Source organism: Callithrix jacchus, chromosome 4, assembly GCF_049354715.1.
Source record: "Callithrix jacchus isolate 240 chromosome 4, calJac240_pri, whole genome shotgun sequence".
Lineage (NCBI taxonomy): Eukaryota > Metazoa > Chordata > Mammalia > Primates > Cebidae > Callithrix > Callithrix jacchus.
Genome location: NC_133505.1, coordinates 171,626,997 through 172,780,429, shown reverse-complemented (window position 1 = coordinate 172,780,429; position 1,153,433 = coordinate 171,626,997). Strand labels below are relative to the sequence as shown.

Below are 1,153,433 nucleotides of genomic sequence, written 5' to 3'. Positions count from 1 at the left end.
CTGGAAAATACTGACTTAAGTAACCTGCTCACGACTATTGGTAGCCCAGTTACATCTCGTTTAAGTGAAATTACATTTGGTTTAAATGGAATGATGGTTCCTGATCACAGCACTGATCCTTTGGAGCACTGAATGAGAATGCATTTGGATTTATCTATAATGGTTTCCTCATCACAGACCTTGGCCCGGCGGGTGGGAGTGTCTCAGAATTTTCCTGCTACACAATCATTTTGTTAGCCCTTTTGTTTTTTTTTCTTTTTTATTGAGATGGGGGCCTCACTCACCAAGGCCAGAGTGCAGTGTTGTGATATTGGCTCACTGCAACCTTTGCCTCCCAGGCTCAAGTGATCCTCCCACCTCAGCCTCCCCAGTAGCTGGGACTACAGGTGTGTACCACAATGCCTGGCTAGTGTTTTGTATTGTCTGTAGAGGCAGGGTTTTGCCATGTTGCCCAGGCTTGTCTTGAACTCCTGGGCTCAAGCGATCCTTCTGCCTCATGCTTTCGCCATGTTGACCAGGCTGGTCTCAAACTCCTGCCTCAGACTCCCAAAGTGCTGGGATCACGGGCGGGAGGCGCCACTCCGGCTGTGAAAGGATCACGGGCAGGAGGCGCCACTCCGGCTGTGAAAGGATCACGGGCGGGAGGCGCCACTCCAGCTGTGAAAGGATCACGGGCGGGAGGCGCCACTCTGGCTTGCCCTTTCACTGATGGAGTTTTATATTCCGAGATGTTTCTTGGTTCACTTTCATCTGTTTGAAATTTTCTCTAACCTAACACTCTATTACTTGGAATGTAATTGGGTTTTCCTTTAGCTTTTTAAGCTACTTTGGTATATTTTAAAATTACTTTCTCCACATTTTTAAAATTTAGAATGGAAAAATTTATTGCACTATTTTTGGATCTTTAAAATATTATTTTAAATACCTTACGTAAGACCCTCTTTCATCATGTTATGCTAAGGGAAGATCCATCTGTTTTTTACCAGTCTCAGCTTCGGTAGCTAGTCTCTATCTGACACCATTGATCTCCAGTGGAAGGTTTTGGCAGAGATCAAGTCAATGCACCATAAATGTGAGCTGGGGAGAAGAAGTACTCAATGTAACAATCATGGAAAGTTGTATACTATGCACCCACCATCTAACTGCAATACACTGAGGTGCACATCGGCAATATACAGAGGTTTAAGTCCTCATCCTTGACAATCTGAAAGTTTAGCTGCAGACCTAAAGATATGAACGTAAAACATTTTTTAAAATTAAGTATTTCTTGCAGAACAAGATTATTTATAAATCAGATGAGAAAGATTCCTAAAGCAAAGAGGGTCTTTCCTCCTTGTGTCAGATGTGCTCCATCTCCCTGGTAACATGGAATTCTCCAGAAGGTAAATTCTATACTAAAACATATTTTAATCTATTATATGATTTTTTTTTTTTGAGATGGAGTTTCGCTCTTGTTACCCAGGCTGGAGTGCAATGGCGCGATCTCGGCTCACTGCAACCTCCACTTCCTGGGTTCAGGCAATTCTCCTGCCTCAGCCTCCCGAGTAGCTGGGATTACAGGCACGCGCCACCATGCCCAGCTAATTTTTTGTATTTTTAGTATAGACGGGGTTTCACCATGTTGACCAGGATGGTCTCGATCTCTTGACCTCGTGATCCACCCGCCTCGGCCTCCCAAAGTGCCGGGATTACAGGCGTGAGCCACTGCGCCCGGCCTATGATTTTTTTTTGAGACAGAGTTTCACTCTTGATGCCCAGGCTGTAGTGCAATGGTATGATCTCAGCTCACTGCAACCTCCACTTCTCCAGTTCAAGTGATTTCCTGCCTCAGCCTCCTGAGTAGCTGGGATTACAGGTGCCCACCACCACGCCCGGCTAAGTTTTGTATTTTCAGTAGAGAGGGGCTTTCGCCATGTTGACCAGGCTGGTCTCAAACTCCTGACCCCAGATGATCTGCTTGCCCTGGCCTCCCAGAGTGCTGGGATTATAGGTGTGAGCCACCATGCCTGGCTCTTAATCTATTTTAAATACAACTGTGCAAAGTCATACTCACAGTCTTTTCATACTAGATATATTAAGAAATTGCTATTCTACAAAATAGTATTAAAACTATTTCCCAGTAAAAGAAAGACACACGTCTAATCAATAGGAAAGAACCAGGCATAGTGTAAATGTAAAGAGTAAACAGCAGTCATCCCTGCCCTTTGAGAGTGTCAAGGAAGCAGAGGGTAGAGGTGAGAGAAAAGGGGACGTCATCTTTGAGGATCGAGAACAATTCCCTCAGGACTAGAAACTGACAAATTATATTACTCATGTCAACTGAAAATTAGCATTGCCCCTACCAAATAGGCATGTACTGACAGAACAGAGATAACTCTCCGGATCGCACCTGCCGGCGGGACATGGGCTGTGTCACTGCCTGAGCACTGGCACCATGTTTACAAAAGCTCTCTGGGCTCGACTGTAGGCACAGGTCAACGATGAGCACAGTTGCATAATTGGTGGATGAGGCAAATCCAAACTTTAACATTAGAAAGACACGCTGTAATAACGGCAAAGGAGAGGGCTCAAGAGTGAGGAGAGACATTTCAAAACCTCACATCGTCTACCCTAACTGTGTGCCTATGGGGGGCTCCATCCTCTAACCTTGAGCACACCAGGCACAGTCCCTGTGGTCTCATACAAAGTATGCTCAGTTTACCATCTAACGCTCGGCAAAGCCTCACAAGATAGGTATGTACTGTTACCACTGCAATGTCACAGAGAGGGGAGTTGAGGCTCAGCATGGATGTAGCCTGGTCGAAGACCAGCCTTCCTATTCCCCCAATACTGAACAGGTAGGTCCACAGTGTACCCAGGTGGACAGAGCCCAGTACCTGACCCGAGGTCACTCCCTAAGTGGGAGAGTTTGGACTCCAACCTCCATCATCTGGCCCCAAGCCCACTTTCCTGAGCTGGGAGTTGGCAAAGCAAGTCAGTAGTGGGCATCAGGTCAGAGGTCAGTGGTGGGTAGTGCCCACCCACCAGGTTGAAGGACTGTGGGGTACAAAGGGAGGTATGGGGAAGCAGTGGCCAGGAGCTGAGAAACCACATTCTGTCTTTAGAGCCATTTGAAATTAGGATGAGTTGAGATGGCAGCAACCAGCTCCCTCAAAACCGAAGGCTTTTTTCTCTACGAAGAATTTGAAAGCTGTGCCGGATCTGCTGGAATGTCCTCTTGCCTCTGCAGCAAGGGAGGTAGACGAGTGGCTCCTAGTTCCTCCGAGTCAGCCCTGGTCAGGTACAAGCCTTCCTCTCTAGAAACCACCCAGTCAACCGCGAGGATGCTTCCCGTGGAGCAACTTAACAGAATGCCCAACTGGGAGCATCCTGCAGATTCTCGCAGCAGAGGACTGGCTTTGTGGTCATTTGCAGGCAGAGGTGTCTCTCTCATTTAGTGACCAGTTCAGCCTCCGGCTATTAGCATTTGAATCGGGCAGCCGTGCTGTTTTGATTGAAAAGAGAGACCAAGCCTTTGTTGGTGCAATTCAAGGGCTGAAGTCATTTTCTAGCATCCTTTAATCAGCTTCAATAGTTGGGGAAATGGCAACATATAGGAAAAGTGTGTTCTGGCCACAGAAATGCAAATGCCACCCCTGGTCCTGAGGCTTTCCCATGGGAGCCTGGATCCTGCGTGTGGCAGCTCCCGGGGATCAGGTGGTCTCTCTTGGCCTGCCATCCTTTCCATCAGCATTTCATTGAATACCTGCAACATTGTCAGTTTGTTTGGATTAAACCAATCCAAGCAATTACAGAAACGCGGCAGGGCTGGCCCCACATGCTGGGGGTCTAAGTCTTCTTTTCCTTCAGCCAATCCGTATCTATTTCTCACACAGCAAAGGAGCCGACAGGTGCAAGGTGTACGGTGGGTCCCAGCATAGCATCCACATCACTTAGTGCTTCACCACTGTGACCGCAGGGTACCTTCCAGGTGGCACGGAGTTATCTGAAGTAGTTTACGGCATTTAATTTACATGATTAGGAAACATCCTATTTACTTTTGTAGCTAACAAAAATGACGAATTTTGAGTTTAAAAATATGGAAAAACACATTTTACCAAAAATCCTGTTCGCTTTTTTACCTTTAGGTTGCGTTGCATTTTCTTTTTTTAATTGTACTTTTTATTGAAATTTGACAAATAATAATTACACGTATTCATGGGGTACACGGGCATGTTTCCATACGTACATAACGATCAGTGCTCTCCGCTGCCGTAAGACGGGTTTAGTTGACGGTAATACATTGTATAGTTTCAAACAGCTAAACAGAGGCTACTGAGTGTCCTGACGCAAAGAAATGACACACGTTTGAGACGATGGATGCGCACTGCATTTTCTTCTTTATAAATTATATTTTGTAATTGACAAATTACAATCGTGCGTATTCATGGGGTCCGCAGCAGTGTTTTGATACATACAATGTGTAGTCATCAGTGCTCTATGCTGTGTACCATGACTGTCATTAATGCTAACGACAAACAGCTCAACAGAGGATACTGAATGTGTCCAACACAAGGAAGTGACAGATGTGTGAGATAATCTTTACGACTCAGCATGGTCCCTTCATGTCTTGCATTTTCTTACAGCATGTATATAGAGAAATGAAGATCTAGGCTTCTCAGACATGCAGATGACTTAGAAAAACCCTTTTGGAAAATGAATTGTCTTTGGAACAGTTGACATGTCTGCAGCCAAGTCCAGAGCTTACCCCAGTCTGTTTATTTTGCACACTGAGGGCTGAGCAGAAGGCTTGAAGCCCGTGGATGCCCCTCTCAGCACAGTGAGGGGCTTCAGCTCCTGGGCCAAATGGACAGTGGCTGGGCTGACCCTGAACCTCCTCACTGAGCAGCCGAAGACAGGGGCCTGCAAAGCTCCCGGAGGTCACTGCAAGCCTGCCAGGCCTGCCCAGTGAAGAGGTGCCAGGGCCCCTTGCCTTTGGAAGAGCCTGGCCTTGGGGGCCCCCTGCTAGGGAGGACGTGAGACGGCAGTCACTCTGAGAGGTTCAGAGATAGCAAACTGGGAAGGTCCTCGTTACTGTTGGGCCGACCAGGCTGGCTACCCACCAAAGCACTCCCGGCATGAAGGCCTATTTCAGAAAGCCTCCAAGCACAGCAGACCGCATTTCCCCCACTATTCCAGCTAAAATCTGTGCTTGCTTCCTTTCCCCACTCCACTTCCCCTCAAACAAGACAGGCAACTTCCCTTAACCAGGTCTGACCCACTCCCTTTACTTCCTCCTCCTCTTTTCTGCTTCTCCATCACTTCCTCCAGGAAGCCTTTCTGGATCTCTCACCTTCATTCACCAACTCCTGCAGAAACTGGGGCTGAAATTGCCTTCCATAAATTACATTCTTTAGCTGCTTGAGAACTAGAAGTGCCTCCGAGGCAGGTACCATTTCCTCTGATTACTGTGTCTCCTCCATAGGCCTGAGTACTTTCCCAAGGAAAGCAATTTGTCAGCAGCTGTTCCCAGGAGCTGATAAGAGACTGTGTGTTTGTTTCTGCCTTGGTGCTTGCTGTGCGGTGTGTACAGAGACAAATGGCCTGCAGGGCTGTGGGGCACCTGTCATGTCACGGCATGAGGGAGAATCAGCCCCGAACTGCTGCTCTGAGGCCTTTTGGGGACCTCACAGCTCTTCTCAAAGCCCCCAAGAGCTCTGCTGTCAGCTCAGCTGGGGAGCACCAGACATTCATTTACTGGCTCTCGAACCTGTAGCCTCAAAAGTGAACCAGCAAGGACAAGAATTACTGCATGTCTGTACAAAGCTGTCTTGAGAACCAAGTGAGAGTGTGCAGGGAAGCTGTCACTGCAGTGTTAGTAGAGAGACCTCCTTGTGGCTGTCACCAGAGGGCAATAATTCCCCCTGGGACAGGCCCCACCAGTAACCTGCACTCCCCTGGCCCCCCGGGCTGGACAAGGCCTGAAGGGAGTTGCCCGTGGGGCACACAGCCTCCTGGCCTCTGTCCCCACGATGTAGATGGGGGAGGGGAGGGGACGCTGTGCACCAAAGTTGAATCTTTTATTAGCCTTAAGAGAACTAGGCACTATTGAGCACCTCTGTGTTCCAGGCAAGCTGCGAACTTCTTCCTCAAAGTGATGTCACTTCACCTTTAGCCCTGTGAGTAATTAAGTGTTGTCACATATTGCAGACCAGAAAACTGAGGCTCAGAGAGGCTGAGGAGGCATGCTCACACTCACAGCCCACAAGCGGCAGAGAGGGTACCGAAACCCTAACCTGTTCTGGGAGGCATCCGCTGCCACCGTGGGTGCTCCTTCCGTTCCCAGCTTCTTGGGTTTAGACCCGTAAGATGCCAGGCTTTATTTTTAATTCTCTTCCAGAGTAGAGGGAAAATACAGTCTCTGTGGCTGTAGTAATGGGTGGGTTTTAGGGTGCTTCATCCACAATCTATACAAGGCACAGTGCCAGTGATGCCAGGGGGCCTTTGCTCACCCTCCTTCCCCCGAGATGAATCCCTGCCCGAGGATTCCAGCAAGAAAAAGCACTGAGGACATTAGAACAACAGGCACTGTGTATTCAAGGAGTGCCGAGTCCGACAGCTTCCTCCCGTGTTTGCTTTTCTCTGTTTGGTGCTACCCCGAGCCGAGCTGACTGAGGGGCAGTGGCTGGTTTGCACATGTGGCTGAAGAGGGCAGAGCCCAGGGTCCGGCCAGAGTCCTGTGGGTCAGGAGCAGCACAAGCGAGGCCTTGTCCTTCCTTAGATCTGGATTTGGGGCAGCGGGGACATGGGGTCAGGGAGATGGAATTGTGAGTCTGGGGTTTCCCGATCACGTAGCATTGGACTTCATAATCCGAGTTTCTGCGGATACAGAAAAGGCCTCAGTAGACAGTGGCTACCACGTAGGATTCAGAAAGGTCCAGTCCATTTGGATGGACCTGGATGCCCCACGATCTGCATCCAAGGGGGACGAACTCACAGAAGATCACCGGGGGTCTAACTGGTATTTCTTGGCAGTAAGGTAGTATTTTCCAAAATAGCAAAGAATGTTCTATAGAAATACACATTTTAATAATCATCACTAGTCCAACTTTAACACATTTTGTTTTAAAAATTAATTTTCGGCCGGGCGCGGTGGCTCAAGCCTGTAATCCCAGCACTTTGGGAGGCCGAGGCGGGTGGATCACAAGGTCAAGAGATCGAGACCATCCTGGTCAACATGGTGAAACCCCGTCTCTACTAAAAATACAAAAAATTAGCTGGGCACGGTGGCGCGTGCCTGTAATCCCAGGTACTCAGGAGGCTGAGGCAGGAGAATTGCCTGAACCCAGGAGGCGGAGGTTGTGGTGAGCCGAGATCGTGCCATTGCACTCCAGCCTGGGTAACGAGAGTGAAACTCCGTCTCAAAAAAAAAAAAAAAAAAAAAAATTAATTTTCATATTCTGACTGTAGTGAAAACAACAAATGTGAAAGTGACCTTTGCTTCCCAGAGCTGGAGTGCACATGCCAAACACACAGGCGGGTGCGGCCAGCCCAGGAGACTGGGACAGAAGCCTCCAGCACCACCTCCCCTCAACTTTTTTTTTTGAGATGGAATCTTGCTCTGTCACCCAGGCTGGAGTGCAGTGGCATGATCGTGGCTCATGGCAACCTCCACCTCCTGGGTTGTAGTGATTCTTCTCCCTCAGCCTCCTGAGTAGCTGGGATCACAGGCAGGCACTGCCATGCCCAGTCAATTTTTGTATTTTTAGTAGGGACGGGATTTCACCATGTTGGCCAGGCTGGTCTCAGACTCCTGACCTCAAGTAATCTGCCCACCTCGGCCTCCCAAAGTGCTAGGATTACAGGCATGAGCCACCATGCCCCGCCCCCTCGACTTCTTACAACTCAAGAGCCTGGCCAGGAAAACAGAGATTCTCCGTGGAAAACAAGAAGACGCCAAGTGGCCCTATGTGGCATGTGAGTACCACAAAACAAAAACGAAAGACAGAAATGAGGCTACTTGGGAAAGAAAACCCTCACACGCTACAGTTTTGAGAAGAGTTTAACAGGGGAAAGGTGGAAAGAACTGGGGCTAAGAAACGTGAACTCCAGATTTGGTCCGGCAGTTTCCATCTGCAGGCCTCAGCCAGCTGGGTACCACCTTCTGCAACCCTTTCTGGGTGCCCCTAGGGGAGCGGATGCCAGCTCTGGGCTCCCCCAGGCCTTTCAGGTCCCCATCGCATTTTCCTTCCCTGGTGGCACCGACCACGGCTGCTCACCTACTCTGTCTCCACCGCCCTCTGCCCTGGGAGGACCAAGGGCTGTGCTGCTCACCGCGGTATCACCTGCTTCTGGCTCGGGTTTTCTTCCTGAGATAAATCCCGCTCCTCCTCTTCTCACAGCGAGGCGGAGCCGCATGCTAGCATCTGCGGTCAGCACACCCGGCCTGCCGCACCCACTTCCCTGACAGCCTGCGCGCCTCGGCACACCCGGCCTGGGTCTTTTCCTTTGTGCAGTGGATACAGTGATACCTGCTTCTGGGCTTGCTGGATTACATTCAGTAGTGTGAGGAAGGTGCTTGACAGAACGCCTGGCCTGGTACGGGCTTTTGGAATGTTGAGTTCTTTGCATAAGGGAAGTTACATCCACTCAGGTAGCAGCTGTACGTAGTGTACTTATGACAGAGCACCTGTGCCAGGCACCTCACATTCGTGACCGATAACCCCTAGAGAAGGGGAGATGGAGGCCCAGGCCCCAGCAGGTCCTCGGCTGAGTTGGGCATCACACAGGCTTGGTACTGAAGCCCACGCTCCCTCTGTTACCACCATGGCTTCCCTGTGTTCCGGACGCTTACGTTAGACAGAAAATCACATGGAGCATCCAGTTTGAGGTTTGCAAACTTGTATTCAAGAAGTAGATGTCATTTGTCATCTAGTGCTGAAATGGACCCAAACCTGCGTAACTCGGTGCGCCTGCCTCCAGCTAGGGGGAGACCCAGCTGAGCCTGCCCTCTGCGCACAGGCAGAGCGAGCGTGTGGGACAGCCACGTTTAGCATAAGCTCACTTTGACAATGGGGCTCAGTCCTGTTAACACCTGCTTTTCTTTCTGGAGTTCTTTCCAGGTTAAGTGAAATGAACAGTTAATGTTTATTTATTTTTTAGACAGAGTCTCACTCTGTCGCCCAGAATGGAGTGCAGTGTGATCTCAGCTCACAGCAACCGCTGCCTCCCAGGTCCAAGTGATTCTCCTGCCTCAGCCTCCTGAGTAGCTGGGATGACAGGTGCCCGCCACCATACCTGGCTAATTTTTGTATTTTTAGTAGAGATGGGGTTTCACCATGTTAGCTAGGCTGGTCTTGACCTCCTGACCTCAAGTGATCCGTCCACTTCAGCCTCCCAAAGTGCTGGGATATTAACAGGCCTGAGCCGGCCAAGTTAATATTTAATTAAAGTATCTTGCATCCTAAAATGTACCTCTGATAGTCTCTTCTCATGAAGATGCAGCGCATGGCAGGTGATTTTTACAAAGCCCAGGAAAACTGGGTTTTGGAGAGGCCTGCAGAGCCCTCATGTTCACTGCTGGCCATGACCGGTGAGGGGTTGGAAGCTCCTCTCCATCCCAGGCAACGCTGACTTCTCTGCCTTCTGCAAATGGGATGGATGCTGTTCCTCTGGGCACGCTGGTGCAGCTCCAAAGCTGAAGGCAGAACTCTGCCTGAATTTTGTCCCAGAAATTGCGGCATAGTTCCTGTTTCCGGGATAGCCCCCAATTCTACCAATTTATGATGTTTCAATAGACATTAACGTTAAGCCAACCCATACAGCACATGTAAATGCATCAGGCACTAGTGTAGATTGTCATGCAAGCTGTGCGAGAGATGGTTTTTATCCTACCAGCACGCGCGCGCGCACACACACGCACACACACGCGCACACGCACGCGCACATGCACACACACGCGCGCACACACACGCACGCACACGCACACACACCTTTGTTAACAGTGATTTGTTTTCATTTATCTAATAATTGGTCTTGGTGTAGATTAGTGTTTCTTGCTAGAGGCAGAGGTTTTTTTCTTTAACCAGTATCTGTGGTCTCAAGACACCCTCTGACTGGGCGCAGTGGCTCACACCTGTAATCCCAGCACTTTGGAAGGCCAAGGCAGGAGGATCACCTGAGGTTGGGAGTTTGAGACCAGCCAGACCAACATGAGAAACCTCCCTCTCTACTTAAAGTACAAACAATTAGCCGGGCGTGGTGGTGCATGCCTGTAATCCCAGCTACTAGGGAGGCTGAGGCAGAAGAATCCCTTGAACTCAGAAGGCAGAGGTTGCAGTGAGCCAAGATTGCGCCAATGCACTCCAGTCTGGCCAACAAGAGTGAAACTCTGTCTCAAAAAGAAAAAATACATCCTTCAGAATAGAATTGTTGAGCATAAAATGCTAACCAAAATTGTATATGCTCTATTTCCAAAATCTCAAAGAATGTTTCCATGATTTCCCCAGTGGTCACAAGTTCCAGTTTGAGATAAAAATGGCCTTGTGGGCTGGGTGTGGTGGCTCATGCCTATAATCTCAGCACTTTGGGAGACTAAGGCAGGTGGATTATCTGAGGTCAGGAGTATGAGACCAGCCTGATCAACATGGAGAAACCCTGTGTCTACTAAAAATGCAAAATTAGCCAGATGTGGTGGCACATGCCCACAATCCCATCTACTCGGGAGGCTGAGGCAGGAGAATCCCTTAAATCTGGGAGGCGGAGGCTGCAATGAGCCAAGATCACACCATTGCACTCCAGCCTGGGCAACAAGACTAAAACTCCGTCTCAAAAAAAAAAAACAGCCTTGTGGAGTCACGTAATCAGGAAAGGAGGTAGGAATATTGGTTAATGCAAATGAAGCTCAGTGAAAAATGTACAAGTCTTCAGAGAGCCACCGAATACGGAATCTGCTGGCTGAGTTACAGTAGATCGGGGTGCTTAAGTTAAGACTCATAAAGTTGGGAGTAAACCCCTTAAGATATGTTGTCTACAATTATGTGTATGTGATTTTCTTGGAGAGAGGATCCCTGGTGTGTTTTTAAAAATTAGATTCTTCAGGAGATCTGTAGTCCAGCAAAGGTTGATGTCACAACGTTGAATGAAGTGGACAAACTATGCAGAACAAATGAATCACTATTAACATCCTTGTGAGCGTTTACACACAGAAAAAAAGAAAGACAATCTTGAAGAGAAGTCTCTCTCTTTTTGGGAACTGCAGGAGGGATGAACCAGCTTCTCCAGGATAACCGCAGCTCCCCTGTCCCTGGAACAAGAACCTGCTTCTCCAGGATAACTGCAGCTCCCCTGTCCCTGGAACAAGAACCTGCTTCTCCAGGATGACCGCAGCTCCCCTGTCCCTGGAACAACCTGCTTCTCCAGGATGACCGCAGCTCCCCTGTCCCTGGAACAAGAACCTGCTTCTCCAGGATAACTGCAGCTCCCCTGTCCCTGGAACAAGAACCTGCTTCTCCAGGATGACCGCAGCTCCCCTGTCCCTGGAACAAGAACCTGCTTCTCCAGGATGACCGCAGCTCCCCTGTCCCTGGAACAAGAACCTGCTTCTCCAGGATGACCGCAGCTCCCCTGTCCCTGGAACAAGAACCTGCTTCTCCAGGATAACTGCAGCTCCCCTGTCCCTGGAACAAGAACCTGCTTCTCCAGGATGACCGCAGCTCCCCTGTCCCTGGAACAAGAACCTGCTTCTCCAGGATGACCGCAGCTCCCCTGTCCCTGGAACAAGAACCTGCTTCTCCAGGATGACCGCAGCTCCCCTGTCACTGGAACAAGAACCTGCTTCTCCAGGATGACCGCAGCTCCCCTGTCCCTGGAACAAGAACCTGCTTCTCCAGGATGACCGCAGCTCCCCTGTCACTGGAACAAGAACCTGCTTCTCCAGGATGACCGCAGCTCCCCTGTCCCTGGAACAACCTGCTTCTCCAGGATGACCGCAGCTCCCCTGTCCCTGGAACAAGAACCTGCTTCTCCAGGATAACTGCAGCTCCCCTGTCCCTGGAACAAGAACCTGCTTCTCCAGGATGACCGCAGCTCCCCTGTCCCTGGAACAAGAACCTGCTTCTCCAGGATGACCGCAGCTCCCCTGTCCCTGGAACAAGAACCTGCTTCTCCAGGATGACCGCAGCTCCCCTGTCCCTGGAACAAGAACCTGCTTCTCCAGGATGACCGCAGCTCCCCTGTCCCTGGAACAAGAACCTGCTTCTCCAGGATGACCGCAGCTCCCCTGTCCCTGGAACAAGAACCTGCTTCTCCAGGATGACCGCAGCTCCCCTGTCCCTGGAACAAGAACCTGCTTCTCCAGGATGACCGCAGCTCCCCTGTCCCTGGAACAAGAACCTGCTTCTCCAGGATGACCGCAGCTCCCCTGTCCCTGGAACAAGAACCTGCTTCTCCAGGATGACCGCAGCTCCCCTGTCCCTGGAACAAGAACCTGCTTCTCCAGGATGACCGCAGCTCCCCTGTCCCTGGAACAAGAACCTGCTTCTCCAGGGAGGACCACAGCTCCCCTGTCCCTGGAACAAGCAGTTCTGACACTGTCTTGTGGATGGCTCCTGCCTTTTCTCTGCTCAGAGGGATGGAGGATGTGGGTTTCCCTGAGATCAAAGAACAGATTAGAGTGGGAGCAGTGGGGCTGGGTGTTGGCAGGACAGGAGGCTTGGCCAGAGTGGGACAAGAGGACGGGATTTCTGACTTGGAGCAGCGAGTGAGGGAGGCCACTGGGTTTCCAGGGCTTCAGAAGTAGACGGGCCGGCAGCCCAGACACGGAAATACGGAAATCCAGGGCTAAGGGCAGGACTTGAAGGGGCATGAATTGTTTCCTAATTCCCTGGTAAGACGTAGTGGGGGGTACATCCCCTGGCACTTGCCTTATAAACTTTGAAGGCGAAGTGCCACAGCCACTACCTTTTACCAGGGAATTAGTTTATGTATATGGAATATGTATGTGTGTATATGTAAAAGGAATATATATATATAAGGAATATATATGTGCATACACACACACACATATGTACATACATATATATTCCTTTTATTTATTTTAGTAGGTTAAGACAGCAAATCAATATGGATCAACTGTGTGGATTAAGAATTCAACTACAGTATCGTCACTAGCTGAAAGGGAAATGTTGAAGTTCTCCCAAAATAATGAAATGGCAGATTTCTTTCTCTTGAATTCAAAGTTACGATAAGCAATGATGGCATCCATCATTAATAAGTGTATAAATAAGTGTATATTAACACAGTACATCATTGATATTTTCATTATAAATGTGACTTTTCTTCATGTAGAAATTAAGAACCAATAGAAATGAGTCAGTAAAATCAGACTCACAATGAATTTGATAACAGAAGTTATCACACACAGAAAATGCAGTAAGTATATTAATATGGTTAAATAAATTTTAAAATGAAGTTCTAAATTGTAAATATTAGGAAACGATGAAAACGAATTAAGGATGCTTGAAAAAGAATGAAATGGAGCTTTTAGAAAGAAAAAATAAATGAAAGTAAATATTCAGTGAGTGGGTTGAACAATGGATTAGGCAAATCGGAAGATCGAATTGGTGAACTAGATAGAGCAAAAGAAACGATCTGAAATACAGCACTGTCAAACAAGGTGGTAAAACACACGAGAGGGGTTTAGAGAGAGAGAGGCAGAGTACGGAAGCCGAACGCTCTATCAGTTATGAGACTGTTATAGCAATAGGCCCAGAAAAGGCAAAATGAATACATCAAGCACATGAAAAGATCCCCACATATATAAACAAAATTTACAATAAAAAACAATCTCTTCAATACCTGATTCTGGGAGAACTAGATACAATTGGGTGGAAAAAAATAACACGAATCAATTCTATATGGAGTATAGATCTAAATGCTAAAAGTAAACTGGTAGAGCTCTCTCTCTCTTTCTCTCTCTTATTTCTTTTTTTGAGATGGAGTCTTACTCTGTCACCCAGGCTAGTGCAGTGGTGCAATCTCAGCTCACTGCAACCTCCACCTCCTGGTTCAAGTGATTCTCCTGCCTCAGCCTTCCCAGTAGCTGGGATTACAGGCACCTGCCACCACGCCCAGCTAAATTTTGTGTTTCTGTAGAGATGGGGTTTCATCGTGTTGGCCAGGCTGGTCTGGAACTCCTCCTGATCAGGTGATCTGCCCACCTTGGCTTCCCAAAGGGTAGAGCTTTTAAAATATAATATAGGAAATAACTTTACTCTGCTGAGATAGAGTTTATAAGCAGGGAACCACAATTATTTAGCATTAATAAAAATACTAATACATTAGATTACATTAAATTAAAACTACTTTTTGTCAAGAGATATCCCTGAATTAATTAGAAAGCAAGAGTAGGATAAAATAAATACAGCATTTATAACTGACAACTGGCTTGTATCCAAAATATGAAAGAACTCCTGCAAAGAAATAATGTGAAGAAACAACTTCATAGAGAAAAGCAAAGGAGATTTGAACAGGAAGTGCGGAAAGGGAGGCGACCAAATGGCCAATGAACCTGCAGACACGCTCGGCTGCTTCAGTTACCGGGAACGCGAACCGCAATCATATTATCATACTGATCGGAATGACTAAGATGAAAGAAGACGGACAATACCTGGTGCTTCAAGAGATGTGAGCAACCAGAATCCTTGAACACCGCGGTGTAAATTAGCATCACTGCTTTGGAAAGCCATTGGCATTATCTTCTAAGGTGGGGCACAAAAATGCCCAGGAACGCTGCAATTCCACCCTAGGCACATCGCTTACAGGCTTCCTGCGCAAAGAGACAGATAACATTCAGAGCAGCACTATTTATTACAGCCGCACACTGGAACCAATCCCGTGCCCATCAACAGAATGGATAAGTTATGGAAATTTCAGATAATAAAACTCTATACAGCAATGAAAGTGAAGGAATGGCCGTACTCAACCGATGACTCTCACAGACCTCGCAATCATAATGATGAATAGAATGACAGGGACCCAAAAGAATGCAACCTGTGATCTTAATGAAAGTTCAAATAGAAGCAAAATCAAGGGCCGGGCGCGGTGGCTCACGCCTATAATCCCAGCACTTTGGGAGGCCGAGACAGGTGGATCACGAGGTCAAGAGCTCGAGACCATCCTGGTCAACAAGGTGAAACCCCATCTCTACTAAAAATACAGAAATTAGCTGGGCATGGTGGTGCACGCCTGTAGTCCCAGCTAATCGGGAGGCTGAGGCAGGAGAATTGCTTGAACCCAGGAGGCGGAGGTTGCGGTGAGCCGAGATTGCGCCACTGCACTCCAGTCTGGGTAACAGGAGTGAAACTCTGTCTCAAAAAAAAAAAAAAGGCAAAATCAAACAATTGTCTTATGGATGTGTTAGCTTGTAAAGTAATACAGAAAAGCAAGGAAGTAACTATCATAATTTTCTGGAAAATGGTAACTTTTTCAACATTTTTTTGGAAAATTGGAAAAATGCTATTTAAAATCATTACATCCTTTTTTATACGCTTTACACTGGAAAATCTCTTAAAATCTGATCATATCGAGTATTGTCTAGGATGCAAAGCCAGGAGAACCCTTCCTCAACGTTAGTAAAATACAAAATTAGTGCAACCTCTTTGGAAAACAAGTCAGCATATTCTAAAAATACTGAAGGCAGACACTACCTAGAAATTTCCCATGTAGGCTTATACTCACCTACAGGAATTTTGCACATGAACATCAAAAGATTTAAGAATTTTCTCATGAATCTATAAGACAAAGGAAAATTTGGACACTGGCTAGTTTTTAATGACATTAAGGAGGCCTCGTTTGTTTTTTTTAGCTGTGATAATGGTATTATGGTTATGTTTAACCAAAAATAATCCTGGGTTTTAGGGATGCATACTGTATTGCTTCCTTTATGGAAGGAGCCCCTCGAAAATCATCTGGGGGTGGGGATGATCCAAGTGAGGAGACAGATGAAGCAATACTGTCCATGTGTTCATCACACTATTCTTTTTTTTTTTTTTTGAGACGGAGTTTTGCTCTCGTTACCCAGGCTGGAGTGCAATGGCGTGATCTCGGCTCACCGCAACCTCCGCCTCCTGGGTTCAGGCAATTCTCCCGCCTCAGTCCCCCTGAGTAGCTGGGATTACAGGCACGCACCATCGTGCCCAGCTAATTCTTTGTATTTATTTTAGTAGAGACGGGGTTTCACCGTGTTGACTAGGATGGTCTCGATCTCTTGACCTCGTGATCCACCCGTCTCGGCCTCCCAAAGTGCTGGGATTACAGGCTTGAGCCACTGCGCCCGGCCCTCATTACACTATTCTCTACCTGTCTGTTGAGCCCGTTCACTCACCCTCGGGTCCGGTCTGCATCCCCATGCCATTAGCAGGGAAGGCCAGTGCAGCAGACAGCCAGGAAGTCCAGACGGGGCAGAAATGAGGAGGTGAGGACCTTCCACGCAGGTGTGCTGACCGGTCCTGCCTCTGTTCCTTTGCTTCTCACTGTTTGGTTTAAACGGATCCATTAAACCGTGTGATTTGAGCTTTTTAATTTGGCTGGTGAGCTATTCTGTTTCGTGAGCCCTGTGACAGCTTTCCTGGGGTGAACTGGAAGCCTACCTTTGCATCAAGTTCACTTCCCAGGGGCCTGTCACAGCCCCGCTTTCAGTGACTGCGTCCTCAGTCACAGTGCCCTGCACACTCCCTTCTAGCATGGGAAGAGAACGGTGAGGTCAGTTACTCATCTGCCTTATCTCTCAAACTCCTCTAATGGCATATAAATGTTTTAAATTTTCAAATAACATGCCTCATACGTTACATATATGGCAGTCAGTTGAGGGGGGACCCATATAATGAAGCCATCACTCAGTGTGGAAAGAGGTGCCGTGGGGTGGGATGGGGGAGGATGGACATTAGTTTTGTATAAGGGAGATTGGATGAGTAGGCACTAGTGAGTAGTCGCTTAATGAAAGATTACTTTAATTTTATTAGGACTTGGGCTTCCCTGCACACTGTTGATCTCAGATAAAGACTTGGGTGGGCTGGGTGCGGTGGCTCAAGCCTGTAATCCCAGCACTTTGGGAGGCCGAGGCGGGTGGATCACGAGGTCAAGAGATAGAGACCATCCCAGTCAACATAGTGAAACCCCGTCTCTACCAAAAAAAAAAAAATTAGCTGGGCATGGTGGTGCGTGCCTGTAATCCCAGCTACTCGGGAGGCTGAGGCAGGAGAATTGCCTGAACCCAGGAGGCGGAGGCTGCGGTGAGCCGAGATCGCGCCATTGCACTCCAGCCTGGGTAACAAGAGCAAAACTCCGTCTCAAAAAAAAAGAGAAGGCCCCAAGTTTCCAGCTGTCCAGACGGGTTGTGGGGGTATTTCGTTCCCTGGTAACATGGGAAGAAGTCAAGCCGCCCATGCCTTGGTCTCTTCATCTCTAAGCGAGCCACCAGATCACCTGTGAGCAGGCTGCGAAGTCCGTGATGACTGGGATACTTTTCCTAATGCACTTGGAGCCCAGCCCCTTCCTGTTTTCCCTCCTCCTCCTGTGCCTTCCTTCAGGATCTGAGAGTTACATCCCCTGGGTTTACCTCCAGTGCTATTACCTGGCAATGACCAGTCAAGGCTCTAGATTCCCATGAAAGGAAATTCTGGCTCCTGGGTTTATGATCCTTATTTCTAAAGTAGGCCAGCGTGCGCTTTTTGGACAACCTTAAAAGCTCTGTAGGCTCACATTAGACCTGTGACTGGAAATGCAGGTGTGAGTCCTCTGTTGGCGAGCTCATCCAGCTCCGTGACTCCATACCCCCCCATCTCCTGCCAACTCCGGGATGTATCAGCAGCTCGGACCTCAACTCTGAGCACCAGGAAATCCCAAGGAAATCCCCCCAACGTGGACGTGTCTCTCAACCTTCCACATCAAACCTGTCCAGCAAATCTTGTGGGCCCTACCTTCGAAGTTTACCTAGAGTTCAACCCCTTCTCCCTGCCGACCTCACTGGGCCAATGAGCTGCCGTGTCTCACTCTGAGCGCTGCAGTGGCCCAGCTGCGTTTCCTACCTCCAGTCTCATCCCTGTCATTCTCAACACAGCAGCCAGAATAAGTCCCCTGGTGCCTCCCACCATTAGCCCCAGCTGCTCCCATGTGTGGCACGGATGTGTGCACAGACACACTCACCTCCACTCGGTCCTCTCCTTCCAGCCCTGCCTTGCTGTTTCTGGAACACACTAACTCAACTTTGGCTTCAGCCTCCTTGCTTCCCTAGACCTGGGCACCCCCACCAAGCGCTGTCCTCCCCCTTGCCTCATTCAAATGCCTCCCATTCAGGGAACCATTGCCTGGTCTTCCTCAGAACGGCTGTCTGGGCTCACTGGACCCTTTTGTAGCAAGCTCACCCCTAACTGAATATTCCACCTCTTCCCTTGTGCATTGCCTGGGGCCTCCCACTAGAAGGGAAGCTCCCTCAGGCCAGGGAGTTCTCTTTGCTCACTGCAGTTTCCTCACAGAGCCCTTCCTGCACGCACAAGGTGCTCAATGGATGTTGCGTGAACGAGCAAATCTGTTACCTGAAGGAGAAGAAATTCACAGAACAGCTGCAGAAGATGAACTGAACTGTAGAAACCAGGGGACCAAGGAGGAAGGGTTGCGGGTGTGACCTTCCTGACTCCGTGGCTCCCACCTGGGCTAATCTGCTCCGGTGACCGGGAGCTGGACCTAAAGGACTGTGCTTCCCAGAGGGGTGCCTTGGACCATGGCAGAAACTCTGGGAGGAAACTGTGCCCACAGGCTTCAGTCCTGGCACCTCCAGGTTTCCACGGGAGAGAGGCTGAAGTTCTGCCCTCCTTTGTTCTCTTGTGACATTTGTTGAGAGGTTACTTGATCTCTCTGTAGCTACCTGGGAGCACCCCGCTAGGACTGAGGAGTGGAAATGCAGTCTCAAACATCCTCTACTTTATGGGGACTTGGGAGGAGAAACCGGGCTGACCTTAGGAGACTTTAGGAAAAGCCGTCATTGTGAGGAAGGACGATGATGAAGCTGATGGAGCAGTGATGTACATACATAAGGAAGAAACTGAAATGTCAAATCACATGGGAATCTTCAATATTACATACTCCTGTGGGCTGAACTGTAAGGGCACTTGGAAAAATTAAAAAGTTAATCAGCTATGGGGGCGGAGCTAGGAGTCACTAAAAATTCAGTCATTTATTCTTCCATTCCATTGGCATGACTAAATGCCTACTGTGACACCTGCTGGGTTATTGGTATCGTAGGCAGGTATTTTTTAAAAAAGAAAAGGTTGCCACTTTTCCTCCTCCCCATCTGACCAGAAGACAAGAAAAAGACTTAAGAAAAGAAATAGCCTAAGTAGAATATAATCCTTTATCAATATGTTGAACTCCCAGAGAGATATATACATACATCACTGTTTCCAAAAGAACACAAAAAAATTTGTCAAACCTATTTATAGTGAAAGAACAAATGGAGAGGGAAGCCAAAATACATATAAATCATTTTCTTGGCCAGGCGTGATGGGTCATGCCTGCAATCCCAGCACTTTGGGAGGCCGAAGAGGGCGGATCACCTGAGGTTGGGAGTTCAAGACCATCCTGGCCAACGTGGAGAGACCCTATCTCTACTAAAAATACAAAACAATTAGCCAGGTGTGGTGTTGCATGCTTGTAATTTCATCTACTTGGGAGGCTGAAACAGGAGAATCGCTTGAACCTGGGAGGTGGAGGTTGTGGTGAGCCAAAATTGTGCCATTGCACTCCAGCCCGGGACACAAGAGCAAAACTCTGTCTCAAAGAAAGAAAGAAAGAAAGAAAGAGAGAATGAGAGAGAGAGAGAGAAAGAAAGAAAGAAAGAAAGAAAGAAAGAAAGAAAGAAAGAAAGAAAGAAAGAAAGAAAGAAAGAAAGAAAGAAAAATTTTCTTGCCTGGGTGTGGTGGTTCATGCCTGTAATCCCAGCACTTTGTGAGGTCGAGGGAGGAGGATCACTTGAGCCCAGTAGTTCAAGATGAGCCTGGGCAACATAGTTAGACCCTGTCTCTACAAAAAATAAAAAATTAGCCAGATATGTTGGCATGTACCTGTGGTCCCAGCAACTTGGGAGGCTGAGGCAGGAGGATCTCTTGAGTCCTGGAGGCTGAGGCTGCAGTGAGCTACTGCACTCCAGCCTCAGTAGCAGAGTGAGATGTGATCTCAAAAAGAAAGAAAGAAAGAAACAAACAAACAAAGGTTTTCTAGATTGGACATAGCTTTTGAGGCTAAGGATGATGGAAATGGCTGAGTGCTCATCATTCAGTGCACCTGCTCTGCCTTTCTCAGGAAGGTGTTCCCGGAAGCCCACGTTGAGAGTGAAGAAGATACTAGTAACCTCCCTCCTCTGCAAGTCTGTTAACTGAAGTACCTTCTTCTAAAGGACTCAGAAAAATATGTCTGTGTTCCTGTGCTAGGCGGGCAGTGAACGAATGTATTTTAGGGGGACCGTTCCTCACTTCAGGGTATAGCCGAAAACAACACCCAGAACTGATTTTTTAACTTTCACAAACCTTTGTATGGAGACAACATTCCTAGGTCATGAACTGTGAAAGAAACTTGAGCTAAAGATACGACGATTTTCACATTTTAAGGCCACGATTTACCCAATCTTTAGTCCTACACTCTAGCCAACCAGCCAAGTTAGGTTTCACTGTGTGTATTTCCTGTTGTAATAACAACATTCTCACATTTTTAGGTTTCAAGAGATCAGTTAGGTTTGATCATCTTAGCACGGTTTTGCTTTCCCACAAACATGAGAAATACATGAAAACATGGTGCTGTGCATTCAAACCTCTCCAGGCAGCACCGCACAAAGTTCCTACGCACCCCCTGCTTTCCTTTCACTGCCCCTCCTCTTAATCCCTCTAACACTCAGCGAAGGACTGTAGCCACAGCCGTGATACAGATTTCTATTTAAAGCCAGCTCCTGAAGTCAGCCGTGTTTGAATGTTATCCACTGAGCTGATAATCATACAATGAGTTAATCCGTGTCTTCCGACTCTTATTTTGGAATTACCATAGTCCACCAGCATAACCTGGAATTCTAGTTTCACACTAACTGCAACCTTGGGCAAACTTCTTCACCCCACTGATGTACATTTCCTTTCATCATAATTTTTTTTAAGGAGGGGGATCACAGTGCTGACTTCAGAGTTCTCTGGAAACTCAGGATCACGTGTTTACGCTGAAGCGTGGTTTGGCTTGTTTCTCTCTCTAGTTTCCAAACTTGTTCTAGTTCAGCATCTCAGCCTGGACTGGAAGTTATTTTCTGGGATTTCTGGGATTTTCTTCCCCCAGCTCCTATGACTGTCTTTCTGATTTTTTTTTTAGATTTCAAAAGTATTTAAAGTCAACCAGTCTCCCCACCACTTCCCTTTTCCAAACATACACACACTGGAGTGCAAGCACATTCACACAAACACACACACTCAAGTGAAAGCACGCACACTCACACACACTCAAGTGAAAGCATGCACACTCACACACTCAAGTGAAAGCACGCACACTCACACACACTCAAGTGAAAGCACGCACACTCACACACACTCAAGTAAAAGCATGCACACTCACACACACTCAAGTGAAAGCACGCACACACACACTCAAGTGAAAGCATGCACACTCACACACACTCAAGTGAAAGCACGCACACTCACACACTCAAGTGAAAGCACGCACACTCACACACACACTCAAGTGAAAGCATGCACACTCTCACACACACTCAAGTGAAAGCACGCACACTCACACACACTCAAGTGAAAGCACGCACACTCACTCACACACTCAAGTGAAAGCATGCACACTCACACACACTCAAGTGAAAGCACGCACACTCACACACACTCAAGTGAAAGCACGCACACTCACACTCAAGTGAAAGCACGCACACTCACACACACTCACACACACTCAAGTGAAAGCACGCACACTCACACACTCAAGTGAAAGCACGCACACTCACACACACTCAAGTGAAAGCACGCACTCTCACTCATACACTCGAGTGCAAACACACACATACCCATACACACGCTTCAATGCAAGCACACACACCCCACACACTCACATGCACTCATCCACACACACTCGAGTGTAAGCACACACACTCGAGTGCAATCACACCCCACACCCCCACACATACACTCGAGTGCAAGCACACACCCCAACACACGCACTCACATATACACACTAGAGTGCAAGCACACTCACACCCCCACACACTCACATATTCACACACTAGAGTGCAAGCACACCCCAGTCACACTCGAGTGCAAGCACTCACCCCCCACATGCACAGCCACACCCACACATACACTCGAGTGCAAGCACTCACCCCCCTACGCACTCACACTTGAGTGCAAGCACACACACACCCCCACACATTCGAGTGGAAGCACACACACTAGAGTGTAAGCACACAGCCCCCTGCACATACACTCGAGTGCAAGCACACACACCCTCCACACATGCACACGCACACACATACACACTCGAATGCAAGCACACTTACACCCACTCACACGTACTCATATACACTCGAGTGCAAGCACACTCACGCCCACATACACACATTCACGTGCAAGCACACACCCCCCCACATATACAGTAGAGTGCAAGCACACACCCACACACTCAGTCACACGCACACACTCGAGTGCAAGCACACTCACACCCACTCACACTCTCACATACGCATCCACACACTCTAGTGCAAGCACACCAGATTTCTTTCAGAAGCACTTGTATGAATATGGTGGGTGAAAGAGAAAAAAACTTGTTTCTACTTTTATTTCACCTAGGCTAGTGGAAATAACCTGTGTTTAATAAGACAAATCAGAAATGCAAATGCCACTCCACTTTTTTCCTTCCTCTGAGTTGCCTTGTCTGTACAAGAGGGGATACTACCTCCCTCCATACCTAAAATGTGTGCACAACTCCTTGCACATAGTAGGCGTCAGTGACGTCAGCTCCTTCCAGGGTTCCGGGGCTGAGACAGGTTGTCACCTTGGAGCTGTGAATGTGGTCGTAGAATGTGCTAATTCTAAATTCCAAATGGGCCTTTCTCCTCCGAGGTGAAGTCCCGCGGTGGGAACCGCTGATTCTGAATCTGTTCTCACAGGTGTGCTAAGTCCTTCTCCTTTGTCCCATTTTTACTATCAGTCTGGTACGATCTGTAGGGAGGGCAGCCCATAACTCCCGCCCCCTTGGGCAGCCTCAACCCAGGCTTCCCTCGGGCTCTGGGTCTCTCACCCTGGTCCTCCCCTCTCTCCCGCCACTGACAAGTCCTTCGGCAGATTTCAGCTCTTTTCTGCCCTTGTCTTCCGTTTTTTCCACTACCCTTCATCAGCCCTTTCAAAGTATTCTTATAATTCGATCACTGCTTTATTCGTATTATATTCGTTGCCGTTGCCTACCGTATGGATGGGGATTTCTGCAGGAACCGTCTAAAAGTGCTCCATTTCTAGAATGATTGCAAGTGTTCCCTAGAGTTCTTCCTGCCTGTTCCCTTGGAGGGATTGCAGTCCCGTCCATTTCTGCCCCGTTTGATCTCTCCTCGTCTGTGTTCCCACACCACAGACTCAGCGCTTGGGCTCACCTAACATTTCCTGCCAGGCTTCACCCCGCCTGCCGCCTGCCGTCACATCCCACTTGCTCTTACTAAACAGGCAACTGTGTCTTTCGAGTCTCTACTATCATTCACATTAGACTGCCTTTTGCTCAGTTTGTTGATCTCAAATTTGCTCCAAATTCGGACACTTTATAAGCCCCACAGGCTGTCCTTCCTCAGGTGCCCAGGGGCTCTGCGGGTCCTGCAGCTGCACTCCACCTTCCTGAGCGTCCCTTGTTTTTCAACAGGGAAAGCGGCCTCCCTCTGTCTCTGGGGCGAGCCCCGCCCCTCTCCTCTCCGCAGCGGTTTCTAGGGAGCTCCTGCTGGTTTCTCCCACTCCTGCTTCCTTGGGCAAGTGTCAAGCCCTAGTGCAGAGCTCAGAGCCTGCCTGCCCTGCGGATCCCTTCGAAGTAGCCGTCGCAGCACGTTCTTATCAGGGACATCGTGTCAACCTTTCCTGCTAAATGGTGATGATGAAGTTGGAGCTGGTCCAGCAGAGTATGTGTGTGTACGTCTACCTGCACTTATCTCCAACATTCTTTTCTGCCAGAGAATTTGCTGGGCCAAAATGGGATTTTCAAAATTAGTTGTAGCGGAGGAAGAAAGAAAATTTCCAGTAGTATGACATACATAGGTGTCTATATGAATGACATAATTGCATGGGGGCCCAGTCCTGATTACCGGAGTCACTGTCCGCCTGCAAGCACGTTCCTACCCCCTCGTCTTCGAGCTTCCCTTGGAATAGCTCACTTGTAGTAATTCTTAAGATCTCATTTAACACACAGTTTTCACAGGAAACCCTTCCTTTGCTTCCTCCAAAAACACCTACTTGGATCAATAAGCGAGTTATTACAGAAAGGCCTGTGGAGTTTTGGAGGCATCCTGCATTTTAGTCAATGTGAAGGATGGCTGTTTTGCTCCTGATTAAAATGCTCAGTGGCAATGCCCAGTGGCTTTGAGTACAGTGCTAATGCTTCTTAGATAGACGTGTTACTGCATTTCGATGTTGCCAATGCAACCACCCAGTGAAGACCTGCTGAGTCCCTGCCATGCGTCGAGGGCTGGTTTCACAGTGAATTGGGCAGGCCCCACACGTCTGTCTTCCCAACGTATCTGTGAAAGGGGCGTCCTTCCAGGGCCCCTGAGAGTGCAGCCCAGCAGGAGACATGCTGGGCAGTCACCCCCATATCAGAGAAGGAAGAAGGAGAAGAAAATATGGGGGAGACTCCCAGAAAGAGCCAAAAGAGAAGCGGGGGAGAGGGAATATTCATAAGACACAGAGGAGAAACAGCCTTGGGAAAAAATTAGCCACGGGCACCAGAAGTTGCAGAAAACTGTGGCCTCTGAGAAACAGAAACAGGACTTGAAGGAGCAAAAAGCCTGCTCCAGAAGGCAATGGAAGGGACACGGAGATGACAAGGGACAACCAGAAAACTGAGGCCACAACAGAGAAGTAAAAGCTGCATTGGAGGCAGTAAAAACCAAAAGTGACATGGAGGCAAATTGACAGAGTGGTGTGGAAAAAACATTTCACAAGCCGTTTAATATATGCAGAAAGATCTAAGAGCTGAAACAACTCGGTGGGGGAGGGGAGGAGGCGGGAGAATAGACAAGGGTCCTCAGATTTTGAAGTACGGATAAGCCCTGAGGTGGAAACAGTACATGCCCTCATACCAATCAGAACTGAAGAGACTTTAGTTGGAAAGGGCTTTCCCTATAGGCCAAGCAAAATCGGTAAAAGATTCCCACTGAAACATATCGACAAGAAACTTATCAACCACCAGGGATTGAAAAAATTAAGTATCCAGGCAGAAAAACTCAAGCTACCCTTCCCTACCGAGGAAGAGGTCAAAATGCAGCAGCCCACTGACTTCTCTGGAACCTTGAATTCCAAAGACACAGAGCTGAAGCGCTAGAGTTTTAAGGAGAAATGTTTGGGACTGTCACATTCGCAAACATTCAACCGGCCAGGTTGGTTTGTTTTTAATGTGTGAACTCCTGTCACTGAAACAACCACACATTGTCATATGTGACAAAGCCCACTGACTTTGACAAAATTGCATGGATGGGATCTGATTTTGAGATGCAGACTGGGCTATCAACTCTGCGTCAACCCCGCAGCCTCCCTGCAGTTCAGGGAGCACATCAGGGCGCCTTCTCCAAGTAGCAGGGAGGGGCCGGCTGTGCACAGGGTGGGCCCACTGTCCTGAGAGGAAGACTTTAAAACACCAAGTCTCTGTTCTTTCCCACAAAACCACAGCCACCCAAACAACCCGATGGCCTTTAAAAAATTTTCAGTGGTAAAGGGTCTAAAGAATTAATGTTATCCACCTTTCAAAGCAAAAACAAAAGACACTGGGGGTTTCTTTTAATAGGAGAGACAAATAAACCAACTGGTGGCAGAATTATTGGCCATGAGACACCGCTGTTATCGCTAATGCAGACGCTGTGAATGTTTGCATCAAGCCTGCTTATTCAGTGTGGGAGAAGGAGCTCATGGGAAGAACGAAATGAAAGAAAGTTGAGGAAAACACCCCAAACATGCACATTGCTTAGTGCTTGAGGTTAGCATTTGTGTACATATAGAAAGACACATCTGCAGCCAGCCCTCCACAGCCACAGCTTCCATATCTGTGGTTGGCTGAATTGATAGAAAACATTCCAAATCGCCTCCTCCAAATAATAAAACCATAAAAATCATGCAAATAAAAAACAACAGAGTATAACTACTATTTGCATAGCATTTACATTGTATTAGGTATTATAAGTAATCTAGAAGTGATTTCAAGTTCATGGAGAAAGTCCATAGGTTATATGCAAATATCACTCCAAGGGACCAGGGCACCCCTGGATTTTGACATCTTTGCCAATCCCCCATGGAAACTGAGGGTGACAGTATTACATATGCATGAAGACAGACACATATATAATATTTCTACAAGGAGCACACACATAATCAGAAAAGAAATCCATTTTTTCTTGCAGAAGAAGGGACTAGAGTGTGGGGCAAGAGTCACACGAGGCTGCCCTTGGCCCCTCCTCCTGAAGCCTGTTACAGCTTCATTGTTGCCTGCTCTTAAAGATAAAAGGCTTTGCTTTTTTGGAAGGGATTGAGCCGGGGAAAACTGCCTCTGGGAGTTGAGTGGGGCCTACGCGTGTTTTTTCTTATAAATGTTTCAAGCATGTTTTGGGGGGGGACAGTTGCATCCTGAGGCCCAGCCTTAAGGCTTTCTCTTGAAGGCTGGTCTTCCCAAGGAGAGCTAGACCTTGGAGCCAAGCAGCTGGCGGTGCCTTAGCCCCTCTTTCCTCCCAAGGAAGCGCGTTGTTATTAAGTGGGAATTCTTTATAGCCAGGCTGGAGGAAGTTTTTGGCTGTAAACTGTCATGCACTGCAGCCTTCGCTGAAAAGGCGGAGGGAGTGGGCCTGGTCCTGAGAACCGAGGAACGAAGATCAGAAAATCAGCCACAGAAAGCGGAGGAAAAGTAATCGTTAGAAAGTGAAGGCAGGTAACACTACACAACTTGTGGCTAAAGTCGGCGACTTCCAACCTCTGCCTCCCCCAACGTGTGTGGCTCAGTTCCTGGGCCAATTTCCTCGTCGATGCTGCGGACATTCTCTCTGGAGAGCAGAAATTTTATTGTGCATGTTAGAAATGGAATATTATTTCCCGAGGGAGTCTTACTCTTATTTGGCCGTGCCGCTCCTGTTCGGAACAGTTTTAGAGCGATCCGTTAAACCCTCCGGTCTTCCTTGGCGCTTTCCGACTGTGGGAACGCGGCCACAAGGCAGTCGGAGCTCACGTGAGGGATCCGGGATTCCTTCGCCCCGAAGCCGCAGGAGAGGTTTCGCTCTAGTGCCTGGGGTTCCGAGGCCCTCAACTGCCTGGGACCCACCCCCGTTCCTCCTCCACCTCCCCTCCACTTTTCCCTATCCTCAGGAGGCCTCGGGTCACGGTGACTACCTCTTAGAGTTTGATTCCCGGAGTAAGGAGAGTGACGTGCACCAAGCTCTCCCCGAAAGCTCAGGGCCCGACTGGCCGGTGAAGGCGCGTCAGGAGGGTCCGGCGTCAGGAGCAAATGAGGTCCTTTTGTGCCTCTTTCCAGAAGGAAACGTCCCCCTTTGAGTCAGCCACCTGGGAATTACCTTGCAGCCCAAACAAAAGACTCTAAGAAACGCGGACCGGGACCAGACGCCCCGGCTTCCGGAGTCGTCGGTGGCAGCCAGAGAGACGTGTGAAGGAGCTCTGTGCCCCGGGCGGCAGGCACCCTCCCCCAGGACTGGCTGCTGGGAGCCCTCCCCACACCGCAAGGCGGATGGACCCCTCGATCCCCGAGCGGGGATCCCTCCGGCGGCTTCACAAGCAATTCCGGACCCCGGAGCAAGCAGGGGGCAGGGAAACTCAGCGCGGGTCGAAGATACCAGGTCCGCGGGCACACTCGCGTGCTACGGCGCAAGGCTGCCCTTAACCCGCTGCCCCACCCTATGCACTGGCTTTCTCCAGAGGTGTGGGGGTGTAGTGCGCTCCAAGGAGACCGGGAAACTGAGGCTGCAACCCCAGGCCCTCGTCCAGCGAATGGGCGAGGTGTGCAGAAGCGCAAAGCCAGGCCCTAGACTGGGGAGCTTCGGCCTCCTTCCCCCTTCCTGGGCTCCCGTTTTAGGAGGATTGTTACTGTTTAAAGAGACCCCACTGAACTATTTCCTGCTCATTGTCACCTCTCCTTCGCTCTCCTCGCGGAAGTTCTCACCGAAAGGTAATAAAACCACCGCTGCCGACACCGCTTGGCGCTGCTGCCGGGCGGGGAAAGCGCCCTGAGCCCCGCCAGCCCGGTCCCACTCCCACCTTCTGCGGAAGCAACGACACAGCAGAAGCCATGCACACGCCTGGCACCCTCGGTGCACGCGCAGACTTCGGCATCAAGTCCGACGCTTCCTAGAAGGGGTCTTTTTGCTATTGCTTATTTCCGTCCATTTCCCTCTCTGCACGCGGAGCTTCCTTTTCCAGATGGTGAGAGCCGAGGGGACACCCGACGCCGGGGCGGCCTGATCCACGATCCTAGGTGTCCGCGACGCCGCCTGGAGCTCCGTGGCGAGGGACGTGTGGCGACTGGTGCACTGGAAACTGCCAGAATGAAGCGTTGAGGCGTCGGAGGCACGAGACCCGCACGACTGAGGCGAGTCGAGCGCCGCGCGTCCCAAAGTCCAGCAGAGTGCGATGGTCCCTGGGAGGGGAGGGAGGCGCGCGCGCCTCGAGCTGGGACAGATGAGGCCGCGCGGACGTTCCAGACTGGCGCGGCTGCGGGATCCCCGCGCGCTGAACAGCGAGGAGGACCCAGTGCGCGGGAGTCGGGGAGCATCTCCCGCGGCCGGGCAGCCCCCTCGCGGAGGTGCGCGTTGGGGTGGGCCGGGGCGTCCAGCTCCTCCTTCCTCCGGGGCCAGTCCTGCCGCTTTGATGGAGGTGCAAACATTTGGGGGAGGGCGGGGGTGTAGGGGCTGGGCCGGGGCTGGGCGGGCTGGGGCCCAGGATTTACAGGAAACAGGAGCGCGGGAGCCCATTGTTGGCCCGGGGCCTCCCAGACCCGCCCGGCCCGGTCTGATATGGCCGCTCTTGGCCAATGGGCGGCTGCCCAGCACTTCAAAGCGAGCGCGGCCCAATCCGCCGGGTCCCCCAGCGGCGCCGCCAAGGCTGTATTTATGGGGAGGGCACCGAATTTCGGTCCCCAGAGACCTACTCTAGTAGCGCCTTGGGGAGTTCAAGTGGAATAACCTCTTCCCACCCCTCTCCCCGGTCCCCTCCCCACCGAGTCTCGGTCCGCGCCCTCCTCCTGGGTCTGTGCCGGACCCCGGAGCCGTCGCAGGTCTCTGTCCGAGGGGCCCCTTTTCTCGGAAGGGCGGCGGCCGAAACGGGGGAAGGTGGCTCTCAGGTAGCGAATCTGGGCTTCGGGGACGGCGGGGACCAGGGGCGGACGGGAGGATGAGCTCCCCCGGCACCGAGAGCGCGGGGAAGAGCCTACAGTACCGAGTGGACCACCTGCTGAGCGCGGTGGAGAGCGAGCTGCAGGCGGGCAGCGAGAAGGGCGACCCCACGGAGCGCGAGCTGCGCGTAGGCCTGGAGGAGAGCGAGCTGTGGCTGCGCTTCAAGGAGCTCACCAACGAGATGATCGTGACCAAGAACGGCAGGTGGGTGCGCGCCCGGAGCCCGCGTGCGCCGCGCTCTCCAGCGCCCGGGCAGCCTGGGGACCTGGCAAGGTCCTGCAGATAGAACCCTTTTTCTTCTGGAGGAGGGCTTTGTGTTTGTTCCCGCTCTGGTCAACGCCCTCGAGTGGATTTCTACAAGCCTCTCTTCTGAGGCTTTCTCCGCGGAAGCTTGGGGAGGAGGAACGCGCACCCCAGGGTTTCGACCTTGGAGGCATCCCGGGACCCACGAGGCGCGCCCCGGCCCCTGCCTGTCCCCGCGGGATGTGGCCTCCGGCACTGAATCCCTTCGTCAGGTCCTCTCCGCCCCTGCCTCCCGAGACCGTGGAGATGGTGCGGCGGCCACCCGGACCTGGTAGGGCTCGAGGAAGGGGGAGCCTGGGAGTCACCCTTGGACATTCCCCAGGGGGCTTCTCTGTTCCCCGAAATAACAGAGGCCTCTGTGCCCAGCTTGACCTCCGGCCTACCCGGTCAGAGTCGGGGTCCTCCTGCGCCCGCCCCGTGTTTTCCAGGAGGATGTTCCCGGTGTTGAAGGTGAACGTGTCTGGGCTGGACCCCAACGCCATGTACTCCTTCCTGCTGGACTTTGTGGCGGCCGACAACCACCGCTGGAAGTACGTGAACGGGGAGTGGGTGCCCGGGGGCAAGCCCGAGCCGCAGGCGCCCAGCTGCGTCTACATCCACCCCGACTCGCCCAACTTTGGGGCCCACTGGATGAAGGCTCCGGTCTCCTTCAGCAAAGTCAAGCTCACCAACAAGCTCAACGGAGGGGGCCAGGTAGGTGTGCGGAGCCCGCCAGGCCTGGGACAAGCGGGGAGGGGCCGCGCTGCGCCTTCTGCCCGGGAGCTGTGGGAAGAGACCCTGCTTGGACTGGAGGTGACGTCTGCCCAGGAGAAGCTGCCACAGCCTTCTCTAATTACGCCTTTAGGGCTGTTTATACTAAGCTGATAACATCCACGAGCGGGAGCACTCCCCTTTGAAGGTCTAGAACTTCGGGGAACTTCTGTGTCTAGCCCTAAACTCTCCTAGGGGTGAAGAAAGTTATCAGCCTTGATGACAAAGTCGCATCTAAAGTTACACATGCTCCACAGTACTTACTGCGTGAAGTCTCAACAAACTTGTAAAGTCGTGCTTTTCTAAAAGACATTCTTTAGTAGGGGATTGTTCCTGGAAGACTCCAGGTTAGGCAAGTTGCAAACAAGCCCAGGCTTTAAAAAATGTCTATAGCCTTCTTGGAAGCCTTAGTACTTTATTTCACTAGGTGAAAGGATTTGTGATGAGCATTCATTGCTTTTAATGCTGTGTAGTATCTCACATCCCTTTTCCATACAGGCTGTGGGAGAAGCACCTATAAACCACGGAGAAGCCTCTGGCGGAGCCCCATTTCCCTCAACAGTAGAGGCACTTTCTTGGGAGCCAGAGGACTTTCTGCCTTCTGGAGAAATGGATGTTTTGCTGTTTTAACACAGGACTTTCAGTGCCACCAATCCTGTATCTGTCTCCCTCAGATCATGCTGAACTCCTTGCATAAGTACGAGCCTCGAATTCACATAGTGAGAGTTGGGGGTCCACAGCGCATGATCACCAGCCATTGCTTCCCCGAGACCCAGTTCATAGCGGTGACTGCTTATCAGAACGAGGAGGTGAGAAGGACAGAGGCGGGTGCTTTCCCGGTGTGCGGCTCCTCCGGGAGTGGGGAGAGGTGCCAACCGCACTGAGAGGAAGGCTTCCTGCCCTTTCAAATAATTTTCTGGGGTTTGAAATGGAGGCACAGGGGAGGGCTGTATAAAATAAGTCCCCACTGAAACATTCTCCCCTTGAATTCTCCATAAAAGTGTCTAAAACTGGAAATATCTGCTCAAAATGAAAAGATAGCATTCAGGTTAAATGGTGTGAGAATTTCTTGAGAACAATACTTGAGTGAGACAGCAGCTTGTCCTTACTTGGAAATCTTCCTCTAAGGGTGGGGGGCAACCCCTGAAATCTCTACAGTGTGAAGACTCAGCTAGGTACCAGCTACTGCAAAAGTGCCTGTCAGTCCATGCGTAAGCCCAACCCCAAAGCACTGAAAATTCAGGATGAGGTGGATGCATTGTTAGTGTGGACCACAAACCAGGACTATCAGATCACGCCTTCCTACGAAGCCCTGGCTTGCATTTTCAGCCATTTCTGATTTATATACGTGGAACATAGTGGCAGGTTAAATTTGTTGTGAATCCCGCTCAGAACATTGGCATTGAACATTTTTCATAAACGCACTACTGTTTACAGTTGCTCGGCTATTTCAGTTCCAAATAGAAAGCTGTGTGTGGAAGGAAGTCTGACTATATTTGAATATTTAAAAGTGGTACTGGTGCTTCTCACTTTCTTGGTGCCAAATTAAATCCACTGACTAATAGGCAATACACTAGTAAATGCAATTTCTTGTTTTTCAGATCACAGCTCTTAAAATTAAGTACAATCCATTTGCAAAAGCTTTCCTTGATGCAAAGGAAAGGTGAGACAATTCTAACTATAAATGCCCTTGGGCAAAGAAGTATGCAGAAAGATGAAATATTGCTGAACACTTTTCTGAATTTCCTCCTTTCTGACAATTCGATGCACTTTTTTTTTTTTTTTTTTTTGATAGAAGTGATCACAAAGAGATGATGGAGGAACCCGGAGACGGCCAGCAGCCTGGGTACTCCCAATGTACGGTTTGTTGCACTCCGTCATGTCATTCCGCGTCACTGGGACTAGACTTACCGCAAGCTGGGAGGTGGAGGTGGAGGAGACAAGGGGGCTTCTGGGTGCATCTGGGATGTAAGGTTGCCTTTCTTACATCCCAGTGCAAGGTCTTGGCCTTGTGATGTTGAAGCTGTGTTGCCCATCTAACCTCTGCTCTAATCGGGGCTGTGGATACTCTCCTGGGTGCTTTTGTTTTGCGCTGAGGCAGCTGCCACCATGCCTGGGGTGGATCACTGAGACCTAGCTGAGTGTTCAGACTCTCTCCTGTATCAGGCAATAGGAGAATCTAGCTCATTACATCCTCTGTGAGGCTTTCGTAAATGGTTGAAGAGCCATCTTTCCAGTGATGCATAGGAACGAAATTTTTCCTTAGCCCTTTGCTTCTAGGGATGACTCACTGGTTCCTGCTGGTTTTGGTGGCAACAGTGGCTCTGAGGATGGGAGAGCTGCCTTTAAGTCTAGCTCCCTGTAGGAGTTCAGGAGTCAGGATAGAGGATTACATAGCAGCATCTGTTGGGAGAAAGGGCTCTGTCTGACCCCTAATGGGTCCTCTCCTTCTGGGAAAGGGACTTGGAGATGTTAAACAATGGGCATGGTGCTGCTGGCTGGTCATGAGGCTGGTGAACGAGCAGGGCACACGCCTCCTCTCACAGGTGTTTATGTTTTTCATCATTTCCTAGGCTGATGGAACAAGCAGGAGGGTAATGACCTGAGTAGACTGAGCCAGTACTCTGGCCAGGACCGGCTGGGCGGTGAGGGCAAGTCCGCTGCCTTCCTTTCAGTGCCGCCTGGAGAATTGTTGGTAGTTTGGAAATTAAAGCCAGAGTAGTCATTACACTTGGGGTTGCTGAATCACATCAAGAAACCTTAAACAGTATAGAAGCGGTTGGCACAGTGGCTCATGCCTGTAATCCCAGCACTTTGGGAGGCCCAGTTGGATGAATCATCTGAGGTCAGGGAGTTCAAGACCAGCCTGACCAACACGGTGAAAGCCCATCTCTACTAAAAATACAAAAATTAGCCAGGTTTGATGGTGGGCACCTGTAATCCCTGCTGCACAGGAGGCTGAGGCGTAAAAATCACTTGAACCTGGTAAGTGGAGATCGCAATGAGCTGAGATTGCACAACTGCACTCAAGGCTAGGCAGTAGAGCAAGACTCTCCAAGGAAAAAAAAGGAATGGAGAAGAAATTGTAGTTTTAGAGGAAGGAAGGGCAGTCTTGGAAGCATCTTCTGATTCTCCTGGGGAGAGTGGGGGGAGCCTAAACCTGAAGAGCAGTAAACGACTCCACCTCCTTCACCCCCAGCTAGGAACGTAGCTCCTGAGTCTCTGTGGGTGGCAGCTCCTGAGTCTTAGAGGAGGAGAAGGGGAGGGCACCCTGTCTAAGCACCACCCCACCTCTCTTTCTGCCTCTGGTCACATTGTATTCATGCTCGGCAGAGGAAAGGTGACTTGCCTTGGTGAATATTAATCTCGAGAGTGATCTAGAGGATTCTCAGGAGGAAGCAGCTTGGGTTGCCTGAGGCCAGGTTCCTGGGTTTACTCAGGATTGAAAGCCTTGGGTTAAATGTGGTAAGAGAGGAGGAACTGATGGCCTCAGATGCCTTGTGAGGTGGACTGTGTTAGGGACTCCCGAGGGGAAGGTGGGAGATCCCTGGCCTCTGCTCTGCTCTCCGTGGTGATGGAGGGATTACTCAGCACTCTTTTCTCACAGCAGGGGGGTGGCTTCTTCCTGGAACCAGCACCCTGTGTCCACCTGCAAATCCTCATCCTCAGTTTGGAGGTGCCCTCTCCCTCCCCTCCACGCACGGCTGTGACAGGTACCCGGCCCTGAGGAGCCACCGGTCCTCGCCCTACCCCAGCCCCTACACTCATCGGAACAATTCTCCAAGTGAGTCTGAAGCGTCAATCTGCCAGAGGTTGGTGGGTGGCTGCAAGGACACTTGGGGAAAGGCATTTTGCAGGGTTCAGAATCTAAAAAAAAGATGGTTCCCTGGCACCCACACCCAAGCCCAGTTTTTTAGTGGTTCAAGAGAAGACCTTCAGTGTATGTCTCTGTGGCTGCCACTGCTGGGTCAGCCACAGAGACCCAGAGCAGAGGCCTGCATTCTCGCACGGGCCTTAGAGTTGGTGCTCCAGGTTTTGAAAATGATGAATTCCTGGGCCCCTCCATAGAACCACAGTTGATCCTTAGGAGCAGAGACCAGGTTTGCGTCTTCTGTGGCCGTCTCTGAAGTGACAGTGAAGCAGCCAGGCACAAGAATTCCTGACTAGACCAGTGATTCTCCAAGTAGGGTGCCCAGGCCAGAGCCTCAGCACCACGAGAGAGGGCGCATTTCCAGGCCCCACCCCAGACTGACAGGCAGCACTTCTCTGTGGGGCCCAGCAACATGTCTTTTAAAAAGCCCTCCGGGCAGTGCTGATGCTGCTCCAATGTTCCCAACCCTGGGATAGACCGTAAAGATCCCTGGGCCTCATTCTCTCTGTAACACTGTATATGTCTAGACTTAATTTTGTCTGGCTCCAAAAGAAGGAAAATCGCCAAAGAACACCATAAAACAATTAAGCAATTAAAGCTGATTTGAAATGAAAGGACCTTACTGGGTTAGGAAGTCACTGGGACTTCTTCAACCAGAGGCTAGACTCTGAGGCAGGAAGATCTTACTTCTAATTTTGCCTGAGGAGAAATGGTTTCTATCGCCCATTCTTAAGAAGCAATCACTGGAAAAAAGGCAGGTTAAAGTTATATTTGTTTTTAAAGATAAGCAATCACAAGTCAAGTAAGAATCATCGACTACAGGACATCTACTGATCTCATGACAAGGGGAAAAGCTTGGCTTTCCCAGGGTATGTTCTCAAATGTATACATTTGGCAGTAAGTCTTCGCCCCTGATAACCACTCATGCAGACTCATGGATTGTTTTCTGTGGTTGATATCCCATTACATCTTGTTTCAGTGGCAGTAGCTTCCGTTATTTTTGTGGTATTTCACTGTACTTTGTTGTTCTTGGAAGACATCATCTATAACTGCCCTTTCTTACCTTCCCTCTTAGCCTATTCTGACAATTCACCTGCATGTTTATCCATGCTGCAATCCCATGACAACTGGTCCAGCCTCGGAATGCCTGCCCATCCCAGCATGCTCCCCATGAGCCACAATGCCAGCCCCCCTACCAGCTCCAGGTAATGTATGTTCACAACCTGGTGCAAAGCATCCTGGGAGCTCTGCCTGTGACCTCACACTGTTTCCATTCCTATGGGCCCTTAGCCCTTACTCGCTTCTGTCCCTGTGGGTGGTTGGGTCTTTATTTAGAATTCTTTATTAGTAACTATGCCCAGGGATCACAGGTGACATGACTGCTGAGTTCCTGTGTGCGGTCTGTTCCCTGAGAGGCCTGGGCTCCTTTACAAGCGAGGTGTGGAATGGGAGCTGTGCTATCCCATCCCTGAATGAAACCAAGGTCTCCATCCTGGTTCTGCCACTTACAGGTTCATGTGACGGACAAGTCTCTTAGCTTCTCTGAGCCTTCGTTTCCTCACATCTAAAAGGAAGGTGGTAAAAAAATAACCCAGCCTCTGCCTGTCTCCCACAGGGTTGCTGAGGTCAGTTGGCAGAGCTTAAAGAGATATTTTCAGAACGTTTTCCAACAGGAGCTATTAAATTGAGGAAATAAATTTGTTGGCTTTTTTATGGATACAGGATCGAAGTCTTTAATGTATATGCTAGGTAACTGGTAAAGAGTGATGACGATTTTGTTAGTAATTTGCAAATTATGCAGAGGAATAATGGCTTATAAAATCAACCAGGCTAGTAAATATATTAATTTCTTCAGAGGATGTATATAAAAACCTAAAATATCAAAGCTAGAAGTCAACTCTCATTTTCCAGTGAGGAAGGAGGACCCAAGTGATTAAATGATTGGACCAGCTGTTGGCTCCCAGCATTGCAAGCCTGGACTTAAGTGATCTTGACCGAAGGCAATGCACTTCATTTTCTAGAATACTAAAATATGCCTGTGATCTTCATTCTTGTCTAGAAAACAGTTCCTTAATAATATGAGTTCAGTTGCCTGCAGTTCGAAACAGAGCAACAATGCATAAGCAAACAAAGCTCTCAGGAGCTCCAAGAGCATCGCCCCAGAAGCCTGCACCTGATCAGATGACCCACACTCTGCAAGCTGCTGACAGCAGCCCCACCCAAGGGTCTCAATGCAGCTCTTATTGGGCATCTTGGAGCCTGAAGCTTTCATCTGTAAAAGGGCACAATAATCTGCCTTGTGAACTCAGGCTAGTTAACAGTATGGCCATACAACATAAGGTCTCATTCTTCCTTTATAGAAAGACAAGAATATTCCCCAAAATAAAATCTTACCATAATTTAATACTATCCCCTTCATGTACTTAGAGTGGAGGGTCAATACTCATTTCCCGAGAAACACCGTCTCTAAAGCAGTCTCGGGCGAAGTCGAATTTGACACATCCAATTCAAGGCAGACCTGGGACTTGCTTCCTCATGTGACTGCCAGGTGCTGTTCTTGCTGCCCTGGACCATGCTAACTCACCTGTGTACAGAACAGGTGAAGTGCAGGGAGTTGTGTCTGTGCTGGCGTTACCCTAAGGAATACCTGCCACTGCTTAGTGTTTCAGGGGGGCTGGTCTTCATCGTGAGAATTACTGCAGTGGGGGGGGGTGCGCCGGATAAAAACATGGGTACTTAAGCCCATTGGCGATAACTTTTGATTGAGAATATCCGAAAAGTTTTATTCTGAATGAGAGTGCAAAAGTACTGGCCTGAGTCTTTTTTTTGAGATTGAGTTTCACTCTTGTTGCCCAGATTGGAGTGCAATGGTGCAATCTTGGCTCTCTGCCTCCTGGGTTCAAGCGATTCTCCTGCCTCAGTCTCCCAAGTAGCTGGGATTAGAGGCATGTGCTACCACATCCAGCTAATATTTAGTAGAGACAGGGAGAGGCAGCTTATTTTTCGTATTTAGTAGAGACGGGGTTTCACCACGTTGGTGGTCTCAAACCTCTGACCTCAGGTGATCCACCTGCCTGGGCCTCCCCAGTACTGGGATTACAGGCGTGAGCGACTGTGCCAGGCCTGTCTGAGTCTTTCTCAGTGAAACTTAACAGCGCTGTTCCGTGAGCTCTGAATATGTGGATAATCTTTTTGGTCAGCTTCCCAGTGATTTTGTTTCTTACTAAGAGATATGACAATAACTTCTATACATCACTGAATGTGCTTGTGAGTCACTTAGTAATTTGGAGAAAATGACCTGTTAGAAAGAAAAACACTGTCATACCAGGCATTCGCTCAGAACGAATGGGATTCCTGGTGTGGTGCCCCTCCTTGCCCGGCCGCAGCCTCTGCCCAGGCCCTGCTCACTGGGGTCTTTCTCTTGCAGTCAGTACCCCAGCCTGTGGTCCGTGAGCAACGGCGCCGTCACCCCGGGCTCCCAGGCAGCAGCCGTGTCCAACGGGCTGGGGACCCAGTTCTTCCGGGGCTCCCCCGCGCACTACGCACCCCTCACCCATCCGGTCCCGGTGCCCTCTTCCTCTGGATCCCCACTGTACGAAGGGGCGGCGGCGGCCACAGACATCGCGGACAGCCAGTACGACGCCGCCCAAGGCCGCCTCATAGCCTCATGGACACCTGTGTCGCCGCCTTCCATGTGAGGCAGCCAGGCCCAGGTCCTGGAGGATGCAGGGACTTTGTCGTGGCAGCCAGTGGTGACTGGAGTGACCTACTAGGTGCACAGTGGCAGTCTCGCGGATTAAGGAAGGAAATGCAGCCTCACTAACTTTCTTTTCAAAGCGGAGGAGGAGCACAGCCGCGCTGTTCCCAGAGCCCCAGCACCCGCTCACACCGGCAGCAGCGGTGCGGTCCCCAGTGGTGTACAGGTGAATCCACCGACGGCCAACCTGATTCACAGGCAAAAACCTTTGCCAGGGTCCAGAAACTCTTTTTGATTTGTTCTCATACGATGTATTGGCAACTCTGGCGCACCAGAATTTGTAAACTCCACCGGCCCTTCTTTAGTGAGATAAAAAGCACACTTTTAATCTTTTTCCTTGTTGCTTTCAAGTAGTTAGAGTTGACCTGTTAAGGACAGAATAAAATCATAGTTGAGGGCAGCAGGTTTTAGCTGAATTGGAAATTTGACTGCTCTGCCCGCTAGAATGTGTGTATTTTGAGCATATGTAGACAACTTCTTGTGTTGTTAAACTGTAACTGTTTCATATTTTTCTTTTGACAAAATAGCCAAAGACAATCAGCAGAAAGCATTTTCTGCAAAATAAAGGCAATATGCAAAACGTGATTGGTCCGGTTATTAGTCAACCCGCTCCGTTTGTGGGTATTCACTGTTTATTACAGCTGGTGGTAAAGACCTTATCCCCAAAACGCACTTTACTCTAATACAGACTTTAATACTGTATCTAGTTGGTTGCAAAACTGGAAGTGAAATTTTATAGACTTAGTGCTAATTGCCACAACAATTTAAAAGATGGTAAATACTTTCGAAGAGATTTGCTCAACACTGAATCTTGGGTGACGTGGATAAAGACGGAACCTAGAACTTACTGACGTCATCAGCATGAATGTGGGATGTCCACCCGATTCAAGCTCAAGTACCTACATGAACTAAACTGATACAAAGTTATCAATGTAAAGTGCAGTTACCATAGTACTTTGAAAAGAACTTTGGTAAATATCTTTCTGGCTGCGTTTTCTGAAAAGCGTTTTGCTTTAGTTCTGTTTAGAACTGCAGTGGTGCCAGATTGGGACAATTTCTCCATCTAGTGGCCGAATCCTTAATGTTGCCCCTACTTCCAGCTTAGCATTCCAAACCTTGTATTCCTTAGTGTTCCAAGTATACCTTGGCATTGCAAGTTATAGGTGGCCAGTTAGTTACGCAGGAGCGTGACAGCTGCATTATGAGTATACCAGCAACATGGACATTAATGGTGAAGTTAAAAGGCTCGGGTTGGAAACCGCCCACAGGCGTAGCCAAAGTTTTTCCCAAGTCAGTGTTGCCAACTTTACTGCTTGTCCTACTCTGACTCTTTCAGGCTCCACCTAACAGTTGTAGGACAAAGTGCTGTTTGTTTTTATCTTTGTTTTTGCTTTATTGAGTATAAACCCAGAACTGAAGTGTAACTAGCTGGCTTTTTAGCGTCATTTGTGGCTGCTTTCCAAGTGGGATGTGCTTGTTGTAAGTTATCATTAAAAGCTTTTCTTGGTTTTACTACAACTCATGTAGAAATACCCCTAAATCGGATTTATTGATGCATTTTGGGAAATTGTATTTTGAATAAACCCCAGTGTCCAGGTAGTGTTGGGAAATAGAACTAGTTGGAGCCATCTGGACTGTGGTTTCTAATTGCAAAGATGCTGGTTCTGCTGGAGGAGGGCTGGGGGACATTTGGGAAGGGGGAAGGGCAGGCAGTGCCACCTGTGATCCCCTCTGCACAGTCACCTCACTCAACACTTGTCCATCTCCACGACCCTGACTGCCTAGGTTTTGTATTCTCAGGGTCTTTTCCAGTGCTGGCCCCTTTGTGGACGTCAGTTGCAGGATCCAGCCCTACAGGGTCCTGTGAGCCCCTCTCTGCTAGCGTGGAGATAAGAAATTGTAGAAATAAAAGACATAAGACCCAGAGATAGAGAAAAGAGAGTCTGGGCCCAGGGGTCCACTGCTGACCAAAGCTTGGAGTCCAGCAGTGGCCCCGTGTCCGCACACTCTGACTTTTACTGAGTACAAAGCTGGGGAGAGGGTAGATAGGGCGTGGCACTGGCGGTCGGTTATAAGGTCAAGTACATCACGTGTCACATAGGCAGGGGCCCAAGGCTTTCTAGTAGCTGACATGAGGTAAGGAGCATAATGCGTCAGCGCTTTTCCATACTTGTCAAGAAAGACCAAAGACATTAAAATTTATATTATTTTTACTGATGGTCTCTTCTAAGAAAAAAGGAACCAGGTGCAGAAATGGAACACGAGAGTGGACATGGGATGTGACCACTGAAGCACAGTATCACAGAGAGACAGTTCAGCCCTGGGATGTCTGCTGGCCTCCCTGACAGGCATCAGGCCTACCAAAAGAGCTTGGAGGAGCAGAGTTTTCTCCTAACTCCTCCGGGGAAGGAGACATCTCGGCCATCTTGGATGCCTCCTTCCCTAGCTGGCTAAACTGGGTCGCTTTCCCAGCCCTGGCGCTGCCGCCCAGCCGAGGTGCCCTCCAGCAGCCCTTACATGGGCGTGACAGAGGGCTTAAAGCATCTTGCCTTAGGGTCATTCCTTTCACAATGTCACCCCAGGCTCACACTTTGAGTTCTGAAAGGCATTAGTGAAAGAACAATGATCACCTATGAATAAGATCACATATGAATAACTGCTATGGGTATATCTCTAGTTATTTTCTTCATTATTTCCATGGAAATAGGCTGAGGTTTCTGGCCTCCTACAGTCAGTGGTGTTAACAGTATGGAAATAAGAGGAAAAGGTGGTTAACCAAGCTTGGGAAGCTGAATTGTACCACCCCCAGGAACGCAGCCCCGCTGTGGGGGCTGCAGGGAGACTGAGTCACATGCCCCTTCCCTGGGACCTTAAGCTCTGGGGTTGGGAAAGACCATTTTCACACATGGAAGATAGACGACATCTTGAGAGTTTGAGTTTCTAACGGTGTCCCAGAGTTCGAATTCTAGGAATTAATATTTTGATAATTCAAACAGGGTGTTTCTGGTTATGCACTGTGGGCAGTGGAAGCTGTGTACTGGAAGGAGCCCAGAATTTGGTATAAAAGGCCTGCATTTTGGTGTTCATTTGCCTTACTTGCTGTGAGACCCTAGGAAGTTCTCTAGTCCAGAACTTCAATTTTCTGAACTGTAAAAATGGACGAAGAAAATGCTTAACCATTAGGCTGGTTATAATAAATAAAATAGACATCCCTCTTGGAAAGTAGGTCGAGTTAGGCATCACAGTTAAGATTCTGAGCCTGTAAGGCTCATTGTAAGCCTACCTCTGTTTATGAAGCCCTTATAATAAGATGCTACCGCACGTGAGAAACTCATGCCAAGCTCTCAGGCCACCTGCCCCGCTGGAATGCACACCCCTCATGCCTGCTGGGAAATTCCTATGAATTATCCTAATATTCAGATGGGTGCTGAACTACCCATGACCAAAAATACTCTTTAACATGGAATTATACAATCTAAGCACCATGCCTTTGGGGTTTCAGTGGAATTGACCAATATGTAAGCTGGGAGTGAGCTTGAAACCTGCAACTGTTTTGGTATCTGTGACCTGATCCTGCTTTCTATGTTTTAATCATTTTTGTGACCAGGTCTCGCTCTGTTGCTCAGGCTGGTGGGCAGTAGCCTGATCCTTGTTCACTGCATATTGGAGCTCCTGGGTTCAAGCGATTTCTCGCCTCAGCTTTCCAAGTAGCTGGGACTACAGGTGCATACCACCATGTCTGGTTAATTTTTTAAAGTATTTTTGATAGAGATGGGGCCATGCCATGTTGCTCAGGCTGGTCTCGAACTCATAGGCTCAAGTTACCCTACCATCTTGGCCTTCCAAAGTGCTTGGGATTGTATGTGTGAGCCACTGCTCCTGGCCTCTGATCCTTTTATTATATATGTTTTCCTCTGGGAAGAAACAGTAGTGGTACATAGGAATGATGCTTCATATATATATATATATATATATATATATATATATATATACACACATATTCTTTTTTTGAAACAGGGTCTCACTCCAGTCACCTACTCTGTAGTGCAGTGGCATGATCTTGGCTCATTGCAGCCTCCACTTCCCAGGCTTAAGCAATCCTTCCATCTCAGCCTCCAGAGTAGCTGAGACTACAGGTGCACACCACCAAGCCCAGCTAATTTTTATGTTTTTTGTAGAGACAGGGTTTCACCATATTGCCCCGGCTTGTCTTAATCTTATGAGTTCAAGCGATGCACCTGCCTCCACTTCCCAAAGCTGGGGTTACAGGTGCAAGCCACCTCACCCAGCCAAGAAAAATGAATTTTGAATCATGTATTTAAAGATGAATTTAGATGAATATATTCCCGGATAGGAATATGGGTAATATTTTACTGTCTTAATTATTGTAACTTTATAATCATTCTTAAATCCAAGGAGCGTAAGTTCTCTAAACTTTCTTTTTTTTTTTTTTGGTCAAATATTACATGACTCTTTTAGATTTGTTGCTGCATTTCCATATACATTTTATAATCAGTTTGATTATTTAAAAAACAAAACAGCCAAAGCCCTGGTATCCTACTGCCGTTTTGCTGGGGTCTGTACGAAATTTATAGACAGTTTTAGGTTCATGCCATGGTGACAGTATTGTGTCTTACAGCCCATAAACATGCACATCTCCGTTTATTTAAACCTTATTTAGTTTCCCTCAGTGGGGTTTTGTGGTTACCAGCACAGGGGCCTTACATGTCTTCTGAGACATGTTTCTTGAAACTTGGTTTTCTCTTGGTGTTATTATTAAAAATCTACTGTGGCAATTTCACTTTTCAGTTGTGAATAGGTAGAAATACAGTTTATTGGGGGTACAGCTCAGGAGTAGAGCATTTTGACTGCAGAAATACTGTTTATTTTCGTATATTGACCTTGTGTGCTGTGACCCTGAAAAACACTTATTCTAGTAGTTTTCGGGTTTTCTGTAGAAACACATAGACCACTTGTGAATTCTGAGAGTTCTGCGTATTTGCCAATCTGTTTTCCTTTTACGTAATGTTCTGGTTCTGTTAGGTGTTAAGACCTCTGCTAAGGTCTCAAGGAGAAGTGGTGACAGTAGATACTGGTCAGTGCCTTTTCCCAATCTTAGGAAAACAGAATATAATATGTCATAATTTCATAGGACATCTGCGGTTAGATCTAGGCTGAGGGCATTCCTTTCGGTTCCTACTTTTTCTGAGAATTATTATTACAAAGGCATGTTGAAGTTTATCAAATGCTGTTTCCACAACCACTAAGATGATATCGTCTGTTCTCTTTTATTCTGTTAACGTGGTGCATCATGTGAACTGGTTTCAAATGCTAACCCAACCTCGCGCAGCTTGGATAAACCCCACTTGGTCATCACGTGGTGCACTTCTTACGTACTACTGCACTTTGTTTGCTGATGTTTTCATGAGGATTTTGCTTCCTAAATTCCTGAGGGATGTAGATATGCCTTTTTTTGGTAGCATCATTGTCAATTTTTGTTTTTAAGGTGTGCTTCTCTCACAAACATGTTTTATAAAATTTACCAGTAAAGCCATCGGCCTTGGAGGGTTTTCTTTGGAGGGTTTTGTGTGTGTGTGTGAAATTTTTAAATTAATATTTTGATTTTCTAAATAGATACGAAACTATCTGGATTTTCTGTTTCTCCTGCAGTCACTTTTGGTAACTCATGTCTTTTAAAGAATTTGTTCATTAATCTAAGCTATTATATTTAGGAATATTAGATCTATAAAGTCTCATTATTTTTCATGTCTACAGGGACTCTGATGATGTTGCTTCTTGATTTCTACTCTTACAAATTTGAGCTTCCCTCTCATTGTTTTATCCATCCAGTTAGAGGTTTATCAATTTTAACGGATTTTCAAGGAACGATAATTTGCTTTTATTTTCTCCCTTTTATGTTTTCTATTTCATTGATTTCCCCTTTTATCTTTATTGTTTCTTTCCTCTGCTTTGGGTTGAATGTAGTATTCTTTTTCTAGATCATTTAGAAGGAAGCTCAAGTCATTGACTTCAAAATTCTTTTTTCCTAACAGAAATATTTAATATTATACGTTTTCCTCTTACCTCAGTGTTAGCTGCATACCACAAATTTTGGCATGTGTGTTTTTATCATTCAGCCTAAAATATTTCACAATTTTTCTGTGATTTCTCCTTTTACACATGCACTGTTTAGAAGACTGTTGCTAGTTTCTAAATATTTGTAAACATTTTACATATTTATTTTGTCGATTTAAAAAAATCTAATAAAGGACATTTATTTAAAAACCTACATCTAACATTATATTTAACTCTGAAACACTAAATGCTTTGCCCCTGTGGTCAGTAAAAAGACCAGGATGTCTGTTCTCACCACTTCCACTTCTATTAATCATTACACCGAAAATCTAGCTAGCGCATTCAAGTGAGGAGAAGAAATAAAACACATCCAGAATAAAAGGGAAGGAGTAAAACTCTATTCATGGATAACATGGCCTAATATATAGAAAATCATAAGGAATCCATACACATTAAAAACTGTTAGAACTAATGTATTCAGCAAGTAGTGCATTATGAGATCAAACTATAGAAATCTTTCTTTTCCTAGGCACCAGCAATGCACAATTTGAAAATGAAATCAAGGAAACAATTCCATTTGCAATAGCATTAAAAACAATAAAGATCAAGGAATACGGTTTTAAAAACAAGTGTAAAACTTGTCCTCCGAGGCTATAAAACATCTGTGAAGGAAATTAAAAAAGGCCTAAAAAAATGGGAAGACATTTAATGTTCATGGATTAGAAAATAATATTGTTAACAGGGCAATACTCCCTAAAGTGATCTAAAGATTCAATTCAATCCCCACAAAAATCCCAGCTGGCTCCTTCAAAAAAAAGGCATAAGCTGATTGTAAAATTCGTAGGAATATGCAAGGGGGCCAGAATAACCAAAGTATTCTTGAAAAAGTACAAAGTTGAAGGACTCACACTTCTCAATTCCACACCTTAGAACAAAGCTACAGTAATCAAGATGGTATCTTATTGAAGTAAGGCTATAACTATAAATCTATGGAACACATTTGAAAGTCTGGAGGTGAAACACATACTTTTATGACCAATTGATGTATAAAAATGGTGCCAAAGCATATGAATGGAGAGAAATCATTTTTTCAACAAATGGTACACAATATCCACATGCAAAATTATGGTGCTGGACCCCTTCCTTATAGCACACTCAAAAATTAACTAAAAATAGATTTTAGACCCAAATGTGGGAGCTAAAACCATGAAACTCTTAGAAGAAAACATAGGAGCAGTATTTATGCCCTCAGCATAGGCTTGACTGCAGTTGTGATCAGAGAATATGCTCAGAATTACTTCAAATATTTGATGCATACTGAGACTTTTTATGACCCGTCATATGATTGATCTTCATGAAAGTTTTATGTACACTTGAAAAGGACTTGTCTTCTACAGCTATTGAGAGGAGGGCTCTATACGTGCCAATTACTTCAAGTTGGACTGTGGTGTTGAAATCTTCCAAAGCAATAATGATTTTATGTAAGTTTGTTACATCAGTATTAAAATTTATAACTCTTATAATTAGTTTGCTTATTTCTCCTTTTAGTTCTATTTATATTTCGTCCTATGACTTTTGAAGTTGTTTAGGTACATATGTATTCTGCATGTTTTTGTCGTTTTGATAAATTGATTCTTTTAACTTTATAAACTGTGTTGCTGAATCTCTAGTAGTACTCCTTGTCCTGAAGTTTACTTTTTTTCTGATAGCAAAATAACCACACAACTTTCTTATGCATAATTTGTAAGATACATCTTTTTAAAGACCTTTTACTTTCAGACGAGTGTCTTAATAACTAAGTACATTTTTTTGTAAACAGCTTGAAGTTGAGCCTTTCTATTCTACCTGGTTGAGAATCACTGTCATTTACCTGGAGTGTCCAGTCCATTTATATAGTCCATGTTGTTATTGACATGGCACATTTTACGTCTTCTTTGCTGGGATATAATTTTATTTATCTCACTTGTTCTTTCTCCCAGTGTCTTTCCTTTTCTGTCTTTTTAAAAAATCGAACAAGTCAAATACATTTAAGTACGTCATTTTTTAGCTGTTACACGTACTTTCTGGTCATACCTCTTTGGGTTTTTATTTATTGGCTGCTCTGTGTTTCTAATATTTGTTTTTAAGTCATTATAGTCTACTTTCAAATAGAACTATACTACTTCATAAATGGCCTGTGGATCCTACAGCAGTATAGTTCTATTTATTCTTAACATGGTTTCTTGTGTCTTTCTGTCTTACAGTTTATATTTACATATAATATAAACACACACACATATATGCATGTGTGTGTATATATATCCTACAAAATTGTAATTATTTTTGGTTTAAACAATAAATGCATGATATAATATTATATCTACCCTTTATGGTAATTTTCTTTACCATCAGATCTGGGATTCCGTTTGAGAACTTTCTTTTAGTATTTCTTGTAGGATGGATTTGTCAGAGATAAATTCTCTTAGCCATTGTCCGGTGATTATCTTTATTTCTCTTTCAATTTTGAATAATATTCCCTTTGAGTGTAGAACTCTGTGTTTTGGTCATTCTCTTGTCTTCTGCCATCCAATGCTGCTGGTGAGAAGTCAGGCATCATTCATATCACTGCTGCCCCAGATACAATAGATACAGGGAAGTACATAGATCGTAGCTATCTTTTTCTATGATGGCTTTTAAGGTCTGTTATTTATCTTTTGGTTTTTAGCAGATTTACAAGATGTTGCTTGATTTATTTTTCTTCTAGTTATTCTACTCAGTGTTTGCTGAGGATTTTATATCGAGGATTAGCATTTTTCACCAATTTTGGAAAGCTCTCAGTCAGTCACTACCCCTTGATATGTCTCCCCTGCTGCATTACATCTCTCCTCTTCTTCTGGGACTCTCCCAATTCAAGTTAGAGTATTCCGTATATTTTCCCACAAATTCTGGATGCTCTTTATCATTCTCCTCTGCTCGTTTTACTGCATTTTAATACTTTTCTTTGCCTGTCTATATCAATTATTTTCTTGGCAGCGTCCGAGTTGCTCTTAAGTGCATCATGAATTATTACTGGCAACCTCGTTTCTGTCTCTGGCATTTCTAGTAGCTCCAACTTCTGGTGTTCGTGTGTGTGTGCTGAATGTTGCTGTTTCTTTACACACTATCTACTTTTTTCCACTAGATACCTTCGCATTTTTATCATTCCTGTTTTCAAGTCTCTGAGACCTTACAATTTCTGAGTCCCCTTCTTTTGCCTGTTTCCTATTTTACACGAGTCATGTTTCCTTGCTTTGTCATGTTTTATCATGTTTAATTTATGTTAAGTCATTTTGTAGAAAGGAATAGTAAGAGTAAAGTAGATGATACTTTCCTGCAGAGAGGGGTGAGCTGGATTCTGCCGGGCTACAGCAGGGTGGGTCCATCGCCCTGATCCACAGGTGAGTGGGGTCTGGGTTTGCTTGGCTCAGTTCACCCTATGCTGAAATACTTTGAGGGATGATTAGCAGAGCTGAGGATGTGAACACGGGCACAATTCCAGGCTCTGTCTGCGTTTCATTTCTGACCGTTGCCTGGCATCGTCTGGAGGCCTGGGAGGGGTTCCACTCAGGCTTCTACTCTGTCTCCTGTTTTCTGAGACTGGTTCTCTGCACCTGGGTGAGACTCGGCAGCGCTCCCGGGAATGCATCCTGTCTTTCATTCCCTACTCCCAGCTTTTTTTTTCTTTTTCTTTTTTGAGACAGTGTCTTACTCTGTTGCCCAGGCTGGAGTGCAGTGGCACGGTCTTGGCTCATTGCAACCATTGCAACCTCTGCCTCCCGGGTTCAAGAGATTCCCCTGCCTCAGCTTCCAGAGTAGCTGGGACTACAGGCGCATGCATGGCATGTGACTAAGCACACAGTGGCCCATGCCTGGCTAATTACTTGTATTTTAGTAGAGACAGGGTTTCACCATGTTGGCCAGGATGGTCTCCGTTTCCTGACCTCGTGATCCACCCTCCTCCCAAAGTGCTGGGATTACAGGCGTGAGCCCCTGCTCCCAGCTTTATCCCTCAGAGTTCAGTGAAGGGCTCCACAGAGGCCTGTGGGAAACACGGGGAGGCTGGGTGCAGCATTGCCGGTGACTCCAGCCACAGGACGCCAGCTGGTCACCCACCTCCCTGCAGATGCAAACGTGTCTGGTTTTCCCTGGCCTCCAACCGTTTCATTTTTGTCATTCTGCTGTGGATAAGAGTGTGCCTTTGATCTTCGCTGCTGTGAAGGGCTTGTCACTTTCTAGGGTTGGGTTCATTGATCTATCTTTATCCTCAGAAATCTGATGGCTGCTAAAAGCATTGTCATCTTGTAGCTTATATCTTTTCTTGGTAGTTTAAAATCAGTAGTTTTGAGCAACTTGATTTTTTATTAAAACCAGAAGAAAAAATCCTATGTGTTATTCCTCTATGAAATTCTATCCTGAGCTGGTTTCTTTTTCACTGCTTGTCTTTAAATGAAGTCAGTTTTTGTTTTTTTCCTGACTTGTGATTGTAAGAAGAAGACAAGGCCATGCTTTACACTGGCAGGAATCTCCCTTGTTCTCCAGCTGTCTGTGCACATGTATTTGTGCCTGTGCATCTCCTCTTGACATGGGGAGATGGACAGTGGCTCATGGTGCTGTGTCACCCCCACGTCTGTCTCTATGCACCCTTGTTCTTTCCAAGATGGTTCTTTTGTGTATGTCCTCATTTTAAATAGCACGTCTTGATTTTTAAAGTTCTGATAATCACTTTTTTCCCCTGAAACTTGGTAGCACATCTTCCTAAAACATTTAATGTAGCATGTGACTAAGCACACAGTGGCTCACACGCCAGCCTGGCTTTCCTGTGCTTTGCCGCCTGTGCAGCCTGAGTTTCCAGAGTTCCTCAGAGCCATCGCCCAGAGGCCACCAATGCTTATTCTCAGGGTTAACGTCGAATTCCAGGCTCACAGTTTCACTATCGGGTTTTTGCAAGTTGTCTGGACAGTGTCCTTTCACCATGGACAGGTGTCTCCGGGCCTGTCTTTAGCCGGGAGGGAAACCTTGCTGTCATAGAATGAGGATGTGCTCTGGACAGACGTATCAGGTAGGGTGGGCGGTTAGATGCACGCTGGTGTCTTTGGGCCTCATCTGTTCCCTCTGGGTACATGCGGGCAGGCACAGTCTGTGATGATACACAGAACATGAGCACCTAAAGACCTCTGGGATTTTTCAGTCACAAAAACCTGAGGGAGCTGCCATTTCTGCAGAGTGTGACATCCATGGTGTCTTCTGGCTGCATAGGAGCTGCTCACAGGAGCTGCCCTGGCCTGGGGCCACCACTGTGCTAAAGGGAAAGTGGTCAGCACGTCTGGGGAAAGCTTCCTCTGTCATGCGTGTCTCACTCTCTGTAAGAGGGCTCCCAAGTGTTTCTGTGGGTCCCACTCGATTAATAGCATTTTTAGTGATATGTCTTTTTCTAAATTGAAAAGCCGTTACAACTGTTCTCTCCTTCAGATGCAGACCCTGGATGATGTGGGTATGGGGAGAGGCGTCTGCTACAGCATATAAAAAATTACCCATCCCTCTGACAATTAGCACCTTGTCCCTGGTCAAGCCCACCCTACCTGGCCCTTCAGTCCTTGGAGAAGTCAGCTTGTATGGGATCGTCGGTTATGCTATAGTAGGTAGACAGTCAGGCATGAGCAGGGCAGGAGAGCTCCTCCCCCGCCCCCCACACACACACCAGGGATGTCAGGGGATGGTCAAGTCATTGTTAACTGTCTCTTTAAAATAATAATTGGTCATACCGGCACCAGGGAAAGGCCGTTTCCCAGTAGATAGAAAATACCTGAAGCCGGCGATCAGCAGCTTCCGATATCTCAGGAGTTGGGCGAGTGGGCTCAAGCATGCGCAGTAAGAGGCAACATGGAGTTTAGCAGGTATATGACCTTCCTCTAGGAACACTCGATTCATAAGGGGGGGGGGAAATGCCTCCAGTGCGCATGCGCACAGCTCCAGCGCGCGCACACTGTGTACCCGGCCTTCCCAGGAGCTGGCAGTCCACGGCTCCTGCGGACAGCCCACCCCAAGGGAAGAATCTGGAAAGAAGGTATGCAAGACCCCGAAGCATGCCAGCCTATAAAATCCCATGTCAAAGGTCAAATAGGGCACTTGATCTCTCAAGTCGCCCACTTGGTCCTCTTTCACGTGTACTTTACTTTCGTTCTTGCTCTAAATTATTGTAATAAATTTTCACTTCTGCTCTAAAACTTGCCTCAGTGGTCTCTCCCTCTGCCCTGTGCTCCTCGATTGAATTATTTCTTCCAAGGAGGCAAAAATCGAGGTTGCTGCAGACCCGTACAGATTCATCACCACTGACAATGAAGGATCAGTCCACTAAAAGGATAGAGCAATCCTAAATGTGTATGCACCAGAAAAACAGCTTCAATGAACACGAAGTAAAGCTGGAAAGAACTGAAAGGAAAAATAGAAAAATAGACAAAAACGGCTTGAAAGATAGTGACATGAAGTGTAGAGAGAGATTTCTCTAATGACCCTACTCACAAAATAATTTCTGGCAGGCCATATAGGGCTTTCAAAGAAGGGATCTGGGCCGCAGACAGGGACTGGTCCATGCCTGTTATGATTCAGGGTTCACAGCAGAAGGTGAGTGGGGGTGAGTGAGTGAAACTTCATCCGTATTTCCAGCTATTCACATTATCCAACACTCACATTACCGCCTGAGCTCTGCCTCCTGTCAGATTAACAGAGGCATTAGATTCTCAAGGAGCACAAACCCTATTGTGAACTGCCCTTGCTGGGAGCTAGGCTGTGCACTTCTTATGGGAATTTAACTAACGCCTGATGATCTGAGGTGGAGCTGAGGAGGTGAGTCTAGTGCTGCGGAGTGGCTGCGAATACAGATTAGCAGTGGCAGAGAGGTTTCCCTGCACAGAGACCATAATGAATCAACTGCAAGACTCATATCAAAACCCTACTGATGAGTGGCGAGTGACAATTAAGCTGCCTCTGGTGCAGGCTTTACAATGGCAAGTGAGCTGGTGCGCTTCAGTGGCACAGCTGCATGTGGTGCAGGCTTTACAATGGCAAGTGAGCTGGTGCGCTTCAGTGGCACAGCTGCATGTGGTGCAGGCTTTACAATGGCAAGTGAGCTGGTGCGCTTCAGTGGCACAGCTGCATGTGGTGCAGGCTTTACAATGGCAAGTGAGCTGGTGCGCTTCAGTGGCACAGCTGCATCTGGTGACAGGCTTTACAATGGCAAGTGAGCTGGTGCGCTTCAGTGGCACAGCTGCATGTGGTGCAGGCTTTACAATGGCAAGTGAGCTGGTGCGCTTCAGTGGCACAGCTGCATCTGGTGGCAGGCTTTAAGTCGGAATCTGACACCTATTTTAGTCCACGCATTGCTTGCCTGTTGCTTTATTTACTGCTTCTGTTCCTGCCTCTTTCCCACACTGCACACTTGTCTCAGTCACAGTTTTGGCAAGCCCACAAGCTAACCCTAGCCAAAATGACTAAAAAATAAATGTCGCTAGGGAGCGTCTTTGAAAAGGAAGAAAGACCCAATGATGAGACAGCAGAAGACTCTAAGACTGCCATCAAAAGAAAGTCGCACTTGAAAGCAAATGCCAAGAGTCCTACTTACATTACAGGTTCACTGCAACAGGTGATTCATGGTCTCCAAGCCTACTTTGTGTGCTATGTGGCAACCGGCTGTCCAGCAAAGCCATGAAACCTTCAAAACTGCTTCACCACATGGAGACAAAGCACCCTGCATTAAAAGACAAATCTTCCGAGTTTTCAAAAGAAGAAAATGTGAACGCGAAGAACAGAAGCAATTATTGAAGGCTGGCACTTCAGCAGATGTGTCTGTTCTGAGTGCATCATTCTTAGCGACTAACCTCATTGCTGAGGCTCAGAAGCCCTTTAGTGTTGGTGAAGAGCTGACCCTGCCTGCTGCTAAGGACATTTGTGGTGAACTTTTAGGAGAGGCTGCAGTTCAAAAGATGGGAGGTGGTCGTCTTTCGGCTAGCACCGTAACTCGACGAATTGATGAAATAGCAGAGGATATTGAGGCGCAATTGTTAGACAGAATTAATGAGTCACTGTGGCACACAATCCAGGTTGACGAGTCTACCGATGTTAACAGCAAGGCAACAATCCTTGTTTATATGTGATATATTTTTCAACAGGATGTGCATGAGGATATGTTATATGCTCTTCTGTTGCCAGTCAACACCACAGCTGTAGAACTACTCAAGTCTTTGAATGATTACGTATTGGGAAAGCCAAATTGGTCATTTTGTGTCAGTATAGGCATGGATGGAGTGGCTGCCTTGATTGGACGGCTTTCTGGTTTCACTACGCGGGGTCAAAGAGGTTGCTTCTGAATGTGAGTCTACACACTGTGTCAGCCACAGGGAAATGTTGGCTGGCCCAAAAACGTCACCTGGAATTAATAACACCTTGCATGATGTGATTACATCTATCGAGCACATTAAAGTACATGCTCTTAACTCACATCTGTTCATGCAGCTCTGAGTAGATGGACACAGGGCACGCACATCTTCTCATGCACAGAAGTGAGATGCTTCCTAAAGGCAGATTACTGGCCAGGGCTGTTGAATTAGACTCTTTGAGAATCCAGAGATTCTTTTTAGAAAAACAGTCATCACCAGCAGCACATTTCAGTGACACAGAATGGGTTGCTAAACTTGCTTACTTGTGCGACCTATTCAACTTGCTCAACAAACTCAATCTGCCACTCTGGGAGAACGGCAGCTCCGTTCAAGTCGGCAGATAAAGCGGCTGCATTCAAAGTCACACTGGAATTACAGGGTGACAAGAGAACACTGGGATTTCCAAGAAGTGTCAAACATCAGCAGAGGTTGTGAAAGAGACTGATCCAGGGCCTTCTTTCTCCCAGCTGACACACTATCACCTACCTCAGCTTTCAGAGGAGCTTGAGCAATACTTCCCAGCCACCGAAGAGCCCTGAACTGGGAAGGAATGGATCTGTGACCCTTCTGTAAGTAAGCCCGGTGAATCGGCTGGGGAGCTTGAGATGGGAATCACTTGAGATGGTAAATGACAGTGTCTTTAAAAATATGTTTGAGACAACTTCAAATCTCCATGTGTTCCGGATTAAAGTCAGAGTAGAAGATCCTGAGATCGCCACAAAACACCATAAAGCCTGCTTCCATGTCCAACAACCTGTCTTTGTGAAGCAGGGTTTTCTGCAGTGACAGTGACCAAAACGAGATTACAGAGCAGCCTGGACATAAGTGCCACACTTCAGGCATCACTGTCTCCCATCACCCTCAGATGGGACCGTCTAGGTGCAGGAAAACAAGCTTAGGGCTTCCACTGATTCTACATCACTGGTATACATCACCATTGTATCATTATTTCATTATATATTATGATGCAGTAATGATAGAAATAAAGCACACATTTCTGTACTCCCAACACTTTGGGAGGCCGAGACGGGCAGATCACTTGCGGTCAGGAGTTCAAGACCAGCCTGGCCAACATGATGAAACCTCATCTCTACTGAAAATACAAAAATTAGCCAGGAATGGTGGTGCACACCTGTAATCCCAGCTACTCAGGAGGCTGAGGCAGGAGAATCTCTTGAACCTGAGAGGTGGAAGTTGCAGAGAACAGAGATTGCACCACTGTGCTCCAGCCTGGGCAACAGAGGAAAATGCAATCTTAAAACAAATAAAAACAAATAAATAAATACAGTGCACAATAAATGTAATTCACTCGAATCATCGTGAAACCATCCTCTCCTCCCTGGTCTGTGGAAAATTTGTCTCCATGAAACCAGTTTCTGATGCCAAAATTGGTTGAAGACTGCTGTTCTAGAGTGTTCCTGACTATATGACATTCTTTTAGGCAATTTCTCTGACAACAAGCACATGAGATTTCTCTGGAAATATTCGGTCATGCTACTTTCCTGTTAAAGGTTTTGCTAACATTGTTTTTGTGGGTTTGTACTACAGAGATAGGAATGCACTGCCCCAGACACACAGTGAAGGCCTCCCTCCGGTATGAATCCAGGGAGTTGCCCTGGAGTGAGCACATGCTGGGCCTCAGTTGGTGGCTCTGGCTTCTCTGGGGGGTGCTTTTGCTTTGCTCCCTGACTGCAGGCAGTCTCCATCCACGGGGATTGCTGTGTGCTCTGCTCTTGGAGGCCAAGTGCTGGAAATGCACGCCATTCCTCACCTATGTGGGAGAAAGTGCTCACCAGGACAACACAGTGTTCAGACAGCACGGAGGAAAATTCCTCGGGTCTGAGTGATTGATGGAAGATGGAATGAGAAACAGGAGGTAGTGTGTATTCTAATTAAAAGGTCCATGTTTTTAAAGAAAGTGGCACATCTTAATAGCCTCTTGAGGATTTATTTTTGACATGGATAATTACCTACAGTTTGAGCCAGCTTATGTGCGATTCCTCTGTAGATCATCTCCTAGACTAACTCTGCTGCTGTTCATACGACTGGCCCTAACTTTAATTTCACGCTGGTGGAAAACAGTTCGAGAACTTGGCACATCCTCAAAGCCATATGCACACAACAATATTTTGTGAACTAAAATGCATAGGATATAAATATTGTTATTCAATATACTGAGATTAAAGAAAGGACAAGCAGATTATTTTAGTTAGAAATAACCTGATTTTGTCTTTTTCAAAAGAGCACAACTATGTTGAAAGTATTAAAAAGCAAGAAGTTGCATTAAAAAATCTTGCATTAAAAGCACTGTAAGCACTCATGACATTCCGAACATTTATCACCATCTTTAGTTTACTGTCCCACCACAAGTCAGTTTGTATGCTTAATTGTGTGCTTCCGTTTTTGGTTTTGAAACACTGTGTGTATGTAAGTTTTGCAAGAAATTTATTAGCATGGTGGCCTAAGTCTTAATGAGCTGTTTCATATACCAAGTTTCATTTCCGCATCAGCACTGTAATGGATAAGTACCTTAAATGTGCTCACATAAGTTCTGCTTTTTCAATTTTTTAAATTTTGAGATAGGATCTCCTTCTGTCCACTAAGCTGGAGTGCCGTGGTGAGATCATGGCTCACTGCAGCCTCGATCTCCTGGACTCAAGCAGCCCTCCTTCCTCACCCTCCTGAGTAGCTGGGGCTACAGGCGTGCATCACAATGTCCAGCTAATTTTTAAATTTTCATTTTGTAGCAACAGGGTTTCATCATGTTGCCCAAGCTAGTCTCAAACTCCTGAGCGCAAGTGATCCACCTTCCTTGGCCTCCCAAAGTGCTGGGATTCAGGTGTGAGCCACTGTCCCTGGCCAAGTTCCTGCCCTCATATCTATGCCTTGCTCCTATTTAGTTTAGTTTCTTCTCATAAAATGAATATTCTCCCCTCCTATTTCTCCTTACTAATTTATCTCTTGTATCTTTCCAAATTTTTCTGTTTCCATTCAATTCACCTTCATTTTCTATTTATATTATAGTTATAGGGTCTTAAGAAAAATCTTCTAGGACCTTGAGAAAGCATGATGATCAGAGCTAGCATCTAAAGGCTCACTCACTCTGTGCCAGGGGCTGTCCCTAGGAATGTGCTCCTCCTTTTTCTCTGCAGTAACCCATCGAGACAGGTGCTGTTACTATGTGCATTTTTACAGAGCAGAAACAGTGGGGCCTCTAGGAGACAGGATATTCCAGAATTCCAGATGAGAACTTCAGAAGACTAGGGCAGGAAGAGGAAAATCAACAGGTCGATTTTAAGCCATGAAATGTCTTCCCATAGCTGTTTTTCACAACAGCCTTGATGGGATAAGCGTTGGAAGCTCTACGTTCGTAGTCAGCCTGGAGCTTGAAGGTTTCAGATGCTTACATAACTAGCGGAATGTGGAAGGTAAAACCCAGGCGAGTCTGTTTCAAAAGTCCATGGTTGTTCCTGTATGTCACCCCCAGGATGTTCACTGTTAGTCACTGTCTAACGTGGCTTCTCACCACTAGTGTAACCAAATCAAAGTTACATTGTTGGGTTCATTTGTATTATTTTAACATCATTTCTAGACTATTCTTAAACAATACTACTCTTTAAAATGTGACAACATATGTTTCAGACAACATGACACCTGACTCAACTGCTCAAAACTTATCACACATCTAGGTTTAAAATGCTGTTCTGAAAAGATGTCATTTCTTCATCATCATAAATTAAATGTCATGGATAGCATATTTGAAAACAATTTCCAGTGGATGACATTGAACCTGACTGAAAAGATTTTAAGTATTCTGAAGATGTGATAGAATAATATTTCCTGGACACCTTTCCAACTTCTTGTAAGTGTAGCCACAGGATTTTGACCACGGGTTTCTCTGTGAGTGTCCAGCCCAGGGGGCCAGCACCAAAGGGGTGGCTCTGCTGCCCAGCGCTGGAGGTTGAGCTGTGTTCTGTTTATGAGATGTGAGGCCAGGGTCCCCAGCCGCTCACACAGTGCTTTCTGTCTGGCTAATTGAAAATTGGGTGGATATAAAATTCTCCCATCAGAACAAATCTGTGGCGGTGGCGTGAATATTTTGCCCCATGTCATGGTGACGTTTCGTAAACAGTTTGGATGGAACTTTCAGAAAGAAAGTGCAGCTGGTTAGTGGTCGTTAAGATGGGTTTTCCATATGTTTCCAGAGCACCTTTTAGGTCCCGTAACTTTTAGTCAGATGCACGTGGCAGTTTTACTTATTGCTCCGGGGTAGTGGGGTGGCCTTAGATCCAGCATGTCAAGGCGCGGAGGGTGAAATATGCATCCTGCTTATTGTGGCCCCGACGCTGAGCACATTCCCTGCTGATGAGGCAAGCAGGCACTGTATTTTCTCGCAGGCCTGGCTATTCATGAAGTTCATGGGTGTGACCTGAAGGCTCCTAAGGCAAATAGATGGCTCCATGGTTTGCCAGGGTAGCTATCCACAAGCAGATAGCGGTTCTCCTGTTCTGCCAGGAGATGCTTATTTTGGATGCTTTATCAGATTAAAGAAAAACCTTCCAAAAAACTGAATTGATGCAAAGTGAATGTAAAGATGTAGCGAGGGCAGATGCGGTAGGGGCAGGGAGGGCATGGAGAGTGGCTGCCGGACCGGCACCCGGCCGAAGCTTTTCCTCCGGCCTGAATTCTGTGAAAACGATGATAGTAAGCCCTAAAAATGCACACCACAGTAGAGATGCACTGCCTTCAGTAGTTCTCATATCTTGATGTATTTGGGAGAAGTCAGACAGCTTAATTTTTATGAATGTGGGTTGCAGGCATTGGTTGGGGTTGAACTTGCACTCACCTGAACTCAGAGTTGATAGTTTCCTGTGACAGGATGATTTCCGATGACATGTTTTCTAAGAATAAAGAGCAGTGGCGGCTGCAGACTTAATGACAGGACGCTCTCAGTGTAGTCGGATGGACGCACACTGGACTTCAATGACCAGACGCAAGGCCCTGCTGCTCTCTCTGCGCCCCGCCATCCTTGGCGGCCCACCTCTACCCACTCCTCACAGACCCTTCTGGTGCTGGTTCCTCCAAAAACCTCTGCATGACCTTGGGAAGTTACAGCCCCCACTACTACAACAGCACTTGATTTCCTTTTCCTCCTGTATGAAAACTTTTTTTTTAAAGTAACACCAGGATTAGACTGTTGACCTGTGTTTCTGACCTGCAAAAAGATTTGATTTCATCACACAGTGTTTTCAAAATAATTTGAATTTAAACCCCTTTCCCAGATAGGTCCCACCAATGCCTAGGAGTATCTTCCTGGTCATGAAAACACAGAAATTAAGACCTTTTTATATACAGTGTAATTTCTGGGGGAAAAAAATTCTTGTCTCACTTCAAACTGTGATCATTCTCCTCAGTTGAAAGTTCTGTTACCAGTTTCTCAGGTATGTTCCGTTTTAAGTGTTTTTTTAAAATTGCATATATATGGTTTTGCCTTTTCATCCAGTCTGAGAGACTTTCTTTGAAATATGAGATTAGTTCAACTGCATTTATTGGTGTGAAAGATAGTTTTAGTATTCATTTTATCGTGACTTTTACTTACAATTACTATTTTTATTGCTTATTTAAAACTTGTTTTCCACTAAACCAATCTCTGTTTTTATTGTTTTATGCATATAGGCTTAGTAGACTGGACATTTGTATTTTATTTAGGCAGTTACTTTTATTCCTATCCTTTTATACTTTATATTTTATCTCTTTACACTTAAACAACAATTTGGCCCAACAGAACTATTTATTGGTTGTGTGCTGAATTTTCTTTTCTCCTTGAGAATCTGTAGACATTGCTCAGCTGATGCATGGGAAGGAATGCTGCTAGAAATCATTCCAGGGCCGCTGGTATCTTTCTCTTACAGGTGACTTAGCCTGTTTTGTCTGGGTGTCAAAAAGTTTTTTTCTTTGCCATTGCTTCTCAGTAACTTCTCAGTAATGTGTGGATTGTTCTCTGTCAATTTTTTAATGGCCACACTGGACTTTTCCATCTGAAGAGCAAGCCTTTATTTCTTTAGCTTATTTATAACTTGTAGCTTATTTCTTTACAATTTACAGCCTGGTGTTCTGTTCTGTGATCTTCGTTCTCCCTTTGGGAATATCCATTCTACATCTGTTGGATCTTCTTGGCGTGTCAGTTGACTTCATCCTTTTTACCCTTAATTCTTTAAATGATTATTCTTTCTCACTTTGCTTGCTTTTCTTAATTGAGTTCTAAACTTCTCCTACTGTGTTTTTAGCAGTTTTCCTCCCACACACCACCCTCTTCTGAATTTCTGTCTGTATTGTGGATGAATGATAATAGTTTGAGCAGTCTCTTTGACCACGAATGGAAGCCATGTGGTCAGGTTGATGGGTGAGAAATACAGAAAGACCTGGGCCTCTGACACCATCATGGATCTTTCATACAAGCCTTGATCTGTCTCCTTCAAGACTTGTACATCAGAGAAAATCAAACTTCAATCTGTTTAATCTGCTGTACTTTGGGTTTTCCATTTTATCTAGTAATATATATATGTTTTTACCTGATATAGCATCATGCATTATAATTTATGTTCCTTATCTGTGGGCATTTATCTTATTTGTAATATCTTGCTGCAAAACATTCCTAAGAAAAGTAAAAGAAGATTTAGATACATGAAGAGATATATTGTTTATTAATTAGAAGACAATATTATTACGATGTCATTTCCCTTTAAATTGATCTAGAGATTCAAGTCTACTCCAATCAAATCCCAGCAGACCTTTTTGGACACATGTTAAGAAGCTAATTCTAAAACCCAACTAGAAATGCAAATGACCTATATAGCCAAAATGACACTGAAAAAGAATAAAGTTGGATATCTATGATTTCAAGACATATTTTATTCTTGTTATTATTATTTTGTTTGGGGATGGATTCTTGATGTGTTGCCCAGGCTGGAGTGCTGTCATGGCCCACTACAGTCTCAAACTCTGGGGCTCAGGTGATTCTCCTTCCTGTAGCTGAAACTACAGGCATGTACCACCATGACCAGCAATGGTATTTTAAAACTACATTAATCAAAACTGTGTGGTGTTGGCATAAAGATAGAAAAAGAGATCAACTAACTAGAAAGTGCAGAAATAGGCCCACATGCCTGTGATCTACTGATTTTTGACAAAGTGGCCAAAGCAACTCAAGAATAATCTCCCCAGCAAATGGATGTGGGACAATTGGATAGCCAAATGAAAAACAAACAGAATGACCCAAGACATAGACCCTTATCTCTCACCATTTAAAACATCAGCTGGTTTAACTGGTGAGAGGTAAGGCCAAAATGTTAAAGAAAAGCTATAAAACTTCTAGAAGAAAATCTCAGTGAATTTAGATTTGGCAAATGTATTTTTTAAAGGACCTCCAAGTCACAAGGTAAAAAGACCAAAAAAAAAAAAAATCGATAAACCTGACTTCCTTAAAATGAAAACTTTTGCTCTTTAAAACACACAGTTATGAACATAAAAAGGCAAGCCACAGACTAGGAGAAAATATTTGTAAAATATATATACAACAAAGGACTTGTACCTACACACAATATGTAGAGAATTCTCAGTACTAAATTTTAAGAAGACAATCAAGATATGGTAAAAGTTTTTAAAGTATTTCACAAGATAAGATGTACTAGATAACACGAAAATGAAAATATGCTCAACATAATTAATATGAAAATGCAAACTGAAACTATAATGAGAAACCACTAAACACTTACCATAATAGTGAAAATTAAAAAGACTAATCATCCTAAGTGTTGGCAAAGTGTGTAGCACCAGTCTCACATACTGGCAGTAGCAATGTAAAATTGTCCTTCTACTTTGGAAGAGGTTTGGTATTTTTCTAAAAACATTAAAGAGATATCTACCAAATGGCTCAGGCTTTCCATACCTAGATATTTACTCAAGAGAAATTTTGTTACACAGAAATATTGCCACGCAAATGTTAAAAGAGGCTTTGTTATAGCCACAACTGAAAATAGCCCAAATGTTTCTCAGCAGATGAATGGGTAAGTATCCTTTGGTATATCCACACAATAGAATACTGATCAGTAATAAAAAGAAGCAAATGATTGATACATGCCACTACATTGAAGACTCTCACAATAATTATGCTAAGTATAAGAAGCCAGACAATAAAAGTAGTGTATTATAATTATATAAAATGATATAAAAAACAAACTAAATTCAGTTTAAAAAAACCACATTTGCAGTCACTTGCAGGATGGGGTGTTGGGAGGGGGAGATGCATTGGGGGCACAAGAAAATGCTGGGTTTAATGCATGTGTTCATTTTACAGATTGTGACAACTTCACAGGAGCACACAAATTGTGCAATTTAAATATGTTCACTTTCTTCTACATTACACAACAATAAAACTTTTATTAAACATTTAAAATATATATAAAAGGAGTTTTCAGACATGCAGTGGAAGAGTTTGAGAGAGTGGTAAATAGGGTCAGATCAGGAAATGCATGGAACAATCAGAGATGAGGGTCTGGGTGGTGATGACTGGGATGGCCAAGTGGACTGTGGTGTGTGGAGGGGAGGAGGAGCTGTGATCATCTGCAGGACGGGTAGTCAGTTCACGCTGGGCCATTTGGGCACCTTGGCAGCTCTCCTTCTCTACAGAGGTTGGCATGCTCATCACTGGGCGCTGAAGCCTCCTCAGGGCATGATGTCTCAGGTAGGGGCAGGGGCTCTGGGAGAGTCATCTGTACCTGCGGGGTTGTGGGTGATGGGTTTGGCTACCTGGAGCAGGGGATGAGGATGTGGTCATGTGATGGTCACTTTGCATATGCACACACATTATTGTATGTATGCACACACGTACATGTCCATATATGTATGCCATATGCACATTCACAAATACACATATAAACTTACATATTTATATATGTATACACATATACAAACATACATATATGTGTTTATGTGCACATACATACAAACAGATACACATTTATATACATATACGTAGGTATACATAGTCATATATGTATGCACACATTTACATATCAATATATGGATACAAACACACATACATATTCATATATATGCACACATTTGTGTATTTATATATTTATACATGCACAATACATCTACTCATATACATACATATACACACATATAAATACACCATACATGTACACATACATTTATGTTCATTTATATATATACAGATATTCATATATGATACACATAGAATACACATATATGTACACACATACACATTTATATACACACAAACATGCAAGTATACATACGCAATATACATGAGTTCTAATAGACACATGCACATGTATACATAGACACATTTATATATGTATACATGCACGATATACATTGACATTCGTATACATATACACACAATTCACACACATACTATACATATTCACATGCATATGTTCACATATTTTTAAAATTCTTATTACAACCTTGTGAAGGGCTTCCTAACCTATTTTGCCAATGTGGAAAACATGTTTCACAGAATTTACTCACTAGAGATGTATAATTAATATTAATATGAACAGATAGTTAATATCCGTCATCCTGATCTCCCACTTCTGTAAGTCTAGAGCTTCCCTTCATAAGACATGGACGCAGATGTGCGTCTGAGTGTTCCGGCCACACAGGAGCTTAGCTCCTGAGCCTCCAGCAGTCCAGCTTGGTGCACCTCCTCAGGCGGACAGACCCTAGAGACCCATGAACGCCCCCTCCTGCAGGGCTCCTGGGGCTGAGAGTCCTGCCTGCTCCTTGGCTGCCCTGCCCCACGGCCTCCTTTCCCTTCAGACTTGGCCGGTGTCACGTCCCACTGCCTTCCTAGCCAGGACTCAGCTGCCCGACTTCCAGTTCTGGTGCCCCACAGTATCCCTTGGAATTTTTTGGAAAACCTTGCCAGTTCATGCCATGTCCTCTTCCTGCAACATTCTTCCTCCCACAGACAGTCCAAGGAGCTGTTTCATGAGGACATCATGCAAATAGACCTTTATATCTTATTTCTAGATGGTTTACCCTCCTTCATTCCTATTAGAATTGCACTAGACATGAAGTCATGAGAAGACTGACTTGATTCAGCTGTTTTAGGAAGGTGCCACTTTTCACACAGCTGTGACTCTGGCAAGACTTCTTCCCTAAGGGGAGGAGGTGGAAAATGGATGCAAGGAGCTAGAGAAACAACTGCAGTGTGGGTTCTGGAGGCCTACAGCGTGGATTCCCGAGGCCTGCAGCGTGGGTTCCCGAGGCCTGCAGCATGGATTCCTGAAACCTGCAGCGTGGGTTCCCAAAACCTGCAGCGTGGGTTCCCGAGGCCTGCAGCATGGGTTCCCAAAACCTGCAGCGTGGGTTCCCGAGGCCTGCAGCGTGGGTTCCCGAAACCTGCAGCATGGGTTCCCGAGGCCTGCAGCGTGGGTTCCCGAGGCCTGCAGCATGGATTCCTGAAACCTGCAGCGTGGGTTCCCGAAACCTGCAGCATGGGTTCCCGAGGCCTGCAGCGTGGGTTCCCGAGGCCTGCACCTTGAGCAAAGCACTGGAGGTGCTGAGCTCAGGGACAATAGGGGTCCGTGGCTTTTGGAATCCCCACTTGCCCCAGGAATCGCCCCTGGCTCCCCCAGACGCTCTCCGGCATGAAGCCGTCTGCACTTCTTACTGCAAATGTGCAAATGTCCCGCGGCCCGTGGGCAGTTATTTCTCTCCAGCCCCAGTCACTCCTGCTGTCACAGTGACCTAGAGGTATGGCTGCCATGGACGCAGCTGCAGCTCCCTGCTCTCCTGGGTAAAGTGACAGTGGCGGCCCCATCCCCATGGGAACTCTTTGTTCAGGATGCTCAGGAAGTGAAGCTCCCTCTGCCTGCCGTGGGGCTGGGCGTTCCACAGTCAGAAGTGTGCCACTGTGAGCAAGGAGCAAGATATGAGGCAGATGAGGAGTGGGGTGGTGTGGGGTGGGAAGAATGACACCAGGTCTGTCAGGAGCAAGAAGGGAGATGGAGGCCGGGTGCGGTGGCTCACGCCTGTAATCCCAGCACTTTGGGAGGCCGAGGTGGGTGGATCACGAGGTCGAGAGATTGAGACAAACCTGGTCAACATGGTGAAACCCCGTCTCTACTAAAAATACAAAAAATTAGCTGGGCATGGTGGCGCGTGCCTGTAATCCCAGCTACTCGGGAGGCTGAGGCAGGAGAATTGCCTGAACCCAGGAGGCGGAGGTTGCGGTGAGCCGAGATCGCGCCATTGCACTCCAGCCTGGGTAACAAGAGCGAAACTCCGCCTAAAAAAAAAAAAAAAAAAAAAAAGAAGGGAGATGGAGGCACCAGTCACCGGGACAGAGAACACAAGAGGAGAACACATTTGGGGCTGGAACCGGACCATTTTAGACGTGTGAAGCTGGACGTAGCTGTGCAATTTTCAAATGGATTTGTAAAGTAATCACCAAAGAGGTCTGAGCTGGATATACCCACTAGGGAATCAGTGGGACATAAATGGGCCATAACGTCAAAGAATGGGTGAATCTCTTAGGCAGAATCTAAGGCTGTGCAGAAAAGAGGGCTCCCCTGTGCAGATCAGAGAGAGGAAAGGAGCCAGCACAGGAGTGAGCGGGAAAGGCCATTGGAAGGGGAAAAACAGTTGATACACTGAGACAAGAGAAGAGAGAGGATGTCAGCAGGAGAGAGGGATCCACTGGGAGCAAAATGCTGTTCTCGGGGTGAGGACTGACGTGTGTGGCGCGAGTCAGAGAGAACCCGTGTGAAAGAAGACTGGGCTGGAGAAGACTCCACTTCCTCCCGTTTATTCTCATTCATCTGCAGATCGGCTGTTCCTAGCCATGGTCCTCCCTCACGGCGTTTTATTGCGTGTTCATTATCAACATCGAGAACCAGGAGGCCACATGCACCCGAGGCTGCCTGGCCCATCACCAGTGCCCGTCCTTTGGAGACCGAAAAGCAGTTCCTAACAGCCGGCCGGACACTGAGGTTATTCCTGGTCCATTTTCTCTAAAGGTAAGAGGCCTGGCAATTTCCTGGGCCCGGGTCCGCCACCGTTTCTCTGCTGTTGTTCTGGTTCAGTCCATATTCACCCATGGTGTGGAAGAGCTGCGTAGACTTCTGTCTTATGTCACACAGAGAGTGAAGCAAGAAGAAAATAACGGGCTCCATAGGAATGCAGAGAAACTGGAAATGTCTGGGGGAAAGACGATGCGCGGTTGCTAGGGACAGGCGACTGTTTTCAGTGTAAGCTGTGAGTCACCAGTGCTGACAAAATGTTCACGGTGGAGTGCAGAGCCCAAGGAGACCGTCGCTGCCATCCCTGAATGGGCAGATGGCGTCTCCCTGTAAAAGTGAGAACGGAGCTAGTCACGGAACACACAGGTGTTGGAGGATTTTACTTGTTTCTCTGCATTCTCTGCCTCGCTTGCCGTCCATCCCAGTGACAGAACGGCATCGTCGCAGGAATGTTCCCCTCTGCATGCATCCGGCAGTGAAGTAAAGAGTACCCGTGTGCAGCGAATGTAGGTACTGACACTGCCAAGGTTTTCAAAGCAGTAGGTCTGATCCTGGGAGCACAGCTGGGTTCCAGAGATTTGCAGACTCAGGAAATTGGTTCCAACCATTTTTATTGCCCTTTTGGTGTGTATTTTCCTTTTTTTTTTTTTTTTTTTTTGAGATGGAATTTCGCTCTTGTTACCCAGGCTGGAGTGCAATGGCTCGATCTCAGCTCACCACAACCTCCGCCTCCTGGGTTCAGGCAATTCTCCTGTCTCAGCCTCCCGAGTAGATGGAATTACAGGCACGCGCCACCATGCCCAGCTAATTTTTTGTATTTTTAGTAGAGACGGGGTTTCACCATGTTGACCAGATGGTCTCGATCTCTTGACCTCGTGATCCACCCGCCTCGGCCTCCCACAGTGCTGGGATTACAGGCTTCAGTCACCGCGCCCGGCCCCTTACCCTGATATTAACCACTCACATAACCATGCAATAGCCATCAAAATCTGGAAATTAACATTGGAAAAATACCATGGACCTTATTGAAAAATTAGAATAAGTTCTATTATACAGACTTTATTCAAATTTTTTCAGTCCGACAAAATATCTTATAGATCATTTCATATTAACACAGAAAGATCTACCAAATCTTTGGTGTACATATATGAATTTTACTAGCAGAATATTTTTCTAGAATTGGAAATTCTGGGCAAAAGGGTATACGCATATCAAATATAATAAAACTACAACACTGACGCTGAAAGAGGTTGTGCCGATTTACACAACCCACTTCAGCATACAGAATTCCTTCTACCCACACTCCCGTCAGCGCTACCTCTAGACATTCCCATTCCCACAGGTGAAAAATAACCGCTTTATTGAGATAATATTCACATACAACGCATTCACCCCCTTTACATGTGCAATTTGATGGTTTTCAGTATGTTCAAGGGTATGCAACCAGCACTGCTATCTAATGCCAGGATATTTCCGTCACTTCATATGCACTGGCAGTCACGACACACTCCGTCTTCCCTTAACCCCTGGAAACCACAAACCTGTCTTCTATGTTTACAGACTTGCCTCTTCTGGACATTTTAAATAAATGGAATTATACAGTGTGTGGTATTTTGTCATTGGCTTCTCTTAATGTAATGTTTTCAAATTCATCCAGTTGCAGTATGTATCAGTATTTCATTCCTTATTTTTCATTTCATTTAACTCTATGGATTTTATTTAACTGTATGGGTTTCATTTCACTGTATGGGTTTCATTTCACTGTATGGATTCCATGTTTTCTTTTCCCCTTCATCCTCCAGTGGACATTTTGGTCGTTTCTACTTTTTGGCTTTTTGGAATAATGCTGTTATAAACATTTGTGTACAAGTTTTTACATGGATATTTATTTTCATTTCTCTTGAATATATTCTTAAAGAAGAATTACTGGGTCATATAGTGACTGCATATTTAATGTTTTGAAGAACAGCAAAAATGCCTCCAAAGTTGCTGCATGATTTTACAATTTCTTCAGCAATGTATGAGAGTTCTAATTTATCTATAGCCTCACCAATAATTGTCACTGTCTTAAAAATGTTTTTAGCCATCCTAGTGGATGTGAAGTGGTATATCATTATGGTTGTGATTTACATTTCCTTATCGATTAAGTTTTCACGTGCTCACTGGCTGTTTCTATATTTTATTTGGAGAAATGCCTGTTCAAATCCTTTGCCAACTTAAAAAAATGGGCTGTTTTTTATTGTTGAGTGATTAGAGTTCTTCATATATTCTAGATACAAATCTCTTATGAAGTACATGAACTACAAATGTTTCCCTTATTTGGTAGTTTATCTTTCCATGTTTTTTGGTGATGTCTTTTCATACGTAGTGTTTCAAATTTTAATGAGGTACAATTTACTTTTTGTTGTTGTTGTTAGTGTGCTTTTAGTGTCATATCTAAGAAAACATTGTCCAACTCAAGGTCATGAAGACTTACTCCTATATTTTCTTCTGAGAGTTTTATACTTTTGCCTCTTTATGTTGATGTTAGATACAGTTTGGGTTGATTTTTGTGTGTTGGGTGAGGAAGATTCCAACTTCAGTGTTTTAGATGCTGATAACTCATTTTGACAGCATCATTTGTGGAAAAGATTATTTTTTCCCTATTTTATTGCCTTGGCATCCTTGTTAAAATTAATCAGGAAATGTATTCAATTTCACATAGTTTCCTCGACTTTTTACTCCCCTTCACAATTCACCTGATTTTGTGACTTTTCAGTCCATAGGTAGTTATCTTTGGCCAGTGGTTTAACTTCTTTTTTTTTTTTTTTTTTTTTTGAGACAGAGTCTTGTTCTGTCGCCAGGCACCAGGCTGGAGTGCAGTGGCGCAATCTCCGCTCACTGCAACCTCCGCCTCCCAGGTTCAAGCAATTCTCCTGCCTCAGCCTCCCAAGCAGCTGGGACTACAGATGCACACCACCACGCCCAGCTAATTTTTTATATTTTAGTAGAGATGGGGTTTCACTATGTTGGCCAGGATGGTCTTGATCTCTTGACCTCATGATCCACCTGCCTCGGCCTCCTAAAGTGCTGGGATTACAGGCGTGAGCCCCTGCGCCCGGCCTGGTTTAACTTCTAAACATGACAGGAAAATAGTTACACAGTCATAGGTAGGAACGTTTTCCCTCTCTGCTCCACAGAAGGTCCACACAATAACCTTCCCACAAATGCTTAGAGCCCCATTTTAAAAATAATTGTTAAAGTTTGGAAGCAGCCAAGAGAGTTGTCAATGTCTGGCCCATTGGACAGCTCCTTGGAAAAGACCCATTCAGATGACTTGTCTTTGTTTGCTGTGACACAGAGTGTGCTCAGTGGTGATAGCCTATCTTCAGAGAGTTTGTCAGAAACAATAAGTACAGTTTAACATCAGAGTTGTCTGAGATGGCAATCCCCATTTGGACGAAAAAGCCCAAGATGGGGATTTCTAACTTTGCTTTTGAACTTTGTCAGTCTTGATATTAGGCCTCAGCTGTGAATGGGCAGAACAGATCCAAAAAAAGCATAACAAAAGCTTTGAGAATGAAACTGAGATTAGAAACTCTGCCTGCAAGAAAACAAGACTAAACACTAAATTTGTGGTCAGAATCTAACTGGGCTGTCTATGAAAACAAAAGCATCAGTATCCTTCAGAGGATTATAATGGGACTCAGAATCAATACAATGTCTATTAAAAAATCCAAAAGTTTATACAAAGAATTAGAAAAAATGTGACTAATCTTCAAGTGAGAAAACAATAAACAAATGTCAACCCCAAGTTGTACAGATGTTGATATTATTAGACCAGGACTTTATAGCAACTGTTGTCACTATGCTTAACGAAGTAATGGTAAATATGATTGCAATAAACAGAATGATAGTTTATGTCACTATGCTTAATGAAGTAATGGTAAATATGATTGCAATAAACAGAATGATAGTAATGACTGCAGAGAAATATGAATTATTAAAAAGATAAAAACTTAGATCTGAGAAACAAATAAACCAAAGTTAGGAATATACTGGATGAGTTCAATAGCAGGATGGAGAGAACAGAATAAAGTGTCAGAGAACCTACAGGTAAATCAATAAAAATAATCCAATCTTAAGGACAAAGAGAAACATTATTGAATAAAATGACAAAATGCAGGAAACTGTAAGCAAATGTCAAAAGGTCTACAATATGTGTCACTGAAATTCTAGAGGATCAGGAAAACAGATTGGTGCAAAAAAAAAAAAATATTTGAAGAGGCCGGGCTTGGTGGCTCATGTCTATAATCCTAGCACTTTGGGAGGCTGAGGTGGGTGGATCACCTGAGGACATGAGTTCAAGACCAGCCTCACCAACATAGTGAAACCCTGTCTCTACTAAAAATAAAAAAAAAAATAGCCAGGCCTGGTGGTGGGAGCCTGTAATCCCAGCTACCTGGGAGGCTGAGGCATAAGAATCACTTGAACCCAGGAAGTGGTGGTTGTGGTGAGCCAAGACCTAGCCACTGCACTCCAGCCTAGGTGACAAGAGTGAGATTTTGTCTCACAAAATATATATACATATATATTTAAAGAAATAATGGCTAAAATTTTTCCCAATTTGGTGAAAGATATACTCAAATAAAACAGCTATAATGAAATTGTTGAAATCCGCATAGAAAGAAAAATTCCTTAAATCAGCTAGAGAAAAATGGCACATCCAGGGAGATAATAATTGGAATTATTACAATTACAGATGTCACATTAGGAACTGTGGAGACCAGAAGATAGTAGAACAACACATTTACTGAAAGCAAAGAACTGTAAATCCAGACTTCTCTATTGAGCAAAAATATCCCTCAGGGCCAGGCATGGTGGCTCATGCTTGTAATCCCAGCCCTTTGGGAGGCTGAGGAAGGTGGATCACTTGAGACTAGGAGTTGGAGACCAGTCTGGCTAACACAGCAAAACTCCATTTCTACTAAAAATGCAAAATACAAAAATAAAAAATGAGCCAGGTGTGTTGGTGCACACTTGTAATCCCAGCTACTTGGGAGGCTGAGACATGAGAATTGCCAGATCGATCCAAGACGGCTGCTCGCTAACATCTCGGGATTGCAGCTCCCAGTGAAAGCGCAGAGAACAAGAGGACGCCACACTTTCAGACAAATTTTTGTCGCTCACGGACCAGAAGATTCCCAGTGGAGGAGCCCCACAGGTCACCAGTGTGACTCTTGTGGTTGGCGCAGCGGTTTTGCCAGCACCTCGGTGCGGCAGCTCTTGGTACAGAGAAAACGGGATTGGTTCCCCTTCTGACCGACGTTTGGAGCTCCGGGAAGGCAGAGTCGCCTATTACCGGCTCAAGAAGGAAGCCAGACTGGAGATTCCCAGGCAGAAAAGCACCATCAGTCTTAACGCCGCTGTTTTGGCCGGCGCAGTGGGTTGCTCATATTTCTGCCCCGGGAATTAACAACTTGGACGTCCACTCAGAGACCTAATTTGAAAGTTGGTAATTACAAAGATGACAGGTGGATAAATTTACAATGATGGGAAGAAACCAGTGTAAAAAGGCTGAGAATACTCACAATCAGAATGCCTCTCCCTCTACAGAGGATCACAGTTCCTCATTAACAAGGGAACAAGGCTTGACGGAGAACGAGTGCATCCCATTAACAGAATCAGGCTTCAGAAGATGGATAATAAGAAACTTCTGTGAGTTAAAAGAACATGTTGTAGCCCAATGTAAAGAAACTAAGAACTTTGAAAAAAGGTTTGACGAAATCCTAATGAGAATAGACAATTTAGAGAGGAATATAAGTGAATTAATGGAACTGAAGAATACAATATGGGAACTCTGAGAAGTATGCACAGGTTTAAACACTCGAATTGATCAAGCAGAAGAAAGGATATCAGAGGTTGAAGACCAACTTAATGAAATAAAATGAGAAGACAAGATTAGAGAAAAAAGGATAAAAAGGAATGAGCAAAGTCTCCAAGAAATGTGGGACTGTGTGAAAAGACCTAATTTATGTTTGATAGGTGTACCTGAATGTGACAGAGAGAATGAATCCAAGCTGGAAAATATTCTTCAGGATATTCTTCAGGAAAATTTTCCTAACCTAGCAAAGCAGGACAATATTCAACCCCAGGTAATACAGAGAACACCACAAAGATATTCCTCAAGAAGAGCAACCCCAAGGCACATAATCGTTAGATTCACCAGGGTTGAAACGAAGGAGAAAATACTAAGGGCAGCCAGAGAGAAAGGTCAGGTTACCCACAAAGGGAAGCCTATCAGACTTACAGCAGATCTCTCAGCAGAAACTCTGCAAGCTAGAAGAGAGTGGGGGCCAATATTCAACATCCTTAAAGAACAGAACTTTCAGCCCAGAATTTCATATCCAGCCAAACTAAGCTTCACAACTGAAGGAAAAATAAAATCTTTTATGAACAAGCAAGTATTCAGAGATTTTATTACCACCAGGCCTGCTTTATTAGAGCATCAACATAAAGAAGAATTTACACCAATGAATGGATAAAATAGCCAGTTAACATCAAATGGCAGTAATCCTAAATTTAAATTGACTAAATTCCCCAATCAAAAGAAACAGCCAAAACCCAACTGTATGCTACATCCAGACCCATTTCACATGTAAGGATACACAAAGACTCAAAACAAAGGGATGGAGAAAGATTTACCAACCAAATAGAGAGCAAAAATAAATAAATAAAAAAAAAAAGCAGGAGTTGCAGTTCTCACATCTGATAAAATAGATTTTAAAGCAACAAAGATATAGTGGTAAAAGGATCAATGCAACAATAAGAGCTAATGATCCTAACACCCAGATACATAGAGACTTAGACTCCATGAGACAGAAAATTAATAAGGATATCCAGGACTTGAACTCAGATCTGGAACAAGTAAACTTAATAAATATTTATAGAGCTCTCCACTTTACATACACAAAATATACATTCTTGTCAATACCACATCACACCTACTCACAGGTTTAAATGAACTATTGATTGGCCACTATTAATACCCATTTTTTAGAATAAAGCAACATTTCTGTTCTCTCTCCCTCTTTTTCTTTCTCTTTCTTCCTCTCCTTCACTCCTTTTTTTCTTTCCTTCTCTCTCTCTCAAAAAAAAGACATTTCTATTAAACTGTAAACATGTGATTCAAGAAAACACTTTTAATGAAGCTAAGCAGATCATATAGGCTCTAAGTCCTAAGCCTCTGCGAAAGAACACTGGCACGAAGTCTGCAGTGATGTGATGTGACAAATATTATATGTGACACCAAGCAATGTTTTCTTGAGATAATGAGAAAAAGTCAAAGTTTAGCTAAGTCAACATTGATCCCAGGAGGTTTTAATGACCAATATATGCAGGAAATGTCCAAAAATAAAAAATAAAATAAAAAAAAAGAGAATTGCTTGAACCTGGGAAATGGAGGTTGCAGTGAACTGAGATTGCACCAGTTCACTCCAGCCTGGGCAACAGAATGAGACTCTTTCTCATTCTCTCTCTGTCTATATTCATATGTGTGTGTGTGTATATATATATATATCTTCTAAGCTTTGTCATATTACTTTCTTCATTATATATTACATACACACACACATAATAAATAAATTCAGGAATAAAGGCAATGTCAAGATATTCTCAGAAGAAAGAAACACAAGAAAACGTCTCCTGCAGACCCCTCTACAAGAAACGCAAAATGAAATTCTTCATGCTGCAGAAAAATGACACTTGAGAGAAACTTGGCTTTTCAGTAATAAAGAGATATCAACGATAAATAGCTGGGATAATGAATTTTTTCCCCTGAACTTCTCTCAAATACTTATGACTATTAAAAGCAAAAATTATAATATTGGCTGGTGGAGTTTTCAATGTGTGTGGACATAATCTAAGACATCTATAGCATACAGGTCAATGTGGGTGGCAGCGATAGAGGGTCCAATATGTCAGCAAGTTTTCTTTGTTGTACTTAAGTTTAAATTCCAGCCTGGGCAACAGAATGAGACTCTTTCTCATTCTCTCTCTCCCCCTCTCTCTCTCTCTCTCTATATATATATATATATAGAGAGAGAGAGAGAGGGGGAGAGAGAGACGCATATATATATATGTATATACATATATATAAAACTTCTAAACTTTATATTACTTTATTTATTTATTTATTTATTTGTTTTGAGACGGAGTTTCGCTCTTGTTACCCAGGCTGGAGTGCAATGGCGCAATCTCGGCTCACGGCAACCTCCGCCTCCTGGGTTCAGGCAATTCTCCTGCCTCAGCCTCCCGAGTAGCCGGGATTACAGGCATGCGCCACCATGCCCAGCTAATTTTTTGTATTTTCAGTAGAGACGGCGTTTCACCATGTTGACAAGGATGGTCTCGATCTGTTGACCTCGTGATCCACCCGCCTCAGCCTCCCAAAGTGCTGGGATTACAGGCTTGAGCCACCGTGCCCGGCCACTTTATTATATATATTACTTTATATATATATATATATATATATATATATACATATAATAAAGAAATTGAGACAAATAACTCTAAGTTAAATGTGAAAAACGAGGTATATATATTTTAACCCATAGAGCAAACACTAAAACATGCATAAGGATGTAGCTGAAAAGCCCAGAGATGAATTTAAATGAAATACTACAATGCAAATTATCCAAAAGAAGTAAGAAAAGGGGGACTCAAGAAACCAAAGCAGGGGGAACAAATGGAAAACAGATAATAAAATGGAAGTCTTGAACCAACCGTATTCACACTTACAGTAAACATTAATAGACTAAATAACCAAAAGCCAGAGATTGTTGAAATGCATGAAAAATAATAGCATGTTATAAGCTGACTACAGGAGACATGCTCTAGGCCAGGTGCAGTGGCTCATGCCTGTAATCACAGCACTTTGGGAGGCCAAGGCTGGTGGACCAATTGAAGTCGGGAGATTGAGACCAACCTGACCGAAATGGTGAAACCCATCTCTACTAAAAATAGAAAAATTAGCTGGGTATGGTGGCAGGTGCTTGTAATCCCAGCTACTTGGGAGGTTGAGGCAAAAGAATCACTTGAACCCCAGAGGTGGAGGTTGCAGTGAGCACCATTGCACTCCAGCCTGGGTGACAGGGTGAGACTTTGTCTCCAAAAACAAAAACAAAAACAACAAAAAAGAGAAAGAGACATGCTTTAAATATAAAGACAAAGGTAGGTTAAAAGAAACAGAACACAAAAGACATGCCATGAGCAAATGCCATGGATAAAAAGCCTGGAGCAACAAATGTAATATCAGAGCATTATTAGAGACATTTCACTGTTATAATCATAGACTGACAATTCACCAAGAAGATTTAGCAATTAATTTTGTAAAATACACAGGCCTAGCTACATACAGCAAAATGAACTAGGAAATACTGACAACCTCACAGTGATAGCTAAGAATTTATATTTGTATCTCTTTCTGTAATTGATAGAACAAACTGACAAAATATCATTAAAGACAGGGATGGGGCTGGGCGCGGTGGCTTATGCCTGTAATCCCAGCACTTTGGGAGGCTGAGGCGGGTGGATCACGAGGTCGAGAGATTGAGACCATCCTGGTCACCATTGTGAAACCCCGTCTCTACTAAAAGTACAAAAAATTAGCTGGGCATGGTGGCGTGTGCCTGTAATCCCAGCTACTCGGGAGGCTGAGGTAGGAGAATTGCCTGAGCCCAGGAGGCGGAGGTTGTGGTGAGCCGAGGTCGCGCCATTGCACTCCAGCCTGGGTAACAAGAGCGAAACTCCATCTCAAAAAAAAAAAAAGACAGGGATGACCACAACGACATGACCAGCCACTTTCATCTCGGTGATATTTACAAAACACTACATCCAGTGACTGCAGAATGCACATTATTTTCCAATGCACATAAGACATTTGCTGATAGACAAGATGCTGAACATAAGACAAGTCTTATCAAAAGCACTGAAGTCCTGCAAAGTATATTTTCCGAGCACGATGGGATTTACTTAGAAATTAGTAACAAGATATTTAGAAAAACCCTCTAAATATCTGGCAATTAAAGAACACACTTCTAAATAGTTCCTGGGCCAACAATTAAATCAAGGGGGAAATTAGTAGACATTTTGATGTGCATGACAACAAAAATACAACATATTAAAATTTGTGGGATGCAGCTGAATCAGCGTTTACACAGAAGCTTTGTCACTTTAAATGCTGATATGAGGAGTGTGAACTTCAGATCTGAGACTTGGAATTGGTAGTCATTTGCAGCCGGTGTCATGGATCGACAAATACTTCACAATGAGAAAAGCAGAAGCCAAACGTGCACCTCAAGAAACACTAGCTCTAAAGAGAGCGCAAAGATAGAAAGATCCGTACAGGAGGAGCAGGTGAGCGCAGGAAGTCCTATCAGCCTCTGACTTCATGCCACCAGCCAAGGAGGCAAACGGGGTGTTTTATCCTCAGGTATAAACCCAGCCACGAGCTTGTTAGCTGCAATGATCAAAAAGGCCACACGATGGCAAAACAGCACCAGCAAAGCTGCTCATTCCTTTTCGTTTTTAATTTCACTGTCAGTGCACCCTCCTCTGTGAGTGCACAGAATGCATCCGTTTATTAAAACCGCTTTCTGGTCCAACCAATATTTACTGAGCTGCTACATGCTAGGGACCGCGCTACTGCTGTGAACAAGATAGTTGCCTTCCCAGGACTGCAGTTGGGATATAGAAAAAAAAAAAAAAAAGAAAAGAAAAGCAAGTCAGAAGGGATAATTTCAGAGTGTGGTAAAGTGTTTGAGAAAAACAGGTGGAGAAGCAGAGACCTGAACCAGGACTTGGCACAACCACATGATCAGGACAAGAAGTGACTGCCCCCACACCTCACTCATAAGTGCAGTGGGACAAACTCCATGCACATGTGGAGCACCTAGGTTTAAACCCACATATATGGTTTCTGGTCAGCTTTCTGCACACTTCAGCAAACAACTTTTATTTTGCATATCTGTGATTCTAACATTCTTTCTTATGTATGAATCCAGTCTATCTATATATGTATCTACCTATCTATCTAGATATCCATCCACTTATCCATCCATCTCCATCTATATCCATCCATGTCCATCCATCCATCCATCAATCCATATCCATCCATCCATCCATCCATCCATCTCCATCCATCCATCCATGCATCTCCATCCATACATCCATGCATCCATAGCATCCATCCATCCATCCATCCATCCATCCATCCATCTCCATCCATGTCCATTCATCCATCCATATCCATCCATCCATCCATCCATATCTATCCATCCAGCCATATCTATCTATCCATCCATATACATCCATCCATCTCCATCTATATCCATCCATCCATCCATCCATGTCCATCCATATCTATCCATCCATCCATTCATCCACCTCTATCATCCATCCATCCATCCATCCATCCATCCATCCATATCCAGCCAGCCAGCCAGCCAGCCAGCCAGTCACCTAACCAGCCAGCTACCAGTTTGCTATCATTTATCTATTCTATATTAGGTAGAACACCACTTTTCCTCATTAGCTACCCAGTAACTTAGCTTCTGGGTCCTCATCCCAGCGGAGGACCTAACCCCACCTGTGTTTACTCCTGAACTGGATGATGAGCACCCTGCTATATTGTGTGCAGATTCTTTGAGGCAATCAAAATTCAGAGTTTATGGATAGGTAAATTGGAATAGGTGCAGTGACAGGGAAGTGGAGAAAAAGAAACTATATGTAATGAATTGCAGCTGAAGAAATTGGGCTGTTATCTGGAGAGAGAAAACTTCGGCGTTGTGGGGAGAGATCTGGGAGAGGTGAGAGCCTTGGTGTCCGGGGTGATGGTGCAGGGGCCAGGGAAGATCTCACAGGGCAGAGTTAAAGGAACCATGGGAAGGCAGCCTGGCTCCCCAACATCGGCAGCCAGGTAAAGGTCCACTGCCCTGCACGTGGGGCAGGGAGAGCCCACCGCCACCACTGCAGGGCCTAGAGCGGCACCAGCCGGGGATATTGGCGGCAGTGGGGAGGACAGTAGATCACTATTGAACCAGATAACGTTTTAGATTTCTTATGATTCTGAAATTCTCTGATTATTAAAAGAAATTGAGCAAGTCAGGAAAGGGTAGGAAGAAGAGTCAAGAAAAGAAACCAGACAAGCTGGCAAAGTTGGAGTGAGGCAAGAAAGTATGAAAGGGAGTCAGAAAGCCAAAGGCAGGAAGCTTGAGGGGTGCTTAGAGGTTCTTGGTGCTGTCAAGGTTGACAAACAGAAGACAGAGCAGTGCCTCAGCTATAGCAGTGGTCATGGGACCTCTGGGTTTCCACACGAAGGAGAGTTAGAGCCAGACTGCAAGGGCTGAAGAGAGAGAGGATGGTGCAGGGGTAGACAGGGGCCTGCTCTTCAAAAACTTGTGCATGTGCCAAAGGAACAAGATAAACCCAGATAATGAGCTGGCAGCAAGGTGTGAAGGTGTGTTTATCTGCTTATTTTGTTAGTTTATCTGCTTAGTTTGTTCATTTAAGTATTTTGCAAGCAGAGGGAATGCACTTAGCGAAGTAGCTTGTCAGGGAGATGTAAGTGCCCACTGGAGACGTGAGCAACATGGAAAGACTCAATCTCTCAAGGAAGAAGCTTGGGGATAGCATGGGATATTATGTCAACATCAGATCTTGGCAAAGCAAAGGCCTTGTCTGGTACCGTCACAGGCAAGATCAAGGGAATAGGCAGCTGAGAAGCGAGTGAAGAAGGGACTTGGACTTTGAAACAGAGCTGAGCCTGGATTGCAGCCCTGGCTCTACTTCTTCCAAGTGTGAGGTCTTGGACAAGTCACATAAGGAAAGGAATCTGTTTCTTGTTTGTCAGATAATCAGATGATTGCGGCCACTGATTGTTTGCTAAGTCCCAGCCCTACACCAAGTAAGTGCTTTTCATGGATCAGCTCATGAATTATTTTATTAACAACTCTGTGGAGCTGGTAAAAGGATTTCCCAAGGTCACAGAATAGATGCATGTCTGTTCCTCTAAACACCAGGTGGGATTCAGGGCCTCTTCAGTTGTTTGCCTCTCACAGTTGCAAAAATTAATAACAAATATTCAAAGTTGTTGTGATTCTTATAGTGGGCCTTCCATAATCTGACAAATATGCCTCTATTAATATAGCCCAGCATTTTCAATAATTATGCTTCATAGTAAACAACTGTTAAACTTTGAGGGCATTTAGTTGATTTTAAAAAATCTATGCAACGAGTTTCTTGTAAATCACTTAGAAAAGGAAGGAAATGGAATTATTCCTTTTTAATGTGTGTGATGCCCTCTCACATGATAAGCAGACTATGAATAAAGTGCCCTTAATAGAAGAGAGAATTTTACTACTGCTAACCTGAAACCTCACCCCATCCTCCACAAATCGGTTTTGTTTTCTTTCAGTCTTCTGACAATGCAATATCCTTCTTCTAAGATCATTCCCTGAGCCTTCATGCCCGTGTTTGAGAACCGACAGCACTTAGACGCTGCTTCTTTTTTTCCTTTTCATACTCAAAGCTGGGATCACTCTCTCTCTCTCTCACTGACCCTTCATTTTAGAAGCCTCTCTGATCCTGAGCAGTGCATACATTATCTCAGATACTGCAAAACCTTGAAGTTGGCCCAATTCTGGGTGATATACTTTGGATGTCCCCTCCAAATCTCATGTTGAGATGTAATCCTCAGTGTTGAAGGTAGGGCCTGGTGGGAGGTGTTTGGGTCACAGGAGTGGATTCCTCATGAATGGCTTGGTACTACCCTCCCAGCATGAGTGAGTTCTTCTGAGAGCTGGTTGTTTAGAAGCATGTGGCACCTCCCGCTCATCCTCTCTTTTGCTCCTCCTCCGGCCTTGTGAGACTTGTGCTCACACTTTGCCTTCCACATGATTAGAAGCTTCTCGGGGCTTCTCCAGAAGCCAAGCAGATATGAACACCATGCTTCCTATACAGACTACAGAATTGTGAGCCAATTAAACCTCTTTTCTCTATAAGTGACCAACTTCAGGCACTTCTTTATAGCAATATAAGAATGGGCTAACACAGAAAATTGGTACCAAGGAGTGGAATGTTGCTATGAAGATACCTGAAAATGTGGAAGCAACTTTGGAATTGGTTAATGGACAGAGGATGGAGGAGTTCGGAGGGCTCAGGAGAAGAGAGAAAGATGAGGTAAAGTTTGGGACTTCTTAGAAACTGGTTAAATGATTGTGAGAAAAATGCTGACAGTGATAATGACTTGGCTGTATCGTGTTCATGCCCGAGGGATTTGTGGAAGTTTGAACTTAAGAGTAATGACTTAGGGTATCTGGAGGAAGAAATTTCTAAGCAATAAAGTGTTCAACATGTGACCTGACTGCTTCTAACCTGGCTGCTTCTAACGGCCTAGCTCAGATGTGGGAGCAAAGAAATGACTTAAAGTTGCAAGTTATATTTAAAGGGGAAACAGAGTGCAAAAGTTTGGAAAATTTGCAGCCTGGCCACATGACAGAGAAAGAAAAAGCATTATCAGGAGAGGAATAAAAATCATTATCAGAAGAGGCTGTGGAGCAACTACTTGCTAGAAAGATTTGCATGTCTAAAAGGGAGCAAGGTGCTGACAGCCAAGACAATGGAGAAAAGGCCTCAAGGACATTTCAGAGTTCTTCTAGACAGCCCCACCTATCATAGGCCCAGAGGCCTAGGAGAAAAGAATGGTTCTGTGGGCCAAGCCTAGGACCCCAATGCTCTGCACAGCCATGGGACACTGGTCCCCACATCCTGACTGCTCTGGCTGCTGTTACAAAGGACACGAGTCTTAAGCCTTGGTGCTTCTATGTGGTGTTAAGCCTGAAGGCACATAGAATGCAACAGTGAAGAAGGCTTGGTAGCCTCCCCTTAGATTTCAGTGGAGGTATGGCAAAGTCTGGGTGCCCTGGCAGAAGTCTGCTGCAGGGGTGGAGCCCTTACAGAGAGCTTTTACTAGGGTCAAGGAGAAATGTGTGGTTGGAGACCACACACAGAGTCCCCACTAGGGCATTGTCTAATGGAGCTGTGGGAAAGGGGCTCTGTACTCCAGACCACAGTATGAGAGATCCATCAGCAGCTTGCACCCTGGACCTGGAAAAGCTGCAGGTACTCAACTCCAGCTTGTGAGAGCAACTGAGGGGCTGTGCCCTGCAAAGACACAGGGATGGAGCTACTCAAAGCCTTAGGAGACCATCTCTTGCACCTGTGTGCACTGGATGTGGGACATGGAGTTGAATGAGATTATTTTGGAGCTTTAATATTTAATAACTGCTGTCCTGCTGGGTTTTGGGCTTGTGTGGGGCCTGTAGCCCTTCTCTTTTGGCTGCTTTCTACCTTTTGGAACAGGACTATTTACCCAATTCTGGTATTCCCATTGTATCTCAGAAGTAAATAACTTCTTGTGATTTTATAGGCTCACAGGTGGAAGGAATTCATTTGGACTTGGAACTTTTGTGTTAAAGCTTGAATGAGTTAAGACTTTGGGGGACTATTGAGAAGAGATTACTTTGCAATGTGAGAAGGACATGAGATGATTTTACAATATGAGAAGGACCTGAGATTTGGGAGGTCAAGGGCAGAACAAATATAGTGTGGATGGTCCCTCCAAGTCTTATGTTGAGATGTAATCCCCAGTCTGGAGTCTGGTGGAAGGTGTTTGATGTTTCTCGTGACTGGTTTGGCTCTGTCCTCATGAGAGTGAGTGAGTTATCATGAGATCTAGTTGCTTAAAAGTGTGTGACACCTCCCCCTACCTGCTCTCTCTCTTGCTCCTGCTCTCATTATGTGAGATGTCTACTCCCCCTTTGCCTTCTGCTATGATTGTGAGGTTTCTGAGTCCCTCACTAGAACCCAGCAGATGCTGGCACCACACTTTCTGAAGCCTGCAGAAGCATAAGCCAATTAAACCTCTTTTCTTTCTAAATTACCCAGCTTCAGGTATTTCATTATAGCAATACAAGAATAGCTGAACACAGTGGGTTTCTAATCCTCTTTTGTGGATTTGCTTGTGTATCTTTCTGAATGACCTTGAGTATATTCTGTGGCTAATTAATGGTTTACCAGTTAGAACCACATTAATCTGTTTGATTATGCATGCAATGCACCTGCTGAAAAACCACATTTCAGGCTTTCAAATAGAGGGACTTACTTGTCTTACCTTTTCTCACAATGAACCACCCCTGTATGGGCTCTGGTGTTTCCTCCAGGATCTATAGCCTCTTTGAGGAATAGAAAATGAAGTAACAGTCAAGGAAAAAATGTGATGCATCTATTGTTTCAAAATATGCAATCAAAGCAAAAAGTACAAAACGCAACTTTCAGATCACTAAGGTCATTTGTGTTTCCATTGTCAAAGTGTTATAATAATTATTATTTTTTTTAAGATGAAGTCTCGCTCTGTTGCCAGACTGGAGTGCAGTGGCATGATCTTGGCTTACCGCAACCTCCACCTGCAGGGTTCAAGTGATTCTCTTGCCTCAGCTTCCTGAGTAGCTAGGACCACAGGCACCCACCACCATGCTCAGCCAATCTTTCTATTTTTAGTAGAGATGAAGTCTCACCATGTTGGGCAGAATGGTCTCAATCTCCTGCCTGCCTTGGCCTCCTCAAGTGCTGATCTGAGCCACTGCACCCAGCTATTACAACTATTTTTAAAAGTCACATTGTACTGCTTTTATAAATTCACTCAAACTTGTTTTGAGCCCCCAATATGTGTCAGTCACCAAGGATTAAATTATCAACAAAAATTAAAGAAAAATAAAAGTAGCTGGGCATGGCAGTCCATGCCTGTAATCTCAGCATTATAAAAGGCCAAGACAGGTGGCTCATTTGATGAAACGCTGCCTCTACAACAAATACAAAAATCAGCCAGGCATGGTGGCCCTCACCTGCAGTCCCAGATACTCAGGAGGCTGAGGTGGATGGATTACTCGAACCTGGGAGGCCGAGGTTGCAGTGAGCCAAGATTGCGCCACCACACTGCAGCCTGGCTGACAGAGTGAGACTGTGTCTCGGAAAAAGAAATGATGCATTTGTTCAGGAAGCTCACAAGCCAATGGGCAAGGCCAATTGCTAGTCAGATAATCTTTTAAAGAAAGCTCACCTTGTAACTGTGACAAGAACAGAGCAGAGGGCCCAGGTCAGTGGTAGCTCATCACAGTAAGTGTGGTTGACCACTCAGGGAACTGTCAAAGGAACTGAAATCTGATGAAAGCATAGCTGAGCCTTTGTTTTTCCGCTATATCTCAGTATAATTTTAGAACTCACGCCATGGATTCAGCTAATACATGCCATGACATCATTGACCACTGATCCTTTTAGAACCTTTGCACCTCACTTTGGGCTCGGTTTTCCTGATTTATTTCCTAATCATCTTTCTGCAGATTACTAGTAGCTGTCTTGAAGGAAGATAAATAAAACTCAGATTCAGCCAGTTTCTTCTATTTCCCTAAAATGACTAAATATCCCTACAGTTGTCAGCAGCACTTATCCCTACTATTGCACTTCTAGAATACCTTAGAACAACGCTACTGTCCTTTTATTTTAGAGTAATGTAAGCAACTTTATTTCTAATTACACAAATCACAGATCCCAACCCCCAGGGGATGGGCTGGTTTGGGTCTGTGGCCTGTCAGGAACAGGGCTGCACAGCAGGAGGTGAGTGGTGGGGCAGGTGAGCAAAGCTGAGCGTCACCTCCCGTCAGGCCAGTAGTGGCATTAGATTCTCATAGGAACACAAACCCTACCGTGAACTGGGCACGCAAGGGATCTAGCATGTTCCTCGTGAGAATCTAGATAAACGCAATGTGCTTGAACCATCCTAAACCGTCCCTCACACTCCTGATCTGTGGTAAAATTGTCTTTCATGAAACTGGTCCCTGGTGCCAAAAAGGTTGGGGACTGCTGACATAGATGATGCATATCTACGTCAGAGATATGCTTGGAGAAAATCCAAGCCTAACGGAAAATTGAAAAAAAAAAGAAATTAAAATCACTTCAAAACTTGTAACTTATTGTTAACATTCTAGTAAACTGTCTTTCCCAAATCTCTCTTTGCACAAGTACAGACACATCAATGTCAACTGCATCTCATTTTGTGGGGCAGCTTTCTGCATGGAGTTCTTGCCATCCCAATGCCATCAATGACCATCGTTCTCTCCATGGGTGTGTCGTTTCCCTGCAGGGATGTAACCCGCTGGCAGGTGGCTAGCCCCACACTGATGGACATGAATTGACTTCCAACCTTCCATTATTTCAAATAAAGCTAAGATTCTGATCTTCGGGCATACAACTTTGTTCTCTTGTTTGATTATCTCTTATGGGTAAATTATTAGATTCTTTTAACACTTAAACATGTGCAAAGAAGGCAATGGGTAGACCTCACTTCAATTCAGCCTAGTGAGACATTTCCACCCTCACTGCCTTCCGCAGCTGCCATCTATGATCCAGGGAGTACGTCCAGTGACACTGAGCCATTAGCAAGGGCTCCATTTCAGACGCTGAGAAGCACGAGACACATTCTCATCCCTTGAGAAGATTAAACATCGAGCGGCCCCAGGGCCTTCTTATTAGTTGGTAACTAGTTTTCTTGTTCCCACTCTCTTTCTATGTTGTAGCAAATAGGGAATTTTATTCAGAGGAATGTTAGCAGAAAAAGAGGGGTTCCGGGAAGATGAGGGCATCTGAGGTGGAGATACCTGGACATTGCAACAGGATGAGGAAGTCTCCGGCCCAGGAGTTCTGCAGGCTGCCAGGCCACGGATTCCCACACAGGGATGTGCCGGGTGGCTTCTTACAGGGCTCTAGGGATTCTGGATCTACCAGACCTATGGGAGATACTGTGTTGTCTCAGTCCCTGCAAGGAGTCAATTCCTAAGTGAAATGTCAGCGATCAGTTACTTTATGCCACCATTTTTCTTGCACCTCTCTCTGTCCACAGTGCTTAGGTGGATTATCTGCCACACCGAATGCAGCCCTGCTGGCTTCTGCTACTTTGAGACGGCGTGGCTTGGAGTTCCGCAGGAGCAGCTATCCGGAGCAGTCGCCAGAGGGAGCCCTGCTTACCTCAGAAGTCTCGGTTTATGCAGCGAGCAGCCTTAAGGTCCTGCAGAATTCATTCACCCGAGCAGGCAAATTCCCTGTTTTTTTCCAAAGTTTAACATAAAGACACCACATTATTATTACTTTCTAGTTGCAAAATTGAATTGGAAACTTCTATTTTTTAACTGTAGTAAAAATATTTGTTTTACAGAAAGGAGTTGCATACAAAATTTGGTTTTTCAATGTGTGATGTAGACTGCGTTTGCTGAATTGTACTCTGTCGAAGTGTGTGATGTGACTGTGTCTCTCAGATTCCCTAAAGTTTCAGGAGGAAGGTTTATCCAGTGTTTTCTAGTGGGATTGCATCACAGGTCTAGTGCTGACTCGGTGCAGACCTTGGTCAGAATAACTGGGGATATTTTTTGTTATGTTATTGGTTAAGAGCAGCCCCACAGCTGTTGTTATTTTATATTTAATAAATATAAAATATGGTTTCATATTTATAGACAACTGACCTTCTGGGGGTGACATGCGTGTTCTGCCTGTCTTCCGAATCTCTGCCTCTGCGGGGCAATTGGAGATCTCCACTGTACAGTGCAATGTCCTTGACGCAGAGGTGAGAGTAACACACGGTCTTCGGCACGACTGGAGGTTGGTGGATTGTAACGGTCAGATAAAGCCTCCAGGCTTGGCCCTATTTGTGTTGCTTCCAGTTTTGAGTAATTATGAATAATGTTGCCATAAACATGCATGCCCAGGTTTTTCAGTTAAAGATAAGTCTTTTATTTCTTTGGAGCAGATATGTAGAAATGAGATCCCTAAAAGTTGGGCTTTAAGTAAGCAAATATTCGCCTCCATAAGAAATCACCTGCCTTCAAGACAAGAAATAACCAAAATCAGAGCTGAACTGAAGGAGATTGGGATGTGAAAAAACCACTCAAAAGAACAATAAGTTAATACAACAGATAGATCACTAGCTATGTTAATAAAGAAGAAAAGAGAGATTTAAATAAACCACCAGAAACAACAAGAAGTATGTTACCACTGGCCTCACAGGGAACAAGTAACAGTCAGAGAATGTTATGAACACGTCTATGGTCATAAAATGAAAAGATGAAGAAGAAATAGATAAATTCCTGGACATACACACCCTCCCAAGACTGAACCAGGAAGAAACTGAATTCCTGAACAGACCGATAAGAAGGTCGGAAATTAATTGGTCCTAGAGAGCCTGCCAACCAAGAAAAGCACAGCACCAGACAGAGTCACAGCTGTAGTCTACCAGATGTACAAAAAAGAGCTGGTGCCATTCCTTGAGGAACTAGTCTAAAAAAACTGAGCAGGAGGGACTCATCCCTAACTCAGTCTATGAGGCCAGCGTTATCCTGATACCAAAACTTGGCAGAGACACAACAAAAAAAGAAAACTTTAGGCCAACATTTTTGATGAACATTAATGCAAAACGCCTCAACAAAATACTGGTAAACCAAACCCAGTAGCACATCAAAAAGTTTGTCCACCATGATCAAGTAGGCTTTATCCCCGGGGTGCAAGAGAGCAATGTTCAACATACGCAAATCAAGAAATGTGATTCATCGCATAACAGAACCAAAGACAAAAAACACGATTATCTCAATATATGCAGAAAAGGCTTACAATAAAATTCAACACCACTTCATGTTAAAAACTCTCAATAAACTATGTATTAAAGGAGCATACTTCAAAATAATAAGCGCCATCTATAACAAACCCACAACCAACATCATACTGAAAGGGCAAAAGCTGGAAGCACTCCCCTTGAAAACTGGCACAAGACAAGGATGCCTTTTCTCACCACTCCTATTCAACATAGTATTGGAAGTTCTGGCCGGGGCAATCAGGCGAGAGAAAGAAATAAAGAGTATTCAAATAGGAAGAGAGAAAGTCAAATTGTCTCTGTTTGCAGATGACATGTTTGTATATTTAAAAAACCCCCATCACCAACCATACACCAGTTTCTCAAACTAGACAGCCTGACTTCCTGTCCCCTCATCCTATTCTTTAGTCAGTTTTGTGGTTTCAAGCTTCAAAATATATCTTAAAACTCCCACTTTTCCCCAGATCCTCCGCTGCCACCTTCATCTATACCATCAGCCAGAAGCAGGCTCAGAGTAGCCCGAGTCAAGGAGCATCTTTGTCTACGATGGAGAGTGTAGAGATGTGTCCGCCTGAGACCCTGAGCCTCAGACAAGCTCTCTGAGGGACTGTGTTTACCAACCCTGGGGCGCACCTGCCTCCGCCATTCTTGTTATGTGAGATTATAAATGCCCTTTAAGTCTATTTCATACTTAATGACTATTTCATACTTTAAGTCATCTTGAGTCAAGTTGTTATTTTTGTTGCTTTGATTGTAGTTTTTTTCATTACTTAAAGCCAAAAGCTTCCTAACTGATAAAACACAGCTGGCCAGAAAGTAAATAGATACAATTTTAGATGAATAAAATCATGCTCCCATATTTATGGTATTGGCACTTAAAGTTAACTTGACAAAGAGGATTTTAAAAAATATACATATGTGTTCCTTTAAAAAATATCAACAGCCTTTGTGGATGAGATATCACATATATTGAAATGTACCAATACATATGCATAGTAGGTAAAACGTTAATATATTTTACTTTAATTGTGTTACAATTATGAAGTATTTTCCAATAACATTGTTTTGTTTGATTTTCCTACCCTATGAAGTAGACAGTGAAGTTTTGTTATTAAAATGACAATTTTCACTTACTTTTCAAACATTTGTTAAGGACCTCCCATGTGTCGAGCGCTGTGCTAGGTGCTGGGCCCAATGTTAAACAAGACGGTCTGAGCCCAGCACGGACAGAATTGCTTTAGAGCAAACGCAAGGCTGTCATTATAGAATGTGGGAGATGGAGCTAACGTCAGAGTGTGATGTTTTCTTAGACACAGAGCCTGAAAAAGGCCAGTCATACAAACTGTCTAGATGAGAGAAATCCAGACAGGAAACAGCATGTATGAAGAACTCTTCCGTTAAACAGAAAAAACAATGCTGCATATTCTAGAAACCAACTAAATGCCATATGAGTGAGTGGGGGAAAGAGTAGATTATGATGAGTTTAGAGAGATGAGGTAAGTAAAAACCTGTAAGACACGCAGGGAAAACCCGTAAGACACGCAGGGAAAACCCGTAAGACACGCAGGGAAAACCCGTAAGACACGCAGGGAAAACCCGTAAGACATGCAGGAAAAACCCATGACATGCAGGGAAAACCTATAAGACATGCAGGGTTGTAAAGGCCGTGATAAGAAATTTGAGCAATCATTGACTGGTCTTCAGGAAAGAAAACGAGGTTAACTGGGGGGGCCAAGACACAGTAGCAAGTATGGAAAGGCCTGTTGGGTGTCGGCATTCATCTCCACGGAAGATGAGAGGACCTGCTGGACAGCTGGAGACAGGACCACGAGGAGGACTGGGATTAATCAGTGCTTATTTTTTCCTGTTATGGAAGTAAAAGTGTTCATTTAAAAATTCAGAAAATTATGAGGAAAAAAAAATCATATAAATTTCTACTAAGTAGTCTTTTCTTACAGAATTTTAATGTGTATATGTCTTATGTTCGTAACTTTTAAGTTCAGGTTCCCATGTGGGCCACTTGCATTTATAGAGGCACAGCCTAGAAACCAGATATAACTTGAAAGGAAAGGAAATCCAGAGTCTAATAGCTTTTCTCCAAATACTCTAAAAGAGATCAAATTCATAGGCTGTGGCCAGATTGATCCCTCCCACAACACTTTGGAGTCTTACTTGCTAAATGCAGTCACTGTGCACTTGCTGGGTCCCCTGAAGTCACGTTAAACATTCAAACCATGTATTTCTGCCTGGCCTGGGCAGCCTCGAAGCTTCCAGATTCATCCATTTTCTCCTCTTTGAGAGGAGCCTAATGATGCCTAATGAGTTAATGTATGAATCGTGCTCAACAGCGGGGATTTAATACATGTTGTTCTATACCTGGTTTCCATTCAATCCTCTCGAAATGTTTCATGTCAAAAAAATACTTATTGTATGATACATTGACAAAAAAAAATGTAGGTCACAGCCCTTCAGGAACCTTCTAGTTAGGGAGAAAATTACACACAAGAGAGTCAGACAGCAAACCTTAAATGTTTCTGATCATCAAAGGAGGGTCAGGGTCATCGCTCGATTCATATAAGGTCCCGACATGGTGCTCTCCATTGCATTCTCTCTGGCTCCAGTGGGGCAGGGGGTGCATTGAAAAAGTCCAAGCACCTTCACCTGCAATTGAAGGCTGTACTGCTTTAAAAAGTATCCCTCAAAAATTCCTGTTCACCATGACCCTTAGAATAAGGCCTTATTTGAAACAGGGTTTTTGAGGTATAAGCAGTCAAGACACGCTGAGGTCATATTGGGTTAGGCTGGGTCCTGATCCAGTGACTGGTGTCCTCGTAAGAAGAGGGAGATGAGACGCAGACACAGAGAAGCACCCCGGGTGAAGACACAGAAACAGACTGGGAGGGCGCATTTGGCAATGGAGGCAGAGGGCGGAGAGACGCAGCCACACACCAGGAATGGCCGAGGATTTCCTGAAACACCAGAAGCTGGAAGAGGCAGGAAGTATCTTCCTCTGGAACCTTCAGAGAGAGCATGATGCTGCAGACACCTTGATTTTGAACTTCTGGCCTCTAGAGCAGTGAGACAACGCATTTCTCTTGTTCAAGCCATTCAGGTTGTGTTACTTTATTACAGTGGCCCTAGAAACAGGTACAGAGGTGTCGTTCTCTGCCAGAGTCCTGGCCATGCCTGCAGCGTTGTTACCCTGTCCTCCACAAGGACACATTGTCCCGGAGCAGGGGCAGCTCCAGGTACCTCTAGGCCTTCTTTGTGACACTTTTTACCCCTGGATGGAACTTCTCTTCCCATACTCTCTTCCACCCACACTTCTAGCTTTTGATTTACTCCCGAGTGCTACACAAAACCCAGGAAAAGGAATTAGGAGCAGCTTTGTAAAAGTCAAGACTCTCATTTTTGGCGGAAGTATATCTTTTGTGAGGAGGTTTTGTCCGGTTGCTGGAAGCCCTTTTTGATCCTGTTAACCGTAAATAGCCATGATGTTCTTTAGCGTTTAACCAACTGAGAGGGAACGGTCTATATAATCCTTTGATTTATTTATTCAAGCAGAAAAAAAAGATGCTCCATGTGAGACGTTTTATTGCTTTTTATGGACTTTGGAGTAGTGGGGGTCTTAGGAGGTGTTTGAATGCATGAGTTTTAACCTTTTTCCAAGTGTGGGCTAGTTTTAGTAACGTAATGCTATTTGGCAAGCTAGCCCATAACTCAGTGCGGAAAGCAATAGGTTGGCTGCGTACTGCTCTGTGGTGTGAATGGGGCTCAGCCGGACGGTTCCGTTCACCTCACCTGCTGTTACTCGTGGCTGCAAGATCACTCACGTATTCGCTGCTGCTTGAACGGCTGTAATTGCTGATGGCTGGCCAAACATTTTTCTTTTTCCACGCTGTCTCTCCAGCAGGGTAGCCATTCCTCTCACACGATGTCAGACTTCAGTTGCTTCTTAGTGAGCAGCTAAAGAGGGCTTAGGCGTGCGCTGGTCCACACTGTGTATTCTCCGCTCATCAAGCATCCTTCGCCCTGCTCACTGTTGTTTTGGTAGGAAGCAACCGGTGCAACAACCCCGAACCCAATTTTCATTCTAGCTGGTCTTGGAACCCAAACTGGGTTTTGTGAGATTGTCTAGTTTACTAAGCCAAAATTGCCTTGGCCCTTCCCTGTGTTGTAACCAATCCAGAATTGCTTTCCGAGGAAACCTTTGAATCTGTCTTTAGATACTGCCTCAGAACTCCTTCCTGGGAAAGAGAAATGCCTTCCTGGGAAAGAGAAATGTCACATTAATTGGACCCCAAATAGAATTTCATTTACTGAAACGTGGTTTCATTATTGCGCCTTAAATGGACAGTAAAGGGCACCATTTTCCATGCAAGCTTTTCTTACAATACATAAGCTGTGAAGTACATGGTGTATTATGCCATGAGAACCATCTCTGCGTTCTGGGGAAATGTATGTCAGGGCTCAGTTAAATTCATCTGTGCTTCTCTGGAACAACTGGTTTTTTAAAAAACATGTTTTTTGTTTGTTTGTTTGCATTGCCGATTGGGCAATGGATCGTTTTTCCTCTTTTCATTGGCTGGTTGCAAGTTCAGTGCCTAGTTTCCAAGTGTTCGGGAACGGGTGATACATATTTTGAGCACTAACTGCACTCCCACTCTATCTTATGTTTTCTCTCCTGTTGTCTGACACCCTTAAATTCCTGTCATTTCCAATGATATGCATATCCTGTCTTTGTCATTTTGTTCTTATAATTTCTTGTGCAATTTCTTAGACACGGTAAATGATTTATTGTACATGTTCATTGCCTAGTAAATGTTTCATGTCTTCAGCTTGCCGAGGGTGTTCTTTAAAAGTCACTTTGTGCCAGAGATGTTCTCCTCTTGCTTGGCTACCTAGAAATGTTTAACTGCTTGTCAAGTCTCGGTTCAAAGATGATGGATAACCTTCATGAAGCTTTTGTAACGCTAAGGAAGGCAGACACGTCCTTCTCCCACAGTCCCTGTTTTCGTTCTTCACCTCTCAGCCCAAATGCTTGACTCATAATCATTGCATAACAAATAGTGCAGTGACAGCAGCAGCAGCCCGTCTGTCTTGAGCAGTGGCTACCATCACGCTGGCTGTAGCAGAGAGGCACAGCCAGGGCTGCACACTCTGTGGAGCCAGCAGGAGCCAGAGACGAGTGGGAGCCCCACCCCTTCCAACTTGGTGGAGCAGGAACTCCCTGGGTACAGCTGCAGCTGTTCACATGCTGGCTGCAGACCTGAGCCTCTGGCTTCACAAATCATGCAGGAACCCCACCCACTGAGGCACAGCTGCAGCTGCTCGTGGGTCCAGCTCACGGAGCACTGAGAGCCAGCTCTCTTGGTAGGGGCAGTGTGAGCTGAGAACAGCCTGTCGGGCCAAGTGGGTGGGACGAGCCCAGTGGGTCTTGGCAAAACTCAGGCAAAGGTGCCACCAGCCACAGAGGCTTCTGGTCAGAAAAGCAACACCCTAGGCATTCCATAACCGTAGGCTGACCCATTGAGTGATCACAGCTTTTGCTGAATATAGTTTACACGTGATGTATTTCTCACATAACTGAGAGGTGTGAGTGTTCTTTTTCCACTACTAATGGCAGCTGTTGGCTTCTCGTCTGTCATTCCGCCACATCTTGTAGCAGCTCCATCTAGACTATCCCAGAGAAATTCCATACTCCGTCCGTATCTATATTGACACACAAAAAGTCAGGCCTTCCACCTAACCAAAATCCAACTGTGGTTGTATGTTATTTTCTGCATACCACTGAAATTGTGAGCCAAATGACCAAAAAAGCCTTTAAAATGTGTCTGTCGTAGTAGGAATTCATAATAAATGTTAATAAACAGCCTCTGGATTTCTGGTTCAATAAATTGCTCTTGGCTGTGTGGATGCTTTTGGTGCAATAAATTACTCAATAGCCAGGAGTGTCCCAGGGGTTTTACAGGTGCAGATGCTGAGGTTGTAGACTGTGTAACATTTGTTAAGCTAGTTATTTCCATACGGTACTGAAATATACTCAGGTTAAAATCTGTAAGCTGAGACCATTTGCATGCCTGCCACATTCAGCATTTTCTTGTGTTCTCATAAAATGCTGGTTTTCAAATATTAGAGGAGAAGAAATCCAGGAAATTGGAGAGGTTTACAAAACTTGGAAGCACATATGATTCTGGTTATTTCAGCTCCAGATGTTTTGCGTAGAAAAATTTGCAAGAAAAAGTGCTTGGTGATTGAGATGTTTAGCTTTTACAAACGTATGCATTTATAACTTTAATAAATATCCTCAGATTGACAGTACTTCATAGTACTACATAGATGCATTTAGAAATTGCTTAAGAATGCATATCTGGGCTGGGCGCGGTGGCTCAAGCCTGTAATCCCAGCACTTTGGGAGGCCGAGGCAGGTGGATCACGAGGTCAAGAGATCGAGACCATCCTGGTCAACATGGTGAAACCCCGTCTCTACTAAAAACAAAAAATTAGCTGGGCATGGTGGCGCGTGCCTGTAATCCCAGCTACTCAGGAAGCTGAGGCAGGAGAATTGCCTGAACCCAGGAGGCGGAGATTGCGGTGAGCCGAGATCGCGCCATTGCACTCCAGCCTGGGTAACAAGAGCGAAACTCCGTCTCAAAAAAAAAAAAAAGAATGCATATCTGAGATCACTTTCTAGGTAAAGAGGAAAAAACAAAGAAATGACTTATTTTTAAAATAATGGCATTGTTGAAATTTTTAGTTTGTGTCAAAATCCTAAAAATTTTGTAGATATCAGGCACTTCTAGAAAACTGAATGAAGCAGGCATGTAGATAGCCACTATTTTATAGTGAAAAATGTGGAAAAATTACAGAAGAGTTCTATTTTTTATGACATGGCAGAAAGAGAACCAGGAAAGGATTTGGGGACATGAGGATAGCCTGAGCTTGATCCCCGTTATTTGAGACTGGACAGAGTGGCCTGCCAGACCTCTCCCTTGCTGGAGAGCAGTGGTATGTTTTTGGCTCACTGCAACCTCCACTCCCTGGTTCAAGAGATTCTCCCGTCTCAGCCTCCAGAGTAGCTGGGACTACAGGCACCTGCCACCATTCCCGGTTAATTTTTTTTTTCATTTGTTCTTTCTTTTTTTTATTGTATTTTAGGTTTTGGGTACATGTGAAGAACATGCAAGATAGTTGCATAGGTACACACGTGGCAGTGTGATTTGCTGCCTCCCTCCCCTTCACCTATATCTGGCATTTCTCCCCATGCTATCTCTCCCCAACTCCCCACCCCCCGCTGTCCCTCCACTATTTCCCCCCAACGGACCCCAGTGTGTGATGCTCCCCTCCCTGTGTCCATGTGTTCTCATCGTTCAACACCCACCTATGAGTGAGAACATGCGGTGTTTGATTTTCTGTTCTTGTGTCAGTTTGCTGAGAATGATGGTTTCCAGGTTCATCCATGTCCCTACAAAGCATATGAACTCATCATTAATTTTTGTATTTTTAGTAGAGACGGGGTTTCACCTTGTTGGCCAGGCTGATCTCGAACTCCTGACCTCAGGTGATCCACCCGCCTCAGCCTCCCAAAGTGCTGGGATTACAGGCTTGAGCCACCACGCCCGGCTTCTGAGTTCATTTTTAATTCAAAGTTGAGTAGACATTTGCTCAGCCTTGGCACTGATACCAATGATTCTTGCTTAACAAAGGAATGTGCAAGAAGAGACTGAGGCCCTCCACAAGTCTTCAGGCATCTTGACGACAGTGACCCCCAGCACTCAGGCCGTGATTTCTGGGTCACTTAGACCCATGTCCAGAGCAGTTTCAGGACCCAAGGGGTACACCTTTTAGCCCCAGACAGCAGTTTTGTTCATGTTATGTGTCGGTTTGCTAAATGACGTAGCTCCTGAATGAAAGGAATCCACACTTGTTCGGGGGTTGAACATGTCACCAGGCTAACAGCAGAGAGTTCTCAATTTCTAGAAAAAGATATGGATAAAGATGAAAATTTAAAGTAACAATTTGGGAAACTCTTGGTCAGATTCCTTTCTGGGGACTTGTTTATGAACCCTGTCATTGATGGCTTTGTTTTTCTTTCTTCAGAAATAAAATAGAATTTAAAAACTATATCCAGACATCTGACTATGCCTTCCGTGATAATAACTCATCATGACATCACAGCGTTTCTGCTGGAGGGCAGCAGAGGCCTCCTGGCACCTCAGATGCAGTAGGACTCGTGACTGGAAATCTCCTCGGGGGGCTGTCCCCTGCCTCTGGAACCCGATGGTCTCCAGGGGCATCAGCTGAGCACCTGGGAGAATATGCTCCTCCACCTGTCCCTGGTTAGCCAAAAGCATCAATCCTGAATGGAGGACGGAAAGCAGCAGGAAAGAGGTGAGTATTGAATGAATGTGTGCTCACATCCCTTGATGGGGGTCCCAGAAAGGCATGCAAGAGACTCTTACAAACCATGTGACAAGCGTGAGGGCACCCTGCCCAGGTGACAGATGGCAGATGACCTCTGCTTAGGGTCAGCGAGAAATCTTTGATAATTGTTAAGTAGATGGAAGCTGATTAAGAAGCCTTACTGCAAGAAAGAGGCCAGTTGAAAAGGAATAAAGATGCTAGTTCTGTCACCATTTCTGCTCCTGACAACCCCTCTTGGGGCATGTGTTCTCGAGGTGCCCCTGGTGCCGCATCCCAGGACTGCATGAGTGGGAGCAGCAGGGCTGCACCAGGTGATGTGGGAAGAAGCCAGGCATTGGCTCTGCACAGCCACCTGACTGCTGGGTATGCACAGAAAAGGTGATTTCACAGGCAACAGCATTCAGGGGTGTGTGTGTGTGTGTGTGTGTGTGTGTGTGTGAAAGATAAAGTATAGACAAATCTACAAATGACATACTCCCAGATTCTACAGAAATATTTCAAAAATATTTTTAAAGTTTTGTGTTGTAGACAAACGCCATTTGAGTCAAGATCAAGAAAGTTTTTGGAAAGAACAAACTTAAAGAGACAATGGAGTAAAAATATAATGCCAGATTTTACAGTCTGCGATGAGCTCCCGAGGAAGGGTTACAGCAGCTGAAAGCAGCATCACAGACTTGCAGTGCGCGCTAGAGCAGGGAGGAGGCTGACACCGCGGGACGGCGAGTCCGGGCTGCAGAGGGCGCCCTTGGAAAGCCCGCGGGAATCCAGAGCAAGTGGAAAGAAAGATGTGGGCACAGAGAGAGGAAAACCAACTTGGCAAAGAAAACAAAATCACAGGAATTTGAGGGAGTCGTAAGAAGAGCTTCCCGAATGGAGAAGAAGTTGGATGTGCATTGAAAGGGCTCCCTCACGAAGATGGAGCAAAGCGGAAGCAAACTGTAGCGTGCTGGTGCATTTGGCGCTCCTCCCACGCTCTGGGAGACAGAGATAAACTCACTGATTTAGGGTGTAAATAATGTAACCAATAAGGATGATGATGTAGGCACACACATATACCCCTAAAGTGACTCCCTGCATGGAAAGATTTCAGCCTTCAAGAAACAGAGATTTTTAGCATCCCATACACTAGAAAGAAAAGTGCAATAAATACACAAACACATTGGAAAGCGCGCAAGAGCCATCCCTGGTGTGGATACCCTGTGGGCTGCTGCGCGTCGAGAGTCTCACAGTGAAGGAGCTCCTTGGGAGATGCCTGCGATGTGGGGTGTGGGCACTAAGCCAAAGAGGGAGGCAGGATGGAAAACCACGATCCTGTTGACTTGAAGGTGGTGGGCAAGACGGTTTTATGCTGGGATTGACTATGAAAAGAATGAGCCACATAAGAAACCAATGACAGTCTGAAGAAGTATCAATGAAGTTAGGTCAAATTCCAGTAGGATCAAACCATCCAATCCAGGAGACACATGTGGAAACAGAGAAAGCAGATAAGATTACTATACTCCACGCTAGTCAAAGGTGTCTGGTAAAAGCCCAAAGCACCACAACACATGCAAATGGAAAACGTGCTGTTTTTTTTCAGAACTGGGTGTGCCTGGAGAGTGGTACATCCACTGCTGGGACACCATCCGTTGGTTGCTTCATCTTCTGACTCTTTTTTCCTAGTCTTTGATTGTCCCCCAACACCTATCCCATTACTCTATTAAACATCAAGTAACTGGTGTGTACGTGTTCAGATATAACATTTTCCTTTATCTTCTAAGTTGTCAACCGTATGTTTTGATTCACATCAAATAAAAATGAGCTGAGAAGACAAACTGGTTCTTAGTGTGTCACTTTTTTCTTCATAGTGACATGGTTACTCGTATTTTTATGTTGATATTTCAGGAAGTTACTTTGATCTTAATGTTTAACAGTAAACAAAGAAAACAAAAATAAAAACCCTGAATATATTTTTTAACTGTATAATTTTAATATTTTGCTTTTATCTTTTTTGTTTACGCCTGTCGTTTGTAGGGCATTCTCTGTCTTTCAATAAGAGCGAATGGTTCTAATGAAACGGATCCCAAGTAAATTCTCCTTTGAGTCCAGCACATTGTTTAAGAAGTGTCTTTGGAAGAGCTGTGTAGGCCATACACTCTTTAAATAATCAAGATTGTGAAAGGCAAAGAAACACCAAGGCGGAGTTTCCAGTTAAAGGAGGCTGCAAAGACGAGACAGCCAAGCACAGCGTGAGATCCCGGGCTCAGTCTGGACCGGAAGCCTGCCTGTTGTCAGTTTCTCTGTACAGAGTTAGTGGGAACACCTGGCCACATTTGGAAGAGGTTTGTCAATTAGATTCCAGTATCTCTCAAGGTTAATTCTTGATTGTAATCATTGCCCTGTGGTTACATAAGATAATATACTTGCTTTCAGAAAATGCACACTGAAGTATTGATGGGTGAAAATGGCACTACATCTGTGGCATTACGTATGCAATTGTGGCAGGCAGAATTCTAAAGACAAAGGCAATCAAGGAAATGAAAGACTCAAACACATTATCTTAGGATTAAGGACGGCTATCTAAGCAAAGGGAGAGAAGAGACTGAAAAAAAAAAAGCATATATTCTGCACAATTCCCTAATTAAAAAATTAGAAAATTAGGTCAAATTATCAAATCAGAGCTATAAAAAATCATAAATTGCGGGGCCGAGCGCGGTGGCTCAAGCCTGTAATCCCAACACTTTGGGAGGCCGAGGCGGGTGTATCACGAGGTCAAAAGATCGAGACCATCCAGGTCAACATGGTGAAACCCCGTCTCTACTAAAGATACAAAAAATTAGCTGGGCACGGTGGCACATGCCTGTAATCCCAGCTACTCGGGAGGCTGAGGCAGGAGAACTGCCTGAACCTAGGAGGCGGAGGTTGTGGTGAGCCGAGATCGCGCCATTGCCCTCCAGCCTGGGTAACAAGAGCGAAACTCCGTCTCAAAAAAAAAAAAAAAAAATCATAAATTGCACCCTTGTGAAGTTTTACTAGTGATTCAAAAGGCACAGGTAATCACAAGACCCTGTTGAAGCAAGAATTTCCCATTGACATTTTTCAGGGGCCCTGCTGCAATATAAATCTATAAATCCTGTGCTTGCTTATTGTATGCAACCTAGGTAGACCAGAGACAGCCTGCTAATAGCATTTTATAGTTGAAGACGCTCCATTTTCTTTCCTCCAGTAAATATCATGAAGAAATCTGATTCATACATTTACTAAATTTGACCAGATGATTTCTTCAAAATTTTTTTTGTCTTTCGTGGGTCTCTGAGAGAGAGAATAGATTACAGAGCAGCAGCTAACCCCTTTCTTTCCAAAACCCCCAATATCCCTTGGTTTGTCTAGGAGCATATTGTTTTATATCTGTTTTCTTTGCATCTACCTGGTTAGCATTCATTTTTACCCTCAAAAGTGCTCCACTTCAGAAAAAATCTTGCCTGGTCTTTGTACTTATAATCAATCATAGGAGAAATTTTAAAAATGCATCAATACTAGATAGTTTTATGCAAATAGCTTCCAAAATGTAAGGAAAATTATTAGGCCCTCTGTACTATTCTAGAGAGTACTAGGCATGATGAAAAGCTTTCCAGTAGTTTGCTTGATAACGGGAATAGTCCTGAGGATATTGCAGTACAAGGATTGCGCAATAAAAATGAGCACAGATCAATCTAAGTTTATTAGCTTTTGTAGCATGACTGGACATCAGAAGCAACTGTTCAAATAAGAAAGACTCTCTGGTTCTGTCATTTGTGTCTGATTTTCCTCTTTGCTGGCTTCATCCCAGGGAAGACCCTGTATTACTCTGTTATCATGCTGTATAAAGAACTGCCCAAGACTGGGTAATTTATAAAGGAAAGAGGTTTAGTGGACTCACAGTTGTGCATGGCTGGGGAGGTTTCAGGAAGCTTAAAATCATGGTGGAAGGGGAAGCAAACATGTCCTTGTTTCCATGGTGGCAGGAGAGAAAACTGTGTAGAGCAAAGGGGAGAAAAGCCCCTTATAAAACCATCAGATGTGTGAGAACTCAGTCACTATCATGAGGTCAGCATGGGGGAACCACCCCCTGATCTATCTGATCACCTCCCACAGGGTTCCTCCCCCAACACGTGGGCATTACAATTCAAGATGATATGTGGGTGGGGCACAGAGCCAGACCTTATTAGGCACTTTTCATGAGTATGTCAGTTACCTAATACATAGTAGTAAGATACGTATTTATGCTGAAAACCATCCTTATCAATGTTGTTTCTCACGTTAATAACAAAACTTTAGTTTGAACCTTCTTTAGCCTGTTCATTGTTCATAATAAACATCTACTGGATGATAGGGACAAAGGAAAAGTGAACGACCCCTTTGAAATCTTGGTCAATCAAAAGTTTCAATAGCAGCAATTCTTATTAAAGCAAGACAGAAAGGTGAATTACAAGGAGCTTAGAAAAGGACTCGTTTCTGAGTAAAGACAGAGTTATATAAGCATATTCACATGACATTATCTACATTTAAATGTTTCGTTCATGCCTCTGTTATACCCACACTGCCTTTCATCACGGAAATTTTGTAGAAGACTCTCAGCTCTACTGCATTTCGAGCTGTCTGAGAAAAGACACCATGGTGCACTGCTTTTATCACCTAGAATGCCCTTCATATAGGGGCAGCCACATGTTTGTGCAACCATTGAATTAATTCATCTTGATGTTCTCCAATCTCTCCTGTCCCCAAAACTTTGATATTTAAAACTTTCTGCCATTTGACTCTTATTTCCTACAACATCTATATGAAGATCCTGATAAGAGCTCTAATTAGACCGTGTTGGGTTCTGCTTAACACAGTAACAGCTTCCAGGAAAGAATGCTTTCCTATTTAATAAGTACGGGAGGTCTGCTAAAATTATGGCATTAGCTAACAAACCAATTGGTATCTTTCTTGTCTTCACAATGCATGTCAGTGTTTGTAGGTTTGAAACATGTCTTCACCAGAATTTCTTAATGTTTTTGACCTATGGGCAGAAGTCAGGCAGTGGGGCAGCCACCATGACCATACCGTCTGGACCTCAGACATTCTATTCCGCTGGCTGCTCACACCACAGCCCTGAGACGCCCTTGGGATTCAGTGGGATCCCTGTTGTCTGGTGGTAGCCTTATTTCCCAGCGGCTCTAGGGCCCAGGTTTCTTCCTCCACTGGCTTTGTCAAAAGTGTGCCTTGACGTGTTTCTGCTCCTGTGCCTCCTGCTCCCCCCTAACACTTTCTCTTTGCTCTACCTCATGAGCTCTGCTACGTACCCTCTCCCTGCATTACGTCTGCTCCTGGCCACTCCGTTGTACATCTCCTACTTATATTCCCAGGGAAAGATTTCAGTGGGTGCCACTTTGGGTAATTCGGCCCTAGACCCCTGTGTAGAGGTCTGCCTTTGATTCCCAGCACCAATCCTTGGTTTGGTTGGTTTTGCGAGGGTTCCGGATTGGGTGGTAGGAAGCATGGGTTAGCAAACAGCTTCAGGTTCTGTTAGTGACACTGTCAATCACCAGTAGCTAGAGATGAGTTTCCTCTACAACCTGCCACCAAGCACACTGTTATAACTTAAAAAGCTAAGACTCAATTCTGCCCTACATGTATTCATTAGCTGTCAGACTCCAAAGCAGATAGACATTGCATTTTGTGGTCTCAGGGGAGTCCTGCTACACGTCCATGGGTACAAGTGGCAAGCCCAATAGCACTGATGCAAGACAGGTGGATGCCGAAGCTGGGGCTTAGCCTGAGACAGTGCTTGGCTTCACTCAGAAAAGAATTTAAGAGCAAGATGACAGTAAAAGAAAGTTTATCACAGCAACGGTGTACAGCAAAATGGCTGTTCCACAGAGCAGGGCTACCCCATAGGAAGAGAAGTGTTATTTCACAGACAGAGCAGGGCTACCCCATAGGCAGAGAAGGGTTATTTCACAGACAGAGTGGGGCTATCCCATAGGCAGAGCAGGGCTACCCCATAGGCAGAGAAGTGTTATTTCACAGACAGAGCAGGGCTACCCCATAGGCAGAGAAGGGTTATTTCACAGACAGAGTGGGGCTATCCCATAGGCAGAGCAGGGCTACCCCATAGGCAGAGAAGTGTTATTTCACAGACAGAGCAGGGCTATCCCATAGACAGAGCAGTGCTGCCCCATAGGAAGAGCAGGGCTACCCCATAGGCAGAGAAGTGTTATTTCACAGACAGAGCAGGGCTACCCCATAGGCAGAGAAGTGTTATTTCACAGACAGAGCAGGGCTACCCCATAGGCAGAGAAGTGTTATTTCACAGACAGAGCAGGGCTATCCCATAGACAGAGCAGGGCTACCCCATAGGCAGAGAAGGGTTATTTCACAGACAGTAAGGCTATCCCAAAGGCAGAGCATTTCGTTGTCCATTCACTTAGCAGGAGGATAACCCCAGAGTATGTGGGTACACGTGAGTGTGGATGTGTGGCAGGGCTACATCTCTTGAGTATTAGCTTCTCTGTTTCTATAGTCTTCTTCCTCTTTTATCTTTTGTTGGTACCTGATAAGAACCTCTAGCTGACATCAAACTGAAACCGAAGTTCCAAAGGCTCTTTAACCCAAATGTGAGTCGCAAAGACTCAGAACTGGCTGCTGAGCTGATTTTTGCCTCAAAGATTAAGTCATTCTGGGAGATCGATTCAAGATGGCCGACCACTAACAGCTCAGGATTGTAGCTCCCAGTGAAAGCTCAGAGAACGAGACGACGCCACATCTTTAGACGAATTTTCGTCACTCACCGATTAGCCGATTCCCAGTGGAGGAGCCCCACGGGTCGCCAGCGCGACTCTTGTGGCCGCCACAGCGGTTTTGCCGGCGTCTCGGCGCAGCAGCTCTTCATGCAGAGCCAACAGGACCGCTTCCCCTACTGACCAGAGTTTGGAGCTCCGGGAAGTCAGAGCTGCTTGTTGCGGACTCAAGAGGGAAGCCAGACCAGAGATTCCCGGGCAGAAGAGCACCATCAGTCTTACCACTGCTATTTAGGCTGCCACAGTGGGTGGCTCGGATCCCAGCACTGGGAATCAGTAAGTCGGACGTCAACTCAGAAAACTAATTAGAAAGGCGGTTCATCTATAATGAAGGGAAAAAAACAGCCTAAGAAGGCCGAGTATACTCAAAATCAGAACCCATCAGCAACGGAACAAGCCCTGATGGAAAAGGACTCATCAGCAACCGAACAAGCCCTGATGGAAAAGGACTCATCAGCAACCGAACAAGCCCTGATGGAAAAGGACTCATCAGTAACGGAACAAGCCCTGATGGAAAAGGACTGTGTTCCATTATCTGAAGTAGGCTTTAAAAGGTGGATGATAAGAAACTTCTGGGAGTTAAAGGAACTTGTTCTAACCCAATGTAAAGAAACTAAGAACTTGGAAAAAAGGTTCGATGAAATATTGAAAAGAACAGACAATATAGAGAGGAATACAAATGAACTTATGGAGTTGAAAAATACAACACGAGAACTGAGTGAAATATGTACAAGCTTAAACAGCCGAATGGATCAAGCAGAAGAAAGGGTATTAGAGGTCGAAGACCAACTTAATGAAACAAAACGACAAGACAAGAATAGAGAAAAAAGGATAAAAAGGAATGAGCAAAGTCTCCAAGGAATATGGGACTATGTGAAAAGACCTAATATACGCTTGATTGGTGTACCTGAATGTGACGGAGAGAATGAAGTCAAGCTGGAAAATACTCTCCAGGACATTATCCAGGAAAATTTTCCTAATTTAGCAAAGCAGGACACTATTCAACCCCAGGCAATACAGAGAACACCACAAAGATATTCCTCAAGAAGACCAACCCCAAGGCACATAATCGTTAGATTCACCAAGATCGAAACGAAGGAGAAAATATTAAGGGCAGCCAGAGAGAAAGATCAAGTTACCCATAAAGGTAAGCCTATTAGGCTTACAGCAGATCTCTCAACGGAAACCCTACAAGCTAGAAGAGAGTGGGGGCCAATATTCAATATACTTAATCAACAGAACTTTCAGCCCAGAATTTCATATCCTGCCAATTTAAGCTTTACATTTAAAGGAAAAATAAAATCTTTTAGGAACAAGCAAGTACTCAGAGATTTTATTACCACCAGGCCTGCTTTACAAGAACTTCTAAAAGAAGCAATATACACAGAAAGGAATAACCAGTATGATCCTTTCTAAAAATATACCAAAAAGTAAAGAGCATTAACATAAAGAAGAATTTTTATCAACGAAAGGACAAAATAGCCAGTTAATATCAAATGGCAGCAACCCTAAAGTTAAATCAACCAAATCTCCCAATCAAAAGATACAGACAAAATCCAACGGTATATCCAAAGATATACATAGACTCAAAATAAAGGGTTGGAAAAAAAAAAGTACCAACCAAATGGAGAGCAAAAATAAATAAATAAAAAGCAGGAGTTGCAATTTTCACATTTGACAAAATAGATTTCAAAGCTATAAGGATACAAGGGTAAAAGGATTAATGTAACAATAAGAGATCTTAACACCCAGATACATAAGACACATAGTGAGATTTAGATTCAAGGAGACAACAAATTGATAACGATATCCAGGATTTGAACTCAGAGCCAGAACAAATAAACACAATAGAGGTCTCCATTTTAAACACATAAAATATGCATTAACCACTTTAAACACTCAAAATATTGATCGGCCATTATTGAAACCCATTTTAGGAATGAAGTAATATTCCTTTTTCCCTCTTTTTCTTTTTTTCCCCTTCTTTTTCTCTTTTTCCCTAAAAAAAAAAAAAAAAAAAAAAAAACATTCAGATAAATGAAAGCTCAGAAAAATTTTCAACAGAAAAAAAAAAAAAAAAGATTAAGTCATTCTGATATGTTGGTGGGGGGAACCCAAACTACGAAAACAAGCCAGCAGCAACAACAAACAGACACAGGGCTGAGAAATGAGCCGCCGAGAGAAAGAGGGAGCTGTGTTCTTGACTACAGGATTTCTGTTCCCAACAACCAGAGAGTGGTTCAGTGGCCTTGGTGTGGGTGGCCCAACCCTACATCACCTGTGAGTCCTTGCCCTCCATAGATGGAACACTTAGAAGTAAGACCCTTGGGCAGAAGCTGGCACTTGGGCAGCTTGTGAGACGTGGGGGCCCAAAGTTCCATCCCCTGGCCAAGGTGGGATAGACAGAATTGGCTGAAAAATTTCCCATAGGCCGTGGCCACGGTGGACTCACTAATTTCGTTACCATAGTTTATTTCTAATACTTGAAGTTTAAGGTGCTTAAGGACGATTTGTACTGGGTAGAATAATTGGTGCCTATTTAGAGTGAGAGGAAGCAGGTAGGTCTCCCTTAGGCTTCTGGGCCAGGAAGGAGGTGAATGATACTAGGTACCCACATTTGATCAGTTCAACCAAAAAGCATCTACTAAGTGCCAGGCAGTGTGATTCCCTCAGGAAACATGAAGAAGAGGGTGGGAAGTGAGCAGTGGAAGAGAAGTCGCACCCTAAAAACAAGATATGCCAAAACTAAGGGCTTTATTCACTCCCTTAACCAGGGTCTTTCAAATGGTTTTAACCATGTTTTTAATTGACACCCAGTACATACATATAAATATAACACGAAAAGTATCTTTCTCCTCACTAAGGCTCTAAAGTGCAGATGGCTTTTATCAATAAGTTCTACTAAACTTTTAAGAAATAATTCCTGTTTTATATAAGTTATTTCCCTCCAAATATTTAAAAAAGACCAAAAACTGAACTCTTTTATGAGACAGGATCTCACTCTGTCACCTGATCTGGAGTGCAGTGGTACAATCAGAGGTCACTGCAGCCTCTACCTTCCAAGCTCAAGTGATCCTCCGATCTCTCAGCCTCCTGAGTAGCTGGGACAACAGGCACACACCACCATGCCTGGCTAATTTTTTTATTTTTTGTAGAGGCAGGGTTTCACTGTGTTACCCAGGCTGGTCTCAAACTCCTGGACTCAAGCAATTCACCTGCTTCTGGCTCCAAAAGTACTAAGATTACAGGCATGAGCCACCACACCCGGTCCCAATTTTCATTCTATAATTAGATTAGGCCAATCCACCCCAACATTTATAGGCACGGTTCATTTCGAACATAAATGTAAATACTTAAATAAGATATAGCTAAGAAAATCCAACATTGTGTATGATAAAGACACAGTAATTAAATAAGACTTATGAATGCAAGATGATACACAATTATAAATATATCAGCAGAATTTATTACGTCAACGAAGAGTAAAGTATAAAATGCAGGATTATCTGAATTGATGTAGAAAAAGTTCTTGATCAATTCAACACATATGTATAAAAAACTTGTTAAGTGGAAATATAAAGGAATTTCTTCATCTTGTTAAAGTTGTCTACTCTAAAAGTTATATTAAACATTATACAGATTAGGGGCATTTTAATATTTTCTCTGAAATTGTAAATGATGTAAAGATGCCTATCATCACTCCTACTAATTTTTTATGTAAGCTCGTGACCAATCCTATAAGGAAAAAGAATAAGCCAGAGATATAAGACCTGAAAGGAGATAAAACTGTTATTATTCGCAGATAATATAATCATCCATCCAGAAAAACTTCCAACTATTAGAAATAGTAAGAGAATTTAACAAAATTTGTAGATAAGAACAACTTAGGGCCGGGTGCGGTGGCTCACGCCTGTAATCCCAGCACTTTGGGAGGCCGAAGAGGGTGGATCACGAGGTCAAGAGATCGAGACCATCTTGGTCAACCTGGTGAAACCCCGTCTCTACTAAAAATACAAAAAATTGTATGGTGGCACGTGCCCGTAATCCCAGCTACTCAAGAGGCTGAGGCAGGAGAATTGCCTGAACCCAGGAGGCGGAGGTTGTGGTGAGCTGAGATCGCGCCATTGCACTCCAGCCTGGGTAACAAGAGCGAAACTCATTCTCAAAAACAAAAACAAACAAACAAAAAAACCAACTTAAGAAATCTGAATATCTTTTACACTGATAATATAGACTAGGAAATAAAATAAAATATTATTCCAAATATCAGTCAAAACTAGAGTTTTTAAGAATTGCTCATTAATTCATAGAAACTTTGTAGAAAAGAATTTTATTTATTTATTTTTTTAGCTGAGCACACAGGACTTTATTGATGGTACAAGACAAGGTGGGGCTCCCTAGGCCCCTCCCTCTTCAGGGAGTCTGCATGGAAACTGTGAGGAGGGGAGATTCTCAGTGTGGCAGGGGGACTGAGTGTGGCAGGGACTTTCCAGCAGTGAAGGCATCTCTCTTCCTCTCGTGCTTTCGCTGGGGCTGGTGGTCCGGGGGTCTTACTCCTTGGAGCCCTTGTAGGCCACGAGGTCCACCAGCCTGTTGCTGTAGCCAAATTCATTATCATACCAGGAAATGAGCTTGACAAAGTGGTTGTTGAGGGCAATGCCGCCCCCAGCATTGAAGGTGGAAGAGCGGGTGTCACTGTTGAAGTTGGTGAAGACAATCTGGTGCTCGATGTAGCCCAGGATGCCCTTGAAGGACCTCTCTGATGCCTGCTTCACCACCTTCTTGATGTCATCATATTTGGCAGGTTTTCCAGACGGCAGGTCAGGTTCATGACTGACACGTTGGCAGTGGGGACACAGCAGCCATGCCAGTGAGCTTCCTGTTCAGCTCAGGGGTGACCTTGCACACAGCCTTGGCAGCACCAACAGAGGCAGGGATGATGTTCTGGAGAGCCCTGCCACTGTCACACCACAGTTTCCCAGAGGGGTAATCCACAGTCTTCTGGGTGCATAGACTGTGGCCATGAGTCTTCCCATGATACCAAAGTTGTCACGGATGACCTTGGCCAGGGACACCAGGCAGTTGGGGGTGCAGGAGGCATTGCGGACCATCTTGAGGCTGTTATCATACTTCTCATGGTTCATGCCCATCACAAATATGGGGGCATCAGCATAGGGGCAGAGATGATGTTTTTTTGGCTCTTCCCTGCAAGTGAGTCCCAGCCTTCTCCATGGTGGTGAAGACACTGGTGGACTCCACGATGTTCTCAGTGTCAGCATCACCCCATTCGATTTTAAAGGGATCTCACTCCTGGAAGATGGTGATGGGTTTTCCATTGATGACAAGCTTTCCATTTTCAGCCTTGATGGTGCCATGGAATTTGCCATGGGTGAAATAATACTGAAACATGTAGACCATGTAGTTGAGGTCAATAAAGGGGTCATAATGGTGACAATATTTACCAGAGTTAAAAGTAGCCCTGCTGACCAGGCACCGGATACAAGGCTCCGACCTTCACCTTCACCATGGTATCTCAGGGATGTGGCTGGCAATGTGAGAGAAGATGCAGCTGTCTGTCAAATGGGAGGAGCTGAGAGCTGAAAAAAATAGTGTTAGTGAGTGACACAGAAAGTTCAATGGAGAGACAACCCATGATCTTGGATGGGACATGTTTGTATTATTAACATGCTGGCTTTCCCCAAATCGAAGTATGAATTCAAGATAGTTTCAATAAAAATTCCAGTTGAATTTTTTTTGAGAAAGGAAAATATGTTACCATAATATTTACATGAAAGTTTAAAGGTTCACATAAAAGTAAGTAAAATATGAAATAGGAGCACAAATAGATGAGACCTGCCCTACCAGCTTATGAAGACATATTACAGTGTTAAGATTTAAAAGAATTGAAGATCCAAGATGGCCGAATAGGAATAGCTCTGGAGTGCAGTTCCCAGCGAGAATGCAGAGGGTGAGTGATCACCGCATTTCCAAACGAGTTTTTACTGCCCACAGACCAGGAGATTCCCAGGTGGAAAACACCATGAGTCTCCAGCACAGCTGTTTCAGCTAGTGCAGCGGGTCTCTGCACAAAAACTCACACAAATCTGGGTGGTTGTTTCAACTGGTACCTGGAATGCCTGGGAGACAGAGTGGCCCATTCAACTGAAAAAAGGGGTGCTGAAACAGAGAGCTAGGAGATCTGGCTTGGCGGGTCCCACCCCCACAAAGACCAGCAATCTGAAATGCTCTGGATTGAGGGTTTCACAGCAAGCACAGCTGGACCTGGGATGTTCCAGCTCTGTGGGGGGGAAGGGCATCTGCCATTACCAAGACAGTCCACCACTACCAAGGCAGTATGCCATTATTGAGGCAGTTTGCCATTACCAAGGCAATCCGCCATTACCAAGACAGTCCACCATTACGGAGACAGTCTGCCATTACTGAGGCAGACCATCACTACTGAGGTAGTTCTATCTATACCTCTATAAACAAAACCTCAAGGAGGTTCGCACAGCAGCTGGGCAGAGCCCACGGCAGCTCGGCAATGCCTCTGCTGGCAGACTGTGACTAGGCTACCTCCTTGCTAGGCAGGGCACCTCTGAAAAAAGGGAGCAGCATGTCAGAAACTTATAAATAAAGCCCCACTTTCCCAGCAGGGCATCTGGTTAAAAAAGGCAGTTATGAGTTCCACTGCAGCAGACTTAAATGTACTGCCCAGGAGCTCTGAATGGAACAGTGGAGCTCACAGCTCAGCACTTGAGCTCCTATAAGGGACAGACTGTCTCCTCAAGCAGCTCCCTGACCCCCATATATCCAAAGAGACACCTCATAAAGGAGAGCTCAGGTTGACATCTGGTGGGTATCCTTCTGGGACAAAGATAACAGAAGAAGAAACTGGCAGCAACCCTTACTGTTCTGCAGCTGCCACAGGTGATTCCCAGGCAAGCAGGATCTGGAGTGGACCTCCAGCAGTCCTACAGCAGAGGGGCCTGACTTTTAGAAGGAAAACTAAAAAAACAGAAAGAAATGACTTTATCATCAACAAAAAGGATGTCCACTCAGAGACCCCATTTGAAAGTCACCAACTACAAAGACCACCGGTAGATAAATCCACAAAGATGGGAAGAAACCAGTGCAAAAAAGATGAAAACATCCCAAACCAGAAAACCTCTTCTTCTCCAAGGGATCACAACTCCTCACCAGGAAGGGAACAAGGCTGTATGGAGAATGAGTCTGATGAATTGACAGAAACAGGCCTCAGAATGTGGGTAATAACAAACTTCTCAAGCTAAAAGAACATGTTCTAATGCAATGCAAAGAAACTAAGAACCTTGAAAAAAGGTTTGATGAAATGCTAATGAGAATAAACAGCTTAGAGAAGAATATAAATGAATTGATGAAGCTGAAAAACACAACACAAGAACTTCGCAAAGCATACACAAGTTTCAATAGCCAAATCGACCAAACAGAAGAAAGGATATCAGAGATTGAAGATCAACTCAGTGAAATAAAATGAGAAGGCAAGATTAGAGAAAACATGTACAAAGAAATCAACAAAGCCTCCAAGAAATATGGGATTATGTGACAAGACCTAATCTTCATTTGATAGCTGTTCCTGAATGTGATGGAGAAAATGAATACAAGCTGGAAAACACTCTTCAGGATATTATCCAGGAGAACTTCCCCAACCTAGCAAGGCAGGACAATATTCAAGTCTAGGAAATCAGAGAACACCACAAAGATATTCCTCAAGAAGAGCAACCCCAAGGCACATAATCATCAGATTCACCAGGGTTTAAATGAAGCAAAAAATGCTAAGGGCAGCCAGAGAGAAAGGTCGGGTTACCCACAAAGGGAAGCCCATCAGACTCACAGTGGATCTCTCAGCAGAAACCCTACAAGCCAGAAGAGAGTGGGGGCCAATATTCAACATCCTTAAAGAAAAGAACTTTCAACCCAGAATTTCATATCCAGCCAAACTAAGCTTCATAAGCGAAAGAGAAATAAAATCCTTTACAAACAAGCAATTGCTCAGAGATTTCATCACTACCAGGCCTGCCTTACAAGAGCTCCTCAAAGAAGCAGTAAACATAGAAAGGAACAATCAGTACCAGCCATTCCAAAAATGTACCAAATGGTAAAGAGCCTAGACACAATGAAGAAACTGTGTCAACTAATGGGCAAAAGAACCAGCTAGCACACTTTGAGAGGCCTGACAAAAACAAGCAATGGGAAAGGGAAAGGATTCTCTATTTAATAAATAGTGCTGGGAGAACTGGCTAGCCATATGCAGAAAATCGAAACTAGACCCCTTCCTTATGCTTTACACAAAAATTAAGTCAAGATGGATTAAAGACTTAAATGTTAAACCCAAACCTATACAAACCCTATAAGAAAATCTAGGTAATACCTCTCAGGATATAGGGACAGACAAAGATCTAATGGTGAAAACATCAAAAGCATTAAAACATCTAATTAAACTAAAGAGCTTCTGCACAACAAAAGAAACTATCATCAGAGTGAACAGACAACCTACAGAATGGGAGAAATGTTTGCAATCTATCCATCTGACAAAAGTCTAATATCCAGAATCTACAGGAAGCTTAAACAAATTTATAAAAAAAAAAAAACAACGCCATTAAAAACTGGGCAAAGTACATGAACACACACTTCTCAAAAGAAGACAACAAACATATATAAAAAAAAGTTCAACATCACTGATCATTAGAGAAATGCAAATCAAAACCACAATGCAATACCGTCTCACACCAATCAGAATCGTGATTATTAAAAAGTCAAGAAACAGCAGATGCTGGGGAGGCTGTGGAGAAATAGGAACACTTTTACACTGTTGGCAGGAATATAAATTATTTCAACCACCGTGGAAGACAGTGTGGCGAGTCCAGCACCAGGCTGCACTGACATTGAAGCTAAAAGCTATTCCTTTTACTACCTTAAACTCTTATTTGAAACAGCATTAAACTGGATGTCATCATTTTCTTCATCTTTCCTCATCCTGTCTGCTCACACCTGGACCTATATGAGATGGCCAGTGCCCTCCCACGGTGAGCCAACAGACCCTACTGCAGTTCCGGGTGAATACGTTGGGATTAACATCTCCCTTGCTTCTTGGACTTCTCTGAATATGGTTCAAGAGCAGACTTACTTGGGTTTTTGCTCGGTGGATTATGCTAGAAATTCCTGAGAAATTTCAAAGTCTCTAAATTACAAAATCCTTCAGTTACAAGTGTTGTTAAGTAGTGGTATTCTGGTATGTTGATGGGAATGCTCAACTCAATGCCACACTTACTAAGTTGTATTCTTTTACACCATCATTTCTGCTTAGACCATGAGACTGCCAACGCTTGAGCTTTTACTTTTTGTTGCTATTGTTGGTTTTTCTTTTAATTCATTCTACACTTTTACTATCGGAGTTTTCTGTCTTGAATGAATGTGATGAGCAGACCATTATTTTTTTGAGGTCAGGAATTTGAGACCAGCCAGCCCAACACGGTGAAACCCCAACTCTAACAAAAACACAAAAATCAGCCAGGTGTGGTGGCGGGCACCTGTAATCTCAGTTACTCAGGAGGCTGAGATGAGAATCACTTGAGCCCAGAAGGCGGAGGCTGCTATGAGGCGAGATCACGCACTGCACTCCAGCCTGGACGATAGAGCAACTCCATCTCAAAAAAGAAAGAAAATTAATGGGAAATATGGCAAATATTGCTGTGTATACACTTTTGCTGACAGACATTTTCTGACAGAGCTTAAGTGATCATGTGCAGACGCGATTTGGAGGAGGAGCTTCTGGAATCTGTGGAGTTGTTTCTGTGAAAAGGTTTAAGTGAGTCAGAATTTCTAGAGCTCAAGAGGGAGCTGGAGGAATTAGAAACAGAAGGTGCATTCATCAGCTTTGCGATGATAACAGGGGGTCCTGGGTGACTACTCTGCACCCCGTGAGCCTAATAAATATCATTCAAATTAATGCCCTAAGAAGCGTTTGTGCTCCAGTTCCTTTTTCAGCCAGATATAACTCGGGAATGGATACATGTGAGAGAATTGAGGTCAGTATTTATTTAAAGGAATGCGGAAGGGAGGAAAGAGAGAGAGGCTGACTAAAACCAGAGACTTCAAAGAAATGAAGGTTTGATGGTGAGTGTCCTTTTGGGCTGAGAATGAAACGGGGCTGAATAAGTACAGAGAGGAGGTGAGGTTCAGGGTAAGCTCATAATCACCTGCTTTGTTTACAGGAGAGAAGACAAGGGGAGAAGCTGGGGAGATAATCATTTTATATCCAAGTTACAAATTAGTAAATATCAGTCAGATTCCAGAATAGAGTGAGCATCAGGGAATATGAGGAAATTGAAGGAGAGATTGAACGGTTTTAAACTGTCACTTAGAATATGGGCAAAATAATTTCCACAGGTGGAATATTCCATGCTTTAACCATCTGGAAAGGCTGAGGACATAAGGACTCAGCTTGGCCTGGTCAGCAATGTGGTTTTTCGCTCTTCCTTTTTCTGATTCTATTTTTGGAGACGTAGGATATGACACCCATATCCTAATTATGTTAAATTGCCAACAAAACATGAGAAATATCAGATTACAGTAAATGCTAGCATAAATGAGATTTTTTATTTTCAGAAAACATTTTTTATTTACGTCATAAATTGTACTTGTTTTGCTTTTTCCACCCAGTCATATACGAAAATACCACGAGTTTTCTTATGGAATTTTTCTGTTTGATTTACTTGCACACTGTAGTTCCAAAGAGGTGTCCTGTTTAATGAGCCTAACCGAGGTAATGATCGGTCTTCAAACTGCAAAACAAAAGACCTTGGCATGCAAGTAAAGATAATTGGTAAATCAATTGTCATCATGCCAGTAATCAATTGCTTTGTACTGCTTGGGCAGCTCTTCTGTGCAAAAATCTTCATCTTCCTTTAGGATAAAGAAATGTAAAACCGTAACAGAGTAGGTTCAGACATTTACAAAAATTAACGTTAATATCTTGAAAAATAAAAATATAACTGAAAGTACCATCAATTAGAACAATTCACACTTAATTCCTATATTTTCTGTTGGCATGGTTGTAGGTTGAGAATAACAGGACCAAAGACTCTGTAAAGGCCACATATTTCCTTGTTGAAAAAATTGTAGGAGATGAATTTGAATAAGAAGAAGCAAAGTTAGTTGATAACATTGGATGGAAGAGAGGGGAGCGTGTGGGAGTAGGCTGACTGTGAGATCCTTCCAGACTGGGCTCTGCCAATTGACGTCAGCCTGCCACGAGCCTCCCCCAGATTCTGCAGACCAGCTGGGCCGGCCAACTGTGCAGGCTGTGGAACTGGTGTTAAAATATTTGGATATGGCCATGAGAAGTGAATAGACTCTCGGAATCGCAGACTGTTTGCTGTGCTAGCAGAAGCCTTGGAGACTAAACTCCCATGAGAAAGGATGGTCTCCTGAATTCATTTTTCTCATTTATATAAGCCAGAAGAATTTATAATTGTAAATCAGATTTGAATTTAGTAATTAGATAAATGAGTTAACAGCTTTTGAAAATGAATCACTTTGTAAGTTCATATTTTAGGTCTCAAGAATATGACACTCAGTATATAAAGGAGAATCAGGAGAGTTTAAAACTGGGGATAACATTTGGAGACAGGGGAGCTCACAGCCTGGCCACCTAGACTCAAAGTCAGTTATTGATGGATCTGGCCAGTAGTTATTGGGCACTATCTGCGGGCCGGGACATGTCCTAGGCACTAGAACAAACTCAGTGCCACAAAAGAAAACAAATAGAACTCTTTGCACTCATGCGACTGACAGCCTAGAAGAGGAGACAGAAAATAAGAAAATAGACATAAATAAGTAAATCATTTAGTCTAAGATGGGAACAGTGTTTTTATCTTTTATTTTTAATTAATTAATTTATTTATTTATTTGAGATGGAGTTTCGCTCTTGTTACCCAGGCTGGAGTGCAATGGCGCGATCTCGGCTCACTGCAACCTCCTCCTCCTGGGTTCAGGCAATTCTCCTGCCTCAGCCTCCTGAGTAGCTGGGATTACAGGCACGTGCCACCATGCCCAGCTAATTTTTTGTATTTTTTTAGTAGAGACGGGGTTTCACCATGTTGACCAGGATGGTCTCGATCTCTTGACCTCGTGATCCACCCGCCTCGGGCCTCCCTAAGTGCTGGGAACAGTGTTTTTAAAAAGCAGAGCAAGAGTATTTGGAAGAGATGTTGGGGGCTGGGAGACAGGTGGCAATTTGAACAGAATGATACAGAGTATTGGTCTTTTTGGGAGATTGTTATTTGGGCAACCACTTGAAGAAGGTGAAGGACTGAGAAGAGCAGACATTTGAAGGAAGAGCTCTCCAGCAGGGGACAGCTGCTGCAAATGCCCCCGGGCTGAACCACACTCAGGGGGTTCAGCAGTGAAGCTCCAGTTGCTGTAGCAGGGAACCAGGGCAGAAAAGCTGGAGACAGGATGAGGGAGGAAAACCCATCAGGACCTGAGGCCATTGTAAAGCCTTAGCCTTTACTCAGAATAAAATGGAGAACAACCAGAGAGTTTTAAGCAGAGGAGCCAAAGGGAGGTGATCCGATTTACGTTTTGAAGGGTCTGGAGACTGGCGCAGCGGAGAAGAGAAAGAAGATCCAGACTCTGAATAAATTGCATCTCAAAGGTGGCAACTGGACAAGGTGAAAGAAAGAATGGGAGACGTGAGAGAAAAGAATGAGGTAAACACAACCTGATGTTTTTGGCCGAAGCTACTAGAGAGATGTTTCCTTCAGCAGAGATGGGGATTAAAGGACAATGCTGTCACCTACTGTGTGCTGAGCTCCGGGCCAGGGGCTAACTCCCTAAGTGTGAGCCAGGTCAGTATTTTTTCATCTCCAGGTCAGGACCAATTTAATTTTTACAAGTTAGGGATTCTTGACTAGAATTTTAAAAAAACAAATGGAATAATGTTGTGGATACTTTGGTTCTGCACCAAGACACCTGAAGTGCTGCTGCTGGCTCAGGGCTGCGCATTTCACTGGCTCCCGTCTGTGATCACAGTGAACCCGCTGTCTGGAGAAGGGGAAGTGCAGCCAGACAGTGCCTGGCTGATGTGGGTACGGGGTCTAACCTCTTGAGTTCAGTTTGGTAAGTATCAGAAGAATTAATCCAGTTCCGGGTCTCCCCAGACGATGGGCTGAGGCCTCAGCAATGAAAAAGCTTTGTCTTCTTCTAGAAACGAGGCAAATATCAAGGGCCAAATCCTAGTGAAACCATGATGACATGCCGAGCTTGCCAAGACAGTAGGGGCGATGCGTTGATGAAGAGGAGCAACAGGATCTAGAAAATGTCTTGGTCGGGCCTGTGGCCTGTGAAAACCAGGGAAGGGTCTGCTAGCTCAAATGTGTCTCCCCAGGTCACATTGCCCTGTGGTGCTGTGCAGAGTAGTAGGTGAGTTCTGAGTGAGGTGAGGGTTATTTCACACAACAAGGGGCACCGGAGGCTTTGAAATATCTCCATTTCACACCCAGATAGATAGTCACGTGGCCCAAAGAACAGAGGGATTTAATGTAAGTAGACTGTTGTTGGGTTCTGACATAATAAGGGAAGATAATGTAATTTGAATGTAGATTGTGAGACGTTCAATGGGTATGCTGTAAATCCTAGAGCAACCATAAACACACACACAGAGAGAGAGAGAGAGAGAGAGAGAGAGAGAGAGAGAGAGAGAGAGAAAGTATAGTTAACAAGCCAATAGGGAAAATAAAATGAAACTATTAACAAAATTCATTTCATCTGAAATGTACTGAGAGGAGACAGGGCAAATAGAAAATAGCACTTTGTTAAGTGGTCACTTTCAATCTCTCCATGTTGATAATTACATGAAGTAAAAATGGCCTAAATGCTATATTTGAATGTCAGAGACTGTCAGACCGGATACAAAAGCAAGATACAACTATAGGCTGTAAAAAGGAAGTTGGAATGGCTATCTGAATGACAGAGTAATGACAGTGGCTTATCGGGATAAGTCACATTACAAAAACGACATTGTACAATAAGGAAATGAGAAATTCATCAAGAGAACATGGTAATCTGAGATGTGTAAACAGGGGTACAAATAACAAAGGTACAAAATACATAAAGCAAGAACAGACAGAACCAGAAGTAAAAAAGAGAACCCACATCTGTAATTGGAAATTTCTACCTTTCTCCCTGAGTAATGAAATAAATATGAGTCAGGATGTAGAAGATTTGAACATTATTGTGCTAGTTTCCCATGGCTGCTGTAACAAATCACTAAATTCTTGGCCATTTGAAACAAAGCAAATTAGTTTCAAAGCTTGCCATTCTGGCGGGGATGTAGATAGTGGAGGAGGCTGCACATGTGTGGGGCAGAGAATATATGGGAACTCTCTGTACTTTCATTTCTATTTTTTCTGTGAAATTAAAACCGCCCTTAAAAATGAAGTGTTAAAAAATCAATTTTCTAAGAGATGATCAACAGGTTGGTAACTTCCGGGTGTTAGGGATGGTGGTGGATGTGAGAGGGTAGGAAGAAGGGGATGGATGTGACCATAAGGGGTAGCATAAAAAAGATCTTTGTGGTGATTCATGGAATAATTGTGTATCTTCTTTTTTTTTTTTCAAGACAGGGTTTTGCCCTTTCATCCAGGCCAGAGTGCAGTGGTAGGAGCATATTTCAGTGCATCCTCAAATTCCTGGATTTAAACCATCCTTCTGCTTCAGTGTCCAGGGTAGCTGGGACTTCCACAGGCACGTGCCATCATGCTCAGCTACTTTTAAATTTTTATTCATTTTTGTAGAGATGAGGTCTTGCTATGTTGCTTAGACTGGTCTCATAGTTCTGTATCTTGGTTGTGGTGGTGGTGATTTTGTGAATCTACACATGCAGTAAAATGACACAGAAATAAAACTATACACACACAGTGAACACATTGAAACAACGCCAGTTTCCTGGTTTTGCTATTGTACGGTATTATATGACATATTGTGTATTATATTGTATTATACAATTGCTACTGTGCGGTATTTTACAAGACATAACCCCTGGGGGAAGCTGGTGACATGTACCAGGGATCTCTTTGTACTATCTTTCCAATTTCCTTTGAATCTATAACAATTTCCAAATAAATGGTTTTTAAAAATTATTCTCTTGGATTTCTGGAGGTCAGAATTCTGAAATGAGTTTCACTAGGCTGAGACCAGGGTGTCAGCAGGACCACCTCCTTTGGAGGCTCTAGGGAGCATTCATTTCCTTCCCTGTTCCACTTTCTAAAGCTGCATTCTTTGCACTTCTTGGCTCAGGATCCCTTTCTCCGTCTTCAGGACCAGTAGGGTATCGTCTTCACATCTCTCTCGGCTGTCTTCACATACCTTTTCCTTCTCTTGGCAAATCTCTCTCTGGATGCCTCTTACAAGGATGCCTATGATTATATTTAGGGCCAGATAATCCAGGATAATCTCCTTATCTCAAAGTCTTTTTTTTTTTTTTTGAGACGGAGTTTCCCTCTTGTTACCCAGGCTGGAGTGCAATGGCGCGATCTCGGCTCACCGCAACCTCCGCCTCCTGGGTTCAGGCAATTCTCCTGCCTCAGCCTCCCGAGTAGCTGGGATTACAGGCACGCACCACCGTGCCCAGCTAATTTTTTGTAATTTTAGTAGAGACGGGGTTTCACCATGTTGACCAAGATGGTCTCGATCTGTTGACCTCGTGATCCACCCGCCTCGGCCTCCCAAAGTGCTGGGATTACAGGCGTGAGCCACCGCGCCCGGCCTATCTCAAAGTCTTTAATCAAGTCTTCAAAGTTCCTGATACTATGTCAGGCAACACTCATACGTTCCAGGGCTTAGGACCTGGATATGGTTCCGGGCTGTCATTCAGCCTGCTACGACTGTCACGCGACTTGCTGCAATGGACATTTATAACACACGCATCCCATGCGTCAGACAACACATTGTTTTCAAGTACAGATATTTGTCAGGATAGATTACATTCTGGGCTGTGAAGGAAGTCCTCTAAATAAACTTAAGAGGTTTGAAAGCATAAACATATTTTCTTCTTTCACATCTAGAAATCAGGCCAGATGCCTATGCCTGTAATCTCAGCACTTTGGGAGACCAAGGCGGGTAAATTAACTGAGGTCAAGAGTTTGAGACTAGTCTGACCAACATGATGAAACCCTGTCTCTACTAAAAATACAAAAATTGGCAGGGTGTCGTGGTGCATGCTTGTAATCCCAGTTACTTGGGAGGCTGAGATGAGAATCGCTTGAGCCCAGGAGGTGGAGACTACAGTGGGGTGAGATCACACCACCTGGGCACTCCAACCTGGGCAACAGAGTGACTCCATCTAAAAAAAAAAAACAGAAAATGAAAATTATGGGAAAATGTCTGTGTATAAACACAAAAAAAATTCCGTCTGATATCTTCCATATTATGTAATAAAATATACTAGAAATAGGCCGGGTGTGGTGGCTCATGCCTATAATCCCGGCACTTTGGGAGGCTGAGGCAGGTGGATCACCTGAGGTCAGGAGTTTGAGATCAGCCTGGCCAACATGCTGAAACCCCATCTCTTCTAAATAAACAAAAATTAGCCAGGTGTGGTGGCCCATGCCTGTGATGCCAGCTACTTGGGAGGCCGAGACAGGAGAATCTCTTGAACCCGAGAGGCAGAGGTTGCAGTGAGTGGAGATCACACCACCTGTGGGGGTCCGGCACGTTTGCCGGGGGGGCTTCCGACCAGCGGAGAGCCTCAGCCCCACTCAAATGTTCTCAGCCTGGAAGAGGGAGTGCGCGGAAGAAAAGATAGAGAGTGGGGTCTGGAGGACTGCCAGGCAATGCTGGAGCAGCAAGTGCCAAGACAGCAAGTTTATTTGTGCAAACTACAGGTTATATACCTTTCAGTGTTTAAGGAGTGACATACATTCTATTGTATCTTGAAATAATTTCAAGAACATAAATCACAAGAAAAGGGGTACAGAAAATATGACTCTTAATCATAGGGTGTACAGCAAAGGGACAATGAAGTTTGCAAAAGGGGGTCATAAATCTAAACATATGTTTATCTAAAATCAGTCAAACAAGTAAGATCGTTAACAAGGTACAGCTGGCCCTTTCCAAATTTCATTCTAACCTTGCCTATTCATATAGGATCATATGCAAACAATATGGTTGAGTTAGCAGAGGTAAACAAAGTCATAGAGTTATTGTGCAGAGAAGGAACTAGGAGGCACACAATGTCTGTCTCATTAGACCACAAGGCCTGAGCTCAGCCATCCTGTTGCAAATGTCAGAGGCAAAGATAGATGTTTATAAAATCAGTGCAACCAGACTTCCTCTTTTCCCCTGAGCTCAGCAGCCCCCAGGAGAGGAGAAACGTGTATGGGCTCAAGCTCAAGATGGCGGGAGTCCTGTCAAGGGCCCTTCACAGGAGCGATCCCCACAACCTCCTGCATTCCAGCCTGGGTGACAGAGTAAAAAAAAAAAAAAAACTAAAAATCCGTAACGGAAATATATAGAGAAAATCCTCAAATATTTTGATATAGACCAATTCTTTTAAAGAACTGTGAGTAAAAAAAGATATCATAAAAAAAATTGGAAAATGTTACTGCTGTCAAAACAAAAGTGCAGCCATCATTTGTGGCGTGTAGATGAATAGTGTTTAGAGAGTAGTTTTCTATCAACAAATGCCTATAAAAACGTCTCAAACCAACAATCTAAGCTTTTACTCTAGGAAATTAAGAAAGAAGAATAAAGTAAACCTCTTCAAGATGAAGGAAAAAATATTAAGAATAAAATAACAAATAAATGAAATAGAAAACAGAAAGCCAGTAAAGACATATTAATAAAATGTTATGTGTTATTTGAAAAAAATCAATACAATTAACAAACTCTAATTAGATTGATCAGAGTAAAACTGGGAAGACAAAATTGACCAATATGAGAGAGGGCCATCACTACAGATTCTGTCGACACTGAGAGGATAATAAGTGAATAGTATGGACCACTTTATTTCACAGAAATGAATATTTTAGTGTAGATGGAATAGACGTATTCATTAAATACATGAACTAGCAAACTTAAGAAGAAACGAATAACCCGAATAGCACTGTATCCATAAAGTATTTGAATTCTAATTAAAAATGTTCCACTGCCATGAGTGTACCTATGCAACTATCTTGCATGTTCTGCACATGTACCCCAAAACCTAAAATGCAATAAAAAATGTTCCAACAAACAAACAAATAAAACCCTCCAGGCCCAGATGGCTTCATTGGTCTATCTCTAAGTCCGTCATACACTTAGGGAAGAAATAGTGCCAACTGAACACACACCCTTTCGTGAAAAAAAGATGGAATACTTCCCAGCTCAACTTATGAGGTCCTGTGACCATAATATCAAAAGTAGATCAATATATCTCATGATTGGAGATGCAAATATCTATAACAAGATATTTAAAGAATAAATCCTGCTTAATATAAAAATAATACATCAAGAACATGTGGGTATAATTTAATAACAATAAGGGTAGATTGAACATTTGAAAACCAACCAATGTAATTTACCCTATCAACAGACCAAAAGGGAATCACCATAAGATCATCTCAATAGATACAGAAAAGACATTTGACAAAATTCAGCATTTATTTTTGATAAGTTCTTGGAAAACAAGCATATAAGTAAATGTTATCAATAAGATAAAGTAAACCATTAAAAAGCCTACAGCCAACATTGTATGTAGTGTCAAAAGACTGGATGCTTTCCCCTAAGATCTGAAACAAGGCGAGAATATTCACTTTTGTCACTTGTATTCAAGGTCATATTGGAGATCCTACACAATGCCGCAAGGCAAGGTAAAGAAATAAAATGCACACAGATTGAAAAGTCAAAATGAAAGTTGACTTTATCCATATACTATATGTGTCTACATAGGAAAATTCCTAAGAATCTATATCAAAGCTACCAAAACTGTTAAATGATTTTAGCAAGCTGCCAGGTCCATAATCAATACACAGAAATCACATATGTTTATGTACTAGCAATGCCTGATTGGAAATTAAAATTTAAATAACATCATTTACAAGATCATCAAAAACATGACATATCAGGGATAAATTTAACAAAATATATTGAAGAAGTCTATACAGTAACTAAAAAAAAACCAAACCAACATTACGGAAAATGATCAAAGACCAAATAAACGTAGAGAGATACCATACCCATGGGATAGAGAAATCAATCTATCGTGATATTTCCTCGGTCCAAGCTGACCTGTATCTTCAATGCAATCCCAATCAAAATCCCAGTGGGCATTTTTATAGAAATTGACAAGCTGATTTTCAACTGTACTTGCAAATGCAAAGGACCTAGAACATCCAAGACAGTTTTGAAAACTTATGACAAAGCTGAAGGAATCATGCTACTTAATTTCAGGGTTATTATGAGTAAACTGTGGCAAATGCATGTCATAGAATACTACCAGGGAGTAAGGAGGAACAGATCACATATTATTGTGTGATATAAGGCAAATAAGCCAAGTATGAAAGGTGGCATACTGTGTGATTCTGTTTTTGTGAAATTCTAGGAGAAGCGAAACTGTAGAGACAGAGATCAGAGTACTGGTTGCCCTGGCCCAGGTTTGTGGGGGTGGCACAGAATGAGAAGTGATACGAGGGAAACTTTTGAGGTAATACAATTCTACATCACGATAATACTCAATTCTACACTTAAACTGCTGAATTTCATCGCATATAAATGCAATTTTTTTATTTTAAAAAATAAAAAATGCAATGGTAAGAGAAGCGCCATTATTATTGAGAGTCTCTGCCTTATCAGTAACTATGATGTGGTGCTGTGTTTACAAGTGTGGTGTGGGTCTAAGAAACAAGGAGATGGAAGAAACCAAGGTCTTGCCTCACATCATGGCAGTGAACCCAATGAATGTCCCAATCAGCCACCCAAGGAAGATGTGTGCTTTCCACTTTAGGTTCTGCAATTCTAGAGGTTCTGGTTCTCAGAGGGCAAATGTTTCCATATTTCCATCTGGAGACACAAGAAGAGTCCCATTAGATTTCAAGCTATGGCTGTTGCTCAGTCAGCTCAGGATACTTGGGTCGAGAGACCCGCAGGCAAGGAAAATGTTGGCTTGGGCAATGGACTGACTTTCACATAGGGGAAGAAAGAGTATGTTTGTTGTTCAGGTGACCCACTAGTGGTCCTATGCTCAATTTTTAAATTGGAAAAAAAAAAAAAGAAAAGAATCTCAAACTTACAGAAAAGTTGCAACTAAGAAAATACAAAGGATTTCTTTTTTCAGTTGAATCTTTTGAGAGTAATTTGCCAAAATGATGTTCTATTGCCCACTAACACTTCAGTGTGTATTTGCTAAATATGAGGAAATTTTCCTATGTGACCACAAAGCAGCCATTAACACTAAGAAATGAAATGACAGTGCTATCTAATCTGCAGACCCCATTCAAGCTCCGCCAATGGAAGCTGTGCAGCTGTGTCAACATTGTTGGTGACCGTTTCAGCTTTCAGTGTGGTGGCATCTCAGTGGCACATCCAGAACCAACTGTGATAGCATCTCCAGCGTGCAGGGCAGGCATGGGCTGAGGGACTCTTGCCCAGGGGCATTCGCTCTCTGGCCTCTGGGAATCACTTGTTCATTTATACCTTCCAACCTTTTCCTCGCTTTTCCTCTTCCGGCTCTTCCAACACTGTATCACTAATCAGCTTCCTCTAGGGCTGAAATACTTAGTTTCTGTTTTCTGGACTGGATCCTGATACATAGACCACAGTGGGGGACAGAGCAAAGGCTTCACTGTGACTGCTGTGATACTCTTGAGGTCCTATAATGTCCATCCGGACCGAGACGAATATCTTCTTTGGCTCTGGGGTTCTCATCAGGTCGATTCATGAATATTCCAGTTCTCGTCTCTTGCCAGGTACATTAGGTGGAGCTGCACTTTCTCCCCACTTTGAAGTTAAGAATAACAAGGTGGCTTGCTTGGCTAAGAGTCACCTCAAGGAGGAAGTCTTGATAACCAGGGCGAAACTCCTCCCGTGGCTATGGTGGAAGCACATGTTCAGGGCAGCCCTCAGTTTGGATCTTAAAAGATCACAGTGAATAAAGACTTTCTACCCACAATGAACATGAAGCATGAGCAGAAGATTAATACTGTTTCCAGCCACTTAGCTGTGGGAGCTCCTTGTCACATTAGCATAACCAAGGCTAACCTGAGTCACGCACTAACAATGGACGTGAAATTTCCTAGGGATTGCTCATCTCCAGAGCAGCAGTGTTTGGGCTAGGCTGCAGAAGTCACTTACTCACATAAACTTGCTATTTCTGTAAAGCTGACACATACTTGCTTCCTGCCCTTCCAACTTGGCTCACTGGAGGTGGATTTTCTTTGGACCTGGAATTTGCATAGTGTTTGCATTTCTTGAAGACATAAAGAAGTTGGAGCTGTCGACACTGGGAACAGCAAGTGACCAGCTCCAAGGCTGTTGCTTCTCGCTGTGTCATCACGTCAGAGGGTGGTGTGAGAGAATCTTTTTATTTATAACATGAAATTCGAAACTTTCAGAGGTCTACCTCTTTCGTCTTCGCATTCCTGGTCTGCACACCGGCATCAGAAATCCTGAACATTTGAGACAACTTCAGGAGAGTGATTGATTTCACTGAAGCTGGAGGTTAGAGGCCTTCCATCGGACATTGCAGACACAGCTTTTCTCATCATTCAGAGAGATTTTGTTACTTATTTCAGGGGATTTTTAATTATTACGTTTTTCTAAATTCAGAATTTAGGAATGCATCATGCCATGAAATAAACAATGATCTATGATCCCAGGCTTCATTTAATTACACGTTTACTCTGGCTTTGTACAAATGACAAGTTTAACTTGTCAAGTCAGCAAACTGGCTCTAGTTAAAATCATTTATAAAGCACACAGAAGAGCACGCAGTCACGTTTAACACATCAAGCTCCTCCCTCCGGCAGGTTTCTGAGTACGGTGAACTATCTGGGACACTATTTCTCCTGTTTTTCATCTGGCTAACTCCTATGCAGATAAAATCTCCTTTCTCAGAGAACGTAACAACCCCACAGTCAATTTCCGTTCTCTTGTTGTAGTCTCTATTTTTCTTCTTAACCTTGCTTAACAAATTGGTAATGATATGCTTCATTTCACGGTTCTCTGTTGATGTCTGCTAGAGCCTAAGCACCGAGAGGATAAGGACCACGCTAGAAGAAGACAGCTCACCATCATATTGCATCATCTAGAACACTTCTTGGCACAAGATAATGGCCCAACCTATATTTTGCTGAGCGAGATAACTGGTTAATGAAAAGGCAGAACATACTCACCCCGTGCCTTTGCTCAGCACTTAGCCTTGCGGTACCAACTTGACGGCTGTGTGGCCTTGGATACATGACAGACCTCTCTGAGCCTAGGTGTCCTCATCTCTAAGATGCAAATAAAAAATAGTACCTCCATGTAATCAGCTTCATCCTTTCTCCCCGCTGCCCAGGATATGAATCCTGTTGGAGAGCAATGTCTCCTACTGGGAGGCTTGGCGGAAGGTGACCCGCCTCCCACTGGAAGGAAGCTCAACGTGACAAATCCACCTTCTCCCTGCAGCCCCAGCAGCTAAGACATGAGAGTGTGACTGATGCTCAACTAGTCGGATGCTCTTCCCGGGACACGGATCCCGAGGGAGTGTTACAAAGAGGAGAGGAGAGTTGGGAGGTCGTTGGTCATGGCTGGGGCAGCTCAGGTTGCGCAGGGTAGGCAGCAGGGGGTCCTACTCGGATGGCTCTTGGAGATGACTGTGAGCTGTGCCTTATTACCTAACCTCCATCTCCCCATTGCCTGAGGCTTGTCCTCTAACACCAGTTTTATAGCATACATGAGAGGCATCCAAAGCATTCAGTTTCTATGCATTAGCCCTTGGCTTCTGTGAGTAGCCACTAGTAACCCCAACTATATAAAATGTTTATGAAGATTAAATGGAATAATGCATTGCAAGAGCACTAGAACTTGGTGCTTGATAAATGCCCAAAGGGTGTTTGCTTTTGTGCTGTGCTCCTGTGCTTCTGCCTATTTGCCCTTTCTGGACATAAATAAATAAAGAGGACAATATTGTACATACTGTCTAATGCTGAATTATACAAATAAAATAAAATAATATGACTGAGACACAACAGGTTCTCTGTATAGCTTCAGAGCCATGATGAACATTCAATTATCTGTGTGTTCATTTAGTTAATGTGTCATTCAACAAGTATTTATAGGACACTGTCTATGTACGGCACCCTGTGCTAGACACTAGAAATACTCGCACTGAGCATCCTATGAAGTAAATCGAAAATTAAGACCAGAAAAAAGGATACAAAGAAAAAAAGTAAGACAAAAGTTTCAGGGAAGATCGAGGAAACAACAACCTACCTGTCTGGGGAGGGCCCTGTATTCCCACAGTGGGCTCTACCCACACCCACCCAGTGGCAACTGCCTCGTTGCTGTAGGACGTTCAGGCTGGGGAACAAAGCTCGGGACTGGGAAGAGTGTCTGGAGTCTGGTCCTGCATCACCACCACCTTGGGTCCCACGTCCTTCCCTCACATCTGTAGAATGTAACCACCTAACCCATTTCCCCACAGGGATTTGATGAGAAAAAATTCAGATAATAGATAATTACTTGAAAATGCTCAAGTTATTGAGAATTCTGTTAAGTCAGCCGCGATTATCATTGTCACTAATATCATAACTAGTGATTCACACTTCTGATGTTTAAAAATTTGACGTTTTTGTTTAGCTTCAAATTGCATAGTTCTAACGTTCTGAGTAAGAACTTTTCTGAAGAAAATGTTTCTTTCCTTTCTGAACAAAATTGAGTGGACACAAATCATACCTTGCCATTTTATGGTGGGTTTTAAGAATTTCTATTAAAAGCCTTTTCTTTTTGGAAAATCAAGGATGAAGGAGAATATGTTTAAGTTGTTTTCGGCCCTAACAAAAGTCAGATCCTTACAGATAGCCTCCAGTTCGAATTTCAGCATCTTGTTGAATCCCCATGAAAAAACCCCCAGTAGCTCTCCAAGTGTTACTGCCCAGGACTTCGGATTCTTGGTGCACTAGACGATGCCCTGTGTCTTAGACCTGGTTACCAAAACGATAATTCGCTGTGACACAACAGGATGCGCTAACTTTAGCTTCATCTAAAACAAACAGGAAATGCAATCGTAAAGGAGGAAAGAACCTTAAACATAACGGGGTCCAGCTGCTTCATTTTACAGATCAGGAAACCAAAGTCCAAAGAAAACAAGCAGCTCCTCCCAGTTCCAGTCACAGCAGACCCTCCTCTCCCATCTCCGCTTCAGTCCCCTCCCTCCCCGGCCTCTCCACACTGCTCACCTCCCTGACTTCTGCTCCTGTTACTTAGATTCCTTTCTTGCTCAGTGGAACCAAGTTGCACCACTGAAAATGCCTTGTGGAAAACACATAGGATTTTAGGGTTTATCACGCGTGAGTTCAGTTCAGTTCATTCCTTTCTTCCCTGTTCCTTTTATCTTTTGTTTTTTAATTTAATTTAATTTTTGAGACGGGGTCTCGCTCTGTCGCTCAGGCTGGAGTGCAGTGGTGTGATACCGGCTCACTGCAACCTCTGCCTCCCAGGTTTAAGTGATTCTCCTGTCTTGGCCTCCTGAGTAGCTAGGACTACAGGCACATGCCACCACGCCTGGCTAATTTTTGTATTTTTAGTAGGGATAGGGTTTCACCATATTGGTGAGGCTGGCCTCGAACTCCTGACTTTAGGTGATCCCTAAAGTGCTGGGATCAAAGACATAAGCCCCCGTGCCTGGCCCTCACCATTCCTTTTATAACAGGTGAGCACTAGTCTTTCTATTGCTACCACAGTGCCCCAAGTCCTTCTCATTTGAAAACATTGAATCCACTTCCCTGGTCTTTTGGGGGGCGGCTGGTGGGAAATGCATGCACCAGGACACATGATGGATCTGAGACTCGCCGGCTGTCCCCGTTGTACTCTGAGTTCTGCTGCTGACTTACGAGGGTAGAACACCTCTAGCATTAGAGATGGAAAACGACCTATTAGGCCCGTTGCTTAATTGGCCCTTACTTCTAAAACACTGCGAGGGATCTCATGTCTGTAGCTGTGTTAGAAAAACAGCTTCTACAGCCATCAACCTTCTTAAAGTAATTTAATCAAAAAGGAATATTATGCAGCAATCAGAAATGATGAGTTTGTGTCGTTTGTAGGGACATGGATGAATCTGGAGAACGTCATCCTCAGCAAACTGACACAAGAACAGACAATGAAACACCACATATTCTCACTCATAGGTGGGTGATGAAAAATGAGAACACAGGGACACAGAAAGGGGAGTACTAAACACTGGGGTCTATTGGGGGGAAAAGGGGAGGGCCAGTGGGAGGGGGAGGTGGGGAGGGATAGCCTGGGGAGAAATGCCAAATGTGGGTGAAGGGGAGAAGGAAAGAAAAGCACACTGCCATGTGTGTTCCTACACAACTGTCTTACATGCTCTGCTCATGTACCCCAAAACCTAAAATCCAATAAAAAATTAAAAAAAAAAAAAAACGAATTAGAAAAGGACTGCCTCAAATATGGCTGGTATCCAGCAGATGGGACACAAGTCCTTACTGGGGACCTAGATAAAGGAAGTTTTCCATGCAGCTCACCAGAAAAAAAAAAAGAATTTCTCTGCTAAACCCTGTATTGTCAGCACTTTTTTCAGTCTCTCTTTTTCCTTAGATACTAAGCTTGTTTCCAGACTGAACAGTCAGTTCTCCAGGCTCACCCAGGACAGTGTCCTCTGTCTGTACCTTAACATGTGATTGATGAAGCAAGAAAAATAACTTTGCTAAGTTTTCTGTTAAAGGTGTCATTACTGGGGAAAGAATACAGACAGACATTTATTTTATGAGGTTGTGACCAGGCTTTTGCACTTTTAGATATCTGTCTTAGAAATACACTTCCACGCAGGAGGTAGAAAGTTAGAAAGATTGCCATTCTCACCTTAATAATAAGAAGAACCCGGATAATCTACAGAATCATAACTTCGCTTGAGCGTATCGTCAAGCTGAGGGTTACCTTTTCGAGGTTTCTTAGTAATCCGGATTCCAAAGACTGACAAAGTGCTCCCAGGATAGGTGGAGTGTTTCCCTTTAGCAAAGCACAGGAGAAAGAGTCGTTGTACAAAAAGTGTAAGGAGGAATCACCAAAATTTCATCAAATTGTTAAAGCGTGGGCTAGTGGGTCCATTTGGAATGGCTGGGGGGTCCCTAGCACAAAAGGAGTTTGCACTCCCTTGCGAGCTCCTTTGCATGAATCCCACTGGGTGCTCAGAAGACAAGTTGGAGTAGGAGGCCAGTAAGAGCCCCCCTGGTGGTACAGATACACGTCAATTTCTGCCCCCCAACCTGAGTCCTGGCTGCCACTTGCTGGGCTTCACCTCTGACCTGTGGGGATTAGGGGTAGAAGAGGACCTTGATTCTTCTGCCCGGGCTATGAGGTGTAGAGGGGATTCCTCTAGAGCGGGAGAGACTGTCTGGGTTGGTGATGAACAATAAAACCCACACTGATTTGACTCACCCCTCCACTAAGGTATTCTCCATTTCCAAGTTTAAATAATGATCTCAGTCTCTTTCACACACTGTCCAGTATTTTGACATAAGAAAATTTTCAGCAAGAAGATTATAAAATACAAAATAGAGCAAGCTAGAAAGAAAACCCTGTAACTATTTTGCAAGAGATTAAAAAAAAAGCAATCAACAAAACTGGACTCATGGATAACCCAGAAGATGAAACTGTTATACACCCAAACTGGGATCTCTCCACCTGCTGCAGTAAAATCAGAGAGCCACACCGAGGTTTTGCAGAGGCAGAAAGGAAAGCATTTATCTGCAAGGCATCAGACAAGGAGGACAAGGTGGCTGATGCTCAAACTCCACCTTCCCCAGTGACTTGCAGGTTAGGGCTTTTAAAGGCACAGGTAAATTTCAGGAAGGCAGAAGCTGCAGGCAAAATTGTAAATTGTTACATGGAGGGTACACATGGGTTTTGGCCTTTGGAAAGGGCAAGATGTCTTGAAGTAGGGGCTTACGGGTCATGGGTAGGTCCAAATGTTTTCTGATTTGCAATTAGTTAAGAAAAGGAAGCTTTGTTTAAAAATTTGGGGTCACTCAGGAAAGAATCTCAGCTTTGGCTATGGGTGCAACTTTTTCCAGGTCCCTCAGGACAAAATGTAGAACAAGGAGCAGTGGTCAGAGTTCAGTCTTCAGTTCCCTCTTATCTGAGGTCTGTGCGCCAGCGGATCGCTTTGGTGGGGGTCCCCGCTGGGGATCTGGGTTTGTGAAAGACAACTCAGAGACATATATTAAGACGTTATCTTCAGTTTCTCTGGGAAACCAAACTTCTCTGGACTCTTACTTCCTTGACTATTGTTTCAGGCTGCCTTGCCTATCAAGTTACTTCCTTACTTCTCAGGCAGGGCTAGATACCTGGAATTTCGCATGAAGGAACTCAGGGTTTTCCTTTATTTTCATGCTTGGGGTCCCGCTAGATGACTTTAAGAGAACTATTTGTTAATGTGTTAAATGCTGTGTTGGAACAGACGGGTGGCATATATGACGTTTATACCAAATCATGGGTAAGGGTTGATTATTCAGCATATATTGCTGGAAAAATTCTTTACTCAAACAACTTTCAGAGGTCTATCTCACTAAGTGTATCAGAATTAATATAATCTGGATTAAAGAAATTAAGTATAAAAATTATCGATGTAAACCAGAAAAATAATGGCGTATTTTAAACTATTGGATAAATTTTAAACAGAAAACAATGAAGGAAATAACAAAACAAAGTATTTTTGATGTAACAACATAAAACGTACAACTTTTATTCTTCAAACATCATAAGTGATATGATAAGCAAGTAAATTGAGAAAATCTGCTGCGATGTGATGCAGTCTGGTGTCTTCAGGAGACTCAGCACAGAAGCCCTCACGTAAAGGTGTGAGAAAAGATATTCCATGTAAATGGACTCCACAGGCGAGCAGAAGTAGCTCTTCTTGTATCAGACAGACGAAACAAACTTTAAAGCAATAGCAGTTAAAAAAGACAAAGAACGACATTATATAATGATGAAAGGCCTACTCCAACAGGAAAGTATCACAGTTTTAAACTCCCAAATTTACAAAACAATTACTCCTAGACCTAAGAAATGAGATAGCAAGACAATAATAGCGGGGGACATCAGTACTCCACTAACCGCACTAGGCAGCTCATCAAGACAGGTCAACAAAGAAACAACAGACTTAAACTATACCCTGCAGAAAAAAGGACAACATATTTACAGAATATTCTACCCAAAAACTGCAGTATATACATTCTAATCAACCTCGCATGGAACCCCCTCCAAGACAGACTATACGATAGGCCCCAAAACAAGTGTCAGTACATTTAAGAAAACAAAAATTATAGGCCGGGCGCGGTGGCTCAAGCCTGTAATCCCAGCACTTTGGGAGGCCAAGGTGGGTGGATCGCGAGGTCAAGAGATCGAGACCATTCTGGTCAACATGGTGAAACCCCGTCTCTACTAAAAATACAAAAATTAGCTGGGCATGGTGGCACGTGCCTGTAATCCCAGCTACTCGGGAGGCTGAGGCAGGAGAATTGCCTGAACCTGGGAGGCAGAGGCTGCGGTGAGCTGAGATCGCGTCATTGCACTCCAGCCTGGGTAACAAGAGCGAAACTCTGTCTCAAAAAAAAAAAAAAAAAAGAAAAAGAAAATCAAAATTATATCAAGTACTCTGTCAGACCACAGTGTAATAAAATTGGAAATCAACTCCAAAAAAATCCCTCAAAATCATGCAAAATACATGAAAATTAAATAACGTGCTCCTGATGATGATTGGGTTTACAATGAAATAAAAATGGAAATTAAGAAATTATTTCAACTAAATGATAAATGTGACGTAGCCTATCAAAATCTCTGGAATTCGGCAAATGTGGTGCGAAGAGGAAAGTTCGTAGAATTAAATGCCCTCATCAAAAATTCTAAAAGAGCACGAATACACAATCTAAGATCACACCTCGTAGAATCAGAGAAACAAAATAAATCCAAAGACAAACCTAGCAGAAGAAAAGATATAGCAAAGATCAAGGCAGAACTAAATTAAATTAAAACAAGTAAAAAATACAAAAGATAAATGAAGCAAAAAGCTGGCTCCTTAAGAAGGTAAATAAAACTGAGAGACTATTTGCAAGATTAACCAGGAGGAGAGAAGATCCAAATCAGCTCAATTAGAAATGAAATGGGAGACATTAAACTGATAACAGAAATACAAAAGATGGTTCATGGCTACTATGAACACCTTTATGCCCATAAACCAGAAAACCTAGAGGAGATGGATGCATTCCTTGAAATATACACCCTCCTAGGTTAAGCCAGGAAGATTAGAAACTCAGTAGTAACAAGCAGCAAGTTGGAGACGGTAATTTTAAAAATTGCCAACAAAAAAAGAAAGTCCAGGACCAGATGGTTCACAGCTGAATTCTTTCAGACATTCAAAGAAGAATTGGTACCAATCCTATCAACACCATACCAAAAGATACAGAAAGAGGGAACGATTTCCTTCCTAAATCGTTCTATGAAATCAGTATCACCCTAATACCAAAACCAGGGAAGGACATGACGTAGGTCCTGGAGGGATCACATCTTCTTCATCTTCTGACTTCAGGCTTCGTTTCTCTGTGTAAATGCTGGATTGTTTACTTACTGCAGGCCTCTGTTTTAGGATTTAAGGAGAAGATCTAGATCTCGATGATCAGATATTGTATTTTATTTCCACATTTGTTAGAGTTGCCTGATTTTATAAAACTCCATCCTTTTTCGTTGAAATTTATTTTGTATTTTCCTTCAATAAAGAAATAACATTCTCAAGAGAAAGGTGGGATTTTAGAAGTGGAGACGGGACTCAGTTTGCTATAATCCACACCTTCAACTGTGATGTGACACACAGGAGCCCACAGCTTGTGAGTGACAGAGGGAATACGCCGTCCCGGGTCACCCCACTTAGCCACATCCTGTCTACCTGATACTCTTCTGCCTCTTTTCTGTGTGTCTGTGGGAAATAATTTGTTGCTATCTGAGAGCAATGCTCCCTGGGCTTTTTATCTCCTCCAAGGAGTGGCAGAAGAGCATTATTAGCCATCAGATATTGGATCAGAGAAGACAGCTAAACTACAAATTCTCAATTACTTAAAATCTTACACATCCGACTTGGTGTCTACATTGGCAAGATTAATAGGATAAGAGTTGAATCCGCACTTCTCGTCTTGTTACTCAGGCCTGCTTAAATTATCCACCTGTGAAAAACCACCCTGCACTCTGAGTTACTGCAGATGAAGTAACCAGCATCAAACACAGCCCGAGCATTTTATAGTAATTTGGAAAATGCATGAAACAACTTTTGCTCTGCCTTTCTGGTTCGCCTGAGAATGTCAGGAGGAATCACATGTGGCTTGTGGGATAATTCCTAGCAGAGGAGACATTTCATTTTAGGGGATAATTATCAATCTAAGTGTCTTAGCAGCTCACACAAAGCCCGGAGGTTTTCATTATACTTGTTTTCTATAGCAAATGTAGTGGGCTGAATATAGAAAACATTTTTACAAGACCTCTTAGTGTCCAAGCTCTTAATTTTCCATTCACACATGGAAAAATTTCAAAGAGAAGTGATGATGAGACTTAACTCCCATGCCCTCAGTATGGACGCCAATGAAATGCCTGCCTTCTACCTTTTCTCACCTAGGCCTTGTGATTAGAAACCGTCTCTACTGTGTGCCCACTGTCTGCTGAGATACAAGCTCTCTTTCTTTCACTGTAGACAATTTGGAGCATATAAAGATGTAGAAAGTAGAAAGCACACACACACACGCACACACACAATCTCCCTGTCCTGAAGCAATCACGACTAACACTGCTTGTGTTATAGGAAGTTGTTCTTTCTGGTGATAAGTTTGAGGGAGGAAGAGGAGGGATTCCTCGTGGCCGCCTCCTGATCCGGGGAAAGGAACAGAATTAGGGTCTTTGACTTTCTCACTGAAGCTTCAGTACCCGCATCTGTCTGGGGATGTCTGGGGACCCAGCCCGGAGGCTGCCAGGACCTATGTGCATCAGGAGCCTCCCAAAGAGACTGCCCTGGTGCTCAGATTACATGGCAGGAGGTGTGGGAAATGCTGAGGACATTGTCACGTGGGTAAATGCACCCCCTTACCTCTCCAGGACCACATTGTCTTGGTCTGATATAAAGACCCAAAAAGATGCTTCACTAAAACTGTCCTATTTAGGCTCACAAAACCTCTGCTTTACAAAGTGTATTACAAAGGGAAGAGAGGGTCTCCCTGCAACCAAAAACTCGGGCTCTTGGGCTCTCCGGAGCATTGGCGTTGTGGCTCCAGCACCCAGCCAAGCAAGACAGGGACGTGTGGTGTGGGCAGCACCCCCCTGAGGGCAAGAGATGGGGTGGAGTGGAGGCTGCGTGCTCCACGTGGTAGCCAACCTGAGCATGGCAGAGCAGGGATGGTGAGAAACGCCGTGCAGACATTCAGTCCTGCGCAAGAGTCCGGGCCGGTCAAACACTAGCTTAAATTTAGCGCATCTCAAATTTCACTGCAACTGGAACCCTGAGGAAGCTCCCGGAGATTACCTCTGCCTTGGGGGCGGTTCCTGGAAATCTGCAGGTGGAAAGTCCACACTCGGTGTGGCAGCCATCCAAGAACCGGCTTTAGGAACCAGAGCCCTACTCACAGTGTGGTCTTTACACCTGCAGCTCTGGGGAGGAGGCACTGTGGGGCCCGCGTCCCCTTTACAGGCCAGGGCACCTGTGGGTGACCAGGGGAAAGGCTCGCAGCTGCACTTACGGGGACAACTGCCCCGGGGTTTCTGGGAGCTCGCAGACTGCCTCCGGGCAGGACCAGCCCTGAGGTGGGATGCTGGTTCCACGCCTTCCCTGGAGCCAGGCCAGACCGAGTCTCCAGCTGCTCTCACATCTTGACTTCACTCTCTCCTGGCCTCTCCTGCTCCCCACACTCTGGCAGCTTCCCGTGGGAGCCCGTCCTCAGTTATGTAAGTGAGAAGCCTGGAAGGAGCCCGGCGTAAGAGCACAGCATCGCTGCGGCGCTGGTCACAAAGCAGAGCCTTGGACTCTGCGCAACGGGTCCCCAGTCTGTCTGTGCTGGGAGCGGGGCTGAGAGGCGGCCCATCAGCGCAGGTGTGTCAGCCAGGGCTGGAGAACACGCCCCCCTCCCCTCCCAGACCTCCGCTGTGTCCCACTGCCCCCCGGGACGAGAGCTCCTGTCCAACGAAGCAGAAGTACAAGCTTTCAAAAAAAAAAAAAAAAACAAAAACAAAAAGCTAAGCAGGCAGCCAGAGACTTGTGTGTGGAAAAGAAAGAGCGTTTTACAAATGAGGCATGGTCAGTGGAGAAAGCCTGCAGTCCCAGAGCTTTTGAAGTTTATAGGAACCTAAAAGGAAAGAAATAGTTGGTTCTAATTTGGGGGTGGGAAAACTTGAAATAAATAAATGTTTAACTAAATACCCACAAAATGCAACACGGTAATTTAACTCAGCCCATATATCTTTAACTGTATTTAATGTGGGCTGCGGCAAAGTTTGGATATGTGTGCTCTTTATTGGCTTGAGGCCTCTCCCCAAAGCTATAATAAAAGAGAAGGCTATGGAAGCAGGGGCAGACAGGCCAGCTTGGCCTCAGAGGGGACCCTGGGCTGGCAGAGCACGAAATGGGTAGACCCCTCGCCCTCCTCTGGGGCTCAAAGCTGGGAGGGGCCCCAAGCAAGGGGCAGACTCGAGTGCATGGCTGAGGGAGGGGCAGAAACAGGCCTCACACCAATGCTTTGCCCTCCACGGCCTTGCTATTTCATCTCTCCTAAAACCTGCATAGTGCCAAGTAGAAGGCACAGGACAGGGAAGCAGGATGAGGATGGGTTCCTCTGGCTGCCAGCTGACTGGTGGCTCCTTCTCTTTTATCAAAATCTGTTTCAATGTGTCCTGGAAGAGCCTGCAATGATTTTGTCCAAGCACTTCCAGTTGAAGTGCCCAGTACCATGCTGCCTGGCCTTAGGCTAACCCTTCCAGGAGCATGTCCTGACAGGCCCAAAGGCGTGTCACCTGACACATAACTTAGAGCCTGGCTTATTGACTCGGGCTCTTTACCGTCACTTATTTTCTTTTCAAAATGAGTCCATCAACTTGAGGTTAACTTTGGGAATATATAATTTGCCCACGTGGAAACATGCCCCACTGAAGTGTGCATTTGAATTAGTTTTGACAAAAGTCTACATCAGTGTAACCACACCATAATCCAGTTACAGAATATTTCCCTGGTCCCAGAAAATTCCATTGCAATCATCTCCCCACTTCAGGCAGGGATGGGTGTGCTTTTGGTGGTTGGAATGCTCTTCTCTAGCATTTTTGATACTGGAAACATATACTTTGGACTTTGTAGGGTCAGGCTTCTGTGGCAACACAGAATGTTTTTGAGATTCATCCATTGCTATGGACTGAATGTTTGTGTCTCCCCCAAATTCACAGCTTGAAGCCCAGCCCCCAAGGTGACGGAATTGATAAAGGCAGGAGGCAGAGAAATTCTAGGCAGACAGGAGTGGGTCTCCACTGAAACCCCATCTTCAACCCACAAAGCTTGATGCCCACAGCCCAAAGTGGGAACCTCTATTCCTGCTTGCCCACTCTCTTCCAACTGATTCTTTTGGGATAATGTCTTTTGCCAATCGAATGTTGCCTTTCCCAAAATGACCTATGACCAGCCCACTCCCCATCGTGTGCCTATAAAGACCCTAGACTCAGTCCGTACAGGAGAAGCAGCTTGACTGGAGAGAGGCAACTTGACTTCAAAGAAAGGCAACTTGACTTCACAGTAGAGATGGCTTGACTTCAGGGAAGAGCTAGCCTGACTTCAAGGGAAGATTACCTGCCTGTCCCATCCCCTCTCCAGCTCCCCTCTCTGCTTATAGCCATTTCCATCGCTAAATAAAATGCTCCACCTTCACCATCATTCAAGTGTCCACATGACCTCATTCTTCTTGGATGCTGGACAAGAGCTCAGGACTTACCAAGTACAGATACCCAAAAAAGGCTGTCGCACTGGCCCTTTGCCTTTGCTGGCAGAGGGCATGTGCCCCAGAGGATGACGCAAAGGGCCAACTGAGCTGATAATACAGTACCATCCATGGACAGCAGAGCTAAGAGAGCACTGTAACATGCCCTCAGGGGCTTTGGGGTCACAGGCACCTGCCCCCCCCCACCTGGGTGCCACTGCCTGGAGCTTGCTCCTGCTGGTGCACAGAGCAGCTGGCTAGGTCCTGCACTCACTTGTTCACATGCTCCTTCCCACAAGGGATTGAGCGCAGTGGGCTGAAACATTCACTCCCAATATGAGCCCAATGAAGGGGTAGAGAAAAATCCTGCATCAGTATTAGGAGGTGGAGGCTTTCGGAGGTAACTAGGTATTAGGGGTGAAATGTAAAAGGGGAGGAGTCACAAGGTCTCCTTCTCCTCTCCCTGTCCCTACCCCACTCCTTCCCTATCCCCCTCCCTCTCCCTATCTTTCCCCCTCTCTCTCTTTCTTTCTTTCTCTGCTCTTCACTCTGCAAGAAAATAAGAAGGTGGCTATCAGAAATCCAGGAAACAGCTCTTACCAGACATGGAATCTGCAAGCACCTTGATCTGGGACTTCCGGTTCCAGAACTGTGACAAATCAACTTGTGTTGTTTAAGGCCCCTGGTCTACAGTATTTCTATTACAGCAGCCTAAACTAAGATGTCCATAATGTCATGTTTATAAGCAATTTGTTCCTGATTGTGGGGGAAGCTGACTAGTGTTCTGCTGTATGCATGGGCCGCATCTCTTAATGGACACTTGGGCTGATTCTGGTTATGAAGGAAGCTGCTGTGAACATGTAACTGTTATGTGCTTTTATTTCTCCTGGGGAAACACCAAGGAGTGGAATTGCTGGGTCATAGGAGCATATGCTAGTCTCCTGTTCTCTGAAAAAGTTTATGGTAGGTTGGTGTTGTTATTTCCCCTAAATATTTGATAGACTTCATTAGAACTTTTAGGCCTGAAGTTTTCTTTGTGGGAAGGGTTTTTAAAATAGCTTTACTGAAAAATAATTTACATGTTGTGAAGCGTCCCCATCCTTAATGTACAGTCTCGTGAGTTTGGGGAAATGTGCACAGCATGGCAGCGCCCTCATGCCTCCCTGTGGTCACAACCCTCAGCAGGTTCCAGGCCACCACTTCTGTTGTGTTAGTTACACTTCTTGAACACTTCATACTAATATAGAAGACGTTCTCTATGTCTAGCTTCTTCCAGCAACTATGACTTTTTTTTTTTTTTTTGAGATGGAATTTTGCTCTTGTTACCCAGGCTGGAGTGCAATGGCACAATCTCGGCTCACCGCAACCTCCGCCTCCCGGGTTCAGGCAATTCTCCTGCCTCAGCCTCCCGAGTAGCTGGGACTACAGGCACACACCACCATGCCCAGCTAATTTTTTGTATTTTTAGTAGAGACGGGGTTTCACCATGTTGACCAGGATGGTCTTGATCTCTTGACCTCGTGATCCACCCACCTCGGCCTCCCAAAGTGCTGGGATTACAGGCTTGAGCCACTGAGCCCGGCCAACTATGATGTTTTTGAGATTCATTCATACTGTTGTGGTTATCACTATTATAAATATATATAGTATATAAATTCATATATAAATAAAATATGCAAATTACATACATAATTTATATATTTATATAAATACATATTATATATAAATTATATATAAATTTATGGACATATAAATTTGGAAATAAAATATATAAATATAATAAAAATATAAAGTGCATAAATACAAACATACATATATATAAAACTGTTTTATATATATATACCAAGTTAAGAGTCCATTGAATGGATTTACCATAGTCTGTTTATGTATTTAATAGCTGATGCACATTTGAATCATATTTTTTTGGGCTTTTATGAGTAATGCTGTTATTAACACACACATACAAGTCTATGTGCAGAGATATGTTTTAATTTCTCTAGAAGTGGAACTGCTGAGCTATGTAAGTAGTGTACGTTTAACTTTTAAATAAATTGGTAAACTGTTTTCCGAGGTGCCTGTATGGTTTTGCACAAGGTTCCAGTTGCTCAGTACCCTCATCAGTGTTTGGTATTGGGTCTTTTTGACTTTACTGTTCCAGTGAGTATGTACTGTTACTTCACGGCGTGTTTCCTTCGCACTGTCTGATCATCATGCTGAGCCTCTTTTGATGTGCATGTTAATCATTCAAATACCTTTTTTTGGATTCCATTGAAATCTTTTGCCCATTGTTAAGCAGAGTTGTTTGTCTTATTATTTAATTGTAAGAGTTCTTTCTACAATCTGGATATAGGTCAGTGTAAAAGTAATTGTTCGGTGAAACCACAATTACCTAATATGTCATTTGTTGAGTACTTTTCTACTCTGTCAGATTTGTGTTTTGCAAGTATTTTTTCAATATTTGGCTTGCATTTTACTTTCTTCACAGTGTTATATGATAAGCAAATGCTTAAAATTCTGATAAAGTTTAATTTTCCATTTTTTTTTTTTCTATGATTTGGTGTAAGTCTAAGAGTCCAAAGGCTGAAGAACCTGCAGCCTGCTGTTCCAGGGCAGGAGGAACGGAAGAAAGCAGCCAGCACGGGAGAAAGGTGAAGGCCAGAAGACCCAGCAAGCCAGCTTATCCCACCTTCTTCTGCCGCTTTGTTCTAGCTGCACTGGCAGCTGATTGGATGGTGCCCACCCACACTGAGGGTGGGTCTTCTTTTACCAGTCCACTGACTCAAATGTCAGTCTCTTCTGTCAACACCCTCACAGATACACCCAGAAAGAACACATTACCAGCCATCTAGGTACCCTTGATCCAGTCAAGTTGGCACCTAATATTAACCATTGCAATTTATAAATCATTAATTCTGTTCCATTGATCTACGTGTCTGTCCTTGTCCCAGTAGCACATTATCTTGTTTATTGTCGCTTTATCACGTGTCTTCAAATCAGGTATTACAAGTTTTTCAACTTGGTTCTTTTTTTTGAAAACTGCTTTCTTTCTCCAGGTCTCTTCCTTATTCACCTACACTTTAGAATACTGGGAGTTGGATTGGAAGTGTTTTAATCAATATAGGAGAATTAACATCTCAATGTTGAATTTACCAGTCCAAGAACATACATGTAGATGGAGGTATTCTTCGAGTCCTCTCAGAAATGGTCTGTAATTTTCAGTGTTCAAGTCTTGCACATATTTGCATGCTTTCTATGTGATCATGAATTTTAAAAAATTTCATTTGCCAACAAATGTTCATTGTTAGTATATAAAAATGCATTTGATTTCTTATAGTGACCAGATTGCAATAAATTCTTACAAGTTTTGTGGTTCCTTGGCATCCATTTTGAATGCAAGTTTAGCTTTCTCATCCAGAGGAAGGACTTGGTTAACCCTGGCACAATTTTCATTCTACACCACACTCGAATGGCTTAAGCCAGTGGCCAGAGCTGAGAACATAAAGGCATCTCCCCCGCCTAGTAGACTGGGTTCCCACTTTCCGGCTGCTTCCTGGAACAAACTAATCAGGCATTTGCTGGTAATCTTAAAGGGATATGCATTCTATTTCCTTGTATACACTGCTGGTTGCCACAGGCTTTTTTTCTATCTCTGCCTGGCCCTCCACTCCTTCCTGGCATGACCTAGGGATGGAGAACTGCCCTCTTGATCCATTACATCCTCCCTGCCCAGGATCTGTGGGTAAAAATCTTTGAACTCGGCCAGGCATGGTGGCTCAAGCCTGTAATCCCAGCACTTTGGGAGGCCGAGGCGGGTGGATCACAACGGCAAAAGATCGAGACCATCCTGGTCAACATGGTGAAACCCCGTCTCTACTAAAAATACAAAAAATTAGCTGGGCATGGTGGCGGGTGCCTGTAATCCCAGCTACTCAGGAGGCTGAGGCAGGAGAATTGCCTGAACCCAGGAGGCGGAGGTTGCGGTGAGCCGAGATCGCGCCACTGCACTCCAGCCTGGGTAACAAGAGCGAAACTCCGTCTCAAAAAAAAAAAAAAAAAAAAATCTTTGAACTTGTTTCTTACTGTGGTGGTGGATTGAGTTTGCACCTTCCATCTGAAGAAAGAAAAAGAACCCAGGTGGGGGGTTTCCCTGGACACCGGGAAGAACAGAGGTTAGGTTTTCAGCACCAGAGCAACTAGACACAAATCAGACAGGAGTCCAGGGGAGGCATAAACTGGACCCTTAAGAGGCATCAGTGGACTCTTAACTTGGGATATATTCCCATGTGAGGGATCCCGTTAGTCAAGGGCAGAACAGGTGGGCATTAGGATCTCCGTCAGGTAACAGTGCCATGTGAAAGGCACCCTGAAAACACTATGTCCAGTTCCCCTTTATTTCCCAGTAGGGCACAGTTTCCAGATACTCTGGAACCCCAATTTAGCTGGAGGCTCTCAAAATACAAGTAACCTACAGTTTTAATATTATCACTTATTAGGTCTAGAAGATTTTTTGGCAACATGGTCGAATTGAAGTATACAACCATGTTTTCTGAGAGTAAAGGGTTCTCTTTAAAAATACGTATGACTTTCATTTCTTTTACTTGCCTGAGTGCATTGGCTTGGGACCTCTCGTACAATGTCAAGTAGAAATGGTTGGAAAGAGCATTCTTGCTTTTACCCTGTCCCTAGGTAGAAAGCATTCAGGTTTTTCCCCATTAAGTATGCTGGTAGCTTCAGTTTAATACTTGTTTTTGAAAAAATAGATATCTTTTATCAAGTTGACAAAGTTTCCCTTTATTTCTAGTTTAATCATAATTGAATATTGGATTTGCCCAATGATTTCTCTGTATCTATTGAGATAATCACATGGTTTTTCTGTTTTATTTTATTAATGCAATTTAAATCAAACTTGCATTTCTGTTATAAACCGTATGTAGTCATGGGGTATTAGATTTTGGATGCTTTAACTTGCAAATTTTTTAAAAATTAATAAACTTTAGAGCAGTTTTACGTTCACAGAAAAATGGAGTGGATAATACAGAATTCCCATATACCCTCTTTCCCCACACATGCCCAGCCTTCCTCACTAGCACATGCTGTACATTTGTTACAATTTGTGAGCCTACGCTGACGCTGACGTTTCCATCACCCAAAGTCCACATCACCGTGAGGGTAGCTCATGGTGTTCTAGATTCTACTGGACGTGTACAATGTATAATGACGTGTATCCATTATTGTAGCGTCACACAGAATTGTTCCACATCCCTAACATTCCTCTGTGTTCTGCCTATTCATCCCTCCCTTCCCCCAAACACTGCTAACCACTCATCTTCTTACTGTCTCCGTACTTAGGCATTTCCTGGAATGTCATGTAGTTGGAGCCATATAGTATGCAACCTTTGTAGATTGGCTTCTTTCTTTTTTTTTTTTTTTTTTGAGACGGGGTTTCGCTCTTGTTACCCAGGCTGGAGTGCAATGGCGAGATCTCGGCTCACTGCAACCTCCGCCTCCTGGGTCCAGGCAATTCTCCTGCCTCAGCCTCCTGAGTAGCTGGGATTACAGGCACACGCCACCATGCCCAGCTAATTTTTGTATTTTTAGTAGAGACGGGGTTTCACCATGTTGACCAGGATGGTCTTGATCTGTTGACCTCATGATCCACCTGCCTCGGCCTCCCAAAGTGCTGGGATTACAGGCTTGAGCCACCGCGCCCGGCCTAGATTGGCTTCTTTCATTTAGTGGCAGGCATTTAAGAAGCTTCCTCCGTGTGTTGTCATGCTTGACAGCTCACTTCTTTATATAGTCTTCTATTGTACGGATTTTCCCTAGTTTAGTCATCTGTTCTCCCACTGAAGCACATCTTGGTTGCTTCCAAGTTTGGCATTATAAACAAGCCGCTATAAACATCGCTGAGCAGGTTTCTGTGTGGACGTAAGTTTTCAATCCGCTTGGGTAAATACTGAAGAGTAAAAATGCTGCATAGTATGGTAAGAGTGTGATCAGTTTGGAATGAAGCCGCCAGATTGTCTTCCAAATGCTGTATTTCCACCAGTGATGAATGTGAGTACCTGTTTCACATTCTTGACAGCATTTGGTTTTGGAGTTTGGCTATCTGACAGGGATGTAGCGGCAGCTCTGTTGTTTTCATTTGCAATTTCTTAATGACATATGATGTTGAACATCTTTTCATATGCTTATTTGCCATCTGTTTATCTTCTTTGGTGAGGTGTTAGTTCAGGTCTTTTGCCCATTTTTAACCAAGATGTTAGTTTTCTTATTGTTGAGTTTTAAGAGTTCTTTGTATATTTTGGATAAGTCTTTTATCAGATGTGTCTTTAGCAAATATTTCCTCTTAGTCCTTGATCTGTCTTCTCATTTTCTTGACATTGTCTTTGGCAGAGAAGAAGTTTTTAGTTTTACTGAAATAAAGTTTTTCAATGTTTTTTCATGGTTTGTGCCTTTGGTATTGTATCTAAAAAGTCATACCATATTCAAGGTCATCTAGGTTTTCTCCTATGTTCTCTTCTGGGAGTTTTATATTTTATCCTTTTTAAGTTCATAATCCATTTTGGGTTAATTTTTGTGAAGGTTGTAAGATCTGTGTCTTGAATCTTTTTTGTTTTGCATGTGAGTATCCAGTGGCTTCAAAACTCTTTGTGGAATGAATTATCTTTTCTCTGTTGCATTGCCTTTGCTCCTCTGTCAAAAACTAGCTGACTGTGTTTATGTGAGTCAACTTCTGGATGCTATTTTATTCTGTTGATCTAGTTTCTATTCTTTTACTAGTATTACACAGTCTTGATAACTATAACTTCATAGCAAGTCTTGCAGCCATATTGTTTCAATCCTATGACTTTGTTTTTCTCCTTCAATACTGAATTGGCCAATTTTGGTCTTTTGTCCCTCCATATAAAATTTAATATCAGTTTGTCAATATCCACAAAACAAGGTGCTGAGATATTTTTGAAAGAGAAAAAAGAAAGAAAGGAAGAAAAAGAAAGAAAAGAAAAGAGAAAGAAAGAAAGAAAAGAATGAAAGAGAGAAAGAAAGACGAAGAGAAAGAGGGAGAGAGACTGGAAATCTTGCTCTATTGCCCAGGCTAGAATGCAGTTTAAAAATGAGTATTAGAAACCTCTTTTATGCGAATGAATGTGCTTAATAATGGAGACAGGAAGGAATAAGAAAGGAAAATAACAAACAAGCAGCCAACCAATATTTCATTTAAACTTGTGAAATGATATGCAATTACTGAGGAGTAATTTACTCCCAATTATGTGGTCACTTTTAGAATAGGTGTGATATAATACTGAGAAAAATATATGTTTTGTGGATTTGGGGTGGAGAGTTCTGTAAATGTTTATTAAGTTTACTTGTTCTAGGTCTGAGTTCAAGTCCTGGATACCCTTGTTAATTTTCTGTCTCATTGATCTGTCTAATATTGACAATGTAGTGTTAAAATCTCCCACTATTATTGTGTGGGAGTCTAAGGCTCTTTGTAAGTCATTAAGAACTTGCCTTATGTATCTGGGTGCTCCTGTATTGGGTACGTATACATTTAGGATCGTTAGCTCTTCTTGTTGCATTGATCCTTTTACCATTATGTAATGTCCTTCTTTGTCTCTTTTGATCTTTGTTGCTTTAAAGTCTATTTTATCAGAGATGAGAATTGCAGCTCCTACTCTTTTTTTTTTCTCTCCATTTGGTTGGTTAATCTTACCCTTTTTTCTCTAACCTTGTCTTCTCATTTCATTAAGTTGGTCTTCGACCTCTGATATCCTCCTTTCTTCTGCTTGATCAATTCGACTGTTAAAACGTGCATACTTCACGAAGTTCTCGTATTGTATTTTTCAGCTCCATTAATTCACTTATATTCCTCTCTAAATTGTCTATTCTTGTTAGCATTTCGTCAAACCTTTTCTTAAGGTTCTTAGTTTCTTTGCATAGGGTTAGAACATGTTCTTTTAGCTCACAGAAGTTTCTTATTATTCACCTTCTGAAGCCTGATTCTGTCAATTCATCACACTCATTCTCCGTCAGGCCCTGTTCCATTGCTGATGAGGAGCTGCAATTCCCTGTAGGAGGAGAGACATTCTGATTTCCAGTGTTTTCAGTCTTTTTGCGCTGGTTTCTTACCATCTTTGTGGATTTATCCACCTGTCGTCTTTGTAATTGCTGACTTTCAGATTGGGTCTCTGAGTGGATGTCCAGCTTGGTTGATGATGATGTTTTTTCTGTTTCTTAGTTTTCCTTCGGGTGATGCCCCTCCCCCACTGAGCTGGACCTTCCCGGGTTCAGCGTGCTTGCTGTGAAACTCTCAATCCTCAGCACTTCCAACTGCTGTTTTTTTTTGTGGGGGAATTTCCTCTGTGGTGACCCACTGTGCTGGCTAACAGTGGTGTTGAGATTCGTGGTGCTTCTCTGCCTGGGAATCTCCCTGTCTGGCTCCCCGCTTCAGTCCCCTTTTCAATCAGCTGAATGGGCCACTCTGCCTTCCCAGAGCTCCAAACACCAACCAAAAGGGCCCCCAGTCCCATATACTCCACACTGAGAACTGCTGCACAAGGCTGCCCGGCAAAACAGCCGCACCGGTCAAAAGAGTCGTGCTGGCGACCCGTGGGGCTCCTCACTGGGAATCTCCTGGTCTGTGGGCAACAAAAATTCATCTGGAAGTCTGGCGTCCACTCACTCTCTGCACTTTCACTGGGAGCTACAATCCTGAGCTGCTGCTAAACAGCCATCTTGGATCTCTCTCTCGGTGCTGAGATTTTGATTGTGATTGAATTACATCTGTGGGTCAAGTTGGAAAGAAGTGATATCTCAACAACATTGAGTTTTTCTATTCATGAACATGGATTATCTCTCAATTTGTTTAGTTATTCTTTTATATATTTTATTATAGCTTTCTTTCTTTCTTTTCAATCTGCATGGCTTTTATTTTCTTGTCTTACTATATTAGCTAGGACTTCCAATACAATGTTGAAAAGCAGTGGTGAGAGGTGAATGTTTGCCTCATTTCTGATCTTAGTGGAATAGCTAAGCTTCTACCTCCTTACTATTAAGTATGATGTTAGCTGTAGGTTTTTTGTGCTCTTTACAACTTGAGAAAATTATCCTCTAGTCCTAGTTTTCTAAGTGTGTGTGTGTGTGTGTGTGTGGGTTTATCATGGATCTAATTTGTTAAACTTTATTGAGAATGTTTGCATCTACGTTTATCAGAGTTATTGACCTGAACTTTTCCTGTAATGTGGCTATCTGGTTTTGGTATTAGGATATTGCTGGCTTCATGGAGTAAGTTAAGAAGTATTCCCTCTGCTTCAATATCCTAGAAGAGCTCAGAGATAGTTAATAAAATTTCTTGCTTAAATGTTTGGTAGGGTTCATCAATGAACCCATATGGACTTGGTGCTTTCTATTTTGGAAGGTTATTAATTATCAATTCAATTTCCTTGACAGATATAGGCCTATTAAGATTGTCTATTTCTTCCTTTTGGCAGATTGTGCCTTTCGAGGAATTGGTTCATTTCATTGAGGTTATCAAATTTGTGGGCACATTATTGTTCAATAATATTTCTTTATTATACTTTTTTTTTGAGACAGAGTCTCTCTCTGTCACCAAGCCGAAGTACAGGGGCTCAATCTTGACTCATCACAACCTGCACCTCCCGAGGTCAATCAATTCTCCTGTCTCAGCCTCCTGAGTAGCTGGGATTACAGGCATGTACCACTATGCCTGGCTTTTTAAAAATTTTAGTAGAGATGGGGTTTCACCATGTTGGCCAGGCTGGCCTTGAACTCCTGACCTCAAGGGATCTGCCCTTCTTGGCCTCCCAAAATGCTGGGATTACAGGTGTGAGACACCACACCTGGCCTTATGATCTTTTTTTATTTTTTTACAATTTTATTTACTTGTATTTATTTTTATTTTTTGAGGTACAATTTTTTATTTTTTAATATATATTTTGTTGCGTTTTAGGTTTGGGGGTACATGTGAAGAACATGCAAGATTGTTGCATAGGTACATACAGGGCAATGTGGTTTTCTGCCTTCCTCCCCCTCCTCTCCCCTCCCCTCCCCTCCCCTCCCCTCCCCTCCCCTCCCCTCCCCTTCCTCTCTTCTTTCAAGATGGAGTCTCACTCTGTCACCCAGGCTGGAGCATAACAGCACAATCTAGACTTATGTTAATCTCTGTCTCCCTGGTTCAAGCAATCCTCCTGCCTCAGCCTCCAGAGTAGCTGGGATTACAGGTGCTTGCCACCATGCCTAGCTAATTGTATAGACAGAGTTTCACCATGTTGGCAAGTCTGGTCTCAAACTCCTGACCTCAAGTGATCCACCTGCCTTAGCCTCCCAAAGTGCTGGGATTACGGCATGAGTCACTGTGACCAGCCTCTCTCTTACTTTCTGATTTTGGTAATTTGTGTCTTTCCTTTCTTTTTTTTAGTTAATCTGACTAGAGACTTATCAATTTTATTGATCTTTTCAAAGAACTGGTTTTGGTTTTGATTTTCCCTATTGATTTTAAATTTCATTGGTTTCTGTCCTAATTTTTATTATTTCTTTTCTTATGCTTACTTTGGAATTAATTTGCTCTTTTTTTTTTCTTACTAGTTTCCTAAGTGGGAAATTTAGATGATTGACTTTAGATTTTTTTTCTAGTATATGACTTCAATGTTATAAAATTTCCCAGTAAGCTTTTGCTACATCCAAGATAAGTTGTATTTTCATTTTCATTTAGTTAAAAATATTTTTAAACTTCTCTTAAGTTTTCATCTTTAACCAATTTTAGGCTTGTGTTGTTTATTCTCCAAGTATGTGGGACTTTTTCAGCATTATTCTGTTATTGATTCTGGTTTAATTTCACCGTGGTCTGCTATTGATGTACCTCTCTGAAATTCAGGTTGGAACCTAATACCCAATGTGGTAGTATTGCCATGTAGGGCCTTTAGGAGGTGATCAGACCATGAAGGCTCTGCCCGCATGGATAGATTAGTGCTCTTATAAAAGGGCCTAAAGGGATGAGCTTACCCCTTTTGACTTTCACCCTTTTGCCATGAGAGGACACAGAATTTATCCCCTCTGGAGGACACAACAACAAAGTGCCATCTTGGAAGCAGAGAGCAGCTCTCATCAGATACCAAGATATCAAATCTGCTGATGCCTTCATCTTGAAATTTCTGATTTTTTTTTTGCAAATTACCCAGTCTCTGGTATTTTGTTATAGCTGCACAAACAGATCATAATACAGCCTGAGACAGCAAACATTGTATTTCTAGTTTTAAAAATTTGTTAAGGTGTGTTTTATGCCCTAGAATATGGTCTATCTTGGAGAATGTTCCATGTGAGCTTGAGAAGAATGTGTGATCTACTATTATTGGATAAAGTAGTCTTATAGATGTCAATTACGTCCAGTTGACTAATGGTGCTATTGAATTCAAATGTGTTTTTACTAATTTTCTACCTGCTTGACCTGTCCAATTCTGATAAACGGGTGTTGGAGAGGATTCATCTATTTCTTCTCACAGTTCTATCCCTTTATCTCATATTTGACGCTATGTTGCTAGGTGCATACACATTAACAACACTTATGTCTTCTTAAAGTATTGACCTTTTTGTTACAATGTAATGCTCCTCTATGACCCTGACAGCTCTCCTTTCTTAGAAGTCTGCTCTGTCTTAATGCAGCTGCTCTTGCTTTCTTTTGATTAATGTTAGCATAGTATATCTTCCTTCATCCCTTTACTTTTGACTTACAGGTTTGTCTATATTTAAAGTGGCTTTCTTGTAAACAACACATAAATGGTGCTTGTTCATTTTCTTTTCTGTTGGCTGTCGCTGCAGCAGAGTGGGAATTGTTTTTTGATTCACTTTGACAGGTGATTATTAGTGTAGTTGGATTATTATGTATAATTAGTTACTGTTTTTTATTTGTTGACCTTATTCTTTATTATTGTTTTTGTCTTCCACACTTTTTCTGCCTTTTGTGGCTTTAACTGATCATTTTATATAATTCTGTTTTCTCTTTTTTTTAGCATACCAGTTATATTTCTTTTTCAACTTTTATTTGTTGCCCCAGCATTTGAATTTACATTTACAACGAATCCATGTCCACTTTGAAATAACACTATACCACTTCATAAGCAGTGCAAACATTCTTTAATTATAATAATAAGATATTCCCAATTCCTTCCTCCCATTTTTTTGTATCATTCCTGTCATTTATTTCATTTATACCTAAGCAGTATATAACAATGAATTGGGATATATATACATACACACACACACACACTTTACACAAAAAGAATGAAGTATACATAAAGTATAAAGTGTGTATATGTGTGTATATATATGTATATCCCAAATCATTGTTGTATACTGCTTATGTATAAATGAAATACTTATTATTTTTAAAAGATGCTTTATACATGAGTGTATATGTATATATATATATCCCATTTCATTATTGCTATTATCATTTTGAACAAACTTTTGATGAATGAAGTATTTTAAAAAATCAGTTTTTAAATCATACTTTTATTTATTTTTTCTTTGATTCTTTTCCTTTCTTTATGTGGACACAAATTTCTGGGCTATATTATTTTCCTTCTCTCTGCAGAACTTGTTTTAAAAAACATTTCTTCCAAGGCAGGTCTATTATCTGGTAATCCCGTAATACCTGCCACATAAGACTCTAGTTCAGTAGTTGTTCAATTTCTTCAAATTGTGGGTTTTTATTTTTATTTATTTATTTATTTATTTTTGCCTTTTAGAATGTTTTCTAGTTTTTTGTTGACAGGTGAATATGATGTACCAGGTAAAAGGAACAATAGTCAATAGGCCTTTATTGATGAGGCGGTAAGGTATGGGGAGAGGGGAAGTATTCTATAGTCCTATGATTAGGCCTGTTTTTTTACTGAGCCTGTGCCATGGACATTAAGGTTCACCAGTGCTTCTTAGTAACCCCCCTTATGTGGAACAGAGTACTGGTGGGGGCAGAAGTTGTGTATGTGTCTTTCCCGTGGTAGGGCTGGCTCTGATAAAATGCCAGAAGGTTATGCTCTGATTAAATAGTTTCTCCTGAGGGCAGGCCTTTTTGAGAAAAGCAGAAGGCTCTGGTATATTACAAAAGGATTGCGTTTTCCCTCCACCTGCTTGGGGGGATTTTTCTCCAGTATTCACCGAGATAATCCGGTGGGATTCCTGAAGATAAAACTCACAGAAGTGTGAAGGCTCTCTGTGACTGGCTCCCCTGGAGTTCTGAACTCGCAAACTGCTCCACAATGAGCCTCCAGCACCTCATGAATGATACAGTTTTTCTTAGCAGCATTAGTTCCCATGAAGTTTCTGCTCCAGGAAGTTGTGATTTCGGTATGAGCTTGTCTATCTCTCCAAACTGGGAAGCAAATGGCCCTGCAACTTCGCTTCCCTTCTCTGAGGCACCTAAGAATTGTTGATTTTTCAGTGTGTTCGGTTCTTTATTGTTGGTAGCATTTCTAAGCTACTTGCACATCATACCGGAAACTGGAAATGTTTATTTATTATTTATTTATTTATTTATTTATTTTTTGAGACGGAGTTTCGTGCTTGTTACCCAGGCTGGAGTGCAATGGCGCGATCTCGGCTCACTGCAACATCTGCCTCCTGGGTTCAGGCAATTCTCCTGCCTCAGCCTCCTGAGTAGCTGGGATTACAGGCACGCGCCACCATGCCCAGATAATTTTTTGTATATTTTTTAGTAGAGACGGGGTTTCACATGTTGACCAGGATGGTCTCGATCTCCTGACCTCGTGATCCACCCGCCTCGGCCTCCCAAAGTGCTGGGATTACAGGCTTGAGCCACCGTGCCCGGCCTGTTTATTATTTTTAAGGGATTTTTCATCTATAGTCAAGAAGTATATGAGATACTTAGTATATGAGAGTGTGTATCAAAGTGAGAGAAAGCGAGTGAGTGCACACACTTGGTATTAGAAGTGCTCCTGTCTTTCCAGTTTTATACAAGAGCTATAAAAGAGTGGTATTATCTCTTTCTCAGTTGTCTGATAGAATCAATGATAAAGCCATTCAGAATCAGATTTTTCTTTGCAGAAAGATTTTAAATAATTAATTCAACTTAAATGATACAGATCTATTCAAATATTTTTTACCTCATCTAAAGTCAATTCTTTTTTTTTTGCTCAATTTTTAGTTTACTTATTTGAGAAACTGAAATTCTTACAAGTGGTCCCTTCATTTTTTTCTTTGTATCTGGAAATCATTCCTAACATGTCACGGAATCAATCTATTCGTGTAAACTTTGATTATTTATGTTCAAAGAATTTCTCTATTTTATAAAAATTGTCAAATTGGGTGGCATAGGGTTGTGTACAGTATGCCTTTGTTATCCTTTTAATGTCTGTAGAATATGTGGTGGTACTCCTTTTCATTTCTGATATTGATAATATCTTATTTTCCTTTTCTTTCATCAGTTTAGGAAAACATTTATCAATTTCTCATGATTTTGTTTCAAAGAACTAGTTTGGCTAAATTGACTTCCACTCCTGTTTGTACATTTTATAATCTCTAACAGTAGTCCTGGATTTATATTTTATATTGTCTGGCTTTAATATTGTCATTCCAGCTTTCTTATGCTTACTGTTTACATAGTGTATCTTTTTCTAACTCCAGTGTGTGTGTGTGTGTGTGTATTTAAATTTGAAGTGCATCTCTTGTAGAACACATACGATTAGGTCTTACTATTATATCCAGTCTGATTATCTCTGCCATTTGACTATTTAATTCATTTACATTTAATGCAAGAAGTAATATGGTTGGATTTAATCTGCCATTTTGCTGTTTGTTTTTGATCTGTCTCATTTAGATTTGGTTTTCTTGTTTGTGTGTGTGTGTGTTAAACATAATTTGTAATATAGAATCTTAATACATTCATTGAAAATTTTCTATATTTTTGTGTTATTATTTTGGTACTTTTTTAGGGTTTAAAAATATGCAATTTGCATAAATCAAATAGCCTCTGATTTAACACTGACCTTTCCTAGTAAAATACAGAAATTTTGTGCCAATATACTAGAATCCTTACTACCTCCTTTTTGTGCTAACATTATCATATATAAAGCCTCTAACTGTTTATAACCTCAACAATACAGTGGTTATCCGCTTTTTAAATATATCTATTTTTAAAGAAGCGAAGAGAAACACATGCCCATAAACACACACACAGTTCTTATCTTTTATATTTACTAAATAATTATCATCTAGTGTTTTTTTTTAGCCTGAATAATTTATTCTAGAGTTTGTTATATCCCTGGTATTATATTAGCAAATCCTCTCAGTTTTTATTTACTTAGAAATGTGTTTCTTTCGCCTTCATGTTTGATGGAGGGTTTCATTATATGTGCAGTTCCTAGCAGTCTGTGTTTTATTTCAACTCTTAGAGTGAGTTATCTCAGTGTCTTCCAGTCTCCCTCATTTCTGATGAGAAGTTAGTCATTGACTGTATTATTTTCACACTGTGCATGATAGGTTATTTACCCTTGCTAATTTTCTCTTTGACTTTTTCTTTTTTTTTTTTTGACTACCCTACATCCTCCTACAAATGGACCTTGAGAGCTTGTTTGGAGGTTCTAGCAGGGGAGCACAGCTATTCGTATACCCTTGACTGAAGAGCGGTCCTCCCCTATCGGGGATGGTCGTCCTCTTCGACTGAGCGCACAGCTTCGGGAGGGATGCACATGGAGCGGTGAGGGAGGAAGGGGACACCTGCCTAGCCAGCCAGATCAGCCGAATCCACCCTGGCGATCAATGGGGTGACAGATGTCGCAGCCAGATCGCTCTCACCTCTTGACTTTTTCTTTCAGCATTGTGACTGTGACACGTCTTTGTGGGCCTGTGTTTGCCCTACTTTGGATTTGGTGTGCTTCTTGGACGTGTGATTTAATTTTTTTTTCAAATCTAAGATATTTCTGGCTACTATATTTTCTAGTAACTTTTTTCTTTTGACCCTTTTGTATTTGTCTGATTTTTCTGGGAACACAATCACACCTATGTATGTTTGATTTTGTCCCAGAAATCCCTGGGACTTTATCCATTTATCTTCAGTCTTTTATGACTGTTATTCAGGTTAATAATTTCTAATGATTTTTCTTTAAATGCATCGATTTTTTCTGTCATTCCTAATGTGCTGTTTTAATTTTATTTCAGTTATTATTCCTGTCAGTCCTAGGATTTCTATTGTTAATAGTTTTCATTTCTATGCTGAGATTGTCTGTTACTTTGCTGATTTTACATTTTAATCCTGTGAATATGTTTATAATGTTTGCACTGAAGTTTTTCTCTGCTCTGTTCAACACATCATCAAAACCAGATATAGATAATATGTTCCATTGACTCTGAATTCTGTTTTGCTTTCCTGAAGGTTGTTGGGTTTTTTAAGTAGGCAATTAACTTACCTGGAATTGAACTGTGAAATACGTCCCCTATGCATTGTGCAGCCCCTGATATCTCTGTTAAGTTAGTTTTTAGCCTAGCTTCCTAGTTGTAAATTAGTCATGTGCAACAGAAACACATACTGTGTATGGTATTTTAAGGTTAAACAGTAACTAAATAGTATATAAATATTTAAGAATATGTGAGCATTTATTTTCTCTTATAACTTTTATTTTTATAATCACTTTAATCTTAATTGTATTATTCAGGGTTCTCTAGAAGGGCAGAACTAATAGGATATATGTATATGTAAGAGGGAATTTATTAAGAAGAATTGACTCGCATAATTATAGGGTAAAGTCCCACTATAGGCCATCTGCAAATTGGAGGAGCAAGGAAGCCAGTGTTGGCTCAGTCCAGGTCCCAAACCTCAAAAGTAGGGAAGCGACAGTGCAGCCTTCAGTCTGTGGCCAAAGGCCCAAGGGCCCCTGGCAGACCACTGGTGTCAGTCCAAGAGTCCAAAAGGTGAAGAACTTGGAGTCTGATGTTCGAGGGCAGGAAGCCTCCAGCGCGGAGGGGCAGGGGGAGAAGAAGGCTGGGAGCCTCAGCCAGTCTGCTTCATTCTAGCCACGCTGGCTTGAACAGATTGAGGGTGGGTCTGGCCCCTCCCAGTCCACTTATTCAAATGTTAATCGTCTTTGACAGCACCCCTGCAGCAGACATACTCAGGAACAATAGTTTGCATCCTTCAATCCAACTCAACGTTAATCATCACATTAATCAAGCCTAATTTTTAAAGAATGTATATTTTATTGTGTTTTAGGTTCTGGGGTACATGTGAAGAACATGCAGGATTGTTGCATAGGTACATACATGGCAATGTGGTTTGCTGCCTTCCTCCCCATCTCCTATATCTGGCATTTCTCCCCATGTTATCCCTCCCCAACTCCCCATCCGCCTGCTGTCCCTCCCCTAGATCCCCCCTACAGACCTCAGTGTGTGATGCTCCCCTCCCTGTGTCCATGGGTCCTCATTGTTCAACACCTAATTTTTAAATGAATACTTTAATAGTATCTAGATTAGAGAAGTAAAGTTTGTATTTATTGATGGTAGAAGAAGCTTTGCTAGCCTTTTTGTTTGTTTGCTTTCAAGTCCGGTGAATCTCCCCCAGTGTGGTAGTATAGTGTAAATACAACGATCATGATGAGAGTGGCTCTAAGAACTTAAGGCCAGATCTTTCACCAGCTTTCTTTGGACGTAGGATCTTTCACATGCTGTCATTAGCTCGGTAGCCAAATCAGTGGTGAAGCGCTAAAGTCAGGGAATGTTGTTTGCAGAGACGCACTGGGTAATACAGCAATGAAATCACCAAAACTCTGGCGGCATCTACGTATACAACATAGAGAATTAAGTATAAAAAGGCCAAACAGCATTCTCTGAAGGAAAGAGTTACTGAAGGAAAAGCCCAGCAGAAGCAGGCGTTGAATATTTTACAAATAAACATTGGCACGTTATGGAGCTTCTTATGAAGGAGCAGTTTATGTAGATAAGACTGAAACATCATATGCAACTACTGAGATGCTGGGGAAAGACTGCGTCAAGGATGACTGCTGGAAATGTGGGGGGAGTCTGAACCAAGCAAGGCAGCTCATGCCCCACTTTCCAATGACAACATCGTCCCATGTGTAGTGAAACTGGCCGATGCTGTGAAAATCCAGCAACAGAAAAAAAAATCGTTCTAAACAAGATTTTTCATTGCAACCTGACAACAGCACATGCAGTGCCAACATCGCAACTCTTCGGTACATGTGTGATTTGAACGTGAGGGTGACATGAAAGATGAATTCCCTTACTTCCTTTCCAGCAAATATAACTAGCTTTGAACTCTATTACATCCTTCACCATGTACAACAACAATGTGATTTGCAGTCTACATTTTGTGCTGGATGGCACAGCTGCCATGATAGGACGCCATGCTGGCGTAGTTAGGAAGTCAAAGGGTGCATCCTCTCCAAGTCAGCCAGCTTCTGATCTACGGGTCCAGTCAGCCTTATATGGGTGGCAGCTGCTGCGAGCTTGCGGCCCTATGGTCTGTTCTCAGTGCTGTGGCCACAGACACCCTTCAAAAGTACGAATCAAGTCATATCATTCCTCTGACCCACATACTCCATCCGATTCTGCATTTTCCTCAGAGTTAAAGGGTAATCAAAAACCCTTATAAAGGCTCATAGGCCCTATGTGATTTTTATTTGCTGTAATTCTTGGCTTTCTTACCCTCACGACTATTCTCTTTCTCTCTCTCTCTCTCTCTCTCTCTCTCTCTCTCTCTCTCTCTCTCTCTCTCTCTCACCTACTCACAGCCAGCTTGAGCCTATCACACCTTGGCCATAAGCCACATTTTTCGTCTCATTTCTCTTTAGCATTTCATCTGATTAAAGAGGTATATTGGGCATTAAGTTAGATGTCTGCTCTGAGTTCACCCCTTCAGAGATAATAAAAGCGAAGCCAAACCTTCCATTGGACCACTGCACAAAGCTGAGTTTCAGTTGGCTTTTGTCCCTCCAAGACTCTCTCCAATTTATAATTTATTATTTGAGATTGACATTTCTCTCCCAAACCTAAAAGGACTTCTATAGATGAAGTGGCTGATGAAGGATGAACTTGTTAAAGATGCATGGGGTAATATTTAAACAATACTTCTGGGTGGATGAAGAAGGAAGTGTTAGAGATGCATGGGGTAATATTTAAACAATACTTCTGGGTGGATGAAGAAGGAAGTGTTAGAGATGCATGGGGTAATATTTAAACAATACTTCTGGGTGGATGAAGAAGGAAGTGTTAGAGATGCATGGGGTAATGTTTAAATAATACTTCTGGGTAGATGAAGAAGGAAGTGTTAGAGATGCATGGGGTAATGTTTAAATAATACTTCTGGGTAGATGAAGAAGGAAGTGTTAGAGATGCACGGGGTAATGTTTAAACAATACTTCTGGGTGGATGAAGAAGGAAGTGTTAGAGATGCATGGGGTAATATTTAAACAATACTTCTGGGTGGATGAAGAAGGAAGTGTTAGAGATGCACGGGGTAATATTTAAACAATACTTCTGGGTAGATGAAGAAGGAAGTGTTAGAGATGCACGGGGTAATATTTAAATAATACTTCTGGGTGGATGAAGAAGGAAATGTTAGAGATGCACGGGGTAATATTTAAACAATACTTCTGGGTAGATGAAGAAGGAAGTGTTAGAGATGCATGGGGTAATATTTAAACAATACTTCTGGGTGGATGAGGAAGGAAGTGTTAGAGATGCATGGGGTAATGTTTAAATAATACTTCTGGGTGGATGCCTTTTAAAACAAATTGAAATTATCTGTATTTCCCACTTAAAGATTTCCACCTTCAACTGTTCCTTCTGATAAAACCGTCCATATCTAATCACATCCTTATGTTAATCAATAATTTCATCCTTTCCCAGACACTCAGATGGACCTCAGAAAACTTTTAATTTCATTTACCCTGATCTCAACGTACACGGCATTATCCTGATGAGTTTTAGTGCTGTATTTTAAACTCAAAAGACATTATTGATTTTGTACTATAATGTGAAAGTTCGCTTAGACTTACTTGTATATTTCTTTCTTTGCTCTTCCTTCCTTCCAGCATCTTTGCCTCTCATCTAAGGTGGAAATGTCGGGGGAAATGTGTACCAAACAAGGTAGCTCACGCCCACGCTCCAGTGATAACACAGTCCCATTGTTCAGAAGGTGTGAGTCCGTGGAGACCAGTCATTTCAGCCACTGTCTGAATGACAATGTCTCCCTTTCACTTCATTGCTGTCGGCCATTATTTCAGCACATTCTTTGACGATGTCCATCCTCTGCCTTCCTGTCCCAGTTTTTGAGAATTCATGTGTCAGTCTTTTCTTCTTTGAAGGTAGTCCCTTTCTTCATCTCTGCCTACTCTCTTTTTGTATGATGTGTTTAGGTCAGGATATCTTTTTATTTATCCTGCTAAAGATTCAGTGGGCTTTCTGAATCTGTGAGATGATTTTTCATCAGTTCTGGGAAATTATTAGCCATTATCTCTTCAATTGTTGCCTCTGCCCCATTTGATAATTTTAGTCTTTCTGGCATTTTTAGTAAGCCAATTTAGACATTTTGAATATCTCTTATGTTTTGTGATGTTTCCCATATTGGGTCACTATGTGTTCTAGTCTGGGTAGTTTCTCCGGCTGCACATTCTTGTTGAATAATTTCTCTTTTGCTGTGTCTGTGCATTGGTTTTAAACTTTGGACTCATCCACTGGCTTCTTACTTTTGATTATGGCACTTTTCAAACTGAAAATTGATTTTTGGTTCATTTTCAAATCAACATATTACTGTTAAAATTATTTATTTATTATTTTAGAGACAGGGTCTGGCTCTGTTGCCCAGGCTGGAGTGCAGTGGCACAATCATGGCTCACTGCAACCTTGAACTCCTGGGCTCAAGAGATCCTCCCACCTCACCCTCCTGAGGAGCTAGGACTACAGGCACATACCACCATGCCCAGCTAATTTTTAAGAAAAGTTTTTTTAGACACAGTGTTTGTTATGTTGCCTAGGCTAGTCTCAAATTCCTGCCTTCAAGTGAGCCTCCTTCTTCAGCCTCCCAGAGTGCTGGGATTACAGACGTCAGCCACTGTACCCAGCAGTGTATTACTTTTCATGTTGTTCAGTTCCTTGCCAAAATGTTTGCTGTGGTCTGAATGCACACGTCCTTCTCAAATTTATACGTTGAAATCCTAACCCCCAAAGTGATGATATTAAGTGATGGGGACTTTATGAGCTGATTATAATGGCATTAGTGCCCTTATAAAGAGGTTCAAGGGAGCAGCAAGACCTTGAACCTGCTGGTGCCTTGATCATAGACTTCTCAGCCTCCAGAACTGTGAGCAGCATCTGTTGTTTATAAATTACCAGGTCTAAAGCATTTCTTGTAGCTGCCCAAATGGACTTGGACACTGTTCAAGCTTAGCTTTCATTTCTTCAAGTCACTGCTGACTCCTCTATTTCACGATGCTCCTTAGGACATCCCGTTAGCTCCATCTTCAAATAGACTCAGAGTATGACATCAGCTTACCATTCCCACTGCTGCCCCCTTGCTCTGGGCAGACACCACGCCTCACTTGGATTCCTGCAGTAGCCTCCTCCTGGGTTTCCCTGCTTCCCTCCTGCCCTCCAGTCTGCTTTCCTCCCTGTGGTCAGAGACAAACGTTTATAATGCATGTCATACCATGTCATGCTTTTGCACCACAAAGGAATGGCTGACCTTCTGTTTCACCCAGAGTAAAATCCAAAATCCTTGCAAGCATCTGCAGGGTGTGCTCTTGCAGGCATGTGCCTGGCGTGCTGGCCTCTACTCCTTGCCCCCTTTGCCTCGGCTGCTCTGTCCTCCTTGCCATTTCTCCAACATGCTGGGCATGCTCTCACCATCAAGCCATCGCAGCAGCTCATCCCTCTGCCCAGAACATTCTTTGCACAGATGCCACATTTTGAACTCCTTCATCAGTTCCAGTTCTGCTGAATGCCTCGTCTCGATGTCCTACCCTCATGGCCCTAGTCTCCCATCATGCTTCTGTGTTTGCTTTTTCCCAAAGCCATAGGTCCTTCTGTAATTATAGATCCCATTTTTTCATTTATTGTCATTAATTATATGCTCCTCACCCAACAGAATGGTAGCTCCACACGTGCAGGAATTACTATTAATTTCTTTTGTGGGTGTATCTCCTAGTAGTACCTGAAGCACAGGAATCCACATATCTGTTTTTGTTTTTTTGACATAGAGTGTTGCTCTGTCACCCAGGCTGGAGTGCAGTGGCACAATCTCAGCTCACTGCAAACTCTTCTCAGGTTCAAGCAATTCTCCTGCTCATAGTAGCTGGGATTACAGGCATATACCACCATGCCTGGCTAATTTTTTTGTATTTTTAGTAGAGACGGGGTTTTACCATGTTTGCCAGGCTGGTCTCCAACTCCTGACTTCGGGTGACCCACCCACCTAGGCCTCCCAAAGAGCTGAGATTACAGGCGTCAGCCACTGTGCCCGGCCTACATATCTGCTGAATGAATAAATGCATTATTTAATTTGTTCGATCGTTTCCCTAAATGAAACTCCTTACAAAATTCACACACACAACAAATAGAACTGATGAAGATGAAGTGTGTATTTTTGACTGTGTTCCTTACGTTTTGCAGTGTTTTTCTTTGAGCGCTGGGATCCTGTGGAACACGGCTGGAAATCACCGGCCTGGCTGTACTTTAACTGTGAGTTATCGTTATAGGCTAACAACACCCATTGCAGCTGCCCGTGAAGTCTTGACACAATGCATCATGTATCAGGCTGAAATGAAAGATTCGGTAAATCCGCAAACCCTTCTGTTAACTTGATGCTTCATATGTGGACATCCATTTTTGCTTCCCTAGACCTCATCACTGGAGAAAGACAGGAGGAACAGGTGCGAGGAAAGCAGTGGGCCGGGGTCCTCAGCTGGGGGAACACTAGGTCCTAAAGACCCACAATACCCCTTTCTTCCCCTGGCATGGGCCCTGCATCTCCTGGTGTTTTTCTTGGTGGTCTGAGAGCCAACCTCGCCACCACAGATCTGCCCTGTCCAGGCCCCTCCAGTCCTGGCTCCCGTCAGCGGTTTCCCTCCAGCTGCTAATGTTGAGCTGCCAGCACCATCAGGCATGGAACACTGTAATGCCAGACGGTGTGGAAACTCTGGCCCAATTCCCTCTGCTACTCTTCATCACCTCTTTTGAGAAACTCAGGACAAGTTCCTCATTGGCTGAGGCAGAAGCACAATCCCAAAGCATCTGTTGTGGGTCCCATTGTGTCCTCTGAAAAGATGGGCACCTGTCAACGGGACCTTATTTATAATATAAGATCTCACAGATGTAATCAAGATGAAGCCATTTGGGCATGTCCCAATCCAATACAACTGATGTCCTCACAAGGAGAGGACAAGCGTCAGAGATGGAGACGCTCAGGAAGAAGGCAGCCTTGCAGCTGAGGCGGGGACTCATGATGAGCGGCAAGCCAAGGAACCCAGGACTGGGGACAGCTGGGCAGGACCTGGAACCAGAAGAAGCTGGAGCGACTCCACCCAGGGCCACAGAGAGAGCCTGGGCCCTGCTGATACCTTAATTTCAGATTTCCAGCCTTCAGACTGTCAGAGAAGCTATTTCTTTCGTTTTGAGCCTCCAGTTTTGTAGGACTTTGTTAGGGCAACCCTAGCAACCTGGCCCAGTGCCCACTCCCTGCCATGTGAGAATGCTGCTTCAGGCTGGAACCCCACCAGTCTCCTTCTACAGTGGCAATGCCACTCCCAAACCCTCCTTGAGGTACCCGGGCATTCTGCTGCCTCTACTTAGGCAAGAGCATTAATGTTGGGATACTCAGGCCCAATGACAAGTTCTCAAAGTGGAATCCACATTTACTTCTAGAAGGCCTGCCTTGTCCCCTGCAGAGTGACCCCAGCAACTCCAGACAAATCAGCACTCCGGGGGGCTCCCTGACAACCCGTTAGAACTATGCAAATGTTAATTATGGTTACCTGGTCACGGTCCTCCTGCCTCATTCACGTCACCTGAGACCTCACATTCAAAAGCAAATGGAATCTCACTGAAAGAGAAGTGATGAGGTCCTGCAGAAATAACTGATAGGGATAAAAATCTCAAAATTGACATCACATTAAAGGTTCTTCCTCACATTTTTAAACAATAATATATACAAAGAGAAGTAGAACAATCAAAAGACTTATGTCTTCTGGAAAAAGAAATAGGACACAATTTCACAGAACTGAATCTGACTGCTCATTTAGCAAAAGCATCAACCTCTGCCGCCATGAAATCTCTGGAATCTTATTGTCTCCGTCTTTCATCCAGAAAAACAAGCATTTAAAAAATTGGAAAATCTTTTCATGTTTTCTTTGCGTTCTTTTTCCTCCTTAGTCCTACCTTTCAATTAATAAAATTAAAATACACTATCTTCTGGAGTCACGGTATGGCTGAGGATATTCCTAACCAGCAGTGCACATATATTACAGCAGAGGCGGTGATCATGCCGTCAGTGTGAGTGACTGCAGCAGAGCCGAGCGCGGAGGTGCAGACGTCAGTGGAGCTGGAGCGGAGGCTTCCTAATGCACAAATCACATCTTCCGCGCCTGCGTTCCCTCCCTGCACACACCGAGGAGCCTGACAAAAACGACGCGCGCCGAGGAAGCCGAAGTATCTAGAAGGCACAGATACAGTCGAGAAAAATGACAGGCAGTACATGTTTTCTAGACTCATAATCTTTATACAGAATTATTGTATATACCGGGGGTGTGCTTACATTTGTGAGTGTGCCACACACGCGCGCGCGCACACGCACATGCTTGCACACAGGCACATACACGCGCGCACACACGCACATGCTTGCACACAGGCACATACACGCGCGCTCGCACACACGCACATACATGCACACAGGCACATACACGCGCGCGCACACACACGCACATGCATGCACACAGGCACATACACGCGCGCGCACACACACGCACATACATTCACACAGGCACATGCACACATGAGCGAGCGCGCACACACACGCGTATAAGCACACACACATGCACACACACACTGTGCGATCCTCCGGAAGGGGACGAAGAGAGCTTCTCTCTCGGAGAACCCACGCAGCACAACCTCCGTTGGGGTTTCCTCTCCTGGGGGCAGCGCTGCGCTGGACGCGGATGGTCACTGCTCTTCCCCGGAACCCTCCCCGCCTGCGCCCCGCTTGAGCCCCGCCCGCGCCCCGCCGGCTTCCCCGGCTCTCCGCTGGGGCACCCTCTTCTTGAGCGGCTGCCTTGCGTCTCTCCCCCAGGTGGACGTCTCGGAGTCCGCCTCCTGGGCTCGATGGTGGGCCAGTGGCTGACGCGCACCCCTGAGAGGCCCGGGCGGAGTTGGTCAACGGCAGGCTCCCACCCCATTCTGTCCTTGGCGAAAGTCAGAGGCGCGACTCACCCCCCACCCCCCCCCACCCCGTCAGGCCCGTCTCCTCCCCTCAAAACCGGACCTGGTCCTCCTCACCCCGCGTTCCTCCCCGCTGACATCGACGTCCATCTGTATCTCTATTTCGACAAATTTCCCAAGTGTTATCTTTTCACCCCCTTGGATGCAAAAAGTGAGCTAATAATTTTCTAGCAACATTCCTATGTTAGCCTCTAATTTTGTATAAAAAATCCTTTTGCAGTGGGACCTATGTTAACTTATTTATGTAATGTGTCGACTGTTAAAATGGAATCTTCCACTGAAATCCATCAATCAACATGGGAATACAGGACTTATGTTTATGGCACCGAATCTACTTTCGCTTCGCACCGTTATTACTACTCATATCAGAATATGGGTCTAGAAGTGAAATGATGGAGGTTATATTTGAAATCGTGTCTTAGGGCTAGATGTGTGCATGTCGATTTCTTCTTATTGCGCACCCCAAAATTGCCAGTACCATGTTCAGTATAAAATACATCATCTTGGCATCCATGGGTGACCCCAATGATGCGCACACATGAAGATGTAAATGTTTATTTTTGTCCTCAGGGCCCCTCCCTGTTCCTCCCCCTCCACCCCGCAGTGCCTTCCTGGCTCCTTCTTTGCTGGGGTGATGAATATTGGGGGGGCGCTGATTGACGTTTCTTAAAAACACATAAACTGCCTCTCCCGAATGGCAATCATTGACTTACTGACTCTTATGAATAAAGTTCACACAAATCCAGAGAGCTTGCCCTGCTACAGGAATGCAATGAGAACTAGACAAGGCGTGGAAGCCGACACTGCAGGGTAGCAATTGTAGGCGGGGGCTGCAGGCATTCAGGTGCCCCGTGGCAGCTCCCAGCCTGGGTCTGCAGCTCCGGAGCACTGCTGTTTTCACTGGCTCCTGAGAAAACCATGACGCCAGAGGTTTTGGACGCCAGAGCAGAAGGGTCTGGAATTAGAGCAGACGCAACCACTCTGCTTCTGCGCATCATATAAGTCCTTTGAAGATATGTGAGGAAATGCAGAACACAGGCTGGGAAGAGGAAATTAACATGATCATGAATAGATGGAAACTATCAGGCCACTCTCTTTGTAGCCACTTTGTTCTGAAGCGGTAGTGCTCGGCCCACCAGACATGTGGTCCAGGCTTTTAATTGAAGATCATGCCTTGAGATCTGTGAAGTTTTGATCTGCGCAGGCAGAGGCTGTCCCAAAGGTTTCAGGGAGACTCCCCCATCACAGGCAGGACAGCTTTGGAGACTTGGCTTCAGAGTAAGCAGATGATCAGTTTGCAGACCCTTCAAAGTTCCCCATAGATGACCCCTTGAATATATATGGCTGCTCACAAGAGGCGAAACATACTTTTCTGTGTCCAGCTTCCAGAGCTGGACGTCCCTCCCCAAAGATCCCTGCCCCAACAGCTTAGTCCCTGGACCCCCTTTGACTCTGCTCGGTTTCCACGCTCGGGTTGAGTCTCTGACCAAAATGAGGAAGGGGCTACACTGAGATTCCTTTGGGGGTTAAGCTGGCTTTTCACCTCCCATGGCTAACAAGGGCTATCCAGTGGCTTGGTTGTGGACAACTATTAATTAAAGACACCAGTGAGGATTTATCTTATTAGAAATCTGCATGCAAGTAGCCATTAGCATGCAGAAGCTTTGAGGATTTCTAGCGCTCCAGATCGCCTTCGCTGCTGACGTCTTTGCTCCTTGATTTGCATCCATAACTGGGGTTTTGTTTTGTGTCAGAGACAGCATAGGGGCAGGGCTGCTCAGAAGTCTGTGCCCACAACCCCCACCGGTACAACGTTTAATCAGCTTGTGTTGCAGCCGCTTGAAATGTCTGTCGGTTCCCTCTAACCAACCTATTTGCCTGCAAACCCCATTTTTTCCCCTTTATTGTCTGCAAAACCAACGACCCTACAAAACCATTTCCCCGGAACGGGAGGCCGGCTCTGCAGCGTGCAGAACCGCACCAGCCACAGCAAGCCCAGCTCTGGGCATTACTGCAATTTTCAAAATGGGAAAATAAAGTATTGGAAGTTTTTCTTGAAAAGGGGGAAAAGCTCTAGCCCCCTTCGTTTACCGCAGAGGGTGGGGGTGTCGTCCACGTGCCAGACGTGACGGCCTAACGGTTTGATTTATGAGTCTGATGATAAAAATCCCATTAGGCTCCTCTCATTGAGAAAAAGGAGCAGGAGAAAAAAAAAGCTGTGTGTGTCACTGAGCAGCATTGACGCAGGCGGCTCTGACGGCAGCAGCCGCGGGCGGGAGGGGGGGGGACAGGGGGGCCGAGAGGGGCGCGCGAGGGCCGGCAGCTCGGGCACAGGGTCCCCTCGCCGCCCCCGCGCCTCTGCAGCTCCCTTCCCCGCTGCCACCATCCCGAACCCCCACGCATCACTGCCCTCACCGTCGCCCCCGCGCTCCCCCTCAGGCCCCCAGCCCCCCCGCTACTGCAACCCTGCAATCCACTGTAGTGACGGGTGCCAGCCTGTGTGACCCCCCTGCCCCTGCCGGCCCCCTAGTCCTCCGAGGGGAGAGTGAAAGAGGGAGGGACCAGGGCGGGTGGGGGGCATTTCACCGGCCCCCAGGGAGGGGCTCACGGTCCTCCCCTCCCTCCCCTCCCTCCGAGGAAGGGGGTAGGGCTGGGGAGCCTGGGGGCCTGTGTTCCTATCTCCCTGCAGAGACCCCGGGGGAGTTGCCATCACAGGAGCCTTCAGTCACAATTTGCCTGCAGACACGGCCTGCAGCCCCTTGTCCAGCTATACCCACTGTTCACGGACTGAGAAGACGCTGGAGTCAGGATTCTTTTTCCATTTAAAAAGTCATCGGGACAGGAAAAAAGAGTAATGCGCTGTGCTCGGAGTGTGCATGTGTGATCCAGGGCCCCGTGCCCGCTTCCACGCGTGCTCCCCTGTGGACAGAGCCGGGCCTGAGTCTGGAGCTGTGGCCACTGCTCCCAGGCAGTGGGAGGACCTGGGCCCAGGGCCAGCCCCGAAGACCGTGCAGGGACAGATGCCACTGCTGGGCCCAGGCACAAAGGCTGCTGCTGGTATACAAGCAAAGCTAGCCAAGGACAGCACGGAGTATCTGGGGCTCGGGGCCAGTGGTTTTCTCACGCTCTGAGAACAGAATGACTGGCGAGGTTTATTCCTAAGTAGGCTAGAAAAGTAATTGTATAGATAGGCCTGATTCAGCCCTCCAGCCTTAAATTTTTACATAGCTACTCCTACCTCCACTTAGGGAGGCAGATGTACCATTCATAATGTCCCAGGGACATGGACTTTTTAACCCCCCCCCCCAGCAGAAGGCACTGCATGTCCCTGGAACTAAAAACAGGAATGTCTGATGCTTGTGCACCAGGATTCACAACAGCCGCAGCCAGTATTCACCGCAGCGAGAGGAGGGCCAGGCCGGTTGTCCCTCAGCCAATGAATGAATACACAAAAACTGGTGCATCCATGCAATGGAATATTAGCCTTAAGGAGGGGAACAGGCCGGGTGCAGTGGCTCACGCCTATAATCCCAGCACTTTGGGAGGCCGAGGCGGGTGGATCACGAGGTCAAGAGATCGAGACCATCCTGGTCAACATGGTGAAACCCTGTCTCTACTAAAAACACAAAAAATTAGCTGGGCATGGTGGCGCGTGCCTGTAATCCCAGCTACTCGGGAGGCTGAGGCAGGAGAATTGCCTGAACCCAGGAGGCGGAGGTTGCGGTGAGCCGAGATCGTGTCATTGCACTCCAGCCTGGGTAACAAGAGCGAAACTCCTCTCAAAAAAAAAAAAAAAAAAAAAAGGAGGGAAACATTGGCCCTTGCTACCACATGGACAAGAACACTGTGCTCCGTGAAAGGAGCCAGTCACAGAAGGACAAACCCTGCAGGATTCTGCTGACATGATGTCCCTGGAGTAGACAAAGGCATAGGACAGGAAGTAGAGTGGTGGCTGTACAGAGCTGGGGGGGGGTGTTGGGACTCACTGTCCAATAGGTAGGATATTGTTCTGTTGGGGGTGATGAAAAATGTTGGAACCAGATCTTGGTGCTGATGTCACAACATCCTGAACTTAATGAATGCCTCGGAATTGTATCCTTGAGGATGGCAAAAGTGGGAAATTTGTACATGTACATGTATACACACATACACACACACGTATATACAACCACAGCAAGACAAACAAACAAACATGAATGTCTGTTAGCACTGATACTTCAGCCAGGTTTCCTCTTCAAATTGTCTTCTAGGAACAGGGCCCCCAGCATGGTGTTAGCCCTCAGGCACCCCCAGCTTGAAATGGACACCCTGCCTCCTTAAAAATAAAGGGAAATAAGATACCAAAAGCTGCCAGGGTCCTCCTGCTCATTTGCATCTTTTAAAAAGATCGTTGTGTCTATTTGAGATTTGGGGGAGCAGACTACATTCTTCTATGAGTTGGCTCCTCCCTTCAGAGTGCCTCACCATGTGCACCCCCAACACAGAATGGATTTTGTGAAGAAAAGTAATTTCAGTGTTTTTGGTTACTGCCAACCTAAGTGTATTAGTTTTCTAACGCTGCTGTAACAAGTTACTACAAATGATCTTAACGGTCTACAGCTCAGAAGTCTAAACAGAAATGTAGGTGTGGGCTGGCTGGGGCTGTGTTACCCTGGAGGCTCTCGGAGAATCCCTGCCTGGCCCCTGCCTGCAGTCCTCTGCTCGGAGCCCTCCCTTCATCGTCAGAGCCAATCTCGTTCCCTCTGGTCTGAACCGCTGAGGAAGGAACACCTCTTTTCAGGAGTCCTGTGTTTAAATTGGGCAGGCTTGCCTGGATACTTTAGGCTGGCATCTCCATCTCAAGATCCATTCCCTCGATATTAGCAAGATCCCCTTTGCCGTGTCAGATGACATGGCCGCAGGCTGTGGGGGCTCGGACATGGACATCCTGGGTCCACCTTTCTGCCCTCCACACTAAGGAACCTGTTCCAGTTTATGATTTTATATTAAGGAATATTGCTTACGGGAACTCAGAGTCATTTAAGCCAGCTTGCTCACAAATATTAAGCGTAGAAATTACCCAAGGCTCTCTTGCAGTGACTTTTGCTTCTTGTTTTCAGTGGCTTTGACCCTACCCTAGAATCCTGGGGTGGTTGCTCTGCTATCTCCCTTTTCCCCTGATGAGCTTTGCTGGGTTTTGGTCCCTCCTGTCATGCTGGCAATACTCTTCCAATGAACTGGAACCTTGATTCAGGGTTCCTCTTTGCAGCTGAGGCCCTGAGGGGCATTCACAGGCTCCTGGGTGCAGCCTGCTGGGGGATGGGCAGAGCAGCTGCACCGGCAGGAGCTCATTGTTTCAGGATATTGGGGGCGGGACAGTCGGGCTTCCTGGGCCTTGGCTGGTACTCTCTTAGGAACTTTTACTCAGCAGGCCTTGGGCTTGCTTTACTGGGCTGTCACCTTGTTGAAATTCTTAATAACTTTTAAAAAAAAGGGTCCTGCATTTTGATTTTTCACTGGGCCCTGCAAATTACATGGCTCCGGGTGAATGAGATGTCCTACCCCACTGGGGGTCTCCGCAGCTGGGCTCTCCATCCAGCATCACTCAGCACCAGGAGCACTGCCCTGAGCACGCCTGAGCCTCGGCACAGTGGTTATTCCAGGTTCCTGCTGTGAACGCACCACTGGGGGTGAGGAGGATGGAGGCCCAGTGGCTCCTCTGCTCTAATTAGTCAGTAAGAAAGGCTCTGCTGCCGTAACCAGCGACCCCACAATACAGTGGCTCAATGACAAAGACATGGACTTTTCTCCTGTGTTACAGTCCTGGGTCCTGGGAGCCTGCAGTTTCCAAGGCTGCGTTGTCCTGGCTTACAGGCTACGAGGAGAGGGAGGAGGACACCACAGAAGACTGGGCTTGGGCAGGGGCACAGTGACTTCACTCCTCTTGCTCAAGCAAAGGTAACCCGTGCTGGCCACATCTAACTGCAGGGGAGCCTGGGAAATACATGGCCTGTCTTGGGCTCTAATTATTTGGACAGAGGGGAGGGTGTGTTTTGTGAACGATCTCCACCACACCAGCAGCTTCCCTAGCGGCTCCCTTCACTGCTCCTGCTCCCCGTCGTCCCCCATCCGGTGATCCCGTCACATTTCCACTGGCTTCGCCTCTCTAGAGTCCTCAGTCTCCTACTTTGAGTGCAGCCATAATTCAACAGTTTTTCAAAATGCATTTTCTCATTTTCTAGATTTTGGTGCCTGCAGGGTCCAGCCCTACAGGGTCCTGTGAGCCCCTCTCTGCTGGTGTGGAGGTGAGAAACTGTAGAAATAAAACACACAAGTCCCGGAGATAGAGAAAAGAGAGTCTGGGCCCAGGGGTTCATTGCCGACCAAAGTGGGGAGTCGGGCAGTGGCCCCGTGTCCACACACTCCACTTTTATTGAGTACAAAGCTGGGGACAGGGTAGGTAGGGCGTGGCGTCGGTGGTGGTGATAGGGTCAAGTACATCACGTGTCACATAGGCAGGGGCCCAAGGCTTTCCAGTAGCTGACATGAGGTAAGGAGCATAATGCCTCAGCGCTTTTCCATACTTGCCAAGAAAGGACAAAGACCTTAAAATTTACGTTACTATTACTAATCTCTTCTAAGAAAAAGAGGGACCAGGAGCAGAAGTGGAGCACGAGAGTGGACATGGGGCGTGACCACTGAAGCACAGCATGACATAGAGACAGTTAAGCCCCCGGATGTCAGCCGGTGTCCCTGACAGGCGTCAGGCCTACAGCAAGAGCTTGGAGGAGCGGAGTTTTCTCCTCACTCCCCTGAGGAAGGACATGTCTCAGCTATCTTGGACGCCTCCTTCCCTAGCTGGCTAAACAGCAGGCGCTTCCCCAGCCCTGGCACTGCCACACAGCCAAAGTGCCCCCCAGCAGCCCTTAAACAGGCCTGACAGAGGGCTTAGAGTATCTTGCCTTAGGGTCATTCCTTTCACCATGTCACCCCAGGTTCACGCGACCTGACCTGAAACGCATTAGTGAAAGAACTACGATCACATATGAATGACTAAGATCACTTATGAATAACTACTGTGGTTATATCTCTAGTTATTTTCTTCTTCATTATTTCTATGGAAATAGGCTGAGGCTTCTGACTCCTGCCTCGGCACTTATGGGGTCTCCCCGCCACAGGTGCAGGGCCGGGAGAGAGCCATGCATTCTCAGCTTACTGTCCTTCTAAAAACTTGCAAAGGTAATGTGGGATGGATTGCATGGCTGGGGAGAAGGGAAACTGCTGTCCCTTTGCAGAAGAGAGAGAAAATTGTCCCCTTCTTGTTTAAAACTCTTTGGTGACCACCCGCTGCCTTAGCATAATTCCAAGTCAATCCCAAGGCCCGTGTTACCTGGTCCTTTCCTTCCCTTCCCGCTTTGTCTACCTCACTGTCTTCCCTCAGTCTCCAGAAGGCTCTTTCTGTCCTGAGCAACCTCACACGCTGTTCCCTCCACCTACGTCCTCCTTCCCCTCCCCTCTCTCCTGGCTGCGGCTCACACTGTTTTGAGGCTTTACCAGATACGCCACTTCTAAGAAATCTTCTCCTACTATTTTCCATCTCAACCCCAAACACATAGGTTTATTGTGATGTATCGTTGCGTGGTGTAATTTTCCTTCCCAGCACATATTATGACGCGTAGTTATGTATTGACTTATGTATTATTCCCCTCGATCTGCCCCCGTCTTCCCAGCCCCCAGCCCCACAGTCCCTGGCAGGCACTGACTGGGCTGTCTGCTTGCAGCCTGTGCTCCGTACCCAGCACATGGGCCATGCTCAGGAAATGCTCTTTCTAGAACTCAACAATGAGAGGAAGGGATCCTAGGCCCTTAGGCTGAGCTGCACCAGGCAACAGGAGAGCACACACTTGTAGGTCTGAATTCAGATTCCCACTCTTTATTCCCAGTGATGGCTCCCGCGAAGCTGAGGCCTGGTCCTGGGAGCCGCTGCAGTAGCTGGTCACACCTCCGAGTTTCTTTCTGCTTCTTCGTTTTTTAACCCATGTACAGCATGTTCCCATTTTCTGTCATCTATGAACACTGCTAATTATATCCTTTCCTTTCACAATTACTTGCTGTTGAAATATTTTATTAGCTATGTTCAGAATGTATTTAAGATAATTGGATCTCAAGATATAAAAGACAATTATTAGATGCAAGCAATTTAAAAAAAATGACAGACTTAGCGACATTGAAATCAATTAAAGATGCTTATTGCAACCCTTCCTCGATTTGTATAGAATTTCCTCAGATACATGGTTATATAAGATTTTCCATCGTTGGTCTTTGTCCAAGCTGACCATGTGCCCATATATGCCACCATAAACCTCTTACTTACAGCACTCATTGTATACGTTTATGTTTTATTTTGCGATTGCCATGGTTACCAATAGAAGTCATTGAAAAAAATTTTTGGATCAAGGATCAAATTATAAGTGGGTTACACGCCGCGGCAGCGTGTTCTTTTACTTGTATGTTAGTCAACATCTTAGCATTTCTCTGTGGAAAATTCCAGATTTGCAAGAACATCCCTAATATTTAAATAAAGACTTCAGTGTGTTGAGAAATGTCTCAAATCTGAGAGAAGCAGCTCCGCAACTTTCAGTGCCACATTGTTTATTTTTCACATAAGAAGACCCTTGTGTTGCTTTGTCACAGATAGCACAGGGGAGGAGGAGCTGGAAGACCAGCACTGCATAAGAAACAGTGGCGAAGCACATTCCCAAACGGCTCCGACTCTCAGTACAGCTCACAAGTGTGTGCAGCCTACATACGTAAAACTAATTTATCCCCAAAGGGTACATAGTTGAACACGGGTTGTCCAATGTAACTTTGAGCAAAATTCTGCATTTTGTAATTTACAAGAGACTTTTTTTAAAGTTGGCATTTAGCTGGGTCTAGCAATTCTTTCACCTTTTATTTATTTATTTTTTTTGACAACTCTTTTGTCTGTTCCTCAAAGATGGTTGGTCTCTAACTGATCGGTGCTGTCTCTGTTACTGCTTATCAGTCACTCTTCTAAAGTCAAGATGTTCCCATACATGATAGCTCTTTTTTTTTTTTACAAATTGGCCCAAATCTGGAGTCACTAATGGGTAGCAAGAGTGAAATCTCACAAGAAAATGGAATAAGTTGAACAAAATACTTTAGACAAAATCAAAACATGTTGAGCATGACAAACACAATGTATTTGACTCCTGCCTGCAAACCGTCAGAAAATCATTTCATGCTAAGACAGATGAAAACTTAAGTGATAAACCAGAAGCCGCTTTGACTTCAATCCGCCTGACTTTGATTCTAGGTCTGTTGTGAGCTGGAGGCTGAGGGCAGGGAGGGTCGTGGACTTGCCGCAGGGTTTAGACAGCAAGATGACGGATCGCATTTCCGAGTTCTGCTGTCCCTTGTCCTTCCTAACAGATCCCTGCTTCTGCTGGGGAGCGGCGTGCTTGGGCCAGGTGACAGTCATGCTACCTTCTGCTCTTCTGGGCAAGGGTTGTCTGCGACACAGTCCGGGCCAGTGAGATGTGAGCCGTCTGCGGGAGGTTTGTGGAAAAGGTTTGATTTTTCCTGAGGAAAGGAACCAATGGCAGTTGATGTCGGCCTCTCCTCCCTCATCTTCATGCCTTGGACACAAAATGGCACCTGGATCTCCGCAGGGAATCTTGCCTATGAAGGGAACAGTGGGTGGAAGAGGGCTGGCTCTGGCCTTGCTGGGCTCTGACTGGCAACAGCAACCACGTCCTTTCAGAACGTGCTGCTCCTTGAGAACAAGAAGTTGGGGTGTCTGTTCTACGTCACATCTCTTACCACACCCAGGCACACACACGCACCCTGACTGCCATAATACAATGGGACAAAGCGTGCCCTGCCATAGGCTATTCTGATTATTTCTGAGGAGCTATCCAGCTTCCTCTCAAGGTGGAGGACAGAGGGTGAGCGCTTTCAGGAGGAGGTGGAGTGGAGCACTGCAGAGGGAGCATAGCCGGCCCGGCGGACCTCGGCCTGGGAAAAAACCCAGGTGGGATGTAGGGGCAGAGGACTGGGCATCAGTAAAGGAGAGAAGCGTGAGGAGCTGGCGTGCTGGGAGCTGCAGGTGTTTGTGTGGCTGGAGAAATAGGAGCCCCTCGCCAGAGCTGGAGGAGTGGGCAGGGGCCAGCTCCCTGGGCTCACCTGGGCTGCAGCTCTGTCTTGAAGGGAGTTGCTGATCCTATTTTTATTTCATACAGTTTTATAATGAAGGCGGGACAGAGGGAAAACTGTGGAAGGGGACGTGTCAGTTGGCCTCCATGGGCCTCAGTTGAAAATGGTAAGGGCTTAATGCCAGCCACTGGGAATAGAGAGAAGGACGGCTCTAGAGATGCCTGGCTGAGGACAGTGATGCAGCATCTGTCAAGGACTGGGGACAGGGGGAAGACACAGGCAGACTCCACCTTGGTGGCTTCCAGGTGGGGAAAGGGAGGGAAGCACAATGAGAACTCAGGGCCTGGCTGGGCTTGGAGATTGAGTTGGTCCTACAGCCCAGGGGCTGTGAGCAAAACACAGCTGAGGTCTTAAAACAAGAGGCCAGGCACCGCCTCACCCAGGGAACAGCAAGTTGGACTCAGCAGACTTGGCCATCCTCCTCCAGAAGACGAAGCCCTTTTAGAATCACAGCTTCAAAGTCCTTGAGGAAGGAAAATTTTATAAAGTACATATCAGCCATATTCATACATTCCCTCCCCTTTTCATGTGCATTCTTCTTTTTTCCCCTACAAAGGGGAGGATTCCTTTTTACTTCCTGGTCACTGAGTTAGACGTAGAATATGTTGGGAATAGACACACAAAATATCCTTTCTACCCTCTCCTTTCTTTCTCCCCTCTCCCTCCCTCCCTCCTCCTCCCTGCTTCCTCCCTCCCTCTCTCCTTCCCTCCCTCTCTCCTTCCCTCCCTCTTTCTTTCTCTCTTTCTCTTTCTTTCTTTTCTTTTCTTTCTTCTTCCTTTCTACCTTTCCTCTCACCTCCCTCCCTCTCTCCTTCCCTCCCTCTCTCCTTCCCTCCCTCTCTCCTTCCCTCCCTCTCTCCTTCCCTCTCTCTCTCCTTCCCTCCCTCTCTCCTTCCCTCCCTCTTTCTTTCTCTCTTTCTTTCTTTCTTTTCTTTCCTTCTTTTTTCTTCCTTTCTACCTTTCCTCTCACCTCCCTGCCTTCTTTCCTCACTCCCTTCCTTTCTTCCTTTTCAGGCTTTGTTGTTAGCCAACTACACTCAAAGTTTGAAATCTCGAGATTTTGAACTCAAAAATTACACTTAGAAATTCGAGATCTTCTGGAAGGGCAAAAAAAAAAAAAAAGAAAAAGAAAAAGAAAAAAGAAAAAAAAATCTAAATACTTTCCAGTGAATCAAATGTGGCTGGTCTCACGTCTCCTAGGTGGAAAACACGATCTTCAGAATGACTTTAGGGAGCTTTTTTCAAAGTTCCATTTTTAAATAATTTATTTCTTATTGTGGATCTTCAAAGAGGGGGAGTGAAATTCTTTTCCACTCTCTTAGTGCATTCACCACCAACCTAACATAGTTACATGAAGAATCAAAATGTTTTAGAAGCAGAAACAATCTTACAGATCAATGAGTTTAGCCCTTTCATTGTATAGACGTAGAAGATAAGATACAGAAAGGTGAAATAACACTTCTGGAATTAAACAGTGAGTTAACAGTGGTTCGGATAAAAATGAACAAAAAAAATCCGGGCTTCCTAAATTTCCGTTAAATTTTTTTGTCTTCTCACTATCTTAAAGGGAGATGTTTCAAGGACTACAGCCATATAGAGACATGGACAGATGATAGAGAGACAGGTAAATAGAACTTTGTGATTATGCCTATAAATGACACACACACTTGATTCCTAAAACAAACTCATTATGTAATTATGAAAATTATTATTTCCCCCCCATTTGACAGACAAGGAAACGGAGTCTTACTCGCATTAAATGACTTTCCCAAATTCACAGAACAAGAACATGTCAGAATTGAGAACAGAAACCACATCCTGTTCTAATAGTTATTTCATATATACCGATATAGATACGGATGTATAGAAATGAAGTCTTGCTCTATTGCCCAGGCTGGAGTACAGTGGTGCAATCTCCACTCACTGCAATCTCCATCTCCTGGGTTCAAGTGATTCTCCTGCCTCAGCCTCTCTAGTAGCTGGGATCACAGGAGCACACTACCACACCTGGCTAATTTTTGTATTTTCAGTACAGACATGGTCTCACCATGTTGGCCAGGCTGGTCTGGAACGCCTGACCTCAGGTGATCTGCCTGCCTCAGCCTCCCAAAGTATTGGGATTACACGCATGAGCCACTGCACCCAGCTTATTTCTATATATTTTATTACATAAAATGGTGGATACTAGATGGAAAATTTATATGTTTAGTTTAGTAGACCAGTGTTACACAAACCTGCTTTTGTATTCATTCTATACTGTCAAGTTCACCAGAGCCCAAGTTGTCTGAGAGTAAAGTAGGCCTTAGGTCCTAACTATTCCAGCTGGGAGAACCAAATTACTTCCTGAAAATGCATTAAATATTTTTAAATTAATGCACATTGGTATGGTCTGGCTCTGTGGTCCCAAATCTCATGTTGAACAGTAATCTTCAATGGTGGAGGAGGGCCTGGTGGGAGGTGATTGGATCATAGGGGAGACGTCCCCCTTGCTGTTCTGGTGATAGTTGAGTTCTCACAAGATCTGGCTTTGTAGAAGCATGTGGCACTTCCCCCTTTGCTCTCTCTCTCCTGCTCCACCATATGAAGATGGTGCTTCTTCCCCTTCAGCTTCTGCTGTGATTGTAAATTTCCTGAGGCCTCCCCAGCCATGCTTCCTGTTTGGCCTCTGGAACTGCGAGTCAATTAAACTTCTTTTTTGCATCAGTGGTCCAGTTTTGGGAAGTTCCATACAGCAATAGGAGAAAGGATTAATACCCAGATCTGTCACTCTTTGGAAGTTGTATTTATTGTTCTGTAAAAAAGAAAATGATTGGTAAATTGGAAACTGGTATAAACCTTTTGAAGAAGAATTTGACAATATCTAAGAAAACTGTTTGCAGTTACCTGTGCTCCAGCAAAGCCACCTCCAGGTCTATACCGTGAGGTTACACCTCTCATAGCATAAATATCTACATGTGCAAAGGAGCTCATTGCAGCATCATTTGCAGGGGCGAACTATTAGAAATTACCTAAATATAAATGTGCAAAGGAACTCATTGCAGTGTTAATTTTTATTTTTTTGCCACATGTGGCTGGTGGCTACCATATTGGACAGAGTATTATTTTTCATTGTAGAATATTGGAAATTAGCTAAATGTTCACGCACAGGATACTGGCTGAAAGAACTGTGGTACATACACGCTATGGAGTTCTACACAATTGTTGAAAAAAGGACAAGGATGATACTGACACTAATATGGAGTGACTTCTATGAGATGTTATTAGGTGAAAAGCTGCAAACTACAAAACAGCATATATGGTACGCTGAGTTGTATAAAGCAAAAACAGAAAATAAGAAAATAAATTTTCACCTGCTCACCTTTACAACAGGAAACAAAATTAAGATAAACCTGAATACAGTGAAATTTGCTTCCTACAGAGTCTGGGGGTGAAAGGGAGATGGAGGGGAAAGAATACAGAGGGAAGGACTCTTCTTCCTGTATTTCTTAAAGCGTAGTTTTGGCTTTTGAAGGAGTATTCAAAAAATATTCAAACAATACAATTAAATCAGTAAGAATGGAAAGAGAGACAAACCCTAAAGCTGGAAGGAAATTAAAACAAATGAACTCAGCCATGTTTTCAATGAAGGGCAATAAAAGGGAAATCAACTAGAAAGCACAAATACAAATAATGATGAACACAGAACTTGACTATAGATCCTCCAGATTCTGTGCTGAGTGCTGAGAAATTAGGGAGAGGAGTTGCGAACACATCCTGACTTTTATTTAGCAGTGTGTTTTGTTGTGGTGGCACAGGCAAGCAATGAGGAAACGATTTCAGATGCACTATAGGATTGAGCAAGTGAGTAAATACATTGACGTTTTTGGGAACCAGGGATTTTACTGTGATGAAAGGGACATAGTCAAATGAATGGCACCTAATTTCTAAAATAAGTACATGTATGTATATTGCACATGTATGTGTTTGTGCGTGTGTGCGTGCATGCCTATACGGGCACTTATTGCTTAGATCTGTCTCCTGCAAGGGTCAGGAAGAAAAGACACCCAGCAGTAATGAGCACACTTGGTACCTGTATCTTGGTCTCTAATTCCATTAAAAGAACTAGTATTCTTCTGAGCAATGGCTGAACCCAGGGCCTGGAACAAGGTAGGTACCAATGAGCCCAGAGCATCTGCATATGCCAGCAATTAAGGAAGTGTTTAGAAGTGATGGGGACATGCCATGAGGACACAGGAGCCAGCTTGAGGGAACTCTCATTGGTCTTTGAATGGATCAAACATGAGCATCAAAATAATATGTAAAAGAATAAATTATGAGCCACTCAAGATAGGAATTAATGAGTTCAAGATACTGGTGCTATGAATAAATAGATACGTGTGCTAGTCGGTGAGGCATAAGGAAGTGTTTTTGCCGTATGAGGGCTAATGTGGAGGAGGTACTGAGCTCAAACATCACCAAGGCAAGAGTAGACCAAGCAGGAGAGTCCCAGTGGGTGCTGAGTCAGGGAACTGAGTTGAGGAACACGATGCTCCTCTTGTCTGCTCAGCTGCCTGAAGGCTGCTTATTGGTTGTACCTCAAACAAAAAGGGTAATTATACAGTGGGAAAGTCAGATCATGCCTCAGTCAGAATTCACACCACCCATAGGACATAAGTGCTTCCAGGTATGAAATTCTGAAACAGACACCACCTCACCTTCGTAGCAGTCCAGCTGAGATGGCAGAACCATAACACATGCTGAGAAATGTTTTATTAAAAATAGGAGGAAGATACCAGGCATGGTGGCTCATGCGTATAACCCCAGCACTTTGGGAGCCTGAGGTGGGAGGATTGCTTGAGCTCAGGAGTTCGAGACCAGCCTGGGCAACATGGCAAAACCCCAGATCCACCAAAAAGTTAGAAAAAAATTAGCTGGGCATGGTGCTGTATGTCTATAGTCTCAGCCACTTGGCAGGCTGAGGTGTGAGTATCCTTGCGTCCTGCAGGTTGAAGATGCAGTGAGCTGAGATCGCATCACTGTACTCCAGTCTGAGTGACACAGTGAGACCCTGTCTCAAAAAAAAAAAAAAAGAGGAGGGTCTGTAGTCTTCAAAAATGTCTATGTCATAAAAGAAAGAAAAATTCCAGAAATCTGCCAGAATGCCAGAATAAAGGACTATAAGGAATATGGTGGATAAATGCCATCCTTGAGTCCTAACCTTATTCTATGTGGGACAGGAAGATGGAGAGAACATCATAAAAGACATGATTGCATCAATTGACAAAACTGGGATATGGGTGATAGATTAGATAAAAGACTGTAGTAATGATGGGAATTCAGTACTGTGTTACCAGTACTGCATTTATATAAGACATTCTCTTTAAGAAAGTACGTGTTGAAGCGTTTGGGGGGCAAGGGCCTAGAGACATGCTATTCACCTTTAGCTGCTTTAAAAAGCAAAGGATGAGGGTGCACCTGACACATCAAGTGGGGCAGGATGTTAACAAGAGGGGGACAGAGTGGCAGGTGTTATGGGTGTTTTTGGTATTATTCTTATTCTTACAATTTTCTGTAAATTTGGAATTATTTCCAAATAAAAGCATAAACATGTAGGTGATGGAATTTAAATAGATGAACATATATAGAATAACTAAGCTATGCCACTTATGGAAGAAGAAGAACAGATATGACATAATATTTCTGCCATTACATGGTTAGTTTAAAAATCCAAGCATAACGCACAGCTATAACGTCCTTCTCAAAAAAGCTAGTTCCGCTGGTGTGGTGGCTCAAGCCTGTAATCTCAGCACTTTGGGAGGCCAAGGTGGGTGGATCACGGGGTCAAGAGATTGAGACCATCCTGGTCAACATGGTGAAACCCCGTCTCTACTAAAGATCCAAAAAATTAGCTGGGCATGGTGGCGCGTGCCTGTAATCCCAGCTACTCGGGAGGCTGAGGCAGGAGAATTGCCTGAACCCAGGAGGCGGAGGTTACGGTGAGCCGAGATCGCGCCATTGCACTCCAGCCTGGGTAACAAGAGTGAAATTCCATCTCAAAAAAAAAAAAAAAAAAGCTACTTCAAGACCTACTACAAACTTTCTAAGCTATATTATTTGACCTCCTTTTCCTCGGTTGTTAACAGAGTGTTGGGAGCTGGAGAATTAGCCTTTTTAGATAATTTGATGTTCCTTGTACCTCTAAAAATCGATGATTAAATTCTGAGTACTTTTAGATGTAGCCCATTCACCACTTTAAGCAAGCTTCTTCCAGACTTCCTGTGTTTCCTGTACTTACTTTAAAGTAGTTTCCCACAAGTTAGACATTTTTTTATGTATAGAAATTATTGTGCTCAGCTGGTTAGTGTAATGCGGTGTCTTAGTCTGTTTTGTGCTGCTATAACAGAATACCTCAGACTGAGTAATTCCCAAAGCGCAGAAATGTATTTCTCATGGTTGTGGAGGCTGGGAAGTCCAAGGTCAAGCTGCCACCTCTGGTGAGGGCTTTCCTGCTCCTCATCACATGGCAGAAGGGGGCAGAAGGGATTAACTCTCTTCTGCAAGCCCTTTTTATAGTGCCCTTCATTTGTTCATGAAGGCAGAGCCTCAGGACCTGAAGTTCTCACTCGGCCCCACTTTCCAGCACTGTTGTGCTGGGGCTTGTTTCAAACATATGGGTTTGGGATGGCACATTCAGATCACAGCATGAGGGAAATGTCGGTTTGTCCAGTGGTAAGTGCTTATCAAGTCGTCTGTAAGCCACTTTGGTTTTGCTCATTTTTTCTGCACTATTCCTTGGAAGTGGACAGAATTAACACTCCATTTATCTGAAGGTCTGTCTTTTTCTCAGTATGAGAAGAACCTAAAAACGCCCTTCCAAGAGAAGGGAAGATGAAAAGGTCTGACTATGTGAAGCAGCTCTCACACTAAAGCTAAGCCCGTCCATACGTCGGAAGTGCTGAAGCCTTACTCAGGGCATTTTTGTTCTTAAAGAACTCCTTAAGGTCTTGGGGGGTCATTGTGGAAGCAGTAACACAGGGGTGAGGAAGCAAGGCCACTGATGGCCTAGTGGACACCTGGCATGGAGCAAATCAGGGAAGCATCCTCGGGGAACTGCACTGCTTTTCCTAGATCACATGGCAAGTTTATTACCCTTACCATAGTTTAGATGAGATTTGCCCTGTAATTTGATCAGTTACATCTTTGATATGGGCAGAGGTGGCCAGAGGAAAGGAAGAGTATTCTAGTGTTCACAAAGACTAATTGCCCACTGTAAAGTAACAAGGTGGCTTCTGGCTCCTACATCAGTGTCTCACGAGTCTTCATCTAAACTCCTTTGACACTGATCTGCTCAGGTTAAGTTGATGGCATGGAGTTTCCAGATGTGCAGTACAGGTGACAGATTATAAACTGCACTCATACCACCGAAGTGGTGCCCAGCTAAGAGGGCTGGCATGAAGCGGCTGTCTGCCTCCTTAACACCAACGACCTTGTAATCCTCAGCAAAGTCTAACTTATTTCAGCTCCTTCTGCAGAAGGCGGGCAATTACACATGCACTGTGGAAGTGTGGGCCTCCACATCCCCCCGACATGGCCGACTCTCCTCCTTTAGCTCCTTACCCCAGAACAGCCTCTTCTCGCTGTCCCTCCTGCCTCTGGTTCCACCTCCTTCTGATCCACTCAACTTTCTGACTCCAACCTGGCCGACAGCATCTTGTCTCTTTTGTAAAGCCCTTCAGGGTGCAGGCTCAACTCTTCAGAAGCTGAAGGCCCTTCATCATCTGTCCTCCCTCCAGCCTGGCACTGGCAGCCAAGCCACCCTGATGCCCAGCATTCCAACCATCCCCCTCACTCCTGCCTCTGAGCCTTGTACACCTGCCTCCACTGTGGAGCTTCCCCAGGGCTGGCAAACCCAGCTCGGGTGCAGCTCTCCCTGTGGTCCTCCCTCCCACCCTCTCTGGTGGCATGGTCTCCTGGGACTCCTGCCCTGGCTGCCTTCATCAGCGCCTTTGTCAGCACCTTGACACCTTGATGCTGTGCCTACCCCTCCCCTCTGCTCCTCAATGGGAGATCCCAGGACCTCATTCTGAAGCCCTAGAGCTCAGCAGTTATTACATGACAGAAAGGTTTGACACTGATTTGGGTTTTCCAAAGCTCCAGAAACAAGGGTGTTTCCTTGCTGATGAGAAGGGACGAGAATGCGCTGAACCAGGAGGGAAGGGAAGGAGCAGCAGTTTGAGAACACAGGTGAGCCCGGAGGTCCCCTTAGCTCCCCTGCGGCCAAGGGGGCGGGTGGGCCCGTAAGTGCCCATGGCAGGCTTGAGGCAGAAAAGAAAAGAAGACTAATGGAGACAGAGAGAAAAAAAAAGGTAGAAGGGAAAGAAGGGATAGAAGAAGAAAGTGAGAAAGGTAGAGAGATTGTCACTGCACTTCTCAGGAATCACCAGAGATGTGGCAGTTGTCTTGGGCAGACACACACACACACACACACACACACACACACACACACACACACACACTCTTAATGTGAGAGGTCACTATGGCAGAGAAATGGCTTTTGCCAGCCTCCAAGCTCAGTTTCCTCTATGTTCTGAGAGATGAATCCAGCGACTCCTGAATGTGTGGTGATAGGTAGAGAAAGTTTGATGAGATTACATGGTGTTTATGCAATTATAAGGAAAGGCAAAACTCCCTGCCATTAGGAAGCTGGCAGGGTATTGGGAAAGCAGACTGAACGAGGCAGGTAAGTCGACCACAGGCAATGCGTGCAGGAAGTAAAGCAAGGAAGGGCGGGAATCAGTGCCGGGAGAGGTGGTGTAGCCATGTGTGATGGGGTGGACTCTGGAGGCTTCTTGAAGAGGTGCAAGAGGAAAGAATGAGACAGAGGAAGAGACCCTGCCTTGCAGATATTCAGGACATCGGGCAGAGGAGTTTCTGGAGAGGATCAGCAGCTGCAAAGGCTCTGAGTGGAGAGGGTGCCTGGTGGGTTCTAGGAAGGCCCATGTGGCTGAGAATAGAATGAAGGAGGTGTAGGCAGAGTGCGAGCTGAGGGAGGTGGCAACAGCTATAATCCAGACAGGATGGGGGTGGGCTTGCCATTCACCAAGGTGGAAAAACTGTGGGAAGAGCGGGCTTGTGAAGGGGTAAAACCAAGGGCCAATGGATTGCCATGTTAGGTTTCAGACACCTTCTAGACACCCCAGTGGAGCTGGTAACTAGATACAGGAATCCAGAGTCAAGGGGAGGGGTCTGGGCTAAATATATAAGTGCAAGTGTCCTTAGTATTCAGATTTAAACCCATGAGGCTGAGTGAGATCACCAAGGGAGCAGGGAGAGATGGAAAATAAAAGGTCCACGGATGAGCCTTGGGACACTGCAACATGAAGACAGTGGGAGACAGGCCTTCAGCAAATGTGACAGGGGGAATGTCTGGAAAGGTAGGACACAAGTCAGCAGAGTGGAGCAAGTGTCTGGAAAGCCAAGCGAAGGTCGTGTCTTAAGGAGGCAGGAATGGGGGATTCTGTCCACCGCAGTGGGTAAGTCATGTAAGATGTCTTAAGAATGGGCCCTTGGGGAGAGAGATTGGGGCTGAATGGTGACCTCAGCGAAAGTGAGATATTGCAGGACAGCACAAGCAGAACTCTTAAGAAAGTGTTGTGGAAGGATTCAAGACCCAGAGAGAGGAGAAACGCCAGAGCCAGAGTCAGGACAGCTGCAGTTTGCTGTGAAGGACACAGAGGACCTGGGTGGAGATGGAGGGAGCAGGTGGAGTTAGAAAGTTATTTTTTTCCATGGAGAGATGACCTTAAGTGTTTGTGACGGTAAGGACCCAGGAGATGATTTGGTGGGGAGTGCCAGTGCAGTTGTGTGGGCCTTCCCTCTCATGGCACAAGGATTTGGGATCTAGCCCCCAGTGGCCTTTTTTGGGGCATAAGCACCAGAGGAGAAAGTCAAGACACCGGCATCTTCTTATCGCCCTTCTAGAACAGGCTGAACCACCAGGGGCTCTGCACAGGTGTCACCACACTCCCAGGCATGTCTGTTGTCACCTGGCCCAGAGCCTGGGTCCTTAGGTTCACTTCAGCGACCTCTGTGCGGTCTGCCCATGGAAGCTTTTGGGTGCATTTATGAAGCTGCTCCCTGTTCCTGGTGTGCCTCAGAACTCAGTCCTTTAATTTCCTCCCACCCAGGGTCTGGCACCGGCCTCACCATCCCGCCGCTCCCGCTGCAGCTCTTTCTGGCGAGTGCAAGCCCACGGATTCCCCACGAACCGGCTTCGGGTGGGAATCCGCGCAGCAGTTTCCTGCACGCACCCTCCCGCCGCGCCCTCCTTCCCGGCGCAGTGCGCCCCTGGGTGCTCGGGAAGGGAGGGCGCGCGGTCCTGGGCTGCCAGCGGTGCGCCGAGGGAGGTGACGGGCTTGGCTTCAAGCCCCGCTGTGAGCCACGTGGGCGGGCGCTCCCTGCTCTGTTGCTACGGTCCTTGCTGCTGGAGGCCCTGGTCCCTGTCTCCATCTGTACTCTTCTTGGTGTGGGGACCCAGCGCAGTTCCCTACGTTTTGCGTCCCAGCTTCGCAGGGACAGAAAAGACCTTTGGTGTGTGTTGCGGAGAGCAGGCCTTTGGCCTCTTAAGGGTGGTCGTTTGGGGTCCCCCCAGCGCGCCGAGGCGAGGGCGCCTGTCCCCAAGCGGAAGGAGCGCCCCTAGCGCCGGCGATGTCTCTGCGGTCCCGGTGGTCCCCGCGCGCGGGCATCCATCCATTCATTGCGACTCCCGGTGCGGCGGCCCTAGGTCTCCAACCGAATCTATGAATGGGAGGAGGAAAGATAACCAATGTCTGTTTCCACTCCCTGCTTCCCCGCACCCCAGCCTCCCTCCAGGCGGAGCGAGCCGGACTCTTAGTGACAAGGGGCGGGGGTCGGGCGGGCGCAGGGGTCTGCAGGGGCGTGCAAGAGGGGGCGCGAGTCTTGCTGGAGACTGCACTATTTATATACTCCGGTGCTCCAGGACAAAGAGGGCAGATCCGAGTCACCCCCTCCCCCAGCCCCAGCCCCTCCCCTGCCCCTACTCCCGGTGGCTTTGATTTCGTGACCACCCCCCGGGGGAGCGGCTGGCAGGTGCGGGGGTGGGAGCCGTCTCCGCGGGAGCAGCCGTGCCAAAGGTCCGGCTGCTGACGTCCGAGCGCCCGCTCCTGTCAATGAACGGCAGCGGCAGCCTGGGGACGGTTCTGGCAACGAGGCTACAGACGTCATCGCCTCCTGTTGGACGCGGGGGGGTGTCCGAGCAGCATCTCCGGCTTAAAGGGAAACTCTCTAAGTTCTGGGCAGCCGGGAGAGTCGTTCCTGAGAGCACATGCACCCGAAAATGTCAAGTGCACGCCGACACACACACTTGCACACACACACACACACACACACACACACACACGACACACATGTTCTGGAGAGAGAGGTCTGAGTCCGAAGTTGCTGCTGCTGCTGGGAGCTTGAGCGGAGATGGACCGGTCTTCATGGGCGTCCAGGGCGCCGGGCGCAGCTATCCCCGAGACCCCCAGACGGAAAGGAGGGAAGGAGGAAGCCCACACACTCGCCTTTTGCGAGATCTGCGCGCACCCCAGAGTGCCCGAAGCCTTTGGAACCTGCCTTCGGAGCGGAGCGCGCGAGCGTGGTGGACAGGTCCCGAACTTGGCCAGCGGGCTCTCTTGGCAACTTGCTTTGCGCAGTTCTCCGTTGAACCCTGGACCCGCCGTGCTCCCGGCGCCTTGCCCTTTTTTTCCCGTTTTCTTTCGCTCACTCTTTAAATTCATGAACCCGAAATGAAGCGGAAAGCAGATTTGCGCATCAGCATACTTTGGCGGGTAAGTTCAGTTCCTTTTACCTATTATTTAACTCTTGATAATCCAGACAAACAATTCCAGTCTTCGTGTGTGTGTATGTATGTGTGTGTACTTAGTAAAAACTTCCCGTCCTTTCCTTCCACCCTTTTTGGCAATAAGAAAACGTGTGTGCGCGTGTGGTGTGGTGTGTTTGTGGACATACTGTTTGGGGGAAAGGGTGAGGCGTGGAATCAGAAGAAACGGGAGTTTATAAAGCCCGAAGATTCAAGGGTTTGCAGAGGAGGGCAGAGAGACTGCAGCCCACCCCAGCGCGGACTCACAGCCTCGGGGCTCACGTTCGGCCCGAGGAGTTTGCGAGCTCCAAGTTCCCTGCGAGGGCTGCGCGCCAGCTGCAAACCGCAGCGGCTGCAGCGCCAGACCCGCAGGTGCCTCCCGAGCGGCCTGGAGAAGGGTGGTGTGTGCTCCGCAACTTCCTTCCTCCCGAGCCGGCCGCCCTTCTCCAGTTCGCAGTGGGGAGACGACCCCCTCCTCTTTTGATCCTGCCTCTGCCGCCACTCTCTTCTCTCCCCCCACCCCCGTCAGTCTCTTTTGCAAAAGCTCCTATGATGTCATAGGGGAGGCGGGGGTCCGGAGTCCCCAGCACCTGAAAGCGTCACTGGATTGCATTCTGCAGCATTTTTTTCTTCATCCCACCCAATTTTCCTTGCAACCCATTGAAAACGCATCCTCACCAAACACTGCGAACACTGCCCTCCCCCCAACCACAGCCCAGCAGAAGACACCGCTCCTCATAGCCAGATAGGGCCAGGAGTCCTCACAGCACCCCACCCCATCGGACCCCAAATGGGGAAGAAATCCGCTGAGGCACCCAGGGAGCCTCTCCTCTCTGCTTTGATCTCTCCTCCCCTCTCGGCTCACCCTTTTAGTTGAAGAAAAAGGAGGAAGGAGGAAGGAGAGAGAGTCGGAGGAGGGGGGAGAAGGAGACGGAGACGGAGAGGGAGAGAGAGAGAGAGAGAGAGAGGGAGATAGAGATGAGAGAGAGAGAGAGAGGAGAGAGAGAGAGAGAGAGAGAGAGAGAGAGAGAGAGAGAGAGAGAGAGAGAGAGAGAGAGAGACACGCAACAGCCGCAAACAGTCTCCTAGACGTAGGGCTACACTGATGGACCCGATTGTAGGATTTCTGCACTGAGTCCCTGCCCCTCTGCCATTCCTGCCATCCCAGGTCCCTTCCCCTCCTGAAGCAGCAGTCTCTTCCATCTCCCTCTCTGGTCTTTTCTCCCCACCCCTTTCCTCTGCACCTAACCTCCTCCCCTCCATCTAACCCCACCTTCACTCTCCTCTCCCAGCGGGGAGGGCTAGGGGGTGGGGAAAGAAAAACCCCCAAATCCCCAGCCCTGGGCAGAGATGTCGAAGAAACGCAAAGCCCTCGAGGGTGGAGGAGGTGGCGGAGAACCCCAGCTCCCAGAGGAGGAACCCACTGCCTGGTTTGGGGACAGCAGCGAGGAGCAAGGTAGGGGGCGGGGAGGGGGAGGAGAAAAAGGAACAGGAGCACATGCAGGAAGACGTTTGGGAGTTGAGATCCCTCCGCAGGAATGCCCTCACCAGGCTTCATCAGAGCTCCCCATAGCAAGACAACTTGAGTAGACTTTTCCCCTACAGATGGGATTTTACGTGTTTCTTCAGGATACGGGAGTGGGGTGGGAGACAGCCGATTAGATAATGCTGGAGACCCAGATCTGTGTGGACTTGAAGATGCGTGGGGAAGAAGGGAGGGTGGGGTGGGAAGGAACGGAAGAGGCCAGGAGATATTGATTGGGGACAGCTGACTCTTTATCCTCATGCCTGCCCGGCTGTCATGTGCATTGATGTGGACACACTGTGCTGTGGTTGTAGAGCCTGCAGTAATGTCTGCGTGCAGGACACCTGTGTCCAGGGGGCAAGGGTGCCGGCCAGACCCCCCTCGTGTTTGTTGCTGATGAGGGACAGCAGGGAGGGACATTTGCTTCTTCCATGCTTCTCCAGTCCAGGGATGCTCAGGGCTGCGTCATGTGCAATCTTCATCCCCTGCATGGCCAGGGCCCTGTGCCTCCCCCTGAAGTTGGAGGTGAGGTTTTTGAATCAAATGGGGTGATGTGCTGTGGTTTCAAGGGGAGTTGTGGTGGTGAAAGCATCTGGGTACTTCTTTGCCTATACTAATCCCAGTGAAAAACCGAAGATGGAAAATTTCCTATGGAAACACAAGTGATATTTGGATATCTGATTTCCACATAAAAGAAACCCAGACAGACACCTTTGATTTCACTTAAAGCTTTCTGGATTTGGTTAAAAGTAGGCCCCAATGAACCAGTCAAAATTTTTCTGGGCTGTAGTTAAAATGCAAAGGAAAAATGATGCAGATGGAGATGTTTTGTTGTTGGCTAAGCTGTGGAAACTTAGGTGAGCATGTGGGGGAGAATGTGGAAAATGAGGTGAGCATGTGGGGGAGAGTGTGGAAAATGAGGTGAGCATGTGGGGGAGAGTGTGGAAAATGAGGTGAGCATGTGGGGGAGAGTATGGAAAATGAGGTGAGCATGTGGGGGAGAGTGTGGAAAATTAGGTGAGCATGTGGGGGAGAGTCCGGCTCTGGATAGGTAGGCAGCTAGGTAGAGGGGTTGTTTACATGACTGATCTTTCCTGCAACCCAGCCCTGTGGCCTCCGTGGTGGCAGGGGCTGAGCCGGTCAGAGCGCCCAGAGAGATGGGCTTGGGCTCTTGTCTCCAAAATGGAGGCGATGGCTCTTCTCTTTTGACGTCACAAGAATCACCAAGTCACACAAGTCCTTCCACACAGAAAACACGAGTCTCTGTGTGCACTGGCAACCTTCGGCATGGCTTGCGTGCATTTCCAAACAAAGGACCTGTTCCTGCCATGCCCAGAAGGTGCATTTTGGTTACACTGAAAGGAGGTGAGACCAACACCACCGCTTACCTCAAAAGTGTGTATTTCAGCAACTGCAGGCTTTGACTTTCTTTGCTCAGTTATGATTTCAGGGCAAAGGGAGGGCATGTCTTAAGTTACTTTTACTGAAAAAATGGCATTTGGTAAGAAATTCAAGTACTGCAGGTCACTATTTGTATGGTTGGTATTTTTCCGTCTTTGGGGGGATAATTTGGTATCACCATGAGTGTCTGGCAAATTCACCAGCTCCACACACAGCATTTGGTTTTGACCTCGAGTTGCTCTGTAGAGGTATGTAGCCTTTTCTTTTGGTTAAGAACAGATGAAGTCTGTGGGAACCGAAACCATTAGTATGGTAAATAACAACCTTAATTTTTAAAGGCTATTTTAATAATTAATAAATTCATGACTGTCAGATATAAAAAAGAAATGAGAATTGTGTTTCAGCAAACATCTTTCATCTTTTCAGTGGAAATATTTGGTATTAGGATTAAAAAATATCTATGCTATGGAAGTCTGTACTTCCAGCAAGTAATTCCCACATTCCCCGGGTAATATGAGCCTACAGAGAATATTCTGCAAGTCAGAATAGTCAACAGTAAGTACCTACATCCATAGTACTCAGAGATTATCATAACTTCAAAATGATTTATTGTACACTTTTTTTTAGCATAAAAATGTCTAAAGATTTTATTTTATTCTTTGTATTTGGCAACTAAAATGCTACCTGGTAATTGAGAATATGTAACTGCAGAAACCATTAAGGGGTTAACACTCTACTACCATGGTGTTGGGAATATATTTCTTTTTTTGTTTGTTTTTTGTTTTTGAGACAGAGTCTCGCTCTGTCACCAGGTGCCAGGCTGGAGTGCAGTGGCGCAATCTCAGCTCACTGCAACCTCTGCCTCCCGGGTTCAAGCAATTCTCTTGCCTCAGCCTCCCGAGTAGCTGGGACTACAGATACTTGCCGCTACGCCCAGCTAATTTTTCTGTTTTAGTAGAGATGGGGTTTCACTTTGTTGGCCAGGATAGTCTCAATTTCGTGACTTCGTGATCCTCCTGCCTCGGCCTCCCAAGGTGTTGGGATTACAGGCGTGAGCCACCGCGCCTGCCTGGGAATATATTTCCTTGGGAAGTGGAAACCATGGCCCATGCCTGCAGTGGTGGGAGCACATCTGTGCCTTTCTGGTGAATGTCTGTGGTATATGGCTGTGTGAATTCACGTCTGTGCATGCTTTCACAGTGGGAAACCCGGGGGGCCACGTGGATGACAGTGTTTGAGTGACAGCTGTTCATGACACATAATCTCTTACCCATGATTAAGAAACTGCATTTTCTCTGCCTCTTGAACTCAGTGCTGTTGGTTTTTACCCCTTTGGGTCTCTAGGCCAACTTTGACCGTACACACACTGCAAAACAGAGAAACGTCTATACTTTGGTGTTGCTGACCTTGAACATCGGAGGGGTCATCTTTCAAGTTCCAACAACTTAGAAGGTTTCTGTGTTTGTTCATTTCAACCATTGAGAATATATTACAGCATGTATGAAATGAAGGCAACTGGAAATTGAGTTTCAGTGGTAGTCAATGATTTTACGATGGGCTGTTGGCAGGTTGGTTTGACCTGGCATTTTAAATAGCTGATAGGCATACAGGCTGCCTAGAGAGGAATGTGGTGGGAACTTTGAACCCGAGAACTAAAGTCCATCGGTCCTGTTCATGTCCTTCCCTGCCACCATCCATGCCAGGGTGCATGTGGTCTCCGGCCACGGCTGGGAAGTGCTCATTTCAGGTCCTGTGCTGATATTTCCTGGCTATTGTGCTGTGTGGCCCCTGTATTCTTAATAGTTTCTCTTTAGAAGATTCCTCACACTGTTGGACGTAGGATAGTAAGTGGGTCATTGTGTACACACTCGGATGGTTTTAGTTTTCTCCCTGACCTTGGTAGATCCAGCCTGTGTAATTTACCCAGGTAAATGGGAAGATGAAGTACATTCTCCTAGCTTAGATTGAATGTTTCTTTGGATGTCCACTGAAGTTATTTGACACATGTACACGTGTATGTGTGAGTGTGTCTGTAAAATCATGATTAGGATATGTTCCTCTTGTGGATAGCAGCTGGCTCTGTGTTCAATATGTGTGCAGTCTATACTGATGGAAGATATTTGCATAAAATGCTAAACTTATAACGTTTTTTCTTTATAACTTAAAGAAAGTTGGTGTGCAAATGGACCATGCAAATGACAATTTTTTTTTTTTTTTTTTTTTTTTTTTTTTTTTTTTTTTTAGTAGAGACGGGGTTTCACCATGTTGACCAGGATGGTCTCGATCTCTTGACCTCGTGATCCACCTTTGTTTCTGCTTTTCTTAATTGCTTTGAACTTGGACATACGAATGTGCTACAATGTTTGGTTAACTACAACTGAATGGATATGTGGAAAGCTATATGGGAGGAGTCTGATGAAAACACTTAATACTTGTGTTTATTGATCTTATAACTAATAAGACAGCGCTTCAGTTTTTAAAATTCTCTTCACATTATTTTTATATCAGTCTCTTTTCAAAGAATTATTATTTACTTAAAGAGTTTGGTTAATCACAAGATACCTTATTAGTGATCTACGCAGAAGAAGTAACACTAACTCTATTTTTCCACAGTTACACTCCAGTTAGAAACGTGTTCTCTTGGTACCTGCAGGTTCTCTGAAATCCGTCTCCATTCTGCCCTCTCGCCACCGTCACCCTAACTGGACTATCTTGCTTTGTCTTCTAGTTTTAACCTCCATGTCTTCTGAGATGGCTTTAGGTTGGGAAATTACATAAGTGGTATATTATTACATTACATTAATCTCATGAGTGTTTTAAAAGCAAGTAGTTTCTGTTTCTGGTGAAGTTAGTTAGGATCCTCCCCAGTTGAGTTTTCTGGGTTCTTGCCTTGGTAGTGTTTAAAGCCAAGCAAAGGAGAGCCTGTGGCACCGAATGAATCGAGGGGATATCTGGGCATGACCGACTTATGCGTTTTTTGAATTTCTTGAGCCATAGTGAAATAAGGGTCGCTTTGACGTTGTAAGATGAATCAATGACTGAGTGAACATACGGTTTTCAATAACTGCATGCCTCTACCTCTCTGAAATTACAGTAATGCCAGGATTTTGTAGCGTTCCTGTATTATTCATGGGTAGTTAGCTTTGGGAGGGCCTGAAACTGGGCATGAAAGTATCTCAATTTTATGCCTCTAAAACTAGTTAAAAGTGAATGTGTAGGTTGTTAACTGACCTACATCTACCTAACCCCCTACAATCAGCTGGATTGATCTTTCCAATACATTAATGTTTCTAATAGAATCGGTCAGATTGCCTATTTCTAAAATAGCCCACAAAATATCTCTTCAATGGGGATTTATATCACTGATACTGAAATATGGGCATGACCCTTGGAGGGGAAATCAATGTTAAGGACAGACGGTTACACAAGCACACATTTTTACAGATGTTTGATGGCAAAGGCGGTTATCGTTTAGACAGTTTTTAAAGTTCTTCTGTTAGTTTCTTTGGCTCCAAACCAGAAAGGCCATTACCATCCAGTGGGCCAAAGGAGGTAGAGGAGAGCGGGGACTTAGGGGAGGAAAGAAGTTCTAGAAGGAAGGCTGCCAGATGGAATAGAGGCCTCAGTCCTCCCTCGTCTTTGGGCCTGCCCCTGCTTTTTTGATTCAAGCTGGAAAGAAAATGACCCACATCTGAAAGACAAAGCCATCCCTGTGTGCTTGTCTCCTCCCCTCTGCTTGAATTAGATGGCCTTGGTGGTCCGATTTCTGTGACTTTGATTATGATTTGGGGAAGAAATGGACTCAAACTACAACTGCATTGCAATATAAATGATAACTCACAAGGAAACCAAATGAAAGGCAATTACTAACCTGAAAGCGTGGGGAGAAGAAGTTACCTAAAAACTGGATTCTTTGGGAGGCCAGTAACTGGGAGGATGCTCCCTTTTTAGAAGTGGCAGAAACTCTGAGCATGACAGGACAATACTGTGGAGCACCTTTTGATCTCCAGTGCAGCAGGGGACTCTGCTTTATGTTGTAAATGGCCTACATTTACCTACATTCATGTTGCTGTTTGCCAACTCTTGCTCCCCAACAAGCATGCACCTGCCCCTCCCCTCCAGGGGAAAACAATTGCAGATAAACAGAGATGAAAGTTATGTAACAATGCCACCTCCTGTCACTTCTGTGGCTACCTTGAATCATACAGATAGAACGTGCATTTCTTAGGTGTGCAGAAAGTATCTTCACCTGTTAGCAGAAGGAGCTTTTTTTTTTTTTTTGAAATGGAGACCTGCTCTGTTGCCAGGCTGCTGGAGTGCAGCGGCACAATCTTGGCTCACTGCAATCTCTGCCTCCCAGGTTCAGCCAATTTCCCTGTCTCAACCTCCCAAGTAGCTGGGACCACAGGCACACACCACCACGCCCAGCTAATTTTTTGTATTTTAGTAGAGACGGCATTTCACCAGGTTGGCCAGGATGGTCTCAATCTCCTGATCTTGTGATTCACCCACCTCGGCCTCCCGAAGTGCTGGGATTACAGGAGTGAGCCAGCGCGCCCGGCCAGAACTCTTAACGGAAAGAACTGCTCGACCATGACAGCAAACTTCTGAGAGCTCTTAGGCTTTTCCTTTCTTTCCTCGATGACTACAAGGTAGCAATCACAATGACCAATATCTTAATATTATACAGTGCATATCTCATATGGACACATGCATATATATTATACACATGGCAGCATAGTCAATGGCCATGAGAAGATATACAGTAAGTTCTCCTCCAACCCCAAATGTCACCTACATGCCTGGTTCTTGTGTAGCCAACCAGAAACTTTCTGCGCACATACAGGATGATATAGGTAACATCCCTTTCATATACAGACACAAGTATCGGGTTAAACTGTTCTCCTTGTACTTCACTTTATCTGCTTACCTGTATCTTGGAAATCGTTCAGCATGTATAAAACTACTTTTGTTTGTATAATATTCCGTGGTACACAATGTGCCGTAATTTATTTAACTAAACCCTACTGAATGGCATTCAAAATCCTAGTCTCTTACTTTTATAAATAAAGTGGTTTCTGTTGTTATTTTCCGAGACGGAATCTTACTCTGTCGCCCAGGATGGAGCGCAGTGGCACGATCTCGGCTCATTGCAACCTCTGCCTCCTGAGTTCAAGCGATTCTCCTACCTCAGCCTCCCAAGTAGCTGGGACTATAGTAAATACAGTTTTAACAAGCAACAACATGATACGTTTTGAACACATGTCTGCATTTATATGTTGGCAAATTCTTAGATGTGGCAGGTGAGTCAAAGAGATGGTAAGGATTTGAAGTCCATCAAGGGCTGTCTGCCCATACCTGCTGTAGTTTTCTTACGCAGTTTGAGCCGTCATCAGTACGGACACTACATTTTGAAAATCCCAAATTTGGGTATTTGGTAAATATAAGCAGATTCCTCAAAACAGTGGGATAGAGTATTTGAAATGTAGAAAGTTCCAGGTGTAGGGTGATTTACACCAAGGATGAATTTTAGGATTTGTGAGACACCTTTTCTTCTTCTGCTCTCCGCTCAAGGTGGGTGTCAGGATGAGCGGTGTTGCATTCTGCCCATCTCAGCAACGATACATAGGTGTAGGTTTGTGAATTTGCGTGGAATAAACATTGAGGAAATTTAGGCAATGATGGAGAATGAATTGTGTCGTTTAAAATGTGTATTATTTTAAAATAGGACGCTAATGTTCTTTCTGAGGACATTCATGAAAACTGCAATTGGTGTAAGTCTTACTCTTGAATTCTCACATAACCACAACGGTAACTCTGGGCGTTGTGACTTTTGCACATTTTATGTATTTAGAGATTCTTAAATTTCTCAGTCAGAATGTTGTCTCTCAAAGGGTGGGAGTGGTGAGGTCTTGACTCTGCCATTTACACCGTGTGGGAGCTGATAACCGCCGCCTCGTCCGCTGTTTCATCCCTGCCCCTAACAGCGTGCCTGACACCTAATGAGCACTCCAGAGCACTTGTGGAGTGAAATCATGAATGTCTCATAAGTGAGGCAACTCGAATTATCAAGTATCTTATTTAATAGAAACTATAATATTTCTCTTTGTAAATGGCTATAGGTAAGAAGAAATATTTGTATTGAGCTGTAAAAGCTTTTTATTCTTGAAAGAAAATCTGCTCTGAGATTAAGCATGACACAGCAGCACATATTTGTAAAAGTAGTTTTCCTTAAGACATAATTTTAAGGTGCCAATGCCTGGTATGAATGGGTGAAAGAGAAGTAGTAGAAACATATTCCCCTTCTGCCCCACACCTGAGACAGCTGGTGAGAAAGCCCATGTACTCCTTCCCTTGGTGCTAATGGGGAGTTGAACCCACACAAGCCTTGGCCAATGAACAAGAAGCCTTACCCTAGCTCCGCCCTGAATCACAGCAAGCCCCAAGCCTTTATCCTTTCTCTCAAGCCATTTTCAGACACACTTTTTTGGAGCCAGCCCTGCTCTGCGGGGAACGCCTCACTCGATGAGTAATAAACCATTTCATGTCCTCTTGGTGCGTATGTCATCAGAGTTGATATCTGGATGAAATTTTGAGTGGGAGATCCATCTCACTCTCATGGAGTGTCCATCACAAACATTTTGCTATATTTTCTTTTTCCCCTCCCCCCTCCTTGTCTTATTCTTCTCCGGCACACAAAATTATTATTATTCCTGCCAAAGCACTTCAAAGTTATTTATAAACATTTTGATAATCTAAATAGTTATATTTATTTTCTGAGGGCAAGACATTCCTGTACATGACCGCAATTCAACACCCAAACTGAGAATGCTTAGCATCGACACCACGTTATTATCTAGTGGGAGCACACAGTCAAATGTCCCCAGTAATAGTGTGGCTAGTTGCTCAATCCAGGATCCAGTCGGGAATCACATATGACATTGAGTTGTCTCTTGTTTTTTTAATCTAAAAAAAATTCCACGACATGGACATTTTTGAAGTATCCAGGCCACTTATCTTTCTGAAATCCCCAATTTGGATTCGTCTGATGTGTCGTGGTTATTTGACTCAGGTTAATTATATTGTACAAAGATACCACACAGGTAGCACTGTGCCATTCTCGATGCATCCCATTAGAAGGCACCTGATGTCATCAGGTCCTGTCTTGGTGACATTAAGTTTGATCACATGGTTAAGAATATTTCTGCCAGACTTATCCACTGCAAAGAGAAATAGTAATAAACTCTGATTATTCTTCCCTTATGCCATGGCAAAATATCTGCTTAAAGGTGCAAAATGTTGAAGCTAAAATTCTTAATTTAGTGTCAATTACATAAATTTGGATTTTTGTTTACATGTCAACATTTTTCTTTTAAATTGAGCTGTAATGTTTTTAGAAAGCTGAGCTAAACCAGGTTAGGTGAATCTTACGGGAAGAGCTCAATAGATTTTGACATAAATAAACACCGAAATAAAGAAGTAAGCCATTCCCAGCACTCCGGAAGGCTTCCTGTGCCCCTTGCCTCATCAGGTTTCTTCCCACAGGTAACCATGGTTCACTCTTCTGACTTCTGTCCTTTTCACCTCTGTCATCGCCAATTTGTTTCCAGCTCTGGGACTCTTCTACAGGAGTGAGAAGCACACCTTCTTTGTCTGGGTTCTTTGCTTCAGCCTTCAGTCCACGGAAATCAGCTTCGTTGTCACAGTAGCTCGCTCTTTTAAGTGCTAAGCAATATTTCTGCTATCCTGGGACATTTGGGTAGTTTCCACTTTGGGGCTAAAACAATAAAACTGCTAGGAAGCATTTTTGTACGTGCCTTTAGTGGACACAGACCCTCATTTATTTGAGGCACATACCCTGTAGACCACTGTTTATTTTTATCAGTTAATAATGTTCTTTATTAGTCATTGGAGCTCATCAGTGAAGGTGTTTGATTTTCTATAAATATATCTGAACATCACAAACCTTATATTAATAAAAAAATTCAGATGCTTTCATGGGAACTCTTCAAATCCACATATAGAATCTTAATAAATGAATTAGATTTTATCCATAATAGAAGTCTATGCTTAATTTTGACTCACAAATATTATCCCTCTCTACCATGGATGCTGAATTTAGTGCTTGTTCATTTAATAGTGCATTGTGCTTGCTTTGCGGACTCTGAAGGAGACAGAATGAGAAGAAAGATGGACTATCACCGAGTTAGATCGTCCTGAGGCACAGTTTGCTGGGAGTGTGGATTACTTTAGTTCTGTCTGAGAAAAGCTTACCAGCTTGAGGAATCTCTGCCTAGGAAAATCTGTAGGTTCAGCTCAAGAAGAGAAGGAATCTGCTGTCTTTCCCAGACTGTTTTCTCCTGCTGCTGTGATTTTGATTCCCAAACTTCTTTCTTTTTCTGCATTGATGTGGGCATAATGACATCCACTTGCTGGTCTTATCTGGGGCTAGCCTGGACTAGCTGTGAAGTAGAAAGGGACAAATGTAACTTTATGTCACCCTCTTGCCACAGAATAATAAATCTCTCTCTTTTCTTTTTTTTTTGGGACAGAGTTTCACTCTTGTTGCCCAGGCTGGAGGGCAATGGCACTATCTTGTTGCAACCTCTGCCTCCTGGGTTCCAGAGATTCTCCTGCCTCAGCCTCCCGAGTACCTGGGATTACAGGCATGTGCCACCATGCTTGGCTAATTTGTATTTTTAGTAGAGACAGGGTTTCTCCATGTTGGTCAGACTGGTCTTGAACTACCAACCTCAGGTGATTCACCCACTTCAGCCTCCCAAAGTACTTAGATTACAGGCGTGCGCTACTGTGCCCAGCCAATAAATCTCATTTTAAGAAACAGATTCTGTAACAAGATAGAGAAGCCAGGCTGGAGTGCAGTGGTGCAATCTTGGCTCACTGCAACCTCCACCTCCCGTGTTCAAGGGATTCTCTTGCCTTGGCATCCCTAGTAGCTGGGATTACAGGTGCACGCAGTCACCCCTGGCTAACTTTTGTATTTTTAGTAGAGATGGGGTTTCACCATATTCGCCAGGCTGGTCTCGAACTCCTGACCTCATGATCTGCCTGCCTCAGCTTCCCAAAGAGCTGGGATTACAGGTGTGAGCCACTGTGTCCAAACAGTCACTTAAAAGGAGTCTTTTTTAGCTTCATTATAATGTCAAAATGTATATGGAGAAGACAAATTTGTCATGCATGGCGTACAAGCAAAATCTGTAACTGACGACATGTTGATTTTATCCGTACCCCTCTGTGCTTAATACCAGGTTCTCTATTTGCCTACTTCCATTTTCGTTGTTCAGTCTTTGATTCTCAGATCTCTAAGATCATCGTTATTTGATGGTCTAAAATACAATGCAAAAGAATTACAACATGGAAGTGTAATGTTGTCAATTACAAGATTTCGTTAAATCCAAGAGAAGTGCTGGGAACAGCTCTACCCACATGCAGATTCGTTAAAAAACAAGTTAGACTTTGAACTGAAAAAGGAAAATCAATAACGGTTATCCTGTGTTTCTACTACCAGATATTTCCATTCCATTCTATTCGAGACTTCAGAAATGTGCCACGTACCTACTAAGCTAAGTGCTGGGTACACGGTGTCTCAAGAACAGGTGTAGCTTTGCTGGTCACAGTGAGGACGTTTTGTTGAACGCACAGAACAAAGTGCCATCTGATAACTTCTTATTTTGCTTACTTCGATTGTCTGCCTCTCCCCACGAGAACGTGTTCTCATTAAAGACAGAAACTTCTGTGCTTTCTCCCTGTGTACCTCTAGCAGTGGGACTAAAGCCTGCCAAACATTAAGTGCTCTTAAACTTTTCATTAAATGAATGTGCGACTGAATGATTGAGTAGAGATGAAGCCTCACTATGTTGCCCAGGCTGGTCTCGAACACTTGAGCTCAAGTAACTACCTACTTCTGTCTCCCAAAATGCTGGAATTACAGGCATGAGCCACTGCTCCTGGAATAAATTATCTTCTTAATGGAACTTTTCCCTTGACTAGGATGCACCAGATGCTTTACAGTAAACGGCTAAGGGGGATTTTGAGAAGAGCCCCCAGATACCCTGAATGCCCCTGGCTGTCAAGTCAGTCTCAGTTGCAAGTGGCAACAGGCAAAGAGAATAAACTTAAGTGAAAAGGGGTTTATCGGCAAGTTCTGGGGAGAGGCAACAGCAGAGGAGTGAACAGGAAAGCAGCCATCTCCAGGGGCTGGACCTGGGCTCCTTCTGCTGCCTCGGTTGTTCCCCCAGATAACAAGATGAAGGGCAGCCCAAGGGCCCACCCTCACAATCCCTGTGCATCCAGGAAAGAATACCTTGTTGTGATGGACCCAGCCAAAACATTCCAAAGGCAGACCCTCCCATTTTTATAGATAGGGCAGGTATATTCCTAGAAGAAAGTGCAAGATAAGACTGTACAGGCAGGCATGACAGCCACCCTCTGTTCTTCCCGCCAGGCCCCTCTCACTGAGTAAAGGTGGCACCATGGCTGTCTTTTCTGGCTGTTGGGAACTTGCTGATGTTTCCTTTATGTCTAGTAAAATTAAGTACAAATGTTCTCCTTCAGCAATAGAATCCGGCATACATTGGTCCCAGGGAAGGTACCAGTGGGATGTAAGATGGATGTGCAATGCTCTGTCAGCTGGTAAGGTCTTAATGTCTGATGTCTGTCTGGCTCTGCACCCTGTCGTTCAGCAAACTTGATACTTTTAATTCTTGCTTTTGGCGTCTCCTCTTCCAGAACTCCCATTCTCCACTCAGTATCACTTTGTGCAGGCCTTAAGCATCCTTGGAGGCCCTTGTGAATTTCTACCTTCTCCAGGAAGCATGGCCATCTCCACTCCTGGGCTCTGGGTAGTGTGCCAGGCACCGCTGCACCCCGTTATGCATGAGGACTGTTCCAATAATTTTAGATCCCTGTCTCCCCTTAGCCTGAAGAATTCCAGAGAAGAGATTTGTTTCATGCACATTCTTGCAGTCATTGGAGTCATTATTTGTGTAGAAGGTCCATGGCCATTTTCTGACAGAATAGAGACATACATGTGTGAAAGCTGCCACTTGTCAAAAATATATGGATGAAAGAGGGAGAAAGATGTAAAGAAATAAAACTCTACATTTAAGAAGCTCTCCACTAATAGTGATACCAGTATACAGTATGAGAAGGAAATTTCAAACTTGTAATTGATATTTTTAGCATTATTTAAGATGTATTTAATAATTGAATGGACTGATTCAAGTGGTGCTTTGTAGGTGATAGAAAATATAAGGATAAAACGGTCTTGCTTCAGACAATGACTGTTGTACAAAGTGGATAAAAGGCAAAATGCTTTAGTTTTGTTAAGAAATTCTGCCATGTTATTGAAGAAAGAAATTGCCCAAGTATCAATGAAGATGAATTGTGATTAAAAAAACCTCACATGCAAAGCCACGTTACTATATTCGTGAATGACGCTGCTGTGTGCAGTTACTTTACATCTGGGTATTCCTGTGAAGCCCTGACCTCGCCCCTTGTTTGGTTGGGCCAGTCCGGGGCCCACGCAGTGGTGCTTCTCATCTGTCTCTCTCTTCCCTGGGCCTTTTCAGTGGACCACAGCCGTCTTCAGACTGCCAGGAACGACTGAGTCTTTCTTCAGAATGTTTTTTTTTTTCCATGAAAAAGATTTTAATACATTCCTTAGTCAACTTCAATGAATTTCAACAAAACTCCCTTTTATTTTTCACTCACAAAACATATGCAGGGATCCTAAGAGACCGCAATTCCATCAACTTTTTTTTGAGATGGAGTTTTGCTCTTGTCACACAGGCTGGAGTGCAATGGTGCCTCGGCTCACTGCAGCCCCCACATCCTGGGTTCAAGCAATTCTTCTGTCTCAGCCTCCCAAGTAGCTGGGATTACAGGCATCTGCCACCATGCCTGGCTAGTTTTTATATTTTTAGTAGAGACGGGGTTTTGCTATGTTGACCAGGCTGGTCTCGAACTCCTGACCTCATGTGATCTGCCTGCCTTGGCCTCCCAAAGTACTGGGATTACAGGCATGAGCACCGTGCCTGGCCTCCATCACGTTTTGGATTGGGCTAAACCAGTGTTTTTTGAATTTTGTGGATAGCACCCTATTTGTGAGCCATGAAACCAATTTATTTTTAGTGAGTCCTAACTATATTTTTAAGCAGCTGAATGGAAAGGAAGGGAAGGGAAGGGAAAGGGAGAGGGGAAGGGAAGAAGAGAGGAGGAGAGAGGGCGGGAATGGAGGGGAGAGGAGAACAAGCTGGTATTGTGCAGGGACTTTGCCTGTGTGTGTGTGCGCGCGCATATGTGTGCATGTGCATGTGTTTGTGTGTGTGTGTGCGTGCGTGTGCATGTGTGTTTATGTGAGTGTGTGTGTGTATTTGGTCCTCTTGTCAAATACATTTTTCATTGTGAGTGGAAACTAATAAAATCCCTGGCTGAGATCGTATTTTACAGGTATCTTGGTCACAATAAATAGAGCACCAATACCAGAATTGTTCTAGCCTCTTGGCAAAAAATAATAAATTATTTAATTAATTGAAGCCCGTTGCCTTGGATGAAGGATTGCCCCTGAAAGGATTCTCAGCCACCTTTGTTCACTGAAAGGACACACACCCCCATCCCAGCTCCCAGAACCTCAGTGCCCCGGAGCTCCCTGGCATCACTGTCCCTGCTGGCTGACATTGTCCAAAGCTGGTCGTGTGCTCCTTGGCTCCCCAGCTGACTTGAACACATTTTAAGGGCTCAACCAAGTCTTTGGCTCAGTTATTCTTCTGGGAACAAATAGAGTAGGTGTTAAACAAATTTTAATTTTTTTCATGACAGAGACCGGGACACATCTTAGCCATAGATCATACCCCCTGGCAGGGTGGGATGTGAGAGCAGAGGAAGATGGACCAGGGCGAGGGAGAGCCATATGGGTGCCCCTGGGCATCAGAGAGCACGTGGAGCATCCAGGGGCAGAATCCCTGTCCACCTGTGCAGGTGGCCGCCCCGCCGGTACCGGGAGCTTTCCCTTCCCAGCAGCTCCATCCTGGCCAGCAGAACAGAATGTTCCCCACCTTCTACCATAGAGTGGAAGGTGCACTCTCTTTTCTAAAATCATTTTTATGATCCTAAAACTTCTCACATCTAATTCACAATCCTTATTCCAATGTGCTTGGGGAGTAATTATGTATTTTCTTTAAGTGAGATTCTTTCAGGCTTCCTTTGTTACAGAGCGTACCTTTTCCTTCACCCCCTCACACCCCAGGCGGCTGGACTGCAGCTTCTATTATGTATGCTGTGATTGCTGCTGTGTCAGGTATCACTTCTAATTCTATACTTCAACAGGTTTAAAGCTAAGTCCAAGTCAACGCCATGGGTACATACAGTTCTTTATTTTCCCTTTCGAGATTGTCAAGAATGAAATCTGAGTGGTCTAGATTTGATAGGCACAGAGGTAAAAATAAGAAAATAAATAAACACAAGCTCCGTGGCTGCCAAAATGCCAATTTTCAAAATGAATGCCAAGTTATCTTTGGAAATGGCTGGCATTGCTGTGGTTCTCAGCGCCACTTCCAATCCCAGGCCTGAAGATTTATACTTTCCTCTTCTCTTTGTGAAAATTAGAAGCAGTAAATTACTATTGTTTTGCATCTTTTTCTCCCATCTTTAGTAAAATACATATGTAGAACTCGGTTCTTGCTGTTGGCAGTCTGGGCCTGAGTTTGGACCAAGAGACAAAGAAATGAAAATGAAAACGTTCAGTCACACAGTAACGTTTCTGTGTGCAAAGAAGCAGAGAGTGGCAATGGGTAATGGGCACGAGTTTATTTTCCCAGCCCTGAAGGAATTTTCCGTCTTAGAGGAAGGTAAGAAGGTGTGGCATGAGCCCTTAAGGGAACTGCTGCGTGGGGGTCATCAGGGGTGTTGCAGAGGTTTCTGGAAGGCAGCGAATTATTTCTCCTAAGCTTGATTAAATTGAATAATGGATAGGCTTGAACTTCCAGCTTGAGGTTCTCACGAGTCAGCGAGGGGCCACCATCATGTTCAAGTACGTATTTAGCCATCCTAATACATTTCTGTGCCATTAAAAAAAAATGTAACAGTGATTTCTTTATAGCAACTTCTACTATTCAAAAGAGCCCACGGAAAATTTCTGTCTTTCTTTGTCTCTGTTGCCCAGGCAGCAGTGCAGTGGTGCTATCTCAGCTCACCGCAACCTCCGCCTCCCAGGTTCAAGCGATTCTCCAGCCTCAGCCTCCCGAGTAGCTGGGATTACAGGTGCCCGCCACCACGCCCAACTAATTTTTGTATTTCTAGTAGAGATGGGGTTTTGCCATGTTGGCCAGGCTGGTCTCGATCTCCTGATCTCAGGTGATCCTCCGCGGCTTCCCAAAGTGCTGGGATTACAGGCGTGAGCCACTGCACCCGGCTGAAAAAACTTTTTTCATTATCAAAATGATGGATTCCAATTCATGGTCTGATAATGCTTTCTCCGATGCACTATTTTTGTTGTGCATCTATTCATTTATTCTTAAATAAAAAATAAACGCAATTGGCAAAAATTCAAAAGACCAAAAGATACATAATAAGAAATAAATCTTTTGTATATTTCAGTAGTATTTCAAAGTTTTCTTCATATAGATATGACTCATTTCCACTATTTATTTTCAGCTATTTACCTTTTTATTGACCTTATAAATGGAGTCATTTCTTCTATTAAATCTTTTAAATAGTAGGGCTTTCTTTTTGTATATGATAACTGTTAATGGATTTTCAAAAAGCAGATGTTTAAATTGTGAAATGATGTCATAGAAACTTATAGAAAACTTACAAAAAAGTAAGAAAAGTTGCAAGTACAGTGGAAACTTTTTTTTCCGAACCATTACCCCGAATAATTTAGTATGCGTTTTCTACAAACGAAGACGTTCTCTCGCACTGACCTCTTTACAACTACCAAAATCAGGAAATGAACTGTGATACATTCTCCCACCTAACCACCGAATCCCACTCAGGCTTTGTCCGCTCTTGTGACATCTCTGGCGGCAGAAAGATCTGTTTCAGAGCCGCACGTGGCACTCTCCTCTTGTGCTTCCTCCATTCGGGTGCAACTTCGCCATCTTTCGTGTACTTCCATGATTGTATTTTTGAAGATTTTGAGCAAATTATTTTAACGTTTGTCTCTTAGTTTGAGTGTGCTTTGGTATATACTCACGATTAGATCAAAGTGGTGCCCTGTTGGGGGAAATATCATAAAAATGCTGCTGTGTTCGTTTGTCCTATTTTTTTAATTATACTTTAAGTTCTGGGGTACATGTGCTGAACGTGCAGGTTTGTTACGTAGGAATACATGTGCCAGGGTGGTTTGCTGCATCCATCACCTCATCATCTTCCTTAGGTATTTCTCCTGTTAGCCTTCTCAAATCCCCCACCCCCTGCTATCCCTCCCCTAACCCCCCACCCCCGACAGGCCCCAGTGTGTGATGCTCCCCTCCTTGTGTCCATGTGTTCTCATTATTCAACACCCACTTATGAGTGAGAGCATGCAGTGTTTGGTTATCTGTTCTTGTGTCAGTTTGTTGAAAATGATGGTTTCCAGCTTCATCCATGCTCCTGCAAAGGACATGAACTCATCCTTTTTTATGGCTGCATAGTATTCCATGGTATATATGTACCACCTTTTCTTTATCCAGTCTATCATTGATGGGCATTTGGGTTGTTTCCAAGTCTTTGCTATTGTGAACAGTGCTGCAATAAACGTAACGTGTGCATGTGTCTTTATAACAGAATGATTTATAATCCTTTGGGTACACACCCGGTAATGGGATTGTTGGTTTGATCACCACACTGTCTTCCACATGGTTGACATTTGTCTTATTACTGTCTTATTACTAACCAGGTGTTTACTTCGACCACCTGGTCACTTGCCTAAGGTAGTGTCTTCCAGCTGTGTCCACCATAAACGTCCGCTCTTCTTGGTGTTTGTTAAGGAGTTGGGGGGTACCTACTCTGAAATCATGTAAACATTTTTTTCTCCAAACTTCTTTAATTATTCAACTTGTTGATTTACATGAGTATGGACTTGTGGTTTCCTATTTTATCCAGTGGTTTATAACACATTATTTATTTTGTTTATTTTGAAGCTCAAATTGTTCCCGATTTGGGCAGTGGGAGTTCCTTCAGGGCAGCTTCAGTGTCTTTCCACGTATACATCTCTACAGGCTGGTGCAAAAGCAATTGTAGTTTTTGTCATTAAACCACAGTTTCTTTTGCACCAACCTAATATATTCAAAACCAGGAATTCATATCGTATCAACACCTTCATTTCAACCAATACTGGGCTAAGTCTAGTTTCTCCTTGTTAATATTTGTAACTCTCTTCTCTTACATGGCTATGGCTACAGCTGTGTCTTATTTGAACGATTGTCTGGGTGTAGCTGATCTCCCATAACTGCTGCTACCCCCTCCCCAGTGAGGTCACTGTCCCCACCCCATCCAGGCTGCGACACCTGGGCCACCACCCACCACTCTCTATCCTGTCAGGGGAAGAGGAAGAAGAGAAAGAGGAAGAAGAGGAAGAACACATTTAGATGCTACTTTGTAGCCTCCACCTTACTGACATCTGCTACTTATCTCTGTCCTTCCTATTATTTTTTCAGGTACTTCAGGTGGTTGTCTATAGTATGATTTGCAGAAGGATAATTTTACTTCCTTTTTCAAATGTTATACCTCGTATCTTTCTCACCGATGACATTGCCAAATGCTTCCAGAATGTCATCAAATGAGGACAATGATGAAGACTTTCTGGGGATGCTGCTTTCATTTTTCACTCATCACACGGCTGGCTTTGGGTAGATAAAGGGAGATTTCATCAGGGTGATGATTTTGAAGTGCGAACCTGGTGCCTCCAGAGCCCCACGTTCAAGCTTAAGCTGGGTTTCCTTTGACCACGGGGTGCAGGTTCGAGCCGCCAGCGTGGTCAGTGGGGCCCTGCAGGCTCTGCCTTCTCTGTCCTTGCCTCAGGTCTTTACTAATAACTTTCCTTTTAATCAAGAGTGGATGTTAAAGATAGAAATTTATCAAATGTCTTTTTAGCTCATAGATACAACTTTATGTGTTTTCCTTTTTGATCCATTAATCATCTTCAAAACACTTTAAAGCTCCTTTTTTACAGGGAAGCCTCAGGTTAGACACAACTGAGGTCTTCCATGTCACTTGCTCAGGGTAGGTCACCTACAGACTCACATGGACTCTCTCGCTCTCTCTGAGTCACGATGCCTCACCTGCTGAACGTCTTAGAGTTGCATGAATGATTTTGTTCCTTCTTAGCCAAAAGAAAATCAGTGTGTTGAAAATGTTTGGCCCATTTTCTAGAAATCCATGTGGGAAGAGACCCCCATTGTGACAGTGGGTGGTAGTGGTGGCTTCATGGTGGCATTGTTTTAAAATGGCACTAAGGCGAGCTGCTTGTGTTACAGCAAACGTGAGTGACACCATCCACCACAGGCGGATGGTTTGATGTCAGTACTGTGTAAAATACAATGACTGCGCTTCTTTCATGTCAACTGATTTTTGTGTAGGCACGCTGGTGAATCCTGCACAATCCTCCTGGCTAATATCACGCCTCTTGATGAGTCATCTTCTCCTTGTTTCTCTGTTACGCTCCTAAGAGCAGGTGTCTCCATCATTCCCTGATGCAGGAGGAGTGCTGCCACGGACCGACTCACCTAATACCCACCTTCCTGTGCCACTCCCCTATGTGTTTTGTATGACAATCAGTGTCTTTCCCCCACATTGTCTCCTAAGCGTGGACATCTTTCTGTGTAATGCTCTGCTGCTCAGCGTCGATGCCAGCGCTTCTCCACATGTGCTTAGTAGTAACAGAAGTGTGATGTCTTACAGGAGGCTTAGCAAAGCACAGTTTTGGAGAGTGGTATTGCGAAGCCCAAGAGGAGGCGGAGTTTGTGGTGAAAACAGCTGCCCATCTATTTGCACATCAAATAAAACATGGGAATCACTTCTCCCATGTATGAATTCAATGAATTCATGAAAGTTGATTATAGACTGGGAAAATAGTTTTAGAGCAATCATGGGGGTATCTCAAAAGCAGAGCTGACGCCCATGTCTCAGAATTAAAAGATAGACACATATTACCCAAGGAAAATGCCCGAGACACTTCTCTTTTTTTGCATCCTCTGCCTCTCATGTGTGGATGCAATTTCTTTATTCAAATCATCTTTTCCTTATACAGTATTTGTTTTTAAAATGCTTTTCGATAATTTAGGAAAAAAGCATTGATACCAGTGCCGTTCACATTTTCTGGCAGTTAAATATATATATTTACACACACACACACACACACACACACACATATATTTTGAGACAGAGTTTTGTGCTCTTGTTGCCCAGGCTGGAGTGCAGCAGCATGGTCTTGGCTCACTGCAACCTTTACCTCCCAGTTGCAAGTGATTCTCTTGCCTCAGCCTCCCAAGTAGCTGGGATTACAGGCATGTGCCACCACAGCCAGCTAATTTTTGTATTTTTGGTAGAGACAGGGTTTCAACATGATGGCCAGGCTGAACTTGAACTCCTGACCTCAGGTGATCCAGCCGCCTCGGCATCCCAGAGTGCTAGGATTACAGGTGTGAGCCACTGCGCCTGGCCAATAATTTTAATTTGTTTGTTTAGAGTCAAGATTCTCTTCGTCCCAAATATTGCAGGGCATGACACAAGCAAGGGGTGAGAAGGAAAGCCCAGGGCATGTCTAGGAGTCCGCTGGACGCTTCCACACACAGCAAGCACTTGGTACCTCGGGCCACTGTAGTTTCCTCTTCTCACTCATTTCCAGAAGCTTAGCAGTCAAATTTCTGTCTCTTCTTTAAAAACTTGTAGAGGATTTGATGGCAACCACTGCCCTCACTCCTGGGTTCATCTTGTCTTTCCTCCCTGTTTCTCCTTTGTGTAGATTTTTTTCATCTATTCATTTTGTATTTTATTTTCTCTTAGTTCATTGTGTGCATTTTTCTAAGCTGCCTGAAACCTCTCCTGGCATAAAATCAGCATAGAAAAACATGAATAACCCACAGTGAAACAAAAACATGCATTATTATTTGGGGACGTGGTTCACCTCCTTTACTTAATTCATGCACCGTCAGGCCAGGGACAATGATTGTTTATTCTCTTTGCATCTTGCTGTGAGTACAAGGCTTTGCAAAAATTGTACCAGGACACAATGGATGTCTGTTAAGTTGTAAAGAGTTGTTTCTGAGTCCGCGCAGCAAAGCAGTGGACTCTATGTTCACTGCGTGATGACAGAAAAAGCAAGTGTGCTCCCAACCCCGTTATTTTTTAAGCATCTTCCTTGGGCTGGGCTGTGAGGTCTGGAATACTGCGTGCCATCCCTCATGTCCAGGGCCCACAGTTGAGTAATGATCACAGACACAGAAGATGCAGCAGGCTACAGCAAGAAACATGGTCAGGATGCAAAATGCAACGGGAAAATGAGCAGGGGGTCACGTGAATTCACACAGGGCTGGAAAAGCCTCATCTCTGTATCTGAATGCTCTCTCTGTGAGGAGCATCGCAAACAAGGGAGCTACAGCTGTAAAAGTCACTGGCAGTGACCTGACTTCCCTAAGCTCCATTGTGAGCCCTGTGGAGAGGCCACTTTTCCACTTTCTGCTGGCATTGCATGTGTGCACCCCCCACCGCTTCCTCGACCACTTGGCTTTGGAGGAGGCATTATTGAAGTTCAGATGTGTCAGATGACAATCGCTTGGAAGGTAAGTCCAAACTTTGTAGTTCTCTGATCCTCTGGAAGATGTGTGTGGAGGTGTTTAGTGATGTTTTCCGATGACGGTGATTCCCCCTCTAAACCTGTGTATTAAATACAATGAAACAGGATTCACAATTCGCCCCAGGCAATACAGTTTACTGAATGTTTTACGTAGCTATGACCAAAACCCAGAAAAGGATCAGAAGCCTCCGCTGTAGCTGATTCCGGTTTACTCAGCAGCTCCTGGGCTCTCTTCAGTGCTGGCTGCTGCAATCAGGCAGAGCTACGGCTTCCATTGTGGAGTATTGTAGAGTTGGCTCTGCGTTAGTATTTATGATCAAACTCAGACTCATGCGGGCCCAGACACTTCTAAATGTAGACACAGTTTTTTAGTTGCAAGCATAAACCCAAAGCCACTATTAAATTTTATATTTCCCGAGTGACATAATGGCCAGGAGTATGTTGAGTGACAAAGAAATACAAGGGTAAGGCTTCCAGTGTTAGGGCAGGAGTGTGGTGCTGTAGGGTATGAGATCCCAGGTAAACATAAGGATCTGGATTGGAATGCAGTCTTGCCCTCATTTTGATAGAGCTGTGGTGCTTTTCACTCCAGCGTTCCTTTCAGCTCCATATTTCCCTGTTCAGAGCCCTGTTGTACGCCTGCCCCTGCCCCCAGTTTACACCTCAGACTCACCAAGAGCACAGTTCGCCTTGTGTCTGCCCCAGCAGCGTCTCCTCTGTATCGGGGGACGGCCACGCCATTCACGGTGCTACACTGCCGGGAAACTTGAGGCAGTGTTTTCTGGACAGTTGCGTAAGTCCCACCTCCCTGCCATCCCTCTCCTCTACGTCTTTCCTGCTGTTGTTGCCTTCATTCTAGTCCTCGTCATCTCTCCGTTGGATAACTCTGGTTTCCCCTTGTGGATTCACATGTTTAAAATACCATCTCTATATTGCTTCTTCTAAAATACATCACATCCACACTGTGCCCTTGTAAGGCACCTGGGTGGCCATCAGGGTTAAGTTCGGCCAAAGGTCCCTTTATTCGCCCCCATCCCCATCACCTGGCCATTTGTCACTCCAACCCAACTGCAGGTTTGATGCCTGTCTCTCCTGGCACCCTTCCTTCTCCTGTGTGTCTGCTGAGCCTCTCCCCGTCCTTCAACAAGCACGGTTGTGTCTTCTCTGCAAAGTGCTTCCTGATTTTCTCATGTTGGGTCTTGCCCCCATCTCTATAGCCCCTTATACACCTTTATTATGATTACTTGGGTCCATCTGTGTGCCCAGGAAAAAGTCAATGTTTAAGGAACATTTTAGCTGTTATTTCATGTACACATCTCTCCAGTAATTATGTATTTACATGGTCATCCCCTTCTAAATTGGGCTCTGCTGGATAACGGGGACCCTGACTTACCAAGTCTGATTCTTGTGTGCCTAGCATGATCCTGACACATAGCCAGTGTTCTGTCGATGATGATGGTGGGAGAGATCACAACCAATCGAATGGTAAATTCCACTAGCATCCTTAAGTAGAATTGGCTGGGCACTTTTTAAGTACTGATGTCCAGATTTCATCACCACATTTTAAAAGCAGTGTGGTAAAGCTGGCAATGATACAAAAGAGAATAGGAGAAACACAATTACAGTGATAAAAATATTAAGTCCCATGAAAAGTAAAAGGGTAGTTGAGTGTTCCTTAGCTCTGCACATCTCACTTTCGGTGTCTGTGAAATGAGGAGCTGGCAGCGGACCAAGTCTAAGTCCTCTTCTGGTTTGTAAGGAGCCTGATGCTAAGCTGCTGCTGGTTGGCTTAAGCCGGACAAGGGAGCAGGAGTTATTTGGGGTAAAACTTCACTAGTTGTTCCTTGTTGCCTTAAGGCTGATAGTGAAGAAGTGGTTTAAATTTTATAGGGAGGGTGTGTAGCTAAAATGAATAATTTCTTCTCAATAAAAGAGAGAAAATAATGAGATAGCTGATACAAGCCTTTGTATTTATAGATTTTAAACAAAGAATCACTGTTTTTGATTGCCTGGGTATCACCTGCCCAGAAGCCAAAGAGCTTTGACACTGCTGCTGACATATTGACTGATGGATTCTTGACCTTCCGTCCTTCCAACCTTGATAAGGAGCAGTGGCCCAGGGACTATGAGTCACAGTTCAGCAGGTGAGATGGCTGCCTGGCCCAAGCTGGGACAGAGGCCCAAGGAGGGACGGCTGCAGCTCAGAGGAGGAGATGGAGCATAGCCCGAGTGGTCCAGGAGGGTGTGCCAGCAGGGGATACTGCCTTCCAGCAAGAGGGGACTGACACTCCGAGACAAGAGAGGAAGGAGATGGGGCCCTTCTCAGGACAGGTGTGGCCACCCCCATGCTGCTGCCTTCTGTTGGTCACCTGCCCTCTCTGGGCCCCTTTCTTTATTAGTAAAATAGCTTGTCCACTTTTGAACACATGCTGGGTACTTTCTGAAAAACTCTTACCACAGTCTGCTGGGGGTAGATGTTGTCCTCCCATTTTAGATGAGGAAATTATGATCCAAAGATGTTAAACAACTCTAGGAGGCCACATGGCTGGTAGGAAGCACAGCAGGCATTCCCACCTGGGACTACCTGCCTCACGCTGCTTTAAAAATATCAGCTCATCTCCTGTACAGATGAGGACAGCAGCACCTACAGAGACGGCTGGAGAAGGGTTTTTGAGAACTGTGAAGCATTATTCAGATGTAAGGCAGTAGTAGATAAGACAGATTTATTTCACAGACAGATATTTTGAGTCTCCCTGGATGGGAGATTAAGAACATATTTGCTCTTTTCTTGTGAAAGTGTCCATGTGTGTATGTGACATGTATTAGGGTGTGGGGGGATCTAACACAAATCTTAATTAATGTCTTGAAAAATTTTTATTTCAAAGGGTGGAAAAGGTTGCATTCTTCATTGAACACATTAGTCGTATGTTATTCTGTCTTAACCTATGACAAATTTCCATCCTGGGTCGGTGTCCTCCCTTCGTTGCCCACAAACCACCTTTTACTGCAGGCTGTGTCCAGATAGAGGACTGAATCTTGGCTAAGAAGAAGATTGTGGATTTCCGGAAAGGAGAAGTCACTGGGGGTCTCTGGGTTTTGCTCCGAAGCGTGCATGTCTTCCCTAACAATCTTGGTTTGGTTCTGGGGCTCTGGAAAGCCTGAGACGACATCATACCATACAAACTCGGAAACTTCCACCAAGTCCTAGGCCTCGATTTGGAGGGGCAGTTTGAAGTTCTGCAGGTGACCTGTCACTGTGATGGCAGTTTTCCAAGCTTCCGGAGGGGCCTTGCAAACCAAATGAGGGGTAAGTGGAGGCTTGTTGGTTGTGGAGCCCTTGCTGACATCATGGGTAAAGCATTTTCATCTTGTGGGTAACCAGCAGTATCCCAGCCTCCCCCCATCCATGGCTATGAGGCCATTCACCACCTCGTGGTTAGGAAACGCTCTAAGGCGGGCTTAGTGTTCCCACACGATGGCGTTTCATCCTGGCTCCCTTCTGAAGTAGGACAGGACTGCAGAAAGCATTATCCCATTCTACAGAGAAGAAAGATTAATGACTTGCCTGAAGTCATCCAGCTTGTGATCTCAGCATGAGGACTTGAAGCCATCATGCTATGTGGTGACTTAATATTCGTTCTGGGGCACCGAAATTCAGAGGGTGTAGAGCTTTTAGGTGACAGCTTTTAAAGAGAGAACTAAGCTTTAGGGCTCTCAGCAACTGCATCCACAGCAAGGTCCCCAGCACCTTGCCCCCACCCTCCCTCCACAAGCCTGGCCTTGGACTGGAGATGGACAGGCCGGGATGGGGTCCGTGTCCCCATGCTCCTGGCCCACAGCTGGACATGGCCTGATGCAGCCCAGGTCTTCTGATGCCTTCTGCTGCACTTGCCAGCAATGCTTCTTCTCCTCTTCCTTCTGCCCTGCTCTGGGGGCCGGTGTACAGCTGCCTCCCTCATGCCCTGCCCATCCGTCTTCTCAGTCATGAGGACACTCACTCACATTGTCACTGGTGCTCCACTGTCTTCCCGCCCAGCTCCCAGCGTGAGGATTGGGTCTGTCTGCGCTCTGCCCACAGCTTCTCCACCTCCTCGATGCCTCTGGGCCGTTGGCAATTCTGGCGCCCTCACATCTGCATTTTCTTTCCATTTACTGGCTTGCGTCCCTCGCTGTATAGATCTGCATTAACTGCTGACTTCCTCGCAGAATCTCTGGACTCTGCAACCCTTTCTAGGTGTCCCCTGCCCTCCTCCTTTCAAGACAATGGGCCTGTCTCTGTCCTTGAAGTACTGAAATTTAATGACAACACGTCTAAGTGTAGCCTTCAGATCTTACCATATTTGGAATTCAGTGGGAAGACGTGGAGCCATCTGTGAATGTGCTGTGTTTCATCCTGTCTCTTTCCTCAGCCTGGAGTCCGGTGGATGAGGGTCTGATCCGGCCTCCACGTGCTTCTGCATGTATTCAAGCTTTCCACGTCTGTACCGGGTGTTCTTCGACAACCTCGTGCTGTGTTTAGCAAAATTCCTTTGTGAGAACTATCCTCGCCTTAATCTTTGTATGCTACTCAGCCTTCTCTGCTTTTGTATTTGAAGAATTCTGGTTTTCTCTACAACGGTCTTTATCGATTCTCACCCATTTCACCTGCTCTTGCTCCACAACCTCCTTACTGGCTTTTGAGGTACAGCAGCTCACTTTCTTCCTAGGTGGACTGTGTGGAATTGTGTCAAATCCCCATTTTAATTGTGGGTGGCTGTACCCTGGTCCTCTGTGTGGTGTGTGGTGTCTCTCTTTCATATCAGTGGCTAACCTTTGTGCTGGGTTGGCCCTTGCTGTGGCTGCTGCAGCGAACTGAAGATAAAGCGGGGCAGGGGAGCTGGAGGGAGTGGCCTCTGGGTGTTCCCTTCATTGATTTCAGTGGAACTGGGAGAGTTCAGGGTGTTTGGCACCTGGGCTTTCAAGCTGGCAGCTCTCCAGGCTGGCTTTCCTCGGTCACCGCTCCGCAGGTGAGGTCTCTCTGCCAGGAAGCAGGCACCTGGGAAGCAGGAAGGTGGGAGACAGGGCCCCCTGCAGACCCCACTCGGGAGGTCCCACCAAGCAGAAGAGCCTGGAGGTCAGGCTCAAATCTTCCCCCCCACTGCAGCTTTCATTCCTCCCTTCCTGATACTTTCTCCAAAAACAGAGGGTGTGGTTGGAACGTTATCCAGGGAAGCAATTTTTAAGCTGATTTCCAGAAATATTCCAAAGTTAGCCAGTCTCCTGAAATGAATGCAGGAACTAGGTCATGGCGTATCTCTGATTCAATCCATGTGTAATTGGTATACAATATTCGTCGCAGGGAGGGTAGTGGATAAATGGTTCACTATTTTTTATGGCCAAGCACCACGATTTTTCCTACATATTCACAAAAGCAACAGCGCAAGAAAGAAAAGCCAGGACTCCGCAATGACCTCTCTCCTTTCCTCCCCATTCACCCCCTGCCGCTTGCCTCCTCCGATCCCCACCCCATCCAGCTCAAAGAGGAAATCGCCTCTTGCTGCCAGTGTGGAAACCATTGCCTGGAAATGAGGCGCTGAATTTTTTAGGAATGGCCTCACCTTGGCTTCCACATCCACAGGACACATTGTCAACTTTTCACTCTAATACAGATGTACGATGTGTGCCAGGAACAGCCTGGGGCAGGAGTATTGAGCTTCAAACGCTGCTGTGTTCAGGAGGAAAGCAAGCCCCACTGCCACCCATCCATCACCCCGTCTCACTGCTGGTCCAGTTCTCAGCCTGGTCAGAGGGCCCCTGATGCTGAAGCTGTGTACTTTCTCCTTTTCCTTGAGCTGGCCCTCCAGCGCTGTGGCCTCCAGTTTTCCCAGGGCCACTGGAATATTGAAAGTGATAAGAGAAGCATCAGGAAAACAAAATTCTCCAGACATGGGTTGAGGGACATGACTTTCTTTTCTTTTCTTTTCTTTTTTGGGGGGACAGAGTTTTTGCTCTTTGTTGCCCAGGCTGGAGCGCAATGGCGTGATCTCAGCTCACTGCAACCTCTGCCTCCCAGGTTCAAGCGATTCTCTGACTTTCTTTTGAAATTGCAGGCCAAGTGGTAATTATCCGAACTGCTGGTTTTGTCTTTTCTTTTCCATTCGGGCCATTTTGTACTTTGCTCCTGGGTGCATGCATGTCCAGCCCTCCTGCCTGGTGGGCTCTGCTGTCCTTTGTGGGTGTCCGAGCCCAGGACATTGGAGCTCAGAAGGACCTGCTGGCAGACTGTGGCAGATTGTTCTCGGAGACGCTGGGTCTCTACTCATTAAACCAGTAGATCCAGTGTTTTGTCTCTCTTGCTGCGTGAGGGATCGTCTGTGTGAGTTCTCATTCTGGGAAGGATCAGAAATACATGTCTCAGTAGTTTTCTCTTGGAGTAGAAGCTGAGAAAGACCTTTAAGATCAGACTTGAGATCAAAATCACTGCCAGCTGTTGGGGAACCATCTCCCCTCAGCGCGCTTGCCCTCCAGCCCTGAGCCGTGGGGAACTGAAAGAAGGAGCTGGATTTTCAGCCAGTCTCCGGGGAGGCATGGACCTAATTCAGACTTCCCCGAACACAATTGTTCCAAACTGAGATAGAACAACTCTGTTTTAAAGGTGGTTCTGTTTAGTAGTATTATTCGGGTCTGAACATTGCTGCCCCCTTCCAAATCTTTTAAGCTCTTAGAGGCTGGGGGTTATTTCTTACGCATAGAACGTATTTTGTCTTCACAGTGCCCAAGCACCTTAAGTAATATGGAGGTTAGAGAGCAATGTGGTTGGTATTGCACAAAGTCGTTCCTGTGAAGAACTTAGCGCAGTGTCTGACAGAGGGTGAGTTCAGAACCCGTTAGCTGTAACTATTATTAATCATATATATCTTCTGCTTTGGGATTGCTTTTCTGTATTTTTTTAAGAGCTGTGGCCCAGGCTGGAGTGCAGTTGCACAATCCCAGCTTACTGTCGCCTCCAACTCTTGGGGTCAAGCAACCCTATCATCTCAGCCTCTCAAGTAGGTGGGACTACAGATCCGTGCCACCATGCCTGACTAATGTTTTAATTTTTGTAGACATAGAGTCTCAATATGTTGCCAGGGTGGTCTCAAACTTCTGGTCTCAAGTGTTCCCTCCACCTTGGCCTCCCAAAGTGCTGAGATTATAGGTGTGAGCCCACTGGGCTGGGCCCTGAGCTCTTTGAATAAGTCTGTTAAGTGGTTTTTAGGTAAACGTGTTAGGAAGAATTTCTCACCGCCACCCTCCTATCTGGCAGCCCTCTGAGTTCACTATTTGAGTAGCACAGGTCTCCCGCACCAACAGCCAGGACGTCATTTCTCTGGCTTTGCAAATGCTCCTCCTGTGTGGCAGGGCCAGCGGCTGTGGGGTGTGCTCCTGGCCCACCTCCAGGGCTGATTTTGACTTATCCATCAACACCTAGGGTGACCTCCTCCTTCAAATGCTCTGAAAGGGTGGTGGTGGAATTGTGACCCATGCAGTTAATGGCTCCTTCAGAAGGGTTTTATTCTAAAATACATCATTATTTATTTGCCTATAGCCAAGTCTTAAGATCCCACTTGCCCTCCAATTCTATGACGCAGTTAGGATTCCATACCATGGTAGACACATCTGCTCCTGTGCTCAGTGGACACAGAGAGTCAGAGACAAATCCGCAGGGCGCTGGCTCCTTGTATAAACAGTTACACTTTTAAACTGAGAACCACAGGAAAAGGTAGGCTCTGGTAAATCTTGTCACAAGTTTAACTAAAAAGACTTGAGTATTTCTCACATTTGCTCGAAGAATAACTTTCCTTGCTCACAGAAATTAAAGGAAAACCTGGATCCTGTGGATGAGTATTTTGCAAGGCCACCATGCTGAATGTCTGTATCAACGTGCTTTTCTGATGTGACTTTCATCATTCCTGTTCAGTCTTTAGAGATACTAGTAAATTAAACACAGTAAATTCTTGGAAGAATTAAGCTGTAAGAAACCACAAAACACCAAGTCACCTAATTAGGGTTTGAGAAAGGAGTCAATGGAACGGAGAGAAATTACCACTGGCATGATTCCTTCTCTTGAACTCTTCTAAAAAAAAAATACAAAAAATTAGCTGGGCACGGTGGCGCATGCCTGTAATCCCAGCTATTCGGGAGGCTGAGGCAGGAGAATTGCCTGAACCCAGGAGGCGGAGGTTGCGGTGAGCCGAGATTGCGCCATTGCACTCCAGCCTGGGTAACAAGAGTGAAACTCTGCCTCAAAAAAAAAAAAAGTGGAGAAATAAATCATAGTATTTGGGTTACTTCTCATGCTAAGAGGGTGCCCTGCCCTCCAGACTCCAGCTTTGCATAATGTAGATTAGTCACGAGTTAAGCAGAAACTGCTGAAAATAAGATACTACTATTATGACATGAATTTTGCCAATTCATATAAAACACTGTTTTATTAAAAAAAAAATCTAATAGTATCAGACGTTTTAAAGGTGAAAGTACCCTTGACAATTTTCCGTCTGTCTCCCAGTCTTCTGTTCAGGCAGTTTACAAAATGTGTCCATTTTACAGCTGTGAGAGTAGAGGCATCAGCGTCACCTGCAATGTGCATCTCCTGTGTAGCTTTAGACATTTTTATAGGAATCAAATGTGTATGTTTATGTTTCATGTTCTTTCACCTTGGTAGTTATGCTATGCTTTGAAAAGATAGCTGCAGGCATTGGCAGCTTGTAACTTTCCATTTGTCATAGAATCCTGCTTGCACTAACAGTTAACACGTTACCAGAATGTGGGTTCTTTAAATTCTCTGGTCTTGCATAGTTGTTTTTATCTTGTCGATAATTTCTAAAGTACAAAGAAATAACTTTCGTACTTACATTTAAAAGACTTCAGCATGTGTCCCATATGAAGACTTTCTAACGTGGATTAGTGTCTGGCTTTGTGCGTTTCCTTCATTGAAATCGTGGGTGTTGTAAGAAGATCACAGGTAGTGGGGACAGCGGAATGGAAACAGGTGGATGGTGGAGGTAGATGCTAAGCTCCCGTGTCGGGCTTTACATCGTGGCTCGACGGGAGGGGACAAAGGTTTGTGAGCAAGTAAGGGATCAGTCACTTTCACATTTCAGGAAGGCTTGTCTGGAAATTGTGGGAGAAACACTGAATACGGGGAGACTGTAGAGGAGACAGTTTGAAAGTTATTGCAAAGATCCGAGTGAGAGATAATGAGGCTTACATCGAAGCACTGGAGTGGAAAATAAAAGAGAAATGCCATTAAAATGAACTTTGCCTCCTCTTTCCTCCCTGTGCCTCCAACCCTACACTCAGAGCCTAACTCTGACCTTCAGGCGACCGGGCGAACACGGGGCTTTTAGCCCCAAGGTGAGTGCGAGGCCTCTCGGGCTCCCTCCTGCGCATGTGGAGCAGTGGCGGTGTGGAGGCCTTGATGGCATCTAAGGAGCTGTCACAGAAACGGCAACCGGTCTCAGAGTCCTTAGTGACCGGGTCCCACCCTGGGCAGTGAGGAGATCGTTATGAGTTGTAAGGCAGGCTGGAGTGGGCCAGGCTGGAGCTACGTTGAGTCTGTTGAATTTTTTGCTTATTGCTGTTCCTTTTCTGCAATAACAAAGCCTGTTGCTTTAGCTAATCCATCAACCCTTCTTCATGACTTTCTCCCATGCTTGTCTCTGCTCATGATCTTTGAAGAAAGAAATCCTGGCCTTTCCAGCCTCCCCTACACATGGAAGAGGCCATGGAGTGAACTAGAAAGCCTAGGCTGTGTGGAAGTTTCCAGAAAGCTGCTTGGCCTGCCTGCTGCTGTACCTGCCTTGCAACTGAGACACAGCCGGGATGAAGCTGGAGTCGGCATGGTTGGCGGAGAGGGAGGACGGGGTGACCCTGTGTCTTGGATGGCAATGCGCACAGCTGCCTCTGTCCCCCCTTGTTAATCTTAGCAAAACAAACCCTAACCCTGTCTTCGGCTCTGTCAGTTGGGTTTAGCGTTCCTAACTGATGGACTTTAGGAAGCTGAGGGCTGCCTACCAGTAGGGAGATGTTAAACTCTGAATGTCTGGAACCAACCGCGTGCCCACGTGAGTGTGTGTGATCTTTCAAACATGCACCAGTCACTGGCGGCCACCACATTATGTTTGGGTCTGACAACCTAATCTTAGCAATATCAGTATGTCACAAGAGTGGTAATGTCAGAAGCAAAAAATTGTTAAAAATTTCTTTCCATATAAAAATTTGCAAAATAATGTTTATAGCAGCTTTATTTATAATTACCCCAAACTGAAAACAACCAGATGACCTTGGATAGGTGAATGGATAAACAAACTTTGGTCATTCCGCACAGTGGAATATTAACCAGCATTACAAAGATATGAGCCGTCGTCAGGAAAAGACGGGAAGGGACCCCAAATGCACATGACTTAGTGAAAGAAGCAGTCTGAAAAGGCCGTGATTCCAGCTGGTCAGGCAGCTGCGCTTTCCATCCCCAGGCAGAGCTCTCTCTGCCCAGGCGGAGAGTTGAAGGGGTGTGGTTTCCTGCCTCTCCCAGATTTCTTAGTCTTTTCCCATTTCTTAAAAGAAGAAAAGTAAATGTTGAAATTTGCATTTCAGGAGCCATATTGAAGAATCAACACTAATAGAGTCTGCACGCTTTAGACCTGAGGCTGCAAGTGTGTGTGTGTGTGTGTGTGTGTGTGTGTGTGTAAAACTAAGAACGGTGTCATTTCCTGGTGTTTTTCCCACGGACCGTAATACAACATAAATTCCTGTTGCTGTTTCCACTCGTTACCAGCGTTCCAACACCTGATACTGGCAAAATCTAGCCAAGATAACATGTAATGTAAGCATGGTTTCCTTAGAGTTATGCTCTGTGAGAGATGTGGGCTCTACTGAAGTTGGGGAGTGAGGGTAGGCACAGGTGAAGGAACTGAACCCCTGGTGCGGTTTCTGGCAGAGGAGGTGAGGGCTGCTGGTGGCTGCCTGTCCGCTTGCCGGCTGAGAAGCGTTCTGGAGCCAGAATGCTAGCATTGAATCCCAGCTGGGCACATATTAGATGCACAGCCCGGGAAAGTCATTTACTGTCTCTGTGCCTCGTTACTTCACTTGAGGACTTGAGGAGAATAACAGCACCTATTTCAGCAGGCTATTGCGAGAAGGAGACGCATGTATTGGAAAGTACTTACCTCTCCTGGCATAGTAAATTCTTGATAAATGTCAACTATTTATTACACATGATTAGGGCAAGTGTATGGTAAATGCCAGCTGAAGAGTTTTGGCTAGGTTTTAGCTAGAACAGTGCCGGGCCCTTTGTAGGGCCCCCGTAAAAGCTTGTTGAATGAATAAATGGAGGAAGGACCATGTATTGAACGAGCCAGGTCACCACTTGCATGGAGAAGACGTGCAGCACCTGGGTTTGGAGAATTGAGGGCGGTGGGAGACAAGACTAGAAAATTAAACTAGAAGAAATGGCAGGCAGAGGACAGTGCTGGAGATCAGGGAGAGACTCTTTTAATGGGGGACTCAGTGTTAGGAGACCGAGTGAGAAAGGCGGGTTGGATGAGAGAAGACGACCTTGCACACGAGGATCCCGTTGGAAGCTGACCCTGCGCAGTGAGTGGTGAGGAGATGCTGGACGTAGCTCCGCCTCAGGACCAGTGCGGGGTGGGGGGTGGGGGCAAGGGGGTGGCAATTGACTGTTGGAAGGGAAATCAACCAAGGACCTGTGGCAATTCAGCTGAAGGATGCCGGACATGGAAAGGAGGGCCGTTAGCCAATAGACCAGAAAACACCCCAGGATGGGATCTCAGGTTAGGCAAAACAAAGCTTGACAGAGCAGATCAACCTGGATGGAAGTTCTGAGGCTCAGCGTGAACAGAAGCATGCACAGGTAACCCTCAGCAAGAAGACCGCAACAGTGTCGGAGATGTTTAATATACTCGCGCATGAGCATGTGTGTTGACTGCGATCTAACTTGTCACTTCACAGAACTGGCCAATCTACTGTGACTTTGTATCAGTTCAGAGGTAGTTTTGCAGATCCTCCCCAGTTGACATAGCTAGACTGTGGCTGATTTCAACCACAAGGAAGACCTCCGCGGCCTTTGCCAATCCCACAAACTGACTTCTAGAGCTTAAAGATGCCATAAATTGATATGATACATAAGAACCAAGATAACCCACATTTTTATCATTCCAAACCGCGTAGCAGAGAATAATGTCCGAAAAAATCAGGAACTTTCCAAAGAGGACACATATTCTTTACTAAATCAGGGTGAGAGATCAGATCTCCCGAGTTGTACCCCAGTTTTACATTAGTTTGTTGACTTTTCACATGACCTTTGTTTATGTGTAGCCCGGTTCATGTCCGGGGATTCAGCCAGCTCAGGACACACACATCCCCCAAGCACGTCTCTCCTTTTTTAGTGCTTTAGACTTCCAAGGCTCAGCCAAAGCTGCTGTAAGTTAAACTGCTCCTCCTAATCCCTGGGTACCTACTCCTGGCTGGCTGCTGTCCTCCTGACTAGAAGGCTGCCTCCTGCATCTGAGTGGATCTGGTCTGCACAGATATTGGAAGTGTTCCATGAATGGCCACCTGCAGAAAGCACTCTGTGTGCAAGAGAAGAAGGTTCGAAGGAGAGAGCTGGTGGGAGCAAAGCCTTTTGCGCTGGAGCTCTCGCCCGGTGTCCTTCCTAGGGAACAGGTGTATCACTCTCACACCTTACGTGGGGTTCCACAGAAGCAAGCTCATCAATCATTCTTTTGATAGGAATCAGAAGCTCTCAGTGTGCAAATAGAAAATGCTGGATGCTGCTCTAGACCATGTTACTGTGAGTGAATTGTGTTGGATAAAAAACTTATAGCTGTCAAGCCATAAAAGCCTGTTAGAACATTGAACAAAAGCATACTTTTGTGTATGCTGGAAGGATACAGAGTGTGGTGTTTTTGGACTTTCCCATTCAGGTCACAGGATACATTCCATTTTATAATAGACATTAAAATACGTAAAAGAAATAGGCGGTATTTTCAAAAAATCTGACTTCATCTTCTAAGGAAGAAAACCTAACAATGATAAGGCAGCCAGTTTAATCAGGACAAAGGAAAAGCAAGAGCCTGGACTAAACACGTGCAAACTCGCAACTATTTCTACAAGACGCCTCTTGCGTCAGAATTCTTGTCCCTCCTCATGTTTTAGATCTTACTATAATTACACAAAATTTGAGTTTTTGATTTTCTCATTTTTTTCCTTATGTCATTTTACTTCCGGTCAACAACAGAAGTAGCCGGAACGGCGTTGAACTCAAGAGACAACCTAAGATGATCACTTCATTCATCTTTGGATGAGTTATTTTTTCACCTTCTGACGAATTTCTGGACACTGATGAGAAAACATGGAAAAGCACTTTTTATGTACTATGCCTCCTAAATGTTTTTGAGACACCTCCTGATGCCACCTGTAGCTCATATGAATGCATGCCATGTTTATGATAGAAATAGACTTCTAAGGAGATCTCCTATGTGTTTAATTTCGAGTTGTTCTTCGTGTGGGAGATGATCAGCGGGATACCGCACTTCATAAGGTCTGCGGTGGTCTCCCCGGTCATCATCCGACGTGGTGCACCAGCATGTTTTGCTCTTGGAGCCGTGCCACTGACCCCTTACAGGGCATCTGCCACGGGCACCTCCTCCAGCCGGTGCACCGCGACTCAAGAGATCTGAAGAACCAGGGAATAGTTGTAATAACAAGTATCGTGAATTGCATCGTACCGTGTGCTAGGTGGGTTTAAGAGATAACTCATCTCAAATGGGTGAGTGCTACTGATACGGCTTATTTATGATGTTTAACTGATTTCATCTTGCCACGGAGTCTATATTCCCACTGATGGTGGAAGCAAAAATAACATTTTTCTTAAAGGCAACAATCTTTTCTGGATTGAAACTATCTCTTTTTGAAAAATTGAATTTCCGAATCCATCAACTCAAAACTCAGATTATTTACTAGGGCCATTTCCTCTTTGCTCCTTCTTTCAAAGTAAGTGTCTGGTGGCAAGACAGACGTGATGGCTTCCTGGAGTCGGGAGCAGGGACCACACGTCATCGAGGCTGTCATACTTTGTTGCATCTACTTGACTTCATTTAGTGGCCTAGCTGCTCTCACCTAGACTCTGGGCCAAGGCCTCAGTCCTCCCTGCACCCACTGCTGTGAGGCCAGCTTAGTCACGCCCCGGGGCATGGCCAAGGTGGAAGTCCCCTCTGCAGCTGGCTTTGTCCCCGCTTGGCATTCATGTAAGATTCAAGCAAGTCCCCCACCTGGCCCCTGGCTTAGACTGTTCACCCACAGCAATCTTGGCTCTGAGGTCACCTTATGTCTCACCTTGATGGTCCCTTGGTGGCCTTGGCTCTCAGCCATCCTCCTCAGCAGGTGCACTCGGGAACTTCCATTGCCTGAAACATGGGAGGGCATTCTGCCTGAAGCCACACTGTCCTTTCTCCTTTTACGTAGATCGTCACCTTGGTGCAGAGCACTCCATAAGGCCTCCTCCCAGAGCCTTCCCGTTAGGAAGCAGGTGCAAGCTCCTCTGCTCTCTGACTCAATTCTGCCTCCATCCCAGCTACACCCACCACTGACAGGTGGAACCCCCTCCCCAGGAAGGGAGAACCAAAACCCCTTCTCCTGGCGGGGTACTTCTCTCGTTCTTCATTGATAGAGCCTTATACTTTCTTCTCCTGATGCTGGGAACCTTTCCTACCCATCCTGAGGTCTCTCCACCTGCACTTGATAATAAAACTGTTGGTGCGGGTCTCAAGGTCTTATTTTGGTTTTTATTAAGTAGAAGATGCTTTTGCAATTTAGATATCTCTTGTCTATTAACACACACACACACACTATATATGTGTGTGTGTATATATATATGCTGCATATATATATATACACACACACATACTTATGTGTGTATATATATGTTGAAACTCGAGATAACTAAAGATGATAACTTTATTCATCTTTGGATGAGTTATTTTGAGTTTTATACACACACACACACACACACACACACACACACACACACACACAGTTCTTTGCATCAGAGAAGTCCATTGTCAAGATTCAGTCAAATTCTGATTTGGCAAAGTTTTCTCCTGTTCCCTATAATTTACATATAGTATTCTGAAAATAAAGTAGAAACTCATGCCTTTCCAGTCTGTTTGATAGGACATTACCTAATGCTACCCTTTCAGAAGGCCATACTTAATTGGTGAGATGGATGATTCTGGGGTAAGTGGTGTCTTGCTGTGTCAGGAAGCTATCAAAAACTAATACAATTGTGTGAAGAGAAGCCCCTTCCCTTTGGCCAAAAGTATGACAATTTCAACATCAAAAATAGTAGTGATTATAGCATATTAATGCACATCGAATGAATGAAAATACATGAGTCCATAATGAAACTCACAAAGCAAAATCTAGGGAAATACTTTTATACCACAACTTGAGATGGCTACTAAGTCAACCCATTACATTAAAAATTTGACACTAAAGGACAATCATGAGTTACCTTCTCTTTCCAATATGAACTGCATTTGGGATAATGCAATAGCAGAGTTGATGAGAGAAAGCTCTATTTTAAAAGAACAAAAAAGGTCATCAATAATATAGAATAAATGGTAGAATTAGGAAATCAACACTAGATGCATAGTTAATGCAGATCTGGACATTGTTGTAAAGGAGGAAAAGTAGCTGTACAATGGAAGAATCATATGTTCAAGATCTTAACCCACTGTCAACATTAGCATCAGCAATGGTGGGTCAACCGGCTTTGTGCACACAGCGTCACTTAAGATGTAGTCTAATCCCACATGTCTAATTTGAATTTATCAAACCTTTAGATCTGACTTTCAGCTTACAGGAAATATGGGAGATAGAGGATGAAACAAAATGACTCCACAAGAAAATACCCAGACACGCCCAGACAATGAAGTATAGTCTTTGTCAATAACCGCATGTCAATGTGGCAGATTAGAAGCAACCTAAAAAAGGCTACAAGGTACAATGAATGGCCCTTGACTGGGTCCCGAATACTTACGCCAGCTAAAGAGACTGGAGCAACTGAGTAAATTTGAACATGGACTAGGTATTAGATAAGATGAAGATTCATTGAAATGGGAACCTGGAGCTTATTAACTGAAAAAAAAGTGGTTATAAAATTATGTGTAAAAGGTAATTTTATTTTAGGTGTGCGTGTGTATATAGAGAGTAAATATATGAATTATATTCAATAATGTGTTTACTGTGTGAATTTCTGGATTGTAGAGACATGGTATTTTAATGATTAAATTTCTGCTCATGTGAGGATCACAGTAAGGCCTGAAGGATATATTTATTAGCTTTTAAATAGCCTTTAAATAAAACAGGTAGTTTTATATATTTATCATGTGCAATGTGATGTTTTGAAATATGTATACATTGTAGAATGGTTAAATCAAGCTAATTAACATATGCATATCCTTACAGAGTTGTCATTTTGTGGTGAGAACACTTAAAATCTACTCTCTTAGCATTTTAAAGAAGACAGTATATTCTTATTAACTGTAATCACCATGTTTTACAAGAGCTCTCTTTAGCTTATTCCTCCTGTCTAATCGGATCTTCCTAACCTATGACCAACGTAGGGGAGAGGCTGTGTGACACTGGTGTAGGCAATGATTTTGTTGTTGTTGTTGTTATGACCCCAAAAGCACAGGCAACAGAAGCAAAAACAATAAACGGGATTACATCAGACTAAACAGCATCCACACAGCAAAGGAAACAGTCAACTACACGGTATCTTTAAATGTGATAGCACATTATGGCGGCACAGCATTTTCACAGTTGCTAGAATGCAGTCACACACATTTCCCCACTTGGTTTAACTGTTTCTCTATGAAGTAGACAGAGCGACCATTATTGAACCTGTGTGTCATATGTATACAGAGAACTAGATGGCTTAGCGACTCTATTAGTTATCCATTGCTCCGTAGCAAATGTCTTAGTCTAGTCAGGCTGCTATAGTCAAACACTATAAACAAAAAAAATCAATTTCTCACAGTCCTGGAGGCTGGGAAGTCCAAGATCAAAGTGCTGGCCGGTCCTCTTCCTGGTTTGTAGATGGCACCTCCCCACTGTGTTTTCATGTGATGGAATGGGCAAACAAACTCAATGGATTTTATTTTATAAGGACACTAATCCCATTCATGAAGGCTACACCCTCATGACCTAATTACCCCCCAAAAGGTCCCACCTCTCAATACTATCACCCTGGAGTTTAGGATTTCAGCATAGAAATTGGAGTGGCGGGGACACAAAGATGTAGGCCATAGCAAGGACTTACCCCTAACTTTACTGACTTAAAAAAAACAAGCATATATTGTTTCTCACAGTTTCTGAGGGTTAGGAAGTCAGGAGTTGCTTAGCTGCGTGGCTGTGTCTCAGGGTCTCTCATGAGATTCCTATCCAGATGCTTGCTGTAGTTATATCACCTCAAGTTTTACTGGGACTGGAGGAACTGCTTCTAAGGTGGCTCATTGCACATGGCTATTGTCAGCAGGCCTGCTTCAGGTGGAGGCTGGCCCTCCTCAAAGCAGGTGGCCCAAGGAGCAAAGAAGCAACCAAGTCATAAGCTGCAGTGTCTTTGGAACCTGGTCTCAAAGTGACACCCTCTCACTTCCGCTTCATTCTGTTGGTCACGCAGACCAGCCCCCTTGTGCAATGTGGAAGGAGTGAACACCAGGAGGTAGGGGTCTGGCGCCAACATGAGTTGGCTCCCACGTTCAAGGTCATTGTCACACTCAGGGTTATGCCAGCTGGCAAAACTAGAAGAAATTGAAGCCCTGTCTTCTGAGCACAGACTGGAAGATTTTCACCTCACTCAGGTTTTTCATTAAAGGACCTTAGCCTCTTTAAATATAGAAGTTTTTTTTTTTTTCAAAATTTTTCTATGCAAAGTGACATATTTACTGCAGCATTTGTGCGACATCACTAAACACAGAGTTGGGAACCCAAACTCTTTCAAGCAAGTGTGTGAGCACAAGTGGGCCCAGCATTCCACGGGCAGTTTATTACTAGTTCATTGTAAGTACATTATAAGTTCTGCTATAATGGACAGAACTTATAATGTAATGTACGTATTTCTACATTAAAAACTGTAGAGCTTATGGGAAAATGGGGTTAGGGACACAACATTCAAAAACTTTATAGTATCAAAAAATAAAAGGTGAGCACACATGGTTATACATGTCAGCTGATTAAGAAATCCATAAACACTACAATAAAGACATCAGTGTGAAAAGATCACTTTGAGGAAGACCTGGAGTTTGCTTGTAGGGGTGAGTACCCCATGCCTGGGGGCCCACCATGCCCACCTCCCTGTCTGCAAGAGGAAGAGAACCAAAGAGTTCCCAAGAGAAAAAGAACAGAAGACTGAAGGAAAAATACAAAGTAGCTGAGATTCAGGAGGAGAAATTAAAGAGAAGGTGATAGGGTTTGGCTGTGTCCCCACCCAAATCTCATCTTGTATTGTAGTTCCTATAATCCCCATGTGTCCTGGGAGGGATTTGGTGGGAGGTAATTGAGTCATGGAGTTGGTTACCCTCATACTGCTCTCCCGATAGTGAGCGAGTTTTCACCAGATCTGATGATCTTAAGAGGGGCTTTTCCCCATTTTTGTTCAGCACTTCTCCTTGCTGCTGCCATGTGAAGAAGGAGGCATTTGCTTCCCCTTTCACCATGACTGTAAGTTTCCTGAGGCCTCCCCGGCCATGCTGAACTGTGAGTCAATTAAATCTATTTCCTTTATCAGTTACCCAGTCTTGGGTATGTCTTTATTAGCAGTGTAAGAACAGACTGATACGGAAGAGAAGACACAGAGCTGTGCAGCCAGGTTGATGGCAGGAAGGGTCGTCGCTGGTGTTGTTTTGAACTGTGGGGAGGAGTGTGTGATGGATAATTTTAGGTGTCATCTTGACTGGGTTAGGTGGTGCCCAGATCACTGGCAAATCACTATTTCTGGATGGGTCTGCAAGGACATTTCCAGAAGAGATTAACATTTGAATCTAAACACTGAGTAAAGAAGAACTTTCCTCACCAACATGGCAGGCATCACTTGACTCACTTAAGTCTCCAATAGAATGAAAGGGTGGAGGAAGGGTGAGTTCACTCTCTTTGTATCATCTCAGACATTCATCTTCTCTGGCCCTGAAACACCAGGTTCTCTACGTTCTCAGACCTTTGGACTCTGTACTTATGCCAGTGGCCTCCCAGGTTCTCAGGCCTTTTACCTCAGACTTAAGATTTTTATACCACTAGCTCTCTGGTTCTCAGGCCTTCGGACTCAGACTGAGTTACAGCATCAGTTCTCCAGTGTGTAGGCAAAACCCTAAAACCCGAGAGAGAGTAGTGATAGCAGGTATTGGTGGGTGTGGCTCCTTGTCCTGATGAAATGCATGTGTGTGAGATTTATCCTTCCTACAACATTTACCTGGCTTCTGAACAACAAAATGCTGCCTGAGCAAACCGACATTGACACGACACTCAAATTGTTCCCTGATTTAACAATCACAGTGGAACAAATCCTCATTTTCAGAAGAAGCGTTATAGCAGAATGGGCTGTAGTTACACCCTGGAAATTGGCAAACACCGTAAATCAGGCCTTTCCTCCTGGAAAGCCTTGTCACAAATACCTACCAGCACACTGCTGAGGTTAAAGCACTCTATGCAGGTTGGTATATAATAGTTCCTAATAAATGGTCAGAATTAGCAGTACTTTTCCCAAGAAGAAGTCCAGTGGGATTTGAATGGAATGAGCTGAAACTGGGAACAGAAAAGGCAAGGGCAGGTGAGTACCGTCCTGAGAGTGGGGGCAGAGTGGTGAGTCCAGGCAGGCACACACGGCAGGGCCCGCTGTCCACAGTGGGTGGCAGCCAGCACAGGTAGGCACACACTGAACACGTCTCCCTCGATGGCCTCCTTCCGTGGGTGCAAAGAGACACTAAAGATGATGTGTCACAAATTATCAACATTCTTAGTAACTATTTTCAAGGCAGAAACAAAACAGGGAATGATAAGCTTCAGGGAGACTATTTTGTGAAGGGGTGTGTGTGTGTACGTGTGTGTGTTTGTATGTACATATATACACACACAATATACACATATGTACACACACAACCTTCACAAATTAAATATGTATATTTAAAAATATATATATTTAAAATATATATAATATATATATATACTCATAAACTGACATCTTTAATCCCCCTTCTACCCCAGCACACATATGGTATACTACAGCGTGGCTGTTGGCAGCCCTAGCTGGAATATTCAATAAATGACGCAGTAGCAGACATTTACTGAACAGGGCTTTTATGAGAAAATCCCAAATATGCTTGCCAATCATGCATGAGGGTGAGTTGTGTCCAGGAGTCACTGCCCCGATGGCCTTGTGAGATGATGGCTATATGGAGAGGAGCCATGACTGAGGCCAGCTGCATCCCAAGTGGCTTCTGCACCTGGAGTGCCCAGGGAATACCTTGGTGCTGGCTGATATTTGGGTCTCCTCTTAAAGAAGGGGTGAAACGGCGGGAGACGGGGGATGGCCCTGAGGGTGAAAGGTGGTGCATTAGGCTATTCTTGCATTGCTATAAAGAGACACTTGAGACTAGGAAATATATACAGAAAAGAGGTTTAATGGACTCACAGTTCTGCATGCCATACGGGAAGCATGGTGTTGGCACCTGTTCAGTTTTTAGGGAGGCCTCAGGAAGCTTACAATCACGGCAAAAAGCACAGGAGGAGAAGGCACATCACATGGTAACACCAGGAGCAAGAGAGAGTGGGGGTGGGAAGTGTTACACAGTTTTAAATGACCAGATCTCCTGAGAACTCTATTTGGAAGACAGCGCTGAGCCATGAGGGACCCACTTCCATGATCCCAACATCCCCACCAGGCCCCACCTCTAACATTGCAGGTTAAAATTCAACATGAGGTTTGGGTGGAGATAAATATCCAAATGATGTCAGGTGGGCCAAGAGGCAGGGAGCATTTTCAAATGACTGGAGTCCGTCTGGTTTAGACAGAGAGTTCTGTCTCTTGAAGACAAGGCCTTAATAGCCACAGAAACAGATTTTTACTGATTTCAGAAAGACCCAAGTCAATTTTTTTTTCCTTCGGATATAGTATTAATGAATTATGAAGAGCTCCCATCTGCTAAGCCTCGTTCTAAGTGTTTTACTGGTATCATCTCATTTAATCCTTTCAACAACACTGTGGGGTGTGTAAATGTTACTATACCCATTTAAACGAGGAAACAGAACCTAGAAGCTTCAGTAATTTGCGTAAGGTCGGAGTATTGCATGTGAGATGTGGGCCCAAATACCGGACAGACTTCAGAGTCTGAGCTCTTAACCGTCTCTCTGTACCGAATAGCACTTCCTAGAAATCCCCTGCTGCGCTCTGTAGCAAGAAATGTTGAAGTGTGCGTGCAGCAGTCCTGAAGTTTATGGTGGGTTATGTTTCTTCTAAAGGCACTATGGAGATGAAATAATTTCAGTTCTACTGGTGTTTTTTATAGAAACATGGTTATTACAGCATAAAAAGTTGGAAAAATTTACCTTTATTTCCAGATTCCATCAGTGCTAAAGGCTGCTGAATTGTGCGTATTATTGGTTCATTTCCCACAACTAATCACATTTCACTTTATTCAAGACGTTTTAAAAATGGGACTGCCGGCTGAGGGTAGTAGGGGCAGGCAGGCACGGGCCCTGGAGAATTCACAGGCAGGCACAGGCCAGAAGGCTCCCGGGAAAGAGGAAGCACCCCCCAGAAAGGAGTATTCTGTGGGTTCCAGGCAGCCGAGGAAATGAGGCCGAGAGCGCCGCGCCTGCACGCCCACGTGCACCGACGCTGCCAGTGTGAACAGAAGCGGAGCGGGCGGAGCGCCAGGACGCACCGGAGATGAACGACAATGAAAGGCCGCGCCTGAGCCTGGCGGGAACTTTCCGAGAGGGCGTGTCCCAGAAGCAGGGCTGTTGTTTCCAGGAGGTTCCAGCTTCCAATATGAAACCACCTTCGTTGATGTTCTTAGATTTTACTTTATGCTCAGCCTGGTTGTTGGCAGGTAGCTGCCGGTGCCTGTGTGCGCCCTTGATTAGTTTCCACTGCATGTGTTTTAATACGGCGCTCCTTTTTCCACATTATTTGGGCTAAGTCTGTCTGCAAAGATTCAGTTTAATACAAATTCGAGTCTAGGTGCTATAGCCTGGAAGTGTGCTAAAGACACTACATCATATTGCTGAAAGAATCCTTATTCTGAATGCAAAGCAGACACCTCGTAAAAAATTCTGGGGTAATGAAAGAAGCAAGGCTCATGTGCTCAGTTTTGGGGATGCTCCAGTTTTGGGCCTAGTCGTTGCCATGCTGTGAGGTTTACCCGTTGCCCCCCTCACACAGATGTGGGATTGTGGCGAGCTAAGAGTCCTATCACCTCTTCTGCTGCCCAAGAATTTGGAGTGGGTGGTAACTGGAGAGATCAACGTGTTCAGCTACAAAGCAGGCTTCCATTGCTGGAGGGCGGGTCTCTTGGATTCTCCACAGAGATTTACGGCAGAAAGAAGAGCAAGGACTTTGGGAGGCTCCTGAGTAGCCACAAGGGTTCTGGAGTCAGGCAGCTTCAGGTCACAAAGCCAGTCCTGTGGGCTAGGAGTTGCGGAAGCGTAAAAAAGTGACTGCGCCTCCAGCAAGATCCTTTCCTTTCCTGCATCTCCTTCCGACCGATTTTCAGAGGACAGTGCAATCCGTGCCACGGGTCAAACACTATTCTAACAAACGACGTGCAGATACTGCTTATTTTGCAGGAATACAAATGCCAGAAGAAACCAAGTCATATTCACTTAAAGCAGGGTGACAGGTGCACCAGAATCTCAGAAATCACTAAAGAACTTATCCATGTAACCAAAAAAACACTGAAATAAAATTAAACTATTGAAACAAAATGTAAAAAAAAATTAAAAAGTCCAAAGAAATTTAAAGCAGTTCAGCCGTTTCATTTCTTTCTTTATAAAATTGTATCTAGAAATTTATTGCATATATATATGCAAACATTTTAACAAATGTTAACAACGTGAGGTTGCATAATGCTACTTACTGATTTACAGATATAAATACAAGTACATAGAGGCACACATGCAGGTGCCCCGGTCCTGCACAATTTCACCATCTGGACTTGCCATCTGAACTCAAGAACAAGAGGTTTTGGAGGGAAGGGGATACTTGTACACATGGACATATACATAGCTTTTGGGTTGTGGTTTGTCTTTCAAAAGGATATTATACGTGGTTCCTGCATCTTGGCTCAACCAAATAGCACTTCCTAGAAATCTTACTCGTCAACTGGTATATTCTAATTCATTCTTTGTGCTGGTTACGTAATATTGTGAGGTACAGAAGTGTAGCGACACCACATTTCATTCAGCCACTCTCCTACTGATGGGCACTTATGTTATTTCCAGGGTTTTGATGCTATGGACAGTGCTGCAGTACATATTGTGGCACATATGTCCAATTTACTATAGAGTTCACTTCTCCAAAGAGAATTGTATTTCTCATCTCCAAATAGAATTTTATTATCTCCAATTTCATTTAACCTGCCCTTCCACACACAGAGTCAGGTCATCAACCTGATTGTATGTAGGGTGTATGTGTGTGCGTGCATGTGCACGTGTGTGTATGTTGTATTTCTTTTGTTTTATTTCTGATGTTGTTTTGCTCGCTAGACTGTGAACACTTTAAATCTATTTCTTGAATCAGCACTTCACAAAGGCCAGGGCTTCTAGTGTTCTAGAAGACATCAGTCCAGGCCCCCTCACTGAAGGAAGCCCGGGTGGGTTTTCTGGGGTTCACATGGGGACCTGACCGGTATCCCAAGGATAAGGGCCCTGTTGTCCAGTGAGCACCGGGGCCCAGGTGCCCTCAGCTGAAACTCATCCAAGATTAGTAACATTCCAGCCAAATTCCAGTTTTATTGCATTATTTCATTTAAAATTGCATGTATAACATGGATAAGCTATAAACAGAACATTCGTTTTAATGAAAACAATGGGAGATATGAGTGGATGTTGCCTTATTCTAGTTGGAGACAACCATATTTACACAACTTGTTCGGAGATGCTCACAATGGTCACTAGACTCCACGCGACTGCTCCATGAAGCAGTGTTTGCTTCAGGTGACAGAGCCGCTCTGGTCGCCCACAAGCTGCTCTGCTGGTGACCTGGTTTCACAAGGTTGTTTACCTTGGGTTACTGCCGTGTTCACAGCTGTGCTTCGAGAATGCCAAAGTTCATTGCTCTGGTTGCAAAGATGTTTGGCTTGTTGGGAGATAAAATACAATATATTTAGACTTTAGACATTGACAGTCCAGCTTTTGACTTCTGAAGTCTTTGTAGAGAGAGAGGAAGAGGGAGAGATTGACAGAGGACCCTCCTGTGCTGTGGGGTCTGTGCTGATGTCTGGATTTCTAAAAAACATTTATTATCAGGCTTCATACAGAAGGAACTGGTTTGTAGAGCTCTGAATTTAGGCTTTGACAGGTAAGAATGTCTGAAATGAACAAGACCAGTTTGGTTAGCTTTTATTAGAAGGCCAGTTTGTATGTCCTTAATTGTATCCTGTTGATAGAACTGGATTGTGTGTGTGTGTGTGTGTGTGTGTGTGTTTTGTGTTTGTGATTTGCTCTTTTCAAAGGTTTTGTGCAACTGACAACAGCTCTTTCTCAGCCTGTTTTTCTCTGGGGGACAGAATGTTCACTGTTAATTTATTCTGTTGACTCGTCATTCATTCAACAAATATTTGTTTAGCCCTACTATGCGCCAAGCACTGTCTGGCCTGTAAAGATGTCAAGACATGTACCCACTCTTCCAATAAATATTTCTGTTGTTAGTTGTAAAAATATTCAGTGACATAAAAGTAAGAAAGGTTCTATTAAGAACAAGTTGCTTTTTAAAATATGTAAGTTTATTTTGGATACAATATGGGACTGAATTCCAATGCAAAGTTGTTTTAAGAGAATGTGAAAATCTCACCATTCACTGACTTAGGAGAAAAGTTACTCTGAGAATTAATAGAAGCTAAATAAAAGAAGAGAGTTAAAATCTGCATGTTTGGGGGGGAAAAGGAAACAAAAGTCTTATTTATTCTCAAGTAGGTGCCACCTGGACCCTTCCATATTCAGGATCAGACACGTGGCAATGGCGTGTGGAGCCTGCTGGAATAGCCCAGTGGGTTACAAGGCTCGGCTTTCCTCCAGCCCGCAAGGGGTGTCTAAGACCTCTGGGATGCTACGTATCATGCAAGCAGAACTGCCTCTTATGGGGCAAAACAATTGCCATGGTCACCCCTAAACTATATAGAGGAAGAACATTTTCTAAGTGCAAGCAAATGATCTTCCAGAGTTTGTCATGGTCACCGCTGAACTATACAGAGAAAGAACTTGATCTCAGTGCAAACCATCTTCCAAAGCTTGTACAAACAGGTTCCCAACAATATAAGCTGCACGTAGCCCTAAGCAAACCATCTCTCCAATCACAGCAAGGGTCTTATTCCATCTGCATGTTCCTTCCAAAGCACAAATGCCTTTCTCAGAAGGATCGATAGAAGATACCTGAGGAGAGTGGCAATGATTCACGCAATTGGGTTGAAAGGAAGGATATTGGGGAACAGTGAGGCTCCCCAGTCAGTCTCTAACCATTCTCCATCATCATTGACTGCCCTTCATTTGCCAACACGGTGAAATCTTGCCCCTACATTAAAATTTAAGAGGCATCATCTTCCTGGGCTGCAATCACCTCTCTCTTTCCTTTCTTTTCACAGGAAGATTCTCTTTGTGAATCCTTCCTAGTCCCACCACCCTGCCTGGCAGCTCCCCCAACACACAATGGACACAGCCCAGAGGACACAGCTGTCTCCTGGTGCCAGATCTGGTCGTCTAACACATGGGTGTGGCATTCGACCCTCATGACCATCTGTTCTTTCTTCTTCCTTCCCAAAGATCTTCCTTGGATTCCTTTCGTCCTGTTCTCTTTCTCCCTCTCTGCATTTATTATCTTGCTTGTTTTCTGCCCATCTTAAACGAGGGTGATATGCACATCCTTCCCTTTCTGTTACCTCTCACTTCACATTCTCTCCATGGTTCATCACATTCCTCCCTCTGGCTTTAGTAAAATGGATTTCACATCTCCAGCTCAAATGTCACCAGTTCTGCGTGAATGCATCAAAGGCTCGGTGCACAAGGACTGCTCAAAAGCCAACACACTGCCTCCTTTTTCTGACTTCTGCTCTTGCCCACTCCCTGACCCATCTGCTTCTTCTCCTCGTTAGTAAAGTTATCACCGTCATCCAACTTCGATGAGTTTAAAACCTGGAATCCATCCAGAGTTCTTCCTTACCTGCGTCATCTGTATCGAAATGACAATGGTCTTAGATTGTTTTGTGCTGCTGTAACAAAATACCATAGACTTGGTAATTTATCAACAATAGCAATTATTTGGCTCACAGTTCTGGAGGCTGGGAAGTCCAAGAGCGAGGGGCTGTATCTTGTGAGAACCTTCTTGCTGTGTCATGCCATGGTGGAAGGCATCACATAAGAGCCCAGATGAGACATCAAGGGGGCCAAATTCATCCTTTTTCTCAGGACCTTCTTCCAAAATCACTAACACACTCCTGACATAATGGCATTAATCCATTCACAGGGGCAGAGTGCTCAGGACCTCCTCACGTCTTAAAGATTCTACCTCTCAACACTATTGCATTGGAAATTAAGTTTCCAGCACATGAGCCCTACTTTTGCTCTCCCAGTGAAAGCTCTCTCACCCATATCCCCTCTCCTCCATTCCTGCTATCCCTGCCTTAATTTTAGTCCAGGATCATTTCTTGCCTGGATTTTGCCCACAGTCTCCCTTTTCCTTAGAAATCTATCCTCCTCTCTAAGGCCAAAATGTTTTTGAATTCCAGCTTGATCCTGTTTTTCCCCTTGTTAAGCCCTTTAGTGGCTTGCCACTTGCTATGACAAAGTCCTCGGTGCCCTGTCATCCAGCGCCATCTCCTGTGCACAGACTTCCAGTTCTTTGATTTTCTTATCTCTGTGCCTTTGCACATACACTTTCCTCCTTGGAATAACTTCATCCTGCTTCTATCTTCCATACACTACTTAGAGTCTTCTCAGTCTTCAAAGAACCCAAAGATGGCCTCTCTTACTCTCAAGGTTTTCCACAGTCCTCTCTTGCTGGTAGAGATTGCTGTGCCTTTTCCTGCGCAATCTCCTATGTATCTGGTGGGCCCTTTCCATACTGTATTACACTTACTGGTTTATACAAATCTGTACCCAGCACTAGACTGTGAACTTCTTGAGGGGAGGAGCTATGTCTGATAACTACGTTCTTTGTAACTTCATGGAAGCAGTGTCTAACACATAGGAATCTTTTCGAGCCCCACACTTGCTATTTTTTCGCGTGCTTGAATGTGTGTTCTTACATTAATAATGGAAATGATAGCACCGTTCCTGTCAACCTTACAGTTGACACTAAATGTGAGACTGAATGTGACAATGTGTGTGAAAATGTTTCTCAGACTTGACGTTTCTAACCCAAAGCAAGATATTAGTGGTAGTCTTGTTTTATCTGCCTTTCTGATTTTGAACAATAAATCATACTGGGAGCCCATCCAGGGCACTGCAGAGAGTGTGGGGTGGAACCAAAGCCGCAGATGAAGACTTCACTCACCTAAGCACTGGGTAAGTGTCCAGGAAAGCAGGAGACCGGGCAGAGTGTGCTTTCTCTGCCTTCAGTTAAGTCATCCTTCAGCGGCCGCTTGTTTATGGTAGTTTAGAAGTACCTGCAGTTAAGCAAGACATAATAAATGCAAAATTACTTCTTTAAATGGAGCTGAGGGAAATAAAGAAAGTTGGATCCAGAGAGTTCTTCTTTTTTCTCACTAGTTTGAAACTGAGGGTAGTATAGGCACATTGAAAGACGAAGCCAAAATTTCAGGCAAAATATCAAATTCAAACTCAAGGCCATGACTGTGGCATTTTGGTGCGGCTGAAGATCCCCGAGGAATAAGGTGACGACAAATCTCAAAAGAGGTGATTGAGGCCAGGCACGGTGGCTCACACCTGCAATCCCAGCACTTTGGGAGGCCGAGGTGGGCAGAACACTCGCGATAAGGAGCTCGAGATCAGCCTGGCCAACATGATGAAACATTGTCTCTACTAAAAATACAAAAAGAAAGATCAGCCAGGCATGGTGGTGAGCGCCTGTAATCTCAGCCACTCAGAGGCTGAGGCAGGAGAATCGCTTGAACGTGGAAGCACAGGTTGCAGCAAGCCAAGATGGCGCCACTGCCCTCCAGCCTGGGCATCGAAGCGAGACTTTGTCTCAAAAAAAAAAAAAGGAGGCGATTGATGTTTCAAAATGAAAAATTGCAAACTGGAGCTGTGCTTGTGTCCCAAAGTTTATGTTCACAAACCGCTCGTGCTGTGCTGTGCCTGTGGCTGGCCCCAGGGTTGCCCTCAAAGCCGCTCTCTTGGCTCTGACCTTCTCCTGCCCATAGTTGGAAGGTAGCCTGAGATGTCTCCCTGTATGCTTCCTTATTCTGGAATGTCGTGTTATATTTTTGTTGTGTATAAATGTTCTTTCTATACAAATGCTAGCCTAAACATCCTGTACTGGAAGATCTGTATATTCTATGAAATTTGGGCTGTAAAATCCCAGAAGCGTTCTGCTGACAATTCTTTCACCGGGGAGAGGTTCCTCGGGGGGTGTGCCTTAAATTATGTATATTTTAAAATGAATTTTCAGGTCTCTGCTTTTCATGTGAATTTGTATGAATGTTTATAAAAAATGAGAAGTGATGCTTATTTTTTCCCTAGAAGTAGGCATATATTTTTTAGGACATAATATAAAAGATTGACTGACTTGAGTTCCTTTGTCCTCCAGAGGTCTAGAATGAGAAACACTAGAATTCCCTGGTAATATCCAAATTGATTAATGAATGGATGCATGCTATGGTAGCTACCAGGCAAGGTGCTTAAACAGAGAAGTAGGGTTTGGTTTCTCCATCAAGCTTTTCTCAGCCAGCTCTCCTCCCTCTCTGGAGACTGTGATCTTTCACCTTCTCTTCCTGGCCTGGTGCCCGCTGACAATGCTGGGACTGTTGCAGGTCTTCTCATGTCTAGACACCCCGTAAAGCCACTTTTCCTTCCTTCTCTGCCCAACCACACAGGTAGAGGGGACTTTACTGTAAGACTTGCTGCCTCCGGAGTGCTCCCCGAAGAAAACTCCTAATATCCTCAGATCCTTAAACCTGGGGAGGGGTCTGTCATCTCCCCAGACCAGGACTCAGCACAGGGGAGAGGTCTCTTTCAGGAGGCAATGGCCACCTGGCTCTCTCTCTCTTCTTTGGTTCTGCCTCTGCCCTAGACCTGGGTGAACTCTAGTCTCCTAGGGGGGATTGTGGGAGGGGAATGCCTGGAGGTGGGCAACCCACCATCCACCTGCTCTTGCACCAATGTCCTGAGTCTTTAAAGACTAAGCCCCTTGAAAACTCAAAACCAGTTCTCCCTCAAAAAGTCCAGCTCAGGCCAGCCATGGTGGCTTACATGTAAAATCCCAGAACTTTGGGAGGCTGAGGCAGGTGTATCACTTGAGGCCAGGAGTTCGAGATCAACCTGGCCAACATGGTTAAACCCCATCTCCACTAAAAATACAAAAATCAGGCTGGTGTGGTGGCTCACACCTGTAATCACAGAACTTTAGGAAGCTGAGGAAGGTGGATCACTTGAGGTCAGGAGTTCGAGATCAGCTTGACCAACGTGGTGAAACCCCATCTCTACTAAAAATATGAACATTAGCGAGGCCTGGTGGCACATGCCTGTAATCCCAGCTACCTGGGAGGCTGAGGCAGAAGAATCACTTAAACTCAGGAGGCAGAGGTTGCAGTGAGATGAGATTGCACAATTGCACTTCAGCCTGCGCAAAGAAGGCGAGACTCTGTCTCAAAAAAAAAAAAAAAATCCAGCTCTCACACATCAAAACCTTTGGCTGTCCACACTACTATTCTGTTCCAACTTTTAACAACACAGATAAAAAAACTCAACAACATTAAAAAGCCTTATTAACCTCAAGACTTGACGTGGTGCCATTTCTAGGCTGGTATTTATCATGACTCTCCACCAAAGGCAGAGGGCAGGAAGACGTGAACTTAGGCTGAACGACGCTTGGAGAACTGCTTCACCGGGCGGTTTATGGTTCTCCGTGTGGGGCTGCATTTCCTGTGACCAGCACTAGCTTGATGCTTTCTGCTTTTGTGACTGTTCCCTTACACTTGCCAAGGCTGTGCTGTGCCGCCACTCCCCTGCCTCATGAGGGGACTCTGACCTTCCTGACATCTACCACCTGCCAGCGATGCCGCAGGGTGTGGGCTCCTGGTGGTCCAGCTCGCCCTCCGTTCTCTCTTGGTTCTCAACAACCTCCTGGAGGTTTTTGCTCTGGATGCAGGAGGAGTGCCCCCACACTGGACCACAGCCACGCTCTGAAAGGAGAAGTGACTGTTGGAGAAGCAGCTCCTAGGAGAGCTGGGTCTTTGTCTGTTTTATTTTGTTTCTTTACAATAGGGCCTTTTCATGTATGATCTTTTCCGCATAGACCCTTGCCTTCCCCCAGAGGTATGAGACAAGGAATGCAAATGTCAGCCATGACTCTTTAAGGTTGCAAGGAGCTAAAGCTGCACATAGAGAAACAGTTCTGAACCTTACACAGCTTGACTACTTCCACCTTCTTTCATGTCCACAGCTGCAGATAATAGGCACTCAATAAAATTTCATGACAAATCACAGAATTACTTCTGCCTGAAATCCTTTGTGGAATGAAGTGTGAGTGTAGGACACATGTGCAAACAAGCACAGACTCCAGGGCCTGTTCACTCTGGGGCAGCATGTAGCTCCTTTTCGTTTTTCAGTAAATATGTGTCGAATACCTACTATATGCCAGTTACTATTCTAGACAGATGCGGTGTCTATTCTTGTGAACAGACACTGAAGAGGTTCGTGAATAAATAGGATGTCAAATAATAATGAGCACAGCCGAGGAACAGAACGAGGCGCTCACGAGTGCCTGGTCCGAGCTGCGTCCCTAGCCAGGGTGGCAAAGAAGACCCCTGAGGTGGCGACGCTTGAGCAGAGACCTAAAGGATGGAAGGAGACCACAGTGAGAAAGTGAATGGAAGAGGAGATGGACCAATTATTTTCTACAACCAAGTCATATTGGAAATGTGCGAGGTCCTCATCTGATATTGCAGCGGCACAGGGGCACGGGATGGTTCCTAAAAGCATCGCCAATGCTCGGCGCCGTCTCCCTGTAGTTATGGGGCTGGCTGGTTCTCCCTGTGGTTGCCTCAGCTTCATCAGCACCATGGTGGCTTCCCACGTCCCAGGCTATGCCAGGCTGAAACTCCTCATCCTGCCAAGAGCCCCAGTGAGGTGCTTCCTGTGTGTCCGCGAGCCAGGAGCCCTTCCCATAGCTCCAGCCCTCGCAGCCTCGCCCTGTTATCATGGGCAATTAAAGTGCTTAGGAGTTTTCACTTGAAATGTTCTGAATGCAAGTAAGTTGCTTTACAAAAGAACAGAAATCTGTTTCTTTCTGCCAGTTGCTTCCACGCACAGCCAGCGCTTTCATCAGCGGCATTTGGGAAGGCGTGCACAGCACAGGCTTATTGGAATATTGATGAGAGCAGACCTTCAGCATCGTTGGAAGAAAACGAATCTTAAGGAAAACGTCTGACTTGTGAAACTCAAGGCGGCTCTGTGGACTGTGAACTCAGCAGGGAAACAACACATTGTTAATTTTCTCTCCTTATTTCTCCGTTTTCTTCTCTGATCCAGTTGGTCATGTCCATAGACCCAAAGATGGCACGCAGAGGAAGGAAATGCCAGTGTTTGCTTCCTGCCTGTGGGGCGGCCCCCACACCCTCTCTCTTCTCTTGGGCCACTCGTCCCTTTTCTTCATGAAGCCCCCTGCTGGTGTCCTTGGCAGCTCCATGGAAGTGAAGAGGGCTAGGAACTCTCTTCCTCCGGGTAAGCCTCTAGGCTTCCTGGTGAACATGGAGAATAAACCATTTTCTTCATTTAATCAGTGGCTCAGGGATCTGTGAACCTCCCCACCTGCCACCCTCATGCCTGGAGTGATGTGTGCCTGGTCATTAGGGAGCACACTCTTCCCACCTGGGCGACGGCAGCTCTGACCCAGCCTGGTGCTAGGTGACTGCCATCTGCAGGGCCCATGCCACTGGCTGGGTCAGATTTTCCTGCGTGAATGCAGCCATGCATGGGATGTTGCTTGGGGTGGTGAAGTTGGGTGTGTTTATTCAAATCTGGTCGGAATGGATCCTTCTAAGAAAACATGGTTTTGACTTCATGATTTCCCAGCAGCACCGAAAGCCCTGTACAGTGGGGGCTGCTAGCTGCAGGGGTTGGGAGGCGCCGCGGCATCCAGCCCCACACAGTGCTCACTCCAGTCCTGTGGGCAACCTGGCTCAACCTGAGTTGCCACAATGATTCTGATAGCCTTCGCAGCAACGTCGTATCATTCTATTCCAAGTACGGAATGTGTCCAGAACGCCAGGGCAAGAGAAATAATATTCCCTGCATAGGTATCCACTCTGCCTTCCTCAGAAGCAAAGAAACACATCTAAGGAGGGAAAAGGCTCGGCCCCGTGCATGATCCTTCTCCGTGTCCAGTCACTTCCCACACCATCCTCAAACTGAGCGCACTTGACGCCAGCGTGCTTTGCGAGCGTCTCATTTGAGTTCTTTCGTTTTCTACACCAACCACCTCATTCACAGTTTACTGAACGCCTTCCACTAGGCCATGGGTGAGGCTGTGGACTGAATTCATTTCTTGGTGAATGCTATTGTGTGCCTGGCCATGGGTCTGTCCTCCCAACAACGCTTATGTGGGAGGTCTCGCTTTTTTGTTTCGATTATTATACTTTAAGTTCTGGGGTACATGTGCAGAACGTGCAGGTTTGTTGCATAGTTATACATGAGCCGTGGTGCTTTGCTGCATCCATCACCCTGTCATCTACCTTAGGTATTTCTCCGAATGTGATTCCTCTTCTAGCCCCCCACCCCACGACAGGCCTCCCTGTGTGTGTGATGTTCCTCTCCCTGTGTCCATGTGTTCTCATTGTTCAACTCCCACTTATGAGTGAGAATATGTGGTGTCTGTTCTTGTGTTAGTTTCTGTTCTTGTGTTAGTTTCTGTTCTTGTGTTAGTTTGCTGAGAATGATGGTTTCCAGCTTCATCCACGTCCCTGCAAAGGACACATACTCCTCCTTTTTATGGCTGCATAGTACTCCATGGTGTATGTGTGCCAAATTTTCTTTATCCAGTCTATCAATGATGGGCATTTGGGTTGGTTCCAAGTCTTTGCTATTGTGAACAGTGCCGCAATAAACATACGTGTGCATGTGTCTTTATAATAGAATGATTTATAATCCTTTGGGTATATACCCAGTAATGGGATTGCTGGGTCAAATGGAATTTCTATTTCTAGGTCCTTGAGGAATAGCCACACTGTCTTCCACAATGGTTGAACTAATTTACACTCCCACCAGCAGTATAAAAGTGTTCCTATTTCTTCACATCCTTTCTAGCATCTGTTGTCTCCTTATTTTTTAACGATTGCCGTTCTCACTGGCATTAGGTGGTGTCTCATTGCGGTTTTGAGTTGCATTTCTCTAATATCAGTGATGATAAGCTTTCTTTCATATGTTTGTTGGCTGCATAAATGTCTCCTTTTGAGAAGTTTCTGTTCATATCCATTGCCCACTTTTCGTTGGGGTTCTTTGATTTTTTTTTTTTTGTAAATTTGTTGAAGTTCTCTGTAGACTCTGGTTATTAGCCCTTTGTTAGATGGGTAGATTGGAAAAATTTTCGCCCATTCTGTAGGTTACCTGTTCACCCTGACGACGGTTTCTTTTGCTGTGCCGAAGCTCTTTAGTTTAATTAGATGCCATTTGTCTGTTTTGGCTTTTGTTGCTTTGGTCATGAAGTCCTTGCCCATGCCTATGTCTTGAATGGTGTTGCCTAGGTTTTCTTCTAGGGTTTTTATGGCGTTAGGTCTTATGTTTCAATCTTTAAACCATCTTGAGTTAATTTTTGTATAAGGTATAAGGAAGGGGTCCAGTTTCAGCTTTCTGCATATGGTTGGACAGGTTTCCCAAAACCTTTTATTAAATAGAGAATCCTTTCCTCATTGCTTGCTTTTGTCAGGTTTGTCAAAGATCAGATGTTTGTAGACTTGTGGCGTTATTGTCGAGGGCTCTGTTCTGTTCCAGTGATCTATGTATCTGTTTTGGTACCAGTACCATGCTGTTTTGATTACCGTAACCAGGTAGTGTGATGCCTCCAGCTTTTTTTTCTTTCTCTTTTTCTTTTCTTCTTCTTCTTTTTTTTTTTTTTTTTTTTTTTGCTTAGGATTGTCTTGGCTATGCAGGCTCTTTTTTGGTTCCATATGAATTTTAAGGTGTTTTTTTCCCCCAATTCTGTGAAAAAAGTCAATGGTAGCTGGATGGGCAGTATGGCCATTTTCACAGTATTGATTCTTCCTGACCATGAGCATAGAATGTTTTTCCATCTGTTTGTGTCCTCTCTTATTTCTTTGAGCAGTGGTTTGTAGTTCTCCTTGAAGAGGTCCTTCACATCCCGTGTTAGTTGTATTCCTGTATTTTACTCTCTTTGTAGCAATTGTGAATGGAAGTGCACTCATGATTTGGCTCTCTCTTGATCTGTTATTAGTGTATAGGAGTGCTTGCGATTTTTGCACATTGATTTTATATCCTGAGACTTTGCTGAAGTTGCTTATCAGCTTAAGGAGATTTTGGACTGAGGCGATGGGGATGGGATCTTCTGAGTACACAATCACGTCGTCTGCAAATAGAGACAATTTGACTTCCTCTTTTCCTAATTGAACACCCTTTGTCTTTTTTCTTGCCTGATTACCATGGCCAGAACTTCCAGTACTAAGATGAATAGGAGTGATGAGAGAGGGAATTCTTGTCTTGTGCTGGTTTTCAAAGGGAATGCTTCCAGTTTTTTCCCATTCAGTATGATATTGGCTGTGGGTTTGTCATAAATAGCTCTTATTATTTTGAGATACATTCCATCAATACCTAGTTTATTGAGAGTTTTTAGCATAAAGAGCTATTGAATTTTGACAAAAGCCTTCTCTGCATCTATTGAGATAATCATGTGGTTTTTGTCTTTGGTTCTGATTATGTGATGGATTATGTTTTCTGATTTGTGTGTGTTGAACCAGCCTTGCATCCCAGGGATGAAGCCAACTTGATTGTGATGGATAAGCTTTTTGATATGCCGTTGGATTTGGTTTGCCAGTATTTGAGGGTTTTTGCATCTATGTTTATCAGGGATATTGGCCTGAAATTTTTTTTTTGGTTGTGTCTCTGCCAGGTTTTGGTATCAGGATGATGTTGGCTTCATAAAATGAGTTAGGGAGGAGTCCCTCTTCTTCTATTGTTTGGAGTAGTTTCAGAAGGAATGGTGCCAGCTCGTCTTTGTACCGCTGGTGAAACTGTCTGGTCCTGGACTTTTTTAGGTAGGCTACTGATTTCTGCCTCAGCTGCAGAACTTGGTATTGGTCTATTCAGAGATTTGACTTCTTCCTGGTTTAGTCTTGGGAGGGTGTAAATGTCTAGAAATTCATCCATTTCTTCTAGATTTTCTGGTTTATTTGCATAGAGGTGTTTATAGTATTCTCTGATGGTAGTTTGTATTTCTCTGGGGTCAGTGGTGATATCCCCTTTAGCATTTTTTATTTCATCTGTCTGAGTCTTCTCTGTTTTCTTCTTTATCAGTCTGACTAGTGGTCTATCTATTTTGTTGATCTTTTCAAAAAACCAATTCCTGGATTCATTGATTTTTTTGAAGGGTTTTTCATGTCTCCATATCCTTCAGTATTGCTCTGATCTTAGTTATTTCTTATCTTCTGCTAGCTTTTGAATTTGTTTGTTCTTGCTCCTCTAGTTCTTTTAATTGTGAGGTTAGGGTGTCAATTTTAGATCGTTCCTGCTTTCTCTTGTGGGCATTTAGTGCTATAAATTTTCCTCTACACAATGCTTTAAATGTGTCCCAGAGATTCTGGTACATTGTGTCTTCATTCTCATTGGTTTCAAATAACATCTTTATTTCTGCCTTCATTCATTATCTGTTCAGTAGTCATTCAGGAGCAGGTTGATCTTGTCTTAGAGATGAGGAGTCAGAAGCTCCAAGAGGCTGATTCACTCACCCAAGGACACACAGCTTCCAGGGGAAGAGCTCAGATGGAAACAAGACCCGTGTGGCTCTAATGTGCACCACGGTTTAATTCTTCATCTCTCATCCTAGCAAGACTGCACTGGAAACTTCTCAACCAGAAGGATCCTATCTCATTCTCATTCATTTCCCCGAGTTCTTTATGGGCACACACAGTGTAGTCGGAGCTAAGCAATTGCTTGTTGAGAAAAAATTGCCTTCTTCTCTGAGCTCCTCAAGCCCACCATAGTTCCCATCACTCAGGAGGCACTAAGTGATGTTTGCTGGGTTAAGAGGGGATGTGAGGGAGTCAGAGGTGCTCCAGACATCAGCCACCAGCAGCCAGGATGTTTGCACCACCAGGTTTCAGGGCTGAAAACAGCTTTGCCTTTTATTTCCTGTAGAGTGGATGCTTTTCAGGAGATAGCCCCCTTTTGCTCTGTCACGGCCTTTTGAGAACATGCTATTCTTAGATCCTTCCAGTCTCATAGCAAGGTTGGAGGACCAGCTCCAGTCAAGCATGAGGGGCAGAGCGGCTCACACCCCATGCCTGGTGGTTAAACAGGGGGTGCCTGAGCACTTGCTGGCCTGAGGGCTCCCTGGGATCCCGGAGTGGCACCAGCAGGTTGTGCAGAAGAAAACCACGTAGGACTGACTCTTCCCTTGGCCTCATGTGGGTTTCATAAACCCCCTTTCATTCTCGTCCTCCGGTCAATCTGCTCACAGTGTGAGTAAGAATGATTCTAATGCAGGGGAACTTTGAGATCTCATCTCCAACTCCAACAGGTACCTTTGAGGACGTCCATGCAGGACCCATATTTTCCCCCTTTTTACCTGCTTCTGAGTGTGATGAAGCTAGGGCTTTAACATACTTACTTTGAATGTGTAAAACACTTACTAAAAATGTGTAGTGCATACATAGCATATATGTGTAATTATACATAAATATTACATATAAATATTAAATGTGTTTAATTATATATAAATAGTACATATGAAATTACATACAAAAGAACATGATTTAAAAATATATATCATTCTCGACCAGATGTGTTGGCTCACCCCTGTAATCCCATCACTTTGGGAGGCCAGGGTGGGCAGAGCACTTGAGGTTAGGAGTTCGAGACCAGCCTGGCCAACATGGTGAAACTCTGTCTCTACTAAAAATATAAACATTAGCTGGGCATGGTGGTGTGCACCTGTATCTCAGGAGGCTTAGGCAGGAGATGCTTTGAACCTAAGAGGTGGACGTTGGAGTGAGCTGAGATGGCACCACTGCACTCCAACCTGGGCGGCAGAGCGAGACTCCTCTGTCTCAAAAAAAAAAAAAAAAGAAAAAAGAAAATGTACATTTATATATGTCATTGTTAATAATATTCATGAAAGAAAAATGAGAAAATACAGACGTAAAAGTAAGAGAAAATACAAGACTTCCCCAATTCTGCCCACAGACCAACACATAAAACACCTTTGTGAATATCCTGCGAACTTTCTGCTTAGTCATTTACACATTTATATTGTTTCCAAAACTAATGTTCAGTTGTTTAAAAAACAGCCTTTTAAAAATTTTACTTTATTGTTATTATTTTTCCATATAGAAAGCATAGTTTTATATAATCAGTTTGATATATAATTGTAAATACTTCATTTAACCAATCTGTTGTTAGCTTTTAGGCTGTTTCTAACAGCAGTGTAACTAATATCCTTATAGCTAAATCCTGATAGGAGTACTTCATGACTTTCTTAGAATGAATCCCCGGTAGTTTAGGGGCTAGCATGTGCTTTTTAATGAATATCAATATACTTCCTTAAGTTTGTTTCTATAGTTAGAAAACTCCCAGCAACCCCCTCCCACCCAGCCCAAGTCTTCTACATGCAACTGCAAAACCTGTAAAAGTGCAACATATTTCCATTAGAAAATGAAATCCTTTTTCATGTAAAGTACGACATCTTCATTGTAAAACAGGATTACCTTCAGTAGCTCTATGGCTTAAAGATCTTTGCAGTGACCCATGAAGTCATCCAAGGATAGCAGAGCTGAGCCTGTCTGACACGTCTTTGGTGCTGAGCATTGGGTGGGATTGGATGGAAAGTCTGATTTTTCTCAGGTTGAATGCTGTGCTCTAATTGCCAGTGGCTGGACGCCTGGCTTGTTTTTCTCTTCCTGCCATCCAGCGCAGGGACACATAGGGAGAGTGTGAACATAGGGTGTGTCCAATCTAATGGCTAGGGTTTCCAAATTAACTGTAAGCTCTTAAGTCTTTAAAGGTCAGTCGAACATTTTGTTCTCTTTTGTTTGACTTTTCCATTTGAAACAGAACTTTTGCCTGTGAGAATTTAGACATGGACACAAACACTATGGAAAAAGTCAAAACAGGAGAGTTTTCTCAACACCAAAGGACACATACATATTTAGTTCTAGATTAATGTGGCTAAAGGGTGTTTGTTGCCAGATAAGAAGGGATGGTTTACAGCTCCAAGTAAGGATGAATGGCTTCTTACGAGAACTCACTTTATCAGGGAACATCTCAGGTTGTGCCTTGGTTTGGGGCCTCACCTGCAGAAGAAATCTAAGATGGCACCATCAGCCACTGTTGCTCGTGTTATGTTCATCCCTCCTTGCCAGGGGTGCTCCAGGCAGAAAACAGCTGGAAAGCTGGGGTCCCAGAGAGAAACAAGTACACTGCACATTGTCTGTTGAATAAGATTTCTTAAATTTTATTTTAAGAAAATTAGAGATTGCCATACAGTTGTAAAAAAACAATACAGAGCCTCATGTGCCCTTCATCCGGTTTCCCCCAATGGTACATCTTGCATGACTACAGGCTGATATAACAATCAAGAAGTTGGCATTGATACAGTCCATCCACCATATTCAGATTTTCCAATTGTTGCTTGCATTCATTTGTGTGTATTTAGTTCTGTCTGGTTTTATCATGCATGAAGTTTGACCACCACTGGCAAAGTCAATATCCAACAGAATTCTCTCAGTAGTATCCAGCCTGCTGACCTCAAACAGCCGTAGCTGATGCCTTTATCTCCCATCATGACCCTCTGACAGCCACTAATCTGTTTTTTTAGTTCTCCATCTCAATAGTTTTGTTATTTCAAGAATGCTATTTAAATGATCATATACTATGTAGTCTTTTGAGATTGGGTTTCTTTACTCAGCAAAATTCTCTGGAGAGTAATCCAAGTTATGTGTTTTTTGCTGAGTACTATTTCATGGTGTGGACATACCAGTTTGTCTAGCCATTCACCCGTTGAAAGATATCTGGGTTATTTCCAGTGTTATTATTATCACAAGGAACACTGCTATGAATATTTGTGTACAGGTTTCTACATAAACATAAGCCTTTATTTCTCTGGCATAGCTGTTCAGGGGTGGAATTACTGGATTTTGGGATAAGTGCATAGTTTGTTTTGTAAGAAAATATTTTCCAGAGTGGCTGTACCATTTTACATTCCCACCAGCAATGTGCAAGCAATCTTGTTTCTCTGCACCTCACCAGCATTTGGTGTTATTGTTAGTGCTTTTTATTTTTTGTATTGTGACAGGGTTATTGTGATATCTCATTGAGGCTTTAATCGGCATTTTCTAATGGCTGATGGTGCTAAATGTCTTCTGATGTGCTTATTTGCCATCTCTGTGTCTTCTTCAGTGAAGTGACTGTTTGTCTTTGTCTCATTAGGTATTTCTGTTGAACTTTGAGAATTCTTTATAGGATGTAGATATAAGACCTTGATAGATATGGGATGGGCCAACATTTCCTCTCAGTCTGTAGCTTGCCTGTTCAGTTTCTTCAGAGGTTTTTGCACAGCACATGTTTTTAACTTTGATGGGGTCCAGCTTATCAATATTCTCTTTAATGGGTCATCCCTTTGGTGTCCAGTGTAAGAACTGTCCCTGGCCCTAGACCCCAAAGATCTTGTCCTATGCTTTCTTCTAAATGTTTTCTAATAACTTTTGTTTTACATTTAAGTTTGTGATCCATTTTGAGTTAATTTTTGTATAAAATGTGAGCGTTTGGTTGAGGTCCTTTTTGCATAAGGATGCTTGGATAGGACTTTTGTTTCAAGGGAATCTTTGCCCCTTTACTTCAGGATGCTAGCCCACCCCTGCCCCACCACTAGTATTCTCTGGTGCTCATAGTGCTATGGGAGACCCTCTATCCAACATGGAAACCGTGAATTGTACCACAGAGGGAGGTCCTCTATCCAACATGATAACCACGAATTATGCACACAGAGGGAGATATTCTATCTGTCATGAAACCATGAATTGTACACACAGAGGGAGATCTTCTATCTGACATGGAAACCATGAATTGTACACACAGAAGGAGATTTTCTATCTGACATGGAAATCATGAATTGTACCACAGAGGGAGATCTTCTATCTGACATGGAAATCATGAATTGTACCACAGAGGGAGATCTTCTATCTGACATGGAAACCATGAATTGTACACACAGAAGGAGATTTTCTATCTGACATGGAAATCATGAATTGTACCACAGAGGGAGATCTTCTATCTGACATGGAAATCATGAATTGTACCACAGAGGGAGATCTTCTATCTGACATGGAAACCATGAATTGTACACACAGAGGGAGATCTTCTATCTGACATGGAAACCATGAATTGTACCATAGAGGGAGATCTTCCATTCAACATAGAAACCACGAATTGTACCACAGAGGGAGATCTCTATCCAACATAACCACGAATTGTACCACAGAGGGAGATCTCTATCCAACATGATAACCACGAATTGTACCACAGAGGGAGATCTCTATCCAACATGATAACCACAAACTGTACCACAGAGGGAGATCTCTATCCAACATGATAACCACAAACTGTACCACAGAGGGAGATCTCTATCCAACATGATAACCACAAACTGTACCACAGAGGGAGATCTCTATCCAACATGATAACCACAAACTGTACCACAGAGGGAGATCTCTATCCAACATGATAACCACGAATTGTACCACAGAGGGAGATCTCTATCCAACATAACCATGAATTGTACCACAGAGGGAGATCTTCCATCCAACATAGAAACCACAAATTGTACCACAGAGGGGGATCTCTATCCAACATGATAACCACGAATTGTACCACAGAGGGAGATCTTCCATCCAACATAGAAACCACGAATTGTACCACAGAGGGAGATCTCTATCCAACATGATAACCACGAATTGTACCACAGAGGGAGATCTCTATCCAACATAACCATGAATTGTACCACAGAGGGAGATCTTCCATCCAACATAGAAACCACGAATTGTACCACAGAGGGGGATCTCTATCCAACATGATAACCATGAATTGTACCACAGAGGGAGATCTCTATCCAACATGGAAACAATAAGTTGTACACACAGACGGAGATCTCTATCCAATCTGGATGTTCATTATGGAATAGCATACATTGTATCTAGAACTACTTAAGGTTTTGTGGTGTTATTATTGTGCTGTTTTAGAGGTGAGGCCTTGCTATGTTGCCCAGGCTGGTCTTGAATTCCTAGCCTCAAGCAATCCTCCTGTCTTTGCTTCCCAAAGTGTTGGGATTACACGTGTGAGATGCTCTTATTCTTTCTTAAGCTCTAGTTTGAACTAAAAATCACTTCCAAGGGTAGACTACATTTTATATTTTCTCTGAAAAGTGAATTGGCACAAATTTCCAGTTAAATTTGTGCAATTAAAAAAAACAGTTAATTTTAAAGTGGTAATAATTATATACTAGGAATATAATCCCAAACTGTGTAACTGTTTCCTGAGTGTCTTCCCATGTTCACTAGGAAAATTTTGTAAAAGCATCCTAAACAGCAACAGATCCTCTTGTTAAGAAGGCTGCCAGGGCAAACACTCCTTATGAACGACTCACATGCTCTGACTGTTCCATCACCTCCACAGCCAGGAGCCTTCTCTGGCTGCCACCGAACTAAGGAGGGGGCACCGCTGCAGCCCAACCCATCTTGGCATTTCTCATAGCTCTGTCTTAAAAATATTTATGAGCAGACGTATCTACATATTGACGATGCTATCAATGGTACACATATCTCTCTAGCAGGACTCTGCCACCTGTCACGATGTGGTCACTGCTCCGAACATCTGGAATAGGCTTAGTTCTCTTTCTAGCAGACATGCACAGTTTTGTCTTAGGAAATTGTCTGTACTTTGAAAGTCTATTTTCCAGGGATAGTTATGCTCAGCATTGGTCAGTAACTATGTTGATAAAAGCAAGCCCTTTACTTTTGTGTAATACTTTTGTCTGACCACATAAAAAGACACATCAGTTTGTGACATCCTAATAAGGAGCAAAATCCATTTTTGTTTGCGTTGTTCATCTCTGCTCCCATCTCACAGAGATTTAGCAGCGCATCCTGGTTTCCTTTCTCCACCTTAGAGTGCTTTGTTACTAGCACTCTAGTACCCATTTCAGTGGGTTAGGGCGTTTTCTTATTTTGCTTTCTGGAAGGTATCTGCTTTGACCTACGTTAATCTCAGAGCTTGGAGGTAAAATCATTCTCTGTGTAGTCTTTGTGATTCGCTGGGATCCTCGCTTCACAAAATGAGATCATGGAGGGGAGGGAACCCCCGGAAGGCTTAGACTCTCTTTGCATGCAACTCTGACAGAGACCCTTTTGTTAGCCACTCAGTAGACTCAACCGAATGTTTTCCAGATTGAGAAAACATTTGTGAGCAGACCTATCTACATATGGACAGCGCGATCCTTTTCTTTCCGACTGTGACTCACGTGCGGAGCTCGTGGGAGTGGTCTGGGTTACTGGCCTTTACATTCTCATAACCTCCCACATACTTGTTCAGAATGCCACCCTGAGGAGTTTTGTCATTATTAAAAACTAGGGTCATTGTTTGACCAGTTGGAGAGCAAACAGATTGTCTAGCTTTTCTGAAAAAAGGAAATGAGTCACTTTACATACGAATATCTCGACTGCCAAAATAGTCAACAGCCCTTTGGTTATTGTTTTGCTTCTTAATTCTAAGATATGCAACCTCAGCCAAGTAGCACCAGGAAGAGCCGCCTGCCGCGCACCTCAGCTGTGCTTGGACCGCTGTCTGTGAGGAACCCACAGCAAGGGAGGGTCTGGCTTTGATGGGCGACGCTGTCCACCCATTAGACTCTGTGTGCAGCCGAGTGGTTGGGGTGGCCACAGGAGTCCTGCTGTCTTAAAGCACTCTGATGGCACTCAAGACCACACTTCCTCAGCGATATTGGAGAGTCGTGTTTTTTCTTTGTCTCAGCCGATGGTGATTCCATGCTTTCCGTTACACAGCCCCGAAACCGTGAGGCTATGTTTCACTCCTTTCTTTCTCTCACATGCAATATCTAATCTGTTCAGAAAATTCTACGGACCCAATAATCTTTGGGATATATCGAGAATCCTCTCACATCTCACTATTTCCATGGCTACCTAGCCTGATCCGTCCCACCGACCTCATGCGCCCAGCTTGCTCCTCTCAACCAGCCGACAGTTCTACCCTGCAGTCTAATCTCAGCAGTGGCAAGAGCGATCCACTCATGACATTAGTTGGGTTTCGCTCCTCAGCTCAGAGCTCGTCAGTGCTTCCTGTCTCTCTCAAAGGGAAGGCCAAAGTCTCAAGGGCCGAAAAGGCCCTGCGTGGTGTAGCCCTGCCTCTCTGCACCACGTCCTGCAATTCTTCCCTGGGCTCACTGTGATGGCAGAGGGTTTCCATGCACATCCTGGAATGCACCAAGCCCTCTGTCGTCGCAGGCCATCGCATAGGATCTTCCCTTTGCCTGGACCCGCCTCTTTCCAGGTATCACCGCCGCACCCCTTTCAATCTGTGCCGGAATGCTCCCCTTCTCCATGAGCTTAGCTGGCCCGGCCTGTGTAAATGTCAGCCTGTATCCCCAGTGCTCCTGCTCCCCCTTCTCCGGTTCTTTTATCCATAGCATATATCATCTTCTAACACAGCAAGTGATCTGAAAATTTATGACATGATCGTTTATTATCTGGCCTTACTCTCAGCCTCTAGAACGTGAGTTCCACAAGGGCAGGGATCATTGTCATTTTTGTTCCCTGATGTCCCTGCCTATGTGTTTGATAAATACTTCCTGAATAAATAAATAAATATTTCCTGAATAAATAAATAGACGTTAGCCAACAGGTTGTTTTCTCTGCTGCCTTCAAACTGGCCATGTAGGATGCACATTCCTCCTAAGTGAAGTCTGTTTCGATGCGGTCTACTGGCCGCTGAAGCCTAGTGACCCTGGCTTTGCACTTCCATTTGTTGGAGATAATACACAACACAGTCGGGAGTATGGCTGGTGCGGGGGAAATTCGTAATCCCACACTGCTTTGATACACAGACCGGAGGGTCGGCAGGGGGGTCATTCAGCCCTTCCATCCCTCAGCAAGCTCCCTCTGTTTCTGGGGCCTGGGTACACATCAGGAGGAGTCAAGGCCTTTGGAGCCGTGACAGAAATGAGTCTTTACAGTATTTTCACATTTTCATGAGCACTTCAAACAAGTTTTGGAGGAGATCACACAGAGATCAGAGAGGGTGGTATTTGTGTCATAAACATGAATGTGCCTAACTACTATGTATTGAGTATCCACTGTGGTCCAGGTGCAAGCAATGGAGATATAATGGTGAAGATAAAATCGCTAACCATGGAATATAGCGTAGTGTATTATTCAGAGTGGAGCAAGTAAATGAACTGACAATAATAGCATCTCAAGAAAAAATAGAAAGATCCAGGTAGAAAGATAGCAAGGAAGTATGGGCAGCAGAAAGAAGCAGTGAAAGTATCCCAATTTTCTTATCAGTTTCAAAAGAGAAGAGTTAAGTATGGCGCACTGCTGACTTTAATATTTGTCCTGAAATATATAGTAAGCTGGTAGGGGTGTGTGTGTGCCTGTGCGTGTATGTGTGTGAGCGTGTGTGTGTGTGTCTAAGCCCACACTTGGAAGATAAGCATCTTGATTGTCACTCAAAGTATTTATGCCACAGTGTAAGACCAATGGTCTCACTCTTAAAGATAACTGGATCCTTTTCACTGCAACATATTTCTTTCTCCAGATTAACAAAGTGCTACACATGTAGAAGATGATTGCTTCAAATTTTTGAAAGAAGGAATAAGGGCAAGAACTCCTGAGTGAAGATAGATAAAGTATAGTTTTGTAAAGTGGATAATACACTAAATGAAAGTCTTTGATCATGCTTCGTAGTTTTGATCAGGGTTCTGTAAAGGACCAGCAGAAAGTTTTTAGTAATTATGGGCCTTACAGTTTCCACTGTAAATACTCAGCTCTCCATTTTAAAGCAAAAGCAACCATAGAAATATGTATCCCAAAAAATTTGTAACCAGGTAAGTGGCTATTTTAATACAACTTTCTTAATAAAACAGGCAGCAAGGAAGCAGCAGTTTGCTGACTATTCTAGAGTACCGTAGGGATTTAGGGTGACTAGAATATGTCTAACGATATGAAATGGCATAAGCCATACCCTCAAAAAATCAGAGACTCTAAGGAACATGAAGGGGGGGTACCAGTGAGGTATCCTCATCAGCAGAATGACCTGAAAATGACCACGAAGGGCACGCTCTGCTCTGTCTGACTTCTACTGGAGCTCTATATTTGCTTTCATGTGCACAATAAAGTTTAGAGAAAGTTGGGAAGATCAGAATAAAGAGCAACTAAATAATTATAGCTCTTCAAACAGGATTGCAAAAGATAAGTTATAGTTTGCTTGGGTTGGCAAACCGCAGACAGCAGCTTCCCCCAGGCCACAGCCTGTTTCTGCACAGGCCACAAACTCAGAATGGTCTTTATATGCTCAAAGGGCTGTAAACAGAAGAAGAAAGGCAAGGAGAAGGAGGAGGAACAAGAGCAGGAAGCAGGATCCAGCAGAGACTTTGTGTTTTGCGTAAAGCCTAAACGATCCACTACTTGGCCTTAACAGAAAAAGTTTGCTGACCCTGGTCTAGAGAGTGGAAAGATTGGGATGATAGAAACATTGTCTGTGGTGTACCAAGGTCTTGCTATTAACTAAGCCACAAGGTTATCCCCAGGTGGAGGTGGGCTGGGGCAGCTCAGGCCTGAGTACGTATGCATATGTCATATAGTGCCTGCACACCTGGTCCCCACATGGTGGGCTCGTGAGGCCACACAGGGTGCCCTGCCCAAAGAGACAGTGCATCCATTCCTGTTTTTGGTGGGTACACATCATATCTGTAATGGGAAATGGTGGCAGGACAAGGACCTAGTGATGCACTTGCCATCTCAGAAGAATTCCGTGAAGTCCTCAGACCAGCTTAGCTCAATGATGAAGACAAATGGAAGAGAAAGATTTAATCATGACATAGGTAATATGGAAGATTCAGGAACTCCTTTATCTTCTCTGTGCTTATCCAAGAATAGAAAGAGCTTTTACACCCTGACAACGTGCTGAGTCTGTGGGTGCAAGCCCTACCCAGAAAAACGTGATTTGCATTTATGCTTTTGCCATTTGGTGAGAGCAGATTTCCTGTCATCTGCCATTACAAACAGTTCTCCACAGCTCACCACCAGGTCACAAACACATCCGCAAAGACTGAAAGTTTGTGTCATTTGCCAGTAGTAGTAACTTTGCAGGGGTCCACACTGACACCCTTGCGAGGAAGAGGGCTTCACCTACTCCTGCTCCAGAGGTGAAATCTGCACAGGAGGAACGAGGTCTGCTTGGGCATTTTTCTTGGAAATGTGTTTTTGATATCTGAAAACAGCCAAATTGGTTTCAAGAATGTAAACGAATGTACTTTATGTGCTGTTATAGGCACATATATAAAATGGCAGTATCAAATTCTGTTTTCAAAAGGCAGTAACTTCAGTAGAAAAATAAGTTTGTCTTCAAGCAATTCTGTGAAAATAGTTGGAAATCTCAGTGGAACTGTTGGCTGCTTAAGCAATTATTGTTTGCAAAGAAGGGTTTCTGGCACACCTTTACAACCGTGTAAGCACCAGCATTTAAATCTCAATTCCGTATAAATGACGTGGCGGTTTACAGTATATTCTGGTTTGAAAATGAGGCAAGTACAATGTTAACTTTCTTTAAAGTCTGAAAATCTGTATTTTATTTACATTACCCATATTTTCCGACAGTTTGATAATTTCAGAATATGCTTTGGAGAGGGAGGGCACCTATGAAAACTCTTTGTACTTTCCACTCAATTTTACTGTGAACTTGGCTCTTAAAAAATAGTCTATTAAAACAAAACAAAAACGCATCCCCGTTTGCTATAAGCTTCTAGAGAATTCTATAGACGGCGAGACCACTGTAGTCAAGAAATTCGAACAATTTCTGAATAAGGTATGAAATTTAACTCTATTTTTAAATCACCTGGAATTGTTGAGTTACAGAATTAGTTTCCCTCCCGGAATATTAAGAGGACTGATTTTAGCGGACGTCCCGTATTTATCAACCGCTTGTGACGCAGCAGTGGCTGGGCAGCAGGAGGAACACGGGGGTCCAGGGCCCTGCACTCGGGGCCTCAGCAAGAAAAGAGGGAGTCAGAGGTGATCAAGTGTCACTGGCTCAGAGAACCTGTGAGGGGCTCTAGGATGCAGAAGAGGAGTTGGCAGCTAAGCTGGGCCTGCAGGATGGGGTGAGCTTGACCCAGGGGCACCGGGGAAAGCCTGGCCTGGGGTGCTCCTGGGGTCCCGACTCACCACTCCCCAGCCCCCAGTGGACTCCGCTGCACAGAGCACCTGACTGCCTTTTTTCCTTCTTTTATTGTATTTCCTCTTTGGACCACTTTAGAGAGCTGAATAGTACACTCATCTGCCCTTGCAAAGGCCAACATCTTTTCCCTAAATTTGCCCTGTTTCTGACTTAGAAGTAAAGGATCCATTTGGGCACCCCTGAGGAGGGGGCATTTGCGGGGTGCCTGGAGTGCACAATTTTCCAACCATTCTCTCTCCCTGGGTCTTTCCCCTGCAGGATCCCACCCCTGTCCAGCTTAGGTCCCATGTGTGCTGGATGATGGAGGTGATGTGCACCTTCTAGTTGGGATTGAGTCCTAATTGCTCTAAGTCAGCTGTGGCCACACTGTCGGTGCAGTGAGTCCAGTGTGGGCCTGTGGCTCAGCCCTGGCCTTGGAGCAGTATGAGATGTCTGCTGGGGGCACCTAGGGAAGGGTTTTCTTTAAAATGCAAAGACGTTCGGGAGCAGTGAACCTCCCTCTTGCTCCCTGGGTCTGCATGTGGGTGGGAGTGAGTGCGGAGCTGGCCGTACCTGCTCCCTGTTGCCACCGTGGAAGGAAATCCAAGGGAATTTCCAAAAAGCTGACCTGGAGCTCTGACATTTTTGAGCTTCTGAGATAACCAATCCTGGAACTACCCAACTCCAACAGGTCTTAGGAGAAAGGTGGAATTCCAGCGATTTAAATCACTTTTCGTTGGGTATTCAGAAAACCCCACCAGCACAGGGCCTGGGCAAGGAAGAGCATGCTCCATATGGTGGAGAGGGAGGTGGCCCACGAGGGTGACCAGAGGGCGTGGTGTTTCATTTGCTCTAAAGACAATAAGGGGGCCCTTATCCCACAGAGCAAGTGTGACCGCCACATAAAAGAGATAGAATTGTTGGTCATTGCTGAAGACCAAAAGGAATCCATTTTTTGCTTTGTTTTCTTTATTTCTTTTTACAGTCTTTTGACCGGACCGTGCGGCAGCACAATCAATCAATAGATGAAATAAATAAAAGTTTAGTATGCATGCGGAGCCACTCCACGCGGGAGAAGGCGGCAGCGGAGATGAGCTGGGCTGTTCTCTTTGCGCCTCTGTGGTTAGATCTGGTGCTAGTGTTGTCCCGTAAGGCACAGCAGCAATGAGGGCTGACCTTCAGTTCTGGTCCCTGATCTGGGTTCTTACTGACCCAGTTACAGCCGAGAACAGCGTGTGGAATCAAACTTGGAATTAGGCCGTGAAGTTTCATGACGCTGACAGACATTTCACCTTTTGGTACTGGCAGGTTTCGCAGAAGCATGTTTGGATCAACAGATTGCAGATTAGGAACTGGCATGCGTTCTGACAAGCGCTGACAACGTTTTTAAAGAATATCGAAAATGGAATCATTACACACTCCGAAATTAATGTTCCCATAGCAATGTGAATGCGGCCACCTTGTGCCGGCGCAATTACTCGTTGATTGCAATTGTTTACGTCTAAATTTAAAGCGCAGTGTCTAGACCTAATGACATGGTTGCAGTTAGTATTTTAAGGAATACCTCCATATCAAAGTTTCTTTCCCTGGTGGATTCATAACACTTTAGACTCAGACTTGGGTTGTTTGAGAAGCATAACCAAAAATAAGAAGTAAAAGCAGTAAAAATTAAAATGCCAAAGTTGATCCCACGTTCAAACCCCGTAGTTGAAGTATCCTGAGTGATGTGTCAGAAAAAGCAGGGAAGTAGAAAAGCCTTAAGGTGTGCACATAGGTAGCCATGATTTTGTAGCAATTCTCTTGGCTCTTTGGAAAGCAGAAGCAGAGGACCCCAAATCAAGGTCAAATGACACAGCCTTGTGCGGTTCTGATTTTGTGTACAATGCCTAGGGGTGCTCACCGGGTCTACTGGGTCTTTGCTGGCTCTGCTGGCCACTAGAAACAGACAGCATGGAAGACAGTGATGCAGAGACCCAGCTCCACTTCTGGCCGGGGAGGAGCCTACACCGTTCCCCTGGTCTGTTTTGTTACTGCCTCTCTGATGTAGAGAGACTGTGGGCTGCATTGCGGCAGGTGACAGCAGGTGTAACAGCCTCCCCATCCACACACTGTGTAGCCCTCCATGATCTATAACTGTTCATTATAGCATTTGTGAGGACTATGTGGTCTGTATCAGGTTTTAAGATTTTATTTTATGTTTTGGTCTTATGTTCAAATTACTTCTGTTCAGTTTTTAAAAAATCATCACAATTTGAGGAAAGGGACCCTGTCACAGCTTCTGTCACCTTGTCCCCCAGCACCAGCCTTGAACTTGTCTAATCTCATATTTGGACAGGGCCAGTGAGCCAGGTTATCACAATTCTGGTTGTACACAAGCAGTTGGATGACACATTTTCCATTCATGGAAGAAAATTGGTTTGGACACACTCTAATTGCACGTTTGCAAGTTAGAGCTCCACGCATGCTATTTGTTGAAAGCCCCCTTTAGGTTAATTACAAAGTGCCTAAATGCTATTTGATGATTTTGGAAGCAAAATATGCATGGGACAGTGTTTCTGCGCCTTGAAACCAGCTGAGAGCATCCCATCTTGTACATTTCACTTTTGCTATAGAAACATCCTGTACCATATCTGTCACCCAAACAGACAGTTGTGAGAGGAATTAGGAGAGAATATGGGACCAGAATCCCCTTTCCAATGTTAAGTTTCTGGTCTTAAATGTACTTTAAGACACCCCACACTTCCGTCACTATCTCTTCCACACATCATGTGTGACATCTTCATTTATGAGATGGCAAAGTCACTGGAACACTGATAGAAGGAAACTGAAATGGGCGGATCTTCCTGCATTTTAGCAACCACTTGGTTTTGGAAAGGAGGACTTCCCCAGGATGCTTCCTGAATCTCATCCACTCTTGCCAGAGTGACCCATGCTCTCTGAGTTGGTGACAACATCTCTGGACACTTCTGTTGGTCACTCACCTTCACAGCTTCGTACAGCTGTGGCACGTTCCCCCAAGTGGTTGTGCCTTTGTTTTGGTGTCTGTTCTGCAGGTAGGAAAAGTCTCCATCGGATAATGTGAGGGGCAACTTGGCCGGTATTCATAAACCTTGTGAGGAGGAAGGATGTCGTCACAGGTGAACCCCTGGGATTATGTTTATGAAACGTGCTCACAACACCCAATAAACCTCGCTTTGGTACATTAACCCTATATGTCTTGGAGGGCGACTTTAAGATGTGGGTGTACCCAGGGAGAAATGTCCGCATGTCTTTTAAGTTAGTTTAGCTCATTGGTGACATCATAAGATCACCATCACCTAGGCAATGGAGCGTGTTGCTAAGGGAATGGCAAAGCTGTATGATAACACAGCTTCAAAATGCTGACAGTTGGAAATGCTCCCTTTTTTCTGTACTGCGAGCCAAAGGAGGTGTATACATAGGGGGTGGGTGTTTTGATTAAAATATTAGTATTTAAAGTTTGTTAATATAAACTGTTTGGAGACAAATGATTTGTGACACTTTTAAGATATTTAGAATACTGAAATTTTTGGAAAAACATGACCCGTTAGCTGCTTTAAAGAAACCTTTATGTCCTGGAACTTGTGCAGGCCTCATGAAGTCAGAGTTGTCATGAGAAAGATGCAAAATCTCTTTGCAAAACTGCAGGAACCATAGATCTGCTGGATGGCACATCTCCCACCTGTGTGACCTCGACTTTGAGGCACTGATGACTGGTTTATGCACACGTCCTTGCTGTGGTTCTTCTGGTCATCATTGCCCATCTCCTGAGAACTTCTGGTTCCACTACACAGGTTACTGAATCATGAGAGTCTCCGTTTAGGAAACTGTGACCCAAGCCACATGCCATGTCCTCCCATGTGTGTTTGTGTGTTCATACATGCATAGATGTGTGTGTGTGAAGTCGGGTTTGTATACGCCAGTCCTTCATACTTGGATTTAGGCAACCTTGGACTGAAAATATTTTTTAAAAATTAATAATACAACAATGAAGACAGTATGAATTTTAAAGTATGGTGTAATAACTATGTACACAGCATTTAAATTGTTAGGTGTTACAACTACCCTAGAGATGACTCAAAGTGCACAGGAGGATGTGTAGGCTGTGTGCAAAACCTACACCACAGTGTACCAGGGGCTTGACCAACTGAGGACTTTGGTACCTGTGGGAGGTCCTGGAACTCCCACAAACACTGAGGGATGAGTGTGTGTGTGTGTGCGTGTGTGTGTATACAAGTTGAGTGTCTCTTATTCAACATGCCTGGGACCAGAAATGTCTAGGATTTCAGATTTTTTTCAGATCTTAGAATATTCGCATGTATATAATGAGATGTCTTGAGGATGGGATCCAGGTCTAAACATGACATTTATTTACCTTTCATGTATATTTCATGCACATAGCCCAGGGTGGTTTTCTGTAATATTTTAGATGATCTTGCACACCCATCACTTGAGGTCAGGTGTGGAATTCTCCACTTGTGGCGTTGTAACAGTGCTCAAAATGTTTCCGATTTTAGAGCACTGGGGACTTTCCAATTCGAGATGTCCAACCTGTATACAGACGTGCACATATTTACACAGGTGATTCTTGTTACTCGTGCACATATTTACACAGGTGATTCTTGTTATTCGAGGTGTCCAACCTGTATACAGACGTGCACATATTTACACAGGTGATTCTTGTTATTCGAGATGTCCAACCTGTATACAGACGTGCACATATTTACACAGGTGATTCTTCCTGTATACAGACGTGCACATATTTACACAGGTGATTCTTGTTATTCGTGCACATATTTACACAGGTGATTCTTGTTATTCGTGCACATATTTACACAGGTGATTCTTGTTATTCGAGATGTCCAACCTGTATACAGACGTGCACATATTTACACAGGTGATTCTTGTTATTTGAGATGTCCAACCTGTATACAGACGTGCACATATTTACACAGGTGATTCTTGTTATTCGTGCACATATTTACACAGGTGATTGTTATTCGAGATGTCCAACCTGTATACAGACGTGCACATATTTACACAGGTGATTCTTGTTTACAGACGTGCACATATTTACACAGGTGATTCTTGTTATTCATGCACATATTTACACAGGTGATTCTTGTTATTCGAGGTGTCCAACCTGTATACAGACGTGCACATATTTACACAGGTGATTCTTGTTATTCGAGGTGTCCAACCTGTATACAGACGTGCACATATTTACACAGGTGATTCTTGTTATTCGAGGTGTCCAACCTGTATACAGACGTGCACATATTTACACAGGTGATTCTTGTTATTCGAGGTAGTTGTTTTGTAAAGTTGCCATGTACACTGAATTAGGCGATACTAAACAGTTGCTTGTACTGGGCATACAGGGTTACTTCCTGTCACCCTCTGCTCACATTTTTATCCGCTGAGTAATACATAGCCTTGTTTTTTGTGTGTTTCTATTTAAATGCATCTTATTTATCCTGTTGGTTCTCTCACATCAAAGTCACCACCAGCAGCCCTAATGCTCAAGTTTGAACACAGTTCCTTCAACATCTGCTTTCTCCATAAGGCACATCACAGCAGTCTCATGATTCGCGACACCAGACAGCACTTCAGCGCTATGCTTGGGGCCACTCAGGTAGAAAAATCCACCATGAAAGCCACGAAATGCACGAATGGTAGCACTGTGCAGACTGCAGAAAGGACACATTTACAGGACGGGCTGAAACAAGAAGGTGGTGTGTTGCCTTGTCCACTGTCAGCTGGAAACACTCCCGTTGAGACTTGGACTCCTTCCCTCTCTGCACACGCTCAGAAACAAGCACAGCACTCCGAGTGTTAACATGGGAGTCGTCGTGAGTAGATGCCTTCACAAACGTGAACCATAATGAGTGAGGTCGACTGAATGCCTGCGTGTGTATATATGTGTGTGTGTGAGTGCGTGTATGTGCATGTGTGTAGATAGATGATAGATGGATAGATGATAGAGAAATGATATAGACAGATGATATAGATAGATGAATAGACAGATATAGATGGAAAGAGAGATGTGTATATATGTATACACACTTCCCTCTCTATATGTTCTTCATGTCCACCTGATGATCTGGTAATGAATGGAAGGTGAAAGGCAGTTGTCTCCCAGAGAAAAACACACATTTCTTGGCCCTGGAAAGCTTCCTCCTGACAGCACCCTGGAAATGCGCCCTCTCCAGGGCCTTTTGGGCATTGACTCTGTGCTCCTCTGGTGCTCGTGTGCAGGTGCTTCAGTCCCTCTTGGGGGTAGGCCTGGAAGGCAAGCCAAGGGTCTTGAACACAGAGACACCTGGGAGAAATTCTTGGAACCTGGTGGGCCATCCATGTCCACTGAATGACTGAAATGCAGAAATGCTGATGTCAGGGAACGGAAGTGGGGCAAGTCCTCGTGTTGAAGGACGTGCTGCCTTTTTCAGTGGCTTATCCCTCTCTGTTTTAGTGGCTGCCCTGGGTACAGTGTGGATGGGAGTTAACTGGATTAGCGGTGAGGAGTTGCCCTTCAAGACTTGCCTGTATGACCAGATGAAAGTCGGGTTTCAAGTTCCTCATCACTAGAATGATATAGTTACATAATTGTTTGGGGGAATTCTGTGACTCTGATGTTCTTTATTTAAAATGCTTTTTAATTTTGCAATTTTGAGAAACTCCTTTGGAGTTTTGTAACGCCTTTGCGTGCCATTTTAGGAATGCGGCCCTTTGTGTAACTACTCGCAGAACAAGGCAGTAAATAGTTCTCATGATCTCTACTACTGGTATCAATAAAAAGCATCATTTTGGAGAGGTGGTTGTTGATACTCATGTTGATGTTTTGGATTTTTTTAAGTCATGATCATTGTTAAGTTGTATTATTAGGTTGGTGCAAAAGTAATGGCAAAAACCACAATTACTTTTGCACCAAACTAAAAACAGCACTGGGATTCTTGGAAATTCTTTCACAGCATCAGGATTAGTTATGCTGTTTTTTGTGTTGTTTTGTTTTTTTGTACCTGTGAAGTATGGATTGTTAGCTGCCACTTGGGAGCATGGGCTGTGTGCTGGGCACTCTATTAAATACTCACTACGGCAGTCCCAGTGCTTAGCATCCCATCCCCATTGTACCTCTGACGGTGTGTATCAGGATGTCAGCTGTTCAGATGCTGAAACCATGGCTCAGAATAGCTGCAATGAAGCGGAGCCACAATTCAAACCCAGGTGGGCTTCATTCCAAAGTCAACGTTCTTTCTCATTGGCTTTGCAAAGTACAACACTCTAAATACGCATCAGACTTTATTCACGTACTCTGGAAATTTTGTTTGCATTTTTAACTCCAGTTTAGTTATAGGATTTTATAGCATATTGAGAGTGACGTGGAAATGGAGAAATTGAGGAAATAAATTCATTTTACTAGGAGCTAAAGCTGTACCCCCTTTGTAGAACTAAATTAGACTTTAAAAAAATCTTGCTTTTAACACCCCGACGATGTTATTAAAAGCAACTTTCAGATATAGTTTTTATCCTGGCAGTATTGTTTTTAAACTGGCCCGGCACTATATATATGAGTTGCCTCGTGAATTTTCCAAACAGAAAGCACTGTACCTAGCAGATTTGTCAGCGATTTATTTAGATGCAGTTTGACTGTCTGATGAGCCATCACAACATTCCCATCTGTTCGTCAGGGAGGGAGGTGAAATGTAAACAGACCGAGGCACTGTTTTCCGATAGCCTGAGTTTTCTGGCCATCTTGTCCGCTTTGTCACCAGCGTCCTATTAAACCACTAAAGCCTCAGTGCTCTCTTGAGTCCTGCTTACCACTGGCCGGCCCCATCTCTACGTCTCCGCACCAGATATGATTGCTCTATGTCATCACGTTGCGTCATTCATGCCACGTGTTTATTGAGCATCTAGTTTATGCCAGGCACTATTCTAGGCATTGTGGATACAACAAAGGACAAATTAGAAAGTCCCTGAGCCTTGCATTCTAGAGGAGAAAAGAGAAAATAAACAAGATGCATCTGTTTTAAAAAATATATTGAGAGTGATGGGAGCAAGTGTTTGATGTGGGAACAAGCCTTACAGATACTTAGGGAGAGGGCACTGAGAAGGAAGGAAGGAAGGGAGGGAGGGCGGGCGGGAAGGCAAAGGAGCCCTTTGGAGAAGTTTGGGTTTGGTAGGACAGCAGGAAGTTGGGGGTGGTAAGAGAAAAGTGAGTGAGGGGAGCTTTGTCAAGATGAGCTTGGGATGAACACACAGAGGCCACGAAGGCTGCCTCATGCATTTGGCTCTGAGCTCGGTGAGAAGCCAGAAGAGACACTGTCCCCACCCGTGGGAAGCCTTTGTGCAGGGCCAGAGGAGCAGGTGAGAAGCTGCCTGGCTGTCCCGGCACCACCTGGGGAGGAACAAGTGCTTTCTGATGCTTCCACTTGGAAGCAACAGGGCGGCCAGTTACATCCCTCAAACCCGGCTATAAACGTCTTGTTACTGCCACTCCCAGCCACCTCTGTGACATACCAGGCCATTGCTCCAATTATTATCCTGCAGCCCTATAATATACAAAAATCCCAGAAGCCATTTTCTATTGTGTCTCCTGTTTGCTGTAAGCTACGGCGTCCATGTCCAACGGGCAGCAACTAACAAGGCGAGCAATATCAAAATGTGCTGCCACTTGATACAGTTTCTTATCTAAGTCCCTCCCATTTCCAGCTCCAGGCCTGCCCGCAGAGCACCCCAAACCCCAAGGTGGCTTCGCAGCCTCTCTCCATCCCTCCTCTCGGGGCCCTGGGGGCATGTACAGTCAGGCTCTTCCACATCCGCGTCCCAGTTCCTTTTCCCCGGACGGATGTGGCGCCTTCAATTCCTCTAAAACTGGATCAAACCAACTTTGACTTTTGTGTTCCATTTGTTTCAACATTCCACGAATTACCAAGTCACAGCTTTGTACAGAGCAGTGACTTTTTCCAGACCTTCATTGCCATTTTGGACACGCAAGCCCAAACCCACACTGTGTCCACTGGATCCACCCACAGTGCAGACAACCACTTTCTAAGGAAAAGCCGCGTTTCTAGGAGGCGGCGGCCCACTCCTGACGGGTCCCCAAGTGACACGCTGCAGCGGGGGGTGCAGGACGACCGCGGAGGAGAAATCAGGAGATCCACCACAGAGCAGCTTTCTGGATTCAGCCGTTCCAGGCCATGGATGACACACCGCCGAAGACTCCTCCTGGGGACTGACAGCGCAGACGCATCCCGTTCACGGACTGGGGACAGGACACGGTCTTGGCCGGAGCATCTCCGGCCTTCACTAGCCGTGCCTGGGTGTCACTGCACGCACCGGTGCGTTCCAGGCTCCCGGCCCCGTGCTGGGTGGAATGTGGGTTCTCTTTGGTGGGCTCTGCTGCTGTGAACGGAACCCACATTGAGAATGAGCAACTTGCAAGCAAAATCGAGGCCTCTGCGATTCCTTTATAACCCCTCTCTCTTTTCTCCATGTTTCTGCAACCCAACGGTAGCCCAAGACATTGGAGGCTGCCATTGTGGGTGTTGTTTATGGACTGCTTCCTTTGGGAGGCGCTTTCTCCCGTCCTTTCCGGATGTGTAGCGCCCTGCACGGCAGCCTCCCTGGCCCTCCCGGATGTGAGGCGCCCTGCATACCAGCCTCCCTGGCCCTCCCGGATGTGAGGCACCCCTGCACGGCAGCCTCCCTGGCCCTCCTGGATGTGAGGCACCCCTGCACGGCAGCCTCCCTGGCCCTCCCGGATGTGAGGCACCCCTGCACGGCAGCCTCCCTGGCCCTCCCGGATGTGAGGCACCCCGCACGGCAGCCTCCCTGGCCCTCCCGGATGTGAGGCACCCCTGCACGGCAGCCTCCCTGGCCCTCCCGGATGTGAGGTGCCCCGCATACCAGCCTCCCTCGCCCTCCCGGATGTGAGGCGCCCCGCACAGCAGCCTCCCTGGCCCTCCCGGATGTGAGGCACCCCTGCACAGCAGCCTCCCTGGCCCTCCCGGATGTCAGGCGCCCCGCACGGCAGCCTCCCTGGCCCTCCCGGATGTGAGGCACCCCTGCACAGCAGCCTCTCTGGCCCTCCCGGATGTGAGGTGCCCCGCATTCCAGCCTCCCTGGCCCTCCCGGATGTGAGGCGCCCCGCATACCAGCCTCCCTGGCCCTCCCGGATGTGAGGCACCCCGCACGGCAGCCTCCCTGGCCCTCCCGGATGTGTGGCGTCCTGCACAGCAGCCTCCCTGGCCGTCTGCGCACAGGGACAGAGCCCCACTGCTTCCTGTGGCCTCATTTCCATCCCCTCTGCTTCCTCCGAATAATTTCTGTGAAGGTTATTATTGGGGCTTCACAACTTAAGCTTACTTTTCAAAGTGTTCTTGCTCCTCCTCTCCCAAGCATTTGCTGAAATAAGAGGTTCCTCTGGGTTTCTGGAAACGTATTCCTCAGTTTCAGACGTGACTCCGGCACGACACCTGTGGAAAGTCACCCTCTGCTCTGGGTTTCCAGCGTTGTCCTAAGGCTTGAGGGGTGGTTTTGTGTTAGTTCCTTTGTTGGTTTAAGTAGCAATGACTGAAGCCTGGTCTCTCTGCAGAGCTGACTACCGTTTTCTCTCTGCCTCTGAACAAACTATTTTGCAGAGCCAGGGGTGCCCAGGCATGGCCTCAGGCCTCATCCCTGCTGCTCTGAGCACGGCCTCAGCCCCCCAACCCGTGCTGCTCTGGGCACGGCCTCAGCCCCCCCACCCGGGCTGCTCTGGACACGGCCTCAGCCCCCCAACCCGTGCTGCTCTGGGCACGGCCTCAGCCCCCCCACCCATGCTGCTCTGGACACGGCCTCAGCGCCCCCACCCGTGCTGCTCTGGACACGGCCTCAGCCCCCCCACCCGTGCTGCTCTGGACACATCCTCAGCACCCCCACCCGTGCTGCTCTGGACACGGCCTCAGCCCCCCCACCCGTGCTGCTCTGGACACGGCCTCAGCCCCCCCACCCGTGCTGCTCTGTACACGGCCTCAGCCCCCCCCACCCGGGCTGCTCCGGACACGGCCTCAGCCCCCCCACCCGTGCTGCTCTGGACACGGCCTCAGCCCCCCCACCCGTGTTGTTCTGGACACAGCCTCAGGCCCCCGACCCGTGCTGCTCTGGACACGGCCTCAGCCCCCCACCCGTGCTGCTCTGGACACGGCCTCAGGCCCCCGACCCGTGCTGCTCTGAGCACGGCCCCAGTCCCCCCACCCGTGCTGCTCTGGACACGGCCTCAGCTCCCCCACCTGTGCTGCTCTGGACTCAGCCTCAGGCCTCATCCCTGCTGCTCTGGACACGGCCTCAGCCCCCCCACCCGTGCTGCTCTGGACACGGCCTCAGCCCCCCCCACCTGTGCTGCTCTGGACTCAGCCTCAGGCCTCATCCCTGCTGCTCTGGACACGGCCTCAGCCCCCCCACCCGTGCTGCTCTGGACACGGCCTCAGCCCCCCCACCCGTGCTGCTCTGGACACGGCCTCAGCCCCCCCACCTGTGCTGCTCTGTACACAGCCTCAGCCCCCCCCACCCATGCTGCTCTGGACACGGCCTCAGCCCCCCCCACCCGGGCTGCTCCGGACACGGCCTCAGCCCCCCCACCCGTGCTGCTCCGGACACGGCCTCAGCCCCCCCACCCGTGCTGCTCTGGACACGGCCTCAGCCCCCCACCCCTGCTGCTCTGGACACGGCCTCAGGCCTCATCCCTGCTGCTCTGGGCGGTTCCACGGCCCTTTCTCCACCTCTGCAGGGAGGCCCCTCGAGGGTCTGAGGCATCTGCCCTTGCTGCGGGCTGCTTTGTTCCTCCTACTTGCGGGATCCCAGGACCCATGGTGTGGTGGCACTGAGGTCTGGGCAGCACAGGGACTCAGCTCCCTCCATGCCTCTTAGAGCTCCTGATCCTAAGGAAAAGGACCTGATCTTTATGCAGCATAAATGTTCTCTTTCCTGGGCACCTCTCCTGTCCCAGGCTCTCTCTGTTCCGTAGGTTCCTTTTCCTCCCCATGTGTGCATTCTCTGGCACCTGCCGGAGGACCCCTTCCCAGATGTTCCCTCCACCTCACCTTCCCGTTCTTTCCATTCTTTCACTTTGCTTTGCCCTGATCTGACTTTCTGAAGCCGTTATCTATCGTTTCATTATAAAAAGTCCAGCTTGGGACCCACCAAGTTAATTTCATGGCTGACTACTGGTTTGAGATCTAGAGTTTGAAAAACATTGCTCTACATGAACTTGAAGGCCAAGAGCATAACCCCCGTCATTCAAGTGGCTCCGGCACCATGCGTCCTAGGACAGGTCCCTACAGAAGGCAAGTGGTGGAGAAGGGAGAAGGGATCTCAGGATGTGAGTTCATAGAAGGCTGGGAAGAGTGTGACATGGTTTTATGCTGGCAAAGCCTAACAGAGAGCTTCCTCCTTTCCACTGTGCCCTTGGGGCAGTACTGGCCAAAGTACTTTATGACAAAAAATTGTCTTACATGACTTTAAGCTCCTCTGCAAGAGTCCACTGTTCCAAGATGACTGGCTTTGCCACCAGTCTCATATGGGGAAGGAAGGAAGAAAGGAAGGAAGGGAGGGAGGGAGGGAGGAAGGAAGGAAGGAAGGAAGGAGGGAAGGAGGGAAAGAAGGAGGGAGGGAGGGATGAGGGAGGGAGGGAAAGAAGGAGGGAGAGAGGGAGAGAGGGAGGAGGGAGGGAGGGAGAAAAAAAGAGGGAAGGAGGGAAGAAGAGAACAAAGGAGGGAGGGAGGAAAGAAGGAGGGAGGAAGGAAGGAGGAAAGGATCTTCCATTCATTTTTTTAAGGGAGGGAAGGAGGGAGAGAAAGAGGAAGGAAGGATGAAGGAAGGAAGGGAGGGAGGGAAGGAGAAAAGGGGAAGGTAAAAAGGAATAAGGGAGAAGAATTGTTTTATAAAATAACACATCTTTTCTGAATTACAAGTATCTGTACTATTACTTTCATTACTAGATCTGTGTGTAGGACTAGCTAAGGTATTACCCGTTCGTTTTGGAAACTCTGACATCCGGAAAACTCCATGTGCTGTCACTGGCTGTGTGCAGTCTTTCCAGCTCCAGGCCAAAAACCGTTCATATTTGGGTTTGATGAACCATTTAGCGCTCACAGGTGTTTAATAGTCTTTCCCACTCTTTGAGGCTGTTTTCTTTTTTTTCAATTAATAAAGTATCGTATGCTTACTGCAGAAAATTGGGGAAAAAAATAATTTTTTAAATTACCGTGTAAATGACTATTTAAAATATGTAAACATATGTGTTTTTAATCTTTCAATGCATATATGTGTATACATACGTGTTTTAGACTCTTAACAAGTATAACTGTGTTAGCAGCAAAAAGTGCTCGTTAGTGAAATTGATACAGACACGATTCTTGATTATTAAATAATATATGCAAAAGACAGGTTTTTAAGGGTTGAGTTGTTTTTAATTGCATGTGTGTAAACTTAGGCTAGGAATAACAATTTAATCATGTCTGCTAATTCAAGCAACCTCTACGTAGACTTTGTAGACATAGTATAAACAATTTTTATTTATTTATGATATTATCAAAGTTTATCTCTTCAACATTTGAAGTAAATTTCCTGAATTGGTTGAAATCAGGTTTTGGTATGAAAATACCATTACTTTTGTAAAATTGAGGAGATCACTTTATGTGGTTGAATGGCTTTGGCTCTGCCTCGCAGTTCTTCACAAACATCTGTATCTACGGTCATCGGGAGACTGGAGAGTGCCATGATGTCTCCTTGTATGCGGTCAGCAACATATTCTGTTACACAAAAGCCCATAGTGACTAAATCATGACAGACATGAAATATCTAAAAGTGATAAGAGAATTTAGGCAACTATGACACAAGAGCTAAAATAACAAAGAAAACTCAAATCCATTAATTAGGAGGCAAATTACTTTTGCTAGACATGATTCAGTAAAAGTCTTTGAAGCTAACCAATTTTCCGCTGCTGTGAAAAAGGAGAGTTGAACGTGACTCATACTGGGTTTGAGTCTTTCTGGGTAAGATTCCATGTTATGCATGAATGTAGTAAAAAGTGAAAACAAAGGCACGAAGTGAGATTGATGGAAATTGACACATTCTAACTTAGAGAAACGTAAAATATAAAAGGAATGCTTCTTCTCTCATGTTTCCCTTTGCTTGTTTAACAGTCTAAAGTGTAGGAGATCCTTGCCCTCCAAAGAAACCTGGTGCCTAGGAAAGTCTCCTTGGAAGGATTCGACCCAAATTAGGGGGAAAATCATAAAGAGAGAAAAAATACTGAGCAAGACTTTGTTTTGAAAAATTAAAGTTAGTGATTATATTTATAGTCTAAGAAATTAGGTATTACTTTCATGTATGAGTTGATTCTTAAGTTTCTTTTTACTCTTGCCTAATGGCCTCTCTTCACTGTTTATCGCAGAAATAGGATCAGCCATAGAGACTTCCTTGGCTCTTTCCCAGCGAAGGCCCATGGAGACCATGGAGGTCTCCGCGTCTCCCTTCCCATAAGGCAGATGTAGTGGCCTCGTCCCAACCCAGGCCAGCCCCTCCCCCGGTGCTTTGTCTTCTGGGTAAGATTCCATGTTATGCATGAATAACATGCTTTGTCTTCAAATTACCTTCCTCTTTACTATACCACCAATTACTCCCTTTAAACTTGGCCATTCCCTTCAGCGTTAAAAATGCTCTCCTGTCTTTCATCTTTGGTGTAACCACCCTCCTGCGACCTGTAATTCTCTCCAGTTGCTGCCCTGCTGCTCTGCGTGCCTTGAAGCCGGTGTTTCCATCCCCATTTCCTCAGCAGAGATTCTCTCCTTGGCCCATTGCAACCGGACTTCCACCTCTCCACTCCAATAAAACCATCCTTGTTACGGTCCCCAGTGGCCTCCTCCTTGCTGAATCCAGGGACCATTTCTCTGCCCTCTCCTTGACGCCCTCTTCTTTCTGCACAGGTGACTGCTTGCACCCTAAAGCACCCTCTTCCCTTGGCTCCTGGGACTTCTCATCCTCCTCTTTCCTCCTGGCTGTTCTGCATCTTCTCTGTTGCTAAATGTTGGAGGACTCAGACTTTGTTTGTATCTATACTTTCTCCCCAGGTGATCTCATCCAAAGCAATGACTTCAGTCACCATCTTTATGAAAACGATTCCCCAAATGTTACCTCCACCTTTTATCCTTCCAACTTCCAATGAGTAGCGGTCTATTACACGTCAGTTTCCTGGGCCTGTGCACATGGATGTCTTACTGAAACCTCAAACTAAACGCGTCCGAAGGGGAAGTCTTATTTGCCTTCCTCCAACTGTCTTTTGTCTCCCAGTGTCAATATGTGGCACGAACTCCAACCAGAACTCTGTCATTGTTGATCTCTCACTTCCCTGTACCCGTCACACTCAAACCCTGAAGAAGTTCTGTCAGCTTTACTTCCAAAACAAATCCTAAATGCATCTACTTCCCTCCATCTTCACTAGTACTAACCTAGTTCAGCTTCTAACCAAATGAACCTCCTTCCGTGTTCCACTACAGTGTCGTCAGGGCAGCCAGAGACAGTTTTTAAAAAACCGAAACCATATGAAACACCATCAAGTAATATTCTCCAATGAGCTCCCAATGCAGAGGAATAAAAATTCAAACTCCTTACAAAATTCTGTAAAAACTCAACCCCGCCTAACTTACCAACATCCTATTACTCTCCTTTATCATACCTCCATTTTACTTAGGAGGTAAAGCCACAGGGCTTGACCAAGAGTTAAATGTAGGTGGTAAGGAAAAGCCGTCAGGAGTGACTTCTGGGTTTCTCTCTTGCTCAGTTTGGTAGCGTCAGCAACAGGAATGCGGCTGCTGTACCAAATAGGCCACATATAAGTGGCTCACACGCAGCAGAAGTTATTTCTGGTTCACATAACAGTATAAAATGTGTGTTCCTGGTCTGCGCAGCTTTCCCTCGTGGATCCAGCCCCCTTTCTTCTGCAGCCTTGCCTTCTCCAGGGACTCACCGTTATCCGTGTCCAGACTGTGGAAGGATGAGGAGTGTGGAGAAGACACGTATGCCCTTCAGTCTTGGCCCAGAAACAATGCTGATACCTCCACCGGCATTCCACCGGTAAGAACAGTCCATGGGCCACACCTGGAATGGAAAGGATGGCGAGGAAAGGTGGCATTGCTGGTGGGTAGCCACTTCCTAGACCTTCCTTCTGTAGACAGGCGCATAAATTCCCGTGGTCAGAGAGCCAGCCCTGCCGCCGATAGCCATCCTTTGAAATAAGGAATGCTGAAGAGAGCTGGTTCTGTGAGGGAGTATCGGGAGCTCACAGCATATCAAGCCAGAGGAAAGAGAGAAAGTACTTCAGGGTGCACCATCTATGCACATGATGTCAAAAGCAACCCACCGATTGGGATAAAAAACAGTCAACTGATCATTTGACCTTGAATCCAAAAACACAAATCAAAGGAGAGCACTCACTGCTCAGCAGCTGGCTTACTGCTTGCTCATTTTAGCAACACATATATTATCCAGCTCATGAAGCACAGGTTCAAATCATGGCACGTGTTTGTAGATCCCTGAGAAACAAGGGCTGTGGCCAGAGGAGTGGACGTGCTGTCGTTATGAGGTGGGCTTTTCTGAACAGATTCCCAGAAGACCATGAGCTTGTGAGGCAGAAATGTGATCTGCCTGTTTGATCACTGGTCCTATGTGTAGATCGTACACACATATACAAAATCTACCTTGGTTTTTAATTCAGTTTGGAAATATTATTGATCACGTTTCCTACAGCTCACACAAATGAAGTAAGAACAAAGGTGATCAATAGTTAATAATGGGCTGGGACTGCTTGAAGAGCAACTTTGACAAGAGAATGAATAAGTATCTCTGGATCCTCTGACCTCAACCATACATATCAGATCAGCTAATGTCTGCTGGATGACAGGGCTGGGCTTAGTCATGGGGACAAAGAAAATGAGAAAAACAATTCCCGTCTGAAGAATCACACCATGTGGCAGAGAATAGCAACAAAAAGGTTCCCCTTAATGCACTCTAATAAGTGCGCAGGGCACCCTGGAAGGAGACAGGCAGCCCCGAGGCTTCCTGGGAGAGAGGAAACTGAGTCCTAAACTGAGTCCTAGAGGAGGAACTGATAGTGTCAAAGAGGGTGTCCAGTGAGGGGCGAGAGCCAAATGGAGACTCACTGTGCACGACAGCATGGTGCCGAGGGAGCGCAGGGCGTTTCGTAACAAGGCTGAGCGGCCAGGTGAGAGGCAGGGGAAGTGGAGGAGGCCACCTGAGACCCGGAGCCCTGAGGAGGACCTAGGCTTTGTTCTCTGTGCCACACAGACCACTGGCTGTTTTAAAACAGAGAGAATGGTCTTTGGTAATACTTTAGGTGAATAACTCTGGGAAGCGACTTGAAGACATAGCTTGTGTGGACCTGGGTGTAACAGGAGAGGAGCCTTTTTTTTGCAGTGTGGCATGGAGGTTCGTGTGTTCAGCTAGGATTGAGGGAACTCTGAGTTCCTGCCTGGCATCTAGGATTGAGGGAACCCTGAGTTCCTGCCTGGCATCTAGGATTGAGGGAACCCTGAGTCCCTGCCTGGCATCTAGGATTGAGGGAACCCTGAGCTCCTGCCTGGCAACCACCCAGGAGCTGGAGACGCCACAGAAGCAGGGCCAGGTCCTGATGGACAAGGGGCTTCCAAGTGGGTGAATGTTTCAGTGCAGAATCATCAAAGCCTGTTGGTGCAGAATTTGGTGGATGAGTCCACGTGGAGGCCGAGGCAGAGCGTACTGCTGTCAACGGTGCTCCGTGCTCCGTCCTGTGCAGCCCGGGCTCTCCCTCTCCTACTGTTGGCTGTGCACATGACCGTGGCCTAAACTGGGCCTCGAGCTCATTAAGAGAATGCCCAGGTCTGATATTAAACACAGATTTGCTCCTGGTTTCCGACAGGGGCCTGTGATCCACAGTCCAGTGAGCTCAGGGAACACGGTACAGTTTGCTGGGACAGTGGCGTCCAGTAACGGTGTGTGCAGAGTGTGTGGCTGGGTGTGAAGCCTGCAGTTCTCCTTTACAGATCAATTGTTAAATTTGGCCTCGAGCTGCAGCCTGAGAAGGGGGAACTAAACTGTGTCTCTGAGTCGTCCTGTAACCCTTTTTCTGTTATCAACCAATTATAACCAATACTCGAGGGGTTTGGAAGAAAGGTGTTCAACTGCAATCTCTCCTTTCTAACTAGGTGTATGTACACATAGGGGTTGGAGCCAAAGCAAGTGACAGGGAGACAGAGAGGAGACAGAAAGAGAGAGAGATGGAGACAGAGAGGAGACAGAAAGAGAGAGACAGAGAGGAGACAGAAAGAGAGAGACAGAGAGGAGACAGAAAGAGAGAGACAGGAGACAGAAAGAGAGAGAGATGGAGACAGAGAGGAGACAGAAAGAGAGAGAGATGGAGACAGAGAGGAGACAGAAAGAGAGAGAGATGGAGACAGAGAGGAGACAGAAAGAGAGAGACAGAGAGAGAGACGGAGACAGAAAGAGAGAGAGATGGAGACAGAAAGAGAGAGAGATGGAGACAGAGAGGAGACAGAAAGAGAGAGACAGAGAGGAGACAGAGAGAGACAGAGAGGGAGACAGAGACGGAGACAGAAAGAGAGAGATGGAGACAGAGAGGAGACAGAAAGAGAGAGAGATGGAGACAGAGAGGAGACAGAAAGAGAGAGACAGAGAGAGAGACGGAGACAGAAAGAGAGAGAGATGGAGACAGGAGACAGAAAGAGAGAGAGATGGAGACAGAGAGGAGACAGAAAGAGAGAGAGATGGAGACAGAGAGGAGACAGAAAGAGAGAGAGATGGTGACAGAGAGGAGACAGAAAGAGAGAGACAGAGAGGAGACAGAAAGAGAGAGACAGAGAGGGAGACAGAGAGGAGACAGAAAGAGAGAGAGATGGAGACAGAGAGGAGACAGAAAGAGAGAGACAGGAGACAGAAAGAGAGAGACAGAGAGGGAGACAGAGACGGAGACAGAAAGAGAGAGAGATGGAGACAGAAAGAGAGAGAGATGGAGACAGAAAGAGAGAGAGATGGAGACAGAAAGAGAGAGAGATGGAGACAGAGAGGAGACAGAAAGAGAGAGACAGAGAGGAGACAGAAAGAGAGAGACAGAGAGGGAGACAGAGACGGAGACAGAAAGAGAGAGAGATGGAGACAGAAAGAGAGAGAGATGGAGACAGAAAGAGAGAGAGATGGAGACAGAGAGGAGACAGAAAGAGAGAGACAGAGAGGGAGACAGAAAGAGAGAGAGATGGAGACAGAGAGGAGACAGAAAGAGAGAGAGATGGCGACAGAGAGGAGACAGAAAGAGAGAGACAGAGAGGGAGACAGAGAGGAGACAGAAAGAGAGACAGAGAGGGAGACAGAGAGGAGACAGAAAGAGAGAGACAGAGAGGAGACAGAGAGGAGACAGAAAGAGAGAGACAGAGAGGGAGACAGAGAGGAGACAGAAAGAGAGAGAGGAGACAGAGAGAGAGATGGAGACAGAGAGAGACAGAGAGGGTGACAGAGAGGAGACAGAAAGAGAGAGACAGAGAGGGAGACAGAGAGAGACAGAGAGGAGACAGAAAGAGAGAGACAGAGAGGGAGACAGAGAGGGAGACAGAGAGGAGACAGCGAGAGACAGGGAAACAGAGAAGGAGACAGAAAGAGAGAGAGATGGAGACAGAGACAGAATCGAAGACAGAGAGGGAGAAGGAGACAGAGACAGAGAGGGAGACAGAGATGGAGACAGTGACAGAGACAGAGACGAAGACAGTGACGGAGACAGAGATGGGGACAGAGACGGAGACAGTGACAGAGATGGAGACAGAGACGGAGACAGTGACAGAGACAGAGACAGAGACAGAGAGGGAGACAGAGACAGAGAGGGAGAGGGAGACAGAGACAGAGAGGGAGAGGGAGACAGAGACAGAGAGGGAGACAGAGACAGGGAGAGAGATGGAGACAGAGACAGAGAGGGAGACAGAGAGGGAGACAGAGACAGAGACAGGGAGAGAGACAGAGACAGAGATGGAGACAGACAGGAAGAGAGACAGAGACAGAGATGGTGATGGAGACAGAGACAGAGAGACATAGACAGAGAGGGACAAAGGAGAGAAAGAGAGACAATGTGTGCCCACAGGTCTGATGTCTTCTTCTTTTTTTTTGAGACAGAGTCTCTCTCTGTCACCAAGTCTGGAGTGCAGTGGGGCAATCTCAGCTCCCTGTGACCTCCATCTCCTGGGTTCAAGCTATTCTCCTACCTCAGCCTCTGGAGTAGCTGGGATTACTGGTGCCTGACACCATGCATGGCTAATTTTTGTATTTTTAGTAGAAGCAGGGTTTCTCCATGTTGGTTATGCTGGTCTCCAACTCCTGACCTCAAGTGATCTGCCCACCTTGACCTCCCAAAGTGCTGAGATTGCAGCCCTGAGCCACCACGCCAGGCCAGATGTTTTTATTTTTGAGTGATCTGACTGGAGAGGCCTCCACACCTCCCTGGCCCTCTCTTTCCGCCCCCATCACCCTCACAGGGCAAGGGGCAGGAAGGCCCACAACGTGTCCCAGAGGCTGCGGGGCACTGGCGAGCATGCGGGAGCCCAGCTTGCCTCCCCTGGTCTCGCGGCCTCCTTGGCTCCCAGCAGCAGGATCCATCAGGTTTCCCTGGCCAATCAGCCCTCCACGACGGATCTCCGAAGGGCCAATGAAAATCAGTGTATGGGGAGATTCAAACGGAAAAGGGAAAAAACAGGTTGCTGAGCAACCTAACTCCTAAGCAGAGGGAGATGCTATTTTTACACCAAGAAGGTGGCTGCATTTGATGCTGTAGCAACTCCCAGGAGGGCAGAGCTCTGCCTTAGCCAGGGTAGGAGCTCCTGACGGCCCAGGAATGAACCGCGGGACGCAGCACTGGGACAGCCCGGTGAGCGCGCATGGCTTCGGTCATGGTGCCAAGGCCCCAGGCACCACCCTTCAGGGCTCAGATTGAATGTGGCTTCTTTAGAAAGGATTCCACGTTCATTCATTCCTTCGGAGGCCTGTGCTGCTTCTGCAGAGCACTCACCTGAATATGTAATTATAAGCGTCTTTTTGTGAATTTTGCAAAGCATCCCTCTGCCCACTAGCCTGGAGGCCGAGGCAGGTAGGCACAGTGACAGGCTCCATTCCCCACGGTGTGTCCCAGCCCCCAGCTCATCCTCCGCCCAGTGGCTGTCAGTCAATACTTAGGGAACACATGAAAACAATGGCTGAGTATTAGTGTGATGGATCTGATCATTATTAAATGTCAACTCGAGTCACAGTGTGGAAAAGCGTGTTATGATCGCAGCAGTTTTTCTGTCAGTTGCTACGGGAAGTATCGTTGGACAGTGAAGTACCTAGGTTCCAGCAATTGCTGAGTGAGGATCATTCCCCAAATTAACCAGTATGTTTGCATTCCTACCACAAAAGTTGCTTGTCTCATTGTTATGCCAGAACCTCTTCTGGATGCTGGGGAATGATGCACAAATGAGCAAGGTCCCTGTCCCCACGGAATTCATGTCGCATCCCTGGGAAAGTCAAGTGAAGGCCGGAGGTGCCGGGAGGCCTTGATGTGGTCCCCGAAGGCCTTTTGATCAGATACCTTTTGAGAAGAGACCCAAAGAAGTGGGAGAGTGATCACACAGACATCTGCAGGAAGAAACTTCTGGAAACACAGAGACCTTGAGGCTACCATCGGGACAGCAGCATGTGGCTGTGTGAGGAAGGTGGTGGCTGGGGTGGAGCAGGGAGGAGGCAGCAGCCAGGTCCGGGGAGGCCCTGCAGAGACCCCAAGCCACATGGAAGCACAGAGAGGAATGGCCTGAGGCCTGAGTCCGGGCGTGGGCACCACCCAGTGTTTAGGGGTAGGGGAGCTTAGGATGGTCCCAGGGAAGAGAATGAGTGAGTCCAGAGGTGAGGTGCCCCCACGGTGTCGGATTCCCAGGAGGGAAGGGACAGCTGTGGCATACAGCTGAGGAGTGAGGATTGGATTTGACCACATGCTGATCTTGACAGGAGCTGTTTTGATGGTGGGATCACAGCAGGGGAGTGACGAGGAAGAGATCCTCAGTCTTCAGGTTTCTTGCTGTGCTCCATGCCCTGGAGTGGCCTGTTCATCTTGGAGTTCCAGTGTGAACTCTGAGACCTAAAGGGTGGTGCCTGGCACCTTGGCACCGTGGCCCGAGGCTGTGCTCCCTTGCCCAGCTATAGCAGGTGCTGCGTGGTGCCGTTCATTCCCAGGCAGTCAGGAGCTCCTATCCTGGCTAAGGCAGAGCTCTGCTGTCCTAGAAGTTGCTACAGAATCAACTGCAGCCACCTTCTCAGTGTAAAAACAGTGTGAACTTAGGTTATCACTGTGGGGGAGATGGACAGCAGCGGAGGGGGCTGCGCACAGCAGGAAGTAGACTGGACTCCCATTTCTAGCAGATGGCTAGAAATGGTAGAGCCTCCCCAGGGCAAGGTGGGAGGGGAGACAGAGGGGAGCCCTGGCCATGGTGTGGGAGGCGGCTTGTGCAGAGGCAGGGTGACAGGGACTAAGGGAGTGGCCGGCAGTGGACAGCATTTGGCGCTTGATGGTGGTAGAGCCAGCAGGTTCTACTCCAGGATGGGCATGAGGTGAGAGGCAAGAATTAAGAAAGACTTCAAGGTTTTAGCCTAAGCAGCTGGAGGAAAGTGCAGCATTTCTGCAAGTGAAGCCCTCCGGAAGCTATTCTGGGGATGTGCTATAAAGCCATTATCCTCTGTCTCACTGGGGGAGAAAGGCCACCCACAGGCACATCCTGAGCTCACCTACACTGTGTGCCATGATTCCTAAAGGACACGTCAGAACCCCAGGATAAACAGGTCACTCCAGGGCAGGAAGCAAAGCAAGAAGCCCAGAGGTGGGGTCTCGTCCTTGTCACTCCCCTGCTGTGATACCCCCAACAAAACAGCTCCTGTTGAGATCAGCACATGGTCAAATCCAATCCTGACTCCTCAGCAGTGGGCCACAGCTGTCCCTTCCCTTCCAGGGACTCCACTCCCTGGGGTGCGTAGAACTTGGGATGCTCTCATTCTCCTCCCTGAGGCCCTCCCTGTCTCCTCCACCCATAAACACTGGATAGTGCCCCTCCCAGACTCAGTCCTCAGGTCCTTTCTTCCCAATTCTTTTTCCCCATACGGCATCCCTCCCCAGGGGTCTCAGCCTCAAGTCTTCACAGACAATCCACACACAAGGGCCTCTTCAATGTCTGTGATCACTCAGAAACTCTCCTCTAAACTCTGCTTCTAAATCCCACTGCCAGGACCCTGGCCACATGGCCACTGTTTCCACCGAAGCACTTACAAACACTGCGGCTCACCTCCACACACCGCAGGTTCACCTCCAAACACAGCAGGTTCACCTCCAAACACTGCAGGTTCACCTCCAAACAAACACCGCAGGTTCACGTCCAAACACTGCAGTTAACCTCCAGACACCGCGGTTCACCTCCAAACACTGCGACTTACCTCCAAACACCACAGGTTCAGCTCCAAACACAGCAGGTTCACCTCCAAACACTGCGGCTTACCTCCAAACACCACAGGTTCACCTCCAAACACCACAGGTTCACCTCCAAACACTGCGGCTTACCTCCAAACACCGCAGGTTCACCTCCAAACACAGCAGGTTCACCTCCAAACAAACACCACAGGTTCACGTCCAAACATTGTGGTTCACCTCCAGACACTGCGGTTCACCTCCAAACACGGCAGGTTCACCTCTAAACACCACAGGTTCATGTCCAAACACAGCAGGTTCACCTCCAAACACTGTGGTTCACGTCCAAACACTGCAGGTTCACCTCCAAACAAACACCGCAGGTTCACCTCCAGACACCGCAGGTCACCTTCAGACACAGCAAGTTCACCTCCAGACACTGCAGGTTCACCTCCAGACACAGCAGGTTCACCTCCAAACAAACACAGCAGGTTCACCTCCAAACAAACACCGCAGGTTCACCTCCAGACACAGCAGGTTCACCTCCAGACACCGCGGCTCCCCTCCAGACACTGCAGGGTCACCTCCAGACACTGCGGCTCGCCTCCAGACACCGCGGCTCGCCTCCAGACGCCATGGGTTCACCTCAAGACACAGCAGGTTCACTTTCTCCAGGCAGTTTGTTTAGGGCTTTGACATCAGGAAGTTCCTTTTGCTTTTCCGTATTTCTTTCTGTTCTGCAACCATAAGAATTCCCCACATTTTTGCCCTACAGACTGCTGAGTGCCTCAACATGGCCATGAAATCTCTTGTTAGCTGTCTCCTCTATAAAGATTCTCATGCTTTTCCAGGCATTTAAAAATATTTACTGAGGCCAGGTGCAGTGGCTCACTGTAATCCCAGCACTTTGGGAGGCCAAGATGGGTGGATCACTTAAGGTTAGTAGTTCAAAACCAGCTTGGCCAACATGATGAAACCCCGTCTCTACTAAAAATACAAAGATTAGCTGCATGCTGTGGTGAGCGCCTGCAGTCCCAGCTGCTCTGGAGGCTGGGGCAGGAGAATCACTTGAACCCAGGAGGTGGAGGTTGCACTGAGCTGAGATCGTGCTGTTGCACTCTGGCCTAGGCCACAGAGTGAGACCCTGTCTCAAAAAAAAAAAAAAATTACTGAATATGTGTCACATGTAAAGCATTGTGCTAGGTGTTTCAGTTGCTAAAATGACAGTCATAGAGTCTGTCCTCAATATGTCACAGTTTAGTAGGACAAAGATCTGTCTTGCATTAGCTAGGACAAGGTGAAATGGCTGCTGCAGAGTCCTGACCAGGTCCCAGCACCAACCAGATGCAGTGCAGGTCTGGGAGGTGTTCGGGGGCCTGAGCTGTGCGCCGGGGGTTACCAAAGCCCAGGTCCTTCCCGTCCTGTTCTCACCACAGCCCAGGTGGGGTGTGGCCTTTGCCTCTGCAGTTGAAGCTGGGTCTCTACCGTATTGGGGCTCAGCTGGGGCAGTCAGATGGAGCTGGTAGGTGTGCAGGCCTGGGCATGGCACACATCATGCTTGCTTCTGTTCCTGTGGCAGGAACTTAGTGAGATCCCTGGGGGTGGGATTGTGCAATCTGGTTGTGTGTCCAGAAGCCAGGACGGGGGAGGATGGCTCTGGAGGACAAGTCACACTCTCCACCACTGACAGAACTGAGGAGCCTGGAATGAAAGTGCTGAGGACGCTGAGGCTCTCAGAGGCAGCATTCCAGGGACCCGTGGGAACGGGAGATTTTGGTAACTCAGGGGAGACATGAATGAGAGCAGGAACATGCAAGGGTGGGGTCGGGACTCGGGCTCCTGCAGCTGGGCAAGGCTGAGAGGACTGTGGCAATGGCCAGGACAGGGACGGGGAAAGGGAGACCTCCGTCTTGTGGAGTGAGGACTTTGTGAAGAGGGTGATTCATTTCCCAGGGCTGCTATGACAAAGGGCCACAGCAGGTGGCTTAAAGCATCAGAAACCTGTTCCCTCTCATTTGTGGAGGCCAGAAGCCGGCAATCAAGGTGTGTGTGGGCAGGGCTGCGTTCTCTCCAAAGCCCCCACGGAAGGTTCTTCCTCACCTCTCCCAGCTTCTGGTGCCATGGGCAGTCCTCCGCTTGGGGTTTCTCTGCCCACGTCTTTGCAGCGTGGCTGTCCTCTGCATCTGTGTCTGTATCTCCGTGGCCTTCTCCCCGTGCCCGTCTCCTCTTCTTATAAGGGCAGTTGTGCTGGATATATCTGAGTGGGGCCCCCCAGTGGAGTATGACCCCATCCTAACTTGATGACACCTGCAAAGACCCTATTTCCAAATTAAGTCGCATTCCCAGGGAACTGCAGTGAGGAGTTTAACATCTTTTGCAGGGACAAACGTAAACCCTCAACAAGAGGAGAGCGGACTTCAGGCGGGAAGGACGGTTGACAGGCAAACCTGTGTTCGCGGCTGAGGAGTTCAGACTGTGCTCCTTAGGCCACGGGCTCTCAGTTCTGACCGTTCATCAGAACTGCCTAACAAGCTTCTTAAGATGCAGACATCAGATTCCACCCAAACTTACGGAATTGGTCGTCCTAGGATGTGAAACCTTTAAAGCTCCGTGGGTTTCCGACACGTAGCCTGGGCTGAGAGCCACTGCTCTGGCTAGTGAGCGCCTCGGGAGAGGTTTTCATTTCTTGTGATACCAGTTTTAGGACAGCCTGCAGCTTTGAGCAAATACACCATAAATAACATTATGACAAAATATCATAGTACAATATAAATACATACTTATATGCATTTTCTAAGTTGCCATCGTAAAAGGTGACCCTTTGAGTTGAGCATAATCCTCAAGATGCTGGGGGACGACTGCTCATCCTGCTCCCTGTGCGTCCTCGGGGAATGCAGGACAGGCTCGTGGTCCTTCTCCTGGAGCCAGAACTGCTCTTGGCTCCCTGTTGAGTCTGTGGTCTGTTAAAACTCCTCCCACATCTTCTGCACATGGGGGGCTAATAAATCTAGGATTTCCCTCTCCACTACTTGCACAGTTGATTTTTCGGAGCCCGAACGCAGGCCTTGACATATCTCTCTGTTTAATTTCGTCCTGTGGTTTAGTCAAGTGTTCTGGCCTGTCTAGTCTGAGGCTGTCATTTTTCACGTCAGCGCCGTCTCATAAATTTGTCGTCTGCACATTTGATAAACACGTCTTTTCTGACTTCACCCAAATTGCTGAAAAACAAGCTAACCGTGTCGCAGGGAGAGACGTACGCTATTCCTCCACAGACGGCTCTCCTTTGGAAAGTACTCTTCGGGAGTGGAGTTCCTGAATCAGCTGTCACACTGAACAAATGCCCAGTCACGCCGTACTGCATTCTCAGAGCGCTCCTTCGACACGTCAGTCATCCGGGAAGTGCTGCGAAGGCACCATTAGTCCTTGAAGGATGTGACAGGAAGAGCAATGAGGGGAGGCAAGGTGAGCAGGACTGTGAACACATCACTGGGTCTGCACCAAGAGCACTCTGGCCACAGACAAAGAATCTTCATTGCCAACTCTGACCTGAAAGCAATGAAGTAACACATGAGTCACCTAAGCACCATGCGTTCGTTTCCAATAAATGAATTCAAAGCGCTAACATGGTACCATCTTGGAAGCAAAAAGCTAAAGTAAAAAAATGGCATTAATGTGGCTGTAATTCCAAACTCTACTTAAGTTCTGTAAAATACCCGGACTGTTCAGTCCCACTCACAAAACCTTGATTGAACCCCTGCTCTCTATTTAGCATGGTGCTGGGTACTTGAGAATATACCAATGTGTGGGCATATGGGAAAGGAAGGGCATTAGGAATGTGGGGTGGGGTGAGCAGAGCCCCACCTGCCCGGCTGTGCGGATGTATGAGGGACTCCCTCCTCCCAAGCAGACGCACCTGCTGCTTCAAGGCTGATGCTGCAGTTTACTGGCTGTGTTTCCTCCGTCAGGTTAGTTAGCTTCTCTGGGCCTCATTCTAGCCATTATGGCTGTCTTCAACTATATGAATATTCTAGTTAAATGTCGACGATCAATAGAGGCCTAACAAACAAAACCCTGAGAACAAAATGAGAAGCATGAAGACAGTCTAACTTAGGAGAGAGCCTAACGAATAATAGCCGTAAGGAGACTTACTTCCTGATTTTGATAACTGCGCCATGGTTATGCATTACTTCAGGAGACTGGGTGGAGGACACAGGGGAATGCTTTCTGCAATTTTTGCAACCCTTTTTAAATGTGTGACTATTTCAAAATGGAGTTAAAGAAATGCACGTGTCTATCCCACTCCGTAAGAGCTGAAATCCTAAGTGGGGAAACAGCAGGTGCAAACATGAGACCATCCCAGAAGAAGAGGAGGAGGTGCTGTGGTGCCCGCGCGGGCATGGGCAGAAAGGCTGCAGACAGTAGGAGCTGAGGGAGCCACAGACCTTCTAGAGCTCCCTTGTGAGATGCCTCGATTCCTTTCAAGGTCATAGTCAGCCTTCCCTTGGACAGAATGATTGCCCAAGACCCTTTTGACTTGATGGAGACCACAGCGCAATTCCCCTTTGGGAATTGGGGAGGGTGAGGCATGACACTTCCAGGCAAGAGGATGAGAGCATTGCCTCAGGGTGGGCTGGTGAGCAGCAAAGGTGATGATGGGTCAGGGCGAGCGAGGGAGACACAGACACTCACAGGAGACAGAGGAGCTGGGAACACAAACATGGAGCTCTGAGCCCTGCAGAAGGGAAGCCGCAGAAGGGAGAGCGCATACACCCATGCCTTGGGGTGGCACACCTCCAGCATGCCAGCTGCCATGACACCTTCTGGTAAGGACATATGGTCACAGGGCTCACACTCAGTGGCCAGGCTCGGCATTCCCTTGGCTTTTCTTGCCACTGAGGGCACTGGGCGTAGCAGCCCTGCTGTGGTCTTATGTGGAAGGTCGGTGGATTCTCTGTGGCCATCTCCACTTTGGTCGGAGAGTGCTGGGGAATGAAGAGGGGGAGTTGGCCTTCTCTGGAGAGGTCCTTCGTGGATTGCTGTCCATGACCTCCTCCCACATCCCTGGAACTCTCACCTCACTGAAAGCTGCTTAACAGATGTTTGGAAAGGCCCTTTGAAACGTCTCCAACACTGGACAGAAATTCCAGCCCTTTAAGGAACGCCATGGGTGACGCGATTGGAATGCACAGAGGACTCAAAATCCTCTCTGCGGGTTTCAGCCACGAGTCTCACAAAATGTGTAAGATCTTTCTGTTTTAAAAAGATGGTCTACTGGGAAGAAAATGCTAGTGAGGTTGTGGGAAAATTCGTCTGGTTTCTTGCAGAATTTGAGAGAGTGGAGACCAACCTGGGCAGGGATAATGAGAAAACCCAAGGCACTGCTCAGACCCGCCCCCGTGGGAACCACAGCAGGGGTTCTTTGTAAATTCTGGATATCAGCCCTTTGTCAGATGGGTAGACTGCAAAAATTTTTTCCCATTCTGTTGGTTGCCGATTCATTCTAGTTACTGTTTTTTTTGCCCTGCAGAAGCTGTGGAGTTTGATTAGGTCCGATTTGTCTATTTTGGCTTTTCTTGCCAATGCTTTTGGTGTTTTGTTCATGAAGTCCTTGCCTACTCCTATGTCCTGGATGGTTTTGCCTAGATTTTCTTCTAGGGTTTTTATGGTGTCAGGTCTTATGTTTAAGTCTTTAATCCATCTGGAATTAATTTTAGTGTAAGGTGTCAGGAAGGGGTCCAGTTTCTGCTTTCTGCACATGGCTAGCCAGTTTTCCCAACACCATTTGTTAAACAGGGAATCCTTTCCCCATTGCTTGTTTTTGTCAGGTTTATCAAAGATTGTATAGTTGTAGATATGTTGTGTTGCCTCCGGTGCCTCTGTTTTGTTCCATTGGTCTATATCTCTGTTTTGGTACCAGTACCATGCTGTTTTGATTACTGTAGCCTTGTAGTATAGTTTGAAATCCGGTAGTGTGATGCCCCCCGCTGTGTTCTTTTTGCTTAGAATTGACTTGGCTATGCGGGCTCTCTTTTCTGTTGTAAGAAGAGGGTGCCGACAAACCCAGCAGCTTCTAATGAGGCCCACGCACCCTCAGGAGGATAAAAATGGAGGGTTTAAGGCAGGAGTGAAAAACAGCAAAGCCCACCATCGTAGAGGGCAGTGGTTTATTGTTTGTCACTCTCTCTCCCGTGACTCTCCAGCTAACACTTTCCATCTGGAGAAAGGGAATGCTGTTGACGAAGGGTCGGGTCACCTTCCTGTCTTTCTCCTCGGTGGGGTCTTTCCAGTGATTGCTGCCATCAAGTGGGAAAGAGAAGCAGCAGGTTCTGTGCTGAGGAAAGTCTCCAGGTGATTTTATTTGCATGATGACAACACAGAGACCCTGGTTTCTGTCTAAATGACTCTAAATGACATTCAGCTAAAGTCACACAGGATGAGGGTGGAGTGAGGGAGGAGTCACTGAGAAATGAGTGAGGGGTGCAAAGGAGTGAGGGAGGGAGGAGGGAAGGAGGAGAGAGGGAGGAGTGAGGGAGGGAGGAGTGAGGGAGGGAGGAGTGAGGGAGGAGCGAGGGAGGAGGGAGGGAGGGAGGAGTGAGGGAGGAGCGAGGGAGGAGCGAGGGAGGGAGGAGTGAGGGAGGAGTGAGGGAAGAGTGAGGGAGGAGTGAGGGAGGAGTGAGGGAGGGAGGAGTGAGGGAGGGACGTAGGGATGAGGGAGGAGTGAGGGAGGGAGGAGTGAGGGAGGAGTGAGGGAGGGAGGAGTGAGGGAGGAGCGAGGGAGGAGTGAGGGAGGGAGGAGTGAGGGAGGGACGTAGGGATGAGGGAGGAGTGAGGGAGGGAGGAGTGAAGGAGGAGTGAATGAGGGAGGAGTGAGTGAGGCAGGGATGAGGGAAGGGTGAGGGAGGAGTGAGGGAGGAGAGAGGGAGGAGCGAGGGAGGAGTGAGGGAGGAGTGAGGGAGGAGTGAGGGAAGAGTGAGGGAGGAGAGAGGGAGGAGCGAGGGAGGAGTGAGGGAGGAGCGAGGGAGGGAGGAGTGAGGGAGGGAGGAGTGAGGGAGGAGTGAGGGAGGGAGGAGTGAGGGAGGGACGTAGGGATGAGGGAGAAGTGAGGGAGGGAGGAGTGAGGGAGGAGTGAGGGAGGGAGGAGTGAGGGAGGAGTGAGGGAGGGAGGAGTGAGGGAGGGATGTAGGGATGAGGGAGGAGTGAGGGAGGGAGGAGTGAAGGAGGAGTGAATGAGGGAGGAGTGAGTGAGGCAGGGATGAGGGAAGGGTGAGGGAGGAGTGAGGGAGGGAGGAGTGAGGAGCGAGCGGGGCATGAGGGAGGGAGGGAGGAGGAGTGGGGAGTGACGAAATAACTGACGCCGTCCTCAGCCTCTTGGGTTTCCTGCAGGAATCCTCCTGTGCTGCTTTAGTCTAGAGGATCCATAGAGCTTTGGAGCAGAGTCACAGTCCTGTCATGGAGGACACTTGAGGGGCAACAGAAGGAGTGTTTCTGAGCTCGTTATTTTTTGCTGCCAAGAATGGGAGAGGCTTAGGGAAGTGCTGGTTTATGCGCATTTTCTAATGTGTGCCTGGATGGGGTTAGCAGCTCTAAAATATCCCCTCAAGATGGCAGGATGCTTGCTGGGTTCCCTGAGTGCAGCTGCAAGCCTGGAGATGTCCCCCGTGAGCCCAATGGAGTGGCAGAGCCAATCGCTCCTCTCCTGTGGAAGCTGGCACCGTTTACCAAGAAGCCCGAGAACGTCCTCCTTAGGGACACGCTGCATGTGAGCGCAGATTGGGAAACACTAGCCACAGCGTGCTTCGTGGAAGCGACAGTTGGTGCGAACGACTCACGATCAGATAAAGCTTTCTCTCCTTCCTGCCGGCACCTGCAGTCCATGCCCCTCAGCAGGCAGCACCGCACCACGATTTACACCACAGAGCGTGCATGATATCAATCCAAAGAGGGCAAACGTGGTTCTTGGTGCAGCAGCAAAAGTATTAGATAGTACCATGGTTTCTGGGCCTCTAAAGCTCGATGCTTCCCAACAAAATGTTACTTCTTAGTTTTTAAGTTCTGTCTTAGGATTCTCTTGGGTGACCCGTAGGCAGCATTGACATTCAGTTCGTAAAAAACCCACAAAAAGTACGTAAGATCAGGAATTTTAAAAACGAAGGTGAACAGATGGCTGTGACTGCAGGGCTTCTGCCTGCTCGAGCTGGGCCATGCTCACAGCTGTGGATGTTTTAATTGTTTGTCTTTGGTCGAGGTTCCTTATATTTCCTGTCTGAGGACAGATGCCTCTCAAACTCAACTATGGAGTTCCTCTCGCTCTGGAACTCTAATTAAATGTGTGTTAGAACTTTCACTCTATCCTTAACTCTCGCCATGCCTTTCAAGGTTCGGCATTTCTTAGGCTCACTTGTTTATGGAGTGATTGCTCCGAGCCAGACAGTGTTTGAGGCACTTGGAAAACATCCGGTGCCTCTGGCAAATAGAAACATCTATTTGCCGAACAAAGCAAATATTTTAGAGCTGCTAACCCCATCCAGGCACACATTAGAAAATGCGCATAAACCAGCACTTCCCTAAAAATCCCGTCCTTGGTAGAAGTTACATCCCAGCAGAAGGCAGCAGGCAGCTGGAGAAGCAAGCACAGGTAAATTAAATGAAAGCTTGGGAGGTAATGAGCAGGCTAGGAAACTCGCGAAGGTAAAGCCAGGTGTAGGTTTGGGAATGCTGGGATGGAGGCGTGGAGGGCAAAGGTGGTCAAGGTAACCTCTCTGAGAAGGTGAGTTGGCGGCAAGTCTGTAAGGAGGTGTGTGAATTAGCCACATAAACAACTGGTGTCAGGCAGAGGGAAGAGCCAGTGAGAAGACCTTGGGAGGGAGCATCCCTACCTAGCAGGTCTCAGAAACAAGGAGGCCAGCATGGCTGAAGGGAAATCAATGAGGAGAGGAAATGGAAAAGGGTGAGGTGCAAAGAGGAGGCCGATCAGGTAGGGCCCAGTGGGCCACTGGAAGAACTGTCTTTCCCACTGATTGTTGAGAGAAGCAATGATGTCATTGGCATTTCAAAATGGTGGCTCTGGCTCCCATTACTGTAAAGAGCTGAATATAGGCATGGGAAATCCAATCAGGAGGTGATTGTTAATAATCAGAGTGAACTTTAATGCTGGCTTGTAAGATAAAGGTAAAAGTGAGACTAGTGAGAAACCATCAGACTCTGGATGTATCTTGAAGGTAGAACCAACATGATTTGATGATCTGGGACTCCGGGGATTTCAGTCCTGGAACTTCAGGACTCCAGGGCTCCAGGGTTGGATGTGAGTTCAGAATGCAAGAGTTTTTCCTGGTAACTCCAGGCATATTGGTCTTAGCCACTGGAAGTGTTATGGGAGGAGAAGGTCTGGGAATGCTGCTGACTCAGTGGGCCGCAGAGGCAACTCTGTTCCCAGTGAAGAACCTGGCTCACCTATGGCATCAATGTGAAGGAAAGGTTCAGGGAGAAGGTAAATGATGGAAACTTGTCAATCTGTGTATTCTGCATTATAAAATGACATGACTTCAGAAGTTGGGGATGGTGGAGAAGGACGAAACAGGGAATATTCAGAGGTGATATGGAGATTAGAGCCCAGAGATGAAGGGCAACTCAAGAATCTGGGGGTTCTTCTGGTGACTGATATAAACACAGATAAGGCAAAATGAGATTGTCCAGACAGAGTCAAGGCAAGTAGTGTTGGTGAGGCTGTGAGTGTGGGATAGAAATGGGTGGGATTGTAGGGCTCCTCCTTCACCCCTGATGATGGGAGTAGAAGCTTCATGGTCCTCTTTCAGTTCACTAATTCCTTCTTCAGCTGTGTCTAACCTGCTGTTTAACCCATTCATTTTTTATGTTTTTTTTTCAAATGATTTACTTCACTTATAAATCTCCCCAATCATTTAAAATAGTTCCTGTATCTTGCTCATGTTTTCATGTTTTTTCTTTATCCTCTTACTATAGGTAATTTATTTATTTATTTAAGGCTCCACTATATTCTATATCTGGTACTTCCATTTCCAAATTATTCCAGTGACAGCATCTCCTCTCTGTTGTTTTGACTTACTCTCACTCAAGATGGCATCTTGCTTCCCAGTGCAAGCTCATGCTCCGTGTGATTTTATCTGTGGAAGTTCCATGAGGTACTAGAGAATGATATGTTCCTCAGAGAGGACCGTCATTTGATTTTTTTCAGACACTTCTTGGTGCTACCAATCTGGCAAGACTTTAAAACAATGGTCTTGATTAGTTTGTGCTCATAGAATAAGTCTGAACCCCAAACCAAGCCAACATGTGATATCGATTCCCAGTGGGACATACTTTCCCTTCAAAAAAGCAAGGCTAAGAAGTTTCCATTTTGTTTCCTTCTGATTTCTTCTTTTTCAACTCTCACTGAGCATCATTTGGGTTCTGGCTTTTTGTGGAAGGCCGGTTCCTGCACTCACCTTGCACAGGCAGGCCCCAGGCTGTCTCTTGACTTCTGTGTGCTCAGCAAACCCATAGAAGCAGCAAGACTTTTGGCTGCTTCTGGCTCCAGGGCTTCAGGGCTTCAGGGCTTCAGGGTTCCAGGGCTCCAGGGCTCCAGGGCTCCAGGGTTCCAGGGCTCCAGGGTTCCAGGGCTCCAGGGCTTCAGGGCTCCAGGGCTCCAGGGTTCCAGGGCTCCAGGGTTCCAGAGCTCCAGGGCTCGAGGGATCCAGGGATCCAGGGTTCCAGGGTTCCAGGGCTTCAGGGCTCCAGGGCTCCAGGGCTTCAGGGCTTCAGGGTTCCAGGGCTCCAGGGTTCCAGAGCTCCAGGGCTCGAGGGCTCCAGGGTTCCAGGGCTCCAGGGCTCCAGGGTTCCAGGGCTCCAGGGCTCCAGGGTTCCAGGGCTCCAGGGCTCCAGGGTTCCAGGGCTCCAGGGCTCCAGGGTTCCAGGGATCCAGGGTTCCAGGGCTCCAGGGTTCCAGGGCTCCAGGGTTCCAGGGATCCAGGGTTCCAGGGCTCCAGGGTTCCAGGGCTCCAGGGCTCCAGGGCTCCAGGGCTCCAGGGCTCCAGGGCTCCAGGGCTCCAGGGCTCCAGGGTTCCAGGGCTCCAGGGTTCCAGAGCTCCAGGGCTCGAGGGCTCCAGGGTTCCAGGACTCCAGGGATCCAGGGATCCAGGGATCCAGGGCTTCTGGCTCCAGGACTTGAGGACTTCAGGATTCCATGGCTGCAGGACTCCAGGAATCCAGGGCTGCAGGGATCTAAGACTCCAGGGATTCAGGGTTCTAGGACTCTATGGATCCAGGCTCCAGGACTGCAGTGTTCCAAGGCTCCAGGGCCGCAGGTCTCCAAGACTCCAGGGTCCAGGGCTCTAGGACTACAGGGCTTTAGGACTCCAGGGCAGAAGGGCTCCAGGACTCCAGGGCAGCAGGACTCCAGGGCTCCAGGACTCCAGGGCAGCAGGGCTGTAGGACTCCATGGATCCAGGCTCCAGGGCCCCAGGTCTCCAAGACTCTAGGGCTCCAGGCCTCCAGGGATCCAGGGCTCCAGGGCTCCAGGGTTCCAGGGATCCAGGGCTCCAGGGTTCCAGGGCTCCAGGGCTCCAGGGTTCCAGGGCTCCAGGGTTCCAGGGTTCCAGGACTCCAGGGATCCAGGGATCCAGGGATCCAGGGCTTCTGGCTCCAGGACTTGAGGACTTCAGGATTCCATGGCTGCAGGACTCCAGGAATCCAGGGCTGCAGGGATCTAAGACTCCAGGGATTCAGGGTTCTAGGACTCTATGGATCCAGGCTCCAGGACTGCAGTGTTCCAAGGCTCCAGGGCTGCAGGTCTCCAAGACTCCAGGGTCCAGGGCTCTAGGACTACAGGGCTTTAGGACTCCAGGGCAGAAGGGCTCCAGGACTCCAGGGCTGCAGGACTCCAGGACTCCAGGGCTGCAGGACTCCAGGGCTCCAGGACTCCAGGGCTCCAGGACTCCAGGGCAGCAGGGCTGTAGGACTCCATGGATCCAGGCTCCAGGGCCCCAGGTCTCCAAGACTCTAGGGCTCCAGGGCTCCAGGGCTCCGGGGGATCCACATTCCACTTACAACATCCCCGATAAACTGAGCTATGCCCATAATAGGATTTCCAAAAAAACTTTACCTAACATTTTTAGTACGTTTTGTGGCAAGAGTTTTCATACTACAATGATTGCCAAAATATATGAAATTTTACGTATTTTTAGTTACCTTGGCATACTGTACAACTTGTGATAGACACTCAATTTTATTGAGATGAATACACACACAGACACCTAAAGTTATGTGAGATATAAAATCCCATATTTAAACTTACTTACCTGTAAAGTTCCTCTCTCTATTTTTAGCCAAAAGAGCAAAACAGGTTATTTTATTGAGACTTTCTGTCCTCCCTTCCAACACACATATGTGCACATGTATCTACACATACGCCCGATATGCAGCTCTAAAGGACTGCAGAACGTCATTGCTCATTTAGCAGTGCCCGTGTGTCAAAGGCAACCAATAAAAGCAGACAAGAGTGAAGGACGTGCTGGAACGGCCCAAGGGCTTTAGACAGCCAGGCCTTCCGTCTCCCACCCCTTCAGCCAGCACTGAGTGCAGCTGTTCTCAGTGAGGTCGGCAACTGTGTTCATCCGCAGGTCCCCTGCTCACAGCAGGTCGGGGAGCTTCACTTTGCGGCAGTTCCCACCTCATCCTCATCCACCTACAGGGTTTGGCTCTGTGTCCCCACCCAAATCTCATCTCGAATTGCAGTCCTCATGTGCCAGGGGAGGGACCCGGCGGGAGGTGATGGGATCATGGGGGCAGTTTCCCTGATGCTGTTATCGTGATAGTGAAGGAGTTCTCGTGAGATCTGACAGTTTTAAAGTGTGGGGCTTCTTCCTGGCTGTTTTCACTCTCTCGTGAGTGAAAGGTCCACTCGTGAAGAAGGTCCCTGCTCCCCCTCTGCCTTCCGCCATGAATGAGTTTCCTGAGGCCTCCGCAGCCGTGCAGAACTGTGAGTCTTCTTTATAAATTACCATCTCCAGTGGTCCTTCAGGGCAGTGTGACATGCACTCATACAACTACGTTTCCAATCGACTTTAAAAAGAGACACAACATGCATTTGGAGTCTTAGTAATTCTGTTTTTTTTAATCATTATACTTGAAGTTCTGGGGCACATGTGCAGAACGTGCAGGTTTGTTACACGGATATACACAGAACCGTGAAAGCCGCAAAACACCCCTGCAGTTCCCAGCTCCTGCTGGGCCTGCTTCCTTACTTGGTCTACACTGCCACCTGGTGGTGAACGGCGGCAGGGGCGTGCACACGAAGGCCCCACCGCAGTCTCCGCGGAATTCTGTAATTAAACCCACACGCGACGACACAGCCTTGCAATTACGCACACCGCCACCGTTCCCTTCTTCCCTCCCTCTGTGTTTATTTCCTTCCCCTGAATTATTCCTGTGTTGTGTCCAATTAGCCCTGAAGCCCTCACAGCTGAAGATGCTTATAATTTTCTTAAACAAAGCCTCCCTCATTGCAGTGTTCAATGAATCTGACCCATTATTGTGGTTGTTATCAAAAGGAGATCAATTACACTTGATTCGAGTTCATTTCTGTGTTCCTCTTTAAGGATCTGAAATGATTTTGACATAAGATTCACTTCAGTTGTATCAAGACTGAACAGTTTACATCAACTTTAAGTTTCTATGTTTGAGTCAAACAAACCCACGTGATTTAAATTGATTGAAACGATGTAGGGTTTTAAAAAATAGTATAATTGGGAATTTCAGGGAGGAGACAAGCTGTGGAAGGTGAGACAGTAAAAGACCCATGGCTTCTGATTTCAGCTCTGCCACTCGCTGGTTCTGGGACTTGGAGTGAGTCACTGAACCGTCTCTGTCCCAGACAGGGCCTTCTGCCGGCGCGCCTCCAGGACCTGCATTCCTGTGGTTCTTTAGTAACTAAGATGGGAGTCAAATCTGGGCCTCAAAAATTGGTGGAAGATGCTTTTTTCAGTCACAGTTTTGTGAAGTTTTGGGGAAGAAACACCGTTTTTAAAATGTGTGCCTTTAAGCTTTGCTGCCTTCCCGTCTCCCAGTCTGGCCTTTGCAGTCTCCCAGCAGACACCATGTGTGCCCCAAAGCATGATTCCTATTTCTTGAGACAGCAGTTCTTTCTGTCCCCAGTGCCTGTGCCGTTGGGACTGCGGGTGACCTCCTGTTTAAACACACCTCCCCCTTCTCCCCGCACGTCCCATCACTGTCCTCCATCAGCTTTGACATGTGTGCTGGGGTGGGGGGAGGGCGGCTCCATGAACACGGATGCCCTGGGTGCTCGTGGGCTTTCTCTCTGGGGTCTCCACACTTGCCTTCTCCTAGAGCCTCCCCTTAATAACCACCAAGCTGAGTCCCTGAGACCTTGGATCCGAGCTTATCTGAGCAAAGTGGTGGGGCGTGGCCTGTCATTTAGACCTGTGTCTCTTAAAGCATGAGTTCTGTATGGGCAGCTTAGCGTAGGTCAATGCTGAGTGTTCAGAACCGAAGCTGGGATTACTGGAATCAGACTCTCCTATGTCCCTCTCAGGCTCACAACATCTCAGTGGGGTGTGTGAGGGTCCCAGCAAGCCCACCTCCTAGCCAGGCCTCAGCCTCTCCTGCTGTTGCCCCCATATCCCACAGCAGGCCTTCCTGCCTAAATGCACATAAGTTTTCCAGAAACTGAAAATCCCCTCACCCTCCTTGGGTGGGGGGGAGTTCTTTTATTTTTGTTATTAATTTTTTTTTTGAGATGGAGTCTCGCTTTGTTGCCAAGGCCGAAGTTCAGTGGTGCCATCTCAGCTCACTGCAACCTCTGCCTTCCCCCACCCAGGTTCAAGCGATTCTCCTGCTTCAGCCTCCTGAGTAGCTGGGATCACAGGCAGGTATCACCACACTGGGCTAATTTTTGTATTCTTAGTAGAGATAGGTTTTGCCTTGTTGCCCAGGCTGGTCTTGAACCCCTGACCCCAGTGATCTGCCTACCTTGGTCTCCCAAAGTGTTGGGATTTTAGGTGTGAGCCACCACTGCATCTGGCAAATCTTTCCTTTTTATATTTTTGAGACAGAGTCTTGCTCTATCGCTCAGGCTGGAGTGCACTGGCGCCATCTTGGCTCACTGTAACCTCTGCTTCCCAGATTTAAGTAATTCTCCTGCCTCAGTCCCCTGAGTAGCTGGGATTACAGGTGCCCACCACCACGTCTGGCTAATATTTTTGTATTTTTAGTAGAGATGGGTTTCACCATGTTGGCCAAGCTGGTCTTGAATGCCTGACCTCAAGCAATCTGCCCGCCTCCGCCTCCCAAAATGCTGGGATTACAGGCGTGAGCCACTGTGCCTGGCGGGAATGCTTCTTTTAATTTCTCACTGTGATAGGTGAGTTTTCTTTTCTTCTGTGTTTTAGCTCCTGAGGTTGAGAACAGGGATGCAATAAACCAAAACACCAAAAAATTCTAAAGGTTCTGGAAACACACCGGGAAATTGTTTCGCAGCCATGATCAGAGTTTCCCAGGAGGGAGCCTTCTCCCCGCCCCCCCGCCCACCCCAGTGATCCTTTCAAGGATCACTTGTTAAGCAGCTAAACAAGCTTTTGGAAGATAGCTGTGCCATGAATGATGGGAGCCCAAGCATACTTCTGAACACACATTTGCTGATACTGTGTGAAAACGCTACCGTTCTTACATGCTTTTGAGGGTTGTCCTCAGCTTTCAGCAAAACACTGTTGAGGCTACAACTCATGGCCATGCTGAACCTAAATAAAAAATGCCGGTGGAAACTTAGCAGTAGAGCTCGCTCTCCTTGTTAAGGCAGTGGCGGGAATACTTGACCTATGCCTACCTGAGGTCTGGATTCTTTCAAATTAGACATCTCTAATAACTTACTTTTATGCTTGATTTTATAATACACAATGGTATTAATGATCAGTTTTCATTTATTCGTACAACATCAATATCATGCTATGGTAGACACTGACTTGGCACTAGGTTTAGGTTTAGGAAGGGACAGAAATCAGTCTGCCACATATTTCAGTTTATTTCACTGCCACTTAGATTAGTGATTCTTTTGGCCAAAGGGCTGATTCCAACGTGACTGGTGTCTGATGAAATTCGAGGAGGTGCTGGGTGGTGGCAGCTGCCATCAGTAATGTCATCAGGTAGCAGGTCATGTGACTTGCTCATTAAACCCTTCTCCCTGGTGGCACACTTCGCATAAGACACAAATAATGTCATGGGCAATATCTTTTCAAGTGACTTGTATTTTTGCGAGAGTAAAAGGAAAATTATGTATATATTTGTATGTGTGATGGAGGGGGCAGTTGAGTCGTCAAAGTGAGGAGAAATAATCCACTGACAGCTTCTTGGATTAGTGCAGTCATTATTTCCTTCACTTTGTGTGTTTAGTCAAATGCAATCTGGGAGAGGCTGACCTAAAGAAATCGCTTGTTGCTGTGTCCTCAGCTAGAAAACTACTTATAAGGGATGTAATTTGTGTATATTTAGAGAGCGTTTTACTGTCTTGCAGGATGGTGTTTAGATGTTACTTATTTAAACATTTCTGGTTTTGAAGGGCTGACATTTTGAAATTAGTTGAGCATTCCCATTACCATTAGGCAAAGCATCGCGTGGTATTCTGGTTTAGTAAAGAAGGTGGAATGCGTCAGACAAGCCTAGAACCCATCTCAATGTCTTACAGATTCTGAATATACAATCAGCATGAGCCTTTTCAAAGTCTGGTTTTGTTTACCATTTTTCTTTTTTGTTCACAAATGTGGCTGTGTGGTTTCAAGAACAAAAAGAAAGGCGTATGAAATGGCAAGAAGGCTTCTTCAACATCCAAAGCTCTTAGGAAATGACAAAACGATGAGTTAAGTGTAAAGCAATGAGAAACATACGGATTAAATTTCCCTTGAAATGCACATGGATTTAAAAATTAGGAGGGAAAAGTGCTTGGCAAAAAGGAATGCTTTGGGTTTTCCTGGGCCTAGAAGGTTTGATAAATGACTGTAGCATTTGCCAAATGTAACCAGCTGCCCCTGAGTCTGTGCCCAATGAAAAGTCCTCACATGGTATGATTTTATGACCGGAAACTAGTAACACTTAATATCAGAGAAAAATGGCATCACATGACACCAAAGGCCCTGGACAAGGTTGAGGCAGAAGAATGTGGGGATGGAGTAGATGAACATACGAAGGACTCTACACTTGCACAAATGTATAAGGGCTCATTTGGGTAGAAAAATGTATGGTCAGAAAAAAATAATCTCATTAAAAATGGGAGGTGTTCAGGGCAAAACGAGAAGACACTTCTCTGCATCCAGCACCTGGCCCAACACCATTGCATTTTGAATTTTGAAAACAAATACAACTTAATCATAAACAGGAACATATATCCACGTAGATTCAAACCCCACTCCTGGTACCAATTTTCTATTTGGATCCAATCAGACAAGAGAAACTACACAGTAATTTGAACAGGGCAAATTTGTACTGTGGCAATACCTATAAGAATCTAATTCAAATATATTATTTTTGGGCATGTAGGAAGTTAACTGGTATTGACTCTACACCTACTTCCAAAGGATTATTAGGAGGCCAAATGGCCCAAAGACACGGTCTGGCAGAGTGGTCAGGAGGACTGACCTGACTCATGCACCTGGGCTCACAGCCCCCAAGTCCCACACTGGCCTCCTCTTAAGAGGAAAAAGAAATTCTCCCCTGGAAATTTCTACAAATTACTCTCTTTCTGGAGCTTTATTTTCCAATAGGTAGTAATTTCTATTTCTTTCACTACTGGATTTTATGGGCTTCCTGGATCACAATGAAGACAAGTTTGATAGGCTATATTTCCCAACTTTACCGGGTTAAAGAGTTCCACCCCCAGAAATCATGTCCACCCAGAACCTATAAATGTGAGCTAATTTGGAAACCCAGTTGGCCCCTTCATATCTGTGATTTTCACATCCACTGATCCTACCAACCACAGATTGAAAAGATTACAAAATTTAAAAAAGTACAATGACGAAATATCATACAAATAAAATAGTAAGTATAACAACTGTTTTCCCAGCTTTTACATTAGCATAAGAATTAGGTATTATGAGTAATCTAGAGATAATTTAAAGTACAAGGGAGGATGTGTGTAGGTTATGCAAACACTGCAGCATTTTACATCAGCAGCTTGAGCATCCAAGGATATCTATGGCGGGTGGGGGGCGGGGTCCTGGAACCAATCCCCTGAAGATAGCAAGGGATGGCTGTAGGGGCTTTGCTCATGGAATTAAGTTAAATGAGATCATATCTGATTAGGGTAGGTCTAATCCAACAGGACAGGTGTCCTTAAAAGAAGGCCATGTGCAGACACAAAGGCCCAGAGAGAGGACGGTCATGGGACAACAGATGCAGAAGTTGGATATTGATGGGTTCTCTGGTGCCAGGTATTTTGCTGATCCCTCAAAGTTGCTCAAACTATAGAAAAGCTAAGATTTTGAAGGTCCGGCAGCTTGAACTCCATTAGCAAATTTGATAAAATTCACCATTTCAAATAAAATCCAATTAATCCATTTATGACCATTGTATGAATGCTATACCTTTAAATACCTGGTATAATAATTGTCCAAATGAGTGAAATTATAAACAATGCCATTTTCTGTCCTAATTTAACAGGTGCCTCTAAGCCTGTAAATGATGCTGGGAGACATTATATCCAGGTCAATTGCACCCCAACATTTCAGGCTGACATCTGTACAAGTGTCTGTTGCTGCTGTGACAAATCACTATGAACTTAGCTTCAAACAGTGTGAATTCATTATTTGAGCAGTTTTAGAGGTCAGAAATCTGAAATGGGTCTCACTGGGCTAAAATCAAGATGGCAGCAGGCCATGCTCCTTCTGGGGGTTCCAGGGAGACTCTCTTTTCTTGCCTTTTCCACTTCTTGAGGCTGCCTTCGTTCCCTGGCTCATGGCCCCTTCCTCCGTCTTCAAAGGGTGTCACCCCCACCCCCCCCACGTCTCCATTGCTACATCTCTCTTATCTCCCTTGACCTATGTGATCCCTCTTACAAGGGCCCACCTGGATAATTCAGGATCATCTCCCCATCTCAGGACTCTTCATCACACCGGCAAAGTTCCTATTACCCTACGAGCCATGATTCTGTCTCCCACAACATCCCTTTAAACAAGTTACTGTTTCTTCAAGATTTCTAAATATGTCACATCTACATTTCTTGTCCTTACCCTCGAGGCTTCTACAATATTTTAGGAACATCACTCTTAAGTGAGGATGATGCTGATTGGACAGTAGGGAAGTGATCGATGCTTCAAAGCTGATGCTTTCCTCGTTTTACTGACCCTGTAAATAGCAACATTAAAAATTATCCTTGTTAGTAGTTTTCTGGCAACTTAACTCTTCCTGTTAACACAGTTAAATAAATCTGACGACCATGCATGACTTCTCAAATCAGGTGACTTAGCGGGTAGAAATATTCAACAAAGACATAGAAATCCAAGCTACTGCTTCTTGATGTTAAGACTAGAGGCAGCTATGGTTTCGTTTCCAATCTGATTTTATAAAATGTGGCAGGATTTTTGGGTAGTAAACAGGGCAGTGGAGTCTGGTGGAGTGTGTCCTACTATAATTCGAGGTGTACTTTTGTTCTGCTAAAACTGTCTTTAAATGAAGTGGTATCTTCAGTTACCTGGCCCCATGATCACCAATCTGTTTATCTCTGGAAAGGAAAAACCTGTGTTTTTGAAAGACCTGTGTTTGAATCCCGGCTCCATCATTTATTCAGAATGTGATTTTAGAAAAATAACTTAGTCTCTCTGAACCTTTGTTTCTTTTTCATAAAATAGAATAATAATCTTGCCTTCCTCAGAAGGTTGTTTGGTGAAGAATGCTTTTATAATATAGAAAACATTCAGCTCAGGGATTGGCTGATAGAAACCTCTTAGAGAATGTTAGTTACTTTTATATTTAATTTTGTTACAATTTTTGTGAAAAGGTAGAGTAGGAGGGTTTTCATTTGGACACGTTAAAGGATTCTAATTTCAAATGTGATTAGTTTTTAAAGAATCACACTAAGATTAGATTTTTTTTAAAGTATCACATTATTTATAAATATGTGAGGTAAGCATATTAATGAGTGCAGTTGAACCATTTCACAATTACGCATATTTCAAAACACCATGCTGTACACATATGTAAAAACTGTGTATTTATGAGTATGTATACAATTTTTTGTCAATTAATCAGAGGGATGGGCCGGGCGCGGTGGCTCACGCCTGTAATCCCAGCACTTTGGGAGGCCGAGGCGGGTGGATCACGAGGTTAAGAGATCGAGACCATCCAGGTCGACATGGTGAAACCCCGTCTCTACTAAAGATACAAAAAATTAGCTGGGCATGGTGGCGCGTGCCTGTAATCCCAGCTACTCGGGAGGCTGGGGCAGGAGAATTGCCTGAACCCAGGAGGCGGAGGTTGCGGTGAGCCGAGATCGCGCCATTGCACTCCAGCCTGGGTAACAAGAGCGAAACTCCGTCTCAAAAAAAAAAAAAAAAAAAAAAAAAAAAAATCAGAAGGATATTTGGAAGTGAGAAGAGAATTTCAGGAGCAACTGAATGGTGCGGGCTGACCCGTGGTCGGTCTCCCATGAAGAATGGCCATCCTAGTGGAAAGCAGCAGTCATGAGAATGAGGAGGAGGCCAGCTGGAAACATGTTTTAAGTACAGTTGTTCTTGGAGAGAGAGGAAGGTGAGGAAGGGAAGGCTGGCGGGAACCTCAGAGGGCTAGGGTGTTCCAATGGATCGAATCCTACGTGGAATTTATAACAAGAGCGAAACCAGAAGAGGAAGAAATACATCATTTCTGAAAGGAGACTGAATGATGGGGCTTGTCAATGAGTCGTAAGCTTTGAGACCCACACGTATGCCAAAACAAGTATTCATTCTAAAGGCAGACAGTGCCTTCAGGGAGAAACCAAAGTAATAATTAAACCCTTTTTTGTTCAAACTAAAAACACCAGGCACGCTTGCTACAGAATCCAGGCTACTGGTGCTCTAAATGCAGACACTTCCAATACGAATTCTGAATCCACAGGATACGCCCGCATACAGCAGGCTGACACTCAGCGCGCACTACTAGGAAATTCTGTGGCTGCTGCGTTTCAGTCGGAATTTGTTTTCTTACGGTTGCTCCTCCCTTTGCTGGATCCAGGACTTCAGCTGGGTCTCGGAGCAAAGCTAACTCAAGCTGTGATTGCCGAACGGCCGGCAGACAGATCGCAGCTCTGAGTTCAGTCCCCGAACAGTTCTCGCCGGGAAGTTATGATGGTTTGCAGGCTTTCCGCTCCATGACGCACGGAGGTTTGGCAGCCACTCTTACAGCGAACGGCGAGGCTGCAGGTTTTTAACCGTTGAAGCTCCTAAATAAGTAATATTTCTTGCGGTGGTAACTTTGAACTGCGGGGAGAAAAGGAATCTAACAGAAAATATTGGGGAGTAATATCCTTACTTGTTTTGCTACCGGCACCCTCATTTCTGTGCTTTTTGGTTTCTACATGGGAATGGTCAGAATGAAGAGCCATCCAAAGACTCTTCTCCGCATTTTTGTTGATTTCTTCAGGTGCCAAGGAGTTGCACTGTTTGAGGCTTTAGTCTAGTTTATTATCCTGGGTTTCCTTTAATAAGCAGAGATTATCTGGTCTTCAAATTAGAATATCATGCTTCTTTATCTTTTTTTAAAAAAAAGCCAGCATCTGGATTAAGTAATGTTTAGATTTTCCTTTCTTTCCTTATTTGATAATATCTGATGAGTTAGTGGGTTTATCACAGGCTGGTATTGCTTTCTTTACTATTTTTTTGAGCTCACTGCTAACTATACCCGCTTCTTGCTGGCCTTGAACCCTCGGGAAATGCAGGCTGTTACTAAGACCCTAGAAGCCCCAGTGCATGTCCTGACACTTGTCATGGATCAGTCCCATAGTGAACGTGTGTGGTATTCATTAATTCACAAGCTCCGACACAATTTTCAAATGTGTAAGAGGCATTTTAAATTCTGACTGTGCTGCCAGATGCATAGACCTGCCTCATGTCATCCATAAAACCTTCTTTAAAAAACCACTTTATGTGACTCTGATGTGGTAGAAACAGTCATGGGCTTTTTATCAGGAATATTATGTCCTAATCCCTGCTCTGACCTTCACAGCTATTTTCCCATAAACAAGTCATTTAATTTCTCCAAAGTAAAACCCCACATTTAAAAACCAATAGAGGAAGAAGGTATGGCAATTATCAAACATCTGGTAGGTTTAAATGTCTCTGGGTTTAAAAAAACAGTAGAAGAAAACAGGTCTTATCAGAAATAAAAAATAAAAAATCACGGTGAATGTTTCGGTTCTAGCGATGACAGGTACAGAAAAGGACCTCAATGTGTACCCTCAGGAAGGTCTGAGAATCGGTGCTCGGGCCAGTTCTGGACTTCAATGCTTTCCTGAGTAAGAACTTGTAAAGTTAATGCTTTTGTCTTGTGCTAATCAAGAGATATTTAAAATTTAAATTCTTTGGGGGCTGATAAGATAATTCCCTCTGAAGTGCTTAAAATGTCCCTAATGACTATTAAATGCCCCTGTGTAAAGCTGAGCAGAAATAACTATTGCACACTTACTGTATACCAAGGGTCAGGTTAGTCTGGCAGAACCGGTCATGAAGATGACCGAGTATAACCAAGGTGGCATTTCCATGAGTTTCCATGGTGTTTCATAGGAGATCAGAGTTTTGATGCTCATGCTGTTGTCCATTTATGCCAACGATGAAAGATACAGAGTAGCCACCTCTCCTGATGTCGTCCTCTTAGCAGGAAAGGCACATGCACAAGTTTGTCCTAAACCAACTCTCTGGGGAGAATGGAAGGAGACAGATTTATTTACTAAAAGCTGGGTGAGGTCTGGACCCAAGACAGCTGTCCTCAGCACACACCAACAATCAAGCATTTCTAATGAACTGCATTCCCTCGCCTTTTTCTATTAGTCTTTGAAATTGTGCACATTTCTTTACTTCAAATAAATGTATTTTTCTGCTTTCTGTTCCTCTCTAGGAAACTGACTACTAGTTCCATATTAACTAGAACTAATAACTGGGTCCCTACTGACGCAGTGTCCTTTCTCAGATCAAGTTCCTTGTCTTTTTGAACTCTGGAGAATGAAGCAAATAAGGCTCTAAGTTGTCTTTGGGAATTTGATGCCCGCTACCCGAAGGAATAGTGACATTCCAGTGCAGACCCAGTGCGTCATACTGGAGATGGGACACATCGCTGACAACTTGATGGAAGTTTTTAGTGGGCTTGAAATATACTTTAATTATTCTCCCACTTCCCATTTTCAATTGTGAATAATTTGAACTGTGCAGACATCTGCAAAATAATATTGGAGGACACAGAAAACACGTGTTATTGACAGTTCCTCAATAAGCACCATTAATTGCGTAACACTAATTTTAAAAATGTTTTATAGTCATCTAATGATCATTTCTGATAATATTGCTTTAAACAAACCTAGTTATGTCATCCTTCTTATCTTTCAGGAGAAGAACTAAATTTGCAGAATAAATTTGTACCCAGTTAGGGTGTCTCACAAACTGAACCTTAGATGTGAAAATTAGCTGAAGGTGATTTAGCCTGCCTACTCTGGCTAAATATGTTTTTTAAAATGCAAAGCAAGTTCTCTTCCTTCCTGTGAGCAGCAGGTTACCAAGGAAAAGTCTGTTCATTTTTGTTTCCCCCCAGAACCCGGGTAGCTCCGTTAGTGATGGCTCCCAACTTTGAATCTGTCTCCACATTTGACAAACAGGGTTTGATGAAGGCAAAATGAGAAAAAGCGGTGCTGACCGGGAAACCTGAGACCTGCATGTGCGCCGGGATTAGTGCTACAGGTTTCGTCAGTTCTTCTCCCTTGTCTCCCAAGCAGTGATCGGCCCTGGCTGTGTTCATTTCCTGACTGCTTTGCCCATGATCCCATAATGCTTCATTTTCTCACCACATGTTGTTTGCTGGGACTTGGAGAACGAGCTTCAGCCTTTGTCCCTTAGAGAAGAGTGGCAATATTAGACATCTATATTCGTGTTGGGCTTTCCATTTATGGAAGAAGCAGCAGGGTTTTTTTCAGCATTTTAACACAGTCTTAACCCATGTACATACTTTAAATTCCTAAATGATTTTTTTAATCCAGTAGTAAACAAATAACTTATTTTCAGATATTTATGCATTTTCCTTCACAGTATGTGTTTCAGTGAGTTGGAGCAAAATAAAAATGGAATAGCCTAACTTATTTTTTTCATTCAAATTAAGAAGGGCATTTTTTTTGCATCTAAGTTTCACAATGCGTCCTTCACATTGCCTCTAGAAACGTATGCCTCAACAGCAAGTATCTTATGTCAAATTCAAATGCTTAGCTTAAACCCAAGCACTTTTTTTTAAGTTAAGAAAAAAATCCCTAAAAGCTATCTATAATACAAAGCTCAGTTTTTAAAATGAGATCAACAAGTGTTGCTCTGTCTTGCAGAGACAGTTGAACCAAAGCAACAGTTGCCTTTCAAACACTGAACTTAGAATAGGAAATTATAAGTTATTACTATTTTGCAAATGTTCAAATGAAAACAGAGAGCGAGGCTGATGGACCCTCTCACAGAGCATGTTCGCAGGGGAGCCAAGAACCCGGGAACTACCTCTCTGCACCGATGTCAGGGTTTTGCTCTGCTTCCCAGAAAGGTCCTAGTAGCGGTATTTTTGTTTTCGGATATGTTGAGAACTCGCCATTTAAGGAAGGGAACGCACTGGTGTTTAAGGGACAGAGATTTTAAACAGAGGAGATGATTTTCACATCATCTTTTCTAAGTATTGGATTCAAGCTGGAGACTCAAGCTTGAGGCTTGCAGGGGGACCTGGGGGACCCAAACATTCTGGCTTCCCCTGCAAAAAGGCTGAGGCCCAGGAGCAACCTGGCCAAAGAGGGGTTAGAAGTCTCCATTCTTCACGTGAGGGATGTGAACGTGTCCGCCTTCCACACTGGCGTTACCCTCAGCAAGCACAGCTCCTCCTTCAGAGCTGAAGCCTGGTGTCACCTGAGACACCTGGCTTCTGGAATCACCTGGATTCAATGCCGCAGAGTCCAGGTTTCACTGGGAATGTCCATGGCATGTAGCGTTCACCTGACTCAGTGTTGGGGGTGGTCACTGATCTCTTATTAGTGTTCTGTGGTCTCAGGAAACGGGCTTTTGTCCCACCAAAGGACTGCGTGGAGTGTTTGTGGCATTTCAATTGCACTCATCACTTTCCTAGTGAAATCTTCCATATCACATAAAATGCTTTTTGTTAAAGAAAACACAGCTCCCCTTGTCTTTTCGGGCAGAATTTGCTTCCTGTCCTTCTGCCCAACCTGAGCAATCGTGTTTGCCAAAGGAACAATTGCACTCACTGTGTTCAGTCAGGAGGGGCCCACCCCTGAAACTTGCACTGGGACATTTCCCCAAGCCCCCACCCCCGCTGCCACTGCCCTAGGGGAAGCCTGGCGTGCTGTCTAGAAGGAAGGGGATAGTGCCAAAGGGCATCCCAGGCACATCCTCTGGCCCTACCAGCATGTTCAGTGTGTGTCCCCACCACAACGCAACCCACCCCAGTGTGGCGGTGGGGGTATAAGCCTTCAGTCACTGGAGGGAGGAGTCTTCCTGCTACAAGGTTAATAAAGGCAGTACTTCTTGGTGGGGTTTCTCAGTACTGGCTTAAAAATGTTTTTGTGCTTTAATTTATTAAATGCGTGGGATGTAGACTCTTTCAAATAAAATGTGCATGTTACAAATACAGTAACACTGCCATGACTAAGAGGAAAGTGACACCAGCAGACACATGCACTAAGTTGTTTCACGAAGGCCTGCTCTACTGGCTCTGTGGCCACCCTCGGGGAACACCTTACAAACGCAAAAATGCATCCAGTTGAACACAGAGATTCATTCCCAAATGGGTACAAGGCAGTGCTTCTGGCACTCAGCACCTCCGCAGTGGTAGCCCGGCTGAATTTTCCAGATTTATTGGTCTCCAATGAAAAGCTTCACTGAGTCAGTCTGTCATTTTCTTTTTTAAATTTTGAGACGGAGTTTCGCTCTTGTTACCCAGGCTGGAGTGCAATGGCACGATCTCGGCTCACCGCAACCTCCGCCTCCTGGGTTCAGGCAATTCTCCTGCCTCAGCCTCCCGAGTAGCTAGGATTACAGGCACATGCCACCATGCCCAGCTAACTTTTTGTGTTTTTAGTAGAGACGGGGTTTCACCATGTTGACCAGGATGGTCTCGATCTCTTGACCTCCTGATCCACCCGCCTCGGCCTCCCAAAGTGCTGGGATTACAGGCATGAGCCACCGCGCCCGGCCCAGTCTGTCATTTTCTTGAAAACACCTTGATTTCCACCTTTGATCCTGTCTCCTCTTGCTCTTCCCCAGACATTCCTGTTTCTCCAGCCTGCACAGACACAGTATCCCCCCACCCCTAGGATCAAAGCCTACCCCCCTCCATTTGCTCCAGCCCACCCACAGTCATCACCCCTGGGGTTGGCACATGCTGCCCTGTGGTTCTGCCTCTGGGTGCTCTTCCTGGCGCTTACCTTGCCTGGGAAGTGCACGCAAACCCACCAGCTGCCAATGTCCCATAAACTTCACTTTGGCCAGACACCTCTTTTTAAAGCACTAGGGACCTCAAATTCAGTTTATCTTAAACTAGTCTTATTCTAAATAGTTCCCCAAAATGTCTCTCGCTGAATTTCTTCTCTAGATTATTGGTGCTACCTAATCAGCCATGTGAAGGACTAGAGCTCCCCGCCATGTAAAGCTCTCTGTTCTCCCCCTGTGTTCACCTCACCAGGTCACATCAGGAGCGCTGTCTCGCCAGGACTCATCCCCACCACTTCATTTCTTCATGTCCAAAACATCTGTAGCTTTTCTTGTTGTTTTTTTTTTTTTGTTCTAATTTAAAAAGGAAAGCAGACATTTTTTATTTGTATAAAGTTTTTTTTTTTTAAGATGGAGTTTCGCTCTTGTTGCCAGGCGGAAGTGCAATGGCGTGATCTTGGCTCATTGCAACCTCCACCTCCTGGGTTCAAGCGATTCTCCTGCCTCAGCCTCCTCAGTAACTGGGATTACAGGCATGCACCACCACTCCCAGACAATTTTGTATTTTAAGTAGAGTTGGGGTTTCTCCATATTGGTCAGGCTGGTCTCGAACTCCCAATCTCTGGTGATCCACCCACCTTGGCCTCCCAAACTGCTAGGATTACAAGCATCAGACACTGTGCCTGGCCTATATAAAGTTTTTATTCAGCACAGTTTTTGTGAGATCCATCCATCTTATATGAATAATTCATTCCTTTTTGTCTTTTATTGACACATAGTAATTGTACACATTTATGGAGAAGATGTGATTTTTTCAATACACGCATAATCTATCATTTCTTTGTGTATCATTTCAAATCTTCTGTTCTAGCTAGTTTGAAATATACAAGAAATTATTGTTAACTATTGTCACTCTACTCTACTACGGAACACTAGAACTTCTTTCTCTTGTCTAACTGTATGTGTGTGCCCATTAGTCAACTTCTCTTCATCTCCCCTGTCCACCGCCTTTCCCAGCCTCTGATGACAATCATTCTACTCTGTACCTCTATGAGGTCAACTTTTTTAGTTCCCACATGAGTGAGAACATGATATTTCGCTTTCTGTGCCTGGCTTGTTTCACTTCATATAATGACCTCCTGTTCCATCTATGTTGCTACAAATGGCAAGGTTTTGTTTTTTTATGGCTGAATAATATTCCATTGTGTTATAACACATTTTCTTTATCCATTTGTCCTCTCATAGACACTTACATTGATTCCAGATTCTGGCTATTGTGAGTGGTGCTACAATAAACACAGGGATGCAGGTATCCCTTTGATATACTAATTTCCTTTCCTTTGGATGAATACCCGGTAGCGGAATTGCTGGATGATGTGGCCATTCTATTTGTAGTCTTCTGTGGGGCTTTTCATATGGTTGTACTAATTTGCATTCCTAAGAGTGTATGAGAGTTCCCTTTTCTCTGCACCCTCATCAACATTTTTAATCTTTTGTCTGTTTGATAGTATCCGTTCTAACTGAAGTGAGACAATATCTTGTTGTGATTTGATTTGCTTTTCCCCAGTGATTAATGATCTTGAGCATTTTTTATATACTTGTTGGCCGTTCGTATGTCTTCTTTTGAGAAATGTTTATTCAGGTCCTTTGCCCACTTTTTAATGAAATTGCTTGTTTTTCTTGCTGTTAAGTTGTTTGAGTTCCTTGCATGTTCTAGATATTAGTCCCTGGTTAAATCAATAGTTTGCAAATATTTTCTCTCCCATTCCAAAGATTGCATCTTTTCACTCTGTTGATTTGTTCCTTGCTGTGTAGAACCTTTTTAGTTTCATATAGTCCTGTTTGTCTATTTTTGAAACCTTCGTCATAAAATGTTCACTAAACCAATGTCCTGAAGTGTTTTATCTGTTTTTTTCTGGTAGTTGCATGGTTTTTATTTTTAAGTTTACATTTTTAGTCCATTTTAAGTTGATCTCTATCTATGGTGAGAGGCAGGGGTTCAGTTTTATTCTTTTGTATATGGATATCCACTTTTCCCAGCATCATAAATTGAAGAAGTGTGTCCTTTCCCTGTTGTATGCTCTTGGTGCCTTTGTCAAAAATCAGTTGGCTGTAAAAAATGGATTTATTTCTGATTCTCTATGCTGTTTCATTGGTCTTTGTGTCTGTGTTTATACCAATACTACACTGTTCTGTATACTATAGCTTTGTAGTGTACTTTGAAGTAAGGTAGCATGATGCCTCCAACTTTGTTCTTTTTGTTCAGTATTACTTTGGCTAGTTATGGTCTTTTGTGATTCTGTATGAATTTAAGGATTGCTTTTTCCATTTCTGCAAAGAATGTTATTGGTAGTTTGATAGGGGATACATCAAATCTGTCAATTGCTTTGGATAGTATAGTCATTTTAACAACATTAATTCTTCCGATTTATAAGCATTGGGTGGCTTCCCATTTGTGTCCTCTTTGATTTCTTGCATCAGCGTTTTGTAGTTTTTGTTGTAGATGTCTTTTACCTTCTTGGTTAAGTTTGTTCCTAGGAAAGGCTTTGTTTGTTTGCTTGTTTGCTTTTGTAGGATTGTAAATGAGACTGCTTTCTTGATTTTTTTTCAGCTAGGTTGTAATTGGTGTGTTAAAATGCTACTAACTTTTGTATGTTGATTTTGTATTCTGCAACTTTACTAAATTTATCAGTTCTAAGAGTTTTTGGTGACTCTTTAGGCTTTTCTCTATATAAGATCATGTCATTAGCAAAGAATATTTGACTTCTTCTTTTCCAATTTGGATATCTTATTTATTTATTTTACCTGGTTGCTATGGCCAGAACTTCCAGCACTATGTTGAAGAAGAATGGTGATAGTGGGCATCCTTGCCTTGTTCCAGTTCTTAGAGAAAAGGCTTTCAGCTTTTCTCCATTCAGTCCATCCAGTATGATATTGGCTATGGCTTTGTCATACACAGCCTTTATTAGATCGAGGTATGTTCTTTCCATATGATGACCATATGGATTTTGTCCTTCATTCTGCTGATATGATGTGTCTCATTTATTGATTTGTGTATGTGGAACCATCTTTGCAGCCCTAGGATAAACTCCACTTGGCCATGATGTATAATCTTTTTGATGAATTGTTGTATTTGTTTTGCTAGTACTTTGTTGAGGGTGCATCTATGTTCATCAAGGACACTAGCCTGTAGTTTTCTTTGCTTTCTAAAAAGAAGTTATATCCTTGTCTGCTTTTTGTATCCGGGTAATGCTGGCTTCATGGAATTATTTAGGAATAATTTCTTTCCTTCATTTTTTGGGAATAGTTTGAGAAGAATTGGTCTTATTTGTTCTTTAGAAGTTTGATAGAATTCAGCAGTAAAGCCATCTGGTTCTGGGTTTTTCTTTGTTGGAAGACTTTTTATTACTGATTCAATCTTGTTAATTTTTATTGGTCTGTTTAGGTTTTTCTAGGTATTTCTGGTTCAATCTTCATAGGTTGTATGTGTCTAGGAATGTATCCATTTCCTCTAGGTTTTCCAATTAGATATCAAATAGTTGTTTATAATAGTCCCTAATCCTTTGCATTTCTGTGGTATCAGTAGTAAGGTCTTTTTTTCCTGATTTTATTTATTTGGGTCTTCTCTCTATTTTTCTTGCTTAGTCTAGCTAGTAGTTTATCCATTTTTTTTGTTTTGTTGATTTATCTTTAGTCTACTTTGCTTAGTTCTACCCTAGGTTGTTTCCTTGTACTAATTTTGTATTTGGTTTTTTCTTCCTTTTCCAGTTCTTTCAGGTGCATTGTTAGGCTGTTTATTTGAAATCTTTCTGCTTTTTTCATGTAAGCATTTATGACTATAAATTTTCCTTTTAGCACTCCTTTTGCTGTGTACCATAGGTTTGGAAATATTCTGTTTCTGTTTTCATTTGTTTCAGGACTTTAAAAAAGTTTTCCTCTTAATTTTCTTACTGACTAATGATTGTTAAGAAACATGTTTAATTTCCATGTATTTGTATAGTTTCTAATGTATTTCTCACTGTTGATTTCTGGTTTTGTTCCACTGCAGTCTGAGAAGATACTTAATATTATTTCAATTTTGAAAAATTTGTTGTGATTTATCTTACAGTGGAATATATGGTCTATCCCGGAGAATGTTTCATGTGCTGATAAGGAGAATGTGTATTTTGCAGCTGTTGAATGAAATGTTCTGTAAATGTCTGTTAGGTCTATGTATTCTATGGTGCAGATTAAGTTTGTTTCTGATCACGTGTTCTGTCAAGTGCTAAGAGCGAGATGTTGAAGTCCCTGATTATTGTACTGGGGTCTACCTCTCTCTTCGGCTGTAATAACGATGGCTTTATACATCAGAGTGCTCTGGTGTTGGATGCATATATATTCAAAATTGTTATATCCTCTTGCTGAATTGATTCTTTTATTGTTATATAAAGATCTTCTTTGTCTCGTTTATGTTTTTTATTTAGACTTTCAGTGTATTTTGCCTGATATGAGTTTTGCTACGCCAGCAAGCTTTCGGTTCCCATTTGTGTGGAATTATTTTTTTCCATCCCTCCACTTCAGTCTATGTGTGTCTTTACTGGTGAAGTGAGTTTCTTGTGGAAACTTATAGTTATCATGGGTTTGTTGTTGTTGTTGTTTTCCATTCAGTCTATATCTTTTAATTGGGGGATTTAAACCATTTACATTTATGATATTATTTGTAGGTGAGATCTTACTCCTGCACTTTCTTAATTATTTTCTGATTGTTTGTACATTCTTTGTTCATTTCTTCCTCCTTTATTATTTACCTTTATAATTTCATGGGGTTTTCTCAGTGATCATTTAACTCCTTTCTATTTCCCATTTATATTCCAGTGAGTTTTATATTTTTGTGTGTTTTCATGACGGTGTACTGCATCCTTTCTCTCCTAGATGTAGAGCTCCCTTGAATATTTCTTGTAGCACTAGTCTAATAATGCTGAATTCACCAGTTTTTGCTTGTCTGAGAAAGACTTTATTCCTTTTTTATTTTTGAAGAATACCTTTGGTGGGTATAGCATTCTTGGGTGGCAGGTTTCTTCTTTTAGCCCTTTGAATACATCATCTCATTTTTTTCTGGCCTGTTAGATTTCTGGTGAGAAATCTGCTATTATTCCAATGGAGATTCTCTTATATGTGAACTGACTGTTTTTCTTTTGTTGTTTTTAGAATTCTCTTTGTCTTTGATTTTTGATAGTTTAATCTATAATTTGTAGTGAATAGATGAAGGTTATAAATAGGACACTTTGCAACCTTAGTATAGATCATTTCTATTTTAAATGCAGCACATACTTGCACACTTGTCTTGCAAATTGATTTGTGGGTGAAGAGACTGTGGATGCCCTTATGCACCAGTGCATGACTGTGTATGGTCAACCCAATTATGCTTAACAAACTGAAGTAACAGAAATTCATTACTGAAAAACCAGAAGCGTAGTAAATAAAATCCTAATGATTCAGGACAACACCAACAGGTGCACTTAGAACAAGGTGACTCAAAAAACACTGAGTTAGAGCTTCAGATGCAGTCATACATATTTTAACTTTGATTTATACATCTTGATTTTAAGTAACCCTGAATTATCTCTAAAATGCATTTTAGTCACACACATATTTAAACTCTTACTGGTGAAGTGAATTTCTTGTGGAAACATATACTTGGTTCTTTTTTTTTTTTCCATTTAGCCAGTCTATATCTTTTAATTGGTGAATTCAAACCACTTACATTTATGGTGTTATTTGTAGGTGAGGACTTACTTCTGTGGTTTTTTAATTGTTTTCTGATTGTTTGTATATCCTTTCTTCATTTTTTCCTTCTTTAAACTCTAAAAATTCCTTGGAAAGATCTTTTTGATCTTAATCTAGTTGCAGATATTTGAGCTTCCTCTATTTGGATGTCTATGTCTCTTGCAGGACTTCATAATTTTTTATTTATTATTTCATTAAATAGGGTTTCTATTGCTTTGCTCACCTCTTCTTGTGGAACTCCCAAAATCTAAATATTTGATTGTTTTATGGTATCCCATATAGCACATAGACTTTTTTCTCTTTTGTATCCCCTTTTTTCTTGTCTGAGTTATTTTAAAAGACATGTCTTCAAGTTCAGAAAATATTTGTTTTGCTTGATATAGTCAATTGTTGAAGCTCTTGATTTTATGTATTATTTCCTTTATTGAATTCTTAAATTTCAGGATTTCTGTTTGGTTCCTTTGATGCTATCTATCTGTCTCTTTGTTGAATTTCTAATTGAGATCATGAATTACTTTTGGCTTCTTTGTTTATGTGTTGTTTTGTATCTCACTGAGTTTTTAAATATCATAATTTTGAATTCTTTTTTAGACATTTAATGGATTTCCTTTTCTTTGGGCTCTGTTACTGGAGAATTGTTACATTCCTTGGAAGTGTCACATTTCCTTGCTTTTCATGTTTCTCGTTTCCTTACATTGGTGTATTTGGATCTAGTTTAACAGTTGCTTCTTCCAACTTTATAAATTGGCTTTATAGAATAATACTTTCTTAACAAATGTATCTATAATGTGGATTGGGTAGAATGCTTTGTCTTTGATTCTGGATGAGCACAGTAGTCTTCTTGTGATTTCTTCAGTTGTATTCAGTGTTGGTGGTGTCTGTGAGTTTTTCAGTGGCTTAGGATGTAGTTGTTCGTGGAGACTGTGGTGAGACTTTGCTTGGGGAAGGAATACCAGGTGGGTCAATCTTTGGGCACAAGTAGTGGTGGTGGCAGGCTGTGTAGGATGGTCCTTGAGCCTCCACATGGTGGTTAAGTATATATTTGAAAGAGAACTAAGAATGTATAGCAAAAATATTTTAAAGAGTAAAGTCATGAACCTAAATGTCTTAGCTCCTACATAATCTTCACTAACATTTTAACTTACCTGGACCATGCTGTACAGATAGTATTATATGTCAATTTCTTTTCATTTTGGAAAAACAGGCATTTTTCTGTTACTGAAATTATTCATCAGATGTTTTTCATGGTCACATAATAGTCTGTCATAATTCGTTTAGCTATTTTCCTATTTGGGGACATTAATTTTTTTTTTTGCCTAGTACAAAATAATGTGCCATGAACAACTTTATCCTTAAATATTAAAATATATGTCCATATCTTAATCTTTTTGATGAGATTTGCCAAATAGCTTTCGAGGAAGGTGAAGATGGGTTCACTCCCACTAGCCACATATGATATTTCACATTTTACTCTGTGAAGCATTGTGTATTATCGCTTAAAATTCTTTGTTAATTTGCTATGTAGTAAAGCAAATTCTTTTATGCTTTGGTTTTCAACTAATGAGGTTGAACACTTACTATCCTGTTCACTGTATATTCTAGTTAATCTGTTAAGGCCTTTGCCCGTTCTGATGGAGAGAGGGTGGGATAGATCATGGTGTGTGATCTCTTGACCCTTGAACCCTCACGTTTTTCAGGGTTCTTTTAGAACCTTGTCTTCTAGTTTTTCCCAATTCTTTCTTGGCCTTTTAATTTTGCTTATAGCATATAACTGTTAAAAAGTTTTCCACATTTTTTCCTGATAAACTTGAAGAGCAATAATTCTCTAAGGTTTTTAAAGCAGGTGGTGACAATATTAGATTTTCTTTAATAAAGGATCTGGCTGGCTGCTGTTTAGCAAATGGGCCAGAAAACTGAAGCATAGATTTGCAGGACACAGTGAGCGGTGTCTTTAGTGGCAGCATGACAAGTGGGGTCCTTGTGCAGGGCACACAGCCAACCTACACTCCCATAGCCCAATTCCTTTCAGTCCTACCAGCCTTTGGATAATTGCATTTCCCCTGAGTCATATTCCCTTTGGCATGTTGTTTATGACTTAATGACACTCAATATTGCGAATACATCCATGCTTCACCTTGGTTACATCTTGATCTCTTATTTGGGGATTTTGTAGTCACCTATTCATGTACATTTCAAGAAAGTTTATCTTCTCTTCAGCATTTACGTTCACAAAAGTTTATTTTATTTCTGGATTCTGGAAGAACCTTTTTATAAACACATTATTTGCAGTATGTTTCTTATCTGTATTTTAAGAGCTGTTGTAGTATATCCGTGTCATATCATCTATATTCACTTTTTTGAATTGGTTGATAGTGAGGTATTGTATGACCAACTCCCATACAATTAAGTACTTGTGAAATATAAATAATAATTTAAAAATTAGCAGCCAAGGAACTCTTATAAAAGTTTTATAAAGAAAATGTGGGACAAAGGGAAGAAAGGAAATGAATGTACTACATTGTATCACCTTAGGTAGTGGGCATGTTTTGCTTCAAATTGGTCTCGGAGCTTCCTGCCAACATTAAAAGGTCGTTAATGCGCAGTTTTGTAGTTTATGTTGTCAAAAGGGGTTGAATGCTTCTTTCTAGTGACACGAAACCTGTTTTCTAGGCTTTTGCTCCAAAAATAATTTTTCACTTGAATCTCCTGTTCAGCACCCATCCTGATCAGGAAGCCTCTTCTCAGCAAACACGTAATACACAACAGCTCCCTCGTGACTCACAGGTTCTGTATTTGCAAATTCACCTTCTTGCTAAACTGTATTTGTAACTCCCAAATCAACACTGCCCTTGCTTTTGCTCATTTGTGAACCTAAGCAAAAACAGGCAAAGAAGTGAAAACTGTGAGTCCCCTGGCCTGAACTCCAACAGTCGCTGCTCTGCCTCCGTGATCCAGCTCATGCTGTAAATACAGGTCCTTCGCCCAGTGCATCTGCTGCCATGTTTTTCACGGTTTTGTGTTTTTATTGGGGGTTTCATTGTTTAAAGTGGCCACCAAGGTTTTGGTGTGTCCATCACCGGAGCAGTATACACTGAAACTATCTTGTAGCCTTTTATCACACCCTTTCCCCCGAGTCCCCAAAGTCCATTGTGTCATTCTTAAGCCTTTGCATCCTCATGGCTTAGGTCCCACTTAGCAGTGAGAACATGTGATGTTTGGTTTTCTATTCTTGAGTTACTTCACATAGAATAATGGTCTCCAAGCCCATCCAGGTTGCTGCAAATGCCATTAATTCATTCCTTTTTATGGCTGAGTAGTATTCCATCATATATATGTGTGTGTGTGCGCGTGTGTGTGTGTGTGTGATCTCACAGTTTCTTTAGCTATTCATTGATTGATGGTAAAGAACTTACTCATATAGGGGCCAGCCATGTTGGCTCACACCTGTAATCTCAGCACTTTGGGAGGCCAAGCTAGGTGAATCACAAAGTCAGGAGATCGAGACCAGCCGGAAACCCTGTCTCTACTAAAAATACAAAAAATTAGTCAGGTGTGGTGGCACACGCCTGTAGTCCCAGCTATTCGGGGAAGGCTAAGGCAGGAGAATTGCTTGAACCTGGGAGGCAGAGGTTGCAGTGAGCCAAGATCATGTGGCTTCACTCCAGTCTAGGCAACAGAGCAAGATTCTGTCTCAAAAAAAAAAAAAAAACCTTGTATAATCAAATACCACCTGTTGCCCCAAAATCCATGAAAATTAAAAAAAAGAACAGAAAAAGATAACACATATTGTGTAATATGTATTTTACCACAATAAAAACTTGGAGAAAAAGAATTTTTTAAAGAAAGCATCCTACAAATCCAAAAGGACTGCATTTGGAGAACTTCCAGGTAGCTGAGCACATGGTGGCTCCTGGTGGGTGACATGCCCAGAGAGGGCACGGAAGCACCACACACCTTCCCACATGCTTTGCCCTCTGCATCTCCATCTGCATCCGTTGTAATATCCTTTATAATAAACCAGTAAATGCAAAAAAATAAAAATAAATGAAGTGGCCCCCAGGGCGGGGGAGAGCGGGGAGTTGTTGGTCAGTGGGTCCAGGCTTTCCGATGATAACATTCTGAGGGTGGTGATGGATCATGTACGTCAAGCACAACACCAGTGTGAATGTACTTGATGGCAAATTTTTGTTGTGTATATTTTGCCAAAACTTTTATTTGAAAAAACCCGCCAAGCACAGTGTTGACCTGCTGTCTAGTGTGCTGTCCCTTACGGAAAAAATCCACATGGTAGAGGAGCTTCATCCTGGCATGAGTTTCAGTATTGATGAATCAGCATTCAATGGGAAATAAAGTGTATTTAAACAGAAACACACATAAAATAAAGTTTTGTTTTGACCAGTGAATGAAAATGTTGTGTCCAGAGACTCCCGGGAAGCTAATCTTGTATTTCCCCTAAGGTCAGTGGTTCAGGATTTGTGAATTCAGTGTTTGCAGTGAGTTTAAAGAACAGAATTACCCTGAACAAAGAACATCAACTGTCGTGTTTTTTGTTTGTTTGTTTGTTTTAACTAATAGAATGTTTACACTTCCCTGTACTTAAGAAGTGCTTTATTGAAAAGGAAGATTCTACCCTCAAAGAGTCTTTCTGGACTGAGAGCTGGAAATTTCCACCTCTAAACAAGCACTTCAGATGAGCTCAGCCTTCCAGGTCCAGGCGTACCCCCCGGGAAACAGGGATTTAAGTGGCCGCAAGGCGGAGGGTCTCCCTTGAAGGCCTACGCTGAAGGGAGTTGATGCTGAATTGAGTGTCTTCTAGGGCACCACATATGCCTTCAAAAATCAGCTGAGAACGTATTCCCCTTTGTGGGCAGTGTCTCAGGATTGCCTGAAGTCCGCGCTAATGAAGTGGCAACCTTTTTTGGTGTGACCTCATATGATGTGGACCTCCAGGGCAATCGTGAGAGACTGGGAGGAGGGATGGAGCGCTCACCGCCATGGACTGTTCTTGTCAAGGTGAAACCCTTGCTCCAACTCAGCGGTGAAGTCACAGTGGATTGAAGGCATCAGGTTTAAGCTCATTGTTCTCATAATCAAACTGCCGGAAAGCGCTCCCTCCCCGCTTGGTACTGCAGAGCAGAACGCCTCAGTTTCCTCAGTTCTCAAGTGCCTCCCCCGAGGGGCTGCTTTGTAGGGAGCATTCCCTCAAAACAGCAGGGGTGGCAGACCTGGGCTGAGGGATCCAGGAAAGCTGGAGGGGGCAGTTTCAGTAGATGATCCTGGAAGACCTCCTGGAAGTCTTTGTGTGTGTTTTTATAACTCCCCCCTAAAAATACCAGTGAATGAATGAATGAAATTAAAAATATGAAATATAAAATTTAATTAATTTATTTAAAATTAATAGCAACTACAAGTAAATAATAGTATTCATGGAGGTTTAAGAAATTCTGAGGAAAACGCTTAGAACTAGGATTACTCACCTGCTTCCCCTCTCCATTCCTATTTCCAAACAAGCAGTACAGATATGTTTGCATGTGTGCAAACAGTGCGGCTGGAAACAGAAGTTATCAGCGAAGCCTTGGCAATGCCAACCCCAGTTATTTTGTTTTTAATCATGCATATTGTGCTTGCTTTTCCAGGCTTTTCAGGGAGGCACCCTAAGATCCCACTCCAGTGATACAGACTTCCTCTGTTAGTAACTTGGCAAGAAGTCCTCACAATGCATTGCCCTAATCTGGTTTTGTTGCCCTGAAAAGCACAATCATTCTTTAAACACACACACACACACCTGTTGAAATCACATTGCAAAAACAAGAACTGGGCTCCAAATACACAAACAATCTCCTTTCAAAGTGCTTTGTTCTCAGGTCCCGCATAAGCCACCCCTCCTCCGCCATCTGGCCTTCTGCAACCTCAGAGGCTGCTGGTGTCCTCATCAGGGGGCAGCTTCCAGAATGGGGACCCATTACTACTGTGGGATTTGCACTTCTCTGCTCTTGGCATGCGCTCAGGAGAGAAAACAGTGGATGAAATATTGCACAAGAACTTATGAGAGGTATTCTCCTCTCTCTGACCCCACTGAAGAATCTGAGCATTGTGGAAGGAATAGAAACCTTGAGTGAAATGTTGGCTGGCAGGGGAGGTGGCTGAAAGGTCATGGTTTGCTCGAAGGAAGTCCCAGTCCTTCTGGGGTTCAGGTCCTGGTCAAAACTCTCCGGCCCACATGCGTACTCAGCCGACTGAGATGGTCCTAGGTTTCCTGGGATGTTAAGGCCAGCTCACCTGGGATTAAACTCAACTACTTCAGGGTGTTAAGTGTTCTCTTGGTGGGTAAGTGCTCGCTTAGCTCCTGGAAGGCTGTGAGCTAAAGGACAGGGTGAGGGACTTAATGAATCCCATCGTCATAATACTTGTGCATTAACTCTAGGAACCTGTTCTGCGTATCTCAGGTGACGGATCTGATCAATTTAGAGAATCTGAGGAGGAAACCTGTCGCTCTTTCAGCTGGGTAATTTATTTTGAATCGTGGGTGTGATTTTTAGATGGAAGGTCTAAAAAGTTTTTGAGTGCTGACAGAACTTGACGTTCACCGCATTCCAGAGTCGAATTCTTTACTTCACTGGAGGGTCTGTAGGTTCTTGGACAGGTACTGCTTCCAGCCTGGGCACCTGAAATGCTTAACAAGAAAGCAGAGAAAATGTATGAACGTAGCATAAAGTGTCACAAGAAACCTGTTTCTTTTGTAAATAAGACTGATTGTTTAAGGAAATTCAGTTGACTGAATTTCAGGGAGGGAGAACACGAACCGAAGACTTCGTGAATATGTAACTAACAACGTGTATAACAAAAAGAGTAAAAATTACCTGTAAGTAGATCTTAAAACTTAGGAGAAATTAGAGTTCCTAAGTGTGTGATTTTAATAAATTGCACATATATATTTACAGAATATAAATGGTTACAAGTAGTCTTTATCAATCACAAAGCCTTCATGGGCATCTAAAAAGTCACATGGACAAGAATTCCAGGCCAAGTGTAAAGCTTCATTCTCTTGGCTGCCAGAAAGAGAACCAGGACCCAGGAGTGAATGCTAAATGGAGACGGAGTCAGCTCGGTGCCAGGGAGAACCTTCTAGCAGAAGGGCTGGTAGTGCCACAGAGTCAGGCTGGGGGTGGTGCCACCCTGTGATGAAATGGTGATGCCATAGAGTCAGGCCGGGGGTGGTGCCACCCTGTGATGAAATGCTAATGCCATAGAGTCAGACCAGGGGTGGTGCCACCCTGTGATGAAATGGTGATGCCATAGAGTCAGGCAGGGGGTGGTGCCACCCTGTGATGAAATGCTAATGCCATAGAGTCAGGCCGGGGGTGGTGCCACCCTGTAATGAAATCGTAATGCCATAGAGTCAGGCTGGGCGTGGTGCCACCCTGTGATGAAAAGGTAATGCCATAGAGTCAGGCCGGGGGTGGTGTGACCCTGTGGTGAAATGGTGATGCCACAGAGTCAGACTGGGGGTGATGCCACCCTGTGATGAAATGGTAATGCCATAGAGTCAGGCCGGGGGTGGTGCGACCCTGTGGTGAAATGGTGATGCCACAGAGTCAGGCCGGGGATGGTGCCACCCTGTGATGAAAGCATTATCTGGATGAGGGCTTGAGTTCTTTCCCTGGTCCCAGCTGTGCACAGAAATACCTGGGAACCTGGAAACACGGATCTCCAGGCCCTTTCTTCAGAGATTTAGATTCATGGAGTCTAAGCGCCAGTCCTCCTCTCCAGCACCATTCCCACAGCACCCCAGCAGTCAGGGAGCACCTGCATGGGACGCCATCAGGCTCCTTCCTAGCCAGAGACTCGGAGGTGCCCAAGGCTGGGCATAGCAGAAGTGGGGTTTCCTGACGCTTCCTCAAGGCACAAAGTAGCTCGCCCATTGGACCCTCCCAGCCGCCTGGCTAAGAACCGCCTGATGTAACCTTACTCGTGTTTTCAGACTGTGAAGGCTCACCCGTGGGGAGCTCCGTATCCGTTTGCAGGTTTCAGGTGTTCATGGCCACCAGTTAAGGGATTCATTGCCAACCTTTATCCTTGGAACCGGGAAGCTTTGATTCCTGATTTCCAGGAGGTCTTCAGAAATTCTGGTTATTCTTGGTTTCTGTTCTGTCATGAGGAACGTGGATGTTAACCTCGGGTGCAACTGCGCCCTAAATACTTCCCACAGGAGCCAGCTGTCCCTTAGAGGAGGCGGCCTACGACTGTTGGGGGCAGAGGCGATCTCAGGCCGGGCAGATCCGCCTACACCCTGAAGCCCGGGCCACGTCTGGGCAGACCACGGCCCGTGGCCTAGCCATGGGCTGTTTTGACCCTGGCACCGGAGGCTGCCAGGTGATGCCCAGGAGGCAGCGCCCTGCCCCGAGTCCCCGCAGGCTGGTGCCCTCACCAGAGCCTGCTTCACCGTCCACGCCCGTTCATTCCTTCTGGGACCGGGTTTCCCTAGGGCAGCTGCTGTGGCCCCGCGGGGAAGGGTCTCCGCGGGTCTGTGGTCAGTCCTCAGCCTCTCCCAGGACTTGATTTACCTCCTTGGCCATTACCTACTGGATGTCCAGGGCTGGCCCGGCCCTCCTTCCCCATTCATTCATTCATTCATTCATTCATTCATTCATTCATTCGTTGGTTCTGTGTTCGGTCCTCTTCCTCCTTCCCAGCCTCTGAGCGGGGCCTCCCTCCCCAGGCCAGAGGCTGCTGCCTCACAAACCTCCCCACAGCCCTTGGGAGCCGTGGGCCCCTCTTCCGTGTGTTTCTGCGACGTTGTTCCTGACCCAGCCCCGTCGGGAGTGGGCACTGCCAAGGCCGCGGCCACCCTGCCCCACCTGCGCGCCCCGCTCTCCTCCAGCCGCTCTGCCCGGGCCGCCGCCCCTCCCGGACCCTGCGTCCCTCCTTGCTCGGCCCCGGGCGCTGGGGCTTCTGTGCGGCCGGCTCTGCCCACCCTCCCCAGAGACCGCTCGGGCCAAGCCCGCTCCCGCCAGCTCCCCGCTCGTTCCCCTCACCCCAAGCAAGAGTGGGCTGCGAGGCCAGAGCTGGGAATCCCCGGGCTCCCCCTGCGCCGCCGCCCCCGGGAGCTCAGTGGCCTGGGCGCTCCGTGCGCTCCCTGCCTGGCAGTGCGAGGCGCCCGGGGGTGGACACCAGGGGACGTCATGGGGACTCGCGGCAGAACCTGAGAACACCTTGCGGCTCAAAGCAGCAGTTTCCAAACGCACCTGCCTTTGGCTTTCCCTCCTTCCGGGCTCACTCCCCGCTCCTGGGGGACCGCCTGCCCGAGTCCCTCGGTCCCGTGCCAGGCGCCCTCTCCTGCCTCCTGCAGGCCCCTCTATCCACCGTCGCGGGGTGAAGGGACGACCCCCGGCTCCACCCAGACGTCCAGGCAGATGCTGCTCCGGGCTGCGCCCTCCACACGGGGGTCTCATAGCCCACCGACCTCCCCTTGCCGGCCTCTCCCCGCTACCCAGCCTGTTCGCCACCACGCCCTGTATAACGGCCTTCGCTCCCCACCAAAGCCTCCGCCTCCTCCGGTGCCCCCAGACTTCCCCCACAGCGGTGGCTCCCAGTACATCTACAACCCAAGAGCTGGCCCTGGCTGCCTTCCCGGGGCTTGGGTGCTTGCGTGGTTTCGGAGGGCAAGTAGGAAAGCAGTTTGGGTGCAGACATTTCACTATTTGAGTGAAAGCCCCAGTGCCCTATTCACAGACATTTACATTCTGAATGAATGCGGTGTCCCTAAAAGTTGCAGAAGGGCCACCAGAGCCACATCATTGGTTTGTTTCTGCTGAAACGTGGTTGATTGTAGAAGTTCAGATTTCATGTCATCGTGTGTTATGTTCTATCACCTGCTCATCAGCATAGTCATCAGCCTTGTGGTTTCCCTACAATCACTAATTCACTGTAAAATGAATTAGGGGCACAAGCTTGATTCCCTAGAGGTGAACACGATCTTGGAATGCCTGTAGGAACTCACTATAAAGTGGAAAATAATATCCTGAATGGAAATCGTGACTGGCTCTGATATAAATATGAATGAGAATCTGCACACTGGATGGTTTTGGACAAGCCGTTAAACGCAGGTGTGTTTTAATGGAAAATATAAATTTTTGAAACTAGGTTTTCTTGATGATGCATTAACTTCTGGTCCTTGAGGCTTTTCTGTCATCGAATCCTTTATGTAACTGGCATCCAAACACGGTGGCCTTTCAGACAAAGCAAATGAGTATTTCCAGAACAAACATAAAGTGATGTTTTCCAACGTGAAATGACTCGTTTTACATGGAAAGAAAAGCAACCGTGGGAACCTGAAAGGCACCGTTCACCAGCAGAGGCCTCGTCCTCCGCTGCAGGAGGAGGCACCGCTCCGGGACTGTGGAGAAGTTGATAAAAGCAGATTCCGGTTTCACCACTTACATCATGTTCAGGGAAGATGCAAAATGAGCGACGGGAAGAAATCTTCGTCACCTGGTTCTGTTGGATTTCACACACACAAATGCAAGCATGTGAAAAAGCAGGTATGACCATCGGTCGCACACCAGCAGATACTTGGTGAAGTCACAAAGGTGCAGGGAACAAACCAGCTCCCAGGAGGCAGAGTGCATTATCACACCTGTTTCCTGCAACTGCACACACGTGTCTCAGGAGCAGGCAGTTTTGAATGTAGTGAATGAGCCGTGAACTAGGACGGAGCCCAGAACAATGTTAGATCAAGACCAGCTCATGTGCACACAGAGAGGATTTGCCCAGAAGTCAGTGGCTGCCCCTGCATCCCACCCAGAGAGCAGGGCTCACCACACTGTGAACTAATGCCACCAAGAGCATGCAGCTCATCATCCCTCTCCGTGACAAAACAGGCAGTGTGCTCACAGAGTGCTTCTCCTCCTGACAGGCTGGCAGCGGGAGAGGCAGTCCTGGGACTCTGTTAAGTGGAAGATTTAAAAATTGTTCTCATGACACAGATCATGCCAGAAAGGACCACTTCTATGATTTCAAGTGATTTAGCCCAGTCAGTATCTTGAATGGCTTAAGCTTGCTAAGAATGAAACAACAAAAATGTTCACTTTGGGGGTCAATGCATGAGAAGTTTTTAAATAAGGCCAACCACCGGCATGAGATGGTTTCCTTACACACCAACATTGAGGACATATGATTGGGTGTATTTTGAAACTATGTCTGCATGCTGTCATGCCCTTTAGATGTACTTTGCAAAGTCAGATGAGGAATCAACTTGCCACTGTCTTCTACGTTAAACCATCCAACCTCAAGGACAGGAGCTGCTCATTAGCCGAGCACATGAAGACCTTCAGAGCCCTTGAAGAGAGCCTCCCAGCACCAGCTGGCCCCAGCAGAACTCAACTAGTGAGATGGGACTTTCTTCTTTAGTAGAAAAAAGAGAAAGAAAAAAGAAAGAGGGGAAAGGTCATTGTGAAAACTGGCATGGATTAAGCAGAATTATGTACTGGCTATCATTAAGCAGAAGGCAGGTTCTTGGGGAAATACTGCAGATGTTATCATTGCTTTTATTAATATCACTCTATTTTCTCCATTTCTATTATTTCTCTCTCTCTCTCTCTCTCTCTCTCTCTCTCTCTCTCTCTCTCTCTCTCTCTGTGTGTGTGTGTGTGTGTGTGTGTGTGTGTATTTTGCAGAGATCAGGTTTCACCACATTGCCCAGATTGGTCTTGAACTCTTGGCCTCAAGCAATCCTCCCACCTCAGCCTCCCAAAGTGCTGGAATTACAGGCATGAGCCCCTGTGCCCAGCGTATATTTTAAAAATATATACTTTGTTATTCTCGTTTTCAGAATCCATCCAGGACAGCCCTGACCCAAGGCTGCTGGTCACTTGCTTTGTCAATCTGGACTACCCCACCCTGCCATTTCTGCCTGTTATTATCACAACAATCTGCAAGCACCAACTCAGATCTCACTTCCTGCATGATGAAGCTCTCCCCTTCCTGAACCCCCAAAGTAATCTCTTCAGAGGACCTGCAAAAGCCCACCTTGTGTTGGCACCACTAAGGGATAACTAGATAGTCCAGTTTTACCAGGACTGGAAATACCCCTTGTTAGCCTTTGACCCCTCCCAAAGCCTGGCAGTGTCTAGCATGTAATATGTGCTCAGTTAATGTCTGGGATGGATGCCCATTTGTAAATATACGTAGATGGGTAACCGGGAATGTTAAGGAAAGTCCCAGGTATCTTTTTCAAGTGGGCAGAACTATTTGGGGAACACTCAGAATGACAGCTGGTAACTGATGGAATCGAGTCAATTAATTCCAAGTCAGTACATATGAAGCAGTTCAATTGCTTTTCTCTATATTGTGAGGGATCATGAATGCAAATTTGTCCAAACCCTGAATAACTCTTTAAGAATTTGATCGCTGACATGGCATTGCATGGCAAGCCCCTGTTTGAATGTGTGGTTGTGTTAATTATGTATATTAGGGTAGAGAGTTGTCCTAGGTGCAGGCAGAAAGTTTTCTTCAGCAGTGTATTTGCTCTTCCTTGAAACGACCTGTTCCCTTTCTTTCTCTTCCTGCACACGCAGGCAGAGTCTGTGCTCTCAAGCACAGTAAGACTGCGTGATCTGAACTCCCGTGGCTCAGGAAGATAAACCACGCAGATACTACTTCTGGTGTTTGCTTTTTTTTTTTAAATTTTTTATTGGATTTTAGGTTTTGGGGTACATGAGCAGAGCATGTAAGACAGTTGCATAGGTACACACATGGCAGTGTGCTTTTCTTTCCTTCTCCCCTTCACCCACATTTGGCATTTCTCCCCAGGCTATCCCTCCCCACCTCCCCCTCCCACTGGCCCTCCTTTTTTCCCCCCAATAGACCCCAGTGTTTAGTACTCCCCTTTCTGTGTCCATGTGTTCTCATTTTTCATCACCCACCTATGAGTGGGAATATGCGGTGTTTCATTTTCTGTTCTTGTGTCAGTTTGCTGAGGATGACGTTCTCCAGATTCATCCATGTCCCTACAAACGACACAAACTCATCATTTCTGATTGCTGCATAATATTCCATGGTGTTTGCTTTTAAGTTACCTCATGAGATGCCTGGATGCACTACAGAAAATTTAATGTCGCCAAATATTTTAAATCATATTTCAATCTAAAAAATAATCTTGATTCTTTAAAAAAAATTCAATTATTTAAAAGTAAATGATTGAAAGTAAGTAAATTAAGTGTTTGGAAAATCTTGAATCTGCTTCTTAAGGGAAGACTTTATAAAAAGAGCTGGACCTTTCGTCCCTGTATTAGGCTTGAAGTTTGAGCGCTGCCTTCCCGGCCAGCCACTTCCCAGAGTGGCCAGCAGAGGGCACCCAGCTGCCAGTGTCGCTCCTCGATCTCCTGCAAAACACAGCGCATCCCACTCTGAAATTGAGAACATGTCATATTCATAGGAAAGAGCATATAACTAAAGTTAGTTTGCTTTTATATGGTTTTGCCGCGTGTAAGGGGTGCACTGTACTACTCAGCTACTGATAATAAGACACTGTTGAAAGAATCCGTGGGGAACAAGAGGCTTAGCTTTCCCCTGATTTCTGTTCTACAAATGTGCTCCACAGGTTCTGAGAGTCCAAACCAACTTTCTGGGGCTTTGAAGGTCAAAACTCTTTGCATAAAAATGCCAAGACGTCACCTGCCTCTTTTGCTGTGATGGTATTTGCACGGATGGCGTAAGAGCACGTGGGGGCTGAAGACTTGGTGCCTTGCGAGAGTCCAGGCAGCAGCTGCACGGGGCTAGTGGCAGGCCTGGCCCTGCAGCCTGTTCTCACAGGGGTCCCGGAACAGTTTCACCCAGGAGAGTCCTAGGGTTAGCAGGACAAGGACCGATTTTGTTCAACTTTGATGCTTGTGCGTCTCTCTTCAGAATTCCGTGATTAAATGGGTCTGGGCTGTGTATAGAGCTGCAGAGGCTGGGAGACGAGCGCTTGTGCATCTTCCGAAGTGCAAGCTGAACCAGCCACTTTTTTCTCATGAAACATCATTTTTACTTGAAAGAACAACTGACAAACCGTAGTCATTCAGACTTGAAAAATCCCCACCCCATCTGGCCACCGCTAGCTTGACTTGCTGAGAAGCAGACCTGGGCCCTGGTTCTCACAGCCTCCCGGCTTCCTCTGGGCTCCCTGGCACTGAGATGGTGTGAAGTTGTTTCCTTGGCAGTAGAACTTAGAAGAAGAAACTGAATTGGGTTAGGCGGCAGTGGACTAAATGGGGCACGTTTTTCTCAAAATTGCAAAATGTTGAACCAGGAGACGCACATGTGCCGGGAACAGAAGAGAATGTGTTTCTCAGTGGAGAGAGAACCACTCCCAGGGGGCACCTGACCTGCCCTCCTCACTGCTAACATTTTGCCTGGCCATCGTAGGTACTTCGGCTGTAATCCCCAATTCCGACAACCTCAAAAGAGGGCCAGATGATACCACAGAAACAGAAGAAGGTGCATTTAAACACAGGTTAGACAACAGCTATGCTGTTTCATAGGCTTAGGCCTCATAAGTAATATTCCCTTAAAACACTGTACTACTAGTTCTGAACGTGTCTCTTTTTAACAAAATGTTTAAAGACATCTGTCATTACAATAGTAAAAACATTGATTAGGTGAAACTCATTGTTAGGAGCAATAACAGTACAATAATAAAAATAGAAAATACCGTGTATTAGAATTTCTAAGTTAAAATCAAAATGTTTCTCACGATCCATGACATGTGCATTGGTGGAAGTGTGGCCTGGGTAAAGGCGGTGGTGTTTGTGTTCCTCTCCCATCGCAGTGTGACAAATCATCACACATGGGCCCTGTCATCACCCTACAGTTCTGGAGGTCACAGGGCGGCAGCCCCTCTCACAGGCTGGTTCCTTCCCGAAGCTCTGGGTGAGAACCTTTCACGTCACAGATTCTCTCCTGCCCCTCCTTGCCCTCATCAGAGCACACTGGGCCACCTGGACAAGGCAGGCTGACCCTTTCTCCCCCAGCCCTATCTTGAAGTCACTGATTAGCACCAACCTTGATTCCCCCGGCCACCTGTTCCTCTGGAACAGCAAGGTGGACATCTTCGTGGGTTCCGGAAATTAGGGCCTGGATACCCTTTGGGGGCTGTCGTTCTGCCAACCTCGGCCTATATGGGCTTGAGGCTTCCAGGAGGGGCGTGTAGTGGAGCAGCACCCCCCTTCGTGCCAGGACTGTTCTGTGGGCTGATTTTCCTGCATGGTGTGTTTATTTCCCAAGCTTGAACCCAAGAACAAAATGAATCCAATCAATAGCATGTAGAAATTTAATCAGTGGCCAAGGATCTGCTCTCCAGAGCCACTTTGTTCAAAGGCTGCCTTCTCCAGAAGACCTTCCCTGTTGGAAATGGATGCTTGGTGCTGCAAAGAAAAATTAGCACTGAGACAAAGGATCTTTCAGCAACACAATTTTTACTTCCTGGACTGCAGGACAGGTACCCTCAGTAGCCATCAGGCCACGAAAGAACAATGAACAAAGCAAAACACACAGATTTATCCCTTATGCATTTGGGGTCGTCCTTACTGCTGTGTCTCATCTCCGCTGGCTGGAGCCAGACCTCACAATATAAACGGAAACCTGATTCGCTAACAGCTTAAAACTTTTCTAAACAGGTAAAAGCAATGGAGAGCTAGGACATGCCTGTGAGTACATCCAGCATAGAAATTTTGGTTAAAGTACAAGGACATAGAATATACCACGTGCCTGTAAGCAAGGCATATCTAACAGCTACATAGGATAGGACTTAACAAAGTTATTAGCACACTTATTCTTTAACAAGAAAGGAAACTTTAGAAAGGACCGTTTCTACTTCCCACATTCCCTAACAGCACAATGTACAGTGACAAGCCACTCCTCGCCTCCGCTGCATGCACAGGTGCTCCTGATGCCACCGCCCCGTGAAGCACACCCTCCAAGTCAGCCTCTGGTGACTGACTCCCCAAATGGAAGCTGCGTGGGGGACAGGGAGGGTGGCTTGTGTCTTTCACCATCCTGGTCCCAGTGCACAGAACGGTTCCCGCCACATAGGAGTCACTCAGTAAATGCCTATAGGACGAATGTGTCAGAGCAGGAATGGGCTGGTTCTGTGGTTGATTCTTCTGCATGGTGTGTTTATTTTATTTTATTTCCCAAACTTGAACCTGAGAAAAAAAAGAGTAAAATAGCTGGTGTATGGAAATGCAATCAGTGGCTCTAAGTAAAACTCAATGTGCCAATCTATGGCGGGACAGTGGGATAAATAAACAGAATTTTTTGCTAACTGGCACTGTACATCCCTTCTGAAAGGTCCCTGAGACAGTAACACGTGTGATCTGTGCTATTGAAATGCAAATTTCCATTGAATACAATAATGTGTAACCAAAAGATCCAGTGAGATGAAAGCAACATTTAGGTTCAGGTAAATTTGTTCAGGCTCAAAACCAATTCACATCTTAATGGTTCAGTTTTAAGTTAACTTTGTTCTTATCTCTTTGAGAACTACAAAAGTTCTCAAAACTTTTGCCAAAAACAAAAACCCAACCAACCCACAAGCAAAAAATCTGCGGACTTACGCTATAAAAGTTTGCTGGCTTCAAAGCAAGACCTTATCAGAAATGACGTCAGAGGCAGGCCTGTGTGTCTGCAGAATTCAGCTCATTAGCATGTGAGTGTTTTAAACTCTCATTTAGATGACGGCCCCCTGGCTGGCTCACCAGATCACATCCCCGCGCGTTCTGTACATGCTTCCGTGCTAACGTGTTCACAATCGTCCTACAGATCACTATCATGGGAGGCAGTGAGTTTTGCACACTCTGTGCCGTAGAGGTGTTGTGTCCTGTGTTAAAACAATGCAGAGAAATGTCCTTATTATGCATGTGTAGCTAATAAATCAGAAGCCATCAACTCTCAGTAACGTACGGCCAAGTTGTGTGAGCTTCATTCCAGCCACCGCATCAACTCTCAGTAACGTACGGCCAAGTTGTGTGAGCTTCATTCCAGCCACCGCATCAGCTTGCGGAATGGCTCTGCTCCTAGTCATCCTGATTCCTGTTGAGTGCTCTGCCTGCGAAGCTCCCGGTACCCATGGGCGCTTTTCTTCAGTTCCCTGCCCGAGTGCTGCCTTGCCTCTCTATACACGGCAGCTCCTCAGGGCTGGCTCAACCAGGTCCTAGGAGCTAAAGGGTAGCAGGTGAATTCAGCCTGTCTGGCTCTACCTGCTGTGACTAGGTGTGTATGGGAGAGGAGAGACATAATTTGTTACTCGGGAAAATGCAGTGAAAACAAGGGGCACTGGAGTTGGCAGTCTCCTGCCGTCTTCTGAAAGTAAACACGCCCTATTGTGGGTCTTGCAGGGGTCATCCCACCCTGAGGCCCGAGATTTCGGCCGCGGCGTTTCCCATCTGTACCTAGTTGGAAAACTTTCAGAAGTAGAGATACCACATATGGCACCAAAAAGAAATACTGAGGGCTTCGTGAGAGAAACTGCGTCCCTCAGATGAATAGAACAGCTTTTTCAGGCGTCCGGGTTTTCTTCCCGGGGAAAGGGGGAAAGGAAGGGACGTTAGCCCTGCTTCGCTCCCATGGGGTTTGCGGCTTTCACTTCTCATCCAGTTTTGCTTTTATTTGGTTTCCAAATTGTTCATTTCAATTGCTCATATTTCCTCCTTCCACAGACCGCTTAGAGGAAAAACAGCTCTCCTTTTTGGAATTCCTCGGAGGATTGTCTGGCCTTCCTTTTTGAATTGAAACTAGGTTCAGCAAAGGCTTAAGGACGGATGGTCCACGCTGTGATGAGAAGGGCCGAGGGGGTGCAAAGGAAACGGAAGGCCTGGAGAGCCGCTAATGCTAACTCCTTCTTGGTCCTGAACGGAGGCTCACACCTGCCTTCATACCACGTGGGCAGTTGTCAAGGCCCTCTAGGATTGCGTGTTTGCGCTTGGGAGGATTTCTCTTTTAAGCACGATGTCCTGGGTGAAACGGCTTTATTTACTCACCGTATGGCTGCGTTGCACCTGCTGCTTCCGACAGAGGGGGTGGAATGATAACCCCAGGCTTCTCTGGGAATGTGGTAGGCCTTCCTGGACCTGTAAAGCACGAGGTGTGGTCAGGGCCCCTATTCCACAGGGCACAGCCGTCCCCAGGCTGTAGGTGAAACCGTCATATCTAATTTCACATGTCTGATCTGCATGGGGGCATTAACAGCTCTTGACCTGCAAGGCACAAGGAATCTGCTTTCTGGTCAATCCCATCAGCATCACCAAAAAGATGAGAACGATTGACTGGAGGCTGTCACGCATTCTGTAAACTGCCCTAAAGGATCCACCCGCCCCCATGTTTCCTCCCCAAATTCAGGCACCTATTTTTCCTTCTTTATCCTCTCTTAAAATCACTGCATTATACAGACAAGGCAGTGGGCTTTTTATCATGGAGACATTCCTATTTAATTAATTAGTGACAGTTTGGAGGTCTCATACCTAGGCATCGGTCAGGTTTACAATCTTGTTAAACATACCAAAAGATAATATAATAAATCCTGTACATATTGTGCAGATGTTGGCAGATTTATGCACCAAAGGAAGCTGGATGTCAAATGGAACAATTTAATGCTTGTTTCATATGTGCAGTTGATTCCAGATAGCTCTAATCGTTTCCTTATGAGGTTTAACAGCACATAAATAATGTCCCACAGGCAAGCTTTATGTTTAATGGAGAAGCACCAGTCTCTTTGACCTGACTGTAGCTGTTTAAACATGTCTGCTAGATTCCAAGACTCATTAGCACTAGCACTGTTTCCCCACATAAGTGGGGTTTCCTCTCAATTCATTCTCATATTTGCTCAAATTTTACCTTCTTTTCCCCAGAGAATGTGGTTTGTGGAGTTCCCTTCTATGAGCTGCTCTCGTTTAGAATTGTGCGAACACAGCTGCTGTAACCTTGACCTTCACCATTTTGGTGTGAATTGTGGAAACGTATGTACGGATGCTATTTTTTTCCTTTCCGTTCAGTGAGATTGCCCTTTGCGATGATTTTTTTAAGTACACACGTTTGTCGCTGACCCCGCATCACATGAGATTTAAGTCTGTGACTCCCGCTGTCATCTGGAGTACACCGGAGCTTGGCAGACCAGATCCTGGAGCTGGGAAACCGCTCCTCACCACAAGCCCTGATCTCAGGAAGGAGCTTCACTTACAGCACACAGAGAGCTCACAGCCCATCGAGGAAACAGTCAGAACACTGTAAATCTGCAGAAGTTTTTATGTTCAAAATCGTACTATCTCTATAGTTTACATAGCTCTTAAATAAGCTCCCTCGACGCTAATAAGCATGACAGAGAATACTTCCACAAATATAAACCTGAGAATATACAGCAGTGTGTCAGAAAGTGTGTCCAAGGGTTAATGAGAATCACCTTCTGTGTTTCCTTTGAAAGGAGCGACTTGGTCACAGCACAGGCAGGCTAGGACCTATGAGTTGGTGTTTTGATCCGCTCCCAGGCAGAGCTTATGCTGAAGATTTAGCCCTCCTTCCTCTGCCCAGCGCTGCTGGTATCATCATGCTGTTATTTCCTTAATATAATTCTTTTCGACCTCCTTAAATTATGATTAAAGAGTAAAAATAAGCCTTGGGAAAAATGGTGAAAATAGAATAAAGTTTATTAGGTCAAAATGAATAAGGTTTAAAAACTGTATCTCTTCTGACTTGGGGTTTTAAAACATACTGAACTTTTAAGTTAACTTTTTCATGAAGAACTTAACATGCCGGAATTATGGTAACCCAACAGACATTTCCAAACTCAGGTTCAGTGAGAGGGTGTTAAGCACTGCCTGTTCATTTTTGAAAACAGAGAAAGTGACTTAGAACACCTTAGCTGCTCCCTGTTCAATTTCACCAACTATCAATTTGCATATTATGGAAACTGGAAGCCTTCGAGAAAAGCTTTCATGAGAAAGGCTTGCTGTGAGTGCGCTTACAGAACCTGAATGTGGACACGGAACAGGTCAGCTTTCCTCTGTCCTGGGTTCCGCTTCTCCTCTTTTCAGGATTCTGAGGCCCTCTGACCTTAACAGTGACCTTGATGAGAATGACTTCCAGCTCTACAGCCCAAACCACGGCCCCTGCAGTGCTCCGACCCCAGGGACAAATGGGCTTGTGTCCTCCTCCAGGGGTCTGATGGTTTTAGAAAACCGCACACGAAAATGAAAGTTGGCTTGGTCACCCTCTCCAAAGCACATACCACCTGCCAGGTGACCCACAGCACTCTCCCCTGGGGGGGGCAGCTCCAGATTGTTCCCTTCTCATCTGACGGTCCTCGTTCCAGAGCCTGTGCTGTGCCTGGAGGCCTGCCCACCACCTTGGGGTCAGAGCCGCCTCTGCTGGGGGCTGCCCCTGCTGCTCCAGGTGTGGACTTCAGGCTCTCCGCTCGCCTTGGTGCCATCTGCACAGGTCTCTTTAGGCACTGACTCTCTGAGCCTTTGCTCCTCAGATTAAAGCCTCCAGTGACGGCCCTGCCTTTCCTGGATAAGCTCATGCTTCCCTCTCTAGTGTTTGTTTATTTTCTCCACACCTGTCATGCCAACATCTCCCCTCTCTGCTGTGGTCTGAATGCATCCCCCAAATTCATGTTGAAACGCAATCCCCATTGTGGTGATAGTAAGAGGTGGGGCCTTGAGGGGGTGATGAAGGTGTGGGTTGGTGCTCTTGGAAAGGAGGCTTCAGGGAGCCTGTCTGTATCTTTGACCGTTGAGGACACAGCCAGCAGGCCCCATTTATGAAGAACAGGCCCTCAGCAGACACACAGGGGCTCTGATCTTGGACCTGCATGCTCCAGAGCTGTGAGCAATTCTACATTTCTGTTGTTTACAAATTACCCAGCCTAGGGTATTTTGTTGTCAGGGAGGTAATGAACTAAGCCACTCCCTCTTCCTGAAGGGAACTTGCCTCCTGCACATGGGGAGGCTGGTGCATCTCTGGGTGTATGTCTGCTCTGGAATGCCTTCTGTTGGGCTTCCGCTCTGTCCAGAACCCAGTCTACCTTTTCAGGGCCACCTTCTGGACCTCCAGAGGCATCTTCACACCCCACATTCTGTTGCTGTGCAGTCCTCTGCACTCACCCAGTCTGCGCTGGGACCTGGGTCCTGGCCTCCTCACCCTAGCTCAAGGGCACTTCCTCCTCAGGGGCTGGGCGCTGGCTGGCCCTGCGCTCTCTGGGCTGAGCACAGAGGGGCCTCACAGTTTGTGCCACGCCCTTCTTCACCTCTAAGGGTGGCTCACATTTGTGTGCCGGGTCTTCGTTTTCAAAGTTCTCTCCGATCTTCACGGCACCTTTCAGGTAGACAAAGCAGACGGTGTGATTCCAGTTTCACTGAGGAAGCATCAGGCCTCGGGGAAGTGGAATGAGCCATGTGAGGTTAGTCCAAGGCTAACTAAGGGTCAGGTGGGAGCCAGAGGAGGCGGATGCTCTTATTCCAGGTCAGTTTTAACTGCACGGTATAGTCTCTAACTCTGGAGGCGGGATCCTGCCTCTTCCACCACTAACTTGCTGTGTGACTTTCGGCAGATTACTTCACCTCTCTGTGCTGGGTGAGTTAGTGATGAGGATAAAAAAGAAATGATCTGGGCACAGTGCTTATGACAGTCCTTGGCCCATAATACATGCTGAATGTATTGCCGCAAACATCTCTAAAATGAACATGGAAAGCATCAACCGTCTCATGCTCCCTTCGAGGAGGAGGCCTGGATGAATTTCCAAAGTGAGCTTGCAGTCACTCTCTGTGACTCATTTTAACTCACTTGAAAAGTTACAGTCAGTGGGTGCTGGGCTGCTGCAGCATATTAGGGGGCTGGATTTAAATACGAATGCCTACGTTTCTTTAGCACATGCGAAGGTCTAACTGCCAAGCTCCTTAGAACAGTAATTACAGAATTGTTGAGGGACTCTAATGGGTACATTTGTGGCACTAAATGGCTTATTTAATGGCAGTCTTGCAGTTACATCACCAGCCTGGATGAAAATAGATCAACCTTGTTATCTCCAGCTCTGAACTACCTGGCTTTCGTCTGGTTGATTGATTGTGACAATCTTAACATTTTAAAAAATGTATAACATTTTCAGGTTTTTAATATGTCAAAGACAAGTCCATCAAGATTTTGTTTAGATTAAGCTCTCAGGTATATAGAATTTTAGGGGGAAGGACCATATTATATTACACAATTCACCTTGTTAAGGACATCTGTAAAACCTTTCTCCAACTTGTACATGTTTGTTTTTCCTTTTTGTTTTCTATCAGCGTTTTTTCTAAAGTAGCTCTGCGGAAGTGGAGAGTGTAGAGAAAAAGCAATATTACTTAGTCCAGGTTGAGCAAAAATCACAATAAAAATGGAAAACTCTGGGCATAATTTCTATCATACTCATAGTTGAGATAACTGAAGGCCCACTCTGCTCTGACCATTAAAATCTTAACCCGGAGAGGCTAGAAATCAGTCTTTGAGCGTGAAGTCACTCATTTATTCCAGAGCTGTCCTCTTCCTCTTGTGCAAGGCATAGGCAGCTTTCTCAGGCCAAGAAGCTCTGTCACAGTGGACTTCTTCCCCATGGGGTCTTTTTCCTCCACCCTAGCACCAGGAGGACCCTAATAAGTGCCCACCAACCAGAGTGATGACTTAAGGTTAGGGTTGTTTGGTACCCCTGGGATGGGAGACGCTGCCTCCACATCGAACATTTGTAACCGTTTAGAGAGCAAGCAGCCGTCACCTTCTCACGCGGCTGGAGCTAACATTAAGTGCCCACTGTTCAGAGCCAGCAAGGGTGCACATGCCTGGAGATGGTGAAGGAGGCGGCTGCGTGCTCCAGCCGGCCCCAACAGGGACAGCCACACCAAGAAGCCAGCAGGCAAGAACAACCCGCCCTGGCCAGCAATGGCCGCAGGGCCAATCTCCACAGGCCCTTTAGAGCTATCTGGGAACAGTGGGTCCTTGAACTTTGGTGTGGGGACGTGGTCACCCAGCGGGAGAAGGTGCTCTTGGGAGGGCCTGCCCTGTTCTCACTCTGCCCTGAATCAATGTATTGATTTTTCACTAGTGAGCTAGAAAAACAAGATTAAACTGGGTTTTGCAATGGTGGCACTCCAAAAGTAAATGGAAACTCAAAAGCAAATTGAAGAGATGGCCATTCGAAGTCCTTAAACTAAAGTAATTGACTTGTAATTGGCACCTACAGTTGGCAAAGTGCCATGCTGAGAGCTTGTCAACAAAGGTGAATAAAACCTGTTGGTTTTAAATTCAGTTAAAAATAACTGAATTTTGAATCTCCTATTAAGTGACAATGTAGACAGATAATTTCCTAAATAAATTCTAGAAGGGCCGTCTCCAAAATGGGGTGCTGAGCCTCCAGCCGTGTTCACGGACCGTCTCTGGGGAGTAGAAAGAAAATCTGAGACTATCTCTGAACAGTTATTTTTATATTACGCTTATATTTCTAGTTTTAGTGCATATTTTGTGTTGCATATAATATATTAGTTCGTTGATCCTTTACTTCCTCTTTTGCTAAAAAGCAGACAAAAAATAAGGGTGTGTTGAAATTCCTATATGAATAGAAATGGACAGCCAAGGCCATCATTTAGCTTGCTCTGTTCTACAATATGCTAGAACCGCAAGTGTGCACCTAGAAGACACACAGAGCTTCTCTGAGTCTTCCCACATTCGTCTCCTGCAGCTCTGCTAGCTTGGGAGATTGTGTCATTTGTGAGGTCAGCCAGTGCCTTCAAGTGCCCAGGCATGTACAACTGCTGTTTTTAAGCAGAAATCTGCTTTTTCTTATACGTTAATGACTAGAAGTGGTTGCCCAGGAAAGGGCAAGCAAGCAACATTTTAGAGAAAAATAAATCAGCTCTAGAATCAGCAAAAGACAATTCTTGCTAAGTAAAATGAAAAATTCATGACTTCGAATGCTCTTGTTGTTGAGAGGTAGTTTCTAAGCTCAAGACAAGGAAATCAGCTCCAATATGCCTGGGCTGATTGCAGGTACCTGTGCAAGGGAGATAAGGATGGAACTGGGGATGGAGATAGGAATGGAGACGAGGCTGGAGGTAGGGATGGGGATGGAGACAGAGATGCAGATGGGGGTGGAGATGAAAAGAATGGAGATGAGATTGGAGATGTGGATGGGGAGGAGATGCAGATGAGGATGAAGATAGAGATGGGGATGGAGATGGGCCTGGGTATCAGGAGGGAAATGGGGATGGCAGTTTGAGAATGCAGCCATTTAGAGAAATAGAGAGGGCCCTTCAACTAGGCTGAGGAACCTATTTCAGTTCCTACTGTGGACTTACGTAGAGAGCATTCTTTCATCTTTCAGAATTGCTTCTCCATAAGAATTGGGGACTGGAACTCTCCAGAAGCTGTAAAGATGCTGTGGTCAGTCAACCTATTAGGAATAGAGTTGGGGGGAGAAATCTAATTTACATTTTAATGTAAGTTTCTTTTTATCAATTTTTTAAACTTAAGCATCTTGACCACTTGTTTAAGGGAAAATTTGTAACTGTAGTCAATTTCTCATTAAAAGTTTGAGATAAATGTGATAGTTCTTAAGGAATATCTTTATAATGTCTTGTGCAGCTGTAGTGATTATAATTCTTTGAGCGCCTCTGCTGAAAGACGCTATTTAAAGCATAAAGTACTTTTGAATATTAACTCATGAATTCTATCAAAACCCTTGTGGGGAAGGTAGGTGGCAAAATGACTCATTTAAGGTCACATTAGTAAGTTAGTGATAGTTTGGAAAAAGCGTTTCTGAACTTTTTAGAAGTATTCCTTTCGCTGAACTAGTCCTGTCGAACCAGGAAGTGATTACTAAACCAGAAAATCCATGGGCAGCCACAAATGTCATGTTTTCATCCATTCCGTATACCAGTCAGGGTTCCTGATTGCAAATCATAGAAAGCAACTTAGAAGCAGAGAAGGAACTTATTGGAAGGACATCAGCTAGCTCCCAGTGTCACGGAATGTTCTGGAAACCAGGCCCACATAACGGACAAGGGCAGAGGGAGGCTGGCCTTCAGATCACAGGTAGTGCCAGTGTAGGCCTTGGAAACCCTGGTTGGAATGGAATAAGGAGACATTCTGCCTTTTGACATTTGCCATTTGCAAAGGAGGAGAGGAAGAAAAAGCTTCAGTGATTTGCCTGAGGTCTCCCAGGTAGGAGGTCACAGCTACAATTAGAGCTCAGGTCTTCTGAACCCTCCCGTCCAATGGAACAAAAATATTCCCTGAAGAAATACTTACCAAATTAAAGCACATTGTCTGGAAAGTAGGGGTTGCCCAGGGCTGGGGAAGGAGAAATGGGGAGTGTCTGAAGATAGGTAAGGAGTTTCTTTTGGAGCTGATGGCAATGTTTTGAAATTAGATAGCGGTTATGGTCACACAATCTTGAAAATATACTAAAAACCACTGAATTGTACATTTTAAAGGGTGAATTTTGTGGCTTGTAAATTACATCTCAATTAAAAAGTAGAAAAATATTATGTCGATAAAAAACCTGAATTTCTCTTACATAAAGAAAAACAAAGGTCAAAAGAGTCTTAGAAAACCCTAGTTTATATTCATTGTTTCCCAGCTACTTTCATTTTGCCCAAAAGGCATTCCATTAATATGGACTCTGGTAACTACAGGAAATGATGAATGGGACAGTATGATTTTTAAAGTGAAAAGCTGTTCCCCCAAAGGGTTTACGAGAGGTTATAAATTGTGGGAAGGGAAAGGAATTGTTTTATAATGTTACTCAAACCCTGCAATTACAGTAGGTCTAGATCCTTGGCTTGCCTTTCTAGCTCAAGGGCAGAAGGAAGTTTGTACGTTTCTGGTTCTCTAACTTCCTCTCCCTCCTGAGTTACTGGCAAGACACTGCTTTTAAAAACAGCAGTGGCCGGGCACGGTGACTCAAGCCTGTAATCCCAGCACTCTGGGAGGCCGAGGCGGGTGGATCACGAGGTCAAGAGATCGAGACCATCCTGGTCAACATGGTGAAATCCCATCTCTACTAAAAATACAAAAAATTAGCTGGGCATGGTGGCACATGCCTGTAATATCAGCTACTCAGGAGGCTGAGGCAGGAGAATTGCCTGAACCCAGGAGGCGGAGGTTGCGGTGAGCCGAGATCGCGCCATTGCACTCCAGACTGGGTAACAAGAAAAAAACAAAAAACAAAAAAAAAACCGGCAGTGATGTAAATCAGCAGATTACTTAGAGGAACTTAGGACTCCCTGAGTTAAACATCATTCGCAGTTAGTGAGGTGTAACCTAGATGAATCCATTTTTCCAAAAGAAATTCTGGCACCAAATGTTTACTTACATTTTTAAGCTAAAAACTGGGGGAAAAGATTAAATATAGAGACAACATAGTTTATTTTGCAGCAGGTGAAGGAATGTTTGAAAGCAGAGAAGAAAATTAATCAATAAAAAGGGAAAAAACATACAGAGGAAGAAAATAGATGATTTCAACTGTGCGGCCGTACATGGCTTTACCAATAAGACTGTCTCTGAATCACAGCTTGAAGTGTGTTATGTTCTTAGTAAGCATAGTCATCTGTTCTTCCTTATAGCGTTTCATTTCTCTGGGTCTCTAATTTCCTGATTTAGAGTTTGTATCACTTTTAAGCTTTGGGGGAATTCAGAGGTACCGTGGGAGGTGAGTTTTCACACCCCACTTCCCCTTCTGACCCCCCACTTTCTGCTCCAGGAGGACACTATGCCTTTGAGGGCCAAGCCAATCTGAACCTCCCATTTCTCAACTTGGGCCTGGATGTCACTGACCATAGAGGTCACTGCCCTGAGGCAGGATCCTCTCAGTGACCCGTCTGGAAGACAACCTGGTACACAGATTAGTGCTGGTGTGTGATTAATGATAAAGTTATCAATATTGTTAGAATTCATCAGACGTAGAAGGAGCACCATTGTTTAGAATAGAAGAGCTGCATGGCAGCTGGAGTATCCGCAGATAGTCCTGGAGGCTGAAGGGCTTGCCTCGTGGCGTTCGCAGCTCAGAAGGGCCCTTAAGAGGGACTGTGCCGCCATACCCAGGTCAGAGCTTTCAAAATGAATGTCGTGGGTGGTAGACTCTTGTCACTCGGAAGAGAGGTAAAAGGACCCTAAAATGTTTCAGAAAATAGTTATTGGTTGAATGAGACCTGTGTGTAGGGCTGTGACTTGGTAGGGTGAGACCTGGTGCAGCCTTGACAATCCATAGTCCCCTCCTGAGCTCTCACCAGTAACAGCAATCACAGCAGCTAAGCGCCCACCGCTCGCCTGCCTGTGCTATGGGGAAACACGGCTCCCACCGGCTCAGGCGCTTTGGACAGATGGAGAAAGCAGGGAAAGCATTTTAGATTGGGCGAAAGGTTTGAGCTCTGTGACAAGACTGATGTTTTCCCCGCTAGAAGGCCGTACTTCAGAAGACAAGTCCAGCCAGGAGACAGCAGCTTGTTCTGATGGGGAAAGAGCCCTGGGTGAGGCTCAACCTGAGCAAACTGCTAATACTGGGTGATTTTCTGACCCACAAAATGGTAATTTCTCATGGCTCAACTTACTCTGCCTGGTTCTGCCCTTCCTCGGTCCTGCTTGGCCCGGCCTGGAATTGGAAAACTCCCCCCTTCCTCCTGTGCACTGCTGCCCGTGCCAAGGCCGTGCTGAGCTGACAGCCCTGATCCAGGGGCTCCCTGTTCTCCAGGTGCATTGCTGGGAGCTCCAGTCTCAGTTCTGCAGGGCCCTCTCACACTGGCCCAGGAAATGGGGTGTAAGGAAGCTATCCCATCTGCGAAGTCCTCCCTGGAAGGGCTGTGAGATATTAGCCCCAATTCTACACGGAGGCTTCCCTGGGGCTCTGCAGGCATCCACGAGCTTAGACCAGCGGGGAGGAAGGAAGCTGATGGCACCAGAGCTGGTGAGCATGGGAGGCGCAGGCACTGCTGGCCTTGCCTTGGCCGCAGGCGCAGAAGGCCCTGGATGCCAGTGGTCTGAGGGAGACAGATCAGGATGTTAAGGAAAACTGTTGGACAGTGACCAGCGGAATGGGCTCAGGGCAGCCTGTGCTGGCTTATCTGCCGAAGCCCATTCTTATAAAGGAATATCCCAAGACATTTGGGTGAGAAAGTGAGGCAGGAGCAACGAAAAATAAATTTGTTTTAAAGGTTCGATTTTATTGTTGTTAAAATATCACAGATTACAGGTCTCTGGGGCTGGTGCTATGGGAGTTGCCCAACAGGACCCAGCCTTGTGATGACCTGCAGAGTTTCCGGCACATCCGAGGATGCTCCTTCCCCACCTCTCTCCGTGCTGTGTCCTTGATGACTGCTCTCTCTGCCTCCTTGCTGATTGACATCTGCAGCCCACATGTACTCCAAAAGGCTGCACTCTGTCTGAGTCAGCATCTGCCCACAGGCCTGGTCCCAGAGCTCCTAAGCCCTGGCTGGGCCTTTCCACCTGGAACCCTGTTCCTAACCATGCCCATACACTAAGCTGAAGGAAGCGAACTCCTCTCACTTCTGCAGGAGTTTGTAGCAACTGGTACTTATGGCTCCACGTGGGCTTCCCTTCCCTGCCAGCTGGCATGATGCCTGGCTACTCTTCACAACATCCCCTGTCGACTCTCCCTCTCGCTGTCTGGATGTGAGTCTCTGGATGGCAGCCACTCTCATTCACCTGGACTCGCTGTCTCCAGGACTGAGCCAAGACTGGCCGCCTGGTGCCGAGTAGGGGAGGGAGCCATCGTGCTGAGGCAGAGGGAGGCAAGTACGTGTTCTTGATCCTGTGTTTTGTGGAAAGAAATTGAGCAGGATTCCTCATCTGTGCCTTCCAAGCCCCTGCTGCTCTTCACACCCCGGACTTCAGAGCCCTGGACTCTGATCACCCCACCCCCTCCCAGGCAGGAAGGATGCAGAAGACAGGGCACCCGCTCAGCCAGCCGGCCGCTAGCCAGAATTGCTCCCACGCTGCACAGACTAAGGCGTGACAGTTTTCTCCTCTGCTGTGTAGAGTAGAAAGGGCTGTGACTGCCAGTTTGGAAAGCGTGGCTTCCAGTCCTGGCGATACGCTAGCAGTGACTGTTAGTCTACCCAACATCTAGAGAGTGCCACTGCAGTTCTGGGTCTGAGTGTCACCCAGGTACCTGGCCCCGGCTGGCTGAGGAGTCTGCAGGGCCGGTGTCCCACCTGGATAACTGGGGACGGCTCTGTGTGGTTCCGGGAATTGCCACACTTACACCTGAAGTCCCTAAGCTCCTCCCAGCTCACCCTCCGTGAGCCGCTCACAAGTGGGACAAAGCACTTACTCCTTTTCCATTCAGTCACTCCAGTGGCTCCACTGTCCTCTCTAGTTCCTCTCAAGGCTGGGCTTTAGGTATGTGCTGCTGTGGGCTGATTAGGTCTCCAAAGACTGTCTGCCAGGCAGACTGCAGTGAATGACCTGGTCTCGGCAGGAAGACACTGGAAGCTGGGGTCCCGGCTAGACCTTCTGGCTGATGGTGTTTCCACCACATGCCTTCAGCTCCTGGTTTGAGACCCACTTTCATCTCATGCCTGCGCCTTTCCTACAATAATACCTGATCTTTGCCAACTCTTACCTGGAATGAAAATCAGAATCGTCTTCCCTGCCATTGCTACTCCAGGCGTGTATGATGAAATGGGACAAGCACGTCTCTAGTCGGGAGGAACTGCTGCCCCAGCTGTGTTCAGACTGGTTGGCAGAGCAGCTGTTTCCTCCAGGCCATCGCCCCCTCTCGTGCCGAAGGAACTGCCTGATGGACAGTGGGGCACTGACTGCTCCTCCAGCCCGCAGCTGGCTGCCTGGAATGCCCTGGGCCATGCACAGGTGCGTTACTTCTTGCTGAATCCAGCACCTGGGAGAAGCTGTTTGCCTAAGGCCCTGGAAGGGTCCACTGTCTTCCATGCTAGCAAAAATCCTGTGCCTCCTCTGCATCCACTGCTTTCCCTGGGCACCTTCATATTTCCCACCCAGGGCATGAGATTAGCCTTCCCACCTCACTACACTGAGTACAGTAGGGACTCCGTGAAGATAAATGTGTTCACATTTGTATATTACAGTTTATCCAGGCTGGTGAATCATAACTGAGGCTGGACAAATCACCTCTCACTCCTTGTCAAGGACCTCTGAACCCCAAACAATAAGGAAAACCACCTCCTGTGTTTCTTTCAAAGATTGCTTGAATTTCATTGCTTAACGTCGTGAGAAGAGAAGCCATGGGGACATCCATCACTGTGATTTTATAAACTGAAAATTCCATAACCAAATAGGAGAATAGAGATGATACAGGACTGTACAAATCAGAACGAGCAGATTATCCGCACTGGTCATCATTGCTGATGACATTAGTTATTTTTCCAGCTCAGAACAGCATGCACAGGTGATGGGCACATGGTCCCCTCTCTCTGACATTAGACACGGACCAGGCAGGGCTGGGATTGCACCTTCTGAAAGAGTCCTTCCCAACCTCGGAATTGTGAATTTAAATTCTACAGGGAGGAGTTAAGCCAGAATATGTCAGGGGTGAAGACCGTGATTTCTCACCATAAAATGTCTCCAACACGTTCTGCCAGTTAAACTCTGTCAGCCCCAGAAAAGCCTCTTGAAATGTGAACTTCCCGCCTTCACCAGAATTAAGCTCATCGGTCACTGCCCATGACATTCTCAAATCTTTGTTTCCATTTCCTAGCTGGGCTCGTCCACACTGAGGCAACGGCTTTGATGAAGGGTAGATGGGAACTCTGACACCATGAGTTGTTTAGGGCCATGGAGAAGGCAGTGGGGCTCGGGCCGGGTTCCTGGGTGGCTGGGAAGTCAGGGGCCCCTTGGAGGCACAGGTGCCCTCTTGACAAACGTGCTTCCATTCTGTCTAAAATGAGGTCCCCACTCCGTGTGCTTCCAAATATCCTCAGGCCACAAACCAAAAAAAATTTTTTAAAAATCAGGATTCTAAGCCCAGCTCCATAAATAATTTACTTCATAACTCGGACAAAGTAGTTAACTTCTTGGAGTCAGCGTTTCCTCTTTGGTCAACTTAAGAGGTTGAATGAGAGCGGCTGTTCCGTTCCTTCTTCTAGAATGTTCCTTTCCGCCTCCCACCACCACTTACGTCCAGCCGAGGAAGTTGCTTTTGCCTGTGACAGGAACTATTTTCCATTTGGACGTTAAACATACATATATGTTATATGTAAAGTATTTACATGTATACATATATTCTAAACATTCCAGAGACTTTCCTAGGGGGTAACTTAAAGACACAGAGAAACGCATTCACTTTCTTCAGCTCCATGATGTCTCGTGGAGACATGATGTCTCCTTTCACGTTTCTTCCGACTTCCTGGTGACCCTGTCAGAGGTTTCTGTGTGTTTTTCGTTTGTGCTTGTTTTTAAGTAAAAGCACAAAAACAAACAAAACGACAGAACGTCTTGAGGAGTAGAAGGGGTCAGGAGGAGACTTGAGAAGCATAAAGAAAGGCCGAATATGAAATGTTTGTAAGTAGCCAAGAAAACAGCTTTAAAAGGTGGGGGTGGGGAGGAGTATTTTGATAAGAAAAAGATTCCTGCAATTTCTGGGAATACAGGAAGCTAAAAAGACATTTCAGTGTGAATTCTTATCCTGGGCAATGCTTTCTTACCAGAAGGGAGGGACGGCTCGGTGGAGAGAGAGAAATCTGTTTAAAAGTTATTTTAAGTAGATAAAATGTCATAGGGTTCCCAGTTATGATCACCGGCCACTGGGGCTTTTCGGAGAAACATGGAAGTGCTTTCGTATGACTCCTCAGGCTTAGAGGTGCTTATTGAGGTTTGGTGGAATCAGGGGTGTTAAAGCTCCAACCCCTTCAAATGGCTGGGGGTGAACACTGCAGCATCAGCCTTTGGATTTCGCTGGAATTACCATTCACATCAGTTTGACTCTGAGATAGCATGTGTTATTAGCACAAGAAACAGGGGAGAACTGAGGTTCAATTACCTCTCAGTCGTACTGCAGTACTGAAGCTTAGTTACCTCTCAATCGTACTGCAGTATTGAGTCTTAACTACCTCTGCATTTATTTGCTTGTAGGGGTGTTAGGTGCTCAGATTGTCCCTTCACAAAAGAGACAGAACATCTCCCCTTCACAATCCATGGGAGGACGAGACATAAAGACAACAGGACCTGGAGGCCCTGGTCCCACTTCCTGAGACTCAGCATTTCAGCATCTCCTGGGTAACCCCAGTGTGCACCTGCTCCTGCGGGGGCCAGAGGGCAGGCTGCTGCCCACTCCCGGGCACATGGCGAGCCCATGATCTAAAATCCCCCTCGGATCCTCAGAGGCTGGAAGGGACCAGAAAACCCGGCTTTGAATGTATTGTAGAGGACACTAGTGCATCACTGACTGAGCAGGGCTGTCACTATTTGGCTCGTTCCTCCAGTGTTTAGGTAGCACAGCTCCCACACGAAGGGAAGCGGTGGGAGGTAGCTGAGCGCCTGTTGGAGACAGTGCGGGGCAGAGGCACCTCTGCGAGGCCTCCCCTAGGCACTTAATGGAGAAAATGAGGCTAGCAGTCAGGCAAACCGATTCTTGTTTTCAGTGTAACTTGTCGAAAAGTTTTACTTTTCACCTCCAACCTTGAAACAGCATTTTTGACCCCAAAATTGCTCACCGGTATTGAAGCTACATGCAAGATGCTGCCTCTTGTTATCTTCATGTTGATACTCATTTGTTCAATAAGAGTTCCAGAATATTTGGGGGCTTATCTGGAATTTCAGTTTATTGCCACTGTGACAGACACAGGCCCTGAATTTAGCTCCGCCTGTGTGCGGTTGTCTGTGTTGCACATTTCTTCCCTGAGTGTGGGCACCTGCTAATGTGGTTCGGCTCATTTTTCTTCCGGCGCTGTGGCCTGGCAGCCCTGGTGTTAGGGGCAGGCCTTCTGTAAGGCTGCAACTGAGAGGTGGGGGAAAGTCAGCTGTGTCCAATAAGGGACACCTTTCATTTGCTAGAGAAACATCTCCATGGCAGATACCAGCAGGAGAGGACTCAGATCAGCCAGCAGAGGAAGCGCCGGGGAAAAGTAAGAGTCCAGAAACTTGAACGTAGGATCTCCCCGTTAGATGGGACTGGCATCTATGGAGGGTTCCGATCACTTCTGCTGGGATGGACTGCCATTTACGCTCGCACAGAGGCACCGAGTAGCAGCTGCTGCATGCATAGGTATCTGACTTCAGGCACCATGTGTCATACACCCGGTTCCTAATGGCAGCAACATGCTCCTCCCTGGGATGGGGGCCTCATCTTAGGACATCCTCGTGGAAGGGAGTCTGTAAATGCTTCTCAAGGCTGTGGTCAGAACCAATTAAGGTTGATTTCCCAGTATTGTTTCCATTAGAGATTGAATACAGAATATTTCAAGGTTCTAACTGTGTATCCCATGGCACAGTGCTCGCCTTGCAATGGGACTGCATGTCTGATGAGATCCTGAACCCCTTAATGGTTGCTGGGTACAAATGGAGGAAGATTCAGCACTGGGCATCTGAAAATCCAGCAGCTGTGCCTGGGGCAGCTCTGCCGGGGGGAGCAGTGACATCAGGGAGGCAGGGTGGCCCCGCGCGTGGGCTCTGGAATGGTGGACACCAACCTGAGGGCCTGCGGCCACCAAATGGACCCTGGGAGTGCCCCAGCAGCCCGGGAGTAAAGCTGGGGCCATTTCTTACCCTCCGTCTTCTCGTTCTGTACCTTTTCTCTTTTGGTGGGAACCCCAACACTTCATCTGCAGGGTACCCCTGACCAGCACCAGCCCAAGCAAAGTGGAATGCAGGCAGGATCTAAGATAGCTGCTATTTTTGACATGACTTTACTGGTTAACTCACTTGAGTTCATTAACCCTGCTGTGTTACCTGAAATTAGCCTTTGTTGTTGTTGTTGTTGTTGTTCTTCTTCTTCTTTTTTTTTTTTTTTATGGAGTTTCGCTCTTGTTACCCAGGCTGGAGTGCAATGGCATGATCTCGGCTCACTGCAACCTCTGCCTCCTGGGTTCAGGCAATTCTCCTGCCTCAGCCTCCTGAGTAGCTGGGATTACAGGCACGCACCACCATGCCCAGCTAATTTTTTGTATTTTTAGTAGAGACGGGGTTTCACCATGTTGACCAGGATGGGCTCGATCTCTTGACCTCGTGATCCACCCGCCTCGGCCTCCCAAAGTGCTGGGATTACAGGCATGAGCCACTGCACCAGGCCTGTTCTTCTTGTACACAGAAAGCTTTCTTCTTTGTTAAACAAATGCCAGGTGAGAACAAGTCAGGAGAGGCTTGAGGGCAGGGAGAGAACGGAACTCTGACGAGGTGTTGAGGATGAGGGCACAGGGCTTCCGCCACCTGCAGTGGACTCTGCTTCTGCTTGCCTGGGGAGGCTGGGGATGCTGGTGATGGCTGCTCATGTTTCAATTTGGGCTTCAGTGAGATCTCCTCAAAAAAGAACAGTTCTAAGATACCTGTGAGTGAATTTTCCAACTGCAGCTTATCCACCTCTGCAACCTTGTGAATTTTACCCCATTCCTCAGAGGTTGGATCTCTTCATAGATGGGAATACTAACATCCAGCGTTCCAAGTTAATGCACATGTATGAAAACACACGAATGAACACATCTCTAAGTGCAAGTGTCTATGTTTGCACACCTGTCTTATACATGTTATGTCTATGTCATTACGTAGGTTTCACTTTTTTAAACTTAACTTCGGTCCCAAGAACACTAGATAATACAGCCATTTTTCAGACCTGGCTTATTCTGAAATTGGCACTGGATAAGTTTCATCCATGGGACTTTGAGATTCTTCTCAGCAAGGAGTTTCCTGTTTTTTCTGTGTGTATTCCACACCTACTGCAGGTCTAGCCTGTAACAGCGGGTGTTCAGTACCTTCAGCAATAATGCACGCTTCCAAGTACGTTGTGACTAATGAAGAGCTATGCCTTAGAGCCAACCTTTTCCTCCAGCTAGAATTATTTGTCTCTTGTTATGGTTCCACATCCTGGGACTCATTTTGATCATTTTTCTTCTGCAAATGGGTAACCCAAAGAGCAGGCTCCTTACCTGAGTGTCCTTGAGGTGACATTTATGCCTCCCGTGCTTGTCTAGAACAGCAGTTACTGAAGAATCAGTTTTTCTTGCTGGATGGAACTGGAGACCATTTTTCTAAGTGAAGTAACTCAGGAATGGAAAACCAAACATGCATGTTCCCACTCAAATGTGGGAGCTAAGCCATGAGGATGCTAAGGCATGAGAATGACACAGTGGACTTTGGGGACTCAGGAAATTGCGGGAGGGGGATGAGGGACAAAAGGCTGCACATTTGTACAGCGTACACTGCTTGGGTGATGGCTGCACCATCAACAACTCAGAAATCGCCACAAAGAACTTACGCAACCGAACACCGCCTGTTCCCCAAAACCTACTGCAGTTAAGAAATGCATTCTAAAGAAAATAGATTTAAAGTCAGACATTGAAATCCGCAATGGTGTTCACTGGCACCATCCTCTCAACTTTTCACCACCACCGCTGCTCTGGGAGCCACTTGCGGTCTGAAGCCACGTGTTCCGTGGGTAGGGGTTTAGCTCGTTTTGCGGGAGGCTGAAGTGAGGGGCGAGGATCCTCGGTTCCTCTTGCTGGATTGGAGAGACCACCAAATTCCCGGGAATTACTGGGAGGAGTTCTTCTGGGGGAAGTTCGGGTGGAGCTTGGCGCTTCAGGTCCCCACACCGGCCTGAGCTGGACACTGGTGCCCCGCGTCACCCCCGCACCTCCCCCACGGGCCACCGGGAAGCGCCGGGGCGGCCGGGAACAAGGGGGGCCATCTGGGGGGACGTCAAGGGCTTTGACCGTTTCTTGTGTTTTTCCGGAGACCTGGCGGGTCCTGGGTCAGAACCGAGCTTGGCCTTTGCTTCACCCTAGGGCACGACTTGTGAAGCATCTAGACTGCGGCGGGTGCGGGCGCAGGAGCTCAGGGTCTCCCGGGTGGGCCCGGGGTCCCCCACCCCACCGGCGACCGCGTCCTGGGCAGGTGACAGCCGAGGCTGTGCAGCCGGTGCCAGCAGGCAAGTTTCTGGCCCTTAGCGTCCCCTCCGTGCCCCTCCCGGCGTCCCTGTGTCCCTACTTCTCCGTCCTGGCCTTTCCCCTGGGCTCAGCCTCCTGCGCCCACCCCGTGCCTCCCCTCTCCGTGACCAGCTCTGTCCTCTCCTCTGTGCCCTCAGTGCCACCTCCTGCCCCTCCATGTCCCCAGAACCCCCTCAGTCCCTCCTCCGCGTGCCCCCAGCCTCCCCCCGCCCGGCGTCCCCCTTCCAACTGCACATCTCCGTGACGTCGGCTCCGTTCCCCAAGTTGGATGACAGTTGCACCTGGGGACGCGTGCCCATTCCCACTGTGCCTGTGGCCCGCGGACACCCTGCCCAGACACATGGGGGTGCCCACCTTCCCCCCCCCCCCGCACCACCCCCGTGGTTCCAGCAGAACTGTGAGGACTGAGCCCTTGGCACATACATGGGGGCGTGGCGGGAGCCTGGGAGAGAGAGACCGGGACGGAGGGACACAGGGACAGAGGGATGTGGGGACAGAGGGACATGGGGACATGTAGACATGGGGACAGAGGGACACAGGGATGGAGGGATGCGGGGACAGAGGGGCACGGGGACAGAGGGATGTGGGTACAGAGGGACGTGGGGACAGAGGGATGTGGGGACACAAGGACATGAGAACAGAGGGATACAGGGATGTGGGGACAGAGTGACATGGAGACAGAGGGACGTGGGGACAGAGGGACACGGGGACACAAGGGACATGAGAACAGAGGGATGCAGGGACACAGAGACATGGGGACAGAGGGATGCGGGGACAGAGGGATGCAGGGCAGAGGGACATAGGGACAGAGGGACACAGAGACACAGAGGCATGGGGACAGAGGGATGTGGGGACCAGGGACACGGGGTCAGAGGGACATGGGGACAGAGGGACATAGGGACAGGGACACAGACACGGGGACAGAGGGATGCAGGGACAGAGGGACAAGGGGACAGAAGGACACTGGGACAGAGGGACACGGGGACAGAGGGGCATGGGGATATAAGGGACATGAGAGCAGAGGGATGCAGTGATGTGGGGACAGAGGGACATGGGGACAGAGGGATGCAGGGACAGAGGGACAGAGGGACACAGGGACACGAGGACAGAGGGATGCAGGGACACTGGAGTCTACAGAGGGACATTGAGACAGAGGAACATGGGGACACAGAGACACCGGGACAGACGGGCACGGGGACACAGAGACACGGGGACAGAGGGACGCAGGAACAGAGGGATACTGGGACAGAGGGGCACAGGGACACAGAGACTCGGGGACAGAGGGACACAGGAACAGAGGGACACCGGGACAGAGGGGCACGGGGACACAGAGACATGGGGACAGAGGGATGCAGGGACAGAGGGAGGCAGGGACAGAGGGATGCAGGAACAGAGGGACACTGGGACAGAGGGGCATGGGGGCACAGAGACCTGGGGACAGAAGGAGGCAGGGACAGAGGGACACAGGGACACAAAGACGAGAACAGAGGGACGCAGGGACAGAGGGACACATGAGGACAGAGTGACACGGAGACACCGAGATTCGGGGACAGAGGGATGCAGGGACAGAGGGGCACAGGGACACAGAGACACAGGGACAGAGGGATGTGGGGACAGAGAGACACTGGGACAGAGGGACACAGAGACACAAGGGACATGAGAACAGAGGGATGCAAAGATGTGGGGACACAGGGACACTGGGACAGAGGAACATGCGGACACACAGACACAGGGACAGAGGGACACACGAGGACAGAAGGACACAAAGACAGAGGGACATGGGGACAGAGGGACGTCAGAACAGAGGGACACCATGGCCATCCTGCCACTGCACTCAGTTATGGGCCCAGGTCACTTGGAGTCTACAGGGATGAAATGTATTGAGGAAAATTGAAGGCAAGAACATTGTGTCAACTCAGTGATCAAGAAATACAGTCCCACCAACAAGATTAGGAGAAAAACAGGAAGATCCAAGCTGAGGCCAGACAGGAGAGCTGCTCCGTGATCCTGGTGTGATAGAGAACTGGAGGGGAGGCTGCAGGCGCTGTCTCGGGGCTGGAGAAGACGTTTTGGAATGCTGCTTTTTCTTTTGAAACTATTATTAATCAAAATTATGACTGTAATATTGTAGGACTTTTGAGAAAAACAAAAAAAAAAGGAGTTTCTCATTATCATTAATTTGGGTGGAAGGCCTTATAACAAAACGGTGAAGCCGGGTAAGGAGTGATGGAACGAAAGCTGGGAGTGGCTGATGCTGCCTGGAAGGGTCGGCTGAGGATTCTCACGGGCTGTGGGCGGAGGCAGGTTCACGCTGGCTCTCTCGCGGCTGAAGGGCACAGGAGCCGTGGCCCAGGGCGGGCTCTGACCTCCTTGGGAGATGGGTAGCTGCAGTCTTGCTCTCTTCCTTTGGGCAGCTGGCTTTTGTTGGTGTTTGTTCTGTGGCCGTCCAGATGGCTGCAGGAGCCCAGCGGGAGCCTTTTGTAGAATCAGCACAAGGGCTGGGCTGGAGGACACTCAGGGTTCTGATTTCCTTCCTCAAATGTCAAGGAACCACAGCAGGGCTGGGCTGTTTTTCGGTGGTTCTAAATTGGGGTTTGGGGACCACACGGCTTGAGGCCCGCTAGCATGAGTGATGATGAGGCCCTCAGATCACGCCAACCTTTGTGGTGCTATTGAAAACCACTTTGCCGTGAGGAATGAAAAACACCCACTTGGCCCCCACAGGCCTTGGCTTCCTCATCCCGACACACCACTGGGCTTCTGTGCGAGGAAGATCGAGCAAGGCAGATCCCTGCTCACATCAGAAACGGGAGCTCACCTCCAACCCTTGAGCAAATACACCTCTTTCAAATACAATGCAACGGTGTTCAAAAGATTCAGTGGGTGTGAAGGAAATTAAAATTATTTTTTCCATAAGAAATACTCAATAGGTTGTCCTGGAAGAAAACCATGATGTGAAGCTGCCAAATTACTTTTTCCAAGAAACACCAAGATGGCACCAACTACCTTGGTGACGCTGCCACGTTAACAAAGGTCTGTGAGCCAGGTTGTCACCTGCAAACGCAAACGACAGCACATTCTTTGTTCCGAGGTGAAAATTGAAATAACATGACTTCTCTCATTGGGATCATGAATGTTTGCTAGATAAGATGAATAAGCATTAGAAAGTCAGGAGAGTCTGTGGTGAGGTCAACATAGGTTGCGGGTCAAGTCCATTTGTGGTGTATGAGTTACGTGGCAATCATATAATTGATGCCCAAAGCAAAACTCTAGTCCATGGTACCCCATCCAAAACTCATGACACATTTCCACATGCTTTCTGATTTTTGGGGAGGGAACTCTTTTTCTGCATTTTTGTTTTGTTTCATCTTTATCAAATTTAAATGTGATAATTTTTTGAAAACTGAATGGCTATTGAGAAGTTTGATCGAATACAAGTTTTAATGAATATAATCTATAATAGGTGAAGACAGCTGTGATTTACAAACACCTACTATGTGCCAGGCACTCTCTGCATGATGTCCCATGACACCTGCCTACACTCCCATGGAGGAGGCATTTGACTGAGTCACAGGACGTTAAATAGCTTTGTAAGGATCAGAGCATTTAAGCAGCAGAACCACAGATTTAACCCATGCATGTCTGAATTCAAAACCTTTGGGACTTTTAAACTCGGTGAACCTAAAAAAAAAACCTTTTTAGGTAGTGATAAGAAGTATGGCCCTCTGTGAATTAGGACATATTGGCCCTGAAGACCTTTCAGTGGGACAAGATGTGCAGGTGAGAGGCAGTGACGTGGGTATGATCCTGGCTTGGTGTAGGCCTAGGCTAATGTGTGTGTGTCTCAGTTTTAGCAAAAACATTTCATAAGTAAAAAAAAATTTTAAATAGAAAAAAGCTTATAGAATAAGAATATAAAAAATAAAATATTTTTGTACATCTGTACAGCCTATTTGTATTTTAAGCTAAGTGTTTGGACCCTTTTAGACAAGAGCCCAAAAGTTTTATATTATAAAATATTACAAGTTACAAATATTATGATTTATTATAAAGTTAAAAAATTAGTTTCATCCATGTCCCTGCAGAGGACATGAACTCATCCTTCTTTCTGGCTGCATAGTTTTCCATGGGGTATATGTGCCGCTTCATTCTCAGCAAGCTGACACAAGGACAGAAAACCAAACACCCCATGTTCTCCCTCATAAGTGGGTGTTGAACAATGAGAACACAGGGACACAGGGAGGGGAACATCAAACATTGGGGCCTGGCAGGGGTGGGGAGCTAGGGGAGGAATAGCAGGTGGTGGGGGGATTGGGGGAGATAGCATTAGGAGAAATACGTAATGTATGATGGGGCTTTGGATGCAGCAAACCACCACATTGCACGTGTGTACCTATATAACCTGCACCATCTGCACATGTACCCCAGAACTTAAAGTATATATTAAAAAAAAGGTACAGTAAGCGAAGTTTAGCTTTTATCATTGAAGAAAGAAATATTTCAAGTTTCTTGTAGTCTAAGTGTACGGTGTCTGTGAAGTCCACAGTAGTGCACAGCCCTGTCTGAGGCCTTTACCTTCGCTCGCCAGGTGCTCATGCCCAGAGCAACCTGCAGCCTGCGAGCCCCCATTTGTGATCAGTGCCCTTTTTTTTAAATCTTATACTCTATTTTTACTACACCTTTTCCATGTTTAGATACACACACACCATTGTGTCACCATTGCTTCCAGTATTTGGAACAGGAACCTGCTCTGCAGGTTTGCAGCCTCGGAGCAACGGGCTGCATGTCCAGCCCAGGTGTGCGGTGGGCTGTGTGTGCCACCCAGGTGTGTGGAGGTGCACTCTGTTATGTTCCCACAAGGATACAACCGCCTAAGGACACATTTCTCAGAACATGTCCCTGTTGCTAAGCAACTCATGGCTGCATTAAGTTTGTAGGTGTAAGATTAACGGGAAATGTGTTTGCCGAGTTCAGAAACTTCAAACTCGGAGCACTGTCAGACTTCAAGTTGCCCTTTGTGAGGTTATCTTGTTTCAGGGCTGACGATGCCACGACTCATCCTTCTCATCCTTCAGAACAGGAATGTAAACACTTCTGACACTTGCACCTCACTCAATTCAGTTAACTATGAATCTATCAAAAAATTATAGACAATAATTTGTGTCTATAATGGTGGCTCACACCTGTAATCCTAGCACTTTGGGAGGCCAAGGCAGGCAGATCACTTGAGGTCAGGAGGTCAACACCAGCCTGGCCAACATGGTAAAACCCCGTCACTACTAAAACTACAAAAATAACCACAACAAAAATCAGCCAGGGGCCTTGGTCCACGCCTGTAGTCCTAGCTACTCAGGAAGCTGAGGCAGGAGAATTGCTTAAATCCTGGAGGCAGAGGCTGCAGTGAGCCAAGATCACACCACTGCCCTCCAGACTGGACAATAGAGCAAGACTGTCTCAAAAAAAACAATAACTATTATAGACAAGTTGAACACAGGGGCATGGTTTCGACTTGCCTCCTACATTGAAATAATGACATCTCTTATATTCTTCTGCAGTGTCATAATTATCACTAATTAAAATATCAAATGCTTCATCATTTAAGTGATTTCATTGTCTCACTCTGTTGTCACCATCATGATTTTTAGTTTTTGTTCTGACAGGGGAAAGGGAAGGAAAGGTCATGGAGGGAAGCCGAGTGGGAGGGTTTTGAGGCTACTTCTACTCTAATTTCTCTTGCTTCAGAAGCTCGTTCCAAGAGAGTGTTCTGTACGAAGGCCACTGGTTCAACATCTCTTTACGCTGCAGGCTTAGGGTGTACTAGCGTCTGAGGAGTTACATAGTCCTATTACATTCCGCTTGTGGAGGGCCGAGCTTACGATGCTGCGTAGGATACATATTTGGTCTTAATCTGGTTAAGTGGATCAGCACTTAATGAATAGATTTTGGCCATGTTTGATCATTTCATGTTAAGCACTGATTATTAACTCCAAACAGAGCTGAAGGGTCTGAGGTGAAAATGCTGACAGCCCAATTCATTGGATTTATGTTCATGGAATGATATGATCAGGTGTATTGGTTCCAAATTATGATAGCTTGTCTTAAATTTATGTCCTCCAATCACCAGATATTAATATTTACCCCAATTTTAAGGCCACCGAATGTCACTGCAATGACTATTACAGCTAGTATAGAGATTTGGACGAAATGTAGTCAGCTATGAGAGAATGTTTCATGGGGAGGTCCTCTGAAGAAGTGGGGCTGGCAAATGAGGGGTACACCTGAGGTGCAGGAGTCTGTTCTTCAGTTTCCTTCATGGTAAGGTAGTTTTTGTGCATGTGAAGCGTTTTGGGAAGCCCTGCCCACCCGCAGGAGGCCCAGACGCTTCGGGGCCTGGGCTCATGCTGAGTACAGGCGTCTTCCCAGGATGTGTGAAGCCTCAGCGATTGTACCTGCTGACAAGCCCAAAGCTGGATATACCCGGAAGATTTAAAATTCACATTTAATTACAGATTAAATGACAAAACTCACTTAGTGGAATCATGAAGAGAGATCTAGAGCTCAGAAAGTATAGGGAGAAAGGAGAGGAAATAAATGATATTTCAGGTGAATTTCTGAAGTGGTCCTGCTGATCTGGAGGAGAAACTTACAAAGATTCCTATTCTTCTTTTCCTTAGGAATTAATACATGTTCACTACAGGAGATTTCTGAAATGTGAATAAACAAAAATGAAAATAAAAACCACCCTTAGCTCGACATCGGTGATACTCATCCTGTGAGAACCACTTGCTGTAGATCTGTGCTATTTATTCATTTGTATCTTTTTCAAAGAAAAATGGATTCAAATCACGTAGGCTCTTATAGCCTATTTTTTAGTGTATCAGAAACATTTCTCAAAGTCACTTTTAATGGTTACATTTGTAGTAACAGACACACCTTTTAGCAAATTTAATTTGTAGTATTCAAATATATTTTATTTTTTAAATTCTCTCCCAAATTTTATATTACTAACTTGTGTTTAAGAGTTTAACAAAAGATTTTGAAAAATAGTGCTCTTGTGTTACTGAATTCCATGTTAACCACTGGTTATTAAATACAGAGCTGAATGACATTTAACAATGTAGCGGTATGATTCTTTCAGTCCATCATTCATCCATGTTTTCATTTAAAGAATGGGCCAGGCTCAGTGGCTCACACCTGTAATCCCAGCACTTTGGGAGGCCAAGGTGGGTGGATCATGAGGTCAGGAGTTCAAGACCAGCTTGGCCAAGACGGGGAAACCCCATCTTTACTGAAAATACAAAAATTAGCTGGTAGTGGCGGGTGCCTGTAGTCCCAGCTACTCGGGAGGCTGAGGCAGAGAGTGGCTTAAACCCCGGAGGCAGAGGTTGCAGTGAGCAAAGACCGCTGCACTCTAACCTGGAGACCCACCGTGTAGCAGCCTCTGTTATAGGCACTGCGGCGGGTTGCAGATCCTGACCAGAACATGCTCACAGCAGGCAGGGTGGGCAGGGGGATACATGATGCAAAGTCAGTGAAACACAGCACACTAAGAGCCTTGGTGAAGGTTAAGGTCAAACACTGCGGAAGCACAGGGGAGGAGCAGCCGGCTGTGTCTGAAAGGGCCGGGCAACTCAGGGTTGGGGTCGCAGCAGTGGATGAGACCAGTGATGACCACTCTTCGGAGGTCTGAGGAGGCTGCCGGCACCCTGCAGTACGAGAGCTGTGATCGCCAACTGCCATCAGGCGGCAGGACCTGAGGACGAGTGTCTGAATCTCACAGAGGAAATGGGAATTTCAGAGAAAGGAGAAGTACTTAGGAGGTAGAAGTCATGAGTGTCGACTGCTGAAGTGTGGACAGAGAGAGCAGGAGTCAAAAATTATACCAAGGTGTGCAGACTGGGCTCAGGGTGCTGGAAATGCAGGTGGCGGAGCAGGTTCAGAGGTGAACTCGGTTTTGAAAACTGGTTTTGGAAATACTGAGTTTGAGACGCTTGCGGAATCCAACAGCCAGCGGGCTTGCAGGACTCCAGCCTGGACGGAGGCTTCATAAGCGCACAGAACAAAAGGTGCGTATGTTTAGCCACACTTCAAGCTTCATGTTCGATCCTTTACACTTCATAAACATTGGATTGATATGTTAGACCTATAAATAAACACATTAGGAAATCATTTCTAAAGAGTTAAGGTTAATTTGAAACCCAGCACCTGCTGAACATACTACAGCTCTGTTCTGTGGAACACTGAAGTACCCAGTTGAAGTAAGCAGGGTTTGATCCTCTCCTATCCACGCTTTGAAGGAAGGTTTCATCATTTGCTGTGGAATAAATTCGCAAGGACATTTCTCAGTCATCGTTGGAAGCCCTTCAGATTTCGGCATCCATGTGAAGCGTCATGAAAAATTTGCCTCTACCTGGGAGTCTGTGGAGGCTGTTCATAAAACAATGTTCTTGCTTGTATTTTAAGTATTTTTTTTTTTTTTTGAGACAGAGTTTCGCTCTTGTTACCCAGGCTGGAGTGCAATGGCGCGATCTCGGCCCACCGCAACCTCCGCCTCCTGGGTTCAGACAATTCTCCTGCCTCAGCCTCCTGAGTAGCTGGGATTACAGGCACGTGCCACTGTGCCCAGCTAAGTTTTTGTATTTTTAGTAGAGACGGGGTTTCACCGTGTTGACCAGGATGGTCTCGATCTCTTGACCTCGTGGTCTACCCATCTCGGCCTCCCAAAGTGCTGGGATTACAGGCGTGAGCCACCGCACCCAGCTGTATTTTAACTATTTGAAGTTCAGTCTCCCATGTCCCACAGGCAAACTGATTAGATAGGACTCTGTTCACATCTCCCATCCACGGGCAAACCACTAGTGGATTTGTGGGTTTCTTCATAACCAGCTTGCATTTTGATTTTAGTATTTGTGTGTGCTCAGCCTTCCCTTAGATTGAAGCATGTTTGAATTTAAGACCGACTCCCTTTACAGCTCCCCGCAGAGTCTCGTTTCATTTCCCCGTTGATACCAACCCAGTAGCACAAAGGAGAACAACCTAGGTAGACAGATTTGCAACCACTCGACATGGTTTTAAGTTTAGTGTCGCTATTCTTCTCTTTCCCGGCCTCCTTCATCACTGTCCCGTTTTACTTTTTACTGGGAAGAGAGTCAGTGGGGAAAGATGGTTGAATAAGGAGGAGGAGATGGAAAGGGATGAAGATGGGTGTCTGTGACACTGAGCCAGCAGATGAAAGCTTCCAGTAAACAAGAGGGACAGTGAGAGTGGGACATGTGTCCTTAACATCTGGGGCGGCGTCATCTCAACTGAGCTTTCTGTCTATACAGCGGGACTCGACATGCCCCACTCAGAGAGCAGGTGTGAGAGCTAAATGCCACCACATGGTGGTGTGACACCAGTCAGTGCCTTGCAAATGATCAACATCTGGGACATGTGGCTTCGAAGCATGAGGCAGGCAGTGTCAGATAGGCTTGTTCTCCCTTCCTCTTGCAAGTACTAACATTCTACCACATGTTAAAATCGGATGCGTAGGACCTTGTTTGCCACAAAATCCCTGTGAGATAAACAGCAGGGCATATGTTGTTTTACAGGTCAAAAAACTGGAATTCAGAGTTTGTTATTTTTCTAAAAACTCATTGACAGAGTCAAAGCTGCAATCCAGTTATCCTATTTCCAAAGGCAGGGTTTCACAATTCTGCTCCCCCTGCCACCCTGCTCGGCTCACATGAACATGACATGACAGGGACTGAGCTGGGCTCTGTTGCAAGGACCAGGCGTTCCTACATGCTTTGACTCAATCTACCATTTAACTACACCGAGGGTGTGGAAACATGTCAAGACACCCACAGTTGGGTGTCCACCACATTGCATGTCTGATGGTCAAATACCCAACCCACCCCAACCGTGTACTAGGTATTCTCTCAGCTTATCACACGGCAGGCATGTGTTTGTGGGGGGTCTCTCTGAACTGGACACCCTGAACCAACTCTTCTTCTGGGAGCTGTCCTCCCCGACCCTGCAGCCCTCCCCTTGCTGCAAGCCAGCTGCCATAGAAGCTAGGGGTGGACACTTGACCCTAGGGGGCCAATGAATGTTTTCTCCAGGATGTTCATTCCCAGGATAGCCCTCTTTTGTAGCAGAAGCTGTCAGATCGAGAGGTAGAGCTACTAGTAATCCTGATCCCTCTGCATGAAGGGCTCTGGGCTGCTAGGAGAAGAAAAATGTGACCAGCAAGCAGAGAGCAGCAGGAACAGGCGATGGAGAGGCACTGTGGGGGCTCTGAGTCCCTCATCCCAGTCACCGATGGTGCTGCCCTTCTTGAGCGTGGGCGTCGGCTCTTCCCTCTAGCTTTCTGGGCATCCTTTTTTCCCCTAACACCTGGTGATGTTGGGTTCCAACCCTTTCCACCTGGAATGATTCTAACTATGGCCCCATGGCTTCTCCCAGCCTCTCCTGCCCTTCAGTGCACTGCACCCACCATGCTCTTAGAGGCGCCCTTCCTGCCAGCAGTCCTCCACTGTCCCCCTTACGCCCAGTGCTTCCCCACATAGAGTGAAAAGCTCTATGGCCCCTTCCTTCCTGGAAGCCCTTTCCCAGGGCCATGAGATGCATCTGTCTCCTTCCTTCCACTGTCTGAGCCCCCAGGGAACTCTGTGGTATTGGCCTGTAGTCTCAGCTTTACCACTAGATTCTACTGCTTTCACTTTTTTGACTGCATTATGTGTGTTTATTTAGTAAACACTTAATGCAGTGCTTAATATTTGCCAGGCAATGTTGTAAGAACTTTCCAGATATTCAATCAGTTAACCCTCTTAACATTCCTAAGAAAACTGAAGCAGGGCCCCCATTCATATTGGCTGTAAGGGGAGGTACTGGGTTTCCATCCCAAGCAAATGCAGACCCTGCTCCAGAGCACGTGCTGCTAACTACTGCTCTGTGCTCTCTCTCTCAACAGACAGCAGGCTGCCTGAGCCCAGAGACTGCATCAGTCCCATGAAATAGAATCCCTCATGGGAACTGGCAGGGTGAGGATGTAAGGAGTGATCAATCAATAAACATTAACTGAATGTTTCTTTATCAGGAGCTGGTTATCACCTGGGGATGGACAGCTTTAGAAAACGTGACCTAGGAGTAGGGGCGGGAAGAGGACAGTGGCGCCACAGGCAACTCAGTTGCGGGGACTCAGGTTCCCCTGAACCATCCCTGCCACACCACAGACTACAGCTGCCCCCCAAATACAGCACAAAGGGGACCAGAGTGGGCTAGTGGAAGCAACTATTTAAAAAAGAGCAAAAGTACTTCCCATAGTCTAAGACCAAGGGAAATGGAACTTCTCTTTGGAAAGCCTCCATAGGACTTTCCTCTATGGGGGAAAAAGACCAGAAAAAAAGATGAGATGGCACAGCTAGGACCTCCGCACTTTCTTTTAGGCTCTCTCTTCTTCCCTGGATGTCCACTTTCACAGGCCCCCAGCAGTTCTACCCCTTCACCCGAGTTGAACCTTTGACAACGTCTGAGCCCCTGGGTGGATTCAGGGGAGGGAACTCAGGACTCACGATGTCTCCCTTCCACCCATCCTTGACCCCGTCCAGCACGGTCCACTTTGTCATCTCTTCTCTCTGGGACCTCTTTTTCTACACCACAGTGTCAGTGATGTGTTAATCAGGAATGAGACTGTTAATGCTTGACTTCTTCCAACCTGAAACCTGGATTTCCATGAAAATATTTCAAAACCCATTTAAAATGCCTTCCCCCCTCAAGAAGAAAAACACAGTGAACTCTGTGCACTGTAGCGGAACAGCAGAGAAGAATTGGGGTTTTTTGGCTGTTGTCAACCGATTGACTCACTCAGTTGACAGATATATAATGAGCACATTCAGTGTTTAAGGAGCTGGGCCCAGAGCACTGGTAGGCATGATGATGAAAGAGAGCCTCTCCTGCTTATCTATTTCTGCAAGTGACATTGACCCTCACAGTGTGTATTCCTCTGTTTGGACAGGCAATCGGAATTAAAATCATAGACATGTTTTAAACTCCACATCTCCCTTTTCTATCATACATGCACGTAGAGTCTATTTTCATTGTGTGACTCATTCATCTCTCTGGGACCAAGGATCATGTGCAGATAAATCAGTATTTGGTTTGTCAATTCCCTTCTGATGCCGGACTCTTGAGGTACAAGCAGAGGAACAGAACCGATGCACAGCTCGCCTGTGCAGATGCCACAGAGTGACATCTTGAGAACCCGGGGAATTAAAGGCCTTCGCTTTCTCTCTGCGGTAGTCTGGGCTATTGTTCATTCGACAGTCATCATTTTCCAGATGGAGCTGGCTCTTCTGTTTCCTCTTTTGATTATAGAAAATAGGAACACAAATTGAGGAATACGATTATACAAAGAGGTTTCTTACCAATTTTACATGTTGATTTCTACTTTATTGTACTTCTATGTCAAGGAGTTAGGAATCTTTAAAATGGTATTTAGTGAATCAGAATTTCAAGAATATTAAGTCATGGGGGAAATGGCCATGAAATAATTGATCAGAAGTAAATGATTCCTTGTCTTTAGCTGAGTGGAGAAAGAAAGAAAAAAACAATAATTTAGCTTTAGGATAAAAACTTTCCAGAAATGTATACAGCATTTGGGAGGCTTTCTTATTTCTTATTTCATGTGATGTTCATAACGACCCTGCATACAGCAAGGGGCTGGGGTTGTTTTTTTTCCATGTTCTGGGTGGTGGAAGGTGTGGAGTCTTGGAGTGACATGAGCAGCCGGGTGCTGAGGAAGCAGCACAGCACTGAGAAGCCGCATGGCACCGAGAACCCGCGTGGTGCTGCGTGGCGCCGTGAACCCTCAGAGAACTGAGAACCTGCGTGGCACCGAGAACCTGCAGAGCACTGAGAACCCACGTGGCACTGAGAACCCGCAGAGCACTGAGAAACCACGTGGTGCTGAGAACCCGCAGAGCACTGAGAACCCACGTGGCACTGAGAACCCACAGAGCACTGAGAACCCACGTGGCACTGAGAGCCTGCAGAGCACTGAGAAACCACGTGGTGCTGAGAACCTGCAGAGCACTGAGAACCCGCACGGCGCCAAGAACCTGGGGAGCCTCACATCTGTCCCATATCCAGAATGCTCCTGGCCCCATGTGTTTCCCAATTCAGAAACTGTTGGGTTTCTGAATGCTAATTAATATCCCATATATTTCATAACATCCTTGACATCTTTGTAACAAAGCAAATCTGTTTGCTACATCCGCCCTGCTCCAGAGATGGCAGTTGTTGTTGAGATAACAGGTGCTGAGAATCCCAGCAATGGCAAAGCCTATCAGTTTGATGAACTCCTTGCTTTCAAACTGTATTTGCCCAAAGAATCCTTTTTTTCATTAATAGCATAAGAAATATACTCTGGGAAAGGCAGGTCTGCACAGCATTGTGGCTCTAGTACGTGTCAGTGACCCATCTCAGTGAGTTTTATGCAAGGTTTTAAAGAGTTTGGATTTATCTTCCCTTAGGTCTTTGACTTTGGAATTAACTTTGCTGTTTTCCACTGAACCAATTAAAATTACATTTAATGCACTGTCATCTAAATACAAAATTCAAGAAAAACATCACCACTATGAGTGTGGACTGAACAGCGATGTCAGAGGTCAGGAATAAGCCCAGGACATAGGATTGTCAATGGTTTTCTTTCCTCTTTATGACCTGATTTGGAAAACTCATCACGTCACCTCCAGACCACAGTAGCAGGTGGTCACGTCTCCATGTGTCCATAACATGTTGGGTTCCCAGGAGTATCTCAGTAAATGCCCCTTCTGGGTTCATGTGTCTTTCTCCTCTGCCAGTCTACAGAACTGATTCAGACTTCCTCCATAATGTAAGGTTAGCAGGCTAAGATGACTTTTGTTTTGTTTTTAAACACCACCTGTTTAAAATTTCCAAATCATACTCTAGGGAGCAAGCACACCTAGTTTAAAGGCTCATCCAGGCCGAGGTCTAGAACGACTCTAAGCTGGTGCCAGAGATGTTCAAGCAACCAGCAGAATCCTGCAGAGAGCCTAACTGTCTGGGGACATGGCCCGAGGCATAAGGCTATGTTGTGAATTATGGACATGGATGTTATGGTTGGCCTATGAAGCTAAGTGCTCTGAGACTGTGTCCATGAAATGAATTAAGCAGGGTTAATGCCAGGCTTCCAGAACGTGGGTGACCCAGGAGGGAGCTGAATTCTGGTTTTCTCCTGCAGAGGAGAGGACACATTCGTGAAATACTCAGAAAGTTACCACACCCAGCAGATCAGCTTCTACTTTGGACATTTTCTTTGTGCAAAGATGAAAGTAGCCCAGTCAGGAGGACGAGACTCCAGACACCGAGGGCAGACCTAGGGTGGAGCTCTCTCCTTGCCTGCCAGAATGCAGTGTTCTTGAAACAGAGAGCTCACAGGGGATCAACACCAATTCACCTCTCCTGAACCACCTGCCTTGCCAAGTCTTAGTCTCAGAAATGTTGATGTGGAAATCCTCCTCTTTGGGGCTGCGGTGATGGATGACCCTTGGTCCCAGAGAGGAGCCTCCTGGAGGAAGGCCTGCCTGCCAAGCACTCTGCATGTTCCACCAGCATATTCCATCACATTGCACAGAGCGAATTTATCATACAAGGGAAGGTAGCCAAGTCTGGGCTTCAGGGTTTTCTGTTTTGGAGGCGTTTGTGGGCTTTCAGCTAACGTGGGAAATTCATCACATGGGTTGGGCATTGTGCTGCGGCTCCTGATGCCGCCTGTTCCAGGGATGATGCTAATATGCCTTCCATCGTGCCCTTCACTGGCTAGGAGGGCTGGGAACAACCACGCAGTGTGACTTTCTTTTCCTACAGATGTTAACGAGTGGACCCGAAGCATCATTTTTTACTCATTAGTTTGTTCACTAAGCACTCACCAGACTTTTTGGTACCAGGAGTGGAGTGAGGCCCTGCATTGGCCAATCAGAAAACTCATGGCCCCACCTCCAGGAGTTGGGAGGCTAGAGGCAAATGGGAGACTGAACCGTCCTTGCAGTGTAGGTATGGGGAGCACCAAGAAGCAGGTGTGCACAGGCCACTGGGGGTGTCCCAGAGGACACAGCACAGGGCTCAGAAGCATGCTGCATGCAGGGAAAGCAAAGGAGCAGTGAGAGGAGGATGCAAAGCCCGGCAAGGAAGGTCCTTGCTTTGAAATTTGGGGATTTGAACTTGACCCCAAAGGACAGTGACATGGTCAGGTTGCAGCAGGGAGGAGGACTGACTGGAGAGGGCAGGGACAGGGAACAACCAGAGCCAGGGCAGCCAGGGCTGCACCCAGCTTAGTCTGGGACTGCAGAGGATGAAGGGATGCACCAGTGTTTCTGCCTCTTCAAGGAAGAACAAGCTTAATTTTCTCACTAGCATCACAGGTCCTAGGGCCTCAGAGAACGTGGTTCTCTGCTACCTCAGCTGTGTACACCTACATTTCAGTCCTGGAGGAAATAATTCATAGGCTGAAATAATGTGTTTTGAAAGACTGTATGTGTTAAAACTGAGGACACTCTACTGACAGGAGTTATTTACCTCCCTAATGGTGTCCGACAGGGGCAGAATGTTTGATGTGGAATCCTCTGCTTATATTTACTGTCCACATTGTCAGTAACAAGTCAAACAATAATTAGCAGCAAAGACGTCCTTTACTTCACATGAAAGATAAATTCCAGCCTGCCATCTTCATACACAGCCTTCATCATTTTAAATTGAGAAGAGCGTTTTCAAAAGGATTCAACGTTACTTTCCATTTTGACCCATGCCTATGCCACAGTCAGTCAACTGACTTAAGTGATGGCTTCATGGTTTGATTGCCTGTGGCAAGTCAACATTTAAAGATCTCTGCTCTGCCGGGGAGTTCGAGTTGTGCAGAACAGCAAGTGCCGAAAAATGTAAGCTATGAGATGTCACATGGCTAATTCCTCACCTGCCACAGAGCATAATTCCAGCAGGAGAGAAAACAGGACAGAACCACAAGCTGGAAATGAGAGATCATCTCATTTAACCTTTTCCATTTTCTGGAGAAGACATGGAAAAGACCTCTCTAGAGCTGCCTAGTTAGGGCAGAATCAGGGCTGGGCCCAGGTCACCAGGCTCCCTGGCCACACTCCTCCTGAGACGTCACCCGCTGTCTGCGTGAATCGCTTTACTCCATGACTTGTTGAACCAGGAGAGCAGGGAACCAGTTCAGCAGATGGATGTGACTTCTGGGAGGAGGACCAGGACTGGCAACCCTAGTAATGACATAATTCATCACATTAAAGATCACATGCTCGCAGGCTGTGTCCACACTTGGCATTGACCCTCAGCAAATTATTCAGGGTGATCTGAAATGCATACTTTCTGAGGGGTTCCGCAGGACGCATGAGCTAGAAAGGGAACCGGGAACGGTCTCGTGGTGCAGCTCCGAAGGAAGGATGAGAAAGAGAAAACAGAGCAGAGCACATGAGGCTGCAGAAACTCCGCTGTGCACAGCGAGACCCTTGTGCCTTCACTGAAAGGCTTCACAAAGGGATTCTGAAATAGGAACCCTTTCCTTTTCATATTGTGTACTTCCTCTCTACCTTGCAAAATTCTCAGTTGTCCACACATTGGCACGCTGGATTTTGTGGCAGAAGAAAACAGATTGTAGCTTTATAGACACATATGGAAACAGCCACGAGGCATACCTGACCCCAAAAGCAGTCAGACTCCGGCCAAACCGGAAAAATTATCATCCTCGACTTCCAGAGCCCAAGGGTGGTGACCTTTCTGTTAGGTGAACCGTTGCAGCCAGCAAGCCAATTTCTTTGGCGTCTTCAGCTTAAATCTGCATTTCTAAGAGGACCTGTGGGAGTTAAAGCATGTTCCTTTCAAATGTTTCTAAAGCTCTAAATAAACAGGAGATTGATGTTGAACTTGTCCTTTTCTTCTCTCCAGTTTGAAATGGTCAACATTTCCATTAGCCACAACTCTCACTTAACCTCACACCGTCCTGGTCCCCAGGCTCTCAACCGTCCCTTGCTCACTTCAGCGGGAACCTGCCGTCCTCACTGCTTTCCTGCTGGAGCTCCGGCGTGATCCTGCTGTGCTGTGTGCTGTGGGGCGGGGCAGAAAGGACAAACTCGTGAGTGTTGCCTGGAGCCCTGTATCTATTTATTAAGGAGTTGACATCTTAGCTTCATAGAAATGAAAGTGATTGCCTTCTATTTCATGTCGTGAAGATCGGACAGAGAACCCTGATACCATCAACAGGCATTCTACCAGTATCTGAAAGGAAAAATATGCAGGCACGCCCACATCTGTCTATTTCACCTATGAATATGGTGGAGTATTTTTCTCTTTGAGAAAGAAAATCAAAAGCACAAGTTAAAAAATCAGTAGTCCACTTAAGGAATGTCCACTCAGCTCTCCGTCTCAGGTTTTCTCTCACATGTAGGCAGAGATATGATTTAAGTGCAAAATCATAGGCTGGCTGAAAAGAACTCTATGTGATGGAGATTCGGAACATACGTAGTATGACATTCCCACTGTTCAGTCTACGGCACCGCACAGGTGTGCTCACTGACGGCAAAGGATAAGGGTACCAGTTAAGGGCTTCGGTGTTAAAGAGTCCTGCTACCTCATGACCAACCCGACTTTCCAGTCTCCCAAAGGAAACCCCAATACCTGAAGTGGCCGATTGTGGTTCTCCAGGTGATTTGTCCTCAGTGCGTGAGGTCCTTGACATCTGTGCTCACACTGTTTAAAGAATGGTCTCTGGTTCCCTCGAGAGATTAGGGGGCAACTCACATTGGCTGCACTGAGGATGCCTGCATCGAGGTCTACAGAAGAGCCTGGGGGCTCAGCAGAGCCATGTGGCACGTCCAGGAAGTAGCTGAAGAAACGGAATAGGAGAGTCGGGGCACAGGAAGCCCTGGAGTAGCATCTCAGGGGTGAGGCCAGTTCACCAAATGGAAGAGGAGCCAGTGGCTCAGACACTGTGGAGACAGGGCGCAGTGTGGAACAAGTGAGGACGAGTAGCTTCAGACAAGGGCCACCAGGCTAGGAGGAGGCCGCATCCCATTCCTATCTGGCGGCAAAATCACCTACCCCGATAAAGCAGCCAGCCCTACAGGATGGAGAGCCAGGAGCCTCGGACAAACATGCCACATGAATAGACAGCGACACGTGGGCCCCATGTGCGGGTCATCCCGTTGGTGGTTTCTGTATTTACACATCCAAGATGAAGAGTCTGCCTTATACAAGAGTACAACCAGCAGTGGTGCAGCTGCGTCTGTCAGGTGGTTCAGAAAGCTGCCTGTTTCTACTCTAGCCTGGAACTCATGGATAGAGGACGAGGCCCAGAAAAAGATGCTGTTGGTCGTTAGATCATCATTTTTAAATGGTCAAGCAACAACAAGTCATTTTGCCAGGACTTTGACTACATAGCAGGGAATGAGGAAGGGGGTGCTTCTCATTTGCCTCTTAAAGGAGTCTGAGATACACAAGAGGATTGTTCATTAGAGGATGGAACCGGCTCACAGAGATGGCATCTTGTGTGCGCTCTGTAGGGTTCCCAGGAACGGGGCCAGAGCAACCACCCAGATCCATCAGCCCGCTCCTCCTGGAGCCTGGCCTCATCCGTCTGCTTTCCGGCCCCAAACTGAGTGGGAATAATACAGAAAGGCAGCACTTCTTTGACCCTTTTACCCCTGAGAGTTCATCCTGATGAATTAAAGACCAGCCAGTGAATGGGGGGACACGGAGGGGGCCCTGACACAGTGTCTATCTCAGGCCACGCAGGGCCCCTTCTCTCCCCTCTTGTCTTGCAAAACGTTTTAAATATTCCTGTATATAGAGTTGAAAGAGTCTGTGAGTCTGGGAAGTGGCTGGGGTAAGTAATGGCGATGGTGAGTGGGTCTGGAAACGGGGGATCTTGGCGCAGAAGGGGACATCTGGCCCGTGGCGTGGCTGGGAGAGGCCCCTTTGTCCTCCACTCGGGGCTTTCCCACTTTCAAATGTCACTGACTTTCATTTGGATTTTTTTTTTTAATTGTATTTTAGGTTTTGGGGTACATGTGAAGAACATGCAAGATAGTTGTATAGGTACACACATGGCAGTGTGATTTGCTGCCTTCCTCCCCTTCACCTATATCTGGCATTTCTCCCCCTGCTATCTCTCCCCAACTCCCCAACTCCCCCACTCCCCACCCCCCCACCCGTGTCCCTCCCCTATTCCCCCCAACAGACCCCAGTGTGTAGTGCTCCCCTCCCTGTGTCCATGTGTTCTCATTGTTCAACACCCGCCTATGAGTGAGAACATGCGGTATTTCATTTTCCGTTCTTGTGTCAGTTTGCTGAGAATGATGGTCTCCAGGTTCATCCATGTCCCTACAAGGACACGAACTCAGCGTTTTATGCTTCCTACCTGTGCCTTCTCTCGCCTCCCTCCGGGCTGCGACCCGAGGCCTCTCTGACCCCGCCAGGAAGGACCGCGCGACCCACTCCCTGCCACCCCTCCGCGCGCCCCACGTCCCTCCATGCTCCCCTCTGCGCGCCCCACGCCCTCCGCACGCTGGCGCGTGACTCCTTGCTGGGAGCCCCGGAGCTGCCGTGTCGCCGCCCACGCTGCTGTCAGTCTCCACCCGCACTTCGGGGCCGTCGCCCAGTCGCCTGCCGCTGCTCCCCGACCCCGCGCTCACCCTCACCCAGACACCCTCCCACCTGCAGCAGAGCGGGGACTTCAGCTCTTCCCCTTCGCGACCGCGCGCTCGGATCCTACCCGCCCCTGCGCCCACAGACCAAGGTCCCCGGTTTCCAAGGCCCCGGGTTTCCAAACCCCGGGCGCTCCTTGGCTGCTCAGAGGAAAGCAACCTGCAGCCCCTTCACCAGCACCCCTCTTCCTGGCCTACTTCCTGGGGTCCCTGCCAAACATTGGATTCCCTTCTAATCGCCGCGCCCCCCACGCCCGCCCACCGCCGCGTACAACAACGTGAACATTCTTCTTTTCTCAGCCAAGATAGGGCCAAAAGCAAAACAAAACGAATGAAAGCAAACGAATGCTTGAAACTGGAAAAATTATAATGTCACAATGGAATCTGAAGCACATTCCTGTAGCGGCTGTCAACATTTTAACGTGAATTTGGAATATTACAATTTGAGGACCTTTGAATATAAGATGAGTCATTGTTTTGATAAAATATTTTTCCTTGAATTTTCCTATCAATCTGCCCATCAGCCCACCCCCCAAACACACCTATTTCTATGATTTCTTAGTATTTAACTTTTTAAATTGATGTGTTCACTTAAAAGTGAAATAAAATTGAGGACTACATCTTGGTTAAGCATGGGGTTTTTTCCCTTTCATTCATTCGTTTTTTTCTTCAAAAGCATCCACCTTGCAATTTGTGCTGTCAGAAACGGTGGCTCCCTCATTAAGAAAAATAGAGGCCACCAGACTGGTTCCACCACAGGCACATTCAGATACCCTGAGAAGGCCCAGGTCAGCTGGGGTGGGGGAGATGGGGAGGGAGGCAGATGATGAGGCCGACTTCAAGCACACGGTGTTCTGCCTAAACAAAGCAGCTTCCAAGAGGAAGACGGAAGGTTCTGTGAATTCTGCTAAGGACGCCTGCATGTATGGAACGGTTTACAAGGGGCTTTGGGTAAACATCTCCTCCACAGACATCTTGTCAATGAAGCATGGCGGAGCATATGGCCAAAGAAGACTTTATGTGGTTGTCCTAAATTCCGTGTTTATTTTTAGCAATTCACGATAGGAACCTTCCTGAGATGCGTTGTTCACCCAGGCACTCAGACCTACTAAATTCCTACCTTGCTCCAGGCTGGGTTACATGCTGGACACATAAAGATGAACAAGACTCGTTTCTACCTGCAAGGAGCTTATCTAATACTGGGATGTACACATAAAAATGGTTTTCATTTTCTTCTCAAGTTTTTTCCTTCCCACCAGTGCCCTCCTGTATTTAGTGGTGGGTGTAATTTCAGCACAGGCTCATTGGGGACATTGAGACACAAACATAGAGCTAAATAATGTAAGCTGGGAGTTCCGGGGAACATTCTGGGCCAGAAATATACATTTGAGGGTCCTCAACACATAGGATCAAGTTGAAAACATGGGAGGAATTGAAACCACTCAGGAAGCATATATAGAAGGGCAAGAGCAAGAATGTAATTCCAGAGAATTTGTGTCTAAATGGTGAATTTAGGAAGGATGCCAGTTTATATTCAGAAACGACTTATGTGGTAAGACCAGAGGCATTATATAAATTATGTCCCTTGGTGCTACCAAGCGTTGGTTTCAAAGGCTGGAATTGTCAAGCTCAATCATTCCCTCTGTGTATGACTCAAGCAAGATTTAATCATCCGCAAGGTATCAGTATTATGCCAGACACCACAGTACCTGGATCATAAAACAAAGCCCTGACATCCGGGAACTTGTCATTTATTTGCCGAAATAAATCTAACCTGAAACAGAGAAAGTGTACGAGTTGCTGCGTATGGTGCATGATCACTAAAAGTGCTACGTGAGGCCCTGAAGAGAGAATGAAGTGGAAGCCTTGCAATCAGGAACGAATTTGTGAAGAAATTGAGGCAAACAGGTTCAGTTGGTAGAATTTGGATAGGGAGAGGGGATTTGAGGTATAACATATCGAAGCAAACGCTTTCGATGGGAAGTAAGGAGGCAGTGGTAGACATCAAAGACGACCACCTCGCAGACCCCACATGTGTGAAACGGAGCAGGTTGACCAGGAAGCTGGTGAAGAGTAAGCTTTAGGGCTGCACATTTTCCTTCGTAATTTGGGAACATTCTTCTTCAGGAGGGCTCCCATGATTGCGTAAGTCCAGGCCGCCCGCAGCCCGGCTCTATTCCACCCCTTCGTGGTAGCTCTTCCCAAGGCAAATTGTAGTTCCTGTGTTTGCATGCCTGCGTCTCTCTGGAGGCCGAGGGTTTCACTTCCTCATCTTAGTATCCACAGCAGGGAATGTATGGGAGTTCAGCTAATGGTTATTTCAGTCCAGTGATGGTGACAAAGGTGTGAAGTGTTGAGGAATGCCGGGGGATATTGGCGCAGCCTTGGATCGGGATCAGGCCCGATGCGTTAGGCATGGGAGGGCGCTTCCCAGCTGCTGAGTGTAGAGCGGAAGTCGTGTGGGAAGAAAGCGAACCTCACTGGAGTGTGCGAATGGATTAGAGGAAGAGGTACCAAAGGCAGGGAACAGGCTGAATGGCTGTTTATCAAAGCCGAGGAGAGGGGAGGAGATACTCAGTCCGAGCCTCGTCATCCTGTAGCCCCTGTCGCTATTTATGACTTTTGGACTCAGGTCAGGCAACTCTTTCTGTTCAGCATAGTTGTGGGTGGCTGTGCGAATCAGCTGCATCCATCCCTCCTCATTTCACGATGGAAGTTTCAAGACTTTACATCTTGCCTTTTGCGAACTCGTGACTGCCTGTTGTCTGCATGCCCGTCTCGCTTGCTGGTCCCTGAGCATCCACCTTTGGCATATAATGGGTTCCCTGTGTGGGCAGTGATTTTTTTTTTTTTTTTTTGAGACGGAGTTTCGCTCTTGTTACCCAGGCTGGAGTGCAATGGCGCGATCTCGGCTCACCACAACCTCCGCCTCCTGGGTTCAGGTAATTCTCCTGCCTCAGCCTCCCGAGTAGCTGGGATTACAGGCACGCGCCACGATGTCCAGCTAATTTTTTGTTTTTTTTAGTAGAGACGGGGTTTCACCATGTTGACCAGGATGGTCTCGATCTCTCGACCTCGTGATCCACCCGTCTCAGCCTCCCAAAGGGCTGGGATTACAGGCTTGAGCCACCGCGCCCGGCCAGCGGTGGTCTTATTCCACGCAATCATTGGTGGGATGCTGGAACCAACAACCTCTTTCTCTCCTGTACCTCTCTCTCAATCTGGACAGGCTTTCATTTTGATATTTAATAAGGAAAACATGAAAAGCTCAAAGCCTCAACCTTAGAACCCATTGTCCCTGTAGCACTACAAAAAAAATACTGAGAATTAACTAGAAACACGGTGTTGATTTAGTTTGAAAAGGGGTTTAAATGTGGTGTTGCTTCCATCTTTGAACTGAGATAATTAACATGTCCTAATAATTCAGCGAGTCCTTTATGGCAAGATAAAATGTTGATCTGTGGATTTTTTTTTTTTTTTTTGAGACGCAGTCTCACTGTGTCAACCAGGTTGGAGTGCAGTGGCACAATCTTGGCTGACTGCAACCTGTGCCTCCTGGGTTTAAGCGATTCTAGCACCTCAGCCTCCTGAGTAGCCGGAATAGGCGCACACCGCCATGCCTTGCTAATTTTTGTGTTTTTAGTAGAGATGGGGTTTAGCCATGTTGGGCAGGCTGGTCTCAAACTCCGGACCTCAAGTGATCTACCAGTCTCAGCCTCCCAAATTGCTGGGATTATAGGTGTGAGCCACCACACCTGGCCTTATCTGTGAATTCTTAAGCCAAGGCAGAGTTAACCAGTGCATGGGAAGAGAGGATGAGGCCTTTGAAATGCTGTTCATGGCAGTGGTGTGGATGTAGATGGGTCTCTACTATAAACACTACGTGAGCGAGTTCTCTGCAGATGGAGACATCTGGTTACAGGATTTCAGAGAACAATTCAGGAAGCACTGATGATCCAGAGCAGTTTATAAGATGTAAGCAGACCAGCTGACAGCTGCAAATAAATGCCTTCATAATCAGCCTTTTACCTGGGGTGGGACCTATAGCTCCAGGCCAGGAGCCAGGTGATGGAGATCCTAGGCCACCCTTTGTTTCGAGAGGAATTTCAACTCTCAGAGCACAGTGGCCTCCTTATTGCCATAAGAGCTATGGGGTCTCCTCTGTGCCCTCTCTGGCTGGATACTGCTGTCTAAATGGATATTTATTTATTTATTTATTTGAGACAGAATCTCACTCCGTTGCCCAGGCTGGAGTGCAGTGGCATGACCTCAGCTCACTGCAACCTCCACCTCCCAGGTTCAAGAAATTCTCCAGCCTCATCCTCCTGAGTAGCTGGGACTACTGGCACACGTTGCCACGCCAGGCTAAGTTTTTCCATTTTAGTAGAGACAGGGTTTCACCACGTTGCCCAGGCTGGTCTCGAACTCCTGAGCTCAGGCAATCTGCCTGCCTCAGCCTCCCAAAGTGCTAGGATTACAGGTGTGAGTCACCGTGCTTGGCCTCTAAATAGATTTTAAATGGTAATACAATCTTCAGACACAGAGAATCATTATTACTAACCACTTCCATGCCCTAAGGGTACCAAATGGGCTATGCATTGTAGTTGTACGTTGGACATTGATTGATGGTTTGACCATGGACAAGTTGCTTCACTTTTCTGAATTGTTATGCTAGACACCACATGTCCAGATCACAAATCTGAACCTTAAAGTTGCAGGGTGGGACTTTGGGTTTCCAAGGACCCTCAGGCTCTGTAGGTCTATCATTGCTGTACCCAGATTCTGGAAAGGCTCTGGCCTGGCTGACCACACTAGACGGCATTTCCTTTGGCACTTGGGCTAATGTACTGGGGCCAGAGGGTCGCTCACACCTCTGTGAAGCTGGCCACAGTTCCAGCCGATGCTCCTAACCCTCCAGCTGCCCTTCCTATCTGTGTACACGTCTCACACGGAGGCCTCTCCAGGACAGTGTAATAATTCCCAATTTCCTTACACCTTCGCAGGTGGGCAGTCCCAGAGCCCTGAGACGGAACAGAGCCCATTAGTAGAGTGAGCCTGGTCTCTGCCTTTCTCAGCCCCTGACAATCACCATGGAAAGAACATGGAAACTCTCTTTCCTCCTGCTCTTGTTCAGGGCTCAGCAGAATGACACCTCCTTGCTTGGGGAATTGCATGAGTGTGCTCACTTTTAGAAAATGTTCCTTAACCTACTTTTATGTAACTATTAATCCTCTGTTCTGAGCATATCAGCTCAGAAAGACGGTGCCGCGGGTCTCACTGTCAAACAAGGAGAGACTGAAATGTACTTCTGGGGAAATTTAAAATTCCAGGGCTCACACTATTTATCTTGAATATGTGCTCACAAGAAAGAAAACAGGAATTGCCTGACAGACGTCCCCGGGGACCTGCGGGCCCACGCTCTCCAGATGACCTGCTTTGCTGCAGAAAGCAGAGCAGTACTAAAAGCATGCTGTTTTGTATGGTTTCACACACAAAGAATTTCAGTGCGTCTTTTCCCCAGAGTTATGATGGTCTACGTGGTAAGAATGAGAATATCTGCCAAAGAGGGAGGATCAGGTGATCAGGCTCAGGTGAGTTTACTAAACTCATTTGTTATCAGTCTAAAAACAGTCACCATCAATTTCTGAAGATGGTTAAAGTTTAAGTAAACAGCGTCTACTTAAGAAGACTGTTGGAAACTGTTAAAATCTGGTGTGATCCGTGCACACAGAAGCTTGATGCATATTGACTGAATGACTGAACGAATTCGCAGTTGATGAAACAGTGCCCTGTGGCCTGAGATGCGATCTGTCCCATACAGTAGATGATCCAAAACAGAAAATGTATTTGCAGGCTCTCCCAGGGGAAGTCCCTGCATAGTGAAAGAACTTTTCTGTTACTTGCTTTTTAGGTGACGGGCAAAAAATAAGATGAAGTTAGGTGTCACCCAGAAACAGGACAAAAAAATGCACTTCAAAATTTGTTTTAAAAATTGTAAAAAAGAATAATGATCTTTAATCTCTGCTCCTCCATCAAAGAGGTAAAAGTTAATGAGGTGCATAGAGCTGCCCTCTTCCTCTGTCTGTTTTGTCATTCACTGCAGTTTTTCTTTCCCTGGTTTTCCTTCACTACGGAAGCCAGATTTGAGGTCTACATCAGAGGTGGGCTTTGCCGGCTGCCATGGGAATCCCAGCTCTGAAGTGTCGTTGCTGTGTCTGTGCTGCCAGAATTTAAATGGAAGTGGCTGGTGTTTCCATGAAGCCTGTTGTCTTCAGTTTTTATCATTAATAATCACATCTTCATTTGGATTAAATACCTCTTAATATTTGATTGGGGCTAAGCATAGTGACTCATGTTTATAATCCCAGCACTTTGGGAGGCCGAGATAGGCAGATCACTTGAGGTCAGGAGTTTCAGGCCAGCCTGGCCAACATGGTAAAACCCCATCTCTACAAAAAATACCAAGATTAGCTGGGCGTGGTGGCACGTGCCTGTAAACCCAGCTATTCAGGAGGCTGAGGAACGAGAATCACTTGAACCTGGGAGGTTGCAGTGAGCCGAGATCACAGCACTGCACTCCAGCCTGAGTAACAGAACAAGACTCTGCCTAAATGTGTGTGTGTGTGTGTGTGTGTGTTTGGTTTAAATTTAACTTCAATGATTAATATCACTAAAACATTATGTTTTCATGTGAAGATTTCCAAATTTTCCTATTAAATATGAGGCAGTTTTACTCTTGGTGGGAGAGTCAAGATTCTTCTCTCCCCAACCACACTCCTTCCGTTAGTCACCGTTTCCAGAGTTGAATGCTATTTTAAAACTTTGGACAATGGTTGCAGGTTCTGCAGACACAAGAATGTTTGAATTCTGTCTTTCTGTGGGGTCTGGGATGAGCCACATCCTGGCAGAAGCAGGACAGAGCGACTTAGCACTGGGACCCCATGACTGTTGCACAGAAGCAAACCTTCAGAGGGCCTTCTAGTTCCTACGTTTCTCCCCATAGTGCCTCTAGTATAGTTTTCATCTCTATTTTCTCTCAGAAGGACCCAATTTCATAAAACCTACCTTATTCATTTCTTATTAAAGCAGATAGTCAAATATAATTAGGAACTTTCGTGTGTAATTATAATTGGTCTTGGTGATATTATTTTTGAGAAATGTGATATTAGTAAGATCTGAAACATTAAAAGCTAACATGATTTGCCAACAAGTATCCTGTTTTATGAAATATATTCAAGTACGTTCTGAAGAGTAGCACACTGCAGCCCTTCATAAGCATTTCTTTAATTGAATGAAATAAAGGACAAAATTACCAACTTTATAAACTTTCAGCTTAGAATGTGACCTGAATTGACCAACTCTGTTGATCCATACAATCTGCCATATGCTCAGGATAATTATATTCTCTCAAAGTAGAGAAAACAAACAACAAAACTCATAATGAATGAGTCTAGCCTGGTCTTTTAAGCACATTTCTCTTCTCTGCTCAGAAACAAGAGACATTTAGTGTGTACATGTAAGATTTGCCTTCCATTGTTTTAAGACAAAGATTAGGAGTATATTATACATATAACAATTTTCATTTTTAAAACTGATTATAATGCTTTCATTGCTAAATTTTCAGGCTATAATATACTTAATATACTATACATAATATACATAATGTATTATATACATTGTATATATATATTGTATATGTATTATATAATATATTATACATTATATATTATGCATATATGAAGTATGTACTATAAGTAAGTACATACTTAATATAAGAAGTATGTACATAATTATATATATAATATATTCATACTTAATATAATATAATATACATACTTAATATACATAATATAATATACTTATGATCATATTAAAATTGTACTTGCCATCAAAAAGAATAATGGTCATAAATGGTTGTAAAGTATTGAATGAATAAGTTTTGAGGCAACAGTATTGTAATACTAAGTGGAGATAAACCTCATTGCTCCACTATTTGAAATGACGAGTCTGTCAACCCTAGTTCTGACTATGGTGAATTAAAGGAAAGTATTTACTCTGCCTTTTAGGAGGAACTGAAGCTTACCTTGGATGATAAGGGAAAGCATCTTACTATGAAAAAAATCCATGCTAATATATGTAGAATAAATGATAGCTTTAGAAAATAATCATTTTTTAACCTCCAAGTAAATAATAGATTTTACGAGAATTACCAATGGATTCTAGAACTATTGTTAATCGAAAATGACAAAGCCATACCTGTACAGTAGAGAGATGGAAGGGCCGCCGTTAGCCAGTTAACTGAGGTTAGCATCCCAGTAGTATGTCGTGGGAGACAGCATGGGGCCACAGGGAGACACTGTGGCGTGTCCTTGCTCAATATGTCATCTGAAGTCCATCACCTGGCTGTGACTAAGCCATCAAATCAAGGGTCACTCGCACCTGTTTGCTAGGATAGTCCTGTTTTGTGCCTGTTATTTGGGCACACTTATTGGTAAGACCTCTTTCACTCTCAAAATATTCCAGTGTGGATAAAGAGCAGTTATCCTATTTATTCCTAGCTTCCAGTGTACAGGAAATACAGGAGACGGAGAATAAGTGAAGTGGTACCATGAGGAAAGACCAACCAGTCAGTCCAGAAAGCGGAACATCCCACAGAATTGCCCGGCTTTCTTCCCGGCCTCAGTGTCATGAAAATGAGGGGTGAAGTGGGGCTGGGGCTGGTGCGAGGCTTTCTAGACTATATGAAACGCAAGGCGCACGGCAGTCAAAGTGCAGTGCGTGGACCTGGATTGGGTCTTGGTTTGGAATAACAAAAAATAAAAGCTTGAAGAATAGATCCATGGGAATCATTGAGGAGAGCTGATCATAGAAGACATTGGAGAATTATTATTATTTTGTGAAATGTAGGTGAAAGGAAGAAAATGTTATTTATTATTGACCTCTGTAGAGGTAGTTCCCTAACTGACGGCTACACATAACCATACTTATTTATATAACCGTATTCATTTATATATGTCCCCCGAATGTTACCCTGGGAAGGACAGTTATCTCTGTCTTGGCTCTGCTTTTTTTGGGGGGAAACCAAAATAAGACCCAGGTAAGAAATCAAATGACCAAGAAGATGTGAGGAAACGTCTTTTCCAAGTGACTGATCAATTGAGAAAAGATGTACAAATTCATTCTAGCTGCAGAATGTTCCTGTGTTGACTTCAGAGACTTTTCACAAGGAAAGGCTTCAGATGAACACTGAGAAAACAAAAGCCGTAACAAAACCAAACCATAGTGAAGATTATAAATGCAGTGCTTTTTTTTTTTTTGAGATGGAGTTTTACTCTTGTTACCCAGGCTGGAGTGCAATGGCGCGATCTTGCTCACCACAACCTCCGCCTCCTGGGTTCAGGCAATTCTCCTGCCTCAGCCTCCTGAGTAGCTGGGGTTACAGGTATGCACCACCATGCCCAGCTAATTTTTTGTATTTTTAGTAGAGATGGGGTTTCGCCATGCTGACCAGGATGGTCTCGATCTCTTGACCTCGTGATCCACCCGCCTCACCCTCCCAAAGTGCTGGGATTACAGGCTTCAGCCACAGCGCCCAGCCCATAAATACGGTTCTAATCCACAGGACAGTCTGTAGAGGTGTGGAGGGTGGAGAAGACTGTAAGCTGGTATTCTTTTTGACCTGATCTGTATACCCAGGTCACTGAAGGTAAGAACATCTTCAGGGGTAGGAGGGTGAGGAATCAATTAGACTCAGGCCACTGCACTAAGTTGAGAGCCTTGACTCTTTTTTTTTTTTTGAGACAGAGTTTTGCTCTTGTCACCCAGGCTGGAGTGCAATGGCAGGATCTTGGCTCACTGCAGCCTCCAGCTTCCAGGCTCAAGTGATTCTCCTGCCTCAGCCTCCCTAGCAGCTGGAATTACAGGTGCCCACCTCCACGCCTACCTATTTTTGTTGTTGTTGCATTATTAGCAGAGACAGGGTTACACCATGTCGGCCAGGCTGGTCTCGAACTCCTGACCTCAGGTGATCTGCCCCCTTCAGCCTCCAGAAGTGCTGGAACTGCAGGCGCGAGGCACCACGCCTTGACCCATTTTTAGACCAGTTGCAGGTGATGTGCCACGAAGACCTGTGTGTAGCCCCCATCCCTCAGGCCGGGCACTGGGGCAGTGGATGAGGGTCACAGCAGCAAAGTCACTGCTAGAAAGGAAAACAGGTGCAGACAGCGCAATGCCAGCTAACTAAACAGACAGGAAATGTTAGGGGATTTTCAGGAGGAAGAACACAGAAAAGCAAAAAGTAGAGAAGAGAGAAAGGGAAGGACAAAGGTGTTAGCAAGTTTCTCTCCAGAGGTGGTGCCTGTTCTAGTCTCTTCAGAGCCGCCTTCAGAAAAGTCAGCTCAGGTCCCTGGAGATGACAGGAGCCATCGCCAGCAAGAGTGGGGTAGGTAGATGCAGAAAATTAGCTCCCTTTTTGACATTAAAGTGACAGCTCTGTTTTGACAGAGCCATGAAATAAGCCCATGTCACATAAGGTTTTCTTTTATAATAGAGTATCTATATAATTTTAATTTTTCTATAATAGGATTGTGTGCAGCACAAAACAATCGGCACATTCATGTTTATTCATTAACAGTCCTGGGCTGTTTCTCAGCAGTACTGTAAGTTCCTAGTCAAGGAAGTTTTACTTATGCCCAACTATTTATAACATTCAACAATAAAGTCATCACTCCACTTAAGACCTGCCTTAAACGTGTGAGTGTGTCAAACAGACACCAATTCTCAGGGACTCTAATTGTTTCAAAACTATTGGGGCTTCTTTTTTTGTTAAAGGAAAGAAACTTCCCTTGAATGTGTGTGAGGGTGTGAGTGTGTGAGTGAGCTACATGTGTATGTGAGTGTATGTGTGTGAGTGAATATGTGTGTGTTTGTTGAGTGTGTGAGGGAGTGTGTGTATGAGTGACCTTGTGATTGTGTAATGAGCATGTGTGTGTATGTGTAATGACTGTGTGAGAGTGAGTGTGATAGTGTGTGTGAATGGGCATGTGAGTGTGAGGAAGTGCATGAGTGTGTGAATGAGTGTGAGCATGTGTGTGGGGAGTGTATATGTGTGAGGGTGCACATGTGTGAGGGAGTGCATGTGTGATAAGTGTGAGTGTGAGCATGTGTGATTGTGCGAGTGTGAGTGTGACTGAGGGAGTGTGTATGTGTGAGCATGTATGTGTGGGGGTTGTGTGTGAGCATATATGTGTGTGTGAGGGAGTGTGAATGTGATGTGTGAGAGTGTGGGGGTTGAGTGTGTGAGAGCATGTGTGAGGGTGTGTGAATGTGAGTGTGAGGGAGTGTATGAGTGTGACAAGTGTGTGTGTATGGGGGGTTGAGCATATGGATGTGTGTGAGCATATGTGAGTGTGAGGGAGTGTATGAGTGTGTGATGAGTGAGAGCATGTGTGAGTGTGGGGGTTGAGTGTATGAGTGAGCATATGTGTGTGTTTACGTGTGAGTATGAGTGTGATGAGCATTGTGAATGTGAATGAGTGTGCAAATGCCTGAGTAGAGCCACGTGGCCCAACAATAAGCAAGAGGCTGGAGCATGTATTCAAATGCCTTGAGTTGAAATCCTGTCTCTCTCTGCTTCCTACTAGTTTTGACACTAGACTGACATTAATTTTTGTGAAACTGGTTTAACGGCTATAAAATAAACATAAAACTTCTGTTTTACAGAAGTTTTGTGAAGCTTGAATGAGATAATTTGGGTGACATGCCAATCCAGCACCTGGGCCATCCTGTGTCTAACAGATGCAAGTAACTGTCATTTTGTGCCCATCTCCTTTTCCTCCGATGAATTTTGATGCCGAAACCTTGTAAGATGGTCTGTATTCATTTGGAATATCAGAGAACTACATGCAGAAGGAAAAGTGGCAATACCAGCCCCTGCGCGTTTATCTAAATGCCACCACTTGGCTGAGGCACTCCATAAGGTTGCAGTGACAGGGCTTTGCGTGAGCCCCAGTTGATGGTTTGCTCTCCTGTGAGTCTCTTGTCATGGAAAGCTGGGGGTGTGGAGAGCACTGGTTGTGTCGGGTGAGGTTGCAGGGAGATTTCAGGGAACCCACTGTCAGCCATGCAGCTGCACCCCACACCCCCGCCCCCACGTCTCAAGTGGCAGGGAGGGGACTCGCAGGGTCTCCCACTGTCTGGAATGTCCTTTACTTGGCAAAATAACATCTAATAAGAGCTTACATTGCGTATTTTTTTTTTTCTGATGACAGGATTTTGGAATCTGTAAATGGAATTTTATCTTTGTCATATTGAATTATCTCTTTTCTTATAAAGCCCAGGATTTCTTACAATTAAGATACAGAAAAGAATAAAAAGAATGGGACTGGGTAGAGAGAAGGCTTGTGGTAGTTTGGCTCATGCATTTAGTAGTAATTCTTAGCCTGAACTTCAGTGCCTCCAGTGATTAACTTCCATGTAAAGCCCGGTTCCAATGCTTGGCCCGAGGCAGCATTTGTGAGCATGTGTGTGCATTTGAATCTGCACACACATGCTCACACTCATTCACACACTCATACACTTCCTCACACACTCATATAGTCTGTTGTATGAAACGGTGTGAGGGCTTCATTCTGTCTTTTCATACATATTGTGCTATTTTTGAGCATTGGAATCTGCATTATGAAATGGACATCTAATTCTTAAGGGGACTGAAGGGAACAGAGAACAGTCAGCCCCTACCCTGCCACCACTGTGCCTACCAGGTTGTGGCTCCTGCCCCCTGGGTAGTGGTTCCTGCCCCCGGGGTTGTGAACCTGGATCAGCAGACGGGAAGGGCTGGGAGATGTTTCACTCAATGGGAGTCCCAGCAGAGAAAATAGAAGAGACACTTTAAGACCTCAGCAAACTGACACAAGAACAGAAAATGAAACACCACATATTCTCACTCATAGGTGGGTGATGAAAAATGAGAACACATGGACATAGAAAGGGGAGTACTAAACACTGGGGTCTATTGGGGGGAAAAGGGGAGGGCCAGTGGGAGGGGGAGGTGGGGAGGGATAGCCTGGGGAGAAATGCCAAATGTGGGTGAAGGGGAGAAGAAAAGCAAAGCACACTGCCATGTGTGTACCTACGCAACTGTCTTGCATGCTCTGCTCATGTACCCCAAAACCTATAATCCAATAAAAAATTTAAAAAAAAAAAGACCTCTAAATATGTATTTGTCAGTAAAATCTATTGACTGAGTGAATGCTGGATGCCACAACAATCACCAACAAATATTTTAACTGTGTTACATCAGATAGGAGTGCTGGGCATCCCACTGGAAATGGAGGGGCCTTTGGATGCTGGAGTCTGGAGTTGAGGAGACGCCTGGGCTGGAGACGTGACCTGGGTGTGGCAGTGTCGGGACCGCACAAGGCCTAACACTGGAGAAGGAAGAACACTGGGACCGAACTTGGTGGAATTTGGGGCAAGGAGAGGAATCCTGCAGTGGAGGCTGGGAAAGTGGAGGTGCCAGCCAAAGAGAGGGGCATCCTGGAGGCAAATGAAAGCTTCCGAAGGAGAGAGCGAGCCAGAGAGCCAAGTGCCTTGAGAGGAAGAGCACAGTGAGACCCGTGGTGACTTTCTGGTGGCGACAGAGCACCTGCACCGGGCCGCAGCGATGATGCTGACCAACTGTGTTCCTTCCTAGTTCCCTTAGAGAGAGCCACTCTGGCCCTCTGCAGTCTATGTCCTGCTCCGTCCAGAGGACGTCTTTAGTAATGGCCTTCTGCTTGACAGTGATTTATCTTAGGGATGAAAACCCAGACTGGTTGGTAGATGTTTGCTCAAGTTTCACATTTGCCTTTGGTGGATTAGAGCAAGTAGGGCAGGGGAGAATATTACAGGCCCGAGAAGCAGCAGGTGCGGGAATGCAGGTGCATGACTGGGGGCGGCTCCCTCTAGACACTGAAGAACCGCGTCAGTGGGCAGGAGTCACAACCCCGGGGGCAGGAACCACTACCCAGGGGGCAGGAGCCACAACCCGGCATGAGGTGGGGCTGTGTGAGGAGGGCCTGAGCCAGGCCCAGGTGATTGATTCCACCTGCCACAGCAGAACATCATCGTGGTTTCATAGCACGTGGGAGGAGGCTCACATGTGTGCTGCACAGAGCTGACTTTGGACCTCAAGGCAAGTAGACAGTAAGGATTATGTAGAGATTCAAGGAAGTCCCTAAAAATGTGTGTCATTGGAGTGTGATTAAAGACGTTCTTGAACTCCTGACCTCAGGTGATCCGCCCGCCTTGGCCTCCAAAGTGCTTGGATTACAGGCATGAGCCAGTGTGCCTGGCCAATTAGAGGTTCTTCTCACTTTGTCCCCACAAGCTAGCAAAGCCCAAGAAACACGTTTCCCAAATGGTGAGATGAACTAGGAAGGAACATCCTGCTGACCCAGCCAGAGACTCAGTTTGGCAGCTCCTGCCACTGCAAAGCTGAGGGTGCAGGACACGGAGCCGTGAGACACACCTGTCCTCATCCTTCTTAGTTAGAAACGAGCAGTGTCTTCTAAGTCATCAAAACACACCCAGAGATGTCACCACTGGTGTCTCAGAAACTGTGAACAGAAATCAGGGAGGTTGGAAAACACAGGGGAATTTACCGTGGAAAATAAACATTGAAATAAATTAGAGACCATGCGTGGCAGCGCCATTCACAAAAGCCAAGACATGGAAACAAGCCAAACATCCATATACAGGTGGATAAAGTTACAGCATATTTATACGCCATGGACTGTGATCCAGCCCTAAGAAGAAGGAAATTCTGCAATGTGTGGCAGCATGGGCGAGCCTGGAGGACAGAAAGACAGATGCTGCGTGATCTCCCTGGTGTGATGAATCGAAAACAGTCAGATGCATAGAATCAAAAAGTCTCAAGCTGTGCCCCACCTTGGCCTTCCAACGCTTCAGGAGGCCAAGCAGGGAAGACAGCTTGAGAACAGGAGTTTGAGACCAGCCTGGACAACACAGTGAGACCCCATCTCTGCAAAAATATTTTTTAAAAATTAGCTGGCCATGGTGGTATGCACCTGTAGTCCCAGCTACTTGGCAGGCTGAGGCAGGAGGATCTCTTGAGCTCGGGAGCTGGTTGCTGGGGTTAAGGGATGGGAGAAATAAGGAGTTGCTGATCAATGGCCATACAATTTCAGTAATGCAAGAGCAAGCTCCGCAGGCCTGCTGTGCAACTGTGCAGCTATAATCGACGGTAATGCGTGTGTTCGTGAAATGTGAAGAGGGTAGATCGCATGTTAAGTACTCCTGTCAACAAGAAAATAAAAACATTAGGAAAAAGTTGTAAATACTATCGGGATGCAAGATGTATAACAGGACACAGTGTACTCAATCCACACACCTTCCAGACAGGAACGGCCCCGTGTGGCTCTACGGGGAAGTGAGAAGAGCAGGATCCACGGCGAATGACAGCAAGAGCTCCCACGTGTAGAGATGGCCAATGGGGTCTCAACACCGCCCATTAGGAGACAGACATCCCTAGAGCCATCTCGTAAACCGTTCAGTGTCAGACTCAGCCATGTCTCTGGGCAACTTACCCCTGCCCTGTCCACTGCCGAGAAGATAAGAATTCACCCCTGCCACACACAGAATTTCTTATCATTTTTAATGGCAAAATGCTATGGAAGCTGCTTGCTGGCTTATTACAATTTTATATTGATCCAAACTTTCTTCAATATATAGGAACAATGTGAAAGGAGGCTTCCTCCCCAGACAAGTGTTCAAACAGAGCACGCCTGTTTTTAGGGCATGTTCCATGCAGTAGTCATCTGCATGGAATCTTTTCCAATGTGTATTTCCCTTCTCCCTCCTCTCTCCTGAACCTTGTGGAGCATCTAACTGGAAAAAATCCTATAAATATAATTATGAAGGGCCGGGCGCGGTGGCTCAAGCCTGTAATCCCAGCACTTTGGGAGGCTGAGGCGGGTGGATCATGAGGTCAAGAGATCGAGACCATCCTGGTCAACATGGTGAGACCCCGTCTCTACTAAAAATACAAAAAATTAGCTGGGCATGGGGGTGCGTGCCTGTAATCCCAGCTACTCCGGAGGCTGAGGCAGGAGAATTGCCTGAACCCAGGAGGCGGAGGTTGCGGTGAGCCGAGATGGTGCCATTGCACTCCAGCCTGGGTAACAAGAGCGAAACTCCATCTCAAAAAAAAAATGTTTATATATATAATTCTGAAAATAAATATTGTGCTTCCAACATTGGGTGAATATGATGCCATCCTTAGTTCTTCCAACATTAGGTGAATATGATGCCATCCTTAGTTCTTCCAACATTAGGTGAATATGATGCCATCCTTAGTTCTTCCAACATTGGGTGAATATGATGCCATCCTTAGTTCTTCCAACATTGGGTGAAGATGATGCCATCCTTAGTTCTTCCAACATTGGGTGAAGATGATGCCATCCTTAGTTCTTCCAACATTGGGTGAAGATGATGCCATCCTTAGTTCTTCCAACATTGGGTGAATATGATGCCATCCTTAGTTCTTCCAACATTGGGTGAATATGAGGCCATCCTTAGTTCTTCCAACATTGGGTGAATATGAGGCCATCCTTAGTTCTTCCAACATTGGGTGAATATGATGCCATCCTTAGTTCTTCCAACATTGGGTGAAGATGATGCCATCCTTAGTTCTTCCAACATTGGGTGAAGATGATGCCATCCTTAGTTCTTCCAACATTGGGTGAATATGAGGCCATCCTTAGTTCTTCCAACATTGGGTGAATATGAGGCCATCCTTAGTTCTTCCAACATTGGGTGAATATGAGGCCATCCTTAGTTCTTCCAACATTGGGTGAATATGAGGCCATCCTTAGTTCTTCCAACATTGGGTGAATATGATGCCATCCTTAGTTCTTCCAACATTAGGTGAATATGATGCCATCCTTAGTGCTTCCAACATTAGGTGAAGATGATGCCATCCTTAGTGCTTCCAACATTGGGTGAATATGATGCCATCCTTAGTTCTTCCCATTAAAGACATGTTTGGCCACAAAGTATTTTACTAGAAGTTAGAAAATCTCTAAGTATTTATAGAAATATGCAAGAATTACAGTTTAGTGATGTGGTAATAAATGTACCACCATAGCGACCCTGGCAATTAGTTTGCACATCTTCAGAGCGCGTCTTCCTCTCCCCGGCAGATTATACAATTTGAGACAGTTCCCCAAATGCGGCCTTTCTCTTTCTCTTCCTCTCCTGCCCTCTCCACACCACCCCATCTCTTTCTCTGGCCCAAACACACACAATTTGATTATCAGTTTAAATTACCAGTGTTGAATTATCAATATTATAGTGACCATGGGTAAAACATGTATTTTTTTCCACACATGCAATAAAAGTGACTGAGAACCTAACGGAGAAAAGTAAGATAAAGCATGTCATCGGCAAGTAATAAAAGAACCGAGTGCTAACCTTTTCATCGGTTAAAAGCAAAGGCCAACTCTAGCGGCCGCGCGGCGTTTGCTCTCCTGGGGGTTCATCCCGGTGTGGGAAAAAACATCCTTCTGGACATTGCTGGATTAACATATTCCAGACAACGATCTGTGCAGTTAGTATTCGCTCTTTTCTTACGTAATGCTTGTCTTCATTAACATGACATACCTTGATCAAATCACTAGTGTCCAGGAATCAAAATATATAAACTAATATAAACTTTTCCCTTGTGCATTCAGGCCCCCGGGAATAAACAAACTTATTCAGGTATAGGCTTCGCAACCGGTTTCAAGGCTAAATGTGAGTTAAAATTATGCTTGATGAATTGATCCAAGGTGCTCCCATATTAAAATACTTGCTAAGTTTGGTCATCTGTGGCAAATTCCTTGTGAAATTCTAATATGGTTGTACAAATCTGACTACAATTTTTATTTGCTGAAGGCTTATGAAACAGAATCTGTTGAACAAATAATATATTTTAAATTTAAATTTAAAAGAATCATTAACTTCTACCTGTCGTGATCAGCCAGCATTTGTCTGTGACATGGTACTCAGCACTGCCTCCACCCTGAACAGACCCTACAGTCTCAGCATCTGTGTCGGGGTCACTCCAGCACATTTGCCTCCAGCCCCCCACTTCCCCCAGGATGCTCTGCCCCTCCCTCGGCCTCCTTCCGGCTCAGCCAGAAGAGGAGCCTTGAGGCCACCACCAGCAGCTGTCCCAGCACTGCCTTTTCCGCTGCCTCTCTCCCTCCCTCTTCCCACCTCCCCTCCTGGGGATGGTGCCCTCAGTGGCCTGCCAGGTGTCCTGCTCGTCTCCGCTGAATACCTAAAGCATCGACCTTAGGCTTTCTCCCTCATTCAGACCTGCAAAGATGGCTGCATACAGAGTAGCAGTCGACATGATAGATTGTGGAATAAAAACCAGAACTTTTAAATATCCATCCTGCTTTCATTTGGATAAACTGACTTATTTCCTCTAGAATTAGCAATGGTTCTGAATCCTTTCTTCAGTGACGAGGACAGGATTCTTAGGTGAAATATCTCCTGAAAGCTAACGGAAGCTCAGGGAAGAGTACACCTGCTTGGGAAAGAAGACGGGTTATGTAATACTTGATCGGTCACCCAGACGAAGCATGAATCTAATTATATGCTCAAAATATAATTAAATTAGGTAGTGTAATTCTTTTTTCTCTTCAAAATACAACAAATATCTCTTTTTCTGATTATAAAAGTAACACGTGATCATTCAAAGAATGTCAGAAAAAAACTTAGAAAAATATTAAAATCACACTTTTAATAACTTTTGCCTGAAACCTCAGCACACAAAGGTAACATTTTATTCTGTACATAATATATGTAGGTATATGCTATATATGTTGCACGTGGCTACCAAAACATGAACAGGCATGTGGCTACCATACAGTTCTAACGTTTTCAGTTAGTATAGCAGGATTGGCTTTGCATCTTAGTAAGCAGAGATTGCATGATATAAATAAATACAGATTTACATAGATGTCTATAAATCACACCATCACTGAGGAACTTGAAGGTGGTCTCTAATTTATGCTATAATGCAGCAAACAAGTTATAGAAATTCTGGGTCAAGAGGTGCTGGAAGAGCTTTTAAAATATTTATTCCGATGGTTTCAGATCAGAAAATCGATTCTCAGATTATTTGAGCCCTGATCTCTAATGTTTCATCCTGAGTTTGCAGTGGAGTGGATGGGACACCATTAGCCACTCTTCTAATTGATAAACCTTCTCTCCAGATAGGACACCTGCAGATTGCTTGGCACACAGGATAAGTTCAGCCAGTTTGATTGAATGGATAAATTACTGAATAAGGAAAAAAGTTATGGTAAATGTAGTTAGATAGCTACCTTTGCTGCATGATCACTCCTACGAAGAAGCATTCTGTAAAACTCTAATTCTCTTTACCTCCTAATACTGTTACAGACAGCTATGCTTGTCTCTTATTTGGGGGATTTTTTTTACGGCTTCTGGCATAAAGGACAGATGGGGAAAAGGATGCCCCGTCCCTTACATCGTTTATTCATGTTTTCAGTAATTTCCGTACGTATTCTACATGCTCACCAGGCCAGAGCAGCCGGACAGGTTGCAACCATCAGTGTTAGCATCCAACTCCAGTTCCTCGTGCTGGAAAACATTATCTTTTCATTTCTTGCAAAGCATTCACTATTCATCACCGCTCGGAAATTTGTGGGACTTTTGTCTCTAGAAATTATCTTGTTTTCATATGGGTTGTTTTAATGGCTATTTATTAATAACTTAATGATCATAGCACTTCATATAATTTCTACATGGGAAATTTATTAAATTTTATCTCGCTTCTTTAAGAGAGAGCTTACGTTTTCTTCGTGTTTGTAATTTTTACGCCATCAGCTGTGAGGTCTTATTAACTAAATTGAATTTGAAAATATCCACTGAGAATAATTTGCTGCCAAATAATATATTTAATTACTCACTTATACATTCTAGAATGAAGCAAGGAAATGGTAAGAAACACTAATTTAAACTACAGAATAATTACTAATAGAGTTGCCGTTATTGTGATATGTGAAGATTTGAAATTAGTAACCTAGTTTTAATAAGATAATCATTAGTAAATATCAAAAAATATTCAAAAAGGAAAGATACCTATAAATGTCCAGTTTTCTAATCAAGTTTTTATGCCTCAGAGGTTCATCCATGTAGAGTTGCTTTAATATTCTTACTTCGGGACTAGAGAAGTTCCTCCGTCTTTTTCCTTCTGATAACAAGCACTCTGTTATCAGATTCATAGGACATCATGGAAATCAGGGAACAACAAACTGAAGTGCCATTTGGTGAGATTCATCAGCCTCATTAATGCAAAACAGCCCATGTCCATCTTTATTTTATAAAAGCTGCAGGAAGATGCCCTCCCAGTTTTCCCATAAACAGTCATGTAGAAAATCAGTCTTCTCCTTCTGTGAAGGAGAAATGCATCTTTATCCTTCACATATAAATTCAAATTATTTTGATACTAACCCATGTTAATGTTTACTTTATCTTCAAAATGAGTTAGTGATGTTTTGGAAAATAATGTTGGTGTGCTCACAAACTGAATTTGAGTTTGCTAATTAGTCTTTTCATGCAGCACTTACTGGGTTTAAGAGCATGACCGCCCCTGTGCTATGCAGGCCTCCCTCCACCTGGAGTCACCCCTCCTTGGAACTCCTGAGATACTCACAGGGTACATTGCCCAATTTAGAATGTATCAGGGACTGTTTCTCTTTGTGTGAAGTTGTCACTCCCCGCAGACATGCACTCTGTTAAACACTGACATTAGGTCTTAAATAACCTCTTTCCTCCATGCAGCAGACCCTCAATAAATTGGTTACATAGTTAAAACGTTATTCTGTAACACACCTTTCAGGTCAGTATTTTAGGAAGTCGCAGCTCACTGAGTATATTGTTGAATGACATTAATGAAGAATATGGTGACCACTAATTTAAAAGAGTTACTAAGGAGGTTTCAAACAAATCACGAAAGTGGTCATTAAAAATGAGAACACAGGGACACAGGGAGGGGGAGCTGGAGAGGGATAGCCTGGGGAGAAAGGCCAAATGTGGGTGAAGGGGAGAAAGGAAGCAAAACACACTGCCATGTGTGTACCTATGCAACTGTCTTGCATGTTCTGCACATGTACCCCCAAACCTAAAATGCAATAAAAAATTTAAAAAAAAAAACATTTTAACGAGAAACCCATTATTTTAAAGATACTTATCCTGCAGTCTATCACAGGCATTCGAACCTGTCTGCACATCAAAATCACCGTGTTGAAATACTGAATCTCAGTTGGGGTGTGTGAAAATACGATTAAGAATCCATTTCCAAAAGTTCCCAGGCAACGCTAACATGCAGCTGCATTTGGGAACCCACTGACCAGAAGTCTCATGTCAGCCTTAATTCTCTTTTATCCCCTTAATAAAAGAGAACTGTTTTTGGAAGATGCCTGAATTACTTTCACTTAGGACCAAGACTATTTTACAAGGTGGAGAAATTTGATAAAAGGCTATTATTTTTCATAGGGTAATGGATTTAGAGGCTGTTAAATTTTGATAATGCCAAGTGGTTAAGAATTTGGTTTAATACATAAAAGCATAGCAATAATGACAACAGTAATAGTATTTTCTTAGCACTGACACTTGTTTAGTTAAATCTAATTGTCTTTCTGAGGATATCTACGATGCTAATGAAGCCCTCTTTTGAGTTAGAATCTAAGTTTTATTTTATGAGCCAGATAAAACTATTGACTCAAAGAGCATGCAGATGTTAAAGTCTCTACTTTTTCAGAAATTCTGTCCCTCATCCAGAAAAGGAGTCGATGGGGGAAAATGAGAATAACTACTCGGATTTACTGAGTAGCAAGGACATGTGAAGCATTGGGGTAGGCATTTCAGGTAAATAACCTCTCTCCAATCTTCACAGCAACACCAGGAGGAGGCAATGACCGGAAACCTGTTTTCCAGGTCAGGAGACAGCGGTTATTCCAGGTGCACACCTTGTCCAGTGACCTGTTTCTTGTAAAATACAAAGCAGTGATGAAAGAGTTCATGTCTTAGAAACCCCCAGGAAGCTGAATTCTCCCACAGAGTTTTAATTCTCCAATCCATGATGATCTATTCTTCTTGTAGCACTAAGACCTTATTATGATAGAAGAGAACCTTTGACACTTTGTGGAATAAAGGACACCATTGGTTGTGGTCTTCTCTGAAAACCAACTCCCCAGGAGCTCTCTCAGTATTGAAAAGTCCCAGCCCCAACTCTGCCTTACCCTTTTGACCCTGTCCCTAAGGAACTGGACCAACTAAGTGATTCCATCCCCACAGTAGCCTCTACCCAGCTTCATCCATGCTTGAATATAGTTTCCCATGCAAACCCTATCACGGATGCCGCTGAATTCCATCTACCTTGTCTCAGTGTCTCTGGCTGTCCCGATACCCATAGCTTTCTCATCCTCTGACCAGTGAATGTGACCTCCATGGAAAAGGAGAAAACAAAAGCAAAGGTGGTCAGAGGTGCCGACTGTACATCAGAAGGGGGCTGTTTGGATAATTTTTGAGTGTGCATTTAAATAAGCAATTTGGCATTACTTTCTATTGTTTACGGTGAACTCCTCTTAAAATAGAAACAATATGCATAGTCTGTTCTTCTGCCTTCCTCCATATTCGAGTTTTGAAATTTAACATTCAAATTTCTCCAGTTGTCCTAAGGTTCCTTAGTAAAAAGGGCTAAAAATAGAAAAACAGAAGAAAAGACTTAGGAAGTTAAGTAGGAAGTCAAGGGCTAAGCTTAGTAAACAAGCAGGACGTTAGTCAGAAATGTGGAAAGGGGTGGGTACCAAGGAGGTGCTCATGGGAGGTGACGGCTGAGGGGAGGCTTGCTGACGTGGGTGGGTGCTACTCATCCAGCGAGTTAGAGGCAGACACCTTTTCACAGCTGCTTCTCACTTTGTTCTGGAACACTAGTCCCTTCATTTCTCAAACCGAGGTTGCTCCTGGCTTTCAAGCTACCTTGCACTAGGAACGTGGCAAGTCACGTGGCCTCACTTGTTCTGGTCTCCTCTTCTCTGGAATGAATGATGTTGGCATGGGTGGGCTCTATGCTGGCTCCTAGATCTTAGTGTTTGTCGCAGTTCTTGCCCAGTCCTAGTAACAGCTGGCGAGGGTTTGTAAAGCTCTCGTTCTGTGATACCTCAGCTCTGAGTGTGAGATTTCTCTAGGCTGATGAGAGTACAGGTGTTGACATTTTCATTCTGTGTTTCTGACTCGCTTTCTTTCAGAAGAAAACACTCTCTCTTCTGTGAACAACATCGACCACTTCTTTAATAAAAACAGAATCACCAAACAGATAAACATTCCCAGTCTCAAGGAGTGGCCTCTTTTTAAGTGTACTCATTTCTGTTTCTTAATTTTATTCATTCCTTCTATAGAGATGGTATAAATGGGTAAAAACATGACCCAGTACATGCTATGGTGGGAGATAAAAATCGAAAACACCTGGTCCTAACCTTTAAGACACTGTATCTTAGTGGAAGTGATCAGGCACACATGCCGAAAATGTGACTAAAATGCCGACTGTGATAGTCATTCGTATTATATTCTCCAGCAGCCCCCTGGCCGGGCACCTGGACAAGTGCAGTAATGCGCCCTCCTCTAACACTTCAGCAGCTCTGGTGAGGGGCTTCAGGCATAGCATCTACTCAGTAAACATGTGATAACTGAGTAAAATATTTTAAACACTATTTTAAATGGCTAAGTAGCCAAAAAATGTTACTGCCACCAAAGACCACATAATTCTACAGAGTATGTGAGTCATATACTCATGAATTTATAAGGCGAGGAAGTGTATGTAGAGCAACAGCGTGCACCACAAAGGAAGTGTTAGAAAGCTGCGGTCGTGTGAAAACGGCACACAAAATTCTGTATTTGTGCATAGGTTGCCTTTCTTCTTTCCTTCAAATTCAGCAGCGTTTTAAAAATCACACCATTCCCATACAAAAATTGAACTGATTGTACAATTTCCTGCTCCCCACATCCTGTACCTATTTTTTGACAATTGATGAAATTGTCAAAACCTTAGGACAACTGAAGGAATTTGAAAGTTAAATTTCAAAACTTGAACATGGTAGAAGGTGGAATGACAGACTACGCATCTTGTTTTGAAATCTGATTGTACAATTTCCTGCTCCCCACATCCTGTACCCATTAAGTCATGGTGCATCTGCAAGGGCTGGTCTGCAGGACGGGTAAGCACGTCCCTGGGCACACAGTAAGACGCAGTTCTTGATGTTCTTTGGAACAGGCGTCTTAGTTTTAGAATTAGTTTATGATTAATACTACGTTATACACGGACCCAGGGGAAATATGATGGATTGAGTTAGCAGAGTTCCAAGTTCCAGAGGAAATGTCAGGGGAGGGTTGGATAATTCAGTCCAGTGTTCATCTCTGGAGGTCAAATGAAAAATACTGAAACCACACTGATCTCTAACTCTGCATGTAGCACTCATACACATCAGAACTGCCATGGGCTCAGCCTATTTTTTAGGCACTTGGCAATACAGGTAATCAGATTTTCCATGCCTTAGCCCTGCTGTGGACTCTGACGAGGTTTGAGAGTGATTTATGGTGAAGATGGCCCAGTAAATGCCTGTGAATTGAAGTAAGGGAGGATGCTTGTCTACAGCAATGCCTCTGAGCAGACTTAAATCAGCAATTCTATTTCTCTGAAGCAACAAATCAAACTCATGAGAGGATGACAGTAAAATCCCAGAGGACAATTAACTTGTCAGCAGTTCACATGACTTGGTTCTTTTCAGAGCTACATGCTAACTTTGTGATTAGATTTTGAACTATGAAGAAACCTTTGATTTAAGGAATTCAAGGTGAAGGTATTTTAGCTTCCAGATCACATTTAGGCAGTAAACCAACTACCTTCATTCTCATATTCTTGGGGACTTTTCCCTTCTTTAGACTTTTTACCCTTACTCTCTGGGCCATTGGCTCATTTTCTGTGGCTGACGTCACAACCCAAACTGTTGTAACCTAAAACAATGTAAATTAATTATTTTACAGTTCTTTAAGTTAGAAGATCGACACAGACCTCACTGGGCTAAACTGAAGGTATCAGCAGGGGCAGTTTCTTTTGGAGGCTTCAGGGGAGAGTCCAACTCCACTTTTCCAGCTTCTTGAGGCCGTCTGCACTCCTGGGCTTGTGGCCCTGCACCATCTTCCAAGCCAGCCACAGCAGACTGAGTTCCTCTTACTCAGCATTACCCTGACCTCCTCTTCTGCAAACAAGCCTTCCTTTTTCTCCCTCTTCTGTCTCTACCTTTGTCTCTACCTGGGGCCCACCAAGCTCGTCCAGGGTAGCCTCCCGTCTCTAGATCCCTAAGTTAATCAATCACGTCTGCAACGTCTTTTTTTCCATGTGGGGTAGCATAGTCATAGGTTCCAGAGTTTTGGATGTGGACGTCTTCATTGGGCATCATTCTGCCCGACCACAAGCATGTTCCCTGCACCCACCTCATGTGTTAGTTGGTGTGTACTTTATTTTCCACCTGTAAACCCCCGATGGAGAACATGATTTCTTCTCTCTACATCTCTTTGCATTTCACCCGATTCACTTACCCTGATCCCGGTGTCTTAGTCTGTACAGTGTGGCCATAACAGAATACCTGAGACTGGGTATTTAATTTAAAAAAATAGAATTATTTAGGCCACAGTTCTGCAGGCTGGCAGGCTCAAGGGCATGGCCCTTGCTTCTGGCAAGGCTAGGGCTTTTTTGGTGCTACATCAAAACATGGTGGAACAGGTCAAAGGAGAAGTGGACAAAAGCAAAGAGAGGACCCAAGGGGCCTCCTGGCTCTGTAAAAAGCCACTGGCATGCGACTGTTCCATTCCATGGGGAACTGACTCAGTCTCACCAGAGAGAGCCTTCGCTACCGTGAGAACAGCACCGGGCCATTCATGATGGATCTGCATCCATGATTCCAACACCCCCACTAGGCCCCACCTCCCAGCGCCTCCAGCAGGGGGACCAATTTCATCATGGGCGTGGCAGGGACAAAGCAACCATATCCACACCATAGCACCAGTCTGGGGGCCGGATGCACCTAAAAAGGGAACAAAAAAGCCCAGAGTTTAACCATCCAGCAGTCAAATACCAAATAGATCCAAAAAGTTGGACGGTCACGAAGAACATGCTGAGTTGAAGGACACACAGAAGCACTGAGATGGTCAGACCTCAGGCATATTCAAGGCCAATAGCCGGCCCCATGGCAGGAAGATGAAGCTTTGCATAAACGTAAGCTCAGTCATTATTTATCATGTAAGGACTTGGTAATTGAAAAAGCGCAAAGACGGTCCAAACCTCCTATATGATGCTTCCTTGCAGGGTGAACTGTGGTAAACACTGGGGGATGGCGAAGAGGGGAGTCTGCCTTCCAGGCCTGTCAGTTGCTCTTAATTGTCCTGAGAACACATGGTCTTATAGAGCATTTGTTGGTCATCTGCATGGCTTTATTATTTCCACCTACCACTTTTATAAGTATTTTTTTCTCTATAAAACAGGCTTTTGGCCGGGCACGGTGGCTCACACCTGTAATCCCAGCACTTTGGGAGGCTGAGGTGGGTGGATCATGAGGTCAAGAGATCGAGACCATCCTGGTCAACATGGTAAAACCCGGTCTCTACTAAAAATACAAAAAATTAGTTGGGTATGGTAGCACGTGCCTGTAATCCCAGCTACTCAGGAGGCTGAGGCAGGAGAATTGCCTGAACCCAGGAGGCGGAGGTTGCGGTGAGCCGAGATCACGCCATTGCACTCCAGCCTGGGTAACAAGAGTGAAAACTCTGTCTCAGAAAAAAAAAAAAAAAAAAAAAAAAAAACAACAACAGGCTTTTATGTAACATTTAGAACACATAGCATTAAAATTAATCACATTAAAGATTTACTATCTGTTCCTTTATGATACATTTATTTTTATATGGTGTGAGGATAATTGTTATAATCTCTGTTAATTACTTTACGTACTGGCATTCACTAAACATGAAAATTTTCAACTGTTTGAAAGAAAATGACTGGCCTTTTGCATATTAAAGAGTATTCTATTTTATTCATTTTCACACCAAATGAGTAGGCAAAAAGCTTTTACTAGACATTTTTATTTATTAAATTTCAGTCCCCTTAGAAGAACTCAAGGTATTCCAAATTGTACCACTTAAATATACAAATGTAAATAATCTGAGAAGGGGCAAAAGAACTATAGAGGGGGAGAGTAGAGAAAAGAGAATAACATATTTAGACTTGAGGCAAGAACAGGTGTTTTGTCTTAAGACACCAGCGGGCACAGCACTCAACAGATGCTCTCTAAACATTAGTGGCCCAGTGGAGTGAATTGAAGAGTGGGTTGGCAGCGGTGAGTGGGAGAGCAGCAAATCCTCCTTCCCTCGCAAACCTGAGGAGGAGGAAGGGAAAAGCAGCTTCTGTGGCCACGTGGGAAGAAGAGTCAGGGACAGGTAGCCGGGGCTGTGGGGAGCCCCTGGGAGACAGGAACCACATCACAGCAGTCAAACAGGAATTCAGATCTGCCAGGGGCCCAGAACCCATCTGCTGGTTTGCCTAGATCAAAAATATATGCAGAAAATGCAAGCAAAAAATAAACGGAATCAACTCTGTAGCCACCACCCCCATGTTAAAAGTGACAGTTTATGACTTTTAAAAGCATTATTAAAATACCCTTGTTGGCAAGGGGATTAGTTGCAGCAGAGTATGGCCACTTTGCAGTGATAAATGAAAACCCCACATAGGGCTTGACGCAGAGTAGATCTAATAGGAAGCTGCTGAGGTGATGTGACTTTGGGGATGCAAGGAGGTCCCCTCTACTCAGAAGAAAATGACCTGTATTTATACACACGTGTGAGTGTGAACACACAGTCGTTCACGCAGTCATCTTCCATTATTTTAAACTAAACAGTGACTTCTTTTCCTGTTGAAGTAAAAAGACCCCTTGCATGTCACCTGGAAAAGAAGGAGGCCACTCAAGGTCTCCTTTGGGAAACTTTGTTATGCATAGGGAAAAAACAATTTGTGTCACTACCTCACACCATCAATTTCTAATAGATTAAATGTGGAAGGCAAGATTTTAAAACTCCAAAAAATAAGAGAATGTTTTTATGATTCTGGGAATGAAATAATATCTTAAGAATTAAAAGCATTACCCACAAAAGAAATTATAGTTAAACTTGACCATATTACAGTTAAGAACTTCTGCTCTTAAATAATAGCATTAAAAGGGTGAAATTGCAAGACACATATTGGGAAAAGACACTTGCAACAGCAATAACCAACAAGGGATTCACATCTTGAATATACAAAGGACTCTGAAAATCAATTTCTAAAAGTGACAATCTCATTGAAAAAAATGGGCAAAAATGTCATAGAGGAAAGAACTCCAGTGGTCAGTGGAAATATGAACAGATGTCCGACCCCCTTACAAACATAACTTTAAACTACCGTGATCAATTCAACAGTGGTGAGAATACAGATCATGGAAATCCTTACACATTATTTTTGGCAAAGTAAATTGGCCCAACGCTTTGGAGAACAATCAGGCATCGTGTATTCAGGAAAACAAAACACCTGGGTAGTCCAGGGCCACACTCCACTCCTGGGCGTGTTCATTAGAGAAACTCACATGCACCTGGGCACCAGGAACTGAGCTCAGGGAAGTCCAGAGTAGCTTTGAGACAGCCCGGAAGCCATTATGCAGAAAAACGGAATATTATACAGAAGTGAAAATGGCTGTACCTATGTACTATAGAACATGAATGAATCTTAGAAACAAAATACAGAAGAAAATAAGCATGTAGCAAAAGATTTGGCACAGTAGACTTTTTAATTTAAACCCCAAACCAGGCAAAACTAAACCATGTATCATTTCTGAGATAGATACATACGTATATGCTAAAACTGTTTTTTTTAAAGGAGGTAAGGATTAATCCAGAATTTCAGAGATGGAGGCCCTCTAGGGGGAGGAGGCAGGAGGTGGAGGCCCTCTAGGGGGAGGAGGCAGGAGTGGGCCAGCAGACACCATGGTGCTGGTAACCCTCCAGTTCTGGGCTTGATGACTAGCTCACGAATGGTCGTTTATGATTTTCATGATATACCTCTGTGCGTTAGACATAGATTCTCTTATATGTTTTAAATAGTCCATGATTCATAATTAAATGTCAATGCCCTGCGGGGGTAAGTCGCCAATCTTGTCTGTCCCTTTGGCTCCAGAGTAGTTTTGCTCAGCCGGCATTTTCCCCAGAAGAGGGTTTGATGGCCACAGGAGAGATGTTCATAGATTTAACAGGTTCACTGTTCGACCATCTTGCTTAGGATAACTCAGAATCAGTCTGTCTTTCCTAGAGACGGGCCGCATCTGACTGCAGAGATGAGCTTCCTTCCGTATTCACACGTGTGGGGTCATCAGCGTTTTTGCCGAGTGTCCTTGTCAGGGCTAGATCCTTGGAAAAGGGTTCCATAGGAAAACCGACCACAACCGAAGCAGAGAAGGATCACTCAGCTCGCCCCTCAGAGCCTTCAGCCCGCCACCCCCCATGCTCCCATGATCTTTGTCTGTTCTCCCTCAAAGCACCTCGAATAAACTTTCTAGAAATGAAGTGTTCTTGCCACCCAAATGCAACTTCAAATCCGTTTTCCATCCAGGTGACCTCTGCCCATCTCCTCTGCCCCGCCCCTGCCGATGCCAGCCCCACGCAGCAAAGCTGAGATTCAGCCAGGATGCTGTTCTCAGCAGACAAGTATGAAGTGCCAGGTATTCATCCTGGCTTTAATTATTCCGGTTGGACAGAGTGCACTGTTTCTGAAGATCACAGGGGAGCAAGGCCAGATTCTCGTCGCCCTCACTTCACGATTCCCTGCTGCTTCCTTTTCCAGTGAAGCGAAAGAGGGACATTACACAACAAATATGCATTTGTAATTTTGTTGCACCTGTCTGTGCACGGAGAGAAAAGCTTACTGGAAAGTAGGCAGGAGATTTCAGTCCTGAGGCTGATGTGGTCTCACTTAGGCAACTGTTTCACCCTCCCTGGGCCTCGGTTTCACCATCTCTGGAACAGAATGGAATTGGCCTCGCCACCCTCCTCTCTGCTCTGCGGCCCCTCACTGCGCTTCTCAGGGATCAGGGACCAGACCTCCTTGGTTTCTGTCAGGGCTGAATGCAGTTTCCAGGGGGAATGGAAAGAGAAAGAAGGGAGGAAGAGAAGGAGAGAGGAGAGGGTGGGAGGAGGTTCAGTCACAGCACTGTGTCCAACAGCGTAAAACCTGAGAAACTTGTGAACTTGAGAGAGTGTTCTGCAGATCTGAAGTGATGAATGGCATTACTGAGGTCACAGTCACTGTTAATGATTGGCATATGGTATCAGAAACAGCTCCCAGCTCTGTAAGGCATTGCAGTGAGACAAGGAACTTTTTCATGAATCATTCATTCGCCCTCTATGTTTCATTGCAGTGCTTTGATTTAATACATAGAAGCAAAAATGGCCAAGGATTGTATCAACTTCTGAACGTGTTGAATCTACTTGGACATTACTGTAACCCCCTAGGAGAAAAGGGAAGCAGAAACACTGATATTAATGCTCTTGGACTTTCTTACACTTGTAACCCTTTTTTATTTTAGAAAAGTTTAAATGTGTGTTATATATATGCATAATTAATAAGGAAAAGTAACCTGATCTATATAATTAACAACGGTCAATCTAAAAGTAAGTTTATTTAAATTAGTGTGACTTTCATAACTAAAAATATTTGTGAAGAGACCGTTCGGCTATTTTTCTCTCATCAAATGGGTTGTTTGAAAATAGTTAATAAATAAAAGCAGCTCAATACTATTGGTTACTTTCTCCTGTTTCTTCTTGAACATACCAATCGAATAGAATCACTTGAAGACTTTGGCAATGTTAAAGCTGATTAAATTTATTACTCAAGTTGAGTTTCATAAGAATATGAAACAATCCCTTTCTGGAAGTAAATACAGCTACTGGCCATTTTTTTCTCAATGAAAATTAAGTATAAGTTTTGAGCTCTAATACGAGTTACAAGTTGAATATCAACTGAATGTACGTTTTGCTACCTACAAGCTCTATAGGTATACTTTAATCAACAGCTATAAAGATAAACCAAAAAAGATGAATTACTTAAGCAAAATGGTTTGTTTTCCATTAGTGTCATCCTTTCTGTTAACTGGGGACAGGTCAATAAAACATGGGCCAGCAACACTAGGACTATTTTTCCCCAACATCCCCAAAATAAAATGTATTGTTCCATTAGGAAAATGTAAGCGGTGCATTATCTTTTCCTCAAGTGCTTAAGCATGATGTCCTGTGATGGATAGGTACGGCAGGCGGGCGGGGCGGGGAGCGGGGGTGGTGGGTGGAGAAAGGAAGCAGGCAGGCTGGTTTCCAGCTGATGACCTTTGAAAAGTTCATGACCAGCAAATACTCATCCTGCTGCCAAAATAAGGGATGATTTCAAAGCCACAGAGTTAAGCAGGTTGCTAAGGAAGTGTTATGGCGGAGGCTATTGTGCAGCCGAAGTGGTTGTTATGGCCACTCTGCATGCTAGAAAAATGTCAATTATTCTGAAGAGGTTGGCAATGCTGCCTGGCATCCGCTGTACAATGGTGATTATGGTATCACCGTTCCTGTTGCAGCAGCAAAGCCAGTCCCTGAAATGTTCTCTAGGGGTTTGCGTTTGTTTATTCCATTGACTATTTTCTCAATTGTGTTACCGGGATAAACTAGAAACCAGGCTTCCCCACGGTCAGCTGGAAGTACTTACATTGGACTGTTTGTGAAGAGGGCCGGTGGTGAGCACCCTCTCCGTCCTTGCCCAGGCCAGCAGCCTTTCACAGGACCCCTGGGTTCGTCCTGATGGTTCTCTTCCAAACCGTGATCTAGAAACATGCTCTGTGTCAAGTTGCTTGCCTTTCAAAGTTCTTAAAATCATTGTTCCTCTGTATCATGGTCTGAGTTAGTGCTTTCATGCTGGTGAGCTCTTTGGGATTCTTTTATAGGACTATGAAAGAAACAAAAAACTAAAAAAAAAAAAAAAAAGAGTAAAAAAGAGCTGTATTTCAGCCGCCCAGAATGAGGAACTGTAATTTTGTCACATTAGCTCTCACTCTGTTCAAGTAAAGAAAATAATCTTGGTAACATCAGAGATCGGATCCATCATCCCAGCACTTCCTCCGTCACCAGAAGTTATAACTATCAGCTAGCAAATTTGGTGGTTCTTTTCTAGGTCATTTATAGTGTATGTATTATATAATATATTCTTATATACTATATACATATATTTTTATATTTGTGTATAAATTATATAACAGAAATATTATATATGTAAATTATATAGTATATAATATATAAATATATTTTATCTACTATATACATACATAATATACATATATAATTTTTTTTATTTTTGTATAAATAATATATATACATATATGGGTAGTAAATATATATACATATTTTATATATTATCTATACCTATTTATTACATAGACATATATTCCAGAACAGTATTTAGTCCTTTTATATGTTTTTAAAATACACGTAAGAATACATATTTATTTCTACGTGTCCCTGCAATTGGTTTTCTCCTGTCAACATGATCTCGAAAAGTAATTTCTGTTATTGCAAATCTGTTCTTAAGGGTCTTGTTATTTAATAGTCATTTTCAGAATGGAATTAAAATGAAAAGAAGGCACAAGTGTTAAGATAATCACTTTCAAGTCACATTCACTTTATCTTCCCATTTTTTAGAAGTTCTTTCACTTTACATTGACTTTTTATTTTACTTTTTTTTCTCCTGTTTGGCTTTCAGAGGGAGCTGGTGTTTTAATGTGAAAGGCTTCTAATCACTGGGGCTTCTTAAAGAGGCTGGTGTCACACATAAGTGAATTTTTCAGACAATTGAAATGCCAGATCTTTTTTAAATTGAAGAGTTTTGATGGAAGTCTTTCTGAAATAATGTCTTAAAAGCATCTCAGCTTTAGAACAAAAAAGTTGAAATACTTGTTTGAATTATATGATAGTTGTAATTCAAAGTTACAATATATTTAAGATTTTTCAGGGTTCAGGGCTATTTTTCCCTATTGTAAATGAGACTATATGGTTTTGAGTTCTTATGTCTAGATTTTAGTTTTTCTGTCCATTTACTTATTATCACACTGATAGCCATTTTTTTTTTCCTTTCATCAGTGGTAGAGACTCAGGAAACTCCCTTTTTCCTATTTCTTAATAGGAAATTTCCTATTACATTTTATTATTTTTCATTTTAATTTTTAATAGAAAAAATTCTCTGGAAATGTTGACAATAAACTAATTAGCCCAAACTACTTTTATCAACAGTGAATTTGTTTAGTGCATAGACTTGAGTCGGGGCCTTTTTTGTCTTTAGTTTTTGTTCTTGGCTATATCTTGGTCAAAATAACTGAACCTGAAGATCTGGACTTTTCTGAAATTTGTTTTATGGAAAGAAAAATTAAGTATTTGTAAATTATATACTTTTAAGCTTATATTTTATTGGCATATATGGAAAAATAATGAAGCAATAAGGTTCAAGCTGACATGAGATACAGAGCAACATTTCAAATATAGCCTGCATAGCAAATTCATTGTTCAAGTGACTTTTGTAAAAATACAGAACAAGCCCTTTCTGGAAGTAAAATAGTTATTGGCCATATTTTCAGGAAAATTTTCTGTTGAACATTATTTCAGATGTAGAAAGATCTAAGAGGACTCATAATGTCAACATGCATTTCCCCAATAAATAAACAAGAGAAATTACACTGTCAAGAACAAGAAATGATTATTTCTTCTGCCAAAGTTGGAAGCAACCAGATACGGCTGTGCGTATTTTAAGATCGTCGTTTGTGCTGTTAGTGTAGAGATAAGTAGAAGCTCTTTAATTTGAATCTGAATAGAAAACGAAATTTCGGAGGGATCCTTGCTCTCACAGATCACTTTGCCAATCTATTTCTTAAAATAATTTAGTGGAAGGTAATGGTAAAAACGTGTTTGTTGAAAGAATCAATCATCCAAGGATCGTATTTTAAACACTCACTGGTAACTGATGTCTGCGAAAAGGATGCCAAGCCAGGAGTGTCTGTGCTTTGCAGGGAGTGGAGGTTGTTAGTCTATTTCCTAGTGCATACTTCCAAATGTTAAATTGTTGCTGCTTCTACAATATTCTGTCTTTCAGCTATTTCACTCTATCTCTTCCTTGCTCCCTAACCCCGGCTCCAAAATCAACAAGCATCAACTTTCCTCACTTCCCGCCTCTAAATTTGTATTCTTAGCTAGATTCAATTGGAAATAAAATAATAATTAAAATATACAATGATAAGAGTCATTGTCGTTGGACCATAGAGTTAGGAAGGGCCCCAGAGGTCATGCAGGCCTCGTTTTTGCAGATGAGGAGATAGCCAGAGTGGGCAGGTGGCCCTGGGAGCTGATGTTGTCCCCATGGCAATAGGGGCCCTGGCCCCAGGACAGGAGAAAAGGCCATGGCATGGAGGCCGTGGGATGCCACATGGAGAACACTGGAGGTGATGCCTAAAACAGGCCCTAGGAAACCACGGGGCTCGGAAGGAGGAGGGAGAGTGTCAGGATTTTTCCTTCAATTTTTTAGGACTTTACCATATAAGCCCTAATATTTTAGGGCTTTACTTGCTCACATAATAAAAATATAGCATTTAGCCTAACTGCTGAATTTAAAACCTGACATGCATCGCATTTCAACACTGAAAACAATCCCCAGGATGTTTGTATTTTGTCAATACGGTAGTTTCCTTGTCAGGCTTTCTTCAAAAACACAATGCTTTATTCCCTGTACTTGCCAGTGGGCCTAAAAACACTTTGTATTGTTTAAAAAGGTATTATCAGAGTTAAACTCTATTTTAGTTTCACGGAAATATGAATTTCTAAGGTGGATCTTTTAAAGAAGCTTTGCAAACATAGTTGAAGACATAGGGTAGAAAAAATCCTGAGGTTCAGGTGGGGCCGCAAGGAGGGTACGCGCTGATGAGGCTGCCAAGGGAAGACAGGCCCCCACCCCAGCCAGAGCCCCCGGTGCCCGTGGCCTTTCTGCCCTGTCTTCCCAGCACGCAGCTGGCTGTGCGTCACCCCATGTGGGCCAGGGTGGCTTGTCTGCCCCACAGGCAAGCTGGTCTTCATCCAAAATGTCGCCGTGGTCAGTTCTTGTGTTGGCAGAGGTGAGATGGCCCCTGAACTTCCCAATCCTGCCATCCAGCTTCCAACCTAAAGCCTGAGTGACTTGAAGACATAGCAAGGCTTTTAATTTTTTCTTTTGGTTTTGCTTGCTTTTTTTTTTTCTTTCTTTTAAAACTGGAGATTTGAAAGAGGTGAAATAAGGATTTTGGAGTGGATTTCTCTGGCCATTTTTGCAAATGTGTCATTTGCCTGGAGGATTGTTGAGGTACGCGCTTTGAGGAAGGAAGTGTGATTTTCCGTGTCGTTCCCGGGCTTTTTCTCTTTGGGTTTTGCCTCCAGGTGAGAACCCGGGTGTCGGGCACGTGAGCTCTGGGTGATTCTGGCTGCACTGGAGTAGTGTGGACATCTCTAGGGCTCATGTGAGCAGGAGACCTGAGCTGGAAGGGCGTTTCGCAGGACAATGTCTCTGTGTGCTCCAGAGGCTGATACCCTGTGTCATCAGGTGGAGTCCCACCAGAACTTGTCTCTGAGATCCCAGGATTCTGCAAAATGAAACAAAATGAAGTCGGTTCAGCTTTCACTTTCTAAAAGCCTCTGTAATTCCATAGCGCCCAAGGTATGGTAGGTTCTCTGCATCTCTTTGTGATTTAATAAACAGAGGCAGAGATTTTGGTGTCCTGTCTTTCAGCCATTGGTTGCTCAAGGCACAATACATAAAAATACGAGCAAAACCTGGGCCCTGCCCGCCAAGCCTCATTCTATAATCCAGTCCTGCAATGGCAGTAATTCACTGTGGGCAAAGAGAAGTGGAGCTCTGTCCCAGGGAATGGTGGCTGGGAGCCAGCGGGACAAGAGGGGTCCCAGACAAGACCCCATTTGCAGAATGAATGGGGGGTCATGGCTGGGTGGAGGCATGATGTGCTCACGTGCCCCAGGCGTAGCTGGGGACAGGCCAGTGAGGCCTCTTCTCCTGTAGGTGAAGCCTTGACATCAAATGTTCAAGAATGAAATGACACAGCTGTGTTCTAGAGACCTCACTGGGTTAGAGACCAGCTTGAAGGTTAATACCCATTTTTAGAGCAGAGATGATGAGGCCTGCGCCTTGCAGATGACTCTCCCTGGAGGATGGAGGTGTTCATGAGTCACTCCGAAGGCAGAATGGAGGGCTGCGGGATGGTGCAAAGGAAGGCAAGTGGCAGTCTGGGGTGGCCCTGTGTTTCTAGGGTGGAATTCCAGGGCATGTCTCCAAGCTCTTACAGTTTACGTAACTTCTTGAAATAAGACATGACCGGTTATATATAAAGGAGTATATATGCAGAGAATATTCTGGAAGGTTACAAAGAAACATGTTTTCTTTATGAAGAGGATATGGAGGTTGGAAGTCAGTAGGGAGATTTGTAGATTCCATTTAACACCTTTCTGCTTGACCGATTTCTTTTTTAAATAAAAAGATGTTATTCTACAATTCCTAAGCTTCAGAGTACTGGGAAATACGACATCATTCGATTGGATGCTTGATTCACTGTAAGAGAAACTTCATGGACCCTTAGGCATTCCTGAGAAGAGATGACCTAACTCCTTTTTTTTTTTTTTTTTTTTTTTGCCGTTTTGCATTAGATTGGCTTTTGTTTGTTTGTTTTCATTTAGTGATATTTGCATTTCTGTACTTAGGACTAGGGATGGAAGCTAGGTCCTGCCAGGACTCTACTTAGACCAGAGCTTCCGTTTTCATGAGGTGTTCGGACACCTGGCTTGAGATGTTAACACTTTCGTTTTCAGGAATTACATTATAAGAATTATTTATCTAATAGATAAATAATCTATTAGAAATCAATTATCTAATAGATTAAGGGTGGTATTTATAACTATAAGAACTGGCTGGGCGGTGGCTCACACCTGTAATCCCAGCACTTTGGGAGGCCGAGGCGGGTAGATCACAAGGTCAACAGATCGAGACCATCCTGGTCAACATGGTGAAACCCCGTCTCTACTAAAAATACAAAAAATTAGCTGGGCATGGTGGCGCGTGCCTGTAATCCCAGCTACTCAGGAGGCTGAGGCAGGAGAATTGCCTGAACCCAGGAGGCGGAGGTCGCGGTGAGCCGAGATCATGCCATTGCACTCCAGCCTGGGTAACAAGAGCAAAACTCCATCTCAAAAAAAAGAGAACTTACGTCTAAGAGTATCTTCCAATTCTTTAGATGTTGTAGTGTATCATTTATTGTATTTGTATTGTACACAGAAATACACTAAGGCTAACTTGCCGGGTAAGTGGGTAGCTTAGTTCCCAGTGCCCTCTCTCTGCTGTATTCCGTGACGTAAAATGCTTAATAATTTTAGTTTAGATGCCAGACACTGTGCCTTTGTTCACGGGCAATTTTTCTAATGTTTTTCACTTCTATCTGCATGTCATTTCCATGATTTTGTGCTTTCCAAGATTTTCATAGGGTAGGAGAAGACTATTAGCAATTAAACTTCCGTTTAATTTTACTTCCATGCTTGGCAGACTATAGGCTGTGTGCAGCCAGAAGGCTGCATACATTCTTTCCTTGGGCAGACAAAGAGGAAGTGATTCTAGCAATACGCATCACTGTTTAAATTAACCAATACAAATGGCCCCGAGAGCTATACCCCACTTTCCACTATTTTTTGAAACAGGTTATAATTTCAATAGACTATCTACTGTAAAGTTTGTGTTATTACTGTCATTGTTTTAAGCAAATTGCTGGCTACCGGATACCACAGTGTCACTATAAAGCTGTACTGTCCAACCCAGCAGCCACCAGCTGTATGTGGTTATTTAAGTTTAACGTAATTAAAATCAGATGATATGAAAGATTTAGTTCCTCAGCTGTTCCAGCCAGGCAGCAAGTACTCAATAGCTCTGTGTGGCTAATGACCACTCTTCTGTACTGCACCATACTAGAACATTCCATCCCCGCAGGAAGTTCAGTTGGACCGCGTTGGTCTAGAATATGCATATTTCATAAACAGAGTTGAAATGGAAAAGCTTCAGAAACACTGTGCAAAGTGTAATAAGAGAAAAGATGTAGTTTCATGTATGTTCTCTGTAGAATAAAATATAGTATAGTCACAAACATGTCCCGTTTAGAAGGTACACACACGTTTTACCATGTGCACTTTAAAGTGTAAATAACCAACTTTGGAGCTTGATGCTCTGGGCCATTTTGCTTGGCTTTCTTTTAGACAAACAGAGGAAAGTTAGAGAATAACACAGATGATTAGGGTCACCAAGTTCCTCTGATTTTATACTGTGAGATCTGACTCAAACTGAGGGGCAGTGCTGCTTTGGGCAGAGTTACAAAGTTAATTGCCCTCAACTGACATCCAGGGAAAAGTGATTGGAGAGGCCAATCTTGATTTCCCACCCTTCTTCCTCGTACTCTTTGAATTTCCAACCTTAGATTATCATCGGTTTTTTAAAAAGTATATGACACATTAAGCTTCAAAGGTGCTTAGAAATACTGTGTGATAGGATTCTTCCTGCAGGTGTTCAAATGCTAATAAAAATATTAGGTAATTTTTGAATTCCCTATAAATGAGAAAAATTCTAAGGACCACTTATTTTAAGTGAAGGATGCTTAAAATAAATTACTATCTTACATCTTATACAAAAAGTACTCAAAATAGACTAAAGGCCTAAACATAAAATCTAAAACTGTAACACTCTTGGAACAAAACCTATGCAAATATCTTCAGGACCTCAAAACCTATGTGAATATCTTCAGCACCTCAAAACCTATGTGAATATCTTCAGGACCTCAAAACCTATGTGAATATCTTCAGGACCTTAAAACCTATGCGAATATCTTCAGGACCTTAAAACCTATATGAATATCCTCAGGACCTCAAAACCTATGGGAATATCTTCAGGACGTCAAAACCTATGTGAATATCCTCAGGACCTCAAAACCTATGTGAATATCCTCAGGACCTCAAAACCTATGCGAATATCTTCAGGACCTCAAAACCTATGCGAATATCTTCAGGACCTCAAAACCTATGCGAATATCTTCAGGACCTCAAAACCTATGCGAATATCTTCAGGACCTCAATACCTATGCGAATATCTTCAGGACCTCAAAACCTATGGGAATATCTTCAGGACCTCAAAACCTATGTGAATATCTTCAGGACCTCAAAACCTATGTGAATATCTTCAGGACCTCAAAACCTATGTGAATATCTTCAGGACCACAAAACCTATGGGAATATCTTCAGGACCTCAAAACCTATGTGAATATCTTCAGGACCTTAAAACCTATATGAATATCTTCAGGACCTCAAAACCGACGTGAATATCTTCAGGACCTCATATTGCACAATGGTTTCTTAGATATGACACTTAAAGCACAAGCAACAAGAGAAAAAAGAATAAACTGGATTTCACCAAAGTTAGAAACCAAGGATGCTCTCAAGAAAGTGGAAAGGCAGCCCACAGGACGGGAGAAAGTACTTGCAAATCATATATCTGATATGGGTCTAGTGTACAAAATATGTAAAGGACTTTTACAAGTCAACAGTGAAAAGGCAAAGAACCCAATTTTAAAATGTGTGAAAGATCTGAATAGACATTTCTCTAAAGAAGATATACAAATGGCCAAAAAATGCTCAACATCATTAGTGTTTAGGGAAATACAAATCAGAACCACAATTAGATCCCACTCTACCGCCACTAGGATGGTTGAACACACACACACACACACACACACACGATGACAAGACGTGCTGGCAAAGACATGAAGAAATTAGAACCCTCATGCATTGCAGTGAGAATGTAAAAATGGTGCAGCCACTTTGTAAAACAGTTTTGCAATTCCTCAAAAAATGAAACATAGAGAGAATAGAGTATATGACCCAGCAATTCTGCTACCAGATATATCCACACAGACAGGAGGATTTGTATGTTAATAGCAGCATTACTGATAATAGCCCAAGGTGGAAAACAGTCAAAATGTCTATCAAATAATGAGTGGATAAACAAAACATACCCATACAATGGGATACTATTCCACCATAAAGAGGAATGAAATTCTGATACATGCCGCAGCGTGGATGACTCTGAAGAACACTACGCTCAGAGACGGAAGCCCGTCAAAGAGGCCCCATAGTGTCTGATTCTATATATATAAAGTGTCTGGAACAGGCAACACAGAGACAGAAAGGAGGCTGGTGGTTGCCAGGGACAGGGTGCAGGAGGGAGGGAGAGTGTCTGCTGATGGGTCTGGAGTTTCCCTTGGGGGTTATGAAAATGTTCTTGAATTAGACAGTGGTGATGATTGTGCGACCTTGTGAAGATTCTAAAACCCCTGAATTGTGTACTTTTAAAGAATGTATTTTATGTTATATGTATTAATTCTCAATGAAATATTTTTAAAAATAAGTATATATTTACATAAACATAACTCTTGGTTGCTCTCTTAAATCCCCTGTTCTAATAATAAGTAATGTTTTTCAGTGCCACCTGACTTAGTCTTTTAGGGAACTTAAGGCAAAGCAAAAAACCAAAAATCTAATTAAAACAAGTGTCCGAGTAAAAGGATAGTAGCAAAATCCTAAAGCCCATTTTTTAACGTAGAAGCACAAGAAAGCATCTCTGTTCATTTTAGCTAAAGGTATAAATGAGAAGTGAAGCATGTTATTTGTGAGCCAGAAAATCAGAAACTTGAAAGACTCAAGTAGGTAGCATCTCTTTTAGTCACAATCTTATGTGGTATAATCTTCAAATGGCTATATATAAAAAAGCTCTGTAGCACATAGGATTTTCGTACTCCAAAGTTTTAATAAATGGAATTGTTCTAAGTACAGGGCAAACTACTAAACACATGTATTACAATTTGCTTGTCACTGTCCTTGCATTTTTATTTAAATCTCTATGAAGTGCTGCTTCTCTCAGGAAGGAGAGATTGAATCACTGCTGAGCCTCCAGGTCTGCTGACTTCCTTTCCCGGCTCATAAAAAACCAAGCTCCAAACACACAGCCTGAACATGTGTTTTCCACATAACTAATAAACAATAAAAGCAGGGGCTTTAAAAACAAAAGAACCTGACCAGTTTGCAAAAGCAAAGCTATCCCATGGAGGATTTACCTTGATTTGCAAAAGCCTTCAGATTATCTGATGGGGTTTCAGTTCATTGTCTAAATTTTGTGTGGATGTTTTCAATTAGGCACTAAACCTTGGCTTCTGGGACAAATTAACAGTGAGGAGAAGACGTTTCACACTTTAAAATAAATAGAATTGGCTGGGCATGGTGGCTCACGCCTGTAATCCCAGCATTTTGGGAGGCCAAGGTGGGAGGATCACGAGGTCGGGAGATCAAGACCATCCTAGTCAACATGGTGAAACCCCATCTCTATTAAAAATATAAAAATTAGCTGGGCATGGCGGTGCGTGCCTATAATCCCAGCTACTCAGGAGGCTGAGGCAGGAGAATCATTTGAAACTGGGAGATGGATGTTGCAGTGAGCCGAGATCATATCACTGCACTCCAGCCTGGTGACAGAGCTAGACTCCATCTCAAAAAACAATAATAAATAAATAAATAGAATTATTATTAGGGGTTTACAAGCAATTTGTAACTAGATGAGATAATCATATAAAAGTTTAACTCTTTCTTGATTGAAAACTTCCTCTTTCTAGCCTAAAATCTTCAAGTAAATGTGAGCAAATGCCCTATGGTACACAGAACATGCAGAAGCAGCTAGAAATAAACCTATCCTCGTGGTTCTGATCATCACCTGCACGTTACTGCTTCCCCACACCAACAGTCACTTGATATTTTCCCAGCGTGTTCTTGTGGAGCAGGAGCTGAGGGGATAGGACGAATGAGCTGAGAATAGTTAGGAACAAGAGACCATTGCTGTGCTATTCTCTACCTGTTTGTATTTCACTGACTCTGTCCTTAAAAATATTTTCTCAGGGTTTTAGAAGACATGTTTTAGAAAATGAAAAGCACTAGCTGTTTTAGAAGCTAGAAATGAAAAGTTGTCAACCAGTTGCTCCACTGTTTAGTAATTGCAATGAAATATGACAACGAAGTCTGTATCTAAACTTTTATAGATTTTCCAAATAGGGAGAATAATCATTGAGTATTGCCCCATCTATGCTGTTTGATTTTTGCAAACAGATTTTTAACAGTAGGATATATTAAAAGCCAGTGTGACTTTCTAAATGGGTTAATAATAATATCTCTCATTCTGGAGTGCATATGAGGAAAGCACTAATATTATCCTTATTGTCCTGATGTAAAACTGAGACTCAAGATGTTGAGTAACACACCCAAGAGCAATAGCTAGGTATCAGAGCATGGATTCAGGCCCCAGGTCTGCCCAGGCAGAGCCAAGAGCCTCATCCCTCTGCTGCACTGCTGTTACCAGGAGTGGACCTTGGGATCCTCCCGGTGCTCTCCCTATCATCTATACTGAACTGAATTTTGTGATGTAAAGCAGTGTTTATATTGAACCTGCTACTCGTTCCACCTCTTCCCAGCTCAGGGATCTTAAACCTGTTTCTTCATGTGTGAAGTGTGAAATAATAAAATGGAGATAATAATAACTTAAACCTTATGATTGTTGTTAAGATTAAATGAATTACTCCAAGTGTGTTGCTTAGAACACACCTGGAACACAGCAAGCATTCAATACGAGGTAGCAATTCTATGTATGAAAAGCTTTCTATGCTGGTTGTTCACAGGCTAAATAAGAATGCCCAAAATTTAAATACTTGTGCTTTTCAACATATTGTGTCTAATACCAAGCTGCATCAGCATGACCAGATGCTGCTGTCTAAGACTTTAGGATTGGATCGGACAGACGTGATGGAAACATATGAAAGGACACGTGACATAAAATATATAGACAGAATCTCAAGGCTGTGCCTGGTGGCTTACACCTGGAATCCTAGCACTTTGAGAGGCAGAGGCAGGTGGATCACCTGAAGTCAGAAGTTCGAGACCAGCCTGGCCAACACGGCAAAGCTGCATCTCTACTAAAACTATAAAAATTAGCTGGGCATTGTGGTGGGTGCCTTTCATCTCAGCTACTTGGCAGGCTGAGGCACAAGAATTGCTTGAACCTAGGAGGGTTAGGGCCGAAACTGTGCCACTGCACTCCAGCCTGGGTGTCAGAGTAAGACTTCTTCTGGAAAACAACAAACAAACAAACAAAACCAGAATCTCAAACATAGAAGGAATGTCATGGAGTGGGGAGATGTCAGGAAAAACACCATGGTGATGTCTTCAGGGAGAGAGCGAGGTGAGCAGGGGCACTACAGAGGGCTGATGGAAAAGTTACATGATACAGATGAGGGCAGCCATAGCCACACAGACACAGACACCAGACGCAGGATGTGCATTCCCACTTCCTCTGTCGGAAATGGTGGAAATGCTCCAGCTGCAGTCTTACGTGCAGACGTACTCACATGGGTCAGTGAATCACACAATTCCGCCCCAGTAATGTATTCACCTGTGGCCAATTCTGGCATAAATAATTTCCTTTTTCCTTGTTCCAGAGCTATTTGAAAGTTGTTGAGTGAGAGGGGTTTTGTCTTTTTTTCTTCCTCCTTATTCTCTGTCTCTATGTGTGTGTGTGCACATGTGTTTGGAGAATTTAAGTCCTTGAATGTGTGAAGCAGAAGGGACAGGCACCTGCTGTTTGGGTAGAACCACATGGAACACCATCTCAGAGATGGGTTAGAAAGAGCCAAATATATGTCACAGAGAAAAGTGAGCAATTGTTTGTTAGCAATAAAGGTTTTCAGTCTGTAGTAACATAAGAAAAAAAAAGACAAAATTTTTATAGAGCTATATTTATTTGATTGGCTCATTACATATTCGTGTTACAATTCACTTCATTTGTAGTGATCTATTTTATATATAATTGTATAATGTGATTGTAAAATATAATTACAGAATAGGTGTACCACATTAAACATTGGCAACCTTGTCTCCTCCGCCTCTGCTGCCCACTACCATCTTGGTTTTTTTTTTTTTTTTTTTAATGTTCTGAAATCTCAAGATCTGGTGACCACTGACATATAGTAAGTTGTAATGAGCCTTTAAAAGGGTATTACTTAGAAAGACCATCCTGGGTGTTACTGAGATGCTAGGGGTTTGATCTATGTCCTCCTTCTTGCTGCACAAAAAGCCAATCACTCAGACAACATGTATTGCCAGGAAAGAAAGCTTTAATCAGGTGCTTCAGGCCAGGAGATGGGAGATCAGTCTCAAATCCATCTCAAACCAACTAAAATCAAGGATTTATATAGCAGGGAAGAAATGCAGGAAATCCAGAATTAAGGAGGGGTAGGGAAGAGAAGTTTGTCAACAGGAAGCAGGTGGTTCGATAGGCAATCATGACTGATAAGTGGTCTGGCATCTCACTGTCCAGATGTGGCAGTCTGGTGAGTTTCAGGTCATTGATACTCTCTGGGAGGACTGACAGTTGGTTTTCTGGGAAAGAAACTCATATAAGATGATGGTAACTTTCTTGAGTTTTAAGTAAGACCGAGGGAGTAAATTTCTGATGTTTATTCAAAAGAAACCATAAACATTAGTTCTGTGGGACAATAGGGCCAGTTTCACAAGCATTTCCATGAAGAATAATTATAGAGAATATCCCTTACTAGTTACATAGTTACTTCTTACAGAATGTAGTTCCAGCTGTACACAGGGATATATTTTCTAAACATTAATATTATTTTACATCTCACTGTTCTTTGAAAAGTGATATTTCTTTCATCACTATATTAATGAAAGCATATATAATACTCATTTAAATTAATTATTTGTATCAAAACACTAAGCATTTTGTATTTTATGAGTTTTACTAGAACCGTAATTATAATAATTGAGCCTACTTTTTTCATTTATTTTTACAATATTTGTTTGTGATGTGATGTCTTAACTTCACGTTGACCATTCTAAATTTAAAGAAAAAGCCAGGCTTCTCTATCAAGCAAAAATGAAGGAAATTTGAAAAACATCCTTGCAAAGATGTGATGGGCCCAGCAGACATCTTGTGGGTGACCAGTGTGGAAGGGCTGCTGGGCTGAGGTTCAGGAAGGAAAGAAAACCCTGTGTCAACTGAGCATGGACTGAGTCACTTTCAATATTCCCAAGGTGCACGCCGGTTTATTTTGTGCCTGAATTTCTATGACATTTTAATTCTCTATCAGAGGTAGGATTGTAGGATATTTAGCCTTATTTTGTTGTAGGAATTTCTCCTTAGCGTTCTTGCCACACAGCCAGGAAAGATTAGGCTTGCAGACACTTTGAAGGGTTAGAAAAATGGAATTTATTGGGCAAAAAGGAAAGAAAAGGGAAACAGTGACTCTTAACAAAGCAAGAGTCCTGCTAGCGGGTTTCCCCGCCTTAGATTGAGTCCCAGGCTGCCACCCAGGAATACAAGAGGCCGGGCTCCTCCCCGCTGCAAAAGGCGAGAACTTCCCAAGGCTCCACCCCGTTCTCCCAGTGTGTAAGCCGATGGAAGTTCTCTGGGGCCTCTTTAGACTTGGCTAATTCCGTTTCATATTTCATATTGCCTTCTTGCATTTTAGTCCTGTCTTCTAGCTTGAATGTAGCTTTTTTTAAAAGAAGACCAGAAGAAGCTTTGAAGCAGTTGGAGCTGATATAAATTTCAAGCCCACAACTCAATCCCTTCCCTGCCACCACCAGCTGTGGGGCTGGGGACAAGTCACTGAATTTCTATGAACTCGATTTTCTCATCTTTAAAATAAAAATAATAGTGCCTACATCAAAGGATGAAATGAGAGGACCTCAGAAAAGCACCAGCTACAATGGAGGAGTGCAGCCAGTGTTAGCCCTCAATCTTCCTCCACTCTAGCAAGCAGGAGCTCTATGTTTTATTCTTTTGAATGCATCAGCAAAATGCTGAGCACACACAAGTCATTCATTCACCCATTCAACAAATAATTACTGAAAACCTCTTACCTGGTGTTATGATAAAAGCACACAGAAGGAAATAAGAAAATCTGGCCCAATCCGTAAAACATCTTTATAAACTAGGAAAGTGTGTTAGCTTGGCCAACCTTGATTTTTCTCTTCTTGAATTATGGCAGCTGAACTGAGTAATAACTGCCTGTAGAAAGAAGAGAGTGAGGCAGGAAGAGAAGAAAGAGGGGATAGAGGTAGAGGGAGGAGGAAAGCAAACAATGCCAAGGTCACAGCAGATGCTTGGTGCCAAGGTCAAGGTCAGAGCAGATGCTTTATGCCAAGGTCATAGTGGATGCTTTATGCCAAGGTCAGAGTGGATGCTTGGTGCCAAGGTCAAGGTCAGAGTGGATGCTTGGTGCCAAGGTCAAGGTCAGAGCAGATGCTTTATGCCAAGGTCATAGTGGATGCTTTATGCCAAGGTCAGAGTGGATGCTTGGTGCCAAGGTCAAGGTCAGAGCAGAGGTTTTATGCCAAGGTCAGAGCAGATGTTTTATGCCAAGGTCAGAGCAGATGCCTTCTGTTAGCATGAATCCTAAAACAACACAACCACTTCTAATCTAGGATGTGACTGAGGGGTAAAAAAAAAAAGTTAATTTGTACAAGACTGCACATTTTCAAGTATTTCACAATTCAAAATTAAGGAAAAAATTAAAATTCATTTTCCTGAAGAGAGTAGCTACCAGGGTATAAATAAATTCCCTTTGGAAATTCAGGGCAGAATCCTGGATGAGAACAAAGTGATGTCTGCGATGGGCCCTACTCACGGCGGGCCTGTGCTAAGAGAGGCACCTGGCACGTGGCAACACACACAGCGTCATCTGTGGTCGTCATCATCATCATTATAAGGAGCTGCTTTGGTATCATGACCGGCTGGGATATACAAGGTATCATTTTGCCGTTTAATATACAAAAATATGTGGAAAAGACACTAACGTTGTAAGTGGCCTGTTGGTATGTAATATGCCTCTTCCCAGAAATGAAGCTCGACTTATAAAAAAAATATTCGTAAGATGCTTGGAACTTGACAGTGAAAAGTGAATGAAAAATGACTACCACAAAAGCAAGGAAGCTGGGCATGGCTGCTCGCGCCTGCAATCCCAGTGCTCTGGGAGGCCAAGGCAGGAAGATTCCTTGAGGCTAGGAATTTGAGGCCAGCCTAGGCAATGTAGTGAGACTCTGTCTGTACAAAAGGAAAATTGAAAAATCAGCTGGGCATGGTGGTGCACACCTATAGTCCTAGCTACTCAGGAGGCTGAGATGGGAGGATTGCTTCAGCCCAGGAATTTGAAGTTAGAATGAGCTATGATTGCACCACCGACCTCCAGCCTGGCCAATAGACTGAGGCGCTGTCTCTAAAAATAAATTAAAATTAAACAATTTAAAAAGCAGAGAAATAAATTAAAATCCTGTGTGGCCAGTAGCAGATCTAGCAGAAGATTCAGAAGCTGAACAATGCTGATAAACATCTGAGGGTAGAAATGCAACAGCCACGGATGTTTAGTCATCAATGTTGGCACTGGTTGAGCTGCCAATTCCATCTTTGGGAAAAATTGGCTTGGAGAGGAGTTTTAAGTGGCCTCCACTGTGTGAGGAGTCACATGTTTGGTTTTTCAGTGGCTGCAGGAAATGACCCAGGGAGCAGGCAGGAGAGGTTGGCCAGCCTTCAAATCACTTTCAATTCTAGGCTGTCAGATAGTGTAGGAATAATCATTTAAATCTCAGCTTCACTGTAATCAGGATGAAAAACCTTTGTGGCAGTGTACTTTTGCTGTATCCACTCTACAGGGTAAAAGGAAAACATGAAACAATTTGCTCTCGTTTGCAAAGAAAATAATTATTTCTGGAGAAGAGTCATGGCATTAGATTCTATCCATTTTATTGTAGAACCAGATTTGACTTTATGTGCAAAGTTTTAAAACCGATACTGACACTGGTTCACTACATTGATTTTAACCAATACATGCAACTGAGTTCAAAGTAATTGTATGTGGAATGAAGTGGAAAAGAAACAAAAAATAACACCACTTACTAGACAAGTTTTAGAGCTCACTCTTCGGCCCATTTCAAACATGATTTGTTAAAAGTAATGAGAAAAGTATGACAGAAAAAGAAGTAGGTCCACCATGTAGCCTGGGGCCCAAATGCCTGGGCCTCCCTGTAAACTACTTTGGGTGGGGTTTTCCACATTTTCACTGATGAGGTTGGATTAGCTCACCTTTAGGGAAACTCCTTTCAGATGCTGCTGTGTCATAATCTATCCTATGGGTGAAGAAATATCATTGGTTGGAAGTTGTCCTCAGAAATCTGCCATTGAGATTATTCACTGCAGTGTGTTAAGCCTTAATATTTCTTTCTTCACGTGGAAAGTGGGCTTGCACCTTGGAGCCATGGTGCAGAGTTGAAAGAGACAAACTGTGGGCTCTGTGTGTTCTCAGAGAGCCTGTTCTTCTTCTCCATCAAAGAGCAAAGCAAATCAGGCGGCCCACCTTGATGGATGCCAGACTGCTGACTTGGCCCCGTGAAAGGCAGCTCCTCCCCTGGACTGCTTCCACCTCAACGCCATGGGAGCTCCACTAGAGATTCAGAATGTTCTCCCTATGCTGTCCCTGGACTTGTACTTGCCCTGTGTCACTGAGCTTATCTCTGTTAGATTGTGGCTTAGAACACTTATAAAACCCATCTGAGGTTATTAAAAATACTTTCTGAAGGGTATATAAAACGCTTCATCCCATCTTTTTAAAATGTATTTTTGGACCTCTTCCAGAAAAGATTCCTCCCTATTATCTCAAAAGAACTCTTCAGAGTAGCGGATCTCATAGCTCCTGGGACCCCTGCTGTGGGCACAGAGCAGGACCACTTCCTGACTGTGAGATGTGGGCACTGGACCCTCTGACATCATCAGCATTGGGCTGACAGTGTGGCCTCAAACTGCCTTGTCTCCTCAGATGCCTACATTTACCAATAATTCAACATATGTGATATGTTTTCATTTTTCTATAAGCAAATGCATGCTTTTCAACACTTTACAACATGGTGAGGAGAAGACTTGGACTTTCAAAGCAAAAATGAACATCCTTATCTGTAAGCCATTTCAGTGGAGACTGTGCACACCAGATTTTGCAACAATGTTGGGAATGGAAGAACTTTTTAGAGATAGCCTCCTTAAATCCCGGGGTTTTTTTCTTTTGTTGTTTTCAAGGTGGAGTCTTGCTCTGTCACCCAGGCTGGCGTGCAGTGGCACAATCTTGGCTCACTGTAACCTCTGCCTCCCGGTTTGAAGCAATTCTTCTGCCTAAGCCTCCTGAGTAGCTGGGATTACAGGCATGCACCACCACACTGGCAAATTTTTGTATTTTTAGTAGAGTCAGGGTTTCACCATGTTGGCCAGGCTGCTCTCAAACTCCTGACCTCGTGATCCACCTGCCTCGGTCTTCCGGAGTGCCGGGATTACAGGTGTGAGCCGCTGCACCTGGCCTGGTAGTTTTTAATTGAAAAATTGAGTCAGGAAAACCTAAAGCCTAATTTTAAGTTTTAATTTCAAGAAAAAGTCAAGATAATTCAGCATCGATCATAACCTTCCACTCACTGTTCTTAATGACAGTTCTGGTGAAGACAGTTCTGGTTCAACAAATAAATGATACATATGGATACTTCAATTTCCTGTCACTTTACAGATTTTTGTCTCTGGAGACCTCAAGTAAGCTTGAAATGTTGCTAGTGCATACTATAAAAAATTAGAAACCAAACACAATATAATGTTTCCAGGAATAAAAACCAACATTGTAAAGTTGTCAATTCTAAATTATGTCATCATTCTAATAAGCATGAAAATTATTTTTGATTGGACAGGGTGACTCCAAAGGTTATATGGCAAAATAAATAAGTTGAAAATTGCCCTACTAGACATTATAAAACATCTTATAAAACCTCAGTAAATGAAACAGAATTACAAAGACAGATGATAGACATATAAATCAATTCAACAGATGAGAAAGTCCAGAAACAGATCAAATAGATCCAAATGCACAAAAGAAGTCCATATATTTGATTTTTTTTTTGAGACAGAGTCTCCCCCTGTCACCAGACTGGAGTGCAGTGGCACAGTATTGGCTCACGGCAACCTCCACCTCCCGAATTCAAGCAATTCTCCTGCCTAGTAGCTGGGATTACAGGTGCCAGCCACCATGTCAGGCTAATTTTTTGTACTTTTAGTAGAGACTGGTTTCACCACGTTAGCCAGGATGGTCTCGATCTCCTGACTTCATTATCCACCCGCTTCAGTCTCCCAAAGTGCTGGGATTACAGGCGTGAGCCAGAAGTTTATATATTTGAATGGACTAGTCAATAAATGCATTTTTGGTGTCATATAGAAAAGTGGATCAGTAGCTTATGCTGTACCCCAGGACACATTTCAAATGAATAATACATTTAAATGGAAATAAAGAAACCATAAAGATAACTAGAAAAAAAAAGTGAGAATACTTTTATAAACTCAACATAGAAATGGCCTTTCTAAGTATATTTCAAAATTCAGAAGACATAAAATGTATGTTTAAGATATATTTGACTAAAAACAATATTCTTCAGAGCCAACACATGATAAACAAAATTAAAGGCAACACCTGAAGTGAAAAAAAAAAAAGCAACTTGTACCGTACCTCCTGGAAACCAACAAGAAAAAGATTAGCATTCTAGGCTGGGCATGTGGCTTACCTGTAATCCCAGCACTTTGGGAGGCCGAAGTGGGCAGATCACGAGGTCAGAAGTTCAAGGCCAGCCTGACCAACATGATGAAACCCCATCTCTACTAAAAATACAAAAATTAACTGGGCATGGTGGCAGGTGCCTGTAATCCCAGCCACTGAGGAGGCTGAGGCAGGAGAATCACTTGAACCCGGGAGGTAGAGGTTGCTGTGAGCTTAGATCTTGCTACTGCACTCCGAATTAGCAACCTAATGAAAAAAGCAGGGAGGACAAAGAACATGGATATTTGGTTCACAAAAAAAGAAATAACAGTGAATCATCATAATAATAAATCGAAATAGAATCATCATCATAATAAAAAGAAACATATGGAATATACTCGTTCTCCCTCACAGAGATGTCATTTTTCATATAAGACTGGAAAAATTTCAAATATTTGATGACACATTCTGCTTGTGGGATATTAAGAAACCAGGCCCATTTTATACATTGTTGATGGAGAACAGTTTGACAATACCCATGAAAACAGGAAAGATTTGAATATCTTAAACAACTTGCCACATGTGCACATTCAGCGTGCTATTGTCTGCAATAGCAAAGACCGATGGTCCATCAGCATGGAACCAGATCTGTGAAACTGGCTGTCCACACAGTTACAAAAAGAATGAAGTCTGCATATAGAATCCAAAAGCTCTCAAAGACACAATATTAAAAGAAAAATACAAAGATTCTCAACAGTGTTATAATAGTTCAAGATATGTATTCATATGTCTTTGTACATTAATAAAAATCTAGAAGAATCTAGAAAGAAAATTGTGGTTAGCTTTTTTTTTTTGTTTTCTGAGATGGAGTCTCGCTCTGTTGCCAGGCTAGAGTGCATTGGCATGGTCTTGGCTCAATGCAACCTCAGCCTCCTGGGTTCAAGCAATTCTTCTGCCTCAACCTCCTGAGTAGCTGGGATTACAGGTGCCCGCTACCACAGCTGGCTCATTTTTGTATTTTTAGTAGAGATGATGTTTCATCATATTGGCCAGGCTGGTCTGGAACTCCTGACCTTGTGATCTGTCCACCTTGGCCTCCCAAAGTGCTGGGATTACAGGTGTGAGCCACCGTGCCTGGCTGTGATTAGGTATTTTAGGGTAGTGGGTAATAACAATGAATGGTAAACATAGATGGGGGAAGACTATTCATATATGACTTTTTATAACTTTTTTTTTTATTGCGTTTTAGGTTTTGGGGTACATATGCAGAGCATGCAATACAGTTGCATAGGTACACACATGGCAGTGTGTTTTGTTTGCTTTCTCCCCTTCACCCACATTTGGCATTTCTCCCCAGGCTATCCCTCCCCACCACCCCTCCCACTAGACCTCCCCTTTTCCCCCCAATAGACCCCAGTGTTTAGTACTTCCCTCTCTGTGTCCATGTGTTCTCATTTTTCATCACCCGCCTATGAGTGAGAATATGCAGTGTTTCATTTTCTGTTCTTGTGTCAGTTTGCTGAGAATGGTGTTCTCCAGATTCATCCATGTCCCTACAAATGACACGAACTCATCATTTCTGATTGCTGCATAATATTCCATGGTGTATATGTGCCACATTTTCCCAATCCAGTCTATCATCAATGGGCATTTGGGTTGATTCCAGGTCTTTGCTATTGTAAACAGTGCTGCAATGAACATTTGCGTGCATGTGTCCTTATAGTAGAACGATTTATAGTCCTTTGGATATATACCCAGTAATGGGATTGCTGGGTCAAATGGAATTTCTATTTCTAAGGCCTTGAGGAATCGCCACACTATCTTCCACAATGTTTGGACTAATTTACACTCCCACCAACAGTGTAAAAGTGTTCCTTTTTCTCCACATCCTCTCCAGCATCTGTTGTCTCCAGATTTTTTAATGATCGCCATTCTAACTGGCGTGAGATGGTATCTCAATGTGGTTTTGATTTGCATCTCTCTGATGACCAGTGATGATGAGCATTTTTTCATATGATTGTTGGCCTCATATATGTCTTCTTTCGTAAAGTATCTGTTCATATCCTTTGCCCACTTTTGAATGGGCTTGTTTGTTTTTTTCCTGTAAATCTGTTTGAGTTCTTTGTAAATTCTGGATATCAGCCCTTTGTCTGATGGGTAAACTGCAAAAATTTTTTCCCATTCTGTTGGTTGCCGATTCACTCTAGAGACTGTTTCTTTTGCTGTGCAGAAGCTGTGGAGTTTCATTATGTCCCATTTGTCTATTTTGACTTTTGTTGCCAATGCTTTTGGTGTTTTGTTCATGAAGTCCTTGCCTACTCCTATGTCCTGGATGGTTTTGCCTAGATTTTCTTCTAGGGTTTTTATGGTGCCAGGTCTTATGTTTAAGTCTTTAATCCATCTGGAGTTAATTTTGGTGTAAGGTGTCAGGAAGGGGTCCAGTTTCTGCTTTCTGCACATGGCTAGCCAGTTTTCCCAGCACCATTTGTTGAACAGGGAATCCTTTCCCCATTGCTTGTTTTTGTCAGGTTTATCAAAGATTGTATGGTTGTAGATATGTTGTGTTGCCTCTGATGCCTCTGTTCTGTTCCATTGGTCTATATCTCTGTTTTGGTATCAGTACCATGCTGTTTTGATTACTGTAGCCTTGTAGTATAGTTTGAAATCCAGTAGTGTGATGCCCCCCGCTGTGTTCTTTTTGCTTAGAATTGACTTGGCTATGCGGGCTCTCTTTTGGTTCCATATGAAGTTCATGGTGGTTTTTTCCAGTTCTGTGAAGAAAGTCAATGGTAGCTTGATGAGTATAGCATTGATTCTGTAAATTACTTTGAGCAGTATAGCCATTTTTACGATATTAATTCTTCCTAACCATGAACATGGAATGTTTCTCCATCTGTTTGTGTCCTCTCTGATTTCGCTGAACAGTGGTTTGTAGTTTTCCTTGAAGAGGTCCCTTACGTTCCTTGTGAGTTGTATTCCAAGGTATTTTATTCTTTTTGTAGCAATTGTGAATGGCAGTTCGTTCTTGATTTGGCTTTCTTTAAGTCTGTTATTGGTGTAGAGGAATGCTTGTGATTTTTGCACATTGATTTTATATCCTGAGACTTTGCTGAAGTTGCTTATCAGTTTCAGGAGTTTTTGGGCTGAGGCGATGGGGTCTTCTAGGTATACTATCATGTCGTCTGCAAATAGAGACAATTTGGCTTCCACCTTTCCTATTTGAATACCCTTTATTTCTTTTTCTTGCCTGATTGCTCTGGCTAGAACTTCCAGTACTATATTGAATAGGAGTGGTGAAAGAGGGCATCCTTGTCTAGTGCCAGATTTCAAAGGGAATGCTTCCAGTTTTTGCCCATTAAGTATGATATTGGCTGTTGATTTGTCATAAATAGCTTTTATTACTTTGAGATACGTTCCATCGATACTGAGTTTATTGAGGGTTTTAGCATAAAGGACTGTTGAATTTTGTCAAATGCCTTCTCTGCATCAACTGAAATAATCATGTGGTTTTTGTTTTTGGTTCTGTTTATGTGGTGAATTACATTTATAGACTTGCGTATGTTGAACCAGCCTTGCATCCCCAGGATGAATCCTACTTGATCATGATGAATAAGTTTTTTGATTTGCTGTTGCAGTCGGCTTGCCAATATTTTATTGAAGATTTTTGCATCTATGTTCATCATGGATATTGGCCTGAAGTTTTCTTTTCTTGTTGGGTCTCTGCCGGGTTTTGGTATCAGGATGATATTGGTCTCATAGAATGATTTGGGAAGGATTCCTTCTTTTTGGATTATTTGGAATAGTTTCAGAAGAAATGGTACCAGCTCCTCTTTGTGTGTCTGGTAGAATTCAGCTGTGAACCCGTCTGGACCTGGGCTTTTTTTGTGTGGTAGGCTCTTAATTGCTGCCTCGACTTCTGCCCTTGTTATTGGTCTATTCATAGTTTCAGCTTCCTCCTGGTTTAGGCTTGGGAGGACACAGGAGTCCAGGAATTTATCCATTTCTTCCAGGTTTACTAGTTTATGTGTATAGAGTTGTTTGTAATATTCTCTGATGATGGTTTGAATTTCTGTGGAATCTGTGGTGACTTCCCCTTTATCATTTTTTATTGCATCTCTTTGGTTGTTCTCTCTTTTTTTTTTAATCAATCTGGCTAGTGGTCTGTCTATTTTGTTGATCTTTTCAAAAAACCAGCTCTTGGATTTATTGATTTTTTTGAAGGGTTTTTTGTGACTCAATCTCCTTCAGTTCAGCTCTGATCTTAGTTATTTCTTGTCTTCTGCTGGGTTTTGAGTTTTTTTGATCTTGCTGCTCTTTCAATTTTGACGATAGGGTGTCAATTTTGGATCTCTCCATTCTTCTCATATGACTTTTTATAACTTTAAAAAAATTTGTGAACAATGTGAAGGCATAGGCTTCTCGAAAGCTAAGTATTTTTTAAAATAGGAAATTAATAGGAGAAAAGTCTTTCTAGAAACCTCCATCTTCCCAAAAGGACTTTGCCAGTCGTTTTCTTAACACAGTTTAAAAATAATGTGTCTAATATTTCTAGCATTATTTTTTTGTCAAATAACTTTTATTATCAAATAATTTTTGTCAAGTAATTTTGAAAATGAATCTTTGGTGTTTCCCAGGGCCTCGTTTGCTGGTATTATCTGAGCCGTTTGGATTACATTCAGTACGGGTTTTCTTTAGGATGCTGAGCCAGGCTCTAAGAGTCCTGAAGGAATCCATGTGTCTCCCTGCGGTCCTGCCACCAAACAGCAGCTCACACATTGGACAATCGGCCTTCCAGGAGGGAGGAAGAGGTAGAGGGAGAATTGCAGGGAAGTAGGTGCCGGACACCTCAATACACATTTTCCTCCTTTCTGTCCCATGCTTTCTTCAGAACTACCCACCGAGTCCTGTCAGGAGCTGTGCAACTCTGGATCAGGGGACTGGATTCTCTGCTGTGACCTGCAAGGGCTGTCCCCAGCCACACAGCAGCCTCTGCCTCCTGCCTCTTTTCCAAACCAGCTGCCCGCGCTTTCCCTGTCCATTTCCTTCAAACAGCTCTCAGCATAATTCTCTCCCTTTGCAGTCTTGCAACAATTCCAACCCTCCTGTTCCTTGGTTTAAATCACTGTTGATCAGCCATTCCTGCAAATTACTAGGTACAGAACAGCTTTGAAGCTTATTTGATAATAAAGACTAGAATTTTGTGCTGTATTTTCAGGAAAAGAGTGATTCTAATAGCAACATGTTTAAGTGAAGACAGAATGACAGCGATAGGGAGAAACTTTCTCTGCAGGTGCTCGCACTGCGGGGTCATTTCAAATACCTTCTTACCCCAGGGCAACTGTGTATTTTACAAACCTTACAAGCAACTTCCATTGAGCTCTTTAACACTGATAACGTGCGAGGGTTATTTTACAATATGGTGAGAGTCAGGAACCTATTAACATGAAATAATAATGCCACTAGGTGATTTCATTAAAAGTTCTGTTTCTCATGAGAATTCAGACCACTTTCAGCAAAGAACAGACAGAGTGAAGCCTTTGATTCTCCTCCAGTCACAGGCCATCCTGGGGCTGCAGGGTGCCAATCCCACCCTGTTTCCTGAGTGGATAACACAAGTCCATCTTCAGAGAAGATGTGTCAGAGAAGCTTAACGGTGTGCCTCTCTCCATAAAACCATTTTAATGCCTGAGGTGTTTTTCAGTTTTAAATGTAAACTTTCATTATTAAAACAAAAACCTATTTTTATAATATCTCATAATAAAATTAAAGATATAGGCTACTGGGAGAAGCTTATTTATTGAGTCCAAGAAGTCCTAATTCTGGATTGATTAAATGATTGATATAAGATGTATGTTCAGATGGAAGTGAAATATCTCTGTTTTTGATCCCAAAAGGATCATCAGCTAAGTGTGTCAGATGCCTTATCTAATTAATTCCTAAAACAGCATAATCAATAAGGGACTATTAGTATCATCATTTTACAGATGAGAGAACTGAGGCTTCGGGAGGCGAAGTGACTTTCCCAGATTCACATGGTAAATGGAGTAGAGTTGTAGCTCTCTGAATCCAAAAATCCCTTTCTTAACCAATTAAGTTATATAACTGTTTTATATTCATAAATATATACATTTATTCTTCTATGATATACATATATATATATATATATATATATATAGAGAGAGAGAGAGAGAGAGAGAGAGAAGCTTGTGGTTGTCTATACCCCTAGAACTATTATACCATTATACTAAAATGTAAATCTATGTTTTTCAAAAAGTACTTCTAAAGCAGTATTTGTCTCCAATAGCACGTTGCTGAAATGCTGTAGTGAGTGTAGTGTTAGTATTTGTAATTGTAGTTAGTATTAATAGTATTTGTTTAGAAATACCGTTCTTCATTCTTTCATGCCAGGGGAATGATCTGTTGTAGTTTGGTTTTTGGGAAGATGTTTCCAACTCTGTATTTCAAAAACATTAGAGGTTCTGTTCCACAGTCACTCAGTAAGCACCTACTGTGTGCGCCAGGGTATAAATGGAGCAAGCCCTGGTGTCTTCAGGAGCTCAGTGTGCAGTAGAAGGAAAGATAAGTTCGTAAACACTCAAAGGACGACAATTCTTTAGGTATTGAATGAAAACACCTGCTGCAGGTGATCATGTGCATCAGGTAATCACACAGCACATGCTCTCTGTGGCTTGTTTTCTCTTTGAGCAGTACTGCACTAGCGCGTAAATCACATGCCCTCTGAACAGTCCCGGGCTTTTCATGGTTTTTCATGAGCAGAGAGAGGCCTAACGAATAGCGTGTGTAAATGTTTGGCAAAGGACTGCCAATTAAAACTATGTCTCTTACTAGTTTGACATGTTTGAGTTTTACTAATTCAAGAAAATGAAGTAAATGATTGTAGAAGAATTATTGTCTGTTTCCTTATTTCTAGTTAGTTGTTACTATGCTCATTCCAATATGGTAAAAAATGTGTGTAACCATGAGCATTTCTAAGTATAACAACATTGTAGACGCCAAGAAATTCTTTACTTCTGTGAATTAAATGAGGTTGTGTCACTTAAAGGATGTTATCCAAAATTTTCAGCCTATAATAAATTATTGAAAGTCATTTAGTTTAAATTTAAGCAAGTTAGCATCTGTGGTGGGAAAAAACTCTAAAAACTAAAATTAAAATTATGTCTATTTTTAAAGTAAAACCTGAGCATTCTTACATTTCTATTTAAAATAAAATTAAAATTCTGACTTAGGGAAAAAAGGGAAGGCTAGTCACATAAAGCTTCTGTAACACGAAATGGAGGTCTTCCCTTAGAGTCAGTGCCCTCTCATCTGGCCCTCTCCTTGGGTTCTGCAGGGGCTCAGATGGCTGATGCAGTCTAAAAGTGGACCCCCCGCCACATACATACAAGGACCATTGTGATGAGTGCTCCATCTGCCATGGGCTCCCCAGGCACTGCTCTTGAGAGCACATTATTTAATTTGCTAAAGACTCCACGCTAGATGACATTGACTTTTAAGTTGCATTTCTAATGGCTAAACTGTTTCGGTTACCCACAGTCTGGGTAGTTTCAGGTGTCATTCAAAAATATTTGATTGATAATAAATTGAAATGCTACCAAAATTTCTCTTAAATGCTCACAACAAGACTCAGTAAAGTATGAATTTCATCTTAAAGACAGTTGACAGCTACGCACAGATACAGGCACACATTGTAAAATGTGTATGTGTAGATACAGCATAAATGGGCATGGAATTCTCTAATGTGATAGAATTTTAGTAATGAGTTTCCCACCAGAATGAAAGAAAAGCATCAAAGGACTAGTCTCTCCAGGTAATACTTAGTGGCATCTCTTAATAGGTGACTCTCTTATTTCCATGTTGATATTGAATAATGCTAATGTGTCAGGCTCTGCACAGCATTTCCTTCTTCACAGGCTCCCTTAGGGCTTCTAATCTAAGAAATGAATACATGAGCATTTTGTAAACTTCTGCAATATGATATACTGAGTTTTTTGAGAGGCGTAATGATGAATACCTCATGTGCAATGTTTGGCAAAGGGACTGCCAATTAAAACTGTGTCTCTTACCAGTTTGACATGTTTGGGTTTTACTAACTTAAGAAAATGAAGTAAATGATTGTAGAAGAATTATTGTATAATTCATAACATAACATATGTTATGACATATAACAAATTATCTCAAACATAACAAATTATCCCAAAATCTAGATGTTTAAAGTGGGGCCCAATTCGTATCTTGCAGTGTCTGGGCCAGGAGCCCAGGTGCAGCACAGCTGGGCCTGTGGTCCTGGGATCCTCAGGAGACCAGTTCACTCACCTTGATGCAGAACAGGCAAGCCCCAAATTTGGGGCTTAGCCTGAGAGGGTCCTTGGCTTCACCAAGGAAGGAACTCAAGGGCAAGCCAGTGGTGTTAGACAGCAATATTTTATTGGCTGATGCTGCTTTTTGCAGAGCAGGGCTAACTCACAGACAGTACACCCACATTCAGCAGAGTATGGGCTACAGGCAACTGTATTTATACATACTTTTACCCACTTTCAATTACATGTAAATTAAGGGGCAGGTGCATGCAAATTGAGGGGTGAGTTATTATAACTTTCTAGGAAAGGGATGGTAAATTCCGAGTCACTGCCATGGCATTTGTCCATCATCACAGCGCTGGTGGGACTGTCTATGCTGATGAGAGATGAGGGCAGCTGGGGATCACTTTCATCAGCATCTGCTGGTGTTGGCCGGTTTCTTCACTTTGTCCCGTCTGGATCAAATCCTGCTTTAGTCAGCAGGGTTGTGACCAGAAAAGAAGTCCTGTCAGTCTCCGACCTCCACGTGGTTGCCTTGCCCTCTCTATTGGGCAGCTCCCAATCAGGTCACTGCTTCATGAAGACCCATAGTCTTCATGGCCTCATCTCGAAGGGGTGTGCCTTCACTTTTGCTGCCCTCAGTTCCAGCTCACACCTACAGGGAGAGATCACACAGGTGTGCATTCCCGGAGGCAGGGATCAGAGAAGCCGCTGGAGACACTGCCTGCCACACTGAATCTGGAGGTGCAAAAGCAGAGAAGATGAAGGTTTTATGAAGATTTAAGAGTGCCTCATGGACTCCAAAGGCGAAGTGTGACTGGGCCTGCAGAAAACACTGAAGGCCAGTGGGAAAGGTGCTTGGTATATTGTGACTCTGGGTCTGTGAAATGTGACATCAGTGAACATCTGATGCGCTCGCAGGTGAAGACAGCACCCACTGGGGCCATGGCTCCCCTCTTTTCCCCCCCAGGAGAGAGCACAGCTCATGTCCTGCCCCTGAGCTCCTGCCGTGTTTTTCTCTGAGCCTCTGAGAGGTTTGGTGAAGGCACACTTGGAGCCATATTTTCCTACGATAGCACTAAAGGTGGGTCATCTCAGCACCCAGCTCCTGCTGACAGCAGCTGAGGTCAGTAACAGACTTGTGGTGTATCCTGAGCACAGGCACTGCAGTGGGCCCTGCAGGTGGGAACATGAACCCTGCATGCCAGTGCCTCTGTGTCTCCCTGCTCCTCACAGCACATTCTGGGCAGGGTCAGACTTAGGGAAAATTGTGGGAAAATTTGAATCGCAGAGATGAGTCAAAAGAATGAGTCTGAAATGGAACTGACCAACAAAAGCAGAGACAAAAGTACCTGCATCAGAAAAGGAAAAGTCCCTGTGACAGTCAAAGAGCTTCACTCAGAAGTTGATGAAAATGTGCAGGTTGTACTTTGAACTTCCTGTGTGTCCCATTAAAAGCTCATGCGGTCTCAATGGGACTCACGAGTTGATTGAAACCACCCTGCTCCCCAGGTATGGAAATGAATTTGCCGTTGAGAAGTCTGAGGTCCAGGCTTAGTGTCAGCATGGTTATCTGAGGCGGGGGATCCCAGGGGTGTTGGGCAGCCCAGCTGACCTGACCTCACCAGCAGCCAAGGGGGTCAGACACCCAGCAACTGAAGTCCAGCCTCCTTCTCCCTTAGCTGGCACTTTTGAGAGAGTCCATGGAAATTCCCAGGACTGGAAATCTTTTTCACTTTTCACCTGCCAATGTCTGACCACTTTGTTTGGAATCCCTTTGATTTTTCATATGAAACTCAGCTAATTCTTTCTAAATCCTTCAAGTCCATTCACTGGTCTCTGGGTAAACTAGGGGACTCCCTTCCTGCTCTGGCATCTCTGTGTGCATTTTGCACTCCAATCAAACAGAGGCTTGCTCACTTCTTCACTTCTGCCCTGTTCCCATCTCCACGCCATCCTCCATACCTTCCTGAGTCTTCAACCCCCAGCTCATATCTGCAGGCATCACATAACCCCCATTCAGCCACCCCTAGAGAAGCTTAAATAGGCAAGTGAGGACCAGTAACTCTACATCTGAGATTCTCCACCTAACACAATCCATGAGGTGTGTTGTCTACCTCTTTATCACAAAAGTTATGTGAGAGAAGAGTTACTCAACGTAATCAAGAACTACGAGTGGCTAACAAACACTAAGGAAAGAATGAGAAAGATTTTGATTTGGAAACATGAGCCATTTCAGAATCAATAGCTGATATTTTTGTTTGCCTATTTTGTATCAGAAATGATAAATGCTGGCCGGGCACAGTGGCTCACACCTGTAATCCCAGCACTTTGGGAGGTCAAGGCAGGTGGATCACAAGGTCAAGAGATCGAGACCATCCTGATCAACAAGGTGAAACCCTGTCTCTACTAAAAATACAAAAATTAGCTGGGCATGGTGGTGTGCACCTGTAATCCCAGCTACTCAGGACACTGAGGCAGGAGAATTGCCTGAACCCAGGAGGCGGAGGTTGCGGTGAGCCGAGATACTGCCATTGCACTCCAGCCTGGATAACAACAGCGAAACTCCATCTCAAAAAAAAAAAAAAAGATAAATGCTGAAAAGCAGGAATTTAGAAGATAGATGAAGTAGTTTTTCATATACTAATAAAAGTTTAAATCATTATATTTGGGGGCGGCCAGAATTAATCTGTAAGTGTATCAACATGGAGGTGCATTAAGAGGTACATCCAATAGAAAGATATCTGAGGCCGCACCAATATTTTAGGAGCACTTACAGTTACCTACTTTGGATTTATCATTCATTACTCACTTTATTGCAGAAACAGCTCATAGATGATGGTGGTGATGGTGATGGTGATAATGGTGTTGATGGTGATGACAGTGATGGTTGATGATGGTGATGGTGATAATGGTGATGATGGTGTTGATCATGCCAGGTGGTGATGGTGATGGTGATAATGGGGGTGGTGATGGTGGTGATGGTGATAGTGATAATGGAGGTGGTGATGGTGGTGATGGTGATGGTGATAATGGTGTTGATGGTGTTGATGACAGTGATGTGATGGTGGTGACGGTGAAGCTGAAGATGAAGATGGTGATGGTGATAATGAGGGTGGTGATGGTGATGGTAGTGATGGTGGTATTGATGGTGATAATGGGGGTGGTGATAGTGGTGATGGTGATGGTGGGGTTGGTGATAGTTAATGGTGGTGGTTATGATGGTGATAGCTATGTCTTTATTTAAGTACTTTGCATGTACCAAAATCTCTTCTCATGTGTATTAACTCTAACATGCATGAATTCATTTAATCCTCTATTCTAAAAGAGATGAGCGATTAGAAAATTAAATTAGTAGCAATTTGACAAGGTTAGAATCATTATTATTCTCATTTTACATATAGGGAAACTGAAACAGGTGGCAAACATTAGAAATTCAACCCCGTAGTCTCCAGATGGTCCCACAGGGTTGTGTAATTCTAGTTTGTGTTTATGGTGCCTCTTCACTGGAGGGTGAAGTCACACACACACACACACACACACAAACACAACCTTCTTTCTAAAATTTGGCACTGATTTAAACACTAAGCGCCTTGAAACTTCACGCACTGTGTGCCTTTGTCTTCGCCTGATTTTCTGCTGTGAGGGGTATTCTCGCCTTTCCAGATGACTGCCCCTCATCCTTGCCTTTGTGGAACTGCTGGGAGCTGTGTTGCTGGGAACAGTTTGCTTCTGCAGCCCACATATTTAACTACTTCCTTTGGCACAGAGAATAAAACATAAATATTTCTATCATGTCCTTGACATTAAAATAACAGTGGTGTTAGCAGAAACAGGGACTCTGAAGTACATTGGCAGGAAAATATTTGAAAGGGGGAAAATGCAACCTTACGGTTCCAAGCTAAGGAGAGTGCACTTGTGCGTTTATGTTATGCTCCTGGAAACCACGAACAGAGTAAAAGCACAGCACCCAGACTGAAACGCTTCCTCCTTCCTAAAGCCTTAGGTAAATTAGCACTTCATATTTTCTAAAGGTTGTTTGCGTTTATATTCAGGGAAAGAGCCATCTCTGAACACTTCTTCCGTGCTCCAAGTACCTCACCAACATAAATCATCAAAAAGAAATTGACAATGAAATGCTAATGGATTTTTAGCACCAAAACATTCATATTTAAGAAAGAAGACTCAGGATTTTTTTTCCTGGGCTGTCTGACGTGCGTTCTCTACCCTGGTGTGTAAGTCTGTTTCTCTGCCATGTTCTACTGCGAGCAGGAATGTTCCCTAGAAGGTGGTGGATCATGTAGGGCTTCCCCACGAAACTCTTACCTGGAAGGTCAGTGAGCAGCAGGCAGGACGATTGGCTGCGGGACCAAGAGTCTGGAATTTCCCTGCCACAGGTTAACTTCTTTAGAGATTTGTCCTCCACCCTCTGCCATGGAAAACGCTGAGGCCCATGAGCTCTGTGCTCATCAGGATGGAGAGATCGGAAGAAAAACAAGAAAGGAACCAACCTAGGCAGCAGTTGCTAAAAACTTTCAAACCCCCTCCTCCTTCCCTCCATCTGCCTGTGGGCTTCTGCTCCGCGGCTGGGCCTGCAGAATTCCCTCCCACACTAGGCGACCACATCCTCTGGGGTTCTACCCACCTACTGGCTCATTCTCTTTCTGCCTTCAGGAGTGGATGGCTCCATCTTTCTTCTCTTTGATGCTGTGAATTTATTCACACATTCCATTAAAAACACACACGAGGGGCTGGGCGCGGTGGCTCAAGCCTGTAATCCCAGCACTTTGGGAGGCCGAGGCGGGTGGATCACGAGGTCAACAGATCAAGACCATCCTGGTCAACATGGTGAAACCCCGTCTCTACTAAAAATATAAAAAATTAGCTGGGCATGGTGGCGCGTGCCTGTAATCCCAGCTACTCAGGAGGCTGTGAGGCAGGAGAATTGCCTGAACCCAGGAGGCGGAGGTTGCGGTGAGCCGAGATTGTGCCATTGCACTCCAGCCTGGGTAACAAGAGCGAAACTCCGTCTCAAAAAAAACACACACACACACACTATCATTTTCAGCACAGACTTTGGCCAAGTTGTCCGGGTCCTGAGTTCAAGTATCAGCTCCTCCATTAACTAGCATTGTGATGTTATCTCAGTTTCTTCATCTATAGAATGGGGATAATAACAGTGTCTGATTCACAGTGTCATTGTGAGGATTAACTCAATGTAAACAAGGCATTTTGAACATGACTCCATACACAGTGTACCCCGTACCAGTGTTTCCAAAGCTTGGGAGCTGGTGGAGACTAATCTATGTATATAGACTGACATCTTCACTTGGAAGCCTGTGTTTCCTCTATAACTTAAAAATCACATTAATTTAAAAGTTTTAATTATTGAGATTAATTTAATTAATTATATACAAATTCAAATTAAACTTTTTTTATTTTAAAAGAAAGGATAAGGAAATATATAAAAGTATCAACCACTTTCTCTGGTCATATTTTTAGACTTTTCTTATTTATACTTTTATTATAAATGTTCTAAGTTTTATTTAATGAAGATAGAACATAGTCTCATCAGAGAAAAAAATATAAAATATCTAAAACAAGATGTATAATCAGGTCATAAAAAACTTTTTGCATTTATTTAAAACCACTATATTTTTTAAAAAGCACTTTTGAAAGAAAAATTATGACAAGCAATATATTAACATCCCAAAATCATGCAGGTTTTCCAAGAGTTCACAGTGTTGCAGATATGTCAAAAACTTGCAATTTTCTATAACTTATTAGTTCTATATATATCTTCGTATTTGGAAAGATGGCAATCAAATATATGGATAATTTGCCGAGCTCCCAAATCTTCTTACATCAGCCAGAAGCAAAATGGAAGTGCTCCACTTGCAGACCCAGGACTCAGCATGGTGACCTGACCACCCTTGGCACCCATGGCTACTTCGAGGCTCTCTGCTGCTTTACACCTGACCTGCTCTTGCCTGCATGTGCACAGAAGCACCTGGGGACCATGAGCTGAACACCTCTGCTCACCACTATGGCTCTGAGTCTGACACTCAAGACACACCCTTGCTACTGAATGGATATTTGCTTCTCTGGGAAAAGCCCTCCTCCAGCCACATTGTTTGAGAGAGAAAGGTCCTTCATGTCTGACCTATGTGAATCGTTGTTGATGTAAAAATGTAAACCATATGGCAAAGACCTTGACCACCTGTTCAATGCTATTCCCAGGATTCTGTGTAATACCTGGCACAAAATAATCTTTGACAGAATCTTGAATGAATCAATAAATATACCCAACATAAGTGTCGACACCGGCTCCACCTTGACCCACATCCAGTGGGTCAAGTGTAATAGTACTTATAAAAATGAGCACATTGTCTTTGGTATGTTTTTGGTGCTACGTATATCTTTTTGGTCATCATGCTTTTCATTTACTAAGCTAGAAAAGCTTCAGGGACACAGCTGTGTTTGTACCTTTCAGGTCCTTCCTTTCTCTGGCTCCTGGGATGCTTATCTAAGTTGCAGATTCCTGCATTCTACCCAGACTTCACTGTGGCAGGGCCCAACAAAATACACGCATACATGTGTCCATTCACATATGTCAGCATGCTAAATGTATGGCTCATCATTTCAGACATGCAGAAAGATGCAAAGAATAGTATAATAAATGTCCATGTAACTCCCATCCAGCTTAAGATATAAAAAAGGAGCAAGACATTCGAGAGTTACACACAGCCCTATCCTGTATTCCTGCCTAATCTCACCACTATCCTTCAGCACCACGAGTAATCCTGCCTGATTTGATGTTTATCCTTCTCTTGCATGTTTGAACATTTTTACAACATATGAACGTATAGCTAAACAATACTTGGTAATTTTTTGCAAATTTAGAAGTATATATCCTTAGGAGGATTGCATGTCATAAGATAAAACCTCAGAGTTGTGAAAATCTTTTTTTTTTTTTTTTTTTTTTGAGACAGAGTGTGGCTCTTGTTACCCAGGCTGGAGTGCAATGGCACAATCTCAGCTCACCGCAACCTCCACCTCCTCGGTTCAGGCAATTCTCCTGCCTCAGCCTCCTGAGTAGCTGGGATTACAGGCACACGCCACCATGCCCAGCTATTTTTTTGTATTTTTAGTAGAGAAGGGGTTTCACCATGTTGACCAGGATGGTCTCAATCTCTTGACCTCGTGATCCACCCGCCTCAGCCTCCCAAAGTGCTGGGATTACAGGCGTGAGCCACTGCGGCCAGCTGTGAAAATCTTTAAAAAGGAACAGAGAAAGGTGCGATCAAGATCAGTTGTAGTTAATAAGCCCAGTTTGAGTTTTGACATTATCTGACTAAATTTTATATTACAGACATTAATGATAAACTAGTGCTTTACTGAAAATGAAATGAGTTTTCTAATCAAACTGGGTCATGAATTTATTTTTTTCAGTCAAGAAGATGGTAAAGATATTATTTTTAATTCATTCTGAAAGCATATTAGTTAAGTATCAGAACTGATAGTTTCCTAATAGAGCTGTTGAAGGGCTTATTAAGTAAAAGCTGAAAGACCTGACTTTTGTACCGTGAAATCCAATACAACTAAAGGTTAAAAAACAACATCCTGGATAAATATCTGTGATGTGTGGGGGCAAGGATCAATATATATGGCAGATAATACGAGTAGCTAACAATAACTAAGGATGGTGGGTAAATGTGTGCGGAAATGCCAGACACCTCTCACACAGGCGCGGCAATGTGAGCTTTCCACAACTCTGAGCCCCACACGTCACAAAATTATTTTACTGAAGTCATAATTTATAAAAATGCTTAAATTCGCTAGTATCTAAGTAAAAGCAAATTAAAATACCAACTGCTATTATTTTAATCCTGTTAAGACTAACAAATGGGGCCGGGCACGGTGGCTCAGGCCTGTAATCCCAGCACTTTGGGAGATTGAGGCGGGTGGATCACGAGGTCAAGAGATCGAGACCATTCTGGTCAACGTGGTGAAACCCCGTCTCTACTAAAAATACAAAAAAAAAAAAAAATTAGCTGGGCATGGTGGCGCGTGCCTGTAATCCCAGCTACTCAGGAAACTGAGGCAGGAGAATTGCCTAAAAAAACCCAGGTGGCGGAGGTTGCGGTGAGCCAAGATCGCGCCATTGCACTCCAGCCTGGGTAACAAGAGTGAAACTCCGTCTCAAAAAAGAAAAAAAAAAAAAGACTAACAAACGTTATTTTGAAAATAAAATCGAGTGCTGGAGAGGTTGCAAGGAAAGACACATTCTGAAAAATTACTAATGGTATTGCACACAAAACATTTGTGCCCTTTAGGGATTTTCAGGATTTTTAAAAAATGTTTTAAAGGAGATATGGTATGTCTACTCTGTGTCACGTAACACCCCAGGGTTCTGAGTCAGCACTTTGCAATCAAACATATCAAAACAGTACTTCTGTGAACTACATGAGTGCGTACCATAAACAAGATAATGACTCCCCAGTGAATTTTCAGCTCAAACTTAAGAAAAATAAATTTTCCTTCAAGTTAATGAAAAAGTGTTACTTCTCTGGGCCTTTTATTTTTTAAGTGTGTATAAGCCACTTATCTCAAAGAGATATTAATATCAGTATTATTTATATCACCAACAATATAAACAAATACAAAATGAGAATTAAATATGAAAAGTCTTATGCAAATAATGATGGGTCAACTCAGGGTAATACTAGCAAGACTAATATTAAAAAAGGAAATTATTAAGTGTCTGTTCGTATCCTTCACCCACTTTTGAATGGGCTTGTTTTTTTCTTGTAAATCTGTTTTAGTTCTTTGTAAATTGTGGATATTTGTCCTTTATCAGATGGGTAGACTACAAAAATTTTTTCCCGTTCTGTTGGTTGCCGATTTACTCTAATGACTGTTTCTTTTGCCGTGCAGAAGCTGTGGAGTTTGATTAGGTCCCACTTGTCTATTTTGGCTTTTGTTGCCAATGCTTTTGGTGTTTTGGTCATGAAGTCCTTGCCTACTCCTATGTCCTGGATGGTTTTGCCTAGATTTTCTTCTAGGGTTTTTATGGTGCCAGGTCTTATGTTTAAGTCTTTAATCCATCTGGAGTTAATTTTAATGTAAGGTGTCAGGAAGGGGTCCAGTTTCTGCTTTCTGCACATGGCTAGCCAGTTTTCCCAACACCATTTATTAAACAGGGACTCCTTTCCCCATTGCTTGTTTTTTTCAGGTTTGTCAAAGATTGGATGGGTGTAGATATGTTGTGTTGCTTCCAAGGCCTCTGTTCTGTTCCATTGGTCTATATCTCTGTTTTGGTACCAGTATCATGCTGTTTTGATTACTGTAGCCTTGTAGTATAGTTTGAAGTCCGATAGTGTGATGCCTCCCACTTTGTTCTTTTTGCTTAGAATTGACTTGGCTATGCGGGCTCTTTTTTGGTTCCATATGAAGTTTTTTTCCAGTTCTGTGAAGAAGGTCATGGTGATTCCTCAAGGACCTAGAAATAGAAATTCCATTTGACCCAGCAATCCCATTACTGGGTATATATCCAAAGGATTATAAATCGTTCTACTATGAGGACACATGCCCACGAATGTTCATTGCAGCACTGTTTACAACAGCAAATGCCCATCGATGATAGACTGGACAGGGAAAATGTGGCACATATACACCATGGAATATTATGTAGCTATCAAAAATGATGAGTTCGTGTCCTTTGAAGGGACATGGATGAACCTGGAAACCATCATTCTCAGCAAACTGACACAAGAACAGAAAATCAAACACCGCATGTTCTCACTCAGACAGGTGTTGAACAATGAGAACACATGGACACAGGGAGGGGAGCACTACACACTGGGGTCTGTTAGGGGGAATAGGGGAGGGACAGTGGGGGGTGGGGAGTTGGGGAGAGACAGCATGGGGAGAAAAGCCAGATATAGGTGAAGAGGAGGAAGGCAGCAAATCACACTGCCACATGTGTACCTATGCAACTATCTTGCATGTTCTTCACATGTACCCCAAAACCTAAAATGCAATAAAAAATAAATAAATAAAAATAAAAGGAAATTATGCACAAATACATAAAAATGTGCAAATCTGGTACAGTCTTTGCTACGTGTTCCTATTTATCATGGAGTTAAAAATAAGGTGTTTGCTCCATAAGAATTAGACAAATTTAAAATTTCTTTTCTGTAGACAATAGTACTTTTAAAAATGATGAAATTGTTTCGGAAATATGTCATTAATCTAGCATCTTAAAGTATTTCTCCCATTTTCCCAGAGTAATTTTAAGATTGTTGTAAAAATTATTCCTTTTAAATAGATTACCAGTAAATCCCAATTTTACAGGAGAAGTATCCTGGGAAGTGATCAGTCACTCCCTGAAGTCACAGTCACTCTCAGGTTAAGTCCTCCTCACAGATCCATTTGCCTGTGTGCGGATAAACACAGGGGGTCCAGCTTGTTCCGCTTGTCCATGTCCCACATGGCATATTCTTTTAAGTAAAAATAAAGTGGCGTGATCACATGGTCCATTTGCCTGTGTGCGGATAAACACAGGGGGTCCAGCTTGTTCCGCTTGTCCATGTCCCACATGGCATATTCTTTTAAGTAAAAATAAAGTGGCGTGATCACATGGAGCCTCCGACTTTTAATCTATAAAATGAAGATAGGACCACTTATTAATGTTCTCATTATAGAATAAATAGGAAGCCGGAACATGTTGCTTTGACTCCTGACTACAGGAATCTGTGTCAGGACGTGAATCGCTCACTGTGTTATCTGTCAGGGGAAGAGGGGGAAACAGACAGACAATCTAGGGTCTGCTCTGTGTACACCTTTGTGCTACATACATCATTACATTGGTCCATTTTATGGATTGAGAAACTGAGGCTCAAACACCAAGTAAGATGATGACTCATCTCTTGTGGATGCTATTATTCAGTGATTCTACAGACGGAGATGAAAGTGGAGGTAGCCTTTGTATGATAAGGCAGGCCTAAGAAATACTTTCAACAGTGCAAACATCAAAAACCAGTGACATCCAAATAAAGACTAGTTCAGTTATTAGTATTGTACAAATGTTAATTTCTCAATTTTGATAAATGTACCATGGTTATGTAAGACATTAACAGAAGAGTCGAGAAGGTGATGGGCATATGTGAACACTAAGCACTATTTTTGCAACTCTGCTGTACATCTAAAATTATTCCCCAAAAGAAAGGTTTTTGAAAGTGACATATCTGGGAACATTTATGTAATAATTCCACTGGAGTACAAGGGGGGCTTCCTCCCTAAGGCCTAGGATAGTAATTAGCACATTGTGAGTACACAATCAATGCTTATAAAATGAATGAGTGATTCCACTAGCAATGAATGCTAGCTAAGACACAGGGCAGGGTGGGGGTGCTATGGGCCACTCTTGCCTGGGAAGAGTCTATCAGGCTCTGAGACAATCTGCAGGCACCAGTGCTTTTTCTTCTTCCCTATGAGAAGACCAGGGGACATCAGAAGCATCAGTTGAACAAGCGCTGCAAGTGCTGGGTGCTCAGAGCAAATGTCCTAATTTCTCCTTGGGCAATGCAAGCGGGCAGTCTTGCATTTACTCTCTGTTTTCCGTGTGGATCCGGGAAAAAGAATCCCTTCCTCAGCAGTGGGATGCAGTGTGTTTCAGGGGGTGGAAGAGCACAGACAAGAGGCTCAGGCAGTGATGGAAGCGGGGTAGCTGGGACTCCTTATCTACAGGACAGGACCTTCCTTGAGAACTGTCGTGCTCACCTGATTACAAGCCAGTGACTGGAGATTTAAGTTGCACCTGCTGGAGTCATTGTCACTAGATGCACAATCGATTTGATTTCTCATGAGGTTGTTTAAAAATACAGTCGGTGACCACAGCCCACCTGCCGGGCTCTTGTCTCTGTGTGAGGTCCCTTCTCACTTTGCTAATGGGGGAGTGAGGGTTTGGCTTCAGGTGTCCTGGGTGGGACTTGCAATGACTCCACCCATGGATACTTTGCTCAGCTTTGTGCTTCATTTTTTCAGCCGTGAAATGGGATACACAGCAGTGACCCATTTGTACGACTGTTGATGTAATCATTAAGAAACATGACATATGCAAAGGATGGGAAAGAGAGAGAGCACTTGACGGACGTTGGCTGTTGCACGAGGGCTGCAAGGGAGCCGTTTCAATTCTGACTCAGGAGGAGGCACAGTGGCACTCAGAAGTCAGCACAGATTTTGAAGGCGGCATGCGGATTAGCTTAATGTAGGCTTTGCCGCATAGTTCTCTGAGCCTCAGTTTTACCTTCTCTAAAACTGAAATGAATGACACCAGTAACGGAGGTGTGATAATTAAATGCGATGATGCATATAGAGTAGTTACACATTTGATAAACAGCAGTGACTGATGATCGTCATGACCTGCACCAAAACACATGTGGCTTCGTTTAAATCCTGCTGTTCTTTCACACCTAGCTGCCAACATCTAATTGCATTATGCATTTTACTGTCTCAATATGTCATCTTTGCAAATGAAATATCAGAAAAAGAAATACAATTTTTAGGGAAAATTCCTTTACCTATTGTTTGTGATCTTGTAAATTTAGGTCAGCCTTTGCAGATTCTTTTTTAGAAAGTAAATCATTAAAGATATGAATAAATCTTGCTATTTGCCCACAGTCAATCTCATTTATTTCCCTACTTCTCCGTAAGAGCCACTAGTCTGAATTTAGTAGCTTTCATTCGCATGAATATTTTAAAATTTTACTATATATGTAAATATCCCTGCAGTATGCTGTGCACATTTTTAAATGCTGTAAAATGGCATGTCTTTAATAAATGTCATTCATTTATTAAAGCTGGGCAGACAGGTATGCTCATAGCTTTGCCACTGACAGTCACTACTGAGATTAACTGTATAATTTAACTTCTGCCCGCGGTTTTGGATGATCCGGATCTTTGTCAGCATTTGACTTGCTGGACTTTAAAATTTAAATCTATCTAATAAATGTGCAATGCTACCATATTTTTGTTTTAACCAGCCAAACATAATTGTAATAATAATAAGACCAATAAAACTGGATTAATAATTCTTTTTTTCAGGCAATTCTTTTCAAACATACATATATGTTTGCCAGTTTTTATCAATTATGAGGCATAAGTAATACAATGTGTATATATTTAAGATATACAAAATAATATTTTGGTATACATTTGATTGCCGCAGTCAAGCTAATTAACAAACATATCCAGTGCCCCATCTAGTTCCCTTTTTGTATGTATGTGGTGAGAACATCTAAGATCTGCTTACTCTCTTAGCAAATTTCAAGTGTACAAAACACTATTACTAATATTAGTCAACACGCTGTACACTAGACCTCCAGAAAGTTCCATTAACAATAGTAATACCAATAATCATTGGTATTATTGATATTATGATTATTGTAATTATTACTACAATTATTGTTGGTTGGTTAAAACAAAATTCATCCAGCGTGACTGAAACTTTGTCCACTTTGACCAACATCTCCCCATCTTCCCCTCCTCCAGCCCCTAGCAAAAAACCATTCTACTCTCTGCTTCTATGAGACTGACTTTTCAAGATTCTACACTCTCTGCTTCTATGAGATTGCCTTTTTAAGATTCTATGTGAAAGTGAGACCAGGCTGTATTTGTCTTTCTGTGCCAAGCTTATTTCACTTACATAATACCCTCCAGGTTCACTAAATTGTCACAAATGACAGGATTTCCTTTTTTAAGGCTGAATAATATTCCACCATATATATGTATGTACATACATATAAGTGAATATATATATTTTTTCTTTATCCATTTATCTGTCAGTTGACTCTTTCTTGGGTCATATTACTGTGATATCATATTACTGTGACTCATGCTACAATAGGCATGGGAGTGCAGCCATCTCTTCAAGATGCTGATTTAATGTCCTTTGGATATGTATACCCAACAGTAGGATTGCCAGGTCATATGGAAATTCCATTTTTATCCTTTTAAGGAACTTCCATATTGTTTTTTCATAATGGCTGTATCAAAATACATTCCCACCAGCAGTAGACAAGTGTTCTCTTTTTCCACATTCTTGCCAATACTTGCTAATTTTGTCTTTTATAAATATTAATGGGTGAGATGATATCTCATTGTGGTTTTAATTTTCATTTCCCTGATGATTAGAGATGTTAAGCATTATTTCATATACCATTGGCCATTGTCTGTATCTTTTCACAAATGTCTATTCAGGTTCCTTGCCCATTTTAAGGAGGTTATGTGTTTTCTCGCCATTAAGCTTAGTTCCTTACATGTTGTGGATATTAACCCTTAATAGGATGTATGGTTTGCGATTATTTTCTCCCATTCCATAGGTTGCTCCCTTTGCTACACAGAGGCTTTTTCATTTCATGTAATCCATTTGTTTATTTTTTTGTTTCGTTGCCTGTGCTTTTGGGGCCATATGAAAAAAAAATTATAGCCCGAACCAATTTCAAAAGCTTTTTCTCTATGTTTTCTTATAGCAGTTTCACAGCTTCAGATCTTACATTTAAGTCTTTCCTCCAGTTTAAGTTGATTTTTGTATATGGTGTGAGATAAGGGTGCAATTTTATTCTTCTGCCTGTGGACATCCAGCTTTTTTGGGATATTCAGCTTTTCTGACGCCATTTATTGAAGACACTGTCCTTTCCCCCATTGTATGTTCTTGGCCCCTTTGTTGAAGACCAACTAATTATAAAAGGGTGGATTTATTTGTGGGCTGTATACTCTGTTCCATCTGTTTATATGCCTGCTCTTATGCCAGTACCATACTTTTTTGATTACATAGTTTTGTAGAATACTTTAAAATTAAGTAGCATGGAGTCTCCAGCTTTGTTCTGCTTGATCTAGGTTGCTCTGGCTATTCAGGGCCATGTGGTTCTATGTGAATTTTAGGATTTTTTTTTCTATTTCTGTATAAAATGCCATTGGAATTTAATAAGATTGCACTGAATGTGTAGATAGCCTTGACTAATATGGATATTTTAACAATATTAGTTCTTCCCGTCTTTGAACACAGGATATCTTTCCATTTATTTGTATTCTCTTCCATTTCTTTTATCAATGTTCTATAGTTTTCACTGCATGGATCTTTCACCTCCCTGATTAAATATAAATCTAAATATTTTATGCAATTGTAAATGAAAGTGTTTACATTTATTTTTTGGATAATTTGTTGTTAGTGTATAGAAGCGGGACTGATTTTTTTTAGGTTATTTTGTGTCTGCAACTTTACTGAAGCTGTTTATTAGCTCTAAATGTGTCATATATGCAGTCTTTAGGGTTTTCTGTATAAACAATCAAGTTATTTGTAGAAAGAGACAATTTTACTTCTTTTCGTTCAATTTGAAGGCATTTTATTCCTTTTTCTTGCCTAATTGATCTGGCTAGGACTTCTAGTACTGTATTGAATAGAAGGGGCAAGAGTGGACATCCTTGTCTTGTTTGTGATCTTAGAGGAAAATCTTTCTTCTTTTCACCATTAGGTGTGATATTAGCTGTGGGTTTATTTTGTTGAGGTCCATTTCTTCTATACCAATTTCTTGAGGGCTTTTATCACGAAGACTCTGTTTTCATGTTGAATTTTCTGATGTTAGTTTTTGTCGAATGCTTTTTCTGCATCTGTTGAGATGACCATGTGTTTACTATCATCCATTCTGTTAATGTAATATATCACCTTTATGGATTTGCACATGTTGAATTCCTTGGAAATTCCTTGCCTTCCTAGAGTGAATCCCACTTGATCATGGGTGAACGATCCCTTAATGTGCTACTCATTTTGGTTTCCGAGTATCTTGTCAAGGATTTTTGCACCTACGTTCGTCAGGGACATCGGCCTGTAGTGTCCTTGTCTGACTCTGGTATCAAAATAACGTTGGCTTCATAAAATGAGTTTGGAAGTGTTCCTTCATCTTTGCTTCTTCAGAAGAGTTTGAGAAGGCTTGGCGTTAATTCTTTAAATGTTTGGCAGAAGTCTCCCATGAAGCAATCAGTCCTGGGCTTTTCTTGGTTGGGAGAGTTTTGTTATTGATTGTACCTCCTTACTCACTGTTCTTTTCAGATTCATTTCTATTTCTTCATGATTCAGCCTTGATAGGTTGTACGCTTCTAGAAACCGACCTGTTGTTTCAGCTTATGCCATTTATTGACATATAATTGTTCACAGTGGTCTCTTATGACCCTTTGTAGTTCTGTGGTTTTGGATATAATGTCTCCTCGTTCATTTATAATTTTGCTTGAGTTTCTCTCTTTTTTTTAGTCTAGCTAAAGGTTTGTCAGTTTTGCTTAATCTTTCAAAAGCTAACTCTTGGATCCACTGATGTTTCTACTGCTTTTCTAGTCTCAAAGTCATTCATTTCTTCCCTGATCTTTATTATTTCCTTCCATTTGCTAACTTTGGGCTGAGTTTGCTCTTTTTTAGTTCCTCGAAGTGTGACATGAGGTTGTTTATTTGAGGTATTTATTTTACTTAACATGGGCATTTATGACAAATTCCCTCTTAGGAATGTTCCTGCTGCATCTCACAAGCTAGGTTAAGTTGTGCTAACATTTTTGTCTTCAGATTTTTAAAATATTTCCTTTTGATTTCTTTTTTGATCCATTGGTCGAAGAGCCTGGGGCTGGAACTTAGGAGGCCAGCCTTGAGCCAGGGTTCAGTGATGTGGGCCTGGCTCTGGGGTCCACAGTGACGTTGCTGCTCACTTCACTCTCCTTCTCCCAGAAGGAGAATCTTTGTTGACACTGAGCTTGGGAGATTTCAGGTGAAAGTGTTCTTCCTACCCTCTTTAATGCATTTCTACTTATTTCTGTGCTTCATGGAAGTGCTATATTTCTCACCTGGATTCTTTAGCAATTATGAAGGCATTTTTGCACATCGATGGTTGTGCAAATGGATGTATCTGCGAGGGGACTGGGGACTCCTATTCTGCCGTGTTACTGACGTCATGATGTGACTTTTCGCCAGTTTCCTTAGATTTGCTCATATGTCTGCAGCCATTACTTCTGCCACCTACTTCTTTCTGAGAGTACCTTCCATGTATCTAAAGAACATCCTGCAAGTATGATTTAGGAACTGCAAATTCACTTAGCCCTTGTCTTACTCTAATAGTCATTACTTTGTCTTACTCTTGAATACTAGAGTAAAAAAGACTATGTTAATGCTCATTTTTCCTCAGAACTTGGAAGGTGTTATTCTGAGCTGTGAAGATTCCCTGTGGGCCCAGATTCCATTCCTTTATAGGTCAAATCTCTTTCTTTTCCAGTTAGTTCTGAATTTTCTCCTTGCCTTTGGTGATTTATAATTTCACTCACAAGGAATCTGTGATGGTTGGTTTTATGTGTCAAATTGACTGGGCCGGGTCAAGAGATGCCCAGATATTTGGTCCAATAAGAGTCTGCCTGTTTTCGTGAGGGTGATTTTGGAAGGGATTTAAATAGAATGAGTACAGCGGATTGTCCTCCATGTGGGTGGGCCTCATCCAATCTGATGAAGGCCTGAACAGAATAAGAAACTGATCCTCCCCAAGTGAGACAGAGTTCCCCTGCCTGATGGCCGTTGAGCTTGGACATTGGCTTTTCCTGGGTGTACAGCAGCTTCCAGCCCTCGGATTCAAACAGGGCATCATTTCTATAGACCTTGGAATTGCCACTCTCCATAATCAGTGAACCCAGTCCTCATAATACCTGTCTCCCTACCTACCTACCCGCCACCTGTCTACCTATGTATCTACCAACCCACCTATCTACCTACCTACAAACTCACCTATCTGTCTACTTATCTATCTTCCTACATACCTACCCATCTACCTACCTACCTACCCACCACCTATCTACCTATGTATCTACCTACCCACCTATCTACCTACCTATGAACTCACCTATCTATCTACTTATCTATCTTCCTACATACCTACCTACCTATCTCCCTACCTACCCACCCATCACCTATCTACCTATGTATCTACTAACCCACCTATCTACCTATGTATCTAATAGCCTACCTACCTACCTACTTACCTACCTACCTATTTACCTACTTATCTATTTACCAACCTACCTACTTCTCTACCTATCTATCCACCTACATATCTACCTACTTACCTTCCAACTGACCTATCTTTCTACATATCTACCTACCTCCCTCCCAGCCAATCTATCTCCCTACCTATCTACCTATCTACCTACCTACCTACCTACTTACCTATCTATCTACTTATCTATTTACCAACCTACCTATGTATCCACTTATCTACCTACCTACTTACCTATCTACCTACCTACCTTCCAACTGACCTATCTTTCTACATATCTACCTACCCACCTTCCAGTCAATCTACCTCCCTACCTCCCTACCTACCTCCCTACCTCCCTACCTACCTACCTACCTACTTACCTATCTATCTACTTATCTATTTACCAACCTACCTACATATCCACTTATCTACCTACCTACTTACCTATCTACCTACCTACCTTCCAACTGACCTATCTATCTTCCTACATACCTATCTACCTACCTCCCAATCAACCTATCTACCTATCTACCTCCCGACTTATCTACCTATCTACCTACCTACCTGTCTACCTCCCTATCTACCTACCTACCTACCTACCTACCTACTTAGCTATCTACCTACTTACCTATTTACCAACCTACCCACTTATCTACCTATCTATCTGCCTACCTACTTAGCTATCTACCTACTTATCTATCTACCAACCTACCTACATATCTACCTACCTACCAACTACCTGTCTACCTACCTACCTGTTATCTATCTATCTATCTGCCTGCCTATCTACCTATCTATCTATCTGCCTGCCTGCCTACCTACCTATTATTTATCTATCTGCCTGCCTACCTACCTATTATCTATGTATCTATCTGCCTGCCTACCTACCTATCTATCTATCTGCCTGCCTACCTACCCACCTACCTACCTATCTGTCTACTCTCTTATTGGTTGTGTTTCTGTGGATGATCCTAATACAGAATCCACATGAACACAATTACACTGTTTAGAGCTTTTGTGTTTTACCAGCTTAAGGGTTCTTATCTTTCACCAATCTTTAAAATCCTCTGTCACTGGCTGTGTGAAAACAGCATCTCTGTCATTCTCCTTATTCTCTCCTTCTGGTGCTCCCATTAAGAACATGCTGGATGCTCTCCTTCTGTGTCCCATGTGTCTTAACTTTGGTGTTTTCTAGTTCCTTACCCTAAGGCCACGCCCTGGAGACTCCTCAGTCCCACCTTCCCATTCACTAATTCTCTCTCATTAATTTTATCCAATATGCTATTTATTTCATTTTGTATTTTTAGTAACCATATTTTTATTTCTAGAAGCTGTTATTTGGTTCTTTTTCACATCTGCCTGTTCTTTTCTTTTAAAGTTTTTTTAAATGATTGTGTTGAATCCTTTTTCTAAGAATTTCAAATATACCTATAGATGTTTTGCTTGTTCTAGCTTCTGAAATTTGGGGAGTGCTAATCTTCATTCTGTTGTAAGTCCAGGGTCTCTCCTGTGTATCTTCCCCTTCTGTGCCATCATTTTCACTCTGACATCTTTTTCTGTGGGAAGCACATGTGTGGCTTGAAGAGAGAAGGCAATGTCCTTCTCTGAGGCGGCCCACCATGTGTGGGTTCTTACACCATAAAGATACCGTGTAAGTTTGGAATTCAGATCCATGTTAGGTATGAGAATTGTGTTTTCATCAAGGCTTTTTCTTTAACCAAGAGACCAGGAGAGAGGTGGCCCTTTGCAGTTTCTGTCTCCCAGCAGATGGGTCCTTCTACTTTTGTTTCTCCTGGGGAATGGAGCCGTTGTGGAATCCTCATTCCAGGCAGCTGCTCAGCTCCTTGTCCTCGTCCTGCACACACATGAGGCCCTAACACCATTTCTATAAGCAGACATTTTTAGTTGGCCTGAGGGTAGGGATGTCGCATGTTGGATCCTAGACTGTTACTGGAGGTACTGATACTGATCAAAAGGCCCAGTTTTTTTTTTCTTCCTAGACCAGAGTGTCACTTTATGGCGTCCCTATACAATAACTTTATAGCTGGAGCTTTCCTGACCTCAGTGGAAGGCTGGTGCAGGAAGAAGAGATTGTGAGGTGTGTTAAGTAATGAGAAAGTAGCATTATGTCTTTTGAGACAAGAGAACAGTTTAATTTTCTCCTGTCAAACAACGGGGTGTTTTAATAATCCCAGCCTTTTAAAGCCTCAGACTTCTAAGTTCCGTTACATCTTTGACATGATTTCTCTTTGCGATTCCACCCACTCTTATGAGAATAATAACATGCTAATGCTCTATTCTTCTCCTGTGCTTTTTATTCAGAGAACTCCAAGCACTTTACAGACACTGCCACTTATCCTTACAACACCTTTGCACACTGTGGTAGCTACTTTGTTAGTAGAAAAGTCTCTTTCATGGAAAATGGAGACCAAGCAGCTCCAGCGTGGCAGCACCGAGAGCAGTATCAGATCACAGGACAAATGACGGGTTTCACAGGGCAGCAGGAGCTAGGAAAGGGCCTTTCCCCCTTATCCCAGCACAAGTGGGCTGTTCCTAATCTAAACGCTATAGAAGAAAATAAACCCTGCTGCAGATCTTCTTCAGGGAATACCTTGAACACAATAGGTCCACTTTTGATTATTTGCCGTATCTCAGATCTGGGTGGAGCATGGCTGGGGAGGTTCCCCGCAGGCTGAGGACAAGATTACTAGGATCTTCATAGCCAGAAGCTGCTGGGAAGCTAATGGAGCCACAGTGCCGACTGGAAATGCACTGGGCATGTAAACACACACCGTTTCTGGAACAGTGCAGGCTCCGCTGGCAATGAGCAGCTTCGGAATTCGGAGCAGGTGGTAGTTACTCATCCGGATGGGCAGCTGGCATCCCAGAGAACTGCCACTGGGAACCGGGGGCCTGAGAGCCAGGCTACGGTCCGGGTCCTGGGAAAGAAACCGGCACGTGAAAGGGAGCCCTGGCTCGCCGAGGCCAGCTGTGGTTGGCGGCCGGTGGACCGATGGCACTCACCAGGATGGGGCTGAGGAGCTCCTGGGAGGTCCTGACGGGGAAGAGCTGGAGTCAGAACCGAGACAGGGCTGGTCTGCCAGTAGAGACTCCAGAGCTTCTGTGGGGAGATTTTGGAAGGGAGGGTGGGGCCACAGAGGGAATAACATTGTTTGCTTTCTGAGTTCCAACCACGTTGCCTCTTCTGGAAATTTGCAAAGTGTGAAGAGTGTAACTTCAGCAATGAGCCCGCTCACGTTACTGACATGGTTACAGGGGGACTGGCCCGCTCAGTCAATGGGGTGGACGTGAGGGGCTGGATTCTGCGTGGCGGCTGGTGAAGCTCCCGTCTAGCTTGTGTCTCTCCCTTGGGGTCGCCCAGCTGTGACTGTGTGCCGCCACAACTCTTAGACGGCTTAGAGGAAGGAGAAGGTTTGCGTCCATGTGGTGCTCACTGATGATTCTAGAGGTCAGCACATCTGTGAGGCTGAGCCATCTGTCCTGAGGGTCCGCCCCACATCCAGGGCGGGTCAGCTTCCAGGCCTGATTTCTTCCTACACTGTCAGAATCCTGAAAGAGAGGTGGTAAAATAGGTGAAAGACAGCCAGGCTATCATTTTGAGTTCACTTAAATAATAAAAAACCTATGTGGTAAAGCATTGAAACGAGGCCTGAAGTAATAAAAGGGAGAGGCAGATGGATCTTGTGAGAAAGCCAGGTTTGGGTCCCTTCGCTTCAGCCGAGCAAAGGAGTCTCCCTTCTGCTTCCCGGGTCGTGGCAAAAAAGAAAACAGTCTGAATTAATTCCAATGAAAGGGCACCTATCTAATGGCAAATCCAGAGATAGGGCTGGGCACATGTGTAATTTTCTCGTAAAAGAATACTAATATTCTCTGCCAAATGTAAATTTAGAGAAGTTAATTTTGTGAGTTTCACAAAAAGGGACTGAAGAACATGGGCATGTCCTTATTTGCAGTCTTACCCAAAATGTCGAGGCCATTTCATTTGCCTGCTTCTTACCTTGATTCTTGTTGCCAGTTGAAAGGTAATATGAAATATTGAGCTCTCTGCGGACCTAACTGAACATGGGGACAGTCACCAACTCTTCAGAAGCACTCACCAAGTCCTAGGCATCTTTCTGAGTGTTTTAACACCTCAACTCATAGACCTCATGTCTCCCTCCTGCAAATGAGAATCCAGAGGCACAGAAAGTGTTCACAGTCCAGCCCGTGGCCACATTTAAAACAATGGCAGAGCCAGGATTCCAGCCTGGAAACTGTGGCCTCAGAGGTTGACTGCGTAGCGGTTCTGCTGTATTTTCTGGATCAGTCAAGTGCAGCTAGCTGCCCCTTCCTCACGCCTCTTCTCTTGCTATTCTGCTGCAGCGGCAGATGCACCTCTCACTCCTCCAAGGAGCCAGGCAGAGACCCGCCTCGGGCCTTTCTCCTGGGTGCTTCTGCCTGGAACTCTCAGGAGACACACGACCTCCTCCTCGCTTCCTTTAGGTTCAGTTCTGCTCTTCCCCACTGAGGCCTCCCTGAACCTTCCTGTGGAGCTCCGACTCCCTTCCCTACACGCATTTCTCGACAGCACTTTACCCAGAAAGGGCACAGTGTGTTTGACGTGGCTCCTGATTCCTTGTCTCTAATTTTTGCCCGTTATGTCTTCTGCTGAGTCTCCAGGAGCCACCACGAGGCCGCAGGGACAGGGAGTTCCACAACTCTGGGATGCGGCAGGGTTCCATGGCCTGGTGTGAGGTGACCCTTCTGCACAATTTGCATCTTTTTTTTGTTTTTTTTAGATAGAATCTCACTCGATCGCCCAGGCTGGAGTGCAGTGGCATGATCTCAGCTCACTGCAACCTCCACCTCCCAGGTTCAAGCGATTCCCCTACCTCTGCCTCCTGAGTAGCTGGAATTACTGGTGTGAGCCATTATGCCCAGCTAATTTTTTGTATTTTTAGTAGAAGCCAGGTTTCACCATGTTGGTCAGGCTGGTCTTAAACTCCTCAAGTGATCCGTCCAACTCTGCCTCCCGAAGTTCTGGGATTACAGGCGTGAGCCACCGCACCTGGCCTTGTCACCTTTTAAATGGCACATACTCTTGCATTTGTGTATGTCTGCTACAGTTCAGCATAACAGAGAAAATGCTCTGAGATAGGGAAGTGATTCATTTGCAATGTGAAATTGAGAATAAGGAATCATTTCAGAAAAAACATGGCTTTTACATTCAGCCTGTTAGAAAAAAGTAAACTCTCAGTAGAAACTACAGAGGAAACACTGAGAAGGAACCGTTTTCACTTAGCTCTGTTTTCACGCAGCCTCACACTCCCTACCATTCATGCCCACTCCTCTGTTTTTGGTCGCCTTTTTTGGGGAAGGGGGTCATCTTTTTATATATTCATATACATATATATCTCCGGGAACTATGTCTCCTGTATATCTATCTTGAAAAACATATATCTTGCAAAAGATATACAGGTGACATAGTTCCCAGAGATATATATGTATATGAATATACGAAAGTCTTCGCTTGTAGTCAAAAGATAGCTTGGCTGGCTGCATAGACAATTTTTCAATCGAAAACAATACTGAGTGCTCCATTCTCTTCCAGTTGCAATGTTATCTGAAAGTCTGAAGCTAGTCTGGTTTTGCCCTTTAAACTAATCTGGGTTGGATTTCTTTTCTGCCTAGTAATCCATAGGCACTGTAGGTAATATTTGGTAACAAATAGATACAAGGACTTTCAAAGTTTGCTCTTTTATACTTTTTAAAAGGCTTTTCTTCAGATTAATCACTATTGTAGGCCTCCCCAAGCATGCGGCTTCATAGTATCTATAAAGATGTAGGAAGGCAGTGATTCCCATTAATGCAGTAACCCACCAGAACTGTGGGTCACTATGGTTGCGGCCCGGGGTCACCCATCCAAGTGCCCAAATCGGGTGAGTTTTGGGTTGCTGCCCCCAAGTGGTAGGAGCAGGTAATGCTTTATTATTATTATTATTTTCTTATCCTTAGTATCTCCCAGCATAATCCTTTTAAAAATAGATGTCTGGGAGGCCGAGGCAGGTGGATCACGAGGTCAAGAGATCGAGACCATCCTGGTCAACATGGTGAAACCCCGTCTCTACTAAAAATACAAAAAATTAGCTGGGCGTGGTGGCGCGTGCCTGTAATCCCAGCTACTCAGGGGGCTGAGGCAGGAGAATTGCCTGAACCCAGGAGGCGGAGGTTGCGGTGAGCTGAGATCGCGCCATTGCACTCCAGCCTGGGTAACAAGAGCGAAACTCCGTCGCAGAAAAAAAGAAAAAAAAACAAAAAAAAACAGATGTTTAACTCTCCACATCTAAGAACATTGCTCCAAGTAATTTATCCAAATATTTTATTCAATTTTTTAATCTCTTTATATATGTAAGTTAGAGAATAAAATTGGGCAGAAAAGAATTAAAACTCTATTATATTTTGGGGGGTTTTCCTTTTGAAAAGGGATGATATTCAATTTCACTGGAAACAATCCAGTTTTCCTGCAATTTTTTTTTTTTTTTTGAGGTAGAAGCTCGCTCTGTCACCCAGGTGGGAGTGCGGTAGCGTGATCATGGCTCACTGCAGCCTCAACCTCCTGGGCTCAGGAGATCCTCCTGCCTCAGCCTCCCAAGTAGCTTGGACCACAGGAACATGTCACCCCTCCAGGATGACTTTTTGTTGCATTTTGTTACGGGGTCTTACCGTGTTGCCTAGGCTGGTCTTGAGCTCCTGGCCTCAAGCGATCCTTCTGCGGTGGCCTCCTATTTCTTCCTAGTTTCATTCTAAGTGACAATCTTTATTCTTTTAATTGAGTGTATATAACTCTTACATAATGTAAATGAGTAAAGCCAAGTCTCAAAAACTGAGAAGTCAGAGGTCATCTCGAGCCCCAGAGACAAGTCCTGTTTGGCCCAGAAAGTGGTTGAAATTGTATTTAGAGACATCTGTGCCTTTGGGTCTGGTCATAATACCCCTGAGGCTGAGGCCGCCTTTGCTGGTGTCTTATACCAGAAAATTCTGCATTTTTGTGGATCTTATCTACATTTTGAATGGCTTAAAAAATGCATTTTTGCCTAAAACATGTCATTATTCTGACATCCTTCTTTTCTACCCTCCCGATTCTCCTGATGATTTCTGCAGTCATTCTCATATTTCCATCTTGCGGGGTAGTTTTTTGCACGGTGATAATTGGGAAGTTGGAACTGCAAACAGATTCCTTTTCTTCAAACCATCACATTTTTCAAAATGTGTATTATTTCTGGCAAGCTCCAAATGGAAGCAGGAAAGCCAGTCTTTGACTTGGATCAATGCCAGGCCCCAGCGCGTCCCTGCCGAAGGGAGAGGAGAACTGCGCGGCATGAACCCACTTCAATGAGCGCCCTCACTCCAGCACTATGGCAGAGATGTGTGCATTTCTCGTTTTGCGTCAGAAGCTGCTCTGAAGGTGCAGAGAAAAGCAGCTGTGTGAGTTAGAGTCCGACGTTACCCAAGGGTGGCAGATCAGGGGTCCTTCCTGCTCTGGAGGGGCTGTCAGAGACACATTTCACTTCTGGGAGGACATCCGAGAACGTTATGCTCGAGTAGAATTCCTGCTGGCTGCCCACCATCAGGATTCTAGCATCGTCTGAAAGGGTGTGTGTGTCGGGGGCGGGTGGCTATTGCTTAGACTGTTGGATTTTTTCCTAGTTTTCTGCTAAAGACCAAGGCCCACTTGGCTTTCTTAAGGAAAAAGAAAAACAACTATTTAAAGTCCTTTCTCTTTTTCCTGTCCGCCAACTTTTGCAAACTTCCAAAGCAGCCTTAGATTTTTACCTATTTCAGCAGCGTAAGATGAAAAGCAGCTAGACAAAGTAAAATGTCTTCTTTGTTCTTCGGAAACACAATTGTTCAAGTTATGTTTCTTTAAGTAAATGAATATACTAGGATGTTTTCCTTGCAATGTATCAAGAGATGGGACAAGAAGGCCAATGACTTAGTCATCTTTAAATCACTTTTGATCTCCTGGCCACTTTCCGTCTATCTACTCCCTCCGAATTTTCATAGGCATCTTGAATTCTGGAGAGCACTGGTGGCTTCAACCTTAGGGGGAGAACCAGTGAGCTGGTGCACTCCCTGGGGCCTCTCCTGGTCTCTATGTCATCTGGGGGGAGATTTTCTTTTAGTGATTCCCTCCTTGACTCTGAACACTGTTGGGAGAGAGAAAAAGGAAGGAACAGGTATCCAGCCTTCTCTTTGGAAAAGCCCTGGGCTCTTGGAAAGCCTCCCGTCCCTCAGCCAGCAGCTTCCACCCCTGCAGGGCGTGGTGGCTGGATTGGTCTCATAGGCTCTGAACACTGGACTCTTGCATCAGCTCCTGAGCAAGAAGTGTGATCCCAAGTGAAGGGAAGTCTGGCTCCCATCTTTCTATGCCTGATTCTGAGGGGGCAATTGGTGTGGATTCTCAAGGAGTCGCCTCCGCCTTGAGTCACTAAGCATGTGGTCGGTGCTGTCCAAAGCCAGCCTTTGACCGTCCCATGGTGCTGTCTCCCGTGTGGTCATTGCAGCTGAGTAAACAGGCCATGGGGAACCCAGCCCACGCGCAGAGTCTGGGCGGAGGGAGCAGCCTGGGTGCAGGGCAGGCGAGCCCCTGTGTGCTTGGCCCCGGAGAACCCTCCACGAGGGAAGGTGGACACGGGGCCTTCTGTGGCGGCCTGGCTGGGCCCATCCATCTCCCTTCGCGCTGTTTTCTGTTTGTTGGTTTGGGACACTTCTGGGCTTCTCTGCCATCTTTAGTTTGGTCATGAGTGAAGTGGAGAATTTTCCCAAAGGAAGGGCTGTTTTTGTTTTCCTGTGGTCAGCTACTGCCCTCGTAAAAGGCTGAACTGAGGGTTCGATTCTGCGTGGGAGAACCGCAGAGGACGGCCTGTGTTCCGGGGCCCTCAGATGGCCGGGAGGGCCAGGTCTGCTCCAGGAAGCCGGTTCTCAGTGCTGGGTGGGGTCCAACCACAGGACACCCTCCCTGCTCGACAAAGGGACAGACAAGGGTGCGGGCCCAGGGCCACTGGAAGGCGGTGCCCGTCAGCAGGTGTGGCCCATCGCAGCTCTCCTCTCCTGACCCCCGCGCTGGGCACCCGTGCCCATCTCACCGCGTTCTGCTGACAGAGCTTGAATTCTATCACCCTGGTGGTCATTTATTTTGCTTACTTATAAAACCAGCTATGCTTATTAATGTAAAATTGTAAAGCTATTTGTATAACTGTTGAGGATTATTCTTGTCCCCAGGAAAATACTTCTTTGTTTTTTGAATATTTCCTGGGTATGTATTTTTCCCATCATTACTGCCTTCCCATTTCTGTAAAGCATTTCTCAATTCATTTATTTGCTTGCTTTAGAGAATGGAGAACTGCTGGCTTTTCCCTTGGTCCCTCCAAGAGCTGGGATGTTGCAGAAACAGAATTCTGGTGAGATCAGCTCTTGCTCCCCGAAACCCCTTAACTCTCCAGCATAACTACTAACTCCTGGACTCTGCCTTTCCCTGTCTTGCCTGTGCACAGGAATTCAACATATTGTGTTCTTGTCTCTATTATATCATATTCTCTTAGTAATGCGCATAGGCCTCTGAAGATCACCGACTGTGCCAATTGAACTCTGTTTCCGTCCCTCATTGCGCCAAACGGACAGAATCCTTCAAAGCCACGGAGCTCAGAGTGGGCTCCTTCACCTGGTACATAAAGAAACTCTACATTGAAAGTTTGCAGAGGATAAGCCAGGCGCGGTAGCTCATGCCTATAATCCCAACACTTTGGGAGGCTGAGGCAGACAGATCACCTGAGGTCAGGAGTTCGAGACCAGACTGACCAACATGGAGAAACCCCTTATCTACTAAAAATACAAAATGACCTGGGTGTGGTGGTGCATGCCTGTGGTCTTAGCTATTCGAGAGACTGAGGCAGGAGACTCACTTGAACCCGGGAGGCCGAGCTTGTGGCGAGTCGAGATCAGATGACTGCACTCCAGCCTGGGTGACAGATTGAGACTCTGTCTCAAAAAAGAAAGGAAAGAAAGAAAGAGAGAGAGAGAGAAAAAGAAAGAGAGAGAGAGAGAAAGAAAGAAAGGAGGGAGGGAGGGAAGAAGGAAGGAAGGAGGGAGGGAGGGAGAGAGGGAGGGAAAGAAAGAAAGAAAGAAAGAAAGAAAGAAAGAAAGAAAGAAAGAAAGAAAGAAAGAAAGAGAGAAAGAGAGAAAGAGAGAAAGAAAATAGTAGGTTTGCCAAGGATGGTGTGGAGCTGGGGGGACAGTTGGGTAAGTCTTGTGCTTTCCAGGAGCAGACAGATGCGTCTTTACAGGCAGAAACAGAAGCACGGGGAGAAGGGAAAGGGAGGCAAAGGTGACTTACAGGTCGAGACTGCGAGAGAGGAATAAGTCGAAATGATTGATTTTTCTGGAAAGTACATAAGGCAACTTTTTGAAGCATGAGCATCGGGAGATAACCAGGAACTTCTAGGTTCAGCACATCCAACTCCTCACCTCCAACTCCACCCGTGGAATAGCGCTCCGCTCCTCCCCAGTTCTGAGCCACACTTACTGCCAGGAACGCATGGCTAAAACGTGACCCACTGAAATGGGGAAAGTTCCCTTATCCCGCTTGCAAGGTGTGCGATGGGGTGTGGCTTGCTTCTGAGGTACCCTGCTGCTCATACCCCCAGGGGGAGCATGCAGGCAGCAGTTTGTGGGGGCATGTTTGGGATCCAGCCCCATGGCAGCGTCTAGGGTTGAGTTTACAGCTTCTGAAGCCCTAGAGGGTGTTTTACTGGGAGCTGTTTCTGTTTTGCCATCTGCAGTGGCTCATGTCAGTCAGCTCCATTAGACCCTCTGCCTTATTGCAAGGACAGAGGGCTTTTTGTATCCTGGATTCTTGCTTAGCGTACCAGAAAAATTGGATCACACGTGGGCTTGGGAAATGAGGGTAAGGTATTATTGAGTGGTGGAGGTAGCTCTCAGCAGACGGATGGGAACTAGAAGGGGGCTGGAGTGGGAAGGTGGTCTTCCCCTGGAGTCAGACCACTCTCAGCTAAATTCCCTTGGCATTCACATCTTTCTGAAAACAGAAATGCCTGTCCTTACCTAGGTCCATGGGCACAGGCCAGAAGGTGGAGCCTTTGCCAGGGACCCGCCTTTCTCTACCCAGCACTTCACACCCCCTCCCACATCACCACTACGCCTCTCTCCTCATTCCTGGATGGGGAACCTGCCTCTGCTGTAGTGAGGAAGCGCATGGTGCTGCTGTAGACGGTCAGGAGTCTCCTGACTCCCCAGCATTCACCTCTTGACCACTTCCTGCAATGTTCAGGCTGTAGTTCCTTCTACCTTATTACGTCATATAAGTAAACCTCATTGGATTCCAGCCATTTCTGAGAAAATGAGGAACTTTGGGCAAACTTCCATTAATTATTCTTATAAGCATATCTTAGAAGAATTATAAGGACCTGGTAGTCCTGATGAAAGAAACTTCAAAATTACACTTGGCATATTCAAAGTCTAAGTGACCGGACGTAGCCCACAAGGATATCAAAAGTGAGCTGTAATAATTCGGAGGTGGTGAAGCCAGGAGGGCAGCCTGATTGCAGCTAGCCTTTTCAGGAGGGTCCAGCCACCACCTGTGTGGTGGAAATAGAGGCGAAAACTTAATTCTGCACTTGCATAGCTCTTCTAATTTTCTCAACACACTTTCGAATCCGTGACCCTCTTCTTAGTCTCAAAAGGGCCCTAAAGAGAGCAGGAAGGATTTGCTGACCTCATGTTACAGGCAAAATTCTGGGACCCTAGGAGACTTCTACCGTCTTGACCAAATCTATCATCTGTGGTTCTATGAGTTTAAACAAACTTTCCAATTTTTCCCAGTAAGTAAAGGGCAAAGATGCCAGGCATAAAACCTGTCCAGTGCGCACCCTGTCTGTGCACACGGATAGGGGTAGTTTCTATGTGGTGGTTCACTGACTAATATTCAGTCCCCTCATCTTAATTTTGGTGGATCCCGTGAGCACACTGAAGATGTAGAGTAGCCCTGCTTCTGGAAGCGCTTACGTAACGCGTGACGCACGCTTCTCAGTGAAATCAGCGTTTTATTCTCTCAGCATCTCTCCGAGGAATTTTTATTATCTGAATAAAATTTGTCGACTGACCCCCCAGGGGAAATTTTTTAAAAATAACCCAACCTTTATCTTATTCCTTGCTCGTTCCCACACCTCTCAAATTGGCTTTGAAATGTTTAACTATCCAATTCGAGGCAACTAGTCAGAAGCAGAACTTGTGTCGTAAACAGAGCTAAAAACGAGATAGTTAAAATTCATTTCCTACCTTACTTCCCTGGAGAAGGCTGGGGTTTATTCATCTCCCTGCTGATTCTAAAGTACAGAACTGAAGTATAGAATTGGTAGCAGCGGCGGCAAAACATGCTCTATTTTGAGCACAGTGAGATGCAGAATTCACACTGCCCGGCAGAAGCTGGGGAGCATGGCAGACACGAGTCGGAATTCCAGCTTTACTACGGCCTGCCTGTGCTGTCAGGAGCAAATCCCACTCCCGGCTGTGACACGCGGGGTCTCATGTGAACGAGGATGAGAAAACCTCACTATTTTTTTGCAGCACAGTCACGTTGTAAATAGAAAGGACTCGGAGATCTTTCTATATTTATGGCAAGCACTCTTCCCAGTCAACTGAGAAAATAAAGGACGGAGGAAGCAAAGAGGAGACTGGCCAAGGGAGAGACAGCAAATCACCGCGATTGTCCAGAGCAAAGCTCAGGAATTTGGTTTTGCTCCAGGTGAGAGTTCCGCGGCTTTGCCTGTCTGGGAGGCTCCCGGCCTCAGGCCTCCATGTGAGTGCCGCTGCGAGGCTGTGGCCACGGTTCTCGGTGAAATGATCAGCTGTGTGTCTATCTCATGCCACAACTAGATTGTGAGTCAGTGGAGATTGGCAGGCGAGGCCTAGGCATTCCCTGAGTTCCGTGAGTCTCAGGCTGCTGGCGTGGTGTGTTCACATTTTGCTTACATTGAATGAAGTGGGATTTCTGTTATATTCAATCCAAACAAAAACCTACTTCAAATTAAAATATATAGATATATCAAGATATATAAGATATCATAGATATATAAGATAGATATCTATGATATATCTAAGATATAATGCATCTATGTTTAAATTATATATATATATACACACATATATATGTGCATACACATTTTACTTAAGGATTTATACAATCCGTAGGATCTCATGTCATTTTACCTGAGAAGGTGAAGCGTTCACTCTGGTGTTTTGGCAGGCTCCATAGAAGTAATGCTCCAGACCTCACATACACTTAGGTGGCTTTACCAGACTTCACAAGTACCGTAGCCCCCATCCCCCACCTTACCCACGGTTTCACCTTCCGTGGCTTCAGTTACCCCTGGTCGCCTATGGTCCGAATATATTAAGGTATTTGGAGAGACCTAGAGAACACATTCCATAACTTTTATGGCAGGCTGTTGTTATAATTGTCCTAATTTGTTATGAGTTATTGCTGTTAATCTCTTATCGTGCCTAATTTATAAATTAAACTTGATCATAGGCAAGTATGTCTAGGAAAAAACACAGCATATGCAGGATCTGTTACTTTCCATGGGTTCAGGCCTCTGTGGAGTGTCTTGGCACATATCCCCCATGGAGAAGGATCTTTTCTTACCTGGTATTGTTCTAGTGTGAATATGAGTCTGAAGTAACCCTCTAAAACTTGGGCTGTCGTTGTAAACACGGGGAGCAGTACTCAGTTAAAGGAGGCTGCCTCCTGTGCTCCACAGGTAATGGGGAAGGCAGCCAAGAAAACGCATCCTATTCGCTTTCTATCACAGCACCGGACACGCTTTGCACATAGATTTCCATGAAGTTTATTTAATATTAAGATGAGACTAATCAGGTAGAATTACCTGACATAATTACATAAATAATTCTGTACCACTTGAAAAATTGGGGAAAAGTACGTTTTTGAATAAATATACAAATTTGTGGCTAAGTGTCCATTTAAGAAATTACCTTGGAATCCTTAGCTTTTGAAAACAGTGTAATTCCATGAAATGTATAACTTCTGCACCAATGATGTGTAGCTAGATATGGCAAGGCGATAATAAGTAGTTCTCAGAGGAAAAATTTAGCAACTCTAGGAACTTATCTGTCTTAGCTTCTCTTAATTTCCATATCAGTACACTTTTTGTTCGACTATATATTTTTATGTCATTTAAAACATTACAATCAGTTAATTAAAAGATGGCATGAGACAGGTGGTATTTGCACAGGTAGGGAATCTACACGTGGAGACTGAGCGCTTCCTGGGTTCAGAGGCATAAAGATCTCTCTCGAATGGGAATGAGTGTCCAGGGAGAAATCCGTGAATACCCTTTTTGTCCTGTTTATTTTTCCCACAAAGGAACGGTTTACCAGAAAAAGCATCTGGATTCAATTGCCTTTTCATTCACCATAGACCACTGATGGGATCTGGAGCCGCTTACAGACTCACAGTCTATAAGTGGCACTTGAGTATGGACAGGAAATAAGAATGACAAAAAGTGTTCCCTCCACGGTTCTTAGGAAATCCTCCTGGGTCTTTATTCATACCTCAAAATATCCATTTACCTTGAAGCAAATAAGAAGCAATACAGACTTTGTAAGTTAAGAAGTGATGAATTGGATTGGGGATGGATCATTCCTCACCAAATACCCAAATCCAATCTCTTTTGAAGTGTACTTTCACAGCTCAAGGTTCAGAGGAAGGGATAAAGGCATTAAATAGTAAACACGTCACACTGGAAGTGGCTCACAGCCAGGTCAAGAGAACTCTGTGCCACACCTGTGGCCTGGTTTTATTCCCCACACTGCGAGAAAACACATGTTGTCTTTGAATGGCTCAATTTGAATTTGTAAGTTCCTCTTCATACTGAGTTGATCTTTTTCTCCACCTAACTCTTTTTTATAGATATATAATTTATAATTTATTTATTTTTTTATTGTACTTTAGGTTCTGGGGCACACGTGCAGATCTTGCAGGATTGTTGCATAGGTACACACACGCCATGGTGGTTTGCTGTCTCCATCCTCCTGCCACCTACATCAGGCAGTTCTCCCAGTGTTATCCCTCCCCAACCTCCCTGCCCCCTGCTGCCCCTCCCTTACCCCCCATCCCCCAACAGACCCCAGTGTGTGACCTTCACCTCTTTGTGCCCATGTGTTCTCATTGTTCAACACCCACCTATGAGTGAGAACATGCAGTGTTTGGTTTTCTGTTCTTGTGTCAGTTTGCTGAGAATGACAGTTTCCAGATTTATCCATGTCCCTACATAGGACCTGAACTCATCCTTTTTTATGGTTGCATAGTATTCTACGTCCACCTAACTCTTTAACCCTAAAAATGGTCCAGTGTTTTACTGTTCCGTGTGACATTCTTAATGTCTGACACTATTTACACATAACTTTCTATACGTCCTCAAGATTCTTTCTTATTTAAAGTGACTTCCAAATCCATGAATATGGCAGAACCCCTCTTGGACACAGTCAACGTGTCCTCCTTAGACCCTCACGACCTCTGAGTTGAGAACGATACCCCATATATGGCCTGGCCAGAGCCACACAGAGTGGAGAGCACCTTCCATTTCTGGAGACTGGTCTGTCTATTCATCCTCAACTTGTCTGAGAGAACCCTCCTCCCAGTAATCTCATCACCTTGGCTCCTGCCAGACCGAAACACCTAAAATGCCTGGCCATGCCTTCTTGCATAAGAATAAGTGCTTATCGGGTGTCATTCCCGGAGGCTTCTCAGGGTAGTAGATTGATGGGTGCGAATTTCAGCCAACAGGTGTTCACATGTCAGCCAGAAGTTTAAAAATACCTACCTCAAGGGACGCTTGATGATGTAAGATTTGATCTTAGGAGAATTTCAGACAGGGTTTTCTTGGTCTCAATTTTTATTCTTCAGGTTTTCAAGCGGGACAGCCATGCACAGTTGCCAGCTGTACTCTGTGTAAGAGGCAAATAGGGCTGACGTGCAGCCCGTTCCTCTCTCAGCAAACCCTGTGCTGGCCTGGAGTTGCTTCTGCTTTTCCCTAACTTGTACATCAGCGCTTTTATAAACTATCAGTGACCCTGATCACAGGACGTGCTACAATTCAGAAAAGTATAGATAACCCCCCAAAATACCTCAAAGTAAGACATGACCATTAAAACAAATAAACAGTATGGAAATGCTTAGAACAAAATACAGGAACGTGCTCTCTCCCCCGTCTCACACACACCCACTTCCAAGTCTCTTATTTCTGCTGTTTCAGAAATTGACTCTCTCTTTCCTGTGTAATACCTCACTATTTTGTGATAATTACTTCGTCTCTTTAGACATTGTCTACTGAGTGCCTGTCACACAACAGGGAATCAAATTCTCATGGCAGTCCCTCCCCATCCTCACGCTTCGCACACCCCTGTGGACTCCGTGTGCAGTGGTCATGATTATTGGCTAAAGCTGTGACATTTGTAATTTGGTCCCTGCAAATATTTCTCAAGCCTGAGCCAAATAGTGTACTTGGATTCCATTTTTCTCTCTTGTACAACATGTCTTTTCCCTGCAATTAATATTAGTCTCGTTTCTTCATGTGCTGAGTTTTTTAGTTATACCTAATTTTTTCCACATGGTCTCACAGATCTGTCCAAGAACTGACAATAGAATTTCCAACTGTATTCCAAATATGTTTTAAAGTTTGGAATCAGCTCCAGGACCTTTCACCTGGAGCATCTCTCCCACCACCTGCCCAAGCTACACACTTCTGTGCTGGGACCCCCTGTCAGTCTCCTTTTGGAAAGTTCCTTTGCTGCATCCAGTATCTCACACTTCCCCTTTGTTGAGACTAGATTGAAAATGTATGCCGTGATGACATTTTCAGTGAGTGCAGAATTCCAGGTGAGAATCATGTTTCATTTGGATTCTTGTCATTTTGTAACACTGTGTCCTAGTGCCCAACAATGCTGTTGAGAAATAGAAGGCCATTCTCCTTCCCCTTCCTTCCTGCTGGCTGCTTCCCCTCTCTGGGCACTCTTGGGTTCTGTGCTGGATCACTGCTGATAATGAGCTTCACAGGGGCATTCCTTGGCCAGTTTCCTTCCATCCATTGCCCCAGTGTGTGCGATGCCACTGAACATGAGACTCCTGGACTTTAGCCCTAGGTGATTTTCCTGTGTTACTTCTTTAATAATTTCTTTTCCTTGGTTGCTTTTTTTCTGCACTGAATTCATCCTCTAATTTTCTTATTGTTTTTTTCTGTCCTTTTGCTGTTTTTGTTCTATTTTCTGGGGAATTTCTTCAATTTTATTCTTCCAACTACTGGTTTTTACAATTTGTAGTATTCCATTTTCAATTTCCAAAACCCCTATATTGTTCTTCACTTCCTTCTTTTATAACATTCTTTTTTTTTTTTAACCATCAATGCAATATCCTTTCTTTTCCCTCTGAGAATGCTATAGTTCTAAGAACTTATTTTCCTCCCTATGTGGTCTCTTTCCGAGTTTCCTTTTGCTGTGTATTATTTTAGCCTCAGTCATTCTTGTTGCAAGCTTTCCTTGGTTATCTCGTTATCCTTAGCCATTCTTTCCTAAGTAAGAGCAAGACACTAAAATGCAGATGGAAGCTCTGGTGAGGGGTGGAGGGCCGTTGGCACATGTTGCCTGTTGAGCTTGCTGTAGGGCGATCGCATGAGGGGATGGTTCCCTACACTTCAATAGCTGCAGGGGTTTTCTTTGGTACAGTTCTGCTTCTCCAGAAAATGCTCTCCTATGTCTGGTCTGGGGGAAAAGATGGGGGTTTGGCTGCATGCCCACAGCATGCATGCTAGGAACAGAAGAAGGGGCGGTGGGGGCAGTCCGTGGGGGAGAGGAGCACTTCACAGTCCGATAGCTTCACACACTCTCATTGTGTCCTGTTCTATCAGACCCTCATGCCTTCACTACACACAGTGCTTCTGAGTCCAGAGTCCCTCTGGTTTAGTTTCTTCAAGGCATAAACACTTTCTTTCTTCTGGGGATTTGGGACAGTGTGTTATAAACAAAATTTATTTTCATCTATTTATGATAATGCATTTTTTCAAGGATTTTCTTTTAGTGCTCGCTCTAGCGGCACACTTACTAAAATTGGAACTACACAAAGAAGATTAACAAGGACCCTGTGCAAGGGTGACATGCAAATTCATGAAGTGTGACACATTTTTAAAAATAACTTGAAATGGACCACTATGCAACTCCTAAAAGAAAACGTAGGAAACATCATCGTGACATTGAATTTGGGAATGATTTCTTGGATATGATGTCAAAAGCACAGGCAACAAAAGAAAGCTGAGAAGGTGGATTTTATCAAAATTAAAAGCTTTTGTGCATCAAAGACACAATCGACAGAGTGAGAAGGTAACCCACAGAATGGGAGAAAATATTTACAAGTCATATAACTGATAAGGGATTATTATCCAGGTGATGTAAGGAATTCCTACAACTCAGCAACCACAAAAAATCCCAGACATCCTAATTCAGAATGAGCAAAGGACTTGAGCAGACGTTTCTCCAGAGAAGATATACAGATGGCCAGCAAGCACATGAGTAGGCACTCGGCATCCACAGTCATTACCACTCCCCACCCATGAGGGTGGCTGTGATGGAAAAAAGCCAATAAATAAAAGTCAGACAATGATGAGAGTTGGTGAGGACGTGGAGAACTGGAAAAACTGGAACCCTTGTGCGTCGCTGGTGGGAATATGAAGCAGTGCAACCATTGCAGTCAACAGTTGCCAATTCCTCAAAATACTAAACATAGAATTACTGAATCATCCAGCAATTCCACTTCTGCATACATACTCAAAAGAAGCCAGGTGTGGTGGCTCATGCCTGCAATCCCAGCACTTTGGAAGGCTGAGGTGGGCAGATCCCAAAGTCAGGAGTTCAAGATCAGCCTGGCCAACATGGTGAAACCACATCTCTACAAAAAAATACAAAAAGTAGCTGAGTGCGGTGGTGGGTGCCTATAATCCTAGCTACTTGGGAGGCTGAGGCAGGAGAATTGTTAGAACCCAGGAGGTGGAGGTTGCAGTGAGCCAAGATTGTGCCATTGCACTCCAGTCTGGGCAACAGGGCAAGACTCCATCTCAAAAAAAAAGAAGGCAGGGATTCTTTTTTTTTTTTTTTTAGGAAATAAAAGGAGTGAAGGAGAGGAAGAATGTATATTTTGTATATCTAAAGTGGAGAGCTCTATTAATATTTATTAAGTTTACTTGTTCCAGATCTGAGTTCAAGTCCTGGATATCCTTATTAATTTTCTGTCTCGTTGAGTCTAAATCTCTTTATGAGTCTTATGCATCTGGGTGTTAGGATCATTAGCTCTCATTGTTGCATTGATCCTTTTACCACTATATCTTTGTTGCTTTGAAATCTATTTTATCAGATGCGAGAATCGCAACTCCTGCTTTTTATTTATTTATTTATTTATTTATTTTTGCTCTCCATTTGGTTGGTAAATCTTTCTCCATCCCTTTGTTTTGAGTCTTTGTGTATCTTTGGATGTGAAATGGGCCTGGATGCAGCATACCGTTAGGTTTTGGCTGTATCTTTTGATCGGGGGATTTAGTTGATTTAAATTTAGGGTTACTGCCATTTGATGTTAACTGGCTGTTTTATCCATTCGTTGATGTAAATTCTTCTTTATGTTGATGCTCTTTACTTTTTGGTATATTTTTAGAAAGGCTAATACTGGCTGTTCCTTTCTATGTATAATGTTTCTTTCAGAAGCTCTTGTAAAGCAGGCCTGGTGGTAATAAAATATCTGAGTACTTGCTTGTTCATAAAAGATTTTATTTTTCCTTCAATTGTGAAGCTTAGTTTGGCAGGATATGAAATTCTGGGCTGAAAGTTCTGTTCCTTAAGGATGTTGAATATCGGCCCCCACTCTCTCTGGCTTGTAGAGTTTCTGCTGAGAGATCTGCTGTAAGTCTAATAGGCTTCCCTTTGTGGGTAACCTGACCTTTCTCTCTGGCTGCCCTTAGTATTTTCTCCTTTGTTTCAACCCTGGTGAATCTAACGATTATGTGCCTTGGGGTTGCTCTTCTTGAGGAATATCTTTGTGGTGTTCTCTGTATTACCTGGGGTTGAATATTATCCTGCGTTGCTAGATTCAGAAAGTTTTCCTGAATAATATCTTGAAGAGTATTTTCCAGCTTGGATTCATTCCCTTCAAGACATTCAGGTACACCTATCAAACGTAAATTAGGCCTTTTCACATAGTCCCATATTTCTTGGAGACTTTGCTCATTCCTTTTTATCCTTTTTTCTCTATTCTTGTCTTCTCATTTTACTTCATTAAGTAGGTCTTCAACCTCTGATAGCCTTTCTTCTGCTTGATCAATTCGGCTATTCAAACTTGTGCATATTTCGCTAAGTTTTTGTGTTGTGTTTTTCAGCTCCATTAGTTCATTTATATTCCTTTCTATATTGTCTATTCTTGTTAGCAGGGATTCAAAATAATATTTGTATCCATTTTTTTTTTTTTGAGATGAAGTATCCCTCTGTTGCCCAGGCTGAAGTGCAGTGGTGCAATCTTGGCTCACTGCAACCTCCACCTCCCAGGTTCAAGCAATTCTGTCCCAGCCTCCCAAGTAGCTGAGATTACAGCTGCACACCACCTTGCTTGGCTCATTTTTGTAGTAGAGACAGGGTTTCACATATTGGTCAGGCTGGTCTCAAACTCCTGACCTCAGGTAATCCACCTGCTTTTGCCTCCCAAAGTGCCGGGATTACAGGCGTGAGCCCCTGCGCCCAGCCTGTACCCATTTTTATAGCATCCTTATCACAATCGCCCAAAGGTAGAAGCAAGTCAAGTGTCCCTCAGTGGAGGAGTGGATGAACAGATTATAGTGCCCCCACACAATGAAATATTACTAAGCCTTAAAAAGGAAGACAATTCTGACACACGCTACAACGTGGATAAACCTTGACAACATTGTGCTAAGTGAAATAAACAGGTCACAAAAAACAAACACTGTGCGATTTCACTTACACGAGGTACCTAGAGAAGTTAATTGCATAGAAACAGAAAGTTGCATAGTGGTTTTCAGGAAATTGGTGTTTAATGGGGACACGGTTTCCATTTCCTAAGATGAAAAGTGTTCTGGGATGGTGGTGACGGCTGAGCAATATGAAGGTACTTAACGCCACAGAACCGAGCACTTTAAAACGGTTACGATGATGAAATTTATATATCCTCTTACCATGATTTTAAAAGTAATTTTCCTTAAAAATCAAGAATAGTCATTAAAAAAAGAAAGATTTTGGCTGACAGACATTTCATTCCATTCAGATGCTCAGAGCCACCCTGAGTTCCCCCTCTTCCTTGCTTTTCTTTATGGCAGAATTCTCCTGATCCATACCTATGACCCCTTTTTCCTGAATGCAGGGGAAAGTAAAGGTCTCCATTCTTCTTCAGGGCTTCGCGCTCTTAATCCTTCATCCAAATGTTGTCTTCGGTCTGCTCTTCTCAAATGGGCTCATTTCTCCAGATTCCACTGGAGCTGCTCCCAAGTCACCGATGATGCTGATCTTCAATTCCAATCTGTCTTTCTCAGAACTAGTTCTTTAAAGTGTGCTTACAACAAATGATCCCATGGCCCTGCCTTCCCATTAGGAGAGAAGGTGTGCAGTCAGCGTCCTTCACGCTGCTCCCGCTTCTTGGGAGGCCCAGGCGGCTTGTTTTAATCCTGAAGTGTCCCTGCTGTGTGCATGAGCACATGAGAAAAGAAGAGTGAAAGATGCTATATAAAGGAATCATATTGTGAGTTTCATAAGCAAATCAATTATGAGTCCATAATTTGTGAATTTTGTGGAGACTCGGAACCCAGGCCTCTGTATCTCAGCACCCGGAAGGCCTCCCACTACAGGATCAGAGAACCCTGTAGCTGGGGGTTGGGTTCGAGCCCCGGCACCTGGGCATCATCTGGTCTGCAAGGCAGAACCTGCTCTTAGCCTTGGCAGCGTCCTGAGGTCTTTCTGTCAGAACAGCTTCATTCTAATTGTTTATCCTCAGCATGTACGGGGTACTTCAGTGCAGGAGCTGGAGGGGCTGCTTCCGTGGGCAAGTCTCCTGCATTTACTATTACAGGGAGCTCCCAGGCAGGGTATAGATAAGAAGAGGAACTCTGACTGTCTGGTAGGACAGAATAAAGCTGAGGAGAAAGTAATATACAACAGTAACTTGTGTGATGCCACAGGAGAGGACTCACAGATGGGAAATTAGGGTCTAACCCGTGCCTTCTGACCATGGTGCCTCGAAGAGGAACCTTCCCCCACTGCGGAGTGATTGAGGGTCCTCTGCTTTCTATGCAGCAGGTGACATGCCATCTTCTTTCCGGTACTAACCCACCTGATCCGTCGTCCATACCTCAGGCCCCTCACACACTGAGAGTCTGTGTGTGTACATGTGTGTTCATGTGTGTGCATGTGTACATGCATGTGCATCGGTGTGTGTCTCTCTTCACCTCTCCCTCCTCCTTTTCCCCTTCATTCCCTTGGAATCTATTACTTCCCTACAGGTTCCTTCAGGGGAACATGGTCTTTTTGCTGACCCAAAACACAGCATTCCTGGAATCTGCTGAATGGTCGATTTGGGGAAAATAAAAAATCTAAATACAACATTGGCTCGAATTTATACGATGCTCAGCTGATGCACACACCACTTCTGTTGGCTGATTTTTGAGTGTGTGGGCAGCATATGGTTCTAGGACTAATGTTTTTATCTTACTGTTAAACATTTTTAAATCCTAGTTTTCATCTGTATAAAAATATGATTGCTTATCCCAGAACTGTGTGTCACCTGTGTGTCCCTAAGCCTTGCCAGCTGCTGAGTGTGAATGAGGGTGCAAGCCCGTCTGGCACACAGCCCACGTGAGCATGAGCAGCCTGCTGCACCTGCTCACTGAGCCCTGCTGCACCTCAGCCTTCCTCAGGGGTCCACAGGCGGCCCTCCCTGCAGGCTGAGCCAACACTCCACCCTTGTGGCCTTGGGCTCCTGCCCAGGCACTCCTGCCCTGCCCTGTGAGCCCAGAGCTCTTGGTTCACATGGGGTCTATCTGCTCCTTGGGCTTTGTGGAGAGGAAGGGGAGCAACCCACTGAGGGGGGTTCTCCTTGCCCTGGGCTGGGGTAGGCGGTGCCTTCCAGTGCTGCAACCCCAGAGCAAGCATCGCTCCCAGGTTCAACACATACTTCTGTCACTGTGGGTTGGGACCTGGCCACAACCGGCCACCGCTTTGTCCACAGAACAAAGTGGTGGCCAGTTGAGACTCTGGGGCTGCAGCCACTGGCCACATAGACTCCTGTTTCTTTAGGGCATGGATTCACGGCGTTTTAGCCCTTTTGCGATTTGGTTCCTGTCTCCCCAACTGAAACTCACTCCTTGGCACCTCCAGGCTCTACCCCTGGGACACCCCTGTGGAAGGGCTGTGAACGGGGCTGCTGTGTCTGGATTTGAGTAGGGGGCCCTCTCCCCTGGCTGCCACAGCCCTGCCCCTGGGGTTGCCACACCACCTACCAGCCTTGAATTGATTTTGATCTGCAGCTGAGTTTCCATCTCTGTCTACTCCTCTTATTTTGGAAAGAAAGGTTGGCTTTGGTGTTTTAGCTTCAAAAATCATTTGAATGTATTGAAATGTGACAGAAATGTACATGATCAGACTCACAGGACTGGAAGCCTGGAGGTTAGAAATGACAAACCCACAACTCCCCTCCCTGGCTCTCCCCAGAGAGGGCAGGAATGGCTAAGGCACGGCACCCCCTCTACAGGCTTCCAGCGGGTCAGGGGTGGCCCTCAATCGGAAATCCTTACTGGCCATGCATAGCTTGGTTCTGTGCACAAGGCATGCATGCTGAGCTGCCCAGTGGTAGCCAGGAGTTTCCAAATGCCATATGCATTAGGGGCCCCCTGGCATTTGGCTGGTTTTGGTTTTTGTTTCCACACAACTCTAATTACTCAGAGTGTTGTGAGGATAATAGTTTCATGGACGCTTTGGTGTATTAGAGCTTATACAAGTGTTCTCCCTCTACCTGGACGGCTTATGTATCAATCACACTTCAGTAAGGCAGGCTTGAAGTGTTTTGTAAGGCATGGCATGTGTTTCAATCCAAAATGCTTATGACATATCAAAAATCTTCCTCAGCAATAAAGCATTCAAATAGCTATACATAGGATTTAGAAATTATTTATAATTGATTGTCATATGATCTTTCATTTCAAACTTCTGTGACCTCAGCTTTCTTCTGTTACTTATGTACCAGTGTAAAAATAGAAATACAGAGTCCATCCTGATGACAATGCCTTCTGCACCCCGAACCACACCATCTGTCTGTCAGGGTGCCAGAATGCCCAACATGAAGGGCCAATGGGAGCCCCAGGCACTTACCTCTGTGAATTACCCATCCAAGATGAAGTTTTCCGAAGAGCCCCGCTCCCAGCTGTAAGGGTGTATTTAGTAGAACTTACTGCTAACGCCATATCCCTGTTGTTCTCTCCAGCCAGCCGCCTTCCCTTCAGGCTTAAAGGTGGGAGCAAAGGACCCGCTTTGCTGGCTTTGAGGAGTGGGACAGACCCCCGGGCGCAGATGAGCGATGACCCAGCAGAAGGCACCCTGGACCCCTGCAGTGCGCCAGGTAAAAAGGAACCCCGCTCTGCCATTCAACCTCCCCGGGGAATAGTCTGCCCCTCCATGGCATTCCCTCATGCCTCTTAGCTGGGACCTCGCTGGCAAAGCGGTTGAGAAAATTGCCTGTGATGAGGAAAGACACGGGTATTTTTGATGTTAGATCAGAGCCCAGGAATATAGACATGGTTTTAAGCGATTTTTCTAAGCACTTTGTATGTTTTTTCCTTTTTTTTTTGAAGTTAAGTTGGGTATTTTCCTGATTAATACAGCAGCCAACGTAGTAATTCAACATCGCAATGAAGAATAAACACCCTTACAAGGAAGGACACTTTCAATAAGAAAATAATTTACATTATTTTTATCTGATGACTTTTATTGCTAAACAAAGACCGCAGCAAAAAGTTCCTGATTTATTAAAAAAAGTTATAAAATGGGATTACTGAAACTTTGAAAGCAAAGTTTCTAAAACACAAAAGGAAAAGTGCTTTTCCCTGTTTCTAAGGTGGAGAAAGTGATGGCTCTCTTTAAAAGTGATCGGTTTGCATATTTAGGTGTTTCCATAACAGGAAAACGTTGTAGTATCTTAGTTGCCTGTTTTTATATGTTCCCAAAAACCAAAAGGATTTTGCCCTCGGCCAGTGGAGGACTCTGTTTGGCTGAGAGCACTGCACAAGGGCGTGAGGCGGGTTCAGTCTTCTGCAAATACGATTTAGCTCTTGCTCTGTGTTGTCCTGCTAATCAATTCGGACCAAGACAGAGTCCTCGTGTCCAGGGGCTCATATTCTACTTGAGGAAGAAGCACTCAGGAAGCAAACACCTGCTGTAGCTTCAGAGGGTGGTCAGTGCTGCGTAGACCTTGAGCGGGAGTGGCGTCTCTCAGGGTGGCAGTGCTGGCAGAAACAGGAGCCTGCATGTGAAGATTGGAGTGAGCGTCCAGCGGAGAGGGCAGCAGGCGTCCAGGCGCGCTGAGGCAGGTCTGAGTTGTTGTGTTCAGGGCTGAGCAAAACGCTGCAATGGCCTGAATGCAGCCAGTAAGGATGGAGCAGAGATGAGGCGGCCACAGGGATTGGAAGGGGCCTGGTCATACAGTCCTTGGAGGTCAAAGGTCTTCATCTTCCAGTGCTGGGTAAACTTTGGAAAATTTGAGGCAAAAGAGTGAAACGATGTAACAAGTAGTTTTCAAAGACCAGTCTCCTGTGAAAGGAACCTGCCAGACTGGAGGCAGAGAGGGCATGAAGGAAGGAGCCAGGGTGGCAGCTGGCAGAGGGAGATCCGTGGGCTGGGGGTAAAGAGTGGGGTGTGCCAGGTGGATTGGACGGGTAGGACGCATTCCCGGGTTTGTTTCATTTTGCTTTGTGTTTTTTCCTGTGCCTATTCTGATGGGGAGCAGTAGGGACCATGCAGGCTTGCGGGCGGAAGCACCGAGAACCGTGTTTGGAACAGATGAGAGCGCAGAGCCTGATAACGATGCGTCCAAAGCCCCTGAGCCGGCGTGAAATCCACGGTTGTGGTGCTGAGGGCACTGGCAGGAGCCCACGATGCAGATGTGGGTCCCGGGAGGGTGCGCGGCCTGTCAGCGGGTCCTCCTGGAGATCGCCTTGCGGGGCAGCATCAGCAAGCGGGCACAGTGAGGCTGAGAGTAGGGCGAGGCCCGGTGTGGCGGGCAGAAACCAAGCCAGGGAGCCTCTCCAGGAGCCAGTGAGCAGCTCTGAGAAGCGCGGGAAGGATGGCAGGTGGGGCAGGTGGAGTCCCCGGTGACCTGGTGGGCGGTGCAGCGTGGCCCGCGGGGGGGGGGGGGGGGGCGCATGACAGCCCAGATCAAAAGGCACAAAATGATCAAGTTTGAAACAGGAAAGATGGCTTTGCTTACCTGATTGTTTTTGCATTTCTTTTTGTGTTTAATTTCTCACGCTTCTCATACATCCACGAAAAGAGAGAGTTCCTGTGCAGTGAAACCTGTTCACAAAACCTAAGCGACAGATTTTATTTATTTATTTATTTGCTGTTGGTGAATCTGATTTCTTTTTATTTTAATGGTGAGCACATTGGTGTATCTGCAAGTGTGATGAGAAGAACTGAAACGTCTCTACAGAGTCTCAGTGGCTACAGATGGGATCATGCGTGTGAACTCTGTGTAAACTCGGAAGACTCCATAGCAAAAAAAAAAAACAATGGAAACAAGGCTGCAGCAGCATCTTGGCCCCTGTTATTCCTGCTGCACGTTTTTGCTGTGGTTGTCTCAGCTGTGTGTATCCTACCTTACTGGGGTGGGCCCCAGTGCTTCCGGTTGGGTTTGTAATTTGCTTGGGTGTCCCACGTGCTCCTCCTTCACTTCCTTCCTTATCCCCAAGTTCCTCTCTCTTTGAAGGAGCCCCAGCGGATCCCTCTAGAGCTGCTGCCATTGTGTGAGTCTGATCATCTGGCTGTGGGTATTGTTCAAGGACCGTAGCCAACAACACCCACAGTTTTTGCTGGCCTGGAGCCTGAGAGCTCGAGCCAGTTCCCAAGTGTATACAGAGTTTCTCTGTTAGGATACAACATGCTGCTGTACGTGGCGTGGCTGCAGCTGAGTTTACTCCCTCCTTGGTGAACGAGTGTGAATATGTTTAGGCGTGTGTACGGCAGCCTTGAAAAATGTGTGGGAAAAGAAAATGCTAGTAGCTGCCCTTTCCGTGACTCGGCTACTCCTGTAGCTTATCCTTCCATCCATTCATCATTGTGACCTGAGAAGTGGCCTCTCCATGATGGTACCAGCCCCTGGTGGAGACTCTGGAAGGATTTGAGAACAAGGGGAGGTGGCTGCTGGCCCTGGCTGTCCCATAGCTGATTACACGGGGGACAGACGGGATAGAGGCAGGAAGATGGGAGGACCCATGGAGGGTCAGGTGATGGCTTAGTGCTTTTGGCCTAAGGCCAAGATTTCCAGAGCAAAGAGCAAGTCACAGTGCAATCTTTGGAGCAAATCTGCAATTTAGACAGCTTCTGAACATTCAAATGTGTAGGTTCTTCCCTGTGTTCTTAAAAGACGGCCTCAGATCACTCTCCATGTTCCTTTAGCTGCACTTCTAAAATAATGTTTTGAACTCAGTTATGAGGTTTTGAGCTTATCTACCGTCTCTGGGGTACATAACCTTTCTTCAGGATGAGTGAAGGAGGAAAACGCATTAGCAGAAAGTGTGAGTGACAAAAGGAGCTCAGTGGTGTCTTATCTCTGAGTTCTTTTTATGGCTTTATTCACAAAACCCTTTTACACCTCTAAAATGCAGTGAAATGAGATGCATGTTTTCTCCCACTCCCTATGTGAAATGGACAGGGAGAAGCTAAAGCTAAGATTTCTAGGCCCTGAGAAGGCCCTTCTTGAGAAGGGAACAGGACCACTGTCCTGGACCCCACTCCGAGTGCAGCACAGGTGCCTGCAACATCTGAGGTACACTAATAGACTTACAAAGTTGTGTCATTAAAATAATTATTTACAAGGTTGCAAACAAACCTATGAACCCGGCCTTTGCAACACAACTCCATCCTCACCTGTCCAAAGGCAGTTGTTCTTTGAGAGAAACGTGCATACTTTACCTCTAAGAGATGCTGAATCGTTTTTATGAAAATGGACTTCAAATTGCATGGGCAAGTGGAAGAGCAGGGGGATCCCACCACGTCTGGGTCACAGGAGCTCACTGTAGTGGGACACCACCCATCTGCTCAGGGTCAGTATTCAGTATTCAACCTTTCCCGAAGCAGGTTCTGGTTCCCAGAGTCACCTCAGGTGTCAGGAACATCAGAGCCTCACTCACATGGTCCTAGAGCAGATTAGATCATGAGAGAGCATCCTCGCAGTGCACCGTGGGAACTGCAGGATCTTCACCTCTTCTGAAGGATGAGGTTGTCACACTTCAGGCTGCTCCTCCTCCAGGCTATGAGGGATGCGGCCCAGCCCACATGTGAAAGATCAGAATCGAGCCCTAAGGGTCAGCCATGAGGGCCTCTCTCAGATGAGACGCCCATTGGTGTCAGCACCTGGGGAACAAGATCTGGCTCCCTTGTAAGGTACAGCGGTCAGTGTCAGAAGGAAATGGAGAAGAGGCAGGACGTTTTCACAAAATCACATTTTACAAATGTCCTTGTTCTCTGCTTTTTGCAGTTTTCTTTTGTAGTTCTTTGCAGCTGGAGCTGATCCTTCTTGAGGCAGACCCTTTGCTGTCCCAGGGCATGTTCTGAATTCCCCCACGATGAGGCAACTCCACCCTTCGGAGGTTCAAACATGGTTTTACCACTTACGGGAAATGTAATTACAGTGTTGCATAGCTGACCTGGCCCTGCCTGCCTCCTGGCCACATCTTCCTGCCCTCCCCGCTTATACTTTGGCTCCAGGTCCAGGACCAGACTGGGTGTTGTTCCCCAACCTGTCCTCTTCACTGTCTCACTGGAGTGGCCCTCTGCCTGTTGATGGTCTCTTCCTTTGCTTCTGTAGCCATCATTCTTCAAGACTCATCTCAAGTCTATGAGGCCTTCCCAAGCCCTACTCCAGACACACTCACCACATACACACATGCACACCTACACACACACATGCACATACATGCAAGCACACACAAACATACACAAGCACACACATGCGAGCACACACATGTGAACATATACACATGCGCGCGCACACATGCAAACATACACACATGTACACACATACACATGCAAATGTACACATATGCACACACATGCACACATGCACACACACACGAAAAGCAGACCATCCCCCGCTTTTTGACACCAAGTATCTGGTTCTCACTTCTCTTGCTGCTCTGCAAGTATTTGTCTCCCTCCTCTTCCAGATTGTGGCTTTTTTGATGACAGAAACAATATTATTCACTTCTGTATCCTCAGCACCTAGCACAATGTCAGAACATGTTAGAAATTCAATAAAACAGTTTTTGTTAAATCACAGAAAATGGCCCAGTCCAAGTATATGCTGCTGAGTGGCTAGCATGTGCAGCGTTCTCTTGAAACAACGGTGGCAGTGACAAATTGTGTTACTGTTTTTTTGTTCTGCACACAATCAGAAGACAAAGGAAATATGCTTGTGTAATGCACATAGCCACCCAAGACCGTCAGATGGTTTCTGTCACTTGTCACCTGCTCAGGTCACTCTTTCGCAGGTTTCCTATTTACCCAGGAATTTGCTCTCAGGCATCTGAAGTCAGAGTCTTGTTTTAACAAAATAATTTTGTCTATAGAACAATCAGACACTTCACAGCTGATATGCTTGCTCTATATATGCCAGGCCTTTAACTAAGTTACTGTAAGCTACTAGGCACAAGAAAGTTCAACATTATAAATGCGATCTCTGTCATTTTCCTTCTGTTGCAGCACTGATGCAATGCGGGTATCACAGGTGTGCAGGTATCAGACACAGTTGAATATCCAACAGTTTCCCAACCACTGGAGCCAACCAATCTGCATCAATAAACACTTCAAATGGCTTACTTTTGCTTGTTGGTACCTATAAAATCACCAGCATGATAACTCCGTCCCAGATCTGAGACAAAAAGCCACATAAATGTTAAGCATCAACTTCTTCTCTGGAGAACCTCCTAGCAATGCAAAAAATCAAGTACATTGTATGATTGCAATGCTATTCAGAAATCAAAGGTGTCCTGGTGGTGCAATACTTCCTAGCAAATCTTCAGTTCAAATGTGACTCTCTCTCTCTCCAAGCCCCAAATTACACAATGTATTAGGGGATAAATGGCATTTCAATTTTCTTTCCCCCGGAACTCTCTTATTTTATGTAACGTTACATCAAAAACGGTACAACAAACGTGTGCACAGCATTGGTGCTACTCTCAGGAGCCTCCAAGTGACAAGATCATTTTTGAAAAAAGATTTATTGAGAGATCATTCACATACCATGTAATTTGCCCATGTAAAATGTGCAGTTTGTTTTGACATGTTCATGGATATATGCAACCATCACCACAGTCCATTCAAAACTTTTTCATTACTTTGAAAAGAAACCCCGTGCCCTTTACCTCTCAGTCCTATCTGTGCTCCTCCCCCTGCCCCATCCCCATCCTTTCATCCCTACACAACCATCTTCTGTCTTTATAGATTTTCCTCTCCTGGACTTTCATATGAATGGGCTCATCCAGTACGTGGTCTCTTGTGACTGGTTTCTTACACTGAGCATAATGTTTTCAAGATTGGCCCACATTGCAGTGTGTATTAGTACTTCATTTTGTCTATCCGTTCATCCCTTGATGGACATTTGGGTTATTTCTACCTTTAGGTATTATAAATACGCTGCTATAAACATTTGTGTACCAATTTTTTATTTCATTAATTTTTCTCTAATTTTTAATTTTCTCGATTTCATTGATTTCCATTCTAACCTATGATTTCTTTCTTTTTCCTTGAGTTAGGTTTCATTTGCCCTTCTTTCTTCCTGTGTCTTAAGGTGAAAAGTTAGGTTACTGATTTGAGATCTGTCTTCTTTACTAATACCGTATTTACAGCTTTACCTATTTCCCTTGAAGGACTGTTTCCGCTGCGTCCCATATGTTTTGGTACGTCATGTCTTCATTTTTATGTATCTCAAAGTATTTTCTGATTTTCATTTTGATTTTTGACCCATTGGTTGTTTAAAAGCATGTTGTTTGATTTCCACATATTTGTGATTTCCCAAATTTCTCCACTAATACTTTCTAATTTTATTCCATTGTTGCTGGAGAAAATATCTTGTACTATTTTGATCCTTTTAAATGTATTGGGGTTATTTATGGAGTAGTGTATAGTCCATCCTGGAGAATGCTCCCAGTGCTCCTGAGAAGGATGTGTACTCTGTTACTGGTTGGGGTGTTCTACAGAGATCCGTTAAGTCTAATTTGTTTACAGTGTTATTCAAGTCTTCTATTTCCTTGTTGATCTGATCTTCTGTCTCATTTTTCTACTCATTATTGAAATTGAAGTATTGAAACCCACATATTGTTGAATTTTTTGTTTCTCCTTTCACGTTCATTAGGGTCTGTTTCACATATTTTGGTGCTCTGTTGTTAGATGCATATCTTTGTAAGTGTCAAATATCCCTGTTGAATTGACTCTTTTATCATCATAAAATGCCCCATCTTTATTCCTAGTAATAGTTTTTGTATTAAAGTATATTTTGTCCAGTCATTTCAACTTCCCTGTGGTTAATATTTACTGTGATATATCTTTTTCATCCTGTTACCTTAAATCTATTTGTAAAGTCTATCTCTTGTGTACAACACATAGTTAGATCATGTTTTTAATTCAGTCTGACAATCTCTGCCTTTTGATAAATTGCTAACCCATTTACTTTTAATGTAACTATTAACATAGTTGAATTTGTTTGCCATTTTACGTTTGGCTTTCTATATATCTCATGTCTTTTTATCCTTCTATTTTTCCTTTACTACTTCCTTTAAAATTGAGTGAATATTTTATTTTTTATTTTGTTGTTGTTTGGTTGGTTGGCTTTTTTGAGGCAGAGTCTCACTCTGTCACCCCTGCTGGAGTGCAGTGGCATGATCTCAATTCACTGCAACCTCTGCCTCCTGGGTTTAAACAATTCCCCTGCCTCAGCCTCCTGAGTAGCTGGGATTACAAGCACGTGCCACCATACCTGGCTAATTTTCATATTTTTATGAGAGATGGGGTTTCAACTTGTTGTCCAGGCTGGTCTCAAACTCCTGACCTCGGGTGATCCACCTGCCTCAGTCTCCCAAAGTGCTGGGATTACGGGCCTGATCCACCACACCTGGCCAAGCATTGAATGGATATTTTCTAATGTAGCATTTTAATTTCATTAATGATTTGTTCACTCTGTTTTTTGTCTGCTTTCAAACCCCTGCTCTTCCCACTATGTTAGGCACTTCTCACATGTATGATTACAAGTGGTGCTCCTTACGTAAGGCTCTGGCTTGGGTTGCCTCTTTTCTTTTTATGTGTTAGCCTTTATTAGGGTTATTTGTTTCAGTTTTCATATTTTACAACTAGGAAAAGGATTAGAATTTAAGGCTTGCCATACTATTTCTGTAGACAGAGAAGATTGCTAACCAGAGTCGAGGAGGCCCTGCTTTTCCTGCAACTGCCTCAACTCAAGCAGCCTTGAGCAACTAGGATTATTACTGAGTAATCTCCCTATTGTTCATGGGAGACGTTTATAGCATTTAAAATTCGGGAAACATGGCTAGTTTATTTGTTTTAATAATAAGAAGATGAGAAGTTGAAGAGAAAGGAGGCATTCGCTTCATGGTATTGATTTCATACATCCGAAGCCTGAGGAATAAAATAATTTCCTGAGGTGCTCATTCTAAGGGTTGGCAGGAACCAATACTCAGTACTGCCAGAGGGATGGAGACTGCGTCACATGAATATATCAGGGGTGCTTTTTCGTCTTTCCTCCTGTAGTTGCAATTAATTTTAAAAATTATAGTTAAATATACGTAATATAAAATTCACCATTTTTCCTATATTTAAATGCACAGTTACGTGGTATTAAGTACTTCATATTGTGTGTGACTGTCACCATCATCCATCTCCAGAGCTTTTGCATTTTCCCAAACTGAAACTTAAATACTTCCCAATTGCCCCCTCCCCCAGCCCTTGAAAACCTCCATTCTGCTTTCTGTCTTAATGAATTTGACTACTCTAGGAACCTCATATAAATAAAATTGTGTAGTGTTTTTCTATCTGTAACTGGCTTATTTCATTTAACAGAAGGTCTTCATGTTTCATACATGCTGTGGTGTGTGTTCACATGAACTCAAATTACAGTCTTGCCTTTCCTTTCAGCCTGAAAAACTCCTGTCAGTATTTCTCATAAGACAGGTCATCTAGCACCAAATGGAATGTTTTTTCAATCTGGAGAGGTATCTGTTTTGCCTTTAGTTTTTCATTAAGCTTTGCTAGATATAAGGATGTTAACAGCTTTCTCTTTCAGCACGTTGAATATGTCATCCCACATGGCTTTCTTGCCTCCATTGCTTCTGCTGGGAAGTCAGCTGTTCCTTTTCGTGATGCATCATTTTTCTCCTGCTGCTTTTAAGATGTTTCCTTGTCTTTGACTTTAAGCATTTTTCTATGGTGTGTCTTCTTCTGGTTCTCTCTGAGTTTATTCTACTTGTGGTTCATTAAGCTTCCTGATGGTTACCATTTTTCAATACATTTGGGAATTTTCAGCCATTATTTGTTTGAGTATTTTTTTTCTCATTTCTCTATTTCTGGTATTTCTATGATGTGTATTTGGGTATGCTTGCTGGCGTCTGACTTTTCTCTGAGGCTCTGTTTATTTTTCTTTATTCTATTCTTCTCTGTGTTCTTCAGTGTCCATCATCTCTATCAATCAACTTTGAACAATCTTTTCTCTGCCAGTTCATATTTACTGATGAGTCCTTCTACTGAACTTTTAATTTTAGTTACTGTACTTTGTACTTGCATAATTTCCTCTTGGCTCTTTTCATAATTTATCTTTCTTTGTGGATATTCTCTACTTGATGTAACACTGCCTTTCTTCATTTCTTTTTTTTTTTTTTTTTTTTTTTGAGACGGAGTTTCGCTCTTGTTTCCCAGGCTGGAGGGCAATGGCGCGATCTCGGCTCACCGCAACCTCCGCCTCCTGGGTTCAGGCAATTCTCCTGCCTCAGCCTCCTGAGTAGCTGGGATTACAGGCACGCGCCACCATGCCCAGCTAATTTTTTGTATCTTTAGTAGAGACGGGGTTTCACCATATTGACCTGGATGGTCTCGATCTCTTGACCTCGTGATCCACCCACCTCGGCCTCCCAAAGTGCTGGGATTATAGGTTGAGCCACTGCGCCCGGCCTCTTCACTTCTTTAATCATGGTTTTGTTTAGTTGTACGAACATATTTACAACAACTAGTTTGAACTCTGTTAAATCTGACATCTGGCCGTTCTCACACGAAATATTCCGTTGCCTTTTTGGTGTTTGCCTTTTTCTCCCCAGTCTATGGGTCATATTTTCCTGTTTCCTTATATATCTTATAATTGTTCACTTGAGATATTGGAAATAGGAAAAACCGAGTATTTCAGACAGAGTAGCTCCCCATTTCTTTTGTTAGACGCCACCCAGTAGATGCCTAAAACTTCAGATTGTACCAAACCCTACCTATACTATGTTCTTTAAATCTGATAGCAGAGAGGGCTACTAAGAGACTAATGGACAAGTAGCGTCCATGGATATGCTGGACAAAGGGACGATTCACATCCTGGGCAGGGCAGAGCAGGACAGTTCAGGATTTCATCACACCACTCAGAGTGGTGTGAGATTTAAAACTTATGAACCATTTATTCCTGGAATTTTTCATTCAGTATTTTCAGATGAGGTTGATCGTAGGTAAACGAAACCGTGAAAAGGAAAACGTGGGATTAAAAAAGGACCACTGTAGTATGTTGTAGCGACTCTGGCTGCTGGTCTTCTTGTCCCCAGGGCTGGTTATTGCCATTTGTTGATTCACTTAGTTGCTGGCTGAATTATTTTCGTGACATCCATCTTCCTCTCCCTGGCCCACACGGTGTTTTGCCTTTGATGTTGCTGCGTGAGACGCATGGCTTTGAGTGTGGCCAGTCACCCTGGGCTGACAACAGTACTTGTGGGACTCTCTTCCTCTCTTTCCTTGACTTCGCACAGAGGTTAAACCCCACTAACTGCCTTGCTAGCTGATTGCTCCGGTGTTTCCAACAGTGCCCTGGGGCATCAATTGCTTTACAAACATCAAATTCTGGCTCCGTGGAAGAAATCGTTTCTAAGGTCAATGTTCGATATTTTTTCTGACTTCAGGAGGACTCATGCCAGCTGTCTCATTCCCCGACTCTCCCTTAAAGGCTCATGAGCCTGCCATCCAGCCTGTCTTTACGGTAAATGCACAAATCTGTGCCCAGTTGCCTTTCACCATGCTCCCAGGTTTATACCTCTCTAGGCTGGGTTGCACATGAAGTCAGTTCCTCTGCAAAGATATAGGAGCTCTCTGTTTTGCAGCCTGCATCTCTCCCCACCGCCAATTTTTTAACCACACTCGTCTGGTACTTAGCCTCAGCAACAGGTGGCAGGGCATGGGGGGTTAGGGGACAAGATGAGAAGCCCTGAGGTCCTGCCCCACCCAGGAGGAACATTCTCCAGCTGGGTGCTGGGGAAGGCTCTATATTCTTAGCTGCAGTCTTTGACTGGGAGTCCCCATCTGCCCGAGTTGGAAGGGAGGAAAAGAGGTGCATTCTTAGCTCAAATACCGCAGACTCTTACTATTCCTACCAGATTTTGATAGATTGTCTCAGAAAGAGGTTTTGTCATTTGCTGTTTGCTCCTAGGACCATTTCCAGAGGCTGGGTTTTTGGTTTTTTGGTATTTTTCACCAGGCTCACTGGGGAACAGCTTCAAGGAGCTCCTTCCTCTGCAGTGCCTGAAGTTGGTCTCTAAATCACTCACTGTTATTGGTATGCATATTGTCTTAGGGAAAAGAAATCTCATGTCTCTATACAGAAAATTGTTTACTTCAGGGGGAAATATGTTACAGAAACGTGGCTGCTAAATAAATGTGATTTTCCATTGACTTCATTTTCGCATAAGAGATGTATTCCTGGGGTGGGAGACAGTGGAAATCCCACAGTGGTGTGAATTGAAGGCAGACAGGAGGAAGCTGGCTCCGTGTTTCTACCCTGCTTTCAGGGAGTTAACGTTCCTGATGAGTTGGTTTTGTTTTTTGTTTTTCTTTCATTTGGGAGCCTGATTTTGTTCTAATTTTGCATTTTCTCTTTACCATCAACATTCTCTTCTAATGTATCCTCTGTCCCAGATAATGTAAAAATAAAAAAGCTACTGGCTGAATATATTGACACATGGGACCTTACAGCTGGACAGGAATTTGAGAGAGCGTGGCGCGTGATCTCTGCCTTCTTTATACATGAGGCACAAGAGGCCACTGAGGTAAGCAGCTCAGCTGGGGTAGCAGAAAGATGGAGTCCCGGTCTCCCGACCCTGCCTGCTGCTCTCCTGCCCCACCTGTGGCTGTGCTAAGACCCTTTGGGACTCAGAGTTGAGGAGGAGTGAATGCATTGCAGGAATCTATGCCATGTTTGTGCATCTGACCCCTGCTCTGCCCCATGGCAAATGGTTCCTCCTCTTCTCACTGTTGCTGGCTGCGCCCGCCCCACTTCAGTTACAACAGTGCTAACTGAGGCAGGCTGCCCTCTCTCACAGTCAGTGCCTGTGGCCACTGCAGTTAAACGAGGTGCATAATGGCCTGAGAATTGTTTAATTATAAGGCTGAGAATGATGTTAAACAAAATAGAAGGCTTCTCTATGTCTTTGATTTTGTAAGTTTCTCTCTGCATTTAATTAACTTATGATGAGAGATACATGTGCACGGCCCCCAAAGAAAGGCAGCTTGGTGTGGAACCAAAGCTAAATTATGTTACACTTACTATCTCTTGAATTATGTATTAGCTAACATTTTTGCACATAAGTGTTGAGTGGTTTTGTGAGACGTTTCAACTTGCCCCCATTAAAAGTAAAATATTGACTTCAAACTAGATATTATGAAATCTAGAATAAATTTTATAAAAAGAAAATAAGTTGATTTCTTATCATTGCGTATTAACTGGATAAAAACTTCTAAAAGCCCGGGCACGGTGGCTCATACCTATAATCCTAGCACTTTGGGAGGCCAAGGCGGGTGGATCACAAGGTCAAAAGATCAAGACCATCCTGGTCAACATGGTGAAACCCCGTCTCTACTAAAAATACAAAAAATTAGCTGGGTATGGTGGCGTGTGCCTGAGTCCCAGCTACTCAGGAGGCTGAGGCAGGAGAATTGCTTGAACCCAGGAGGCAGAGGTTGCGGTGAGCCGAGATCGCGCCATTGCACTCCAGCCTGGGTAACAAGAGGGAAACTCCGTCTCAAAAAGAAAAAAAAAAAAAAACTTCTAAAAATGTGTATGGGCACTTATGGGAATACCAGGAATTATCTGGAGTCTGAGAACAGCTTCAGGAAGGCCGTGTGAATGAGTTAGCTTTTTACCTTTTTTGCCTGAAGTGAATTGGCCCCAGAAAACAAATGAACTCCAAGATAAATGTAATTGGTGCCAAGATATGGGAAGCACGGTGCTGCCCGTTCAGATTGGGAACCTGGTTCAAGCAAATCAGGTTCTCAACAGCAGTTGCTGAACGGCCCTTCAACAATAGTTGTAGGTTTTTAAATAACAGTGTAGGAAGCACCATGATGATAACTGGGAGAATTATGCTTGTCTGCTATTCATGTATTTTTAAATTCAGTGCATTTTTTTCTTTTTGAGACAGAGTCTCACTCTGTCACCAATGCTGGAGTGCAATGGCGTGATCTCAGCTCACTGCATCCTCCACCTCCCCGGTTCAAGCAATTCTCCTGCCTCAGCCTCCCCAGTAACTAGAACTACAGGCATCTATGACCATTCCTGGCTAATTTTTGTATTTTTAGCAGAGATGGGGTTTCACCATGTTGGCCAGGCTGGTCTGGAACTCCTGACCTCAGTTGATCCACCCACTTCGGCCTCCCAAAGTGCTGGGATTACTGGCATGGGCCATCATGCCCGGCCTCACTGCACTTTTAAATGTCTCACTCAACTAATGATTTCACATCCTGTTCATCCAAAACAATACGGATGAGCATCTGATCTAAACATTGTACAGCTGTCCAGAGTGAAACCCACATCACTAAATCCAGTAAATGGATTCATCGATTCAATGTTTCAAGCAAATTGTGGGACATCATGCTTTTTTAAAATTAAAATATGACACCTAGAACTGACATATCTCTTAAGCTGTTAATGGTTATCTAGACTGATTCTATCCTCTCTTTGATGTTAAAAAATAAGGGAGAGACAGTTTCCTGCAAAATCTAAAAATGATGGAGGATTATCTGGAGCACAGCCACTGTGGATTTAGTCAGACCTCGGAAATAAAGCGCAGTATTCCACTTCTCCTGGTTCATTAGACAATACTTTCCCTCCATGTAGGAGTGTTTATTCCATTAGGAAAGGAGGGAAAGGCAGATACAATAGGATTTAAAATGCATACGTCATTTCTGAATACACATTTTCTCCCTACACACAAAGTCTGCTGTCTAAGGTTAGCAGGGCACGTGTGTGTCGAGCGTGCATTACTGCTGAGGAATGTGTTCTGACGGAGGGTTTGAGGAGAGACTCTTCTGCTATACTTCACCAGCAGGCTTTAGCTGCAGGACAGGCGCGAAGACCAGCGGGAGAGAGGGGGCCTGGAAATCTGTGACCGTGGGAGACAAATGGGCCGAATGTGGACAGACAGACTCCTAGGCTGGAGCCCCAGAGGCTGAGAGTCCAACACTGCTGGAGCAAGCAAGTCCCGAGAATGCCCAAATGATCGCAACACAGGGCAGGCCGAGGGGCCCAGGCGTGATGCTGAAGACATGGGGAAGCCAGGGCTCTTCCTGCCGCTCACACCCGTCTCAGCAGAGCTGCTGGTCTGAGCACAGTGAGAAAGTAGCTAGCACGATCCCGGCCGCAGGCTCCTTTGTAATCTCACCACGGAGGCTAGGACTTATCAGCGCACCACTGAGGGGTGGACAGAGCAGAGAGGCTGAGCCAGGTATAAGCTCACGCCTTCCTGTGGCGTCCCCATCCTCCCTGTCATGCTGCATGGCCTCCCTGTACTCACTGGTCCAGGAACGACGTCTGTATTTGAGGATTAACACTGTGACTAATTAGATACTTTAAAAAATCAAATCTTTTAACTCGAAATGACAAAGAGATAGGGGGCCTACTCAAGAGATGATTCATTGCAAGGACTTCAAGGGATGACATAAGCTGCCTGCTTATCGGTTCATTCGGTGCATATCCAGAAAGTGTCAGGGGTCTAATACAGTTCATCAGTTCGGCAAGGGTGTGCTGGGTGCTTGGTTAAAAGCATAGGATGGAATGGTTAGCAGGACCAGCAGTTCTGCCACTCAGAGCTTATTATCGGATAGGGACACAGGACATGTAGCCAGGCTGCCTCAGGGCTGAGTGGTGCGTGCTGAGCTGGGAGGTAGAAGCGAAGGCATGGCCACCTCGAAGGAACAGGCTTGGAGGCTCCAAGGTCTCCTGAGGACATCTGCCCTGAGGCACCAGCAGGAGTTGGTCAGTGAACTAGTCAGGAGAAACAAACCATGGTGTGTGCATGCGTGTGTGTGTGTGCATGTGTGTGCGCGTGTGTGCATGTGTGTGTGCGTGTGCGTGTATGGGCACATGTATAGTCAAGAGTCAATGATGACGCATCTGAGAAATGTGTTCTCAGGTGGTTTGGTTGTCTGAGAGTGTCACGGAGTGCTTTCACGTGGCTAGATGGTACAGCCCACTGCACACGAGGCTCTGTGGGATGCCCTATTGCTGTTAGGTCACAAACACGCATGGCATGTGGCTTTCCTGGATCTGAAGGCAACAGGGATATGGAAATATCGAAAAGGTACAGTAAAAATATGGTATTATAATCTTCTGAGGGCACTGTTGTCTGTGTGGCTCATCAGTGACTCAAATGAGGTTATGTGACGCATGGCTCTGTGTGTGTGTGTGTGTGTCTGTGTGTGTGTGTGCATGTAGAGAAAGAGAGAGAGAGAGAAGCAACAGAGCATTATTATAAGGAATTGGCTTATGTGACCATAGGCACTGCAGTCAGCGAGCTGGAGAGCCAGGAGAGCTGGTGGTGTAGGTTCCAGTCCAAGACTGGAGGCTTGAGAAGCAGGAGAGTAGCGGCCACCGCTAGGGAGGACAAACACTTTACTCCATCTACACAGTCAAACGTCAGTCTCTCCAGAAGCACCGTCACGTACATACCCAGAATGAAGTCTGACAAAATACCTGGGCATCCCATGGCCCAGCCAAGTCAACACATGAAATTAACCTTCATGCCAGATAGAAATGGCATGTGAGTGGAACAGAAACACCTGGGAAGAGTGTGTGCAAATGCCTTAGAGGCAAGAAGTACCACACATTCAAAGGACTGAGAGCATTCTGTGCACTGGGGAGTTTGCCGTGTAGGAGAGGAGGATGGAGGCCCCATGAGCATCCTATCGACATCCCATCAACACACCATCAAGTGTGGACCTGCCTCCAAGATCAGAGAGGTTCGTTGCAGGGTTTTGAGCAAAGGAAGGGCATGACTAGAGGCCAGTCTGCTTAAGAAAGGAAAAGGAATTGGAGGCGAGTCAGGTTGAAGGCAGGAAGGCCAGATGTCAGTCAGGGAGAGTCATGGAATCTATCAAAACATCTGCCTTAAGAATCTGAAACAAATGTACCAGAAGAAAGGTGATGAGCAGCCCAGAGCTGAAGGTTATTTCTTTTTCATTGAATGGAAACCATGGAGAGGATAGGAGACTATGGGGTGAGTGCAAAGCTTATTGGGAAATTAGTAACGGTTCCTGCGGAGTTGACTGAGTGGAGCTCAGGCTGAAAGGAATTCACAGTGAAGTGGATGGAGGTGGCATGTGGAAGAAGAATCATGAGCTATGGCACAAGACGCCACTGGATTAAAATCCTACTTCTCCCTATTCTCTATGTGACCAGAGAGAACGACAGAGCCTTACCTGATGAGACACTCAATGTTCTAGAGTTAATGAACCCAGCAAGTAAATCATGAAGTGCACTAAAAATGTCTGCTTAAAAAAATAAATGGCGAAATTAGGTATCTTACTTATTTGGGAAAGCTACGAGTGACTCACGGAGCTGAATGCTCACATTGTGTTCACATGGTGGCCGAAATGGACATCGCACCAGGGCATGAGCATTCTATGAGTCTGTATCTTTGTGTATTAAGCACGTACCGTGGGTTGGGTGGTTTAGAGATTGTCTTGGTTCACTCTGTTGCTATGAAAGGAATACCTGAGGCTGGGTAGGAGGTTTATTTGGTTCATGGTTCTGCAGGCCGTACCAGAAGCATGGCACCAGCATCTGCTTCTGGTGAGGCCTCAGGAAGCTTCCACTCATGGCGGAAGCGGAAGGGGAATTGGTGTGTCACACAGTGAGAGAGGGAGAAAGAGGGAAGTAGAGGAAGGTTCCAGGTTCCTTTTAACAATCAGGTTTTGCATGAACCAAACAGAATGAGAACTCACTTATCACTACAGGGTCAGCACCAAGTTATTCATGTAGGATCTGCTCCCATTAGGCCTCACCTTCAACACTGGGGGTCACATTTCCTCATGAGATGTCGGGGAACAAACATCCGAACCGTATCAGGGACATTTCTTCATTTAACCTCATTTTGCCCTGGGAACCAAATGGCTGACGTATTTTGCATTCTCTAGGGGATTTATAAAAAGCACTCACACAAAAATGTTGGAAACAAAAGAACATTTAACCCTTGAAACAACACTGCGTCAGTGTTGTTTAATCCACTTTAAAGGTACTGAAACTGAACTATCGCTGAACCCCACAGGGGTTCTGTGGCTTGACCAAAGTCACACGGCTACAACAGGCAAAGCCTATATTGTAACTGGACCTGCGCCGGACTCGGGCAAAGCCTATATTGTAACTGGACCTGTGCAGGACTCAGGCAACGCCTATGTCGTAACTGGACCTGCGCCGGACTCAGGCAAAGCCTATATCGTAACTGGACCTATACTGAACTCAGGCAAAGCCTATATTGTAACTGGACCTGCGCCGGACTCAGGCAACGCCTATATCGTAACTGGACCTGCGCCGGACCCAGGCAACGCGTATATCGTAACTGGACCTGCGCCGGACCCAGGCAAAGCCGATATCGTAACTGGACCTGCGCCGGACCCAGGCAAAGCCTATATCGTAACTGGACCTGCGCCGGACTCAGGCAAAGCCTATGTCGTAACTGGACCTGCGCCGGACCCAGGCAACGCCTATGTCGTAACTGGACCTGCGCCGGACCCAGGCAAAGCCGATATCGTAACCGGACCTGCGCCGGACCCAGGCAACGCCTATGTCGTAACCGGACCTGCGCCGGACCCAGGCAACGCCTATGTCGTAACTGGACCTGCGCCGGACCCAGGCAAAGCCGATATCGTAACCGGACCTGCGCCGGACCCAGGCAACGCCTATGTCGTAACCGGACCTGCGCCGGACCCAGGCAACGCCTATGTCGTAACCGGACCTGCGCCGGACCCAGGCAACGCCTATGTCGTAACCGGACCTGCGCCGGACCCAGGCAAAGCCGATGTCGTAACTGGACCTGCGCCGGACCCAGGCAAAGCCGATGTCGTAACTGGACCTGCGCCGGACCCAGGCAAAGCCTATATCGTAACTGGACCTGCGCCGGACTCAGGCAAAGCCTATATCGTAACTGGACCTGCGCCAGACTCAGGCAAAGCCGATATCGTAACTGGACCTGCGCCGAACTCAGGCAAAGCCTATATCGTAACTGGACCTATACTGAACTCAGGCAAAGCCTATATCGTAACTGGACCTGCGCCGAACTCAGGCAAAGCCGATATCGTAACTGGACCTATACTGAACTCAGGCAAAGCCTAGGTCTGAGACATGTATGCCAAGTTAATTCTACATGAATTCCATTTATACCCTACATAAGCCACGCCGGTGGAGGGCATTGCTTTCCTTTCTGCTTCTGTTTTTCACTTGACACATCACTTAAAATTTCTAAAAAAAATTTTTTATTTATATGATTGGAAATAAAAACAATATAACCAGGGATACTGTGAGAAGACTCATTTCTACCCTGCCACCTTTCACCATAGTTCCAGCTGTACACACTCACACACACAGTTACACACACACAGACACACACTCATATAGTCACACACACAGTCACACTCACACTATCATAGGGAGGAAGAGGAAAGAGGGCCACTTTTTGGATGGCTTTTTAGAGTCTCTTTATGCAACACATGTAAGTGTGACTATATATTGTTCTTCTCTTTGCCTGCATGAAAGGTAGCATGACATAATCACTGTTCTTTCCCTTGCTTTATGCCACTGCTAGTGTGTCCTGGAGATCTTCTAGACCAGTACGTAGATCAGTACGTGTCCATTCTGCTGCCCACCACCCCAATGGCTGTGAATCAGAACACGATGCCTGAGCACAATGTCATGAAGCCCCGCTGGGCCCACGGGGATTGCCCGTAGCTGGGCCTTCCTACTTTCGCTCCAGGTCCGGGGAACCTCCCTGAGTTGCCCGCCACGTTAGCTGAGGCTTCGTCAGTTATACCACTTAACCATTCCGGTACCAGTCCGATATTAGAAGGGGTGGAGATGAACCTTCGGATTTGAAATTAGGTTCAAGTGAATTCCTCAGTTTGCATTTTTGCTCTCTTGGCTTTTTTCAAAGACATGTAATCCAATTCTCTTTAGATTTCTCAAAGTACATCATTATAGGAGGAGGAAGAGATAGAAGCTGGACCTAATTCCTTGAATTCTCACTTTTGCCACAGGAAAATATGTATCTCTACATGGTACCTGTGGCGTGTTTTTTGTGACTCAGGTGAGAAAACAGCACGTGGTCCCTCCATTTGGGGTGTGCACGTGCTGGCGTCAGGGAGGGGCTGGGGGCATGAGCCGTGATGTCACACAGTTCAGCCGGCCTGATTCACAGCTGAGCTTTGCCACTTACCACTGTGAGCAGAGCACAACACTAGCCTCTGGGTGCTCAAGCTTCCAGTCCCCACCTCACCAGGCTGTTTGATGATTAAATGTGTGAATGTCTGGGAAGCACTCAGTCATGTCTGACAAAGAGTAAGCGCCGCGTACTGTTTGTTTAAAAAGTAAGAGCCTCTCTCGGAGCCTCTGCATCTAAGGCTGTGCACCGGGATGTGCAGCCAGTAGCGAGACTCCATAGCATTGGGTGAGAGGAAGTGAGTCAAACAGAGCAGAACGCATAAGGCTTGACACGTTATGCAAACGTTCCTCGGTCTTCATGCTGCCTGCTTGTAGAAAGGACCGTTTTTCAGCCACTCCTCTGGTAACACTATCCAAATGCTGAGAGTCAGCCTTGAAAATCAGCTTGCTAATGGAGCCCGTGGAAGAGGCCGGTTGGTTAAATCATATTTAAAGTTTGTCTCTCTAGACGGGGTAATAGTTCGGAGCTGAAACCTTTTATCTCATGGTGTCCTCAATGTTGTGATTCTGCAGTTCTTACCAGCCTGCCATACGGCGTGGTGACCCTTTACCTTCATTTTAAGGACCGTCTGCAGCTTCCTTCCCTTGGATAACATTGATTCCTTCATTAAGAAACCTTCCCAAGTAATGTGGATATGAAACTTTCTCACGTGGATCTGAAACTCCCAGTGCCTCTGGGCGCTGTGCTGCCAGCGGCTGTGGTGGTGACGCGGCTGGCATGACGCAGGCAGAGGGGCCCTTCCTGCCAGAGCACAGTGGGGGTGTAGGCGGCCGCGTGGGCGACGGAAAGGAAGGCGAGGGAGATGGGAAGCAGCCATCTCTCAGTTGTTTTTCATGTGCTGAAACTTATCAGACTTTCCCATGTCTCTCCCCAGCTCTTCTGCAGAACAATCTGAACAGAACACATTTGAAAAGTAATTTAAAAGAACTATTGTTTTAGCTAGTATAATTCACGTCACTCTCCTTAACTTCAAACTATTGTACATCTTCCCAACCATTCCCGAAGCGTGCATAATAGCATTTAATGGAGAAGGTGGCTCTGCAGCTCACACGCTTAGGTAAGAGCCAGGGCCCCAGATGAGCTGCAGACGTGCCGGCACGTGATGCCCCTCATGCCCATGAGGGCCAACCGGCTAATGCGGTGGTCACACAGCTGCTCGTGTTTGTGCTCTCAACCAAATGGCTCGTGGCTGTTGCACTCTCTGAGGGTTTTATAAAATGCACTTACCAAAAAATGTTGGAAACAAAAGAACCCATGCAGACATAATTCATGATTTGATTGAAAACATTGCTCTTTTGCTTCCTGCAAATGCATATGACCTTGTGGTTCTTTGTTTTGGAAGGGGTGCTCTGCTTTCCTTCTGCGTGATTTTAAACATTACCCCTGCAAGGTTTCAGTGCTCACCCTAGGTTTCAACTCAAAACTCAGAAACTCGTCTCTGGGAGTGCAGGTGGCCACGGCTTCTGCCAGAGCCACAGCGACAGGGTGTTACACCTGAAGGCGGAAAGGAAAAGAGACGCCCAACAACAAGGAGTGCAGCAAAGAGAAGGGGGATGCCGAAGCAGAAGGTGTGTAGGGAGAGTCGGATACACAGGGAAATCCGATCGGGAAGGGCTTGCCAGGCACCCACAGTTTCCCAGCACAAAAGACCCAAGACTCTGAAGGTTGAGACTCTGAGTGCATCATATCTCAGGACCCACGCTTTGGAGTGTAGCAAGAGCTGTCATGGATGCACCTCATTGCTAAAGACACAGCCCGTGTGTGTGTGTGTGTGATGTGTGTGTCTTCACGCACATTTAAGATTGGGAAGAATGATTGAAAGGCTACCGCAATGATTTCCAAGCCATCCCCCAGTGAGCGCTATTCACACTGAAGGGTGGCAGTCTCTTTCCCCATTCACCAACACAATCAGGCTCAAGGACAGAGTTTCTTCACTTTAAAGAATATTCTTTTATTATTAATTATTTTCTTAATGGTTTCTGTTACCACTTGTCTATACAAAGCTGGTATAACGCTGAATCAGTCATGTCATATGGTAAATTCTACTTTTAAATTTTGTATATCAAAATGTAAAAGTGTTCATAAAACACATTGTGACCTTGGGTGCTTTGCCCACATAATGCATGTGAGAGCATTCCTCCCCCACGCATCCTCCAAGGACATGGATATATTTTGCCAGCATACAGCTGGGCTCACCCCCAGGCCAGGCATCAGGGGTGGTCCTCCGTGGAGCTTCTTTTCTCATAATGAGGACGTGCATCTTCCGTGGTTGGGTACACAGGTGAAAGAGGAGTGTGGGCTGTGGTGGAGAAGCTGCCGGGAACAGCCACAATACATACATTTCCTCCAAGCAAAGGCGGGGATGCCTGTCTCTGAATCGATGTAGAAGAACAGGCAGACTTTACGTATTTAATTTCAGTCGCAGTTAACAGTGTGTCTGATTTTCTCTTGGTTTGCTTTGGAATCATCAATTGAAGTGTGTAGAAGAAGCATTCAGAAGAAGCCTGACCACCAAACACAGACACAGAATAAAGCCCGGAGCAGAAGGATGCGTGTAGTAGCTTTTGCATTTGACGCTTCTTCCCAGGCCACCATTCTGATCTCATTGCTTTTTTTTTGAGACGGAGTTTCGCTCTTGTTACCCAGGCTGAAGTGCAATGGCACGATCTCAGCTCACCGCAACCTCCACCTCCCAGGTTCAGGCAATTCTCCTGCCTCAGTCTCCCGAGTAGCTGGGATTACAGGCACGCGCCACCATGCCCAGCTAATTTTTTGTATTTTTAGTAGAGATGGGGTTTCACCATGTTGACCAAGATGGTCTCAATCTCTTGACCTCGTCCACCCACCTCAGCCTCCCAAAGTGCTGGGATTACAGGCGTGAGCCACCGCACCCGGCCTCTGATCTCTTTTATGGTGCAGAAGAAATGGTTCTTTTTTGGTGAATTTTCCAAAGTCTAAGTTAATAGGCATCCATGAGTCTGTTGCTAGAAGACTTAAACAGAAGTGGGATTGTTTACTAGATTCTTACCAGTTCTGATGAGTCAGGTATTCCTAAAATTAAATCCCTGTTGAAGAGGAAGATTGACTCTCCTAGAAGTCTCAAAGGTATCTATGGATTCTGAAGAGCAAGCTAGTATGTATCACATAGAGATTTTTTTTAGTCTATTTCATATACTAGTAGGTACGTTTATAAAAACTAATTTCAGAAATGACAGACATATTGCTTGGGGCTAACAAAGGCGTTCTATTTCTAGATGGCCATACATCTGACTTTAAGGAAGTCAAGTCAACATCTCACGTCCACTTCCTGGTTTTCACAATTATTTTATTGGTTCAGTGTTATCCAAAATACTGAACCCACACATGACAGAAGAGATTTTGAAAGAAGTTTAAAATTATTAAACACTGTATGAAACTGTTACTGTAATTTTTATAAAAAATATGCTCTGTTAAAAGTCAAACTGCATGCATTCATTAGATGCATATAACCTTGGAATGTGGCCTGTGGGGAAATATCACAAAAATACCCAAATACAGGCTCTTGAAATTTCTCCTTCTCACACCATTGGAAGACCTAGTACAGGAAGCACAGTAAGGTGAGAGCCAGCTCACTGCCTGGGCCACTGTGTGCTGACTGAAAAATAATGGCTGGTATTGCCCGTGTCTACAGTGAAGCGCCAGTGCAACTCACATAGCAGTGAGGGCAGCTTCGACCATGGCTTGCCAAACAGGAAAGGAGCCACCCAGGAGATGGCCACTTCAATGTGAGACCTGAAGTGTTACTTTGGAGAAATCAGTTCATTTACTTATTCTATTAACAAATAGTTGTTGATCTCCAGGAGCATGGCTGGGATGGTGCCCATCCACAGTAGACACAAACATTTTTTGGGACAATTATTGACTGCGTGTCCACATGGACCAGGCAGCCCTGTGTTCTGGGGTACAGTAGTGAGCCAAATACAAGTATCTCTACCCTCAGGGATCTTAGCCAGAGGAGGCCCAGGAAGTAAATAATTACATATAGAGCTCGTCAGGGGCTGGTAAGCATTACAGAGAAGGAGGCAGGGGAGGAAATAGGAAGGGGAGAGAGGAGAGAAACTTGTACTTTTAAATAGTGTGGTCTTGGAAGGCCTTGCTGCAAACATGAGTTTTGAGAAAAATGTGAAGGAGGTGGAGAATTTGGGACTCTAGACAGAAAGCCTTCCAGACAGAGGAACAGCAGGTGTTCAGGCCCCAAGCAACAGTACCTGGTATAGCTGAGGAATAGCAAGGACGTGGTGTGACCAGAACACAGAGGGCTAGGATGCTGCCTGGGGGTTCCCAGGATACCGGTCATGGAAGTCCTGGAGAGGTGTGGGAAAGAGTAAGCAACAGAAGCATAACAGAAGACTCGATGAGTGACATTTTCAATCAATGACGTCCAAAGATGCCATCTTCGGTTCACTGCCCTGTCCCGCCGCACTCTCCAGTCTTCCTGCGCGAGGCTCAGCCTGGCAGCCCAGAGGCCTCCAGGAGACCGTGGCTTGTGTTACAAGCCTACTCCACACAATCAGGGAGGTTTATGATATGCTTTGGGGAACATGCCTTTTAAAGAGTTGTAATCAAATGTAGCACTTAATATTCAGTTATCTGGAACAAAAATGACCTCACCAAGATCTCAAATTAAACACATCTCAGAGGGACCCCTGTCTCTCCCACGCTCACAGCATATGTAAACAAACGTGATTGCAAAACTAGCTTATTGATGTCTTAGTCGTGTGTGTGTGTGTACATCTGTGTATGTGTCTGCATGCACACTTTTTCTTGTTCACATAAGTCCTTTCTGATTTCCTGTCCTGGAATTCTCCTTGGCTGGGCAGTTTCCTAGAAGTCCCTTCTCTGATGCCACCTGATGTTCTGGATAGTGGTCTTTTTGCCCGTGCTGCTATTCAATGCCTCCTTGCACTCCTCGTTGGAGAGCTGTGTCAGGCCTCGGTAAGTTAATCCCTTTCAGAGAATTTGAGTTATTCTCCCCGTCTTCAGTCTTCCTTCCTTCCTGCCATTCACTCATTCAACAAATAATTCTGTGAATGTGCACCATGTGCTAGGAGCTGTGCTGAATGTGGAAGGTGCTCCAAAGGCCTGGCCTCTGCCTACGCGCACTTTTACATTCCAGTGGGGGGCCACACAATGAACAGGCAATTTTCGCACAAGTGCAGTGACATGATGGAGGGAAGTTTAGGTGTCTGTGCAGGCAAATGAGAGGGATACCTAACCCGGACCTGAAGGTGCAGGCGCAGTGTGCTGGAAGGGGTCATGTAGGTGCCGATGATCAGCTGGATTCCTGATCTTTGTCACTGATGATCTTCACGTTCCCCGTGGATGGTACAGATGGTCTGTAGATGCTTCAGTCCATTCATGCTGCTATAACAAGGTGCCTTGGACGTGGGGAGTTATAAACAACAGACATTCATTTTTCACAGTTCTGGTTGCTGGGAAGTGTGAGATCAAGGAGCTGGCAGATTTGGTGTCTGGTGAGGGCTGGCTTTCCGGTTCACAGACAGCCGTCCTTTCACGGTGTCCTCACATGGCAGAGGGGCAGAGGGGGCCCCTGGCATCTCTTTATGAAGGCACTAATCCCATTGACGAGGACTCCAACTTTATGATCTCATCATCTCCCAAAAGCCCTACCTCCTGATACCATCATATATAGGGTTAGTATTTTAAGATATAAATTTCGGGCTGGACACAGTGGCTCATGCCTGTAATCCCAGCACTTTGGGAAGTTGAGGTGGGTGGATTGCTTGAACTCAGGAGTTTGAGACCAACTAGGACAAGTCCCCATCCTTACAAAAATTATAAAAAATTAGCTGGGTGTGGTGGTGCATGCCTGTGGTCCCAGCTACCTGGGAGGCTGAGGTAGGAGGATCACCTAAGCCCTGTGGACAAGGCTGCAGTGAGCCGTGATTGCTGCCACTGCACTCCAGCCTGGGTGACAGAGTGAGACCCTGTCTTTAAAAAAAATTTTAAAATATAAATATATATATTTTTATATATTTATATTTTATATATAATATATTTTATTATCTATTATTAAATAATTAATAATAAATGTAATTTATTTTATTTATATAAATAAATATATTTTATTTATATTTATTATATTATATTATTATATATTATAATTATAATATATATAATTATAATATATATAATTATATATAATATATTAAAATATATCTATAATATATATAAATATAATATAATATTATATATATTTATATATAATATATTTCATATATATTTATAAAAATATTTATATTTGGGTTGGGGAATACAAATTTTCAGTCTATAACAAGAGATACATTTGGCTACTTTTATAGATTGGTGAGAAATCAACAGGTTAAAACCAGAACAAGGACAACTTGGAATTCATGATAGCTACAGGAAATATGGTTTACAAAATTTCACCTGCTGTTCTGGGAGGTATCCTACCCTCCTTTGATGAATACATAATTTCAGAAAAATTAAACTCATTTATTATTAGTACAGATGGCCCTGCCACCATCAGACTGGTTTCAGATCTCAGCGACCCTCTCCTAGCTTGTCACTTCCTCTAGCAGCCACAGCTCACTTGTTAGCAGAACTAGCAGAAATTTGTAAAACCGACCCAGTAGGGTTCAGCGCCTGAGACCCACAGGCAAGAGCTGATTTTGAGTAAACAGCCAATGGATTTCAAAACACTTCATCACCAATACAGGCTTGGGCCACAATTTGCCTTTTTTAGAAAAAGGAAAAAAATGTAAAATAAATGTAGATTCCTTGATGGCATCAAAGAAATGGCAGCCTTGTGCTAGACCAGCAGCATCTGTATCCCCTGGGAACTTGCTGGAAATACAGGTTTTCAGCACCCCTCCAGATCTACTGAATAGAAACTCGAAGGAGGGGGAAGCCTCTTTTTAAGAAGTTCTCCAGATGATTTTGAACCATTGCTTTAATGGAAAAGGCATACAGACCCCCCCACACACAGACACACACACACACACAGACACCCCACACACAGACACACACACACACCCCACACACAGACACACACACACACACACACACACACAAAACACATTTTTCCAAGACGATGATTGAGGTTAGTGTTGATGCCTAAAACATGTAATTTTGAAATTTTCTTTTCAAAGTGTCTGTTTTTCTATAGCCATATGAAACTAAGTAATAGGAAACTGGCTTTTTAAGTTCCTTCTTTTTGTACAGCAAACGGCTTTGTTGATCATCTGGAAAAGCGATTTAATCAGATAGATGCTGATACCTACCCCACAGGCATCCTGGATGAGGTGAGCTAGCTCCCTGCAGCACTCTGCAAACACAGGCACTCCATCATACAGGAGATTCAAAGGTTGGTCTATACTGCGATGGGATGGAGAGTCCCCTACACATATTTTCTAGGGGGTCTTTATATGCAATTTGTGAAGTAACTTGAGAGTCTTTGAAGTTATGGATGCCTTAGCAATGTAAAGATATTAGCACATAAAAGCATTTTCTTCTAGTTGGCCACCCTAAAACATATCGAGGAAGTAGATGAATAGAGGCAGAAAGTAATGAGCAATTTTGTTTGTTTAGACAGAGTCTCACTCTGTCTCCCAGGCTGGAGTGCAGTGGCACAATCTCAGCTCACTGCAAACTCCACCTTCAGGGTTCAAGCGATTCTCGTGCCTCAGCCTCCTAAATAGCTGGAATTACAGGTGCCCGCCACCACGCCTGGCTAATTTTTGTATTTTTAGTAGAGATGGGGTTTCACCATGTTGGCCGGGCTGGTCTCAAACTCTTGACCTCAAGTGATCCACCTGCCTCAACCTCCCAAAGTGCTGGGATTACCCACCACACAGATGTAAGCTACCACACCTGGCCGATAATGAGTATTTTTTAAAGGAAGCATTTTTGTGTATACATGGTACATAGTGATAGAAATTGTCCAAGATTCCATCTTTATTTTAAAATTGTCTGCAGATTATGACTCAAGTTCAAGTTCAATTTATGTAAACAAGACTCCATGTATCTTTTGTTCTCACTGAACGTGAGAGGTGCCTACCTGCAGAGAAAGTACCTCCAATTGTAGCCGGAAGTTCGCCTTCTGGCCGAATGGAGAACATGTCGTTTCTGCCCTTGTTTCCATGGTGGAGGTTGCTCCTGCTGAATGGTGATCTTCTTGCTTTCGTGGCAGCAACTCACGTGAACTGTAGAACCTGCAACATACCAAATTCCCCCTTAAATCTTTTTGCGATATTACTCCCCAAATCTTAGGAAATTTCATGATGATGATTTCTTTCACAACCTCCCAATTAGTTGTAAATGGCTTCAGAGACACAGCGGAGACCAAGACCTGTGGCTGTTTTCTTTTTCCATCTCAGTTGCAATGGTGTACCTAAAAATACCCAGTGGCACCCACATGGGCATTCCACAGTACCCACTATGGGGACCCAACAGTACCCAACAGTTCCCACCATGGGTACCCCATAGCACCAAACAGTATCTACCATGGGTGCCTCACAATACCCAGCAGCACCCCCCATGGGCACCCCAAATACTCCACACTACCCACCGTGGGCATCCCAGGGGACTCAGCAGCACCCACCCTGGGCGCGCCACAGTAGGCAGCGGTGCCATGGGGACATACGGCAACCATGGTGACCGTAATACAAAGACTATTCCAGAAATTCCAGTTTTCATCCTTTTCTCCCCACATTCCTAAATTGGACCCAGGAAATCTTGTGGCCCTTTGTTTTAAAAGGGGAGAGAAAGATGTCACCGCTACGGATAAGACTTAAACCGTTTCTTTAGGTCATCAAAACTTAAAAATCAGCAACTTCACGGCTCATCTTTGTATATTTTTCCAGAGTGTAAGAGATCAGCCTTTGACCTGAAGGGACTGTAAAAGGCTTCCTGGCGTTCCTGTGCTGTGACAGCATGGGGCCATGTCCCTTTGCCCATAGCCTCTCCAGAGGGCCCATCAGGAGGAGGGGGCAGTGCCACAGATTCTCACGGTCTGGGAGCCAGGGGCCTGGTGAGAATCCAGACTTCCCCTTTCCAGGCTGTCTTTCCAGTCCAGAAACCTCCTCTGGGCTTGGCAGGAAGGTCGGAAGGACGTTCTTTCCAACTTCTCGGTATCCACTTTGAGACCCTACTGTTTTTCTGCCAGTATCCCTTGCAGCATACAGAACATTAAGGAAATAATCTGATTATCTGGGTTTAAACCAACATTTATCTGCCAGCACTAGTTCTTAAATAGAGCTACATTTGTCACTCTTTCCTAACCACTTTACCTGACATGCAGATGAGGACTGTCCCACCTGCCCGATGAGGTTGTCCTGAATATAAACTGAGATGATCCGTGGAGCACCCCTTATCCTGGACACTCAGTGCTGCAGTTACCTAAACTGACCACCTGCTGAGTACTTTCAATGTCTGTCATGCGCAATATGTTTGCAAAATATCCTTAGGAGAAGTCAGATCCTCCACACGAATTCATTCAACAGGATTATTTTTCTAGACAACCTCCCATCTCCTTTAATCTAATAATGCATTCCTTAACATACATGAATCAGAAGAGTCTGGCTGTTTCTAGTCTCTTTCCAGAAGCAAACAGACCAGAGATCCTTGCTGGATGACAGTTGATTTGGTGGCTGTTGCCAGGATAGAATTTCCGACTCATGTTAAAAAGAATGTGCATGCTCATTTATCATTCAAAAAGATTTTTTTTTCTTTTTTGGTAAGAGCGAATGCAGAAAACCTGTTAGCACAAAGAGAGAAAGAAAGGGAGATGCTGGGTGTGGGTGGATGCGGGTTGTGATCCAGCACAGGGAGAGGCTTGAGAAGAACACTGCCAGCTACTCGGGCTGGGGCCCGGGCGGCCTTCTAAGTGGAAGGAGGGAAAGTGTTTCCAAGAAACAGGGAGTGGGGTAACGACTTGATTTTAAAATCCAATGCAGGTGTTATGAGGATTTGTGCCTTCACACTTTTAGTTTCAAATTTAAAAAGAAATATCAAAATGTTATCGCTTCTTAAAAGGATTTTTTTTTTAAATATATGGAAAAGGAGGTCTGAGTACAAACGTGGTGGCTTCATAACAGGGGAAGAATCATAGGGAATGTAGTAGCCAGGGCTATCCAGAGAAACAACCAGAAGGAAAGATACACACACGCGCGCACACACATGTGCAAACACACAGAGACACACACAGAAACACACACATACACACAGACACACACAAATACACATACACATACACAGACATAGACATACACACACAGACACAGAAACACGCAAATACAAATACAGACACACAGACATAGGCAAACACACATACACGGGTATCCAAACACACACAGACATACACAGAAAGCACACATAAGCACACATAAACACATGGATATACACGCACACAAACACACACAAAGATGTACAGAAACACACATACACAGACATTCACAGACACAGACACACATATACACAGACACACATGGATAATACACAAAGACACACACAGAAACATATGCACACAGAGACATACACATACACGGACACACATATATACACATAGAGACACATGCATGGATTACAAGCACATACATACACACAGACATAAACACATGCACAGACTGACACATGGACACACATACTTGCACACACAGAGACACACACACATATACAAACACACTCACTGATATACAAACACACACACATAGATATACAAACACACATATACCACACATATAGAAACACACACACAAACACATACAATACACAAATACACATAAACACACATGGGTATACAAACACACAAACACACAGATATACAAACACACACATGGACATACAATACACACATGAACAAAGCCACACATACACAAATACACACATATGCACAGTTTTCTCTCCTGAGGTGCAGGTCTGCAAGACCTCTCGTGGGTGCCAAAGTTTGTGATGCTCCAGTCCCTGATATAAAATGATGTGGTGTTTGCATATAACTTATGCATATCCTCCTATATCCTTTAAACCATCATTATAATTACTTATAATACCTAATATGATGTAAACACTAAGTAAATACTGTATTTTTTAGGAAATGATGACAAAAAACAGTCTTTACGTGTTCAATACAGACATTTGATTTCTAACTATTTTAATCCAGCATGGCTGGTTGAATGCAGAGATGTGGAATCCATGGATGTGGAGGGCTGACTGGATTCACTATATACATCTAAAGAGAGTGCTTTTAAGGAACTGGCTCTCACAATCCTGTGGACACGCAGCGCAGGCCGGAGGCCCAAGAAGAGCCAATGTTGCAGCTTCAGTCTGAAAGCTGTCAGGAAGCAGATTTCTTCTTCCTTAGAGGACCTCAGCCTTTTTCTCTCAAAGTCATCCACTGATTGGATGAGGCCCACCCACACTGTGGAAGGTCTGCTTTCCTGGAAGTTACCTGATCTAATGTTAATCTCATCTACCAAATGCCTTCACAGCAACGTCTAGACTGGGAGTTGACCAAGCAACAGGCCATGTGGCCCAGCCAAGTTGGTATAAAATTAACCATCACAGGAAGGAAGGAAGTGAATCATTCAATCAAGATTTTGTGCTTTTTCTTGGAAAGTCCTTATCAGAATAATTTCTTTTTCTGGGAATGAGCGAGGATCCATCGTCCTGCTGGAGGAGTTGGCCGTTGAGGCCCCAGCCATGCAGCGAGTCTGTGCAGTCCTTCATTCCACGCAATCCTGGGGGGTTGCAAGTCTATGCTGACAGGCAGGAAGGGAGGAGGCACTCGCTAGTCCCACGGCACTCCGCCCTCCCAGAGCAAGTCAGGGCACACTCAGGTTGATTCCGTACCTTTGCTATTATGAATAGTCCTGCCATGAGGATACAAGTTTAGGTATCTTTTTGATAGAATGATGTCGGTTGGGTATACACCCCGTAACTAGATCAAATATTAGTTCTGTTTTGGTTCTTTGGGAAATGTATTACCTTTTATTTTCCATTCCAGAATATACGCTTCACAGGAGCAAGAGGTTTTGCCTTTTTTTGGCTGGTTTGCAGATCCCAAGCACACAGAATCCTGGTGCACAGTAGACACTAAATGTTTGTTGAATAAATGAATGATTTTCCAAGCATGGCATGAGGCTTGGCATTTAGGTCACCCCTAAATCCCTCACCGCAACATTTCTGTTGTGTTTCTCTTGGCTTTATGTGATCTGGGAAGAGCAGGAGTTCTTTTCCATTTTCAAATCTTCTCTGGAGGCTTCCACACACATTCCATGACAGTATCTGTACATCTATTTTAAATGATCTTACTTTAAATATAGAACACAAATCTTCTATGAAAAATTTGAATTTAATATTTTAAGGCCTTTTTTCTCTTTCTCAATACCAAGAATACACTTAGAGAAAAATATACTTCATTTTTATCAAATAAAAATAAACCCTTTTCTGTAGACTCCTGCATGTATAAACACTGTGAATGGCTTGTTAGCGTGTAGTCCAATGTTATTCACATTTTCCAAGGATGAAATGTAGAATTTTATGGTTTGGTCTTTCTGTTTAGCACATGTTCTCCAAAACAAAAACAAACCAACCAACCAGATACTTAAATCTCAGGCTGGGAAAAAGTATATCAGATTTACCTATCTTCAGAAAAACAATCTCACATTGCAAACGTAGCCAGACTTGTGGGGCAGGCATAGGCATAGGCAAAACCGTTGATTTTCTAGTATCCAATTATCTTGATGTCTTCACCACCTTCTCATCCCTAAGATGACTTATTCTGAAAATTCAAGCTTGGAAATGTTGATTCCTCCAGAAGAGACGGTCTTGGTTGCAGTGGCTTGGCGTGTGCTGTGGGCACCTGGATGGAGAAGACAGTTTCAGAGAGGAGGGTGGAGTCTAAGCGTGAACAGGAAAGAGACACTCAGAAAACAACCACCACCACAAAAACTTCTAGCTTTAAGAACTGGGCATGGGAGGCACGCACAAAGCAGGAAGAGTTTCTAACTGGAAGTTGATGCCACAAGTCAGTGTTACAACTTTCAGAGGCTACTGTGTACCCATTCTACCTCTGTGCCCGTGTTTGGGAAAGTAATCCAAATTCAGACATTTCGAGCTGCTAGCAGCTTTTCTCCTTCTTCTGTGATCAGCCCGTTGGCCTGGCCAGTCCCTTAGGAATCGTGAGTTAGGTGAAAAGATCATTTGTGATAAACACAAGCCGTTTTATGTTTTCTCATTTTACAGCCCCCATAAAAACAGCAGGTCCCAGTCCATTCGCTGGCTTTTGCTCTAAGCCAGGCAGTGGTCTCATGGTTCCTGTGCACGTCAGTCTGAATCCCCGCAGCTACTTCTGCTGCTCTCCCCGCTGGACATCAGTAGGAAGCTCAGAACAGAAAGTAACTTCCAAGGGCAGCTGGGATGTGGTGGATCTAGAATTTAAGGCCAGTTCTGTTCTGACTGCAGGAACCATGCTTTTTTCTTCTTTTCCCGCTGAGTGCCTGCTGCAGGCCAGTGACCACTGGCGGCATTTCCATATACACAATCTTAGTCATCCTCATGGCAACATGAAGGGGAGACGTGGCTACTGTTTCCATGCGTCTATTTTAAAGATGGAAAGTGAAGCTCAGCGAAAGTCTATATTTTGTCCAGGGAAATTGTGGAATGGGAAAGGGGTAAAGGAAAGATTTGAACCTGGGCAATGTGTCTCGAGAACAAAGGCTCTGCTCTTTGTTTCTGTGTGTCTCTGACCGGCTTGGGTTTTTCCACCCTGGGAAACATTTTATGAAACATGATCATATCTACGGACACAGGAACACCATTTAAAAATTTAAAATTAGAGATCTTTCAAGTCACATTCTTTTACAGCAATCCAAAACTAAGCTAAGATTGTAATGTGGATGAGAATATTTTTTATTATTTGGAAATTCATAAACATACTTGTATATAACCCACGGATCAAAGAGAATATTAAAACTGAAATTTAAAACCATCTAGAAACAAATGAAAAAGGAATATTTTATTTTAAAATCTTTGGAATCCCCAAAAACTCAACTCAGGGAAGAAATATGTATTGGCAGAAGTGTCTTCATCACTAAAGAAGAAAGACTGAAATAAGGGAACTGAATACACACAATAAAAATTTAAAAACAAACATGAAAGTGTGAAGAGAGAATATATGGCTAAACATAACATGAAAAATAAGAGAAAGTACAAATAAATACTGATATTCTGAAACCAGAAGCGGCTGAAGAGGCCTGAATTACAGAGCTGCAGGAAGGCCTGGGGATCACCGTGCCCAGGTGCAGGTGGCAGCGGCTCAGGCTCTGTCCTGGAAACCTGGGTGCTAACCTTTGCCTTTCCAGATCCGATAGAGAAGCTACGACAGTCTGATACATCCAAATCTGCTGTGACATGAAGGAAAACAATGAAAATCTTGTGTGGTTTTGCTACAGACTCCTGGAAGAGCCTGTATCCTGAATACCATGTGGCTTTTGTAAATCGAATCCTACGCGGGCGCTGGAGGGGTTAATCATTCACGGGAATCTGTAGTATATCTAGTTCTAAGGGGCACATCCCTTTCTCCTTCTTCAATCTAGTTTATCTGTTGAAAAGTTGAAAATGTTCACTAATTTTATTTTCTTCAGTTATACTATGCTTAGCGACTGCTTTCTGGGTCAGTTCACCTAGACGTGACAGGTCTGAGATTTAAGTGATTAGTTAGGTTGAACTGATAGGAGTGCTGTGGGCCCAGCGTTACCTTATTTAATTCACAGCAAAGATGTGGAGGGGAGTATTAACTTACAACCAATAAGGACTGGCCACTGCAGTCAACCACAATGAACTGATGGATTACAGATTGTTCCTAACTTACGGTGGTTCAGCTTGGAGGTTTTTTGAGTTTGTGATGGTGTGAAAATGATAGGCATTCAGTAGAAACCATTCTTTGAGTATCTATCTGTATTAATCTGTTTTCACGCTGCTGATAAAGATGTACCTGAGACTGGACAAATTACAAAAGAAAGAGGTTTAATGGACTCATGGCTCTCCATGTGGCTGGGGAGGCCTCACAATTATGGCAGAAGGTAAAAGGCATGTCTCACATGGTGGCAGACAAGAGAAGTGTGAGAGCCAACCAAAGAGGTTGCCCCTTATCAAACCAATAGAGCTCATGAGACTTAGTCACTACCATGAGAACAGTATGGGGGAAATGGCCTCCATGATTCAATTATCTCCCACTGGCTTCTCCCACAACGCAAGAGAATTATGGGAGCTATCATTCAAGATGAGATCTGGGTGGGGACACAGCCAAACCATATTACCATCCAACCATTGTTTTTCACTTTCAGGATGGTATTCAATAAGTGACATGAGATATTGAACACTTTATTATAAAATAGGCTTTGTGGTTTTGCCCGACTGTAGTTACTGAGCACATGAGCACGTTTAAGGCAGGCTAGGCTAAGCCCTGATACTTGTTAGGTCAGCTATACTAAGTGCATTTCGACTTAGGATATTTTCAGCTTAGGATAGGTCTGTTCTAAATTGAGGAGCATCTGTATTTTGAAAGGTTTTGGTTAAACTTAGAGAGATTGCCTGATACCATTGACCAATAAGACATATACGAGAAATGCATGCCTTTATGTGATTAATGAGTTTCTGATAAACTGTGGAAATCTTTACTATCAATGAAATCAAGTTCTAAATAAAGGAACAATCTTCAGTGTTTATGGGAGTATCTTAGCAAGTCACAGATTTACCTCCTGGTATTGATCTCTCTTCTGAAAACTTGTTTATATGAGATTTACTTAAATCAGATTTCAAAAACATGAGATCAGACTTCACCAGTATTTTACAGTTACTGAAGTAATATAGTTTGACCAAAAACAGATGGGATAGATTTTCATGGCATATATTACTAACTCCACTACAAAATAAAGATATTTAATGTGTAAACTTGCTTTTAGTTGGGGAGAGCATTTAACTAATGACCTGTAAAATGATCTCATTTTAATAAACACAGAAATCTGTGAATACTGAATGTAAACATCCTGCCTTAGAGAATAAGCATGCACGCACACACACACACACACACACACTATATATATGTATACACACACGTATATGATATAAAGCACACTATGTGTGTATATTTACGTGTGTGATATCAAAAGCCCTACTTTGTTTACAGCTGCTTTTCATCAGTTTTATAATTCATGTGTATGAAATCTATAAAACGAGCCTAAATCCTAGCTGTTACAGCTTCCTCTAAGGGCTTCTAAGAGTAGTGATGGAAGCAAATTAATTGGGTCCTTGGAATGCAGTCGTGCTGGACACAGTCGTGGAGAGATATACCCAGCAGCCAACAGGAAGGCGGCAGCACAAGCAGCTCGCTCCCTCTTCCTGGGTGGATGCCAATCCTGATACAGGTTGTAATATAGTTTATTACAAACTATATTATTTTCAACATTGATATTTTGAAAACCTAAGACATCAGTCTCTTCATCAGTACAGTCTGATCGGAAAGATGGGTCAGATAACCCTAGGCTGTAGACTTATAAAGTGTCATTTGTCAGACTTTAAAAATTAGAGAGAAGGGAGTGAAATGTGATGAATAGGGATGCCTTGCAGCTGTAAGATAATATGGTCAGCACTTCCTGCACACTGTGAGACTCTACCCTGGTCACTCATCTAAGGGCTTCTTTTTCCACTTAAGTTCTAAATTTGTTTGAATGCCTTTATACCGATTTCATTCTTTACTGAAAGTATGTATAATGCTAATAGGTTGGGATATTTTAAGATCCCAGGAACCTTAAACCCTCTTTACCACTCCTAACTAGACCAATTTCCCCGTAAACAATGCCACTGCTTCTGGGTGACTCAAGCTAACTAGACCAATTTCCTCATAAACAATGCCACTGCTTCTGGGTGACTCCAGAAGCAAGGAAAAAGCATTTATAGGAAGTATTCATATTTAAATTAAGGTGATTATATTATGATTTGTTTGTCAATTACATAAGATTATCAGATTAAAATTACGGCAATTTTTAGCTTGGTTTTAGTTGTTCAATTCTGTGGTTTTAATCCAACAAGAAAATTGTTTAGCATGCACGTGTAAATCTTGCCTAAACTTTTAGGCTCAAACGGGTTGAATCCAAGTTAATGATGTTCCATTATGTTTCTCAGTGTACCTGTGGGAAGGCCTTTATGTTAAAGATGGAAAAAAGCAGCAGCAGCTCAATGGTAACTATGATATAATTGCCTGAAAGCCACCCTCTATTTCCTGTATTTTGCTCAAATGCATTTCTTTGTGACTCTCGTTAAGAGGAGGATTAGGGCTATGTCAGTCTGCCTGCAATAAAACAAGCTAGGTCCTTGCATCAAGATGCTCACATAAGAACCAGAAAGCAGCTCTCAGTGGTTATGGGAAGGAAGGGTTATACCAAATCGACAGGGAATGTGCAAATCATTTACCCAGGAGGAAGCTTTCTCTCTTTCTTTCCCCAGGAGCCCACAACCATCAGTGTGTGGCTGGATTATTTCTTCTGGCTCCCTGCCAGGTGTGCAACTTCTTGCACATGCAACCTCCCAGGTGCCCCTTCTGGCCAGTTCAACCACTAGTGCACATACCTAGGCTGGGCCCAGTTGGGTCCATACATGATCAGTATGACATAGCAAGCAAAACCAACAAATACTTTAATGTCACTTGGCCCTGGTGTATTCTTTTTTAAATCTGAATTTTGCCTCGTGACTTTAGTGGTGTCTTTCAGCCTGAGGTTGTCTAGGCTCAGCAGATAAATTATATATAATAAGTAGAAAGTAAAATTGAGATTTATTATGGATGTTTCAAATCAGGAAAGTACAGGACAGGACAAGCACAATACTCCTGGGTAGAGATCTCTGGAAACTTCTAATGGAAATCTCTGTTGAAACAGGTGTGTCAGAGGGAGGAGAAAAGTGAGATTTCATGCCTCCAGTAAGTCACAGTAGTCTAGTTGGATACCTGGAATCAAGTGAAGGATAATGATTTGAATTCAGGAGACTTCCGCGGGTTAGCTAACATGCTGTACTCATAGCCTGTACTTGGAAACAATAAAACCCTTATCAAATGTGACTGAAATGTATTTTCCACCATCAGGAAAACTGTGCAGGTGCCAAGGAGCTCCAGAGCAGAGGAGGAGATCCTCCCTTGCGGACCTTGCCTTGTTGATGATGGCAGTATTAGTACAGGATATAAACACGAGATTATTAAACCCCAATTTCTGAGCCAAATAAAATGCATATGGCCACAGGATTATGGAAGATATGCTGCTCATCTAAACCTCCCCTTCCTTCAGCTCCCAGTCTGAGTTACCTCCGGCGTCTCTGGCTCACTAATCAGTCCTATAGAAACACAGCTGAGAAAACAAGGTCGCTCATCTTTTGGCTTCTGTGAATTACTTTCCTCATAAGGGTTCATTTCAAAAGATTTAATATACAAAGTTCTACCTACATCTCCCAACTGGCTGCTCTTCCAAGTGCCGGGTAGGCTCTGTGCCAGCAACCAGGCCTAATTCAGTCTAGGCCGGAGCCTTCTGTAACCTACAGCCCCAGTCCTTGAGGATACTCCTGGGCACGATTCAGTCTAGGTCGGAGTCTTCTGTAACCTACGGCCCCAGTCCTTGATGCTTCAGCAGCTGAGGAGGCTTGATCACTGCATCAAACTTTCTCTCTCCTTTCTCTGTTCTGCACTTGAATAAGAGAAGCTCAGGGACAAAGCATTGCTTTCTCCTCTTTAAAACCTGTGCGGAAGTCAAGGACTGACATCAGAACAATTCACCCATGTGAATGAACCCTGTCTAGCTTTGTGCCCCAAAATGCCAGTTCAATTCCAGTCTAGACTAGAACAAACTCATAGTGTTCACTTGGACCTCAGGCCATGCCTTGGATTCTTTTCTTTTCCTCTTCTTTCTTTCTCTTTCTTCCTTTCTTTCCTTCTTTCTTTCTTTTCATTTCTTTCCTTCTCTCTCCCTTGCTTCCTTTCTTCCTTTTTCTTTCCTTCCTTTTTTCTTCCTTTCCCTCCCCCTTTCGTTCCTTCCTTCCTTTTTTTCTCTTCTCTTCTTTCTCTTTTTTCTTTTTCCTTTCTTCCTTTCGCTTTCTCCCTCCCTCCCTTCCTATGTCCCTTCCTCCATTTCCCCTCCGTCCTTCCCTCCCTTCCTCCCTCCCTTCCTTACTTCCTCTCTCTCTCTCTCTCTCTCTCTTTGTAAAGAGAAAGGAATCAGTTCTCCGATTCTTTGGAGACATTTTGATCCTTACTCCTGAGACAAATCTGGAAGAGACAACAATATTTCCTTCTGTAACGACATCAAACCCTTTGTATACATGTCAAGACCTATTATAAACATTGGGTTATCAAAATTTAACATGTTTTCAAGAAAAAGATTCCAGAGTAACGGATGAAGAACTACTTATTTCAAGCAATATGAACAATACACAGTTCAAACATCACATTGCTTGTGTGGGCACTGAGGTAGTACCATGGTGAGACAAACTCAGTGCTAGATTTGGCAACCCTTACAAGACCTGTGTACACATTTGTATGAAAAGTCCCCATAGGAGTCAGGGCATACCATCTTTTATAATTTCAGCCCCCAGCCAGCCCTCCTTTTTTCGGTAAGGAGACAGAGTCTTGCTCTGTCACCCATGTTGGAGTGCAGTGGCGCAATCTCGGCTCACTGCAACCTCTTCCTCCTGGGTTCAAGTGATCCTCTTTCCTCAGCCTCCCGAGTAGCTGAGATTACAGTCATCTGCCACCATGCCCAGCTAATTTTTTGTATTTTAGTGGAGACTGGGTTTCACCAATTTGCCCAGGCTGGTATCAAACTCCTAACCTTGTGATCTGCCTGCCTCAGCCTCCCAAAGTGCTGGGATTACAAGCATGAGCCACTGCACCTGCCTGGCCAAACCTTTTTATCCAGAATGTCCCTCTATGTCCACTCTCTACTGCTTTCAACTGGACTTTAGTTTTCTTAAATAAGTATTTTGTTTCTTTTAGGCTTATTATTCTTATTGAGATGTAATTCTCTCACACTGCTTTTATTTAATTCTTAAAACACCGTCTCAAGCACAATTGATATATTTGACTTGCAAAAATTTGGTGAAAGTGTTATTTAAACAGAACTCATGGCTGTGTTCTAACTTGTTTCTGTTTCTGAGAACTGAAAACTCTTTCAGCACTCTACAAATGCCAGTGGATTTCTACGGTGACTTGATATTTTTTAATGGCAACATCTTTGAAATCTACTTCTGTGTCATAACACCTCAGTGTTACATAAGAGAGTTAATATTCTCATGGTTATCACAAGAACTTAGTATAGATTATATAACCTTAGCAATACCTTTTTAACACCAGAATCTTCATAGCCAGACACTCACAGCCATTATACAGAGCTTGTTTTCAGGAGATAATCAATGTCTTTCTTTTGATTAGTGAAAATCTCCACTTGGATCTTACATTAATCAAGAAACACATGTTTCTCTCATTGAAAAGAAACTTTTTTAAAAAGAAAAAAAGAAACACACATAACCCCTTTCTCAGACTGGATTAAGAATAAATTCAAATATTAAAATATTAATATTTTAACCATTTGCATATCAAAATATTCTAATTAGAAACTAATTTTAATTAAAAATTGAAAGTTAGAAACTAATTATAATTAAAAAAATAACTATTCTGATGTTTATTAAATAAATAATAATGTAACCTATACTGCTTTTTACTGCTTTATAACATAAAGTGATAATACAATTGCAATTTGTTTTACTGTTAATTAGTTTGAAATAATAAAAACAATCAGGGAGTGAGGGATAAAGACTACAAATCAGGTTCTGTGTACACTGCTTGAGTGATGGGTGTACCAAAGTCTCGTAAGTCCCCACTATAGAACTTACCCATGCAAAAAAATACCACCTGTTCCCCAAAAACATATAGAAATAAAACATTAAAAAAACAATTTAACGGAAACTGAAGATCTAGGAATATTAATGGGAGCTAAAGGAGTTGTTTTTATCCCTTGGTCTGTTTTCAAGGTTGTCCCCCGTAAAGTACTGACTTTAATAATATTTCTTAAACTAGAATTATAATGGCCTTTGATTTCAGGTTTCACTATAGCAACGCCATAAGGTCTGAACAAACGTGCTAACATCAGTAGTTGTGGAAATTTGTAATCAGCTGGCGTTCAGGTGACAGCAATTATTGAGTGCCTGTTGTGTGCTGGTCTTCATTAAAGGTATGAACAGTAGGAGAGGCCAGGCTGTTTAAAATGGAACTGTCAATGGAAATTACATGTGCATTAACTTTCTTAACAAGATACTTAACCCAATATGTTGATATGTGCAGATAAAATACATAAGTTCCAGGAGTCTAGACAGCAAAGCTATGATGAATTAGGAACAAGAAAAGTTGAAGGAAACTTCCTGGAAATACAAACTAAAATCAAGTAGTGAGGGATTGTGGGGTAGGAGGTCGGGAGGATGTGAGTGAATGCCTGGAAGCGAACTCCATTTTAATGACACCAGGTAGGAAACAAAGTATCCCATTAACATGGAGATAGTTTGTGTGTTATGACAATCACACCTGAATGATATTTACCCTGATTTACTAGCTATTAAATGGAAACAGTCTGACAGGTAAAACCCACGTGATTTTATTGGACTTGAACAGACACTTGCTTATGATTTATTTTGCTGTGCCTTTTAAATGCTAGAAAAGTTAAAATCACGGTAAAGAGAACATGCATTTTGGTAGACATCTGTATAAGTTGATGAGTTTAACATTTTGTTTTCTTTGCTTTTATATGTTCATAAAGAAAGGTTATTATCATTTAAAAAGGAAAGACATTTTTCAAGAATCAATGATGTGAAATTTACAACAGTGAGCACTAATATCCACGGTTGTAAGTAAAATCAGTTAAGACACAGAACTGCATGTTTACTAAAAAGTTCATAAAATTAACCATGTTAGTTACAAGCCTAACTTATGTTATTAAAAATGGATGCATGATTAAATTATCATGAAGAAATTTCATACTTTTTGGGGAAAATCCCCATTTAAAAATGTCTTAGGCTCTACCTAGACTCACGTTTTTAAGAACATAAAATCCAAATTAAGTGACAATCAGGCAGGTATTATTTCCTCTATAAATAAACGTCAGGCATAGATACTAAAAGTAATATAGAATTAACTTGATTTAAAAAGAACAACACGTAGAAGAGTGTCTGGAGAATTTACATATAGTTATGGTTGTATAGGTCCACTAATTTAAAGTTGCATTAGCAATACAAAACCCTTGATCATCTTCCTTGTTAAAAAGCAGAGACAAATGTTTTATATTATTTTTAAATGTTGAACTAGTAGTAATGGTCATCATTATTTTGGCACCATTACTGGTGTTAACTACCTTCTTAATATTATTTTACATAAGTTTTTTTTTTTTTTCTTTGCAACATTTGCAAACTCTGTGCTTGGTATTTCCTCAGCTGAAAGTATAGAAACTTGTTTATTTTACCGATAGCACTGCAACCTTGTGAATTTCTGCCGGCCATCGCTCTTCCTCTACTCCTGATAATGACAGTATGCTTAAATTGCCCTGTAGTCTAATAACACTGTGCCATGTAACTATATTGCAGCCTTTATGGGAACTCTCAGAATACAGTGTTCCCTCAATTATGGGCCGGTGCGTTTATTCACAAAAGGTTTGGAGTAACAAAAAAGTAGTGTCACAGCCTTCTCCTCTTTCTGATGTATTAGTAAAGAAACTCAAAGAGAAGGAAAGGAATCCGCAAGCAGCGCGTTCTCCGGCGGGTGCCGCAGCACCTGAGCACAGGTGAGTGACGGAGCCTGCGTGTCTGCGCCTTTGTCATTAAAGTCTTCAACTAAGCAAAGTTCTTGAAGATAAGAAAGTGGCTGAATGCCTCTGAGACTTACAAACGCGGACACCAGTATGAAGGAGGGAGACCATGTATCCACATTTCACAGCTAATCAGTAAACCCCTCCTCAACTTGTTCCTTTCCCGTTGTCATGTTTTGTGATTTTAATTTGTCCAGGAAAACGTCCCTTCCAGCAAGCACTTGGAGAAAAGAAGTACGAAAGGTAAACAGGAGGTTGATTGTGGGAAAGGGTGAATGAGAATTGTAAAGGTTGCCTCCGGATTTAACAAGGACTCCCGGGACAAATATTTGGTGTTCCCTACCCTGTCTCCTGCGCCCGCAAGGGGGGTAATAGACAAGTTAAATGTATATTTTCTTGGAACTGAAAAAAATCGCTTTAATAACTTCAAAATGCAAATAAGGAAACTTAAATGACAAGGAGAAACACTTTTGCGTGTAAAGGAAGGAACAATAAACACTTAAGGAGGAACGTGTCTTTCCTAAATGTCCGGGCAGCCCCCAGAGCCTTCCTGCCTGGTCCAGGCGCGTCGGTTCAAACTCCAGACTCGCAGCACAGTAAGCGGAGTGGAATCTGCGCGGCCGGAGAAGCGTCAAGCTGGGAGGCTGTCGGCAGGCTGGCTCAATCATTCTGCTTTTTTCTTTGCCGAAAAAAATTCAAAAACAAGGGCAGCGCCCCTAAGGTAAGAGTCATCACAATCATTTTCTTCTTCTACGAATGCAGGGATTCTGACCCAGTGAGTGCCAAGGCTGATGCCTGTTACACGCGACACTCAGGATCTGTCCGGGAATTGCGGAGACTTCTGTGGACTTTACTTGGGGAGGGGAGCCCCAGCATGTCCCTCGCATGCCAACTGCTCAGCTTGTGCAAATACAAAAGTGTTATTTTCCACTGTGGGGAGTTGGGATGGGAGTCGGGCAAAGAATTGACTAGTGAGGAATCTGGAGCGCGCTTCAGAATAAAAATACATGTGAAACTGGATAGAGAGAAGAAAACGTGTAAAGCGAGAAACGGCCCCAGGACCCAGTGCAGAGCGGGAGCCCAGGGCCCTGGGCCAGCCCAGTTGCTGCACCATAGCATATGCCTCGCGCTTGGGTGACCGCTTTGTCCTTCGTGAAAGCTGGGCTTTGCCGCGTGTGCTCCCCTCCGGGGAGAATAACCTCGTCCTGGGAGTCAGGACAGCCCGTGCCACCGTGGGACAGCAAACCCACCGCCTCTCCTCCGACCCAGCGCGCAGTGGTGGCCCCACCCCGCGTGCCTGCCAGAACGCGGACACCTGCGCATCTGTGCGCCCTTGTGCTCCAACCTCCCCAAACTTCTGGCAACTCCTAGTTCTGAGCGCCCATTGGGCAGCTCATTTCCCTTCAGTGGCAACTGCTTGGATTCGTGACCATCGGGTGGGGGTGTCCAAGAAAGCTGCAGATGGCAAGGCAGCCTCAGGGTTTGGGGTCAATGATCTCATGGTCTTGCTCATTTTGGCCACAGTTTGCTCTTTCCGTTCTCTAACCCCAGCTAGTGCAAACTGGACTTGTGCAGACGAAGTTCGTTTTAAAGTGACTATCCGAGAGAGAGTCCTGGGGAGGAACCGTATTTCAAACCCTAGTTTATGGGAGTTCATGTAAACTCCGACCAAAGGTCCTAGTTGGAACTCTCCCTCGGGAGCTCCGACTGAGCACAGCAGGGCTGGAGCTGCTGGCCGGCCACCAGGAGCATTAACTGGCTGGGGCAACCGGCAGGCCAACGTGGCTCGCCCAGCAGCGCACAGCTGGAGCCGCTGCGGGACTCAGGATTTAGAATCCCGAACACTGGACCCAGATGTGACTGGGTCAGGAGGAGACTCAGCGGTTGCTCTGCCCGTCCTCTCGGGTCCGGGATGCAGGCGGCGCGCCGAGGGCCACGCGGGTGCCGGAGCCTGGCGCAGGGGCCGAGTCCCGCGGGGTGCGCTACGTGGGCGCGGGAGGCGGCGGCGTGGGGAGCGCCTGCTCCGCCAGTGGGCGTCTTCTGCCGCCGCCGCCTCCACCGCCTCCACGGGCAGCGGCACTGCGGCGCTTTTCTCCGTTGGTTTCCGGCCGCCGCCGAGGCTCAGCAGCCCGAGCGCTCACAGACCACGCCACGCCTCGCTTGCAGGGAGGGTCTCCGCCGCCCCTCGCTCCGGCTCCGGAGGGCGCCGATTGTGCGCGCCTGCGGATAGCCGGGAGCCGTCGCCTGGGCCTGGCCCCCGGCCCCGGCTCCTTCCGCAGCCCAAGCCGAGCACAATGTGAAGACTGGACTGGGAGAATCCAGACGACCGGAGAGAAGGACCAGGCTGCGGCTCGGGCGGCCGGTGGCGGTGGGCAGGTCCTGCGGGGGCGGAGCCCACCAAGCCCCGGCCCGCTGCGCCCCGCCCGCCCGCGAGCTAGCGGCCTGCCCTCTCCGCGGCCCGGGGAGGAACCATGGCCAGCCCGGAGGAACGTCTCGCTCCCCGCCCCCAGGGTTCCCCGCCAACGGCCGGGGACCAGCCGGGCTGCGGCCCGGGCAAACTCCGCCCGGAACCCAGGCGCAGAGCGGCCGGCGGGGGGAGCGCGGCGGGCTCGGGCCCGGCCCCCGAGTGGCCTGGCCGCGGCCGGGCAGAGCGCGCCGCGCCCCCACGCCCGCCCCACTCCTCCGCAGGCCGCGCCAGCCCCGCGGGGGGCCCCGGCGCCCTCTCAGCGCGCGGCGGCGGCTGCGGCTGGGTCGCGGCCCGCGCTCCCTTGGCGCTCGCCTTCTCCTCCCGGGTCCCCTCCTCCTCTCCATCTTCCTTTTACTTCTGGCCGCCGCCCCCCCCGCCGCCCCCCTCTTTTCTCCCCTCCTCAGCTGCCTTTCACCTCCCCGTGCGTCTCCCAGGAAGGGAGGGCGCAGCGGCGGCGGCGGCGGCGGCGGCGGCGGCGGCGGCGGGAGGAGGCGGCGATGCTGGCGGAGGAGGAGGAGGAGGACAAGAGGCAGCTCCCTTGAGCGTCCCCAGCAGCAGTAGTCACCGCGGCGGCGGTGGCAGCGGCGGCGGGCGGCGGCGGCTCTTCCTCTCGCTTGCGCTCCAGGGCTTGCTGCTCCCAGCCCGCGCCGGTCCCCGGCCGCCGCCGCCCCTGCTCCTCCTCGGCCCGGCCGCCAGCCGCGCGGGCTCCCCCGGTTTCCCCGGCGCTGGCCCAGGCGGCGGCGGCCAAACTCCGCGGCGTCCCCTGGGCGCCGGCTTCGCCCTAGCCGCCGCGGCCGCGCTGCTTTTCGGCTCCGACATGGAAGATGGACCTTCTAATAATGCGAGCTGCTTCCGAAGGCTGACCGAGTGCTTCCTGAGCCCCAGTAAGTGGCCTGCTCCCCGTTACCCGGAGGTGGGGCGTCTCCTCGTCCCTGGGGGCGGGCTGGGGGCTTGAGCGGCTGGGTTGGGAGCGGGTGGCGAGTGGGGTGCCGGTGTCCGGGCGTGGAGCCCCCAGCGGGATTTTCTGGAGGGGCAGGAGCCAGTGCCCCTGGCGTAGCGCGTGAGCCTTTGGCCGTGCGGGGACACCGGGGTTTCCCAGGCTCCGCGTGCACGCGGGGGAAGGGCGGCCCAGGAGGGCGGCGGGAGCTGGGCGTTTCGAGCGGGACCTGCCGCCTGCTTCCCTGCCCCTCGTGCCGTTTCTGACCACGCTCCTCCAGCGCGTATTTATACTCTCAACTTTGTGACCACTTAGCCAGGTTCCTCCCTCTTGAGCCTGTGGCCATTTGGCTGGAGCAGACGCGCTTCCTTCCACTTGGGGGTCCAGCCCACCCGGTCCCTGTAGCTGGGGTGAGGGAGGCCGGGGCCTCGGAACGCTGCGCTTCCAACCGTGAAGGCACCGCCGTTCTCCGGGACTCGGAGTGGGCGCGCCCGGCCTCCCACCCCGCACGGTGACCGTCGTCCTCCATAGCATGGAGTGGCGGGGTGGAGACCGGTGCACCTCCACCCAGGGGACGCACCCCCACCCCAGGCCGCGTCCTGTTGGTCCTGGGGCGTCTCTGGGGTCTGGGCTGGTAGAGAAAAGGGAAAGACAATGGGGCACTAGGGTGGAAGAGAAAGGCGCTGCCGCCTCCGACCCGCAGGATGCGCCCCCGGGCCCATTATGGCGTGGCCGCCACTCGCCACCCGCGGGCGCGGGACTGAGAGCGCGCTGGGGTATAGGTGGCAGAAGGCCTGTCACGCGGGTGAGGGACAAGATTGAGCAGAAAAGTCAAGGCAGGGTTTCGCTAGAAGGACAGGCAGGCAGGAGACAGTGAGGAAAGTGGAGGCGCCCGGTGCGCAGAGGAGGGGGCGTCGCGGGTGGAGGGCGAGCAGGGTGAGGACCGGAAGACCACGGCGGGACCGGGTGGGAGCTCCTCCTGGTCCGGGAGGTCGCGCCTAGGTCCCCCGGGCAACTCCGGCGTCAGCCGAGCCGGGCGCGGCTCTTCGCGGCCCACAGCTGGGCTCCGGAGCCGCCGTCCCCCGCGTGCGCACCCGAGCCTTTGTCTGCGCCTCGCTCAGGAGCCGCGTTTCCGCGGCGCCTTCTCAGGGCACATGCCCTTCCAGGATTGCTGTTTCGGTTTCCCGCTCCCAACTGCTGCTCACTCCCAGGTCTGGGCCGACCAGCATCTCCAGGGCACCTGAGGTTGAGCCCCTCCCTGCGGCCGGAGCTGATCGGGCTCACTGCCTGCCCGGGCATCTTTGGGGTGCAGCCCCCGGGCTGGCAAGCGTGTCCGCGCCGGGATCGGCCATTCCTTGTAACCCCGCTTCCCTAGCAGGGGGCAGTCCACGGCGAAAGCGGCGTGGTCAGTGGCCTCTCGCACACTCGCGCGGTCTCCGGTCGGGAGTCGCTGCTTGCACTTAATTGGCTGGCAGGGTCCTGGTCTGGTGCTCCCAGCTGACCCCCAAGTCCTCCCCCAGGTGTCTGCTACCCACCCTATTGCAGTCTAGACCCCAGCTGCAGTCTAGGTGGGAAAGGGGTCTGGGGATGGGTGTCTGTGGACAGAGCATGTAGCCTTCTCTGTTGGCCAGAGATGTGGTCAGTAGAAGCACTTTCCTTACTGAAGTGGACCCTCATGGCGATGCATTGAGGATGGTACCGAGAGTATGGGGCGCCACCAGCTCTCCTGGGGTGTTGGGGTCAGCCTGTAGGCCTGGTGTAGGACTGAGGTTCTGCCCGGTCCCCTAAGTGGAGAGCTTGTGAATTCTTTTTTGAAAAAATAAACATATTAACTTTTCTTAGTTGGCTGTTGACTTGGGTTGGAAGGTTGAAGTCTGCTCTACCTTGCGGTGACAAGCTATCCTGGCGGGGGGGTGGGGGGGGCAGGGGGCGGGGAGGGGCGGGTGCGACTGAGATACAGGACTGTAGGCTTCTGGGGAAAGCCCGTGGTCCTGAGATGCTGGAGCTTCTGTTGGAGCTGCTGGCGACTGTGTTCAGGGCTGTGCTGGATGCTGTGGAGGGGAACAGAGATTTGTGGCTCTGGGTAGAGGGCTTAGTCCTCCCAGGGGATTCCTAGCAGGTTGTCCCTTTAGAAAGACAGAATCCCCAGAGAGAAGGGTCTACTCTGCAGAAAGGCCCGGCAAGGAGAAGTGGGCACATCAGAGAAACCACACCTGTCAGGGGACACTCAAGAGTGGTCCCCTCACCTCTTGCTCCACACCCTGCCCTGCCCAGAGCAAAAGGTTAGGGTAGTCTCATTTGGGACACGACTAAGGCAGTAAATGAGAAGATACTTTTAAACAAAATCCATTATCAGACTCACTTCACTCCAGCTTGGGAAAGGGAGAGACTGATTCTTAAAGGAGAGTAGCCAGTTTCTGCTCTGACTTGCTTCGTTTCTGTCTGTTGCTGCCTGACAAGCCACTGGTCTGAATTGCTAAGATACCAAAGCTGGACAGATTTTTGTGATATTTGCCATTTACAAAATCAGCCTTCTGAAAAATAATTTCTAGATTCTGTAAAAATGCCCAAACACAGACAGCTGTGTCTAATTGTTGAGTGTTATCATTTTTTTTCTTTCAGTTTGATCTCTTGGTCTGATATGCAGGTTGACATGTAAGGGCTGCTGTGTCTAGTTATGGTTTGGTGAATGTTGGTTTTATTTTTGTTACCGTCCAAAGCAAATCAGGTATAGAAGGTATGATATGCCAGCTTTGCTCCTGTCCATTGTAGCTCTGCGTTTTTCGCTCTTCACACCAACTGACTGGTTGGCTCACTCATGCACCAAACAACACTTAGTAAGAGCTACTGCCAGGAGCCAGGCCCCAGAGACAGAAAAAAAGAAACCAGGAAGCTGCTGTGGGAGGTGTTCGCCAACCAGTGAGAGAGATGGAGCCCCCTAGAAGCAGGTTTGACGTTAATGCCAGGGGTCAGTGGCCACCATGCCCAATGCCTTTACTCTGTCCTTATCAGGCCATTCCTGACATCACCTCATGTCCTGCCATGTGCCTCTGGTTGCTGACCTCTGGGCTCTTCCACAGGTACCCAGCTTCACACTTCACTGTGGTGAAAGTTGCCGCTGGAGTAGGAAACGGTCTTGTGGCTGGAGAGCCTGGCACTTGCTCGTGCCGTGCAGAGCCGAGAAGCTACTGGACAGACCAATGTGAGTGGCATTTGGTCTTCTGGAAAAGACAACTTAGGTTGTCTGCACTGGTGGTCAGTGTGGCTGCTCTAATGTCACGAGGGTGCAGAGATCAGGAGCTCTGAGGCATGCCCGCCTGTGGAAAGGAGGATAGTCAGGAGCTACAAATCTGCCCCCAGCTCTCTCTGATGTCTGTGTTTTCCCGGTTAGCTACTCATTTGACACAAAGAGATAGAGACAAAGGAAAACCCCGGTTGGTCCAGGAGGATAACATGGAAGTGAGGAAAATAAGATGGGAAAAAGTTATGAATGCAGACTGCAGGTATCTTCAGACTACAATTGATTGTGTATTTCCCAAATATTCAAAACAGGAGATGTGTATATTCCCAGGAATTGGGGAGTTTAAATGTGCTCCACACTCCTCAGTGACACTCTTACTGTTCCTTGAGACGTAAGATACTGTGTGGCCGCCGCTTGAACAAACTGAGATAAATATGATCTCTTTTAAGAGCAGATGCATTTAACACACACAAACTACACTAGACTTTGCCTTGAGCTTCTCTTTGTGGGCTCAGGGAGAGGAGGTTGCAGAAGAATGCCAGACCAACACTCAGCAGTAGAAATGGGTCTAAACCAGCCAATGGGCCAACTCATAGATACTTGTTGAGTAGCTCCTGAGTGTAAATTGTTTGAGGGAGATTAAAGTAGCGGTAACAGGTCCCTCAAAGGACTTGGAATATAGCCGTGGATAACCAGCAAAGCAAGGCTCTGACTTCTCCCTGCAGAGCCAGGGTGCTGACCTGAGTGTCTCAGCCCTCAGCCGTCCGTGGAAGGGTGACCTATTTTTTTGGTTGGAAAATCAGAAAGAACTTAAGGCCAAAGGGCAGAGCTGTTGAAACTGATGGGATTCTTTGGGTTATTAATATTTACTTTCATGAAATTCCACTTTTAATTTTGAGAAGCCTGCATGGACAAAGATAATTCCTAAAAAAGCAAATGGAAGGCAGTAGAAACGTTGGAAGACGGTGTTGTGTGCCAGTATATTCATCTTAGATAATTTCCGCACATGAAACTCCTTTCACTCCGCTAGGAAAAAAAATTCAGTGCAGTATTCAAGCAAATATGAGGATTTTGTTTACTGTAAAGCAGGTTAAACACAGTGGGGTGCACATTTCACCAACGAATACATTGTTAATTTTTGTTTGTTTCAAAACAGCTGATGCAATCTGAGAGAAAAAATAATTTCATGTAAAATGAATATTTTCCCTTAAAAGGAAAATTCTTAGTTGTAATTCAAAACATTTTAATTTCCTTTTAAAATGTAAATTAGGCTCCTCCAGCTGATCTTTTTTCTAAGTCTGTCTAAAGGAAAACTCCACGGGGACAGAAGAGCTGCTGATTGCCGAGGAGAGCAGAAGGTATCTAGTAGTCTTGTTTTCTCTGTGGCGCTCACGGCTTTCTGAAATGATCTTGCTCACTTCTTGGCTTATCTGTTTATTGCCTGCCTTCCCTCATTGGAAGGGAAGGTCCGTGAGAGCCTGAGGACGGTGTCTCTTGTGGTTGTTTCCCTGAGACTGTTAGCAGTGGATGACACACAGGGAGGGCACTCAGATACCTGCGTTGGAAATTCAAGGATGAAAGCCCAAACAAATCTAAACAGAACGAAACATGGTGCCTGTCTTCAAGACACCGAGAAATCCATAAGCGCTCGTTGAAAGTTCCTTTGTATGAGCCTCTGTTCCAGGGACTCAGGATTCCAAGGTGTATGAGACAAAATCAGTTATTTCGAGGAGCACGGAGCTCGCGGGAGAGATGGATGAGTTCACAGACACGTGTGCCATCCACAGATGGGCTGCAGAGCGCTCTGCAGCTAGTAAGAATCAGACATCCTCTGACTGAGAGGTCCTGGAAAGGTTTCACAAGGTGGGAAGAGGCAGTGCCTTAGCCTTTCAAGAAGACTGGGAAGGGAACTTCTAAGGTGACAGGGTGGAAAACAGCCTGGGAAAGGGGCTGGGTTGGGGACCCGAGTGGTAAGACAGGAGAGGGGATTCTTTAGGCTAAGCTAAGGATACTTTGCAATGAACCCTCAGAGGACTCTATAGAAACAACCATGGAAGGCAGGTAGGAGGAATGTCATCTCTGCTAGAGCTGGGTTTCTGTGTGACTGGAGGGAGAGGGCTGGTCTCGGTGGCAGAGTCCTCAGAGGTGAGAAGAGGTGGGAGCCAGACCAGAGACTGGCCATGTACATGACTGGTGGGGAGTGATACAAGCAGGAGGCACAGGTGATAGTCACAGGGCTGGTGGCTGGTTGGATAAGGCAGGAGATACCTGACTCGTCAGTTTCTGGATTGGAAAGGTAGGGGTGTGTGTGTGTGTGTGTGTGTGTGTGTGTGGTGGGGGTGGGGTGGGAGTAGTTCCATGCCTAGAGGAAAGAGACATCAGAATGGGAAGTATGACAATTGAGCACCTACTGTGTGTTAAACAGCCTCTTTGGTATAGGGATTGTCTCTGCTTGTGTGGTGCCGCACTCTGGCGGTGTAGACGAGAACCAGGAGGGCAAACAAACAAAACATCACAAAACAAAGCTGCACAGTGGTTACACACAGAGTGGCCTGCATAGTGTGTGGCTCCCTGCCTTGGTCTGGCCAGGTCTTTCTGCACGAGAGCCTTAGAAATGGCCTCTGAATGACAAGGTGTCCTCAGTCATGCCGTTACGGGGGGAAAAGCACCCGGGCAGACTCATGAGGCAGAGGAGCGGGGTGAGGGCCGTGCTGCTGGGGCTGAGCCCACCAGACAGTGGCACGGAATGAAATGCCAGAGGCAGATGGGCCGTATAAAGGCTTTATCAGTCGGGAAAATCTGTGGTTTACTCTGAGTGAAAGCAGAGGCTTTTGGGAGGTTTTGAGCAGGTGGGTGATCCATGGTTTATGATCTCAGAAGCTCATTCTGGCTGCAGTTTGGTGAATGAATCAAGAGGGTTGTTGTGGATACAGGGAGTCATGGAGGCTGCTGTCATAGCCAAGACACAAAGCAATGGTGACTTGGATCACGGCAACGACAGTAGAAGCAAAATGCTGCGACGGTTCAGGAGGTGTTTGGATGCAGCGTGTGAGACTGGCAGGTGGGTTGGATGTGGGGAGCTCAGGGAGGGAGAGGAATCAAGAATCCATGCCTGCGTTTTTGGCTGGAAAGATTGGGTGAACGGTGGGCTGTTCACAGGGATTGGTATGGGAATCCTGGAGGAGGAGCACGTGGGGTGGGCGTGGAATCAGGCGTGGCGTTTGGCGGTGTTCAGTCTGAGATGCGGATGCTCGGAAGGCAGTCGGATAAACAAAGCCTGGGAGGATTCCTCCAAAGGATGGATCAAGCCCACAGCATAGAAACTGTAGGCACAGCATCTAATATCATGGGATTACATGTCCCCAGGGACAGTATATAGATGCCTCAGTGACATTTGGTTCTGAGGGAAATACAGAGTTGGTTAATGAACCATTGCTGGGTGCAGCGTAAGTACCTGGCTGAAGTTTGACACCTGAACGGATGGCCCTATAGAATTCTGTGCTATGAACCGGATTAGAAAGCGAGATTTGGACTCTGCAACACCAAGGTAGAACTTGAAGCCACAGGCGTGAATGGAGACCAGAAGTGAATAGTGGGAGTGAGCAGAAGGCAGGGGATAGGACCCATGAAGACAGAGCCATGGGGTACCCTGGCGAGGAGTGAGCCAGAGCGATCCTGAGATGGAGAGTAGCACGCCCCGGAGTTCAGAAGCGGAGCCTCAAGAGGGAAGGAGCCAGATGCCCCAGAGAGCAGGTGAGTTCCAGCAGCCAGGAAGTCGGCATGGCCTGGGTCGGGAGGTTGGGGTGGAGTAGCAGAGATAATGCCTGATGCCAGTGTGGTGAGGATGGCAGATGGGGCTGTTTGAATCTCAGCTGTGGGCAGGTAGACACGGCTTTTCCTGCATGGAGAATTGACTTGGGAATATTGGTTTGCCGAAGAAAAGGACCTTGAAGAAACAAGAAGCAGGGTGGAAACACCATCAGGAGGACAGGATGAGTTGGATGTGCGGGACCTGAGAAGGATTCTGGCGCGAGAAGGAAACCTCTTCCTCAGAGCGGGAGCCTTGGGAGGAACTAGTGTGGGGGCTTGTGGGCTGCTGTGTTTTTCGGTAGAGGGGGGTGGAAAATGCACAGTGCTCTCCCCAGCTCCTGACTCCCATTTCTCCCGATTGGATGGCACTTTGGCTACCTGAGCGTGAGCTGGGGAGGCAGGGGCAGGGTGAGGAGAGCGGGAGGCCAGCTGCCAGGGGATGGCCCAGCCCTGCTGACATTGGAACTGGAGGCTAGAAACTGGACAGTGAGGAGGATGACAGGAGTGACTGGGAACTTTTTGGGAGAGTGATGCCATTAGATTAACAGCTGAGGAAGACATGCATTAGTGGTGTGCGGAGGGGTCGGAGTAAGAGCTGGCGGAGTAAATGTTCATACGTGCTGCATTTCAAACATACCCCGAACACGAGGTGCGCACATTTCAGATACGCATCTGGATGCAGGTTGACCGGCAGAGTCCAGTTGGAGTGATACCTTGAGGGTGGAAGAGTATTTGGTATGTGGAGCTGAGCAAGGGCAAGGTTCCAGAGAGGAGAGAGCGCCTGGACAGAGGTGCCAGGCTCAAGACGCGCAGCCGGAAGTCAGGGCCCGGGGAGTAGGACGATCTCATGGCTGGGGGGGCTTCGTGCAAAGGAGAAGTGGGTGGAGAAAGCTGGCATGGTACATCAGGTCTTTCTTACACACTGAGTCCAGCTTTGCATAGGGGAAGGTGTGGGGAGGGCCAGAGGGCACGGTGTGGGGAGGGCCAGAGGGCACAGTGTGGGGAGGTACCACAACAGGCAGATATTTATGGCATGTTTCCTGCTCATTGCTTCTCATTGGCATCACTGGCATTAGAAACCCAAGACAGAGCTGTGCCTTGCTTTCCAGGGGTTGCTGGCTCATGAGGGAACCAGACCTGATGAGGGGCGTTCTGGGGGGCCACTGGTAGAGGCGCGTGGTGGGGAAAGCTGTGCCTGGGTGGAGTCCAAGTTCCTTCTGTGCTCCTGGGGAGCTCTCAGGCCCTCAGCTGTCTGGCCTTTCCATTCCACTCTCTCTCCACTTCCCGGAGTGTGATTTCATGTGCGGCTAGTGCTTCTGTGTCACGGTGATCCCCTGACGAGGAGTCTTTCCTCTTGCTTGTGGCGGGTACCCCGGAACCCCTTTTCCCAGCATCTTCCCAGGCTTGGTCGTCGTGTGCTCATCTGTGCTTCCATCGTTCCTGGTGCTCATGTTTGTCTGCTTTCATGTTTGTCTCCCGTGAGTCAGTGTGTTCTTTGTGGTGGGAAGGGTGTTTCATTCATTTTCCTGACCTCAGTGCCTAGCACATTGCCAAGCAAAATAAGTTGAAGGAATCAATAATTAGCGAAGGTGCTTAAGTGAGGGAATAGGATTGAAACGGTCCCTTAAAAATAGTAATTTTCCTAAAGGGAAATACATAATTAAATAAATGATGTGATTGTAAAACGTTGCTGGCATGACTGGAAACTTCACTTTTGCTTCATTTATGGTGTTTTCAGGGAATCCAAATACACTACTTGGCATCAGTGGCCAGGCTTCTGAGCCACTGTGAACACAGCGTGTTCATATGCCCGAGCGGCTGGGCCGTGGCTTGGTGTGGAGCAGCCACCACAGGTGACGTAAACGAGGGAGATAAGTGTTTAGAGTGTTCTAGATGCCTCAGCTGCATTTCCTGGGGCAGTGATAAAAAGCTTTCTACTTCGATGAAAACATTTTCTACATAGCAAAGAGAAAGTGTTGCTTATGAAGGGCTGGTGTGTTTGAATATGATGAATTATTAATCAAAATACAGGAGTATTTGGCCTTTTAAAAGTTGGTAAGTACTGTGTACGAAGCAGTTTTGCATAAAGAGCAGTTCACTCTGTTGGAGAAAAACAGACTAACAGGTGACTGCGGAGTTGTGGTCCAGGGAGGGGTGGAGGCTGGTGCAGAATGAGAAAAAGCAACATGATTGTGTAGAGAATTCCAGTTGTAGTTATTTGTATGGGATGTAATTTGTGTTTTGGTGTTATAGTTTTAGCAGCTTCTGAAATAAACATCTAACATGATACCCAAAAGGGCTTGAAGGCTTGGCGAGGGGGCTCTTGCCTGTAATCCTAGCACTTTGGAGGCTGAGGTGGGAGCCTGGCTTCAGCCCAGAAGTTCTAGGTCAGCCTGAGCAACACAGTGAGACCTTGTTTCTAAAATGAAAATCCAAAATAGCCCAGGAGGTCAAGGCTGCAGTGAGCCATGATCACACCACTGCACTCTAGCCTGGGCAACCAAGGGAGACCCTGCCTCAAAAGACAAAATGAAACAAGAACAAAAAAGAGCTTGGTTCCTATGGCTTCGTGGGTGTGATGATTCTCTATGATACTGGGGTCTCAGGGTTACATACATTTCAAATTTTCTTGGTGTCCCAGGACCAGAGGTTGTCTAATCAGTTATCATGACTTTCTAGGACTATACTCTGCTTCTCATAATTAAACATCGCATCTTTTAAAGGCAGATTAAAGACCTACTTATAAAACCTCAGGAATTAAGAGAATTGATACTGGCATGTGGCTAGGTAGACAATGCACCAGAACAGAAAAGTGTTAAAACAAACCCAGACATGTCATGGAATCGAAGGGGTTAGAAAAGTGTCATTTCATGTAGGAAAAGCAAAGATAGACTGCTGAATAAATGATTTGGGAACACTTAGAAAAACAGAAAAGTAGATCATTCCATGGAGTGCATCTCCAGGATGAATTCGAAATGGAATATATATGTGTGTGTGTCTGTGTGTGTTTGTGTGTACCTGTGTGTGTTTGTGTGTGTGTATGTGTGTATTTATTTAATACATATTTAAGTATATATATTTAAATGTAAAAAGAGGAAAGTATAAAAAGAAAAAAAAAATGAGCAAATTCTTTTCTAGCCTTGGAGTGGGGAGACCCTTTCAATAGTACTCAAAATACAGAAGTAAAGAAAAGATTGATAAGTTAATCCACATTAAAAAAACAAAATTAAATGCCTTGGCATTGCCCCAGATCCTGTAAGCCAGGTCTTGGCATGTTCCTGTCGAGGCCCTGGTGCCTCTCCTGCCTCTCCATGTCCCGCAGCATGCCAGAAGCTCCAACACCATGTTAAGAACTCCCTGGAGTTTTTGAATTTTGGTCCTAGAGAAAACACTTAACGCTCCTATCATAGCAGAGTGCTAATCTTCTTAATATATAAAGAGTTCCTAGACATGATTAAGAAGAGAGGTCTTAGAAATGACTAAGAAGAAGAATAACCTAATAAAAATAATCGAAGGATGTGAACAAGACAAATCACAGTAAAAGGGAAGTAAATGGCACTTTAAAAACATGAAGAGTTGCTCAGCCTTACGATATGAGAAATGCAATTGAAAATAACACGGTGGCAGCCTTTTTACCTGTGAGATCTGCAGATATTCACAACTTTCATAACACACTGTTGGCAAGTCCATGAGGCGGCAGCCCCTTCTGTACTTTCCTGGTGGACGTATCAAGTGGTGGAGCTACTGAGGAAGGCAGTTTGGCAGTATCTGTCAATATTAAAAATGCATGCACCCATTGAGTCAGTAATTCTTCTGCATATTTATCACTCAGACATACACACCGGCAAATGACTTAACAAGATATGAACGTGGTGCAGTGTTGTTTGAAATAGAACATTGGAAACTGCCTAAAGGTCTATCTACCAGTAGGGCCCTGGTGAAATAACATTTGCAACGGTGAAAATGAATGTCCGTTAGAGCTTCCAGATACACTGTCATGTGAAAAAAGCAAGGTGTAAACAACACACACACACACACACACACACACACATACACACACACACACATGCTCGGATACACACATTTTTTGTGTTAGAAAGGATGATAAAAGCATTTACTTGCATTTGTAATTGCATGAAGAAACTGGAAAGAAACACAAGAAACTGTTGATGTAACACTTGCTGGGAGTGAAGGGAGGTGAGGGGAGGAGGGATCCCGGAGGATGGAAAATCAGGATTGTGGTGAGACATTTCCGTGTTACCCCATTTTATACGTTTTGATTTTTGAATAGCATAACTTACTTCCCATTCAGAAATTAAATTTCAGACATAGCGAGAAGGTACTGCGGTGGCACTGACTTCATGGTGAATTGCTTCACTTGTTGATGTGTTCGTTTAGGGGTCATGTTTTTATGGTCTTCCTGCTGGGATCATGGTTTCATTTGTCAGCCCCCAAAGTGTGATTGATCTCTGTCTTCCTCTGGCCTCCCACTTACTTCTCCTCCACGAGATCCCAGAATGTCAAACAATGAATATTAAAAAAGTCGGACGCATCAGTACTCCCGGTGGGTATCTTATCAACCCCTTTCTGACGTCATGCGCAGATTTGAGCATGGAAAACGACTATTCCGTTTTAATACAATTTTTGACTGATGCAGTCGACGGTTTCATACTAAAGATGTGAACTGTTGTTTAAACCACAGGAGAGCTGCCCAGCCAGTTTCATCTTGTAGAAATCACTACTTTTTAGCAAGAAACCGGATGCCTTGTTGTGAAAACATGAGCTTTAGATACTAGTGCGTCCCCAGTGAGTGCAAATACAGCCTCGAGTGGTGTCACCATTCAATGACCCCACTGAAGGGGACCCAGCAGTTTCTTAGAGTTATTCTATTGTGACAGTGATTTTTTTTTTTTTTTTTGGAGACAGAGTTTCGCTCTTGTTACCCAGGCTGGAGTGCAATGGCGCGATCTCGGCTCACCGCAACCTCCGCCTCCTGGGTTCAGGCAATTCTCCTGCCTCAGCCTCCTGAGTAGCTGGGATTACAGGCACACGCCACCATGCCCAGCTAATTTTTGTATTTTTAGTAGAGACGGGGTTTCACCATGTTGACAAGGATGGTCTCTATCTCTTGACCTCGTGACCCACCCGCCTCGGCCTCCCAAAGTGCTGGGATTACAGGCTTGAGCCACCTCGCCTGGCCCTGTGACAGTGATTTGATGGTTTCACCAGACAGCAGGGGCAGTGGGCACTCCCACAGCTGTTCCTCAGCAGGCTGGCAGTGCAGAGTGGGAGCCACTCCTTACCAGGCCTATGGGTCTAGGCTGATCAGAACTCTGCCCTGCGAGAGCTTTCTGCCAAGGTCAAGAGGGACAAAGCCTTCCCTCTGCCTAGGCCTTCATGGGGACACTGGAGTTATTTAGATCCCCCGTTTGCCCTCCGCCCTGGTTTTCTTTGGGGTTTGAGCTCATACCGTGGCTGGGAGTGTCTCAGCGGGTCTCTTTGCCGGCCCCTCGCTGACTCTTCCTTTGGTTTAGGTATCACCCTGCTTATTTTCCTGTGTTCTGCTTCTAATGTTGACAGCTTTCTTTGTCTTATCACTTAATATTATTTCCTTCTAGTCCACTCCTTAGTTTTGTTTTGGCTGCTACTTCCTTACAAGTTCCTGGATTTTATGAGAACCCTTTCCTGACCTTTAAACCTCGGTCTTCGCCTCTCCTTGCAAGCTTCTCCTTGGAGCTGCAAGCTCCTCGTGAGGTCTCTGCAGGTCACCCCTGGGGACACCCAAGTCTCTGAAAGGCACAGGCCCTAGTTCTCTTTCTGCAAGGCACCCCTTTCTCACTGTAGACTGTTCTGGGGAAAACCCTGGTGGCGATTGCTCTCTGTTTCTTGGCGTGGCTCCTGGGATGGGGATGAGGATGGGGTTCAGTGGGGAGAAGGTGGCTGCACGTTCTTTCTGACTGTGCGTGCAGAGTTTCGGCACCTTCTGTGTTGTGTAAACTGTTCTGTTCCTTTTGCGAGGGCCATCATTAGGAGATCTATCCATTTTATTTTCTGTGTGTTTTTTGAAATGTCTTTGTTTTGTATTGGTTCATTTTTAAATGTATTCCAGCAAAATGTTTGTGATTTAAAATTGTTATGACTTCTTGTATCTGGGTTGTGGTCTGGTGGAAAGTTCCTCGTATGGTGGATAGAATAAGGCATTCAGTACCAGGTTTTGGAGTGACCTAAGCATTTTCTAAATGCCGTTATTATTAGATGGAGATCAGCTTCAGAGAGGGCATGTGCGTAGCTTTAAGGAGATGTAGTTCACCCTTGCTGTTTTATTCCTTTTTTAAAATCAATATTCTGCTGGTCTTTGTCAGTATTTTTCTTGTGCTTTTGGCTTCTCAGTAAGAAACACTGGATGGTCTGAGGCGTTAAGAAATGTGTGTGCCTGTATTTGTTAAACACCAAGGAGCAATATAGCTAGAGTCCTTGATCACAAGCATGGTGTTAGAGTGAGACAAACCTGTCTCGCAGTGTTTCTTTTGCTACAGTTGTTAAGATTCTGGTGAAGATTAAATGAGATAATATATAGCAAGTGTTTGCAGTAGTGCCTTGAGGACAAGTGCCAAGACACACAACCATTGTTTCCTGGGGTTCTGAGACAGTCTTTTCCGAAAAGGCAGCCTCGGCAAGTGACGTCCGAGGGGGCGCCGGTCGGGAAAGGAAGAGAAAGGCTGCTGAAAGCATCCATTTGGCAGGCAAAGGTGTTTCTTTGTAGTTACAGGAAGTTCAGCTTCTGGAAACGCCGATGTCAGGAAATGGCTGGAGTCCTCAAGCAGTTCCACTTTCTTGGCAAGAAATTAAAGGAAAATGTGTTGCAAATAAAAGGGAAGAACTTTTGGAAAAAGAACTAAAAACAAAAAAAATAGGGATTGTCATTAGAATGCTTCTTCCATTTAGGGGAAGTGATTTTTTGAAAGACTGTTGTAGTTCCTTTCCCCATTTATGGGGCTTCTGCACCTTCAAAAGAACTGACCTCTACGCGCTCCTGCCTCTGAGCGTTTCGTGTTCGCTCAGTCCTGTTTAAAAGTGGAACATTGCTGTTGGGTCTCTGCTGCTGGGGTTGACTGGGAAGGCTCTGCAGCTGGCGGCTCTGGGGGCAGCGTGGCCTCAGGTGAGCCTTGAGCCTGTCCAGGATGCCGTTCTTCTCTGCTGTGGACACCGAAGCTCGTATTTTCTTTGTATGGTTTTCCTCTGTAACTGGTTATCTGTGTACTCTAGACTTTTGTAGATTTTTGGTCTATATTCTTAACTCCGTGTGTGGACTTAGTCCTATACATGCATTACATTTTTCTTTCATAATTTAATTTACTCTAACTTGAAGAAAAGTGAGAATGTGCCCGTCAGAAGCAATGATCTCCTTAAGGGTGAATTTTGGGAGTGCTACATCTCAAATGCCTTTACAAAATCTTCTACGTCTGGTTTGCCTTTATCTGAAACAAAGCTATCAATACATTGTATAATTTTAATTTAAAATCCTGCAAATAAGGCGGGGCACAGTGGCTGGCCCCTGTAATCTCAGTACTTTGGGAGGCCAAGGCGGGTGGATCACGAGGTCAGGAGTTCGAGACCAGCCTGGCCAACATGGTGAAACCACACCTCTACTAAAATACAAAAATTAAGTGGGTGTGGTGGTGCGTGCCTATAATCTCAGCTACTCAGGACACTGAGGCAGGAGAATCACTTGAACCTGGGAGGTGGAGTTTTCAGTGAGCCGAGTTTGTGCCATTGCACTGCAGCCTGGGTGATAGAGTGATACTCCGTCTCAAAATAAATAAACAAATAAATAAAATAAAATTCTGCAGATAATTTGAGGAATTACACCTTCATAGTAGTGATATTTCTGGAATTATTTAATACTATAGGATGGGCATATGTGCTCTTAAAAATGACTGGTGGGTTTCCATCTCTCAGTTAGTAATATTTCATAGACATTCAAGGGAATTTCAGATAGGCCTCCCTTATGCAGCTCCTTCTGGTCCCTGAACTATGTATGAAGCAGTGGGGTAGGAGGTGGGTTTTGATACCACTGTTGACTCCTGCCAACCTGTCTTTCTCTGACGTCATGAGCTTGAGGTTTGTATCCATCTCAAATGACTAGCAGCACCCTGCAGGAATTGCTGAGCGTGTGCTGAATGAAGGGGTCACGAGAAGCAGTAGTGGGTGCTTGGAGATGTGTGTTTTGGAGCAAGATTTGGTTTCAGATTGCAGCTTTGTATAATTTCTCAGCACTCTAATTTTCTTTTCTTCTTTCTTTCTTTTTCTTTTTTTTTTTTTGGAGACAGAGAATCACTCTATCACCAGGCTGGAGTGCAACCTCCACTTCATGGGTTCGAGTGACTCTCCTGTCTCAGCCTCCCGAGCAGCTGGGATTACAGGCACCTGCCCCCACACCCAGCTATTTTTTTTTTTCCTATTTTTGGCACAGACGGGAGTTTCACCATCTTGGTTAGGCTGGTCTTAAACTCCTGAGCTTGTAATCTGCTCTCCTTGACCTCCCAAAGTGCAGGGATTACAGGTGTGAGCCACTGCGCCTGGCCAAAATCTTGGCTAATTTTTTATCTGTAAAATGGATGGACAACAAATGTTGGTTTATTGAATAGCTTATTAAATACCTTTTCCTCCACAGAAGAAATTGCAGACTTGCTCTACAACTGTGTTGGGAGCAGAAGCCTCTGGCGCCGGGTACCACATCCTCCCAGCCTGCTTCCGGTTTCTGCCACAGTGGGTGGTGGCCTGTCATACTACTGTGGGATTTTCTTGAACTGCCAAATGGGGACATTTATAATCAGTTTTGATTTCAAGTATGATAGGCTACACCTAGTTTTTTTTTTTTTTTAACATAAAAAGAGATAAGAAAATGCAGAGCCTCTTCCAGAAATCCTTCAAATGTTGCTTTTGATTTTTAAAAGGGGCTGTGACTTCATAACAAGGTCTATAAATGAACGTCCTTGTGCTCCGGGGTGGGGACGGAGCTGCAGTGAGGCCTTTGCCCTCTCGTTCCTGGTGCCGCCATGGAGCTGTTCCCCAGTCTGCGCCAGGCTGGCCCATTTTCCTGAGAAGGCTCAACCATGCTCCTATTTTAGGCTTTGACCTGCTGCTCGGCTCGCTGGGTTATTCTGCCTCCCTTATACTTGTTTCCTACCTTATATAAGGGCATTGTCCTCAAATGCAGGACCATGTACAACTATTTGTAGTCATGTTTAGCAGTTGTTTGGGTGGATATTAGTAATTGGCTAAAGGAAGTAAACTTTTTTTTTTTTTTTTTTTTTGAGACAGAGTCTCACTCTGTTGCCCAGGTTGAAGTGCAGTAGTGCAATCTCGGGTCACTGCAACCTCTGCCTCCTAGGTTCAAGTGATTCTCCTGCCTCGGCCTCCCAAGTAGCTGGGATTACAGATGCACACCACCATGCCTGGCTAATTTTTGTGTTTTTAGTAGAGGTGGGGGTTTCATCATATTGGTGAGGCTAGTCTTGAACTCCTGACCTTAGGTGATCTGCTCGCCTCGGCCTCCCGAAGTGCTGGGATGACAGGCGTGAGACATTGTGCCCAGCCAGGAAGTAATCTTTTAAGGAGATTTCAGTCAACAACTGTATGGGTTTTGCCAGATTTAAGCGTGCTTGCCTGTCTGTAAACTCACCCTAAGGACCTGCCTCTGATTCCATTGGCTCTCTGAATTACTCAGTTTCCCTTGAAGAAAGGTGTCTGTGAACTCCAGTTTCCTGTTTGGGTTTTCTTGCCGGCAAAGCCTGAGAAAAGGACAGGTGGTTCATTTGAGAGGTGATTGCAGCAGACAGGAGTGGGGAGTGAAGCTAGGGGTCAAGGACAAGGAGGGAGAACTGGTAGAAGGCGAGTTATCGCTTAGTTCCAGCAGACCCCGCACAGGAGGACAAAAGGCAGCCACGCTATAGCTGCGCACTCCCAGACGCTTCTGTCAGAGGTCGAGGGGACTCTACTGGCCCTGCCAGGGGCACTGGATGAAAGCAGCAAGGCTCAGATGTGCTCCCGAAGAAGGATCCGCCACTGTAGGGGAGTCTGAACTCATTGGGCACAGGCCAGCACCACTGTGGCAGAAATCAGAGGCAGGCTGGGGGGATGTGGTACCCAGCGCCAGAGGCTTCTGCTCCTAACACAATTAGGTGACGTTTATGTTCTTTGTTCCACTTTCCATGTCTGAGGTGTATGTTTTTTTAAAAAGCACTCGTTAATTTTTTTTAAGTTCCCAGATTTCCTTGAGATCAATGAGAATCCAGACAGTCGCACTTGCTCATGATCATCCATGCTTCTGAGCTGCCGGGACAGAAGTGAGCAGGTGCCAGGGAGATGGTAGGGCCAACGAAGCCTGAGACATGTGCCATCTGGCCTTCCACAGAGGGAGGCTAACCCTGTTGTGACACAGTCATTTCATGCAGGGGTTTTCATAGAATATGCTGTTTTTAAGTGTCTGTGTTCGTGAAGGACATGCGGTGTGAAGTTTCAGTGTCTGTGTATGTTGAGAGTGCCACCTGGAAGACAGGTGATCAAGAATTGGAATTTCAAGAGATCTCACAGCATTTGGAGCCTCCCTTCACCTTCTCTGGGTGACAGATACGTCTACAATTCCTGCCTGTTGCCCTTACCCCTGGCCATTGTATATGTGAAGAAAGGTGCTGATGGTTTCTCCCAGGCTGCTTCCTGTGGGCATACGTACTTCCAAGAGGATGCATGGGCAAAGATCCCTTGAAAGAAATCAATTTCTGCATTCCCAAGCTTCACAGAGACTCTTAACAATGAATTTTTCTGAGGATGGCCGCCTGACAATGGTCGGCCAGTTGTACTTTTCAGCTTTCTTTAAAAATGTATATTTTAATTGACTAGTAATGGCATATGTTTATGAAGTACAGTGTGATATTTTGATGTATGCATACATAGATGTATGCATTGATATTTTGATGTACATTTGTATGCATACATCAAATCAGGCAAATGAACATACCCATCGCCTCACCTACTTACTGTTTTTTTGGATGAGAATATGTAACACTCTATTCTTCCAACAATTCCAACAATTTCTAAATGTATAAGATATCATTATTAACCATACTAACCGTGCTGTGTAATAGCTAGCTAAAACTTAGTCCTCCTTTCTGACAGAAACTTCGTATGCCTTGACCAACATCTGTCTTTTTCCCCACCCCTGCCTGTCCCAGCCTCTGGAAACCACCATTCTGTTCTCTACATCGATGAATTTTAAAAGTTCCAAATATAAGTGAGGTCGTTCAGTATTTGTCTTTCTATGCCTGGCTTATTTCACTTACCTGTTTTCATGACTGACTTTCTCCCATTTCCAAAAGAAGAAAGGCATACTCTTTGTTCTTCAGAGTTTTACTATGTATGGCTCATTGCCCCAGCATGTAAGTCTGTGGGGTACTAAATGATGGGACAGCCTTAGAAGGCTCTGTTCCTTGGGCAGAGTTCAGGAAGGGCAAAGTAAGGACAGCATGTCTGAATGTGGGAGACTCTTTATTTCACTAAGTCAGCAAACCCATAAGCAAGGCTTAAGGTCTCCATCCATCCACATACTCATCTATCCATCCATCCACCCATCTATCCACTCCTCCACCCACCCATCTCTCCATCTACCTACACATCTATCTATCTGTCCATCCATCCACTCACTCATCTTTTCATCCATCCACCTACCTGTCTATTCATCTGTCTGTCCACCCATCTCTACATTTATCCATCCACCCATCCATCCGTCCACCCACCCACTCACCTGTCTATCCATCCACCCACGGACCTATGCATCCACCCGCCGACCTATGCATCCACCCATCTATCTTAGAACTATAATTCAGAAGTGAGAAATGTCACAGGAATGCAAGTTAGATGATGTATTTCAATTATGAAATATCCTTTTCAGACAGAAATCAGGTCTCATTGAGCAGTGTGACTTGCCACTGGAGAATGGCTTTCCGGGAAGGTTGTTCGGTGGGTAGACTCTGTGGACAGAGTGAACTATTCCTCAGCTCCAAGTTTTGACAAAAGTACATACAAGGCATATTTGCCATAAAAAAAAAATGTGAGAACATACATCATTCACAACGATTTAAACTTGTGATATGATTTTTATATGCCAGCTTAAAAACGTGTGATGGGGTGTGTGTTCTTTGGCAAGTATGCCGCAGGAGAGTGAGTGAATGCGAAGTGTGCCTTAGAGCTGAATTACCACACTGGATGTGAGTGAATTACCCGGGCTGGATGGCCTTCGCCCACCTGAGAGTGCCTGAAAGCATAAAGGCCGTACTGGTATAGCCAACAGACATAAAGATTGCAAACACTTTAACCTGAGATTTGACTTATAAGTCTCCTCAGCAAGATCAGAGATTCCAGGGGCTGGTCTTTCAACTTCCAACCAGTTTGTACCATGGTTGTAACCAGAATGATTACGTGGGACTGTGTACGCCTCAGTGCTTTGCAGAGCACTGCCCATGTAAAATCTCTGCAGTTGATTCTCTTTCCTTTATTTTAATTCCATGTTAATGTGGCTGTGTCCCTCTTACGCAGTTTGAGTCCTTTGTTGAGTGCCTCATGTGTGTCGATACGGAGGTGCACAGATCGACGTCCATGACCTCAGGGAGCTTATGCCTCCTGGCCGAGGGTGACCTGAACAAATGTATCATGCTAGACACATATGCACGGGAAGCCACACTCATCCGGGGCATCTAGGAACATCTCCCCAAGGAACAGACAGAGGAGAGGAAAAGACTGTGTTAGCCCCTGTGGATGTGGGGCTGTGGGGGAGAAGGTGTTTCTGGCGGAGGGGCAGCTTGTGCAGAGACCTGAAGGGTAGGGGAATTCTTTAATCCAGGCATAGCTCTCCAGCATCATGGTGCTCTGCCTTCCCAGAGTCAAAGCAGTAAGTTATATCCCCCCACCCCCCAGAAATGAGCACATTAAACACACATGTGTTCTTGATCCCACAGCCTGAATGGGCAGCAAAGAAAACCAGATTCCAACAAGCCATGCCCCTGCCACTCCAGGCTGATGCTGGAGCTTCCCTGGGAGGCACAGTTGAGACAACCTCAACACCGCTTCCCAGAGACAAGACCGTGTTCAGTTTTGAAGACTGCTTTCTATTCCCTATCTTCTTCGGCTCTGAAGAGGAATCCTAAGCAAAGCGAGGCTCAGACACAGACTTGAGTCAGCACACGGTGGGCGCAGCGAGGGAGGAGCCAGGCTGCTTTGCCCTGGCTGTGCTCAGGGTCTCAGTGGAGGGCCTGCCACCACGGCGCCCTGAGTAAATATTTGCCAAGTGGCAGCGCCTGCTCTGACTGTGGGTTATCATGGGTGAGGTACCACTTCTGCCTCTGAGAGCCAGCATTGCTGCCAGATTACTGAAGTGTAACTTTTGAAGCACCTGCTTTTAGTGATTTATGTTAGTTCAGACATCAACCATTAAAACGTGAGATGCCTTATCTTCTCAGATACAGTCTTGTGCATCTGATATTTTACCTTTTATCTTTATGAGCATCAATTATTCTTTCACAATATGGAAATGTATTTTAAAGGACTCTTGAGGATAACAGTTCTATTTGCTGTCATACTTAGTTAATTACCTCATATTTCTAGATATTTTTATTTATTTATTTTTGAAGACTGAGTTTCGCTTTTGTTACCGGTCCAATCTCGGCTCACTGCAACCCCTGCCTCCTGGCTAGCTGGGATTACAGGCACGCGCCACCGTGCCCAGCTAATTTTTTGCATTTTTAGTAGAGACGGGGTTTCACCATGTTGACCAGGATGGTCTCGATCTCTTGACCTCGTGATTCACCTGCCTCAGCCTCCCAAAGTGCTGGGATTACAGGTGTGAGCCACCGCGCCCGGCCGATATTTGTATTTATCTTTCCAAAGATAAAGAAAAGATTTAAAAAAATCTTTCTTAACATTTTTCTTTTTTCTCTGTGGATCCCGGGCATCAGTCACCCCTTACTGGCCCCCACGTGCCTGCTCAGTAAGCCTGGCTGTCCTCCCTACTCAGTCTCTTGGGTCCATCCGTCTCCTGTGGTCAGGTGAAGGAGACAGCCACGTGGCTGTGATGAGCTCGCCTTGAAGATGGGAAAGACCTGCAGAGCTGGCCGCGGCTGAGAGCTGAGGTCCCCGATTTAAGACAGCTCTTCTGACTGCATGGCCAAGAGTGACATCAGACAAGTGATATTTGTTTTGTGTGCAGCTGTTCTGAATATTTACTGCTAGGTGTTGGCTGAGGACAAAGTAGGAGCCACAGCAAAGTGATCATACTTCTTATTAATAGATGAATGATCTTATTCTTGGCCAGTTAAACCATTTTAACAAGTAATTTTATAAACAAATGTATAAACCACTATTTACATAATCTGTGTTTTATTTAAATTTGTGTCTTCTAGCAACAACATTGCATAGTTTATCAGACTTCATTTTAAATAATTTGATGTCCAGATGGATATACGCTGTGGTTTCAGCATTTCTGAACGGGGAGGCTGAGAAGGGAGGAGGTGGAGGAACACTGCAGCAGTTAGTAACGGCCAGTGGTCTGTAACAGCGTGTACTAACAGGTTATTCCATTAGAGCGCTTTTTAATTTTTATGTTCACTTTCTTCGAGCTAAAATGTTAACTGTTTTCTGTCCCATTTTGGAGTTACCCAAGTAAGCTGATTTAAATTTTGCAACCTTGCTGATAAAGTAACATGAAATTTTTACTTTTAAACCTTTACAGACCAAGAATATACCTGTTTAGTATTATCTGTTTGCTGAGTAAATAATGTATTGTGATAGGTGATTTGAAAGTATTATAAAAATTTTAACATCAAGTATCTAATAATACAGAAACAGAAAGGCAGGCAATTTTCACAGAATTTAAGAAAATAGATAAATAAAAACCATTGGAATCTTTGGATTTGAAAGCCTTTCAGCCGTTAAAAATTTCATGTTAACGACGTCTGCATTTCCTGTACCTTAATGGGAAGGAGTTACATGCATGTAAGTTAAAGAAATTTAGTCGGCCGGGCGTGGTGGCTCAAGCCTATAATCCCAGCAGTTTGGGAGGCCGAGGCGGGTGGATCACGAGGTCAGGAGATCGAGACCATCCTGGTCAACAAGGTGAAAGCCCGTCTCTACTAAAAATACAAAAATTAGCTGGGCATGGTGGTGCGCGTCTGTAATCCCAGCTACTCAGGAGGCTGAGGCAGGAGAATTGCTTGAACCCAGGAGGGGGAGGTTGCAGCGAGCTAAGATCGTGCCATTTTACTCCAGTCTGGGTAACAACAGTGAAACTCCATCTCAAAAAAAAGAAAAAAAATAGAACTTTAGTCGATTGAATGTTATATCTTGCCTTAGCCTTCTGAGTAGTCAGGACCACAGGTGTGCACTGCCACACCTGGCTAATTTTTACAATTCTTTATAGAAGACGAGGTTTCTCTATGTTGCCTAGACTGGTCAAGAACTCCTGGGCTCAAGTGATCCTTTCTCCTTGGCCTCCCAAAGTGTTGCGATTACAGGGGTGACCCACTGCATCTGGCCATAGATTGTTTTTCATGTCTTTCTCCATTTTTTTTTGAGACAGAATATTGCTCTGTCACCCAGGCTGGAGTACAATGGCACGATCTCAGCTCACTGCAACCTCCACCTCCCAGGTTCAAGCAGTTCTTTTGCCTCAGCCTCTCAAGTAGCTGGGATTATAGGCACCTACCATGACTCCTGGCTAATTTTTTGTATTTTTAGTAGAGACGGGGTTTCACCATGTTGGCCAGGCTGGTCTTGAACTCCTGACTTCAGGTGATCCACCTGCCTTGGCCTCCCAAAGTGCTGGGATTACAGGCATGAGCCATTGTGCCCAGCCCTCTCTTCATTTTTTATGTTGATTTTTTGCAGTTGAGAATTGTAATAGGTATGGCTTTCTGTAAAAATAAAGCTAGTCTCTGGTTTTAAATTGTGCACATGGAGGTAAAGATGAAAAGTTATAACAGAAAGCTGAAAAACGCCTAGGTCTTTGAGTGTGATGTAATGAATGTGAGGCTTGCAGTCAATTGACTGGAGTTTGAATATTGAATAGTTGGAATTTGGTTACTCCTTGCATTGGTTCTGGACTCCTAGGCAAATTGTTTAACTTCTGAATGTTTTCCCTAATCTGTAAAATGGTACTAATTTTACTATTACAAAGCCAGCTAGCCTCCTTCCCTCCCTCCTCCCTCCCCTTCCCTCCCCCTACCCTCTCTTCTCTTCCCCCTTCCCCCTTCCCCTTTCCCCCTTCCTCCTTCCGCCTTCCCCCTTCCCCTTTCCCCTTTCCCCCTTCCTTCCTTCCTTCCTTCCTTCCTTCCTTCCTTCCTTCCTTCCTTCCTTCCTTCCTTCCTTCCTTCCTTCCTTCCTTCCTTCCTTCCCGCCTACCTCTCTTCCTTCTTTCCTTTCTTCGTTCCTTCCTTCCCGCCTATCTCTCTTCCTCCCTTCCTCCCTTCCTCCCTTCCTCCCTCCCTCCCCCCCCATTCCTTCTTCCTTCCTGTTTGGATGAAGATGAAATAATGAATGTGAAAGCACTTTGTAAACTATAAAAATCAGCACAAATATGATGCATTGTTAGGGCATCATCACAGAATCTGGAGAACACCGAATGTAAAAGTTAGTAATCCTCATAGTTATATAATGTTCGAGTGGTCATTGTGTGTTCTAGGTTCTTAAAGGCTCTGCTTTTCCCTTAGTATAGTAGTTAATGTGCTATTGTTTGAATATTCTATTTTAGATTGCTAGGTAGGCAACTAAATACATACCTTATTATGCAATGTGGGTGCTGTGTGGGCGGCTTAACCTTGGGATGACAAACTTAACTTTTACCAGTTTTGATTAGTATGTATTTTAATGATGAAGTTTAAGGCTTCATGGCATATCCTTTTTAAAAATGTTATTTTCTTTGCATTTATCTGTGTAGTGATGTGGCAATGTAAAATATGAAGTTTAAATGTTCCAGCTCAAATATCAGTGTAAGTTAGATGGTCTGAACACAGGAATACGTATTACATGCATCCTTTCGGAACACAACACAATGGCAAGAATTGGCATAAGAAAATTAGATCATTTTTCTTTTAAAGCTCTGCGTGCTTTGATATAAAATGACTCCTTCCGCCCTCCCTCTCTGTCTCTTTCCTTCCGCCCTCCCTCTCTGTCTCTTTCCTTCCGCCCTCCCTCTCTGTCTCTTTCCTTCCGCCCTCCCTCTCTGTCTCTTTCCTTCCGCCCTCCCTCACTGTCTCTTTCCTTCCGCCCTCCCTCTCTGTCTCTTTCCTTCCGCCCTCCCTCTCTGTCTCTTTCCTTCCGCCTTGCCCCCACCTTTGTTAACCTCATTTGTAGTTGCCTTTTATTTGCATTTAGTTTTGACTCTTACTGTGCTTAAAAGTTATCTGAATTATAAAGTGAAAATAAAAGGGAAGGTGAATGCGTTGCACAGTAAACAGAAGGGGTTAAAATACTTTTTTCTTTTTTGGTGGGGTGTGGGGGCAGTGGTAGGAGGTAAGAAGCTTTCCAGTGGGGCATTTCACAAAGGCATAACCGTTAAGTCTGATTGGATATCATTTTGAGTTGGCCCCTTTCACCCGGCATAGAGAAATTCTGACCCATTTAAAAAGAGATGTTACTGACAGTATCTGCTAACAGCAGGCGAGACTGGCTGGGGGAAAGGAGGAGATGGGAAATTGAATAAAAACCTATGGGAAATGGGATTGTGGTGAATGAAAGCCACAAAGCGTTTTCTCATACCAAGAGGTAAAGACAAGGCACATGTTGAGAAATTATCTTTGGCTCTGGAGAAGATGAAGCCAGATTTTGCCTCCTGCTTTGGCATCCTGCCTTTATCGTAAATATCATTCCACAGAGAATTCCATGATAGCTCCGTAAAGGCTTGAGTACGAATCTGGGAAGACTCGCCCCTCCTGTGCCAGGGACACTTGGGTTCTGGGCCAGTGACTCTGTCCTGGCTTTTCTTTTTCCAACCCTTGATTGAAAAGAAGCTTGTGCTGTTGATGCAAAGACTTTTCCCACCGAAAATGATGCCTGCAAGCAAAATGGGGTTCTGTTTTTGTGACCCTGTCATGCTGCCGGACACACAGGATGTTCTCCCACATTTATTTAATGAATTCTGACTGCACGTATAGTCCTTCTTTTTTCCCACACCAAAGGTGAGAAATTTCCTAAAGTCTTGTGTATGTTACCCATCCGCCGTGAAGCTCAGTTTTACGAAGTGGAACACACTGTACCCTGTCATTCAGCCAGGTGCAATGTTTGAACGCTAAGGAGGCCTACACAGGGCCTGGGTGGGGCAGTCACTTTTATGGCAGGGGATGTGTGTGGTGACAGAATGAGGGCCACATTCCTGAAGCCACATCTTAGTATGGTATAGGCGGAGGTGGTTGTTTTGACTGTTTTTTTTTTTTTTCTTCAGCCTTGATTTGTGATTCTTTGCCATTCTGCCGAGCAAGCTGATTAAGTGTGTCAGTCCTGGGGTCACCCTAGCTAGCTTCAAATCCTGGTCCCATCTCTACAGTCTGTGAGAAGTTATTTTCATTACTTCTTTTTGCCTCAGTTCGCCTATAACATGGAATGAAAATAATAGTGCCTTGTTCATGGAGCTGTCCAGAGGATTAAATGAATTAAATAATAGGTGTGCAGGACAGGGGGCTGATAGATGTCAGCTGCTGTTTCATTTCCATGATTATTTCATCTACAGTCTGTTAACTTGCACATGAATCATCTCAGGTGTGGTCAATGGCAGTCTTGTTAGAGACGCAGGCTGTTGATATCCCTTTATTTTACAGATATTAAAACTGGCTTTGAGGTGGTGAGTGATGATGGGTGGTAGGGCCTGGGCAGAACCTTTCTACAGCAGATCGAGAAACGCCTGACCCAGGCATGCACAGGGCATCTAAAGGAGGCTCATTCCTGCACCTCCAACTAGCATTTCACAAATGTGTCCACGCGGATGCATACGCAGTCTCTCTAGCTTTTGCAAAATAATAGCACATGTCCTTTTCTGAATCGTAAGTATTGCATTTACGGTGGGAACCGGAGGGGAACAGACAGCAGCTGTTCTTGGGGATGCAGTCCGTGCCTCAGCCTGTGGAACGTCTGGAATGTGAGGTTTCCTGTAAGGACTGGTTCTGCCTGCATTCTTCCTGGTGAAGACTTTTGGAAAAGCTGTAAATTGTAATAAAATGAGAGTGCTTCTTTTAAATGATTGATTAATTCTCAAAATCCTACATCAGTAGAAAGACTATGCATTTCATAAATGTGACTTGGCAAGTCATATTTCTATATTTCTACTTCAAATTTTCTCCTAGGAAAATTGTTGTAACTTTGTTTTGAAGAGCGTGTGTGTGTGTGTGTGTGTGTGTGTGTATGGGAGGTGTGATTTCCTTTTCGCATAGCCAGTGAACTAGCAGTGTGTTTGCTAATGGGATAAAGTGTGCGTTGGGGTGAGCATGTGAGGTCTACTTCCCAGGGTTTATCCTAATCCAAGAATAAGAAGTATTGGGTTCTTTCCATAATATGCATCCTATATCTTAGGCAGACAAGAGGGGAACCATGTAAATGTAAGTGTCTGTCTACAGACAGAATTATGTACTTGACATTGGTATGAAAATAAAGAACAAGAGCTAAGGGATTTCCTAGAGGTCATGGGAATGGTTCCCATTACAGTAAATTGCTTACATAATGATAACACGTAGCTTGTGATATTTGCAGTTATTTTAAATGTCATTCTTGGAAATACTGCAAACAGGCGTCTTACTGTAATGCTGTAGTCCATAACATTTTCCTACTAAGAGAATGGAATCTTCTATCAAATAAGAACAAGCTATGCCTACCTCTTTAGTTTTTGTTAATAGTTTTTCCTTAAATGGTTATTAAAGCTACCTTTATTCTTGTGTGTCCCAAATTGTGTATCTTACCAAAACCAAGGATAATGCTGTGTTCACCATGATCTTTTGATTTGGATAGACCTATTCATTTATTTGCATGTACATGATACTGTCTTAACATATTAGAAACCTCTGAATAAATTTTACAAAATTCATAGCTAAGGAAATGCTTAGATTTGCAACAAATCTCTTTGGAATAAATCAAAAGTAGATACATTCTGAAGTACCCACCTGTGTACTTAGATAGTATAATTTCAGATCTGCTCTGATGGTTATACACTCTCTCTCTCTCCCCGCCACCCCGAACTTGACTTGCACCATGAGGACAAATTCCATCTCTGACATTTTGCCTATGCCAAAATGTATCCAGTCATAGAAAATGAAAAATAATAACCACTACCCCACCAATGAGATAACAAATAATATTCCTTTTTGGGGTATTACCCTTTTCTGATGCCTTTTATAAATCCAGTCTCCATGTTAGACACATACCTTTAATGCTACTTTATTTTGGGATCACACTTGCCTGTTAAATCTCTCAGAGTGAATCCAAACATTTTTCCATGGAGAATACTGCCCCTACCTAAAGGAAGCCCTTTGGCTGCCTCTCAGTCGTGGTGATGTGACTGCTTCTAGGAGTGTGAGTTGCCCATGGCATTTTAGTAAAGGAACATCCCCTCTACCTCCCGTCTGAATTATTGATCAAAGCAGATGGGTCTGTATTTAACTGGCAGTGTGGAGGAGGAGGAGTCCAACCGCTTTCCAGGCAAAGTAGAGCAATGATTGCCATCCAAATGCTTAAATGAAGACAGGTCAGGGACCCAGGGCCCCACCTGGGTCATGTCTCATGGAAGCAGGCAGTGTGAACTATGGGTTCTGGGGACGTCGGAATGAGAATGTGTCTATAGAAAGCTTGTCGTTTGTTATGAAGGACTGACAGTTGGGGACCCGCACGTTTTCTTAGGAGTACTGGTCTGTTTTTTCCAGAACAATTGGTTGCTTTCTGTGGACACTGAGTTTTGTAAATTAGCATTTCGAATTTTCACCTGGTCAGTAGGTTTACAGTCAAACATATGGCTTATCCCTAGCCCGTGTGTCACTTTTGTGGCGTATGTTTTGTGTTACCTCCTTTCCTGCTTCTATTAGACATCCCTACCTTTTGTTTTCTTTTTCTTTTTCATTTCGGTTTAATGCGTGCTATCCTTGTCTCACTGCTCTTTATGTATATTTTAAAACTTTCTTGAATGTTCTCTGGACCAAGGCAAGATAAGTAATCTTCATGGATTTATTATTGGATACAATCCTGAGTGTGTTATCCGTGTATTACCGAAGGGGAACCAGCAGTTTCGTGACCACACAGCTAATAAAGTTGCAAGACTGAGGTGCAGCTTTGGGTTCTCCTAGAAAGCCCAAGCTCACGCTCCCAGCTGTGCCCTGTTCTGTCTCAGGAAACTAACATATACAATCCACACACTCCACAACAACTCATGACACTCCACGCACACGTGGGCTTCAGTGGGCACTGCTGCAGATGCAGGCTTTCCACAGACCTCACAGATCCACTACTGGAGGCACATGGCATGAAATTATCCTAAAACACATTCGGGCCGTGCCCCAGAGGCAGTGAAACAGAAGCTCTGAGGGAGGGACTTGGAGTCTGCGAGTCACTGAGAGATGATTCGAGGTGATTCTGTCGCACTCTTGACTTTCACTTGGGAGATTACACACTTTGGAAAAAGAACTGTTTTTCTGATAGTACTTTTTTTTTTTTTTTTTTTTTGAGACAGTCTTGCTCTGTTGCCAGGAGCCAGGCTGGAGTGCAGTGGCGCAATCTCAGCTCACTGCAACCCCCACCTCCCGGTTTCAAGCAATTATCCTGCCTCAGCCTCCCGAGTAGCTGGGACCACAGGCGTGCATCACCACGCCCAGCTGATTTTTGTATTTTTTAGTAGAGTTGGTCTTGATCTCTTGGCCTCATAATCTGCCCACCTCAGCCTCCCAAAGTGCTGGGAAGGACTTTCTTAAATAGCAGACCCTGTGAGTCTGTTTACATTTGAATTTAATTTATAAGAACTCAGGTTGTATATATCACTTCAAAACTATTAAGGAAAAACAGGATTTAAAAAAAAATAAAAGTATTCTCGAGACCAGTCTGGCCAACATGGTGAAACCTCATTTCTACAAAAATGCAAAAAATAAATTAGCCTAGCATGGTGGTGCATACCTGTAGTCCCAGCTGCTCAGGAGGCTGAGGCATGAGAATTGCCTGAACTGGGGAGTTGGAGGTTACAGTGAGCTGAGATTGTGCCCCTGCACTCCAGCCTGGGTGACCAAAGTGAGACTTTGTCTCAAAAAAATACAATACAATACAATAGAAAAGTAAAGGCATTCTAAACTGTTCCTGTTCTCGAATACTTCTCTAGATGATCTTTCCCTGTTTCCTTTGAAGATGTAAATACTGGGTTTTGAAATGTTATTTGATTTCATTTTTTCCCTCAATTATTCCGTCTTCTTCCTGTCTTCCAAGGGGTTTTTTCAGGTTTTTTCTAGTCTGTAATATCTGTAGCTATAAGGAAGTTAATGTAAAGGTAAAGATATTAGGATATCCTTACTAGAGATCCCGCCATTGCACTTAAACCTTTGATTTAGTGTTGTCACTAGGTACTGGGTGTCACCTTACCTCCTGGTCCAGCGGGGGTGGGGCAGCTCGCACGTTTCTCTGTCACTCGTGACGGCCTTGCAGCCTTGCACATGGAAGATGCAGAGGCTCCTGCAGCCGCTCACAGCACCTTTGGGAGCATGGAGAGGCCACTTCTGAGCCACATTTCAGGGACATTAACTGAACGGGTGTGCCAACCTGTGCCTCCTTAGTATTGATTCTTGAATCTCTCCTTGATGCCTCTCCTTGAAGCTTTAAAAATGTAAAGTCTGCGTAGTATCTTGGTTTTGATGCAGAGAAGTGAGTCTGCATCTTACAAATGTCTAAACCAAAGGCATTTGCTCCATTCTGCAGTTAAAATCCGACCAAAATCAAAAGCTGGTTGTTTTTTTTTGATGCAGTGACTTTTCTTTCTTCTCGGAAGTATGATATGCTGTTTCCAGAAGTTGTGAAGAATCCTCCAGCATATTGAGTTGCTGAAAAATACACAGGTGATGGTGATGCTTTAATTGTGCCCCCTCTGGGGGGGGGGGTGCCTTGCGAATTTCATCTAGAACTGGGATCCCATCTTGGCAAATATGAGTAGATCCTGGGTATGCAGCTCTAAAAGGCAAATGATCTCCCACAGATGTCAGTAGGAATGTCCTGTAGCTGGTGTTCCCTGAGAAGTTCACGTGCCTGAAGGAGCACTCATTCCACACTTGTGACAAAAGGTATTGGATTCCACCGGTCTGTTGTGATTTGGTTTCTCCATGGCCACATCACCCCACGGGGCTGTTTCATTTGGGCAGAAATTCTCTGACCAAGATTTACCAATTTGTGGATCAAAGTCAGTCTTTTTTTGTTGTTGTTAGATTATTTGGAATTGAAGAGATTGTGATAAGTCCTATTCTCACAGCTGTTTGCCGCCTGGTAAGATTCAGAACACAGCTCTGTTTTTTCAGGTTTCTCATTCTCAAAACAGTGCCTTTCACAACAATTCCCTGAAGTTTAAGATGTTGGTAGAGATTACAACCTAAAGAAACTTCTCAGTGGAGAGAGCAGGTGTCACTGTCTGTCCCAGGGGCATTCTGGATTATTTGACGTTTGCCTCACAGTCATACCTGAGCTTTCTTAACAGCGTGAAACTCAGACTGGAATTTAATTTCCTATGATTCAAGATCAACATGGGTTTTGTAGGTTTCTCCTTGTGCTGGCATTCATTCCCTGTAATCTCAGACTCAGTATCTTTTGTTTTGAGACAGAGTCTCACTGTGTCACCCAGGCTGGAGTGCAGTGGTGCAGTCTTAGCTCACTGCAGCTTCCACATCCCGAGTTGTCTCCTGCCTCAGCCTCTTAAGTAGTTGAGATTACAGGCATGTGCCACCAAGCCTGGCTAATGTTTCGTATTTAGTAGAGATAGGGTTTCACCATGTTGGTCAGGCTGTTCTCGAAGTTGCAGCCTCAGGTGATCCACCCACCTTGGCCTCCCAAAGTGCTGGGATTACGGGTATGAGCCACTACTCCTGGCCCAGACTCAGTATCTTAAAAAAAAAATTGTTTCATTTATATGAATGTCACCTTGAGTAGTAGACACTATATTTTGGTGGTCATTTATATTCCATTTCTGTGTGTGTAAGGGAGTTTCTGTTAAATTTAAGTTTTGTATGAGGTGGAATATCTGCTGGGGTCTGTAACATACTGCAGAGGGTTGGCAGCCCTGTCTCTCTACCCTTTACTCTTGGTTATTACTGAGAGTTCTGATTTATTTGTATGATGTTATTATTTATCCATTTATTCTGTAACAATAAATTCAATCATGTAACAAAAACATAGAGACTAAGCCATACAAATAATGACACACTAATTTTACTAAGTCAGTAGTAATGAAGGTAACACAGCTTCCATTTTTGGAGGAAATCACTGATTACGGGTTACTTTTGTCGAAACTGCCTCACTTAGAAAATGTGAAGGGGATGGATATTTTGATGCCCTGTCTTTATTCTCAGAGTAGATGTTAAGGATGATGTGAATGTTTATTTGGACATAGCAACTTTAGTTATTTTTCTTTCAAAATGTTTTATTTTGCAATGTATGCATATAACAATTCTCACAGAGAGATTAAAATCAGTATCATATCATTTGCCGTTGTTACCATTCCTGTTCTTTAAAGATTATGGATTGAATCCTAGACCAAAGTGATCATCTTAACAATATATGAAATCAAATAAGAGTAATCTATGTCGGCCGGGCGCGGTGGCTCAGGCCTGTAATCCCAGCACTTTGGGAGGCCAAGGCGGGTGGATCACGAGGTCAAGAGATCGAGACCATCCTGGTCAACATGGTGAAACCCCGTCTCTACTAAAAATACAAAAATTTAGCTGGGCATGGTGGCATGTGCCTGTAATCCCAGCTACTCAGGAGGCTGAGGCAGGAGAATTGCCTGAACCCAGGAGGCGGAGGTTGCGGTGAACTGAGATAGCATCATTGCACTCCAGCCTGGGTAACAAGAGCAAAACTCTGTCTCAAAAAAAAAAAGAATAATCTATGTCTTCTGAATTGTCATGAACAGAGAGCAGTGCAAAATGCCAAATGGTTGAGTTGAAATTAGACCTTTCTTCATTTTATCGAAAGAAAACAGCTGACCTTATACACAACTGCACAGTAATTCCAGTTGTTTTTGGCACCTGACATTTAGTGTAGTGTTGAAACGAAACGGACTACACTGGGCTGAGTTGTGGGAGAGCCAGGTAGAGCTTTGGCCTTAGAGGAAGCGAGCACTCCGTCCAGCCGATTCGGGAGCTTCCTCTTTTGTTCAGTCTTCCGTATTTCCTTTATTCTCCACCTTTCCTACTCAGAAGGCTGTGAGTAAGACAGAAGGTCTTGGACCTTTGATCTTTGTCCAGGCTGCCGTCATCAAGCTTCTGTGAGGTGACTTTACTTTCCTCCATTGGTATCTAAACAACAGGATGCAAGTATACATAGCTTTAAGAATTTACAGGACCAATATTTTTCTTTTCCAAATATACCCTGTGTCCTACCAGCATAAGCCATGGTGGTCAGAATAAAGGTACTAAGTGTACAATGCTGAGTAGGTCTGAGATGAGCCTTGTCTCTACCCGAGACAAGTTTGTATGACTCCATCAAGTCTCTCGACTTTTAAATGGTATGGGATTTCTAAAACCTTTTTTTGACATAATCATAGTTTTTAAAATACATTCAGATCCATGTTGAAATAGTCATGCTTGAATTCTCTGCTTTTATATTGAAGTGATGAAGCTTTCAAGAAATTTGAAGTGTTTCAGGTGATAAGTGTTTCTATAAACTTTATTTATTTATTTTCTTTGAGACAGGGTCTCACTCTGTCACCCAGGCTGGAGTGCAGTGGTGCGATCTTGGTTCACTGTAATCTTTGCTTCCTGGACTCAAGTGATCGACCACCCTGAGCCTCCTGAGTAGCTGGGATTACAGGTGTGTGCTAACACGCCCAGCTAATTTTTTTTGTTTTTTGTAGAGATGAGGTTTTGTCATGTTGCTCAGGCTGGTCTCAAACTCTGGAGCTCAGTACAGGTCACCTGCCTCAGTTTCCCAAAGTGCTGGGATTATAGGCAAGAGCCACCATGCCTGGCCCCCATATGATTTATTTTCATTGTGGATTATATTTTTCTGTTGACAATGGTGTTTAATTGAAACCACAATGAAATTAGCAGAGTAAAAATAATTTAATATGATATCAATTTATTCTTGTTGTTTTTTAATTGAAAGCAGTTGCTGCTCCTCAGCTGATTAAAATTCTCTACTGTCCTTTAATTAAAAAAACAAAAATTCATAACTCAAAGTAGGCTAATTGAAAGTAGTTTTTAATGCTGGGTGTAGTGGCTCATTCCTGTAATCCCAGCACTCTGGGAGGCTGAGGCAGAGAGATCACTTGAGCCCATGAGTTCAAGACCGGCTTGGGAAATATGGCAAAACCTTGTCTCTACAAAAAAATATAAAAAATTAGCCTGTCATGGTGGCATGCACCTCTCACCCTAGCTACTTGGGAGGCTGGGGTGGGAGGTTGGCTTGAGCCCAGCAAGCGGGGATTGCAGTGAGCTGAGATTGCACCACTGCACTCCTGCACTCCAGCATGGGTGACAAAGTGAGGCCTTGTTTAAAAAAAAAAAAAGTTTTTCTTTATTCTTTACTTGAACAGTTTATAAACTTATTAAATCTAATTAATAAAACAGGAGTTTACATTTGAAAATGTCATTCAGATGGCTTGTTTTCTGGCTGTATAAATGCAGTATGATGATATTAAAAAGCTGCAGGTGAGGTGAAACTTTTTTTTAAATTGTACTTTAGGTTGTGAAACTGTGTTTTATGGAACCTTAGCTGTAGGCTGTTAAAGTCATACCTTGGATTGGTACACAATTTTCTGGAATTTTCCTTCCCTAATTCTATTTCGCTTGGGTATGTAAGAAGGACAAAGAATGCAGTAATGAATATTAGTCCTGTTCCTCTGAGTTCGCTGCTGCTAAACTTCATGTGGGGATTTTCTTCTCACAACTACACAGCTAAACTTTTCCAGCACTTAGGAACTCTTCAAAAGTTTCTCTTCAACTCTTAGTCATTACATCCTCCCACGCCATCTGCCCACTCACTCATCAAAAATCCTGAAATAGTGTGAAGTCATTTATCTCTGTATTAAAAAAAAAACATAAAAATCATGATATTAAGGATTCTGACAACTGTGACAAAGTCTGCGCTTTTAAATGCGTGGATCTCTTGCCCTCAGATAATTAAATGGTCCTTTCAATATCCAAATTTTTAAAAAACCCAGCATTTTGAATATTCAGGCATTATAATTCATTTTCTAATGAAAAAATGCAATAGCAAAATCTCAATTATCTATAAACCTGGAGGTTTAGATTAGTGATTTTCACTTGAAATACCACGCTTTAAAAATTAACCATTTTGGGTTGAAATCTTTAAAATTTTGTTTAAGAATTATGTAGGCTGGGTGCAGTGGCTCGACCTTTAATCCTAGCACTTTGGGAGGCTGAGGCTGGCGGATCACCTGAGGTCGGGGGTTCCTGACTGGCCTGACCAACATGGAGAAACCCGGTCTCTACTAACAATACAAAAAGTTAGCTGGGTGTGGTGGTGCATACCTGTAATCCCAGCTACTCAGGAGGCTGAGGCAGGAGAATAGCTTGAACCTGGGAGCGGAGGTTGTAGTGAGCCGAGATCATGCCATTGGGCTCCAGCCTGGGCAACAAGAGCAAAAGTCCATCTTGCCAACAAGAACAACAACAACAGCAGAAAAAATAATGCGTGCCTCTGTGACTTCCAAATCAGAGCAAGTTAATATCAGGTATTGTTTTTCTTATGAAAATAACAGGGCCAGGTGCAGTGGCTTGTGCCTGTAATCCCAGCACTTTGGGAAGTTGAGGCAAGAGGATCACTTGAGACCAGCCTGGATATCGAGATTCCCATCTCTACAAAGACATTAAGAAAGGAAAATATTCGCCAGGTGTGGTGGCCTGTGCCGGCAGCCCCAGCTACTCAGGAGGCTCCGGCTGGAGGGTATCTCGAGACTGGGAGTTTGAGGCTGCAGTGAGCTACGAGTGTGTCACTGCACTCTAGCCTGGGCAGCAGAGCAAGACTCTGTCTCTGGAAAAAAACATAAAATAACGGAAAAAAAAGCAATAACACATGAGCGTATGCTTACTCTGTTTTAGGCACTGTGCTAAGCTTTTTGCCTCCATCATTTTATTTACGATTTAGTACCTCCCTGTGAGATGGTAATAATTATTATCTCCATTGAATATTTAAGAAAATACATTTCAGAGAAATTAAATAGGTTGGCCTGCGTGCACAGTTTATTTTGAAATCCAGGCAGGCCGATCCTAGGGTGGTACTGTGCCTTCTTCTGTTAATTTCCGATGGTTGAAGTTTATGACGTCTCTTAAATTCTGATCGTTTAAGGTTATTCTGTTCGCAGGCATTTTCGTTTGTCATACTGATGTACCTTGGCATCGGTGTATATCGCAGGTAGGCAAGCCATCACAGTTATGTGTAAAGGAAGAATAAATTGCTTTCAAATGTAAGGCATTGCTAGTAAATGGCTTTAGCTTTGTGGATTGGACTGGCTGATAGGTAATGAGGCTTCTCAGATTTCATTCAGATGACTTCTGGGTTCAGAGTCTTGCTCTGATTGGTACAGTTGCCTGTTGCAGGGTTCTAGAAATAGGGGGTGTGCCGGAAATAAAGATATGTAGTGACATGCCATTTAACACCTCAAATACAGACAGGTCCTTGGCTAGAAGATGAAAATGAAAATCCCTGCCATTTGTAAACTGGGTCTTCCGAGTGGTGTTTGATTACTTGGCTCTGTCAGTGGCTGGAGCTGCCACTCCCCTTTTCCAGGCTGTTCCTCCCTCTTCCCCCAAGTCACCGTGGCTTCGGTGCAGCCTGGCATCCACAGAGCTTGGTTTCTGTATCCTTCTCCATTCGATAGTGTGGAATTTGCATCTTCTGTGGTTCCTGTGATAGCCCGAGGCAGCTTTTGGACATTTAGGCCCATCTAGCGTCATCTTTATTTAGTTCCCACTTGCTTTCTAAGAATTAGTCATATGGCATGATGACTGTTGAACATTATGCTTGAACGAGAATTATGTATTAATAGAAACAAAATTAAAACAAACTATGTCATTAATAGAGTATGCATTTAAAAAACATCAGGTATCGTTTTTCTGATGGAAATAACAGGGCCACGTGTGGTAGCTCATGCCTGTATGTTACATACAGATTTTGTTACATTGTGAGACCTTCAACAAATAGCTAATGTTTTTTGTGTTTATTTAAAAAATACATATAAAAACAATAAAGCATCCATATACCTTGAATTTTAAAGAAAGCCGCAAATAAAAGTGCTAGGTGCACTTAAGGCACTCGGGTAGGTTTTGAACCAACGGGAAGTGACCTGGACTTCCAGTGCTGCCTGTCAGAAAGGACAGATGTAGAGACGGGAAAGAGGTCAGCTGCACATCGTTTTCTCCTGCCTCTAATCTGCTGCTCTTCCAGGGGCAGTCTGGATCAACATCTGAAGTGTTGCTTCTCTTCTAAAGTTCTAAGCATCTAAACTAAGCCTGTGTCATAAACCTGCAGGCCTAGAAGGACCCAGAAGGGCTACTGATGGTCAGATAGGATCCTCTGGAATGGCCCTCTGTGTTTGTCAGCTGTCCCTGTCCACCCTATCCCTTGCTCCTTCAACACCCCTGTCCCCACGCTGCTTTCCCCTTCTCACGCCTGTGGGTAGGAATGAAAGTGAGCTGCGCCGCAGAAGGAAATTGTGCCTTTTAGCTGCTCTCTGAATCCTTAATGGCGAGAAAGTCTTCTTCCCTAGCGCATTGATAGTTTCAGCTGTGGTATTTTAGGTAAGCTGTCAAAGACTGGAGAAGAGATTTCTGTCATGAAGAAAAGTAGCCCTTTAAAAAAACTGTGTATCCCAAATATCTTCTCTCTTTGTTAGGTCATTGAGAGTCTGCTATTTAAATAGTTATTTCCTGTTATTTATTAACTCAGAAAATTTTCTAGATGATTCTATTTGGCAAGATTTATTTAAAAGTTTTTTTTTGAAGTTAACATCAATAATCTGCATATTTTCTACCATGGGGGTGTTTGTGTTGAAACATAAGAGAATGGACGTACTCAATGAATGGAAATCTTAACATCTAATCCAAAAAGTAAAACATCTGGAATGAACACTTTCATGAAAACATTCATTTTTGACTTTTGTGTGGTTTCCTGAGTGTGATTCCCGGCTCTAAGAGGCTTTCTTATGTGAGGGAGAGAACTAGGAATTTACTCTTAGCGGCATGTGACGGACCTGGCGGCACCCTCCTTCCTGGATAACTGTCCTTCATCCTCGGGACCCTTCTTTTTTTTTTTTTTTTTTTTTTTTGAGGCACAGTTTCGCTCTTGTTACCCAGGCTGGAGTGCAATGGCGCGATCTCGGCTCACCGCAACCTCCGCCTCCTGGGTTCAGGCAATTCTCCTGCCTCAGCCTCCTGAGTAGCTGGGATTACAGGCATGCACCACCATGCCCAGCTAATTTTTTGTATTTTTAGTAGAGACGAGGTTTCACCATGTTGACCAGGATGGTCTTGATCTCTTGACCTCGTGATCCACCCGCCTCGGCCTCCCAAAGTGCTGAGGTTTTGTCCTTTGCTGCTCCCTGTCATCCTCTCGACCTCTAGAGGTTGGGAGGTTGCAAGGCTCAGGCCTCTGACCTCTCTCTCTCAACTCACAAATGTATCTGCAAACTTTACTTTCCCGCTGAACTCAAGGAATCTCATATGAAGCTGTGTGTTCAGTGTTTTCATGGGAAGTTAGTGTGTTAGTCCATTTTCATGCTGCTGCTGATGTTATACCTGATACTAGGTAGTTTATAAAGAAAAAGAGGTTTAATGGACTCACAGTTCCTCCTGGAGAGGCCTCATGATCATTGTGGAAGGCCAAAGGCACTTACATGGCAGCAAGAGAGAATGTGTGCAGGGAATCTTCCCCTTACAAAACCGTAAGATCTCACGAGACTTATTCACTATCGTGAGAACAGCACAGGAAAGTCCCACCCTCATGATTCAGCTGCCTCTCACCAGTTGCCTCCCCTGACAGGTGGGAATTGTGGGAGCTTCAGTCCAAGGTAAGACTTGGGTGGGGACACAGCCAAACCGTATCAGTCAGGTATCTTAGACTTGTTCAAAACCAAACCTTAAACTTCTACCCTCAATGTGTTTCTTCTTTTATCTCTGAAAATGACATTGCTGTTCTAACATTTGCTCGGGTCCAAGTCTTTGAGGTCATTGTTGATTCCACTCTGGGTCTCGCACCCCACCAGGCAGCAAATCTTGTGGACTCCAGCTTCACCCACTTTTTGCCACCTGTGCTGCTCTGCCCGGAGCCCATGCCTGGGCCAGTGAGATGGCCTCTTTTGGCCTCCCGGCCTTGGCCTTGCTCCTTGCTGGTCTCCTTCCACACAGCAGCAGGAGTGAGCTTTGTGCAGGGCCAGTCGGCTCTCTCACTTCTGTGGTCCCGTCATCTCGTCTCAGACTGGGTCAAATCCAGGGTTCTCCCCATCGCCCTGAAGAAGGCTGGCTTCCTCCGCCTCTTGGCCATCTCTCAGGTGCTCTCGCTCGTGCGCTCTCTCTCCTCTCTCTCTCTCATGGGTCAAGTGCATTGTTTTCTGTGCGCTTTGAGCTCACCAAACACACTTGGTGCCTTGTGCTAACTGAACCCTCTGTGCAGTAAACTCTTCCTTCAGATACGTGGGGTTCGGGCCCTCCTGCGTTCAGGACTCTGCTGGGGTGTCTCCCTACCAACGGGTTCCCCAGACTAACTCGTGAAGTGGCATCCCCTGCCTGTACCACCTGCTCTGTACCTTGATTTTACTGACCTTTATTTTTCTTCAAAGCACTTTTGATCGTGTGATGTTTGCTGTGTTACTTTCTGGACTCCCTGTCTATCAGCATGTTGAAGGCAAGACCTGGTTTGCTTTGCTCACTGTTGTGCTTCCAGTGCCTGCAGCAGTGTCTGGAAGAGTCGTCGATGAAGGTTTCCCAGTGAGTGAATGAAGAGTCTGCTGCCTTCGGGGATTCATTTATACAGGATTAGGGCTTAAAGCTCCTGCAGTGGGAATCAGTCTCAGCGACTTAGGGGATGGAATTTGGAACTGGAATTAGTATGTTAGAGTGTGAAGTTTCAGGAGGGCTTAGGAGAGAGGAAAAGAAACGGAGAAATGCTGCAAGAGACCATAAGAGCTGATCAGTTGCATGAAAAGTTCTGTCTCTTGAGATTAAAGTCTTCAGTGCTTGACTTACTGGCATGATTGACAATTGAATGTCCACATCAATCTGGAAAATAAAGAATGTACCAAGAGAAAAGTGTTTTGAATCAGGACGTGACCTGAAGCAAGAAGTGTTTTAGGAAGATTGCTATGTGGGGTTTGAGTGTGGAGGGACCCAGATGCTGGAGAGTGTGCCAGGGCCAGCCCGGGGCAGCCTGCTGAGGCCACGAGGCCTGGGCCAGAGGAGGAACAGTTCTTCGGGGGACTCTAGTCAGAGGTGGATGAATATGACTCAAAGAATGATCTGATACGGTGGGAAGGAAGAAGGGGATGTTAAGGAGAGTCCAAGACTGTGAACCACGTTGAATGAGTGGCAGAAATAGAGCTTGCGGAAGAGGTCTTGGTCTTGCGGAGAGAGTGTAATACATTGACTTTTCCTGTTGTCCTGTTTCGGTTTGGGGAGAGAGCAGAGAATCCTCCTAGAGATGTGTGGGAGGCAACCAGAGGAGTATGCAGGCTGCTGGGGAAGGGGGGTCAGTCCAGAAAGGAGACAGAGTTTACGGATGTTAAGAATGTAAATTAGAGAGAAAAGCCCAGGGCCATGGTCAGGACTGGGGTCAGGAAAAGAGAACGCTTTTAAAAGGAGCACATGGTAGGGGGCGAATGTCCACTTATGAGGAAGGCGGGGAGGGAAAGCCCACCATCAGATTCCACAACTGAGAGGCCACTGGCGACCCCAGCCAGTGCGAGCATTGAAGCCTGCAGAGTCTAAGCTACAAGCGCTGCTTTCCTTAAGTTTAAATTATAGGAATAATTTTGTGTTGTTTTTTAACAGTTTATTCTTTAAATGTGCTTCCCTCGATGGCATTTTGAGAGTGTTTAGGTTTCTCAGGTTATTTTCTCTCTCTTTCTCTCCATCTCTCATCAATTCCTATGTCATAGGTTAAAAGGTTGTATGAGGCTGTTCTTGCATTGCTATAAAGATGCACCCAAGGCTGGATGGATGTGGTGGTTCACACCTATAATCCGAGCACTTTGGGAAGCCAAGGCAGGTGGATCACTTGAGGGCAGGGATTTGAGACCAGCCTGGGCAACGTGGCGAAACCCTGTGTCTACTAAAAATGCAAAAATTAGCCAAGCATGGTGGCAGGTGCCTGTAATCCCAGCTACTCAGGAGGCTGAGGCAGGAGAATCACTTGAACCTAGAAGGCTAGAGATTGCAGTGAGCTGAGATCATGCCACTGCACTCCAGCCCGGGTGACTCTGTCTCAAAAAAATAAAGAAATACCCGAGACTGTGTGATTTATAAAGAAAAGAGGTTTAATTGGCTCATGATTCTGCAGGCTGTACAGGATGCATGATGCTGGCATCTGCTCAACTTCTGGGAAGGCCTCAGGAAACTTACAATCATGGCAGAAGGTGCATCACCCATAAGAGCAGGAATAAGGGTGGGGTAGGTGCCACACACTCACAAGATGACCAGATCTCACGAGAACTCACTGTCATGAAGACAGCCCGAGTCATGAGGGATCTACTCCCTTGGTCAAACACCTCCCATGGAGCCCTACTTCCAGTGTTGAGGATTACAGTTCAGTATGAGATTTCCAAACTCTATGAAAGGCAGAGCACAAGATCGTGTCTCTTGGCATCTAAGTTGATTATAAAAGAAGTTTCTTTCTTTACAGGGTTTTTCTTTCCAGCATGAACTCTTATATAGGATATGTTTTCTGATGGCCCCACTGTGTGTGTGTGTGCGTGTGTGTCTACATACACAGTCACCCACTATATAAGGATGTTTTGGTCAACAACAGACCCACATATACGATGGTGGTCACGTAAGGTTATAATACCATGTTTTTACTGTCCTATGTGTGGCTATGTTTAGATCCACCAATCCTTGCCTTTTTGTTACAGCTGTCTACAATATTCAGTACATAGGTTTGAGGCCTGGAAGCAGTAGGCTGTACCATAGAGCCTAGGTGTGTAGTGGGCTGGACCATTAGGTTTGTGTAACTCTACTCTGTGACATTCACACAACAATGAAACCAACTAGCAACACATTTCTCACATTTCCATTAAGTGACACACACGTGCACATGCACACACACACACAGAGACAAATACCAAGAAAGTGTGTGTCTTAAAGTCAATTGCCTTAAAGTCAATCAAGAAACCTCCTGAGGCTCAGGTAATTGAGGGGGCCGGCAAGTGTGGAAGCGGGTGAAGAGGGTGTGCAGCGCGAGTGTGAATTTCTGCAGAGCAGCAGCTGGAGCCTCAGCCAGTGTTTCTGTGTTTCAGTCTTGAGGAGAATTTCTTCTTCTTGGCAAAATCTCAGTGTTTGCTCCAAAGGCCGGCAGCTGATTGGATGACACATTATGGAGGGTAATCCGCTTTGCTCAGAGTCCACTGATTTAAATATTAATCACATTATAATAATACCTTTAAGCACCATTGAGACTGATGTTTGACCAAACATGGTCCAGCCTCACTGGCTGGTGGAGTTAACTATCACAGTGAGAAAGCGGTGGCTGTGATGGCAAGTGAGGGAGAAGCTTCTGTATCAAGGATTTGGGTCTTTATGTCAATCCTGTGTTTCTTTTCTTTTTTTTTTTTGAGATGGAGTCTCGCTCTGTCTCCCAGGCTAGAGTGCAGTAGTGCTATCTCGGCTCACTGCAATCTCTGCCTCTCAGTTTCAAGTGATTCTCCTGCCTCAGCCTCCAAAGTAGCTGGGACTACAGCTGCGGGCCTCCATGTCCAATTAATTTTTGTGTTTTCAGTAGAGGCGGGGGTTCACCATGTTGACCATGCTGGTCTCAAACTCCTGACCTTGTGATTGCACACCTTGGCCTCCCAAAGTGCTGGGTTTACAGACGTGAGCCAATCCTGTTTCTTTACTGACAATTCCGATCATATGCAGCTTGTGAAAGATCGTGTTTTGAAGGGGAAAAGGGCTTTTCAATTCCAGAAAGAATAGGTTTGACTTCCTAAATTTTATATTGTAAGTATTATAGGCAATGCTTTAAATAGTTTAAGAAGCTTAGCTTTTTTTTTTTTGAAAGCTTAATTTGTTTCGCTATGTGAGGCTTTACTAAACATAATTCCATTTTTTAGTTCTATAAATGTTTTGAATGCATCTTTAAAATATACTGAACTTAATGTATCCCTTTACAGTGTAATTTTCATCACTAGCAGATGAAATTTGATCAGGGTCATGTACATTTTCTTTTCTCAAATACTCAGGACAAGACATACAGAATTCACATTAGAATAAAGACTTAAAGTGTGAGCCGCTCTCCTTTTCTCTGCCCTTTTTTGTCGAGAGATAGATACAGCTTCTCTGCCCTTTTAATCTGTTCTAGAACCAAAAGTAGAGTCCAGAAGAGTTCTGGGCTTTTCCATGAGCCCTGCCACCATGTGAAGTATTGGCCTGCCTTCCTTGTCCTTCCTCATCCTCCTTTGGCCACCCCATCCCGTCTCTTACTGACACCTTTGCTCTCTTCCCTTGGCCTCCAGAGGCTCTGCACAGTGCTTCACCATTTCGTTCCACAGTGACCTGACTGCAGACCCTCTGGGATGCTTTGTAGCATCAGTAAGTGCAAGGCTGGTGGGAAATTGCTCAGCTTCGACATGTCTCAAGATAATTCACTCAGGTACTTACGAGAAGCATCTCTTTCCGTGTGTGTCCCCATCATCACCTTCTCATGTGCAGTGCAGATACTGCCTGGGTGGGGCAGGGAGAGACACAAAAGAAAAACAAAAACTGCTTTATTTGATGTTACCTTCCTGTGAACATAAGACTGGTTCTGGGAATTACAAAATGTGTCGTGGCCCAGAAGTGGGTGACGTGGTAGGTTTTTTTTATTAGCTGGAGGACAGGAAAATAATACAGTTGATGGAGGGGAGTGAAGGCAGATGAATAGGGAAAGAGTGAAATGTCTCCATTGCTGTAGGCTGAGACCTTTAAGCTTAGTACAGGCTCTCTAAGAGTCAGTTATTAGAAGTTAAAACTGACTGGGCCCTGTTAAATCTGTCATCTCATCCATTCTAATGCTTATACTGCCCGATCGATCATGTGGCGAGTATGGATGGCAGTGGGTGGCAGCAGCTGGTCCATGGTGCTCTATGTGAATGAGGGCCCAGGGTTGTCTGATTCCTGAGATTACACCCCGATCCCTACACCATACTACACGCTTTTCTCATATGAACGGGAGACTAGCCTGTGGCCAGGCCCAGCCCCCTAGGGCCCTTTTAGCACCTATGGAACATTGATTTCATATCCTCTCAACACATTTCATCACTCCTGTTTCATCGGTGACTTCACAGTTTTAGCTGCGACTCTCTGTGAACATGGCTTCTCACCAGAGGAGGGGATGCTGTACACATCGCCCCTCTCGGGAAACGGGGAGGGGACTGGGGCGAGCAGGAGAGTCGGAGCTGACTTTGTTGCTCGTCAGTACCAACTACCCCCTTGTTGGAGGCCTGAAACATTTTTTGTGCAGGGCCCCTTCTTTGAGGTCCTGTGTAAGCCCTGCTCCTGGCTGGTGACCATTGTTTCCTTAATGTCTTGGTTTCTCTGGAAGGTGGGCGGGCCATGTCTGTGAACTGCGGCCTGGAGAAGAGGAAGACTGGTGGAAATGGTGGACACGACACATGGTGGACGCATGGTGGACGCATGGCCACCTCTGGAAATTCCTGAATGCCTCTTCCATGCTTGTTGAGTGTGCTGGTTTGGGGTGTGATACAGCATCAGGCTGTTAGTCTTTAGACCTAGGAATTGCTGTCAGACAGTGAATTTTCCCCATTTCTTTACCACCTGTATAGCCTACAAGTTCAGTTTTTGTTATATTAATACAGAGTAAAAAGAAAAAAATCCCATTACTACACAGTTATGTTGGACTGGGTATTTCTTATGTACCAATTTTTACCAGTGTAGCAAATATACATTTAAACAACACACATAAAAATGCATGCACATATTAAATATGTATCTATGTAGTTTAATGAATTCTTTTTGCTGTCAGAGAAGCAGTGTCACTAGATTCTTCTCTTCTTATTTTATTGGACAGTTTTTCTAACTTTTAGAGATGGAGTCTTGCTGTGTTGCCCAGGCTGGTTTTGAACTCCTGGCCTTAAATCATCCTCCTGCCTCAGCCTTTCGAGTAGCTGGGGTGACAGGAGTGAGCCTCTGTGCCCGGCTTACCTGCCATTTAATTAATTTGTATAATCTGCTTGGGGGAAAAGAAGCCTTAATCTGTGTGCAATCATTTCACTGTTGACGCTTGACTTTACCACTGAGAGCTGTTAGAATAAATATGTGTCCTGAAAGCTGAAGGTCAGTTGGGTTTATTCTGCTCTTATGATTGATTTTCTGTGTGATAACCTTTATCTTTGTCACTCCAGTGCTTTAGTCACATCTGCATGCTGGGACTAACCCACTGGGACTTCCCTACTCTTGGCACCACAAGTCCCATGTGTTGGGAAACTCCTTAGTCCCGAGTGGGCAGACTGGGACCAGTGTTCACCCTAATAGCAGTCTTTCCAACAAGCACCTCCCCAACAAGGTCCTGATGACTTCCACCTCCCCTGCTTTAATGCTGACTGATAATTAAGGCTTACTTTAAATTGTTCATATTGTCCAGCTACTTGACAGGCTGGGGCAGGAGAATCGCTTGGACCTGGGAAGTCAGGCTGTGGTGAGCCAAGATCATGCCTCTGCACTCCAGCCTGGGTGACAGAGTGAGACTCTGTCTCAAAAATTTAAAAAAAAAAGAAAAAGTTTACCTTGAACTTAAGGATGTGACACTGAGGTAGATGTTGCAATTCCTAAAGCTGTTCCTCTTCCTGATTTTTAGGTATTGCTTACCTGGGTATGTGGCCTTTGTAAGGGTCATTTGCCTCATGGGTCAGGTGACAGGAAGTAAGTCTTCATTTACTAAGAATGAATGGACTCCGGCTTTTTTGTGCTTACTGTTGTCCCAGAGCTTCTCCTGGTGTTTACATTTAAGGTTGTTAAAGGTAACCACATGGGAGAGAGCACTGTGCATTTGCAGAGACGTCAATCATTCCTTTCATTACTGAGAGTATTTCTAGTATTAAGACATATTTTCTTGAAGTTTTTCCCCCATAGCGTTGATTCTGGACATCTAATAAAGAAATAGCATTGACTCATTCTGCATGCATTCAAGAGAAGTCTGCCAGTGTAATTAAACAATATATATTAATTTTCAGTAAAATACACCAAGAACTTCTCTGTGCTCAAATTTTTGCTCAGAGTTTTGAATGTTTTGTGAAAACTGGTGGTGCACAGTGTCAAGTGTGCCTCTCTGTTGATTAGAGATCAGTTCTAATTTTCAACTATGTGGGTAGGAAACTAGTGTATTTTGAGTTGCTGGGCTCAGGAAAAAGTGATTATATTAAGTCATCTATGAATGCAATATTTCATTTGTGCTAGCAGGAAGCTAGTCTTTGAAAGTCAGTGGCTGTATAATAATTTGCTCATAGGATATTAATTTGGCATCCAAGCCAAGGGCGTTAACATGATATTGGCTTCTCCATATGCATTGCCTGTATGTTATTTAATCTGACTAACGCAAGCTTTAGAAAAATTCATAAAAGATCACCCTTCCTTTAGGCCTTAAGAAAATGTTTTTCTAAAGGAGTGACAGCTACTTGAAGGAGAACATGGAATCTTTTAAAAAAGTGTTTTACTACTGGCTGCCAAGGAGCAGCTAGCTACTTCATGAAATCATGCAAAGGCTGCTAAAGACCGTCCCTGGGGACTCACACTGTTTCCTGGCTAAATACGGTTAGGGAAGTCTCCCCCCGTCGTCACGAAGGGAGCTCTTATTTTCAGAATCATTTTATTGCTGGGTTCCTGGTAGGATTCTGGTGTGAAAGGAGATACGCTGGCAGCTAGTGCTCACGTTTCATTAGATTGGGTCCAAGAGGGAGACAGCAACACAGCTGATGTAGAAAATGCCTTCTGTGCAATTAGGAAGGAAAACAGGAATTAGCTTGAAACAACTCACCGGGAAGTCAGTACTTGCAAACTGTAAATTGGGCATAAAACTGAGAGAAGAAAATTCAAGTTTGTGGTTAAAAGATCAGGGCTTTAAAATTTCGAATGTGAATCAATACAAACAGATCTGGCTTTATGTGCCTCCATTCTGGTCTTCAGGGTGTGGATTCATGCATTCCCCTGCAGTGCTGCAAGCCCAGTGAGAACACGAAGTTAGATCATAAGAACCAGAAAATGAAAGTGACCACAGGCAGGGCTGACGTGGTGTGGGCTCATAGTGGATGCTGTGTGACGGCTGAGAGAAGCGGCAGTGGTGGGAAAAGACATGAATTTCACAAAAATAAACTTAGTAGTAACAGAGGAAAATTTAATCTCAACTGACCAAATCACTTATTATTGTGAATAAATGGTTGCTTTATAAAAAGGGCTTTTAACATAAAACTTTCTTTAAATATTTTGATATGTCATTTTTAAAAGGACCTCAGACTCACAGGTCTAATGATTTATCGTTTAAAAAGTTTTTTCTTTGAAAAAATCCAACAAAGTAAAAATATCCCATTGCTTCATTGCTTTCCTTATCATCTCTGCCTTTTGCTTCTGTTTGTCACACACAGAAAAATGTAGACTTATTTTCCTCACTTTGGTATTAGAAATATTTGTCATAGTTTGTTAAGAGTATCTGAATAAAATGTGTTTCTATAAAACTGACAGATTTAAAATGATGGGATGCACAGAATTGTTGTGACTCTGTAAACTTATCAATGCAATTTATCTCAAAATAATGAATGGAATAACTTACTTTACATGTATGTCTTTTCTTTCTTTTTTTCTCTGAGATGGAGTCTTGCTCTGTCAGCTAGGCTAGAATATAGTGGTACCATCTCAGCTCACTGCAACCTCCGCCTCCTGGGTTCAAGTGATTCTCCTGCCTCAGCCTCCTGAGTAACTGGGATTACAGTCATCCGCCACCACACTTTGCTAATTTTTGTATTTTTAGTAGAGACGGGGTTTCGCCATGTTGGCCCGGCTGATCTCCAACTCCTGACCTTGTGATCCACCTGCCTTGGCCTCCCAAAGTGCTGGGATTACAGGCATGAGCCTTCATGCCTGGCTCATTTTACATGTATATCTATAAATTCTGCCCAATGGGTTTAACACTTCGCTTGGATTTCTGATTATAAATATATGTATATATTTGCAGTGAATGACTCCTACACTCAGCATGCTTTACTTCTATTTGATTATGAGAGCCAGTGAGCCTGTCTGAGGATTTTAAAATGTTTTCTTCATTTTGTGCCATTTAATCAGCCATTCAGATTTTTTTCCGAGTGACTACTATGTGCCAGGATTTCTGCTAGCTGCTGGAACTACAACAGTGAACAAAATAAAAATAGACCTGAGTCCTGAGAGGAGACCAGGAGAACATGGAATCCATGCTTGCTGTGTTGGGGAAAGTCCTTGCTGGAATCAGTCATTAAAGTGAGATTTAGAATGGGTAAGAGTTAACCAGGCTGGGATGGAGGTGACGTGGCAGAAGGGTAGACATTCTAGAAAGGAAGGAAGTGGCGTGTGAGGACAGACATGAGACGCATGCACGGCGCGTTCCTGGAGCTGGACATGAATACCTGCGTGCTTGCAGTTATCCTAGGAAGGTGAGCAATTGGAGGCGAAGTGAAAGAGGACTTGGGGGTCAGATTCTTGGAGGCTTTATAAGCCATATTAACTGTTTTGACTTTATCCAAAAATGATGAGGATTTGACTAAAGTTTTTTAAGGATTGGAGCATGGGGAATAATATTAAATTCACATTTTACAAGGATCACTTTGGCTGTTATGAAGAGTGGTTTTGAAGGACAAAACCGAAGAAGGCAGAGAATAGTCCGTAGAGTGGTGGAATAAACCGGCACAGTGCTTGGGAGCTAGTAACTGACAAAAGGTGAAAGGAAGTGGAAATGTTGGCGAGATGTCTGAGCCGCATAATGAGCACAACTTGGTGCTTAATGGTGGATGCAGCAGAGGCGGGAGCAGGGCCAGAGTCTGAGGATGACCTCCAGTTTTGAGCGCGGGCAGGTGGGTGGATGATACATAACCGTCAGTGAGAAGGGGAACGGAGGAGGAAGGGCTGCTTTGAGGAGGAAGATGTTGAGTTCAGTTTTGGGCCAATTGATTTCGAAGTACTTTCTGGACAGATAAGAGACAGCAAGTTGGAATTAGCAGTTAATGTTGGAGTCTCGAGCTGGAGAGGGAAATAAGGGCTGGAGTATAGTTGTTAATTAAAGTATTACTCTGTTTTTAAGTTTTATATTGCTGTTCAGAAGAGGAATTCAGGGCTACATATTGACAATAACTTAGATAATTTCACACTTCGTTTTGAAAAATAATGTTTTATATTATTTTATTATTATTTTGAGACAGGGTCTTGCTCTGTCACCCCAGCTGGAATACAGTGGTACAATCTTGGCTCACTGCAGCCTTGACCTCCTGGGCTCAAGCAATCCCCCCACCTTATCCTCCCAAGTAGCTGGGACTACAGGTGCGTACCACCACACCTGGCTAATTTTTATATTTTTGTAGAGATGGAGTTTTGCCATGCTGCCCAGGCTGGTCTCAAACTGAGCTCAAGCAATATGCCCACCTGAGCCTCTCAAAGTGCTGGAATTACAGGGAGCCACCATGCCTGGTCAAATAATAATGTTTTATAACTTATGAAATTCTGTGGCTTCCTCTGTGTCCCCCAAATAGGCAACTTCTTGATTATAATAAAGTGTTTGGTCCATTGAATACTGGATAATGGAATGTGATACATTTAAAAAACCTGAATACATGCAAAAGAGTATAGAAATACTATTTTAAAGGCAATTTCTATCAGAAAATTAACATAACCTTTTGTTTTATCACATAATACAAGGATAGAATCAATTAGTAAGGGACATGTTTGCTGGTTTAAAGTATGCCTCTGTGAAGGAAAATTGGCAAATATAAAAAAGAAACTGTCCTCTAGAAATTATTTTCTGTTCAGGGTTTTAAATACTTGATATGTCAAATTTGAATGTATTTTCATCTATAAACATAGTTTCTGACTGCACATGTAATAAAGGACTCACTAATGTTTCTTATGTTATTTATGAATCACATTTTTGAATTTATGCCCTTTTAGTTAAAGCAGTCAGATTTTGGTTTTTGATGTGTTTATACCTAGATATGTTTATTGTTACTCAAGAAAGATATGTGGTGAGGCGAGACTGTCTTGCTGGAAAAGATATGTGGTGCGTTATTGTAGTATTGCTTCTTGAAGTATACTTCAATTTGCATTTATCTTAATATGACACAAAAATATGGCCGGGCACAGTGACTCAGGCCAGTAATCCTAACACCTTGGGAGGCTGAGGCAAGTGGATCAGCTGAGGTCAGGAGTTTGAGACCAGCCTGGCCAACATGGTAAAATCCCGTTTCTACTAAAAGTACAAAAATTAGCTGGGCGTGTTGGAGGGTGCCTCTAATCCCTGCTCCTTGAAAGGCTGAGTTAGGAGAATCGCTTGAACCCAGGAGGCAGAGGTTGTGGTAAGCTGAGATTGTGCCACTGCACTCCAGCCCAGGCCATAGAGTGAGACTTTGTCTTAATAGGAATCAAAATTCATGTTTATTTCTCACATCATTTTCTAATGTTATAAAAGTGGGTGGGATTAAGGAGAAGAACGTACCTGATGTTTGCTTCCATTTTGTTGGGTTGGGGAAGGGAATGAAAGAGGAGATCCTCCCTTAGGGTTGCCATAGTTGGGAGTGATAGGAGAATAACAAACGTTTTCCATCAAAACTTTCTTTCTCTTCTTCTCTGAGCAGTATAAATCTCATTTGGTCTAGATAACATTTATGATAGGCAATTTAGCATGGATGGGCTTTTGTAGATATTTGTTGTTAATAATTATTGCTCACTATACAGTGATTTTTAAAAAAACCCTAAGTGAAATTTGAGTTGGTCTTTTGCCTGTAGGTAACATATGTGTTTGAGCACGAGGGAGATGAGGATGTGTGAAGTGTCTAAGGGAATCAATGAAAGGTCCAATGCTGGCAGCCAGCGAAGCTGTTTGCAGTTATTACTGATGACATGAGTTTCTGTTTGGTTTTGAGACGGAGTTTTTTGCTCTTGTTACCCAGGCTGGAGTGCAATGGCGCGATCTCGGCTCACCGCAACCTCCGCCTCCTGGGTTCAGGCAATTCTCCTGCCTCAGCCTCCCGAGTAGGTGGGATTACAGGCACGCGCCACCATGTACAGCTAATTTTTTGTATTTTTAGTAGAGATGGGGTTTCACCATGTTGACCAGGATGGTCTCGATTGCTTGACCTCGTGATCCACCTGCCTCGGCCTCCCAAAGTGCTGGGATTACAGGCTTGAGCCACCGCACCCGGCCAACAGTATGATTTTCAAATGGAATTTGGTAAATCGCTTCACTGGCTGGAAAAGAGACTTGGTTCTGAATGGAGAACATCAAACCTAAACAGTGCATTATCTTTGTTATACTTACGGTTGTATGCAATAAACGGAACTTGTTTAAGCCAAACATTGTGGCAAACTTTCTTACAGAAATTTGTGTTTGTGTATATGGGGGATTTTCCCTGTGTACTTTTAAGGAAATGAAAATGTGTAATGGCTACTCCAGTGATGCTGATAGGCTAGCAGATGATTGATTGCTCAGAGGTTCAGTTGCGAGAGAGAGAATTCTCTAAACAGTATAATTACTGTTTATTCACACTCCATTCAACTTTCCCTGCCGGTTCTGGGGATAGCCTCAGATCTCCTGCCACTTTGGAAGGCACATGGTGTGGGCCTGGTACGTGGTTGTATCTGCTCATCCACGTCTGGGAATACCATGGCAAGGCTCATCAGAGCCCTTCCTCCGGACTGGGAGGAGGGCACCCGGAGAAGCAGTTCTCATGTTTCACTGTGGTTGGTAAGTAGCGGAGGATGTGTTTTCAGTCATGGAAAGAAGTCAGCATATCCGTCAGGACAGGTGAGGTTCTAATGCAGTAATGCGTGCTGCGAGATTCTCAGTGGCCTCGTACGACACTCACGTTTTTCCTTTTCATACACAGTTTGCCACAGGTCCAGGTGACTCTTTCATGGGTCAGTAAATTACCTTTTTGTTTTTGCTTGTCAGTATGAATTGGGCTTTTGTTTCTAGCAGGCAAAAGGGTCTTTTGAAAAACAAACATACTGGAATTGTATTCAGTGGAAAGGAACACTGTTTTAAGAGAGAGACAAGCAGAAGCAAGGGCTGGGAATAGCTTTAGGACTTGCTTTTACACCGATGTAGGCCCTCACTGTCCCGTTGGAAGGCTCTTCAGCTAGACTAGTAGTGCTCCTTATTTCATAGAGCTGAGGTCAGGTGATTTGCAGAGAACTCAGGCCACTTGCTAAAGGTCACGTGGAAATTTAAGGATAGGGACTTAAATCGGAAAAAGATCTTCTGATTCCTTGTGCAGTGATCTTTCTATTGTTTTATGTTTTCTCATAAATAAAGGTGGAACTTACACAGAAAAGTTTTGAGGGCCACTTCTTCATAAGGCATGTAAAGGGGAGAGGAGAGGTGTCCATGAGGTTGGCCACCGCAGTGGGTTCATTGCCTACAAACTGGGCATTGTATTACAAAGTTTTGCAAGTTATTATTTATGGGAGCAGAAGCAATACTTGCCTTAAAATAACTTCATAGGATAATAATATGGGTCCTGGGAGAGACACTGGGGCATCATCTCATCATGCAGCACAGGGTCACGTGGGTCATTCCCCTTCTATGCTCTGTAAACTCAGCTGAGGACCGAAGACTTGGGTGTGATTGGGTGACATTGGCATTAATGGGGATTTTAGGGCCCACTCAAACATCTGATCTGGATTCTGGATTGTAACAGATACATAGGTGAGGTAGAGCTAGCTAAAGTTTATGCATTGAAAATGTGCTGTATTTTATCCTTATAAATTGAATGAATCTCCACAATGTTATCTAACTCATTTGGAGACACATTTCAGATACATGAAACTCTTCTCATGCTGCAGCTGCCCAGCGTCAGTCTCTGAAACTTGTTGTCTTGGTATTTAAATACAGTTATGTGTCGCTTAACAATAGGGATGCCTTCTGAGAAATGCATCACTAGGTGACGTTGTCATCATGTGAATATCACTGGGTGCACTTAACGAACCTAGGTGGTACAGCCCGCCGCGCACCCAGGCAGTGTGGCCTACTGCTCCTGAGCTACCATCCTGTGCAGCATGTGACTACTGAATATTGCAGGCAGCTGTAACCCAGTGGTAAATATTCGTGTATGCCAAATATATCTGAACATTAAAACAGCTAACGTGTTGTGCTTTACCAGTAAGAAGCCTACCACATCACCAGTCAATACACATTTTTAAGCTTTGTTATAATATTATGGGACCATCTCATATATCTTTGGTCCCTTGTTGTCCAAAACCACGCTATGCATGGCTGTAACTGCAGCAAAAACTTTGCTATCCAAATTAACTCAAGGCGTTGGGTGTATAATACATGCTCTTTGTGCAGAGGGTACGGGTACATCATTAACACCATCATGTCCTGCAGTCAGTGGATTTCCTTAAGGTCAAGGTGTTCTTTTTTAAAGTGAAATAAATATTTTGAAAGCACCTTTTTTTTTTTATTTGGAGATGGAGTCTTGCTGTCTCCAGGCTGGAGTGCAGTGACACGATCTCAGCTCACTGCAGTCTCCGCCTCCTGGGTTCAAGCGATTCTCCTGCCTAAGCCTCCCAAATAGCTGGGATTACACTCAGCTAATTTTTGTATTTTTAGTAGAGATGTGATTTCACCATGTTGGCCAGGATGGTCTCAATCTCCTGACCTCGTGATCCACTTGCCTTGGCCTCCCAAATAGTTGGGATTACAGGCATGAGCCACCGCGCCCGAGCTTGAAAGCATTTTTAACAAAACGATTTCCAAGTGGGAAGCAAGAAGATGGATAAAACATGAGAATAATTTTGACAAGGTAACAACAATAAGTATATTCAGATAAATGTATATATTATATTCGAATGTAAGGAGCCCTCAGTTGCAGCATGATCCTATTAAATTACAGACATGATCATGTTGACCCTCTGGGCTCCCACCACTCTTAGGATTAGCAGCAGAGCAGAAACGTCCTTAACACCCTGACTCAGCCTGTTCCCGCACCTAAACCCCTGCACACACTGCATGCGCTCCACGGTCCAGCCACACCAAGCCGTAGATGCTTTTCCTCATACCTGACTTACTGTTTTATCTGTTGATCTTTTTTACATTTTTTTTGCCTACCCTAAGCCTGTCTCCTACTTGCTGTACCTGGTACACTTACTTACCTTCTCTTAAGAGATGTTTCTCTGTTCCCACTGTAGTCATTAGTGATGTGGTATTTCTGGTTTGCAAGTTTATGATCTGAGTTGCTTTGATCAATAGCAGGTGGAAGGAAGTGAGGTGTGTTACTGACTCGTGGAAGTCTTTAATAGGCGATGCACGCTTTCCCACGCTCCCATCCCCTGCTGCAGTAGCCATTGCTTTTCCATGTGGTGTTTGGTCTTGCATTCTGGAGTGAGGACAGGGTAGAGGAAGGAGACTCCTCAGAGCCTCATGGACATGGACAGTGAGTGAAAAACAGATCCTGTGCGCTGTGAGTTACTAAGTTCCTGGGATGGTTTTTTACTTCCGCAGCACTTGCCCCTGACTGGCCGGCACACGCCCCCGTGACGAGCTGCTCTTTCCCCAGTGTTATTGTAATTCTTGGTAGCATTTTTGAGAACTTACTGTGCCCCAGACTGTGTGCCTGGTGCTTTATTTCACTTTTTGCTCACTCGTGATGTTAATAATTTGCTCAAGGTCAGACTGTGTGACTCCTCATGACTGCGTTCTCCCCAGCTCCCTTGGCTGCCTTACTCAACAAACGTCCCCACGCACCTGCTGCGTACCCAGCTCTGTACTAGGTCTGGGGATCAAAAGATGAATCAGAAATAATTCATGTCCATGAGAAAATAAGAATATAATAGGGAGAAAGAGAAATTGAAGCAAGTACATACAACGACATGTCAATAAAGGTTATACAGCATGGTGGGCGCTATAAAGATTTAGAATCAAAACCCGTCTCTTTCAAAACCTGTCTCAAGTATGTGGTCTTGGACAAGTGTCTCTCTCCCCACTCTCCAACCTTTCTGACTTCTGTTTCAAAAATGGGGAACATTCTAACTTTTATAAGATGTCGATGGCCACCTGCCTCAAAACAGTCATGGCGTTGCATGAGCCCAAGCATTTGAAGCGCTAGGCACTCAACAGCCTGCAACAAATGACAGTTTGTGACAGATCTTCACAGAAGCTTCTGTGTTGCTTCAGGAAGATCCACTGAGAGCACAAAGGAAGGAGCCAGAAACTTGCTTGAGGGAAAAGACACAGAAAAGTAATATGGAGGAGGTGGCGTTTGACTGGAGTTCTTAAACAAAAGTAATTTTGCTCTGACCAGAGGACAGGGGAAATACATTCCAGGGTAAGGGAAATAGCATGAACAAACTGTGAACCATTAGGCAACTACAGGAAACTTATTTTTAGAAAAATGCAAAGCACAGTGGGACCAATGATGGGAATGTGCTGTGCGGGTACCACGGGCAGCCCCAGCTGCCTCAATGTTACTGCACAGGCCATTCAGAGTGAATGGAAGGGTCATCTGTGCTGTGGCTTTTTTATGGGGGGAGGATGGAGTCTTGCTCTGTTGCCAGGCTGGAGTGCAGTGGCGCGATCTCAGCTCACTTCAACTTCGGCCTCCCTGGTTCAAGCGATTCTCCTGCTTCAGCTTCCCAAGTAGCTGGGATTACAGGCATGAGCCACCATGCCCAGCTAATTTTTGTATTTTTAGTAGAGATAGGGTTTCTTTATGTTGGCCAGGATGGTCTCGAACTCCTGACCTCATGATCTGCCTGCCTCCGCCTCCCAAAGTGCAGGGATTATAGGTGTGAGCCACCATACCTAGCCTATTTTTTTTTCTTTCTTTTAATATGGGTTCCAAAATCATGGAAGCAATGCCAAGGATTGGCGGGAGTCACGGATGAAGGAAAGGAAGCCAGCTGGTGGCCTGCTGCAGAGAGAGATGATGAAGGCTTAGAGGCAGAGGAGATGGAGAAAGGACAGGCGTGAGCAAAATGAAGCAATGAAATTTGATAAGACATATTCCCAGGGTACAATTTAAAGAGCGAGGCTAAGATGGGGGTTCAGGAGAGCTACCATACTTCCAATTTGGTGACTGGAGAGATGTTTGTAATAGAGCTTGAGAATAGAAGAAGTTATTTATTTATTTTTTTGTTTTTTAACTGTTAAGTTTTCTGTATAGGAATTATTCAGTTTAAAAATCTCAAACCATGTAGAAAATCTTCAAAGTAAGCGGAGAAATTCCACTACCCAAATATGATCCTTTTAGCTTTTCTCCTCTGCGTTGAAACCCACATGTATGTGTGACGATCGTCTCAACAGGATGGCACCGTTAGCAGCTTTCTTTCGTATTTAGTAACAAAGCACAAGCAACCCTCCAGCTTTCCACTGAAGTACCTGAGACAAAGATCTGCTTTATGCATTAGCGTAAAAGGATAAGTAGTTTCCCATTCCATTTAGGACGTTTCTGGTTAGTTCTTCATATTTACTCTTACAAGTAACGTTATCCAGGATGCTCTCATGTAGCTCTCTGCATACTTTTCACAGCATAGAAACACATTTTTTTTTTCAGAGAGAGTAAGTGCAGTCTTGAGCATGTAGCTTCTCAGGTAGCTAGTGAACACTCACATGGGTATGCCAGCTAGTCAGCTGGACCAGGAGTGGCTGATGCCAGCTAGCCAGCTCGACCAGGAGTGGCTGATGCCAGCTAGCCAGCTGGACCAGGCGTGGCTGATGCCAGCTAGTCACCTGGACCAGGAGTGACTGATGCCAGCTAGCCAGCTGGACCAGGAGTGGCTGATGCCAGCTAGCCAGCTGGACCAGGAGTGGCTGATGCCAGCTAGTCACCTGGACCAGGAGTGGCCGATGCCAGCTAGTCAGCTGGACCAGGAGTGGCCGATGCCAGCTAGTCAGCTGGACCAGGCGTGGCCGATGCCGGCTAGTCACCTGGACCAGGAGTGGCCGATGCCGGCTTGTCAGCTGGACCAGGAGTGGCCGATGCCGGCTAGCCAGCTGGACCAGGAGTGGCCGATGCCGGCTAGCCTGCTGGACCCGGAGTGGCCGATGCCGGCTTGTCAGCTGGACCCGGAGTGGCCGATGCCAACTAGTCACCTGGACCAGGAGTGGCCGATGCCAACTAGTCACCTGGACCAGGAGTGGCCGATGCCAGCTAGTCACCTGGACCAGGAGTGGCCGATGCCAGCTAGTCACCTGGACCAGGAGTGGCTGATGCCGGCTAACCAGCTGGACCAGGAGTGGCCGATGCCGGCTTGTTAGCTGGACCAGGAGTGGCTGATGCCGGCTAGCCAGCTGGACCAGGAGTGGCCGATGCCGGCTAGCCAGCTGGACCAGGAGTGGCCGATGCCAGCTAGTCACCTGGACCAGGAGTGGCTGATGCCAGCTAGCCTGCTGGACCAGGAGTGGCCGATGCCAGCTAGCCTGCTGGACCCAGAGTGGCCGATGCCGGCTTGTCAGCTGGACCCGGAGTGGCCGATGCCGGCTAGCCAGCTGGACCAGGAGTGGCTGATGCCAACTAGTCACCTGGACCAGGAGTGGCCGATGCCGGCTAGCCAGCTGGACCAGGAGTGGCCGATGCCAGCTAGTCACCTGGACCATGAGTGGCTGATGCCAGCTAGCCAGCTGGACCAGGAGTGGCCAATGCCGGCTAGCCTGCTGGACCAGGAGTGGCTGATGTCAGCTTGTCACCTGGACCAGAAGGATGAATTGGAGCTGAGTATTTGTAAGATATCAAAATGTGAATCGTACTTGAAACTATCATCAACGATTCATTTATTGAAAGTATTTATGGGGGAATCTACTGTTTGCCAGGTGCCCTGTTATCCTTGGGATACAATGGTCCCTAATCTCTCAGAGTTTACAAAATGAGTTGTTAGAAGTGTCCCATGAATACAAAGGCTATTCAGAGACTTTACTGCAACCCATGAAGACAATTAAATGAACATAAAAAAATCTACTGATACAAGTTTACTGATAAAATGCATTTACTAGTAATGATTACAGATGAGAAGAAATGGGTGCTAGGGTGGAACCTAAGTTTTAGACGTGGTGGCAGAGAAAGGCCTCCCTATTTCTTTGTTATATATTTTTCTTGGCTAAATATTTTCTTTATGTATGTGTCTTGATTGTTACACTTTCTCTATGTCCCAGAAAGAGCATGCTTTGTAAGCTTTGGTGGAATGAAGCAGAAATAGTTCCAGTTTGGATGATCACTCCCCTGGTTTTAATTCTTGTTTCAGCAAATTGAGGATGAGTATTCACTTGTTGCTTATTCTGCCTTTTATTCATCTATTCATCCACTCCCTAGTGGATAAATATTTAAGTTAGTGCCAATTTGTTGTTGTTCTCGAAAATAGCAACTTCAGAAATAATAGATACCTCATTGAACTTGCCCCTTTCTCTACATTTCCAATACCATTAGGGGTCAGTGAACTCACAACTGTCCTGAAGGTGCTCTACGAACAGGACATAGAGCGTGGGCCCCTCGCTAGAGTCCTCACTGGGACACTGTCCCCTCCCAGATTCTCTACCAGGGCCCGTCATCTGGATCACTTAGGAGAGATTTAAAGGGTACCTCAGGAAATAACAATATATCTTTAGAACCCAGTGCTTGCTGGAACACTTTCCTCTGTTACTCAAAAGCCTTTCATTATGGCCATTTCCTATGTTTTCACTTCGGTGCCCTTCAGCTGTAAAGTGAGTTGTTAGAAGTGTCGTTTTTGCTGCTAAGTGTTATTTCTCTGATTCTATGTTTCACTGTTAACTGCTTACTAACATGTGCATTACAGTTGCCGTGACCTTATATTGCTAAAGGACAATGCTAAAATAAGATACAGCACCAGTGGGTTTTTAAGGAGTTGCTATCGGAAAGAACTGTAGACACCTCCTGCAGGGAGGGGTTCCTCTACATGGCTGGATGGCAGAATCATACGGAGGAACTTCAAGGCCCCTATCCTGTCCTTATTCATGCAGAGTCGTTGGACAATATATTTTCTAAAAGAGGCCTGAGTCTTGCCAAAGTTGGTTTCAGATATATTTGAAAAGGAGAAGTACCATTGGTCACTATTTTTTTGTTCTTTTTAAAATAAAATTTATTTTTACTTCTTATCTTCCTTCTAAAATTCAACCTAATTTTGCTTTCATATGGTGGGGGGGGAAGAACTTCTGATGTTACAGGAAGAAAATGTAATCCAAACTAGTTTACATTTTACGTAGTCTGTCTAGCATATAACAATAATGATTGCCAGCAGTTACATGAAGAAAATCTCATCCAAACTGGGTTAGATTTTATGTAGTCTGTCTAGCATATGACAGTAATGATTGCAAACAGGACAGAATGGGCTGAACTGTTGGGGTGGTAGATGAGGCTCTTCAGTTATAGGACTCTTTACTTTTAGGGACTTTGAAAGAGGAGGCTATCTACTTACAAACTCTCATCAAGTCGGTAGGCATGAGGGACCCTCCTGAGCCTCACACCTGTACAAGATATGACTTAGAACCACTGGATTTTTGCAGGGCTTGATCTTTTTATTATATGGGTGCCCTATTTAAGGACAAGAATACAAAAGTACCTTACTTTTTCAAATTTCACAAAAACATGATAATGTGAACTCATCGCCAAGGTCATTCCCAGGACCTTGGAAGGGGCCTGCCTACATGTTGGGCCCTGAAACTTAGCTTCATGGTATATCTGCCTATTCTCCTTCTGCAAAATATTGTTCCCACTCAGTTTCTACAGTGATTGAAGTTGCGCATGTGGAAGGGCACTCTGGTGCTACATTTCTTTCTCTAGAATTGAAGTTCCCCTGGGGAGACTGAAACAAGACAAGTGGATTATTCCTCAAGGCCCATGCTCACAGGTTGGTAGCTGCCTCCTAGGGCACTTGGTTAAGAAAGAGGCTTGAGAAAGACTGGGGTGGGCCAAGGCGGGATTAGAGCTAGGATGAGAGGAGGGAGACGGTGGAGATGCAGGGGGGCTTGTTTCCTCTGCCATTGGTTACCTCTGCCTGACGTTACAGCGTGCCTTCCTTGACTGATTCAGGACCTCACTTTCTGCCATCACTGTCCAAGCCCATGGAGAACGCTGAGGCTGGGGCTAGTGAAAGAGAAACAGACGGTGGGACTGGGAAGAAAAGGGCTAAACAAAGACTCTGACCCAAGGACAAACGTCTTATTAACCCGTTTTGCTCAGTATATCCTGGCCTTAGTGTCTGTTTTAAAACATGCTGGTTACAGAAAGGAATTCCCCCTCCTTGGCATTCTGTCATCTGGTAGAGAACAATAATGATTACCAACAGGACAGAGTGGGCTGAAATGTTGCCGTGGTAGATGAGGCTCTTTCGTTATGGGACCCTTTATTTTTAGGGGCTAAGAAAGGAGGCCATATAATCATAAACTATAATTAATTAGATAAGCATGAGGGACCCTAATGATTCTTTGATGTACCTAAGAGCAAATAAATGAAAACGTCAGAAGGCAGAAGAGAGCCTCCCTGACTAATCTATGTCAATTTTGAGGTAGTTACACAACCTCAAAGTAGTTATCTGTTAGCAAGTTCCTAACATGAAAACTTCAGACGAGGAAATCTTGAAAATAATTACCCTTGTGAAAGGAATTTAAAGGACAGGGCAATTGGATCTTAGAAGCCTGGGAGTCTACCAATTCTTTTATCTCTCTACCTCACAGTGCTGCTGTAAGTATTACCTATGACAGTGCCACTAAGCCACATAAAATACTGCATAGTACACAGCAGGCACTCAATAGATGTTAGCAAATTGTGTGTATTATAAAACTGTTTATAAAACAACATAACTGTTATCATAGCTAGAGAAAAATACTGCAATCATATTGTATTATTCCATTTTCACCCTGCTGATAAAGACATACCTGAGACTGGGAAGAAAAAGAGGTTTAACTGGACTTTCAGTCCCATGTGCTGGGGGGGGCTCAGGATCATGGCGGGAGAAAAAAGGCACTTCTTCCGTGGCGGTGACAAGAGAGAGAATGAGGGAGAAACAAAAGTGGGAACACCGATAAACCCATCAGACCTCATGAGACTTTACCACGAAAATAGCACAGAAAAGACTGGCTCCCATGATTCAATTACCTCCCACTGGGTTCCTACCACAACACATGGAAATTCTGGGAGACATAATTCAAGTCGAAATTTGGGTGGGGACACAGCCAAACCATATAACATCTTTAAACCTTTGAGCACTGGACTTAGCTAATCTTGTTTCCAACATTAGATGTGTTTAAAGAATTCAGTGCTCCAGCCGGGCACGGTGCCTCACGCCTGTAATCCCAGCACTTTGGGAGGCTGAGGCAGGTGGATCACGAGGTCAAGAGATCGAGACCATCCTGGTCAACATGGTGAAACCCCGTCTCTACTAAAAATACAAAAAATTAGCTGGGCACGGTGGCGCGTGCCTGTAATCCCAGCTACTCAGGAGGCTGAGGCAGGAGAATTGCCTGAACCCAGGAGGTGGAGATTGTGGTGAGCTGAGATCACGCCATTGCACTCCAGCCTGGGTAACAAGAGCAAAACTCCATCTCAAAAAAAAAAGAAGTCAGTGCTTATTTGTGAGGCAGGAATGGAGGGACGAGAGCAGGAGCAATTTTTGAAAACACCCGTTTGACTTTACTTGATAGAATCATGTGAGAGTAGTTAAAAGGAGTTTAGTGGGTCCTCCCGGTCCTGCTGAGGGCAATTACTTTGTGTCCTTGATAAAGCAGTCCTCAAGGCCATTATAGAGCACAAACTGTGGGAGTGAAAGGCTGATGAGGAAAGCCGCAGATGTAAATCTGCTGGTGGGGAGATCAGTGAGACGCAGAGAGAAATACCAAGTGAGGAAGTTAATGCCGGGATGCTGCTGGGTGAAAGGGAGAGAGGACAAGGCTTAGCTGCGCAGCAGTGAGCCTGGAAGAAGTATTTGCTGCCCTGTGCATGGAAGGGCACATCAGAACACTGACATGCGCCTGTGTGTATATGCACGCGTGCACACACACACACACACACACACACACACACACACGGTTTGGTTTCTTGGACAGAAAGAAGCAAGCATCTTCGAAAGGCAACCCACTTTCTCACTGGGTTCAGTTGGACCCTGAGCTGCAAACCTGACTTTACAGAGAACTCATTCACTTCATTTTCCTGGACAGTCGTCCTTCAGAGCCCTGCAGTGGCCGGCCATTCTCCCTCTCCTGGGTGGTGAGCGTCTTGGAAGGGCTGCAGGCTGTCTTGGTAGTGTGTCCCCAGCATGCAGCCCTGAAAAACACGAGTCTTCCTTCTGTGGTCCGTGGGCTCCCCGGAGGGGGAGTGAAGGTGGTTATAAAGTGTCAGATTCTCATTTGGGGTGGGAAGTGTTGATTTGACAGAGATGAAAGCCTTTGGCTGGGGAGGGGTGCGTGAGGTGCTGTGTGGTGACGATTCCCGGGTCGGACTGTGATGTCAGCGGCGCCCGAGGGAACAGCTTGCGCTCAGCTTTCAGCAGTTGGAATCTCTTGGGAGGGCAGTTGGCCAATCCTGGGCCTGAGAGTCTGGCCATGGGAGACCCCATCAGCCTGTTACCTTTGCCTCCAGGTAGAAAGAAAGTAATCTAAGGATTTGTGCAAGTCTGCATTCCTAGGCGAGTTTGTGTAACTGATGCCAAACCGGGGAGGAAGGCTGTGGAAGAGGCCGTGGAGGCCGCTCATCAGCCCTGGGCTGTTGACCAGAGACGCAGCCCTGTTCCTGCCTGTGCCCCCGCAGTTGACGGTTAACTTGTATGGCAACATTATATGGTGAGGAGGGTGCTTGCTTGTTCACACGACAGTAGCCAACATATTTATTAAGTTCTTACTGTTACCAGGTGTTCTTAGAGTTGCTCATTCGGGGCTGCATGCTGGGGACACAGTGCCAAGACAGCCTGTTACCAGCGATTCTGCTAAGCCTGTTAAATGCCCTGAGGTTCTCTAAGAAGTTTTATGATACTAAAATGTAACTGAGGACAATATTGTCCTAGTTGACATGGGGTAAGTGACAGAAACAGTGACTCCAGGGGTTCCTCTGACTTTTCGTTACTCCAAGAAGTCAGAAGAGAGACTGGTGAGAAAATGAAAACTAAAACGGAACTTGATCAGAAGGAAGCTTGGAAAGGGTAGTACTGAAGAAGAGAAAACTGAGCAGGCACTGTGCACTTGTGTAACAGAGAAAGAGTCATCCTTATTGCAAGGGCCTGTGTTTCACTGAGCAAGGGCTGAGCATAAAGATCTGCTTGCCTTCTACAGGTAGAGGCTTCCGTTTTGTGACGGCGTCTTTGTGTTTGCTTGTTTCAGTATGCTTTTGTTTTCAGCAGAGCATTTACTATTTGCCAGAAATGCTGGCAGTCACAGTAATGGACGAGTTGGTGTACAATTCATTATGATTGCTCGTTTCCTTTAAAATTCCTTCACAGTTGTCTTATGGCAATTCTGAAATTACCAGTGGGAGAAGTATTAGTGTATAGGAGAGTGTCTAGATTAGCGTTAAGGCTGATCTGGAAGTACCGATGGTAGGACTGCTTCTCCCCTCTTCTGAAGGGCCGGGGAGGCAGTTGGCGTAGGGTGGAAAAGACAAAGGAGAGCATTCCATGGAGAGAACTGGACGTGCACAGGGAGCCAGAGGTCCTGACCTGGTCCCTTTGTCTTACAGAAGGCAAGGTCCATAGCCACCCTCCTAGCAGTGGGCAACAGCAGGCCCTCTAGGTCCCAGTTCAGAGCTATTAGTTTAAAATTTTCCTAATTTATTTGAAAATTTATAAGAATAATGGATTTTTTCTTTGAAAATTAATTTGTGATTCTGTTAAGCCCACTGTATGAGCTTAATAGGAGAACCCAAGGAGCCAGTTATGAACGACCATGTTCCAGATGGCATATTAAGGATTTTATGTGCATGATCCTTATCAGTCTTCATGATAATCCTTATAAGATTGAGACTATTACTGTCACTGTTTTATGGATCTGAACCTTAGGATAGATAAGTCCATTGCCCAAGGTCACACAGTAGGGGCCACACCATTTGTACTGTGATTATAAAGGAAGGTATTATATGGAACAACTTCTGTACAAATTTTAAAGACGGTTTTGCTGGAAATGCTTTTCCTTTCCTCTTCTCTTTTCGAAAGAAATCTTGACGATAAATTGCTCGTGCGTTGCGTGTTTCTGTCTTTTAAGATCTCCTGGTATTGTTGGAGCTTTCTCTCTCTAAGATCTCTTTATAAGAAGAACAGAAACTAAACGGTATTAGTAAAGTGTACGTCCAAACTTTGCAACAATAAATTCCACCATTCTCAGATACGCTGAAGTAACTGCTAAAATGTACGTTGGTATTGTAAAACCTAATCAGCAAACTGATAGGTCTGGGGTTTTTTTCCTCAACAACAAAGTCAGCGGAAAAGAAGTCTTTTGAAATCAGAGTTGTGAGTGGTTTGTTGGCTTGACTGACGGCATTGAGTGCCTCAGGTGAGCAGAGACCAAAATGTCACCTATGCTCGTGGAGTTCTTGTTGCTGTGAGTGTTTCCTTCATAAGGATGTAAGTTCTCCTCCACTCTTACACGTGGGTCACACACAGCCGACCTCAGGTCGCCCTTCCTTTTTTTTTTTTTCCATTTTACCAGTGTCATAGTCTTTTTTTCTGTTACCTTCTATTATATATAAGTGGGATTTAAGGGTCTATGAAAGGCACAACAAAAACTCTAAGTAAACCTAGTATCATTCAGCTTTTTCTCTTGTCTGCTGTAGTTCGATGTTGCTAAGATCTTGTCCACAGCTACTGAGCTATCTGGAAAAGAATTAACTGGCATATGGAAAGTAGTCATTCCGTTTCTAAAGTGGATTTTTTCTGTCCTATAAAATGCACGTAAGTCTTTGTTTATATGCTACATTTGGACATAGTTGAGGGGGTATTTCCTTTTATCGGTCACATTTAATATCATACATAAGTCACCTTAACATGTATCAACCCAGATAGCCTTAAAGGGAGAAAACATGTTTGTGACCAAAATCTGAGTTTTACACAGGAAAATGCTTGGTGCAAATACAGCCAAAGACTCATTGGCTTCCTTTTCTACATGATTTGAGAACTGAGAAAACTTTGACTCGCTCTCCATTAAAGCCTGATTTGGCTTTTAGTACTCCATATTAGAAGAAAGTGACCGTAAAAAATCTTAATCCACAGTATAATTTTCTTAATTCATGGTCTACATGTGTGGGTTTATCATATATTTGTTTATGTAACAGATATCAGGTGTCTACTGTGTGCCAAGAGCTTTTTTAGGAATTGGGAATGTAACAGTGAATGAACAGATTAAAATAAAAATCCCTTTCCTCCAGGGTACTGTACTAAGGGGAAGAGGGGTAAGGCAGAAATACACAACTCAGGAAAATGTGCAGTGTGTGTGATTGGTGATAAGTGCCGTGGAGAAAAACAAAGCAATGAAGGGCAGTTGCCATTTTAATTAACATAGGCAGTGAAGGCTGCGCTAAAAGGGGGAAAACTGAGCAAAAATTTAGAGCAGGCGAGACATGCAGACAGGCAGCTGGTAACAAGTTTCAAGCAGAAGGAAAAAGGAGCAATTGCAAAAACATGGCCTCAGAATGTGGCTGGCATGTTTGGAGACACTGCAAGGAGGTCCTGTCGGTGGAGGAGACAAAGGTCTCCTAGGTTATTCAGGGCCGCATGAAGGATTTTGTCTTCTCTCTAAGATAGGAAGCCACTGAAGAGTTTATTTATTTATTCACTTGCACATTGTTTTGAGACAGGGTCTCAGTCTGTTGCTCAGGCTAAGTACAGTAGTGCAATCATGGCTCACTGCAGCCTTGACCTCCTGGGCTCAAGCAGTCCTCCCACTGGAGCCTCCCAAGTAGCTGGGACTACAAGTGTGTGCCACCACATCCAGCTAATTTTTAAAATTTTTGTGTAGATAAAGGGTCTTACTGTGTTGCACAGCATAGTCTGGAACTGCTGGACTCAGGTGATCCTCTAAGCCACCGGAGGTGCTGGGACCAGGTGTAAGTCACTGTACCTGATCTGTTGAAGAGTTTTAAGCAGAAAAGTGACCTGATTTTACTTCCTAAGATCACTGTGGCTGCTGTGTTGAGAACTGACTGTAGGAGAAAAACGGCAGACACAGGGAGATGAGTTAGGAGGCCAGTGGCCAACCCAGCTGAGGGCTGGTGGTGGTGGGGCCGTGGCGGAAACAGTAGACTGGATGAGAAATGAAAGGATTGTGGATGCTTTTTCAGGGTACAGCCAACAAGATTTCCTGGTGAATTAGCTATGAGGTAGGAGAGAAAGATGCCAGTGGTGGCATCAAGGTTTCAGCCTTGATGAAAGAATGAAGTATCAGGTTTTGGAAGAAAATCAGGTGTTTGGTTTTGGCCATTACTGTGGTCTGAATGTCCTCCTCCACCCCCCAGATTCGTCTGTTGAACATAATCACCAAGATGGATGGTATTAGAATGTGGGGCCTTTGGGAGGTGATCAGGTCCTGAGGGCTCACCCCTAATAAGAGGCCCCAAAGAACTGCTTCCCCATGTAGCATGTGAGGTTACACAGAAGGGGTCGTCTATGAGGAAGAGCCTTAACCAGACACTGAGTCTGCCGGTGCTTTGACCTTGGACTTCCAGCCATCAAAACTGTGAAAAATAAGTTTCTCTTGTTCTTAGCTTACCCAGTGTAAGGTGTTTTGTTGCAGCAGCCTGAATGGACCAAGACAGACGCATTAGTTAGAGATACTGAGTAGGTTTTTGGCTTTATTATGACAGAAGTCTGGATGTAAGTTAATTAAAATAAGGACTGATTTTCATTTGAGACCCTGATAATGGAACATGGGCAAGCATTTCATGGGTACGTCACATGTTCAAATTTTATTCATTTAAATGGACTAGAACAATAAAATGATAACAATTTGATTTTGGTTGTTCTACAGGCCGGTCTTCATTAACTCTGCAGATTTCCATCTCTGTGATAATTGAGCCAGTTTTCTTAACTCTGTAATGTAGCCAAAGGCTTCCAGCCATCTTTTCTGTAGCAGTGATGTTGCCCAGCTTTGGTGGAGAGGCAGATTAGGTTGACTCCCATGAGAGGACTAATCCAGAGATAAGCAGGCTAGTAAAGGACAGACTGAGGCTAGGGCAGGCGCGCTGCAGGGCTGGTCCCTAAGGTTGCTGGCTAGCACATAAGGAAGCCGTTTTCATATGGCTGGACCTGGGCCTTAGACCCAGTGATGGCTGGGGGTTTTCAGAACCAGACTCACTTTGTTCAAATTCCAGCTTCGCCAATCACTAGACACATGATGTTGACAAAGTTTCTTCTCTGAACTTCAGTTTCTTCACCTAACTCATGATTGGGGATAATCCTAACTCATGATCAGATCTTGTTCACCACACCAAACTTACCTCCTGCCATCCTTTTAAGTATACCTGTTTTTAACAGTATGCACGTGAGTATGTGGTTCTTTGGCTTGGCACAAATAACCATTGTGTTGCATGTCCTTTCTATTTTCCGTGATGGTAAATTTGCTCACCAGGTTCAGATGGAATCTGCCAGATGTCTGTACCATAAAGGTATCTTTTCTCTTTTGTGATGAGTAATGCATGGAATGATATTTTGAGATCTTGTGAATATAATATTTCTCAATATCCTATCATTCAGTGGTTTTACTATTCATTGATGATCTTTGCCTGCATTATTGCTTTGGGGCTTACAAAATGATGATTTTTAAATAATGTCTATTCCTTCTATATTTAAAACTTGAACTCTTCTGGCAAAAAGAAGTTCCCTCACTCTGCTCCCACTTTTTTGTTCTGCTTCACTTTGGGTATCATTAAGGACTCATGGATTCCTTGTCTGTTCAGTATTATAATACATTACCATTTCTATTCTTTTTTCTTTTATATTTAATACGTTATAGTCTGTTGCTGTATTTGTTATTTCTGATCCTCAAACTACCAGATTTGGCCAGCGTGAGTTCTTTCAAACATTTTCATGTGTGTTTCTTAGCCTCAGAAACACTTGCTCTCTTGGCACAACATTTCTCATACTTACATGATTCTATTTCAGACCTGGAATCAGCCACTTCCCTAGAGAACTCTGGTTCTGTTCAGTGCAAAATGGTATTTAATAGCTAAGACCTGAGCACTAGATGTGCTCATTGCAACTTGGGTGTTATTCCTTCTAGGCCCTTACAGTGGATAGCGCTGGGAAATGTACATTTAAATGATGAGTTTATAATGCAATCTCCAGTTTAAATCCAGTACCATAGAGTTCTTCCTAATTTTTGTAAAACTATATTATACAAAGTAATTGGCATAGAAAGCAATTATTAGAAAGCTTCTACATTGCAGGTTGGTATGATAAGAATGCTGTCATATGGTACAGGTTTTAATATTGGTTATTTAGCTCGCTTAGAATAATTTATTTTGTGCGCTATGCTTGAACAAGGAATCTGAGCAAAGTTTTCAGTATTCGGAATTTTGACTCGCCTCTGCATCCTTAACATATTCAGAACAACGTATATACTTCATAATATTAGTAAGTCTCCTTACAAGCTGAGTAGTTTAGAACATCATCATTTTAAAATACCTTAGCAAGTCATAATAAAATGTCGTTGTTACAAAACATAAAGGTTTATAGAAAGGCTTTAAATAAATTGAAATGTGACTAATGTAATGTCTCAGTATTAGCTGCAGATTTTGCTGATGGAATAATCAATATATGCATTTTTCATTGATGTTTCCTTTCTTTTATGTTTATTGTAGCAACCCATATTTAGGCTAGTTTTGATCATATCAGAATACTGACTCATGCCATCAACTTTCTTAGCTAGGACATTTTGAACCTTTTTTTAAAAAAATTATACTCCAACTTCTTGGATACATGTGCAGAATGTGCAGGTTTGTTACATAGGTATATATGTGCCCTGGTGGTTTGCTGCACCCATCAACCTGTCATCTACATTAGGTATTTCTCCTAACGCTATCCCTCCCAAATACCTTTACCCCTCAACAGGCCCCAGTGTGTGATGTTCCCCTCCCTGTGTCCTTCTGTTGTCACTGCTCAACTCCCAGTTAAGAGTGAGAACATGTAGTGTTTGGTTTTCTGTTTTTGTGTCACTTTTCTGAGAATGATGGTTTCCAGCTTCATCCATGTCCCTGCAAAGGACATGAACTCATCCTATTTTATGGCTGCGTAATATTCCATGGTGTATATGGGCCACATTTTCTTTATCCAGTCTATCACTGATGGACATTTGGGTTGGTTCTAAGTCTTTGCTATTGTGAACAGTGCTGTAGTAAACATACAAGTGAATGTGTCTTTATAGTAGAATGATTTATAATCCTTTGGGTACATACCCAGTAATGGGATTACTGGGTCAAATGGAATTTCTATTTCTAGGTCCTTGAGGAATCGCCACACTGTCTACCACAATGGTTGAACTAATTTACACTCCCACCAACAGTGTAAAAGTGTTCCTATTTCTCCACATCCTCTCCAGCATCTGTCGTTTCCTGACTTTTTAAAGGTCGCCATTCTAACTGATGTGAGGTGGTGTCTCAATGTGGTTTTGATTCGCATTTCTCTAATGACCAGTGACGATGAGCTTCTGTTTTCATGCTTGTTGGCTGCCTAAATGTCTTCTTTTGAGAAATGTTGGTTCATATCCTTCACCCACTTTTTGATGTGGTTGTTTTTTTTTTCTTGTAAATTTGTTTAAGTTCTTTGTAGATTTTAGATATTAGCTTCTTGTCAGATGGATATATTGCAAAACTGTTCTCCCATTCTGTAGTTTGCCTGTTCACTCTGATGATGGTTTCCTTTGCTGTGCAGAAGCTCTTTAGTTTAATTAGGTCCCATTTGTCAATTTTGGCTTTTTCTTTTGCCACTATTTCTGGTGTTTTAGTCATAAAGTCTTTGCCCATGCCTATGTCCTGAATGGTATTGCCTAGGTTTTTTTCTAGGGTTCTTATGGTTTTAGGTTTTATATTTAAGTCTTTAATCCATCTCGAGTTAATTTTTGTGTAAGGTGTAAGGAAGGGGTCCAGTTTCAGTTTTCTGCATATGGATAGCCAGTTTTCCTAACACCATTTATTAAATTAGGGAATCCTTTCCCCATTGCTTGTTTTGTCAGGTTTGCAAAGATCAGATGGTTGTAGATCTGTGGCATTATTTCTGAGGCCTCTGTTCTGTTTCATTGGTCTATATCTCTGTTTTGGTAACAGTACTATGCTGTTTTGGTTACTGTAGCCTTGTAGTATAGATTGAAGTCAGGTATCCTGATGCATCCAGCTTAGCACATTTTGAACTTCTCAGTTTATCATAAAAATGTAAGGATTTGAATTAAAACCAGTGTTACAGGAAGTGTTACTTTTCTGTCTATTTGTGTTTTAAAATGGATATTTATTCTTTCTGGGATGGACATATAATAGAGCCTTTAAATAAAAAGCACTGTTGAATGAATTGGTCAGCTTTATGGATTCTTAGGTTTCTTTCTTCTTGTAAGCAGCATAAAACCCCATTTGAGGCAACGTTAGGTAGACTATATCCTTAATTTATATTGGGCTAAAATACATTCAACAGCTTCTTTAACTTTTATTTTTAAAGATGAAGAAAAAAAAGGATGTTTAGAAGAGTTGTTTGAGCTCTTTATTTTGGGTGTCCCAAGTAGGAGGTGAACTGGACATTGCCTTTTGGCCAAGACTGCAGAGCAGGGCGGGACCAGATGAGTAATGCTCGTGGAGGTTCAAATCTCTGGTGACCCATTCCATACAGCTGTGCTTCTTTTTATTGGGAAACTTGGGTTTGGGATGGGAGATGGCAGCCAGGCCTGACAGATTTGACAGCAGCAGAGCAGAGTACAGCAAAGCAAACAAAGCAGTCAACAAACTTCTATATGGACACCAACTATACAGTCAGGCTAACTTTATTCCAAGTGCAAACCTGAAAGCTCATTCCAGTTCTGTCTTCAGGGAATAACAGAGGCACAGTGAAAATACTTGTCAGAGAAAATGCTTGAAATCCATGTGGCTACTTTTTTTTTTTTTTTTTTTGCTGTGAAAGAAAAGCCCCCTTTGTGCTGGCTATTAAGACTTACAGATATGGTGGCAACACAATTCTTTTTTCTCCATGTTATTAAATTTTCAATGAATTACACATGATCTTCTGATTTCCTGTCTTTCGCACTACCCTCTGCTCCTCCTTTTTTTCCCAATAAAAATACCTCTTTTCTTGCTTTGCTTTTCTTGTAATCCAAATGACTAATATAATACAATGAGAAAGTATCTGGGCAAAGCAACTCTGTCTCATTTTCTAATTTATTTTGATTTAAATATTTTGTTAGCTGAGGGGAAATTACATACAAATATATGATGTCACCATGGTTGTTGTAATTAAGTGCCTAAACTTTATTTAAAAAAAATATTTCTTTGACTTAAGCCATTTTTAATGTCTACTCAAAACAGATTGTAAATTTAACATTACTCAAATTAAAAAGGAGGCTACAGTTTTGCACCTGGCGCATAATCAGCACTCAAAAGGTGTTTGCTGGGTTAAAAATAAAAGCATAGGCCGGGCACGGTGGCTCACGCCTGTAATCTCAGCACTTTGGGAGGCCGAGGCGGGTGGATCACGAGGTCAAGAGATCGAGCCCATCCTGGTCAACATGGTGAAACCCCGTCTCTACTAAAAATACAAAAAATTAGCTGGGCGTTGTGGCGCGTGCCTGTAATCCCAGCTACTCAGGAGGCTGAGGCAGGAGAATTGCCTGAACCCAGGGGGCGGAGGTTGCGGTGAGCCGAGATCATGCCATTGCACTCCAGCCTGGGTAACAAGAGCGAAACTCCGTCTCAAAAAAAATAAAATAAAATAAAATAAAATAAAATAAAATAAAATAAAAGCATATACTCTTTATGTTTGCTATGAATTTGCATTATGGTTTAATTTGATTCAGTATGTATTTCTACTCTTGTGACTGCAAGTGGGACTCCAGAAGCAGACGCCTGGGTTTTAATTGAGCTTTGCCACAGCCTAGCTGTGTGACCAGATGCTTAACCTCTCTCTGCTTCACTTTCATCTTCTGTAAAATGGAGGGAATAATAATTCTTACCTTATAAAATTTTTGTGGAAAACATGAATACCCAATGAGTATTAGCTCCGATTTATGATTTATGACTACTTTCTTGTAAATCATAAACCTGCTCTCTATATTCTATCTCTGAACCTCTTCTAGTTTTTATAAACACTATTGAAATGTATTTTCCAGTAATTTTCCTCAATCTCAGATGTGTACAACTGAAAATCCAAATTCTTCAAGTGACATTCAGAAGTATCTATTGTCCTGTATACTTTTTATGTTTGTCATAAAAACTGAAATAATAAAGTATGCATACTTAAACTTAACAATTTACCTTCTGAAGTATTTTTCTTAACACTGTAAACCTTTTCTTTAAATGAAATTTATACCTAAAGGTAGAGTTTTAAATATATCTGAATTTTTCTTTCTTCTTTTTTTTTTTTAGCAGCTGGTTGGTTAGACTTGTTTACAATCTATTCCCTTGCTCTAACTTGTTACTTAACCTGCAGTTCATACCATATCGCAGATAAGTTCTTTAGCTTGGAATATAGAAAATGTCAGTCTGTGACATTTTTTCAAATTTATAATTTTCCCCAGACATCCATTTGCCTTTCTCCCCTTTCTCCAGCAAGGCCTCTTTTCTTCTATTAAAAAACAAACAGTCTCTATGGCAGGGACTGTTATGTGTCTGAGGATACATGGAATTAATTTAAAACGTGAATAAAGGAGTACCTATGTACTCACAAACCAGCCTGAGAAAATATTAACTTATTTTCAAAGTTTAAAGAAAGGTTCTAGTGTTCATTTTCATTTTCGATGGTCTTTATTTTACTTAAAGCTAAGGTAAATAATAAGTAAAACATTTTTCTTAAGTTTTAACCAATGCATTTTAAATATAAAGTAATAAAACTTGAAAAGAACAACTAAAATTGGGGAAATTTCATATTTATTCCACATGTATGTGGAGGTCCTGCATGCCGAGTGCCATAGTGAACATAGAGCGGGTGACATGGGACCTTATTCAGCTGATATTCATTGTCATTTCAAGTCCTTCTACTCAATTAACCTTTTCCCTGTACCTCGCCTGTACACAGAATGGGAAGCTATCTAAAGGCCTGTGATATTTTGCACGCTCTGTATGTTTGCAATTGATGAAAGTTTTAGTTTTTGGACTTCAGCAGTTTGTGCAGACAGGTGCAAGTGAGTTTGTATATGTTGGCAGTTTATTAATCTGTGTTAAATATGTTACGTTTCTGACCATGGCTGATTTGGAAAGAACTGGTTTCTTAATGCTTTCATTGGGTGGTAGAATATTCAACATGGTGAAACCCCGTCTCTACTTAAAATACAAAAAATTAGTTGGGCACAGTGGTGCATGCCTGTAATCCCAGCTACTCAGGAGGCTGAGGCAGGAGAATTGCCTGAACCCAGGAGGCGGAGGTTGCGGTGAGCCGAGATCGCGCCATTGCACTCCAGCCTGGGTAACAAGAGCGAAACTCCGTCTCAAAAAGAAAAAAAAAAGAAAAACAAAGATACTTAAAGAGACTTTTATGAATATTTGTTTTCAATATTTGTTGAGTACTTCCTGTGTATTAGGGCGATGCTAGAGTCTTAACATTCATTACCTCATTTGACATTTAAAAGAACTGCATAGTGTAGATGGGGAAATTGTCCATAGAGCGGTTATATTTGTAAGTTGTGGATTAGAGATTCAAGCTCACATCTGTTTGCTCCTAGAACCCATGTTTTCTTTACTGTACTAGTATTTCAGATGTGGATTTTATGAACTATAACATATTATTTTCTTAAAATGGGAGAATAATATAGGTTTGTTCCCCCCTTTTAATGGAATATATCTGAAAGTACTGACTTGATAGCAGGGGACATAGTAAAATCATAAAACCCACCCCCAAGATAATTGTTTTCTAATATTAACATGGGGAAGGAGAAAATTCTCACCCAGGGACAATTTTAAGAATAACTTAGTTTGAAAGGTATAGACATATAGTTATAAATACTTAAATTTTTTAGAGTGGTATTTACCAGCATTATAAATTACCTTAAGAACAGAAGATACCTTTCTTATCGATGATAAGAAAAATATAAAGGCTAATACGAGTTAAAATAAAATAGTATCATCTAGATTTATAGGCGTGGTAACAAAAGCAAAATGTAAAGCAAGCATTGTAGTGAATCTGGGTTTCGGTTGCTGGATCTCCGAGCCCTCCGTACCAATGACAGTCATCTGTCAGCAATGTTTTCTGAATGTTTCTGTGTGCAGGGATCTTTATGAGGTGTTTAACCTCATTTAACCTCATGGTTTACAGCTTGAATTTTAAAAGGCCACAAATAATGGTTGTTCTTTCCTGGAAGACATAGGAAAATTATGTGTTGCATTGTTTTTTCGAACAATAATTTCCTACCGTCTTTATACCTTAGTTCTTCTATCGTATCAATCAGGTAAATAGGAAAAAAATAATTCATATCTGACATTTAGAGAAATCCTCCAAATACTGGGTGGGTCTGGAATTTGCCAATTGCTAGGTTTCTTCTACTTTTCACTTAATGAAACATGCAATAATTAAATTTTCTATCGGTCGTACTAGTGTTAGTAAGATGAAACAGTAAATTAAGTGAGAAATTGCTTTGTCTGTTCAGGGAATACACGCTAAAATTTTACAGCAAAAAATAACTTACCCCCGTCTAGGACTCAAGACCTAAGGAAATGACTCATTTTGTTTTCCTTAAATTGCTGCTGTGGATGAGACCCATATTAAATTTCAATTTGAGGGCTGGGTTTTGGGATGTAACTTTCTCCTAGAATTATTCTAATTGCTTTCTGCCCTATATACTTCCAAAAAGTTTATGTTCCTCCCGTCTTTACTTCATTCTTTCATTCCTCCACCTGCATCTTCTAGGGATTGACCTGCTCCACAGATATTTACGGTCTTCTCTGTTCCACATGCACGTGATAGGACGAGAGCAAATAGGACAAAATCCCTGCCCTCCAGAAACTCAGCTTCTATTCGCCCTTCTGCTCTTTCCTTTCCCACTTCCCCTCCTCTCATCCTTTAGAGTTGCTCGCCTTCCACGGTGGCTGGCATGGTAGTATTGGAATTCCATTCCTCAGAACTTGAATGGACCCCAACAGTGTGTGAGGAGCTGATTCCAAAGGGGCTGCCACTTGAAGTCTTGCATGCTGATTCTCTGCCCTCAGATTTTACAACAAAGTCCCCCAAGATTGTCTTTTGTCATTAGCTCAGCATTGTTTTTTTCCAGGGCAAATATAAAAGACCTATGTAAGAAACACTGCTGCAGATAACATTACCGAGTTCTAGATGCTGTCTTCCTCTCAAGGTTCTTTTTGTTTTTTAATTATACTTCTGGGGTACATGTGCAGAACGTGCAGGTTTGTTACATGGGTATACACGTGCCATGGTGATATGCTGCACCTATCAACCCGTCATCTACATTAGGTATTTCTCAAATTTTAAATAAAGGAAGCAAATTGGTATTTCAACCTCTGAAGTCAACCGATATTCTTAAGAAAAGCCACTTAAAATATTAAGAATCATGTATTTTGGTGACTTTCTAGACCTTACTTGCAGTTTTCCTAGTAAACTACAGTATGGTAGTGTGGTGTAGAATATGATTTCTATGTAGCTTCAGGGGTTTAAACTATCATTTGATCCTGGTGGATATTATTAACATTTTAAATTAGAGGTTTGCTTTCCTTGTTTTAGGCCTTTTAATTTATAGTATCGGTTTTCTTCTGGGACATAACTATTTGCCACACCTGGTCAGATCTCCGAGGAAACGGTGAAATGGGAAAGGGAATATTGAAGAGTTATGGGTTTCATATTTTGGGCAAAGGGGAGGGAGGACATTTTAACATTTGGCATCTGAATAAGAATTAATTTTAAAACTAGTTTGGGCCAGATGCGTGGCTAATGCCTATAATCCCAGCACTTTGGGAGGCTGAGGCAGGTGGATCATGAGGTCAGGAGTTCAAGACCAGACTGGCTAACAAGGTGAAACCCTGTATCTATTAAAAAAATACAAAAATTAGCTGGGCATGGTGGCTAGTGCCTGTAAGCCCAGCTACTTGGGAGGCTGAGGCAGGAGAATTGCTTGAACTAGGACCAGGGAGGTGGAGGTTGCAGTGAGCTGAGATTGCGCCACTGCACTCCAGCCTGGGCTATAGAACGAAACTCCATCTCAAAAAAAAAATCCCACAAAAACTAGTTTTATTTGTGCAGTAATTTAATAGAAGCATGTACTGTCTCATTCTTCTTCTGCAATATTATCTGATTCTCATTACATTATTAACCTGAAGGAGGAGGTTGAGGCACAGAATATAATTTTTAAAAGTTTACTTGAGCCAGGGTGAGGGCAGCAGCCTGGAAGACAGACCTGGGTAATACTGGATATGAGTTTTGTTCAGCCTTTGTTAGAAGCAGGTTTTCCAAAGCAAGAACAGGGACAGGGAGTGGGCTGATTCAGCTGTTTGTCAGGAATTCTCCGTGGTTAGAGAAATAAGATTGATTAGTAATTGACTGTACGTTGGTGAATTGTGGGGTATGGGCTATGGTGTCCAGTGTGTAGCCTTCCCGGGTTAACTGCTGGTGGCAGCAGTCGGTCTAGAGTCCACATAGCAAGCGGCTTCAAGAGCTGATTACTTAGCTCATGGGGGGAAGTAGGATGTGACTTCTGCCTCATTCTCATGCCTCTGTGGGGCTGATAGTTTATAGCAGGCTCGTATGCCTCAGATACAGTTTCTTTTCTTACTATGTTTTATGATTAAGTTCCTTTATTAGTTTCTGATGGCTGCTCTAACAAATGCCACAAACTTAGTGGCTTAAAACAACAGAAGTGCATTCTCTCATCATTCCGGAGCAGTCTGGAATCAGGGCACTGGCAGGGCTGCACGCCCTCCAGAAGCTCGAAGGGAGAGTCCAGGCATTCCTTGGCTTGTGGCAGCATCATTCCATTCTCTGCCTCTATTTTCACATCCCCTTCTCCTCTGTGCACTTCTCTCTCAAAAATTCCTCTTAAAAGGATATACATGATTGCATATAGGGCCCCTCAGATTATCAAGGATCATTTCCTTAAAGTCAATGGACTGTAATTGCTAATCATACCTACTAAATATCTTCATGGCAACCCCTTGATGAGTGTTTGAATGAGTAACTGGGAATATTAGACTAGTCAAGTTCCCACATAAAACCGGTCATCACCCCCGTAAACTTGGCACTCATGTACTTCTCCTTAAACTGTGACTAATCTCCAAATAAAGGCAACTACAGAGTCATACTTCCATGGGACATGATGCAGCTATCTTTCTTACAACCAAAAATGTGTTAACCCTTTCCCGAGAGGATGCAGAAGTTCCTGGTTGGTGATCACTACTTTCCTTAACATCCTGAAACTTATATACTATGATGTAAAGTTAACTGTTATTTATACATCTTATGTTAGATGATAAGGGATAAGAGCAGGAAGAATGCAAAGATAATTGCTTAAAAATTTATACACCCACATACTCATAACAAAATGAGAAATATTCATAACCATTACAGCCCTTGTTTCTGAAACTGACTGCCTGGTCCTAACTGGTATGTGTAGCTACTTTTTCTGTTACTCAGTCTGTATTCCCTTTGCCCTCTGGGAGCACCACAGCCTGCTGGTCAGGGTTGTTTGCCTGTAGGGTGATTTCTGAGGGGCCTGGGTCATTAACAGTCCTGCCTGAATGGGGTTGTTGGTTTTCCATTGACTTCAGTCACAGGGCATGGTGGCAGATGCCCTAAGGGGTATTCTGCATTCCAGACATACTCTTCCTAACCTCCTTTGTGTAACTGAAAAGCAACCAAGTGTCCAGGTGGTTGATTAGGACAAGGGGCCAAACCAAAAGAAATAAGTAAGCCTTTGTTCACTTCCTGGAACAGTATAAGCAAGAGGCACAAAATGGTGCTGACTCCTCAGAGGTGCTGGCCGCACCTTCAGAATGGCAGCGGGTGAGAGTCAGGTGGATCCGCTCAGATGAGGGGTACCTTTCACTGCTGGGAAGTCCCAAACAAAAGGCTCCTGCTTCTTTATGAGCCTTTGGCTGGGGGAAGGGCTAGGTATGGGAAAGTACTGAATCACAGGGGAGAAAAGTACCTCCTCTGGGCCCCAAGTAAAAAGGCTGCTGAATGTAGGTGCCTGGACAAGGAAGGAAGGTGTGTGTATGAGCACGGCTGGCCCAGGGGTCAGGGAAGCGTGAGTCCTCAACTGCAACTCCTTCTGGAAAACTGCAGGGCACTGACTGTGCATGGTGGGCTCAGCTTTTCTCCATGAGGGCTGCCAGGCACAACTTTGTAACTGCTTATATTGGACCTGAAAGATCACACAGAGGATTTGGGCCTGGAACCAGACTACGCGATAGTAGCGGCTCCACTTCCTCTTGGCGGTGAGGACCAGTCACCCCAGCCAGTACTTTGCCTATTGGTTTAGAGGTGTGAGGAGCCCAAATGGCTGGGTGGCAGTCTCACCTTCCAGTTCAGTAGAGCCATTGTGTCTTCTGGTAGAAACATTCCTCCCTTTGAAGCTAAGGACCAGCAGAGCCTAAGGTTGTGGGAACAGGAAGTGAACATTTTAGTGGTAAATCACCAGGAATAATATTAAGGGGTGTCATTCCTATTCCTCCCTATCCTTGATTCCTGGACCCATGAATCCTGGCTGTGGGAGAAACAGTATCATATATTAGATACCAGTTTAGGACGTAAACAGTCTCCCACAGGACATTGCCCCAGCCCTGCAAGATAACTCACCTACCTGCTACTGAGACTTCAAATACCATTCTTCTTTTCTGTCAAACCAGCTGCTTCAGGAAATGGTGACGTGGTTTGAACAGTGAATTCCATGATCGTGGGTCCATTGTCATACCTCGTTTGCTGTGAAGTAAGTGCCTTGATTAGAAGGAATGCTGTGTAGAATAGCTTGAATAGTTTGAAGTGGTATCATTTCAGGCCTACTTGGATAATACAGGGTAGACGCCTCCTCTCCAGATACTTAACTATATTCTCATCTTTCGCCATAAGGCAATATTCTACAGGTTCCAGGGACTTGATGTGGGTATCTTTTGGGAAGCCATTTTTGGCCTCCTAGACTGTCTGTTTTACTTGTAAACTTTGGAGAAGCAGTAAGACAGAAGAGATGGTAGAGAATACACATTAAACCGTATCTGTAGGCGCATTAATTTGTTTTGAAACATAGCTCAGGTACACGTTTGCTATGTGAAGTCTGGCAAGTGACCTCACTTCTTACTCCTCTTACCTCTTCTGTAAAGTCAGGACAGTAAGAATAATTTATCTGGATTATTTTGAAGATCAAATGACTTAGTACATGGAAAATGATGAGTATAATGCCTGGCACACAGTAGGCACACAGTAGGCATTCAGTAGGCACACAGTTGGCACACAGTAGGCACTCAGGTAGGCACACAGTAGGCACTCAGGCACACAGTAGGCATTCAGTAGGCACACAGAAGGCACACAGTAGGCACTCAGTAGGCACACAGTAGGCACTCAGCAAATTCAGACTAATCCTGTCCCAAGCAGCTGGCTCAGAAAAGCTTTGCATCGATCATGCCACTGTGGAGGCTGGTACTTGGTGGTTCACACATATGGATGTATTTTGCTTGTATTTACAAAAATGTTGTTAATTTGCCACACAAGTTACTGGTAAGATACACAGGAAAACATACTTGTGTGTATTTGGGGGAGAAGTCTGGTGGGAATGAGACTTCTCAATATATATTTTTTATATAGTTTTAATCTTTGAATGTGTAACAATTTGAAAAGGACAGCTAAATGAAGAACTTCAGGAGATGAAAGTTCATAAATAGAGGGCCATCTATACTTGTCATGACTGAAAAACAAGCCAATAAAAATCCCCAGAGAGTAAAAGTGTTTTGGTTTTTTATCTGTTTCAGTGACTCTGGAATCCGTGTTATTTCTTTTGGTATATAGTTATTTTTTTCCTTTGAGTTGAGTGTAATTTTTATATTCAGTATTTTTTCTGAGCAATCTTCCACTTAAATTTCACTGGTTGTTTTCATTTTGCATTTAAACATAGGTAGATGTATTTTATTTAGACTTGATCATTAGATCATTTGATGTGAGCAACTGTACCTTGGAAACATGTACTCAATTTGAAATAGTCCTTTGTTATTAAATTGACACGGAAACCGTATGCTTGTCATGATTGAAAACATAGCCTTCTGTATACTTATGCTCTCACTGTAGTTTTTATTTTTCCATTGTTTGTGTTTTCTTACTCCTGCATTAACTATAAATTAATGCTTTTGTTACAGTTCACTCACTGACTTTTGATTATTGAGCCCTGTATTTCCACATACCTCATCAAGCTCCATAGTGACTACTCAAAACAGCCTACATAGAGAAATGTACTGTTATGATGCATATCTGCCTTCATATATTAGCACTTTACTTCTGTACACAGCTATATATTTTTGAAAACAAAAACAAGAACAAAAAGTTTGTTTAAGCTTCATAAACGCCCTGGAAAATAGATGGGTCAGGCATAACTAGTGTTGTTTATCTTCATCTGTTCTTATTGTCTATCTGCTTATGGAAAAGGCAGGGACCATGTTTTTGTCATGCTTAGATTTCTAAAATCCAGCATGTTTTGGGTGTTCAAAAATAGTTACTGAATGTACAAATAAGCATATGGTTGGATAAAGAGATAAGGAAAATCACTAAAATCACATTTGGTGGCAAGTTTATGTGGAAAGTCAATGAAATAAAGCTAGAAACCCTGTTGTTAGACTTCGAGTCCATATGCTCCCCTCAGAACAACTGACTCTGCTTTACATATGAGATCAGTTTAGGGCTGCTCACATCCTTTGTGCCAAACAGAACATATTAGTCCCCAGCCCAGTAAGATTTAGCACTTTTGTCTGCCAGAATAAAGCAAAATTCTCAAACTTTAAAAGCCTCAGAAACACATGATGAGAAATTGTTTTGTTCTGTTTATCATACTTTTAAGCAAAATGCTTATGCTTATTGGTCTTAGTGAGTTCGGGTTGCTTCAACAAGTACCTCAGACTGGCTGACTTTTAAACCTTTATTTCTCACAGTTCCAGGGGCTGGGAAGGCAGAGATCATGGTGCTGGCTGTTGTAGTTCCTGGGGAGTGCCCTCTCCCTGGTTGTCAGATGGCTGCCTTCTTGCAAGAGAAATGTTTTGAGAGACAGATCCTCTCTCATTTCTTATAAGGCCACTAATCTCTCTGAGCTTTTGTGAGGGTACTGACCCCGTCAAGGAGGGCTCCACCCTCATGACCTAATTGCCTCCCAAGGACCCCGCCTCCAAATACCACTGTACTGGGGATCAGGGCTTCAGCATATGAACTTTTTGGGAAACATTCTGTCCATGGCACCATTCTTCTGCTCTTCTTTGCATTCCTGTCTTCTCATGCTGTCATCTCTGGAAATTCCAGACCACTTACTTGCTTGCTTAATTTCTTCTCATTAAGGCTCAGCTTAGGTGTCATTTCCAGAAAACATACCTGACCCATTCTTCCCATGACTCTCTCCTGACCCCAAGTATTGGGTTCATTTATTCAAACATTCATTAATTTAAATATTTATTGAGCCACCTACTGTTGACCAGGTGCTATTCTAGATGCTTGTGATGCATCAGTGAACAAAACAGAAGAGCCCTGTCTTTGTGAATTAATATATTTGAGTAAAAGAAATAGCCAATAAATAAAAGTAAATTATGTAGGATGTTTGAAAGGTTAGAGTGCCACAGGCAAAATGATGTAGAACAGAGTGAGGAGGAGGATCAGAAGTTGGGACAGTGGGATCTGGGAGACAACAATATTAAATACCATGTAGCTCTCATTTGAGACAGAGACATTTTGAACAATAGCTTGCAGGAGTTGTGATGTAGACACCTGAAGAAAGAAGATTATTCCAGGCAAAGGCACAAGCCAGGAAGAAGGCCAGGATGTGGATGCCTATCTAGTTTGTTCAAGGTCAAAGAGGTCATGAGGAACAGGCCTGTGTAAGGACTTTGACTTTATCATGTGAGATGATGGGATGTTGGAGGGTTTTGAGCAGAGCAGCAACTTGATCTACCTTATGTTTTGACAGGGTGCTATATTGAGACCAGACTATAGATGCATGCAAGTTAACCAGTTAGAAAGCTATTGCAGTTAGCCAGATAAAGGATGATAGTGGCTTGAATTGAGAGTGTTGACTCTTGGGAAGTTGACACATGATTAGGTTTTGGATGAATTTTGAAGTTTGCAAAAACAGGACTGCTTAATGGTATGGATGTGAGGTATGTGAAGACTTGAATCCTCCCTGTGATGCTCCCTAATTTTGTGAATGTAACTGGTCACCTAGTCTTGTCAGTATATCATTTAGTTATCATTTTATTCTACTACTGTTTCTCAACTGCTGCAGTAGCTGACTAATGGGCATTCCTAGCTTCAATCAGTTCTTTCTATGGGAGTAAAGAGCATTCTAAAATACAAATCTGCTTATATCATTCTCAAGATTAAATCCTGCAAGTTTTCATCCACCTACAAATAAAAGTCTGAAGTCCTTAGCATGGCATGCAGTATCTTTATACTGCTTTTGCTTACCCTGAGCACCTCTTCTTCACCTCTTTCACATGCCTTTTATCATCCATAACTTTTGAATTTCCTAAAAGGTTGATGCTTCATGCCTTCTTGAGACAGTATGTGCTGTTCCTTCTGTCTTGGATGCCCTTCCCATCTTGTCTGTTAGTGGATTACAAGGCTAAATTTGGATGTCTGTTTGTCTCTGAGAAACTTCTCTGACTTTAGTGTCTCACCTAGTCTGTTGCTTTTCTTCTTTTTCCTATAGACCTCATGTACGGTTCTCCTTATCCCATTGTTTTGTAGCTGTTTGTGGTTCTTTTTCCTATAGACCTCATGTACGGTTCTCCTTATCCCATTGTTTTGTAGCTGTTTGTGGTCTGTCTTCACTTAAAGGAAGCAGCAGTGGTTTTATTTGACCATTATTTAGCAGAGGTCCAGTACATACATCATGGAATTTTGGGTAGTTGAGACACTAAGAAAGAAATGGTTAGAAATAAATTGGAGAGACTGACTTTATATTATGCCATGTAAGGAAAAAAACAGAAAAAGAGTTTGGCAGCCAAAAAGGGCAAATGCATTTAGTAGCAAAGAGTTGAGGTGTAGGTATGGGTTTTAGCGAGGTCTTGAGGACCACAGGAATGGGGAGAGTAGAGAGAGATGGAGGTTGTTTGGGGTCAGATGGCGGAGGTGCTTCTGTACTCTGTTTTGCATCTTTGTTTTGGAACAGTGAGGGCATGATCCAATTTTTAAAAATAAAAATCTGAAACAGACTGTTGTTCTTTCGGTTAAAGTGGACTTTGCCCGTATCATGTTGTTTCATTCCGTTGTAGCGTTTACAAAAGGGAATCTATAACAGTCAGCAGTAATTCCGGATTCTTGCAGGGAGGGTAGGTTCCAGGGGGAGGAGTGAGAAGTTTTCCCTTACAAAGTCTTGACTTACTCTGTCATTAAAAAATAAAATACAGACAAAATAAAAGAAAATAAAAATACAAAAGCTCTTGACAGTGCAACGATCGGGAGAAGAAAAGCTGCTGTCTGTTGAACTAAAAGAGATGCTGGACTTCCGGTGTCGCTGAGCACCCAGGCGATTCGGCCCGCAACTGGGACCCACGTCTTTACCGGAAGTCCGTCGGGATGGAATGAAGGGAACTTCCTGTTGTACCGAGCTCAAGGTTGCGGCTCACCTGACGGGCGCTCCTGGTTCCTGTCTTCAGCCAGGGTGAGGAGAGGCCCGTGGAGACGGCGCAGAGATGCCCCGCTGCAAGGAACGGCGGGGCCAATGTTTAGAGAGTTTCCCGGGTTTCTCTGTTTTTCTGTATCTTTTGTTGCGTCCTGTAGCTGCTGGACTCGGATCTTGGGCCTCCCCACCTGTAGGAAGTTTCCCACCAGTCCCAGGAAGCCCAAGCTGGAATCAGGCAGGCGGCGTTTCCGGGTGGGCATGACGTCACCGGAAGTGCCTGTGACCAGTGGTCGCGTACCACTTTAGCTGGAGATGCTGGGTGCTGAGGGTCTCTCTAGTCCAGTGTTGAAGTGGATAGCAGGGGGCCCACGAGTGAGGAGCTCCTAGTGAGGGGACCTGGGGCAGATGTGTGCCTCAAGTAGACTCCAGAATCGTGAGTGTAAAGCCCGTTGGCAGCTCCTTGGCTTGGCACCCAGAAATGGGGGTCGCCTCTGCCCTTAGGGGCGTGGGGCCTTTACAGCCTGTTCAGCAGCTGCCTGGTCTCCAGCTCCCTGCTGTGCTGAAGCCCTAGAAGCCCTAGCTGAGTTTCTTGAGCATGGAGTGTTGAATGCTGCTCCTGAAAGGTCTTGGAATGCCAGCAGCGCATAGCGCTGGTCACAGACTTTTGGGCACAAGGATCAGTCCCCATCTCCCAGGATAGTACTTCTGAGAGTAAAGTACTGTGAAGAAAGATTTATCAGGAGGCCTGAAACCAGAAAGGTGAGTTGGTGAGAAGACTGTGCACTGGCGCATGGGGCTATTCAGTTAGAGCATCTTTTGGCTGCAAGTAAGAGAAACCCTGCTTCAGATTACTTAAACAATAAGGAAAATTTGCATCATAAAACAAGAGGCTCAGAGAAAGGGCAACTCCAGGACTGCTGGATTCAGTTACTCACATCCTCCAGGTCCGCATCTTGACCCTTCCCACTTTGCTAATGGACTTTGTTTTGATGGTGGCAAGATCAGCTCTTTGGCTGTAGGCCTGGTATGCACATTGGAAGAGGAGTGGACTTTTCTGTGCGGGAGTTAAATTAACGATTTTCAGGAAAAGTGTATTTCCATGACTGATTTAGTGGATCAGGATTTATGCTGAGCTGGAGATGGTGACCTTCCCTGAGAGGGGAAGATGATGGTCCTCTGAACAAAGGCAATAGCAGTGGAAGGAAGAAGGCTTGAAGGAAGCAGAAACACTGTGAAGGTACTATGGACAGAAGTCAGTGATTTGCCTTTAGGGATTGAAGAAGAGGGTGGGTTGGAGGATGACTAGGATATTTACTTGAGGTGATTAAGAGGAGGATGATGTCACTTTAAAGAGATGGGATATGAAAGAGGGAGGAGAAGAGGGAGAAGATTCATGTAGGTTAAGGGATAGCCATGCTGAGAATTATCTGTTAGTTACTTGATTTTTTTGTTTTGTTTTTGTTTAGAAGCTAATGGTATAGATATAGAAGTCATCCACAGAGATGTTACAGTTGAAGAGATGGGGGTAGAGAAGACTTTGAAGGAAAAGAATGTAGAATGAGGATAGAAGAGAGAAAATCCCCACATGTAACAGGTGAGTGGAGGACACTAAGCCAGCAAAAGAAATTTAGAAGGGACATTCAGATAGACAGGAAGCAAACTAGTACTCTGTAGCTCTGTTTTGATCTGCCAATTCATTAAAATTATCGATTGATGAAAACTTTGTTTTATTTACACCTTGACTCTTTTTGATGCCAACATTCAGTCAAGCCCTACAGTACCGTTGACAGGGTTTCAGTGCATCAAGAAGTTTACAGTGTTTTATACTGGATGGGTTAGTTCTAATGGCTTTGGAGGACTCTGTGATGTTCTAGCTGGCTGAGTTTTTTCTTTATTTTTCATAGGGTGGTTGGTCTGTTTAATTACATATTTGCTTTAAGCAAATTGAATATTGGCTAAATGACCTGCTTTGCTATATGATGTAGGAGAAATGTCTCAAAAACTAAGGGATTGGTTAATAATATCTGATACTACTGAGACCAAGGGAGATGAAGAGTGAGATAAAGATAGTTAGCAATTTGGAAAGCTGGTTTAACCAAAAAATGATTTGAGTGCAGTTATGGGGAATGATATCACTGGATGATTAATAAGGCATGAATTAGAATTAAGGACATTAAAGTAAGCACTGGACTACTCTTTCGACTTTGATGGTGAGATAAAAATAGAAGGTGTGTTGGGTTTACCAGGTGCGAAGGATGTTTTGTTGTTGTTGATCATGTTTCAGGATTGGTGGACGTGTGAGTATCTTAGAAATCCATTAAAAGGTGATGAGGAGCATTTGAAGACATGAGACGTGAAGGGGAAATAACTGAGTGAGGAAGGAAAAGAAGGAATCGAGAAAAATGAGAGCCAGCTGAGTTAAGAGAGAAGCTAGAAGGTGGGCAGAGGTTCAGAGAAACACTGGAGAGGAAAAGGAAAGGATCTCCTCAGTAGCAAAAAGGCTGGGTCATACATCATGCTGCGTCTGGATGCTTAGGAGTAATGGAACAGTCTTGGTGGGATCAGTATAGGGAACCATCTAGGAGACAGAAAAGAACTGGCACGACTGCATTTTTCTCTAACCCATTAGAAAAGGAGGGCACAAAACTCGAATGATTGGGTTTACCTAGTGTTGGGTGGGACAAAGCAGAGTTCTGTGGTGCTTGCTGAGGTGTTATTGCAACAATTGCCAAAGGTTTTGAAACCCAATAAGGAGGCAAAGTGAATCCAAATGGCAGAGAAACAAAACAAACAGGGACCACAGTGTGCTGTTGAGCGTAATACCTCACTCAAAAGAATGAAAGGAAGAATGAAGTATAAGGATAGGATGGTGTCCTCAGAGAGGGGAATTCCATCACAGGAGAGAGTGGACAGTTTTTCTACTTATTCCTGGTTTATAATGGCACGACCTCTAATCCACATAGAGGAGTCTCAAGCTGCAAATTAATCATATCCTATTTTAACTAGTAAACTTGAGGGAACAATGAACAATTTTAATGTAATATCAGAAATCTATTGTTTTATTAGCTGTAAAACCAGGATGACAGTTCATGAGGTGTATTAGCTTGAGATAGTTGTAAACCAGGTTATAAATGTACTCTCATTTTTAATAGAGAGCTTTTTAATGTACAGTTTGAGCTGAGACTGATAAGTAAAACTCTTACTTTATTATTCAGAATGTAAGTGTTGATTACATTGACAAGATCAGTTTTTAAATAGCAGGTGTGACGTTTCTCTGAATAATTAAAAGTTATTTTAAAATGATTCTTAAGTCAGCCTTCATCCCGGGGATGCAAGGATGGTTCAACATACGCAAGTTTATAAACATAATACACCACATAAACAGAACCAAAGACAAAAACCACATGATTATCTCAACAGATGCAGAGAAGGCCTTAGACAAAATTCAACAGCCCTTTATGCTAAAAACTCTCAATAAACTAGGTATCAACAGAACATATCTCAAAATAATGAAAGCTATTCATGACAAACCCACAGCCAATATCATACTGAATGGGCAAAACTGGAAGCATTCCCTTTGAAATCTGGCACTAGACAATATAGTATTGGAAATTCTAGCTAGAGCTAGAGCAGTCAGGTAAGAAAAAGAAATAAAGGATATTGAATTAGGAAAGGAGGAAGTCAAATTGTCTCTATTTGCAGACGACATGATTGTGTATTTTGAAGACCCCATTGTCTCAGCCCAGAATCTCCTTAAACTGATAAGTAATTTCAGCAAAGTCTTAGGATACAAAATCAATGTGCAGAAATCACTAGAATTCCTATACACCAATAACAGACTTAAAGAGAGCCAAATCAAGAACGAACTACCATTCACAATTGCTCCAAAGAGAATAAAATACCTCGGGATACAACTAACAAAGAATGTAAAGGACCTCTGCAAGGAGAACTAACAAGCCACCGCTCAAGGAAGTAAGAGAGGACACAAACATATTCCATGCTCATAGTTAGGAAGAATCAACATTGTGAAAATGGCCATACTTCCCAAAGTAATTTATAGATTCAATGCTGTCCCCATCAAGCTACCTATGACCATCTTCACAGAATTGGAATAAACCACCTTAAACTTCATATGGAACCAAAATATAGCCTGCATAGCCAAGACAATTCTAAGCAAAAAGAACAAAGCTGGAGGCATCACACTACCTGACTTCAAACAATACTACAAGGCTACAGTAATCAAAACAGTATGGTACTGATACCAAAACAGAGACATAGACTAATGGAACAGGACTGAGGACTCGGTGGCAATGCTACACATCTAAAACCATCTGATCTTTGACAAACCTGGCAAAAACAAGCAATGGGGAAAGGATTCCTTGTTTAATAAATGGTGTTGGGAAAACTGGCTAGCCATGTGCAGAAAGCAGAAACTGGACCCCTTCCTGACACCTTACACTAAAATTAACTCCAGGTGGATTAAAGACTTAAACGTAAGACTTAACACCTTAAAAACCCTAGAACAAAACCTAGGCAAAACCATTCAGAACATCAGCATGGACAAGGACTTCATGACTAAAACACCAAAAGCATTGGCAACAAACGCCAAAATAGACAAATGGGATCTAATTAAACTCCACAGCTTCTGCACAGCAAAGGAAACAATCATTAGAGTGAACCGGCAGCCAACAGAATGGGAAAAAATTTTTGCAGTCTACCCATCTGACAAAGGGCTAATATCCAGAATCTACAAAAAACTAAAAGAAATTTACAAGAAAAAAACAAACCATTCAAAAATGGCCAAAGGATATGAACAGATACTTTTCAAAAGAAGACATTTATAAGGCAAACAAACATATGAAAAAATGCTCATCATCCCTGATCATTAGAGAAATGCAAATCAAAACCACATTGAGTTACCATCTATGCCAGTTAGAATGTCAATCATTAAAAAATCTGGAGACAACAGATGCTGGAGAGGATGTGGAGAAATAGGAACACTTTTACACTGCTGGTGGGAGTGTAAATTAGTTCAACCATTGTGGAAGACAGTGTGGCAATTCCTCAAGGATCTAGAAATAGAAATTTCATTTGACCCAGCAATCCCATTACTGGGTATATATCCAAAGGATTATAAATCATTCTATCATAAAGACACATGCTTTATAGTATGTTCATTGTGGCACTGTTTACGATAGCAAAGACCTAGAACCATCCCAAATGCCCATCGATAATAGACTGGGCAAGGAAAATGTGGCACATATACACCATGAATACTATGCAGCCATAAAAAGTGATGAGTTTGTGTCCTTTGTAGTGACATGGATGAATCTGGAAACCATCATTCTCAGCAAACTGACACCAGAGGAGAAAATCAAACACCACATGTTCTCACTCAGTCACACCACTGAAGCCAGGGCTGAAGGATGCAAAGAGGGTTTGTTGAACAATGAGAACACCTGGACACAGGGAGGGGAGCATCACACACTGGAGTCTGTTCGGGGGGCATAGGGGAGGGACAGCAGCGGGTAGGGTGGTTGGGGAGGGATAACATGGGGAGAAATATCAGATATAGGTGATGGGGGGAATGGAGGCAGCAAACCACATTGCCATGTATGTACCTATGCAACAATCCTGCATGATCTGCACATGTACCCCAGAACCTAAAGTGCAATAATATGTATATAATAATAATAAATAATAAATAATCATTTATAATATAATATAATTATATAATAATATTAAATAAATAATTATAATATAATTATATAATATAATAAATATATGTATACATATATACATGATTTTTAAGTCAAGGATAGGCTTTTTTGAAAATTAATTTTGAGGTGAAATAGTTTCTGTGAGACAGTTTCTGTCTTTAGCAAACTCTCTTTGCATCCTTCAGCCCTGGCTTCAGTGGTGTGACTGAGCTCCACTCGCCTGAGTGGGTGGGACTTTCTCCTCTTTCTCGAGATTACAGTTGCAAATGTTGACCCACATGTGAAAGCAGTTAACCTATTTCCAATCCCCAAACACCATTTTTAGTAGTGTTAATATAAGAGGTACACAAACATTTTCTAAAAAATTGCTTTTTTTTTTGACTCTTCTAAATATAATGTAACAGAATCACTGTTCTGGCACTACAACTTTGACGTTTATTTGCATAAGTAGGAGGGGAAGTGCTTCTCATATACAGCTAGAATACCCCTTTAAAAATCTCACTTTCTCTTAAATTTGAGTTTGAAGGCAGAAGCTTTCATTATTATTAATGCAATATGTTGGATAGTTTGTTTTGTTAATAAGTTGCTAAAACCTGCTTAGCTCCTAACTTTAACCTACAGTCTCACAATTACACACACCTTCCTTCCTCCAGGGTTCACACAGTAATGGCTGAAGTGCCAGGCACTATAAGCTGATAAGATAAGAAGCACATGGCGCATTGCCATAAGCCAGGGGTCCCTACTGGGCCGGCTGACGCACGCAGTCTTCCCCTGATGTCAGAGGGCTGAGAAGTTAACACCTTGGCTCTTTTCCCAAATTTTGTGCCAGAGCAGGGGAAAGACTCTTTGTTTGAAAAGGCAGCTATTGAGGTATTTTTTTTTATTGCTTTTCTTGATTGTAGGCCAGATTCCTGTCTGTTTAAATGTTTTAGTTTTATTTCTGAATTGTTTGGCAGAAATAATGTTTGCTAGCAAAAATACGTTTAATTCATTATACATGATGCTTTATGATCAGTTTGTTGCCACGTAGAAGGCTTTGAATTTGGCATTTTTTGGTGAAAAAATAAGCATGGCAAATTTGATGAAAGGGATGGTTCAATAGGTCTCACACAACCTGTTAAGCGCTCACCAGTATTTGGATAGTGAACGCTGTCTTAATAAACTTATGAGGAGGGGGAAAGCTAAATGTAGACTGGGGTCATATTAGTAATATTTAATGCCTGACAAGCTGTTTATCTCAATTACTTATTGGCATTGGTACTGAAATTTGAAAAATGTTAGATTCATCAGCTGGAACTGTTCCAGACTGGTAGTAATCTGCTGATGCATATGCCAAACTCTCTCTACTGATAAAAATCCAGACACCAGAACATGCTCTACCACCGAATTGTCATCATAGTGAAAAGTCTGAGCAGCACATCATTCTATAAAATGTTGTTAAACTATTTTAAGGGCTCCTTATGAAATCTGAAAGAATGAAGATAACTACAATCCTGTCATTTTATGGCTGCCCTCTTAGAAAGGGCAGCTCGAGGTGCCTGTGTCAGGATGAAAGATCTGAAAATCTAAATAGCCTAGCATATGATACATAGAATTTTTAGACATTAATTACGAGATGAGCTGAGATTATTGATATATACCAAGTTTTGCATTATCATCTAAAGTTGAAAGTTTAACATGCACACTAGTTGAACACTGTGAGAATTGTGGATTACAGTTAGCACTCTACAGAATGGTGAGACACGCTGGAAGTAAAGCTGAGGGGGACTGTTTTTTATTTTGTTTTGTTTTGAGACGGGGTCTCATTTTGTCAGCCAGGCTGGAGTGTAGTGGTATGATCATGGCTCATTGCCGCAGTCTCACTCTCCCTGGGCTCAAGTGATTCTCTGACCTCAGCCTCCAGGGTTTCACTGTGTTGCTCAGACTGGTCTCAAACTCCTGAGGCTCAAACATGCCTCCAGTCTTGGCCTCCCAAAGTGCTGGGACTCTAGGAGTGAGCCACAGCACCCAGCTGAGTGACTATTTAATGTTTACATTTTTGTCATTCAAGGAAGCAAAAATAAAGTGTTTTGGGAATTTAGAAATGCCACTCAATTGTTAAAATGACATTTTTGAATTGAAGTATTTTACAGAAACCACTTTTATAGCCATGCCATATTGTATCTTTTAATGAATGTTTTGTTCACTAGGTATAAACTAATTTTCTTATACTTAAGTGGTAATAATAGCTGACATTTTTTGACTTTTTTTAAAGCAATTTTCATAAATGAGGTATAGATATTATTATCTTTATTTTCCAAATGAGGACATTGAGGCATAGAAATGTTAAGTGACTTACTTCAGTAAATTTTTAATTTCAGTACATGGTAGCGCTAAGAGAACCTTGGCAGTTGTCTTTGGTGATTAGAATTTTATGTTTTAAATTAAATGCTGCCATAGAGATCAGAATAATAATGCCATCTTTCTTCAGCTGCTAAACTTGTTCTCATTAAAGGATTAAGTATTAGGGAAGGAAATTAGAGATTTGGAGATAGTAGGTGACATCCATGAAACTTTCAAGAAAGCAGATGTGCCATGTTTAAATCTTTCTCTGTTATAAAGATAAGCAGCACAGTTCTTCCGTGCTTCACTCCTCTGTGCAGTAAGTTCATGTTAGTAGGGTGTCCTGCTTAGATGCTTATATTTCTACTCATAGCGTTTCTTAGTCACTAGGGACAATTTGGCTCCTAAATGTTAAGAAAGAATTAGCAGCTGTTATAGTGGATGGACAAGATGTTTGACAGCAGCGTGGCAAGCTGGGGGCTGTGTAATGAATGATGTGAAGTAGAACAGCTATAGTGTGAGCAAGTGAATAGAAACTTTTGAAGTATTTCCAGTACAGCTTCAAAATAAATACAGGCCGGTCAGCTGGTACTCAACACTTAGGAATGGGGATTTCTTTTTATAAGCAAAATCGGTTTGCCCAGAGGTAAAGTGTAATGCTTCCAAAGGGTGTCACAATGTGTTAAAATGGCTAAGGTCACAAATTTGAGAACTATATCTTCAAGAATAAAATCTGAGGAGAACTGTGTTAGGAACTCTGGCGTCTCTCACTCAGATAACATTATCCATAGTTGTGATACTGACTTTCAAGCATGGTGAAGCCTCAGTGGTGTGCAATTTCTTGTTCCAGTCTCTTGGCAGGACTTGAAGTCCTAGGTTTCCCAACAGAATTTCATGGTGTGTTCTTCTTCAGTATTTTCATATTTATGAGCAAAGATCTAGTAAAATAAATAATGAAATCAATTTTTTTATGAGCTAAGCAAGGCAGAAGACAGATGTGGTTCCCAAAGACTCAGGTTGCTGTTCTGCTAACAAACAGCCTGAGTCATGATTTATATTGCTTTTTGTCCTGGTGGATTCAGTGTCATATAAGTGTCTTAGACGGAATCAGGATAAGAAATTACTAGAAGTAACGAAAACACCTCAGTAAGATGATGGTTTATTCATCTATTCATTTGATTCTGAAGCATTTGTTGAATGCTTACGGTGTGAAAACAAAGTTGATTCTCATTAGTTTGAATTCTGTATTTGCAGATTTGCTTACTCACTAAAATTGATGTAACCCCGGTACTCACAGTGCTGTTACTGTCATTTGTTTACAAGTCCATGTACAGAGTGAGGTTATATATTGATTGGTTGATGAAAATGTCACCACAGGCTTATAGGGACCTAACCTGGTATTTCCACTAGGAGCAAGCATGGGTCAAGTATTTGTTAATTCATAGTTTTTGTGGACTTCATAAAACATAATGCTACTAATAATAGTCAACTGTAATTACTGTTGCTGAGGATAAGAAGATGAATAAGATGTAGCTTCTACTTCAAGGACTGGAAAAGGACTTTCTATCAATGCCTAAGAAATTGATGTATGTCTTATATAGCATAGATTTTCTGGTAGACTCTGTTGTGTTAAGATTCCAGTTTATCATTAAAGAAAATCAAGTTATTTCCTCTTTTAAAATTAAGTTGTGTTTGAGAAGATTGGTTTTGATTTTGAAAACAGCATTCAGCTTAAAAGAAATATGCTGGTTCTTGATATTAGCAAAGCAAAATCATGTGAATTGTAAAATTCAAGCGTATATATTTTGAAAGTTTGTGATAAAATATCACTATTGGCCCTGTATTCAGTCATACTAAGGGAATATCCATTTATCATGATTGTTTCTCCTAGTGGCTTGAACTCAAATTTAACCATCAGGAACACTGTAGTGCTACATTTGCTTGATTTAGATATCAGATTGATAGTTTTTGTTTTAGCATGCTTATTATTTTTGACACAGTATTTGTTCTGTCATTAAAAGATTCATTCTGCCTTTAAAACAATTTTAGAAATAAGTGTAAGGTTTTCAGAAAGGAGAGTATTAGTTTGTTATGGCTGCCATTAGAATACTAGTCATACTGGATTAAGGATTCACCCTATGGGCCTCATTTTACCTTAATCATCTTCTTAAAGGCCCTGTCTCCACATACAGTCACATGCTGAGGCACGGGGGGTTAGGATTTCAACATAGGAATTTTGAAGGAAAACAATTTAGTCTGTAACAAAGAAGAATGTACATTTTAGTTTCTGTCCTAACTTTTCTTGGCTTTCCATTGATTAAAACAGGTAATTTTTGTGTAGCTTACATTGGACAGTTTCTCCTGCTTAATTTTTTCCTCTGCAGAAAACAAACATTTTTGGCACTTCCAATTTTTTTCTTTTTCTCTTAACAGCAAAGAACATATGTGGGTTTATGCAGCTTTATCAGTTCTGCATTTCCTTCAACAACTTTTATTGATAGATCTAAACACACAGAGAACAGAAACCAGAATGAGAGTAGGGAGTAACATTTGCTGTAAAGCTTTCTTCCTTGATTAAAAAACAAATTTTTGGAGGAGATTTTGGAAGAGCGGATGAGTTTTAACAAGACAAGAGAAACATTTCCTATAAAGAGACAGGAAGCAAGCAGTTTGAATGAGGGGAAGACTGTCTCTTTCACAGGCTATGAAGGCAAATAGAAATAATTGTAATACAAATTTGAATATAAGAATTTTGAGAAGACACAAACATTCAGACCCACAGTAGTCACTTAAACAATGGTGATATCAAGGTCAGTTTTAAGGAAAGGTTGGAATCTGTTCCTTGAATAGCGACACAGTCTTACAACACACTTGCAAAAAAAAGAAAGAGTAATAAATTCACTTCTTCATGTGGAACCCAGGACAAATGATGGCAGCTATATGGGCTGTTTCTACTGTGACTTTTAATAGTCTAAATTAGGGACAATATAGATTATTTCCTTGAATAAGGAGAAAGAAGGCCCCTACAGCAGTGCTGTTCAACAGAAACAAAACAGGTGGTAAAGATGACAGATGCACGTTAAAATTTTCTAGTAGCCACCTAAAAAATGTAAGTGAAATTAATTTAACAATAAAACTGACTTAACTAAATTTATTCCAGAATATTAGATTTTTTGCTTCTGATTATTATAGAATTATTTAATGAAATGTTTTACATTCTTACATTTGTTCTGTTGTCTTTGAAATCCAGTTGTATTTTACGCTCACAGCCCATCTCACTTTGGAGTAGCGACTTTTCAAGTCTCCAGCAGCTACTTGTCACTAACGGCTATTCTGTTGAGCAAGCATAGCCGTATAAACTTGGTGAGTTTCCGGAACAGTGTCTTTTTAGTTTTCTTGCCAATAACATTTTCAACAGTAAAATTAGCATGAATTTCTTTTTCCTTCTTCACAATTTCTTGGCTAGATTTATTCTTACTGCAGATCGTAGCAAGATATCAGATGGGTAGACTGCAAAAATTTTTTCCCATTCTGTTGGTTGCCGATTCACTCTAGTGACTGTTTCTTTTGCTGTGCAGAAACTGTGGAGTTTGATTAGGTCCCATTTGTCTATTTTGGCTTTTGTTGCCAATGCTTTTGCTGTTTTGTTCATGAAGTCCTTGCCTACTCCTATGTCCTGGATGGTTTTGCCTAGATTTTCTTCTAGGGTTTTTATGGTGCCAGGTCTTATGTTTAAGTCTTTAATCCATCTGGAGTTAATTTTAGTGTAAGGTGTCAGGAAGGGGTCCAGTTTCTGCTTTCTGCACATAGCTAGCCAGTTTTCCCAACACCATTTATTAAACAAGGAATCCTTTCCCCATTGCTTGTTTTTGTCAGGTTTATCAAAGATTGTATGGTTGTAGATATGTTGTGTTGCCTCTGTTTTGTTCCATTGGTCTATGTCTCTGTTTTGGTACCAGTACCATGCTGTTTTGATTACTGTAGCCTTGTGGTATAGTTTGAAATCCGGTAGTGTGATGCCCCCCGTTGTGTTCTTTTTGCTTAGAATTGACTTGGCTATGTGGGCTCTCTTTTGGTTCCATATGAAGTTCATGGTGGTCTTTTCCAGTTATGTGAAGAAAGTCAATGGTAGCTTGATGGGGATAGCATTGATTCTGTAAATTACTTTGGGCAGTATAGCCATTTTAACAATATTAATTCTTCCTAACTATGAACATGGAATGTTTCTCCATCTGTTTGTGCCCTCTCTTATTTCGTTTAGCAGTGTTTTGTAGTTTTCTTTGAAGAGGTCCCTTACGTTCCTTGTGAGTTGTATTCCTGGGTATTTTATTCTTTTTGTAGCAATTGTGAATGGCAGTTTGTTCTTGATTTGGCTCTCTTTAAGTCTGTTATTGATGTATAGAAATGCTTGTGATTTTTGCACATTGATTGTATATCCTGAGACTTTGCTGAAGTTGCTTATCAGTTTCAGGAGTTTTTGGGCTGAGGCGATGGGGTCTTCTAGGTATACTATCATGTCGTCTGCAAATAGAGACAATTTGGCTTCCACCTTTCCTATTTGAATACCCTTTATTTCTTTTTCTTGCCTGATTGCTGTGGCTAGAACTTCCAGTACTATATTGAATAGGAGTGGTGAAAGAGGGCATCCTTGTCTAGTGCTGGATTTCAAAGGGAATGCTTCCAGTTTTTGCCCGTTCAGTATGATATTGGCTGCTGGTTTGTCGTAAATAGCTTTTATTACTTTGAGATACGTTCCACCAATACCGAGTTTATTGAGGGTTTTTAATATAAAGGGCTGTTGAATTTTGTCAAATGCCTTCTCTGCGTCAATTGAGATAATCATGTGGTTTTTGTTTTTGGTTATGTTTATGGTGGTGAATTACGTTTATAGACTTGCATATGTTGAACCAGCCTTGCATCCCTGCGATGAATCCTACTTGATCATGATGGATAAGTTTTTTGATGTGCTGTTGCAATCGGCTTGCCAGTATTTTATTGAAGATTTTTGCGTCTATGTTCATCATGGATATTGGCCTGAAGTTTTCTTTTCTTGTTGGGTCTCTGCCAGGTTTTGGTAACAGGATGATGTTGGTATCATAAAATGATTTGGGAAGGATTCCCTCTTTTTGGATTATTTAGAATAGTTTCAGAAGGAATGGTACCAGCTCCTCCTTGTGTGTCTGGTAGAATTAGGCTGTGAACCCATCTGGACCTGGACTTTTTTTGTGTGGTAGGCTCTTAATTGCTGCCTTGACTTCTGACATTGTTATTGGTCTATTCATAGTTTCAGCTTCCTCCTGGTTTAGGCTTGGGAGGACAGAGGTGTCCAGGAATTTATCCATTTCTTCCAGGTTTACTAGTTTATGTGCATAGAGTTGTTTGTAATATTCTCTGATGATGGTTTGAATTTCTGTGGAATCTGTGGTGATTTCCCCTTTATCGTTTTTTGTTGCATCTATTTGGTTGTTCTATCTTTTCTTTTTTGTCAGTCTGGCTAGTGGTCTGTCTATTTTGTTGATCTTTCCAAAAAGCAGCTCTTGGATTTATTGATTGTTTGAAGGGTTTTTCATGTTGCTATCTCCTTCAGTTCTTCTCTGATCTTAGTTATTTCTTGTCTTCTGCTGGGTTTTGAGTTTTTTTGATCTTGCTCCTCTAGCTCTTTCAATTTTGATGATAGGGTGTCAATTTGCATCTCTGCACTCTTCTCATATGGGCACTTATTGCTATATATTTTCCTCTAGAGACTGCTTTAAATGTGTCCCAGAGATTCTGGTATGTTGTGTCTTCATTCTCGTTGGTTTCAAAGAACTTCTTTATTTCTGCCTTCATTTCATTGTTTATCCAGTCAACATTCAAGAGCCAGTTGTTCAGTTTCCATGAAGCTGTGCGATTCTGGGTTGGTTTCTGAATTCTGAGTTCTAACTTGATTGCACTATGGTCTGAGAGGCTGTTTGTTATGATTTCAGTTGTTTTGCATTTGTTGAGCAGTGCTTTACTTCCAATTATGTGGTCAATTTTAGAGTAGGTGTGATGTGGTGCTAAGAAGAATGTGTATTCTGTGGATTTGGGGTGGAGAGTTCTGTAAATGTCTATCAGGTTTGCTTGTTCCAGGTCGGAGTTCAAGCCCTGGATATCCTTGTTAATTTTCTGTCTGGTTGATCTGTCTAATATTGACAGTGGAGTGTTAAAGTCTCTCACTATTATTGTGTGGGAGTCTAAGTCTCTTTGTAAGTCATTAAGAACTTGCCTTATGTATCTGGGTGCTCCTGTATTGGGTCCATATATATTTAGGATCGTTAGCTCTTCTTGTTGTATCAATTCTTTTACCATTACATAATGTCCTTCTTTGTCTCTTTTGATCTTTGTTGCTTTAAAGTCTATTTTATCAGAGATGAGAATTGCAACTCCTGCTTTTTTTTGCTCTCCATTTGCTTGGTAAATCTTTCTTCATTCCTTTATTTTGAGCCTTTGTGTATCCTTGCATGTGAGATGGGTTTCCTTGATACAGTACACTGATGGGTTTTGGTTTTTTATCCAATTTGCCGGTCTGTGTCTTTTGATTGGTGCATTTAGCCCATTTACATTTAGGGTTAATATTGTTATGTGTAAATTTGATACTGCCATTTTGATGCTAGCTGGCTGTTTTGCCCTTTAGTTGATGAAGATTCTTTATTTTGTTGATGCTCTTTAGCATTTAGTGTGTTTTTGGAATGGCTGGTACTGGTTGTTCCTTTCTATGTGTAGTGCCTCTTTCAGGAGCTCTTGTAAAGCAGGCCTGGTGGTGACAAAAATCTCTGAATACTTGCTTCTTGGCAAAGGATTTTATTTTTCCTTCACTTATGAAGCTCAATTTGGCTGGATATGTAATTCTGGGTTGAAGGTTTTTTTCTTTAAGGATATTGAATATTGGCCCCCACTCTCTTCTTGCTTGTAGTGTTTCTGCCGAGAGATCTGCTGTGAGTCTGATGGGCTTCCCTTTGTGGGTGACCCAACCTTTCTCTCTGGCTGCCCTTAGTATTTTCTCCTTCATTTCAACCCTGATGAATCTGATGATTATGTGCCTCGGGGTTGCTCTTCTTGCAGAGTATCTTCCTGGTGTTCTCTGTATTTCCTGGATTTGAGTGTTGACCTGCCTTGCTAGGTTGGGGAAATTTTCCTGGATAATATCCTGAAGAGTATTTTCCAGCTTGAATTCATTCTCTTTGTCTCCTTCTGGTACACCTATCAAACGTAGGTTAGGTCTCTTCACATAGTCCCACATTTCTTGGAGACTTTGTTTATTCCTTTTTGCATTTTTTTCTCTAATCTTGGTTTCTCATTTTATTTCATTGAGTTGATCTTAGACTTCTGATATTCTTTCTTCTGCTTGGTCAATTCGGCTGTTGAAACTTGTGCATGCTTCACGAAGTTCTCGTGTTGTGTTTTTCAGCTCCTTAATTCATTCATATTCCTCTCTAAGTTATCCGTTCTTCTTATCATTTCCTCGAATCTTTTTTCAAATCTTTTTCAAGGTTCTTAGTTTCTTTGCATTGATTTAGAACATGTTCTTTTAGCTCGCAGAACTTTCTCATTATCCACCTTCTGAAATCTAATTCCATCATTTAGTCACAGGCATTCTCCGTCCAGCTTTGTTCCCTTGCTGGTGAGGAGTTTTGGTCCTTTGTAGGAGGCGAGGTGTTCTGTTTTCGGGTGTTTTTCTCCTTTTTCCACTGGTTTCTTCCCATCTTTGTGGATTTATCCACCTGTCCTCTGAGTCGTTGCTGACTTTTCGATTGGGTCTCTGAGTGGACGCCCAGATTGTTGATGATGAGGTATTTCTGTTACTTGGTTTTTCTTCTATCACTCTAGCACCTCTGCTGTATGACTGCTGAGGTCCACTCCAGGCCATGCTTGTCAGTTTCTTCTTATGCTATCTTTGTCCCAGAATGATGCCTACCTAATGTCAGTCTGATCGGTATTTTTTGATGTGACTCTGGATATACAGGGGTCAGGGAGCTGCTTGAGGAGATGGTCTGTACTTTATAGGAGCTCAAGTGCTGAGCTGTGAGCTCCGTTGTTCATTCAGGCCTATAAGGCTGCTATGTTTATGTCTGCTGCAGCAGAACTCTTAAAACCCCTTTTTTTTCCTGAGATGCTTTGTCTTGGGGAGTTGGGGCTTTCTTCATGAGTGTCCGTTGCACTATCCTGCCCAGCTAGGAGGCAGTCTAGTCAGTATTTGCCTGCCGAGGCTCCACCCTGCTGATGTGGGGTCCGCCCTGTTGCTGCGGGCTCTGCCCTGCTGCCACAGGCTCCACCCTACGGCAGAGTCTCTCTGGTATGGTGGGTTGCCTTGGCAACGGCAGGCTGCATCAGCAATGGGAGTGTATCTCAGTAGAGGCGGATTGCCTCGGTAATGGCAGACGCTGCTCCCCCATTGAGCTGCACCGTCCTGGGTTCAGCTGTGCCCGCAGTGAAACTCTCCACCTGGAGCATTTTGAATTGCCATTTTGTTTGTCCCTGTGGGGGTGAAACCCACCGAGCCTGCTCACCTGGCTCCCTGCCTCAGAGTGTCTTTCTTTTTTTTTTTAAGTTGAACGGATTGCTCTCTCCCAGGTGTTTCAGTTGCCCACTGTTAGGGCTCCAGGATTTGTGTGATTTCCTGTGCAGCGAGCCACTGCGCTGGCTCAAATGCCACTTCCCAGGGATCTCCTGGTCTGGCTCACTGTCCAAGTCCCGTTTAATCAGATGGATATGCCAATCTGCCCTCCCAAATCTCAGATTGCCAGTTTAGCAGGGCAACTGGACCAGTGTGTTTTATGCGGAGTGTTGCGAAGTACCGCTGTGCTGTGGCACCGGCTGAAGCAGCCGCAACAGCCAAAATGGCTGCGCTTGCATCCCGTGTCTCTCCTACACCTGGGAATTTCCCTGTTCTGTGGGCAACAAAGATCCATCTGGAAATGTGGCTTTGACTCACCCTCTGTGGGTTCACTGAGAGCTGCGATCCTGAGTTGTTCTTACCACACCATCTTGAATCCTAGTTTTCTATTCTTGTCTTACTGCATCAGCTAACAGTTGTAGCTCTCATTTGGCTACTTTATGTATGGAATGTCTTTTCTATCCTCTCACTTTCTGCCTATTACCTATTTTTGTCTTTGTATCTAAATTGAATCTATTATAGGCAACATATAGTTGATTCATTTTAAAAAAATCCATGCTGCCAATTTTTGTTTTTTTAACTGGAGATTTTAATCTACTTACATTTGAAATAATCAGTAAGGATGGAGTTACTTGGCCATTTTGTTTGGTTTTATATGTTTATGTCTTTTTTCTATTTCCTCCTAATGCCTTTGTGTGTTTGTGTGTGTTTTGAGCATATTGTTTTAGTTAGTTTCGTATTTCCTTTTAGTTTTTTTTTATATGAATATTCTGGGGTTTACAATTGACCTTACAACACATTATTTTGAATTACTATTAACTTAACATTAATAGTACAGATAATCCCTGAGTCACAGTGGTTTTACTGATTATATTTTTACTTTATAGCAGGGCAAAAGTGATACACATTCAGAATGCTTCTTGACTTATGACCTGCCTATGTTTGGATAAACCCATTGTTAAGTTGAACATTTTATAAATTGAAAAAATAATTCCAGTTTATGATAGTTTCAACTTTAAGTGGGTTTATTGGCATGTAACCCCATTGTAAATTGAGGAGCATCTGTATACAGAAACTCTGATTCTATACAACTTTATTCTTCCTCTTTAATTTTGTTGCTATAAATCACATTTTTATACCTGTGCTCAGTAGCAGAGACTGAAAATTTTTGTTGTGTGCATTTGGTTTGTAAATCACATAGGGATAAAAAGAGAAGTTACAAACAAAATACAGTAATACTGGCTTTCATAGTTGCCTATGTAGTTTTTTTTGAATCAATATTCTTTATAGTTTAATAGTGCTTTGAGTTACTGTGGTTCTTTCTTTTCTACATGAAGGACTCACTTCAGTGTTTCTTGGAGGACAGGTCAGTTGGTGACAAAGTTCCTCACCATTTGTTTATCTGCGAATTTCTTAATTTCTACCTTTATTTAAAGGGTAGTTTTGTTGGATATAGAATTCTTGGTTGCTGTTTATGTTTGCTTTGAACACTGTAAATATGTAATTCTGTTGCCTTTGGCCTACATGATTTCTTCTCAGCAATCAGCTGTTAATCTAAATCTCATTGAGGCTCCCTTTTATGTAGTGAATTACTGCTGCCTTCAAAGTTCTGTTTTTGTTTTTGTATTTCGGCAGTTTGATTATAACATGTTTTGTTGGTGATCTCTTTGCATTTATCCTCCTTGGAGCTCATCAAGCTTCTAGGATGTGTAGATTAATGTCTTTTTTTTGGGTCATTATTTTTTCAAATAATCTCTCTACTCTTTTCTTGTTTTCCTCTTCTTCTGGGACTCCTGTTATGCATATTTGGTATGCTTAATGGTATTCCAGTTCTTTTGTATTAGCTAAGACTTGTAGCTCTCTTTTGGTTACTATATGTTTAGAATATATTTTTTCATCCTCTCAATTTCAACCTATTACCTATTTTTGTCTTAGTATCTAAATTGGGTTTTCGGTAGAAAACATATACTTGAGATATATGCCATAGTTCTCTTAGGCCCTGTTTATTTTTCTTTTTCTTTTCTTTTTTTTTTTTTTTTTTTTTTTTGAGATGGAGTTTCGCTTTTGTTACCCAGGCTGGAGTGCAGTGGCATGATCTTGGCTCACCGCAACCTGTGCCTCCGGGGTTCCAGCAATTCTCCTGCCTCACCCTCCTGAATAGCTGGGACTACAGGTGCTCGCCACCATGCCCAGCTAATTTTTTGTATTTTTAGTAGAGACGGTGTTTCACTTTGTTGACCAGGAGGGTATTGATCTCTTGACCTCATGATCCACCCGCCTCGGCCTCCCAAAGTGCTGGGATTATAGGCGTGAGCCACTGCACCTGGCCTTTATTTTTCTTTATTCTTTTTTCTTTCTGCTTGTCCAGCTGTATAGACTCAGAGTATTTACTTTCTGCTTGCCCATCTGGATAGTTTCAGTGTACTTAACTTCAAGTTCAAAGGTTAGGGATTTGTCACCAGAATATCTGTCCTTTAAGAAATGTTGAAGTGAATCTTCTACCTGCTTATATCTGCTGTTGAAATTATTTAGTGAGGTTTTTAGTTCAATTATTGTTCTATTCAGCACCAGAATTTCTGTTTGATTACTTTTATAATTTCTGTGTCTTTATTGATATTCCCAATTTTTGAGGCAATAATCCCTTGGTTTCTTTTAAATCCTTGCCTATGGTTTCCTTTAGCTCTGTAATGATGTTTAAGACAACTGATTAAAGTCTTTAGTATGTTCCATATGTGCTTCTGCCAGGATAGTTTGTTCATTTTTTTTGTTCAGGTTAATTGCCTGTACCATCTTCTTTGCATGCTTCATAGATTTTTGTTGCAACTTGACATTTTGAATATTATAGCTCCATTAAACAGATTTTCCTCCTCTTTATTATTTTTGTTTCTTACTGTGGGTTGTAGTAGTTTAATTGTTTAGTGACTTTCTAATCCATTTTTGTTGACTGTTTCATAAACTACTTTTCTAAATCACATTCTTTGTTCTGTGTGTTATCTGAACTCTCTGCTACTTCAAATTTGTTTAGTTGGTATGTTGCTAGAGATTTTAATGAATATTTAGAGCCAAAAAAGGAAGGAATAAAAATAAAATAAAATAAATCTGTCTATCTCTGCGTATTGGCTCTGGGTTGGAGAAGTCCTTCAGTGCTTAATTAAGCTTTTCACAGCTCTGCCTTAGCCTCCACCCCCTGCTCTCACTGAGGCTAAACATCAGCTGGAGGTAAGAATTAGAGAGGTTAGTATTTTCTCAGGTCTTTCTTTAGCATGTATCCTTACCTGGACATGCATGTTGCTTTCTGAATTCTCTGGTATATGCCAAAGCTTTCAATGCCTTACTTTCCCTCAAAGAATATCTCTCTCAAGCTCTTCTTTGTAGTGTTTCAGTATGTCTATTGTTTGCTTTTGCTGCAGTCTTTTGCCCTCAGGAGAAGTTTTTATCAGGGTCACTTTCCATGTAGCCACCTTTCTTCCTGAGAATGTTCTGAGTTAGGTGAAGCAAAGTCATATACTTAATGTCAGACAGATCAAAATGGAAGACCAGACTCTTTGAGAACAAGATCTCTGTTCGCTCTGAAATTAGAGACTGAGTTTCCACGCTGGGAATGTGGACTGCTGTCTTCAAGACTACTGCTGAACCAGGGCGTTGGAGTAGGGAAAAGGGTGATGAGAATGCTGCAGAGCTCTTCTACTGTTTTTAAGTTGCCTGTTTCTGGATTCAGTATTTTCCTGGTTGCTATAAACATTGGAACATTTTCCAGTTATCTGACAAAGTTGATTTTGTCAGCTTTGCTTGGTTTTTAGTGTTTTTGTGGAGGGATAGGCCCCTTGAACTCACTGCATTGTCAGTTTTTTTAAGGTTATTCTAAATGCTTTCTGAAAGTGACCTGAGTTGATTTCAACTTGTTCTTTTAGGCTTGAATGTATTGCAGTGACAATTATAGTGCTCCCACCCAGGCATTCCAGAGATTATCTAAGAGATGCAAGCATTTCATTATTTAAAAAACATCTTTAGTTCTGTCCTAAATATTTTCTCTGTGAAATCTTTTGTACCAGAAAGTTTATACTAATCTACCAGTGTGTTGTAGTATTAGAGTCAAGACATTTCTTGATCATCAGTAACATTATGGAACTCAGCATGCCATTTGAAAGCCACCAATGGACTCAAGAAGGGCCAGGCCAGGTAGGATTTGACTGTGACAGTTCTCCTGTCCTCAAGGATTTTTAGGTCTAGTAGACAAGAGAGCTGTCTCCCTGCTAACCTGCCGTAGTATGGTCAGTACATGGCAGTAGTGGAGCAGTACAGTGTCAAGGAAACTTGGAGAACAGAATTGTGACTCAGAGTGTGTCATAGGTGAGAAGAAAGTGGTGGCATTAGGGAATGTAGAGGCTAAAGAAAATAATCAAACATATCTTGAAGAATTGTTAGTTGCTGTTTTTAATGGTTAGGACTTTCTTTTGATATTCTCTAAATTTTTATTGTCTTAAGTTGTAGTTTAAAGAATATTCACTTGAAAATTATCTTGAGAAGAGTTAATACTAATGTCTGTGTTTTAATGTAAAATAGTTGGAAAATTGAGACCTTTTGTGTTGACTTAAGTCTAATTCATTACTTTTCTTCAGGCATATAGGTTTAATAACAGGCTATATTCTATTTTATATATAATATAAATTATACCCTTTAAATATAAATTTGGTTTATATCTTTTGAACTATCTTAACATTACAATTGTCTTAATTATTAAAAGAATACATAGCTGTAGTATATCTAGTAAACTAACAATTGTCATGCTGGTCTAGTTTTTTTAGTTCTGTTCCCAAGGAACATGCTTTTGAGAGGTAATACTTGCTTTTCCAGACAGTAGCCTCAAGAAGATATATTATGTCAGTGTTTTTTATTTTATTTTTTAATGCAACTAGATTAGGAAATAGATTTTTGGCAGTCTTTTTATCTGATATAATTAAATTACATTATACTTAAATCATTTAAATTTTTAACATTGGAATTTTGAAACACTGTAGAGAAACATTGAAAAGTAATAAAAGTGACTTCATACATGATTTGTAAAATCCAATTTTAATACTTCATAAAACTTTGTATGTTGGGGAAGAGATTTTTTGGGGTTAAATATAGACTTGAAGTTAATATGATAAATCTTCTGTGAGTTGATATTGGTGATTATTGACCTAGTTTCATCCATCAGTTATTGGCACAATGTTTTAGAGGAATTAAGATCTTACTATTCATAAGTATCAAAAGCCCTCAGCATTGTAAGTCACAGACATTTTAGCCTTACTTCTCCTAAATGCACCTATTGGTTTTTATTTTGATTTTCTACTGAGTTTGCTTGCTCTGTTCCTGCAAACTGGGAAGGCACTGAAATGTGTAGGCACCCTACAGAACGGAGGGGCAGTGTCTTAATGTATTTGCAGACAGGTTCAAAGCTTTCAGTTATTTGGATGAAGACTTGTTGAACAACAGAGAAGGTCAAACTTTGGAGAGAGAGGATAAAGAAATTTTTTTTTTCAAAATTATAGTCTTGAATATATTCTTTTCATATATGATATAGTTTAGATTTTTAAAAATGACCCTTCTGGAAATCAAGAACAGGGTTTTTTTTTCATTTATTTTACTGAAAGAAGCATTGCATATATTTTTTCCTTCCATGGTAATATGAATTTCTTCCTCTCTCTCTGCTTTAAGAGATACTGTAAATAGCAGTTTGTGTAGCAATGTAAATGCACTTTTAGTATTTTTTCTCAAACTACATTTCTCTGATTTACTTTTCAGGGACTGACTAGTTAACTTTTATTAGAACTATTTTTTTTGCCCAGAAATATTAGTTGTTATTATTATTTTTGAGACAGGATCTCACTCTGTCACCCAGGCTAATTATGCCAGTGAAGTGGCATAAACATGGCTCACTGTTGTCTCGACCCCTTCCCCAGACTCAAGTGATTCTCCTACCTCAGCCTCCTGAGTAGCCGGATCCACGGGTGTACTTTCTTTTATTTTCATTTCTTGCTGTGTTGCCCAGATTGGTCTTGAACTCCTGTGCCCAAGTGATCCTTTTGCCTTGGCCTCCCTGAGTATTGGGATTGTAGGAATGAGCCACCACACCTGACCAATATTAATTATTTTGGAAATACATTTTTTTCTGAAGTTTAAATTTAATGATTTAAAAAATGTTTCTCTCATTTCTCTACCAGAATTTGATAAATAATGGTAACAGTTTGACAACTATTAAAAATAATAATGCTAAAATTTGATAGATCTGTAGTTCTTTAGATTTTGTAAAAATATGATGTTTTTGTGAATAAACTAGTAAGTGAATGTTGACAATATACAACAATTTTGGTTATTTCAATTTACAATTACGACTTCTTAAAACACTCAAAACACATTAATTTATTAGGCCAGAAAAAAATGTAATGCAACTCCTTTACAGCAACAGATGTGATGTTTTTGTTATTATTTCCATTTTCTCATGGTGTATTTCTGATTCTTTTGGCTTACATGATTTTAATCAAGTTTTGCATTGAACTGTATACTTATTGTATTACTCTCTTCTCACACTACTGTACAGAACTACCTGAGACTAGGTAATTTATGAAGAAAAGAGGTTTATTTGACTCACAGTTCTGGAGGTTGTATGAGAAGCATGGCTGGTTGGCTTCAGGAAACTTACAGTCATGGTGGAAAGTGAAAGGGAAGCAAACACGTCTTCACGTAGCGGCAGGAGAAAGAGTGAAGGAGGTAGCGCTACACACTTTTAAACAACCAGATCTCATGAGAACTCAATCACAAGAGAGCATTATGGGGATGGTGCTGAATACCACTGCCATAATCCAGTCACCTCTCACCAGCCCTCACCTCTAACACTTGGGGTCACAATTTAACATGAGATTTGGGTGGGGACACAGAGCCAAATCATATCACTTATTTATATAATAATTAGCTTATTGATTTTTAAATTAGGAGTTATTAAAAGACATACATGTTTATTCCTTCATCAGATATTTGCTGAGTATTTATTCCAGCCCCACTTGTAGGCTGGAAATAGATCTGTGAAGAAAACAAACAAAACTGGTGTGTTAATAATATATCAACGGAAAGCAAGCAAGTAGGGAAGAGGCTTTTTTTTTTGAGGGGGCTAATTGGTGATTTCAGTAAAGGTGGCCAGGGGACATCGCTGAGTAAATGATAATTGAGTCATTTGGGATCTCAAGGATGTAAAGGAGTGGGCCGTTGGGACATCTGGGGCAAGAGTTTCCTACGTGAAAGAACTCAAATGCAGATACTCTGAGGCAGTGTTGTTGGTGTCTGACTAAGGTGGCTGGAGTGTAGTGAGCAAGAGGGACAGTGGATAAGTGAAGGTCAGGAAGTGCCACATAGTGTACAGCAGCCTTGAAGGGCATTTGGGAAACTGGCTATTTATTTCCCTGAGGGATGTGGGAAGTAATTGTAAGACTGAGCTAAAGGGTGACATGATCTGAGTGATATTTTCACACGATCATTCTGTTGCTGTGTAGAGAACAGAATGAAGGTAGGACCGGGGGTAGCAAGACAATCATTAAGGATTCAGAAGACTACTGAAATAGTGTAGTTAAGTGAGAATGTGCCTAGAACCTGGTCAGCAGCAATGAAGGTATTGAGTGATTGGATTCTAGATTTAGAGCCAGCCAGACTTAGGGGTAAGAGAGGTAAGTCATACATGACATGAGAGATTTTGACCTGAGCCATTGAGAGAATGGAGTTTTCATTTACAAAGAGGATGGAGACTGTAAAGGAGAGTGTTTGGGAAAGTTTTACTTTAGAAATGCATACATTAAACAACTTTAGGTAGAGTGGCATATTATGAAAGTGTATTATCAATTAATTTGCTTGAATTTGCTGTAGCTGTATAGTAAACATTGAACTCAGGTATCTAAATCTTTTCTTCCTCTTTGCTTTTCATTTTCAAAATTGTTTTGGCTATTCTAGGTCTTTTGAATAGATATGCATTTTTAGATGATATTCTCAATTTCCACAATAAAGCTAACAGGGATTGCATTGAATCAATAGATCCATTTGGGGAGAATAAACATTCTAACAACATTGAGTCTTCTAATCCATGTACCTGGCATAGGTCTTCATTTAAGTGTTCTTTAATTTGCATTTGCAGTATTTTTGGTTTTTGGTGAGTATTTCTTACCTGAAATGCATAGGATGAGAAGTGTTTCAGATTTTGGTTGTACCTTTTTTTTTTGAATATTTGCATTATATTTACGGACTGAGCGTCCTTAATCTGAAAATTCATAATTTGAAGTGTTCCTTCCAGTGAGCATTTTCTTAATGCCTCACATTGGTTCTCAAAAAGTTTCATATTTTGGAGAATTTCAGATTTCCGATTTTTGAATCAGGGATATTCAACATATACTAGTTTTACATTTCTTTTGTTAAAGTTATTTGTACATATTTGATTTTTTTGAGATTGCTGTTTTGAAGTTTGATTTTATTTTATAACTATAGAGAAATAATAGATTTTTGTGTATTTGCATACTGAGACTTTGCTAAATATGTGCTTATTCTAGTAGTTTTCATAGATTCTTTAGGATTTTCTACCTACAAGATTATATATGTTTGTTTGTGAAAAAAGACAGCTTTACTTTTTTTATTCTAACTGGTGTGTTTTTGTTTTTTCTATCTTAGAGGTTTTTTTTACGTTATTTTACTGGTGAGAATGTTAAGTGCAGTGTTGAATAGAAGTGGTGAGAACAGATATCTTTGCCTTGTTCCTGGCCTTAGGAGGAAAGCATTCCATTTTTCATCATAAAGTTTGATGTTTGCTGTATATTTTTCATAAGATGGCTTTTACCTGGTCGAGGAATTTCCTTTCTACTTATACTTTGTTGAGAGTTTGTATCATGAATGGATGGTGTATTTTGTATTTTTTTCCTGTCTCTATTTAGAGGATCATAGGCTTTTAAAAATCCTTTATTAATTAACATGGTTATGTTAATTGTTATCAGGTATTAAACAAACCTTGCATTCCTAGGATAAGCTCTTCTTGGTCATGGTACATACTCCTTTCTTTATGTTACTGCATTTAATTTGCAAAATTTTGTTATGATTTTTGCTTTATGTTCATGAGCAATATTGGTCTTTGGTATCAGGATAAAACTGACCTTGTGACACTAATGGAAAATATTCCCTCTAGTTTTTGAAAGACTGTGTGTGGGACTGGTACTATTTACTTCTTAAATATTTGAGTTAATTCAGTGGTGAAACCATGTGCTTTTTAAAAAACACTGATTTTCAATAATCTTGACTTTCATAGTTATCCTCCTTGGGTATTTTCTATGTACTTGCTGTGTCTGCTAATTGGTATTCACATCTTTTAACAATCTATTCTCACTCAATCTCATATTTTAATATATTTTAAAACTTTGTCATCTGCTTATCATTTAGAATCTATTGCTATTTTAAAATTTAAGCAAATTCAAAATGCTTTTTTAAAAAGAATATTATTGCACCAGTTGAAGCAATGTAAAATGCTTAGGTTGCGAAGCTCTGTTGTATGCTCTTACCTCTGGGCTGTGTTTTCCTCATTGTGCTGTCTCATAACTGAGTGCTTATTATACTCTTCTGCATCTGCTTTTCAGGGAAGCCTGGGTTGGATGCTTGTTACAGTCTGCTGGGAATGTTACAGGAGACAGTTATAACTTCTTGGTAATGAACACACGGCTTGGTGTGTTCACTCAAAATTGTGGACTTGTTTCCTTAAGAGGTATTGTGTTTCTATCACTCCTCCTTTTGGAGCCAGTATGCAGTTTGCGAAAGCATAGATGTTCTCCCTGGGCTTGTGCTTACACTAAACAAAGTACTTTTTACAACTTGACAACTGTCAGCAGTAATAGTTTTTGCTTAATTGGTTAAGGGTGACATAGTTTGGAAAATATGTTTCTCTTTACTTAACTGGATTAATAGTAAAACTAATTCAATTTGTGAAGGTTTATTAGTTTTCTGTTGTCTCATAACAAAACACAACTTTAGTGACTTAAAACAGTTCCCATTTATTGGCTCACAGTTCTGTAGACCTTTTGTAAGTATTTTATTTGCTCAGATTATCACAAGACTGAAATAAAAGTGTTGGCCATACTTAGTTCTCATCTGGAGGCTCTGGGGAAAGCTCCATTTCCTAACTGATTCCTGTCATTGGCAGAATTTAGTTCCTTGTGGTTGTAGGACCAAGGGTTCCAGTTTCTTACTGGCTGTTAGGTTGAGGTCTCTTTAGCTCCTAGGTGTTGACTTGCATTTCTTAGCATATGGCTCTCCATCTTCAAGCCAGCAATGAGTCTTCAAATCTTTCTTATGCTTTGAATCACAAACTTCTGCCACCAACAGGAGAAAACCATCTGCTCTTAAAGGACTCCTTCGGTTATGCCAGGCCCAGTTGAATAATCTTCCTTTTGTAGGGCCAACCTGCAGTATAGCATGTCCTATCATATTGTGGAAGTAAAATACATCCTCCCGGTCCTGGAGATCATGCAGAGTATGTATACCAGGAAAGAGTCTTGGGGCTGTATTAGTTTGTTTTCACGCTGCTGATAACGACATACCTAAGACTGGGAGACAAAGATCTGAGACTGGGAAGACAAAGAGGCTTGATGGACTCACAGTTTCACATGTCAGGGGAGGCCTCACGATCATAGAGGAAGGCAAAAGGTACTTCTGACATGATGGCACAAGGGAGAATGAGAGAGAGGTGAAAGTGGAAATCCTTTATAAAACCATCACATCTTATAAGACATACTCACTACCATGAGAACAGTATGGGGGAAACTGCCACCAAGATTCTGTTATCTCCCACCAGATCCTTCCCACAAGACATGGGAATTATGGGAGCTACAATTCAAGATGAGATTTGGGTGGGGACACAGAGCCAAACCATATCAGGGACTGTCTTATAATTCTGCCTACCACAAAAGGTTTTTCTGTGTGGTTTTGACTTAATGATTTGAATAAAGAAGGATTTATTAAAGGGCTTACTGTATAATCTTGTTGAAAAATATTCTCATACATGTTTCAAATTGTTCTACAATAACTTAAAAATATTTCTAATGAGACAATATATAATTTTATTTTATGATTTAAACCAATAATGTAAGACAAAGATGAGAATTCACTTTTTCTTTGCTACATAGGATACAGTTTACTATTCTTGGGAAATCTAATCCATTTGTAAATTTTGAGCTGTTATCGAAATGGATAACTTCCAAGTATATCCCTGTTGGCCCCTATTTTCTTCTTTTCAGTTGCACATTTTTGTTTTCTACCTCTTATTAGAATTCACCATATAGATGTCCTATAGACAACTACATTTAAAGAGATCCCAAACCAAAACAATTTTCTTTTCTATGAATCCTTCACGTGTTTTAGCATCACTGCCTGGTCAGTTACCTAAACTAGAAACCTTGGAGTCACCTTTGACATGTCCCACTGCTTCATTGTCTATAATTTGTCAGCAGTTTCTGTTGGCTAGACTTAGCCGGGATTAAAGAGAATTTTAAAACCCCATCAGTTAGGCATATTTGTTACATACTGCATATCAAGATATGCCTGATTCATAGTAGTCACTCAATAAACATTTATTGAGTAAAAAGAATCTTAACACATAAAATTAATCACTTCTGCTATACTTTGTGTTTCTGTTAATTGTACCCTTATCGACCTGGCGACATGGTTATCCATCTAACTATTAATCTGTATTTGTCTTCAGTTTTTGAGTCCCCTTATTCATCCTAAAATACAGTATAATGCCTGACCCATAGTTAGACTTCATAGTATTTTTAAGTGAGTTACGTTGCACTGGGAAAGTATAAATAGTAATATTCTTTTATAGAGGAAGTCTGAAAACTAACATTCTTGGGTGAATTGATAATCAAACATTTATAAGAAGGTATATTTTCTAGCAAAGAAAGAAAAAAACATGACAGCTCATTTTGAGAAAACCTATATATTCTTTGATTTTTCTTTGTTTCAAATCTGTATATGAAATATCATGATTTTTGAAAAACTTATTTTGATAAGTGGAAAGGAATAGTTTATAGAAATGCCTAACATGTGGCATTCACTTTTAGGGTATAATTTTTAAAGTCTTTAAAGAAATGATAATACTCGTTTTAAACAATATTTTACTAGGATATCACGTGACCATAAGAAATTGTAGTTGTTAGTCTTCTTGACTTCTTTACATCCCGGTTGAAATTGTGATCATGAAGGTTATTAATTACAAATGTGTATATAAGTTCCTTTCTTTGGTTTCTCTTTTTTCCATTTTTTGTTTTCTCACCAGATTAAATTATACTACCAGAAACCAATTTTCTTCTCTTTCTTTTCTAACATAGTTTAATCTTTCCAGAAACAGTGGATACTACTATAAGATTTATTTCTGTGGGAGTATTTATCAGAATTTTTTTTTCCCCAAGACGGAGTTTTGCCCTGTCATCCAGGCTGGAACGCAGTGGCACGATCTTGACGCACTGCAACCTCTGTCTCCCAGGTTCAAGTGATTCTCCTGCCTCAGCCTCCTGAGCAGCTGGAATTACAGGCACATGCCACCACATCCGGCTAATTTTTGCATTTTTAGTAGAGACAGTTTTGCCATGTTGACCACGCTGGTCTCCAACTCCTTACCTCAGGTGATCCACTAGCCTCGGCCTCCCAAAGTGCTGGGATTACAGGCGTGAGCCACCTTGCCTGTCCCAGAGTTTTTTTGTTTTAACATTTAGCAAGTGCTTCACTGAAAATCTCCGTAGACAGTCATAGATTTTCAATTCTTGTGATTGTACATGTGGAAAGTGATTCTAGACTCCCAGGCAAGGTTGTACTTACCGTTTGTCACTGATCTGTTTGTCCACAGGCTCATTGTATGCATTGTGGCTGAGGTGTAGAATGTATATACTTAGCATTAGGCTTATTTGAATTTCATGGCTATTGTCCAGCACTTGAGAATTCACTTTCACTTTCAGGTGACAGAGTTGGGTCTTAGTCATTTGGTTAATGTTATCATATAATGTCATAACATATATGTTACCTTCAAAGTTAGTGACTATTGTTCCCTTTAATCCAAATTAGCTATCACATCTCAAGAACCATTTGAACTATGTCACAATACAAAGAAGGGAACTGTGTTTATCCCAGCTGTCTTCAAGGCAGAAGCCTCGGACTTCCTTGTATTACTTTCACCAAACCCTTGTCCCCTTATTCTTTTCCTGTTTTTACCCCTGTTTTGATTCATTGACTGTTTTGTGCAAGCTGAGCTCTCAAGTTTGAGTATTCACCTTAAACTGGTCTTAACCGTGAGCACTCTGTGGAGCGTTGTTTTATGCAGCTCACCTTGAACAATGCAGGGATTAGAGGTTCTGACCCCTTAGCTCCGTCCTGCATATAACTTTTCACTCCCTACAAACTTAACTACAAAAAGCTGAATGTTGACCAGAAAAGCCTTATCGATAACATAGGTTGACTAACACATATACTCTTTACATATATTTTATGCATTTATGACTTACCTAATTTATTTCTTAAAAATTTTCAGATTGGCCGGGCGCGGTGGCTCACGCCTGTAATCCCAGCACTTTGGGAGACGGAGACGGGCGGATCACGAGGTCAAGAGATCGAGACCATTGTGGTCAACCTGGTGAAACCCCGTCTCTACTAAAAATACAAAAAATAGCCAGGCATGGTGGCACGTGCCTGTGTTCCCAGCTAGTAGGGAAGCTGAGGAGGAAAAATCACTTGAACCCAGGAGATGGAGGTTGCAGTCAGCCGAGATTGCGCCACTGCACTCCAGCCCGGTGACAGAGCAAGACTCTGTCTCAAAAAAAAATTTTTTTTTTTCAATATTTCTAGGCTGTGCAGTTTGTCTACAAGTTTTTTTTCAAATTGTTGAAAATCTCCAATTTTTTTCCAGTATAATTATTTAAAAAATCTGCATATAGGATGAGTGCAGTTCAAACCTGTGTTGTTCAAGTGTCAACTGTACTTGCATTTGACTCTGGCTTGTTCCCTGTAGCGAATTGGCTGGATCCATCCTTGGAAGCTCTCACATTAAACTGCCTTGGTGTCTTTGAGGTTAGTGTTTGGGTACACATTCTAGTTAATATGATGGCTAGCTACACAATTTCTGGATTTGATACTTCTCAATTTAAGCATCATGTTTGTATCTAGACCATTAACTATTCTGAGATACACCTAGATGAAATATTTTTAAATATAGGTAAATAGAGATTTTATCATTGTAGCATGGTGTTTTCTAATAGAAGGACATTTCTCTCACAATCTTTGTCTCATAATATTTCTTGATCTAATGGTGCTAGTATTTTGATGAAGGTAGATGATATTGAATTAACTGTCACCAGTCACTTAGTGTGTGCTCAGATGTTTGCATCGGTTGTAACCCTATGGAGTAGGTACTATCACTGGGCCCATCTTTTCTTTATGAGGCATAGAGGGCTAAGTGACTTTAAAATTATTTATTAAATTTTTTTGTGAGTACATAGTAGGGTTGTGTGTGTGTATGTGTGTGTGTACGGGGGTACATGAGATATTTTGATATAGGCATGCAAGGTGAAATAAGCACATCATGGAGAATGGGGTAACCATCCCCTCAAGCTTTTGTCCTTTGAGTTGCGAATACTCCAGTTCCACTGTTTATTTTAAAATGTACAGGTAGGTTATTATTGACTACAGTCACCGTATTGTGCTATCAAACCTGGGTCTTACTCATTTGTTCATTGCTTTAGTACCCATTAACCATCTTCACCTCCTCCCAGCCCCCCGCTACCCTTCCTAGCCTGTCTGGTAATCATCCTTTTACTCATTATGTCCATGAGTTCAATTGTTAATTTTTAGGTCCCACAAATAAATGAGAACATGTGATGTTTGTCTTTCTGTGCCTGGCTTATTTTATCTAACATAATGATCTCCAGTTCTATCCACGTTGTTGCAAAAGACAGGACCTACTTCCTTTTTATAGCTGAATAGTACTCCATTGTGTGTGTGTGTGTGTGTGTGTGTGTGTGTGTGTGTGTGTGTTTCCTTTATCCATTCATCTGTTGATGGATACTCAGGTTGCTTCCAAATCTTAGCTATTATTGTAAACAGTGCTGCACAGACATAGAAGTGCAGATATCTCTTTGATATACTGATTTCCTTTCTTTTGGGTATAAACCCAGCAGTAGGATTGCTGGATCATATGGTAGCTCAATTTTTAGTTTTTTGAGGAACCTCCAAGTTGTTCTCCATAGTGGTTGAACTAATTTACATTCCCACCACAGTGTACAAACATTCCCTTTTCTCCATATCCTCACTGGCATTTGCTATTGCTTGTCTTTCCATGTTTAGTGCTTCCTTCAGGAGCTCTTGTAAGGCAGGCCTGGTGGTGATGAAATCTCTCAGCAGTTGCTTGTCCATAAAGGATTTTATTTCTCCTTCTCTTATGAAGCTTTTTTGGCAGGATATGAAATTCTGCATTGAAAACTGTTTTCTTTAAGGATGTTGAATATTGGTCCCTACTCTCTTCTGCCTTGTAGGGTTTCTGCAGAGAGATCTGCTCTGAGTCTGATGGGCTTCCCTTTGTGTGTAACCCGACCTGTCTCTCTGGCCGCCCTTAGCATTTTCTCCTTCATTTCAACCCAGTGAATCTGACGATTATGTGTCTTGGGGTTGCTCTTCTCAATGAATATCTTTGTGGTGTTCTCTGTATTTCCTGGATTTGAATGTTGGCCTGCCTTGCTAGGTTGGGGAAGTTCTCCTGGATGATATCCTGAGGAGTGTTTTCCAAATTGGTTTCATTCTCCCCGTCATTTTCAGGTACACGGATCAAATGTAGATTAGGTCTTTTCATATAATCCCATATTTTGTGGAGGCTTTGTTCATTTCTTTTTCACTCTTTTTTTCTCTCCTCTTATCTTCCTGCTTTATTTCATTGAGTTGATCTTCAATTTCTGATGTACTTTCTTCTGCTTCATCAATTTGGCTATTGAAACTTGAGGTGTTCTGGTTTTTGGTGATTTCAGCCTTTTGCTTGGTTTCTTCCCATCTTTGTGGATTTATCTAAGTTTGGTCTTTGATGCTGGTGACGTTTGGATGCGGTCTCTGAATGGACATCCTTTCTGTTGATGTTGAAACTACTACTTTCTATTTGTTAGTTTTCCTTCTAACAGTCAGGTCCCTGTGCTGCAGTTCTGCTGGAGTTTGCTGGAGTCCACTCTAGACCCTGCTTGCCTGGAAATCACCCGTGGTGGCTGCAGAACAGCAAAGATTGCTGCTTGTTTCTTCCTGTGGTAGCTTCATGCTAGAAGGGTACCTGCTGGATGCCAGCCAGCATTCTCCTGTATGAGGTGTTTCCCAGTCAGGATACATAGAGGTCAGGGAGCCACTTGAGGAGGCAATCTGCCCCTTATCAGAGCTCGAGTGCTGTGCTAGGAGATCCCTTGTTCCCTTCAGAGCTGCCAGGAAGGGACATTTCCTGAACCCAAAACCACCCCTTTCCCAGGTGCTCTGTCCCAGGAAGGAAGGTGCTTTATTTACAAGTCCCTGGTGGGCTGCTGCCTTCTTTCAGAGATGCTCTGCCCTGCAAGAAGGGAGTCTGGTAAGTCAGCCTGCAGAGGCCTTGATGAGCTGCCGTGGGCTCTGCCCAGTTGCTGTGTAAATTTCCCAGCGACTTTGTTTACAGGCTTGGCTAAAACCCTACCCCAGCCTCAGCAATGGAATACGCCCCTCCCTGCACTGAGATCAAATGTCTCAGGTCCAGCTCAGACTGCTGTCCTAGCTGCGAGAATTTCAAGCCAGTGGATCTTAGCTTGCTGGTCTTTGTGAGGGTGGGACCTGCTGAGCCAGATCCCTTGGCTCCCTGCCTTCAATCTCCTTTTTCAGGGGAATGAGTGGTTCTGTCTCGCTGGTGTTCCAGGTGCCGCTGGGGTGTGAGGATAAAACAAAATAAAGCTGCTGCAGCTAAAACAGCCACCCACTTTTGTGCTGGAAACTGGGGGTGCTGGTGTTGTAGGCACTGAGGGAATCTTCTGGTGTTCGGGTTGTGAAGACCGTGGGAAAAACACAGTATGTGAACCAGAGTGCCAGAATATTGGGAAAAGTCCCTAGTGGCTTCTCTTGGCTTAGACAGGGAGTACTCTGGCCCCTGTGCTTTCCTGGTGAGGTGATGCTCCACCCTGCTTCCGCTCGCCTTCCTTGGGCTGCATCCACTGTCTAATCAGTACCAATGAGATGGACCTGGTACCTCACTTGGAAATGTGAAGATCACTTGCCTACTGCCTCTCTCTTGCTGGGAACTGCGGATTGGAGCTGTTCCTATTTGGCCATCTTGCTGTCTTTTGAATATAAGCCATTTTAATTGGGGTGGGATGACACCTCATTGTAGTTTTGATTTGCATTTCTGGATGATCAGTAATTTCGAGCATCTTTTCATATGCCTGTTTACCATTTGTTTGTCTTCTTTTGAGAAATGTCTGTTTAAACCTTTTGGCCTTTGTTTGATTGGATTATTATATATTTTTTCCTATAGAGTTGTTTGAACTCCTTATATGTTCTGGTCATTCATCTCTCATCAGAGGAGTAGTTTGCAAGTATTTTCTCCCATTCCGTGGGTTGTCTCTTCACTTTGTTGATTGTGTTCTTTACTGGGCAGAAGCTTTTGAACTTGATGCGATTCCATTTGTCCATGTTTACTTTGGTTGCCTATGCTTATGGGGTATTGCTCAAGAAATTTAAGTGACTTTCTTAAGAAAAATAGCCTATGTTTGAGCCTCTGGTGACTCAGAACCCCCAGTCTTCCACTGAGTTACTGTAGAGCTGGAACTGTGTTGATGCTAAAGGGATGGGAGCACTGAATCCTTTATATGGCATAACCTGTGCCTAAATGTTTGTCTGCATTTGAGACTTCACTGTGGAGATTGGGTATATTTTGGTGGGTTTAAGCTTACTCTTAAGAATTCTATGAAAAAATGTTTTTCAGGCTAGGTATGGTGGCTCACACCTGTAATCCCAGCACTTTGGGAGGTGTAGGTAGGTGGGTAGATAGCTTGAGGTCAGGAGTTCTAGACTAGCCTAGCCAACATCGGGAAACCTCGTCTCTACTAAACATACAAAAATTAGCCAGGCATGGTGGCAGATGCCTATAATCCCAGCTACTCAAGAGGCTGAGCTGGGAGTATCACTTGAACCCAGGAGGCGGAGGTTGCACTGAGCTGAGATCCTACCATTGCACTCTAGCCTGGGTGACAAGAGCCAGACTTCATTTCACTCACAGAAATGAAGTGAGTGAATCATTCAATGATGAGGTTGAATCATTCAACCTAATCATTTCACCTTTAGGTTATCACTTGGAGCAGCTCAAGTTTGTGGTTGACATTCTCAGTTAAAAGAACCTTTCGTTTTTGTCCTTAGGAGAGAAAGCAAGTAATTAATTTCACTTTGGTTTAGAAAAACAGCAGTATGGAATTTATCTTTTGATAAATGCAAATTATGAATGTTGGAAAAAAATGCCTTCTCTGCAGCTAAGGCACCCCTTGGGCTGTTAATCATGTGAAATAGGTAATCAGTTATGTAAGTCAGAATGCTGGCAGTATATTAAACCAAGGTTCATTAAATGACTGCTTTCTATGTCATAGGCCAGTTGTCTTTCAGTGGGAATGTACTTGGATGGAAAGAAATTATTTAGTCGATATATTTGGGGACAAGGATCGTATAAGGCATTTGTTTTTAGTTTACTTCCTGTGTTTCCTTCTTGGTTAAAAAGAATGGTATCGGGCTGGGCGTGGTGGCTCAAGCCTGTAATCCCAGCACTTTGGGAGGCCGAGGCGGGTGGATCACAAGGTCAAGAGATCGAGACCATCCTGGTCAACATGGTGAAACCCCGTGTCTACTAAAAATACAAAAAATTAGCTGGGCATGGTGGCGCGTGCCTGTAATCCCAGCTACTCGGGAGGCTGAGGCAGGAGAATTGCCTGGACCCAGGAGGCAGAGGTTGCGGTGAGCCGAGATTGCGCCATTGCACTCCAGCCTGGGTAACAAGAGCGAAACTCCGCCTCAAAAAAAAAAAAAAAGAATGGTATCAGTATTGGTCTGGGGAGTTAACCAAAATCTAAAGCAACATCTCATCTCTTTGTTTCTAACAAAACTTTAAAGTTATTTTAATGATAGTGAAAACTGATGACATCTGTCACCTAGATAATCTCCATTCATTTCATGTAAAAGACTTTGCCTTTAAGAAAAAAGGCCCCTCCCCCAATAAAAAAGAAATTTAGAGCCAATCTATCTCTTCTTTAGTAAATGTTTAGAAGGAACTGCTATGTAAATTATGCTCATAAACTTTTATGTAAAGGGTGACATGTTACATACTAAACTCTTTAGATGAAAAAAGGAAAGTGAAGATGGAAGTAAGAGAAAGAAAAGAATCTCATCTAGGCTTGGGCAGGAATGGGAAGTTAGGAAGACACAGCAGGCTATGAGTGCGAGGGGGCGGCTCTTGCTCAGGTGCTTGTAGGATTTGGGATTCCCGGTGAGTCCGTCTGTGATCTTGTGAACTGGCAGTTTCAGCAAACAAACCTGTACCACTCCCTTGTTATTATTCTGTGAAATCATACAAGACAAAGCATTACTAATTGATTAATTCAACCGATGGTCGTCTCTGTTTGGGATCCTCACGATTACCCCTAAATTCGGTGGTTTGCCGGAAGTACTCACAGGACTGGACATGTAGTTGTACTCAAGGCTACACTTGATTAGAGCTGAAGGATACAAAGCACAGTCTGCAAATCCAGAACTGGCACAGGCTTCCGAGGACACCTTAATTCCTCCAGCAGTGGGTGAAATCCAGGAGAGACCTGGCACAGGCTTCCGAGGACACCTTAATTCCTCCAGCAGTGGGTGAAATCCAGGAGAGACCTGGCACAGGCTTCCGAGGACACCTTAATTCCTCCAGCAGTGGGTGAAATCCAGAAGAGACCTGGCACAGGCTTCCCAGGACACCTTAATTCTTCCAGCAGTGGGTGAAATCCAGGAGAGACCTGGCACAGGCTTCCGAGGACACCTTAATTCCTCCAGCAGTGGGTGAAATCCAGAAGAGACCTGGCACAGGCTTCCCAGGACACCTTAATTCTTCCAGCAGTGGGTGAAATCCAGGAGAGACCTGGCACAGGCTTCCCAGGACACCTTAATTCCTCCAGCAGTGGGTGAAATCCAGGAGAGACCTGGCACAGGCTTCCCAGGACACCTTAATTCCTCCAGCAGTGGGTGAAATCCAGGAGAGACCTGGCACAGGCTTCCCAGGACACCTTAATTCCTCCAGCCTTGACTTTTGACAATGTGTGTCTAGTGTTGTCTACCAGGGAAGCATATTATAGACTCAATACCCAGTCTTTTTACTGGGGGTTGGTCATATAGGACCCTATGCCTGGCATGTTCTAAACTTTCAGACTCCGGAAGGAATGCAGGTGTTCAGCATGAACCCATATTGTTTGTACAAACAGTCTAGGCACAGTGGCCTGGCCTTCAGTTAACTGTTGACTGGGGAGCACCCCCAGAGCCAAAGTCCTTGATGCCAGCCAAGGGCTGACCTTGCAAGCAGCCTTTCTAAGGAGAGCACTGTGAGGTCTGCTGCATTAATCCTTTTTCCACCCAGAGCCAGCACCGTGCTATGTGGAGAATGAGACAGGTCATGGAGTTTATAGTCTAGTTGAAGATGCTGACGTCTAATTAAAGTTCCTACTAATAAGTAGGAGATTTCAGCTTGTGACGCATGTCTTGAAGTGTAAGAGCAGGGTACAGTGAGATCATAGTGCAGCAGTGTAGTGAGAGGAGAGCGTGTGGTTGCTGAGGGTGGCTCCAGTGAACCTGCCTTGCAGTTGGCTAAATGTCTCACTCAGCCGCAAGAGTAGAGGGCATTGAGGGCAGATAGCAACAAAGATCGTGAATGAGGAGGGGAAAAGAAGCTCTTGGCGTGCTGGAGGAATGAAATGGGGAAGAATGGGGCTAAGAGGCGTCATTGCACTGACCTTTCCCTTTCCATCCTACAATTGTACTGGTATTTCCCTTTCCATCTTTCCATCCTACAATTGCACTGGTCTTTCCCTTTCCATCCTACAATTGCACTGGTCTTTCCCTTTCCATCCTACAATTGCACTGGTCTTTCCCTTTCCATTCTACAATTGCACTGGTCTTTCCCTTTCCATCCTACAATTAGACTGATTTTCAGCACTAGTTTGGGACTCCAGGGGGCTTGTGCTGCAAAGATCTCTTTCCACCTGTTTATCAAAGCCTGAGATTGGCAGTCAGATTTTTAGATTTATAATTTGAAGTAAATGTGTAAAATGTAATTCCAAATTGGAGGTAGCCCTGACCAATAACACTCCTGTTAAAATGTAATAAGCTGAGACAGGAGGAAGTGTGAAGAAACACAAGGCAGTTTGGCCTTAAGAGCTGACATCTTGCACTTCTTTTTTCCCTCCAACCTTAATTTTTGCTTCTGTGGCCAGCAAAAAACTACAACATATTTAACTTCTTTGTGCTTCTTTTTTGTGTTATATAATTCATTTGTTCAGTAAATGTTTTGAACGTTGATTTACTGTGTGTCACATACTTTATTCTCTGAGGCTTAACTGGGCTAGTATGTGTAGCGTGTGTAACATAGTATCTTATATCCAGAGAGCATTCAAGGTAGGCCAGCTGTTATTCACAAATGCTATTAGCTGTTTTATCTTTTTGGTAGGGAAGGCGGTGAAGCTGTTGGAGTGTAGATGCAAGAGAGGGAAATACAGAGAACGAGGTGTCGAAAGTTGAAGGTTGGGATTCTGAAAGCAAACTTACATGATTTTAAAGTCATTCATCTGCTGATCTTCATTTGCTTTTGGACAAATTAAGGGAAAGTTTTACATAGATGCATATGCATACAACCTAGAACAATTGTGTGCAGGTTGGGAGAACACACACAAGTTACCAAGAGCATTGCCATCGAGCAGTATGGCAGTACCGCCCTGCTTATGTGATACAAGATACTTTTGTTTTAACTTGACAGATTCTGTTAAGGTGCTAAAGTTATTTATACAAAAATATATATTAAGAAAATTTACTACTTGCAGTATATGTTTGGAATTATCTTTTGAAATTGGTAAGAATTTTTAGTGTAAATGCATATACATACTTATCTCTTGGTGCTTGGAAAATATGAAACCATGCCACGCTGTGGGAGGTCTGTGAAGTTCCTGGATTTTCCTTTCACTAAACATTTCGGTTGTGGGACGATGTCCTCTCTGCTCATGAAGCCCGTTGGTGTCACAGAAGCCTTGTTTCCTCAGGATTCTGCCTGAAGTTCAGTTGTTATCTGACTTCCTCAATGATTAATTCTAGTTTTGCCCCCTGGGTTTGTAGATGGAAAAAAACAAGAAATGAATAAACCAAAAATATCATACCTGTTTTACTTAGTAACATTCAGATTAAACAGCAATGACCATCAAGAATCTTGTGTTCTTCAAACTAAACATTTGTACTCATTCACCCACTCATGTGACGTGCACTTCAGCCCCCTCATAGTTCAAGCTGTTCCTTGATAACTGAACTGTTATAGTTCAGTAATTAATAGCATGAAAGGGTGGTATTTTCCCCCAAATTATCTTACAGCAACACTGACACTTTAAGAAGCTGAAAGTGTTTTACTTATTGTTCGTTTCTCTACTAAACACAGAAGAAATTACAAAATTGAGATTATATGATAAAGGATTATTGGCTATGTATTCCTTCGAATATTTTTTTAAAATAAGGTTTTTTTCTAACCTATCTGAGTTTAGTTACTTGACATACTGGAAATTTAATTTATTTTCCCTTTTCTGTGATAGGGGAAGGATAGAGGGCTTGATAAGATATTTAATGGGGGAGGAAAGAATTCTTTTAGAACAAGAAGATGTGTTTTAGCGTATGTAAAAGCACTGTGATATGGAATTGTAGGAACCAGAAGTCAGGTTTCCTGGGGCAGAGGTATAATGGGAGAGGAGGAAGGGTATACTGGACACTTGCCATATGCTTCTGACTGGTTTTTAAAATTATTGCAGATACAAAATTTGGCTTTTCTCCACAATTAAGATGGTAGAATTAATACCGAAAGAAATGCTTTTTCCTAATTCTTACAGTAGAGCCTTTATTACCTATGATTACTAATTTAACATTATTTCTTAGAATGAGTAAACAGCAATTTTTAGATTTTGATTTGAAAGTAACTTTTAAAATAAATAATTTCTATGAATATTAAGGTGGTAAAACTTCAGAAATAATAAAGGCTTTAGCTTTTTATTAGGATAATGCTTTGTTTTAAAGACACGTTTGAGGATATATTAGAAATGAACCTACATTTGCATCTAGTTGGTGATATAATCACAGAGAGATGAATATTTCAAGTGACGTTAAAACAGTGTGTCCAGGCGCGGTGGTGGCTCACGTCTGTAAGCCCACCACTTTGGGAGAACGAAGCAGGCAGATCATGAGGTCCAGAGATTGAGACCAGCATGGCTAACATGGCAAAACCCCGTCTCTACTAAAAATACAAAAAATTAGCCGGTCATGGTGACAGGTCCTGTAGTCCCAGCTACTTGAGAAGCTGAGGCAGGAGAATTGCTTGAACTCAGGAGGCGGAGGTTGCAGTGAGCCAAGATTGCACCACTGCACTCTAGCCTGGGCTGCAGAGTGAGACTCCATTTCAAAAAAAAAAAAAGAAAAAGAAAAAGAAAAAACTGTAATAATGTGTATATTTGTAGTGGTATAGATCTTAAAGGATAAAGAAACTCACCTGATATATTTATTGTGTGATAGAACGATGAATGATGATATAATTTAGTTCCATTTTCCCGAAACTAAAATACTACTGTTTATTGAAAGGAACCAGAGATCCTGAGGAGAAATGTCTGAATCTACATCTGGGGCAGAAAGTGAACAAAAGGAACCTAAGATATCTCATCCTAGAAGACAGGATGGAAACTGTTGAGACGTATAGGTTCTTGTCAGAATGGCTGAACTCGCTTAAAGTGACTCTTCTGACTGGCTGCAAGATGGGACAGTGTGAGCACCAGTTAAGGATAATAGTTACAATGGAAGAAACAGAACAAATTTATTTATTCAAATATGTGATCTAGTAGTAATACTGTTATTTTTTAGTTGTTTACCCGTGGGAGAGTGTTACCGTATCCACTCATTATTTTGAACACTGGTGAACAAGGGGAACAAATGAAGCATTTCTCTTGTTTGGTCTGGATGAACTGTCCCACTGGGCAACCCCACAGTGGATGAAGTTAAGTTTCTTCTCACAGTATTTCAGCTAATACATGATGAAGGCAGGATAGAATGAGGAAAGTCACCATTGTCAAGCCCCACTGAATTAATCACTCAAGAGCCGCTGCTGCCGCTGACATCATAAAAAGGAGAGAGAGGGGAGGCCGAGGCGGGTGGATCACGAGGTCAAGAGATCGAGACCATCCTGGTCAACATGGTGAAACCCCGTCTCTACTAAAAATACGAAAAATTAGCTGGGCATGGTGGCGCGTGCCTGTAATCCCAGCTACTCGGGAGGCTGAGGCAGGAGAATTGCCTGAACCTAGGAGGTGGAGGTTGCGGTGAGCCGAGATCGCGCCATTACACTCCAGCCTGGGTAACAAGAGTGAACCTCCGTCTCCAAAAAAAAAAAAAAAAAAAAAGTAGAGAGAGCTAGATGATGTGAGCTTCTGACAGAAGTACGCAAAAGCACTGAGCAAATTGCCTCGACCTTCACATGGAATCTACTCTCTTCAGGCCTTGAGATCTAATGTCAGTTTGCAGGAAATGCAGAGAGGAGAAGATCATGCTGACCCCCATGACCCCCACAGGGATAAAGTCACAAAAATCCCGATCAAAGTCAACCACAGGACTAAAACCTAATTTATTCAAAAGTAAGTTAGAATGCGGGAAAGTAAGAGATGGAGGGGAATATTACAGGACCAAAGATACCTGAATATAATTTTAAAAATGAAATACCAAACTACTGCAACATGTTGAATTTACTTATGTCCTAGTTCAGACCAACAACCCTTAAAAAAATAAAATAAAAATAATAGAGATTTAGAGCTTGGGTATTTTTTGATAGAATTAAAAATAATAGGGCCAAGTGTGGTGAGTTATGCCTGTAATCCCATCACTTTGGGAGGCCGGGGCGGGTGGATCACGAGGTCAGGAGTTCAAGACCAGCTTGTCTAAGATGGTGAAACCCCACCTCTATTAAAAATACAAAAAAATAGCCAGGCGTTGTGACAGCCACCTGTAATCCCAGCTACTTGGAAGGCTGAGGCAGAGAATTGCTTGAACCCGGGAGGTGGAGGTTGCAGTGAGCCGAGATCATTTCACTGCACTACAGCCTGGACAACAGAGTAAGACTCTCTCAAAATAATAATAATAATAATTTATGTTTAGGCATGATAGTAGCATTTGTGCTTAGAATAGTTTTACCTTTTAGAGATACATGTTGAAATGTATGAATATATTAAAGTAATTTCTGGAATTTGCTTCAAAATTATATGAGGGGAGAATAGGGGGTAGAGATGGAGAATATTGACTGTGAATTCATAGTTGTTGAAGCTGGCTGTTGAGTACACAGGGCTGTTATATTTTTTGCGTGGTTTGATAAAAGTTTTAAATGTATATTTATACATATGTGTACATGTACAGAATCTTCATCTGAAAAAGAAAGTTGAATTTGTGGCTTGCAGAAAGCAAAAGCCAAAAGGGTAGCATAATAACATGTTACATTATCAGAAGCGTGTAAGATTTCCATATAGACAGAAGAAAAGTAGCCTCAATACTACTATATTTTAAAAAAGATATAAAAAATGCATCCTTGTTGGTGTTATTTTGTTACTGATATTTTGCATTAGTATTTATGGAAACTCAAAGGTGCCAATCCTTTTCATTACTGCTCTATGGTTCAGTGTCAAAATGTTGAAGTAGAGCTATAGTTATGGCTTTTATGTATTTCTTTAAAAGAGATACTCAGCAAGAAAACGAAGTTATTTCTTATCCAGCCCTCAGGTTGCTGGCTGAATTGTTAACCACAGAAGCAATTATTTTTACTAAAATATTTATCAGTCTATTATACCGTTTGTTGTATGTCTTCAGGTCAATGTTAAATCTAACCACTGCATGTACCACTCTGCTTTTCAGTTTGGTTTTGTTTAGATTGTAAGTCTTCGTGACATTTTCAGTGGGCACTTGCAAATTGCATTGTGAAAATTAATGAAATTCATCGGCTTTTCCTAACTTACCCATATCATTTAGTCTATCAATACCCGTGTGCTTCTCTTCTGTCGCTCATTACTTTTAACCAGCCCCTGCTCATTAGTACTCCTGCCAGATGTTGAAAAATGAAATAAAGATGAAAGTCAGTTTAATTAGTTTCATCTGTTTGCACTGCGACAAAATGTGACATAGATGAAAGGATGTAGTTTATTAGCAGAAATGATATATGTGAAAATACACTCATCCAAATATGCACAATTACCCTGGAATAGTTATCTGTATTAGTCTATGTGATTTACTGGTGGCAAATTTTAAATCATAGCCTATTCCAAGCATTTTCTGTTCTTATCCTAAATTTAGCTGTTTCTTCATGGAGTCTTGGTTCCTTTTATTGTGGACGACTGATATTAGAAACCAAGCTCTAGTGCCACATGTATGCAGTTGCACTGGGGCTTCTAGGCCCTCTCAGCTAACACAGCAACGTGAGACTTGTGTGTATTAACTAGATATACACATCTACCAGTATTCTTATATGTAACTATTTTTAATATTCCTATGTGTGACTATTTTTACTTGTATTGTCATACATGAGTTCACTGATCTCTCCAACTCGAATTCATTACCACGTGGATCATTCTGAACTCTTCCTTGTTTCAAGCCTGGAACATCCCACTCTACCACTGAGAAATCTTGTTTCCACCATCTACCACGTATGTGCGTAACTGGCCACTGTTCACCTGCACCCTCCTGGGGTAACAACTTTGCCAACTAGAGTATGGTGCTTATGTACAGTTTATTTTGCATTTAAGACCCCACTTAGTTTCAAAGTTATGCACATTAGCACCTTGTCCTCTGCCACCCCCTTGAAGGAGGTTGTTTCATACATGTGTAGTACATTTAGATTCTTTTGTTGCATTATGCTTTGCATCCCGAGAGCCCCTGACCTTGTAAGTGATTTTTTAAAATTTACATACATGATAGTTTATTCTTTGTGCTATAAAGTTCTACAGATATTTGGCAAATGCATAGTGTCATATATTCATCATTATAGTGTCTTACAGAATAGTTTCATCATCCTAAAAGGTCCCCTGTACTTTACACATTCATAGTTTGTCCTTTCCCCTTGCACTCTTGGCAGTCACTGATCTTTTACTGCCTCCACAGCTTATGCCTTTTCTCCAATGTTATATAGTTAGAATTACATAATATGTGTCCTTGTTAGACTGGCTTTTTTTCTCATAGTAACATACATTTAAGACTCATTCATGTTACTTCATGGCTTGTTAGCGCATATCTTTTTAGTGTGAAATATTTAGTTGTGTGGATGTATTACAGTTTGTTTATCCATTTGTGTATTGAAGGACATCTTGCTTCCAGATTTGGGTAATTATTAGTAAGGCTGCCAAAAACATTCAGATGCAGGTTTTTGTGTGGACACAAGTCTTCATATTTATTGGGTAAATGCTTACTAGTGTGATTTTTGGGTCATACAGAAAGACTATATTTAGCTTTGTAAGAAACTGCCAAACAGTCTTTCAAAGTCACTGTAGCATTTTGCATCCTTACCAGGATTAAATGAGAATTTTTGTTGCCTTGCATCCATGCCAACAATTGGTACTGTCAGTTTTTTAAAAAAATTTCAGCCATTCTAATAGGTGTGCAGTAGAATCTCATTTTTGTTTTAACTTTAGTTCCAGACTAACAAATGATCATCTTTTAAAATATTTATTGCCATATCTATATTTTCTTTCCGGAAGTGACTGTTCAAATCTTTGGGCTCATTTTTCAGTTGGGTTGATTATTTTCTTATTGTTGAGTTTAAAGAGTTTCTTGGTTTTGGATACATGTCTTTGATACGTAATTTGGCAAATATGACTTGCACAGTAATGTGTTGAGATGAAATGAGATGACTAGGAGGAATGAGTCAGTTATTACTTTATTTTTTAGCCTCAGTTTCTGAGAAAATGGAGAATAATAGTAACATAACAAGGAAAACCAAGAATTAAAATCTCTTTGGGAAGAAGTATGAAGGCGATAACTCATGTACTTTTGACTTAGGATGGTGCTTGAGGTGATGGGAAGACAGCTAGACTGGAAAATTTGTTAAGATACTTGATTTAGGTTTTGGTGTCATCATTATCGATGTTGAAGAGAAAGCAGAATTGAAGAGCAATTAGAAGGTTAGGACAAGAATTCTGTAGCTGTGTGTCATAAAAATGATAAGAGAAAATATTAAGAAGGAATCAAGTATTGAACATGGAGGACATAAAGTGAGTATGAAATTGGCTTTAGCTGTCTTCTCAAACATCAAGTATGCTATCAGTTTACTGTAGTATCCTACGCCTTTTGTTTCTAGGGACTATAATTTGCTGCCTCAGGAGAACACTTGCTTTATTGAGTCAATTATCTTTAGCATTTTGTAGAATTTCTTACACTGAATTTGACACCACTGGGGCTCTTCTGCATGGTGAATGTAGCCAGGGGTCTCATTTTCCTTTATCTTCTACAACTCTGTGTGAGTGTGTGTGTGTTTAAATTGACTAAGTACAAATTTCACTGAAAGAAGTCATTTTCCTTTTCAGTTATAGCATTCTGTTGCAGAATTCTAACAGTTGTGACTTCAGTTCCCTGCAGAATTAATTAACACATATGGATTCTCTGCTTGTCTGTTTGGGAAAACGTACAGCTTTCTTTCTGGAGTCACAGAGATGTGCTTCCTTCTTTTCTTTCTCAGAGTGCAGTTTTTCATTGCTTTTTTTTTTTTAACCTAACAGTCTCTAAAAAGGGTAATTTATTCAAATAATTCATAGAAAAGATATAGCAATAAAAATAATTACCATCACTGAAGGATAATAATTCAACGCCTGTTTGTGTTTGGATTAGTGAAATGGCATACCAACACAAAGCACCAAACTGAAAACATATACTTTATATGTGAGGTATGAAAACACATGGAAGTACTTCGTTTGAAAATCTTATGTATATTCAGTACTTATCATTAGACTATGAAAAGCATTTCAGTGACGCTGACTACACACACACAATATTAGTGAGCAAATGTCAAGATTATTCGGAACTGAACATTAGTTTTGCTACAGGGTTTAATGCCTTTGAGGAAAAGCAGGGATTTGTGTTGTAAGGCAATGAAAGATGAGAATTTATTTATTAAACATTATTTTAGCACGTATAATGTTCTAGTGCTACATTTTCCTGTTTACTACTCTTGCTAGAGTTTCACCTGCTTTGACCACTAAATCTATGGTAACTATATACCAAAAATTAGGTACTCTGTAGGCCTTAATGTACAGCATTGGATCGTGGCATTGATTTGTATATAACTGGGAAGAAATACATAGAAAACAGCTATGTAGCATGATGTAATATCTGTAGTTTAAAGTTGCTAAACTTCTTTATTGTGGTCACACACACACACACACACACATGAAAAATTCTGTTTTAACCATTTTAAATTCTGTTTTGAGCATACAGTTCAATGGCATTAAGTATCTTCATAATGTTGGGCAATATTCGCCTGTCTGGTTCCGAAACTTTGCTGTGATTCCCAGTGGAAACTCTACCCATTAAGCAGTAACTTCCCCTTCCCACTCTTTCCAACCCTCTCTCCATTAGATTAGAGGTCATTGGGTCTTAGCATAACATGTTTTTATACTGTAACTTTCATCTATATGAAGATGTTGTATAGGTGAATTTTATTCTTTTCAATTCTTTTACAGGCTTGACCGATGAAAAAGTGAAGGCATATCTTTCTCTTCACCCCCAGGTATTAGATGAATTTGTATCTGAAAGTGTTAGTGCAGAGACAGTAGAGAAATGGCTGAAGAGGAAGAACAACAAATCAGAAGGTAAGATCTCATTTTAAACAAACTTTTTCTCTCTTACGGCAAAAGACCAAGCATTTAATGTATTCTAGAGAGCGAGATATAAAGTAGACAAAAATTAACATTTTAATTCTATCAGACTTATTCCGTTTCAAAAGGTAAAGTAAGTTAAAGAAGAAATAAATACAAAAGAAAGATTCTTATCTAATTAAAAACAAAAACAGCAAATCTTGAGAATTCAGTTGATTTAGTTATAGCCACATTGAAAAATGAAAAAGTCAGTATTATGCTTGATTTTATTTAAGGATTATTTTTAGAGATTAGAAAAACACTATAAAATAATTTAAAAATGTTATTACATTTCAAAGATAAACATTACATTTTACCAAAAGACGTCTTTTACAAAAATAAATCCTTTACAAAAAGAAGCCAATATAAAAACGATTTTTGTGTCGGGAAAGCGCCGTGGACCTGGCGTTTGCCTTCCATTCATTCTTAGACTGCAGATTTTACTGAAAGCTTTTGCTTTATCCAAATGCTCATGAAATGAGAAAATGAGTGGAGAACCACAGTTTTAACTGTTGAGATCCTGGCATTTGAAGCACATGATGGTTTACATTTTGTGCGAAGTAGCTTTCTACAGTAGCAGTCCTTGGTGTGTTGTTCTGTTAGACTCCAAAGCACCTTTCTTTAATGCGGAGACTGCTTCAGAAGCGCTTATATTCAGAATAAAGGACTGGCGGCCAAAGGGGATGTAAAACCGAATACATTATTTCCCAAATTGAATGTATTTGATTTTTTGATTTGAATACTGTAGTTTAATTTTTATTTTCTTTCAAATGGATTTATATTTGGCTAAACTTGACTTATTTCTGTGAATATTGTTTTTATTGCGGCAATTTTATATGATTTTAACTGTGTACCTTTTTAACAAAATTGTACTTTAAGCTCTGGGATACACGTGCAGAACGTGCAGGTTTGTTGTATAACTTTTATATTAAAAACACAAAAAGATTATTTTGGGGGAAATTTTATTCATGTCCAAAGATGTTATCTTAAAGTTCTAAAATGTCTAATAATAGTGAATAAAAATGTATCATTATTATTAAAATCTTACGGTATTAGAAGTATAGGTAATCTTCCTCACTAGTTTTTAAAGTTTCAGAAATTTTATTTTTTATAGTGTTAAAAATTTTTAAATGAGGGTTTTTGTGCTGAAATATGAAATAATTTTTAAAGTAAATGTATATGAATGTGTTTGTATATGTATGCCTGTAAGTGTGGATTGAGACGCTGGGGAAGAGAGAAGTAATAAATCAGAAACAAGCATTTTCTTCTCAATCTTGGCATTTAATATCAAGTCTAACCTTAAAAATAGCTTGACATAGCATAATTTAGTTTTTATAAACCTCAAACATTTGAAAAGAGTTACATTGTTTGACACTTTGAAAAGTGTGGCTGAGCATTGCTTGAGCACTTCATAAATAGAGCTGCAAATCTCAGTTTGCTACATAGAGAGGGATAACATAGTGTATGAACATATGATCTTTGTGGGATATGAAATTGAATACAGGTCTTAGAACATGAAAACTTTTACCTATTGTTGTAGTGCCACCATGAAAACTAACTCTTGATTTTTTATAAACATGTCAATGTGTCATTTCCTATCTCCCAAATCTTTGTTTTCTGTATTAATCAAATAATACTTTATTGAACACATGTACAGAAGACTTAAACAATTATTAAGACTAGCAATGTAGAACTGAAATCCTGCTCAATTATTCTCCTTTCCACTTTACTTTTTAAAATTTTTTCTTATAAGGAGGTGCTTTTTATTTTATCTTGCAGAGGGCTAGGGACTGTGGAAAGAAGCTGAGTGAGGTGTGACTTGGAGCTTACCATCTAGTTGTGGGAATAGACATAGAAACACAGAGCAGAGTGCACCAGTAGTAAGCAGGGATACAAGCAGTGGAAGTACATAAAAATGAACCTTCAGTGCTACAGAACCTTCAATATGCAGCCTAGGAAGACCCCCTTCAGCCCATCTTCTGAATGTGTTTACCGAAAGAATATATCTCCTCATATATTGCTTCACGTTCAGTGGAATTCTGTAGCATGGCCCTTGACCATATAGAAACTGGACTTCTTTTCCTCCTCCTTTCCTTCCTTCTTTCCTTTCTTCCTGTTACTTTAAAAAATATTCTGTTCCCTGGGCACGGTGGCTCATGCCTGTAATCCCCGCACTTCGGGAGGTCAGGAGTGTGAGTGGTGAAACTCTGTCTCTACTAAAAATAGAAAAATTAGCTAGGCATGGTGGCTCATGCCTGTAATCCCAGCTACTTGGAGGCTGAGGCGGGTAAATCACTTGAACCCGGGAGGTGGAGGTTGCAGTGAGCAGAGATTGTGCTATTGCAGTCCATCCTTGGCAACAGAGAGAGACTCTGTCTCAAAAAAAAAAAAAAAAAAAAAAAAAAAGTCCGGTTCTCAACTGTCCCTTATTCTCCTTCTGTGTTGCCTCACTGAAAACTTTTGAGGAAGAACATTTTTGTGGAGAGGATTTTTCAGGGATTGTTCTCATTTCCATGAGTTGAACCAGGAACAGAAACTGTGACAGATAGAACATAATTATAGAATAGCTTGTTAAAAATGAGACCGGCCTATCTCAATTCTTTCATATGTGTCATTTAGGAAAAAAAGTGAAGTAAAACTGTGTAACACACTACACTGTATCCTATAAATATGTACAATTATTGTAAGTCAAAAATGATAATAAAACTGTAAGCAGTGTGAACGCCAACCATATATGATTTGAGGATTGTAGTAGGATTTTTATTTTGCTTTATACTGATTTATATTTAGCTAAACTTGCAAAGGGAAGCTAAAGGATTATCTAGGATCAAACATCTGAATCTAGAAAGACTCATGAGACACTGTGAGACCAGTTTGAAGGCATGAACTGTGTGCATCATAGGAATTTTTTATTCCTCACATTTTTGAATGAATGAATGAATAAATTAGGTCAGGTTAAATACTAAACCTCCAAGTGAAACAGCATGATGGCCGCTACATTTGCTTCTCATACTATGGGGACACAGAGCTATTTTTGTGCTTCTGTCACTCATAATCATTTAGTAGCCTCTTGAGGGAAGATATTATACAATACTTATGTATGTACGTATGTATGCATGTGTTGAGACAGAGTATTGCTCTGTCGCCCTGGCTGGAAGTGCCATGGTGTGCTCTCAGCTCACTGCAACCTCCACTTCGCAGGTTCAAGTGATTCTCCTGCCTTAGCCCCCAGAGTAGCTGGGATTACAGATGTGCACCACCATGCCTGACTATTCTTCATATTTTTTATTAGAGACAGGTTTCAGGTTGGCCAGGCTGGTCTCCGACTCCTGACGTCAAGCGATCTGCCCACCTCTGCCTCCCAGGTGCTGGGATTGCAGGCATGCAGCACTGCACCTGGCCAATACGTATTTTTAAATCCCACAGGTACCCTCTGTTTTCATTCATTCAGCAAACTGTGTGTCACATTCTGTTTAGGTACTGGGATTATTAAATTGTTAAAGCGTTCTCAGTCTAAAAATAGAAGGAAGGAGTTGTAATTTACTCCTTTCTTCTAGTTAGTCTGGCAGTGGGTTTAAGTGTAGTCAAAACTTGTAGCTTCCCTGTCAGGGAAGTCTTACAGAGAAAGGGGGTGATTACAGCGACTTTCTGTCTATTTTGCTTTGACAAATAGAGAGAAGGAAGTTTTGGGAAATGTATAGCGTGAGAAGTCCTCATAAATTTACATTTCAAAAGTCTTTTATTCTGTTATTTTCAGTTTAATTTTATTGCTTTCATAGCGTTTTCATTTCAGATACCTAAAATTCTATCTATAGTTGAGAGGAAAATTGCCGTTTAAAGATTGATCTCTGAACCTAATTTCCAAACCGCCATTATTTCAGTCTTTATATGGAAATTAGAGATTGCATTTATTTCTTTTATAACCCATTGTATTTATTTAGGGAATATATAAAAACTTCCTCAGAAAGCATTAAGGCCGATACATCTTCAATAAAATATAACTTCTAAGCAGAGTTTTAAACACGTTTCATCAAACAACTGTAACTTCATTTTGAAAAAATTTAGGGGAAAAAAAAACTTATCTAGGTCATTTATTGTACCACTAAATGTTATATTTTTATGCAAAATAAAGTTGACAGTAAATTTGGCCCAGCTGGCACCCATCAAGACTCAGATTACTAAATGATTTAACATGTATATGTCTATATTTATACAGAGTATTAATATATTATTCAATAAACATTAGGATACAATGAAGGTTCATTCTTTTGCATTTCTTATAAGAATATTCTAAAATGGAAAACAATTTTCCATCACTAATGCCATTGCCATATTTCAGTTATATATAGGAAGAGTCATAACTTACCTGACAACCAGCATTGTCTCCTCTTGCTCCAAATAAGAAGCAGAAGTTACCATGACTCTATTTGGCATCTTTTGGTGCTAGGATAATATTTAAAACAAGTGGATTAATTTCTTAACAATGTCAAATATAATTGTAACATTAATTTCTTAAAGGCAAGTTACTTAATATTCCAGAGGGTGATTGATGAACCCACAATCATTTAAAAATTGTAAATAGGATGCCACCTTTTGTGGTCAGTAATTTTTATTACTATAATTGTATCTAAAATATTAAATAGTAGACCATATCACTATCATTGTACCTATATATTCAAATAATTAATAATGAAAATATTTATGTTGCCTGCTACCTTAAATTTTTTTCAATAAATGAAGTTTTTTTTACCCTCAAATAATCGAGTTATTATGTTTCTCTTTTCAGTGATTCTAGAAGTGGGATTTAATTTTTATATGAATAAAGCTGTTATTTTATTCTTAGAATGAGTAGGATTTAAATTATTCCCACTAAACCTTCTATTTGATAGCCTAAAATTCAGATTAAATTGCATTTGTATGGTTTAATATGTAACAGATGGTTTCTTTGCTAGTATATATAAGGTAGAAGGATATTAAATTAGTGGGACATAAATTACTTTGCCAAAACAGGCAGTGTTAGAAGGTTTAATAAGTGGGTTACTAGTAAATAATATATTAACTCTTAGTGTATTTTCATGATAAAAAGCCACATTTTTGAAATGGTTTACGTAGAACCTAATTTTGGACACTTTTCTCTTTTTCCTTCAGTTTCTTTGTCTCAAATATTGAAATTACATTCTCACATGGAATTTTTATATATTTTATTTATATTTTTTGGTAATAGAAACCAGAAAATGTGTTGAATGCCTTGATCTGAATTATAAATAAACATGAGTCCACCATCTGGTAACTAAAAAGGAGATAAAGTTGATATGAATTCATCTATAAAGGGTTATCTGGCATATTCCATTATTTCTGTTTGTTGTATGTTCGAATTACCATAAAGATGGATCTTTGGTATTTCCATATTTTAAAATTTTTAATTATTATGAATACATAGTAATTATACATATTTATGCAGTACAGGTGATATTTGATATAAGATTCCAATGTAATAATCAAATTTGTGTAATTGAGGTATCCACAACTACAGACATTTATAATTTCTTTGTGTTGAAAATATCCTGAATCTGCTATTCAAGTTTAATGATTGGTCCCCTTTTTGTTCTACCAAACTCTAGATCTTATTCCTTCTATCTAACTGTATTTTTGTACCTGTTAACCAACCCCTCTTAACGATTCCTTCTCACTGGTGTTCCCAACCTCTGGTAACTTCCAATCCACTCTCTTCCTTCATGAGACCTCTTTTATAGCCTCTCACATATGAGGAAGAACATGCAATTTTTGTCTCTCTGTGCTTGACTTATTTCACTTAACATAATGAACACTAGTTCCATCCACATTGCTGCAAATTATAGGATTGTATTTTTTATAGCTGAATAATATTTGGTTGTGTATACATATCACATTTTCTTTATCCATTCATTCATTGATGGGCACTAGATTGATTACATATTTTGGCTACTGGGAATAGTGTGGCAATAAACATGGGAGGACAGATCTCTCTTTGATATACTGATTTATTTAATTGGGATGTATACTCAACACTGCCACTGCATTTTATGGTAGTTCTGTTTTTAGTTTTCTGAGGAACCTCCATACTGTTTTCCATAATGGCTGTAGTAATTTACCTTCCTACCAACAGTGTATGAGCATTCCCCTCTCTTCACTAGCATTTGTTGTTTTCTGTATCTTTTTTGGTAATAGTCATTTTAACTGAGGTAAGATATCTTATTGTGGTTTTGATTTGCATTTCCTGATGATTAGTGATACTAAGCATTTTTTCATATACCTGTTGAGTATTTATATGTCTTTCTTTTGAGAAATACCTATTCAGGTCTTTTACTAATTTTTTGCTCAGATTTTTTTAAACTATTGATCTGTTTGAGTTCCTTATATATTAATGTTAGTAATTTTTGTCAGTTGAATAGTTAGCAGATATTTTCTCCTATTCTGTGGGTTATCGCTTCATGTTGTTGATTGTTTGCTTTGCAGACGTTTTTTCCTTGAGGTAATCACATGTCAATTTTTGCTTTGGTTGCCTGTGCTTTTGAGGTATTACTGAAAACAAAATCTGTGTCCAGACCAATGTTCTGTTGCATTTCTCCAATTTTTTTTCCCAGTAGTTTCATAGTTTTAGATCTTACAATTAAGTGTTTAATTCATTTTGATTGATGTATAAGGTGAGATATAGGGGTGTAGTTTCTCATTCTTCTGCATACGGATATCCAGTTTTCCAAACTCCAGAAGAGACTGTTCTTTCCTCATTTTATGTTCTTTGTTCCCTTGTCAAAAATGAGTTGACTAAAAAATAGGGATTTATTTTTGCAATCTCTGTTCTGTTCTCTTCGTCTGTCTGTTTGTTTTTATGCCAGTACCATGCTGTTTTGGTTACTATAGATTTATAGTATAATTTGAAGTCAGGTAATGTGATGTCACCAGCTTTGTTCCTTTTGCTCAGAATTGCTTTGACTATTATGGGTCTTTTGTAGTTTCCATATGAATTTTAAGATTGTTTTGTCTATTTCTGTGAACAATGTTATTGGTATTTTGAGAGAAATTGCATTGAATCTATAGATTGCTGTGGGTATTACGAACATTTTACCGAACATGATTCTTCCATTCCATGAGCATAAGTCCATGTTTTTTGTTTTCAGTTTGTTTCATCAACATTTTATAGCTTTCATTGTAAGTATCTTTCACTTCTTCGCTTATGTTTATTACTAGGAAAATAAATCATTATATAAAAAAGATACCTGAACTTGTATGCTTATCGCAGCACTCTTCACAATAGCAGAAATATGTAGCCAACCTAAGTGCTTATCAACAGATGATTGGACAAAGAACACACAAACACTCCATAGAATACTACTCAGGGATCTGAGGCAGGGAGCCAGTTGATCAGGCTCGGTCCCACTCCCACAAAAAAACAACAATCTGAAATGCTCTGGAATAAGAGGTGCACGGCAAGCACAGCTGAAGCTGGGATGGTCTAGCTATGTGGGGGATGGGCGTCCGCTATTACTGAGGCAGTCCACCACGATGGAGGTAGTCTGCCATTGCTGAGGCAGGCCACCAGTACAGAGAAAGTCTGCCATTACAGAGGTGGGCTGCCATTTCTGAGGCAGTTCTAACTATACCTATATAAACAGGACTGCAGGGAAGTTCACATGGCAGCTGGGTAGAGCCCATAGCAGCTCAGCAAAGCCTCTGCAGGCAGACTGTTACTAGGCTGCCTCCTCGCTGGGCAAGGCAACCCTGAAAAAAGGTAGCAGCATGACAGAAACTTATAAATAAAGCCCTAACTCCCCGGGACAGAGCACCTGGCGGGGGTAAAAAAGCAGCAGACTTAAATTTACCTGCCCAGCAGATCTGAATGAACAATGGAGCTCACAGCTCACCACTTGAGCTCCTGTAAAGGACAGACTGTCTCCTCAAGCAGCCCCCTGACCCCCGTATATCCAAAGAGTCACCTCATAAAGGAGAGCTCAGATTGACATCTGTCAGTTATCCTTCTGGGACAAAGATAGCAGAAGAAGAAACTGGCAGCAACTCTTACTGTTCTGCAGCCACTGCAGGTGATCCCCAGGCAAACAGGGCCTGGAGTGGATCCCAGCAATCCTACAACAGAGGGGCCTGACTGTTAGAAGGAAAACTAAGAAACAGAAGGAAATAACTTCATCATCAACAAACTGGACATCCACTCAGAGACCCAATCTGAAAGTCAACAACCACAAAGATGACAGGTGGATAAATCCACAAAGATGGGAAAAAACCAGCGCAAAAAGGACGAAAACACCCGAAACCAGAAGGCCTCACCTCCTACGAGGGATCACAACTCCTCATCAGCAAGAGAACAAGGCTGGATGGAAAATGACTGTGATGAATTGACAGAATCAGGCTTCAGAAGGTGGGTAATAAGAAACTTCTGTGAGTTAAAAGAACATGTTCTAACCCAATGCAAAGAAACTAAGAACCTTGAAAAAAGATATGACAAAATGCTAATGAGAATAAACAACTTAGAGATGAATATAAGTGAATTGATGGAGCTGAAAAACGCAACATGAGAACTTTGTGAAGCATACACAAGTTTCAACAGCCGAATTGACCAAGCAGTAGAAAGGATATCAGAGGTCGAATATCAATTCAATGAGATTAAACGAGAAGGCAAGATTAGAGAAAAAAAGGGTAAAAAGAAATTAACAAAGTCTCCAAGAAATATGGGACTATGTGAAAAGACCTAGTTTACATTTGATAGGTGTACCTGTATGTGATGAAAAGAATGAATCCAAGCTGGAAAATACTCTTCAGGATATTATCCAGGAAAACTTCCCCAACCTAGCAAGGTAGGCCAATATTCAAGTCCAGGAAATACAGAGAACACCATAAAGATGTTCCTCAAGAAGAGCAACCCCAAGGCATATAATCGTCAGATTCACCAGGGTTGAAATGAAGGAGAAAATGCTAAGGGCAGCCAGAGAGGGAGGTCCTGTTACCCACAAAGGGAAGCCCATCAGACTCACAGCAAATCTCTCAGCAGAAATCCTACAAACCAGAAGAGAGTAGGGGTCAATATTCAACATCCCTAAAGAAAAGAACTTTCAACCCAGAATTTCATATCCCGTCACACTAAGCTTCATAAGTGAAGGAGAAATAAAATCCTTTATGAACAAGCAAGAACTCAGAGATTTCATCACCACCAGGACTGCTTTACAAGAGGTCCTGAAAGAAGCACTAAACATAGAAAGGAACAACCAGTACCAGCCACTGCAAAAACATACCAAATGGTAAAGAGCATCGACACAATGAAGAAACTACATCAACTAACGGGCAAAACAGCCAGCTAGCATCAAAATGGCAGGATCATATTCACAGATAACAATATTACCCCTAAACGTAAATGGGCTAAATGCCCCAGTGAAAAGACACAAACTGACAATTTGGATAAAAAGCCAAAACCCATCAGTGTGCTGTATCCAGGAAACCCATCTCACATGCAAGGATACACAATGGCTCAAAATAAAGGGATGGAGGAAGATTTACCAAGCCAATGGAGAGAAAAACAAACAGGAGTTGCAATTCTTGTCTCTGATAAAATAGACTAAACCAACAAAGATCAAAACAGACAAAGAAGGACATTACATAATGGTAAAGGATCAATGCAACAAGAAGAGCTAATGATCCTAAACATATATGGACCCAATACAGGAGCACCCAGATACATAAGGCAAGTTCTTAATGACTTACAAAGAGACTTAGACTCCCACACAATAATAGTGGGAGACTTTAACACTCCACTGTCAATATTAGACAGATCAACAAGACAGAAAATTAACAAGAATATCCAGGACTTGAACTCAGACCTGGATCAAGCAAACCTAATAGACATTTACAGAACTCTCCACCCCAAATCCACAGAATATACATTCTTCTCAGCACCACATCACACCTACTCTAAAAATTGACCACATAATTGGAAGTAAATCACTCATCAGCAAATGCAAAAGAACTGAAATTGTAACAAACAGTCTCTCAGACCACAGTGCAATCAAGTTAGAACTCAGAATTCAGAATCTAACTCAGAACCGCACAGCTTCATGGAAACTGAACAATTGGCTCTTGAATGTTGACTGGATAAACAATGAAATGAAGGCAGAAATAAAGAAGTTCTTCAAAACCAACGAGAACGAAGACACAAGATACCAGAATCTCTGGTACTCATTTAAAGCAGTCTCTAGAAGAAAATATATAGCAATAAATGCCCACATGAGAAGCAAGGAAAGATCTAAAATTGACACCCTATCATCAAAATTGAAAGAGCTAGAGGAACAAGATAAAAAAAAAAAAACCCAAAACCTAGCAGAAGACAAGAAACAACTAAGATCAGAGCAGAACTGAAGGAGATAGAGACACAAAAAACCCTTCAAAAAATTAATAAATCCAGGAGCTGGTTTTTTGAAGAGATCAACAAAGCAGACAGACCACTAGCCAGATTAATAAAAAAGAAAAAAGAGAAGAATCAAATAGATACAATAAAAAACTCTAAAGGGATATCACCACAGATTCCACAGAAATACAAACCAGAGAATACTATAAACAACTCTATGCACATAAACTAGTAAACCTGGAAGAAATGGATAAATTCTTGGGCATTTGCATCATCCCAAGCCTAAACCAGGAAGAAGTTGAAACCTGAATAGACTATTAACAAGGTTTGAAGTTGAGGCAGCGATTAAGAGCCTACCACCCAAAAAAAGACCAGGTCCAGGTGGGTTCACAGCCAAATTCTACCAGACATACAGAGAGGAGCTGGTGCCATTCCTTCTGAAACTACTCTAAACAATCCAAAAAGAGGCAGTCCTTCCCAAATCATTTTATGAGACCAACATCATCTGAAACCAAAACCCAGCAGAGACTCAGCAAGAAAAGAAAACTTCAGGTCAATATCCATGATGAACATAGATGCAGAAATCTTCAATAAAATACTGGCAAACCCATTGCAACAGCACATCAAAAAGCTTATCCATCATGATCAAGTAGGCTTGATCCCAAGGATGCAAGGCTGGTTCAACATATGCAAGTCTATATACATGTAATTCACCACATAAACAGAACCAAAGACAAAAGTCACATGATTATCTCAATTGATGCAGAGAAGGCCTTTGACAAAATTCAACAGTGCTTTATGCTAAAAATTCTCAATAAACTAGGTATTGATGGAACATATCTCAAAATAATAAAAGCTATTTACGACAAACCAATGGCCAATATCATACTGAATGGGCAAAAACTGGAAGCATTCCCTTTGAAATCTGGCACTAGACAAGGTTGCCCTCTCTCACTACTCCTATTCAATACAGTATTGGAAGTTCTAGCCAGAGCAATCAGGCAAGAAGAAGAAATAAAGGGTATTCAAATCGGAAAGGAAGAAGTCAAATTGTCTCTATTTGCAGATGACATGATTGTATATTTAGAAGACCCCATCATCTCAGCCCAAAATCTCCTGAAACTGATAAGCAACTTCAGCAAAGTCTCAGGATACAAAATCAATATGCAAAAATCACAAGCATTCCTATACACCAATAACAGACTTAAAGAGAGCCAAATCAAGAATGAACTGCCATTCACAATTGCTACAAAGAGAATAAAATACCTAGGAATACAACTCACAAGGAACGTAAAGGTCCTCTTCAAGGAGAACTACAAACCACTTCTCTAGGAAATGAGAGAGGACACAAACAGATGGAGAAACATTCCATGCTCATAGTTAGGAAGAATCAGTATCATGAAAATGGCCACATAGCCCAAAGTAATTTACAGATTTAAAGCTATCCCCATCAAGCTACCAATGACCTTCTTCAGAGAACTGGAAAAAACCATCTTAAACTTCATACAAGAGAGCCCGTGTAGCCACGTCATTCTAAGCAAAAAGAACAAAGCTGGAGGCATCACAGTACCAGACTTCAAACTATACTACAAGGCTGCAGTAATCAAAACAGCATTGTACTGGTACCAAAACATAATTACAGACCAATGGAACAGAATAGAGGCCTTGGAGGCAATGCCACATGTATATAACCATCTGATCTTTGATGAACCTGACAAAAACAAGCAATGGGGAAAGTATTCCCTGTTTAATAAATGGTGTTGGGAAAACTGGCTAGCCATGTGCAGAAAGCAGAAACTGGTCCCCTTCCTGACACCTTACACTAAAATTAACTCCAGATGGATTAAAGACTTAAACATAAGACCCAACACCTTAAAAACCCTAGAAGAAAATCTAGGCAAAACCATTCAGGGCATAGGCATAGGCAAGGACTTCATGACTAAAACACCAAAAGCATTGGCAACAAAAGCCAAAATAGACAAATGGGACCTAACGAAACTCCACAGCTTCTGCACGGCAAAAGAAACAGTCATTACAGTGAATTGGCAACCAACCGAATGGGAAAAAAATGTTTGCAATCTATCCATCTGACAAAGGGCTGATATCCAGAATCTACAAAGAACTAAAACAGATTTACAAGAAAAAAAAAACCAAGCCCATTGAAAACTGGGCAAAGGATATGAACAGATGCTTTACAAAAGAAGACATACATGAGGCCAACAAACATGAAACAATGCTCATCACTGGTCATTAGAGAGATGCAAATCTAAACCACATTGAGATACCACCTCATACCAGTTAGAATGGCGATCATTAAAAAAGCTGGAGACAACAGATGCTGGAGAGGATGTGGAGAAATACTACAGATTATCATATGTTGATTTTGTGTCCTTCAGCTTTACTGAATTCATATATCAGTTTGAATAGTTTGTTTTTTTGGTAAGGTCTTTATGTTTTTTGAAATAAAGGATTGGGTCATCTGAAACCAGCACAGTTTGACTTCTTCCTTGCCAGTTAGATACGCTTTCTTTCTTTCTCTTGTGTAATTACTCTGGCTAGGACTTTCTGTACTATGCTGAATAAGTCGTGAAAGCAGGCATCCTTGTCTGGTTAGATATTACAGGAAAGGCTTTCAGTTTTTCCCCATTCATTGTGATGCTAGCTGTGGGTTTGTTGTATATGGCCTTTATTGTTTTGAGATATGTTTCTTCTATACCCAGTTTGCTTTTATTGTAAAGGAATGTTGAATTTTATTGAATGCTTTTTCAGCATCTATTGAAATGATATGCCTTTTGTCTGATTCTATTAATGTGATATATCATATGTACTGATTTGCATATGTTGAACCATATTTACATGTTTTGGTATGAATTCCACTTAATTAAGATGAATGCATTTTTAATGTATTATTGAATTTGATTTTGCAGTATTTTGTTGAGTATTTTTGTATTTATGTTCATTAGTGACACTGGCCTGTACTTTTCTTTTGTGTGTTGTGTTTTTGTCTGGTTCTGGTATCAGGATAATGCTGACTTCATAAAATGAGTTTGAAATACTTTGAGTAGAATGGGGGTTTGATCTTATTTAAGTGTTCTGTGAAATTCATCAGTGAAACCCTCAGGTCCTGGCTTTTTTTTTTTTCTAGAAGACTACTATTGTGTCTATCTTGTTACTTGTTACTTGTCTGTTCAGGTTTTCTATTTCTTCCTGGTCATGTCAGTTTGTATGTGTCTAGGAATTTGTTTCTTCTCAGCTTTCCATCTTATTTGTACATTTTTGCTTATTGCAGTCTCTAATGATCCTTTACATTTCTGTGGTATCTGTTAAAATGTCTCCTTTGTCGTATCTGGTTTTGTTTGGATCCTTTCTCTTTTTTCTTAGTCTATGAGCATACCACCATGAAATTGCCTATTTTCATGGTTTATTCTTTCTGAGAGTATTTAGCCAGGTTAGGGAAATGGCTTGTGCCTTTTAACCAAGGACCCATAGCAGTTCAACCAATTTATTTGGATTTTGATAATTTTATAGATTAAGTCATATTATCACAATATTAGAGATTATGAAACTATTTTAAATAAATGTAACAGCTTTGTTGCAGACTAGATTGATTTTTGAAGTGATTTTTAAAAATAAACACCTGTGAAATATAAGTGGCAAAATGATTTCTCAGTTAAAAAGAATATACTTCTTAAAAGCTTTCTGAAGATTTAACAATCATCTAAATTATTTGACCTAAGATTTAATAATTATTTCTAGAAGCATCTAATTGAGAGGGTTGTACCTGGAATGTGCCAGAATTCTTTATTTTCTGGCTAGCCATTAAGTGTGTCAATGAGCGAGTGTTATATTGAGTAGCCTCTATGAGTGTATATTTGGAGAACAAGGAATATAATAGTCCATCTGTATGACAGTGGTCCCTTACGACTGTAGTGCCATATCTTTCCTGTGCCTTTTCTATGTTTAGATATATTTAGACACAGAAATACTTACTGTTGTATTATAGCTACCTACAGTGTTCAGTACAGTCACATGCTGTACAGATTTGGAGCCTGGGAGTAATAAGCTATACCTTATAGCATAGGTGTAGTAGGCTATACCACCTAGGTTTGTGCAAGTCACTCTATGATGTTCTCACAACAGTGAAATCACAACAATGTATTTCTCAGACTATCTCACCATTAAGTGATATGTTACTGTATAAACTTGCTTCTCTGAAGATCACTTTCATATAGGGGAAGTCAGATAATAAACACATAATCAAATAATAAGGTTATTTTAATATTATGTGACTGTGTATTTGAAAAAATCCAGTATAATGTTTAGCAAGTACAAATTTTAAAATAAATTAAATTTACTTGAGATTAAATAATCCACATTGTTTCTTTCCAGCCATTCAGACTGGGCTAAGGTACTGAGTCTATGCTCTCTATCTGCTGTGTCCTGAATAATTTGTGTGTCACTGGAGTAATATTTATTGTGCTCCTGCCCTTGAGAAACTTGTCATTTTGTAATGAAAGAATATATGAAACCTTTGGAGAGCAGGGACTGAGGTTTGTAATCAAGTGTTGAAGGGGATGGTGTAGATGTATACAGACAGGACTGTGAGACTTGAGGTCATTAAGAGGCACAATTGGGAAGGTGTTTTCTTGGAGGTGCTAAGGTAGACCACTGATCATAAACGTGTGATCCCCAGGCCAGTAACATGAACATCACCCGCGAACTAGTGAGAAATGCCATGGGTCAGGTCTCACCTCAGACTGGCTGAATCAGAAACTTTGGTGGAGGAGCCTGGAAACGTGTGTTTTGGCTAGTTCCCCAGGTAAATCTGATGGTTGCTGGTATGGGAACTACTGCTGCAGGCATCGGGGGCACATGGGACAATAAATGTGCTGTCGCGGGCTGGGGAGCAACATGAGCAAAGGCAGGAAAGCAGAGCTCCTGTGCTTGACTTCTACCAGAGCCCGGAGAGGGAGGAGTTGGCACAAACAACTCTGAGTAGAAGCCGGTTTCACAGACAACAGAGGTCAGTTTAAAGCCAGTCAGCTAGCATGACAGTTCAGTTCAAACAACAGTTTGGATACAATGATAATGCTCAGTTACTCCTTTTTTAAAAAAGTTTTTGGGTTTTTAAGTTGTTGTTATTCATTTGTGTACCAGCAATTTTTGTGTGCTGTGCTATGAGGTAGTTTCGTTACAGACTATAAATATTGAAATTATTTTTCTTATTTTAAGAATGTAAGATTGTTAAAATTTTTGTCTTTTAATTCTCATTTCATATATTACCCTGTTGGTGTTCTACATTGATTGTAATAGGAAAAGTAGAAACGGCATAAACATTGATAATTGGTATTTAATTGATAGCTTAAATAAAGTATGGTGAATTACGGAACTACATATAATGATTTCCTGCAAGACAATGATCAACACATAAATGCTAATAAAATATATTATTGTGGTTGTTTTGGATGTGGGATGTATAGGTATATTTATATTGCTAATGTAAACACTGTTTTCTTCAATAAGAAAGAAATAGGAAAAGTATTTTAAAGGCATCTGAAAATTTTTTTGTTATGGAGGTTTTGCCCCAACTTCTGTTTTTGTGCAAAGGATAATGAACATTTAATCTACATCTATGAATCCTCTATTATTGGCAATTTCCTTTTATTCCCTCAATAATATTAAGTCATTTCTCTTGTCACACAGGAAGTTGATGGCTGAATTGGAATACAGAAAAGCACACAGCTCAGTTTTGTTCTCATTAGGTTTACAAATCAATTTATTTTCCTTAAATTTACCAAATATCTAGTATGTGCTTAACGCTTGCTAAGCATTAGATATAAATGCAGCTGTAGTGGAGCTTTTAATCTAAATGGGGCAAAAATAGTAAGCAACTAATTAGACCATAATTATTGAAATCAGTTATATAAGTGCTAAAAGGAAAGGGCAGTGTACCATGAGTGCATATAGTTAGAGTACATGATCTCCTCTCGGGGTTTGGAAGAGGTTCCTAAGACAGTAGAATTTAGGCTAAGACACAAAGTATGACTGGAGTTGGCTAAATAGAAGGGAGAGGGAGGAAGTGATGGAAAGGCTCCCATGTGGAGGAGGAGGGTGGAGAAGTGCTCAGGGACTGTCATGCAAGGCCTTTTGGGATGTGTATGAGGATTTAGGACTTCATGCTGCAAGCAATGTGAAGTTATTGAAAGGTTTGGAGGAGATTTGATAATACATATTTTGAATGAATTTTCATAGTATTGTTCACTCCATTGAAAATATCAGTGGAATGAAATTTCAGTCATCTTGGTTGATATATGCCTCTCCAAAACATCAGCACACTCGTTTGATGGTTTGTTCTGTCAGTATCAACTGATGACTTAGCACATATCTTAATGCAGTGGCTCAACTTATTAAAATTGAAGCAAAGCCTTTATATATCTATATTTGTGGAGCATCGGGGAATAAAGTTTTGCTGGAAACTTTTTTTACATTTTTAACTTTTACTTTAGGTTGGGGTATATGTGCAGGTTTTCTACATGGGTAGAAATCAGATCTACATGATGCTGAAGTTTGACAGTTGACCCCATCCCCCAGGTAGTGAGCGTAGTACTCAGTAGGTAGTTTTTCTGTTCATGTCATTTGCCCACTTTTTAATGTGGCTGTTTGTTTTTTGCCTGTTGGTTTGTTTAAATTCCTTATAGATTCTGGATATTAGATCTTTTTTTGATACATAGTTTGTGAATATTTTCTCCCATTTTCTTGGTGGTGGTTTCAGGGCTCTCTAGAGGGACAGAACTAATAGGATGTGTGTCTAAACCATCACAGGTTTACCCCTTGTCAACTTGAATCCATACACATTTCCTGAGATCATGCACAGTCTTCAAATAAAGACAATAATAAGGTCATGATTATGCGTAACATAGTGCAGCTATCCTTTATACAACAGGCAGCGCACCAATCCCCAACCCAACTACTATTACACAAAGCTAGCAATACTTAAATGCCGACATGAAGTCAGTAAATCTTATGTCACATGATAAAAGGAAATAAAGAATTTTCTTAGTACAAGTGTATACCTGCACCAACCTGTTTTTAACAAAAGAGGAGGAAATACTCATGATAGTTACAGTCCTTGTTTCTGCAGCTGGTCACGTGGTCTTGGCTGGCATTGATAACTGTCTTCTTCTACTGCCCATTCTGTATTTCCTTTGCCTTCAGCAAGCACCTCAGCAGGTAGTGTTTTGTTTGTTTGTTTTTGTTTTTGTTTTTCCCTGGTGGAGTGACCCAAATCTTTATTCCTGAAGAGTCTGGACCATTTGTAGTCCTGCCTGGATTGGGCTATTGTGGTTTTCCATTGACTTTAATCACAGAGCATGGTACTACTAAGAGATGTCCTAATGGATCTCCTGTATTCCCTGCATACTCTTCCTTACCTGTTGTGGAGTAGTAGACCGATTTCATCTTGATAGTCTGGGTCAATCACTGTAGCCAACATTGTAATTCCCTTCTTAGCCTGTTGACTTAAAGGTAGGAGGGGCCCAAAGTGTCCAGGTGGCAATCTTAACTTCCAGTTTAATGGAATCGTCGTTGTGTCTCCTGGTGTCAGTGTTTCTTCTGGAACTAAGGCCTCTAGCCCAGCAGAATGTAATGTTGCAAGAACAGGAAGCAGAATTTTTGCTGGTGGATCACTAGGGATGATGGTGAGTAGTGCCGCTTCCACTTCCACCCCTTGATTCCTGGACCCAGGAATCCTGGCTATGGGAGAAACAGTACCATATACTGGATACTAATTCAGAGCATACACAGCCTTCTGGAGAATTTTGCCCAAGCCCTGCAAAGCATTGTCACTTAGTTGGCATTGTAGTTTTGACTTCAAGAGGCTATTCCACACGCCTGTAATCCCAGCACTTTGGGAGGCCGAGGCGGGTAGATCATGAGGTCAGGAGATCGAGACCATCTTGGTCAACATGATGAGACCCCGTCTCTACTAAAGATACAAAAAAAATTAGCTGGGCATGGTGGTGCGTGCCTGTAATCCCAGCTACTCGGGAGGCTGAGGCAGGAGAATTGCCTGAACCCAGGAGGCGGAGGTTGCGGTGAGCCAAGATTGCGCCATTGCACTCCAGCCTGGGTCACAAGAGTGAAACTCTGTCTCAAAAAAAAAAAAAAAAAGAGGCTATTCCACCATTCTGTCTGTCAGTCTAGCTGCTTCGGGATGATGGGGAACATGGTAAGACCATGAATTCCATGAACATGAGTTTACTGCTGCACTTCTTTAGCCATAAAGTGAGTGCCTTGGTCAGAGGCAATGCTGTGTGGAATACCATGACTGTGGATAGGCATTCCATGAATCCATGGATAGTAATCTTGGCAGAAGCACTGCATGCAGGATAGGCAAATACATATCCAAAGTAGGTGTCTATTCTGTTGAGGACAGATGTCTGCCCTTTCCATGATGTAAGAGGTCCAATATAAACATCTTGCCGCCAGGTAGCTGGCTGATCACTCAGAAGAATGGTGCCATATTGAGGGCTCAGTGTTGGTCTCTGCTGCTGGAAAATTGGGCATTCAGCAGTGTCCATGGCTAGGTCAGCCTTGGTGAGTGGAAGTCCATGTTGCTGAGCCCATGCATAACCTCCATCCCTGCCACCATGTCCACTTTGTTCATGCGCCCATTGGGTGGTGACAGGGGTGGCTGGGGAAAGAGGCTGATGGTGTCCACAGAACAGGTCATCCTATCCACTTGATTACTAAACTCCTCCTCTGCTGAGGTCACTCATTGGTAAGCACTCACATTGTATACCAGTATCTTTACAGTTTTTGATCACTCAGAGAGATCCATCCACATACCTCTTCTCCAAATTTCTTTGTCATCAGTTTTTGAATCATGCTTCTTCCAAGTCCCTGACCATCCAGCAAAACCATTGGTTACAGCCCATGAATCAGTATATAATCACACATCTGGCCATTTCTCCTTCCATGCAAAATGCACAATGAGATGCACTGCTCAAAGAAGTTCTGTCCCCTGGGAAGATTTCCCTTCACTGCTTTCCTTCAGGGATGTCCTAGAAAAGGGCTGTAGTGCTGCAGCTGTCCACCTTCATGTGGTGCCTGCATATCGTGCAGAACCATCTGTGAACCAGGACCTAGTCTTCTCGTCCTCTGTCAACTGATCATAGGGAACTCCCCATGTGGCTATTGGTGCAGGCTCGGGAAGAGAAGGCAATTGGCAGGAGTAGAGATCATGGGCATTTGAGTCACTTCCTCCTGTAACTTACTTGTGCCTTCAGGATCTGCTGGAGCCTGATCATGTATACACCACTTCCGTTTGATGATGGAATGCCACTGTGTGTGACTTACTTCATGGCTAGATGGATCAGAAAACACCCAGTTCATCACGATAGGTAGTTCAGGTCGCATGGTGATTTGATGACCCATAGTCAAACATTGAGTTTCCACCAAAACCCAGCACCAGGCCAATAGCTGTCTCTCAAATGGAGAGCAGTTATCTGCAGGAGATGGCAGGGCCTTGCTCAAAAATCTTAGAAGCCTCCTCTGTGATTCGCCTATGGAGGCCTGCCAGACTCCAAACAGCATATTTATCTGCCACTGATGCTTTAAGCGCCATTGTATCTGCTGAGTCACCAGTTGGCAGAGCAGCTCGCACAGCAGCCTAGACCTGTTGAGGAGCCTTCTCCTGTTCTGGACCCCACTGGCAGCCTTTTGGATCACTCAGTAAGCTGGCCAGAGTAACACACCCAAATGAGGAATGTGTTGGCTCCAAAATTGAAAATGGCCCACTAGGCATTGTGCCTCTTTCTTGGTTGTAGGAGGGGCCAAATGCAGCAACTTATTCTTTACCTTAGAAGCAATATCTCAACAGGTCCCACATCACTGGACCCCTAGAAATTTTACTGAGGTAGAAAGCCCCTGAATTTTAGTCAGCTTTATTTCCCATCCTCTGGCACAGAAATGTCTCACCAATAAGTCTAGTGTGCTTGCTACTTCTTGCTCACTGGATCTAATCAGCATAATGTCATCAGTGAGGTGGACCAGCATGATACCTTATGGAAGCAAGAGGTGATCAAGATCTCTCTTAATAAGATTATGACATAAAGCCAGAGAGTTGATATACTCCTGAGGTAGGACAGTAAAGGTATATTGCTGGCTTTGCCAGCTGAAGGCAAATTGCTTCTGGTTGACGTTATGGACAGGAATGGAGAAAAAGGCATTTGCCACGTCATTGGCTGCATCCCAGGTTCCAGGAGATGTGTTAATTTACTCAATCAATGAAACCACATCTGGTACAGCAGCTGTAATTGGAGTCGCCACTTGGTTAAGCTTATGGTAATCCACTGTCATTCTCCAAGATCCATCTGACTTCTGCACAGGCCACATGGGAAAGTTGAATGGGGATGTGGTGGGAATCACCACCCCTCATCTTTCAAGTCCTTGATGGTGGAACTAATCTCTGCAGTCCCTCCAGGGATGTGATACTATTTTTGATTTACTATTTTTCTGGGCAGAGGCAGCTCAAATGGTTTCCATTTGGTCTTTATCACCATAATGGCCCTCACCCTCCTAGTCAGGGAGTCAATGTGAGGGCTCTGCCAGCTGCTAAGTACATCTATGCCAATTAGGCCTTCTGGCACTGAGGCAATGACCACAGGATGAGTCCAAGTCCCTGGACCTAGTAGACCCAGTTAAAGTAGGGGCTTATGGAGGTCAGGTAATTAATGAAGTTTCAGCTCAGTCTCAGATCAGATCCAAGCTGAAACTCCATTAATTACCTGACCTCCATAAGCCCCTACTCTAACTGGAGAACCACAACGACATTCTGGATCCCTTGGAATCAACATCAGCTCAGAGCCAGTGTCCAGTAGTCCCCGAAATGTCTGATCATTTCCCTTTCCCTAATGCACAGTTACCCTGGTAAATGGCCACAGGTCTCCTTGGGGAAGGATGGAAGAGTCACTGCATACATTGTCAGTAATGTAGTGAGGTCCTTTTCAAGGAGACCTGGCCTCCCCTTCATTCAAGGGGTTCTGGGCCTGTAAACTGGCTAAAGTATGGATATTGATTTAGGGGCTGTGATTCTCTGTTTTTATAATTCAAATTAGTCTTTTGTCCATTTGACCTAGAAGTTTTCTCCTCATATAAATTAAGTGGAATGCAGTAGGCTTCCTATCAATTTCACTTCTTGGAACACCACGATTAATTAGCCAATGCCAGTGCTGTACATAAGTAAGAATATTCTGATTGCTGTTTTCTCTCTGCTGTCTATTATGGTATGTACGCCTACCTTGCCTTTGACTGTTGAGTGCTGCCACGTGGCCCCTGCCACCTCATAATCCAATTATTCCCATTGTATTTAAATTTTGTAGTTGAGTGACTGTGGTTCCCATTGCTAGATTGGACATACAGAGAAGAGCAATTACAGATCTCTTCAAAGATGCAGGTGCTGCCCTTACAAATCTGTTTCACAAGGCATTGGTCAAAGGTATATCTTCTGGACTCTCCCAGGAGGGAGTGAATAGGTCTAAAGCGATTAAGCCACTACACCATCCCAATCTCCCTAAGCTTTTGGATCCCTTTCTTTACCTTAACCCAAGGGTGATCAGGCATTTTCAGTTTGCTCATAGTGGGCCATCTTTAATCCATATTTCAGCTAACCAAACAAACTATTAGAACCTGTTTTTAACTCCCCGAGTTGCAACATTAAAAGCAGAGTCCCTGTTTAGTGGGCCCAAATAAATAAATTCAGCCTGATTTAATTCTATGCTCCTTCCACCATTGTCCATTTCCATACTTGTTCTCCAGAATTGTTTATATAAATTAGAGAACTCAAACAGTTCTTTTCGAGTATATCACACCTCCTCATGGGTCACACTCTTAAGTTCACCACTAGGGGCTCACTGTGACTTTCGTTTTAGGTCTAGAAGCAAACAGAGGTTTTGGGGGTGGCTCCGAGGAGAATCAACATCATTTTGCCTGGCAACTGCCTCAGGGGAGGCCATTACTGTTGCCTCAGGCACCACAGGATTTATCTCCTCAGACAAAAGTGGGAAGGCAGCATGGGTCCAGGAGGGGATGTTGCTGCTACTGGGAATGGGGAAGCTGTTCTTTCTAGCAAAAAAAGTTCATCAGAGTTTACAAACTCAGTGTCCCCAGCTTCATCAGGGTCCTCCCACATGTCCCCATTCCAAGTTACAGGGTTTCATTCTTTACCAATCAATGCCCTCACTTTAATAATAGACACCTGGCAAGGCTGTTCGCACACTTTTCATTGCAGGTCAGCCACTCGCTGATAAGAGTTTGTATCTGTTTTTCCACAATTTCAGCTCTTTTTCTATAGGAGATAAGACTCTGACTCAGGGCGATCTTAGCAGATTTGAGGCTCAGTATCTGCTTCTGAAGCTGGGAGGCAGAATCCCTGAGTTCATTATTTTCTTTCATCACTTTGTCCAATGAACTGTAGGAGCAGCCGGCCTAAAGTGGCTCCCAACTTCGCTGGACAAAGTGGTGAAAAGAAATGATGAACTATATATATATGATATATACACATACACACACGCACACACACACATTGTATACACATATATGATACACACACACACTATATATGTGATATATACACACACACATTATATATATGATATATACACACTCATTATATATATATGATATACACACACATATATATATGATATACACACACATATATATGATATATACACACACATTATATGATATATACACACACATATATATGATATATACACACACATTATATATATGATATATACACACACATTATATATATGATATATACACACATTATATATATATGATATATACATAACACATTATATATATGATATACACACACACATATATATGATATATACACACACACATATATATGATATATACACACACATATATATATGATACACACACATATATATGATATACACACACATTATATATATGATATATACACACACATATATATGATACACACATATATATGATATATACACACACACATTATATATATATGATATACACACACATATATATGATACACACACATTTTATATATATATGATATATATACACACACATATATATGATATATACACACATTATATATATGATATACACACATTATATATATGATATATACACACACATATATATGATATACACACATTATATATATGATATATACACACATTATATATATGATATATATACACACACATATATATGATATATATACACACATTATACATATATATGATATACACACATTATATATATGATATACACACACATATATACATATATGATATACACACATATTATATATGATATACACACATTATATATATATGATATATACACACACATATGATATACACATTATATATATGATACACACACATTATATATATATGATATATACACACACACATATATATGATATATACACACACACATTTTATATATATATATGGTATACACACATTATATATATGATATATACACACACATTATATATATGATATATACACACATATATGTTATATACACACACATTATATATATGATATATACACACACTATATATATGATATACACACACAGACATTATATATATATGATATATACACACACGCACACACATATATATATGATATATACACACACATATATATGATATATACACACATATATATATGATATATACACACACATATATGATATATGCACACACATTATATATGTATATATGGACAGATGTATATATATTTTGCTAAGTCTGATGTTCAGAGGAGTATTTTCTAGGGTTCTTATAGGATATTTATAGATTAGGTCCTATATTTAAGTCTTTAATCTTTCTTGAGTTTATTTATATATATGTATATATATGTGTCCTATATTTAAGTCTTTAATCTCTCAAGTTAATTTTTATTATATATATATGTCCTATATTTAAGTCTTTAATCTCTCTTGAGTTTTATATATAATATATATATTACATTTGTATATATATATTACATTTATATATATATATATATATATATATATATATATATTTGGTCAACTTAGTTGAAGATCAGATCGCTATAGGTATGTGGCTTTATTTCAGGCTTTTCTGTTCTATCCGTTGCTCTGTGTGTCTGTTTTTGTATCAACCCTATGCTCTTTTGGATACTGTAGCTTTGTTGGGTAGTGTAATGACTCCAGCCATGTTTTTTTTGCTTAGGATTGTTTTGGCAATTTGAGTTTTTATGTGGTTCCATATGAATTTTAGAGTAGTTTCTTCTAATTCTGTGAAAAATTATGTTTGTAGTTTGATAAAAATAGCATTGAATCTGTAGATTGTTTTGGGTGATAAGGCCATTTTAATGATATTGATTCTTTCAATTTCTAAGCATAGAATATTTTTCCATTTTTTTCTGTTATGTAATCATTTCTTTCAGTGTCTTGTCATTCTCTTTTTGGAGATCTTTCACTTCCTTAGTTAGATGTATTTCTAGGTATTTTAATTTTTATGGCTATTGTAAATGGGATTGTATTCTTGATTTGGCTCTCAGTTTGAACACTGTTGGTATATAGAAATGCTAGTGATTTTTATACTGTTATTTTTTATCTTGAAATTTTATTGATGCTGTTTATCAGTTCTAGAAGCCTTTTGGTAAATTCTTCAGGGTTTTCTAGTTTATAGAATTACATCATCAGTGATGAGAGAGAATTTGACTTCTTTTCCTATTTTGGTGCCTGTTATGATTCTTTCTCTTGCCTGATTGCTCTGGCTAGGTCATCCAGTACTATGCTGAATAAGAATGATAGGAGTGAACATTCTTGTCTTGTTTCAGTTATTAAACTAGAAACAAAAGCTTCAGCTTTTGCCTGTTTGGCTGATGTTGGCTGTGGATTTGTTATAGATGGCTCTTGTTTTTTTGAGGTACGTTCTTCCAATGCCTAGCTTTTTGAGGGCTTTTGTGATGAAGGGATGTTGGATTTTATTGAAACTTTTCTGTATGTTGTTTCGAGATATAATTTAAAAAAGACCTTTTAATGTGGTGAATCATGTTTATTGATTTATATGTTGAGCCAACTTTGCATCCCAGGAATAAAGCCTACTTGAATGTGATGAATTAGCTTTGTGATGTGATGCTGGATTTCGGTTGCTAGTATTTTGTTGAGGGTTTTTTTTATTTATGTTTATTGGGGATATTGGACTGTAGTTTCGTTTTCTCATTGTGTCTTTTCCAGATTTTGCTAGCAGGGAGATGTAGTCTGTAGATGAGTTAAAGAGCAGTCCCTCCTCCTTGTTTTGTTAGGATTGGTATCAGCTCCTATTTGTACATCTGTTAGAATTTGGCTGTGTATGCACATACACAGGAGCTTTTTCATGGTTGGTAGGCTTTTTGTTATTACTGATTCAATTGCAGAACTCATTGTTGGTCTGTTCATGGCCAAATGCGGAAGAAACCCAAGTATCCCTGAACAGAAGAATGGATAAACAAACTGGGGTATAGTCATACAATAAAATATTATTCAGCCTAACAGAGGAAGTAAGTTCTGAGGACATTATGCCAAGTGACATAAGCTAGTTACAAACAGACGAATATTATGTGATTCCACTTACGTGAGGTACCTAGCGTAGTCAGAGCCAGAGAGCACCAGGTGTAGCCACGTCCATGAATCACCTTGGCTAGATCATCTGGATAACTTGCTGCAGTTTCTGTATCAGCACTTTCTGCTTCATATTGTACTTTTATGTTGTGGAGATGGCATCTTTCCTTAAACTTCATGAACTAACCTCTACTAGCTGCAAACTTTGCTTTTGCATCTTCCTCACCTCTCTCAGCCTTCATAGAATTGAAGAGAATTAGAGCCTTGTTCTGGATTAGGCTTTGACATAAGGGACCATTGTGGCTGATTTGATCTTCTATCTTAGACCACTAAAGCTTTCTCCTATCAGCAATAAAGCTGTTTCTCTTGTATCACTCATGTGTTCACTGGAGTAGAAAATTTAATTTCCTTGAAGAGCTTTTCCTTTGCATTAACAGTGTAGCTACTGGTTCAGGAGGCCGAGCTTCAGTCCTGTCCCAGCTTATGACATGCCTTTCTCACTAAGCTAAATTATTTCTTGCTTTTGATTTAAAGTTAAATTATTTCTTGCTTTTGATTTAGAGACATGTGGCTCTTCCTTTTGCTTGGACACTTTGAGGTCATTGTAGGGTTGTTAGTTGGTCTAATTTAAGTTTTGTTGGGTCTTAAGTTAGGGAATAGGGAAGCTCAAGGAGAGGGAAAGAGATGGGGGAACAGCCAGTTGGTGGAGGAGTCAAAACACATACAATATTTATCAATTAAGTTTACCACCTCATGGTCTGTAGCTCTCCAATCAACAGCAATAATATCATCAACGATCACTGATTACAGATCACTGTAACAGATATAATGATGAAAAAGTATTTTGAATGTTGTGAAAATTACGAAAATGTGACACACAGGCACCAAGTGAGCATGTGCTGTTGGAAAAATGGTGCTGATAGACTTGCTTGCTGCCAGGTTGCTATAAACTTTCAATTTGTAAAAAACATAGTATCTGTGAAGCACAATAAAGCAAAGCACAATAAAGAAATGAAGTACGCCTCTCCTAGGACTTTTCCCAGAGCCTGAAGGGGGCTCCTGCTGTGGGAGGGTTTGGAGAAAGCTTCCCTTTCCTACTAGTCTATTTCTGGGGACATAATTGTCCAATGCACCCAATATACTGATGACTCTTGGAGAACAAGGGGGTGTCCATGAATGCATGGACGTGTGCAATCTTATTTCCTAATTCCTGACCAACTAGTAACTCAGTAAATGTTGAATATATGAATTCAGTAATCAACTTACAAACTCACTTAAAGGGCCATTGAGGACTTCAAAAGAGACATTTCTCTTGTTTCACTGTTTGACCTATAACTAGCTCTGGGCCTAGAAGTTAGGAAGTTCTTAGTGTTTGATCTGAAACATCTGTGGGTTCTGCTCTCCTAGATCCTCTGTCAGTCACTTAGGTGCCCAAGGTAGCAGCGATCCTCATGCCCATCCCTCCCCTTCATCTCCCTACCCTTGTTCCAGGTCTCTAGCATGAAGAAGTTCCAAGTCTCCACCTCAGATGTTATATATATTATTAATGTCAAGAGCATTTTCCATGGTTGATAAAATGGCTTATTTGATAGGATTGAGATTCTTTTTAAAAGTAGAGGGTGGTACATGACATTGTTTTATTTCTCATATCTTGGAAGTTAAAACAATTTTGAGATCACATTGGGGCTGTTTATTAGGAATTTTATGATAGAACATACTTCAAACTATTCTTCCCTTCCCATGAGAAACTAAAGGAATTCTGTGTAAGTCAAGAAGTATCTAATTACTCTTTAGAAGGAACTTGATAGTGATATCATTCAGCATTGACATTGGTTTTGGGGATATTGTGATTGTCACTTCAAACAGATTTTAAAACTTGAAAAGGAAGCTTGGTGCTCATATGTTTTCGGTCTGGATTAAAGAGAAATAAAAGCAAAGGGAAGACCACTGAGTTACTTTCCACTTACTTGATTTTATGAAATAGACTTTCAAAACTGTAGAGCCCCAATACAGAATGTAGGTGAGCATTTTGAAAAAGGTAACCATCAGATAAGACTTCATATTTCTTCCCAACCCTGTTCATCACCAGCCAATGGTTAGAACATTAAAAAGAAAACCAGAAAAAGTTGAGCCACATAATTTTCCACCCTTCAACTTAAAGGTGTACAAATACGTATATTGAACAACAGTCACACGTGTTACCATTGGCACCTCAGGAGTTTTCAGAAATCACTTTCATAGCTTGAAAGAAAGCTAAGGGATGAGTTTGTATGTTTTCTTCATCTATCTGGAAATATTTTTAGCATGAAGCCAAATACATGTTCCACAAAGCAAGGCAAATAACAGTTAAACGAATTGAGCAGCAGGGAGGAGTTGGCTTCCAGCCACAGGTAGGAATAGATGTCAGTACAAGGTAGGACCTCAATCTTTCCTCTGCTCAGTCTTCTCAGTCTTCTTCTGACCTGTTCCCCCACCCCCTATTCTTCTCCATCTCCATGAGATTTCTCAGTTATTATCCTGGATGAGACAGACATTTTGATATTTGTTTGTTTAAATAAGTAATGCCATTGGTATTAGAAGTTGTAATTTTAATAACTCTTAAGATTCTCACTCTTTCAGATTTTGGCTCAGTGATAGCTGAATTTATTCAAAACCCATAGTCCATGGATCTGTTTATTCTTCCTCTTGGGGGTAGTTGATCAGCTGTATGTTGTAAGTGTGAACTTTCAGTATTAGATATTGAAAACTTTCATTGAAGTTGAGGATCAGTTTCTTCTATCAAATGCAAAAATACTTGCTCCCTTTTCTTTTTTTTTTTTTCAATTTTTTTTTTTTTTTTTTTTTTTGCCAATCAGTTTGAGCTTATGAGGTTAGCCTTGAACTGATGATCTCACCTTCGCGAGCGCCATGACCTCCGGCGGGAGCCACTTTGGACCCCACTTGCTCCCTTTTCTAGCTTGTTCTTAAATGCCACTGATGTCAATATGCAAATGTTCTAACTCTATAAATCCAACTAAAATGTTAGTTTCATGATAAATTACAGAAATTTACTAACATCGTCTCACCATTATCTTTTTTTTATTCAAAACCCTTTCCGTTCTGATAAGTACATTGGTTTCCCTTTGCACTGATACGCATTTCCATTTCGTGACCCCAGTGGATACCTGAAACCACAGATATTACCAAACACTGTTGCCATCCATTGGAACTTGTTTCTGCACATGTCTTCCAGCCTCACATGTTAATGCCTTTTTCATCTTAGTGAAACACTTATCTTGTCCTGCATCTGTAACTTTTGTAGTTTGAGCTCGGATAGAAAAATGAGTACAGATTTATTGTTCCTTCTTCACAGTTTCATGGACAGAAGATTTGTTCTTACTGCTGATTTTAGCAACGCCAGCAGACATTTTTGCTTTCCTTATTAAGTTGAGAACTTTCACCATTTCACTTAAAGGAAGTTCTTTGATGTGAATCTATAAAAACAGAGACAAGAGAGCGTCTTTTTAATGTGCGCATATCTTTGAGAATATTGTGACTCGAAATTAAGGAGGGTACTTAGAGAGGAAGCATATATAGTCTTATAATGTTGGTTTTGAAGGAGGGGAGATAGGGAATGGTATATGGAAGGTGACATTTTTGTTGTTTTTATTTTTAACATGGGCATATTAAGAGACTGTATGCTACTTCAATAGAGAGGGGAAAATTGTTGGTGGAAGAAGAAGAGATTGCTGGAGGCATGGCTTTGACCAGGTAAGAGAACAAGATACAGGACTAAGTGAAGGGGCTGGCCTTAGATAGGAGGAAACTATTTGAAGTATTATTTGAAAATGTTCTGTTACCTAAGGCAGGATGAGATAAATTATTAAAGCCAAGAAAATTGTATTCTAGCAGCTTTTTGTTTTTTATTTACAATTTCATCTGATTCCTTTGGAGTAAATTGCTCCCATCCATAAATCAGAGAATTTTCTGATAGGTCAGTTTTATCTTGTTAAGTATTTTTAAGCATAAATAGAAATAAATAAATAACAAATAAACATAAAAAAATAAATTTATTAAGGTTCCCCTTTTAAATCCAATGATCCAGTCTTAAATATAAAAAAAAAAACTATACATAAATTTTATTTTATGACCAAATAATTATAATATTAAACAGAAGTATATTTTCTGTTTTTATATAGGTGCAAGAAATTTGGGAATTTTTACATAACTATTGGATGTTAATGATGTTACATGGATTGCAACTGGTATAAATAAATATAGCAAATAAAAGCACTATAGAAGTATTGAGAACATAGTTAACCTCTGAAGACTAGCATATTTATATCCTAAACCATGAGCTTATAACCTTACAAACATTTTAGAAACATTAGAATGCAAAGTTCACATTTCATGGACTGTCAAAGCATTAACTAGCTTCTGAAAAATACAGTGTTCACTCCTAAGAGAATATAAATTATTCAGGTAACATCTTAGAGTTGCTATGAAAATAGTTTTGATCTGCATGTGCTCTGAAAAAGGTGTCTAGGAGTCCAGAGGTCAGTGAACTATACATTGAGAATTGCTGCTGTGTAGTAAATATGAATAGTTTGGATAAAAGGTTGGATTTCTAACTAAAGCTAAAAGAAGAAAACAGGAAATCCTCTCCCAAAAGGCAATTGTTAAGTGGAACAAATGGACAAATACAGCCATTTTAGAGCTCTGGACCTCTTTCAAAGGCATACAACAATCCAAGAATCATTCATACTGCAGTAAAAACTGTGGGCATTGTGCTGTTATGGCTTGGAGTACTTCCAGTACCCTCTGACTCTAGTCAGTTGGTATAGAGGTTCTGACAGCTTCTCTTTTGTAGTTGCAGAGACTCACTCAACTTGGAGTTGTGAGCAATAACCTCATCCCCCATCAATGGCATTTTGGGGGCCAGCAACTAGGGGAGGGCTGGCCAGGCTCTATTATCCTGAGATTTCATTCAAGATTGGGGTAAACCTGTTTCTGGCTGAGGATATGCACATGTGCAGTGGAGACTGGACAAGGTCCCCATCTCTTCACAGCTCCCACTGGTCAGCCCTTGGAAAGAGTCCTAGTGGAATGTAAAACCAAGCAGACCTGAAACAGGCTTAGTAATTAAACATCTTCCCACAACAAACACTGGATTCCACATCACTGTGCTGGTGAATTTTATTAAATATTAAAAAATAATAACGCCAATCCATCACAGACTCTTCCAGAAAATAGAGAAGGAGGAAACACTTTTCAACTTCTTCTATGAGTCTTATATTAACCTGATATCAAAGCCAACTAAGATATCACAAGAAGAGTATAGATAAATGTTGTTCATGAACATAAATGCAGTAATCCTTTAAAAATTAGCAAACCAAATTTAGTAACATGTAAAAAAGATGATACAGTATGGCCAAGTGGCATTTATATCAAAAATACAAAGTTGGTTTACTATTACTAAGTCAATTAATGTAATAGCATATAGTAGTAAAAGTACAACATAAAAATTTATGATAAAAATTCTCAGCAAAATAGAAGGATACTTGTTAACTTGAGCAATAAGGCAAAAGCAAAAAGGATCCAGATTTGATAGGAAGAACTAAAACTGTCTTATGTTGTTTTATGAATGGCAGCATCTTTTATGTAGAACATTCAAAATGCTTCACAAAAAATTACTAAAACTAATGAATAAATATAGCAATATCTCAGGATACATGGTCAGTGTACAAAAATAAATAATATTTCTCTATAAAAATGAATAATCTGAAAGAAATTAAAATTCACAGTAGTATCAAAAAATAAAATACTTAGGAAGACATTTAGCAGAAGTGCAGAATTTGCAAACTGAAGACTATGAAACATTATGGAAAGAAATAATAGAAAATCTAAATGAATGAGGACAGATTTACTGTTTATGAATTTGAAGATTCAGTATTGTCTGGATAACAATTCTTCCCAAATTGATCTATAAATTCAATGAAGTTCGTATAAAAATTCTTACAAGTCTTTTTATAGAAATAGAGTAACTGATTGTAAAATGCATACAGAAATGCAAGGGACCTAGAAGAGTCATAATAATATTTTAAAATGAATTTATTATGAAGGATTTGCATTACATGATTCAAAAATTACTGTACAAATGCTGTATGTCAGTTTATTTGGTACCGTGCAAAGATAGGCATACAAATCAATGAAAGAGAATTGAGAGTCCAGAAATAAATCTGTCCATGGTCAACTCATTTTCAACAAAGATGCCAAACAACTGATTTTTGGAAAGGATAGTTGGTAGGGAACAATTATATATTTACACATGTAAACAACAACTGCAAATACTGTATACACTTCTGTCATATTGTAAGCTACATTAACTTAATATGAATCATATGCCTTCCTGTAAGAGCTAAATTCTAAAATTTATTGGAAAAACGTATGATCTTTGGTGGGGCAAATTTCGTATATGTGACACCAAAAGCACAATCCATAAAATTAAAAAAAAAAAACAGTAAATTGTAGTTCACTAAGAACTTGTATCCAGAATATAGAAAGAATTCTTAAACGAAATAATAAGACAACCCATTTTTTTTAAAAAGTCAATAGATCTGAAAATAAATGATCCAAAGAAGATATATAAATGGCCAATAAATGATGCTTAATCTTATTTGTTGTTATGGAAGTGCAATGAAATACTGTTCTGCACTCATTAAAATAAGTATAATGACACAGACAATAACTAATGTTGGTGAGCATGTGGTGACATGGTAATCATTATACATTACTTTTGGGAAAGTAAAATGGTACAGGTACTTCAGAAAAGTTTGTCAATTTCTTCAAAGGTTATACTTAACATACAGCTGATCAGTTTTCCTCTTGAGAATCTACCTAAGGGAGAGGAAAACATGCCCACATCAAGAAATGTGTATGAATCTTGTAGGTGCAAATTGGGAACAGTTCAAATGTCTGTCAACTGGTGAGTACATAAGGTTGTTACATTCATATAATGGGATACTATTGGCAACTCCCATCAGACTAATAATGGATTTCTCAGCAGAAGAGCAAAGTAATAGGCCAAGGGAAGGCAGGATGAAATATTCAAAGGGCTGATTTTTTTTTAAAACCTGCTGTCTAAGGCTACTATAGTCAGCAAAATTATCCTTCACAAATGAAGCAGAAATAACATCTTTTGGTCATCCCTAGGCCAGCCCTACAAGAAATTCTCAAGGAAGTCCTAAACTAGAGGCACAGATGATATTTACTATTATAAAAACATATGAAAGTATAAAACTCACTAGTAAAGCAAACACAGAAAGAAAAAGGACTCAAATGGAACCACTACAGAAAACCACCAGACCACAATGACAAATAATGAGAGAAAAGAAAGGAACAAAGAATATATAAACAACCAGAAAACAACAATGTGATAATAACAACTTCACATAGCAATAATAACCTTGAATGTGAATAGATTAAATTCTCTACTGAAAAGATATAAACTGGCTGAATGGAAAAGAAAAAGAAAAAAGAAAAAACACACCACTACCCAACTATATGCTGCCTGCAAGAAATGCACTTTACCTGTAAACACACATAGAGACTGAAACTAAAGTGATGGGAAAAGATATTCTGATTCAAATAGAAACCAAAAGCTAGCAGGAGTAGCTATACTTAACATCAGATAAAACAGACTTTAAATAAGAAACAGTAAAGAAAGACAAATAAGATTATATAGGATGATGATATAGAGGATATATATATATATATATATATATATATATATATATATTTCATCAAGAGGATATATATATAACTCTAAATATTTGTGCACCCAACACTGGAGCACCCAGATTCATAAAGCTAATAGTACAAGGTCTAAAGAGAGAAATACACTATAGTAAAATAAGAGTGGTGAATTTCAACATCCCCCTGTCAGCAGTCAGCATTAGAGAGATCCTCTAGGAAGAAAATCACCAAGTAAACTTTGTATTTAAACTGCTCTTTAGATCAGCTGGACCTAAGATTTACAGAGCATTTTATCTGACAACTTAAGAATACACATTCTTCTCATCAGCAAATGGAGCATGCTTTAGGATATACCGCATGGTAGACCACAAAACAATTCTCAGGAAGTTAAAAGAATTTGAAATCAAGTATCTTCTCAGACTAAATAAAACTAGAAATCAATAAAAAAAGAAAGTCTAGAAACTATACAAATGCATGGAAATTAAACAACATACTCCTGAGTAACCACTGGGAAAATGAAGAAATTAATATGAAAATCAAAACATTTTTTGAAACATGAAAATGGAAACATAACACACCGAAATCTGTGGTACACACCAAAAGCAGTACTAACAGGGAACATCTAGCCACAGACACCTACATCAAAATAGTAGGCGGAGTTCAGATAAGCAATCTAATGATATACTGGAAGGCAAGAAAAACTAGAAAAGCAAGAATAAACTAAACCAAGAATTGGCAGAAGGAAAAAAATAAATATCACCACAGACCTAAGTGAAAGATTTAAAAACTGTAAGATTAAAAATAAAAGGATCAATAAAACAAAACATTGGTTTTTGAAAAAGTTAAAAAAAAAATGATAAACCATTAGGTAGAGTAACGAAGAGAGAAGACCCAAACAAACAAAATCAGAAATGAAAATGGAGACATTACAACTGATACCACAGAAATGCAACATATCATCAGAGACTATTATGCACAACTGTGCACTAACAAGCTGAAAAACCAAGAGGAAATGGATAAATTCCTGGGCACATGCATTCAACCAAGATTGAATCATAAAGAAATAGAAAACTTGAACAGACCAATAACTAGTAGCAAAATTTAATTAGAAATAAAATGTTTCCCAATAAAGAAAAGCTCAGGACCCAATGGATTCACTGTTTAATTCTGCCAAACATAATGAACTGATACCAGTCCTCCTCACACTGTTCCAAGAAATTGAAGAGGAAGGAATTCTCCCCAACTCATTCTACAAGGGTATCCCCTGATACCCAAACAAGCCAAGGACAGAAGAAAACTACAGGCCAGTATCTCTGATAAACATTGCTGCAAAAATCCTCAGCAAAATACTAGCCAACTAAATTTAACAGCACATCAAAAAGATGATACACTACAATCAAGTGGAATTTATACTGGGGAAGCAAGGATGGTTTAATATACGCAAACCAATACACATGATACATCCCATCAGTTGAATGAAGGACAAAAACCATATGATCATCTCATTTGATTAAATTCAGCAAATTAGGTATAGAAGGAGTGTATTTCAAAATAATAAACACCATTTATGCCGAACTCACAGCTAACATCATACTGAATGTGGGAAAGCTGAAAGCATTTTATCTAAAATCTGGAACAAGACAAGGCTGCCCACTTCACCACTCCTATTCAACATACCACTGAATGTCTTAGCTAGAGAGCATCCATCAAGAGAAAGAAATAAAAGGCATCCAAATTGGAAAAGAGAAAGTCACATTATCCTTCTTTGCAGATGACATGCTCTTTGTTTCAGAAAAACCAAAAGACACCATCAGGAAACTTGTAGGGCTGATAAGCAAATACAGTGTAGTTGCAGGGCACAAAATCAACAAAAAAGTCAGCAGTGTTTTATACACCAATAACGAAATATCAGAAAAGGAAATCAAGAAGGCAATCCCATTTACAATAGTTGTAAAAAATTAAATGTAATACCTCAGAATAAATTTAACCAAGGAGGTGGAAGGTGTCTGTTAGGAAAACTACCAAGCAATGAAAGGAAAGAACTGAAGAGGACACAAACAAGTGGAAAGATATTCCATGCTCATGGATCCAAATAATTAATGCAATTAAAATGAGCAAATAATTAATATAATTAAAACGAGTTGTCCAAAGCAATATACATATTCAATGCAATCCTTATCGAAATACCAGTGCTATTTCACCCCCCATCCACAAAAAAATCCTAAAATTTGTATGGAATCAAAAAATAGCCAAAGCAGTTCTGAGCAAAAAGAACAACACTAGAGGAATCACACTACTGCCTTTACATTAAATTACAAGGCTATTGTAATCCAGACAGCATGATATTGGTATAAAAACAGACAAATTGAACAATGGAACTGAATAAAGTACCCCAAAATAAAGCCAACTGATTTTCGACAAAGGTTCCAAGAACATATGTTGGAGAAAGGACAACCCTCTTCAATACATGGTGCTGGGAAAATTGGATATCCATATGCAGAAGAATAAAGTAGCCAGAAGAAAGGAGTTGAAATATTACAAACACATAGAAATGATAAATACTCAAGCTTATGGATACCCCAAGTACCTTAACTTGATTATGACACATTCTATGCATGTAAAAAATGCTTACATGTACCTCATGAATATTGAAAATAATATGTACCAATAAAAGAAAACAATAAAAACAAAAAGGAGTGAAGTGTGAATATCTGCTTCGATCTGGATGAACCCGAGTACATTTTTTCTAAGTGGAAGAAACCAGATGTAGTTGACTATATATTATGTGATTCTATTTATATGAAATGCCTGGGAAAAAATCAGTCTGTGAAGATGGTAAGCACATCGCTGATTGCTGAGCCCTCGGTGGGGGCAGGGATTTAATGTAAATGGTTATGAGGGAACTTTCTTTGGAGAGAATGGAAGTGTTTAAAACTGGACTATTATGATAGTCTCACAACTGCATAAACATACGAACAGTGAATTTTGTATACTTACAGTTGGTGAACTTTATGGTATGTAAATTAACCATCAGTAAAGCTGTTGATGACAAAATGCAATAAGGTATCACCGCGTACCTCTGGCTATAGCTAAAATTGAACACAGTTGCTACACCAAGGGTTTTCAAGGATGTGGAGGCCCTGGACTTTTCAAACATTGATTGAGGGAATGTAAAATGCTATCACCACTTTGGAGACTAGCTGACAGTTTCTTTTTTTTCTTTTTTTTTTTTTTTGAGACGGAGTTTCGCTCTTGTTACCCAGGCTGGAGTGCAGTGGCGCGATCTCAGCTCAGTGCAACCTCCGCCTCCTGGGTTCAGGCAATTCTCCTGCCTCAGCCTCCCGAGTAGCTGGGATTACAGGCACGCGCCACTGTGCCCAGCTAATTTTTTATATTTTTAGTAGACACGGGGTTTCACCATGTTGACCAGGATGGTCCCGATCTCTTGACCTCGTGATCCACCCGCCTCGGCCTCCCAAAGTGCAGGGATTACAGGCGTGAGCCACCGCGCCAGGCCGCTGACAGTTTCTTAAAAGTTACGTAGACACTGAGCATATGAGCCATCCATTCCTCTCTGAGGTACTTATTGAAGAAAAATGAAAGCCCATGTTGCAAAAAAACTCACACAGGAATAAAACTAGAAATAACCAGGTCCACCAAGAGGTGAATGGATAAACTGTGGTATAGTCATGCTATGGAATACCGCTCTTCAATACAAGGAACAAAGTACTGATACAGGCGCCGGTGCGGATGAATCTCAAACCAGTTACGCTGAGTGAAGGAAACCAGACAAGAAGAGGGCTGTACTATGTTATTCTATTTATACAAAACTCTAGGCAATGCAGTGTGATACACAGTGACAGAAAACAGATCAGCGGTTGCCTGGGGCGGGAGTTGGCAGGGATTATAATGGATCTGCGGAAACTCTGGGATGATTGACATATTTCAGTTGCTGCAGCGATTTCACTTGTATGTGAATTTTGCAACCATTTAATTTAAATATGTGCATGTTATTTTGTCAAGTTTACATTAATAAAACTTTCTTGAAAATATAAGCAATGGCCTTTTAAAATACTACTTTTTAGTTTCAGAAAAGTCTCTTTCTTCCGGGCTTCAGGTAGAAATATTCCTTAAAATGTATCTACATAAGTTGAAATTCAAGTGGTTTGTTTTAATATATGTGCTTTCTTGAGGTGGTTTATTTGAACTCTAAAGAAAACATTGTTTCATAGATGACATTTTGTATATAGCCTCAGAATTTGTTGATGAGACTTTTAAATATTTGTAGGATTTTCAAAGCCTTTTTTTTAAGAGACTTAAAAACCTAAAATACTTGTATTACCTGGAAGTCCCCAAAACAATAGGACCCATTAGTAGAACTTGATAGTTCCCAAAAAGTGTGTAGTTAAGTGTTTAGTTGAAAAATGAAGTGGAAAGGAAAAAGAAAAAGGGGAGCTCAAAATCATTCAGCTCTCATTATGTAATTTTTGAGCCATTCAAGTTAGTAATGCGGATGTGGACAAATCTGGCAGGAGATAGGCTGAAACTCTGATGAACATAGAACTTCTTGAAGAAAGTTGCTGGACTCAGGCTTGGTGTAGTTGGACACTGGGGTGTCTGTCTTCCAGGTGGATCATCATAGGGATCTTGTGACTGGTGCATATAAGGGAAAAAGGAGCATTAATTTACAAGTACTGTGCTAGCTTATTTAATCCTCACAACAGAACTAAGGAGTGGGAAGTCAGGGAAGTTTGTCCTTTGGTTTCTAAAGCCCTTCTTCCTTGTACTGTGCTACCGTATAGTCAGTCGACTCCAAACTGAACTCTAGCCTGCCTTGACTGCCGGAACAAAGTGAGTAGGACCTCTTATTCTCTGAATGACTTCCATCTAAACTGAGAGCCTTGTTAGTGTTACTGCTTGCACATGTCTGAGCCCTAACCACGCATGTTGGGATCTAGGTCAAACTTTTAACTCCAGCATGAAACAGAAGTACAGGGTAGGGAAACAGAGAAAAAAATTTAGTTGTGAGGCTACAGGATGGCAGGTAGTTTCAGCCAGCCAAACTCTTTCCAGGATAACCAAATGGTGCTTTTCAATACAATAAATTCAAAACCTCTATTACTGAAGTGGTGAAGACTGCAGATACCTCCTGAGCTGATGATTAGAAGAAAAATGGAGAGGCTGAACTTTAGGACAAAGACATTCAGAGAATGCAATGGAAAGTAGGGCTAAGAGAGAAATCTTCGATGACTATAGCAGTATTTCAAGTGTGCTAGAATGAACCAGAGTAACCAATGGGTTACTTATAGCTGGTGAGAGTAAAAATACTCTACAAATAAAAAGGGCTGTGAATACATGGAATCATTTTATAACTCTTTTGAATGACAAATAAGGCACATGGCCTTATTTTAGCTTAAAATACTTGAAATCAAGTGTCAAGGCAAAGCCTATGTGTGCCAGAAGTTTTTGTGAGATCGCATACCTTTCAATCAAAGATACATTCTCAAGAACAATTTTTCTTTTCACCGTTTCAGACGTGGCACTGTTAACTTGGAAATAATATGTTGGATGTGCCCACAAATGCTTATTTACCATTCATCTGTACTGATTTTCTATTATACATTATGTAAAGTCTCCTCTATAGAAAAGTAACCTTGTTACTTTTTTCTTTTAGGAAAATATTCAACATTTTTAAAGTAGGGAGAATATTGAATATATACATGCCAAAATAGTTATGGCAACATTGCTTACAGAGACAGAATGCTGAAATCAACCTAAATGTCCACCTAAAGGGAAATGTTGAATTTATTGTGATATGTTTATTTTCTGAATGTTATACATGTATTCAAAAAATTCCGTTGGAACTTTATGGTCTAGAGGAAAGTCTGTGAAGTTCGAAGTTTGTCTTAGTCTTTAGTATAAGATTACAGTACAATGCCATTTTAGTGGGGGCAAAACAACAAAAGTACCTACATTGTTATGTTAATGTGAGAATGGAAAAAAGTGGGAAAAGACATTTCCCTGGCAGGAATACTGGCTGGAAATGCTTAGCCTGAGTGGAGGGAGTGTAGAGTTAGAAAATAAAATTGAAAAATGAGAGTAGTAATATTATTTCCTTTTTTCACTACATATTTGGTATTGTTTTATTGTTTGTATCTTTATGCATTTTACTTTAGAATATTTAAAGAATTGTATGCTTTTTTCTTAGATTTCAGAATTTAAAATGCTTTGTGTCTTGACCAGCTTTTGAAAGCAACCAGTTTGTAGCCTGATCATCGTGAAATCAAACTAGAATTCATGTGATCCTTCTGAGATTATATATAAGATTTTTAAATGTATATTCATTTCTCTGAAAGAAGGTCTATGGCTTTGCCTCAAAGGAATTTAGACTCCAAAATAGTTATGGGTCATTTGTAGCTAAAATAAGATAACAGGCATATTTAAATGTAACAAGTTTTAATATGTTGGAGACCATCAACCGATTAACGTTGTGCTATCAGTTCCACTAGTTTTTACGCAGAAATCAGACAAAGCTTATAGTGACCTAGCTGCATATTTATTTAAACTTCTTTTAAAAGTCTCATATTTGTAACGTTTTGGCTCTCATCATTTTATCTGAAAGTTGAATCAGTGTATATTTAATCACAAAATAGTATACCGTGGTTGGCTTATTGTATGTTTGGATGTTTCTTGTTATGAGAAATGTGAGTAGTTATGTGATTTAACTTTGAAAGAAAAAATTTTGTAAATACATTTGAGCCATTTTAAACTAGAGTCTTTTGAATTTGTAAGGCAGTGTATTTTTTATTATTTGTTGGCTTTATTATGCAATGTTTCATAATTTATAACATTTAAAAGTATATTTTTACTAATAAAACACTTATATTTGTGTTTGGTTATAGGTAATAGAAAACAATGGAAGGTAGAAAGAAACATATTAGGTGACTTACAAAATTATTAGAAGGACTCAAGGGATCATATCTTGGCAGAGCTATGAAGAGAAGCTTTCAGGCTCCAGAATCTGTGACTGGTAGAGTTGCTCCCTGGCTACAGGAAGCCTAGGGGACAGGAATCTAGTGGCTATGGATCCACACTGTCTCTATACTGACACTCCCCAGGAAAGTGGGAACTTCAGGCCCTGCCTTTCTTCCCACCTCACTCAGTTCTGAATTCAGAACTCACTTTAGTAATAGTATGTGGTAAGGTGCTATGAAATCCGAAAATTTAGTTTTCAGCTGTCCAGCCTAAGCAGAACCAAAGGGAGCTCCCAGAGAGGTTGGAATTTATGTTGAGCCAATTATGATATCTGCCACCATATTTCTTTTAATCTATTTAATGCATTGGGTTTCCACATAAAATCTTATATGGAAATAAAACCCTGTCCAATTGAGAACAAAAATTCAAAAATCAGCTTCAAAATTTAAATCACAGTGTTCAGTACCAAAAACTTTAGATTTTCTGGTAATAAATGAATGACTGTCTCAAAGCACATTGACTTGAAGCCCTAAGAAGCTGCTGTTATAGCTACAACTTTGCTGGAGACGCATAGTGAGTTTCAGAGACCTCAGCATATTGGGCCAGGATCATACTAGAGATGAAGAACGTTCAATCATTTATCTCAGTTAAATGATGCTGTAATTTACTTTTAAACCATTCTGGATATTTAATGCTATCATTCTTTGGCTAGTTTTCAATAGTTTTAAAAGAAAGACATCATAATATTGAGCTCTAATACATTTTACTTTAACCACGTGACCTCTTGTCTCTGTTTAGTGGTTGTCTTCCCAAATTTTCCAGAAAATGATATTCTTAAAAAATTCTTCCTCCTTAAGCTGTAACTGTTCGACCCATCTCTACTTGGTGTAGGATTCTAGAAATATTCCCTGTCATCAGTTCTTTCACAGTTTTCAGAGAGCCACATGTAGTAATGCTTTTGAATTATACAGCCTTTTCTGCAAATAAATGTTCAGTTCACTTTTGTAATTGGTTATACTTAACAGGTGCTAAAAAAAGAATTTTTTGACAATAATTTTGGCTTTCTTTGTGGAAGTACAGTAGCAAGATTGACTTGGACATGCAAAATAACATAATTTTATTTAACTAATCTTATTCTGCTTTTGGTTTATATTTCCCACTGTTAGAGGAAAATCATCTTATCCATAAAGGTCTTTCAGTTACTTTTTTGTCTTGCAGTAATTTCATTTCTTTTTGGATAGTTGGTCTTTTAGATACTTAGTCTTAGGTAAATATCTGAAACTAGGATTTCAGAAAATGCCAAACTGTTGTCCAGAGTGGTTGGTCTAAGAGTTCCAGTCTTTAATGGCTTCTTTCTAACTTTTCTTCATTCCAGTGAACAGGTGGATGTATTGGGAAACTTAGGGAACCTCACAGTAGTGATGAAAAGGAACCTTTGGCCTTTCAAAATTGATTCTCTGGGTTCTTATTGAATGTAGTGCCAAGTTTCCAAGGCTTGTTATTTCTTGATGGGCAGAGACCTGTGGCTGTCCTTGCGCAGCAGGCCTCTGCATGGACTCCTGTTGTTCCTGCTGCCCCTTAGAGTTTTGCTTGCAACTCCCTACTGCCAGAATAGCTCCATCCATTCCCTGTGTAGATTGCTTTGGTTTCCTTGCCTTCCAGCCCCCTGCATTCTTCCATGTGGACGTTGATGCTGTGCAGAAAAATTTGAGGTGGTTTTAAGGGAAATGAATAATATTAGTCACATTGTGAAATTCATAGTAAATATGGAGGAATAACCTTGAGGTTGTTTGTGGCTGTGAAAAGAATGGAGGGGATGAAGGACATGTTCACATCTCCCCTCTGCTGCCCTCAGCTAGTGTTGACGTGTGGGTCCAGAAGGACACCCTGGACAAGATGCGACCTCGAATGGAAAGCCAAGCCAAGAATGGAAGAAAGAAATCATGGGGTTTGCTTCACACTGAGTTAAAGCCTGAGGAGAAGACATACTTTCATTGTTTCTTCATTTAGTCAGCTTTCTTGAAGTTTAATTTATATACGATAAAATTCTGAGAAAAGAGAGACCAGTGGGCTTATTGCTCTTGAGAGGATGTCTCAGACAGATTGGAAGTTGAGCTGAGTTTTGAAGGACTTAGTATTTGGAAAGAAGGGTCACTTCTGTGGCAGGAGTACGGCAGGCTGTTCTCAGCGTCTCAATGTCTGATGCAGGCCGATTGCTCTGCTTGAAGTGTTGCTGCTAGGTCACTGCTTTGTTTATTTTAGCTCAGCTTCTCCAGTACACTGCTGCAGCCACCCTTTTTAATACTCTAGGCTGCTCCCTATTCTCTTCCCCCATTGCCTTGCAATTCTCCCAACACAACGTTTCCAACTTGCTGTATGATATAGTTACTTATCAAGTTTATTGAAAGTCACCTGTGTTTAGAATACAGCTTCATGAAGACAAGGATTGTTCTCTCTTTTTTATTCTCCAAGATATTGTAAGCATAAGGAACTCTGATAGGCACTTAGTAGGTGTTCAGTAAATATTTGTTTGAATATATAAAGATTTTGGGTGAGGAGTGAGCAAAACATATTTGAGAGTCTAGTGAAACCAGCCTCATCGAAGTGAAAAGAGTTTTATGTATTGTAGCTTCCAGTTGGACAAATAGAGCAAAGGAATTTATTATTTGTATGGATGTTTTTAAATAAGGTTTTATTTTGAATAACAATATTAATTAAATGATGTCAAAGTAATATCCTCGTAGCATTTTGCTGCATTAAAAAAGTGCTCTCCTGAGTGTTTTTAGTTTTACCTGGTAAAAATGGCTTAATCAATAGGGAAATTAGCTATCTTGCATATTAAAAATGTCCCTAAGTAAGGCAGGCTTCAAGGTTGGCTGATTAATTTGGCAGGAAATGTCTCTGAAGACTCATTTCTCATTTATTTCCCCTCTCTCCTTTTCTCCTTCTCGTCCTTTTCTCTCTCCCCTTCCCCGCTACCACCCTCCCTCTCATTCCTTCCCTTCCTGTCTCCCCTCTGTCTTTCTTGCTGGGTTGTTGATTTCAGGTTGATGACCCTTGGGATTTCAGGGTGGCTGCCACCACCTGCTAGGGCCAAAAAGCTTTCTTGTTTGTGGTTCTCTCAAAACCACGAAATTTAAGTCATTTACTTAAATTTCGTGGTTTTGAGAGAACCACAAACAAGATTGAGACATTTATTCAGTGTCTGTCATGTAGTAGACTTTTGGTAAATACTTATGGATGAATTGTTAAGATTGCATAATTGTTAGAAATGGCTGGGGGGGGGGGCTGAATAGGCTGCTTCACCTCCCACGATATGGATGTCTGTAAAAAAGATGAGTAGTTTATGAATGTTCATGGAAGTATATCTATATCGCCCATAAAGAGAAGGTAGATGTGTTCTGCTTAGAAATACTAGAATAACTACGAAGTCTGAAAGGCAGATTGAGATAGGTAGTATTGAAGGATAGAGGTGCAGTGAAGTCAGTCTCCATAGAACCAGTTTGTGACTTAGATTTCTTTTTTCATCTTTTTTCATTCGTTCATGAATGAACATGGAAAGCAGGCTGCTTATTCACGGAAGATTTAGTAAAAATGGTACTATATTAAACCTTAAGGAGATGATCAATCAATTAAAAAAGTAGAAATTGTTCAAAATGCATCCTCTGGAACTTTGTATCTAGTTCATATGAAAATCACAATTTTGAATTTGGAATGCAGTTTTTAATATTAATTTCTAATATAGGCATTAAGTGATCACCTTTCTTTATTCTGAATTTCTTCTTTGTTAATATTGACAGGCACACACGCATGCTCACACACACACACAGAATACTACTGTGTATCTTGTGTGTACTATACAGAAACATACACACATACACCACATTTTCTTTATTCACTCATTGACTGATGGACATTTGGGTTGGTTCCATATTTTTGCAACTGCAAATTGTGTTGCTGTAAATATGCATATGCACGTGTCTTCTATCTATAATGACTTCTTCTCTGTGTAGATCCCCAGGAATGGGATTGCTGGATCACGTGGTAGATCGTTAATTCCTTTAATTCTTTAAGGAATCTCCACACTGTTTTCTCTAGTGGCTGTACCAGTTTAAATTCCCACCAAACCTAAGGATGTTCCCTTTTCACCACATTCACTCCAACATCTATTATTTCTTGATCTTTTTGATTATGGCCATTCTTGCAGGAGTAGGGTGGCATTTCATTGTGGTTTTGATTTGTATTTCCCTGGCCATTAGTGGTGTTGAGCATTTTTTCATATGTTTGTGGGCCATTTGTTAATCTTGTTTTGAGAATTGTCTATTCATGTACTTAGCCCATTTTTTGATGGGATTTCTTTCCTTGCTGATTTGAGTTCCTTGCAAATTGTGATATTAGTTCTTTGTCAGATGTATAGATTGTAAAGATATTCTCCCACTCTGTGTTGTCTGTTTACTCTGCTGATTATTTCTTTTGCTGTGCAGAAGCTTATGAGTTTAATTAAGTCCCATCTATCTCTGCTTTGTGGCAGTTTTGCTTTTGGGTTCTTGGTCATGAAGTTTTTGCCTAATCTAGTGTCTAGAAGGCTTTTTCCCATGTTTCTTCTAGAATTTTTATGCTTTTAGGTCTGAGGTTTAAGTCTTCAATCGATCTCGAGTTGATTTTTGTGTAAGGTGAGAGATGAGGATCCAGTTTCATCCTTCTACAGGGGCTTGCCAATTATCCCAGCATCGTTTGTAGAATAGGGTGTTCTTTCCCCACTTTATGTTTTTGTTTGCTTTGTCAAAAATCAGTTGACAGTAAGTATTTGGCTTTATTTCTTGGTTCTTTATTCTGTTTGCATTAGTCCGTATGCCTATTTTTATACCAGTACCATGCCATTTTGGTGACTTTGGCCTTATAGTATAGTTTGAAGTTGGGTAATGTGATGCCTCCAGGTTTGTTCTTTTTGCTTAGCCTATCTTTGGCTCTGTGGGCTCTTATTTGGTTCCCTGTGAATTTTAGGATTTTTTTCTAGTTGTGTGAAGGATGATGGTGGTATTTTGATGGGAAGTGCACTGAATTTGTAGATTACTTTTGGCCGTCTGGTCATTTTCATAGTGTTGATACTACTCATCCGTGAGCACGGGATATGTTTCCATTTGTTTGTATTGTCTATGATTTCTTTCAGCAGTGTTTTGTAGTTTTCCTTGTAGTGGTCTTTCACCTTCTTGGTTAAGTATATTCCTAAGTATTTTATTTTCTTGCAGCCATTGTAAAAGGAGTTGAGTTCTTAATTTGATTCTCAGCCTGGTCCCTGTTGGTGTATAGCATGGCTACTGATTTGTGTACATTAGTTTTGTATCCTGAAACTTTGCTGAATTCATTTACCAGTTTTAGGAGCTTTGAGGATGCCTCTTTAGGGTTTTCCAAGTATGTGATCATGTCATCAGCAAACAATGACAATTAGACTCCTTCTTTACCAGTTTAGATGCCCTTTCTTCTTTCTCTTGTTTGCTTGCTCTGGCTAGGACTTCCAGTACTATGTTGAATTGAACTGCTGAAAGTGGGCATCCTTGTATTGTTCCAGTTCTCAGAGGGAATGCTTTTAGCTTTTCCATTCAGTGTAATGTTGGCTGTGGGCTTTTATTATCTTAAGGTATGTCCCTTTATGCCAATTTTGCTGGGGGTTTTAATCATAATGGGATGCTGGATTTTGTCAAATGGTTTTTCTGCGTCTATTGAGTTGATAATGTGATTTTTGTTTTTGATTCTGTTTATGTGGTGTATCACATTTATTGACTTGTGAATTTTAAACCATCCCTCCATCCCTGTTATGAAACCCACTTGATCATGATGGATTATCTTTTTAATATGCTCTTGGATTTGGTTAGCTAAGACTTTTGCATCTACATTCATCAGGGATATTGGTCTATAGTTTTCTTTTTTTGGTTATGTTTCTTCTTGGGTTTGATATCAGGATAATACTGGCTTCATAGAATGACTGAGGGAGGATTCCCTCTTTCTCTATCTTGTGGAATAGTGGCAATAGGATGGTATCAGTTCTTCTTTGAAAATCTGTTAGAATTCAGCTGTGAATCCATCTGGTCCTGGACTCTTTTTTTTTTTTTTTTTTTTGAGACGGAGTTTCGCTCTCGTTACCCAGGCTGGAGTGCAATGGCGCGATCTCAGCTCACCGCAACCTCTGCCCCCTGGGTTCAGGCAATTCTCCTGCCTCAGCCTCCTGAGTAGCTGGGATTACAGGCACGCGCCACCGTGCCCAGCTAATTTTTTGTAATTTTTAGTAGAGACGGGGTTTCGCCATGTTGACCAGGATGGTCTCGATCTGTTGACCTCGTGATCCACCCGCCTCGGCCTCCCAACGTGCTGGGATTACAGGCTTGAGCCACCGTGCCCGGCCTGGACTCTTTTTTTTGGTAACTTTTTAATGCCATTTCAGTCTCACTGCTTTTTATTTGTCTGTTCAGAGTTTCTATTTCTTCCTGGTTTAATCTTGGAGGGTTGCATATTTCCAGGAATTTATCCATCTCCTCTAGGTTTTCTAGTTCATACACATAAAGCTGTTCATAGTAGCCTTCAATAATCTTTGGTATTTGTGTGGCATTGGTTGTAGTGGCTCCCATTTCATTTCTAATTGAGCTTATTTGGATCTTCTCTCTTCTTGTGTTGGTTAATCTTCCTAATGTTCTATCATTTTATTTATCTTTTTAAAGAACTGTCTTTTTGTTTCATTCATCTTTTGTATTTGTTGGTTTTTCTTTGTTTCAGTTTCATGTAGTTCTGCTCTGATCTTGCTTATTTATTTTCTTCTGCTGGGTTTGGATTTGTTTTGTTCTTGTTTCTCTAGGTCCTTGAGGTGTGACCTAAGATTGGTTATCTGTGCTCTTTCAGGCGTTTTGATGTAGGCATTTAATGCTATAAACTTTTCTCTTAGAACCACTTTTGCTGCATCCTTGAGGTTTTGAGAGGTTATGTCATCCTTATAGTGTAGTTTAAACCCAATAATCATTCATGAGCAGGTTATTTAGCTTCTCTGTATTTGTCTAGTTATGAGGCTCCACTTTGGAATTGATTTCCAATTTTATTCCACTGTGGTCTGAGAGAGTACTTGCTATAATTTTGATTTTCTTAAGTTTGTTGAGATTTGTTTGGTGACCTATATTATGGTCTATCTTTGAGACTGTTTCACGTGCTGATGAATGGAATGTATATTCTGCAGTTGCTGCATAGAATGTTATGTAAATATCTGTTAAGTTCATTTGTTGTAGGGTATAGTCCATTGTTTCTTTGTTAACTTTCTGTCTTGATGACCTGTTCAGTGCTGTCAGTGGAGTATTAAAGTTCTCCACTATTATTGTGTTGCTCTCTATCTCACTTCATAGGTCTAGTAGTAATTCTTTTATAAATTTGTGAGCTCCAGTGTTTGGTGCATATATATTTACGATTGTGATATTTTTCTTTTGGACTAGTTTTTTTTTCATTATATAATGTCCCTCTTTGTGTTTCTTAACTGCTGTTGTTTAAAGTTTGTTTTGTCTGATATAAGAATAGCTGGCCAGGCACGGTGACTCACACCTGTAACATCAGCACTTTGGGAGGCTGAGGCAGGTGGATCACAAGGTCATGAATTCAAAACCAGTCTGGCCAAGATGGTAAAACCCTGTCTCTAATAACAATACAAAAATTAGCTGGGTGTGGTGATGGGCACCTGTAATCCCAGGTACTCAGGAGGCTGAGGCAGAGAATTGCTTGAACCTGGGAGGCAGAGGTTACAGTGAGCCAAGATCTCACCACTGCACTCCAGCCTGAGTGACACGGTAAGACTCCGTTTTTTTTTTTTTTTTTTAAAGATCTAACTCCTGCTATTTGCTTTCGGTGTCGATTTGCATGTAATATCCTTTTCTGCTCCTTTACTTTAAGTCTATGTGAGTTTTTGTGTGTCAATTGAGTCTCTTGAAGACAGCAAATACTTGTTTGGTGAATTTATTTTTTGTTTTTTTTGAAGATGGGGACTTGCTCTGTTCCCCAGACTGGAGTCTAGTGGTGCCATCTTAGCTCACTGAAGCCTTTACTTCCCACGTTCAAGCAATTCTTGGGTGCCTTGACCTCTCAAGTAGCTGGCATTACAGGTATGTGCCACCACGCCCAGCTAATTTTTATATTTTGAGTAGAGATGGGGCTTCCCCACATAAGCCAAGCTGGTCTTAAACTCCTGGCCTCAAATGATCTACCCACCTCAGCATCCCAAAGTGGCATGAGCCACCACATCCAGCCTTGGTTGGTGAATTCTTATCCTTTCAGCATTCTGTATCTTTTAAGTCGGGCATTTAGGCCATTTGCATTCAATGTTAGTATTGAGATATGAGGCACTATTGTATTTGCCCTGTTATTTGTTGCCTGAATACCTTGGGGTATTTTCATTGTGTTGTTGTTTTATAGGTCCTGTGAGAATTAGGCTTTAGAGAGATTCTGTTTTGGTGTATTTTGAGGATTTGTTTCAAGATTTAGAGCTGCTTTTATTAACAGCAGTTCTCAGAGTGCTGGTTTGGTGAATTCTCTTGGCGTTTGTTTTTCTGAAAAAAATCTATATCTTTTCTTCATTTACGAAGCTTAGTTTTGCTGGATACAAAATTCTTGGCTGATAATTGTTTTGCATAAGGCTGCTAAAAATAGTATCCTGGGGAGGACTCAAGATGGCGCTGTGAGAACAACCCAGGATTGGAGTTCTCGTTGTGTCCGTGGAGAGGTGAGTCTGAGCTGCATTTGCAGACTGATCTTTGTTGCCCACGAAACGGGGAAATTCCCAAGTGAAGAGGAGACGCGGGACGCCAGGAAGATATTCCGCCTGGCGAAGCCGGCAGCCGGGGTGGCAGCGGCCGGCCCTACCCAGCGCTCCCCACAGGGCGTGCTTGTCCGGGTGCCCCGTTGAACTGGCAACCAGAGACGTGAGAGGGCGGGACTTGAGACTGAGCTAGACTTGGACAGTGGGCCAGCCCAGGGGATTGCCGGGACAGAGCGTTAGGGTTGGCCCAGTGGGACGAACAAAACCGCGATTTCAAATAAGCCCCGTGCAGACGGCCCGAGACGCTCTGAGGGGGAGGGGCGGCCACCATTACCGAGGCAACCCACCCCAACTGAGATACACGCCCATTGCTGACGCAGCCAGCCGATGCCGAGGCAACCCGTTCCTACTGAGATACACGCCCACTGCTGACACAGCCTGCCATTGCCGAGGCAACCCGCTACAACAGAGAGACTCCGCCGCAGGGCGTGGCGGAGAACAGCAGAACAGCAGAGCCAGGGCGAGCGTCACAACAGCAGGGCGGAGCCTCGGCAGGCAAACAGTGGCTAGTCTGCGTCCTAGCTGGGCAGGACCTCAACGGAGATCCAAAAATAAAGCCCAAACCCCTCAACACAGAGCATTTGAGAAAAAAAGGGTTTTTTTAATGAGCTCTGTTGCAGCAGTATCAAACATAGCAGCCTAACAGCCCTGAATGAACAACAGAGCTCACAGCCCAGCAATTAAGCCCCTATAAAGTACAAACTGTCTCCTCAAGCAGCTCCCTGACCCCTCTATATCCAAAGGACTGACATTAGGCAGGCATCATCCTGGGACAAAGATAGCAGAAAAAGAAACTGGTAGCATCCCTCGCTGTGCCACAGCTGCTAGAGGTGCACCCCAGACAAGCAGGGTCTGGAGCGGACCTCAGCAGTCGTACAGCGAAGGGGCTAGACTGGTAGAAGGAAAACCAAGCAACAGAAATACTTCATCATCAACATTCAGGGTGTCCACTCAGAGACCCAATTAAAAGTCAGCAACCACGCAGACGACCAGTGGACAAATCCACAAAGATGGGAAGAAACCAGTGCAAAAAGGAGGAAAACACCCGAAACCAGAACACCTCGCCTCCTAGAAAGGACCAAAACTCCTCACCAGCAAGGGAACAAAACTGGACGGAGAATGACTGCGACGAAATGACGGAATTAGACTTCAGAAGATGGATAATGAGAAACTTTTGTGAGCTAAAAGATCATGTATTAAATCAATGCAAAGAAACTAAGAACCTTGAAAAAAGATTTGAAAAAAGATTCGAGGAAATGATAACAAGAATGGATAACTTAGAGAGGAATATGAATGAATTAAAGGAGCTGAAAAACACAATACGAGAACTTCATGAAGCATGCACAAGTTTCAATAGCCGAATTGACCAAGCAGAAGAAAGAATATCTGAAGTCGAAGACCAACTCAATGAAATAAAATGAGAAACCAAGATCAGAGAAAAAAGCGCAAAAAGGAATGAACAAAGTCTCCAAGAAATGTGGGACTATGTGAAAAGACCTAACCTACGTTTGATAGGTGTACCAGAAGGGGACGAAGAGAATGAATCCCAGCTGGAAAATACTCTTCAGGACATCATCCAGGAAAATTTCCCCCACCTAGCAAGACAGGCCAACACTCAATTGCTGGAAATTCAGAGAACACCACAAAGATATTCCGCAGGAAGAGCAACCCCAAGGCACATAATCGTCAGATTCAATAGGGTTGAAATAAAGGAGAGAATACTAAGGGCAGCCAGAGAGAAAGGTCGGGTCACCCACAAAGGGAAGCCCATCAGACTCACAGCAGATCTCTCGGCAGAAACTCTACAAGCCAGAAGAGAGTGGGGGACAATATTCAACATTCTTAAAGAAAAGAACGTTCAACCCAGAATTTCATATCCAGCCAAACTGAGCTTCAGAAGTGAAGGAAAAATAAAATCCTTTGCGAACAAGCAAGTACTCAGAGATTTTGTCACCACCAGGCCTGCTTTACAAGAGCTCCTAAAAGAGGCACTACACATAGAAAGGAACAACCAGTACCAGCCATTCCAAAATCACACTGAATGCTAAAGAACATCAACATAATGAAGAATCTACAACAACTAACAGGCAAAACAGCCACTTAGCATCAAAATGGCAGTATCAAATTCACACATAACAATATTAACCCTAAATGTAAATGAACTAAATGCACCAATCAAAAGACACAGACTGACAAATTGGATAAAAATCCAAAACCCATCAGTGTGCTGTATCCAGGAAACCCATCTCACATGCAAGGATACACAAAGGCTCAAAATAAAGGGATGGAGGAAGATTTACCAAGCAAATGGAAAGAAAAAAAAAGCAGGAGATGCAATTCTCATCTCCGATAAAATAGACTTTAAAGCAACAAAGATCAAAAGAGACAAAGAAGGCCATTACATAATGGTAAAAGGATCGATACAACAAGAAGAGCTAACGATCCTAAACATATATGGACCCAATGCAGGAGCACCCAGATACATAAGGCAAGTTCTTAAGGACTTACAAAAGGACTTAGACTCCCACACAATAATAGTGGGAGACTTTAACACTACACTGTCAATACTAGACAGATCAACAAGACAGAAAATCAACAAGGATATCCAGGGCTTGAACTCAGACCTGGAGCAAGCAAACCTGATAGACATTTACAGAACTCTCCACCCCAAATCCACAGAATACACATTCTTCTCAGCACCACATCACACCTACTCTAAAATTGACCACATAATTGGAAGTAAAGCACTGCTCAACAAATGCAAAACAACTGAAATCATAACAAACAGCCTCTCAGACCATAGTGCAATCAAGTTAGAACTCAGAATTCAGAAACAGACCCAGAACCACACAGCTTCATGGAAACTGAACAACTGGCTCTTAAATGTTGACTGGGTAAACAATGAAATGAAGGCAGAAATAAAGAAGTTCTTCAAAACCAATGAGAACGAAGACACAACGTGCCAGAACCTCTGGGACACATTTAAAGCAGTCTCTAGAGGAAAGTATATAGCAATAAGTGCCCATATGAGGAGAATGGAGAGATCCAAAATTGACACCCTATCGTCAAAATTGAAAGAGCTAGAGGAGCAAGATCAAAAAAACTAAAACCCAGCAGAAGACAAGAAATAACTAAGATCAGAGCTGAACTGAAGGAGATAGAGACACGAAAAACCCTTCAAAAAATCAATAAATCCAAGAGCTGGTTTTTTGAAAAGATCAACAAAATAGACAGACCACTAGCCAGATTGATTAAAAAGAAAAGAGAGAACAACCAAATAGATGCAATAAAAAATGATAAAGGGGAAATCACCACAGATTCCACAGAAATTCAAACCATCATCAGAGAATATTACAAACAACTCTATGCGCATAAACTAGTAAACCTGGAAGAAATGGATAAATTCCTGGATTCCTGTGTCCTCCCAAGCCTAAACCAGGAGGAAGCTGAAACTATGAATAGACCAATAACAAGGTCTGAAGTTGAGGCAGCAATTAAGAGCCTACCACACAAAAAAAGCCCAGGTCCAGACGGGTTCACAGCCGAATTCTACCAGACACACAAGGAAGAGCTGGTACCATTTCTTCTAAAACTATTTCAAACAATCCAAAAAGAGGGAATCCTTCCCAAATCATTTTATGAGACCAACATTATTCTGATACCAAAACCCGGCAGAGACCCAACAAGAAAAGAAAGCTTCAGGCCAATATCCATGATGAACATAGATGCAAAAATCTTCAATAAAATATTGGCAAGCCGACAGCAACAGCAAATCAAAAAACTTATTCATCATGATCAAGTAGGATTCATCCCGGGTATGCAAGGCTGGTTCAACATATGCAAGTCTATCAACGTAATTCACCACATAAACAGAACCAAAAACAAAAACCACATGATTATCTCAATTGACGCAGAGAAGGCATTCGACAAAATTCAACAGCCCTTTATGCTAAAAACCCTCAATAAACTCGTTATCGATGGAACGTATCTCAAAGTAATAAAAGCTATTTATGACAAACCAACAGCCAATATCATACTGAATGGGCAAAAACTGGAAGCATTCCCTTTGAAATCTGGCACTAGACAAGGATGCCCTCTTTCACCACTCCTATTCAATATAGTACTGGAAGTTCTAGCCAGAGCAATCAGGCAAGAAAAAGAAATAAAGGGTATTCAAATAGGAAAGGTGGAAGCCAAATTGTCTCTATTTGCAGACGATATGATAGTATACCTTAAAGACCCCATCGTCTCAGCCCAAAAACTCCTGAAACTGATAAGCAACTTCAGCAAAGTCTCAGGATATAAAATCAGTGTGCAAAAATCACAAGCATTCCTATACACCAGTAACAGACTTAAAGAGAGCCAAATCAAGAATGAACTGCCATTCGCAATTGCTACAAAGAGAATAAAATACCTTGGAATACAACTCACAAGGAACGTAAGGGACTTCTTCAAGGAAAACTACAAACCACTGCTCAACGAAATAAGAGAGGACACAAACAGATGGAGAAACATTCCATGTTCATGGTTAGGAAGAATTAATATCGTGAAAATGGCTATACTGCCCAAAGTAATTTACAGAATCAATGCTATACCCATCAAGCTACCATTGACTTTCTTCACAGAACTGGAAAAAACCACCATGAACTTCATATGGAACCAAAAGAGAGCCCGCATAGCCAAGTCAATTCTAAGCAAACAGAACACAGCGGGGGGCATCACACTACCGGATTTCAAACTATACTACAAGGCTACAGTAATCAAAACAGCATGGTACTGGTACCAAAACAGAGACATAGACCAATGGAACAAAACAGAGGCACCGGAGGTAACACAACATATCTACAACCATACAATCTTTGATAAACCTGACAAAAACAAGCAATGGGGAAAGGATTCCCTGTTTAACAAATGGTGTTGGGAAAACTGGCTAGCCATGTGCAGAAAGCAGAAACTGGACCCCTTCCTGACACCTTACACTAAAATTAACTCCAGATGGATTAAAGACTTAAACATAAGACCTGGCACCATAAAAACCCTAGAAGAAAATCTAGGCAAAACTATCCAGGACATAGGAGTAGGCAAGGACTTCATGAACAAAACACCAAAAGCATTGGCAACAAAAGCCAAAATAGACAAATGGGACCTAATGAAACTCTACAGCTTCTGCACGGCAAAAGAAACAGTCACTAGAGTGGATCGGCAACCAACAGAATGGGAAAAAATTTTCGCAGTTTACCCATCTGACAAAGGGCTGATATCCAGAATCGACAAAGAACTCAAACAGATTTACAGGAAAAAAACAAACAAGCCCATTCAAAAGTGGGCAAAGGATATGAACAGATACTTTACGAAAGAAGACATATATGAGGCCAACAATCATATGAAAAAATGCTCATCGTCACTGGTCATCAGAGAGATGCAAATCAAAACCACATTGAGATACCATCTCACGCCAGTTAGAATGGCGATCATTAAAAAATCTGGAGACAACAGATGCTGGAGAGGATGTGGAGAAAAAGGAACACTTTTACACTGTTGGTGGGAGTGTAAATTAGTTCAACCATTGTGGAAGACAGTGTGGCGATTCCTCAAGGCCTTAGAAATAGAAATTCCATTTGACCCAGCAATCCCATTACTGGGTATATATCCAAAGGACTATAAATCATTCTACTATAAGGACACATGTACACGAATGTTCATTGCAGCACTGTTTACAATAGCAAAGACCTGGAATCAACCCAAATGCCCATTGATAATAGACTGGATTGGAAAAATGTGGCACATATACACCATGGAATATTATGCAGCAATCAGAAATGATGAGTTCGTGTCGTTTGTAGGGACATGGATGAATCTGGAGAACGTCATCCTCAGCAAAGTGAGACAAGAACAGAAAATGAAACACCGCTTATTCTCACTCATAGGCGGGTGATGAAAAATGAGAACACATGGACACAGAAAGGGGAGTACTAAACACTGGGGTCTATTGGGGGGAAAAGGGGAGGGCCAGTGGGAGGGGGAGGTGGGGAGGGATAGCCTGGGGAGAAATGCCAAATGTGGGTGAAGGGGAGAAGAAAAGCTAAGCACACTGCCATGTGTGTACCTACACAACTGTCTTGCATGCTCTGCTCATGTACCCCAAAACCTAAAATCCAATAAAAAATTAAAAAAAAAAATAAATGTTACCTATATTTGTGAATGTCATTTTTACTATAATAATGGTAGTGATGCTTTGGCATATCTTTTGGTAAAATAGCAAGAATAATAAAATTTATCTCTTAAAAAAAAAAAAATAGTATCCTAATCCCTTCTAGCCTGTAGGGTTTCTGCTGATAAGTCTGCTGTTAGTGTGACAGGTGTTCTTTATAGGTTGCCTGCTGCTTTTGTCTCACAGTTCTTATGATTCTTTCCTTCATCTTGACTGTAGATAACCTGACGACTGTGTGCCTGGGCGATGATCTTTTTGTGATGAATGTCTCAGGTGTTCTTTGAGCTTCTTGTGTTTGGATGTCTATATGTCTAGCAAGGCTGCGGACATTTTCCTCAATTGTTCCCTCAAATATGTTTTCCAAATTTTTAGATTTCTTTTCTTTCTCGGGGACACCAGTTATTCTTAGGTTTGGTTGTTTAACATAATTTTAAACTTCTTGGAGGCTTTGTTCATTTTTTAATTTCTTTTTTCTTTGCCTTTGTTAGATTGGGTTAATTTTAAAGCCTTGTCTTTGAGCTCTGAAGTTTTTCTATTTGTTAAATTCTGTTGCTGAGACTTTCCAGTGCATTTCACAGTTCTCTAAGTGTCTCCTTCATTTTCAAAAGCTGTGATTGTTTTTTGTTTATGCTATTTCACTGGGGATTTTTCCATTGATACCCTGTGTTACTATTTTTTTTTTATTTCTTTAAGTTGGATTTCACCTTTCTCTGGTGCCTCCTTGATTAGCTTAATAGTCGACCTTCTGAATTCTTTTTCTGGCAATTCAAAGATTTTGTCTTGGTTTAGATCCATTGCTGGTGAGCTGGTGTGATCTTTTAGGGGTGTTAAAGAGCCTTGTTTGGTCATTTTACCAGAATTGTTTTGCTGGTTCCTTCTCATTTGAGTGGACTGTGTCAGAGGGAAGGTCTGGGACTCAAGAGCTACTGTTCAGATTCTTTTGTCCCATGGGGTGCTCCCCTGATGTGGTGTTCTTTCCCTTACCTTGGGATGGGGCCTCCTGAGAGCTGAACTGCAACAATAGTTGTTTGTCTTCTGGATCTAGCCATGTAGCAGAGCTACTGGGCTCCAAATTGTCACTGGGGAGAGACTGCAGAGAGTCCTGTAAAGTGATCCATCTGCAGGTTTCTCAGCTGTGGATACCAGCACCTGCACTGATGGAGTGAAGTGGACTCTGTGAGGTCCTTGCTTGTGTTTTTGTTTCGTGCACTGGTTTTGTGTTGGTTGTCCTCCAGCCAGGAGGTGGCACTGTCAAGAGTGCATCAGCTGAGGTTGTATAGGGAGAACACAAGCTTGCCCTACGATTGCCCTTGGGTGAGTATTCAGGTTTCTCCTGTGGTAGGCAGGAAGGGCTTTGTCTTTGGCTACCAGGGCAGGTAGAGAAAGACCATCAGGTGGAGGCAGGGTTAGACATGTCTGATCTCAGGCTTTCCTTGGGCAGGGCTTGCTGTGACTGCTGTGGGGAATGGGGGTGTGGTTCCTAGACCAATGGAGTTAAGTTCTCAGGGGGTCTCTGCTATCACATACAGGTCAGCAGAAAAGTGGGGTAAAGCCAGCAGCACAGAACTCACCAGCTCCCATGCAGCCCATAGTCCAAAAGGCTGGCCTCATACCCACCGTGCCCTCCTCACAGCATGGAGTTTACTTCCAGACAGCTGGTGAGCAGGGCTGAGAACTTACCCCAGGGTACAACCTCCCATCTGAGAAAGCAATTCCTCAGCTGTCCCTGAGCCTGCAGCCACAATCCATCTCCTGCAAAGGGTCTGTGGATTCTCTAGGCTTTCCTTTGGTAGTTCTTGAAGCAAAAGTTCACAATGTGGGTTTCCACGGGCTGCTCTGTCCATGAGAGTGGGAGTTGCAAGTTAGGCTTGCCTCCTGTCCACCATTTTCACAGATTTTGATTAAATGATTTAGAAAACATTCAAAATTAACTTTTCACCGTGAAAGCTACACTATTATGTACTTGCTGTGAATGGTGTACTTACTATGAAATCCCCTTATGGAATTTTTTCCCCATAGACTATTCTTGCTAAGGCGTTTATAAAGTATTAAAATGAGGTTTGGATCCAAGATCCTTTATCTTTCTCTAAAAATTAAATTTCTCTTTAACTAGCATAAACATTTATTTTCTGAAATTATTACATCTCTTTGTTTCCTTATTTATTCATCCCGCTAGAATGCAAGCTTATTGCAATCAGAGATAAGTCCCTGGCACACAGTGGTTCATCAGTAAATATTTGTTGAATAAACATGTGTTTCTAAAAACCCTATGCTGCATAAAAATTACTGTTCTCTGGAACTTTTTTTTTATTTTAGCCAATTTGTTCCTCATTGGTGACTCAAAATTTGATATTCATGGCAGTTTTCTTCTTTTTCATTTTTCTCTAGCATTTTATTTCAAAGAGAGCTTCATTGCTGATCTGAGTGAAATGCTGCCTGGCATTTCAGCTGTGAGTGTGTGCTGGAAATGTACAGGGAAGGGAGCATTAGACACCATGGCTTCTTAATCTGGAATTCCTATGCAATCTGCAAGGAGCCATGAACTGCAGAGGGGCAATATTCCCTCTGTGTTACCTTGAAAATGGGATTTGTGGTGGGGGAGGGAGGCTCTTTTTCAGTAACAATTTATATTGTTAACTTATTTCACTTTGCACTTGGAAGGGGGCAGAAGTTGGGCACCTTGCCCAAGGTAATGACTGCAGGTCTGGACTTCAAACCGTAGTCCATGCTCTAAACCAGTGGTTCCCAACCTTTTGGCACCAGGGAGGTTTCATGGAAGACAGTTGTTCCACGGACTGCTTGGAGGGGGTAGTTTCAGGATGATTCAAGCATATCACATTCATTGCTCATTTTATGTATACTATTATTATGCTGTAATATATAATGAAGTAATAACTAAAATCACCATGCTGTAGAATAATTGGAAGCCCTGAGCTTGTTTTCCTGCACCTAGACAGTTTCATCTGAGGGTGATGGGAGACAGTGACACCTGAAATGTGTCACTTATGTCCAGGCTGCTCTGTAATTTTGTTTTGGTCACTATCACTGCAGAAAACCCTGCTTGACAAAGATAGGATGTTGCACATGGAAGCAGGCTTTTCCGTGCCTTTGTGGCGATCTCAGGATCTTCTACTGTGACTTCAATCCGGAACACATGGAGATTTGAAGTTGTCTCAAACATATTTTTAAAGACACTGTCATTTACCATCTCAAGTGATTCCCATCTCAAGCTCCCCAGCCAATTCACCGGGCTTACTTACAGAAGGGTCACAGATCCATTCCTTCCCAGTTCAGGGCTCTTCGGTGGCTGGGAAGTATTGCTCAAGCTCCTCTGAAAGCCGAGGTAGGTGATCGTGTGTCAGCTGGGAGAAGGAAGGCCCTGGCTCAGTCTCTTTCACAACCTCTGCTGATGTTTGACACTTCTCGGAAATCCCAGTGTTCACTTGTCACCCCGTAATTCCAGTGTGACTTTGAATGCAGCCGCTTTATCTGCCGACTTGAACAGAGCGGTCGTTCTCCCTGAAGTGAGAGATTGAGTTCACTGAGGAAGTTAAATAGGTTGCACAAGTAAGCAAGTTTTGCAGCCTATTCTGTGTCACTGAAATGTGCTGTCAATGGTGACTCTTTTTCTAAAAGGTATCTCCGGAGTGGTCCTCTTAACTCAAAAACTCTGGTCCACAATCTACCTTTAGAAAGTGTTTCACATCTGTGTATAAGAAGATGCGTGTGCTCTGCATCCATCTCCTCACAGGGCTGTTCAAACAGATGGACATTAAAGGCGTGTACTTTAATATGGTCTATAATTTGAATCACATTCTGTAAAACATTGTTAAGTCCACATGGCATTTTTCAGCCATGTTCCTTTGGCTTTTTCTCTATGGATGACAGAGTGCATAGACGCACATTCAGAAGCTACCTAAGGAGCTCCAAGTGGTACAGTCAGTTACCACGCGGTACTTATACGCAGAAGTGATCTGTTTGACCTGAGTAGTGAAACCAGTCCTGGCAGCTGCTTTGTCCATGTGTATACTGACACAAAATGACCAATTTGGTTTTTCTGATATGTAATCGTTCGTAGACTAGAATAGTTCTGCAGCTGTGGTTTTGGTCGGTAATGAAAGCGCACATAACATATCCTCATGTGCATCCCCTGAAAAACAGATCCACATAAACAAGCATTGTTGCCTTGCCGTCCACATTGGTAGACTCGTCAACCTGGATTGTGTGTGCCCCGGTGGCTCATTAATCCTCTTTTACAATTGTGTCTCAGTGTCCTCTGCTGTGTCATCAATTCATCGAGTTACGGTGCTAGCTGAAAGACGACCACCTCCCACCTTTTGAACTGCAGCCTCTCTTAAAAGTTCACCACAAATGTCCTTAGCAGCAGGCAGGGTCAGCTCTTCATTAACACTAAAGGGCTTCTGAGCTTCAGCAATGAGGTTAGTCGCTAAGAATGATGCACTCAGAACAGACACGTTTGCTGAAGTGCCAGCCTTCAATAATTGTCCGTGTCACTGCTGTACACTTTTCTTTTTCTTTTGAAAACTCCAAAGGCTTGTCTTTTAATGCAGGGTGCATGGGCTCCACGTGGCAATGCAGTTTTGAAGGAAGGTTTCATGGCTTCCTTGGATAGCTAGTTGCCACATATACAAAGTGAACTTGGAGAATGTGAATTGCTTGTTGCAGTGAATCCATAATTTAAGTAGGACTTGGTGTTTTTTTTCAAATGCAGCTTTCATTTTGTTGGCAGTCTTAGAATCTTCTGCTTTCTCATGATTGGGGGTTTTCCCCCTTTTCAGAGAAGCTCTACTGTTGTATTTGTTTTTTACTCATTTTGGCTAGGGTTAGCTTGTGGGCTTACCAAAACTGTGACTGAGACAACTGCGTAGTGTGGGAAAGAGGTGCAGATGGAAGTGACAAACGAAACAATAGGCAGGCCACATGTGGACTAAATGCGTGTCAGATTCTGACTTAAAGCCTGCCACCAGCAGTAGCTGTGCAGTTGAAGTAAATCAGCTCACTTGCCACTGGATGTAGCTTGTCACTTGCCACTCACTGAGAGAGTTTTGATATGAGTCTGCAAGCAGTTAATTTACTGTGGTCTCTGTGCAGGGAAACCTGTCTGCTAATGATAATCTGTATTTGCGGCCACTGCCCAGCGCTAGCACCACCACCTCCGCTCCGGCTCAGGTTATCAGTCATTAGTTAGATTTTCATAAGAAGCGCACAACCCAGACCCCTAGCAAGTGCAGTCCACAATAAAGTTCGTGCTCCATGAGAATCTAATGCTGCTTCTGATCTGATAGAAGGCAGAGCTCAGGTAGTAATGCCAGTGATGGAGACCGGTTGTAAATACAGATGAAGCTGCGCTCACTTGCCACTGCTCACCTCCTGCTGGGTGGCCCAGTTCCTAACAGGGATGGCCCAAGGGTTGGGGACTCCTGTACTAAGCCACTATCTATCATATGTGTTCCTGCAATGCAACCCTACTGGAAAAGAGAAAGTAGTTGCTGTCTTCAACATGCTTAAATTTTTCTTGGGCAAGAGATTTCAACTAAATGAAAATTCCAACTATTAAGAAATAGGAGGCCAGGCACAGTGGCTCATGCCTGTAATCCCAGCACTTTGGGAAGCTGAGGTGGGCAGATCATTTGAAGTCAGGAGTTCAAGACCAGCCTGACCAACATGGTAAAACCCCGTATCTATTAAAAATACAAAAAAAGGCCAGGCGCAATGGCTCAAGCCTGTAATCCCAGCACTTTGGGAGGCCGAGGCGGGTGGATCACGAGGTCAACAGATCGAGACCATCCTGGTCAACATGGTGAAACCCCGTCTCTACTAAAAATACAAAAAATTAGCTGGGCATGGTGGCATGTGCCTGTAATCCCAGCTACTCAGGAGGCTGAGGCAGGAGAATTGCCTGAACCCAGGAGGCGGAGGTTGTGGTGAGCCGAGATCGCGCCATTGCACTCCAGCCTGGGTAACAAGAGCGAAACTCCATCTCAAAAAAAAAAAAAAAAAAAAAAAATAGCTGGGCGTGGTGGCACATGCCTGTAGTCCCAGCTACTCTGGATGTGGCGAGGCAGGAGAATTGTTTGAATCCAGGAGACAGAAGTTGCAGTGAATCGAGATTGTGCTACTGCATTCCAGCCTGGGAGACAAGAGTGAGACTCTGTTTCAAAAAGAAAAAAAAAAAAAGGAAGGAAAGAGGGAGGAAAGGGCAATGTTCCCTTACACAAGGAATCCCACTGTGTTTATTAATTTTCTCAGTTAAGTAGAGGACTATAGTTCTTAAATATGCTAGACTTAACATTTATTTAACTAAAATTGAGAGTTAAGTTGAAGAAATTAGCTCCTAAGGAGAAAAGCCAGAAATCAGCTATAGGTAATCTTTTTTTTTTTTTTTTTTTAATTTTTATTGCATTTTAGGTTTTGGGGTACATGTGCAGAACATGCAAGACAGTTGCATAGGTACACACATGGCAGTGTGTTTTGCTTCCTTTCTCCCCTTCACCCACATTTGGCATTTCTCCCCAGGCTATCCCTCCCCAGCTCCCCCTCCCACTGGCCCTCCCCTTTTCCCCCCAATAGACTCCAGTGCTTAGTACTCCCCTCCCTGTGTCCATGTGTTCTCATTTTTCATCACCCACCTATGAGTGAGAATATGCGGTATTTCATTTTCTGTTCTTGTGTCAGTTTGCTGAGAATGATGTTCTCCAGATTCATCGATGTCCCTACAAATGACACGAACTCATCATTTCTGATTGCTGCATAATATTCCATGGTGTATATGTGCCACATTTTCCCAATCCAGTCTATCATTGATGGGCATTTGGTTTGATTCCAGGTCTTTGCTATTGTAAACAGTGCTGCAGTGAACATTCGTGTGCATGTGTCCTTATAGTAGAATGATTTATAGTCCTTTGGATATATACCCAGTAATGGGATTGCTGGGTCAAATGGAATTTCTATTTCTAAGGCCTTGAGGAATCGCCACACTGTCTTCCACAATGGTTGAACTAATTTACACTCCCACCAACAGTGTAAAAGTGTTCCTTTTTCTCCACATCCTCTCCAGCATCTGTTGCCTCCAGATTGTTTAATGATTGCCATTCTAACTGGCATGAGATGGTATCTCAATGTGGTTTTGATTTGCATCTCTCTGATGACCAGTGACGATGAGCATTTTTTCATATGATTGTTGGCCTCATATATGTCTTCTTTCGTAAAGTGTCTGTTCATATCCTTTGCCCAATTTTGAATGGGCTTGTTTGTTTTTTTCCTGTAAATCTGTTTGAGTTCTTTGTAAATTCTGGATATCGGCCCTTTGTCAGATGGGTAAACTGCAAAAATTTTTTCCCATTCTGTTGGTTGCCGATTCACTCTAGTGACTGTTTCTTTTGCTGTGCAGAAGCTGTGGAGTTTGATTAGGTCCCATTTGTCTATTTTGGCTTTTGTTGCCAATGCTTTTGGTGTTTTGTTCATGAAGTCCTTGCCTACTCCTATGTCCTGGATAGTTTTGCCTAGATTTCCTTCTAGGGTTTTTATGGTGCCAGGTCTTATGTTTAAGTCTTTAATCCATCTGGAGTTAATTTTAGTGTAAGGTGTCAGGAAGGGGTCCAGTTTCTGCTTTCTGCACATGGCTAGCCAGTTTTCCCAACACCATTTGTTAAACATGGAATCCTTTCCCCATTGCTTGTTTTTGTCAGGTTTATCAAAGATTGTATGGTTGTAGATATGTTGTGTTGCCTCCAATGCCTCTGTTTTGTTCCATTGGTCTATGTCTCTGTTTTGGTACCAGTACCATGCTGTTTTGATTACTGTAGCCTTGTAGTATAGTTTGAAATCCGGTAGTGTGATGCCCCCCGCTGTGTTCTTTTTGCTTAGAATTGACTTGGCTATGCGGGCTCTCTTTTGGTTCCATATGAAGTTCATGATGGTTTTTTCCAGTTCTGTGAAGAAAGTCAATGGTAGCTTGATGGGTATAGCATTGATTCTGTAAATTACTTTGGGCAGTATAGCCATTTTCACGATATTAATTCTTCCTAACCATGAACATGGAATGTTTCTCCATCTGTTTGTGTCCTCTCTTATTTCATTGAGCAGTGGTTTGTAGTTCTCCTTGAAGAGGTTCCTTACATTCCTTGTTAGTTGTATTCCTAGGTATTTTATTCTTTTTGTAGTAATTGTGAATGGCAGTTCATTCTTGATTTGGCTCTCTTTAAGTCTGCTATTGGTGTATAGGAATGCTTGTGATTTTTGCACACTGATTTTATATCCTGAGACTTTGCTGAAGTTGCTTATCAGTTTCAGGAGTTTTTGGGCTGAGGCGATGGGGTCTTCTAGGTATACTATCATGTCGTCTGCAAATAGAGACAATTTGGCTTCCACCTTTCCTATTTGAATACCCTTTATTTCTTTTTCTTGCCTGATTGCTGTGGCTAGAACTTCCAGTACTATATTGAATAGGAGTGGTGACAGAGGGCATCCTTGTCTAGTGCCGGATTTCAAAGGGAATGCTTCCTTCCAGTTTTTGCCCATTCAGTATGATATTGGCTGTTGGTTTGTCATAAATAGCTTTTATTACTTTGAGATACGTTCCATCAATACTGAGTTTATTGAGGGTTTTTAGCATAAAGGGCTGTTGAATTTTGTCGAATGCCTTCTCTGCGTCAATTGAGATAATCATGTGGTTTTTGTTTTTGGTTCTGTTTATATGGTGAATTACGTTTATAGACTTGCGTATGTTGAACCACCCTTGCATCCCCGGGATGAATCCTACTTGATCATGATGGTAAGTTTTTTGATTTGTTGTTGCAGTCAGCTTGCCAATATTTTATTGAAGATTTTTGCGTCTATGTTCATGATGGATATTGGCCTGAAGTTTTCTTTTCTTGTTGGGTCTCTGCCGGGTTTTGGTATCAGGATGATATTGGTCTCATAAAATGATTTGGGAAGGATTCCCTCTTTTTGGATTATTTGAAATAGTTTCAGAAGGAATGGTACCAGCTCCTCTTTGTGTGTCTGGTAGAATTAGGCTGTGAACCCATCTGGACCTGGACTTTTTTTGTGTGGTAGGCTCTTAATTGCTGCCTCGACTTCTGACCTTGTTATTGGTCTATTCATAGTTTCAGCTTTCTCCTGGTTTAGGCTTGGGAGGACACAGGAATCCAGGAATTTATCCATTTCTTCCAGGTTTACTAGTTTATGCGCATAGAGTTGTTTGTAATATTCTCTGATGATGGTTTGAATTTCTGTGGAATCTGTGGTGATTTCCCCTTTATCATTTTTTATTGCATCTATTTGGTTGTTCTCTCTTTTCTTTTTAATCAATCTGGTTAGTGGTTTGTCTATTTTGTTGATCTTTTCAAAAAACCAGCTCTTGAATTTATTGATTTTTTGGAGGGTTTTTCGTGTCTCTATCTCTTTCAGTTCAGCTCTGATCTTAGTTATTTCTTGTCTTCTGCTGAGTTTTGAGCTTTTTTGATCTTGCTCCTCTAGCTCTTTCAATTTTGACGATAGGGTGTCAATTTTGGATCTCTCCATTCTTCTCATATGGGCACTTATTGCTATATGTTTTCCTCTAGAGACTGCTTTAAATGTGTCCCAGAGATTCTGGCATGTTGCGTCTTTGTTCTCATTGGTTTCGAAGAACTTCTTTATTTCTGCCTTCATTTCATTGTTTACCCAGTCAACATTCAAGAGCCAGTTGTTCAGTTTCTATGAAGCTGTGCGGTTCTGGGTCTGTTTCTGAATTCTGAGTTCTAACTTGATTGCACTATGGTCTGAGAGGCTGTTTGTTATGATTTCCATTCTTTTGCATTTGCTGAGGAGTGCTTTACTTCCAATTATGTGGTCAATTTTAGAGTAGGTGTGATGTGGTGCTGAGAAGAATGTATATTCTGTGGATTTGGGGTGGAGAGTTCTGTAAATGTCTATCAGGTTTGCTTGCTCCATGTCTGAGTTCAAGCCCTGGATATCCTTGTTGATTTTCTGTCTGGTTGATCTGTCTAATATTGACAGTGGGGTGTTAACGTCTCCCACTATTATTGTGTGGGGGTCTAAATCTCTTTGTAAGTCATTAAGAACTTGCCTTATATATCTGGGTGCTCCTGTATTGGGTCCATATATGTTAAGGATCGTTAGCTCTTCTTGTTGTATCGATCGTTTTACCATTACATAATGTCCTTCTTTGTCTCTTTTGATCTTTGTTGCTTTAAAGTCTATTTTATCAGAGACGAGAATTGCAACTCCTGCTTTTTTTTGCTCTCCATTTGCTTGGTAAATCTTCCTTTATACCTTTATTTTGAGCCTTTGTGTATCCTTGCATGTGAGATGGGTTTCCTGGATACAGCACAATGATGGGTTTTGGATTTTTATCCAATTTGCCAGTCTGTGTCTTTTGATTGGTGCATTTAGTCCATTTACATTTAGGGTTAATATTGTTATGTGTAAATTTGATACTGCCATTTTGATGCTAGCTGGCTGTTTTGTCCGTTAGTTGTTGTAGATTCTTCATTATGTTGATGTTCTTTAGCATTTAGTGTGATTTTGGAATGGCTGGTACTGGTTGTTCCTTTCTATGTGTAGTGCCTCTTTCAGGAGCTCTTGTAAAGCAGGCCTGGTGGTGACAAAATCTCTGAGTACTTGCTTCTTCACAAAGGATTTTATTTTTCCTTCACTTCTGAAGCTCAGTTTGGCTGGATATGAAATTCCGAGTTGAAAGTTCTTTTATTTAAGGATGTTGAATATCGGCCCCCACTCTCTTCTGGCTTGTAGAGTTTCTGCCGAGAGATCTGCTGTGAGTCTGATGGGCTTCCCTTTGTGGGTGACCCGACCTTTCTCTCTTGCTGCCCTTAGTATTTTCTCCTTTATTTCAGCCTTGTTGAATCTGACGATTATGTGCCTTGGGGTTGCTCTTCTTGCGGAATATCTCTGTGGTGTTCTCTGTATTTCCTGCATTTGAGTGTTGGCCTGTCTTGCTAGGTGGGGGAAATTTTCCTGGATAATGTGCTGAAGAGTATTTTCCAGCTTGGATTCATTCTCTTCGTCCCCTTCTGGTACACCTATCAAACATAGGTTAGGTCTCTTCACATAGCCCCACATTTCCTGGAGACTTTGTTCATTCCTTTTTGTGCTTTTTTCTCTGATCTTGGTTTCTCGTTTTATTTCATTGAGTTGATCTTTGACTTCTGATATTCTTTCTTCTACTTGGTCGATTAGGCTGTTGAAACTTGTGCATGCTTCGCCAAGTTCTTGTATTTTGTTTTTCAGCTCCTTTAATTCATTCATATTCCTCTCTAAGGTATCCATTCTTGTTATAATTTCCTCGAATCTTTTTTCTAATCTTTTTTTAAGGTTCTTATTTTCTTTGCATTGATTTAAAACATGTTCTTTTAGCTCACAAATGTTTCTCATTATCCACCTTCTGAAGTCTAATTCTGTCGTTTCATCACAGTCATTCTCCATCCAGCTTTGTTCCCTTGCTGGTGAGGAGTTTTGGTCCTTTCTAGGAGGCAAGGTGTTCTGGTTTTGGGTGTTTTCCTCCTTTTTGTGCTGGTTTCTTCCCATCTTTGTGGATTTATCCACTTGTCGTCTGTGTCGTTGCTGACTTTTCGATTGGGTCTCTGAGTGGACGCCCAGATTTTTGATGATGAAGTATTTCTGTTACTTGGTTTTCCTTCTACCAGTCTAGCCCCTCTGCTATATGACTGCTGAGGTCCAATCCAGTCCCAGCTTGTCTGGGGTGCACCTATAGCAGCTGCAGAACAGTGAGGGATGCTACCAGTTTGTTTTTCTGCTATCTTTGTTTCAGAATGATGCCTGCCAAATGTCAGTCTTCTGGATATAGAGGGGTCAGGGAGCTGCTTGAGGAGACAGTCTGTACTTTATAGGAGCTCAAGTGCTGAGCTGTGAGCTCTGTTGTTCATTCAGGGCTGTTAGGCTGCTATGTTTAATTCTGCTGCAACAGAACTCATAAAAAAAACCTTTTTTTCTCGCATGCTGTGTCTCGAGGTGGGTTGGAGCTTTCTTTGTGAGTGTCCGTTGTGCTGTCCTGCCCAGCTAGGAGGCAGTCTAGTCACTATTTGCCTGCCGAGGCTCCGTTCTGCTGGTGTGAGGTTCGCCCTGTTGCTGCAGGCTCTGCCCTTCTGCTGTGGTCTCTGCCCTGCTGCCACGGGCTACACCATGCGGCGGAATCTCTCTGTTGTAGGGGGTTGCCTTAGCAACAGCAGGCTGCATCTGCAATGGGCGTGTACCTCAGTAGGGATGGATTGCCTCGGTAATGGCGGATGACCCTCCCCCATGGAGCTGCATTGTTTTGGGTTCAGCTGTGCCCTAAGGGAACCTCTCCACCGGGAGCGTTTGGAATCTCCGTTTTGTTTGTCCCACTGCGCTACCCCAAACGCTGTTTCCCTGGAATCTCCTGGGCTGGCTCACTGTCCAAGTCCCATTCAGTCTCAAGTTCAGCCCTCTCAAGTCTCAGATTACCAGTTCAACAGGGCACCCGGACCAGTGCGCTTTGTGTGGAGCGCTGTGTAGCACTGCTGCGCTACAGCGCCGGCTGCCGGCCGCACCGGCTGCCGGCTGCACTAGCCAAAACCTCTGCCTGGTGTCCCGCGTCTCTTTTATACCTGGGAATTTCCCCATTCTGTGGGCAACAAAGATCCATGTGGAAATGTGGCCCTGACTCACCCTCTCTGTGCATTCACCGAGAGCTTCAATCCTGGGTTGTTCTCACTGCACCATCTTGAGTCCTGTAGGTAATCTTTTTCTTTCAAATACTTTAAATTGCCCATAAAGCAAAAACTTGTTGATTGTGTAAACACATGTAATATGATTTCTTACACACACTCAGTTTTGAGAAGTACTAACTAAGCAAGACTAGGAGAAAAAGCCAAGGAAACACTGATGTACAGTCGTCTGGAAATTCACACTGTTCTTGAACTAACTTTCAGATCTGTAGTGAGGACTAGCACAGGGTAAAAATTCCGTAATGTCATAGCTAGATGATGCCATGCAGTCCTAGTCTTAAACCTGTTCACACATTGCTCCTTTTCATTGTATACCTTTTAATTATTTGACTTTTTCAAATATGCTCATTAAATGTTTTAGATAAAAACTTAAAAAAATTAAAAGCACATATGCATAGTAACTTTAGAATCTGTAAATACATTTGTTGTAATGATTAAACTCAATGTCCCATCTTTAGAGAGGCTTAGGAGAGGATTCGCAGTTGAAGAGTAAATGAAACGTTTCTATAGTGCCAGAATTTTTCTTCTTCAATGTAGAAGATAAATCTTTTTTATAACATTGTTACATATGTTACATTCTTGGAGGTCAGATGCTATACTTTAACCATTGTGCAGCAATGATAAAATATATGAGCAAGTGTGTATTAATACAGTAATACAAAAAATAGTTTACTGTCTGTTTGAATACCTACTGTCCTATAGCATTGAGTTTGGTATTTTTAAAAATAGTGACCCCCAACCTTTTTGGAACCAGAGCACCGGGGACCAGTTTTATGGAAGATGATTTTTCCTTGAACTGGGGGCAGTAGATTCTAATACAACGTAACTCTCTCCCATGCACAGTTCAGGATAGCGTTGTGCTGCTGTGGAAGGCTAATGCCGCACTGGTCTGACAGGAAGCAGAGCTTAGGCGGTAATGCTCCCTTGCCAGCCACTCGCCTCCTGCTGCTGTGCAGCCTAGTGCCTAACAGGCCACAAACCAGTAATGGTCTGCAGTCTGGGAGATGGGAACCCCTTAAAAACTGAGTTTCCGATGTGAGTGGATCACCAGAGGTCAGGAGTTCAAGAGCAGCCTGGCTAACATGGTGAAACTCTGTCTCTACTAAAAACAAAATAATTGGTCTGGCATGGTGGTGGGCTCCTGTAGTCCCAGCTCCTTGGGAGGCTGAGGCAAGAGAATCACTTGAACTCAGGAGGTGGAGGGTATAATGAGCCAAGATCACACCACTGCAGTCCAGCCTGGGCAACAGAGGGAGACTCCATAGTAAAAAACAAGCAAAAAATACTCAGTTTCCTCTCCAAAGTATCACTGTTTAAAAAGACCCTCAAGTAAAGTCAGTGTTTTGCCCGTGTTGAAATCTAGTTATTTTAAGTTCTGAAGCATTTTAGGGGCATCATAGAAGGAAAATGTTTGAAAGACAAACTGAGTGCATAACAGAGAGAGCAAGTATGTGCATGTGTGTGTGCATGCCTGTGTGTGTGCGTGCCTGCGTGTGTGCGTGCATGTGTGTGTGTGTGTGTGCATGCATGTGTGCATGCATGGTAGGCATGATTGCACATGCTGGGAACATACTCTGTTCAGCGACCAGTTTGGATGATACTGGTTGATATGTGATTTGGGACTAGACGTGGTGTCATCTGAGGAAATGAGTGATAAGCTGTAAGTCTGAGAAAGATGAGAGAAAACTGGAATCATCGGGACTCAGTGGTTTCTCTAAGATGGATATTGAAGAAGAAAGGAGAATTACAACCTTGCCTGAAGTCGTGGGACGGCGATGTGGGCATATTTTTGGCTGTGTCAGGTTGAAGTTAGGCTGTGCTTTGGAGTGACACTGAGTACATTCCATTTTTGGTACGTTAAGTTCGTTCTGATGGTGACAGACAACAGGGTTTGATTGCTTAGAAAGACACAGGAACTGAAATGACAGTGCTTACAGATCTAGAATTTATTACAGGAAAAAGATACAATATACAACAGCACTAAATTGAAGGCTGCCTCCAGGAAGGAGTCGGTCGATGCCAGGCTGAGCTCCAGTAGCCCCTCCTCTGTTGGGGATACACACTTTCTCACAAGTCAGAATCATGACCTGTGTGTGCAACACTCAGAACCAGTGGACCAAGAGGGGCTATCTGCCAGCTGGTTTACACCAGATATTTGGTCACACAGACATTTTCTTGCCTGTAGCCAGCCCCATTGGGAGAGCCTTCCAGGGATTCTCACCTAGACCCTGTGCAAACCACCCCAGTCTCACTTTACCAATCAGCAATGCTGACAAGCTGGCATAAACACCCCCCAACTCCTCAGACACCAGGAACAAAGCAGCACTATTATTGGTGGGTGTGTTTTATGCCCTGACCAGAGTGCCATGCAGGTACATTTCTTACTTCACCAGAACAGCTCACACCAGCCCCGGGTCTGCTGGAATTAGCCTTTGAAACATGAGTGTTAAGGGTCATTTGGGATATTCATGTGGGTTGTATTGTGTAGAATACTGCAAGTGTTAGAAACCCATTGTGTGCATGTGTAGTTGAATATACCACAGTGTAGCCATTCTTGCAGGCATATCATACCCATTTTAGAACCTCTAGAATGGTAATCTGGTGGTGGTGTTTCATTTTCCCTGTGAAATTAGTGTATACTTCTTAACTTGTAATTTGTTAGTTCAACCTTTACAGTTTAAAAAAATAAAATTCATCAATTTCGTAAGAGGTAGCATTGCAAAAAACCTTTTAAGTTTATTGAAAGCAAATGACATGTTTTGTATTTTAAAACTTACTCAGTCTCTAACTGTGTTTCCCCTTCCTTCTCTGTCCCCAGATGAATCGGCTCCTAAGGAAGTCAGCAGGGTAAGTAATGTGAATATTATTTCTACTACTGCAATATAGGAAATGAATCTTTTCTGTGTATTTTAAGTACTCTAACACATTAAAGTATTAGGAAAATAATGGCAAAAACTGAGTTCCGTCTGCAAAGTATCACTCATTAATATGGAATAAAGTCAGTAGAGAGGTTGCAAATAGTGGCGTCAAGACTGAATACATCACACAGGTGGGTTTTGTTTGGTCTGCACCTGCTTATGGGGTTTTCTGGATCAGTTGCTGACATTTAGAAATTGAGAGACTGTATGTAAAGATTGGATTTCTGGCTTCTCTTGAACCAGAAGGTAACACCAACACAGCACTCTCACAGGGCAGCAGTCTTCTCGGTGGGGAGTGGAAGCCACCTTCAGATGCAGGAGCCTCTCCAGTCAGCCCTGGTCCTCCACGCAGCTGGCTTGACTCATGTCCACTACCTGCCCAACCTTTGCCTTTGAGTTCATGCCCTTTCTATTCGGGAGAACAAAAGCTGACAACTCATGTGTTGAAAGCATGATATTGCTTAGAACTTTTAGATATCTCAAAGGTACTGTTTTCATGTCCTAGAGAAGTAATTAGTGTTATCTTTAAGAGTCTTAGGAAGCTTAAAAACTGAAAGCATTTAGCATACTGTGTTTATGCTATAAAAATAAGTGATTACATTTGAAAAAAGTGTCTTAGTTTTTTGCATTATGCAGATAAAGATCTTCAGATTAAATACTGAAAATAGTAAAGTTTGTAACTTTGAAAACAGTAAGTTTGACTTGAACTTAATGCAACCTTACATATCACTTTTTATGGTGAGATCTAAACTGAAAAACTGTTAGAATCACACATGCAGATATATTCCTTCATTTTTGATCATCTGAAGAAAGAAGTCTCTAAAATGACCTGGGCCAGTGCTAGGGAGTAGGGGAGTTGGAGATAGGGGGAGGGCAGAAATCCTTCTGTCCACAGCAGTGTAGGAGACTCTTGAGGTTTCTGTGAGTCTCAGGGTTTCACTGGGTGCCTTTGCTGTTAATTTCACATTTGCGGAACTCACAATTTTGGTCTGGATGCCCAAAAGGGACCAGGAAGTGATAGAAGAGTGAACCTAGAATTTTTGGCAGCTGCTAGGAACAGCAGAAAATGCTAAAAAGTGACAGTTGAGGAGAAGATAGGTACTTTGAAAAGTGAACTTTGGCAGAGTCCTAAAATATTACATATGTTGCCAAAGCTGCCACGTGTTCAGACAGTGTCATTGACAGTACCACATACAGAAGGCTGTTAGAAAAAAATGACGAAACTGTATGTAGTGGGGTTGGTTTTTTTTTTTTTTTTTTTTTTGCTATTATTTATAAGATTCTCTTACATTATGCCAAATTTGGAGAAAAGAATATTTCTAATTGAGAAATACTAAAGGTATAACCTGACACCCTAGAAACGGTATCAGTGTCCAAGAGCTCTATAAAGTTCTATTGAAAAAATGTACCCCATATCTTGATCAATGCTTATTTGACTAATACTCAGAGTTCCTTTATGAAGTAGATTTAGAAATTCCTGGGACAGCCTTTGGAAGATGGTGACTGGCTACAGGGCTTCTGTTCTAACACATCCCTGACAGAAAGCAGGCTCTTCAGTTCCACTAACGGCAATGGTTATACTCTCAGGCAGTTCTGTTTTGTTTTTGCTTTCTTTCTCCCTTCTCTTTTTTCATATACTTTTTAAAAAAATTCAGACAGAGTCTCCCTTTATCATCCAGGCTTTCAGGTACAGTTTCAGCTCACTTTAGCCTTGACTTCCTGGGTTCAGATGATCCTCCCACCTCTGCCTCCTAAATAGCTGGGACTACAGGCCTTTGCCACCATGCCAGGCTAATTTTTTGTATTTTTTTTTTCCTTTGTTAAATAGAGACAGGGTTTCTCCATGTTGCCAAAGCTGGTGTCGAGCTCCTGGGCTCAGGTGATCCTCCTGCCTCAGCCTCCCAAAGTGCTGGGATTATAGGTTTGAGCTACTGAGCCCAGGCTTGGCAGTTCTAATTATTATGAAGTACTTTCTCATTTAGAACCAAGCAGCCTCCCAGAATGGCCATTCCCCAGTATTTGTTTTGACTTTGATTTCATATGCAAACTCTTTGAGTACCAGGATGATGCTATTTCTTTTCCAGTAAAACATCTTTCTTTCTAAACTGTATTTTCCAGATGCCTCCTTAAGATGTGGGTCGACATTCTTTGGACAGCCCATACATTATTAATACATATTTAAAACACTGCGACCTTAAAATAACACCACAGACTGATTGTGTCGTGACCCCGGTCGGTAAAAGGAGGTGTGACGGATACCTGTCTTAGTGTGAAACTATGTATCTGTCAATACAGTCTCAACTGAGAATTAGTTTTTTTAAACTACGTTGCATTTTTGGTTATTGAGCTTTGAAGAAACTATCATTATTTTTTCAGGAAGTCAAGTCAGACTGGTGGGTCTTATGTTGCTTCCCTTCCCTTTTCCCCATTTTCCCTTTCTCTCTTTGTCTCCCTGTCTTCTTACTCATTATTCAATGACCAATATTTTTGAGCACTTGTGTTCCAGGCATTGTTCTAAGGTGCTGTGGATACAATGGGGAGCAAAATAGACAGTATTCAGGTTCTTATAGCATAGAGGGGAGTGGTGGTAACAGCTCAGAAAATTTATATGACGTGTATATGTGTGTTTGTGTGTGTTCACACCTGTCAGGCAGTGATAAATGCATGGAAGAATAAAGCAGAATAAAGGGCTGGAGAGTGATGGCAGGTTCGGAGGAGGCTTATTGGCTTGTGGCACATCTGCAGTGGTCAGGAGAGGTTAACTTCTTCTGGGAAATTTGAGCAGGAATTAGAAGGGAATGAGAGAATCAGCAGAAGGAGGAGATGGCAACTGCAGAGGCCCTGATGTAGGCCGTTTGACTGGAGCAGAGGGAGTCATGGGAGACTAATAAGCAATGAGGTTGGAATGGAATTGGGAGTATACACACTAAGAGTGGAAACAGATAGACCCAGGGCAGTCTGGGAGTGTGATGGGAGGGTGGTGTCTAGGGTTAGGGTTGTAAGACAGGTAGACCCAGGGCAGTCTGGGAGTGTGATGGGAGGGTGGTGTCTAGGGTTAGGGTTGTAAGACAGGTAGACCCAGGGCAGTCTGGGAGTGTGATGGGGAGGGTGGTGTCTAGGGTTAGGGTTGTAAGACAGGTAGACCCAGGGCAGTCTGGGAGTGTGATGGGAGGGTGGTGTCTAGGGTTAGGGTTGTAATGGTGAACTATGATCAGAGGTTGGGTGTTTAAGAAGAAAGAGCACACAGGCTTTGTTTATGGGTTTGTAAACCAAAATGTATCCGAGACCTGTCTCAGTCAACTTAGAAGTTTATTTTGACAAGGTTAAGGTCATGCCCATGACACAAACTCAGGAGGTTCTAATATGTGTCCAAAATAGTTGGGCTACAGCTTGATTTTATGCATTTTAGGGAGACATAAGGCATCAGTCAGTACATGTCCCTTGGTTTTATATGAAAAGGTGGGACAACTGGAAGCATGGGGTTGGGTAGCATCCAGGTCACAGGTGGATTCAAATATTTTCTGATGGGCAATTGGTTGGAATCAGTAGGAAGTAACATCTGGCTTAAGGTGAGGCTTTTGGACACCAAGGTTTTATCATGCAAATGAAGCCTCCAAGTCGCAGGTTACAGAGCTCTTAGACTTAAAAATGCGCCAGACTCTTCGACTTTCCTGGGTCAGAGAAAAGATCTGGAAAGGGAAGGGGCTTCTCTGCAGAATATAGATTTTCCCCACAAGAGACAGTTTTGCAGAGCCATTGCAAAATATGTCAAAGAAATATATTCGCGGTAAAATACGTCAGTTTCTTTCGGGGCCTGCTATCTGTCTTGTGACAGCGCTACACGAGATCAGGCTGGAGTTTGGTGTCTTATAGCTACAAAAAGTCTGTGTCATCAGTCTTAAAATCTGTTTAGTGTTAATGCAGTTCGGCTGTGCCTGAGTTTCAAAGGGAGGAGTTTATAATGAGGCATGTCCAACCTCCTGCCCCCCATCACTGCCTATGCTGGATTTTCAGGTCTGCTTTGCAATGCCCTTGGCTGAGAGGAGGGTCTTTCAGTCAGCTGAGGAACTTACAGTTTTATTTTGGTTTATAGTGTATATGGTGAGTTAGACGAGAGGCATCAGTAATGATTTCCAACCTTTTGGTCTGAGCACTTGGTAGAATAAGATTTCTCTTTACTGTTACTGAGACTATAGGAGGAATGGGGTTGAGACTAGGAAAGTAGTAGGTTTAGGGAATCAGATACGGAATTGGAGATTTTCAGAAAACAAGGGCATATATGGTCCAATTAAAAGGAAAGTTCGTAGGTAGAGATACACATTTGGGAGTTTCTGGTGTATAAATGATGTTAAGGCCGTGGGAGAAGGTGACATTTCTTAGAGAGTTGTCTGTGGAGAAGAGCCAAGAACCGAGCACTAAACTGTGGACACTCCGCTGTCGAGCGGCTGAGAAGACGGGGAAACTTCAGCACAGAAGAGGAAGGAGGAGAGATCAGCGGCGCCAGAGGAGACCAAAAAGTTTCTATGTCAACAGATTTTGTTACAGAATTTTAACCGTAGGACTATACGTTTATTTTACCTTCATTCCATCTTATTTTGATCCGTCTCAGCCTATTGAGATGAGTCTCAGTCTTATTTCTGTTATCTAACATCGTATTTATTTCTCTCTGTTTTGAAACCTCAAATTTGAGTGTTTTTTTCCAAGGTGTTTTCCTGTGCCCCCTTTACAATAATTGTCATCTAGGAAATGCTGAGCGTGGAAATGTCACCTCTGAGAATAATGTGAGATCGTGTCAGATGCTTGGTTGAAACCAGTGTATCTTAAGCTACTATATTTTTCTAATCAGACATTGCCATTTAGTTAACAAATGTTAGGTGAGTCCCAGTTCATCGAGGCTCCTAAGATACATCAAGGACAGACCAGACAGAAATGCCTGTGCTCGTGGCATTTACATAGTGTGGGGTAGAGTCAGTAAACAACAAATAGCACATGCCCTGTGCCCAGTGGCAATGAGTACTATGGAGGCAGAAGAGTGAGAGGCGGGTTAGGTGACGTGGGGCCAGGCAGGCTCACTGGGGACACATTTGAGGAAAGACCTAAGGGAAGTGAAGGAGTGACCCATGCTGAGAACTGCGTAGAAGCTTTCCAGGAAGATGGTACAGGAAATGCAAAGACCCCAAGGCAGGAGTGTGCTTGGCACATCGCCGGAGGCACAGCAAGGTGGCCATCTTGGCTAGACCTGAGTAAGTGAAGGAAGGAGCCGTGGTCAGAGACAGTGCTGCTGGGGAGACTTGAGGGATACCGTATCAGTCGTATCTACTGGTCATTTGTTCCCATCTAGTCCACAGTATTAATCCTTTGTTGTGTTATTACTGTTACTCTTTTTAAGTGGTTTCAGCTCATAAGTCAAAAAGATTTCTGACAAGAACAGGAAGATTAAAGTGTCAGAATTGTAGGAGTAGTTGGCTGCTGACTTGCTAGAAAATGCGAAATCTCAGCCACATCTAGAAATCTTTGGTGTAGACTTTGCCCCCCACATACCTTAGTATTTTTCATTACAGTCTTGTATTTAATGTTTTCAAGGAGAAATCTGAGACCATTCTGATTCTTCTTAGTAAACATTGCTTTTTTTCTGAATATATTTGTGTTTCATTCGCTCTTTGAATTTGTTATTTTCACTAGGTCATGTAGATGCTTTAATTTTGAGTTATTTAACCTGGTATGCGGTGAGCTTTCTCCATCATTTTAAAAGGCATTTTTGGCTCAGGGTATCATGCTACTTGTTCTTGGTGCATCGCTTCTTTCCCATTTATTTTTTTCTCTTCAAGATCACCAGAAGTTTCCATGTCTTTCTCCTTCCCTGATTCTTTTACTGCACATTCTAGAACCTCTCAGATTTATTCTCCATGTCATTGACTTGAGCTTCTTTTCTCTACTGTTTCTCATTCTGCTTGAATTCATAATGACTCTTTTAAAATTAAAGGTTACTTCGATATTCTGGGTGTTCCTTCTTCATTTTAATGTCATTATTCTATTGATAATCTCTTGTTAATTATTTAATTTTTGTGATAGTGCAAAATAGAGGCTTTCCTAGTATTCATCTTGCACGTTTTCCTTCTCCAGCAACATTCCAAATCTGTTGCTCTCCTCTGTATTCTAGTATAATACCAACACTTTGGATATTTTTGGTAGTTTTTTTCTTACTTTTGTCGTATGTGTTGAGAAGTCATTTACTGATTTTTTTTAAATAAATGTATTTATTCTTGAATAATGTTAGCTCTGTTCTTCATTAATAGATTATTCCTATCTCTGTTTACTATTCATGTACATGTCCTTAGAATCCTCCTGTTTATTGTGTTAAAGGGCTAGATAATGAGTTTCAGTGGCACCAGTTCAGTCTGCAGTGACTGAAGGGAACCCCGAGGAAACTGGAGTTGAGGACATCCTCACAGCGGGGAGTTGACCACAGTGATTTTTCTCTAGTTTGATTGAAACAAATTGCTCTACTGGAATCCAGATTTCATTATCTTGTCTTCATTTTAGCTTGGCCTGGTAAACAGTATGACTGTATCCATTCTGTTTAGTGTTTCTCTATGCCAGGTTTTAAAAGAAATGCTCAATTCAGTTAGTGAATCATTAAATTTCTCTGGATTTCTATTCAGTGTATTTCTAAATACAGGGCACTGCGGCAGACGTAAGCATGAACTCATATCCAACTTTCAGCATATTAAATGGGATCTTGTGTTGTTACTTTCTTCAGAATATTTTATATGCTTATTTATTTTATTAGTATACTTTACGTTCTGAGATACATGTGCAGAATGTGCAGGTTTGTAAACACATGCCATGGTGGTTTGTTGCACCCATCATGGGTGCAAACCCATCATCTACATTAGGTATTTCTCCTAATGCTATACCTCCCCTAGCCACCCACCTCCCAACAGGCATCAGTGTGTGATGTTCCCCTTCCTGTGTCCATGTGTCCTCATTGTGCAACTCCGACTTATGAATGAGAACATGCAGTGTTTGGTTTTCTGTTTCTGTATCAGTTTGCTGAGAATGATGGTTTCCAGCTTCATCCATGTCCCTGCAAAGGACATGAACTCATCATTTTTTATGGCTGCATAGTATTCCACAGTGTATATGTGCCACATTTTCTTTATCCAGTCTATCATTGATGGACATTTGGGTTGGTTCCAAGTCTTTGCTATTGTGAACATTGCTGTAATAAACATACATGTGCATGTCTTTATGGTAGAATGATTTATAATCCTTTGGGTACATACCCAGTAATGAGATTGCTGGGTCAAATGATATATCTGGTTCTAGATCCTTGAGGCATCACCATACTGTCTTCTACAATGGTTGAACTAATTTACACTCCAATAAACAGTGTAAAAGCATTCCTATTTCTCCACATCCTCTCCAGCATCTGTTGTTTTCTGATTTTTTAATCATCACCATTCTAACTGGTATGGGATGGTGTCTCATTGTGGTTTTGATTTGCATTTCTCTAATGACCAGTGATGATGAGCTTTTTTTCATGTGTTTGTTGCCTGCATACATGTCATCTTTTGAGACGTGCTGTTCATATCTTTTGCCCAGTTTTTGATGGAGTTGTTTGTTTTTTTCTTGTAAATTTGTTTCTTTTTAGACTCTGGATATTAGCCCTTTGTCACATGGATAGATTGCAAAAATGTTCTCCCATTCTTCAGTTTGCCTGTTCACTATGATGATAATTTCTTTTGCTGTGCAGAAGCTCTTTAGAGTTTAATTAGGTCCTGTTTGTCAATTTTGGCTTTGTTGCCATTGCTTTTGGTGTTTTAGTCATGAAGTCTTTGCCCATGCCTATGTCCTGAATGGTACTGCTTATGTTTTCTTGTAGGGTTTTTATGGTTTTAAGTCCTATGTTTAAGTCTTTAATCCATCTTGAGTTAATTTTTGTATAAGGTGTAAAAAAGGGGTCTAGTTTCAGTTTTCTGCATATGGCTACTGAGTTTTCTCAACACCATTTATTAAATAGGAAATCCTTTCCCTACTGCTTGTTTTATGTTGAAGATCAGATGGTGTAGGTATGCAGTCTTGTTTCTGAGGCCTCTGTTCTGTTCCATTGGTCTATCTATATATTTGTTTTGGTACCAGTATCATGATGTTTTGGTTACCGTAGCCTTGTAGTATAGTCTAAAGTCAGGTAGCTGCTGCTTCAGCTTTGTTCTTTTTGCCTCGGAGTGTCTTGGCTATATGGGATCTTTTTTGTTTTCATATGAAATGTAAAGTAGTTTTTTTCTAATTTTGTGAAGAAAATCAATGGTAGCTTGATGGGGATAGCATTGAATCTATACATTAATTCGGGCAGTGGGGCCTTTTTACAATATTGATTCTTCCTATTTATGAGCATGAAATGTTTTTCCATTTGTTTCTGTCCTCTTTTGTTTCCTTGAGCCATGGTTGGTACTTCTCCTTGAATCAGTCAAGAGAAAGAAATAAAGTGTATTCAAACAGGAAGAGAGGAAGTCAAATTGTCTCTGTTTGCAGACAATATGATTATGTATTTAGAAAATGCCATCATCTCAGCCCAAAACCTCCTTAGTAAGCAACTTAAGCAAAGTCTGTAACAGAATCAATGTGCAAAAATCACAAGCATTTCTATAATAACAGACAAACAGCCAAATCATGAGTGAACTCCCATTGCTACAAAGAGAATAAAATACCTGAGAATCCAACTTTCAAGCGATGTGAAGGACCCAGAATATTTTTTATGGACTTGATGCAGCAGTATCATTTTCTTGGGAAGGAGAAATTTTTGTTAGATTCTTAGGGTTGTTTTGAACGTGTGGCTTCGGTGGTATTATGTCCAGCCAAATTATCTTGACTTTTATGGCATGTATCAGCCATAGTCGCCAAGTTTCATCACTAATTCAGCTTTCTTCTTGTTTTTACTTTGTTTCATATGTGAAGGGGGAGATTTTCGTAGGATATCAACTTTAAAATCTTTATTTTTCCTGGTGTAGACTGTCTTTTCTTCATATTTATAAAATTTCTGTTACTGCATTTAAGAAACTTCTGAATTATCTGTTAATACTTATGACCATATATGCTACAGATTAATTTTATGTTATGTTATCATCTGTTTTGTTTCAGGAGAGAGTATTCTCAGGAGGGCAGGAAAGGCTAGGTTAGGGCAAAAATGTGAAAAAGTCCTTTCTTTCATGGACTTTGAGAATGGAAGGGGATTGCCAATGCTAGTGAGTTCCAGGGCACAGTGAGAGGAATTGGTCAGCAGCGGGAGTGGGAAGGTGGGCCGGCTTGGCAGATGTGTGGAGTAGCAGGGGCTGAGGTCCAGTGATGCAGGTGCATTTGTAGGGCTTAATTTTCATATTATTTCATGGAAGCTCGAAAAAGTAGTAGCCTGAAAACACTTAGAACCTCACTCACTCTGTTATTCTGTCTCTTGCTTTTTTCTCTTTTTCTCCATCTCAATGTCTGGTATTTATTTAAACTTTTTCCTTGTAGAGTCTAGTTTTATTTGGTTGAAGTCATCCTTCTCTGTATAGTAATGTCATTAAAAAGTTAGAGTGTTAAATATGTGTCTTGAATACTTACAAACACTAACAGTGGAATTAGAGCCTCATTTAGCCTAACAAGTTGAGTAAAATGGATTATTTTTCTTGTTTCTGACTTTTATTTTGGGATCAAGGGTATATGCGCAGGTTTGTTATGTGGGTAAATTGCATATCACAGTTTACCCATGTAAATTGTGGGGGTCAGTGCACAGATTATTTCATCATCCAGGTAATAAGCATTAATAATCAATGATAGTTTTTCAAATTTTTCTTCAAAATGTTTTAACTACAGATTTGAACTGGAAGACAAATGCTAAGTTTACACAGAAGGAAGAAAGTTTATACTGAGGCGAACATCTTTAAGGAATATTTTGGTGATTTCACACAGGGATCTCTCCCTGCTATTCAGATATCTTGTTAATTTGTATTACGTATATTACTTCTTCTTTGTAATTTAACTGTGTGTGTGTGTGTGTGTGTGTGTGTGTGTGTGTGTGTTTTGCTTAAAATATTTTATAGTGTTGGGCCACGTGGGACTGGATGGTAGAAGTTCCTTAATTGGCATCTGTTCTTACAGTGCAGCTTAAGAATCTCGTGGGTGCAGCATACCTGGGCAGGGAGATGCTTTGTTGCCTCAGCTCTTTCAAATGTATCACCTCTCAGAAAGTGAGAGAACTCCATACAGACATTCCCCCAAACAGAGGATTAACAAAATCAGCTGTATCATGTGACTTCTAATGAAACTTTGGCAACATCTGACTAGTTGTGATCATAATTACGCTCTACAGCTAATCAGTCGCTGAATATAGAATTCAGAATTTTCAGGGTTTCTGTGTTGATCTGCTCATTACCTTAATTGAGTGAATGACTTGAAAATTAAGAGTATCTGAACCTTGTGGAAATCATTAAACCAGTGACCAGATAATTATTATGCAAACATATATTATTCCGTGAATAGAATTTTCTTAAAGTAGATTGCAATAATGGTAGAGAAGACACTCCTGGTACATGGTTGCGAAAGCCATTATTTCTTTAGTGATTATTTATGTTATTTTATCTTTTTCTATTAAAGATGAGCTTTCTTTGCTGATTAGCTGTAGTGCTTTTCTTAGCTTGAAAATACAGGCGTGCTGAGATTACATGGCAGGTGTTTTAAATTTTTCCTCTCCTGACCTTGTCCCCGTCATTCTTAATTATAGCATCCCCTCTATTTTTGAGAAGACTGAGGTTATGTGATATGAGCCCCTGTTGTTTTGTTATTTTGTATATCAAAATGTCTCTCTGTTGACTCTCTTATTTCTGTATTTGGGGTTGAGAGTCACACTGTAATTTATGTTTCGGAGACTACTTCCAACCCCGTGCTTGGATCTGCCCTTCTCGACTTTGTCTACAGCTACTTTTACTCAGTTAAAATCGTTTCTACTTGCATTTTCAAGAGATCAGAACTCTGTCTTTAAGATATATTGAAACTACTATAATCAAGTCAATTATATCAATTTCGAATGTTTATTTTCAGTGTCTTCTTCACATGCATATATATACTTGGTAATAATTACAATGCATATACTGTTTTGATTTCTGTTTTTTATTATGCTATAAGTGTTTCATGATTTTATGCAATCTAGAATTACCTTTAGTGACTAAAAATGCCCCATTGAGTTTCTGTGTGATAATTTTTTTACTTTTTTATTGGTAGATCTTTAGATTGTTTTTTTCATAGACTACTTAAATTTATGTATATAGTAGTTTTATTCTTTTTTTTTTTTTTTTTTTGAGACGAGTTTTGCTCGTTACCCAGGCTGGAGTGCAATGGCGCGATCTTGGCTCACCGCAACCTCCACCTCCTGGTTTCAGGCAATTCTCCTGCCTCAGCCTCCTGAGTAGCTGGGATTACAGGCATGTGCCACCATGCCCAGCTAATTAGTAGTTTTATTCTTGTGAAATATTTCCTAAGGAACAATACCTAGGACCCAAGGTTACTAGGTCAAAGGATGTGACTGGTTTATGTTTAACACAGCTGCTAAGTTGGTTTAACTAAATTACTGCTACAGTTGAGTGTTTCATTGTAGTCCCATTTAAATAACAATTATATATCTGTTCATGTATAAATGGTATGAGGCTGTTTTAATGTTTTTATTTAAAGCAAATACACATACTTCTATATGTTATTATTTGTATTTCCTTTTGTGAGAATGCATCTCTATTTTTTCTGTGTGTTACACATTCAGAAGAACTTCTCTGGTATTAATGTAAATGACACTTAGATTTGAATTCCTGCTTTGCCATTCTAATCTGAAAGACCTTTTGATAAATGGCTTTTTAAAGCCAAATATAAAATGGGGATAAAGTCTACCAAACCTGACATAGCCAGAATAGGATTAAAATGTATGTCCTTATAATTATTTATTAGAAAACCCAAAATATACTTAAAAAGCAGAGGGGATGAATTAAAATAAGATATGAGAATAAATTAAAGGAGCAGAGTGTAAAATATAGACTTCATTAATAATGCAAAAGATAATTCTTTAAAAAGATCAATTCCATAAATAGATTGCCAAAGACAATCTATTTAAGAAATAAGAAATATAGGCATTAGGAATGAGAAAGGGAATATAAATATGAACACCAGGGAGATTATTAATAATTAAATAGAGAATACTGAATACTATATATTAATATAATTGCAAATTTGTATGAAATGGCCAATTTTGAGGAAATAACAAATTATCAAAATTGACTGAAGAAGAGTTAAGAAACCTGAATATACTACTATATTGAAAAAACTGGAAAATTAGTAGAAGGCCACCTAAAATGACATGAGGCCCAAAAGCTTTGCTGAATAATTTCACAAAACACTAAAGAGCAGAAAATTTCTACATTATATGAAGTGTGTATTTTAAAAGCTAGGGAAACAACTCATCTCAAAAGAGAATACTATTTTTGACACAAAAAGTAGAGCATTAAACAAAAGAGAAAAAAGCATTAAGAGACTATTAACCAGTTTTATTAGTGCAAACATAAGTTCGGAAATTCTAAGTAAGTGAATTCAGTGGTGCTTTGAAAGAATAATCTTTCGTGGTCAAAGAGGATTGGCAAGTAGAAGGCTAGCATAACAAGTCTAGCAAGAGATGAGACCAGGCTGCTGGTAACGGAGGTGGGGGAAATGCCTGGGTTTCATAGATAGGATGCTGTGTTTATTTTGAAGGGAGGCCTAACAAGAACTATTGATTAATCCAGATGTGTGATATTAAAAAAAGGGGAAGAAAGGAGGCATCAGGGTTTTGCCTGAGCCCGTGGAAGGGGAGCTTGCCATTCCCTCGGTGGGAGGCCTGCAGGACGGACAGGTCAGGGTGTGTGTTCAGGAGGTGCTTCCTTTCAGACAATCAGTTTTGAATGTCCTAAGTTGGAGCTGTCTAATAGATTTCTAAATGGGAGATATTAAGTAATAAGTTATACATATGACACTGGGGTTTAGGTAAATGTTCTGGGTTAGAGATACAAATTTGAGATCATTAGTAATATGGATTATTTAAGACCCATCCACGTATAGATGGTATCTAAAGTCACAAGGCCAGATGAGGTCACTTGACAAGTGGTTGTTGCTCAACCCTGGAACCTGACATTTAGAAGGCTGAGACTTCTGAGGGCGATAGAACTAGGAAGACTGAAAGCAGCTGTCCAAGAGGTGGAGAGAGAACCAGGGGCATATGTTTCTTTTAAATAAGGTATTATTTAAAATAAAATAGAACAATCAGCTATGTCAAATGCTGCTGGAACGTCAAGGGAAAGGAAGACTGAGGGTTGACTTTTAGTTTGGCAGTTTGGGGTCCTTGGTGATCTCAGTAAAAGGTGTTTTCTTGGAGCAACTGGAGTTTGTGAGAGAAGAGAAATTGTAGGTGGCAACAGATGTAATTACTTTATGGAGTTTTACCTTAAGAGACAGGAAAGAAATGGGTGGGAAATATATAGAAAAGCTATAAAGAGGTGACAAATGCGGTTTTGTTTTAGTTTTTTTCTCTTAAAATATGAGATAAATGCCAGCATGTTTATATATTTATGGAAATGATACAGTAGAGACAGTTTGATGCTGTGGGACTGAGAGAGGAGGATGGCCTAAACAGTCTTTAAGTTCTGAGAGAAGCTCCGTCAGCCTCCCAGAGCCTCCCCAAGCCTCCCCAAGCCTCCCCAAGCCTCCCCAAGCCTCCCCAAGCCTCCCCATTGCAGCTCTGCCTGTTCCTTCACAACTAATTACCATTTACTCCCTTTCCAGTTCTTTTCTTTCTATATCATTTAAAAAGAGGTTTTCTAATTGATGACCAGGGAAACAAGCATAACCAAACACAACAGAGGAAGAACTAGAAAGAAAGCAGTTTGTAACAGGTAATACTTTCCTACGAATGAGTAGAAAATCTGGCTTTCAATTTGTAATCAGGTGAAGCGTAAACCAAGGTTGATTTACTTATTCTCTAAGGGAAGGATACCAATCAGTCTTTTTCAGGACAAAGTTTTTAATACTGGATTTTATAAAAATGCAAATAAGTTTACATATCTGATTTACAACAATAATTCAGTCAGTTTCAAAGACATGATATTACGATGTGGTTCGCTGTTCAGAAAGTGCAGGTGCCCATACAGAAGGCTGGACTGGAATAGACCCAAGTTAGAGCGACCTGGAGTCATTTCCTGTGACCTGTTACTGTGGTTTGTATATGGCTTGTTCGGCCCTACCAAGGCTCCTGGTGAAACTCCACTCCTCTTGCTTCCTCTCTGGTCATGTGGTAGCTGCACACACTGGTTCCCCTTTGCTTCCTCCAGGAATGGAGGCAGTCTGAAGCCCTCATCAGCATATCTGTGAGCCAAATGGACCTTTTATATTTCTAAATTACTTAGCCTCCGGTATTCCTTTGTAGCAGCAAACATGGACTCAAAATCAATGCCCTCACTCACTGCAGCTGATGCCACAGGGCTAGAGTGATGTGTCCCCAGGGCAGAAGTGAAAGTGCCCGGTGGAGGAGTGGGTAGAAAGCCTGACTGTTTACATCTCCCTCCAGAGAATTCTCTCAAATCTGGCTTTGGCTAGTGGTGGGCTTTGAATTGTTCAAAATGATACTTAAATACCTGGAGTGCAGGCAAATACCCTGTCTTGCTGATTGTCAACACAGGACTTAGAAGCCAGAGGAACCAGTTGACAGATACTGTTCCACTAAGGTGAAATGATATTCTGACATTCTGAATTTTGAAAATTAAAGAGCCCAATAAGAATTTCTCACCCAGACGGAAAATCACTCATTCTTGGTGAAGAAGAGCCCATAGGATGACTGTAGGAAAAGTCCGTATTCACCTTAGGACACGAATTGAAGTATCTCCAGGCATTCAAATTCGTGTTCTGTGAGAACCAGAGAGAAAAATTCTTAGCATATATTATGGATCGATTGTTTTAGGCTAAATTTCTTCTCAGGAGCTTTGCTGCTCCTTATTAACCACAGCCATGGCAACCTCAGAAACCATGTGAGCATCCCTCCTAAGCACGTTGGCTTCCTGAGCATATTAGTGTGAAACCCTTCTCTAATTGAATACAATATTCTGCTATATGGAAGTAGTTCATATTGACCACTTAAATACTAGGAAATGTTTGCTAAAGACAGTTTTGCATAAGATTATGCAAAACCCATAATCTTAACAATAGATTACAAACATAAACCATTTGTCCCGATTCCATAACAATAAAGTGATGCAGATGATATATAGAAGACACATTTCCTATTCCTCATTATGCTAGTAGGTAAGGAGTCATCTTATCCAAAAAATGATATCAAATGATTATGACAAAAATGTTAAAAGTGGGAACTAAACGCATTCCTCTTTCACAAGACTTTAAATTATCACCTGTTTTGCCACACCGTCCTTGGCAGCCACAAACCAATGCTAGACTATAGATTTTGAAAACTGGTGTAACAGAGGATCTATTTTAGGCCCATTAAGATGGTGGTCCTAGTCCGTAAATTCAAGGGCTGTTTAAAGGTTGTTTGCAGGCCGGGCGCGGTGGCTCAAGCCTGTAATCCCAGCACTTTGGGAGGCCGAGGCGGGTAGATCACGAGGTCAATAGTTGGAGACCATCCTGGTCAACATGGTGAAACCCCATCTCTACTAAAAATACAAAAAAAAAAGAATTAGCTGGGCATGGTGGCGTGTGCCTGTAATCCCAGCTACTCAGGAGGCTGAGGCAGGAGAATTGCCTGAACCCAGGAGGCGGAGGTTGCGGTGAGCCGAGACTGCGCCATTGCACTCCAGCCTGGGTAACGAGAGTGAAACTCCGTCTCAAAAAAAAAAAAAAGGTTGTTTGGAGAGCATTTCTTCATTGCGTAAAACAGAATATAATAATGATCCAGTAATGTAGTAGATATGCATAAAATCTATATACTGTACTGTAGCCTGTAAAGTGTATATATGCATTATGTCTAAAAATGCAATGTGCATTCACTAATTAAAAATAGTGACCGGGCATGGTGGCTCATGCCTGTCATCCCAGTGCTTTGGGAGGCCGAGGCAGGGGGATTGCAAGGTCAGGAGTTCCAGATCAGCCTGGCCAACATAGTGAAACCCTGTCTCTACTAAAAATAGAAAAAATTAGCCAGGCACAGTGGCAGACACCTGCAATCCCAGCTACTCGGGAGGCTGAGGCAGGAGAATCGCATGAACCTGGGAGACAGAGGTTGCAGTGAGCCGAGGCTATGTCACTGCACTCCAGCCTGAGCAACAGAGTGAGATTCCTCTGTCCCCTTGACCCCCCCAAAAATAATAATGTATGGCTTTATTGCTAAGAAATGTTAATGATTATCTGAGGCTTTGGCAAGTTATAATCTCTTAGCTGGAGGAGATTCTCGCCTAAATGTGTATGCCTTCCGATGTATTAGCATTTTGGTTGCTGAAGGTTGGGGTGGCTGTGGCAGTTTCTTAAAATAAGGCAAAAATAAAATATGCTACATCAGTGGACTCTTCCTTTCATAGAAGATTTCTCTGCAGCACGCGATGCAGTTTGAAAGCATTTTGCCCGCAGTAGAATTTAATGCAATATTTGGGTGCATCCTTTCAAACACCGCCTCTGCTTTATCAACTAGGTTTATGGAATATTCTAAATCCTTTGTTGTCATGTCAACATTGTTCATAGCATCTTCACCAGGCACGGATTCCATCTCAAGAAACCATTTTCTTAGCTCTTCTGCAAGAGGCAACTCATCTGTTCAAGTTTTATCGTGAGATTGCAGCAATTCAGTCACATCTTCCAAGTTCCACCTCTGATTCTGGTACTGTTGCTGGTTCTGCCACATCCACAGGTCTTGAATGCCCAAAATCACCCATGAGGCTTTGAACCAACATCCTCCAAACTCCTGTTAACATCGACATTTCGACAACTTCCCATGAATCACGAATGTTCTCAATAGCATCTGCAAAGATGAATTCTTTCTGGAATTTTAGATTTACTTTGCCCAGATCCATTAGAAGAATCACTGTCTATGGCAGCTATTAGGTTTACAAATTTATTTCTTAAATAATATGACTCGAAAGTCAAAATTACTCCTTGATCCATGGGCTGCAGTACGGAGGTTTTGTTAGCAGGCACGAAAACCTGGATCTCCTTATGCCTCTCCATCAGAGCTCTTGGGTGATCGGGTGCATTGTCAATGAGTAGTAATATTTGATTTGAGATGGAGTCTTGCTCTGTCACCCAGGCTGGAGTGCAGTGGCGTGATCTCAGCTCACTGCAACTTCTGCCTCCTGGGTTCAAGCGATTCTTCTGCCTCAGCCTCTCAGGAGCTGGGTTTATAGGTGCGCCAGCATGCCTGGCTAATTTTTGTATTTTTAGTGAAGATGAGGTTTTTCCATATTGGCCACACTGGTCTCAAACTTCCAACCTCAGGTGATTTACCCCCTCGGTCTTCCAAAGTTCTGGAATTGCAGGCACGAGCCACTGCATGTGGCCAAGTAGTAATATTTTGAAAGGAATCTTTTTTTCGAGCAGTAGTGTTCAACAGTGGGCTTGATTTTTGTTCAGTAAATTATGCCAAACACAGTTGTGATGTCCTTGTGGCTTTGTAGTGCCAGTTCTAGAAGACAGGCAGAGTCAGATTAGTATAATTTTTATTGGCCCTAGAATTTTTGCAGGGGTCAGTGAGCCTCAGTTTCAACTTAAAGTCATCAGCTGCATTTGTCTCTAATGAGGGAGTCAGCCTGTTCTTTGAAACTTTGAAGCCGGACACTGACTTCTTTTCTCTGGATGTGAGGGTCCCAGATGACGTCTCACTGTTGTAAGAATGTTTTGTCTTCGTTTCCCATCCGCCATTTAGGATAGCCGCTTTCGTCCATTATCTCGACTAGGTACTTTGGATAACTTGCTGCAGCTTCTCCATCCGCACGTACTGCTTCACATTTCACTTCTATGTTATAAAGATGGCTTCTTTCTTTAAACCTCACGAAGTAACCTCTACTAGCTTCAGACTTTCCTTCCGTAGCTTCCTCACGTCTCTCAGCTTTCTAATTGAAGAGAGTTCGGGCTCTGGATTAGGCTTTGCTGTAAGGGAATGTTGTAGTTGGTTCGATCTTCTCTCCAGACTTGAATCTTTCTCCATATTGGCAATAAGTCTCTTTCTCCTTCTTATTCATGTGTTCATTAGATTAGCACGTTTAATTTCTTTCAGGAACTCATGCTTTGCATTCACAACTTGGCTAACGGGAGCGAGACCTAGCTTTTGGTTTGTCTTGGCTTTTGACATGTCTTCTCACAAGCCTTATTTCTACTTTTTGATTTAAAATGCGAGACATGTGACCCTTTCACTTGAACACTTGAAGATCATTGTAGAGTTATTAATTGGTTTGTGTAATTTCAATATTGTTTTGTCTCAGGATTAGTGAGGTTCAAGGAGAGGAAGGGAGTTGGGAGAATAGTTACAGATAATTAAATATCACTAACTGTAGCTCACCTTAACCGGTATAATAATAATGAAAAAGTTTTGAAATATAGTGAGAATTACAAAATGTGACGTGGAGACATGAAGTGAACACAGGCTATTGGCAGAGTTGTGCTGATAGACGTGTTTGATGCAGGGTTGCTGTGCACCTTCCCTTTGTAAAACATGCAATATCTACAAAGAGCAGTAGAGCAAAGCACAATCCAAATGAGGTGTGCCTGCGCTGACATTCAGAAGTACATCTGCTGGGGAAAGCACTTAAACTACGTCTTTCATTTTCTTAATTTTCTCATGATTCAGCTGCCTTTGAAAGCTTAATCCTTTTCTACTAGCAGAAAAAAGTGCTGTATCAGTCAGTGATTTAATACTATTTTATCTCATGGATCACTTTTCCCTAAACTTGTTAGTGTGAAAAGCCCTTTTCATCCCGTAGACCTTTTTGTCCTAAATGAGATTCATTAATTTATAAAAAGCTCTTTGATGCCAGGTGTGGTGGTTCATGCTTACAGTCCCAGCACTTTGGGAGGCCGAGGCAGGTGGATCACAAGGTTAGGAGTTCGAGATTAGCCTCTCCAATATGCTGAAACCCCATTTCTACTAAAAAATACAAAATTGCCCAGGCGTGGTGGCACATGCCTGTAGTTCCAGCTACTCGGGAGGTTAAGGCAGGAGAATCGCTTGAACCCAGGAGGCGGAGGTTGCAGTGAGCTGAGATTATGCCATTGTACTCCACCCTGGGCAACAGAGTGAGACTCCATCTTAAAAAAAAATGCCCTTTGAAAATTATACTGTTCTTCTGGAATACTAGTTTTTATTATATCTGTTTTATTGAATTGAGCGGATAATGTATTTTCAAATTAGTGCATTGATTTGCAGAATCCCTGCCTATGTGCTTTCCACTTTAACCTGAATTCATTGTCCAGGGACAGTCCTGATAATCAGCCATGATTGTTTTGGCCTCCTGCCCTGCTTGCCTCTCTGCTACTCTCTCTTTTCCTACTTCCTCCTGCAGTTTCCTTCATCTGTGCTAGCATTCTTTAAGATGCATTCTCTCAACTCCTGAATTATGCTGCTCCTAAATCATACCTGATATGATTTGGCTCTGTGTCCCCACCCAAATCTCACCTTGAACCGTAATCATCACCGTGTATCAAGGACTTGACCAGGTGGAGATAATTGAATCACGGGGCGATCTCCCCCTGTTCTCATGATAGTGAAGGAGTTCTCTCGAGTTGATGGTTTTGTAAGGGGCTTCCTTCTTTGCTCAGCATTCATTCTCTCTCCTGCCGCTCTGTGATGTGGTGCCTTCCACCATGATTATTAGTGTCCTGGGGAAGTCAATTAAACCTCTTTTCTTTATACATTACCCAGTCTTGGATATGTCTTCATAGCAGCATGAGAAGGAACTAATACAGTACCTTCCTTGCTCTCCCATAATGCTTTGAAACAGCTCTGTGGCACTTCTTCTGTGCTCAGTTAAACTGTAGAACAAGTGAAGGTGGCTGCTTTTTCTCTTTTCCCCATAGTACTGGAATGAGCTCAGGGTGACTGTCTACTGTTCCTTTATTTACTGGTTAGGATTTTCAAACTTTTTAAAGGAAGCATTTGCAAAAGATGAGCGGCCTCCTTTGTGTTAACCCTGAGCTCTTCCACCCATGCCTGCATAGCTTGTAGATTTCCTTCATGGGTTGTTACAGTTGCTCATTGTAGAGTAGTCTTTCAGCCTGTGCTATTTGTGTGATATAGATCACCTTTATTTTTAACTTCTTTTTCTTTAAAATGCCTAAATCATTTTGATAACTATTCTTAAGAATATAAAGCATGATACAAAAAAGGTTTGGCACCTTCTTGTAAAGTTAAACATACATTTATCTTGCAACCCAGGAATTTTACCCTGATATTTGCCAAAGATAGTTGAAAACCTGTGTTCACAAAAATACTTCCATAAGAATGTTCATAGCAGGCTTTATTCATAATAGCTCAAAATTGGAAACATAAGCATCCCAAATGTGCAACAATAATATGACAGATAAACAAGTTTGTAGTACGTTAATACAGCAGAACGCTCCCAGTAATGGAAAGGAACACGCTACTGGAACATACAGCACCATGGCTGAATTGCCCCGACATCCTGCTGAGCCAATGTAGCAGGTTCAAAAGAGTTCATATTGTCTGACTCCATTTTACAAATAATTTCAGAAGCTGGCAAAACTAATCTATGGTGGGAAAAAGTCAAAAAAGAGTGGCTGCCTTGGGGACAGGGATTAATTAGAAAGGGCTGTGGGAGGGACTTTATGAAGAGATGAAATGTTCTGTCTTGTTAGGATGTATGTTACAAGGATTTATATACTTGTCAAAATGTAATGAATTGTACATTTAAGATTTGTATATTTCAGTGTTTGTAAATTTTACCTAAAAAACTCGAAACTATTAACATGTAGTTAATACATTTACTCTTTGAAGTGGTATGGCTTAGCAGTTCTGAAACTACCTGTGTGTATCCTAGTCTTGAAAGATATATAAGAATGGTAAGGATAGTGACAGCCAGATTCCACATGTTAAGTGAGCTAATTACATAGATGGATATAGGGAACACTGGAATGTACGCTGTAGTGTTTGGTTGGAACCAGAGGTATCAGAATGAGTCATGGTTTTCCTTCTCTCCTTATATATGTATATGTAAGTAGACAAATGCATGCAGAGTGACAACATAAGCTTATATATGTATTTATGTGTGTGTTTGTGTGTGTATTTATATGTAACCTTCTTTTATATACACACATATATATGTATATTTTATGCATTAAAAGCATTGGCAGCAGTGTGATATAGCTCCAACTCTTGGATTTTAAATACCATTCTCTACTAAAAGGAACTGAGATTTCTTTGAATTAGAAATGGCTGATTCAAGGGCCAGCGAAGTATGTGACAAAAAGGTAAGAAAGTGTTGAAGGAATCATTAGGACATGTCAAAAGGATACAGGAGCTATCTTGAAGAGGTTTCTCCTGGCCAAATATGGGACAATTTGAGCATCAAGTTAAATGACAATAATAGGGGATCGTAGCCTGTTGTGTAAAATAAGTCTTTGATTCCATGTTCATATGGAAGAAGTCAGGGAGGGAGGCAGGCAGGCAGGCTCACTGTTCTTTGGATGATGGCTTTCTAGCTTCATCACTTTATTGTATTGCTGACAAAGACTTCAAAATTTGATACTTTTGAAGAATACTTGATACTTCAAAGAAAACTTGATACTACAAGGACAGTCTGAGGAACTGTTGTACATTGAAAGATACTAAAGAAACATGACGTGACTCCTAAGTACCATACGTGATCCGGGATCTGAACTTAGATGGGTGGGGGATAATGATCCTTTACATATGTGATCTGGGATCTGAACTTAGATGGGTGGGGCATAATGATCCTTTGCATATGTGATCTGTGATCTGAACTTAGATGGGTAGGGCATAATGATCCTTTACATATGTGATCTGGGATCTGAACTTAGATGGGTGGGGGGATAATGATCCTTTACATATGTGATCTGGGATCTGAACTTAGATGGGTGGGGGGATAAGGATCCTTTACATATGTGATCTGGGATCTGAACTTAGATGGGTGGGGGGATAAGGATCCTTACATATGTGATCTGGGATCTGAACTTAGATGGGTGGGGGGATAATGATCCTTTACATATGTGATCTGGGATCTGAACTTAGATGGGTGGGGGGATAATCATCCTTTACATATGTGATCTGGGATCTGAACTTAGATGGGTGGGGCATAATGATCCTTTGCATATGTGATCTGGGATCTGAACTTAGATGGGTGGGGGGATAAGGATCCTTACATATGTGATCTGGGATCTGAACTTAGATGGGTGGGGGGATAATGATCCTTTACATATGTGATCTGGGATCTGAACTTAGATGGGTGGGGGGATAATGATCCTTTACATATGTGATCTGGGATCTGAACTTAGATGGGTAGGGCATAATGATCCTTTACATATGTGATCTGGGATCTGAACTTAGATGGGAGGGGGGATAATGATCCTTTACATATGTGATCTGGGATCTGAACTTAGATGGGTGGGGCATAATGATCCTTTGCATATGTGATCTGGGATCTGAACTTAGATGGGTGGGGGGATAATGATCCTTTACATATGTGATCTGGGATCTGAACTTAGATGGGTGGGGTATAATGATCCTTTGCATATGTGATCTGGGATCTGAACTTAGATGGGTAGGGCATAATGATCCTTTACATATGTAATCTGGGATCTGAACTTAGATGGGTGGGGCATAATGATCCTTTGCATATGTGATCTGGGATCTGAACTTAGATGGGTAGGGCATAATGATCCTTTGCATATGTGATCTGGGATCTGAACTTAGATGGGTGGGGGGATAAGGATCCTTACATATGTGATCTGGGATCTGAACTTAGATGGGTGGGGGGATAATGATCCTTTACATATGTGATCTGGGATCTGAACTTAGATGGGTGGGGGGATAAGGATCCTTACATATGTGATCTGGGATCTGAACTTGGGTGGGGGGATAATGATCCTTTACATATGTGATCTGGGATCTGAACTTAGATGGGTGGGGGGATAAGGATCCTTACATATGTGATCTGGGATCTGAACTTGGGTGGGGGGATAAGGATCCTTACATATGTGATCTGGGATCTGAACTTAGATGGGTGGGGGGATAAGGATCCTTACATATGTGATCTGGGATCTGAACTTAGATGGGTGGGGCATAATAATCCTTTATAGGACATTTTTGGGACAACAGATGAACTGAGAATGTGGTTTTTAAAATTAACTAATACTGTTGTAGAAATGTTCAGTTTTCTGATCATGATAACTGTATTTAACTTGTAAAATAAAGTTCTTTTACTTGGGAAATGCACACTGAAGTGTTTAAGAATAAAGGGGAATACCAACTTGCTCTTAATATTAAAACATTTATTTCACGTGTGTGTCTGTGTGTGCATGTGTGTGTGTATGTGTCTCTGTGTGTGTACAGAAAGATTGATAGACAAAATTTACTGATAGAATGCTAAGTCAAATAAGACAAACCAAATTATTGGTAAATCTTGGTGTCCTAGTTTAGCTGCTTTCATAAAAATCCCCTAGGCCAGATGGCTTAATAAACATCAGAAAGTACAATTCTGGAAGCTGTGAAGTTCAAGATCAAGATGATGTCAGATTTGGGGTCTGCTGAGGACCGTCTTCCTGATAATATGCAGCCGTCTTCTTTCAGTGTCCTCACAGGGTGGGAGTGCTCAGTCCTTAATCCCAGCCATGAGGGCTCTGACTCCTGAAGCTCCCACCTCCTGATCACACCACACTGGGGTTAAGATTTCAGCAAAGGAATTTTAGGGGGAGACAGAGATATAGTCTATAGCTTTGGGTAAAAGATGTACAGGTGTTTCTTGTACTATTCTTGGAGTTTTCTGTAAAATCAAAATTATGTCAAAATAAAACATTATAAAAAATAGAGAAAAGAAACAAAGAATATAAATATAAAGAATGATGAGAAGATATTATTCCAATATTGAAGTTTATATTAGAAACTGAGGAGCTCCTTTTTATGCCGTTAAATATTTATCCAATTTAACATTTGTCTCATTATGCCTTCCTGTTCATTGCTGCCCTTCAAGATGTGTTGACGCCACCTCATAGAATCACAAACTCTTGGGACTAACAGGGGTCAGAGCTCCCATGTGATTAATGAATTGCCTCTAAATTCTTTTGGCCAAGTGGCTGTCTAATGTATGTTTACATAACAAATTCATTTTAGCAAGCATGGGAACATTTGTTCTCCCGATTAAACCAGCTTTTACTTTCTTTCTGAACCAACGATTAACACTGATTTGTTTATTGCCATTTTATTTTGTAAAATATTATTTCCTCCTATGCAAGAGACTGGTTTTCCTCTGGTTCCAAAACCGTGTTCCAAATGCCCTGAGGCACCACAGCAGATATACAAGGGTAATTCAGGATATATTAAACTTGCATGGGAAACACAGTGACATTTGTTGGACAGAACCTGATGTAGTTCAGTTTCAAGGTTGCCTTAATATAATTCAGTTTTAATATTAGGTCACTATGGTTCTTTCCTTAAGGTCATATCTTTGTGAAGCTGTGTTTTTAGTGGTTGCTCAAATAAAACACAGGTACTGGATGAAGTCAGCATGGAACAGAGTATGAGGATGGTGGTGTCCAATTTGATTTGGGAAATTGTGTAGCTGGTAACTTACTCTCCTTTGGAATTTTAATGCATCTTGAATTATGAATGCTGCAGTGACACCCAGTATAAGCTTGTTGTAGGTTCTCTTAGAAAAAGCAGGGAAATGACTTTATGAAATTAAAAATGCTGTAAAAATACAAGTTCTTAACATCTTTATTAGTATGCTTATTATAATTGTTATTAGTCAACCCATAGAATTCATGTTTATCCAGTCGAACAGAAGTTGATTCCTTAGTACGCTTTCTTTATCGTGGGATTTCCGTAAGAGTGTCAGTAGCATGTGGCTTGACATTCACATAATTTGTCTTCTCAGCTTTGCCTTTCATAACAGTCTTGATGAACAGCACAATGACCACAAGGCTAATGACCAAATAACAATTTTGCTTATTCTTGTACATCTTCATGTGATTTTATATTTTACAGTATATTACACTTTGAGTGATTTTTTAACTATGTAGCTAGACCCTTAATATTTGAAAGTTAATATGTCAATACAGAATAGTAATTATAGTCGAAACATTTTGCTGTTATAATATTTACGCAGTTATAATGAGCAACGAAAGGAAACAGGATGTGATGTGCTAACATATTCTATTAGATTAAATATTAGAATTTGAATCTTCTTTAATATAAATGAAAAAATTTTAAAACCTAGGTCATAGCTTATCTTAAAAAGTTAGTGTTGGAAAGGGAAGGTATTTTATAGACGGTATAATTCAGCCTTCTTATTACACAAATGAGAAAACGAAAGCCCAGCGACGTGAAATAAAATCTCATGGTAAACTGTCCCCATCCCAGAATGTCTTCTTGTTCTCACTTGTTTGTAACAACCCATTTCCTGTCCAAAAGAGATGAAGGACAGCTGGCTATTGATCTCAGTAGTGCACACAGGTCATTATTAAAGAGCCTGTTCTCAGAATTGTGTGGTAAGAGGAAGGAGTCAGTCGTGTATCATTTGTGTAGGGACTGAATGACAGAAAACTCATCTTCAACTAACTAATACTCCTTTCTTCCACATGAAGAATGAAGAATTCAGAGAATGTATTGGTTTGTTTAAAGAAATACCTAGTGATTTTTACACATGAAGGCTTTGGCATAGCTGGATCTCCGGGTTCAAAGTCTGTCGTTATGACTTAGGTCTCTTACTATCTTTTGGCTCAGCTTTCTTTCAGGCTGGCTTCATTCTCAAAGAAGCACTTTTTAAGGACTATTCTGTAAAGAAAACACATAACTAGTGGTTGGAATAAGTGGTAAGGAAGAGAGGGTATGATAGAGTAGAATATTTTATCTGGAGTTTTCAGAACTTGAAATAGCTCAAATAGGATCTGGTTCCAGATAATAAAGAAAATAACGTAAGTTTCGGTGACCTCAAACGTTGCTGTCATATTCTAGAGTCATTAGAATTTTAACTGGTCATGATTTTTATGTAAATTCTGTAATCATGTGAATATCTATCAACAGGTACCTATGTAAGAACAGGACTTAGACAAAAATCTGGGGCTAGAAAATAATGGAGAAGTTTTGGCTGTTAAGATTACATTTTAGCAATAGAAAGTAAAAAAATTGAGTTGGAGACCAGTGACTTACCATGGTCAAGGGTGCAAAAAGCAAGTAGGATCCACAAGGCTAGAGGGAGGCGGCAGCAGCCCTCAGGAATGTTAGGCACCACCCAGGAAGGCAGCACACACCTAAGAGAGCCTCTTCTACAACCGAGACTCTCAGTGCCTGGGAGAAGAGCAGGGAGTGGCTACATAGGTAAAAGCCTAGTAGCAGCAGTTAGTAGTTTTTGAAGTTTGAAATGCAGCCTAAGAATTGCTTGACAGGTTTCTGTTTTGCTGCTTTGGGCCCTAGTAATTGATTTATCCTGTCCACTTTACTTGGGAAGCTCTTCCCTCAGACTTCTCCAAGTCTCACTTCTTCCGCCTGTTCCTACGTGAGGATCCTTCAGTTGCAGGTTCTGTCTGCTGCTAAGTGTGTCTGTCCCAAACTGCACTCACCAGAGGGTGTGTTTCAGAACCCATTGTGGCTCATTTTTGAGACAAACTTTGAGCTAAAACTTCATTGATCATCTGATCTCCAAGATCCCCTTTGATTAATACACCTCAGTGGAGTCTGGGTCTCTTAATAAATAGTGCTGCATTCCAGCCTGGGCAACAGAGCTGGACCCTGTCTCAATCATAATAATACATAATTCATATCAGGGTAGAGCTAATTTCCAGTGGTCCTCCAAGTCTAGTAATTCTGCCTCCCCCATAATATCCTGTTACCCAGGCAAATGACTGCAGACCTCTTTGGGAAAGGTAGGCAGAAGAGCTACGCTATAAATTGTTGGCAGCGTAGCAAGAGTCTTCTTCAAGGGGACCTTGCTTCCTTTTTCCTTGTTTAAGGAGTTCTGGGCCTGTGAATTGGCTCATGTCTGGGAATTCAATGATGTATTCTGACTTTCTCTTTTGGTCATCAAGTAAGGTTTTTGTTCATTTAAGCCACAACTTTCTGTTTAGACAAATGAAAAAAATATTCCAGTAAGTTGCCCTGTTCAGTTCTAGGGACACTGTTGTCTTTGTTTTGTGTTACTATACCAGAAAACCACAGATTAGGAAATTTATAAATAAAATAAATTTATTTCTTACAGCTCTGGAGACAGAGAAGTCCAAGGTCCAGGTGCCTGCATCTGGCAAGGACCTTCCTGCTGCATCATCCCATGGCAGAAGGTGGAAGGGCAAGAGGTCAAGCTTTAGAGAGAGAGGAAGGTGGCCAAACTCATCCTTCTATTCAGAAACCCACTACTGAGATAACTAATCCACTCTCCCAGTAACGATATTAATCTGTTTTTGAAGACAAGGCCATCATGACCTGATCACCTCTTAAGGTCCCACCTCTCAGTACTGTTATATTGGGGATTAAGTCTTTAACACAAACTTTGGAAGATACATTTAAACCACAGCATTTCACCCCTGGCCACCAAAATTCATGTCCTTTTAACATGCAGTACCCATTTAGTTACACCGTAGTGGCCTCAGAGTTCTTCACTTGTACAGCATCAGCCCGAGTCTCATCTAAGTCAGGTGTGAGTGAGACTCGTGGAACAATTCCTCCTGAAACAAACCCCTCCGGCTTTGAGCCCGTGAAACCAAAATGAGTTATCTCCTTCCAAAATTCAATGCTAGAACAGGCGTAGGATTGATAGTCCCGTTCCAAAAGGTAGAAATAGACAAGAAAAGGGGTAACTGGTCCCAAGTAAGTACGAAACTCATCAGAGAAGGCAACAGTAGGTTTTAAAGCTGGAGCGTAGTCTTCTTTGACTCCATTTCTTCCACTCTGTGCACACTGGAGTGGACGTTAGGCTCCCCAAGGCCTTGGGTATCCTTGCCCCTGTGACTTTGTTGGAGCCAGCCCACACTTCGGCTCTCACAGGCTGGCGTCTCATGCCTGAGCTTCTCCAGAGTTGTGGAGTTGCACTGGTAACTCTCCATTTTGGAGTCTCTGAGATGGCCTTGTTCCCATGGCTCTGTTAGGTATTGGCCTAGTAGGGGCCCTCTGTGGTGGCTCCACTGCTACAACAAGTTTGCCCTGGGCCCCAGGCTGTCCATTACATCCTTTGAAATCTAGGTAGAGTCTGCTGTGGCCCCATAGCTCATGCAGTCTGCAAGTTTGCAGTCAGTACCATGTGAATACCACTATGACTTACTGTTTGTGCTATCTGGAGGTGTGGCAGGAGCTGCACTTTAACTCACTAGAGCGGTGGCTGGGGCTCACATTGTACAGAAGTGCAGGGAGCAGAATCCTAAGTTCCCTGGGCAGGAAAAGCTGAGATTGCACAGACACCTTTCTGGAAACCTTGCCCTCAGAGCCCTGCTCTAGGCCTGTGATGGGAGGCATGGCCTCCAGGATCTCTGAAGGAGCTTTAGAGTCTTTATCCCACTGTCTTGATGAATAGCACCTGCTACTTTCTGTCTCTACTTAGCTCTTTAGAAAATGGTCAGTTGCCCACAAACCCTTGTTTTTTTCTGCTAAACATGCCTTTTCACACTTAATACTGACAGGCTGCAAATTTTCCAAAGTTTTCCATTCTGCTGCCCTTTTAATTATAAATGCCACCTTCAGTTTCTCTCTACTCACATCTTAGTATATGCAGTTAAGAGTAGCCATGCAGGTCTTTCATTATTTTGCTTAGAAATTTCTGCCACCAGATACTTGAGTTCATTGCTCTTAAGTTCTGCTTTCGATAAGCCCTGGGGCATGGCTACAAATCAGCCAAGTTCTTTGTGACTTCATGAGTACGGCTTTTACTCCGGTTGCCAGTATCTTGCTCATTTCCACCCGAGAGCTCATCAGAATGGCCTTTCTTGTGCGTTTCTACCAGCATTCTGATTGTGACCACTTAAGTAATTCCTAAGGAGGTCAAAGCCCTCCCTGCACCTGTTGTCTTTTTCTAAGCCCTCACCAGAATTTCCCTTAATGCCTCCTTTATAGCACACTGGGCTTACAGCCATTTCCTCCCCGTTCTTCTAGTCTCTACTCACTTCCCAGCTCCAAAGCTGCTGCCACATTTTTAGGTATTTGATATAGCCACAGCCCTAATTCTTGGAACAAGTTTTCTGTTGTAGTGAATTTTGTGATGCTGTAACAGAATATCTGAAACTAGGTAATTTATAAAGAAAATAAATTAATTTCCTACAGTCTGGAGGCTAGGAAGTCCTGGGTTGAGGGGCCTTCTTGCCGTGTCATCCCATGGCAGAAAGCAGAGGAGCAAGAGAAAATGTACAAAAGAGAGAAAGGAAAGGGACCAAAGTCATCTTTTATCAGGACCCCGCTCCCATGATAACGAATTCGCTTCCCCAGTGACAGCGTTATTCCACTCATGAGGGCTCTGCCTTTCAAAGGTCCCACCGCTGAACACTGTTGCACTGAGGATTCAGCTTCCAAAACATGGACTTTGGAGGAAACATTCAAACCATAGCCACTGTGGTCAAGTAGCCATGGTGAACATTTCTGTGCTCAAGCTCCTCTGCAGCTTTCGTTCTGTTGGATGTGCTGACAGTACCCACCTTGTCTCTGGATGCTAAGTGCTCTCACTTGTTCTCTGCCGCACTAATATCCCATCTTCTGGGTGAATTCAAGGAACCCACCCAGATGGCAGCAGTTCCCACATTAGTTCCTGGCCCACAGCAGAGCCAGGTATATATTCTCAGATGCCAGGGATCCCCCTTTAAAGGTATTTCTCATGGCCTTGGTGAAGGGGGCATTTGGCAAACAGGTCTCCCAGCATCAGGCAAATCCAGCATTCCTATCTTGCTAAGCCTTTGAGGGAAGTTCTGATGTTTCAACTTCATTGAGCTTCATCCACTTTTGGAACAGATTTCACCCAACCCAGCACTGACACACTGAACCCAAGTTGGTGCTCTCATGCGAAAACCTGCCTTATTGACCTACTGATTCTCTTCCAACTAGAACGGGAGCTCATTGAAGACAATGGATGTCATGGTTCTTTCCACTGTTGACTAGAAGAGAGCCTACTATAGTGCATTGTCAGGACGGTCAGTGGTGTTTGTTGAATCAGGGACTGGTTGGTTCCTTATGTGTTTGTTCAACAGATATTTATTGAGTATAGTGCTCAAGAATAACAGCAAGCAATAGATCTTTAGAAGTGGAAGTTATCTGAATGATTACGAAGCAGAAAGATGGCCAGTGTTGTGACAGCAAAGGTAGAGGGAGTGGGGGTGTGAGATGAAGTGTGGAGGTACACAGTAACCATGCTTTGCAGCGTGTAGGGGGTTACTGTGTGAGGAGTTTTTGTCTGGTATTCCAAGTGCAGTAGGAAACCCCAGGAGTGTTTTAAGCCAGGGAGTGACAGAATTTTATATTTCAAGTTTACAGTGCCTGTTGTTTGGAGAATAGGTTTAGTAAGACAAATTTGGGAGCAGGGAGATTAGTTGGAGGACTGTTTTTTGTTCCTTTAGTGAAGACAGTGTAGCTTGAACTAGGGCAGGGTGGGGATTGACATCTCCTTGTCCACCTGCCGTTGTCACTAGTGCCATGCTGAAGCCTTGTGCTGTGGACATGCTGTGGGGCTGCTGCTGTGGGACAGTGGCTGCAGTGCAAGCCTCTCCCTCTTGTTATGGTGGCAGGGTTGAAAGCAGACCAAGGTAGAGCCGTATAGCTGGAAAGGAGTGGAAGGTTAGGGTTAGAGTGGCAGACAGGGCGCTTGTTCCACCCAGTGCAGTGACTGCAGCAGACTTTTCTAGCATCTTACAGAGCACACTCAGCAAGCGCTCGAATGATATTATTTTTACTAATCAAGTTGCCTAATATATATAAAACGTAAGAAACAAAGTTAAAATGTGCACCCCTTGCTATTTTAATATTAATAGGCTGCATAGATACAGTCTATGTATAATTCTAAATAAGAAGTTGGCTGGGTGCAGTGGCTCATGCCTGTAATCCCAGCACTTTGAGCAGCTGAGGCAGAGGGATCACTTGAGCTCAGGAGTTCAAGACCAGCCTGGGCAACATGGTGAAAGCCCATCACTACAAAAAAATACAAAAATTAGCCAGGCATGGTGTTGGTGGTATGTACCTATAGTCCCAGCTACTTGGGAGGCAAAGGTGAGAGGATGGCTTGAGCCCAGAAGGGGCTCAAGGAGGTTGCAGTCAGCTGAGATAGTACCATTGCACTCCAGCTTGGGTGACAGAGACAAACCGTGTCTCAAAATAAATAAATAGTCATAGCAATTTTAATTTTCAATCTACTTGTTTTATAAGATGGATTATAATATTTAAATCATGCTCTATGAAAGTATAATGAACAGTTTAGTATATGAAGTTACATATATTAATAGTATGTTTTACAGACTAAGGAATTTTTATTGTATTTTATTTAAACGATGTTTTTTATTTTTAATCCAAAGTACCAAGATACGAATATGCAGGGAGTGGTATATGAGCTAAACAGCTACATAGAACAACGGTTGGACACAGGAGGGGACAACCAGCTACTCCTCTATGAACTGAGCAGCATCATAAAAATAGGTAAGAAACATTTTGTGTTCCTCTTAGAAAACTTGGGCCAAGATTCTTTTACAAAAAGCAGCAAAGAGTAATTTACTATACTAAGAGGCAGATGAAAGTCGCTTATATTTACTTCTATTTCTGGAGAAATTTGAAGCGAAAATATTTTATTATGAAATTACCAGAGTGAGTCAAACCTAAAAATTTCTCAATTATCTAATCCCAAATATCTGCATGATATACACATGTAATATACTATTCTTTCTAATTAACACCTAGTTTCCTTTGGAAAGTATAGTTTTATTGAATTAAATCACATCTTTATAAGAGATATTAATTTTAAAGAGATAATAAGCATTTTAAATGTATTTGGGTAAACGACAATTTTGTTACATAGACCATGTAAGAAATGTTCTATGTTCTGAATAGAATGGGTAAAGTTATATCAAAAAAGTACTATTTTAGAAGGAAGCACTTATTTTTAGGACATGATTTTTCAGAAGGATACCCACTATGACAATTGTATGTTTTTTAAATTTGAAAATCAAAATGTTGATGATACCAACCGTAATGATTACGTTTATTATTTTATTTAACTGTATGCTATGCACTTGTGTATGCATATTATATGCATTAACTGACTTACTTTTATTATGGCCTCATGAAGTTGTCTTTGTTATTGCCACCATTTTACTGATGAGAATGCTGTAGAGCAGAGGGGTTAAACATCTTGCCCAAAGTCACACAGGTAAAAAGCAGTTAAGTAGGGGTTTAAATTCAGGCAGTCCCTCTAAGACTTATGGTATTAACTGCTTTGGCTGCCTTCAGATGACCCTGAAGCAATCTTAGGTAAGTTAAATGATGTTTGCTTCAGCGACAGTTACAGATGAATACGTCAGCTTTTTTGCTTGATGCTTATTTTGGTTATTTAATATTATAAATATCACTTGTGGTATTTTAAAGACTTTAAAACTTAAATACAATTTTCAAAATTTGAAAATATTCATCAATAATTCTGAATATTTAAAGTCCAAGGAATATGTTACTACATAGTACATTGACTGCTGTATGCGTTTAGGGATGTCATATCTTAAATTTTGTCTTCTCTGATGAAAAGTATAGGAGGTATTTTAATAATGCTGTTGAGTAAAGCTATAAATGGTTTTGTTTCGTTTACCGCATGACCACTGATTCTGCTAACAAGTCAGCTTGAAAGACGTCTGCCTGTCACCGTAGAGAATGCACACGTTAGATTCTCCCACTGAGCTCAGTTTCTTCCTTTTCTTATTACTTTGGCAGCCACAAAAGCTGATGGATTTGCACTGTATTTCCTTGGAGAGTGCAATAATGTAAGTATCTAAATTTAGAATTTGGTGCTCTAGATAAGAAAATATCATAAGCTCTTTTTTTAAAAAAAGTCACAAACAACAGACATTTCATGATTAATTACTTTTAATTTAAATTGACTTTGTATTTTGTTTCTATATTTGATGATTACCAGTCAAGAATTTTACTGACATGGCAACATTTAAGCATAAAATCATGTGTGTGCGTGCGTGCGTGCGTGTGTGTGTGTGTGTGTGTTTCTTTAGCTTTGGTTTGTGGCACCCTACATTATAAATGACATTTTAGATTTAGTGTTTTGTATAAAAGTGATTCAGCACCGTGAGCTGGGATGTTGTGGAGGAGTCCCTGTGCCCTCCCTACACATGATCTACAGTAGAATAAAATGAGAACAAAAAGCTTAACATTTCTCTGGGTGAGTTTTAAAGTTTTTGCAGAAGACTGAAAGTTCTAGGGTGTAGTCCTAGGGCTCTGAGTCTATGTCCCTAGGCTGCCTTACTGTAGTAGGCTCAGGCCAGTCAAGGCATGGGGATTCTCAGCTGTGGCTGTTCCAGTCTTCTGCCAGCATGCCAGATTCTGTGTTTCTGGTCTGACTTACCTAGAGCACAGTCCACCATAAAATGCAACATGTACAGGCATTTCCAAACTATTTCAGGATGTTCAGTTACTGACATTTGATTTTTGATACAGTATTAATTCTCAGCAAACTAACACAAGAACAGAAAACCAAACACTGCCTATTCTCACTCATAAGTGGGAGCTGAGCAACGAGAATACATGGACACAGGGAGGGGAGCATCACACACTGAGGCCTGTCTGGCGTGGGGAGCTAGGGGAGGGATAGCATTAGGAGAAATACCTAATGTAGATGACAGGTTGACAGGTGCAGCAAACCACCATGGCACATGTATACCTATGTAACCTGCATGTTCTGTACAGGTACCCCAGAACTTAAAATATAATAAAAATAAAAGATACCATATGCATATTTTAGCATACTGAGCCAATAATACTAATAAAATTTTAATGTAGAAATTCCTTCATGACTTTATTTGGAAGATTTTTACTTTGCATTTCTTATGTATTAGGCATTAGTATTTGAGATTTGGAGTGTATTTTTGCAATATGCTACCTGTATTCTTGAATAATTAAGATATATGTTATTTACATTATATACAATGTTACTAGGAATAGAGACAAAAGTATTCTGAGATTCTTGATAAGACTCTTAAAACAGTTTTGCAAAGTGTGTAAATAGTTACACAAATGTTTATTGGCTGATTTCATTAACTTATAGCTTATTAATTTCCATGGCCATTGTTTTCCCTTGTATTGTAATAACTTATGCTTGTTACTTCACAAAACTAATGACTGATTTAGGGCAGGGAACTTTTTGCATTTATTCTTGTATTTCCCAAGCCCCACTCCTAGTGCCTTTCATATAAGCAGTCAGGTAACAGTATTTGTTAATTTGAATCACTCAGATATTACTACCACTTTATTTCAGACAATGGTAGTATTCTAAAATGGCTAAGCGACTAAAATAACAAATATATATTTTTTCTGTGCATTAAAAATTATTTTTTAAATGTTGAAGTTTTTATTAAAAGTTAATAATTTCTTTGAGAAAAAAATTCTACAGTTCGCCATTATTTTTTAATTGGCCGATAGGTGTGGAATGCAGTGTATTGTGGTCCACGTCCCATTACTCCTCCTGGGTCGCCACCGGCAGCCACTAGTGTGGCCATGCAGCTGTGCTCACATCCAGCCCCTTACCCTCAGATCTCTAGTTCATATCGAGGATGGACATGTGGCCCATGAGGGCCCCAGCAGATTATTTGCCAAAACCTGTATCTTGGACTTAACAATTACAGCCATTCACCTGAGCAAAAGTGGTAACAACCTTGAAGTTGAGGCTGCCTCTACAGGATGCTCCTCCTGCCCCATGGAAAGAGAGTAGAGAGAGCTGCTGGGCAGAGACCAAGAGGTGCAGGCACCAGGCACCCTGTGGGCTATAGTGGATGGGAGCACAAACGCTGACTTCGCAGGGCTTGGATTTAGGTTCCAAAATCCACATTTTTAATCACTTGGCTTTTCAACTAATTTTTTTTTTTGCTTTATTTGCAGACTTTATACATTGACCTCAGTGAAGTAGTTTCCTCTTAGATTCAGCAAAAAGCTTTTCTATCTACAATATTTAAATTGTAATTTTATGTATATTAATTTGAATTATTTCATCTTAACTCACTTTTTACTTTAGTAACTTAAAGGACTTGGTACAATATCCTGTGAGTTTTAGTCTGGCTTCTTATTCTAAACTCCTAAGGTCAGTCCATTTACTCTGCATGCTTCTCTCTAGGGTTACTGATTCTCTGTTCTTTCTTTCCTGCATCTCAGGGACTGAGTCTGTCTTCTTCACATCCCTATGAACAGCAGAGTACATAGCAAAATTATAGCTGTCTCTGAGCTTCCCAAGTCAGATCCCACTGTATTTTGCTTTCTCAATGTTATATACTTCTTCATGGAACATAACTGAGCCTGTGATTATATGTTTGTCTTTGATTTGAGTGACTCTTCGTTTATCTGGCTTTCTTGCTAGAATGTAAGTTTCATGAAGGCAGATACTTTATCTGCCTGGGAGGATAATTCTTGGGGATAATTACTGTGTTTTGCTCACTCTATTTTTCCCTTTATGTATTCCACCTTCATAGCTAAGCCCTTATTATTTTCTTAAGCCCGGGATTTCTGTGGGTAGGAAGGAGACATGGCCTGAGAAGTGTTTCTTTCGATGTATTTATATGATTGCTACGTTCTTTGTCCTTTGTTTCTTCTTGTATCTCAAGTCATCCATTTGGGATCATTTTTTTCCCATCTGAAATAGAACCTCTTGAATTTCCCTTCGTGAGTTTGCAGATGGAAGGCTCGCCCGGTTGTGTTTGTTTGAATTTGTCTTTCTTTCACCCACTTTCTGGAAATGTATCTTTGGTAGTTAGAGAGTTCAGCTCTCTGAATATTGACTAAAATAAAGATATTGTTTTTTAATTTATTTTGGTTTCTATTTTAGTATTTTATTTCCTGTACATAGTTTCAAGCTTGTCTTTTATTTTTTGAAATCTTCCTCTATGTTCCTTTGAATTTCCAGTTTCCTGGGTTTTGTTTCCTTTGACTCTGACCGATGGTGACTACTTTGCTCATGTGTTCTATGGTTTTCTCTTTATTTTTCCTTCCTCTCTCTCTCTTTTCTCTCTCTGTCACTGTGAATTTATTCTTCCTTAGGCCCCTTAAATGGATACTCTCAAGGCTTGTTTGAAGTGCCTTTCCAGTTCCCTTTCAGGAGATAGATTTGCATTTGTTTCTGCTAGTCCCTTGAGGTGCTGATTATCTGGTTGAGTTTTTTTTTCAGACTACAAAATAGTATGGATTCAAGAGTCATATCCAAATGCACAATTATGACTTCTCAGAGGAGATTTTTATTTTCCCTCCAATACTAATTTCAAAATAATTTGGTTTCCTTGCAGCTTCTTTGCTGGGTTAAGTGTATTTGTCCTTCGACCTGGGATGAATGCTTGGCCTGTGGCCAGTCCTGGCCCTCTAACGCAGTCTCTATTTAGACTTCCCTCACAAAAAGGCCCAGCTTTTCTCTCTTGTCATCTCCTACTCTTCATGTGGCTTTCCTGGGAGAAGACTAATCTATTCAGTCCTTAGTTAATATCCTCAAGAGATAGCTGGCTTTGGGATCTGGTTACATCCCACGCTTCCTTTATTTACTTCCTTTTAGATTTCTGTGGATTCCTTCCATTCTTCTCAGCCCAGCAAAGCAATATAAAAGATGGGTAAAATATATTTTATGCAGCTTTTAAATAAATTTGGAATTGTTTTTGTAAAAGTGCCAGTCAAATGATTTAATCTGCTCTATTCATTGCAATGGAAGATATGATTCTAAAATGTAACTAACCATATTAAATAAAACATCTCTTGCATGCATAAGCAGATACATGTATATATTTTTGTATTTCATCTTTTGCACATGAAAGGTAGCAAAGTATACATAATTATCAATCTTTTAAAAATGTGTCCTGATAGCAAAAAAAGTCTTTCTTAAGTAACGTAATTTCACAACAAAAATTATATACTTTAGTGACAAAACCATAATAAAACTCAAATAGAGAAAATTTTTTGCCCATATCAACAAATACTAAAGGTTAAAAAAAGAAGGTATTATACAGTTTTTACATTTATTAAAGTACTAATTTCTTCTCAGCCAGTAGAAATAATTAAATTTCTGAAATTGACATAATGAGAAATATAACTTAAATAGCATTTAAATATGTCAGAAGTTCCAGTAGAATTTAAAAATGCACATTCATATAACCAGAGAGGAAAAAATCTTCTATGTGTTTTCTTCACATTGAACATTTAGTGGAAGATAAAAACAAACTAAATACTAAAAAGCACTAAAATTAAAGTATAAAATATTACTGTGGAAATCATTATGTGATTGTAACAAAATTACTTGTAAAGAAGGTCCAACTGTTAAGAAAAGAAACGAAATCAGGTTAAAAAAAGCGAACTGTCTTTTATTATGGTGCATCGAAGTTTCTGAAGCAAAATGAAGAAAAGGAACAGAATTGAAGTGGTGTTTTGCTTATTGAGAGATCACAAAAACAACTTAGAAGAGGTTGTCAATATCATTATTATTTATTTGAATAATATACATATTAAACTCAGTATATTAGGTTAGGATCTACCAACTTGTGGTTACTTTTCTTCTTTGGGCTAGACCCTATTTTAATGTATTTAACTTCTATTTAAGAATTCTTCATGGGATTTCTATAATGGCTAAAAACAAAGGAGACTGGAGGGCTCAGAGGAAGACAGGGAGATGAGGAAAAGTTTGAAACATCTGAGAGACTGGTTGAAAGGTTGTGACCAAAATGCCGATAGTGATATGGACAGTGAAGTTCAGGCTGAGGGGGTCTTAGACGGAGAGGAAGCCTGGCTGCTCCTAGCCATGCACAGTCATATGTGTTCACGAAGAGAGGGTCTGAAATGGGAACTTACGTTTAAAAGGGAAGCAGAGCCTAAAAGTTTGAAATATTTGTAGCCTGACCATGTGATAAAAAAGAAAAACCTATTTTCTGTGGAGAGATTTGAGGCATCAGCTGCAGAAATTTGCATAACAGGAGCCAGATGTTAATCATCGAGACAATAGGGAAAATGTCTCCAGGACATTTCAGAGATCTTCACCCCAGCCCCTTCCATTACAAGTTCAAAGCCTAGGAAAAACGGTTTCATGGACCAAACCCAAGGCCATGCTGCTCCATACATGGCACCCTGTGTCCCAGTCACTTCAGCTCTAGCTGTGGTACACAGAAAGCAAGAGTTTGGGAGCTCTGACCTAGATTTCAGAGGTTGTATGGAAATACCTGGATATCCAGGCAGAAGTCTGCTGCAGTAGCAGAGCCCTCATGGAGAACCTCTGCCTTGGCCCTCCCCCCCTCCCCCACAGAATCCCCACTGGGGTACTGTCTGGTGGAGTTGTGAGAAGAGGCACACTGTCCTCCAGACCCTAAAATCCACCAACAGCTTGCACCATGTGCCTGAATAAGCTGCCGGCACTCAGTGCCAGCCTGTGAAAGCAGCCATAGAGGCTGTACCCTGCAGAGCCACAGGGGCAAAGCTGTGGCTCTGGACTTGGGAGTGCACCCCTTGCATCAGCATGAACTGGATATGAAACATGGAGTCAAAGGAGATTGTTTTGGAGCCTTAATATTTCATGACTGCCCTACTGTGTTCTGAACTTGTTCAGGGCCTGTAGCCCTTTTGTTTTGGACAGTTTCTTTCTTTTATAATGGGAGCATTTATCCAATGCCTGTACCCCCATTATATCTTGGAAGTAACTAACTTGTTTTTGATTTTACAGGCTCATAGATGGAAGCCTTGCGTTGTCTCAGATGAGACTTTAGACTTGGACTTTTTTTCTTTTTTGAGACAGATTCTTGCTCTGTCATCCAGGCTGGCATGCAGTAGTGTGATCTTGGCTCACTGCAGCCTCCACCTCCTGAGTTCAAGTGAGTCTTCTGCCTCGGCCTCCTGAGTAGCTGGGACTACAGGTGCATACCACCATGTCCAGCTAGTTTTCTTTCTGTATTTTTAGTAGAGATGAGGTATGGCCATGTTGGTCAGGCTTGTCTCAAACTCCTCACCTCAAGTGATCTACCTGCCTCAGCCTCCCAAAGTACTGGGATTACAAGCATGGACCACTGTGCCTGGCCGTGACTTGGACTTTCGAGTTAATGCTGTAGTGAATTAAGACTTTGAGGGACTGTGGGGAAGACCCGATTGGTCTTGAAATGTGAGAAGAACATGATATTTGGGAGGGGCCGGGGGCAGAATGATATGGTTTGATTCTGTTTCCACACCAGAGTCTCATGTTGAATTATAATTGCCACATATCAGGGGAGTGACCTGGTGGGAGGTGATTGATCTTGCTTTTCTTGTGATAGTGAATGTGTTCTCATGAGGTGTGATGGTTTAAAAAGTATGTGGCACTTCACCTCCTTGCACTCATTCTCCTGCCATCATGTGAAGAAGTTCCTTGCTTCCCCTTTGCCTCCCGCCATGACTGTAAGTTTGAGGCCTCTCAGTCATGCTTCCTGTTAAGCCTGTAGAACTGTGAGTCAATGAAACCTCTTTTCTTCATAAACTACCCAGTCTAAGGTAGTTCTTTATAGCAGTGTGAAAACAGACTAATACAGAGACAAACCAATCATGACAGTGACAAAAACAGAGAAACATAATTATATATGTTTAATAATATAAAAGCAGGTAAAACAGTAGATATAACAAAAATGAGAAATTGTGAGGGATTACTTTTACTAACAAATCTGAAAACCTAGATAAAAATGAAGCTTTCAAGGAAAATATAAACTACCCTATTAAATGCAAATGATAATAGAAAACTTATTAGTCCTGTAGCCAAGGAGCAAATTGAAGACACTGTTAAAATATTACCTTTCTGCAAACCAGTAGCCCATTGATTCATCTAACTTTTTGAGCACCAGTCATCACCAGGCACCATGGAGATGACTGTAACCCTGGGAGACACTGATACACCCCACAGCCTGGGATCCTGTGTCTACATTGTCTATTTGCTACTGGGGAAGCCCTTTAAGAAGGGGGATTTCTGTACTCATTGCACTTTTTGAGAACATGGGAAAAAGGAAAAATTCCCAGTAAGTAGTTTAGCATTGAATTGATTTTGGTTCTGGAGTTAGGTTGTGTGAGTTCTGTTTCACCCCTTAATGATTGTGTAATTAATGATGGTGTGACTTGGCAAAATTCTTAAACTTTCTATCCCTTAATTTACCATTTACCCTCCATTAGTTAAGTGTTACACAATAAATACTGTTTGTTTAACAAACCATTTAAAAACATCTGCTAAATACCAAAAAACTGTGCTAACTTGCTGAGCATACAGAAATAAAAATAAAATTATTTCTCACATAAAAAAATGTACAACCGATGGGGAAGATAGAGAAATCAACCACTAGTTACAGTACATGACTGTTATGTGCTAACAGAGAGGAGCTCAACTGATGTAATCATGAATTTGATGGGGCTGCAGTACATAGAAACAGATCGAATGATGAGACAGTATTTGAGTGGGAATTTAAAGGCCTCTCACTTGGAATATCTTTTGGGCAGAAGCAGCAATTTATGAGAAATCTGGAATGATCAAAGGAAACAGTGTATTTTGTATCCTGGCCCATAGCAATGTCTGCCATAGACAAAGTGCTCTTGAGAAGTTTTCTGGGAAAAAATAATTTTTTCATGATTGAATTTTTGCTTAATTCAACTTTTATCATTTTTACAGCTATACTTAGTCACATATGTAACATACTTGATAAGATTATCCTTAAGTTTTTCTACTGTTATCTGTAAGTGTTTGTGAAAGCTGAAAACCTTTGTACTTTATACCTTAAAAAATTTAAATCAAAAGTATATTTATAGTTTTATATATAGGTTATTATTAAAATAACCTCTCCATAATTTATAGGTTTGATAAATTAGCTTAGTTAAGAAGTTTTTCTTATTTTTATTTATAAACGTGAGCAACTAGATGACTATAGAAGTCCTAGATTTATGGGATATTATAGCTAAAAAAGCCAGTTCAAAATTTTTAATATTTTTTATTTTAGTGATGAGGTAACCAAGGTTCTCATATGGGTAATGACTGTCTGAGTTCACACCGCTGTCAAAAACTAAAGTCCAGGCTCTCATTCCAAAGTCACTGTGCTTTCTATAAAGAGCAGCGATGCGCTCTCCACCCTAATCCGGTACCTCTTTTAAGAGCATAGCTTCGCCCGCCCCTTTGTTACTTGATTTTTATTATCCACAAACTGGGAAGAACACATTTCAGTTTTGTTACTTGGGATACAATTAGGAAAAATGGAAGAGCAGAAGAATCTTAAGTTTTACCTTCAGTATGTATACGTCGAACGTTCACCTGAAATATTGCATTCTTCATATTCAGAGCTGGTAGTTTACAGTAATTGTTTGCCTTTTTCAAGTGCACAGTGAAGTTCAGCAGATTTATGTTTAAGAATTATGCAAACAAAGTCAGTCATCCACATATCAAGTTCCAGGTAACTGTGGGAGCTATTTATATAGATCTGAATTTGTTTACCATCCAGTGCCATCTAGTGTCTTGTAAGGATAATAGCCTATTGGTAAACCTAAATACTCTCTTCCTTTTTAAAAAGTGTTTCTAAAATTTAACTGTTTGTGAGTTGAAGTCTTAACATTGAAAGGACGTCTCGTGAGTAAAGTGACCTTCGGATTGTGTGTGGAATGAAAGGTGAAAGCAAGTGTTAATCAAGTGAAGTAAACATCTATTTGGTTGATGTCGATGAATTGGATTTTTCTATTTCATTAAAAGATGGTGCTTTATAAATCATGTTCATCTATTCTCTTGTTCATTTTCCACCAAATCTACTTATTTCCTAAAGTTTACATTTATATAATTTGAATGTTTTTTAATTTTTTTATGAAACCAACCAATTGATTATGACTTGTGCTCCCAATCTTTTCTAGTTTAAATTACCTCACTTGAAGGCCCGGTGTGGTGCCTCGCTCCTGTAATCTCAGCACTTCGGGAGGCTGAGGTGGGTGGATCACAAGGTCAGGAGATCGAGACCATCCTGGCCAATGTGTGAAACCCTGTCTGTACTAAAAATACAAAAATTAGCTGGGTGTGGTGGCGCATGCCTGTAGTGCCAGCTACTCAGGAGGCTGAGGCAGAAGAATCACTTGAACCCGGGAGATGGAGGTTTCAGTGAGCCAAGATCACTCCACTGCACTGTACCCTGGCAACAGAGTGAGGCTCCCTCTCAGGGAAAAAAAAAAGAAAAGAAAAGAAATATATATAAAAATTTTCTGTTACCACAAAAATATCAGCTACTTCATAATAAGTTTCTTAGAAAATTTTAAAAGCTGATTTCCTCCCCTGGGACTTCTTGGCCTCTGATAGGATTATTTTCTGCTCTTCGGAAAATCTCATCCATGCTAGTTGAGAGGTGGTGGGACTACTGGTTACCATCACCTCTAGAACTCTCAACTACTGAAGAACTGTAGCAGCCTTTTGTCAAGTTGATGTCCCAAAGGCAGTTACTTTCTTCTCTGGAAGGGACAGAGGTGGTTAATGTTTGAAACTTTCAATCTTTTCCTTGTTTTGTCAGTTGTAGTTTTTATCTCCAGACTCTTTAAAAAAAAAAGCTTGTCCTTATATATTTATACAATAGAGGAGAAGGAGCTGATCTTAGAGACTCAGTTCAACAGGGGATATTATAGATAAATTCGATATTGTAAATATATGTATAAGAGGCTTAATACTTCCTAAAATAATGCCTGATATTTTCATTCATGTAGTGAGCATATGGTTTTTTATCTTATTAATCTGAATATTCCAGTTAAATCTCTAAGTCAAAAATTATATTGATAGATTTTGAAAAATTAAGTCCTTATTTTCTGTGTAATGTCTTTAGAACTTATTTATCTCAATCATTTATTAATGATTTATTAATGTATTCATGTAATTACTTCACCAATGAGAAATGCAAAGTATATATCTTGGATTTTTTTTTGAAGCAGGGTCTTGCACTGTCACCCAGGCTGGAATACAGTCGCACAATCTTAGTTCACTGTAACCTCAAACTCCTTGGTTCAAGTGATCCTCCCACTTCAGCCTCCCAAGTAGCTAGTGTTACAGGCATGCACCACCTCACCCAGCTAATTCTTTAAATTTTTTATAGAGATGGGGTCTCACTGTGTTGCCCAGGCTGATCTTGAACTCCTAGTCTCAAGCCGTCCTCCTGACACAGCCTCCCAAAGCCCTGGGATTATAAGCATGAGTCACTGCCTCCAGGCCAAAGTGTGTAGCTTATAAAGTAAATCATGATTTTTTTTTTGAAATACAACTAAGTCAGGACTTGCCTGGCCAAATCACAAAGTGGATTGTAAACTTTTCATAGTAGTTAAAACAGTGTGGTACACAAGTAAACCCAGTGATACGGAGTTGGGAGTTCAGAAACAGACCTAAGTATATTTGAGGGTGAAGTGTGTGAAGGTGGCGGTTCAATTAGTGGGAAAATGATAATTAGTCAGTACATGACCTTCTACTCGACAGTATCTGTGGAATAAAGGGAGTTTGAATCAACTTTTCTCTATCCCTGAATATGTGTAAAATTCAAGCTCTATATAGAGGTTCGTTACTGACCTTTTGTATTTGTGACAGGTAGCTACCTATCAATGCATTCAACCACAAAAATCATTTAAAAAGTGCTTCAAACCAGTGACTGATCCTCAATTAGAAATGAAGGTTAAAAAGGGAGCTTTTGCAGGTCAATTGTTTGGGGGCAAACAAAACAAAACAACAGAGGAGGGACCCCCAATACAAAGGAGAGGAAGTGCAGCCCTGAAAACGTCAGCAGCGTGTGTCTTTTTAGCTTAGTCATCGTTCTCCCTTCTGCTGGCGGTTTTGGCCCTAATACCTCAATGTATTCAATGTGTTGTTTGTACTTATTGTCAGCTGGCACTGGAAACATTTCGGTTTGATTAATAGGAACAAAAATCATCAGCTAATTTGGAAGACAAGTATAGTTTCCACTGTAAAGCATTATTCAGTTATTTTAACTACATGGAGAAGTTTTTCATATTCTAGCAAGTAGTTGAAAGACTTCTAAGCCTTTTATTTTCAGCAAGTTAATAGAAGAGCTTTCCGTAGACTCTTGGGCAAAGTATTTGCTTACCTATTTCTTGTGTATCATATGCAACCTACACAGAAGCAATACATGTTTTATAATATTAAATATATGATCATCTAATGCTGTAGGAATGTGTAAGATAGTCTATCATTATTGGATTGTGAAACTATATATAACTTGAACATGTAATTAAATTCAGCCTTAAAGGGCCTATGGCTAAGTCATTAAAAAAAAAAAGATATGTGTTTTATATTTTCAAACAAACAAATGCAGTTAAACACTGTGACTCCCTCCACACGCTGCCATAAAAAGTAGAGCGCTAAGGCCGGGCGCGGTGGCTCACGCCTGTAATCCCAGCATTTTAGGAGGCTGAGGTAGGTGGATCACAAAGTTAAGAGATCGAGACCATCCTGGTCAACATGGTGAATGTTGACCATCTCTACTAAAAATACAAAAATTAGCTGGGCATGGTGGCATGTGCCTGTAATCCCAGCAACTCGGGAGGCTGAGGCAGGAGAATTGCCTGAACCCAGGAGGCGGAGGTTGTGGTGAGCCGAGATTGCACCATTGCACTCCAGCCTGGGTAACAAGACCGAAACTCCGTCTCAAAAAAAAATAGAGAGCTACTGTTCGAAGCTTGCTCCAGAGTTCACCTTCTGTTTTTAACATGGCATATTCTTCTTTAAGAGTTACCTGAACCCCACTCAGTTCAGTTTATGTTCATTTCCTGCAGTTCTGTCTTCGGTAGAGAAAAGGGACAGTTACTTTCTTATAGTTTAAGAAAATCACTGTCAATTCTAATTTTTCTTCATGCTAGATATACCACGTTTAAAATTTTTTGCTCCCATTTGTCTCTTCTTCTTGTTCTTGAATTTCTTTTCTACTCTTTGTGTCTTAAGAAAGGGTGACAAGCTGCATTGAATTAGGACAATGATGGATACTGAATCTAATGACAGTCTTACTCTATGCCATGTGTATATTGGTGCCCAACATAATTATAGTAACTACAAGGTAGTTTTTGTGGCCTTTAAAAAAATAGCTAAGTTCAAACTGTCATTCATCATATATGTATTTTTTAATCTGTAAGTGTATACTTTGTATTTAAATAAAATATTAAGCTTATTTTTTAAAGAATTACTTAAATATATTTTTCACATGCATTAAGTTGTACTTAATAGCAAGTACAACTTAATTACAACCTATGTAGATATACTTGGAAATGCAAGTATTTTGAACTTAGCTTCTAATCATTTATAATTGTTATTTGTTTAAAGCACCCAGGTTTAAAGCAAAGATTTGCATTCTTCTTTCTTCCTCATTGTTCATTAAACCAAGTTTATGCATTTCATTAAGTCAAGTTTATGGAGTTCATTCTCTTTTGATTTTAAGATGTTTAAAGAAAGAGTTCTCTAATTTTACAAAGCTTAAATAATGTATCTGTCTCATCCTTAGAACTACCTTAGTAATAACAAGTATTATAGAAAGGCGCTTAGGTTAAGAGGGCTACCTGGTGCTTAGTACTTCAAATTGTCTTCATCCTTTGTTATAATAATCCAACATAGCATAAAAATAATGTGAGGTCTGTGGGAAATTGACCCAAATCTTAATATTTTAAAATTTTGTAGATAGTCATAATACAATTATATCAAAATATTGCCCCCAATTTCTACATGATTTAAGTAGCAATTCTTATTTAGTAGAAAATAATTTAAAAATTTGTTTGGATTTCATCCAAATAACTGCTTCTACTGTTTAAAAAAAAATAGTTTCAGGACTTTGCCCTCTCACCAGTGATTTGAAAAGGAAAGATCACTCAGACTTGTCAAGATTTGTGCTCAGAGAAGAGCAAAGTTTTCATCTAGAGTATTCTGAATCTGCAGTTTTATAAACTAGCCAATTGAAGCAATGTGAGTGAGTCTTATAAAGAGAAGGTTCTAAGAAGGGAAGATTTCTAATGAAAATGAAAAATATAACTGAATGACTTGACTTACGGGTACTGATTCTATCTTCAGGTAACACGCGTCAAGTCTATAGGGAGGTTAGAGCCTTTGTGGTCTGATAGAATCCTGATCTCAATGACAGGATGCATTTTTTTCTCATTTCACTATTTTCTATGTATCAACATAGGAGCTATTGGAAGAATGTTTCTGTGCTGTGTTTTTTGTGAACTGGAAATATGAGATAGTTTCACTTTCGATAATCTGGTTTGATCACGGCAAAGCACCTTTCCTCATTTTATGACTCTTATTTTAATTGGCTCACAGATTTACTATGACTATTGAGTGAGATTAGCATGTGTCTTTTTGTACCATGCACATGTACAGGAAAGTCTGTAAAACATCTTTTGTTCTCCCTAGAGCCTGTGCATATTCACACCACCTGGGATAAAGGAAGGAAAACCCCGCCTCATCCCTGCTGGGCCCATCACCCAGGGCACCACCATCTCTGCTTATGTGGCCAAGTCCAGGAAAACACTGCTAGTAGAAGACATCCTTGGGGTAAGTGGCTTTTTGACTCTTTGCAATATTTTTAACCTAAAGTATTTAATTAAGAAAGATGGCATATCATTTTGATGTTTTAACTTAAATCGTTTCATTTTAAAAAGCATTAAAGCTGGTTAGAGATCAATATATTAATGTGAAAGTTAATGGTTTGTACTCAGAAAATTCCTTTTACCCACTAAGAACTAGATTTGAATGGTTCTTATTTCAACACATGCCAGTTCAGTTAAATATAAAAATACTGTCTATATTTATATAAAATAAACTAAATGATTACTGTTGTATGTTGCATATTTTGCTAGGATGGGTATGAATGAGTTAGCTATTGCTATACGACAAACTACCTCAGATTTTAGTGGTATCATACAGTAGCCACATGTTGTCTCTTAGGAATCTAAGGACGGGGTCATTCTGCTGATCTGGACTGCTGTCTGTTGTGCTTGCCCAAGCGTCTGAGGTCAGCTGGCCACCAGTTAGGTGCTGGCTGGCCTCTTATGGCCTCTGCTTTCCATGTGTCTCTCACCCAATTCCAGTAAAGCCATGCTGCATGTTTTTGTGATGGTAGTAGGAGTCCGAGAGAAGTAGTGGGAACATACAAGAGAGTTTTCAAGCCTCTGCTTCCATCAGATTCACTGCCCTCCCATTAGCCAAAGCAAATCACATGGACAGGCCAAGAATCAGTACTGATCACTAACAAAGGACATAGATACAGAGAAACAAGACAAAGCGGAGCCCTCAGTCTAGTCTTCCACAGTACATGTGGACATTTTAATGAAATTTTACTACATGGAGTCTAGACTTTAAAGGTAACAAGGCAAACAAGTACATAGGTGCAAAAAATTGCTCTAAGTGATAATAGGAGTCATGAAACCCGGGTTTTAATTTTGTTTTTTCCACCATTATATGTATGACCTTGAATAAATTGGGTAGCTAGAGGAAGGAAGGAAGATATGGAAGGAGAGAAGAAAAAGAAGGAAGGAAGGGAGAAAAGAAGAGAAGGAAGGCTCCATAATATATAAGTTCTCCTTTGAAAATGTTCTGTTGTGTATGTAAGCTTTCAAAAGATCTGTAAATTACAAATACAGAGTTATACTATGTCATGAAGTTCTAATTCATGCCTGATAGCTTCCTACAGACAGTAGAAATTGAATAAGTAGAATTGGTACTTTTGATACTAATTTATTCAATTTCCCTGTACTTCTTTTGAGTAAATTTGCTAAGCTAGAAAATTATTTAAATCAGTGAACCAATTTTATTTCTTATGATAAATAATTGATCATTATTAGGTGATTTGAATAGTTAATGTGGGTCTTTGAGATTCAATTAGAACAACTGTTATTAACTCACACTTGTGTTATTCTAGGCTTAAAAATAGAAAAAAGCTTATATATAATTTTCTTCACATAGTATTTACATTTGGAGTAATTTTCTCTGTGGCGTTGTACCTGTAAACACCCTAAGACTGTTCTGGCACACAGAAGATGATGAATAAATGTCAGCATTTATGATTATTTTTATTATCATATGGAATTAACAGTCATTCATTCATTACATTTATACTTCATAGGGATAAAGAAATATTAAAGCAGGGTCTGGGCACAAGTTCCATGAAAATGTAAGCATTTTCTTACATAAGATTTATGGTGGCTCTCATCATTTGGTTTTTCTTTGAAAAGTACTGCTTATTATTGATTACAAGTATCCTGGCAATTTCTGATAGAAATAGGAATTATAACTTAATGATCATTTCACTGAATTTGTATCTTTTTCTCTTTTTGTTTTTCAGGATGAACGATTTCCACGAGGTACTGGACTGGAATCAGGGACTCGCATCCAGTCTGTTCTTTGCTTACCAATTGTCACTGCAATTGGTGACTTGATTGGTATTCTTGAGCTGTATCGGCACTGGGGCAAAGAAGCCTTCTGTCTTAGTCACCAGGAGGTGAGGCCTTTAAATGCTGCTTGTTAGAATTTGTAGTCCTACCTAGCTCATTGAAGGTGCTTGTTAGTATTGCTAAGTAATACTAAACTGAAAATATGTGAATGAATATTTAAAATCACAGTTTGCTTAACAGTGTTTTGATACTAATAATGGTGATTTAAAAACCTGTTTCTGTTTAGAGAGGAAACTGGTTACATTAGGAATATGGTCCTTCTGTTAAGTTAAGGATAAGAATCCAGGTTGGGTGCGGCGGCTTATGCCTGTAATCACAACACTTCGGGAGCTGAGGTGGGCAGACCATGAGGTCAAGAGATCGGGACCATCCTGACCAACATGCGGAAACCCCATCTCTACTAAAAATGCAAAAATTAGCTGCGCATGGAGGCACATGCCTGTTAGTCCCAGGTGCTTGGGAGGCTGAGGCCAGAGAATTGCTGGAACCCAGGAGGCAGAGGTTATAGTGAGCTGAGATCACACAACTGCACTTTAGTCTGGGCGACAGAGCGAGACTCTGTCTCAAAAAAAAAAAAACAAGAAAACACACACACACACACACATACACACACACACAAAACAAACAAAAAACAATCCATTATAACGATAAAAGGTATGCCATACTCTTAGTCATAGAAAGTAGTAGAATGACTTTGGAGAATTTTCACCCTCTGGTTAAGTCTTCTTTAAAATGTCTTTTTCTTAGCTCGTGTCCTGAAAAAAAGTTTCTAGTGTCAAATACATTTAGAAAACCATGAGTTCCATTCACTATTCACTGAATTGGCTCATTAATACTAAAACCAAATATTAAAATATTTATCACATCCAATATGAACCAATTCCCTTCAGTGACCTAATTCCTGTCCACTTGCCTGAATGACCGCATCCCCTGCTACTCCAGCTGTCCCTCACTCACTTCAGCCACACTGGGTCCCTGGGCAAGGCTGACCTACTCCAGCTGTCCCTCACTCACTTCAGCCACACTGGGTCCCTGGGCAAGGCTGACCTACTCCAGCTGTCCCTCACTCACTTCAGCCACGCTGGGTCCCTGGGCAAGGCTGACCTACTCCAGCTGTCCCTCACTCACTTCAGCCACGCTGGGTCCCTGGGCAAGGCTGACCTACTCCAGCTGTCCCTCACTCACTCCAGACACACTGGGTCCCTGGGCAAGGCTGACCTACTCCAGCTGTCCCTCACTCACTTCAGCCACGCTGGGTCCCTGGGCAAGGCTGACCTACTCCAGCTGTCCCTCACTCACTCCAGACACACTGGGTCCTTGGGCAAAGCTGACCTACTCCAGCTGTCCCTCACTCACTTCAGCCACGCTGGGTCCCTGGGCAAGGCTGACCTACTCCAGCTGTCCCTCACTCACTCCAGACACACTGGGTCCTTGGGCAAGGCTGACCTACTCCAGCTGACTCTCACTCACCAGCCATGCTGGGTCCCTGGGCAAGGCTGGCAGTCCTTTGGATTTTTTTTCTCTCCACTTATCATCGTCATGGCCACATCTTTCGGGAATTTCTTCAAATGTTGCCTTTTCTACAAGGCCCTCCCTGAACGCTTCAAGTACTTTTGAATGGCTCCTATCCAGTATGTCTTTCTCTCTTCCTGCTGCTTTTTCTCTGTGGCACCTGTCTCCATCTACTATATTATGGGCTACACTTATTTTCTTTCTTGTCTTTCTCCCTGAAGTACAAAGAAAGCTACTCCATTTCTGTTCTTTACTACAGTATCTCCAGCCCCTAGAATAGTGCCTGGTACATAATAGGCCTCATGAATATTGGCTGAATGAATGAATAATAAGAGAAGTAGAATAGCTAGTAATTTTGAGCAACTCATTAGCTAGTGTGCATGTACATACCTATGTATGTGTGTATATATATGATTTTTACATTTTAAAAATATTTCATTTAAAGTGGTCATTAGATTTCTTTTTGATAGTATTTTTGTTGAGCTGAAAAATAATGATTATGTTTAAATCATTGGGCTATAGCTCTCATAAAAATCAGTTTGTTTTCCATTTTACCCAAATTAAGATGAACAAGAGAACATTAAAGTCAATTAAAAAGAAGAGGAAAATATAAAAGAAAAACCTTGTAAATAACTGGTGCTTTGTGTTTGGCAAAATGTTCAAAACTCAGTGATCTCAGAAAATTCTTCCTATGCATGTATGCCACAGTCCTTTGTTGAGATGACTGATAAAAGCTTGTTATATATTATAATGTATTGTTATTTATAGGTATGTGTTTCTAATTTTTTTAGGTTGCAACAGCGAACCTTGCCTGGGCTTCAGTAGCAATACATCAGGTGCAGGTGAGTCTTTGGAATGTTTTTGCAGGGGCTTCCTAAGAGAGAAGAGTTTTTCAAAGTGTAGCATTGTGGTTTGCCACGTATGTACCTATGCAAAAATCTTGCATGTTCTTCACATGTACCCCAAAACCTAAAACGCAATAAAATGTATATTAAAAAATTAAAAAAATAATAAACTGTAGCATTGAAGACTGAAGTAGACGTTAAGTTACCTAAAGCCTTATTTTGGGATGTTAGAATATTCCATTGTTTCTAGAAATTTTAATTTAACCATTTATATCTGCTTAATCCCACCTTATTTTGCAATTATATGTGTGTGTATTCAGATGCATATATATCTATCTATAAAATACACACATACACAATTTATGCAATAAATGGCGTATGTCCTGCTATAGTATTTTCTACTGAAAACCTAGGAGCAATCTCTTACTGGAGTTGCACTGATATATTTATGAGTCTATTTCCTAAATTAAATTTTTCTTAAGTAGTCTGTGAAACATTCTAACTTTAAGATATCTGGTTCTCTTGAAGGTATTATTTAAAAATCACCAACTACTTAGAGTTTTACAGGTGGTTAGACTTTAAAGTTCGAGAACGCAGTAGCAATATGACCTTGGTTTGCATTTTCTCCCTCTCTCTTTCCAATTTTTGGTGGTGGTTTTATTTTTCTACTTCTGTTTCAGCAAACTGAGGTTGATAAGGGAGGAACTGTATGCAAGGAAGGAATTCCAAGCTGTAGGATAAAGGAGTAGAAAAGTACCAAGTACAGGTGGAATATGTGCTCCACTACCGTTTTTAAAAGGACAGTGTAAAGCAGTTGTAAAGAGGGACTTGAGTAGACTACCTGGACCTGAGTGCTGCTTCTGCCCCTTATTAGGTCTGCAGCCTCAGGATGTTCTTCACATCCCTATGCCTCCAGTGTGAAATACAAATTCCAGACCTGTGGTGTTTTGTGGTGACTGAGGCAATGAATATAAAGTACTTAGAACAACGTTTAGCACATTTAAGTATTCAGTAAATAGTAACGGTTGTTGGTATCATTATTACATTATAAGGCAGTGATTGTGTTAGGCCTTCTTTCAATAAATAAAGTAAACAGTCTTCTGGAAGTTTAATTTTTGAATAAGGAGAATTCTTTTATAATTGTAGCTTTTGTTTTACATGGCAGGTATGCAGAGGCCTTGCCAAACAGACTGAATTGAATGATTTTCTACTCGATGTATCAAAGTAAGTGTTGATTTCTGGTTACGTGGTAGTTCTTAGTGATCAGTGGTTTAAATTAAGTGCAGCCCGTGGCAGAAATATGCTAGGGTCTATTGCAGCTGATAACTGAAGACCCGTCTTTACAGGTAGTCTGGGAAGTGTGGATGATCATATTATGGACTGTAGAGTCGTATTCCCATTTACGTTCACTCTAAAGTGAAGGGTTGCAGATACACATGTGATGATCTTAATTTTCAGTTTGATATTTATTGTCTAAATAGACTCTCTTAGAACATGTTAAAGACGCTAAATATTTCTATTTTTGCAGGAGAGTAATGGCTACAGTAGGACTCTTTTTTCCACAAAAAGTCCTATTTGGTTTGTCTAACAATGTCAGTAAATTAAACATTATTAATATTATTATTTAAATGTTCCATATATAGTATCTCAGTTAGCATTTCTGAGAAAATGTTCCATTTCCCTGGTTTGACCTAGAAAAACTCTTTGACTGGTAATGGAAGTACTTATATAATAGGCATTTATCAGATCACAGGTTTTTATTGGTTTTATTTATGACAGGGGACATCTTCTATATATTTGACCCGTATAATTAATCACTGAAATCTAAAATATGCCCCAGGATGTGGCAACTTCAGGGTCATGTCCTACAAGCTTACTAAAGGAGTATTGTACTTTGTCCCGCTGTGGCCCCCAGCAGTGACTATGGCACGTTATGTCTCATATCACTGTATATGCACTTAACAATTGACTCGTCAGTAATTACTGTTGATCCTCATCAATTAGTTTGAAGTTACTAGTTTATGTTTCAAGCATTTTTTTGAAATAATACAATTAAAGAAGTATAGGACTGAGAAAGCTCCCCTTGGTTACCTCAGCCAACTAGGTAAAGCGTTACCTAGACTTTAGAGTCTGTCTTAAGAGTTCTTCTTTACGTTTTCTGTATGTTACAGGCATATTGATTTTTCTTTTTTCAGGTTTACATTTTAGTATATGTACTATTTGTCTCTGAAACATTTACTTGCTGTTCGTAATAATGAATGTATATTCATATAAAGTCACTAGATCCATAACATTACTTGTAATCTGACATTTCTGCTCAAATGATTTATGTTACTTTCTTAGTACACTTAAACTAAATATTAACTTTCTCCAGTTTTTCAGTGATAATTTATATTTAACTATTGAGATTTAGCACATTTAAATAGTTTTATTTTAGATCAGAGTTATTAATGAAAATATTAAATATGGTGGATGCAATTTTATTTCTGCATATGTTTTAAATGCAATAAACTTTCTCTCTACACTGATATCTATCAGTAAAATAAATACTGATTGCATTCTCTGGAATTAGAATTCTCATGCTAAGGTCAATGATAAAGTTTTATTTGTCTTTTTAAAATAATATTACCGTACTGATTTTAAAAATATTTTTTATATATCTTTATGGTTTTTATTTGAATATAGACAAAATCAGGAAATGTATTTAAAGTTTAATATGTAGTGTGATCTAATAAAGTTGCTTACAGGATTTATTTTTCTTTTTTTTCAGAACATATTTTGATAACATAGTTGCAATAGATTCTCTACTTGAACACATAATGGTAGGTTGTTTTTGTTCTGAATATGATTTTATTTAACCCTTAGACACATGGTGCTAATATGTGACAGAACATTTAAACTTACTGCTCCACAGGCATTTTTAAGTATTATGCAAATGTGGTGCTTAGGAATTCACCTTGATCTCTTTGTCACTTTTGTTCACTTTGGGGGAGTAGTTTGAGTAACATTTTTAAAAATCTCCGAACTTTTCTTTATTAATGGAGAGCTGTACTTAGAAAAGACATTGGTTTCTTTTTATGTTCTTCAAATCACCTCTTATATATGGGATATGTTAGGAATTCTCAACTGATTCTATTTACTGATCTCCAAGTTCATTCTACTTAGTTCTCGTCTTAATTGTTCTTATCTCCTAGATGTTCTCAGGCATTTGTGAGCCAAAAGGTGAATGGTATCGAGTTACAGGCATATTTCCCTATGCTACTCTCTTAGGTCTCTAGTGAGACTTCATTCAGAAGTGACTCTAGTTGTCAAAATGTGTGGGTGTATGTCATGGATGCCCAGGCTTTCTTGGTACTATTTGTGCCCTATTAAGTACTTTAATAGATATTATTTCTTCTCCTCATTTTTCTGGTCCATCTCAAAATACAGTACTCCTCTGCAGTAAGGAGTGCTCTCATCTAGAGATTTTATGATGCATACTGATAGATTTTTTATTTGACGTAATAAAAGACAAGTATGAAGTGTGCTATGTGCAGTGTCTTGTAGAGACAGAAAGTTTACTAAGGGTAATTAGAGAAAAACACAAGTTCTTAACTTCAGCACACTCGTTATGTGATAAATTATTTCTATGGTTTTATTTAGATAAAAATAGAATAATTATACATTTAAATAACTTTTATTATGAAACAACTGAAGGAATTTATAAAGCAATGAATAGCTTTAAGAAAAATATAAAGTTATAATGTAGACTGTCACTGAGCTTATAATAGGGGTACAAGAAGCAATTATTGATTGTTCCTTGTATTATTAATATTTTTAAAAACAGCTCTATTGAAATGTAATTTACATACTATACAGTTCATACATTTAAAGTGTTCAGTGGTTTTTAGTATATTCATGGATATGTGCAACTATTATCAGTCAATTTTAGAACACTTTCATTACTTCATAAAGTAACTTGATACCCTTTTAGCTATCACTTCCTTATTCCTCTATTTCCCCTTGCCTCACCAGCCCTAAGCAACCATTGTCTGCTTTCTTTCTCCATGGGTTTACAAATTCTGGGTGTTTTATACAAAAAGAATCACACAATATGTGGCCTTTAATGCCTGGCTTCTTTCACCTAGCATAATATTTTCAAAGTTCATACGTATTATGCATATGTCAGTTCCTCATTTCTTTTTATGACCAAGTAATATTCCATTTTATGGATATATATTCCACATTTTAAAAAGCCATTTATCTGCTGGTAGACATTTGAGTTGTTTCCACATTTTAGCTCTTGTAAATAGTGCTGCTGTGAACACTCCTCTACAAGTTTTTGTTTGAATGCCTGTTTTCCAATGTTCAGGGTATATTCTTAGGAGTGGAATTGCTGGGTAATGTAGTAGTTCTACGTTTAACTTTTTGAGGAACTGCCAAACTTTCCATGGCAGTTGCACCACTTTTCATTCCCAACAGCTGTGTACAAGAGTTCTGATTTCTCCACATCTTCACCAACACTTGTTATTATCTGACTTTTTCATTATAGTGGGTATAAACTGCTAGCTTAGTGTGTTGATTAGTATTTCTCTAGTGACTAATGATGCAGAGCATCTTTTCATGTGCTTATTGGCCATGTGTATATTGTCTTAGGAGAGATATCTATTTAGAGCCATTGACCATGTTTTAATGGAATTGTTTGTATTTTTATTATTAACTTGTTAAGAGTTCTTCATATATTCTAGATGTAACTTTGTCTGATAATTGCTTTGCTAATATTTTCTCCCATTTTGATAGGTTGTCTTTTCACTTTCTTGATATTTTTTTGAGGTACAAATGATTTTAATTTTGATGAAATCCAATTTAGCTATTTTTTTTTCTTTTGCTCTTTATGCTTTTTGTTTTATATCTGAGCCAAATCAGAGACCATAGGAATTTACTTAGATACTTTTGTCTAAGAGTTTTATGGATTTTTAACTCTTCTATTTAGATCTTTTATCTGTTTTGAGTTAGTTTTTGTATATGCTGTTTGGCAAAGGTCCAGTTTCATTCCTTTTCATGCAGCGATTAAGTTTTTTCCCAGCACATCAGTTGAACGTAAAATATGGTTCTGTATCTGAATTCTCAGTGCTCTTCTGTTGCTCTGTATGTCTTTGGTAATGCCAGTACACTTCGTTGATTACTGTGGTTTTATAGTAAGTTTTGAAATTAGGAAGTGTGAGTTCCCCAACTTTTCAAGATTCTTTTAGCTCTTCTGGGTACCTAACAAATACATTTAAATTTTAGAAGTAGCAAGTCAATTTCTACAAAGAAATCAGGTGGGATGTTTATAGGAATTATGTTGAATCTGTACAGGAATTTGAAATTATTGCCATCTTAACAACTGGAAGACAATTAAGTCTTCTAATATATGAACATTTTTCCATTTATCTAGATCTTAATTTTTTTCAACAATGTTTTATGATTTTTGAGAATAAGTATTGCTTTCATTTTGGCCATTTATTACTAAGTATATTTTTAATGCTATTATAAATGGACTTTGTTTTCTTAATTTTAATTTTTGATTTATACTGCAAATATGTAGAAACAGCATTGGTTTTTATACATTGATTATGTATCCTGCAAGCTTGATGAACTCATATATTAGTTCCAATAGTTTCTTAGTGAATTACACATACACACATATATATATAGATATATATATACACATATGCATATGCATACACACACATGTATACACACACATACACACACACACACACACACACACACACACACACATATATATGATCCTGTCTTCTATAATCAGAGATAATTTTACTCCCTACTTTCCAACCCAGATGCGTTTTATTTCTTTTTCTGGCATGACTGCCCTGGCGGGAACCTACAGCACAATACTGAAAAGAAGTCTAAGTGTGGACATTCTTATCTTGTTCCTGATATCAAGGGAGAAACATTTAGTCTTTTGCCGTTAAGTATAATGCTATTTGTGGGTATTTCATAGATGGCCTTTATCAGGTTGAGGAAATTCCCTTTTGTTCCTAGTTTTTAAAGTGTTTTTATCATGCAAATGTGCTACATTTTGTCAAATAATTTTTGTGCATCAGTGTAGATCATCATATGGTTTTTATTTTTAATTCTATTGATAGTGTCTATTACATCCATTGAATGTTGGATGTTAAACTACCCTTGCATTCCTGTGATGATTTTCCGTTCATTATGGTGTATAGTTTATATTGGAATTGCTTTAAATTTATAGAAAACTTGAATTGAGATCTTCAGCATATGGCATCTTCCTATCCAAAGGCAGTTTCTTATTTCTAGTTTTTTTAAAATAACTCTCCATTCAAAAGTGGGCAAAAGATATGAACAGACACTTTTCAAAAGAAGATGTTTATGAGGCCAACAAACATATGAAAAAATGCTCATCATCACTGGTCATTAGAGAGTTATAAATCAAAAACACATCGAGATACCATCTCACGCCAGTTAGAATGGCGATCATTAAAAAATCTGGAGACAACAGATGCTGAAGAGGATGTGGAGAAATAGGAACACTTTTACACTGTTGGTGGGAGCGTTAATTAGTTCAACCATTGTGGAAGACAGTGTGATGATTTCTTAAGGATCTAGAAATAGAAATTCCATTTGACCCAGCAATTCCATTACTGGGTATATACCCAAAGAATTATAAATCATTCTATTATAAAGACACATGCACACATATATTCATTGCAGCACTGTTTACAATAGCAGAGACCTGGAACCACCCCAAATGCCCATTAATGATAGACCAGACAAAGAAAATGTGGCATATATACACCATGGAATACTATGCAGACATAAAAAAGGATGAGTTCATGTCCTTTTTAGGGATGTGGATGAATCTGCAAACGATTCTCAGCGAACTGATGCAAGAGCAGAAAACCAAACACTGCATATTCTTAGTCATAAGTGGGTGTTGGACAATGAGAACACATGGGCACAGAGAGAGGAACATCACACACAGGGGTATGTTGACAGTCGGGAACTAGGGGAGGGACAGCTGGGGGTGGGGAGGTTGGAGAGGGATGATGTTGTGAGAAATGCCTGATGTAGGTGATGGGGGAATGGAGACAGCAAACCACCATGGCATGTATGTACCTATGCAACAATCCTGCAAGATCTGCACATGTACCCCAGAACTTAAAGTATAATTTTAAAAAAATCTCTCTTGACTGAATGTATTGAGCATGGGTCCCCCATAGTTAACTTATTGTTCCAGTTTATAATGTTTAGTTTTCAAGATAAACAGTGATTTATAATTCACAATAGTAGTGGTTCTATTGGTTCTTTTTTTCCAGTTTTTATAATACTTATTTGTTTGTTAATGTATTAGCTAGAACCTAACGAACACTGTTGAATGGAAGCAACAGATATCAAAAAGAGGACATATTTAGTTTCCTTGATGTATGTACCTCTCACATTTCATTGTTAAATATATTTGTCGTGAGTCCACAGCAGATATAATTTATCAATTTTAAAACATTTCCTTCTATTCCTAATTTTCTGTGAGTTTGCATCTGATTTTGGTGTTGGATATTATCACATTTTTGTAAGCTATTTAAAAATGGTTAGAGTAGACAATTATACTGTTACTCAGTGTTGAATGACTCTTAACGTTTTTGATATAAAGGCTATTTAAGAGTAATGTTTTCTTTATTCCTGAATTGGTCGTTAATATTTATTTCCAAGTTTTGCATCTATTTTCGTATATCAGATTGCTCAATGGTTCTTTTTGTTTCTCCTTGGGTAGTATTGGTATTGGGTTATGCTACACTTAGAAAATTAGCTAAGAAACATTCCATGCTTTTCTACGCACTGAAGTGGTTTAAATTATATATGTATTATTTGTTCCCTTAATGTTTGATATAAATAAAACACATTAGGGTCTTAGAAGGAGAACTCTGATTTTCTTTACAGTTTCTTCCATGACATTGGATCCTTCAAGTTTTCATTCACCCTTTTCTGCTATAATGTTTCTTGGGAATCTGTCATATTCCTGTAATACTTAGTAGCTGGAGTTATCAAATGATGAGCAAAACCCTTCACAGTCTCTGTCCTCATTGAGCTTGTATTCTGTTGGAGACAGACATGAGCCAAATGTCAACAGAAATGTGAAACTGCAGCCAGAGCCAGGCCTGCGAAGGAGCAGAACAGTGCTCTGAAAGTTCGTGGGATCTAACGTAGCTGGGGAGGCCATGGCAAGCGTTCCGATCCTGTGACCTTGGTCTAGTGGATGTGTGGAAGTTACACAGGCAAAGAGGGAAGAGGGTGTACTTTAGGGGATGGGGGACAGTGTGCTCCTGCGTAGAAAGGCCCGAGAAGGGCCAAGTCACTCAGAAGCTTGGAGGGAGTTTTGAATTAAGGCTTGTAAACTAGAGATGCAACATCAGATTTGTGTTTTGAAAAGATAACCCTAGATTAGAGGAAACATGGCTAGACTTTTTAGAGGAACTTTTTCATAATACAGAAGATTTATTATTTCCAGACAAGCAAATCTGGGTAATTCTTAAATTCCCAGGTGATCAGTTCATCTAGGTCACTGCCTCTCAGTGGGGCAGTGCTGACTTTTGGGCAGAGCAGTTTCCCCTGGCACAGTGCTGTCCTGAGCACTGCAGATACGCAGCATCTCTGGCTTGTGAGAACTCATAACCAACACACATACCTGCACTTACTTCCAGGTGCCCTGGGGCCAGGTGGCTCAGCTGCTGGGTGGGAATCAATGAGTTAGACTTTCAAATAGATTTTTATAAGTTTGTAGGTACTTTACATTTCCTTTCATATCTGAAAACATCAACTACTTAACTCAAATTAGGTTGGGATAATAAAAGGGAGGATTTACTGGCTCAGACTGCTGAAAAGACGACGAATGTTCAGGCTTATATGATTAGTGGCCATGGGGGATCAGATCATCTTTTCAGGAGTGTGTCTTTCTCTGTTTCTCAGTTCAGCTTACTTTGAGGAGTTCTTATTCTCAGGCAGTTTCCCTTTACATGATGACAGCAATAGCCCTGACAGCTGTCATCTTATGTTTACAATGAAGTCTTAGATCAATCAATGATCAGTGTTTATACCATATCACCCACTTAACCAACAAGATAATAAATGAAGCACAGTTGTTTCCTCATTTTTTTTTACTTTTCTTACCTACTACCCTTACAAAGTTTTAGATATATAAGTATTTTTATATATTACATGTTTTTAAAATTAATTTTATGGTCTATAATTTCTTAGATTTCATTTACTAACAAGTGTTACAGTTTCAGTACGGTGTTAATGATTTCTTTGCTCTTCAGTTTTTCTTGGACCCCGTGTCTTCCCATGTGTTCTTGAATTTATTTATCTATTTCTTTATTTTTGCTTGAGCCCATTTCCCTTTCTGAAATAGTTCAAAATAGTACATTTCTGAGTACTTTACAGTTCTGAAATATCTTTATTTTGCCTTTCTGCTAGTTTGACTTGGTAAAGAAATTTAGGCTTAAAATAAGTTTTCCTTAGAAATTTGAAGACATATTTTAACTGAATTTTAAGTCTATTGTTGCTACAAGGAATACTGATTATAAATTGTTCTGTTATAAAGACATGTGCTCACGTATACTCATTGTGGCACTGTTTGCAGTAGCAAGGACTTGGAACCAACCCAAATGCCCACCAATGATAGATTGGATAAAGAAAATGTGGCACATATACACCATGAAATACTTTGCAGCCACAAAAATGTATGAGTTCATGTCCTTTGCAGGGACATGCATGAAGCTGGAAACCATCATTCTTAGCAAATGGACACAAGAACAGAAAACCAAATACGGCATGTTCTCACTCATAGGCGGGAGTTGAGCAATGAGAACACATGGACACAGGGAGGGGAGCATCACACACTGGGGCCTGTTGCAGGGTGGGGGAGCTGGCGAAGGGATAGCAGGGGGTAGGGGGATTGGGGAGGGATAACATTAGGAGAAATACCTAATGTAGATGACAGGGGAGATGCAGCAAATCACCCTGGCATGTGTATAATTGTGTAACAATCCTGCACATGTACACCAGAACTTAAAGTGTAAAAAATATATATATTGTTCCACTTATAGGTAAACCTATGTGTATGCCTGTGTGTGTGTGTGTGTGTGTGTGTGTGTGTGTGTGTGTGTAGGGGAGTAGGGGTGGCTTTTAGATTGACTTTCTGATGCTTGGAGTTTATAAATATTTCTAAAATATATCTAGATATTTTTAACTCCTTTTCAGCATCTGAGGGTCATTTCAAAGTTAATGCTTAATATCTGGGGAGAGTGAAAAGGTGAACATATGTTTGGAAATGCTCATCCTAAAACAGAAGCCTATTTTTCTTTGTTTTAGACAGGGTCTGGCTCTGTCATCCTAGCTGGAGTGCAGTGGCACAATCTCTGCTCATTATAACCTCTGCCTCCCTGGCTCAAGCCATCCTCCCACCTCAGCCTTCCAAAAAGTAGCTGGGACTACAGGTGCATGCCACCATGCACAGCTAATTTTCGTGTTTTTAGTAGAGACGGGATTTTGCCATGTTGCCCAGGCTGATTTCACATTTCTGAGCTCAAGCAATCCAAGGGCCTTGGCCTCCCAAAGCGCTGGGATTACAGTGTGAACCCCTGCGCCCGGCCACAGAAGCCTTCTTACTGTCTATAATTGTTTCTCAGTTGATTTTCTTCTTTTTTCGACATATGAAATAACATTATCCTCAAACAAACTTATCTCTTCAAATAGGTACGCTTCACATATCTATTTCTTGCCTATTGGCATGCTGATGATGCTGATTAAATACCTTTGTCTTCTTAACGTTAGTATCTTAATGTAGTGATTCTGTTATTTTACTATTTGGTATAATATGGACTGTTGTTTTGAGGAAAACATTATTAGGTTTTCTGTGTATTCTTTTATTCCACTTTACTAAACTTTTTATCATGAATGATTGCTGAGTGGCATCACATGCTTTTTGTTTTGTTTTCTTTTTGAGATGGGCTCTTGCTCTGTTATCCAGGCTGGAGTATGGTGGCTCAGTTATGGCTCACTTCAGCCTCTGCCTTGTGGGCTCAAGGAATCATCCCACCTCAGCCTTCTGAGTAGCTGCAACTTAGATGCATGCCACCATGCCCAAATAATTTTTGTATTTTTTTGTAGAGACATGGTCTCACCATGTTGCCCAGGCTGGGCTCAAACTCCTGGGCTCAAGAGATCTGCCAACTTCAGTTCTCTCAAAGTGCTGGGGTTACAGGCATGAGCCACCACACGCAGGCTCATCACATGCTTTTATTTACAGCCATGAAGATAATCTTGCAGATTTTTCTTCTTCATCCTATTGCTCTTATGAATTATGGTAATAGACTTTATACTACTGGATGGTTCAGAATAAAGTCTGTTTTTCATATTGTTATATTTGTTTGCTTACTGTTAAATTTGATTTGGTAAGATTTTTATTTATAACTTCTGTTTCTAAAGTAAATCTGTGATTTTCTTTTTTATAGTTTCTTTGTTAGTGTTCAGTGTCAGTGACGCAGCATACATTGTAAAAACAACTGGAAAAAATTGTTCTTTTCTGATTTAGGCCAGTAGAAATTGTATGGGAATTTGTTGAAGATTTTTAAAGAACGCATATTTGAAGCCATTTGAGGCTGGTCCCTTTTTTGGTAATATTCTTGGTTAGTTTTTGAATTATCTTTATGATTCTGGTTTGATTTATGTTTTTCAACTCCTTCTGAGCTTATTTTCTGAAACACTGTCCGTTTGATCCAGATTTTAATCAAATATCAACACATTTATGCCAAAGTATTTATTAAGCAACTGACATTACCCTGAACACTACAGATACAAATTTCACTGAAAATAATTTAATCTTGAATAATGAAGGATCATTCTTGTTACTTAATAATTTAAGATCTCATTTGTTTGTGAAACAGATGAATGATTCTTCTGTATTTGCCAACGACTTAGCACCATCACCCTTGGCCTGCCAGTGTGTCATTCATTCTTCCTCTAATATTTATTGAGAGTTTGGGGTTATGGATATCTTACATGTTCTAAGCCAGGGGTTGGCAAACTGTTTTTGTAAAGGGCCACGTAGTAAATTGTTGAGCTTCGTGGGCCATACGCTCTTGCAGCTACTCAGCTTTGCTGTGTAGCAGCCATAAAAAGTACAGAAATCAATGAACATGGCTATTTCCCAATAAAAATGTCATTTACATTAACAGGTAGGGGCCGGGTTTGGACCACACAGTTTAGCTGGCCGTAATTCACCCTTGTTCTGGGCGTTTGGAATAGTGTAGGAAAAGAGAAGCAGGTTCTGCTGTTGATACAGTTCACAGGCTAAGGAGGTGGGAAGTAACCTAGAAACCCTGTTACTTGTACTTGGCAGTATACTCAGTCCCTGTGGAGTGGGCACAGCCAATATTTGCTGGGTGTATGAATACAATTCTGTAGTAGCAGTGAGCACAACATGTTATAGTGGGATGAAGACAGGTACCTTTGTGATGGCTGTTTTACTCTAAGGATGAATTTTTTTTCTCAAAGGAAGAACTTCAGGGCTATGACTTGGATAGTTGAAGTTACCAGAATTCTCAATATAGGTAAATACTGTATTCATGACACAGTTGTAGCCTCAACCAGCTCAGGACAGTAGGATATGTTAGGCATTGAAGAAATATTTGTTGAAGGAAATGGAAGAACAAATGAGTGATGAAATGAATACATGGTTTTCCATTTAGAAATGGAAAAGATATTTGTTGTAAAAGCATAGGCCATGGGAACAGCTAGTATTAGGTCAAATACAGAATCTACAATTTACTATTCATGTAATAATAGGGCAAGTTAAGTTACTTCTCAGTGCCTCAATTTTCCTAATATGTAAAATGGGGATAAAAATTTTCCTGAGTTAACATTGTTATTGTGAGGAACAGGCAAATCAATTCATATAAATTGTACAAATGTGTCTGACACACAGTAAACAATAATCAGTACAGATTTTTATTACACAGTACATCAAATAAAATTCAGCTAATGCAAATATAAAAACCATGTATCTCCTTAGAGGTTACATTCCATAGTTTTTACAACTGATAGAAACACCAGCTAATCAGAATGAGTGATGATCATAGTGCTGACAGAGGCTCAGATCCAGGCACCAGGGGAGGCCTGAAAGGCTCTGGAAGAGGAGTTAGGATGGCGGAAGAGCCCTCTCGGGAAGTTTAGCCAGCAGCTGCTTAACAACTCAAATGGAAGTGTCAGTTGGTAACAGAATACACAGCTGATATGCATCCATACTGCTGTGCTGGAGGGATGCATATCAGCTGTGTATGCTCTTGGTATCTGCTAGTATTAACACATAACAGTGATTTTTATATCATATATATGTTGTATTCATATACTTGTATGTTTATTTACATAAAATGCTAATACCATCCAGTGGGACTATAGGACAGCTGAAATTAATATTTATTTTATGATGAAGTTTACCTGTAAGTTCTTTGAATTTCTCTTTGGCTTACTCTTATTTTGTCATTTGTCTTTAGATATATGCAAAAAACCTGGTGAATGCCGATCGTTGTGCACTTTTCCAGGTAGACCATAAGAACAAGGAGTTGTATTCAGACCTTTTTGATATTGGAGAGGAAAAGGAAGGAAAACCTGTCTTCAAGAAGACCAAAGAGATAAGGTACAGCTAGAAGTAGAATGTCCTATCCTCTTATGATAGATGTGCAGGTGTTCTGTTACCCATTTTTCTGTGCCTATTCACAGGTATGCTGACAATACTTGTCATACTGTGATATCATTCCCACCAGGACCCGCCTCCTGAAGGTAGTACTTCTGGGAATGACATTGCAGTCAGTGCCAGCGAAACAGCGCCTAGGAAGCTTTAGCGTCACTCCTGGAAATGCCGTCTTCCGGAGGCGGTCCTTTTGGAAATCATGTTGGAAAAACTTTCTAGTGCTCCCAGGTAGGTAAAGGTACACTCCACCTGGAATCTGCAGGTTTTCCCATGTCCCAGAGAAAAGGTGTGCTTATCCAATTTGGCCCCTACCTCTTCCCAGCCTATGTCCTGACAGTCCAGTCAGTAGTAGAAATGGATCTGGTATATTTGATGACTTAAATACACTCTGTAACTGACCACTTGTTTTAATCAATCACGTAGCACACTTGTGTTGCATCTTGAAACTAAAGTCTTTGTTTTTTTAAGTGGCAGCCATTGTCACTTAAATGAACAGAATGGAGTTTATTTTGCTGATGGAGGCATGGGGGCTCGCTCATATCACACCTGGAAACCTACAAAAGGAGCACTCTGACAAAACGTTTCAGAATCAAGCTTAACATTCAAAAGTTGAGAAAATCATTTTAGACATTTGCATTTCTTTTGCTTTATGTGTCTTGTTTAACTGCTTTTCTGTATAACACCATAAAGTTCTCTGGTAATGACAACATTTCAGTAAAACACTGTGTCTTCTTAATTAAGGATTGCTATATATTTGGGCAGTCTATCATAAAAGGAAACTAATGTCAAGGAAATTCAACGTGTGCCCCTCCGTGGGGTCCTGCCACTCTCTGCCTCTCAGCACTTCCTGTATATTCCATATTCATGTAACTCTGATTTATGGGCACTGTATTGCTACTTGGGCTTTAAACATTTTTTGTCTATTTGTTGTTGGATATTCTGTTGTTCTTGTTGCTAGATCTCAGTGTGGCAGTCTGGATATAGTCATTTAGATAAGCCATTTCTCTTGCTGAAGATTTGAGTGTTCCCTAACACTGCTGGTATTGATTTAATTTTGAAAATAAAGCCTGTATTTATAAGCATAAGAAAAACACAAGAGAGTGTGATTTGCTGTAACTCTCAGATGACTGCTTAATGGCAGCCATTTACATAAGGATTGCTTCTTAATTATGGTCTTTCACTGACCATAGTTAGCAAACCGCAGAGAGCATGAACAAAAGTTATAGTTCAGACTACTCTCAGACCAGCACAAACAAGCATAAATCATGAAATGGATTCTGCTACTCTTTGCTTGTGGCAGTCTGATTGATTATGTCTATGTTGTTCAAAGCACAAGAAAACCAGGAAAAAAGGCAACCATGAGTTTTATGCAGTGTTTGGTTCACTCTTTGGTGTTTTAAGTAGATTCTCTTTTGTATGAATTATATTTTGAGTGTTTCTGATGGTCCTCAGAGGTGAAGCTTTATTTCATTAATGATTATTTCCTATAATGTTGATAATGTAATATGGAAATTACTTTTGAACTATGGAAAATGTAGATATTGTGACTTATAGGCATCTTTCTTAATTAAGGAAATTTTGAAATGAGTGCATGTGTAATGATAGTATAGTAATGAGAAAAATATAAGTATGCAATTATTTGTACAAAGGAAAATTACTGATATTAGATATAAAACAGATAATGCTTGTATTTTGATTGTTTTAAATGTTAACAAATTAGGTAAAAATGCTAGAAGTCGTACATTGTGTTATTTCTGTATAGTACTTACACTGCAAACACCATTAAATTCAGTTCTGTATAATATCTCAAGCTCAGGCGTAACCTGTGAGTTTGGTAATATATGTGAAAGAAAGCACAGTGGTAGAGACCAGCATTCTAGTTTTCATTGTGCCACTGGTATCTGATGAATGTTGGCAAATTACTGGAGCCATGTAGGCCTTCGTTCACACTTCATTGAGAATCCACTAAAAAAAATTATGTTTAAGTATCTTGTCAATTATAAGGTACTTTGCAAACAGGAAGGATTATTATTGGTCAGAGCAGGAGGACACTAGTTGATTGTTTGATCTCAATTTGTGAATTAATATTTTAAGGTTCTTGAGTGATTACTCTGTAATGCTTTTCTGCTTTATTTTTACATATTTTATAAGGTGATTTGCAGTATGTAAATGTAGAATTAATACATGCATTTAAGTAAAACAATGCTTTTAATTAAATATAGATAACAATGGAATATTTTAAATTATTCTAAAGCATCCATATTTTAATTAGCATGTCCTTCTGTTTTTACATATGCAGATTTTCAATAGAGAAAGGAATTGCTGGCCAAGTAGCAAGAACAGGGGAAGTCCTGAACATTCCAGATGCCTATGCAGACCCACGCTTTAACAGGTAAGGAATTGCTGATGCCCCCATTGGTTTCTTCTGTAATGTCCCACTCAGCTGCTCCCTCTTCCCTGGAGGTGGAGTTCTCCATGTCCCAATTCAGTTCTTTCCTCCTAAGTTTTCTTCCTTGAACCAACTCTGCTATCACTAGCCAGTATGTTCAGATATTTATAAAATGATGGATTCTAATCCACTGATGTATAATGATATCTAGATACAGGAGTTTAGAATGTTATAAAAACAACTGATAGGCAGAAGTTTTAATATATAGAGCTACTGTGGGATTTTTGTATTATAGTGTCATGATTTTGTCATGAACATATTCTCCATCAAATCACGTGCTCAAAGGCCACAACACGTAGTAAGAAATATGCACACTTTTGAGATGAGTAGGTCACGGTTTGAGTCACGGTTTTGTCATGTATTAGCTCTTAACTGACCTAGCATAAGTTACTTAATCCCTCTGAGCCTCAGTTTCCTTATCATTAAGATGAGTATAATAATGCCAGTTTTGTTGCTGTTGTTTTAAGATCACAGATAATTTTCGTAAAGGATCTGGAAAATTTACCTGACCCAAAGTAACTAAAGAAGCTGCATGTTTTATTGGATGTTATTAAAGATGGATATTAGGATAGCTTATAAAGATTTTTTGTTTTGTTTTGACTTTCTTTGGAGAGCTGCAAACCCAATTATATAATTTGATTTTAATAAACCTCTAGAAATGGAAAGTCTCAGGATTGCTGCTATGACTGTTAGAGAGTAATATTTATAGTAGTTTGACAGCAGTGTTTAGTTAATTCCAACACGTTGTTTCCTTTCAAAGACAACATAAGCAATAGGCAGTTTATTCAGGTATTTGATCAATTGATGTCAAATATACACAACTCATATAAAAGTACAGCAATATTCTAGTAATATATACTGTCAATAAATTAAGGGTATACTGAAAGCTTATGTTTTCTAAAAATCCAAAGACATCATTTAGTACTTAAAATTTTTAAATATTTGCATATCCTTATGTCTAATCTTTATGTAAAAATGTATGAGTCAGACTATTAAAAAATGAAAATGCAAGCAACTGATTCAGAGAAAATATCTGTAAAACATATATCTGACAAAATACATCTAATATATGAAAACTCTTCCAACATAACAATGAGAAGATAACCCAATGTAATAAAAAGGGCAGATAATTTTAACAGATGCCCCACAAAAGGAGATATACAACTGATCACTAAACACAAGAAAAATGTTTGAAGTGAGGGGAATATAAATGTAATTGACATGAGACCTCACTGTACACCAGCTTGAATGGCTGTGACTTTAAAACATTGGCCAGGATGTGGAGAAACGAGTATCCTCATATGTTGCTGGTAGGAATATATTGTGGTACAACTGCTTGGGAAAACAAGTTTGCAGTTTCTTGAAAAGTTAAACATACACTTACTGTACAGTCCACTGATCAGCTCCACTTCTAGATATTACTACAAGAAGAGTGAAAACATGGTGCTACAGGACTTGTATGCAGATCTTCAAAGCAGCATTATTCATAATTGCCAAAAACCGCCTATTAACACATAATACTGTCCCTTATTTAGTGAATGAATAAACAAAATATGATATGTCTATTCAATAGAGATACAACTCAGCAATAAAAAGGACTTAACCACTAATACATGCAACAACGTGGATGAATCTCAAAAACCATTATGCTAAATGAGAAAAGCCAGGCACTGAAGACTCACATGTAACTACCTACCCATTAGCTCTATCACTGTTTCTATGGAACTTACCCTGTCCTGTTTTCAAAAAACTTTCATAATGTATGCAAATCTAACTTATATAATTTGATTTTAATGAACCTCTAGAAATGGAAAGCCTTAGGGTTGATACTGTGACTGTTGAGAGTAATATTTACAGTGGTTTGACAGCAGTGTTTAGTAGATATTGTGATTCATCATAATAGGAGTCAGCAAACTTTTTCTATTAAGGATCAAATGGTGAGTATTTTTGCCGTTACAGACGCCAAGGTCCTTGTCACAAGTCCATAGCTCAGCCTTGTATGGTGATGGCAGAATCAGACAATCTATGAATGAATGGTGTGACTGTGTTCTAATACAACTTTATAAAACAAGAGAGGGCTGATTTGGCCCCTGGGTGCAATTTGCTGCCCACTGCTCTAAGCTTTTAAAGTAGAAACTCTATAAGTTGGTTTAGCAAGTGATGTCTCTCATGAACATGACCAACTTCAAAGGATCATGTTATTTTACCAAATTTAATTGTATTTCTCCTCTGAATTCACTTTTTTAAATCTGTTTACTTAGTAAACAGACTGCTGGATATTTCAGATGAGAAGCTGAAAGCCACTTAGAGACTGCCCTAGAAAACTCTGTTGGAAACAAAAGAACAAATGGGTTAGAATATTTTTGCAAAGGTTTTAATAAAGCACTTTGAAATGTTACTGTCCCTGAATTTGGAAGCTAAAAGTGCCATTACAGTCGTATATAATAGAAGCATATAAATTGCAAAGACTGAGGGGAGATTTATGATTGACTGTGTCGTTTGTTACTTCTGCCTTTGTTTGTTTTTGGTTATTTTTGGTTTTGTCGCCCCCTACAGAGAAGTAGACTTGTACACAGGCTACACCACGCGGAACATCCTGTGCATGCCCATCGTCAGCCGAGGAAGCGTGATAGGTGTCGTGCAAATGGTCAACAAAATAAGCGGCAGTGCCTTCTCTAAAACAGATGAAAACAACTTTAAAATGTTTGCCGTCTTTTGTGCTTTAGCCTTACACTGTGCGAATGTAAGTAGTATTTATTAAGTACCATTTCTTTTCTACTCAATATTAATTTGAAACCTTTTTCATAAAGCAGCTTAAGGGGACTTTTTTTTAAATTTTATATTTCCTTTACAAACCAGGAAAAGTGAGTGATTGTACGTGTTTTTAAAAATGCCATAAATTGTCCTGGAAGGAAGAAGAACAATCTCCTAATAGTTTGCATTTATTTCAAGATGAGAATTTGTTAAGAAGAAAAATGAAGTCGGGGGGTGGGGCAAGATGGCCTAATAGGAACAGCTCCGGTCTGCAGCTCCCAGCGAGATCAATGCAGAAGGCAGGTGATTTCTGCATTTCCAACTGAGGTATCTGGCTCATCTCACTGGGACTGGTTAGACAGGGGGTGCAGCCCACAGAGAGCAAACCGAAGCAGGGTGGGGCATCACCTCACATGGGAAGTGCAAGGGTAGGGGAACTCCCTCCCCTAGCCAAGGGAAGCTGTGAGGGATTGTACTGTGAAGAACAGTGCATTCCAGCCTACATGCTGTGCTTTTCCCACCATCTTCTCAACCCACAGACCAGGAGATTCCCTCAGGTACCTACAGCACCAGGGCCAGGGTTTCAAGCATAAAACTGGGCAGCCCTTTGGGCAGACACTGAGCTAGATGCAGGAGGTTTTTTTTCCATACTCCAGTGGCACCTGGAACACCAGCGAGACAGAACCACTCACTCCCCTGAAAAGGGGGCCGAAGCCAGGGAGCCAAGTTGTCTAGCTCAGCAGATCTAACCCCCATGGAGCCCAGGAAGCTAAGATCCACTGGCCTGAAATTTTCACTGCCAGCACAGCAGTCTGAAGTTGATCTGAGACACTTGAGCTTGGTGTGGGGAGGGGCGTCTGCCATCACTGAGGCTTGAGTAGGCAATTTTCCCCTCACAGTGTAAACAAAGATGCAGGAAAGTTAGGACTGGGCAGAGCCCACCACCATGCTAGAATGCCTCTCTAGATTCCTCGTTTCTGGGCAGGGTATCTCTGAAAGAAAGGCAGCAGCCTCAGTCAGGGGCTTTTAGATCAAAATCCCATCCCCTGGGACAGAGCGCCTGGGGGAAGGGGCGGCTGTGTGTGCAGCTTCAGCAGACTTAAACATTTCCGCCTGCTGGCTCTCAAGAGAACAGCACAGCACCAGGGCTCAGCTAAGAGACAGACTGCCTCCTCAAATGGGTCGCTGACCCCTGTGCCTCCAGACTGGGAGAAACTTCCCAGCAAGGTTTGACAGACACCTCATATAGGAGCGCTCCAGGTGGCATCTGGCAGACCCCCCTCTGGGATAAAGCTTCCAGAGGAAGGAACAGGCAGCAGTGGTTGCTGTTCTGCAGCCTTTGTTGTTGATACCGAGGCAGATAGGGTCTGGAGTGGACCTCCAGCAAACTCCAGCAGACCTGTAGCAGAAGGGCCTATTAATTAACAGAAAGGAATACCATCAACATCAACGAAAAGGGCATTATCCACACAAAAACCCCATCTAAAGGTCACCAACATCAAATACCAAAGGTATATACATCCACAAAGATGGGGAAAGACCAGTGTAAAAAGGCTGAAAATTCCAAAAACCAGAATACCTCTTCTCCTCCAAAGGATCACAACTCCTTGCCACAAATGGAACAAAACTGGACAGAGAATGAGTTTGACGAATTGACAGAAGTAGTTGTCAAAAGGTAGGTCATAACAAACTCGTCTGAGCTAAAGAAGCATATTCTAACCCAATGCAAGGAAGCTAAGAACCTTGAAGAAAGGTTAGAGGAATTGCAAACAAGAATAACCCATTTAGAGAAGAACATAAATGACCTGATGGAGGTGAAAAACACAGTTCAAGAACTTCAAGCAGCTTACACAAGTATCAATAGCCGAATTAGTCAAGGGAAGACAGAATACCAGAGATTGAAGATCAACTTAATGAAATAAGACTTGAAAACAGGATTAGAGAAAAAGGAATGAAAAGGAATGAACAAAGCCACCAAAAAATGTGGGACTATGTGAAAAGAACAAACCTACGTCTGATTGGTATACTTCAAAGTGACAGGGAGAATGGAACCAAGTTGGAAAACACTCTTCAGGATATTATCCAGGAGAACTTCCCCAACTTAGTAAGACAGGCCAACCTTCAAATTCAGGAAATACAGAGAACACCACAAAGATACTCCTTGAGAAGAGCAAAAAATGATAAGGGCAACCAGAGAGAAAGGTCAGGTTACCCACAAAGGGAAGCCCATCAGACTAATAGCAGATCTCTCTGCAGTAACCCTGTTAAAAGCCAGAGGAGAGTGGGGGCCAGTATTCAGCATTCTTAAAGAAAAGAATTTTCAACCCAGAATTTCATATCTGGCCAAAATAAGCTTCATAAGCGAAGGAGAAATAAAATCTTTTACAGACCAGCAAATGCTGAGAGATTTTGTCACCACCAGGCCTGTCTTACAAGAGCTTCTGAAGGAAGCTCTAAATATGGAAAGGAAAACTGGTACCAGCCACTGGAAAAACATACCAAATTGTAAAGACCATTGACACTATGAAAAACCACATCAACTAATGGGCAAAATAACCAGCTAGCATCATAATGACAGGATCCAATTCACACATAATAATATTAATCTTAAAGGCAAATGGGCTAAATGAAGCTTCAATTAAAAGACACAGACTAGCAAATTTGATAAAGAGTCAAGATCCATCAGTGTGCTCTATTTGGTAGACTCATGGACCCATGTCACATGCAAAGACACACATAGGTTCAAAATAAAGGGATGGAGGAATATTTACCAAGCAAATGGAAAGAAAAAAAAAAAGCAGTGGTTGCAATCCTAGTCTGTGATGTGATAAAACAGACATTAAACCAACAAAATTCAAAAAAACACAAAGAAGGGCATTACATAATGGTAAAGGGATCAATGCAACAAGAAGAGCTAACTATCCTAAATATATTTGCACCCAATATAGGAGCACCCAAATTCATAAAGCAAGTATTTAAAGATCTACAAAGAGAATTAGATTCCCATATAATAATAGTGGGAGACTTTAACACCCCACTGTAATATTAGACAGATCAATGAGACAGAAAATTAACAAGCATATTCAGGACTTGAACTCAGCTCTAGACCAAGTGGACCTAATAGACAGCTACAGAACTCTCCACCCCAAATCAACAGAATGTACATTATTCTCAGCACCACATCACACATTTCTCAAATTGACCACATCATTCTAAGTAAAACACTCCTTAGCAAATGCAAAAGAATGGAAATCATAACAGAGTCTCTCAGACCACAGTGCAATCAAATTAGAACTCAGAATTTAAAAACTCACTCAAAACTACACAACTATATGGAAAGCAACCTACTCCTATATGCCTACTGGGCAAATAAATTAAGGCAGAAATAAATAAGTTCCTTGAAACCAGTGAGAACAAAGACACAATGTACCAGAATCTCTGGGACACAGCTAAAACATTGTTTAGAGAGAAATTTGTAGCATTAAATGCCCACAGGAGAAAGTGGAAAATATCTAAAATCAACACCCTAACATCACAATTAAAAGAACTAGAGAAGCAAGAGGAAAGAAATTCAGAAGCTAGTAGAAGACAAGAAATAACTAAGATCAGAGCAGAACTGAAGGAGATAGCTACATGAAAAACCCTTCAAAAAAAAAATCAGTGAATCCAGGAGCTGATTTTTTGAAATGATTAGCAAAATAGATCACTAGTCAGACTGATAGAGAAGAAAAGAGAGAAGAATCAAATACACACAATAAAAAATGGTAAAGGGGATATCACCACCGATCCCAGAGAAATACCAACTACCATCAAAGAATACTCTAAACACATCTATGCAAATAAGCTAGGAAATCTAGGATAAATCCCCAGAGGCATACACCATCCAAGAGTAAACCAGGAAGAATTTGAATCCCTGAATAGACCAATAACAAGTTCTGAAATTGAGGCAGTAATTAGTAATCTACCAACTAAAAAAAGCCCAGGACCAGAGGGATTCACGGCTGAATTCTACCAGAGGTAGGTACAAAGAAGAACTGGTCCCATTCCTAATGAAACTATTCCAACCAATAGTAAAAGAGGGTCTCATCCCTAACTCATTTTTTGAGGCCAGCATCATCCTGATACCAAAACCTGGCAGAGGCACAACAATAACAAAAATTTTAGGCTAATATTTCTAATGCACTTTGATGCAAAAATCCTCAATAAAATACTGGCAAATTGAATCCAACAGCACATCAAAAAGCTTATCCACCACGATCAAGTCAGCTTCGTTCCTGGGATGCAAGGATGGTTCAACATTGCAAGTCAATAAATGTAATCTATCATATAAACAGAACCAATGACAATATCACTTGATTATCTCAATAGATGCAGAAAAGGCCTTTGATAACATTCAGCACCCCTTCATGCTAAAAACTCTCAATAAACTAGGTATTGATGGCCTGTATCTCAAAGTCATAAGACCTATTTAGGATAAACCCACAACCAATATAATACTAATGGGCAACAGCTGGACGCATTCCCTTTGAAAACTGGCTCAAGACAAGGATGCCCTCTCTCACCACTCCTATTCAACGTATTATTGGAAGTTCTGACCAGGGCAATCAGGCAAGAGAAAGAAATAAAACGTATTCAAATGGGAAGAGAGGAAGTCAAATTTTCTCTGTTTGCAGAGGACATTATTGTATATTTAGAAAACCCCATCATCTCAACTTCACATCTCTTCAGGGTGATAAGCAACTTCTGCAAAGTCTCACGATACAAAAGTAATGTGCAAAAATCACAAGCATTCCTGTACACCAATAATAGACAAACAGCCAAATCATGAGTGAACTCCCACTCACAATTGCTACAAAGAGAATAAAATACCCAGGAATACAACTTACAAGGGATGTGAAGTACCTTTTCAAGAACTGCAAACCACTGCTCAAGGAAATAAGAGAGGACACAAACAAATGTAGAAACATTCCATGGTCATGGATATGAAGAATCAATATTGTGAAAATGGCCATACTGCCCAAAGTAATTTATAGATTCAGTGCTATCCCCATGAAGCTACCACTGACCTTCTTCACAGAATTAGAGAACACGACTTTAAATTTCATATGGAACCAAGAACGATCCTGTAGAGTCAAGATAATCCTAAGCAAAGAGAACAAAGCTGAAGACATTGTGCTACCTGACTTCAAACTATACTACAAGGCTACAGTAACCAAAACAGAATGGTACTGGTATCAAAACAGATATATAGACCAATGGAACAAAACAGAGGACTCAGAAATAATGCTACACATCTAAACACTCTGATCTTTGACAAACCTAACAAAAACAAGCAAGGGGGAAAGGATTCCCTTTTTAATAAATAGTATTTGGAAAACAGACTAGCCATATGCAGAAAGCTGAAACTGGACCCCTTCCTTACACCTTATATAAAAATTAACTCAAGATGGATTAAAGACAAGACCTACAACTGTAAAAACTCTAGAAGAAAACCTAGGCAATACCATTCAGGACATAAACATGGACAAAGACTTCATGACCAAAACACTAAAAGCAATTGCAACAATGGTCAAAATTGACAAATGGGATCTAATCAAACTAAAGAGCTTTTGCACAGCAAAAGAAACTATCATCAGATTGAACAGGCAACCTACAGAATGAGAGAAAAATTTTGCAATCTATCCATCTGACAAAGGGCTGATATAAAGAATCTACAAAGAACTTAAACAAGAAAAAAACACCATCAAAGAGTGGGCAAAGGGTATGAACAGACACTTCTCAAAAGAAGACATTTATGCGACCAAGAAACATTTTAGAGAAAGCTCATTATCACTGGTTATTAGAAAAATGCAAATCAAAATCACAGTGAGATATCATCTCACGCCAGTTAGAATGGCGATCATTAAAAAGTCAGGAAAATACAGATGCTGGAGGAATGTGGAGAAATAGGAACACTTTTACACTGTTTATGGGAGTGTAAATTAGTTCAACCATTGTGGAAGACAGTGGGGCAATTCCTCAGGTTCTAGAACCACAAATAGCATTTGACCTAGCAATCCCATTTCTGGGTATATACCCAAAGGATTATAAATCATTATGCTATAAAAACATGCACACATATATTTACTACAGCACTATTCACAATAGCAAAGACTTGGAACTAACCCAAATGCCCATCATAGATAGACTGGATAAAGAAAATGTGGCACCTATACACCAAGGAATACTTTGCAGCCATAAAAATATATGAGTTCATGTCCTTTGCAGGGACATGGATGAAGCTGGAAACCATCATTCTCAGCAAACTGACACAGGAACAGAAAACCAAACACTGCATATTCTCACCCATAAGTGGAAGATAAACAATGAGAACACATGGACACAGGGAGGAGGAGAACATCACACACAGGGGCATGTAGGGAGATGGGCGGCTAGGGGAGGGATAGCCTTAGGAAAAATATCTAATCTAGATGATGGGTTGATGGATGCAGCAAACAACCATGGCCTATGTAACAAACCTGCACGTTCTGCACATATATCCCATGACTTAAAGTATAATAACAAAGAAAGGAAAATGAAGTTAATGTAAAGGTAAAATGTCAAAGCATTAGGCTTATATTTAATGATACCTACTGAAATAAATAAAGAAGATGCTACCTAAACCTTGACTGTTTGTCAAATGCACTGCATTTGAGATCCCACGCAAAAATACAGTCATAGCTCATGTTTTGACACCTACTAGGAGAGTTCTGTTTGTGACAAAAATTGAGGCACCAGGTTTTCCATGTCAGATGCATTCTAGGTGTTAACTCGTTAGTCCTCATGAAAAGTTGTATCATGTTCACTGAAGAGTTAAATCAAGTTCAATGTGGATTGTGAAGCCTCACTTTAAAATTGTGGAATTCACTGTCTTTCTTTTCCATTATTATATTTTAAATGAATTGAACATTTAGTATTCTGTAAACTCTAGTAATCCTTTAATGATATTACTAGAATTTTGAGGTTTGAGAAGATTTTAGTATGGTAACCTTTTCATACAGCTTAATCAACATAAATGGGAGTTGCCCCCTTAATCCATTAGAGAAATTGCTTTTTTGCGAGTAGGACAGGATTCCATAGGAGGAACCATGTAACTGATAGGAACAGCTGAGGCATAACTAGGGGCAAACATTGTGAAAACTTACATTCTGATGACTGAGGGTAACTTTTAAATTCAGTTTGTGCTATTTAGTAAGAGTACTTGTCCTCTCCTCTCACGCTCCTGGGGCCCTTTTGGAGAACAGTTACTGTCACACAGATCCTCAGAAACAAACTAGGAATGCTGTCCAACACTTTTGCTTCAGACATTTTTAGTATCTGTGTATCTCATAAATAACGTTGACAGCTTATGCTTGTCTTATTTAAAGTCACAAAGATTGTAATTTCTAGTTTATTCTGAGTATTAACTGTTTCATCATTTTTAAATGGAGCCAATGGAACTTAAGTACTATAGAAGCTTGATACATATTATAATATATTAAAAAACACCATAGCAAGGTCTTAGGATGGGAAAAGTTACCATTATGTTTCCTCCCTGAATATGTATTTGTTATCCAACAAAAGTTGAATATAGTTTATTTCTTAATTACTCTAAGATAGTTTTCTAAAAATGGATAATGTGTTAAAAATTCATTTTGGATTATGGTGGTATTATATATTATTAGTATGTATGTGATCAAAATGATAGCTATTATAACATTTTGATAAATATCAAAAAATAGCAAAAATATTATTGAAAACTTTTTTCTTAGATACCTGTGGCTTATGTAGTTAATAATAGTTATTATTAATAATAATAACTTCATGAATTTTTCTTATTGTTAGAATGAAACTAGGTTTAGCATAATTTTTTTGTACTTTTGATTCTGAAATAATTTCAGACAAAAGCAAAAGTGGCAAAAACAACGCAAAGTGTTCTTTTATACTTTTATCCGCATTTCCCAAATGTTAATATATTTGCGATTTTGGCTTTGATACACTTTGTCTCTTTCTCTCTTACATAGAGGCTGTCTTTCTCAGATCTGTATGAGAGCATGTTTCAGACACAACGTCTCCTAACTCCTAAATGGTTCAGTTTGTATTTTCTAAAAACAAGGGCATTATCTTGTTTTCCACTGCATAATTTAAAAATCAAGAAATTAACACTGGTACTGTATTAACTTGCTAGGGTTACTGTATAAACGTCACAGACCGGGTGGCTTAAGCAACAGCAGATGATTTTTTCGCCGTTTTGGAGGCTGAAGGTCTGTTTCTCCTGGAGCCTCTTTCCGTGGTTGGCAGATGCCCGCCTTCTCACTGTGTCCTCACGTGGTTTCTGCTGTCTCAGTGTACATGCCTGTGTCCTAGGCTCTTCTTAGGAAAACACTAGTCAGATTAGGACCCACACTTGAAATCTCCCTGTACCTTAGTTACCTCTTTAAAGGCCCTATTTCTAAATACAGCCGCATAGTAAGGTACTCGGGGTTAGGCTTTCATACATGAATTTTAATGGGGCCACGATCTAACCTACCGCAAGTGCTGTACTGTGACCTACTCTGCAGGCCTCTCTAGTCTCCTTTCATCTGGAACTATTCCTTGCTGCTGTCTGTCATGACCTGAGTGTTTTTAGAGTGTGTACACCTGTTGTTTTGCAGGATATTTCTTAATTTGGAGCTGTCTGGTGTTTCCTCATGATTATATTAAGGTCATAGTTGTGGCATGAGTTTGAGTGTGGATGTGTCCTCGGTGTGTTGTTAGCAGGCATGTGCTTCATCACGGGGCCTGTCAACCTTCTGCACTTGGAAGGTCATGTCTGCAGGTTTCTCCCTGGGAACTTTTCCAGCCACTTTCTCACTGACTTCTTTAAAAGAGAGTTCATCCATACACTTTTACGTCCATTCACTCTGTGTCTCTTTCTCTCTCAGATGCCTGTTGATACCTCCAGTCTAATGCCTCAGAATGCCTTTTAGCCATCTCATTTTCATCTTCGGGCCTTTTTTTTCTTTGACAGTGAGAAATTTGGCACTCACTATTCAGCATCAATCTTATTCCAACTTGTCCCTCTTATTTTTAAGGAAGCTGTAAGAATTGCTTCCATTAATAAAGTTTTATTATCACAGTTTCTCTCAATTCTGCCTGAGCTAATATGCAAAAAAGTACTGATAATTCTGACACCAGTAAATATTTTAATGAGCTATCAGTTGAGAATTTACTGAAGTTCACCTTTAATATTTCAGGAAAGTTTCAGAAACCTTTGTTAGCCCTCATTTACCTTTATTAATACCAATATTTTATATTGCCCCTTTGTGTTACAGCAGTTTGATAGCAGGACTTTCAAAATGGGATGTGGGAAAAAGTCATTTTTACTAAGAATATGGGTGTAAGTTAAGAATATGGAAATTGATCATCTGAATATCTATTCATTTGTCCCTGTATCTTTTGAAATATTGTTGTGTACTTCCAAGAATACATAAATTAAGAACTAGACCAGCAGGTTCTAATGCTTTTCTAAGTCACTAATTGTGGTATCATAATATCTGGATTCAATCACAAACCACACAGAAGAAAAAAAAACACCTCTGAAAGGTTGTGAATAAGTTAATAGGCATTCCATTTTTACATTGATTAGCTAATTATTTGGGCAAAATTGGTAAAATAACTGGTATTAGTTGATACTGGAAATGACTGTAACTTTTCTCAACACTTCTGACACCATCACAACAATGCTGTCCTCCAGCAGTGACGGGTAGGATGTGCAGCAGCAGTCCTGTTGAGGTGAATCGTCATCTCACTGGACCAAAGCTGGTTACCTTTCTTTTTTCCTTCTTGAGACAGAGTTTCACTCTTTATCACCCAGGCTGGTATGTAATGGTGCCATCTCAGCTCACTGCAACCTCTGCCTCCCAGGTTCAAGCAATTCCTTTACCTCTACCTCCCAAGTAACTGGGATTATAGGTATACACTCCCTAACTTTTGTATGTTTAATAGAGATGGGGTTTCACCACGTTGGCCACCTGTTCTCGAACTCCTGACCTTAGGTGATCTACCCACCTCGGCCTCCCAAAGTGCTGGGATTACAGATGTGAGCTACTTCACCCACCCACAGCTGGTTACCTTTAAGATACACGTTGAAAATGTATGCAGTACAGCTGTAAGCCCTCTGTGGAATTTGTTACCATTTTTTAATTGTAGTATATCTTTCTCCTTACTAACACTTATAAAAAATATATTATTTTTGAAGGTTTTTCCAATTTGAAAAGAATAGGAGATTTGAGTCCACAGCTTCACAGTGACTCCCTCCCCTTGCTTCTCCCTGGCCTTTCAGTCATATGAAGACTGGTAGCTGTGTTTATTTCAAAACTTTGTTCCAATTCAGAAAGACCAGCTCACATGTCTTCTTTCAATTGATATTTTTTGCCTTGATAAAGCATCCGTCTAAATAAAAAAAAAAGAAAAGAAAATAGCTTCAAATTTATGCTAGTTTCAATAAGATAGCATCTGATTTCTTAATAGTGAGATCCCTAGAACCTTACCTACTTGAAGAGGTTGGTACCTTGCACTACCGCTAATGGACCGAGACCTAAATTCTGGTCATCACTCTGGCCCTGACATGCTTGCTGTTCTTGAGCAATTTTGCTTTCATGTTTTGAGCATGTTTTCCCCAAGCATCATAGAAAGATTAGGAAAAGCACCCAATATTATGTGTTGTCACAAACACCCAATCACATCTGTGGATTCCCTACCTTTCCCTGTGTGTTATACTTTCTAGAGAGCATACCTTAATAATGATGAAGATCATGAATATGAAAAATCTTTGTGCAGCATGAAGTGCTTTTTAATTGTTGACCATTACTGTCATTTTAATTGTGTTGATCTTTGGGAAATTCAAAATATTTCTGCTCTTGAACACATTATTATGTCCTTAATAGAAGCATGTCTTGGACATGAAAATTGCTTCTGACAGTGAAGATGATAATGTAATGGCATATTTTATTGTGGTCTTCTTTGATTCTGAGCCTATCTAGGAAGCAGGGCATATAGGCCATATTAACACTAATTATGTCTTTATTATTATTTATTTCATCTTTTGAAATACTTGATTCCATTCCTTTTATTGAATTAAAGGGGAATGTTTCTGATTGGCAACATCTTCATTTATTGAGCTAACATGTACTTGGAAGTACTATCAACAGAAAACATCTTTTAAATCTGAGTCAATGAATTTACTCATATATACTATGATTTTAAAGAAGCAATATACTATGCCTCAGAAAAGCTAACAGGACAGTATGTCAGTTACATATTTTGCCTAGAAAAGTAAATCTTCTAAATCAGATTAGCTCTGTACATTTTGGTTAGAAAGACATTTAACAGGAAAGTGGCATGAAAAAAATTTACTACTAAAATGAAACCAGTTGGTTGGGAACAAATTTGTTAAGTGGTTCAACCTTTATTCATTCCAGAATTCAGCTGCCAAGTATTGCGTATCTTTCTCATACTAGATGGTGGATATAAAGATGATTATGATAAGAACAACTCTTATTTGCTATAAGGCTTTATTTTGTGACAGGCGTTGTTCTAGACACTTTACATATGAAATCTCTCACAACAATCCCGTGAGTGTGGTTGTTGTCTCAATGTTTTAGAAGAAAAAAATGGATGTATACAGTTTAAATAATTCCCCAACGGACACATAGCGAGTATGTGATAGAGCCAGGGTTTGGATGCATGCAGACTGGTCCCTGTGCTTGCTAAGTATATTGCTGTCTCTCTGACATTGTTTTTCCTAAGGTTGCTGATAGGGAAGACAAATATATAAGTGTTTTTGCATGTCATATATAAAATACGGATTAGGTAGTACTTAGTAGGGCTTATTAGGGTTCTCCAGAGAAACAACCAACAGGGTACATATACAGATGAATAGACACATGAGACGGGGTTTAGGAGGGAAATTGGTTCACATGATTATGGAAGCTAAGAAGTCACACAATAGGCCATCTGCAAGCTGGAGAACCAGGAAAGCCAGTAGCATGGCTCAGTCCAAGTCTGAAAGACTCACAACTAGGGAAGCCGATGGTGTAACCCTGAGTCTGAGGCCAAAGGCTTGAGAAGCTGGGTTGCAGCTGGTGCAAGTTCAACTCCAAAGTCCAGAGAACCTGGAGATCTGATGTTCAAGGACAGGGTAGGTGTCCCAGCTTTAGAACAGAAGGAGAATTTGCCTTTCCTCTGCCTTTCTGTTCTATCTGGGTCCTCAAACAGTTGCATGGTGCCCTACCACATTGGGTCAGGGCAGATCTTCCCTACTCAGTGCACTGATTCCGATGCTAGTCTCCCAGAAACATCCTCATTGAAACACCAAGAAACCTTGCTATCCGGGCATCCTCCAACCCAGTCAATTTGACACTTAGAATTAACCATCACAGATGGTAAGCTGAATTTTGTCAGAAATGAGGAGGAAAAGTTCAGAAAAGACGTATCTTCATAGATAAAGTAGTATAGATGGTAGCACAAAGATAGGGTTAATAAAAGAGTTTGGGATAGATTAAGAAAAAAGTTTAACACTTGGGGCATACTTACAAGGAGAATTATGTAAATTAAATATGTAATCATAGATGATGAACTGGCTGTTGCTTAAGAGTATTGTATATTCCCAACAAAAGTTTTCTAAGAAATATCAAAACTACATCTAATAGCAATGCATTGAGTCACAAAGTTATCTCCTAAAATTCAACCATCTCCTGTTAGAAGTGACATGATCACACACACACACACACACACACACACACACACACACCCTTTTCCCCATCTTGAATTTGAATACTCTTAGATACTAATGAATAACAATTCTTAAACTGAATTTTTGGGGTTACATGAAAATAAAAGTTCAATACTTCTCCAAGTCTCCAGGTTTATAGATAACTAATTTCAGCTGAATTCAATCTTTTTTCCTTCTTTTGGTTGTAATGCTACAAAATTTGAAACTGACATGCATATTTATTCATTCCATCCGTAAGCATTATCACTGTTAGATGCTACGTACAGATTAAGAATTGAGGAAACTGAATCCTAGGTGGTTTCATGTCCTATGTTTATATGTATATTTTAAATATTTCTTGACATTGAATACAGGACAATTTTCCAGTTTTTTAATTAACCTTAAAGGCATCATTTCCAAAAGCGCCAGCTCTGCAATATATGCAGCTCCACTTCAGCTATGACACTAGCACTCCACCCTTCCAGATCATTCTTTCCGTACGTTTGAGTTCTCAACGTGTGCATCGTATCTTTCAAAACTTAAAATCAAGCAGACGTGCATTTTACAACCTGCTCCATCACTTTCCAGCATTCTGACCTTGGGCAAGTTAGCTTATGTGTTCTTGAGCCTTAGTTTCCACAGGATTATCCTTAGGACAAAATGAGATACGTGAATGCATTCTTAGTACAATACATAGTCCGTGGTAGATATTCCATGTTACGTCATTTGGTTTCACACTATTTAGTCATTATATTTTATGGAATATAATTGCAGACAATTTTATAAAATTTCAGTTCATTGTTAAATATATAGCTGGTTTGTTGTTTCCACAGGCTAAGTTGCTTTTCATTAAAATTTGATTTGCTTCATTTATTTACTGGAAAATAGCAAGGAAGAGCTTATAGAGGACCTTTAATGTCTGCCCTAAGATGGAACTTCTAAGCTTACAGAGGAAGAGAAATCTGTGTTCCCACTTTAGGACACCAGTAGTTTTCCATACAATGAGGTGCATTTGGGGCACACAGCTGGAGAGTCATTTATCTAATGCCCCTGCTTTCTCCTGAATTCAGCTGTCTCTTATTTCATAGGAACATAACACACACAAATGTTTTTTACAAATTTTTTCCCAGCGGTTGCAAATCCATTGCAACACATTAGAGAAAACTATTGTCACCTTTGCCATCCTCCACACGAAAGGACTCTCTTTGGTGCCGTAGACAGTAGGTGCTTGGGCCTGTCTTTAAGATGGTGTTTTAAATACTTCTACCCACAATTAGGTCAATGACTCTACCGAAAAAGAAACAGAAAAAAATCTTTGTGGATTTGTTTGTTTGTTTTGTTTTGTTTTTTGCATTTTGCTACCGTGGTTTCCGTAGACTAGAATAGTTGTTCAAGTATAATAACTCACATATTGAATGCTGTATTTTTGCAACAGTATATTTTTAATCTCTCAGTAAGTGTTTTTCATTAACTCAGTTTGTAGAGGGTACTAATATCTATTCATCTTTTTCTTCTTAGATCATTTTCATGTCATTTACTTGTTTACCTACTCAGATTTATCTCAGATCATCTCCCTTGTGGGAGACGCTCCTGCTGAGATACATGTCATGTTCTCCATGTGCCCCAGGCTTTCAGTGTTCTGGGTCCAGGTTTTTGTTTCTGTTAAGTTTTTAGCTTGCAATTCCAGCAATATGTTAGTATAAATTTGGAAACTACAACTACATATGGTTGAAGCTTGATTTCCATATTCTCAGTGGATGGAGACTATTTTCTACCCATAGCCCCAAGTAGGGACCAGGCTTCTCTTAGTCTTTATGGAGTTGTCAGTTCAGCTCCTCTCCTCATGCAGCCACAGGCAAGTCTCATGCTGCATGAGCTTCCCTTCAAGTCCCGAAGCCACAGGCCACACCCTTTGATGGGTCTGTTATTTCTGTAGTCTGCTGCAGCACTATTCTATGCTGTGAAATAAACAGCACAACATTAGAATAGTTGTACGTATTTTGGGAGTATACATGATAATTTGATACCCGTAACTGTGTTAATCATATCAGCGTGACTGAAATATCCATCACCTCAGATACTTGTATTTTCTTTGTTTTGGGACCATTATGAATCTTCTAGCTATTTTGAAATATACAATAAATTATTATTAACTGTAATTTTCCTAGTGCACTATCAAACACTAGAATTGATTCCTTTTATCTGACATTATACACAATGAAACATTATTCAGCCATAAAAAGAAATGAAATCTTGTAACTTCCAGCAACAAGGATGAAACTGAAGGTCATTAGGTCAGATAAAATTACCCAGACACAAAAAGGCCAGTGTCACATGTCTGACTCACTTGTGGAAACTAAAAACGTGGATCTCATGGCAGTGTGGAGTAGAATGGTGGTTACAGGTATCTTATTCAGTGTTGCCCACATGTATGTGGAGTATGTGTTTGATTGTAGGACTTGCTTAGAGAATCAATTTAATTTGACTAATGATATCATTTAATGCTATTGGCAAACATATAGAAAAGATGTAGTTTAATACATATTTTGTCAATTTGGTTTTAAATGTAAATTAAATAGGAGAAAAGAGTGTATAATTTCTAACAGTAGGATAATTGTTATATCTCAAACGTTCCCAAAGTTAAACTACTTGTGTCTTAAAGAATACCTGTGCCAGGTGGTGTGCCGGTAAGTGTTTTACAGCAACCTCTCTGAAAACAGAACGGTACTGATTTGTGTGTTTCCCGGCTTTTCTGGTGTATATTCCCCCAATGTGGACAATTTCAAGCTGCTCACAAGCCATAATGAATGCAGAGTTCGGAAGAAATATGCATAATTGGCTCTTGCAAGCCAGTTAAGTGCGCCAGTGCCACAACAGAAAAGTAGACTCTCTTCTTGACACCAAAATCAAACAAAAGAGTCAAATGGCATGGCAACACAGTGCTGATATCCATCTTAAGATAAGGTTGCTGTTAGCATTGAGAACTTCGCAGTGACAGGCCAGCGTTTGTTCTTAGCCCTTACCGGTGTTACCCCATTAAACCTTACATTCTTTCATGGCTAAGTACTATAGCATCCTTAGTCTACAGATGAGACCCTGGGGAATGGTGAATTAAGTACTTTGCCTAAATGTATACAATTAGTCAATGGTGGACCAGAGATTCGGCACAAAGAAATGATCCCAGACTTCAGATGTCTAAGAGCTGCCTGACCCTGAGTGACTCTGGGTTCACTGTGAACACTGATTACAACAGTAGAGTGTCTCGTAGACACAGTCATTTCTAAGTGTAATGAGGGTTCTGTGTAAATGGCCCCCAAGAAAAACATTCTGAATAATCACTAATTAAATATTTTTGTATGCCGGTTGAGTAGGGATGCTATTTTATAACATGTGAATGGATGTATGTTTAACATATGGTAGATGTGTTCTGACAGTCCTGTTTTCCAGGTTGTCTTTATCCTTTTGTCTTTTGAGCGCATGTAGCTTTTCAGTATCCTCGTGCCTACAACTAATAGGCCAGCAAAATAAATTTCAGTTTTAGATAATTAGCAGTTCTTTCTCCTAGAATTCTGTTGTACTTGGATAGTGACTCTCAGATTTGCAGTGTTACAGGCAAATAATTTATGCAAAATGAGCTTTGAAAGATGACATACTTTTCTACCTTTATCAGTAACTTGTAATAGGATGAATATGGTAAAATCATTTGCTAATCATCCTACATTATACTATTTTCTCCTATTCATATAAAAGGTCATTTAGCAATTGGGAAGTAAATATCTATGAATTTTCCAAAATGAATTATTTTTTGCTGTGATTTTAAATAATTTTATCTTGTGATTAGTGTTATTTACCTATACTGATTACAAAAATAATAAAAAATAAATGAATAAAAATTTAAATGTAATGTTTACATATTTATAATATATTGACATTAAAAATTATAAATATTATAAATAATATAACTAATTTTAGATCATAAACTTATAAAATGACAATAAAAGGGGTAGGAGTCTTGTGAGACTGACATGAAATGATGCATGCAAAGCACTTAGCATACGGCCTGGCACACGTGCTCAATAGGATTCACGACTGTAGTAGCAGTTACTTTACTGCCTCGTATGGTTACTCTTACTAGCAGCTGTACTGCAGAATTTCACTGAATTACAGGTAATGCAAATTACAGTGAATATTGAGTAAATCCTGTCGATGGTTTACCTTCCTACCAGAATCTATGCGGTCATCTCTAAAGTGGAAAGCAAGTTGTATGAGGAAAATGTGAAAACTTGGATATTGATGTTTTTGGGTAAATGTTATTAAAGAAATTTTTTTTGTTGATTATTAGAGCTTTCAGAAAGGAAAGTTCATGCACAAGAAGGTTATGACTTGTCTAGGAAGCAGAGTCTTCTCTGACAGAGTGGGCCTTGTGCAGCAAGGAAAAGGTGACAGCAGTGTCCAGCCTACACTTCTAAATCTTATCTACGCTCTTTCTCAACTTTATTAGCAGGGAGGATTATTTTATCAATTGGCCAAAAGATAAATAAATAACCAATTGCTGAATAGACTATCCTTTCTTTATGGTCTCACCTTTGCAACCTTGCTGAAAATCAGCTAACCGTGTGTGTGGTCCTATTTCTGTATCTAGTTTCACTGATCTGTTTGTGTCCCTTGATGCCACTACCACACTGTTTTAGTTACTGTAACTTTATAATAAGTACTGGATTTAGGCACTATAATTTCTTCACCTTCATTCTTTGTTTTCAGAGTTGTTTTAGCTACTCTAGGTCCTTTGAATTTCCATATGAATTATAGAATCAGCTTTTAATTTCCTATAGAAAAGCCTTCTAGGATTTTGATTGGGTTGATATTTGAGAAGTTCAGTTCAAAGGGTGGTGTGAAATCTCTAACTGTAATTGTGGATTTATCGATCTGTCTCTTTTGCTTGCACTTCTGTCACTGTTTGCTTCATGTATACCAAAACTATCTTATTAGGTGCGTAGGACTTAGGGTGTTATCTCCTTGTAATGGCCTCACCCTTTTGTTACTCAAAATGATTTTCTTTATTCCTGATAATAGTTTTGTTCTGAAATCTACCTTGCCTGTCATTACTAATAAAGCCATTGTAACTTTTTTTTGACTGGTATTAAATAGTATAGCTTTTCCATCATTTAAATTTTTCCCTATGTCTTTATAGTTCAAGTAGAAATCTTATGAGTAGTATGTAGTTGACCCATACTTTTCATTCAGTCTGACAGTCCTTAACTTCTAATCATGATGCTTAGACCATTCACATTTAGTTTAGATGTAAATCTACCATCTTGCTATTTGTTTTTCTATGTATTTAATCTGTTATTTATTCCCCCTTTCCCTCTACCTTTAAAATAGAATTTTTAATGATTTTGTTTTATGAAGCAGGTTTTAACTGATGCAGATCTTCTCCACAAATAGTTTTCATTGATTCTGAAACCATTTAGATAATATATAAAAATGCAGCTGATTAGTTTGCAGGGTCAACTGATTGACATCAAGAAAAATGTAAATATATTTGAATTTCAACCAAGCAGTTAGTCATGAGGAAACAAAAATATAAGTGTAATTTTTAAGAACAGCCAAAACAATCTTTTTTTTTTTTTTTTTTTTTTGAGAGAGAGTCTCACTCTGTCGCCCTGTCACCCAGGCTGACGTGCAGTGGTGCAGTCTCGGCTCATTGCAACCTCCACCTCCTGCCTCCCCAGTTCAAATGATTCTTGTGCCTCAGCCTCCTAAGTAGCTAGGATTACAAGTGTGTGCCACCATGTCTGGCTATTTTTTTTGTACTTTTAGTAGAGACAGGGTTTAGCTATGTTGGCCAGGCTGGTCTTGCACCCTGCCTCTGCTTCCCAAAGTGCTGGGATTACAGGTGTTAGCTACCACCAATAAAACCTTAATTCCATTTTGAATCAACATACTTCCTAAGTAATACTTTTCTCAAATAGTATAACTGAAAATCTAAATAGTGAAATAAACTGAACCATCCCTTAAATCACTATTTCCAAAGGTGTTAAAGCAGTTGATGATTAATAACATTTAATGATAGTACTTTTATTTAGAAATATGTAATTTTTTAGTAAGAACAAAGACTTACTTGGTAAGTAAAATATTTAAAAATATACCCACTTAATTTTAATGTTTTAAATTTCTATTTATAATGTAAATAATACATTAATGCTGTTTGTGTGCATATAATTACTAACTGTATATTCATTCATTGGGTTTGCATTTCCACAATTTGTTTACTGATAAGATTTTCATGATCAAACATGAGAGGACTTTGAGATCACCAACAATGAAGCTAAATATTTAAAAATGATGACATAAAGAAAATATCTTCGCTCTTGACCCATTTTGCACCATTCCTTTTTTTTCGACTGTTGCTGCCAGGCTGGAGTGCAGTGGTGCAATCTCAGCTCACTGCAACCTCCACCTCCCAGGTTCAAGCGATTCTCCTGTCTCAGCCTCCCAAGTAGCTGAGATTACAGGCATGCACCACCACACCTAGCTGATTTTTGTATTTTTAGTAGAGATAGGTTTTTGCCATGTTGGCCTGGCTGGTCTTGAACTCCTGACCTTAGATAAGCCACCCACCTTTGCCTCCCAAAGTGCTGGGATTATAGGGGTGAGCCACTGTGCCTGGCTTTCATTCATATTTTTATGTGGACTGGATAGTCCTACCTATAGCTGGTGAGCTATCCTGTAGAAAATGTTATTTTAAAAATGCAAAATGTTGAGAAAGGTACTCTAGCTTACCACCATGGTTTCGGTATTAATTTGCTTTAGACAATTCCTAATTAATCCCACCTATTTAATAATTCACAAGTATAAATACTGACCCATTCCTTTGGCTCCACTGCATGTTTTTATTTTATCTCACTTATAATTTATAATTATATGTAAAACATTTACACACAGATACAGATACACAAGATTTCAACTTAATAGGATGGTGAAATGTACCTATCCATTTTGATTAATGTCATTACCAATTTATATACTTTATGGGCACAGTCTGTGACGAATGCAAACTTGTGTTACTCATTTGAATGTATTGCTGTAACACCAATAACACCCCAAATTCAGTCTTGTTAAGAATAGTAAAAATACGCAGTCAAGATAAAAACCAGAGAGGGAAATGATGAAAAGCGTCCAAGGAAATTGAATTTGATGTGCAGGTGAAACATAGTAAAATTTTTTGTTTTAACAGATTGAGAAGTACCTGAGATCTTATACTGATATTTAAAGTACTAATATCATTTTCTGATTATAAAATGAATGTGTTTAATTTTTGTTATTTAAAAATTTAGAATTCTAGAGCATTTTAAAGAAGACAAATGCCAAGTAATCTCATTAACCAGAGATAATGTCTGATAAAAACTTTTAAAGCATTGACAGCATTTTTTAAAAGCTGTTTACTTTGAATCTGTAGTCACGTATGCATAGCCCAGTGCATATGGAAATATGGATAATAAAAAACAGTTCCACCTTGGTTTTCATTTTAGTTCTGATTCTTTAAAACCAAATTCTGAACTTCAGTGACAACACAATTTAAACATTCTTTTAATCTGGGGGATTTTTGGGGATTTGCTTTCTAGATGTATCATAGAATTCGTCACTCAGAGTGCATTTACCGGGTAACGATGGAAAAGCTGTCCTACCACAGCATTTGTACTGCAGAAGAGTGGCAAGGCCTCATGCAATTCACCCTTCCTGTGCGTCTCTGCAAAGAAATTGAATTGTAAGTATGTTGCTTCGTCAGTTTCTTCGGGAACCATTTTTAATTGAATTGAACCATGAAGCAGGTTATAGAATTAGAGTCACAGTTATTATACACATATTACATGCGGGGTTCCATGCGTTGCCATTTTCTCCCTGTGAAGTGATTTGATATTGTGATAGCATTTGGAAATAAAGGCCAGATCTCACTATCTTAAAAAAGAAAATCGGCATTCAGTTTTGAAATGAGTTAACCTAAACCTTAGCATTTCTCATTAGTCTCTTGCATACTTTATACCATGTAGTATTTAACATTCAAAATGGCATTTAACATAAGATACCAGAAAGTCCTCACTTCCGTATAAATTTAAATTTCCAAATTAAATTCAAGAATGTTGTCATAATTTGACCTTCATACTTTATTATTTAATCCTATGTTAATATATTCCAGTTACTAGAGGGTGGGGCCTGTGATAACTTTATGTTCACTGTAAGTGTAAGCGGACACTGTCTACATAGGCAAGCTTCAGAAGTGACTTAGGTCTGATATTTGCCTTACAATTAAAATTATAGTATATCTTATGCCATACTGTTTATTCAAGTCTAATCTTGGCAACTAAATTAGCAAATGAAAAATAGGTTGTAACTTCGGTGTTTATAATAGTGAAATTATTATCAGTTAAAATAGGAGATGGAACAATTCCAGAAGGCTTTCCCCTTTTCTATGACTGTGTATGTATCTAATATTTGTAATATACCTTTTAGTACTTTTAATTTTTCTCATAACAAATGAAGCATCATTTTTAAACAGATTAATCGAAAATGAATCAATACCTCAAATATTGGACTAGATTTATAAGGGATTATGTGGAATTTCTTCCTGGAAATCTTCAGTACTGGAGAGATGTGGCTGAGAAGGCAGGAAAAGGCATGGCTGAGCTCCTGGTGTCTCTTTAGCTCCTTGGGACAAAAAGTGAAATTATTTTCTTTAGTTATTATGTTTATTCTAATTATATTTAGTGATAAACTGCCCTTTTAAAATTTCAGATTCCACTTTGACATTGGTCCTTTCGAAAACATGTGGCCTGGAATCTTTGTCTATATGGTTCATCGGTCCTGTGGGACATCCTGGTATGAATGCCTTTAAAATTTCCTTTTTGAAATTTTGGGTGACAGAACCTCTTCTTCCTTCAACGTAGATGCCTCACCACCAGCGTCTTTGTTTATAATCATTTAAAAATATTACATATATGCATTCCTTTTTTTCTAAATATTCAAATAAAAAAGGGCTGAAATTATTGTACAAATATGCAGCCTTTTCAGATTCTCTGTAGGGGCTATTGTGTTATCTAGCAATGTGGTTGTAGCCTGGTTAGCAAATCTAAAAAGCTTTCATAAAAACAGAGGCTGGAATTGCTTTGCCTATGTAACTGAAAGAGACAGGGGTTACTACTAACCAGAATTATACACTTTTAGAAACCAGGTTTAGAATACCACATGTAAATTTAGCATCAGCTTTCAACTTCACATCATATGTCTATTAGAATAGATCAAAAGTAATGTGTCTCCTTATTAGAAGTGCAGTACTTTGTCAGTGATTTGATTATGGCACCATTTTATTGCAAATCTTTCCTCACTCACCTTGGCCTATCAGAGAGGCGTTTCCTGACTTTATATCTGATCCTTTACAGTGTAAACACACAGTGTTCAAATGCAAGAATAGTTTTCTTTTGCTCTTTTTTACTCATTTGGGAATTAAATGTCTTATAGAGCCTCTTAGTTTCTCTAGAACTACATTGGCATTCTTCTTGCAGCCTGTGTCTTTTCTAGCTGTGACGTTTTATAAATTAGTGTTTCAAAAGGATGCTCATAGCATACTTAACTCCAGTTAATTCTCAGAATGCAGTTGAGAGTTTGACCAGTTGGAATTCTTAAAATGCCATGCCTTATACTCCAAAGACGTTTGAAAATTTTCAGTGGAGAAAAACACAGGTTATATGTTAAGTTTTTATGAATTCTAAACTTCCCTGACTTAAGCTGTCTCACATCTATTTTGAGAGTTTGTATGGTCTTAAGTACATAATATAAAAATATATAAAGTATAACATTTGTAAAAATATACATTCTATTATGTTATATACTGTGTCAGTATTTGGTTATGGTCATTAGATACTTCATTTGAGAGTATAATAATACTTAATACTTTGGAATTACTTTGAAAGTGTAGTCACTCTAGAAAAGTCTCATGATATTTGCCGTTTGTAAGTCTGAATATTCCTTTTGGAAAATCTTAGCTCAAAATACCCTTTAGCAAGATGGTGCTATGTTGTCTTTTGAGCACTGTGGGGTGTCGGAAATGAACATAAAACTAAGGAAGATCATGAGGGCTGGTGACAGGTGACTATGTGCCAATACTGGTATTTTCTCGCTGAGGGGACAGTTACTACATCAGAACAGATACTATCAAAGAGTCTTTATTCTCTCCTTCTTTGCTGGAGAAATGGAAAGGAAATGGTGATTGAGTTTTCAGTGCTCATGGACTCAGTCAGCCTGGAAATCTTTAGAGTTGCACAAATATAAGGATACAGACATATGTGTACCTGAACTAGAGGGTTCTCCTACAACATAGTGATTCGCTACCGGTTTCAGTCATAACAATTTCTTTTCCATGCAGCTTTGAGCTTGAAAAGTTGTGTCGTTTTATTATGTCTGTGAAGAAGAACTACCGGCGAGTTCCCTATCACAACTGGAAGCATGCGGTCACTGTCGCGCACTGCATGTACGCCATACTTCAGAACAACCACACGCTTTTCACAGACCTCGAGGTGGGTGTGCACTCTTTACCACTGCTCCTCGTAACCTCCGTGGACTGAATACTGCCTATCAGGAGCACATTGTTGACATGGATTTGTGACCTGTTATTCCAAGAAAATGTTTGTTTCAATAAATCAATAGCAGGCCATTTTTAGATTCCAGTATCCAAACATTTAGCATACTATTTTGTATAAGAAATGTAGATAAAAGAAATTTTAACTTCACCAAAATATCCCCCAAGGAAACACTAATTTTGTAGTCTCTCTTCTCTATTAAAGCTTAAATGTTCTGAAGGGATATAAACAGTGAATTTTATTCATTGCTTACATGCCCTGGAAAATGTAGACTCATCCTGCCAATTTCAGAACTTAGAGTATTAAATACAGTGAAGACGTAAGTGGTTTTGGTCTCCTCTAGCATGAGGAAGCAAAGGGTCCGAAATGTTTAATTAATTTACATGACTGTAAATACCCAGAGTTAGTGACATTTTCAAAGCTTTCAGAACCTCAGAGTTAGAGCTGGAGATGGCCGCTTCCTTTCACCATTCACAGTCAAATTCCCTTACTTGAAAGCCAGGCTAAGTGCTTAGACTCCTGGCCACAAAGGTTGCTGATTCCACATCTGAACAATCCTGACCTTGAAGGATATTCCTCCCTCTGACCACGTGGGGCCTGGTAGTGTCTACTCACACCTTAGATGGAGTCCTCCCTTCTCTCCTTTGTAAAACTGGTATAATGTTTTACGTGACGTACGACTGTGCAGAGAAAGGAGCTGTCATCTTTGTGATAAATAAATTGTGCTTTTCTCAGATTCACATTTAAACTAGAATCCAGTACTTGTGAAGGTCCATCCTATTCTTTTTCCATCCTACTGGAACAAATTCACGGTCTGAGTAGAAAACTAGAAAGGTGCATTCTAGGAAAATCAAAAACAAAATAAAATGTAGCATTTTGAAGAAAGAATAAAAAATTATCCTCCAGTTGTTTTTCTTTTTTAAATCTTTAGTTCAAGTGGAGTTTAGCCTAATCAGTCAGTTATTTATTTATTTATTTGGACAGGAAGAATTTAAACTGTCTTTATTGACAAGTACCATGATCGTTTAAGTAGAAAATCCCATGAATTTTTAACCAAAAAAGATTTTTCTATCAAAAAGCTATAGAACTAATGAATTTATCAAGGTTGCAGAATACAAGATTAATATACAAAAATCAGTTCTACATATTAGCAATCAACTGTGAGAAATAGATTTTTTTTTTTTGGTAGTGACAGGGTTTCTCCACATTGCCCAAGCTGGTCTTGATCTCCTAGCCTCAAGCAATTTGTCCACCTCAACCTCCCAAAGTGCTGATATTATAGGTGCAAGCCACCAAGCGTGGCCTATTTTTTGTTGTTGTTGTTGTTATTTTTGTAGAGTCAGGGTCTCTCCATGTTTCCCAGGCTGATCTCAATTTCCTAGGCTCAAGTGATCCACCTGCCTTGGCCTCCCAAAGTGCTGGAATTACATGTGTAATTCCATGTGAGCCACTGCACCCAGTTCAAGAAATTGAATTTTTAAAATTACTATTACAATATAACAAAATATGAAATAAAGACAAACTTGACCAAAAACGGTATAAGATTCATACAATATAAGCATTGCGAAGAGAAACTACTAACAAAAAGAAAGTTTTACCATGTTTGTATATCAGAAGACTTTGTATTGTTAACATGCCAATTTTCCCGAAAACTGATCTGCAGGTTCAATTCAACCCTAGTCAGAAATCTCATATATATATATATATATATATTTTACAAATTGACAGGCTTGCTCTAAAATTCATATGGACATACAAAGTACATAGAATAGCAAAACAACTTTTTTTTTTTTTTTGACATGGAGTCTTGCTCTTGTTGCCCAGGCTGGAGTGCAGCGGCAAAATCTCGGCTCACTGCAACCTCCGCCTCCCAGGTTCAAGCGATTCTTCTGCCTCAGCCTCCTGAGTAGCTGGTATCACAGGCACACGCCACTACGCCCAGCTAACTTTTGTATTTTCAGTAAAGACTGTGCTTCACCATCTTGGCCAGACTGGTCTTGAACTCCATTATTTATAACTTCCCCCCAAAAGATCCAATTGAAATCTTTTCTTTTTTCATATTTGTCTAAACAATGTTTTTTTCTATTGAAATCCGTGTATTGAGACTTTCAGCATTTTCTCCATTCTGTTCCTTTTAAGAAAGCAATTTCATTGTCTTGTTTTGCCATTTTGCCATACCCTGTGAGTTTAAGAATTATAGAAATTATACTTTCAAATACCATTAGAATTTATATTAAAAAAAATTGAAAATTTGAAGATAAGTGAGAAAAACTGTTGATACATGTTGACTCTCATTTAAGTTCCTAAGTCATTTCTGGAATTATATCATTACATTTTCCCAAAACCTCAGATCGTTTTGGCTGAAAAATAATCCCCAAATAACATACGCAAATATTTAAAACGTATTTTATAAAGAGGAAATTTAATCTCTAACAGAACCATTAGAAGTTATCATTTGATCTTTTTAAAGGGAAATGCTTAAGAAGGGTAATTCTTTATACATTATTTTCAGATGTATGGTTCTGGCACACCTTTAATAAAATAACTGAAAGTTATTTCAATTTTAAAAATGAGTTTAAAAACTGGAAAGATGATAACTTTTATGTATTATGCAAGATTATAAAACCTTGAGATTTCTTAGCAGGTACATGATGATAACACAGCAGCGTAAATATGGAAACCACCCCAAAACAAAATGATACTAACCACACAAGTAATTCAGTTATCTTAAGAATGCCAGGCAACTGTGATTGCTAACATGATGTTTCATGGGGTTAGGGGATACTGGTGAGATTTCCCTTCCAATTATGTTATGGGAAAAACCGGTTCGGCCTTATCAGGATAAAGAAGAAGCAGACATATCACTAAAAATGCACCTGTGAGAAGCTCTGCTGACTCCCATAGCAGCACTCCCATCTGTCAGCGTCTGCCCTCAGCAGGCTCTGCTAGCACACCTCCCTTAAATCATCATGCTCCTCTCCAGAGCTGACCCTTCTCTTTATCATCTCTGTCACCTCCACCTCTTTGAGAACTGCCTTCAATGCTTCCCACTCTTCTCTTTTCCTCCATTATCATGCTCTCACCCCTCTTCTCTGGATCATTGCCAACTACATGTAAGCATGCATTTTTGACTTCCGTCTCAGAGTATGCTCTGATCTGCTGCTCTGCTCAGCTCCCTCCCTGTTTCTTAGCTCTTCTTTGCAGAAACCCCATGGAAGTGTTAACCTACTGGCTCTTTCAAAATCCTCTCCTCGCATTCTGTCTGAAAATGACTCTGAGCTAGCTTCTGACCTTAACACCCCAGAAAGCACCCTGCTCCAGGTCACCAGTGACCTGCATGTTGTGAGGTCCAAGGGTCAGTACTCAGTGACTTCACTTGAATCCCGGGACACTCGGCTCTTGGTTTTTCTGCGGATGCACTGGCTGTTCCTCCCTTGGGTTTTTTGTTGTTGTTGTTTCTTATTCCTTCTTTTTCCTCAAGTATTAAAGGTGGAATACTTGAGAGCTTAGACCTTGACCCTTTTCTGTCCTCAAACTATGACCTTGGTGAGCTCAGCCAATCACGTGGCCTTAAATGCCACATGAGCACTGACAGTTTCATTTCTCCAGCCAAGGGCTATCTCTAGACCTTGAGGTTTCAACAGCTTCTACCTGACAAATCAAAATCTCCACTTGTCAAATCTCCACTTGCCCTTCGAGTAGACTTCTCACCCAGTCTGAATATGAACTCCTGACCTCTCTCCTCAAACCCGTTCCACCTACAGTTCTCCCATATCAGTTGATGGTAATCATTACAGCTTCTAAGGCCAAAAAAATTGAGGTTATATCTGACCCCTCCTTACCTCCTTCTTCCTCACACCCTGACAGTCAAAAACTCCTGTTGGTTCTGCCTCCAAATTGCATCCAGACTTTAACCACCCCTTAGGAGCCTTCATCGTTGTTATCCCGGTCGAAAGTTGTAGTCCATTTTGTCTCAGTTACTTTAGAAACCTCCTCAGCGATCTCTCATCCTTCTGGAGTTTGTCTTCAACACACAGTTGCCAGAATAATCTTCTAAACATATAAGCAAGATGATAACACTGCTCTTCCAAAACCCTGTACCAATATTTCCCCAGTCACTGAGAATGTAAGGCCGATGTGATGACTGCCTTCCCCAACTCTGCCCCGCTGGCCGCCGCCCTAACCCTCCAAGTCTCAGGGCACACTCGTCTTCAAGTGTATGTTCTCACTGCTCCCGGGCCCGGTGTGGTCCTCTCCCACACTCACCTCTCCTCTCCTTCCTCTCTCTCACCTCTCCGCTCACCTCTCCTTCCTCTCTCTCAGGCCTTTGCTCACACCTGGCCTTTCATGAGGCCTGCCTGCCTGCTTTATTTCATAACCAACCTGACTCCCTCTAATTCCCTTTAGCCTGCTCTGCCTTTTTCCTATATGTTTGCCTTTTTTACATGTGATACATGATTTACCTGTCATATTTATTGTTTATAATAGCAATGGCATTGTTAGAATTTAACACCGAATAGATTTTGTGGAAACTGGCTTTTCTTTCTTTGTGCAGATTTGCTTTATCTGTAATTCTTTGGAACATCTGTTTTTATACCACCTTTAATTTGATACCTCCTGCACCTTTTCCTAGAGTTAAGAGAAAAACTCAAAAATAATTTGACTGTCAGCTTCATAAGCAGAGAAACAAAGAAAGGGGCTACAAATAAGTTAGATTATCTGGAATTTCAAATATCTCTACGGGTGTTTGCTGTATTAATGCCAGAAAGTAATGTGACATGAACGTGAGCTGTCAGTGTGCTCGTTTGTTTCTGTGTTTTGAATGTCTTTGCATCATATTATGTTTTAAAGCGCAAAGGACTGCTGATTGCGTGTCTGTGTCATGACCTGGACCACAGGGGTTATAGTAACAGCTACCTGCAGAAGTTCGACCACCCTCTGGCAGCTCTCTACTCCACCTCCACCATGGAGCAGCACCACTTCTCCCAGACGGTGTCCATCCTCCAGGTGAGTCCCCTTGCACCATCTCCCGCTTTGTCTGAAGGGCTGCCTAAGCGATAGTTACACTTCGTAGGTGGAAAAGGAAGATCGGTATGGCTTCCTCAAAACCAACAGCTACATTTTGTAGTAGGACCTTATAGTTATAGTCACAATTAAATAATAGTGTTTTTTGCATAAAGAATTCTTTACAAAGATTTTTTAATATATGTATTTCACAATCACATTTGTTTTTAAAATACTATATCAATAAGCACATGGAATCCTAAAGCAATACTTATTTTACATAGTTAAAATCAATTAATTTTATAGATTAACGTATTCTTGAACCAGAACGTATTAAACAGTAAAGCTTTGAAGTTAGGGAAATTTAAGGTTTTAGGTACATCGTATGTAACCGTCTTATTTTTTTTTACATTTTCTGTTTTTCTACTTTGTTGCTTTTGCGATGTCTTGGTAATTGGTATAGACAATCCCAGATAGCACTTCAATATGACATATATGCTCCTTCTTTCTTAAACGGTTTTTCTCAAACTCACCTTTAAAAGGGAGCTGTTACATCATAATGATTTGATTCCTATCACAAACAATTTTTGAAAAGATCATCTGTGTGCGGCTTAAGATAGTGGACCCTGTTTGTTCCCTTCACCGTCAGCGTCTCTAAGTAGGAAGAGAAATTACTGTTACATCTTCTGATGATATGTCTAGGGGAAAGGGTTTTGAGTTTGCAGGATGTCCCCTCAAAATGCCAACAGTGACTCTACCAGTAATTGGCCACAGGCAAGTTGCAAAGCAGGAAGACTTTGCCACTTGGTGCAGTTTTTCTCTGTTGGACGGGCTGGGCCTCCTCTAGATGCCAGGATTTTTTTCTCCCCTCAGTTTCCCAAAGGCTTCTATTAGTGCCTCCTCATTTAACTGTCCATATGATGGGCAGTGCTACACGCTCAGTTCTTTTTAAAACTCGGAAGCTTACCTGTCCAGGTCTCCTTTACTCAGGCCTACGCAGGTCAATGATCACCTTGCTCTGTTGTGCATGCTCTTCTAATTACCTGCTGGGTAAAAGTGAACAGTATTTTAGATATGGAGCGAGTCACTTTCAAGCCGTCCCCAGTAGGTAGCAGATGTTCAGCTTGCTCATGGGCCAGCTCAGTCCTGAGAGCAACATGTAGTCACCATTTCTGTCATTTGCTCCATAGCAGCTTTTTAAACAACATGTGTTTGGATAGCTAGATATATACATGCATAAAACAGGCATACATAGAAATTTAAACAGGATAAAATGTGTGTGTGTCTATGTATGTGTACATGTTTATACATATGTGTAAAACATGCTTTTTGTAAGCAGATGGACATTCTAAAACTTCATGACAGCTTATACCTACTTTGACCTCACTCATCATTTGAGACTATTTGCTTGCATAAGAAGAATGCCAGAAACAACATCAGGATGACTTCACTTAGAAATAATTAGGAGTCACTGAATTAGCATCCCATGTTCTAAATGAATTTGTACGTTTGACAGTACGACATTGCTAGCAGTTTAATCACAACTGAATTTTAATAGCCAATATAGAGTTTCTTTTGAAAGCCTATTTTAAATATAATAGGATTAGTTTTGAAGTAGGCCAGAATTGCAAACTTTAGTGCCACTGAGTAGAATAAAAAATAAACCTTGTAATATGGCAGTCACATGAAGGCAGGTGGAATGGGGAAGCTCCAGGTCCACCTAAGTCCTAAGAAGACTTGGCCCAGTTGCTACCATCAAAAATGGATGTTTAGGGTGATTTGCCTCCATTTTGGCAAACCCTCAGCAAGGTGGAGATTGCAGATTATGTAATGCAGTGTTCCTAAAAATGATCAGAACTAATAACAAGAACTCATGGCAATAAGTTGAGACAGGTAAGCTGTTGGCATTTAAAAAGTTGCAGGAGAACAGATTTAGATATTAGAGCTGGTATTTCAGTCATTGGTGAGATAGTAATAGCAAATTCGTTCTTCTGCTTAGAGAAGATAAGGTACCAGGTACATTGCAAAAATCGAAGCTGGGACTAAGAACTAGGGATTGCCATAAATTCAGATGCAAAGCACTACCAGTTTGAAAAAACAAATGTATATATTTGATTGACAAAAACCCTTCCATTTGAGCTCTGCCCAGGGAGAAATAATATCGGGGTCATAAACAGACAGCCCCATCTACATGGACAGAAATATTCAGAAGAGTATCTTCCTTCTCTGAAAATGTCTGTACTCTTGGCTGATTTTGCAGTTATCCCCATGATACTTCTCTGAGTGTTTTTTCAGATTCATCTAACTGGTCCCTAAAATTCAATTTAATAACAAACATATTTATTGAGCACCCTCTATTTGCCAACACCTGTTTTAGGCACTGGAAGTATAGTTATAAACAGAACAAACAGAAATCCTTGTCCTCTGGAACTCACAGTCTAGAGTGAGGAAGGCCTGAGTCCCCTGACTTCTGCCCTTACGTTGTTCTCATTGGCCCACCACCTGGCCCACCTGTGGCTGTATCTGACAGTGGTACCCTGAGGACTCTGAGACCCGTGTGATCCTGCCTAGTGCTCAGTCGGACTTCTGCCCAAGCGCTTGGACTCTGTATTCCACATGGCCTGAATTGTGCTTGGTATAAACTTGCGTAGGTGCCTTCTGTATTTTATGTCTCTGTGGTGGCAACCTCATTGACCCAGGAATGCAGGCTGATGACCTTAGAGTCATCACTTTCCCCTTCTTTAGCCATATCTTCCCATTCTTCATCCCATTACCATCAAGTCCTGCCGATTTTATATTTCATCAGAAGACACCTACAAGCTTGACTAATTAAGATGATATCCTTGTGTAACAGTTAAAAACTCCAACTTCCAGTCGTTAAAATAAGACAGAACAATATGTACTTTCATGATATGAATACCTGATACTTCTGTTTATCCCAAAAGATTTTTCCCATTGCTTTCTCGATCTGCATTGCTAAAGACGTGATCGTAAGCATGGCACTGTCCACCCTCTGGCCACAGAGCCAGATACAACATAAGCAACTTTGTATGTCATGGTTGGAAATAGTTCCCTGTCCGGCATCCTCATAGGTGTGTGTTGCATATGGGGCTGCTTATTGTAGTTTGCCAACTTGAGGACCAGCTTTCAGTATGGCTGCCAGTGGCATCTATTGGATAAGCAGGGCATTCAGAAGAGTACTGCCAGCTAACATGGTGACAATGGCAAGCAAGGAGAATAATATAGTAGACTTTAAAAGCTAACCTTCAGGCTAGCTCTCTCCCCTATTACACACACACACATACACACATCCACACACGTATGTTACTCATGGTAGAAAAGCAGGAAGTGCGTATTTGCTCACAGCTTGCCTTAACCTTGGTTGCAGTGGTAGGGACGCAGTAGGTAGTCCCTTGTTGAGTGGGCAGTGGGAAGAGATTAAGTCATGGAGTAAGGGTAAGTATAAGAGCATCTGCAGAGAAGGTCAATCTCCGTTCTCATCTTTCTCTGAGCTTCCCATGGTGTGTAAATGCTGGGCATCTGGATTGTGTTCACGGCATTTGGGGCCCATCACTGTATAGATGGTGGACATTTAGCAGAGAGGAAAGTCTCACTGGAGTCTCTAGTAAATGGTTATCTTGCCCCTCTGACCTCTACAGCCTCCAAGGCATCACGCGCCGTCCCTACCTGACATCCCGGTTTCAGCCTTCATTGTATTTTGTCTGTCTTTTCGCCTTTCCCACCTTATCCATCACTGTTTCTCCAAGTGCTTGTCTCTCAAATCACTCCTCCAAATATATGCCTGGATGTTTTTCTCCTATTTAAAAGCCATTAGTGGCTCCCCGGGGCGTCAGGAGTAAATTTCCTGGTTTCTCAGTTGATACGCAAGTCTTTTATGAGAGGCCTCTGTCTGTTCCAGGACCATAGTATTTACTCTGCTTCTATAGTTTGAGATCGTGTCGTAACTCTGTACCACTGGCCAGCTTTCCTCCACACGTGCTTCCCCCACACCCTTTCTGTGGCCTCCCACTCAGGTATGGCCTCATCCAGTAAAATTCTTTTAAGTGCCTCCCCACAACGCTGGGGTGCATCACTGCCCCTTGTACACAGCGCAGAGCGCCCAGGAATACATATATCTTAGTGGTTGGTTGTTTTTTTTTAACATTGTATTGAAATTTTCTGTTTGTGAGTTAGGCTTCCCACCTCTTCTGAATTAGAAGCTGACAAGGAGAGTCATTGCCCCTTGCAGACTCACAGGCCCACCTCTGGGGCTGTTGATACGGGCACAGGGGGAAATGTGAAGGTAGAGCATGGGGAGAAGGGCAGAGTGGGCGGAACCTGCACTAGGAGACCTGAAACTGGAGCTTTATGTAAGGAAAGTGAGTAGCTATGTCCGGTGGGGCAGAGAGCTGAGACGCCGAGCTCGGGAAGGCAAATGTAACGCCTTCAAGTGAGGAGATTGTTAATGGGAACAGTGACATCCAAGAAAGTAGGTTAGCTTCGTTTTCTTGCCTAAAAACTGACTAGCTTACAATTAGTAACTGTGATAGAACCACTATTGCTGGAATAATAAATCAGTTTATTCTGTTTACTCATGAGATATTAATGATTATTTTGAATATTGAAACTATACTTTTTTCTTTCTTTTGCCTTCTGTGAGTACCCTATTTTGACTTTGAAAATAGCCAGAATTTTAGAAAATAGACCAATTAGGAAAGATTATTCTCATTATTAAGACTATTTTTTAAAATTCCACTAATTTTAAATTATCTGTTGCTTTTGAAATATGGTCATATATCTGAAAATTATCTATTTATACCCACACCTTGGGATCCCATGGCTTTTTACTAGTTTGTATAGCAGTATGATTTCTGTGACTCAGCTAGAGGGTTCTTCCAATTAGTCTGCACTACGTAGAATTTACTGTTATGTATTACAATTACAGCAAAATTATTGTACCTATATTCAACACTACCCGTGCTACTAATCTAAGATATATGACATAGCGGCTAGTTTAAATCTGTCCTTTTCTACAGATATGTTCCGAATGGAAGAGGTATTTGGCTGTCAGGTGCTTTTCTAGGCATATATTTGTTTGTTCATCTCTCTTTCCCATAATTCTGACTGTGGAAGTTACACTGGTAGATTTCATCATCATCACCATCACCATCACCATCATCATTGTTATAACAGTCATCATTTTATCATGTATTGGGTGCTTACAGTGAACCCGAAACTTAAGTATTTTGCACATATTTTAATACAGCTTATTTTTATTATATCCCCATAAGATAGGTATCATTATTTTCATTTTACAAAGGAGAGTAATATGTGTTAAAGAGTTTAAGTAATCTATTTGTCACATAACTAATACAGAATGACATTAAAAACTAGAATTATTTGACCACAAAATCTGCGCTCATAATTACCATAGTTGCATCATTGACTTATTTTCCTGAAGCACCTAAATGATTCAGCCCATACCTCTGGCTTTCTGTAGCAGTGCTTGACACAGTGGGGCAGGATTGCTGTAGATCAAGGCTTGGACTGGTTGTCATGCAGGCAGAGAAATTTGAGCTTCAGGGTCTTTCCGTAAGAATCTCCTTTATAGGGCCTGGCATCCTAGGACTTTTTGAGGCATTATTTATGATTAATAATAATATGTTTCAAACTGTCTGAGGAAGACTGTCAGTCTGCCTTCCTGCCTTGGTTCTGGCCTACCTCCAGTCTACATTGTTGCTAGAATGAAAGCTCTGAAACACAAATCTCATCATATCGCCACCTAACTTAAAATTGTCAGCAGCTCATAAATACCTTCCCGATCATATTTCAGTTCCATAATCAAGCCATTCAAAAACTATTTGAGGTTATTACTCCCTATTTCCCTATTCAATTTGCTTAGCTGTATGGACTTCCTATAGTTCCTACCAAATATCACTATATCTGTGATCTCAGCTGCTCCATGTCACATGCTGCTCCTCCTACCTCTACTCGTCTTTCGGAATTCACATCCTCACCAAGGAAAAGCCTTACATGTAAATAAAAGACTTCTTCCATAGTAATGTGTTTAGCTCAGTCATAGGGAGCATTCCACTCTATTTTAATTACGTGCTTTTATGCCCAGATGTCTCCCACTAAACTGTCAACTCCTTAAAAAATGAAACTTATACTGTTTGGGACTTTGATATAGTAATTACCAAACTACTCATGTCCTTACACAAAATGGAGCACTGCAGATTAAATACCTGCCCAGAAAAGGAAGACATACTGTATGTTCTTCATTGTGGTGGGAAAGACAGCTGTGGCAAGAAAGCAGTGGCTTCTTAATGCCCCAGCAGTGGACAGAATACTTAGAGCCTTTAGGATCCCCATGATTAAGGGCTGGAAGGGATTTTGATGATCATCTATTTAGGGGAGTCCCTGGGTCATCTTTAAGCATTGGCACCAATTTCCACATTGTTTCCATTCTCTAACATCAGCTCTCAGCCACAGCATTTACAACCAGAGCCTACCTGTGTGCTTTCACAGAGATGAGAATTACATGCTGTTCACCCCTATTAAGTTTTAAAAACATTCCTGGGTATAAAAAGTTTACTATTCCATGCTTGATGCATGCAAAATGGAATCAGCTAGCTTGAATTAACATAGACTTCAAACTACTTAACTATAATAAAATTATCAATTGTTGTATACAAGTATTACATTGTATTATAAGGCTTTATTATGTGTTCACAAATGTGAGATTGGAGGTTTAAAGAAGATACTGTTTGTCTACTGTGCTTCATTGCTTTATCTCCCTGCCTTATTTTCTTTAGTTTGGGTGGCAGCAAATGCTAGATTCTCTTAAAGAAAAGGGAGACATTTATTTTTTGTTTATGCATTCATTCCCTTTACTTTTGTAAAATATTGAAGGAGACAGCAAATGAGTTATGCCTTTTTATTATAAAAACCCTCTACTGAGCTTTTTCACCTAGTTTCCTTTAATACTGAAAAGTAATGACTCTGAAATAGCATAAATTATTTCAAACAAATCTTAGTTTTGGGTCAGTCGACACTTTTGGGAGTCTGATAAACACATGAGCTTACAGATGACACACTCAGTGTATTATATAGAACTACAGTGAGCTTATAACTCTTTTGTTCCCAACAGAATTTATAGAGCCTAGGCTAAGGAGGCCTTATTTTAGAAATTTTTTAAAAATTTCAACAGCAGACTCAAGTTTTTATGTACTGTGATTTAACAGGTTATGGTGGTAATTATTGGTGATAAAGAGAGTAGAGCATGGAAATACAAAGCATCAAAATGGATCAGCTGTGATTCCCTTCACATGACCTGCAGAAAGCAGATATGTACATGAGCACCAGCCAGGCGTACTGAAACATGAAGTGGGAAATGCAGGTCACAGGCATTAAGTGTTGGTGCAGAGGCGATGGTCACATCAGAGGAAAGCAGATACCACAGCATGAATCAGAGTAAAGATTTCCTTCTTCTGACTTTGTACAGCAAAAACGAGGAGAGTTGAGGTTGGATGATAATTGGGTTCAGCCAGCAGCCCAAAGCTTGACTCCCCTCCTGTTGTCCCCATCGGTCACTAACCAGCCTGTGCTTGAACAGCTCAACTCATAGCGTCTCATGCACAGTCCATGTGGGAACTCTGAACTAAAGTGAAGGCGTGTGTTTGAAAGTGCTTTATAAGCTGTAGAACTTCCTACAATCGTAAGGCCTTACTACGGTTATTGCCAGGAAAATAACTAGAACTGAGTCCATTTGTTGCATTTATCATATGATAATTCAAATACTTCTAAGACTTTAAGAGCAAATAATATAGGACTATTCTAGTAATTGAATACAAATGGTTCGTGTACAGTTTCATTTAAGAATATGAAGAGACATTGTCTTGGTGAGATGGCTAACTTTGTAAAGAAATACACTTCAATCATTTTAAGTTTTTACTGCATTTTAAGCCAATAAATGTATATTAAGAAAAGTGAAATTAATTAAAAATCAACTTAGAGTAGTACTTTATTGACTAATAATGAAATAATATCAAGTGATTGATGAATCTACAAATTGAATGCATCTTAATTATCTCAAACTTTTCAGTTTTAACAAAAGCTTTTTTTTCTCAATTACAAATCAAAACCTTAAAATCTCCAGAGGAAGAAATCATTGTAAATTTTTTAAAAGATTAATACACAGAAGAATATTCTGAGGCAATAGAATTCAGATTACCAATGTTCTGGTCTTGTTTCGGGTAATGATCTGCCATTTCCACCTCCCTTGAGAATAGAAGATGATCCTAGAGTTGTTGTACCTTCAGTAATTTGTGTTTTATGGAAAGGATTTTTGCCCTTAGAGTTTTTGATGTGTTTGAATACACATTATATTGAGGTTGTAGGACACTTTCTAGTAGGATACAGAGAAGTATATTACTATTCATTAGGCATGCTTTGATATGCTACATCCTGAAGTGGACAAAGATACAGCTGGCTTTTTAAGCCCATTACGGTTCTAGTATAATACAAAAATTACTGAAGTTTTTAATTAGCTTAAGAGGAAAAGTCTTTAACTTAAATATTTTACATTTTCAAGTTGTTTATTAGAAATATGCAAGAACTAGGTATATTTAAATCACTGCGGTTTTTGTGGTAGGAAATGGCGTGACTGTAGTTGAAACAGCTGCTTTAAATGGTAACTTCATTGTTTCTGGAGCCAAAATATATTTTGTTAGTCATTTCAAACTATTCTTTTGTTTCCCCCAGACCTTGCATTAGGGTGCCAAATGTCATTGACCGACTATATTGTTTCAAATAACTGAAAATGTCATAAGATTAGAGCTTGTGCTTGTTATTGGTGGTTTTTTTATTTGTATTTTTTCCATAGTTGGAAGGGCACAATATCTTCTCCACCCTGAGCTCCAGTGAATATGAGCAGGTGCTTGAGATCATCCGCAAAGCCATCATTGCCACAGACCTTGCTTTATACTTTGGAAACAGGAAACAGTTGGAGGAGATGTACCAGACCGGATCGCTAAACCTTAATAATCAATCACATAGGTAAAAATAATTTTAAAAAGCTTAGAAGCTCAGAAAGTGTTATCTGGAATAAATTGATACTTAAGAAATATAATGTGGCATAAGTTTATGTTTGAAAAAAGAAATGTAAAAGCTTTACATGTTTTTCATTTTATGTACATCTTGTTTATATTTACTTTAGACATTTTGTTGTTTGACAGAGTTGCTGACAATGTCTAGAGAAGATAATTAAAATACAGATTGGAAGTTAAACTAGTCACACAGGGACTGGCACCTTGAAAAGGAAAGGCTGGCGTGATGTTTTCGCAAGAGGTCCCTTCTTGCTTTAATCACCATTCAGGGTCTGGCCGTTAGCCTCAGCAACTCAAGAGCAAATGAAATTGCATTCCTGTTTCAGAGTCCAATCCTATTAAGCAAGCTAATGTGATTGATGTAGAAACTGGACTCCCCTTTCATTGATCTGCAAATGTACGATGCAGTCACAAGGATCAGAATGTTGGCATCCCATGGCATCAGAATCATTTAGGAAGCCAAGTTGCAATAAAAAGTTTATTTGGTGAACATGGAATTAGAACAAGGAGGATTAGATAAATTATGTGTCCTAATGGAATCAAGCTAAATTAGTCTGATGCCCTTTTGTTTCTGAGGATGAGTGTCTTGCCTAGTAGATTCAGAAATATGTCAGGTATGTTCATTATGAACCTGTTCACCCATCTGTATATGAGATCTAAGTTCATTGGCTAACCTGCCATCATCTCCCCATGACAGTTTGTAGTGGCAACACTAGCTTTTATTGCTGTGGCTTTCCTGTTCCTGTTTGCATGTCTGACCAACTTCATCTTAAGTGAGGACATCTTTCTCTCTAGGCCAGCGAGCACTTCTCTACTGCTTCCATGCCAGTCTTGCTGAATTTGGATTTACACTTTTTGTCCAGGTGTTCTGTATATCTCCTCTGTGATTCATTAAGTAGTGATCCTACATTTGTTCTCTGGGACAGCCTGTTTTAAAGTTCTTAGAAGCAATTCACTATTCACTCAGGTACACCAAACGCAAAATATTAGTTTTACAAATGACTATAGATATCTAATAAAGTTTACCTCTTCAAGAATAAATACTATGTGTATAATGATATTGATGCCTTTAGATAAAAAGCAGTTCTTTATGATTGAACTTACTTTCAAACTGGACACCAGATTTTGTAGAGCTTGAAACTGTTACAATTTAGGGAATGTTATTTAAGAAAACAATACATGCTTTTACCACTGTATCTTTGTTGCTTTGAAATCTATTTTATCAAATGTGAGAATTGCAAGGATCAATGCAATAATAAGAGATCTTAATACCCAGATACATAAGACCCATAATGAGATTTAGACTCAACGAGACGGAAAATTAATAAGGATATCCAGGACTTCAACTCAGATCCGGAACAAGTAAACTCAATAAATATTTATAGAGTTCTCCATTTTAAATACACAAAATATTGATCAGCCATTATTAATACCCATTTTTAGAATGAAGCAATATTCCTGTTCTCTCTCCCTCTTTTTCTTCCTCTTTCTTCCTCTCCTTCTCTCCTTTTACTTTTCAACATCCTAGTTCCTCACCTCTACTCAATACATTCCTCTGAACACCTGATTCCTTGCGATTCTCCCGTCCCACTGAAACCTCCAATCCATTTTAAAAAAAAAGAAAACAATACAAAGAAATCTTATCTTCACACATAGCAGTCTGACGTCATTGCCAGGGCCTCTCCCAGGACCATACAGAGGGTTGGAATCAGGGAAAAGCCACGGAACGTCCACTAGGATGTTCTAGCATATCCTTCTTTTCCCTCAGCCCAAGTGAGAAGTGTGGTCTATAGTCTTTATGTCTCCAGTAGGTTGTGTGTAGTCCTTGTTCCAAGACCCACAGCAGAGGTGCTTGTTCAGTATTTTTTTATGTCAATTCTAAGATCAGGGAAATACAGCCTTAAGGAAATATTCCTTGGTTTCCTGAAACCCATGTGCTTTCTTTTTCTTTGGCGGGGTGGGGGTTTATAAGTAAGAATCAGATAACTAGTATCTGGTTTCTCGACTATATTCTTTTCAGCAGAATGATTACAATAATTAGTATAAAATAGAAAATTTAAGCATTTACTTGAAAATAACATCACTTTTGGTACTCATGTACATATGTGTATGGTACATACTGTATAATTATGCATGTTTAATTTTTTATACATGATAATGAAAAGCAATTTAAACAAACATGCATTGGAACATGTGTTGGAAGGTAAAGCATTTTTAATAATTCAAATAATGTAGAGGTATAAAGAAAAAGTAATATATTATTCTGCATTCCAGTATCAACTCTCTGTTTCCTGTAATGTCATCTTATGCATTTTTCTGTGATTTTTTCAAAGGTAGGGGTGTGTGTGTGTGTGATACAGTATATTCAGGCATAACTCAGAGATACTCTAAAAGAAACTTTATAATAAAGGAAGTCACAGAACCTTTTTGGTTTCCCAGTGCATACAAAAGTTATACCATAGAGCCCATTAATTATGTAATAACATTAGGTCTAAAAAATGTATACCTTAATGTAAAAATACTTTATTGTTTAAAATGCTAATGATCATCTAAGACTTCGGCAAATCATAATCTTTTTACTGGTGGAGGGTCTTGCCTCAACATGAATGGGCTCCTGATGGTGGTTGCAAATTATAGGACGGGAGAGATGCATGTGGTGATTTCTTTTCTTCTTTTTAAAAGATGGGGTCTCATTCAGTCTGTCAGTGAGGCTGGAGTGCAGTGGCATGATCATAGCTCACTGCAGCCTTGAACTCCTGAGCTCCAGGGATCCTCCCACCTCAGCCTCCTGAGTAGCTGAACTATAGGCATATACCACTACATCCAGCTAAATTTTTTCATTTCTTATTTTAGAGATAGGGTATTGCTGTGCTGCCCAGGCTGGTCTCAAACTCCTGACCTTAAGCAGTCCTCCCACTTCAGCCTCCTGAATAATTAGGATTATAGGAAAGAGCCACTATGCCCAGCCTGGATGTGGCAATTTCTTAAAATAAGACAGCAGTGAAGTTTATCACATCAATGGACTCTTTCTTTCACGGAAAATATCTCTGCAGCTTACGGCACTCTTTGGTAGCATTTCACCTGCAGTAGACCTTCTTTCAACACTAGAGTCATTCTCAAAGACTTTATCAAGAAAGTTTATGGAATATTCTAAATCCTTTGCTGTCATTTCAACCGTGTTCCTAGCATCTTCACCAGAAGTAGATTTCATCTCAAGAAGCTTTCTTGGCTCATCCGTAAGAAGCAGCACCTCATCCGTTCAAGTTTGATGATTCCATCAGTCATCATTTTCAGGCTCCACTAGTTTCTACCACATCTTCCTCCATGGAAGTCTTGAAGCTTTGACTACCTCCTATGAATCATGAATGTTCTCAATGGAATCTTGAATGGTGAATCTTTCCCAGAAGGTTTTAATTTACCTTTCCCACATTCATTAGAGAAATCACTGTCTATAACGCTGCATTCTTATAAGACATATTTCTTAGATAATAGGACTTGAAAGTCAGAATTACACCTTGATCCATTAGCTACAGAACGGATGTTGTCTCCTTGTACATGTCCATCACAGCGCTTGGGGTTCATTGTCAGTGCGCAGTAACAGTTTGAATGGAACCTTTCCTTCTGAGCAGGAGGTTTCTATGCTAGGCTTAAAATATTCAGTACATCTGAATGCTCTAAACAAATGTGCTGTCATTGAGGCTTTGTTGTTCCATTTATAGAGCACAGACAGAATCTATTTAGCATAATTCTTATGGGTCCTAGAATTTGCAAAATGGTAAATGATCATTGGCTTTTCCCTGATGTCACCAGCTGCATTAGCCCCTGACAGGAGAGTGAGCTCATCCTTTGAAGCTTTAGCGCTAGACATTGACTTCTCCTCTCTAGATATACAAGTCCTAGATGTCTCAAATAGACGTTCTGTCTGTATAGACAATCTGTTACTTAGCTAAGCCCCCTTCATCCGTTACCTTAGCTAGATCTTCTCGATAACCTGCTGCAGCTTTTACATCAGCACTTGCTGCCTCAGCCTGCACTTTTGTACCTTGCTTTAACCCTCTCGAACCAATCTCTGCTTCTTTCAAACTTTCCTTCTGCAGCCTTTTCACGTCTCTCAGGCTTCATAGAATTGGAGAGTTAGGGCCTTGCTCTGTATTAGCTTTTGGCTTAAGGAAATGTTGTGGCTGCTTTATCTTCTATTCAGATTGCTAACACTTGCTTCATGTCATCAAGAATACTTAACCGTTCTTGTGTTCACTGGAGTAGCACTTTTAATTCCCTTGAAGAACTTTTCTTTGCATTCACAACCTGGCTGTTTGGCCCAAGAGTCCTTGCCTCCAGCCCATCTCAGCTTTGGATGTGCCTTACTAAGTTTAGTCACTTCTAGCTTTTGATTTAAAGTGAGGGACTTGTGACTTTCTGTCACTTGAACAGTTAGAGGACATTATAGAAGTTATTAATTGGTGTAATTTCAATATTATTGCTTTTAGGGAACAGGGATGTTCAAAGACAGGGAGGGAGAAGGGGGAACAGCCAGTTGGTGGAGCAGTCTGAATACACACATTTATCAATTAAGTTTACCATCATATATAGGTGTGATTCATGGTACCCACAAATAATTACAATGGTAACATCAAAGATCGCTAGTTATAGATCACCATAATGGATATAATAAAATAATGAGAACGTTTGAAATATTTTGAAAATTACCAAAATGTGACATAGAGACTCAAAGTGAGCACTTGCTGTTGGAAAAATGACGCCGATATCCTTGCTGTACAGAGCGTTGCCACAAAACTTCAATTTCTAAAAAAAACAAAAACACAGTATTTGTGAAGCACAGTCAGCAAAATGCAGTAAAACAATGTATGCCTCGAACATATACTGCCAACAATTTATACATATATTAAATTCTCAGAAAAGGCTGTAGAAATTCACACTCCTTCTAACATGAAGGTGAAAACCCCTACTCATTATATATACCATTCTCTAACCACTCACTATATTGAAGATCTTTTAGTGTTTGTTTCTTACTTATTATTCTGACTTCTCTGTATTTTTCTATTAATAAATTTTGCTTATTTTTTGTTGAATTGTTTACTTTTTTATATATCAGTTTTCATTCCATATTTTTGTAAAGGATATTAAAATTTTCTTTTATGCTTAAAGATATTTCTTTAGGTGACTTTCAAAAAACTTATTCAGATTTTCTTTTGAATACAAAAAAATTAGTTTCAGGAGGACAAATTTTTGATCTTTTAAAAAAACCAAGTCTCATAGTAACAAATAATAATTAAAATGTTCTTTATGTATTTTTTAGTTCTAATTTTTATATTTGGATATTAATTCTTGTAGAGTTATATTTTTATGAACATACTTTAATTCCGATGGAAAGAGTTGATACCGTTAATGAATAATCAGTTTTTTCCTGAATTGAATTTATTACATTTTCTCATATGCATAATTCTTTAGATCCCTTAAATCGTTTATTACTAATTGTCTAATCCTCAACTACAGTCATACAGCTTGGTTCTGTCAATATGTTGAAATGTATCATACTTACCCGCTCAAATAATCTTTACTCTCTCAATTCATGGAAATCATCACTTCGTAAAAAATGTTTTAAGAAAAATTTCAAACTTACATTAAAGTAGAAATAATCAGATGTACAGCCATACATAGATTCAAGAATTATTCGTAATTTACTGTATTTTTTTTTTTTTTTGCTTCTTTTTTGGAGGAAGGCAGTGTACCATTTCAACATAAATTATAGACCTTCTGACCCTTTGCTTCCTTCATCATTAATATTTTTTAAAAAAGAATATTCTGCTTCAGATTTTATTTTTGAATGTAATTTTTCTGACTTCTAACTGGAAACACAGTTTCCAATATGTTTAAATTGGTGAATTTTTAAATAGATGTATGTCATTTTTGCTTCACATTTTGAAACTGTTATTTGGTGCTTACCCATTTATATTTATTATGTCTTCTCAATAATTTACCCTCTCATTAGTATGAAATAAGTTCTTTCTTCTGCTGACACTTCTTAAAATTTTTTGTGTCTGAACTAGCCACACAAGCTTTCTCATACTTACTATTGATATATCACACTTTTATAATCCTTTGTATCTTTGCATTGAAAGCGTGTCTTAACAGCAGTAGTTGAGACTTGCAATCACTGCATTTAAATGTACCGTTTAATCTATTTTCACTTATAAGTTTTCTAATTATCCATTTTCTATTTTGAGCTATTTGTGTATGGGGGTGATGTTTCATTCTACATTTCCTTTTGATTTTATTGTTACACCCTTTTTAAATTTTCAAGTGGTTGTTCTTGAGTTTACAGTATGCATTTTTATTAGTCCACTCTGAGTTAATATTATTGCAATTTTATTAAATGTAAAAAACTTAAAAATAATTCAATTTATACCTCTTTTTGTCTTTTCTGCTATTGTTATATATGTTAGTATTGTTGCTACATATTATACACCCCAAATAGGTTGCTAATATTTCAAATTGAATAATGAATCAATTATTAAAGAATTTTAGAAAAATGAACCGGGTGGTGGCTCACATCTGTAATCCTGGCACTTTGGGAGACTGAGGTGGGCAGATCACTTAAGGTCAGAAGTTCAAGACCAGCCTAGCCAACATGATGAAACCCCACCTCTACTAAAAATACAAAAATTAACCAGGTGTGGTAGTACATTCCTGTAATACTAGCTACTTGGGAGCCTGAGGCAGGAGAATTGCTTGAACCTGGAAGGTGGACGTAGCAGTGAGCCGAGGTCCTTGCTTGAACCTGGGAGGTGGAGGTAGCAGTGAGCCGAGGTCCTTGCTTGAACCTGGGAGGTGAGGTAGCAGTGAGCCGAGGTCCTTGATTGAACCTGGGAGGTGGAGGTAGCAGTGAGCCGAGGTCATTGCTTGAACCTGGGAGGTGGAGGTAGCAGTCAGCCGAGGTCCTTCCTTGAACCTGGGAAGTGAGGTAGCAGTGAGCCTGGTCCTTGCTTGAACCTGGGAGGTGGAGGTAGCAGTGAGCCGAGGTCATTGCTTGAACCTGGGAGGTGGAGGTAGCAGTGAGCCGAGGTCCTTCCTTGAACCTGGGAGGTGGAGGTAGCAGTGAGCCGAGGTCCTTCCTTGAACCTGGGAGGTGGAGGTAGCAGTGAGCCGAGGTCCTTCCTTGAACCTGGGAGGTGGAGGTAGCAGTGAGCCGAGGTCCTTCCTTGAACCTGGGAGGTGAGGTAGCAGTCAGCCGAGGTCCTTCCTTGAACCTGGGAGGTGAGGTAGCAGTGAGCCGAGGTCCTTCCTTGAACCTGGGAGGTGGAGGTAGCAGTGAGCCGAGGTCCTTCCTTGAACCTGGGAGGTGAGGTAGCAGTGAGCCGAGGTCCTTCCTTGAACCTGGGAGGTGAGGTAGCAGTGAGCCGAGGTCCTTCCTTGAACCTGGGAGGTGAGGTAGCAGTGAGCCGAGGTCCTTCCTTGAACCTGGGAGGTGAGGTAGCAGTGAGCCGAGGTCCTTGATTGAACCTGGGAGGTGAGGTAGCAGTGAGCCGAGGTCCTTCCTTGAACCTGGGAGGTGAGGTAGCAGTGAGCCGAGGTCCTTCCTTGAACCTGGAAGGTGGACGTAGCAGTGAGCCGAGGTCCTTCCTTGAACCTGGGAGGTGAGGTAGCAGTGAGCCGAGGTCCTTCCTTGAACCTGGAAGGTGGACGTAGCAGTGAGCCGAGGTCCTTCCTTGAACCTGGGAGGTGAGGTAGCAGTGAGCCGAGGTCCTTCCTTGAACCTGGGAGGTGAGGTAGCAGTGAGCCGAGGTCCTTCCTTGAACCTGGAAGGTGGACGTAGCAGTGAGCCGAGGTCCTTCCTTGAACCTGGGAGGTGAGGTAGCAGTGAGCCGAGGTCCTTCCTTGAACCTGGGAAGTGAGGTAGCAGTGAGCCTGGTCCTTGCTTGAACCTGGGAGGTGAGGTAGCAGTGAGCCGAGGTCCTTCCTTGAACCTGGAAGGTGGACGTAGCAGTGAGCCGAGGTCCTTCCTTGAACCTGGGAGGTGGAGGTAGCAGTGAGCCGAGGTCCTTCCTTGAACCTGGGAGGTGAGGTAGCAGTGAGCCGAGGTCCTTCCTTGAACCTGGGAAGTGAGGTAGCAGTGAGCCTGGTCCTTGCTTGAACCTGGGAGGTGGAGGTAGCAGTGAGCCGAGGTCCTTGCTTGAACCTGGGAGGTGGAGGTAGCAGTGAGCCGAGGTCATTGCTTGAACCTGGGAGGTGAGGTAGCAGTGAGCCGAGGTCCTTCCTTGAACCTGGGAGGTGAGGTAGCAGTGAGCCGAGGTCCTTGCTTGAACCTGGGAGGTGGAGGTAGCAGTGAGCCGAGGTCATTGCTTGAACCTGGGAGGTGAGGTAGCAGTCAGCCGAGGTCCTTCCTTGAACCTGGGAGGTGGAGGTAGCAGTGAGCCGAGGTCCTTCCTTGAACCTGGGAGGTGGAGGTAGCAGTGAGCCGAGGTCCTTCCTTGAACCTGGGAGGTGGAGGTAGCAGTGAGCCGAGGTCCTTCCTTGAACCTGGGAGGTGGAGGTAGCAGTGAGCCGAGGTCCTTCCTTGAACCTGGGAGGTGGAGGTAGCAGTGAGCCGAGGTCCTTCCTTGAACCTGGGAGGTGGAGGTAGCAGTGAGCCGAGGTCCTTCCTTGAACCTGGGAGGTGGAGGTAGCAGTGAGCCGAGGTCCTTCCTTGAACCTGGGAGGTGGAGGTAGCAGTGAGCCGAGGTCCTTCCTTGAACCTGGGAGGTGGAGGTAGCAGTGAGCCGAGGTCCTTCCTTGAACCTGGGAGGTGGAGGTAGCAGTGAGCCGAGGTCCTTCCTTGAACCTGGGAGGTGGAGGTAGCAGTGAGCCGAGGTCCTTCCTTGAACCTGGGAGGTGGAGGTAGCAGTGAGCCGAGGTCCTTCCTTGAACCTGGGAGGTGGAGGTAGCAGTGAGCCGAGGTCCTTCCTTGAACCTGGGAGGTGGAGGTAGCAGTGAGCCGAGGTCCTTCCTTGAACCTGGGAGGTGGAGGTAGCAGTGAGCCGAGGTCCTTCCTTGAACCTGGGAGGTGGAGGTAGCAGTGAGCCGAGGTCCTTCCTTGAACCTGGGAGGTGGAGGTAGCAGTGAGCCGAGGTCCTTCCTTGAACCTGGGAGGTGAGGTAGCAGTGAGCCGAGGTCCTTCCTTGAACCTGGGAGGTGAGGTAGCAGTGAGCCGAGGTCCTTCCTTGAACCTGGGAGGTGAGGTAGCAGTGAGCCGAGGTCCTTCCTTGAACCTGGGAGGTGAGGTAGCAGTGAGCCGAGGTCCTTCCTTGAACCTGGGAGGTGAGGTAGCAGTGAGCCGAGGTCCTGCCCCTGCACTGCAGTCTGGATCACAGAGCAAGACTCCATCTTAAAAAAAAAAAAAAAAAGGAATTAAAAAAAAATAATTTTGTAAGTATTTTTTTACATCTATACCATTTTGTCTGCTTTTAATTTATTCACGTAGATCAAAATTTCCAACTTTTGTAATTTCATTTGAGCATAAAGAACATCCTTTAACATATCTCAGTGTGTTGAAAGCAGATTCTTCAAAGTGTGTGTGTGTGCTTTGTTTGTTTGTTAATCTAAGAATGGCTTTCTTGTGGCTTCACATTTTAAATATATTTTCACCAGACTTAGAATTCTACGTAGATAGATTTTTTTTTTTCAAGATTTCACAAAAGTCAGTAAATGGTCTTCTGGCCTCCACCTTTTATTTTATTTTATTTTATTTTATTTTATTTTATTTTTTTTTGAGACGGAGTTTCGCTCTTGTGACCCCGGCTGGAGTGCAATGGCGCAATGTCGGCTCACCACAATCTCCGCCTCCTGGGTTCAGGCAATTCTCCTGCCTCAGCCTCCCGAGTAGCTGGGATTACAGGCACGCGCCACCATGCCCAGCTAATTTTTTGTATCTTTAGTAGAGACGGGGTCTCACCATGTTGACCAGGATGGTCTCGATCTCTTGACCTCATGATCCACCCGCCTCGGCCTCCCAAAGTGCTGGGATTACAGGCGTGAGTTTATTTTATTTTCCTGAGGAAAAGTGAGCAGTTGTTCCCCTGTGTGCTGTCATTTTACCCTGACCATACGTTCATTCTTCATGGTGTCCTCCGAGGTTTCTAGGTCGGTGGGCTGCTCATTTCGGTGAAGTTTGAGGAGTGTAAAGCATTATATTTTTTCAGATACCTTTTCTGCCCCATTATGTCTCTTTTCTTCCGAAACTCTGATACTTCTGTTAGACCTTTTTATACTGTGCTACAGGTTATTAACGCTCTGTGGTCTTTCACTGGTAATGGTTTGGGTAATTTGTTATCTGTCTGATCTCACTGATCTTTTCCTAATATTCTGTCCGATCTGTTGTTAACTTCATGTAGCGATTTTTAAAAAATATGCACAGATGCGTGCACACACACACATAAGATTTTTAAGTTCTGGGATTTCTTTTTGGTTCATTTTTATAGGTACTATGTTTCTCCTGAAATTCTCCGTCTCTTCAACTATTTTTTCTAGATATATATTTTCCTGAAGATTACTTAACATATCTGTACATTTTTTTAGAAATTGTTGTCTGAATTTTCACTATCTGGATTTTCTATGAGTTTTGTCTTGTTGACTGAGTTTACTCTAGACCATGTAATACTCAGTTTCTTTACATGGCTAGTAATTTTTTATATTTGTATACTCTGTTATGGATAACATGCTCCATTGTCTTTCTGGATGCTGGTGTGTTTCTCTGAAGTTAATCAACTTTTATCCTAGTGGCAAGTTTCATTTCTCATGAATCATCTTAAATAGATGAATATGTCCCTTTAAGCTTTAGTTGGGTGGTTACATTTCTGTTTTGGCCTTGGTGTCCTCTGTCAAGGATTTGAAAGAAATAAGAATTCAAATTTGGGGACTTCTTCTGTGGTTCTCTTTACTTTCTAGGATTTTCCTCCTCAACTTACGTGTGCTCTGACATCCCCAAACTCTCTACCTTCTCAGCCACGCCCTGACTTTCTTTTCGGCTGTTTTTACGACAGTCCCTTAGTAGCAAAGCTATATAAATAAAGATCTCACCCAGTATAGTCCCGCCTTTCAGAGTTTAAATCTTCTCCCACTTACGCGTGTTTTTAGGTATTAGAACAACATCTTCAAGATTTGTTTTTAGTTCTATCTAGGATTTACTATTATTACCAGAATCTTAAAACTTTGTTTTGTATCTAGCCATTTAATTATAGACTCTTTATCAGCTGAAAAGTTTTATTTTTAGTCTCTTACTTTTTAAGGCATATGGTAATGTCATCTACAAATAAATGAAATTTAACCTACTTTTCTGATGATTGTACATATTTTGCTTTCTTATCTGACTGCATAGCTAGAACTTATAACACAATATTAGATTATTGCTAAGAAAGCAAGCACATCTAATATGTGTATGACTTCAGTAGATGTGATTTTAGAATTTTACTTAAGGCAGTATTTAATATATTTTGATAAATCTTGTTTATCATGTGTAATGTTTATCTGCATCCATGTTCCATTGATAGAAGGTTTTTCTCTAATTTCTCGGTGTTACCGATTTCCTATTTGATGAATAGATTTTTAAATTTTCTAATTTTGTGCAGCTAACTAATTTATTGAACTCTACTTTTCCATGGATTTAGTTTTTTAATACCCAGAGGAAATAAAATTTTTCTTTTTTAGCACATTTGCATGTAATCTATTAATTTTGATATATGGTTGTCTTTTTTGTTCATTATAATTTGCTATAAACTATTTGTCTTTCTTTCTTATCTGGAAGACTTTAAATAACTGATGTTAACCATTTTGGGAAGACTCATTTAACCATTTTGGAAAATACTCATTCGGGAAACTATTTAGTCACCTCCTTATTTTCCATTTTAATTTAATTTAATTTTTTTGAGACAGGGTTTTGCTCTGTCCCCCAGGCTGGAGTATAGTGGCACAGCCACAGCTCACTGCAGCCTTGACCTCCCAGCCTCAAGCAGTTGTTCCACTTCAGTCTGAAGTACCGAGGAACTGGGACTATGGGCAAACAACATCATCCCTGGCTACATTTTTTGTTACTATTTGTTAGAGATGGAGTCTTGCTATGTTGACAGTGCTGGTCTTGAACTCCAGGGCTCAAGTGATCCTTCCACCTCAGCCTCCCAAAGTGCTGGGATTACAGGCATGAGCCATAGTGTCCAGCTGTCACCTTTTTAAATGAAAATCTTCAACAAACTTTCTGAGTCTTTTATGGTTTGAGGTCTTTGTTTTGTTTTTGCCAATTTCTTCCATCTCTTGGGCAGTGTATTGTACTACAAAAGTCATCTCTTTTGCCTTGGGATTTAAAACTGCATATAAACATATATGCACAGATTATTTTCACTTAAATTTTAATTGATATTACTACATTTGTATTTCTATCTAATTTTCAGTGTTTTCTATTTTTATTTCTTCCTTTCTTACATAATCGGAGTTGTCTGGAATTTTTGATTATTCCTTCTTTATAAAACTGACTTTTATAAAATTTATTATTTATTCATTATCTGTTCTTTTATTAAATTTAACTTTTATTTTTATGCTTTCATTATACCTTTGGGGTTTTTTCTTGTTTCTCTGATTGAATGGTAATGAAATAATCAGATTATATGTATTATAATCTGAGTGTTGACTGAACTATACCTTGCAAGTTTTGATGAAGTACTTTTCCTTGGTTTTTAGATTATTTCTGCCTTTGTTTCCTTGTTGATATAAAGGTTATTTTAAAGCAGTTTTTTAATATATAAATATTTTAGATGTTTGCTTATTTTTCATTTTGTTCCTAGAGACTTCTTTGGATTGTTGTGAAAAGAATATGACTGTTAAATTAAAATTTTATAGTTGATCAGTATTTTCTTTCTGGCCAAGACACAAAAGATGATGGTTAAAGTCACTTCATTGGGGTATAATTACACTAATTTTAATTTCCGGCAAATGCAGCTACTACCAGAGTCACAGTAAAGGTGTAAAAAATGTCTGCCACCACTTTACCTTTTTCCAATCAAATTTTCCTACACCAGGCATAGAAATCAATGTGTTCTTTATTTATAGATTATGTTTGTCTCTATCTCTTCAGGCTATTATAATGAAGTACCACAGATTGGGTGGCTTATAAATGGTTATTTCTCACATTCCTGGAGTCTGATTATTCCAGAATCAAGCACTGGCAGTTTGAATGTCTCAGTTTGAGGGAGGGCCTGTTTTCTGGTATATAGAGAGCTGTTTTCTAGCTGCCATCTCAGCTGATGGAAGAAGAGAGGGAGCTCTCTGCGGTTTGTTTTATGTAGGAACTAATCCCATTTATGAGGGCTCTACCTTCATTATATAATCACCTTCCAAAAGTCCCACCTCCAAATACTAATACTTTGGGCACTAGGATTTAACATATTAATATTTAGGGAAAGAAACATTCAGTCTGTGTCAACTTGTATTATCTTGAGTTAAAAATACGTGGAATGACAGTAAGTGCTTTTCTGTTTGTGATCCCTCCTCCTTTCTCTCTTCCTTCCTGATATTGCTTTTACTATTCTGGCTCTCTAGCAATTCCATGTGAATTTTAGAATCAGCTTGTCAATTTCTACAGAAAAGCTAGCTAGGATTCTGATGCAGATTATGTTGAACCTGTAAATCAATTTGGGAAGTGTTGTCATCTTAACAATAGTAAGTCTGTGAATATGGAATGTTTTTCCATTTAATTACTTTTTCTTTAATATTTTTCAACGATGTTTTCTAGCCCACATTTTGTACTTCCATTGTTAAATTTATTACTAAAGATTTTATTGCTTTGATAATATTGTAGATGGAGTTACTTTTTAATTTCACTTTCACATTGTTCATTGTTAATATGTAGAAATAGTTGATTTTTGTACTACTGATCTTATATCTTGACACCTTAATGAACTCATTTCTTCTAATAATTTTTTGGTGGATTACTTAGGCTTCTCTATATTCATAGAAGATTATGTCATCTTCAAATACAGATAGTTGTACAGTTGTCCTTGGAATCTGTCATTTCTTTCATTTTATTTAATAATTGGCTTGACTTAGGCTGTATTTCATTGACAAGAGCAGACATCCTTTTCTTGTTTCAGATTTCAGGGGGAAAGCATCTAGTCTTTCTCCATTAAGTATGATGTTAGATATGGGTATTTTATAGATGAACTTTATCAGATTGAGGAAGTTTCCCTCTACATCTGGTTTGTATAGTGTTTTTAAATTGTGAATGGGTGTTGAATTGTGTCATATGCTTTATCTGCATCTATTAAGACTATCAAGCAGTTTTTGTTATTCTATTAGTAAGTTGCATTAGATTAATTAATATTTAGATGTTAAGCCAACCTTGCATTCCTATTGATATCATGTAATAATCATGTATATTTGTCTTGCATATTGCTGGATTTGGCTTGATAGGCCTGTATTCATACCTTACACTGGCCCTTACTTTTCTTTTTTGTGGTATTGTCTTATTTTGGTGTCAGGGTAACACTGGCCTGATGGTATTAGCTGGGAAGTATTCCCTCCTTTACTGCTTTTTGGAAGAGTTTATGAAGAATTTCTATTAATTTGTCTTCAAATGTTTGATAGAATTTACCATTTAAGTCATCTGGGTATAGATGTTTCTTTGTGGTTATTATTTTTTCCCTTTGACTACTAACTCAGTCTTTTTCCTTGTTATAGGTCCATTCACATTGACTATTTCTTCTTATGTCAGATTTAGTCATTCATGTCTTTCTAGAAATGTGTCCATTTTCAACTAAATTGTCTACTTTATTGGCATACAGTCGTTCATTGTAGTTCTTTGTGATCCTTTTTATTTCTGTAAGATTGGTAGTCAAGTTTCCTTTTTTATTTCTGTTCTTAATTAAGTTGAATCTTCTTTCTTTCTCTCCCTCTCCCTCTCTCACTTTTCTTGGTCAGTCTAGCTTAAAAGTTATCAGTTTTGTCGACGTTTTCAAATAACCAGCTTTTTGCGTTGATGTTCTCTATTGTTTTTCTCTTCCCAATTTCATTAATATTTGTTGTAATCTTTATTTGCTTGCTTCTCTTTGCTTCAGTTTTAGTTTGCTCCTCCTTTTCTAGTGTCTTAAGGCAGATTAGGTTATTGATTTGAATTATTTCTCCTTTCTTAATATAGACATTTACAGCTCTAAATGTTCCTCTGCATGCTGCTTAATGGCATCCCATGAGTTTTGATATATTGTATCTTTATTTTCATACATCTCCAGGGATTTTCACATTTCCCTTTTAATTTCTTCTTTGATACATTTATTATTGTGTTGGTATTCCAGGTCTGCTCTAACAAAGTATATCACAAATCAGGTGGCTTAAAACAACAGAAATTTATTTTCTCACAATTCTTAAGTCTAGAAGTCTGAAATCTAGGTACCAGCACAGTTGGTTCCTTCTAGAGGGTTCGGAAAGACAGTAAGTTCAATGCTTCTGTCCTAGCTTTTCACAGATGCCGGCAACTCTTGGCATATGTAGTCTCTGAGCACATCACTCCAGTCTCTGCCTCCATCGTCATGTGTCAGTGATGAGATCCCTGTGTGTCTCTGTGTATTCACCTGGTGTCCTTCTTTCTTTGTATGGCTTTCCTCCTCTTATAAGAACACCAGTCATACTGTATTAAGGGTCCACACTTTTCCAGTATTTCCTCATCTTAACTAATTATGTCTGCATAAACACTACTTCTGTGTAAAGTCACATTCTGAGGAACTGTCAGGATTTCAGCGTCTCTCTTTGGGGGACAAAATGTAGCCCATAGCAGTCCTATAAATTTCCATAACCTTTTGAAGATTCCAGATTTCTTTTTTGTTATTGATTTCATTGTGGTCAAAGAACCTATTTTATATTATTTTTATTCTTTTAAATCAAATGAGGCTTGTTTTATTTCCTAGCATTTGGTTTAGCCTGGGTAATGTTCCATGTCTACTCAAAAAGAATGTATATTCTGCTGTTGTTGGGTGGAGGGCTCTGTACATGTCTCTTAGGCCTGTTTATTTATTTTTGTACTGCTGATCTGGTATCTTTAAATCTTGATGATCTCATTTAATACATCTAATGCTTAGGCATCTGTGTAGGCACGTTAAGATTATGTCATCTTCAAACAGAGATAGTTATACAATTCTCTTTTAATCTGTTTGCCTTTTCTTTCTATTTATTAATTGTCTGGCTTCTGCTGAATATAAGTGGCAGGAGCAGACATTCTTCTTGTTCCTGATCTTAGTGGGGAAGAAAATTGTCTTTCACCCTTAAGTAATGAGCTTCCCAGTATTATCCTTTGATGTTGATCCTCAAAGGGGACAGCATTGGTGTGCCCACAGTCACCCTGGAAGGACAGTTGTTTTGGCATGTCTCTTTGACTGTCTCTTAAGTTCCAACAGCCATCAGCTGGTGGCTTTATTGTTTACTGCAGTGCTCTGGGGAGACATTGCTTTACAGACAGATTCAGTCAAATGTGGGCTCCTTTCAAGGCCCATTTCCTTCGCTCAGTTATTTGAGATTTGTCTCACCATAGGATGACTCCTCCCAGTCAACTCTTACCCAATTTCTCCTCAGCAAACTTTGCAAACTACAGTTGAGTCTGTATCTCCAGTAATTCTATCCATGTCCTCTCAACTGCCTCTTAGCACAACATCCACTCTTCATGGGAGTACCTCTAGGCGACTGATAGTGGATGGTAGGTGATAAAGGACTATAATCCTTGAGAAAAGGAAAACATTTCAACTTTCACATTTGTCCAGTTGGGGACAAGTTCCTGACTCTAGCACAGGGTAGTGGAGCCAAAGCAGGGCCTTATAGCAGCACTGGGTACAATCGGGGAGATGGGGAATTGTGCTGAGGTGCTAGGAGTCGGCAGAAGCTCCTCATGGGTCAGTGGCTGGGGCTGTTTCTCATACCTGGGTTGGGATTTCACAGGTCCCAGCAGGGCAGTTGAGAGTGCCACAGAGTGTAGAGTTGAGTGTAGAACTGAGCATCCTACTGAGATAGTAGGGATCATACAGTATTTGGAAACAGAATTTCAGCTCATCTAGAGTAGAGAGAGCTTGTCCATACCACAGGATAGAGGATCAGCAAAGTCATATTGTGGGTATGGACCACACTGTGGAACAAAGACAATACATGATTCTCCTAACCAAAGCCTAAACCCAAACTTCCACAGGATTGGGGAGATCCAGTAGTGAAGTAACAACCTGTCAGAACAAAACTCTAAAGGAGACATCATGACCCAGTTTCTCACAATGAACTGTCAGACGTAGGAGTTGGTACCCTAAAGCCTCAGACCACGTCATTGTGCCCTGTGTACACAGCCCATGAACTGGGATGAGTTTACATTTTTAATCCACTGTTAAACAAAAAGGACAAAAAATGAAGATATGTGACAGATATTACATATAGCCCACCAAAATTAAAGTATTTACCATCATGGCCCTTTACTACAAATATAAAGAAGCAAGAAAAAAGGACTCACAATCTAGAAAACACAAGAACTCAGGAAAAACAGAGCCCAAGATGACAGATTGTGGAATTAGCAGGCAAGGACTTGAAAGCAACTACGGTAAATATGTTCAAGGTGTTAAAAATTGATTTTAAGGAGAGAAAAAAATGCAGAATTTAACAGAGAAGTGGAAATGATAAAATTGAGCCCCAAATAAATTTGAGAATAATTAAGTACCAGGGAGAAACAACACTTAACAAACAGGGTAAACTACTCTGCATGACACGTGTTTCCTACCAGAAACTGTGGAGAGCAAAAACATGGACATATTGAAAGCACTGTCAGTTTCAAAAGCTATATCCATTCGAAACATTCTTCAAAAAAGGAGGCTGAAATAAGGACATTTTGATGATAAAATCTGGGAGAATACATTGTCAGCAGACATGAAAGACATGACATACTAAAGGAAAAACCTCAGGGTGATGAATTACCAGATGAAAACTTCAATCTGTAGGAAGGTAAAGTAGCAAATATGTAGGCAAATAGAACAGATGAGCAGAGTACTTTTTCTGTTTTTTCTAAAAAGTGAATGAATGGTTTAAGCAAAAATAATATTATGGCAAGATAAGGTTTGTATCATATGTAGTGATTAGATATGAAAACAGCAATATTTGGGTCTTGTTTTCTTATTGTTGAATGTTGAGGGTTCTTTGTACATTTGTGGTAACAGTCTCTGATCAGGTATGCCTTTTGCCAATGTTTTCTCTCAGCCTGTGGCTTATCTTTTTACTCTCTTGACAGTGTCTTTTGCAGGGCATAAACTTTTTATTTTTGGTGAAGTCAAGCTTATTCTGTCATGAATCATGCCTTTGTGTTGTATTTAACAGGCATCATCAAATTCTGGATGAACTAGGTTTTTCTTCTGTGTTATATATAACTGTGTTACAGTTTTGTGTTCTATATTGAAGTCTGTGATCCATTTTGAATTAAGTTTTCTAAAGATTCTAAGGTCTCTGTCTAGATGCATTTTTTTTGCATGCAGATGTCCAGTTGTTCCAGCACCATTTGTTAAAAATGGAACTATAATTTTTAAAATGCTTGTTGTTTATTAGCTTGGTAAATATCCAACTTAGTTTCATTTGTTTTATACTTTTAATGAATCAATTTTTCTGATATTGTTAGAAACTTTATAGCTAAAATATGGTAATATTTTTATATGATCTTTTTTGGAGATGTCAATTATAATTACTCCCTTGGGTGGTTGATAGATGACAGTCAGTGACCTCTTCCTTTCTATCTAGAATTAATACAAAAACACAGAAGAACTGTTTCTTTTGTTTGAAGAAATAAATGGTAGACTTGGCCTATGAACTCAAGTTGCCTAATATATAGAGCCAGGCATCCTTACTTGTATTAAGAATCAATGTATTTCTGTACCATAGAGAGAAAAGTGCAACTTATAAATGCATTTTTATTTAGTGGAAAAATTAATACATAAAGTTAATATTTTAAGAATAATTCAGAAATTGCCTGGGCATGCTGGCTCATGCCTGTAATCCCAGCACTTTGGGAGGCCAAGGTGGGCAGATCACTTGAGGTCAGGAGTTCAAGACCATCCTGGCCAACATGGTGAAATCTTGTCTCTACTAAAAATGTAAAAATTACCAGGCCTGGTGGCAGGCACCTGTAATCCCAGCTACTTGGAGGCTGAGACAGGAGAATCGCTTAAACTCAGGAGGTGGAGGTTGCAGTAATCTGAAATTGAACCACTGTACTCCAGCTTGGGGCAACAGAGCAAGACTCAATCTCAAAAAAGAAATTCTCAAATTTCATATTTTCTTCATTTATTTTATGGATATTTTATGCTAAAATTGGAGTGACCCACAGTTTGCCTGAACCAATCAGCAAATACCTGTTGGGCTGAAATAATTTTTAGCAGTGCTGATTTTTACTCTCAAAACTATATTGGCTTGAACATAAATTATGTGGCACACCATCGTTGGTGCAAGGATGGAATGTCATGTGATGGAAGGAATCACATTCTGGGCTTTTGTGTAGTGATAAGGCCCAGAGATAAAGATAACTGTGGCAGTGGCTAGCACATAGTAGGTGTTCAGCAAATACTTCTTAAGTAAACAAATAATTCAAAATGGCAAATGATTCAGGTTACAGGCTGTATAATGTGATCATATATTCATGTTGTATATTTGAATATTGGCATTTTTTGTCCTAGTAATTTAAAAAAAAATTTCAACGATTGTTTTGTTCATTCTGGAGCTGGAGTTACATTCTCTTGACTTTTGCTGGAAGTCCTAATCTTCGGACACTTGCTTCCCACTTTTGTCCTTACCAGTGGCCCTTACCACCTGCCCCTGACATTTACTATGATGTAATTAACTATTATGTTATTTACTTATATTGACATTTTGACCACAACTGTGATTAAAGACATTAGGTCATTTTTATGACTTTTATTTTATTAATGAAACAGCCAAAGCCCAATTGTGTATGAGAGTTACTGTCATGTGTATTTCAAATGCAGATGAATAATTTGTTTACATGAGGCATACAGTGCTGACTTCACAAATACCTTACACATAATAATAATTTCTTAACTTTATATATATCAAAGACTAATAAGTGAATTTAAGGTCCTAGAAATCAGTTATTAGACAGTGTATTAGTCTGTTCCCATGCTGCTAATAAAGACTTAGCCAAGACTGAGTAATTTATAATGGAAAGAGATTTAATTGTCTCACAGTTTAGCATGGCTAGGAAGGCCTCAGGAATCTTACAATTTTGGCAGAAGGGAAAACAAACACGTCCTTCTTCACATAGCAGCAGTAGAGAGGAGAATGAGTACCCAGCAAAGAGGGAAGCCCCTTATAAAACCATCAGCTCTTGTGACAATTATCATGAGATCAGGACTGGGGAAACTGCTCCCATGTTTCAGTTACCTCTGCCTAGTCCTTCCCATGACACAAGAGTAGGGGAACTACAATTCAAGATGGGAGTTGGTTGGGACACAGCCAAACCATATCACTCTGCCCCTGGCCCTTTCCAGGTCTCATGCCCTTATAATTCAGAACACAATCATTTCATTCCAACAGTCCATCAAATTCTTAAGTAATTTCAGTGTTAACTGAAAAGTTCAAGTCCATAGTCTTAGCTGAGATGACAAGTCCCTTCTACCTATGAGCCTAAAAATCCAAAGCAAGTTAGTTACTTCCTAGATACAGTAGAGATACAGGCATTGGTAAATACTGCCATTCCAAATGGGAGAAATTTGTCAAAACAAAGGGGTTACTTGCCCCATAAGAGTCCAAAATCCAGTAGGACAGTCATTAAACTTTAAAGTTCCAAAATGATCTGTTTTGACTCCATGTCTCACATCCAGGTCATGCTGATTCAAGAGGTGGACTCCCACAGCCTTGGGCAGCTCTGCCCTGTGGCTCTGCAGGATACAATTCCCCTTCCAGTTGCTTGCATGGGCTGGCATTGAGTGCAGCTTTTCCAGGCCCATGGTGCAAGCTGTAGGTGGATCTACCATTCTGGTGTCTGGAGGACGGTGGCCCTCTTCTCACAGCTCCACAAGGCAGTATCCCAGTAGGAACTCTGTGTGAGGGCTCTGACCCCTCATTTTCCTTCCATACTGTCCTAGCAGAGGTTTTCCCTGAGGGCTCTGTCCCTGCAGCAAACTTCTGCTCGGACATCCAGGCTTTTCCATACATTCTCTGAAATCTAGGTGGAGGTTTCCAAACCTCGGTTCTTGACTTCTCTGGACCCTCAGGCCCAACACCACATGTTGTGGCTTCCACCCACTGATGCAACAACCTGAATTGTACACTATCCCTTTATAGTCAGCACTGGAGCTGAAGCAGCTGGTACACAGGGTACCATGTTCCAAGGCTGCATAGAGCAGGAGGAACCCACAAAACCATTTTTTCCTTGTAGGCCTCTGAGCTTTTGATGGGAGGGGCTGTCATGAAGGTCTTTTGTATGCCCTGGAGCATTTTCCCCATTGTCTTGGTGATTAACACTCAGTTCCGATTACTTAGGCGAATTTCTGCAGCTGGCTTGAATTTCTCCCCAGAAAATGGGATTCTTTTTTCTTTTGCATCATCAAGCTGCACATTTTTCAAACTTTTGTGCTCTACTTTCTCTTAAATGCTTTGCCACTTAGAAATTTCTCCCACCAGATACCCTAAATCATCTCTCTCAAGTTCAAAGTTCCACAGATCTCTAGGACAGGGGCAAAATGTCACCAGTCTCTTTGCATAGCAAGAGTGACCTTTATTCCAGTTCCCAAAGAGTTCCTCATCTCTATCTGCGACCACCTGGACCAGCCTGGATTTCATCGTCCTTATCACTATCAACATTTTGGTGAAAGCCAGTCTTCCCACATCTTCCTGTCTTGTGAGCTCTAGGAAGTTCCAACAAGTCTCTATGAAGTTCCAAACTTTCCCACATTCTCCTGCCTTCTTCTGAGCCATCCAAGCTGTCCTAACCTCTGCCTGTTACCTAGTTCCAAAGTCACTTTCATATTTTCATGTATCTTTATAGCAGTAACCCACTCTCTCAATGCCAATTTATTGTATTAGTCTGTTCTCATGCTGCTATGAAGAATTACTCAAGACTGGGTAATTTATAAGGGAAAGAGTTTTAATTGACTCACAGTTCAGCATGGTGGGGAGGCCTCAGGAAACTTAGAATCATGGCAAAAGGGGAAGCAAAGACATCCTTCTTCACATGGCAGCAGCAGAGAGAAAAATGAGTGGCCAGTGGAGGGGGAAGCCCCTTATGAAACCATCAGCTCTTGTGAGCACTAACTCCCTATCACGAGAACAGGATCGGGGAAACTGCCCCTGTGATTCAGTTATCTCCACCTCATCTCTCCCACAACATGTGGAGATTGTGGGAACTATAATTCAAGGTGAGATTTGGGTGGGGAACAATTATATCAGACAGTTTAAATCGAGCTTATGCAAAAGGACCTACTAGTAACAGAAAAGAGAGAGAGGAAATGTAATACAGGGTCACCAAAGAGAGAAGGAGAAATCATCTATGAACTGCTTGATTTCTGCACTGGAATTTCCCTTCAAATCGCTTTTCCTGACTACAACTAAAAGCAGATGTCATGTCTGGAAACCAGTTCTGAACTCAAGCCAAGGGCAGGCCAAAGTACAATTTTTGTTTTTTATTGAAATCAGCAAGCACGGTCTTGTTATGACTAAATAGAACCAGGTTCAGAAAATTTAGAAAAAACCATAGTGCATCTTAGGCTATGATATCATATCAAGTAAAAGTATCCTTTTTATCCTTTTAAATATTAAAATGACAAATATGGAAGTGGTGGGTAGTTTTTATAATTTTTACTTTCATGTATTTCATGTAAGAACTGCCTTTCTTAAACACAAATTATAAAGATAAACTAATTTCATAATTTGAAATTGTGATTTTTAAAAAATCATGATTTTTCTTCTTTTTGTTGTCTTTCTTAAATCATTAGGAAATAGACAAATGAAAATGTTTTTTCTCTTAGTCCCAGAGAATATTTATGCCCTTCAGAGGCAATCCCTTTACTCAACTTCCCTTGGAGTTTTTTCTTAACTTAAATATATGTCCACAGCAAAGAAAGGGTACAGTATTAAGCATCTGAACAATTCTTTGTTAAAGAATAATTATTTAATTCTTCAAATAATTCAGAAATAGAACTTGAAAAGTTTATATTTTTCCACAGCTATTGCTGTGAACTTTGAATCACAACAAATGTGTCTGTGTGATGCATGGTCTGTTTTTTTAATACTGTAATGCAGTTTCTTTAGCATTTCCCGAATGTGGCAGCAGCCTCCAGTCTGTACCTGCTGCAAGACTGTGAGTGCAGAAAGGCCTCCTGCTAGAAATGTTTGATGTTTCAACTGAAGGACCTGAAATGTGGGGAACCAAAGTTCTAAAGCAAGAGCACAACTGTTCCCATTTGATTTAAAGTTATATATGGTACTCTGTGAGACCATGTGAATGGTGTTAACTCCAGGGATAACACAAGGATTCTATTATCAACTTTAATAACAGCAGTTCCCTCTGTGGTACTCATTTACCTGAGATTCATTTTCCATTCATTTATAATTTCTTTTTCTCTCTGTAATGGTATTTTTAAAAGAAGCAACATATTTAGGGTTTTATTAAATTAAGACTTTGGAACTTAAAGTTTATTTTAATGAGATAATTAGTATATCATGTTTATACTTGTATGAAAGTCATTTATGTCATTGGAAACTAAGATTCTAAAATATTTTCTAAGATTTTGAGTATGCAGCTGTTCAAATAATATTTTTAGAAAAACTGTATTATCCTTAGCCTAGTTTAATGTTTAAAAAATTAGTCAAAATGGGTCACATTTTGATGAACGTATAGTAGTTACTACAGATATGATTTAAACTACTCAACCCAGTGATTTAAAATCCCTTGAAGATGAATTTAAAAGCAAGATTAAAAAATTATAAGATGATAATTTAAAGAAAAAAGAATTTAACCTAGTTTCTTTTCAGATTCTATTCATGACTTTATTTTAAAATAAAATAGTTAAAATGAGGCTAGATGACAGCTTCTAAACAAACCTCTACTGTGCATCCCCCACACGCCTGCTCTTTCGTTAACCACTTGGTATCATTTAACCACTATAACAGTTGCAATTAAGACTACCTCATAACAGAAATCTGGTCCTTGCTTATACATCAGTATACTTCCGAATACACAAATTCAAAAGAAATTTCAAAGAGTCCCGATAAAATTAGAGAATGAGTGTTCTTTTCCAACAAAATAGCATATCCTTGGCTGGCTAAGTTTACAGAGTGCACCACATGGGATTGGGGGTGATGTGGGAGGGCTGGCCTTCCTTCTTGCCCATCAGTAACTCACCTGAAGTTACACAGGCTGCGTGGCCTATTTTGCCTTCCTTTGGTAAAGTTCTGTGATTCCATGATCTTCTGATGTTGGAAGAAAATCTTGAAATAAGATGCCACTGAGAAGGCAAACATGCACGCTAGGGAGAGGTGCCTACCTCTTTCAGGTTGGAATATCCACACACCTATGATAGAGCCTCTGTTCTTTATCTACCCCACTTGGTCTGGGATAATTAATACATGAGAGTCGGGGAGAAAGGAAGGAAAAGGAAAGGAAGATGGGAGAGAGAGAGGCTGTGCTTTGTAACTCTTTTGGGTGTTAATAATTTGCATTTGGCTCTACTTCTAATGTCTGGAATCCTCCCACTCCCCCATCCCACTACTGTCACCAGAATTCAAGCTGCCCTCACCTCTCATCTGAACTACTGTAGTATCCTCCTAAGTGACCCCTCCAAATCTGCCCTTGGCCCTTCCCAGGTCTGTAAGTCATCTCCACCCAGCAGACCTGAGTAATCCTCTTTAATACCTGTATCAGGCCACTTGCCTGGGAAAAGCCACCAAGATTTTATCATCAAACCTGGAATGAAACTTAAACTCCTATCTTGTGTCCAGCCTGTTTTGCGAAACTTAACTCCGTTCAGTGTTTCACCTCAGTCACTGTCTCAGCCAGAACACCGTTTCTTTCTGTTCCTCAAACCTGCCTGCCTTGTTTCCACATTAGGACTTCACGAGCACTCCTCTCTGCTGGCCCTCCCTCACAGATTTGCACGTGGTGTTCCCTCTCTCTCTGTCTCTTACTTGCTTCATGAAAGTTTTGACCTGTTGATCATCTGCCTTTCCCTACTAGAACATTAGTGCTATGAGAACAGGGTCTGTTTTGTTCTTTGCTATAAATGCCTGATACATTCAGCCATTCAGAATTTTTGAGGACAAGTGACTGTAGTTAAACTTTCAGAAATGATGTAAGAATCATTCTATCTTAGGCATAGTGTTGGGCTCTCACTTCATTGTTTTTAGTGACTAGGTTATATGAGATCATACAAGACTATGCTTAGCATAAATGCGATCCCTTTCACAGCGGGTTATTTAAGCAGATTTGGAATTAAGTATCTATACCAGTTAGCAGTTAGTTCTACAGTCCATTCATGGATAGAAATACAATGTTGATTCCAATTAATATTAATATTTCTGTACTGCCAAGGCCATCTAACAGGTTTGTAATTGGGAGTAAAAAATGAGTAATTATATTTATTAAAGACATTTAATGCCAAATTTCTAATCTGTTCTATTTTTTGTGCTTTGTCTAAGTAATTTTGACAGTGAAATCTAAATAACTATTTTGTAATTCTTTCAATTCTTATATTGGCAACTTTATGTTCGGAATAATTTCCAGCAAGAAAATTGCTTTCGTGTACTTTATAATGCCCAATTCCATGGACATTTCTTTTGTTGTACAGATTTATGCAAGTGGTTTTATGAGATAAAGTAAAGCTTATTGGATTATTTCACCATGATAAGCATTGCTTATTTTGGTGAATATAAATGAATGAAATTGAATTATTTTAAACATATGAAGTAATTATTTGTAAACAGTAGTTTTTCACATTTGATTTGTGTTTAAATGAATTTACCTGTTGAAAAAAAGTCATATATATATATTACTTTAGAAGTCCAAATCCAAAAATAAACATTCTTCAAGGCACACAGTTCTTAGAAAGTACTTCATTAAGAAAGTCTTATAGTTCCCTGATCACTGTAAGGGATTTGAATCTTCACGTGGCATCTGTTTGGGGTTACAGGAAGGTTATGCATATGTCTAACCAATGCTTGTAAAGTGATTTAGTCTGACCTATAAGGGACCTGAAATCCTCTTGAAATGTGCCCTTACGAAAAGTAAGGTGACAAAAGAGATGATTATTTGAACGGGCTAAAGGAAGTGAGTTGATGGAAAATAAAGAACTCTGTGATTCATGGTAATATAAAAATCAGGGTATTCTGGGTATCCCAACATCTTAACTTGAACTGAGATATGCTAAGAGCACTAATAAAGCAGAGTCTCTGCCAAACTGACAGATAGATGCTGCTAATGTGCTGTCTGCCAGGTCAAGACAGGCCTGGGAGCTAGGGGAGGACCCCACAGATGGAGAATGTGGACCTAGAAGAGGTGAGGAGGTGGTTATCTGCAGGGATTGCTTGAACTCATTAGAACTGAGATGGGAGCTAGAAATGAAAGCATCGTCTCACTCATTACACACTTTGTAATCTTGTTGATAATTTGTCTTTTACAGTTATGTAACGTGCTTTTTAAAAGATAAGGTTATACCTTAAACTTTGTTAATTACTACCACTTAATTATTCTGTTAAGTATAGACTTCACATAGATAGCCACATATCACTAGACCAAATCTATTCAAATTGTAGGGGATAGATCTTTGAATTTTTTAAAGTTACTATTTTTCTTCAAGGGGGAAGATTAAACCAAGCCCTATTTAGAAAATAAAGTCAGACACGGAGCACATAGTTACAAATGCAAGCGGCTGAAAAGGGAAAAGTCATTTTGGTTGAAAGGCAGGTGTTGAATAGCTGCTAATGGGAAGCACAGTGTTTCGAGGCTGCACCCAGAGCACGCACTTGCACGGGGGAAGCGAGGAAGCAGGTTTCACAGCCACCTTCTCCTCTGGCCTTGCCACAAATTCCTGTCCTCTTAGAAAAGTCATTTCATATCTGTGCACCTCAGACTTTCCTAATATAAAGTGAAAGGATTGGGATAGATTTTCTCTTAAGATACCTTCCTGCTCTAAATTTCCAAAATTCAATGAAAATGAAAGCCTGGTTCATAGCCGCCATGAAAGTGTACCAGGGGATTTAGATGACAGCCTAGCCAGAGCCTACATTACGCTTGATTTCTTCAGGAACATTGAGGCAAAAGGAGCACATGATGCATTCCTCATGGGACTCATGATAGAAGCGGCTCTCATATTTAAATGACACCAATTTCTCATTCCATTCACTGTCCTAGCTGTTACGTGTATGTGCTCTTTAATGCCGTCATTCTTCCTTCATGAAGTAATCCGTACTTAGGCTTCACTCCTGAAATACGAAAGTCTTTCTAGTCCTTATTAGAAATGTGCAGATGCTATGCTGACCAGTCTTATATTGTTATGTTCTAGAGACCGTGTGATTGGTTTGATGATGACTGCCTGTGATCTCTGTTCTGTGACAAAACTGTGGCCTGTTACAAAATTGACGGCAAATGACATATATGCAGAATTCTGGGCTGAGGTATGTCCTTGATTCTCTTATTAACATAGATGGTGAGGAGAAATTAAATGTATGGATAAACTGCTAAGAATACCGTGGTTGTTCATGTTGATAGTTACTTTAGAAAACTGTTGGGAATCATATACTGAAGGATTAGCAGTTATGCAGATACAAAGAGAGAATGATCATTCTTTTCCATGTTACTTGCATATGTGTCTAATTCTCTGAGCTCAACTGAAAGAGTTTAGGAACTTATTCACTGAACAATGGCGTGACAGTTATCTTACTTAACAGCTGATAGTTTGTTCATTCAGTAGGCATTGCCGGCCATCTACTTTAGACAGGCACTGGACAAAGTACTCAGAGGATCCCATAATATGGGATATATCCGCCTACAGTTAAATATTCAGGAGAATAATTGTTTTGCACCATAGACATTGAGAATATGTAAACATAATCAACAGTCACCTCACCTGTAAACTATGAGCTCCTCAGAATGTTTGGAATGTTAATTCATAATACTCCTGAAGCAACACGTAAATGACTTAGATTAACACCTTTTCTTGACTGAATTATGCAATTTATCAGTAATGTGCATTGTACTGCTCAGTCTGCTTATTGAATTGTGTGTAAGTGAGTAGAATGTAATTCTCCTACCCAGTTGAGTCACAAATACCTAGGTCTTTGCGTATTCAAAAATTACTTTGTGAAAAAAACTATAACTCTTGAGTACCTCTTCTGATTTGATGAAATAAAAGTAACTTTGGAGGCCAAAGCAGCTGGTGATTCAGTCATCTGTCTCACTCATATGAAGAAAGTATGTAAAACATGAATAGCAGATCAGCCAGTTTAGTGGGAAGAGTGGATCATGTTCAATTACTTCATAGAAGTAAAGCCAACGTATTTTTTACTGTAGGAAGATCGCAGGCCTTGAGTTGATTGTACTCCTGGCATGATTTCTCCCAGAATTCCTTTACATCATGTGTGCATGGTTTCGCATGAGCTTCCTCTTTATTTTATTGTGTATGTGTCGGAACCTAGAGTGATGTAGATGTACATAGATGTACAGTTGACCCTTGAACAGCACAGGTTTGAACTGCGTGGATCCACTTCTATGCAGATACTTTTTAGAATATATTGGAAGATTTTTTTGGAGATTTGTGACAAAAATACAGAACAATATAGCCTAGAAATGTTGAAAAACTTTAATGTAGGTATGCCATAAGTGTATAAAGTATTGTAGATACTAGTCTGTCATTTGCTACCATAAAATACACACAAATATATGATAAGTTAAAGTTTATCAGAACTTATGTACACACTATTATAGACTGTGGCGAGAAATGTAAACAAACCTAAAGATGCCATATCAAAGTGTCACTGCATGAAATTCACTGTAGTACATATGGCACTACTGTAATACTTCCGTAGCAACTTCCTTTTGCTGTTGTGGTGAGCTCAAGCGTTGCAAGTATCCACTTAAAATGCTGTGCCTGAAGTACTCTGTGATGCTAACCATCTCTGAGCAGTTGTCTCCAGTAAATCATTTGCTACAGTAAAAAGTGATCTCTTGTGGTTCTGGCATATTTTTCATTGTGTTAGTGCCATACCGTAAGTCCTGAATATAACACCACGGCACCTGTACAGTTACACGAGGATGCTGGAAGTGCTCTCAAGAAGCAAAGAAAGGTCATGACATGACAAGAAAAAGTGGAGTTGCTTGATAACATTCCCTGGATTGAAGTCTGCAGCTGTGGTTGCTGACATATTAATGTAAACAAATCCCATGTAAGGATCATTTTTAAAAAGAAAAGGAAATTCATGAAACCATCTCTCCAGCTATGCCAGCAGGAGCAAAAACCTTGCACTGTTTGTGAAATAACTTTTTATCTCACACTAAAAATGCACCTTTTGTTTAGGTACAGGGTTGCTATGAGAAAGGCATAACTATAGATTCTAATATGATTTCTATATTCTAGATGAATGTGGAAAACGCGCAGTCACTAAAGGACAACTTAAAGCAAAAGGAAGGTGCAGGATTAAACGCTGGAGATTTTAATGCCAAAATGTGACCGATATGTAATGGAGACTTTTTTCCCTTCCTATTATTCACTGGTTATTCAGTCCACAGACGTTGATTTGGCTCCATGCATGCTCTTAGGTGCAGTCTTCACTGACCTCATCATAGTCCATAGGAAGAAGCAGAAATATATTCAGCAAGTCTGACAGTTGATCCCAGTATCTATAAAGTCCCGCCTTTTCTCTCCATCCTCATGAATTCCCCTGCTTTGGATCATCACCAAATCATGCCTGGGGTACTGCAACTTTCTAACTGAATCCCCCACCTTTACCTTTTAGAATCTGTGCAAAAATAATGAATAATGTGGTCTTTGGTGCCAGTTAGCTTGAGATTAAAAGTCTGCTTTGTCACTTGGTATTTAACCTCAGGCCAGTGTATCAGATAGGGATGATGATAATTCGGATTCCATCAGTACCCTGCATCAGGTCCTCTGCCGTAATCCAGACCGAAATCGACTTCTGTGTGGAGAGCCCATGTGGCCGGCCCACTGCCTGTGCAGACATATTTCCCGTCTCAGCCCCTCGCTGTCATGTAGGTCTTTGTTCCCCGCAGCCTCTGCCTGGACCGCGCTCCTGTGCTCTGCATTCTGTTACAGCCTCGGATTGGCTCAGCCCTCCCTTATAGGCATGGTCCATCACACTGGGTTCTTTTCCCTTTTAGCCTTTTTGTTTCGAGAACATATTCAAATCTGTTTGCTTAAAAGCTGCCTTGTTTGACATGTCAGGTCTTGGAGAGCAAGGGGCTTAGTATGTCTCTCTCACTTTGGATACAAAAGCAAAAAGTTTGAGACCACTGATTTTTAATTAAAGCAGTAACAATGGAGCAGCAGCTGTGCTCGAAGTGGCTTTGCTTTGTCAGGACGAGTGCTTTGGTCCTGTATATAAAAATTCCTAATTATGGTTATAGTAATTTGTTTGTAGGCCCTATTTTAGCAAGTCTGGGAAGGTTTCTAGACTGTACTTCTGATTTCTGAAAACGTGACTGACATTACTAAAATAATAAAGAGATATGAGGGAAGAGTGGGGAGTTAGGAAAAATAGGAAATCTTAAGGAAGATGATTTTAGCAAATTTAACTTAAACAACTAAAAAGCAAGATAATTTATAAAATCTGTAAACTGGGAATAAGAGATCTTAAAGTATTTCATGAGGGTTAAATGAAATAATATTTTACAAATTCCTTAGCTCAGTGCCTGCAGCACAGTGAATTTAGTAGCTATTATCTGTAATGGTAAGTCAGGTGATGTGTGTAGTCAGTTGTTCTGTCTTTGCTAGCACATTTTAGCAGACTATTGTTTATTCTTCCTCTGTAAATACTCCTCCGGAAAGCCACAGTTCACTGAGTTCCATGCATTGGAAGGTCATTTGAAAGACAGAAGGGCCTGGCGGTTATTCCGTATCTTGTTATCATTGTTCCTTCTGGCTGTTTACTGTATCTCCTCTTACTATCACATTTTTTACTAACTTCTGCAAAGTGAAACCAGTAATGATGGCTGGGTTTCTGGTCATTCAGTAGTGGAGAAAATCAAGATAAAGTACAAATAATACTACATTAAGTTTTTCATTATTTTGACATTTTTTTCTTGGGTTAACAACCACAAATATTTGTTTTGAAGAAAATGAATGAGTAAAGGGAATAATTATATAATATGAAAATTTTGTAACAATTTGAAATTTGAGAAAGCATGATTTTCTCCCCATTTATTTTAGGGTGATGAAATGAAGAAACTGGGAATCCAGCCTATTCCTATGATGGACAGAGACAAGAAGGATGAAGTCCCACAAGGCCAGGTGTGAATCATTAGGGTAAACTATAACTGCTCAAGTCAAATGGTTTACGGTGCATCAAATCATATGTGAATGGAAAGCATATGTCATCTTACGATATGTTAAGGATAGTCGAGGCAGGTCTGGTGGTTAATTAATATAGAAACTTTAGAAATGTATCTTATAGGAGGTGAGAACTAGAAAAAGAACAGTTGTTTACCCTGGAATAATCGCTACTCAGATGAGCTTACTAAGACGCTCAGGAAAGCAGACTCTAAGAGTTTATACTTTTAATCTGGGTTTGAGCACCACCTCCAACCAGTGATTCTGTTCCCAAGGCCAGAAGCCACAGTGAGGAATCCTGAGGGTCTGGCTGCCTTGTGGACTGGAAGGACTTAGTGTTCAGGGGACAGAACCCAGAACCACTTGAAACCTTCTCCATTTAGACGGAGTTTGGGGACAATAAGACCAACATTAGGAAATCTCTGTGGATTTAAAGAATTCATCCTGCCTTTGCCATGACTCCTTTCTACAGCTGCCATGCAGTCAGTAGGCTTTCTTTCCTGACTTGAAATAGAGTGGGTGGATGAATTTGAATTGCTATATTTTTAACAAGCAGAAAATATTTTGTCATTGGCTAAACAAAGATATTTTTGGAGAGTTACATTACAGATTTTGATTCAGGTCCATTTTTTTCTGACAAATAATACTATTTTAGTACATTTTGCATTTTGTGTCAGCATAAGTTGACATTAATTATCCTCTTTCCAGGTCTCACTACATAATTTATTTTTTTTCTAATGTTTTCAGAGGTCTTGTGCCACATTGTTTTCCATCTCTGTATGTGTGGTATAACGTATTTCTGAGAGTATGGTTTTTGTTAACTAATCTAATGGCATAACGGAATTTCGTTGTGGGCAAATAATTATGATACAGATAAGTTTAGAAAATGTTTCAAAAATTCACAGCATGATGGTTTTTGATAAGTTCTCAAATTTCCCTGCTTTATTTAAAATTAATTTATACAAAATTTAGGCATGTCCACAGCTCACAGAGGGCACCAGCACAACAAAGAGGCTGAATGAATGGGCATTGCCTCCACTCATGTCCCTGTCTAGTTTTTCTGATGGCGTGCTCACTTTTCCTTCTTGATTTGAAAGGGGTCCTGAATACCCGTCGTGTTTACTGCAAATGTATTTTGCAGTTTTTGTCGCTTTTTACCAGTTTATGGAATTTTCCCATATGTGGAGTCACAGCTGTTAGTCCTTTCTGTTTGGTGTCTGCTTTTCATATTGTATTTGAAAGGTTCTTTCCCACTTTGAGATTAAATATATTTGCCTATATTTTCTTTTGTTACTTTTTTATGACTCTACATTTGATTTGTTAACTAGTTTGGAATGTATCTTGTTACATGATTTAAGGTAGATATCTAAAATTATTTTCCATCCAAATAGTTAACAGTCATCCCAACAGAATGCATGGGATAGCTGGAAATTTCTCACTGATGCTGTCGGCCTATGAGTTTTATTCTAGTGTTTTTAGTTATGATAATAGTTTGTTTTAGAATAGTCTGATTTTCATTTACAAAATAAGAAAGGTTTAAAGAAAATTTTCTACAATCAGTTAATATTTTACCAACTATATTGCTTTTAAATAGTTGATTACTGTGAAATTATTTTTTGCCACAAAATGAAATGCTCTAATTTCTAATAATTAATATCTTTTTTGGGATCTTCTGCCCCATGACATCTGCTAAATATTAGAATAAAAAACCTCTGCATAAACCATAAAGTTAAAAATGGAAATAACACAGGCGCTATTCTAGTAAGAGCGCTGTGACGAAAGACTTTATAACAGAAGAAAGCAAGAAGGAACCACATAAATTAGAGCCTTCTGTATGCACTGTATGCATCTCAGTGAAATTCAGTCTTTTAAGGAAACAGGTGAGCTGTGGTTTGCTGGTCACCTCGTCTAGAGATCTGATTTTATCTTGTACATGTTGCAGCCACTTGGCCAGTGACTTATAATTAGGCAATCCGTGTTCTCTGGCTAATCATGTATCTTTTACATCTGGCCTTCAATAGGCCAGTCTGAGGTAGCATCGTTTATTTGCATGGTAACTCAGAATTCTTAATAAAATTGTTTAAAGTACTACAGATTTTAAAACTTTGAAATCTGATATATTAAAAGAACAGTAAATGGAAAGAGCTATGATAAAACCAATGACATGTATTTTAATGCAAATAAGAGGGCAGGGAGGATGAATAAAATATTGGGAGACCACACAAGGCACCGAAGCCAAGAGTAGCAGCCAGGCAGAGTATGCTGCGGTCACCCAGAGGGCAGAAAGAGCCCTGCGTGCGGAGGAATAGCAGGCTGTGCTCTCAGGTGTCTGCAAGGAAGCACTGAGGGCACCGGAGACAAGCACAGACCTTAAGTAGCCACTGGTGTATCTACTAGCAGAACGTCATTTAATGTACTTGGGTCTTAGATTTCAACAGGTATTAACTTTTGTAATATGTTTTGAATCATTATGTGTTTTATTTCTAGAATGCATTTTAAAATACACTCTATAATAGTATTCATGGAACCCAAATATCACATACAGCAAAACTAGAACATTTCATCTTATAATTAGGCTTCAGAAACAGAACATTCACTTAAGAAAGAGAAGTATCACTAGAGTCGCTAATGTGCACTTTTGTTTCTCGTCCGTGGTTTTTGCACCGAGGCAGCTTGGGTTCTACAATGCCGTAGCCATTCCCTGCTATACAACCCTTACCCAGATCCTGCCTCCCACGGAGCCGCTCCTGAAAGCATGCAGGTATGTATAACAGTTGAAGCTGTAACGATATTTTTCTAAAACCCTGAGATCTGTATAGGACTGTTTTACTCCATCGGTGTGTTGTGGGCTGTGTGTCTGTCTAGGTGTCAAGTTGTTGTGCTCAGGGGCTCAGGGCCTCCTTGCCTGGCTTTCCCAGGGGTGTGACTTATTCCCTTTGCTTCGATTCTCCTCCAAGATGGGCCTCAGGCACCTGGGGTGCTCGGGCAGCTCCTTCGGGCTGCACTCTGAAGAGAGGGACAGAGGGAACAGGCTGGGGGCTGGGGCCAGACCTAGTCAGGACCCAGATGACCAAGTGACTGGGAGGGTCTCTGTCTTGGTGTGGGGGACCTTTCCTGCTTTCTTACACCAACGTTCAGTCGGGGTGGGGTACTAGTTGTTTCTTTCAGAAAGGGAGTTTGTGCACTCCTTGCAATGCCAACTTAGTTTCAGGCCTTATGAGAGCTGCATCTGTGCTGAGGGGACCTTGTGACTGGAGTCCTCTGACCTGGGATAGAAAAGTCTCGGCCAGGGTGCCTCATTCTGCGAAGTGACGGATGGAGTGGGTCCTGTAAGAGGAAGAGGGCCCCAGTCTGTCCCTGCGCAGTACACTATGCATCTGTGAAGAGTGTCTATTTGTATAAAGTCTTTCAAGTGTATGTGAAGTGTCTATTCATATAAAGTCCTTCATACACCAAAAAGGAGGAAAATGTTTTTATGATTATTTTGTGGAGGACCTGCCCAATGCTGTTTTTAAAAAGACAACGCAGTGGTGTCTATTCAGGATGCCTGTGCAGGAGGAGGCTGACTAAATCCCACAGGTTCTTGTTTAATGGAAGAAGGGGACCTTAAGTGGATAAGCCCTTCCTCTTTAAGTCTATTTTTTTTTTTTTTTTGCCTTCCGAAAAGACATTTAAGCCATCTGTTATCTTCTAGAGTCATATTTCTCCCTATTCCTTCCTCATCCTTTTTAAGAGTGAACTCAGTTAAGAACCTTGGATAGTTTTAAAGATTTTCATTTTACTTTATGAATTACCTCTGAGGAAGTCAAAGGGTGACAGCCAGCAGCCATGCATGTGAGTCCTTTGCAGGTGAATTGGCTCAGGGCCATGTTTTAACTTCTAAGCCATAGCTACTCCTGGGCCGGGTGGAGTGGAGACACTGTAGGAGGGCGGAGGACAGATGCTGGCCAGGGAGTTTTACACAAAACCAGAAACTTAATATACTCTTAATTTCTGCTGTCGAAACATTTTTTTTTTTTTTACTTTTTTCAAGGAAAACAAGACCAATAAGCAACATTCAAAAGTTTATATATATATGGTATTTAAGAGATGGTTTCTCCTTCGTCCCTGCTTCTGTGGAGACGAATGTAGCATCCCACCTTGTTTTGTTGAGCCTTAATCGACCTTAATCCCTGGTGCGTTTATTAAAGTCTTAACTTACTGCAAAGGCCTAAGTCATCATAGGAAATACAGAGTGTGATTTCAGATGATACTCGAGATAATTGGGTTATAAAAGTGTGTGTAGAATTAAAGAGAAAGTGGAATATCAATGTAAATTCCAAGATGTTTTAAAAAACTAGGCCATCTTCAAAAGTCCTTTCTGTCCAGAAATCCTGTGTGTTTTACACCAGGTATTTGGAAGCCAGGGCATGAGTGTTGACTATGCGTGCCCAGCTCTGCAGGGAGCTGTGGAGGCACCTTCCCAGTGGAGCTCTGAGAACAGTGTTCACGTGTGGGCAGCTCCGCCGCACTCCTGCTGCCGGAACACTTGGCTGGACCACAGAATCTCTCCACGGCCATTTGAATCTTATTAACACTTAAAAAGTTTACGATGTATCATTGATGTTCAAGGAAACATACCAAAATTAGTGTATGGCTTTTTCCAATATATCAGAAAGTTTCTAGGTCTGGAAAAATGATACTTGATGATAGGTTACAAAGGTTAAAAGGGCCTTACTTTTCAGTTATATTTTAGGGTTTTGTCTATCTGAATGTGGCTTAGCCTGTTTGCTAAAATAAATTTGAGAGAATTTTGAAACTGTGCCTCATAGGAGTTTTGTGTTTGCCAATACCAAGATTCCCTTGTGACTTTACACCGGAAAGTGGCCAAGGGCCCTGCTGGGGTAGCCTTGTGGAGTCAGATGGTTGTGCGGTGGTTGTGATCATGCAGTTAGAGATGACAGTGCCCGTGACACCTGAACCACAGACACTGCAAGAGAAAGAGGAGAGGACTAGAGACATGAGGCTGCCTCGGGTGAGGTGTTAGCAGAGCACAAGCACAGTTTTACTGTGACAAGAAAATTTCAAAAGTTTGTGCCAGGCGTAACTTAGGATGACTATATATGACACAGTGTTCAGAATAAGAACCAGTGTAAGGTAAGGAGGTTAGAGCCCTCCAGGGAGACGCACTCTCCGCACTTCTCAGTAGGAAGGTTCGTGTTGTCACCCAGTATTCCTCCTGCTGTGGCATCTCCTCCTTTCCACCACCCCGCAGATTCCTCAGAAGTACACCCTAGGGTTCTTTCCCTGTTCAAGGTCATCCTTCTTACTAAGAAAGGACATGCGCTCAGCCTTAGCATTGTTGCTGCTCTTGTGGGCCAGAGCAGATGAGCCAAGATGCCCCTGACCCCTGCTGCCACTGAGTCTCTTTCCTGGGCAGCCGTCACAAGAGCCCGCCTGGCCGTGTCACACTAGTGACCATCAGCTGTCAGAGGGCCTCACAAAATGCCGCTGTGCAGAGCTATGGCACAGAACTGTTTGGTTAGTGTTCAAGACAAAGTCCAGAACTCCTTTAATAAGCTTCACCTGAAACTGCATCTTTGATCCCTAGGGATAATCTCAGTCAGTGGGAGAAGGTGATTCGAGGGGAGGAGACCGCAACTTGGATTTCATCCCCCTCCGTGGCTCAGAAGGCAGCCGCATGTGAAGACTGAGCCCTGATCACCCGACACGCTGTCCCACCCACAGATCCTCATCTTGCTTCTTTGACATTTTTCCTTTTTTGGGGGGGTGGGGGGAACCTACACCTGGTAACTGGGGTGCAGACCTCTTCAAGAAGGTAGCGTCAAGTAAATAAGTCAAGCAAAGGACTTCCTGCCAGTCACTTCTGTGAGGCATCATAGACACTGAACAACCAGGACCACCCCATGTTCAGAAATCAGCTGGCCAAGTGACTCCATTTGACTTGCAAACCAGCCTTTTCTAATAGGCTGATATTGCTGAGGCCTTAATGGAAATGGACAAAAATTCTTCAGAAGGGCAGGCATGTGCGCTCCCTAACGGGCAAGCGGTTGCAAGGCGCTATGGCACCGGCGGTTAGCTGTTTCGGTTTGCGCGTAAAGGGCGAGTCTGGCTACCCAAGGCAGGATTTCCAGCGGGGGCGCACAAGCCTGGGGAGGGGAGATGGAAGCCGCAGCGACTCTGAAGGCAGCTCCAGGCTGGCTAAAGCGCTCCCTGGTTCGGAAACCGAGGCCTGAGTGCTCGGGCTCCACCTGGCCTGGTTCAGCCCGCGACCCACGCAGCTCTGGATTCCAGGCAGGAAGCTCGAGGGTCAGGGAAGGCACCTCTGCCGGTGAATTATTCACCCCGTATTGAGTTATTGTGACGCCCTGTGGCTTTGGGAAACCTCTCCACAACCAAGTGGAGCCACAGCTCTCCGCTAACGAAGACATCTCGCTCTGTCGCCCAGGATGGAGTGCAGTGGAGCGATCTCGGCTTATTGCAGCATCCGCCTCCCGGGTTCAGGTGATTCTCCAGCCTCAGCTTCCCAGGTAGCTGGGACTACGGTCGTGGGCCACTACACCCGGCTGGCCTAAAATTTCTGAGTGAAACAATTGCTTAAGATTTTAGAATCAATTTCCCTTATTCTTATTCTCTCTGCAGTTTAAAAAACAATGTCTAACCCAGCAACGAGCTTTTGACGGTATGTCTCATTTTGAAAGGAATATGAGATCATTGAGTTGGACCCAGAGAAACAACTCAGAGAAAACTTCCATTAATGAGAACCCAAAAGCTGATGGCCAGACAAAAGGATGAGAGGAAATGCTGGACCTCCAGTTTCTTATTAATGGCTCAGCTTTTTTTTTTTTTTAGCTTTCAAAATGTATTTTAATCTCATTCCAAAAAGAAAGAAAATTTCTAGATACAAAAAAATATATATATAGTCAGAAGGGGCACTTTTCCATTGTATCTTTCTAATCGGGATTGAAAGTGGTGCCATTAGGGTGTTGCACGTGGGCTCTGACATCAGTGCTGCTTTGATGCTGTTGGTTATAAATAGGAATTTTTACACATTACTATCGTGAATGTTCATGTGTGACCTGCTTGTAATTAACTTGAGTTGTAGTCCACAGCCTCAGGACAAATGTCATTGAGGTTACAGAGTAAGCAGTGATGGGAAAACGTCAAATTCTTATTTCAGAGTTTCATGAATTTAGTTAGACAGACTAAACATATTCTTTTAAGTTCAAACTAAAGGGCTGAGTTGAGTACATTTAACACTAAAAGAAGTAGACCTTAAGAGACGAGGTATGCGTTACAACAAATCTCAGAACTTCAAGCATCAGTTCAAAAGATGACAATTTTTAAATTTTTTTTCGTTGATGTCTTGGCAGTTTTACTGAACCCTTTGCATAAAGAACAAAATAAAAGCAAGGCACTGTAAATTTTTTTAACAGACAACTCTTATGGATATAAAGTGTAAATTTTTCACAATGATTTCTTTGTATTTTCACTTTGTGTCATTGCAGAATTTTAGACTCACATTTACAATGAAAGGTTTATTCGTAACATGGTTTAATTAAAGTACCACACATTTCTTTTTTAAACATCAAACCATAAAATGTGTCTTTTGTGATTTTACTTTGACCTGCTGCATTCACCTCTCATTTATCTCTTTCCACATGCTGCATGGTCATATTTCATGAGCTTTCTGTCCATGGCACAGAAACAGAAGCAGGAAGTAGGACAATCATGTTGGACCTTGTCTCCGTTCTCTTTACTCTTCTCGCAGATCAAATCACTCCATAGAAACCTGTGGTTTCTTCTGCATGGCTTTTTGGTTGACTAGTATTACTATACAATGTAAGTGTTTTGAACAATACAAAAATAATACTCTGCACCCCTTCCTACAGAGATGGTAAGGTAGTCACTTCTGGTGTGTATTAATACTTTAAAGATTTTTAGCACAATGACACAGTAACCTCCAACCCTATTTCTAACCTGAAGGAATCAGACAGAGACTCACTCAGCAGGTGACAGGCCAATCATAATGGATAACTTACTCACTTTTCACGTGGCAGGAAACTGGAATATCACTTTTAATAAAATAAAATTGAAAAAATGCTTCTACATATTTAATACCATAGGCATTTTGTTCAGATGAGCCTGGTTTGTGCAAAATGAAATCAGAGGCATCTACAGCATGGTTTATTTATGTTGTAGCAGAGTTGGCTCTACATAAGCACTGTTATTATTTGAAAATTAACACTGTGTCCAGTTTTCTTCTGGGCTTCTGAAAGTTGCCATCTTCCCTACATGGAGCTCCATTTGCTATTTTAATTATACACTATGACATAAAAGGTAATAACTAAAGGAAGAGAAATACCACTGTGGCTAGATGTATACACACACATATATCTGTGGAAGGATGTAATATACATAGAACACACACATAGATGTATATAGGATGCACACTCATATGTATGTAGACATATACATACATGTATATATGATACACGCATGGATGAGAGACAGAAGGAAGGAGAGGAAGAGAGAATCAAACATGTCGGAAAAAATACAAATCAGCCCGTTCTTCCATTCCTTAAAAACAATGACTTTGCTTGATGGAAAATGCATATTACTTGATAGTTGACAAGAAAGTGTCATTTTTTGTTAGTGTATTCATATAATTGAATTTGAACAAGTTGCATATTTTTCTGCATACAAATTTATGAAGCTGGATTCTACCAAATACAACTTAATTCACAAAAGTTAATTTAGTCATCTAATTTAACTTGGGAAAGGATATGTTATTTAATATTATTGTTTACAAAAATTTTAAAAGAGTATATGACTTCCGTTTTTTAATATAGAAAATAATTATGGAGTTAGGACTCTCATGGCTACTTTTACATTTTTAGGTTATTACAAAAAATTCTCTTAATTTATTATAGGCAAGTGTATTATGTCATCTCTATTTTGAACAGTTTCCCAAAGGAATGTGATTGGATTTACTGGTTGGTTAATTTCTTGGAAATATTGTCATAGTAGAAGCACAGCTTGAACGAAAGACTGTATTTTGATATAAACTGTCAGTATTGCTTGTACCACGTGTAAGATTTACTTAGTAATCACAGATGTATGTAAAATAAAAGGACCTAGGATGCAGGAATATTTAGTTAATAATTTGTTTTGAAAAACATGCAGTTAGGAATATTTTTGTATTTTGTCAGATATGTTTAGCAGAGTTCTATTTCTTGTCTGAGTTCTATTTCTTGTCTTTTTCCCAGATCTTTTCTTAAAAGAAAAATATGACACCAGAAGCCAAGACATGGTTTTTACTAACAGCAGTTTTGATGAGTTCTTATTAAGGTCATATTGTATTGCACCAAATTTTCCACCCAGTGTAAATTTAGTAACCAGCTATGAGGATATGTAGGATATTCAATTTGCAGAAATTTATATTGGCTATGTTGATTTGTAATAGACAAGTTTTATAGTCATATGCAATTATCCCATTACCTTTTGGACATAGCAAATATGTTTTTTAGCTAAAAATGTCCTTGGAAACATAAATGCCTGCCAATAACATGAAATATTGAATTTGGGCAATGTGAATTAATTAATTAGAAAGGGTCAAAGGAAACGCAATGGATGTGGCAACTAATTCTTAAAAACATCCCTATTACTAGGGCAGGGACTCTGATCCATTTCCCACCTGTGCTTCTCTCTAAGAGGTGTATGAAAAACCCATCTTGCAACATAGACCAAAATATTAGACACAATTGTTCCCATTCCTGACTCTTCAATGGAAGGAAGGTACAGATGTTTACAGGGGTGCCCCACATGACTTGTTCTCACCACAACAAAAGCAATGAATTGGAAACTAGATTTGTTCAGTATAGGTTTCCTCTTTTTTGGCATGCTTTTTAGATTTTATTTTCATTTTGTAAAATCTCAGTTAATTTTTCTTTACTGTTATATTCGTGTATATGAGACATGTTTGTACAGGATATAAGTAGATGCATAAATCCTTAGATACCTGGGTTTTTTTTTTAATAGGTTTAGGTTTGGGTATTGTGTTTCTGGTCTTTTAACACAAAATTAAGGTTTGAGCTTTAATAGGACTAAATTATTCACCATGCCTTGGCCTGTGCCTTTATTTTAAATACTGCAATTTTACTACTTCATTCTTATATTTATTATTTTGCTTTTCTTGCTTAACTATAATTGAAAACATTTATAGGCACTCATCTACAGTTCATTCTATCAAGTTGGATGAATAGGACCATTCTCTCTTCATCAGATTTCTGTCCTTTATTTGACTTCATTAACAAATACCCTGGTGACTATAACCAACGAACTGTTCAGATTCAGTCTCTTCTGCAAGAACTTCAAAGAACTGTGACTGGTTATGGTGTGATTTTGGGGGGTTTCCCGTACCTAAGCATGATTTAGATTTTTAAAATCACTTCTCTCTACATATTTCAAACATATGTTTGCTTTCTACACTTTGCAGATTTTATTTAGGATTTAATTCTTTAAAGACTATATTCATTTAATCACTATAGTGGATCTCTTCTATTGCAAGTATTGCTCTGATTTTTAAATTGCTGTAAAATGTAAATCAGCCGAGTATGTCATCTGTTAGTTTCCCCATGCTTTCAGTGCATGGCTGTGAGATTTTTACATGTGCGTAAGTATTTCGCCAATACACGTATTGCTGACTTCTTTAGCCATTTATATTACGTTTCAATTAGTAATATCCAATGCAGTGCACACTTTTTTGGTTTTTTTCAACGGAATAGTTTGGTTGTCTGAAGCATTGGATGCATTTTATATGATAAAAATGGCAAGAAAAATAAGAAAATGTCAGCAGTGTGCTTATTCTAAATTAAGAAGATAGAACAAAGAGAAAGACACCAATGTCACCCGAGGAACACATTTAACATTCAAAGAAGCAATGCTGTCCTCACTTGATGTTTCTCTTCTCAACCCAGAAATGGAGAGCAGGGCTGGCAAAGCCCCGGAGAGCCCGCCTGCTCCTTCCTGCCAGTGGGAGGAAAGTAACCAATGGCACGAAGAGCCAGGCATGGCCCTGTGGGGCGAAGGATAATGTCACCTCAGGACCAAGGTGGAAACTTAGAGCTGAATCCAGGGTTGCTAAGTAGGGAAGTCAGTTTACACATTTAAATTTTCATCTGATATTTTTGAGGTACTGCGTGTTTGCGAAAGTTTAAGTAGAAAGGTTTTGTTTCTATTGCAAGTTCTAAAAGTATTATCTAATACTCTAGCCCCGCTGAAATACCATATCATGGGCGTTACGGCCTTCGTCTTTTTCTCTAGTCACCTTAATGCCCAGTGCTATGCTGTATCACAAATAGCCTATATAAGTGACATGTAGGAATGTTATTTTCCATATGGTCTGTTGTATGGTGTATACGCTATGTGTTTATTTCGTGTGCAAGTTGAGAGTGCAATAGACTTACCCAGAGAAGGTGTTTGTATACAAGGCCCCTACCTATTTGAAATTACATGCTTGCCCAACACACTGTGAAATAGTTACCAAAATTTGTACAAGTGCAGCACCGTCATTCTTTCTGAGAAGACAAAATGGCTTTCTTTACATGAACATATGAACAACAGAGATCCTAGATCTATATGTAGCTAAGGCATCTAAGAGTTTGCTGTTGATAACCTTGCTGACCAAAAACTACTGGAGAGTGATACAGGTTACAAACCATCGAAAATCCAGTGCTCATAAAGAACTGACTTGTGAAGACAATGAATCTGTGTCCAGAATTTTAATAGGCTCTCTATTGGAAGGAGAAAGAATTTCGAGTTAACAGTATCTAACTTTATCATAGTTGATAAGTTAGGAAATTTTAAAAAATGATTTTGTATGTATGACAAAAATCTTTGTAAAATGCGCAAGTGCAATAATTTAAAGAGGTCTTAACTTTGCATTTATAAATTATAAATATTGTACATGTGTGTAATTTTTTCATGTATTCATTTGCAGTCTTTGTATTTAAAAAATTTACAGTTATGTTTGTATAATAGAACAGTAATCATTTACTATTATCTAAGCAAGTTGTAAATAAATTCATAGTTCAAACAGCCAGTATATATGCATATATGAGTGTTATATTGCAAAATCTTTGTTTTACCTACATGGTTAGAGCAACAAGAGTTCTTTTGTTGATATGTAATTATACACATAACATATATATATGTATAATACATGAAATATATTTAGAAATGTTCATAATTTTAATGGATATCCTTTGGTGTGAATAATTGAATACAGAGTTTTTAAAATATCATCTTTCACGGATATCATTTGCTCATTTTTGGGGACGATAACAGACATTTCACAAAAGATCATTTGAAAACTCTCCAGGCCTTGTTTGCCTAGAAAGCACCAAGTGTACATTGAATTAATGTGTTTTGTTTGCTTCACTCATTTTCTAGCAGACAGCACAAGACAACATCAAATGTTAAATGTTGTACGATGATTTACTTACTGGAAGTCCGTTCTGTAATTTTAAAAGTTCAGATACTGTGTAGGGAGGCTCTGGTGCTGCAGCGATGGCTTCAGATTATGGAGCCAGCAGCACAGAATTCCTACCTGCAGGCTTCCCAGGAGCTTCCCTGGCCCTCGGAGTCTTTCTGGCAACAATGCAAACGCACACTCACTAAAAGCACACCCTCGTGAAAAGAGAAGTGCTGGACAAAACACAGTGGCGCATGTGTGTTTCTGTGTACGTGTTTGGATTCTTTCTGCTATGGGAAGGAACGCATTCAGGGCTGACACTGCACATACTGTGTACACAGTGATAAGTATACTCATGGTTTTATCTTTAAAACTCTGGATAGGCCAGACACAATGCTTCATGCCTGTAATGCCAGCACCTTGGGAGGTCAAGGAGGGCGGATCATGAGGTCAGGAGATTGAGACCATCCCGGCCAACACGGTGAAACCCGATCTCTACTAAAAATACAAAAATTAGCTGGGCATTGGGGGCATGCCTGTAGTCCCAGCTATTTGGGAGGCTGAGTGAGGCAGGAGAATCGCTTGAACCCAGGAGGCAGATGTTGCAGTGAGCTGAGATGGTACCACTGCACTCCAGCCTGGTGACAGAGTGAGATTCTGTCTCAAAAAAAAAAAAAAAAACCACTTGGTAAAGAAATTATGTTTTTATTTTGACTATCTCTGCCTGCCATCAGATGAGTAGGCAAATGATAAATATGTAAGATCAAAAAGTTAAATTTTATCCCTGGGTCTTCCCTAACCTTAAACATATTAGAGGTAAATGTGAGAGGTTTTTGTGTGTTTGTTTTTTAAGAGAGCTTAAATATATGAATGTTCACAGTCCTGTGAATTAGAAGGAAAAGGAAATCTCCAAAACCAGACTCTTATTAACGGAATGCCCTCTGGAGGCACAGCACTGTACATATGGTAGACAGGATTTTTGTAAATATTTATTCCCTGCGAAACAATCAAATGCTGTGCTAAAAATAAATTTTCTGAGCTAATATATCCATAAAATTAGTAATTCAAGTTGCAGATTGGCCCTCTGTAAAGCTGATCCAAATCTGAATCCTCATGATAACTATGCATACCTTTGATTTTTCCATCAACTGTAATGCAGCAGCATTGAGGAGAGTAACGTTTCTCCATCACATGTATTTCCTGATGCAAAAAGAATCCCCAGAAGCAGCACTTGTCAAACAACAGCCCACAGCTGATGCCATTCTTATAAGAGAAACTAAGCTTGATGAGACAAACCAAACAGAAGCATGCCCCTGCCCGTCTACAGCTTTCTCCTCTCCCACATCCTTCACCCACTGTCAAAGACGCCTTCCACGGCGGAGCCAGACGTTTCCTTGACAGTGACAGACTGTGACTAGAAAATCAGGAATTTATTTGAAATATCAACTTCCAAATTCCTAGCTGGCAATTGTACATATTCAGATCATGTCTAGCTTTTCTCTGATGTCTATGTCACTAATTAGAACTCTTGCTCAAAAGGATGACCTTGGGGCATGGTAAGTAGTCATTAGAAAGAAAATAGATTCAAACATTTTAACATGCAGAATGACTAAGGTACGCAAGCATACTCATATGTATATTCATATTCAGCAAGAAAACATTTACCTTCTTTACTTTGCATTATCTAAAAAAAGCCAATATCAGACCACCCTGTTTCCTAAGTCTCCTGCATAACTGGATTATGCTCGTGAAATCAGGAATGTTAGGGGTTGGACGCAGAAGTCACGGGCACAGCCTCCCATCAGCCAATGCAAAACTCCTTACTTACCATTTCTAATAGATGCCCATTCAACAAACCATTCCTGAATTAGAGAACATTCTACCATGATCCAGCCCAGACCACTGGTTGACAGCTGTAGTTGCCAGGAAGTTCTGTCCAAAGTTGGGCTGAAACCTGTTGCTTTATGATTTCTATTCCAGCACACTAGTTCTGAGCTCGCAGCCACACAGAGACGTCTACTTCCTTTGCACCTGACAATCTTCCAGTTAATTGAAGAAGGCTATCATGCCTCCTCACGCTGAACGTGATCTTTTTTAATTGCTTTAACATACAAGTTGGCACCTGCGATATTCTTGACATGCTCCCCTGAGAAAACTGCCAGCAGCCTTCTGTTGGGTCCTTCCTTACTACAAAATAACACATTGCTAAAGTGCCTCAGCTGGGACTCAGGTGACCCCTTACCTCTCACGGCCTGTGGCTCAATCCTGGGGAATTCACATTTCTTGAGCTGTGGGGTGCACCCCACCCAGGTGGTAATAGAGGTTAGCATCTGTTAAGCACTTACTATTTGCAGACCCTCTTGAGTTCTACTCATCCCAGCTCAATCTCACGACAGTTCTATGAATTATATGGATTGGTGTCCCTCTTTTAAAAATCAAAAAAAAAAAAAAAATGAAAGGCTGAGAGGTTCAGTAGCTGGTAAATGAGGATTTAGGGGTATGAACCCGAGCCCACTGAGGCTCTGAGACTGCATGTGTCAGCTCCCTGCTATCATGAAATGTGTCTTGCTTCAGTGCCTATTTGTAAAGGTTGCATCTTGGCTAAAGTAAGGCATGTAAAACATCCATTATCAAGCATGGAGTTCCTCACGAGCAACGCTCCTCTTCACTCCTTGCCTGGATGACTGCCAGTGCAGAAGTCAAAGAGAAACAAACAGCATTTTACTTTTCCTTCTCAAAATACGATTTGCAAATTCACAATAGATGAAGTATTGGGAGAAGTTTTTGTGAACATTTACAAGCTAACAATCTGGCTTAAGATGTTTTTAAGAGCCCCCAGCACTGAGGGTTGCCTGAACTGAGGAAGGAAGAAGTGTGAGAAAGAAGGCAATTCACAACAGGCTGTTTTGGAAAAGAGACCCAGCCCTGCTCTCACCCAAAGTGTGAACTGTGGGGACAGAAAAGCAAGGCAGAAGACCCCCAGAGCAGGTGCACAGACTCTAACCCAGAGGGTCCTTGTCCCTGCATTTGTTCTACAGGCATTGGTGTGCTGTATTCAGGAAACCCATCTCATGTGCAAAGACACACATAGGTTCAAAATAAAGGGATGGAGAAAGATTTACCAAGCAAATGGAGAACCAAAAAAGCAGGGTTTGCAATCCTAGTCTCTGGTAAAACAGACTTTTCACCAATAAAAATAAAAAGAGACAAAGAAGGGCATTACATAATGGTAAAGGGATCAATGCAACAAGAAAAGCTAACTATTCTAAAAAATATGCACCCATTATAGGAGCACCCAGATATATAAAGCAAGTTCTTAATGACTCACAAAGAGAATTAGACTCCCACACAATAATAGTGAGAGACTTTTAACACTCCACTGTCAATATTAGACAGATCAACAAGACAGAAAATTAACAAGAATATTCAGGACTTGAACTCAGATCTGGACCAAGTGGACCTAGTAGACATCTACAGAACTCTTTACCTGAAATCCACAGAATATACATTCTTCTCAGCACCATATTACACCTACTCTAAAATTGACCACATAATTGGAAGTAAATCACCCTCAGCAAATGCAAAAGAATGGAAATTGTAACAAACAGTCTCTCAGATCATAGTGCAATCAAACTAGAACTCAGGATTAAGTAACTCACTTAAAACGGTGCTACGTGGAAACTGAACAACCTGCTCTTGAATGAAATAATGAAATGAAGGCAGAAATAAAGATGTTCTTCGAAACCAATGAGAATGAAGACATAACATATATAACATATGGGAATGTCTGGGACACATTTAAAGCAGTATCTAGAGGGAAATTTATAGCAATAAATGCCCACATAAGAAGTGAGGAAAGATATAAAATGGACACCCTAATGTCACAATTAAGTAGAGGAGCAAGATCAAACAAATTCAAAAGCTAGCAGAATAAAAAGATCAGAGTAGAACAGAAGGAGATAGAGACACAAAAATAACCCTTCAAAAAATCAATACATCCAGGAGCTGGTTTTTTGAAAAGATCAACAAAATAGACCACTAATCAGACTAATAAAAAAGAAAAGAGAATAATTGAATAGATGCAATAAAAAGTGATGGAATATCACCATCATTTCCACAGAAAACACAAACTCTGTCAGAGATTATTACAAACATCTCTATGCACATAAACAAGTAAAATCTAGAAGAAATGGATAAATTCCTGGACACTTACATCCTCCCAAGACTAACCCAGGAAGAAGCTGAATCCCTGGATACACCAAAAACAAGGTCTGACGTTGAGACAGCAATTAATAGCCTACCAACCAAAAAAAGTCCAGGTCCACATATGTGTACAGCTGAATTCTACCAGAGATACAAAGAGGAGCTGGTACCATTCCTTCTGAAACGATTCTGAACAATACAAAAAAAAAAGGGGGAATCATCCCTAACTAATTTTATGAGAGCAGCATCATCCTGATACCAAAACCTGGCAGAGACACAACTAAAAAAGAAAATTTCTGGCCAATATTCATGATGAGCATTGAACGAAAATCGTTAATAAAATACTGGCAAACCAAATCCAACAGCACATCAAAATGCTGATCCATCATGATCAAGTCAGCTTCAACCCAGGGATGCAAGGCTGGTTTAACATATGCAAATCCATAAACATAATCCATCACATAAACAGAACCAAAGACAAAAACCACATGGTTATCTCAATAGATGCAGAGAAGCCTTCAACAAAATTCAACAGCCCTTTATGCTAAAAACTCAATAAACTAGGTATCAATGGAATGTATCTAAAAATAACAAAAGCTATTTATGATGAACCTACAGCCAATATCATACTGAATGGTCAAAAACTGGAAGCATTCCCTTTGAAAACTGGCACAAGACAAGGGTGCCCTCTCTCACTACTCTTATTCAACATAGTATTGGAAGTTCTGGCTAGAACAATCAGGCAAGAACAATAAATCAAGGGTATTCAATTAGGAAAAGAGGAAGTCAAATTGTCTCTATTTACAGACGACATGATTGTATGTTGACGACCCCGTCATCTCAGCCCAAAATCTCCTTAAGCTGATAAGCAACTTCAGCAAAGTCTCGAGATACAAAATCAATGTGCAAAAATCACAAGCATTCCTACACACTAATAACAAACAGAGAGCCAAATCATGAGTGAACTCCCATTCACAATTGCTACAAAGAGAGTAAAATACCTAGGAATAAAAATAACAAGGGATGTGAAGGACCTCTTCAAGGAGAACTACAAACCACTGCTCAAGGAAATAAGAGAGCACACAAAAAAATGGAAAACCATTTCATGCTCATGGTAAGGAAGAATCAGGAATTTATAGATTCAATGCTATCCCCATCAATCTACCATTGACCTTCATCACAGAACTGGAAGAAAACCCTTTAAACTTCATATGGAACCAGAAAAGAGCCTGCATAGCAAAGACAATCCTAAGGAAAAAAAAAAAAAAAAAGCTAGAGGCATCACACTATCTGACTTTAAACTATACTACAAGGCTACAGTAACCACAACAGCATGGTACCAAAAGAGAGATACAGACCAGTGGAACAGAACAGAGGCCTTGGAAGCAATGCTACACATCTACAACCACCTGATCATTGACAAACCTGACAAAAAAAAAAAAAAAGCAAAGGGGAAAGGATTTCCTATTTAATAAATGGTTTTGGGAAAACTGGCTAGCCATATGCAGAAAGATGAAACTGGAGCCCTTTCTTACACTTTATACAAAAATTAACTCCAGATGGATTAAAGATTTAAACAAAAGATATAACATCATAAAAACCCTAGAAAAAAACCGAGGCAAAACCATTCAGGGCATAGGCATAGACAAGTCTTCATGACTAAAACATCAAAAGCATTGACAACAAAAGCCAAAATAGACAAATGGGATCTAATTAAACTTAAGAGCTTCTGCACAGCAAAAGAAACAATCATTAGAGTGAACTGGCAACCAACAGAATAGGAAAAAAACTTTGCAATCTACCTATCTGTTAAAGGGATAATATCCAGAATCCACAGAGAACTTAAATAAATTTACAAGAAAAAAACAACCCCATTAAAAACTGGGCAAAGGATATGAACAGACACTTTTCAAAAGAAGATATTTATGCAGCCAACAAATATATGAAAGAAAGCTCATCATCACTGGTCATTAGAGAAGTGCAAATCAAAACCACATTGAGATACCATCTCACACAAGTCAGAATGGCAATCATTAAAAAATCTGGAGACAACAGATGCTGGAGAGGATGTGGAGAAATAGGAACACTTTTACACTGTTGGTGGGAGTGTAAATTAGTTCAACCATTGGGGATGATAATGTGGAGATTCCTCAAAGATCTAGAAATAGAAATACCATTTGACCCAGCAATCCCATTACTGAGTATATACCCAAAGGATTATAAATCATTCTGTTATAAAGACACATGCACACGTATGTTCATTGCGGCACTGTTTACAATAGCAAAGACTTGGAACCAACTTGGAACCAAATGCCTATCAATGATAGACTGGATAAAGAAAACATATACACCATGGAATACTATGCAGCCATAAAAAAGGATGAGTTTATGTCCTTTGCAAGGACATGGATGAAGCTGGAAACCGTTATTCTCAGCAAACTGACGCAAGAACAGAAAACCAAACACCGCATGTTGTTACTCATAAGTGGGTGTTAAACAGTGAGAATACATGGACACAGGGAGGGGAACATCACATACTGGGTCCTGTTGAGGGGGTGGGGGGCCAGGGAAGGGATAGCAGCAGGTGAGGGAATTGGGGAGGGATAACATTAGCAGAAATACCTAATGTAGATGACAGGGGAATGGATGCAGCAAACCACCATGGCATGTGTACACCTATGTAACAATCCTTCATGATCTTCACATAGACCCCAGAACTTAAAGTATAATAATAATAAATGAATTTTAAAAATAAATAAATAAAAAACGTTACTTTTTTTTTAAAGACAGCTTTTTGCTCTTGTTACCCAGGCTGGAGTGCAATGGCGCGATCTCAGCTCACCGCAACCTCCGCCTCCTGGGTTCAGGCAATTCTCCTGCCTCAGCCTCCCAAGTAGCTGGGATTACAGGCACGTGCCACTGTGCCCCGCTAATTTTTTGTATTTTTAGTAGAGACGAGGTTTGGCAATGTTGACCAGGATGGTCTCGAACTCTTGACCTTGTGATCCACCCACCTCAGCCTCCCAAAATAGTAGTTAATTTTTACACTTGCATTCGAGACCAGTGACTTCTATATTTGCTATACTGGCGTAGCCAATTCTGCCTCTCCCATTCTTTCTTCCAATAGCTAGAGATTTCTTTAACTTGGAGCTGTGACTGTTGACTATGCAATGGGACGGACACAGAATTTACTGTAGAGTTGATACGTGAGTATATGCATTACAGTACTGAGTCACAGTGAGGTGCTATTATTCATGTATGATCAGTGGCTACCTTTTCATCAATAAAGGAATTGCTCATTTTTTTTCTAAGACTTGCTTTTCCTTCAGAAGAAAAGTACTACACCTATCCAGTGATTCAATGGCCTATTAACCTTGCATTAGTTCATTTTCATGCTGCTAATAAAGACAAACTCAAGACCGGGTAATTTATACAGGAACAAGGTTTAATGCACTTACAGCTCCACATGGCTGATTGTGGGGAGGCCGCACAATCATGGCAGAAGGCAAGGAGGAGCAAGACACGTCTTGCATGGATGGCAGCAGGTAAAGAGAGAGCTTGTGCAGTGAACTCCTATTTTTAAAACCATCAGATCTTGTGAGACTCATTCACTATCATAAGAACAGCACAAGAAAGATCCACCCCTATAATTCAATCACCTCCCACGGGATTCCTGCCATGGCATGTGGGAATTGTGGGAGTTACAATTCAAGATGAGAACTGGATGGGGACACAACCAAACCATATCAAACTTCATGGTCCATTTGGATCTAACCAGGTGTACTAGCTTTCTCTTTCTCTCTCTCTCTATATATATATTGTCTGCGATCTCAGGAGAGAGAAAGAGAAAGTGAGATTTATTTTAAGGAATTGGCTCACACAATAACAGAGGGTGATGAGTCTCACGATCTGCCGTCTGTGAACTGGAGCCCCAGTAGAGCTGCTAGGAGAAGTTCTAATCTGAGTCCACAGGCCTCAGGGAGCCAACATGTGATTCCCAGTCCAGGAGCCGGAAAAGAGTGATACCTGAGCTCCAGCAGAGAGCAGATTGTCTCCCGCTCCTCCTTTTGTTCTATTTAGTCCTCCAGCAGACTGGCTGGGGCCCAGCACACGGGTGGCAACTTGATTTACTCGGTCTACCTGTTAGGGTCTGAGCCTTTGAGACCCCTTTGAAAAAAAGATTTATGTGCACAGGGAGGGAAGCATCACACACTGGAGTCTGTTGTGGGTGGAGGGCTAGGGGAGGGGCAGCAGGGGGGTGATAACACTGGGAGAAATGCCTGATGTAGGTGACAGGGGGATGAAGACAGCAAGCCACCATGGCGTGTGTGTACTCATGCAACAATCCTGCAAGATCTGCACATGTAGGGGTGGGCGCGGTGGCTCAAGCCTGTAATCCCAGCACTTTGGGAGGCCGAGGCGAGTGGATCACGAGGTCAAGAGATCAAGACCATCCTGGTCAACATGGTGAAACCCCGTCTCTATTAAAAATACAAAAAATTAGCTGGGCATGGTGGCACGTGCCTGTAATCCCAGCTACTCAGGAGGCTGAGGCAGGAGAATTGCCTGGACCCAGGAGGCAGAGGTTGCGGTGAGCCGAGATCGCGCCATTGCACTCCAGCCTGGGTAACAAGAGCAAAACTCCGTCTTAAAAAAAAAAAAAGATCTGCACATGTACCCCAGAACTTAAAGTACAATTTTAAAAAAAAGATTAATGTGCTTAACTGTTATCCTGAATAAGTTGGTAAGAGCAGGCCAGAGAGCTAGCTCACTCTGCTTCTGTCATGCGAGGGTACAGGGAGAGGCAGATGACTCCAATCCAGAGGTGGACCCTCACTGACACTGGACCCTGATGGCATCCTGACCTCTGGCTTCCAGCCCACGGAGCTGTGAGAAATGTATTTCGGTAACTGATGAGCCACACTGTTTATGGTATTTTTGTTACAGCAGTCCAAGCTGATAAAGACATTACTCATTCAAATATTAATCTCATCCAGAGACACCGTCACAGGACACCCAGAATAGTATTTAACCACATATCTGGGCAACCTGTATTCTAGTCAAGTTGGTGTATGAAATTCACTACTGCACCAGGCATGCTGCTGTCTTCTGCTGGGATACTTACTGCCATTCATAAAACAGTTTCCAATTCGCAAAGCTTTCCTTCGACACATGGTCTCCAACGCCTGGTTTGTCTTTGGGGTTTGTTTTGTTTTGTCACTTCTTTTGCGTTCCTCCAATGCGCTCGACAGAAGCCCAGCTGCCCAATCTCCTTGCTTCACAGGAGATGGTGTTGTGTTCTGCAGCTCTGCCTGTGGGCCAGTTGCCTTGTCTTCTTCCTGCCTCTCATTTCCTCAGCTGTGGAGAATGCTTAACAAGCCTCGCTCTGTCCCAGCCAGTGGCATCCAGCCAAGCACAACAGGAATTAAAAACTCTGCTGCCCAAGACTGTGTGTTCTTGAGTAGAAAGACAGATGATGGACGTGCAATAATTATGGAAAGTGTCAGGTGATGGCAACGGCAATGAAAAAAATAGGGCAATGGAAGGGACGGAGACTATGGATAGTGATAGGCACCTCTGATGGATGAGATGGCAGTTTATCAGAAACCTGACCCACGTGACAATGGGGTCTGCCACCACTTCTTAGCTAGAAGAACAACACTACAAGCAACAGAGGAATAACAAACTTCACTAAAATTAAAATTCTTTGCAAGTTAAAAGAAACCGTCAAAAAGTAAGAAGACAGCTTATATCTGCAAATCCTACATGTGATAAAGGATGCACATCCCATATCTACAGAGCTCTCACAGCCCAATAATGAAAAGACAAATAATCCCATTTTAAAAAAATGGACAAAGAGTTTGAATAGACTTTTTTTCCAAAGAAGATACGTAAATGGCCAGTAAACTCATGAAAAGGTATTCAACATCATTAGTTATCAGAAAAACGCGAATCAAAACTGCAATGGCAGACCAGTTCACACCCACTGGGATGGCTAAAATATAAAACACAGTAACAAACGGTAATGAAGATGTGAAGTAATCACAACCCTTATGCATCGTGGGGTTGCAAAACGGTGCAGTCACTTTGAAAAACGGTTTTTAACATTTCCCCACAATGTTAAAAACCGAGTTTCCACATAACCCAGCTATTCCACTTTTTGGTATATACACAAGAGAAGTAAAAACATATGTCCACACGGCCACACTAAAACCTCTGCAGGCGTGTTCATGCAGCGTTACTCATGTAAAAATGGAAAGGGTCTAAGTGGCCATCACCTGAGTAAATGGACATTCCAAAGTGGCCCAGCCATACAGCGGAGTAGGATTTATGAAACCCTCAATAACGGATACATGCCACCACATGGATGAACGTTGAAAACATTCTGTTCAGTGAAAGACGCCAGTCGTGAAAGGCCACATTTATGTAAAATGTCCAGAATAGGAAAACTCACAGAGACAGAAGAGTCAACGAATGGTTCCCAGGGCTGGGACTGGGGTTGGGACTGCGCATGTGTAGGGTTTTTTTCTGGGGTGATAAGAATGTCCTACAATTAGATAGTGGTGATGGCTTCACATCTCTGTGAATAGATCAGAAACCACAAATTGCACATTTTTAAAAGGTGAATTTTATGATACGTTGAATACACTCTCAATGAACCTATGAAGAATAATAATTACTGTAATTGTTAATATTACATTGAAGAAAAGAAAATCCATGTCTATAATGATGTTCAAAATAAAAAGAAAGAAATTCATTAGGTGGTTTTAGAGGTGACTCCTACACCAATTCGTTACTTCAAAAGCAGGAATTGTAGAATGAAGTATTTCCCCATTTAGGAGATTATGTACCAAATTGATGAGGGAAAACTGGTTTTCAGAATGACATCTCAACCATATGGAAGAAATGATCGTCATCAGTGTGGAAGAAGTGGCCATTGGCAAACGCCCTTGGCTTAAGGATTCAGGCACGGAGCATGAATGGAGGTGGCAGGGGCTCTGGGAACCAGGGAGTTTCAGGCGTCTGGCGTCTCTCTGCGGCATCCCCACTAATTGCAAAGGGGAAACCTTAGGATCCTGTAACAGGACATGGTGGCCGCCCACCCACTCAGGGGTGAGCTGATCTAATTTTGCATCACTGATAGTGTCACCAGTGCAGGGTGTCCAGGTTCTTGGCGTACTGAACAAAGAATTGGACAAAATGCACAAAGCAAGGAAGGAATGAGGCAACACAAGCAGAGATTTACTGGAAATGGAAGAACACTCCACAGGGTGGGAGCGGGCCTGAGCATAGGGGCTCGAGAGCTCCATCACAGCATTGTTTTGGGTTTAAACACCCTCTAGAGTTTTCCATTGGTTACCTGGTGTACACCCTATGTAAACGAAGAGGATGAAGTAAACTTACAGAGCCATGTACTTGGTGTACGCCCTATGGAGAGGATATTTCCCATCACAGTTGACGTGGGTAAATCAGCCTTGTGTTCTCTGCCTCCAGACCTCATTCTCCTGCCTCGGCAGTGGGAGTCACAGATCATCACCTGTGAAGCCTTAAACTACTCAACCTAATTATAACAACTGAACCTCGGAACAAACTTCCATTGTATTGATCGATATAGAATCAACCAACATAATTTCAACCACAGCACAGAATGAAATAATCAGACAGATACCAAAAGTAGACAGGATGTAAGACAACCAGGCTGGTCTTTTAAAAATGTCAGTATAATTTTTTTTAAGTGTGACTGTTTAAGGTGAAAAGAGCAGGACTCTGTGACGATCGTGAAAACCAGCGATCATGCACTGTAGTTGGGTGCATTGTATATATATAAAGAAAGTTGTTAAAAAGAGGATAGTTTGAATAAAGAAATTGTGGCACATATACACCATGGAATACCATGCAGCCATAGAAAAGAATTAGTTCACATCCTTTGCAGGGACATGGATGAAGCTGGAAACCATCATCCTCAGCAAACTAACAGAGGAACAGATAATCAAACACCACATATTCTCACTTATTAGTGGGAGTTGAATAATGAGAACTCATGAACACAGGGAGGGGACCATCACACACCAGGGCCTGTCGGGGGATGAGGGGCTAAGGGAGGGACAGCATTAGGACAGACACCTAATGCATGAGGTGCTTAAAACCTAGATGATGGGTTGATGGGTGCAGCAAACCACCATGGCACATGTACACCTATGTAACAAACCTGCATGCTCGACACATGTAGCCCAGAACAAAGTAAAATGTAAAAATAAATAAATAAATAAATAAATAAATAAATAAATGTAATAACCAAACATATGGATTCTTATTTGACAACACAGCTATATAAACGGCCATTTTGTGGAAAATTAGGGAAATGTGAATATTTGCCGGGTATTAGCAGACAGTTGGTCATGACTTGATTTTCTTAAGTAACAATGGGCTGTGGTTTTGAAGGAGAATGTCTTTATTTTAGTAGACACGCTCAGTGCTGAATTATTTAGGGGTAAAGACTCATAACTTTACTACTGTCTCAACTATTTCAGCACAAAAGGTGGACAGAGAGACAGACAAGCAAGTTGGAGTATTAATTTTGTCACCTAGGTGGCAGGCATATGGTCCCTCATTCTGCCGTTCTTATTTGGAAGAGTAGTGCATGGGGCGTGTTGTGGGCATGTGCCGTATTCTACAGTACAGGTGGAGAAAAAATGTCAAATTCACTTTCAGATCTCAAATCTGGTGACCCTCTTTTTGCTAGGTGGTGGGAGTTTTTATCCCACTTATCTCCAGGGATGTCCTTCTGTTCCTGGGAGGCTCTCAGGTTTGTTCCAAGTGTTCAAGTCCCCTCTGCATTCCTGAGGAGCTGCGCCTGGCCTGCGTCCTGATGGCAGGCCCCCCGTGGAGGGCGGGCCAGCGCAGCACCATCGCTGGGGCAGGGGTCCCCGTCCACTGTCCACGTGAGTGTCCTCTTTCGGGGCTGGACTCCCCTCCCTTCCTCCCCTTCTCAAAGGTCACTGTCTCTCCTTCTCCCCCAGTGTAAATCCTGAACCGTCTGAATGACGTTCTCTCCAAAACAGACACCAAGAACAAGAAAGGAAAATCATTCCAAATGCCTGCCTTCTGCCTCTGTCATAAACACCTCTGGGATTCAGAAACGACAAGGGAAGTCCAGACTGGACAAAGCAAAAATTACAATGGCTTTAAATTGTCCTCCGCCACCGCTCCACAAAACGCCAAATGTCGGTGCCATTGTATTTCAGAGAAAAGTTGATGGAGAGAATAAAGCAAGGTCAGCGTGTCTCCAGGCATGCCTCCCAATCAGTTCTGTGCCTCTGGGGGACAAAAATAAGGCTTGCGGTTAGATAAATTTGGGGAATGCTAGAAGGAAAGAATTGATGGGAACCTTCCAAGTGTTGAGTGCGGTCTTTTCAGCACAGTGGGGCGGTCAGTGGAGGCTACTCTGGGTGATGGCGCCACATTGAGAAGAGAGCAAATGGGCACGGAGAGATAAAGGAAGCACCCAAAGCCTCCCAGCACCCAGTCTCCCCAGCCAGCCCTGAGGGCAGCCAGTAACCAGCACTTCATGCCCCCTCCCTGGCAGCTCACATTTCCTTACTTGAAGAATTTAAACAGTCAATCATGTTTTTTACTTATTTGGACAACTTCTGGCTTTATTTTTACTAAGGTAGCAATGTTTCTCCAACCTGGATTCTACACACAGATAATCCTATCTGCCTGACTGCTGAGAAAATACCTGGGGAAGGACAAGCCATGGCCACCCATGTACCCAGGAAGGGGAAGGTCTCTGCTCTCAAGGATGAGGAAAAACCCACAGCCTCACTTGAAAAATGCTTACAGAAATGGGAAGGAACAGACAGCTCCCGGGGAGGTTTCATCCCCTCCTTTCTAGCCCTTGTATTCAGGAACCAATAGGCCTCCCATTCTTCCTTTTTTAGAAATGTGAGCAACTATTTGTAACCAATGAAGAGATGGGCAATATGAAACAAGGATCAGAAACAGCAAATAATCAGCAACTCCAAATATTCAGAAAAGCAGTTGGTAGGAGTCACGTCTTCTTTCCCCACAGATGCAGGTTTAATTGGAAAATTAGACTCTGCAGCAAACCCATGCTGGGGTCCCGTGTTGGTGCTGCGAGCTCGCAGAGGTCGCCCTGTGTTTGCACTCGGTCAACTCCACTACCCGGGGAAATTCAAAGGGCTTAATATTGGGGCCTCTGGTTTCTGCAAAGCCGGGCTGGAGGGGGCCGCGTGCTCCGTGTGCAGCATCTCGACATCATCCCCCACGGCCACATGGGCGTGTGCAGCATCTCGACATCATCCCCCACGGCCACATGGGCGTGTGCAGCATCTCGACATCATCCCCCACGGCCACATGGGCGTGTGCAGCATCTCGACATCATCCCCCACGGCCACATGGGCGTGTGCAGCATCTCAACATCATCCCCCACGGCCACATGGGCGTGTGCAGCATCTCGACATCATCCCCCACGGCCACATGGGCGTGTGCAGCATCTCGACATCATCCCCCACGGCCACATGGGCCTTGCTGTTAGGTGTGCGTTGTTCAGAACCACATTAACCTGGGGATGACTGGAAAACATCGGGGCCACTGAACTACGCCACTTCTGCTTCAGTTTTGCCACCCCCAGCAACCGTGGATTTCTTTTCTCCTTGTCTATAGCTAGATTCCCCTGGAGCAAGTCACACATCTTTTATTTATTTATTCAGTTTTAAATTTACATATGTGTGTATGTATATATGTATTGAGACAGGGTCTTATTCTGTCACCCAGAGTGCAGTGAAGTGGTGTGATCTCGGCTCACTGCGACCTCCCAGGCTCAAGCCAACTTCCTGCCTCAGCCACCCAAGTAGTTGGGAACCACAGACCCTCAACACCATGCCTGGTTATTTTTTTCTGTAACTTTGGTAGGGGTTTTGCCATGCTGCCCAGACTGGTTTTGAACTCCTGAGCTCAAGTGATCCTCCCGGCTTGGCCTCCCAAAATGCTGGGATTATAGGCATGAGCCACAGCACCCAGCCCACACACACCTTTTAGACATGTACCAGGTCATGAAATCAAACGTCTCCTGTTTCTCAGACATTCAACATTTTTCACTCCACTGGCCCCATTCCCTCCACATGCTCAAATCTCTAATTATAGACAAACTAGACCAATGAAACACAAGCAATAGAAAACAAATGATTGGAACCATCTCCCCGATCCCTAGCTAAGGCTCTACTTCAGTGTCAGGCCACACACGAGTTTTGGAAAAGGGGTCAGGTCTGCCCACATTCTCTAGCTTGATGCCAAGAATTCTCTCCCTCTGGCTCTTTGTCAGCTCGTCGGCAAGGCGATGAGGGCCACACTCTAATTCCCCAGAACTGGTGAAGACATGAGGTCACAGGACAGAGAGAACATCGGGCTGCAGAGGGGATCAGGGGTGCCGATCAGCTGACTTTAAAATAGGAAGACGAGCCTGCACTATCTGGGCCGGTGCAGTGCTATCACAGGGTTCCTTTTACAGAGAACAGGTCAGGCGCGGTGGCTCATGCCTGTAATCCCAGCACTTTGGGAGGCAGAGGTGGGCAGATCACCAGAGTTCAGGAGTTCAAGACCAGCCCAGACAACATTGTGAAACCCCGTGTCTACTAAAAATACAAAAATTAGCAAGGTGTGGTAGTGGTGAGTGCCTGTAATCCCAGCTACTTGGGTGGCTGAGGCCGGAGAATCACTTGAACCCGGGAGGTGGAGGTTGCAGTGAGGGGAGATGGCGCCACTATGCTCCAGCCTGGGGGACAGAGTGAGACGCATATCTCAAAAAAAAAAAAAAAAAAAAAGCAGAGAACAGAGAGGCAGGAGGGTGTCTGTGGTGTGAGAAAGCCTTGCTTAGCCTCACTGGCTTTGCAGAAGAAGGAGGGGCCCGGGAGCCAGGAACCAGGAGGCCTCTAGATGCTGGAAAAGGCAAGCAAGGGGACCCTCCCCGGACACTCCAGGAGGAAGCAACCTGCCCACTGCCCACTGCCCACTGACCACCCCTGGCTTTAGCCAGACTTCAGACTTCCAGCAATGCAAAGTAATAAATTGGTGTTTCTTTCAAGCTGCTAAGTCTATGGTTATTTATAATGGCAGCCACAAGAAACAAATACACGCCTTGCTGGTCATCTTATGTAAAATAGTAAGACTCACCGCTGCACTTATATTTTTATGACACCTTAGGGTTTTCTTCCTTCAGTTTCATTGTAGATTTTCCTTCTCTCTGACATTTGTTGGAAACCTTGTATTGGCAAAGATCAGAAGGCGTGGCGATGTTGTGTTTGATAACGCTGTTTGGTAGTGAAGAGGTGGAGAAGCAGGAACTCTCATCACTGCTGGGACTGCGTAAACTGGAATCACCCTTCGGAGAACAATGTGATGCTCTTTCTCAACATCTCATGGGCACAGACTCGGCGATTCCACCCCAGGTACTCAAGCTTTGTGTTCACCCACAGATTCACACACACAGGAAGTGACCCAAGGACCAGCAGTGGGATTTAATAGCAAAAGAATGGAAACAGCGTGTATGTCCATCGGTCCTCTCTGGATGGAATAAATCACAGTACAGCCATACAATGGAACACTGCCCAGCCACGTAAAAAGTCACGTGCTCTTTACGTAATGGAACAGAATGATTTCCAAGAATGTTTTCGGCCGGGTGCGGTGGCTCATGCTTGTAATCCCCGCACTCTGGGAGGCCAAAGTGGGCGGATCACCTGAGGTTAGGAGTTCAAGACCAACCTGCTCAACATGGTTAAACCCCATCTCTACTAAAATACAAAAATTAGCCTGGCATGGTGGCACACCCCTGTTATACCAGCTACTTGGGAGGCTGAGACAGGAGAATCATTTGAACCCAGGTGGTGGAAGTTGCAGTGAGGTGAGATAGTGCCATTTCACTCCAGCCTGTGCAGGAATGAAACTCCATCTCAAAAAAAAGATATGTTTTCAAGACGAAAAAGGCAAGGCGGAGGGAGTGGGAGTGGCACACGGTCATCGTGGAAGAGAAAGGACAGAGAGATGATGGGAGGGAATTTTCTTGTGTACCCAGGCTGTCTGAGAGAAGTCGTATAAGCATATGCTCAGATGGGTGGTCTCTGAAGAGAGTGGCCAGAGGTCGTGGGATGTGCTGGGGACATTTTCATTACCCACCTACCTCTCACTTAATGAGGGAATCAGGATGTCTCCTGCCCTGACCCAAGATGCCCAAATCATTTTCACACTTGAAAAAATAATGGCTCTTTGGAAGCAGGTGGAGATGAGTGATAAACAGCATGTTGCAGACCAAGAAATGCAGCTTTTCTGTACAAATGTCTTAGAATGAAGGTTTGTTTTACTTTCCAAAGGAGGAAAGGGGCTTGTTGGGTAGGCGGTGAGTGGGGACAGGATGTTAGGGAGCCCCTCAAGAGATGTGTTCTTTCTGTACCATTTCTTCATGGATTTTTCAAACTTTCAGGGGATGACAGTTATTTTGCCCTCAAATACCACTCAAAAATAAAGCTATATTACAGAAAAGTATCATTAGGGCAAAACACAGGCTTCACAGGAGAAGCTTTTGGATAACTAGAAACAGCCCGCCTGTGACAGATAACAGTGCCGTGGGAGACCCCCTCACAGAGAACGCAGGCAGGGCGAGGGCTTCGAGCTTCCTCCTCCTTGGCAGGCGGGCCAGGCTTCCCTCCTTGTGACAGGCTTTGATCTGGATCTGTTGTGCGGAATACCCGCCTTAGACAGGTGTGGGGTCAACACAAAAGTCTCGTTTTTATGTGTTTTTGAGATGAGAAAAATGAGCATGTTACTTTTCTGATAGAAAAGCATGTTCCTATAGAAAAGCAAGGATGAATGATGTGAGAGAAAGAGAGAGAGAGAGAGAGAGAGAGAGAGAGAGAGAGAGAGAGAGAGAGAGAGAGAAACAGAGAAAACAGACCAATGAACCGGGGCCCTTGAGAAAGCAAGAGCGCCCAGGAGCCAAGCATTTTGGCCTTGAATGGGTAAGAGGCTTTTCCCTGACACATCAAAGAGGAGGGTGGAGAATTTGGGGCGTCATTGCCAGCCACCATTCCTTATGTGCCTAGAGCTGGAGGTGTGATTCTTGGCTATTAGTGCTATTCCCTCCACCCTCTACGACGTGCAGCCACAGCTGTCTCTCTAGAGTAGAAAGCAGTGACACCCCGCTCTGTAGAACACTTTCACAGACTCTTGATGACTCTTCAGCCATCTTCAGGGCCAAACTGAAACTCCCTCCTGACTCTGCTCCTGCCCATCCCAGGATTCTCATCCCACCCCCAACCCCGCATCCTCCTGCCAGGCCAGCATTTGGTTTGCAGTTTATCTAAAATTTCTTAAAAGCATCATTCAGTTTCTCCCGAGCTCAGGAAGCACTAAGATGCTTCAAAAGTTACTGCAAGTTGGTTTGTTTCTGCAGAGCGGATTCCAGTAGCTGAAAAGCAGCAAGTGGAATCACTTATTTGTGGCCTCTTCCGTTCTGGAACCCATCAGTTCTTCTGACCGATGCTCCCCCAACCCCCATAATTGATAAGGAATGCCGCTCACCCATCCTGCACCCCTAGAACAGGTGGTCTCCCTGGAAGCCTCTGCAGACCATGAGATGAGAATCCTTCGCTCCTCCCTCTGCCGCTCCACACCCTTCTTCGCTGCTGCTCACATCACGCTGCATTTTACTCCCCAGCTGTCTCCTCTCCGTTCCCTAAAGTAGGGAATTAATTGTGCATTTCTGTAGTCTTAGCAAAGACACAATAGTAGACAATGCTTTTTTATCTTTAATTCTTTTTTCCTCTGGAATGAGGGGTAGGATGTTAGGACGGGTGGATGCACGGATGAGTTGGGATGGTAGAATGGTGGTCTCACCCTCGGGTCGCATTCAGTGGCCCAGTGTTTTAGGATGTGTCCAAGTGCTGTCCAGAGTGGATAAGCAAAAAGCAGCCATAGTCATTGAAACATCTGCAGGAGCAGTTTGCCGGCTGAGCTGTTCCTGGCCATTTCTACATGGACGTCTGGCCTCCAGGGAGAGCCAGTGTGTTTCTGGCACATCAATTCACGACACCGATAACGTCGTGATTAAGTGTGTTTCTGCCACGAATGCTTTGATGAAATATCTGCCAATAGGAGAGCCACACGTGGGCTTTTAAGGCCTGGTATTGATTTGGTCACTGGCTTTCTGCTTGCTAGCATATAAGGAAGGACTGGATGAATTCATTTAACTACATTTGTGTTCTGCCATAAGGGGCAACTTGGGAGAAACTGAGGTCCTGAAAAAACTGTTTTCTTCTGATCTAAACCCGTACTCTGTGATTCCAAGTAAAATGAGTGAAGTTCATGTCTGTGCCAAGGAGCAGCAGTGAGGGTAGCGGAGGCTGAACCCCAGAGGTGAGCAGCTCTGGCAGGGGCTTCGCTCCTCATCACTGTCTCTCCCAGGGCCTGCAGAGGGCCCTCTGTCCCTCCTGCCCATCTGCGAAAGAAAAGTGGAGAACACCTATTGTCACCTTTCTGCCTGTCTGCACAGTGTGGAAACCATGGGCATTTTAGAACTTATAACATGCAGTAATTTGCTAAGGGATTCTGAGTACAGAGACTCGTTTCTTCATCTCTAGCAGTTGCTTGTCTAAGAACCTGGACTGCGGCCCCTGCGAGCCCACTTCATATGGAACTGAAGGTGAGGGCACAGCGTTTCCTTCTGGTGCCCACTCTTAGACATCCTCAGGCAACTGGGGCATCTTCGTGTCAACCTTTCTGTCGTGGTGAAGATGCCCAACTACCAAGCACATTGCAGAGAGACAAGCAGGAAGCCCTGCGGTTACCTTTTCACAGGCGCAATTCCAGTGCACCTGGTGATGGAGCCACCTGAGTGGGTGAGGGTCCTGGCAACTTCTTGGTTTCCAGAAGGTTCACGTTTCAAGTATGTGTCCAGTGTTTGGTTTTGAAGGGAAGGTGAGGGTTAAAGAAAGGCAAAGTATTGGCAACTCTACAGCCATTCAGATTCTCTGTCCAGCATAAGACCTGCAGAGATGGGCGACCAGGTTACTGCCAGTGCCCTCTGCTGCTTACAGGCTGGGGCAATTATAGGCCTGGGCGGGGGCATGGCCTGCTGCCCAGGAATATGTAGATGAGAAGTTCCATGATGAGGTGGTTTGTCCCTGTTTTGGGTGGCATGTGATAGGGTGTTCCTTGGATCTTTGCCCAGCAGGATATGATGGGGATGTCCCTCAGCTGGGACTTTGCCTGCAGGATATGATAAAAACAGCAGGTGGTGGGCAGGATGTTTCTTGTGGCCGGAAGCCCTGTGGAATGTTTCACTTTGACCGGGGCCTGCAGAATGGTGCGGGGCTTACAAAACGGTGCAGTTTGAACTAATAGGCAGCATCAACAGAAAGGCAGCATCAACAGAAAGGCACTGTGTGCCCTGCGTCACTCACAGAACCACGTAATCCCATCCTCACAACCCACAATGCCTACATGACTGTTTCTCATTTCAGAGCTGAAAGTAGTGAGCGTTGGTGTCAAAGTTCCTTCTAAGGAGCCAGTAGAATCGCCCTTCCACTACTCTGTTTCTGACTGCAAGACATATAAACAGAATTACAGTTTTCAAAGATAGGGGTTCTAGCTTTCCCCTCCCTCGACACATGGGACAGCCTTTGCAGTCACACAGATGTGCACTTACACATCTGCAAAGTCCACTCCCTGCTACCTGACCTCGGGATCTCAGTTCCCCACTAGAAAATACATAGATAATAATAAAAAGCGACTAAATGAGTGGCCAGCACCTCCTCTGTGCTGGATCTCCAGGTAAAGTTGGATGGGTCCAATCTGCACATTTCTGTAGGAGATACCTGAAGAGCAGCTGTCTTTTACCTTCTGGGCTTTGGGAGGAATCGGGGGGTGCGAGGACACTCTGACATTGTTTACATCACAGAAGGTGTTTCACTGTTAAACGTAAAACGAGCAAGCAAACACCAATACTCCTTGTTCAGTAACGCTGGAGGCACAGGACAGGGGAGCGGCTGGAGGGAGGTTCCACAGCAGGGGCTGTGCCTGGTTGCTCTGCAGTGAGGGAGCCAAGGAGGGCTTAGAATGTTTGTGGTTTCCATGGCGACAGCCCAGCCAGGGCAGCTGGAGGGAAGAAAGCGATGGCCCAGGGGCAGAAGCTTTATGTAAGTGGCCTGGAGCGGCTCCTGCTGGCTTGTGAGATTTGCTTCATGTTCTGTCCTGGAGGGAGGGGCTTCTGAAGACTGGTTTGAAATGTGAAAATCTTTTTCTGGTGGCTGCACACCGGCTCCAGGGTCACGAGGGATGAGGATTAGATTGGGGTTGTGCCGCCTTCTCAGAGAATCTTAAACCAGCATGCAAAGTACAAAGGTCGGGGGTGAGTGCCATGTGGGTGTGTCAGCCAGCCAGTGTGGACCTGCAGGGATGCACAGTGTGTTGGATTCTCTGGACACCTGAGGAGGAGGAGGGACGGAGCAGCAGATTTCAGGCTGTTAGCTCACAGTGTGATCTTAAAAAGTCATACTTCAGAGCATTTCCCGGCATGCTGCCCTTCCGCACTCTAAATGACCACAAAGCTCAGCGCGTCCACAGGCACCAAGTCAGAAGTGCTTTGCCATCTCTGACTTTATTTAGTCTCCGTGGCCCTGAAAGCTGTGGCTATTAATGTGACTTTACGAGGGAGAGTCTGTGGGGAGGTCAGCCCAGATCTTTTGACTTCAAAGCTTTTGCTTTTCCCACCACCCGCCCTGTGCTGGCGCTAAAACAGGATTACTGACTGCTTCAGACAAAATTTGGGCAGGGAGAAAGCTTGCTGGACTGAGCAAAGCAGTCTCTACTTGATTTAAAAGAAATTTTCAATCAAGAAAAATTTTAAATTCCTGATTTAAAAGAAATTTTATTGGATGATGTCAGAATGCATTTAGTGCTCTTTGTGTGCAGGTGAGTGGGCAGGTTGAGAGCGTCGGTCTTGGAGGCAGCTGACCATCGGACACCCATGCCTCAGTGTCCTCACCTGTAAGGGAGGCGGGGACGGTGCCTACCTCCCAGGCTGCTGTGCAGATTGAATCAGTATCCCACACATTTGCTGTGACACAGACAGTGGGAATTATTTTGAAAAGGGATCTTTCAGTCCTTGGGGAGTTGTCTTTTTCTTCTTTGTATACAGAGAGCTGAGGCTCTCACCAGGCTGGACTCAATGGGAAGGTCAGCTCTGCTGCTTTGTAGGGGCTCTGGGGAAGAGCCTCTTCCAGGCCCAGTGCACTTGCTGGCTTGACCCTGTCCTTGTGGCGGGGATTTGCGGTTGGTCAGGAGGGGTCCTGGCTCTAAGAAACCTTCTTCCATCTGGCCTGTGGCTTACACCCGGGATCCAGTGAGCCTAGAAGCTTCCTCTCCTTGCAACCTCCCTGACCCCCTTTCTTCCACTCTCTTCTGACTCTTGCCAGGGAAAGTCTCTGCTTTTAGGGGCTCATGTAATTAGATTAGAGCCTTGACCATCCAGAGTCATCTCTTTATTTTAAGGCCCATGACCCGAATTAAACCTGTAAAGACCTCTTGCCCTGGTCTGGCATCAGGGTGCATAGCTCTGGGGCCCATCATTCCACTTCCACATTTCACCCTGAGATAGAGTCCACATGAGGCCTGCGCTCCTCCTCTGGGCTCAGGTCCCTCCAGCCCGGGGTCTGTATCTCACTCCCTATGAAATTTCCAGGTTCCTGGGGGCTCACATTCATCCCACCCTCAATCGCAGTGTGGGGCAGACAACAGATGTTTATTTGCGGGTTCAGGAAAGGCCATATTGCAATCTCAGTGGGGTTTGAAAAGATTCTCCAGTGGGTAGGATGGACACAGGGGATGACGGACGCTCTCTGTGAGTTCTGCAAGGATTCTCAGAGGGGAACCCAGGACTCCAGGACAGGTCCCCATTGGCCAGGCCTGTCCCCAGCCTCCCTGGCTCCTCCTGGCCACACCGGCCCCCAGGCAGAGGGCCTGTGGGTCTGGGCCTGCTGCTCTGTTCTCAGATCTTTCCAGGAATTCATTTCCTAGGATGTGTACTGACTTTAGGGTGGGGGCAGAGGAGGCAGAGGGCAGAAACACAGAGGGAATATGAATGTTCTAGAATGAGACCATGGAGAATTTCTGTGGGACTCTTTTTTTTTTTTTTTTTTTTTGAGATGGAGTTTCTCTCTTGTTACCCAGGCTGGAGTGCAATGGCGTGAACTCTGCTCACCGCAACCTCCGCCTCCTGGGTTCAGGCAATTCTCCTGCTTCAGCCTCCTGAGTAGCTGGGATTACAGGCACGCGCCACCATGCCCAGCTAATTTTTTGTATTTTTAATAGAGATGGGGTTTCACCATGTTGACCAGGATGGTCTCGATCTCTTGACCTCGTGATCCACCCGCCTCAGCCTCCCAAAGTGCTGGGATTACAGGCGTGAGCCACCGCACCCGGCCCTCTGTGGGATTCTTAATTTCCCACAGATCAGATAACATGGGAGAGTGATTGTAATTTTTTTTTTAGGCGGAGTCTCACTCTGTCGTCTAGGTGAAAGTGCAATGGTGCTATTTCGCTCACTGCAACCTCCACTTCCCAGGTTCAAGCGATTCTGGTGCCTGAGTCTCTCAGTAGCTGGGATTACAGGCGCCCACCAACATGCCTGGCTAATTTCGGTATTTTTAGTAGAGAAGAGGTTCTGCCAGATTGGCCAGGCTGGTCTCAAATTCCTGACTTCAAGTGATCCATCCGCCTCGGCCTCCCAGTGCTGGGATTACAGGCGTGAGCCACAGCACCTGGCCTGATTTGTAATAATTTTGAAATTAAAGACCTATTGGCCAACATGGTGAAACCCTGTCTCTACTAAAAATACAAAAAGTAGCCGGGTGTGGTAGCGGAGTCTGAGGCAGGAGAATTGCTTGAACCCAGGAGGCAGAGGTTGCAGTGAGCAGAGATCACACCACTGCACTTCACTCCAGCCTGGGCGACAGAGCGAGACTCCAGCTCAAACAAAAAAGTTTAATACTGACATTTGGCAATATTTATTCCAAACTATTCTAAAGACCTATTACTACATCTTCCTATTCAATACACATTCAAAAGTTGATTTGGTTTTACTTAAAGCAAATTTGTTTGCAGACCATTTGTAAAATAATCACATTTTCTAATAAATTCTTAAAACTTTCATTTTTTGTTTGTTTTCTTTCTTTGAGATGGCAGGATACACACACACACACACACACACACACACACCAAGAATGTTTTCAGATAGGAAAGTAATTAAAATATTTATTTTCACGATGGGGATTCGTGGCATATATTATAAGAACATGGCAGACAGACGTGGAATCTGGAGCAGGTCTTATTACAATAGAAAGAAAAAGCATTTGAAGTGGGGAAATGATTGTACCAATTGACTTGCTGGTGGTTTCAAATCCTTCTTGGAAATAAAATAAAGGATAACACAGCAGCAATGAAGGTGACTCCTTCATCCATCTTCCATGGAGTTAGTTTTTATGTATTAAAATAATTTATGAATTGCTGTTTATGAATGACAATAATTGTTGTCTTGGAAATTTGTTCTATTAAATCATTTCCTAAGTGGCTGCTCTGAAGGACTAAGGTGATCCACAGGATGATTCAATTCTCTCTTCTTTTTTTTTTTTTTCCCAGAGATGGGGTTTCATCATGTTGGCCAGGATGGTCTTGGGGTCTCGATCTCTTAACCTTGTGATCCACCCACCTCGGTCTCCCAAAGTGCTGGGATTATAGGTGTGAGCCCCTGCGTCTGGTGTGAGCCCCTGTGCCTGGTGTGAGCCCCTCTGCCTGGTGTGAGCCCCTGTGCCTGGCCCTCAGGGCGATTCTCTGGCATCCCTCTGCTGAGGGCATTGGCTCTAGTGTTCGGCTGCCTCGGTTGACTCGGGGAAGGATGGTTTGCTTTGCGCTGGATGGAGCAAGGCTCTCTGAGGAGGGTATGGATGGGCCAGCTGTCCGTTGGCCATCACAGTACACAGTGTCCCAGAAAGAAACTCTCCTTCTTGGGTTGGAAACAGCAAATGAAGGGACAATTCTAGGCTGCTCTTGTTCCATCTGAAGTGTTCAGTGACAAAGGATGACACAGCAGCAGTGTGTTTGCCTCCTTCTTTCATCTTTCATGGAGTTGGTACAAGATGCCTTTCAGAGCTTGAGGTGTTCATGCCTTGGATGAAATACAATGATTGCTGTCTTGGAGAATTTGTTCTATGAAGCATTTCATGAGTGGTTTCTCTGAAGAACTAAGTTGATCATCATGGGTGATTGTCCAGCATCCCTCTGCTGAGAGTTCTGTCCGCACTATAGACCTACAGCAAAAATGGGTTGAATTTATGGAGTGTCTCTTCTGGGCCATGGTCCCCTTTGCCAAAAGTGATTCCATCCGAGTGTCAGTCAACCATTTATATGAGCTGATGATTCTGATGTTGCAGAGGAAGCAGCTGTGGTTCAGTATGTCCTCGGGGTTGGCTCTGTGGGGAGGGTGCAGGAAGGGGTGAGTGGCCCAGTGGTCATTGAGGGGTTTCATCAGGGACCCCTGAGACGCTTCAGCATTAAGGGAGAACACCCCCCCAAACCCTGTCTGTATTCCTGGCATGTGAAGTACATTAAAGACGTCTTTAAGCATCATCATTAAGAATTATAATTAAGATTTTGCACTTTTCTTTCAGAGCTTTTGCTAATATTGTAAGAAATACTCTCCCAAATGAAGATCTGTCTTTCTCTTATCGGCTTTGAGGGCCCTGAGCTGTCTGACTGGCTTGCACATCTGGGGGCCTGTCCGCCTCTCCTCTGCAGCAGCATATCACACCTGGCATGGGTGTCTTTGACTTCTTTTTCTTAGATGGAGTCTCACTCTGTCACCCAAGCTGGAGGACAGTGGCCCGATCTCAGCTTATCACAACTTCTGCCTCCTGGGTTCAATTGATTCTCCTGCCTCAGCCCCCCGATGAGCTGGAATGACAGTCATGCGCCACCACACCCAGCTTATTTTGTGTTTTTAGTAGAGATGGGGTTTCGCCATGTTGGCCACGCTGGTCTTGAACTCCTGACCTCAGGTGATCTACCGCCTTGGCTTCCCAAAGTGCTGGGATTACAGGCATGAACCACCACAGCCGTCTTTGACTTTTAAGGACTGGGCCATGTACTCTGTTCATCGGTTTCTCTGTAGACCCTCTATTTGGGCAGGGGCTAGACCTCTCAGCCAGTGCACCTGCTGACTTACTGTGAGCTAAGAGCACCCCTAAAAGCCTCCTTTTCTTTTCCGGCCAGTTTACCCGAAGTGGAAGCACTGTGAGACGCCAGGCATGAAGACCCTGTGCAATCTGAAGCAACGTCTGAACCAGCTTCAGAAAGACAACTGGGAGGATGTCTACCTGTACATCTCTGGACACCTGAACCCCAACGAGCTCTACCGGCCTCCTGAGATGGCCTTACAGCACTGGCCCAATGCCAACCAGCCCCAGGAGCAGCGTGTCTCTGGGGTGGGAGAGCCAGCTGCAGGACAGGTGGCGAGGATGAAGGAGGCCCTGGCCCTCTTCCCCATACACATGGCACTGATCCCCAGCGATGCCCAGGACATCTCACTGTTCAGGTACCTGAACCCCCAGGCCTCTCTTTCCCACACTTCAGAGGAGGATCTCCTTCCAATGGAGGCTCCTGGAGAAGGGAAGGAGAAGATGCACAGAGGCCCACCTGGATGGCGCAGGAGGGAAGAACTCCGGCTGCCCCACATGGAGGTGCCGCAATGCCAGGAGGCCGGGCTCAGAGGCACCAGGGACCAGCACCGCTATGTCAGCTCCTGCCTGGCTGCGGTCACCAAGGCCAACAGCTACAGGATGTTCCTGAGTTTCCAGAAGGAAGTGCTTGCCAAGCAAGATCTCCTGGAAAATGACTTCACTGGGAGCAAGGTGGCCAAGGGCCATGAGAGAAAGCTGCAGCAGTTGAGTGTGGCAGCCCTGTGGTGCTCTCGGTGCGGTGCTCTTGGTGCAGTGCTCTCGGTGCGGTGCTCTTGGTGCAGTGCTCTCGGTGCGGTGCTCTTGGTGCAGTGCTCTTGGTGCGGTGCTCTTGGTGCAGTGCTCTCGGTGCGGTGCTCTCTGTTCGGCGCTCTCGGTGCGGCGCCCTCGGTGCGGCACCCTTGGTGCAGGGACAGGCTCATCCTCTGAGGCTTCCCTGCCACGTCCAGGTATAGTGCGTCACTGCCCCAGGTGCTGAAGCATTAGCACCTTCGGCGGGGACAGATTGGGTAAAATGGAGGAGAAAGCCGTCTGGGAACTGGTAAGCTGGCGGAGGCCCATCACAGACACATTGGAGGCCATGTGGCTGCAACAGTAAATCAGATGATCGTGGGTCAGCCAAGGAGTCTGAGAGAGGGCTTGCTGCCTGACGGTGGAAGAGCAGTGAGGGGAGACGGAGAGCTGATGGGCAGTGTCACGCCCTTCAGTATGCCCAGGCAGCATGTGTCTACAGAAGGTGCTGGCGCGAGGGGAAGATCTAGGATGGGCTGCTGACTCAGGAGAACTGCTGATGGGAGGCCGTCCACCTCCCAATGGAGAGGATGCACAAGGGAGAAGGAAATAGCAGGTTCCCAGGAAGCAGCCAGACCTCAGGGTTGGAAGAGAGAAAAGGCCTTGGGGGACTGGGAGGCAGAGATTGGACCCTTGAGGACAGGGAGCAAGAGAGTGAATAAAGAAGAAGGGTTTTAAAAATCCCAATTCTTGGGTGACCAGGGAAGCACAGAAGCTCAGCAGCTGGTGGGAGGGATCAGAACTCCTGGGTATCATCCCCCTGTGCCACCCTGTCCAGTCACCAGGGTGATAGCTGCTGTGTCCTCCCTGACTCCTGAGAAACTCGGTTCTGGAAGAAAAATGAAGGTGTCCTAAAATACTGACTCTGTTTTTCCTCCAGGAGCTCCAGAAAACGTGCACGTGCAGCCCTCAGCAGTTCAACAGACTGCACATCTTTGGAAAAGCCTTTGAAGATATTTGTAAGAATTCTTTGATATTTGGTGAGCTCTTGAAAGAAGTTAAGGTGAGAAACACATGTCTCCAGCGTAACAATTGAGAAACCTGCATGAGGTTCCGTGTACATGAATGATCTCAAGCCTCACAGAAAATCTGTTAGCTATCACGGGCCCCCTTCTGCAGATGGGGACCATCATTCACAGAGACTCGAGGTCAGTCCTGCAGGCACGTAAATTGCACAGGGGCCATGGGAATCAACACAGTTAGCTCACTTCCTAAGCCCATATTTTCCCACTAAAACTTCCTGATTATACACAACCTTATATAAATTATACATAAGTGACAAACTTTTTATGTTAAATTATAATTCAAATAAATTAATAATTAGTTATTTTAACATTACATGTGTAATTTTATATAAATCCTTATGGAATTATAGGTTTGTTGCAATTTCATGATGAAAGTGACCTTTGGGTGCAGTGGCTCACGCCTGTAATCCCAGCACTTTGAGAGGTTGAGGCAGGTGGATCACTTGAGGTCAGCTGTTCAAGATCAGCCTGGCCAACATGGTGAAACCCCATCTCTTCTAAAAATACAAAAATTAGCCAGGCATGGTGGTGTGTGCCTGTAATCCCAGCTACCCAGAGGCTGAGGCAGGAGAGTCCCTTGAACCCAGGAGGTGGAGGCTGCAAATAAAAAAAAAAAGAAAGTGACCTTCATATAGAATCTGAGCTGAGATCATGTTGCTTAAAGCTTACGCTATTCTTTACTTTTACTAATGACAAGGAATGCCTAACAACGGAGACCTGGTGGCCTGTTTTCCAGCGATGCCTCATCACCTGGAGGCTCGTCCTGGCAGGCCGGTAGGACCGGATTCCACAGACCTTCCACATGGCGGGACATCATTTGTTGTACGTGTGTCAAGGTGTTTCATGACATTCTGAAGTGATCAATATTTTATATTTTGTTGTATGATATTTTATGATATTCTGGGGTAATTAGTACTTAATGCTCAAATACGCTTCAAAGATGGTGTGATTTTATAAATGTGAACATGTATGCCATTTAACGCATTGTAGGAACATTTTATATTTTTTTGAGATGATGTAAATGAACATTCTTTACTTCCGTATTATTTATACACACGAAACGCTTGCACTGTGGCCTCCCCACGCATGCCCAGTGGACTTTTTGTTTGTTTCTGTACAGGATGAATATGAACTCTACGTGGCGACACTCCTGGAGTCCCAGCCCCCAGCACAGTATGAGGTGACAATCGATTGTGAAGAGTCTGAATGGAGCCTGCTTCTTCATGGCTTCATATTTCACGAGCAGTGGAAACCTTCCTGAATCCCACAAGCCCCATGTGTGCCCCATAATTTAGACTAGCTGATTTTTTTATTATAAGCGAGCTTATACTGCCTTAAGAACATTATTGATAAAGAACGTCACTTTGGATTGGCATAGCATTCTTTATACTCGCAAACAAGCGACATAACTATATATGTATAAATTGGGAATATAAATTGCTCTCTGCCAGTAAGTACCAAAAACCATTGTCCAGTCCTCACCCTGGCGAAAACTCTGAGAATGCATTGTGGTGGCTAGTGTGCTGTAAGCTGGCTCAAAACCCCACGATCTCTTCTTTTAATGGGTGACAGCATTCCAGGTGTTCTCTCGAGGGCTGGGTTAAACATGTGATTGGTCGAATTAGAAAATATACCACAGGGATAACTTTATCACTTACAAAACCTAAGAAGATCGAACACTGTAGCAAAGATAACTTTGGCATTTTGAATTCAATAAACTTTAAAGATTAATTTTACTTCATGAATTAGGAAAGACAGTTGCTTCTTTTGTATATGAAAAAACAAATCACAGCATTACAAGGAGATGACTTCTGATTCGCTCCTTCATCTAAAATCGGACGCGAGCACCATTTTCTTTGCACAGAACCTTTCCATGACACGAGGCAGCCTTTGTCTTTACAAGAGTGTGAGCGAAGCTTCCAGTGGGGAATCTACCTTGCTCCTTAGGTTGTGAGGGAGTGAGAAAGTGACATATGCACCTATCTCGGTCAAACGTGAGCATGAAGAAATTCCCAGGCCAGCAGGGCCCTGGATGCCTCTTTCTGTGTCTGTGACCCTAGCAGCCCGTCCTCTGATGAGGCCGAGATCTCTGTGGCTTCCCATTTGAGCACGGCACTGCTTTATATCTGCGGATGGCAATCGCATTCATTTGGCTTCTTATTCCTGTAGAAGAAATGATTTCGGTGCCACTGACAATGTGCCTCCAGGACTTCACCCAGATGCCAACAGGGGAGTTCATGCCAATACATGCCAACAGGGGAGTTCACTACCATCTTTCCATTTCTTAGAAAAATTAACTCTTAACATACTGATAAATGTATTTTACTTGGAACGTCACCAATTGGCCATCCCTCCCCCAACAGCCATTCCTCCCTTCAATCCTCCCGGTTTACCTATTTTAACTAGAATGTATACATTAACCCAGGGCACCTTGAAAACGCATTAATGACAAATAAGAAAGGGAGTCCTCCCCTCCTCCCCATGTGCTTGTCTCACCTAGGCTTTTCTGGCTCAACTCAAGGGGCTGGAGCAGAGGCCAGTGAAGACGGCAGATGTGGATCTCGCCAGGGAAGAGCTGAGGATGCTCGTGAAAGCCTTAAAAGCAGCCCTGGAGCGCAACGACAGGTGAGGCATGAGTGGCGGATCTGATCTTCATTTAGATTATTCTGTAACAAGATCTTAAAGTGATGTGACAAGCCTACCGTTACATTGTTTCCTGGTCTGGCCACTTGCACAGGCCATCGTACATGTGACTAGGATATTCTGCTAAGCATGGTGTTTCCATGGGGAGAGACTGGGGAAGTTTCTGAAGGAATTTCCTGTCTTTTTTCAGTGGTCCCCTGAAGACTTACCAACAGGGGAGAGGGCTACAGATCTAAGACAGCTTTGAATGATCTCATTGGTTTTTAACTTACAAAGCTCTTCTAATATAACCTCCCTGTATTTTTTCCAGGATCAAATCACAATTGGATAGGGCATAATGTTTGTATGATTTTTAAAATGAGATTAAAGGAAACCTGCAACATCTAAAATATTTTCAAGAGAGCAAAACAAGAAACAAATCCAAAAAACGAAATTTGCTTTCAGTGTGACTAGAAAACAGAGAGCTTTGTATTTTGCTCTGGTTTGGTCTTTTTTTTTTTTTTTTTGAGATGGAGCCTTGCTCTGTCACCCAGGCTGGAGTGCAGGGGGTGATATAAGTTCATTGCAACCTTCATCTCCCAGGTTCAGATGAATCCCCTGCCTCAGCCTCCTGAATACCTGGGATTACAGGTGTGTGCCACGACAGCCAGCTAATTTTTGTATTTTTAGTGCAGGTGGGGTTTCAACATGTTGGTCAGGCTGCTTTCGAACTTCTGACCTCAAGTGATCCACTCATCTCAGCCTCACAAAGTGCTGGGATTACAGGCATGAACTACCGCACCTGCCCTCCAATTCGGTCTTGAGGTCTCTCTAACAAGGGTGGCTATGAAGTCTAGCACTGCCCTGATGGGGCTTCCGGGGGCTGGTGGAGGATGCCCTTCATGGGATGCGTTTTCATCCGGCCCTCAGGCTTAATGCCTAAGTGTCCGAGCTGTGACCAGATGTCTCTCTCGCAAGAAACCTGACTACACCAGCAGAATCCCTTGTGGCCGTTGTCTGGTGTGTGTCTAGTTTATTCCTACAAAGAGAGCCAGTCTCTGAGAGAGCCCTAGCTGGAAAAGGTGAGGCTCAAGTGTGCCTGTCAGGTGAGGGACAGAGGAGGCCACAGAAAAAACACACGAAATGGCAGATTTGTTACTTACAGGTCCCAGAGAAAAGAGGGCAGCATACCTCGCAGGGGTGGTAGGAAGGGGGAACTACCTGAAACACACTGGCTCCACCAGCAGGTAGGGGAGCAAGAGAGAGTGAGAACTGATGGACCGAGGCCTTTGTTTGGGTCCAGAGCATGACCCAAGCAGCTTTTCCATGGGGAGTTCTGATCAGTGAGTTTAGGGCAAGAAGGCACAAGTGCTGTGGGGTCGCCCTGTACTAGAAGTGGTTGCTGGGTCACTGCAGCATATGCTTCTGGCCCATGCAGGGTGTGGGGTGGGGGGTCAGTGGGTTAAGGAAAGTAGGTTGTGTTTGGCTGGCTCGTAGTGGGTGGTCACTGGGAGGTGGTTGTTTATGGCAGATATCTGGACTGACCATTTTGAGACACTGGCGGGAGGAGAATGACTAGAAACTGTGTCAAGCAGGAGTGACTGAGCCCTGCTTCTGGAGTGAGAAAATTAAACTTCTATTCAAAGTGAATGCCAAGGCCAAAAATAAAAAAGGAATTCATTGCAAATGCATCCAAAGTTTAAAAATGACTGAAAATAGAAAAGCAAACATTTAGTGGCAGTGAACCAGTTTCCACATCCCTGCTGCAAAGCTTTGTGAGAGCACTGAGGTTTTGGGAAAAGTTCATGAAAGAGAGAACAGTGGAGCGAGAAGGAGGCTTAAAATTGTTCTAAAACCACTTCCAGGGAGAGAATCCATGTAAGCGAGGAAGCCACACACCTGTGCTGTGGGGCTGATGGCAGCACTGACTATGACAGCTGGGGTGGGGTGGGGCGGGGCGGGGGTTACTTGGAACAGTGTGGAAGCGAGAAAACAACTTTGAAATAGTAATGACACAGGTGAGAAAGGGGTAAAAGGAAAGGTAGCGGCATCCTTTAGAAATGTCCAATGAAGGCAAAAGGGAGCAAGAAAGGAAAATGAGAATCCTGTAAAAAGAGAAAAATCAAGGTGCACACAGCCCTTCCACATACTGCCCTCCTCCTTTCTAAACAAGAAAGCTCTCAGGACTATCAAAACAAATCAAAACAACACCAAAAAAACAACAAATAAGTAATAAAATAGCATAATTTGCTACACTGATGGAAAAGTATCCATTTGAATGAGCAATCTCACATGCTACTCCCAATCACTAGTCCAGCCTGCAAAAACGCAGAGATGTAAACAATCTTTGTCTATACAAAGCACTCTAAGAAGAGAACAGAAAGTGAGAACCCAAATGATTTGCCTGATGAGAGTCCCTGCGGTACCAAGGAGTGAAAATACTGAAGTGGAAGAAGAAACCTGTACCGCAGCACTCCAAGTTAATTAGATGTTCCCAGAAGAGCATTTCAGGATATGAAAACAATCTTGAGTCAAATTTAATAAACTAAGCAGAGAAATCAGCAACAATAAAGAAATAAAACAAGTTAACAACTGAGGAAAACTATTTGAAAAAGTAAAAGTTATATCATAGGTAAAGACTAAATTCTGAAATGCCCAAGGAAGAATAGTGTTGAATGAAAATATAATAAGGAGCATTGAGAAAAAGTGGGAAAATACTTAAAAGACTGTAAATAAGATAAAGAAATAAAAAGAGTCAGAGATAGTAGATGAAATAGAAGATAAGCAAATAATGTGCAATTCACATATAATTAAAGTCCCTGAAGAAGATAAACAAAGCAATAGAACAAAAACATAAGTAATATTTTAAACTACAATGTGTAAACATTTTCTGGAAACAAAACTTTTTAAATATACATATTGAAAAGTCTTTTATCATTATTGTTCATCCACCGAATTCCCAGTTTATTAATTTTTTTTCTTTGAGACAGGGTCTTGCTCTGTGGCTCAGGCTGGAGTGTAGTGGCATGATCATGGCTCACTGCAGCTTCAACCTCTCAGGCTCAAGGGGTCCTTCCACTTCAGTCTCCCAAGTAGCTGGGACCACAGACACCACATTTTACTAATTTTTGTATTGTTTTAGAGATGGGGTTTCACCAGGTTGCCCAAGCTGGTCTCCATCTCCTGGGCTCAAGCGATCCACCTGCCTTGGCCCTTCAAAGTGCTGGGATTACAGGCATGAGTCACCATGTCTGGCTCCAGTTCCTTAAAACTGAGGATCATAATACCATCATATTTCTCTCTTAATCTTTGATGAAATGAACTAATATGTGTAAAAATCGTAAATTGTTAGGCCCTTTGTAGATATTTGGCATTAACTTATTTGCATGCTGATGTCTTAAATCAAATCACACTGTCGTCCTCAATATGTGTAATTAGACTCCTTTTTGTCTTCTCCTTAAATCTGTAAAACATCAGATAGTTGATTTAGGTTATTCTGAACCAGGCAGAGGAAACAAAGAAGTTTTTTCCCTTTTTTAAAAAGTTTCTTGTATTTTATTTTTAATTCAAACATGGTGAAATTTGTCAATTGTACCTGTTGCACAGAATGATAATACACAGCAAAGACACAGTGTTTTCCGGGATCAGAGGGGTCTTTCCACAGCCCTTGACGTGGTGTTTGCCTTTGAGTGTAAACAGCGAGGTTTGATTTTTGTTTGTTTGCTTTTTGCCTTCTCCCTTAGCAATTCTATGAACAAAAATACAAACAAACCGTATAGGAAATCATTTACTTTAAATTAACTAGCTCTTTAATGGCTTATGCAATCTTGGTAAGAAAGTATTATTCTGTGGTTTAACTTGGCCGATCTAGGCTCTCATTTAATCAATATCTTCAGAGTACCTGTTGTGTTAGAACGTAAGCAGATTTATTTTAATGTCTCAACCGTAAAAGACTTGAGGTGTAACACAGACAAAAGAAAAGAGGTCAAAGGGGATCTAATATTTCCCTGTTTTTTTATCATCACGTTGTAGACTTAGGAGTGAAGTGGCCATAGAGCTGGCGTTGCTGCAGTCTGTGAGGAAACGAGCAGGCGAGTGTCTTTGTGACGTCCTGCTGACGCTTTGCTGTGACCTTCATTATTTCAGCTGCTGCGGCCTTGGATGCCTATCTGCCAACTGAGCCATTCTGGAGCTCCGTCTGAGTTTTGTGGCGAGAATTCAACGTGTTCACCCACATCACCCAAGAGCACCGGGCCTGGCATGTGGTGGGCACTGCCTGTTTGTTATTCAACTTTCTATTATCACTTGTGAGGAAGAATATGCATTTCATGGGGAATTAATTATGTTTTATGAATATCTATGCATGAAATAGATATTAAAATTACTTTAAATGTATACAACTGGAATGCAATTAAATGATAAGAGTAAGTTTAAGTATCTTACTCATTAACCTTGACTGTTTTCCAGCTGTGAGGTGAAATGCCATTTTCCCTCTGAGTTTGTTAAACACTCACTCATATTCTGTTTTTAGATATTTTTTCTCAGTGTCTTGTGGGATCTGCTCACAGGCCCAGGCTGTTTTCAGTTCTTAGTAGAGCTTGGCCTCAAGGTTCCTTGCGACAATGCTTTTACTGCCTTTTCCCGCTTCCGCCTGTTTCCTCGTTTCAACCTACGAGGAGCACGGATGGTGTTGACCGTGCCTGATGTCCTTGCACAGGTTTCGTGTGGCCTGATTTGCATCCTCTTGCCACGCCCGCTCTCTGTCCCAGGCTGATCCGGCTTCTCCTTTCATTCGCCCCTGCTCAGGGCTCAAAGGTCTCCTGTTTTCCCCCTCCTTCCACCGTGTCGTTCGTTCTTTGTAGGGTTCCTCTCACAGGCAGGCCGTGGATTGGACCCACACTAGGTGTTTTCTGTTTTCTTGCTTTCTCTTAAAACAGGCCCATGATTTAAAAATAAAACAAAAGACTGAAAAAAGCAGAAACTTAAGGGCTTTACTGCCAGCCACTAATAAGGAAAATGGTAACGATGAATAAAAATAAGATGCAGTGACGAACTTTCTAGAACTCTAGTAACCTTTCCTCATGTTTGATCCTAGCCCACTACTCCCATCGCTCTGACCGCGACGGAACAAACCTGGTGACCCTGGTTCTTCCCACTTTATCTTTTCTCAAAGCCTTCTGTCTCAGAAGCCTGCTCTTCTAATCATACACATTTGCTGTGGAATGTCCCCATTTCCATACCTATTTCTTGAGGGCTTTTAGAAAAGGGGTGAGTGTGGAGGTCACTCGCCTGGCTTGACACTGCTTTTGGCCTCTTTGACCTCAGCGGATGCTCTTAGGCTGAAACCTTCAGTTTAAATTAAGGTGGGGACCAAACACTCTGTGCTGTAGTTTCTCTGTGTAGAAACTTGACTATGACCACTTCTATCCCCCTAGCTAGCTCATCATGTGTCTACTTAACTAATTCCCCCACATTTCCAAATTTAATATCAAAGTTTTTCCTTCTTCCAAATCTGGCAAAGTTGAATGACAGCAATGACTTCCATCTTGTTTCCTATCTACAAGTTAAGGGTTATTAATATTTCTGACTGCTTTGTAGTAATTGTTTTTTCTCAAAAAATTAAGTCTCCCCACTCCAATCAGTATATAAATGTGCTGACTGATGACAAATTGGCCTTGGTGGTGGATCACTTGACAACTCCATTTCCTTTCTGTCCTCCTTAAATGTTGATATCCTTTGGAGTCCAGCATCTCTTTGGAAGAGTTGGCATTTTTTAAAATTCCAAATCTGTTTTTTCTGCTAAAAACCCTTCTTCTGTTTTTGTTTTTTGTTTGTTTGAGATCTGTATATCCAAGTACCTAGTAGACATGGCCTCTTGTGTGTTTCATAGGTATCTCAACATGTCAAGACGAAACTTGTCATATCCTTCTCTAAATTGGCATCTCCCTGGCTATTGCAGTGGATGGTATCACCAGATACATGAGATGCAAGTCATAAAACACGTGCTGGCAACTTTCATTGTCCTACCCCTCAACCTCTCCTTACACAGCTTGGAATAAGTGGCCAAGCTGGGATTGGAACAAAGTTCTTTCTTACCTCCATGCTTCATTGAACTCATTGTTTTCTTTCTAGCTACAACTGACCTAAAACCTAGGGCTTATTTTTGACATTGCCTTCTTCTCAACATTGCCAGATGTACTTAATTACTAAGGTCTATTTTTTCTTTTCTATTTCCTAAATAGTTTTTGGATTTTTTCACTTCTCTTCATGTTGGGAGTGCTATCCTGATATGGTTTGGCTCTGTGTCCCCACCCAAATCTCATCTTGAATTGTAGCTCCCATAATTCTCATGTGTTGTGGGAGGGACCCAGTAGGAGATAATTGAATCATGAGGGCAGTTTCCCCCACACTGTTCTGTTGGTAGTGAACAAGCCTCACAGGATCTGATGGTCTTATCAGGGGTTTCTGCCAGTGCACCTTTCTTGTTCTCTCTTTGCCTGCTGCCATCCGTGTAAGATGAGACTTGATGCTCCTTGCCTTCCGCCATGATTGTGAGGCTTCCCCAAGCACGTGGACCTATAAGTCCAATTAAACCTCTTTCGTTTGTAAATTGCCCAGTCTCAGGTATGTCTTTATCAGCAGTGTGAAACAGATTAATACACATCTTGACCTGATCAACCTGTCTGAATAATTGCCATAGCTTCCTAACAGATTGTTCTGATTCTAGTCCTGCACTGTCTGATTCACTGTCAGGACACAGTTTCACTGGAGACAATGACCAGTATCTGATCATGTTTCTCCCCGTATTAAAAGCCTTCAACAACTTTGACTGATCTAACATAGGTCACAAGGCCTTCTCAATATGCCCCATGTTTCCCTCCTGGCATTGTCCCTCGATGTCTCAATTCTGTCTTCTGCTCCCTCCCAAAACCCTTCTGCTTATGTAACTTCTCTTTATCCTTTGGGTTTCAACCTGGTCACACTTCTCTGTCAAAGTCACCCTTGAGCCTTCCTCACGCTGTGTCCAGTGTTCTTGCTTTGTCACACCATTGCACCTTCTACTCTGCCACCATATCATCACTTGCCTGTGGTTTCTTGTTGGTCTACACTGTTAATCACACACTCTGGAAAAGGATAATTCATCCTTGAACCTTTCTACCCGGTTCAGTGTATGTGTTCAACAAATACATATTGATTAGCTGAATGAATTAAAGGAGGAATACCCTCATTCTTGGGTCAGATTATTTTTATTGACACGCTTCAAATTTGAATTATATGATATTTTATGGTTATACATACCATAGTATAGATAATATTGTTAATAATACATAAATGCTATTAATAAAAACTGAGATACTAATGACGGTAATACTTTGTTTTAAAGATATTTCCAGAATCATCTAAGAAACATATAATTGATGAGAACCAACTTACTCTCATTGAGAAGGATGAAAAGAAGAGCTGTGAAATAATAAGTGGGATGAGATAGAAGTTCTGCAAAAAGAAATGAAAACAACTTTGGTTTACACTGGAGTTTCAGATATCGCTGAGAATAGGATTAAAAGCATAGAGGTATGCAACTTATTTATTTAAATATTTACATTGTTCTTTTGCTTGAAGATCTTGACAAACACATGAAAAAATGTGATTTGTTAGTAGGGTAAAAAAATCATAATATTTGGCTCAAATATACTTTTTATTTAAAAACTTTTGTAGCAAATAATCATAATAATTAAGAGATTGATCTAAAAAAAGAAAAAAGGAATGCGATAAAAAATTCTATAGATTTCTGTTAATAGCCAAAACCTATTTTTCTTGGGTAACATGGACATATAGAGTGGAATAATAGACATTGAAGACTCCAGAATGTGGGACTGTGGAAGGAGGGATGAGGGATGAAATGCTACCTACTGCATATACTGTACACTGTTTGGGCGGCGGTGCACTAAAGCCCACCATTGCACATATATCCATGTAATACAACTGCACTGGTACCCCTAAATCCATAAAAGCTAAGAAATTAAAGACATAATTTAAAATTGTGTAGAATCTAATTCAATGTAACCTCTAGTTATAGAGTATATGATTTTATTTCCTTGTGGTTCTATAATTAACTATATTCCAGCACTACTTTTATTCTTTTTAGCAGAATTATACAGCATATAGAAAGGCATTGGTGGTCCAAATTTTTTTATTAAAAAATTCTTTCTCTTTTAAAATAATATGTTCAGATTTTCTTTTTTGGAGGGGGCATGCCGTGTGCCAATAAAACTTTATTTACAGAAACAGGTGGCCAACTGGATTAGTTTGTTGACCCCTATTTCAGAAGAAAATTATTTAAAGATAGAGGAAACCTTATGGTTTATTGTTACAGGAATGAAATATTACTGGATGAAATAATTTTACTGGTTCTAGCTTTATTTAAAAAGGGTAAGGTTTAACTTTTGTATTTTTTATTTTTGTCTATTTTAACTTTCAGGTACATGTACAGAATGTGCAGGTTTGTTATACAGGCAAATGTGTGCCGTGGTGATTTGCTGCACCTATCAACCAATCACCTAGTATTAAGTCCAGCATGCATTAGCTATTTTTCCTGATGCTTTCCCTCCCTTTGCCTCCCTGACAGGCCCCAGTGTGTGTTGTTCCCCTCCCTGTGTTCATGTGTTCTCATTGTCCAGCTCCGAATTATAAGTGAGAACATGTGATGTTTGGTTTTCTGTTCCTGCATTAGTTAGCTGAGGATAATGGCTTCCAGTTCCATCTATGTCCCTGAAAAGGACATGCTCTCTCATTCCTTTTTATGGCTACATAGTATTCCATGGTGTATATTTACCACATTTTAAAAATCTAGTTTATCATTGATGGGCATTTGGGTTCAATCCATGTCTTTGCTATTGGGAATAGTGCTGCAATGCACATATATGTGTACATGTATATTTATAATAGAATTATTTACATTTCTTTTGGTATATGCCCAGCAATGGGACTACTGCTAAATCTTTGAGGAACTGCCACACTGTCTTCCACAATGGTTGAACTAACTTACATTCCCACCAACAGTGTAAAAGCATTCCTATTTCTCCACAACTTTGCTAGAATCTGTTGTTTCTTGACTTTTTAATAGTTGCCATTCTGACTGGTGTGAAATGGTATGTCATTGTGGTTTTGATTTGCATTTCTCTGATGATCTGTGATGCTGAGCTTTTTTTCATATGGTTGTTGGGCACATGTCTGTTTATGTCCTTTGCCCATTTTTTCATGGGGCTGTTTGTGTTTTTTGTAAATTTAAGTCCCTTATAGATTCTGAATATTAGACATTAGTCAGATTGATAGCTTGCAAAAATTTTCTCCCATTCTGTGGGTTGTCTGTTAGCTGTGATGATAGTTTCTTTTGCTATGCAGAAGCTCTTTAGTTTAATTAGATCCCATTGCTTTTGCTGCAATTGCTGTTGATGTTTCATTATGAAATCTTTGCCCATGCCTATGTCCTGAATGTTATTGCCTAGATTTTCTTCTAGGGTTTTATAGTTTTGGGTTTTACATTTAAATATTTAATCTATATTGAGTTAATTTTCATATAAGGTGTAAGGGATGGGTCCAGTTTGAATTTTCTGCATGTGGATAGCTAGTTCTCCCAGCACTATTTATTAAATAGGGAATCCTTTCCCCATTACTTGTTTTTGTCAGGTTTGTCAAATATCATCAGGTGGTTGTAGGTGTACAGGCTTATTTCTGAGTCCTCTATTCTGTTCCATTTGTCTATATGTCTGTTTTTGTACCAGTACCATGCTGTTTAGGTTACTGTAGACTTGCACCGTTTTGGTTACTGTAGTTCGAAATCAGGCAGCATGATGCCTCCAGCTTTCTTCTTTTTGCTTAGTATTGTGTTGGCTGTAAGGGATCTTTTTTGTTCCCATATAAAATTTAAAATAGTTTTTTTTTTTCTAATTATGTGAAGCATGTCAATGGTAGTTTAGTGGGAATAGCACTGAATATATAAACTACTTTGGGGAACATTGCCATTTTCATGATATTGATTCTTCCTTTGCATGGGCATGGTATGTTTTTCCATCTGTTTGTGTCCTCTCTGATTTCCTTGAGGCGTGGTTTGTAGTTCCCCTTGAAGAGGTCCTTCACTTCTCTTGTTGGCTGTATTCCTAGATATTTTGTTCTCTTTGTGGCAATTGTGAATGGGAGTTCATTCATGATTTGGTTCCCTGTTTTGTGTCGTTGGCGTACAGGACTTCTTGGAATTTTTGCACATTGATTTTGTATCCTGAGACTTCGCTGAAGTTCCTTATCAGCTTAAGAAGCTTTGGGGCTGAGATGATGGGGTTTTCTAGTTATAGGATCGTGTAATCTGCAAACAGAGACAATTTGACTTTCTCTCTTCCTATTTCAATACCCTTTATTTCTTTCTCTTGCCTGATTGCCCTGACCAGAACATCCAATGGTATGTTAAATAGGAGTGGTGAAAGAGGGTATCCTTGTCTTGTGCATGCTGGGTTTGGAATCAGGATGATGCGGGCCTCATAAAATGAGTTAAGGAGTCCCTCCTTCTTGTTTGGAATGGCTTTAGAAGAAATGATGCCAGTTACTCTTTGTACCTCTGGTAAAATTCAGCTGTAAATCCATTTGGTCCTGGGATTTTTCTTTAATTGGTAGACTATTTATTACTCCTTTAATTTCAGAACTCATTATTGATCTCTTCAGGGATTCAAATTCTTCCTGGTTCAGTCTTGGGAGGGTGCATGTGTCCAGAAATTTATCCATTTGTTCTAGATTTTCTAGTTTATTTGCATAGAGGTGTTTTAGCATTCTCCGATGGTTGTATTTCTGTAGGGTCAATGGTGATGTTTCAGTTATCATTTGTTATTTTGTCTATTTGATTCTTTTCTCTTTTCTTCTTCATCAATCTAGCTAGCAGTCTATTAAGTTTATTAATTTTTTCAAAAAACCAGTTCCTGGATTCATTGATTATTTTGAAGGGTTTTTTGTGTCTTTATTTCCTTCCCTTCTGCCCTGATCTTGGTTATTTCTTGTCTTCTGCTTGCTTTGGGGTTTGTTTGAACTTGGTTTTTTAGTTATGATGTTATGATGTTGATTTGAGATCTTTCTAACTTTCCGATGTGGGCATTTAGTGCTATGCATTTCCCTCTTAATAGTGCTTTAGCAGCATCCGGAGATATTGGTCTCTTTGATGTCTCTTTGTTCTTATTTGTTTCAAAGAATTTCTTGACTTCTGCCTTAATTTTATTATTTACTCAAGTGTCATTCAGGAACAGCTTGTTCAATTTTCATGTATTATGTGGTTTTGAGTAAGTTTCTTAATCTTGAGTTCTAATTTGATTGCCTGTGGTCTGGGAGACTATTTGTTATGATTTCAGTTTTGCTATATTTGCTGAGGAGTAATGTTTTACTTCCTCAGCAATGTTTTTTACTTCCAATTATGTGATTAATTTTAGAGTTAGTGCCATGTGACACTGAGTAGAATGCATATTCTGTGGTTTGAGGTTGGAGAGTTCTGTAGATATCTACCAGGTCCACTTGATCCAGAGCTGATTTCAAGACCTGAATATCTTTGTTAATTTTCTGTCTCAATGATCTGTTTAATATTGACAGCAGGGTGTTAAAGTCTCTCACCATTATTAGAGAATTTGTAGTCTCTAAGAACTTGTTTTATGAATCTGGGCACTCCTATATTGAGTGCATGTATCTTTAGGATAGTTAGCTCTTCTAGTTGAATTGAACCCTTGATCATTATGTAATGCCCTTTTTATTTTTTGATCTTTGTTGGTTTAAAGTCTGTTTTTCAGAAAGAGTGCAACCCCTGATTTTTCTGCTTTCCGTTTGCTTGGCAAATTATTCACCACCCCTTTATTTTGAGCCTATGTGTGTCTTTGTACATAAGATGGGTCTCTTGCATACAGCACACTGATGAGTCTTGACTCTTCATCCAGCATGACATTATGTGTCTTTTCATTGGAGCATTTAGCCCATTTACATTTAAGATTAATATTATTATGTGCAAATTTAATCCTGTCATCCTGATGCTAGCTGGTTATTTTGCAGACTTGCTCATGTAGTTGCTTCATAGTGTTATTGGTCTGGGTACTTTAGTGTGTTTTTGTAGTGGCTGGTAATGGATTTCTTTTCCATATTGAGTGCTTCCTTCAGGAGCTCTTGTAAGACAGGCCTGCTGGTGACAAATTCCCTCATCATTTTCTTGTCTAAAAGGGATTTTATTTCTCCTCTGCTTATGAAGCTTAGTTTGGTTGGATATGAAAATCTGAGTTGCAGTTTCTTTTCCTTAAGAATGTTGAATGTTCACTTTGGGAGGCTGAGGTGGGTGGATCATGAGGTCAAGAGATCGAGACCATCCTGGTCAACGAGGTGAAACCCCATCTCTACTAAAAATACAAAAATTAGCTGGGCATGATGGTGCACACCTGTAGTCTCAGCTACTCAGCAGGCTGAGGCAGAATTGCTTGAACCCAGAAGGCGGAGGTTGCGGTGAGCAGAGATTGTGCCATTGCACTCCAATCTGGGTAACAACAGCGAAACTCTCTCAAAAAAAAAAAAAAAAAAAGAAAAGAATGTTAAATGTTGACCCCCAATCTCTCTGGCTGGTAAGGTTTCCACTGAGAGGTATGCTCTTAGCCTGATGGGTTTCTTTTTATAGGTTACCTGGCTTTTTTGTCTGCCCTTAACATTTTTTTCCTTCATTTTGACCTTTGAGAATCTGATGATTATGTATATTGGGAATCTTCTCATGGAGTATTTTACTGGGATTCTCTGGATTTCCTGTATCTGAATGTTGGTCTGCCTTGCTAGGTTGGGGAATTCTCCTGGATCAAATACTGAAGTATGTTTTCAAACTTGCTTCCATTCTCCTTGTCTCTTTCAAGTATACCGCTCACCAGTAAATTCAGTATTTTTTTTAAGTTATATATTTACCTTAAGGTGCATACTATATCTGGCATTTCTCCCCATGTTATCCCTCCCCACCCTCCCCTCCCTTCCCACCCCCGACTGTCTCTCCCCTACCCCACCAACTGTTCCCAGTGTGTGATGCTGCCCTCCCTGAGTCCACATGTTCTCATTGTTTAACACCCACCTATGAGTGAGAACACGCAGTGTTTGGCTGTCTGAGAATAATGGTTTACAGATTCATCCAAGTCCCTACAAAGGACACAAACTCAACATTTTTTATGGCTGCATAGTATTCCATGGTGTATATGTACCACATTTTCTTTGTCCAGTCTATCATTGATGGACGCTTGGGTTGGTTACAGGTCTTTGCTATTGTACACAGGGCTGCAATGAACATATATGTGCATGTGTCTTTATAGTAGAATGATTTAAAGTTCTCTGGGTATATACCCAGTAATGGGATTGCTGGGTCAAATGGAATTTCTATTCCTAGGTCCTTGAGAAATCGCCACACTGTCTTCCACAGTGGTTGAACTAATTAGATTCAGTAATTTTATATAATCCCACAGTTCTCAGAAGTTTTGTTTATTCCTTTCATTCTTTTTTCTCTGAGATTATTTCCTCCACTTGGTCTATGTGGCTATTGATACTGGCGGTTGCATTATGAAGATCTTGAGTTGTGTTTTTCAACTCCATCAGGTCATTTGTCTTCCTGTCTAAACTGGGTATTCTGGCTAACAGCTCCTGTACTGTTTTATCATCCTTGTTTGTTTCTTTGCGTTGGATTAGAACATACTCCTTTAGCTCAGTGAATTTTATTACCCACCTTCTGAAGTCTACATCTGTCAGTTCATCCATCTCAGCCTCTGCCCAGGTCTTTGCCCTTGTTGAGGGGTGTTGAGATCATTTTGAGGAGGAGAAGAACTCTGGCTTTTTGAGTTTTAAGCATTTTTGCATTGATTCTTTCTCATCCTCATGCACTTATCTATCTTTGATCTTTGAGGCTGATGACCTTTGGATGGGGTTTTGTCGAGGTCTTACTTGTTGATATTGTTGCTGTTGCTTTCTGTTTGTTTGCTTTTTTAACAGGCCTCTCGTCCACAGGGCTGCTGCAGTTTGCTGGGGGTCCACTTCAGACCCTATTGACCTGGGTCCCTCCAGCACCTGGAGGTGTCACCAGTGGAGTCTGCAAAACAGGAAAGATTGCTACCTGCTCCTTCCTCTGGGAGCTTTGTCCCGTAGGAGCACCAGCCTAATTACAACAGGAATGAATTTGTATAAAGTGTCTAGCGATCCTGTTGGGAAGTATCAGTCAGTAAGGAAGCACGTGATTAGGGATCTGCTTAAGAGAGCACTCTGGCTGCCCCTTAGTGGAGGAGGTGCATTGTCCTGGGGGGAATCCCCCTTGTCCAGACTGGCCTCTTCAGAGCCAGCAGACAGGAAAGACTAAGTCTGCTGAAACAATGACCACAGCAACCCCTGGCCCCAGGGGCTCCATCCCAGGGAGATCACAGTTCTGTTCATAAACCCCTGGCTGGAGTTGCTGAAATTTCCAAAGGGAGGCCCCACTTGGTGAGGAGGAATAGATCCAGATCCCAACTAAAGAAGAAGTCTGGCCACAGTCTGCTAAAGCCACTGTGCTGTGCTGTGGGGAATTCCTTCCAGTCCAAACTGTCCAGTCTGTCTGACACTGGCCAGGGAAAACAGCAGACTGGAGATGGAGTGATGGCTGCCCCTCTTCCCTGAAGGAACTTCGTTGTCTTAGGCAGCAGACAGCCACAGTAATGGCGGCTGCCCCTCCCTGTAGGGAACTTGGCAACCTGGTGGCTCTGTTCTTGGAACCCAAGACCCTGGTGCTGTGGACTCATGAGGAGATCTGATCTGCAGGTTGCACATATCTGTGGACAAAGCCTGGTTTCCTGGGCAGGATAGCACAATCACTCACCGCCTGCCTTGGCTGGGAGTGGAAGTTCCTCTGGCCCCTTGCAGCTCCCAGGTGGGCCATCTCTTCACCCTGCTTTTTCTTGCTCTCTGTGGGTCGTGCCAAACACCTGGTCAGTCCCAATGAGAGAACCTGGATACCTCAGCTGTGTAGGAGTCACTTACCATTTTCATTCTTCTCAGTGGGAACTGCTGACAGCAGCTGCTTCTAGTCAGCCATCTTGGCCCATTCCTGAAGATTTTCTTCTGTGTTTTTTGTTTAGGATTTGTTCTCTTTTATTTCTTAATAAATAAATAAATTAATGGCTTCAGAACAACCATCAATTTATAATTGTATTTTTAAACAGTAACAAGCTCTAACTTTACATATCAAAGCATGATATAATGTCAAAATCATGTAAACTTTTATTTCATAATTAAAACTTTGTTGGATAAATCAAATCTAAGGAATAGAAAGCTCCCCATGAAGATTCCATATCACTAATTTATTTTACTTTACTCCTTATTTATATTTGACTTCTTAATTCAAATACTGGAAAATACAACAGAATTGCCATTGTTATGTAATTGGTATCTGGTTCTAGATTTGAAATAGTCAATTTCCAACCAGGAAAAAAAAGAAAGAGAGAGAGAGAGAGAGCTAAATGTATTGAGGATTCACAATGCATCAGACACTTTAATGAACATTAAACAAATACAATTTCATTTGATTGGCAGCAACCCTAACAGATAGATGGTAGCATTCATTCTCTTTCTGAAGCACGGAAATGGCGTGCAAATATGTTCAGTAACTTGACTGAGGTCACAGTTAACAAGCAGTAGACTTAGTATTGAAACTCAGCCTTGGTTCTTAATAATAGCCCATTAAGCCTAACTGTTACAATTGCTAATCCTTTTCAACACATCTAACATCTGAAAGAGCAAGTCTTGACACCCTCTGCCCATCATTATTTTGTTCAGAATTACCTTGAATATTCTCATTAACACTACTGACTAGTTTTTGAAGTTTTGATAATAATACTTTTGGTATTCTGATTGTGCTCACAAGGAATTCATAAATGCATTTGGGAGGAAGTCACAGCTTTACAATATTAATACTCCCATCTGGGATTATTTTGTGCTTATTTAATTTATTTTTATACCTTGGTGCAAAATAATTATGTTTGTTCTTAAGAGTTTCTGGGATATACTACTATTATAACTAGTAATTTAAAAAATTCCCATTACAGTTTACACTCAGTTATTGCTGATATATGTGCGATTTACTGATATTTGTATTTTTATATTTTTTCCAGCCACCTTAACAAGTTCTATCATTAGTTTTGAAAAGTAAAGAACTCTTCTGGAATTTCCTTTTCTAAAATTTTCTGATATTTTGAAACATCAATTTCCACCTCTTCTGGTTTTTTATCCAGAGGACCAGGATGTTTCTTTTTCATTAATTGTCCTTCATGTTATGCTTTGTTTCTTCATCTGTTTTTAAGTAGTGTGCTATTGAGTATTCTTGAAAGTATAACGTTATTCACATAATCTTGTTAAATAGAGAAAAATAGTTAACAAATATTTTAAACAAGTATATTGCTTTTCAAACCACTTCTCCTCCAGCAAGAAGTTATAAAATTTGAAACAGAAAATACATTTTGAAAGAAGAAAATAAAAGTAAGTTTTTTTATGAATCAATGTTTATCAATAAAAATATTTCCTCTAGTGCCTGCTTGTCCTATGTAATAAGCATGACCCAGTGATGATAATTCTTTGTAGGTTATTGAAAGCAACGTGAAGCAGACCATGGGAAGGATCAGTGAAGAGGGGCAGGAGTAAGTACTGACATCATGGTAAAAGAACTAGAGTAGTATATGCCGTTTTCAAGATCAGTTAATCAAAACTAGATTAGACTAGACAGACCTTTGAAGGGTTCACACTCATGAATGCTTACATTAAATACACATGTTGCATCCTTTTTCCGTGCTTTGGAATGCTCACTCTAAGATTTAGACCTCAATCTGTACCCTTTAGTAATATAGAAATAAATTTATTAGATAAAGTTGGAGGTGAAGGTGAATTCTCACGGCCAGGAAAGTAAGGAGGCATGGATTTATTTTCTCCAATTATATGGCTTTTAGTGATGATACGTTTCAAAAACCCCTATACATGTATTACTCTGAAAATATTAGTTTAAAAAGTAAGTGGCTGATTTATATCATTTATTTACAGCTAAACTTATAATATTGGTATAAACTTATTATTTATATTACAAGCTTATACTTCACACAGTTACTTTTCTCTGAGTTGGTACTATAGTTTGAATCTCAGAATTTGGTATTAAGAGCAATGGAAAACCATATGATGATTTAAAGGGGGAAAGGCTTTTTTTTTTTTTTTATCAGTGGGAAAAAGACTTTTAGGTGCAGGTGGCTTGAGGTCAATGACATCGTTAAGGAACTAGGGTTCCTCCCCTGTCTTCTCTGCTTTCCTTTGAGTGTGGCTGCTGCCTCTTTCGAGTCTCAATATGGCTGTTTTCAGGCATTAACCAGTCCTCATTCCATGGATTAAGAAAGAGAAAGGTGAAGGACAGAAGGCAAAGAGCTTCTCAATTTAAGGCTTTCCAGTTTATTCAGGAAGGACAATTCTCTCAGGTGCTCCCACCACATCTCATTTGCCAGCACCATAGGCCAAGGCCACTCTTAGCTGTAAGACAGGCCAGAAAATGCAGCACCCCACTCTTCAGCTTATGGGGCAGAAAAAGCCATGGGAGAAAGGGATTGGATAGAGTGCTGAGTGAGCCGTATAGGCGGATGGAGGTTTTGCGGTTACTTATGCCATGTAGGATGTTCTTAAAAAGAGGGAACAGAGTTACAAATACAAAACTGGGGAAGCACCTCCCACGTTGGCAATGAGAGTGAATGGACCTAAAGTCTATCATTATGCTCATGGTACACCTACCTTCTCTGCCGTACCATATGCTACAGGAGAATACATCTATTTATTTAGAGGATCTGTTACATTCAAGGCCAAAACTCTGTACAGATATCTGTTTTGAAAAAGTAAATGATTACGAAGTCTCATCTTGTCTGTTTTTGAGTAAATGTGTCTAAAATAGATGTTTATTTTGAAATTTTCTTTCACACTTAATGTATTTTTTTTCTAACCTATGGTATTCATTTTTTTTTTTGTATTTTAAGGGGCCTTTGGAAATTTATCAGGAATTTGTAAAATTAGAAGAAATAGGAGATAACTCTCAAGTGACTGAATAAATGGCCAATGAAAATTCTTAACTTCCATGTATTTAGCATGGTTGTTTGCAGATGTATGTACATTCACAAAGATACATTTCATCTCATCAGCTTTAATCTCTGGTAAAATTAATGTTGTGTATGTATCTTACTCAGAATCAACTGAATAAACACATGTTTACATATGATTAGTTTCTACTGTTGCATATATATTTATAGCATTACTAGTTCTTAACATATGTTTTACTTTCATTTCATAATGTTCCACTGTGGAAAATATTTTTGATTATTTGCTACTCAAGAATTCAGCATGGCTTGAACACAGCTTAAATTTGTTTGTCAACACAAGTTTATATATATATGCATTTAATACAATTTGATAGTTATTTAATTAATTTTAATTAATAGTCTTTGCTGATTGGAAACGACACAGGCTCCACAAACATTACACTAGCACTGCACTTTGTACCGTATATGTCTTGGCTGATCGTGATCCTGATGACGACATGGTGACTTGGGATTATTTATCCCCACTTTGCCTAGATCTAATCTAAACATTGCCTATATGGGGCGATTTTTTTTTTTTTTTTTTTTTTTTTTTTGAGACAGTCTCACTCTGTCTCCCAGGCTGGAGTGCAGTGGCACAATCTCGACTCATTGCAACCTCTGCCTCCTGGGTTCAAGTGATTCTCCTGCCTCAGCCTCCTGAGTAGCTGAGATCACAGGTGTGTGCCACTGCACCTCGCTAATTTTTGTACTTTTAGTAGAGACAGGGTTTCACCATGTTGGCCAGTCTGGTCTCGAACGCCTGACCTCAAGTGGTCCTCCCACCTCAGCCTCCCAAAGTGCTGGGATTACAGGGGTGAGCCATCATGCCTGGCCTATAGGGTGATTTTGAAGATCAAATGTAAGTGGTAAAGTACACATAGGAGGGATTGGATCCTAATTTGCAGTAGTAAAGTTTGAGGTGAGAGAGACAGAGAAAGAGAAAGAGAGAAAGAGAGAGAGAGAGATTATCTTTCTACAGATCAGGAGGTCACTGTCAGGGAGGTGTGCTCCTCAGATTCTCTTTACGGTCTGTTCGTTCTTCCTGAGGCATGACTCACTCTGCTTTTAGACATAAAATTGTAGCAGCTACTTAAAATGTTTCCCATATATAGAAATCAACGGGGCTTTATTAGCATACATTGAGTTCTCTGTGTTCCAGTTGCTTTCTATTGGTTATTCATGTCCACTTGGTACCATCTCTCTCATTATACAGGGGAGAGAACTGAAATACGAAGGGCTGAATCGATTTGTTTCAACCACTTCATAAACCAGGGAGCTGTGGTGAGGGTGATGGGGCTGGAACTTACTTTTTGTTGATTGGCTATTATTCTGGCTAAAGTCACAAAAGCACAGTTTTCCAAGAGACCTGAGGAAGGTTACAGAAAAGCTTTCTTAAGATCAAAGTCTTGGGGCAGGTGCTTTGATATGGGCATTCTTGGAACTCATAAATATTTACACTGAAAACAGATGAGTAATCCTACCATCCATTCACTTATCTATATACATTCATTATATCAACATTCAAGTATATTTCAGTTGCCAGTCATTGGAAGCATAAAAATTAGGAAGACATGGTTCCAATCCTTGGGGAGCTTAGAGTTTGTTGTACAGACCCGTGAGAATAACAACAGCAAAAAAAAGGAAGTGATGAAGCCAAATGCATGAAGAATGCAGATAGGAATAGTAGATAAGAGTTCTCTACTCTACAGCTGGAAGAAGTGTGAATTGATAAAAAACATCAAGGAAAGTAATTTGAGAACCAGCTGTGTGGATCACTGAGCATGAGTGTGTGTTCCCAATATAGCCCAGCCCTTCTTGCACTTAAGCAGGATGATGTAGCTGGTTTGGGTTAATATAGGTTCATTGTGATAATGCATTACAAGAAAGAGGGTGAACTTATACAGACAGATCAGCTTATTTGTAAAAGGAGATAAAAAACACAACCAGAAATTTGAATCTCTCAGTGTGGAAAAAAAAAAAAAATTTAGCCCACAGATTTAAAGGTTGAGATTTTTAAACACCTGTATTCTGATTAAATGACTGAAAGAATAGATTACAGGTGGGGCCTTTTCACCAGAGCTCTGCAGCCTAGGGAGGGTATCTTTGACCCAAGAGTGAGAGATGAGAAATGGGAACGGAAAGCAAAGAAAGGGAGCTGAGAGCTTCGCTAAGTGAGCTGTGGACACATGGAACTGACTGCGAGCAAATGGACTGGAAGTCTACGGAGTTTTTGATGGAGTTCTACTGCCGAGGAAATCAAGGTAAGAAAAGCCCATTACTGTCCTTAGCCTAAAACAATCCTTGGTCCCCGGCCTTCCATGTGGATGAGGAGGAAGGAAGTTGAGGAACCTGTATGTCTCCCGGGTGGAGTGGGGTGTGTTCCCCAAGGCCCATTTCACTTTCAGACATATTCCAGGTGGGGACAGGAGAAGCCCAGCCCAGAGACTTGGACAATGGAGACGGTGCTTCATCCAGAGTCACATCAGGGCTTAACCAAGGAGCACCGACTGCTTGTTGGTAGGGGACCCCAAAAGTGTTTTCTCTGCAGGGCTTTAGAAATTTTACAGACCAAGAACTACTGTGTGGTGGTGATGGGGATGGTGGTGGTGGAGACAGAGGTTATGGTGATGGTGGTGGTGTGTGTTTCTGGGTGTGGTATGTGTTTCTGGGTGTGGTATGTGTGTCTTACGGTGCTGGTTGAGATTACAAGTAAGGAGAGCAGGAGTTGAAGGTGGAGATATCAGGTGGAGGAGAGGAGTTAGTGGTAGTGATTGTAAGTGGAGAGGAGCAGATGTGAAAGGTAAAGATAGAAGCTGGAAGGGGTCCAGGCCGAGGTGGCTCACGCCTGTAATCCCAGCACTTTGAGAGGCTGAGGTGAGCGGATCACTTGAGGTAAGGAGTTTGAGACCAGCCTGGCCAACATGGTGAAACCCTGTCTCTACTAAAAATACAAAAATCAGCAAGGCATGGTGGCAGTTGCCTGTAATTGCAGCTACTCAGGAGGCTGAGGCAGGAGAATTGCTTGAACGTGAGAGGCAGTGGTTCCAGTGAGCCAAGATTGTACCATTACACTTCAGCCTGGATGACAGAGTGAAACTCTGTCAAAAAAAAAAAGAGAGAGGCTGGAAGGCAGAAGTTGTTGGATGAGACAGAGATAGTAGTTGGGGAGTAGGAGTTGAAAGTGGAGAAGGAGTGGAAGGCAGAGAGAACACTGTAAATGTACTACCAGGGAAATAATCCATAACTCACTTAAAAATAACATAATAAGGCCGGGCGCGGTGGCTCACGCCTGTAATCTCAGCACTTTGGGAGGCCGAGGCGGGTGGATCATGAGGTCAAGAGATTGAGACCATCCTGGTCAACAAGGTGAAACCCCGTCTCTACTAAAAATACAAAAAATTAGCTGGGCACAGTGGCGCATGCCTGTAATCCCAGCTACTCGGGAGGCTGAGGCAGGAGAATTGCCTGAACCCAGGAGGTGGAGGTTGCGGTGAGCTGAGATTGTGCCATTGCACTCCAGCCTGGGTAACAAAAGTGAAACTCCGTCTCAAAAAAAAACAAAACAAAACCATAATAGTAATGTTAATACTGGCAGTTTGGTGTTGATCTCTTTGAAGCTCATACTTTAAAATAACATTTTGTCTGTTTTATGTATGCTATGAGACTCAGCATCTAATGCCATTTATATTCTCCTGAAAGGATCAGTTTGTTAAACCCACAGATGAACTTCTTTCAAACTATTAAAAGTGTTTCAGTGTCATCGAAATGGAAATACTATGTTCAATTTATTTAAATTTTTCTTCAAAACTGAGCATCTTAAAATATGTTAGCTATTTTTTTCTTTCTTCATTGAATTTTCTGGCACATAGCAGATACAGTACTAAATCACTATTTTTAATTGACTGCCCATATGTGTCATGCCCATTTGTTTTATGGGTTTTTTATTTTAATTCTATGCAGCTTGGGATATTTACATTGTGTAGAATTCAGCAAATACAAATAATTAAATTCGATGTGGAATAAGAGCAATTTAGACAATTGGATTGAAGTTTCTTAAGCAATCATAAATCTGCTTACCTGTGAGTAATAAATCAGATGCGCAGTATGAGTTGCTATTTTATTTCTTAAATTAAAACAGCAAGAAAGAAGAAATTTTTTCTGTTTCTGATTTTAAAAGAAAGCTAAAATTTTTTTCTAAGGTTCATGCTTCATGCCTTCTCAGTGGTGCCATGATGTATTTATGGATATGAGGATTTTTTTCTAAGGTTCATGCTTCATGCCTTCTCAGTGGTGCCATGATGTATTTATGGATATGAGGATTTTTTTCTAAGGTTCATGCTTCATGCCTTCTCAGTGGTGCCATGATGTATTTATGGATATGAGGATTTTTTTCTAAGGTTCATGCTTCATGCTTCTCAGTGGTGCCATGATGTATTTATGGATATGAGGATTTTCACTCTGGTAGATCAGGCTAGTTACCCAGCTTAGCTGGCTGGAGTACAACCAATGATGTCTGTGATTGTGGCCAGCCAGCTGGTGAGTGGGTGTCAGATTCATCAGGAGGAACAGGAGAGTAATATGTTCCTAGGTCTCAGAACTATTGAACCTCTTGAAATCATCTGACTGACCCTTATCTCTGAAGAATCAGGTCGTCATTTTACAGAGGAGAACATTTTGGCCCATCCATGGATGGCTGAAGGCCCAGGAATCAGTGGTGGCCCAGCAAGGTGGACCCAAGTCCTTACTACTACTGGACACAAATCACATGTGTTCCCTGTGAGGGTCATGGGTGAAGGGGGTCATGGACAAAAGATGTCAGCAGAGGCCAGTGATGCAACTTGTCCTTCACTGTAGGGACACCTCCATGGCCCCGCCTCAACTGTGCAGCCTCACTCTCCCACCCTGACCTTGATTCTTACTTTGTGGAAGGCAAGTACTGAGGCCATCTGAGAGGAGTGTTCCTCCTCATGTGCCTTCTCTTCCACTCTCAATAATCTATCCCCATATTCACATGGGCCTCCTGCCTTCCACCTTCCACGTAACATGATCATAATCGCTCAGTGCCACGCTCACTGCTCTAAAGACACCGACAAGGTGTTGTTGTTATTCCAATTCCACACAAGGAAACTGAGGCCTATGGAGGTGAAGAAATTGCCTCAGGTCTTGGAACTTGGAGAGGCTGAGCCAGGTGCTCTGGTTACATGCAGCTGCCCTTAAGGACGTTCTGTGTGGCCTCTGGAGCCCTGAGCCTCCTACCAAGGCAAATCTCTTCCCTGCATTGTTTACATTGAGGTTCACTCTTGAGGTTGTATATTCTGTGGGTCTGAACAAATGTGTAATGTTATGCATCCATCATGTTAGCCTCACATGAGAGTTTCGTTGGCCTAGAAATCCTCTGTGCTGCACCTACTCACCCCTTCCTTTCCGGTAACCCCCAAAAACTACTGCTCTTTTTGCTGCTTCACCTCTTCCAGAATGTCATAGTGGCAATCATACAACATGTGGCCTTTCCAGATTGTTTTTTTTTCACTTAATAATATGCAGTTACTTTTCCTCCATGTCTTTTTATAGCATAGTAGCTCATTTGTTTTTATCACAGAATAATATTTCATGGTGGCGATTCATTCTGGATTGCCACAGTTAATTTATCTATCCATCTATATACTGAAAGACATCTTGGTTGCTTCCAAGGTTTGACAATAATGAATAAAGTTTATGTAAACATTTTATGCAGCTTTTTGTGAGAACACAAGCTTTTAATTCCTTTGGGTGGGTAAATGCCAAGACCTATGATTGCTGGATCATATGGTAGGAGTGTGTTTGTAAGAAAATGCCAGTCTTCCAAAGTGGCAGTGCCATTTCCCACTACTATTAGCCGTGAATGAGTGTTCCTGTGGCCTCATTTCCTTATCAGCATTTGATGTTGTCTGTTTTTTTTTGTTTGTTTGTTTTTGTTGTTTTGTTATTTTTTACATTTTGGCCATTCTAATAGGTACATAGTGGTATTTCATTGTTCTTTTAATTTGCAATTTTGTAAGAACATATAATGTTGAGCATCATTTCCTATGCTTATTTGCCATCTGTGTCTTCTTTGGCGAGACATCTGTTCAGACAATTGACCATTTTAAAATTGGGTTGTTCGTTTCCTTATTGTTAAATTTTAAGAGTTCTTTGAATAATTTGCATTACAGTCACTTATCAGATTATCTTTTGCCAATATTTTCTCTGAGTCTGTGGCTTCGCTCCTCATTCTCTTAACAGTTCTTCCCTTGTAACATAAAATTAAGCCATTTGAAAATCTTTGACTGAGCAAATAACACAATTTCCATTTATTTCCACACTGCTCTAGTTTAGAAATAAGGAAGTTGTGTTTTCCAGGTAAAACTTCAGAATATATACATTGTTTTCTGAGAGCACGTAGTTTAACACTGTAAAAGTAACAACAACTCCTCTGAGACATTTTGGAAAATACTCAATGTCCATAGTTCTGCATACCCAGAAGTTGTCTGTATTCATATTTTGGCATGTTTACTTATTTCTGCCAGGTTTTTCTTTCTAGTATGTCAGTACATTATTTTATAAACATAAGATATCTGGCCGTACTGTTTAGTATGTTCCCATGTCAACTTTTATCAATAAGAAGCAATTGCTTAGACTCTTAGATATTCCTTTCATCAGAATGAAAATATAGCTATTTATACCATCACATATGTATTTATTCTAGAATATATGCATACAGTTTATATATAATGCATATGTTATATATATGTGTGTGTGTTTACAGAAAAATGTGTTTGAGCAGACCACATTTTAAACTTCTTTTTCAATTCTATACATTTGCGGATTCTAAATCAAAGCCTTAATATTCCAGATTAAGAACAGAATAGCAATTAGATCAAAGGATTTGTCCAAGGTTCCACAGCAAGTCAAGGGAATAATTAGAAATGAAAATTAAGATCTAATATTTCAGATCATTTGTTTAGCACGTTTCCTATCTCTAAGAAGAAGTAGCATCCAATATTAACTCAATTTCCTCCCTCCCTCCCTTCCTTTTTTCTTCCTTCTTTACTTCCTTCCTTTCTTCCTTCCTTTTTTATCCTCCCTCCCCTCCTCCCTCCTTCTCTCCGTCTGTCTTTCCCTTCCTCCCTTCCTGTTTTTATCCTCCCTCCCCTCCTCCCTCCTTCTCTCCCTCTGTCTTTCCCTTCCTCCCTTCCTTCCTTTTCTCCTTCTCCTTCTCTAGACAGGGTCTCACTCCATTGCCCAGGCTAGAGCACACCGACACCATCATAGTTCACTGCAGCCTCAAACTCCTGTGCTCAAGTGATTCTCCTCCCTCAATAAGTCCTCCTCTTTTAGAGCATCTACTAGGATGTGTGCATAGATAGATACAGGGAAACCTTGACCCAAATTCTGTAAGTCTCTCTCCTGTCACTGTGTTGTAGGAAACAGAAAGAGAACAAAAAAGGCCAGTCATGGTGGCTCACTCCAGTAATCCCAACACTTTGGGAGCCCAAGGTGGCCAGATCACCCGTGATCAGGAGTTTGAGACCAGACTGGCCAATTGGTGAAACCCCTTCTCTAAAAAATTAGCCAGGTGTGGTGGCTCATGCCTGTAATCCCAGCTACTCGGGATGCTGAGGCAGGAAAATTGCTTAAACTCAGGAGGTGGAGGTTGCAGTGAGCCGAGATCGTGCCATTGTACTTCAGCCTGGACAACTGAGCAAGACTCCATCTGAAAAAATAAATAAATAAAAAAGAACAAAAGAAATAAGCAGTTGGAGTTTTGGAGTTTAGAAAATGTCTCCATCTAAAAAAAAAAATAACAAAAGAAATAAGCAGTTGGAATTTAGAAATATTCTAGAGATTAAAAAAAAAATACTATCGGGGGGTTTCCAAGATGGCCAAATAGAGGCAGCTCCAGAATGCAGTTCCCAGCAAGAGAGACGCAGAAGCTGAGTGGTCTCCACAGTTCCAAATGAGGTACCAGGTTCATTTTGTGGGTCTGGAAGGACAGTGGGTATAAACAAAAGAGGGCAAGTTGAGGCAGGGCAGGGCACTGCCCCACCAAGGAGGTGTGTGCAACTGATCAGATGATTGGGGGCTCCCCCCCTCCAGAACTTCGGGTTCAGATACTGCACTTCACCCAAGCCCTCCACAACCCACAGAACAAGGAGATCTTTGCCAGGCTGAAAAGCCCCTTTGAGCTGCCTGAACATGGCTGAGCAGCAACTCCAGTGGTGCCAGGGTTGTTGGCACAGATCTAGTTGGAAACACTCGCTGACACCAAGAAGGCCCTCACAAAGGAGCTACCTGCCGCCCAGAAAGATAGAGGACTGAAAGCAGGGAATCAGGCAATAGGGCTGTAAGGATCCCTCCCCAACAAAGCCCAGCAGGCTGCTGAAGCCCTCTCACTTGAGAGTATCACAGCCAACACATCAGTTAGAGCGCAACCAGGAATGATCCAGCTCGGTGTGGGGAAGAGCAGCCACCATTGCAGAGGCAGGCCTAATCTTCTTGAGTAAACAAAAGAAGCAGGAAATCTACACAGCAGCTCTACTGAATCCAGGGCAGCCCAACAGCGCCTCTGCAGGCAAACAAAGGAAAGCCGCCTCCCCAAGCAGCTACCTGTAATCAAAGCCAGATAAATCCAAGAAAAAAAAAAGAAAGCAGCCCAAAAAGGATGAAACCAGCAAAGACGGGAATGCCTCACCCCCACCAAGGGAACACAATTCCTCACCAGCAAGGGAACAAAACAGGATGGAGAGTGAATGTGATGAATTAACAGAAGCAGGCTTCAGATGGTGGGTAAGAACAAACTTCTTTGAGCTAAAGGAACATGTTCTAACCCAATGAAAAGAAACTGAAAACCTTGAAAAAAGATTGGACAAGATGCTAACTAGAATAATAAGCTTAGAGAAGAACATAAATAACTTGATGGAGGTGAAAAACACAGCACAAGAACTTCACGAAGCATACACAAGTATCAATAGCCAAATTGACCTAGCAGAAGAAAGGATAACGGAGATTGAAGGTCAACTCAATGAAATAAAATGAGAAGGCAAGAAAAGAGAAAAAAGAGTGAAAAGAAATGAACAAATTATCCAAGAACTATAGGATTATGTGCAAAGACCTAATCTATGCTTGATCAGTGTACTGAAGATGACACCTAGATGAATCTAAGCTGGAAAACACTCTTCAGCATATTATCCAGCGGAACTTCCCCAACCTAGCAAGGCAGGCCAACATTCAAATACAGGATATACAGAGAACACCACAAAAATACTCCTCAAGAAGAGCATCCTCAAGGCACATAGTTGTCAGATTCACAAGGTTGCAATAAAGGAATAAATGCTAAGGGCAGCCAGAGAGAAAGGTGAGGTCACCCACAAAGAGAAGCCCATCAGACTCACAGTGGCTCTCTTGGCAGAAACCCTACAGGCCAGAAGAGAATGGGGGCCAATATTCAACAATCTTAAAGAGAAGAACTTTCAACCCAGAATTTCATATTCAGACAAACTAAGCTTCATAAGTGAAGGAGAAATAAAATCCTTTATAGACAAGCAATTGTTGAGAGATTTTGTCGCCACCAGACCTGCCTTACTAAAGCTCCTGAGGGAAGCACTAAACATGGAAAGTAACAACCAGTACCACCACTGCAAAAAAGAACCAAATGACAAAGATGAATGACACAATGAAGAAACTGTGTGAATCAAAGGGCATAACATCCAACCAGTAACAAAACGGCAGGATCAAATTCACACATAACAATATTAACATTAAATGCAAATGGACTGAACGCCCCAATCAGAAGACACAGACTGGCAAACTGGATAAAAAGTCAAGAATCATTCAGGAAACCCATCTCATGTGCAAAGACACAAATAGATCAAAATACAGGGATGGAAGATTTAGCAGGCAAACAGAGAGAGAGAGAAAAAAAAAAGCAGGGGTTGCAATCCTAGTCTCTGATAAAACAAACTTTAAACCAACACAGATCAAAAGAGACAAAGAAGGGCATTACATAATTGTAAATGGATCAATACAACAAGAAGAGCTAACTATCCTAAATATATGCAACCAATACAGGAGCACCCAGATACATAAAGCAAGTTCTTAAAGATCTACAAAGAGACTTAGATTTCCACACAATAATAGTGGCAGACTTTAACACTCCACTGTCAATATTAGACAGATCCATGAGAAAGAAAATCGATAAGGATATCCAGGACTTGAATGCAGATCTGGACCAAGCGAACCTAATAGACATCTACAGAACTCACCACCCCAAATCCACAGAATATACATTCTTCTCAGCACCCACATCATACTTAATCTAAAATTGACCATAAAATTGGAAGTAAATCACTTCTCAGCAAATTCAAAAGAATGGAAATCCTAATAAATAGTCTCTTAGACCACAGCACAATCAAATTAGAACTCAGGATTAAGAAATTAACTCAAAACCATACAACTTCATGGAAATTGAACAACTGGCTCCTGAATATTGACTGGATAAATAATGAAATGAAGGCAGAAATAAAGATGTTCTTTGAAATGAATAAGAATGAAGACACAATGTACCAGAATTTCTGGGACACATTTAAAGCAGTGACTAGGGGGAAATCTATAGCAATAAATGCCCACATGAGAAACAAGGAAACATCTAAAATCAACACCCTATCATGAAAATTGAAAAAGCGAGAGGACCAAGATAAAAAAAAACTCAAAAGCTAGCAGAAGACAAAAAATAACTAAGATCAGAGCAGAACTGAAGGAGATACAGACACAAAAGACCCTTCAAAACATCAATAAATCCAGGAGCTGGTTTTTTTAAAAGATCAACAAAATAGACAGACTATATTGTCTAGCCAGACCAATAAAAAAGAAAAGAGAGAAGAACCAAATAGAGGCAATAAAAAACAATAAAGGGGATATCACCACTGATTCCACAGAAATACAAACTACCATCAGAGATTCTACCCTATGCACACAAACCAGTAAATCTGGAAGAAATAGATAAATTCCTGGACACTTGCACTCTCCCAGGAGTAAACCAGGAAGAAGTTGAAACCCTGAATAGACCAATAATAATAAGGACTGAAGTTGAGGCAGCAATTAATAGCCTACGAACCAAAAATAGTCCAGGTCCACATACATTTACAGCCGAATTCTACCAGATGTACAAACAGGAGCTGGTACCATTTCTTCTGAAACTATTCCAAACAATACAAAAGAAGAAATCATTCCTAACTCATTTTATGAGAGCAACATTATCCTGATAACAAAACCTGGCAGAGACACAACTAAAAAAGAAAACTTCAGGCCAATTTCCATGATGAACATTGATGGAAAAATCTTCAATAAAATATTGGCAAACTGAATGCAACAGCACATAAAAAAGCTTATTCATCATGATCAAGTAGGCTTCATTCCGAAGATGCAAGACTGGTTCAAAATATGCAAGTCTATAAATGTAATCCATCACATAAACAGAACCAAAGACAAAAAACACATGATTATCTCAATAGATGCAGAGAAGGCCTTTGATGAAATTCAACAGCCCTTTATGCTAAAAACCCTCAATAAACTAGGTATCGATGGAACATATCACAAAATAATAAAAGCTATTTATGACAAACCCACAGCCAATATTATAGTAAATGGGCAAAAACTGGAAGCATTCCCTCTCAAATCTGGCACTAGACGAGGATGCTTGCTCTCATCACTCCTATTCAAGATAGTATTAGAAGTTCTAGCCAGAGCAATCAAGCAAGAAAAAGAAAAAAAGGGGGTTGAATTAGGAAAGGAGGAAGTCAAATTGTCTCTATTTGCAGAAGACATGATTGTATATTTAGAAGATCCCATTGTTTCAGCCCCAAATCTCCTGAAACTGATAAACAATGTCAGCAAAGTCTCAGGATACAAAATCAATGTGCAGAAATCACAATCATTCCTATACACCAATAACAGACAGACAGAGATCCAAATCAAGAGTGAACTGCCATTCACAATTGCTACAAAGAGAATAAAATACGTAGGAATACAACTAACAAAGGATGTAAAGGACCTCTTCAAGGAGAACTACAAACCACTGCTCAATGAAATAAGAGAGGACACAAACAGATAGGGAAACGTTCCATGCTCATGGATAGGAATAATCAATATCGTGAAAATGGCCATACTGCTCAAAGTAATTTGTAGATTCAGTGCTATCCCCATCAATCTACCATTGACCTTCTTCATGGAACTAGAAAAAGCCACTTTAAACTTCATATGGAACCAAAAGAGAGCCCATATAGCCAAGACAATCCTAAGCAAAAAGAGCAAAGCTGGAGGCATCATGCTGCCTGACTTCAAACTATACCAGAAGGCTACAGTAATCAAAACAGCATGGTACTAGTACCAAAACAGATATATAGACCAATGGAACAGAACAGAGGCCTTGGAGGCAACGCCACACATCTGCAACTATCTGATATTTGACAAACTTGATGAAAACAAGCAATGGGGAAAGAATTACCTGTTTAATAAATGGTGCTGGGAAAACTGGCTAGCCATGTGCAGAACGCAGAAACTGGACCCCTTCCAGACACCTTACACTAAAACTAACTCCAGATGGATTAAAGATTTAAACATAAGACCTAACATCATAAAAACCCTGGAAGAAAACCTAGGAAAAACCATTTAAGACATAGGCATGGGCAATGGACTTCATGACTAAAACACCAAAAACATTGGCAACAAAAGCCAAAATAGACAAAGGGGATTTAATTAAACTTCAGAGCTTCTGTACAGCAAAAGAAACAATCATCAGTGTGAAGTGGCAACCAACAGAATGGGAAAAAAAATTTGCAATCTACCCATCTGACAAAGGGCTAATATCCAGAATCTATGAACAACTAAAACAGATTTACAAGAAAAAAACAAACAACCCCATTCAAAAGTAGGTGAAGGATATTAACAGACACTTTTCAAAAGAAGACATATATGAGGCCAACAAACATATGAAAAGATGCTCATCACCACTAGTCATTAAAGAAATGCAAGTCAAAACCACATTGAGATACCATCTCATGTCAGTTAGAATGATGATCATTAAAAAATTTGGAGACAACAGATGCTGGAGAGGATGTGGAGAAATAGGAACACTTTTACACTGCTGGTGGGAGTGTAAATTAGTTCAACCACTGTGAAAGACAGTGTGACAATTCCTCAAGGATGTAGAAATAGAAATTCCATTTGACCCAGCAATCCCATTACTGGGTATATATCCAAAGGACTATAAATCGTTCTACTATAAGGACACATGCACACGAATGTTCATTGCAGCACTGTTCACAATAGCAAAGACCTGGAACCAACCCAAATGCCTATCAATGATAGACTGGACAAAGAAAATGTGGCACATATACACCATGGAATACTGTGCAGCCATCAAAAACGATGAGTTTGTGTCCTTTGTAGGGACATGGATGAAACTGGAAACCATCATTCTCAGCAAACTGACACAAGAACAGAAAATCAAACACTGCATGTTCTCACTCAGAGGCAGATGTTGAACAATGAGAACACATGGACACAGGGAGGGGAGCATCACACATTGGGGTCAGTTGCGGGGGCCTAGGGGAGGAACAGTGGAGGGGTGGGGAGGGATAACATGGGGAGAAATGCCAAATATAGATGATGGGGGGATGGAGGAAGCAAAACAACACCTTGCCATGTATGTACCTAGGCAACAACCCTGCATGAGCTGCACATGTACCCCAGAACCTAAAGGACAATTAATAAAAAAATACTATCATACTGGTCTTTAAGTAGATAAAAAAAGAAGAAAATATTCAAGGATAAAGCATTAACAGCAGAATGGAAGCATAATAACATCAACATTTTTAGTTGATGTTTAACATTGCATCGAATCTAAAAACTTTCTGAGCATTTAATGTTTTATTTCGAAGGATAATTTACCAAGTCAAACCTATCCAATATGTATTTTTTAAGAGAATTAGGGATACAATATATAATATATTCTCATTCGAAATTGTAATAAAAAACATAAAATTATCAGAAGGCGCGAAATAATAATAGCTTTAGTCAAACACCATAATCTTTTCTGTGAGATATTTTTGTCAACTAGATTTGAACTTAGAGTTAGTGAGAACAAGTTAAACTTATTTTCAAGTATGACTTTATCTTTCACATCCTGAAGAAATGCTATCTTAACTTGGATTTAGTCTTGTAATCTTGGCTCTTGGGTCCACTTATAAATGTAAAACTAAACTCTAAGGAAGAGAAATTATTTTTCAGGAGGAAGCTGTAAAATATTCAGTCTCCATTTATCATTGTTGTGGAGACCTGACGCAAAATTAGTGCAATATCATCCAAGTTTGCTTAGCTGTGGCTCTCAGTTCAGCCTTCTCATTATTATGTTTAAATAAATATGTTTTATATTCAAATGTGTATAAATGTCTTGCATCTGATTCGTTCAAAGGGATGTTCATGGGTACAACCTCAAGAACCATTTGATTTGGTACAGACACGCTATTGAACCCGGGTTGTCTTCTCGCAAAGTTGAACCGCAGAACTTTAGTTCATTTTCCCAGATTGTACTGCTAGTGTGTGTTGTAGATTAGTGCTTGCTTCTTTCTTACCAGGAATAGCGAGAGGCAGGCTGCCCTGAATAGCTTTCCCACGTTCTGATGATGCCGAACTGTGCACAGCTAGGAAGAACCATCCGGTGGAAACACACTACCCGCAGAGGGGAGGAATGACAATCCTCACCGTTAGAGAAACCCTCACAGATCTGCTCTCAAAGGCCCACCCCTGAACTGATGCCTTCCTGCTGCTAAGCAGCAGCTCCTGCCTGATCTCAGAGTCTATTCCTTATTTGCAAGGGACTCAAAAGCACATTAGTCAGGCTGCTAAGCCCATTTACGTGGATGTGAATTCCACATCTTCCTTTCCCCACTGTTTGTACTCTATCCTTTATCTTCAATCCTTCTTCTCCCCAAGGTCTTTTCCCTTAAGTTACTAAGTTACAGGGATGCCCAAGTTTTCATCTTACAAACCTAGAGGAAGGAAAACCACAAACCTCGCTGGCTTTCTCCTCCTAGAGTACTGGTTGCCTACCCAGCATGTGTTACTCACTTCTGCCTGCCTAAAGGAATCTGTATGGTTAATTTATTTTATATTTATTTCCGCAAATCCCCACTTCTCCTCTATCATAGCCGCATAACATAGCAGACCTGACTTTCTCTCTAGCTTTAAGAGCAGAGCTCACATTAGTCCTAGTCAGTGGTTCTCTATTTTATCTGCACATTAGATTGACCTGGTAGAAATTTCTAAAAAATATGGATGCCTGGGCCTCAACTCAGACCAATTAAATCAAGAGTTTGGTGGAAACTAGATATTAGTAGCTTTTTGTTTGTTTGTTTGTTTAGATGAAGTCTCACTCTGTTGCCCAGGCTGGAGTGCAGTGGTGCCATCTTGGCTCACTGCAACCTCTGTCTCTCAGGTTCAAGCAATTCTCCTGCCTCAGCCTCCCAAGCAGCTGGGACCACAGGTGCCTGCCAGCATGATTGGCTAATTTTTTTGTATTTTTAATAGAGATGGGGTTTTACCATGTTGGCCAGACTGGTCTTGAACTCCTGACTTCAGGTGATCCACCCACTTCAGCCTCCCAAAATGCTGAGATTACAGGCATGAGCCACCACGCCTGGTCAATACTAGTAATTTTTATGTTTCCCTAGTTATTCTAATGAACTGAGCTGGCTGTGTTGATCTCATCTGTCCCAGCATTTGGTCGGGATTGCAGGTTTAAGCTGGGCATGGGTATTCCCCAGCACCTCTTATTGGTCTAAGAATGAGAATAGGAATTATATTGGCTAAAACGAACCCAAGGGAAGGCTTTCATTGTACAGCTGGGAGTGGGGCCCTCAAATGACAGGGAGTCCTCCAGATGACGGAGAGGCAGGCTGCCCTAGTGTCTGCTCACCACTATCAGGAAGCTATGAGGAAGGACGTCCAAAAGCTGATGTAGCCATGCCCAGATGGGCACAAGGAGGAGACTAGCCCATAGACTGAGACAAGACCCTTGCCATGTCCTCCCCAAGTCACCTACCACTGGTCTTTTCGCTATTTAAGAAGATGTTTTCTCATCCCTTAAGCTCTGTTGCGTTGGGGCATCTACTGCCTGGAGCCTAAAGCATCCTGAAGCACCTTCTTCCCCTCATTGCTTCCTTCTCACTAGCAACCTTCCCCTAAGGAGCGTTCGGTGTCATGGGTGTTCCCCTTCCTCACTTCCAACGCTGGGTGCTGCCGTTGGCCTTGGTCTGCAGCCCTGGACTGACCCGCTTTTGGTAAAATGGTTCATCATTTCCTTTTAGTTCCCCTGAGAATCCTGTCTCAATCTTTTTGTCACAGCCCCCAGCATCCTGGCCATACAGACAACCACGGGTTCTGTCATTGATCTTACATGGGAGGGCTATTTAGCCTACAACACCCTTCCCTTCTCTCTTATTTCTTGCTACATTAAATAAGCTTTGTCTTTAAGATCCAGCTCAGATGTCCACATCCTCAGGGAAACCCCTTTATCCTCCCAGAGCCACCATGGGGTTTCTTCTGTGTGTGCAGCATCACAGATGGCTTATATGTTTGTGATCTGTGTCATATGTATATATAATGTCTGTGTCCCTGACTCCTGGATGGACAGGAGGGGAACCACTTGAGGAAGAGGCCACAGCAGCCGTATCTGTACCTTCAGTATCATCACAATACTTGATGCGTTGGTGACTGTTATGGTTTGAATTGTGTCCCCTCAAAAGATGAAGTCTTGACTTCCAGTACCTTAGAAGATGACCTCTTTTTTTTTTGAAATATGGTCTTTGTAGATGATAGGTTAAGATGAACTCATTAGGGTGACCCTAATCCAGTATGACTGGTGTCCTTATATAAAGGACCCAGGTGCCGCGTGACTATGGAAGTGATGCTGCCACACTAGAGCTACCCAAAGCTAGGAGCCTGACCCCTTCACAGAACCCTCAGCAGGAGTGTGGCTCCACCTGCACCTTAATTTTGTCCTCCTGGCCTCCAGAGCTGTAAGGGCACAAATTTCTAAGTCACTCAGTCTGTGTTTTGAGGAATCCATGTGTCTGCTGGATGACTGAGTGGAGGAAAGAATGGGGGAACCAAGCCTTAACCACAGGAATGCCACTCTAGCCCCAGCTCCAGTTACACCCACAGTGTGGGGCAGGCACATTTAGGGCAGGATGTCATCTTACTTAGGTTTCTCCGGAGCACAAGAGCCAATAAGAGATGTTTCCATATATGTCTCTAGCGGTATCTGTATCTATATTTATCTTGACTTAGAAAGAGATTTATTACAAGGAATTGGATCACACAAGTATGGACACTAAGTCCCAGGATCTGTCACATGTAAGCTGGAGACCCAGGAAAGCCAGGGGTGTAGTTCAAAGGCCTGAGAGCCAGACAGCCATGGCACAGATTCTAGACAGACTCTGTGGGCCTGAGATCCAGGAGCACTGAGCGCCGGAAAGAACAGATGTCCCAGCTCAAGCTGCCAGGCAGAAAGGTCTCCCCATTTGGCTGCCATGTTGTTCTGCTCAGGCCGGTGGTGCATGGCTGAAGGCACACCCACAGTTGGAGGCCACCTGCTTTCCTCCGTCCACCAACTCAAAGCCAGTCTCTCCTGGGGAACCCTCCCAGACACACCTGGAAAGGTTAAGCCAGAGATCTCTCTGGGCATGCTGTGGCCCACTTAAGTGGACATGGAAAATTAACCATGACGGGCAAGCTCCGAGATTCCAGTCTAGCCCACCCTTCCTCAAAAATAAATGTTGGATGTGACTTTTTACATGACTTCATATGCTTCATTTTTACTTAAAACTCTCTCTGAATCCAGCCTTTAAAGATAGGGATTCATTGTAAGAAATGTGTCATTAGGCGATTTTGTGGGTGTGTGAACATCATAAATTGTCCTTATACACACCTAGATGGTAGAGCCTACCCACAGCTAGCCTGTGGCTCCTAGGCTATAAATCTGTGTGTGCTGCATGCTGCAGACAATTGCAATGCAATGGTAAGTACTTGTATGTCTAAATAGATCTCAACATAGAAAAGGTCAAGTATTATTTTTGAGGCAGAGTCGCACTCTTACGCTCAGGCTGGAGTGCAGTGGTGCAATCTCAGCTCATTGCAACCTCCGCCCACCAGATTCAAGCATTTCTCCTGCCTCAGCCTCCTGAGCAGCTGGAATTACAGGTTCCTGCCACCACACTCAGCTGACTTTTGTATTTTTAGTAGAGACGGGGTTTCACCATGTTGGTTAGGCTGGTCTCAAACTCTCAACCTCATAATCTGCCCACCTCAGCCTCCCAAAGTGCTGGGATTACAGGCATGAGCCACTGCACCTGGCCACAGCATTATATTCTTATGTGGTCCGTTATTGACCAAGATGTCACTATGTACTGCATGATCGTGTCCATTTTATATAGACTTCTGATTGTCTTCCCTTTTAACCAATCTTGGACTTTTCTGAAATGCTTGCACCCTTTTAAGCAATTGCATATTTAAAATCTTTTTCTAGGTAATTATTTGCTTCACTGTCTTTTCCATTTCAAATCCACTTGGTTTGCTGAAGATAATTCAGGTTTTCCCTCCGCTCCTGACAATGCTTTGCTACACCTTTTCCTGTGCTTTCGACACATACTAGATTTAGAATTTTTGGTGGCAATGATAAAATTGTGGTTAAAGTTTCTTTCAGTAGCAAAGTGAAATGGATCTCTTATTGATTTCTTCCAATATCAAGGATTTTGCACACATATAAAATTGGTTTATGCTCTTGCATAATGGATGAACATGTATCATCTAATTGCTTCGGAAATGTAAATATTAGCTATTCTTTCTTAGACACCACTACTCACCGTTGTAATCAGCCTGTTTGACCACTGTGTTTCCTTTATTGGTGTGAGAGACTTTGAAATGACTTTTTATCTTGTCCTCATTTAACTCACGCACTTTCACGTGTCTTTGGCATGTGACACACCATGACTTTGGGAGCTAAGGTGACTCTGGTTGGCACAATATGCAGAGTACAGGGAAGAACCCCAGGTGTTTGATGGAAACTTCCCATCAGTGAAGCGAATGTGGATACATGTGACCTCCCACCCCAGCTGTGTGTCTGGCTGGACTGTGGGCCTCGGAAGGAAACTGAGCAGGGTGGGACTTTACTTCTGTTCTGGCGCCTCAAGGCTTCAAGTTTCCCTCTTTCAACACTGGAAATGATGGTAACAACACCTCAACATAAGGAATTGAAGATCAAGTCTGACTCGACACTTCTTTTGGAGATACCAATACCTGTAGCGATCCCCTGGGACACCTCAAGAGACAGTGTAAGACATCCCTGAATGATGGTGTCAGGCAGAGCAGGAGTCGAGGTGATTATCAACCAACGCCTGTCTTCCACTGGCTGTGGAGGTGAGGAAGGGCCCCTGGGGGTGCGTCATCACCTCCGTCTCCCTGCATGAGCCGGCAGGCCTCTGTGGCCAGGAAAAGCTCTCAGGCAGAGAGGCATAGGACAGGGGGAGAGTGTGGAAACTGCCCGCCAAGATGCAGGTGGCATCCAGGGTCAGGGGAGAGACCTGGGTAGGCGCTGGTCATATCTGCCCCCACAGTGAAGAGAGAGAGCCCATCAGAAGCAGGAAAGGATGGGATAGATGTGCCATGTGCCCTCTGAATGGTGGGAGTTAGTTGCTGAACCCACTGGGCTGAGTGCACATGGCTAGACCCTGCCTTAGATGTCCGAGTCCTGGCCAGGCAGAACCTTCTTTTGCTTGCTTAGTCCAGTTCAGATGGATTTCTGTTCCTCACACCCCAGAGTCTGATCAGGAAGAACATTGTTAAGATTTAATGCACGAAAACATTTATTTGTGAAACTTGACTGAGTGCTGACTGTGTGCAGGCCAGTGATGGGGAAACAAACGTTGATAAAATACAGGAATCATCTGGAGTTGCGTACACTGTGTAGAGCTGTTTAAACCCAAGACTGCTATTAATCCTATAGAAAAGGATGAGATTTTAAAATACAAAGAAATTATTTGACATGTGTTTGAAATTCAGATGTATATATTAGCTTCCTTGAAAAGGAGCACACCTAGAACAGAGCGTACTTATTGCTCCACAGAGAGCACCGTGACGCTGATTCCCGCCTGGTTCAGAGCGGTCTCTGGATGTAGGCCGTGGGCCGCAGGCTCTGCGCCACCTTCTGTCACCCTTTATGGAAGGTTCTTAGAAGCATGTTTTCTGCTGCCTGTCATCAAGCTTGACTTTCTGCATCTGGGTGAATTGACCCTGAAATTAACCAAGAGGAATATTCTGATTTTGATATTTTTATCCCTTCTTTCACCATAACCCCAGAAATTATTAAATTTCACCAAGAAAGGTAATATTTCTTTTGGACATACGTTCACCTTTCTCTAGAAACATTGTTCTAAATATTTAACCTACAATATGTTTGCTACAGTTTAAATAAATTTTAATTTCTTAATTGTTAATGTTCTTCTGAGATGGATCTCACTGTACCCTGCAGGCTGGAGTGCAGAGGCACAATTATGTTTCACTACAGCCTTGAACTCCCAGGCTCAAGTTTTCCACCCACCTCAGCTTCCTGAGTAGCTGGGACTATGCCCGACTAATTTTTAAATTTTTCATTATAGAGATGGAGTCTTGCCATGTTGCCCAGGATGAGTTTCTGTTTTTAATTGTCTCTCTGGATTGGGACCCCTGAGAAGTACAATTCTGAAAGGATTCCCACTCTGGAGCCCCTCCCATCTTTACACATTTAACTGAAACTGAAGCCCAGAACTGGAAACAAAATGATACCTGCTTGACTAAGGATGCAGTAACACAAATCCCACACTGCTTTCAGGGTGGATTGCTTCAGTGAGAGATGCATTGCTGGCTGGGATTTAGAGAATCCTGTTGCAGACTCAGGCTGGGTGCCACAGCTGCTCTCCGGCCTGCCGAGTCATGGCCAGCTGTTGCCTTACTGAATGATTCCATGTGCCCAGGTCTCTCTACTATGAGAAAATGTTAATGCTTTGTGAACTCTATAAAATATGATAATTAAAGTTTTAGTGAATGTATTTTTTCATATGCAGAGGTAATGTGGTAGAGCATAGACCGGCAGATCTTTCACCTCTGCAGAACTGGAGAATGAGCATCCATGTCAGCAAAATACCTTGTGGCTACGGTCAGAAGCAGCTTGGTTGCTGCTAGCTCTCTCTGTCCACCACCTCTGGTCATCTGCTGTGATAGGAATTCTTCAAGACAACTATGACAGTTACTAATGTTACCTTCCCCTGCTCACCATGACTCCATTTGCCTTATCTTCAGAGAAGCCTCAGAACTTCACTGCCATTCATGGCACCCCTGCAGGCTGAGCCACCAGTGTATTTGGCCTGAAACACAGTGGCCACCTCCTTCAGTACCCTGCTTCTTTCCTTTGTTCCCCCAGCCCAACAACCTGAGTGTCTTTCTGGAACTTCAGGCCACCCCATGAGACTCACTGTCTCAGAGACCATCTACGTCAGTCTGTTTTCATGCTGTTGTAAAAAATTGCCTGAGACCAGATAATTTATAAAGGAAAGAGGTTTAATTAACTCACAGTTCAGCATGGCTGGGGAGGCCTCAGGAAACTTACAATCATGGTGGAAAGGGAAGCAAAGGTGTCCTCCTTCACAGGGCGGCAGGAGAGAGAAGTGTCAGAGCAAGGTGGGAAAAGCCGCTTATAAAAACCATTAGCTCTCATGAGAATTCACTCACTATCATGAGAACAGCACGGGGGAACTGCCACCATGATCTAATCACCTCTCATGAGGTCCCTCCCCAATACGTGGGGATTCCAATTCAGATTATAATTCAAGATGAGATTCTGGTGGGAACACAGGACCAGATAATATTGACATCCGAATTTCTTACAGTGCCTCCAGGCTCCCAGGGCTCCCACACTGAAGGCTCTGTGGCCCTTCCTCCTCCCACTCTCCCTCATTCATTTTACTTCGAGGAAAGTGGCCTTTCTAAGGTGCCCAGGCATCCTGCCACACATGGGCCTCAGGACACTGCCCTGTCTCCTCCCTGGAATCTGCAGGCCCTCCCTTGAGGACTGAGCTGAGTTCTGGCTCAGAGGTGCCTTTCATGACTATCTTATTCAGAATCAAAACCCCACCTCTGCCATCCAACATACCTGCTTCATTATTCTCCAAAACGTATCTATTATGTAATTTTCCATATGTTTTATTTATTTATTTGGTTTATTGCCTGTTTCCCCTTGCCTGAATGCAGAGCTGCCCAAGGCATTGAAAGCCCACCCCTTGCATCAGTGTGGTCTGGATGTGAGACATGGAATGATGGGAGATTATTTTGGAGCTTTAAGATTTAATGGCTGTTGGGCTGGGTTTCAGACTTGCATGGGGTCTGTAGCCCCTTTCTTTTGTCTAATTTATACATTTTGGAAAGGAAGTATTTAACCAATACCTAAATACCTATATTCCTATTGTGTCTTAAAAGTAACTAACTTGTTTTTGACTTACAGGCTCAGAGAAGGAAGATCCTGCTTTGTCTCAGATGAGATGTTGGGCTTTGGACTTTCCGGTTAATTCCGGGGTAAGTTCAGACTTTAGGGGACTGTTGGGAAGGCATGATTGTATTTTGCAATGTTAGAAAAATATGAGATTTGGGAGAGGCCAAGGGTGGAATGAAATGGTTTAGGTTTGTATTGCCACCCAAAGTTCATGTCAAATTGTAATCCCTAATGTTGGAGGTGGTGCCTGGTGGGAGGTGGTTGGATTGAGTAAACAGATTTCCGCTTTGATCCTGTTCTTATGATAGTGAGTGGGTTACCACGGAATCTGATTGTTTGAAAGTGTGTAGCACCTCCCCGGCTCTGTGTTCTTTGTGCTCCAGCTACGTAAGATTTGCCTGTTTCCCCTTTGCTTTTCTGTCATGACTGAACGTTTCCTGAGGCCCCAGAAGCCATCTTGCTTCCTGTGCAGCCTGTAGAACCATGAGCCAATTAAATCTCCTTTCTTTATTCATTACCTAGTCTCAGGTATTTCTTTGTAGCAGTGTGAGAATGGACTAATACATTCTCCTTCTCAAGAGAGCACGAGGTCTCATCAGCTGACTTCTTAACCTCATTTCCTTCTCCTAAATCTTTATTGTAAAAAACCTTGACTGCTGTTGTGCCATCTGCCTTATGTTCCATCTCTACACTCAGTCCTCAGGTTCCCCTTTTCTAGTTATCTGCAGGAGTAGACAATAAAACTCCATACATCCTAGGGTTGAAATGCTTGTCACTGTTGTGAAGATATTCATAAACACATTGCTGCAGACTAGAATTTTGCATAATGGCAAATATGTGGTTGTAGATTTCAGTTGAATATAAAAATTGAAGCGTAGAAAACCTATAAATTCTGAACACAGTTAATCATCATTATAAAAGATGAAAGAGATAAAGGCATCACATTTTAACAGATTTTTAAAGTTGGATTATTTGATTTAATCTGTTGATCGTTTTTCTCCGGTAAATTCCACACTTCTCTTCTCTATTCATTCTGCTACGTGACCTTCCTCTTACCTGCTTTCTCTTGCTGTACTTTCTTCCCCTAGAGTATCTATCATTCTCCAACGCTCTATATAATTGACCTACTTATTTTCTACTCTCTTTCTGCTAGAATGTACGCTTCCTGAGGACAGGGCATTTGCTTGTTTGTTTGTTTGCTTTACTTACTGATGCACTCAGATGCCTTGCTGTGTGCCTGGCATGTGAAAATGCGGTATTTTGTAAATATTTGATAAATTAATGAATTAGTTGTCAAAGTGTGCTTGTTCATTATTTACAGTAACTCGTTTGGCTTAAGCTAAAGTAGTCTCGTAACCGGAATAAAATCAAATTAAAAAACATTCCGTGATGTATCAACAACTAGTCTTCTAATACAGGGACTCAAGAGGGTGCCAGAGTGCAGAAGCTTCAGGTAAGATTTTCTGAAACGGTTACTTAGGTTTTTTTTCTGGTATACTTAATCTCAAACTCTTCATGCAAAACATTAAAATATATTGAATAAAATATATTGAAATGTGCCACTTATTTTTTTCCTAGTAAAAAGGTTAATTTGAGCAAGTTTGAGTGATTAAAAAATTGTAGAATATTTTCTAATTAAAAGAATATGTTGCAGAACTTCTTAGATTACTTCAGTATATTCATGAAAATGAACATACTGGAATATGATTAAATACTATGAAAAGATTGAATAAGGAAGGAAAAATACTGGAATGAAATAAAAGGTAATCAATATAAGCCGAGAACAATTTCAATTAAACTCCAGACACATTTACTGATATGTACTATGTGAAAAGCACTGTATTCATGCCTGTGGAGAATATACAGGTGGAGAACGTGAGACAGAATGAAATAGGCTGTTCTTAAGGTGTCTTGAATCTTAGAAGTTGAAATGGCATACACATTTTATGTGAAAGTGCCAAGAGAGGAAACTTCTCAATGTTCATGGCATTAAGAAATTTATGGATATTTGGGAGACAATCTGAGAGCAAGAACAACAATGACAAATAATTGAAATGAGGATAATATGGCAAAAAATACTTATTATGTTCTACCACGCACAGTTTCTGATAAGAAATATTCTATAATTCTTAATGTTGTTTTTCTGTAGGTTATGAGTCCTATTTTCTGGTATCCTTTAAGATTTATTTCTGATTTTCAGCAGTTCGAAGACGATATGTTAAAGTTTGCATGTGTATCTTATAATTTTTGATTAAATACTGAACATCATTTGTAGACCACTAAGAACTGAGGTAAATGGTATCCATGCTTGTAAATGGTCCACCCTTTTCACCTAAGCAGTTTTTAGAATGGGCTATGGAGTCAATCTAGCCAGTAGCCGAGCTGGATTTAGATTTTGTTGTGGTTCTGGTTAAATTCATTGCACCACCAGTTTCAAATTCCTCTAGTGTTACCCTGCGCGTACGGTGGTGGTTGGTATGCTGAAGGGCTTTTCTCAGCGTTTCTTCCCCTTCATCACCTTTCAGTCTTTCCTTTGTACTTATGTCTTTTTTAAAAAATTAATTAATTAACTAATTTTTTTAAAATTTTACTTTTTTTTTTTTTGAGACGGAGTTTCGCTCTTGTTACCCAGGCTGGAGTGCAGTGGCGCGATCTCGGCTCACCGCAACCTCTGCCTCCTGGGTTCAGGCAATTCTCCTGCCTCAGCCTCCAGAGCAGCTGGGATTACAGGCACGCACCACCGTGCCCAGCTAATTTTTTGTAATTTTAGGAGAGATAGGGTTTCACCATGTTGACCAGGATGGTCTCGATCTGTTGACCTCGTGATCCACCCACCTCGGCCTCCCAAAGTGCTGGGATTACAGGCTTGAGCCACCGCGCCCAGCCAAAATTTTACTTTAGGTGTATACTATATCTGGCATTTCTCCCCATGTTATCCCTCCCCACCCTTGTATGTGGGAGGGGAAATGGTATTATTAGTTTCCCATGGCTGGTATAACAAATTACCACAAACTGGTGGCCAACATAAACAGAAATTTATTCTCTCCCAGTTCTGGAGACTAGATAAGTCAAGGTGTCAGCACAGCCCCATTTCTTCCATATCTCCAGGGAAGACCCTTCATGCCTCTTCTAGCTTCTTATAGCCCCAGGCTTTCCCTGGCCTGTGGCAGCCTCATTCCAGTCCACCTTCATGTGGCTGTCTTCCACGTCTCTGTGTCCTCACAAGATATGCTCCAATCTGTGTCTGCATCCAAATTTTCCTCATCTTAGACAGACACCTGTCATTGGATTAGAGCTCACTTGAATGCAGTAACCTCAAGTTGATCACATCTCCAAAGATCCTATTTCTGAGTGAGGTCACATTCAAATGTACTGGGGTTAGGGCTTAAATATATCTTTTTGGAAGATATGAACAACTCTCTCCATGCTCTTGTCCACGTTTCATTGATAGACTGTGTCATTTGTTTCTCAGTGCTTGCTAGCCTGGTGATAGAGATAGGGGCGGGGCATCCCTCTGTTGCCCTGGATTAGCCTCAGCCTTAGGTAGGTCCCATGTCTTGGAGGTCTTTCTCAGTGACTGCAGAAGTTCTTTCGTGAAAGAAGTTTTCTTTTTCTCCTCCAGTGATAGAAGATGTCTATTGTATTGGTTTAAGATACTGGACCCAGGAGTTTTTCTTCACTCTTCCCAGGATAGAGGATTTTTTTTCTTTTTCTCTTTCCCCATTTGCAATGAATCATCATAAATATATAATGGCCATGACTTGTTTTTCTCCTCTTCTAATGGCATAAACCTTTTTTTTTTCCATAGGAAAGAAACATCCAGGAGCTACTTTTTGCCTTTTTTGCAACAGTAAACCAATTTCTCCTCAATGCTGTACCATTGTAGAGGGTCTTTTTGGTAAAAAATCCTGCCTGAAGCCTTTCTGTGAGTGCCTAGTGGAAATATGTAAAGAGAAGTGTTTGAATCCGCGTTACCTCCTCTTGTGTCCATGGCTTCTGGAGGCTCTGTGCTCTCATGCCTGCCTACACACGGAGTTAGAAACGTTTACAATTTTTGCTGAGTTTTTCCTGTCTGCTAGTGTGGTTTCCAGCATCACTTTTTCCTATGCTCTGCTACAGGTGAGTCTGTGCTCTATCTCATCTGTTCTTGGAGAGCCATGTGGTTCGCTCAATTTTAGGCTACTTACTTGCCTTGTGAACCTAGCTGTCTGATGAGTTAAGAAAAGAGTTACATTTTTCAAGTTATCTAACTTTATCTCTTAGCTAGGATGGCAAGAATACTTTCCAGGTTTCTGCATCCTAGGTGGAAGAAAACTCCTTCTTTATGTCATATATCCAATGGTAAATCTGCACTGATGGCTCTGATATACTTTGTCAAAAGAGTAAGCAACTTATACAAAGACAATCTTGAGGTGTTAAAAAATCTTGACAAGCCATTTATATCATGTAAAAGTCTAAATATTATCTAGCATTGATTTGGAATTCTGTTTACTATAGATTTCTGATTTGTTGAGATTGGTTGTGTTTTTGATTCATATGAAGCCTCCAGACCCTCTTGTCAGGCTTTTGTAATGGCTCTCGGGGATCGAGGGCAACACAGCATCAGTGAAAAGCTCGGGCACCAGTGTCCCACGAGATCCACAGGTTGGGCTGATCTGCTCCTACAAATCATCACTGCTGAGAGCTGTAGTTTGTAGCTGCTTCCGCAGCAGCTCTTCTGGGCTTACTCTTCTGTGCCATTCCCACGCACACCACCCATGCTGCCTACCCCCTGCTTCCAACTTGATGTTATTGTTCTCACAACCTGTCATTTAAAAATGGCTAAAAGTATTTTCTATTTTGCATTCCATTTACACTTATCATTTTTCACTCAAGACTTTCTATGGAGACACTTGACTTGACAAAAATAAATCTTTGCAGCAAAAGGGTGAAATATTCATCTCAGATGAATATTTCTGTTCAATGTTGCCTGTGATACATTTGTGGTGGCCTACTGGAGTGACAAAAATGGAGATAATAATAAAAGTAACTGCATGGGGTGGAACAGAACAGAGGATTTAAGAGGAATTGAGTATCCTATAAAAGATATTGAGATGTCTGCAAAGTACATGGCGTTTTTGATAAAAATTTTCATGTGTTATTGTTTACTTTTGACAAATCAATATATTTTTATTTAAATTGGCTTAAATCTCATGTGTAAATGAAATGCAGTATATAGATATACAAGTGAATTGGTATATTTATTGCTATTAATTTTGTCAGGTTAGGAGTTTAGAGAATTCATCAGAAATATTAAATTTCACTGAGCAACTTATTTTAATATTCATGGATTCTTTACATCATTTATTCTGTAATAATAATAATAATACAGTTTTATTAAAAGCTGAAAATCTTTGTTTCAGAAAAGTTGCCTATCCCAATAGAATTGTTCAAATATTCAAGACCCCTCTATATGCTATATGCCGTGATGAATATCGCTTAGTCCACATTACGTTCTTTAGATTCAAATGTAAATGACAAGAGTTCAAACCAAATTTTTTTTGTAAATTTTTCATTTTCTTCAATGGATAAAAGAAAGAGTCTTATGTCACTCTGCAATTCACCTTTTAATATTAGTTTGTGTGTGTGTGTGTGTGTGTGTGTGTTTTATATTTTACCTGTTCAAATAAAAACTTTAGTATTCACTAAAGTTTTTTTCCCTTTAACCAGTGATATGATTAGGCTTTGTATCCCCACCCGCATCTCATCTTGATTTGTAATCCCCAGAATCCCCACGTGACACGGGAGGGACCAGGTGGAGGTAATTGAATCATGGATGGTGGTTCCCCCCATGCTGTTCTGGTGATAGTGAGTGAGTTCTCACAGGATTTAATGGTTGTATAAGCATCCGGCATTTACTCTGGGTGTACTCATTCTCTCTCTTGACACCTTGTGAAGAGGCACCATCTGCCATGATGGTAAGTTTCCTGAGGCCTCCCCAGCCGTGCAGAACTATGAGTCAATTAAACCTCTTTTCTTTATAAATTACCTAGTCTGGGATATTTCTTCATAGCATTGTGAGAATAGACTAATACAACAAGTTTGGTTTGTAAATTTACTTAGAATGGTTGAATTGACTGATGGTTTTGGCTCTGAGAACAGGCAAAAATCATTTTTCAGCTGCTTCTTGGCTCAAAATGTCAGTCATTTAAACTTTCACACAGATATTATACTTTAACCATTTTAAACATCATTGCAGACTAGTTTTTCTCCCCCCACAACCCTTGTTTTCTATTTATCTATGGAATACTAAAAAAAAAAAAAAATTCAAGGAAAAGTAATTAAATTAAGAACATTATGCATTGTGTCTTCTCTTGCACTGCAGATTTTAAAATCTTCTATTTTCCTGATGCCTCAACATCGCCACAAGCAAGCTGTAAGCACTGGGCCCAGGAGACCAGGGGCACCAAAGGGACAAAGCTGGTCACTGTCACAGCCTTCCCTTCTGGTCTTCCTCTGGCAGTGACCTAGTGACTCTCAAACACACCACTAAAATCCCTTCAAGCCTTTTGCTCCTGTGCTTCACCCGGCCCCCTATTGAATACCCTTATGCATGGGTCCATACTCTCTCAGTTTCCCAACTGCCTGGTCGGGCTGGCTCCCTGTAGTTCTCCTTATGTGGCTCCCTTGGTGCTTTGCGCTGCCTCTGTCTCTAGGACCATGAGTCTACTAAGTCCTTAAATTTCATGTCTCTCTAGAGTGGATTTTCACAGCTGCAACACAATGATCCTTGAAGACCTCCCAAAGGCTGACTATCACATCAATAATTTCCTCTTTAAAGTCATTGGAATATCTGACCATGTGCTCTGTCACGACCCTGACCAGAATAAGTGTTGGGGGACAACATTAATAATTTCCTCTCTTTAACGTCATTGGAATAGCTGACCATGTGGTCTGTCACGACCCTGACCAGAATAAGTGTTGGGGGACAACATTAATAATTTCCTCTCTTTAACATCATTGGAATATCTGACCATGTGCTCTGTCACGACCCTGACCAGAATAAGTGTTGGGGGACAACATTAATAATTTCCTCTCTTTAACGTCATTGGAATATCTGACCATGTGCTCTGTCATGACCCTGACCAGAATAAGTGTTGGGGGACAACATCAATAATTTCCTCTCTTTAACATCATTGGAATATCTGACCATGTGCTCTGTCACGACCCTGACCAGAATAAGTGTTGGGGGACAACATTAATAATTTCCTCTCTTTAAAGTCATTGGAATAGCTGACAATGTGCTCTGTTACGACCCTGACCAGAATAAGTGTTGGGGGACAACATTAATAATTTCCTCTCTTTAACGTCATTGGAATATTTGACCATGTGCTCTGTCACGACCCTGACCAGAATAAGTGTTGGGGGACAACATTAATAATTTCCTCTCTTTAACGTCATTGGAATAGCTGACCATGTGCTTGCTCTGTCACGACCCTGACCAGAATAAGTGTTGGGGGACAACATTAATAATTTCCTCTCTTTAAAGTCATTGGAATAGCTGACAATGTGCTCTGTTACGACCCTGACCAGAATAAGTGTTGGGGGACAACATTAATAATTTCCTCTCTTTAACATCATTGGAATAGCTGACCATGTGCTCTGTCATGACCCTGACCAGAATAAGTGTTGGGGGACAACATTAATAATTTCCTCTCTTTAAAGTCATTGGAATAGCTGACCATGTGCTCTGTCACGACCCTGACCAGAGTAAGTGTTGGGGGACGGCTTTACTGTCATCAGTAAGGAACCGAGGAGTGTGTCGATATTCCAGAGAACTTCATCAGCCTAAATATGGCATTTTTCACTAAGAAAGTGCTCCCAGCTTGTGTCTAGAGTTTCCTCATTTCTTGGTGATTTTATAGTACAAAAGACCCTCAAACATGGGCCAGTGACTTCTCATGGATGAGCTTCCTTTAGAGAAGATGTGGTCCATCTCAGTAGGAAAGCAAGCAAGACACTAGTGGTAATGTCGCCATGGAGGCCAGAATTAAGTCTTTTTTTTTTGAGAGAAGTTTCGCTCTTGTTACCCAGGCTGGAGTGCAATGGCGCGATCTCGGCTCACGGCAACCTCCGCCTCCTGGGTTCAGGCAATTCTCCTGCCTCAGCCTCCCGAGTAGCTGGGATTACAGGCACACGCCACCATGCCCAGCTAATTTTTTGAATTTTTAGTAGAGACGGGGTTTCGCCGTGTTGACCTGTATGGTCTCGATCTCTTGACCCCGTGATCCACCCGCCTCGGCCTCCCAAAGTGTACAATTAAGTCTTATAGAGGATATTGTATCACTTCCTGCTCTTGGAGTGGAAACAATGTAGCAAAATCTGGAAGAATTGGTGCTGAGCTTGCAGGTTGAACAAGCTCTTTAGTTGGAGGTTGTATCATGTTCCTTTGATTTGTGGACTTGCTTGTTGACCTTCTTTGCTGACCAAGTGAGAGTTCTTTGAATGCTGAGAGTGGCTCACTGGCTGCTTGCATCACTATCTTTTCTGGATTTTGGAAAATTCAGATTCCCTCTTCTTAGTCCATAGTTACTGAATCAGTTTCTGACAGTATGGCCTGGGAACGTGTGCGTTTCATCTGCTTTCCAAACGAGAATGTCTTCTTCGTATTTTTGGGCTTCTATTCATATGTTTTTAAATTAGGACATTAGACTGGAATCTAACTGGAAAGTTCTTATTTTCAGAACTTTCCCCATGTGATGTAGTTACAAGTCAAGGAAGGCCAATATGCCCCCGAAGCTAAAGGGACAAATAGCAGAATCCCTCTTGAAGCCTCTGCTGGGAACAGACTTGCCAGCTCCTTCATGTCAGACTCTGGCTTCCAAACCAGGAGGTAGTAATTTTCTGTTGTTTTAAACCAAGGTTGTGGAGATTTGTGGCACTGCCACAGGGAGCCAATACACAGTGATTTTCACTGAATATGAAAAGCTAACTTCTGGGGAAATTCTATTTTTATCAATTGCTGGATAATCTGGAGTTAGATTTACCTCTCTGCAAGAAAAAATTGGACAGAATTATGAAATAGCTGCTTTCAGATATTCAACAACAGTGTGATATGATGTCCCCTGAGAGAAAGAAAGCAGCAAGATGCTCCTTAGAGCAGAGAGGGTGGTCACGAGTCAGTGACTTTAGTGAGCTAAAGACACAGTGACTGGTGGGGAGACAAGAGTTGCTCAAATTTGCACGATACAGTACAGAATTGTTGGGAGCTATGCAGAGAACCAGCTCCAGGGACCACAGGGACTCTTTGAGCCTGTGCTGAATGCCAATCTGCCCACGTGGGTAGTGTGGGATTCTGTGGAGCCACAAGAAGAGCAACAGCTGGGGAGCTGAAAGGGAAGTGGTTCTCATATCCCACACAGGGATGGGGCGGGGAGACAGGTAACCTCACTCAGCTGCAGTAAATCACTTCTGAATCCTTTGACCCGCTTGTGCAGCACATCACCCTAGGAGTAGGGCGAAACTGCCCAGAAGTAAACTCTCCTCTAGAACTGACTTTCCTGAATCGTATAATTTCAGAGGATCAACCGATTTACAATTGTCTGTTAAAGCAAAACAGAACAAAATATAACAACAAACAAATGAGGAAACAGAACACATCCAAAAGGGAGGAAACACAATCCACACACATAATACTGTAACATTCACAATGTCCAGCATCCTACAGAAAGTCATCAGCACATAAAGAAACAGCAAACAGTGAACTAAAAGAATAAAACCAGTTAACACGGGTCCAGAAATGACAAGGACCTTAAAATAGGTGTTACAGATATTACAAACATGTTCATAAAATGAAAGCAAAACATTGAGGAGAGAAATAAAAGGCATAAAAAGGAACCCAGTGCTATTTCTAAAGCAGATTAAATGACAGCATAGTAAACAAAATGACACACTAGTAAACTTCATGGCAAGCAAGAGAAAAGATTGAAATAGAAGCACACACAGAAAAAGACTAAAATGAAAAATCTTAATAGAACCTCAGTGTGGGACTATTGTAATGAGCAATCTAACTTTCATAAAATTGAAGGATCAGAGAAAATGAGGGGAATAAAGGTGGTCCAAGAAATAATAATAATTTGTTAAAATATGAGGAAAATCTGTAAATTCACAGATTTATGAAGCTAAAAACATTGTCTGACATAAATGAGGAAGAGAAAATCTTATGAGGAGCTGGAGGAATAAAGACATAGAGAGAGGACCAAATATATGAAGCATTACAGACTTATCTGCAGAAAATATGCAAGCTGGAGGCAAGGAGCATCTTAAAAATGCTGATAATACTGGGGAGAAACAACCCTGTCGATCTAGAATTCTATATGAAGTAAAAACATTTTCAAGTAAAGACTTTGCAGAAAAACCAAAACAAAAGTACTTGTGATCACTCAGCTGCACCACATGAAATGTGGAAGGAAGTTCCTTGGGTCAAGAAAGTGACACTAGATGGAAATTGCTTCTATGTAAAGGAACAAAGAGCCCTGGAAATGGTGATGGGTTGGTTAAGTAAAAATCATTTTATTTTCTCTTGTATTTTCCACTTAAAGGGATAACTGACTGTTTAAAGCAAAAATAATAGCAATACATTGTGGAGTTTATCACATTTGCAGAAGTTCAAAAGCACAAGAGCCCAGAGACAGGAGGGAAATGGAAGCACATTACCTGAAGGTGCTTTTACACCGTGAGTGAAGTGGCATCGTGCTACCTGAAAGTAGCCTGTGATTATGGAAGGTGTGTATTATAGTCAATACAGACACCACTAAAAATGTAAAACATGAAGGCAAAAAATACAAATCCCATAAAGGCACAGAAAATAGCAAGACGGCGACAAAGAACAAATGGGACAATTATAAAACCAATAGCAGGATGGTAGGTATAAACCTGACTACACTGGAAAGGGAATTATGATAAATATATATGACCCAAAAATTCCAACTGAAAGACAAAGTAGAGACAAGACTCAACAAAATGTCATCTACCAGTGACTCCCTTCAAATACACAGGCATGGGAAGAGGACGTGCCATGCAAACACTGTAAAAAGAAAGCCGCGAGTGTCCATGTGAATATAAGATAAAACAGGCTTTGAAAGAAGGATCGTTGCTGGAGTTAATAACAAGCATTTCCTAGTGATGAAGGATTCAGTTCCCAAGATGACATTAACAATCCTAAATCTTTAAAAGAAAATGACAATCTATAGACTTAGAGGACAAGACTCTCAACACAGATATCTCACAAAGGACTAATATTCACAATATGTAAACAAGTCCAACAAATCAATAATAAGAAAATTTAGCAAATTCAATAATGGGCAAAGGATTTCAACAAATCTCATAAAAGGTAATATTGCAGGTACACATATTGTATATATCAATTACATGTATACATATAATACATAGTATATACATACAGCCAATGCACATATGAAAAGATGCTTCTCATTATTAACCAGGGAAATCCACATTAAAATGACAGTGAGACATTAGAACACACGTACTTATCAGCTAAAATGATTTGGACTAATATTACCAAGCGTTGGCATGGATAAGGTGGAACGGGAATAGTTGCACTTTGCTGGTAGAATATAAAATAACCACTTGGAAAAAAGATGTGGCAGCATTGTTAAAAGTTATCACACATGTATATGTTCAGATGACTGAGTGAATTTCCTCATAGGTATTTACCAACATCAATGAAAAACGAATCTATGTCCTCACAAAGACTCATATGCAAATGTTCAGAATGATTTTTTCATATTTGCCCCAAATTGTAACAACTCAAATGTCCTCAGTTGATGAGGGTTGATTGTAATATATCTATACAAGGAAATATTACTTGGCAGTAAAAATGTTTAAGTTATGATACAACAACATGGATAAATCTTACAGATGTCACACTGAGTGAAGGAAGTCAGGAAGTGAAGAGAAAATATTGCATGATTCAACTCATAGAAAATTCTAGAGCAGTCATACAGGAAACAAGATGTGCCAGTAGTTAGGGGTGTGGTCACGGGGTGGGTGAGAGTTTATGGTCACAGGCATGAGGGGAGTTTTTGAGGTGAAGGAAATTGTTATTTGCAGTGGGGTCACATTTTTGTTTGCATTTTTCAAAACCTATTGCACTACATGCACTGGAAATACGTGAATCAACAAATCTGATGAAGGGAATGTGTCTCATGAATTTTTACGGCGAGTTCCAGGTGAGTGTCCAATGAGCGCCATGGGGGTGGTTGAATTGGGCCAAGTGAAAGGCCTCTGCCACTCTCTTGTCATTCTTCGGAAATTTCATTTGAAATACCGACACTGGAACTGTAAAGATCAGGTTTGTATCTATTTTGAACAGGAAATTCTTCTCTGTGTTAGCCACAAGATGGCAGGGCAGCCTGCTTTATACTACTTAAAAATGTTCCACCCTAGATCCTAACAATATTAGAATATCGTTATGATCCTAACGCAATTATTTGACGTCTTGGCTGGCACACTTCACTGCGTCCTGGCATCCGAAGGCACGGGCCTCCCATTCGACCCAGGCTCCTGGCCATGCCTTGTTCGTCAGAAGATCTGTGCACAGAGAGCTTCTGTGGGATTCCTAATTTTTTTTTCACCTCAAACACCAAGCGAATTCCCCAGGAAGCATCTGTGTAGAGACAGGCAGGCCTCAGCAGACACTTTTGTTTGTTTGCAAAATGAGAATCCTTGGGGTGCATGCAATTATGACTTTATTCTGTAGACACTGAGCTTCTGTCATCCTCCGACTTCAGCGCCTGCCTAAGGAGGCTGCATTCTAAGGGAAACTCTGTTTTGGAATGCGTGGATCACTGACTGGCTGTTCCCAAAGTTCTTTCCCTCACACCTGCTGCCACCCACAAGGAGCGGGGAGGGCAGCGGAAGGGACAGAAGGAAGATAGTAGGGCCTTATTCCTCCTGCTGGCTCCGGAACAGCGAGCAACTGACTGCAGCCCAGCTCTGCAGCCTGTCTACTCTCTGCCAGCCAGTGCTGCCCCCACCCCAGAAACCACTGCCTGGTTATAGGTTATTCATCTCCTGCCCATATGCAAGAGGGAAGGGCGTGTTTAAAGAGCAAACAGCAACAACACACAACAAAGACAAACAAAGAACAAAGCGATGAGCTGCAACTTTTAATTTATCTATTTATTTTTTGAGACAGAGTCTCGCTCTGTCACCCAGGCTGGAGTGCAGGGGCACAATCTTGGCTCACTGCAACCTCCGCCTCCCAGGTTCAAGTGATTCTCCTGCCTCAGCCTCCTGAGTAGCTGGGATTACAGGTGCCCACCACCAGGTTGGCCAGGCTGGTCTGGAACTCCTGACTTCAGGTGATCTACCCGCCTTGATCTCCCAAAGTGTTGTGATTACAGGTATGAGTGACCAATCCTGGCCGAGCTCCAACTTTTAATGTCAGTTCCTGCAGCCAGGGAGTGGGTACTGGATAGCACGTGGCTTTCAGAAACACTCAGTGAGAAAACCTGCTATGCAACTGAGAAATTATTATTTATGTCACCGCAGGTCAGACAGGTTACAGACTAAAAGACACCACTTCTTGGAACAGCACCACAGTCATTTGTAGAAGAAATTCTTCAGGGTGTGTTTTCTCTGGAGATCCTTACAGACCTTCTAACAATGCATATTTTACAAATTTTGGGGCAACAAATAAGAAGTGAATTATCTAAAACAATAAAAAATAAACACCATTACATTTACATGCCAAAGACTAAATTTTAACCATGCTAATGTAGTGGGGTGCCTGACCTAAGGGACACCCTCCCAAAGGTTAAATTTGTACTTTTCTTATATTTACAGAGAGAATGCCAGATCCTTGATATGTAACCTACACTGAAACCCCCTATTAGAGATGAGAATAGATTTTTCTTAGAAGGGAAGAGTAAGACAAGTAGTTTCAGTTGACTATGAACAAGTGTGCAGCCAACTACTTAAGTTTGTGAGGATTTACAAGAGAAGGTGTTCTACTTCTTGGAGGATGGTCACTAGACAGGAAAGAAGCTGGCATTTCCACTGTGCGGTGGGGGCATGGTGTCTGATGCTGCCTCTCCTTCCAGCGCTTGCTTTTGCCCCGAGAAATGCTCTCTATGGAACCAGAAGGAGCTGCTGCCAGGACCAGGAAACTGGGCCTTAACTGTTGGGACCTCAGGGTGAACGTCTCAAGAGATGGGGCTTTCCTCCCTGGAGAGACCACATAGTCTGGTACAGTCATCCTGGGCTGATAAGTGTGTGGATAACATCAGATCCAATTTCAACCGCAGGAAGCAGTGGCATTAGCAGCGCAAACACAGTGATTCTCCTGCCTCAGCCTCCCCCCGAGTAGTGTGAGGCTATATAAAACAACACCTCCCCTCCACGCTCTCCGGTTCCTGGAGTTCTAGGACAAGGGAAAGAGGTATGGCTAAAGCAGAAGCTTCCAAACATTTTGCAGGCAAGAAAGCCAGAGTCTTGAGGAATTCAGTGAAAAAGCTGAGAGAGACGTTACTGTGTAGATACTCAAGGTTGCAGAGTGGCTGGTGCCAAAGGCACAAAAGTCAGCGACACAGGAAAGTGACCTGTCTTGGGCTGGCGTGAACCAGCTAGCAGTACCATCTGACAAGCAAAGCCTCAAGGGATTCACAGCTGATGAGAAGCCAAAGGTTGGTGTGGAACCACAAGCATCTGTGAGAAAGAGGACCTGGGTCATAATCCCTAAGCCCTCGGAGTTGCAGGGGTTTTTTTTTCTATTTTTACAAGAAAGAACTGCAAGTTAATATCAGGGTATTCATTACGGATGCTTCATAATTGGGTAATTATGCGTGCATGTGTATATACACTTACAAATATATGTTAGCTGCATTTAGTTAGTATTACTCACATAATATGGTCATATGCCTATATATACCTGTATGTGTGTCTGTCTTTCTCAACCAGGAGATATACCTCAAGCAGGAAAACACAAATAGGCCTTACAGTCAGTTCCAGAGAGGGCAGACTGACTGAATAGAGAGCAGACCTGCAGAGGATTGTTCTTTTATTTATTTATTTTTTTTGAGACGGAGTTTCGCTCTTGTTACCCAGGCTGGAGTGCAATGGCGCGATCTCGGCTCACCGCAACCTCCGCCTCCTGGGTTCAGGCAATTCTCCTGCCTCAGCCTCCTGAGTAGCTGGGATTACAGGCATGCGCCACCGTGCCCAGCTAATTTTTTGTATTTTTAGTAGAGACGGGGTTTCACCATGTTGACCAGGATGGGCTCGATCTCTTGACCTCGTGATCCACTCGCCTCGGCCTCCTAAAGTGCTGGGATTACAGGCCTGAGCCACTGCGCCCGGCTGAGGACTGTTCTTAAGACAGATGAGGGACAGTTTCGGCACAGCTTAAGCACTTACCGTATTCACATCTCCCAGACCCACACAAGAAGGAGCTAAACATCAGAGAACTGGTAGTTAGTTATTATTTCTGGGCGTTCTTAGAATCCTTTTCTAACACATCAGTACATCAGGCCGTTCACCCTAGATAATACTTAGAGTGAACCGGTTGAGTTAATTGCTATCTAAAAGGTCAAGTACCGGTAGTGATGGCAACTGAGCCAGGGGAATTTCAGCTAAAGAAACAGATCTGAGCATGGAGTGCCAGCCGAGGAGGTCAGGTCTGAATGGATGGCACAGTGAAAAGCCGGAAATCCCGTGAAGGCCTGGGTTTTCAGGTGCAGGAAGGGGTGTCTGTTGGGAGAAGCGTGTTCAGGCAGCAGGTGAACGCAGCTCGGTTCATGCTGCATCAACTCGCAGCTTCATCTCCGACTGGACAGCGAGCAGCCCACATGAGAAGTGCCGAGGACTCAAATCCCAGGGGTGGCGAAGGGTTTCATCCTAGCACCAACTCATACTGATTGCGAGTGGCTGCCTCGGGAATCCATCACCTTGGGAAGATTTGGAAGATGAGTTCATGTCAACGGCAAATGATTTTGTTTGTGCTTGATTAGAAATATCTCCTTAGGTGAGTCGTGCGGTGGCACATGCGATTCATTTGCTATTCCAAGCGTAGATGTAAATATATTTAGTTTGGAGCTATAGCAGCTGTAAGTATATAAAATATCTTATTAAGCAAACCAGTAAGGTGTTAAGAAGAGCGTGCTCAAATGTTGCTGGCGACCAGGTAAATTAGTACACATTTCCTGGAGAGCAGTTTGGAATATATTTTCTTTTCTTTTTTTTTTCTTGAGACGGAGTTTCGCTCTTGTTATCCAGGCTGGAGTGCAATGGTGCAATCTCGGCTCACCGCAACCTCTGCCTCCTGGGTCCAGGCAATTCTCCTGCCTCAGCCTCCTGAGTAGCTGGGATTACAGGCACACGCCGCCACGCCCAGCTAATTTTTTGTATTTTTAGTAGAGACGGGGTTTCACCAGGTTGACCAGGATGGTCTCGATCTCTTGACCTCGTGATCCACCCGTCTCGGCCTCCCAAAGTGCTGGGATTACAGGCTTGAGCCAGCGCGCCCGGCCTGGAATATATTTTCAAACATGCAGAGCTTTGACTCTGTAAATTCTATGGTAAGAATGTCTTTTATGACAACCATCAGAGATGGGCATACTTACATGGCAAAGGTGCTGTTAAAATGCAACAAAACATTTTTAAGATGCGTATTAGATAAATTCTGTTGTTTAATTCAACAAAATATTAAGGAGCAACCATCAATCATGGTTTTAAAAATACCTAAAGATTGGAAAGTGAGATTCTCATCTCTGAGTGATGGCTTATAAGTAAGTTTTTTTTCCTTCTTAATTTTCTATATGTTCCAAATTTGCTGCAATATTTTTTAAAAAAGGACTCTGGCAAAAATGTAAGCCAGAATTAGACACAAAGTTTATCTGCAAGGTACAGGAACAATAAACCAAGGCTTACACTCTCTGTATTTCTGAGTTGAATTCAAAAGACAAAAACTTTATGATATTAAGGAGACACCAAAGCAAATGAGTTTCAGCTTTTTAAAAATGCGCGCTTAGGGACAGCGACGGATCCCCTCCTCATGATCTGCATACTGTATCGTGCGACGGATCCCCTCCTCATGATCTGCATACTGTATCGTGCGACGGATCCCCCTCCTCATGATCTGCATACTGTATCGTGTTTTAGGGAATTTTGCATTTGTTCTATAAAAACAGTAATTATGACTTTTAATTATTTAACCTGATGGCAGAAAGTATTTTATGTCTTCAACCAGGCCAGGCATAATTGCCCACAAAGCAATTTAGTACGTTCGATAATACATACTAATATTACCAGAAGCTTTTACGCTAATATTTCCATTAACATCTAATTTCATTTGCATCTCATTAATATTTAGTTTTGATGTGTTCCCTGTGCATTTGATTTTCTTCTGTTTGGGGAAACCGTCTTTCTATCATATGCCTTTGGTAATGTCTAGAGCAGAAATCTCTATCACCAGATGCCCCTGAAGAATTTGGCTCCATGAAGACCAATCACACGTTGAGAATTGGCTTTCAGTAGCTCCGCATGAAAAATGATGTTAAATAGGCTGTGGGCAGGGATTGCCCTCTAACTGAAGTGTTGAGCGATGGAAATTCCCTTTAGCAGTCAGCGTGCCTAATTTTCTAAATATACTTGGACAGTTTTCTTTTTAAGTCTCCCCTCCCACCGATGTGTTTCCACCGAGTTAACTTCTCTTCACGTCCTTTCACCTTATTTGCTTTTCATCATTTTTTCTGACTCTTCTTTCTCTCAACACCTGTTCTGTCATAGCCTCAAGGCTTTGCTGTGAAAACTTCTTTATTTTTAAATTTGTGAACAATTCATTTCTCTAGTTTGCCATAAAATGTTGCATTGCTATAATGACAGTATTTAGCCATAGTAAACATACATCTTACACTGTTCTCAATACGCACCTTTTAAAGTAGCATGTTCAGATGAGAGAAATGACAGCTAACTGATACCTGGTCAAAAGGCATATTGCAGAAATGTGATTATTTGTGGCTTGTTAGAATATAGGTATAATTGGAATGTCTTAAAACTAGGAATTCTATTTGACTTTATGTATGGCTGGGAAAAATGTATTTATTTTTATGGTACAACGTACTGATAGAAAATTTCAAATGTGTATAGTTTCATTTACTGGATTTACACATTTGCAATGACAGTTTTTAAATGGAAATATAACTTGTTTTGTCTTTCTCTTTATCTCACATGCCCACACACATCTTTCTCTCACATGCCCACATACATATATACATTATATTCATATATATGCAAATGTTTATCCAATGGTATTTGCTTATTTATCCTTTTTACATTCTGATAAAATTGGCCTTTGGAAACACTGGCATTAATAAGAATAGTAAGAGTACAGCACTTAGTAAAAATGCCAAGTACGGTGAGATAAAGCATAAATATTGGCAGAAAAGTATTTTTAAAAAATCTATATTAAAGATTCCTCCGAGAGACTCCTAGACTTGATGAATGACTTCAGTAAAGTTTCAGGATGTAAATTTAATGTATAAAAATCAGTTGCATTTTTATACATGAACAATGTTCAAGCTGAGAACCAAATCAAGGATTCTATCCATTTTTGATAGCCACACAAATACCTATGAATGCATTCAACCAAGGAGAATTACAAAACACTGATGAAAAAAAATCACAGATAACACAAACAAATGGAAAAAACATCCCATGCTCATGGATTGTAAGAATTAATGTTGTTAAAATGACCATACTGCCCAAAACAATCTACAGATTCAATGCAAGTCCTATGAAATTACCAATGTAATTTTTCACAGAATTAGAAAAAACAATTAGAAAGTTAATATGGAACAAAAAAAAAAAGAGCTTGAATAGCCAAAGCAATTATAAGCAAAAGTACAAAGTTGGAGGCATCACATTAGTTGACTTTAAAGTATACTACAAGGCTACAGTAACCAAAAGAGAATGGTACTAACACAAAAAAGAGACTCATAGATCAATGAAACAGAATAGAGAACCCAGAAATAAAGCAAGACACCTACAACCAACTGATCTTTGACAAAGTCAACAGAAATAAGCAATGTGGAAAAGACTCCCTCTTCCATAAATGATACTGGGTAACTGGCTAGCAGAAGAATAAACCTGGACCTCTGTCTCTCACCATATACAAAAATTAAATAAAAATAGATTAAAGACTTAAATGTACACCTGGAACTCTAAAAATCTGATAATAAAATCAAAGAAAACCTCTTCTGACATGGACCGAGACAAAGAATTTAGGTCTAAGACCTCAAAGGCCAATTTAACAAAACCAAAAATAGACAAATGGCACTTAAAGAGCTTTTGCATAGCACAAGAAACAATCCACAGAGTAAACAGACAGCCCGAAGAATGGGAGAAAATATTTGTAAACTATGTATTCCACAAAGGACTAATATCCAGAATTCAGAAGAACTCATATCAGTAAGAAAAAAACAAGTAACCCTGTTAGAGTGGATAAAGGACATGAACAGAAATTTCTCTAAAGAAGACATACAGTGGCCAACAAACATATGAAAAAATGCTTAACATTACTAATCATCAGGGAAACACAAATTAAAGCCACAGTGAGATGTCATCTTACCCCGGGTTAGAATGGCTATTATTAAAAAGTCAAAAAAAAACTAACAGATGCTGGTGAGCGTGTGTAGAAAAAGAAATGCTGACATGCCATTGATGAGAGTAAATTGGTACATCTCCTTTGGATTGGAAAACAGTATGGAGATTTACTAAAGAACTAAAAATAGAACTACCATTTGATCTACCAATTCCACTACTGGGTATCTACCCGAAGGAAAATAATTGTTATATCAACATTAAGAGAAATATCTAATGTAGATGATGGGGCTCTGGATGTAGCAAACCACCATGGCATGTGTATACCTACCTAACAAACCTGCACATTCTGCACATGTACCCCAGGACTTAAAGTATAATAATAAGAAAAGAAATTGTTATATCAAACACACCTGAAGCTGCATGTTTATTGCAGTACAATTCACAATAGAAGAGTCATGGAATCAACATAAGTGTCCATCAATAGTTGGTTGAACAAATAAAATATAGTATATATACACCATTGAATACTATTTATCCATAAAAATATAAAATCATGTCTTTGCAGAAGCATGGATAGAACTAGAGTCCATTATCTTAAGTGGAATAGCTCAGAAACAGAAAACCAAATACCACACATTCTCACTTGTAAGTGTGAACTAAACAACAGGTACACATAGACATACAGAAAAGATCATGAACAGTGGAGACTCCAGAAGGGAAAAGAGCAGGGGGGAGGTGAATATTGAAATATTATCCGTTGGGTACCAGGGTCACTATTTGGATGATGGGTACACTGGAAGCCCAAACCTTACTATTACACAATATATGCATGTAACAAAACTGCACATGTACCTCTGAATCTAAAATAAGATAAAAATAAACAAAATTTATATTAAACACTCTTTAACATCTTTGAGATGGTATTTATGAAAGTAAGTTATTTTTTATTTTTTTATTGCATTTTAGGTTTTGGGGTACATGTGAAGAACATGCAAGATCATTGCAGAGGTACACTCATGGCAGTGTGATTTGCTGCCTTCCTCCCCATCACCTATATCTGGTATTTCTTTCCATGCTATCTCTCCCTAACTCCTGACCCTCTGCTGTCCCTCCCCTGTTTCCCCCTTACAGACCCCAGTGTGTGATATTCCCCTCCCTGTGTCCATGTGTTCTCATTGTTTAACACCCACCTATGAGTGAGAACATGCGATGTTGGATTTTCTGTTTTTGTGTCAGTTTGCTTTGAATGATGGTTTCCAGGTTCATCCATGTAGTTTTAAAGTTAGGTGCAGTATAGAAGTTGCTCAACTTAAATACCAAATAATTTTAAAGTAATGGTTATTACATTAAATGGACTTTTATAAAAAATACATTTCTCAAATGAAAGCATTTCTTTTTTGCTGATAAATTAATTGATATGTGGAAAGTTTTTCTCTAAAATGGATTTGGATATAGAACTCTAAAAATTTATTTTGGTTAATTTTTACCCAGGATTGTCTTGTAATTGATTTATTATTAATAATTTCCTGTGTGTCCCATGCATAAATAATTGAGATTGGGAGAAAAATCACACCTTGGATATATATTAGTCCATTTTCATGCTGCTGATAAACACATACCTGAGACTGGTATGTCTTACAAAAGAAAGAGGTTTATTGTACTTTCAATTCCACATGGCTGGGGAGACCTCACAATCATGGCAGAAAGTGAAAGGCACATCTCATCTCGTATGGCAGCAGACAAGAGAAGAGAGCTCAGGCAGGGAAACTTCCCCTTATATAATCATCAGATCTCATGAGACTTGTTCACTATCATGAAAACAGCACAGGAAAGACTTGGCCCCATGATTCGATTATCTCACAACACATCCCTCCCACAACACGTGAGAATTCAAGATGAGATTTGGGTGGGGACACAGCCAAACCACGTCATTCCTCTCTTACCCTTCCTAAATCTCATGTCGTCACATTTCAAAATCAATTATGCCTTCCCAACAGTCCCCCAAAGTCTGAGCTCATTTTAGCCTTAACACAAAAGTCCACAGTCCAAAGTCTCATCTGAGACAAGGCAAGTCTCTTCCACTTATGAACCTGTAAAATACAAAGCAAGTTAGTTACTTCCTAGATACAATGGCGGTGCAGGCATTGGGTAAATACAGCCATTGTGAATGGGAAAAATTGGCCAAAGCAAAGGGATTACAGGCCCCATGCAAGTCTGAAATCCAGTGGGGCAGTCAAATTTTAAAGCTCCCTAATGATCTCCTTTGACTCTATGTCTCATATCCAGGTCACACTGATACAAGAGGTGGGTTTCCATGGTTTTGGGCAGCTCTGCCCTGTGGCTTTGCAGGGTACAGCTCCCCTCCTGGCTGCTTTCATAGGCTGGTGTTGCCTGTGGATTTTCCAGGTGCACAGTGCAAGCTGTCAGTGAATCTACCATTGTGGGGCCTGGTGGATGGTGGCCCTGTTCTCACAGCTCCACTAGGCAGTGCCCCAGCAGGGACTCTGTGTGGGGGCTCTGATTCCACGTTTTCCTTCTGCACTGCCCTAATAGAGGTTCCCCATGAGTGCCCCACCCCTGCAGTAAAATTTCGCCTGAGCATATGGGCATTTTCATAGATCCTCTGAAATCTAGGTAGAAGTTTCCAAACCTTAATTCTTGACTTCCATGCACCCCCAGGCTCAACACCACATGGAAGCGGCCAGGGCTTGGGACTTCCATCTCTGAAGCAAAAGTCCAAGCTGTAGCTGGGCCTCTTGTAGCCATGACTGAAGGGGCTGGAATGTTCCAAGTCCCTAGACTGCACACAGCAGAGGGACCCTGTACCTGGCCCATGAAACCACATTTTTTTCCTAGGCCTCCAGGCCTGTGATGGGAGGAGCTGCAGCGAAGACCTCTGATATGCCCAGGAGGCATTTTCCCCCATTGTCTTGGGGATTAAAATTCAGCTCCTTGCAACTTATGCAAATATCTTCAGCTGGCTTAAATTTCTCCTCAGAAACTGGGATTCTTTTTCTATCACATTGTCAGTGTGCAAATTTTCCAAACTTCTATGTTCTGCTTCCCTTATAAAACTGAATGTGTTTAACGGCACTCAAGTCATATCTTGAATGCTTTACTGCTTAGAAAGTTCTTCTGCCTGATACCTTGAATCATCTCTCTCAAGTTCAAACTTCCACAGATCTCTAGGGCGGGGCAAAATGCCACCAGTCTCTTTACTAAAACATAACAAGAGCGAACTTAGTTCCAGTTCCCAAAGAGTTACTCATTTCCATCTGAGACTACCTGAGCTTGGAATTCATTGTCCATGTTATTATCAGCATTTTGTCAGAGCCATTCAACGAGTCTCTGGGGTGTTCCAAACTTCCCCACCTTTTCCTGTCTTCTTTTTTTTTTTTTGAGACAGAGTTTCGCTCTCTTTACCCAGGCTGGAGTGCAATGGCGCGATCTCGGCTCACCGCAACCTCCGCCTCCTGGGTTCAGGCAATTCTCCTGCCTCAGACTCCCGAGTAGCTGGGATTACAGGCACGCACCACAACACCCAGCTAATTTTTTGTATTTTTAGTAGAGACGGAGTTTCGCCATGTTGACCAGGATGGTCTCGATCTCTTGACCTCGTGATCCACCCGCCTCGGCCTCCCAAAGTGCTGGGATTACAGGCTTGAGCCACCGCGCCCGGCCCATTTTCCTGTCTTCTAAGCTCTGCAGACTGTTCCAACTTTTGTCTGTTAGCCAGTGCCAAAGTCGCTTCCATATTCGTGGGTATGCTTTTAGCCGCACCCCACTCTACTGGTACAAATTCACTATATTATCCATTTTCACACTGCTGATAAAGACATACCTGAGACTGGGTAATTTATACAGGGAAATGTGCTTAATGAACTTCCAGTTCCACATGACTGGGGAAGCCTCAAAATCATGGCAGAAGGCAAGGAGGAGCAAGTCACATCTTATTCACTATCATGAGAACAGCAGAGAAAAGGCCCTTCCCCCATGATTCAGTTACCTCCCACTGGGTCCCTCCCACAACACATGGGAATTCAAGATGAGATTTAGGTGGGAGCACAGCCAAACCATATCAAGTATATGCAAATAAATGACAAATTCTGATAGCAAAACCAGAAGTGTTACTAATGTGTAATTATGACATTGATCACTAAGAAAAATCCGTGAAACCATGGCAAATAAGCACATGAAAAGATATTCAACACTGCTAGACTTCAGGAAAACACTGATTAAAACCACAGTAGAAGACACTATTAGAAAGTCTAACATGATAAGGAATAGCTGTGCTGACCTTGATCAAGCTATGGAAACCTGAACACTCACATTCTGCTGGTGTGACTATAAAGTGGCACAGTCAAAAAAACAAAAAAACAAAGAGTTTGGTAGTTCCCCCAAAACTGTAACATACACTTTCCATATGACTCAGAAACCCAGTTTCTAGGTATTTACTCAAGAGAACCAGAGGCACACAACCATAGAAAGATTATACACAAATGGCCACAGCAGCTTTATTTGCAATTGTCCCAAACTGAAAAAATAACACAAATATCCATTAATACATGAGTGGATAAACAAAACATGATATATCCATGCAATGGAATGCTACACGGCAATAAAAAGGAATAACTAGTGGTGCGGGCCACAGAAGGGGTGAATCTTAAAACAACTATGCAGAATGAAAATTTCATGTATATCGAATTCTAGAAAATGCAAACTTGTCAATAATGGTTAAAAACAGATTTACACTTGGCTTGGGATGGGATAAAGTGGAAGGGATGGGAAGGAAGGATCTCAAAGGGGCAGAAGGAAACTGTACATGGCAGTATGTACCTGTCAAAATGATCGAAGTGCATACTTCAACGACATGCAGTATTCTGTATGTTAAATATACCTCAACAAAGCTATTAAAAGTACAAATTAAAAAATAGTAAAATCTGAAATATACTAGAAAATATTGGCTACCTACCCACAAATGGAAAATAATGGTTTAGAGATTTTATGGTATAGTGCCCCATTTTATCAACTGAGAGTGACTTGTTTTCACAGGATAAGACCCACGGTCTGTTCCGTCTTATACATGACCTGCTCTGTGCCTGTGCGTTGAGTTTATCTTGCTTGGTTTCCCTGAGCACAGGCTGCTCATAGCCAGTGACTCTTGTGTCCTGGATGACTGCAGCATTACATTGTCCCCAGAACCAAGTCAGGCATTCTGAAATCTTTGCTCCTTTCTGTTTGTACCTGAGACTCTTGTGGTTCTTTAAAAAAAAAAAAAGAAAAGGAAAGAAAAGAAAAAAAAAGAAAAGAAAACCAATACGCACAACTAATTTTTTATACCAATTTTTAGAGTTTATTTTCTCAAGGCATTTAAGCAAGGCTGGCCATGAAGGGTGAAGTCTTTTCTCTTCCATTCTGGGGCCTAGTGATGCCCGCAGAGGGCAGACAGAGCAGGGGGATGCTGGCGGTGTTTCTTGCTGGAGCTAAATATGTCGCTTAGATTTTGGTCCCACAGGACCACACTCCCATGAGCCCATTGAGGAGCATCTGCTACCTGAATGGGGCAATAGTGACTAAAGGGTGTTGGCATCACACTCTGTCCTGCCCAGGAGAAGCAGAGGCAGGAATGTGTCCCGCCACGGGGCTGGTTCCCTGCAGTTCACCTGTGAGTAATGGCCCTGGACCAGCCATTGAGACTGCCCACTGGGGAGTCCATGTGTTCTCTGAGGAGTCCTGGGAAAGGACTGTGGGTGGCATCTCTCTGTCCCTGGACTCTCTTCTGTCCCTCTTGGGGCTGGCGCTGCCTGCAGGGCTGTGTGCACCATGGCCTTGAACCACCTGCTGCCTTGTTCTTCCCACAGATGCCTACACCCACCCTGATAAGCCTGCCTGGAGGCCTTTCTGTGGCAGCCTGCAAGGTCAGGGTGAAATGGTAGGGAGGGGAGTCTGCAACCCCTGTGGCTGGGCAGGCCCAGGGAGGCAGAGCCAGGGAGCAATCAAAGCCCACAGGGGCTCCTTGCATGGTGCTGGCTTCCAGAAATCTAGGGAAAAGAGACACTTTTATTCAACTTTTATCTTACAAATTAAAAAAGAAACAAGCAGATTAAGTTAGACTTGCTGAGTTTTAATTCAAATTATTTATTCAAAATATAGAAATTCTTTGCTTCTACCATCAGTCCCCACCCAAGGCTTCTCCACTGTGGCCCCTCTGAGCAGGTACAGGCTGGGCTGGTGTGAGGGCCTCTCTGGTGCCCTGGACTCACAGAGAAGGATGTACTGGGGCGGGGAGGCCAGAATCTGAGTCTCACCCCAAAGCTGCGGTCCCAGCCGCAGCTCCTGGCTGGGAAATAGTGGGCCCCTTTCCTGTGCCCTATGTCTGGTGTCCTGTCTGTGGTGCATGTTTCCCTAATATTGGAAGAGTTTTCCTAGTAGTCCTTGGGATTAGAATCAGAAACAATCCCAATTTTCATTGCAGGAGTGGATGCACTTTGCTTTTTATAAAACATCCCCAATCTCCATTGGGTTAGTTCTGTTCCAGGCGCTCAGTGGGGACTAGTGTGTGTCTAACTGTTCTCTAAAGGATCAGATGTCACACTCATTTCTGTCGAAGGCAGGACACGGAGCCAAGAAGACCCTTATTCTCATTTAGCATTAAGTACAGACATGTGTCTGCTTTGCTGCTGTCTGAGAAGAGCTTGCTCTCGATGGTCCTGAAGCCATCGGGTTGGGTGGATATTTAGTCGTGCTGGGTCAGTATTACTGAAGTCTTTGACCTTTCCTGTTTCACCATGAATTTGACATCTGTTTTTTAGCATACTTTGTTTTTCTCACAAAGGACTAAGACTCAGCCTTTGCTAAATTCTCATTTGCAGAGGGCAAGTAAAAAATAAGCAAAAAAAATGCATTTGGGTCCTTATAAGAAAGACACCAGTTTTACCCTGACTCTTCCCGGTGGTGTGATCGTTTTGAAGTTTGAAGGGTAAAACATGCACGTGCACCACACACACCACACACGCCTTCAAGCATGAAAAGAACTTGAATTAAGTCAGGCACCGTGTGGAGGGACAGGACTGAGAAGAGAGGCTCCGAGCACTGACAAGCCTCTTCTTTATTCTCCAGAGCTAATTGAGTCAGTTGACACACAGGCATTGGGAAGAGTGAAATTCTGACAGCCTAATTTGAGCTTGCAGTTCCAATGAGATGTACATAAGGCACTTGTTATATTTAGTGACAATCAGTGTCATTTTCTGTTTAAAAGTAATCCATTGATTTGGTCGCCTGTGAGTGCAGTAGCCCTTCGAGGGGAATGACGAGGCTTCTTTTGGGGTCTGGTTATGTATGGGATGGTCTAGAGGCCAAGAGGATAGAGGAGAGGCCCTGGCTGTCAAGTCGGCTCAGGGGATGTGTGGGGCAGGGCCTGTGAACACTGCAAATAGATGTGACAATCCTACATTTGACAGTAAAAATGAGGTTCACGCCTGGCCTTGATGATTTCCCCAGAAGTGCCAAGATTTTAATTTGCAGAGATTCAAATGGTGATTTTTCTTGGATTATAGTCCAGCCTGCTGTAGTTTTAAAGTAGATAGAGAACACCTAACTCTTTAAGGATTTAGAGAAATGCCGAGTGTTAGAACAGAAAACAAACAAACAAATAAATAAAGCAAGAAGTCCAACAGGACAGATTTTGCCAGTAGGTGGCAACATCAAACCGCGCCAGAACAGCTTCCTGGCACTGTTCTAATGGGGAGATTACAGCTGTATAAAATTTCCTGTTGGCATAGAAGGTGAAGTCAAGGGTTGTAATAAAGACCACTTGGAGTCTTTGAAAATGCCCCATGTCAGCAGCAACTGCGGCTGACCCTTTAAAAAGAAAAAACCCTCAGGAACGAGGACGCCAAAGAGGGTATGAATCAGTGTCCTAGTTGAAATAGTGTCTGATGTCATGGGTGAGAATGAGCACACAGATCTCAGCTGTTTATCCCGGCCATAAAGTGGTCACATTCATTAGGTGACTGGAAATTTCATATAATTATGAAAGACAGGGCCGTATGAGAGAAAGATGTATGCAGCTTATTCCTCAAAAAGATAGAGAATATATTTTAAATAATATACTTTCTAAACTTTGATCTAGTATTTTTTCTTCCCCTCTCCAAAGGAATCTTGGTACTTGGAACAGCAAGGACTGCTCAGGTCAGGGTAGTATGTAATTACACTGCCAGATGGGGAACTATTTCTGCCAACCACGCTTCTAATTTAGTCTTTCCTTTATCCAGTACTAAATTGACTGTACTTAATAGAGCCACATACAGCCCAAACCACACACTGCCTGTGCAGCATTCTGATACGGAGCTCTCTTATAACATTTCAGAGGAGCCACAGTTTTAGATTGAATGAAGAAAAAATAGCAGTATTATAAGAATGACTAAGCTCAAAAGAGACCGCAAAATATTTAAACAAAGTGTAAACTAGGCTGAAATGGGACTCTGACCCTGAAAACCTTCGCCGGGAGGATGTGAGGAGAACTTCCAGTTGGCGTGTTGTGCATCTGAGCTGAGATTTCCTTCATGTCAAGCCCGAACTACCCCAGCAAGATTTGCTTTGCTCCAAAATCTTAATGCAACCCATTTATTCCCCCCTTACTGAGAGTGACGATCAGCTAAGGCCCCCATAAAAGCCCTTCTCCCCTAAATCACTGTCGTTTCAGGCCAATGAGATGGAATTGAGTCACAAATGTGCTAGTTTTCGACTCCAGCCATCCAGCAGAGAGGGCTTTGGGATCTGGCTTCTCTCCAGGGGGTTTTGCCAGCTCTTGTTTCTTAGGGGATGTAAAGTTGGGGATAGAAATATAAGAAAAGAGAGCTTAGAAAACTGAGGTCAGCGAGAACTCAGAAGAACCCAAGTGTGGGTAAAGGCAGAGCTCGCGCTGGGAGCGTGGTTCTGGGAGCCTCTAGTTGCTTCGTCGTATTTTCTACCTCGCCAGAGTAACCCAGCCGTCACCCCGGACAGAGGCCTGAGGAGACAATTATTTTTCAAAGGAATTTAGGATTTCTCCATTTCATAAATTTTGGTAGCTAAATTCTCCTTTTTCTCATATGCGCCCCAAAACTAACACCACTTTATTGGTAAATCCCTGAATTCACCCAACCCTGTGACTGCATTGACTGCCCCAGGCATGAGCTGTTCCTGCTGTCTCCTTGTAGGAAGAGTCTGGACTTCAGCCAGCCGCCCTGTGTGCATCGCAGGTGCACCGTTCGTAGCTCTGGCTCCTCTCCCGATCCCGACCTGGCCAGGCCATGCTGAGGTCACGCTCTGGAGACTCCTTCCTACAGGGTGTCTCCTTTCCACATGTTTAGACACATGGAGAAGAAGAGAGGTCCTCAGGCTCTTGGCTCTCCTCTGTGGTTCTAGACACTTATTCCAGCACTGCTCCACAACAGTCCTTCTCTTTTCAGTCCTTTTCGTCTGATTCTGTTACCCTCTGCAGATGACTGATGGCCTTGGCCTGTTGACCTTTCGCATATTTGGACCACACAGGCAACTCCCCTGTGTCACAGGACAGAGATGCAGGGTAAGAAATGGACAGAAGTCTTGTAGCACGAAAGTCATGCAACTTTGCTCCTGGGTATACCACACACTCACACGTTCGATCCTTGGCCGGACAATGTCTGTGTGGCTCTCAAAGCAGGAAGCATCCCCCTTTCAAAGGCTGACCCTCCCTGTTGGCATCCCTGTCTTCTTTAAGATCTTGCTCTCTTAGTTTTGCTTTTTGTCTCTCTTTTACCTTAAAATTCTCCCTCACCACTTGATCTTTCTCTGTGTCTACTGATGCAGTCAAGTATTTCACTTGAGAAATAAAAGGGTTTGTCTTACCCTGAGATGTCAGGAATTACCTCTAACATCAAAATTCTGGTCTTTTGTCTGCAAACCACCTCAAAAAGTCCACGTCTGCCCTCTGAATTTTTGGCACTAGTCACATGTTTGGTTTCTTCATCTCCATTTGTGCCACTCCATTCTATTCCTCAAATATCAACATAAATGATCTCCTCAAAATATACATTTATTATGTCACTTTCTGGCTTAAAATAGTCCAGTGTGTTCCAACTACTTTCAGAATAAAAACACATGTGAGTCCTGTTCCAGCAGGGAGTGGGGCTGTGCCTGGTTCTTCCCTGGACTCTGTGCTCCTCTTGGGTGCTGGGTGTCCTGGATCACCCCTGTAATCCCAGGACTTTGGGAGGCCAAGGTGGGAAGATCCTCTGAGTCCAGCAGTTAGAGACCAGCCTGGGCAACATGGAGAATGCTCTAGTCCCAGTCATTCAGGAGGCTGAGGCAGAAATCTCACTTGAGCCCAGGAGGTCGAGGCTGCAATAAGCCAGGACTGTGTCACTGCATTCCAGCCTGGATAACAGAGCAAGAGACTCTGTCAAAAGAAAGAAAGAAAGAAGAAAAGAAAAGAAAGAAAGAAAGTAAGAAAGTAAGAAAGAAAGAAAGAAAGAGAAAGAAAGGAAGGAAGGAAAGAAGGAAAGAAAAGAAAGAAAGAAAGAGAAAGAAGGAAGGAAAGAAAGAACAAAAGAAAGAAAGAAGGAAAGAAAGAAAGAGGAAAGAAAAGAAGGAAGGAAGGGAAAGAAAGAAAGAAAATGGAGGGAGGGAGGGAGGAATGAAGGAAGGAAGGAAGGAAGGAAGGAAGGAAGGAAGGAAGGAAGGAAGGAAGGAAGGAAGGAAAAATCTTCTCTATGTGAGCCACACCAGTCTACTGTGATTATCCAGATACAGAGAGTTCTTTGCTCTCCAGAGACTTCACATTTGCTATTCTCTGTCCAAGAGTGCTATTCCCATCACTCCTCTTGGAGTGTCCCCCCATCTTTCCGCCCTCCAATTTTACAGAACATGCTTCACCCCTTTTTTATCACAAGATATAACTTATTAATTAGCAAAGTGGTCTAGCTTCTGTCCCTTCCCCTAAAATGTCAGCTCCATGAGGGCAGTAATTATTTCTTTTTGGTTCACACTTGTGTTTCTCGTACCCAGTTAACATGGTATCGATTGTGCTAAACACATTCGGTATAAAATTCTTTGAACAATAGGTTGATAAACGAATGGATGAACTAATGAAGCCTCTGACCTCAAGCAGCCATATGCTGTGTGCCAAATGCCCCTTGATCCCTGCCAACTAACTCTGCTGTCATTCGCTGAATGCTCACTGTCCTCCATTCCATCATTTCAGCTTGAGCTGGTTTTTAATGCACAGACTCCCTCTCATCTATACTCTTTGCCCCTGTCCTCATCACTTTAGACCAAGGTCATCTTCCCTTTCCTCTGAGTCATGGTATATCACCTTGTACTATTTATGAGAAGGTAACTTTTTATGAAAATACACTTTATTCTCTCAGTTGGATTATGAGCCTTGAGGACAAAGGCCACATTTAATATCTTTTTAATTTCCGAGAGCTCTTCGGCACTGTGATGGTGGACGGATAGATTTGAAAAGGAAGACTCTGCCTGAGTTCACTTCCATCCTGATGAAATAACTTGCATGAGATGAGTACGTGTGACTTTCCTAATCCGTATATATTTTTCTTTGTGATTTCCTTGTGCTGTGATGGAAAAGAGGGCTACTTTACCATAGCAGATAATGTGCAATGTCCTTAGCAGGCGTGAGAAATATAGGCTGACATGGTGTGTAAGAATGAGGTGTCAGCAATCCCGAGGGTTCCATCTTTGGAGGAGAAATCATTTCTCTTTTATTTCTAATCTCATTAGTGAAGTTGAAAGCTACTTATCCAAGAAAATCAGTGAAGGGCAGTCAGGTAAGGAAGGAACATGTTTCCAAGTTTGAATCAGAAGAGGTTCTTGAGTGGGGGCTCAGGACGTCACAGTGCAGCATGGTCTCCACACGGGGCTTCAGTGCTTGTTTCTGTGGCCATGGCAACGGTGCTGCCCAGTAGTTTGTTCAGCATATTGCAATCATGTAATGATGTGGTCAGGGTGAGGATGTAGACATTATCCATTCAGTGCCACTCAGTGTTGGAGAAAAAAGTTTTGAAATGAATCCAAATGGCTTTGTGGCTTAGCTGCGATTCAAGTAGGACGAATGGCAGAAACCCCTTGTTACAGCTGAAGCGCTCGGGAGTCTGTGAGGTCTTATCAAGTCATTCTTGAACAAGGTATGAAAGGCCAGTGCTGAGAATTGAGGATTAACATGCAACACAAAACAGAGACATTTTGGATGAGTTAGAAATTGAGGTACAAGGTCAGAAACCATGATTTTAAAAAGGCAACAGGATTTCATCCAATATGAGCCGGCCGGGCTAAAGCCACTCAAACTAGAGTTGGAAGCAAATATTAAGACAGAAGTCAGAAGAAGGGACAAGACAAACAAGAGCGTGAGACAAGAAATTCCCCAGCCTTCCTGCTTCTCTCTAAAAGAAGGGAGATTGAATAAATGTCTGTTACCATGCTATCCCCCCAAAACGTTTACCTATTGAGAAAAATCCAGTCTATTCATTTGACCAAAACTTTATTGAGAAGCCAGTGTGTGCCAGGCACAGTACTTGTCATGTGAGGTTCATCAGTGAACAGAATGCAGACAGAATGCTGTCCTCCAGGAGTTTATATCTTAAAGGAGGTGGTAGAGGCTTAAAGACACCAAGCAATGAAAACATAATACATCTAGATTATAGTCTGTTAAAAGACAATGAATGCTATGGAAAAAATACATACTAGGGAGGGATGGTTTGGATGCAGAAATTAGAGAGAGGAGGGACTTGCAATGAACAACTCATTGAAATGTGCATGTGGACCTGTTATATTTTTGTCATGATTTTCCCTTTTCAGGGTGTCAACTACTTTGGGATAGAACGTGGGCTGACCAAACACTGTTGTGATTGTCGGTCTTCGTCTAACGCAGGCCAGCTTGTTTTTCACAGAGAAAAATGTCTGTGACCTAAATGTGTACGACGACACTATGAGTGGATCAAAAGAAAGTGTAAAAACTGTGGCCTAGGTGGCAAAAGCCATCTTCAGTGGCATTAGTAGCAGGTCACATATCCTATTGGTTCTCAGGGTTCCCTTCCCCGGTGGGAACATTGTAAAGTTGACCTGGTGGTTTTAGATCCCGGTGGACTCGGGTGTGAAGGAGGAATATCTGTGACTCTCAACCTCATTTTTATAACCTGAAGGGACATTTAATTTGAGTTACGTTTATTGTCTGCTGTCATTAATCACCTAAAGGACTGTTTCCAAATGAATTGTTAAACAAACTGAGTCTGTGTTTTGTCACTGGAACCAGACCGTTGTGACACAAGGACTCTGATGGACATGACGGGAACAAGATCATGGGTTGGAACAGGTGGGTAGAAAAGAGATCTGGTTAACCCCAGAGCTAAGGACCATGGGCAGACGTGCACATGCTCACATCACGACAGCGTGAAACTAGAAATGTGGAGGTGAAATAGACTCTAAAGGGCAGCCTGTGGCTCTCCCTGATGTACTCTGGATGGTATATTTTCAGAGGCCTGTGTCTTTGGGATATTATCCGTGTCATTGCTATTGCCTGACACATTACCTGAGTGGAAGCATTAGTTTCTGCAGAATAAGTCTGATATTACAGGCAGGTGAAGAGGCTCATGAGATGCTGATAATATACTGACAGGCTGTCACCTCAATATTTGGGATGGAACAGTCAGTAGGAATAGAGGCTCAATGGGCCCTGAGCAGGGTCTTTGGCCTGGCATGGTCCTGTCTTAGGCCTGCACAGGGTCTTGGTCTAGCTCTAACAGAACACCACAGACTAGGTGGCTGTACACATCAGGTATTTATTCCTCACAGTTCTGGAGCCTGGGAAGCCTAAGGTCAAGGTGCTGGCAGGTTTAGACTTCGGCCAGACACACTTCCTGGTTCGTAGACGTTCCTCTTTTCGCTGTGTCCTCACATGGTGGACAGGGGCAAGGAAGCGCTCTGGGGTCTCTGAGGGCACTAATTCCATTCATTAGGACTCCACCCTCACCACCTAATCACCACCCAAGGCCTCACCTCCTATGCTATCAACCTTGGGGGAGAGAATTTCAACAAAGGAATTTGGGGCAGCTGCAAACAATGGGTCCATTGCAAAGGTGAAGCTCTGAGCTGGTGGTACCAGGGGCTGAGTAGGGGAACATCTCTCTAGGAAAGACAGCTCCTGGGCTGTCTCCCTTCCCATTTGCTCCCTTTCTCCCATAACCCCTGTCATAGTTAATTTTATGTCAACTTGACTGAGCCACAGGGCGCCTTGACATCAGGTCTGATATTATTCTGGGTGTGTCTGTTTTGGACCAGATGAACATTTGAATCCATAGACTGAGTGAAGCAGACGGCCCTTCCCAATGGCACTGGACCTCAGTCATCAGTCTAAGGTCTGAATGGATCAAAAAGGCTGACCTCCCATGAGAAACAGGGAATTATTCCTCCTGCTTGCCTTTAGTGGGGACATTGGCTCTTCCTGACTTCAGACTATGTTGACATGGGAGCCCTGGGTCCCCAGCTCGCCAACTGCAGCTTGCCTCCCTAAGTGTGGAGCCAATTTCTTACAATGACCCTCTTTCCATCTATCCTAGGGGCTCTATTTCTCTGGAGAACCCTGGCAAATACAACATCCCTATTATTTCATCTTTTTCTAACATATTTAAACTTTAAGTTTGCTATTGCATGATGAAGTATGTGGGTAAAATTTTGTGTAATTGGGGGATTATAATAACCCAGTCAACTTTCAGTGTCCACTAGAAGGAAAGAAAGAAATCCTCAGGCAGGTTGGAGGTACTAGCTTGGTCTGGTATTAGGAAGGGATGCCTGTAAAGGGGAAAGCATGACAGCAGGGAAAGGTGAGAACTACAAATGCAGGAAAAATAGCCCATAGATTTTCTGAATAAAGTTGGTCCAAGCTACGTATATAGCTTGAAGAAATGACTTCCCAGGCGTGGAGGTTCACGCCTGTAATCCCAGCACTTTGGGAGGCTGAGGTGGGCTGATCACCTGAGGTCGGGAGTTGGACCAGCCTGGAGAAACTCCATCTCTACTAAAAATACAAAATTGGCCAGGCGCGGTGGCACATTCCTGTAATCCCAGCTACTCAAGAGGCTGAGACAGGAGAATCACTTGAGCCCGGGAGGCGGAGGTTGCAGTGAGCTGAGATCACACCACCATTGCACTCCAGCCTGCGCAACAAGAGCAAAACTCCATCTAAAATAAAAGAAGTGACTTGTGCATTTGAACAGATACTGTGTGTGTTGTACTGTTGCAGACACAGCTAGAGAAGGGAGAGTTAGAAGAAAGCCTTGAATTTAAGACTCAGCCTCTCAGAGTGAAGCTGCCCCCTTAAATACAAGTCCTGTGTGAGCAATGGACCCATCATCTCACCACAACCAGAGTCACAGCAGTGCTTGCCACCCCTGTAGCCTCTGTTCCTCCCCTTTTTACCTATGTTAGGAGCTTCTCCAGGGTCAGGACCCCACCTTTGCACTTTGTATTCCACTCAGTCTCTTGAACTACTAATTTATTCCTCTCTGCAGAATTATTCCTATCAGGATGCAAACATGTTCTAACATTGCCCTTGAAAAGCCCCTTTTCTTACCTCAAGTGCCTTTCCAGCTAAAACTCTAATTGTCTGTTCTCAGTCATAGCAAGACCTTTCTAGAAAACCACCTGTGTTTTCGTCTTCAGTTCTTCACCTCTGATTCATTCTGCAGCCCAATCTGATATAGCTGCATTTCTCAGTGTGTCACTGAAACAGCTTCTGTGAGGACACTACGGCCATGTGGCCAGAGCCTGTGGTCCCTCCTCTTATCACCGCACAGTTGATAGTTCAGTCATGTCTGAGGCAGTGGGCAACTTCTTTCGTCTAGAGCAGCAGTTCTCGAATGAGTATGACTTTGCCCCCCTGGGGTGCCTTGGCCATGCCTAAAGGCGTTTTTCGTTGTCCCTCATGGTGAAGGGAGAACCCTTGCATCTGGCGTGTAGAAGCCGGGGAGCCCCCACTACAAAGTCCTCTCTGGCTCAGTGTGTCAGAGGTGCCAATGTTTCCTTTCATTTGCAACTGCCTGATGAGTTTCCTGGGTCTGCCTCGGTCCCATGTGCTGGCTTGTCTTCTAGATAACCTCTGGATGTTTGGTTTGTATAAGGCTTGGTCTGTTCGTCATTCTCTATCTGCATTCTCTCCATAGGTCAGTGAATACGTTTTCATGTTTTAAAATACGAGTATGCTGATGACTCTAGTTCTAAACATCCTGATGACCTCTAGATGCGAATGTCTAATTGCTTACTTGGTATTGCTATTTGAATAAGAGACATCAGGAACTTAATATGTACAAGATAGAGGTGGGATTGCTCTACTAAACCCACAGCTCCTTCTCTGCTTTCCCACTTCCTAGTGAATTGTACCACGGCTTGCCCGGTGCATAAAGCTCTAGGTATCCTGAATTCCTCTCTTTCCAGAATAACCTACAGTGAATACATCATCCAATCCTGTGAGTCCCTTTATAAAGTACTTCCTGCTCTATTTATAAAATATTTCCTTAATTGAATTTTCTCCAGCTCCGTGTCTGCTCATCCAAGACACCAGCAAATAAACATTTCCTGTATCACTGCAGTTGCTTTGGGTTCATCATTCTGCTTCTGCTCTGGCCCTTTTGCAACCTACTCCCATATAGTATCCCTAAGTAATATTTCAGAATTGTAAATCACAATAATGTACAGTGGCTCCCATTGCACTCACAAAAAAGACTCCATCTCCTTCCTGGGCCCGCGGCCCTGAATGGTCAGGCCCCTGCCCGTCTCTCTCACAGTGTTCACCATGTGTCAGCAACCATGGTACTGATGTCAGGAATGGCCCCAAATATTGCCCGTTCTGGATTTGTGGCTCTGCAACGTGATCTTGAAGCTCCTCCCACGAAGATGACATCTGTTTGTCTACCCCAGCAATTGGCTTGACCCTGTGACTAACTCTCACTCAAGGAATGCAGCAGAGGTGATATGGTGTCACTTCTGAGTCCAGGAAACAAGTGGCCAAGTATGCTTCTGCCAGCCCTTCTGGGTTACTATCCAGCCCCCATAGTGCTGCCCACTGGAGGATGAGAGACTGTGTGGAGGAGAGAGGAGCTGCCACAGCCAAGGCCATGCAAGATCCAGCAGCTGATCACTACTAGTACACCAGTGAGCCCACAGACGGCCAGAAAAGTAGCCCATCCACACCTGCCCAAATTGCCAACTCTCAGAAGTGTCAGCCAGTCAACAGTTGCTGTTTTAAAATGCTTAAATAGATTATTATATAGCGTATCTTCTAGAAGCCTATCGTGAGGAAGAAGGTGTGGTGTGCTTTTACCTTCTTGCTATGAGTTGGGAGAGGAGAAGAGTCCTGGGAATGTCAAGGTCTTGGTTGACTGGTGCCCTTGAAATCTGGTATTGATGCGCTGGTGTTTGGGACTTGTAGGCCGCCCCTGTGGTCCGTGCAAGACAGCCCATCCCTTTGCTGCATCTCGAGGTGATGCCTCCCCTCATCTGCATCCCGGGGTACACTTCACATGGACCCTTTCTGTGGATGTCACCTCTCCCTGGAAGGCTGTGGTTTGGGATGAACTCTTTATGGCAGTTCATGGGCTACTTTCCATGGTGACCATGCTGGCCCATGTGGGGCACTTGGCCAGCCACTGTCAAGGAATTAACCTTTCCTTGCTATTCATCACAGGTGTCTCCATCCACCTGTTGCCTTTACATATTTTCTCATTACGGTCAGGTACTCAGTCTATATGTCTTTTAAATGTTATAAGATGAAGGCTGTGCTCTCCTTAGGAGAAATACAACCTTAGACTGCATGGGGGCACAGGACACTGTACTCTTAAAAACGCTCTCCAAGAACACCCTCGCCATCAGTGTTTTTCCTCACTTCTTGGTCAGTCTCCTGAACACAGGCTGAGAAGAGCTCTAGATTTTTCGTCTTGTCCCTGCCTTGTCGTGGCTTGTGTTTCTCCTTAGAATGCAGGAGGGATGCTTGGAACCCGTTATCCTCATTAGAAACTCTGACTAGGAAGACCGGATTTAACAGGTTTAACATCACAGTTTCTTAAAAGGCGACTTAGATCTGATCACTGAGCAAACCAGTGTTAGGAGAGGGTAAGAGGGTCGCCTGAACGTGTCAGGGTTAGCCAGGGTGCCATGGCGGGAATCAGGAGGCTCTCAAGATGTGGGAAGGACCAGTCTGACTGCGGGAGGGTACAAGACAAGGAACGCCCATGGCAGGGCACAAACACATGCCCAGAACAAATCCAATTAGTCTAATGTTCATGACAGGCATCTACGGCATTGTTACTCTTATTTTATAGATGAAGCAGCGGTTTACACCGTTTGTTAATTTTACTCTAGGCAAAAGAGAGGGCACGTATTTTGACTGATAACATTGATCAAAATATTATCACCCAGTAAATGTGTATTTTATTTTCTGTATTCAATTTGGTAAATAATTTTAATGACTGTTTTGTGCATTATTTGCACTCTAATGAGTGGAATAATTAATTTTAACATCCCCTGTGTTACTTACTTTACCTTTCCTGATTCATTTCAAAGAGAAATCTCATTTACCTGGTGATGAGTAATCAGCATCGGTATTGAAAGAAATTGACTGTTCTATTTAATGCCCATCCCAATATATTCAAAAGGGTTCCCAGTCTGGGCCATTAAAAATGATTCACGAGAACATCCCAATGTGCTCCCTGTTTTCCCCTGTCCTCTCCCTAAATCCTTCTCCCATGACCTCACTCTTGTCGGCTCCCCATCTTTTACACAAATGCATTAGCATGTACTTATCCGTGGTATTTTGGCTCTCTGAGCAAATATTCACTCAGAATGAGGCAAAAGCACTCAGTATAAGATCCCAAGGGAAACCAGTCATGCACCCTTTATCTGACCGCACACAGAGAATGTAGGAACAGTTGTCAAGTGCTTTTTAGTCTATGTAGAGATAAGAGATTTCCCTCTCACCTTCCAATTTATCATTGCCCATTGGAATGTTTATCCAGTGTCAGGAAAACAACCTCAGGCATTCATTTTCTACTCTAATAGCCTGACAGTTGCAGGTGGCCAAACGGCTTTTATTTTTCCAGATAGTCCCATTGTCATTATTTTAACTGTCTGTTGATTAGATATTACTTGGTGTAACAGCCTGGACTGGGTTTTTAAAATATATGACATGACACAATCAGAGTTGAGGTTTTAGATGATTTGGACTGAATGGTGTTGGATTCGACCCTGCTCAATCAGATTGTGCCTTTTCCTGGTGGCAGAAACGTGCATACATTACAGTCACAAGATCAGCCTTTCACATCAGAACTAACGGGATGCAGAGTTTAAACAAAAATAATCCCAGCCACGCTGTCAGCCATCATATCAGAGGAGCAGCTGGGTGAACCTGCTGCCGCCCCTCTCTCTCCAAACCTGTCTGCATTCAGATGTCGAAGGGTCACAGTTGCTCACAGCTGCAACTCCCTGAGACCTTTCATCAGGATAACCAGCTTCGAGGTGATGCCATCTGTCTTCATTTATCTCTGCAGAATGTCCAGTTTAGAAAAATGAAATGTCTGTCTGAGTTAAGACTTTTGGATGGTCAAAGCCAAGCTGAAATCTCTATCAATTAATTTTCCCCCATGTTATAGCACAAACTGCTTTAATGCAGTAAATGGCAAATGTAAACAAACACAGTGAAAACACAGCAAATGCTTTGCTTTAGAAATAAGACAGAAATAAACTCTTCTGGTGGCAATTATTCATATTTCCTGTGTGCATGACTTGCGAAAAAGGCAGCCCCTGTGTCCTGATGTACTGCTTGTTGTTGGAGGGCTGCAGTTATGAAGATCAGCCTGCGGTGTCAACAGTACAGCACAGCTGTCTGCTAGGAGTTTTCCTCAAGGTGAGGAAGCCAAGAGTACATTCTAAAATTGAAATGGCATCAGAAATATTAGGTCCGCAGAATATAATTACTTGAACTGAAAACTGACCTGGTCACAAGAACAAATGCACCATGTGATACAACAGCATTTTAGGAGGTCTCTGAAAGAATTTGCTTTCCTATGTGCTTACTCAGGCAGCTGTTTTATTCACCAGCTACAGAGCCCTCCTCACCCAGAGCTGTTTTTATTGCAGATAATAATTCTGACTCAATTTCTTTATATCCACCGTTTGAGACACATATTAAAAAGTTTCTTATAGCCACCACCAATATGAAGTGAATGCAAAACCTTAAAAAAGAATTCGACCATTGCATGGGTCAAAGAATGTTTAAAGAAGCATATATCAGGCAGTCATTTTAAGAGTGTTTTTCTCTGCCTTTTTCTATTCCTATATTTTTTTTCTTCTTGCTCCTGGACCAGCCCAAAGGAAGCAGAATATAAATGTGATTTATGATAGCAGGAGGCTGCACTGTTGCTGCGATTGCAAGCATTGCTGCTATTTAATGTAGTGACGTATTATATAATGCATTAACATATTGTAGCACGTGAGCCATCATTATCAAAAGATAGCTGAACACAAAGCATGAGCTAGTCATCACTTTGGAAGGCAAAGCAATCCTTGAAGGTCCCTAAAGGGTGAGACAGAGGATGAGTGAGTGGTGAAAAGAAGGATGAGGGCCACAAGATTTCATGCTTATGGAAGGAGGCCAGATTGAAGAGCACAGGTGTAGTGAGTGACTGCTCCAGTGCAGGTACCCCGAGAAAGGAGCAGGAAAGCCCAGCTACCTCTATTCAAGCACAGTCTTTCCATTTCTCAGTTTTCACTGAGGACAACCCTGGATAAAGACAACATATTCTAAAAGAATCAAATGATGTATTTAGAGGAGACTGGATTAAACTGAAAAGTGTTTATTTCTCTTCTGTTACATTATTTTTACTGTCCAGATATATGATTATAAACATCCTAAAAAACACTATATAGAAATACTCAGTTTTTAGAATCTATAAATTGTATTCTTTTCCAAAATTATTATTATTATTATTTTTGGGACTAAGTTTTGCTCTTGTTACCCAGGCTGGAGTGCAATGGCACGATCTCAGCTCACCGCAACCTCCGCCTCCTGGGTTCACGCAATTCTCCTGCCTCAGCCTCCCGAGTAGCTGGGATTACAGGCATGCGCCACCATGCCCAGCTAATTTTTTTTTTTTTTGTATTTTTAGTAGAGACGGGGTTTCACCATGTTGACCAGGATGGTCTCGACCTCTTGACCTCGTGATCCACCCGCCTCGGCCTCCCAAAGTGCTGGGATTACAGGCTTAAGCCACCGCACCCGGCCCCAAAATTATTTTTAATGTCTGTCTTATTTCCAGCCAGGTCATCACCACCAATCGACATGATACTTTAAATAATAAAAATAAAGCTTGTTATAGGACAGCAATACGTATCTACTCTGTTTTTGACCCGAGATGATCTACTTAATTCACAAGAAAAAAATTCATATTTTATCAAAGATATTGCATTAACAATATGTGGATCTTCCTCTGCAACGGAGGTCATCTGACCATCTGGATTTTAATGTTTTCGTCATTTTCATGGGACACTGAGATAATGATTAAGCACTTCTTCAGTTGAAAAAACATGTGTTATGTACCTCCTATAGGCCAGACACTGTATCAGATACTGAGAATATAAAGAAAATGGATGATAGATTCCTACTTTCAAGAGATAATCAATGAATGTTCATTACCGATGATAATATTGTTTATCCATCTCATGTAAAACTAGTAGAAATAGCAATCTAAAATCTGTCATTGTTTTACTTTCCACTCTAGAGTGGTGATATGGTTTGGCTGTGTCCCCACCCAAATCTCATCTTGAATTCCCAAGATGTTGTGAGATGGATCCAGTGGGAGGTAATTTAATTGTTGGGCATGCCTTTCCTGTGCTGTTCTCATGACAGTGAATAAGTCTCACGAGGTCTGATGGTTATATAAAAACAGGTGTTTCCCTGCACAAGCTCTCTTCTCTTGTCTGCCTGCTGCCATGTGAGATGTTCCTTTTACCTTCCACCGTGATTGTGAGGGCTCCCCAGCCACGTGGAACTGCAAGTCCAATAAACCTCTTTCTTTTGTAAATTGCCCAGTCTTGGATAAGTCTTTATCAGCAGTGTGAAAATGGACTAATACAGGTGGATATTTTATTTTGACCATTTTGAGGTCACACGGTCTTTCCATTCATTCATTTATTCTTTCACGTATTTATTCAACAACTGTTTGATACTTTGGGGCCCAGTGTATTTGGGCAACGTGGATAAAATATGAATAAGAAAAAGGCCCTCTTTAAGGTGTCACCTGTCATCTGGTTTTCAAAGGAGGAGGGAGGCTGCATTTCAAAATAAATGTGTAATATACTTAATTTTCAAGGGAAAATTTAAAAATGGGATTATAATTGGGGGTGCTCTACAGAGAAATGATAACAAAAAAATCCCCTTCTCATTTTTGTCCCTTCTTCTCAAATCTTCCCTTTTCCTTATGTGATAGTTGGTCATAGAGGGGTTTTAGATCAAGAGAAATATTTAAGACTTTTTATTTCTTTAAGTCCCTTCCTCTCTGTTGTTAACATTGCCCCCTTTTTACTAAATCTGTGTAATGTTTGTATTAGTTTTGTTCAGTCTTTTCACATGTGCATTTTTATCAGGGAATCAGCAGGTGTTCTGGGGCCTGCATGAGGCGGGGAGCTCACACACATTTTATGGGGAACAGAAGCCAAAATCTGGACAGTGAAGAGTGAGCAAAATTCTTTGCATTTTACTTCTGTGTCTGTATGTAAATATCTATATCAAACTATGTGCCTACACCTCTGTCTATCCATTTCTCTGTCTCTGTTTCTGCTTCTCATTCTCTCTGGAGGAACAGTCAGCATGAAGGTGGTCAGAGAGTAGAAGGCCCCTTTTATTTTTCATAATCTAAATTTTGGAAAGTATAAAAATAAGCAACACATATAACTTTTCCCATAGTTATATTGAGATATAATCCACATATCATGCAACTCACTCACTGACAGTGTACAATGAAATATTTCTAGTGTATTCACGAGTTGTGTAACCATCACTGCAGTCTAATTTTAGAGCAGTTTCATTGCCCCCCCCCAAAACCCTATGCTCATTAGCACTCACTCCCCTGAACCCTACTCCCTAGCCTTTGGCACACATTTTCCCTCTCAATGGATCTACCTACTCTTTATATTTCACATAAATGGAATCATCTGGTATGTGGTCTTTTGCGATGAGCTTCTTTCCGGTAGCATAATGTGTTCAGGGTTCACCCAGGTTGTAGCAAGGATCGGTGCTTCATGCTTTTTTTTTTTTGCCAAATAATATTCCATTGCATACATATTACCACTTAGAATTATTTCCACTTTTTGGATATTACAATTAATACTCCTATGAACATTTATGTACACATTTCTGTGTAGGCATATGTTTGTTTCTCTTGGTTATATATTTGGGGGTGGAATAGTTGGTACTATGATTTAAATGTGTTCCCCAAAAAGCACATGCTGGAAACTTAATACCCCATGCAACAGTGTTGGGCCGTGGGGTCGAAGGAGAAATGTTTGGGTCTTGAGTGCTCAGCCCTCATTAATGGATTAATGTGGGTTATAAAAAGAGCTTGGGGCTGTGACTTTGATCTTTTGCCCTTTCTTGCTTTCTCGTCTTCCAGCATGCGATGATATATGTAGCCAACAAGGTCTTTGCCCGAGCTGGCACCTTGATGTTGGAATTACTAGCTTCCAGAACTGTAAGCAAACAGATGGTCCATTTCTATGCAGGTACCTGCTGAGATATTGATTTTAGTTCTATTGAATTCATATTGTATCCTGGGGAGAACTGTTCACTTAACAATGTTGCAATGTTGATGCTTCCAACCCATTAATATGGAACATTTCTTCTGTACTTAGATCTTTAATTACTCTTATTGGTGTTATATAGTTTTTAGTGTATAGGTCCTACATATATTTTCATAAATTTGTCTCTAAGTATTTCATGTTTTGGGATTTATTGTAAATGCCATTTTATTCAAACTGAAATTTCCTGTTTATTAGTGAAATACAGAAATATATTTGATTTTTGTAGATTGACTTTCTTTCTTGAGATCTTGCTAAACACAATAAGGCAAGAAAAAGAAATAAAATCGTATGGATTGTGAAGAAATGAAAACAGCTGTTTATTTGCAGGTAACATGATTATGTACATGAAAAATACTAAGAAGCTTGTATTACTTTTTAATTGAAAATAACCTTGATGCCTACAGCAGTGATTACCAGACATGGTCCTAGGCCAATTGCATCAAAAACTTCAGGCGACCATTAAAAAACATTCTCTCCTGTACTCATCTTAGGTGAGTCTGACTTAAAATGCAGAAGAGGAGAGATCGTCATTTTTAGTTTTGAAAAGTTACATAAGTTGTGTTGCTACAGCTGTTTACTTATGCTTATTTTTGGCATTCAGGGGTGGGGGATCATGAAAATTCTGGGACAATTGCCCAAGTTTCTCTGTAGGGTGCAGGGCAGGTGTATTTCATGATGATTGAAAAGGGAATTTTGTGTGAAGACATTTAGAGGGAAGCAGTCAGGTTGGTGGAGGACGCGCTGCATTGTGCTGCCTGTGAATACCAGGCACAAGTTCCTTATCGGCATCTGAGCTGGGGAAAGATATATCAGACTCACACACCTTGGACGTGAAGAGAGGAGAGCGGTTACCTTCTGCAATGATGATTTCACTACAGAAAGGTTCCATGTTTGCTTTTTTAGTGAAAATCAGCACTCTTAGATGCCACGGTTTTGTCGTGTGCCCGAGCCCTTAGAAAATGGTTCTTCACTGGATCACTGGTCAGGGTGGAGATGCTTTAGAAGGCAAATTCAGCACCTATTTATTTTTTATCTCACCTTGTCACTAAAAACATTTCTAGTACCTGTCAAGGATAGATAATTTTTGAGAATATTAAGTGATTTGATGATAATGAAGAGGAAGAAGAACAGGAGAAGGAAGAAATGGCAAGAGGAAGAAATAGGAATAAATTACAGACAAAAAAAGTGAAAAAATGTATTTATTTAGGCCCAACTAAATTTTATGAGTGAGTTTAAAGACATTCTGGGAGCTCCATGACAAATTCTCATTCTCTTTTTTTGATATGTATGTGCATATTATTTATAATTGAAATTGATCTGGAGCTAATATCATGAAAAATTTACTCCAGTTATTTTCATAAAAAAGTATATTCTACATAATGCAATGAACAATGTTCTCAACATTATTTTTGTGATAGCAGCCGAGTTTTGTTACAAGGAATATTTCTCTTCCACTTCTGAAGGTTCCCTCCATGTGGAGGACGCTTTATCACAGAAACACTCCTGATCTCCCCATGCCCTTTGTTGCCTTGCGATTTGGTGGAGGGCAGAACTTGACATGGAAGGTACAGTTTTCTCCTCGGGAGTGAGCAGCCTGCTGGACACATTCCTTCCTTTACTCCTCGGAGTTGCTAGCCCTTGCAAAGGAACTCCCATTGCAACAAAAAATAATGGGAAAGGCTTCCAGGTCATTCCTGCCTGTGGCTGGTTGGATTCGTCTCTTGATTCTGTGAATTAGTCTTAGTAATTCTATGGCTTGAAGAGTCCTTAATATTATTTTATCAATTAAAAGATGGTATGTTGGATTTTCAGCTATTTGCTTATTTCTTAATTGGCTCAGATCTTGCATTGGGAATAGATGTCTATTTCCTAGACCCCTAGAAGGGCAATAATTTCCACCATGTTGTTTACTTTAAAAAATAATCATTAGAAGCTTATGTCATAAAAATAATTACGTATGAGTAATTCTATGGTGAAAAGATTTGATATTGGTACCCAGGATTTTGCTGGGTTTTTGCAGTCTAGGAACACGTTTCAGAATATCTAGGAGAGAGTAGTTGCCGCACATGGCTTTCAGTTCACTCTGTTTGCTAGAAAATAATAAGAGCCACTTGCTTGAGAATCAGGAAACCTTCATTGTGGCTTTACCTCTGCTACTTGATTAATGATTATTAGGTGAATAACATCTTTGGAACTCACACTTCCTCTTCTCTAAGACTCTGTTACCAGACCTGCAGATTAGCACACTAACCAGGCGGCTTGTCCTGCGCCATGCCCTGAAGATTCCGGGCCACCTTGTCTGTTGAGCAACCTTTAACTCTGGATTATATCCAGATTCAGGAGGTGAGGTATTTTTCACTTAAGAACCCACAATTCTCTGAACTTCCTTTTTAGATGGAGTTTCTCTCTTGTTACCCAGGCTGGAGTGTAATGGTGCAATCTCCGCTAACCACAACCTCCGCCTCCTGGGTTCAGGCAATTCTCCTGCCTCAGCTTCCCGAGTATCTGAGATTACAGGTGTGCGCCACCATGCCCAGCTAATTTTTTGTATTTTTAGTAGAGACAGGGTTTCACCATGTTGACCAGGATGGTCTCGATCTCTTGACCTCGTGATCCACCTGCCTCGGCCTCCCAGAGTGCTGGGATTACAGGTGTGAGCCACTGCATCTGGCCCATTTCATCTTTCTGTATCACCAGCCACAACATCCCAACGTCATCCTCACATGTACGTCTTTATGCAAAAGACTTTCTGGATTGCGTGGTGATGGTGGACTTATAGAGGCTGAACACAGCAGAGCATGGCATCGTGTTCCTATAATCACCCTTCATTTGAAGTCTCCAGATGACGCACAGCCAAGAGACCCATCCGATTTGCGTGGTGCTGGGAGTGACATGCAACCCATGGTTTTAGCAGCTGGTTGACAGATCCAGGTTGCTGCAAACATGACCTCACTTTGTTTGCTTCAGGTCACTCATTACTCATCTGTGTGCTGTGCTCCATAAAGGAATAAAAGCAGTCCATTTCGAGGAGCCTGAGGTGCTTCAGTGGAGCTTTGACAATGCACCTTATCAGCCAGCTGCTCCTGGACACAAATAAGGAATCAGTTAGACAAAGTGTCTTGTCAATCTGCAGTTTGCAAAGTTCCATAGATAGGATTTTTGATGTCATGCTGCAGAGCAGCCACACCAATGCTTTGTCAATGTGCTGTGCTAATCGGAAGAGAGTCTGTTTTAACAATAGTAATGGCATGGTGGGCCGAGCTTATTTCTGGGCCAGTGAGGCAAATCTTATGGAAATGGCAGGGCATGAAGTAGGGAGCACTAGAAAGTGGGAGAAAAGGGGATTCACTGCTGTTTTTCTTCCGTAAATGGTCCAGGGATATATTATCCATCATCTGTCAGCTCTCAGACCTGTCCGTAGAAACCATTAGAACCACATGTTTCAGAGAGCAAACTGATGGACAGCGCTGCCAAAATGAGGAAGATGGTTTTCTGTGAAGTGAAGTGAGTTTTCTAAGACAACAAAGTTAGTTGATTATAGGTCCAAAACTACAGTATCACTCACTTTAGGAAAACAGTAAGAACTTGTAGTGAGTCCTCACTTAATGCTGTCATAAGTTCTTGAAACTGCAGCTTTAAGCAAAACAAGATAGAACAAACTGATTTACCATAGGCTAATTTTTATCATCAAGAATTAAGCTTCTACAGCATATTTCTGGGTACAAAGCCTCACCAAGCTTCTAAGTAAAACCTCAAACACTTCCGATGGTAGACATTACCATACCTATAAGCTACGCATACGTTTAAGAAAGACTGATAAAAATAAGGAAGAAGCATATTTACTCATTTTCTGTGAAGCAGTGAGTGAGTGACAGCAGTTGCAGTGGTGGTGGGTTAAATCAAAGAATTCAATGTTTGTAAAATAAAATTCATAAGAAGCATGTCCCACCATCACACAGTTCAAAAACTAACAATCACAAACATGTCAAGATCACCACGTGATCATTTATTGCCATGTCTTTGTATGATTATCTTACGCTTTACCAATTTTCATTGATTATAGTTTGTCTTCTTTTTTTTTTTTTGAGATGGAGTTTCGCTCTTGTTACCCAGACTGGAGTGCAATGGCACGATCTCGGCTCACCACAACCTCTGCCTTCTGGGTTCAAGCAGTTCTCCTGCCTCAGCCTCCCGAGTAGCTGGGACAACAGGCGTGCACCACCATGCCCAGCTAATTTTTTGTATTTTTAGTAGAGATGGGGTTTCACCTTGTTGACCAGGATGGCCTCGATCTCTTGACCTCGTGATCCACCCGCCTCGGCCTCCCAAAGTGCTGGGATTATACACGTGGGCCACCGCGCCCGGCTAGTTTGTCTTCATTCACTCATTCATCCATTCATTTTCCAACCCGCTTATTCCAATTCAGGGTCATAGGTGGCCTGAACTTATCCCAGCAGCATAGAGCCGCCCACTCCCACCCCCACCCCACCCTGACTGGGACCACCTAGATATGCCAGTTCACTTAAAGGGCACATCTTCGGGATGTGAAAGGAAACCAGAAAACCTGGAGAAAATCCCAGGCAGACCTGGGGAGAATGAGTCCCCTCCATTCAGTGGCCCCAGCCAAGAAGCGACTTCTTTTATCATCAACGATATAGCAAAAGGATGTTGAAGAGATGACATTATTTGAGGACCTACTGTATGTGACTTTTCCTTTCCATTTCCAATTTTCTCAGTGAATGTATTATTTTTGCATTCCTTGGCTATCATGTCCTAAGTATATACTCTCTGATGGTTTCCTAATTCATACATCACATGTATTACCATCTTCATTTCCCCCCCAGCTCACCAAAGCTGATAATCATGCCACTAACTCAGTGAGTTTCTGAAATTAAGCAGAGATTGGTGGCATGAGTGTGGCAAAATGTGGTTGACTTGAAGCCACAGGGACTCAAAGACGCAGAGAGCCCTAAGATATGAAGGAGTAGTCGCAGTTTATTCAATCATTGCATTTCTAAAAGGATCCTGGGATTATCTATTTTTAAATAAAGAACATTAGAATAAACAACTGTGTAACATACAGACTGACATTGCTTTGTATAGCAAACGGCATGGTGGCCACAGAGTCAGCATCTCACGAGTTTTTTTTTAAGTAGCTTTAAAATACACCTGACACTTGAACAACACGGGTTTGGACTACACAGGCGCACGTACACGCAGAGTGTCTTCTGCCCCTGCCACTCCTGACAGGGCAAGACCAGCTCCTCCTCTTCGGCCTACTCAGCACGAGGATGAAGGGGTTAAAGACCTTCATGACGATCCACCTTCACGTCATGAACCCAAGTATATTTTCTCTTCCTTATGACTTTAAAAACCCGTTCCTTACTCCAGTTTACTTTACTGTAAGAATATAGTATAAAATACATGTAACATACAAAATATGTATTAATTTACTGTTTATGTTACAGGCAAGGCTTCCTGTCAACTGTAGGCTGTTAATGGTTGAGTTTTGGGGGAGTCAAAACTTATAGGTGACTTTTTGACAGCGTGTGAGAGGTCGGCACCCCTAACTCCACATTGCTCAAGAGTCGACTGCAGTTAGAATGTGCTGAGGTTCTGAAATAGTAGAGACCCTACAAATTACAGGCACTTTCTGAAGATGAAGTGGTTAGTCACCATAGAAAACAAAGGGGCCTAGGAAAACACGTTCTTGCTGTTTTTTTTTTTCCTCTCTTAAAAAGGACCTGATGCTGGTGATTCTAATATGCCTCATCACACTTTGAGGGGAAAAATCTATCATCTGTATATAAAATAACCTTTGTTTGTCATCCAGGCACAAAAATGAAAAATTCTTAATAATCTCGTGTTCATCGTATTCATTCCATAAAAGCACCATCTTTGCTCCACCTTTTGCTAGCTTAGATTTCATATATTTATAATGTTAAATTTGATAAAATGTTGTGTCTGTAAACATGAGTATTGAGTATAAAAGCCTCCAAAAATATTACCATTTTGTGAAAAGTAAGCCTTGTCAAATTAGTCTGATTTCTTTCCTGTAACAGAATGAACATTCTGGCCAGCCAGAAAGACAAGGGTTTTAATGCACGCTGACCTACATAGATTTTATTATTAGAACATTCACATGGCGTCGCGTAGCAGGAACAGTGAATGAGAGGCAGGCACACAGACCCTACTGGGACAAGCGGCCCCACGTGGGTCACATCGGGGATGGTCTAGGTGTGGCAGGCCAACACTGCCACGTCTTATGGCACAGGGTTCATTTTAAGCATTTTGGCTAAATTTTATTTTGTTTTATATTCTTGAGAGGGAGAAGGAAAGTCAGCTCTTGGCCAAAGACTTAATCCTGGTTTTAATTCTTCCCCAATTCTCCAATCTTGGCTTATGAGTTTAGTTTTCACAGAAGAGAATCTCAAAGATAGGAACAAGCTTAACTCATAACTTAGTGAGATGCAGCCCCGGGAGAAGGCTCTTAACTGGTAGTTTCTACGCAAGAGGAATAAGCTACAGTAAGTAAAGCAGTTCTCTTTAAGTCTTAAGTCTAGTTCCATATCATCCTCAATCTAGGAATTACTGTTTCCGGAATTACATTCAGGGAGCGGAATTTCAGTGTTTGTATTTCTGTTCTGGTGCACTTAACTAAAACCTGTTCAAATCCTGGGTTGTTTTGAAAAGCAAGGCATCCTATTTATGGAAACATAAATATAAAGAAAAATTTAATATAGCAATTCAATATACGCTGCCAGGTAATCTTAGATGTCTGGAGAATACCAACTGTTACTATTGCTTCATGCTTTAGCCCCCAGAACTCTTGGATTTGAAGAGGGAAAAATGAGTTAAGGAGATCAAAATGGCAAAGTTAATTGGACAAATGCCACATGATGTGGGGTGTGATGAAGCCTGGTATATGAGGTGTCTGTTGCTACCTCGTTGCTCCAAAACCTGGGAGCTGAAGACAATGAGCTTGAATTATCCCAAACTCTTTGTGAGAGTGGGGTTCTGGGCATAGCTGGGCACTTCTGGCTGTTTCTCATGAGCAGACAAGCTGTTGGCTGAGACTCCAGTCACCCAAAGACCTGATGGAAGATTTGGGGCTACTGGCAGGAACTATAGTTCCTTATTATGTGGGTCCCCCCATGGGGCTGGGGCTGCTCATCATCTGGCATCTGGGCTCCCCTAGAATGAGTGATCTGAGAAAAGGGGTGTGTGTGTGTGTGTGTGTGTACATGTGTGGGTGTGCATGTGTGTGTCTGAGGGAGAGAGAGAGAGAAAGAGAGAGAAGATGGAAGCACAATGTCTTCTATAACCTAATTTCAGAAGTGACACGCCATTACTTCTGCCACAGAGCGGTGATGCTGGGTGGGGTCATTGAGCCTGCGTTGGAGCTCGCATGACTGCAAGGGGACTGAATAGAGTTAAGGCACTTTCTAGTCCTCTATTTGATGTATAAATTTATCTAAAAAAATGAGGCCCATTCTGCTTTCCTTTTTGACTTCATTAAATAAATGTAAGAAATGTTTTAACAAGATTCTCTTTTGGAATAAAAGTGAATGCCAAAAATATCTTATGATATTCATAATGATGGAAAATACTTTTGTAAACTTGTACGTCTTCGTCTATGGCCCTTAGAGTCTACAGAATGGGAAGTGCTGGGCTTGGTAAACAGTGGATACATTCCTCTAAGCTGGGGGCTACGACTGGAACACCTGCGCATACTCAGCACAGGAGACCGAATCCTAGTCATGTCCCAGCCCGTGCTCCCCAAGCAGTGGCAAAGCCACGGAATCCCGGTGACACAGGTGGTGGACCACAGCAAGTGGAGATGTCCAGTAAGGTGTAGACAGAAAGAATTCTGAAGTCCAGAATATTTACAAGTAAGTCGAGGGGAAAATGGGTCCAAATCTTACTTCTCAGTAAATAAGCCTGGCCTGTGTGACTGAGTCTGGGAGAGAATTACAGAAGCGGTTCCCTCTGTTGTTCTCCCACAGCATCTTTCCACCAGCTCACATAATTCAGGCTCTGGCCGGAATCTTCACACCGAGCAGGCGCCTGCCTTCTGCCAGGCCACTGATACAGGGCAATTGCATCTAATGAGATGGAGGCCCATTGCAGGTTAAGATTAGTGATTACATAAGATTATGTTCTGTCCTCAGGCTGTAAGAGGCTTACGCAGCAGTGGAGATTTGTGTAAATGTTATTAGCTGCAGCTAATTAGGACTTCTCTAAACCCGAGAAATCTGGATTCCAGAAGCAGAGATGAGAACACTTGGACCAGTTTTCTGAGTCACAAAGCAGCTTACCCTGGCCTGCGGCTGGTGCTTGTTTACATCTTCAAGCAGTAAAGGTTTTAGCTGGGGATGGTCCATCTAGCCTGAATAGAGCAACCGTCTAAAAACCTTGGACTCACCCACCAGAGACACTACAGTTTTGACTGTTTGACTGTAATTATACAGGTGGAGTCTACCCATTCCAGACCATTTAAAAAATGTGAAGAGGCCTGATTTCCCCTGAAGAAAAGAAAACACTTATTGAACATGATACAACCTGCTTTCTAGATTAAGAATGACAGAGGTGTCTCTTTACAGATGTTAGATACGCTTGAGGGCAACTGCTTCTAATAACAATGCATGAGGCGTTGCTTTTCTTCAGTTTCTGCCTAACTGATGCAAGGAAATCATCCCTTCTTGTCCAGTTCAGTCTCTTGCACGTTCTCCTGATCTTCCCCTCTGCCACCCCATACTTGCTCAATGCACTGAAGCTTCAGGGCCCTTACAGAGTTGAAGAACATCTCTAGCCTTTGGATAGGTGCATATTCAAAATCCCTTAGCTCTGCGGTTTCAGTAGCTGTTATCTGTCAAGGTGTGTGTATTCTAATTGATATGGTGTGGCTCTGTGTCCACACCAAAATATCATCTCAAATTGTACCCCTCTATGTGGATGGAGGGACCAGTAATCCCCATGTGTCAAGGGAGGGAGGTGATGGTTCTATAAGGGACCATTAGATCTATGAAAACTCACTCACTGTCATGAGAACAGCATGGGGGAACTACAGTTACTACTTTTAAGTGAGAACCTGTGGTATTTGTTTTTCTGTTCCTGCTTTAATTTGCTTAGGTTAATGGCCTCCAGCTGCATCCATGTTGCTGCAAAGAACATTGTTTTATTCTTTTTATGGCTGTATGGTATTCCATGGTGCGTTAAGTATGACATTGTCTTTACGCAGTCCACTGTTGATGGGGATTTTGTTGATCCCACATCTTTGCTGTTATGAACAGTGTTGCAGTGAACACATAAGTGTAGTGTATAAGTGTTCCATTTTCTTTGCAACCTTGTTGATGTCTGTTATTTTTAACTTTTTAATAATAGCCATTCTGACTGGTGTGAGTTAGTACTTCATTATGGTTTTGGTTTACATTTCTCTAGTGCCTCATGATGTTGGGCAGCTTTTCATATGCTTATTGGTTGCATATGCGTCTTCTTTTGAGAGATCTATTTATGTTCTTTGCCCATTTTACAAAATGGAATTGTTTATATTTTGTTCATTGATTTACGTTTCTTACAGATCCGTCTGTTGGATGTGTAGTTTGTGAACATTTAATCCCGCTCTGTAGGTCGTTTACTCTGTTGCTAGTTTCTTCGGTTGTGCAGAAGTTCTTTGGTTTAGGTCCCACTTGAAAATTTTTGTTTCTGTCACAGTTGCTTTTGGGGACTTAGTCCCCATAGGCAATGACTTTATGTTCAGAATGGTATTTCCTAGAGTTTCTTCCAGGTTTTTATAGTATTAGCTTTACATTTAAGTCTTTAATCCATCTTGAGTTGAATTTTGTATGTAGTGAAAGGAAGGTGTCCAGTTTCCATCTTCTATATATGGCTAGTCAGTTCCCCCAACACCATTTATTGAATAGGGAGTCATTTTCCCACTGCTTATTTTTGTCCATCTTGTAGAAGATCAGCTGGTTGTAGGTATGTGTAGGTGAGTGGATTTATCTCTGGTTTCTCAAATCTGTTACATTCATCTATGTGTTTGTTTTTGTCCATCTTGTCGAAGGTCAGCTGGTTGTAGGTATATGTAGGTGTGTGGATTTATCTCTGATTTCTCAAATCTGTTACATTCATCTATGTGTTTGTTTTTGTAACAGCTGCATGCTGTTTTAGTTACTGCAGCTGTGTAGTATAGTTGGAAAGCAGGTAGCGTGATTGTAAGATTTATTGCTGAGGTAAAATGAGGAAACTGAGGCAAGTATAAGAAAGTGAGAAGCTAATTTATTCAGCTCCCAGGCGAGCTTCAGTGGTCCAAGGGGGTGCCAGAGAAGTTGTGCCCGGCTGTTCAGGGCCTGGGGTTTTATGGAAAGGGAAGGCAATTGATTGGCTACTGGGGAAACAAAGAGAAGGCATTTCTATTGGCTGTTGAGGAGCGGGAAGTACATGGAGTTAAAGTAGGAAGTACATGAAACTGGCTGCCATTGGTAGGTGGGTGAGACCTTGGGTACATGGACCTGCCGGGGTGTAGGGGGCAGGCTGTTGCTGGGCAGGGTATGGTGGGGCTTCTTTAAAAAAATTCTCTGCAGGGTTTTTTAACAGCGGGCTGGAGGTTGGATGCATAATTTAGTGCTGAGCGTGGGCTTGGGCATGGTATGCAGAGGAGGGTGCAGGGAAGCTTTGTGGGGAAGCCAGATAATGAGCTCGGGTGATGACACAGTTATCAGGCAGGGAGAGTGATAAATGTGTCTGTTTGACTCCCGGCAAGGCGACTGGCCTTACAGTGATGCCTCTGACTTTCTTCTTTTTGCTTAGGATTGCTTTGGCTATTCAGGCTCTGTTTTGGTTCCATATCACTTTTAAAATAGTTGTTTCTAGTTCTGTGAAAAATGACATTGGTGGTTTGAGAGGAATAGCACTGAACCTGCAAATTGCTTTGTGCAGTACAGCCATCTTTACGATATTGTTTCTTCTATCCATGAGTATGGAATGCTTTCCCATTTGTTTGTTTGCATCACATTTATTTCAGCAGTTTTATAATTCTTACTATAGAGACTTTTAAAAAAATTACCTTTCTGGTTGGCTTTATTTTTAGGTATTTTATTCTTCTTCTGGTTATTGTGAATGGGATTGCATTCTTGATTTGGTCATAAGCCTGGACGTTGTTGGTGTACAGAAATGCTACTCTTTTTTTTACATTGATTTTGTATCCTGAAAATTTACTCAAGTTGTTCATTAGGTCCAGAAGCTTTTGGACAGAGACTCAGGGGGTTTCTACCTATGGAATCTTATGAGATGGCTTGACTTCCTCTCTTCCTATTTGGGTGCCTTTTCTTTCTTTCTCTTGCCTGATTGCTCTGGTCAGGACTTTCAGTACTATGTTGGCTGGGAGTTCCAAGAGAAGGTATCCTTGTCTTTTTCTGGTTCTCAAGGGGAATGCTTCCCGCTTTTGCCCACTAAGTATGATGTTGTCTGTGGGTTTGTCATAGAGCGTGCTTGTTATTTTGAGGTATGTTCCTTCAGTGCCTAGTTTGTTGAGAGTTTTTGGCATGAAGAGACATTGAATTTTTTTGAAAGCCTTTTCTCCATCTATTGAGATGATCATGTGGTTTTTGGTTTTAGTTCTGTTTATGTGATGAATCAGTTACTGATTTTTGTATGTTGAACTAGCCTTGCATCCTGGGTATAAAGCCTACGTGATCATGCTGGATTAGCCTTTTGACGTGCTGCTGGGTTTACTCCGCTGGTATTTTGTTGAGGTTACATCTGTGTTCATCAGGGATATTAGTCTGGAATTTTCTTTTTTCATTGTGCCTCTGCCAGGTTTTGGTATCAGAATGAAACTGGCCTCATAAAGTGAGTTAAGAAAGAGTCCCTCCTCTTCGATTTTTTGTAATACTTTCAGTAGGATTGGTAACAGCTCTTTGTATTTATAGGAGAATTTGGCTGTGAGTCTTTCTGGTCCAGGTCTTTGTTGGTAGGTTTTTAAATTACTTATTCAATTTTGAAAATCATTATTGGTCTATTTATGGTTTCAATTTCTTCTTAAAATTTCCAGTCTTTGTAACCCAGCATTTTCCCTCTTCATATTCTTACTTGAATACATGTTCTGTTGCATTGCTTTTCTCTTTCGTGCTTGTATATGTGCCCATTTTCCTTTGAACTGAAAGGTATGCAAGGAGGGGAGAAATGAAAGCTGTTGATTCTGACTCAATAATTGTATCTATATATTTAGCAAAATTCCAACCAAAGCCTTAATGCTTTTTCTTTCACAACTCCACCAGTTTGTTCTGAAGTACATAATGTAGAAGTGCATGAGAAGAAAGCTCTGTGCTGCAAATTAATAATGGGACCACAGCCTTATAAAATATTACATGAGGTATGCAGGATAGGATAACTGAAAGAATTCGCAAACCCCAGAGGGGGCACTCACATACATAATGATAAAGGTTGCAACAAACAGGAGAAAGTACAGGTAATCATAATCATAAAGTGGTTCAAACTTGCTCAGCTGCATCTGCCCCTGCAAGACCCCATCCCTTCCCATTTTCACAGGATCTGCTTCACGAACGACTGAGAAATAGAACCCAATGCAATATGTATAGCCTAAAGTAGACACCAGGGAGTTCAGACAGAAGAATCCTCAGGCATCCCTCCTGCTGGACATGCAGCTAATGCTAGTGTGTGTGACCAATTAAAGCAGGTGAAAACCATTTATCAATTTATTCCTGAATGAGATAAACAAGCCAACACTGCACATCTCCAGGAAAATCTCAAACTTTGAACAGCACATTGTACCTTGTTAGCCCTCCCATCTTATCTGTGTTTTGGCCAAGGGTCAGGAGCAGGTGTCTAGGTACCCCAGGAGTACTCATACAGCTGCCCCAGTGAAGCTGTAAGATAGCCCTGTTCCTACACAGTCCTGAAGATGCACTAGGAAGATACATATCCAAAACACTGTGGGTTTCTGAAGATTTAAACAGATAAGAGAATGAAATATATATTCAAATGGTGCTTCAAATCAGTGAAGCAAAGATATTCAATGAATTGTATGTCAGTATGTTCTAGGCATTTGCTATTTTTCCAGAGTAATAATTTCTGTTTAATTATTTAAATGACTTTTGATTTGACCTCTTGGTTGCTCAGGGACTTTTCTGATGGTAATATGTCAGTAAGATACCACAAATACTCTAAGGAAAACATGCTGTTGTAGTTCTGTGTCAAAATTTTCAAAATACAGTGTCCTACATGGCTTTGATGACCTACATGACAGAGATGTTGAATAAAAAAGGAAAAATACTGTATTTTTTTTTTTTGCCTTAGGTTGATATTTACTGGGATTCCATGCAATTTACTAAGCAACTTATTTTCATTTAATTTTCAGATATTTTCTTTTTAATGAAGCTGTATTTTTTAACAAGAGTCTCGTTGGCATTTCAGTGTGTGTCTAATTATGAACTTTAATAGCAATATATCTTACAATTTCTCTTTTTATACAGCAATGTTTTTATAAGTATATTTAAAAGTGACCCTTAAAGATATACATTTATCTTTATCATTTCAAAAACACAATATTTGTTAATAGTCATTTGTGTATATTAAGTAATGTGCCCAATTCTGTCTCTTGTCTGTTTCAGAGACATAGGGTTCCTTGGAGATAAAGCACAGATATGCTGGTTGTTAAAAAATTGTCTGTTTTATTATCATTATAAACTAGTATACTGGCATTCTGTGCTATAGTCTGCCGGCCTGGCTTGTGGAAGACAGGATTAGTTTAAGATTGTTTCCCCAGAGCTTTTGTTAAATGCTCTTCATCCTGCAGAATTGAGAATAAGAAACGTTTTATAGCAGAGGTCAGAGACAAGATCCTGCTACAAAATGAATTAGGTATAGTGCATATGAAGGTCAAACAAAACAGATTTTTGGGACCATTCCTGATCAGAAAAATATAACAGTCCATGGAACTTTTTATGTTACAATATTGTAGCATTTTGCTGTCTGTGTGTTCTAGTTTTATACTAATGACTAATTCTTAGCTAAATATGCATGCGTATTTTAATAGTTAAGGCATATATTTACAACAGAAATGTGTCTATTGATAACAGCAAATGAGGACTAAAAAAGATTTCATCAGTATATATGCACTCCTTATTGTTCCTGTCCTTAATGAATAAGAAAGCTTAGTCAGTGGTTGCTTTAAATTATATGCTTCTAATATTACACCTAAGAGTCACAAAATTACCAGGTTCTTATCTCTAGCCCATTCATTTTCTATCTGTGAAGTACCCATTTTGGAATGAGAGGAGAACTGCACAAGAGACTCTAAACCAGGAAAAGGAATGATAATAATAAAAATTGGAAATGTTCTGGCAAACAAGAACAGAGCTATTCTCATTTCATGTCCTTGGCTACACCACATTCTAGCTTGAGAACTCTAGTAGAATCTGTGATGTTTTTAAAGTGATGCTGCTGTTTCAAAATAAAGTGGGATATTGACAGCAACAGTGAGTTTGATACAATAAAATTAAAAAGAAATAGATTCCATCTAAAAGGAAATGGAGATCTTCTGGCTTTTCTTTCTTGTTGAATTTATATAGGCATCTCTTGCTAATGAGGATAAATTCTTCCTAATTTTGCATATATTTATTTGGGGACCAACTAAGCATTTATAGGTATTTCCTACATGAATTTCATAAAGTACATCAGGATAACAGAAAAATTAAACCCATTTGACATATAGAACACATGCAAAACCACTTTGAAACACTAGGTTTTGTGGGTCTTTTTTTTTTCTTTTTTTTTTTGAGATGGAGTCTCACTCTGTTGCCCAGACTGGAGTGCCGTGGTACGATCTTGGCTCACTGCAACCTCCACCTCCTGAGTTCAAGTGATTCTCCTGCATCAGCCTTCTCAGTAGCTGGGATTACAGGTATGTGACACCATGCCCAGCTGACTTTTGTATTTTTAGTAGAGACAGGATTTCACCATGTTGGCCAGGCTGGTCTTGAACTCCTGACCTCAAGTGATCCATCCACCTTGGCCTCCCAAAGTGCTGGGATTACAGGTGTGAGCAACTGCCCCTGGTCTGAAACACTAGGTTTTTAAGGCGAGTACCTGTTCTGGGCCAGTGTGGGGGTTCTGCCAGCTGCTAATTATGACTCTGCCCGTTAAGCATTCTGGCACTGGGGAGATGACCACAGGATGAATCTGAAGACCCACTGGACCCACCGTAAGTTGGATCTCAGCTAAAACTCCATTAATTACTTCACTGCCATAGGCCCCACTTTAACTGGAGGACCGCAGTGACTTTTTGGGTCCTCTGGAATCAACATCAGCTCAGAGCCAGTGTCTGCTAGTCCCCCAAAAGTCTGATCATTTCCTTTTACCCAGTGAAGTTACCCTGGTAAAAGACTGATGCTCTCCTTGGGGAAAGATGGAAGAAAGCTTAACAGCATAAAATGTCAGTAGTGTAGTTGGGTCCTTCCTCAGAGATTCGACCTCCCCTTCATTCAAGGGATTCTGCCTCAAGTCTGGAAACTGATTGAGAGGCTACGATCCACTGTTTTTATAATTCAAATTAGTCTTTTGTCCATTCAACCTGGAAGTGTTCTGTTTCCATAAATTAAGTAGGAATGCAGTAGGCTTCCTATCAATTTCAATTCTAGGAACACCATCATTAATTAGCCAATGTCAGAGCTCAACATGAGTCAGACTATTCTGATTGCTGCTTTGCCTCCTTTGCTTCTGCTGTCCATTATGGTAGCTATGCCCACCTTGCCTTTGATGGTTGAGTGCTGCCATTTGTTCCCTGCCACCTCAGGATCCACTTATTTCCATATTTAAATTTTGTAGTTGAGTGACTGTGATTCCCACTGTTAGACGTACAGAGAAAAGCAATTAAAGGGCCCTTCAAAGATGCAGGTTGTGCCCTCACAAATCTATTTCACAAGGCATTGGTCAAGGATATATTTTCTGGACCCTCCTATCTGGCATGAGTAGGTCTAAAGTGACTCATCCACTCCACCATCCCAATCTCCCTAAGCCTTTGGATCTCTTCCTCTATATTAAACCAAGGGAGACCAGACATTTCTAGCTTGCTCACAGTGGGCCATTTTTTAATTCATATTTCAGCTAATCAAGCAAACAAACTATTAGAGCCTTTTTAAACTCTCTGAGCTGCAACATTAAATGCAGAGTCCCTACTTAGAGGGCCCAAATCAGTAAATTCTGCCTGATCCAATTCTATGTTCCTTCCACCATTATCCCATATTTTTAATATCCATTTCCATGCCTGTTCTCCAGATTTGTATTTATATAAATTAGAGAACTCAAGCAGTTCTTGAGTGTAGTATACGTCCTCATGGGTCACACTCTGAACCTTACCTCTAGGGATCCACCAGGACTTCAGTCTAGTGTTAGGTCTAGAAGCAATCAGGGTGTTGGGGGTGGCTCCTGAGGACTATCAACATTATCTTGCTTGGAAGCTGCCTCAGGCGAGGCCATCACTGTTGCCCCAGGCACCTCAGGGTTTATCTTCTCAGGCAAAGGTGGAAAGGCCGATGGTAGCATGGGTCAGGGAGGAAATGTTGCCACTACTAGGGACGGGGAAGCTGTTCCTTCTGGTAAAAAACGTTCATCAGAGTTTACAAACTCAGTGTCCCCAGCTTCATCAGGGTCCTGCCACATGTCCCCATTTCAAGTTGCAGGGTCCTATTCTTTACCAATGATTGCCCTCACTTTAACAGTAGACACCTGGTGAAGATATGCATGCACCTTTCATTGCAGGTCAGCCATTTGCAAGATAAGAGCTTGTGTCTCTTTTTCCAAAAGGTCAGCTGTTTCTCTGTAGGAGAGAAGACTCTCACTCAGGGCAATCTTAGCAGATTTGAAGCTCAGTATCTGTCTCTGAAGCTGAGAGAATCCCTTAGTTCATCATTTTCTTTTATCACATTGTCCAGTGAACTTAGGAGCAACCAACTAGCTTCATTATGTTCCTTGGTTCTCCACATATAGTCAAAGGCTTTATGTATAGCGTCACTAAACTCCTTGCTTCTCATGAGCAGTGAATCAGGAGTGTCAAATGCATTCATTTTGCATAACTATAAACAGTTCACAGCAAGGATTATCAGTGCTCTCCATCTATTAGAAGTGGAATCCTTAGCATTTTTGGATCTAATCATCTTAAGTGGCCAACTGTAGAAACTGAAAAAACAATGAGGCCGGGTGCAGTGGCTCAAGCCTGTAATCCCAGCGCTTTGGAGGCCAAGGCAGGTGGATCACAAGGTCAAGAGATCGAGACCATCCTGGTCAACATGGTGAAACCCCATCTCTACTAAAAATACAAAAAATTAGCTGGACATGGTGACACGTGCCTGTAATCCCAGCTACTCAGGAGGCTGAGGCAGGAGAATTGCCTGAACCCAGGAGGCAGAGGTTGTGGTGAGCCGAGATTGCGCCATTGCATTTCAGCCTGGGTAACAAGAGCAAAACTCCGTCTCAAAAAAAAAAAAAGAAAAAAAAAAAAAAGAAATAACTCCATCCTTAACATTCTGCTCCTCTAGAACCACTCCTGGTACCAAAATCTGTATTAGTCAGGGTTCTCTAGAGAACTCAGGTTCTGTATTAGTCAGGGATCTCAGGAGACCTGGGTTTGTCATTTCTTTCTTTTCCCCGCCACTAACTTTGTTTCATTTCCTTCATTCACGAAATGACTGTGCTGTAGTCAATGGTGTCAAAACTCCCAGAGTTCTAACACTGCCAATGTTTGCAGATCCTAGTGTCATCAATACAGTACAGGGATTGTAAAGTTTGATGAGTTAAAGATAATACAAGAATGATACAGGACCATTATTTAATTTTTTCAGATTCAAATATCTTTTGTTTCAGGCACTATGTCAGGCACTTATATTATTTATTTGATTGAGATAATTGTCCCCACTCAGGAATGGGAGAAAGCAAAGAAAAGAATTAATTGAATTTCTTAAGCCTGTATAAGCAGGAAGTGGCAAGGTGAGGAGAAAACGTAAGATCTGCCGTCTCCAATCCAAAACTGTTTCCACAAATCTCTGGTTTGGCATGGTATCGTCATCTGCATTATGAACAGTATTAATTGATGTTTTTCCAATGAGTCGTTTTATGGATAGCTGAAGAAGGCAATGTGCAGTATGATTCGAAGAAATGCTGATGCGGTGTTTGCCACTAACACTTGAAATTATCTTATAGAAAATGATTATTTTGGAAATAAGTGACCCCTTAATCTTCCTGCATTATGAATTCCTCGTAATACATTAGTGTAACTGCTGACAGAAATGAAATGGTTTTCCATGGTTCTGCATTACTGACATGGCCGTGGTCCCAAGTATACAAAAATAGAAATTGAAATTTTGTTTCTAGAAAAAAAGAAAAGGACATTTGGGATTGAAACTGAAGTTCCAACAGGTATCAAGTAAGTTACAGAAAGAGACAATGAAGTAATGCAGAAGAAGTAATATTGGAAAACATGATGACTAATATTTTTCTAGGATTTTTCAAAAAAAGACTGAATCGTCAGTTTGAAAAAGCACAGAAAGTCTGAATCATGACAAATAAAAACAAATTTACTCATAGTCACATTATCAAAAAACTGCAGCTACTGGAGAGAAAAGATAGAATGTCTACAAAGGAATAGCAATGGAAATGTCTTCAGAAGTAAGTGTTGTAAGATGGGGGAGTGGATTTGTTTTTAGTGGAAAATGGATAGGAATTTTGTCAAAAGTCTCAGAAAAATATATTACTGTCACAAAATAATCGAAGTCACACATGGCCTCACTATCCTCATTGCTTGGGGTACAGAATACACAACATTTCAATTATCTAAAAGCAAAGAAGTAAATACCAAATTCCAAAGGCATGTCCATCACCATTGCAAACCATTAGCTTTGGAGAATAGGATAGAGGAGGCTTCAGAGATTTCAGGAAAAATAGAAGAGAAGAGTAAGAAATGAACATGAAGGGTAGACCAATCACTTTATGAAAACTCCAGAGAACTATCCAAGATGGCTGATCGCTAACATCTCAGGATTGCAGCTCCCAGTGAAAGTGCAGAAAACGAGAGGACACCACACTTTCAGACAAATTTTTGTCACTCACAGAGCAGAAGATTCCCAGTGGAGGAGCCCCATGGGTCGCCAGCGCAACTCTTGTGGCTGGCGGAGCGGTTTTGCCGGCACCTTGGTGTGGCAGCTTTTGGTGCAGAGTAAACGGGACTGGTTCCCCTTCTGACTGACATTTGGAGCTCCGGGAAGGCAGAGTTGCCTATTACGAACTCAACGAGGAAGCCAGACTGGAGATTCCTGGGTAGAAAAGCACCATCAGTCTTAACGCCGCTGTTTTGACCGGCGCAGTGGGTTGCTCATATTCCTGCCCTGGGAATTAACAACTTGGACGTCCACTCAGAGACCTAATTTGAAAGTTGGTAATTACAAAGACGACAGGTGGATAAATTTACAATGATGGGAAGAAACCAGCGTAAAAAGGCTGAGAATACTCAAAATCAGAATGCCTCTCCCTCTAAAGAGGATCACAGTTCCTCATAATCAAGGGAACAAGACTTGATGGAGAACGAGCACATCCCATTAACAGAAGATGGATAATAAGAAACTTCTGTGAGTTAAAAGAAAATGTTGTAGCCCAATGTAAAGAAACTAAGAACTTTGAAAAAGGGTTTGATGAAATCCTAATGAGAATAGACAATTTAGAGAGGAATATAAGTGAATTAATGGAACTGAAGAATACAATACAGGAACTCCGAGAAGTATGCACAGGTTTAAACACTCGAATTGATCAAGCAGAAGAAAGGATATCAGAGGTCGAAGACCAACTTAATGAAATAAAATGAGAAGACAAGATTAGAGAAAAAAGGATAAAAAGGAATGAGCAAAGTCTCCAAGAAATGTGGGACTGTGTGAAAAGACATAATTTACGTTTGATAGGTGTGTGTGAATGTGACAGAGAGAATGAATCCAAGCTGGAAAATATTCTTCAGGATATTATTCAGGAAAATTTTCCTAAACTAGCAAAGCAGGACAATATTCAACCCCAGGTAACACAGAGAACACCACAAAGATATTCCTGAAGAAGAGCAACCCCAAGGCACATAATCGTTAGAGTCGCCAGGGTTGAAACAAAGGAGAAAATACTAAGGGCAGCCACAGAGAAAGGTCAGGTTACCCACAAAGGGAAGCCTATTGACTTACAGCAGATCTCTCAGCAGAAACCCTACAAGCCAGAAGAGAGTGGGGGCCAATATTCAACATTCTCAAAGAACAGAACTTTCAGCCCAGAATTTCATATCCAGCCAAATTAAGCTTCACAACGGAAGGAAAAATAAAATCTTTTATGAACAAGCAAGTACTCAGAGATTTTATTACCACCAGGTCTGCTTTACAAGAGCTTCTGAAAGAAGCACTACACATAGAAAGAAACAACCAGTATTAGCCTTTCTAAAAATATACCAAAAAATAAAGAGCATCAACATAAAGAAGAATTTACATCAACAAATGGATAAAATGGCCAGTTAACATCAAATGGCAGTAATCCTAAATTTAAATTGACTAAATCCCTCAATCAAAAGATACAGCCAAAACCCAACTATGCTACATCCAGACCCATTTCACATCCAAGGATACACAAAGACTCAAAACAAAGGGATGGAGAAAGATTTATCAGCCAAATGGAGAGCAAAAATAAATAAATAAAAAGCAGGAGTTGCAATTCTCGCATCTGATAAAATAGATTTTAAAGCAACAAAGATATGGTAAAAGGATCAATGCAACAATAAGAGCTAACGATCCTAACACCCAGATACATAGAGACTTAGATTCAATGAGACAGAAAATTAATAAGGATATCCATGACTCGAACTCAGATCTGGAACAAGTAAACTTAATAAATATTTATAGAGCTCTCCACTTTAAATACACAAAATATACATTCTTGTCAATACCACATCACACCTACTCATAGGTTTAAATAAAATATTGATTGGCCATTATTAATACCCATTTTTTTTTAGAATGAAGCAACATTTCTGATCTCTCTCCCTCTTTTTCTTCCTCTTTCTTCCTCTCCTTCACTCCTTTCTTTTTCTTTCCTTCTCTCCAAAAAAAAGAAAGAAAGAAAGAAAGAAAGAAAGAAAGAAAGAAAGAAAGAAAGAAAGAAAAGAAAACTTCAACACGGAGTTTTCACTAATCTGCTAAGTGATGGGCTGTGAATGGCCACAGGGCAGTGATTTAAAAGTGAGCAGCACTGGATTTTGTAGCTTCCAGGAAGCACTGCTTCTTGGGAAGATTCAGATTGACAAGGAGTGGTCGCTGTCAGAGATGTGTCAAACAGAGAAAGAAGGAATAGGAAGAAGTGCCTAATTTGCAGACACGAAGAAAAACACACCAACCTCTCCCTTTTTACCAATACCAGCATCACCATTCAATAAACTGTAGTTTACTAAGCTGACAGAGAAGCGGTTCTTGAACTAGGAATCCTGTCCACAAATGCCTACGAGTAAAAAAAAAATCAAAGTAACTTCATATAAAACTTTTTAAAACAATGAAAATTATAACATTTCCACTGATGAAAATTTTTTCATCTCCCCAAAGCAATAATAAAACAGAAGAAAACTAACAGAATAAACACATCAAACATAATTTTATATATATATAAAATCTAAATACATACAAATATACCCTGAATAGACATTGTCTGAATCTATATTAAAACTCTGAATACATCTATAAAATCGGTGTGTATTTATGTATATATAATATGAATATACATAATTTTCATATATATAATGTACATGTACATACATACATGGATATATGTAATATATAAATATATATATTTACCAAAGTTAATAGCAATCAAAAAAAATACGGAAGCCATGGAAATAATTAAATTAAATTTTCAACTTAAGAAGTTATTCAAATAGCAACAAAGTAAACAAAATAAAAACACAGTAAGAAAATAATAAAGATAAAGAAAAAAATAGTTAAGTATAGACAGGAAAATATTAGATTCAACTAATAGTTCAAAATCTTGGTTCTTTGAAGATACCAAAAAAAAAATCTATGGCCAAGTTTATGAAGAAAAATGAAATAAAAACAAATATATAAAAATATATAGATATAGAGATAATTTGAAACAATATAAGACATTGCTATGCCTCTATGCAAATAATATATTTAGAATAATAAAATTTGTCAAAACCAATAGAAATAAAAAACTTAAATTAATTCCCATAGAAGAAGAGAAAAAGTTGTCAAGGCATTATCTTACAAAAATGTATCAGGCACAGACACTATCACAGAGGAATTCAGATAATTCCAAAGTTTAAAAAAGTAATTTCAGGGCATAGAAAATGAGAAAAAACTTCTATATTCATTTCACAAGTCAAGATTAACATTAACACCAATTAATACAAGAAAAAATATACATGAATATTGTTTATGAATTTTGTTACAAAAATCTTAATTATAATGATTCAGTACACAGGTTAGAGAACCACATGAACTAAAAAGTACATTATAACTAAGTGGATTTATAACAATTATGCGAGTCTAATATAGCATTGGGGAATCTGTTAATATAATGTCCCATATTCATGGGTCTAAAAAGAAAAATCATGTGATGATCTCCAAATGTGTTTAAAAATACTTTGCCAAAATTAAGCACACATTCTATTTAAAACCGTCAAAAATGCTATGAATGGACATTTCCTTAATATAATAACATAAATACATCTCATTTTTAAAACCACACTCTTAATGGAGAGACTAGAGGCATTCCCGTCATGATCCAGGATGCCATTGCACTCCAGCCTGGGTGACAGAGCGGGACAGTCTCCAAAAACAAACAAGCAAAAAAAACAAAGAAAATCTCCCAGAGCAAGGCAGCCCTCTCTGGACATGTTTGGGGCAGAGAGATAGTGTTTTCTTTAATAGATGCTCACTACCTGCTCCCTATACAAACTGCCATCATGACACAGGTGTAAGAGAGGAAATGTGTCACCTTGGCAGAAATGCCAATGCATTTTCCTTCATTCGTGGTAAATCTTTTGGACTTGTCATTGATAGCAATTAGCTGTCCTGCCTTAAAGAATGTCTACATTGTTTTCATACAGAATAAGATCTTTGAGACTGTGTATTTTAGAGAAGCCCAGAGTTAAATGACTTCTTATATTTTCCTTGAAGCCTTCCACTGACTGCAAAGTCTGCCAGTAGCAGGGAAGCTCCCAGAAGTGTGGCAGGGGGAGCTAAGAAGCGGCCCCACCCCAGGACACTGGAAGCTAGTGACCAGGGCACCATCCCTGGCAGCCCCCCCCTACACCCCAGCTGCTGGCACCTCTGGCCAAGGCCACGGGGCAGCTTTGCTCCGTGATACTATCTCACTCCCAGCTGAGGGCTCCAGATGCGCCGGTGGCAAATGGTCTATGCAGCCATTTGCTGAGAATGCATGGGTCTATGTAGTGATTCCAGCCTCTTCAGGGCCAGGGTGCCAGTGAAGAAAGGGTCAGAGGTCCCACCCTTAGGGAGCCTCCTATTGTACAGAGACTAAAACTTCTAGCGTGTGGGCAGCCTGGAGAGACAAGCCTGGGTGGGAGTCAGGGGAGGGCTGGGTGCCAGGTGTAAAGGTCACAGATGGGGGTGATAGGCACCAGGGGAGGCCACAGCCACTGTGCTGGCCACACCCTGTTTACACCTTTACCAGGACCACTGGGGCTCAGGTGACCCCAGGCTGGGGCCACACATTGAGTGTGAGCAGGTGACCACACGCTGACCCATGGCAGCATCAGAAGCCCACATGTGCCCCTCATTTTCTATAGAAAATACTGCAAATTCTTGGAGATTTTCTCTTCCATTGTTCCTTAGAGTGAGTTTCTACTTTATGAACTCTGGCCTGCAAAAAAGACAGCGAGTTAATGAGTTGATAAATTTCTTATAGCTTCGGGAAATACAAAGTTGTGAATATGACATTGCAGAGCACAGGCTGTTGAGTAAATTGCACATACGAGCTCCCTAATTCATAGTCCAAATCCAGTCCTGTGGCTTCCGGCTCTCGTGAAAAAATGTCTTTTTTTTCCTACAAAAACGCAACAGGGAAAATGAATAAAACATCCCTGTCCCTGCTCTGGGCCAGTGTCTGATGTGCATTCAGGTTGTGTGGTCCAAGATGTTCTCCCTGGGTGAAGGAAAGAATACATCTTACTCTGTGAAATAGGGGATGACTTATAAAAGGGGGACCTGAGAGAGACCCCAGGAAACCCTTTCTGGAATCCCCCAAACATCCTCCACCAATGATTATTTTAAGAAGAAAAGTTACCAGATTAAATCAGATCAAACCCATGTTTATTGTTTTGAGTTTCTTTTGAGAAACAATGCTGTGTTTTGTGAACATTGAGAATCAATATCCTCCTCTGATTATAGGACAGTGAGCTGTTTTCTCTCACCATTGAATTGACTGTTGACATTTTAAACTGAGGTGGTGATTATTCACATCTCTCGAAATGAAAAGGATAGGAAAGCATACCTTAAATGCATTTCGATAGTAAAAAGTGCATCTAATTGAACAGTTGTTTAATTCATATAACTTTAGAATATAAAATGATTTGATAGTAATTTATTCCACATATATTCAAGAAGTATTTATCCAACTCTTACAGTGTGAAGGGTGTCCTCTGTCAGGTCCTAGCGTCAACAAGATGACCAAGAATCTATCCTTTTTCTGCAGAATCTCAACAAATAATCAGGGATCCAGGTACCTGTGTTAATAACTTCATTCGGATATAGATATATTGTATATAGATACAAGAAGTAAGGCAGAATCTAGTACTGGGAGTGAAGGAAGACAGAGGCTGGTTTTATTGGTGGAGACCTGGAATAGCTTCTTGGAGAAAATGGAACTGGAGGTATATTTTTAAGGTTGTAGGAATTAAGAAGGACGATTCATGCAGAAGAAACACATTGAGTAAAGGAAATGGGCTTATGATATTAGAAAAAATAGAGCGTCATCAGATTGTAGTGCTTATAAAACTTGTAAAAACTCTGAAATAGGAAGCTACTGAGTATTTGATAGTCAAGAAGCGCTGTGCTTTGCTCAGTATCTGTGCAAACACTCCCGGGGTGAGGACTGTCAGCAGCACGGGTTGGAAACAATGCTGAGGGGGGCCTCCAGTTTCAGGTTTGATGTGGGCAGTGACAGCAATGAGATAGAAGTGGCACAAAGGAAATGATTTTATAATTGATGACGTGGGGGATGACAGATGCATTCGCGATGTATCTCGGTGGGTGTAGCTTGTGTGTCTGTGGGATTATATGGCAAATTCTGTTTAGAAAATGTTTCTAGCATAAACATTTGGAACCACAGGAATAGTCTGAATAGCCAAAGGAGGGTTGTGGGGTGAAAGGAGCAGGAGATGCACAGTAGAACCACAGCCCTACAGCCACAACGACAGCAGCAACTGCAGAAGCCCAAAGGTCACAGCTGTTGTCCTCAGCCTCTGGGATGGCCCCAGATGACAGTCAGCTACTGGTGTTCTGGTCTGTGTGGGGTTGAACAGTGTCCCTCCAGAATTCATGTCCACCTGGAACCTCAGTGACTTTATTTGGAAAGTGGGTTTTTGCAGATGTAGTCAAGTTAAGATGAGGTCCTGTTGGGTTTGGTGGTCTCTAAATTCAATAACTGGTTTTCTACAAATAGAGAGAGATTTGCAGACAGACAGACACACAGAAGAGCAGGCCACATGAAGACAGAGGCAGAGATGGGAGGTCAAGGGTGGCCCAGGACTGCCAGCAACCACACACTCTAGGAGAGAGGCATGGGAGAGGTTCTCCCGCAGAGCCCCCAGAATGAACCAACCCTACGACACTTGGTTTTGGACGTCCTGCCTCCAGAGCTGTGATCAAATGTGGTTTTAAGCCACCCAACCTGCAATCTTCTGTTACAGCAGCCCTAATGCAGTCTCTTGTATAGACCTCTGTCACATGGGGCAGGGCTGGCCTGGGCAAACAGTAGCATACTGTGGAATGACAGCACGTGGCTTCTACACTGACCACTCCTGGGTCGCCCTCTGTAGAGGAGAATGGCTGCTGTGTCACAAGGGTGCATGAGCAGCCCAGTGGAGAGCTGCACCGGGTGAGAGACTGATGCCTCTGCCAACAACCAGCACTAACCTGCCAGGCCTGAGACTGAGCCACTTTGGAAGCTGACCTTGTAGCACCAGTCAGGCCTTTAGCTGACTGCAGCCCCAGCCAGCAGCCAGACTGCAACCTCCAGGGGATCCTGAGCCAGAATCCCCGGCTAAATTGCTCCTAGGTTCTTAACCCACAGAAACTGTGTGAGATAATAATAATTGCCTGTTTTTTTTGACTTGGTAAGTTTGGGGGATAATTTGTTTTATACAAATATCAAATAGATTTGCCCTTGAGAGGTTCTTTTTCTTTTTCTTTTCCTTTTCCATGGCTGCCCTGAAGTAGGTTGTGGGGAGCGGGCTCTCCTTATCGCTCAGTCACTTGCTGTCTGCTTCCGGCTTGGTAACTGTTAGCTCTTGAATGTTGTTTCAGGTTGCAGGGATTTTATAGACCCGGCTCGTGTTTCCTTGGGCAACACCCTTTGCTCAGAAACAGATGGGTTTCTGACCTACTTGTTTCCAATCCAGTCAGTTCCATGGGGGAAGAGCCATGCCCACGCTCATTCCTGCACATGCCTTTTATGTTTGCCTGCTCCTAACATGATTCTTTCTCTCGATTTACTGGTGGCGATTTTGAAGCTGTCTTAAATAACAGACTTGGCGATGGGGCCTGGTGTTTAATGCAGGTCCAAGTCATTTCGTTCAATGAGAAGTCTCATAAGCCTTTGTTGCTCGAGGCTCTCATCGGTTTTATTTCTTTCTGCTTGGAGCCAGACGCACTTGGCTTTTCTAACCCCCAAATCCTTTATTTTCAGATGTTCTACATTCACTCTAATTTGTTTCCAAACCATTACATTTTGCCTATACTTATTTCATACCAAGCTAATGGCAGCCTAAAGTCGCCCAATGCATCAAAGCTCTAACTCTTTCCGCCGATGCCCCAAAGCTGCAGGTTTGTTTGGAAGATGTTCTGCCTACCACATTAATGCAGAAGACACTTTTCCAAGTATTTGGCCATGACGTAACCAGGCTTTCCAGTTTTCCAGCCTGAATCAGTTTTCCTTGCCACCTACCTCCTGCCTGCTAAAATGATGCCACATATTTCACAGTATCTTAGGACAGCACCCTAAGATACGAATGTCTATGTAGGCTAATACTGGCTAGTGATTGTAAAACAACAAATAAAAATGTCACACCGTAATCCATCAGAAGTAGAAAAAAGCAAGAAAAAGCTTATAACATAACAAAAACAATCTTTGATATTTCTGTATTTATTTCTAATAATTTGTCTATGCAAAGATGCATGTCTAAATATGTTTATATGGTGAAAAATGTGCCTACATAAAAATATACGTGTAAAACGAAATTGGGACAATCCTACGCATGATACAGGGTATATAACAGAGTTATGAATCTTTTTTTTTGGTTAACATGATATAACAAACGTTCTTAAATATTTTAAAGTGTTTTTAGAAGAACATTACCTAAAGGAACTGCAGCAAATTTCACTGTAACCATTTTCCTGTTATTGATGTCTTGGGTTTTCTTAAAGTAATGTTTAAGTAAATGACATTCCTTATTATAGTTTCTTTACAATAGATTCCTGGAAGTAGAATCACTGATTTAGAGGATGTAAGCTTTCTAAAAACCCTTCACTGATTTCCATTCTCACTGATTATGTACATTCACAACATTACTATTTTCACTTTAAAATATTTGCTAAATCAGAGACAAATATAATGTATTCTTGTTTTAACATGCATTTCTCTCATTACTAATAAGATTGAGTTTCCCACGTATTTCTATCAGCCATTTGTGTTTCTTTCACAAATTGATGTTACTTGGCCTTTGTCCGCTGTATACCATCAGTTTTAGAGATGCTAATTCAATAGCACCAAGACTGGGGGATCGTTTCTATTATTTTCAGATGCTGATTATTGATTCGATTAGAATGCCTTTTCCTCTTCCTTCCTGTGTTTTCACCCCTATCATCTGCTTTGAAAAATCACGCTTGTGGAGAACAACAAGGCATAAAGCAGAAGGGCTGAGTGGGAAAATGCTGACTTCACAGGCAAAAGACTGCAGAGAAGGGAGGAGTCCAGAGGAACCCTAACGGCATTGCACCCTGGAACCTGAGGTTGGTCTCGTGCTTCGTTGGTTGAAACTCTTAGGAGATCTAGCCATAGCCCAACAAAGCCAAGATGTATCCATGTCTTTGAACACTAGGAAATGGGACAAAAATTATGCACATCAACATGAGTATCTAAGGAAGCGTGATTATCAACAAAGGGATGTGCTATGGCTCGGAAGGAATCCACGTGCATCGACTATTGGGAAATAATGATTCTGCCTGGTTAGAGCTTGCTTTTTTTTTTTTTTTAACAATAAGCAAACAAACACATTCTATGAAATATTAAAAGGGTAAGTATATTAACCAGGGCTTTCTAGAGAAACCAAACCAATAGGCTATCTATCTATCCTATCTACCTACCTACCTATCATCTATCTATCTAACCAAGACATTTATTATAAGATATTGGCTCATGTGGTAATGGAGACTGACTGAGAAATCCCACAATATGCTGTCTGCAAGCTGGAGACCCACAAAGGCCAGCTATGTAATTTGAAGGCCCGAGAGCTGGAGAGTCAATGGTGTAGATTGCAGTCTGGGTGGGAAGGCCTGAGAACCGGGAGTACTGAAAGGATTGGTGTCCTGGCTCAAGCAGGCAGGCAAAGGGAGGACCTTTGCTTGGCCTTTTTGTTCTATTCAGGCCCCCACTGGATTGGATGATGCCCAAAACAATGGGAAAGGCCATCTGGTTTACTCAGTTTATCAACTCAAATGCTGAGCTCTTAGGGAAACATCTCACAGGCACACCCAGAAGTCATGTTTAACCAGATATCTGGATATACTGTCTCCCAATCAAGCTGACACATAACATTAATCATCACGGCAAGTGAATACCAAGTTGAGTTATATAGGAAATCTAACACGCTTTGCAACTGTTGTATTATATAAATAGGAAGAAAATATGGAAAAATGCTTAACCATCCCATAGGTTGTAGGATAAAATGAAGCCTAAGAAACAGGGTGGTAATGGATAAGAGGAGAAGAGAGAATAGGGTAATACAGATTGGGTAATACAGAGATTCATGAATTAAGAAAGAGTTGCAGTGAAATTTTAAAAATTTAAGAGTACAAATAAGGCAATGTGAAGGAGTCAGCTCCAAATGATAACTGGATTTTGGTGTTAATAGTGGGAAAAGATTCACTCTTAAATCCATGCAGGTATTTTGTCTTCTTTCTTCTCTTAATTGAGACAGGGTCTTCCTCTGCCGCCCAGGCTGGAGTGCAGTGGCACAATCATGGCTCACTGCCTCCTCAATGTCCTGGGCTTAAGTGGTCCTCCCACCTCAGCCTCTGAAGTAGCTGGGAACATAGGCATATGACAAAACGCCCAGCTAATTTTCTTTTTATATTTTATAGATATGGAGTCTCACTGTGTTTCCCAGGCTGGTCTCAAACTCCTGGGCTCAAGCAGTCTTCCCATCTCAGCCTCACAAAGTGCTCTAATTATAGACATGAGCCACCATTCCCATTCTCTTCTTTCTTTTTAAATTGACTTTATTTATTTATTTGAGATGGAGTTTTGCTCTTATTGCCCAGGCTAGAATACAATGGTTCAATCTTGGCTCATTGCAGCCTCCACCTCCTGGGTTCAAGCGACTCTCCTGCCTCAGCCTCCTGAGTAGCTGGGATTACAGGCATGTGCCACCATGCCCAGCTAATTTTTTTGTGTTTTTAGTAGAGACAGGGTTTCTCCATGTTGGTCAGGCTAGTCTCGAACTTGTGACCTCAGGTAATCCTCCCGCCTCTGCCTTCCAAAACGCTGGGATTACAGGATGAACCACTGTACCTGGTCCCTTTACTTTTTAAAGTAGTATTAGGTTCATAGCAAAGTTGGGCAGAAAGTAGAGAGAATTCTTATGTTCCCACTGACCAACACATACATATAGCCTTTCTCAGTATGGTATTTTTCTTTTCAGTTAAAAGAATTTAGAAAGATTCTGTAGGTATTGAAGACGTCTGACTATTTTACATTCACAGGTATGAAAACTTAAGTCAGCCTCCATCTTTTCCTCGGCGCCTAGATTCAGAAGACAATCAAGCTATAGTCAACACTTTTTTTTCCCGTGTATGTGTGGTAAATGGTAGTTATTCAAAAGCTGTATGCTCAGAGAAATTGTCTTCTTATGCAGAAAGGCGTTAAAGACATGTTTAGATATGCAACACTTCAAAAATACACCATAAAGTTGCTATTCCTAGGATTAAAAAAAACCATCTTGGAAACACATCAAAATGTATTGAAACTATGACTTTAAGAACAGAATATTCATTGTTTAAACAGATTTGCAAGTCTTTCTGTTCTTGGTTTTACCATCTATTCTGCAATCCAGTTGAGCTGCGTGTTTTCCAATAGCTTTTGCAGGTAGAGCCAAGCTCGGTTTTCCTCAGTGTTTATGCTCCTAGCTGTTCTTTAGTCATGAGAATCTCTTTTTCAACTCATATTCTTTCCACATGTGGAAAGAGAATCTGTTTCTCAATTACATATTCACTTAATATGATAGCTATTTTTCTCTTTCATTACTTGTTAATTTAATCCGAGCTCCTCTTCAAACAAAATTATGAAGAGCAATAAAACATCCACTTATAAAATAATTTAATGACTTTTCCTACAGAGCTCATTTTGAATGACTTATACCATTTCATATTTTACAATTAGTGAATATAAACTGCTTATTGAGAGATGTCACTTGTTTGCAAGTTGTAATTTATTTCTTTTCCGTCTATACCCTGTGAACACAGCAGTATGATCATTATGTTTAAACCAAACATCTCCATTGAAAACTGCTGAAAACAATTCTTTTGCTGGTTTGTTGATCTTCTGTCTAGTTTTTCTAGCTATTATTAAAGTGAGTTGGAATTCTCCAACTATTATTTCTGAACTGTCTATTGCTCCCTTCAATTCTGTTAGTTTTTGCCTCATATATTTTGAGACTCTATTGTCAGGTACAAATATGTTTATAATTGTTATTTCTCTCTGATGGATTAACCTTGTTATTATAGAATTTCCATTTTTTTTCCTAGTAAAAAGTGTTGATAAAGTATATTTTATCAGATATTCATTTGGCCACTCCAGCTCTCTTTCATTTCCCTGTGCATAGTGTATATTTTTCCATACATTTACTTCAAACTTACTTGTGTCTTTAAATCTAAAGTGCTCCTCTTGACACGTTGTTGGATCATCTTATTTTAATCAATTCTACCAATTTCTATTCTAGAAATGAAGCATTTAATCCAATTACTTATGTAATATAAAACCAATTACTGTAATCACTATCTGTTTTCTGTACAGTTTATATCTTTTGTGTTTTTCTATTTCTCTATTAATTTTTTTTGGTGTTAGGTAAATATTTTATAGTGTATCATTTTAGTTCCCTTGTGGCTCTTACTATATTTCTTGAATTAATTCCTGTAAGTTCCCCTGGGAGTTACAATTAACATCTTATAGACCCATTTTTATTAGTATCAATTTAAATTTGGTAATACACAAAAATTTTGCTTCTATGGTTTTTACTTTCTGCTGTAATACCAATTTTAATATTCTATAGCACAAACTAATTCACGTAATTTTATTATTATTTTATGCCCTTGCCTTTTGAATTAGATAAAAGAATAAAATAGTTATAAGCAAAAAGTATGTTTATGCTGCCTTTTATATTTACCTACATAGTTGCCTTTACCATATATATTTATATGAATTTAAGTTACTATCTAGGTATCTTTTCATTTCACACTAAAGAATTTCCTTTAGTATTTCTTTCAAAGATGCATGCTAGCAACAAATTCAGTTTTGTTTACCTGGAAATGCCTTAATTTCTTCTTAATTTTGAAAAATAGTTTTGCTGAATTAGGAATTCTTGGTTCCTGCTTTTTCTTTCGGCACTTCTAGTATATTATTCCATTGCCTTCTGATGTCAGTGAGGTATCAGGTGTTACTGTCTTGAGGCTGTCTTGTACATGGCAGTTCACTTCTTTCTTATTGCTTTAAGTTTCTCTCTTTGTCTTCGACAGTTTGATTATGATGTGTATTTGTTAAGATCTCTGAATATTTTCCACTTGGAGTTTATTGAGCTCAAAGTTCAGATGTTCAGATGTTTAGATTATTTTTTGTAAATCAAATTTGGGACATTTTTGGACATTATTTCTTTAAATATTCTGTCCTTTTTTCTCTCCTCTTTTCCTTGTACCATCATTAAGTTCATTTGGTACACTTGATGGTGTCTCATAGATATCTCTGAGTTCTATTTATTTTTTCCCCATTCTTTCTTATTTTTATACCTCAGAATGGACAATATCAATGGATTTATGTTAAAGTTCCCTGATTTTTCTTTTGCCACCTCAAATATAATGTTGAGCCTCTCTGATAAACGTCTCAGTTAAGTTATTGTCCTTAACTCTAGAATTTCTATTTCATACATTTTTCTAAATTCTATCTTAAAAAAATATGTTCTATTTAGTGAAACATTGTTCTTATATTTTACTTTAGTTTTTTAGACATGATTGCCTTTAGATTTTTGAACATATTCAAAATAGGTAATTGAACATCCTTTTTTAGTAAGCCCAAACCTTGGACTTCCTCAGGAATAGTTTCTACTTATTAGCTTTTCCTGTGTATGTGCATAATGTACCATTTCTTCGCATGTTTTGTATTTTGTTGTTGAAAATGGAAATTTAAAATAATACGGCAACTGAGGAAATCAGATTTCTCCTCCCCATGTAGAGCGTATTAAAGTTGCTGAGTTCTTACAAAGCTGATTTGCCATTTTTGCTGCGGTTCTCGTTGTTTTCATGAAGAAGCATATTTTCAGTGGTTCTCACTCCACCATTCTGAATGTTGCCTCCCTTTCCCCATCTTTCTTACCTGGAATAAGACACATGTGTGGAGGTGGAATCAAACCTTGTTACCAAAGGAACCAGAGTACCACAGTGAGATATCAGAGCAGGAAGACAAAAGGATCCCAAACCCTTCATATTGTTGAAACACTGTGTAAACCTGCACAGAGTATTTCTATCTGTGGGAGATAAATAAGTCTTTTATTTTTTAAATCAATGTTTGATTATTTTATTGTTATTGTTACTGTTACTTGTGATTGACAGCAAATGTACAACACAGAACATTTGCATAGTAAATCACCTTTCAGGAATTGATAATCTCTGTCGTATATGACTGACTATAGGTTCAGTAGCAAATGCTTTCTTCATGACAATTTCTGTTAATTTATGAAGTAGACTCATTAGAGATAAGAGTATTGGAGATTCGTCCTGAAAAAATTCCATGGGTAGAGCAGAAGTGGAGGTGGGAAGTGTTGAGAGTACAGCATGACAAACAACTCAGAGGCAGAGAAAATAAGACACAAAAGGGAATGTTGAGGAAATGCTGATGACACAGTGGGAGTTGAGCTGAAAAAGTTGTGTAGAAATCCGATATCAGAGGTCCTTCAATGGTATGTTAAGAAGTTTGGTCCTGCTATCATTTGAAAATAGGTGGTGGAGTCTGTCTTTGCCCAGGAGTTAAGATACTTTTGGTCTTTGCTTTAAAAGAGGGAGAGCTACATACTACACTTTTTTCCAGCTTGCAAGCTCTCAGCTGGCATGGAGAGATAGGACCCATCCAATTTCAATTTCACTATCTCTTCTACAGACACATTAGAGCATGACCAGCAATAAAAATGGAAAACACACCCAACGGCTTGAAAAATAACTCTTGAGAAATGTCAGTCTTCCCAGCGGCAGCTTCATCTCATAAATGATGGGAGGACTTATAAGAAGAGCCACTTGTTCCCTGTGATTCCACAAATTTGAATGCATAGGAAGTAAAATGCATAAAATATTTAATTTAAACATATCCCAGTAACATATTATTGTTTCATAGAATTTCTCCACAATAATAATCTTATATGTCTCTCTAAAGCAGAACAACTGCATTATAACTATTGAACAATTTTTAGAAAAAGCTCCAACATTCAGAAATGAAAAATATGTGAATCGTCAGTCTTTATATCATGAGATATTTAGAAGACCGATTCTATAAAAGGGCAAGACGTTAACATTGAAATCACCACTGCACATAAAGTTTACGTGAGAAATACATAGTAGAAACTATTAGAAGCCCTAAAGGGAAGGATTATTATGAACTGACGCCTGCTTTTATGTTTAATCCAAGGACAGTCCATATGAGATATGTTATCTTCATATAATTAGCATTCCTATCCATGAACTTGTTGAATTGAGAATCAGTAAACATACATTTCTCTGCTAGGAGCATGCCATACTTCTCTGGAAGACAGTTTAAAAAGAAAAAGAGATAAATGGAAAGAATTGACCTTTTGCCTATGGAGAAATTCTAATAAAAAGACAATGAAACCTGATGCTTGAGGGGGTTGCAAGCATCCAACCAAACCTGCCCTTCCTTCTGCCTTCATGTCTCTCCGCATATTTCCTCTGCTCACAACTCCACAGACCATCATTTCAGGACTCTAGTCAGACCGCATGGCAGAACTGGTTACTCCCCGTGACTACCTGCCTGTATTCTAACCAGGAACCTCTGAAGCAATTGCTTCTCCCTCTCTAAAGATATAAAATGTGGAGAGCTTTAAGTTCCCATCCCCTAGCCCCCACATTTGCTAGTTCTACATACTTCTGCTTCCATTACATTAGGTATAGGTCTGGACAAAATAGAGAATTAACATCTTTTTAAAAATTGGATCGGAAAAAAAATGTGCTTTCCTTTAAAGTCATTTTAGATGCCTGCCATCCAATTAGAACTTTCTGCAGTGGCCCTTGAACTCAACATGTGCAGGGCATGACTGAGGACCTTTTACTTCTTTTTGTTGTTAATTAATTTAAATTTAAATAGACCATAAAGTACTTGTGGCTGCTAGACTGGACAATGAAAATCTACACTCTGAATGTAGATGAAATAATAATTATGCTTAGCATGCTGAAAAGCATTATGAATTTGTATTTGAATGCATACTTCTTTCTGTGCTTCAAAAAAGACCTTCAGGAAAAATGTCTGACTAAATTTCTTTCAAGTCATGGATTTGGCTTTGTGTGTGTGTTTTTGTGTGTGTGTGTGTATCTTTGTGTTTTGTTTCTATAAGTTAAGCTTTAGTGAGGTGTAAGTTACAGAATTTCTAAATATAACAAGATTCAGACATTTTTAGGTGCAATTCAGTGAGTTTTTGTAAGTATTTATGATCATATAACGACTGCTATAATCATGATATAGAATGTTTTCACCAGTCCAAATGTTCTCTTGTGTGCCTTTCAGTTATACATGTCCCTCACCCCTGGCAACTACTGATAGATTTTCTGTTGTTTTGACTTTGCTGTTCTATTTTGACTGACGGTATCTTATTGTAATGTTTTTGGGATTTATCCATGTTGCTTTCTACTTCAGTATTTTTTATTTTTAGTGTTAAATAATGTTCCACTGTATGGGTTTACCACATTTTGTTTGTCTCTTTGCCTGTTGATGGACATTTGGGTCATTTACTTTTGTTGTGACTATGGATAGTCTTTGTGTAAAAATAAGTTTAAAGTATAGTATTACAGAAAAATGTCAAACTGTTTTCCAAAGTCGTTGTGGTTGTATCATTTTATAATGCTAAGTTTAAAGCTTAGCATTACAGAAAAATGTCAAACTGTTTTCCAAAGTCATTGTGGCTGTATCATTTTTATACCCACAAGCAGTATAGGAGAGTTCTAGGTGCTCCATATCTTTGCAAACACATAATGTAGCCACGCTTTTTGTTTTCAACCATCCTAGTGCACATGTAGCAGTATATCATTGCAATTGTAGTTTGCATTTACCTAAAACCACTGGTGTGGAGCAGCTTCTGCTTATTAGGCACTGGCATATTTTCTTTGAAAAAAGATCTGAATCTTTTGCCCATGTATTTTTTTCAGTTTGGTTGTCTGTCTTCTGTCATTGAGTTGTAAGAGTTCTTTATATAATATATTTTGGGTACAAGATATTTATTGGAAATAATATATCTAAATATTTATCTTTAAAATATTTGCCTTTGGTATGGAGATTGCCTTTTTCATTTTAAAGTACTCATCAGAGATCAAAATATTTAAATTTGTGGAAATCAAATCTTCAATTATCCCTGTTGTGCTTTTTGCTTATTATCTTAGAAATTTATTCTTAGCCCATAAACGTATTATTTTATCTGTTTTTTTTTTTTTCTAAAAATGTTGTAGATTCAGGTCTGACATTTAATTCTATGATCCATTTTAACTTTTGATTACAGTGCAAGGCAAAGTTTGAGATTTCTTTTCTTCCCTTCCTCCCTTTCTTCCCTTCCTCCCTTCATCCTCCTTCTCCTCCTCCTCTCTCTTTTGTACATGTCTCCAGATGTTTCAGCAACATTTGTTTAGAAGGCTTTCTGTTACACATTCAGTTATCTTGGCAACATTTTCAAAACTTTGTCAATTACACATGTTTGTGTTTATTTCTTGACTCTATTCTGGACTCTGTATTTTGTGTTAACCTCTATGCCCACTTTCATATCATTAAAACATTTCTGTTGAAATCATATGGAGTGGATTATGTTGTGTGCAACTAAGAATAATGACTAGGATGTACCTTCCATTTAACTCAACTGTGAAATTTCTTTCTGGAAAAATTATTTATTTAGGCTTTTTAGAAGTCCATTGAGGGGTATATGGGATATTTCTGTACCTTCCTCTCAATTTTGTTGTGAAACCACATTGAGATACCATCTCACGCCCGTTAGAATGGCGATCATTAAAAAATCTGGAGACAACAGATGCTGGAGAGGATGTGGAGAAAAAGGAACACTTTTACACTGTTGGTGGGAGTGTAAATTAGTTCAACCATTGTGGAAGACAGAGTGGCAATTCCTCAAGGCCTTAGAAATAGAAATTCCATTTGACCCAGCAATCCCATTACTGGGCATATATCCCAAAGACTATAAATCGTTCTACTATAAGGACACATGTACACGAATGTTCATTGCGGCACTGTTTACAATAGCAAAGACTTGGAATCAACCCAAATGCCCATTGATGTTAGACTGGATTGGAAAAATGAGGCACATATACACCATGGAATATTATGCAGCAATCAGAAATGATGAGCTTGTGTCGTTTGTAGGGACATGGATGAATCTGGAGAACATCATCCTCAGCAAACTGACACAAGAACAGAAAATGAAACACCGCATATTCTCACTCAGAGGTGGGTGATGAAAAATGAGAACACATGGACACAGAAAGGGGAGTACTAAACACTGGGGTCTATTGGGGGAAAAGGGGAGGGCCAGTGGGAGGGGGAGGTGGGGAGGGATAGCCTGGGGAGAAATGCCAAATTTGGGTGAAGGGGAGAAGAAAAGCAAAGCACACTGCCATGTGTGTACCTACGCAACTGTCTTGCATGCTCTGCTCATGTACCCCAAAACCTAAAATTCAATAAAAAATTAAAAAAACAAAAACTGTTCTAAAAATATAAAGTCTTTAAAATGTCCATACGAAAGTGTGTACTGGAAATATTAGAGAAGCTTAGTGATAAAGCCAATATTAGGAGAGAATTGTTTTTCATATCAATACTCCATGCTTTTAGTGTTTCTTATTAAACAACAAGTCAGTCTTTAGGTTGTCTTTAGTTACGTGGCCTACTTCCCTACTGAGTGATTGTTGTGAAACATTCTTCAGTTCTTCCACATATAAGAGGCGAGCTACTCCTGTGAATCTAAAGATCTCTAGTATCTGCCCTTTGAAATGAGGCCTGAAATAATTAAGCAAGTTTAAATCCACATAAACACTTAGAAAAATAAAACAGAGTTTTTCACATTTTTTTCGAGACAGGGTCTCACTCCTGTTGCTCAGACTGGAGTGTAGTGGTGAAATGATGGCTCACTGCAATCTTGACTTCCCGGGCTCAGGTGATTCTCCCAACTCACTTTCCAGAGTATCTGGGCCTACTGGCATGTGCCACCACACCAGGCTAATTTTTTTAACTGGAGATGGTATTTTGCCATGTTACCCAGACTGGTTTCCAACTCCTGGGCTCAAGAGATTGACCGACCTTGGCTTCTCAAAGCGCTGGGATTATAGGCATGAGTCACTGAGCACAGCCTTCACATCTTCACATTGTTAATCTTATTATTTATCTTAGAAAAAAAAAAGTTAACTCTTTCGGGAGAGAAGAAATGTTAGGCTACCATTAATTTGCCTAAAACAGGCAGCTTTTGTAAAAAATAAAAAGATTTTTGCAAAGGACATGTACCCCAGAGAATTCCGGATGCTTTCTTTGTAGAAAACACTTAGGAAGCACCCATCTTGGTGTCTGTAACCATTAGATTATTCCATATGTTCCAGCTTAATTTAAATCTCTCTATTCTGTCCTCACTATGACATTTCATACTGAAATGGCACCTAGCCATACTGGTTTAAGGGCTATGTAGAATCTACTATCTGGAGTTGACTTTATCTATTGACAATCTTTTGTTTAGAAATTTGAAATATTCATTTGCCCACTATATTCATTCTGTTCATGTTAAGACATCTATGAATGAAGAGGGCTTTGAGAATAGGCTTGGTAGTTGAAACTCACGTATGGATGAGGGCACACCCGGAGATATATTTGCCTTTCGTCTTGTGCTCATCTTACAAGGATAGTGATGCGGTTGGGTCTGTGTCACCACCTAAATCCCACGTCAAATTGTAATCCCCAGTGTTGAAAGTGGAGTCGGGTGGGAAGTGATTAGATCATGGGGGTGGATTTCCTCTTTGGTGCTGTTCTGATAGAGAGTGTGTTATAACAAGATCTGGTTGTTTAAAAGTGTGTGGCACCTCTCCCCTCCCTCTCTTCCTCCTCGTCTGGCTACGTGAAGATGTGCCTGCTTCTCCTTCACCTTCTGCCGCGATTAAAAGTTTCCTCAGGACTCCCCAGCCATGCTACCTACACAGACTGCAGAACCGCGAGTCAATAAATCTCTTATCTTTGTCAATTACCCAGTCACAGGTATGTCTTTATAGCGGTGTGAAGACAGACTAATACACGTAGCTATCTTATTTTTCTTACTGATCAAAACTGTTCAAAAGGCAACACCTGTTTCTTAGTTTTTTATTTCGTTTTGTTTTGTTTTGAGACAGAGTTTCGCTCTCGTCGTCCAGGCTGGAATGCAATGGTGCAATCTCAGCTCACCACAACCTCTGCCTCCCAAGTTCAAGTGATTCTCCTGCCTCAGCCTCCTGAGTAGCTTGGATTACAGGCACCTGACACCACACCCAGTTAGTTTTGTATTTTTAGTAGAGACGGGGTTTCTCCATGTTGGTCAGGCTGGTCTTGAACTCCCAACCTTAGGTGATCGGTCTACCTAGCCCTCCCAAAATGCTGGGATTACAGGTGTGAGCCATGGCACCCAGCCTTTTAGGTGTTTTTACGATTTTTTTTTTCCGTTTTATTTATTTTTGTTTTGTTCTGTTTTCTATTATAGTGCAGTTTTGAACGTTCAGTTAGTATTGAGGAAATAACAGTTGATTGAGTGATGTCTGAAGGCCACTGAAGATTTTCACAGCCCTTTACAGAGAGTGGTGGGCTCATGTTCATAGAGGGTGAAGGGAATGGATTTGATTAGCTGGCATGGGAAAAAGACCAAGGCAGTGAGAATCTCTGACCCACACGATGGAATGATGAGCAGTGCCTCCACTGGGAAGTTTGATGGGGAGAACAACCCAGCACTGAAAGGGTGAGGTAATTTTTATTATAATGAGGATGGACTGGAGGTTGGTGAAGTGGCTAATGGAAATATGGTGAGATGCAATTTAGAGGAACCCAAGATCATAAGGTCAAATATTTGACTACATCCTGATGCTCATAATCACCTATCTCCTTGGAAGCAGATAATTTTTGAAGGCCTGAGTTATATATATGCTCAGCATATCAGACCAACAGATAACTTGTTCTCTCTACCCCTTGATATCTTCTTAGTGCTTCAGTTCCATCTGAAAAGCAGGCTAATGGTTACAGTCCTGCTGATGTAGGGCTGTTGTGGGGATTTAAGCGGCAGTCCATGGCACAGTCCTGGCATGGGGTTCTGGACTCACTGTGTGACAGCAATGCTGTACTTCAGAGATGATACCCAAGCTGCTGGCAATACTCCCTTCTCTTCTCCCTGCCTCCAAGCAGCACTGGTCTAATTACTCCCTGTTCTAAGACTTTTTATATTATCTTATTACATCATAAAATAAATTACCTTACCTGATTTCCTTTGCTGTCTTTCACAGTCTGGCCCCTGCTGTTTCATTCCTTGTTAAAAACCTCATTCACGGTCTCTAGTTTCTAAACACGTTCAGAAAGCAAAATATTTCATGACAAAAAATATAGTGAACAGATAAACATAAAAAAGTCTGTAATACTAGGACATTTTTCATTCCCTAAACAAGATCTATAATTTTGCTCTTTCTGCCTTTTTATCTGCAATATCCTTTCCTCCAATCCTGTCTGAGCTTGAAGAACACACTCCATGTAAAATCTTTCTGAAAACCCTCCTTAATTCCCTTATCGCAGTGAATCTGCCTATATTAAGCTTCATAGAATGCCTTTGATATCACTCTCTCTGCGTTTATACTATTTATACTCGTTGTATTTTGTACCTACTTCCACCGTATCACATATTGCATTTGCCTTGCATTATAGCAATTTGTAAAAGTCTTCTCGAGGGAAGGGACCTAATTTTCATATAGATTTTCCTCAAAGCACTTAATACAGTAAAGCATATAGTAGGGCCTTATCAAATCTTTGATGAATAAGCTTAAGCTAGAAAAAGCATCAGGAATTCGGAATAGAGTGATGAAACCAGGAGCAATAAAATCATGCGAATTTTTCTGTTCCTTTGCTCAATCACTCACCCAGTACAGATGTTTCACAGAGGTTCATTTCCTAATGCGAATTGTTTGTTTACACAACAGGTGTTGTGTTGGTTCCTCTCATTAGCATCTGTTAGTAGAAATAATATATTATACATGAATTTTATACACATTGCATTTCTTTGTTTTGTTTTGTTTTTGTTTTGAGATGGAGTTTCGCTCTTGTTACCCAAGCTGGAGTGCAGTGGCGCGATCTCGGCTCACCGCAACCTCCGCCTCCTGGGTTCAGGCAATTCTCCTGCCTCAGCCTCCTGAGTAGCTGGGATTACAGGCACGCGCCACCATGCCTAGCTAATTTTTTGTATTTTTAGTAGAGACAGGTTTTCACCATATTGACCAGGATGGTCTCGATCTCTTGACCTTATGATCCACCCACCTCGGCCTACCAAAGTGCTGGGATTACAGACTTGAGCCACCGTGCCCAGCCCACATTGTATTTCTTAATATGTGTGAAATCCAACTACTGCTTGAGTGTCTTATGCCTTTCATTAAGAAATTAAATCTTCAGAAAATTCATCTTGAAATAAACCCACTTACTATAAACTTACTCATCTAAATCAAGAATGTATTAATAGCTCTTCCCCATCCATATTTGATTATTATCTATGACAGAAATCCAGCTGTGTACATAGATTTTTTGTACATTTGGAGTTTTTTTGTCTCGTAAGTACATGCACACACATGCATACACACATGTACACATACATGTAGTCAAGCCACCTATGTCTACTGAGTTGTGTCTTTAAATTGAGTGGCATTACTTTAATGTTAGGATATTAAAGTCTTGGTTTTTGTCTTTTAAACTTTAACTGGATTCAGTTTCCAAGGCTTTCCTTCTTTTTTATGGCATCGCTGTATATCGATCCAGGATTGAAATTTATTGTCAGTCTTCTAGCTTTAGTTAAGAAATCTAACGATTATCTTGACCTGTGGCCCATGAACACATTGAGAGTTGTGAGCTACTTATAGTTAAAAGAAGGATGAAGACAAAAGGTGCCGAGTAGAGCTGTAATTACAAAAATGACTTCTTATAAGCTAATTTGACAAGGTAACTTTTCACAAAGAAACAAATTTAAATGTGAATAAACTTTAAACATGTAATCAAAACTAAAGTTTGTGAAGGAAAATAAGTCTGTATCTTGAAGTGGCAGATGATTACATCCACGGTGCTAAGCTGGTGGTGGTGAGATCTGGTGGGGAATAAGGAGGTTTGGGGAAGGCTATGTGGAGAAAGATCATTAGAAGACAGAAGTAGTTTTACCCAATAAACAAAGGGCTCAACAAATATTGACACAAAGGATAGGTGAACATTGAGAGACAGACTCTAAAAGGCATTTTAATAAGTAATATGGTTTTGATAGTAGAGTTACAACAAGTTGGCACTGGGGGCACACATCTGCTGTGGTAGAGGGGCATTCGTCCACAGGTTCACACCTTTAATTTTTCCTTATGGATATTTTTCTATCTTAATAACAGTATTTATAAATGTTATACCTTTGCTGAGCCAATGGAATAGGGATTTGCATTTTACCAGGTACAGAACTAATTTCATATACTTTCATATTTCATGTTCTGTCATGTTTTTAAAATACACATTTTTCTGGTATGCATTATGATTTTTAAGTTTTTCTAGTGCAAAGTTGGGTGGAAGGGGTAATATTGTGGCCTCCCTGTAACTGTAGTAAGCCCCATGTATAATCAGGAACCTGGTCCACACATTGTAATGGTAGTTCATTTCTAAGTTTTCTTTCAGCACTGAGTTTTATACTTTATATTTTCCTCTCTTTCTCAGAGAGCATGCCCCTCATACATTGAACCCTATGAATATTTTTGTACAAATTTTAAAGAAAATACTAGAAGTAGTACATGGTTAACAAGACAGAATTGGATTAAGGACTATATTTTATCACATATCAAGTGTAAATAGAATGCCTATGTTTCCATCCTCTTACTTTAGTTTGTATCATTGTTATCTCTTACACCTGTTATTATTTAATTATTGAAATTGATTGGCCATGCATACATAGAGTTTTAAATATTTGATGAAGGATTTATAAGGGATTGATTTTTGGGTTTTCCAATTTAATTATGCTTCTAAATTTATATAGGTATTGAAAGTCATTTGGTATAACACTGATAAAGGAGATAGAAAGAAATTATTTAGGCAGATAGTGAGGGTAAAAGAGTCCTTGGTAGAATTTCCCTTTTAACAAAATCAGCCCCAAATCATTTCTTTTTTAACAAAGAGCAGCCTGAAAAATTGAGCTGCAGACATAGATAAACAAGCTGGGAGCTTGCAAGTGTGAATGCTGGCAGCTGTGCCAGGAGAAAGGGGCTACATGAGGGCCAGGTTTGTTCAACATGGAGGCTCCATATTCCGTTTTCTTTGTCACCATGTGCACAGTAAAGGAACAGGCAACATGGCACTGGCCAGGTAAATTATCCATCTGCATACTAAAAGATGAGGGTGCGGGTGGCCAGATTTTCATATGCTATGCAAATGGCACATGTAGTCCTAACCAGTTTTTGCAGCTTATGTAAATGGCACAGCTGGACCAACCAATCTTTTATGCCCTATGTAAATCAGACACTGCCTCTTCAAGCTCATCTATAAAACCCCTTGCATTTTGCCATGGACTGGAAAACCCTCTCGGGACCCTTCTCTCTGCAGGAGAGAACATTTCTCTTTATTTAGCCTAGTAAATCTCTGTTCCTAACCTCACTTCCTGTGTGTCTGTGTCCTTGATGTCCTCAGCATGAGATGACAATCTTTGAGAATTACCCCAGACAATGATGCTTCTTGAATACTGATATGGTTTGGCCGTGTATCCACTTAAATCTCATCTTGAATTGTGGTTCCCAGAATACCCAGGTGTTGCAAGAGAAACAATGTGGGTGGTAATTTAATCACAGGGGTGATTACCTCCATGCAGTTCTCATGATAGTGAGTTCTTAGGAGATCTGATGGTTTTATAAGGAGCTTTTCCCTCTTTTGCTCAACACTTCTCTTTCCTGCTGCCATGTGAAAAAAGACATTGTAAGATTTATCACTGAGGTAAAATGAGGAAACTGAGGCAAGTATAAGAAAGTGAGAAGCTAATTTATTCAGCTCCCGGGTGAGCTTCAGTGGTCCAAGGGTGGGCCAGAGAAGTCGCACCTGGCTCTTCAGGGCATGGGATTTTATGGGGAGGGCAGGCAATTGATTGGCTACTGGGGAAACAAAGAGAAGGCATTTCTATTGGCTGTTGAGGAGCAGGAAGTACATGGAGTTAAAGTAGGAAGTACATGAAACTAGTTGCCATTGGTAGGTGGGCGAGACCTTGGGTACGCGGGCCTGCCAGGGGTGTACAGGGCAGCTGTTGCTGGGCAGGGTATGGCGGAGCTTCTTTAAAAAATTTATCTGTAGGGTTTTTTAACAGTGGGCTGGAGGTTGGATGTGTAATTTAGTGCTGAGTGTGGGCTTGGGCATGGTATGCAGAGGCGGGTGTGGGGAAGATATGTGGGGAAGCCAGATAATGAGCTCGGGTGATGACGCAGTTATCAGGTGCAGAGAGCGAAGAATGTGTCTGTTTAACTCCCAGCAAGGCAACTGGCCTTACAGACATGTTTGCTTCTCCTTCTGCTATAATTGTAAGTTTTCTGAAGCCTTCCAGTTCTGTGGAACTGTAAGTCAATTAAATCTCTTTTCTTTATAAATTACCCAGTCTCTGGTATCTCTTCATAGCAGAGTGAGAATGGACTAGTATAGTAAATTTGTACAGCACACAGTGTGGTGCTGCTGGAAAGATATCCAAAGATGTGGAAGTGGATCAGAAGCAGATGTTAGAACAGTTTAGAGGGCTAAGAAGAAGACAGGAAATGTGGAAAAGTTTGGAATTCCACGCTTGGAAAACATGGGAAAGTTTGGAACTTCAACGTTTTTGAATGGCGTTGACCAAAATGCTGATAGTGATATGGACAATGAAGTCTAGACTAAGGCGGTCCCAGATGGAGATGAGGAACTTTAGAAATGGAGGACAGGTCACTCTTGCTATGTAAAGAGAGAGGTGGCGTTTTGCCTCTGCCCTAGATATCTGTGGAACTTTGAACCTGAGAGAGATTATATAGGGCATTTCTCAGGACAAATTTCTAAGTGGCAAAGCATTCAAGAGGATACATATAATAGAAGTTCAGGAAATTTGCAGTCTGACAATGTAAAAGAAAAGAAAACTCATTTTCTGGGGAGAAATTCAAGCCTGCTGCAGAAATTTGCAGAGGTAACTAGGAGCAGAGTGTTAATCACCAAGACAATGGGGAAAATATCTCCAGTGCATGTCAGAGAGCTTCATGGCAGCCCCTCTGATCACAGGCCTGGAGGCCTAGGAGGGAAAAATGATTCCATATACTGGGCCCAGGGCCTCCTGCTCCGTGCAGCCTTAGGACATGATGACCTCTGACCCAGTTGCTTCACCTCCAACTGTGGCTAAAAGTGGCTAATGTACAGTTCTAGCCATTGCTTCAGAGGATGCAGGCCCTAAGCCTTGGCAGATTTTATGTGGTGTTGAGCCTGTGGGTGCACAGAAGTCAATAATTGACGTTTTAGGAACTTCCACCTAGATTTCAGAGGATGAATGCAAACACCTGAATTTCTAGGCAGAAGTTTGCTGCAAACGCAGAGCCCTCATGGAGAACCTCTGCTAGGGTAGTGTGGAAGGGAAATGTGGGGTCAGAGCCCTGACACAGAGTCTACACTGGGGCACTGCCTAGTGCGGCTATGAGGAGAGGGCCACCGTCCTCCAAACCCCAGAATGGTAGATCCACTGACAGCTTGCACTGTGCATCAGGAAAAGCCACAGACACTCAATGCCAGCCCATGAGAGCAGCTGGTAGGGAGTCTGTGCTCTGCAAAGCCACAGGAGCAGACCTGCCCAAGGTCATGGGAACCCCCTTTTCCATCAGAATGCCCTGTATATGGTTAATGGAGTCAAATGAGATCATTTTGGAACTTTAAATTTTGGACGTGCATGGTTGCCTCGGGCCTGTAGCCCCTTTGTTTTGGCCAATTTCTCCCATTTGGAACAGGTATATTTACCCAATGCCTATACCCACATTGTATCTAGGAATTAATTAACTTGCTTTTGATTTTACAGGCTCATAGGCAGAAAGGACTTGCCTTGTCTCGGATGAGGCTTTGCTCTTGGACTTTTAGGTTAATGCTGGAATAAGCTAAGAGTGGAGGATTGTTGAAGGGCATGATTTTGTTTTGAAATGTGAAGACGTGAGATTTGGGAGGGGTCAAGGGTGAAATGATATGGTTTGATCATGTCACCACCCAAATCTCATCTTGAATTGTAGTTTTCATAATCCCCATGTGTCATGGGAAGGACCTGGTGGGAGGTAATCTAATCACGGTGTCAGTTACCCTCATGCTGTTTTGTGATAGTGAGTGAGTGATCATTAGATATGATGATTTTATAAGGAATTTTTTCCCCTTTTGCTTGGCACTTCTCCTTGCTGTTACCATGTGAAGAAGGATGTGTTTGCTTTCCCTTTTGCCATGGTTGTAGATTTCCTGAGGCCTCCCCAGCCCTACAGAACTGTGAGTCAGTTAAACATCATTCTTTTATAAATTACCCAGTCTCAGGTATTTATTCATAGTACCATGAGAACAGACTAAACAGATACTGACTATGCAAACTGAACTTTGGAAAAAAATTAAACATCAAAATGGCAAATCCTTAAAGTTAATCTATAGTCTACATTAACAAGCAAAACCAATTTTTCCTCAATAACTAATTTTGTCTGACTTTATTGGACTCACACTCCCATCCAAATTCAGAGTAGTCTTGAATCTAGATTGAAGAAGTGAAATACCATTTTCCACTGAAAGAAATGAGGACTCCTTAGAGCAATGGCTGATTCTAGGTTTGCGGGCAGCATAAGCTTTGGAAACTATTTTGTGCCAGAAAGTTCTGAGGCCACCCAAGACCACTAATGTAGCCTCCCTTGGGGTTTTCCCATTGTTAAACTTAGGTTCTCTGCTTGGTCTTTATCTCTGTTTGCCTCTGGCTGGAGGAGTGAGCATCTATTTAAATACTGTTGAGGAAGTATACTGACCTACACATTATGCTGTAAATTGTGATTAATAATCCGACCCTGTGGCTAACTTTTTTTAACTTATACACAGCTCTTAGCAATATCCATTCAAACTCTCAGTCCTTGTAATTCCATTTCCCTCATATATATTTTTAAGACAAGAGAAACTCCAAGAGCTGGTGTTTCCTGCTAAACACCATCTGTGTGGATCAGCTTCCAGATGACCACAGGTGAAACCTGAACAATTATAGGGCTGCCTGCTAGGTGCTGTGCATGCTCCACCTACCCCCAGGCAGATACTGTCTCACCTCCAGGCCAGCCCAGGATCCGAGTCTAAAATCACAGCCTGGGAGTCTTGTCTTAGGACTTCCACTGTCACCAGCTGCCTTAGAGTGCAGTTCCTAATCAAGTATGCACAGTGCATGTGCCTTATTGAGAGGATGCTCTTCAGGAAAAAGTTGAGGCTGTATATCCAGACAGGGCAGGAGCAAGAGCTGAGTAAGCTACACTCAACCACAGCCGCACCTTGGTTGGACCCACAGTGCTATGGGCTCTGGGCCACACCAGAGACTTGCCTTCAGCCCACCGGTGGGTCAGATGGGCCAGTGTTTCATGCCTCCGTGTCAGGCAGTCATTGGGCTTTAGGGCAATAGGTGTGAAGTGGTGGGGGTTCTTCTCCAGGTGAGGCAGCTTCTACAGGCTCTGGGTAGTTCTCCAGCAAAGCGGGCAGCCAGGAGCCTTTGTCAACCATTACACATGGCGGCTGGAGTGATCATTGCACTTGGAGGTCACTTCAGCATTTTCCACAATCAGTTAGCAGAAAATACAGAGCACAGTGCAATATGTTACATCCAAAATGCAGGACTATTCACATGCCAGGGCTGCCATAACAAACAATGCAGAGTGGATAGTTTTAAAATTCAGAGAATTGTTGACTTACATTCTGGAGGTCGGAAGTCTAAGATCAAGGTGCCGGCAGGTTTGATTTCTCCTGAGATTTCTCTCCTGGGATTGCAGATGGCTGCCTTCTCGGTGTGTCCTTGCATGGCCTTTTATCTGGGCATCCCTGGGGTGTCTCCCTCTTTTTATAAGGACATCAGTTATATTAGTTCAAGGCCTCATCCTTATCATCTGTTTATTTGGACTTAATTACACATTAGGGCCTTATATCCAATTGCAGCCACATTCTAATGTACTGGGCTCAGGGCATCCGTATATGAATTTTGTGGGTACACAGTTCAGTTCATTACAGTGGGAAAGTCAACAGGAAAATCAACCCAATGGCATAACACATTTCAAACAGGTAAGATGACATGATGTCTGAATTTGCTTTAAAATAGTTTGGATTTGCTCCCTTTCCAAAACCACAGTAGACTGTGAATTGCTGAAATAATTGAGGTAAAGTCTTAGATATTTAAAAAATTGGGATATAGGTCCAGTTTACCATTTTCTCTAGTTTTGTTCAAATGGTCATAAAAATGTTAATTAAAAATAAATTAGAAATAAGAAAGATAAAGATTCAATTTGTTGCATGAAAAGAACCTATTCTTTGCATTTTAAAGGAAGGTAGTAAGGGTTTCTGTTACCAGCTAAATACAATCTCCATTCATCTATCCTATCAGGAAATTCCTTTTGAGCAGCAGTGATAAATTCTTGGGTTTCCTTTTATTTGCATCATTGGACCCTTAACATGCCTGGCCATAGCCTTTCAGTCCCAACTTAGAGCACCATTCAGAATTGGTTTTCCATGCATAAATTCACCATACGCTCATCATATTCCTTGTTCTTACTACATTCTACCATGTGTTAGGGTTGTTAATGCATTTGCTTTATCTTTCCTGCTAAAATGTGAGGTCCTAGAAGGCAGGAAGCAAGTTTTACTTATCTTTGTGTCTAGTACATTTTTCACAGGGTCTTGCACAAAGTACACGCTCAATACAATTTGCTACTGATTAGAATGACTGACTCATATTACATATATAATATACGTATTTAGTTCTTGATAAATATTATGCATTTCAAAGACTGATTGAATGTTGTAGTTTCTATTAAATAAACTTGGATAATTTCCCCAGATGTTTTTCCTGAATAATTTTGACTTGGGAATTTTCTGTATCATATTTGTTAACATAGACATGAGCTAGAATAGGTTCAGATAAAAGCTCTCATACAATTTGATAAGCATAGGACAAAAGATAGAATATGCGATAGAATTATGTTGTTAGAGAGTTGAGATCACCAATACATGAAGTGCTCAGCAACAATGAAATATACACATTAAATCAGTATATATTAAGGAATCACACTTTTTAAAAGGGCCTTCTCCCATTGATTTCATATGAGGTATATCCAAAGCTTTAAATTTCCTGTGGACTAAGTGCCAGTGAGATGCCTGAAGGGTGTCTCTGTTTCTGCCTCTGTCTCTGTCTGTCTCTGTCTCTCTTTGCCTTTCTCTGTCTGTCTGTCTCTCTGTCTCTGTCTCTCTTTGCCTTTCTCTGTCTGTCTATCTGTCACTCTGTCTCTGTCTCTCTTTGTCTTTCTCTGTCTGTCTGTCTCTCTTTGCCCTTCTCTGTCTGTCTGTCTGTCTCTCTCTCTCTCTCTCTGTAAGCCTAGGTATAGGAAGATAAGCTTGAAAGCTAAGGAGCAGACGGGCATGATAATTGATGAGGCACTGGTATACTGGCCTTGCTTTCCAATCAGACATGTTTTCTCCATCCCATCATCTACCAGATGACGGTGAGCAGCCTCTTGCCTGCTAGTGCCTGGCACATGTAGCTTTTTGGTAAGAAGGGCACAGTTGCTACCCACTGAGGTCACCCATGCCTAATTTCATCCCTGAGGGAAGAATGTATCGTCTTGTTTCTCAAACGCAAAAGAAAAAACAAACTCAGAGGCTAAAATGTCTTGAAGAGTTTAAGATTTCACTTTGGAGCTTGAGATTATTCCCATGCAGAATTTGGTTTCTTTCCGCCTTCGGGATATCTCTGTTGGCAGCCTGGATATTGCTGGGCTTGTTGATAAAATTCAGATTGCAAAACTAAGTCCCAGCTGGAAAACAGGTGCTGTGGCTTTTGGATATTTTCTATTGTGATGCATACACGTTTTCTTCTTTTCAGTTTCTGTGTTCACTCTGTTCTGACCCTCGTTTGATTTCTTTAGTGGCAGCCTGAAAAATCTGACATGGCTGAAAAGTGTCATGTTCAGAAAGATTAATTCATAAAATATACTGATTTTATTGGCAAGACTTTTAAATTTTAAAAATCTTTAGTAAATAAGGAGTCCTAGGGAATCTTTCTGAAGTTCCAGCTGAAGGATCTGGATTTTAAATTGATGTTAACTTACTGTTATTTCAACTATTTTTGTGTCTTTTTACTAAACAGACAGGTAGAAACCTAACAATAACACCAGCTTTGGAAAAGGGCTTGCGAATATCTCATGACACAAAGCGAACCCCCAATTACCTTTGACTTGCATTTCCTTTCTCATCTCTGTTTTGTATTTGGATTCAATTGTGCTGAAGCAGGAGCAACAAAAACAGAAACAAAACAAAAGAAGCCTCATTATTTCGCCGCACACGTGAGCCTCACAGCCCTACTACAGCTCTGGTGTGAAATCTGTGGCACTTTCTTCATTTTTTATCTTCAGAAGGTCAGGCAGATGGAGAAGTCATTTCATGTGGGAGGAAAATTCTTGTTCAAAGCACAAATAGCTGAAATAATAACTCAAGAAATTCAGCAAAGAGGTAAACCATTTCCAGGTGTAATAACTTTTCCTTTTTCTTCTTTGGCTTTACCAAGTATGAAAATTCACAGAAGTAAAGACACGCAGAGATAAAAAAGCAAAAATACAAAGTTTCTGTTTAAAGTGGTACGTTAACATCTTCAGCTTAGTGCACTGTAGAAATCATAATGATTCCGGTGTCTCCATTAGAAAATCCTGCAAGAAATATTGTACATTTCTTCTACTTCTTTGGTTCCAATGGTAGAACAGAGTGTGAAGAATATTCAAAAAAATATTTTGTATGTTTTACTGATTAGAAGAGGAGAAATCCCTTCTCTTATTTTACTCTAAAATAGAAATAGCATGCGCACACACACACACACACACACACACACACACACCCCTTAAGTGCTGGTTCTGACAGCTCTCGAATGACATGAATGGATGGTATCAGATGGAATAATGTAGGAACAATTCTGCCAGGGAGTGATTTGTCCATTTTCTTGCTATTCCAGGAACTTGAAACTCTACCAAAAGGATGCAATTAGTTTCTGTAAGAGAAACAGGTAGTTCTTCTGTGGGGTTCCTGACAAAACTTTCTATACTGTATTAGTAGTGCGGTGTTTAAAGGAAATATCTTTTCATTTTTTTAACTGTTGTCTTGATAGACCAGAAATACCTCAATTTATAAAAAAGGATTCCATTTTGTAAGCAAGAAGGAGGTCGTACAGCAAGGAGTGAGGAAGACTGGGAAGGGGCGAATGTGTTTGCAAAATACAATTTTTTCCAGGTTTTGTTGGAATATATTTCAAAATGCCACGAATGAAATTTAAGGCAATGTTTTCCAGAGAAATCATAATTCAAAAAACACTCAAGTCTTTGGATTTTATATGAGGACTACTCTGAGCTATTAATGTTAGAAAAGTATCATTTTGATCTGACTCACTGCTAATGTCTCATGCTGTGGTCGCTTATTGCAGCTTACACCAGGATCCAGTGTATGAGCTTATGGTTGAGGCTTTTTCTTATTGCACTTTTATTTTGCTGTTTTTACTTCTTAAATGTGACATAGATAAGAATAAGAGTAGCCATATCATCTGCAAATTAAAATGCACACATCTATTTTTATGGAAATATTTTCATCTCAGAGAAAATGTCCCTTGACAGTGCAGGCACATTATATATGTTGATAATAAATAGCAATTTATGCCTGGTATTAGAGAGAAGAAGTCACAAAAAGGTCTGTGATCATCCCTGTGGACCAAGGCAGATAAAGCAGGAAACTGCAATTAGCAACTAATGTGAGCCCCGGAGAGGCATGAAGAATGAAGAGAGGTAGACACATTTTTCTTTTGGAAGGATTTTAAGAGAACTAAAGTAAAGAAGGGCATTAAAGTAGTGAGATAATGGTTTCTTTTATATGTCTACCAGGATAACAGTGTCCATTGTTTTCTGTGTTAAAAACATTCATTAAACATCTAATGACACGCCAAAGGATAATAATACTAATTCAGTATTTTAGCCCAGAAATCATTTATAAGAGTTGTCAGCACCGTAAAATTCATCTTGCAAAGTTAAAATGGGTTCGAACACCATTTGACAGAATAAGCCATTTCATTCTTTTAAAGCAGTGCCTGCTACTATTTTAGGGGATGCAGAGTCGAATTCTCTGTGGGGAAAAAAAATAAAAGAATGAATTATTGTGGAATGTTGTAATATTCTCACCATCACAGAAATCATGATACCAAGTTTATTTTTTATTTCACAGGAATACATTTAATTTTGAGGATCATGGAAACATTCAACTACACTCTTGAAAAAACTGGCAGGAGAAGCACTGTCATAAAACTAGGCTTAGGAAATAGCTGGCCTATGGGAAGAAATCACACAGCACATCAATTTCATAAATACGTAAGATTAGGAATTTACAGTAATGATGTTACAATTTGTATTGCCCTGTAACCAACCAAAAAGTAATCATAAGCGTGCATCTGAATGAATGATCACGTGGGAGCAAACCCAGGTATCCACTACCCAGGGCCCGAAACTGCACACTCTGCTCACCTTGGAGGCCCCTTACTGTCCTATCATAGTTACAGCCGCCCCCCAACCTACGATGGGCAGGTACCACCTGTTTGGAAGATGACACCAAAGGAACCATTTAAAGACGACACCAGACGTATCCTTTGTATCTTGTTTTGTCACTGAATATTATATTTGCAGGTTTTATCCAGGTTGTTGCATGTAGTGATTTTTTTTAAATTTTCATTACTTTGTAATACTCATTGTATTGCATACTTTATTATCATGTATCGTGATTTTTCTTTATCATGAGAAAAATATCAGCTAAACCCAAGTTGAGGAACATTCTACACATCTTGCTCAAGACTCTTGGCACGCATGTGCGTACGTTTACACTGGACATATCCATTAGAGTGGAATTGCTGTTTATAAAGCTTGTACACATTTAATTTTAGTGGATATTACCTGTTTTATAAAGTGGGTTCCAATTTACCACTACTGGAAGGCAACTGTCGCTCCACATACCTGCCACATGTCTTGTGAATCTTTTACATTTTAGCCTTTCTGGTGGGTGTGCAGTGATGTCTCATGGTGATTTTAATTAGAAGCACCCTGATGACTACTGATATAAAGCACTACTTCATTGGCTATCCTTTTTGTGACATACTTGTTCAAGCTATTTGTCCATTACCATTTTCATTTTCTTTGCTAAGTTTCTAACGATTATGGGAGGACTTTGTTGATTCAGGACTGAGAACTTGTTAGCTATGTGTGTTGCAATAACTCCTACTTGTTGGTTTATGTTGTTTCTTGATGAGGTCTTCTGATGAGTATAAGTTCTTACTTGCCAGTTTTTTCCTTTATGGAGAACAATTTTGTGTTCCATCAGGAAATACCTGCCTACCTCAAGGACATAAAGATATTCTTTTCTGTTATTATCTAGAACTGTACTGTGTAATACAGCAGCCACTAGCCACATGTGGATATTTAAACATAAATTAAGTGAAATAAAAAGAAAGTGAAAAATGTAGTGGTTGAATTGCACTAGCCACATTTCACATGCTCAAAAGAGATATGTGGCTATGGCCACCATCTTGGAGGGTGTAGATGTGAAACATTTCCATCACCACACGAGTTCTATTGGGCAACACTGCTCAAGGGGCTCTGTCAGAGGGGGGTTTCCTTTTACATTTAGATCAGCAACCACAATGTACAGATTGCTTTGTGGTGAGGCAGAAGCCATTTTGCTTTTCTCCAAGTGGCTATCTAGTTGACCCGGCACAATTTTTTGGAAACACTGCTCCTTCTCTACTGCTCTGTGGCACAAAATTTGTTGTAATAAAAGTGTCCACTTAGAATATGCTCTATTTCTCATCTCTTATCCTGTTCTATTTTTGTCCATCCTTGTATCAATAACACATTCTCTCAATTACTATGACCTTGTAAACTTCTCCAAACCTAGTAGCTTATCTTAATGTCTTTGTCTATCTACATTCTGGAAACAACTTGTGAATTACCAAAATATTAATTTTCTGGAAAATCTATTAGGGCTTCATGCTATCTACCTAACAGCATGAGGGAAAACTAACATCATTGCATATTTTACATTTGCATTTATTTTATTAATGTTATATCTCTTCCTGTATAGAAGACTGACATGTGATTAACATGTGAGTGTCTTGCACATTTTTCATAGAAATACACATTATTTAAAAATGCCATTTTGGTACTTTTGTTCAGTTTTTATAACATTTGAATCAACAATAAAGTTACAGAAAAGTTTGAAGGACAGATATTTTATTCTCAGAGCCTTATCAGCTAGTCTGCTTACCTGATGTCCCATTATCCCTAAATATTCAGTGTTCATTTCCTGTGAAGAATGATGTTCTTCTACATTAACACAAAATCTCCTACAACTATCAACATTAGAAAATGAACATTGGCATAGTAATAAGATTTAGTCCTAAGATCCTGTTTATGTGTCTAGTTGTCCCATTAACATCCCATAGCAAAGTAAGCTATTTCAGATTTACATGTTGCATTCAGTCGTCAGAAAGAGATCCTTAGTCATTGACTTTCATGAACTTGGCACTTTCGTGGATCATGGGCCAGTGGTTTTGTAGAATATTTCTCATTGGGAATTGTCTGATATTTCTTCGTAAGTGGATTCAGGATTTCCATTTTGTCAGAAATAAAACTGTAGTGATGCTCTGTTTTTCTCTTGTGTTCTATCAGGAGGCTTGCAATTTTGATTTGTTCTATTATTAATGATTACTGCCTTAATTACTTGATGAATGTGGTGTTTGCCAGGCTTATCCACTGTGAAGTTACTCTTTTTTCCCTTAGTAATTACTTAATGAGTGTTTTCTGTGGGGAGGTGTTTTCAAATGAGGTAAATATCCTGTCTGTATGTATGTACAGATGCATGTCATTGGAGATTCATGGTTTTCTCTTTTACCTAATGGATTAGCATTACATTTACTTATTTAATTTATTTTGATGCTGAAATCATCTTCAATTTGGCCAACAGGTATATTTTTTAAGTGGTTCTCTTCACATATTTATTGTTCGAGTACTTTTTTTGCTTTCAAGAATACATACCAAGATATCTCTGGCACATTTTTTATTTCTCCTGCACCGACCTAAGAATTAGCCCTTTATCCAAGGTTTCATCATTCCTTTTTGTAAATAATAGTATTACAAATGTGACATCTGTGCACCACTGGGAATATGGCCACTCCTAGGTCTGCAGTGGACAAAGTTAGGCAATATATAGAAGTGTATATATGCATGTATCTATATATGTGTGTGCACACATCTCCATCTTTATAGATTGAAATATGTTAGTACGCACTGATGTTTCTAATTCGGATCCAACATGAGTGTTATTGTAGCTTTCTTCTCTTTTTCCATATTTGTTAATTCATTTTGTGACATTACAAAGCCCGCTGTTATTGTTTTGAATTTATTTACTTATTTGGTTCATCCCCAGCTGTAACTAATATCCCATCATGCCCAGTACCCTTTACTGTTTGGATGGGCACCTTCCTCATCCTATTTAGAGTCCCTGTAGGCTCAGACCCCATGGGCCAGCCCACCTGCTTGCCTGGATTCTCTGCTCAACCTGTTTACTACCCCAGGGCTCTGACACCCCATTCTGTGTCACCCCAATGCTTGGACACCCTCTGCACACTGCTTATACTCTAAGCCACCGACCAGACCTCCTCCTCTGCATAGGCCTGAGGCCACATGGTTGATTCTTTCCATGGGGTCTATTACTTCCTCCTGCTGCTCTGGTTTCCAGATTCCACACCAAGCCACTCCTTCCCCAAGCAGGCAGCAACATTGCTCTGTCCTATGTAACAGCTTTAGTGCTGAATTGTCTAGGAAGGAAAAGAAAGGAAAAGGGAATAGGTACCTTTTCACATTTTGGTATTATTTGTTGCTGGTATGAAAAATGTTTTCAAATCTGTCATTTTTGCTTTTATATTTTTGTATCTGTAGCCAGGTTCCTAGGCAGAGCAACCTTACTAAACATACTTATTAATTCTAGTACATTTATAGGTTCATTTGAGTTTTTCCAGTACATAGTTATACTTCTTGTAAATAATTTTAGATTTAATTTCACAGGTTTAATATGACTTCTACAGATTCAATCTCTAAGAAAAAACTCTAAGTAGAACAAAATCAAAGAGATGTAGATCTAGTTACATCATAGTCAAATTTTAAAAACTCAGTGTAAAAGATATTTTTATTCATATAATTTCATTTCTGTTCCTTCCATTATTCCACTGTTTAAGATTTGTATATAATATTGTTGGTAGATAACCTTAAACATATTCCATCTCAGAGGGAAATCTCTCAACATTTGGATATTGAATGTATTTTGCTGACATATTTTTAGTAGATTAATTTGTCACTTTCTATTCCTAGTTTGCTGAAATATTTTTATCATAGGTATATTATAAAAATGTTTTCTGAACATATTGATTTAATTTTATGAATTTCTCCACTTATTTTTTGATTTGATGAATTATATTGACTCTCAAAATTATCTTGCTTTTGGAATCATTTCAATATATCTCAATGTTTTACTCTTTCTATTTTCTGCTTGACTTGATTTGCTAATTTGTTGTTTAGAATTTTGCAGCTATGTTCATGAGTGAAATTCATCTTAGTTTCCTTTCTTGTAATGTTTCAGGTTTTGTTGTCAAGGTTCTGATTCGTTTTACTATTCTTCAGAAGACTTTGTATGACATTGTCCTTACTTATTCCTTAAAAATTTGAAGAATTCATTGCCATTGCTCTCTGGAACCAGAGTTTTTGTTTTGAGAAAGTTTTAATTGTGTGTTTACTTACTTTAATCATAATAGTACTACTCAGGCTTTTTATTTCTATTTGAATATGTCCTAAAAAGTTTTGCTTTTTTAGACATTTTCTAATTTTGTCTAAATTTTTAATCTTATTGGTTACTACCAAAATAATAGCAAACTGCTGGCAACATCTCAGCTGTATACACCTGTGATTTCAGTTAAGGGAAAGAAAACCCTGGGAGGACTTTTTAAAGGAAACTTAGACAATAACAAGGAAGTGTGAAGCACTCTGAAATATTCCTTGTGATTTAAAAGGCTGTATGCATCCTCAGGGATGTGTGGGCATGAGTTGGGGCATGTCCAGGAAAGCCACTGAAAAGGAGCAGGTCCCAGTCATTCACCTCTGGCTGACTGAGGTTCTGCTCAACAGGATGTGAAAGCTAAGGCTGTCTTGTAAACTGCCTGAAGTTTTCAGGCAGGCATTCCCATACACATCTACTGGCAAAGGGTAAAAAACATATAAACACAAAAGAAAGTCTTCCAACCAATCATTGGTTGACCCCTAAATTATAGTCATCCAACTGTGACTCATAAGAAGCTAGTGTTAAAAATAAGAACAAGTATATATTTTTTTAAAGAGTAGGAAGGAAGGTGTATGAACTAAAACAAATTTACAAGAAAAACAAACAACCCCATCAAAAAGTGGGTAAAAGTTATGAACAGACACTTTTCAAAAGAAGACATTTATGCAGCCAACAAACATATGAAAAAATACTCATCATCACTGGTCATTAGAGAAATGCAAATCAAAACCACATTGAGATACCATCTCATACCAGTTAGAATGGCGATCATTAAAATATCTGGAGACAACAGATACTACAGAGGATGTGGAGAAATAGGAATGCTTTTACACTGTTGGTGGGAGTGTAAACTAGTTCAACCATTTTGGAAGACAGTGCAGCAATTCCTCAGGGACCTAGAAATAGAAATCCGTTTGACCCAGCAATTCCATTACTGGGTATATATCCAAAGGATTATAAATCATTCTATTGTAAAGACACATGCACACGAATGTTCACTGTGGCACTGTTTACAACAGCAAAGACTTGGAACCAACCCAAATGCCCATCAATAAAAGGCTGGATAAAGAAAATGTAGCACATATACAGGGAATACTATGCAGCCATAAAAAGGATGAGTTCATATCCTTTGTGAGGAAATGAATGAATCTAGAAACCATCATTCTCAGCAAACTGGCACAAGAACAGAAAAACCAGACACTGTGTATTCTCACTCATAAGTGGGTGTTGAACAATGAGAACACATGGACACAGGGAGGGGAACATCACAAACCGGGGCCTATTGAGGGGTGGGGGGGCTAGGGAAGGGGTAGCAGGGTGTGAAAAGATTGAGAAGGGATAACTTAGGAGAAATACCTAATGAAGGTGATAGGGGGATGCAGCAAACCACCATGGCATGTGTATACCTATGTAACAATCCTGCATGATTTGCACACGTACCCCAGAACTTAAAAGTAAAAAAAAAGAAAAGAATAAAGCCTTAAAGGACAACAACAAGAAAAAAGGATAAGAAGAGAATTCAACTGCCACATATTTCAATATATAGAACCTACAGACTTAGTATAGGAAAGTAGGTAACAACTAAGCTGAAACCAGAAAAACAAAACCATCAATAGGAACAGACCTTAGGTGTGTGCATATGTGTGAAGGAATATAATACCAGTGTTGTCATAATATATTTTCTAAAATGTTCAGGTTCCAATAAAAAAGTTTGGGATATGAGAAGACACATAATTTTGCCATATTAGCAGTAAGAAAGCGGTAAACAGAAAACATCCTTAAGGGGTCTCAAGAAAACATCCTTAAGGGGGTCTCAGATTAGTAGATAAAGAATATCTAAAGAATTAAAGGAAAGTGTGATAATAACATCTCACCAAATGGAAAATAGTGGTAAAGAGACAGAAGTTATATATACAAAAACAAACCAAATAGAAAATTTAGAGGGGGAAAGTAAATAACCGAAATGAAAACTTCACTAGATGGAGTGAGCAACAGACTTGAACCAGCAGGAAAAAAAACTTGTGAACTGAAAGATCTGTCAATAGAGGTTATACTGTCTGAGGAACATAAAGAACACAGAGCGAAGAGAGATAAGCAGAGCTTCAGAGCCTTTGGGTCACCATCAAGCATATCAGTATGTGCATAATAGGAATTCTAGTAATATGATAGGAAGATGAAGAGTCAGAAAGAATACTTGATAAGAACAACATCTAAAACTTCTCAAATTTGATGAAGAATATTAATCTATACATTCGAATTCTAAGTGGAACAAATAAAGTACAATAAACTCTAGGTTAAATAAACTCAGAGATCTTGTCCTTGACATGTCATAGCCAAATTGTGAACAGTCAAAGATAAAGAGAAAAAAAACCCTTCAAAGTATCATGAGAAAAATGCCTAGAAACCTTGGAAGACAGAAGGCGGTAGGTTTACATAGTCAAAGTGCTGAAAGAAAAATGCAGTCCATTAAAATTTCTAGATCTAGCAAAATTATATTTTTAAAACATACACCCAAGACAAAGCAAGATGGGTGAATAGGAACAGGTCTGGATTGCAGTTCCCAGTGAGAGCTACACAGAGGGTGAGTGACTTCTGCATTTTCAAATGAGGTACCAGGTGCATCTCAAAGGGACTGATTGCACAGTGGGTGTAGCCCAAGAAGGGCAAGCCTAGGCAGGGTAGGGCACTGCCTCACTCGGGAACTGCAATCCCTGGAGGACCCCCTCCCTACCCAACAGAGGCCATCAGGGGCTTTTCCAGCCACTGCAGCACTCTAGTTTAGATACTGCACATCCCCTGCAGTTTTTACCACTCACAGACCAAGAGATTCCTGGGCTGAAAAGCGCCACAAGTTTCCAGCATGGCTGTTTCAGCTGGTGCCAGAGGTTTCTGCACAAAAACTCACACAAAGGTGGGCAGCTGTTTCAACTGGTGCCTGGAATGCCTGGGAGACAGAGCCACCCATTCAACTGAAAAATAGGGGGCTGAAAGCAGGGAGCCAGGTGATCTGGCACAGCGAGTCCCACCCCAACAAAGACCAGCAATCTGAAACACTCTCACTTGAGAGTTTCACAGCAAGCACAGCAATTTGAGCTTTACCCAGGACAGTCAAGCTCTGTAGGGGGAAGGGCATCCGCCATTACCAAGGCAGTCCAGCACTACCGAGGCAGTTCACCATTACCAAGGCAGTCTGGCATTACCAAGGAAGTCCGCCATTATTGAGGCAGATCATCATTACCAAGGCCGTTCTAACTGTACCTCTGTAAACAAAACCACAAGGAAGTTTACATAGCAGCTGGGCAGAGCCTGCGGCAGCTCGGCAACGCCTCTGCTGGCAGTCTGTGACTAAAATTCCTCCTTGCTGGGCAGGGCAACTCTGAAAAAAGGCAGCAGCATGTCAGGAACTTATAAACAAATCCCCACCTTCACAGGAGAGAGCACATAGGAAAGGAGGTGGTTATGAGTTCCACTGCAGCAGACTTAAATGCACCTGCCCAGCAGCTCTAAATGGAACAACAGAGCTCCCAGCATAGCAGTTGAGCTCTGATAAGGGACAGACTGTCTCCTCAAGCAGCTCCCTGACCCCTATATATCCAAAGAGGCACCTCATAAAGGAGAGTTCTGGTTGACATCTGGTGGGTACCCTTCTGGGACAAAGATAACAGAAGAAGAAACTGGCAGCAACCCTTACTGTTCTGCAGCCCCTGCAGGTGATTCCCAGGCAAGCAGGGTCTGGAATGGACCTCCAGCAGTCCTGAGGCAGAGTCCTGACTAAAAAAGCAGAAAGAAATACCTTCAACATCAACAGAAAGGACATCGACTCAAATACCCCATTCGAATGTCACCAACTACAAAGACCACAGGTAGGTAAATCCACGAAGATGGGAAGAAACCAGCACAAAAAAGATAAAAACACCAAAAACCAGAATGCCTCTCTTCCTTCAAGGTACTACAACTCCTCACCAGCAAGGGAACAAAGCTGGATGGAAAATGAGTGTAATGAATTGACAGAATCAGGCTTCAGAAGAATCAGGCTTCAGAATAACAAACTTCTCTGAGCTAAAATAACATGTTCTAACCCAATACAAAGAAACTTGAAAAAAGATTAGATAAAATGCTAACTAGAATAACCAGCTTAGAGAAGAACATAAACGACTTGATGGAGCTGAAAAACACAGCACAAGAACACTGCAAAGCATCCACAAGTTTCAATAGCCAAACTGACCAAGTGGAAGAAGGGATATCAGAGATACAAGATCAATTCAATAAAATAAAACAAGAAGGCAAGATTAGAAAATGAAAAGTGAAGAGAAATGAACAAAGTCTCCAAAATATATTGGATTATGTGAAAGACCTAATCTATGTTTGATAGGTGTACCTGAATGTGATGGGGTGAATGAATCCAAGCTGGAGAACACTCTTCAGGATATTATCCAGGAGAACTTCCCCAACCTAGCAAGGCAGGCCCACATTTAAGTCCAGGAAATACAGAGAACACCACAAAGATATTCCTCAAGAAGAGCAACCCCAAGGCACATAATTGTCAGATTCACCAGGGTCAAAATGAAGGAAAAAATGCTAAGGGCAGCCAGAGAGAAAAATTGGGTTGCCCACAAAGGGAAGCCCATCAGACTCACAGTGGATCTCTCAGCAGAAACCCTACAAGCCAGAAGAGAGTGAGGGCCAAAATTCAACATCCTTAAAGAAAAATAATTTTCAACCTAAAATTTCATATCCAGCCTAACTAAGCTTCATAAGCAAAGGAGAAATAAAATCCTTTATGGACGAGCAGTTGCTGAGAGATTCTGTCACCATTAGGTGCCTTATAAGAGCTCCTGAAGGAAGCACTAAACATGGAATGGAACAACCAGTACCAGCCACTGAAAAAATGTACCAAATGGTAAAGACCATCAACACAATGAAGAAACTGCATCATCTAATGGGCAAAACAACCAGCTAGCATCAAAATGGCAGGATCAAACTCACACATTACCACATTAACCTTAAATGTAAATGGGCTAAATGCCCCAATCAAAAGACACAGACTGGCAAATTGGATAAAAAGTCAACACCTGGCCTCACACGGTGGCTCAGGCTTGGAATCCCAACACTTTGGGAGGCTAAGGTGGTGGATCATGAGGTCAAAAGATCGAGACCGTCCTGGCCAACATGGTAAAACCCCATCTCTACTAAAAATACAAAAAAGTAGCTGGGCATGGTGGTGCGTGCCTGTAGTCCCAGCTACTAGGGAGGCTGAGGCAGGAGAATTGCTTGAAACCAGAAAACGGGAGTTGCAGTGAGTCAGGATCATGCCACTGCACTCCAGCCTGGCAATAGTGTGAGACTGAATCTCAAAAAAATAAAAAAGAGTCAAGACCCTTAGGTGTGCTGTATTCAGGAAACCCATCTCTCATGCAAGGACACACATAGGCTCAAAATAAAGAGATGGAGGAAAATTTACTAAACAAATGGAGAGCAAAAAAAAAAAAGCAGGAGTTGCAATCCTAGTCTCTTATAAAATGGACTTTAAACAAATAAAGATCAAAAGCAACAAAGAAGGGCATTACATAATGGTAAAATGATCAATACAACAAGAAGAGCTAACTATCCTAAATATATATGCAAACAATACAGGAGCACCCAGACACATAAAGCAAGTTCTTAAAGATCTACAAAGAGAATTAGACTCCCACACAATAATAGTGGGAGACTTTAACACTCCACTTTCATATCAGACAGATCAACGAGGCAGAAAAGATCAACAAGATAGACCACTAGCCAGACTAATAAAAAAGAAAAGACAGAAGGATCAAATAGATGCAATAAAAAGTGATAAAGGGGATATCACCACCAATTCCACAGAAATACAAACCATGGATTACTACAAACAACTCTATGCACACAAACCAGTAAATCTGGAAGAAATGGATAAATTCCTGGACACTTGCACCCTCCCAAGATTAAACCAGGAAGAAGATGAAACCCTGAATAGATCAATAAGAAGGGCTGAAGTTGAGACAGCAATAACCTACTAACCAAAAAAGGTCCAAAAAACAATGAGAACACATGGACAAAGGGAGGGGAGCATCACACACTGGGGTTTGTTGGTGGTAGCCTAGGGGAGGGACAGCAGTGGGTGGGTATGTTGGGGAGGGATAACATGGGGAGAAATGCCAGATATAGGTGATGAGGGGATGGCATCAACAAATCACCTTGCCAAGTATGTATCTATGCAACAATCCTGCATGATCTGCACAGGACCTAAAGTACAATCAAAAAAAAAAAAAAAAAACCTGAAAAAGTTTGTCACTAGCAAACCTGCTCTCCAAGAAATGCTGCAGGGGAGTCTTGCAGGCTGAAATTTAAAAATAGAAAACTAATTCAAATCTATATAAACAAATAAAGAGAGAGCTCTAGTAAAGGTTAACAGGCAGATAAATACAGAAGACTACATAAATGCATTGTTTTTCATTTATGGAAATAACTCAGGTCCAGATGGGTTCACAGCCAAATTCTACCAGACTTACAAAGAGCAGCTGGTACCACTCCTTCTGAAACTATTCCAAACAATACAAAAAGAGGGAATCCTTCCCAAATCATTTTATGAGACCAACATCATCCTGACATCAAAATCCAGCAGAGACTCTACAAAAAAAGAAAATATCAGGCCAATATCCATGATGAACATAGATGCAAATATCTTCAATGAAATACTGGCAAAGCGACTGCAACAGCACATCAAAAAACTTATCCATCACGATCAAGTAGGCTTCATTCCAAGGATGACAGCCTGGTTCAACATAAGCAAATCTGTAAAGGTAATCCATCACATATACAGAACCGAAGACAAAAATCACATGATTATCCCAATAGATGCAGACAAGGCCTTTGACAAAATTCAACAGCCCTTTATGCTAAGGACTCTCAATACACTAGGTATCAATGGAACATATCTGAAAATAATAAAAGCTTTTTATGATAAACCCACAGCCAACAACATACTGAATGGGCAAAAACTGGAAGCATTCGCTTTGAAACCTGGCACTAGACAAGGATGTCCTTTCTCACCACTCCTATTCAGTATAGTATTGGAGGTTCTAGCCAGAGCAATCAGGCAAGAAAAAGAAAAAAAAAAAAGCGTGTTGAATTAGGAAAAGAGGAAGTCAAATTGTCTCTATTTACAGATGGCATGATTATATATTTACAAGACCCCATTGTCTCTGCCCAAAAGCTCCTGAAACTGATAAGCAACTTCAGCAAAGTCTCAGGATACAAAATCAATGTGCAGAAATAACAAGCATTCCTATCCACCAATAACAGACTAACAGAGAGCCAAATCAAGAGCAAACTCCCATTCACAGTTGCTACAAAGATAATAAAATACCTAGAAATACAACTAACAAAGGATGTAAAGGACTTCTTCAAGGAGAATTACAAACTACTGCTCAAGGAAATAAGAGAGGATGCCAACAAATGGAGAAACATTCCATGCTCATGGTTAGGAAGAATCAGTATTATGAAAATGGCCATACTGCCAAAAGTAATTTATAGATTCAGTACTATCCCCATCAAGCTACCAATGATCTTCTTCACAGAACTGGAAAAAAAAAAAAACACCTTAAAATTCATATAGAACCAAAAGAGAGCTGGCATGGCCAAGACAATCCTAAGCAAAAGAACAAAGCTGGAGGCACCACGCTACTGACCTCAAACTATACTACAAGGCTACAGTAGTAAAAACAGCATGGTACTAATACCAAAACAGATATATAGACCAATGGAACAGAACAGAGGCCTCGGAGGCAATGCCACACATCTAAAACCATCTGATCTTTGACAACCCTCATAAAAGCAAGCAATGGGGAAGGATTCCCTGTTTAATAAATTGTGTTGGGAAAACTGGCTAGCCATGTGCAGAAAGCAGAAACTGGACCCCTTCTTGACACCTTACACTAGAATTAACTCCATATGGATTACAGACTTAAACATAAGACCTAACACTAGAAAAACCCTAGAAGAAAACCTAGGCAAAAGTATTCAGGACATAGGCATAGACAAGAACTTCATGACTAAAACAACAAAAGCATTGGCAACAAAAGTCAAAATTGACAAATGGGACCTAATCAAACTCCAGAGCTTCTGCACGGCAAAAGAAACAATCATTAGAGGGAACTGGCAACCAATAGAATGGGAAAAAATTTTTGCAATCTACGCATCTGACAAAGGACTAATATCCAGAATCTACAAAGAACTAAAACAGATTTACAAGAAACAAACAAACAAACAAAACACCCATTCAAAAGTGGGCAAAGGATATGAACAGACACTTTTCAAAAGAAGACATATATAAGGCCAAGAAACATATGAAAAAATGCTCATCATCAATGGTCGTTAGAGAAATGCAAATCAAAACCACATTGAGATACCACCTCACACCAGTTAGAATGATGATCATTAAAAAATCTAAAGACAACAGATGCTGGAGAGGATGTGGAGAAATAGGAACACTTTTACACTGTTGGTGGGAGTGTAAATTAGTCGAACCATTGTGGAAGACAGTGTGGTGATTCCTTAAGGATCTAGAAATAGAAATTCCACTAGACCCAGCAATCCCATTACTGGGTATATGCCCAAAAGGTTATAAATCATTCTATTATAAAGACACATGCACATGTATGTTTATTGCGGCACTGTTTACAATAGCAAAGAACTGGAGCCAACCCAAATGCCCATCAAAGATAGACTGGACAAGGAAAATGTGGCACATATACACCATGGAATACTATGCAGCCATAAAAAAAATGAGTTTGAGTCCTTTGTAGGGACATGGATGAATCTGGAAACCATCATTCTCAGCAAACTGACACGAGGACAGAAAACCAGACATGGCATGTTCTCACTCATAAGTGGGTGTTGAACAATGAGAACACATGGACACAGGGAGGGGAGCATCACACACTGGGGTTTGTTGGTGGGGGGCTAGACGAGGGACAGCAGTGGGTGGAGAGATTGGGGAGGGATAACATTGGGAGAAATGCCAGATATAGGTGATGAGGGGATGGAGGCAACAAATCACCTTGCCGTGTATGCATCTATGCAACACAATCCTGCATGATCAGCACATGTATCTCAGAACCTAAAGTACAAAAAAAAAGAAAATCTGAAAAAGTTTGTCACTAGCAAACCTGTTTTCCAGGAAATGCTGCAGGGAGTCTTGCAGGCTGAAATTCAAAGATACAAAACAGTAATTCAAATCTATATAAACAAATAAAGAGCACTAGTAAAGGTTAATAGGCAGGTAAATACAGAGGACTACATAAATGCATTATTTTTCAATTTAACTATTTTTTCTACAACGAGATTAATGCATTAGCTAGAATGTTGAAGAAAATAAGAGAGAATACTGAAATTACTAAAATAAGAAATGAAAGACAGGACATCACTACTGACCTTGAGGAAATAAAAAGGATTCTTAGGAAATAGTACTAGGAATGAAGTATGCTAACAGATTAGATAGATTACATGAAAATAACAGATTCTCAGAAGGATTTAAACTACCAAAACTGACTGAAGAAGAATTGATAATGAGAGGAGATCTATAATAAGCAAGGAGATTGAACTGGTAAACAAAAATCTCACAACAGGGTGAGCATGACAGCTTACATCTGTAATCCTAGCACTTTGGGAGGCTATGGCAGGCAGATTGTTGTGCCCTGCCTGGGCAACAGAGTGATACCTTATCTTAAAAAAAAAAAGAAAAGAAAAAGAAAATAATCTTACAATGAAGAAAAACGCAGCCCTAGATGGCTTCAGTGGCAAATTCCACAAACATTTAAAGCAAATTTAATACATATCTCAAAAACTACCCAAAAAACAGAAAAAGAGGAACTACTTTGCAATTCATTCTATAGGGCTAGTATTACCCTAATATCAAATATCAAATCCAGACAAATAAGAAAACAGTGGACCGATATCTATATTTATCTATATATAATATATATATTAATTATACATAATTAATGTATTTTAATACATATTAAAATATATACAATAGCTTTTCTCAGTGCTTTCGAATCACTGTTACAGACAATAGTGAGACATGGAGTATTATTTAACAAGAGAAACACATACTTGCATTTACCTGTCATAACGCTAATTTTGATCATAGCACAGTAGACAAAGTAGAAAGGGAGGGATTAGAAGACAGGGAAAGGAGTTGATGTATGACAACAGAACAGTCATGAGAAAAGGGGAAAATGAAAGAAGATTGTTTAAAGAAGTAGTTTGGAAGGTGAGCTCAAAGGACCTGGATATAAGTGAAAAAAGAAAGATGAAATAAGAATTTTAAATTGCAGACAATGCCAAGATTTGTGATAAGGAGAGTAGAATAAAGCAAGAAATCTTTCTGTGTGTTCTTGGAGATAAGTTATTGAGAATATTGGTGAAAATTACATTTCAGCCCTTATGTTACATGGTCTAAAACATGGATATGAGACATTGACAAAAATCAGAATTCATTGATTATTTGTTCTTTTACTATTCTAATTTTTTTATCAATCTATTGTGAGTGTGCTTACTGTGAGTTTTGAGACACTGGTGACTTTGTAACTGCGCACTTCTTTGTAACCATGATAAGGTGACATTGGAAATGATACCCAGTTTGTTCTCAGGTAGCAAGAACTTCTGAAAGAAGAATACCATATACATTATGATGTGAATCCTTCCTTTAGAGTGAAGTATTACAACTTCTATTTCTACACCTCTCGGTGAACAAATTCCGTTTTTCTAATTGGGGTTTATATGATAAAAGAAAAGCAGCAGGTGCTAAGAAACAAATTAAACCCTTTCCTGATTAGCTTAGTGGTAGAACAATGACAAGGCTTTGATTGAAAAATCACCCAGCCTCTTTTGTGTAATCGCACCCAACTTGTTTTGGTGTTTATTTTGCCATTTCTCTGTCATATATGTCCTATGAAGCTGTATACTCATGTTTTATTTTAATGAGAAGAAATATTTTCAGGATTTATACAGCCGTGCTCTTGAACTTGTGACATTTCAAGGGCAATAGAATACTAATGTCACTAATACAACAAAAACGGTTTTATAACAGTCTGCATGAGGACTCTCATTTCTCCTCATCTTTTAAACTGACTAAATTTGACAACTTAGTTTGTAATGATCAAAATAGGGAATCACTGTGGATTCAAATAGAAATAACAGTAAAACAAAGACATTCCTTACCTTTCAATAAACAGGTTGTCATGTTCTCCTTTTTTTGTAAGAGAAAATCTGTCAGGAAAGAGGTAAAAAAGTGTGTTTCTCTGAATATGTGGTCTATAATGATTTTTGAATTACTATGGAAGGCAAGAGGTTGCAATACAAAAATAATCCTTCTCTAGTAATTGATTTTTGTACTTTCATTTGAACACACAAAATTGGTTTCAGGGCTGGTGTATTACAATGTGCCATTGAGCAAGGATATTGATTACTCCAGTACATGAACTCTGTAATCTATCAGTTGCCATTTCTGCCCTCAGAACTTATATTTGGCTTGCTAAAACCAGATCTTTGTAGCTACAATGACTGTGTGTTCAGAGCTAAAAACCAGGGCACTTGGTCTATTAAGTATAACTGTAATTATATGGGAACACTGGGTAAGAATATTTGAAATGAGGATGCTATAGAAATTCTAAGACATATAGTTGCTGTAGGTGAAGCCTACTTTGGGGGGAAAATATCAGTTTTTATTTATTCTTTCATGTATTAACTCAGTAAACAGTTGGTGACTCTATAATAGTCAGCGAACACTAGAATTGGAAGTTAGGCATGGAACCGTGACCAAGACTCCGTTGCAGATCTTTAGGCACTCACAGCGAGTTTTTAAAGGAGCAACGAGAATGAGCGGACCCTATTGGCTTTGATGTTTTCTCCCCACTGGTCTTTCCATGTGAGGAAGGATGTGGTCATCATGAAGCATGGTTGTTATGATATGGATGAGAAGTTATAAATGAGCCTGGGAATCACCCAGACAGCAGGGTAGTGCTGAAAGACTCAGAGACGGCTGAAACGGCCATCCTCACCTGTGCCCCAGCATTCTGTTTGCTGTCCCTGAGGCACTCTCTGCTCCTCCTGTGCCTTGCTTTGAGCCTCAGGAGGCTGATCTGCATGGACCAGATTCATGACAACCTGCAAGGCACTCTGGGCTTGGCTGATGAGATGCACCAGGAGGACACTGGAGCCCGAGGTCCCAGTGCTCATTCCCCTCTCTGGCCCCTCCACACAGGGTCATGGAGGGCTGGCTGCATCACGGTCTGTCTCCATAGCTATCTCTTAGAGCCACAAGGCTCTCTCAAGGTCCTGTCAGGTCCAGAGTGACAAAGGCTTCCACTGCTGAAAGTCACAGGGTGCCTCACCATCCCTTGCTGGCTTCCTACGCAGTTTTATAAATAGTTCCTTTATCAAACATTTTTAGCAATCCCACCTGAGTGGATCTTCTGTCTGCAGCCAGGACCAAGACTGCTACTTGATGCAAAAATGTGGCAGCTACACTGGCAACAAACCAGGAGTGATGAGACAAACAGAGGTGACAATGACAGACAAAGAGCCTTGGTGCCTCCAGTGGCCAAAGGGGCTTGCGGTGGCGTTTGGAAGCTTGCTATAGTTGGTCTTATTTATTTATTCATTAGCAAATGGTGATATACCATCGATAACCCACTCAATTTAAAATGAAGGGAAAATTACATTAATAGGTTCTTTGCTACTAAAGAGAACCCTTGATTTTTAATCCCCGTGAGGCTTAGAGAAGACTGTTGTCTTAGTACATTTGTGTTGCTATATGGGAATACTGGGTGAATTATAGAGAAAAAAAAGTTTATTTGGCTCATGGTTCTGGGGGCTGTACAAGAAGCATGGCACCAGCATCTGCTTGGCTTCTGGTGAGGCCTCACGAAGCTTCCACTTACAGTGGGAGGTGAAGGGGAGCTGGCGTGTGCAGAAACCACAGGGTGGGAGAGGCAGCAAAGGTCAGGGGAGAGGTGCCAGGCTCTTTTCAACATCCACCTCTCAGCAACTAATAGAGCCAGAATTGTCATCCCAAAGAGAGGGCATTCATCTACTCATGAGGGATCCGCCCTCATGACCCAGACACGTCCCATTAGGCCTCACTTCCAACACTGGGGATCAAATTTCAACATGAGGTTTGGGGAACAGACATGCTAACTATAGACACTGCATAAGATCCTCTACTAAGTGAATAAATGAAGACTTAAAAATCTCACCACATGACTTTTTCACATACGAAAAGCTCCCTGACTCAATATACAATTTGAAGTTAAAAGGATGATGAAACTGATTCAATGGGTGTGAGTAGGACAATTTTTCCATTACCACTGCAATTAGCAGTAAGTCTTCCCACGAAACAAGAGGGTTAAAATGCTTCTTCCATCACTATGAAGTAGAGAAGATTGGTACTGGCAGAGAAAACTGACAGTTTGGCAGAAAATACTGGCTCAGAGCAGAGAACTACGGCCATGGACAGTCATTTCTGCTGACGAGTGAAGTGGCAGCCAGCGCTTTGCAGAGCACCATGAGGGGAGGCAGCAGCATCTGAGTGACATTACTTTTGACCAGGACTATTCTTGGATCAAGTAGATAAAGTGAGTTTAATACCTTGGAGCAACAAGTAATCAGAACGCTGAAGTCTGGAACAGACATACAGGGTAAGAGAAAAGTGGGTACAGAGAATATGCAAGGAAAGAAGGAAGAATCATTCTCATCTCTATTTTCCTGGAAAACTGACTAAGGATTGGTGAAGACAGTTATAAGAGATCCTTGCATAGCATATTATTTTCAGTACAAACCTGCTGTTCACAAATTTCTACTTTCATTTTCAATAAGTCATTTTCTGGTCTTTAGAAAGTATCAAGCATTTGTCTAGTTCTTGCTATCTGCAAGCTGACATGCATGTGACCTCACACGCACACCGGTATGTCATTTTAGAAAGGTGACTTACGTCTGCACATACACCGGGAATCTAGAATTGCATTGCCCTGTGGAGGGGCCCTGTATCCTCCTCCTTCCCGTCCCAGCTGCATGAACCAGGAGCAGGCAAGAACTCCATCTAGGGTAACAAATTTGCTCCTCTGGGAGTTTTGAATCATGATGCTGAGTCCCTCCGTCTGTGAAGGTGGCTGGCATGGAACAGAATGTGGCAGGATGGCCTGCGGAGCATTGGCCTGAACATCTGAGACAGAAACATGAGTTTCCTCTTCCCTCCTCACAACTAGTGCATCCCAGTGAAGCTCAGGCGACACACTCGGCCCATGGCAGGCCAAGGAGACTGGAGACAACTTGTGGACTGGAAGAGGCTTTTCATGCCACACACTAAATAATACGCCAATGAATTCCTGGCTGTTGGAGGGAGAAAAGGGTTTTGCATGACACATTTTGGAGATGGAAGGGGAACCAGGAGTCACTTCTCTTTCTCTAGCCCCTTAGATTTCCCAGCAGAAGGGAGGCAGGATGCTGTATCCAGTTAATGTAACAAACGTAAGGGAGTAGATGTTATTTAGAATTCAGGCAAAAAACAAAAAACCATAACAGGGAAAAATAGTGGACACAATAAAGCAGAACTGCATTCTCCCGCATACAAATGTCCACAGGTGGACTGTCCAGAGCTGGTTTGGCAGACTCATAGCTCAGGACCCAGGTTCCCTCTATGTGGCTGTGATGGTTAATTTTATATTTCAATTGGGTGCAACGTGGTATCCAGCTATTTGGTCCACCATCCATCTGAATGTTGCAGTAAAAGTATGTTTGAGGTGTGATTTACATTTATAATCAGGTGACTTTGAGTTAAGCCATCTTATTCTCCACAGCGTCAGTCAGCATCATCTATTTAGCTGAAAACCTTAAGAGCAAAGACTGACGTTTGTTAAAGAAGGAATGTTCTTATCCCTAGACTACTAAAGAGAAATTCTACTTGAATTCTAGCCTTTGGATAAAGATTGTAACATCCACTGTTACCTAAAACTTCAGCTCGCCAGCTCACTCCACATATTTTAAACTTGAAAGCATCCACGGTTGTGAGCCAGTTTCTCAAAAATCAATCTCTGTGTTTGTGTGACACAGATGTTGTCTGTCTGGAGAATCCTGACTAACACAGCTGGGATCCACCATTGAAAGCAGCATTCCTGAAGGTTTCTCCAGTGGGCAGGGCAGGAAGGAATGGCAAGGGCGATAACATCCTGGTGTTTCCAGCATCGAGAAGGGCACAGGGGTGGGCCTGACTTTTTCTGCATGCCCAAGGGTAGCATGTACAATAACTAAATGTCTCTGAGTGCCCAAGCAGGGTTGTGACTGCGTGAGGTGAGGGGCTAAGGCTGTGGGCAGCCACCCAGATGTGTGTAAGAACGGAGGTGCTTCTGGGACCTCTCAGAGACAGTTAATGGCCCATAACCACCCTGCAGGGTACTCAGTACACATTGTCCAAGCAGGGAGCACAGATGACTTATAACTTCAATAATGAATGATGTTAGATGGTAACCAGGGAAGAAGCAACTCTATCCACACCCCCAGCCACACCATATTAATATGGTGAGAGCCATCCTTGAAATAAGCAAATGTGGATAGATCACTGACAGAATGATGGTTTAAATAAAGATCAACTTGAAAATCCTGAAAAGACTCCTTGTCACAAGGCATCGAGCTTTAAACCACAAATGGTTGTTGAGCATATCTAATATTTTCACCACTATATAGAAATGGAGACTCAGATCCATAAGAGAAATGAGGAAACTTGTATGTTATTTGCTTTCTATTTGAGGTGGAACTGACATAAACTTAACCTTTTTGAAGTGAGACATTTAGTGGCATTTACTACAGTCACAATGTTATACAGTCACCACATTTGTCTAGTTCGGAAACATTCTCCTCACCCCAGAAGAAACCCCGTACTCATTAAGCGGCCTTTCCCTGTTCTTCCTTCCTCTAGTCTCTGCAACCACCAGTCTGCATTCTCTCTCTGCGGCTTTACCTATCACTGATACGCTTCATTTACTATGAATATTTCTATGTAGGTAGACAGTATGTGAGCCTTTTTGTCTGGCTTCTTTCTCTTAACAGCATTTTCTAGGTTCATCCACATTGTGGCCTGTATCAGGACTTCATTTCTTGTAGACACTGAATACTATTTGAATGTATTTCCATGCAACGGTTTGTGAATCCATTCCTCTATTGATGGGCATTTGAGCTGTTTCCACCTTTTGGCTGTTGTGAATATTGTTGCTATGAATATGCATCTACAGGTATTTGTTTAAGTGTCTGTTTTCAATGTTGGCAGGGGTGGGGTGGATTGACCTCAGAGTAAAATTGCCAGATCATGGGTAGTTCTATGTTTAACTTTTTAAGGAACTGCCAAACCGTTTTCCACATTGCTAAACCATTTGATATTCTAGCAGTTATATATTAATGTTCCGTTTTCTCCACATCCTCAACATTTGTTATTTTTTGTTTTCCACATTAAAATGAAAATTAATTCTGTTTATTATAGCTATCTTAGGGTATGGTACCTCATTGTGGTTTTGATTTGAATTTCCCTAATTACTAATGATATTGAGCAACTTTTTGTGTGCTCATTGGACATTTATATCCTTTTCTTTGAAAAAATGTTTATATACGTACTTTATTTTAAATTGGGATGCGTTTTTATTGTTGTTTAGTTGCATGAGTTATTTATATATTCTGGATCCTAGACCCTTATTGGAGAAATAATTCATGAATACTTTCCCCTATTCTGTAGTTTGTCTTTTATTTTCTTGAAAATATCCCTTGATGCACAAAATTTTTCAATTTTAATGAAGTTTAATTTCTCTATTTTAACTTTTGTTCCTTGTGCTTTTGTTATTACATCAATTAATTTGTGGTCAAATCCAGGAACATAAGGACTCACCCCTGTGTTTTCTTCTAAAAGTTTTATGATTTGAGTTTTTATATTTAGGTTATTTATCTGTTTGTAGTTGTTTTGTATGGTATGAGGTAGGGGCCAAATTTTGTTCTTTTGCTCATGGAAACCCAATTGTCACAGAACCGCTTGTGGAAAAGACTCTTCTCTTCCCCTTAGTTTTTTTTTTTTTGAGATGGAGTTTTGGTCTTGTCACCCAGGCTAGACTGCAATGGTAAGTTCTCAGCTCACTGCAACCTCCGCCTCCCAGGTTCAAGTGACACCTATATGCTATATATTATTTACATCTATTTTATGTATTTATAAATGAAATTATAATTATATATTAAATAGATGCACATTTCATTTTTATGACTCATTAGAAAGTATGTAGCAGACAGAACGTGCGTTATGCTTCAGCAGCTATCTCCTACAAAAAATACATTCTTTTAAATAACTGTAGTTCGGGTGGCACCTGCTACCATGCCTGACCAAGTTTTGTATTTTCAGTAGAGATGGGGTTTCGCCATGTTGGCCAGGCTGGTCTCAAATTCCTGACCTTAGATTATCCACCTGACTTGGCCTCCCGAAATGCTGGGATTGCAAGTGTGAGCCACCATGCCCAGCCTCTTTTCCCATTAAATTATCTTGGTCTCCTTGATGAAAATCAGCAGAAAAGTTGTGTATCTTTAGGATATTCAAACTTGGCTGAATTTTATTTCTCTTTTCTATTACAGTTAGGAGTTTGAATAAACAATATCCTAACTGTGGGTTTTGTTAAGAAAGCTAGAGGAGATTGAAACAAAAACCCAGAGTAAAGGGACGCAAGAGAGAGCGCACCTGTTACTCAGCAGCTGCTGCTTCTAGCCTCTCCTGGCTGCAGTTCTGTTCCCGCACCACATTTTCTCGTCCCACCTTTAACTGTATCATAAGTTCCACTTAACTTACAACCGATAGAATTTCTTTTTTTTTAAATAGAGTTAATGAGTGTAGTCCTTAAGACAATCAATATTTTTATCACCCCCCACCCCCCTGCAAAAAAATGACAAGAGACAAAGAACTGTGCTTGACTTACCACCTTTAATCTATCTCTGGGGATATTTATATGTGACCATACATGCGTCACAGAGAGCACTGGCAAACCCCATAACCCTCCACAAGGGCTCTTGTGAGGATGCAGACGCTGCTCTGAGCAAAATAAGCCCCAGTCCTGCTTTCAGGCAGGGTTTCCTGGACTCTTCTTGCTGGTGGACATACCTCCATCAGAGCTGGACTTGTCACATATGTTCAATATGCAGGTGCCAGAAATCCTTGATGCAGAGGAACTCACGCTCACCTGTCAATGTTGTCCAGAATTTTAATATCCCAGCTTCATCTTTCTGTGTACATAAATTTTGTTTTTGATTGAGGGCTGGTTATTAAACAATGGGGCAGATTTCATATGCCTTACATTAAAGGACATTTTTTACTTGATTTATATAAAATAGTCCTTAATTCTTTTTCCTTGAGAAGAGTTCCTTCTTTCCTTTTAACTTTTCTAAAATCTCCAAACTTTCTCACGTTTTTATAAAAATCCTTTGTTTTTATGACTTTTTGGTTTTAAATAATTTCAAACAAAATTTGAATAGCTTAGACTTTTTGAAAACCCTACAGAAAAGTTGTAAGATTAGATAAATACACCAGATATCAGTTTTACCAATTGTTCATATATGTCCCTATTTATTTTAGTGCTCTCTCTATGTACACATATACACACACACACACATATACACACATACACACATATGTGCTATATAAGCTTTGTATCTATTTTATATAATTATAAATTGAGTTATAATTATATATTAAATATATACACATTTTATTTTTCTGATTCATTACAAAGTATGTAGCAAACATAATGAAACTTCATACTTCAGAATGTATCTCCCACAAAAAAGACATTCTTTCAAATAACATGTAGTTCAGTTATCAAAATCAGGATATGTAGCATTAGTGCAGTGCTGCTGTATAATTTCTGGATCAGGTTCCAATGCTGTCCGTTGTCCCATAATGTCTTTAAGTTTTATTCTCTGAGGAGTTTTTTCAGTTTGAACCAGGTATTCTTGAATGTGTAACCTTTAAAATGTGCCTTCTCCTGTTCTTTTTTCTGATAATTTTCCAACCTCTATTTAGCTTCTTCCATTGATTTTCCGTGACGTTCAGCCCCTGCTCATGCGCTGATGAATGCACTCAAGGCATCTCTCCTGACTTCCACGGCCATGTGTCTGTTCCAGACGTGCTTCTCACCATGTAGACATGAGAATTACTACATTTGGTAAATTAATGGATGAATGATTGAATATGTGGATTCCTGTACCATGAGCTCATCAGCTTCGTAAATCTATTCCATTCAGAAACATGGATGATCCTTTTATGTCCTTCATTTCTACCCCACACGAGTGATCGATCGTGCCCTACTCTCCACAATCTGTCTCAGCTGTGCTTCTATTCATCTACTCACTTTTCTTTCCTTTGGTAAGGTTCTAGCCATCCTCCTGGTCTCCCTGCCTCTAGTCTCATCCCTTTCTCATCTCCTAGAGTATTCAAGTTTGGTTGAATTTTATTTCTCTTTTCTCCTATAGCTAGAAGGTTGAGTAAGCAATATCTTAACAGTGGTTCATGATAAGAAAGCTAGAGGAGATTGAAACAAAAACACAGGGGAAAGGCATGGAAGAGAGCGAGCACCTGTTACTCACCAGTCGCTGCCTGCCTGGTCTTCATCGCTAAAAAATCTGATTCTCTTTTTTCTTTGCTCAATATTTTTTAGAGAAGATTTCTCAGGAGAAAAATTTAAATCCATGGTGATGGTGACCACACTTGGGTGGTCATTTGCTGCTCCTTGCCAGTTGTATTTTAATCTAGATATTGTAGATGATTTTAGAGCTCAGATTATATCAACCTGTCCAGGTTGTTAAGATAAATGAAAGTGTGAGTGATTAGGATCAAAAGAGCTTTGGTCCCCGGTGTGGCCATCTGGAGGGACTGTGAAGGTACACTTAGAAATAGAGCATGCACTTCAAAGGATTGGAAAATTGATGAGTACAAATTCAGCCAAAAAGCCAGTGTGGTGGGCAAAAAGAGGTAGGCAGATGTGCCAGCTGCAGGCAGAAGGACACAGCGAGGACTCTAAACCAAGTGACGTGTAGAAGTTTACACAGAAAGGCAGTGGGCATTGGGAAAGTCTATCCTCAAACAGTGGAGCTCAGTCTTAGGCAGGGTCCAGGTGCAGGTAGATACCAGGTAGACAATGGAAAAGCCGTGGCAGCTGCTGGATGCTCAAAGCAGGACTGGGATCCTAGTCCCAGAGGCCAGAGTTACTGGGAAGCTGACTTAAACAAAATGTTGGCATAAGGAAAAAGACCCAGGTACTAAACTGGGTTGCAAGACTGGAGAGGACTTTGAGGTGAAAATGATTAGACACCAAGTGCTAGATTTTTTAGCTCTTTAAATTTTTCTTGGTCAGGGATTCTGTAGACTGGGTGGAGGTTGATCCTCCAGTGGGAGCCTGGTGTCTGGAGTGAAATAGCGAAGGACTGAGCAGGAACTGAGAGCATGGGGTTAAATCCTCTAGATCGTTCTTGAAAGGGCCCACTCCTTTACCAGTAAAGTCCTCCCTGCTCCGCTTTCCCATCATATAAGCCCACCTGTGCTCCATTAGATATTGAGATAATCGTTTACGACTGTGCTTTATTAAATATCTTTCAAGGCAGATTAAATCAGTATCCTGCTGATTTGAAAATGAAGGCTTTTAAAGTAATCTTGGAAGAGGCTTTTAATTGAGCATGTGAAAGAAAATTAACAAGTGAAAATCTATTGTTTCAACCACATCTTAATGACATTTGTTGTTAAAATAGAGACATCTCAAAGTAGCTGATTTCACGGAGCTTCAATTCTTTTAGTATGTTTGATCATTCCTTTTAAAGCGCTGGAAAGGAAAAAGAAATATGTTCTGGAAAATTATAAAATAATAAAGACTTTGTGAAAATGCCAGCTGTTGAAATTCAAGTAAGAGCACACTTGGATAATTTAAACAAAATAAAATGAGTGGTTCCAGATGGCATTACATGCGGTGCTTCAGGTGAATTAACTAAGGAACATATTCAACTACTAAAGATTATTTTTAGAGTACAAAAATGGAGACCCAGGCAGGTATTAGAACATCAGAAAATGGGAAGTAGGATGCATCTTTTTCAAAAGGAAAGAATAACCATGGTAATTATCCTAAATGTATAATTCTTATTAATGTTATAGAAAATAGTAAGATAAAATAGTTCAGAAATCTGAAGTCTGTTAGATCTATGAAAAGTAAAGTTCATCAGTTTTTAGAGGTTGGTAATAATTTTCCTGGCGGAAATTTTGCTTTCCCTCATTCATTTACATGTGATTCCAGCACCACCCCCAACTTTTGCTTTGCCAGTTCTATTTCTTTGTTGCTCAGAATTTCTTTCCTTTCTTGGTTACCTCTGTCTTTGTCTCTAAATATAATCCTTCTCTGCCTTAGGTAATTGTCAGGGTTCAGTGAAATGGTATGAAACACCTGCAGCACAGAGCCCACACATCATTCTCAATTAGGTGTTGATTTTTTTTTCTTTTTTGAGATGGAGTCTTGCTTTGTCACTCAGGCTAGAATGCAATGGCGCAATCTTGGCTCACTGCAACCTGTGCCTCCCAGGTTCCAGCAATCCTCCTGCCTCGGCACCCCACGTAGCTGGGATTACAGGCATGTGCCACCCCATGCCCAGCTAATTCTGTATTTTTAGTAGAGACGGGGTTTCGCCATGTTAGCCAGGCTGGCCTTGAACTCCTGGCCTCAAGTGATCCACGGGCCTGGGCCTCCCAAAGTGCTGAATTACAGGTGGGAGCCACTGCACTTCTCCCTACATGTTGATTTTCTCTTCTGGGATCTTTCCTTCCCTTTCCTTCCCAGCCTTAATTCTGATTCTCTGCTGTACTCAGTTTGGTTTACTCTCTACCCTCCAAATAGGAATTTCAGTTTTCTAATTCTGTGAAGTCAGTTCCTCAAACGTACACTGAATAACCACCATAGTGAAGACACCAGGATGGGAATTACGATGGACATGAGGGTGTGAGAGTCACTCCACCTATTAAGAGCACACAGTCTCTGCATCATCCCAGACTTGGAAAGGCTGCTTCTCAGCTCACCTCTCACCCTCTCCCATCATATTCTGCCTCCACAGGAACATCATGCCCATTCACCAGGCCCTTGCTCAACCTGCAGCTTCTGGGGTGGCATTTTACAAACGTGGCCTAAAGAACACTCTGCTTGGGGTTTTATGATGTTTTTTTCTTCATTAAAACAGGGGTAAGTGGTCAAATACACTGGGAGTTGCTGATGTATATGAAATTAATTAGATTTCTTTACCACAGGGTTTCTTAGATTTTTAATATTCTCATCTGTATTTAGAATACTCAACTGGGGTCTACTGTGTCCACAGTTTTAGATTTTCATTTGAGCTCTTTTTTTTTTTTTTTTGAGGAGATTCTCATGCTGTTGTCAGGCTGGAGTGCAGTGGCACCATCTCGGCTCACTGCAACCTCCACCTCCCGGGTTCAAGCCATTCCTCTGCCTCAGCCTTCCAAGTAGCTGGGACTACAGGTGTGCATTACACCTGGCTCATTTTGTATTTCTAGTAAAGACAGAGTTTCTCCATGTTGGTCGGGCTAGTCTCAAACTCCTAACCTCAGGTGATCCACCTGCCTTGGCCTCCCAAAGTGCTGGGATTACAGATGTGAGCCACTGCGCCCGGCCAGTTATAATTGTGTTGACCTACAAAAGGGACTTCTGTTTCACGTCTTGGAAAACTCTCTCCAGAGGTACACATTGTATCATTAATTTACCATAATTGGTAGCATTGCTTTATCATGTATATGTGTCTAATTTCTTCAATTAAACTGGCAGTTTTCCTGTTGAGACAGACTGTAGTTCATGCTTCTTTGTACCTTATAACACTACCCACATTGTCCTGTCTGCTATGTGCAAGGTACAAATTCAAATAAATACAAACTACCATTTATCTAGAACTTTTCATATGTAAGGTACAGAGGGGATACAAAAGAAACTGAGTGTATTACTCTGTTTTCATACTCCTATAAAGAACTGCCCAAGACTGGGTGATTTATCAAGGAAAGAGGTTTAATTAACTCACAGTTCAGCATGGCCCTGGAGGTCTCAGGAAATTTACAGTCATGGCAGAAGGTGAAAGGGAAGCAAGGCATCTTCTTCGCAAGGAGGCAGGAAGGACAAGTGCCAAGCCAAGAGGGAAGAGCCCCTTATAAAACTGTCAGATCTCGTAAGAACTCACCCACTATCATGAGAACAGCATGGCAGAAACCACCCCCATGATTCAGTTACCTCCGCCTGGTTTCTCCCTTGACATGTGAGGATTATAAGGATTATAATCCTAACCCTAACCAGAACATACCTCCAACACCAGAGATTACAATTTGACATGACATTTGGGTGGGGACACAGATCCAAACTATATCATTCTGCCCCAGGCCCCTCCAAAACTCACATTCTTCTCACATTGCAAGATACAGTCATGCCTTCCCAACAGTCCCCCAAAGTCTTAACTCATTCCAGCATTATTAACTCAAAAGTCCACAGCACAAAGCCTCATCTTAGTCAAGGCTAGTCCCTTCGGCCTATGAGCCTGTAAAATAAAAAACAAGTTAGTTACTTCCAAAACACAATGAGGGTATGAACATTGTTTAAATACTCCCATTCCAAAAGGGAGAAATTGGCCAAAAGAAAGGGCTATAGGCTGTAAGCATGTCTTAAACCCAGCCGGGCAGTCATTAAATCTTAAATCTTCAAAATGACCTCCTTTGACTCATGTCCCACATCTAGGGCACACTGGTATAAGGGGTGGTCTTCCAAAGCCTTGGGCAGTTCCATGGACCAGTGTAACTTTGCAGAATGCAGCCCCCATGGCTGCTCTCATGGGATGGCTCTCACGGGATGGCTCTTTTAGGCACAGGGTACAAGCTGCCAGTGGATCTACCATTCTGGAGTGTAAAGGATGGTGGCCTTCTTCTTACAGCTCTACTAGACTGTGCCCCAGTAGGGACTCTGTGTAAGGGATCCAACCCCACATTTCACCTCTACACTGCCCTGGTAGATGTTCTTCTTGCAGCAGGCTTCAGCCTGGATATTCAGGCCCTTCCATACATCCTGTGAAATCTAGGCAGAGACTAACAAGCCTCATCTCTTACATTCTGTGCACCTACAGGCTTAACACCATGTGGATGCTGCCAAGGTTTACGGCTTTCACCCTCTGGAGCAGTGGCCCTAGCTGTACCTGAGCCCCAGTAAGACAAGGCTGGAGCTGGAACAGCCTGGATGTTGGGAATAATGTCCAAGGCTGCACAAGTCAGAAGAGCCCTAGCATGGAGCATGAAACCATTCTTCTCTCCTAGCCTTCTGGGTCTATGATGGGAAGAGGTGTCACCAAAATCTCTGAAATGCCTTTGAGGTCTCTCCATTCTCTTGGCTATTAAAATTCAACACCTCTTTATGTACATAAATTTCTGCAGCCAGATTGGATTCTTCCCCAGAAAATAGGTTTTTATTTTGTGCCACATGGCCTGGCTGCAAATTTTCCAAACATTCACCCTCTGCTTCCTTCTTAAATATAAGTTCCAGTTTCCGGCCATTTATTTGCTCATGCATATGAGCATAGGCAGTTAGAAGCAGCTAGCCCACATCCTGAATGCTATGCTGCTTAGAAATTTCTTCCACTAAACACCTGAAATATCACTGTCAATTTCAAAGTTCCACAGATCCCTAAAGGAGGGGAACGATGCAGCCAGAATCTTGACTAATGTACAGCAAAAGTTACGTTTACTCCAGTTCCCAATAGGTTTCTCATCTCCATTTTAGAGCTAATCAGCCTGAACTTCACTGTGCGTATCACTAACAGCGTTTTGGTCACAACAATTTAACAAGTCTCTAGGAAGTTCCAAATTCTCCGTCATCTTCCTGTCCTCTTCTGAGCCCTCCACATTCTTCCAACTTCTGCTTGTTACCCAGTTCTAACATCACTGCCACATGTTCAGGTATCTTTACAGAAATGTTCCACTTGTCAGTACTAATTTTTTGTGTCATTTCATTCTTACACGGTTATAAAGAGATATCTGAGAATGGGAAATTTATAAAGAGGAGAGGTTTAATTGGCTCATGGTTCCACAGGCTGTACAGAATACATGGAAACATATGCTCCTGGAAAGGCTCTGGGGAGTTTTCACATGCCAGAGAAAGAGGAAGGGTGCATAGGTGCTGCACACTTTTAAAAAATCAGCTATCATGAGAACTCAGTCATGAGAATAGCATTAGTGGGACAGCGCTAAACAGTTAGAAACTTCCCCAGTGATTGAATCTCCTCTCACTAGGCCTCCCCTCCAGTACTGAGGATTACAATCTGATATGAAATTTGGGTGGGACACAGATCCAAACCATATCACCCAGGAAGTGCTAAACTAAATTTGGCCTAAAACTGCTTCCGTACATAGTGAAATGCAACCTAACTCAGTATATATACACGACACAACCTAACTTAAGAGTATATTTTTGTAACACATAGTTGAGTTTCAGTCAATCACAGCAGCTGAGCATCAGCAAATTACAGGCTGCCAACTGATCAGACCATGTCCATATAAGGCAAATGCTGGAGCTATAACCAATCAAGCTGCTTCCCTATGTCACTTCCCTTTTCCATTTATAAATACTACCAGCCCACAATCCAAACGGAGCTCTGTGGACCTCTGGTTGGTTAGGGTGCTGCCCAATTCATAAGTTGTTATTTGCTCAAATAAGCTCAGCTAAAGTTTGTCTGAAGTTTTTTAGTTAACAGAAGTGATCAGAAACACTGACATAATTATGACACAGATGGGAAGGAAATTAATTAAACTGTGTGGATTGGGAATGGTGTTCATTATGCGTGTCTGGTAAATGATGATAACAGTACAATGGAAGTTAAATTTAGAGATATAGGAGGTGATGATAAATAAATATAGTATAAAAGTTAAATTTAGAGATACAGGAGGAAATTTAAAATGAATGTAGTAAAAATACAAGTCAATAGTGCCAGTACAAACACTGTAACAAAGAAAGATCATGTTTGCAAATGTATTCAGCCCATTAAAAAACAAATAACAGACATGAACAATTTGTATTTAGTGTCATAATTATGCAACTTTTGAACTCTAGAGTTTTATATGGTTTAACAACTCTGCTACTATAATTTTGTTGTTAAAGTCTTAGAGATATGAGTTATTAAATTGGGTTTTAAATGTTAGATGTGAAGGACAAAATTGTTCATATTTCTCTAAAAGTATTAGCTTTCTTATTTAGTAAGGCAGGAGTGATGTGGTTTGCCTAGATAAAAGAAATATTGGTGCTTGACAACTAGCAACTGTCAGAAATTTAACTAGATATAGAGAAGTATGAATATTTGCAATGGAATATTAGATTATTTCAATATCATCTAATTTTTTGTTATGTTTAAACCATCACAAACACAAAGATTCTTGTAATTCCTTTTATCTTCTGATAGTACTTTTAATTTGAGATTTATCACTGTCATTATATTCACAGTAACTGGTCATTAGTGGGAATTAAGTTTCTTGATAATATTTGAAAGAGAGCTTTGAGTTGGCTTTTAAAACACAATATGGCTAAGACACACTATTGAAAAGCATATGGCAGGCTGTCTAGGAGACAGCTACAACCATGCCTGTTGCCACTGGTTATGGGTTCTTGTCTCACTTTTCTGGGGCTGCTATAACAAAATATCACAAAATGGGAAACTTATAAACAACAGGAATTTATTTCTCACAGTCTGGAGGCTGGGAAATCCTAGATGAAGGGACTGGCAGATTCGGTGACTGATGAGGGCCCACTTTCTGGTGGACAGATTGTGCCTTTTCTCTGCATCCTCACGGTGGAATGGGTAAATGAGCTTCCTTGGACCTCATTTTTAGGGCTCCAATTACCTCCCAAAGCCTGAATCTTCTAATGTCGTTACCTTGGGGGTTAAGATTTCAACATATGAATTTTGGGGTGGCACAAATATTCAAATCATAGAAGTCCTTTTGATGACATAGAGCAAGGATTGTCCAACAATAGCCTGCAGGCCAACCTGGGACTGCTGCAAGTTTTTGTAAATAAAGTAGTTGTGGAGCATGGCCGTGATCATTCCTTCATATATTGTCTATGGTCCTTTTTGCACGTTATTGGCAGAGTTGAATAGTTATGACACAGACTGCATGGCCAGCAAGCCTAAAATACTTACTACCCGGACCTTTCCAGAAAATGCTTGTCTGCTCTGATATAGAGGATAGTAGTGGAAGGTTTTCCCTGTCCCACATCCAATTTTTCTTTTTCTGGTAATAGCTCCTGTTTTTTCTTTGGAACCAACCTTCTACATCCCAGTCCATGTTCTTTGATTGGTCCAATTCTGCTCCAGCTCCGGGAAAAAGCACCTGGTCCTACCTTAGACAATTAAGTTCAGGAAGGGGCACTTTGTTTACTTTGGGCCAATTCAGGACTTTTGATAATGGCTCTTGTGATCAATTAAGGATTTTTTTTTTGGTTTTCTAAGTTTATAAGGTACGTAGACTGTCACTGTATTAAGGGAGGCTGCCTAAGAATAAAGATAAACAAAGGAAATGAGTCAAGTGCTGAAGAGAAAGAGATAGAGAAGGTGGTGGAACTGTGTAGCTCTATCTCTCTCTCTCTGTGTCTGTGTCTGTGTCTGTCTCTGTTTCCCTCTCCCTCTCTCTCTCTCTCTCTCTCTCTCTTTCTCTCTTTCTGATAGTCAATATTGAGTGTTAACTTGATTGGATTGAAGGATGTAAAGTATTGGTCCTGGGTGTGCCCGTGAGGGTGTTGCCAAAGGAGGTTAAGGTTCAGTGGACTGGAATAAGCAAGCTAATTCTCAATCTAGGTGGGCACAAGCTACGCAGTTGCAAATAAAAGCTGGAAGAACAACATGGAAGGAGTAGACTTGCTGAGCATGCTGGCACCCATCTTTCTCCTATGCTGGGTGCTTCCTGACCTCGAACATTAGCCTTTAAGTTCTTCAGCTTTTGGACTCTTGGACTTACACCAGTGGTTTGCCAGGGGCTCTCAGGCCTTCAGACACAGACTGAAGCCTGTGCTGTTGGCTTCCCTACTCTTGAGGTTTTGGGATTCAGACTGGCTTTCTTGCTCCTCAGCTTGCTGACGGCCTATTGTGGGACTTCACTTTGTTATCATGTGAGTCGATACTTCTTAATAAACTCATATATATATACACACACACACACACACACACACACACACACACACACATATAGTTCTATAGAAAGTCTATCTAGAATATATATATGTGTGTGTGTGTGTCCTTTTATTTCTGTCTTTCTAGAGAACTCTAATCCTCTATCTCTATCTCTGTCTCTGTCTCAGTCTCCATCTCCATCTCTGTCTCTATCATCTCTGTCTATGTCTCTAACTCTCACTGTCTATCTAAAGCCCAAATCTTGATATTATACCTTGTGTTGGGGCATAGAGTTTAGCTATACTGAACCCCTCACCAATATAAATCCAGCTTTAGGTCAGGTGTTGATTCCTCCCAAGTAAATAATTCCACTTGGTAAAGTTACTAACAGTCACTGAATTCTATACTTGAAATAGATGAATTTTCTGATATGTAAAACATGGTTCAGTAAAGTTGTTTTTAAAAAGAGGCTGAAAAGAAAAAAATAGGGTCAAAGTGAAATCAACCACAATGCCTATAAAATGATTGTTTTATTAAAATAATTGTTTCTAGTGAGTAGCAAGTACACAGTATTAATAATATTATAATAATATAAATGGTAATATAATAATATTATAAAATAACTATTTGACTATAAATGGTATATAATCATATCACTATTTATAGTCAAATATATTACATATATGTTCTATTATTATATACTAGTTATAGTTGAATACAATACATGTGAATTACTTGAATTCTAGTTAAGGAGAAACAAACTATCCAAGTCATTCTTGGGACAGTTGGAGTAATTTGAATATGGCTGGGTATTAGAGGGCATCATGGAAGTATTTTTAACTTTCTGATATATAGTAATAATACTGAATGTCATGGGAAAATGCACTTATTAAGAGAGTAAGTCGAAGTATTTAGAATAGTAGGATCATAATTTTAAAACCTGGTCATTTGCAATATTTAATTGTTATGTAACACTCCACTGATTGCAAGATACATTGTTATTTTTTATACCTGAAAAAGAGAAAAAAATGCTGCTAATAAGAATGATACAATGCTTTCATATTAAAGCAAAACAAAACAAGCAAACAAGAAAACAAAACGAAAAAAAGGAAAGTCCAATTGGGAAGATGTGATCTGAATCCTCCTACCTTTTCATCCATTGTGAATAGTGTGAAAGAAATGAAAAATAATGGAATTTTGGTGGGGTAGGCAGTTTTCAGGATCAAATGCATTCTATTAATGTAAAGTTTGTTTTATATTATGATGTATGATTGACAATTATTATTCAATAGCATTGCTTTAAGGGACGTACCAAAAGAGTTGAGCTGCGCAATACATGTGGTCAGGGTGCCAGGAAAGGTGCAATTAGCTGAGTGAAAGAAACTTGAATAGGCAGGTGACTTGGAAATCATACTGGATGAATGCCCGTGACACATACAAGCTACACATAATGAGTAGAATCAAGATGCAATGTCTGGTTTCTGGAAAATCTTATGCTAGTGTGAACAACGCTATCAAGGAAAGCAGTCAGCCAAGTGAGAGGATGCCATCCAGGGAAGAGGTTTGGGAGAGCAGGAGTGGCTGCAGAAAGTCATTTGGGGGCCATGGTCATAATCCAGGTGAGAGGATTAGGAAGTAGGGTAGAGCTGTGCATGGGACTAATGAGAAGTTGGCAGAGTGTGGACAGGTTTGAAAAAACATCTACTGGTTTTTGAACTTAGAGGGAATGTTGTTGCTGACTACCTAGTTTCTTACACAAGCACCTGGGTGGAAGGAGGATTCATCTAATTTGATGAGGTCATTGAGGGAACAGGTTTAAAGAGGGGGAAGCTTCGGTCATGAAAGCATAGGGTGAGAGGAGAAAGGCTGAGGTCTGAGGCTGAGTATTGTCAAAGTTTCATGGGGAAACAGAGAACATATCATGAATGAAGACAGAAACAGCTGCAAGAGTGGAAAGTTATCTGAGCATGGGCTGTCACGTAAAGACCAGAAGACATGAGTCTTTAACTGTGTTAAGGCTAATAAGAGATTAGAAAGAATAACATGCTAATGACCTTGCCATATCATGACAGTTTCCCAAAAATTATTTAAAATAATTAAAAACTTGGTGTTTAACAGAGGGCAACAGTATAATTAAGTCCAATTAAGGGTGTTAAACCTGTGATATGATTTTCTTGATAATATGAAAGGACAGCTTTAGGCTGTATGAAATACCTGCTTCCATGTGTACTACATTTTTTTAATTTGCATTTTAGGTTTTGGGGTACATGTGAAGAACATGCAAGATAGTTGCCCAGGTACACACATGGCAGTGTGATTTGCTGCCTTCCTCCCCTTCACCTATATCTGGCATTTCTCCCCATGCTATCTCTCCCCAACTCCCCACCCCCTGCTGTGCCTCCCCTATTTCCCCCGAAGAGACCCCAATGTGTGATGCTCCCCTTCCTGTGTCCATGTGTTCTCATTGTTCACCTATGAGTGAGAACATGCAGTGTTTGATTTTCTGTTCTTGCATCAGCTTGCTGAGAATTATGGTTTCCAGGTTCATCCATGTCCCTACAAAGGACACAAACTCATCGTTTTTGATGGCTGCATAGTATTCCATGGTGTATATGTGCCACATTTTCCCTGTTCAGTCTATCATCGATGGACATTTGGACTGGTTCCAGTCTTTGCTATTGTAAACAGTGCTACAATGAACATTCGCGTACATGTGTCCTTATAATAGAATAATTTATAATCCTTTGGATATATACCCAGTAATGGGATTGCTGGGTCAAATGGAATTTCTATTTCTAGGTCCTTGAGGAATCGCCTCACTGTCTTCCACAATGGTTGAACTAATTTATACTCCCACCAACAGTGTAAAAGTGTTTCTATTTCTCCACATCCTCTCCAGCATCTGTTGTCTCCCGATTTTTTAATGATCGCCATTCTAACTGGCATGAGATGGTATCTCAATGTGGTTTTGATTTGCAATTCTCTAGTGACCAGTGATGATGAGCACTTTTTCATGTTTGTTGGTCTCATGTATGTCTTCTTATGTCTTCTCGGGTCTGTTCATATCCTTTGCCCACTTTTGAATGGGCTTGTTTGTTTTTTTCTTGTAAATTTGTTTTAGTTCTTTGTAGATTCTGGATATCAGCCCTTTGTCAGATGGGTAGATTGCAAAAATTTTTTCCCATTCTGTTGGTTGCCAATTCACTCTAATGACTGTTTCTTTTGCCGTGCAGAAGCTGTGGAGTTTGATTAGGTCCCATTTGTCTATTTTGGCTTTTGTTGCCGATGCTTTTGGTGCTTTGGTCATGAAGTCCTTGCCTACTCCTATGTCCAGAATGGTTTTGCCTAGATTTTCTTCTAGGGTTTTTATGGTGTTAGGTCTTATGTTTAAGTCCTTAATCCATCTGAAGTTAATTTTAGTGTAAGGTGACAGAAAGGGGTCCAGTTTCTGCTTTCTGCACATGGCTAGCCAGTTTTCCCAATGCCATTTATTAAACAGGGAAACCTTTCCCCATTGTTTGTTTTTGTCAGGTTTCTCAAAGATCAGATGGTTGTAGATGTGTGGTGTTGCCTCCGAGGCCTCTGTTCTGTTCCATTGGTCTATGTCTCTGTTTTGGTACCAGTACCATGCTATTTTGATTACTGCAGACTTGTAGTATAGTTTGAAGTCTGGTAGTGTGATGCCTCCCTCTTTGTTCTTTTTGCTTAGAATTGACTTGGCTATGGGGGCTTTCTTTTAGTTCCATATGAAGTTTAAGGTGTTTTTTTTTCCAGTTCTGTGAAGAACGTCATTGGTAGCTTGATGTGGATAGCATTGAATCTGTAAATTACTTTGGGCAGTATGGCCATTTTCATGATATTGATTCTTCCTAACCATGAACATGGAATGTTTCTCCATCTGTTTGTGTCCTCTCTTATTTCATTGAGCAGTGATTTGTAGTTCTCCTTGAAGAGGTCCTTTATTTTCCTTGTTAGTTGTATTTCTAGGTATTTTATTCTCTTTGTAGCAATTGTAAATGGCAGTTTGTTCTTGATTCGGCTCTCTTTGAGTCTGTTATTTGTGTATAGGAATGCTTGTGATTTTTGCTAGGTTTTGAGTTTTTTTTATCTTGCTCCTCTAGCTCTTTCAGTTTTGACAATACAGTGTCAATTTTAGATCTTTCCTAGCTTCTCATGTGGGCATTTATTGATATATAATTTCCTCTAGACACTGCTTTAAATGTGTCCCAGAGATTCTGGTAACATTGTGTCTTCATTCTTTTGGTTTTGAAGAATATCTTTATTTCTGCCTTCATTTCATCATTTATCCAGTCAACATTCAAGAGCCAGTTGTTCAGTTTTCATGCATGTGTGAGGTTCTGAGTTAGTTTCTGAATTCTGAGTTCTAACTTGATTGCACTGTGGTCTGAGAGACTGTTTGTTATGATTTCCATTCTTTTGCATTTGCTGAGGAGTGATTTACTTCCAATTATGTGGTCAATTTTAAAGTAGGTGTGATGTGGTGCTGAGAAGAATGTATATTCTGTGGATTTGGGATGGAGAGTTCTGTAAATGTCTATTAGGTTTGCTTGTTCCAGGTCTGAGTTCAAGTCCTGGATATGCTTGTTAATTTTCTGCCTGATTGATCTGTCTAATATTGACAGTGGAGTGTTAAACCTCCCACTATTATTGTGTGGGAGTCTAAGTCTCTTTGTAAGTCATTGAGAACTTGCTTTATGTATCTGGATGCTCCTATATTGGGCGCATATATATTTAGGATTGTTAGCTCTTCTTGTTGCATTTATCCTTTTACCATTATGTAATGTCCTTCTTTGTCTCTTTTGATCTTTGTTGGTTCGAAGTCTATTTTATCAGAGACGAGAATTGCAACTCCTGCTTTTTCTTGCTCTCCATTTGCTTGGTAAATCTTCCTCCATCCCTTTATTTTGAGCCTATGTACTGCATTTTTAAAAGCACATTGAGGACATAAAACACAATGGTGTTATCTTTTGTTCCACTTCCTTGTTGCTTTATGGAAGGAGATGACCTGGAATGGAAGAACAGCAGATTATTTACAGGGATGATGATCTCTGGCCGTTGTAAGGGCTGTTTGACCTGTACCAGCAAAACATTTAGCAATTTTGCCTCAGTTTACCCTGTAGCATCTACAATGCCAGTGAAATCCTCCTTTTCAACAACTATTTTGGACATGTCCATGGATTTCCCAGCAAAGAATATCGTACAGGAGATATTATGAGCTTGGAGTAATGCTTGGGAGGAGTGGGGAACACGTAGGGAATGCAAGCAGTACATTTATTTAAAGCCAGGGAACAAGCTAAAAAGAAAAGAACTTATCTGAAAAGCAGCCTCAAAGAAGTTTTAAGAGTCAGTGAAAATATGATCTAAACCCTCACACCCTGGAAAGTGGAGATGCTGGTATTTTTAGGGATGATGTAGATGTCCAGAAGGATCCTTAGTGAAAATAGTGGCTGCAGAGAAAATAGTGGTGAAAATAGACCTTCACCTGCGCCTGCATAGGGCCTGATGGGAGGCAGTGCTCACTTCTCCAGGTGTGCCTGTGGGCACCACTTGATGGGATGGGCTTTTTGGACACCTCCCACACTTATCAAAACACTGTGCCTCATGTCATATTGTATTTGTGTTCATACGTTAATTATTTTAAAATTCCTGAAAGGTCAATCTTAGTTAATTTTAATAACAAAAACCATTTTCTAAATGTTAGTGATAAGCACAAGTGTAGTGCCTGTCTCTTTCATACCAAGTAAACATCTCTATTACCATTCTGTTTCTCTGTGTGAAAAAGCTCTGTTTTTGGATGTACAGCAGCTGGCTTTAATCCATTTAATGAAAGATATATGAGATGTTAGCTGGCAAAGAGAAATATCTGCAGTGGCTGCCAATTATTGTGCCTTTACTTCTTCCAAAATTGGACACTGATTGCCAATTCTTGTGATAGGATGGGGCTTTCCTGCCATTACCCACTCGTGCTTCTTCCTTAAAGCCTAAATACCAAATCCTTTTTCTAGTTAAGAAAATCCTTTTCCTATTCTTTACCAAATCATTAAAAATTAATACATTTTTATCTTTTAAAAAGTTATAAAATGAAATATTTTCCTTAATGCTGCCTATAGAGAAGCTGAAACTATTTCAAAATAAGGTTTATTAGCTTTCAAAAGGGGAAAATACTGTACATCATTCCTGCTTAGCTTCTTCAAGAGACAGCTCAGACTGGATTCTAAGTCGGGGTTGTCTGTGTTCCCTGGTAAAAGGAACTTTAAACTGAGCTAATGATAAAATAAGGCAGACTGTGGCTCATTGATATCAATTCGAAAGCTCTTTTCTTTTTATCTGGAGGTCAGCGAAGAAGAAATAATTGTTTAGGAAAGGCATTAAGGCAGTGCAGTCTACATCCATAAGCAGAAGCAATTTCAGACCCATAGATTGGCTACCTGAGAGCTAATTGATTTGATCTACATCTTCCTCTGTGTGTGTTTGAAACTGTAACTCTTGTGTGTCTCATAAGCATTTGAAAAACCTCAACTTGACATTTTCTTAACCTCAAGTAATTAACCTCATCTGTCCAGTCTGGTGTATTTAGATACCAATGTCAAAAAAAATGCTAATGCCTCTCTGGCATTGCAATTTGTGCTTATGTAAAGGAAATTTACTTGTCTTCAAGATTATAAAAGTTCCTTAGGAGAAACAACAAAGGCCATTTATCTCCTCCAGGAAAAGTGTTTTGTATTGCTCAGGGAAGATTTCTGAAAAAATCCTGAAGGTTTTCAAGTAGCACATACAGCCACATCCTTTAAAAGTTAATTTTAGGCTATTACTTACATTTAGAAAGCTAATAGGACTGGATGGCCCATTATCTCTGTCAGTTAACATGCAAATGGTATCTCAGGCAGCATGCTGTGGAAACTTCAAGCACTTATTCATGCATCCACCCAGCAATTCATCTATTCATCCATCTGCCCTGCCATCCATCCATCCATCCGTCCATCCATCTGTACATGGTCTGTCCATCCATCTGTCCATCCATCCATCCATCCATCCATCCATCCATCCATTTGTTTTTTTACTTGTTCAATGAACATTGAAAGCTTTCTATTCACAGATATTTTTGTTAGTTTCTGGGTGCAAGGAAAGTAAAACACATATCTTACAGTTTGGTGCAGAGATAAACATAAACAGACAATTATAATGCAGTTTGATTCTAGAAAACTATATGAAATATATGGAATACTCAAATCAGTAACATGTGAGCATAAGGATGTCCTGTTCTGCCTAAATCCCATCCAAAAAATTGATTTAAAGAATTAATATTTTGTTTTCCCCAAGACAAAGTAAAGCATGCATGTAGGGCACACCCACATACTATATTTATAGATTCAGGGGGTGGGGACATTTTGTGTATACTGAATGTGAACATTGCATCTCAGATCTTAGATCAATAGCAATTGTGATGAATAAAACTGATAACAAAGTTGAAAGCATTTTATGGATTTAAAAAGAGATTTAACATTTAGCCTTGGTAACTTAGGACTCATGAAATTTACTTATAATGGATTATTTAGGGCAATAGACATTTTTACACAGTGGTTTTAATTAAGGATGGATGGTATTAGGAAATAAAACTGTCAATCTTGCTATCATAAAAGAACACAAAATTCAAAGATATGCCTTTAGATAAGAAATTATATCCCCAAAGCAAAAATCTACCACTGTGAAATATGTTCAATATTAGAAAACACTCCATAAAAGAAAGCAACATATTTCAAGCAGCATATTGTAACTGATGACAGTTAAAAGTAAAATGCACAGGAAACTTTTTTTAGAATAAACATATGTTCTTTTTCCAGCAAAAATCATCCAGTCTTTACCACTCCATAGAAAATCCTGCCATTTTGTGGGCTTTCAGAGAATGGCATAAAAATAGATTATATAATGGCAGTTCCACACTAAGCCTCAAGATTTTAGATTTTTATTGCCATAAATATTTATGGTGAAGAGCACAATTAATTACGCTTCGTGAAACTAAAATAGTTACCTATATAAAATTTAGTCCCTGAGATTTCATTTAAGTATATTTAAGCATACATAGGCTTTGTTCTTGGACAGGCTACATTCTTCTGGCTCCAAAAGTTACCAAAATCTGGAAACATTTTGGAAACCATAATTACATAGCAAAGTCACTTAAATGGATTATGCATGAAGTTGATAATCCAGTTGTCAAATGTGTATTTATATCACACAAATGTCGCCATTTTCCTTTTTTTTTTTTTGGCATCAGGTACTCTTGTCCAGGGAGTGGAACATAGAGCCTATTACTTTGTATTTTCTCATGCAGGAAAACTTTAATTAGATATAATGAGTTTGATCAATGGATAATTAACTTCTATTAAAGTTTAAGTAGTTTGCCTGACCTGGCCACTCTATTCTGAATTTAATCCGGTGTACGTCTGATAATTAGTGTTAAAGGAGTTGGTGCCAGAAGCGATCCTTCTCAGTCCTCCCACTGAACAGAGTTGAGTCAGCCAAAAAGTTCATTTTAGAGTCAACTTTACAGGGTTCAACAGACCATTGTGTACAATTTTACCAAGAAATTTAACCTACAATAGGTAGATCACGCTATTTGCGTCTGGGAGGCCAGAAATCTTACGGAGATGATAGGAATCCTTAATCGAGCCCCTTTGAATCCCATGTGGGCCTATTTCTTGTGATCTGAAATTTCAGGGCACACTTTCAAATGTCACTGAGCAATTACTGATACACTTTTTCATCTATTCATTTGTATTTTATTTCACACCTATGATGAACTGGCAATGTGCTATTTGCTGGGCATAAAAATAAGAACTAAACCTAATGCCATTCTTTGAGGAGCTTATAGTATGATACTCACAAGAAAGCATCAACATTTAAATGCAATTTGAAAATGTTGTATTAAAGGTTTGTAAGATGCTGAGGAAGCATAGCACATGCAATCCCTAACCACACCTGGATGAATAGTAATGAGCAATCTGAGCCTTTGCGAATATGTTTTTCTAGCAACACTTAATCCCATGCATGTAAGAGTGGGAGGAGATTGGGATAGGCAGTACTGTGACGGGACTGGACAGGTCTTAGACTTCAAATGATGCTTATGAGTGTTGTACTTAGAAAGTATTTCTCACATACATAGTTGATCTTCTGTTCTCAATTATCTGAGTTAATTAATTAATTTCTTTTTAATTTTTATGTTTTTTTAAAAAAATTATACTTTAAGTTCCGGGGTGCATGTGAAGGTCATGCAGGATTGTTACATATGTATGCACACACCATGGTGGTTTGCTGCATCCATCCCCGGTCACCTACATTAGATATTCCTCCTAATGTTATCCCTCCACTATCCCCCGCACCTTGCTATTTAAAAATTAACTGAGTAATTACAACATACCTGGTGGTACTGAAGGTAAAGGCAAAAATAAAATAAGACACAGATCCTTCTTTTTCTCTTATAATTCACTATCATGGTATAAGTTACTGCTAGAACATGAAAACTTTATTTTGGAGAAATTGAAGTACTGAATTTTGAGAAGCCCTGACTTTTCCTAGTGCTTGCTTTGCATATCTACTAGAATTCAAATAAAAGTAAGAATGCTAAACAAATATAAATTTGAGGGCAGCAAATAGATTTATATTTTTGATGTTTGTGCTACTCATCTTACTATTCACTAACTTTAATACATAAAATCCATACAGATTACTTCTGTGGATATCTATAATGTTCTTTCATAAAACAGCTACCACTTACTAATATAGAAGATTTTATAATATAAATTTAAAGTTTTATACTGTCTCACTGATCATTCATAACACGTATATATATATATATATTTTTTTTTTTTTGAGATGGAGTTTCACTGTTGTTACCCAGACTGGAGTGCAATGGCACGATCTCGGCTCACTGCAACCTCTGCCTTCTGGGTTCAAGCAATTCTCCTGCCTCAGCTTCCCAAGTAGCTGGGACTACAGGTGCACACCACCATTCCCAGCTAATTTTTGTATTTTTAGTAGAGATGGGGTTTCACCTTGTTGACGAGGATGGTCTCGATCTCTTGACCTCGTGATCCACCTGCCTCGGCCTCCCAAAGTGCTGGGATTATAGGCATGAGCCACTGTGCCCGGCCATTATTTTGTTTTAAGATCAGAAAATGGAGGTGTCGTGCCAGACCCCTTATCAACTCCAGGAGGAATAACCATGTGTCTAAGAGGCTACAGAAAGGACCCAGTGGATGAGAGACAGGTTTTGATGGGGAGATTCCAAACAGGGCAGTCTAGTGGTGGTGGGGGACAGGAACACCATCGCTGTTGGTTGAAAGCATGCAATGTCCATAACATTTTCACATAGCGTCCTTCACCTAGATACCTTCATATAACCCAAAACAAAGAGCCTCGATCACCTCCATGGCCTGTGTTCCAGGGGATGGGTCAGGGCTTTGTATTTCTTTACAGATAAGGAGTGGAGTTCTAGGTTGGCCAATCCTTGATTCTTTAGCTAAGACTTTGAACCGATATTCTTCTTAGACCAAAGAGTCGTTCTCAGAGTGTGCTTCACTTACGGCTGTCAGATGCGTCTTCCATCCAGGAGGCCTCGTTCAGTAACTCGCTCAAGATTATGTAATGAGTAAGTAAATCATAAGGGTGCAAAGCAGAGTATGTCTGAAATTAAAGGTAATCATCTTCTCTATGATGGATAATGTGAACACATAATTAATTTTACCAATCGGGACACTTGTATAAGGGATATTATTAATAGCTATTTAACGGTCATTCTGGGAAAATTGGTATAGACCAATATTATTCGGATCTCTGGCACCCTGGGCCATCCAGTACTGCCTCCCACAAATTTGTGCTCAGTTCACACTTCATACATTTCTGTTGGTCACACAGATTACACGTTAGGGCAACATATATTTTTTAACCTCTCATTCTCCAGTGGTAATCTGAGCAACTGGGGAGCTGAGATGAATCTTCTTCATTTTTATTTATTTATTTATTAACATTTCTTGAATATTTATTGAATGTGTCAGCAAATATCAATCTATATTTAATGGGTAATATAATTGATATAAACAATTTAAATAAGTAATGCAAGCAGTTTTTATTTTCTCAAACAAAACAATTTAAGCAAATTCTTAAAACAGCTTCCCTTTCTTTTTTTTTTATTATAGTTTAAGGTCTGGGGTACATGTACCATCTATGTATGGGAATATTAGGAGAGCAATATATATATTTGCCTAAGAATGTACAAACTGTTGATTTTGGCAAGGCTAAGAGATGGGGGAGATGGAGATATCACTTGGGAATTTGTATCAGTGCCAGATGGGAGTTCAGTTTTGGAAATTTGGACTCTTCACCTCCTTTCTCAACATGAAAAAATCATGAGTTAACAAGTCACTGCAGCTGAAGCAGGGAGCCCACCCCTAAGCTACGTTGTGTTGAGGGCCACTGGTTAATGATTTTGGAATGAAACTGTTTTTGTGAAGAGTGCTGTTTTACAGAAGCCACTGCAGTTCCTTAGGGAAAGCTGTATAACACCCTTTCTTTCATGGAGATTAGTTGAGCTTGAACAACTTAATAATGTTTTTAAAAGTCTTAGTTTTAGTAGACTACTGACTCATTTTGGGGATAATACTATGTAGTCGTGGGTCATCTAATGACGGGGATGCATTCTGAGAAATTTGTCTTTAGGCAATTTTGTCCTGCAGACGTAATAGTGTATACTTATGAACACCTATACGGTACAGATTATGAACACCTATACGGTACAGCTTACTGCACACATTGCCTATATGGAAAAGTCTGTTTCTGCTAGGTTCCAAACCTGTACTGAATGTTACTGTATGGAGTACCATAAGCAATTATAACACAATGGTATTTGTGGATCTAACCATAGAAAAGGTACAGTAAAAACATGGAATTATGATCTTATGGGACCACCTTCATATGTGTGGTCTTTGACCAAAATGTTACTATAGTCACAGAAATGTATTCTATTATTTCCCTTTCTTTAGATCTCTATAAAAAGAAAAAGAAAAATAATTATAAGGTATTGGTTGCAGAGAATAAGGAGAGAGAAAAGGTAACACATTAAAATTATTTGGAAAACCTTAGGTAAGTAAACAATGAATTAAGAACATTATGTAGCTATGTTTGAAACAATGCTAATAATAAACAAGTAACATTGAAATGGAAACAGATTAAATTTACAAATTGTCACAGAACCCCTGAAAGTGAAAGCTCATCTAGCTTAAGTAGAAACTTTCTTAAAATATATGTAGCCCATGCAAATTGTAAGATGCAAAATGCAGTCCCTTGTGTCAAACTCTGACAAACGGAGCTGAGGAAGACCATGAAGAGAGGGCTCTCTCTCTCTCTCTTTCGCACACATACACAGGTCTGACCTAATCAACTTTATCTTCCCTTTAAGCTCCAAATTGCCCTTGTTTATTCCTGAGAGTAGGTCAAAGTAACTTTGGGAGGAATTTAGCTTATAGTTTAACTTTAAAACAATGGTGATAACAGCCCCACCCTGAAACAAACCTCCTCCTTGCTTGGGAACCAGACTGTGTTTGTAAAGCTAACAAATTAGCCACAAGATTAGAAATTATTGTTCAGGCGTAGTGCAGCCAGAGGCCATAACATTCCTTACCTCCATGATTCCTCCCCTGGACAGCATCCCTATTGTAAGATGTAAGATTGGTGTTTGAAATTTTTCAGACCCTGCATTCTGATGAATCAGCTGGCACCACCCAGACCAGTAAATTGGTTCATGGAGGCTTGCGGCACCACCAGGAACTGACTCAGAGCAATAAGACAACTTCAACTCCCTGTGATCTTATCCCAAACCAACCAATCGGCATTCCCCACTCCTTAGCCCCCTGCCTGCTAAACTATCTTTTAAAAAAGCCAGCCTCCAAATTTTCAGGGAGGCTGATTTGAGTAATAATAAAACTCCAGTCTCCCTTTTAGCCAGCTCTATGTGTATTAAGCTCTTCTCTATTGCAATTCCCCTTGTATTAGTCTGTTTTCACACTGCTGATAAAGACATATCCCAGGCTGAACCATTTACAAAAGAAAGAGGTTTAATGGACTCACAGTTCCACATGGTGGGAAGGCCTTACAATCTTGGCAGCAGGTGAAGGACACATCTTACTTGGTGGCAGCCAAGAGAAGAGAGCTTGTGCGGGGAAACTCCCCTTTCTAAAACCCTCAGATATTGTGAGACTTATTCACTATCATGAGAACAGCACAGGAAATACTTGCCCACCTGATTCAGTTACCCCCCATCAGGGGCCTTCCATGACATGGGGGAATTGTATGACCTATAATTCAAGATGAAATTTGGTTGGGGACACAACCAAACCATATCACTCCTCTTTTGATAAATTGGCACAGTTTGAGAAGCAAGCAAAAAGAATCCATTGGGTGGTTATACCTCACTCCTCCCCCACTTTATCCCAGTCCCTGGCAGTCACCACTCTACTCTCTGCTTCTATGAGTTTGACATTTTTAGCTTCCACATGTAAGTGAGATCATGCAGTATTTGTCTTCCTGTGCCTGGCTGACTTCACTTAATGTAATGTTCCCCAAGTTCACCTACGTTGTTGCAGTTGGAAGAATTCCCTTCATTCTCAAGGCTGAATAGTATTTCATTGTGTATATACCACATTTTCTTCATCGGTTCACCCAGCCATGGATACTTAGGCTGCTTTCATAGCTTCATTATTGTGAATAATGCCACCGTGAACATTGGCGTGCAGCTATCTCTTCAACATATTTTTGAGAGGTGGCTTTAATTTGCATTTCCCTGATGATTAATGACATTGCATAACACTCCCCCAAAAACCTAGAATACACTCCACTTGTGTACATCATTTGAAAAATTAAAATATAGATTTCTTAACCATGTTGACCAGAGAAAAAAATATCTTGTCGTGAGAGAGACATATGCATGTTTAGGCACTTCATTACAAGAGTGCCTAAATGTTTTTGGAATGACACTCATCACAAGAGTGTCAAATGTTTCTGCAATCAAGCCACTGCCCATATCTACAATATTAATTCTTTATATATGTATACAGTTGTCCTCTATATCCTTGCTTCCCCCTCCATGGATCCAACCACCTGCAGAATTTACATTCCCACCAACAGTACATTAGGGTTCCCATTTCTCCACATCCATGCCAGAATGTTGTTTTTGGTCTTTTTGATAGTAGCCATTCTAACTGGAGTGAGGTGGTAACTTGTGTGGTTTTGGCTTTCATTTCCTTGGTGATTAGTGATGTCCAGCATTTTCGCTGGACATTTGTATGTTTTCTTTTGAGAAACATTTACTTATATCTTTTGCTCATTCTTTAATACGGTTTTTTTTTCTTTTGCTATTGAGTTTCTTGTATATCCTGATTATTAACCCCTCAACAGATTAATAATTTCCTGATATGCATTTCTATTCTGTAGGTGGTCTCTTCACTCAATTGATACTTTCCTTTGTTGTGGAAGCTTTTTATTTTAATGTAATACCATTTTTGTCTATTTTTGCTTTGGCTGCCTGTACTTTTAGTTTTTTACCCAAAATTTCTTTGCCCAGATCAATGCCATGAAACATTTACTTTACTTTTCTAATAGTAGTTTTGTAGCTTTGGGTGTTACATTTCAGTCTTCAATCTATTTTAAGTTAATATTTTGTATGTGATGAGAGATAGAAATCTACTTTCATTTTATTGCCTATGGATATCCAGTTTTCCCAGGACCATTTACTCAAGAGGGTATTCACTCTCTAATGCATGTTCTTGCCCCTTTGTTGAAAATCAGTTGCCTGTAAATATGTGGATTCACTTCTGGGTTCTGTAATTTGTTCTATTTGTCTATCTGTGCATTTTTACACCAATACAATGCTGTTTTGGCTACTGTAGGCTTGTAATATATTTTAAAGTCAAGTAGTGTAATACTGTCAGGTTTATTCTTTTTGTTCAATGTTGCTTTAGATATTTGGGGTCTTTTGTAGTTCCATAGAAAAATCATAGAATTTTTTTCCCATTTCTGTGAAGACTGTCATTGATATTTCAAAAAAGATTGCATTTAATCTGTAGTACAGTCATTTTAACAATATTAATTCTTCTAATCAATGAGAGGAGGATGTCTTTCTATTTTCTTGTGTTCTTTTCCATTGGTATTTTGTAGTTTTTCTCATAATGTTTTTTCACCTCCTCAGTTAAATTTATTCCTATAGTATTTTTTGTAGCTATTGCAAATGAAATTACTTTCTTGACTTTTTTCAGCTAGTTCATTACTATATCGAATAAGAATAGTGAAGGTGTAGCTACTGATGCTTGCATGTTGATTTCAATGAATTTTTTCCTCGGTTCTGAGTTTTCTTGGTTAAATTTTTAGGCTTTTCTGTGTATTAAGATAATGTCATCTTCACAGAAGAGCAATTTTATTTTCTCTTTTCCAATTTAAATACCTTTTCTTTTTTTATCTTGCCTAATTGATTTAGCTTACATTTCCAGTACTGTGTTGAATAAGAGTGATGAAAGTGGGCACTCCTGTATTGCTTCAGTTCTTTGATGAAAGGCATTTAAGTATTCTCAATGTTGTATAATGTTAGCTGGGGGTTTGCTATCTATGGCCTCTATTGTGTTGAGACATGTTTTTTCTATACCTAATTTCTTGAGAGTTTTTATCATGAAGCAATCTTGACTTTTATGTACTGTTTTATAGTCATTATATTGTTTAGTTCTGTTATGATTTTATTATCTCTTTCCTTCTAATTTTGGATTTAACTTGTTCTATGTTTTGTAGTCCCTTGAGATGCACTATTAGATTATTTATTTTAAATCTTTCTAATTTTTTGATTCAGGCATTTATTGCTACAAACTTTCCTCTTAGCACTGCATTTACTACTGCATTTGGTATGTTGTGTTTCAACATTCATTTGTTTCAATAAAAGTTTTTTTATTTTCTTCTTAATTTCTGTATTGACCCAATGGTCATTCAGGAGCATTTTATTTAAATTCCATGTATTTATATATTTTCCAAGTAAAATGGAAAAATACATTTATACATTTTCTCTTGTTATTAATCTCTAGTGTTCTTCTTGTAGTTCATTTTTAGTGTTACTCAATTATGATCTGAGAAGATATTTGATATGATTTCAATTGTTAAAAGTTTGTTGAGATTTGCTTTGTGGGCCAACATATGGTCTATCCTTCAGAATGTTCCAGGTACCAGTGAGAAAAAAGCATATTCTGCATCTGTGGATAAAATGCTCTGTAACTGTTAGGTCTATTTGGTCTAAAATGCAGTTTGAATCCAATATATCATTGTTGATTTTCTGTCTAGAGGGTCTTCCTCAAGCGGACAGTGTGGTGTTGAAGTCATTCATTTATTATTGTATTGGAATCTCTCTCTCTTTAGATTTAATATTATTTGCTTTATTAGATCTGGTGCTCTAGTGTTGGGTGCATGTATATTTAGAGTTGTTATATTTTCCCAAATAGATCCCCTTTTCATTGATCTCATTTTATTTATTTATAGTATTTTCATTTAAAGTCTATTTTATATGATGTAAGTATGGCTGTTCCTGCTCATTTGGGTTTTCATGTTTGCTATCTTTTTCCATTCCTTCACTTTGCCTACATGTGTCTTTAGAGGTGAAGTCAGTTTCTTATAGGAAACACATAATTGGGTCACTTTTTTTTTCAATGCTTTCAGCCTGTCTGCACTTTTTAAGTGAAGAATTTAATCCAGTTATATTTAAAATTACTATTAATAGATGAAGACTTAATTTTGTCAATTTGTTAACCACTTTTTGTTATTTTATATATCCTTTGTTTCTTTTTTTTTCTCTCTTGTTGCTCATTATGGCAGTTTCATAGTTTTCTGCGCTGGTAACATTTGACTCCATTCTCTTCCAAATTTGTGTATTTGCTCTATCAATAATTGTTATACTTTTGTGTGTTTTCATGAAGGTAAATTTAATGCTTTTGTTTCCAGATGTAGTTCTCTCTTATGCATTTCTTGTAAGCCAAGTTAGTGGTAAAGAAATCCTTCTTCATTTTTTGCTTATCTGGGGAAAACTATATTTCTTTTTAACTTTTCAGTGATAACTTTCCTGGAGATAGTATTCTGAACTAGCAGGATTTTTTTTTTTTTTAATCTTTCAGCACTTCGAACATACCATCCTATTCTCTCCTGGCCTGTTAGATTTATACTGATAAATCTGCTGTTATTGTAATAGGGATTCCCTTATAGTTTAATTGATGCTTTTTTCTAGCTGTTTTTGGAATAATCTCTGACTTTTGACAATTTGACTATGATGTAACTTGGAGAAGAGCTTTTATTTGGGTATCACTGAATCTATGGGAGAAACTTTGAGCTTCCTGTTCCTAAATGTATGTATCTCTTGCAAGACTTGGGACATTTTCAGCTATTATCTTTTACATAGATTTTCTGTCTTTAACCATCTGTTCTTTGAAACTCTGATAATTTAAATATTTTATCATTTTATGGTGTTCCAAATGTCATATAGGCTTTGTCCAATATTTCTTCCTTAGTCTTTTGTTTGTTTGTTAGACTGGGTTATTTCAAAGGATCTACCTTGAAATTTAAAAAATCTTCCCTCTGTTCTTTAGACTCTCCTTTTCACTGCTTCATTTGAATGTCAGTTCCTGGTTCCCATTTTTAAGTAAAATTTGAAATGAAATCACTCTAGAATTACATAAAATAAAAAGTTAAAACCATTCAAGAGTGCAGCAAAATTAAAACTGCGCAAATAAGCAAGCTCATACACACACACACCCCGATCATGATAAAAGAATCACAAAATATTATATAATAAGTGGCACATGTATGGATGGAAAGGCCTGGGTTTAGATGAAGAGAGTGAAGGAGAGTTACTTGAAAATGTCATGAGAGGGAACCCAGGGAAAGTGAAGGCTCTGCCTCATACCAGAGACTGCAGCATTGAACCCAATCACAGGCATCTCTTCCTGCTTTTTTCCTTGGACTCTCAGAAGTAAGGCTGACCTTTTTCCAGATGTGACATAATCTTTCCTTCTACCTCCACAGAAAAAATATGAAACAAAACAGCAGACTTGCAACAAATTAAAAATTCACTACCAACAACAACAATAAAAAACTATACAAAGGTCCTGAGAGACTCTGACTACAGGATAGTTTCTGAGAAATATCTTCGTGCTTTACTACTCTTCAGTTGGGTCAATTTTACAATCTGTGGTCTCGTCTGCTTTCATACCCTTTGCATTATTAAACCAAGACTTAATTTTAAATAATTTGGCTAAGCAGACCATAGTGAGAGCTTAGGGCTTCTGACTTCTAGCCCTGTGGCCTCTTCACAGAACTACACTAGTTAGTGATTTATAACAACAACACTGCAGTGGTAGAAATTATCTTATAAAACAAAAAGATAACACCATAATGTGTTTCATAGACCTCTAAAATATTGACTTTGTCTATTTAAAATTCATGCATTTCAAGATTACTTCTTGTCCAAAATGATATACATATTTAAAATATGATCGCCCTACCTAAACATTTAGGGAAGGTATAAATATGAAATCAAAGTAATCCCACCTGGCCACAGTGCCACCAGTTTTAACTGTAGGGGCAACACTGTTCAACACAAACATGAAAGTCCTTGGCCTATTATTCTCAGGGTGTCCTTGAAATCTATTCACAGAGGCACATGCAAATCTACCTCCATCTTTTCCATACTGCATAGTACTCTTCTCTGTGAATTCTCTGTCATATAGTTAACCAGTGCCCTACTGAGAGACATTTGTTTTCACATTTTTGCTAGAAAAATGCTAGAGTAAGTGTCTTTGAACATGTCTGTCTGCATACTTGTAAGCGTAGGACTAGAATGTACAATTTTTGTTATTCTTTTATTTTTTGCCAGAGCATGATTCATTGTTTGAATGTGTAGGCTTAAAGAGATGGAGAATACACTAACAGAACAGAAGAAATTTGCAAGTATATTACAGCTGTACGTTTACATGGTGACAAGCACAAAAATTTGATAAAATATTCTTCTATTACCCCATTAAAAAAAATAAGTCCTGGATCAGGCGCGGTGGCTCATGCCTGTAATCCCAGCACTTTGGGAGGCTGAGGCGGGTGGATCATGAGGTCAAGAGATCGAGACCATCCTGGTCAACATGGTGAAACCCCGTCTCTACTAAAAATACAAAAAATTAGCTGGGCATGGTGGCGCGTGCCTGTAATCCCAGCTACTCAGGAGGCTGAGGCAGGAGAATTGCCTGAACCCAGGAGGCGGAGGTTGCGGTGAGCCGAGATCGCGCCATTGCACTCCAGCCTGGGTAACAAGAGCGAAACTCCATCTCAAAAAAAAGTCCTGACATCTCTGACAAGTGAGTGAAGTTCTAACATTTAATATACAGACAAAATATAGGGGTTTATATTTACTTAAGAAGCTTTGTGGGTTACAAATAAACACATGAAAAAATGCTCAAAACCATGAGTCATTAGAGGAATGTCAGTTAAAACACAGTGAGGTACTAATGCACACCTATTCAAATGGCAAAAATCAGAAGCAACCACAATGGGAGTTTTAGGAAAAGATGTTTAACAACTGCAACTATTTTACATGCTGCTGGAAACGTAAAGTGGCACAAACACTTTAAAACACAGGACAGACGCTACTTAAAAAGATAAACATATATTCTGTGAGGAAGGCACTGCACGTTTAGATTTGAAGTCAAGAGAAATGAAAGTATATATTCATACAGAAGCCTATAAAATCATGGTCATAGCAGCTTTAACTGTAAAAGCCAAAGCCCATATGACAATTAACTAAAATAGATTAACCGTGGTACGTTCATTTTACAGAATACTACTCAGCAATAGACTGAATGAACTATTCACACACATTGCACAAGAGAAGTTCAAAATGATTATATTGTATGAAATAAATCAGACAAGAGTTAAATACATTCAGATTCTAGAGGAGGCAAGTAATTCAATAGTAAAAGGAAGTAAAGCAATGGTTTCTTGGGGACTTGGGGCTGGGGAGGATAGAGAAAGAGACACTTTAAAGGCATACAGGGTAACTGGAGTAATGAATATGCTGCTTATTGTGATTGTGGTGACAGTTTCACTTGTGTATACATATTTCTAATTTTATGAAATGGTATACATCAGATCTGTTGTTTACAGTATGTCAGCTATACTCCAGTGAAACATTAAAATAATGCATTTCGTATGAAAAAAGTCTAGCCTTTCCTGTTATTTTAGAAAAGAAAAGAATTTGATAAATCCATATTAATTTCACCATCTCTCTTCTCAACCTTAGCAACAGAGACTAGAAAGCAATAAAGGCCGTTTCCACCCGAGTCATCAGACATGTTGGTGAAAAGATATGAAGTTTCTGTTTGACAGGAGGCATAAGTTCTGGAGACCTATTGTACCACTTGCTGACTATAGTTAATAATAATAGTTTATAATAATGCCTTGGATCCTTGAAAATTGCTGGAGAATAGATCCTCAATTCTCACCAAAAAAAAAAAAAAAAAACCACTAAGTATGTGAGGTATTAAATATATTAATTGGCTTTGTTTAGTCTTTACAATGTATACATATATAAAAACATTACCTTGTCTACCATAAACACATGTAATTTTTATTTGGCAATTATACTTTAATAAATCTGGGAAAAATATTGAGGTGACTAATGGTGGGACAAAGAAAGGGAGAGACAAAATAGGATTAGAAGAGAATATTTTTAAAACATTTTATCATACTTCAAGTTCTTGGGTATATGTGCAGAACGTGAAAGCTTATTACTTGCCCTGTGGCCCAGGCTGGGGTGCAGTGAGGCATGTGCCAGCATACCTGGCAAACTTTTGTATTTTTATTAGAGACAGGGTTTTACCATGTTGGCCAGGCTGGTCTCGAACTCCTGACCTCAGGTGATCCTCCCACCTCGGCCTCCCAAAGTGCTGGGATTATAGGCTGAGCCACCGTGCCCACCCCAGAAGAGAAATATTAAGATAGACAGAGTGGGGTTGTGGCAGTTGGCTGAGAAATAAATAGAAGCTGGGCAGGGGTGGGCAGGGAATGGAAATAATGAAGATAAACAAGAGGGATGAGGGCAGATTTGAGAATATAGAAAGCAAATATTTGATGCCTCCTTAAAGCCCACAAAGTGAGCAAAAAGTCAAAGAAAACTGTTGGAAAAGAATTGCTGAAACTGTAGAACAATCTTGTCAAGGAGGAATGACATAAATGGAAAAAATGTTTAGATGGAGGAGACTCATATTACACCAAGTCTTTATTGGAGAATAAGTAATAGCCAAAGCACAAAGCATAATGGGGTCAAATGGTATTAATGATGTGAAGTCCAGGCAGTTTAAGGGCAGACACATTTCATTCTGAACACAATACAGTCTCTGTATTGTTCTTTTCAAACTGGACCTGAAGCCCATGAGAATGATGCGTAATGCCAGAGTAAGTTAGATTGAATGAGTTGCATTAAAGTTTTCCGTGATTAATTTACATGTGGCGGCTACCCGCTGGATGCCTGGTTTCTCAGCAGTGATTTTTATATTGCTTTTTGGAACGACGTTATTTAGAATCACTCCTTGACCTTTCATTGTCTTCAAGCTTATGTATTCAATATGTTCTATGTAATTTTGATAAATTGTCCTGTCATTTTACATTTCATCTCCCTGAAAATATTCTAAGTTCCTTGAGGTTAGGGACTTTGTCCTCTATTTATTTTGCATTTATGAGCTTTGTTTCCCATTTTTTTCCCAACATATTTCCTTCTTTTCTCCAAAACATACACATGCACATATGCATATACACATAGACACCATACCTTGTATTTAAAAAATGATCTAATGATCTATCAGGACTTGGTTACTGACTAAAGACTTTGGAAAAATTAACCGATAGCTTTCATTTGCCTTTAATAGACAACATTTTATTTTAAAACATAGTAGATAAATGTGACTTGATTATCCGGGAATATTACACTTAAACTGATAAAATATTTAGACGGCATTTGAAAGGACCACTGTGTTGGAAGTTAGCACACATGGGATTTGGCTTTGGCTATATTTCCCTGTGTGACATTCATGTAATCATCCTTTAAGTCAGTATTCTCACATAAAAAAAGGAATGTTCTATTAAATGATCTCTGAAATACTTTCAATGTTTTATTAATCTGTGAAAAAAATAGCTTGTTTTGTCAATTAAATTTTTTCCAACTTTTTGAGCTATAATTGACAAAACTTGCAGGTATTTATGGTGCACAATGTGGAGTTTTAATTAATATATATGTATACATAAGATAAAGGCAGTAGCAGAAAGTAGATAAATCATAGGTCAAAAGAGGGCAACTGAGTGCAGTGGCAGAACAGGGCTTGGAAAATAGAAACAGGTGGAAACTGGGACATTGTGATCACTTTTCAGCTCCACGTCTTCAGTCAGTTCTCCACTCCTTGGTTCTTACATCCGGTGAATTTATCATCCATTTCCTGAAACAGATCACTCCTCTTTAAGGAAATGACAGCACTTCCCCTGTTCCGCCTCACCTCTCATGGGTGCAGTGGATCATCTCACATTGGGCCTTCATGACCCTCTCATGACTCTGGGCTCACATCCTCTCTGTTGATGTGTTAATTTATGTTGGCCTGGCAGCATGGGTATCACTAAGTAAGAGTCTGCCCTCAGAAGAAGAGAAGTTGGAACAATTTTGAGAAGCAGGAATTCGAAAGAAGTGTCAGCCTATGTGTCTTCATTAAAAGATGCCATGGTCCATTTCATTGGAGGCCACAATTCTGAGAGTCCAGAAAACCACCCTGCGGTTTGGGCTTGCTTCTTAGGACAAGGATATTAGAGAAAGGTCAATCCCAGGTAACTAACTTTTCTCGGGGTCCTGAGTGCCTCCTCTCACTCTCATGAACTTATTTGGGGACTTTAGGAATCTCATTGGAGACCTTGCTATCCTCTAATCCTGGGGTCCCTCCCCGCTGGGCCACAGACTGGTACCCATCTATGGCCTGTTAAAAACCAGGCCACACAGCAGGAGGTGGGCAGCAGGTGAGCAAGCAAAGCTTCATCTGTATTTACAACCGCTCCCTATACCTTGCAACTACCTGAGCTCCATCTCAGATCAGCAGTGGCATTAGATTCTCATAGGAGCACAAACCCTATTGCGAACTGTGCATGGGAGAGATCTAGGCCGTATGCTCCATATGAGAATCTAATGACTGATAATCTGTCGCTGCCTCCCATCATCCCCAGATAGGACCATCTAGTTGCAGGAAAACGAGCTGAGAGCTACCACTGATCCTACATTATGGTGAGTTGTATAATTATTTCATTGCATATTACAGTGTATAATAATAGAAACAAAGTGCAAAGTAAATGTAATGTGCTTGAATCATCCCCTAATCATCCTCCCCCGACTTCCTCCTGGTCTGTGAGAAAACTGTCTTCCATGAAACCGGTCCCGGGTGCCAAAAAGCGAGGGGGCCACTGTAATCTCACTTTGCCTGCACTCATCCTTAAGCCGCCATCACATCAGCTGCCTCTCCTTCCCCACATTTCCACCCCTGCACTTCTTTCTGCTTACTCACACCTCTTTCAATGTCCTATCACCCAACTCCATCTCCAAATAATGTCCTGTGCCCAAACAAGTCTTACTACCAAGCTGAACACAGGATACCTTGACTTCTTGACTGAATTCTGCTTTTAACACCTGCCTCAGCTGTGCCGTGGGGACCCTGCTACACCTGGAAGGCTCCCCCAGAGACAGTTACTCATTGCTCCTCACATTCACCTCTTTCACATTCTGGAGAGACTGCCAGTTTCTTCCAACCTGATTTCTACATACAGACTATTACTCCTTAAAAAAGTAAGTTAAAGAAAACTCCCCAAAACACACAAAAAGCCCTGGCTTTGCTAAGGCACACACCATATCCTTTCTATTCTTCCTTCTCATCCGTCTCCTGGAATCCACACCCCACCAGTCATTGGAGATTTTGGAGGCAACCTCACAAGCATCTTTTCCCGCTGAGTCTTCTCTGCAGCCTGGTATCCCTTGTGTGGTCAAATTCCAATGCAGCCAAATTCTACCTCCTGGGTTTCCAGACTTTTCCAGATGGTGGTTTTTCATTACATTTTCTCTTACGTTTTAAGACCCCTCACAAAACCTTCCTAGTAAAGTTGCTTATCTAGATTTTCAGGATCTCCAGTTCCCTGTTCTCTATTCTTCAGGTCTGTCAGTCTTCCACCTGCTGGCATTTCCTTTGGAGTCCTGTTTAGACTTTAACGCAGCATTCTCTTCCAATAGCCTGAGCTCCCTTGCTGGCAGTTCTTGTCGCATCTGATGCCCAGATCACTTGATATCCACTTTCAACTTGGCATCAGACTGTAGCAGCTTTGATTTCTTTTTCTGGTAAACTTCTGCACTTTGCTCAAAGTCCTCTGGCACTTGCTGCACACGGCTTAGAGAAAATGCAACCTATTAATATCAGATATCCTTCTGGTTCATGCTATCCAATTTAAATATCTGCCTCCAACTTCTGCAGTTTTCTCCCTTTGTCTATGTCACAATACAAGAGGTGTCCTCTCTACTCTAAAGCTCATCGTCCCTATTTGTCTCTAGATCCAATATCCACTTGCATCCACCCTCAGGGACATGCCTCACCTGATCTTTCCCCTCCTCTCTCTGTGTTTTCCATTCTCTCCCTAGAAATTGAATAGCTCTTATCAGTGATTGAATAATACAAGAATGGAATTCATGTTTATTGGCATATCTTCATTATTTTAAAAACCCTCAGATCTGTATCCACCTCTTACAATTTACATTCCAAGTTCCTTATGCAGTTGTCTTTATGTGTTTTATGCATTTTAACACCCTCTCCTCTCTCCTTATTCCTGCAAATTCTGGCTTCCACATCTCATTTCAACTCTCAATTTTTATTCTTACCTTTCTTGGCAGAGTGTGGCAAAGATGGCTGCTCTCATCTTCTTGAAACGCTCTCCAAACTGGATTTCTTGGTATGCTGCTCTTGCTCTTTCTTGCCCATCTTTCTGAGTCTCCCTTATAGAAACCACTTTTTCCATCCTGTAAATATCACTTTTGTTCTGGGCCTCATTCTTTTTACCATCTACACATTCTTTATTAATTTTTTCTATATAAGTACTCTAAATTACTCTTTCCAAGCTGATTTCTCTCACATATATCTTTTTCTTATCATATAGATTTTCCAGATATCTATGGATACTGATTACTGAATTTCCCCACTTGGGTGACCCATGCTTGCTGGGCATGACGGCTCATGCCTGTAATCCCAACACTTTGGGAGGCTGGGCGGGTGGATCACAAGGTCAGGGGTTCAAGATCAACCTGGCCAACATGGTGAAATGCCATCTCTACTAAAACTACAAAAATCACCTGGCATGGTGGTGTGTTCCTGTAATCCCAGCTACTCGAGAGACTGAGGCAGGGTAATTGCTTGAACCAGGACCCAGGAAGCAGAGGTTGCAGTGAGCCAAGATCATGCCACTGCACTCCAGCCTGGGCTACAGAGCGAGACTCCATCTCAAAGAAAGCAAGAAAGCAAGAAAGCAAGCAAGAAAGAAAGAAAGAAGGAAGGAAGGAAGGAAGGAAAGAAAGAGAAAAAAGACCCTGCTTCCTTTCTTAAATTTATAAATGCGTATTAAATTTCCATCCGCACATTGTGCATTCCAGCTCTGCGTCTCTCTTTTGCATACAGGCATTCAATGAATAATTGTCTTCTCCCAGGACACTCTTACTGATCAAATAATTTGGTCAGTTCTACTCATTTTCTTAGTTGAGACATCACTTTCTCCAGAAGTTATTACAGATTTTCCAAACAGGCTCACTTGGAATTTTTAAATTCCAGAACACCTACACTTACTTATCACCACGTAAACCAAAATTAAAATTCTAAGGTCCCAGCCGGGCACAGTGGCTCAGGCCTGTATACTCCAAGCACTTTGGGAGGGCAAGGCAGGTGGATCACAAGGTCAGGAATTCAAGACAAGCCTAGCCAACGTAGTGAAGCCCTGTCTCTATTAAAAATACAAAAATTAGCTGGGTGTGGTGGCAGTGTGTGCCTGTAATCCCAGCTACTTGGGAGGCTGAGGCAGGAGAATCACTTGAACCCCACATTATGTGAGGCATAAATGGTTAAGTTATTCTCCATGCTTAACTTAGTATCCTCTGGAACCAGCAAAGCTACCAGTGCAGCTGCTCAGAGGCAGGCCAACCATACTTTAGACATCAAATTCAGCTCCTTGCTTAAGTAACCTACAGGCTGCTGGGCTGGACCTCAGGCCTGGGTTATAACTCCCAGGGCCATTACCTTCCATTCTAATACATAAAGATTGAACGTCTTCCCTGGGGGAAGACTAAGGACTGGTGCCTCAAGCGAAGCTTGTTTCAATTTGTCAAAGGCCCTTTCAGCCTCTGGTTCCCAAATTAAGGAGTGAGTCTTAGCACCTGACTCTCCTTCACTAGGTGATATAAAGGACGAGCTATTTCACCATACTGAGTTATCCATAATTTACAGAATTCTGTAATGCCAGGGGTTTTGGGGAGGGGAAAGGAAGACCTCTTTCTTCACCTAGTTCTCTCATTTCTGTGACAAAACTACACCTAGGTACTTCACTGGAGTCTGACAGAGCTGCACCTTAGATTTTGAGACCTTATATCCTCTGTTAGCCAAAAGAAAAGAGGAGCCTTACTGTTCTCCCGAGAGAATTCCCCAGTTGAGGCACAAAGGGTAATGTCACCTACCTATTGTAAGACTTTAATATGAGGATAAAGAAACTTAGAGAGATCTTTTGATAACTCCTACCCGAATAGGTGGGTGTTGTCTTGGAATTCCTGAGGTAACACTGTCCAGTTTAGCTGGGTGTTCTGGTTGGAGGGATTCTTAAATGTGAATAAATACTGGATTCAGGATGCAACAGTATGCAGAAAAAGCATTCTTTAGGTCCACAACTATGAACAAATTCATTCCCTCAGATATTTGAGTTGGCAGGTTATAGAATTGGGAACCACCATGAAAATTGAAACCATAACTTCATTAATGAGGTGGAGGTCCTGGACCAGTCTCCATTTCCCATTGGGTTCTGTAACCCCAATATTGGGGAATTACAAGTGCTGTTGCAGGGTTTAAGGAGGCCCTGCATCCTCAGGTTAGGGGATGCAGCTACTAGCCCTTTCCTAGCTTCTGGATTTAGGGGATATCATCTCTGGTTAGGGAGGGAGGTGGGATCCTGAAGGTCAATCTGGACTGGTATGGCGGTTGTGGCTCAGCTAATTTTCCCTTAAGTTGCCCAAACATCTGGATTAATATTGATCTCCACCAAGGGAAGTCAGAGTCTGTCCTGAAGCGTAAGCATGGTGGTTCCCACATGAGCTAAAATATCCTTCCTTAGCAGAGGAGTTGGGCTTTCAACAATGATTTAAAAGGCATGACTAAACAAGAGGTCTCCCCAGCTACAACTAACGAGGTGCAAAAATTATCAGGTTAAATGCTTTTCTGAGATGCCCCTCACAGTCATGCTAAGGGAGGAGAGGAAGCCAGGTTTGGAAAGGAAAACTAAAATGGCCACTCTGGTATACAGGAGGAGGTCCCCCTTCCTCCCTTCAACCTCAGAATCACTTTGGGCTTCTGGATGGTAATGGTGGTCTGACCATCAGAACCAGACAGAATGGTCCTGGAACCCATCAGTCCTGCTCGACCATTTGGGACATTGACTCTGCAGCTAGTGACTTCTGTCTCTAAAGGCAGTCTACCCTCCAGTTATTCTCATTGCAGATTGGATAGGGTCTAGGTGACTCCATCATGCTGCCTGGTAAGTTCTACCCAAAGTGCCTTGGCTTGCCACATGTGTAGCAGTTAACAGGTGAATCTCGGGGATTCTGGGGTTTGTAAGCCTGCCAGGTGGCCATTAGAGCCTCTGCCTTTTTCCTGTCTTGGACCTCCTCCTTTTCTGTCTCCTTTTCCTGTACTAGGAAAAGAATGGGGTGTCCATTTTCAGGAGGTTCTCTAAAGTGCTGTCTGGTCCCATGACCTCTGAATTCCTTAGACCTCATCTATGCCATGGATGTGAGTGAGTCCTCCACCTATGAAGTGGGAAGACCTCATCAGCAGGAACAGTCATGCTCACCTACACTGTGCCATAGCTTTCTGCTGTCAACTGGCTCTGGGTCCCTCAAATCTAGTATTGCTTTCAGGGCTCCAAACCAAAGCTTGGAAAAACCAGTGGAGTAATGAAGCTGTGAAACCAGATCCTCCTGAAGCAAAGGAGAGAAGGTAAGTTGGGGACCTGGCCTAATGAGATGCCCCCAAAAAGAAAAAATTAATCCCTCACGTGGAAAACTTTCTGTACTTGTAGAACTATGTTGACTCCTGACATGGTGGAAAAAAAAAAACTTACATGCAGAGGAGGGAAGGCACCTGGGGGAAGTAGCCTCTTACCCTATGCTAATGGGTTTCTTCAACAGGGGGAAATAAAACTCTTAAATGTTGCATCTTTTTGTTTCTAAGGATAGACAGAAACAATACTGCTCTGAATTACAGTCCTGATGACTAAGCCAAGTGTTCGTTGCACCCAGTAATATTATCTCTGTGGTTTGCAACAACACTTTTGAGTTGTTTGTAAAGAGTAGATAGCAGCCATGGCAATCTCAAAAGAAAGAAACGCAATGTGAAAAATCGCTGGTCTTGGTGCCAACCCCATAACAGGTTGTTGGGGACTGGAGCTGGTCTGAGAGCCTTTAGATAACACTGAAGTGTGGCCTTGGCCAGATAGCTTTAGTTGTCCAAGGACCTTATTCTGATTCCATGTGACAGCGAGACCTCCATGAAGGAAAACTGGATTGAAACAAAGCCAACATTCCCAAAACCCAGTGGTGATGGGGGATTGACAAAGTGCTCCTTAGCAAACCTGTCCTCTAAGTCTCGTAAACCTGACTGACAGAGGCCTGGTGTTGCATCTGTTTTTGAAAAATAAAATCTGAAGACAAGAAGCCTCAGAATGGCAGTAAGGAGTCTTAGGTCTGCAATTAGTCTTCTGCAGATCCCAGAGAAACCCCCAGAAATCCTGAAATGACATGGGATTCCTTCAGTGCTACTTTGCCAGCCATAAATTCCTGTGGCCACTGTGACTTCTGCCCAGAGCCTCTCTTGAGCCCACTGAGCTCACTCTGCCAGCTTGGCCCAGCAGGCTGTACTCAGCTCACACTGGCTTGGATCCTATGCCCACCACAGCTCCACACGCAGTCCGTGGCTGAGCCAGGCATGGTGCAAGTGGCTTCTACATTGGGTGCTAGCATGTAGATGAGGGGAATGTGGTGGCACCCAAAAACTCAGAAATGCCAGCAATTGCATTGTCCCAAGGAGTGTTTGACAAAATCGCTTTCTGGGTTTGATGATGTGATCACAGGCCAATAATAATAATAAAAAAATACAAACCCATAAATTCATACACTGTCGGGTCTTTATCAGTACTGGCAGGTTGAGGAAGGACAGGCTGGGCAAACAGAATCTTGGCCACGTGATCTAAAAGTGATACTGGATTCTGTCTTAGTCTACGTTGCCATATATGTGAAATGGGATAATTAAAAACTACCTCCTCTAAATCTTAATAGAGAAGATGAAATGAGATGATGTGTGTGTGAAGCCTGCACTGTGGAAGAAACTGCCTATGCTGGTTCTTGTTGTCCCTGCCATTCCTGCTTCTCCTCTAAGTGTTTCTTGAGAGACTGCTCAGCACCAGGAAATGGGAGCCGATATTGAGAATTAGGAAATGACAGTTCTAATAAGGCGATGTATGTGTTTAGCTCCTTTGTTATGGTGGAGCTTTCTGAAATGGGATAAAGAAAATAAGTCCATTTGCAAAGGAATATGGTCAATAGACAATGCTGCTGGGAGAAAAGAATAGCACTTTTTGGAAACATTTTCTATCAATTGCATTTTTAGAGAAGAAGCCTGTATTCATGTATCTCCCCACTTGGGGGAAATTTTTTTTTTTTTTTCAGTTAAGGTCTGTAAAAATTAAAGAAATAATGTCTGAAAAATCTCTTTGTGCTGCCTGGGGTAAATAGCTTTAACATGCTCCAAAATAGGTATTTTATCTTTTTAAAAAATTTCACTTTTGAAGATGAGAAAAAAAAATTTTAATGTGTTTTTTCCCTGTAACTTGAATTTTTTTTATTTCCCCTCAGTAATTTTTTTATTCATTTTACGAAGTTGGAGACGTTGGAGTGAAAATCAAAGAGTGAGTTTATTAGTGATATTGTTAGTGGAAAATTCACTGTGATACAGACAAGCTCACAGCCAATAGCTTAACAAGTGCTGGACTCACTAAGACAGCAAGTGTTACAGGTGAAAAGTAGTTATGAAAGGGTAAGGTGTGTGTGTGTTTTTTTCCTTCAGAAAAGGAACTTCAGTGTTGTATTTGGAGAAAAAAATGTGAAACAACAAAGCTAGCTATCATCAATTCACCCTCCAAAGAAGTTGTGAATCCCCAGTTCTCACAGTTCTGAGAGCCATTTGGAAACCTTTTGTGTTACTGAAGAAGTTTTAAGAAAGAGTGGGTAGCAGTGAAGGTTTTAAATCACAGTCTCGTTGAACTCGAGATAAATGATGGTGCTATTTTTAAAACTGTATTCATGGGTTTTCACAAAGGATAATGAAAGTTTCCAAAATAAACCAAGCAAATAAAAGACAACTGGTTTTGGATCAAATGCACTTTTTACTGAAGGACTGAAGGATACCCTGAAGCTGTCTGCATATGTAGAAGGGGATTTACTGTGCAGTTTCCCATGGTTGTATCACCAGTTTTAATGGTGCATGTATTTTGTGGTACACAATTGCTGAGTGAAACATCGTTTGGAAACTGATGATATAACAGAGAGTCTGACATTAGGTGGGTGCACCACCTAATGTCCTTCGCACCATCAGGTACAGTCACATAAATCTTGTCAATAAAGAAAGGCATATTCTGAAGTCTCAGTGTTTGAGAAAAATAAAATGAGGCAGAAACTGTTTATCTCTAATAAATTCTAAAGTTATTAAAATGTGCCTTCTTCTTTCCACTTTCTTCATCTTTTTTCTAGGACAAGCTATGTTTATCCCTCACCTGTTTCCTAGGGGACCCTCTAATTGTTCTTTTGGCACTGGTTTTGAATCCTCTCCAATTTGTTCCCTGCATTGCAGCCAGCATTCTTTTCAAACATCAGATCCGTTTAAGTTCACTTTTTATAAAGTCTTCTTTGTCTGCCAGCCAGAATCTTCACCATGGCTTTGCTAAGCCTCGGCTAGCCTGCCCTCTCCCCACCTCTGTGGTCCCATCCCACGTTACTCTCTGTGTTGTGTTCTGAATTGACCTTTCACAACCTCAAAACTCCACCTTGGCCCTCACAAGGCTCCCAAACATGCAGTCCCCCAGCTCTGGACCCCTCTCCTTCTAGACAAAACCTGTTTCACTTAGGAAATTGATTCTTGTGGTACAGATTACACCTCCAAGGCAGTTTCTTTGAGGAGGTCTTTTCTCCCGGGGTGGGCTAAATGCTCTACTCTGTGTGTTTATGACACTTTTCTTATTTGAACACTGATGACTGCAGTGATTGTGCTCTTATTTCTGTGATTAGTAATTACCTCCTTCCCCCTAGACAGTGGGTTGCATAAGATCAGAGGCATCATCTGTCTCCCATCATGATTGTGTGCTTTGTACGTAGACAGTGCTCGCCACTTAGGAGTATTTAACAAATACTTTGTTTAGTAAATTAGGCTTTGTTTTGAAGTCTGTCCAGTGAATCACCTTAAACTCTGGTGGAAAGGAACCTATTTCGAACCATATCTAGGCTTCGCAAACTTGACACAATCTCTCAATCCATTTACATCATATGCTATGCATAACGTATGTGTATGCCTGGTGTGTATAGATATAATGTTATATCTTTATAGGCATAGCTTCATGAGCATGTGCAGGTTCACCAGAAGGCACACACAGCACATGCAGGAATCTGACTTGTTTCGCTGCATTTTCTCTCCGTGGGAGTCATGCTGTAGTGACTATAAGGCCAATGTGAACTTCTGCTAGAAGGAGAGGCCCGGAGCAAAGCACTCCATGGCATGTCAAGACCGTTGCATTGACTTGATTGTCTAATAAGTATTTTCATATACACCACAGCCTGTGTGGCTCCAGCTCGCCCTTCCTTGCAACACATGTCCCCTCGGAGAGAGAGATTCTCCTCAATTACAGATGCTGCCCGTTGATGACTTTTACGGCTCCCTCTTCTGTCAGTTTATTGTTCTGTCTTTCCCGATAGAAAGCAAGTCATTTCCTGCACTTTATGAGTCTCAGCCAGGGATTTCTGCTCATAATTAATTCGTGCACAATCCTAGCTCAACGGTAAAACAATGATATCTCTGAAGATTGAAAGGAGCACCTTCCTTTTGGAGGGACCTAGAGAATGAAAGGTTAACTGAGAACAATTTTCCAAACTGTTTTGCAGCACATATGCCCTGACTATATCCAGGAGAGGCTTGACAGGGAACGAGCCCAGGTGCCTTCCTCTTTCCTTCACACTTCACATCACCAGGAAGCTCCTACTGACTTTAAGGAAAGAGCTGTCACTTATATTCCATTCTCTTCCAATATGCCGTTCATTCTTCCATGTGTTTCTGAAGTTGCCAATGGGAAAATATTTATTTCCTATTTTGTTTTGAGACTGAGACAAATTATTTTTTCTTTGTTTTTCGTTCTGAGTTTGTCTAGAAATTTTACTGCAGTCTTTTTGAATACCAAGTCTTCCTTTCTGGGATCTCTTCTTCATGTTCTACGTTTAAGGCCCATTCTGAACACAGATGAATCTTGAACTGGAAGATAAGACTCTCATAATCAGGTGCATTCATTTGAATTTTTTTAACAGATGAGAGGTACATCTATACTGGGCGTAGGAAGTGGGCATTCAGTAATTTTTGTTGAGTAAATAAATCAATTCTAAGTGTAAGGCATAGGCACATAGATTTCAAGTCTAAGATTACTTAGTTTTGAAATAAAAACACCTATTTAGTTCAGTTACGTCAATGGATTTTCTGGTATGAGTTTGTATTTTATGGGAATAGCACAACTATTCAAGTTCTGCAACTCTTAGCATTTGCTAAACAACAAACCATTTTCAAACTCAGCAGGTAGAAATAATAAATATTGATTATTTCTCATGACTGTAGGGATAAGCCAGGAAGTTATTCTGTTCCGAACAGACTCAGCCAGGGTCAGTGATCTGGGAAGTCCTCAGTCATGTCTGGTCCTTGGGGGCTGACTGGTCTAAGCGGTACGATGGGGGCTCTTAGCTGTTTGACTCACTTTGCCTCCTAAAGTGTCCTGTCTTTTTCAACCAGCCAGTACAGGGTTCTTACATGATGATCTTTTTCAACCAGCCAGTACAGGGTTCTTACATGATGATCTTTTTCAACCAGCCAGCACAGGGTTCTTATATGATGATCTTTTTCAACCAGCCAGTACAGGGTTCTTATATAATGACAGCATGATCCTTGGCAGCTTGAGAAGACAGGATCCAGGGCACGAGCACTTTTCCAGCCTCCGAGTTTGCCGCATTTGTTCTGGTTCCTTGTTCAACACAAGTCGCATGAGCAAGCCCCAGCACAGTGCGGGGGTGGGGCAACTATGGAAGTGCAGGGAGACAGGAAGTAATTACAGTAGACATTTTGCAAACAATCTACCACGGTGCCATATGGTCAAACATGAAGTTTAAATTATGATTCATGGTTATGCAGCTCACATCTATTTTATAGATAAACAACCTACTTTGTAGCAATATGTTTTTCTTTCTTTTTCCTTTTCAGGGGCGCAGCTTGAGCAACAATGTATATAGATGTATTCAGTAGCAGTGTTATGATATGATTGCAGGCTCAGTACCCCTTATTCAAAATGCCTGGGACCAGAGTGTTTCAGACTTCAGAGTTTTTTCAGATTGGGGAATATTCGCATATACATAATGAGATATCTTAGGGATGGTAACCAAGTCTGAACATAAAATTCATATATGTCTCATATACTTCCTGCGTTTGTAGCCTGAATGTAATTTTATACAATATGTTGAATAATTTTGTGCATGAAACAGTTTGTGCACGTTGAACCATCACAAAGCAATAGTATCACGGTCTCATGTCCGTGCTCAAAATGTCTGTATTTCGGAGCATTCTGGATTTTGCATTTCAGATTAGTGATGCTCAACCTGTACTATATATGAGACCTTTTTAATGGATTGATACCGATGCCAAGGTATTAAAGACTGAAAGTGCAGTAAGGAACAGAAACAATTCATATTATTCTCATAGGAACCTAGAATCTCAGTATTTTGCTGTTCATAAGTTATTTTCTCTTAAAACCTAGACATTGGCATTGAAAGGTGTCTCTATGTGTTGGAGGCAACAGTGGGCAACGTCGGCTTTCCTCCCTTAGGAGTTCTCACGGTCCACCAGGAGAGTGAGGCCAGTGCTCAGATGTTCACAATACAGTAGAGTTGCTGCTAGGACAAAGGGTTCGAGGAGGTACTTTTGGAGATCAGAAGAAGAAGATTGAACCCAGATGATGAAGTAGGGGAGATGTCAGGAGAAACTTAAAGGCCATTCTCAAAAGAGATAAGGAGTGGAATAAAAATAATGGCAGGAACTTTCTGGGTAGAGGGGATTCAAAGGAAGGATGAGTGAGCACCGTGAAGTCGGGCAGCAGGCAGGTGGGCATGGCCGCAGAAGAGCATGCTGATTAGTAAGGGAAAGACCCAGGGGAGAAGGAGCAGGAAAGCGTCCAGAAGGAAGTATGGCAGGCAGTTTCACTTATTTTACTCATTTATTCCACAAATAACGACGGGAGGCCTAATGTTTGAGAGGAAGCATGCTGAGTGACGGGGACATGGTGGTGAGCAGGGGCGGTGAGAGTCCTGAAGGTTTAGGAGGCTCACACTCAGCTGTGGTGGAGAAGGTGGAGACCAGAAGCACCGGCATGATGGGCCGTGGCTGCACATCCTGGCTCCAGCTAGGAAGGAGGCTTTCACTGCATCATAGAGGAGCAACAAAAGGATTTTGAAAGAAAAAAGACTGATCAGATTTTAGTTTGAGAAAAGAAAGTGTCATGAGGGCCAAGGGAGAAAATATAATTTCAAGGAAAAGTAGATGCTGCTCATGTACTAGACAAGGGTTAAAATGTCTGCTGTGTTCACACTGCATTGTGTGGCCCATCAATATGTGCGCAGTTGTCAATGTATTTTACAGATATTTTAACACTTAATATTATCTTCCAGGATAGTTTAGTAGGAGATGATGACAGAAAGCAGGTTGTGATATGGTGAGAAGGGACACATAGGGTTCAGTGGAAGCTCGAACATGGGAGACTTCGTAGAACATGCACACTTTGAACTAGAATCAAAGGCTGGAAGTGTGGAGGAGACTGACATTTTACAAAAGAGGGAGGAATAGGAAATATGCATATTTGATGGCTTATTAGATATTTAGTTGTAAATTACAGAATTCAAAAGTTTAAAAGTTTTAACTAATTTATAAAAGATAAGGTTTTTGGCCAGGCACGGTGGCTCATGCCTGTAATCCCAGCACTTTGGGAGACCGAGGTGGGTGGATCACGAGGTCAAGAGATTGAGACCAATCTGGCCAACATGGTGAAACCTTCTCTCTACTAAAAATATAAAAAATTAGCCGGGCTTGGTGGCACATGCTTATAATCCCAGCTACCTGGGAGGCTGAAACAGGAGAATTGCTTGAACCCAGGAGGCGGAGGTTTCAGTGAGCTGAGAATGCACCATTACACTCCAGCCTGGGAAACAAGAGCAAAACTCCATCTCAAAAAAAAGAAAAGAAAAAAAAAAAAAAAAAAAAAAAAAAAAGAAAGAAAGAAAAAGAGAAAAAGATAAGTTTTTTTTTCTCTTTTTTTGCCTCAATATCATAAATGGTCTCATCCCCAGGCATCTGCCAATCATGTCTTCACTCTGCTTACCTCTGTGATAGCTTTGTCTCCAGGCAGGTCCTTCTTGCATGATGAGGGAGACAGTTCTCAGTAACTCCTGACTTGCATAGTTTCTACATCATGGGGTCTAAGAAAGGAGACATTTTGCTCAAAGCATCCATATCGATCTCCTGATCTCTAGAAAGGGCTGTTAACTGATCCTTTTCAACAAGGTTCTCAAACCTGAGGCTCTGCAAATAACTACTGACTATTCGGTTCAGCAAATGGTGGTTCTCTGGATGTAAAAACCTTGGAATCAACAGTTCAGCCAGTGGAGTACAAAGTGCGCATGGTGGGAAAGGGGTTTTTATCACTGACATTGCTTAGGATTATAGGGCATGGTAATATGCAGAAGCAGAGCCCCCTAATTTTTAAATTCCTGTAAGCAATGTATTCGTTCATGGCCCCTCTCCACTGGTACACAACCAAGTGAGGATTTTAATTTAACTTCTTTCGTACTAATTTTGACATTTTTGTTCTTTCAAGGGAGAAGCTTATATCATCTTGATTTTCTAGCACTTAAATGAAGGGCAGTTATTACAGAAGATAAAGTTCTAAGGAAGGATGTAAAAATTAAGTTCTCAAATAACCTGTAGGGTTGGAATGATTTTAGAGAAGCAAAACTGCAGCAGAGAGAAACCCACTAAATGAGTATTAGAATCACCTGCTTTGAAGAGAACTGTGTTCCCGTATTTAGCAGGATATGGTAATTGGTAGATTCTTTGCTGTTTTTTGGAAGTTGTAGGTCAGTGAGCAACTGTCTGTGGGAGACATTCCTCTGGGAATTGAATACTGTTTCCTAAGACTTCAGGTCATTGACCTTCAGTAGCTATAGCGAGGTTTGGACACAACACATTTAGTCACTGGTAAGTACGGATTCCTTATGGCGGTACTTGTAACGCAGAGAGGGAGAAATCAGTCACTGTAATGACACAGAGGCAATGGACAGAGGCCACAGAAGTCCTAAGCCCTGAGTTATAATTCAGATTCTGGCACTCACCAGGTGTGACCCTGAGCAATTCACTTCACTACTTTCTGATGCAGGTTGTTGACCCATTAAAATGAAAATTAAATTCGATCATCATCAAAAATCTCCTGTAGCCCTAATAGTGTATTACATAGATCCCAGGATTCAAAATAAATTCCAACAGGAAATGGAAAGAAGCCAGAAACAAAAACGAACTGAGCAGTTACGTTTAAAATAATGACCTCACGGCTGACATGTCGTCAGAGGCAAGCCAGGTGGGATGCAGCTGAACGTTTCATACATGTGCACCATGTGCTCAGTCTTTCTCATGGGCTTGCTTGTCTCTACTGAACATGTGATTTTTTTCTGCTCTAACCAATACATGAAGCTGTGAGGGGAGGCTTGTGACTCCCCCTCAGCCAGTGACCTAGTAAGCCCACCTGCCCTCACTCTGAGTCACATCTTCCACCTGCCTTATGAATGACGAAGGCAATATTTTGGCCTCATTCTGTATTTGTTTTATTTGTCAAGTAGTTCTGCAGTACAGGTTAGGAAAGGGTTGTTATAGATTGACACCCACAGACTCCAGGAAAAGGGGACATTGTGCGTGTGTGAGATGGTAGAATGTCCCATGATCAGGAAAACAAAAAGGATCCAAATGTCATTTTGCACCTGTCTTGCAAGACTGCTTGCCTGCGAAGCAGGTGGCATTTGCTTGGAACCTCAGCCTCACCACTGTGCTCCTTTCTCTGCCCCCACGACTCCCTCTCGCCTACTGCCACAGCCACCCCATCTATAACCTTTTCCTTTTCTCTTTCTTTCCTATGTGAACCATTCCATTTAGATTATTTGTGAGTCTTAACATAAAAATGCTGTCATTGTCAAATTGTATTGCACCATAGGTTCTGGTTTCAATTTTGAAAACCTTTCAGGTACTTGTACTCCCACTGCTTGAGTTAGAAATTATGTTAATTTGCAAATAGTAAAAACCCCAAGAATAGCTAAAAAGATGAGTTTTTTAAAAAATGTTATATTCAGAGGGCACATAGGCAGGTTTGTTACATAAATATATTGCATAATGGCCGGGTGTGGTGGCTTATGACTGTAATCCCAGCACTTTGGGAGGCCGAGGCCGGTGGATCACGAGATCAAGAGATCGAGACCATCCTGGTCAACATGGTGAAACCCCGTCTTTACTAAAAGTAAAAAAAAAAAAAAAATTAGCCGGGCATGGTGGCACATGCCTGTAGTCCCAGCTAGTCAGGAGGCTGAGGCAGGAGAATTGCTTGAACCCAGGAGGCGGAGGTTGCGGTGAGCCGAGATCATGCCGTTGCACTCCAGCCTGGGTAACAAGAGCGAAACTCTGTTTCAAAAAAAAAAAAGAAAAAAAAAAATATATTGCATAATGGTAGATTTGGGCTTCTACTGCTCCTGTCACCTGAATAGTGAATACTGTACCCATCAGGTAAGTTTTCAACATTCACTCCCCACCCTCCCCTATTTTGGAGTCCCCAGGGTCTATTATTTTTATCTTTACATCTATTTATTTTGCCTTTCATTCACGTATAACCATTGTTCTCTCCCGCTTATAACTGAGAACATACAGTATTTGATTTTCCGTTTCTGTCTTATTTTACTTAGGATAATGGCCTCCAGCTCCATGGAACAGTAGGCAGCCATAAAAAGATGAGTTTAAAATAATTTTTGTCTCACATATCTGGGTTGGAGTGGTGACTCCATAGCAGAACCCCCAATCCACCCTTTTCTATCTTTTCCCTCTGGCATCTGCAAAATATATTAGTTCCACTTCCAAATCCCGTTCCCCACCCCAACAGTTTCTCATTGGCTAGAACTATTATGCATGAAAAAGGATTCTGGGAAATGTAGTTTTGTTACTAATAAAAGGTAGGCGGGTGTATGTCGAGCAGGCATCTAATAGTCTCTGTTAACAACACCTGCTCTCATTTCCACAATAGGAAACATGCCATGAACAGGCTAGGCCCACCCTGGCATGTTTGAATTTTAACAACGATCAAATATGTAACATAATTACTTGGTAAATCAGCATTCTGTATGATAGATATTAGCCAGCTTGTAGTGTTGGCCATTTAGGAGCTGTGGGACCCAGGGTGCTTGCCATCGTACCATGTGGGCAGGTAATACCGATGGGACAATTGATAGTTACTCTTATTAGAAGTATTAGCCCTTGATGTGCTCAGCATATCTGACCACAGTCAATATAACTTGGACAGAAAATAAAGATGTGATATTATGTGGTATAATAGTGTTATCATCCAAATGTAGAATCACTAGAATATTGTAATGGCCCTTCGGACATTTCTACTTCTCGTTGACTATTGTCTGCTTTTTGTAGTTATATCCTACTGTTGCAGCCTGGAAGTGAGCTGACAGGAAACCAAGGACAGGAAATGAAGCCATCCATGTGGGTCCTTCTGCTTCTTTGTCCTGCAGTCACTGGAAGGCACAAGGTGAACACTTCTTCTCTCGCTCCTCTGCTTATGAGAACTCAGAGGACCCATGAACCAGCTGGAGAGCAGGTGCTTTGGAGAGGCTTCGAGACAAGAGCACTGCTTTCTCCTTGTTTCTTTTCTGGCTGGGCTGCCCTCCTCTTACCATGCACACTGAATACTTCTCTTCTGGGGAAAGAGCTGTTTTTCTTAACCATTCAATAATTGCTTTGCTTGTGTCAAAGGCTATTTCAAACTAGGTAATATAGTTTTTCATTTTCAACAAATAACTTGTTCTCATTTTTGTAGGATTATAGTTACTTTCCATTTGGTTCTTGATAGCTCATAGTGAGCTGTGGTTTTAAAATTTCGCATGCAACATTTCTGACGGATGTGGTCGATGCCCTGAGTTTGGGGATTATAAAAAAGCCTCAATCACTTGGATAAATGAATGCCACCTGCACAATGGAACGAAGTGCAAGACTGCCTGTGAACCTATATTCGTGATGACCTCTGGAAGGAGAGGAGACTTGAATGCATCTTCTCTCATTCTGCCATGATACTGTCATTTTCACATACCACTGTGGAACTCAAGTAGATGTCCCAATATGTGGAATTGATAATTTTAACCTAGCCAGCTTTGTATGAGAAAACTCCACCACCAGGGAATTAGATACTTGAAGTTACTGGTATAATAATCTGTATAATTTTGTAAAATATAATTTGTAAAATGTATTCTGCAATATTTTCCAATCAATGTTTTACATGCAATAATTGTAAATCTTCCCCAGAAAGTCTCAGAATATTGTTTGCAGAGTATTGAGGCCAGGATTACACAAAGGACCTAGCACTATGGGCATCGATTTTATTAGCTAGTACAGATCTGTTAGAGGCGGGAGAGATCCGAGCTACCTCGAGTTACCAGCAGCAAATCTGTATGCATCTGCAGCAGCTTCAATTCTTGCCTCCTCGGAAAAAAGAATTTGACCGAGGGGCATAAAGCAGAAACAGAGACCAAGGCCGATTTCAGAGCAGGAGTGGCAGTTTATTTAAAAGGCCTCAGAATAGGAAAGAAAGGAAAGTTCACTATGAAGAGATGCCAGAGGGCACGTGAAGGCCAAAGAGAGAAGATCAAGTGCCCTGTTTCACCATGATTGAGGACTTCTATAGGCCCCCTCTTTCCCATGATCTTCCCTCAGGGTGGGCTGCCTGCACGCACACTGCCCTCTTTACCCCTGGGAGGTGAGAACGTGTCATGTTTCAGGAAGTTGTACGCATGCATGCCCGATGCTTTCTTCCCTTTTTCAGTGGAGCAGTACCCGGAAGATCAAATTTTTGTGTCTTAAAGTAGAAGCCCAGGAAGTTTATTCTTCCTGGAGACAGCCTGTAATGAACACTTCAACGGTAACAGGTGTATACCGTCAGGAAATGACCCCTTCCTGGCCCCACTGCCAATTTGTCACTTTTAGAGAGGCAATCTGGTAATCACCAAACCATTACCGGATTTTTCTAGTGATTGGGGGAAGAGGCTTCTCCTGCCCTGCTCGTGCCTAAACACTTGGAACGATCGACTTTCCCTCTTGAGAATAGAAACAGACTTTCTCACTTGCTTATAAGACAGAGCAGGAAAAAAAATAAATAATTAGCAAGAACCAGGGGTAAAACAACCAATCTACCAAAATGAGGATTATTAGTGAGACCCAGAAGAAACATCGGAAAAAACAATACATTCTTGTCATCATTTACACTTTCAAATTCTCTTGAGGGGACAGCATAAATTCATTCTACTAAAGCATTCAGTCAATATGATGTCAGTTGACATTAAGTGTCATTGTTTTTAGTGAAGAGCTAAGGTGTCCAAATAAAGAGCTGAAATGGTAGGGATGTTTTTGTCTTCCATGTTTTGAGAGATGTGTATTATAAACACTTTTCTGTCTAGCTTTTCATTTTTTTCCCTAAAGATAAATCTTCATTGGATTATTTAATTTCTCATGTAATTGAAAAAAGCATAGGTTTTTTACACCATGTATTAGTTGGCATTTTTCTTACAAATTGCTCAACTTGGATAATATTGTATTAATTAAATTTATCATCACAATATATTGGTATCATCGAAAAGGTTGAAAGAGCATTTACGACTTCATTTTTCAACTTAGCAAGTGCAGGGGGAAGAGAGGTTGAGTGTCACGAACCAAAGAGCACATTGATAAAGCCAAAACAAATCTTAGGTCCCAGAGATCCCAATTTCTTGCCAAAAGAAGCCTTTACATTTTGTTTCCATCAGCATCATATCCAAGTTTTATTGAACTGTTATATTTCATGTTCCCTGATGTAATCGCTGCACAGAAATAAAGGAGCCGAGGACGGCTTTGCTCTCTTCTAATTACGAATCGGTGCACTACAATCTTCAGTTGTCAATCAGCCTGTTTCTATCAGGACTCCCATAATCTCACCATTTGCCCCCATTTCAAATTTTTTACTACTTTTCTTCAGTTTAACGAAAAACCTCACTGCCATCATCTCCATTCTCCTCAACCCCATCCCCATCTCATCAGAATGTCTTTAGGGTGCTTCTCATGACACATTTTTAAACACCTCTTTATTCTGGGGTGGTAATCAGATGCATAAAAATACCTTTCTTTTCTTGGTTCTGTCTTACCATCATGGCGAACCAGACAGCAGATGTTCAAAACTGGAGAGGTGGGCATGTAGCCTGAGGCCTGCCAAGTGAAACAACGGAGGCCCAGTGCCTTCCTAGGAGAATTCCTGATGGCCCAGGGGTGGGGTCAGGCTCAGTGTTGAAGGGGTACAGACTTCTTTGTCCATTGCTAAAAACATCAAGGGGTGGACAGCCAGGGTGAGTGATGGGCTGCTGATACATTCCTCCTAAGGCGACACTCCTGGGGTCTCACTATTTCACTCTGCCATTTTGATCCTGTGATTCTATTTTCAATTCCTCAACATTAGTCATTGTTCAAGCCTTACACATTTAAAAGGTTGTTTCAGAACCCATACTACTATTTTTCAATTTTTGTCTACAATGCTTTTGAAAATCATTGAAAAAAATTTCCATACAGTGGAAAGCAGAGATCTTAGGTGTGCAATTAGGTGAGTGTTGACAAATGTATATAATCCTGTAACCACACTCCTACCAAGGTATGGAGGTATGGGATATTTTCATTATTCTAGAATGTTTATTTGTGGCTCTTTTCTTGAATTTCTCCAAAGAGGCAACCACGTTCTGATTTTTGCCTCTATACACTAATTTTTGCTATCCAAGAATTACGTATAAATAGGAGTACACAATGTTTGGCTTCCTTTGCTATATTCAATACTTCGACATGTATTTACATGGTTGAGTAGTTCGTTCCACTCTATAGCGCTACTGTTTGACTCATTCTGCTGTAAATAGACTGCTGGATCATGTACAGAATATGGCAATAATAAATAATGCGGCTGTGGATATTCTTATTTATATTATTTTAGGTGACATGTATTTTTCCTTTTCTGATTTCCTCCACAGGTTAAAATCCCTGGAATAGAAATGATGAGGACATATATCCTTTCCTCATCCCTGATCTTAGAAAAAACCATTACATTTTATCCCATTCAGTGTGATACTAACTGTAGTTTTGAAAAGTATGTTCATTGATTTGAAGAAATTTCCTTTTATTCTTTGTTTGCTGAGAACTTTCCTTATAAGTAAGGGCTGAATATTATTAAATGGTTCTCTTCATTTTAATTAATATAAATTGTATGGTTGATCTCATTTTGTTAATATGGTGAATTACACTGACACTTAACCTTGCACTTCTGAGATAAAACACATTTGGTCATGATGTATTGTCCTTTTCATATATTTCTGGATTTTCGTTGTTCATATTTAGTTTTGTTTACTTGTTTGTTTTTGGCCAATGTTCAAGGCAGATATTAGTCTACAATTTTCATTTCTTATAATGTCTTTGTCTGCTTGTTGTTAGTTAATGCTGACGTTATAAAATGAAGATTGGCATGTGTTTCCTTCTCTAATCTTTGAAATGTTATTAGTATTTATGTTTTAATGTTTGGATTAATTTATCAGGGAAAGCATCCAGGCCTGGAATTTGCATTGTGGACAGGTTCTTGATAATAAGTTCAATTTGTATAATTGATAAAGGGCTGTTCAGATTTTTTTCATCTTTAGTCAGTTTTGGTAAGTTGCATTTTTCAGAAGATTCAACTGTTTCACTATGTTGTTAAATTTACCTTTTATGATTATGAGGTCTGTCATATCTTATTTCTCACTATGAGATTTGTAGTTTTACCTTTGATATACCAAACTCTGCATTTTGTTATTTCTCTAGTTGTTTGCCTAATCTTTATTTCATTGTTTCTGATTTCATTTTTATAGTTTTTTTCCCTACTATTGATTTTGGCTTTAATATGTGCATCTTTTTCTAGCTTCTTAGAATAGAAACTTAGCTTTTTGATTCTAAACTTTTCTTCATTTTTCTAATATAAATATTTAAAGCTATTAATTTCCCTGTAAACATTGCTTTAGACGTATTTCACGGATATGACCTGTTGTACTTTGCACTATTTAGTTCAAAAGATTTTCTAATTTTCATTATAATTTCTTCATTGTTCCATGGATGATTTAGAAGCATGTTGCTTAAATTACAAATGTTTGAGAATTTTCTAGACTTTTTTCTAATGTATTTCTAATGAAATTCATGGTGATTGAAGAATATACTCTGTATGATTAAAAAAAGAAAGGTTCAGAATTCAGTCCAAGGTCATTCATTCACTGTTTTGTTCTCTCATGTAATGTTAATCTTCTTTCATCTTGAACAATTCATTAGTCTTTGACATTTTTAATGAACGTGGGCTAGATGTTGTGTTCACCAGCTCTAATTTTGTATAGTCAGATTTTTCTAATGAGTATATTCAGGGTATGTATTTGTAACCGAAATAATACAGAATTGGTGCTGTTTTTAGTAGATTCTATCAGGAGTTATATGGTACTGAATTGTTCCATTTCCAACAATGTTAATTTTGATTATTTTTTAAAAGTTATATATTTAAAATCTCTCTGCTATAGAATGTTGCTTTACCTCTGTGATTAATGAGCATCTTGAGGGGAGATGCTCTAAGACTAGATTAATACACTTTTCCCTCAAATGTTGCTTCCACTACTTTTAGTAGTCATTGATGATTCTTGTCTAAATAAATAATCTTTTGATGATTGTCAAATAGTGATTTTCAAATTCAGTAATTCCTTCTGAATTTATTCTTTAGGTTTCTACTATAAGGAAGAGGTTTTGCTTTTCTACTATTATTTATTTCAATATGGAATTATACAATCTTAATTTAGAAAACAGCTTTTAGCCAGTGGAAGCCCCTTAAACTTGATTTCTGTGTTTTCTGAACCATCACCACCATTTTTCCAACGTTTTAATTTTTGATTAACAAAATGCTCTACTCTCATTTTTTATTTCCCTTTTCCAGCCATGAAATTAGTATTTCCTCCAGTTAGTTTTGATTAACTTTAGTGAGGATGGTGTTTGGAAACTAATGTTGAGGCAGTAGATATGCTCATTACTACTAAATGTTATTGCTTTTATTTCCTCTCAGCAGATAGGAATCCGAGCCCCCCCCCCCCACACACACATCATGATATCAATTATAACTGTATATAGCAATATGTACATTTGTATCTATGTCCATTGATATGATTTGTCTGTGTCCCTACCGAAATCTCAACTTGAATTCTCTTTCCCAGAATTCCCACATGTTGTGGGAGATACCCTGGAGGGAGGTAATTTAATCATGTTGGCCAGTCTTTCCCATGCTATCATGAGATCTGATGGTTTTATCAGGAGTTTCTGCTTTTGCTTCTCCCTCATTTTTCTCTTGCCTCCATCATGCAAGAAGTGCCTTTCACCTCCTGACATGATTCTGAGGCCTCCCCAGCCACGTGGAACTATAAGTCCAATTAAACCTCTTTTTGTTCTCAGGTATGTCTTTGTCAGCAGTATAAAAATGAACGAATAACCCATCTATTAACCCATAGGTTTATACTGATACCTCCAATTCCAATTTGATACAAAATTTTATTCTCACCTCCATCCTCTCTGTATTACTCTGTTCTCATACGGCTATAAAGAAATGCCCAAGACCGGAAAATTTATAAAGGAAAAAGGTTCAATGGACTCACAGTTTCAAATGACTTGAGAAGCCTCAGGAAACTTACAATCATAGTCAAAGGAGAAAGGGAAGGGAGGACCTTCTTCACACAGCCACAGGAGAGAAAAGTGCAAGCAGGGGAAGTGCCAGATACTTTATAAAACTGCCAGATCTTGTAAGAACTCACTATCGGGAGAATAGCATGGGGGAACCACCCCTATAATCTACTCACCTTCCTCCCTTGACACATAAGGATTACAATTTGAGATGAGATTTGGGTGGAGAGACAGAGCCAAACCATATCATTCCACTCTGGCCCTTCCCAAATTTTATGTCTTCAAATTTCAAAACACAATAATTTCTTCCCAACAGTCCCCCAAAGTCTTAACTTACTCAAGCATTAACCCAAAAGTCAAGGTCCAAAATCTCATCGGAGCCAAGGCAAATCCCTTCCCCCTAGAAGCCTGAAAAATCAAAAGCAAGTTAGTTACTTCCAAGATACAATGGGGGTAAAGGCACTGGATAAATGCTCCTATTTCAAATGGGAGAAATTGTTTGAAACGAAGGGGCTACAGGGCTCATGCAAGTCCGAAATCCAGCAGAGCAATCGTCAAATCTTAAAGCTCTGAAAGAATCTCCTTTGACAGCATGTCTCACATCCAGGGCACGCTGATGCAAGAGATGGGCTCCCACAGCCTTGGGCACTTTGTATACATGATGTTGAAAACAATGGCTTCCTAGACACAATGTATTTACTTATTTGCCAAATTCTATAATCCAGAGAAAGGAGTATGAGCATTACTAACTCATACCACTGCAAAGGAGCACAAATCCCTAAGTCAGTAGAGTTCAATATTTGTTGATATTTTTTTCTCTGTTCAGCCTGAAGATATATAATAAAAATAAAGTGTCTAGAATTTACTCAGATAAACTCATTTCTCCCTTTTCACTGTCATGATACCCCTCTTTTAACATATAATTAAGTTTATTTCTGTTTGTGTTTTAGGATTATTATTGGCTTCATTATATATATCTATATCTATCTATATATATATCATATATATATACATATACGTATATATATATGATACATGGACGTCATTCCAACATCAAACTATGCAAAATCATATTCTATCCTAGATATTATCTTCCACACTTTTCTAACCCTACTTCCTATTTCTTTCTTGTTTATATATCCAGTGTTTTAGGTATGTGTGAGTAGACATGTATTTTCTTATTCTTCCTAATCATATAAAAGGTCACAAACCATACATATTTACACTTTACTTTCACTTAGAAATATACCCTGGAATGACTTGATGTAAGTTTGCAGGGATTCTCCTCATTCATTTTAAGAGCTGCATCATATACCCTTGTGTAGATGTACCATTTTTTCAACTCCTGTGTATGGGGATTTGGTTGTCGCTAATAATTGGCAATTATAGATAGTGTTGCAACAAATAACCTCGTGTATGTGTATATTTGCATTTGTGTGTATCTTCAAGGTAAACTACTAGAATTAGGATAGCTAACTCGGAAGATAAATGCTAACTAGGCTTGCTAAGTATTTCATGAACCAATTTTCATTTCAATCAGCAGTGTATGACAGTGCCCATTTTCCCAAGGCCTCAACACAAAATGTATTGTCATACTTTTTAATGTTGGAAATCTAATAGGTGAAAGTAGTTAATGGTATAGTTATTCTTATACATTTTATAGTGGTTTTGACTGATACTTAATAGATTGCCTGCATTTTAATTGTATAGTTTCTATGTCTCGTGTATACATCAGTGTAACCCACGTTAAAGAGCTTTTCTATCCCAAAATGTCCACTTTTGTCTCTTTGCAATCTTCCGTTCTACCCTGACAATACCAAACTCTGCTATGAATTATGCTATTATAGACCTGTATTGCCTATTCTACAATTGCCTATTCTACAATTCTATGTAAATAGAATAAGAGCACAGTTTGGCTTTCTCTCAGCATAGTGCACCATGTTTGGACATTTATTTATTATGCTGAGTATTGATTTTTATTGCTGTAACATGTTACAGATATGGACACCTGCAAATTGTATATCCATTCACCTGATAACGGACATTTAGGTTACTTCTGGTTTTGGGATATATGAATAAATCTGCTATGAACACTAATTTAAAAGTCTTTGTGTTAATATATGCCTTATTTTTCTTGGTTAAATATATAGAAGTACAGTGTTTGGTTAATAGGGTTTATAAACATTTAACTTCTTAAGAAACTGCCAAACTACTTTCAAAAATATGTCTACCATTTTATACTCCCACAAGTAATGTGTAAGAGTTTCAGTTGTTCTACATCCCCACCAATACTATGTGTTGCAACTCTTGTTAGTTTTAACCACTCTAGAGTGTATGTTGCATTATCTCATTGAGGGTTTAATTTGTAAGTTCTCTATGAGTAAAGATCTCAAGCATTTTTACATGTATATTGATCATTTTATATGTTTTCATATTAAATTGTTTCAAATATTTTGCCTTTATTAAGCTGATATCTTATTAATGTGTCATCAGAATTCTCTATATATTCTTGATATCATTATTTTGTCAGATAAAAGTATTACAAACATTTTCTATCTTTCTATGACTTGAATTTTTATTTCTAAGCACTGTCTATGAAGATCAGAAGCCTTACATTTGAGTTCAGTCTAATGTATTTTTTGCTGCTGTATTGATTTTGTTGTTGGTGTCATAGCATGGAAGTCTTCATGTATTCCGATATTTTATTTCTGATGTTTTCTTCTACATGTTATATAGTTTTAGTCTTTGCACTTAGGTCTATGATTTGGTTTATGTTTACTTTTGTCAAAAATCAATTGTCCACAGATGTGTAGGTCTATTTCTGGATTTTTTATTGCTTTCCAATGGTCTATGTGGACATGGTGCAAAATTGCCCCAATTCCTGAGAAAGATGAAGTAACATATATAGTTATTTACGTATGTCCTCACATCACAATGATGACTTCTCATGAAATTGTTCCACCTGAAAGAACAGAAATCAACCTATTCACTCAGTAGTCAGTCACTACCTCTCATCTGGACTGTCAGGTTTACGTATTATCCAAAATACCCTGGACACTTCACTCCCAATTTCCATAGTAATTTGTATCTTACTTTGTTAAATTTAGTTTTTGAAAAGGGTCAGAAAGTGTTGTAATTAAAAAGGGTAGTGTGTCTTTAGTCAGCACTCAAGAGAGTCAAGCAAATTCTGACTCTGCTACTCACTGACTTTGGGAACTAAGTAAGTTATCCTGAGCCTCAGTTTCCTTATTTGGAAAGTAAGGACAATAACAATATACACGTGATTTGATACCTACTATCATATGAAATATTATAAATAACTGAAATGTTATAAATAAAACACTGGGCACACATCAGTGGTATATAATGATAACTAACATAATATTTAATAAATATGTATAACCAATATTTTTACTCTTTTACAATTCAAACATTGTGTCCTTTGAAAAATTTCCTAGTACTTTAAAATAGCACCTCTGTGACATGCTCAAGGAGAAATACTCACATACATCATATTGGGGCATTCACTAAACTACCTTTAAAATAATCCCTTTTGATGCTTCAGACATATCAAATTAACTTGGTGCCTGTAACATCTTAATTAGTTCTGCATTGAAATCCAAATTCAGACTTCCCCGTGGAAATGTAACTCATGGAAAGAAATTGATATTTATACTCTCAGAGTTAAGCAAAACCAGATTTTATCTCACCAGGTGCATCAATTTACTGCTAAGACCAAGAGATCTTTGCTAATCAGTGTTGCCCTTTTAATTGATAATGGCATCTAAAACTAATGATTCTCAGCTTTTCAAACAAACCTCTGCCTTTTTTTCTGATGTACAGTAAATGGCTAGCCAAATTCCATGCATTTGAATTTGAAAGACAATCTGATTATGTGCACATGATTTATTTAAAAAGAAATCATTACTATCAAAACATTTTCATAAATCAGAAAAAAAGGGTTTTTTTTTGTGGGAAAGAACAAACATTTATATTGACTAGACCATTTCTTAACTTACATCAACCATAAACTAATTTTTATGTGTTTTTACTCTACTGGCTGGATTAGCCTGCAATTTCAACTAATGGTCTACTGACTTTGTGGAGATTAGTAAACCCTGTGCTAATTAACACTGTCTTTGACCTTGCCAATGGTAGCTTTGTATCACAGGAACATGCCAAATAGTTTCAGGGTCTTTAATTCCTGGAGAAATGACCGAAGAACACACCACAATAGATGAATTTAGAAAAATTGAGAATGTTGTCCAAAAGTAAATTTTTCAAAAGGCCTGACTTCTAGGAAAGTGTGGTATTGATTGTACAACAGCTACCACTAGCTCTTCAGCTCTAGGTCACATTATTCACTGACATATTGGCATTGTGGTTTCTAGATCAATCTCTCAGGAATTGGCCATAATGAATCATTTTGATCACCTGGGAACAGGCAGATAAAAAACAGTCTAGCCTTCCTATCCTGCAACAAACAGTGGGGGTCCTGGGCTGTAAAATCTGTGATAAAATTATAATCACCTCACTCTCCTGTAAGGCTGGCTTTGACTGAGGTCCTGGCAGGGCTGCCCTCTCCAAGGATTTGTGAGGTTTTCAGCAGAAAGGCCTGCGAGGTTTCTTTCATGAAGACACTCCTGTCCCTGATGACTACAGATTGCTCCCGGAAGACCTGCATTTACTTCATCTGTGAGAATAGATATCAAACAGTTTACCTGCAATAAGCAAGTCAAGCTTAACAGACTCAACCAAATAGTCTTGAAGAAAAAAATCTACTGTTTGCCATCATTTTGCTCTCCAAGGTCTGGGATTTATTCTCCTTAAATTCCCTAAGCTATTCACTGTTTACTAAATTTTCACCTTGTGGAGAATGATATAACTTTTAGGTTGATGTGTTTATCTCAGTCCAAAGGGAATTATAGACCCAGCTGCTTGGGAGGCTGAGGCAAGAGAATCACATGAATCCGGGAGGCAGAGATTGCAGTGAGCCGAGACCAAGCCACTGTACCCCAGTCTGGGCAACAGAGTGAGACTCTCTATGAAAAAACAAAAACAAACAAACAAAACCCACAAAGAGTACCAGAGAAACAAAAGTAGTTTTTAAAATTCAAAAATAGGAATTTCCTATGCCTATTTCCTATGTGTGCTGGCAGGATGATGATCTGGGGATGATGATCCATGAACCTCCCGAGGGCAGGCATGTGGGATTTCATTTTAAAACCTCCTAATTTGTTACTGTCACCATTATTCAGGCCTGCAGAGCTCTCCATATCTGATTCCTGCTCCTCTCCTAGACTTCTTGCCAATCACTCCCACGTTCTTAGGTTTTCTTTCAGCTTCCTGGAGCATCTGTAGAAACTGCTATCTAGTACTAATAATTATGTGTTGTGACTTCAGGAGGTGCCATGCATCATCATCAAAAAACAAATCGTCTTCATCATTGCTGTCTACTGAATGTTTGCACTCCCACCAATTCCATATGTTGAAAACACCATTGCAATGGTGTTACATGGTGGGATTTCTGAGAAGTGATCAGACTTTGAGGACAGAGCCCTCATGAATAGGATGTGTGCCCTTATAAATAAAGACCCCAGAGAGCTCTCTCACCCTCTTTTCACCATAGAAGACACAGTGGTAAGTCAGCAGTCTCCAACCCTGAAGAGGGTCACCCTAGACCCCAAGCATGCTGGCATCTTGATCTTGAACATTCAGCCCCCAGAACTGTGAGGAATAAACTTATGCTGATTATAAGGCACTCTACCTATAGTGTTTTGAGAGCAGTCTAAGCTGAATAAGACATGACTTAATGGGATACCAGGTTTTATCACTTAAAAAAATCAATTTTTTTTTAATTTTAAAAAGTAATCCAAGAATTATCAATAGGAAAGAGCCTAAGAGCATGTGTCAGAGAAATAGGAGCAGCTATAACAAATGCGCCCCAAGGCGTCCATGGTCAGCACAACAGGAATTTCTGCTTGCTTATCTGGAAGTCCATGGTGGATGGTCCTAGTCAGACCGCAATGATTTAGAGTCTGAGACTCCGTAAATCTTGCAGTTGTACTACCACCAACAGCCTTGCCACCAACCAAAGAAGAAAGAGTCAGTGAAGAATGCATCTCAACTTTCTCTTGCCTTGCTGGTCAGTGATGAGTACGCTCTGCTCATGGGCATATGGACAGGAACTATGCTAGTGGCCTTCCCTGGATGCAGAGGAGAGGGGCTGGGAACTCTCATCTTGACTACGGCCAGTGCTTTCCTGAGACGACTCTGAATTATGGGAAGAGGCATTTGAATATTAGTGGTGTACGTTTTGTCATTCTGTAGCAGAGATAACTGTTTGCACTCTTCTTCCCATTCAGAGTATTTTTTTTTTTTTTTGAAACAGAGTTTCGCTCTTGTTACCTAGGCTGGAGTGCAATGGCGCGATCTCGGCTCACCGCAACCTCCGCCTCCTGGGTTCAGACAATTCTCCTGCCTCAGCCTCCCGAGCAGCTGGGATTACAGGCACGCGCCACCATGCCCAGCTAATTTTTGTATTTTTAGTAGAGACGGGGTTTCACCATGTTGACCAGGATGGTCTCGATCTCTTGACCTTGTGATCCACCTGCCTTGCATTCAGAGTATTCTAACCCATTTCTCCAGAAGACAACCCAACGTCCTACCCAGTCAGTACACGAAGCTCAAAGTCTAAGACCTCTGGTTGATGGTCAGTGCTGCCACAACACTCAACGGTGGCTTCTCAGCATCTAGAAATCAATATCCTGGTAGACAAGGTGTCTGTGCCTTCTGTCCAACAGCTGTGATGCGGGATGGGGGACAGGTTAATTGCAACATAGTGTCGAGGACAGAAAAGACTGAAGAGGGAACAACACATACTGGAGACTATTGGAAGATGGAGGCTTGGAGGAGGGAGAGAATCAGCAGAAATAACTACGGGGTACTCTGCGTAATACCTGGGTGACCAAATAATCTGTACAACAATCTGCCCGCCACACGTTTATCTATATAACAAACCTGCACATGTACCTGGGAACTTAACAGTTTTTTAAAAAACTTAAAAACAGTTATAAAACAATATAATTTTAAAAAATAGAAAATAAAAGCATAAAGAAAAAGAGAGGAAGACAAGTAGCACTCACTGGTCCAGAGCATTTAAGAACGAATGCTACATATCCTTGTCAAAACTCACTAAATTCTTTAATAAAAGGGTGGATTTTACCCTATGTAAATCATATCTCAATTTTTAGAATTTCATCCCTTAATTTTGAAAATTGGGTAGAGAAGAACTAAAACGAGGGTAGAGAACTGTTCATTGGCATGGAGATCTATAGGTGCGTCTTAGTTCCGGTAAGTCAACTAACATTTTATTGTTTTTACATAAAGCAGTCGGGTCATCTCCTCTATTATGTGGACTTTGGATTTTGCTCTGAGATGAGAAATCGCTGGGCCATTTGGAGTAATGGAGGAATGTGGGCACACCTGTTTTAACCGACTGGGTGCTGGACTGAGACCAAAGGGCAGCAGTAAGAGAGCAGCTGACATGATCCTGCACCAGCCCCGGGGTCACCCCAACCCACCTGGACCCAGCATGTTTGATAATGATGAGGAGTTAGGATGTTTGGTCACTTACTCATCTTCCAATTCTAAATTTCAGCAAATAACAGCATCCCTGGCGGTGTCCTCTTTATTGATACCATTTGGTCTTTCTATTTGCAGACTAATGTATGAAGATGCTTAGGGGTGAAGAGACTAAAAGAATGGCTTGAACAGATGTGCACCGAATCAATGAAATGCGCTCATTCTGAAAGAGATCGTAGATACCTTTTGCTTAGTTTGTGGAGTCTACTCATTTCCTAATTTGCATGAGAAATTTGAACACAAGTGTTTTGATTTTTCACAGTCAGATATCAGATTGCTAGGAAGTGAGCGATAAACTTAGACTTTCCTAACAGCTATATATAAAAATATTAAAAAATAAATTGACTTATTGGAAATAAGACAGATCTATAGATCCCCACATCAATGAACATTTTTCTATGCCTATTTTATGTTTCTTTTTCCCCCATCAAAAAAATAAGGTCTAAAATTTAAAAATTAAGGTATAATTTACATAGCATGAAATTCACCCATTCAGTACAGAATTCAGTGAGTTTTGGCAAAAATATACAGGTCTACTACCGCTACAATAAAGCTTTTGAATAGTTCCATTATTTAAAAATATTTCCCTATGTCCCCTAGGGTCAACCCTTCACTCAGCCCACAGCCCCTCCCAACCACTGACTGATCTGTTTTTTGCCTCTATAGTTTACTTTTTCAAAAATAATTCAGCATTTAGCTGACATGTGGATTTTTTTCATTTCAGTTTGTAAGTTTTTGCTTCATTTATTTTCAACCTCTGTTTTAAAATTCACCTATTTGTGCATATAGTTTGTTTTGTTTGTAAATGGGCCTTATATTTTAGAAGAGTTTAGGTTTGTGGCAAAATTGAATGGCAGATACAAACTCTCTTATGTCCCCCACCCTCACACAAGCAGCCTCCCTCTCTATCAACCACTCTATCCACAGCCATAACTCTGTTACAATCTATGACCCTGTACCAATGCATTGTCATCACCTAAAGTCCAGAGTTCCCTCCTGATGCTGTACATATTCTATGGCAGCAGTCCTCTACCTTTTTGGCATGACTGGTTTTGTGGAAGACAATTTTACCATGGACCAAGGAGGGTGTGAGGACGGTTTAGGGATTCATTATATTTATTGTGCACTGCATTTCTATCATTTTTACATTATGATATATAATAAAATAATTATACAACTCACCATAATGTAGAATCAAGGGGAGCCCTGACCTTGTTTTCCCGCAACTAGACAGTTCCATCTGGAGGTGATGGGGGTCAGTGACTGATCATCAGGCATTAGATTCTCATAAGGAGCACAAGATCTAAATCCCTTGCATGCACAGTTCACAATAGGATTAGTGCTCCAATGAGAATCTAATGCTTCAGCTCATCTGACAGGAGGTGGAACTCAGGTGGTAATGCGAGCAATGGGGAGTGGTTGTAAATACAGATGAAGCTTTGCTCACTCACCACTCACCTCCTGTTGTGCTGCCTGGTTCCTAACAGGTATTGGCTCATAGGGACCCTTGTGCTATGGGTGTTGAGAAACAATGGCATTATCGACCTTTAGAGTTTCATATAGAACAGTTCCACTGCTCCCAAATCCTCTGTGCCCTACCTGTGCATCACCTGACGACCAGGGACCCTTTCCTTTTCCAGTGAGTGTCATATACAGCCATGCACTGCATAATGATGTTTCGGTCAACTGTAGACTACATATACCATGGTGTTCCTGTGAGGTTGTAATGGAGCTGGAAAATTCTTATCACCCAGTGATGCCTTGATAATCCTGATCCTATGTAGGCCTAGTCTATCATGTGTGTTTGTGCCTTGGTTTTTAACAAAAAAGCTTAAAAAATGAAACATATCAATAAAAATCTTAAAAATAGAAAAAAGCTTATAGAATAAGTATATAAAGAATTTGTTGTACAGCTATTCAACGTATTTGTGTTTTCAGCTGTGTTATTACAAAAGAGTATAAAAGTTTAAAAAATAAGGCGTATGTAAAGTAAAAACATGACAGTAAGTAAAGGTTAAATTATTATTGAAGAAAATGTTTAAAATAAATTTATTGTCGCCTACATGTGCAGTTTTAAGTCTACGGTAGTGTACACTAATGTTCTAGACCTTCACATTCACTCACCACTCACTCACTGACTCACCCAGAGCCACATTCAGTTTGCACGCTCCTTTATGTAAGTGTCCTGTATAAAAGAAATCTTTTATGCCATATTTTTACTGCAACTTTTCTATGTTTAGATACAAAAATGCTTATCACCGTGTTACAATTGCCTGCAGTGTTCAATACAGTCACATGCTGCACAGGTTTGTGGCCTCAGAGCAGTAGGCTACACCACAGAGTTAGGCGTTTAGTAGGCTGCACCATCTAGGTTTGTTTCTGTGTGCACTCTGATGTCCACACACTGACAAAATCAGGTATCGATGCATTTCTCAGACTGTACCCCCATTGCTGAATGACACATGACTGTAATCGAAATCACACAGTACATAGGCTTTCCACTGTGGCTTCTTTCACTAGTTTCACATTGAAAGTTATTTGATGTCTTTACATGGCTTGATAGCTCATTTATTTTTAGCATTGAGTAATAGTCCATGATCTGGATGTATTAGAGTTTATTTATCCGTTCACCTACTGAAGGACACCTTGGTTGCTTCCAAATAAGCACATTTTGGCAACTGTGAATAAAGCTGCTATAAACATTTGTGTGCAGATTTTTGTGTGAGCATATGTTTTCAATTCATTTAGGTGAATACTAAGGAGCATGATTGTTGGATCATATACAAGAGTATGGTTCGTTTTGTGAGAAACTGGCAGACTGTCTTCCAAAGCGGCTGCACCATTTTGCATTCCCATCAGCAATGGATGAGAGTTCCTGTTGCTCCACATCCTCTCCAGCACTTGGTGTTGTCAGCGTTTTGGATTTGGACCATTCTAATACATGGGTAATGTTTGAATTTACAATTCCCTAATGACATATATTAAGCATCTTTTTCATATGCTTATTTGACACGTATATCTTCTCTGTTTGAGGTGTCTGTTCAGGTCTCTTTCTTGTTAGAAAATTAGGATGTTTTTATTGTTGAATTTTAAAGAGTTTTTTGCATATTTTGGATAATCACTTTATCAGACATTTTGCAAATATTTTCGTTTTGTTTGTGACTTATCTTCATTGTCTCATTATGCTCTTGACAGTGTCTTTTGCAGACTTTTATATTTTAATTAAGTCCAGCTTATAAAGTATTTAAGATGCATACCTTGGGTTTTATATCTAAAACTAATCGCTATACTCAAGGTCATCTAGATATTTTCCTATTATTATATAGGAGTTTAAAAGTTTTGTGGGAAGACTAAAGGGTCTGAAGGTCTGTTTCTAGTTTTCTTTTCTTTGCATGTGGATGTCCAGTTGCTCAAGCCCTCTTTCTTGAAAAGACAACTTTTCTCCACTGCATTATTTTTGCCCTCTGATCAAAGATTATTTGACAGTATTTGTGTGAGATTGTTTCTGGGGTCTCAGTTCTGTCCCACTGAACTATTTATCTATTGTTTCACCATTACCATACTTCCTCGATTAGTGTAGCTTTATATTAAGTCTGGAAGTCGGGAAGTTCCAATCTTCTGACTTTATTCTCTTCTCAATACTGTGTTGGACAATTGGCATCTATTTTCTCTTCAAATAAAATTTATAATCAGGTTCTTAATACCACAAAGTAATTTGTTGATATTTTTATTGGGGTTGCATTGAATCTATAGATCAAATTGGGAAGAACTGATGTATTGAAAATATTCACTCTTCCTATTTCTGAATATGAAATAACTCTCCATTTATTTATTTCTTCTTTGATTTCTATCATCAGAATTTTGAAGTTTTGCTCATATATATCTTGCATATGTTTGGTTCAACTTATACCTAAGTATTTTATACTTTTTTGGTGTTAATGAAAGTAGTATTATGTTTTAAATTTTAAATTTTAATTGTTCCTTGCTGGTGTTTAGGAAAAGGAGTGTTTTTCTATATTAACCTTGTATTCTACCCCTACAACCATGCTAGAGTCATCTACTAGTTCCAAAAGCTTTTTGTTGTTGTTGATTCTTTTGGATTTTCTACATCAACAACCATGTCATTTAAGGCTAAAGGTAGATTTATCTCTTCCTTCCTAAGTGCATATATTTTCTTTTCTTGTCTTTTTGCATTAACCAAGACTTCCAGTACAATGAAAAGTAGTAGTGGCAGGGGGCAAGCTTACGTCATTCCTTATCTTAGAGAGAAACTCCTAGTTTCTCACCATTAAGTGTGATTTTAGCTATGAGACCTTCTTTTTGTAGCTATTCTTTATCAATTTGAAGAATTTTTATTCTCTTCTTAATCCACTGAAAGTTTTTAACATAAACAGGCGTTGGATTTTGTCAAGTACTTTTTCTGCATCTACTGATAAGTTAATATAATTTTTTTCTTCTTTAGTCTGTGGATGTGATGAGTTGCATTAGTTTATTTTCTAACATTGACGTAGTTCTGCACACCTGAGATAAATGTCACCTGGTTGTAGTATGTAATTATTTATATACATTGTTGAATTTGATTTGCTAATATTTTGTTGAAGATTTTTTCCTCTATGCTCATGAGAGATGTTAGTTCCAGTAATGTCTTTGTCTGCTTTCAGTATTAGGGTAATACTGGCCTCACAGAATGACCTAGGAAGTATTCCCTCCACCTCTATCTTCTGAAAGAGATTGTAGAGAATTGATATAATTTCTTCCTTAGATATTTGGTAGAATTCACAAGTGAACCCATTTGGTTCTGAGGCTTTCTATATTGAGGAATGAATAATTATTAATTTGATTCAAAAATAAATATGGCATATTCATCTTATCTAATTGTTCTTTTGTGAGTTTTCACAAATTATATTTTTCAAGGAATTGGTTCATTTTATCTGTGTTACCAAATTTGTAGACACACAAAGCTCTTAAGACATTTGTTATTATCTTTGGAATGTCATGGGATCTGTAGTGATAGCCTTTTAACTTTGATATTATAAATTTGTGCCTTTGCCATTTTTTTCTTAGTAGCCTGGCTAGTGGTTTATTTATTTTATTTATCTTTTCATAGAACCAGGTTTTGGTTTTATTGATTTTTTTTCTGGTAATTTTATTATTCTAATTTCATGTATTTCTACTCTAATTTTTATTATGACTTTTCTTCTGCTTACTTGGGATTTAATGTGCCCTTTTTATTCTGGTTCCCTAAAGTGGAAGCATGGGTCATTAATTTTATATCTTACTTTTTCCCCATCCATATAAAAAGTTATATATATATAACTTTTATTAAATTTCACTCAAAGCAGTACTGGGGCTATATACCACAAGTTTTGCTAAGTTGTATCTCATTTTGATTTAAGTAAAAAGATTAACTTCTCTTGAGACTTCTCCTTTGACATATGTGTTATTTAGAAATGTGTTGTTTAATCTCCATCTGTTTTGGGATTTTCCAACTATCCTTTTGTCATTGATTTATAATATAATTTTACAATGGTGAAAACAAATATTATATGATCTCTATTTTAAATGTGTAAAGCTGCATTTCATGGCCCTAAATTTGATCCATCTCAATGAATATTCCATGTGAGTTTAAGAAGAATGCTTAATCTACAACAGTAGATTAAGTAGATTCTTGTATAGATGTCAATTAGAGCCAGTTGTTTGATGGTGTTGTTCAATTCAATAATGAACTTACTGATGTTCTGCTGGCTGGATTTGTCTATTTCTGATGGAGCAGGTGTTGAAATCCACAATCATTATTGTGGGTTGATCTGTTTCTCTTTCCAGTTCTATCAGATTTTGCCTCACATATTTTGATGCTATGTGGTTAGGTGCATACACATTAAGAATTGGAATGACTTCTTCTAGAATTGGCCACTTTATCATGAGGTAATGCCTCTCTCTTCTCCCCATAACTTTCCTTGCTCTGAAGTATACTTTGTCTGAAATTAACACAACTAATTCTGCTTGCTTTTGATTTGTGCTGGCATGGTCTATGTTTACCATACCTTTACTTTTAATCTACATTTGTCTTTATATTTAAATGGGTTCCATAAAGACAAAAGATACTTGGATCTTATCTTTTAATCCATTCTAAGATTTTTATACTTTAATATGTATATTTGGAGCATTGACCTTCAAAGTAATTATTTATGTACTCTTATTAGTATCTACTATATTTGTTATTCTTTTCAATTTGTTAACCTTGTTTTTGCGTCTGTTTTATCTTTCACTCTTTTATTTGCTTTTTATAATTTCTTTAATTGAGAATTTATACTATTATTTGTTGTCAATATTTTCTCATTTCTTAGCAAATTAATTTTAATTTTGTAGTGGTTGCCCTAAAGTTTGCAATATAGATTTATGACTAATTCAAGTCCACTTTCAATTAATACTACACCACCTAATGGGTAGTGTATGATCTTTTAATAGCAAAATAGTGTCAATGTCTTCCTCTTGCCCTTTGTATTATTGCTGTTCATTCACTTTACTTATATATGAGCAAACACACACACCCACAAACACACACAGAGATACATAATTGAACACTTCCTTGCTTGTTTTTTAATAATCTGTTATCTGTTAAATAAATTAAGAATAAGAGTAACTAAAGTTTTTATTCAACTTCACTTATGTCTTCTTCAGTGCTTCTTTTTCTTTAAGACCTGAGTTTGTGACTGTTGAGAATAACCTATATGTGGTGGTCCATTTTCAATTCTAAGTGCTTTAGTATAAGTTTAAGCAGGATTCATTCAAATAAAGAAATAAAGAAGTAGAATGTACTGAGCCATGAACCACCACCCTGCCTTTCTGTTTTCCCTTTCACTCAGTGGTCAGGCCCCTGTTGGTCAGGCTCTTCTGCTTAAGCCCTCCTCCCCACCTCATGAAAGAATTTAGTTTAGGCTACCTTGCAACATAGAAGATTGTATCCTTTCTTATTAGCTAAGTGCAGCCACTAGGATTGTAAGTCTAGTATTTAAAGAGTCCTGAGACAGTCACAATGCATTATGGGCTGCAATAAAATTCAGAGAGATGACCCTAAAGAACACACTTGAAGCCTTAACCCAACTACCAATAGGCAATGTCCAGGAAGATTGTAACCCTATAGTACTTAGCCAATGAGGAACTGGGGGAGGGACTTGCACACTAGGGAATAAATTGCTTGTTGGAACTCTTCCAGGTGTGCCTGCAGGCCAGACACCAGATCTTGCAAGATCACCATTAAAGTCTCACTTCTGCTGTTCTTCATGTTCTCTGGGTTTAGATGGGTGAGTTTGTTTCTCACAATCTGGGGGCTCATCTCTGTTCCTGAGCAGAGTGGGTCCCCAGCTGAGAGGGAATATGTGTCCCTCCTTATGTAGGTGGCCTGCTCTGTCTGGGAGTCCCAGCTCCCTGAGAGGCCATAAATAAACCCGAGATTGTTATTGTTATTCAAGAAGCAGTGGAGGTGACACAGGAAGAAACCGGCCTGGTTGCTGGCACCACAGCTACCAATCTTGTGCACTAGCCAAGGTAGGAAAATTAGACTGTAAGTACTGCCTTGGTTGGTGGTTGGGCATTTTCAGAGGCTGAGTGAGTTTGTGTGATGGAAATGTATCCTAGATACCAAGCAACTGTGGAATCCCAATCTGTGGTTCTGTTCTCCCACAAGGAAAACAGTTGGAGATATATGAAATGGTTGACTCTTGGGGTGTGCAAAAAGCCTCCAGTAGGCAGGAATGAATACACAGGGATCAGCCAAAAATGAGAAGCAAAAATTCCAGAACTAGGAAACAAGGGAAGGAGGGAGCCAAAGAGGGCCACTCTGATATCACCCCAGATAGTCCATTGGGAAGAATGTTACAGGCTGGGGGGAATAACCCCCAAACCAAAGATAAGAAAAAATAAAAGACAATAAAATATTGCTGTTTTATCTGGCCTGAATACCCCATTCATCAGCCTTCTGTCCTTCGGTCAAAATTTGGCTCAGATAAAAATTGGTATGTCAAGCTTTAATTCTCTATGTCAATGTTAGAACCCCACCTTCTCAAAGGAAGGTTAATTATGCTCTCTGTTGTATCAAGGAATTGACACCCATGTTCTCCCTCAAAGAAAAAAAATAATAATGAAGAACCCTATCCAGTGAGAAATCTTGGGGCCCCCTTTCTTTCCTGCCCCCGCAACAATATGTCAGACAAAATAGGGAGCAGGAAAATGAGGGAACATGAATCAGAAAAGGAGAGGTCTGGAGGCCATGAGACAACTAGGCCAACTGCGCCTTTAAACCCTTATCCGGGTTTAAGAAGAATTAGAATAATGCAAGAAGGATATTGAAAGCTTCCTTATCCCCTCTACACAACAGATTTCTAATATGTTTCCCCTTAGGGAAGTTCCTATGTGACAGGGAGAAATTGGATTTGTAAATGCACCTTCAACAAGTACTGAGGTCAGAAATTTGAAAAAGGAAGTGAAGTCACTCCTAAAAGATCCTCTTGGGTTAGCAGAATAGTTGGTTCAAGTCTTGGGACCCAGTTTTTACACCTGGGCTGAAATAATGTCTGTGTTGAACATCGTGTTTACTGGAGAAGGAAGGAAAATGATTAACAGGGCAGCCATGACCATCTGGGAAAGGTAGCACCCTCCCAAAGGTGTTCTGCCAGCTGAACAAAAATTTCCAAATGTTAATCCTGAATGGGATCATCATAATCCTAGAGATCGTGCACAAATGCAGGACCTTAGAGAGCCAACAATTAAAGAAAACCGAGAGTCCACTTCTAGGACGCAACATGTCTCAAAGGCATTTATGATTCAACAAGAGAAGGAGAAAACTCCTTCGGCATTCTTGTAAAGACTTAGAGATCAGATGAGGAAATACTCTGGATTAGATCCGGAGGACCCAGCAGGACAGGTTTTCTAAAGCTTTACTTTGTGACCAAAAGCTGGCCAGATAGCCCCCAAAACGACTGAGGGCTGGAATGAAAAGTTGATTGAAGAGTTGCTGAGGGAAGCACAGAAAGTTTTTGTAAGAAGGGAGGAAGAGAGACAGGAACAAAAGGCAAATTTTATGGTTTCCACTGTAAGGAAGTAATCAGAAGGAAACTGGGTCAAGACTCTTCTGGGGAGATGAGAGAATACTAGGTGTCAGCAGAGATAGAAGGGAAAGACAGGAAAATTTCCCGATATTGCAAATGTGTGAAACAAATCTGGGAAGTGAGGACATTTTAAGAGAGAATGCCCAGAATGAAAAAGGAAGAGAAGGTGATCCCCCATAACTTCTGATAAGGATTAGGGGAGACAGTGGTTCCTTATAGGTAGGTCCCACCAGGAACCCTTGATAAATTTGAGAGTGGGACCTGAAGGGGAAGAAGTAAAAAGGGAAATTAAATAGTAACAATAGTAGTCTGTAATTGCTGCATAATAAAGTTTACTGTCGTGTGTTTGATATAAAACCTAATCCCCAGCTCTGCTTAAAATTAATGAACTCCCTGTAAAACCTAACTTGCCTATTCTCCCCACAGTCTCAGTGAAGTTCCCAGGCATCTCAAGACTCCTGTTTTTCTCACACTCCAGCTACAAGGTCACAGGGCAAGATAACACTGGAAGAATGTATAATGTGTTTCCCAAAATGCTATTTTTCTTTCTCTTTTTTTTTTTTTTTTTGAGACGAAGTTTCGCTCTGTGTTACCCAGGCTGGAGTGCAATGGTGCGATCTCGGCTCACCGCAACCTCCGCCTCCTGGGTTCAGGCAATTCTCCTGCCTCAGCCTCCTGAGTAGCTGGGATTACAGGCACGCGCCACCATGCCCAGCTAATTTTTTGTATTTTTAGTAGAGACGGGGTTTCACCATGTTGACCAGGATGGTCTCGAATTCTTGACCTCGTGATCCACCCTCCTCGGCCTCCCAAAGTGCTGGGATTACAGGCTTGAGCCACCACATCCAAATGTAACATACATCACAAGACATAGACATGTTACAAATTAATTAACTGTTCTTCGTTCTAGCTTCTGCCAATCTGTTAGCTGCCACATCATCCTGGATGTGTAAAAAGTCAAGCCCTGTCTCTGTTAGGTGCTCAGCCTTGGGATGCTAATCCTTTGAGTCAGTGGCCACCTTAACCCTTTGGTCTCTCCGGCCTCCTGAACATTCTGCAACAGATGTAACATTTTGGTCAATCCTGGGGCAGCTTGTTCTTCCCTAATTCACCCACCAAAAGGTACAGAGCTCTCTAAGGGAAAACTAACAGGATCAGGGGTAAAAGGGGAGGAATTTCAGGTTATTCAAGAAAATGGTAATGAGACTAGGATCAGAACAGATTAAAGAATCACTCCTGTATGTTCCTAAAGCAGTAACAACCTCCCGGGTAGAGACCGGACTCTAAGATTGGGTCAGCTGGGTGCGGTGGTTCACACTTGTAATCCCTGCACTTTAGGAGGCTGAGGAGGGTGGATCACCTGAGGTCAGGAGTTTGAGACCAGCCTCGACAAAATGGTGAAACCCTGTCTCTAGTAAACATACAAAAATTAGCCAGGCGTGGTGGTACATGTAATTTCAGCTACTCGGGAGGCTGAGGCAGGAGAATCGCTTGAACCTGGGAGGCAGAGTTTGTAGTGAGCCGAGATTGCACCATTGCCCTCCAGCTTGGGCTACAAGAGGGTAAGTTTGTCAAAAAAAAAAAAAAAACAGATTGGGCCTAGGATTAGCAGTAGAGGAGGGATGAATAAAAGTGATGAATAATGGCTCTCCTAACTGAAGAAGAAGAAAGTAAAATTGATCCCCTTGTATGGGTTAGGGAAGGCAATAGGAAGGGTTAAGAATCACACCCTTGGCCGGGCGCAGTGGCTCAAGCCTGTAATCCCAGCACTTTGGGAGGCCGAGGTGGGTGGATCACGAGGTCAAGAGGTCAAGACCATCCTGGTCAACATGGTGAAACCCCGTCTCTACTAAAAATACAAAAATTAGCTGGGCATGGTGGCGCGTGCCTGTAATCCCAGCTACTCAGGAGGCTGAGGCAGGAGAATTGCCTGAACCCAGGAGGCGGAGGTTGCGGTGAGCCGAGATCGCGCCATTGCACTCCAACCTGGGTAACAAGAGCGAAACTCCGTCTCAAAAAAAAAAAAAAAAAAAAAAAGAATCACACCCTTACAAATGGAATTCAAACAACCTGGAGAAACAGTTTGTAGAAAACAATATCCAGTGCCCATTAGAGGAAGAAAAGCCCTCCAACTGGTAACAGAGGGGTTAATGATGGGTTACTGGAACCATGTATGTACTATACAGTACCCCAGTTCTCACAGTCAATAACCTGGATGGGTCATACAGGTTAGTACAGGATCTAAGGGCTATAAATCAAATTGTTCAGGCCTGCCACCACGTGGTGCCTAATCCTTACACCTTCCTTAGGAAGGTACCCTGTGAACACAAGTGGGTCAGTGTGGTGGACCTGAAAGATGCATTTTGGTCATGCCCCTTAGATTACAAAAGTAGAGATCTCTTCGCCTTCAACTAGGAAAATCCCACAACCCGGAGGGAACAGCGGCGTCACTGGACTGGGCTGTCACAAGGTTGCGCTGAAAGCCCAAACTCAGTCCGTCAGATCCTGGAAAGGGTATTGGAAGAATTCCAAACTCCCAGGGGAATTCAGTTGTTACAATACGTTGATACCCTTCAATCTCTGGGGAAAAAAGGACAGAGGTATCAGGTACTAAGTAAACCATAAGTTTACTTAATTTTCTGGGAGAAAAGGAATTACGAATCTCTGAAAATGATCTACAGCTCGTAGGAAAGGAAGATAATACTTGGGACATGGGATTAGTGAAGGCAGGTAGAGAATGAACCCTGAAGGGGCATCTGGGATAGTGGACTTACCTTTTCCTACAACAAAGAGAGAGCTCAGGAAATTTCTAGGGTTAACTGGCTGCTGTAGATTATGGATTGACTCATATGCCCCAAAGACAAGAATTTTGTATTTTAAACTGTTAGAAAAGGAACCTAATCCCTTGCACTGGTCCCAGAGGAAATTCGGTCATTGGAGGAACAAAAGCAAGCTCTCATAACAGCTCCGGTCCCGGCCCTCCCATCTCCAGAGAAACTGTTCTGTTTGTTTGTGACGGTGGATCAGGGCGTTGCCCTTGGGGTGCTTACTCCAACCTGCGGAGAAAAAAAAAAAAAAAACCTGTGGCCTTTATTTCCAAACTTCTCCATCCTGTCTCAAGTGTTGGTGGCTACAGCTTTGATGCAGAAGACAGCCAAAATCTAACCTTTGGTGCGGCTCTAATAGTAAGTACCCTGCACCAGATCAGGCCCATATTAAAGCAGAAGGCTGTGGGGGTGGTTAACAAGTTCCCCAGATCTAAAGTATGAAGCCATATTGTTACGAAAAAGATAATTTGGTTTTCACAACAGATGCTTGCCTATATCCATCCAATTTCCCGCGGAAGAGAGGGGAAGATAAAGGCGCACTTAACCACAGCTGCTTGGCTGTCAGACACCAAACTCAAGTGCGGCCCTGGGGAAGCCCTGCTGCATGATGGAATCGGGCTGTTTACAGAGAAGTCCTCCCTAGTGATAAAAGACAAGGAGCATAACGGCTATGCTATCATTAATGGAAACAAACAACTCTTAGGTGAAAAGGGCAGGCCAAACCTGTGAATTATATGCCCTTGACCAGGCTCTGAATCTTCTTAACGACCAAAAGGCACTACATACACTAACTTCAAATATGGGTTGAGGCCTTTCCCCTCCCGAATGACACTGCTGGGAATGTGCTTAAAATTCACAAACCTGTGAATTATATGCCCTTAACCAGGCTCGGAATCTTTTTAAAAGCCAAAAGGGCACTATAGACACTAACTCCGAATATGGGTTGAGGCCTTTCCCCTCCTGAATGCCACTGCTGGGAATGTGGTTAAAATGGATTGGCCCAAACCTGTGAATTACATGCCCTTCACCAGGCTCTGAATCTTCTTAAAAGCCAAAAAGGCACTATATACACTAACTCCAAATATGCCTATGGGATGATACGCACCTTTGGAGAAATCTGGTCAGAATGGGGCCTAATAAATAACAAGGGAGAGGAATTGGTACATGGAGAACCGATTAGACAAATTTTAGAAAGCCCCTTGCTCCCAGCAGAAAGAGCTATAGTTCATGTAAATGACCATAAAAAGGAAACGCTACGTAGACACTGTCGGGAAACACGCTTGAGGATGAATTGGCTGTACCAGCCTCTCTGGAGAAAGAAGTTAGACGGCTTGGCCTAATCCCAGACATCCCTAATGTGATATTAAGACCCCAGTTTCCCAAAGAGGAGGCGGGAGAGCTGGGTAACATAGGGGCCACTCAAACTGAGGATGGGAGGTGGATGTTCCGTGATGGGAGGAAAATAACAAGCCCATAATGAGAGAACTAATGTCCAGACTGCACATGGGACATCACTGGGGCCCCCAGGCTATGTGTAATGCAATGCTAAAAACTTAACGGGTGCACGGGAATCTATACCCTTGCTAAGCAAGTATGCAGGGGCTGTGTAACTTGTCAGGAAATAAACCAAAGGGCAACAAGGAAGCGGAGTACAGGGGGAAGACCCCCTGGGCTGAGATCATTTCAAAGCATTCAGATGGATTTTACAGAAATGCCTAAAATAGATAGGCTGAAGTATTTCCTGGTAATAGGGGATCACCTCTGTGGCCGGGTGGAGGCCCTTCTCCTCCCAGATGCCACTGATGGGAATGTGGTTAAAATAATCTTAGAGCAAATCATACCACACTTCGGCCTGGTAGAGAATATTGATTCAGACAATGGGAGTCACTTTACCTCAAGGGCATTGAGGGGAATCATGAGGGCTGACAAATTAAATTAAATTATCATACTTCATGGTGTCCCCCTTCCCCAGGGAAAGCAGAAAGAATGAACCAAACTCTCAGAAAAACATATTACCAAACTAATCCTAGAAACCAGATTCCCTGGACAAAGCGCCTCCTTGTTACACTCCTTAGAATTAGGACAGCCCCTAGAAAAATATTTGGGACTGTCCCCCTATAAATTATTATATGGACTCCCACATGTGGGTAGGAGTACAGACCTTCTCACCATGAAAACCAAGGATCAATTCTTAAAACAATTATATATCGCCCATAGCCTTGACTCTGTCCTCCAACTGGGTTAAAAGAACTTCTAACTCAAACTCTGCCTCTTGAGCAGAGTTCATGATTCACCACTCCCAACCTGATGACTCAGTATTAATTAAAACTTGGAAAGAAGACAAGCACTACCCAAGCTCGGAAGGTCCTTATCTAGTGCTTCTGACAAGTATGATGCCCATGGGCACAGCTAAACAAGGCTGAACTCACTACACTCAAGTCAAGGGACTGGTAAACCAGGTCCTAGCAGGGAAAGCAAAAGGCCAGTGGGAGGCATATGTGTCACCTAAGGAACCCCTAAAGCTAACCCCATGAAAAGCCTTAAACGGAAACAAACTGGCCCCATGTGTGGAAATTAATGTGGCTGGGATGGGTTATTATACCAAGGGCTAGGGGCTGACACAGGGACTGGATGACTTGGAAGGGAAATCCTTATTGGCCAATTAAATTAGTAATTAACATGACTAAAAGCACACCATATGCATATGTGACTGAAGCTAAAACACCCATTACTATAAAATTGAATGCCTATCAAGTCTTGCTTTGTAGAGAGGCCTGGAAAATTAGAGACAGCTCTTCTGAGCAAAAAAATCTCTCTGCCCAGAATCCCTCATGGGCCTTGATATAGTTAGTCCCTTGTCATGTCTGGGAAGATATATGGTGGACCACCAAGCCTCAGGGTTGGACACCAGGTTTCATTTGGGACAGGGTACCCCCAAATGATATGCTGGGCATATGCAGGGGCACCCCATCAACTAATTATCAAAACCTAGAGGGTAACCCTGTACTCCTAACTATTCAAAGTCCTGCTTTTTTAGGGTCATGGGACTTAGGAGAAGAACTAGGAGTTGGTATGGTAGCACCTTGAGTATGTGGAATGGGATCTAATGTGACGGTAAAGACCCCAGAGGGTGATTTATGCTTAAGGTAGAAATTCAACTCCCCATCTCCCTGAGGCCACTCCAACCCTGTACCTTGCTTCAAATGATAACCCTAAGACAGTAGAAATAGTCGAAGTAAAATATTTAAGACAAACATTGAAAATTAAAACAGGAGATGGAGCTCTCAATGCCTGGGTTAAATGGGTTACATTTTCAGTATAAGCCCTCAATAGGAGTAACTGTTACGCATGCACTGCTGTCAACCTCAGGCACAGGTGGTTCCATTTCCTCTTGGATGGGATACTAATCCCGAAGGAATACATTGCACGCTGGCTCTATACCAAGACAAGGATACATGCAGAAATAAGACCTGTAAAAGTCTGTCATTGCTCTTTCCCACCTCGTGGAGAACAGATCCCAGAGCAATCCCCTCGTTCTCTGTAGGGGATATAAATCACTCCTCTTGTCTCTCTAGATAGGAGGCGAGGTTCCATAAACCCAGGGGGAAGGTCTCAATCTGTGCTCACATGCTAAATGTCACTGGCCATCCAGACTGTGGCAACTACGCAGCTCTTCAAATACCCTGGGGCAGATGTCTGGTGGTATTGCGGGAAAGAAAACCTCCGTAACTTGTTACTGTCCAATTGAATCAGAACTTGTGCCTTAGTGCAATTGGTTATTCCCGTCACCCTGGCATTCCATAGAATAGCTAAAAACACACAGGGTCATTGAGACTGAAGAAATCAGTTCTTTTGACCCCGATGTGTATATTAATTCCTTAGGAGTTCCTTGGGGAGTGCCTACTATATATAAGGCTCGAAACCAAATAGCTGCCGAGTTTAAGTCAGCACTCTTCTGGCGGTCAACTAATAACAAAAATGTAAACTGAAGTCCTTGCCTACTCCTATGTCCTGGATGGTTTTGCCTAGATTTCCTTCTAGGGTTTTTATGGTGCCAGGTCTTATGTTTAAGTCTTTAATCCATCTGGAGTTAATTTTAGTGTAAGGTGTCAGGAAGGGGTCCAGTTTCTGCTTTCTGCACATGGCTAGCCAGTTTTCCCAACACCATTTGTTAAACATGGAATCCTTTCCCCATTGCTCGTTTTTGTCGGGTTTATCAAAGATTCTATAGTTGTATGTATGTTGTGTTGCCTCCGGTGCCTCTGTTTTGTTCCATTGGTCTATATCTCTGTTTTGGTACCAGTACCATGCTGTTTTGATTACTGTAGCCTTGTAGTATAGTTTGAAATCCGGTAGTGTGATGCCCCCCGCTGTGTTCTTTTTGCTTAGAATTGACTTGGCTATGCGGGCTCTCTTTTGGTTCCATATGAAGTTCATGATGGTTTTTTCCAGTTCTGTGAAGAAAGTCAATGGTAGCTTGATGGGGATAGCGTTGATTCTGTAAATTACTTTGGGCATAGGAATAGGCAAGGACTTCATGAACAAAACACCAAAAGCACTGGCAACAAAAGCCAAAATAGACAAATGGGACCTAATGAAACTCCACAGCTTCTGCACGGCAAAAGAAACAGTCACTAGAGTGGATCGGCAACCAACAGAATGGGAAAAAATTTTTGCAGTCTACCCATCTGACAAAGGGCTGATATCCAGAATTTACAAAGAACTCAAACAGATTTACAGGAAAAAAACAAACAAGCCCATTCAAAAGTGGGCAAAGGATATGAACAGATACTTTACGAAAGAAGACATATATGAGGCCAACAATCATATGAAAAAATGCTCATCGTCACTGGTCATCAGAGAGATGCAAATCAAAACCACATTGAGATACCATCTCATGCCAGTTAGAATGGCGATCATTAAAAAATCTGGAGACAACAGATGCTGGAGAGGATGTGGAGAAAAAGGAACACTTACACTGTTGGTGGGAGTGTAAATTAGTTCAACCATTGTGGAAGACAGTGTGGCGATTCCTCAAGGCCTTAGAAATAGAAATTCCATTTGACCCAGCAATCCCATTACTGGGTATATATCCAAAAGACTAAATTGTTCTACTATAAGGACACATGTACACGAATGTTCATTGCAGCACTGTTTACAATAGCAAAGACCTGGAATCAACCCAAATGCCCATTGATAATAGACTGGATTGGAAAAATGTGGCACATATACACCATGGAATATTATGCAGCAATCAGAAATGATGAGTTTGTGTCATTTGTAGGGACATGGATGAATCTGGAAAACATCATCCTCAGCAAACTGACACAAGAACAGAAAATGAAACACCGCATATTCTCACTCATAGGTGGGTGATGAAAAATGAGAACACATGGACACAGAAAGGGGAGTACTAAACAGTGGGGTCTATTGGGGGGAAAAGGGGAGGGCCAGTGGGTGGGGGAGGTGGGGAGGGATAGCCTGGGGAGAAATGCCAAATGTGGGTGAAGGGGAGAAGAAAAGCAAAGCACACTGCCATGTGTGTACCTACGCAACTGTCTTGCATGCACTGCTCATGTACCCCAAAACCTATAATCCAATAAAAAATTTAAAAAAAAAAGTAAACTGGATCAATAACATCTATTATAATCCATAAAGATTCGTCAGTTACACTCAAGATGCCCTTAAGGGTGTAGCCAGCCACTAGCCAAATGCTTGGGAAAACAAAATTGCACCGAACGATACATTAGCAGAAAAAGGTAGCACATGTGTTACATTGGGCGGAAAATGTTGTACATTCACTCCCAACATTATAGCCCCAAATGAAACCATCACAAAGACACTACAAGAACTCTGGCCAATAAGATGGCGAAAAAAAAATTGCTGGAATAAATAACCCTTTTACTGATTGGCTAAAAGGTTGGTTTAGAAAGTGAAAGGAATGGTAGCTTCCATTCTTACATCTCTCGTAATTGCGACAGGGGTCTTCACCACCATAGGATGCTGTATCATTCCTTGTGTGAGGGGATTAACACTAAGGTTAAATAAAACAGTTATCAGTAAACAAATGCCCCTAATGTCCCAACAAAATAAACTACTATTACTAGAAACCAAATTAAACTTCCCCTGCTATGAAAAAGAAACTATACAACTTCTGGAACAGTTTCAAAAACAAAGTAATTTAAGTGAAAATAAGACCAACAAGGGTGAAAAGAAAAGAGGAGGGAATTGTAGAGAACAACCTATATGTGGTGGTCCATTTCCAATGCTAAGTGCTTTAGTATAAGTTTAATGAGTCTTCATGGAAATAAAGAAATAATGAAACAGAATGTACTGAACCATGAGCCACCCCTTCCCTCTGTCCTTCCTGCTTCCCCTTTCACCCAGCGGCCAGACACCTATATGTCGGCTGCCCCCATTAAGTACCTACTCCCACCCCGCAAAAGAATTTAATTTAGGCTGGCTTGCAACATAAATAATGGTACCCTTTCTTATCAGCTAAGTGGAGCCATTACGGCCATGAGTCAAATGTTTAAAGAGTCCTGAGACAGTCACAGCGCATTATGGGCTTCAGGAAAGTGCAATAAAAGGACCCTTAAGAACATACTTGAAGACTTAACCCAACTACCAATAGGCGACATCCAGGAAGATTGTAACCCAGAGTATTCAGCCAATAAGGGAACTTGGGGAGGAACTTGTGTACTAGGCAATAAATTCCTTGTTGAAACCATTCTGGGTGTGCCTGCATGCCAGACACCCAGTCTTGCAAGACCACCATTAAAGTCTTTTGGTGGTCTTTTCGCTGCATCTCTGAGTATATTATTCGGATTTGGACTGGTGAGTTAGTTTCTCATGTGATCTATATCGTTTTTCTTCTCCGTGAAGAATTTCTTTTAACTTTTCTTGCAAGGCAGGCGTACTGGCGAAATAGTCCCTAAATTTTTGCTTGTCTTGGAAGTCTTTATTTCTTCTTTGCTTTTGAAGGATGATGTGTAGGCTACAGAATTCTAGCTTGGTCTTCTTTTTCTCTGACAGTTTAATTTCACTGCACTCTCTTCTTGCTGCGTGTTCTCTGTGGAAAAGTTGGCTCCATATAATTCTCATCTTTGCTCCTCTAGAGGTAAGATATTTCCCCCCGTATCTTTCAAGATTTTTTCCTTTAATTTTTATTTTCTGAAGTTTGACTAATGCGTCTTTATTATTATTATTATTCTTTTGAGACAGAGTCTTGCTCTGCTGCCTAGGCTGGAGTGCAATGATGCGATCTTGGCTCACTGCAACCTCTGCCTCCTGGGTTCAAGAGATTCTCCTGCCTTAGCCTCCAGAGTAGCTTATATTACAGGTGTGTGCCACCACAACAGGCCAATTTTTGTATTTTTAGTAGAGATGGGATTTTCCCATGTTGGCAAACTCCTGACCTCAAGTAATCTACCTGGCTCAGCCTCCCAAACTGCTGACTCGTGTGTCTTGATGAGGTTTTATTTGGGAGGAGGCATCTATCCTGCTTGGTACTCTCTGAGCTTCCCACCTGAGGGTTGGTGTTGGGTAGTAACTTTAGTTAAATTCTCAGTTATTGCTTCAAGTATTTCTACTATTTCTTTCTCTATTTCTACTCCTTCTAGTGTTCCCATTACATGTAGTTAACCCTTTCACAGTCATCCCCTAGTTGCTGGATATTCAGCTCCTTTGTTTCAGTCCTTTTTTTCCTCTTTGCTTCTTAGTTTTGGATGTTTCTTTTGCCATATCCTCAAGTGCAGAATTCTTTCTTCATCCATAGCCAGTCTACTAATGATCCTATCAAAAGCATTCTTCTTCCTTCTGTTTCTGTGTTTCTCTCTGGTGTTTCCTTTGAACTGTTTCTTAGAATTTCCATGCCTCTGCTAACATCACACATTTGTTCTTGCATGCTGTCTGCTTTGTCCATTAGAGCCCTTAACAGATTAATCACAGTTGTTTTAAGTTCCCTGTTTAAAAATTCCAAAGTCCCTTTGATATTTGAGTCTGGTTCAAATGTTTGCTCTGTCTCTTCAGACTATGTTTTTCTCTTTTGAGTATGCTTTGCCATTGTTTCTGATAGCCATACATGATATAATGGAGTTATAAAAACTGCAGTTTATAGGCCTGTAGTTGTGTGAAGGTGGGGGAGCACTGTAGAACTCTATGAGTAGGCCCCAGTCTTTTAGCAAGATTGGGCCTCTGCACTACGGAGTTCATAAGTATGTTTGGTCACCCTACCTTCCTTAAGTAGCATAGAATGGCTAGTGCGGGCTGAAATTGGGTACTTCCCAATTTCAAAATTGGTGAAAATCCAGTAGGTTGGAGTCTAATTACATGGTGTCCTCTGGCAAGGAAGAACAGGATGCTCTAATGTATTTCAAGTGGTTTCTGACCCCTGCCCCTGCCAGTAGCATAAAAGATTTTTCTCTGATCTTCACCGTGAAAACTTGGCAGAGCTCCTGGAGCTACAACTCCCAGAAGTGTGTGATCTCTGAATGGCTGGGTCCCCCTGGTGTTTTTCACTCTCAGACTTGTTCACACTGAGCCTGCAGCCATGTGCCAGTTACCATTCAGGTTTCCCTACCCTGCCACTGGTTGTGCGGGGGTTCTGCTCTGGTAAGTTGTAATTCTCTGTATCTGCCTGTAGGTGTCTCCAGTTTGGGGCAGTGGTTGGCCCTGCAGCCTAGTTCTGACAGTAAGACACATTCTGGATTTTTCAGCTTGTTCAGGTCGTTCGTTACTTGTTATTAAAAAGGAGTGATGATTTCCAAACTACTTACATGAAAGACCAAACTTTTGTGATTTAAATATATTAATAAGAAAATACTTAATATTAATCCGGCTCTTCATTACTTATAGTGAGCCAAGATTATATAATCGAATGAATCCTGTGTCAATTTTTTCATGTAAAATAAACATATTACAGGGAAAGAGATTGTATTTATTATAATGGGTAGAATTAAAGGCATATTTATATTAAGCCACCAATATATTAAACTATAGGTCAAACTGATGTATTTGTGTTAATTTCTAAATATTTAATAAGATCTAAGACAAAATATTATTCTTGTATTAAAATTTTTTAAAAGTCATCTATTTTTAGTTCACATTAGCAAAAGAAAACTAATAGAATTTTAAAGTATCTGTAAACTCTTATTTTATCCCTAAATATTTTACATTCAGACTGAAAGACCAGACTATGGGTTACATTTTTAAAATACTTTTTTCCCTGAGATTTATTGGCAGGCAGTAATTTCCAAAGTTCTCTTGTTAAATATCCTTAACCATAGGTACTGATAAATGTGATTAAAGACTCATTGAGAAGACTTCCGCCAAGATGTCCAAATAGAAACAGCTCCAGAGTGCAGTTCCCAGTGAGAGTAACAGAGAAGGCAAGTGATCTCCACATTTCCAACCAAGGTACCAGGTTCATCTCAATGGGACAGGTTGGATGCTGGGAGGAGCAACTGAAGCAGGGTGGGGCTCTGCCTCACCCAGGAAGTGCAACAGACCAGAGGACCCCCCCCCCCACCCACCCAACTGAGGCCATCAGGGACTTTTCCAGCCATTCTGGCACTGTGGTTCAGATACTGTGCTTCTCCCAAGGTCTTTACAGCCCACAGACCAGGAGATTCCCTCTGGGCTGACAGGCGCCTCCAGTTCCCAGCACAAATCTGGGCAGCCGTTTTTACTGGCACCTGGAGTGCCTGCAAGACAGAGCTGCCCATTCCCCTGAAAAAAAGGAGGCTGAAGGCAGGGAGCCGAGTGATCTGGCTCAGTGGGTCCCACCCCCACAAAGACCAGTAAACTGAAACCCACTGGCTGGAGAGTTTTGCAGCCCCACAGCAGTTTGACTTTGACCCAGGATGGTGGAGCTCAGTAGGGGGGAAGGGCATCCACCATTACCAAGGCAGTCCACCATTGTCAAGTCTGACCTTACCTGTGTAAACCAAATCACAAGGAAGTTTACACAACAGCTGGGCAGAGCCTGTGGCAGCTCAGCAATGCCTCTGTAGGCAGACTGTGACTAGACTCCCTCCTTTCAGAGCAGGGCATCTACAAAAAAAAGGCAGCAGCCCATCAGGACTTATATATAAAGCTCCAGCTTCCTGGGACAGAGCATCTGGGATAAGGGATGGTTGTGAATTCCACTGCAGCAGGCTTAAACGTCCCTGCCCAGCAGCTCTGAAGGGAGCAATGGAACTCTCAGCATAGCACTTGAGCTCTGATAAGGGACACACTGCCTCCTCAAGTGGCTCCCTGACCTCCATATAGCCAAAGAGATACCTCATGCAGGAGAGCTCTGGCTGACATCTGGCAGGTACATTTCTGGGATGAAGCAACCAGAGGAAGGAATAGGCAGCAATCCTTGCTGTTCTACAGTTCCCCCAGGTGATTCCTAGGCTAGTAGGGTCTGGAGTGGACCTCCAGCAGTCCTGTAGCAGAGGAACCTGACTCAAAAACAGAAAGAAATAGCTTCAACATCAACAGAAAGGACGTCCACTCAGAGACCCCATCTGAAAGTCACCAACTTCAAAGGACAAAGTTAGATAAATCCACCAAGATGGGAAGAAACCAGCACAAAAAGGATGAAATCACTGCAAACCAGAATGCCTCTCCTCCTCCAAAGGATCACAACTCCTTGCCAGCAAGGGAACAAAATTGAATGGAGAATGAGTTTGACAAATTGACAGAAGCAGGCTTCAGAAGGTGGGTGATAACAAACTTCACTGAGCTAAAGGAACATGTTCTAACCCAATGCAAAGAAACTAAGAACCTTGGAGAAAGGTTAGATGAAATGCTAACTAGAATACCCAGCTTAGAGAAGAACATAAACGACTTGATGGAGCTGAAAAACACAGCAAGAGAACTTTGCAAAGCATACACAAGTTTCAGTAGCTGAATCAATCAAGCAGAAGAAAGGATATCAGAGATTGAAGTTCAACTCAATGAAATACATTGAGAAGGCAAGATTAGAGAAAAAAGGGTGAAAAGAAATGAACAAAGCCTCCAAGAAATATGGGATTATGTGAAAGGACCTAATCTACATTTTATCAGTGTACCTGAATGTGATGGGGTGAAAGAAACTAAACTGGAAAACATGCTCCAGGATATTATCCAGGAGAACTTCCCCAATATAGCAAGGTAGACCAACATTCAAATCCAGGAAATAAAAGATATTCTTCAAGAAGAGCAACCCCAAGGCACATAATCTTCAGATTCACCAGGTTGAAATGAAGGAGAAAATGCTAAGGGCAGCCAGAGAGAAAGGTCAGATTACCCACAAAGGGAAGCCCATCAGACTCACAGCAGATCTCTCAGCAGAAACCCTACAGGTCGGAAAAGAGTGGGGCCAATATTCAACATGCTTAAAGAAAAGAACTTTAAACCCACAATTTCATATCCAGCCAAACTAAGCTTCATAAGTGAAGGAGAAATAAAATCCTTTACAGAGAATCAATTGCTGAGAGATTTTGTCACCACCAGGCCTGCCTTACAAGAGCTCCTGAAGGAAGCACTAAACATGGAAGGAACAACCAGTACCAGCCACTGCAAAAAAGCACCAAATGGTAAAGATCATCAGCACAATGAAGAAACTGCATCAACTAATGGGCAAAACAACCAGCTAGCATCAAAATGGCAGGATCAAATTCACACATAATAATAATAACCTTAAGTGTAAATGGGCTAAATGCCCCAATCAAAAAGCATAGACTGGCAAATTGGATAAAAAGTCAAGACCCATCAGTGTGCTGTATTCAGGAGATCCATTTCATGTGCAAAGACACACACAGACTCAAAATAAAGGGATGGAGGAAGATGTACCATGCAAATGGAGAGAAAAACAAAAGCAGGAGTTGCAATCCTAGTCTCTGATAAAATGGACTTTAAACCAACAAAGATCAAAAGAGACAAAGAAGGGCATTACATAATGGTAAAAGGATCAATGCAACAAGAAGAGCTAATGATCCTAAATATATATGCACCCAATACAGGAGCACCCAGATACATAAAGCAAGTTCTTAACTACCTGCAAAGAGAACTGGACTCCCACACAATAATAGTGGGAGGTTTAACACTCCTCTGTCATTATTGGACAGATCAATGAGACATAAAATTAACAAGGATATCCAGGGCTTGAATTCAGATCTGGGCCAAGCAAGACCTAATAGATATTTATAGAACTCTGTACCCCAAATCCACAGAATATACATTCTTCTCAACACCACATTGCACTTACTCTAAAATTGACCACATAATTGAAAGTAAATCACTCCTCAGCAAATGCAAAAGAACAAAAATTATAATGGTCAGTCTTTCGGACCACAGTGCAATCAAATTAGAACTCAGGTTGAAGAAACTCACTCAAAACTGTACAACTACATGGACATTGAACAACCTGCTCCTCAATGACTACTGGATAAACAATGAAATGAAGGCAGAAATAAGATGTCAGAATCAATGAGAATGAAGGCACAATGTACCAGAATCTCTGGGACACATTTAAAGCAGTGTCTAGGGGAAATTTATAGCACTAAATGCCCACATGAGAAGTGAGGAAAGATCTAAAATTGACACCCTGTTGTCACAATTAATAGAACTAGAGGAGCAAGAACAAACAAATTCAGAAGGTAACAGAAGACAAGAAATAACTAAGATCAGAGCAGAACCAAAGAGGATAGAGACACAAGAAAACCCTTCAAAAAATCAATAAATCCAGGAGCTGGTTTTTTGAAAAGATCAACAAAATAGATAGACCACTATCCAGACTAAGAAGAAAGGAAAGAGAGAAGAATCAAATAGATGCAATAAAAAATGATAAAGGGGATATCATCACTGATTCTACAGAAATTCAAACTACCATCAGAGATTATTATAAACAACTCTATGCACATAAACCAGTAAATTAAATTCCTGGAAATTTACACCCTCCCAAGACTAAACCAGGAAGAAGTTGTATCCCTGAATAGACCAATAAGAGGGTCTGAAGTTGAGGCAGTAATTAATAGCCTACCAACCATAAAAAGTCCAGATCCAGAAAGGTTCAGAGACAAATTCTACCAGATATACAAAGAGGACCTGGTTCCATCTGAAACTATTCCAAACAATACAAAAAGAGGAAATACTCCGTAACTGGTTTTATGAGACCAACATCATCCTGACACCAAAACCTGGCAGAGACACAACTAAAAAAGATAAGTTTAGGACAATATCCATGATGAACATCAATGCAGAAATCTTCAATAAAATACTGGTAAATCAAATGCAACAGCATGTCAAAAAGCTTATGCATCATGATCAAGTAAGCTTCATCCCTGGGATACAAGGCTGGTTCAACATACATAACTCTATAAACCTAATCCCCCACATAAACAGAACCAAAGATGAAAACCACATGGTTATCTCCATAGATGCAGAGCAGGCCTTCAACAAAATTCAACAGCCCTTTATGCTAAAAACTCTTAATCAACTAGGTATCAATTGAGTGCATCTCAAAATAATAAAAGCTATTTATGACAGACCCACAGCCAATATCATAATTGTACTGAATGGGCAAAAACTGGAAGGATTTCCTTTGAAAACTGGCACTAAACAAGGCTGCCCAATCTCACTATTCCTATTCAACATTGTATTGGAAGTTCTAGCCAGAGTAATCAGGCAAGAAAAAGAGATAAAGAGTATTCAATTAAAAAAAAAGAGGAAGTCAAATTGTCTCTATTGGCAGACCGCATGATTGTATCTTTAGGAGACCCCATTGTCTCAGCTCCAAATCTCCTTAAGATGATAAGCAACTTCAGCAAAGTCTCAAAATACAAAATCAATGTTCAAAAACCACAAGCATTCCTGTACACCAATAACAGACAAACAGAGAACCAAATCATGAGGGAACTCCCATTCACAATTGCTACAAAGAGAATAAAATACCTAGGAATACAACTCACAAAGGAAATAAAGGACCTCTTCAAGGAGAACTACAGACTGCTGCTCAACAAAGTAAGAGAGGACACAAACAGATGGAAAAACATTCCATGCTCATGGTTTGGAAGAATCAATATCTTGAAAATGGCCATATTGCCCAACGTAATTTATACATTCAATGCTATCCTCATCAAGCTGCCATTGACTTTCTTCACAGAACTGTAAAAAAAACCCCTTAAACTTCATATGGAACCAGAAAGAGCCTGCATAGCCTGACAATCCTAAGCAAAATGAACAAAGCAGGAGGCATCATGCTACTTGACTTTAAACTATACATCAAGGCTATAGTAATCAAAACAGCATGGTACTGGTACCAAAAGAGACATATAGACCAATGGAATGGAACAGAGGCCTCAGAAGTAACAGCTCACACCTACAACAATCTGATCTTTGACAAACCTGACAAAAACAAGCAATGGGGAAAGAATTCCCTATTTAACAAATGGTGTTGGGAAAACTGGCTACACACATGCAGAAATCTGAAACTGGATCCCTTCCTTACATCTTATACAAAAATTAACTCCAGATGTAAACATAAGACCTAACACCATAAAAACCCTAGAAGAAGGCAATACCATTCAGGAAATAGGCATAGGGAAGGACTTCATGACTAAAACACCAAAAGCAATGGCAACAAAAGCCAAAATAGACAAATGGGATCCAGTTAAACTAAAGAGCTCCTGCACAGGAAAAGAAACAATCATTAGAGTGAATCAGCAACCAAAAAAATGGAAATTTTTTTTGCAATCTACCCCTCTGAAAGGTGCTAATATCGAGAATCTACAGATAACTTAAACAAATACACAGGAGAAAAACAACTCCATCGAAAAGTTGGCAAAGAATTTGAACAGACACTTTTCAAAAGAAGACATTTATGTGGCCAAAAACATGAAAAAATGCTCATCAACATTGGTCATTAGAGAAATGCAAATCAAAACCACATTGAGATACTACCTCGCCAGGTTAAATGATGATCATTAAAAAAGCTGGAGACAACAGATGCTGGAAAGGATGTGGAGAAATAGGAATGCTTTTACACTGTTGGTGGGAGTGTAAATTAGTTCAACCATTGTGGAAGACAATGTGACGATTCCTCAAGGATCTAGAAATAGAAATTCCATTTGACCCAGCAATCCCATTACTTGGTATATACTGAAAGGATTATAAATCATTCTATTATAAAGACAGATGCACACATATGTTCATTGTGGCACTGTTTCCAATAGCAAAGATTTAGAACCAATGCAAATGCCCATCTATTATAGATGGGATAAAGAAACGTGGCACATATACACCATGGAATACTATGCAGCCATAAAAAAGAATGAGTTCGTGTCCTTTGCAGGGACATGGATGAAGCTGGAAACCATCATTCTCAGCAAACTGACACAAGAACAGAAAAGCAAACACTGCATATTCTCACTCATAAGTGTGTGTTTAACAATGAGAACACATGGACACAGGGAGGGAACATCACACACTGGGGTCTGATGGGGGTGGGGGCTATGAGAGGGATAGCAGGGAGTGGGGGGATTGGAGAGGTATAACATTAGGAGAAATACCTAATGCAGATGACAGGGGGATGGAGGCAGCAAACCACCATGGCATGTGTATACCTATGTAACAATACTGCAAGATCTTCACATGTACCCCAGAACTTAAAGTAAAATTAAAAAAAAAAGTCTCGTTGATATTTTACCTTGAATATAATGGAAATGTTTTAATTTGTTAAAAATTCTTAGGAAACCTGTTTGTTTTCTAAATACAAATTCAGAGAATTCAGGAAAATCTTAGAATAATGCAAACTGAAGTAAGAAAAGTTTGGTTGTAGGTTGATTTCTTTTTTACTTCCTTGTACAAATATTAAGTGTGTTGTGTGCTGCACAACACCAGGGCGTATTATTCAGACATGATACAAGGCGTGTGGCACCACCTGGATTTGTGCATTGTAGCAGTCTTGTGTGAGAGTTAAAATGTGTGCATGCATTTAAAAGGTGTTCAATTAATCCCGTTTTTCCATTAACCATAGTCAGTGTTATCAGAGTAAAGGGAAGGGAAAGTGCTGGAGAATCATTGTGGATTGTGTTGTATTTATTTCCACTGGAATTCTACAAAAAGACAATATCATGATGAATAAGTTTGGAGTTTGTCTTCAACCTTTTATTTATTTCTCTCATCTTTTCAGGCAGTCCTCCGGAAGATGAACATTGTTGATTTAATTATCTTTCAAGCTGCTCTAAACTGTCATTACATGCATTCTGATTTCTGTGAGTGAACGATTGAGTATTTTTATTACTGAAGCTGTTAGATTTAGAGAGTTTCTCGATTTGAGTCTTGAAACAAAAATGGTCAATACACTGGTCTGGTATTTTAACATTTAAATTCAAAAATTCCAAGAGATAGTAAATATGGAGGTTCTGCTCTTGAATGAAAGCTCATAATAGCTACATAATTTCCAAGAGCTCAAGGTTTCTCTTCATGGACCTTGTAAGATAATGTTAGAAGATCAATTTGTGCATGGGATTATTAAACACACATCGAGAGGCTTACTGACATCAACACTGTGAAATGAATATCTCTAGCTTGACATAATTTGGGTCTTGAGAAATGGTGCCTTGCGGTAATTGACTTCTTTACTTGAATCATCTTGGTAATATTGTAGTCAGTGTAATAAAATTGGCATATTCTCCATTGAGGTCTAAAATTGATCAATGAACTAGCACTAGTAGAAAGAATTGATGATTTTCAAAAGAATCAATCATCATTTATTGAATGCCTACAACAAGCAGGAAACTCTTGTCAGAAGCATGTAGGTTTGCTGAAAATCAGGTTATCTTTATAAATGATTCTGAAAGATTTAAAGTGGAATTAAATTTGAATTGCAAATTTCCATCCAAAGTGAAAATGACATTCAGCTTGGCAGTGCTGGACACCTGGCCCTTGTGTTTAGGAAATGTACCAAGTCAAACCAACTGGAGATGGGACAGAACAGAATGCTGTGCTGGAGGAGGCCCAAGTAAAATGAGTGTTATCAGTCTTTAATTGATGGAGCTCTGGTGGTCTAAATTCCTCTAATCCCTGGAAGAGTTTGAAACATTTTAACACTGCCCATATGCCAGCAGACAGCAGCATCCAGCTGGCAGAATCAGGCATTTCGGTTGGTTAGTGTAGAGGCCTGCAGGCCTGCAGCGACTTCAGGGAGCATCCTAGGAGCCAGTTAGGAATGAAAGCACAGGAAACAGACGTCTTCGTGCATATAGATATCCTGATGGATACTTGGACAGCACAAGGAGGGACTCTATGCTGGTGTTATTCATTCCTGATAATGTGGAAAATTCCTAAATATATCAGAAGAGGCCTGAGTTTTTTTTATCATAAATTTGCATCTCTCCAGGGAAACCATGATCACTTCATTTGAAGTAGGTTTCTCTTGAGAAGATGTTGCGAAAATGGATCTGCCTCACAAATGGTGATGTAGTCTAGGAAAGTCGTAGTCACCTCCAGATGGCACTCAGTCCTTGTACCTTTTTTTGGCTCTGGCTTCATTCATGTTTGGTGCCACGACTGGTTTCATCTGATCCCAAATGTTGTCTTTGGGTATGTGCTAGGTGGAGCCGCACGTGGTGACAACATATCTGTGGGAAGAATGTTACTTCTTTCATGTCTGTGAATAAGGAAGTCCAAGAGAAAATGTTAATGGAATTTTCAGAGGAGAGAAAGAAAAAACCTGAATGGAGGCTGGGTAGCTCCCCCACCTATAGTATCAAATCTCCCATTTTCTTGTTTCTTACGCTGATTTCCCAAGACCTACATTACTTGCTTTGCCCAGTTTCCTCCCCAACTCACTCTTTAAGGTTGAGCTCATTGTTTTTGAGATAATCTGGAACATGTGGCACTTTTTAATATGACGTGACATTCCTTGTAGTGAAGAACCAAGAAAAAGAAACTTTTCTGTGACCTCAGGGCTACTGGTTTTCTTATGCGAATGTCAGGAAAGCAAACAGAGTTGGGGTCTGGGAGCAGCAATCTCAGTCAGAGGTGGCAATGTGCTGCACCAAATGTGAGACAATTAGTGCCATCTCAAAAGCGGTCCACTGATTTAATTCCATTACCAATTGTCAGTTGCTTCTTCCTTTGTGGGCTCCCAGAATGCTATGATACACCCATTCTCAACCTAAATAATTTTAGAAAAAATTTCTTTTATTTAAATACAACAGATGTACTATAGGTGGATCACAGAGCATTTTCAGGGCAGTTAAGATCTTCTGTATGACACTACAATGCTGGACACATGTCACTATCCATTTGTGCAAATCCATAGGATGCACAACACCAAGAGTCAGCCCTGGTGTACACAATCGCTTGGACGTGTCAAGGTAGGCTCATTGACCGCAACACGTGCACCACTGTGGCAGAGGATGTGGATAGCAGGGGAGATTATGCATGTGTTGGGGAAGGGAGTAGATGGGAATTACTTGCCCCTTCCTATTAATTTTTCTGCGAACCTTAACCCTGATCTAAAAAGAATAAGATCTTAAAGACACACAGACATAAACCAGATTTACTCAAAACTATATACAGTAGCATGATCCACTAATTTTAGATTTCTGATCAATAGGTTTCAGGTTAAGCAGAAGGTTATTTATCAAGATCTTTTTAAATACTATAAAATAAATGTGTTTCATAGAATGCATGAGGTATGATTATTAAAGCTATATGACAGCTAGTACTGCCTTGGAGGCCTACTCATGTTGCTTTTCAGGGTAGGCATGCCCCACCCAATGCACTAGGGAATATGCAGCATGTTTGAAAAATATCCTTGCATGTAATTTGTGTAAGGATAAGCAAACTTATTTAATTAGCAAGAATACAGCAACATAAAGGGAGATATGTAGACATGTATGTGAAAATACAGACCATGAATTCTTTTGATGTGAAAAATAAACTTGCCAGATAATTTTCCTTTCAAGCATTCAAATATCTTTGTTAATTCTGACTTCATTATGCTTTCGAGTCCCATTTTAAAAATTCTTTTACATTTCACTGCTGGTTAAAAAGTTCAATCTTACCTAAAGATCTATGCTGGAATACGTTTGGTGCAATTCTCATAGTGACTTGAAGAACTTGTGTGCAACTTTGGTGGAATTCAGTAATCATCTCCACTAATGGTTCTTACAAATCTACATAACACTTTGGGTGTATAATATGAAGAAACTTATCACCTAAAAACATCCATAAATCCCACTCACTTGAGCAAGAATAGGCTAAAATTAGTTGGAATCATATTATGGACCAATCATGATTTTTATCAGTCAGTGTTCAGGCAGATTAACAAAAGCCACATTAGATATATTGAACGGAAGGAGTTTTAATGTAAGACATCAATTATAGAAGGCTTAGAAAATATGGAGGGACAAAGGAGGAAGAAAAATAATTTATACTATGAATGAAATTATTACTCATGACCTGAAGTGCTGGTTCTCCCATAGCTGCTGTAGAAATCAAGGCCTCTGCAGAAACCTGTGTGCCAGCACTCCTATCAGCATTACATTTCTCCCAAGGGAATGGAAAGTTCTAAATCCTCCAGATCCTGTATTCTAGGCGGTTTAGAGACAACACTTGGTGGTAGCCAGAATTCTAAGATGGCTGGACCAGCCTATGCCCCTCCAGTTGAGAGCATGAGTGGGGCCTGTGAATATGGTAGATGCCACACCTGTAATTAGATTATGTTCTATGCCAAAGGTGAAGGGACTTTTACTTACATAATTAAGATCTCTAATCAAAGATTTTGAGTAAATCAAAAGCCCATGGTTGGGCCTGGCCTTAGCAGGGGAGCCCTTATAAGAGGGTGTATCAGGCAGAGATGCTCTCTCCTGCTGCCCTGGAAGACAAGTAACCCTCAGTTCTACAGATGCAAGGAAGTGAATACTACCAACAAACTCTGTGAGCTTGTGACAGTAAGAACCTCAAGCTTCAGATGAGCCCTCAGCCCCAGCCCACACCTTGCTTATAGTCCTTTGAGACCCCAAGCAGAAGATTCAGTTAAGTCATGCCCAGAATCATCACCCACAGAAACCTGGATAATAAATAGATGTTGTTTTCTCTTGCCAAGTTTGTAATAATTCACTATGCCACAGTGGAAATTAATGCAGCATCAAATATGAGTTGTTGGTTGAGAGAGTTATATCACTTTTTAAGTACAACATTTCAAACTTCCATGATGCTGTCTCCAGCTGGTTCATTAACTGAGTCTTCCATAGGCTGTTTCAAATTTCTATGAGGCAGGCAGCTTCCGGATGTGGCAAAATCAGTGAATTCCATGGGTGTGGGCCCACTGTAGCACTATTTTGCTGTAAAAAAAAAAAGTGTTCTTAGTAGAAGTATAGTGTATTGTGGAAAACCATGCCTGTGACTACAGCAT

General features: G+C 42.2%; 4 protein-coding genes, 5 long non-coding RNA genes, 2 other non-coding genes and 2 pseudogenes across 27 annotated transcripts; 7 read left to right on the top strand and 6 right to left on the bottom strand.

Annotated features, from left to right (window-relative positions):
* Positions 1–25,174: 25,174 nt before the first annotated feature.
* On the bottom strand, positions 25,175–29,389 carry LOC144582244 (uncharacterized). 2 transcript variants are annotated; one of them, XM_078370451.1, is made up of 2 exons: positions 27,621–29,389; positions 25,175–27,277 (listed from the first exon to the last, which is right to left on the bottom strand). In XM_078370451.1, exon 1 carries the CDS (start codon positions 29,210–29,212, stop codon positions 28,574–28,576), a length of 639 nt encoding a protein of 212 aa, XP_078226577.1. In that variant the 5' UTR covers positions 29,213–29,389; the 3' UTR covers positions 25,175–27,277; positions 27,621–28,573. The 2 variants fall into 2 exon arrangements, with proteins under 2 accessions (XP_078226577.1, XP_078226578.1); XM_078370452.1 differs by having other exon boundaries at positions 28,500–29,389.
* Positions 29,184–38,893, top strand: TBXT (T-box transcription factor T). Of its 2 annotated transcripts, none has more exons than XM_078370449.1 (8): positions 29,184–29,836; positions 30,364–30,628; positions 31,360–31,494; positions 32,287–32,348; positions 32,481–32,542; positions 34,296–34,469; positions 35,632–35,761; positions 37,984–38,893. In XM_078370449.1, exons 1-8 carry the CDS (start codon positions 29,631–29,633, stop codon positions 38,252–38,254), a joined length of 1,305 nt encoding a protein of 434 aa, XP_078226575.1. In that variant the 5' UTR covers positions 29,184–29,630; the 3' UTR covers positions 38,255–38,893. The 2 variants fall into 2 exon arrangements, with proteins under 2 accessions (XP_078226575.1, XP_035153016.2); XM_035297125.3 differs by having other exon boundaries at positions 34,293–34,469.
* LOC144582245 (uncharacterized) lies at positions 36,263–50,263 on the bottom strand. The gene is made up of 2 exons (XR_013534677.1): positions 50,210–50,263; positions 36,263–38,678 (listed from the first exon to the last, which is right to left on the bottom strand). It is a non-coding gene; the product is annotated as an uncharacterized LOC144582245 (long non-coding RNA).
* A 31,922-nt stretch (positions 50,264–82,185) lies between these two features.
* LOC118153361 (small nucleolar RNA SNORD45) lies at positions 82,186–82,253 on the bottom strand. The gene has a single exon (XR_004742600.1). It is a non-coding gene; the product is annotated as a small nucleolar RNA SNORD45 (small nucleolar RNA).
* A 28,709-nt stretch (positions 82,254–110,962) lies between these two features.
* LOC103792719 (uncharacterized) lies at positions 110,963–116,025 on the top strand. The gene is made up of 3 exons (XR_013534955.1): positions 110,963–111,001; positions 111,946–114,007; positions 115,509–116,025. It is a non-coding gene; the product is annotated as an uncharacterized LOC103792719 (long non-coding RNA).
* A 24,934-nt stretch (positions 116,026–140,959) lies between these two features.
* On the top strand, positions 140,960–160,869 carry LOC144582243 (uncharacterized). The gene is made up of 2 exons (XR_013534676.1): positions 140,960–141,123; positions 157,720–160,869. It is a non-coding gene; the product is annotated as an uncharacterized LOC144582243 (long non-coding RNA).
* A 19,634-nt stretch (positions 160,870–180,503) lies between these two features.
* LOC128931860 (putative uncharacterized protein FLJ36797) lies at positions 180,504–183,125 on the bottom strand (annotated as a pseudogene). The gene has a single exon (XR_013534675.1). The product of XR_013534675.1 is annotated as a putative uncharacterized protein FLJ36797 (transcript).
* Positions 182,051–866,683, top strand: PDE10A (phosphodiesterase 10A). 13 transcript variants are annotated; one of them, XM_008995354.5, is made up of 24 exons: positions 182,051–182,582; positions 412,225–412,395; positions 467,181–467,315; positions 643,553–643,681; positions 715,094–715,122; positions 746,895–747,015; positions 748,294–748,343; positions 761,960–762,100; positions 763,890–764,045; positions 766,302–766,352; positions 767,521–767,579; positions 769,126–769,177; positions 779,912–780,054; positions 782,408–782,500; positions 785,114–785,300; positions 805,709–805,851; positions 806,877–806,960; positions 808,504–808,654; positions 813,569–813,724; positions 822,606–822,778; positions 850,380–850,491; positions 854,259–854,339; positions 857,051–857,139; positions 859,969–866,683. In XM_008995354.5, exons 2-24 carry the CDS (start codon positions 412,374–412,376, stop codon positions 860,069–860,071), a joined length of 2,460 nt encoding a protein of 819 aa, XP_008993602.2. In that variant the 5' UTR covers positions 182,051–182,582; positions 412,225–412,373; the 3' UTR covers positions 860,072–866,683. The 13 variants fall into 13 exon arrangements, with proteins under 13 accessions (XP_008993602.2, XP_078226570.1, XP_035153655.1 ...); XM_078370441.1 differs by lacking the exon at positions 182,051–182,582 and adding an exon at positions 183,961–184,070; XM_078370444.1 differs by lacking the exon at positions 412,225–412,395.
* Positions 220,594–255,074, top strand: LOC144582287 (putative transcriptional regulator encoded by LINC00473; annotated as a pseudogene). The gene is made up of 2 exons (XR_013534713.1): positions 220,594–220,608; positions 227,106–255,074. The product of XR_013534713.1 is annotated as a putative transcriptional regulator encoded by LINC00473 (transcript).
* LOC128931861 (uncharacterized) lies at positions 361,204–365,106 on the bottom strand. The gene is made up of 3 exons (XR_008480916.2): positions 364,963–365,106; positions 363,222–363,532; positions 361,204–362,650 (listed from the first exon to the last, which is right to left on the bottom strand). It is a non-coding gene; the product is annotated as an uncharacterized LOC128931861 (long non-coding RNA).
* Positions 460,742–460,848, top strand: LOC118153273 (U6 spliceosomal RNA). Its single transcript, XR_004742530.2, has one exon. It is a non-coding gene; the product is annotated as a U6 spliceosomal RNA (small nuclear RNA).
* Positions 587,153–596,978, bottom strand: LOC128931862 (uncharacterized). The gene is made up of 4 exons (XR_008480917.2): positions 596,839–596,978; positions 591,834–591,952; positions 591,551–591,623; positions 587,153–587,386 (listed from the first exon to the last, which is right to left on the bottom strand). It is a non-coding gene; the product is annotated as an uncharacterized LOC128931862 (long non-coding RNA).
* Positions 866,684–888,203: 21,520 nt separating the features above from the next.
* On the top strand, positions 888,204–916,085 carry C4H6orf118 (chromosome 4 C6orf118 homolog). Its single transcript, XM_035297818.3, has 10 exons — positions 888,204–888,263; positions 893,392–894,061; positions 895,027–895,105; positions 895,869–895,993; positions 896,292–897,796; positions 901,826–902,058; positions 905,178–905,365; positions 914,273–914,326; positions 914,429–914,484; positions 915,850–916,085. Exons 2-4 carry the CDS (start codon positions 893,427–893,429, stop codon positions 895,947–895,949), a joined length of 795 nt encoding a protein of 264 aa, XP_035153709.3. The 5' UTR covers positions 888,204–888,263; positions 893,392–893,426; the 3' UTR covers positions 895,950–895,993; positions 896,292–897,796; positions 901,826–902,058; positions 905,178–905,365; positions 914,273–914,326; positions 914,429–914,484; positions 915,850–916,085.
* The last annotated feature ends 237,348 nt before the right edge of the window (positions 916,086–1,153,433 follow it).

Coding starts and splice junctions, on each gene's coding strand:
- PDE10A (XM_035297762.3), top strand. CDS start 512,294: ATGGCCAGCCCGGAGGAACGTCTCGCTCCCCGCCCCCAGGGTTCCCCG. Junction 747,016..748,293: donor GAGCAGCATCATAAAAATAG/GTAAGAAACATT, acceptor TTACTTTGGCAG/CCACAAAAGCTGATGGATTT. Junction 748,344..761,959: donor TCCTTGGAGAGTGCAATAAT/GTAAGTATCTAA, acceptor TGTTCTCCCTAG/AGCCTGTGCATATTCACACC.
- LOC144582244 (XM_078370451.1), bottom strand. CDS start 29,212: ATGGGCTCCCGCGCTCCTGTTTCCTGTAAATCCTGGGCCCCAGCCCGC.
- TBXT (XM_035297125.3), top strand. CDS start 29,631: ATGAGCTCCCCCGGCACCGAGAGCGCGGGGAAGAGCCTACAGTACCGA. Junction 29,837..30,363: donor ATCGTGACCAAGAACGGCAG/GTGGGTGCGCGC, acceptor CGTGTTTTCCAG/GAGGATGTTCCCGGTGTTGA. Junction 35,762..37,983: donor AGCCCCCCTACCAGCTCCAG/GTAATGTATGTT, acceptor TTTCTCTTGCAG/TCAGTACCCCAGCCTGTGGT.
- C4H6orf118 (XM_035297818.3), top strand. CDS start 893,427: ATGAAGACCCTGTGCAATCTGAAGCAACGTCTGAACCAGCTTCAGAAA. Junction 894,062..895,026: donor CATGAGAGAAAGCTGCAGCA/GTTGAGTGTGGC, acceptor TTTTTCCTCCAG/GAGCTCCAGAAAACGTGCAC. Junction 895,106..895,868: donor AAAAGCCTTTGAAGATATTT/GTAAGAATTCTT, acceptor ACTAATGACAAG/GAATGCCTAACAACGGAGAC.